The 949,136-nt window shown below is 34.4% G+C and overlaps 8 protein-coding genes and 1 long non-coding RNA gene across 24 annotated transcripts; 3 read left to right on the plus strand and 6 right to left on the minus strand.

The window, feature by feature from the left end:
• Positions 1-79,151: 79,151 nt before the first annotated feature.
• LOC111055215 (dendritic arbor reduction protein 1-like) lies at positions 79,152-157,081 on the minus strand. The gene is made up of 5 exons (XM_039430770.1): positions 156,961-157,081; positions 147,756-147,861; positions 131,103-131,889; positions 126,432-126,491; positions 79,152-79,774 (listed from the first exon to the last, which is right to left on the minus strand). Exons 2-5 carry the CDS (start codon positions 147,831-147,833, stop codon positions 79,584-79,586), a joined length of 1,116 nt encoding a protein of 371 aa, XP_039286704.1. The 5' UTR covers positions 147,834-147,861; positions 156,961-157,081; the 3' UTR covers positions 79,152-79,583.
• A 54,344-nt stretch (positions 157,082-211,425) lies between these two features.
• Positions 211,426-365,506, minus strand: LOC120351914. Its single transcript, XR_005571628.1, has 5 exons — positions 365,104-365,506; positions 287,495-287,634; positions 255,489-255,547; positions 237,392-237,480; positions 211,426-212,067 (listed from the first exon to the last, which is right to left on the minus strand). It is a non-coding gene; the product is annotated as an uncharacterized LOC120351914 (long non-coding RNA).
• A 7,296-nt stretch (positions 365,507-372,802) lies between these two features.
• On the minus strand, positions 372,803-397,550 carry LOC111055200 (OCIA domain-containing protein 1). The gene is made up of 6 exons (XM_022342366.2): positions 397,367-397,550; positions 394,377-394,500; positions 392,280-392,475; positions 386,008-386,168; positions 384,620-384,734; positions 372,803-373,768 (listed from the first exon to the last, which is right to left on the minus strand). Exons 1-6 carry the CDS (start codon positions 397,388-397,390, stop codon positions 373,573-373,575), a joined length of 816 nt encoding a protein of 271 aa, XP_022198058.2. The 5' UTR covers positions 397,391-397,550; the 3' UTR covers positions 372,803-373,572.
• Positions 397,551-397,635: 85 nt separating this feature from the next.
• Positions 397,636-431,330, plus strand: LOC120351916 (proton-coupled amino acid transporter-like protein CG1139). Its single transcript, XM_039430787.1, has 10 exons — positions 397,636-397,714; positions 408,699-408,836; positions 419,372-419,493; positions 424,527-424,677; positions 425,310-425,434; positions 425,872-425,956; positions 427,245-427,517; positions 428,794-428,972; positions 430,327-430,499; positions 431,311-431,330. Exons 3-10 carry the CDS (start codon positions 419,378-419,380, stop codon positions 431,313-431,315), a joined length of 1,107 nt encoding a protein of 368 aa, XP_039286721.1. The 5' UTR covers positions 397,636-397,714; positions 408,699-408,836; positions 419,372-419,377; the 3' UTR covers positions 431,316-431,330.
• Positions 431,331-434,328: 2,998 nt separating this feature from the next.
• On the plus strand, positions 434,329-488,830 carry LOC111055188 (transferrin). The gene is made up of 15 exons (XM_039431453.1): positions 434,329-434,466; positions 461,203-461,311; positions 462,495-462,634; positions 473,179-473,321; positions 474,471-474,615; positions 475,220-475,410; positions 475,640-475,761; positions 476,593-476,747; positions 477,939-478,185; positions 479,699-479,884; positions 483,291-483,316; positions 483,764-483,889; positions 484,658-484,773; positions 485,848-486,009; positions 488,595-488,830. Exons 1-15 carry the CDS (start codon positions 434,352-434,354, stop codon positions 488,805-488,807), a joined length of 2,196 nt encoding a protein of 731 aa, XP_039287387.1. The 5' UTR covers positions 434,329-434,351; the 3' UTR covers positions 488,808-488,830.
• A 2,131-nt stretch (positions 488,831-490,961) lies between these two features.
• On the minus strand, positions 490,962-497,802 carry LOC111055178 (UDP-galactose translocator). The gene is made up of 2 exons (XM_022342346.2): positions 497,507-497,802; positions 490,962-492,530 (listed from the first exon to the last, which is right to left on the minus strand). The coding sequence occupies exon 2, from the start codon at positions 492,094-492,096 to the stop codon at positions 491,074-491,076; it is 1,023 nt and encodes a 340-aa protein (XP_022198038.1). The 5' UTR covers positions 492,097-492,530; positions 497,507-497,802; the 3' UTR covers positions 490,962-491,073.
• A 253-nt stretch (positions 497,803-498,055) lies between these two features.
• LOC111045382 (high affinity cAMP-specific 3',5'-cyclic phosphodiesterase 7A) lies at positions 498,056-817,503 on the plus strand. 14 transcript variants are annotated; one of them, XM_039430779.1, is made up of 18 exons: positions 498,056-498,184; positions 508,885-509,023; positions 740,286-740,346; positions 764,075-764,283; positions 773,322-773,385; positions 775,446-775,541; positions 776,723-776,823; positions 779,735-779,866; positions 781,443-781,448; positions 783,588-783,761; positions 784,998-785,238; positions 786,719-786,906; positions 796,793-797,016; positions 798,935-799,469; positions 800,720-800,846; positions 806,446-806,574; positions 810,994-811,197; positions 812,554-814,277. In XM_039430779.1, exons 2-18 carry the CDS (start codon positions 508,892-508,894, stop codon positions 812,604-812,606), a joined length of 2,676 nt encoding a protein of 891 aa, XP_039286713.1. In that variant the 5' UTR covers positions 498,056-498,184; positions 508,885-508,891; the 3' UTR covers positions 812,607-814,277. The 14 variants fall into 14 exon arrangements, with proteins under 14 accessions (XP_039286713.1, XP_039286715.1, XP_039286710.1 ...); XM_039430776.1 differs by having other exon boundaries at positions 498,062-498,416; XM_039430777.1 differs by lacking the exon at positions 498,056-498,184 and adding an exon at positions 505,157-505,324.
• A 1,248-nt stretch (positions 817,504-818,751) lies between these two features.
• Positions 818,752-871,336, minus strand: LOC111045374 (osmotic avoidance abnormal protein 3). Of its 3 annotated transcripts, none has more exons than XM_039430788.1 (17): positions 871,018-871,336; positions 841,152-841,229; positions 835,727-835,882; positions 833,980-834,265; positions 833,075-833,314; positions 832,186-832,325; positions 830,269-830,506; positions 827,353-827,528; positions 826,831-826,889; positions 826,127-826,171; positions 824,626-824,848; positions 824,000-824,160; positions 823,662-823,759; positions 822,332-822,477; positions 821,182-821,299; positions 820,246-820,431; positions 818,752-818,975 (listed from the first exon to the last, which is right to left on the minus strand). In XM_039430788.1, the coding sequence occupies exons 2-17, from the start codon at positions 841,221-841,223 to the stop codon at positions 818,851-818,853; spliced, it is 2,469 nt and encodes an 822-aa protein (XP_039286722.1). In that variant the 5' UTR covers positions 841,224-841,229; positions 871,018-871,336; the 3' UTR covers positions 818,752-818,850. The 3 variants fall into 3 exon arrangements, with proteins under 3 accessions (XP_039286722.1, XP_039286723.1, XP_039286724.1); XM_039430789.1 differs by having other exon boundaries at positions 827,353-827,525; positions 871,018-871,291; XM_039430790.1 differs by lacking the exons at positions 818,752-818,975; positions 820,246-820,431; positions 821,182-821,299; positions 822,332-822,477 and adding an exon at positions 823,105-823,254 and having other exon boundaries at positions 871,018-871,291.
• A 1,906-nt stretch (positions 871,337-873,242) lies between these two features.
• LOC111059829 (zinc finger protein 12) lies at positions 873,243-922,033 on the minus strand. The gene is made up of 9 exons (XM_039430792.1): positions 921,745-922,033; positions 916,375-916,527; positions 915,965-916,046; positions 914,846-914,966; positions 911,954-912,213; positions 893,924-894,087; positions 889,875-890,288; positions 886,140-886,394; positions 873,243-880,768 (listed from the first exon to the last, which is right to left on the minus strand). Exons 1-9 carry the CDS (start codon positions 921,874-921,876, stop codon positions 880,532-880,534), a joined length of 1,818 nt encoding a protein of 605 aa, XP_039286726.1. The 5' UTR covers positions 921,877-922,033; the 3' UTR covers positions 873,243-880,531.
• Positions 922,034-949,136: the final 27,103 nt, after the last annotated feature.

Raw genomic sequence — 949,136 nt, forward strand, 5'->3', positions numbered from 1 at the left:
AATATTACAACAACGTCAGCTCACATATCGATATCAACAATATAATAACACATAATCAAATCAAATAAATCTTTATTCACATGATGCCCAAATGATACAATTATAATAAGGAAATGAGAAGAAAATTCCTTGATAATTAGTTTTCAATAGTATAATTGACCGAACGAAGTGAGGTCTAAGATTCAAGTCGACGGTTTGGCATTTCTCTTAATGTTTAAATGTTTATATATTTATATGTTGCGCATTTACGGCGAAACGCGGTAATAGATTTTCATGAAATTTGACAGGTATGTTCCTTTTTAAATTGCGCGTCGACGTATATACAAGGTTTTTGGCAATTTTGCATTTTAAGGATAATATAAAAGGAAAAAGGAGCCTCCTTCATACGCAAATATTAGAGTAAAAATCAGACTATAGAATTATTCATCATAAATCAGCTGACAAGTGATTACACAGATGTGTGGAGAAGCCAGTCTATTACTGTATTTATATAAGGTATATAGTTTCAATCAAAGACATTGAAGAGGTATGCATCTTTAAGCTGGGTTTACACCAAAGTTATTAACAAAATGGTTATAACTTAATCCTTGTAGATTCTATTATATTGAACGGAAGTTGACAAACACATATGTTCATCATGTATATGATAAGTTATGTTCAATCTAATATAATCTAAAAGGATTGAGTTATTAACATTTTTTTAATAAATTTGGTCTAATCGCAGCTTTAAGGTCTTTGGTTTCAATATTTTGTTTCGCAGTCATGGTATTATTATGCGTGCCCATCAGTATCAATATTCTCACATTCGAAAAAACTAATTTAATAGGTGAATAAAAATAAACAAATGAACTAAATAATGTTGGAGAAATCATAATATTTTTTATTCTAAAAAATTAATTTTCATCAGATAGAAAGATCACGGAACTGGATGAATTATATTATATGGAATACAAATTCAAACATGAACTGAGTTTGTTAACATTTAAAACAGTTGACATCTGGTACTTGTGGATGAGAATACTGCGTGAGGTCTACTGTTCACAGAACTACCAGTTATGAAATTATCACAATAATAAACCATAAAAGACGACTCATTTGAATAGTTATCCATTATTCATAATTATAATTAATATAATAATCCATTCAAAATGCTCCCCAAGAAGTGGAATCCTCTAAAGAGTAGACGCAAGATTTGCGTCCACGGGAATCGATGAAACTCCAAGCAGCCCTACATGGATTTGCAGCCTCTGTTATAATAGGAATAGCGCATATGCATTTTTCTTGATTATCTAAATCTGTGTCGTCGATATGCTCTTTTCAGCCTACTCGCAAGTGGCACTAGATTATACCTGGTTCCTGACAAATAATGCATTATCAATGATTCTCAAATGAGATATTTGGAAATGATAGTCTATCATATCCAATATCCAATCTCTCATTGGTTAAGCTCCGAACTAATCCTTTACTTATGGAACAGACTCTATTCTGGCCAAGATCGATTGAATTGAGGTTTTGAAATGCCAGAGTAATAAACCAGAACTGCCTGACAGGTGCTTGTTTCTACTATTTTAAAGGAGTACCCCTTTTGAGATTGAATATGGAAAAATATCTTCTCCAGATTCTTTCTTCTTTATTATTTCTATTATAGGAGGGTCTTTTTCTGGTATTCCAAAATCTCAGTAAAACATAGTGGGAAGTCAGATAAAGCAACATTACACAAACGAGAATCGAGACTTTCAAACTCATTAGGAGGAGTATTACCAGTAATGTCATCATCAGGCTTCTCATCAAACATCCTACTCAGATAATCAGCTATCACATTATCGGTCCCTTTTATGTGCTTAACATCAAACTGGAAGGAAATTATTCTGAGAATCCATCTCCCAATTCTTCCCAGGGGCTTAGGATTTTTAAGGACCCATTGCAGAGCACTATTATCAGTATGCAAAGTAAACCGAGTATGCTCTAAGAAAAATCTGAACTTTTCAATACCAAACAATACAGCAAGTGCCTCTTTTTCATAGACTGAATTTTCTTCCTAAGGTGGACAGTGTTCTAGATGCAAAGGCAATAGGAGCAATAGTACCATCATAATCCTGACTCAAGACACAACCTATATTCCTACACTGGATGCATCTGTTTCTAGGACAAATCTACGATTGATATCAGCAATTTTCAATATAGGGGGCTGAGTAATAATCAATTTTAATTTGTCAAATGCTTGCTAACATTCAGGAGTCCAAATGAATTCCACATCCTTTTTTCTGAGCGCATTTGAAGGAGCTGCATAGTTGCAAAATCAGAGATTAATTTGTGGTAGAAATTCAATAAACCAATGAATCTCTGAATATCTTCCACCTTTTTTGGTATAGGGCTGTTCACAATGACTCTTGTCCTATCAGGGTCAATACAAATGGAGTTGTGGGATACAATGTGACCAAGAAATGATATTTTTGGAGCACAGAAAGTAACTTTATTGAGATTGACAGTAAGGTTAGCCTTACGAAGTCGGGAGAATACCTCTCTAAGTACTTCTAAATGGGATTCAAGAGGTCCAGTGTACACAATCAAATAAATCATCAAGATAAAAATAATAGTTTTTAAATCTAAGGTCACCAAATGTTTTCTCCATAAGACTGGAAAGTAGCTGAGCCCCAGAAGATATTCCATTTGGAATTCTCTTGTATTGATAAAGTGCAAAAGGGGTTATGAAAGCAGTGAATTTCTTAGAACGTTCGGCAAGACAAATCTGTCCATAAGCATTATTCAAGTCAAGGGTGGAAAAATACTTAGCTTTAGAAAAATGGTGGAAGGAAGTATCTAATTGTCAAATAGGTCCGGAGATCAACTCAATGTTCTGATTCGGACGCCTACAACAAGCCTGCAATCTTTCTCCTCCATAGGGTTTTCAGTTTTTGGCACAAGGAAACAAAGGCTACTATACTGAGAATTGAGGTTTTCAATAACACCATCTTCTTATAATTTATTGATTTTACTTTTCATAACCTGAGTTTTAAAAGGGTTGAGAGGAAAAGGCTGACAACGTACAACTTTATTGGAAGTTAGCTTCATATCATACTGCACTAAATCAGTACTTCCAACTCTACTAGTTGATACATCAGGAAAATCAGAAATAACATCATTCACCTTTTTTAATTCAATCTCAGAAAGATGGGAAGTATCTCCAGGAATAATTTTTTGAATAACATTATTAACTAAGAATGTCTATTAGAAAAATCATTGGATGGATAACGAATCAAAGGAAATTTAGTACTACAATCAAAGCAGAAGAAATACTGATTATTAGATAAATCAGGTATTAATTTCGACATTTCAATAAAATCAACACCAAGTATTATTATCTGGCAATTCACTACTCAATTGGAATTCAAATTTCCAAGTCATATGTTGTTATGATCTTCATAATAACAAGACTTTTTTATAATAATACTGGAAGTATTCTTGTCAAAGACAGTAAAATCAACCTCATTACTCTTAGCTAATTCATGAAACAAGGTATATGAAAGAAAGGAATATGAGGAACCATAATCAACTAATGCAGATATAGTTTTTTTGTTATTCTCAAAACTAACTGGGATAAAAGGCAGATTGATATTAGAATTAATGACTCCACAAAGTCTATTTTTTATCATTCCTAACTGACATTTGGGAGTATTATTCTTTATTATAATTTTACTTGCATTAGAAATCAGGTATTGCCTTTTGGAAAAGGGCGCTCCCCGTTTTTTGAAAAAAAAAAACAGTTCCTTGAAATATGACCAGTTTTATTGCATGTGAAGCAAACATTATCCTTTCTACGGTTGAAATTATTCTTATTAGAATCTCTATGATTAGAATTGCCAAATGCATAATTTTGAACAGGTGTACTATTGTACAATTGCATCCTTTCATTATCCGTGAAGGCAATGTTTTGACAATTTATTGAAAGCATATTAAGATCATTGAATGATTCTGGTTTTTTCATGAATACCAGCCTACTTCTCTCTTGAGGATTAAGACCAGATATAATAGTACTTACAATTTCAGCTTCACTCTCATTCAATAATAATAATTTTGCTGCTTCTTTGATACTTGTCACATAAGATGATAGTGCCTCATGAGGTCCTTGCAGCCTATCAAATTTATCTCTCTTTATTGTTGAAAGAAGACGCTAAGGGATAAAATATTTCAACAAGTCTAGATGAAATTGCCTAAAGCTAGCATTAGAATTCAAAGAATACAATATCTTATCACTTAGAGGTCCAGTAGCATAAGGAACAAGAATTTGCAATAAACTTGTTTCAGACATAACTGATAAATCAAGAATTTTTATAGCAGTTTCTAAGAATTCAATAAACCATCAATATTTAATCACATGGTTGGATATTTTTTAAGAAACATTGAACAGGATTTCGTAATTTATTGTAAAAACTAGAACCAATCAATTTACAAAGCTGGTTTTGTAATCAGATTATTAACTTGATAACCATGATTTACTTTTGTTGGAACATTATTTTCAAAACCAAATTCAGTTTCAGTTTCATAGCTTACACTAGGTTTATTATTCCCAATAAATGTAACAGCACAAGTTTCCTTAAAACTAGTTCCTAAATTTCCATTTATAACAAGTTTAGGTAGGTTAGTTAATGTTGAGTCAAGTAAGGCACTAGGGTTCGGTGATGGTGGCCTAGATGGAGCAATCATGGTTTGTAGTTCAAGAATTCTATGATAACAATCAGTAAAAATTTTTGAAAAATTCAAGAGCTTATCCAAATTTTCTGTAAGAGTAAGAGGTTCTTCACTCTTATTTTGTGAAAATGAAATAATTTGCTTCATTCTATTCAAATTAATGCATAAAGATTGACTCAATTTTTACTAAATTAGCTTTGATTACAGATCTCATATCACTTGACTGTACACCAGAATGAATAGTATCAATAAGTTCCATTACTTTTGGAAGTTTTTCTCCAAGACAATCAACTGACTCATTACTTACTTTACTTTATCTGGCTCTACAGTCCTGGGTGGACCTTGGCCTCCTCGACATGACGCCTCCATACATCCTGCTCTTGTGCTCCCTGCCGCCAGTTCGCCACACCTAGCACACGGAGATCTTCCACCACATCGCTGATCCATCAACTGGCTCATTGTAGCTTGAAATACTATTAATAATTTGATTGGTGCTATTACCTGCTAATGAACGATAGCTTGATCTCAAGCTACTAACATTACATGATTCAAGGCTTCACAAGTCTTCTCCCAAGGTCATGAGTTCAAAGATAAGGTTAGGTTTCACAAGATAATCGGGAATAATTATCTGAGTGAGAAATTTATTCAAATCAAGATCATTGAAAATAATCTGGGTAAGTTTTTCCATGATTACAATGAATGATTATAGCAAAGTTCATAAATACAAAAATACAAGTCATAGAAATAATTGCTCAACAACTCTCAGCTCTCCCCCCACTAATCATTCTGAATTATATATAATTTTATTTCAACCAAGATCTCCACATAAATAAACTACGTTCTGCTACCAAATTGTAACCAACCATATTTGAGATTACCCAAATAAAACTGCTCAGCACAATAGGAAGCTATGCTGGTCATGAGGGCCAGTGAATTTTGGCAATCTTGGTTGAAAGAAAAAAATATAACCAAAGTCCAATTGAATCTTATATTTTTTTATAAGAAGGAATCAAAATATACTTAAATATTCATAAAAACTTTCAAAAGAAATGAGTTACATAATTTTGAAATTTAGAATAATTAACAAAGTCTATATGAAAAACCCGGATAATGAAGATTCTGATGAAGTGTAGAGAAACACAGATATACGAAGTTAATTCATTATAAAATTCTATGGACTTGGCTGGATTGCTGACAAAATGTTGAAATGTTCTGCTCACCGCACTGATTGTAGATTGAAAAATAACTTGCTGTAATTAATACTAATCTTATATTCTTTGTTTCATGTCATGGTGTATTTCCTTCAAGTCTAGTATCATTCTATTGAAGTAACATCGGTTTCTAAGATTGGCTTCATCCATAATTCGTATTTTATAAATCAATGTGAAATATTTGAAGTACGGTAAATAAAAAACCCAACAGGGTTATTACAAGATCCAATCAGACATTAGATAATAAATATGCTTCCTTAGCATAGTTGAAGAAAATAAAATATGATTAATAATGCCGAAACATTATTAAAAGAAAGAAAAATTGGTACGCAAAAGTTTGAGGCGTTCCATCATGATTCTGAACAGAAGTGCCAGTCCGAGCTTCCTACAGCTGACGAAGGCAAAGAGTTCGGTCAGACAGTAGTACCACACTAACAAAACAGAATCAATAATATAAGAAAAATATAAAAGGCAAGATGGAAATCTCGAAAGAATCGTCCAAAATAAGAAGAAAGAAAATAAATTGAGCAATTCATAAATTTTTGGTACATGTATTCACTGACAAATTACTGGACAATGCTATCATCCTACTAGTGATCTCATAGGTTAAATGCGGCAAGAGAAGGGAAAATTATGTCATAGGAGGTCAACTATTTCCATACAAATAATCTGTTACAATGGAATATAAAAAATACATGTGTTCCTCTATCCGTGACACATACTCATCAATAATCCTCTCTCATCACACTTTCTCGCTCTCTCGTAGTTGCGTCATCACTGCACCGCATCAGACAGATTGGTTTCTGACTCTCATTATGTCCAATTACGCGAAGCATTATAATTTTTGCCGCTTTTTTCTTATTTTCGTCCAAACACTCCATCATTAGCATAGCAACTTCTCTCAATATTTATGTTTTAGTCATCCAAAAACCATCAGAGTTGAAATAATGTTGATTTTTTCCAACACAATACAGGCATACGTTGGACTAATATTGCAGTACAACGCTCGTATGTTATATTAGGACGGTGTAATTGTGAATTAAAAAGTGAAATATTCACCACCAGGAAAAGAGAGCCAAGTTGAGATGAGTAGGTAGAGAGGAAATTCGGGTCCACATTTCACATTATTATTCTTTTTAAGGAATGAAAAATTTATTGTTGCTGCTATTTTATTAACCTGCCCGAAGTTTAAAGAACTTAATATTAAATCAATAGAGAAATTTACCTACGGAGAAATCTACTTTAGGATTGGCAAGATTAGAATAAACTCAATGGAGTGTGACAAGTTAATCAAGATCAACTAAATAATTTCTAAAATTTAGTAAAGAATATCTCATATTATACTAGAATGAGAATTGAATATTATTTTGAGGATCACAAGAGGAAAAATATAGTTTAAAGAATAGTGCCTTGTGTCATTCGCATGACGGCAACGGGTGCGCGAGAATCTTTATGCCGTGGTTAAATGGTTGAAATCGTCGCCTTCGCTGACATGCGCAGTCGCAGTCGTAGTGCTGTGCACAAGCACAAGGCTCTTAGCTTACCACATTACCCGAGCTTCATACTACTTGTTACATTTTTAATCTTACGTTCCTTATCACAAGACAGTAATAATTCCTTATGTACGGACCACCTTATCAATGTACAGTGTTCAAGAACCGATCGCTTGAGAAACTATATCTTAGAATTCTTGCAGCAAGATGTAGCACACGCTTCTTCTTCCAAACAGCGTTTTCTTGCACTCAAAGTTGTTGTAGTGCTCCATTTGAACTAGTTAATTTCAAAGAACAATACTGCACTACCTACTTAAATAATGTTTCAGTATTTTTCTCATTATCACGAACACTCTCACCCTTAGAAACAATCTCACTCTCTATTCTCATCTCACTCCACAGATAGTATTTCGCCATATTACATAGTTTATTCTCCTTCTTCACCCTACCCCTCAGAAACAATCTCCCCGATAAATCTCTTTCGAAAGTAATTTAATCTCTGAAAGCCAGCACAGCTCGTTCGTTGTTCAGGTCATTCATTCATTGTTGTTCTTGGTCACTCACTCTCCTATCTCCTATCTCTTTCTCTGTTTGTTCCACAGCTTCGCAATGCTCCCTAAGCTATCTTTCATGTTAGTTACGTTAGCCGCACCGGTACAGTAACACAGTCCGATGACAGTTATCTCTCTAACGTAACTTACTCACTAGTTAGTATTGAAAGTAACAGTAACAGATTCGGCACGCTCTCAAAATAGTTAATTACTGTTTTGTAACTCAATAACCCGCGCGCGGTAAGCTTTGCTTGATTAAAAACCAAACCTCATTATTTTATCAACATCACTAGGCATTTATTACATACTTTGTATTGTTCTTTTCTGTTATTTAATTAAGGCCCAAAGTGAATGCGACTACTAGATTTGTGAATTGGGGTCTCTGGAGTGCAACAGTGTGATGAATTATTATTTATTGAGGTCTATTGTTATCACATACTACTGAGAGTGAAACCATAATGTAATTTTTCAATACAGACTAAGTGTATGTTTGAATGTATAAAATTATAATTTTGGGACACATTGGCTACTATTCGGATATGAAATAGTAACAATAGTTTTGAAAGGATATTGGCTTCTTTGCGAATGATAAGCTGCACTAAATTTCAGCTCTTCTTGGGTGCCAAATCATCAAATGGGATAAACTGTAACGTGTAAACATACATATATCCTTTTTTCAATCTCAAAACTGAATACTCAATCTTTAACATTGAAAATGAGTGTGAGTGTCGAATGTTGAGAGGTTTTGATAAACGTTGTTGTTTTGTAGAATTAAATGAGCAATGCAACTTCATTTCTATCAGTAATAATTGAAGGAAATATTCCTAATATTCCTACCTCAGGTAGTGCAATAAAAATAATAGTTGCTTCTTTTTAGCTGGTACAATCCTACTGTATTACATCACTGTATACTAGTCTCACTGACGTGTTCTACACTGGTAGAACTGCTACTGCTAAAGATCACTCAAGAATTACTAAATATAATCTAGCTCGAGGAATAGTCAAAGTTATGAATGATATAGCTCGATATCTGGCTGAACGGTGGTATCCGTAACTGGATCTAGAAAAATGATCTATTTCTTATGTGGAGCAAGATTACTTGATAAATGTATTTGTCCGAAAATCGCAGCAACGATTATCAATTAGCACAAAAAGGCCATTGCACAGGCATAATTTTTGCAAGTTGGACAAGCAATGAATGAGCTTAGCTGATCTTGGTCTTGATCGGGCATTTATTTGGCTTATGCTAATAAGTACATCCGCCCAGCAAATAACATTTGCATACAGATCCTACACAATTTCTACAAAATTCCTGCAACCCTTCTTTTTATCCACTTTATCCTTCAATGAATGTCAGATTAATAATTATTTAATTCTTTTTTCCCTGTCTCAATCTACTGATTACTCAGTATCTCTTTATTCTACTCACCATCTCAAAGCATATTATTTCACAACACTTCCTCTTCACTGACTTCCTCCACTACTTATATGTAGTTTCCTATTGAAATTCATTTATATCAATTTTTCACATGTTCTAAATTAATTCTCTTACACTCAATCTTCTCTTCCCTTGCACTTTAATATTGCTCCTTCTACTCTTCTATTTATATTCTTCCAATATAATCTACAAAATTTTACCGGTCTCTTTCTAAATTCTTCATAATCCCTTTCTCCTTTTCATCTCCTGCTCCTCCCAGGAATATCGTATTCTGTGCTTCCACGAATTCTTCTCCTCTTCTTCACCAGCATACACCTCTATCTCCTTCTCTACTGTCTTCTTCTTCTTCTTCTTCTTCTTCTTCTTCTTCTTCTTCTTCTTCTTCTTCTTCTTCTTCTTCTTCTTCTTCTTCTTCTTCTTCTTCTTCTTCTTCTTCTCTTCTTCTTCTTCTCTTCTTCTTCTTCTTCTTCTTCTTCTTCTTCTTCTTCTTCTTCTTCTTCTTCTTCTTCTTCTTCTTCTTCTTCTTCTTCTTCTTCTTCTTCTCTTCTTCTTCTTCTCTTCTATTTTCTTCCCTCTCTTCATTCTCCTTTTTGTTCCTCTCTTCCATCTCCCCTTCGTTCTATCTTAGTTCTTCCCCTCCTGTTTGATCTCTTCTCTCTTCTCCTCTTCGTTATCATCTTTCTTATCTTTTTCGTTTTTCTCTTCTTCCTCCTTCTCTTCGTTATCCTCTTCTTTCTCCTCTCACTTCCCCTCTTACTTCTCCTATTTCTCCTCATCTTTCTTTTCCTCTTCATTATGCTCTTTCAACTACTTGAAATGAAAGCAATCCCATGGCATTATACGTTTTCCACATAAATGGCGACCGCATGCAAAGTACCAACATTTGACACAAACCCAAAAAAGAAGAATAGCTCCAGCTTTACAACTCAATACCAAACAACAACTGAATGGAAATGAAGATGCGAATAAGAATGAGAAGCTTATTCAGAGCTCGGGATGCTGCTGGTATCAGGAGCCTATTTCCTATTTGTAGCCTGCAGCTGTATTATAAGAATATCGCGTAGGAGGTTCATGGCCACATCGTTACCGATAGGCTTTTCAAACTACGTACAAAATATCATTATTTATTCAATGAATCGTTTCCTTCCTCACCTCTTCTAACGAGCAATCTGCATTTTTTACAACATCATGTTTATATTAAAACTAGAATTGAGGTAAAATTATTCAAACGAAAGTTGTAAATTATCGATCGAGGAATTTTGATTGCCTCCAGTGCTTTTTCAACGTATTGTGTATTCACCTTTTTAGAAGCATGCTTTTCGGTTTGCTAATCATTCATTCCATTTTGATAGCGTATGAAGAGTAAGAGAAGAGAGGTGAGCGAGCGAATAAGTGTGAGAAAGATGACAGTACCGATTGTAGATGGCTGATGACTGAATCGTGGAGAAGCTTCACCTTCGTCAAAATTGGACAAAAATAGCTTGTGGAATTCATTGAACATATTTATGGAGCTCATCTTTCGGGAATCAATCTATATTCTTATTGTTCCTATCTTTTTTTGTAGGATACGTTTACTCAATCAAACAACTATAAACAATTGACTCGATGAATGTACAATACAATATCAAATTGATGCTGCTTGAGAAATTGATTACATTATTTATTGATATGTTCGTTTTACATTCCGTAACACACAAATTATATATATATGATTACATGATTATAATATATTATTCCTTCAGTTACAAATTACCAATGAGATCTCGTTCAAAAATAGAAACATATAGATATGTGAAGAGAGATCAGAATAGTGACGGTGATAGAGATTCATGAAGAAGGCAACCCTTTAAAGATGTGAAATCAGCAATCAAGGGAAGCTGAAGTGGAAAAAAGAATAAATATAATTACTAAACAAAATCTCAATAAAAGAACATATAATAAAAGTGAAACAAAGGAATGTAGAAGGAAAAGTTTGGAACACAATTTTCAACCCCACAGCTCTTTTAAGGATAGTTAGAGGAATAACATATCAAAAGTCCTCACCCCTACCCCCTGTGCTAATGGGATGGGGGTGGTTTGAAAGTACCATTTTCTCAGTTTTCGGATATATCTCGGAAACTATGCATCTTATGAACATTTGTTTTCTGTGCAAAATTAAAGCTTACAAACTTAACAACAAGTTTTGTCCTCTACATTTTTTCGATATCTCTCATAGTTTCTGAGATATCCTATTCACCTTTCTTCGCTCTTGAAAGTGAGACATTTTTTGAAAAAACACTTCTGCCTCCAATTTTTTCAGCTTTTCGGCCTTATAATTTTTGAACGATTGATTAAAAGAATCTGTGCTGATTATGAGCTGATAGATCATCGAATTATCTTCAATTTTATGTATATTCACACTATTTTACTCATTACCTCACCAGTGTTGCAGCAGTTTTAGAGTTGAGAGTGAAATTGTCTGTTCAGCAACAATAGATAAGTTGACAATGAAATTTGAAAGGAATGTTTGGAACACAATCTTCGACTCGGAAGCTTTGTTGAGACTAGTTTGGAGATGAGCATATCAAAAATCCCAACCCCTACATCATGAGCTGAAGGGATGAGGGTGGTTTGAAAGTTGCATTTTCCACCTATTAATTAAATGATTATATCTTGGAAACAATGCGTTATATTGACATATTCAACTGCATAAAAATGAAGCTTAACAAATGTCCTACAAGTTTTGTTTGGTAGAGGTTTTCAATAAATCCGATACTTTTCGAGATACTTGTAAAGAGATACTCTAAAGTTCAAACCACCCCCACCCCATTAGCACAGGAGGTAGTGGTGAGGACTTTTCATATGTTATTCCTCCAACTATCCTTAAAAGAGCTGTGGGGTTGAAAACTGTGTTCCAAACTTTTTCCTCTATACCTTTATTTGAGCATTCGTTGCCTGGGCTAATAAAAGTAAAACATAAATGCTATTCTGAATCAGATCAGTTCCATGATAGAACGTTTCATATCTACATCAGATGTAGACGTTTTTGAAAAAAAATACATAGTGAACTACTACGCTACATTATTTCCTCAACTTCAAAGGTTAGAGAAGATTGAATCATGACCAGTGACTACTATACTATGAATCTTGTACCTCAAAATGGATTGAACTATGTTTCAAGAACTTGTTATTACAATTGCCATACAAGAGTCTACTCAAATCGAGAATGAAGCTGCATCATGAACTAATTTTATGGTGCAGAATCTCAAAATACTTTGGATCAGAGTTAATATGAATTATTGAATAATAATGTTCCAGCTGCTTACAAATCCTATTCAATGAATTGAATTAAGCGATTATATTGTTGAATGAATGTGACTACAGCATCGGTTTATTGAAAAAAGAGCCTTCTTACTTTAGACAGGGTACTTTTATATCCAGTCTATAATAATTTACGGTAGATAATTAAGGTTAGATCACAAGCAGATTTCATTCAAAAGAAGCAGTTTATTACCACCCGATCCAACGGCCTAGTTAAATACAAACTTAATCATGAAGGAAGAGAGAAAATAGATAGAGGAGGATTGGAAATGTGTATGAGGGAGGGAAGGAGAGAGGAGTAAAGTGAGGAAAATTGATAAGCATAGGACAGTTTGTTGACGTTTACGGTTATTTAGATAACGACGGAAGTGATCTAGAAGACGACGTCTTCATTGAGCCATCACATTGCGCTTGGTTGTTGCATCTTCAGCCAACTGGTTACAATATGTGTTTAACACTGAACAAGTTTGCCGCTCAAGCAAATTGACGTAGAGAGGCTAACAGTTTCGTTGTAAAACATAAACGAGGGAAAAGTGATGGAGCAAAAATGCAAGCAGATAGGAACGATGCTGGAGATATAGAGATTTCTTCATTACAACGTCCAGGTTCAGGCTTGTTATTAACGCCTGTCTGTATCTCAAATTTGCTCCATATTTCAACTGCCTATCCAAGGAATTCAATGATCGCTCTTAATCTAGAATTAATGCTTGAAAAGCTGCACAAGAGTTATCTAAATGCTAACTTCTAGAAATTCAAAACTTCTGGATTATGAGCGAGCGTACTAAGTATCTACGTACTAGTAGTATAGAAAAATAAGTCGTTTTCAATTCACATTCCTCCCAGCTCTGATGATTGATATCCTATCATCGAGTATATTGTTGAAATTGAGCAACCATTTTAAATCAGATATATAATTAAAGTTAATAAAATATCATTGTCTCACGCTCATTTCCACACACCGATAATTTCATCTTCTGTGTGGTATTAACCTGATAGACCAAATGTATCCATGAAAATGCTTAGGCATAGAGTATTTACAATATTTGTTTCCAGCTTGTGTAGTTTTGGTTCCAGAAGGGGGAAATGAGTGAAAAAGAGTTTGGAAGATTTTAGATTCTAAAATTATTTATTTCATGATGATTGTCGACAAAAGTGGTCTTACCGTACGTCACTGATCTAGGAAGTGAATTTAGTATCTTTCACCGCCACCGTAGTATCTAACTCTATATTATTTTTTGTAATCGAAATTCGAAATTTTTTTTGCTTGATATTGAACTCGCAATAAACGATTACGATTATGGGGAGTCGGGTGAATCAGGAGAAAATGTGAATTATGTAACACTATTCCTTCGAAGTTGGAATCACCAACTCAACAAGCGACCCTCCAAGATTAAAGACAATCAACCTATAGATTAGTTTCGAATGATAACAGAATAGCTGTCGGGGAGCTACCATAACCATACAATTATACTGAAACAACAGTAAAATGACAACTAACAATCAAATACTAATACTAGAATGTAACTTGCTAGCTTGTAAACAAATCTTGATAAGCTCTAATATAGTGGGATTCATATGAATCTGTCAGCATTCCTCATCACCAACTTCAATGTTTCTCATTCAACCAATGCTGACAGTTACATGAAACATGAAACATTAACATGAAATAGAACATTTCCCCTGACTCATGCAAACGACTCGTTTATAGCATAACAGCTTGACACAAATAAAAACATAACCTTTATATTTTATATGCTCATTTTTTAGCCTCACTGTCCTTAACCCTCAATTTATACACTTTCGAATTCAGGACCTATTTCCTCATCTAATTGGCTCAATATAATACTAATTCTATTGTTGTTCAAAATATGACCAAATCCAGCCTTGACCCTTTGAATCTGTCATATTGTACAGTCACTATCTTCAATCTGAAACACCGTCACTCGCTGTTCTTGTTCAAGTTCTCTTTTCCTCTTACCCTATTCCTATGCTCTCTCAGTCTTTCCACACATTTATTGCTGGCTTGTGATCATATTACCAATATCCTTCTAAGCTGCTAATAGTATGTTATTACTTTGGTATTTTAGTATTGTCGTCGATAGTGTTCAATCGAATGTCATGGTTTTGAAATAGCTGTAGGAATCGAAGTCTAATCATCTATAAGCTATAACAGAACATGATCTACCGATTTGTTTGATAGTAGGGCTTCAGTTCAAATCTTGTTTGATACTACCCATACAATCTACCCATAGGGGATCAATACTTCTTAACTGCTCAGGTTTTTCAAGCTCCAAGGAGTAGTCAAATGTATGTATAGTATAATGAAGGAGATCAATTTAAAATATTTATTATTCAGTAGTTTTTATATTTTATACATACATTATACATAACCCTCTAATTTAGAAGCTGTTGAATTCATCATTCTTCATAAAAAATAAACAAAATAATTTCATTTGAATAATAGTTTGTTGGAATTAATCACTGGGAAGATCTTGACTTTTCATTTCTTTCAGATTTCACTATCTTGGCTACTTAGAAAAATGTTTGTATGATAAGTTCGAGAGCTTTGATACAGCAGTTGATGTGTGTTAAATATTTCATCTAATTGATCGGATTAATGGAATATCACTCAGTTGGATTAAACGGTTCTGATCAAACTTTTTTATAAAGATATATTTTTACTATTGTTCCTTCTCCATTGAGTTCACGTGATGTCCATTTATTTTCTATAATCTTGTGAATAAATGATGATCCACATTACCGAAACCAACCTTATAATGTCACTAAACCAACTATTTTATAAAATCACTGGAGAATGGAAAATTAATTATGTTTTCATCGCTTGAAAAAACCAACGAAAACAAACCTCTTAACCATCAGCACAACCTTCCAGGTAAAGTTTAAACAACCAATCTACCAAAATCCACCAGAAGGATTTCCATATTGCTATGTATCATTATAACTCAATACATCCTTCTATTATGTTTCCCTATTGTATATGGAAAAATAGTAATATTCAAATCGTTGAAGGCCAAGATGATGTTGAAATTAATAAAAAAATATCATCCCCAGTTATTGTCACAGCATGGTCTGATCGAAGGGTAGGGGTGGGGAAGGTGCTAGAAGCATTGCTCATTAGCATACAAAGTGAATCTACATAATATTTTATCCGAATGCCCACTTATTAGAATACAGTGCCACAACACGATGATATTTTCAAAGTCATCGGATCACTCCATTGTTACCGTAGCAATCTCTTGAACATGACACAAAGGATTTGAAGTGAGCCAGACTGTTCTTCAGCCGGAAGAGATCACATTGAAAAGTTCAATCTGTATCAACATCATGCGGATGATTGCAACAACGATGATGATTTTTATTATACTTTTATAAAGTGCTATCCATCAATAACCGAGTGCAAGACAGTCGTAATTCGCGATATGCGATGTCAAATTTGATGGAGCCCGAGCATCAATCTAGATGCTCTCAATTGTGATGATCATCTTGTGGTTGTATGGATGTTTGTAGCGGAAGATCTGCTCTATTCATCCAATAAATAATTATTACAACTGGCAAATGCTCAACAACCACATCCACTCAACTTGACTTTGATCAGTCGATGTTACATTCATCATTGTTCTTCACCACTGGAGATCATGGTTGGATATTATTGATTCATATGCTTGATTTTCTTCTATCAACGCCAGATTCGACTACAAAATAGTATTCTTTTTCTCCTCACAGAGTAGCTCATCCTATGGAGTTGATAGAGAATGGTTGACTTGAGGGGGCACTAATAGTTATTCCTTCTCCTAATGTTTTCCCCCTGCAGCTAGAAATACTATCTCACAATCCATATACTTAATAATATCCTTCTATGATAGTCTCTACTTTATTTTTATTCCATCTTTTTTTTGATCTAGCTAATTTTTTCAATTTGTTGTTTATAATACACCTTCATTTATGAGAGGGCCAATTATTGTAAGGAAAGGCCGGTTACACCCCGACTTCGTTGAAAAAAGCTGTATATCATTCTTGCTCATGATAAGAGAATGATTTGCTTTCTGATTACAAGGTACAAAGGTAACATATCAACATGATTCAAAAACATGTGAGTTACCAGCTCTGATGAATTAATACTCAATTTAGGAAAAAATTGCTCTGACAATGTTCGGTTTGAGTATGATGTAACCCACTTTATGGATACTTTGCTAGTGTTTTACATTCGCCATATGAGGTGCAAACGTGCACTAAAAACCACAAATTAACCGTAAAATTAACTCAACTCTCTAGTTTTGTCCTTCAAATATCACATTAAATATTCAGATTAGAATTATTCTAATGGGATTTTCCTACATACAGCCGAAGCGTGAACAAAAATGTTAATGCGGCAATTCGCTTATGCATGTGGAGCCTTGGAATATATATTGTTTTTAGTTGTGAAGAGAGTGAAAGAGATAGCACATAACAGAATTAGAAACAAGGATGAAGGATATACTTCTTGATTGAGTCATCACGAATGTTTCAATATGCTCCGAGCGCTCCAAATTACCAGTCATACTCATTATGTACTCCAGGTCAGTGTTAAAATTAGTTCTATCGATCATCAAATTGTTATTGGAATAGCTTGCCATTTGGTCGTGATCGTTTTTCCAAAAAAAAAAAAATTAGCCAAATGCCACCCCTAAAAGTCAGCTGGAATAGCATATTCCATTGTAAAAGAATACAAATGTTGTAAAATGGTGAAGAAGTAAATTATTTCGCAATGCTTCCTGGCTTACTTATAATGCTTACTGGTATAACTCAATGCTAATATTATAGTATAATGCTTACTGGTAAAGCATAATTATTGCGCTTGGACTAAACGCATATTCAACAATTCTTCCTGTGTAACGCCAGTATGGAAGCTGACGGAAATGAAATACATTTTAGCTTGCACATGGATTCATTTCCTCTCAAATCACAGATAACAATTTTAGAAATAGTTTAAGATCAGATTATACGATCCTCTTAATTGATTATTATTAGCTCTGATCTCTGTTTTCTTGGCACACACTTTCATGGAGAAATGGAATTATTTTTGCAAGTTTGATGAATTACTGAATGAATTCGACGATTTAAGCTTATTTTCTTACAATAAGCAAGTTACTTTACAGGATTACTTTAAGCTGTTTACAGGATATTTGTAAGAATACTAATGGAAAGCTGAAAGCTGGAGAGAACTTTAGAGTTCTAGCTTTAGATTCTAGCAATTGAAGCTCAGAATTGCACAATAAATCTTTTCCCCAAAGTCCAAAACTATCCTGAACACGGAAATATAGCCAACTAAATTTTAAAAGAATGATATTTACAAATTATGTTCGGTATTTGAAGCGTGGGCAACATTCGCTGGAAATGCTCACATGATACAAAGAGCAGCGGTCCATTATATTTGATATTTATTATTCGTCAATGCTGACTGGCTCAAAATACCCGAACACTACTAAATTATATGTCGATTGTCTCGTATTAGTAGATTGATATACGCGATATGACCGACCTATCGCGCTGTGTAGATGCTATCATAAACTCAACAATCATTTCATCACAGTGTCAGTCATTGCCATTCGATTTGCATTTGCTAACCTTTGCGTTTATAGTTCATGTCGAGGGCTGTGGATCAAAAGAATTATAGTTTCTAAGCTGTTTAGAGTCAGTATCACCCACTATATGCCACACATGACACGTATGCCGTGCTCTGAGACAATACAGTCACATTCACTTACCAGTTTCCCTATAAACTGATACATTATGATAATCGAGTTAAGCTGTGGACTTTTCCTGATCAGTTTATATGAACTTTGCAATAAAAATTGTCACTTTTCTCACTCGTTTACATAAATTTCTTGCGGAGTAGAATGTGATCTATATGAATGCGATAACAAATTGAGGAAGTAAACTATCTATCTTGTATGGCAGAAGGGTGATTTATCGGCAAACTATTATTACCTGTTACATAAAAAGGATAAAATGCCTCAGCTCCTGGATTTAAAAGTAATCCACTAGATTAATGTAACACATTGAGAAAATTCAGATGGAATTTGAAAAACCAACTGAATAGCAAATGTAATGTTCACTCTTCACAAGCTAGAATAGAATCTTTAAAAATATAAGATTTGAAAATAGCAGTTCGGTTGAAGATGATATCCATATTGGAATTCTACGTAGGAGTTTCATGAAGATCAATTAGATTTTTGACAGTTGATCATCTGTAATAAGATTTACCACAAAAAATACAAGGAAAAAAGGAAAATGTTTGTAAGCATCTCTCTAGGAAAATTCTAATGGTCCTAGTAGGCTACAAATTTTACAACCTCACGCCCCCGTTAATAAGTTTTTATCATTTGTGTAGATAAGACGTTTATGGCTCGTGGACTGTTGATGCAATCAATAATTTGTGTGCATAACCTTGAAAATTTATGATGTCGATTGTTCATCTAGGAGAGCAAATTATAAAAGTTGGAAGGAAGACAGGTGCTAAAGATAATTGAAGGAGATTAATGGAAAAGTGTGTTGTTGAGTGGGATGGTTTTATGACGAGTTGATGCAATGTTTTCTTTGCAACGGTTTTCCCGCGCATTTAAAGCAGGAATCAGGTGCCGGTCAGTTGGTGATTGTTGAAAGTGTTGAAGTCGTAGAATGAACGATAGATTTCTATAAAATAAGTAAAATTGAATTGAACTTACGCAAAAATAAATGTCTGCTGCAGAGATATGAGAAGTAACTACACATTATGCATTTCAACTGAGCATTATTTTCAATTTCTACTTTTTTGAAAAGACTGTGAATTGGAAAGCCATTTTTCAATTATTGAGAATTTGATCAATTCCTTGTAAATCAGTAAGAGGATATACTCAGATCTCAGACTTGATGAGAATGCCAGTCTACAATCTACAAGAACAATACTTGCATTCAAAACGTTCGTGATAAAAAAGGTGTATTGAGAAAAAAAGTGGAGCTGAGATGTGTACATTAAATTTATTCAAATCATTCATATACTTTCTTGAATAATGATACTAACCTATTATCATTATATTCACTAGTATGTGAATGAAATCAATAATTTTCCTACCTCACTTCTTTCCATCCGTATTCTCAAACTATCAGCAATGTCGCTGTCGTTTCGCTGTTAGTTGTCAGAACAGATATCTAGGCTTCCTCAAAATTCACAAGCACTGTATAACAATGAACATTCCGGTGACATCTGTCACTGTTTTCAGGAATTCTAGGTTTAGTTGAAATACAAAAAGTCGGATCCGATGAAAGGGTTATTTCTTGCCATAATACGAATAATTATAATCTAGTTAAGGATTGGAATAAATCTTTCTAATTATGGTGAGGACTATGAAAAACTGATAGTAAGATCAATAATAATGTTCAGTATTAGCATTACCAATTGAAAGCTGTTGATTGCTTCTCACGATTTAATTTGCCCAATGTAATCATCATCTGCACTACACAGGTTGAAGAGAACCCTTTTTGATATTGTATTACCAATGAAAAACTTTGTAACAATGCTTCGGAACAATGTAAACGTTCTGCATTTAAGTTTTTGGGTGGTCAGCATAGGTTTGAAACAACAAGTCTCAACCAAAACCGTCCCCAGGTTTGTAGATATAAAGCGAATTAAATTAGTATCTTGATGCCGATTAGTATCGCATGATCCTATCTTATATGCTACAATAATTACAATAATGGCATCATTAACCTTCGAAGGGTTATAAAAGTCGGCATTCATTTCAGTAAACTGCTTCTCACCGCCTTTTCAATTCCACCCAACAAAAGCTTTTCCTGTTCGATATTCGGCTTCAGAATACAATCCAACTCTGTCCCCACACTGGTGCTCATGTTCCCTACTATCTTATTATGCAAAACACACATTCGACCATTATATTTATTCACATTGTAGTCAAGTTCTCTCCCATTTGTAAGAGTGGTCAACCAAGGTTTTTGTAATTCTCAAAATTACAAGTCAGATTTCTTTCTGTTTATGTATTTAAGTAAGGTCAGTTTTTTATTGCATATTTTGTGCCTTCATTCCATTGGAATGATTTCCTCTGTTGGCTAAGTATTCCGAACAATGAATGTCTTGGGAATGCTATTGAGAAGAGTTCCATATAAGAATCTGTATTTCTTATAATTTATTTTAAAACTGAAACTGATACTCTGAGAAATTTTCAAAAACATTTATATATAATGAGTGACCAAATTCATTTTAGAAAACCTAGTTGTGAGCACTATAAAAGCGATCATCGTTGAGAAATGAGTATGGTTCAATAGAAAATAGAGGATGAGTCCTTATGAAGTTATATCGATGATAGAGAAATTGAAGGAAAACATAGACATTGTAAAATGTTATACAAAAATGATGATTAGTAGTTACGACTACAAGCCTATGGTAACTGTATAGTTACTGTTATTAGTTACGACTAATGGATCATTAAACGATCGTGGAATACCGAGATGTCAGTAAAGCAACAGGCATAAAAATTGAAAGAGTTGAATATTTTTGTCATTTCATACTTGTCTCGATTCACACTCATTAAAACTGCAAGTTCTAGATTTAAGTGATAAATCTTCGTATTTCACGAGTGAATAATGTAGGCCTATGATTTCTTTAAATTCAATATTCAATAAAAATATAATGCTCAAAATTCATGTTGTTAAAAAATTTACAATTTCATTTCGTCCAGTCCATTATTAAGATATGTTTATGGAAACCTTCAAGATCAACCCCCGTTTTCTGAGATCAATCAGAATAGTTTATAAATTATGTAAATCATTAGTCATGACTTATATCTTTGTATTCCATAATTTACTCGAAACAAAAACAGCTTTTTAATGAAAAATGCTGACATTTGAAAGCAGCAGCGGAGCAGCACACCCGCACACAATAGGCAATTGCCGCTCCTTGCATAACACAATCTTACCCGCTCAATTACAACTTTGCTACAAGAATTAGAATATTTAGCCGGTTTGTGCAAGAATTTGTGTGCCTTTTATGGCAACTGAGGACGCCCGTGAGATCGAAACGACCTCCAAACTGCAAATACAACTCAAGTTTGAACTCAATTCATCTCCCGGGTGAACTTTTCACCACTGAGCAGTGGTTGGAGTCAAGACAGCTATAAAATTGATATATGCTGACATGCTTGCTCCACAAATAGAATGAATAGCCGCTTTTCTCGCAATGCAAAAGGTCTGCAGACTGCAGCCAGCTAACTGATCTGATCGCTTACAGAGACAGGCAAGGGACGCGAGCAGCTTCCACTCTTTTACAACAGAGCTCTAGTTAGTTCAACTTCTATTCAGCATTGCTATGTAATGGTTCAAATGTCGTTTCCTTTGGTTTGGAATTATCATCCTATCTCATGATATCCTATTATCATCCTATTCATCCTATCTACTTGGCAGTGAGAGAAATTGATCAATTTACTTCTCTGTGGAGAATTTCTAGTTTACTAAACAGAATTGCTAGACGCACTTTTGAAATAGCACATACGTATTCCACACTTAGTCGTCATATAAATAATCATATGATTCATAATACATATATGATTGATCGTACACAATAAAAGTATTATCAATAATAATACTGGGAAAGCATGTACATGGGGGACAAAAATCACAAGGATAATTTTTGTTTATAATTATTGTTAAACGAAAATGCAAATTAAATGCTGTAATTCACCCCGAAGACTTTCTGCTACTGCAAATATTGACAACAGGGTAAACAGCTAGATTGAAATTCGATGAGCGCTACTATTCAAAAATTATTTGTCAGCCCGGGAATCGAACCCAGTACCTCCTAATTGCCGGTGAGGAATGCTTGCCCTTACACCAAACTGACAATCTCTGGATAGCAGCGCTAATTTTATACGAAGCCATAGCGGCCAGCCAGTCTAAAGATGGTAATTACTGTTTCTAATGATCTGTTCCCCCAGAAGCTGATTGATCTGAAACCGCTCTCCTGGTGACAAATGATTTTGTCGGAGAAGGGTTAGTTGTTGAAATTGTGCTAGGGCCTGAGGTCTGCCGATTTTAATCTGGTCAATAATTTCATTTCATTTCATTTCATTTATTTATCGTCACATTACATCAATTTTTGAGTAACACTCATTTGACTGGTGACATGTCAATACTAGAACAAAATTATATCTAAAAGACTTAGTTCTAACTTCTTAAAAGTAAAATAAATAGATACACTCTATGATGTATCTCATCAAATTCACATGGAAATGAAAGTCACAAAAAGTTAAGTTACACTTGTAACATATTTGAAATTTGGGTAGATGTAAAAATCCCTAGCTGAAGTACTAATAGGTCTGAATAAAGTAACTGGCTAATATCGCCAATGAGATAACAATAAAGATTAGATAGCATCAGCTTGTTCTGGCTAAACGGTACAATAACCTAAAAAGGAATTGAAATAATTTTTTGCTAATATATAATATTATATAAAATTTTTTGAAGATTGAGGTTAGGTATATACATTCAGTGATCGGCGACCTAACGATCGACCGAGCCAAGCAACGTAGAATCTGACCAAACCCCTTGGCAGAGATCTATTGCAGCAAAACGGTATGCAATTTGGAAGAACAAATGGTCACGTGGCTAACTATTAGGAAGCATGAAATAAATAGTAGTATATAGAATATTAACTAGCATGTAGAGAGCATACTTAGAAAACCTAATAAAAATAATTAAGTGTATCCAGGAAATAAGAGGTTACCAAGCGCATGAATACTGAAACAATTTGCATGCACCAATCATATAATGGCAGTTAATAGGCGGCAATAGTATTGCAATTCAAAAATATTTATATATATTTCTATAAATGATTGGGATTTATGTAAAAATGTTATATAGTCTATGTTATGGATATGGCTCGAAGGCAAAGAAATTATTAAACATACAACCTAAGTAATAATTTAATATTTTGGTACAATCTATTTGAACCTTAAATGGCGGAGGACTAGGATATTCAAATTTTATGTAAATTTGAAAGTCGGAAGTAAGAATTGTAAAATTGAAAAGGAGAACGATCACTCGCCTGCCAAATGCCACCATGAGAGGACCCTAAATATTTTAGAGCGTAATACCTTGCTATAACTTGTAAAAGCTAAAGTTAGTTTGAATTATTAAATTTCTTATGAGACTTTGTGATGCTCTTATAAAGCAGAAGTCATTTTCAATTTTAAATAATTTTTGTAACCCCTTGGAAGAGACGATTCCGGCTACCATAGTCCAGGACCACCAGGAGTTGGATCGACGTCAGCAGCTTATAAAAAGATTTCGACACGTGAGTGAGAAATATAGAATTAGTGATGGGCGCCCTTAGTGCTTCGAATTAATCTAATAATCAAAGCTAGCTCGTCGAAAGGGTTTTCTTATAAATTAAGAATTTAATAAAAAATACTTGCGCAAGTAAATATAGTATTAAAGGTATTTTATTAAAGGAATAATGAATCAGTACATTTCAGAAAATTCTAATAAATCAAAGAAGTATAAAATCTAGGCTATTAAAACATATTCATATGATCTTTAATTTTTGCAATAATTTGCGATAATTTGTTGTAGCTCTAATTCACTAGATGAATTGCTCTACTTATTCCATCAGGTGCCGAATCTTGTACCCTGAGATAAAATATATATTCATTACAAGGAAATCTACTAGATACTAGAGAATTTAATATATATATTAGGATTATTAGTTGCCAATTTATCAAGTTGATCTTAAGGAACCTATTTTTAATTGAATTGTTCAAGTCGACAAGTATTAGCAAGCTTATATCACAGCTACATGCAAAAGGATGCATATGATTTAAAATAAAGGCACATGGTAATGTTTCGTGCTATAAATCTAGAGTATAATGTTTAGCCTGTGATATTTTACTGATTTCAATTATTGTTCTATTTTTATATTATATATTTTTTATCGCTCTTTATATTTTTTGCCTTGATCTATTTTTTGCAATATTTGTTAATATATGTATCAAATTGTTTATGGTGTGCAATTTATTTTAATTCCTCAACACTATAGGATAAGTACCATATATATATATATATTTATTTTTAAAAGAATTACAAGAATTATAGAGGAAGCTCATACCTGGGCCTATAAAGATTTTTATGAGACTATGTCCTATTAAAAAACCACGACCTAATTTTTATAATTATATCAAATATTTCATGCTCTACCGACTGATGCCAAGCAGGAGGCTAATCGTTATTCAAATATAAAGAATAACGTCATACACTCTACAGCCCCTTTTCACAAATTTAAAATTCGGCAGCAGAGTATAGGGCTTTCTCTACTAGCATTTTTCTGACTGTTAGTTTGAATTTGTTTATTGAATCTAGATTTCTGATGACTGCAGGTAATTTATTAAAATAACGTATTCCAGAGTAGAATGGAGTTTTTTTTTAGAGCTGTGTGTCTATGTACTGGAAAAGCAATGGGACTACTATTGCGTGTATTATACCCGTGATTATCTGTGCAGAATTGAAATTTATCTAAATTCTGTTTAACAAAAACCAACAATTGATAGATATAAATAGATGGTAGCGTTAGAATGTTTAGGTTTTTGAAGAATGCTTTGCAAGAATCTCTTGATCTCAATCCACAAATGACTCTTATTATTTTTTTCTGGATTATAAAAATTTTACCGCTATCAACAGAATTTCCCCAGAAAATGGTTCCATAGCTTAGATATGAGTAGACATATGCGTAGTAGACGGCCAATAGGGTGCTTTTGTCTAGTGAGTGAGAGAGGGTGAGAATTACAAAATAAGCTTGATTTAGTTTTTTTGCAAGGACCTGAATATGCTCCTTCCAAGTAAAACTCTGATCTATTATAAGTCCCAGGAATTTTGTTGAAGAGGACACTTTAACACTGTCTTCAATTATTGGAAGATGTACTCTGTTCACTGCTGTTTGATTACGAGCAGAGCTAAATTGAATAAGATGGCTTTTATTATAGTTTAACGATAGACCGTTTGCTTCAAACCACTTTGACATTGCTGACAGTGCACTTTTCAATTTACTTGCAAGAGTGATGTGATCGGGGCTTGTTGCCAGAGCAGTTGTGTCATCTGCATACATAATTAATCTTATATCAGGTGCAGCATTTGTCAGATCATTAATGTATACTAGGAAAAGCAAAGGTCCTAGTACGGATCCTTGAGGGACTCCATTTGGGACTAAATCATATGAAGAAGATTTAGCGGACAATTTATCTCTCACACATTGTTGCCTATTATAAAGGTATGAGATGAACCATTTTAGAGCGGTGCCATGTATTCCATGATAGCTTAACTTTTTCAGTAATATCTCGTGATTCACACAATCAAAAGCTTTTGACAGGTCACAGAAGATGCTAGCAGCATGTTGCGACCTGTCAATTGCATGCGACATAACCTTGACAAATTCATAAATTGCACCTACAATGTCCTTGCTCCTACGGAAACCGAACTGATTCTCATTAAATAATCCATTATTTTCAAGATGAGCAGTCAACCTGCTTGCGACAGCCATTTCATATACTTTTGAAAACTCAGATAGTATTGCTATGGGTCGAAAATTTCCAAAGTCCTGTGGGTCTCCCTTTTTCAGAAAGGGTAGCACACTGCTGTACTTTAAGAGATTGGGAAACACTCCATACCTAAAAGACTGGTTGACTAGGAAGGTTAAGGGTTTAGCCAAGTTCACAATACATTTCTTTAAGAGGAAAGGAGGGAACTCATCCCATCCAGGTGCCTTTGATGCATTCATTTTTTTTTATTAGATTAATTACTTCATGCTCTGTGACTGGATTAAATGAAATGAGAATATTATTTGTTTCTGGTTGCTTTCTACAATAATCAAGAGCTGCATGCATGTTGATATTTAGATTGAGTGTTTGGCAAATATTAGCAAAGAAGTTGTTGAATGAGTTCAGTGTGGATTCTATAGGAGTTTTTTCAAATACTTTAGATAGATTCAATTCTTTTGTGTTCATGCCTGTTTCTTGCTTAACAATTTTCCACGCCATTTTTGTCTTATTGTCAGAATTTTTTATTCTATTGCTGTTGTACATTATTTTCGCCTGTCTAATACATCTGTTCAATATTTTTTATACTGTTTCACATATTCTCTGAATTCAGAGCAGTCACGTGATCTGCCTTGCATGTGTAACTCCCTGGCCCTGGCACATGATCTACGTATTCCAGATGTAACCCATCCCTTATCACAGCTGAGTAATCTTTCTTTTGTATGAGGTTTTCGCGGGAAATATTGTTCAAAATATAAGATTACCATTGTGTGAAACTTATTATACAAAATATTAGGCTAGTTACATACACATCGATTTTTGGTCGTACGATATTTTACCGTCCTTATAAATTCTATTAGATTAAACAGATGATTTCAAACATATGATGTTTGCCAAGTTCCGTTTAATCTCATAGAATTCATAGTGACGACAAAATATCGTACGACCAAAAATCGATGTGTGTGTAACTAGCCTTAGGGTCGGAGATAGTATCACTCAATTCAAAAAGCGATTCCCAGCTCTCACTTGATAGAATGGTGTTGAAGAGATTAATATTATTTTTCGAAAATATTCTTATTGTTTTAAAGGTTTCTCTTTTTTTATTTGTATTTGATCTGTTTCGGTTGCAAGAAGTAAGCAGTTTATTTGGAATGTCAACCAGTTGTGCTGTGTGATCAGATAAATCATGGTCAATGATTGTACTATTACACTGTCGTTGGTCAAAATCGGAAGCTACATTGTCGATACATGTTCTAGATCCCGATGTAAGTCTAGTCGGATCATCTGTGTAGTGCAGGAACAAGTTATAAGATTGTAATAAATCTAGAAATCTGGATCGTGTTATTGATTCCTTCATTATATCTATATTGAAGTCACCTGAGAGAAGTCTTTTGTATTTCGGACACTTTTTGAAACAGAATTCTAACAAATTATTCAATCTTTCAAAAAATATGTTCAAGGAATGCCTGGGATTGTTAGGAGATCTATAATGCAAATTACAATTAGATTAAAATGCTCGTTAATTTTAACTCCGCAGCACTCAAAGTACTGTTCAATGTAAAAATTCTGAAAATCAGGTATAGCTTCACAAGATAGACTATCTATCGATAGGATTATCGATACACGACCCTCCTCTTATTTTTTGTTGTCTGAAGTTGTACGAACTTGGGTTACATTCGTGAAATCTATGTAGAAGGAAGAGGTTGTTTTCTCCTACCCAGTGCTCAGTTAAACAAATAATGGTAGGCTTTTTTTGCAAACTGGCAATGAACAAATTAATCTCGTCTAGCTTGTTATTCTGTATGATACCTTGAGTATTCCAGTGATCCATTATTATAATGTGATCCTAAATCTTGTGGTTTGAGGGTCTTGGAAATGAGAACATAGATATGCAGTTGACTGACTGCTCTTATAATAATGAGAATAATATAGAAACTATTACAAAACACATCTTTACATGAATAATCAATCTGTCTTTAAGAGACCAACACAACATGTCTTTAAGAGACCAAATACTCATGTCTTTAAGAGATCAAATTTACGGGGGCACATCAGATACTGTAGTGGGGGGTATCAAGTAATTATCTAAGATCTGTCGTCCTCGAGTCCAGTGTCCAAAGGGTGATGGATGAGGATGAAGGGTGATGGCCTCCAGGCATCGGGCTAGTGGCGTCAGATCGAAGATCGTCTTTAAGCCCTGTACAGCAAGGTCGGATGTCCGATATCACCGGCCATCTCAGTCAACGAATTCGTCAGCCCTCGTTCAACAGCAAGGCATATTATTACAGCTCGATCCTCGAATGAGTATTCAAGAATACACACACACTGTCACAAAGTAAAATTGTGACGAGAAAATAGTTAATAATATTATTGAAAGACGCTTGGCTATCAGCAAGCTAGCTGACCGCGGATATAAGGAGGGTACCGATGGCGCACCATCTTCCGCGCATCGAGACGATTCTTACCGCCTCTGGCGGCAGCGAAACTCAATCCCCTCTACTTTGGGAGAGTATAAAAACGCCGGACGAGCCCCAGACCACAGCATTCCACTCCCAACCTTCCTCTCCTGTACAGCGGCCCGTTGGCAGCCATACGTCCCTGACCTCCTGTCTTTGTACAGCGGCCCATTGGCTGCCGTCCCTATCCTCTCACCCTCCCAGGGCACAGCGGCACGTTGGCTGACATCCCTAACCTTCCATCCCCCCAAGGCACAGCGGCCCGTTGGCTGCCGTCCCTATCCTTCCATCTCCCCAGGGCACAGTGGACCGTTGTCTGCCGTCCCTATCCTTCCATCTCCCCAGGGCACAGCGGACCGTCATCTGCTGTCCCTATCTTTCCATCTCCCCAGGGCACAGCGGACCGTTGTCTGCCGTCCCTATCCTTCCATCTCCCCATGACACAGTGAACCATCATCTGCCGTCCCTATCCTTCCATCTCCCCAGGGCACAGCAGACTGTGGTCTGCCGTCCCTATCCTTCCATCTCCCCACGGTACAGCGGACCGTTGTCTGCCGTCCCTGACCTTCTATTCTCCCCAGGGCACAGCAGACCGTCATCTGCCATCCCTATCCTTCCATCTCCCCAGGGCACAGCAGACCGTCGTCTGCCATCCCTAACCTTCTATCACCCAAGGGCACAGCGGACCGTCGTCTGCCGTTCCTATCCTTCCATCTCCCCAGGGCACAGGGGACCGTTGTCTGCCATCCCTATCCTTCCATTTCCCCAGGGCACAGTGGACCGTCGTCTGCCGTCCCTGACCTTCTATTCTCCCCAGGGCACAGCGGCCCGTTGGCTGCCGTCCCTAGCCTTCCATTCTCCCAGGGCACAGCAGCCCGTTGGCTGCCATCCCTATCCTTCCATCCTTCCAGGGCACAGTGGCCCGTTGGCTGCCGTCCATAACCTTCCATCCTCCCAGGGCACAGCGGCCCGTTGGCTGCCATCCCTCATGTCCATCCTTCCTCTTCCTACTATACTGGAGGCCATAAGGCCAATACAAAATTACCTCGAAGTGGTGTCATCAGAGAAGAGAGCGACCTTCACGCCGTCAGAAGCACCAGGAGGTGCTGTCCACGGCAGCTGAGGCACAAAGAAGAAAGAATAGGAACTTTGACTTGCCTCCTTTCCCTGCCAACATTACGACTGAGCTAAGTCATCCAGGAGCAACACCTGGGTATCAATCACCCACCTCGGAAGCTACTCAGGGTGTACGTGATAACACAAAACAAAACCTGCAACACAAGCCACAACTACTTAGTAATGCTAGAATAAATAACATACTTAATTTTGTATTCAATGAATGATTTCTCAAGAAATCATCTGATGAATACAATACATACAGTTATTTACATTGAATATTGAATGACAAACGAAAGAACTATTATAGGTTTTTCATTGTAGAATTTTAAATCTATAATGAATGGGATCATGGAAAAGAAATTACTAGTTGAAAGAATGATGAACAATATAAAATCAATCATGAAGATACAATATAAAATAGAAGTTACAGAGTTGCAGTTGATGTACAATCAGTGAGTATTTCAAACTCTACTCACAATTACAAAATGCCAGAGATATAAATGACTGTACCAATAAAATAAAGAGTAGCAAGATACTCCATTTAGTATCACTTTATTGTACATTAGGATATCGTCATACATCTCAAATGTAAGACTACAAAATTGAGTAAAATTCGATCATAAAATAATTGATTTATTCATTAAACAATAAAAGAAAACGAAAAACTGTTATCACATGATACATACAAGTAAAATTATCCAAATAAAGACAATACAACAATACTATAAAATATTCATTACTCACACTTAAATGGGTTTTCGACTGTTACTAATCCATAAAGTCTAAAATATATAAATTGCAGCAGTCAACCGCTCTGAATGAATTCAAGTAAAGTATGACATTAATAAGTTAACAAAGAATTAGCAATTACACAACTGATGGGATATAATATATTAAACTTTAGTCTCCAGGAGAGAACGAAAAACTGTCTGGAAAAGACATGATTAAATCAGACAATTAAAAAATATAACTCAGAAAATATGTCTGTACTCCACAGAATCTAGAAGCAGTCAGTCGTTCAGGTCTCCAAGTTGACCGAATCAGGCTCAAAAATTGGTATCAGGCTTAGCAATAAAGACAATAAAATTTTACCCAATTACAAAGGACGTGGTGGGGACGACAATAATTTCTCTCAATAGAATGAGAAAGGAATACAACTAACAAAGACATAATACAGGAAAATTCCCTCAAGCAAAGTAGAAGACTCAGCAATAGAATGTATGTTCAACTGATTTTTTATTATGATTTAGCGTCTGCAACAATTCTAAGTACTCAAGGAAAACATTGGAAAACAAAAGAGGAAGCTACTCCAAAACCGTGAGAATCACAACGTTAATCCAGCACTTTAATAAAATTTTTGTCTTGAAGAAGTTATAATTTTGAAAAAAAATTTCGGCACAGATATCTATCAGGATATGCTGCATGAAGTATAGAAGAAGTATCTGTAAGAAGTATAACACTAAGATTCACAAATAAAACTCAAAAGAAAAATTAAATTATCATTTATTTATTCACAATGGAGACAACAGGTTTCTCCAAATATGTCTCCTTTACAATAAAAATCTTACAAACTCAAATGATAAAAAATAATACAAATTGAAGATATAATTCTTATAAAAAAAATAATATAGATAACAAAAATAGTACCTAACTCAAGAAATACAATGATTTCAAATACTCATGGAAAAAAGTAAAAATAAAAAATATGAAGAATTCAAAAATGTCAAAACTTATTTTGCTAAAATGAAAATTGAAAAATTTAACAAATAATAAACAAAAATTCAAAGAATACACTATCAATAGAATAAATGACTTTCATATCTGAGCGATGTCCCAAACCATATGCTTATCCACACTAATACACCTGAAACTTAGTTGATCAGCTTTATCAGCTTTATCAGCTTAGTTGATCAGATTTACACAAAATTATGATATAACGCCTTTCTGGAATTTAGCACGAGAAAACCAGAAGACATCCAAGTGCCCAGACAAACTGTTATAACTTCTTTGCATTCTATTAAGAGGTGAGTTGTAATTTCTAAGTGTTCTTGATCGAGGAACCGAAAAAGAAAACTCAGAGCGCCGAGTCACTGTTGAAATATATACAGTATATTCATTCTGGAGAGCAAATATGATGAATCAATTCCACTATTTAATACTCCAAAGAGGAACATACTTGAACTCGAAAATGTTTGAACTTATCATGTAAAATTATCATTCTATTAAAAATAATAAATAAAGGTAATAAATAATAAAATTATCATTCTATTAATAAATAAATTTTATTGAACGAAATTCATTACATTTTTGAAAATAATCAAGTAAATGTTAATACATTTTTATTGTCAGCATTTTCTCCTTGGCTGAGTGCCGTCAGGAGGTGTTGACAAGCTATTTATATATGAATTTTAATATTATTTATATTTTTTTAATAGATAATATATTCAAAAAATAAAAATGGAAAATACTATTTTACAGAGGAAGAGAGGGTAATAGTACATCTTGTGTGTATGGATTAAAAATTGAATTCCAGAATGAAGAAATATCTGTACGCCCAAACATCTCTGCAGTAGAGTATCTATCAGCATCCAGTTGTCACCAATTAGGTACGTCTTCAGCTCCTCTAGAGCAAGCAAAGTCTTTCCGAAGTATCGCTTTCTGAAATCTGCAAGCACCGGGTACCTGGCTATGAAGTGGACTACATCCTCTTCCTCCTTCATGTTGCATAGAGAACAGATCCTTACATCCTGCCTGTAGGGATATTTGTTGAGACGAATGAGCTCGGTCCTTGACTTCATGAACCACTTAATCAATGTGAAGTCCACTGGTTCATACACATAGTTTGTTAATTGCGTCAGTTCTGGATACAGGGAGTATCGCTGGCTTCTCTGAAGTCTGCCTCTGAGTCCCTCTCTCAGTCCCTCAGTGACCCTGATGACAAGAGCCTCAACATCACCCGCAAGGGATTCTGTTGCTGAGACCCGATAAGCCGCTTCCTTATCCATCCAGTCTCTGTACACAAACACCTTCCTCTCCATAGTTTCCTTGAGCAGAATATGTGGGTACCTGTTATTGGGCAGATTCATGCATCTCTTCATATACTTGAAGTGGAGCCTTAATGTGTGGACAAGAAGTTGGAGCAGTGCAGTCTCGAGTAAGAGGCAGTAGTTTGGCGCCCACACAGGTAGATTGAAAACCTTCTTAAGGAAAAGACGTTGAACCTTTTCAACTTCCTCAACCATCTTTCCTCCCCATATTTGAGCGCCATAGCACACTGTAGAACGCGCCATTGCTTCAAATACTCCTAGCTTCGATTTAAAGGGAAGGTTTTTCTGTGAAAACAGACCGTTGAAAATATTGAATCATTTTATTATATTGAAGCTGCAAAAGACAAAAAATTATGAAAAATTCTCAGCCAATAAAGCTAATTGTCGCGGAGAGACCACCTCAAAATCAGAGAACACACTGGGGGCTATGGGCAAACCTCCAAATTACGAAAATTCTAGCCCCCTGGCACCCCTAGAGCCCACCAAATTTTTTTGACACATTCAAATAAGCCTCGCACAGAAAATTCGATGGAAGCTTTTTTGTTCAGCTCCCGGAGATAAAACTATATCCATAGTTCGATTTCAACCGAATTCAAATGGTGACCCGGGAAATTGAGTTTTCATTGAAAATTTGAAGTTTTCCCAAATGCAAAAAATTCTCAGCCAAAACTATGAGTTCGCTGTGAAAACTGAACACCAAACCTGTTGCATACTACCAGGCCCGGCCCCAGGGGTGGGCGGACCGGGCGGCCGCACAGGGCGGCGGATTTTTGGGGGCGGCAAATTTTAAGGAACGGAAATTTTTTAAATGCAAATAAATAATAAATTCAATGTGAATAGTGAAATTTTATAAGAAACTTTTCCAAACTCAAGCTAATGAAGACATATATCTGAGATCAACAATGTCCCAGGAACGTCTGAGTGGTCTCAGAACATAAAATAATATAAACATAAAGGTGCGTACAGACTTTCGTTCTGCTCCAAGACCGAACGTCACTCCAGCAGAGCGATTGATGATCGACCGGCGAGCAAGAATGGTTCGACCGGGGAACGCGAGAAGATCTACCATCTTCCGTAACGTTCATGATCGGTGCGAGTAGAGAGCGGAGGCGGAGCGATTGCTGTGCGATGGTGGTGCGTGGGCGGTACGAGGGAGGAGCGTGCTCGGTGCGGGTTGGAAGCACGAGTATGTGTACGCAGCTTAAAATAGCTCAGTCCCTAGATCTTGAAGAACTGGAGAAGGAATTTTTCTATGCAAAGGTCAGATGAGTTCTACTCAATTGAACAAGTGTGTTGAACAAACTCGTGTTGTAGCAATTGTAGTTTTGATTACTTAGCAAGTTAAATAGGCCCAATACTCTGTTGCAGTCTCTTGATTTGGAACTACCGTCTTAATTATAGTTTTCTTATTGTGTACCATATCTGTTCCGAACATAAAAAAAGTTTAATCAGATATTTTGTGTTACTGTTCTAGTCCAGTCAATTAAAGATTATAGAATGGAAAGTTTGGAACACTCCACATTTCTTTTAAGGATATAGTAAGAGGATTAACATATCAAAAGTCCTCACCCCTACCTCATGTGCTGAAGGAGTGGAGGTGGTTTGAAAGTATCATTTTTTTTATTTTTCTCATATATCTCGGAAACTATGCATCTTATGAACATTAGTACACTGTACAAAATTGAAGCTCACAAAATTACTAACAAGTTTTGTTCTCTACATTTTCTTCATATCTCTTATAGTTTCTGAGATATCCGCTCTTGAAGGTGAGACATTTTTTGAAAAACACTTCTGCCTCCAATTTTTTCATCTTTTCGGCCATATAATTTTTGAACGATTGATGAAAAAAATCCGTGCTGATCATAAGCTGACGGAGCATCAAATTATCTTCAACTTGATGTATATTTCTACTATTTTACGCATTTCCCTACGACTGTTGCAGCAGTTTTAGTGTTGAGAGTGAAATTTTCTGTTCAGCAACAATAGATCAGTTGACAATGAAATTTGAAGGGAATGTTTGGAACTCAATTTTAGACTTTGCAGCTTTTGTTGATACTAGTTTGGAGGTGAGAATATCAAAAATCCCAACCCCTACATCATGTGCTAAAGGGATGAGGGTGGTTTGAAAGTTGCATTTTCCACTTTTACTTGCATGCTTATATCTTGGAAACAATGAGTTCTATTGACATAATCATCCACATAAGAATAAAGCTCAATGAATTTCCCACAAGTTTTGTTTTGTATAGGTTTTCAATAAATATGATACTAACTTTTCGAGATATATATGTTCTAAAGTGATTCATTCTCAAAAACCTAGTTTTTCTTCCATTTTTCGCTCTTTCAAGTCTTTTAATTTTTCAACAATTGATGAAAAAAGAATGTGCTAGTCACGAGATTTTAGAGCATTGAATTATCTTTCATTTCATGTATAATTCGACTATTTCGAGCATTCCTATACGACTGTTGCAGCAGGTTTAGTTTTGAATGTCTTGTTTGGTACGAAGTCTAGAAACACCCCCTGTGTTCAGTTCCGCAGACGTTCCAATAGGTACTCAATATGGATGCTCATACTGAAGCACACTCTAATTTTTTGATCACAGAATAGTGTGATATTCGAAGAAAGTCACTTGTTGCAAATCTTGATATTTGACTCTCAAACCTAAAACTGCTGCAACAGTCATAATTAAGGGATAGCGTGAAATAGTCGAATTATACATGAAATGAATGATAATTTAATGCTCTACAATCTCGTAGTAAGCACATTCTTTTCCCATCAATTGTTGAAAAGTTATAAGAATTGAAAGAGGGAAAAATGGAAAAAACTGGGTTTTCGAAAATGCATCACTTTAGAACATATATATCTCAAAAAGTATCAGATTTATCGAAATCCTCTACCAAACAAAACTTTCACTCTCAACACTAAAACTGCTGCAACAGTCGTAGGGAAATGCGTAAAATAGTGAAAATATACATCAAATTGAAGATAATTTGATGCTCCGTCAGCTTATAATCAGCACGGACTTTTTTCATCAATCATTCAAAAATTATATGGCCGAAAAGATGAAAAAATTGGAGGTAGAAGTGTTTTTTCAAAAAATGTCTCACCTTCAAGAGTGGATATCTCAGAAACCATAAGAGATATGAAGAAAATGTAGAGAACAAAACTTGTTGGTAATTTTGTGAGCTTCAATTTTGTACGGTGTACAAATGTTCATAAGATGCATAGTTTCCGAGATATATGAGAAAAATGAAAAAATGATACTTTCAAACCACCCCCACCCCTTTGGCACATGAGGTAAGGGTGAGGACTTTTGATATGTTAATCGTCTTACTATCCTTAAAAGAGCTGTAGAGTTGAAAATTGTGTTCCAAATTTTTCTCTCCATACCTTTATTTGAGCATTCGTTGCCTGCACTTATTCCTCAATATTTATATTTGTCAAATATTTGTTTAAATGTCATTTTTAACCTGAAAAGCTGATAACCATCGGTCAAATTTTTAAGTGAACAATTATTAGACGGGATACCTGTTGGTGGGAGGGGCGGCGTTTGCCGATTTCGCCCAGGGCGGCAAAGTCCCTAGGGCTGTGCCTGCATATTACACTGCCAAATCATGAGTCTCATAAATTAAATCACCACCCGAAAAAAAACCTTACTCGTTCAACCCTATCATTAGTATTGACTACGTGGTAATACTCCAATTACGATCAAAAATTACCACATACTACTTTATAAGAAGTGACAAGTAAAAACATGGATTTAGCGATTTTTCACAAAGTTGGAAAAAAATGAACAATTTTCAACGAGCTATAACTCGCTTTCCATTGGAGATAGAAGAACATTTAGGGGATGAAAATTGTAGAGAATTTGATGCTCTTCCAAAAAAAACTAACAAAAATATCAATTGAGCAATTGGTTTTTGAGATATCGTGAAAATACTGAAAAAAGTACCAAAATCTCTTGGTTTTCAGGCTGCCAAAAGTTATGCCTTCAGAAATTTTGGTGGGAAACCATAGATTACTCTTACCAATACCCAAATGGACCGATTAAAACAATAAAATCAATTACCTTAATTTTTGTTTGATCCGATGTACTATTTGATTGGGTTAATTGAGTTTTTATCAAAAATTTGAAGTTTTTCCAAATGCGAAAAATTCTCAGCCAAAACTATGAGTTTGCTGTGAAAACTGAACACCAAATCTGTTGCATACTACACTGGAGGCTACGGGAAAACCTCCAGACCTTCCAAATTCATCCTCCCGTCACCACTGTGCTCCCCCAAATATTTGGGACACATTTAAATTTGTATCCCATAAAAAATGTATTACATACTTTTTTGTTCATCTCGTCAAGATAAGTGTATAGCTATAGCTAAATTTCAACCAAATTCAAATGGCGACCCGGGAAAGGGAGGTTTCATCAAAAACTTTGTGCATGTGTGTGTGTGTGTGTTTCTGCCTGTGTGGGTGAGTGATCTCTGGCAGTGTTCCAAAGGCTAGCTTCACATAGTTGATTTTTACGGATAGTAATGGTACATATATGTTTCTGCATGCAACCGTTCACACTGGTAGAGTTTAGTCACAGGAGCCCATTCTTCACAACTTCAGGAGGGTCACTAGCCTTTGTTTGCCTGCTTATTGTTCCCCTATATAAAAAACTTTAATTGTCAATTTCGTCGATTTTTTTTTTAAATATTATAATAATATACTCGACTCACTGAGTACAGAGAAGTTTGAGTTTTTTCTACGATCAAATATAATATTATTTTCTGTAAAAAAATCTAAAAGTTCTAAATCTGAAGCTCTGTCCAAGAATCAACAATGTGAAGACTCGAAGCGATTTCTCCTATTCTACGGTTTTTAGCAAACCATTCCGGTTCATAGCGGATGACTAATCCACATAATCTTCGCTACCTAACCTACCATACCAAACCTACCCTACCTGACATACCCTACTTGATCTACCCTCAACGCCCCTAACCTAATTGACCTGCCCACCCTCATACAGTCGTAAAAGGCAATTGTGCGGGCGAAGCCCGCCTCCCAGCCGGAGCGCGAAGCGCGGAGGCCTCTACTCAACACTTACTTCACTTTTCTTGTTCGTCACAATTATTAAACTGCATTAGGGAGCAACGATCCCGCAGTATATGACACGTCAAAGTTTAATCTAATATCTACCATCCCTCATATTTCGACACAACAGATCCCACATAACATCATACATCAATCAAACATTATCCAACAAGGAAGTATGCTAACCTGTACGGACACAACACAATAAGGAATTCCCTGAGTGTTTTTGGAACTCCTTTAAACCATCAATTTCTCTTATGTGAGATGGGATTGAATTAAATATTTTCATTCCCGTATAAAACGGGCCACTCTCCTGCAGGCTAAATCTGTGGTGTGGGTAAACAAAACCTCTTTTCTTTAAAATAAGGTCTGCAAGAATGCATTGTATTAGCCTAATCTTATAAATTATCCTAATGGCTTTCTTCTGCAGTGTTAATATTTCATTATTCTCTATACTTTTTCCCCAAAAAATTCCTCCATAGGGCATTCATGTCACAACCCCAGGTTGTTCCCGCTGGTTTGCTGATGATATTTAGCCTTGTCTTCAGTTTATCTCTCAACCCCTGCAGATGTTGTCGATATGTGAGGGATCTATCAAGTCTGACTCCTAGGTAACGGAGAGCTTCCTGATGAGATATTCTTTTGCCACATAACCTGAGATCAATTGTCATTTTTGCATGCTGGTTACTGAGATGGAATATTGTTGAGACAGTTTTGGATGGGTTTGGATTCAAGAACCACTGCTGGAAGTATTCTGCCATTATCTCTAAGTTCTCATTCAACACAATTTGGAGCTGTTAAAAATTTCGTACTCGAGTAACAAGCCCAATCTCATCGGCATGAATAAACTTGCGTGATTGAGTAACAGGCAGGTCTGCAGTGTAAACATTGAACAAAAGTGGTGAAAAAACCGATCCTTGAGGTAAACCATTTTGTAATCTTCTTATAGTGCTAAGTTTACCATAAAGAGACACTCTGCATGTACGGTCTCTCAATATAGCTCCAAAGAGATTGACGGTTGCCTTGCATTTCAGGATCCTTGCTAACTTCAGAAGAAGACCAGATCTCCACACTGTGTCATATGCTGCACTAAGGCCCAGAAATACGGCTCCTGATTTGAGGTTTCTCTCAAACCCATGCTCAATGTAAGTTGTGAGCCCCAATACTTGTTCCTCACAACTCCTACCCTCCCTGAAACCAGCCTGCTCCTCTGGCAAACATTCATTCATTCTGCTCTCGACTCTTGTCAGCAGGACTCGTTCAAAAAGTTGGTACACAACTGACAACAGGGCTATTGGTCTATAGCTTTTTGGGTCTCTTTGATCTTTTCCTGGCTTCATTACTGCTACGACCTTTGTTTGTTCCCAGGATTTGGGGAGCTCAGCACTAACCATTACTTCAGAAAAATACTTTGAGAGCCACATTATAGCTTTTGGTCCCAAATTCTTGATAAATTCAGGCAGAACTCCATCAACTCCTGGTGCTCTATTGCCTTTCATCTTTTTAATGGCAGCTATAATCTCTTCAGAACTTACCAACTCAGCCAAAAAGAATTGTTGCATGCAGTTTTTCAGCTCCTTCTGTAGTTTCCGCTTCATTTGAGCTTTCAGCTTCGGGGGCACATCTATAACACCATTTTCCTGGAAGATTTCAGCTATTTGATCAGGAGTCACATCTGCTCTTTTTATGAATCTTGTGTTCCCACTCAGCTTTCGGAGTGAACTCCATGATTTTCTGCTGGAGTGAGTGAAATCAAGACTCTGCATGGCTTCCATCCAACGATTGCGTCTTCCTTCATCCAAATTCTTTATCAGGCTATTGGCAAGCTCATCAGTTAGTGAAACTCTATATTCAGCCAGTAAACCATCACATTCTGCATTCCAACAGGGGAATTTTCTTTCTATGGCCTCTTCGATTAAATCTTCATTTTAAATTCTACCTTATTTTTTGTATCATTCACCCAGATTTCTTTCTGATAACATCATCCAGTAACTATCTTCAAATAATAGTTTAAATCTACACCTATCGTCAAAGTGTATCTTCAGAGAACAATATTATGCAACAGCAGTAAAAACATGAAACACCGAGGATATCTAGTTGTCAACTTGGCTGTAGTCCTAAATAAGCCAATGATACAAGCTACAATTTTATTCCGTAGTAAAGTTTATTACGTTGAGATGCATACTTAGCCAGCCAGAATGACTGTAATAATAACGTTGTTGATGATGGTCCAATTGAAATAGTTGTTCCTTATGATACCTTGTTCTTGGAACAAATCGAGATGTCTGCTTATACTGACTATACTATCAAACTCCTTTCGAACAGCGAGTTGCAATTCGAATGTCCATAGAACAATACTGATCGCTCTGTTATCAGAGCTTTATGAAGCTCAGTCACGATAATATAGTAGAGTGAGGATGTAATAATATTCAAATTTTGTAAGTTTTATGAGTGTTGTAGAGTTATTAGTTTTCAATTTTATAGTTGCGCAAAGTCTTTCAACGCAATTCATTCATTTAGATCAAAATCCAAACTTTTTAATTGAACATTATTTTCAAAAAAATTCTTCGCAGCTTTTATATATATATATATATATATATATATATATATATATATATATATATATTATATATATATATATATATTATATATATATAGTGTTGTAGAGTTATTAGTTTTCAATTTTATAGTTGCGCAAAGTCTTTCAACGCAATTCATTCATTTAGATCAAAATCCAAACTTTTTAATTGAACATTATTTTCAAAAAAATTAAGTTTGGATTTTGATCTAAATGAATGAATTGCGTTGAAAGACTTTGCGCAACTATAAAATTGAAAACTAATAACTCTACAACACTATATATATATATGCTCAAACCGACTGGAGGACACTGAAATAGCCATCCACTCCTCGAAATATTTATTATACTCTCAACATATTGTTTTCAATAAGATATTGGTCATAAAAAAGAGTCTTCGTCAAAGACTACCTAGTGAGGGAATAATCAATCAACATGTTTTACAAGCTTTAATCTAATTCTTCATTTTTCAACTTACGATTCTCTTCTGATTTTAAAATGATCAGTTTCCAATTTTCTAGTTGCGCAAGTCTTTCAACGCAATTCAACGCGCAAACTTTTTAATTAAACTTCTTTTTCAAAAAATTCTTCGCGGCTTTCTATAAATGTCAAATAACTGAATATTTATTCAGATAAAATTCCACTTCACAAAATCTTTATTACACTTTCAACATATTATTTTCAATAAGTTATTGGTCATAACAATGAGTCTTAGTCAAAGACTACCTAGCGAGGGAATAATCAATCAAAATTGTTTACAAGCTTTACTCAAATTCTTCATTTTCCAGCTTACGATTTTCTTCACCAAACTTAATCACATCACATGAAATTATAAGGAATAACTAAGGCGTGGGTTGAATTATTGCATTACAGCCTTCGCAATAACTCATTAGTATCTTCATCCGTTTCCACTTCAAGACCATAATTGAAGTTTTATGGTCTCAAGAGAACTACTACAAATCTAATACCTACAGCATCGTGATTTCCATTATATTGGCAAAAACCGGAAAGGAATAACTTTCGTGACATGAACAAAGAAAGTTGTACGTTACACGGCAATTCTCAGCGGAAGAAGAGAATATTTCTGAATGAAACGGGTATCATTTGATGTACCGTGCATTCAACATTGGTGGGACAAGTTGAATTCAGATGATAAATTCAGTCAGGCCAAGAAACAATTCATTATATCTTATTTGTTGCTCGTTCCACTATATGCCACTCCCTCTGACAATGTGCGATGACTTATGAATTCCTACCTGACATATGACAGCATTCACACACGAAATGTGTTCCCGAGTGCTGGGTTATCGTATTAATATTATATATACTATTGAAGCTGGCGCAACTCAAGTATATTCTTTAGAAAGAATGGATTCGCATAAATATTTGGAGAACCGAAATGTTGATCGCCAGCACAAAGATTAGTTTTATTGCAATACAAAATGGAAATCTGAACTCATCTGTTACTTTTGAAGATCACTTTTAAAATGAAAATTATTTATGTAGTTTTCAATCTGAGTAGAGATTTGCTGTATGAAAAGAGCTGATAAACAATGACATTTCTTAAGGAAAACATAAGAATACTGCCTCGAAATTACTACCTAACAAATTAACATAAAAAATTGACAACTTTAAAATTTGGAAAATTAGACTAAATGACACTTGAATATTTTTGAAATAGACTAATCAAGCACATGAAAATGTACAACTTATTAGAATAATGGAACTTATTCAGTTTATGGTATTAATTTCCGGACCAGGAGGGAGAAAAAGAATACTCCAAGCGCGCGAATAGCAAAACCAACCCACACAGATACATTCAGATTTTCAGAGAGTCATTCTGCAGGAATTGTTGCCAAATGACATGCTGTACTGAGTACAACTGCAACTAGAAAACAATCGATCATTACAATTGTAGAATGTGGGACTGGGCCAGTGCAGATCTTTGTGGTACCCACACATGCAAAATTACTCGGAATAAATTACATTCCTCTTATACTAATGCGGCATCATGAAAAGGTAGTGATTAAACAAGCATGCATTTGATTAATCCACTCAACTGGAATCTGGAATGGAATCATTGGTTATGAGGTGTTCATTATTCTTTCATTCACAAGATGCTCGTAACCGTGTGCATGTCACTGTAGGTTTGTATACTTATTTCATAAAAAATGGAATGTGTTATGACTGTATTAGAATACTCTCTTTTTTCTTGCCAACTACATTGCAACATATAAACGATTTCATTCATTCAAAATTCGTGAAATATAGCTATGTCAGACTCTTTCCACAGTTTTTAAAGTTACAATAGACACTCACTCAAGTGGAAATAAACTATCAACGATTTATAAGAACGTGCTTAGCTAAGCACGCTTTGGGAACCAACAAGAATCATCAAATTAACAGCCAGCAAATAGAAGAGCCTTGGTTGATTCCTGCCGATCAAACAGGAGTTCTGGTTGACAACATTCTCAAGTAGAGTATATTATATCGTTTATTACAGGCTATACCTAGACCAATAACTAACTGAGTTTCGTAACATATCAAGAAAGGAAGATGAGACTGGATAAGGATGAAAATATTATATTCCACAAGGATGAAAATCCCAATCCATACTTATTCGAAGGTTGAGTGAACATTGAGTTGAATATCTCAATCGGAAAGTTTGCAAGGCTCTCTGTTGATCCTCGGCAACAACCCAGTCACTCCATAAAATAATCCATTGCTTGCTCTGTAAGCAGCAACCATTACTCAGAGTTGTGGACCGAATACTGCTCGATTTCAAATCAAGAGCCATTTCCATTTCCAATTCGAATCACTCAAGAGTTATTAAGATGGGAATGACAGATAAAGCAGACGGCAACGATAGAGTTGGCGATAAAGATGGAGCGATAGATGATGATAATAAAGAAGAGAGATAATAACTTTTGAGAGAGCGCGGTGCGCGCAAGTTCTGGTGGCAAGTTTTTGGATCAAAGACCTCAAGTAGTGTGCACTGATTTCTTCTGTGGGCGTTTATTTATGCCCTATCCAAGTGATCGCTTTCTTGGCCAGCAAGAGAAGAAGAAAAGGAGGAAGAATATGGAGAGAAAAGGAGAAGAAAGAGTGGAGACTATTTAGCTATCACCTCACTCTTAATGACGAGACCCACTAAATCTCCATCCTGGAAATCTGGCTGGGATAACATTGTCGAGTTGTGTTGAATGAAACCGGACCGGCCGACTGAGCTATCTTAATTTGTGTCTTCTCACATTCATTCTGAAGATAATTCTGAAACGCGATGTTCATAAATTTCGTTTCAAACTACATTACAGATCGATGACGACGACATAACTGTACCAAAGTACAAAAGTGAACTGTACCAAAGTGAACTTTGTAATAAAGTGTAGTGAAACGCCAACAGTCCATGTGTCAAGTTGCGTGTCAGTCGCCTTGATTTAGAGCACATCCACTCAAAATATGATCCGTAAATTGTAGTTTTGGAGTCGGTTAATGCATCGCAATCATCATGACCTTTATTTCACTTCTCCTGCTTACTCTTTCGCTCTTATGCTGAATTTCCTCGTTCTCCATCTCCTGAGTTTCCTCCCTCTCCTCTCCACTCCTCCTCCTCCTCCTCCTCCTCTCCTCCTTCTCCTCCTCATTTTCCTCCCCTATTCCTCCTCCGTAACCTCCTTGCTCTCTATTATAACTGTATTTTATGATATAAATTAAATAATAAAACATATTTTACCCTCTTTTCCCGTATCTTTCTTCCAACCTATCTCCTCATTCATTTATAACTTTTCATCTCCAATTAGTTGAGATTCATTCGAAAATTTTTGTCAAAAAGTTCAGTTAACCCATTCATGAAAAGCTGAGATTGTCAGAGTTTCATCAACCGCACAAGAGTTCCCAAATATTCAACCAGAAGTCAACTTGCTTCTGTTTACTTTCCCTCTCTTTTATTCTCCATGTAACGGCTTAATGAGCCATATTAGCGATGAGTAACGATGATGACTATACAGAACATTGTGTTTGAGGTCAGAATAGGAGGTTCTGTAATATTATTGGCAAGATTAAATGTGGTTTGAACACAAGAGGGGATGTCAGCAGTGTTTGAAATGACTACTCACAAATTTGTTTTGTATAGAGGGGAGAAGAGGAAATTTTTGTAGAATTGGAAAAGAGAGGAGGAGTTGGAACCAGCATTTTTTTTTAATTTTATGGGTGACGGTGCGTCCTCTCACTCCTGAATAAGAGTATGAACAGAACGGTCAGCTCTAAGTGTCGATTTTTCTCCCAACTCGCTATCGACTATCGATCTTCTATACTTTTGTCAATGACTCCAAATGTTTTTATCATTGCTCAGCCGTTTAGTGACATCGATCTTCACCGCGATTTATTCGTTCTGTTCGCACCTATAAGGTCTCTTTACTTTACGCTACGCTACGCTGAAATACGTCTTTGGAAGACGTAGCCGTCCTATCTCTCAACATCGAAAGCTACATCAGCGTTTAAATCACGTTCACATCAACTTAGTGTAGATTAGTTTGAATAGAAGAACCTTTCATTATTCAGTAACAAATTACAAAGGTCTCTTCGCATTACGCTACGCTACGCTGAAATACGTCTTTGGAAGACGTAGCCGTCTCTATCTATCTCTATCTCTATCAAGATATCGTCCTATCTCTCAACATCGAAAGCTACATCAGCGTTTAAATCACGTTCACATCAACTTAGTGTAGATTAGTTTGAATAGAAGAACCTTTCATTATTCAGTAACAAATTACAAAGGTATCTTCGCATTACGCTACGCTACGCTGAAATACGTCTTCGGAAGACGTAGCCGTCCTATCTCCCAACATTGAAGGCTACATCAGCGTTCAAATCTCGTTCACATCAGCGTAGCGTAGTTTTCAATGTTGGGAGATAGGACTGCTACATCTTCCGAAGACGCATTTCAGTGTAGTGTAGCGTAATGCGAAGAGACCTTTAGACACTGTACTTTGTTACCGCATAACGAAAGCTTCTCCAATTCAAACTATTCTAATCAGCTCGTATTATGACAGCATTAATGTAATATCAAAACACAGTAAATTGTTTATTCCTGAAATATTCATGATAACAATGGTTATCAATCGATCATTTAATCACTTTCGTCTATATGTTTTCTCTTTTTCCATGTATTGCAGTTAGCTGTTGAATAGCAAGCTTGTAACAAAGAGGAATTATAAATACCCGTGGGAGATGAGCGTGGGTGATAAAGAGTTTTTTGTTATAGTAGGTGTTATTCCTACTTTAAAGGTTATATAGAGCCAGCCAGATTCACCGTGCTTAGTTTCCGATCGCCCACATACTCATTGCGAGCACCTTATTCTCTCTCCCCCCATTCAATTCTCTATATTCATTCATCCATATCATTCTCTTTTTCATTTCACCACCTTCCCTTCCCTGCTCAAAATAATCTGTGTCAATCACCAGATCATACTACATCATCGACAGATCATACGATAATCACCATCGCAGTACATTTTTCATTTTTATCTGTATTTCCAATTTTTAAAGGGTACAGCTTTCTATTTTTAAAGACTGCAGTACTATTTATTTCATCTCGTCTTTCACCATATCTACCTCATCTCATACATATCTAGGTAAGTGTACAACTATAAATAACCATGATAAGGGTAATAGCATTTTGTATTTTGCATCACAGTGACTATAGAATTTACTTTTAGTCACTTAACTGTATTTTGTATAATTTTAAAGCTCTACGTGGTGGCAATTTTTGAAACTACGGCCTGCGGTGATTAGCCTGAAGGTATTTTCATTTCTGAATTACATCTTCTGTTTCCAGTAGGTTTCAAAACTTTCGAGAACTACAGTAGATGGGCAAAACATAGACTTCACTGTCAACCCACTCTTAAGTTTTCATATTTTCCTGCTGATATTTCTTCCTCATTATTTTTCATCTCAAATCGAACCATTTTTGGTTCGACCATCATTCATGTCCCCCAATTTTTAATAATTCCTTCTACTTCCTCTTCAGCTCTTTATTTTTCATCACATCAATATTTTTTGAAACTCCCATTTCCTTTTCCATGGTAGAACAGAAATCACTGTCACTGCGTCCAATTATTCGACAAAAATTTGAGAAATTATCGGCTACATTGCGCTAAACAAGGTATATTTATTCGCAGCCTTCATGCTGGAATTGGCCGAAAAATTTCTTTTGCCCACACAAACTGCACTAACGAACTGGCAGATTAGCACACTTCCCATTCAGCCAATCAGAGACCAGCATCTGGCAGAAGAACTCGTCCAATATGAATAATAGAATGGATAAAGCCATTCAGAGCTAACAACGCGTAGCCTATGCATAAAGAATAAATAAACCATGTACTGTATGGAGAATACATACAGTGAATTCCATTTCATGTATGATTTGAATAGAGAATAGAGTTTCGAGTTTGAACTGTTATATGAGACAATTTTCCAGTTTCACAAGAATAACCCAAGTTGCCTTATTATCATATCCAATTGATATATGAAATTCAATTTAAATATTACTCAGTTTATTATTTCAATATGACTCTGGCAATCTGGGGTGGTCCAGAGCCCAAAGCTAATAAAGTTTAACTTTATTTAGCCGGTTGATGTAGAAGTAGCCTACTTTCGAATATGCATATAAAAGTAAAGTTCAAATATTTGTAATTTGTTGAAAATAATTCTCTAGTCTTACATATTTAGGAATTAAAAATCAGGGGGATGACGCAGACATATGAATACTAGAGCATTGCTGTGAATAATAGTAATAATATTAGTCAAATTCTATAACGATGTGCTATTTTATGGAATTTTCTCTCTTCTTTATCCATCACTTATACACTTTTGGGATCGATTCCGTAATAGTCAAACATATTAAATTGAAACTATCATGTAACAATATCATTGTGAAAATAATGTTTGTTAGCTGAAGACAGATTCATAAAAAATTGAAAGCATTCAATTTTCGAATCCTCTAAAACGGAATTACAATATCTCAAACGGATAAAGTCTCTAAAACGGAATTACAATATCTCACATTGACAATAGATTTTCTAAAATGACTCTCTAGAATAGAGAATCACATTAATAGACAATATCTTGATAACACTTTGTATTAACTCAACTAACGTAATTTCCAAGATGAGGTATCACTAGCAACTGGTGTATCCCAACAAGACAGAAGCACCCACAGCCATGTAAAAGGTAGGCTACATCTTACATAATCTATAAATAGTGTAATGCATTCGAGCACACATCACATTATGTTCGTAAATTGCATTATGATTAGCATAGAGTACAACTTGGTGCTGTTTTAGCGTAGGTAAATGTAATTGCCAACAGTAGGGAACGTAATTCTCAGAGTGCAATAAACTATCGTCACAGAGCAGAAAATAGTGATATATGTTTTCTAGTTGCTAGTTATCTCTTCTCTACTCGAATGCGACAAACAACCAGTTCAAAACACAGTGATTCACATGTTCAAGTCATATTTACAATAATTATGGATGCCCAGCAATATTGTATGGACAATGGTAAGAGTGCATGGTAAATGCTAATGGAGTCTAGGATGTGTTGAGAACCAAGCTTCTTTTTTGAAAATCCAACTTATGGTTACAGGATGCAAGTATTTTATCTTCCATGGTGTAATGGGGTAATTATTGGTAATTTTGGGGTTATATTAGGTATGGTATTGAGCTGGTATTATAGGGTTGTGAGAACAACACTAGACATTATGGTAACAATTTATAATGGGGGAATCGCTTGGCTTGCGAGAGGTTAAATTGATCTAACTCTATAACTCATGAGAAAGGAACTGTGTTTTAAAGAATGAACAAAACAGATTATATTTTGGAGAACTAAGTAATCGATTTAATCACAAAATGAAACTGGAAACTTGAATAAAATAATATTAGGAAAACTTTTTAAACAAACAATAGAATAATTACAGGATTTGCCTTCAATAAAGAAGATGGATAATTTATCATAATAAAATTGATAGTATTAGCAACTCACTGAACCAGGAAAATGGTGTCTCGTAACAGAGGGGTAGAGCCGGGCCCGATTATCTGCTGTAGATAGTTCCAGGTCCCGTCCTCGTAACCGACTGCCAAGAGGCATACATTTTTCAGTCCAATTTTACTTGTCATGAATTTTCACCGCCGTCGACACTTTTAATTTTTAAACAATGGATGCTCTCGGATTGTAAAAATTCATGTCAAATAATCGGCTACATTACATCCCCGGCTCCCCCTAAACTTCGACCCGAAGTTATCAAAACAAATTACAATTCTTTACTTAATAGTTCTTTACATACTTGGCTCTAACAAAATGAAATTACAATATTAATGCTTCCAATATTATACAATAAAATGAGATGGAATTATCAAAAGCTATACTAAATACAACAGAATGATATATGAGAATACGATAATAATTTGAAGCATTGTTGATTAGAGTTCAAAGCTGTTCCAGGGGATAGTCCACAAGTGGAGTGCGTATTGGAGGAGACATCATAGCTCTTGCCTTACTCCAAATATAACTTCGAATACATAAATAAATTAAAGTTAAAGTCAGAAGAATTTGCCAAATAATAATTACATATAGTATTAATTTACTATTCACTCCTAGCAGATCAAAACTGTTTGGCATCTCTATATGTTCGAACAAATCGTTAGAAAATAAATTATGTGTTTCAAATGTCGAGAAGTGAATATAGCAATTTTCATTCAAAATATCTGATAAGTTAAGATATTCAGGTATTTTCTCAATTTCAAAAATTGGTAAAGAGAGTTTTGTTGAGTTCGTCCACATGTGAGGAATCAAATTGATAAATTTAGGCAAGGGATGGGAACGGGAATCACAGTGATAGAGTGTGCTAATCAGAATGTCGTTGTTGTCTAGAAGTTCGCATGCACAAGGGATGTGAAGAGACAGTGTTCCTGGTCTGCTCCCTGGGATTGTTTTGGTTGTATTTCCACATCGGATCTTCAAAGTCTCTCTTGGGTTGTGGAGTAGAAATGTATCCTCACGAAGGCGTGTGATCTGCGTTTCATTGTCGTTTGGCTGACAATTGAATTTGCAGACTTGATGAAGTTTTGACATTTCAGCTTCAGTTGATAAGAGATGTAGACAAGTGTTTGTGGCCGTGTAAGATGAAAGTTTGGTTCTTGGGATCATGCAGAGTCCTTTCTGCTTGAATTTGCAGTCTTCTTCATCTTGGGAAAGGATTTTCAGGTTGCTTTCTTGTTTCAAAATGAGGTGATGTTGGGTGGTCAAGTGACAGGTATGACCATTCCAATGAAGCGGTATTGATTGTATCTGCAATAGCGCTGTTGTCAAATTCCTCTTTATTGGTATTTTGAGAGTCACTAATATTTCGCTATCTGTCTTACTGCAGGTTGTGAGTTTCAAATTTCGAATTTTATCCAGTTCTTCTGTTGCTAATGTGTAGTTGTTTCGGTTGATTGACTGTTTCAGTTGTTGAAGGTGTTTTTGAAGATCTTTTTGTGAGATGACGTGACGAGAGAGCTGGTGATTGTGGCATCTCGTCTCTATATCTTGATAGTTCTGGTTGAGCGTCGTCATGTACATGAATATCGTAGTCCTCAGTTGAGTTTTCAGCAAGTCGACTGTAGAAAATATTTCATAGATTTCATCTGATAATTTTCTTACGACTTCATAAGGACCTGAATATCTTTTGACCAATTTGCTAGACTGTCCTTGCTACACGTCAGGGTCGTAGACCATAACCAAATCTCCTGGCTGAAATACACAATCTATTCTGTTCTTGTCATGATAGAATTTTTGTTTCTTCTGAGCGTCTGATAAGATTAATGGAATCTGTTCTCTTATTGCCTGGATATTCATTAGCCTAGTTTCGAAATTTGATGCTTCCTGAACATATTGACCTTTACTATGATTGGGGTTGAATTTCAAATCAATAGGGGTGTAAGCTTCAAAACCATGCAATAAGAAGAAAGGTGAATATTTCAATGAACATTGTTTCGAATTGTTGTAGGCAAACAATACTTTGGGTAGCATTTCCACCCACAGTTTCCTGTGATCAGATACATAAGATTTTAACATATCTTGTATTGTTCGGTTCGCTCTCTCGACTAATCCTTGGCTTTGATGATGACTTGAAGATCCTAATACATGTTTTATTCCCAACTCAGTCATAAGAGATTCAACTTTCTTATTGACGAAATGTGTACCTCTATCTGATCGTATTTCTTTTGGAACGCCAGATTGGCATAACACTTCCCATAAGCATTTGATGGTATTATTAGCATCCGCTTGTCTACAAGGTTCAGCCAAAATGTAGCGAGTTGTCAAGTCTACCACAGTTAGAATGTATGAAAAGCCCATTGAGCTCTCCAACGGTCCTATGTAATCAATCATGATGCTGGAAAAGGGTTGTACAGGGCAATTTATAGGAGATAAAAATCCTTATGGTTTTGTATTAGGAACTTTTCTCTCTTGTCAGTTTTTACATGATTTAACGTGGTTTACTACACTGTCATACATGTTTTCTTAATAGTATCTCGATGATACTTTCTCGTACGTTTTATAAATGCCTGAATGACCACCGGTCAAGGGGTCATCGTGAAACATTTCAAGTACCTGTTTGATCAAGAATCGAGGTATAACAAGTTTTAATTCATTATGATGCCCATTGAATTTTTCCAGATAAACAATTCCTTTCTGAATGGCATATTTTCTTGATTTTCGAGCTATGATTCTATCGCTAAGGTCAGGATTTTCTATCGCGTCATATATTTTTCTTATGTTTCCATCGTCCTTTTGTAATGATTTAATGTTATACTGTTGTATATGAAAAATATTGAAATTCTCATCATTTGTCAGATCAAATATATCTTTTTGAAGAGGATATCTACTGAGAGCGTCCGGGACATGCATTTGAGCTCCTGGTTTATAATTCAAATCAAATGTGAACTCTGTTAGTTTCATTAATAATTTACTCACTCTAGTACTTGGATTTTTCCATGTTTTATAAAATTGAAGGCTAGCATGGTCTGTGTAGATCGTGAATAATCGTCCTATCAAAAATTGTCTGAAAGAATTAACACAATACACGATTGATAGCAACTCAATTTCTCCGACTGTCCGATTTTCCTAATTTTTAGTTAGTTTTCTAGAAACAAAAGCTACCGGATGTAATTTTCCTTCATCATCTGGCTGCGAAATCGCACCTCCGATTCCCACTCGTGAAGCATCGCAATGTAATACCACCTCCTTATCATTACAAAAGTGCTGAAGTACAGGTTGTGACAAAAGTTTGCTCTTTATTTTCGCGAACGCTTTCTGCTGATCTTCTTCCCATGTTCTTGATGCTTTACTCTCATTATTTTTCGATATCAGGTTTGTTAACGGTTTCGCAATAGTGGCATAGTTATGAATGAATTTTCTATAGAAACCACTGAGACCTAAGAATGCTCTTATATCTTTTACAGTTTTTGGAATAGGATACTGTTCAATAGCTTCTAAGTTTTCAGATGTTGGCTGTATTCCCTCTTTCGAAACGTTATGACCAAGTACTTTGATTTTTCGATAGAAGAAATGACATTTAGCTGGATTCAACTTCAAGCCTACGTCTTGCAGCCTTTCAAAAGTTTTTTCAAGCTGTTGATATTGCTTATCAAATGATTCTCCATAACTTATGATATCATCTAAGTAGATCAAAACTCCTCTGTACAATAAATCATTGACTACTTGGTTGATTGCTCGTTGAAATGCATTTGGGGATGTTCTAAGGCCAAAAGGCAGTCTTGTAAATGTATATAAACCCTTATGAGTTGCAAAGGCTACATATTTTCTGCAATCTTCGTGTAGTGGTTGTTGGAAAAATGCTTGCCTGATGTCAAGGGTATAATAGAACTCAGAGTATTCAAAAGAATCAAAAATTGTTTGAATAAGGGGTAGAGGATAATTATCAGGTAATATTTTCTCATTCACAGATTTGTAATCTACGACTAATCTAAATCCACCATCTTTTTTGTGACTAGGAATGCGGGAGATGAATAGTGGCTTTGCGTTTCAACAACGATACCAGCTTTTATCAACAGTTCAATTTGTCTATCAATTTCCGCTCTCTGTGCAACAGGTAATCTGTAAGGTGACTCAGCAATGGGCGTGTAATCTGTTAATTTGAATTTGAATTCCGGTAATTTTGCCTCTTCAAAATCAATTTCGTTAGTTGAAAAAAGATGTTTGTATTTCTGATGAGCTGTTTTGCTTTTAATTCTTGTTCTGATGTGAGGTCTTTATTAATGTCTATCATTCCAGAACCTTCATCATCAAATAAGACAGAATCAACAGATAATAAAGTTTCGTCCTGGTCACTCACTTCTCCCTCTATTTCTCCAATTACAGATTGACAAAGCAGTCTTACGTCTTGTTTTCCTGTATTGAAAATTCTTATTTCTTCGATCTCTCCAATTTCACAATCTTTTCTGTCCCAAAGCACATGCAATTTTTTGTTCTGTATTAATGATTCATTAGGGGTGAACGAAAATACTCTATTCACTTGATTGGTCAAAATCACTTTCACATTGTCATCTCTTTGGGCTGGTATTATAGTTTCAAAAACGCATTTAACTACATTTTCTGACTAGGTACTACTTTTTTTCTAAGACTTCTTCCATGAGAATTTCTTATTTTATTCAACGAACAAATCCAGTCTTCGTCCATATTTAAATCAATTATACAACCATTATCAATCATTGAAATTGTTCTACTATCAAAGTCTATTTGCGATCTATAATCTAATAAGAACGAATTTCCTAACAAGATATCACATTGTATTTGTTCTGTCACTAGTAAGTTAATCTTGAATTTCCTTTCAAGTATTTGTTTTTCGCTCGAAATTGAACCTAGAAAAGGAAGTAAGGAGCCATTAGCCGCTGATAATATAATGTCAGTATGTTCCAATTTCTTTAATTCATCATTATTGATTACACCTTTGCGAGCTATATTGACGTTTGAGCCTGTATCGATGGTAATTGATACCTCTTTTCCTCTCAATTCACCATGAGCAGAAAGTGCTGAGGCTATAAGTCTCCGCTCATTAGTCAATGATCCATTCATTTGCAACTCATGCTGAGTCTGTGTCTCTGAGCATAACTTTTCGGATTGTTCTCTTTACATCTGGAATTCAATCGATCACTTTTATAGTTTTGAAAAAAAAATCTCATAAATTCAATTACTTTGTCTTGTTCTTCTTTTACTCGTATAGAAGAAATATTGAATGTGGGTTCGTTATTATTGATATTATCACGGGAATTTGGATGAGATGTTAGTTCATACTTGTGTGTTTCAATTTTCTTAACAACGGATCCGGATCCCAAGTTTGAGTCCGATTCATCTAAGCTCGGGATCCTGTTCTCGCGTTTTTGTCAAATAGAAACAATCGTCAGTCCAGTGGTTATTACGTCTACAATATTTGCAAAATCTGGTCCTGCGATTTTCATTACCGTCATTTCTATTTCTATTTCTCTCATTACTTCGATCTGTTTGTCTGTTGAATTGAATCCCGCTATTGTAATAATTCTTCTGTGTTGACTCGGAACTTTCTCTTTCACTTCTATCAACGTTGGGATTCCTATTGAATTGGCTTGAAGATTATTTTCATGCAGCTCACTTGAAACTAATCTTCGATTTTTGTTCCCGTAATTGTTCCTAGAATTTGAATTCTGGAACTGGCCTACACTTTTACTTAAATTTGAACAGGCTGATCGACTTTGATTTCACTGTTAATACCTAATCTCTTATCTATTAGGATGCGGGATCTTTCAAATTTTGTCAAATTATTTTCCAACTCTTCAACTGTAGCATTAGCCATGAATGCTACGTGCTGAAGTGCACCTACATCTAAACCTCTCAACACGTATCCCACGACTCGTTTCTCTGACATTTCTGGCTCGAGTTTATAACATAGCTTTATTATATCATCTGAATATTCAGTGTATGACTCTGTCTGTTCTATTCTCCAACTTTTGCCTTGTGGTCTCTTCGTGAACATCGTCCGCTAGTTTACTTTTAAGGTGACCAACTGCTTCATCGAAAGTCAAGTTAGGATACTTTTCCGCAAAATTATCGAAAAAAGTCAATGCTGTACTTTTAAGGTACAAGGGCAAATACAAGATCTTGTCTTCCCTGTCCCATTTATTTATTTTGGCTGCTCTAGTGAATATTTTCAACCATTCGTTGAAGTCATCACCCTTCGAGCCACCATATATTTCAGGTTTGGCGAATGGTCTGCTATCATTCCTAGCCATTTTATTTTTAGTTTTAATATCTGTTGGCCTATCTGGAGTAACTGTATCGTAGTAAACTTCTTCTTGTTTTCTATTAACAATTCTCTCGTAATCGCCTAGCATAGGACACAGTTCACGATTTCGTTTTGACAGGTTCCCTGTTTTGAGCAACTGACTCAGAGCTTTTATAGCCCCTGAATCGTGCTTCGTGTAAACGCTAACCTTTTTTGCCAGATTTACTGCATATCTCAAATATTCTATGTTGACATTTTGAGGGATATGGAGTCCTAATTTCTGATAGAGCTCCAACAATACGGATTTATCTAAATTTTTCTCCTGCAATGATATGGGTAAATTTAGTAGATAACATTCGAAATCATTAGTTGAAGAAGTATTAGAATCGTTCATTGTAAAATAATATCATGACCCTGAAAACTCTACGAATGGGGAACATAATAGATCTACAATTAATTGAATAAACAACCTGAAATAAATAATTATATTAACTATTTTAGAAGGCGAATCTTGTACAGTAAAAGCTCTTTCTCATGAGTACGGCGCCCAACAACACTATGTAATGGGGTAATTGGGGTTATATAATGTATGGTATTGAGCTGGTATTATAGGGTTGTGAGAACAACCCTAGACATTCATGGTAACAATTTATAAGGGGGAATCGCTTGGCTTGCGAGAGGTTGAATTGATCTAACTCTATAACTCATGAGAAAGGAACTATATTTTAAAAGAATAAACAAAACAGATTATATTTTGGTGAACTAAGTGATCGATTTAATTAAATTGTAACTCAAAATGAAACTGAAAGCTTGAATAAAATAATATTAAGAAAACTTTTTAAACAAACAATAGAATAATTACATGATTTGCCTTCAATAAAAAATATGAATAATATATAATAATAAAATTGATAATATTAGCAACTCACTGAACCAGGAAAATGGTGTCTCGGAACAGAGGGGTAGAGACGGGCCCGATGATCTGCTGTGGATAGTTCCAGGTCCCGTCCTCGTATCCGACTGCCAAGAGGCATACCTTTTTCAGTCCAATTTTACTTGTCATGATTTCTCACCGTCGTCGACACTTTTAATTTTTAAACAATGGATGCTCTCGGATTGTGAAAATTCATGTCAAATAATCGACTACATCACAATGGAAACAGCGGATGAGCTTCAGGGAAACCTTTCTACCACATTACTGAAGGACACAAATAATTAAAACAGTATTTTTTCAACTGGGAAACATCAGTGAGAAATAATGACAATATATTGTTCATAATATATGCACTTGTATCAATACGAGGACTGACTTATCTGCGTTGAAGGAGGATACTATTCTAGTCATAAATATTTTGCTATTTTTTAAATAGTATTTGAAATTCAATATTCCTACAAGAATATCTTAATAATGATAATTGAGTACCTAATCAACATGAATTTCGAAAAAATTCATTTTCATTTTATTTGCCATAAAATAATACAGATTTATAAAATAAATATTCTAACTTACAAAATGGCACTACCGGCGTATTAAATACCGGTACGGTATTTCTATTTGAATTAGGGATGGGTATCGATACATCGATGTTTAAAAACATCGATGTTTCAACATCAAACATCGATGTTTACTGTTCGATGTTTTTCACTTATCGATGGTTTTACCTAGACATCGGTCATCCGATGTTTTTCCCAACTAAAAAGTAAAAACAATTCTAATTTTTTAATTTGATACAAGTTTTTTTTTTGTTTGAAGAGGATTATCTTGAGAGCAATAAGCAATAGTAACAGAATTACAATCAATATCTATCATGTTTAGTGTAGTATTCTGTTTAGTGTTTTTTGTAAATATAGATCACTCTTGTGAAAGATCTCGCATAAGTTTTGATTTCCTGCAGATTGCTATTTTTATTTTTCAATCAGGTTCTCTGTATTTTTATGTGAGACTGTTGGATACTCTTGAAGATTTACATTACTTCTGTGGCCCGTATCAAGGTTAGATAGTTAGTTATTTAGAATTGAATAAGAGGTCGGATTCTTCGTTTCTTAGGAAGAGTTTTTTCTTAGTACAATTATTTCCTCAACATGTGTTTAACACTAATTAATCTAGCTCTGGAAAAGAGGTCCTCGTATTGTAAGGAGTGCAGATATCCATATAAAAAAACTTAATCCATTTTCATTTCCTAAAAAATCTATTAGGTATTGAATGAATACAATATGAGTATCAATGATTGCTAAAATTAGCTTAGGGTGAAATTTCAAGACCGAATCCTCAAGGATATCCCGAGAGTTTTCAGACTAAACCATGAAGATGACAAATCTTGTTAACTGGAGTTGATGTATCTTTCTAGTCACAACCTGACTTCAATTATTCGAATTATTTCGCACAACGATATTGAGATTATGTTCTATGAGAACCACCCGTAAGATACACTTCATTTCAGTATTTCCTAGTGGAGAGGCGCGCTTAAGGACACCTCAAGGATCAAAATTTCAACTTTTGACATAATGCTCAGATTTCATCGTACTACACTTCATCCTCCTCGGTTCGTCACGGCGGTTCAAAATCATGCATAATAAGTCAAATTCGGTCGAAAAATGGAAAATTTATTGTTGAGTGTACTTAAGCTCATATACCAATACACAGAAAATGACCAATTTCTATATTCAAAGTTGCATGTCTTGTGAAATACTTCTAATAAAATTTCCAAATCTAGTGAGAATGTGAAAATTGTCCCCCTCTACCCACTACAATAAATAATACTTTCGATTCCAAAACAATTTGTAAGTTAAGATTTTAAAAATGGCGATTTCAGTTTTTAGATTTTCTTCGTAATTTTACTGTTGATCAAGAGTTTCTAAAACGAGTCTGATACATCATAGAAACTTACGATTGATTACAAATTGTAGATAAATTCATCCTCTACGAGCTCAGTTGCCTGAAATCCATCTTGAATCACTTTTCGCTATCATAGAACTGCCAAAACCGTTGATATGAGAAAAATATCTACAATTTCCGGATTTTTTTCAACAATCAAATCTCACTTTACAAACATATTTTTTCATGAATTGTTTACAGCAGATGAAATAGAAAATTCTATTGTACATTTCAAGATCATGTAATAATTTTTATAATAAGGGGTTACCGAGATACATAGCTTTGAATATAGAAATTGGCCATTTCTTATGTATTGAATATGAATAAGTACCTACACTCAACAATAAATTTTTTAATTTTTGACCGAATTTGACTGTTGATGCATGATTTTGAACCGCCTTGGCGAGCCGAGAAGAATGAAGTGTAGTACGATGAAATTTGAGCATTGTGTCAAAAGTAAATTATAAGTGTTTGAAATTTTGATCCATGAGGTGTCCTTAAGCGTGCCTCTACTAGGAAATACTGAAATTAAGTGCATCAAACGGGTGATTCTTACCCATGAACTTATGTCACTGTGCGAAATATCAATGTGAGGACAAAGTAGATGGTGATGATTGTTGAAGCTGAAAATTAGGTGTTTTCCACAATACAAGGAGCATTGTTGTCAGGTGTACTTGGAAATCTATATGACATAGAGCGCTCTACCTGATCTCAGATTGTATAGCACAAAAATACGCCTAGAGGGATTTTGAAATATACATCTAAATTGTAACAATCGGAAGATATTGTTGATTAAAAACTAAAATTCATCAAAATTGATTTTTTCTTCAAATTTTACTCATTTTTGAAAAATTATAAAAAAGTACTCATTGGAGATAGAGAGTTCCGAGTGATCTCATTTTTTTCAGAATTATATAATCTTTGAGAGATTTTGCAGAAATAGCTGAAAACTGGAAAATGAGCCGAAAATACGAGGTTTTTGGGCTATCTTGTATCTAGCACAAGGAAATCTTGCATGAAGAAATTGGTTGTGCACTTCTCTTATGTACCCAAATAATATAATAAAAAATCAGAACAACAATATAAATTGCAAGCACACCTCCTTTTTTATGTCTATATTGACTGGACTAATAGTATCATCCATAAAAACGTAGGGCGATAAACGACGTTTGAAAACATCGATGTTCAAAAACATCGATGTTTACTGTTCGATGTTTTTCATTTACCGATGTTAGGATGAAAAAATATCGATGTTTTGTCTTTCGATACCCATCCCTAATTTGAATACGAATATAATCCCTCTAGGAGTGGAAAAGGGAAAGTGAAGTATATACAGTATTATAATACACTACTGAAACTCAGTATATACAGTGAACATTTTGGTGAAGTTGGTAAAAATTATAGAAACAGTTTAATATCTCTCAAAAGGATAGTTTGACAATAGGTATTGTTGGGGAACCTATTCGTATTGAAAAAAAACTTTTTTCGCTTTAAGATTTTGGTCTGTCATCTTGGAACCACAATTCTTAAAACCATCTCCATTTTTCTTAAATGAGAAGGTGGTCATATATGATACATGATTTCGATACAGTATTTCAAGAGGAAATTAATTGTGAAACCAGCACATCAATATCTCAAACGGTTTCAAAGCTATTCACATTTGAATATACTAATAAATCATAAAAAAATTAAATAAACGAGTACATAGAAAATCGGCTAGATCAAACTTTTGTACCTATACAAAAGAAAAGTGAAGTTGGATTCCAAGATGACGGATCAAAATTTTGAAGCAACAGAAACGTAGTTTTTTCAATTCGAATAAGATTCCTAATGAATCCCACTGTCAAACTATCCTTGTGAAAGAAATATTAAGCTGTTTCCATAATTCCCACCAATTCCGTATATGGTATATGTTGATATATACCATAGCAACTAATGGTGGTGGAACAATTTTATTTAGTAATGTACAGTATTGCCTGAAAAGCGCGACATACCATGGGAAATATTCTTTATTCGCCTTTGGGTAAGCTTGATTGTCGGGAACCCGTATTGAAAACTGCCCAGGACCCCACAAATATTTAACAAAGTAAAATTCTAATGGAGTAATATTCTGGTGATATACAGTATTTGAAATACCACAACAGTCTTCTATGTACAGAATCTCGCATTTGGTAACATAACTAGCAAAGCTTATCATCAAACAGTAGTTGTACTCTCTTACTCTCACCTAACTAACAAAACTCATCTCCATTATAATATTTCACTAGAAACTATTCAGTTTCATTCGTGAACAAACATTTTTTAAGATAACAGACTAAACAAGGCTCTTGGTAAACTGCAAATCAGCTGCCTTCTTACAATACAGTATTTTCGATCCTCCAGTTACCATACTTCTACTGCAAACTGCAAGCATGACATGGATCGCAAATCTAGGCTCGAATGGGCCACCTAATGGCAATTTATGTGCTAAATATAGACGTGTAGTATTTTTTATTTACTACAGTATATATCCATATTTACCTACTATGTATTATGAGCATACTGTAGTAGCCACACTGAAGTGTCGATCTTGTCAGTGCCTTGTTAATTTGCAAGATGAGGAAGAAGAAGAAAAAGAATAAAAAATTTGAGAGGCAATCGGTAGTCAGTTACAAAATAATCCGAGTGGGGTCAGATTATTTTCAAACCTTATAAGGCCGTCGTGTATATTGGGATAGCACATCACTTTTCCTTCCGATACATAGAATGTAGCTATATAGTATGCAGATGTGGACTTCACCAACTCGTTAAGACGTGTTTCAACCCGGCGCCATTCTGAATCCAGATAAATTGTTCAGCAACTTTCAAATGAAGCCAATTAGGCTGATTGTATGGAAATCGATTGTATTCTTCAGTGGTGTTATTGGTTATTGCTAATATTGGTGCTAATGGGAGGGGATTTTTGGAAAGATTATCATTCAACATTTATTGTGACGGTAAATAATGAGATTCAAGAGACTTACTCCTAAATAAGTATATTTATGATCAGAAAATTCACGTTAGGCTACATTTTTCCAATAAAAATATCTACCAGCTCGCTCGAATCGATTATTCGATTTATTACTCATGATATTGCTTTATCGTTGATCTTTACTAGCCATAGCCCAAGTATTGGAGGCGGCTCCCTTTTGTATTTTTATTGTACTAGTCACTAAGCGCCAGTACAGTGCGACTAAGCTCTTTCTGCTACATCGAATCTTCATTTAGGGATTACAAACTTTGAAGACCTTGAGCCTTAAAATCTCAAAGCTTTATCAATCGATTATGTTGAAGTGATTCCCAAATTTATATAAAAACAATATTAAAACAAAGTATTTGAGAACATCATAGTAAAATTACAAGTCAAGAACTTTTCAGAAGCCTTTCATTATTTAAAACCTGCATTCAGCGTACTTTAGTACCTATTACTCTGATTGAAACTGCTTTAGGACTGGCCCACTCACACCAAGCGAGTCTCAATCCTCATATATCAAGCAGTTCATATCAAAGTATAATAATAAGAAGAAGCCTATCCAAGAAGAGGCTCCTCAGCACACGTTTTGAGCTACGAGTCAACCAAACTGTACCCTGCTTTCCTCCAACTCTCTAATGAATTGCGAGTGAGATGTTTTCATTTTATTATTGAATTCGTAGAGTTTTTATTGAAGTGTTGTGTAAATGCAAATAATATTTTTTGTTATAAACTCCTCACTTGGATTCTATTTGGAATTCTAGTTTCAGATATTGTTCTACCCCTACGTATCCCATAGGTATCTCATGTAGTGATGTTCCATGATCGTCAACTTTTAGAATAATTAATAGACCATTCTTCTAAAAAGTAAGCCGCCAGTAATTACAGCCGCATTGTAATCGCTGCCGATACTAAAGTTGTTGAAGAGACCATCAATTCAACTTCCATCGATGAGCATTGGAGTATAACTTACCACGTACGACGAATCAGAGTGTGTGTTATTTATAAGCATTAGAAAGCAGACCGAAAATTACCAAATTCAACAAAAAAATATAGCGGCTATTTAACCGAGCAATAGATTGTTAGGAAACAATGACGTCGTCGATTTTATTACAAGCCGTCGTCAGCTTGAAAAGTGGCTTGGAATTATTGAAGAGCAGCTTAATACTATTCTATAATAAAGGTAAGAACTGGCTTACACTCGTACACGTACGGGATAGGAAAATTATGTTTGACGCATAATCACGTCTGAACTACTGGACTGATTAACTTGAAATTTTGCACATATATTCTTAATTAACCGAGGATGATTAAAGGCCTATTTTCATTACGTCAAGTTTTCAATTTGTCATGCTTCCAGTTGTTGGATGGAAACAACTGAACATTTCTTTTAAAATAGACCCTTGCGGAGCACGGGTTTCCTGCTAGTTGGAAATAAATATTGGTTGAAACAGTGATAGTCCGGGCGCAAATGTCATGAAAAAGGCAATCCGTGGTCATTTTTGAGTAACAGCAGTGGAAGATGCATCAATTTCATCGTTAAGGCCATTCCACACAGCACGTGGCGTGCGTGGCTGGAAGCACGCTAGCTACTTTTCAAAACATCGCTTCCCAGCTAATCAAATGAAGCAATTCACATAGCAGCCACGGCCACGCGGCAACGCTTGCTATACTAGCCACGCGTGTCTACCGTTCGCTCTCTGAGCGATCTTTTCAAACGTGTCCGGCCACGTTTTGGTCCGAGCATGCGCAGAACGTATACTAGACGTATACTATCGTATAGAACGTATACTATCATTGTCAGCCTCAAGGTCGCGCATTAAATGATGGAATTCGCCATATGTCTTCCTTTTTTTATTGATTGGATGTACCCACTGGTCCCGTGCTGTCACCGAATACAATAAAACCAGCTCATTATCACTACTACTGCTGCTGTTGGAGTCATAAAACCAAGGTAAGCCACAAGAAAATCCAGATTCACACCGTCGGAGTTGACATCTTCCTGCATACTGACGGGAAACGTGGCCGGTATAGCATCGCAACAGTCGTGGCGGTGTGAATTGGCATGTGGCTAGCGTGGCCGGCGTGGCGTGCGTCCAGCCACGCACGCCACGTGCTAGCTGGATTTAGCATAATAAGAATCGTGATGATGAGTCGAAATTACAGGCAAACACCTCGGGAAAAGATGACCACCAACATTTTTAGGGTTTTGCTATATCACTTGTATTTCAATAACCGTTCAAGATATTCAACCGTTTATTGAACGAACATATTTTAACGATCTTTCTCTACAAATTTTGTTCTATAAAATCTCCATCTAAAACGCATATTTTATTAGTTATAGCCTAACCTTCAAAATCCCCAAAAATTTTTTTTCTATTTTTATTCAAATTTATTCTCATTATAACTTTCTTTGTGCAAGAAATACAGATAAATTTCAAATCTATGGAATTTAGATCGTTTCTTCAGCTTTAAAACGATATATCTTCATGCGCTGTACGTCAACAAAAAATGTGTTCTCCAGCGCCCTCCAAAGAAAACCCTGCATGATTTCTGGTGCGTTTTTCCATACGCATAAGGTAACAAGCTAGAACTATAAAATCGATTTTTCATTACTACTTCAAGATACTTGCAAGAGACTTCCTCAATCTCCTCGTTACAACAAGCCGAATAAGAATATTGATGATGGAAACAACGAAAATGTACGACATTATTAAAAAATTCAAGATGACGGTCATTATTGACGGACATTTTATATATCGCTTGATATTCAGTTATTGTGAGAGATATCGAATTGATTTTACCCCCAAAGTGTTAAGAAATAACCAATCTAAAATATTCCATAGAATCGTCTCATTTGGACTACTTTTTTCGTGATTAATTTAACTTCAAAAACTTAAAACATAAACTTTTTCGGGGACAATATTCCACTTTCCACTCAGTGTGTGTATTCGCAGTAGACATACACTAGTATTATTGGCACAATGTTGTAGAATATTTTCAAAGCTTCAAAATTACATCTAATTGAAGGCTATACGTTCATATTTTACGGCTGGAGCGTCATCGGAAAAAGAGTGAAAAGTACTGTTGCAGTGTAAAATACGCTTTTTTCCATAATTTATGCCAATCTAACAATTAGAGAACTGTATAACTCATGACTTCTTGACGGTAAAGACTTGGAAATGGTATCAATCTCTTCGTAATGATGTGTAGAAAGAGAATATTCATGATGGCAATCTCAAAAATGTTTGTCATCATGAAAAAAAGACAAGATGGCGGCTAAAATATGTCGGTTTTCATGAAATCGTCTGTAAATTCTATTAATGTTGAGGATATCGGATCAATCCAGTCATCTGGGGGCTCCAAAATAATCATACTACAATATTCGAATGATTCATCTCAAAGGAAACACAGTTCTCACTTCTCACTTTGTTTTCCTATTCAATACTTAAAAATTAGATTCGATCATTAAATTTGATTAGGTTAACAATGTCAAAATAGTCAATGTAATGACCAGAAACACTCTCCAGTAACCAGTGGAGAGCAAATTAAATCAGTTACCCGAATAACCATTTGAAAATGAACTGAAACGCTTATCAAAAACGTTCCAGTCATGTGCATCCGCCTCCACACGAATTAAAACGAATCCATTCGGATTGGTCTCACTTGAGTACAAAAACATGAATGAAAGCGACCATAAAATAGATGAATGAATGACTGAAGCGCCGACAGATGAATGGGTCACGTGGCGATAAAAACCGCGCCAAAGTAACAATGAAGCCGCACTTTTTCCTTTCGGCATTTTCACACATCCTATTATTTCGTCTTAACCTTTTTCGCACTCCTATCTATCTTTTCCTAACACCAATTTTATCATGGCTCGATCCAATCGAGGTTCAGCCAATCACGTTACAGTCATTCACATCTGATATCCAAGGTTGTATTCGAATAGATTTATAAGTAAGTCTGTGATTTCTGTTATCTTGAATGAAATTTAGATGACAACCAGAAACCAGATAAGTTTGAAAGACAGTCTAAATAAGACGAGGGGATCGGGTCCAGACGTCAAGGTTAGCAAAAGACACATATGGTAAAAACTAAGGCTGATATGGTAAAAACTCCAAGAAAAGTGTCGGTCAAAAGATAAATAAGTTTCTGGGTATTTTGGAAGCTTCCATTCACTGTAATTACCTAATACAAGATAACATCATTATCTACTTTGAATGTAATAAGTACCGAATACCGAGAGAGCAGAATGGGAAAGGTTTTGGTAAAGGAAATGGGACATAATGGGATAATGTAAGTTCCCTTCCCATCTCAAAGTGATTTGTCATTTTCAACATTCAACAAAAAGAACATGAAGTAAAATCGTTCTTTAAAATCAGAACAAACTCCTTCTGACAAAAATCATGAGAACAATATATTTTTTATGCTTAATTTATTTCAATGGGGCTACTTGCAAGTTTCATCAAATAGAATTTACTAGTACCCTTTTTACATTCTTTGAAACACAAATAAAATAAAACGGGTGCTAATAGTAGCATTCTGTATGTTTGGATGTAAATAGAAAAGGTACATATTCTATAAAATAGAATTCTTTATATTATTATTCTTATGATCTTGTAAATGACAGCAACAGAGAACCCTGGTTATGTTGAATAACTACTTCATATCTTTCAAGTGATGATGAACTTTTCGAAAATGTACATCACGATAGTGATACCAATTTTGAAATTGAACTAATGATATTAATTGATTTATAAGTCTACATTCCAGTTCATCATAGAACATAATCATTATATTAACACTACTTTTCCTATTACAATACTGTAATTTTCAATTATCTATTCAAGTTTTTTATAAAAGCAGAACAATTTCTAGTAATTGTTTTATAATTGAAAATACTTGAATTAGAGATTTATTAGAATATAGAACGAACCAATAAAAGTATTCTACTCGTCGATACAGTCTGTGTCAAGTATATAAAGTGAGATATTAGTATTATGCCAGCAACTAATCTGCTACTACTAGTACTACTACTACTAGCTACTAATACTACCTACCTACCGTCTGCTACACCAATTGCAATTTCTCAAAGTAATTATTGCGAGTAGATTGCAGCATACATAATATAAGTGGCAGCAGCCAGTCGTGACATCATTGACCGACCCAGCCAGTCATGGTCAGATTCCAACACCTCCCCCGACAACCCCACATTGTGTCTCTCTAATATTGTTACTGAACTCTTGACATTTCTTCCAATAATGTTCTCTCAAGATTAGTGCTACACTGTTCATGACTCTGTTATCCTGTCTAATAATCATCGCATCAAATGCCAACTCGTTTATTAGCGTACGTCGAGTGCCGTGATCCTTTGTGCAACAACACATAGTCATAAAAATCCATCAGACTGATTCAATCAATTAGTTGCATCCATCCTCACGAATCTGAAAATAAATTATTTGCTGGTCACCATCCTACTCCAATCTAAACACTAATAAACGTTGTTTATTGACGTACAAACTATCTGGCGATCTTCAGCGCTCGGCGACTAGTTATGCAAATGTCAATTCACAATTTGATTCTACTTCACTTTGATCAGTTTCTGTAGCGATTTATCTGTTTTTTAGCCAGCCTTCTTCTCTCTTCTAACAAACCAATTGCAGATTGTTGAGGGCTTCTAGTCGCTCTCTACTTTTATAACCAGCCAACTTGTCAAGAAACACATGCAGCAGCAGCAGCAAGACAGAGACAGATCTACATGCAGTCGAGATAGCATTAGTCGTGTGTGAATGGCTTCACTGTCACCCGACCAATATATCAGTCGTCCATTCTATTTTTTATCTTTCACTCTAGTATGGAAATCAGCCAGCACCCGACCACATATAACTGAAGAATCTCCGTAATACTTAAAACCAGATCAGTATTGATTGTTGCCAGTTACCAATCGATTTGCATGGGGAAGTGTTTCTCGTTTAATTGACCTCTGATGCAGCACTGCTTTTATGTGCGGTCAGGTGCAAATGTAATTGAAACAACATTTCTTGCCAGGATCAGATTGACCGCTTGATAGACAAGTCTACAACATGTTCTGACGTTATTCTTTATATTTAAATAACGATTAGCCTCCTGCTTGGCATCAGTCGGTAAAGCATGAGATTTGATATAATTATATAATTAGGTCGTGGTTTTTTAATAGGATTCAGTCTCAAAAATCTTGATAGGCCTAGGTATGGGCTTCTCCTATAACTCTTGTAATTCAATAAAAAATAAATATATATAAATATGATACTTATACTATAGTGTTGAGGAATAAAAATAAATTGCACACCATAAACATTTCATACATATATTAAACAAATAATGCAAAAAAATAAATTGAGGCAAAAAATATATAAAGAGCGATAAAAAATATAATATAAAAATAGAACAATAATTGAAATCAGTAAAATATCACAGGCTAAACTTTATATTCTAGATTTATGGCACGAATCATTACCATGTGCCTTTATCTTAAAATCATATGCATTCTTTTGCATGTAGCTGCGATATGCGCTTGCTAATACTTGTCGACTTGGACAATTCAATTAAAAATATGTGCTTTAAGATCAGCTTAATAAATTAGCCACTAATAATCCAAATATATATATATTAAAATCTCTAGTACTTAGTAGATTTCTTTATATCGAATATATATTTTTATCTCAGGGTGCAAGATTCGGCACCTGACGGAATAGGTAGAGCCATTCATCTAGTGAATTAGAGCTATAACAAACTATCGCAAATTATATTGCAAAAATTAAATGTCATATGCATATGTTTTAATAGCCTAGATTTTATACTTCTTTGATCCAAATGGAATTTTTCTGATATGTGTTAATCTATATTTTTTCTTCAATAAAATACCTTTAATACTAATTTTACTTGCGCAAGTATTACTCTTATTAATTTCTTAATTTATAATAAAAACCCTTTCGGCGAGCTAGCTTTGATTATTAGATTAATTCGAAGCACTAGGGCGCCCATCACTAATTCAATATTTATCACTCACGTGTCGAAAATCTTCTTATAAGCCGCCGATGTCGATCCAACTCCATGTGGTCCTGGAATATGGTAGCCGGAATCGTCTCTCCCAAGGGGTTATAAATTTATTTGAAATTGAAAATGACTTCTGCTTTACAATAGCATCACGAAGTCCTTTAAGAAATTTAATAATGTGATTTAACTTTAACTTTTACAAAATCATTAGCAAGGTACTACGCTCTAAAATATTTGGGGTCCTCTCCTGGTGGCATTTGGTTGGCGAGTGATGGTTCTCCTTTCTCAATTTTACAAATCTTATTTCCGACTTTCAAATTAACATAAAATTTGAATATCTTAGTCCTCCGCCATTTAGGTTCAAATAGATCTTACAAAAAATACCAAAATATTGCTTAGATTGTATGATTAATAATTTCTTTGCTTTCGAGCCATATCGATAACATAGACTATGCAAAGTTTTAACACAAAATCCAGTACATTTATATAAATATATAGAAATATTTTTGAATTGGCCTACAGTTGCCGCCTATTAACTGCCGTTTTACTATTGGTGCATGCAAATTTTATTCGGTATTCATGCGCCTGGTACCTCTTATTTCCTGAATACATTTAATTATTTTTATTTGGTTTATTTGTTATGCTCTTTACATGCTAGCTAATATTCTATACATTAATATTAATTTCATGCTACCTAATAATTAGCCACGTGATCAGGTGTTTTTTCACATTGCACACTATTTGATTGCAATAGAGCTCTGCCAAGGGGTTTTTGGTCAGATTCTACGTTTCTCGATTTGATCGATCTCTAGGTCACCGATCCGTGAATACATGTACCTAACCTCAATCTTCAAAATATTTTATATAATACTCTATTTATGAGCAACAAAATTCCTTCAAATCCTTTTTAGGTTTTTGTACCATTTAGCCAGAACAAGCTGATGCTATCTAATCTTAGTTATTATCTATTTGGCGATATTAGCCGGTTACTTTATTTTCAGACCTATTACCGTTTCGGTTAGGGATTTTTATCTACCCAAATTCGATACTTTACAATGTCAACAGATATAAGTCTCCTCTTCAATCTTCTCAAGAAAACTATCTTTATGAACATACTCCTATCAAAAGTGTTTTAAAATAAAATCTCACAGTAACTTTGATATTGCCAAATGTATTTTTTCAATGTAGATAATTTCAGGTCTTGTTGCGTAGGTGATTTCATAAAACGCTGTAAACCCACATAGAAACATTATTGAATGGCAGGGAATTAGAATCTCGTGAAGTAACCAATAAGAGAAAACTGTTCTGTAAATAAAGTATTCTATGAAAGAACTTTGAGGATGGATTATAGCAATCATCTCTACTTAACGTAAAAAACATTCAAAATTCCTTTTTGATTAATTTAAGTAAAAGGTTCACTACACAGGCATTATAAAAATGTTTTTCTGTTTGGAATACTAAAATTTTTGTCATGAAAGGAGTGTTTCTTCTTCCAGTATTACGCCCTATTGGTTGTAGTCTAGCTCCGCTAGATAATTATGTATGAGAGAGCCGATATCATAACACAGCAAAATACTTGTCATGAATATTCAGTTAGTTTGCAAAAAATATCTAAGAATGTGAAAATAAGTTCGAACTGGAACTAATCAGTTTTAGTATACTTGAGATTTTCTTGCTGAGGGCGATACCCACATGAGCTTGTGATGTTATTTTTGTCGTAACATGTGCCCTGCTTGGCCACAGTCGGTAAAGCAAAGATTTTTCAATATATATAATATTTTTTGTAACTCCTGAAAGAAAAATAGCACCAGTTTCTCACCAGCTCTTCTAGGAGCTCAAACAATTCTCTGCTTTCGCTGGCTGCAAACGTCGGCCGCTTTAACAGTTCACTGTTTTTGTGACTGATTTGGTTGACTCCACAGATATAGATGCAGGAGAGGTAGATAGATATAAGTGCTCTGACTTTTGTACTAGACAATGCGGTATCGCCACCAATGCTACCCGCCACCATTCGGCAAAATGGTTAACAATGCAAAATGATACCGAGCGGAATCAAAGGTGACACTCTATCGGAATACCTTATAAATTTTATTAATTTGTATTGCTGCTGCGACTTAATAATATGACCTTTGAGTTTTTTTCAAATCGGATGTGCTGGTCCTGGATAATTTAAATAAATCTCAGGAACATATTATTTCCAAAGATTTAATAATCAATGCTGTATATCGCTGATTGATCCAACTTATTCGGTGAAGAATACAGTTGGTTGATAGCTTTAAATATATGTCAATAATGATAATAAAATAGAATATAACAAGATTGGTCATGCATGGAGATAGGATAATAAAAGGAAAATAAAGGGTACATCATTCAATAAACACAAAAATATAATTACATGAAATATCAACGAGCAATGATAAAAATAGAGCAACAAATATAAAAATAATATGAGAATAAATATATATTGAAAAATATCACAGACCGCTCACTAATGATTGACTTTGCTTCTTAGCATCAATTAATACCATGCACTTCTTTAATCAGCATATATACTGACAAACTTTACAGCTCAGTTGTCGACTTGCTGTTGCTTGTCGAATAAAACTTATAAATCTTATTTCCAAATAATTATAAAAAATATAAATATTAAAATATATATATATCTCAGGGCTTGGGTTTGGCCTCTGGTGGGAATCAGATAAATCAATTTATCTTATGAACATGAGCTTCGCAAAAATCTAATAAATTACTGACAAAAGATATATGAGTGAGCATATAATTATAATAGATCAAATATTAATAAATTTTCCCTCTGTGCATATTTAACAGTTAATCTCATGAATGTTTCTTAAACATATTCCCTTTATGTTTTAAGACTTGCACAAGTTTTGATATTATTCTTAATATTTAAATAACTTTTCGATGAGCTAGCTTTATTTAATTATTTTATTTAACTATCTCGAAGCACTGAGGGCCCTCCTAAATAACTTTTCAATTGAACTCACGAGTCGATTTTCACAATAATTATGATGGTGAACCGGATTCGTTTCAATGTCCTAGGCCTTTCTGGTGGGCTGCCGTCGTTTTCTCCAATGGGATTATTCAAATTTAATGACTCATGTTATATTACAACTTCACTGAGTCTTATGAAATTAATTTCTAATTATTCAACTTTAGATTTTTTAAAACATACAAATTTAAAAAGGGATCTAGTATTGTGCTCTCTAAATTGGTGGCTGTCTCCTGTGACCTCTGGCAAGCAAGGGGGCTTGGACCTACCCTTATTCTTCCACCACCACACTTCTGTCTTTTTAATTTACATAAAATTTAAATATCCACTCTCATTGGTGGACTCAACTACCACGCAATGACATAATTCAAAGTTGTGTCAAAATAGTCCATAAGAAACTGTTATATTACAACCTGAAGAGCATATATTTTAGTCTTAAATATTCATTTTATATTTGTTACATATATCTGGGTACTGCATAGTTTACAATTTCTTACTGTTTATATAATAAATAAGTGTATTTTTGAATTAATTCACTTTTACCGCCAGTCAAATACTGCACTGTGATTGGCGTATCCTGAAACTACAAATGTATCCATGCGCTGAATAAAGTTACATCCCATTTCCTTAATCTTTTTATTTGTTCTCTACATTTCGTTCATGCTCGTTTGATTTATTAAATATTTTTGTGTTTTCTAAAACGCTTTTTCTTTTACATTGAAATACCATGCTTGTTCACTAACCCTCTGATCATAGTTCAAGCGAATGCTATTTATATGCAACAAAATTTGCCACAAGGTGTCTGGCTAATTCTCAAATTATATGGCTCGACCGATTACTTAGGTCGCCGACTAGTAAGTACAAAAGAACCTAACCTCAAAATATTATATATTTTATATTATTAAATGAATAGCAATAATACTTTCATTTTCATTTGGCTATCCAAAACCATAGCCTGGAGAGCCGTTATTATCTTATCTTGTGTTTGTTGACATCATATCTGGTGATAATGATACAGCTGCTTGCTCGAGACCTATCAATTTCCTTTCATTTCATTATTTTGATAAATATCCAAATTTATATTCTTACAAGCTCTAGACTTGTGAGAGGGTAACGAGGCGGATGATGATGGGAGATGAGTGGACCTACAGTTTTAGGTGGGTTCTGAACCAACAGGAAGCGATTTTTCAACTCATGAATCATATTCAGAGGAGTTTTCTCAAGTGGTTGCCCTTCCAACGGCAGTTGCAGTTGATTCTAAGGGATAGCTTATCAGCGCGACCACTGATAGTTAGTTTGAAACTATTGTAACAACAGAAAGCTTCTCGCTATTTGTATGGAGAGCGTGATAACTGCAAGATATTCTACCACAAAGAAAACACAATGGTATTTTGTCTGCTTTCATGTTACACTACATTAATATTCACTGCCACACTGATTAAAATTATCATATGTGTTTACAAGCAGACTAGTGTAATTGAAAACTGAAATATTGTCTAATAATATTAGAAATTTATTGAAAAGCTACATATATGTTTCAACGCCTATGGTGTCATCTTGAGTAAATAAATTCTATAAATTCGTGATATTATTAGACAATATTTTAGTATTTCATGATTGATGAATATCAGCATATCTCACCAAAAACCGTATCAAGACTGGTGTACTTCAACCTGAAGTTATACTGAGGATTAAGGATCATTAACAGATTTTAAGAATCAACTCAACCAAGAACGCTTAGGTAGGTCCCAAAAGTTCCACCCACCTCAAGTATTTTAGTATGAATTTGATGTACGAGGCTTAACACTAAACTTCCAGTTCCTCTCTTGGTAATTCACATTAGTATCTCAAGAGTTTCCAGTATTAATATGGAATATCTTCATATGTGTCGGAAAAAATCAATAATTGATATCATTCCCTCATTGAAGTCGATGATGATGATGATGATACTTTCAAGAATATCTCCAGGAAAGGAGAAATCAAGAAGCTCAAAACAGGAATAGAATAAGGAAATTATCTTGATAAGGAATCATTCAATCTTCGGATATGGAATTCTCTAGGGAATGTGAATGTCAACGAAAAACGTCAATAGAATCCAGTCATAAAGTTTATTAAATCAACAAGCAATGACTCCTGCTCAGTTAGAAAAATAGAGGCAAATATATATATACATAATATTAAGTACAATAACAGAAATTGATCATGTAAATTAAGTGGGATTGTGGAATGACTTGAGTTGATCCCATTCAAAACAAGAATGTTTTAGATATAGTCATGTTCAAAAATATATCATCTACCCTATATATACAAAACAAAACACAAGTATACAAATATCAAGAGAAGATTGCTCAATTTTGGAATCGCTACCCAAAATCATGGTAGAACCCAATATTAGAAACTATATTTTTCTAGAATTAATTATAAAAATTAAAACTATCTGGAAATAATAAAAGCTATACATTGTCTTAAATTATACAACTAGTCAAAATACATTTTTAAAAGTTTTATATAAAATAACAATAATGATATTGCCCATATTGTACTTTACAGATGGATCGAATTAAAAAATAGAATCTTAGCTATCAAGAATGAACATATATATAGTGCTATAATACTTCACAGTCAAATTTGATTATAAATTGATTGGATTTTTGCATCTACGCCTATACTTTTGATTGTTGTGGACTTTGGATCTACCTCAATACTTAATCGATTAAGCATTAAAAATAAGTGAATTCAAATTAAGAATAATAATATATTGTGGAATGAAGAGATCATTGTTAGTTGAGAAATTGAGACTTCTATTAATAGAATGAATGAGAATGTATAAGAAAATAAAGCATATTATTCGTTTCAAAAGCGCACAAACTATTTTAATAATACACCAGAAAATTAAAGCGTTTTGTTAACACCTTAAAAGCTCATTGAGGCTTACTTTAGAGTTCTATAATGAATCAAGGGGTCCATGATATAAGAGTTCCCCAGATAAAGGCACAAAGTGAATAGAAAAAATGTTATGATATTTTCCACCCTTCTTGACTGATACTTATTCTGCCAGGAACTAGAAAAAAAACTACTTGTTAAATGGCAAATTGGGGAAACCAGCAATAAACAGTCTTTTCTTCTTGACTCACTAGAAGCTCACTGAAGAAAGTATTCTGTATGAAATTGTATGATATCAAACTAAACTGTAAGAAATTATTATTGTAAAACTATCCAATGATGAAAGATATTAGTCATTTTCTCTGATTCCTTCTAGGGTTACTTCAAGCAATATCTTATTGAGAGTCAGTACCCTAGCTTAAAAAATAAAAAAAGTAAATAGAACATAACTTGACATATCTTGTCTATTGTTTTGAATCTTTTTAATGTGAAGTAGAAGTGTGAACATGTAAAAAATACTGTATTGTTAGATTATTTTCAATGTGCAGAGGATGGGTATACAGTACTACACTACACGACACTTTGATCTTAGTCAACAGGCCAAAAAGATAGCAGGGCGATCTGCAGTAAAATAGTGATAAAAAATAACAACTACAGAAATAAACCAATAAATAATATACGAGGAAAGGAATAAACGTAAAGAGTATACGAAAAAAAGGAAATTATAAATACTGTATGGTGAAGACCGGCATGAATATTTCAGTGCACTATATCAGAACGATGCAGGGTTTAATCTAGCATCTTCCGGGGGACAATTTCACGGCAATTGACAGCGGAAAACAGTCAATCACGGACCAGTCACGGCCAGGTAACGGCCGGTCCGTCACTATTTTACGACCACTGTCCCGGAAATACATTTCAGACATTTTCGCGCTCGGCTGACCGAATAAACATGTCATGCTAGTGAGAACTGTCAGCATTGGTTTAATGGGAAATGTTGGCGATATTTTATATAGAATGCTGACAGTTTAGAGTGAATATCAACTATAGCTATGCCTACTCAATGTGCTTGTTCTACCCGAACTGACTGCTATGGTGTAGTCTACTATGGTGTAGTCACGGGCCAACTCATTTCTGGCAATGCACAGAGCCCTTCACATTATAAAGCTCACAAGCAAATTGTTTCCGTTGACATTATCAATGGTAAAGAAGGAGAAGAGAGAGAGGAATAAAGTGAGAGAAAGGGGCAGAAAATGAAGGAATAAATGGGAAAAATTGAATTGAAGTTAATCATCGACAGAGATAAAGAAAAAGAGAATGAGGGATGATGGAATGATGGAATGATAGGAATAAGAAGATTAGAAAATAATAGAGGAATAAAGAAATGAGAAAGCGGAAAGCGATACAAATAGAGACAAAAATGAGAATTGAGTCCAAATATTGAGAATACAGAATGAGTAGTAATCGAAGTACCAAGAAGTGAAGAAGTGAAGTTAGGAGAAGAATAAATATAATTACATTAAGAGAGATGAAGATTTGATCAGATAAAATTGGAAAAAGGAATAAGAGAAGTTACAATAATAAAAATAATAGTGAATTGAGGTAAAGGGAAACATAGAGGTTGAGAAACAGAAATAGGCTATATAGAGAACGATTGAAGTAGAGAGAGAAAGAGTGAGTTGGTGGGAGGGAGAGTGAACGGATGAAAACGAAAATGAAGATAAGTGAGGAGAGTGAGAGAATAGAGAGGATGAGTGAGAGATCAATTGAGAGCGATAACAAAATTTAAGGGAGAGTGTGTGAGTGAGAATTAAGAAGAGAAAGATCGTTGAGAAAGAGGTAGAAGGTGAGAGGCATAACAAGGAAAGTAAAAAGAGAGAATGATTTCAATGTGGTAACTGGAGGGAGAAAGACAAAATATGGTAGGAAAAAGCAAGAAGACAGGATATCGTTGTCACCTACATTGGTTGGGGGAAATCTAAATACAGGTGACAGATAACTATTAGTATCCAAACGATATGGGACTCAGTAGACTATATCAAAATAAACATAATTTGTGTGAACAACTGTTGTAGCTTTGTTGAACTGGGTTCAAATGCCTCAACGGATGCAAATGGTTGGATAGATCCAATGTACCTAGAATACCTAGTATTCTAAGGTATATTGGATAGATCTATGAAAAACTGAAAAATTTAACATACTGAGTAATATCAATTTTGAATCACAACCTTGGAAGAGTGGGTCCTGAACTGAAGGAATCAGTGAAACGTTATAGAAAACGAACTATATCTAAGTTTATATTTTGTTCCTATAAGTTAATTTTGGGAAAGCCAAAAACACGGCCACTCATTTTTAATATCAAATTATCTTCTAATAAAGCTTTGAAGTGGAGAATTGGCAAATGATGAATTATTCCAAGAAATTACTTGATAATGTGAAACAATGCTGTTTGCAAAAATAGGTACTTAATTATGGCAATAGTATTTTACAATTAACTATAATAATACTTTGAAACATTATGATTGTATGATAAACTTGGCACTTGATTTTTTGTTGGAATAAAATAATTGCAACTATTATTGTTGAAGCAACAACAACATTATTTTAGTCTATAATTATCAATTATTGTTCTAATGGAAGATAAATTAGATCTCACATGGATGTATGGCTGTATGGATTTGATGTATAATATGGATAAATATTTTCAAATGTATAAATACATCAAAAATAGGTACTTGATATTCCATGATATCATGGTTTCAATAATACATATAAAAACAGTTAAATTTACCGGTTAATTCTCTCTTCTATATAAAAATATTACATATTAATGCATAGAGAAGAACGATAATCATAAATAGCTCCAAAAATAGTAAATACATACAAATTTTCAATATAAAACAACGACATAAGTAACTTATCAACTGTTAATCATTCATACTATTCAATTGATCGCACAATACATGCTTCCACTCCATCATTCTTTAAATTATACTACATTTTGATTATCTACAGTTTTAGAATGTCTTTGGAGGTTGTCTAGCCTATGCTAATTGTTCATATAACCGGCTAGGGTAATCATCAATTAATATTATTATTTACTCTTTGTACAGTATTTTATCAACATTTTGAAATGATTTAAAACAATTGTTACAAAATACTCTAACTCACAGGGGATTTCAACTCTTGAATAGAAAAGGATGGACAAAATTAGAAGATTCCTTATAAATTTCAAACACACATTAATTAAGTTCAGATGTACAGTACATCTAAACTTAATTCAAATGTGTGTTCAAAATTAGAGAAGGAATCTTCTAATTGTGTAGTCTTCTAAGTGTTAAATAATCCCCTGTTGTGAAAATGGATTATGAATCCTGCGAAGAAAATATCTTGTTAAGATAAACAACACTCAATCTTAATGAAAAATGAGAAAATGAGCTTGCTTTTTCCTCAATTTGAACAGTTTTATTTTGCCAGTTTCATATATAGTTGGTTATTGCGAAAACCAGTTTTCTGGGTTTCTATTATATTTCATAGCAAATTGACGTCGAGAAGTGAGTGAGAAAAGTATTGATGGGATCGTCTAGTATACCCGTACTTACTTGAAACACAATAGCCCTAAAAATAAAAGTGAGCTACTTTAAAATATTATTTTATATATAAATATATATGAATTTTAAAATATATGTTAAAGTTATGTACCTTTGATTAATAATTATATTTTGACTATCAAAGCTATTTAAACGAGCATTCAATTATAACTTCTTGTTCTCTGATAATTTCAATCAATGATTCTCATCATTTCGATTATATTAGATTTTTTTCATCTCGATAACAAGGTAACCAGATATTATATAGCTCTAAGAATTGGCATGTAATTCTGCTGATGAAACAAATAATGTAAGCTATGAAATTTGTAGAATGAAGAAAAGAAAAATTAAAGCTGGTGCTGGTATATTCGTGAAATCTTCGTCTTTTAAAAATGGAATGCTCTAATTTGATCCGTTTTCCACTTCAGTGCTATCTATCATCGTCCAGTTGAAGTCAGGGAGTGAATGTCAGGAAACGTCAGTTTCATATTGAATGTGAATGAAGCATCAACTGGAAAATTCCGAAAGCTTGGAAGTTTATTATCATTTTCAAAACAAGATTTCGAAGCCTCTTGTGTTTATGAAAACCTCGCCATGTTGCATATTGATAAAATAATAATCCACGTCTCCAAAATGTTCAGATTCCAAATTACGTGACCTTTGATGATTAAACAATCACTATATACATTATATTCTCATAAATAAATATCAAATGGTTCCCTAGAAACTAACTCCAAAAATTTGGCAAAATATCAACCTAATTACAGTACTTATGTATAAAAATAACAACAATAAAATAAATCTCTAATTTACTATCACTCAAGTTCTATTCCATTTATGAAGAATGAACGAGGCACTATCGTTTCTTTTTGTTACAGCAACATGATACATCAATCGGTTTCCACTAAATGCACACATGAACACTGTAGAATAAAACAATTGAAATTGTCACAAACAATGAATATTTACTAATTTTTTCCGCTGAATATAAAATTGAATACTGTATTGTATTCATAATTTAAATCTACTGGAACTGAAATAACAGGATATTTTTGTAAAAATCGTTCGTTATTTATCTACTACACCTTTTCCAAATGTATTTGAGAAAGTATCAATTATTGTAATTGATAATAGTCATTTGTATTTGAGAAAATGTCAGATGTAAATGAGAATAGTCAATTGTATGAGAAGTCATCACTTTTAATTTAATTGAGAATAGTGAATTTTATTTGAGAAAGTATCATTTCAATTTGAGAAGATGTCAGTTGTAATTGGGAAATGATTTTAAATTTATCTTAGCTGTGAGTCTCAACTTATATTTATGTATGATGGTCAGCTAGCTACATTAAATATAAATATACTGTGGTGTACAGGATGAGGAGTAGCAATTTTTTATTCTAAATACATAAAAATTATACTCATCCATCATTCGTGAACAGTACAGCGGAAATACTTCCACCATTGAAAATATTTATTTGCCTGTGGGTAGTAATTGAAATACTGTGTACATAGTACAGTATCCTTTCCTGCTCAAATCAAACCTGTACTGTAGGCTACAGAAGAGTCACTTCATGTCAATTAGAGAATTTTCTCATTTTCAATTGATATCTTCTCATTTAGATTTGACGATTTCTCAAATACAATTCACTATTCTCAATTACATGTGATGACTTCTCAAATACAATTGACTATTCTCATCCACATCTGACATACTCTCAATTACAAGTGACTATTCTCAAATACAATTCATTCTTTCTCAAATTAACTTGATACTTTCTCAAATACAGTTGGAAAAGATGTAGATCAACCAATATTATCATTCATTCTTGATACGAAAACCATAGGAATGATTGAGAGAGGAGCAAAAGATGAAATCAGAGCGGTTGATAAATTAATAAATGAATACCACTGAAACTGTAAATGAATAAAACTTTGAATATTTGTAGTATTTAGGTGACAAAAATCAAGTTTCTTAGGTAATATAAGTTTCTTAGATAAACCAAAGAAACTCACTGCAATGAATAAGTTGTGACAATTTCAAGTCTTTCAATTGAATACTGATTGATTCATCACATCACCTTCACTACAACAAAGAAATCATTATATAATTCGATTTAACAAGGTAATACGTTGTAGCCGTGAATTTTTATTGTTCCTCCTATTTCTCCCGCACAAAGTCTCCAAAACTATCTATCTCTTAATGTCACAAACATAGGAAAGGCACCGTAACTACTTCACTATAACTTACAATTATTAAATTAGATTTATTCACAGGTATGACTCGGGTGCCTTTCGTGATGATTGGTGGTAGAGGTGGTTGAAGTGACGTCACTGATGTCATCGTAGTGACAGTAACATCACTTGGGCTGCTTGGGCAGGTGGCGCTTCATATGCAGCGCCAAGTGGTCGGACCTGGCGAAGGATCGCTCGCAAATGGCGCACTTGAACGGCTTGGCTCCCGTGTGCTTTCGGTAGTGACGCGTCAGCTCGTCAGACCGCGCGAAACGCCACTCACACTCAGGCCACTGACAGCGGTACGGCTTTTCCCCTGCAACAGATCAACAAAATACTAAAATTAGTTAACAGAATTTTGTTTACAATCACAGGTGAACTGTGCACTCTTTGGAAGATGTTGTTCCATCAGTTAAGTGTACTTTCACCCTAAATCGAAAAAATAACAGGCAAAAAGTAATCAAGACAGATTTAAAACTCCAAGGCGGTATCCACCATCTCGGTTTAAACTCAGATAGATCAGCTGTTGGTTTAAACCCGAAATGCAACACATTGTAACAAATGCGATCATACTTTCATGTAGTTGTAGAGCGTTGAACGTGAATGGTGCATATGCCCCTACGAGTAGGCTACTGTTTCTGGGAAGAAGAGGTCAAAATACTAAAATTAACAAAATAAATTGTCGATTCCTTATTAGCTTATTATTATTATTCGTTATAGATTATTGTTATCTGAAACAGAGTACAGGAATATGAAAACTGAAGACTCTGCAGCTATTATTAGAACGTTTTTAAAAATCCACACAATAATCTCCATCCATGAATGACGTTGTCTTAACTGATCCATCAATATGTAGGCTATGTTCAAAGTATGCTTGACATTTGCTGTAGTCGAAACAACACAACGAATAAAATGACCAACAAAATTGAAACAATGGACATTGCATGAGACTTCTTGTCATAGCTGAGTTTGTCGTCAATATTGTGTACCGTAGGACGTCCAGGTATGTTGTGACGTGCCATATAAATATGCATCCTGGAGCCAAGTCAATACATGAATCAAGCAAGAGTGTGTATCGGGCCTGTAGATACTTGTATGTATAGATAAAACAATCTTATGTACACAGATAACATTTCCGAATGTACTTGGTGGGTCTTCTAGCACGTAAACTAATAGTGCACTGTACATTGACTGTAATGCAATGCATCACTTCTCTTGGTGACTGCTATTCGGTCACAGACCTTACACAGCCAGCTGTTCACTCTGTCAATAGTCATTCCCTTTCCCTACTCTTCTTCTCCCATTATTTTTCATTTCTACTCTGTGGTGTCTTTGTTTCTATAATCAAAATATATGCTCATTTTCTGTTTTTTTTTTGTTGTGGTGTAATACATGTAAATTATAGAGTGATATTAGATAATATAAAACTGCAATAGTTATTATAGTCAAGATACATTAATGTATTGACATTGTTAACACAATTTAATCATAAAAAAAAAGTATATATATATTGGAAAGTTATCTCTTCCAATGATAGTAATTTCCAACTTTTTAGGTTTTTTTTCTATATTGATACATGTTAGGCGGGATGAACAGCGGAGAAACTCATTTCGTGAAGCCATCTTCCATGAAACTTGTTTCATGCAATCCGTTTCACTCGCGCATGCATACAAAAGAAACGTTCCCTGCTTAATCTTATCAGTCGATTGCGAGCAACTTTCGTTTCACGTTTCCTGAAACTTTTTTCACGAAACGCGTTTCTCCTGTGTGCATCCCGCCTTATAACCGAGCATCAATAAAGGCTATTGGGAAACACCTTATTTTATTGTCTTAGCATTTGAAGAATGTATATAGTTTTTTCCGTTATGTTCTGAATTTCGTTTCAAATACTGTGAAAAACATTGTGGAAGGTTAAAAGAAATAGTCTAATCTTTCAAACATAGCTCATTATCGTCTTTCATAATCATCACTAGTAGGTCTAAATATTATTATTCAACAACTTTTGAACTACTATTCAACTCCACTAATGAAGAAACAGTTTGTAGACCAAGAGTTTAAATATAATGAAGCACGTATCATCCAATTAACTCTGAATGGAATTCCGCGTGGGCATTTCGATTAAGTCTTCGTAATATTTTCTACATTGTATGCAAATTCGTTTGGCGATTTCTCTTCGCCAGCTTTCCTACATATATGACTGTAAATATTTCAAAAATTTATGGCGTATCGATTTCAAAAAAATGTGTGAGCGTATGTATAAAAGGGAACATCAGTGGAAGAAAAGAGACATAACAAAAGAGTGAGACAGAAATACCAAGAATGAAAAGATTGAAGTTATGGAGGATTGATTTATAGATTTATACTCCATATTCAGGAGCATAGTTCATTAGAACTAATACATCTTGTATTACAACAGCAAAGGAAAATATATTTTGAATATTTTATTATTCAGAATAAGATATCAAGTGTATGAATAAATTATTTTATGTGGAAATTCTAAAGAGAAAATGCCTTTTGAGTTTTTCATTGATCTTTTCGGTGTTATCAGGCATTATATCCACTGTATGCTTACGGTATAGATTAGCATTACCACTTGCCTCTATAATATAGCGTTTACCAAAGTTTAAATTATTTCCTCCACTAGAATTAGCATGATATCCTGTGTTACGAAATTTCACATTCAGATAAATTTTCAAATAGAAACTAATACAAGGAAAATAGATGGTTTAATGAAACAGCATTGGCAATAGATACGGTTGATGAGTGACTATGAAATTGCTACTAGCTTTTTGCACGAACGAAGAGTTTTTATCACTCCAATTACGTTGAAATAAGTGCAGAAAAGCAGAATTAAGTCGAGCAGGTGCCCACTGCAACAAGCAAGAGACCATTGACAATTGGCTTGTGTCCTGATAAGACAAAGAAGGATGTTCAACATTGCATGAAAGTTACTCACTTTACTAGTCACTACTTCTAAGTGATTGGACTCCGTTCTTTGGCCACAACTTCACAGCCTGACTTCTCAGTAGGATACGACTTCCACTTATTTTATACGGAGTGAGAGCTTCTTCTTCAAGTTCAAGTCCCTTTAAACGGACTTGCCGTGAACTTCTTGATTGCACCTTCCGTTCAGTGCACTTGTTACTTGCAGTGCAATAAGAAATCTATTGGGCACACTTTCACACGCATGCTTGCACAGTAGCTGATACTTCTTCCTCTTTTATCATCATTCTGAAAGGAAATTGACAAATTCTCAAATCTTTCCTCTTCTGCTTCTCTCTTACTCCATGTTCAAGGTGTTTCGATTTTTTCATTCTTTCCTCTTTCAGAGATTTGCAATTTTCTTCTCATCACCTTCTTCAAATTTCGGGTGTTCTCTCATTATTTTCATTGATCTCAATTGAAGAATGTCAATTTGAAGTAATGTACTGAATTTGTAATTACTATAGGAAGAATCTGGTTTCTTATAACACTGGATAAAACTGGAAAATTGATAAATTAAAAAAAAAAGAAAATAATTTGTGGTATTCATCCACTTTATAAGAAGTCATAAATTCACACATTAAGCTATTGACAGTAATCAAGATTTTTGAACTCGATCAAGTGGAAGAGAGAAAGAGAATGAATTAACTCCTTCTAGATCAGATCACTCCCATGTTATCGGATGGGCACGTTAAATTGTCGGGCCCGGCTGCAGTATGACAGTCGTAAGGCCCATTGACGGCCTAAATTATATATTCAGGAGGTGGGACCTTCCCGCAAGGAACTCCCAATCAACAAATGCCATACGAATTTACTTTAACTCCTTCTAGAGTCAATTTTTTCTACTGTACATCAAAACCAGAATATTAATGTCATCTTTCGATCCATTATTTGGGCATAAGTCTGTTGTGCCTTCTTACATAAGTGTAATAATTGTACATAACTGAATAATCAATTATCAATAATTATAAATCAATTTTCATGGGAAATTTACATCTGTGCTTTGCTCTGCTATTCCTCTACCTTTGTTCCTCTTCCTCTTTTTAGTTTATTATAAATTCTTCCCTTTTTTTCCTTCTCCCTCTTCCTCCTTCTTCTTTTCCTCTATCCAGCCTGATTAGTTAACGATTGAACGTTGCCTGGTCGGCAGCTTTGTGACCTGATAAGTAACACCCATTCTGCTACCCTGTCAATGAGAAACCATTCTAGCTCTACTTTATTATTTCACATTAGCAAAAGCGCACCCTCTCGTTCTCTCTTCCTGTTTCTCTCACTTTTTGTCTTTCTCTGGCTTATTCAGTGCGCTAGAGTGTGGTTTTATTGCAGGTCGTAAATATAATTGGTAATAGTTGCTAATTGCTACCATCGTAGATCCTATCCTATTCGACCTCTTGCTACTCAATTATTCCACTAAGCGACTACGCATGCTTCATTTCCTCATTTTCATTAACATATTACCTGTCCAATACGTGTCTCTTGGAATGCTTTTAATGCTTAAGTGTGTCAGTTTATTGGATTCTATAACTATCGAATGACCAACACAATATTGATTTAAATAATGAATTTATTTTGAAGAGTCTTGAATAATATTGTTCTTGAAATTATTCGGCTTTGGTTCAATACCATACCATACCATTCCATTACCCACAATATACTATAATCTATTCTATAGAATACTTTACTATACTTTTTCATCTTGTACTTATCGCATCATTTCACGATTGTGAATTGACAAGAAAGAAGAAGTGCATCGATCATTATTTTCCAGTGTCGTCATTAACGACAATATATACACCTTGTAGCCGATGTTTGCGTGATAAATAAAAAAAAAAGAATCGATGATCAGGGCTCTGGATGTGGAAGAATTTAGCTAACAAGATGGCGACGTTCTTTACGGTTTTTGACTAACGAGAAACAAGAACAGACTATGAGACAAAGAGCAGGGGAAGTTGTTTACATGCAAAAGAGATGGAGAAATCAATGAAATGGATTCATCAACAAATTAAATTTATGAAAATATTAATTTGGCAATCTCTTTCAATAATAATTAACTGAACGGTTCTAGAACGTATTTCACCGAAGATATTTCAGTGTAGTCATAGTAAAAAATATGAGTTTGAAGAGTAATTACTAATTAATGAGTGTGTCCAATTGAAGCTACATAATTTTTTATTTATTTCGTTTCCTATTATTTTTGTAATAACACAGATTGAGGCTTAACAAAATCTACAATTCTTATTGATTCAAATTGAATTTGAATTCCTGAATTAGTGATTTATTTGAATCTTGGAAAATTATGATACGAAAAATCTACAATGACAGAAAGAAGAGGGAAGGCCTATTGAATTGTAATATCGTTATTTAAATACTATCCAATAGTCGGTAGTCTCATAGAATTTCAAATTTTGACTATTTATCATAGGATTGGAAAATTAACGTCTCAAAAATAAGCAAAGTTCAATTAGATACATGCAAACTTTCTTGTAAGGGAACGCCTAATCACCTCACAAACCAAACGTTTAGCTCCTGTAAACGATCATCTGTCAAAATTTTGAGATAAATCTCCATACTGATCAGTAAATGCCGTAAACAACAATTGGGCATATAAATATGTCACCGTAAACACGTTTCAAATGATTGATTTATGGTAATAGAAACTTGTACGAGACTCAGAAACTACAGAAAACAATACAACTATCCACATGACCTTCGGTTTTGCTCTCTGGTATTATGGGCCCTTTACTCCAACGATTTACCTCATTATTTTAAACGACGCTGGAAATAATATAAAAATCTCGGACGATTATTACTACAAAGGTGTTCGGGAAACGCATGAAATGATTCTGTTACAAGTTACAACGCTAAGCGCGCCTGACATTACAATATAATGGTATCGTGCGGTTGCAGGTATTGATTTATGCGCTTGGAATAAAACGCTTTCAAGTTGTAAATTTCCTCGGCAAACAATCTCTGTTGTGATAAATCTCGTCGCGGACTTTCCAGGTCGCTCGGTTTGTGACAGACAGCACCAGCATTGTCGGATAAATATGTAGCTTACGGTTGTCATTAATTTAATAAAACAGAAATATAAGAAAATACTGTGTATTGAGAACGGAGATCTTTCAGTTTTCTATAAGATTAATAATCATTATAGATCTGCAGTAGAGGAATCCACCAATCGTTCAAGTGCAGACATTCGCCGAATTGAATGATCACTACTCGATGTGATGTTGTGTGATCACATCGGAGGACATCTCGGTTAGAGATACAACTCATCGATCTCTATTCTAAACGGCAATCCATTGCTATGAAAACGAAAATGATAAGAAATACAGTATACAGTAAACATATTTTGACGGTACGCAACCAATTTTGTGCTGAACCTACATAATATTGCATATCGTGATTGGAGCTGCATCGGCCTACGTACACACAATCTACAGGCAAACATCTCGAGCAGGCGAACAGCAAAAGTGGATTGGACTTGTAATTATACGCTGCCTATGCGTGGAATACGTCCATATGTTGTACTTTATAGCACCGGGTGTTTTGGCCTGTACGAATTACGTTTGCCGGTATCTGAGCCAATCATAACACCTTGGGTGCTTTTTTGACGGCGGCCAAAAAACGGCAGTAGCTACAGCCAATAAATTTCCTAGGCGCAAAACTACCGGCGCAGCGCGTTCATGCTACACACCATCAATAAATGATAAACGAAGACAGAAATTGAAAATCGGATCGGGAAAGAGAGAGAGCAGCGATAAGAGATTAATAAATATCCGATACAGTCATGTGGGCCCCGCAATAATTATTATTCTTGTGGTTGATTTACTCCTGCATGTTCAGTTGTGACTATGTATTTATAAATTGTCGAATTCTCACAATTTAATTACAGCAATTATAGCCGTGGAAAATCAATTTTTCTTGCGCTCCATTTATCAGTGAATCTGTATCAGTGATTGTAATCGGGCTATTTTTTCAACTTTTCTAAGCTGTGAGAGCTAAAATGAAAAGCAAGTAGGCCTATCCCTGCTCTGTGTTCCTAAGTTAGTATCACATGCTGTAGCACTGAAAGGTATACCCACAGATTATAATGTAGAATGTCTCTAGATTATCTCCAGATAAAGAACTAGAAATGATTGAATTAGATGATGTACTTATTAAAATGAGTAACAATAAAGCTCCTGGAGAGGATAGAATTATTGTAGCCGATTTTCATAAAAAAGCCCCGGAGAGTTTCAAAATACTGCTCTTAAGAACATTCAACAATATTATAACTTATGGAGAAATCCCTGAATCTTTCAAAAGAGCGATTATTTTTCCTCTTCATAAAAAAGGAGATCCTGCTATTGTTTCTAATTATAGGGGCATCTCGTGTATGGATATTATGACAAAACTTTTCATGGGCATAATGTGGAATAGACTATGCAAGTGGGAGAAAACCAGGGGTATTATAAAAGAATGTCAGGCAGGCTTTCGTTTTGGTTACTCGACTGTCGATAACATATTTGTTCTCCATAGCATTGTTGATTATTTTTTACTTTAATTATTTTTTTATATTTTTTTAAGTTAAAAGAAGAAAACTATACGGCTTTTTCATCGATTTCAAAGTAGCATATGACAATATTGATAGGAATGCGTTATTTTTCAGATTGTATGGAATAGGCCTATCTAGAAAATTTATAAATATTTTAAAGGGGATTTATAGCGATAATAGGTGTAGAATTTGGTGTAACAGTGGTAGAGGATTGTCGGCCGAATTTGCAATAAATAGCGGCGTAAAACAAGGCTGTTTGGCCTCGCCAATTTTATTCTCCCTATTTATACCATGATCTTTGTGATTATATAGGTGGAGGAGTATCTGTGGGAAACCTAGATTTAAATGGGCTCATGTATGCTGACGATGTCGTTATATTAGCCGATACCCCGATTCTCTTGCAAAAAATGATAAATAGATTAAGAAGTTATTGCATTAAGTGGAACTTAGTTGTAAATATGGGAAAATCTAAAATTGTTGTCTTCCAGAAAGGTGGTAAACTTAGAAGAAGTGAAAAATGGTTCTATGGAGATGAGATTGTGGAGGTTGTGAATCAGTATAAATATTTGGGGGTAATATTCACGTCCTCTCTGTCACTGAAAAGGCATTGGGATGATAGGATAACAGCGGCGAGATATGGTATAAATAGTACGTGGAGAAGCCTAATCCAGAATGAGGCAGTTCCCCTTTCAGCCAAGTGGCATGTTTTTAGTGCGGCATGTAAGTCTGCAGTTACATATGCAGCGCAAGTGTGGGGCTACTTGCACAGTGACCGAGTAGAAAAAATTCAAAAATATTTCATGAAAAGATTACTTGGCCTCCCCAAAAATACCCCTGACTATGTGATCTATTTAGAGTGCGGTATGGAGCTGATGTACGCTTTGAGAATTCATATGAATTATATCAATAAAGTATTCAATTTGCCAGAGAGTCGATATGCACGTAGAATAGCGTATGAATTCTTTATCAGGAAATGCGGTTGGTATAAGGTTTGACTGAGTCTCTGTCAGCGCTATGATATAAGCATAGAATGGTCTGATGGCACAATTCAAGTTGACAGATGGTTGAATTGAATGAATCAAATGCTACTAGAAGTGAAACAGAGAACTTGTATTGCATGGAGAGAGCGAGCTGATCAGTCAGTATATCATAGTATGTACTCTTCTTAACTGGTAGACTTGAGAGATCGCATGTATTTGAATGACTCTTACAAGAGGACTTTCATAAATATAATTTTTAGAGCGAGAGCTTCCATGCTGCCGCTAAATTTCAGACCAGACAGGGAGGAGAATGGGCATTGGCAGGAGGAGAATAGGCATATGTTCGTTATGTAACAGTAGAGAGCCTGAGAGTTTGGTCCACTTGATGGGTAAGTGTAAAGTAGTGGGGGCGATAAGACAGACTTGGTTTCGTTCTATATATACTTGGAAGTATATACTTTGTTTTATACTTGGTTTTCGTTTCGCAATAATTAGTTATTTGAATGGTAGAGATTGGTACCGCCTTGGTATTCCTATAGCTATTATTATTCAACCTGAGAGTAGTGGAAATGATAAAGAAAGATCCTTACCAGAATTTAAATTATTTTGCTCTATACATTTATAATGCAAGTTATATTACTTTATTGCTGTGGGTTCTCTGGTGATTGAGGAAGCTTATCGCTATTATTAATCATCAATAAGATACCGACAGAGAGAACATAGCATATTGAGAAGAACCGTAAATTGACACTGAAAGTGGATTGACAAATATTGACAGATCCATTATGGCTGACACAGGTTCTTGTTTTCAGGTGTGTGTTTGATCAGTATATCTGAAATAAAGGCCGTAGTTTTGGTTTTTTTTAGTTTAAGCGGCATCTTCTTTTCCGTTTACTTTGGACAAAATTTTAACAAAACTGGGAATAGAAAGAGAAATGACGAGTAAGGAAGAAGTTTCTTGGAAAATTGGAGATCCAAAACAAATTTGATCGGGAATCACGTACATTGTAGATAATTAATTTTCTAATTCTTGTTTGAACTGATATCGAGGTGATCATCAGCATTATTATGAACAGACAAAATGTTGAAAGAAGGTGCTGGGAGTGACAAATCAAACTGACAAAATACGAGTTCCACTTGAAGATAAAAGGTTGTAATTGTCAACAAAATTCTCATAGAAACATTTAGCAATTACCAGTCCATTATCAATAAGATTATGATATCAAATATCATGTATTGAATATTACCAGCCTAGAAGTCAATAAATATGTATGGGGAACATCCTATTTTGTAGGAACCATATTTCTCTCAATTTCTCCTAGTCGTTCAACTCCTGTCTACACTATTCCCTCATCACCTCTCTATAAAATGTCTGAACTTCATGGAAATTCAACCCTTATGCTCGCTCTATCTAACCAACAAGTTGATTGAGATCAACAGTTGAGATCTTACAGTTTGAGATCTTCTTTGAGATCAAGTTTACATCTTCTTTTCCTTACTCCCTAACCAACAACTACACACAATCTGATTGGATTATTTCGAATTTTGATGCGGGACATAGCGTGATGTGTGAGTGTGTGTGTGTGATTACCAGTTGAGCCAGTTCAAATAGCGACACCACTGATATCCGGACGACACATGATGGAGCAAAGTTACTGCCTTATTTGACATCGATAGTCGTTGAACTTGAAAAATAGTTGGAATGAAGTGCAGACTCCGACAGAAATAATAATGACATGCGGTATTTTATAATTCTAATACACCAGCACTGGTGTCCAACCAGTGAAATGTATATATTATGCCTACCCGTATGTACCTGATTATGTAAATTCCCTCTAGCCTTATTTGTCACGCGAAAATCTTCTCAGATAAATGAACAGATTACATAAATATATCGTACATACAGATATACAAAAAACTAAGCTAAAGTTGTAACCTGGAGGCAGTAGATAGAAAAACAACTGGCTCTAAAGACTTCAACTTGTCCTATTTAATTTTATTCCTCAAACTAAGGAAATAATTGGGAGTTTTCAGAAGAGATATTCAATATCCGAGGATGCCTGCACTTGATGAAGAGTTGGAAATGGAAGGTATTTGAAGATAATTCATTGTACTATTCGTGCATTTTTAAGGGAATGAGTCACAAATGGTGTATTAAGAATGTGATTGAAAAGAATTGGTTGAAATCAAGTGGGCTGGAATACTATAGTTATTGACATATTGCTAAAATTTTATCATTGATATTTATTTGAATTAGAAATAAAAATGATTAATTAATTGGTAATAATTTTATTTATCACATCTAAACAATAATATTATTCTCATTTGATTGTCATGGAATTTGTTATTTCCGTTACGATATTGTACTTGAACAAATAATAAGACAAATAGGTGATAACATTATAAGATACTGTTCCAATAGCCGGAGTTTACATTAAAAGTGGATATCATAACAAAAGGGAAGTGTTTGATAATATAATACAACTTGTGAAACTTGTGAGGATATGTGATAAAAAACGGCATAATTATTGTTCCTTGAATTCTCGGGTTTTTGGAGGTACTGTGTCTGGAATAATTATTATAATCAACAGTATTCGAAAGTGACAATTTGTCTTGAGTTCCTTATTCGGATAATTCGAAACTGGAAAAAGTAGTTTAATCTTTAATTGAATAGCGTGAAAAATATTTAAAAGTACTCGTACAGATTTTCATAATATTCAGAGAGAGTTTCATGATAGTTTTGGCATTGCATACCTCTAATTGTAGCTTTTTCATTTATTATTTGTAGTACAGGTCTTTACGTGGGATAATCGCATAATGCCAGAAGTACATTAACTATCTAACTGTGATGTTGTGACCAAAGTTGGGACAATTTTCGGTTGACGCGCACATATCACAGAAAAGGCCATCCAAGCGAGTTTCCTGCTTCCCTCTGTTTATGGCCCTAATAGCTGCACGTACGTCGCCATAATGGATTTCAGTTTGGAACAAGAGTCAAGATGTCAAGGACAGAGCCCGCCATCTCATATGCTGTATAGTAATATACATAGAATACAATATTGTAGTGGAATGTATATTACTACTATATAGGTACTACTACTACAGTATAATTTAGTGATCCATAGTGAAACAACCAGCACTCATTTCACGCTTCTGCGATCAACTATTATGGCACTGTCGTCATTAAAACCATACATAAACAGCTGGAGTGATTCACTGGTCAAAATAATTCGGTGTGCATTACACCATATCTTCGAGTTTTTTATCAATATTTCAAGATGGAAATGACTGAGATTAAAATGTTAATGTATTAATAATTATTATTACATTGAATCTCCATCTACCTGTTTCTCCTGTTGTCAATATTAGCAGAAGTGCTCGGGGTGATTTACAGCATTTAATTTGGATTTTTGTTTAATAATAATTATTAATACTTCAAGAATAATTAATAATACAGTAAGTCATAGTTTTCAAGCAGAAACTTTACTTTTCATGAACTTTCCTTGAATAATAATCCTAGTATTAAACAATAATATAGAGGAATAGAGAGAAATATTATATGAAATACATGAATAGGAATGAACCCATATGAGAAAGCTTATCCTATGAAAGTATGAGGAATGGAGAAAATTAATACTATATTATGCAATACACAAGTGAATATGGAGGGAAAAGCGAAGTATACGAATATGGAGAAGAGGATAAAATTGAAAGCAGTTGGAAAACGAGGACCAGAAGGACTTTGTACGGGAGTGAAGCTAATAAAAAAGGAAGCAGAATCGGCACGTGACCAAAAAGATTGACGCTCTAGCAGTGCGCCATAACCGTTGCTACTTTTCTTCTTTTCATCCTGCTCCATTCATTATCTGCCCACACACTTAATTTTCTTGTTTTTCACACTTCACAGAAACCAGAAATAAGTCAGCTTCGAGGAATGCCGAGCACTAAAGCTCACTGGACGAGAATTTGAATATGGAACTAAAAAATAGAGCAAAGGTGTTGGACATCTGGCTCACTATTAGATCATTCTTAATCTGGGATTATGATTTGATGGATTTCAATTCCAATAACCTACAAACTTGATGAGATGGTTAGATATCTGACTTACTAAGTTTTCATTGATGATCTAGATGAGTTGATAGTACTCTAGATCGGTATGTCATGTATTCCCTTTGAACCTAAAAGGAATTGAATTGATATTTTAACCGATGCTTTGCAAAGACTGCATTATTATGGATAAGATTTCTTCTAGACGTTGATAGTATTAGACTATCCATATAATATTTTCAGGGTTATAAGATTAAACAGTTGAAAGATTCATTTCCAAAATATTTTAAATCGTTTCAACTTGTCAATTTTCTCTCGACCCTTGAGTTTTGAAATATAATCCGCCACTCACAACAACAAAACAGTACCATAAAATAACTTAGCTGCTTTTCATATTCCTTTCAAAATTCTTCTTTGCCCACAATTATCTTCGGTTACGCTGATGATGATATAGTAAAAATATAAGTAGCAATAAATTATTGATTTTTGTAACAAACAAGCTAAGTATTCTCAGATTTTGACACAATCCAAACACAGAATTGAAAGTAGTTCCTAAATAATTATGCAAGTGTAACGATCTAGCAACTTGAAACACCCGAAGGTGAACGGTAAGTTGGCGCGATCGATCCAACTAAGATCAGAGATAGATAACCTTGATCGTAACCTAGCAATTCCATTACCATTACCACACACAAATCCTACTCAAACATTAGCACTCATTAATGAACGGTATGATAGTAACTCCCGACCGTTAAAGGTCGATTCTAGTGTAATTTTCAAACGGCATCCGAGATTGTATGGTTTAGTGAAAAGGAAGTGGAAAGAAACTTGGAAAAGTGCGATAAGGATTACAATGTAAAATAACAGGGCTTGAGGTCTCAGCAAGTCTCCAAAATCAAATTTATTCAATTCAATTAGAGTATACCAGGATGAATCAGTAAATGTGAGAACATATTATTATATTCTGTAATAAAAAAGCTAAATACAACTCCACGAAGTGGAACTGAATGCCCATCTCACAAGATTCTTCTAAATAGATACACATTGATCAATGATAATAATAACTTGAAAAATATAGATATGTTGAGAAAACGAGGATGGTGATCCCTGATAGATTTCCACTTCATATTGTGGAAATATTGCTCTCCTTCTAATAGGTTTCAACTTTATAAAACATTCAAATGAATGTTTTTTGTTCTTCTGTTGAAGAACATTCAACTGAATTCTATGAATTGATTAAAACTATGGAAATTATTAAAACATACATAAGTCAGAGTGGTTAGACAAACAAAATCAAAGATAATATGAGATCAAAGACGAAGGACTGTTATTTTATTTAAATAATAGTATGGATGAGTATCAGAAGTTTGAAGTTCAATGGGACATAGTAAATGGCCACGATTCAAATAAGGATCTTGATTAGAAGTTAACCAATATGAAAAATGATCGAGCATTTATCTTCTTGTTCATTTGAAATCTCTTTTCATTATCAAACAATCCATTTCATAACGGTTCCGCATGAGTCATTTCCTACTCAAATTCGCATTTCTCGAACATTCTATTTTCGTTGTATTCAACGTAGGTGGTTTATTACGGGAATTATTCAACGAGTCTTTTCACTGAATATTATGGCCAACTTCAACAGACTCTACAGTGGATGACATAAGAGCGCAATGTAGGTAAGCTGAGCATTATTTTGCAAAACGAAAGCTTATTGTCAAGCGAACGCTCTATCTGCTTCTAGTTCAATGGTAAGCTGAAAATATTCTTCCACTCATGACATTTTCTCATGTGCCGCAACCCGGAATGAAGAAAGCCAAAGGTGAGAGAGGTTGTGGGCGGATCAAGTCAGCAGTGGATGTAATGCCACTGACAAGATCCATGCAGCACTTCAGCCACTCAGCAAACACAGTGATAGCTTATCCAAATGCATTCACTTCTATGCTAATGTCTAATGAATAGATGGATGAGACTTTTGAAAGACATTACAAAATACGTTACTTGACACAATAAAACTAGCATTTTCAACGTTTGCGTATTTGTTGATTCAAGCAAATCATATGATATTCTTGATGGAATCAAGAAACTATATACCTTCCAGATTTGACAAGACGCTTCTGGTTCATGGAGTCCAGGAGTTAATATGTTACTTATAATCTACATAATAGTGGTCTGTTGAGAATTAAGAATAGCCACAACCAATTAAACATTTTTCATCAAGTGTGAAAACTGAGTGAAGCTCTTCAAAAATAGAAACTCTCATCATCCTTTTGGGTTTTGGTGTGATGATAACTTCCTGATTATAAATCAGTATCGAAGTAAGTTGAGCTTCCTCATAATAGAGTTGACATTATACTATTTCAAAATCCATTGATTCTGATACCTAATGGTTCTTTTCAATTGATAATTTACAAAAGAGTACTGATTCTTGATGAACTTGGAATAATATTTTGATAGTAATTCTTGTACTTGAATATTCTCTGTAATAAAGGAAGTGAAATTAAAAAGTTGAAGTATTCCTATAAAAAATTATGAATTTTGCGGGGTGAACTGAAAGTTGAAGATTGCTTGATTGATTTGAATCAGGTCAAGAACAATTTTGCATTTTGATACATTTTGTGTGTGACTTGTTCAAAATTGAGCCATTATTTGAATACAACGAAAACAATAAAAATCACATCCAATTTCATAATTGCCTGTCTTTCGTTTGCAGTTCACCAAAATAAATACAGAATAAAATTACGAGGTTGAATGCAAATTGAATGCAAATGATTTGCATAGACCTTAAACCATCACTTTGAGAGACTCATAATTAGTCAGCTATTGTTTCCCATCAACTGAGTATGCCAGCTTTCTAACGATTATACAAATCTGAATCCTTGTAATTTGCAAATTATCAACTGCAAAATTTGGCATACTGTCAAATCCTCTGCTATTGTTTTCAAATTGAAGGGGTGGATTGAATGAGCACTATTGAACGCTCAACAAATAATAGTGATGGTTATGTAGCCCTTTATTTATTTAGGGGCTACAATGAAATATATTTATTTCATTTTTCCTCAAATTTGTGATGGAATGTTCTATAGGAGTAATCAAGGTTACTAAACTTATTCTGTAAGAAAAATGAAACTTGAGAAAGGGAATAAGTTATAAAGTTCAAAAATCAATTACTACTTCTCATATTGCAAAATTCATTGGAATTCAAAATAAAGCAAAACATGGGAAGGAGAACGATATGCAACACCGCATAACTGAGAGAGAGAGAGAGAGAGAGAGAAAAAGAGAGAGAGAGAGAGAGAGAGAGAGCAACTCCTTGACCGACTGACTTTGACATTCACTGCCGTGACCTTCATCACTACAAGGTCAACCAATCAAACGGAAACAAGTAAACCGATAGTCCGTTGTGTAACTACCATACAACTAATCCAATGAGAAAATATAATAAACATTCAAGAATACTGATAAAATAACACAGTACAACAAAAAAGCATTTGGTTAGATATATTCGATTCAAGAATTCTGTGAGCTCAATATCCATCTCCCAATCATTGATATTTCTATATTATTATTATTGGAGTTTTGAAAAAGATAATCCACTACTTATGCTAGTCATTGAATGGCAGAAAGCCTATGACTTAAACCCAGATGCCCTTAATACGTGACAAAGCAGATCATAAGCCGGCTAGTCGCAAAAGAACAGAGCAAGCCCTCAGAGCAACTCGCACTATTATCGTGAAGCGGTAACAATTTATTGAGCTTTAAATTCAGAAATACAAATGCAACGCATTCACACACGCACGCACTTCAACACGCAGCGACGGGCCATAATAGCAGTATTGTGAACACGGCTGATAAATATTCGACATAGCTATAAGTCTTCATAGCTGTCTCTTATGGCCGCCTATTCCTTTTTCATTTTCTTTCTCCTTCTTCTTTCTCAGTCCCATCGTCACTTCTCTCCTTCATTATCACATTTGTTTCTCTTTTCCTCATCCACAAGTTTTCCATTCATCGATCATCATTTTCCCATCGCCTACCATTCGTAATCGTTTTGCCTCTACTAGAAACGACCTATTCACCTTCCATTTTCTCTTCTTTGCATATCAGCTGTTCCTTTTCAGATTTTAAATCATCATGTTTAATCTCCTTAAATCTCTTTAAATCAGGGTTTAATCTCCTTCTCATTTCCTCAGTCACATTTCATTCTCTTTTTTTCATATCTGTGAATGAATAGAATATAGATTATTATGAATGGATTGACCAATATTTTTCACACATTATTTCATTTATTCTAGTTCAAATTAACTTAACACTATCAACAAAAATTTTCCTTTCTCTCTCTCTCTCTCAATCAATCAATCTCTCTCCCTCTCTCTCTTATTGTCTGGATCAATCCCATTTCGATGAATGATCATTTCATTTAAATAATTTCTGCTCTCTCTCTTGTCAAACTGCCAGTAGCAGTTGATATTCTCACCATTATATTGGTGCATTGTTCAAGCTTGTATTTAACTCTCGTGTCAAATATTGTTTGTCCATATTGGTTGTGAATTATTGAAGTTTCTATAATCTATTTTCATTCACATTTGAAATTATGCTTGTCTTTTTTCTTACTCGTTTTACTCTCATTTTTCCCTTTTTCATTCCTTACTTGTTTACCCTCTACCAGCTAATTACATAGGAAACCATAGTTATTGGCTAGGTATTTATCCTCCATTCATTCGATCCAGCACATTCAACATTGAAACTTTGTGACAACCATAAACAAAATATATAATATCTACTCTATCTCTCCCCCTTATTTTTCTTAACATACATTCACTTTTTATTCTCTTCTATTTATTTCGACATTATTTTTAGATGCTTCCATGGTGAGTATGTTCTTAGCTGGCTTCTTTTCTTTATCAACTCCATGTCTGAGAGCTTCTTTTCCTCCACCCTCCACCATCCACCATCTCCACTGCTTCTAACCAATTCACAACTTGCAAGCATCAACTAAGCATTTGCTGGACTTGAAAGATGAAGAGGCTCTGGAGGAGAAACAAGCGCTGCATGGTTCAAATAAAGAAAAAAGGTAATGGTGAGCTGAGCATTTATTTGTTAAACCGAAAATTGTAGCCTTCGAGTGGTTCCCGCCTCCGCTATCAACACAGAATAATGGTGCTGATGAGTTATGCTTTATCCGAATCGCTATTACAACACTTTGTTTCCAGCTGTTAGAATATTTTTTCATCAACACGTGCGAGGTAATGTTGCATTATTCTGCCAGTTCAAAGACGAAGATTCATGTGGACTGGATCATGAAGCATGAAAAAGCTATAAATGGCAAACATTGTGTATCTTGATTGGTTTTTTACTTAATGCCTAACAATAATTGAAAATTTTTAGTTAAATAATTTCGGAAAAAATGTTCGAAAACACTCAATAAACTGGATATAGAAGGAGTCTGATAGATGTTTTATATCGGCTAAGCATAATGGTGAGTTTGAAAAGTATTCAAGATAATAATTGATCTTGAGGCCAACGTTATAAGGGACGTAGAGAAAGATAGGAGATCAGTGTTGCCAATTCTCTGCCCACTGCCTTCTATAGAGGATAGCTTATACCAGTATATCCGATCTAATATTCACTGTTCAAAGTATTCTGTTAATTAATTATATTACTTAACAGTTGAGAAACAATCTTGCAAAGTTGCAGAACTAGGAAAGGATAGCTCTATCTGCTTTGTCCAATAAGTCCAATAATAGAAAGGATAGCAACACCAATGTTAATAAAATACTGCCATTATAAACGTGAACCTCACTATAGTCCTGAATGTTATTCATGATTTATGTCAATGCTGGTATTTGCTATTAACATAAGTGAAGGATGTAACTAGTATTTTGGAAAAGAGAATATATTTCAAGTTTTTTCGCATTTTAGCACTAAGAGACAAAATCTGGAGTGAAGGACTTCCCATTCAAATGTGATAATTATTAAGGGAAAATATCGAACTTGAGAAAGGCCGGAGCTTTGGTCTCATGAATTTCACATAGGAGTAAATTTTATAACAGTGTACTTGCAATTGAATTATTTGAAAAACTTTAAGGTTTCAGATACCAATATGCAGACGAGCAGCTATTTGGACTAAATTTGTAGATCAACTTCAAGACTTGCGGAGTTCAGAGCTTCAGACCCCAGATCTCGCACATGCGCAAGCGGGAGACTCTCCAGGAAAGTGTTGACGACTCAACTCAACAATTGGACATAAATTAAGGCGGCAGTGGGTTGGCTAGGCGAGAATAACGCCACGTAGGCCTGATGTATTGTTGTGCTTTGAAGCAGCAGAAAAGCCACATAATAACCGGCGGAACCTCATAAATTCATATTAGACAAGGCATACGGTGGTCTCAACTCCATTGTAATATGGAGCAAGCTCGCCAGACTTCGCTAGTGTAGTGTTGTTACTCGAAGAAATTAATACATAGAAACTATACACAATAAATAGGTACCACTTAAATAATATACAGAGGTTAAAATGTACGCAACCAACTCGGAGATAACATTTGCAAAGCAAACAACGAGCCACGGTACACTAAACGACTCTAAACGCTCACTTTATGTGAATTATGAACCGTCTGTGATGTCATAAGCGTCTGGTTCATGCTCTGATTATGACCTATGACAAACATTATGACAACAAACAACTGTCTTGTGTGGTACAGGGTATGAGAGTGAGATGGCAACCGCCTTTAAGCATGCTTCAACTTTATAAAGGAAAACTGAAATCATGAGAATAGATTATGTTCTTAAACATTGCAGAAACTGGAATTATGGAAACTCAATATTGGAAGAGCTGAAAAATAGAAAATCTCTAGTCTCTAGTCCTTTTGAGTTTAATTTGAGACCATATTCACTTTTTAAATAATGATGATAATAATAATAAATCAATTTTATTGAAAATTTCCGAGTGTATGAGCTTTCTTCATAATAAAATTATGATTTATATTTGAAGACTTTTGAAGTAATATTGAGAAATATATTAATGAACATTGAATTTTAATCCAACTTAAGTTATTCGGAAAAAGGCAGTTACTACAAGAAGCAGTTTAGAATATTTCGTGTTCTATTACAATATGGTTCAATGATGATTTTCTATTAACGAATGTTGGAAAATAGTACCAATATTGGTAATATCCACTTGATTGTGAAAGAGAGTGATTTATATGTTGATAATAAGTTATAATAAGGTGAGTGAACCAGAAAAATGAATGAGCAAGGCTGCTTCAAAATACTTGGATAAACTCTCAGTACACAAGTGAAATGAGAAAATTCTAAGTGTTATAATTTTACAACCTGCATAGAAGCTGCAATTCATGAATGGCGTAATTTTTCTCGTTCTTACAACAATGTTTCACAAAAATTATAATAGGTAACTCATCATAACAGGTTATTATGTATTTGAAAGTGGTGAAAATCACTTCAAGCTACTCGACAATATTGTTTCACACTTAAATTAATTGTACCATTGTTTGTTCTAAAGGCTGTCAAATGGTAGGCCTACTGGTACCAGTAATGGCAGGAATGACTCATAAAATAGTTGTACACTGAATTTCAAGCATAAACGTTTTGTTATCGTACTGGGGAAATGGTCTTACAAGGAAACTACATTACGAAATAAGAATTCAGAAAGATTTTCGATTTAGTTTGAATACTTCACATATGAATCAATAAAAAAACAATATAAAAATCTTGAAGCACCCTTTATTTTTAAAAAATACTTTACAATAAAGGGTGCTTCAAGATTTATATTGTTTTTATTAATTTAAAAGTAGCCCATGTGAGTGAAGTGTTTTTCACATATGAATATAGTTTCTCATGTGCCGTGTGGAAAAAATTCTAATTTGTATTGAATATCCAAATACAATCATTTTAATCACCAACAAATCAAATAATTCAATTACAGAACCGTAAATCGTTGAAATATTTGGCGATGTTGAAATTGGAGAGCGAAATAATTTTGGGGTTTTTTTCTGAAAAATGTTGAAATTTCTACATTGATAAATGTTCAGTATGAACATTTCAATAATAATTGTTTAATTAGGCCAAATTCGAAACCAGAGAACTTCCCTTTCATCTCAATACTCAACTGCTGCTGACATGAACAGCCAAAAATGTTCAAAAATGTTCATTTATTCATTTGCACAATGCACAATGCACCAATGCTGGCACACATCGAATACATGATTAGAAAAGGACCAACAGGTCTAGCCCAAAACCTGTCCCTTTTCGAATTTTGATTGTAGTAAGCCAATGTCCATGTTGGGACCTCTATAGACTGGGAGGTTGTTATCTTAGATTTTTGGACCTCTTTTTCGGGCTTATGGGAGGGGGTTGTAACCTGGAAACCCTCCCCTTCGCTACGTCACTGGACATGGATGCTCAGAAATAATTATGACTAGAGATGTATCGTTCAATAATCAATTGATATATTATAATCCACTCACGGAATAATAAAATTCATGAATTTAATTAGTCTTACAATATGCAATGCTATTTCCTCACAGACAATCAAACATAGAATAACATTGACAAATTTACTGGACTATTCAAATAGTAGAACACATCATTCAATTGCCAGTTTTCATCACAAATCATACATTATTCATTCATTCCAAGATTCCATTCAGTAAAGCAATACTGTACTATCTTATTTATTTATCCATTGCATTTAGTGAAGCAATAATACTACAACCAATATCCAGCAACAATGTGTCAAATACACTCTTTCAAATGTCAAGGGTACTTTTCGATTCATAAGTGCGCTCGCAAATGTCTTCAACATACGCCATATGTTTATTCTGTGGGTATCTAATCAGGATGAAATATGCTAATACATTTCTAGCCAAGCTGACTCTTATTGTGAGCTGATTTCCCTATAGTGAACATGATATTGCTACGTAAATAAATAGATTGGTTGCCTATGGGTAGGCAGGAGGCCTAGTATCTGTAAGGAATAGGAGAAGTCTACGAGAATCTAGACTATTCTGATCATTGAGCAGTGCACAAGGTCTCAATTTGTGGAAGTGTGGCTTTTAGGCTTGATGTAATTAGGCTTGCAACATAGCTGCCCACCTCAACCAACTTCCTACGATTCGAAGCAAGAGTAAAATTGTTCGTCTCTTGCATCCTCTATGTACTGTTCATATTTTGAATTCAACTGCAGAGCTAAGATAAGAGCACTCAATTTAAATCATAAATTGAAATACACACTATTCAATGCCTGAATACTTAATATTGTATTTTCTATTATAATAAGAGAGAGTAGGGTTGTGTTTGTTTGTGTATTCGTTTGTTCGCATCAAAACATGTCAACTTGTGGATTGCATACCGGAAAAAAGGGAATGATTTAGATCTCCAAATTTTGCACATAGATTCTAAAAATATCAATCTCGTGCACCTGGAAGCCCAAATTTCAATTTTACTTCTAGATTTTTCAGAATCAATGTTCAAATTTCATCCATGCTACCGTACATGAAGTTCCATACGTCATAGGCTACATTGTTGTAGCCCAGAAGTGTGTTTTTTATGAGCAGGTTATAATGCTGTTACAAGACAAACATTTTTGAAGATAGCCGTGTAGCGTAACGGTGAAACACTTGCTTTTGGAGCGATGGTTAGGCCTACATGATTCAGTCCCGCCCGATTCATCCCAATCATTTGTTCTTCATTTTTCCCCTCGAAACTTATTATTATCAATTATTTTTTCAAGGGATTTGTTTTCATTACAATTTAACTTGGATTTTATCAAATAATTATTTTTAATGTAAAATTTTGCCACCAGTACAAATGAAATGGACATAGTCTTCATGCTGTGTCATTGAATTTCATAAGAAAAACATGAATAGATCACAATAAAATAAGTAATAATAATTTATATTCTTCAGTTATAATGTACTATCAGACACAAATTCGCAGTGAAACGAATATTATAGGTATTTTGTTTGGAATTGGGAAAACAAAAGGTGACTGATTCAAATTGAGGAGGATCTAATCGATACTGAAATTTATTGATGTATTGAAAAAAATCAATATGATTCTGTGAGGTTTTCAAGTATTATTCTTCAGTTATCTATACTATAATAAAGGGGAGAACTGGCTTATACCATGGCTTACTTTAGATATAGATAGTAGGCTGTGCTTATACACGTAAGGAATAGGGAATTATGTTTGACGCATCATCACGTCTGAACTACTCAACTGATTAATTTGAAATTTTGCATATATATTCTTAATTAACCGAAGATGGGTATATGCCTATTTTCAGTTCTTCAAGATTTCATTACGTCAAGTTTTCAATTTGTTATGCTTCCAGTTGTTGTACAGAAGCAGCTGAAAATTTCTTTTAAAAGGGACATTAGATGATAGGTATGAATGGGGATCCTATTCGAATAATAACTGATTTTCTATTGAATCAAAGTTTCATTTTTTTAAATTGGAAGGTAGTCATATGACAAAGTTAGAAGATAGAGAACTAACGTTGGTCATTCATGTTACATGATTTCGATACAGAATTTCAAGAGAAAATGAATGGTGAAAACCGCACCGATTTCTCAAACCGTTCAAAAGTTATTCTCATTCAAAGATACTGATAAATCATCTATCTATCCATCATCTATACTATAGTAATGGGAAGAGCTGGCTCATACACGTACGGGAAATTATATTTGACGCATCATCACGTCTGAACTACTGGACTGAATGATTTGAAATTTTGCATAAATATTCTTTATTAACCGAGGATGGTTATAGGACTATTTTCAAATTTCGAATTTTTTATTAAGTCAAGTTTTTAGTTTGCATAGTTTTAAAATAGACCCTTGCAAAGCACGGGTTACCTGCTAGTGTTGGATATAATATTATATGAAATGTATGTTGTGCAAAGCACAAATCTGTGTAAATTGTGTGACGTAGTCTAATTGTATCCAACAAGAAAACATAAACTGAATTTCAATGTAATTGGTTCTGTTCAAAGCAAATCAGTTGAACAACAAAGTTGAAGTTGTGGTGATTGAAACGTTTCCCAATAGTTTCCTTATAGTTACAACGACATTAAATCTTATTATATGACAGGGGTGCCCATACAAGAGACACCTCAGGGGGGAGGGGTTTAAACGCTGACTGCGTCCTTGGCATTCTTCAGGGTTCAATCAAATCTTGAAGGGGGGACCCAATTAAGGTTAAAAATTTATGCTACTGACGATTTTTTTTGGGTTAGCCTACCCGATTCATGTGAGGTGGATTTGAGATGAATTGATATAGTTGTGAACTTATTTATTCATCGGGAACTGCGTTTAAGATTATCGATTTTCACTAGAAATAGTCAACATAGTCATCTCTTAACCCATTTTTCTCACCTATTACCAACTAGACAACTTCAAAACTTGAAAGTTTTTTATGTGCATTTCTGCATGATCATCGTATTCCGTAAAAATTGAAATCACAACAAAACTAATATTATGGTCTAAAGCAAGCCGACAAGTAAGAAGTAAACGTATTTTCCACTAAATAAACAATCATATTTTCTAATGTTGGCTATATCAAAAGATATTGGCGTTCCAGTTCGAACCTCAATCAAAACACTAAACGCATTTCGATTACGGTGCAGACTTGTTTCCAGCAACTGGACCACCCGAACAAATGGAGCACTTGATTATCGAAATGCATCGAAACCAGACAAATTGCTCGACGAAAAAATTAATCCAAACCGCCCGTCTGAATTCAAGATCAAGTTCGAGCTTCGAGCAGAGAGTCCATCGCAGACCCTTGAGCCCATCGCAGGGCGCCTCAGGCACTCAACAGCATTCTTGGAAATGTTATCACTGATGCTATCACATTAAAAATCCAGTCTCGTCCCTCAGAATACAAACGAGAAAGTTGATAAATTCGGATTCTGAATCGGGAGAAATTTTTATCGGCGTGGGTAAATACTAGATAATATATAGCAGCTTTTTGCACACAGGCCCGATGGCCTCTGGGACCACTCAGGACTGCGCATGCGCAGTTGGTTGCCCGCCCCGCAGTCAAGCATCCGGTTGAATTGCTCAACTTGCCACATACCGTTCAGTGAGAGTCCGACAATCACACACTTCTTCCTTCCTTATTATCTACCATTCCTAACCTTCTCTCCCTTTATCTTCATCTCCCAGCCAAAAAAGGAATTCCACTGTCCCACTTAGTGGGAATATATATCTGCGAGGGAGTATAATTATTATTCTCAAATAGTCGCTTATTGTCAAGCAGTAACTGAACCCACACCGATTTCAAAACAGATTAAACATTATTAAAACACCGCTTTCCATCCAAACAACATAAATAAGCCATAAAATAAATTACGGAATACTTTGTACTCTTTATAACAACCTGAACGCTCTGAAACATTAAAATTTATGCTCATAATAAAAACCTGATACACTGGTTCCTCACTGGATTGTTCAATATGATACTCCTGCATACAATTTATTTCAAATTTGTTGATAGTTTCAATTAACAAGGACCCTGGTTTCCAGCATGTAATTATCTTTACAAGATTTTCTAAAATGCTTCAGGTTGATATCTAGTTGTTATTCGCTACACGTTCTGAGATGGGTTTTCCTTTAGAGTTTATCATACCGGCGATACTTTCGTTTTCCACAGTTTTGGTTTGATTCATTGCGTCGTGAAATGTGGAGGTAATTTATTGCGTCGATCGTTTTGGAATGTTTTTCGTAAATTTTCGAGGGAGCTCTTTCCCAATATAATTTTCAAACGGAAACGTGCATGGATTTCGCAGACTGTCGCTTGAGGCTACGAATAAATAATAACTCCACCGTTCGACCGAAAGAAATTTGGGTTTAATCGGATAAGTTATCAAGAAGAATCTCTCAACTTAACAAGTGTACAGAATAGCAATCAGCCAACTGAAGCTTGATAACTTACACGATTAAACACAGATTCCTCTAGAGTTTCTTAGAAATTCAAGAATGTCAAAAAATCCAAGTCGTCTACAAAACTTAGTAAATCTAAGTGATGTTTCTACTTTGAAAACCGGCTCAGTCACCGTCACCATTGACTTGATCTCAGTGGGATCGTTTGAGAGTACAATCCTGAAGTTTAGTATCTGGTATTGAAATTGGAAATTGCACACCTGTTCCCACACATCATGAATATGGGGGAACATGATATGGATATAGGACATCAAGTAAAATAACTAACAGCCATATTTCGAAATAAACGAAACTATAATAAACTCCTGTATATAGTTTAATAGTTTTCCTTAAAGAAGTATTGGTGGGATTTTCAAGGTTTGGAAGGAATTTTGTTGATAATAGATATTTCTCATAACTGATGGCCATTCAAAAGCTCGAGACCACGAGCTTTACAAAGCTAACGAACATTTTGAAATGAGAAACACAAATGCTTTTTTGAGTAGTATCACTTCTAGAGAGTGTGAATTTTACTTGGAGCTGTAGATGTCTACAATAAACACTGTTTGAAAAGGGGAAAACATAATTGAAAACACCGATCAACATCACATCATAACTCAAGTTCACTAACAGCCGAAAACATGAATGTTGCTGTGGGTTGACTGGTTACGGTAATGGGGAATAGAAAGGTGAATCTGGAAGAAGAGTAATTTTGACGATTACGACAAACAGTGTGTAGAGATAGAAGGTTGACGGCACGAAAGAAGCGAAGATAAAAGCAATGAAAACACAACTTATAAGCAATAACAATAATTACTATTATTAAACATATCTCAACACCGTGTATGAGTTCGGTAATGACTAATGACGCCCACAACCCAACATCCATCCATCATTCTATTTAATGACATGGTGTGCTCTGCTCACTCCACAACCCGCTGTTCTATTCAACCACTACCACTTACACTACTATACTGAGGACTGAGCTCTGACGAGCAATGATCTGACCACTCATGTTGTAGGGATGGAATGAGAGACCATCATCATGCAAGGACTATATAGGATCGAGGCTGTGTTATGTCCAATGTCGGTCATTTGTCAGTCAACAACTCAATGGTGATAAGAATTAGATTTTGATCTTGATAAAGCAATACATTTATGCAATGATAGTTGTTTATAACCGTCACCTACATGGTAACGTTCTGTTGTGATTTTTATCTTGGTAAGCAGGAGGAGAATCGATTATGATAAATGAATACTGAATCAAAATTATATTATTTATTCATATATATATATATATTATATATATATATATATATATATATATATATATATATATATATATATATATATAATATAATGATATGATTCACATATTCTATATAGCCTATTCATAATATTTTCATTGAGTAACATTAACATAACATTATTTTGATCTATTCGTTTCTGTTGTTTATAGAATACATTTTTAAAAGAGGAGGGGGAGGATCGTGAATAATATTGTAGGCTGTTTTTAACAAAATGATTGCTTGATTCAAAAGAGTTTTAGTTGTGGTGTTAATAAGGATAGGATTATTTGTTTCCTGGTGATGATTCGAAAAAATTGATCCTCACTTGCCAACATTTATGATAGATAATTTGATGTAAAACAATCAGGTGAAAATAAAATGACAAGCAGGCAGCAATGGACTTATGACCTTAAATTGTCGGTCCCGACTGAAGTATGACAGTCGTAAGGCTCAGAGACGGCTTGTATTATATATTCAGGCGGTGGGACCTTCCAGCACGGGACTCCCCACCAACAAAAGCCATACGAATTTACTTTACTAATGGACATAGAGTATATCAAATTATTATACTGTGGTCAACTTAAATTTTGTTTTTGTCATAAACGATTGATTTTATCTGTGACATGTTTGGTTGGAAACGAAGTGGAAAACGCAGCCCTCTGATTTGAGAACGCTGTGATTGGTTGAATAATAAGGAATTGAGTCAAATATTAAGATGGCTGAATAAATCAGGAAATGCTCTACGGATGAAAAAAAGGCTGACAGCATGGCATAGAGGGTGCACTTGTTAATCAGATTGAAAGTAATGTAGCATCCTTCTCTTTGATCAGCCAAAACTTTTGGAATCATACGTATTTTGAATACTGCAATGAGATCTTGTACAAAATTGAAGCCATGAATGAAGGTGAAGTAATATTCTGGATCTCTAGACTCTAGTTTGTCAAATGTGAATAGCATACAAACTACCAAAGTGTCCAATATTGGCCAGCACATCTCATTATGACTTTCGGTCTGGATCTCACCCTGAACTGTAGGTCCATTCATTAGTCTCCTATTCACTCTCGAAATGAATGAGATCTACGATAACAAGAGCTCACATCACGCTGACTATAGACAACAATTTTACTAGATCACTATTTTGCTAGTTTCGATGAATAGTGAATGTTGAACATTCAATGAGTCTCAAGGAATGAGGGAGACCTTACTGACAGACCCAAGAACAATGCATGCTGCATTCGCACGCAATAGTGACAGTGAACAGTGAAAGCATAATTCCCATAAGTTCTAATGATATTATTGATACTGACTCGGCCGGGCTGAGTGGCAATATTATATGTTCACTGTTCACTGTAGCTGTGTTGTGTGCGAATCCAGCTTTGATGTTGGGTCCGTCATCAAGTTCTCCTTTATTCCTTGAGAAGAGTTCAACATTCAGTATTCTTAAACATACCTTTCAACGAAACCAGCAATAAAAATTCAAAATAGTGATCTAGCAGAATATTTGTAGCTGTGAACCCAGCTTTACAAGTTGCCAAATTCACAATTTCCAAACATACAAATTTATCGCAACTAAACCCCAGCTCCCAATTTATTCGCACAATCGAAATTTATGCCCGGGGTTTATGTGGAGGTCGTGAGTGAGGCAGGGCAGCGCGTGCGTAGGCTACGATCAGTTGACAGGTGGCTTGCGTTAATTGTAAGTTATTGAAACGTGAATGGACGAGTAGCAGCACAGCATACAGCACTGCTGCTGCTGCCATTCAGTTTTTATAGTGGAATGTGGTTAACCTCCAACCTGGTTCATTCACTAAGTGCTCTCGTCGAGCTGCGGTTCCAGGAGGGCCGGATGGAGTAGAGAGGGCACAGCCGGAGAGCAGAGGACCATCTTCAACCCATTCATGGCTGGTCAAACTAAAGCGCTACCTAGAGGAAGCTCACCAATTTTGATACACTTCACAGAAAATGTGAATTATCATCAATAGATTCATCTAGAATTTCAATTATCTTACCAGTGATTCAATGAGCATTTGTGATTAGTGTATAGATGAGTAGATCGATTTTACCCATACAGTTCCTTGGCTCTTAATTTTTCTTCATTCGATATTAGTCTTTCATTTATCTCATTTCATTGATCTATAAGGAATATCAAATTGCAGAAATATACTTCACAATACTTGAACATCTCATAAGTATGTAACCCGCTTGTATATGGGGAAAGTAGTGACAGAAAGTTACTGGCCAGTAAAGCCTGTAGATTCTACAGGGTTTGATTAGTTGAGTCGGTCGTCAGGTTTAAGGAGGTGTTTATTAGATCAGATTCTCAAAGCATGATTAGCACTCATCAGTTCACTTGAAATCAGATTACACACGGTAATTTTAACGTACTCAAGTAATCAATTAACATGAGAAGTGTTCATGAATATTGCAAAGCAATTCAAGTGACTGACTAAAGACCATAAATTAGAATTGAAACTGATCAATCTATTACTAACTGGATTGAGTGATTTTGGAAGACAAGCACTGAAATTGATGTGGAACAGAAAAAGACAAGTAGAACACATTTGACTAATGATCTTAGAGACCCGTCAATACTGTGAACTGAAAAGTTCAATAATGCGAACAAAATGTCAATTCGTTTATACTTTGATCGTAAAAACATTTTCACCCACATCCTATGCTGAAACAGGAACTCCCCTGCTGAAAAACTCTACTATAGTGAGGTCCATGTTATTATAATGGCAGTGGAGAAAGATACGAGAACAACGTTGCCGATCCTCACTGTCTAGTCAATGCCTTCTTGACGGTAGCTGATACAGGTTTATTAATGAAATATCAATAATTGTTCATCTTCGTTCTAAATAATCAATTTTATTTTATTAAGCAAGAGATTATATTTTTCAAAAACGTCATAATGAATTTCCATAATAAAGATGGAATATTTTATGAACTAGTTATTAATTCTACATTGTTAAAAGCCGATCTGGCAACAGAGCAAAGCGAGAGAGAGATAGCGCTATCCGCTTTGTTGAATGAAAGACAAGGATAGCAATACCATTGCTAATCAAACACTGCCATTATAACGTGAACCTCACTATAGTCTTAAAGCGTTGTTCTGTTGCTGCAACGGCCTTAAAATTCACGAGATTAGTATCAAAGAGCATTACTTCCTGCAGCCACCACCTTTGATAGCAGGCAGTCTCATCTATCCTTATCAATACTATCACACGAGGACGGAGTAAAAGAACTCTTCAGACTTCTACTATTTTCTACTACACAGACCACTAAAGATCTTCCTTCCCTTCATCATCATTCCTCTAACGAATACCGTGCATCAATATCAAATCCGCTTCAAACTGTTACTCATCACTCCACATCTCCAACCTTCTCTTATTCTTCCTCCTTGCTTATTCTCTTCTTTTCTTCTCATATTTACAACCACCTCAACTCACCTTCTTCTGCTTCTTTTCTACTCCTTCTATAAATCCTCTCATATTTGTTTCTTCATCTTATTTTAATCTTCCTCCACTTCTTATAATATTCTTTTTCCTCTTCTCTTGTTGTTCTTCTTCTTTCTCTCATATTCTTTTTCATATTTCAACATCTCTTTTCTTCCGTTGTATCACTTTTCTCTTTGTATTCCTTTTTCGTTACTTCTTCTCCTGCTTCACATTAACCTTCTCTTCATTCCCATGAGCCAGTGACCCCTGTCGACCTGAGGCCAAGTAACCACTTCTTCTCACTCACCCTCCGCCTCATCCTCTTCTTCTTCTCCACCCCATCTTCCTTTTTCATCTCTTTCTCCACCTTGTCCGCTGTCGTCACATCCGGTCTCCACTAGTCCAGCAACTATTCTATCGATGAAACCAAAAGTGCTCTTCACTTTTACCTTTTACCTACCCGCTGCTGACTAGGACGGTTCTGCTGTCTTCTCTTCCAACTCTTGTTGGCACACTTGCGGGCACCATGTTAGCTGACTGCATAAATTTGCCAACCATCACCTCAACCACTAGCAAACATGCGAAAAATGTCACTACAGACATCAAACAGGACATACACCCTATTGTTAGCTCAATAATACAACAAATACAGTTCTCTTGAATATGGTTTACATACGATATGGTCGATATCGATATCTTCAATAAACTGTTGCCCATTAATCCATCATGGACTTAGATAAATAAACAACGATAGTAATATTGTATTTGTGAAATGAAATTTCTACACTCAAAACTTTTCACTGAGCATTCCAAAAAGCTGAATACAGAATGTGTATTTTATCAAAAGTAACAGAAAGAAGAGAAGGGCTCTTCAACAAACTGATTGGAAAATTAATAGGTATTACATTTCTCTTGTCACCATAAATTCTCACCCTAAAAAAATTACTCAAGTTATCAAACAGACCATCTTTTTATAATACCAGTTAAATGGAGCACTTTTATTGCATTGGAATATTGCCCACAGTAACACCGGAATACAGAAGAAAGACATGTCGTTCTGGTTAACAGAAAAAAAAGAATGAATAAACGAGAGAAGTGTCTGGCCAGAAACCGATAAAACCAGAAAGATAACCCCAGTTATTGGCCATAAATCTGAGGTTTAATTTAGGGCCGTCACCTTGCGCCGTGCCAAGTAATTGGTCGCATCAATTTCCATTCAATTAGGAGAACGGAATAAACGATTTTGTCACTTGAGGAGCTGGAAAAGTGTTCGAATTATGATTGCTTTAGGGAAACGATGCAACTTCAGGTTGTGATTCAGTTTCAGTAACTTATCTCAAAGTTTAAAGGCTACTAAATGTCAGCACTGATCGAACCAGAATAGAAGAACGATTCGCATACAAGAATGGAGAGATAGCTAGCTAGCTGTTCATATTAGAAGAAAATAAAGATATTTTCATTCGAAAGTAGCTCCAATCGCCAGCTTCCTTATTTGTGTGGGATCACTTCCATTCTCGATGGTATCAAAACTCACAACAATCTTATAATGAGCCTAGATCACTTAGTGGGTTGCTTTCCATATCTATAAATTTAGTCCAAGATCTAGTCTAGCCTCTTCTCAATACAAGCCTGACCCTCTGAAGTAGCGACAAATTATTTTGTTATCAGGCGCCTGTACTACGAATTACAAACTTAGCTTTCCGATAAGAAGAGGTGAACTTCTAATTAGAATAATCCTGTATTTTACTATAATATATTGATTCCAGTAAAGGAACACAGAGCTTACTATCGTATCTATATTTCTCATAATTTTAAACCGAGAATGCTGATTTTGAAACACCCAGTTGAATATAAGGCACTTTTAATAAATAATTAATTCAGGAGTTTCTAAACACTACAGGACAAATCACCACAAAGCTTAATTTGTCATTATTTGTAACTATTTTTAGTTGTGTACTTACATGAAAGGAGCAGATTTGTATTGACGTGAATTAAGGTTCTATCCAAATACCGATTGTTCATATTATTTAATTACTATAGAATGATTATTGTAACGACTGATATAATGCAGAGCAAACTCCACTCTTTCTAGAAAATATCCAGGTTGAAACTGGAATTTAAAGAAATAGTTCATTATGTTCACAGATTTTGTAAAAACCTATCTTGAGAGGACGTTTTCTGCATTCATAGAGAACAACCAAAACAAACCCGCTGCAATCGTCACAAACTTTCCCAATAGTGGTTCTTTCAAGAGCACTCTGATTTGGAACACTGTTTAAAAGCAGGAGAGACAGAGTCTGGCGTCAATTGGGACCATTTCCAATTTCTAGGAATTTTGTCACGCACCTGAGAACAATCGAAAAAAGGAAGAGAGAGTGATGTAGAACAAGAAGAGTAGAGTGAAAAACTTGTGTTTTGAGGTGACACGTGACGCCATGCAGTTTAGCGTGGGGCGCCACAAAGACACTTTTCTGAATTGTGACAGAAGAATGGCACTTCCGGAGCCTGGCTCTGTCCCTTGTGGCAGCACCCTTCCACAATGCACGCGCAGGCGACTTGTCAATGGATTGTTTTTGACGGAATAGAAGTCACAGGATATTGTGAAATTGGGACACATTTCAGAGACAACAGAGTACAGAGTGAATGAAACGGCCTTCAAACCTAATGTTTTCAGTAAGTGACAATAGGAAATCACACAGTTTCAATCCAGTATCAATACAAATACAAATTTATGTGAATAAGTCGGCTAATTACAATCAGTTATTTCAGAAATGTATTTCTTTCATTGCTTGGGCAACACAGTTTTTTATCCTCCCACTCTTGAGAATCCTGTTCAATAATTATCGAAATCTGAATTTAACTATGATGACTAAATAACTATTAATGAGACTACTAGGTGAATGACGAATGCAGTGAATCATTCAAAGAAAACAATATTAGTAGGTTCTGTTTACAAGATGCAGAGTCATACTTCAGAAGAAAGCCGAACAATTTGTTCAAGAACAAAGGCTAATTCATTTGGCATGATTCAACCGAGTTTATAAATTTCCTCTATTCTTGCATTTGGCACTTGAAAGACAACTGGTGATAGGGAAGAAAATTAAAATGAAGTGGATATCTGAAGTTATTGCACAATGTGAAGTGAAGTATCCAATCCATATTGCATAAGTCGTGAGTCTGAATAGAATTGTCATTCAAATAGACTGCGCTGACCTTTAATTACCATAGGATATGTTTCATCACGTTTGCCATCAGCTAGGTCTCAAAATAATGAAAGTCACAATGCACCATCTCGAAAAAAAGAAAGCTATCTCAGTCAATATCTACTTCACTTTGCAACAAACCGTCATGAATCGTTCGAAATTTGAAAGGATTCCTGAAGAATTTTCAAATACAAATGTAGATATTTAGGAAAGACTCGAGGTGATATTTCGAAATAGAGGAGCTCATTGCAGTAGGCTAGTTCCTCAATGATATTGTATTGCTTTTTCTCTTTTCTTGATTAGAGATCCACTGGAGCATCAAATCTTTCAATGGAAGTACAGAAAAAGGACTTTGGAGGATGAAGTGAACATTCATCGAAATATGTTTATTATGATTTAACCAATTTGCTTGCTATGAATTATCACGATCGGAGTTCTTCAACCACTACAATTATTGATAATTGAACTAATCTATTCCAACTTATAAAATTGAGAAGCATTATCCTAAATTAAGAGCATAGACATTTCTAAAAGAAATATGGGATTCCCATGAAATTTGAGATAATGAAACGAATTTTAAACAATTGAAAAGTTATTTTGTAAACTGTTCAACTTAAAAAAAAAACGAATTCTTCACCTGTATCTTATGTCTGTCTGACTTGGTTCAGAAGAAAACTTGTACCGCCCTCCAAATTTTCAGGTAGCAAATGAACGGTTTCTGCCAAAATAACTTTTTACATGCATTTTGCAAAACCTGCAGTAGCCTAGACTATAAATTATATCGCTACCATGCGTTAGAAATCATGTCCTACGATACAGTTACAAACCGGAATAATAAATAATACGAAATCATCGAGTCAACAGCATAAATTTCAGGTGGTTAGCATAGCATGCGGTCAATAAATACAAGTTGCAGGAAATTCGAATCGGGTTTTTTACGAGTAGAATGGCGAAAAATGTGCTCGTGCATAGGATGCAGACATTGAACCCTCACAACTGCAGTATTGATTGAGGAAAATATTAAATCTGAACTAACTTCCAGACAGTCGTAATTATATGGCATGCATACCGTAGGTGGTCACAATGTAGTCATGGTATTGTGTGATTACATGATAGATCTCTATTATTTGAGTTGTCTGAATTTATTCATTGTTTTATTGGTTTTGCAGAATTGTCCAATCACTGGCATTATCTGGAGAAGGCTCGATTATAAAATCATGATTTGAATTTTCAATTAGTGGGATGGGTTTGCCCCTCTATGCTCTATCTCAATCACCAAACACAATTTATTCTTCAATAATATTTTCAAATAACCATTATCATTCCTTCAAGAACCCAGTGAATGATTTTTCTATGACTTTTTCATGACTAGTATAAATTGTGATATTCATTGATTTTAAAGGCTAAATTTATTTGTCTAGAAAACATTTAAGATGAAAAATGCAGTATGGGCACACACAAACACACGCGCACTCTCGATTACAGTGTGCAATAACTCATAAATTATACGGTAATTTACTTTGATTATCAATCAAATTGTTCTCCGTTTTTATTTTATTACTTAGCTAGAAACATGACATTTCATTATAGATTTATAAAAATCCTTTTATTTATGTAGGAGGAGAATGAGTCTACAAGATTTTTCTCTGGAAATTTGTGAATACACTTCTTTGAATGTACAGTACATGGAACAATTAATGGAGGAATTTCTATAGTTCTTCCAAACACGAAATAGTACTTGGAAGAAAAAACATTATTTTAGCTAACAATAGAACTAATAAGATTGTTATGAATGAAATCATATCTTGTTAATATATAGATAAATAATTATTAATAATAACCAGCATCCCCTTTATATTTATAGTTAGTTGAATGATCACAGCATTACGACTGAAAACGGAAGTAGACCTATTTATAACGGATCCCAATTTTTACCAACATTCATATTATAGATGACTATGACATTAAGTCAGCTTAAGAGACACCCTGATCGATGAAAAACTTTGCAAAGGTCAAACAAACTGTGACTAGACTAGACAGAATTAACTTTAATGAATGGGAAATTCAGACAGACATCAGCTTATAGCGGCCCAGTTCATTCATGAAGGAATGGGCACAAATTGTTGTTGCTTGTGGAGCAAGATTCAAGCACGAAAATATTTCATCCAGTTTGCACTTGAGTCTGAGAACTATGCAGCAGCCGCAAAAAATCGGCAGCCTTGGAACCAGTTTGCATGGTTATAGTAACCTCATGGTTATAACATTGCACCGAATTAATAGAATGCCGTTTCTTATTGAGGAGTTATCAGGGTGCATTTATTCAAACCGGTTTCACCTGCTATCAAAAATCAGATGCTGTTCATATAGATTACAAGTGTTCTAAAAGAAATAGGTTCATTCAAGGTTAATACAATACGGTACTAATGTACTTAGTCATTGTTTGATTCACCTTTGTAGAGCGGTTCATCATAAATGTAAGTTATGTTAAATTTTTAGGGTAACATATCAAAAGTAGAACATGGGTTTCTCTGAATTATTATTCACGAGTTATAGCAAAAACAATCACCAATTGGAAACAAGCTTATTCTAATCTTTCGATACCTCAATGTACAATGTCAACTCATAAAAAATGTCTACGAGAGAATCAAAAAGAGGCAAACGATCATTACTGTCTTGAATCAGAGCTAAAATAATCCACCGGCAAGACAGAGAGAGATATTCGAATCAACATTTAATTATTATGAAAATCATTAGTACCCTCTTCATACTTTCTTATTTCCAGTACTAATGTCATTTTCATGTGTCGAAAAAAAAGGAATTTGACATTTAAAAATGACATGAGTGCTGAAACTAGTAATGTTTAAATGGTAAAGTTTAAAAAAGGTACTAGTGATTTCTATAATAATTAAACAGTTCAAGTAGCCCTAAAAAATACTTTCGCAAATCAACATAATTATGACAACAATAAAACTTCTCTCTGTTTTAACTTGTCTCTTTCCTCCCTCTCATCTCATATGTCTTTTTTCCTCCTTTCATCACCTATGAGGAGCCCTTCTTCCTCTCCTTGCATATGTAATAGTAACGGACCTCAAGTTACTGACCGTTGTACGCTCATTTATCAAACATAGTAAGCTGACTAACAGTAAGCTATATGTTATGTTCACATGTGGAACTTACATAAATTATGAGTAGTAATGAGTATCATGGCGCTTGAATGAGAAACAACAAAAATGGGGCCGAAATGAGGATGAATAATGAATGATGTATGTGAGCGCCAGAGCAGAGTGATGAAGAGATAGATGTTGGTATGGAGAGTATCGAGTATCGAGACCCATTCGCTCTTTCATGTATCCGACATCTTGTCTGCGATGTCTGCTATTAAACAATGGATACAGTTGACTATGATAAATTACATGTGGAGAGTGCGCAGTGTACAACTAATAAAACCGACTAAAAATAAATGACTACAGTCAGGAGGTTTAGTCTTCATAATAAAGTAGGAGTAGGGTCTTCTTGCAGGCGAGCGATCACCATCGCAAGCCAAGGGGAAATGCTCGTGGAAGAGGTAAGGGGGCTTGAAAAATGGTGCGAGTATGGAATGGAGAATTCGGAAAATGGAAAAATAAGAAGTGAATGGAGAATGAATTATAGTAGTGGATATCGCAGTTGAAAATTAGGTAATGAGTTCGAGAAGAAAGGGGGAGAGTGGAGGAGGAAGGCATAGAGGAAGAGTAAATCAGAAAATTATTCACACAAATTCTACTGACTAGGATTAAATTCTCCTGTTTCTCTTCATATGATAAAGCTGAATACTAGAATTCTAAAGACTTGAACTATTATTATTATTATTATTATTATTATTATTATATTATTATTATTATTTATTATTATTATTATTATTATTATTATTATTCTCTTTTTCACGCAGTTGCGGATAGCTTATGCGAAGAGGGGCAAAATTTATGCAACCTCTTGGCATTATTTTCTATTATTGATGGAGTATTTTACCAAATATGTTGGAGCGTTTGGCGTACTATGCGAGCTGTATCAAGCAGAACAGACTTCTGCATTTTCCCTACCAGAGTTTCTGAGACATCAATAGCCTTACAGCTCTCCACTGTTGAATTAAGAACCAGACCATTCACAGATATTACGATTGGGATTATTCTAACATTATTGAGCCCATACATATCTTTGAGCTCAAATGCTAGCTCTTGATACTTCCTCAATTTCTCACCTCTTGTTCTTTGACAATTTTCATCTGCTGGTATGGCTACATCAATTATCAAGGCTTCTTTTTCATTCATGTTCAACATTAGGATGTCAGGCTTGTTATGAATGACTTGCCTGTCAGTGATCATTTGAACATCCCAATAGATCTTAATCTGGTTTCTCTCAATAAATGCAGGAGGAGAGTAAGAATAGTATGGGGGCATTTCTTCAAAGAAGTCAAATTCCTGCTGCAATTTCAGGTGCACTATTTTTGCAACATTATTATGTCGCCTCAAATACTCTTTTGGTGCCAATATTGAGCAGCCTGCAACTATGTGCTGAATACTTTCTACTGCAGCGTTACAAAGCCTGCATTTATCACTTATGCTCAGATCTCTGATGATATGTCTTCTATAGGCATTGGTAGCGACAACCTGATCCTGCATAGCAATTATAAAGCCTTCTGTTTCTGGGAAAAGATTTCCATCTGTCAGCCACCTGCTTGAAAGGTCATGATTATTATGATCAGAGTTCAGATGCTTACAGTAGCGCCCATGCAGTTCCCTCTGTTGCCATTCTGCCTTGTAATCATGCACTGTCAAGGGCTCTCGACCATTAGGATTCCTCAGGTTAAGTGCAGTATAATTTTCATCCAGTCGGCACACTTCCCTGAGAAGATTTGTGTTAGCAGAAATGAAATACTCTCTTAGTCTTTTCTCTTGTTTTGCACACAGATCTGAAACCCTGGACAAGCCCCTGCCACCCAGCTTCCTTGGCATATATAGACGACTCATCGATGATCTTGGGTGATGCACCCTGTTTTTCGTCATTTGAGTCCTCACAAGCCTGTCCATTTGTTCCAGACGAGTGTCAGACCACTTCAGAACACCAAAACTGTAGGTCAGAGATGGAATAACCCAAGAATTTATTGCCTTAATCAGATGCTTTGAAGGCAATTTAGATTTCATGACTTTACTTAGTCTTCTCTTAAATTCAATTTCCAAGCGGCTGAACACTTCAACACGGGAGATTTTCAAATGCTGGTGGAGTCCCAAGTATTTATATGTCTGTCCTATTTGCAACTGCCCTATTTCATTTTCCAGTGTCAACATCCCTTCAGCTGTATTTACTACTTTACCTATCTTCACATGCAGTACTGCACACTTCTCCAATCCTAATTTCATTTTGATGCTCTGGCTGAAAGTAGTGACTAGCTGAAGCAAATTCTCAAGCTGCTCTGGTGACTTGGCATAAAGTTTCAGGTCATCCATATAGAAACTGTGTGATACTGTAAGCTCTCTTGAAACATTGAGCTTATATCCATATGGGGAATTTCTTAGCAACAAACTAAGAGGATTTAAGGCCAGGCAGAACCAGAGAGGGCTCAGACTGTCACCCTGGTAAATTCCTCTGACAACCTTGATAGCACCTGTTTGAAATTGACCCACTCCATCCCCAATACACAGCCTGACACTCCACTCAGTCATGGCTAGCTTCAAAAAGTTGACAATACCTGAACTGACTTTATAAAGTTGGAGAACATGCACCAGCCAACTGTGTGGGACGGAGTCAAAGGCTTTTGCATAATCTATCCAGGCAATGGATAGATTCCTCTGCTTAGCACTCGCCTGACCAGCAATGAAGGAGTCAACAACTAGCAACTCTTTAAATAATTTGAGTGAATTTGAATGATTTTCATAAATTCTTTCTTTTTTTATATATATTTTTTCTTGTGTATTATTGTTTGTGATAAGCAACAACTGAAATCCCATTGTTTTATTATTTTATTGCTACACAATACAATTAAATGAATTATTATCAATGTATCAATTAATTTTGATTGTATCAAGATTGATTGTATCAATGTACTATTTCTATGTTTTTTTTTAATATAATGTAAAACTTGACTCCTCCAGTCAAACCTTCTTTAGAAGGTTTTGGAGAATTTATAATTCGTCTGGTTTGTAATATTTGAAATGTTCTACTGAAAGGGAATCTTCTTATCTTTTGTCATTCTTGCTTTTTTTTATTATTCTTCATTTGTTTTGTTTGTAAGATTTCTTTTTATAAGTGTATTTTTCATTTTTGTTTGTTATATTTTCTATAATAAACTCCCTTCTTCTGGGGGTACCAGGACGAATGAAAAAGGAAAGGAAAGGAAAGGATTATTATTATTATTATTATTATTATTATTATTGTTACAACCATCATCATCATAATCACCATCATCATCAATGTGTTTTATCTTGAATAACACAACTTTGAAGAGCGACTTGTTGAAAAGTGGTTAATTATAAGTGACCAAGAGGAGTCTGAACGCGTGCTTCTCTCTGTATATAGGAAGGGAATGTGGAACTTGGTAATCTTGTCTGTGGTCCTTAAATAGTTCTTTTTTTTAGCCAGTGTAGTTTACTGTTATAACATTTAATGTTTTTGATTAGATCGTCCATCGTCATCACCATAATTCATTTCAGGTTTTGAAAAATTCTTTATAACTTATAACTTTATAACTTTAGTTGCATTGCTGATAGTGTATCTATCTTTTTAGTTTTACTAATAATTTTTAGTCATTAATTATAACTGGCTGTTTCTGCAGCCAATTATTTGTTTTTTTCTCTATAATATCAACATTTATTCATATCATATTTTTCTCAAATTTAGTTTAATATAATATTAATTTTCATAATTTAGTTTATCGATTTTAGATTCAGCGAATTACACCAGACCCTCACAAACACAGGCTTAAGCCTACATGTGAGTTTCTCACAACGTGAGGGTACATAAGAATGTACTGTAACTGTTCTGTATTATTTGTAAATTGTGAGAATAAATTGATTTGATTAAATCGGAAAACAATTTTGGAGTTATAAGAGCAATTACTTCAGATAACTTCGATTGCAATGATGAGTAGGAATATTTTCTGGTAATGTATTCTACTTTACTAAGCAAGAAAAGTCACCTCTTGAGTCACTGTGATACTGTATTATGACTGACTTATTCATTGATTTCCACATTATTCTTACTCTAGGGCGAATTAGGAGGTAGGAAAGTAAACTGAAGCTATGTGATAATCATACTGTGCCGTTCTTATACAATCTCACCCGGGCGACAGTAATTGGCTCGAGTTGACTAAAAATCGACTTTAAATTTGGAACATAAACGACCTATGGGATATTTTCTCTATTATTAGAGTTAGTGATTGATAACGCCTGAATTAATCCAATTCCAAACTCAATTCTTTTTAAATACTTCTCAGTTTTCCGTAACAATAAAAAATTCAATGTTGATATTGAAAGTATACCTGGAATCTGAAATCGACTTATATCTAAAATCAATCATCGAACTGTCGATGCTCCTGTTATCGGACGACATGATCAAATTGAAATGGAACCAGCACATTGCAAGTTGAAAACCTGTCACAAAATCCAATAAACATAATTATATAGGAAATCCTTCAATTGGACACTTTAAGAATTCATCCACTGATAACATACAGGTTTGATTTTCAAATTTCGTCATTTGAAAATAGTCAAATATCACTCTTTTCAATTTTCTGACCAAACTTTACGATCTGTTTTACTGTACACAAACGTGGTACATGCTGATGAATGACGGAGTTCTTTGATTTTCACTAATTGGGCTTGTCGTTCCTGACCGAAAAAGAAAGAAAAACACAAAAATACGGCCATACAGTGTGTGTCAACTAGTGTATTCAAATTACACATTTTGAAACGGATATCTCCATAACTTACTATCGGCACTCCACAAGAGTGACATTTAAAGCTGAACGGACGACTCAGGTTTGACAAGTTAGAGTTTTGTGAAGATAGAAACTATCCGGAATGTCTTCATTAAGAGTAAAACCTGGCCTGCAATCTGTGAGACGATGGATTTCATAAAAAAGTAATGGGGAAGCAGGATTTCACCACAGTGTATCTATGAAATATCAATCAGAGAGGAGCAAGCAGACGATATCACAGTTTTATAGAAATTGTTTGTGAAACACAGATATGATTGACTAAGTTTTCGATAGGTTTTAACTGAGGTTATACGTCCTTTATACTCGATTAGAAAACGATTAGATTAGCAGACAGTCCATTAATAGGCCTAACCGTCTGTCGACATGAATGTGCATTGCACACTTTCAACATTCACCGCTCACCTCGAAATATTGCAAGTAATTATGCAGAAGAGTGGCTCATCGATGGCATTAAATGCTGACAAGACAGTTTAATCTCACCTGTCCATTCTATTTCTGACAGCAGCCTCTACATTGGAGCCACTTCTCAAAAGATAATAATTATAGCAGTCATCACCCATCTTCGAACTATAATCCATTTCCTATCAGTTCCTTTTCTCTGATTCTAACGGCATTAAACATCTCTCAATTCATCACTCATCGCTCAAACTCTTTTCAACTCTCACTAGAAGCTCAAGTCTTGGTCGAACTGAATCTGCTGGTACACATTGAAATTAGAAGTGTTCTAGCTCCCAATACAGCCGAATAAGTTGGAAGAACTCAACAACTATGAAATGAATTGGAATCTCAAACTGGAGGGATAATTTTTTATGATAATATTAAAAATATCTAGAACACATATGAAAAATCTCAAATATTCAAATTAGGCTAACTAAAATTGGAATAAGATGATGCTTCTTGATACGATAAACACAAATCAATTGTGCAATATCAAGGTAAATAATTTCCTCCAAGATTGTATGAGATAATTGGCTCACATTCTTTAATTTTAATTTCAAGTTATAACGAAGTAAGAGAAAACCTAATAATTAGTCAAGTGCAAATTCAAAAATGCAAAATTTTCAATTGAATTTTCGGTTTTTCAAGGATGTGAGCATTTTGCAAAGTGAACTGATTCTGAACGTTTCCCAGAATGTGTGAAATAGGTATTGGGAATAGACCTAATAGGTTTTTCAATGATGAGTGGAGTTGGAATGATGACCATTAATGAATGAAAATGTGTTTATGAATCATAAATCAGAAATTTCATTACAACAGAGAAACAGGGGAACGTTTCCCAGATATGTGCACTAGATATTGGGAATACGGCTAATAATTGGTTTTTCAATGATGAGTGGAGTTAGACCTCCGCAATGGTTTGAGCTTGAACGGCAATCAGGTAGCTTCCTTTGAATTCTATTTGTTTTTATCGATATCAAATGCTTTTTTTCTCTGGATAGTATTTTGGCAAAACTAGTTCTACTTTTTCCACGAGATATTGCAAATTTAAAACAAAAAACCAAATGATTATGATCAGTGAACATTGCTCGCTAATGGACTATCATTTCCAGTGTTACCCTGTAGTATTTTTATCTTTAATTAGCATACTGGAAAGAATAATTATTATGAATATGCAACATATTCCGGAAATAAAGTTGTCTGTCATACCTCACATGTATACTCATTAACATAACTTTAATTTCACATATTTCCCTCTCATTTAAAACTTGTTCTCTATTCCAATAACTAATTAGTCAAGGTCAAGTATAACAGAGTGGGACAACGACAACACACTCGTTAGGTAACAAGGAAATTCTTTATTAATACTTACATTAAATATTATGAATTATGATGTGTGGTGGCTGGTTGGACTAAAGGGATTTATTTATTTCCAATGTTGGCACGACTTTTTGATTCTTTCTTCTTTCCAACAACTTTACAAAGAAAGAGTTCATGAGTCCATGAATCATAAATTAAAAAGTACTAATGAACAAATTGATAAGCAATACTGCTTTAAGAATTGATACTGTACTTCAATAATGGCAAAGAAATCTAAATAAATAGAATAAAATAGATGTTTATTTCATCAAGACACTTATAAAATACAAAAGTCACACTTCCAAATGGATGAAATGTAAAGAGAGTGCCATTTTAGATAAATTTTAGAGAGAATTACAATTCTCAATATTTTTTTACAATTTGCTAATATCTTAATATCGCTCCTATATCTTATATCATTTCATATCTATATATAAATCATTTTTGATCCTATGGAGATTAGTCTTATATTCTTAGTACTTGTTTATTTACCACAGCTTAGGTTCACTGTCGATCAAAAAAAGGATGTAACGTTGTTGCTCCAATAACGATACAATCATTATCGTCCCTTTTTTGTTATTATTGTATTTGTCACCATAATCGGTGCCACCAACTGTTATTTGCTAAGAAGCGCGCCGTCGAGTCCACCAACTGTTACGAAAAATTATGATTATTGTTAACAGTTGTTCACTTCTTTCCTTTTTTCTGTCCCCATTGAAACCACGCCGTCAGGATCGCTCGGCCACTTTTATGAGGCCAATTACGCGGGATAATTTATATTCTTGTACAGCAGTGGAGTAATGGAAATAGCTGAACGGTCAGCCAATATAATGTCACCTATAACCGGACTAGACTTCACTGAAATGGGTCTCATGTACACAACACATATAAATTCAGATATATACAGGCACATATAGATGATGAAATCAGCTATACCAGGAGTCATTCAAAAGGACAGATAGCCTACACTAGAATTTTCATTTCACCTCTGTCGCATAAAATCTCATTTTTTGACGCATACAGAATGATGTTATCTGTTCTGTCAGTGTTGTGGAAATATCAAAAATGAAAATTCACTGACCGTAAACTTCATTGCGGGTACTTTCACAACCCGCCACAAGGTAATAATAGTTTCAGACAGATGTTTACATAAGAAAAATTTGTAAAAACTAGCATCACAACATCAACATTAAGCCTTATCCAACAGTGGTTGTGATGAGTGAATAACACAAGCTTATCAGTTCGATCAATTCCAAAAGCGCCGACAAAATGAGGATGTCAAGATTAAAACGGATAAAGTGTTGCACGTAGAAATGTGTTTGACATTTATACGTTATGACGTGTAAACTGAGAAAATTACGGTCACTTTAGTAAGTAGTTTAAATGCATGAATGCATTTCTGGTCTTCTCTGTTCAGCTCCACTGATTTCAAAATTAGAGTTTTCGGCTATCAAAATTAAGAGATCATGTTCTAGGAAAACTAGGATCAACTTAAGCTCCTCTGAAGTCTGATATTATTATTCTCTATTATGAGATTTCAAATAGTGGCCTCAGTATGTTTCCTGACGTAGAACCTGATAGACAGATTATAAACATCCCTCCAACTTCTCAAGATATTTCTTAGAGAGATTTAATCTGGCTACTCAATTTTCAAAGTGGTTTCTGTAATTTACGTCGAAGAAAGTACCGTAACTAATCATAGAATTATAAAAACATAGTTTAAAAAAACCACGATTACATGAAGTAGATTTCTAAGAATCAATGGATGCTTCTGATCCCTCAAAAACCATTTGTCCAAAAATATTAGCTACAACAATTCAACAAAACGTTCTAATGGATTCACAGCAGTAAATGATTCATGTGAGCCTTCCTCTCGGAAATACAACCAATGAAATCAACTAATTTAGGTTTCAACATTGAAATATAATTTTGAGTTCATATCTACATGCCAAAATTATCACCGACCCTAAATTTATTAGGCAGGTGCAGGTGCAGACATAACACCGGAACAACACGCAACTGCAATACAACAAAGAACGATATTCGAGCGCGTGCTTAGGGGGACCAATGGCAATCGCCGAAAACCGATTACTGTACCAAGAAACATTCGCGACTTCTGTTTTCGACCATTGTCAAAACGTTTCAACAGTCGATAATAAAAAATATCGTTCAATTAGGTGCGAAAATCACGTGCTCGGTTGGTACGGAATTTGCACGTGTTAGAATGTGATTGCTGGTGAATTTTGAATTGACTGCTAAAAACAAAAAGCCCTCAAGGGTCCACGTCACACAAGCTGTAATACAGCACGGACGAATTCGACAATCAACCAACGGTAAATATCAACAGAATTGGCAGCCGTGATTGGCGATTGCTATTCATTCCTCACTCCTTCTCTCTCTATCTTGTTCAATAATATTATTACCTTTCATTCTACTGGAAACAAAGTGGAATGCCAATTTTGTTTCATTATTGGCTGCCAATATCGTACAGCCCTACGTGCTTCTATGCTACTTGAAAAGTGTTATAATGTGCTCAAGTTATTGGACTTTCTCATAAGTTACATCGATGAAGTGAAATGTAATGTTAATGTAGGCTATGTGTGTTGATTCAGAGTTGCACTGTAATGTGGTACAGTATTGTAGAAGTTACATGCAAATTTGTTTGGATCGTCGAAGACGGACATATAAGGTTAGGCTGAGTTAGGTTCAATATGAATATGAATTGAGTGAATCCGGATTGCATGATAAGCAAGCATTAATTGATTTCAAAATAAAGAACAGAAACCAACAAAAGCTTACATTGAAATTGAAACATTTTGACTGTACTTCCAATTCCTGATTAGAATAATCCTACATTGACAATACTCTCTAAAATCAATACAAAGTAAAATTGATACAAATTTATCTATAAAATTAATACACATTTCCTGTCAACATTTTAGAGCGCACTCACTATAAAGTCGGCTACAACCGTGATCATTCATCAAAAGCCGTCTACCAATTCCTTTGGAAGTCCGAAGCAGCGACCTGGCAAGACATCAGTACGCAAAACAGTTCTGTATTAATTAATCTTACAATGCACGAGATCCGTCATCAGAGGCCAACTCATAAATCAACAGACACGGCATACTTCACTACGGCCGCCAAAAGTTACAGGGATACCCATACGGAACAGCATAGATATACTAATATAACAAAAATCATTTATAGATATACCAATGTTGACAGGCGGAAGTTGTGTTGCAGATCAGAGCCCCCTGCTGAATGGAGACCACCCCCCTCCCCCAAAGGACCACCTCCAACTAAGCCAGCCACCCCATTGGGTTGTTGTTTCTCTCACGTGGTCAAGGCATTATTTTGATTAGAACAAGTTATGAGCTATGATTCTGTCACGCTTTTGGGTGGTTTTGTCTAGTCACTTCAACATGTGTAGTCACCAACTAGGTTACCGATCTTTCATCCAGGAATATTTTTGTGAAGTGATATGAATCACTATTGACATGGACAGGGTCGACATGGTCACGGAAAGGAAAGGAATGGCAAGGAAATGATGTTGGATGCATGGTAGTAATCATTTGGATATTATTTTGATTATTTTTTGCCTATTACAGTATCAAGAATAAAATCCTATTCTAATTTAATCAGAAAAACCCATTCCAGCTGATTAAATGAGTGTTTACTGGAATGATTCCTGGATCCTGATCACATAAAGTATCGATAAGATCATGAGTTATAAAATTTTGTAGTGCAAAATATGTGAAATAATAATGAAGATTGTGACTCACCAGTGTGTATTCTCTGGTGGGCTTTTAGGTGTGAGCTTTTTGTGTAGACTTTATTGCATCCTGAAACATAATCATAATGTGAAATGAGGTATACTCCAACATAACAAGACGAATTGAATTGAATTGACTTTGGTAATCATTATATTACTCACTATCTGAATAATTGTAATTCAAATGAATTTTTTTTACTCTTATACTGACTCCGTTGGGTGATCCTAGTAACCTAGTTAATGATATAATATCAAAGTAATTTCATAAAAAAAACAGAAATCAAAGTTTTCTTTTTTATTTCATTTTTCTATATCTCACAACATTTTTCGACTATTTTAAGTCATTTTAAAGTGGATGACTCATTGAAAATGACTTCTTCAGAGCTGTGAAACCATTAGTGTCTATATATATATATATATATATATATATATATATATATATATATATATGTATGTATATTTTTTCAAAATCAACTATGTAATTATTTCTATATTATTTATACAATCATATTTGCAACAACAAATTGTTACTATAGTCTTTATTATGTTATGCTTATGAATTCTATGTTATATTGTAGTACTACTGTATTTACTGTTGTGCTGTGCAATATACATCAATTTTGTAAAGTGTTGAGAATAAATTTGATTTGATTTGATTTTGATTTGATTTAAATATGAGGTGCTAGACTCACCTCCAAGAATAGTCTGAAAGTTATTAAATACAGTAGATAATATTATTTTTGCAAATATATTGTGGTCTTTTTGAACATGGAAAAATTGGCAAATTTGAGTTTTGTGGGGATCAAGAAAAATTAAATAAGAGAGGAAAACAATTTGAAAACTTCAAATTTGAACTCCATCAAGGCCTAAATGATTGAGAAAATTCAACACCTCAAATTGAATTCCTTATTTCATAGTTATCTCGTTCTGATAGAAGAAAACAGCCTGCATCATCGTTAGGTGGCAACAATGATTATTTCCTGTAATTTATTATCGCATAATAGTTACACGACATTGGCTCAATCTTCGCCCAATAAACGCCATTTTGAATTATGTTGCAGGCCAACTGACCTTGGAGAATCGCTCAAAGTGTCGTCAGGTAAATCTCTTCCAATTACCACGCTTAACCGTGGAAAATATTATTATAATGATTACATCTTGTTCTAAATGGACTGGGGTTCTTTGCGTGTAATGTTATTACGGCCATTACTTGAAACGAGCAGAGGAAACAGAATATATGAAGTTCTTCTAGGATTTTTTCTGCTGCTGACCATCTGATAGAACATCTCCGGTCAGGAGAATAGTACAATTTTTTGATTCTTTAATAGCATACGATTGTAGGTTCATCATGATTGGAGCTACATGGAGCATAAGTACCATGACTAAAAAGCGAATCCTATAATGATCGACTATACGCCAATGTGATATTATTACAATATGGACAGAGTGTTGAGATAAACGAATGAATCATGTTTCAATTCTTATCTAATAGATTTTGGAAATATTTTGATGGAGTGTGTCATGATTTCCAAACTAAAGTACTAATATTAATAACAGAAGATTATCTAGAAAAACAATTTGGTATCATCCAAATTATTAATCGTGAGTACAATGAATATAATCTCGAATACGATTTGTAATATTAAGTACAGTGAACATGAAACCAATATAAAATTATCGCGAGGACGTGATATGAATTCACTACCACTCACTAAAGGTGAATTTAATTATTAAGAATTGAAATTATACGTTTCAAAAACTACAAGGAGAAGGAATAGGATTTCCAAAACGTAAAGAGGAAATATAACATTAATTTGAAGTTCTTATCCTTTTTGATCCGACAGTTCATCATCTGATGTTCGAAATTTTATATTACAGTGCAATAATTGAATAAGAAGTTGCTTGTAAATACTAATTACTGAAAAATATGCCGAAGCAAGGCTTCCAAAGTTTATTTGAGAGCTGAAATGAGTTTAATGACTTACAAAAATTATTAAAATCAGGTTACAAATTGAACTAACTTCACAACATTCCAACAATACATTGAACACTCAAAAACTGAATTTAGGTAATCAAATTAAATAAATCTCTAGTTGAGTTATATATTCAAAAACAATTATTTATCTTTTAATCTACTTGTGTAGTATATAACTAATTCCCGAAAGTCATATTTTTACATAATTGCTTGAATAATTCGATTTGTGCCGGGTTGAAAAATGAACATCGCCATGAAAAAAGACCAAAAGGAAGAGAAAAAGCAAAAGAGCGAGAGAGTTACCCAGATTGGGAAGGAGGAGAATCCTTGTGGATAACATAGCCTGTGACATGGTGATATAGTGGTGAGAGAGTGAGAAAGAGTAGTGGAGAGAGGTATCCCGCGGTTTTGGTCGACCTCAGCTCTGTTTTAAAATCTCGGCTGTCACTACTCCACTGTGTTGTAGTACTAGGAGTGCAGGGGGGGGGGATCCAAGCGTGGAAAAAGAAGTTTTATTTTATATGGTGAGAAGATGCCCTGTTGTTTCCCAGACTCATTCATCCCGCTATCTACCCATTCAGCAAGCTGTTCATTCATGCTGACCTATGTTCCTACAATCACAACCAACATGTGTGTACATAATTTGCTATACACTTTCCAATTCAATACATCGCTTCGTACACTACAAGTAAAAATCACTCTTGACTTCACCGATTAATTGTCTGATTAAAATAAGAATAAATGTAAATCATAATTTAGCACTAGCATAAATTTTACATTGAAAATTATAGGTTGATCAATTGTTAACCAAGTTTCAACTAAATCACGAGTGGGGGGAATGTTACTGTTACAAGTTTTGATTGAAACCATCTAATTATATGAATAATACCAATGTACCTAGAATACATTCTCTAATGTAAGGTACATTGAAGAATAACAAAGATGCTGCATTATTCACCATGTTAATACTACAACTATTATTATTACAATTATTATTATTATCATTACAAGTGAAGAGCACGAAAACAAGCAACTTTTATATATTACTAGTCGTCATGCTCGCTTCGCTCGCCATATCCGTCTAGCCAGGGGGCTCCGCCTCCTGGACCCCCGACTGGATCGTCCAAGAATGAGATCAGCAGGCTCGCTCCGCTCGCCTGCATTTTTCCGTTGAGAATTTTTATCATATGTTATGACGATCCAGTCGGGTGTCCAGACTAAACGTCTGGCTAAACGGATATGGCGAGCGAAGTGAGCCTGACGGCTAGTAATATAATATTCCCAGGATTGAAGTAGCAGTGCCCAATCAATTTTTCCGCGATAAATGCATTTAAATATTCAACTTGGTGTGGTGCCAACCTAACTCAACTTAATGCCAACCTGACAAAATTTATTAATTTAGTTGCCAGTTAACAACTGTTTCGAAGAGGTACTCTATCTAGATTATAGTTCTATAGTAACATATGATATGGAAATTTCAATTATAATTAAGAGATTGGGAGAAGAAGAATATACATGCTAAAAGACGAACTTTAAACCCTTAAAAACAACCCTTAGAGTTTAAATATTGCAAAAAGATTTCTTAGTGCGCCTCTAAAGGGCCAACTGAACATACCTACCAAATTTGAACGTTTTTGGTCCGGTAGATTTTTAGTTATGCGAGTGAGTGAGTGAGTGAGTCAGTCAGTGAGTGAGTGCCATTTCGCATTTATATATATAGATAGATTTCAACTTTTTTTACTACTTGATATGTTTCATGTTAGAACTGTGTACATTCAAGTTTAGAAGTGACTTACTATTCACGTTGTATACTAAAAAACAATTTATAAAGAGAGAAGAAAGTTCAACTAAGTGCTACTAATTGTGGATCTGAGCTTGAATTTGAATTTTCCTGATAAGCAATTAAAATCCCACATTCATTAATAACGAGTGAACGAGTCCTAATGACGGAGATAAGCCACTACATCTACTTCTCCAGTTCTGATTACAGAGTTACAATTTGTCTCCTTTCAACACGACCATTACCAATCCGAAAGTATTTTCGGTAATATCCAGAACAATTCTTTCCACGGTTTTCATCCTTCTTGACCAGAAATCTGAAGTAGTTTTGTATCTCTTTTCCTCTTTTGCATTTTGTAGTATCACATCCACATTATAAACAATTTGACCGAAAAGCTACTGTACGCTGAGAATGAGGTTCGGTGCCCTGAAAATAGACGATAATTCACAAACCATGTAAGCTGAATAATAATTTTATACTGTATTAGATCGAAAATATTGTTAAAATTTCCTTTCTTATTGATGAATGTTGATGATTTATGTTCTTTCCAAAGAAATTCCATTGATGGGTGGCACTAAGCATGATTAATCTCAATTCAGGATCATCGTAATGCTGAAAAGGTCTGATTCATAATACCGGATACCTAGCAAAGATTTTATTTCTACAATCATGATAACCACAGAAGAAGGAAACATGTGTTTACATGTTCTCTCCTCAGTAAGTTATGATAACTAATTTATTATAATCATTAATACTTTACTTACGAAATGAGTAAAGTCTATTTAGTGGATAGCCCACTATTGTACAAAAAAATACTTTTAGTCACATAGTTGAATTTTAGAAGAAATACCTGTTTTGTATTTGATACACGAATATTAGTAGAAATCTAGAATAACTGTAAATTATATTGATTGAATTGAACTGACCAAGGAAATCACAGTGATGCACCCTCCTCTTCTCTAGTTCGGGGTTGTTGCGTCGATTGTACCTGACGCCGGTGGCCGTCGTCTGGTGATGGTGGTGTTGGAGGGGTGGCGGTGGAGGCGGCGCCTGCACACTGGTCGGGGGCGGTTGATGCGTGGGGGCGGCACCAGTAACGATCGTTGGCGCAGGGTAAGGTGGAGGCGGCGTGCGTCGCGGAAGATTCGCACCGGGTGAGCCAGGCTCTGAGGCGGGAGGTGTTGGGGGCGGCGCATACACGTTGCGAAAGTGAGGGGCGGCGGCAATTTTGTAGCTGGAGGGTGGGAACTGGTGGTAAGGACTGCTGGGGGCGGCAACCGTGTTTAATAAGTGTAGAGGCGGGGGTGGCGTTGACGGTTGTTCGGTTTTGATGAGTAGGGGGCGTTCCAACTGCACTAACGTGTCTTCTAGGATTTCGGTTTTGATGGCTTGTGTGTCGAGCATCTCGGCGTTCTCGGGGTCGAGTTTCTGTATGCTGGACGTGATATCCTCCCAGAGCGGAGGCGGTTTGAGGAAGACGTCGTCCTCAGGATGGCCACCCGAGGCGACAGTGCGCTGCGACACATAACTGAGCGCCGCGACGCCATGATGGTGATGCGTTGGGCGGTGCTCGAAGTAGTCGTCGATCTGTGAGGCGGACTCGCGACGCGGCTTGTCGTTCAGGTCAAGCGTCGTGTCGTCGTCGTAGAGAGGGGGTCTCTGCAGCCTCTCCAGCTCTTGCTGCCGGCAAAGGAAGGACTCGAAATCACCTGTCTGTAACACAAAAAATAACATTTCACTTGTAATAATCTTTCCAATTCAAAATATTTCAATTGCAAGAGATAATTTTGCACTCTGTTGAAGAGTCAAGAATGAGGAAACAGTGATTGCTGCACCTGTTGTTCTTGTTCCTCTTTCAATCATTACAATTTAAGAAATGTGAATAAACTTAGTTTATATAGCCTACTAAATGTGAATTTACTTATATATGTATACGATTATAGTACTACTGGCAATGAGAAAAATAAAGAGACCAACAAGAGAAGGTTATTAATCAACGATTTGAAAAATAACAAATTGAAAATGAGTTATTGAAGCACTAAAGCGCTAGGCAGCAGGAATAAAATGGCATTAGGAAAACATCCTAATTCACATTCCGCAATATTGGTTCTAGTGAGCACTGACACTGTGCTCTGGTTCTCTTATCAAGCTGGCTCCCGACCAAAGTGAGGCAGTCCGGTGACAGGCTACAGGCCGCACTCCTGCAACAGTGTCCACTGCCACTCCACTCTCCACTTCACCACAACTTACAACTTGTTACCAGCTTTTCTGGATCACTCGTCATTCGGCAGCAAATAAACAACGGCTGTAAAGTTCTCATCTGTATCTGTTTGCAGGTGAGGAAGGGGTTGTGTAATGTGTAATGCTCACCCCAACTACAGCATGTAGAGACCAAGTGATAAGTTGCACCAACTAGAAGAAAATACATCAATGTCTACCGTGTGCAGTGGGTTAATCCATTCAAAGTACCTGGTGAGTTATAATCTGGGTGCACAGAGCTGTGAGCTGCATATGTAACTGGCTTAGCTGTCGACTGATCCAACAAAACCCAATAAATAAACATAGCTCAACAATGCTACGAACACACGCAACAGAGTGTCCGAGACGCATTGACCCAAATTTCACTTAACGAGATTAGAGGTCTCTTAAAATCCATTCGGTCGATTTTCGAACCCAAGGTGCTCGGTAACGCCTATAATACCGGTGTCATTACAATCATTATCGTGAGCATTAATCTCGCCTCACCGTTCAATAAGAATGGCTCCATTAATAACAGTCATAGCTGAATATATAGAGGTTTAATTCTGCTCGATTTCTATCGCATTCTTTAATTTGTCCTGTCTTCTCTGAAATTATCCCCTATTATCGATCCATAAATTCTCCATCAACTTATTATTGTTTTAAGCAGCTTTCGAAATAACTGAGGTCAGGAAGCCTCCCGTGAAGTATTTACATGTCGTAAATCTCTCGATATAAATCTTCGGCCGCAACAATCTCAATCTTCGAGTGTTAGGCCTGCCAGCCAGCGACCCAATAATGGACCAGTTTTATCAATCAATAAAATAAACGCTACACACTGGCAACATATTTATTCCATAATATGCTTTCTAAACACACTGAACTGAGATATTATATACAGCGTAAATCACATTGAAGTGCAATTGTGGCTCTATAAACAGTGTAGTGACTTTAAATGCCACACCTGGCTCTCAGAATGGATTTCTCACAAAAGTATTTCGACAAAGTACATTTAATCACGTGGAATAGAAACACTTAACACTTAAGATGAATCGGTCAATACAATAGTAGAATATTTTTTAAACGAAGTAAACGGAGTTGGTTTACAAACACAGTACAGTATATAAGCCTAATAAGTCTTCATTCAGGGAACTACACTACATCACAGGGAGTATTCAAATTCATTCAATTTTCATCTCTATGAATGAATTCAAAATACGGTAACTGGATACGCTGTTTGGAATCTCACCTACAAATACATGCAATTAATTAATTCAAGAAGCATCAATCTCCTCTAATAAAATTTTTGAAATTTTAATTACCTGAATCAATTGCATACATATTCAACTCATCAACAAGGTTTTTACATGGTTATTTCCAAGTTGAGATGAATTAAGTTGTTTTCAAAGCCAGTTAGAATACAACATTCATCTTCTTCTTCTGGATTATGAACAAACCAGAATAAGTCTATGAGTGGACATACCTAAACTTAGGTAGAAGACGAACTAGAAGAACAGTAGATTGGGTTATAGGTTATGTGAGCAGACGACGACCGGATACGCGATACGGTACACTGTGCGCTGTGTTCTGTACTCTGTGCTATCTGAACGGACAACTCCCCATTTCCCATTGGATGTTGTACAAGGGAATGCCATTACCAGGGCAGTCTTCGCTCTGCATTCACAAACTCCATTCCTACTTATCAGCCAGATTTTTGCAGTTGCATCCATGTATAATGCTGAATGCACCGCTGGCCAATATTGCCTTATATTATTAGCCTTCTCATTCTTTCTCTTCTTCTACATCACATTGGTTTATCTGCTAAGTCTGTTTCTCCTTTTTCCAATAAAGGCTAGTTGACATCCATCCACACATCTCCTAGTCGTCGTTTTCTTATCCTCTTCTTTTTATTTTTCCTCCCCTTCTTCTTCTTCTTCTTCTTCTTCTTCTTCTTCTTCTTCTTCTTCTTCTTCTTCCGTAACTTAATTAGTACTTCTTAATTCACTTAATCCTTTCTGAAGTCTAACCATATTCAAATTCACCTACTCCATTTTACCTTCTACATTATCTTATTCTAGTTTCTCTTTTCTCTTATTCGTAATCTTCTTTATCTATTCATCCTTCATCTTCTTCTTCTCCATCTTCTCTTCCTCCATCACATATTTCGGCGTCCTATCTGCCTCTATCTCCTCCTTAGTCGTATTCTCTTGCACTCTTCGACGAGTGAGGAGGGGAATAGAAGAGTATGGATTTGAGTGGCGACAGAGTGCATTTCCTGATTCTCATTTGCTGACCACAAAATCAATAAAATTGCATTCGAAATAACGTCCGGTACTGATTGGAGTGAAAGCTCGAGTAAAACCCACCTCTGATCTTCTTCGATAATTTGAGAATGGCTTTCAATTTTGATTTCATTCTTCTTCTTTGTTTCTTTCCTTGCAAAGTATGTTTTTCAAGCTCTGCGGACATACCGTTCAGACATTACCACGTAATTCATCCTATCATTTGAAAATTCACAGCATCTGTATTACTCCATTTTTCTCCTTTAGCTGTTCAGAATATTACCCGTTCAAGAGAAATTCTTTTCACAAATTTATACAATAAGATTCACTCTAACCAATTGATCGGAATTTTCGGAATCTAGTTGATCGAAAATTCTAGTTCATAACTCTATATTTAGTCTATTTATTCATAATTTGTCTGTTATTCCTATGTGCTCTGTTGAGTGAATCGTTCTTTTGGAAAGTGAAACTGGAATGATTCAAAAATTCGGACTGTAGTATTAATTGAGACATTATGGATATGTCTTTCCTAGAATGATAAATTTCCTTGTATGATAGAAAATAACAAATCAATTACTATACTAGAGACTCTATATGATGAAACCCTGTGGAAATAAAAAAATGCTATATTATCTCCAGTAGCGTTTCTTGTATAGCTGAGCGGCATTTTAATGTAACTTCAAAGTATCTGAATGTTTTTTGGAACATTTTGCAAATCGTTGCATGATGACTGAATGAATGCAATATCAAATTATTCAATGGATAAAATTATTTATTTAGTAATTTTTATTTTGATCATGAAATGAGATATATCTTATCACGGACGATATCTCAACCGAAATGTATGATGTCTGAAATCTCACTTTCTGCAATTTACCTTGAAATACAGTGATATAAAAGCAGTGGTTTCAAATTTCATAGCAATAATTGAAGAGTGAGAAAAACAATAATCAACATAACAACGGTAGCTTAACAAGATGGAAATTCAAGATCGGGGACAACAAGCAACTGGAATGAAAGTCATCAGTAATAAATTCCACCGAAAATGAAGTTTTCTTACATCATAATTTATTCTCACAACCAAATAAAGATACAGGAATGTGTTAGTTATAGCTGGAACTATAGCACCCAGATAGAACTATAGTAGCGATTTCGATACCCACTGAGCATGTAAATAGAGAACAAGTGGAAATAAAAAATGAATATAAGTACAAAGCCGAAAGTGTAGTAGTATTGGTCCTACTATACAGGGAGCACACCATCATCTTTTGAGTAGGCGGAATGCCATGTAGTAGTATACTTCTTCCAGCTTTTTCATGTGTAACGCTTAATTTATTCATATTTTGGAACGGTACGACAGCGATCTGTAATCAAGACGGCTACGAAACGCCTCAATAGAAGCCATTCAATGACTGCAACCTAAACCTTGTTGTTGCTGTAGCTCCGATTACAGCTATAATCGTTGATGAAAATAGCAACACTCACTGGTTCTCTTCTTGGAACCGAATTTAGCGTCAGTGTCATTGCTATGAAATGGATTTTAATTTTTTGTCGATTACATTGCAAGATTATTTCGTACATAAGGTGTGGAAAATCGATATCATTCAGTTATTTGATCAATGAAATTATAATAAAAAACATAGTTCCACTAGAATTACAGTATACTTGAACTAGAACTGCATTTTGAACCATTTTTTTTAATTCCAAATATTGAGGTGATGTACCGTATCTGAATATTGTTTCATAGAATCACTAGGAATTCAACTAAAAAACCAATGCAATTTCAAACAATTTCCTGATCAATTTCAAAAAAATATATAAGAGGCAATTCTCATACAATATGTTTCAAATTATTACTGGGAAACGCAGCAATTATCAAGAATAATCCTCAAACATCAACGTATCGAGAGGGTTTTGTTCAAATACAAGCAATTCTGTATAAATCAGTGTGAGCTGGTATATTGCAACGAAAGGAGTGAGTTCTGAAGAGCTGAGAGCACAGAAGCGACCCAAATAGAAATCAAAATTTCTATTACTGATTTCTATACTGGACAACTCCTGTGACTGGGAACTGTGAATAGAACGGCACGTGTGTATAATGTAATGTTGTGAGAAGCTCAGCTCATGCCAGCTCAGTATCAGTTAACTGATTTCTGAATCAGTTCAACTGAATTTAGTATGTGATTAATTTCAAACTTACCTTACTGGCCTTATCAGGTATATTGAAACGAGAACTAAACATAATTAACTGCACACAACCTTCAAATATATTTCAGTTCAGCGGCAGGAAATTATTAATTATCCTCATCTAGAAGGCATGAAATCTCAATCATCTTCCAGAGGCCCAAAAATATTACACCGCTGCAATAATTTAGTCAGCTTTCGTTCATTAACAGCCTACAGTCGTTTTTTCCGATCGTTTTCCGAGCAGTTGCAGCCACCGATCGATTTTGAGTAGTTGAGAACAAGTTCTCGACAAACCGAAACCTATTAAGCCGATATCTAATTTATATTCAAATGGATTTTATCAATGAAATCAGTAACCAGCCAACAGATGTGTGTGCCACGACAGCAGATCTGTAGTTGTGAAACGAAAATAAATGTTGGTGAAATGATAATTCGGTCATGAATGAATTCAACTTGCGAGCTAGAAAATATTTTATTTTAATTTAATAACTCATAATTCTCATGAGCTCATAATAATAAAACCTAGTGGCAGAGCTAATTCAGAAGAGACAGAGGTGATCTTCCCAAGAAGAGTAGAAGTAGTTTGTCGATCGTAGGCCCACATCTACATACACGCAATGCGTCCAACTTCAACTTCCTTGAGTTTTCATAGTATTGTAGTGAAAATAACAAGTAGAACTAGATTTGTACTTATTTTTTAATTATTATGGCTTCCAAAGATTTCTTTTCAGACTCCATATCCTTCTGGCTTAGTTTTATCTATGAACGTTTAGCTTTAAGGCTGTTCCGTACACTTACTAATTACTTTGCGTGCCCTATTACCATAGCTAAGGAAAGTATTACTTTCCGAAAAAATTAAGGTACCCTAATTTCTAAATTTCTATACGTTTCAAGGTCCACTGAGTCCAAAAAAGTGGTTTTTGGGTATTGGTCTGTATGTGTGTGTGTGTGTGTGTGTGTGTGTGTTGTGTGTGTGTGTGTGTGTGTGTGTGTGGTGTGTGTGTGTGTGTGTGGTGTGTGTGTGTGTGTGTGTGTGTGTGTGTGTGTGTTGTGTGTGTGTGTGTGTGTGTGTGTGTGTATGAGTGTATGTGCGTCTGTGTACACGATATCTCATCTCCCAATTGAAGGAATGACTTGAAATTTGGAACTTGAGGTCCTTACACTATAAGGATCCGACACGAACAATTTCGATCAAATGCAATTCAAGATGGCGGCTAAAATGGCGAAAATATTGTCAAAAAAGGGTTTTTCGTTATTTTCTCGGAAACGGCTCCAACGATTTCAATCAAATCCATACCTACAATAGTCATTGATAAGCTCAACCAACTGCCACAAGTCCCATATTTTTGTAAAAATTTCAGGAGCTCCGCCCCATCAATGCGAATTTCGATTTCAGATTCCCAATTATCAGGCTTCAGATACAATTTGAACAGAAACAATCAAGTGGAATAGATTGAGCATGAAAATCTCTACAATTAATGTTCAGTAACATTTTCACCTGAAATTGAAAATAAACTCTAAATTCGAGAAAATTTGATTTTTCAATTTATTGCAAATTATTGTTGATTCTATTAAATCATTCACTATGAAGAGATAGCAGACCTCGTGTGTCTCCAGCGTTTTTGCCCTGTCACCAGCTGTCACCAACTTTGAATAGTAGACTTGAGATGCGCGGGAACACTAGCGTCAGATGATCAATTTTCATAACGGCAAGGAAAGTTGTGTGTGTGCGCCACACCAGATTTTTCAATTCGATAATTCTTTATAATATTATTGTTAAAATCATTATAAGAGGTCATCATTAAACGGTTAATCATTATAAACGGTTTCGACTATATTAACAGAACTTCTCTTAAAACTTCAAAAATGTATCTTTCCAAACTAAAACATTTTATTCCTCATATCGTTCATAAATAAAAAAGTAACATTTTTGTAAATTCGATAACTTGTTTATTTTGGCATTAATCACGAAAAAACGCATATTAGAACAAAGCAAATGATATACTGAATGTATTAAACAAACTACAATGGGAAATAATTCGAAACCGTTAATGATATGGAAAGAAAACGGAGTTATTACTTCAACAGCCCATAACTCGCTTATTAGACCACTTAAAAATTCCAATTGCCACTTTTTCTAACTCTTATAATGATCTTAACAATTATATTAGAAAAGATATTATCCAATTCGAATAAAAAAAGTGTACCGGAAGCCTTAAGGTTGATAGTACTCGTACTTATATGGTAGTCAAGTGGTAGAGTGGACGACATTACCATAGAGAAAGGATAAGTTAGTGTAAGTCTATTTGTTTGTCTCTGACATTACTGATCAAACTCTGTCGCGCTATCAAATTCAAAAATCATTCTATTCTTTATTGTTGTGTAAAATGATGATTACAGAATTGCGATTGATTATACTCAACCTATAAAAAAACACCTCCACTTTACACCTCCAGCATTTAAAGTATCATCTCAATTTTTATTCTCTTTCTTACGCTATAAATTGAATTGAAAGTATAAACTCAATTTGTATGCTCTTTTTTTCGCTATAAAGAAAATCGGCATTACACAATAGTTATTTGTGCAACTAGTGCGCAAAGTGACAGTTTGCTGCACCGAAAGAAACATTTACGCACGAGCCGTAGGCGAGGCCGGAATGGTTTCTTGAGTGCAGCAGAGGAACTTTGAGCACATATCTCACATTAAATTTTTCCTACAGTTTGTTATCATTGAATATGAGAAGTGGTTGATTATGGGTAAAATGATGGCTGAAATCCATCAAATGTTTGTCTGTATAATTTTGTTATTAATAACAACTTTAATTTATTTTCAACTTGATAATCCAATTGAAAATTAATAATCGATAATTCATTCAAATTAAAAATTAAATTAATCCAATTTATTTAAAAATTTTAATAATTTTGAGTAAATCTTAATTTCTAAATAATTTTTCAACCAATCAATTTATGAATGAAAAAAATATCATTTGAAATAATGAATAATTGATAATATTCAAAATGTATAATTTAATGAGTTTTCATTCTTCTTTATTTGAAAATCAGAAAAATATAGATATAACAAATTCGCATTCAAAATACACGCCAACAATGTCAACAGCTGATTGGGATGGCTGCAAGATAATACGCAAACTATTAAGAGTACGCAAAGTAATACTTTGGGCACTAGAGCGGAAAAGTGGTTCTTTGCGTTCTGTAATCAGTGCAGGAATGGTCACTTTTCAAGGTATCTGTAGGAAAAAATATTTTTTGTCATGACAACACCCTCCCAAATGTCTGTAGAATTCGATTAATCTATCCACTCATTTGACAGTATTTCACTGTTTTTTTAGTCTAATTATTTTTCAATTTTCTGATCTTGATTCACTGTACACAATTCAAATGTCCTGAATAATTGGACTGCGAGAATAAATCCTATTATAGAAGGATAATAGTGGAAGCTATCAGAAAGGTAAAACTGAGAAGTGAAAAGCAACACTGATAAAACAAACAGGTCACTGGAAAGCGTTCCTCAACAATGCTTCCGTCTAAACTACACGTATAGGTAGTAAAATTTGTTCATTATTCCTATGTTCCATTCAACTGCTGGATATCTATTGTTGGTAATGTTACAGCGCATTAAAATATGCCGTCTTGCACAGTATGGATAAAGAGATTGCACGGTCACTGCCAGTTTGTTGTAATTCATGATAAGTAAGCACGTTACCCGCTTCAACTCTCTGCACGATGCCTTGATAACAGTGTTTATCAGCTAGAACTTGAGAGGAAATGATTCAACAATATTTGCTACTATAGGATCATTGTTCAGTACTGTTCAGATCGTGAGTACAGTAGTGTTATGATCAATAGAAGAGTATTCCTTGCAGAATTATATTTGATGAAGAATTACAGTATATTCTTCTTAAAGTAATGGGTTGAAAAGTTGGTGAATTACTTGAGTCTCGAAACCTATATAGCTTCCAATCCAACAAGATTATTCTTGGAAGTACGATCAAATCACCCAAAAAACCTTCAAACAACGTGATAATGATAGATTGAGCATGAGAATATCATATTTATATTGTAGTACACATAGATTTTCAGATATATTTTCCGAAACAATAAATTCAATTCATTTTTCTATCTATCAGTAATAGATTTGGTATCTGCACTTATTTTTGGCAAAACAATTCTACTCTTCTTTCACTTACTTATTATAATCTCCATCATTGTTATTTTTCATCCACCATATTCAACTTCCTTCTCTCTTTAAATCTGACCTCTCACACCTACTTCCGTCCCTTAGAACTTTTCTTATCTTTCGATTAAACTTGTGTTTTCTCATTGAAGCATATTGAATCTCCCAAACTCTTAAACGTATTTCAGTCAAATGAACGAGTACAGTTTGTAGTTGTCTGTTACACAATTCTAATTTTAGCACCAGAATCACATTCAGTGATTATATGTAATTTCACAAAATTAATGAGTGCTAATTCTACTTTATTTAATTATGTGGCAAAAATTTGTAAATCAATAATTTCACCTAATGTATCTAGAATACATTATGTTGTATTCATCCTGTTGTATGGGGCTTAATGTATTCTAGGTACTTTGATTTCACCTATTCAATCAGCTTGGCTTTTTTCAGAAATACTTTTTATATCCGATCATTCATCTCCATAAAAACTTTCCTCTGTGTTTCATCCTACAAAAGTACAAAAACAAGTAGAATTGGTAATAACTAACTACAGACTAAACAGAGCTAAACAGCCAAACTTGATATCTTACGAAATAAACGGAACCAAACGTTCGTTGTGTCTGAACCTGACATTGTAAGTTGGTAGACACCTCAAGGTTGTCAACACATCCATCAAGTGGACCGTTATATAACAAAGATCGAATTGGAGGTTGCGGTATGATGATGATAAGACCAGACTGACTGTTCTGTTATGTCTCAACATCAGGCAAGACATGTCATCCTCAGAATGAGGCGGATGATGAATTGTTTTATAAGGCGTGTTGTCCTTGTCGTGTGTGAGAGGTCTTTGTTCACCTCAAACATCGACGCCAGATTTCCGACTACAATAATAATGAGAAGAAGGACAATTCGTTTACAGCTAATGACCCCACGCTAGTCCGCGGCTACATAACGCCTCTTCATCTTGATCAACTATCTTGTTACCTCCGACATTTTTTCATCCAGCAAGAGACTTGGCTGAGGCAGCAATCAGATAGCAACCACCAATATGTTGTTTGAATTTCTGTGATTTCTTGAAATTTTGGGATTTGGAACTGGAATTATAATTTAATTGCCATAACCTCATTTCCAGACAGTTTCCTACGAAAGTAACCCTCTGGAAAAAATCAACTCAGCCCTAATCCTCCGTACCTGATTGCTCAAGTTATGTAGTTTTCTATTCAAAAAGGAATCCTACCAACACAACAAGCCCAGTATACTAGATTAGAAAGAACTAATGGGAGAGAAAATTTGAATTTTTTAAATGAGTCCTACAAAATACGCGTCAAAAACAGAAATAAAACCCGGGATTCATGTTTTACTAGAAGTGTTCGTTTCTCATTCATGATTATACACAACACTAAGGAGAACGTAGCGGTAGGATGGTATGAAACCAATGTAGAAAGAGAAATTCATTTGGGAGTAGAACGGAGCGAGACAGAGAAAAGACTAACTTTATTAAGATAAAATTGAATGAGTAACGGATCAAATATACCGTGAATAAGTGAATAGAAAGTGGAAGATTTAAATTTTGTTGAACTCAAAGAGTTGTAGAATGATGATTAAAGGGAGGAAAGGAGAGTTTTGGGGCACGTTGTAAATACTATGAGGTGACTTGTGGAAGAAAAAAGAAGATGAAGAAGAGGAGGAGGAGGTGGATGATGAGGAGGGAAATGAAAATTTAAGGCCTGTCTCGATGGGTGGTCATCTAAAGCAAGCAGTGAATCCAAAGACTGGCTGCATATGTTGACATCATTAGCTCCATCAGCTTTCAGGCCCCCTCCCACAGCCATAGTATCCACATGTATGGGCACAGGCAGCCGAAGCCTACCGTATCCACAATGAGGCCTAAACAAACACACATCACTTTCAGCATGATTTGCATGAAAGCCATACTCAAATAAGGAACCTGCAACTTCAATATATCATTAAGTGTTATTAAATCATTGGCAAGAGCAACAGAAATGAGCGGTCTATGACCAGAAGTAAGAGAGACGAACAACGAATCAAGAGAGATAATGAATAAGAGAAAAGTTTGTTATTGTGAATTGTTTCGTACATCGATTGAAGGAAGGCACTGGGAGGGAAGATAAAATGTACAAATTGAGAGAGAGATACTCATAGGAAGTGAATAAGGAGGAAGGAGAGAGAAAAATGATCAATATAAGAAGTGGGGACGGAAGAGAGTAGAGATATATGAACAAAAAATATTGATTGATTATTTCCTGGTGCCAGGACAGGACTAGCTGAGATTGATTGATATTTTCATTCATGCCAAATTCAATTCTTCTAATACACCTATGTAACATTTTAGTATCAATTCTACTGTTACTGCTTTACCATTTATTATAATACAATGCAGCTTCTGAAGACTAAAATATGATAGCTCCATTCATGCTAGCCAACAATACAACATAAATAAATACTAGTCCTCAATCTTGATTCCATCTGTGTCAGATGTTACCTGTTTCAAATATGCTATCAAAATATAGCATTTCCAGCTATATTTATCAAGCATTTCCTTGTGTTGAATGTAAGGAACATATAAGAAGATTTGAATTTTTAGAGTTTCACAATAAATGCGGAAAAGGTTATAGAATGTAGCCTATTATGTTATTATAATGAACATATATTTATTTAATAAATAAATGAACTGTTAGCAAGGTACTCTTACTCAAATATAAAGTAGTTACTGTCATCTACTTGTTAATGAGACCTGGTTGTATCATATAAAAATCGATCATAGACTGGATATTTTAATATTGTATTTAGTACAACTACGATTTACGAACAATACTGAGGAGTTCCCATAGTGAGGGGGGGGTTGTGGACGCAAACTGCATCCACGAAGTTCTTGGGGGTGGGGGTTCAAAATCTATTTTTTCAGCGGTTCTAAAAAAAGGTTAGCAGATTGAGCAGTTGCTCTTGTGAAGAGAACACCGTCATGGCTTCTGACACAGAGAAAAGAATAATTTCATAAGAAGAAGAAATCTGTGTTTTCTTTCATCAGTGCTTCTGAACAACTATTTGTTCAATAAGTTTATTTTTTCAATTTGTTTGTTTTTGAAAATAATGTCTTCCAACTCAATTTATTGAACAGTTTGCTTGATTATACGACCAAACCATCAAGTCATACAGTAATAGAGTTGTAACTAAGAAAGGCTGGCAAATTGTGGCAATACACTAATAGCAATACACTAAATCGAGCTACATTTCATAGCTAGTCTTGCTCAAAAGTTGAAAAACCTTTTGGTATATTCTTTCAAATCTTGTAAAGAATGCCATAACTTATTGGCTTCTGTGTAAATTGCTTCCATTATATGGATGGACAACACCGTCTATGTGACGTTCTTCTTTCCCTCTATTTTTCCTTTCGTATTTCTTTCTTCCTTTTAAGCACATACAGACGAACTGGTCAACTTTGGTTCCTTTGGTATGAAAACGAGAAAGAAACTTCAAATAACTGAGTTGAGTTGCTATCACCAGTTGATTTTAGTATGTATGTACTCGGCCTAAAGAGGAACAAAAGACGGTTGATCAGAGACCTAGTTTGAAGTATAAGAGAGGAAAAGAGATGAGAGGAAATATTGGGAACCTGATAAATTGTCATGAGAACAGAGGTATATGGTCGGAAACATAATCCAACAAACGTGTCTAAATCTTAAGTTAGTGTCAACTACATGCAAATGGGTTTTCTCAACAGATGAAGCATTATGCTAAAGCTCGCACACCGACGCGCATGCTCGCTAGCGCGCACGGCTTAGCAAAATAGAGAAAGTGGCCCGCTCGTTCATCTATTAGAAGAGCAATCATAAATCTATCCAGAAGCCTATCTAGCATTTAAAACTGATGAATGGTTCAGTGATTGTACGCTTGACTGATGCATTACTACGATGCGACGTTGAATATGCGATTACTATAGTATACTAATCGTGCATGGCTGCATGAATGAATCGGTGGTCGACAAGCGATATCACTCAAGAGCTATCTGCTCGGTTTCAAAGCAATAGCAATTTATTAACATCAATTCTAATGTTAGTTGTTATTTTGAAACATCAATCCGATGTTGGATTGGATTGTGAAACATCAATCTATCTGGAGTTTGTATTGGGAAATATCAATCACGATTTGCTTGTTCGGAAATTGACACACGGAGTCAAGGGCATAAACTATTTGTGTGGCATATTGTAGGAGATAATAATTGATAAGAGCTGATCGGGGACAAAGTTACCAGATAAGGAAAAGCAACCTTGATTTAGAGTAATGGTTTTTCTTTTTATTTGAAATGAGTAACGGACGAATAGTAATGACAGATGGATTGAATAATTTAACGCAGGATTTTAATGTTGAGAGTTTACTCTGGATCTAGAGAAGAATGAATGGAGGGTTGGAGGGTTTTAGGAATGGAATTTGTTGGATGAGTTCAGTTGACCGTTGACTGAGAGGAAAGAATAGATAACTTCAAGGGGATTTAAAATCAGGAAGAAAAAAGCTTTAGAGAGAAAAGTGAGAAATGAAAGGATAACAGAAAACAAAACTTAACAGAAAGATAACTTTAAATACGAATATGTAGAGATACTTGATTAAGAATGGATGATTCAGAAATATTGTGAATGATAATAGAGTTTCAGAGAACTATTAACAGAAAGTTAAATAATTCAAGAGTATCAAAGTGAGATCGTCATAATCTTACGTGTCATGCGCAGAATTTCAATAAAGACCCATTCATTTTTAATATCGGGGACCGAGCTTCGCTCTGGAGTGCAAAAGCATAAAAAATTTATTACGGAAGAAGAAATTATAATAACATTCATACAGAGATGTTCTATCTAATCCTATACTATTAAACGAGCAACTTCTTTTTTTATATGTTTAGATGTTTGGATGTTCAGATGTTCATATGTTTGTATTTCACCGGATCTCGAAAATGATCTCGAAAATGCCTTTTAATGTCCTTCAGCAGGGATGAGACCTAGTGCAATCGAATCTTTATATCATGAACCTACTATGTTCTGAATTTCGTGAGAATCTTTGGAGCCATTTTCGAGATCCGGTGAAATACAAACATATGAACATCTGAACATCCAAACATCTAAACATATAAAAAAAGAAGTTGCTTGTTTAATAGTATAGGATTAGATAGAACATCTCTGTATGAATGTTATTATAATTTCTTCTTCCGTAATAAATTTTTTATGCTTTTGCACTCCAGAGCGAAGCTCGGTCCCCGATATTAAAAATGAATGGGTCTATATTGAAATTCGTTAGAATTGTAATTCGTTAGAAATTGAGAATCGTTAGAACCGTTTTCGAGATCCGGTGAAATACAAACATATTATAAACATCTGAACATCCAAACATATAAACAGAAGTTGCTCGTTTAATAGTATAGGATAAGAACTATAAACTGTGAACTCTACTAACTTCAATTAGCTGAATTCAAGAAGTTGATTTTCAAGGAAAATTCATTATCACTGGCGAGCAGTGATATTAAATGTCTAAAACTTACGCTAAATGAAAAAAGTTTTCGAAGAATTTTTCAAATACATGAAGCTACCGATAGACTACGAGGAACAGACATTCATGACTCTGTTATCAGTTTCACTTGACACAGAAATAGTGATGCGGGGATCAAAGAACAATTCCCAGCCACTCGATAGTGATAATAACAGTGGATAATTTAAAATGATAATTAGCAAGAAAATGAATAGTCGAAAGAAATTGAATATGCATCAGCACGCCAGACTCATGAAACAACGATAACTAAAATAATAGCGACAATATAAAATAGACAACAAAACAAAACGTCAAATGCACGGTTTTCAGATATCGCGTTCTGCGGCGGTTGAGAGCTATAGACTCATCTATTGTGTGTGATGTATTGTAATTTCACAATTTCTCCGGCACAAAGCGGTTTATAAGGCATTCGCTCATGCGTTCGCATTCATCAGTCAGTCATAAAAACGCGGAATAAAGGCTGCGAGAAAAACAACAAAATCATCACACAGACAAAAGTGTGCTTTTTCCTGTGGCTGAAGATATTTATGCAAATTTGACGACTGTAAACGTAATCTACGAACGAATAAATACTAAAAACAATGGGCTCTACACACACAAACAAGATGATTTCGGTTGTCTTTGCCGGGTCTAATAATGATACGGCTTTTTCAAATATGGCGTCTACTTTAGCGCCTAGAAGAGGCGAGCCACTCATCTCAAGAGACAAGGGAAGAGGGGAATAGCTCATCCTATGAAAAAGGCAAGAAACTCATGAGCAAGTTTGATCGAAGATCCGTTGTGACTGGAGTTCAATTCTCAAATTGTGATTAACCTACAGTCCCATCCAAGTATATAAATTCTAATACTCAAATAATTTATTAGTTTATGATACATGAGATACAAATAAATGATAAATGATGTGTTTAAAATCTATAATATGATGGGGATCATTTGAGAAAAACTGATTGGGAAGGCTCTGAATACTCAAAATACCTGAATGGATTCAGGAGAGCTTCTGAATGGAAATCTTCCAAAAAGCATTATCATTACAGGTATAAGGACTTTGGGAGGAGCTAAACATACAGTTTTATCATAAAAGGATTTTTTGGACATTTGGAGAGATATAAGATAGAAACAAACCTGAAGGTTGTAATCATTTATGACCATAACTGGGGGATGTTTCATCCCATTCTGGAGAACCCACGAGGTTCCTCCCATGATCAATTGCTTACAGGAGGCAACCAACCTGCAAAAAGAAACGAAAAAGTTATAGAAAATTCACATTAAAACAAGTTAGAAACAATGCAAGAATTTTTATTTGAAAGATAAGAACAGATCACATTCTACGAAAATATACAAACGCTAACTGACATACTTGAATTCAAAAATCTGTGATCTCTCCTAGCTTCATAGCCCATTGAAAATAGTTCAGGAAACAATAATTGACTTATCCATGTCCAATATTCATAAATCCTCTTCACATCTATTGTACAAACAAACATTCTTCTAGACAAACTATTTCAAATCAAGTACATAGCAATAAAACCAACCCACAGATACATTGCGGAGGTAATTTATCATTGCAAACAATTGCAGAAACAATAGTTATTACAGTCTTCAACATATTTTCAGCATGTAGCATAATAATAAAGCTATGCGATCCGATGTTAGTACAGATTCAACATGGGCACGGAAGCAATAAGATGTATGTTGACTGTGTGATAGAGCTAGGATAGTATAGTTGTGACTGTCATGTAGCTATAACCAGGTGTTCATATCAGATTCCTGGAGTCTTGTGTGTGTGTGTGTGTGTGTGTGTGTGTGTGTGTGTGTGTGTGTGTGTGTGTGTGTGTGTGTGTGTGTGTGTGTGTGTGTGTGTGTGTTTGTGAGTATATGCAGGCTACGACGACAGAAGTGTAGTTATTTCTAATATCATGATTTCACTGGTTGTCAGTAGTCCGGGAGAGGGGTGAGGGGACCAGTGATATGACAAGAGGACAACTCGCGGCAGGAATCGAACCGTATAGAAAGTTGTCCTTAACTTCTCGCCTCACCGATTTTCCCAACTTATTATTGGCCCAAACAAGAGATGACTAGCCTGACGATGATACACATCTAGCTTATTTAGTAGCCAACCTGCTCACACCGATGTCATCTGGTTTCTGCCATGCTACCCGCACCATAATAGGATCGATATTTTTAATGAACGAATAGCTCCTGTCAACACCTAGACGAAGTTATTTATTTCAGTCGCCCAAATCCAGCTTGTATCAAGAAAGGGGCTAGATTCAATTAACATTATTAACAACTCAGTTTATAGCCTATTTTATGAAAGGGAACTATCACGAATTGATTACAAGTGAGGACAATCGAGCAAATAACTTATCTCTATTTAAGCTTCCTTATAGAAAAACACATTAGAAACCCTTGCACTTTCAAACTTCGGATGGGTCCAGTCGGGGGGGGGGGGGGAGACAATGGTAGCTTTGTGGTTCTAGGCTATGCACTATGCATACTAGCATTTTGTCAAAATTCAGCTTCCCCTCTATTTCTCCTTTCGTAATACATTTTTTATGCTTTTGTACTCCAGAGCGAAGCTCGGTCCCCGATATTCACTAATAAATCATCCAAGAGCCTAATATAAGCCAACCGTATGCCTGCTGAACTCCATCCGACCCGAAGTGAACTTCACGGAAGACAGCCTGTCGTGTGCACATCGGTAGGCGTCATTTTTTATAACGTCAAATTTCGTTCAGAGTCTACAATTTTTTCGCCTCGATGATAATAATAATGATTGTGGTCGCTTCCAGTTTTGCAAATTGGCACGTCTGCAGCAGTTAACCTCTCCACTTGATATCATCGAACCCTGGACCACGAGCTCAGCCGCCACTTATTTGTGCCTACATTCCTTATAAGGGCGCACCGTCTTACGCTCCATTAATAATGGACGTTGACCGATGAGATAGGCACTACACCAACAATCACTTCGAACTATCAGCATCAGTTCAGAGAGAAATATTGGAATTAAATATAAGACATACTGACAGTTCGAAGTGAATTTCACTATATGCATCCATCCCTCTTTATTGGAGGAGCTTTAAATTGGCGAAATGATCAGGCAGCAATCATGCAAGGCAGAAGGCAGAAGGCACACTCTCGTCGCTCCACTAAATTTCGGTGCTAACGAATCGTATTGTTGCCATGAACAATCACGTAATTGCCATCCACATGTAAACGGTGGCTGACTACTTCTGACAGAGCCTGTCGATATTCCACAAAGACAATGATGCTCATTTTAAAACGTTGATATTATATTATATTTTAAACGTTTCATTATATTGTGTACAGAGAGTTGTTCCTATAAATCAATATGAAATAGAACACCAATTCTAAGAAGTTTGCACTTTTAGAATATGTCTTGACAAAAACCGACAAAAAATTGAGTATTGGTACATGGTAAAATTCAAAGTGAGAAGAAAACGAGTCTCTCCGTTGAGTTCCCCCTAGAAAAAATAAACACCCTAAGTTGCACACGAAGAAGTTAAATTTGAGTGAAGAGAATCAGAAGACATCTATGGTGCGCTATGAAGAAATAACATACTATATGGTTACCAACGGTACTCATTCATAGAACCAAATGCAATCACCTATATAGTCTGGACGAAAAAGCACTTACGAGAAAGCCGAATCAAATAACAGGAGAAATGAACTTGTATCAATGAAAAAAGGAAATAGATAAAAAGTAAAACATGCGACTTAAACTCAACAGAATAGCCGCTAAAGTCATAAAATAAATCTCTTTCAACAGAATATTAAGCATACTCCGACTCACCCCCCGGTCTACTCTCTCACTCCCTCTCGTTCATCATCACCTTCACTTATAAAGAAAGGCCAGGGAGAGAGAAAACTACAAAAGTAAATATCAGACACTGTAGCAATCAAGCCTATTAATCTACGATCAGAGTCCACAATCTGGGTTTTTATTTCATTTAAAATGTGTCAGGATGATCACACCGTTCTCTTTTATCTTTCTAGTTTATTTTTCTTCCAATTTTATTTCCAACGCCTAAAACGTGAAACAACTGATTTATAACGTAATAAATTAACGGCGGACCGTATATTGTGTTACGAAATATTGCAACAACAACTGACATTTAATGATGAAAACAGTGCTCATTAGAGCTATTGAATGGGTTTCCTCCTACAGATGAAAAAAGGTGCACAGAATGATAGGGGACTCAATCATCGTATCAAAGATAATAAGATTTTTAAGGCTTATTTCGGATTACGGCAGAAAAAATTTAGAATGCAGCTCGGTTAAGCGCTGGCTGGACATGAACTATGACCCGGCTTCAACTTTATTATGGTAATTTTTCGATTATTATCTATTAGCTGCTCCATTTTCGAAATGTACGTTTAGGGAGAAATTTAAAGGGAAATTTACAAGCCGTAATCATTGCTTAAGGCAAACCTCTCGTGAAAAATACAGTAATAATTAAATAAATACATATGATTTTATTGGCGTTAAATTCTTAGAACAATAGGCAAAGTCAAATATTGAATACAGTAAGACAAAAAATAAAATCAAGTTTTAAAGCAACTCTACATACAAATTTCATTATCTACTGATTAGAGGAATTGGATGTCTGATCTTAACTAGCATCAATCTGATTTGATCCAGTAAGGTTAAGCGTTTTTATAACTAACAGGTGGAGTTTTATTGATTCATAACAAGTAATTTTTCAATGAGTTGATGATTTTTGAAGGAACTAAGAGTTAATCATCAAAGTTCTGAAAAAACAAAATTCTTCATACAAATCAATAAATATCGTACCACTTCTCCTGTTACCAGATCAGTTTGTTCATTAAAGAAATGCAATGGAGCAATGCAAAATTTTGACATCGTCGATTAGATTATTCTAACTCGAAATCAATCAACAGAATTATCAAAAACGTAACGCTGCTCACTGGAGAATTGATTTTCACTTCTTTTCTTGAGACCATTTACAATTTCAACTCCAACATGTGAGACATTTTGCGCAGCTCAATATGAGTTTTTTCCATTCTGGATTCATAAGTAACTTATGCTTGAATAGGCCTACACTACCACTATCTAGCTATGGAAACATATTAAACTTTAAAACAGCAGAACTTTGATGATTAACTCTTAGTTCCTTCAAAAATCATCAACTCATTGAAAAATTACTTGTTATGAATCAATAAAACTCCACCTGTTAGTTATAAAAACGCTTAACCTTACTGGATCAAATCAGATTGATGCTAGTTAAGATCAGACATCCAATTCCTCTAATCAGTAGATAATGAAATTCTTAGTCTTGAACAATTTTCTTGGATATTTAATTGTACCCCGCGGTGTGCTCAGGTTCTTTCCGCATAATCCTTGAACTATACTAGATGATTCAGGAGAGAGCATTAAAATGATTGAAAGCACTCATGCTCTTCAAAACGATCAATACTTTTCTTGGCGAACATAAACAGGTGATAATCGTTAACAGAATGAACAGCCACATAACAAACCTTGACTTTCAACGAATCAATGTTGCCCGGAGAGTTACAACTTCAACATTTCAAAAGTACAGTTTCAACTTGGGAATTACAGCTGCAATAATCGAGAATTACAGCTCCTACATTCTCTGCGAATAAATCCGCTCAACATACACTCAGTAATGCCGTGAATTGGAGAGATTTACAACTGTCTTAAAAGCTCAAACATGAAGAATGTAGTATGGGAATTGTGCTCAACAACTCAATTAAGGGGAGTTAACAGTGTGGCGACTTAATTTACTTCACTTCCAATTTAAGGCATAATACATTGAAGCCATGAAACAATAATGCAAGGTTCACGGAATGCATACATGAAAACAACGGGAGTCACTCTCTCTCACTCTCTCTCTCTCTCTCTCTCTGGTCATAAATAATTTTCACAGAGCTTTGTGAGCAAACCTTCATGATCACTTTCTATTGCATTTAGCTTAGGTAAGAGGTTTAGCTTTCAAGAGAATATTGCAGTTCATGAATAAAGATTATAATCCATAGTCACAATTCCAATATTTCAATCACCCATTTCCAATATTACGTATGGTAACCTATGACTGTGAAATAGTAGATTGCAAAAATCAAAACCGATTCAATTCTATCTATTCTAGTATAGTTTGGAGTTGTGAAGGATTCTAAAATACAGGTCATAAAATAATTGATTGTAAACACAGTTACAATATCTTATCAATCAGCTAATATGATTGGTAACTCGTTGATATAGTCTTTTAATCAATCTGGGTTTTCATATTTACATATAGTTGACATAATTATTGGCTGAACCCGATCCTTTGAAATCCATTCATCTATTCATATCGATAAAACCAAACTATTTATTCATATAGGAGAATATATATATAGAATGACTATTACAAGTCATTATATTATGCATTTTCTTATTTGGTAAATAGAAAGCAGTAAGCTATTCAGGCACCAATCTCATCGATATGTCTCTCCGATACTCAAAGAGTTTAGTGTGGATAGATAAAAATTAATAAAGATTCAGAATACATACTAAAAACGACATATTTTCCAAATACCTCATAAGTAATATATATATATAAATTTTTAAAGATCAGCAAAGATTCAGAAAATGTACTAAAAAAACTCCTTCAAACACCAAATAAGTAATAATTTGTTCAACGATAGACATCTAAACTGGACATAATATCCTGGAGCTATAGGACTCGTTCAAGAAGACATTGTTTGTCCTAAGAGAACCAATATAATTATTGAACTGTGACCAGGGTTGAATAATTGAGAGGCTGATTGGGTAGAGTGCTGAGTGCTGACACTGGCTGATATGTTGTAGTTTTGTTTGTTCCATCCATCCATCACAATCTATCCATCTATTGACAAGCGGCCCGGTAATTGCTCTATTGTTCTGCATCTCACAACAACAATGGACGACAGGACGACGCGTCCTGGTGTATGGTGTTCACCTACCACTTCAATGATAACGCACTGCCACCACCAACAATAACCACTAATTCACTATGCTAACTCAACTCATATTTTCATTTTTCCTAGATGCTATTTTGTGTATTTTTTAGTTATTTGTTGAGGCTAAAAATTGTTTTTACTTGATACCAACAGATTAATTGACTTACCTATAATATCGGTATTATTCTATTTCTCTCTGAAACTAACTCTGTCCAACAAGAGTACGGTAGGATCGTTTTTACAGTACCACTAACGGTCAAACTTGAAACGCGGCTAGTCGGAAGTCGGACCTTCGTGTTGGACCTCTAAATGAACCTACTCATGTATCTAAACTTCCAACATCCAACCAACCATTTCACGGTCCGATATCAGATCAAAAATTGGACAAGTTGGATAAGGCATCGGACCGTGAATAGACCGAATAAACATCATGACCGCTAATAAGTAACTGAGGGTTTCATGAATGTGGATGAAGTTTAACTTTCGAAGTTATTGGTCATCATAGTTTATTCTATTTATTTATAGTTTATTATTCTAATAATTTTACAGTTGATAGCGCCAACTCTATGTTGGTGCTCATTGTTGGTTGATTTATTAAGTCATTTTCTATTTTCGCCATAGCTGTATTCTCGTGGACTGTAATTTGCACTTTCAGCTTTTTCACCTGCACAACCGTTGCTATCTTGACATCTATCATTAAGAATAATAAGATAGTTATATCTTGGATATCATTAATTAGGTTAATAGTATTGATCTTCTTCTCACATGCCATGCACAAGTTATAAACATATACAATTTTCTCATTCAACTGTTGACAATAGCGAAAATTGTTTATACCCTCGACGAACATGCAGTACACAGTATGCGAGACTAATTCATATCACTTATAGAATTGAGGATGAACATACTTGAGTGTGTTACTCGTACTTTGATAAAAGTGCAATAATAGGTACTATTTTCATCGAGCTATTGTTTTAACGCTTATCACGTTCTGGATTTCAATTTCTGGCTAAGGTCTAATGAAGCCGTAACAATGACTGAATTACTTATATAATAAACTGTTAAATATATCTACTGGAAATACTTTTGGGGTATATTCAACGAATTGAGATGGAAATATGGTCGATGAATAGCCTATAATAAAAGTTGCTACGGAAATAGAATTAGCTATGAATCATTACATAGTATAGTAACTTGAGTAAAAGGAAGTAGGCTACAGAACATAAGTGAGTGTATTTCTATAGCAACGGGAATTCTGTGAATATATCTTTACAATGAAATAGAACTCCTAGGAAATTTAACGCTTGTTTAAAATATGAAACCGTGATATGTGTATCGATTGGAATTGCAACTACCTACACAAGCTGAGCCGACCGATACCTACGAAATATTGTATGAATCAGATTTGACAGTTATGATACCTTGCTCCGACTGACATCAATCAGTTCCAAGGTTATCGAATTCGGCCCCTAATTTTCAAGGACAAAGTGTCGGAAGCATTTATGATACCTTTAAAAAACTCACGCTCGGTATGATTCCGTAGTTGGTAAGGCCTAAGTGTGAATGGGCTACTGGATGGAAATTATTATTGGGAGTGATAAATTATTTTTTTTTAACCAATGTTGAATCAAAGGGAAATAACTGTTCAGACCATGCATAGAGAATCAACTGGGTAGGTAGAATATATGCCAAACTGTATTTAGAAGTGAATATGAGGAACAGATATCCAGATAAAAAGAAAAGCTGTATGATAATTAACACACAACTCCATCATCATCTGTCAATATGCAAATTATCTGCTTTGCATAGAATGTATTTACTGATTCTATTTATAAATTTCCAGTAGGTGTATTATGTGCCAAGTGTGAATTGATCTCGAGCTGATATTGACAACAGCTATTTTATTGCAGACTAATCACCAGGTATTTGAACAATTAATAAAAATATAAATTAACCCTACATCCTCACACTGAGAATAATTGTGATAACTAATTGGGATCATAATCAATTTTCATAAGATGCAGGAAATGTTAGTGAATTATAATCTCTAAAATAGAGATGAGATCAAATGATTAGTGGTTCAAGACGTCAAGACAAATATTCTTGAACTGAATTGGGAGGGAAACTTGAATATTGTGTAGAGTGATGCTGAAATCATCTTCGCGACATTCATTCCATTACTCTGTTGTATATCCATACTTTTTTACTGTTAAAATAAAACTTGAATTTTAAAAAAACACTTTTGAAGTAAAAATTCACTTACTTTTATACTTGAAAACACTCATATCAAGGTTATGATACATCCCTTTCCATTTCATTCAACCAGTTTTGTCTACACAATAACATTATTCCTAACTATGCAAAAATCAGTATAAAAAAATCAAAACTCCCCTACTCAAAAAACTAAAAAACAAGCTCAGAAACTGTACATTAAAAACAGCATTCAACATTTGTACAAACAGAAAGATAACCTCAACTAAGTTCAGATTTAGAAAGTATTTTGAAAGTTCAGAACTACATCATATAGAATTTAATGAAATATTATCATACAATCAAGAAATTATAGATTATATGGAAAACAAGTTGAAAGCCAAACACAACCTTAAACTAACTCAACTTATGAATGCCCAGAACCCAACTGTAACATCCACACATAATTTTCACAAAAGAACAATCAACAACACTGAAATAGAATTCACAAAAACAGAAATGAAATTACTAGACAAAGGATTGAAACACAACATCAAAACAAACAATCCTAATTCACAATCCCAATTATTCAATACCATGATAGACACAGAGACTGCAATACAAAACACTACCCTACGTGACCAAGAATACTTGAGACAGGACATAACAAGAAACAGAAACAATTTCAAGCCCTCAGAAAAAACCAACTCAGAACACATGATTTTGAAAAGCATAAAAAACAAGCAGAAACAACACAACCTAGTCATCACTAATGCTGACAAAGGCATCATCACAGTTATAATGCATAAAAAGGACATAGACCAGAAAGTAGACAAATTCATCAATGACAATAACATAGTCAAACTCTCAACTGACCCAACTCACACATATCAAACAAAAATAAAAGATGCCATCAACCAAACCAAGCACATAATCCCAAACAACCAGAAAAAGTTTCTCAAACAAATCAACCCACAAGCACCCAAACTCAACGCTCTCCCAAAAATACACAAACAAGATGTACCAATAAGACCACTGATCAATCACACAACAGCACCTGCCCACAAACTAGCCAAATTACTAGATACCACATAATCATAAGAGATAACATAACTTTTCATAATCATACTGCAGTGAAAAACAACATTGATCTCACCACAAAACTTCAGAAAATCCAAATACCACAAAACTCCACAATAGCTTCACTAGACATTTCAAATTTATACACCAATGTACCAATTCCCGAAACTGTAAAATTCCTTTGAACAATGCTGGAACAGAATAATACACCACCTGAACATATCAATGAAATTGTAAATCTCACTAACCTAGTCACCTCACAGAATTACTTCTGTTGCAATAACCAATATTATTTCCAGCCAAACGGTCTCCCCATGGGGAGCCCCATTTCTTGCATTTTAGCTGAGATCTTCATCCACAACATTGAACAAAAACACATTCTCAATCAGTTTGACAGAATCATCAGCTGGTTTAGATATGCTGATGATATTTTCATTTTATACAAAGGAAACACCAGGCAAACTGAAATATTTCACTCCAAACTGAACAAAATACACCCAAAATTGGCACTTCACCATAGAACTGGAAAACAATAGTACAATCTATTTCTTGGACATCACCATATTTAAACAAAACCATACTTTAAAAACATTAAAAATATACAGGAAACCTACCCCAACTGACACAGTAATTCACAATACCTCCAACCACCCAACCCAACATAAACTTGCAGCTTTCCACCACATGATCAACAGACTATTGAATATCCCCATGACACAATTTGATTACAATCAAGAGCTCAACACGATCAAATTCATTGCCCAACAAAATGGATACTCATCCACTCTGGTTGACAACCTACTCCACAAAATAAGAACAAAATCATCAACCAAGAATAATATGGAAAATGACCAAAAATTCATCACACTCACACACTACAACAAAAAATCACAGAAAATAGCATCATCTTTTAAGAAACTCAAATACAGAATCGCCTTAAAAACAACAAATTCACTGAGAAAAGATTTTCAAAATTACCAAACAAACAAACAGAGATTTGAGCAACCAGGTATCTACAAATTGAAATGTAATGATTGTAGTAAACTGTATATCGGACAGACTGGACGTGACTTTCAGACAAGATACAAAGAGCACATCAGAGCCATTAATAAACCACATAGCCACTCAAACTTTGCTGACCATATTATATCAACAGACCACACATACACCGACATCGCCACCAATCTTGAAATACTCCATATCTCACAAAAAAGCAGAAAACTCAATGTATTAGAACAATACGAAATTTACAACCACACAAAACAGTTTCCCAACAGTCTCCTAAATGATCAAGTAAATTTCTCTTCCCAAACACTCTTTGACAAAATAGTCCACAGTTCAAAATTACCGCCTCACCAACCCAACCCCCACCACAATCTATTCCACCACCTTCATCCCTTACCACACCATAGTCTTGTCATCTGAGTAAATTCCCACAGTCTGTGTAAGTGTATTTTCACTTCAAAAGTGTTTTTTAAAATTCAAGTTTAATTCATTCCATGTTCCTTGTCAAGTGAGTGATAAAACAAGATAACACAATGAGAGTTATTGCGACTATTTTTTTCGTTTCCTTTCTGAAATTTGATTGTACAGGCTTTGAAAGTAGAGGCTAGTAACTGACGCAATGCGTCGCATAAATTCCAAAATTCATTATCCTCCAAAGGTTTCTAGGATGATCACTGCAGCCTTGCACTCAGTAGCAATCAAATGAACACTGGAGAAGTTTATAATTCCAACTCATCAAAGAGACCGGCCCACTGGAGAAAAGAATTGCTGGAAGCAACCATACATATTTATCAACTCCGGTCAGTCTGCGTGGGCGGAGTGCATTATTCGGGTGCATCATAAAAAAATGAATAAAAAAACGAAAAAAAAATCCTAGAGTTGTTTTACGGTTATCAAAGTTCGCTTTAGCTCACTTGCTACGTATCTAATTGGTGCTGGTACCAAATACATATTGCTAATGCCTGAAATAGTGGGCTGTCCGTTTTAAAACCGGCGCGAGCTTGAGCGTTGTAAACCGAACAATACACAGCACGAGTCGTGCATTATTATCGTTGCGTATATGTATGTATATTTATGAACACTTATTCGATGAACCAGACATGCAAAAGGTTACAGACCACCCAAATAATAATGACCGCAACTAACCTAATTATCACATCCGAATTTGATTTATTGTCTTGGCGTAACTTTGCTTCCTTAGCAAATAAAGACGGATTTTATGCAGCAAAACTGAAGTAGAGGTGATGGTTGGTTGGTAATATATGGTATGAAGAGTTGGAAAAGGTGTAGATGGGTTTGTGTGTTTGGATAGAAATATTCAAGGATTAAGGATTTCTATAATAACTTCTTAGAAAGTCGGGTCACTTTGAAGTAAGTAAACTGGGGGTAGGGATACGGAAACATGAATTATTTCAGAAGAATTATTCGGAAATTATAAGAGCAATCATAGAGCAATGAGTGGCGACAAAGTAAGAGTACAGAAAGCTTCAAAAATTCGAAAATCAATCGAGATTGTAAAGTGAGAATTTTTTAAGTTTAATTTATAGCATGGTTGATGAGGAAAATCATTATTCCATATAAGGGAATAGAATTATAAGATTGGTAGAATTGGTAGAATTTGATGAAGTTTGAGATTTATTTCACATGATTTGGTACATTAGATCCTTGATGGAAGACAATATTGATGAAACTAAAAATGTAGGTGATGGGAAACTCCTCCTGTTTTATTACATGAAAAAATCATACAAATTATATTAAGTCTATAGAGAAAAGAACGAGGGAATAAATTTTCATTTTAAAGAGTTGAAATATCAGTAATCAGTTAAATTTTCCACAATAAATTATTCAAACTACTAAATGCATGAAAACTGTATGAGAACATGTTATTAAAGATGATGATCAAAGAAACCCATTTGCAATCAAACTGGATTCATTTTTCTCGCACAACAACTCTACAATTACGAAACTTATTTATTGATATTCATACAATTATAATACAGACTCAGGAATAGCGCGATCAATATCAAACGGGATCAATTGATTGGATTTTGTCCTCTGCGGACGTCAAAACTGTTAATCAATATAAATACCGCGAGTAATTAATAAGAAACCGCAAACTGGCTGATCCAACTCACATCAATTATATTTAGAGCCTTAATACATTAGTTGTCCGATTATTCACCGCAGACCCATTAATAACCATTGATCCTGTCAATTAGAAGCCAACTTGCAACAAACCAATCTCTGGATCCCACCAGACACCTCCACTCACTCAATCATGCAACAAATTGCAAGGTTCGACGCAAAAAATTGTATGCAGCTCTAAAATTACCAATTTCCTTAATTGAATAAGCTACGTAATTTTAATAGGCTTGGGACATGCAAATCGGAGGAGAAAAATGTAGTGGTGATGCTCTTAGCGGTAACGCACTGCAAAATCGATCGGCCCAACCGAAAATCTCAAAAGATAATTCGATAAACGATCTGGAAATCGGACGTCTGAACGCGGCCAATTTCCGGTTCTCGAGGTTTTTTAACTCATTTTCGATACGGATTCCTGAAAATTTCAAGCATGGTATTGCGTGATGCTTGACTGTAACATTTATGAAAACACATTTTCTTATTTTCAGTTGACGATCTCACTGAACAATATTATTATTCTGATAGAGGGAATTTTAGAACATAACACAACTACGGTATTCTATCCTCAGAGGCTTCGACATTTTCTGCGATCTTCCCTATATTATATTGCTTGCTCGTGCAATCTGGCTTGTTTGCTTGCTTTCTCCCTGTGTTTGCTTGCTCCTTCTCGATTCTACAGGTCTCAGTATTACAATCATCTTTCGATTTTTATTTGAAAATCGCTCTCTCTATTAATATAACAAGAAATATTCTGGCAACTTGGATTCATTCAATATACTGTAATTCATAGAAGTATTCCGAAGAGCTTTGTCGTTTTAATTCTTTTTTCAACGATAAGGACACCATTAGAATGATAGGGAGACAATCATTTTTTATTTGTGCTACTTCTCTCAAATTCAGATAAGGTTACATAAATATAGTCCAAATCAACCTTGTAGTTGTTCACTTTACAAAATGAATAAAAAATATTCTCACAAATTGAAGAAATTTTATTGACATAGATCAATCGATCACTACAGAACAAAAAAAAATGTATACTATATTATACAATTTCCAATACTCATTTTATTGATGCATGGATTCACTTCTGTAATTCATAAGCCAAATCTACTATTCATAAGCATTTTACTTCTCACTTATACTGTGATAAATAACAGAATTCATTTATGAAATGAAACATCGAGCAATACATTATGACAACAAACTTCATAGTGGTCAGTTATTGGCAGTTTCTAGAATACCACTAATTCTGTATTTACCCAAAAATTTGTTCGGTTCACTTAAAATGCAACAGGAGGTTGAAGTTTTCATTGCCAACCAACCTGCAACGAGAGAGATCCATTTTATCCAGGATTTGAATCTAAATATGCAGATAATAATTTATGTATGTTGATGAGGAGAGAGTAGAGACATGTGAGATATGGAGACACTCAATTCCTAAATGAGTAGATTCTACAGAAAATATTCTTTTCTGTATAAATAACTATGCTTAAAAATACACTGAGAAAATAGGCTGGAAACTCATCAATTACTGACAATTGGCTATTCTCATTGGATGAGTCTGAGGCACATAAATGCTCCCACCGCTTGAAAAACATATTTCATAGAAAAGAACCAGGTATCCGCGCCGACAACTTGATTCAGGCATCAATTGACCCCCTACAAACTAGATCAGTGCTTGCTTGATGACAGTTGTACAATGATTAATCACAAGTTTTTAATAGCAGAGCTACCACTTGGTAGGGAAATTACTACGAACAAGTCGATAAAAACTGAGTTTATAGATATGTATCGGAAGGGAGAGATACGGACGGATGCATAGCGTAGAGTACGCGCTATGCAACATTAAGTACAAATTACAAGATACTCCACATCGATATTCTTAGCATCTTTCCCCTCAGTAATAACTTCCTGAAGATCAAATCGAACCATTACAAAAACGATCACCTCACTGGGGAGTAGCCTATAATTCGTAATTAGCCTATCAACAGATGTTATAAATTAATTCGGCAAGCATCCTTCGCTCACCCCTCGCCACATAATCATTACATCGTGTACTTGCGCTACAAAATAATTAACTCTTCAATTTTAGATGCACTGACAGCCAACTAAATGGTACTGAGTGCAATGCTATTTTAACTCATCCAACCGAGCGTTAAATTGAACTTCATTAATTGAACTATTAACAAGGCAAACATTTATTACCGGTTTACCAGGTGTAATTAAGTAGTCTGCGCTTCTGTTTTAACCGCATAATGGTAACTGCCTCCACTTAACTACAGGCCTTCCTGAACTGCCTCAGCAGGATTTGAATGGTTGAGTATGGGTATGGTTTGTCATGGTCAATAACTAACTATGATTTGAGTGTAATAAGGTAAGGTTCATGATATATTTGACTTGTTGGAAACACTGAAATGGAAACAGTGCAGGGCTTGAACCAATTCAGTACCTTTCTGAGAGATTAGTAATTTACAGTTCTCCATGGAATGAATGAACTTGGATTCATCAAGGTTTCCCTAGTCTAATGACGTTTCCCAAAACATGAAATTTCATTCGATCTATTATTTTGTTTAGTGCAAGAGTGAGAACTATACTTTAAAATGTTGGAAATGAGGAAGGGTGATGAACACAGAACAATGTTAATTTTGATAACTGTTTTGTTTCACATTAATATTCATACAATTAATTTGAGCTAGAATTCAACTGTTCATTAAACAAAGAGTTTGATTGCAGTCAAATCTCATTAAAAAAATAATAATGATAATTGAAATAGCTATCATCAACTAGTAAGGTTGGTTCATAATGTAATACGTATTACTGATCTATTGTAATTTTTTCTGAAAAATTGAAATTAAAATACTATAACTAATGTTGTTATGCATGGAATACCAATGGTGGTTTGCCAAGCTTTGAATATGATATGCAGGTCTTCAACACAAGGAAAACATTATAATTCACTTATTGCTGTGAAAATGATTTACAGTTATGCAGTGCAGTGTTGAGGGCTTCACAATAAGTAGAGCATATATTAAAATATAATAGAAGCAGTGATAAGTTGTTCTCCTTGGAGAGCAAGTTTCTTTTACAGAAATAGTTCATTCCAAAAAGGTCAGGATGCATTAACACTGTATAATTACTGTGAAAATAATCTAATATGGAGCTTTCAATCGTCTCACAATAAATAATCAAACCTACACGATAATTCATTGCTCAGTGCACTCTATGCTAATTATTTTTCATATTCAAGCTGTAGATCCCAGAAAATATTTAGCGAATGATCATGGTTGATTTGAATTCATCTTTAAATCAAGTGATTCTACTATAGTCAACTGCATGGAAATAGGCAGATGGAAATTGGAACGGCTGAGTACCTCCTCCCCCCCTCTCACGCATAGAAATAGAAATTGCCAATTCGTCAGGTGTATTATAGAACTATTAATTGATTATTCTTATCTACAATCAGTTGTGAACAACGTTGACAACGTTGATCAACTCATATTTGGCAACGTTGCACTCATCTGTTCAATTTCCATCGAAAATAGTCCGATGGAAATTGGAGCACACGAGTCCCCCTCACCACACCCGCACCAATAGACTTGCCAATTTGTGAGGTGTATTATAAAAAAATATCAATCAATTATCATTAATAGCTGTGGACAACGTTGATCAACTCTTATTTAGCAGAGTTGCACTCATCTGTTCCAATTACCATCGGACTATTTTCGTGCGATTGACTATGAGAAGGAGTAGGCTAGTGTGAAAATTACTGCGACATCATAGAAAAATGTAGAGGATACAGTAAGGAATACGGAAAAATTCATTATTATGAACACGACCTGAGAGTCATTTAATCAAACACTGTTTATAAATTGGGAGTCGATTAGAAAAGTTGTAATTACATTTCAATCCAAATTTACTGCACGAAGAAAAAATGGAGAGCCCAGTCACTAGAAAACCTGCAACTTCTACTAAAAGGTTCTCAGATACTTAACCATAGAAACAATATCTGAATAAGGTTGAATAAGATTCGTATATGAATAAGATTATTTTTGTATAGTAGCGCTCATCGAATTTCCATCTAGCTGTTATTCCTGTTGTGAATATTTGCAGTAGCAGAAGTCTTCGGGGTGATTTACAGCATTTAATTGGGATTTTCGTTTGATAATAATTATGAATAAGATTAGGTTTGAATGAGTTTTAATTTATACCATGTATATTCCATTCGAAAAACTGCCTTTTTGACGGATATTGAGGAGAATTCAGAGGGACTTCAGATCGCACCGGGAGCCTGCATAGTGATAAAATCAATTTTCTCAGGAAATAAGTAAAACAGAGAAAATTGGCTCGATTTCAAGGTTGCGGAGCATGAACAGGAAAAAGGAAAAGAGCTGGAATTGTACGAAAGAAGAATTTGTGATTTTCTTGCGTGCTTGTAAGCTTCACGCAATGTTTGCACTACCAGCATCCTCGAATTGTGTTCATGTTGGACAAGTCGCGTCCCCAGGCATGTCAGCTCTTCCTACATTTTTCTGCATTATAACTACTACCGAATACATGGAATAGAATTCTACCCACCAGCTGTGATCTGTGTGAGAAATCTCTTGTATAATAAGATTCAACAATCGATTTAGGATCATGGGAATAAAAAATATAATCTATTCATCAAATTTTCAAAATTCATGCAATATCACTGTATTGGAAGATAGTGTTTCAGGAGGGAAGTCACATTTTTTTCACTAAATTTTTTCGGTGGTGAACAGTAAGTATATCGAGATTGTAAAAATATTGCTTGGAATTTGTGATTTACAATCGAAATAACTTCATTTACCCCCGAAAACACTGCTTGAAACTTCTTGCTTGTTTCACAGTAAACTGAGAAGGAAGAAGAACTCTAATTGCACATTACAGAGTCAGAGTCAGAATCACAGTCTATACTTGTACCCACATAGCCTACATTTTGCCAGCACTTCTCTCCAGCAGGCTTTCAATCGAAAAACGTTGCTACTATAGGAAAAAATCAACTAGCTTTTTGTGATAGAAATCTGATTTTTCCGGTTTGCTGCGCACTACAACTAGACAGTGACCGTTGCTTTGCGTTGCGTTGCTGAGTGCAGACATGTTGCGTTGCGTTGCTGTTGACATGTGCGCCATCGTCCAATCAGAATTACTGAACAGTTGCGATGTGCTGCTGCTGCTGTCAACGTGGTGACCTGCCTTGCCTCATCCAACCTGCTCACCATAGCTACTACCTACCGAGACTCGTTTGCTTTTCTCAGCGCCGTCTTTAGATGTCTGCAAAGATTATCCGACTGTCAAAAACACTGTTCGTTACCCAAAGTTGTCTGGACGTTTCATTTAAGCCTCGGCCGTTGATAATTATTAACTTGTAATGCTAGTTCAACCAACCATCACCCGCTAAAGCGACCGTAACATAACGGGAAACCTGATTTTCCTTAACACAAAAAATTAACAAGAATGCCGCAAAAAATAACTAAGCCACAAACGGATTAAGAAGTCGGGACTCATTGGCTGTATTTGTCGGCTTCCTTACAAAATATTGTAGTTTTTTTGTGCTATAATCTTAACCTAGAAATATTTCCAAGTTTTTTGGCATTTGATTTCAATTTAGTCAATGGAAATCCTAAAACTTAAAGTTTCTACTTTTTGTTGCCTTAAAAACACTGTGGAATTAATATTTGTAGAGAAATAAGTTTTGATAATTCAGAGGTGGTGTATGAATTGGAATTGATTCATAGATATCAAAGATATAACAAATTCATTCCTCATAATGACTTCATATAACTTGATAATTTATCCTATTCTCTGTGTATTGAATGATAATGAGCTTTATTTAATATCGTCTGTGCTTTTATTCCAAACAGATATGTGTTCCCATCTAAATTGAATACTGAATCATGATTCCTATTTAAAATCAATAATCTGAACCAAGTAGTTCAAATGATTGATTGGTTTCACATTAATTTTCATTTTCTGATTTTCATGAGAGTTTTGATAGTTCTGCAGTACTGTACTGTTTGCGAACAATACAGAATACCAGAAGAGTGAATAATTGATTAAGTGAAAATTAATTATTGATATCACTATTGGGGGCTACTATCATAAAACATCAAAAGTTATAAATTTCAATTCATGTTTTACTCAGCAATGTTTTATCACGTCTGCTCAGCATGGAAAGATTCAGTCAATCAATTTCAAAATACAATCTCGTTTGAATCAATATCGTGAGTTGACAAGACTCGTTTGAATCAATACAAAATTTCTAAATAAAAAAGCACTGTTCAACACCGTCAACATTCTCCAGTCCTCTGCAGCTAGCAATTTGCATTCATATAGGACACAGACACCATCACACAACAGCATAACCACCCATGATAAACGACACAACATGCACGACAATGCTGCGTCCACAGAACGACAACATTACTTTGGCACTACAGGAATTTTGACAGCTTTCAAATGGTCCCAACACTGGCCAATGGACCTTTGACAAACCAGTCAGTAAGCTCCCTACACTAAAGGCGAACAAGGCTACTTAAAAATTTTTCAAACAGCTGGAAATTGAGTGTCGCCAGCGTTGGATTCTCAAATGAGCTGCCTGAAAAATGAGTTTTTGTGCCTACTGCCATTTTTGAAGCGAGGAGAGTGAGCTGTTATTGACGGCAGCGTGCTTGCATGTTGAATTAGCTCGCTGCCTTTCTATGCTTGCTGCCTCCTAGTATGACTAATTACATTCTACACCTTCTAGTGCATGATATTCACTCTGCGTTTCAGCAGAGTTCAGCTTCAGAACAAAGCATGTTGTACATAGAAGCTCTGAGTTGCTGCATTGTTTTACCAGTGTATTTCGCTAACTAAATACTTCTGGAATAATATATCTTTCTTCGCTAGTTTCTTGGCAACAGTGAGAAATTCTCAGCCTCTCTCTTTCATATTCTATTCACTTTTCTCATTCCACTTATTCAATTACTTGAATTCAAAAATTTTAAGAGCTATCAAATCGTATTCTTAATCATTTTTTCACATGAAAAAGAATGAGCAGCCCACCATCGTATCAGGGTCACTCTTCCTTCATCAACTTTGAAACTAATTCAAGAATTACATTTTTTAAGATACGAAAAGCGCAGTAACAACTGAAAGGCATACCTTTCAACAAATATTTGGGATATGTTTTGGTACATCAATTTTCAATAGTACAATAATATTTATGGAGGAATAGTACCCTCTGAACACAGGATAGAATGATTATTATTGGCTGCACTCTGTTGTATTATATGGTGTATATATAATATCACATTAGAAGTATCATCATCGTAGAGCGGCTTTCAATCTTCCAATGTTGGAAGAAGGGTTGGAAGATGATTGGCTTTCAATCTTCCAACAAAGCCTGGAAGAAGGGTAGTATGGTATGATGTACACTACATTTGTTCAATTAATAAGTTGATAAACTTTATCTCAATGCACTCAATGAAACAGTTTTCCATATTTGTTAATATTGTCCAGGCTGAAATTCTGCATGTAGTGTCTATGAATACGAAATACAGCAACCACATGACAGAACAAAATTTATGTTCTGGAAGAAGCCTTGAACCTGGTGGGATCACACAATCAATCCACATCACGACCACAAGTAGTCAGAGAAAAAAGTGAATCGAATGTCTGACTTTCGTCATTGACCTATCAATCATCGAACAAAACTCAGTTATCAAGGTTAGGAAAGAGCCCAGGAGTGCAGATCGAGAGATGTCTATTAATTTTCGCTCGCACGCGATAACATTTTTGACATTTCAAGCAAAGGTTGGTGGCAAACTACAATTTTGATTGAAAGGTCGAACATGGAGGAGATGACTGTGGTAAAAGTGTGAGTTGGAAGCGATGCATCAACTGGCTGTTTCTTGCGTTCTCGGCTGACTAGCAGCTCTGCTAGGCTCAAATAATACAGAAAAGACAGCATAAGCAATCTTTCTTCTATTATGGAATACAGTCAATGAGACAGAGTTCACGCAGACTCCAGACCCAGGCGTAACAAATGAGTATACAAATACTTGTACATTAATGCTTAATCTACATCAAGAGTTGCTTCATGCTATGAAATCCTTAGTTGATGAGTAAGATAATGAAACCCAAATCTGAAAAGAATGAATAACATCTCCCATTATTTCTATTGGATATTTAGTAGGTCTACTAGTTTCCCTACACTAATAAAACAAAAGAGAAATTGTCTTCCAATAAATTGTAGTGGAATAAAAATGACAGTAACATCAATCATTGATGTATCTGGAAAAATGTATAATATATAATATATTATATCTCATACAAAAGTAAAAATTGTGACAAATTGAATAAATGTTCAAAAAGCATAACTCAATTGATGAACGTGAGAAGCAGCATAGCATGGGCATTTTTGCGACACATACCGTACTCTCTCCACCATCTGTTCCGACTGGATCGCAACCACAAGGATGGCAATGTCGATGTCGATGAATGAAGGAGGAGGAGAAGAGGAAGTGATAGAAAAAGTGCAAGGATACAGTGAAGAAACAGGAGGAGAGATGGAGGAATGCGGACAATGATTGACCAAAAGAGGAGCACGTTCTCTGTTTTGTTCTCGGCACCGCCAATGCACCCCCCCTCCCATACACACTCAACACTCATCACACTGATCTTGCGGTTTAGACCGCCGCTAGGTCTCACAGTCCGGTTAATAGCCAGCCACCAGTTAGCATCTCATAAGCTAGGATTTAAAAGACTAAACACTGTGACTTCACTTATTAATTATACGTAATGCCCAACCGGAGATCTTCGAATCCATCAAAAACAACGCTCCATCATTTTGGTTACCATCCTTGTCTAACAACACAACCGCAATCTCTTTTCATTTAACCGCCCAATATATTACACACGTCTACCAGACACTCATCAACCTTCGTTTAACTATGATTGATAAGGGACATACTATTACATACGTGTACCTGTAACTACTCCTCCCTGGTCAAGTTTAACCTGAACCAAATCTACACTAACTCTCACACACTCACACATATGCATAACTATTTAGTACAACTCAGTAGCGTCGGTTGAAGAGTGGTATTTAGATCGTTTATTGATGATCTTTTAATAGCTGGACATATGTTATGGCAGTGAATGAATGTTGAGCCGGGGTACACCATTCATTTAATAGCGCTTCTCTGGTGTGCAGTGCGTGCCTCAAATGCACGCCTACCGTCGTGCATTAACTGTGCTGAGGCTGAGGCTGTGGCGCTAACAAATCGTCACAAATTGGAGGCTGCAGGTGAGAGGATGATCGAGAGAACTCGATGAACGGATACATGATGAATGAAGGGGTGTGTAGAATGTGGCCAGGTGGAGTAGAAGATGAATAAGATCTACGAATGGGGAACAGAAACGCAATGAAAGTGTGGAAATAAGATAGAGGAGACATGGGAATTATAAAGAAGACAGGATGAATAGAGGGGTGAACAAAAATTACAAAATAACTTGAATGAAGAGAGAATCAACGAATGTGAGGATATGGAGATTATAACTGATAAACTGACTAACACCTTGAGAAAAACGAGACAATTGCTAGGAAACTTAAGAGAAAACAAGAAAAGAAAAGTTCCAAGAGAGATAGTTAAATTGTTAGAGAAGAGAAGAAAACTAAAAAGACACGGCAAAGGAAAAATTGAATTTAGTGAAATCTCCAAACTAATTCGAAGGAAATGGATTGAATGGTCTAATAATAGGAAAACAAAGGAATTAGAAGAGACTTTGAAACTCGGGACAAGCGTCAAAGAGTTTAACAGGCAGCAGCAATTAGGAATGAACACACTGATTTGTATGAAAGATGAGAAGGGAAATGAAATAAGAGAAATAGAAGGGATACTTGGAATAATTTGTGAATTCTATGAGAGCCTCTATAAAAAGGATGAACTGGAAGAAGATAACATGGAACTGAAAAATGGAGAACGCGGCAGGAATGAGTATAGAAACGAAGAATGTCCACCGATTATGGAAAGAGAGGTAGAACGGGCAATTGTTTGTCTCAAGGAGGGAAAAGCTGCAGGACCAGACAGAATATCGAATGAAGAGTTGAAAGCGGGAGGAAAAAAGGTGATAGAAATACTAACAAGGCTGTTTAATCTATGCCTCACTAATGGAAAGATTCCTGAAATATGGCTCAAAGCTAACTTGTTACTGCTCTTCAAAAAAGGTGATAAAAAGGAAGTCAAGAATTATCGACCAATTAGTCTCCTGTCAAGTATATACAAAATATTCATGGCAATAATTTCGCACAGAATAGACGGATATTTGACCGCAGCAACTCCAATCAGCCAGACCGGATTTAAGAAAAACTTTTCCACTCTGGATAACATCCTAGTCCTACAGGAGTTGATAAGGAATTCTAAAGAATATAAATTTCCACTAGTGCTACTATTTATAGACTTTGAGAAGGCTTTTGATAAAATCAACACAGCAGCTGTGATACAGACACTTGAAGACCTGGGAATAAGCAATAAGTACTTGGAAATATTCAGATTCATCTACGGAAATATGAAAAGTGAGTTCAGCTTGAGAGGAAAAAGTAGAGTGATGCAAGTGAATAGAGGCTTGAGACAGGGAGATATACCATCAGCTAAAATATTTAACGCAGTCTTAGAAAAATCTCTAATGAAGTTGCAATGGCAAGAGAGAGGCATCAATATCAACGGTGTGAAATTAAATGCCTTGAAATTTGCTGATGATATTGTTATAGTTGGAAATGATACGGAGGAGGTATGCGGTATGTTGAAAGATTTGATTGAAGTAACAAAAAAGATTGGAATGAAAGTAAATTTTGATAAATCGAAAGTAATGACATATAACAGTGATGAAAATGATAGAGTATTGGTGACTGAGGACGGAAGGATAGAGAAAGTGGATCATTTCATTTACCTCGGTCAGAAAATAGGGAGAGAAGGTCAATGGGGAGAAGTTACCAGAAGAGTAGCAATAGGATGGGCAATGTTCAAAAAGTACAGCTATCTATTCAGATCCAAGATATCAATGGAAAATAAGAAAAAGCTGCTACAAACGTGTATCCTACCAGCAATTTTGTACGGCTGCGAAACCTGGACTATAAATGAAAAAATAATTAAGAAACTTAGAATTACCGTGAGGTCGATGGAGAGAGTAATGATAGGAGTGACAAGAAAAGACAGGAAAACAAAATTATGGATTAGAAATGAAACAAAAATTGAAGATGTAGGCAAGATGATAATAGAGAGAAAATGGAATTGGGCTGGACATATCGCAAGGACAACGGACGAAAGATGGACGAAAAGAATACTGGAATGGTACCCACGTAATTTGAGAAGAAGTAGAGGAAGGCCTTCGTATGGATGGGACGAAGAGTTCAGAAAAGTATGCGGTGGAGCGACGTGGCAGAGAGTTGCAAGAGAGAGAAAGGAGTGGGAGAGAATGAAGAATGTATACAAGGAAGTATGGCTGTACAAGGATTGACACACTCGCTTTGGTTAAAAATTTATTTTTATATGGACTTAAAATTGATGTACTCAACAATATCCTATCACAAAAGGATATTCCCCAGCAGCTGCTGATTATTGCTTAATACTGTAATCAATTTTATAATGTTATAGGGTTATAGGTAGCTTCTGTGATGTTAGGTTGATTATTTTCCAGCTGGAGTGATTAAATTTAGTCATTAGTTGAAAACTATTTTCCAGTTACAGAGAAGAAATTCTTGGAAAAATACAGTAACATCAATAATTAATTGATGTATCTGGAAAAATGCATAATATATAATATATTATATCTCATACAAAAGTAGAAATTGTGACAAATTGAATAAATGTTCAAAAAGCATAACTCAATTGATGAACGTGAGAAGCAACATAGCATGGGCATTTTTGCGACACATACCGTACTCTCTCCACCATCTGTTCCGACTGGATCGCAACCACAAGGATGGCAATGTCGATGTCGATGAATGAAGGAGGAGGAGAAGAGGAAGTGATAGAAAAAGTGCAAGGATACAGTGAAGAAACAGGAGGAGAGATGGAGGAATGCGGACAATGATTGACCAAAAGAGGAGCACGTTCTCTGTTTTGTTCTCGGCACCGCCAATGCACCCCCCCTCCCATACACACTCAACACTCATCACACTGATCTTGCGGTTTAGACCGCCGCTAGGTCTCACAGTCCGGTTAATAGCCAGCCACCAGTTAGCATCTCATAAGCTAGGATTTAAAAGACTAAACACTGTGACTTCACTTATTAATTATACGTAATGCCCAACCGGAGATCTTCGAATCCATCAAAAACAACGCTCCATCATTTTGGTTACCATCCTTGTCTAACAACACAACCGCAATCTCTTTTCATTTAACCGCCCAGTATATTACACACGTCTACCAGACACTCATCAACCTTCGTTTAACTATGATTGATAAGGGACATACTATTACATACGTGTACCTGTAACTACTCCTCCCTGGTCAAGTTTAACCTGAACCAAATCTACACTAACTCTCACACACTCACACATATGCATAACTATTTAGTACAACTCAGTAGCGTCGGTTGAAGAGTGGTATTTAGATCGTTTATTGATGATCTTTTAATAGCTGGACATATGTTATGGCAGTGAATGAATGTTGAGCCGGGGTCCCGGGGTACACCATTCATTTAATAGCGTTTCTCTGGTGTGCAGTGCGTGCCTCAAATGCACGCCTACCGTCGTGCATTAACTGTGCTGAGGCTGAGGCTGTGGCGCTAACAAATCGTCACAAATTGGAGGCTGCAGGTGAGAGGATGATCGAGAGAACTCGATGAACGGATACATGATGAATGAAGGGGTGTGTAGAATGTGGCCAGGTGGAGTAGAAGATGAATAAGATCTAGGAATGGGGAACAGAAACGCAATGAAAGTGTGGAAATAAGATAGAGGAGACATGGGAATTATAAAGAAGACAGAATGAATAGAGGGGTGAGGAAAAATGAAAATGATGATGAAGACGGGAGGAACGAGGAGGATGATGATGATGGATGAAAAATTAGGAAGTTTCAAAATTAGAGATGTTATTGGTTTGAAGAGATCAGTGTTAGAAATTGGGAGCAGCACAGGAGATTGAAGTGTGATGAAAAATGACGACAAGACGAGAATGTAAATGCAATACCAAAAGCATCGATTTCATCCAATAACTAATTGAGGAGAATCCTCCTGACTGGAGGAGAGTCATAATGAGACACAAATATAATGGAATAATACTTTAGAGGGAATGTTTCTCGATACTTTTTCAAAGAATCAGAAAGAACTGCGTAGGCCTAATACCAGACTGAGAGTAAAAAGGAAGACAATTACTAAATTGTGAATTCTTGAAACGTATCAAATTGAATGAAGGATTCTGCACTTGAGACATTGAAAATAGAAAATGGATTTTCTTAATAGGATTTAGGATTAATCTTTCAGATTAATGAAACCGCATGACAAAGAATAGGAAAAATAAATTAGAAATGAATGTAGAAAATGAATTTGAGTATCAACAGGATTAATCACTTATATTTATGTAAATTATGGTACAAAATAGATGGAAAAATTAAATAATTGTAAATTAATCTAGAATATAAGTTTTAGAATTAGCAGTAGGATGAAGAGGAAAATTATAGGATGAGAATAAAACTTAAAACATAAATGAGAAAATTAACACAATGAACAAGGAATGATGTTGTGAAATAAGCAGCCGTGAACGAAACTCAACATATCGTAACAACAGAAAGAGGCTAGATAGCATTATATGATGGAGGAGTGAGAGTAGAGGAGAGCGCTAACATAGCAGGTAATCATAGGGCTCGTGTCACATCCCCAAGTGTCAGTCCCGACTGCCCAGGCAACAGGCAACTAATGATTATTATTTCCCATTTCGGCAACTTGTCAGTCGACAAATATTCAGTATCAAACTACGAACACACACACACACACCACACACACACACACACACACACACACACACACACACACACACACATACACTAAACCCAAACTACTTTGTCGCACTCGAAAAATGTTCAACTCCTTTTTGCGTTGATAAATCGCTCTGGTAAAATAAATAACTTCCGCTATGTGCCTGCCACTATTTAGTTGGAAATTAACTTCGGATTATCTAGCGAATGTATTTCGTAAGTTGGCATTCAGCTAATTACAGCCGGACATACACGCATTCATTGATTGATTGATTCCACACGCGAACTGATGGATGATTGATTCTAATTTGGATGTATTTGGAGTGGAAAAATGAGGCACACATTACCATTAAGGCGAACCAGTCCCCCATGAACTCAAATTGGACAATCTTCTGTCAGCAAGTGAGTGAGCTAAGACCTCCCAAGCACCTGTCAATATTATTTATATCTAGTCCTCAGGGCTTACACGGGTAGTTGTGAGTTTATAGTCTCTGACACACTTATTTGTCAACTGGATAGAAGGAATTTCCGGAGGAGTACTAACTGCGCAGTTTACTCCATTCTTTCATTAACTAATTCTATAATTTTTCAATCCCATTAACAACATATACATAAATACAGTAATTGAAAAGAACAAGGATTGGGAGTTGATATGATGCGTTTGATACTCCAATTCAAATAATATGTTCATCAAATATATTTCACTTTGAGATTTTCAAATAAAACATTTCAATACGACCTCCTGCTATAAGCATTTTATGGAGTATTATGTCTGTGAAAGGCCTATGAATATTCTTGTACAGTGGTAGATTCTTGAAAATACAGGAAAATTGAGAGAAATTATAATATTATTCAACCTGATTCTTCCAATTCTCATGCATTCCTATAATAACATAAGGTTTTCATCATAAATCATTTCCTGTTTTCTATTGAAAGCTTTCATTTTCCCTCCTATTTTATGACTAGTATCGTATGTTCTATGTTTAAAGTTTGTGGAACTACCTGTCCAACCAATATTGAATCACATATCCATGAATAACGTAGTTGGATCAATATAGAAGCACTTGAATCCAATTTATTGTAGTGACTATGATAGCTCAATGCTAGATCATCGCTATCGAGATCGTCCTCCAGCAAAGGTCACAGCACAATAAAACCGATCAAATTGAATCGCTGCAGAAACTCAAACACTCCAACTACAGAAGTTGAGTTAGCAGGCTACTTGACAGTTGCTACGAAACGCAGATAGCAGTCAGTCGACGTCGAGTGTCCGATCGTAATGTCATTCGAGGAGAATAAACATGCAAATGAGCAGAAGGAGGGAGGAGAAGTAGAAGAGAAGGAGAAGCAATCCGCAGCAATTGTGAGTCTGAATAGCGGCAATAAACATTCTGATATGAAGTGGCTGCAATGATGGCTACGGAACCAGCATAAAAAGAAGAGGACAGAAAGCATAAAGAAGGCAGAATGATCAACAACCACTACTACCAGCATATAGGACTTGGTTCATCTTCGGCTCCTCACAATTGCAAGGCTAATTGAGGATAAGAGGGCATTGTGGTACATTGTGAATAATTGAAATCAACCTGGAGAGAATCTTGGACTACAACCTTAGGTAACAATGAAAAACAAAATAAAACCTAACCAACACAGACCATTCCTCATTGGCTTTGATACTTCTATTGAATCCTGAGCCTTGATAATAGTGTACCCTTCTATCTTCTGCAAGTGGTACACGTGATAAATACACGATATATGAATGATGTTTCTTAGTTAGATTCTATGTTGCCTATTATCATAAAAGACCCTTTCCCATGCATAATTGTTGGAATCGGTTTCTTATCCTTGAATGAGTACTAGTTCATCTATTGAATATGGATTTGTGTCTTTGTCACAGCCTCCTCATGAATAGATTGGTAACAATTCCTCAGTCGGCTCTTTGGAATAAATCGGTTACTTATCATTGACTATTCTCTCTCAGATGCATGTAACTAAATGTTTGTTGGAGAGTAACCGTTACTTTGAAGGCAAGACTAGAAGAAGTTTATGAGTGTGATATGTTGCAGAGCACAAGTGTAACATGCAAATCATGAATGGCAGGGCACACAATAAGCCTACTCCTATTTCAATTATTGTTGTATGTAGATCAGTTTGAAAGCAACTCTCGATGAAATAATGTTTATGGCTTGGTAAGGCCTGTGAGAACAAGGGTTCATGCTATTGAACCTTATGAGAATTCTATTGCAATAGTATTATACAAATTACTGAATAACTACTGATAAATTCTTGGAATTAAACTGTAGTTATGATTTTAAATACATTTAATTGAACTATTTAACCAATAAAATTCAGTTGAACGAGAAATACACATTATAAATTATTGAATTTTATTTTACTTACGGCAAAATAATTCAGATTCAATGCGTGACAGACACTAGACCAATGAACAGCACTCACCTACAAAAATAGAAAACAAAATTAATAAAATGAATTTTTTTCTCAAGCAATTTTATCAAGTTGAGCAGTCACATAAATAAATTGTTAGAGAAAAGATATCATAGATTGAAATAAAAATATTGAAGAGGAGAGTAAAGGTAGAAGAGTGAGGAGACAAGGGAAAACAAGAAGCAACAGGAGAATAAGAGAAACAAAAACAACAACCAACTCAATATGACCAAAAAGTGTCCAACAAGACATGCTTCCTGAATTGCTACCAAACAAGGACCAACATCCTAACATCCAACATCAATATACATATCATCAATGCTCTTGGCCTGTCTAAAAGCACCATCCATTGATGCCTGTGGCCCAAAGTCATTCAGTCAAGTTCGGGCTTGAAAATGATGACTGATCAAATGACTACAGATACAGGACACAAACGATTCTGTCACCCCGGGGAGGTGAGCCATCACCCTGGGGGGCTCCCGAGTCCATTAATGCTCCACAAAATGCTCCATTGTCATCCATTGTGATTCCAGACGGACATCCGTCCTCTGATTCCGACAACACTGTCTCCTCATTCCGAATATATTCTTTTTTCAACAGTCTAGACTGCGATCGACTGTCGATAAAAAAACCGTCTAACAGTGAATGGATGGACAACACAACCACAAATCACACTTCAAAAGTTGAACAAAAATAAGAAGAGCAAGTAGTAAAGCAGCAGGAGTGGGAAAAGAAAATGAGAAGAAGAGACTGAGAAGAAAAACAGGAGAAAGAGACGCAGAAGAGAAGCATGATACGCACGGTGAAGGGAGAAGATTGGTGAAGGGATGTGAGATAAGGAGAGATGACTGGAATAATTAATGAGAAAAACGAATAATGGGAAGTGTGGGAAATAAGGAAGGGTCAAGTGGTGAAAATGATTAGAACCAGAATAGATAACTTAGTAATAGTGACTCTGATTATAAAAATATTTCAAAGATATCCATTATTGAGACATTGACGAATTAACAGATCTGACTGCAATGAAGAAAAATTAAAGTATTGAAACAGAGATTAATAAAGGATCAACAGTTATAAATGAAAATAGCAATAATACTAATATTCAAGTGAATATTGGGCCTAAAAATAGTAGTTTATACTCATAACAATAAATAGAAGAGAAAATAATATTACCAGGATATAAGTGAGAGGCCAGTAGTAGCACTAGGAGTCGGTTCACTAAAATCACTAGATACGGGTCGGGTGTCTAGCAGCTACGAAGGTTCAAACCAGACTAAATTTGGCATTTTGCAATAACATGTGCAGTTGGAGAATGTGGAAGTTGGAAGGGAAGAAGAAAGAATTGAAAGTGTAGGTGATAAACAAAGGGTGAGCGGGTGTGAGGTGTGAGGGATGGCATTTGCAGGACAATGGAGACGGAAAGAAGCTAGGACAATGCTAGAAGGAATTTTGACAAAAGAGGGCTGCTGGCTCACATTCATTCTCATTGTTTTGAAGTATCGAAACTACAAACTGAGGGTAATTTGCAACTTGCGCCCAGCGGTCAGAATGTGTTCAGCCACTCACAGATTGAACGTGACGTCATCACGAGTGATGATGCCATTTCGCTCTCACTAGCAGCCGATATTACGTTCCCCGACTGAAGGAGCGAAATTCAAATTCACTAAAGTATCCTAAGGAAACTTCAAGCAAAACACTACTGTATTATGACAACATATTAGCCAAGTTAATGAGATACATATTTCTATCCTATAATTCCATTCTAATTGATATTGAAAGATTGGGATAGAACCATGATTTTACGAACAATCATTCATTAAGATACAGTCATCTTGAAAGAATAATCTCTGTCTCAACCAAAAATTGGTTTTAGCAAACACATCGTCTCAATCATTCATTCTAATGTTTTGACTATTCATTTCTGAATCTTGTTTTAATGACAAAGACAATGTGGGTGATAGATAAAGATAATTATATTTTGTGAATACTTAAAACCTTCAAACACTAATAGCTTTGAACCTCCGTCACTCAGCGTAGCAAACATAATAATAATAATAATAATAATCCTTTTTCCTTTTTTTCCTTTTTCCTTCGTCCTGGTACCCCCAGAAGAAGGGAGTTTATTATAAAAAATATAACAAACAGAAATGAAAAATACACTTATAAAAAGAAATCTTACAAACAAAACAAATGAAGAATAAAAAAAAAGCAAGAATGACAAAAGATAAGAAGATTTCCTTTCAGTAGAACATTTCAAATATTATAAACCAGACGAATTATAAATTCTCCAAAACCTTCTAAAGAAGGTTTGACTGGAGGAGTCAAGTTTTACATTATATTAAAAAAAAACATAGAAATAGTACATTGGTACATTGATACAATCAATCAGTGATCCCAAAATAATAATTTTCAATTTAAATCATATCAAAAGAGAAATAGTTGTCAATCTTGGGTAGAAAAAAAATTAATTGATACATTGATAATAATTCATTTGATTGTATTGTGTAGCAATAAAATAATAAAACAATGGGATTTCAGTTGTTGGTTATCACAAACAATAATACACAAGAAAAAATATATAAAAAAGAAAGAATTTATGAAGATCATTCAAATTCACTCAAATTATTTAACAGAAAGTGTTTCATCTTAACAATTGAAATTCTATCCAGACCAATTAAATCATCTGGCAACTCATTGAAAATAGTTGGTACAACATAACTAAGTTCACATTTACCATGATAATTATTGTATTCGGGCACAATAAACCTCTTATAAGCAGCACCTTGTCTTCGCTCATGCAAAATTCTACTTGACATTTTATAGTTATTAGAAAAATAATTATTTAATAAGATATCATATCTGAAGAGCTCGTTTACAGGAAGAATGCTATATTTTTTAAACAAATTTGGCTTAGGGTAACTCTCTTGTTTTGAATGAACTATTTTCAGCAAGGAATTTTGTAATCTCTTAACTCTATCAATTTCATAGCCACTTGCATTACCCCAAACATTGACACCGTGTCTTACTACGGATTCAGCTAGGGCTTTATAAACAACTATCAATGTCTTCTTTGAGACAGATCGCTGTAAGTTATATAAACCAAATAGACATGAGCGAAGACGCTGGCATACACTATCAATGTGAGGACCCCACTTTAAACAATCATCAATGAAAATACCAAGATACTTTTGAATTGTAACTTGTTTGACCTTTTCATTACAAGTACAAGGAGTTCCAAAGTTATTCTCATGTAGACAATTTAAGGAATGCATAGTAATATTAGTGGACTTTGAGGTTTGACGTGGCGGTCTCATATGCATACATGTGGTTTTTTTAAAATTCAAAGTCAAGCCATTATCATGGATCCATCTTTGCATTCTATCAAAGTCTCTTTGTAGCAATATTCTTGCTTCATCAAAACTTGTGTGGCTGGCTACCATAACTGTGTCATCAGCATACTGAAATATTTTAGTTTCCTTTGAAACACCAACCATTGTGATTACTGACACCAGATAAAGCAATGGTCCAAGATTGGCGACTGTAGGATTTTCCTACTTTAACAGTAACCTTTCGGTTATTCAAATAATCTATTAACCAGTTAATACCTCGTCTTGACAAACCAATTTCACTCATGGACTGAAATAATAATAATAATAATAATAATAATAATAATAATAATAATAATAATAATAATAATAATAATAATAATTTTTATTTCCATTAAGATGTGTACAAAAGAACAAAAAACAATATTATATAAAATAACATTAATTACACTGTATGAATAGTTAAGTGATACCTAAGTCTGTATATAGCTAATGTCGTGAAAAAACAAAACAAAATATCACTTCTACACACACAAACATCTGAAAGGAAATAATTTAGGTACTCCCGAGGCAAAGGCCTATATGGGACTCCCAGCATGAAGAAATAAACCAGAAACACACTTATAATTTGTAGATGAACAAAAAGATAATAATAAACTGAGGTAAACTTATGTATTGTTCACATTAAAATATTAAATGTTTGATTTAATTTGTTATTTTGTGGTGACGGTGCTTGGTCGGGCTACAACTTACTAATTTTGTGTTGTCAATATTATTCAGAATCAGTCCTTTACTTAAATTATACATCATTGGAATCAACTGTAGATTTCGGAGTCTAAAAAAATTATTTTAACAAAATTATTTCTATCAGGATTTAAGTTAATTTGTTGAAGAAGACTTCAACATCATTCGTTTCTAATAACCAGACTTTCAATTTAACCTTGAAGCTTATCATATTATTCAGCTGTTTCAATTCTAAAGGTGCGTACAGACTTTCGCTCTGCTCCGCAACCGAACGTCACTCCAGCAGAGCGATTGATGATCGACCGGGGAGCAACAGTGGTTCGACCGGGGAACGCGAGAAGATCTAACATCTTCCGTAACCTTCATGATGGATGCGCGGGCGGAGCGACTGTAGTACGATGGAGGAACGAGGGCGGTACGAGGGCGGTACGAAAGCGGAGCGTGCTCGGTGCGGGTTGGAAGTGCGTATATGTGTACGCAGCTTAAGGGTAACATGTTATACACTCTTGGTGAGATATATAGGTAGTGTCTTCGATAGATTTCTTTGTAGGGTCTGGGTGGAATCCAGTTCCCTGTCGATCTCAAGCTATAAGTGCTACTAGCTGGATTAAGTTTACCACTTCTAATGAAAAAGATCATCAACACTTTATAGAAATATAGATATCTTAGTGGGAGAAACCCCCATTCTTTGAATAAGGGATATGAACTTGCCATACGGTGCTTCTTAGCTAAGGTCCTCATGACATATTTATGTCCTACAATAAGTGGTTTGATAGTGGAATAGTATGCACCACCCCATACTGCGATTCCATATTGTAATCTGCTTTCTATCAGCGCGTAATATAGAGAGCGCAAAATATATTCAGGAAAGAGATAGCGGATGTGATATAACTTCCGACATATTGAATTGAGGTGATTTTTCAATTTATTAATATGCTGACACCAAGTGAGGCTTGAGTCCATAATTATTCCAAGGTATTTGGTTTGTTTTACTTCAGTTATGGAATTGCATTTACAATTTATGTAGGGACATAAACACTGTTCATTTTCTCACTCATGGTGACAGCCTGAAAGAATCAATATGTGCTAATCATCGAAAAGTTGATGGGGTGGTGTAGTTTTGACAAACCGGGGGATTCCCGGTCGTCAACCTTTTCAACATACTGTCACAGCTGGAAATTCAATGCATTAATGATTTCAAAATTCGCCACAAATCGAGATAAATCAATGGATCACTTTTGTTGTCGAATAGGAAGGAATGGTCGTTATAAAGCAGATTGTTATCGGAAATTTTATATACCGTTATCACTTCCAGAGAGAGAGAAAGAGAGAGAGAGAGAAGTAATGTGACTGGCAGTGATGACGTCACGACGTAAACAGTGTACGTGTGTATCGGAGCCATGTATCACTCCCATTTGACCGCTGGGTGCTAGTTTTGTATGTTCAAACTGAGAGCTGGCAAGCTCACACTACAGAAAGTACTAAGAAATTGAGTACAAAGAGTACAATAAACATCCCAAAGAGTATGTCATGCTGAACTCGTCAGGTAGCTGTCGAAGGGCTGTTTATTGTCAGTGACCAAACCTTGGCAAGAAATTTCAAGAATCGAGTTGAAAGTGATTCCGTAAGGTACTGCAGATATAAGTTTTGATTGTTGTTCAACTGTGAATAGAGACTTAGAAGATTCAAATAAATGTGGATTAGAGTTCTCAACTCATGTAAGTTACAATACATTTCAGATTACACATAATTTTTTACAAAATATGGAAAATGAAGATTGAATGCAATTTTAATATGGATAGTATAATATTGTAATGTAACTACATAAATCGGTGGTGTTTGAACGATTAATTATTGTTGACTATCGGAAAATATATGAAATAATATTCTTCCTATTAGGCCAAACACATGACCTGAGATTTAGGAGAGAATATAAAGTATATCAATGGATAATTAGTGGAGGAGAGAGAACATAATGGTGTTTTGGACTGATTATGAATATTAATCATCAAATTTAAATTATTTATTTATTTTATTTATTTATTTATTAGATAGAGCGAACAATACAATAGTCGGAAAAGAAAAAACAGGCTATTGCCCAAAACTTCTTCAATTTCCTGATTTTGTCACAAATCGTCCAAATATTATTATTATAAATATTATTGAAACTAACCAAATAAGGGAATCATATTCTCCAGTTGTGACACGTAAAATTTAATTTTTCTCCTATGAACTCAAATTCAAACTTGCCCCTGGAGCTCGTGACTTGTATTCCTCCTGCGTAAGTAAAAAAATAATACTTGTTTGATTAAATGAGAAGTGAGTTCTCAGATTCGTTCTTGCATCCTTTAATTTACAAAAACTCAGCAGTCAACACTAGGGGAGTTGAGATGAATATTATTTTGCAACCTAGTGAATGAACACTGTCTAGCAAACTCGTGAAAATCCAACTCCCTAACTGAGAAGTGTAAATTGAAAATACATTTCAAGCTATGGAGCTACAAATAAAGCAGATGAAAAATACACAATACATCAATTAGAAAGCGAACAACTAGGAACAGGAAACCAAGTACTATACCATGTTAAAACTGTAAATGATATTCCAGAAGTTTGTTGAAAATTAATAATTGCAACTACAAAACTCATAATTCCTTCCAAAGTAGATTGGTCAAACATATAAGGCAAAATATCACTTTACAAGAACATAACAATTTCTCCAATGACCAACTGGAGCAACTTACGCGGAAAACGGCCTCGGTAAACGAACGCAAACATAAATATATAACTCATTCATTATTCTTTCATGCCACTCATTTTAAATAATAATTTATCATCCAACTTATTTCAATTTTAAATAATTTATCATCCATCTCGTTTTACTCGTTCTCACTCTTAGTCACCATCTCTGTCTTCTATCACTTTCTCTCTCTTGGTCTCTGGCTCTCGTCACATCTTCCTCTCACTGAATTTAATTCTGTCTCTCTCTTGCCAATCGATTTAGAAAAAGAACACACAGCATATTGAGATAATTGCTCAGCATTGAACTGTCCAGTGCAGCCGCATTCAGATTAGTAGACCAGTAAAAGATACCAACACAAATAATAATAAGAGGTACAGGGCTGCGAGCACCGGTCATGTCAGGATGGAATAACAAGCGAACTAAATTGAAACAGGCCCAACAAGGTTGAATAATATCCAACAGATACTGCACAACTAATCGCCTGCCTTTGCCTGACTCGTGTTACAATATTGTTGAGCAATTCCTCAGCTGATAATACAATGAGAATTACCATGTGTACTATCATATTATTTTTCACTAGTCGATTGGAAGCCTATTCAATTACCTTTTGCAGATGAATAATGTATTCAAATTAACAAGGGTGGTTGTTACATCACATAATTAGAATCGATGGATGAATGCTTACAGAAGAGAATATTTCAGTTTGAACAGTTCATAATAATCGATTAGCAATGAAGTTCTACTTGATTTTTTCTCAATTTTCCTTTTTTTATCAACAATTTGTATATGCTGTCAAGAAAAATATGTTTAAATCTTAAAAACAGTTTTTAATGGATACGTTTTGTGATTTTTTACTTGATTTACTGATATACAATTATTATTTCATGAAAGATGAAGCTTTTATTTTTAACGTTTATTTATCAATGATCGTATACCTTTCTAAATCTCGTAATATGTAATAACATATTATGTGTACAGTTACATACTTTATACAGTAACATACATGTTCCAGGATGCATGTACAGTGTGTATACTGTTGATAATTCTAATTAAGGTGAATATTCCTATAATATCAGGATTACCAAATTACTGTATCTATCATAATTAAATAAATCATTCAGAGTTATCATGCTACTTCTAAGTTCTTAACTCATTTTTTCCATATACATCAATGGTTAAATGAATTTAGAACATTGATGACTTTCTTGTTATAAAAAATGCTATTTTATGCTCAAATTCACCCTCAAATGCGGAAATTATCTCCAGAAAATATATTCTATTGGAATCCTAATGTTCTTCTTTTGATGCTGCTGAAACTCTCATCAAAATAAATTATGCTTTCTCCTGATTATGGTGTTCTTTCTGATGCTCAAACATTCTAGAAATTCCATACACACAGATCTAACCACATCAGGTAAGTTAAATATAGCCAAATCATGAACAACAACAGTATTTCGGAAACTTCTACAATCTACATCGTATACTACACAACTTCTTTACTATAAAAAAATGCTATAGTATATTACACAAACAACCCAATTCCATAAACCACTGCTTCAGGAATGAATTGATGTGTTTCTTAAGCCATTTACACACACATCGATTCTTGTACGTACGATTTTTTGCCGTCCTTATAAATTCCACCAGATTAAATGGAACTTGACAGACACTTGATCACATCATATGTTTGTCAAGTTATGTTGAATCTAATAGGATTTATAAGGACGGAAAAAATTGTATGTCCAAAAATTGATGTGTGTGTAACTGGCTGTAGGAATGACTGAGATTCAAATTGATTAGCTAATTGTGTATGAAGCGGACTGTCACACAATTCAACCATGTGGCTGAGAAGGACACAGTCCAACTGCGGTAGGTACTTTGAAAGGTTGTTGTCTATTGAGAAAATTGACCATTTTCAATTAGCTAAGATATTATTATTTGATAAATAATGGGCGTTCCTTTTAGAACACGAGGTCCTCCTTGCAGGCCGGCCGACCTGTTGAAATGCTATCTGATAATAACAGCAGCCGTTTCGCGCCTCTGTGACTCAAACAAAATGCTGCAATTTCGAATATGGCCACAAATCAAAAACAGAAGATAGCGATCTTCTCACGGGGGCGGTAAACAATTGCAAAATGAATGAATGACGTTAGAACAGCAGCAACTGGAAGGAAATGATAACAGCATACCGCTAACAAGGGAAAAGAACTAAGCACGATGTTGGGGTCAAGAATGGGTTTTTTCACCGATCTTGATTAGCGGCATGATTGGCAGAATGCGTATAAAACAATATTATCGGGATATGATGTGGCTAGCCAGCAATGACCCAGATTCCAGTGCAGTGGTCGACTCATAAATTACCATCAAGTGCACTATGCTATTATCGGGTTGATCACGGATCAATTGTTTTATTGGCAAGAACAGTTTCGCAAGTGATTCGTATGAACAGCTGTTGGCAAATGCAACGAAGTTGTGAAACGGAAACTGGCGGGATTTCCTCCTCTTCTAATTGCCTACCTTCTTCCCATCCTCACTATATGCTCTTGTTTTACATCATAAATATTGTGTATTCGTGACTTGAATTAGTTATCAGTTTCAATGGCATGAATGAGATTGGGATTTTTTCTTACTATGACGCGGATAATATGTGGAGGGATGAACACAAACATTTCGGACAGAATGCACTCGGAATCAATCGCCGATTCTTTTATTCAGGAGTCTACCCAACTCATTCGATCGACTTCTGTCTATGGATAAACAAAAAAAGAAATATTTTCTTTGTAATTAATCCTAAGTGAATTTGCAATCATCAATGCAAAAGTTCATTCATCAGGATCTAGAATCGATGCTTCATTTATATTTAAGGGGCTGTTTATAGTTTTCTTAAGCGTCCACAGTTTACATGGATGCAACGGAAATATTCAATTAAGTTACAACCACTTCCAGTGATAAAAATTTGCAATTGGTACTCTGAATTACCCAGCAGCTATGTATCAGTTGAACGAATGACATCTCATCAGATATGCCTAAGAGCTTACACAGATATGCTCAACTGATTTGAAGCTCCATAACATTCAGCTTATGAAAATCAAGGTTTAAACAAACTCAACCAACCAGAACACTCATTTTTTAAGCCAATAATGACTTCAAGTGGCACATAATACCAATCACATTCAAGATTGATGAATGGCCTCTTATTAGAAAACTAATGTAAGATAGATAAGACGAAATAATTACTTACATGGAGACCTCACAGAATCAAGTGGAATACAAAAACGTTCTAATGATCTTAATACAGATCTGTTGAATGCAACTTGCATACCAGGGGGAGAGGAGTGATGTTGTGGGGGGGGGAACGGAGATTTATTACAACAACCTCGACATTAGTTGAGTTTGGAGAACAGTAAGACACTGTTCCTAGTTATTAAGGAGAGATGTAAAAAGAAAATATAGGATGCGTCCAGATTAAGAGCGTTTCCATGCTGATAAAGATTTATGGATAAGTTGTTGTTTTTCTAGGCGTTTACGTTGTGAATGAAGACCTTAAGGTTGCCATTGAGAGGAAACGAGCTGTTGGAACATGTATTTAGAATGATCTATTAATCTAATTAATGACCGGGAAGATGAAAGAACGACACTGTGAGAAAGAGAGCGAGCGAAAAGCTAGAGATTAACTAGTTGTTGGAGATTGCCATGGAAGTCTGAACTAACACTTTTTCCACGCTTATGCTCTCTGTGAACTTATATCTCTTTCTTCTATCACCGGTCTTTAAAAACTTAGATCACATCTTCACAATTTTCTTGAAGATCACGCACATATTTGCGAGCACTGTTCAAGATTGTGCATTGTATTATCTAAAGCTAAAGGAAGCCCTCAACAACAAATGTGTTGTAGCAAATTGTCGATTCGTCGTGCAAAATCAATCTATTCGGTGAAATATTTGAACAGCAATCCTTCTCACAGTTTTTATGAATGAGTTACCAAGTATTGAGAATTTCAAGGATATCTTGGCGATCATGCTTCTAAATAAACTATGAATAAAACATTTTCAGAATTATGACTGTTGAAAAATACCTAATTGTTTCCTATATTGTATATAGGTACTAAAGGTAAGCAAACATTTGTCTTGATGTAAAGGTGACATACACTAGCCTAGATACTCTTTTGGTATTTATTTCTGTTATGAGATAATAAGGATCTCACATGGATCTGCAGTCTACTTTTGTCGAAGCCGATCAGTATTTCAAATATAAAATAAAATTCTATATGAGTCTATCACATATTCTCATCAAATGATAAGCCATTTATTAATGCATTGATGCGAAAATATAATTATAATAGCATATTATTGTGTTCTCAACCTAGTCCGGGCGCAAATGTCATGAATAAGGCACTCCGTGGTCATTTTTGAGTAACAGCCGTGGAAGATGTCTCCATTTCTTCGATAGATCTAGTATTATGAGGATCGTGATCATGAACACCTCGAAAACAAGATGGCCGCCAAAATTTTCAGGGTTTTGCTATATCGCTAGTATTTCAATAACCGTTTTTTTCATGATGACAAACATTTTTGAGATTGCCATCATGGATATTCTCTTTCTACACATCATTACAAAGAGACTGATACAATTCCCAAGTCTGTACCTTCAAGGAGTCATGAGTTACACGGTCATCTAATAATTTTTGGGATAGGCATTTGGTGGAAAAAGCGTGTTTTCCGCTGCAAACTGTACATTTTACTCTTTTTCCGATGACGCTCCAGCCGTAAAATATGAACTTACAGCCTCCAACCAGAAGTCATTTCGAAGCTTTGGAAATATTCTATAACACTGTGCTAATAATACTAGTTCAATATTATGATTGTCTACTGCGAATACATTTATACAGAGTGGAAAGTAGAATATTGTCCCCGAAAAATGTATGTTTCAAGTTTTTGAAGTTGAATAAATAATGGAAAGAGTGGTTGAAATGGAATGATTCTCCCGAACATAATTGTTTGGTTAATTCTGAACACTTTGGTGGTAAAACCAATCCGATATCTCTCACAATGATTGAATAACAAGTGATATAAAAATTTCTGTCAATAATGACCGCCATCTTGTATTTTTCAATGATGTCGATGATTTTCGTTGTTTTCATCATCAATATTCTAATTCGTCTTGTTATAACGGAGAGATTAACACCATTTCCAAGTCTCTATCATGAAGTAGTCATGAAAAAATCGATTTTATAGTTCTAGCTTGTTACCTCATGCGTATGGAAAAACGCACCAGAAATCATGCAGGGTTTCCTCTGGAGGGCGCTGGAGAACTCATTTTTTGACCTATAGCGCATGAAGATATATCGTTCCAAAGATAAAAAACGCTCTAAATTTCATAAATTTAAAATTTCTCTGTATCTCTTGCACAAAAAAGTTATAATGGGATGAAATTTGAACCAATTTAGGAAAAAAGTTTTTTTTGGGCTTTTGAAGGTTTTAATTTAAAAAATATGCTTTTTAGAGGAAAATTTTATAAAACAAAAACTTCTCTGTATCTCTTGCACAAAAAATTTATAATGGAATGAAATTTGAACAAATTTAGAAAAAAAGGTGTTTTGGGATTTTGAAGGTTATAATTAAAAAAATATGCTTCTAAGAGGAAAATTTTTATAGAACAAAAATTTTAGAGGAAGATTTTTAAAATATTTTTGTCGAAAAAACGGTTCAATATCTTGAACGGTTATTGAAATACAAGCGATATAGCAAAACCCTGAAATCTTGTTTCCGAGGTGTTTGCCTGTGATTTCGACTTATCATCATCACCATCCTTATAATGCTAGATCTAACGAAGGAATTGAGACATCTTCCACGGCTGTTACTCAAAAATGACCACGGAATGACATTTGCACCCGGACTAACCCACAATAGCACTTCTGCAGAGGAAAATGTGATCAAAGATTTGGATGGATAAATAATATTTTTTCCATATTATAGTTTTAGCCATCATTAAAGGAAAAATTCATGATTCTGTGCTCCAATTTGCACACCTGTTTAAATTCTATTGTTATCTAAATTATATCATTTAATGACCAGGCAATACTATGCACACTCTCAAACAAGTATATCGGGGTCCTACTAAAAAACCACTTGTTGGTTTTCCGTTAGAATATGAAAAAGAAGCATTAAAAGAGAAGAAAATTAACCATGTGTATGATATAAGCTCTATTCACTAACGCCTCAGCGAAATTAACTACTGCCGATGCCCGTGCTTCGTTATTTATGGATGGCAACTATTGAGAGGATGGGAACGAGGGGAAACTGGTCCGAGAAAAAGAAGAAAAAAGTGCATAAAAGGAACAGATGATTATGAAAAAAGAAAAAACTTTTTGGTTGGAAGCTGCTGTTATTGCTCATTCCAGATAAATGACCAGCTGATCGAATTTGAACTCAGAAGAAACTTCCAAGCTGCTATTTATAATGAAAATAGGCAGAAATGAGATAAGAGGATACGTTGTTTACATCTTGGTGGTAATTTTATGAACGGAGAAAAAATTGAGGAGAATAAAATAGGAAAAAGAATGTCTAGCTATTACCAAATGAGAAGATCTATTCTCTGGAAAAGATGATTGGGCTGGAGAACAGGTTTAGCATGAGCCTGCTGTCGATTTACCCAAACGTCCCAATAAACATTGCAGAGGAATTGGACCACCCGCTGAATTAATTTACTATTTCCCATTTCTTGTGGCTTTGATAAATGTTTCCTTATGAAAGTGTTCTTTGACACTTTTTGAGCGCCATATTACCTGGATTTTATTTAGAAGAAACATTCTGAGAAAGTGAAGGATTTTTCAATTTAGCTACCAGATAAGGTTCTATTAATTTGATAGATAACATCATGCTCACTTCATTCTTAAATTTATAATAAATTGATTCCTGGGAACGTGCAAAAAATTTAAATTAGTCTATATTGGAAATAATAGGACCTGGGAAATGTTTTTAATTCACGATACAACTCAGTTTTGTAGTTGTTCAAATTGAAGCAATGAATTGAAAAGTAGCTGACTTTGAACCGGTTGCACAAAAGCCGGTTGAATTTTAACCGTTATTAATTCCACGAGAACCAATCAGAGATGCCGTCTTTTCATACGCCTTCTCTGATTGGTTCTCGTGGAGTTAATCACGGTTAAAATTCAACCGTCTTGTGCAACCGGGCCTTAGTCTCCTCTCGTGAAATTAACTAATTGTAATAGTGTGACTGGCCCTAAGGGAAATAGTTTGTTCTTGTTGCTGACTGCTTACCCTAGATCATCATCCATTAAAATAATACTAAATTACTTCAACTTATAGAGATAACAGATGAATTATTATTTCTTTTAAATCAATTATGAACTTTCACTTCCAGATAAGAGACGAATGTAGTCTAGTAATTTGATTTTTGCATCGTCTATCAATGTATTCTTGTAATTGTAGGATATCATGAATTTCGGATGAATAATTGTAGGATTTCAAAAATAATAGATAACATCTGGAAAAACCTGGTGTGGCGCACTCACACAACTTTCCTTGCCGTTAAAAAAATTTATCACCTGACGCTAGTATTCCCGCGCATCTCAAGTCTACAATTCAAAGATCTAAGCCAGCTGGTGACAGGACTATAACGCTGGAGACACACGAGGTCTGCTATCTCTTCATAGTGAATGATTTAATAGAATCAACAGTTGCCAACAGTTTGCAATTGAATAATTACATTTTCTCAAATCTCAAGCTTATTTTCAATTTTAGGTGAAAATGTTACTGGACATTAATTGAAGAGATTTCCATGCTCAATCTTTTCAACTCGAAATTTTTCGTTTAAATTATATCTGAGATCTGATAATTGGAAATCTAGAATAAAACTTTGCATAGATGGGGTGGAGCTCCTGAAATTTTTACAGATATGGGACTTGTGGAAGTTTATATAGCTTATCAATGACTATTTTAGGTATAAATTTGATCAAAATCATTGGAGCAATTTTCGAGAAAATCGCGAAAAACCCTGTTTTTGACAACCTACACACACATACACACACATACACACACATACAGACCAATACCCAAAAACCACTTTTTGGGACTCAGGGGACCTTAAAACGTATAGAAATTTAGAAATTGGGGTACATTAATTTTTTTCGGAAAGCAATACTTTCCTTACCTATGGTAATAGGGCAAGGAAAGTAAAAAGATTGGTAGCAGAATGTTTTGTAGAGAGTAGCTGTAATAGTAGTGCATTACAGTAGATGTATTTTGTGAACGTTCAGTAAGTTCATGACACGGAACTCTATAGAAATAACTATTCAACTTCATAAGCAGGATATCGTAGTCAATTAAATACGCGGGTTTTAATTTTGCAATTCAAATACCTTCAACGTAGCTCCTAATAGTTGTTACAAGGAGCACATTATGTAACATGTAGGAGATTACATTTAATCATTATTCTAATAGTAAACATTCATTTACATGTGCATAATTATTTATCTTAGCAACGTGATTGTTTTGGATATATGTAAAGTCTTTCAGCTCGTCAGTGCGTAGAAGAGAGTGTTATGTCCATAATATGGTAAATTATGCCAGTAAATGTTTCGATTGATAGATTGTGTGTTTTAGCCAGAGGAGAGAGTATTCTTGGAGAGGGTGAAAGGCTTGTCGTTTTGTTGGGAAGATAGGAGAGCTACTATATTTATTTGAGCAATTTACATGGAACTTGAAGTTGTTGACATTTTATGAGCCTCATTATATTTTACACAAGAGGGACAAGATCGACTACCTGTTGCAATTTGCGTATATCGATATTTAAATTCCGATTTCAACGTGGTCTAATTGGAAAATATTGCTTACTCTAGATCAGATCAGCTTGTTACATAGAATGGCTAATCTATATATATATATATATATATATAAGCAAAATGGCACTCACTCACTCGCAGAACTAAAAATCTACCGGACCAAAAACGTTCAAATTTGGTCGTTATGTTCAGTTGTCCCTTTAGAGGCGCACTAAGAAATCTTTTGTCGAAATTTTAACTCTAAGGGTGGTTTTTAAGGGTTTAAAGTTCGTCTTTTAGCATGTATATTCTTCTTGTCCCAATATCTTAAAATTATAATTGAAATGTCCATACCATATGTTAATATAGAACTATAATCTAGAGAGAGTACCTCTTCGAAACAGTTGTTCTGGTAACTAAATTAAAAATTTTGTCAGGTTGAAGTTGAAGATTGAAATGCATTTATCCAGGACCTCCTAAATACCAATTTATCCAGTACCTCCTAAATACCAATTTATCCAGTACCTCCTAAATACCTATTTAGGAGGTCCTGATTTATCGCGGAAAAATTGATTGGGTCCTGCTACTTCAATCAGAGCTATTCCTGGGGAACATTATATTACTAGCCGTCAGGCTCGCTTCGCTCGCCATGTCCGTTTAGCCAGACGTTTAGTCTGGACCGCCGACTGGATCGTCCTAACATATGATAAAAGTATGACATAACATTCCAAATTTGGTAGGTGTGTTCAGTTGGCCCTTTAGAGGCGCAATAAGAACGGATTTGGAAAAATTGCCAAAGATAAGCCCAAAATCTGCGTTTTTTAGCGTTTTCTCAGCTTTATCGAGAACAAATGTTCAGAAAACGTTCAAATTCACTACAGAAGCTCAGCTGGGATGCAATAATGTTATGTTGGAAGGAATTTGAAATAACGCCAAAGATACGCCCAAAATTAGCGTTTTCTCAGCTTTTCTGCGTATCCTCACCTTTTTCGATAATTGATGGAGTTATATTAAAAAAAATCAGTACACAGGTTTAGCTGAGGTGGAAGAATTTTGTTCGCAAAAGATACGCCGATATACGTTCAAATTCGGTACAGAGGTTCCGCTGAGGTCTACATGCAGGCGAGCGAAGCGAGCCCGCTGATCTTATTTTTGGACGATCCAGTCGGGGGTCCAGGGGGCGGAGCCCCCTTGGCTAGACGGATATGGCTAGCGAAGCGAGCCTGACGGCTAGTACCAATATATTTATGTGTGATACACTTAAATCTCAAACTCCTGGTAACATATGAATAATATGTACGGTAATTCATGTAAATATTAACATAATTTTAGATTTTCATGATAATTATACAAAATAATATTATTTTATAATTGAAAAATATTTTAGAATTCAGCCAGCGAGGGATCATGAACGGGAGATGTGAAGATTAGTATATTTTGGAGTGATTTACAGATCAAAATTATATAATTTGAAGCTGGAATCAACCAAAAAACATGACTGGTACGGATGAATGTATTACAATCTACATTCATGAGTATATAATATTGCCAATTGATCTTTATAATTATTGCCATCTCTCATGTTAATCTAGCATAACTATTAATTGATTGGTTTCTTTCTTTCATTATTAATTTCATCCAATTCAAAAACTTCTTGTGGATTTGTATACTCATGAATCTTGTATGTCCGATGAGAAATTCAAAGAAAATAGAATCGATTCGTTATTGTTGAGTAATTATAACATTACTGTAATTAACATTACGTATTACATATTTTCAAAATTTTATCAACCGTTTTGAAATTTATCACTATCTACATTTCACCAGAGTGATCGAACGATAGTCTGTGTTATTTAATTTTCACATAATTTATGAGTAATTTTCAAATAATTAGTTTTATCCACGTCAATTAATTCCTCTCGTGCACAAACTCAATCCCATCCTATAAATAACACAACAACCTTCAATTTGAATTTTTGTCACACGATTTGAGTTCATGCATCACATCAGCACCAATTTTCATTATAAATCGATTAAAATTGTGCATATGTTACCTAATTCCCAGTTGATTGGCTGATGTAAGCTTACAGAGCCTTGTCTGTAACGTGTCTTGTCGCTAGCGTATCCTCCAGCTCTGTGCTCTGTGGCCGTTCGCGTCCGCGGTACAACCCGTTATTTATTGCATTATCAAGCACGCAATAACTTAAACGTTATTTGCTGATAATGTATTGACTAACGAGACTGTGTTCTAATTCGCACGTCAATAGACATCGAATAATTTGATTAATATCATAAATTGTGTCGTTATCAAAGGGGAAAATCTTGGCATGAATATTCATAGACGATATCGTGTTTTGACGATATATAATTAATAAGTTGATCGAGAATATTCATAACCCACATAAATAAGTAATTGACCAATTGGTGTGACCTACAGAACGAACGGATGATATTGGTAGCTGATACACCTACTCAACAGTTCTTTTTCATCTGAATTTATTCATTGGACTATATTCTACAAAATGATTGCCACTGCATATACTAAAAACTCTTCATGTTCTAAATGAATATACTATATTGTATAATAACCAGCAATTGTAAAATATGACAAAATGTTACGTGGTACAATACACAGAAAGTGGAAATCCATATTACATTGTAATTACAATCTTGATAAAGTGTAGTACAGAATGTAATTACATTGTATGATATCTGGCGTCACATCGTGACAAACGAATCAAACCATTGAAATTCAACAAAATGATCAAGCTGGAGTTCTTTATGTTACTTTGATGTGGAAAATGTTTTGAAAATAAATGACACGACCAGCAGCGACAATAATATATGCTAATAATTGTGATGAAATGGAACCACCACTTTCATGAGTCTCTCTCTATTACAGATGGACAATGATAATTCGGTCTGTTGAGCACGGGCTTCGCACCCCACAAAAAGAGGATGTGATATTTCATGGCCATTGGCTCGAGTAAACACTGCAATAAAAACTTTCCACACTACTGATAATGCTACTGACAGATGTAGTCTTTGTAATGATGTTTCATATTCGAGTTGTGTAAATAATGTGATTCCTGTTGTAATTTTGATTAGTTTTATAATCCCAGGAAATTGTCACAAAGAACAGTCATTTTGTAAATGGTCCACTATTGTTCTATAAAGTTATATTTCTTGAACTTACAGTATCATACATCATGCCAAATTGATCTCTTCTGTGTTTTTATCTTAAAAGTTTCAACTGATATTTCTAAACACAACTTTTGGTAAAATGTTTCAGAAAAAACTAAATTTTTTCACTCTTGATTAGCCTTTAACATTTTTCTAAAACATTTCATCACAAGTTGTGTTGAGAAATAGCAGTTAAAACTTTGAAGAAAACAACACATCTTACATGACCTTCTACAAACATAGAAAAACAGACCGAAATACAGTATCAATGCCATCCATATATAGATAGAAATTCAGGAGACCAAAACGGTCACGATTTTCCATTAGAAAGCATTAAAAACACAAATCGCCGAATGCAGTCTCACTTTTGCATGACAAACCACCCACTACTGTGGCTCGATTGCCGAATTCATAAAAGCAGCACGATGATGACCAACCTGGCTGAATTTCAAAAAACGATTAGAAAACGAACAATGAAAAAAAGTTGACCACATTTAGAAATCGAAAAGAATCACGCGGCAAACAACAAAATCAATTACAAAAACACGTCAAAAGTCGTGACAAATTCAGCATTGAATGCCTGAAAAGAGTGAAAATGAAACGAAACGGCATCCAAGTCATGAAATTGAAACCATTCTGCGACATCCCACTGAGTATGCCCCTCATTATTGCCGCAATCATCAAGCTGACGACGACCTTTGGAATAAATTCATTTTCAAATGACATTTAAAAATATATGTCAACAGCGCATGACAAGTTTATGCTTCGTGAACCATTCAATAGCAGTAAATTTTAAACCTTCATATTGGTCTGATTGTGTTTCATTTCCAATCGAATTGTTCCGTAAACATGGCAATCGATTTTACAAGAGAATCAATTCTGAAAGAGATTTGAATATTTGCTGAATTCATTATTATCAAAGAGCATTGTAATGGAATGATGCCATACAAATTTCTTTTTAGAGCGTTTCAGCCATCAATTCAAACATACGAATGGGTCAATGGTCGAATCACATAAAATTATTTTTATTATAAGCTCTACTTCAATGGAGAACAGTTTTCTTCATTAATCTCCTCTACGTGAGGAGTAGTATTCACAAGTAAGTTAATACATTTCTCATATTATAGTGTAGAAGGTAATAACCCTCTACTCAAAGACAACCTCAAAGACAATAAGAGAACTAGATTCTAACCTGTCCCCTGTGGTAGTACTAGAGACTGCAATCTGAAATCATGTGAATATGTGCACAGAATAAAAATATATAACAGCCTACTTTGCAAATACGTTTTCAGAAATGATGTAGGTTGTACTCTATTTAAAAATAACGCTGGTATGGAAAGGGTAACAGCTTTTCTAGACAAAACTGTTCCCTTATCAAAATTTGAACGATTTATCACAGGAGCAATTCAGGTATCACATCAATAGAGGTACGTTAGTTACCTTGAGCCAAGAATGAAAACATGAATAATCAGGCAAATGTATTTAGGGTACAGCTAGCAGGGTGGCCAGAGTAAGCAACAGCAACACCATTTCCAGATTAAAATCTCCAACACTTTATTTCTTCAGAAGCATCTCATCAACGTACAACGAACACACAGGGACACAGGGAGGTGTTATGAGAGATGTTGAAAGTGTGCATAAACAAAGTTTGTGGTGTCATTTCATAGAAGAGGAACAAGCCATAAATAAGGCGCAGTTTGGCAAACAAAATTAATGGTGGTCTGTTCATCCTGAACGGTCCACTGAATCCCGCCTCCGATTATTTCAATTTGATCGGCGATTTATTTATTCGAAAATTATCATCGTGAACAGTTTCATCAGGATTACAGTTTAATAACCGAAGTAGGCGGTGGTCGGATTAGTGAAGAAGAAATCGGGATATGTTACAACACGTAGCGAATGTGTTGTCTGTAGTTTATGATGGTTGTTGGCTGACAGAAATTATATTATAAAGTGCACGTAACATGTGAGGCCGATTGAAGCCTACCTACCCTGTTCCCTGTTTCAACTCGAGCAATAATTCATGTTGCCCCAGCGCAAAACTAGGTCGTCATCGGCAGACTGTACACAGTAGGCTACACACGACCGATAACGATGCCATTTTTTAAAATAGCCCCGCTTGTTATCCTCCTTCCTCCCTGCTACTCCTACAGTCTGATTCACTTCAGCATTCCTCACAAATAACATACATTTCTTCTCATTCAACTAATGCTGACATTTTGAAGTGAGTCGCAGCGGGACCACTCATCAGACAGTGACAGCTGATGATGTGAGAGCTGAGAGCTGAAAGCAAGCAAGCATGCTCGCAGTCAACAATGTTTCACACTAAACTTACAATACGTCGCACATGTCAGATCGGTTGCCACATTCACATTTAATACCCTGTACAACTTTCAATGTGGTTTGTGATGCTTGTCTGACATGTATTTTTTCCAAGTATCAATCGAACAGAGTCTCATGTTTCTTCTATCTTTTATTAATATATTTTCTTTCAACCTGTTCAATCTGTTTTTTTTAGTTTTGGCACGCTTTCTCTTATGTTCGTTATGGATTGCTATAAAAATTCTGATTAGTTCCCTATTTTGCTACCTCGCCTTTCTTCTCTTTCACGTATTACCGGTGATTATTTTGCTCTTCCACTCCCGTTTTCTCTTTCTCTATCATTTTCCATCCCCATCTCTCCAATTCCACTGATCCCTGCTTTTTCATTATTCTGCTCTTCTTCCATTTCCTTCTTCACATTGTCTTCACCCTCCTCAACCTCCTCCTCTTCCTCTGAAATCTATAACAACTCAATTGGTGTAGAGGCAATAAGAGTGCTAGGTGAATTGATGAAACAAACTTGTTTTGCCGATTGGGCTGACTGTATTAATACAGTTTTTTATTAAGGATTTTTTAATGAAATGAGTATTTTTGGATCATTCCATCAAGAATTTGAAAATTGGTTCAATTCCAAACTCAAAATAAGATAATTGGATGAACTCGATTAATTTATTTTCAAGATAATGATTGAATGAACTCAATTCATTTATATCAAGATAACTGAATGAAGTCGAAGTTTAAAGCTCGGATTCCATATTTTTCTGATCTACTTCAACCATCGGCTGCAATGATGATCTCATCCAATTTTCTGCTCTCAAAAGCAACCACAAACTAACACAACAATAATGAAAAGAGAATAGAAAAAAGGTCAAACTGGAGACTGGAGTGCGAACACTGAGTTTCAAAACAGACCTCGCTCCGAAACTTCCAATTTGCATAGGTCTGTAATTAGATTTGAAATTTAAATAGGCACTGGTCTAACTTACAAATTTACTGCCTCTATTCGGTAATGTATTTGTTCGGTTTTCGAATGCTCGCTGACGGCACCGGAAACCGCTACAGATATATATTTAACTCAGCTTACAGCACATATATAAATACATAAATGCCACACTACACTACACTCTAATGCAATTACAATATTCATTAAGTTGTCTGCTGTTGTGAATGAACCCAAGTGAGAGCTCAAACATGAACTGCTCTCTGAATGGATAATGAGAGCGAGCTACAAAGAGGATCACCCCGTTGTCCCCGTGTCACAGAGATAAATTCAATTTTATTATCATATTATGCCTCGAACTCGAATTGATACAAGTGACATGGAGCTGGTCATAATTAGATAGAGTCAGGATTGATAAAATTCGAAACAGTAGAATAATTCAAAAAATATTGACTTACTCGATGGAATCTAGTAATTATACCAGAATTCAAAACATACATCAAAAACGAGTAATGATGAATTCATCATATCTAGTGATAATAATAAAATAAGTTATGTTTGAAATTTCAACAGATACATGATTTAACACCTTGAAGATTGCAAAATATAATAACTTGGAGCTTTAAGATAGGTAGCACTATAATAAATATGTTTTGAGCTGAATGAACTAAGCAGTACACAAATAATTCTTTTAGGGATTAACTTGGAGGTGATTAATTCTAAATTCATTGTAATTGTTTATGTTTGAGATTAGAAATGGTCAAGTGGGCTACAAAGTCAACATACGAACTGCTGCCTTGAACCTGTCCTGTCATTAATACTAATGCTGATTCATTCAGGTTTAATTCAATGTTGTTAACTACTGACAACAACTAGCACTAGTCCCTACATGGGAAACTCTTTACATACAAGTTCTGAAACATCAGGCAAACAACTATAATTGATAACTGTGAGCTGACTTACAATGCTAAACGGTTTTCTACGTTAAATTAATCAGACATTCAGGAGTAGCAAAGGTGACAGACTGAAAAATCGTTTCTACAGCTCAAGGTGAGAAACGCCGACATGATGATTATTTTCTCGCGTGGGAATTGCAAACGTGCGGAAAAAATCGCTTTCGAAGTTTGGCTTTCCAAACACAGAATATTGCTGCTATCAATCTTGACAGCTTGCGGTCGAAATGCACCTGAATATTAAAGAGGCACCTGAATATGATTAAGAAGGCAGTGGCAGAATATTGAGACAGAAAGATGTGCGTTGTGTGTGTTTTTTACTAGTAGAATTTGGGAAGGAGGTAGAGCTTAATAAGATCATTGATGAAAGATGATAAAAAAAAGGGAAATTGAGTTAAGGGAAGGACGTGCATAAATTGTATTACACATGTTACAAGAGGAATAGAAGGAAGAACAAGTAAGAAGGGAAGCTATAAAACTTGAGAAGACAGTTAGACAATAAATAGAAGATAAAAGAGACGGCAGGTAAAATGAACGTAAAATATGAAGGAATAATTGGAGGAAAAGGGAGGACGAAGAATGAAGAAGAAGTAAGTATGGATAGGAGGTGAATGACGAAGATGAGTAGTGGGAAGGGGGTTGAAAAAGATGATGATAAAAGAGAAGAAGAAGGAGAAGAAGAAAAAAAAAGAAGAAGAAGAAGAAAAGAATGATAAGAGCTCGATTAAATGAAGAAAACTTGTACGAGAAAGTACGAGGAAGATGAGACGAAATAATTGTAGATGATGAAGAAAAAGAATAAGAAGAGTGAGTAATGAAAAAATGGAGAAGGAAAAAGTGAATAGCAAATGTGAGTGCAATTCTTATCCACATTACAGTAGTTGGGCTGAATGTATGATGCTATTAATTCCCAACATCTCACAATAGTTGTCAGAGATAATATTTTCAGGAACTGCATTCGCTTCTGAGTTATGGCCAGATTATTTTTCAGTAGCTGTTTCTGAAGTTCAATACGGCTGATAGTGCCGCGTTATATCAATGAGGCAGCAAACATTAGTCATGAGAGGAGTTCTCTGTCCAAGTTATAAGAAGATTATGATCTGTGATATTCTAATGAGAAAGATTAGATATAATGACAAGTGCATACGATGTCTTCAAGATAAGAAAATTGATGTGTGGTGACTCACTTGGAATTGCTAACAAACCAACTCCTAACATACATATAAACTTGCCAATAGGAAATACCATGAAACTTCTTTTTCAAAAAATTAATGATTAATCTGATAAAGAATGATTGGAATTCAGTAGGCTCAAGTAATTCTGTACATTGAATACATAGATATTTTAGTCATCAACCAATAAAGATTAACAATAAAGAACTTGTACTGAATCGTTTACAATTGGCTTTTGAAAAATATGTTGAAATTAATAATTTCAATTTCTAACACCACGATTGTGATGTGATTTCCATTTCAGTCCACGTTCATCAACATCATAATTAGAATAATGTGAATTTTCATACTCATGAATTATCAGCCTCATATCTCTTTTATAGAATTCATTGGCTAACAAAATAGAATAGAAGTTTAAAAATACTGAAAAGGTATAATATTGAGATAACAAATGAGTCCACATATGGAATAAGGCTGTGAAATCAATATTTTTAGGAATAGACACAAGACAATATCAGTCAAAGTTCTGCTCCTTAAAAATTTTCAAACGAAGAGTAATAGAGAATCACATGGAATAAAAATAATAGAAAATGGATCAATATTAGTTTCAATGATATGTAAGCACTGATTAGATTGAAATCAGAAACCGTAACCACCATAATCAATTTATTGTATCATCATAATTATATCCTACATTGCTTCACAAATCCATTACATTGTGATGCAGTATTCCAACACTAGAGTTCCCAAGATTCATTCACCTCAAACCAAGAGCAACAAGATCAACAAGCAACTCGCTAATAACTGGAGTAGTGGAGGCCCCCGTGTTATGTTATGACACTGACATTTAAAAACGGTTTCCAGATTCTTCGGTTGGCAATAGTATGTTAATTGAATCCTAGCTGAGAGCCATTCGTGTCTGGGCCAACAGTAATTATAGATATTTTCTCTTTTATCTATAATTATAACCTGACGAAAGAAGTTGCATCGGCTCGCTCATCGATGCTTCAAAATTGATAAATCAATAATGCCTGTTCAAAGATGAAAGTAGAAGGAGGTTGACTGAGCGTTTTCCTTCATCATTTATGAAGTAATAACCGTATAATAACTTTCCGTTATCAAGAAAATTCTGAAACTCAAAAAAGCGTATGTGACAACGTGGTATTTGATTTCCCTGTTGTTCCTACACATGGATTTTTTCCGATACTTTTGATGAATTCGAATCTTTAATTATCTTTTGTACTCACTCAATCTTTCACAATACTGTGAACGGTTTGAAGCAAAACAAATCAAACTCAATTTCCTTTTCTTTTATACATCAAACGCTGGAAAATCGCCCAAAAAACTTGGGAAACAAAGTTCATATATCATTTGTAGATTTCTATTTTAAATTTATTCCTCTATTGATAATCTTAGATTGATTAAAAATATTAGATTGTACAACATGATTATCTCAAAAACTGTTCAAATCTTGAATTTAAAGCTACAACGAGTTAACAGATTTAATAATGATTAATGGGAAGAATCATAGTATCTACTCTGACACTATGGAAAGCAAGGATTACACTGATCCTTTGGAGATAACCATTGCATTTTTATGAAAAACATATTCCTATCCAAGTTGCCCTTCTCTTATCAAATTATCTAGAATGAGAAAATGAATAGTTGGAGTCTCCTACAACATGGTAGGAATCAATTTGAATGAATTGATGATTGTTATCTGCTATCGGATAATAGATTCAGAAAGAGGGAAAATACAGCAGTGTCATTATTATAGACCTGTGACTTCCTCCGAATTACCATAAGCCGATTTCTTTGGATACGATGACAAAGCATTATTGAATATGAGATTTCACTTCAACAATTCAGTCCGAATGGCTGATATGTTGCATGAACCGATTATGAATATGGTAATTATCGAGGCAAAGGTGCTCAAGATATGATAATGATTATTATTAAAAAATAATCTCAGTCATCCAGTAGCCATGATGCAATAACCTAAATTATTCAATCCAAGACCGATTGAATTGAGATTTAGAGTTTTTATGCAACCAGTGATTTATTATTACATTTCAAATTAAACGCCTGATGAAGCTTACAGTGTTCAATATGCGCAAAAATTTACATAAGGATCTCATTTTTCAAATCGTCCAGGCTTGACTCCAATGCCAACAAGATCATGCCTTTCTTCATTAAACATAATTGTTTCTTGCAAACATTCCATTCGAGCTCGAGCAGTTCATGATTGGGAAACAAGATAAATATAACTTATAAGTCTAAAAAGACCATAAAATAATGAAGAGCAGTCTCATTACTGAACAGTTTCCGTAGAAAACTAAGGAGAAACTTAATATTTGAAATGTCTCATCACCGTTTAGATGGTGATCTTGAAAGAAGATACAAATAAGCTTTGTTAGAAAATTACACAGAAGACTCGTGTCAAGGGTGGATAGGTCTCGACAAATTTCAAAGGGTCTTCAACATCATCATCATCATCTTCTCAATCTCAGTCCCCTTCATCTCCTTCCTATTCTTGATCTCTAACGTTTTTCCCTTCTTTCTTGTCCTCCGCACTCGTTTTACACTGTCGCACTCTTTCTTTTCCTGCTCATCCTTGAAGATCTTCACACTTCATCTCTTCATCTCCAACCAAACAGCCCCTATTAGTTGATTCAGTTTGACGGTTTGTTCAGCACACTTCCAGTCGAAATTCACTGCGTACATCACCCTATAACTATCCAACACATCACAACCCTCTCTCTTGTTTCGTCCGCCATGTTGAAGCCTGTCTGAGGCAAAGGAAGTTCTTGTTTTCGTTGGCACCACTAATGACAAGAAATGAAGGGACCCCGAACCCAAAGACATGATACAAGTGACCTTTCATTCATTCATAAATAGAGGAGGGTTGTCAAATTTGTAATACAGTATACTGATGGATATATCAAGAAAATAACAGATCCATTGATTCGAGAACAGATTTCATACAATGGATCAATTTCCATTGAACAATTGAAGAAATTTGGATTCAGAACAACCAAATTTTCATGATCCGAAATAGATCAATGTGGATTTATCTAGTAAATTACAATTCATTTCTGGACTCATTAAAATGGAAAGTACTGTATATGAGAATATGTTATTGCTATGAAAAATTGAATTTACATAGATTCATAGAAAACCACAAAGTTTCCACCATCAAAGAGTCTATTTCAAATAGAGCATTCATGAACTTCATTTTCTTGGTTCTTACAAGCGAGCAAGCATACGTGGAAAGTTCTTCATTGACAAAAATAAACTAACCTATCCCCGCAATGTGAATGTAAATTTTGTCTTCATGGCAGAAATCTCTACATGGAAACTTCTCCCTGCTCCCTGAATAGCGTCAATATTATACAATACTGTATAATTGTAGGGTAGGTTATATTACCTTCGGCGAATGATTTAGTATTCCGACATCAACGGAAACGACAAATTATGATAAATTGTCCCTAAACATTCCAGGACATTTCCGACACTTTTACAACACGAGCACAATTATTAATGATTTACATACGCCATTCTTTGAGAAAAATGAAGCAAAGAATGAATCATTCCGATGACAATTGGAGAGAGAAGAGAGAAAAAGAGAATGTGAGTGTGTAAGAGAAGAAAGAAATAGCTGCGAAATATGAGTCATATTGCCATGAATTTTTAATTCACCACCAGTTGACTCTCTGTATTGTTCAGAAATGATATGCAGAAATAGAAGAGGTGTAAGCCCTGTTATTTTTCGTGGACAAAATGTCATCCTCATCCCAATTATCACAAACATACACACTCCAAGAATCTTCGAATAAAGCCAAGGTTGCTTCCTTCAAGAGACTTATCACTTTAGTAAAAAAGGTCACTTCCACTTCTCCAGTATATAACATTTGTGTACGAGTATGTCATTAGAGTATTGAATAATATGAATACTAGCTCCATAACTAGCTCCGTCTTCAACGCCAATGCACTCAAAATACTCGAAAGGAGAATTGTTAGGAAAATATATGAGCCTGTATATTACGATGAAGAAATCAAAATAAGATCCAATAAAGAAATTGACAGAATTTTACAAGGAGCCAATATTTTAGGTTTTCCAAATCAAGGAGAATCAGCTGGCTTGAAAATGCTTGCAGAATGAGAGTAACATAGTAACAATAGAATACAGAACGACCTGACGTCAATGTCAGTGAGAGGCTGGAGACAAAAAGCGATGGTGCGAGATGAATGGAGGCGAATAGTTGAGAAAGCCAAGGTCCACCCAGGTATGTAGCGCTTAGAGAAGAAGAAGAAGAAATACATAAATAAAGTGTAGATGCTTATTCAAGTCGATGCTACGTACTTTCGAAGAGATGGAATTTTCACTACTGTAATATATCCTTTGTTTACCGATTCATTGAAGTGTTTTGAAAAACATAGCCAGCCCATCCACAAGAAATTTGACTTGTTCAAAACTACTGACCATCCATTAGAGCACAACTAGGTCCAATGCTACCAGCACTAGCACGTAAATGATCAATGTCAACAGCATTCTTTCTTGAAAGAGATATCATCTCAATGCAAATTCAGCCAATCTATTCCCAATAATAATTTGAAAACTAAACCCTGGAATAGCCTACGATCAATTAATTAGACGCACAGTGATACTGCGAAAGAAATAATCGTGATTCTATGAAAAAAATAAGGAAAAGAATCCCGCAACAGAGAGAATAATAAATCAAAGTTAGCCGGTTATTAAAGTTGGATTGACTTGTCAGTTACCAGCTGCATTTTGACAGGATGCGAATTAATATTCATTTTTATCGATAGAACAGAAAGTTTTACGGTGCCCGCTGCTAACTAGTAATCAACGGCTGATTTAAACTTGAATATTAAGTTTCGAAAATATATTTTCGTTTCTTTAATTGAATTTTATAGGGTACAGATTTTATTTTGCATTCGTGGTCAGTAATTTCTCCAACACAAGAGTGCAGTAATGTTCCCAGGCGATAAATAAGTCAATCCACCTCTGGTCGCCGTGCTTAATATGCAGGCTGTGTAGTGTTGTATTGTATTGTGTGTGGGGAGGAATGTCCGCGCGCAGTCAGTGCCAAAAAAGCTTGCTGGTCTCCAACAAGAAACGAATATTGGGCATGAAATTCAATGGAAATCGATAGACCATGTTGGACAGGTATTCTGATATGTTCAACACGAACAACATGGGTGATGTTGTGTTCAACTTGTGAACTTGCTTTTTAACTAGGAAAAAATCTGTTTGTATGATGGAAATCAAACAATCAATCAATTCATTTGTTTCTCAAACGAACATAATACTACATAAAAAAGAAAAAATATAAAAATATGTATGATATGGAAATGATAATATAGTTCGAATATGCTGTACACATGGAATTTGTTCTAGAAAAACAAATTAACTTGAAATAAAAGCTTTAAATTATACATTATAATAGCGGCGAAATTACTATCATCATTATTGTAAAGACAGTTCACAAAAATCATTATCAGAATGGTTAGGTACAAAATAGATGTTGGAATAGAATTGATTGAAAATTGTTGATTGTAGCAAGGCGTCAATGTTGATCACACACTGTTTATGTTCATTGAAAAAAAATTGATAAAGATGTTTTATTGAAAACATGGTGTTTGGAGAAGGAAATGGGAAAAATCACAAATAATGCCAAGTTGAAGAGTTCATTTTAAATACTGTAACACAATAATTATTGATTATAAGAAGTAGGATTCTCCTCTCCTCTATCAAGAAGTAGGACATATTTTTTAGTGGTAGAATTATAGCGTTATGTATTGTATGGTATTGTTTGTAATGTAAGAAAGTTCATCTTCAATTTTAATTATACTCATAAATGTTGAACTATGTAACTCTGTCAAATCTATCAAGTACATTTGTAAATATGTGAACAAGGGAAGTGATGAGGCAGCATTTAGTTTAGAGAATGAGTTGGATGAGGTTTTCAAGTAATCCGGTCGTGTTATCTCTCCAGCTCTGAAGCTGCTGCTGCTATGAAGCCTTATCAATTACCTGTACTTAGAAGAGTAGTTGAGAGTGGCTTTGGAACTTCGTAGTAGATAATGTATTATTCGCTGCAGAAAAATGTAATGGAAAAACTGTACAAGTGGAACAGTGGTAAAGACCAGTTGTGGAACAGTTGAAGATAAGTTCACAAACTAATTTCTCCAGCATGCAGTAGTTTCTATTGACAGATAAATTCTAAAATAAATGCTCATGTTATCGTGAGAAGGAGTTTCGTTGTATATTGTACAGGCTGTGAACCCCGATATTAATTGGAGGTTGTAAAAAATATTATTATTCCAGTAATTAAAATTTTGGTGCTATACGCTTAGAGAACCATCTCTGATAACACATACACACACACACAATACATCGATAAGTTAGTGCGGATAAGAGACAAGAAAAAGCAGAGGGAGTGAACAGAAAAAAGAGACAGAGATAAAAATTCATTAGGCAATTTTAATCACGCTGTAATTCAGGTTTTATCGGTGTTTTAGTGTGTCCATTCCCATTGGGAATCGTTCAATTAGGCTAGGATCGATGGAAGGTGTTTGGCTATAAATTAGGGGATAAACAGATGCGTTCGTGGTCAAATTAACAGAGAATCACGATGGAGGAAACAGAGAGAATGGGGGAAAAGACAAAGAGAGTGAACAGGAATTGCCCAGGAAACGATGCAGAAGAAACATAAGAAGCAGTGGATGGCCTAAACCAGCCAAATAGAAAGAAATGAACAGAAGATATGGTTATTGATCCTGAGATAATGTCTCAGATAGCGTTAGGTTAGTGGGTAGTTATGGCAGATTGGAATATTCAATAAGAGTCCAGGTGTTTCTTCTCCTTTGCCCTTTCTCTTTCTTCTCTTCCTTCCTTATCACCTTCTTCTCCTTTCTACTACCACTCATTTATCGCAGCTAGCCAACTATTTTAGTCATTTCACCTCAGCTCTATCTCTCTCCCTCTCATGTATCTCTTTCTCTCTGATTCTGTTTCTGTGGTGGACATCACGAAAAGGCGAGATGTGATAAACTGATAACCTTTGTGTTCTCTGCTCTGTGGTGAGCGAGCGCCAGACTCAGACGCTACAAGCTTCAACCCGACTGCACAATTGTTCGCGAATCTTCTGAGTTTGCAAAAGGAATTTATTCATTCCAAGTAATATGGGTTAGCAGGATATAGAATCGGACTCCTAATTACGTAATCGCTAAAGATTACATAATAAATCGTTTCCGAGGGACATTATACAACATGTACAATGTATATTTCTTCTTAAGAAATAATTCTTCAATTATTAATAATAAATGAACGAGATGAAATTGAAATTGAATCCAAGAGATTAGCTTACATTATTCTCTTGATATTTCTCAAATCATTATTGATCATATTTGATGATCTGTTACAATGTCGAAATTCTTGAACCTCATTGTAGCAGAAAGATCATCGTATTCAGATCCAAAAACATCATCATTCGATTCTCGTCAGATTCTGACGACCAAAATGCTTGGAAAGAGATGGGTCGTTTTTCTTAAAATTTGGGAGTAATGTGAATGTGAATAAGAGATCCACATCCACAAATCCGATATAGCCATTCAACAGCTTGAATAACCCAGCCAGTAAGTTTGAAACAATGATCAATTTAAAGCAATATTCAATTTCAAGCAATATATTTCAGGGACCAGAAAGTTATGAATAAAGTTCTCTAAATCTCGTCTTTAGTTATTAAAGTTCATCTTTGCAAAACTACATTGGTAGTCCATAATATAATAAGGAAAGAATCATCTTATACACGTATGGGGTAGGAAATGCAGGAATGACGCATCATCAAGTCTGAACTTCTGGACTGATTAACTTAAAGCTTTGCATATAGATACACAATTTATCGGGGATGCCTATTTAAATTCTTCAAGATTTCGGCAGGTCAAGTTTTCAGTTTGTAAAGTTTTTAATTTATTATACCCTTGCGGTGCATGGGTTACATGCTAGTAAGAAATAAAAGCAGAATAAGTAATTTCGTACTCAATCATCATGAGTGCTCTTATTTGTAGTGATGGTATTCCAGATGACAACAGAACGATCTTCATTAGACGATGTGCTTGAATTTAGAGCATTATGACGAACGAGACAAGATACCCAGCTGAAGTTTTACAGAACAATGGCGATACCGTTAATAACATACGGCATGGCTTTAAACAGACAAACTGAATCTCGTATACAAGCAGCTGAAATGACATTTTTACGAGCGGTCAAAGGTTGTAGTAGACTGGATAAAATAAGGAATGACAACATAAGAGCTGAATTGAATGTAGAACCGCTATTGGATATTCTGAAGAAATATCGGGAAAATTGGTCTACACATTTATTCAGAATGCCATCCAATAGGCTCCCAATATTAGCATGGGAGTACAAACCCGAAGGAAAGCGAGGCATAGGAAGACCAAGGAAGAAATGGATGCCGGTACAGGCCAATAGAGCCTAATCCTTGTAAGAAGATGATGATGATGATGAATTCAATAACAATACATGACTCTGACAGGAATATTATTACAAAATTCACTATAAGGATATGTAAACAAAAAATGTCCATCAAATCAGCAAAAGACTAGACAAATATATGTTGGTTATATGAGGACTAGCGGTAGTTGACCAGCATAAATGGTCGCTGATTGCTTCCAGTCGAAGTGAAATCAATCCATAAGGAGAACTACCGTTAGAAGTGACCAGACAACATGAACAAGGAGAAGAAGAGCAAAAAAATAAGACGGAAGAGAAGATCAGTTCTGGTCAACAACAAGCAGTCTACAGAGAGATGACTCAGGACTGAGCTTTGTCGCCTTCTACTCGGACTTGATTCATCTATATATAGTCCGAACAACCAATACTTGTATTGGCGCTATCATTTCAACTTGAGCAAGTTCACTCAGTCAAATGACCGCAACCGAAACAAGTGGCAGACAAACCAATCTGGTTATGTTGCGGGTGAACAACACACAATATACTAACATATTCAATAATATTATGTAAATATGGAAGCATGAAGTATTAAATATATGAACCGATGAAATGAAATATTCTCATTCAATAGGATCAAGAGGATGAAAACCGTATATTTCTCGCAAGGAAAGTGATCTTTCAGGAGACACATTTGATCATTGCCATTTTACCAGTGGTCGTTGAGAGAAATTGAAGAAATACAGTAATAGAAAGATGAACGCTCATAAACGGTGATCCTGTGGAGTCCTTCATTATTACTTGTTTATTTGCACACGTGTAATGTAATGGAGAAACTAGAAGGTATGTGAATTCTTATGGGATATCATACTAAATATTAATTTTATACAATTGAATGAACACAGAATTAGTAGTAATTTCTTCAAAAAAATTATTCAGTTTTTACAAAACCTAGGGTTCTAGATTTGATTACAGTATTCAATTTTATGTGTTCAATAGAATGTTATTCTCATACAAATGAAAGGCTCATTAGACTTCATTGATATTACAGTAGATGTACAGTATACAAAAATACTGAGTATTCAATGTTTGAGAATGTCATATTATCCATTTTTCTTCCTATCGGGAACTAGTAGAGTAGGTACTTCAGCACGGTACATTGTTTTTTTTAACGGAAGAAAATCATTGGCATCAAAAATACATTCTTTGCTGTACTAAGATTTAAATTATTATTCAATTGATGTGAGATGAGATGAAATAGGAGTGACATTAATTTCTATTGATCATTGATGATTGATCGTAAACTCAGAATCAGGTCAAGTAATATCTTGCGATAAATTTATTACAATCAATTTATCATTAAAAGTTCTTAAAAAATTGAGAACTTTGTGATCATGTAATGAAATTACAGAACTACAGATCTCTAGGCTCATGCAACGTGTTGAGAACATCGCCTATCAAATTATTTCGTTTAAGAAACGGGCTATACATGAGAGTTATATTCAAATTACATATCCAAGCAACAAACGCACAAAACTCAGAACTCTTCACCAAGTAAACTGACACCATCCGGTTATCAGGATTCTACACCCTCAATCTCGAAAAATTAACCACAAAAAATGTGCACTTTCAAAGAACGGAATTCACGGAAGTTGTGTTCATCCTGCAATCTTAATCGTCGAGAATATATCAACGTCTCGTCTGACATCAAACAAAAGACTCAAGACACAAGAAAAAATTAACTGGACTTTAACACGACATTTTCTGCCATTAATGCAGCACGTTAATTGATTAGATTGCCTATCTCCGTTGGATGTACCGTGCCAGTAACGGCTAAATTAATCAAACTGTCCCAGGTATGAAAATAAAAGACACACAAAATTTATTCAAATCCAACCAGTTACAACAACGTCACTGTGACAACCATTCTTTTCTGATAGCGAATTAATATGAATCGCGCATGTCTGGTGATCATTTATAACAGTTGTGGTCAACAACTTATTATGTTGATAAGTCATGTAGAATTATTGCAATTGTTTACTTGCACCTGAATGTTTACGACTGTGGTCGAAAGTAACTAGGAAACCATTAGTGGACTGGCGATTCTCACATGTCCAGCTAACAAACCTGATTAACCAGAGTATCACTATCAGGTGGAACCAAAGCCGATAACGCATAACTATTTTTCAAGTCTCTCCTCCCTCACACAACACACACACACACACACACACACACACACACACACACACACACACACACACACACACACACACACACACACACACACACACACACACACACACACACACACACACACACACACACACTACATACCGGTTTGGCAAATCAAAAGTTGGCTTACACATCAAGAGTTGAGCACTCTACAAAATGATGCGTCTAGGATAATCACCGCTACCAGGCGTTGGAAAACTCATTTTGTTATCATATATGGAACTATGTGCAACACTTATGCTACTGATCATGTAACACAAGCACTGATTCGAACTGATCTGATCAGCAGGCTATTTTCAATTCTTCTGTCAAATCTTAATTCAGGCCCAATATACTGATAACCCTTGAGCTCCTCAAGTACTGAACCGTACCATATAATAAACCATCCAGTATAGAAGTTTTCTCTGACCGTTTTCTCCAAGTACCGAGGGAAGACTGTGAACAAAGTTGGATTTTTTTACGATTTCCATTTCACTTGATCAAAATTCAATAAAGCTTGAACTGAAGTAGCTCAATCACTTGAATTTTTCTTAAACGACTTAAATAGTTAAATCATCAAAGAGGGAGGATCATTCTACTGGAATAAACTCATAAACTTATAGTTACTTTGCATTGAGTTTGTAATTGATTGAAAATACATGCAAATACTTTGAATAGAAGATTAATTCATCCACAGTTTTTACACAGCATCAAATGGAGTGTCACCATTGAACCGTATACCTGAAACATAAAATTTATGAGTCAATGGATTGGAATTGAAGCGTCAATATGAAATTCAATTTATCGTGAACTGACTTACTTTCTCAGCTCAATTCATGATTAAGTTTCTTCGGGGACTATAATAGCATAAAGCGACTATAAAGTGCTATAAAACCTGACTGATATAATGGGAATAGCATAGCACAAAATATGGTGAGAATTTTGAAAATTCGTGTAGTGCGCTCATCTATATAATAAGAGAGAGTAGGGTTGTGTGTGTTCGTTTGTTCGCATCAAAACATGTCAACTTGTTTTGATTGCATACCGGAAAAACGGAAAAGATTTAGATCTCCAAATTTTGCACATAGATTCTAAAAATATCCATCTCGTGCACCTGGAAGACTACATTTCAATTTTCCTTCTAGATTTTTCTTAATTTATGTTCAAATTTCATCATGGGACATGACATTTTTTATACAGCAAGCAAAGCTTACATTGTTGTAAAATATGTTTGTTTATAAGTGAGCAACTTATAGCTTTAGTACAAAACATCAATTTGAATGCATCGGTGGTCCAGCGGTAGAGTGTTCGGCTTCGGCCGAACTATTTTTTGTTCTTAATTTTTTCCCTCGAAACGTATAATACATTATAAATACTGACTAAGAAGCTGATTTCATTACGTTTGAACTTGAATTTCATTAAATAATATATTACAGAGTGGGTGAAAAGTCCGAGAACGACTTAATATCTCATACACAAAGGTAATTTGATGGTGGGTGTGATTGGGGTTCCCACTAAAATTGAAAATACTACTTTACTATGACTTCAAAAATCTGGTCCGCCATCTTGGATCCGCCATTTTGAATCCAACTTTGTTTTTTTAAGTAGGAAGGTGTTCATCCGATACATGGTTTCAATACGGAATTTCAAGGCAATTTTACGGAATCTCGAACCCATTGGAAGATTTTTTTTAAATTTCGTATTGAAATCATGTATTGCATGATTTCGAAGTCATAGTAAAGTAGTATTTTCAATTTTAGTAGGAACCCCAATCACACCCACCGTCAAATTACCTTTGAGTATGAGATATTAAGCTGTTATCAAACTTTTCACCCACTCTGGATGTAAAATTTTTCAACCAGTGTAAGATGAATGGACATGGGTTTCATGCTGTATTATTGTAATTCATAAGAGAAGCATTATCACAATAAAATTAGTACCGTAATAATTTATATTCTTCAGTTATAATGTACTCTTAGACACAAATTAGGAGTGAAACGAATTTGTAGGTATTTTGTTTGGAATTGGGAAGCAAAAAAAGGCTGCCTGATTCAAATTGAGGATGATCTAATCGATTCTAAAATTGATGTATTGAAAAAATCAATATGATTTGATTTTTTCAGGTATTATGTCTTCTTCAGTTATCTATCTATATAATAAGAGAGAGTAGGGTTGTGTTTATTCGTTTGTTCGCATCAAAACATGTCAACTTGTGGATTGCATACCGGAAAATCGGGAATTACTTGGATCTCCAAATTTTGCACATAGATTCTAAAAATATCAATTTCATGCACCTTGAAGCCCAAATATCAATTTTCTTTCTAGATTTTTCAGAATTAATGTTCAAATTTAATTCATTTCATTCATAGAAAAGAAGTTTCATAGTCACCGTACAGCATTGTTGTGAAGTGTGTTTGTATTAAGGAAGCTCATAGAGAAATTGATACGCTGGTAGCAATGTGTAGCAATATGTGCTTCCATACAGGAAGCTCATGTTTCAATACAGGAGTATTGATACAAAAATGCTGGCAGCCTATGCAACAATGATACTAATATATTTAAGATGTTAGAGCCTTACCCCCTGTTGCACGTACGTCGGTTAACGTTTAATCACGATAAAATGCTATATTTTAATCGAGATTAGCGCTAACTGATGCCTTTTGGTTGCACAAAACACAAATTTCAAGCGATAACGCCGATTTATCTAATCGGCATAATTTTTTTTTTAATTCTGATTAGTTGGCACCATTTTAACTGCAATTAGCTGAAATGAAGGAAATTTGAAGAAATGCAAAAAAATAACGCCGGCTAAACTGATCGATGTAAAAAAAATTCAACAGCCCATTCATGGAGAATTAAATCCAACTAACACCGATTAGGTACCTACTAATAGCTGTCTTCCAATTAATTTTTGGTAAAAAACCTACAGAATTCAAAGTATGAGCTAAATATATGAATGAATTTAATAAAATAGAGAAGTGTATTTAGCTGATATCAGCATTTAAAATTACATTCTGATTTTTGAGTTTAGTTTTCAATCTGGTTCGTTTACAGTTAGCACCACGGTATATAGAAGAAGACGGTAAGTGTCACGCGCATGTTTGTGCTGCTGACGTCATTTTATATACAATCATCTGGTTTTAAAAAATAAGTTTTATAAATTGTTACCGTTTTCATCTAAATACCGTGGTTAGCACGACACTGGCGACAGACAGAACATTTTTATGGCGCATGTGTAATGAATAGTCACCACTTCAATAACATAACCTCACTTTTTTGCTATTTGTTAATAATAATAATTCTAATAACATCATTGTCAGATAAATTACAGTGTTGCCGGATTGTGAAACCGTTAAAATCTTGGTTAGTTAACCGGAAAACTTAATCGGAATTAAAAACTAAACGATCTTTGTGGAACAGGAATGAATCCGTAAAACTAACTCTGATTTGTTAATCGGCGTTAATGTCCATATTTAACAGACGTACGTGCAACTGGCCCATAGTTTTGAAACTTCGTTTTCTTGATGCAATGTTTAGGCCTATAGTGCGGTCCACGTTATAATGACTTTGATTCTGCTATCCTTGTCTATCATTCGACAAAGCCGGTGGTTCTATCCTTTTCTAGGTCCACAACGATGCCAATTATGATTTTGACAGTGTAGAAATATAATTAATCAATGCAGAGAATCGGCATCGCTATTCTTCTATCTTTATCCACTGCCATTATAACGTGGACCTCACTATATACGTGGCATGCATTATTAATTTTTCAGCTAGAACAGCTTTTTGAGACAAAGTGCTAAATAAAAATCTACAGTTTCATCAATGCTGTATCAGCAATATGAAAACGAATGCAGTTAATATGTCTTTGAATAAAGATATTTTTACATAAAGAAATTATTCTGTTCCATTTTTATTTAATTAAAATTTCAAAATTTTTCGAGCCCTGATAGAATGACTGTCTCACTGTAGAGTCAGTCGAAAATTTTAATATTGGAATGAGAGGTATTTTGGCAAACTGGGCAAAAAAATAAGGTCATATGCACCTTTTCCTTATATCTTCAAATGAAAAATGAGTTTGTGGGTTGCCAAAACTCCCTGTGAAAAGGAAACTATTCATCTTATTCTATCTTTTAGTAAAATAAAAATGATCATCCATCCATCTATTATCTTCTATACTATAATAAAGGAAAGAACTGGATTATACACGTATACAGGTGTAAAGTATAGGAGAATTATGTTTGATGCATCATCACGTCTGAACTACTGGACTGATTAACTTGAAATTTTGCATATAGATTCTTGCTTAACCGAGGATGGTTTTAAACCTATTTTAAATTCTTCAATACTTGATTACATAAAGTCTTCAGTTCGTCAAGTTTTCAATTATTTGTCATGCTTTCAGTTGTTGTAAGGAAGCAGCAGAACATTTCTCTTTAAAGGACAATTAGAAGATAGGTATGATAGGTAGGGATCCGTTTTGAATGATAAAAACAGGTTTTCCGTCGAACCGAAATTTTTTCCGCCATTTTGAATCCAATTTCTTTTTTTAATTGAAAGGTGGTCATATGATACATGATTCCGATACAGGATTTCCAGAGAAAAGGAATGCTGAAAACTGCACATCGATATCTCAAACCTTTCAAAATTTATTCTCGTTAATTTACTTTATTTTAGTATAGAAGATGATAGATAGAGGGATGATATATCCATCTATCTATCATCTTCTATACTATAATAAAGGAAAGAACTGGCTTTAACACTTGAACACGTGTAGAGGATAGGAAATTTTTTGACAAATCATCACGTCTGAACTACTGGATTGATTTACTTGAAATGCTGCTTATAAATTCTCAATCAATCGAGGATTCTTATAGGTCTATTTTCAATTCTTCTGGATTTCATTATGTCAAGTTTTAAAATAGACCCTTGCAAAGCACGGGTTACCTGCTAGTACTACAATAAAGGAAAGAACTGGCTTATACACGTACGGAATAGGAAAATTATGTTTGACGCATCATCACGTCTGAACTACTCAACTGACTAACTTGAAATTTTGCATATAGATTCTTCTTAATTAACCGAGGATAGTTAGAGGCCTATTTTCAATTCTTCAAAATTTCATTACGTCAAGTTTTCAATTTCTCATGCTTCCAGTTGTATAGAAACAGCTGATCATTTCTTTTAAAAGGGCGATTAGATGATAGGTATGATTGGGGATCCTATTCGAATAAAAATAACTGATTTTCTGTCGCATCAAAATTCTGGTCCACCATCTTGGAACCGCCATTTTAAATTCAACTTCATTTTTTTAAATTGGGAGGTAAATCATATGATACATGATTTCGATACAGACTTCAAGAGGAAATGAATGGTGAAAACCGCACATCTCGATTTCTCAAACCGCTCAAAAGTTATTTTCATTCAAAGATACTGATAAATCATCCATCTATACTATAATAATGGAAAGAACTGGCTTATACACGTAGCGGGATAAGAAAATTATGTTTGACGCCTTTTTATATTGCTTAAATTTTCAAATTACAAGTTAATCATCACGTCTTAACTAATGGACTGATTGGCTTGAAATTTTGCATACTGTGAAGATTCTTTATCGTGGATGGTTATAGGCCTACTTTCAATTTTCCAATATTTTATCACGTAAAGTTTTCAGTGTGTAAAGTTTTAAAATAGACCCTTGCGAAGCACGGGTTACTTGCTAGTATATAATAATGCTAAACTAACATCTCTTTCCCACATTTCAAATTTTCTTCAAATAATCTTCAATAATACTGTTCATGGTCCTACGTCCTATCTTATTCAAAGAACGATATTATGGAAATATGATGCTTTCAAGAGCAAATAATATGTTCCAAGCTACAATTTTATTGTTTCCTCTCAAGATCCTCCAAGTGAATCTATCAAGCAATCGACGTAGGCCGCTATTTATTACAGTCATTGGTGAAAAGAGACAGAAAATGATTGAGTAGTATGATAGTCGTAAACAAAGCATATTCATTAGCAAGATGAATTTATCTTGGCTTTCGAGCGATACCTGTAATTACAAGTAACTTATAAGGATAGCAGAGAAAATAACTGCAACCTTTACACGATGAATCTAATGTCAAGGCTCAAATAATATGAAATTTATTAGATCTAGTAGGCGTGCATCTATCACTTATCGAGCTGTAAAAGACAATTAAAACGCATGCATACCGCACATGTGTAAATTATTCAATCAGTGTGCATTTGTAGGCAGATCTTAAACACGAATAGAATTGCAATGAATTTAGAATTTTATTGATGAATAATACAGTCACAATCCTTGAATTGTGGAGCAATTGTATCAAAAGAGAAATGAGGTGTTTTCTTTCCTATTCTGATCTTTGGTGGATAATGAATTCCTTTCGTGGAACTCCCCAGGAATAATTAATTTTCTTCAATTCTCGAAAAATTCGTCTATGTAATAAAATAGGGAATTTATACGTATTTTTCATTCAAAACTTTCAGTTAAATACCACACAGTGCATCTAAACAGACAAGGACTAGATAGTTGCCCTACGCCTAGAACCTATTATTCACTTGAAGCATTATCGAATCCACAATGCAAAAGACACTATTGAAGATATCATATATGGTGCGTAAACTTTCCCATAGCTGAGAAAAATTTTCCAATTATAATTGTGATTGATTGTGTAGAATTGTTGAGAACATTAATTAATTTTCTTTGTTAAAAATCATTATCAAAATTATCCACATTACTATTGTGGAGATGAGTCATTGTTGAGCAGGTAACTTATTATCCAACGGCAGTTTTATCTAATTTCCGCAAATGACGTTGAATTCTTTGGGCTTCAGCTCATAACTGTTCACGATTCCATGATTAGACTGATCAAGATTGATGAAGCTGTGTGATTTACCCGTCAGGTTTGTTATCAGGTTGTAATGAGAGCTCAACGGCATGCGCTGAGGTATGAGTCACGCATACTTGCAGTACTGCACATGATTGGACTAATAATCACTAATTACGCGACAACGGAAGCCAATTACACATCACAGCCGAAATTATATAACTTCACAAAAATAGACCACTCTGGAAGTAATCAGTGACTACATTTCCTTATGCAAAAGAAAATTAGTGATGTCATTGAATGCAAGTTCACTTGAGAGATTTGTCATCCTGAATTAGAAAAGCTCTACCGTAGCTGTTATTGGCTATGAATCGACTCCAAACAGAATAATGAAATGATTGTCTTGTGATCATGGAGATTGCTTTCGGGCTAATCCACAGCATAAAAAACGTTTTCATAAAGTAATTATTCCAGATATTTACTTATTCATTCATTTCAATTACAATACATACATTCCAATTTCATATTATACAATTACTGTAATTAGAATGATTGTGGGAGTAGCAATAGGCACAGCCGCCAAACTGTTACTCCTCCGAATTCTCATAGATTGGTCTAAAAGTAGATTATAAATTATTCCTGTCAAATTGTCAGTACAGAATCAATCACAAACAAGATATATTGAATAAAGATGAAATAAAAACAAAATTGAATAGACATATCACACTTAGTAATGTGTATGTTTGTACTCTCAAAGATTATTTTTATAGAAACCTTTCAAAGGATTGTGGCACTGGCAGCACTCCTTCACCCAAGCACAAAGGAAAGAAGCACTACTGATATGCTTATTCCGTGACCCAAGTAATTATTCATTAATTTTTCAAAATATGAAACATAGAATTGAACACATTTGAACAGCATTCTTATAATGAAAGCTTGCAATTCCTCTTGAAACTGTGAATTTCTGTTTTAAAATCTAAATATTCTATTATGACTGCAATTATTGGAAGCAGATGTTCACTCACTCGCCTACTATGAGATGTTGTAAGACATCATTGGACCTTGATTCTGTTTGCAGGCATAAATCAAAAGTGCGATCATCATTTGTGAGACATTTATGGAAAGAAGACTGCGTCCAGGTCCAGCACAGGTACCTGTAAGGCATTGCGATGATCTCATGTCCGCCCTGATTACTATTCGCGCAGCTAATAAGGTACTTTGTCGTTAACATTGTAGAGATCCGTAGTCATGAACTGAAATGTAGTTGGCGTTGATCGAACCAGCTGATAGCATTCAATGGTGTATGACCTTATGCAAACTAAAGCCATAATGCTTATGATATATTATGATGCATTTCTCAACAATTATGACATAACAATAATGCCATCAGATATTTTCAAGTTTGGTCAGACATTTCAAACAATAGATTTTTATGCTAAACTATCCTACGTAAGCTGGAGATTCTGAACCTGGAAATTCTTGAGAAATTCTAGAATTCAAACATGTGAAATCAATTTTAAAGGAATTAACTATGCTTTTTTCCAGTCTTTTTACTAACAATGTTAAAGGTATTAATTGAGAACAACATTACGATCAATCATTAAAAATACTTGACATGACGTTTATTAGGAATGTAAAAATGAGATACAAAAGCTGAAGTCTGGAATTAATGTTTTCATGTTTTGTTGGTACTTATTTAGAGACCATCTTAATTCATAATCATAAAAACCTTGAGGAATATTATAAATATGGTATGTCTTGAATATGCTTCCTTGAATTTGTAATTTCGGAAAATATTAATTTGTGAAAGACTGAACTTTTGCAAGTGGTAATCTAACAATGATAAAAGTGATAGGATAACATACTATTGTAGTATTGTTTAATCTTGACGAAGAATATTATTACAGTTATTATGAACACGTTTTCCATTATGCTCTGTAGTGAATTAATAACTCCCTTTTGAAATGCTGCCTGAACTCAATAGCTTTCGAATGAAACAATATTGTGACTGATATTATAAGCGGGTGAATTATTAGAGATATCAACTACTATACTGTAACAACATGCTCAATGTGAAAAATATTTGAAAATTTGGAAGAGTGAACTGGTTGGTATAGAAATAGGGAGTAGAAACCGATAGACAAGATTAATCACTGCAATTTTTTTAAAATAGGATGTTGAAATTCATAATAGAAAAGTGAACAAGGCCTCATCAATAACGGTTGAAAGACCGCTCGTCCGCATATCTACCAGGGATGTTATAAAATTGATTATACCTTGTTGAGTTATGACTTGTACGTTAGAAATCCATCGAAAATACTTCGAATACGGTCAAATATTCCTGTGATAATTAAAAGTCGGCAGTTTCTAATCTAATAACTAACCAAAAACTATAAACTATCCACAAGCGAAATTTTCGTGTTGATAAATTACTGGCACAAATTAATACTGTCCAAAGTTTTGAATGAGGCTGTAGAGAAACCGCTATACACTTAGATGGCCTAGAATGTTTATGAATATATCAGCCTATATATGCATAGTGAGGCTATAAAATTTTATGCGTCCAGTTGCCCTTCAATCATTGAAGAGGAAGACACATAGAGATGCCACAAGTCGTCCGGAATCTTAAGACATCCCATAATCGCTGCCAACTTGATTTCTTATTTCTAGTTCAGTGGATGACCCGAAATAATGGTCTAACCGTTCACAATAAGTCATTTGAATAATTGGTTGGAATTAAGATGAGAGTGCACACTGTTACCCTGTCAACAATTTTACCACCAACATCGACAATTTTGATAGAAAAGTTTATCTTATAAATCTGCCACTAACACAGTATTGGTCCCTTGTTATTTTCCTTCATCATAATATTAGTTTGATCTTCTTCTCTATATAAACCCTCACACTCTACTATAATTCGATCTTCCATATCGGCCATTTTTTCAATATCACTTCATTTTATTTCCGCATCTTGTTCTGAACGTTAGGTCCTTACCGAACCTTTTTGACACTCCGATTCTCACCCTCATTCTCCTGATCCCATGCTTTATCTTATTATTATTATTATTATATTATTATTATTATTATTATATAGTCAGTATTATATAGTATACCTAATTTGTCAATATTTCCGTTGATACATTTTCCAACATTGATACAGATTGGATTAAATTAGCACTTAGCACGTCAAATGAATAAATAAATTGTAATTCCATGTTAAAATGGGTGGCTCGAATAACTTACGGTGGCCACTAACGTCATAAAGTGCGTGTGCACACATGCTCGTCATGCATTTTATGTCATCATTTGAAAGGCTTTGAACAATTTTTTTGCGATTGGGTTTTTGTATCTTCAATTCTCTGTTGTTTATTTTTTTCTTCGCTGCTCCATTTTTGGTCGAATCATTTTGCATCATTATAATTTGTCATTTTTCAGTGGTTTATTAATTGTTATTAGGTGTTCACTCCATGTTGGAAGTTGCTGTCATACTAGCTGCCCTTCGCTGAAGTACACACATGTCCAACACACTTGTCCTGTCCGTAGTGGCCAGCCTTAGTACGAGGGCTTAGAGCCGTATTAATGGATGATACTGGAGATAAAACTGATCAGAGCTTGACTAATGTAACCTAAGAATTTCATTCTGTATACAGAGTGTCTCAGAACTCTCGAACAATATTCTAGGGCATTGTTCCTGGGTAAAAAACATATCTCAACATAATTTTCAAACTGTCCGAAAGTACTTAGCTACTCAAACAGCCACCATTTTGTTTTATGAAATTAAAAAACTGTCATAATATTTTTTAGCCCTGTCAAGATATTATCATAAATGTTTGTGCAAAGTTTCACTTCCGTATGTCCAGTCATTAATTAGAAAAAATAATAGTAGGTGAAAAAAAACAAAATGGCGGCTGTGTGCGTAACTGTGGTTTTCACAGCTTGAAAAAGGTATTTGGATATGTTTTTTACCCAGGAACATTAACCCTAGAATATTGGCAGGGAGTTGGGAAACACTCATAGATATAGACTGATACAGGGAAGATCAAAGCTCCAAGCAGATCGATTGTATAATAAAGTTGAATTTTTTAATTTTTTTAGATACTTCTTCAAAGTACAATAACCAAATTCTACGTCCCTTTTTAAGCATTCGAGAAGGAAATATAATCAGTAGATATCAATCCTCAATAGCCTGGGAAAATCAAAGGCTTCTTGGATTTGTTCGCTCTGTGCAGTAGGCAAGCAACAATGTCTTAAATGATTCAATTTGAAGGTATCCCCAATCGTCCAAGTGATAATTTACTGTCAAGTGCTACTTAAATCAACAGCAATTTGCCTGGTCGTTAAATAAAAGTTACAAAACCCATGGCAAGTGCTCTGAGGATTATTGAAAAAATCTCAACTACCAATAGAGCCGGCAAACACTATGGTATGCTGTATTTTATTACTATGAGAATTGCTTTCCGCGTTTTATGTTGACAGTAGCTAATTAGCTGGTAATCATTTTGCTATGAAGAAAATTGAGTTTCGCAATAAGGTTAGACATCTAACACCGGTCAGATAGAGTAGAGGCACAGTACTCAAGCACTTGGCGAGACGAGACAATGCAACTGCTAAATAACGTTTCCTTCCTCCACAACTTGGCTTCGAATAATAATGTTAGTTATCGATAGCGATTCTTGTAGAAGGAACACTTCACTCAAGTTTGCTTATTGCTCGTTTCCAGGATATGCGCTGAGTACTTGGACTAGAATAAGTGTGTAAATATGGAGCCATTTCCGTTAAAAAAGTGTCAAAAGCGAAGAAGATGACGCCCATTCACATGACAAATGCACAACGAACAACACTTTGCCAAGTATGACTCGCGCAAATAGTATTGCATTCAAAGCATAAAGCATAAGTTTTTTCTTAGTACTTCAAGTATGTTATTACAAAACTCACTTTCACAAATTTATTATTTCACGAAAATAATTCCTCTTTGAATAGCCTATTCAATAAAATGAATCGGCTCAGACGAGTGGAAAATGCAATCATCAGAGAATATGGAAGAAAGAAGTACTAAATTACCACAAATTCGAATAATAGTTGAAAAATTATAAATACAGATAGAAAATAAATGCATTTGGCAGTTCTATGACACAATACTCGTAGAAATGGCCAAAAGCCAGTTACGTCATTACAGGAGAACTACCAGAAGAACTCCTACTACTTTGCTTTTCAAACAATAAGAAAGTGAATTACAATTATTTTCAATTTTTTATTATTGGTGCGAGTATAAGGGTGATAGAGCATCATGCGGGGGCCTTGCACACTGGCAATATAGCAGATTTAATATCAGTAATGTTAGTAGTATAATATATTAGTATAAATGTAATATTGACAACTTGTGGAAGAGACAGTTCATTTCATAGATAAGTTTTTGGTCACCTTCAATCTGAGAGCAATTGTTGAACTAAGAGTAAGCCTGAATCCAATTTTATGGAAAATTGTTAACCTTCAGTTTGCAAATGCCGTTTATCTACTCAAGATCACATCTGCTTTTCTAGACAGCTGCATTGAGCATTGAGCATTGAGCATTGAGCATTGAGCACTTCAACATCTCGATGCAGAACAAGGCATGTTCCCTCCCACTTCAAATAATACCATTCTTATATCTTCGGAATATGTTCGGAAGTTAAGCGACGTGGAGTGAAGAATAAGACAGTGATGGTGGCCAGAAGCGATAGTCGCCCTTGAGTATAAACCCGACAACCGGTTTCGTTTATTAAATTACCTGGTTGCGGGTAACTTCACGATATGCTTTTCTTTCATTCTTCCATCATCTAGCATGAAAATGTACTCACATTGTGCATGCGCCGTCCTGCGTTCCCCCGAGCCATATGACGCTATCTTCCAGGTTCCAACATACACAGCGGCTCAATAGTGGATTGTAATGGACGCTGGATGCAATCAGCTAGAATTTAGTGGAGATTCGAAAATAAAATCAACGTTGAATGTGTCTACCATTCAGTTCAGTGAACGAAGGATGAAGAAATATTTACTAGTTCTGCGAAATGATGCATTCCTGATAAAACTCATAAAACACCTATAAAAATATCAATAATTCAGCCCATTGTTATATATTTTTCCTTGGAATAATTTTTAGAAATCGAAAACTCAATGGTGACAAGATCAAATGATTCATTTGTTTCCTCGTATGACGGTTTGCAAAATTGCCTATTTCCTTCGCTGGAGTAGAAATAATCTAAGTTGAAGATTGTCAATTACGAAATGAATGGAGAAAAATGAACGTACTAGTTGTCTCCTTAAGCTGCAACCTTGGGCTACAATATGGAATGAAATTGTTGATCTACCATCACGGCAAAATCAAAATCTCCAACATTCTACACAACAATATATTTGTGGTTAGGTATGCTGATGATTGCAGGAGCTGAACGTCGCTGTAAATATTAGGGCGAGAGAAATTTCTGACAACCAAAATTCTCTAACAGAGAAAAAATTATGAAAATAGCGTTCAACACAAGTCTAGCAGGAGACCAAAAATGGAAATAAGCCATATGAAGGGCGCGAGGATCGGAACTGAAAGGCGTATGATGACTAGTGAGAAACATCACAGATAAAACTTCAGATAGAAGAATAGTTGTAAATAGCTAATAACACAGACGGAGAGAAGAGTAGAGTGCTGCTGTCATGAATTTTAAACTTGGAAGCGAAAAAGAAACAGAAACACAAAGTGGAACAGATTGAAATTTATTAAAATTTACAGACACGTCAGAAAAGATAAGACCCGCTCGTAGATCAGAATTTGTCAGGTTTTCTAATTTGGAAGCTGATCCACACGTAATTCATGGATGGTGAGAAGGAAGAGGAAAAGGAGGAGAAGGAGCTAGAGGAGGAGGCCGCCCGTCTCCCGAATTAATATCAATCAAACCTCGTCTCTCCCCTCCCTGCCTGCCACGCTGTCTTTCACTCAGAATGGGAAACATGGTCAGATTTATGTATCAAATTTAGATTCCTCCAGTCCGGCAGCTGGTTCTACTCAGCAATGTTGTTTCCCCAAGATAGTCGGAAAGAAACATTGGAAATGTTGAGTCAAGTAGTAAGAATCACTGTAGCTCATTTAAGGCTTTTCAAATGAAAACTGAGTGATTGCGATATAGGTACTAAGAAAATAGAGAGGATATTAACAGAAAGGTTATATTGATTATCTAGATTGATTAATTGTTTGGGCCCCAAGTTCATTTTGATATAATATGTGATTTGGATACAAACATGATATCTGATAGTCCAGTCAATATAGACATAAAAAGGGGATGTGCTTGCAATTTATATTGTAGTTCTGATTTTTTAATATATTATTTGGGTACATAGGGGAAGTCCAGAACCAATTTCTTCATGCAAAATTTCCTTCGGCTCATTTTTCAGTTTTGAGCTATTTCTGCCAAATCTCGTAATCCGACAGAAAATTTGCTCTCGCCTTTTTTCTAGATTATGAAATTCTGAATGAAATGAGATCATTCGGAACTCTCTATCTCCAATGAGTACTGAGTAATGATTTTTCAAAAATGAGTGAAATTTGAAGAAAAAAACAATTTTGATGAATTTTAGTTTTTGATCAACAATATCTTCCGATTGTTACCATTTAGATGTAAAATTTAAAATCTCTCTGGGCGTATTTTTGTGCTTTACAATCTGAGATCAGGTACAGCGCTCTATCTCATATAGATTTCCAGGTACACCTGACAACAATGCTCCTTGTATTGTGAAAAACACCTAATTTTCAGCTTCAACCATCATCACCAACTACATAGTCTTCACATTGATATTTCGCACAATGACATAAGTTCATGAGATTATGTTCTATGAGAAACACCCGTTAGATGCACTTCATTTCATTATTTCCTAGTGGAGAGGCGCGCTTAAGGACACCTCAAGGATCAAAATTTCAAACACTTATAACTTCTGAAACAATGCTCAGATTTCATCAGACTTCATTCTTCTTGGCTCATCAAGGCGGTCCAAAATCATGCATCATAAGTCAAATTCGGTCGAAAAGTGGAAAATTTATTATTTGAGTGTACTAAAGCACATATTCCAATACACAAAATATGGCCAATTTCTATATTCAAAGCTGCCTGTCTTTTGAATTACTTCTGATAAAATTTCCAAATCTAGAGAGGATGTGAAAATAATTGTTGTCCTCTACCCACTCCGATAAATAATACTTTCAATTCCAATACCATTCGAAAGTTACAGATGATTTCAAAAATGGCGATTTTGGTTTTTATATTTTTTCCGTGATTGATCAAGAGTTTCTAAAACATGTCTGTTTAATTCATTCAAGAGTTGAGTATTGTATCCAGAGTTGTCGAGATCGCTACCCTGAATATTTGTCAAAATCATCAACATCATCAGTATCATCTTCGAAATGATGGAAAATGAAACATTAGACTAGAGAAACACTGAGTCTTGCAAACAATACATGAATTATTGAGCTGTATTCACAAAATCAAGCAACCAATCTAGTCTACAGCCCACCTAATTAATACTTCTCTTTTTCTTGTCAATTTGGTTTGACTTTGTAGTTTGTTTTCTGATTTTTGACAATTCTCTCATTTGTCTATAGATGAAAGTTTCCTTCCTTTCTCATATAAAGTTTCTTGTCTTGATTTTGTCACAGGAAAAAATATTATTATTGGAAGTTTACCTCATACTTCGACTCATGCTATAAAGTTGAGTGAAACATTTCGCTATAATATTATCATATAAGTAAAAATAGCTGAGAATTGCATTCATCATAAATGATTATCTTTGTCTGATATTGTGCTGTCTCTATGCAAGATATATCAAGTAACAAGTAACCGATATCCTCAAACTTATAACCCTTGGAATATTATACTCCGATAGAATCTTGTGACTGGTCACAGAAATTGATATAACCATTCTAGAAAGTTCACATAATACTTAATATGCTTTCATGTTTGTATTTGGTAAGAGTGTTTTGCCAGGAAGTTCATTGACACATCTTCATGTAAATATGGAAGGTTAACAGTAAACCTCGCATTTGAGATCATCATCAAAATGTTCACGCCTTGAGAATTTGGAAACGTAATCCGATTATTCTCGTCTGAATAAGTAGTGAAGAGTTAGTTAACTTTGTCAAGTAACACAGGCTACTATAACTATGTTCTAGTGTTCCTCCAGTGATATTTTTGTAAGTGTTTTATCTATATTGTGAAAACGATGTCGAAGTAACAGATTAGTTTGTTGCAGACAGAGAAGTGGAGTTTGTTTCCATTGTGAAATTCCGTGTTACTTCTCTATTTGATAACTGGATTCAACGCCAAGTTCGTACAAATTGTGTAGAATCTGTTACGAGAAAATAAATTGCTCATTGTTTCGTATGTAAATGTGGCTGCTGGATCTGGACAGTGCGTAGACGAAGACAACAAGAAGGAGAAAGAGATGAGGCAGAATGTGAAGGTAAAAACAAAAAAGAACAAGTAAAATAATAATATGAATAAATGTGTTTGATGTGGCCCCGGGGTGTGTATTAGAAAAAGGAAGCCTGCATGTGCACTGTTGCCAATCTCAGTTCTATACATCTTATTGTAACTATATTTATATTGACTATCCTTGTTGCCTAGGATGGCTATCCTTGTGAAGGAGCAGCGCCTCCAGTTGTTTCATCCACACTCTTATTTTTCATTACTGTTATTCATCACGTTTCTATAACAAGAGTTCACAATTTACACCTTCCAAATACAAAATGTTGTGTAGCTTGCATGATTGGAAGGCTATTTTCAAGAAAGATTCCACGGGGGCAACTTCCTACATCATTCAAAACAAAATGTTACGATTTTTCTCGATCAATGGAAAATTTAATCTGAATGGATTTATAACTATTTATAATAAATTATTCTGTTCTATAATTATAATATTAGATCCCAAGCCTATGGAAGCAAATGGAAGTTTCCTATATCATTCAGAACAAAATGTGACGAGTTTTTTCGATCTATAGAAAATGGAAATCTTAGCGGAGTCAGATCCCCAGCCTCTAAATTCGAAAATTAGTAATGAGAAATTGTGAGATTGGGACAGCTAATATGTACATGAAGATACTTTATAGTAGATACAAGATAGAAATACCGCTGTAGGATCATAAGGACCAAAAGATGAAATGGGTTGAAAGAACCTGTATTCTCAAATGAGCTTGCTTTCATAATTATTATATAGATCACTTATACAAATTTCATTTACAAAATGATATTAATTCATAATGATAACTTCAAATTGGAGGTTCAAACAAAATGGAGGTTCAAAATCATAGCTTCAAATTGTGAAAACGAGCCAATAAAACTTGTAATGTGACAGCATTGAGGTTCTCCAAAAGAAGAGATAAATTTTATGTAGGTTATTGGATTGTTAATGAATCAACTCAACGTGTGAATTTGAAATAATTCTTTCTTAGGCTTTTACAATACAAAAATTCCATTAATTCGAGTTGTTTTCACTTTGAGAGAAAGACTGGAAATAGGCTATCACAATGTAATTGATGGATGATTGAATTTCTGAGACGTTCAGTCACTACATCACTAGCTTAAGCTTAGAAGAGTTGAAGCTTCAACTACCGGACAGGTAACATCAATAATACATTGCCTTTGCTCTAAGAACACTATATATAAGTTTCCAGTTTATTTCTAGTGACTAAAAGCAAGTGGGCACATGTCAACACTAGTCACAGCTGCAAAAGTGTGTCGAATCCCATCAATGACTCATTGGCTTTTACTATCTGCGACAAGTTAGTTCCTTCTGGTAATGAGGTTTCTCCGCAAAGATGTGAGAAAAGTTTCTCTCTATTCAATGGATAGACCTAGACAGACAGACCTGGTCAGGCTTGGATCGTTACCTTATAAGTAAGTTTCATTCCCTTTATGTACCTCAATGGGCCGCAACAACATTTAGCCGTTTTTCATTTTTGAAAGCGTTGGAAACATTGATTAAAAGCTGTCAATGATGCGCATATCACAGGTGTGCAATTTCAAGGAACAATTGAAATTCTGGATACTGCTCTTCAGATATATTTCAAATACTATCTGCATATTTTCAAAATAGGTGAAAATAAAATGCAGTTTCATAGACAATATCTGTATACTCGTAATAATTGATACTAGACATGGATAGAAAGGTGGGAAAAATCATAAATATTAGTAATTAGCGAGATGGAAACCAGACTACAATTCAATTTTCAAATTCATTTCTGTTGTTCTATAGAGTTGAATCGAAACGGAATGAATTATTATAGATTTTGCTAAATGCTTCTCTTATTATTTGAAAGATAGCAGATTAATTAATTTGAAATAGAAGAGCGGATCATAAATCATGAAGAAGGATCGATCATAACAGCAGATAAATTTCCTTGGTCACTTGAAAGAGGCATTTTGGATTACTGTACTGTACCATAATGTTTTTAAAATATGGATTACTTGAATAATACATTACTCAGGAATATTTTCCCGGATACCAAGTATGTAAATAAGAAACACCACTTCATCATAGCCTCAATTGAATCTTATCTCCCAATACGTAGGTCATCATCTTTATTCATGAAATTTATCATTTTTCTTCATGTTTTTCCAAGAAACTACTTCAAATTGAAAATAATTCAAACAGATACGGTACTGAGAACTATAAGAATATATTATTATAGAAAAATTATGGCGATTAATAGCTGTAGTTGGAAGCAATCTTGTTAGGAAGAGGCACTTAGCCGATTCTGTGTCGGTGCATAAGATTGGTCAATCAAGCCGGCACCAAAATGGAAATTCCAAATCATTGTGCATTAATGAAATCGATTAGTGTCGCGATTATGATCATAATAACGGAACTGGACCAAACTGGAAGCTGATCACAATCCATACTTGGAGATGACCTTGGTATTCAAAGCAAACACTTTTAAAAATAATAGTAATCGATTTAGTGCCAAGCAGCGCCACTTGTCTTCAGCTGTTAGCATTTGTCACGTGGAAAACAATGATGGAGAGAAAGGATTTTTCGATTTGCATAATCAGTATTCATGTTGGACAACGTGTATTATAACTAGTAGTTCTGTGAACAGTAGACCTCACGCAGTATTCTCATCCAAAAGTACCTGATTGAAACTATAAACCTTATGGAAATACAGCAATAGACTGGCTTCTCCACACATCTGTTTAATCACTTGTCAGCTGATTTATGATGAATAATTATTCTATAGTCTGATTTCTACTCTAATATTGGCGTACGAAGGAGGCTCCTTTTCCCTTTTATATTATCCTTGAAATGCAAAATTTCCAAAAACCTTGTATATACGTCGACGAGCAATTAAAAAAGGAACATGTCTGTCAAATTTCATGAAAATCTATTACCGCGTTTTGCCGTAAATGCGCAACATATAAATATTTAAACATAATTGTAAAGAGAAATGCCAAACCGTCGACTTCAATCTTAAGGTGCGTACAGATATACGCGCCGCGAACATGAGCAATTCACTTTCAATCAGCTGACTATATCTGTATTTTTACAGAAACTGTAAGATACAGATATAAAAAGCTTGGCATCAGCTGATTAAAAGTGGATTGCTCATGTTCGCCGCGAGTAAATCTGTACACACCTTTAGACCTCACTTCGCTCGGTCAATAATAATAATAACTAGTAGTTCTGTGAACAGTAGACCTTGCGCAGTTATAACAACGTCCCAAACCATAAGCACTTCCACACTGATACACTAACTATTTATTTGATCAGATCATGCTTACACAAGATTTAATTATCATATAACGCTTTCCAGAATTTAGCGCGAGAAAACCAGAAGACGAGCTGTTATAAGTTCTTTGCATCCTATTTAATAGTGCATAAAAATTACATGCAATGAGGCATGCAATTTATAGTCTACACAGCTGTTAATTTTTTACCAAGTTACATTGAATCGCATGCGTCATGGCATGCAATGTATAGTCAACTCGACAGCTGATTTATGATGAATAATTCTATAGTCTGATTTTTACGGTAATATTGACGTATGAAGGAGGCTCCTTTTCCCTTTTATATTATCCTTGAAATGCAACATTTCCAAAAACCTTGTATATACGTCGACGAGCAATTAAAAAAGGAACATGTCTGTCAAATTTCATGAAAATCTATTACCGCGTTTTGCCGTAAATGCGCAACATATAAATATTTAAACATAATTGTAAAGAGAAATGCCAAACCGTCGACTTGAATCTTAAGGTGCGTACAGATATACGCGCCGCGAACATGAGCAATTCACTTTCAATCAGCTGACTATATCTGTATTTTTACAGAAACTGTAAGATACAGATATAAAAAGCTTGGCATCAGCTGATTAAAAGTGGATTGCTCATGTTCGCCGCGAGTAAATCTGTACACACCTTTAGACCTTACTTCGCTCGGTCAATAATAATATCGTGTGACCTGGCTGGCTCAGGTCTGGTGTCAGAGTTTTCAGATCGCAACTGATCAATTTCAGGGCCTCTGACATGACCTAACAACTGTTTTTCAGGCAGCCGGGACCGACGGCTCAATGTAGATGAGAATAATCCATACAATTGCACTACTCAATATTCTATACCCTACTATTTTGCGAATTGCCACTTTTCTCAGTTCCTTCAAGTCCGTTTAGTATTCATGATAAGAAAATACTGTTATTTTTGACTGAATTCTCTTTTTTTTCATTTTCAACTTGACATTATATCCAAAATGATATTGTTAAGTATTGTAAATAATTATCCTGTACTGAACTAAGATACTGTTGTTAATCTGTAAATGGACTTTATCCATTCCCTTCCTGTAGATCATTCTCGTTTTCCATTGATAATAAAATTATCAGAGAATAATTCAAAATGAAATATCCGTTATCCTTTACACAAAATAACCCTTGCAAATGCGAGAGAGAAATTGAACTTATCTGTCCGTTATGAACTTGATGTAGGCAATAAAATTGCTGGAGCTTTCAAATATTGTTGACAAAACAACCTAAAGACAACAAAGTTTCTATTTACAATATTTTTTTTTTAAATTAGACAAGTAGGAATTTATAAACAACAAGTAACGAATATAGTCGAGGATACTTAAGTTAGTAGCGAATCACAAAAATCGAACGCTCATCTTCAAGTTACTCAATTTCGAATTATTCTCATAACTATTTCTCCTAATTATAATATTATATGCAATTCAACTGTTATTGCAATAGATGGTGATTTAAATTGAATTGTTTCATTATTGACATGTACACTCAATCATTGTATTCCACCTTCATTCATTTCCCAATTTGACAATAGAATTAGAAAATTGGAATAATAGTAGAACAGATTTCTGTTTCGTGTGATCTATTACAGTCTCCATTTTATCAATGCTACCCTGCCTACTTTCTTCCTCAAGAAACATTGCTATCTGCCCACTTTTCTCCAGTGGAAATCCTATCAGAACCCCTCCCACCTACAATCCATCCCAATTAAAAAAATCGTAAACCACTCTGCTCCAGATAACAGAATCGAGCCACAACAGTAGAATTACATAAAATGTACCAACTGCAAATGGCATCTCGGCGAACTGGAAACAACTGCACATTAACAAAGTTGACAACATTAGAAGCACGTGTTCCTGCAATAGGCGGTTGTTTCTACCCTGATAGCATAGTAAATTTTCATTGAATCAATTATTGCGCGTGAGCACGAGACGCGACTTGATGACGTGTATAGCAGTAATGAACCACTATAATTTATCACATTCTCCTTCGCAAATCACAGTGAGCAGTAGTACAGGCTTTTCAAACTAATTGCATTTGGTCACAACTATCGACAGAACTATTTCTATCTGGTTTTAAACTGAGAATGTTCACGTTCTACTAGGTTGCATGTATAACTAAATCAATCAATCAATCGACACCCCGTCTGACATTCTACAACAATCACGCTGTTCAAATAGACATCAATAAATCAGGTACTTGAAAATTACAGTATCTGGGAGACTCGCATTGAATGTAATTTTGAATTATATCTGCCAACTCGGTACGAACTGAATAACTGTGTTAGGTAACTTCTTCAATATACCAACTATAGTGTTATGATAAACCCATGGACTGGAAATTTCAGTACTTGGGTAGAAAATCTAAATTCCAGAACTTTAATAGATCATAGCTATAGAAAGTTCTAGATTCAGAAAGTAGTAGGTATACTATAGTACCTACCTTCCTACTAGTAGTAGTAGTAGTATATTGTTTTAATTTACAAATTGCTTGAAAGATAGTAGTGGATCAATGTTATTAGTTTTCCCAGGCGAACAATCAATTTAATTGATTTTATTTTTAAATGAGCAATCCTTTTATCATAATTCTCCAGTACCAGGAATTCGAAAATAGTTCGAGATACAATGTATTTTGTTCGAGAAAAAATAATAATTACTTAAATGTAGAAAAGAATAATAAGGTCAGATATTTATTTATTTATTATTTATTTATTCTAGATATTACAATTCACTTAATTGGATAGAAACACAGACCAACGTCCAAAACGTCTCTTATTCCAAATTTTGTTGAAAAATAATGTCAAAATTAAGGTTATGTTCACCTCGTCCAATAAAACACAAATTTATGCTATGAGGAAAGTTAAAGTTCAAAGTACTGCCCAAAAATATATATGAGCTGGAAATTTTGAATTCAGAATGATTAAAATACCAAATTAAAGTCAAATATTGCACTTAATATCACCGCACTTTGAATAAATTAAGTTATTTTAGAAAATTTTGAAGCCAAAAATATACACACAATATTAACAACTTGTTGATAGAGAGGTAATAAACATTTATAGAGGGTGAAAACTTATAGATGAGAACTTTATATAGATTAATAAAGAGTCTAATAAGTTTGACAAATTCCAACTTCAAAGTTCACCATATACCTAAACCTATTGATAAGTAGTATTTGAGCAAGAGCCTTGAGATGAAATCTGTACATAAAAATCTATGTAGGCCTCCTCATTAGTCGGATGATATTGATCCATTCCAAAATCTATCATGATCTCACTGAATATGTTTGTTACACATTTCTCATCCGCTTGAAGCCGTCAGGTGTGGATAATATTAGCTCAATATCGCTCTTTAGTAGCTTAGATAACACATTTTAACCAGCCTCAAAGCTATACAACAAGCTGGGCGTCTATAAAAATGGCCCGCATTTTCAAACCCAAATCCAAAATTGTCGATTGGCCCGCGGTCGGGTAAGCCTAATGCTACTTTTTACTGGCATTAAGATCGAAATTTCGTTGGAAAGTAACAAACTGCTCGCCATGCAATTTATAACACTTTATAACACCCAATTTACTACACTGAAGCGAACACTCCGCGTGTTACCGTGCTATAATGTTTACTTTTATAACAGTCATTACACATAGAGTACGACCTAATACACGCCCCCAGATGACATGCAGAGAAGGAAAGCCGCGTGATATAATGGCTCGAAAACATATCTGGACTTAATCCAAGCGCATTAAACTGGACTCCAAAGTAGCCTTTTACATGCCCCCACTCGCCGTAATACGATTCACTGATTTGTTGGAATACGAAAAGCGTACATTTGGAATCAAGAGCACATCGGATAGGATAGCCTACAAAATCATAAATATCTCTTGTTATGCTCGCTCGCATTATGTGAATGAGAGAAGACATTCCAATTTACGACCACTGTCAACCCACATCTACATGCGCTATTATCACTTTTTCACACACAGCAGAACATTATTATGTAGTCAATAGAAAAGCGCAGATCTGGAGCAGTCTGTTGTTGCAAGAGATGGAAAATTATTCGATTCCGAGTGATAAAATATGGTATTTTTTCTAACAGACTGGGATTTTTAATCAATATGGCACAACACGACTTGAATTGCAAAACTAGACATTCGTAAAGCCACGTGTTTCTCGTTTACCGCCAGGGTAGATTATTGTGTTCCTGAGATTACTTGAAATTTATGAGCTGTTGGAAAAGAAATCGTTGTGAATGGGACAGATCTCTTTGCTAATAGTGTTGATGTTATGTCACTAGATATCATAACAAGTATTTATTTGATCTTTGGTGCCGAAGAATATGATTTAATTCCTGTTCTCCTTCATCAGTATGTCAAATATGGATATCAGCCATAATAACATCACATCTCACATATGAAATCCACTTAATCTCACAAATCGCATTCTGCAAATAATTTATGCAAGGATCATGCATCTTAAACCTTCATCAAATTACTAATAAATCACGAGAGATTTTCGAGATATGAATGTTAATACTTTATTATAAAGATGTAGAAAACACAATTGTAGCTCTATGAGTCAGTCAGTTTGCACAGCTACAGACATGGAGTAATAAAAGCACTGTTGGGTTGTCTTCAAGACGTCATTGAAGAGTGTTTAATTCAAATTGAATATGAGTAAGGTATGCATCAGTCGTGAAGTCCAGTGGAACGAATCCCACTTCATAACAGAGCAGATATCTTGCGTATACTTTGAGGACGACATTCTCCTAATAGTTGATTTCAAACGAGAAAATTTTAAGAGGAAGATGATCTCAGTAGAATAGTGGAAACGGTAAAAATATTACGTTATGATTAATAGTTTCTTGAGGAAAAAACTCTCGGGTAGATAGGAAAAAATATTCAGTACAGGTATCAAGTTGAAGAAAGGAATGTAGAAAAATAATTATCATCCACACTTCATTCAATTCAAATCCAACAATTTACAGCAAGTTTCCGCGAATCCAAGACAATGAGTAGAAATACTAGTCACTCAACTTATACAAGTTCATAATAACAGTTGAATTACATGGGCATGCTGCCCACTGCCCAGGCGTGCTGTATTTAATAACGAACACTAGCGACGCATGGAAATCCATAGATAGAGCACAAAGCTGCGGAGTAACACAACATTCATGTCAAGTCGTGTGATTGACTGATTGACAAACTGCGCCAGTTTTAATGGTTCACAATCGACCATTGATTGATTGATTTATGTTAGCAATCAGGCTAAGGCAAAGCGACGTACTTTATTAAGTAATCCAATAATATGGACTTGCAAGATCTAGTCACCATCTCCTTATAGAGATCGATTGGAGTTTCTGTACTGATAAGGTGGACGTCATGGCCAAAGTTTGAGAAGCCATAAATTTTGTGGTCGTTATAAACTCCCGCTACATAATTCGATCGGTTATAACGTGAAAAGGGGATAGAATTTGAGATTTACCATAAATACCTTTTATGGAATTGGTTTAGGCCTAACTACTTCAAAAACATGGGCATAATATTTATTCAAAATCCTCAGATCTAATGCAAGGGGTTGTAATATAACTTTCCTCTCCATTACATCAATATTTCCCAGAATTCAAAAATATCAATGAATTATGACAAATATATGGAAAACTGTCCAATGTTCTACAATAAAGTTTGAAACTCAACCCAAACTCTCAACACATTCATGTACGAGTAACTCAAAATTGAGTTCTAAATAAATATGAAAACAAGCTTGATCAAGATTCAATGGATGCTACTGTATTGTGTGGTCTAACTCATAAAACCAGTCAGTTCTGATACAACTTGTTTGAGCCGAATTGAAAATTGATCGATTTTTAAGTAAATTTCCAATTTTACTACGCAACCCATGCATTATAGCCTACTCAAGTACTCTTATCTGTGAGTACTCTACATTTATCTCTGTAAGTTTATTTACGTATTTTCACAAGAGAGGTGCATAACCTAAATTTAAAAACACGTTGAATTCAGTTCCACTTCCTCTAGATAAGGAGTAACGCCAAGGTAGTCTGTATCTAAAAGTGGAGAAACGTTGCATCATTTTAAAAATACATTTTTAAACTATTCAAATGCAGCTTCAGGCTTTTTGGTGATGGATATTAAGTCCAGGATGATGCCCACGTAAGAGTCCGATGTGCGTTGGTAACGAGACGAGGTTATCAAAAGCCAAGCGCTTGCAGGGTATCGAACCTACAACCGTCCTGATGGCAGAAGTTGATCATTCTATCCAAAATTTAAAATATTATCTTGAAATAGATGCTATTTCCATTGATAATGATCAAGAGATTGAAATGCTAAAGTTCTGAGATTTAAGGAACTTCGAAAATATTCATTAATGAGAATCGCTATTGCATCCCTAATAATACTACTCACTCTTTTGAAAGGTAGCTCGGGCAAATTTCAGCTACTTCAAGCATATTATCTCAAACACCAATCGTTTTTTGATCCCCCAATTACTGTACCTGCAACAAAAATGAGATCAGTTTGAAATCAGTTTTACTTATTTAAATGCTGCTATGATGAGGTCCACGTTATAATGGTAGTGGAGAAAAATAGGAGAGCAAACGTTGCCGATCCTCTTTCTTGTCAATGCCTTCTATAGACGGTAGCTGATACAGGTTCATTGATAAAACCTCTTAATTTGAAACATAAAACATTTGAGACATAAACAAGATGATATTTTATTTTTGCATTTAAACTTGAGAATGGCCAAAGTAGGCCGAAACTAGTTGTTTGAAATGTTTTAAATAAAAAGGGTACTACATGTTTTTATATTGTTTTTATTAGGTTTATTTATTTAATATCAACTGTTCATTTTCGTTTAAAATGTTAAATTATATTTTATCGAGCAAGACATTATACTTTTCAATAATTTCATAATGAGATATCATAATTGAGATGAAATATTTTCTAATTGATTATTAATTCCACGTTGTTAAAAGACGATCTGGCAACAGAGCATAGCGAGAAAGAGAGGCGCTATCCGCTTTGATGAATGATAGACAAGGATAACAATAGCATTGCTAAACAAACACTGCCATTATAACGTTGACCGCACTATAGGTATCTTAGGAAGACAGACGTTGGGACGCCGATGCTACTCCACAATCGAGTCATCATCATTGAGTCTTAAATCGGGCGGCTAATTCAAAACTCCAATCCTATATAAACAACTATATCTCTGGCAAACATGGACAGCCTAATTCCATCGAAAGACTTATTTCCACAAATTGGAGGCGATCAATAGCCAATTTAAAACAAACCTATCAAGAAGATTCAATTGAGGAAACTGAATCATGGTATCGAGTCCTGACTCTTGTTATCCTATCAATTTTAGTTCCGTGTTTAACATCCTAGTAAACAAAATTTTTTCCAATTTGAACTGCTGTTTTTTAGCATAATTTTTATTATAGTATCCTCAGTAATAACAATTGCTCGAATAATACTCTATTTGTTACAACTTATTCATCAACAAAATATTAACATTTATTATGAGAGAGCTTCCGCAAACATGTTGACTCTGTTCATTTCTCCAATAAAATCGATAGGCCTACCCCATCAATTCCTTCAATGTCCTTCAATGAATTGAATTTAAAACCTGATCAAGTCCTCTCATAAAATAATATCAATTTATTTTATATTCTTGTACGGCTGTATTTCATTGATTTTATTTTAATAGCAGCTAGTGTAAGTCAACTCCAACACTCCACAATTCACTCTAAATTAAACCTGCATTATATACTTCTTACGAGCAGTTGTACAGTTATTATTCCCTTCGGCAATAATGTTTTCCCGATAAATATTCATAGTTAAACCTCTCCGGCTCCAACTTTATTAGCTCTGTAAAAAGCTGGTAGTACTATACACTCGGATTGCACTACTCTCGTTATTTATGTTGTTCTTCAATATAAAACGAGCAGATTGCTAAGTTCAAGTTGAGCATCAATTCTATCTATTGCAGTCGTGTAGGCTTGTCGTATTGAATCAATAGAAATGGATAGGGGGAGATGACCACATTTTGCATTCCCAACTCATACGAGTTTTCATTTGCCCAGAGTCACTGCAATAGGAGCAATATTCAAGTTGTATTTACTGATGGTTCAATATAATACTATCCATTTGATCACATTTACATGCAATTCAATCAAAACTAACTTCATTCATCCTTACATACATTTACAATAATTCTTGAAATTTATGAGCAGAAAATTAACACCACCAGCATCAAAGGAAAAATCACTACAATAATTCATACATTCATTCTAATCTGAAATAACATGAGACAAATTCACGGGTCTTTGAAACCTGGAGTTCAATCAATACATGTTTTCGTTATAATGATGGAAAAACAAGACAAATAGACAATAAGTATGTCAGGGATAGGCCTAAATTAGTAAATGGAGAGAGGAAAATGGAAAACACCTGAGACGTAATCTAATTATAGAGATTAATTGAAACTCTTCCATGTGCTAGAATGACACTGCCGTGCTTTCATATTCATTAGATAATGATGATGCATCAATAATATTCCTGATGCGTTTGATTATGCAACATTCATCAAGAATCAATGATCCTATGTCTTTCAAGTCAGAAGCTCGAGCCTATCTTCAAGTATATTGATAAATCACTTTGAAGGACGTGCGAAGCAGAGAAGTACATAACATATAAGAAAAAATAATGGAAAGCAAGAAGGGCAGCTGTGATTCTGCCAAAGTCGAACGGTAAGAAATGGATTAAGGAGAGAAAAGTGTTTGGAGATGAAAGAAAACAAGATAGTGCACGTACTCAGTTATAGATCTACTGTTTCTTTCACATTATGAGAGGAGAGGGGGTTTGGAGGTATCGATATAATAATGAAGAAAGGGGGGGGGAAAGAAAGGGTACAGTAGAATGAGGATAGGGGGGAGGAGAAGAGTGAGAAACATGGATTTTGCGTGGGAAGTTGACGAGAAACATTGCGTTGCTTTGCGTTGGTCCTTTTTGCATGAGGTCTTCACCAAATGCCCAGCACGTTGTACGCAGTGTCTGCACGTAGGCTATATTTCCTTTTCAGTCTCAATGTAAAAACCGCGTCAAAATTCAATTTTCCCGCCGTGTGTTGTGATTTATCGAAGCAAAATGTAATTATTTTCGTCCATCATTCACTGGAGCGAATTGATAAACCCCCTCCCATCACCATCCCATCTAAATTAGCATACCCACTCGCAAGTATATCTTCCCTGAGGCACCCCAATATGTATATTATCATATTATCAGGGTCTCCGAAACCGTATAACTTTTAGCCGGTAGCTATTCCATCTATATTAACTTCTTAATCGTTCTTCAATGTACTCATGATATATCTATATATCCGTTCTAAATATTTTAGTATTCTCATAACTTTATATTATATCTCCGTCTGTCGTGGATGGCCATAAAACTATTCTTGAGATTACCGTAAATTCTTCCAAATGAAAACCGCAGCGAAATTTACATAGTTAGTGGCATTTGATAACCTGTTATAAATAGCAGTTTACGAATACATCTGCTTTTGTCGCTCAGATCCTTTAAACAAGTTTCGAACACTACTTCTTCCCCACTAAATAATTTCACTACTTAATTTCTCTAATTTGAATTTATCTTTCATGCAACTCATTGTAACAATGAAACGCATACTATACTGTTAAGAATACATTTAGAAATTCTTGCCGATGGGGGGGGGGGTTGCTGAAAGTCATATTTTGTCGGGGTCGCATGAAATGATTGAAGGAAACAATAGGAAGAGACCTTCAACATATTTCGGAATCGAATAGAAAATTCAGTTGAGAAATTCAGAAGACTTTAACCAAAAGTATTAATACAAAAATTCGGCGTAGGTTAAAAAGTTAGAAAATCTGTTTCTCTGTTCAACTGTAGAGTATCTAGAACAGAAAAAGACCCGATCTGAATTAACACGGTAAAACAGCAAGGATTATAATACCTATTCCAAATAATTGCAGCTGAATCATTCCGTGTATAATCTGCGGTTGATGTTGTTCGCCTCTAATTGGTTAACGTGCCGTAAAAAATTTCCAACATTCAATCATAATTTCTACATCGGCCACAATGGTGCTCTTTGATATATCGCGGCGGTCACCAGCCAACATCTGTTGCTACAACGCTGTAGACCGCAACATTCTGCGAGTTCTGTTCTGCTGCCCAGAGCTAACACAATGAACAACAAAGATGGTAAGAGGAGTAGAAGGTGAAGGAGGGAGGTGGGTAGAGGATTTGAGAATATGTTGAGGAGGGGAAGCGTTAATGTTTATTTTGCATGGAACCGCAAGATATGGAAGAGATAGCCCTGTAGTGGTTCCACACTACACGGCAAGATGTTGGAGAGTCCCTCTTTCGGGTACCATAAATACAGTACGAAAATGAGTTGACTTCTTCATTCAATACCTATTTTTGTTATATCAATGGTGTTTTGGTAACAGATGATTGTGATATTTCGGAGTACATGAATTGATGACAATATTTTTTTTATTAAGTTTTTTATTGTATTATTGCTACTCTAGAGATACGTTCACACCAGAGTTTTCAACATTGGTAATTTGTTGCCAATTCCTTAAAGAAGACAGCAATATTAAACTTGTTCCTTACAGAAAAAATCAACAACTTTTTTGAAGAAAACTGATCAACATTCTGTTGACAACTCTAGTGTAAACGTGGCTCAAATGAGTACTTACAATATTAGTATGAGAAGCCTATCCATATTTTATACATGAATGTTATGGGTCATACACTACTCCTTCAAGCTATAAAATATTTTATTTTTCAATAATTTATCCACTTCTCTCACAATCTTCTTTTCTATGACTCTCTCTTTCTTCCTGTATGTATTCAAAGGAAGATACTTCCATTGAAAATATAAAAGTGATAAAATTGATGAAAATTTGAGTCACAAATTGATACAAAAAAGTGATTGATTATAATTGACGGAGCGAAGTGAGGTCTAAGATTCAAGTCGACGGTTTGGCATTTCTCTTAATGTTTAAATGTTTGAATGTTTAAATGCTTATATGTTTATATGTTTTTTATGTTGCGCGCATTTACGGCGAAACGCGGTAATAGATTTTCATGAAATTTGACAGGTATGTTCCTTTTTAAATTGCGCGTCGACGTATATACAAGGTTTTTGGAAATTATGCATTTCAAGGATAATATAAAAGGGAAAAGGAGCATACGCCAATATTTCCGGAAAAATCAGACTATAGAATTATTCATCATAAATCAGCTGTCTAGTGGACTATAATACTACCCGTTCAAAAACATCGAACATCTTGAAAATTGTATCTTTCCATCAACGTTGTAGACAGTTGCAGCCAGACCTGATAACAGCGCTCACACTCACATTCCAGGACGACACGTCACGGTACGATATAGGACAGAAAGCTCTATGTTTATTTAGGATTTTTTCTAGACATTTTTAATTGATAAATTATTTATTAATTTTTGAGAAAACATAACAACAGGTCAATGTAACTCACTGAGCGCGAGGTCTACTGTTCACAGAACTACTAGTATATAAATTAAGTAATTTTCGCTCTCAATGGAGAAAATGGTTGACCCAGCGGTTGTTCTAATATCAAATCACTCATACCAAATAAAACTCTCTAACGTTTTTCTAGTTTAAAGAGTGACAGCATTAGTTTACCAGAATCACCTTACAGTAGTCTCCACTGTCATTTATGAAATTCTAATCACTTCCAAATTACAATTCACGTTTCCCATCAAGTTGGCTGAGAAGTGTTGTAAAATATTTTTAGAAAAAATAGCATCGCTCATTATTGTGCTGTCTTGAAGAGAGAAGTTTATTTAACATTCCAACCATGTCCTGATGGAGTTACTTATCTGATAGAATCTCACAGTTGGCCCGCATTGAAATAGGGTACCCGGGTCTTTAGCTTCGGACAAAATCATTGGCACACCGCTTTTAGGCATGCATAAATCTCCTAAATAATCTCCTTAACGCAACCAACAACCCAATCGAAAGTTATTAAAAACCGATTCACAAGCGAACCTAATAAAATATCAATTTTACAGTCAAACTCCGATTGCTGTCCAGGCGCGCGGTATCAAATAAAATAAAAAGACTGAGATTCTGCAAGAAAAAGAGTTGACTTCGTATTTAATTGGCTCGCTTCTAGCATCTTAATTAGAATAAATTATTGCAAAACTATATAGCAGACATCGGAATCCTCATCCAACGATTCTCGCCTTCGTAGGATTTGGAGAAAAAACATAAAATCGGTAATTAGTTGTTTTACTGGAAAAGAAAAAGTAACAGGAGGCGTCATGGTTCGAATCTGTTTCCTAATTATCCCCTACAACTGAGGGATTACAATGAAAGTGACGAATGAATGATATTCAGCTATACATTATAGGTCAGTGGTTTGTTGGAAATAGATGCACTATCAACAATGATGCCTAAGAATTCACCAGTTGAAATGATATTTTATGAAAAATATTACACATTTACATAGATAATTTGAATGCCTAGAGAAAAAATTCAGATGTAATGGAAATGTTGAACACTTCTCTATTATGTTTCTCTGAAGTAGGAACTTCTCTATTTATGGAAGTCCATCAATCATATCTAGGAGAATGAAAAATATTTTCGAGGATATTAAAAAATAATAGAATCAAACTGCTTTTCCTACAGGAATTTTTTTCTCTGATACAAAAATATTTGGATGCAATTTCAATATTTGTACAATTCAAGTGACTAAATCTATAATTAGTAAACGTTTTTGGCGAATGCCTGTTTTCCTCCCTTGTCGTATTTGTTTGCATTATTTTAACACAAAAAAATGTATATTTATGTATATAATGTATAAAATTTATATTAATCTATAAGATTGATTAATGTATAGTCTATACCTTCCAACAGAAGTAATGACAGTAGAAAACATACAAGATTACTAGACACGTTTATCATTTGTGAAGCGATAATTCAAGGAGTTATTCATCAGAATAACATCGGATGTTATTCATTGATTGTCAGTCTCTATGATGACAAAAGAGCTGCAATCAAAAGTGACATTGTATTGTTTATCATCAAGTTGTGCAATAGGGGTTTCACTTTTTTCAGATTGCACTCAAATCACAGATCCGAGCATCAATAATAATCATTGCAATCTTCTTGAGAGACAGAACTACCCACTAGTGTCACGAAATAAAGAACAAACACATTAAAATATTTATTGAAATCATCAATCCAGACCAGAAGGGATGAATGTATACAAGCCTAATTAATATTTTTCACCAAATCAATTATTTTTCTCAAAATGTGGAAAAATTTAATTTCAATACTCATCGTTTATGATCGATCTCCTTATCTTATGTCACCTCCATTTGAATTTACAGTTTGAATTTACGTTTTTTCCTATAGTCATCTCAATAGTGAAGCACCTAATTTCTTTTTAATTTTCAATATTGATCTATCGATGAAACGGTCTTATCATTTTTCGAGTCAAGATTTCTAAGAGAGATGCTCGTTGTAGCTCACAGCCTTCAGGATTTGCTGGCAATACCCCAGCTTTTGCCTATTATGGTTACGTTGAGCAAAATATATTATTTATTTCATGTTGATATTCGAATGAAGTATTATAATGTTTTTTTTTTGTTTTCAAAATTCTACAGTATTATGACGAATGAAACATTTAATTGACAATCTCAATATACAAGGATCTTGGGCTGGACAATACAAAAATTTTCTTGTGATATCAATATCATAACAAGTGGAGTACAATCGATGTCTCCATATACAGGTTCACTTAAAGAGGGGTGCACTCCAATACACTTCAACTTGTTACGTTATTTTCACATCACTGATCAATATTTTTTGGTTTTTATCCTAGTTACGTGGATATTTTGCTGATACAGTATCCCAATTTCTTACTGGGCTTACTATGCTTGTAATCTGTGAATTGATTCCATGCTAGACTGTTTAATAGAATACTGGAACAGGTATCACATTTGGGATATGATATTACATACAAGAACGATCAGAACTTGAATAAAAATTAACAGATTCCAGTACATATGCGGAACTATTAACAGAGCTCTGAAAAATAAAGCCCGAAAAGAGACGATGCTCAAATTTTGTAAAGTAATGGCCGTCCCTACACTTCTGTATGGCTCTGAAACCTGGGTACCAAAGGAAAGGGAGCGGGGCAGGTTACAGGCGGCCGAAATGAGGTTTTTGAGGTCAGTGAAGGGATGCACCAGAGAGGTCAGTATTTATAATATTGATATACGTAGAGAGCTCAATGTGTTCTCTATACCTCAACGAGATGACGAGAATCGACAACAGTGGAGAAAGCATGTTCAGAGAATGGAAAACGGAAGAATCCCCAAAACTGTCATTGCTCACAAGCCAGAAGGGTGGAGAAGTATAGGAAGACCAAGAAAAAGGTGGGAGAATGTTTGAAGGCGGAACAGGTATTAATGCCTACTCCTGTAAGAAGACGACGACGACTGTTCAATATACATCCAACTATATGCTCCAATGATTCATTCTAAAATTTCTTGGTTGAGAAGTTCGAGGACCCTTGAGGGTAGTGAAGTTCCTCACTGTATAAGCAAGGAGAACAACTGCTATAATATAAATAAAACAGATCATACGACGTAATGACAGTGGTGTGGGAGTAATTCGCTGTCATAAAAAGCGTAGCCATAGTCCAATTGCCAAGAGGACTTCCCGGATGTCATCAGTAATGAATTCTCCAGTAAATCAAAAGTACGTTTGAAGAGCTCAAGCATTACACGTTTCATGAGTTTTCCAATGCCATTCCGCCAGTCGATCAGAAACGACACAGTAATCTCTCAACAACATAAACATTATTTACTGCTCACCTGAGATTTATCGCTTGAAAATGGCGGCTTAGCCCATTGTCATTGCCATTGTAGGCCGCTGCACTCAGATTGTCGCACAACAAATCACATTATTGCACTTTTCTCTACACGTCACTTCTTCATGGCAATGGCTGATTCAGCAAGTGCGTGGATAATTCTTAAAAATACACTCAATTAAGTTGATATAAATCATAGTTCCAGCTGACAAAAGAAGCCAGCTGCATTCCGCCCTATCAACAACTCTATATTAGAGTTCTTTAGACAGTATATTATCTGTCACTACTATATCTGTTAATACTCTCAAGTATTTTCATTCACAAACTACGTGGAAATGCAGTTATTTTGCAGCTACTCAGTCTATCAATGAATCCATTGGGAAATTGTCAATGAAATCTTGATGATAACTCAGTATTAGCTTTTGATGTGAGTGGCAAAGTGACAGCTGTCTATTTTAATGTAACTTCTATCTTTGAAACACTGTTTCCTAGCTCATCTATATTCTATATTCTATATTCTGGCTGGACGGATATGGCGAGCGAAGCGAGCCTGACGGCTAGTATTGTACATGAAGAAGTTGTGGAAGGAGGGGATGAGAGCATTTGTAATGAATATTTGAGATAAGGAGTTAATAGAAGAGAGAGATTATTGGGATTATGGAGTGAGAGATTATGGGAAATTCAGGTTATACCACGATAATTTAATTATATTTATAGAGAATTCAAAACAATCAACCATCATGAAAAGCTCTGAACTTAGAATGAAACTCTGGTTTTAAGAAAAACTGGTTTAATAAGACCCCTTTGGAAAGGTGGGGTTTATTGTACCAACAAATGTTTTCTTTTTCAAAATGATCGATTATTTTCATATTTAGAATATGATTATCATAAACTATAGTCTGTGGCCGTAGTCGAGTGGATCAGATACTGGTTTCATGATTCAGAGGCCCGTGTTCAAATCCCGGCACGGGCAAGATATTTATCTAAATACATTTGAATTGCATGTAAGGATGGTTTCTAAAGTTTCAGAAGATCGTTGAAGGCGTTCAACTAACAAGAAACTCAGGTTATTGGTATTAGGTTTTCAATGAATATAAATTGAATTGGAAAGCTCTGAGTGAGGTCTTAACTCATAAGTTGGTTACATATCCAGTAAAACTGTTGTTAATCACTGTACTCCAACAAAGGTTTTAGAATAAAACTAAAACTAACAGTAGAGATTGTTTACTGTATTAAGAGCCAGTAGCTTCGGTGCTTTGGACATGTGATGCGCAATGAAAAGTACAGATTCCTGCAATTGATCATGGAGGGCAAGATTGAAGGAAGACGCCGGCCTGGAAGAATGAAAATATTCTGGTTGAAGAACCTGAGAGAATGGTTCAACATTGACTCAATATCCCTGTTCCAAGCTGAGGTCAGTAGAATCCAGATTGCATTGATAATCGCCAATCTCCGTCGCAGAGCTGGCTTAAAGAAGAAGAAGAAGAAGAAGAGAAGAAGAAGAAGAAGAAGAAGAAGAAGAAGAAGAAGAAGAAGAAGAAGAAGAAGAAGAAGAAGAAGAAGAAGAAGAGAAGAAGAAGAAGAAGAAGAAGAAGAAGAAGAAGAAGAAGAAGAAGAAGAAGAAGAAGAAGAAGAAGAAGAGAAGAAGAAGAAGAAGAAGAAGAAGAAGAAGAAGAAAAAAAAACAAACAAGTATTTCACGCATATTCAAAACTAAGTGATAGTATGAAAACGAAAGTTGATATAATCATACATAAATGGACAAGAATCAAAGGAGTAAGAATCGATTGTAACTGGGCAGAATCGAGAAAGGATTATGAAATTCGACAGAAACACAACACACGCGATTCTAGTTCTGGCGATAATACTACCACACGAATCAAATGTTAATAGAAACGGAATTTCAAGATATTATTTGAGATTTTGCGGTTTCGTTTTCCTGAATATATCAGCATTGCATGGAAGCCCCACAAAAATTCAAATATCCCATTTCCTAGTTGCAATTCTGTAGTTTGATGACAAAATGTAAAGAGGCGCGTTTGGGTGGCTGAGATCAAATGAGGAGATCACTTCTATTATACCTCAAATAAATATTCTCGAACTATTCATTGAATCCAAGAAATATAGAAATATCAAACCTCGTAGAAATATCACACTTGGTGATGCAAGATAGACAAGTGCTCAATATGAGGAGTAATAAGGACACTGACGGCTGATGGCTGTTGGGGTAAGTGTATCAAAAATACTAACATCAAAAGCTAATCTCCTTCAAGACATACTGGCAACAGGACAGCCCGAGTTCAAAGCCGAGAAAATTCGAGAGACAATACTATGTTATTTTAGTTATTAATTGCATGCGTTATTGCACGCAATCAATAGTTCATCTAATAGTGCATAAAAATTGCATTCAATGAGGCATGCAATTAATAGTCTACACAGCTGCTGATTTTTTACCAAGTTACATTGAGATATTGAATTGCGTCATGGCATGCATTTTATAATCCACTCGAGAGCTGATTTATGATGAATAATTATTCCATAGTCTGATTTTTACTCTAATATTGGTGTATGAAGGAGGCTCATTTTTCCTTTTATATTATCCTTGAAATGCAAAATTTCCAAAAACCTTGTATATACGTCGACGCGCAATTTAAAAAGGAACATATCTGTCAAATTTCATGAAAATCAATTACCGCGTTTCGCCGTAAATGCGCAACATAATAAACATTCAAACATTAAGAGAAATGCCAAACCGTCGACTTGGATCTTAGACCTCACTTGGCTCGGTCAATAAGGTAAGGACACTGATCTCCCAGATGACTTTTTCCTTCAGCTGTGGATGTGAGAAGTGGAGAAGAGAAGTATTGTGTTACATTCTAAAGCTTTCTCGATATCAAACTAGTAGTGGAGCCGACACTGGGCTCATATGTCACACTTGCAATCCTAAATCCAAATCTCATCAGCTTTGTTTTCAACAGCTTCTCGATTTCATTCAGTATCATAACACTTGAAAGAAAAATAGAGTTGTTAACATGATGGTGAACGATCGTTGTCATTTTGGATCACTAATACCAAAAAAGAATATTATCAATTTGACATGTTAAAAATTCTATGTTGTTTTGAAGTTGAAAGACATTCTCATTCAAGTGTCTTTTAAATCTGAAATATAGCTGGATCACGATTATGACAACGTAAAAAATCACCTTTCAAGCACCAAAAAGAGTCGGTCAACCAACTTATCAAAAATGCAAGCTTGAAAAAAATGAACAATATACCGGTGGCTCCATTCATATAAATTATGTTTAAAATAATACTAAAAAACGAACTCACGCTCAGCCTTGATATATATAGTTTCTTCACTAGCTATAATCTATTCCGATACAAACAATACCTATATCAATTACAATTTACAATTTCTCTGCTATCGCCAATGACAGCCGAAATTTTCATTGACCATTTTTCTAACTCCGCACGCGAATGCGCGAACAATTTGAAGCGTGTGTGGCAGAAAAAACCAAGAAGATAAAGGGAAGATTAGTGCAGAGTCGTGATAGAGCAATTAAGATTAACATCCTTTTGTTTACTGATCTGCTTTATTCGTTTTCATCGAAGTTCAACCAGATAGTTACGGTTATATAGTTATTGTTATAGGCGGAGCACGAGAAAATGATGTAAAATATTCGCTCTCCACTATTTTACTTGGTGGTATAGATCAGATTCTTGTTCTTGAAAAAATAATGTTCTACATAAACCATTCAGTTAACTACTAAGCACTCGAGGCAAGTATTGTGAAAGTGAATAACATATTTGTTGCTTGTAAATAATTTTTTAGGCCATTTTTCACAAGCATAATTGCATGATTTATAGGTTATTAAAAATGTTTTGCCGACATTGGAATGGGCGACTTGTTGTTTCTCAAAGCAATCATCTTTCAATCGATCTTGTTCTGAGAAAATATTCAACAAGATTTATCTACGCAGTACTTAATTTGCTTACTGAACATAAAGCAGTCTAATTCCGAGTGGAGCTTACTACCAGAAAATATCGTTAACTATTTAAATGAAGCAACACCAGATTTAGATAATGAGAAATTCATGTGGTATGAGTCATATCTAGGTTAACGAGGAAAGATTGCACAAATGTTGATAAATTGAAAATGGTACGTGAGTGAACAGATCTTCAGCTCTGGTTGAATAGAATATTATGTAGATTTCTAGTGACATTAGAACTAATGAATCTCCAAGCAATAATAATCCTGTCATAATAAAAATATCAGCTTCTTAGGTTGATGTACTTCCAAACAATTTAGTTGCTTTGGATATAGATTATCGAAATAGGATTGAAGTTTTGAAGACAGAATATGATAAAATCATCCAATTTAATCTTATGATAGAATAAATGGGAAGTGTTTCTGCACTCCCTAATAGGAATTGGAATTTGAATTTGTCTGATTGTCAGAAATGTTTGTGCAAAGTTTCATTTCCGTATTTTCATCCATAATTTAAAGAAAAAAATAGTAAGTGAAAAAATTGGTGGCTGTATGAATAACCAATGACTTTCGGACAGTTTGACAGTTTGAAAATGATATCTAGATATGTATCTTACCCAGGAACAATGCCCTTGAATATTGGTAGTGAGTTCAGAAACATTCTGTATAATGGAAATGTTGCACAGCCACAAGTCAAGCACAATAAATTCGTTTGAGAATAAATTCGTATATTCATGCAATTTTGGGTTTTCAAATAATGAAAACTAACTTTGATATTTTCGAAGATTTGATATACGAATAAGTCGAAAGGCCTCTCATTACAGTTGTGAATCCCGAATGAAGATGGAAAAATGACGTAATTAACTATTTGTTCTATTCATTAATAGAAATTCAGTAATCTTCAATATTATGAAGAGATAAATTGGCTTATACATTTAAGACATTTGGCTTATACAAAACAGTCATATTGAAGAATATTATCAATAACAAAACGGACGGATTCATCCATTTTGGGACGGTAGCTCCCTTATTTGTGTAATGCATTTCTTCAACAGGATAACCATTCATTGATACCAAATATCTATCAAAATTTACTTTCGATTGATAGCTCACATCGATTTCAAACATCAAGAATGTGGAGCACATATAAAAGAAGTGAATATTTCAAACATTTTCCTATTTCGAAACATTAGCAGTACGAATACGTCCTAATGAATATTTTCGAAGCTCATTCAACAAAAAACAAGTTTCAACTACGAAATGACACTCTTATCGCTCCAAAAATGCAAGCTACGATGAGCTTTCACGTACACACTAATGTTGACTAATAGGTGGATCCCACGTTCAGATAACACTGTTTATTTGGGCATAAGAAACTAGCTACGCAACGCCACACTCTAGGATGCACTTGAGTAATAGCAGATTCAGACATGGATACGGTCACTACATAGATATTCTCTTCTTCAACGTTCATGTAAAATAGCGTTGAATACATATATACTGGAAAAACATTTTTTTAAATTGACTGTATCCTCTTATGACGCTATCACATTGATAAGAAAAGTGTTCTTACTCTACAAATAAGTAGAGGAGGCAATTGGAGGATAATTGTAGAAGGAATACGTCATGCGTTATATTATCTATACTCATTCAAATATTGATTTTTCAATTGAATGATTTGAGAAAAGCACTGGAAGTAATAAAACATGAATGGTCTATCGATTGTTTGCCTAGTAATTGGAAAAAGCTAACTGATAAGGCCATCCAATAACCTTTGACAATTTAGTACTCAGTGGTGTGACTTACAAGAATTAATTTTTTTGTATAGTTTACGTGAGATGTGAATTTTCACTTGACAAAATATCACACTCATAAGTGGTTCAAGGAGGTAGTATAATGTTTCTGAGAATTTTTTATGAATGTTCCTGTTATTTTGTCATTAATTCATTCATTAATGTAGATTTAGTCTGTGTAAGTTATGAGTCAAGTTATCTCACCTACTCAAAATACATATTGCAGTTGATGACAACATACAGATTGAGAATGGCTCATGGATTATGTACACAGTGAATAAAACATATAGAATATTGACTGTCATGCTGAATGAATATTGGTTCTCATGCACAACTGATCATTGTTAAACAAAATTGGAAATTGAAATCAGCAAGCATTATCCTGATTTTTATTATACCATATTATGAAAAAATTACCATGAGTATTGAGAATAATAAAGTTTTACTGATCAAATCCACTTTATACTACACATTTGACACAGTCACTAATATGATCAAATTGAATTAGTTCTGTTGAATTAGTTAATTATTTTTAGTGAATCAAATTTTTCAGAAGAAGTGTAAATTTTACATCATGTTTGGTTGTAAGGTATTGGTTTGCCCAACTAACATACTTGGGACACACAATAATCTTTGGTTTAGGTGTGAGGTTCTTTGAACCTTTGGATCCTTGAACCGTCCCAATATAACATAACATTAGTTCTAAGAATTTCAAATCTTTTTTCTTGTAACATCCTCGAATTCAACTTCCATGGATAATTAATATCAGTCAATATATATTTTCCATCACGTGAAGGGATGGCTAAATATTATTATAGGTATAGCACATATAAAAGACCACATAAGGCCTGAATAGATGTTGAATAAAAGGTATCATCAAGATCGACTTCATCCATCTGCAGCCAAATCATAAATAACAACTTGACCCCCATCAACTCTCACCTTGATTTCTCCTCCTACTCTTCCCAAGCTCCAGAAAAAGGGCGCTAAATGCGTAGGCTACAGTCGTGTATAATAATTCATGAACCATGCTACTACAATAGAGCCGACAGAGATATTTTCATATACAAACCCGAGAAATCGAAAGTATTTGTAATCCAGTTTTACTGATAGAGATAGAAATTTCCATAGGAATCAACTCCATAAATTGGCAGTGTGTGTTTAAGAATGTATTCAATGTAAATCGTTATAAGTTACAAAGTCGTTAAGTAGAAGAAAGCAATGGTACTAACACTTCTACATTTAAATCAGCCTTTTAAATAAATTGAAAGTGAATTACTATCTTCGACTGGATAAGGCTGGAATAGTTCTACTAGGATTGCAAAGACCAGTAGCGCCATTTTCTCAAATAGCAAATACTAAACATAAAATTGATTTTTCCGCTTGAAGCCAATAAGCTCTGGTTGAAATAATAGCAGGTACCTGATAGCTCTACAACTTGAAAGTCAACAGAATGCTTGAAATGTCGTCCTATAAACATTCACCTCTCTTTTACGAGATACGATACGAGAGTGCCTGTGACAAATGGAAACATAAAATACTCCAACAAGATCTGTATTGCATCTGTAACACTGGGGTTGAGTGTTGTTTGCCTTGTTCTAATCTGCACCAACAATCTACTATTCAATAATACCCCTCCAGCGTGTAAAACAACTGGATTTTTTCTATTTCCACCAAGTAGTGGATGGAAGCCATAGATACGAAACAGCTGGAACGAAGTAGATCAAAAGCTGGATTTGCAGAAGTTTCCTGGAGGCAGAAACCATTCCTTTATTCTGAGCTCCCAATTCAATAATGAACGATACGAAAATCTTTGTAAAACCCATAAACTTCATGTTAGTAACGATACACGCATGGTGGCAATCGTTAAATAAATATTGCTGATATCTTAATACCGTATCTTTTTTGAGCCATGTCTTCATCGTGATTGGAAACCAATCTATAACTCTTTTTTAATGTACAATATCAGATCGCATTCGAGTCTCTGCGTGTTCTTGATCACTCGATCAACAATAGGGGTGAATAAGAACTTGTAATTTGGTAGTGAACCATTTTAAATTCCGGCAAACTGATAAGGAGTTAATAGTCGCAGTAAGAATAAATTTATGGTTTACAGGTTTTCGCTTTGGAAGAAGGTAACAATACCGGAAGGTTCTAGGGTACCACCATGGGAATTTTTCAAAAAGGAGTGTAGCAGATGCTCTGTATAATTCATTCTCAAATTTGCTCATTTATACGTTTCAACAAATATGAAACGTATCTGTTATTTCAAATGTATCAAGCATCAAGGTCATATCGTCCTTTTCTTATTCCAAAATGTCGGAATTAAGCTAATTTAGCTTCACTTCCTCATTGATTTGATCTCCGATCTTCGAGAATTAAATTCACTTCACAGATTGAAAAAAACTTAATGACTTTATGATAAAAATTACATATATGACGTTTCAATTTCCATGCATCTAACTATTGACCAATGATATAATTCGAAAACTAATTCCAATCATAATTACAACCTTAAATCTTTCTTATGAAACTCACCATGAAAAAAATTTGGCTCGTGGAACACAAAGATGATCTCATGAGTATCATTTCAAAAATGAATGGAACAAAAAGTTCAATGTTATCAAAATATGTTGGCAAATATATTTTTCCAATTGAGATGCATTCGCACCACAAGCTCCGGCCATCTCGACAAGTAAAGCCTCAAGAGCTAAAAACCAGACCGAGTGACCTGAAACCTCGAACTGCACACTTTCAGATTGGAAATGACTCACCAAAACGGAATTGCTCATCTCAAAATGATGCCGATTATGTAGAAAGCACGTGCTAATTCGACTATTTCTCACGGGGCTGACTTGGGGCACCGGGACATCTGGGCACTTGCCCCCTTGGGCACTCGCAGGTGTCTAGATGTATATACTCATAGAAAATACAGCTACAAAAGTATGTCTTTAGCAAAGGTGTCGTGTCAGTAACGCAAATTGGCCAGAGAAAAGCCGACAGAAGTTGCCTCTTCCACGAAGCCATGACCGCAAGTGTAGATAGAAACGGAGAGCTAGTCAAGAGAATATGAGAGAAAGATAGAGAGCGAATGTCAGGGTCTTGTGCCTTGTCAAAACACACCGACGTCCATTGATGATGAAGATAAATGGTGTTTTTCTGTGACCGCAGGCTGAAAAAGCGTTCAGATTTTTTCTAAAATTCCATTCTATGGACTTGTCGATAAATTGGTGGTGTTGCAATGCTCATATCTCATGCATATTTCCAGTAAAGAGCCTATTGTGTTGATAAGAGAGCTTGTGAAGTGATGTGTGAGGGAAATCATGGGTAGAACTTTTATTCTGCATACTATTCAAGCTGATAGTAATTGGCAATTTGATGGGTATGTGAGCCTAATGTTAACTGCGGGTATCACTCATTAGAATATTTCACTGTAAAGCATTATTATGAAAAAAATGTGGAAGTTGCAAGTAAAAATAACCGTCTTCCTGTTATACGAAAAGAGGGTTCATATCAACCTTGACTCTTGGCATCCTATATCTGGAAAGGCTGTTTTGTAGCAGAGTATTGCGCAGGTAATAGTTGATTATCGGTACCTTGCTGTAATCACACCTGTCTGTGCAAAAGAGAAGAATCCAATGGGTCGAGTCCCATCAATACTAAAGTACTTATGAAGAATTAATTAGGGTTATATGAAAAATAATATTCATATCATACACTTGGTGTGCATGTTATAAGTCTGCAATCGGGATTGGTCGGTAAAACATGAAATTTGTGATATTATTTCAGTGCACAGAACTATTTTGAGCTACTCACAGATTTTTTCTATACTGGTTCATCAATTACAGGAGGAACTTTGGGATTCCATGACATACCTGCAAGCAAAAGAATAGAAATGTTGTCAGACAATAATGATGAGAAGTTGAGTATGACAGCTTGGAAATTCATGAGATACTCATCAATTCCCACTCAAAGTCGGTGAGATAATATTATCTTCATTCGATTTCCACTAAAAAATACAAAAAATAGAAAACACTACACACCAAAAACACGAAGTATTAGTGGACAATTGGTCTTCTAGTCATCAACAGATTCAACCCTTGAAAAGTTATGATTGTGTGTCAGTTGCTAGTGTATCATTTACAATTAGTAGCCCTAAACACATGTGTGGCAGGTCACATTGATCCCGGTCTCATCTCGGCATAATAATAGATTTCCGTTGTGACGGACTTAATGAAGTTCCAGCTCTTTTAACGGTAACTGGACGTCGCTACCAGGCAGTGACTTTCTCCTCATAAAAACGGCCGAGAATAGAGCGACAAACCGACCGATTCAGTCTACTTGGTACAAACACATCCCTCAGACGACACAAGACGACAAACAACGACTTTTTCATTTTGTTGGTACGTGATTGCTCGTCTCAGTCGATCTCTGTGATATGCTTAAGACGCGCTGTGCATGCTACGCATCATCCTCGAATACCAAGTCACATTTCAAGTCCGTAGGCCTATGCCTGGAGACCATTCAGATTGAATACCGACTGCTCACTGAGACCAAGTAGAGTATAGTATTGTGCATGAAACTGGAAGACTGGATGACTGGAGTCAACGGGTTAAACACTATCCTTTCAAAGTCAGTCTAAATCTGAAATTATTCTATTTATTCACAATATCACATTGGAAACAACAGGTAATGACCCAAATATGTTCCCTTAACACAACAATAAGTACAGTATACAGTCTAATCAAAACAAAAAAAAAATACTAAAACTAATGTTTGAAAGAAAAAAAAACTTAGAAAACTACTTCTAAATCATTCCTTAATAGAGTTAATGGTGAAAATGAATATATGAAGTGATTAAGGAGAGGTGTTATCAATAAGGATGATGAGAGAGCATGCAGTCTCATATGAATGATGAATGATAGGATGAGGGTGATAATGATAACTGCCAGCAAAGTACTTTGAAAATAAGGGATAAGTAAGAATAAAATGAGTTTGAATGTGCGAATGAACGAAAATTAAAGTCAAAAGAGTGATATTTTTATAATGATGGAATATTTGCGAAAATTATGGCTGCTGATTAAATCTGTAAATGTGTGATTAATCTGTAAATTATTATTGATAAATTTAAAAATTTCAGATCATATTTATGTCATACAGCGAATGAATATCGGAGCAGTGTGACCCAAAATTGTAAATCATGTAAGAATGGAAATAGAATAGAATTATTCATATTATTATTCATAATACAATCACAAATCATAATATAGATATGACTCGGCGAGAGCATCAGGACTAGCCCAAAACTGTTCCACTCCCAAATTTTATGAATAGTAGAGTTTCCAAAAGACAGGTTATATTTTTTATAAATTACTTCTTTATCGAATTGCAAGAAAAATTGCTTAAAATAATAGAAGAATTGCAGTAAGGAGAAATATTATTCTTCAAAAGCGAAAATAGTGAGTTAGAATCACTTTATTTATTTATTTATTGAGAACAAGAATATGTGGAAGCAACAGATCAATGATCCATTTTGCTTCCTTTACATTAATCGTTTGAAAAACAAAGAAAATTTGAAGTACAATTAAACAAATTAATTATGACTATTACTATTATTAATTATTACTTCAAGGAAGTGATTCCAGAAAGCTATGTTGTTTCTCTTCCACCTATCTCCTACTCTTTCCTTTTTTCCTTATCCTCCTCAATCATTCATCCAACTTTATCTACTCCAACTTGGTCATAATTTCCAGTCTACAGATGAGACATCACAACTGCTAGTCGAGTTCAACTGTAATTGATTGCTTTATCTGTTAATGGACAGACAACAATCGTTTTTTGTACCGTTTTTCCTGTAGTATTCAGTTTGTTGAGAATCTGTGATTTGTGAAAAATGCTAATAGTGTATTTCCTAGATTTCTGAATATTCCATAGCATTTAAATGCTTCAATCCATCTCACATGGAATTTAGTCAAATCTTGAGCACATAAAACAACCTATTTCAAACTATATATCAAATAAAATGATTAAGTTATAATGTAGCGATGATGAAAAATAATTCAGAAGCGGATAGTGATCTCAATACAGCATTCTATGGAAGCGGATGAGACCATAGAGAATACGAGAACAGAAGGTGAAGGAATGAACAGGAATGAACAGTCTCTGATGATTGAAGGATCAGGGTAGGCTTCCAGCTCATCACTTAATACTGCAATACATACATGTATAATCTTGTACATCACCTTATTACTGTACCTCCATTAGCAACGTTATTATGACTTCACAACTGAGTATATAAGATGAATTTGCAGGATCAAGATAGGCTACCGGGCACACAAGATAGTAGTACTATTTATTAAAACTCCCTTTATTCATCGACCTCATAGCCGGACTGTGGTATAGTTCTTTCTCCTTCACTTGATAATAAGAGATAATAAGATAGTAATAATAGTTTGTTTCGGAACAAAAACTCAAGCAGAATGATGGTGAGAATCATTTACCTACTATTATTATGGCGAGAATCATTTCATTCAAATCCGTATTATCAGTTATATCAATACCTAGGCTACTATGAAAATTAGATTTGAAATTATTGAAAGTAATTTACAGCTACTTATAATTCTGTGAATAGAGGTGATTAATTTATGAAAATTATATTGCAATGTTGCAGTCTATTGTCACAAGCAAATAAATTATTATAATAATAATAATTGACCGAGCGAAGTGAGGTCTAAAGGTGCGTACAGATTCACGCGCCGCGAACATGAGCAATTCACTTTTAATCAGTTGATGCCAAGCTTTTTATATCTGTATCTTACCGTTTCTGTAAAAATACAGATATAATCAGCTGATTAAAAGTGAATTGCTCATGTTCGCGGCGCGTATATCTGTACGCACCTTAAGATTCGAGTCGACGGTTTGGCATTTCTCTCAATGTTTAAATGTTTATATATTGCGCATTTACGGCGAAACGCGGCGATAGATTTTCATGAAATTTGACAGGTATGTTCCTTTTTAAATTGCGCGTCGAAGTATGTACAAGGTTTTTGTAAATTTTTTATTTCAAGGATAATATAAAAGGAAAAAGGAGCCTCCTTCATACGCCAATATTACAGTAAAAATCAGACTATAGAATTATGCATCATAATTCAGCTGTTTAGTGGACTACAATACTACTTGTTCAAAAACATCGAACATCTTGAAAATGAATCTTCCATCAACGTTAGTAGACAGTTAACTATAATTCTACCCGTTCAAAAACATCGAACATTTTGAAAATGTATCTTTCCATCAACGTTGTAGACAGTTTCAGCCAGACCTGATAACAGCGCTCACACTCACATTCCGGGACGACACGTCACTGTACGATAGGATAGAAAGCTTTATGTTTATTTAGGATTTTCCTAGACATTTTAAATTGATAAATTATTCATTAATTTTTGAGAAACCATAACAACAGGTCAATCTAACTTACTTAGCGCGAGGTCTACTGTTCACAGAACTACTAGTAATAATAATAATAATAACAGGGGACTATTTTGATTGTTGTTGGCATACCATGTTGCCACAACTTGGAACAATATTACAATGAGAAAGTATCCAAGTATCTCCCCCTGGCTGTTGAGATCAGGGATGTCTGGAAGCAGGAAAAAGTTACAACTGTCCCTCTACAACTGTTATCTCTACTGTTGGAGTGATCAGGCAGAAGGTTTCAGCGAACCTCAGTCGCCTCGGTGTCTCAGGGAGTGCAAAACATGGAATTCAAAAGGCGGTTGTACTCAGCACGGTATCAATGATTAGATCCTTTTTAAATTTGACAAAATAGAGATGTACCAAAAACTTGCCAATGGCCGACTTAGGTTGCAATAAAAAATGCTAACTTTGTAAGTGATGAAATAATATTCAATGATAACAATAATTTTCATTTCCATTAGGATGTGTACAGAAGAACAAGAACAATATTATATAAAATAATATTAATTACACTGTATGAATAGTTAAGTGATACAAAAGTCTGTACATACTTAGCTAATGTGAAAAAAAACAAAATATCACTTCTACACACACAAACATCTGAAAGGAAGATCTTATAGATAAGAGATCAGAAATATTCGCGTGCAAAAATATTATGAACAGGTATTTGTAGATGTTATCAATATTCGATGTATCATAAAACAAGGAAAACTATTGAACTCATTTGATTGAGACTGATTCATAATGAAGTCTTCGTTGAATCAAAACAAATTCCATTTTCAAAACTGTCATCACAAAACTCAGGTTTAATCAAATTGAGGCTTAAGATTTGATTTCAATAACTTTAAAAAATGTCTAGTGATTCTTGATTCAGATTGTAATTAATTTCAAAATCAGTTGCAACAATAATTCGAGTAAATTGATAAGAATTGAAAAGCTTTCAATCAATATTGTAGAATGACCCACCTACGCTCGGCCAAGCGTGACGAGACAATAATTACTTTATCGAGACTGTAAAGTCAACGCGAGGCATACGCAATACCCTGCCACGTAATACGTTACAATAATAATAATTTTCAAAATCACGTTCCTATGAATGGAATGTTAAGTAAAATTGCATGTCCCAGTCAACGATGTCTCTACATTCTCCATGTTCCGATTCGCTTTCAAAACCGGCTGAAGGTGAAGAAGAAAGGGGTGGAGGAGGAAAGGAAGTAGATACGGTAATAAGAAAAGGAAAGAGAGCAATGAACAATAAAGGAAAACCGCCGAACGTGGAAATAGTTTGTACTTTGATAGACTAATGGAATCGCATGTAATGAAAGAAAGGTCAAGCATGATTGTGGCAGTATGGCAGCAGCTAGCCTTACTGACTGACTGACTGACTTACTTAACTTATTGTACTTACTATCAAAAGTACGCTATAGATATAAGCAATTGACGTGTAATGGTTATGGGGCACTCACGTTACAGTTCGGCTACTTAAAACAATTGAAGATAATGGTAGCTCAATGTAAATGCTGAATATGAATAGTATTTGGGCAACGAGGATTTTTCCAGAAATTTCCTTGTTTTTCTTACTATCTCTAGATTCTCGTTATACTATCCACAAAATCATTTTACAAAAGAATACTAATCATCAAAGATAATTTATTGGTAATCAATATTTAAAGTTAATGAGAAATTGTAGTGTTTACTGTGGAAAAATCTTCTTTCCATTTCTATAGAAAAATGAGGAATGTGAAGTTGAATTATTCAAGTGGCTGATTCCATGGGAATCCTCTTACTTGAACTGGAAATTATCATTACAGGTGAGATTTCCATCTTTGATTTGTAGATTGAGATGGACTCGTCGGAACTCTCTGGGAATATAAACCTCCAATCAACTTTTTTAACTAGAAAAAGATTCAATCCTGGAAAAATTACCTAGTTTTCTCAAACAAATTTCTTATACGATATAAGTTGATTCATGGTGGAGACTGTTTATTTGTTCACGGAAAGATTTTGGTTTTAGAACAGATAGAACCAATTTATAGGCAAGTTTAATAAGAAAAAACCCAATGAGTTCTAAATGGAACAGTTCAGTTATTTTTGATACGATAAAAAATTCCCCTTATAGTATAGTAAAAATTCCCTTATAGTATATTTAGAGGAAATATTGATTATTGCTTTTTGTTTGTGATCATACTACCATGTCTAATATTATAGTAGTATTATATAAAATACAAAATTATCATATTTATTTGAAAAATAATTGTATCTAATACTATTGGCTCGAGTTCAACTAGGTCTCCTCCAACCAGTTTTGAAACAGTTTGAATTTAATTGTGCGTCAATTTATAGAGAGGCTCGCGTACTAATGAGACTCCAGAATCTGTTACTTTTTTAGGACGTTGTAAACGATAATTTATCAACAGATTCCAGTGTTTAGTAGCAGCACACGTGGATATGTTGTATTGAAAGAGAAGCAATTAATTCGGTTGTTGGGTTTCAACGTTTCTGCGAGTCAAAATCGAGTAAAAGAACATTTTTTACTTGTATCAAACGCCGATTTTGGGCGTATCTCCGGCGAAATTTTGAAGTCCTTCTTACACAAAATAGAACCCATCTGGAAATATGTATTAAATTTGAAAATTTTTTGTCGATTAATTCTTGATAAAGCTCAGAAAACGCAGAAAAACGCAGATTTTGGAAGTATCTTTATATATTTTTTTCAAATCCTTACTTAGTGCGCCTCTAAATGACCAACTGAACAAACCTGCCAAATTTAAACGGTCCAGTAGATTTTTAGCTGCTCTGTTGATTATGTATGAGTGAATGAATGAATCAGTGCCATTTTGCATATATATTTTATATTTATATATAGATATAGATTTCTCTGAAATTCAAATCGAATTAAACAATTTATGAAAAATCAATCAGTTTGAATTGAATATCATAGGTCGATGTATTTTAGGTGCTTTTTTTCATATTGAATTCAGTTACTGTATTTTTATTATTCTATATACGACTGTAGTATATTCCTTCTATTTGTCGTCTTATTTCATTCTCATAATTTTATAATATTTATTATTTTCTCATATTTTCTATCTTCTTTTTATTGAAAATTTTATTATGTTAGAAATAATTATTGTATAGTGTGAAGGAGGCAAAATGGGGTTTTTACCTGTTGTCTCCATGAATAAATAAATAAATAAGATATTTCACAGTAGTCTAACTCCATCAGAATTGGCCAACAATATTCTAATGAATCAATTGCAATGTTGAATGCACGAATACCTAAACACTACATACATATCGCCTAGTATCTGCACTAAACATAGATTTCATATGCTTGTTCAAATCAAACTGTATCTATGCGATACATAGATATACTGGCTTCAATTCAGCCAGTACTATGCACCAGATATACAGATATATTAGGTTGCAAGTTGAGCATTTCGGGCTTATCTTGACCCAGATTCGTGTCATGTCGTGACCGGGCCAACGGTAGCCCCCTGTCTACTGCGCATGCGCTGTAACAAAGTCGGTACTCTGCAAAGGGTTGTTACAACACACTCTTAATTCCCCCGATATCCATTGTCTCGTTTCCCAACACAATAATCAAAACAACAACTAATGTACCCTTCTCAGCAGCCTTTAGATAACAACTCCCCCGCAACAACTATTATATCTATAGTGTGTACCACATTTCATATTATATGGTGTGCCTGATAGTAGTTGCGTTAATTTATAGCGCCGGTGGAATGAATGAACCAACGCTATTTGCAGTCCATAAGCCGTCGTTACGTCTAGCGAGCTCGAGTTGAACTTTGTGCGGCGCTGTTTTCAAATTGCGCGCTCCTCCCTAATGAGATCGTTGGCATGGCAACCACCCCGACTGGAATGTCGCCTGCCATTGTTTACAATATTTGCGTGCACTTTTCGTTGCTATTTAGCATATTTTAATGGTGTAGTCGCCGAGCCCCACTGGTTTCGGTACTGTAGTGCCTTGGTGGTATCGCGCTAACCTATCACTTGGTACGCTAAAAATGTGTTATTTACTTCCTACTATAGTAAATTGCAGTATTTGATTTTAGCTTGGTGTTGCTATCCTTGTCTATCATTTCACAAAGCAGATAGTGCTATACTTTTATAGCACTGCAACGCTGCTGGATCGTCTTTTTTAACAATGTAGGAATAAAATATTAATCTTAATTGTGAAAATTTAATATTCAATCATTGGAGAATATATTTATTTGACAAATACAATAATTCATTATTTTAAATAATGATTGGCAGTTTATAATACATCAGCTATCCTTTATAGATTGCAGTAGCAAGGCAGAGAATCGGCCAACAACACTGTCCACCCATCTTTCTCCACTGCTATTTTAACGTAGACCTTACTATGGAGTATGATGTTGAGCAATGCGAAATTTGCAATATACAATGAAATGTCTCTCGAATTTGGCGACCTCCCTGTAAATATTATGATTTTTGATCAGGAGTGAGAATAAGAAGGATTGAGAAGGCATAGTTATTCCGTAAAAAATCAATGAAAACATATAATATAATTAAGAATCACTATTGAATAAGGGAAAGAAAATGTTGCAAGTGAACTCATGTAGATAATCTCAAAATATTCTGTTTCTAGCCGTCAGGCTCGCTTCGCTCGCCATATCCGTCTGGCCAGGGGGCTCCGCCCCCTGGATCCCCGACTGGATCGTCCAGAAATGAGATCAGCGGGCTCGCTTCGCTCGTAGATACTCATGTAGATAATCTCAAAATATTCTGTTTCTAGCCGTCAGGCTCGCTTCGCTCGCCATATCCGTCTGGCCAGGGGGCTCCGCCCCCTGGATCCCCGACTGGATCGTCCAGAAATGAGATCAGCGGGCTCGCTTCGCTCGCCTGCATGTAGACCTCAGCGGAACCTCTGTACCGAATTTGAACGTATTATGTCAATTTGATCTCGAAAAACACCTGTTACTATATCGGCGTATCTTTGGCGAACAAAATTCTTCCACCTCAGCTAAACCTGTGTGTACTGAATTTTTTTTAATAATTTCCATCAATTATTGAAAAAGGTGAGGAAACGCATAAAAGCTGAGAAAACGCTAATTTTGGGCGTATCTTTGGCGTTATTTCAAATTCCTTCTAACACAACATTATTGCACCCAGCTGAGCTTCTGTAGTAAATTTGAACATTTTCTGTTCATTTGTTCTCGAAAAAGCTGAGAAAGCGCAATAAACGCTGGAAAACGCTGATTTTGGCTTATCTTTGGCGTTATTTCAAATTCCTTCTAACACAACATTATTGCACCCAAGCTGAGCTTATGTAGTAAATTTGAACATTTTCTGTTTATTTGTTCTCGATAAAGCTGAGAAAACGCAGATTTTGGGCGTATCTTTGGAAATTTTTCCAAGTCCGTTCTTATTGCGCCTCTAAAGGGCCAACTGAACACACCTACCAAATTTGAAATGTTATGTCATATTTTTATCATAATTATGTTAGGACGATCCAGTCGGATGTTCAGACTAAACGTCTGGCTAAACGGATATGGCGAGCAAAGCGAGCCTGACGGCTAGTAATATAATATTCCCAGGAATAGCTCTGATTGAAGTAGCAGTACCCAATCAATTTTTCCGCGGTAAATCAGGACCTCCTGAATAGGTACTTAGGAGGTACTGGATAAATTGGTATTTAGGAGGTCCTGAATAGGTATTTAGGAGGTACTGGATAAATTGTTTTTTAGGAGGTCCTGGATAAATGCATTTCAATCTTCAACTTGGTGCCAACCTAACAAAGTCAATTCAACTTAATGCCAACCTGACAAAATTTTTAATTTAGTTACCAGAACAACTGTTTCGAAGAGGTACTCTCTCTAGATTATAGTTCTATATTAACATATGGTTTGGACATTTCAATTGTAATTTTAAGATATTGGAATAAGAAGAATATACATGCTAAAAGAAGAACTTCAAACCCTTAAAAACCACCCTTAGAGTTAAAATATCGCCAAAAGATTTCTTAGTGCGCCTCTAAATGGCCAACTGAACATACCTATCAAATTTGAACGTTTTTGGTCCGGTAGATTTTTAGTGAGTTTTTTTGCGAGTGAGTGAGTGAGTGAGTGAGTCAGTCAGTCAGTGAGTGAGTGTTATTTCGCTTTTATATATATATAGAAGAAGAAGATAGAAGATAGAAGAAGATAGATTCAACTTCCAGTACAGTATAAAATTTTCGATCAGTAGAAAATATTCCATAATGTCTTTAAAATTGACATTTTCTTCAAATTCTGAAATTGACAAAGGTTCAAAAGGCAAATCTAATTTGAGTTGAGTCTCGTTTGAAAAGTTGCAATATCATATAAGACTCGAGGAGAGCATGTTATAAAAAAGCAATAATAGAATGAAAGCTGTATGAAAGAATGTCAGCTGTAGAGACACTTGAAATGTTGACTGCAGTCACTAGGGACCAGGACAATCAAATGTTGTCAGCAGTGTTAAAAGCAATATATGATTTTGACTGGAGAACAATAAAATATTTTCAGGAGTGAGGCGAAATGAGGCAGGACTTTGATGAAATGTTGATAGAATTAGGAGGAAATCACCAAGTTGTGGACTATCAATGGATAGAGTGAATTCTGCACGTCATAGTGACTTCAAGACGTAGGCCTACTGTCACTCAGAGAATCCCTAGTGGCAAGTGCAGTCAGTCAGTTGATGCCACAGAAGAAGGAAGCCACTTGCTTGTATGTCGGTAGTGTCGTGGTCAGTGCTCGAGTTCACCGATACTAGTGGTCAGCTGATCAGTTGATTGGAGTAGGCGTGTGCGTGCGAGGCCCTTCATCCGGCGGCGCTCGACTACTTTTCTTCTTCCTTAAAAAATGAATAGAAAGAAAAGAGGTGATTGATAATGGAGAAGAGAGGAAAAAATCTAAAAGACAACTTGTGTGGAGTAATTGTCTTGATAGCAGCTAGGGCAATGTCCAGTCGGCAACTAATATAATAACAAAGAAAATAATAACTTTGGAAGTGAACGGTAACCGGTAAGCCAAACTTGTACCACCCTTTCCATCAACCCCTACTTTCTAAATTTCGAAATTTCCCTGGTCACGTGACCGATGCCATTTCATTTTTTCATTTTTACTTTCGATTATCGAGATCTGTTCGATAGCCGACTGCAGATCGATCTCCAGCTAAACGACTGCGATCGCGGCGATAAGACGACGATTTATTACAAATCGATTTTGTCTGCTGGTAGTTTTTGTATCCCACTGAGTTGCTTTGTGATTGTTACCGATACAGTTCACTGGGTTATTTACTGTACTTTCCATCTCATTCGATGATAAGCGTCTGAACTTGCTGTTACAGAAGTGTTTTTGTAAGAATTTCTATCAAATATTTATGAAAACTGGAAAGTACACAAAAAGAAGTAGAGCTCTGCACTTGCTGAATAGAATTTACGATCTTGTCAAAATAGATTCTAACAGTGTTTGTGAAGCGAACATCAATTCTAAAGCGAGATTCTAAGAAATGCTGTAACTCTTGTGAAATTTGGAGTAAAACACATCTCATGAAGAGAATTTAAAATAAATATTTGTGAATTACGCCCTAATCTCCTTTAATTTTTTGGGTGTTTATTATACCATTTGATTTTACATTTTGTATCTTCATCATCATTCTTTGAGATATGAGTCCTATTCTTGTGTTTAAAATGTCAATTGGTGAACTGTCACAACTACTGTTATAAGGTATGAGCTGCTAACACGGAATCAAGTTAGGAGATTAACAATCTTCGGATAATTAAATTTATTCGATTGCTGAACTGATCATTCTGAATGTAAACCATTTTATTAATACGGTTACTAATAACGTCGAAAATTATTACGTTATCGATTATCGAATCTTGTTTTGGGCTTAACTTTCGCTACTGCGCATGTGTATTCAAACTTACTAATCAAAGAACATAACGAAGCGTTCTTGTGTTAGCTGTATTTATCACTCTGATTCAATCTAATAAAAAGATAAATGACTTCTGTGTGTGGAAGCCGCCGATATATTCTGTTTTAAGAGATGTTTTCAGCCTTCTTCAAAGTATTTCCCCGCTTGTGAAACTGGATTTTAATGTATGCACACATTTTTGATAACATTCATCACTGTTTCCTTATTGGAGAAAGTCGGATCAGATGAGTTATTACGAGTTCGGTTTTTATTGAATGAGTGATCTATTTGCCTTTCATCAATAGGTTATTTGGTCCTTCTGTGGATTACATTATTGATTATTCCATGAGAAATTTTTGAATATAAAATTTAATTTATAATTGAAATAATATAACTAGTATAATACTGAAATTGAATATTCCTAATAAAAATTTTCTAATAGTTTTAGGAATATGAATAGTAATTTCATATCCACTTCATATAGCATTGACTATAGAGATATTACAATTGAATTATGAATTATGTAACTGTTAGACTTGAGAATAGAATTTGTTTTGAACTCTTTTTTATGAGTATTCAAATGTTTTGTTCAGAAAATATAATATGACGCATAATAGAGATTTCATCTGGAAATGGAAAATCGAAGTAAGTTACCTTTTACAATTTTATTCAAAACATTTTTCAACATATATGCCATTTTCAAGTGAGTGAATGAAATGGCATTAATATGTTGAAAAATGTTTTGAATAAAATTGAAAAAAGGTAACTTACTTCGATTTCCAATTTGCAGATAAATAAGAGTAGCCCTCTTATAGTAAGTTTATAGACCTGCTATCTTATATATGTCTTATAAGATGTTGAATAATGAGCTAATAGGATGTTGCACATTCAATCTGATATCTGGATTCTGGAGCCTCATCGAGAACTGAGATTGGATTATCATTTCTCAGAGGTTCTCAGTATCAATAATATCTGATTGAAATTCGAAAAATTCAACTTGTAATGGAAGAGGAATTTTTAACAATGGATTGCAATAGAATCTATTGAACATACATAGAATAATAATGATATTGTATGACATTGTAGCAAGAAGGTTACCTGTTTTTAATGAATATTATTATTTCTTAAGGAATACTTTTACATTCATCAGATGCTACAAGAACAAATGTGCAGGATTCATTTGACTGGAACTCATTCTTCTGAAGTGGAAAACAAATTAACCATCTGTATCTTACCTTGAATCTAATAGAGTCTATTATTGAAACATGCATGTCTCTGAATTGCTAGCTCCACACAAGAAAAAATTATCATTATTCAGCTTATCACATTGAAAATCAAACGATTAGAATTTCAGAAACAAGAAAATGTCTTTAATGCCGCGATTATCAAGTTATAAAACACAGCTTTAAAAGATAATACTCGTCGAAAATGTGAGAAGCCCGCGGCAAAATGGGGAAGTAAAAACAAGGGAATCGTTAGATAAATGGAAGCAACTGATGAAAAACGAAAAAAGCAACCGAATTGTTGTCGTAATATAAGTAATAATAGTAATTATTCGAGTTGCAGGCACTGGAGAACTTACCAACATCATATAGAATGGTTAGAAGTCAAACCGGTGAACGATCGTCAATACAAATTACGGACTTCAAGTTACATATTAGTCGCTAACTACGTATTTGAAACCGTGCAACTGTAGGCCTATAATAGAATCAACTGATGCTGGCTTAATTTTGATAAAATATACTCTTTTAGAGTGGCTATTAGATTTAACATTAGGCTCACTGGAATATGGCATTATCTTGAAATGATTTTTAATGTAGCTGATAATGCTGATCAACCACTATAGATTCAGCCAAATTCGAGGGCTTACATGCATTCCTGATTTATTTCGGAATCTTGCATAGAATACCTGGTTTGGTCAAACTTCAACTTAGAAACGATCAAATGCATGAGATGATCAAGTTGTATGTTGATATACAGGCCTACTAACTGAAATCTACAGAACTTCATCTTCTAAAGCGAAAGTTCAAAGGATTCTTTATACCTGAATATTTATTAAGAATATGACTTTTTTGAATTAATAGTAGTTTGGGCTGATTAAATCAAATTTGTTGTACATGCCCACATCAATATAGAGGATTTAGACAACTTCCTCAGCCTCAGGAAAAATACTTTCAGACGACTCCCTTATGAAATCATTCTAAACAACGATATAGAACAAAATTGAAGAAATTGAAAACCTTGTTAAAAAATTTCTTAATAAGTAATAAGTAATATTCAATGAAACATGAGCTTCCTATGATTTGCTGAACCTTCAACTCACTTCAACCAACACACAATTAACACTGTTACCTTGCTTTAGAATCAAAATTAAGAAACAAATCCTGTGTGAGAGGCACTAAATATAATCTACATTCATGAGCAATAGATTAAAAATAGCACAATCCTTTCAGTGGCTAGGACCCAAATTAGTGCTACCCCCATTTCCTACTGGCCAACCGACAGCACAGTAAACAAACAAGGGCTACAATAATTCAAATTAGACGAAAAACTGTTATTACTTTGTCAGTTATGAGACAAGAAAGGTAAGATTGGAAGGATAGGGTGTTTGAGAGAGATAGTAGAGTAATATCGAAACAGCTGTCACACCATTGCTATCAAATCAAGGTCAGGCACGGGCAGCTTTACTCTTTACTATACTGATATCCACTTCAAACTGTCAGCATTCTATATGAATAACATCAATGACTCCCATTCAACCAATACTGACAGATTAAAGTGATTTTAACTGTAGATTGTAGCGCGCCGATCTAGTTTTTTATCATTTTTTTCCTTCCTCCTCATTTTCTTATTTTTCTACTTCTTTCCTTTTTCATTATCGTACGGGTGAAATAATTTATGCATCGCCCGAGGCCCTATATTTGATTTGAAGGTTCCTTTTGTTCTAATAATCTGTCTCAGCTTGAAACGTAACAGAAAACGCTGTAATCTTTTCCATGTGTAAAAGTAATCTGCGTGAAAATACTGCCACAGACAGATATGTCCGACTTTTTTACCCGGCTGTACACTTCCTACATTCAAAATACAGTATCGAATAATTCCTTCTGGGAAAGGGAAGTGGAAAAGTTATCAAAGATAAAACATTATCATGATGATGATAATGATGATGAATAATTAATATTGTACGAATGGCGAAATATGGTGAATAAGTACATGACTGAGGAGTAGAAGGAAAATTTTTAAAATGAATGAGGAAGCTAATAATTATAATATGTAAATTGCATTATATGATCATACGGATCCTCTCGAAATGATGTTTATAATATGCACAAATGTTAAATTCATAGTTAGAAATCTCCACTGACGTCCAACTGCTGCAGAATAGATGAACAGCAATCAGGATACAATAACTACTATCAATCTTCTACAAAAATAGCCTCATCAACTATTATATGGCCTACAACCCACCCTTATAAAATACATAGAACAAGCTGGAGGAAGTACACGGCGAAGAAATAGCTTGCAAATGTTGTGGGCTGGAAACAAACATAATTTATAAGTTCACACTCTGATTTGTTGGGCAAATATAGATATCACCTAGGCTAGGGAAGGCATTGTTTGTCTCAGCACTAATTTCTTGCATTGAAGTAACACTATGTGAGTAAGTTGTTACAGAAAGACACATCGATACAGTAGTGCTAATAAATCAGTAAAGCTATTAGCATATCGTTGGTATAGGCAGCTGCAATCTTTCTAGAATCAGCCTACCAGTACACCAACCACTATCTGAAGATATAATATAAAACCGTTGGCAAATGAAATTGGAAAATTTCAATTCCTGTTCAATTTCCATACGCAAATACAAGCCGACAGAGGCAAACTCATTCCGCTCTTATAATAAAATATAGCTCGACATTAATTTTAATTTGCAACTGTTGCGCAAACAATAGTTATTCAATCCAGTGATAATACAAGTAACAAGCATAAAGTATTATCATGATTATTACTATCAAATAATAGGCCTATATTATTCAAATCTCAATATGGCAAGCAATAAGACATTTTATGATGCGTAACTAGCGTTACTCGTAAGACTAATAAGTATAAATCAACCACGAATGCAAGGTTAGAGCAAGGTCAAGTGCGGAAGAAATATGGAGAAATTATAAATTAGCTGCTATGTGGTGCAGATATAAGCTTCGTTTAATATATTAGTGTTCCAAATCAGAATCAAGGTGGTTGGAAAGGAAGTCGAATATTGAAGATTTATAGTTAGGTAGCTATTTAGTCTGTGAATAAAGTTTCGATTCTATACTATCAAGAAATTTTTCAAGTTCCGATAGTCCCTTAAATATTATGAAAAATATTTCCCACGTTATAAGAATCCTTGAAATGTATTCACATATTGAAACAAAAAAAAACAAACAAAACCTACTATAGAACATGGTACGTCATAGTGGAGTAGGTCAATTTCCACATAGAAAACACTAAACATGTAGAAGACACATTATAAGAAATTTCTGGAACTAACTATTGCATGTGATAGTAAACTATCTAATATTTTCTCAAATTGATGTAGTCATTTTAGTTTCTTTTGGGAAATAGGAATTTTATTTATTGAATATTGAAATAAAATAGACATACATACAAAGCTCTCCAATCACTGATAAATAACTGGTGATCTCCAGTTATGGTTATTCACTCATGTTTTACTGCTATTTCTCGTTTCATTTATTACATATATATATATATAATATATATATATATATATATATAATGAGAAAAGCTTATTACAAGAATAATAAAACAATTATTACTGTGATAAATTATTTATCTATCCAATGATACACAAAACACAAATTATTAAAATGATTGAGGAAGGACAAACAGGTACAGCCCAAAACTGTTTCTTTCCCGTATTTTGGTTCATACAAGTCCAAAAAGTAGATTTTGTTTCATTCACATTTGATAGTGAATGTAGTGAATCGTAGATGAATTCATTAATACCAATAAGGAATTATACTTCATTGACTCTACTACTGTGTCTTCACTTAATTATCCAAGCAACGTGGATAAAGTCACACCAATACAAAGAGTGAAATTCATCATATTATGACGAAAAATGAATCAAACTTCAACATCGTGGGAAGAAACGACACTGAATAATAGACCTTAGGGGAGGCGAGCGACAGAGAGTGAGACAAGTAAAATAAGTGATGGAAAGCGAAAGAAAGGAGTAAAATAAGAGAGCTGCAAGATTCGTGAAGGTTTCGGACGACAATAATTGGTATTCTTGTCGACACACTGATAGGTAACATAACGGGGTGAACACACGTTCCATTCACGCATACACACGCGTGTTTACACGCATCCCTGCCAGTTGTTAGTCGCATGCCAATGGGCAATGAATGTTAGTGACCGATCTCCACCCCGTCCCCCGACACTTATCACCTAAACAAGAAGAGATCCTTCCATATTTGTCACATCTTTCTCCTTCGCTCTCCTGCACTTCTTCCAAATCATCATCATCACACTGATTAAAGTCTTGTTTCAAATTGTGTGTTTTCCCTTGGCATCAATTTTTAGTCATTTTTCTGTACCTGTAAACTTTTTGCATCAGTTTTCACTTCATAAGCCACTACATATTCCTCGTTTCCTTAATCTTCAATTTATCATTTCTTCAATCTACTCTAGTCCGCATGTCTGCATCACTTATAAGCTTGTACAAATACTGTTGTGATCATTTGGGAGCGTTAAAGTCTCCAAATGCATAGGGTGATATGTTGCAGTCTCCTCTTACAAAAATCACATAGTTCGGCTCCATCGGCTTTATTTCTAGGAGTGTTCAGTGTATACATCTGTTCTGTTCTATTCAGATAATATAGCTGTATAATATTTTTCAACTCAATCCAAGTTGTTCAATTCATCACAAGAAATCAAGTTACAATAATGCTACTGCAAATGAAAATATTCAGTCAATGTCATCAGTTATTAAGCAGTTTCTAGGAAAATATATTACTTATATTAGTTATCAATGTATCTAATATCGAATCATCAGAGCATTGGAATTACGGAGAAGGAATTTTTTTGAAAATTAATATCAATTCAATCTTTATAAAAATTACTAGTAGCCTCTTTTCATTGTTTCATATTATGAACACAACTAGTTTCGAGCATGAGTGCCATTTTCAAGTGTCAAAAGAATAATATTCATTTTCACACTTGAAATATTCATTTGACACTTAAAAAAGGCATGCGTGCTCAAAACCAGCTGTGTTTATATAAAAAAGTAAAAAGTGTTTCTATTAATTTCAATAATAATTAGAGAACTGATGAGATACATTGAAATATTGTTTTAGAGGATTCGATAACTATAACTATTATTAATAATCTGAGTTTGATAATTTCATATTAAGAGATGCTTACTCTTTCAAGTTATAGGATAGCGGCAGTAGCCCATTCTCAAGCAATTGTATGGATAACGTGAAAATGGAAAATCAATCAGAGCTCTAGAGCAATACCTACAGTACCTGTACATAATTATTTTTTCAGAACACAGAATTGTCAGTTATTTCACAGAGAATAGGATCATTTCAATAGTAATACTGTAATAATTATGATCATAGCTTATCTACAAAATTCTACATACTACTTGTTTTCGAGCTCCAAACTTTATTGATGCCAAATCAAAACGACAATGAATGAGGGTGCATGTGAGACGCACAACCTAAACATGAAAAATTTCATAATAGTCCAATGCAATTACTTCTGAATGGCTTCTAGTATTTCTTAGAGTTTGACTCCTTGGAGCTAGTGAGGAGAATTTGACTTGAGAAGCATGGAGTTAGTTTTGACCTTTTCAGACGTGATTTGTTTGATAAAATGAAGAGAAGGCAGCAGTGTTTGTTTAGAAGAGAAGACGGACAAAAGCAAGGGAAACGCATGTGTTGACGAATGTCATTAACTAATTTTACTTTTCAAGCGTTAGCTGAAAGGTTTCAGACAACAGTGAAGTGTTAATGCACAACAAACAGTTTGCGGAAAGCAGACATTCGGTGTAAAAATTTGAACTTGTCTTTCTCTTCTGTACTACTAGAGTATAGAAAGTTGTATACAAGTGATAATATTAAAACTCGCAATTTATCGATGAACCTCCATTTCTATGGCTCCTCTAACATTTAATTTCATTACTTATCAATGGAAAAACAAGAAAACTAATTTATATCCTTATACTGTATAAGAATTTATATCTTTATATCCTTCATGAAAGTCCAGAGTCAGAAGTCGTAATTTCTTTTGATGAAGAATCATGAAGTGAGTTTGAAAGTCAGTCAACCAAAGCGGAAACTCACCTATAAAATCAATTAATAGAATCAGATATTAGAAAAAATTTCATTGAATTTTATACAAGCTCAAACCTCCCGTAATAAATGAACTCCATCAGTGAGCAAGATGAGGAATTTTCAGGTCTTCCAGGTTCAAAACCAGAGAAAACCTGAATACATTTTCATCATCTGTACTTTTAATAACTACTGTATTTAGAAATTCGAAATCTTTTAATTCAACAGGGAAATATCCACATGCTAAATCAGGATTTCTACTGAAGTGTGAAAATAACAACATAGCCTGCCAAAAAACTCAATAACTGATTTGCAACCGATTATTTCTCGTAATTTTGCGCAGGAACCATTGGCGTTTTTAGTAGACATTCCACAACGGTGAAGTCAGGTTCATTTCCACTCAACGACTTCCTCAGCCTCAAACACTGAATAAAGGCTCTTTTTCTCTCTCACCAGCCTGAAAACTTATCTCCATTTCTCTCTTACTTGGTCCAGAGTAGAAGGATTCGAACCCCTCGTTCACACCTTGCCTTTTTCTAATGGCTCCAGTTATAGCAGCAGTTGAGTACCACCAGGGCAAACACACACACAGACGCACCACAATAAACGGTTCAAGCATAATCATTATTTATTGGGTACCGCGCATTTAAATGTCGTTTCACATTATACCGCGTCATTATTCAGTCTATCCTTAATATTTTCTTTTTTGCCTCACAATCCTACCTTCTTATCGCATAATATTTCTCCACTTCCTCCTTTGCACTCTTTCTCCATCAATCCTCCCTTCGTTTCTTCATCAAAATCTTCTTCTTAGCGAACTTCCTAATCATTATCGACATTCCCCAATTGTTGATGCCTCTTTCCTTTCTTGCTACTCTTCCGATATTCCTTTTCGTTCGTCCAATACTAGCTTTTTTTCGATCGTTTCACGTTTCCATTCACTTTTCATATACACTATTATCCTTTGCTGAAAAATCTTCATCCATTACACTCTACTGTATTTTCATCCATGATCATTTTCATTCACTTCCCCTCCCTATCTTCATCCACATCACGAATCAATCCTCTCCCACTTATTCCACTTTTTCAAAGTATTGTCTGTATTTTATCATCAAAACTTCTTCGTGCTTCATGCTCCAAGAATTTTTCTTCATACAGTTCTACTTTACGTATTCAGTTGTCCATCTTTTTCGTCATATTCTTCATTTACCTAGCCTCCATCTCCCCTTTACCACTATAATCTCCTTTCGCATTCATCTACTCCTTCTTCCTACTCCCACTCATCGTTGTTCAAATACCGCTCCTCCTTTCCTTTTCACTCCTCGATTATCATCCGTTTTTCTTCGCTCCATATTTTTCTTTGTATCATCTTTCTCTTCTTCCTCCCTCTATTACATCTCACGGCACTTCAACCGTCTCATCCTTCTCATCCTACTCTTACTTGTTATTCTCATCCTCCTTCTCTTTATCTGCAGTCTTCTCCTTCATTATCCATTCTTTCCTTAAATTTCATTTTCCCTCGTTCAATATTTCTCTTCTCTGCCTACTCCCTTATGTGCCGTTCTTTCTACTGTTCTTCCGTATTTCTTCTTCTTGAGTTTAAGCTCTTTTCCTTTCCTCTTCTAGCCAAACTGCGCAGCACAGAAAAGCGACAGTCCACTTTGGAGTAGCACCCGTAATAAGCCGTCTTTTATTAAAATCTTACGCTTGCTTCTGAGCTGCCTAAATGAATGCCTCCATTCGTTTTGATGTATGGTCGTCGACTTAAGAGCGTGTTAATGAGTGGAATTAACATGGCCGTTGTTCGGATAATAGAGGGGCTGCTGCCATCCCGTTTATCCGTGCACGGCTACCTCTGCCAGGCCGGTTATGTATTAATGCTGCGATTCCGTTTCCACACAGAGCCGTCTTATTTATGAGCATTCACAGAGCATGTTTCAATATACTGTAGGCGATGATTATTTTTGTTTCAATTTATTGCCGGAAAAGTGTAGCTGCGCTTGTTTGTGTGTAATGCAGTAATTTATTCGCAGCTCGCCGCATTTGAATTTCTACATCAGCGGTAATCAATTTGGGGTTCAGATAATAAAATATGTTTGAAGAATTTACAAGAAGTAGCCAGAAGCTAGTCTAACTGGGGTAGGTTTGAGGCTAGGCTAGCTAGACTCGGAACCTAAATGATTAATTTTTATTGGGAAAGAGAATGAATGAGATTTTCGGTGTCACTTTCTACTTACTAGCTAAGTGCAATCACTAGCTCATCATTTTTGAAATAGCATTGATATTTTGAAGATTCAATCAATTTCTGAGTTCAATCAAACGATGGTAAGGTTTCAAAGAGGTAATCAGGCATTCATACATCTAAACAATCTAGCCAAGCTCCAAGGAGGCCTAATTATTTTATTCAATCATTCAACATTCTGTATTCATATATATATCTTTCACAAGAGAAGAAAATGACAAATCTTTTGATCAACATCCAATATTTGAAAAAGACAGAAAATTGTTTTTGATCTGGTTGTTTGTGAGTTGCAATGTTAACAACAATCAATCTACGTTGAGTATTTTGGTAGTAAGTGTTCCTCATCTATTAAGACAGCTCGTAGATAGCTCACGCTCACAGAACATCAAAAGCGGAAAATATTCTATTAATCACTTTTCAATATCCGTTATCCCATTATCATCGATCTTCACCATCAGCCAACCAAAAGTGTGTGAGAGAGAGAGAGAGAGAAAGCAAGAGGATGAGAAGTAGGAAGAAGTGAGAGGAGAATCAGAAAGTGGACCGTAAAACATAAATAAATTACGACAGCATCTTTCAATTTTCTGTTCGATTAGCACGGTAGCATCTTACTATAGTGTTTGATGGAAGATAATAACAATATACTGTAATAATTTTTGACCGTAGTCCTGTAACAGCCCATAAGCTATAATCAACTGTTTCTAATATTCTTTTCGTCCTTGGAAGTCTTTCTTGGGATCCGGTTGAAAGCACACCGAAAACTGTTCATTTTCCAAAGCAAAATAGTTCGTTTGTTCAGCTATACTGTGTATTGCTTGGTTACCTTCAGATCAATATTAATTTACTTAATAATGATAGTATTTACGAAATATTTTATCATTATCATTGAAAAATCAAATAGTTGAACAATATTTTTAATGAAAAATAGGTTCACTTTCAGGATTCAAATTCGAATTGTTATGAGCATTTATACAAATACATGGACATCGTCAGGTACATAAGAGCAAATATATATCACAAAAAAATTGCGGTCATATAGATATTGAATACCTAGATATAAAATACAGTCATATAGATTACTAGATATTAGATTACACAAAAATTTAGTCAATACTACAATTCAACACAATACAACATGGATATGAAACAGCACATTTCACACGTTCATGTACTCATCAAAAGAATGAAAGATCTTATCCAGCAGATATTTCTGAACCTCAAATTGAAGTTTTTCTGTGTAGGCCTATTTTTAGATATTAAACTACTCAGGATCATTACTTCTCACCATCATCATTGTTCTTACAACAATATAGATACAGTTTTGGTGTGATGCTGGCTGATGTTGCTTTCCCAATCGTTGATGATGTAATACGGATGATTGTGTATCAATGAATACATCAATCAATTATTTTCACAGTAATAAGAATTAAAAACGAAACGGATCATAAACCTGGTATTGAACTCCAGACACTCGAAAATTCAACTTGAGCCACCAAACATTAAAATATACCTGATAATTAATATACGAGTGTTATCCTCAACAAGAAAGACCACTGGTATTTTCTTGGAAATACTAATTACAAAAGGTGTCAATGAACTAAGCATACAATTATCGCCGACCAAAATTGTTCTTATTTTCCAATGTAATAACTAGCCACAGAAAATTGCTAGTAATTAACCAAGTGGTGCTCTTACTAAAGAATTTTCAAATTACAAAGAGAGAAGGCTTCACAGTCATACTGCAAGTGCAAATAAAGTTGAATGAATTCTTCAGTTTTGGTGGTATTTACAAATTTCTAATTAATTGAATTAGAAAATATTTTATAGTTGTATTCTATATTGAATTATACCACTTGATTTTTTTAATACTCTATCCCTCATCTCATATTCAAAAAACATTGCAATGGAAAATATAAGTACAAATAATATAACATTCTCAGCTTTTTCAAGTACTGATATGTTCTGCATTTCCTGGTTCCAAGAAAAGCATTTACTCAGTTTAGAAGAGAACTGTATCAGAAGAGATGATACTTATAAAATGTCTGCCAAATTCAAAAGGTAACAAACAAAGGTCAATTTTTTAAATTTATGTACCTATCATAATCATAACTATAATATCGAATGTGATATTGTCTGCTCGATTGTCATATAAGTGTCATTATCATCCTCCTCCATTCTTCTTGGCATTGTTATCCTTTCCTCAACGAGTGATCACAGATCTCAATATTGATCGTTTGACTCACAGAGGACACGTTGAGTATCAATCACACTCTACGCTCTTTTTTAACAATGGGCCATCATTTTTTCGTTTCCTCTCAATCTTTCTTCCTATTCTGTTCCACTATTAACCTCCTCCTCCCCCTCCTCTCCTTCCTCCTCATCAACCCCCGCCCCACCAACCAGCCTCGTAACACTTCTTTTTTGTCGTCTGTTCATTTGTTTTTTATTATGGTCATTGTTCTTCACGCCGTCGGTGATCTATTGAAGGGTCCCCTATGTTAATTATGTTCCAGTCATGTCATTTTCATATATCAAAATATTGTTCCCGCGCTCTCTTGTCACACACTATCATTCCCGAGTTGGCGCGTGCGCGTGTGTGAGTTCGGCAGGAAAAGGAGGTAGAAAAAGAACACCTGGGTGAAAGCGATAAATATGGGAAATGGAGCCACAACGAAGTCACTTGAACTTCAAACATGGAATTACAGAGCAGAGTGGACTGCAATCAGTTGTACAACATTTAAACAGTTCATGCTGAATTTATTAAGAATTTATAAATCATCTATCGTGAATGAGCCTTTTATTCAAATAAGGACTAGCATACCCTTTCTCCAAGCTAGTAAGAGACTTAATAATAAACTAATGTTTCGGAAATGCTGATAATAAATTATTAAGAGATAATTTATATTTAGATATAAACAAATTTTAGTGATTAAGAGATTATCAAAGAGTTTATCTTGATCCCAATACTAGAATATGTTAAATATTTCTAAGGATCCTTTTAGGGTAGAAAGAAATTCTAGCTCCAATGGTAGTTCACCAATAATTAATTTTAATTGGAGTATTCCGATCTTAAGACTATTATGGCTTTTTGATTATCAATTCTTCTTGTGAGGCCTTTGCATGCATTATCACCCAAATATTATCACATAGTCTGCAGATACGGGTAACATTCAATTATCTCCGACCGACAAGATTATAACAACTGTAGAGACCTGTTGCAAGCCAAGCCAATCTCGATCAACAAGACCGATTTAAAAATCTGCATTATCTAAAATTGATCATAGATTGTGAGCGGGTGGCCAATAAGCATTGGCACTCAATAAACGAGAGCCCAATAGGCAGAATAAGGCGTAAACTAAAGTGTGGGTGGCGTGAAGTCTCAGCCTAACTTGATTTATTATTATATTGACATTTGACCTAGCATGCTCTTGCCCCGAGTCTGGATTTGCGCCACCATTAGCACCCCCCTCCAATAAAAACCGATAAAATTCGATCGCTCTCCGTTACAATAAAAATTATGAACAACCAGCCAAGAATTCGTCTGTATTTTTATGGCCACCAACCGAAAAACCGTGAACTATGACCTAAATTTTCTAAGCTTTTGTTTTTCTGAATTATCACCACGACTTAGCTATTCGAACACATTCTACATCTCCCATAAAAGTGGAAGGATTTAGTACTGAATTTCGAAAAGAAAGCGATGAATGGCCGATAGAAAAAGTGTGCGTAGAAGAGTTAATTCATGTAGTAAATGCTAGAATGTTTGTATTCAACTAGCCATGAGCCTCATAAAACTCACTCCTTTTGGAGACAACACTTTAAAATAAACTAAAAAAAGTATCAAACATTTTCCTAAAAAAGCAACAAATAACAACTTTGGTAACATATTTTTAACTCAAATCCATGATGCTGGTTAAGGGCAACGAAAGTGTCTAGAATGCTTGGAAAAACTTCAGTTAAGTTAGTGGTAGATACTGAGAAAAATACATGATTTGAAATGAGAATTTTTAAAACAATTCAAAAAAGTCACAGTAATGATGAAGTTCTTAGCTGTAGTCTAATAATTATGTTATTTTTATAAATAATTATTTTTAAACGAAAATCCTAATTGAATGCTGTAGATCACCCCGAAGACTTCTGTCTTTGCAAATATTGAAAACAGGTTAACAGCTAGATGGGAATTCGATGAAAGCTTCTATTCAAAACTTATTTGCCAGTCCGATTCACAGCAATCAATTAAGATTTCCGTTCAATAATAATAATTCATTAATTAGCAATCGAACTAATGAATTTTCTAATTTATTCCCATCTGTATGTTATTTAATATGTTAATTGAAAATTTCATGTATAGGAAATTGATTCTAGCCTTCCTTTCCAATGTTTCTTGGTATTTAGGTTATTCACAGACTATTCCACAGAATTTCAAGTTTTTTCCCCCCTATTTAATAACACTTCTCACTTTAAGGCAACTTCAAAAATTGAAATTCATTAATGTTCAGTAAACTGTATGTGCACATGATTAATGATGTATGTGAATTTGATTCATAGCAGGCTGGATTGATATTCAGGCCAGAAAACACAAAAAAAACTCAAACAGGTATCCTGGTTCCTGTGATAGGTTCAGTTCTACTAGAGCCCAATTAGTATTTCATATTTTCGATTTCACACACACTTGTCACTACGTGGAAATGCATTCTGATGAAGTCAGGCGAAAGCCATGGGTTCTGACCTGCCATTGTCCCATGCATCTCTTGTTTTGGAAAATAGACGAGACAGAAAGTCGGGAGTCACAATGTCATAACGTTGTTATTCAACATTCTTCGTAGACAACAATTCAGGGGCCTTAAAATTTGGAAACTAGGAAGATTTCGGACAGTACAGAGGCAGTTAGAAAAGTATAGTTTCTACAGTATCTAGTCACCGGGCTCAAGAAAATTTCTTATATTTTTTTCAATTTTTATATTTATAGAATTTATGAGTCAACAGGTGACTTTAGAAATCATGCATTTTATTTTAACAATACATTCATTGAATGAATCATATAAAAATGATGCAAAGTAGGCCTTAACTTGTAGTGAGAACAAAAAACTCAATCATCAATTTGAAATCAAAAAATTAATTCAATGTTGAGATTATTACTTGTATTGCAAACTGGGACACATCAGACATATCGGCATTATAGTATTGTTTATTGAGATCATTGGATTGAATTGTTATGAATTTTTAAAAAGCTTTCAAAATACTATTATATTGTAGAAATGATGTTTGCTTGGAAACGAGAATTGCAATAAAATGCACCAATGAAGGGAAGAAAGCCTGGCATACATTCAAATATATTCAACTGGCATCCAGCCAGACTACATTATTCAATCTCAGAACATATTCAAGCAAAAAAGTTTAAAATTATCATATAAAATATAATAATGATATTATTGGCCTACATAAAACGTTAACAATCAGTTCTACTCCTCTATCTAAGCAACAGTTTCGATAATCGGTAAATAATTATTATTTTCTTTGAATTTTGATTTAAGCTTTCAAACAAGTAGACCTACTCACAGGGATTGAATGTATTTTTTTGATAATTAGTTGGAATATAGTGATTGGATAGTCTGGTTGCTCTTAAGGAAATAATAAGTTTCAATAAATATTAACAACTTGCTTGCTACATTTTCATAGATCAAAGAAATTCAATACAATGACAACTTCATAAAATTGTTATTTTTCCCGCTTGAGAAATAAAACCAGAATTTAAGAATCCTCCTCTAGCTTTTTGGTGCATTATCTCTTCCAAGTCACACTGGCTCAGAATAGAATACTGTAGCTGTTTCACACTTCTTAATGATTAGATTTTCAGATAGATGGTTTAGCTTAGAATAAAAAAATATTGATGAATTATTCTATCCAACCAAAGATATAATCATCACTGTGAGCATCTTTCAATGAACTTTATATCTTATAAATGATACCTTATATCTCAAAACTAGAAATGCTATAATAATACGAATATTATTATATATTTTTATCTTGTATTCTACTCAAATTATTTCATTTTAACTGCTTATAATCTATACAAATGATATAGATTGAATAGTTAATAATTATAATCTTTTCAAATTATGATATTGATACATGACATTTATCTGTTTCAACTGATAAGGTAAAGAGCTGATTGAAGAAAACTAATAACCACTAACCACTATCGGTATCAATATTAATCCTAATCCAGCACTCTCGGAGAAATCCGTACTACAAAAAACCCAATTCAAAATATTGTTAACAACTAAGTTATTATAAAAATATGAACAGAATTAAAATCTCTGGCAAACATTCTATCTACAGTATCTACTCGTTTATGTTACGATGCTTTGTTTTAAGTGCAACAAAGACCTGAACTTCGTAACATAATTATTATTGTTGTAATATTGTATGTTTGGCTTACTTTTTATAGGATCTTTCGAAGCTAAAATGAAAAACATTTGTCAATAACATTCGCTACCTACTAATTTGTAGGAAGCCCCGTTTCAGCACTACAACTGAGGCGCTCTGTGCACATTATCATTCTATTTTAATTGGGATTTGAGGAAATGACTTGGGTAGGATGGCTGAATTGGTTAAATTACAGTATCTGTAGTGACTTCATAGTTTCTATTAATTTATGCTAAACTTATTCTGAGTAATAAATGTCATGAAATCGCGCATCAGTTTTATATCGCATAATGATGTCGCAGTCTTCGATCAGATAATGTTTTTTCCAAAAGCACTTTATAAAGGTTTCAGTTTGTCCTGAAAATTCATCTGATTGAAACGGGTCCCAAGTAACTGAAAATGTATCGTCTGAAGAGATGTTTGCTTCAAAAATTACTTTTGAATGGTTGGAGCCCATTATTTATTTTATCAGTAGATCGATTCACATTTCAGAGTAATCCCTTTTCATAGAGCCCCAAGTAGAAGACACAGTCATATTATCATTGCTCTGTGCAAAATGATTTAAACTTTCAACGATGTGACAATGGTGGGCAATTTATCAAATTGGTGAACTTGGGATGCGACTTCGGCGAAAAAACGTTTTATGTTGCCTTATGTACCCAAATTGTGACAGTTCTCTTCTTACGTGATTTCTTCATATCATAATAATTGATAGACGTATCAGAGATACGGTATCTTATTTTATTGCAGTTCATACAGTTCTTTAGAAAATGATTTAGCATCTTGTGGAACAAGATCAATATAATTTTGATGGTAAATGTTTTACATTTTTATATAGAATGATTACGGTAGGTCGATTATTAGTATTATTATAATAAAATATTATAAACTTATCAATTTGTCAACAAGACTTATGATACAATCACTAAACTTCCGCAATTTTATTAATAACAATAACTTTTAATTGAACTTTATAAAAATCTCTGTCAGAGGTCAGTATTTTAGTCCTAAATCTTTAAATTTGGGAACTTGATAAAAACATGATCCCTCACTTTCTATTTGGCGATGTATTTCGATCGATTTTGGAATAAAATGATGACAACACTCGAGTATTACAAGTGGTTATCGATCACTTTGACACTAACCTGCATTTGTAGCCAGCTGTCAACGTAGGGCTGTCCTGGGTAATCCTGGCTGTCGGGAACAATTTGATCTACGTGAGGAACCGGCCTCAACACACACGTCTCCATAGCCTAGCAACTACGAACCACACACAACTGCACCACGACACACGGCGACATGCGACTGCGACAAATGGACATACGACAAATGGCAAGCAACAAGCGAACAGCACCTGCACCGGCTCAAGCCAAAGCCAGCAACCGACTGACGACAGGGACAGCCGACTCGCTCTCTCGCGCCCACCTCTCAGCCAATCACAAGCCGCCTTCTCTCTCCCATCATCACTCTCCCACCCTCACCTATTCCACCACCCCCCTCAACAACACACACATCATGAGATGATACTGTTTGAACAGCTGTTTTCCACAAATCATTTCAATTTGAGACTGTTATGCAACGAGCTGTGATGGTTGTTGAAGTGAGTGGTGGACCAATCAAATTGTAGCGTAGCAGTGATTGACGGACTGGAAGGACCGTTTGATAAGTCACTTCAATAAAACATAATACACTGATGAGCGCTTTCGCGTTGGATCGACTCCACTCATGAGCACTTTCGTGTTGAATCGCTTCACTTATGTCCAGAGCTATCAAAACGATTTTGGAAGAGATGAAGAAGTGAAATCGGATTGATATTAAATTTTCATAATCACTTTACATTAGAGGGTTAGGCCGACTGCGCCCTAACTTCGCCCTCCTAGGTATAAAATAAAGGCAGTCATTCTATTCCATTCTACATTCGATTTTTGTTGATAAGAGATCCTATACTTAGAAATAGAAAGAAAAATAAAAATCTTAGTACACTTTATGAATTATTTAATCACAACATGTTTCGGACATTGATGCCATTTTCAAGTGATATGAAGTAAATAAATAAATACTGCTGGAAGATTCTTATTTTGATCATATGTTAGTGTATACATGAACAATTTGGAAAAATATAAAAAAATGAATGATAATAATCCTCTAAAGAGAAATATTATTTATTGGCACAGATATGTTGATGATATAATATGTCTGTATAATAATGAGGATAAAACACATGAAGATTTTGAATTATATTTAAATTCAATATCACCTTCTATAAAATTTACGATTGAAGCTCAAGAACATGAAATAAATTTTCTTGATTTAACGATTAGTATGAAAGATAACAAACATGATTTTAGCATTTATAGAAAACCTAGACATACAGATTGTATAATTCCTAGAGATTCGAAATAATCATCTTTGGCAACAAAAAATTTCAAATATACAGGCTAATGTCAAAAGATAACTACAGAAAAGAGAAGAAAATAATAAAATATATGGCAATAACAAATGGATATAATACCAAAACTATTGATAGAATGATTTACAAACAAAAAGAAAATGTAATACAGAACAGAATTCAAAATAATCAAGGAAATGTAGGAAATAAAGAATATATTTGTGTTCCATATAACACAATATTTAATAAAGCTATAAGAAAAACCTTTACAAAGAATAAATTCATTTTAGGTTATAGGACAACAAATAATGCATTCGAACTGATAAAAAAGAAATCAAATTTAAATGTACAGCAAGATAAGTTTAAAAAATCTGGAATCTATGAACTTAAATGTAGTGATTGCGACAAATTCTATATCATACAAACGGGTAGAAATTTCCATATTAGGTTTAGAGAACATATCCAAGCACTAAAATCTAAAAATTATACAGAAAAGTGCTGAACACTTGATAGATTCAGGCCATAATTTTACATATATAAATTCCAATATGAAAATACTAAATTATGGTAATAAAAGTGGAAAACTGAATGTTAAAGAAGAATTTCAGAATTATTTATAAAGCGGAAAAAATTAAACAGAGATAAAATAATAAACTTAATCCAATTAGACACCAATAACCCCATTTTTGATAGAATCATGCGAATTTAGATCTACAATATTCATAGTTCTAGTTCATAAAATCATATGAATAAACTAACATATTATGATCAAAATAAGAATCTTCCAGCAGTATTTATTTATTTACTTCATATCACTTGAAAATGGCATCAATGTCCGAAACATGTTGTGATTGAATAATTCAAAAAGGGTACTAAGATCTTTATTTTTCTTTCTATTTCTATAAAGAGTAGCCCTATACAGAAAAGAGATCCTATACTTGTTTATACTTGTAAGTATTATGCATATCTATTTATTCACTTTAAATACAGTCACCTTCATAGAAACTCTATGAAGTTGCCAATACGTTAAAAATAGACTCACTATGTTAAAAATAATTCTTATGAACGATTTTAAAAAACAAACTCAATTTATTCAAGTATGAGTAGCCAATAAAAGGATCCAGGATAGAACAATTCTAGTGTTTATGTTCCTAATCTTCCGAACTGAACTTTAATTGAATAAAGTTTTTTGAGTATAATTCTTCTCATTGATTTCAAACTTAAACTGATATCATAATGTTTCTACTTTACTGGGTTTTTGTGGAGCAAGCCTTCTTTATTGTTTTTTTCACATTTCTCCAAACAAAAAATATATAAGATTCCCATTTTATATTGTTATAGTAAGCAGTAAGCCTACAGTCATCATACGAAGCATTTCTAGTTTGTACGAAAAGTGAACTAATATCAATAAACAAAGTCAATGACATGACATTGGGTTTGTATAGTAGAGGTGTGTGGGCGTATCCCGTCATTCACACATAGAACACATTTATCAGATACCTGACAAACTGAAAACATTACGCTTTATAAAGCAAGCTCAATCATATATTACATTTTGCGACCTCTCTTAATATTATGAGTTAGTTTTATATTATTCAAAACTAGGAGAAAAACATAATTTTCGAGTGTACTTTGCACCAGGCACTACCAGGTTCACCATCGAATTAAATTTTCACTGTTACATGGTTACCTATTCTGAGATATCCTATTTTATTCAAATTTATCTATTTTATAAATCTCTAATGATTTTGATAGCAACCTATTTTACTCGTGTTACAGTCGTTAGTTACAATAGTTAACCATGTGGTCTAGTTTGTCACTTGAGTTGATACAACCTGCAGCCTATCTACCTCCAGCCATCTCCCAACTACTGTAACAATGCTAGACCAGTTGAAATGGATTCATTAGTAAGGTTAACGAGCCAGTTCTCATTGACTTACTTAGCTTACACCATACATATTATACGATTTGGTAGCTTATTTATAAACCACTATATATATCTTTGACCAACACCAGTACTTACAGGTGAGATATCATGACTAGCATGGGAGCCATAAACACTTCCAACGGCATAACAATAACATTCGCCGGACAAAAGTTATATCTTCGGAGTCAAATTCCACACATTACAGCTCGCTGGACTTCGGTGAGGTTGAATATTGCCTGGAAGAAAATAAATAATGTAGTTTTAATTATTTTTGCCACAAGCGTTGTGTTACAAGTAGGCTGGAGGAATAATTCAGTTGTTTTGCTTAGGAATGGGAGGGAGGTGCCCTACAGCAATAATATTGTGCCAACATAAGCTCTGAGAAGCCGTGATATAAAGTAGTGTCATGCATTGTTCCTACTAATTAATTGTGTAGGCCTAAAACTTTCCTGCTTTAGCACGTGCAATGAGTTTCCTGAAAGGTTGGTTTCCTAACGTACTAGCCTACGTAATAATATTACTAATGATAAAGCCGGTAAGTAGCGTTATCACCTGTTCAATATATTACCCACTGATTCTTATAACATACTGCGTCTTTAATAGCCTAGTAAGCCCACTTTTCTCATTTTAATTGATTGTGACTTACATTAACTTGGTGACTTTAATGCACTGGTCAATATATTTTACTATTGTCAGACTGCTACAGCTACTGTACCAATCCGTCTGAAATATGCTTATACTTATTATAATTTCGCCTACCTAGTCATGTGTTCATTAGAGCAAAGGCAATAAATACTGCGTTATTTGAATAATAGGTAACAGATGGCCTTCCAAGTAGTTGGAAAACTGAAGGACAACATGGAAAACTGGATGAAAGGCATCTGGGAGAGTTCCTGATGGAAAAATCAATTTTCTCATACTTTTACATCGACCTTGAAAAGTAATTATCAAATTGTTTTCCAAACATAATTTCTAGGAGGACGTTATATTTAAAATATAAGTATGAAAAATTGGTATAATAAGTGGTGAATCAGTATTTTGAGCAATCTAATACTAACACTTGAACTTAACCTTAATTTTGTGTGCATGGTATTTTTAGTAGGCTACAAAATATAATGAGTTTTACGAAACAAAAATTAATTTTGAATGAAGACAGCAACACAGTCCTAAATAACTGGAAGAGAGTGGGAGAGATGACAAACAAAAATCTTCATTAAGTACAGTAGTTTACCTTTATGCTTTATTTTTTCTCCCATGTTTCCAGCAGAAGAGTGCCTTCTTTCCTATTCTTCCCTGTCATTTGACAATTATTATTATTATTTTTGAAAGGACGGATTCAAGGATCCAAAGGTTCAAAGAACCCCACACGTCAACCGAAGCTTATTGTGTTCTCAAGTAGTACGTTAGTTAGGCAAAACTATACCTGTGTCCTTTACAAGAACCATGAGTTTTTCCCTATACTAACATTCCATTCATCACCTGGTTGCTTTTAGCAATCCAGTGTGATATGCTTGGCAGTCTCTTCAGACTGATTAGTCCTGGTGACCTACGTGAGTTCCACTCCTGGCCTTCTTTGTAGGTCCTTCTGCTAAGGAAGGGGTCGCCAACTTGCATCTAGGGCGCCTGGCTATCCTTGACTCAGCCTCTTGACCCACATTTGTGCCTGGAGTTCCACCCATCTCTGGTCTCTTGGGTTTTTTCTTTTTGCCCCTACGAAACTTTGCAGGGTCGAAAGCCTCAACTCTCCCAAGAAGTTTTGCCTGAATGGCCACCCTTCTTTGAGCAATGGTGAGGTTTGGTCTCTCCACCCACATACTCGTGACCTGCGTGAGTTCCACTCCTGGCCTTTTATTAGGTCCTTCCGCTGAGGGAGGGGATGCCAAACTGCCTCTAGGGATCCCGGACACCCTCGACTTAGCCTTTTGACCCACATTTGTGTCTGGAGTTTCACCCATCTCTGGTCTCTTAGATTTTTTAATGTTTAAAAAGATCTGCCATATCATCAGTCCAGTTCTTGCTCACATATTCAACTTGAGTCTCTCTGAGGGCACTTTTCCAAGTAAACTAAAGATGGCTAAGGTTATACCAATAATTCCAATGAAGGGAAACTCTAAGGATGCTCAGAATTATAGATCCATATCACTGTTATCCATTGTTGCAATTCTGTTCGAATGATGTGCTTTTTGAATTAATTTCATTTTTTCTCAAAGAGCCAGTTTGGTTTCAGAGAGGGCTTGGGCACTGAGCTGGCTCTGAGAAAATTCATTTCAGAGATTTCAAACAACATCAACAGAAAGGATATGAAAAGAGTTGCTGGAATGTTCTTGGACATCCGGAAGGCATTTGATACTGTGAATTATGAGATTCTGCTGCGAAAACTGGAGCTGGCTGGCGTGCATGGCTTGCCCTTGGCGTGGTTCTATTCGTATCTACATGGACGTTCTCAAGCTGTGAAGGTGGGCTCCAAAATGAGCTCCTTTCAGGAAATGACCTTTGGAGTTCCCCAGGGATCAGTTTGGGCCGATTTTGTTTTTGATTTACATCAATGACCTATACTCAAATTAACAGTATTTGCAGATGACACAGCCCTATCCTTGTGCCGAAATTTTTTTTTTCAAAATTATAACTTTTCCAAGATAAAATTTTATTAGAGTGCTGGATTAACGTTGTGATTCTCACGGTATTGGAGTAGTTTCATTATGTAATTCAGCACATTATGTAATTAAATTCTAATTTTTCCTCTATTGTTTTCCAACGTTTTCCTTGAGTACAAAATCATCATGGAAAATCAGTTGAACATCCATTCTATTGCTGAGTCTTCTACTTTGCTTGAAGGAATTTTTCTGTATTCTGTCCTTGTTAGTTGTATTCCTTCCTTGTTCTATTGAGGGAAATTATTGTCGTCCCCACCACATCCTTTGTAATTTGGTATTTTTTAATGTATTATTGCTCAGCCTGATTGAGTCATTTTTTGAGCCTGATTCGGTTGACTTGAAGAGCTGAACGAGAGACCGCTTTTAGACTCTGTAGAGTACAGACATTACTTTTCTGAACTGAATTATTTATTTACCTGATTGAATCATGTCTTATTCAGACAGTTTTTCGTTCTCTCCTGGAGACTAAAGTTATTTATTATTATTGGGTATCATGTATTCCATCAGTTTTGTAATCACTTATTGATGACATACTTTACTTAACTTCATTCAGAGCTGTTGACTGCTGCAATTCATTAATCTTAGGCTATATGGATTAGTAACAGTCGAAAACCAATTAAAGGGTTTTTTTGTGAGTGTGTATTCTTGAATACTCATTCGAGGATCGAGCTGTAAATATGCCTTGCTGTCGAACGAGGGCTGATGAATTCGCCGACCGAGTTGGCCGGTAATATCGGACATCTGACCTTGCCGTGCGAGCCTGGAGGCCATCACCCTTCATCCTCATCCATCACCCTTTGGACATCGGACTCGAGGACGACAGATCTTAGATAAGTACTTGATACCCCCACTACATTATCAGATGTGCCCCCGTAAATTTTGTCTCTTAAAGACATGAGGACTCGGTCTCTTAAAGACATGTTGTGTTGGTCTCTTAAAGACAGATTGATTATTTGATTATAAATGTAAAAGTGTATTTTGTAGTATTTTCTATCTTATTTTCATTATTATAAGAGCAGTCAGTCAACCGCATATCTATGTTCTCATTTCCAAGACCTTCAAACCACTAGAATTAGGATCACATTATTGACCAGATTCAAATCGACAGACCTCAGGGCCTAGCACGATTTCAACAACTAAGCCTTCTCCGACAAAATCATTTGTCACCAGGAGAGCGGTTTCATCCTATGGAGCTGGATCAGATGTTGAGCTATATGGAGATATGTCCCATGATTTGAAACTGTTGTCTCTATGGTTCAGCTTCAACAAATTAAGTCTCAATATCGAGAAAAGATCATATCTGGACTTTGGAATATCTTGTTCTTTCAGACTTCTCAGCCCCCTGAGATTCCACAGTGTTGGATGTGCTGATGATCATTGTGGATGTGGTGTCTTGGTCTATCGGTTGATGATAATATGATGTGGGAGAGTCATATTGATTCTATGGAGAAATATTCTCGATGCCTACTACACAGATTGCATCACTTGAAAAGATTGTGTCCAATGTTCGTTTTAAGGAATATCTATTTTGCATTGTCTCAATCTCGTCTCTCTCATGGACTGGTGTGCTGGGGCAGCACATATATGACTCACCTGAAATCACTCATCACTCTTCAGAAGTCTATGATCTGCCTCATCCATAGAGGATGTAGACGTGGGGACTTTTCGAATGCAATGTCATGCCTCTAAGATACTTGTATGTCTTCAAAGTAATCACTCAGTTGTTGAGTGGTACTGAAGATGGCGCGCTCATCCAAGCTGAAAGGCATTACAGTACAAGAGTAATGGAGAAGCTAAGCACTCCAATGCAGTTTTTGAAATTTTTCCAAAAATCTTTCCTCTTTTTGCAAGGCAGATTTTACAGCAGGTTGCCTCGAGACATCATTGATTCAGCATTCCTGAGGCATCGTTTCAAAATCAATCTTAGGAGGTTTTTGCTTACACATTGTATTGATGAGATTGAGTGTTGGTATCGGGTGTATGATAGAATGTTGTCTGGATAATGATGAGTAACTACTTTAATGTATCATTCATTGCTGTTTTTCTTTTCCTCTACAAACAGAAATTCTCAGTTTCTGTTATTGTTTATTTTTTCTTTTTGATAATAATTTCATTTCCATATTTTTTTCTTTTGGTTTGGGGATTTTAACACTGCATGGGCACTCTTTATAACACTGTATAAAGACTTATCTTAACTCCTGAGCGCGGACGAGAATTTTATTTTTTTTTTGCACTCAGTAAAATCTGTCAAATCATATTTTAAATTATAAGTATTATTGTATTCATTTATATATTTTCCTATTCATACATTCCTGATAAACTAAGCTCATGTTATATGATTAATCTATTTCATTTTTTGTTTATTAAGGATTTTTCTGATTATATTTTCTGTGGTGTATACTATTTTATTCGAAATTGTAATTGTTTTGATTGACTAAAAATAAATTCGAATTCAAATTTGATTTTTTTTTGCCCATCCGAAACTTTGCAGGGTCAAAGGCCTCACTTCTCCCAAGAAGTTTACCAGAATGGCCGCCTTTCCCTGAGCAGTGGTGAGGTTTGGTCTCACCACCCACAAAATCGTGACTTACGTTAGTTTGGCTTTTTTGTAGGTCCTTCCGCTGAAGGAGGGGTCGCCAAATTACCTCTAGGGCACCTCGTCACCATCGACTCAGCCTTTTGACCTACATTTGTGCCTGGAGTTTCACCCATCTCTGGTCTCTTAGGTTTTTTTTGCCCCTCCGAAACTTTGCAGGGTCAAAAGCCTCACCTCTCCCAAGAAGTTCTGCCTGAATGGCCGTCCTTCTTTGAGCAGTGGTCTGAGAAGCTCATCCTTCCTCTCCAGTTGGGATGGTGTGATTGAGCTTACATCATACATGTCGTGATCAGTAGAAGCCTTCTCAATGTTGATAGCCTCTACATAAGAGTGCAACGGAACCTCCTGTGTTCCTGAAGCACCCATTTCAGATTAAGAAGCCTGCCCTGATGGGGCAGATCCCGAGGGTTTGAAGGCAAGTCAACTTATAGAGTTACCTAGGGGTTTGGTTTGTTCATGTGGTTCCCTCGAACAGCTAGGAAAGTGGAGTCAACCTAGACAGAGTCCGCATGTCCAGGCAAGGCTAAATACTACAGGAGGTTGCCTGGTATCCTGCAGGCACCGTTAGAGACACCAAGTCAGTGTCTACAGTATACATTATACAGTATACAGTCTACGGTATACAGTCGAACCTCTCTGTAACGAACCTCCACTTAACGTAATTTTACTTGGTCCCATGACATTTTAGAGTTTTGGCTGCTTATTTACCTCTTTTTAAAAAATTATTTTTTAATAAATACTATTAAATACTATTTTTTAATAAGTACTATAGAAAATAAATCGCATAGGCCTTGATGCACAGAAGTCTGATAACTGTAATCATAATTAAATGCCAAAGAAGAGAACCATTCAAAGAAAGCTCCTTGGGAAAGAAGGCTTCTCCGATTGGCTCTCGTGGTATTTAACCATCATTGAAACTCAACAGTCTTTTGTGTAACCGGGCCATAATCTAGTATTCTTGTTCAAGACATCCTCACAGAACAATAATTGAAACTTTACTTACAAATTGTATGGAGCAGCAAAATTTAAAAAGCTCATTTCATTCAATGTACAGATTGACTGAAGGTTCATCAATAATCGAATAATCCTCCATTTCTATACTTATGCAATCTTCCTCTATCGATACCCTGTGGTGGTTGGGATTCACAATGAATCAAGGTTGTTAGAATTATCTATAACTTGAATCGAATTACTCGAAGAAACATCCTGAATATTGAACAGCTCTTCAGATGATTGGATTTACAATGTGTGGTCCACACAACATCATGACTGAAAATTGACGTTTGCTTGGAATGAAATTGAATTAAACTCGAGTAATATTCGTGTTTGAAGTAAGTTGGAGTCCATCTGCCAGTCCTCTCACATAAGACAGACGCTAAGTTAAGTACACGGTTCCATCGGGCAAAACCATCTAAAAACCAACAAACTAGCGTTAATTATCACCCGCCACCGAATTAGAACTAACCATCAAGTAGCCGATCAACCGTTTAAAAGCAGGCTACCGGACACATTTACATAGAACCAGTTCTAATACCTGTAATCTATTTTTTTCGTTTGATGCTAAATGGAAACGTGGTTTGAGATCTTCTAGAACTTGGAATATAGTGAGTACGGTACTTGGGACTTGGGACCGAATCAATTCAAAGAATTGCTGAGTTAAAAGACATTAGAATCACCTGGATTCTAAATGCAGAAGACAGGTCAACTTCATGTTAGTATACAAAAATATTACTAATATTTTCCAAGATATTATCATATAGCCCAGTCAACGAAGTGTTATAGAGGGAAAAGTTTTGAAGACAATTTTTAACTCCGTAGTTCTGTTTAGTGCAGTGAGGAGGTAAACATATCAAAAGTCCCCACCCCTACCCACTGTGCTAAGGGGGTGTGGGTACTTCAAAGGTACCATTTTTTGGTTTCTCGCATATAACTCGAAAACTATGCATTTTACAGACATGACTATTCTATAAGAAAAACAAGCTTACATAATTTTCTACACTATTGATTGCACAACTTTTTCTATATCTCTTCCACTTTTCGAGATATCCGCTCTAAACGATGTGACATTTTAGAAAAAACACATTCTCCTTCAATTTTTTGCTATTTTTGCTGTAATAACTTTTTGAATATCGATGGAAAAAATCCATGTTGATCATGAGCTTATAGAGCATCGAATTCTCTTCAATTTGATGTGTGATTTCACAAGTTTACGCACATCCCCACGACTGTTGCAGTAGCTTCAGTGTTGAGTGTGATATCTTCAGTTATGCAAAAATAGACCAATTGACAAAAGATTTTGGGGAGAATGTTTTGCCAATTTATGACTTGGCAGCTTTGCTGGGACCAGTTGATGGGTGATCATATCAAAAGTCCCCATCCCTACCCCTTGTGCTAAAGAGATGAGGGTGGTTTAAAAGTTGAATTTTTCAATGTTTTGCTTACACGCTCATATCTTGAGAAAAATGCGTTCAATCGACATGACTAACTATCCGGAAGTGAAGCTTGATAAATTTCCTACAATATTTTTGTTCTTTGTTGATGTGTGATATCTCCAACAGTTTTCGAAATATACGCTCTTAAAAGTGTAAAATTGTTAAAATATTAGCTTTTAATCCTATTTTTTATGTTTCAGGGCCTACAACTTTCCAACAATGCATCCTAAAAATGAATGCTCACGGTAGATTTGTAGAACTTTGTTTTCTCTTCAATTTGATGTATTATTTCACTACTTAATGTTTCCCTTCTATTGTTATAGCAGATTCAATGTGGGGGGGGGGAATTTTAATTTTGTAACAATTGATCACTTGACAATGAAATTTGAGTCTGGAACATCTGGTACATAATTTTTTACTTTGTAGCTTAATGAAGACTAGTTGGGAGGTGAACATAACAATAAGAATGATCATATTGAGAGGAACCAGAAGCTTTCCTCCTGATCCAATGCACTAAAACAACAGCGAATACAAATGGTTGAATTATTGAGTAAAATTAATTAGGCTATAAAATTAAATATGACAAAAATATCGGTAATATTGTTGGAATGGGCACAATTATAGTAGTTTATAATTATTTTAATCAATATTAAACATTGAACTATGGATATCTGAAGGTAAAAGTAATGTAATAAATGCCATTGGGAATTGTAAAATGCATAAGATTGAAAAATCAAAAAATAAAATAAATATATTGAAAAAATTCTAGAGCTACCATCAAAAAACTAGGAAGCGTTATTATGATCCTACAAATTTTTTCTTGCAAAGGATTTCACACAACATGATACAGATACAAAACATTGAAAAAACTATAGCAGAGTTCAAGGAATACTTTATTGATAAAGCTGTAGGAAAAGTAGAAGTACTATTCTTTCACCTTATTTTCCCTCTCACTCTCTTCTTCTCTCTCGAATGAATCCTCCAGCTAACTAAGTAAATAAGAATTACTCGTTCCATTGATAAGCTTCCACTTGAGAGTTACACTCGACACTCGACAACGCTCAATGGCATTCCATCAAATGGATCAATATTGATTTTTCGTGGAATAAGATCGATTTTATTTGAAGACTGATAAAAAAGGTGTCATACGAAAGTGATAGAGGCGAACATTAAGACGTTCTCTACTGAAACTTTCGAAGGAGGTAACTTGTCAAGCAAATGACAAATTCTTTTCATATAGCTTTTTTGTACAAAATAACATCTCAATTGATAAGAGACATATCGGTTTAGCTGGAAATCTTCGCCGTATACTTTGATGTTTTTAGCAGTGCGATAAATTAATGTATAATGCAGTTTGAGCTTCAATATTGCATTTTTTAAGATACTTCTTCGTTTGCTAATAAGTTCTGCTTCTGGTAGTTATCCTGCTATTTATTGAATAACCAAATATCCTTTATTCCAATTCTATAATTATTGAAAAATCTTCAAATATTTTAATTGAGGCATTACTATGTTTCCCATAATATTTGCACGTACTATAGTCTATGCTTCATTGGAAATTATTAGTTCAAGAAGTATACAAAGGTAGTTTGGGTTTGTTGGTTGATTTAGACCTATGTGGTTATTCAATATGAATTAAGTGACACTAAAAAATGATGTGAAATCTCATATCTATCGAAGATACGCGTATTGTTCAATACAATAATAATCTTGACTAATCTGCTTAACTTGCTTGACATTTTCAACTTAGCAAAACTTTTCTCAATTTACGTATAACTATAAAGTTTGAAGTCTCCACATTACACAGTCCACGCTAACCGTGCGATCCTCTACATTAAATTTCGCTCATGCAAGTCTCATTACGAATAAACTGAATAAAATCTCTGATCTGCACATTATATCATGGAAACAAGCAACAACCTTGAATCTCCTCTATGGCATGTAAAAATGACAGCCTCAGGTTCAGAAGAAGATTTACATGCGAAACGTATCTTCCAGAATATATTTTATACAATAAAACGCTTCGTGCTGCATAAGTTGAGCTACTCGCAAACCAACACATGTACGCGCACGCACATGCACGAGCCAATGAATGAGGTGTTAGATGGTACACAGGAATTGGACATGGTACCATGATAGACCACCCTGCCTAGATAATGAATAATATTTTGAGCTTATCGTCAAGCCCATCTCAAATGGAGCCATTTATCAAGCAGAGAGTGTGCTTAAGGTGAGGGGGGTTTGTGGTAAGGGAGAGGGGTGTTAGCACGCTGCCATTCAGTAGCTCTTCTAACAACGCCCAATGAAATCTATCTGGCACCACATAATATTATTACAATGACGATTCAAAAGTCAAGATAAGCAAAGGCCATTTGGGAAGGAGAAAGACATTTAGACGTATTGCCTGCTTGAATTTCATCTGTTTTCGTCTGCATAATATTCTATTCGTACAGTTTTCTATGAAATAAACTCGCAGAATAATAATAATATATTGAGATAAGTTTATTCAATATACAATCACAGGTTACAGTGATTATAATATTAGAATAATTTTATTGACGCTAGACTTGCATGGAGATTTTCCCCACTCCCTTAGGAGGAAAAAGCAATGTTGTTAATGAGATCCGAAGTTTTAAATTGACGCATCATCACGTCATCATAACTACTGAACTGATAAACTTGTCTGATAGACTTTCGTTTAAGGAGAATTGTCTTTAAATAAGATGTTCCATTGTAATATAGTAGAGTAAGACAAGGCAAAATTCATGTTTAAGTATCAATTCCACATGACTGGATTAATCTTATCTGATATTTGATCAAAAACTCAGCAAAACATGTATAATATTTTCAATCAAGTTCAGTTTTTTGTTTTCCTGTAAAATTTTTTTGGAATTTTTTTTAGCTGGTTAACACTCCAAGGCCTAGCAGAGATTACAGACGAATTCAAAGATTCATACCATGTAGTTTCATACATTATAATGGTAGATAGCACAAGAGTTAATAAATATAGAGCATTTAATTTTGAAGATTTCAAGAGATGGATTCCAAGATTCATCGTACGGAAGGAAAACAAACTCGTCTTCCATTGACACTCAGCTACTGTAACTCAAAGAGAGGAGGAATGAGAGAGAAGGGACGAAAATAGAGAAAGAGACTTTATTTATGTAGATGGAAGTATAACATCGGTTTGTAAATTATCGCGTGCGTCTCTCATTTAATGGAGAGCCACGAAAATTATTACTATGCAAATGACTCTGGCCAAATTTATTACGAGAAGTGATCGGACGCGCCGCACTTAATTCCAACGAGGTGAGAAATTTTATTTTTATAAGATCGCGAGGCGTTTTAAATTATTTGATCGATGTCAGTCCTGCCAGCGTTCATTGTAACAAGATACAGTCCAAGAATTTTCAATTAGGCCCGACAGCTTCTTGTGTTAGGATGGGCGAATTGTAGTTTTATTCCACAAGGAGATACCGCGCACCTGATAGCAGCCGGGTTTCACCTCTACACAACGTTATTTATCTAATGCCGATGGAAATTTTGCAACAGAAACAACGCTATAAGTCTGAGGAGATATGGTAGCGATAGTGAATTAATGACTGTGCAAACGGTATTGTACAAATTTTGTAGTATGTACTGTAATAATGTGTATGTAAGCCTTCGATCACTTTTAAAGGAAACAATGGAATTCCTTTTGAAAGTTATTAGCTACAGGGGTTAGTTAGTAGCTATGTACAGTACCAAGATGCGTTTTTAAAATTGTACTCGTTTAAAAACTTGATTTTAATTGAATTCTCATTTCTACCATGCTGTGTTTCAAACAGATCTAGAGTTCATCAATAAAGAAATCTCTGTTTATTACATTATTTGTTTCTTGTTTTTCCTGACTTAATTTCTGGAGCACATTGTGGTCGTGTTATAACGATCTACAGGAACACTAGTAACATTTTGCGTGATTATTTGATATTGTGCTTTTCAATATTTTACTGAACCTCAACAGTTCTTCCTTATTTTTCTTTTCACACTACTATACTTATAATTGGTATTAACATGGGCTAGAATCATGCAATCGTTCTTTCTTACCAGTATTCAAGCCTAGAATATTCTAAAGCACAATATGAGAAATGTTTAAAAGAGGGGGAATGAATAAGAAATGGGAAAGAAAGTATAGGAAGAATAATAATGGCTGGAAATCGAGTGTGATTGGAACTTTCCTATACTGATAGTCCGAATATCACTGAGACCTAAATTGATAATCGATTTCATTGATGAATAATAACAAAGCCAAGAGCTATATCACCTTGATTAAAATAATTCAATAAACACTATATCAAATAGTGTTAGTTGTATGTACCTGGTTCCTATTTATAGATAGTATACCGTTTAGTACTGTACATTATTTACTCTCTTGGAATTTCATTAGAAGGAAAGACATTTTTCTAAGACATAAAGTATATCCAAACAATTATTACCAGACACACTCACAAACAATAAAATTGTATTTATGTGTTATATCCAATTGTTCTGTTACATTCAAGGGGTTTACAGTAGCTGGTGTTTCCATACAATTCTCAAAGACATTAAATAATAGTTGTCATGTAGGCAGAAAAGCATTGAAAGTACATGTAATAATAGATTATAGGAAAAAAAACATTATTTTCATGAATAATGTAGGTAATGGATTAAGTGCATGCTGGAGCTTGTATGGCCCAGGCCTACCTCGATTTGTGTTGCTGACGACCTTCAGATGTAATTGAAGTGTTCCTTACAATGATTATTATTGATATTATCGGTATTAAAATAGTGATAATTGATTGAACAGAGTTTGATGAATACTTTTCTCCAAAGACACACGCTGAGTTGTATTATTGATGTATTCAACCATGCAACAGGGATTACCTGAATTGAAACGTATGACTGTGCATTATTCAATAGATAACATAATTATTGATACTTTTCACGGTTGAGAACAGAAATGTGAAGAATCTGGTGTGGCGCACTCACACAACTTTCCTTGCCGTTATGAAAATTGATCACCTGACGCTAGTGTTCCCGCGCATACTTGTTTACTATTCAAAGATCTGAGCCAGCTGGTGACAGGACAATAACGCTGGGTACACACGAGAACTGCTATCTCTTCATAGTGAATGATTTAGAAGAATCAACAATTGCCAACAGTTTGCAATTGAATAATCACATTTTCTCAAATTTCAAGCTTATTTTCAATTTTAGGTGAAAATGTTACTGGCCATTAATCGAAGAGATTTTCATGCTCAATCTTTTCCGCTCGAAATTTTTCATTTAAATTATATCTGAGACCTGATAATTGGAAATCTAAAATCGAACTTTGCATAGATGGGGCGGAGCTCCTGAAATTTTTACAGATATGGGACTTGTGGCAGTTGATAATATAGCTCATCAATGACTATTTTATGTATGAATTTGATCAAAATCGTTGGAGCCATTTTCGAGAAAATCGCGAAAAACCCTGTTTTTGACAACATTTTCGCCATTTTAGCCGCCATCTTGAATTGCATTTGATTGAAATTGTTCGTATCGGATCCTTATAGTGTAAGGACCTTAAGTTCAAAATTTCAAGTCATTCCGTTGATTGGGACATGAGATATCGTGTACACAGACGCACTCATACACACACACACACACACACACACACACACACACACACACACACACACACACATACAGACCAATACCCAAAAACCACGTTTTTGGACTCAGGGGACCTTGAAACGTATAGAAATTTAGAAATGGGGGTACCTTAATTTTTTTCGGAAAGCTATACTTTCCTTACCTATGGTAATAGGGCAAGGAAAGTAAAAATTGAAAAGGCTATGGGTTCTGATTGATTATTATAGGCCAACAAAAAAAAGGTTTCAAAAAACTTTTTCCATTTTAATAGCTGATTCTTATAGATTTTTATGTGGGAAATCCAAATATGGCCTTAGTTTCTCTGTATCACCCCAGTTTCCAAGCAAAATGAATTTTATTATATAGTCTAATATCCTGATACTGTATATAGGGAAATAAACGAAACACAATGTAAAATCATTAAAATGGTTTTTATTTACAGTTGAATGTCGAACAATAGTAGTTGGAGTGATAATACAAGGTTCACTTGTCAACTGGAATTGGTCTATACTTTCTTTCCCTTTTTTCCTTGAAGCTTCTTGTGTAGCATTTTCTGCGATGAATTGCTTGCTGAACTTCCCGGTGAAGTGACCAACAGTAATCCCCCATCATGTTGGTGTTCCAGCGGCCCTGGTAACGTTTTTCCCTCACTTTAACATCCTAGTGAAAACGCTCACCTTGCTCCTCACTAAAATCTCCTAAATTGTCAGGGAAGTAATCGAGGTGGCTGTTCAAAAAGTGAACTTTCAAGCTCATCAAACATCCTAATTGTTCAAATTTTTTCAACATGTTTGCAACAATAGATTCATATTCTGGGTCTTTATCATTCCCTAAGAACTTGACAACAACTTGCTTGAATGATACCCATGCTTCTCTTCCATTTGAGGCCATTGTGGTTTCAAAGTTATCATCAAACATTTTTCTAATCTCAGGTCCGGTAAAGACACCTTCTTTGAGTTTAGCTTCTGAAAGGTGTGGAAACTTCTGACAAAGATATTTGAAACATGCCCCATCTTTAGGTAAAGCCTTTACAAATTGTTTCATGAGACCTAACTTAATATGTAGTGGTGGTAGGAGCACATTTTTCGGATCTACAAGGTTTTTGCGTAGAATGTTCTTCTCACCAAGCGTTATAAAGACTCCCTAGCAGGCCAGTTCTTTCTGCACCAATGTTGATTCCTAGCTCTACTGTCCCATTCACACAGAAAACATGGAAATTTGGTGAAACCACTTTGCTGACCAAGGAGCATGCTTACTACTTTCAAATCACCACATATCATCCAACCATGAGCAGAATAACCTATTCTATTTAAAACTATTTCTAGGTTTTCATAGCTCTCTTTCATACATACAGAATGACCAACAGGTACAGAAGCATACACATTACTGTTGTGTAGTAAAACAGCCTTCAAACTAGTTTTGGATGAATCAATAAACAGCCTCCAATCTTCTTTCTTGTACTCAATTCCAAACTCATTCATTAGACCAGAAATGTCTGAGCAGTACACCAAACCTTCCTCAAGTTCAAAATACTTTGAAAATTGCTGTTCTCTCTTCCTATAGACATGAATGCTGGTTCCAGCAGCCAACAAGTTCTTTTCTTTTAGCCTAGAGCCAAGCAGCTCAGCCTTTTCTTTTGTTAAGCCCAGATCCCTAACTAAGTCATTAAGCTCGACTTGAGTAAACAATTTAGGCTCTGAATTTTCTGCAACACATTGAAATTCTTCATCATGTTCTTCTACCTCCAACTGTTCATCAGAAAATACTTCTATTTCAATTGAATTAAGGTCCTCTGGTGGTTCTGGAACTGGCAAGTCTGTGCCCTACTGGTCTGATGGCAGATGGGAGACTAGGGTAGTTTATTACCTTCTTGTTCTTAGAATTATGACCACTTATGTCAACACTGCAAAAGTAGCAGTCATCAGAATGGTTTCTTGGTTCCCTCCATATCATAGGAATAGCAAATTTGAAATGTTTTTTGGCTTTCTTTGACCATTTTCTAAGGTCCTCAACACATACATAACATACCTTATGCGGCGCACAAGATTTATCCTGGTCTCCAAGTTTGGTTCCAAAGTATGCTAGATAAACTTTTCTAACAAAATCTGTAATGTTTCTTTGGTGTTTTTTAATAACAAACTCACCACAAATGTAACAAAAACTGTCAGCAGAATTTTTACAACCGCGAGTAGACATTGTACTGAGCACATGTACAGGAAATGTGAAATTGAGGTTAGGTTGAAAGTATAAAAATACATCAGCTGTTTAGAATGTGTTTCAGCAGTGAACATAGAACTACATTTGCAATTTTATTTTAACTATAAAAAAGCTGTAAAATTCGTAAAACATCTGTATATATCTAAAAATGTATCTATGAAATGTGAATAAATGGTGGGTGATACGACTTTTTAAGCATCATATTTGGATTCAGCGACCTAAAAAACATAAGAAAGAGATATTTTCAGTAAAAAAATTTTTTCATTGTTGGCCTGTGGCGTGTTTTAACTTTTGTAATCTTCTCCTGTTGCACCCACTTCATTCAAAGCCTAATCAAATTAATCAGGATAATGCAACTGTTGAGGATTACTTTGTAATTTCTATTAGTGATTATGCTTCTCTGGAGAAGATTCATGAAAAAAGAAAAAGAAAAGGTATTTTTTTCATTTTCAAATGAATTCTCTTTTTGTCAAAATACTCTAAAGTTGAAGTATGATAATAATTCATGGATGAATAATTTTAATAAGGGATTTCTATACACCGCCATCTTCGGTCTTGTTCAAGCACTGGCTTTCGAGCAAGACAGTTGCTTTGCTCCGCACGGTGTGAATTAATTTAAATATAAAGAAAATAAAAATCTCAGTACCCTTTTTTTGAAATATTTTATCACATGTTTCAAGTGATATCACTTGAAAATGGCAAAAATGTCCGAAACATGTTGTGATAAAATATTTCAAAAAAAGGGTACTGAGATTTTTATTTTCTTTATATTTATATTACAAGTAGCCCTATACAGAAAAGAGATAATTAATTTAATTTACTAACGAATGATTAGTAATTGATGGAATTTAGATGTGTATGATAATTCAAATTCACAATCTCCATGACTCCCTGACAAGAAGTAGTAGTAGTTGTCAGTTCAACTATCGTACTATTACCAATTACCATAGAGAAACAATAGCTTGAGTAGATATCCCATGGTATAGGGCGTTTATGTCGCAACTATTACTGTTATCTCAAATCGATTACTATCGATTATTGTGGATTTTTACTGTTTTGGCTGAGTGAGAGTGTATGAACGGCACAATATGGAAGACTACCAGCGTCACACACCTTTTTGGGAAAGAAATACGTGGACTATCGGATTGAGATAACAGTAAAAGTTGCGACATAAACTCCCTATACCATGGGATATCTACTCAAGTTATTGTTTCTCTATGCTATTACCCACCTCATTGATCAGATTAATGACAAGTGCCTTAGGCCATAAAGGGCTTAATGTTCCGGTTAAATGTGTGACACAAGTTGGGCAGCTTTACTTCTAGTTATTTCCTTTGGAAACTCTTCTCTTGAAACCTATCACATTTATTACATCACTTACACAGGAAAAAATTTCATTTCTAAATATTACTTCCCGATATATGGGAAATTACTTGAAACTGAATGTCCATTATCCATCTCACATCACCATCGTCGTCATTAAGTCCATAGCGGTGGACATAATTTACTCTTGATTTCCATAGAATTCAATGAACACTCCCTTGATTACAGGTGGTTTTCTTATATTGCCCATCAGAGCAGGTTTAATATTGGAAAGTAGGGCTTAACACTAAAAAGGGAATTTATAAAATACGGGTAGTAAGGAAACTGAAGTGGACTTCTATTTTCTGATTGTTTGAAGTTACATTTTATTTGGGTAGTTCCACATCACATCACGAATCGCAACTGTTCAAGGTAGTCTACCTGTTCATGGAAGCAACTATTATTTTCTGATTTTTATTGAATGATGATGTAAACAATTTACTTATTCGCAGTGAACTGTGACTTTAAAATAATAGTGTTACAAAAACGTGTACGTTTCTATACTATCTTGTAGGGCCTGTTTCAAAATTTGTGCTCCCGATTTTTTCTGAGAAACTTCTGAATTGAACGCCTGAGGTAACTGGAAGACAATGGCGACTTATCTGACTGGTCATACGCATAGGATACCAGTTTAGTAGTCGGGAGTCTAAACTGATAAGAGAAATGATTTATAGTGCGCCAGCCTACAAACATGTGTTTTGAGCTGCTAGATAATATTGTAAGAAATAACCGCGTTTTCTGATCTTGAGATTGTGACCAAGAATACAGTTGCTTTGATATAGAATTATTGCAGGCTGAAGAGATTGCTGAAAAAAGAGGGAAAATAGGAACGAAAAGAGAGAGTTAAGAAGGAACAAAGAGAGAGTTTTGAAGAACTGATATGGAGAGAAAAATGAGAGAGAAACCAAGAACGACTGAGACAATAAAGAGATGCTTTGCATAGCAAACTGGACAATTTGTTTGTCAGTTGCAGCACAATTTGTGTGGCTCCAGTTGATCCACTTTTCAACAAACTTGAACTTTCAAAATCCAGTTTGCTTTTGAAATTTCTTATCTGCACAGTAATTTAGAAGCAAACAAATTTGGTTGTAAACAATAAGGTTGATTTCAATGTGTTGAAACGAACAGTATATATATAATAAGTTTACTGTATTTTGAAAGATAACAGAACTGTCCTAAAGTGAGAAAAAGGTCAGTACCATAATGATATCATAATGTATCTGATATATTTTTTGGTTCGATAAGTTTTATTTCGTGTTAGTGTAGAAACTATTTTACACTTCCCGACAAAAAATATATTTGCTCAAATTGATTTTTTTTGCTCAAACTCAACTTATTTTTAACCAATTTAACTAATGTTGGTCTGTTGTTACTGTTTTACAGCCCCAAAAGTTCAAATATTCATATTCACTGAGTAGAAAACATCCTAATATTGGAAAGAAAAAACAGGCGCTATTATTCCAAAACCACTTCTCTTCCTAAAGAGAATACCTTGATTTTGATTTCAGATGATTAAAAGGTCAATGAGAACTCAGTTTTGGCATCAATTCGATTGTTTTCTAGTCTTTATTGAATATGAAACTCGTTAAACCTTTGTATTTGTGTAGCACATAATATTATGCATGTGAAGAACTAATTCTTAATCAGAGGAAATGTAGGGAAATTGGGGAAAGTATTGCTTGCTGCTTTGAGATATAGTGAATTCAACAAACTTATACAACAAAATCTGCAAATTTCGAAGATGGTCACAAAAATTAGATGGCAGATGGTACAGAAGCAAAAGCAAAAGATCTCCTCCGTATCATCATTTAATTCTGTAGGATGTTGTCAGAATGTATTGATAGACTCAAATAATTTCTTGAAATGTTCATTATTTGCCACGATTCGCAGAGATTGATCTATGTTGAATAGTTTATAAGTAACTTATGTGTGGGCCTATGATGTAATATTCTCTCCAAATATACCGATGACACAAATATTGCAAATTAATAAACCTGAACCCATCATAAAACTATGCTTTTCAAATTTGCATACAATTATTACAACATCTGTGCTACTAGCTTGGTGAGGTGGCAATTTGATGATAATCTCGAACAGAATACAAATTATCGCACTAAAAAGGAAGCGCTACTGTTGATGCCGTGGCTGTAGGTCACGAATTTGCGATAATCCAACACCAACTGGTAGAAAATAGCTGTACGATAGAATTGAACACCTATCATAATTGCTGGGAGATTGCTGGGTTTCTAGTTGAGGAATCATAAATATGAAGATGAAGAGAAGAGCTTATCAAAAATCACAATGAACGGTTTGAAAAATATATATTATCACAAGTTGAGCACGTTCGATTTTAGACCTGAAGATGGAAACATTTCTCGAGTCGGAACCCAACCTCAGAACAGAAGTGGTAAAAGCAGAGTAAAAATCTTATGTAAATTCAATGTTACATATTAATATACATGAAGAGTCAAGTTTGCTACATTTTGCCATAGTTGATAATTTCTCATCTGATTTTCAATCAACACATCCAATTGATTGAATGATTGATTTATTCATTCCAGTGCCTAAAGCAAATACCACATTTAAGTGATTATGTGACTTTTAGGAAATCTATACTTATTCAACTCTTTCCGAGATAATAACTTTAAGTTAACTCCAATACAAAACTTGAGCATATTTTTATTCATTTATTCTCAAAATTAGTGACATAGATAACTATACTATAAAAATATTCTTATAATTCTTATATTATTGAAAAATTGCTTTTACAATGAAGTTAACTGAACATTTTATTTTACTTCTACTACTGTACTATGTCAAGTTTATTTATCAAGTTATTTACTTAATCTATTGTACCTAAGTATTAAGTGTAATTTATAATTTTGTTTCTGTTTTTGTATAGTTCAATTTCCTTTTGTTCATTTTATTTTAATGATGTAATGTGCTTTTTTGGCGAAATAAATAAAATTCATATTCAATTCCCAAGTTTAGTTAACAAGTATTTATTTTAAAGCATTATGTAATTCTTGGAAATATTGCATTCAACAGCTTTCATAAAAATAATTAGACTCCCCAATAGCACTCGTCAAAGGGTTAGTGTTTAGTTGTTTTGATAACAAAACTGGATTTCTCTCGCCGATTTTCATATGCAAATAGCCTACAATCAAATATCACAAAACTGGGTTACATCGTATTGTTCAATTCTTATATAAATCGCAATAGCATGATCCAGGTCATAACATTAAAAAAAATCAGAATTGAAACTGTTTTGGAATAAGAATTAGAGTTAATCTCTTTAACATTTTAAAGCCAAAAATGAAGTCATCTGAGCATGGTCTTGTAGCAAATGTCAGAGAGGCCCTCCCTTGAAGAAGCTGTATTCACTATCTATGTGAGCCTGTTATGAGTCAACTCATATGAGTATGATATCATGTTGTACGGATAATGGGATGATTGCTATTTTAACGCCCATTCTTCTATAGTCATCTCCTGTTGTCCCTATTAATAAAGCATGTCCTGGTACTAATTCTTGATTGACAGCGTCATCATTTGAAATCGACCAACTGATTCGATTCAATAGATTCAACTGATCATATGAATTAAGGCTGGTTTATGGACTAGAGATGGTTTAGCTGGCTCATTGGAATTGCAACTAGAGTGAAATAGCGGGGTAAAGGTATCGATTCAAACAATATTTTTCTGCTCACTGTTAAGTCGAGTAACTTAGACTCGGAGTTTCACTATGTGAAGAGAGACTGTTAAGCCAGTCTCCTGGTGACAAATGATTTTGTCGGAGAAGGCTTAGTTGTTGAAATTGTGCTAGACCCTGAGATCTGCGGATTTTTATCTGATCAATAATGTGATCCTTATTCTAGTGATTTGAGGGTCTTGGAATTAAAAACATAGATATGCGGTTGACTGACTGCTCTTATAATAATGAGAATAAAACAGAGAATATTGCAAAATACATCTTTACATGGATAATCTAATAATCAATCTGTCTTTAAGAGACCAAGTATAATACGTCTTTAAGAGACCAAATATAATACGTCTTTAAGAGACCAAATATAATACGTTTTTAAGAGACCAAATATAATACGTCTTTAAGAGACCAAATTTACGGGGCACATCTGATATTGTAGTGGGGGGTATCAAGTACTTATCTAAGATCTGTCGTCCTCGAGTCCAGTGTCCAAAGGGTGATGGGTGAGGATGAAGGGTGATGGCCTCCAGGCATCGGGCTAGTGGCGTCAGATCGAAGATCGTCTTTCAGCCCCGCACGGCAATGTCAGATGTCCGATATCACCGGCCATCTCGGTCGGCGAATTCGTAAGCCCTCGTTTGACAGCAAGGCATATTTACAGCACAATCCTCGAATGAGTATTCAAGAATACACACACACACACACACACAAAAACCTGCAACACAAGTCACACCTACTTAGTAATGCTAGAATAAATAACATACTAAATATTGCATTCAATGAATGATTTCTCAAGAAATCATCTAATGAATACAATACATACAGTTTAAATTAAATATAAAATTAGAGGAATATTATAGGTTTTAAATATTGTAGAATTTGTAATATATAATGAATGGTATTATGAAAAGAAATTACTAGTTAAAAGAATGATGAACAGTTAATGTAAAACTAGTGAGTATTCCAAACTCTACTCACAATTACAAAATTCCAGAGAGATAAATGACTGTATCAATAAAAAATAGGAATATACTCCATTTAGTATCACTTCCTTTTACATTAGTATATTGTCATACATCTCAGATGTAAGACTACAAAATTGAGTTATAAAATATTAAATTAATTAAATAATTGTTAAATCAGGGGTTGTTACCTGTAATATCAAAATTATTAAAATGAAGACAATACAACAATACTATAAAATATACATTACTCACCCTTAAATGGGTTTTCGACAGTCACTAATCCATAGCCTACAATAATAATAAAGTGCAGCAGTCAACCGCTCTGAATGGAAATAACTATGCCATTAATAATTTAATAAAAGGATTAGCGATTTCAAAACTGATGGGATAAATGATTCCCAATAATATAATCTTAAGTCTCCGAGAGAGAAAAAAAACTGTCCGGAAAAGACATTATTGAATCAGGTCAATAAATAATTAAGCTCAGAAAACATGTCTGTACTCTACAGAAGATAAAAGCGGTCTCTTGTTCAGGTCTTCAAGTCGACCGAACCAGGCTCAAAAATAGGTATCAGGGCTGGTACTATTATGCATTAAAAAATACCAAATTACAAATGACGTGGTGGGGACGACAATAATTTCCCTCAATAGAACGAGAAAGGAATACAACTAACAAAGACAGAATACAGGAAAATTCCCTCGATCAAAGTAGCAGACTCAGCAACAGAATGGACGTTCAACTGATTTTTTATGATGATTTTGCGTTTACAACAATTCTAAGTACTCTAGGAAAACGTTTGAAAACAATGGATGAAATATCAGAATTTAATTACGTAATGTGCGGAATGACATCATGAAATTACTCCGATACCGTGAGAAAATCACATCGTTAATCCAGCACTCTAATAAAATTTTTATCTAGGAAAAGTTATAATTTCGAAAAAATAAATAAATTTTGGCACACTGTGAAGTTGCAAGAATTCTTTCTCTGTGAATGATGGTCATATCGGCTTGTGAGTGGGTGATGAATGGATTATGACAAGAGAAGACCTGAGAATTATCTTACAGTTCCGAACAAGTGGGGAGTTGATTTTCATGATCGTACGTAGTATCTGTGCGATTAGACGTTTAGCCTAAAATGCCTTCAAGCATACAACGATAATAAATATTCGTTTACTCCCCTTCAAGAATTATTCATATTTGAACAAGAATACAAGAGTATTAACTTAAAATGGAGTTTTTGTACCTTGTGTATGGGATAAGTACAAGAGTACAACACAGTTCTCATAGCTGGTGATAAAACTAAAAGTCCATTACTTGATAGTTGATTTTAATTTATTTGAGCTTCAACTTTAAGATCACTGGTGAATGTTCAGATTCAAAGATCTTCCAATATTAAATAGTTTCAAGTGTTTTTTTATTCCAAAAACCTCTCCTTATTCGATATGTGTAGAACATTTCTGGACACAACCTTGTATTTTTGGAATTGTGAAATTGTTGGATAACCTTGTTTTGGACAATTTATGTAGCAAAATCCATGAAATAATTGAGTTTTAAAGCCTATGTCTGTTTGATCCTATCATCATGTTGAATCATAAATAAAATGAAGGTAAAAAATAAAAAATATATTTTGCCAAGTAGGCCTAGTGAGTTATTTTGTTATAATTCAGTGGAATTTTTCTCAGTGCTGTGATGATAAATATTGATGAATGTTGATCACGATTATTAATAGATTGAATGTTTTTGTTGCAATGAGATGATGCAAGTTGAACGTTAATAGGGCCCACTGTATCGTAGTTCGTTATCAGGCGTAGAAAATTCTTTCAAATGGAATCCATTCAATTCTCGATCTTTTCAAATCAATCATTTTGAATGAACATCTTGTAACATATTTATCATCCACACTCAAAGTCCAATACCCTAGTCAACACCAGAGAGTATAGAATGTAACCTAATGTGAATGTAATAACATTTACATTCTATCCTCACTGGTCAACACAGGCTTTTCTGAAACAAACTCAGCAAGAAAGATTGCATGTTATAAACAGAATGATGCATGAAATGCTCGCACATAATCGATGCTAGCAGACGGACACGAAAATCTTGTTAAGGCTCGTAAAACAGACACCAGCATGAAAATCGTTGAGACAATATTACCGGCGAGTAATTTCCCAAGATACAACATTGGAGCTTCATCCGATTTATAAGCCTAGTGGACAAAGTAATCAATGGAGTCAACCATGCCTAATAGAATAGCTTTGATAGTGCCGCAAGAGATATGGACCAATGAGGTATAATGGCGAAATTGCTAGCCGATCATGGTCGGCGATTTACGAAGTTGCATTCGCTAATAATAAGTGAAAAATCGTGAATGTGCAATCATGACGATGCATCAGTCATAGCTGGCGAAACGTGTTGTGCATAAGATGCAATTGAGCACAGTTGCATTCGGGTGCATTCGCGTCTCCTCTCTCAATGCTAAATCGTTTTGAAAATGTCTTGAGGACCCTGTGGCTTATGCGCCTTCTAGTAAAACCAATTATCCCACCTCCTACCCGGTAATGTCTGCCGTCTACCAATGGTTGAATGTGCTGTTGTCCAGGGTACAATAGCTATAATATAATGGCAGCCATCAATAAACTTACTCTAACACCTTTCTTGTTCAATTAACCCCCATCAATGTCCTGTACAGTACTGCTATTGTACTCGCTGCTTACTGGAATCTTGACTCATGATCTGCTTCAAGTTGTTCTTTCTTTATCCTTTAGCCTATATTCGTGTTTGAACTCTAATCAAGAATATAATTATCTCTCAACTAACAGGATGATGGAATGATCATGAAAATATAAATTATTTTGATGTTCAAAATTTTCATGTGAGTTATTTCAAAGTGTATTGAAATTATACATTAATAAAACAAAATAAATCTTATAGCACCCTTTATTTTAAAAAAAAAACTTTAAAATAAAGAGTGCTATAAGATTTATTTTGATTTATTAATTTAAAAGTAGCCCATGTCAATAAGTGTTTTATGAAATTATCCATTATTTATGTGTTATGTATCATGGTTAAGATAAGTTAATGATTGCAATGAACAACATTTTTTTTTAGGAAAACATGAATAAATGTTATGTTTTGAATTTATATTAATATCACTATCTCTCTACCTTTCTTCCTAGTATACCAAGGCGAGGTGAATAAATAATATACTTTAGTTTCTTATATTGAGTTCTCACCATGTTTTTATCCGTGATTACGTTGCTACTGGATAACATGCTTCCGTAGCAGCATAGAGAAACATTAGCGTAAGTAGATATCCCATGGTATAGGGAATTTATGTCGCAACTTTTACTGTTATCTCAAGCCGATTACTGTCGATTATTGTCAATTTTTACTGTTTTGTTGGGGTGAGAGTGTAGGAACGGCACAATTTGAGAGACTACCAGCGTCACACAGCTGCATGGGAAAGAACTACGTGAACTATCGGCTTGAGATAACAGTAAAAGTTGCGACATAAACGCCCTATATATACCATGGGATATCTACTCACGCTATCGTTTCTCTATGGTAGCAGTCTAGAGATCCCGCGTTCCAACACAGATATGATGACAAGAAGGTTTTCAGCCAGATAACTCAAAAGTTACAGAAGATCTTTATGGGGATTTATTATACCCTTTTTTAACAAGTATTCGCCAGGAAAACCAGAAATTCTATAATATATTCAACACATCTTGATTCCTTTTTAGTGATATTTTAAAAATCAAATGGGCTACATCGAATCAAATATCACAAAAGTAGCTTCTTTGAATGGGCAAACTCATGGAAATCATTTATTAATCAGTTCAAGCAACTAGATTATCCTACACCACGATAGAGGAGTAGGCGATCAACCTATCAACCTAATATAAGGATCACCTACTATTATGGGTGATCCTCCTCAATTTGAGCCCGAAACAGGTTACAGCTGCAGGCTAGAAGTATGAGACCTTTCCATGCCATCGAGCAAATAGTCGACTTGAAAATTATAAATAGGAAGTTTTCGTCTGTTAAAAACATACTAAAAAGGCGTTCAAATTAATTTCAGCATCATAATTCATCTCGGAGTAGAATGTAAAAACCGGCATGTTGAAAACCTGTTCATTGCAAACATGACATAAACGATCATTAAAAGTAACTTATTCTCAAAATAAGTAATTCAGCTATTCCTAGATCACCATCAAGTGAGTCATAATCTCTTATTCACCTGCATGATATCATTGGAAGATTCACATGTATTTGTTGCATAAAGCATTCATTGATACTGTTGAATAATTCAGAATATGTATTAGAACTGCTTAAATATGCTAATCTTGAAGGAATTAGACAGACCTAACGAAATATTGTTGTGCATTAGCCAACTTAAGATACGCTAATGATCTCATGTTAGGCCTTTGATGATGATGAACAAGCCACGGTTATACTTGGCGCTTTTCGAAAGTGGGCCTATTCTGAATTTGTATATCTAGGCTGGATCGGGTCATGGCTGAATCATGTGACAAGCATCAGAAAGGGAAATTGATAGGTCTTCAATAATATCATGTTTCGATAATGAAAGCCTTCAATTGGAGGATGATCTTTAAACGAGAGAGAAACTTGTAAGAATATAATTTCGGATATTCCTCATAATCATGAAATGAAAGGAAATTGATAGGTCTCGAGCAAGCAGCTGTATCGTTATCACCAGATACGATGTCAACAAACACTAGATTAGATAATAAGGGCTCTCCAGGCTATGGTTTTGAACAGCCAAATGAAAATAAAAGTATTATTACTTTTTATTTAATAATATAAAATAAATAATATTTTGAGGTTAGGTTCTTTTGGTATTTACTAGTCGGCGACCCAAGTAATCAGTCGAGCCATATAATTTGAGAATTAACCAGACACTTTGTGGCAAATTAGTTGCGTATAAATAGCATTTGCTTAAACTATGTTAGAAAGCAAGCATGCCAATTCAATGTAAAGGAAAAAGAGTTTTAGAAAACACAAAAATATTTATTATATCAAACGAGCATGAACAAAATGTAAAAAACAAATAAAAAAGTGAAGGAAATGGGATGTAACTTTATTCAGTGCATGGATACATTTGTAGTTTTAGGATATACCAATCACAGTGCAGTATTTGACTGGCGGTAAAAGCAAATTCAAAATATACACATATCGTTTATATAAAAAATAAGAAATTGTAATCTCTTTAGAACACAGATTTATGTAACAAATATAAAATAAGAATTTAAGACTAAAATATTCACTCATTGGGTGGTAATATAACAGTTTTGTATGGACTATTTGACAACTTCGAATTACATCATTGCAGAGTAGTTGAATCCACCAATGAGAGTGGATATTTAAATTTTATATAAATTGAAAAGTCGGAAGTGCGGTTGTAGAAGAATAGGGTAGATCCAAGCCCACTTGCTTGCTAGAGGTCACTAGGGACAGCCACCAATTTAGAGAGCACAAGACTAGATGCCTTTTTAAAGTTTCAAAAATCTAAAGTTGTTTGAATATTTAAAAAATTTAATTTCATAAGACTCAGTGAAGTCGTAATATGACATGAGTCATTAAATTTAAATAATCCCATTGGAGAAAATGACAGCAGCCCACCAGAAAGGCCTAGGACATCGAAACGAATCTGGATCGCCATCATAATTCTGAAAAATTGACACATGAGTTCAATTGAGAAGTTATTAAGGAGGGCCCTCAGTGCTTCAAAATAATCACGATTAAATAAAGGTAGCTCATCGAAGAGTTATTTGAATATTAAAAATAATATCAAAACTTGTGCAAGTCTTAAAATGTAAAGGGAATATTCTTAAGAAGCATTTATGAGATTAACTATTTAAATATGCACAATAGGAATATTTATTAATATTTGATTTATTATAATAATATGCTCACTCATATATCTTTTTTATCAGTAATTTATTAGATTTTTACAAAGCTCATGTTCATAAGATAAATTGATTTATCTGATTTCCACCAGAGGCCGAACCCAAGCCCTGAGATTTATATTTTAATATTTAAATTTTTTTTATATTTTTATTTGGAAATAAGATTTATAAGTTTTATTCGACAAGCAACAGCAAGTCGACAACTGAGCTGTATAGATTAAAAGTATATATGCTGATTAAAGAAGCACATGGTATTAATTGATGCTAAGAAGCAAAGTCAATCCTTAGTGAGCAGTCTGTGATATTTTTCAATATATATTTATTCTCATATTATTTTTTCATGTGTTGCTCTATTTTTTATTATTGCTCATTGATATTTCATGTAATCATATTTTTTATGTTTATTGAATGGTGTATTATTTATACCATATTTTTATGGTATACTTTATTTATTATCCTATCCCCATGCATGACCAATCTTGTTATAGTCTATTTTATTATCAATATTGACCTATCATTAAAATTAGCAACCAACTGTATTCTTCACCGAATAAGTTGGATAAATCGGTGATATACAGCATTGATTATTAAATCTTTGGAAATAATACATTCCCAAGATTTATTTAAATTATTCAGGACCATCGCATCTGATTTGGAAAAACTCAAAGGTCATAGTATTAAGTTGCAGCAGCAATACAAATTAATAGAATTTATAAGGTATTCTGATAGAGTGTCGCCTTTGTTTCCACTCGGTATCATCTTACATTGCTGACCACTTTGTTGAATGGTGGCGAGTGGCATTGGTGGCAATACTGTATTTTCTAGTACAAAAATCAGAGCCCTTATATCTATCTACCTCTCCTGCATCTATATCTGTGGAGTCAACCTAATCAGTCATAAGAACTGTGAACTGTTAAAGTGGTTGATGTTTGCAGTCATCGAAGGCAGAGAATTGTTTGAGCTCCTGGAAGAGCTGGTAAGAAACTGGTGGTATTTTCCTTTCAGGAGTCACAAAAAATATCAAATCTATTAAAAAATCTTTGCTCTACCGACTGCGGCCAAGCAGGGCACATGCTACGGCAAAAATAACGTTACAAACTATACCACTTATCTTTGTTGCTTCTTTAAAGATGTATATGAGCTACAAGCTGAATTTCAATTGAGCTTCCCAAAAAATCCTTATTTGAATCGTGGTTGAACAGTTAGCTGCAAAACATGTCCCAAGAAATCATCTTATAAAAATGTGACTGTGGTTTTACTTTCAGAGAGTGACTTTTAAGGCCGTTTGCACAGTAAAGCTCAAACTGAATTTCATAAGATTGTGTCTTAACTCCCAAACTCAAAATGGAATATGTATAACAAACTGGACTTTATATGAATCTATAATAATAATAATAATAATAATAATAATATAATAATAATAATAATAATAATACATGTATAAATGTGTCAATGTGTAAAGGCCTCCAAATGAGGCTCCCATTGCTCCAAATCAATTAGGGAGGCACATGAAGTGAATAAGAGAAATGAATATCTCAATCATGTGTGCCTATTACAGAAGCAGAGCTGCACCAGTTAAAGCAGGAAATATTGATACAACTTGAAGTTGTGCCAGATGTTGTGGACATTGAGCCTCAGGGTGAAGAACAGCTTGAAGAGAGGGAAGCCACAGAGCAGGAAATAGGCGAGGCAGACGATGAAAGAGTTAATACGTTTACTGAGACTGATGAAATGCTCAGAGATCTGCACATCAAAAATGAGCTGTTGTATACAGGCATCGATGTACAGGACAGGCCACATATACCACGAGCATACTGTAACTTAAAGTTCCACCAAATGTGTTCAAGGATGGACCACTTACTCAGTGAAGAAGTTTATACATGACTGGAGGAGCTGGTGTCAGGTGTGCAGATTGGGGCACTCACTGTGTGCATGTCACTGGGCCTCAAAGTAAGAAAGAGACAAACAAGTTCAGAAACACAACAAAAAAGAGCTAAAAACGAAGAATCCCACCCTCCTTGGAGAAGAAGGATCGAAGAGAAAATTAAAAAAGCAAGGAATGTGATAAGTCACATTGCTTAGTTCCTGACTGATGGGAGAGGATATGGAAAGAAAACACTGTCTGGTGTGAAGAGCATAGCGTGGCGAATGGGGCTTAGGATGAAAGATAAAGTTTTCCCACAAAAACTCGAGAGGAGGATGAGCACTTGAGACAGAGGATAGCAGCCCTGGGTTCGAGGATTGGGAGGTATAATGAGGCAGCAAAAAGAAGGGAAGATTAAACTGAGTTGACTACCAGGCAGTGAGATTTGTATAGGAGGTTGGAGGGAGACAAAGGGTGAACACAGCAGCATTTCCCAGATAAAAGGTCAATGGAAGAGTTCTTGAAGGCCATCAGCAAGACTCAAAATTGGAAAGCCCCTGGAATAGATGGTACCCACAATGTGTAGTGGAAGTACCTACCCAGTACACATCCTTTACTGGCAAATCTGTTCCAGGAAGCAATTCAACAACCAGATGTACTCAAAGATAGTTTCTCGATGGGAATAACATACATGCTGCCAAAGGAGAAAGACTCACTTGATCCAAAGGACTATCGCTCAATCATCACTGCCTGCCAACAATATACAAGTTGCTCACATCAGTCCTGACTTCGAAAATCCATGAGCATCTAGCAAATAATGAACTGTTAGTACCTGAACAGAATGGCTGTTGCAAGGGGTCTTAGGGACGTAAAGAGTTGCTTATGATTGATGGCATAATCTCCCAGTAAGTACGAAAGAGATCCCACAATGTATTGGTGGGTTGGATGGACTATAGGAAAGCTTTTGACTCAGTCCATCACTCATGGCTGAGGCATGTGCTGGACCTGTATAATGTGAGCCCAGGAATTGTGAACTTCCTGTCTGGTGTGATGACTCAGTGGACGACCACACTACAGGTGGGATGGGGTAGTGAATCATACAGAACACAAGTTATCCCAATCAGGCGAGGCATATTCCAGGGGGACAGTTTGTGCCCCCTGTGGTTCTGTATGTCTCTAAACCCATTGAGTAGAATGCTCCGTAACTCAGGCTATGGGTATGTGCTTAAAAGAAATCCTCAGGTGAAGGTATCAAATTCCTTATATATGGATGACCTGAAGGTTTAAGCTGCCAACCAAGACCAGTTGAAAAATATGCTCCAGCTTGTTGAGAACTTCTTCTTCTTCTGATAGTGCCTATTCGTTCCGAATATTGGCGATCAGCCTGACCATGGTTATATTATTTACAGCCATCCTGAAAAGTTCTGTTGTAGTTTTGGAGAACCAGGTACGCAGGTTTTTCAGCCATGATATTCTCTTGAGAACTTCAGTGATACAATATGTATGGAATTCGGATTGGAAAAGTGTAAAGTGCTGCATGTGAAACGTGGCCAAATATCAGGAAAGGGTGATGGAGCTATACAGTTGACTGAGGAAGTGCTTATTCAGAGTTTAGGCAGGCCAGATTAATACAAGTATTTGGGTCTTGCTCAGCTCTTATGCAGAGCTGATACTGTCATAAGAAGAGAAATTGAAAGGAAGACTGTGCAGAGACTTGAGAAGGTATGCAGAACAGGGCTTAGCTCTAGGAATAAAATATCTGCTATAAATACCTGGGCAGTCCCTGCTAAAGGCCGTTTGTCTGGTAGACAGGGAGTACAGCCTATTACAGCTGGCACATGGAGTCCAACAGCTATCAGCCAGCTCACTAGAAGAGAGGCTGAAAGCGTGGAAGCAGAAAGAGCTGCATGAAAAATTTGCTGCTGCACTTCATTCTAATTTGTTGACAGAAAAGAATCAATTGAATGGTTGCAGAGTAGTGGAATATTTGGTGAGACTGAAGGTTTCATGTTTGCTATTCAGGACCAGGTAATCAGCACTAGAGCTTACAAAAGCTCTGCAGGAAAGCCATAGAATCGATACAGCATATTTGTGGTGGCTGCTTTGTACTAGCTAATACAGAGTATTTGCAGCGGCACAACAATGTGGCCAAAGTGGTTTATTAGGCATTGGCGAAAAGATATGAGTTGATAGCGACTGAGGTGCCCTATTACAAGTGTAAGCCAGAAATGGTTTTGAATGGTGAAAAGGGAAGACTTCTTTGGGATTGTTGTATGACAACTGACAGAACAGTGGAGGCTAACAGACCAGACATCGTCTTGTTTGACAGAAATAATAAAGAGGCTTACATAATTGATGTGGCAGTGCCCCTTGATGAGAATCTTGTGAGTACCATTGCTAAAAAGAAAAGAAAATACCAGCCCCTGTCAGTTGAACTGAAAGATATGTATAAATTAAGGAAGGTGGTAATAATCCCTATAGTAGTGTCTGCCAATGGACTGGTCACAAAAGAATGGAGACAAACAATGGAACAACTGCAGTTGGAGAACTGGCATATGAGAATATTATGCAGAAAGCAGCAGTTCTTGGTACAACTAATATTGTATGCAAGTTTCTAAGCCTCTGATCTGGAGAAGAGTGTATGAGTCTCTGCTTTGAGTTGCAAATATTTTAGTCTTGAGATCAGAATTGATCTCCGGCTACTTAGTTATTAATACAAAAAATATTTTTCAATAATAATTAATCAATTTATTTTCCATTTTTCACAGTATATACAGAGCATGAAATTATCATTATTACAAAAATAATCATAAGATGACTCAAAATCACAGTAATACCTTATCTAAGAGGAAGATTTACGTTACTTTCTACCTTAAAAGCAAGTTTTAAGCAGGCCATTCACTATTTGACTAGTGGTCCATGTTGGACAACTAGTAGGACCACTAGTCGGATTTTTCACCACTCAAGCTCCGATTGGTTCTCCAAATTCAGTTCAGTTTTCTTTCGTCTAGTCAATGGAAGAACAAAGGCTAGTTTGATATCGAACTTTCCTGTTGGACCTCTAGTTGATCCAACTCGTCCAACATCAAACAGCCTCATTCACGGCCCAAACTCGAATCTATAGAACAAGCAATAGAACAAGCCATTCAGAGCTATTGTAGCCAGAGAGTATAGAATGTGATGTATAGAGTATGTGCCAGAGAGTATGAATACATACAATGTGATACAAAATAAATTCTATACTCTCTGGACGTAGCTGATTGCTAGACACTAAATTTTGTTGAGAACGGTTCTGTGATTCTTTGGAAAATACTAGCAGGGCCTCAGTAAACTGATGTGAATCTTACAAGTGTTGGTAAAGTTTTCCATGATGAATAAATTGTGAACTAATTATTTTTATTGAACCTATCATTACGTTTTTCCATAGATGTCATTTTCCAAGATAGTGAGGAGATTGAACTGTAATCTCATCATTTGTAATCATTCTTACATTCTTATTTAGAATAAAATGCAATTTTATAAGCAACGAATTCAGGCCATCAACGATTTTTTTAAAATTTCAAAGGAGAACTGTAACTGCCAATGAGAGAAAACAGTCTTCATTGTTTCAGAGAGAAACAGCAGCACAACAACTGTATCAGAATATTTAAAGTTTGGAAAATCAAAAATGTTGAAAAATTTCAGCAAAACCTCATTTTGACCAAAACTGAAAAAACTTGTTAACACAATCTACATCATAAACATAATTTTCATTCTGAACTTCAAGAATATGCAACTCCTAGAATTTTCAATGAGGAATGAGATCAAGATTTTCCACAAACCAGGACTCATAATATGTTCCAGTCACTCATGCTATTTTTCCCCACTGACTGGAAGGAAAGCACTAATTGAGTTACCGAGCAGCTTATATCAATCTGAACAAAAAAAGGTATCACATATCAGACAAAACACCGCCTGAGGGCCAACGTTGTAAAGATGACTTCACTGCATCTGATGCATTTCGCCGCAATCTTTTTATCAAACCTATAATTTTGCAAACGTAACACTCAGCCGCAAATACAAGTGTGGATTAATTATTATAATGCATTTGAATGGCATGCACATGCACATGCACATGCAGATTCAAGGCTGCACATTGGATGCAGTGCATTGGAGCAGTGAGAGTGCAGCCCATAAAACCGTGAGTCGCCCACCTGACAATTATTGCACTAGGCTACCGGATTATTATACTGCATCATGGCGTAAAAGTGTAGCTAATCGTATGACTCAATTAGGGACAATATCAAATTAAATCGGAGTCGGTTTCACTCGAATAGGTCATGCGCTGCTTGACTGGTATCACCTTCAGTGGTATTATCTAGATGAGCGGAGTAGGAAATTCGTTTGTTTAACAAACTTGACCTGAGTTACAAAAATTCTTCAGCTACCCCCTCAAAAGAATAATTCCAATTCATTTATCAAACTAACAGGCATTGTTCTTCTTTTTCTTCTTCTTCTTCTTTTTTTATGAATTTTCTGAGCTTATTGATAGATAATTTTTAAATTTGGTACAGAGGTATAGCCAGGGTCCAGAAATTTTGTCTTGAGAGGACTTTAGGATTACGCCAAAAATACGCCGAAGATGGTTTTTCTGCATTTTCTGAAATTTTTCATGAATTAATTTTGAGGAGCTGTAGGCCTACAAATTTGGTACAAAAGTTGAGCTAAATTAAGCAATGTAGTATAAGGTTTTGTTGACAAAATTTAATATTACGGCAAAGATACTCCCAAAATCGGAAATGTTTTGCTAGAAGGGCTTCAGCATTTTGCCGAAGATACTTGAGAAATAATTTTTATGTACTGAAAGTTCTTCAACTCTGAGCTATATTATGATTAATATTAATAATTATTGTGAGGAGTAAATGGAGAAAACAAGTTACATAGAGCGTTGGTGAGGCCTGTGATGTGCTGGATCTGAGACCTTACTTTCCAGTGATGCATCAAAACTCAGAGGTATCAAAAGAAGGGTGATAAGATAAGATGAATTGTTGGTCCTACTTATGAAAATCGAATTTGGCATCGAACTAGGAAGGAACTGTAAGATTGATGACTTCTTGAATACTAAAGATATTGTTAGATTCATCAAATTAGGTAGAGTAAGGTGGATTGGGCACTTGTCTAGAATGCATGTGGACAGAATATCCAAACGTTTGTGGCGAGAAAAAATGCTCAACAGACATGGGAAGGGCAGACCGAGGAATAGGTGGACTGATGACGTAGAAGGAGATTTGCGGATCCTAGGGATGCGTAATTGGAAGATGCAGGCAGAGGATCGAAATATATGGAGAGGCTTTGTAAAGGAGGCCAAGGGTCACATCGGCCTGTAGCGCCTAGGAGTAAGTAAGTAAGTAAATGAAGGAAATTTCATATCCGAACAGAAACTCACAGAGGCTTGGTTATGTTATACCTAAAAGTAGAGGGAGCTTCGTTTGCCAGCAACACAACCAAAGACAGAGTTTTTCTGCGTTGTCTCAGTCAAGTGGAAAGAGCCACAATGTTTGTATTTGACAGGAGGAAGCAAGTTCAAGTGAAGAATGCAGGCGAGCGAAGCGAAGCTCAACTCTGGTTGTTGATACGACCGGGGGTCCAGGGGGTGGAGCCCCCAGGCCAGACGGATAAGGCGAGCGAAGCGAGCCTGCCGGTTAGTGTTATACATCCAGTAGTTATCAAGTTATCTGTTCATATTGTATTTGCTAATTAATTGCGCAGAATCTCGAGAGCTTGATAGAGCATATAACTTTATAATAATTGGAAAAGAATCTTCACTTTAGTGGGATGCATCTAGCACTAGCACATCTAATGATCTAATATTTCTAATAGTGCTAAAATCCTCTAATATTGTAAATCCTCATGTGAAATTAGTGAATTTATGTATGTGAAATTATCATAGTATAATGAAATATAAATAGTTAAAATTAAATTTATAATGTAATGAGTACAAATATCATTTCAAGTAAAAATGAGTATGTGAAATCCCAGAGTCCTCTTAGGGCCGGTTTCCGAGCTCGGGATTTAGCTAAGTTCTAGACTTTAACCGGCTTTAAACTCTGGAGTCAGAGGATTGGCTTTCCAAGTCAGAGCGTTAACGTAATCGATGACTCAAATAGAGCCTGGAGTTTAGAGATCACGTTAGACCCTGGAGTTTATAATTTCGCTTTCTGAGTGAAGGGCTTATATGTCCAGGACTTGAGTTACATTTTTATCGTCTCTTTCCGAGTCAAGGAATTATCAAAAATCGAAAAGTCCAGAACTTGAAACAGCGTGATTTTGAGCCCTCGACTGGTGTAGGGTTAAAATTCAAGTTCTAGACTCAACCGAGCACACACAATTCAGTTATTGTTTTGGAGTAGATGAATAGCTAAATAAATGTCATGGAATACTTAAATTATTTGAATTAGTCCATCTAAATTCATAATTTATAGTTTGCAAGTTTATTTTGGAATAAAGTTCTTCATAATATTCTAACCTCATTTTATGACTGTAAAATAACCTAAAAATGTCCAAGGAAAATTATTCCAGTTTTTTATCAAAACAATAGTTATTTGTGCAACTAGTGCGCAAAGTGACAGTTTGCTGCACCAAAAGAAACGTTTACTAGAATGACCTCTTGAGTGCAGCAGAGGAACTTTGCGCACGTATTTCACATTAAATTTTCCCTACAGTTACCATTGAATATGAAAAGTGGGTAATTATGGGTAAAATGATGGCTGAAATCCATCAAATGTTTGTGTGTGTGATGCTGTTGCTAATAACAAACTTAATTTATTTAAAAATTAATAATCCAATTGAAGTTGAAAATTCTCAGCCAAAGTTCTCATTTTCATTCATTCAAGAATCAGAAAAAATACAGATAAAACAAAAAATTTGCATTCAAAATACACACCAACAGCTGATTAGGATGGCTGCAAGATGGCTGAACCGACAAGCGCGCGACCTAGTGGGAAGAATCGTACCTAACTTCGTTTCATTCAGCTAAAAACAGTATTCAGATATTTAGACTTATGGTTAACTAAAATTACCGAAAAATACTATAAGTGAACTAAAAAAATATATAAAATAACATAGACAACAGAAAATACTTTATTGTAGTATATTCTAATGTTATTTTATTAATTTTATTGACATGGATTTCGAACAGTAGTTATTTAACCTGAAAATTCGAATTTCATAATGTGTGTTTGCTACATTTCTCATTGCTTGGAGTTGAAATAATTATTACTGTCAATAGAAAAGAAACATTATTTATTATTAAATGATGAGAAGTTATTATTTAATTATGATTCATATAGACATTATTATTGTTTTGGATTTCTAGATTGGGATTTTATCATAAATATGTAGCCATTCAGCCATTGATGATTCTTATCTAACCACAGACATTGTTACCAACTTAATTTTTATTTTCCTGCACTGGTGCTCCATATAACCTACTAACTATTTTGCGTTGTCATGCTGCAAATCTGGAGTATGCAAAGTAATACATTGCGCACTAGAGCAGGAAAGTGATTCTTTGCAGCCTGCAATCAGTGCAGAAATGGTCACTTTTCAAGGTATCTGTAGGAAATAGTACATTTCGCACCTAGGGCCGAAAATTAGACTTTTCCGGCTCGAAATCGGTTTTCAAGAAAAGATTGAGAGCCGGAAAAACATTTTTGCCCATGGTGCGAACGCTATTTTTTGCCACACAGAAAAATAAACAATATATATAATTATGACAATAATTGTTTACTGAGCACTTCCAAAAGCAGAAGTGGAAGGTCATAGCTCTAGCAAATCTAAGGTAATCCGAATATCAGGAAATTGTCCAAGTATTTCTATTTTTTATTCTGATTTGTCTAAATAACCTAAAAGATTATGTTCAATTATGTGGGAGGTTGAGTTTATACTTTTTTATTCTTTCAAATGACAATAAAATGATATTATTATAAATGTTTTAATTATTGAATAATGAACACAAATAATGAAAAGTTTTTTGATCAGCTGTTTTTTGATCACCTTTCTTAGTTCCATTTTAGCGGCTGGAAAGGGTACTCTTTCCGGCCTATGCCGGAAAGAAACCTGTTCTGATGTCAGACGAGAGTCATCTGCAAACAATGTCTTTCAGATCTACGTAGCACCTGGAAAACAGCTGCTTTCTGTGCAGTGTGGCGAAAATATATTTTCCTCCACCTACTGTCTAAAGTACTTACTACTCCCTGAAACCTAATACTAAAGTGTCACTTTTTTGCTATCGGTAGTAAAAAACAGAAAAACTCCCTAGGGAGTAAAAGTGACTCCATTTAAATAACATGGGGAGCATCTCTATTTTGAAACTTACATTGTAATAGGTTAGAAGGTTTGAGCTCAGATGAGAAAGCATAATAGAGGTGTCTGTCATTGAGTCAACTGAATTCAATACCACAACCAGAAATTTGATCAACTCATGAAATATATGTTTGTATGATAATTATTATATTCTTAATATTATTAGATGATAAAAATTTATACAATTTTTAAAATATTTTATTCTTATCTAAATATTTAGATTTAGGTTATGTTGTTGGGAATCATTGTCACCAATACGTAAGTTATTAGAATTATTTTATTTGCAGTTTCTATAAAGAAATGTAGATGGAGGAAAAATGTTGTGTACATCACGAGTGAAAAATACTTTTTCTCCCTCAGAAAAATTGCTGCCCTCGGCTTCGCCTCGGGCTTCAAACTTTTTCCCACAGGGAGAAAAAGTCGTACTTTTCACTTTAGATAATATCTATATTATACAAATGTATTATATTTAATTTATAGATACAAATGTATTGTATCTATATTATATAATGTATATTATACAAATAACTATTTCCAACTCAATAGGTAGCATACTAAAATTTTTATTCCATAATCAATGGCAAGGATAAATGATAAATAATAGCATAACGTAAAATGAAATTTTTATTTTTTCATTCATGTTTCATAAGGTTAGGTTTTGCTTTGAATTTATAGACCCACACCATACAAAGAAATCGAAACGTATTTTCACAAAATAGCTTGGAGAGTATTTGAATTATCCCGCTGCAATCAGCTTTGCTATAGGCCTAATGCCAACAATACAACAGCAAAATATTGAGAATTTCCCTCATGTTTAATGCGTTAGAGTCCTGGACTTAAATAAGTCGAGAACTTAATAGACCCCAGAGTTTAAAACATGAACTCGTGACTCGGAAAGTTGATTTAGACCCGAGAGCTTATTTTAGTCCTGGACTCTGTAAGTCCAAAACTTAAAGATCCCGAGCTCGGAAACCGGCCCTCAAAGTGCCCGTAGATTCCTGCTACATCCACACTATCAAGTACGAGTTGATTCATGCAGTGTTCACATAAGTTGGCAACATAAATAACTGAGTTGAATCAGTTGAGCATTGCCATATTTACGTGTCTAACTAAGCACAGACAGGCAAAACACTCTATTCTGCATACGAGATGAACGCCTCCTATATAATTTCTATGCTTTATTATTTATTGTTCTCGAATAGAAACTATAGTTTATGGCCTGCATACAATAAAGTGCATTCTGCCACACAGATTTGCATTACTTCAAATAATACAAATATGAGGTACGTTATTCGATGCGATTATCTACACTGGAACGATGTTTTCTGCATAAGGAAGTCTCGGTAGTTATTTACGTGTTTGTGGTTTGTCAGTTAATAAACACCTATCTAATGCAATGCGGCCTCAGATTGTAGTGATAACACTGGAGAGACGTTGTATTATGTACAACTGATTTAAAGTTAAGTACAATGTTTCGAAGAGGCAAATTGAACTTGAATCCAAAGTGACTTGAAAAAAGCAAAGCAAGAAATATCCTGTGAATGAAATTTTAGTTTAGTAAGGAAAAAATGTTGAAAGAAGCAGCGAGAAAAAATCTTCCTATCTAAGATATCTTTAGCAGCTCATTATTGGTATTTTAGCATTACAGAAATATTATTTCTATTGTATTGATAGAATATAATATGCTGACTTCCAAGTTGTAGGCTATAACGCATAAAAAATATCCCATTTGAAATATGGATTAATCGAACGCAAAAAATCATTTTTTTAAATAACCAATTGAAGAGTTGAAAGATCCTACTTTGAATATTTAAATGGAATAATCATTCATGTCTCTAAGATGGTTTTATCTATTCAATAACAATCTCACATGAAAAGAAATAGATTAAATTTATTCGAAAATACCATTTGGTCTTCAAATAGTAATTCCTTTAATGGTTAGTTATTAATAATATTTATCTAGAGCTATTTCATAATCATCTATGATAAATTTATACAAAATCACGCCTCCAACAATGGGCGAACTGGTTGAACTATTCAAGCAGCTCACTTTTCTCAATTGTCCAAACTAATCTTGTGTGCTAAACTGATTGCAAAGCTATATCGAAATAGTGAAATGTCACTGGTATCAACACGTGATGTCATTAGAGACATGAGCAATGTCCACCTGAAAGAGATCACGAAACACTCACTGCTCACTGTTGTTCACTCAAGTAGGTACTGCAACAGTCAACAAGAGATCTTATTGCCATCGCCAGGCCTTGGTGGACAACTCACTCTCTACTCTAGTCAATGCAATGTTTCTTCTCACCTCTGTTTATTCACAACTAGATTGATGAACATGTGAGAACGAGAAAAGAGATGTGAAGGAAAGAGTGAGTGAACGAATGGAATTGTTCAAGGAAATAATTCAGAACAAGAAGAGATAGTTGAAAGGAGGAGGAGAAGAAGATGAAGAAGAAGAAAAATAATAAGAAGAAGAACAACAACAACAATAACAACAACAAGAAAAAGAAGAAGAAGATAAATAACGGAAGATGAAGCAAGGGCATGAAAAAGAGAGTGAATATGAAGAGAGATAGAAGGAAGAAAGGAAGGATGGAAGATGGGAGTAAAATAAACGGAATGGTGAAGGTGAAGAAAGGAGACGAAAATGGAAAATAGTAAAAAGAGTCAAAAAGAAAAGTATCAAGAATATAAGGACGTTTAATACCAGGGAAAATAAATTGAGGGAAGGGAAGAAACATTAATAAAACATTGTAAAATGATAATAAAGCGGAGGGAAATGTTAAAAAAAGAAAAATTAGTAGAAAGGGATGTTAGAAGTAACATTTTGTGTTAGTCATAACAAGTGATGAGGAACTTAAAGAATCAGGAAAGGATCACAAATAATAAGTTAATGTGAGGAAAGCAAAAATATTTGGATGATAGAACTGCATTGAAGAATCAACTCAAAGGTGCACGAGAAAGGAAAAGATTCACAATGAACAGTATATTATATCTTCCTCAGTTGAGACAGAAGACCAGCATCTAATAACCTTTGGTTACATCTTCCAAAGTAAGACAACAGACGTGCTTATGTAAATGGACCAGCATTCAATGATTGGCCACAGATAACTAACTATATTTGAATAAAGGGTCGATGCAACAATCTCAGCTAGATTATATTATCTTGAGGAAAAGATATGGAGACAGAGAAGTGACTGGACTTGAAATGCTGGGAATTTTTGGGAGAAAATTGTGTTTGATGAGTTAATTTGATCTTAGTATCTTACATTCATTCTTTTCAAGTTAATATACATTGAAAGACAGTTGCATAACTAATAACAGTGACTGTGAACTCATACTCAACCGAAGTAAATGCGGACCAAAACAAAGGTACGCAGCTCAAACCTATACAGTTTGATTCACATAACGTGTAACAGTAGATAACTTGTAGACCGTCCATTTTACTTACAGAGAGCTTTGAATGGGCAACTACCCTTATTTTTTTGTGACATTTTACAACATGCCATTTTAAATAGAAAATTTGGCCGCCATCTTCCAAAATGGAGGACAACTTTATTTTTCAAATGACAACCCCCATTTTTCATGATATTTTTGGATTCTACGTAAAATTTTAATTGGCCGAAGCGGAGCTGAGGTCTTAGTTTCGACTCAATCGGCTTTTGTCTGTTTGTTTGTACCGCAGTTACAGTCGCAGTTATTGTCCGATTTGGATGAAATTTGGTATGCAAGTTCTTTGAAACAAGGCGCAGAAACGTATGTGTAACGATTTCTGGTAAGACCTCCAGTTTTTTTGTAATATTCAAAAAACTGTAGAATAACCTCAAAATTTACTTTGAAGATACAGCAATATTCATGTCCCTACTTTTTCGCATTGACTGTTACTAGCGCATGGTGTCCAAGACGGTTAGAGCTTATTTAGACAGATTGTGGGGCTCAGGTTCAAATCTCGTTCTGACGTTTTGCAGACGATACTGATTGTTTTATCTTATTCTAATAATACATCATTATTATCACTATTAATAATTATCATTGATTACTTTTTAATTAATTGAATATATTAATATCATTATTATTATTACTATATAGAACAATTAAATTGAATCATATTATTTTTATTAAATTGATTTATCAAATTAATTGGATAAATTATTCAAAAAAAAATTTTAATATCAACACATGAATAACTATTATGCTATTATCCATGTTACAGATAACTCAACTATTTTAGTTGTAGACAATATTTAACAAAATAAACATTTCTTTAATCACCAACTTCTTCTATTCATATCTATCAGTTATCATTTTAGTTATTTTTTAACAGAATTTTCAGTTTATCAGGTACAATAATTATTGTATTGTATGCATTTTTTGTGCATTTTTGTCACGCTCTACAGTGTCAAGTCTGTTGTTTTCCTTTAGGTAAGAGATCGGAAACCGATTTGTGAGCATTAACATTCTGCATAGGCATAACAAGCCATAGCATTGAATCCACTTTTCATGAATAACATCATTAGCAACCTCCTGTCATTGTCACCAACAAACTCATCTTATTTAGAATCATTTTCCATCTCACCATCGTCTGTGAGACGATTCATCATCTAAATTGCCTACTGCATATTCCATTTTTCCGTCAGTTGACCGATTTCTTACAATTAATTATTAGAAAAGTTGTAATATATGTTTATATTGTGAATATGGAGCCGATATAAAGGTAACTCCTTGATAAGTCCGGTGTCTCTGGAAACAGTGTCTCTAGCACTTTCAATGGAGAAAATAATAGATGACAATCATGGCTAAATCTTCACAATATACTGTACTTACTGTACTGGCCCTTCTCATTAGATTGAAAGTTGTATTCATGAGCGAGGTCTACTGTTCGCAGAACTACTAGTTTTACTCTTGCCATTCATTGATAAACCCAACCGTTTACGAGCTGGAGGGTATTTATGTATTCATACCATGAAGCCAATAAAATAGTGCTTTTTACTTTCCTTGCCCTATTACCATAGGTAAGGAAAGTATTGCTTTCCGAAAAAAATTAAGATACCCCAATTTCTAAATTTCTATATGTTTCAAGTTCTCGAAAACGACTTCAACGATTTTGATCAAATCAAATTTATACCTAAAATAGTCATTGATAAGCTATATCAACTGTCACAAGTCCCATATCTGTAAAAATTTCAGGAGCTCCGCCCCATCTATGGAAAGTTTGATTTTAGATTTCCAACTATCAGGTCTCAAATATAATTTAAACGAAAAATTTCTAGTGGAAAAGATTGAGCATGAAATCTCTACTGTTAATGTCCAGTAACATTTTCATCTAAAATTGAAAATAACATTTTAACATTTTAACATTTTAACATTTTAACATTTTAACATTTTAACATTTTAACATTTTAACATTTTAACATTTTAACATTTTAACATTTTAACATTTTAACATTTTAACATTTTAACATTTTAACATTTTAACATTTTAACATTTTAACATTTTAACATTTTAACATTTTACATTTTAACATTTTAACATTTTAACATTTTAACATTTTAACATTTTAACATTTTAACATTTTAACATTTTAACATTTTAACATTTCAACATTTTAACATTTTAACATTTTAACATTTTAACATTTTAACATTTAAACATTTTAACATTTTAACATTTTAACATTTAAACATTTAACATTAAAACATTTAACATTTTAACATTAAAACATTTTAACATTAAAACATTTTAACATTAAAACGTTTTAACATTAAAACATTTAAACATTTAAACATTTCAAAATTTAAACATTTAAGCATTTAAACATTTCAACATTAAGTGAAATGCTAAACCGTCGACTTGAATCTTAGACCTCACTTCGCTCGGTCAATTATAGTAATGGATATTCCTCTTCACGCATCAAAATTTCATTTAATCTCCAATTCTTTGAAGGGTACTAAAACCGAAAAAGTAGATTGTCATGAGCACAAAGTGCAAGAGACATTACATTCTACAAAATTGTTTTATTTATTGAATTTAACTTCTTCAAAGACAATGAGGCCAAGATCGAATACTTCAACGAGTAAAGGAACTAAATATTAACAAACTTCCAAGATTTATATGGATTAATGTTCAATTTTAACGTAGGCTTACATCTCATCAATTTAGTTCGTTTTCAATTTAGTAGGCAGAATAGTGTTACCAACGACTTGTGAATGACTGGTGAACTTGTAGTGGAGCATGTGAGTTATTAAACAAGTTTATTTCCCTTAAATTGCAGAACAACAAACGAGTTGGAGCCATTGAGTTCTTTATTCGTTTTAAATAATACCTTTTACGGGTTGAAGTTAGCGTTAGCTCTACCCCACTGCAGAGCACTGTCTACAATGAGTTAGTTGCAGGTTCCAGCTAAGCAGCTGAGCTCATGCATACAAATTAGCCGAACACATTATCCCTGAACAAACCGTACACTCACCATTATACTCACTTCAAGTGCGACTTTTAATATCTTCATAAGGAGTAGTATCTTCATTCCAGCTAGTTTAATACCCTCTCTTACAGTACCATAAAAAGCAAACCCTATCAATTGACCACCCTCTTACATTACACCAAAATTTATTAGCTCTTTTCACTTTATCGGAAACAGCTTTGAGAGCACTATTGAACTTCAGGCACACTGTTTATAGAGCACATAGCTAAGTGCTGAATATTGTATTCACGATTATATGGAACAAGAATATGTGTTCTAAAGCTGAGAAGTGAAACTGATATGAGAGTAGGTCAATATGAATAAATATTTCAGAGCATACAGTCAGTGTATTGTAAAGAAACGATGCATGTAGAAGATTCAGATGATGTGAAAATGACAATAGGACCAAGGAATAAAAAGTGACCAACTGAGGTAGTTAGTCAATATGATTAATGCATTCATCGTTTACATCTTTTAACAATGAAATGATTCATTGATTTCATGCCATTTTCAGGCTCACTGCCAAATAATAGATCGCATGGAACTAGAGAAGATGGCATTTATGAAGAAGTTAGAAAATGAAAGATTCTATTACGAATATAACCACTGAATTGTTTTTTTCAATTTGAAGTTGAGAGATTATCAATTTTATCTTTACTCTAGAAGATTCAAAAATTAAGAACTATATAATGATGATCTTGAAATTTGATCTTCAAGTCAATTAGAAACCACGTTTCACGAGAAGTATTATTTTATGAGCGTCCCATTGATTATCCCTTACAGCAGGCAAGATTGCTCACAAAAAGTAATCCAACTGCAGAGAAACCAAGCTCGACAAGTTGGCCTATAATGAACAAGTTAAAATACTGTGCAGATGTACTTACACACTATAGGTACTATCTGTAGGCTACAATAAGTTATATTAGTGGTAGCAACATAATTCAAATCCCAAATGAAGATACCGTACAGTGTATTTAAAATGGCTGGGGGCTGTTTTAAAATGAATATTAATGCGGTCTCAATACTTGCTTCACAACACACCACACGGACTAGGCTGTGAGTGGCGCGAAGCTATGATGCACTGAGAAACTAGTAGTTAGCTTGTGCTTCATGTGCTATTTGTGGCATGTAAAGATGTAACCTCCATTGAAAAATTAAGGATAGTAAGGAATTCATTGCAGCATTAATGCATAATTGGAAATGACTATCAAAAAGATGAATGAAATGGCTTCAAATGGCTTATAAAATTACTAGCATTAGATGAGTAGGCTTTTGTCAATTAAAAACAAATCTTTTGCAAGTATTCTATTGCTATCAAATAGTCAAATTAATAATATTATTCTAAATAGTAAAATTCATCAATATTATTATACATTAACTATCAATTCTACTTTTATATCCAGTTCAGGAATTATCCAGAGTAATATAATTAATATAAGTAGTTCTGTGAACAGTAGATCTCGCGCAGTTATGAAACACAACCTGCTCTACTGTCCATCAGAGTAAAATGTGTTGTCCTGTCGTGTCGGCGAGATATCGCTGTTTGAGTTGGCGTATCGACAATGCTAATCATCTGTTGTGGACAATTACCACCATCACCAAAAGATAATTTTCCAAAAAAAATACTGGCAACTGGTCAGCCTGAGTGAAAAGCAGAGGAAGGTGGAGAGAAAATACTACGTTACATTGAGTTATTAATTGCATGTGCCATAAGAGTAAATTCTGTCATGTCCCATTTTTGATGTTTCTTTTCTGATATGTAATTGTAATGTAAAATTTTCTAATATTATTAAGAGCAAACATTGCAGTGAAAACATAGTTTTCATCACAATTCCACTCCTATTCTCATCGCTGTGTGTTTGGATTGATGAAGGCTGAGCCTTCAGGCTAATTGTGAAGAGATTTAGTATAATTGAACTGTAGAAATGATAGGCTACAGGAAACGTAACCAAATATGTCTTGAAAGAGGGTTTAACTGGCCGCGAGGTTTCTTAGGGAAAAATTAATAGGTTACTGTACGTGAAAGTGAGCCAGAGCCGGCCCTAAATGGGTTATCGCTTCACTGCATTTCAGCCAGCAACAACAATGACTTATATAGAGATTAGGTTTTGATGATAGAAAGAGAAGAAACAAGCGGAAATACGACTTGCTCGAACTTAAAGAGAGAGAGATGGAGTGTGAGAGGCAAGTCTGATAAGATAGTTGTAAGAAGTAGATGTATTGCTAGGTAAATATAGAGATAACTCTCACATGTAGACCGTTGAAGCTGTTCAAGTGATCATTTGAAAACATAAAATCCTTTGCTATAAATTGTACGTGTAAGAATGAAGTGTCACCTTAATGGATATCTGATGATAGTGGTGCTATAGTTGGTGCACTGTATATTTATGCACACTAGAGACTCGACAATTATTCTGCCTTGTACAGCACATTATAATATGAGAGTTCTCTGATCAGTTCAATCTATAAACCTTCTTATTTGTTCACACAAATTATAAAAATACGATCTATAAATTACAGTCAACAATAGAATTGATACTGTCTTAATCTAGATAAGATAATCTAGATAATGAAATCATCCACCACCCCTACCATAGTTTCTCTCTACTAAACCTGAGATAGTTACTCTATTACTCTGTAAATATTATAGAAGTAGTGAATATTATTATTGTTCCCAAACAATAATAATTTCTAATATCCAAGGTATAATGTAATATACCTTGTATATTACAATAATAATTGTATATAACAGTAATATTCCTTCGGACTTTATTGTTTCTAAAGATAATATTATAATTATTTTGTAAATTTTTCATTTCATGTAAACTTATGGGACAATAAAGGAGTTTCAAAATTAAAATTCAAATCAGAATTATGTGCAGTTAGAATTGTAACCCTCAAACGTAAGAGTAATTTTTCACATTAAAATTAATTTCAAATAATCTTCATTTCAGCAGGTCATCTCATCCTTGTTCTCGTGGCTTTCCTCACCTCACTGTGTCTCATAAAATCCTAAATCAACTGAAGAACATTACACGATCGAAATTCCAGTAAATAATGCTCAGTATTTGTTTTACGCCTCTTTAGTTTTTTCTCTCTCCTGACAAGCGATCATGGTTTCCTGCTAGAGTCGTGCGAATAATACCAAGAGAGGTTCAATTTTATTAACCTCTCTAACCGCGTCGCTTGCTCATTTGCGATTATCGCTCAACCCTCAGGCTAAAGATGGCCGCCATAAAATAAATAACTAGTCGATAAAAGTTAGTTTTCGTTATTTATCAAACAAGTCGGCTGAATGAACAACGTCGTTTATTATAATACCGACGTCGAATGAGAATAAATTCAAAAGCTCTCAGATTGTAATATCCTTGTTGACACTCGCCTATTATGAATACTAATGAGAGGAGAACCGTTTCTGTACTAAGCCAATGGTCCACGTCTCACTATAGTGTTCAGATTTCTCCAAACACTGGAAAGAAATTGTGTTAAACATAGATTCTCTCCTCTCTCCTGGGACTTTCTTGAAAATGTGATTTTACAACGGCGGAAAATTATAATGATAAAAATAATGTAGTGAAAAAATCTGGTGTGGGGCACTCACACAACTTTCCTTGCCGTTATGAAAATTGATCACCTGACGCTAGTGTTCACGCGCATTTCAAGTCTACTATTCAAAGATCTGAGCCAGCTGGTGACAGGACAATAACGCTGGATACACACGAGATCTGCTATCTCTTCATAGTGAATGATTTAAGAGAATCAACAGTTGCCAACTGTTTGCAATTTATTGAATAATCACATTTTCTCAAATTTCAAGCTTATTTTCAATTTTGGATGAAAATGTTACTGCACATTAGAGATTTTCATGCTCAATCTTTTCCACTAGAAATTTTTCGTTTTAATTATATTTGAGACCTGATAATTGGAAATCTAAAATCAAACTTTCCATAGATGGGGCGGAGCTCCTGAAATTTTAACAGATATGGGACTTGTGGCAGTTGATATAGCTTATCAATGACTATTTTAGGTATAAATTTGATTTGATCAAAATCGTTGAAGTCGTTTTCGAGAACTTGAAACGTATAGAAATTTAGAAATTGGGATACCTTAATGTTTTTCGGAAAGCAATACTTTCCTTACCTATGGTAATAGGGCAAGGAAAGTAAAAATATATTTTGTTAAAACAAGGTGCATACTGAGAAAAGACGAAACTAGGCGTAAAAACCTATGAATGATGAAATGCAGTGGAGACAGTAATGACAACAGTACACTACATAGAAAACATAATTTATTGACAAGTTGACCTACAGTATTGGACATAATAGTCAAATAAAATCATACTTTGTATCCTCTACTATCTAATACTGTAACAAGTTTATCAGTATTATTTTGGGATGAGTTCAGGAGCTATTTTGGGTTATTCAGAAGATTCCACTGAAAATAGTTTCTAATTTGATTCAAACAAGATAATAATTATTTCTCTATCTGGATTAGAGCTCATTATTATTATTTTTGAGCTCAGAAAATACAGTGAAAGCTCGTTCATCCGGCATTCGCTTATCAGAAAAATTCAAAGTGATTTGCAATATTGTGAGAAGCATGGCAGTTTTTGGTGATGAAAGAAAAAAAATTATTTTTATTAAAATAAAGTGGATTTTTGACAACATTTCAAGTCTCTCCAATAATATGAGGAGATGAAAAAATGTAGAAATAGAATTAAATGGGATACTTTTATGAGATTATCAATATTTTTCATTTTATGAGATTATCAATTTGAATTCATAGTATGAATGTGCAATTGTGTCATCCTTGTCAAATTAATTTGCTTCTACCCCTTCAATTTTCTTTGTATTCCTTAGTTTGGCTGTATCTATAGTCATTTACATTTCGATTCTATTGTAGGATGCCGGTTTTTCATGATTTCACGGTTTTTTTCGAAAATTAGAATTGTGAAATCAAAAATAAAAGAATTTGATTCCTCCAATTTCCTCCATTCTCTAGTCCAAGGTCTTCTCTATTACTGGGAAATGGCGTGATCCCATGACATGCTGGATGGTGATCTCAATCAAAAGCAAATACCAAAGCATTTATTTCTCTATCAATCCATCTCCTCATCTCTCTCTAGCACATGGTGTAAGAAAGTAAATCCTTCCAGAAACACTCACACAATCGAATGAAACATTAATTATCATTTTATATTGGAAATACATTCGGAATGTGGAAACTTACTATGATGGCATTGAGAAGTGAAGCTTGACGATTTATTTCACCGTTCCCAATGTATATGGTACAATTTGTTACTCGATGCCAGGAAAGTGAAGTTATGCATGACATCATGTCTTAAAGGAATACTTATTATTGTACTGATTGAAATGAAGGTAGCTCTATCACTTCCATAATATTGAAAGATTGACAGGAAAGTATTCTGATAATCTGTCGTAATCATTTAAATTTGATAGGGTAGGTCTATATATAGTTTCTGAAGAATTATTTGTGAAATCTCTTGAATATTTTGGGGGTCTATGAGAAAATACCGCGTGTATTCATTGGATCGATTCAGTTGAACACAATGATTTATCATCGATTATTTATTCATATCATTAATTGAAATATATCAAACGACCGCCATGACTACCGGCGGGATTCAAACCCACGACCAGGCAGTGCTAGGCAGTGCTAACAGACTGTAGGATGACCCGTCAGGTCCCGTCAGACCTCTCGATCGATCGAACAATCTTGCTGACTCAAGTGTTTTAAATACTTGAATCTTCCATTTTTTTCTCATGTAGCGAAGAATCATTCCATAAAATGTTTAAATCAATTTAATTTTTTAGTACATTAAGAATATATAACATTTCTTAACGTCTATCAATAATTAATATAGTTTGAGAAGAAATTTCCAAAAATAATTATAGTAATCTGTAGTATAGCTTTCATAAGAAAAATATCAATAAAGCCATCGTTCATCCGGCTTTTATGGGATTAGGGTCATTGAGTATAAGTGGATTACAGAATAAATCGTTACTACAGTTTTTGTCTTAAATAAAAGTGCAAGATGGTTCATTTTTCATTTTCAGTTCATTCGGCCTCAGTTTCATTTCAATACTGTACCCTCAACAATAGAGATTTTTTATAAAGACGTTCATATTTTCATTATATAGTTAACATTTTTCTCATATTATCTCTAAGAAATGAGATTATATTATAAACGTATTAAAATGTATTGTTAGCTATGTACACCATAGCTAAAATTAGAATTGAAACTATCAATAATGAAAAAACTATTTGAGAAACAAGGAACTATTGCCAAAAATATTGTGTAAGAACCTCTAGTTTTCTCTTCGAGATAAGTGTGGCCATATATGATAATGCGTTGCAACATTTTATCTGTCTTCGAAATCAAATCATCAATTCCGATGGTTTTTAAATTTTTATCGACAACATTATCCCAAGCTTACATACACATATTATGGAATATAAATGCTAACAGTTTACCTCAAATTGACTGCAATATCATATTCAGATAGTCCAAGTATCTTTGCTGATTCCCAGTAATCTTCAGGCCCTAAGCTGTTTGTTGTAAGAATCAATAAAAATGACGATTCCAATGTGAAAATATTTTTTTTCTTTTAATTTGCCGTTGAAATAAGTCTGGAAGAAAGAACAAGAAACCGTTCAAAAGCAAAAATCACCCCTTCCAGCTGTAAGATACAATCGATTATAGAGACAATCATACACACAAAGTCTTCATACATGCGTATACTAATTGAGTGATAAATTTTTATTGAAAGGCAATAATTTGTGGCATCGATTTTATTGTTTCAAATACCATTAAGATACAGAAAAAGATTGCTATCTTTTTACAGCAAAACATTAATGAGCAAAACTTGCTGACAGTATTGTTCAACGAGAATGATTGTATCTTTATTGGGCAGCTCATTGCATAGTTAATAGTAACTGAGAATATTCAGATTGCTGATTGCAAAGGGGTCTGATTTTTACTCAAACGATGATCAAGTCTTTTAACCGTTCATTTTTATAGTTATCTCTTGGAACAATGGAGCTGAAACTTTACCACCATTCAGGTGTTCCGTTTGAAAATTGCTTACATAACAAAGTCTTAATAATGAAGACCATTTATTCCTGTCTCTCAATTGATTCGGGATTGCTGTACCTCATTTGGAATTGATTGTTGGAAACCTGTCTGCAAAAAAGCACAGCATTGGGGATTGAGGAGTACGGGATAAAAATATATCTACATCAGAACAAGAATATCAGATAATGGAGAATCCCAATTAAGAAAAGGTTCAGTGATTGGTATTCCAGTTTTAAAATCAGCATTCTCAAATACTGACGATTCTAATACTGTGAATAAGTGATCCATCACATTCACATTACAAAAATGGCCGCGTCAAAGCTTGCAGTGATAAACTCCAATTTACTATTTTCTCACATTGAGTGAGAGCTCTCTCCCACTACTGTCACAATTAGAAGAGACCTTATAAACAATGTACCACCAAAAAATAAATGAAATAATCAATTTTAAATATTTACATATCCTATCTTTGAAAATATTGTTGATAAAAATCGTCCATTAAACTACAGGAGTGTAATAAATGCCTCCCTTATAGGTGTTATAAATAGATATCTGTTATACACGAGAGCGCACGTCAAATAGTGGAATTGTATGCCTGAAACCAAAGATACAAGATTAGTCTTGTCTGTGCTGATATGGATATGATATCAATGAGAATGAATCACAATTTGGGTTTCCGGGTTTTAAGAATAAATAAAGATGTGTTGGAAGTACAACTCTACTCATTAAACTGAAATTGTTGGGCACGACAAGTGCTACTCTTTTGCTACCTAATCTTCTTCTTCAAGACTCCCCACATTTCAAGGCACTAATTTGAAGCTGGTCCATCACCTGCATTTAATGGCATAATCACGCGCGCACCAGCTCGCATTCGCGTGCGTCAGATTACAATCCTGATTAGCGACTATTACCGTTTTACACGAGATCGCACGGCTAATCATTGCAACATTGCAACGCTCGCCTAATACGGAGCAAGCCATCCTGAAAAGCATCGTTCATTTGAATTGCATCTCCAGGGCAGATGCATTCAATGCACATTGACCTGTTTCAATTCGAATAAGGATTTCATTGATGTGCAGTTTTCCTCAAACAACACACTCGTGTCCAATCTGAAATTGTCGGATTTCAAAATAAATTTCGCATTGCCTTAAAATAATTATCTCATGCACTTCTACGAAGATTGCATGCCTTATTTTTATATAGTTGAATGGTCTGCAATGGAATAACATTTTATACGTTTTTCAATCGATCTAGACTTTGTTTACATTAATGTGTTGCTGGATCAGTTAATGATAATAAAAGTCATCACAGTTGGTGGTATAAAAACGAACGATATGAAAAAATGAATGTCTCAATTAATTTCTTGAATGCAACTCACACGAGGATCCAATTTGCAATAGTTAACGTAGGGTACCGCACCGTATTAAGTGTTCTTCAACGTCTTCATTAAATCTGGGCAGGCATGAGCAGTAGTCATCATAAATATTGATTGATTCTGAAACAAAGTTTTCTCCTTCCAAGGTACCAAGCCACTACTTGCTACCATAAGTAAACCCTGCAAGCTCAATGACGCTCCACCCCTAAATATACCAAATCTAGTACACTCCCCCCACCACACAAATAGCCTCCTCCCATCGGTGGACACCTCTGCAATACAGCATCATAATATAAATAATTCTAAAATTGAAAAACTTCACTAGTTTAACAATTGGAAGTGAGTTATTTTTCATTAGATTTCTGTATTCCTTTCTTCCAACAGATCAAAAAGTTAACAAAAGTTTGTTCAAAACTCAGAGATGTTATTCGTTCAAGCAAGTTCCACAAATCAAGTCTTGTTTGTTGACTTTTAATACATTATTAATGCTGACAAACATTGTACAAACACTGTACAAACATTGAACATCTTTCTTATTTGATTCAATCAAGATTTTTAATTGTGAAAAAAATAATACTGAAGATTGAGAATGTAAGTGACTTTGAAAAGCAACAAAACATTATCGATTGCATTTCTCGATATAGCTATTAATATCATTATAATTATTCAATTATCTAAATTAATAGCATATTTTTCCAATTTTGTCCTTGAAAATATAGTGAATTCCATATTAATTTTGTATTGAACCTGAGTTTCAATTCTAAGAGCATTCTAATTGCTTGTAAGGATAGGCTATTTCCAGTTTTCGTCATTGCAGCATCAATCACATCTTTAGAAACAGGACCCGAACATTTCCTCTTCAAGAAATAATCAAGATCAATTATTTCCAGTCATCTCATCGAATATTCTGTGAGCAAACGACCAGTATTCGAATAGGAAAGAGCAGAATGATTGTCTACTAGCTCTGATCCGAGTCACAAATCATTTCTGAGCACTGTTATCAGTACTTGACACAAACTAGTGTAAGTGTAATGTGTCCTTTGTTCGCCAGTGTAATCCAGCCGCACAAGACAGTGTAATCAGGCTTTGTTCGTCTCGTAATGTTGAATACAACCACATATTAGAAGGCGCTCATTACTGTCACATATAATCTGAACTTGTCTGCATTGAATTACACCTTATCCATCCCCCAGTATCAATTGCCTATTGGAGAATTCCTCTTAGATCGTTATTATATTGATCTCCTTTTATCGATCATCATCCGCCAACAATCTTTTCGGCACACTCTGTATGCAAATTCAAACAGGATTCACTCATCCTGTTCTGTTTTTATTTAGATCTCATTTTCTTCACAAGTTCATTTGCATGATATCATGCGTTTTAATTGGAACAGTTTCAGCATGAAAGATTAAATACTCTTATGGAATTCATACAAATAATAATAAGGAATATCAGAAAAATTCAAATGATTTTAATCATTAGCTCAGAATGATTATTTGAGAATGTAATTAGAAAAGATCAGAAATTTTCTAAAAAAAATCAATTCCAAACGAATCAATGGTGAGAAAGCTTCTGAGTTAATTTATTCCTGAAAACTTATTAATTTGAATGATAGATGAAAAAATCATTAATAATAATGATATTGACATGTATTTGAATATTCTTTATTATTTATTAAAACGAATAAATAAACAATCATATACATCCCAGAAAGCAAATACAATATTATAAAGACAGTACATTTCTAATGTGTTTTCTGTTTATCTCTATTTTTCATAAATCTATGTGTTATTTTCTGAATTTGACAGTCACTCAACTTATTTATAGTCACATGAATAGTGCGTGCTCCTATTAATTCTGAAAGGAAATTATCTCAAAGGATGCTTACTAGTATGTGTGCCTATTATCACGTAAAATCCTATTTCTTTCTGAAAGTCTTTTAATTACCCCTTTGAAAAATTCACAAGTCGGAGATTACGGTCTACTTGTATATCAATTAATTTATTAACTCAAATAGTATTCACAGTATCTTATTATTATAAAATTTGATCTGACAATAAGTAATATGAATTGATTTAAATTGATTGAGATTTGACAAATAGTGAAGCATCACATCTTGAACAACTGTCTACTACACCATGCTGGTTTCATGGGCAAGTGCTGGAGATCGGAATAGGCCTACTTCTCAAATAACTGTTCTCTCCAATGTAAGTCCTACTATTGTGAGATTCAACTCTCAGCCCTCGTCATGATTCACAAGACTGTTTGCCATTCCATCAATACTGACAGTTTAAAGCGGATTTTACTACAGTGGAGAGGAACGTGTCCAGTGAACGTAAACAGATCTCAGTTGAGAAAAAGCAAGCGCACAAATCAGTGGTCCTCGTCTATAAAAGGCAACTTATATAGTCCTAGCCACCACTTCACTTCACCTACTTTCATGTCAAAGAAATCGGATCAGTCGTAGAAAAAATACAAATTGCCGACAGACCATGGCTGCCGTATAGTGGGGAGGCTTCAATAAATTTATTTATCTGTTTTTATATTTCATCTGGCTCGACTTCTGTCCACCATTATCGGCGCTTGCCGTATTCTGCCGCTCGATTTATTTATTGGCTCACCACTTCTTTCACCAATAAAATAAAGATTCGCTTGTCGCTCAGCTGGTACTGTATGGAGGGAGAGTATTGCTCGTTATTGTTATGTTATTAATGATATCATCATGTTGTTATTACACTCGCTTACACTTGAAAGTTTACACTTTTCAATCTATTTAGAATAAAATTTGTAAGATTGTAACTTTCAATTGTTTTTATTTAGTTTCCATACAGTACTCATAAGTGAATTCAACCTCTCTTGCGATGTCCGACTCATCTGTCTGTACCAATTTTGTAATTCCATTCAGTCCAATTTTCATAATCTTATTAATAGTTTTATCAAAATTCTAATATGAATAACAAATACAAGCCTCTCCATTATTTCCCTCAGTTCATACGACTTCACTACTTGTTTTTAATCTGCTTCATCTCTCAACAAACCGCTCTGCTTTTGAGATTACTCGGACTATCAATTGCCCAACTCAAGTTTTCACCTTTTTTGCGTTAACATTGTAATAACTTACTGAAGTCAGCAGTTAAGCAATCCTAATTTGGGTGTTCTGCTCTCTTCAAAGGTGACATTTAGCGAAGCGGGCCAAAGTTTCACCAGAACTAGTTTATTCACAAGAGAGTATATTCGTGTGACCTTTTAGTTTGAGTTGTGTACGAGATTTCGATTCATGAATCGGCCCGCCGACCGCAGCGCAGCGCAGCGCAGAGTGATGCAGTGATGAGATGCAGTGACTCCAGATAAGAACGCACCATCAGCATCAACGCTGAGCTCAGAGATCCATTGCGCATGCGCGTTATTAAAAACGGACAGGAAACAAGAATCGTGTCAGCCGATAAAAGTAATAACAATAATTTTGCATTCATCATTTAAGCATCTCGTGCTTTGCTTTGCATACAATGTCGGTTCAATTTCGTGGAGCCGAGAAGCGGAAAGCTTGCTGACAAGTGAGTGGTGATGATTTTAGTTCATGCTAGTCACTCTTTATCATTTCAATTTTTACATAATCAATCACATTCTCAGTAAATTACTAGTCGTAGTATATATCTAGACCAGTCAATATAGACATTGATACGCAACAAATTAGAGGAAAGCTGCTGAATTTTTTTAGGATGTTGATATTTCAGGACACTGAAATAAGAAAGGACTAAGTGATTTCAAAATTGTTATATACAGCCAAGCCAGTCTGTAGAGAGATTTCTCCTTCTCAACTTTCAATAAACTTCACCAAGAATTTACTAGTAAAAGTTACACGTAATTGAAAAAACTATATTTGATTTTATGTTATTTGCAGAAATATCTAATTATATCTATGTTTCTAATATAATTATATCTATGTTTTCGTATATCTACTTATTTTTATGTTCATTAAGTCCCACTAACTGGAGATTAATGAAAGGGATGAACAATTAGGTGGCATAGAATTGTAGGTAACTTTATTATCTATAAGCCCTGCTGTCTCAAATTCAACTTCATCCAATCCGTACGATTGAAAAATGGCTTGAACTCTGGAGAGAAGATAAATCTCTTGAAATCTTCTGCCTCTTTAAATTTACCTAATTAATTTCAATTTTAATTATACGTGAAAGGAAGAATCCTGGTTCACAATTTGAGACCAAATTCAATTCTCTATCATCGAAGGCTTCCAAGGTGGATGGTATTGAGGACAGAAAAAATCACGTTTAATAATAGTTTTCCCGAAAACACCTGTTGGTGGGGTAGGGTATTCCACGGGTATAGGGCATCTACCACGGCAAAAAATCTACATTGTTCTGATTAACTGGACAATTAAGATTTTTGGATATCATAAAGTATGACTTTTGTTAAATCATTTTAAAAGTCTTGGAACTAGCTACAACTTTTATACGAAAAATTTGATTCGAAAACGGAAGCATAGATTTTTATTAGACAAAATATAAAACTATGATGTGAAATTTCCTAATTTTATGGCTTTTTATGGTAATAATTTTCTGTAAAATGTATAAAAAATGCCTTATGACATTTATTGTATATCTTGATTTGGAGCCGAGATTTACTTGTTTTACGAATCTATTGCAGTTTCAAGCTTTCTGGGGGTGGTGGTGGGGGGTCTCCTTGGGAACCGCAAGCGAGAAAACGATGGGGACTGTGTAGTCCAGGCTATGTACATGAAAACTAACACCCTACTGAAATTCAGCTTTCCACTGATTTGTTGCGCAAAACATAATTTTTGTCTTCATGACTCGGCTAGTCGTAGTAGTTTGAAGTTCAGAATACCGTAGTGTCCGTAGGCCTAGTATCGGAGTATCGTAATTACTAAGTATAGTATTCAGTGAATTTTCTTCTTTCCGTCTCTAATATTTTCCAAGAATTGATTTGTATTTTATTTTTGTTTCTATTCAATTCATGAACGATGACACCGAAACTAATATTTTTAGTATTACAATCAGGCCGTATTTGATACTACAGTGTAGCACAGTTGTTGAGGGTGATAAAGAGGTGTTCACTTCCGAGATAAAATTTAGAAAACCACTTTATGGAATAGCTCATTTCAAATTCCATTGACTTTGCGATCGTTACAATATTTAATATGAGAAGAAAGAGATAATTTAGAGCTTGCGACTGGTATTCTTACCTTTTCTTATGTATATGATGGAACTGTTATGTTTGTGTGTTGTAATGAGTCAGTTAATAATTTTTCCATTAGATACTAAATAATCTACTCTCATGCATCGCTATTTGTTATGTACAGTTGAGCTTTTAGCCAATTTTCCAATAACATTTTTATCTATGGGCTGAAATGTTTTCTTCGATAGGTACCTCATACGATGTTGAGGTACATCTTCAACCCCTATGATCTATCTTTTGATGTGTTGGTGACGATGTCTATGTCATGCCTATTTATGCAGTATTTAACCTATCACACTCACTATCTATGTCAAAAACTATAGTCTTATTTTATTTACATTAAATCATCCGTTTCTACTTTTTCGATTTTCCATATTGGTGTAAGGTAATAGGCAGTTGTGTAGTCAGACTACCATACCACACTTTTTCCTGGCTGCAGCCATTCTCAACACATCTTCACAACTTCTGAAACCAAGAACATAATTAAAAATAGAAATCTCATAAGATGTTCAGAATTGAGAAATGCGCAGCTATTCATCTTATCCAGCCACGTTTGCGCAGTTTTTCTCGTTAAACGTTTAGCCGGTAAAATGCATGTCGGCTCCTTGTTGCCATGCTGATAGCTCTCGAGTGAGCTGGTGGTGCTGATTGCTGATCATGAGTGTAAATATATGTTAATATACCTATGTTAGTGTTTGGTATATGTTAGTGTTTGGTGCTGACCTCACTGGCCTGGCCATAGTCCACCTCAATTAACCTCAACACCACGTGGGCTGATCCGAACAGTGGCTTACGATTTCCAAATGCAGTGGTTAGCTTTCCTTAAGCAAGTGCAACTTATCTGTGGATGGGATGCCCAGCTGTGAAAAGATGAAGTACTGTAAAACAAAACGAACCAAGTCGGTACTCCTCTTCTTCGGAAGAGTGAGTGAGTGAGTGAACTCTTCCCGAGATTAAATTTAATAAACGGGTAGCTCACTTATTACTGAACAGTATCCGCGAACTTGTAATAACTTCCACCAGCGCTGCGGCGACGAGTGAAATTGTAACTACGAGATATGAAATTTTCCTCGGTACGCCTCTGGAACGTTATTGGCAATGGTAATATCAATCCATCTAAAACACCGCGTAGCTACCCACGCGTTTCGCAAGGAGAACCGAGGAATATAGCGAGAACTAACCGAGAAAAACTTAATTAAAAAAACGGCGTGATTTATAATTTCGAACTACCGATGGTCGGTCGGTAGGTAGTTGTGCTTGGTCGTGCTTGAAAAAAGATGGTTTCCGACATTTTTCAATTTACTGCTGCTTGTTGAGTGTGTGCATACGCGTGTCTCTCCGGTGATTTACGAGGTAGCTGTTGTTCTACTGTGTAGTTTCATGTAGTTGGAATATGAAGTCGCAAATTAATCGAAAGATTTTCTGCGTTGTTGTCGGTTGATTTCATCACTCGTCCTGCCGACTTTGAAATGAATGTGCATTGACTGACATGGATGAATGATACCGGCTCTCTTTTGGTGGCCTACACCCACTCATCCCATGTTTTCAATTCTCCCTTACTTTCCATCGTAGCATACACTGTTTTGATTGAAAAAATTCAATTTTTTTCGCAAAAAGTTACATATTCTATTTGAAATTCGACTTGGTATGCAATATGTTATGTCCTTACTTTTTAATTTAGATCATTTTAGCCCTCCAGCTTCCTTACAATCCTTCCTATCCATTTAGAACCTATTTTCAAATACATAAAATATAAATTAAATAGAATTTTGAATATAAATCTTATTCTCTACAGTATAGATTTCACAAAAGATGATGAATTTGGATGAAATTAAAATAACTTATATCATAGTGCCTTCTCTCTTATCCATTCTCTTTATCTTCTCAATAACACTTTCATTCATAATGCTATTAAGAGATTGATGGTAATGCATCAAATTCATAAACAATTATCTGGTAAAAACACTGGTATCGAAAATAATAAGTACATTTTGGTATTTTTGGTGTTGAGAGGAAAGCCTCACACCTCTTTACAATTTAACAATCGACTGCATCTTACAACTTTCTAGTTCATTTATCCAGATAGGTGCTTTGTATCATTGAGGAGATCAAGAGCAATACAAATTCATTATTAACTTCAAGCTTTCTTGGTAAATGTGGAAATAAAAATCACTTTTGATTATATGTTCGATCCTGATTGTCTGCTATCATACTGCTCTCATAATCTTCACTACACGCTTCTCAGCCTCAGCTTGATCCTTATCATCCTTGCTCTCTTATTTCAAGCTTCCTTGATACTTTCATAATTTCTTGGTTCCCAATTGCTACTCTAGGTGCAAAATATCGATTAGGTGCAACACATCGATAAGGTGTTCGTGATCGAGAAAGATGCGAATCGATTCATGTTCTTTTATGAGGTGTTGGATCTGAGTCGGATGGTGAGGATTATGCTGGAGGTGTTAATCGGCCTCATGACCTCAGCTACCGTTCTTACTAGGGTCTTCCTCTACCTAACTCGACCACCTGTTCAATTACTGAACTACTGAGATCACTTCTCGTTTGCAACCAATCCAATGAGAGACAATATTATATTATATATTCTTCAGCTAAAAAGCCCTCTTTTGCTATTGGTGAAGATTGAGAAATAACTAAAACAATTTCATTTTCGACAAAAACTGCAAACGTGAACTATTTTCAAGTTCTTCCTCTTCTAATTCCCTCATATTTTCATTATAAAGTTCAGCTCTAAAGTTCAGCCTGCACATAGGGATATTAGTAGCAGTAACTAGCTTAAGGGAACACGAAATTTTAATTGCCCGGAACTCAAATGTTTATAATATCCCAATTCCGTATTCCCGCGTCAGCTAGTGGACACTTAGTTGACGCTACTATTGTCCCTCTGGGCAAGCCTCTCAACTTTTCAACTGACAAAGTTTCATAATTATTGGAAGAACAATTTGAAAGTGACGACTCCAATACTCGTTTCAATTGAGGAGAGATTCCACAAAATCAATCAAGTTCTATGAAATTCAGCGTTACTAATTAAATGACAAATAAAAGACTGACAATAATAATTTATAAATTTGAATTTAATAATTGATAATCATAATCTCTTTTCCATGTTCTTGCAAACACCTAACTCGGTAAATTACTACTTCACTACACAGCTAACAAACATTATATGTACACAAAAAATAATGATTGTATTAGCTCTTGGTGCAGCCTTTTTATATTAATTTAATTCTATCATCTGTATATTGATATAATAAAGATTTCCTTCACTCTGGGAATTTAATGTATTACATACCTGTCAATAGAGCTCTTTATAGCACTCTCCATTCTTCTGCTCTATCATTCTATTCAAGGAGGAGGTCATCTTTCTCATTATTATTCAATGTAGGCATACGAGCTGTTGTTCAAAACCTGGACACAGTGTAGACCTATTATTTTATCATGCTGATCACCCTGATCTTTATTATGTCATATAATAATTGGATTAAAAGTAAATTCTTCTTGCTCATACTCTTTCAAAACTCAGCTCGAATCAAAAGTTCTCATAACATTTACACAATGCCAGACAATAACCAATTAATTCAGATTATTCAAACCAATAATTGCATTTTATCGTGTTGATCGTAACAACAATACTTTTGGTTTTAGAAAGTGTTCTGCATTGCTCAAAGTACCTTTTCATTTATTGTTTATTGTCGTTGGATTTTGTAGTCATTTCGAAGAGCGATATCAAAACGAGAGACGTGACAAAGCCGGCCCAGTTGAGCTAGTAGCTTTTGTTTAACAATTAGAAATTGACCCGCTCCGAAAGTAACTTACAGCCAACTATTTGACATAATCGGTTTCGTGAGTAATCAGTATTGTGATTTCAAATACCAACTAACCTATTGGGCCTTGTGTCGCACTATAGTAATGTTATTTCTCCTCCTCTCTAATCTTTGAGTCGAGCCGAAACTGTTATACAATCGCTCTAATTATTTTTGCGTCTCTCCAAATTTATTTGTTCAGTTTTGTGCAATATTTCAGAATATCTGAAAGTTTTTGCTGAGAAAATTCATGGTTAGATCGGAACTGAATTGTGGCGTCCACGATTTGATAAATTTAGTGATCTGACTTCTTCCTTTAGTGATTGATTGGAAAAAGAAGTCAGCCATTATACGATTTAAACCCTTTAATGAAAGCCAACAAATATTTTATCCAAATACTCTTTTAATATCAAAAAATTCTTCAACTCCATTACTTCTGATTGTAATATCCGGACTCGAATCAAGGCACTGGGTTTAATAATCTTCAGCGTCAACATAAACTTCAGAAAAAAAATTATTATTCTGATTATATTCAAATTCCTATCGCATTGTGATAAAAAATCAATTTGAATATATAATTCAAATAACTCTTTGATTTCCCTGCTCAAGCACTACTGTTATGAATTTTCTATTGCTTTCCGTAGTAATGCAAATTATTAAGCTCTTGGCATTTTGTTTAATAATTATTTCATAACAGCGGGTAACCCCTGCTTTGCACTGGGAAATTTTTGTGTTGTAAATGCAATCTCCTTATGTCATGGAAACATAAAACAATAGAATAACTATTATTTATTACTTTGTCAAGTTTACGTGGATAATCTCCATCAGAGTTGAACATTTTCAAAATAAAAGTTTGATTTGTCTCAAACCCAGAGCCTTTCATTCATGAGTGCTACAGATTACGCTATGGAGTCTCTTGGAGAAAGCTCGGTTTGATTGTGGTCTGGCCAGAGAATTCGAATTGTAGCGCCAGAATGCCAGACTGCAGTTCTGCCAATAGCAGGCTTGTGTTTGCGCCAGCGCAGACCGTCCTGCTGCTTTGGCCCTCTCTATGTCCTTGTCTAGTCTGTCTTGTTTTGTCAGCCCGTCTTGTTGCGAGACCAAAATTGTGTTTGTCATGTAATTTCGATCGGAAATTTCTTGTAAATAATTGTTTGAGTGTCATGTGTGTGAATTATGAATATAACAGCGTGAATAGTATTGAATTGAATTAATTTGAATCAGATTTGAATTTATAAAGAAACCAGTTTGAGCTTTGTTCAAAACACAGTGCATAGCCTGCAAGTTGAACGCGAAAAGGCAGCCCAGAAGCCAGAACCTGTCTTTTCCCAGATTTCGTCCCACCCTGAATCTGACCAAAACACCTAATAAAGGCTTTGAAGGGCAAGTAATCAAGATTGGAATAAATGTGGTGATTTTTTGCTCTTTTTATTGTTCATTAATGCAGAGTTTAACTGTACAAATAACCTGGCTCAAATTGAAGGTTAAATTTTGCCCCTTGTTTGTATTTGATTATTTAAATAGTAAATTACAGTCCTCTGGTAGCTCTAGCCTGAGCTTTGTTCAGAACATTTTATGTTCCTGCCGAGCCGGGATGAATTTAAATTTGTAATTTGTTGATTAATTCACACACATTGGATTTAAGCAGTTTCGTATTTGTCCAATGTTGGCATGTTGAGAATGGTCTGATCCATGCTCAACTCAAGTTTGTTGTAGCCTTGTTCTAAGAGCAAGGTTTCTTGTCAATTTGTATTGTCTGAAATTAAATTTATTTCAGTTAAAATTGTAGTTTCCTGAAACTAGGCTCATTGTGCTTTTTTTCAGAAATTTGTTTGTTTGTTGGAGTTTGTATTGTCCATTTTTTATACATGTTAGTGAAGGTTAATCACCAGCATGATTTTGTTTGTTCAATTCAACAAGTTATCGTTTGTTTGTGAGTTGTTGGAAGAACATTATCTAATCATATAGTTTTGTTTTCAGCAATAACTTATCTTGTGAATTGATAATCAAAGTTTAACTTTGATAACTTACTAGTCGTGATTCTTCCTTTCATCTAGTTTTTGAACTCATTCTTGTTTTATTGTCTGTTGTTTGTATTGTCGGGGCTGAATTGTTTTGTGTATGAGTTCAAGATGGAGGAAAAATTACAGAAACAAATCAGGGTGCATCGCGCTAAACTGGAACAATTGTATGCCAGATTACAAAGAATTTATGAACTGTCTAAAAATGTCTCTGATCCAGAAGTTGCTGAGCAATTTTCAATCTTGTATCCTCGGGTGTCTCAGACCATTTCGGATTATGAAAAGACAGAATTATTGGTTAATGAGTTGGAACTTGAGTTGAATAAAGATCATGTTGTAGCATTCAACGACTCACACCTAGATCTGTTTCAGTATATTGAAGTAGCAGCTAACACTCTCAAACAGAAAGAGGCGACTGTCGCTATTGCTCAATCTTCGGCAGCTACAGCAGCTAGTTCACAGCCGGTCGTGTCCGAGTCGGTACTGTCTAAAATCGACCTTCCGAAATTTGATGGTAACCAGACTCAATGGTCGGTGTTTTATGAACTATTTAAGGCATTGGTACATGACAACAAGAATTTGAATGATCAGCAGAAGGTCCAATATCTTGTAAGTAGACTTACTGGACAAGCAGCAAATATTTGTTGTCATTTGCCACCATTGGCTAACAATTATCAAATAATTTGGCAGGCATTATTGACCCGCTATAACGATCCACGGGCGCAAGTCGATGCCTATTTCAAACAAATTTTTGAATTTCGTCCAATAAAATCAGAATCCAAGGCAGGTTGTATTGCGATTTTGGATGGGTTTTGCAGTTCAATCAATGCATTGAAGAGATTGCGACTCATTGATTTGTCAGACTCGATATTCCTCTATCATGGCTTGGTCGTTTGGCGTGTCGGCGGTCGTTTGTCTCATGCTGGACTTGAATTTGAGACTTGTCATCAGATGATCTTACCAAAATCCGACGCTTTCGTATCAATGTTAATTGATTATCATCACAAGAAGAATTGTCATGCTGGACCTTCGTTATTGTTGTCCTTGATCAGACAGAAATTCTGGATACTGTCTGCTTGCTCTATTATTCATATTTGTGTCTTTAAGTGTAATCATTGTTTTCGTGTTCGACCTAGTAATAATGCAATTATTCCAAAAATGGGTGACCTGCCTGCTTGTTGAGTGTCAAAATGCAAACCATTTGAAAATTGTGGTGTGGACTAAGCTGGTCCTCTGCGTATTACTATGACGAGACGTTGTAATCCTTGTGTTTTGAAAGCCTACATTTGTCTGTTTGTGTGTATGGCAACAAAGGTGGTACATATTGAGTTGGTATCGGATCTATCAATGCCCATGTTTTTAGCTGCGTTTCGTCGTTTTTGTCACGTCATGGACCCTGTCGTGTGATGTATTCCGATTGTGGTACTAATTTTGTAGGTGCCAAGGAACAGTTGCGAAAAATATCTCAACTTTTGAACTCGTCCGAGTTTCATACCACATTGACTAGTCAACTCGCTGAACACAAATTGATTGGAAATTCATTCCCCCTGGTTCGCCGCATTTTGGAGGTCTGTGGGAGGCAAATGTCAAATCTGTAAAGTTGCATCTGTACTGAGTAATTGGCAATCAACTTCTCACCTATGAGGAACTGAACACTGTATTGGTGCAGATTGAAGGTGTCCTGAATTCCCGCCCACTGTGTTTACTGAGTGAGGATCCGCGTGAACCGCTGGCTTTAACACCAGCGCACTTTTTGACTCTAACACTTTTGAAATCGTTTCCCATGCGGGACGTGGACAGTGTCCCTGTGAATCGTCTCACCAGGTATGAATTGATCAGTCAACTTATTCAATCGTTCTGGAACCGATGGAGAAGAGAGTACCTGCATGAACTTCAAAGTCGTAAAAAATGGTTGAAATCACCCACTTCTATCAGTGTGGGAACGGTTGTGGTAGTAGACCAACCAAACACACCTCCATTGCAGTGGCCACTGGGTGTCATTGAGAAAGTGTTTCCGGGAAGTGACGGTGAGGTTCGAGTGGCGAGTGTTTGCCTAAAAACTGGTATTTATAAAAGACCAGTAACAAAATTATATCCACTCCCAACTCAATAGTTGTTGTGATTGTTGCATTTTTTTTCTTTTGTGTTGTTTTTTGGTGTTGGTGTTTTGTTCTTTTTGGCATGTCTGGGTTTTTCCTTCCCTTGGTTTTTTTTTTAGTTTTGTAACTTAGCTGAAAAATAGTTTTTCAGAGGCGGGGGTATGGTCTGGCCAGAGAATTCGAATTGTAGCACCAGAATGCCAGACTGCAGTTCTGCCAATAGCAGGCTTGTGTTTGTGCCAGCGCAGACCGTCCTGCTGCTTTGGCCTTCTCGATGTCCTTGTCTAGTCTATTTTGTTTCATCAGCCCGTCTTGTTGCAAGACCAAAATTGTGTTTGTCATGTAATTTCGATCAGAAATTTTTTGTAAATAATTGTTTGAGTGTTGTGTGTGTGAATTATGAATATAATAGCGTAAATAGTATTAAATTGAATTAATTTGAATCGGATTTGAATTTATAAAGAATCCAGTTTGAGCTTTGTTCAAAACACAGTGCATAGCCTGCAAGTTGAACGCGAAAAGGCAGCCCGAAAGCCAGAACCTGTCTTTCCCCAGATTTCATCCCACCCTGAATCTGACCAAAACACCTAATAAAGGCTTCAAAGGGCAAGTAATCAAGATTTGAATAAATCTGGTGAGTTCTTGCTCTTTTTTATTGTTCATTAATGCAGAGTTTAACTGTACAAATAACCTGGCTCAAATTGAAGGTTAAATTTTGCCCCTTGTTTGTATTTGATTATTTAAATAGTAAATTACAGTCCTCTGGTAGCTCTAGCCTGAGCTTTGTTCAGAACAGATTGAGATTTAGCTTGTATTGAGCTTTCATGTGTTGAATCACAAATTGACTGAATTATTGTTCCATTATTATATTTAAATTAATTGATTAATATCAATGAGAATAAGCGTTTATCCATCCTCAGTAAATTCAGAATGTTTATGATGTAGACTGTGCAAGTTGATCAGTTCATTAGTTCTCAAGTGATAATGCGTAAATTATGTATTTTCTATTCCGTAAATGCACATGAAGGAAGCCCATCCCTTCTTTTATAACATTATAGATTATTTCATGTAGCCTAGCCAATTATTACATTTTTCGTAATTTTATTCTTTGTAAATTGGTATGAACCTCGTCTGAATAGTTTAAGTCAACGGGCCTTTAGTCGACTGTTATACTTCAGCCGGGACCGACAATTCAACATTCCCATCCAATAACACGGAAGTGACCTGCTGTCTGTTCTGGGTCTCTAAGCTGATAAACAAGCACTTTATCCATTAGCTCACGGATTCATGGATTACTCACGTAAGCTGTTGATTATACCATGGCCGTAATGCGCCAATTGCATGGCCCTCTCGTTCCCCACACCTACTAACACCGCTTAGCTGGATTTTCTCTTGTGGGGTTTCATAAAAGATATGGTTTACGTAGTACGTACCTCCTTTACCATCCACTCTAGCTGAACTTGAAGCAAGGATTTGCGCTGCTGTTGAGAAGTTACACCTGAAATGCTAGTGCGAATCTGGGAAAAATTGGACTATCGATGGGATGTCTGCAGGATAACCAACGGAAGTCACATAGAACATCTTTATTTTATGGTAAAAAACTTGAAGTGTTTCCCTTTAAAACAACACCAAAACCAGCTCTGTACCTTGTTTAATAAGAATTACCTGTATATGAATTTTCAAAGTTGTAAAGTCCTTTTTGAATCATTCGGTATTATTCCAAAACAATTGTGACAAAAATGTTAAACAATTCTGGAAAAATTTCAAGACTTTTCTGTTCCATTCATACAAATTCATTCATTTTTAATGCTTGTAGAAAATTTACTATTAAGGGAGAAATAACGGAGGTAGTCCAAAACTTTTGTAATTTGCTTTTTCATTGTTTGCAATTGTAATTGTTTTTTTAATTTGCTTTTTTATAGACGAATCCCACCACATACAGCTCATTATTGCGTCACACTTCATAATTATATTTTGTTAGGGAAGTCATTCAAATCGAATAATATATTTCATGGATGACCCTAATTCATGCATGAAAAATCCGCAGGACATATGAATGGATTATGGATCAACTTTGTCGGCAGCCATTGACGTAAACAATGGCCTCACAAATCTACTCGTAATGAATGTACCACCAGCACAGCACTGCTTTTAAATAATATCTATGGAGATGAATAGTTATAGTAATCACTGAGTTTATATTGTGCAGTAGCTTGTGGGAGGAAGTAAGCCAGGCGATGACAACATTCTCGCTTTTCAAAGAACGATTCACAGCAATGTGGTTTTCTCCTTAGTAAAATAATTTCACCTTAGCATCGGGAGTTGTTAACGTTAACTTAGTACCGGGAACTGTACCCACTGTTACATTCATACAAAATGTATCTACTGTTCTACAAAGTTAAATTTCTGGATAACGAAAGCTTAAACTCTCAAATATATAGAAATTGAGTAAGAATATTTTTAATACTATTCAAATTGGTAACCGGTAGCATAATATCATTCAGAGAACAAATCACCACTGATTCTGTGCATCAAAACTGTCATCTCTCATAAGAATTTTAGTCTCCCACAAAATAATAATGTATTATATTGTTAAAAATTATTGTATTGTGTGAATGAAGCAAAATGGGTTTTCACCTGTTGACTCTATTAATAAATAAATGGATCATGAATCATAAAAATATAAGAAGTAATGCAGTGGTACAAGGTCTGGAGCAATGTAACTAGAATGCATTCTAGGTTCCTTGGTCTGGAGGGTTTAAAAAGCGTGCTAGAAACCTGATTGTTTTCCCTATGTTTTATCCACTGGTCTGGAAAATTTTGATTCAGGTAAGCACCTATGTCTCTGACAAACCAAAAATTAAGTCTAGTTTGCATTTTCAGATTCATCGAAGTATTGGTTAAAGTAGTGGTTCGTACTTCTAGTGGTTTGTGAAGCTTACCAAAAAGAAATACATGATCAGTATTTACAAACAGTATTTTAATAATGATGTGCTATCCACTAAAATCGCATGATAGAGTGCCGTTCATATTAGTAATAGTATATCAATCCACATTCATTCAATGCAATTCAAATAGTCGGGCCGCTGTGAAAAGCGGGTTGCATCCAAGGGTGAAAGGGGTTTTTCACAGCAGTCTGTAGCAACGTAGTTCCATACAGGATTTTTCACAACGATTTTTCTACGGACTTTGCAGATTTTAATTTTATCTTTAAGATTCGGGTTGAATTTCTCAATTAGACTGCTACATCCAAATCTGCTATAAAATTCTCGTAACAATATGTATCTCTAACGTTTTAATCACCTATGTCATATGAATAATTCTATTCTAGATAGATAGATAGATAGATATCTATAGGCTGTTGCCTATGGTAACATTTACAAAAATTGACAATAAAATTGAATCAAACTTAAGAGATAAATAATTATTTAACAGTTCTGCATCAGTATAATCAATTACAAATACAGTATCAAAGAGTATAATATAGTATATATTAAGCCATCAACATTATACCAGATCACATTAGCAATACTAGAGGAAAGAAAAGTTATTTGCATCCATGTGGAATGAAACTTATCATGAAAGTATACCATGAAATGTTAAACTTCATAATACAATACAATAGAGGGTAGATGGAATAGGTAAGGAATAAATTATGAAGATGGTCCTATTACAAAACATTGTGATCAGACTTTTAATAAAAAAGAAGATAAGTTATTATGAAACTGTAAATGAGATAGGAGCAATGAAATGAGAGCATGAATACACCAAACCCTGCCAATCATAATGAACTAAACTTATGCTAAGGTATCATTTATTAATGATGACAGAATCCTCGATTTAAACAAATAGAAGCTTGGCGAGAAAATCAACTCAGGTGATAGATTGTTCCACAGTCGGGACGCTACTACAGTGAAAGAGGAGTTGTACATTACTGTGCGGTGGAGTGGAATTTGTAGGAAATACTGGTGCTGCCGTGTGTTTCTGTGGTGGATGTGCGCAAGAGGGGTGAATCTCTTTTTCAGATACTGCGGACCCTTACCCTCGACAACTAGGTGATATGCAAGACATAATATGGAGTACTGTCTCCGGTGCCGGTCCTTCAATTTCAGCCATTGCAGTCTCCTATAGAATGGTGTGATATGGTCATCCCTTCTTGCATCATATATGAACCTAACTGCATAATTCAATGCCCGCTGCAATTTCATATTAAGTTCCTCAGTCATGTCATTGTAGAGTATATTGCATAGTTCAATGCCCGCTGCAATTTCATATTAAGTTCCTCAGTCATGTCATTGTGGACCATGCTGCCATAGTCCACAATGGGCAGGACAAGACTTCGAACGAGCGTAACACGGAGGTTGGTTGGCAGAAACTTCCTCAATCTCTTGAATTGATGCATTGTTGCGAAAATTCTCCTTGATAAGGTGTTAATATGATAGGTCCAATTAAGATTCTTATCTATGGAAACTCCGAGAACCTTGATACATTCCTCATACTGAAGTGCATGGCCATTTAGCATGAATTTACTTTGGACAGAGTATAGCTTTTGTGTATTCTATATCAATGAATTATCAATAGATTCAGCGTATTGTCAACAGCGTGTTAGCCGACTGAGAGTAACGATCTATTATTCAGTTGGAAGGAAAATTGAAACACAAAAGCTATACTCTGTACAAAGTAAATTTAGACTTGGAGGAATATGCGGCGCAGAGAAATGAAGGGAAATCAGCCAATTACAGTGATGAATAGAGTGATAGGTGGAAGCGTACGCTTATCGTAGGTTTGTAGAGCTTTAAATTCTCTTTGAAATGATGTATTATTTCACTATTCCAAGTTTTCCTCTCATTGTTATATCAGCTTCAATGTAGGGGGTGAAATTTTCATTGATGCAACTATTGTTCGTTTGACAATGATATTTGAAGAGGGTGTCTGTGACACAATTTTTGACTTTACAGCTCGATTTGGATTAGTTGGTGAACATAGCAGAAGTGGGCATCTTTATCCCCTCTTTTAAAGGTGTGGAACCGCTAAGTTGACAATTGTTGCATCAATGAAAATTTCACCCCCTACATTGAAGCTGCTATAACAATGAGAGGAAAACTTGGAATAGATAAATAATACATCATTTCAGGGAGAATTAAATGCTCTACAAACCTACGATAAGCATAAGTTTTTATGATAATTGTTGGAGAGTTATAAGCCCTGAAAGAGCAAAGCATTGGATAAAAACCTGTTATTTTAACAATTACACACATTCAAGAGCGAATATCTCGGGAACTGTTGGGAATATTACAAAATTCCACTGAACAAAAAGTGTAGAGAATTTATGAAGCTTCACTTTTGAATAGTTAGCTATGTCGGTTGAACGTATTGTTCTCAAGATCCAAATCAAATCAAATTTATTTATTCATTTAGAATACAATGAAATTACATAAAATAAATACATATGAATAGGCTCCCCGCTTGGATGACAGGTCCGTGTGCGGGGAGGAGCCGCATAAAGCAAACAATATTCATTTTATAATAATTATGCATCACATCTAACAATATGGAGAAAATAAATTAATCATATACGGTAGGTGATTGAAAAGATATAATACGTAAATTATAATTTAACAAATAAAATATATATATACTTCAAGTGAACTTTTGGGTTAATTTTGATAAAAAAAACATTTTATTGAGAACTATCCGACAGCAATCAGGGGTTTATTCAGCTTTAAAGCAAACGAAAAAAGAACTTTAAAGAAAATGGAAAATTTGGAAAAAAGAGAACCAAAAACGGAAGATATAATTTTTTAAATATAAAGCGAAAGAAGTAGAGTGCCCGCCGCTTCAGTCCCGATGGTAAGGAGCCACACACCAACCCTCCGTCTGTAAACAGCGACAGTGCAACGCTCACTTGGTGTTAGTTCTGGGGAAATATTTCTGTAAAGCCAGTGGGCTAGGTGAAATAATTTGAAAGTTGGATAGAATTACCAAGCCGGGGAAATTGAATATTTATATTTAATCTATTCCTAGTAGTAAGCATGCTGTATTTCTGTGAAATTGATGCTATTTTTTTTTAATGAAGATTAATAGATTTTTTTATAAATAATTGCTTGACATTTAATACAGGGAACTCCTCAAACAGTAAATTAGTGGGGAATCTCTGATTTTTGAAAGTAAAGCCTTTATCAACGTCCTCTGTGCAACTGCAGCAGGCAAGAGAGCATTGGTTGAGGCTCCACCCCAAGCCACAATGCCGTATTCAAGCAATGACTGGGAGTAAAATATATGGATCGGCAATGTATGGGACTTAGCACCTGTCCAAGTTGCTCAAATGCATAAATGTTAGTTTACGAAGCTTTTGTCTAAGGAACTGAACATGACCTGTCCAACACAGCTTGTGGTCTAGAACAATTCCCAAATATTTATATTGAGTCACCTGTTCTATACTTTCACAGATGCAAGTAACTGATTTTGGATCTCCACATGAATGCATTTTAAGCACATTTAGTCCAGGGCCACCACGAAGGTATATTGGAAGGCACTTTGTTTTTCCAATGTTGATAGATAAAACGTTGTTATCCATCCAATTTTTAACCTTTGATAAGTCTGATGAAGCATTTTCAAAAACTTCTGCCCATGAACAGCCTGATGTCACAAGACCTGTGTCATCGGCAAAAAGGAACAGGCGACTTTGCAGCTTTAATTTTGCAATGTTTTTTATATAGATAAGAAAGAGGAGAGGTCCCAAGGTACTCCCCTGTACCACGCCATAATCAACATTGACAGAGTCGCTATGTATGCCATTCAGACAGACGGTTTGCTTCCTATCCCCAAAATAACTTTTAAACCAGTCAAGAGTTCTGAATCCTATTGCTTGGAGTTTAATGAAAAGTTTGTTCCGGTCTATTTAGTTGAACGCCTTTGCAAGATCAAGGAATGTAATCATGACCTGCTTTCTTTTGCTACATTGATCTAAGATGTGGTTTGTCATATCAAAAAGGGCATTGCTAGTATTTTTGGAACTCATAAAACCGTACTGATTACTTGTGATAATATTATTATTATTCAAATAAGTGCTTACTTGTATTTTAATGGATTTTTCTAGAATTTTAGCAAGTGAAATAATAAGGGAAATGGGTCTCAAATTACCAATGACTGATTTCGAGCCAGAATCATGAATTGGAATGACCTTCGACATTTTATAAACATCTGGAAATTTACTTGTAGTTAGGCTAAGGTTTGTAATATGTTTAATTGGAGAGAGAGGTCCCTGCTCATTGTCCTTTAGCAGCCTGGTAGGTATAGAGTCCCAGCCTGGTGAAGAATGGCCTTTCATGCTACTTATAATATTTATAATATCAAGCTCACTGACAGGGCTCAACTCAAAATCAGCATTAATGACATGGTCCAAATCGCTCACTTCTGAAGGACCAGACGGATGCTCCGGCCAATAGCTACCTCCCCCACAGACGCAAAATATTGATTGAATGAGTTGGAGATCTCAGTAGCCTCCAACGGGGTAACCCTGCTGCCGGCATTGAAAGCTTTTATTGGGAATTGTTCATCTTGCTTGGATTGTCGCCCTGCTACTTAATTAACAACACACCAAAATTTTCTAGGGTCTCCCTCAGCTGCATCTATTTTGAATTTATAATAATTAAATTTGGCTCGTTTCATTGTCGAATGTAGAATGTTCCTGTACCTGACATACCTATTTCGAAGCACAATGTTAAATGGCTGATTGTGTAACTGCTTCCTCATTTTATCTCGCTTACGAATAGAATTGACTATGCTAGCTGTGATCCACGGTTTAATCTTTGAACTTTTGGCATTCTGAAAAATCTGGGAAGAATTTGCTGAAATAATTGTTTGAATAGTGTCAATAAATTTAGTTGAAGATAAGTTAACATCATCAATAGATGATGGTCCCAGTTTTAACATGGTCCCAGTTTTGATTTAGTATTGTAGAATTTATTTTTCTCCAATCCCTTATAATCTTTACCTGCCTATTACAGGTAAAGGCACAGGTAGTTTCATTACTATTGGAGCGCAGTATGAGGCCTGTTGCAAAATGGTCAGTTACTGCTGACTCAATAATTACTGATTTAGCAGTTATATTATTAGGTTTTTTTAAGAATATGTGATCCACACAACTGCTACTATTGGGTCTGGTGATGTTTTCAATACAATAAATCATATTAGCCTCACAAAAAGTATCCAAATAATGATCGCGTAGCGTATTCTGGAGTGGTTGTAAAAGATCACAGTTTATATCTCCCGCAAATATGCAAAGATATGAGCGACGGGCGTTTTTACTTTCCTTGCCCTATTACAATAGGTAAGGAAAGTATTGCTTTCCAAAAAAAATAAGGTACCCCAATTTCAAGTTTTCTATACGTTTCAAGGTCCCCTGAGTTCAAAAACATGATTTTTGGGTATTGGTCTGTGTGTGTGGTGTGTGTGGTGTGTGTGTGTGTGTGTGTGTGTGTGTGTGTGTGTGTGTGTGTGTGTGTGTGTGTGTGTGTGTGTGTGTGTATGTCTGTGAACACGATAACTCCATTCCTAATTGACCGATTGACTTGAAATCTTAAACTTAAGGTCCTTATACCATGAGGACCCGACAATAAGAAATTCAATAAAATTCAATTCAAGATGGCGGAAAAAATGGCGGATAATTACTAAAAAACCATGTTTTTCACGTTTTTCTCGAAAATGGCTCTAACGATTTTCTTCAAATTTATACCATGGATAGCTATTTATAAGCCCTATCAACTGACATGAGTCTCATTTCTGGAAAAATTCCAGGAGCTCCGTAATATTATTGAGAAAAATGGCGGATAATCACTAAAAAACCATGTTTTTCACGGTTTTCTCGAAAACGGCTCGAACGATTTTCTTAAAATTCATACCATGTATAGCTATTCATAAGCCCTATCAACTGACATGAGTCCCATTTCTGGAAAAATTTAAGGAGCTCCGTAATATTATTGAGAAAAATGGCGGATAATCACTAAAAAACCATGTTTTTTACGGTTTTCTCGGAAACGGCTTCAACGATTTTCTTCAAATTTATACCATGGATAGCTATTTATTAGCCCTATCAACTGACATGAGTCTCATTTCTGGGAAAATTTCAGGAGCTCCGTAATATTATTGAGAAAAATGGCGGATAATCACTAAAAAAAACATGTGTTTCACGATTTTCTCAAAAATGACTTGACCGATTTTTTTCAAATTCATACCCTGTATAGTTATTTATCGGCTCTATTAACTGGAATGAGTCTCCATTCTGAGAAACTAATGGGGGGTCCACCCCATCCTTGAGAAATGGACTTTGTAGCCTCCATCTCGTTCATGAGGTAGGTAGGTAGAGCAGTTCATAAAAAGAACACATAGTCGAGATATTTCATCTGTAGAACAGCTGTTTTGACGACTTTTAAAAAATATCGAATTTCACAATTTACACAAAGGAAAAAGTACTCTGAAAAAAACTATACACATATAAAGAAGTCTGATCGTAGTTTCAAATATGTTGCCGCCAATCGTCATTATGTTATTCCCCTAAATCATTCTCGTTTAAGAATGAGGCTTATAGTTCAATGAGCAAGGAAAGTTGTGTGAGTGTACCACACCAGATTTTTTGAATAGTAATCAGAGAGACAAGAGAAAATGAACAGAGAAAAGTTAGAATTAGGACTTCGATAAACGGCTAGTAAATGTCATTTAACTTCTTCCCAATTGAAAGAGAAGATAAGCTAGTGGACACTCCTCCCAGTAATAGCTGATTACAGATAACTGATAAACTACTATCAATGTAAACTACGACACCATCACTGCTGTTCAAGCTATTATATGATCTGTATAGATTGTTACCGGGAATGTTAATTAGGTCACTGTCATCATTAAGCCAAGCTTCAGTTAAGATCAAGCAATCAAACCTAACTTGCAACCCCTCCAATAGCACGAGGAAAGAATCCAAGTTTTTGTTATAACTTCGGATATTTTGATGAATAACCCTGAAAGCTGTCAGATCACTATTATCAATATTAATAAAATCCTTCACATCGCAACAATTGATGCACTCCACTAATGGAATGTCATATGCGTCTGTCGCGTGCATCATACTGTAAGACCTTCAATTGAGAAGAAAAATATAAAACATGAATTGTTTGTCACTCGTGCATCTATATTGAAAAAAGGAATATGCTTAGTCTATTATCGAGCAATTTTATTCACAGAATAGCCTAAACTAGAAAACTCCACCCATGAAGTTCAAGATCAAAAATAAAAATAAGATTCCCTCAAAAAATATGAAAAATGAATACAGAGTTGAGAAGAAAAAGATTAGTTCTTTTTTGCTTAGAATATTCCAATTACGTTGATTTTGACATTTATGCCAATTTATAAAATAGTCACGGTTCATATATATGTGATCACAGTATCACAATTCTCTAAAGAATAGAATGGTTTTAGACATAATATGATTGATAAATTTCATTGGTTATTGGATGGAAAAACAAATTGATTTTTTTGAAATAATTGATAAGATAACTAACGTTTCGATAACGACAGTACTTTCAGCTCAACACTAATCGCTACAGCAATAATCCCTGCTTGTACAGTCCTACTGTGTAATAACATGGGGCGTTCTAATAAATAATAGTGTAATAATAATTATCAAATTGATTTCTGTACTTGAGATCATCATACTGTTATAATATCACTGAAATTTAAGTTTTCATACCCGTTAAATACTTGGGTGAATATTAGTTATGATAATTAATGGATTGGATCTAATTCAGAAGTTATGAATTTATAATATAGACACAGCATAGTCGCAGTTAGGAAAATATATAATAACTCGTAATTACAGTAGATATTTTAATAACAGTAGGATTTAGATATTTATTCAGATATTAAATTATCTATGAATAATTAAATGATGTATCAATAGAAGTACTCCAGATCTTATTCATGAGAAAACAACGTCTAATGATATATGGTATGGTTTCTAAATAATATACGTGGTAGTACTGTTGTAACACTAGTTATTCAAGTTAGTAGAATACTTATCAACAGCTTGAAGAAAGATATGTAAATAGATTAGGACAGGATAAGAAAGAGAAACAAAACTGGCAAAACATTTAAAAATCTTAAAACAATAAGGATAAGACAATAAGCAAAAAATGAGAAAAGTTCGGCATCAGTAATCATTATTACTTGTTGCTTTCCGTAATGTATAATTTATTCAGTTGTCCTGCACTGGTTCTGTTTCTGCAATTGGGTCGTTCAATTGGTCCAATGTAGTTAAACGAATGACCGGTCCTGACTGATGTTTTTTCACCAGAACTCTACAATCGTTCACCTAGATGCTAGCTAGCTTACCAGCCTTGTAGAGAGTTCTTGCATGGTTGAAAATGGACCCAGTATGTGGAGACAAATGCTCATTGATGTAGATAACAGTTTCCGGAAATTTAACATGCAGGTTTTTAGCGGTGAGATTTTTCACCTGTCTTCGTGCGTACAGCCAATCTGATTTCACGACCCGCGACACAAATTTTACTACAATTGAAGGGGGAAAGTTTTTATTTCTGCTTGAAAGTCTGTGTGCCGCTGAAATGGCATATCTATCGAAAGGAATATTGAGCTGGGGTGATAAACTCTGTAGGATGGACACATATTTTCACCTTCTGTGACAGGAATACCAGAAATAACAATATTGTTTTTACGTGTTTGTTGCTGGAGATTGGCTACTTCTTTTTTAAAAACTTTGATTTCAGTCGTAAGTTTATTATTTTCTAGAGTTAGCTTATCCAATTCACGGGAGCTCTTATCACATGTAGCAGTTACAATGTATAGTCGTTGAATTTTACTTTCAGATCACTAATGTCGTTACTGACCTTATTCAGATTGCCCTGCATCTTATCGAGTTTTTCATTGTTTTCCTTTCGAAAATCAGCTATAACTTTCGAAAATCACAGGTGTTGTCTAGACGATTACTCTGCATACATTGATCACATTCACAGTTTTTAAGAAGGGATGTTTTTTTCAACTCGTTGGAAACACTTCCATCTAAACAGGTCGGGTGGAAGGCGCTATTACAGATTGTACACTTGACACTATCCTTAGCCTGTGTGACTTCACCACATTTTTTGCATTTATCTGCCATATTTAAGCCACAAGAACTACTAACTTCCGTAAATTATAGGCAGGCTGGATTACTAAGCACGATGAAAGCACTGAGCGACAAACAATAACCGGTTAGATAGAAACTGATAAGTAGACAACCAGGAGATGTTTACTCATCGGATAACCGATAGAGACTGAAGCAATATGAGCGTGGAAGCATAAAGCTGAAAATGCAACTTTCAAACCACCCTCATCCCCTTAGTACACGAGATAGAAATGGGGACTTTTGATATGTTCTCCTTCTAACTAGTCTCAACAAAGCTGAAAAGTCAAAAATTTTGTTTATAAAAATTCCCTCCAAATTCCTTTGCCAATAATTGGTCTATTGTTGCAAAAATGGAAATTTCACACTCAACACTGCAAAAGCTGCTGCAAAAGGTGTAGGGAAATTCGTGAAAGCGTGAAATTATACATCAAATTGAAGAGAATATAATGCTCTATGAGCTCCTAATCAGAATGGTTTTTTCCCGTTAATTTTTAAAGAAATATAACAGCAAAAATAGAAAAAAATTGGTGGCAAACGCGATTTTTTTAAAAATGTCACACCTTCAAGAGCGGATATCTCGAAAACTAGAGGAGATATAGAAATAGTTGTAGAATGAATATTGTAGGAAATTATGTAAGCTTTAATTTGTTATATGACAGTCAAGTCCTGAGGATACATTGTTTTTTAGTTATATGCGAGAAAGCAAAAAATGGTACTTTTAAACCACCCTCACCCGCTTAGCACATAGGGTAGGGGTGGGGACTTTTGATATGTTTACCACCGTACAACTCTAAACAGAACTGAGGGGTCAAAATTAGTCTTCCAAACATTTCCCTCTATACCCTTTTTTGAGCATTCATTGCCTGGACTAAGAGAAAAGAGACTTAATGAATGTGATATAAAATCTGAGAGTCTGAGGAGGAAACAGAGTCTGTATCAAATTATTACAAATACAACACATATTAATTTTTTTAAAATAAGAGAAACAGAAAACAAATTAAAAATGTACTGCCTCTATATTAAAAAAATAATTTCAATAACATCATTATTAATGATATTTTAATCTATCATTCAAACTGGAAAATCTTTAGAAATAAATTAACTTACCAATAACATATTCCAAGATATTAAAGTGAAAAAATCGTGTCTGACTGATATAGTCTAATATCTAATAATTACAGTTAAATGTATTAAGGATCACCTACTTAAAATAAATTGAAATTTCAAAAATGCAATAGAATGTTAGGTGCCTCATGGCATATGAAAAAGTGGAAGCATATTTTAGCTATTAATATTGACATTTTGAAGATTCTTGTAAAATACTATCAAAAAGTGCAATATCGTTCTATGTAAATTACTACAGAACTTTTAGAGCTGATAGTGTTCGGAAAGTCAATATGCACCAAATGAAATGACAGGGTTTCGTAAGGAGAACAAAATGAAACGATTGCAGCAGTGTATTGATGTGATTGGAGACCATTTCCAACATTTTTATAACCCATTTAATAATAACGATGTGAACTAAGAAACATATAAAGTTAATTTTCCATTCATTTCATTCAAGTGCACTGAATTTAAAATCATATCAAATTTTAAATCATATCTCATGATCGTCATTTTCCCGAACACTCTGTAAAATAGCATACAGATTGGGTGAAAAGTCCGAGAACGGCTTAATATCTCATACACAAAGGTAATTTGATGATGGTTGTGATTGGGGATCCTACTCATATTGAAAATACTACTTTACTATGACTTCAGAAATCTGGTCTACCATATTGAATGCAACTTTGTTTTTTAAATAGGAAGGTGGTCATGCGATAAATGATTTCGATACGAATTTCAAGAAAACATTAATGGCGAAAACCGCATATCGATATATCAAAACATTTCGAAGATATTCACATTATTAATCAATATTATTCAAAGCAAAATCCGTCATTTTGAATGCAAAATTTTTTTTTTAATTGGAAGGTGGTCATGTGATAGATGATTTCAATAGGGAATTTCAAGACAAAATAAATGACGGAACCCGCACATCGATATCTCAAACCGTTTCGAAGATATTCACATTACTAATCAATACCACTTATCTATTCCATTTCTGATTTGCATTATATGGATTTATAATGTGAATATCTTCGAAATGGTTGAAGATATTGATTGCGGTTTTCGTCATTCATTTTGCCTTGAAATTCCGTATTGAAATCATGTATCGTATGACCACTTTTCTATTTAAAAAAACAAAGTTGCATTCAAAATGGCGGATCCAAGATGGCGGACAAGATTTTTGAAGTCATAGTAAAGTAGTATTTTCAATTTTAGTGGGATCCCTAATCACACCCACCGTCAAATTACCTTTGTGTATGAAATATCAAGCCGTTCTCGGACTTTTCACCCACTCTGTATAATGTTATTATGTAATTTTTTTAACGAATATCATCTCATCCTCACTGACAAGTTATATGAATCGTACAACATAGTACCTTGCTTTCTCTCAAAATAGATTGAGTCACTCAACCTACTGTAGCTATTGAGAAGCAGCACATAGTTCATAACATACAAGTGAATCATTAGACACTTTTAGCTGGGTACAAATTATAAGTTACAACGTTCAGCGTTCAGCCATCTTACTATCTTTCCGAAATGCAAATTCTCTCAAATTATTAACTGGCATGCGCTCATAGCGGCATCGGTGCCTGCCAGGGCAGCCGGCTATCAATGTTTTTCACTGGAGGTATTTTCGGTGATGATTCACCAGCAATGGTTCACACAAATCTGATTCATTCTGAATCAAAATAATCCGCTAGACATTTTTCTTTCAGTACCGTATCATACTTAGTTTTGGAGAAGGTTTCTCTGGTTTTACAGTCTTATGGGTTGGATTAATAATAATGATTTATTCAGCAATTATTTTTTTTGAAGTACTTCAATTTAATTATTGTGCCACACATTCTGTAGTTCAAAGCGATAAATTAGCAGTGACAACATAAATGGTACATTGAAAAGTAAAATATGAGAGCTTGTTCAATCATTTTCATTCGATTTAGCTCTGGAACTCTATTAACGTAATAATATAGGTTTGAACTGTGAAGACTTTGGTTTTCTATATATGAGAAAAATATTAAGAAATTATAATAATTTATTCCTGTCCAACCATTATTCAATAATAAATCGGCTCAAGCCTATATCTAATAGAACATATTATATTCTCAAACTTTTCTGTAGAACAAAATAGTCCAGTCACTATATACATTGATGCATGCAATGTATATTGTAGTTCTGATTTTGTAATATATTTTTCCTACAGTTACCTTGAAAAGTGGCCATTCCTGCACTGATTACAGAACGCAAAGAATCACTTTTCCGCTCTAGTGCGGGAATAGTATATTTCGCACCTAGGGCCGAAAATGAGACTTTTCTGGCTCGAAATCGGTTTTCAAGTCCGAGGCCGTAGGCCGAGGACTAGAAAAGATTGAGAGCCGGAAAACATTTTTGCCCATGGTGAGAACGTTATTTTTCGCCACACAGAAAAATAAACAATATAAATATGAGAATAATTGTTTATTAGGCACTTCCGAAAGCAAAACAGGAAGGTCATAGCTCTAGCAAATCTGAGGTAATCTGAATATCAGGAAATTGTCCAAGTATTTTTATTTTTTATTCTGATTTGTATAAATAACCTAAAAGATTATGTTCAATTATGTAAGAGGTTGAGTTTATACTTTTTATTCTTCCAAATGACAATAAGATGATATTATTATAAATGTTTTGATTCTTGAATAATAAACACAAATAATGGAAAGTTTTTGATCAGCTGTTTTAGCACACTTGAAATTTGGCCAATCTGAATGTCAACGTCAACAATGCTTGTTGTCGTTGACTTCGAAAGTTTAGGTTAGAAGTTCTATCCTACTCTGAAAATCGAATTTGAATAGTTTATAATATATATCTTATCTGTATTTTATTCATCCAAATAAAATGATAGTATCTTATTGCAGAATACTTATTCAATTCTATAAGCATAAACTGATTCCGTTTCATAAACCATTTTGTAAACACGTTCACATCAAATCAGAATCAGCTGACTTCCAGGTTATTTTACAGCCCTAGGGCCGTAAAACTTTTACCGGCCTGGTCAGAAAGCAATCATTTTCGGCCTCCATATGACGCACGAAAACCAGCTCATTACATCCAAGTGGGGCGAAAAAACATTTTTGCCCATGGTGAGAACGTTATTTTTCGCCACACAGAAAAATAAACAATATAAATATGAGAATAATAATTGTTTATTAGGCACTTCCGAAAGCAAAACAGGAAGGTCATAGCTCTAGCAAATCTGAAGTAATCTTAATATCAGGAAATTGTCCAATTATTTTTATTTTTATTCTGATTTGTCTAAATAACCTAAAAGATTATGTTCAATTATGTAAGAGGTTGAGTTTATACTTTTTATTCTTCCAAATGACAATGATATGATATTATTATAAATGTTTTGATTCTTGAATAATAAATACAAATAATGAAAAGTTTTTTGATCAGTTGTTTTAGCACACTTGAAATTTGGCCAATCTGAATGTCAACGTCAACAATGCTTGTTGTCGTTGACTTCGGAAGTTTAGGTTAGAAGTTCTATCCTACTCTGAAAATCGAATTTGAATAGTTTATAATTATATATCTTATATGTATTTTATTCATCCAAATAAAATGATAGTATCTTATTGCAGAATACTTATTCAATTCTAGAAGCATAAACTGATTCCCTTTCATACCATTTTGTAAACACGTTCACATCAAATCAGAATCAGCTGACTTCAAGGTTATTTTACAGCCCTAGGGCCGTAAAACTTTTACCGGCCTGGTCAGAAAACAATCATTTTCGGCCTCCATATGACGCACGAAAACCAGCTCATTACATCCAAGTGGGGCAAAAAAATTTTTCCTGCACTCCACATTTGCAACATGGCAACACAAAATAGTTGGTGGGTTATATGGAGGATTAGTGCACGAAAACAAAAATTATGTTGGAAACAATGACTGTGGTTAGATTTAGATAAGAATCATTTCAATGGCTACCCTACATTTATGATAAGATCCCAATCTAGAAATCCAAAACAAGAATACTGTTTATCTAAATCATAATTAAATAATAACTTTTATCATCATTTAATAATAAATAATGTTTATTTTCTATTGACAGTAATAATTATTTCAACTATAAGCAATGAGAAATGTAGCAAACACACATTATGAAATTCGAATTTTCAGGTTAAATAATTACCATTCGAAATCCATGTCAATAAAATTGATAAAATAACATTAGAATATACTACAGAAAAATATTTTCTGTTGTCTATGTTATTTTATAAATATTTTTTAGTTTACTTTATTATTTTTCGGTAATTTAGTAAGTTATCAATGTCTAAATATCTGAATACTGTTTTTAGTTGGATGAAACGAAGTTAGACAATTACGATTCTTCCCGCTAGGTCGCGCGCTTGTCAGTTCAGCCATTCAGCCATGCTGTTGGCATGTATTTTGAATGCAATTTTTTGTTTTATCTGTATTTTTTCTGATTCTTGAATGAATAAAGATGAGAACTTTGGCTGAGAATTTTCAACTTCAATTGGATTATTAATTTTTAAATTAATTAAGGTTGTTATTAATAACAGCATCACACACACAAACATTTGATGGATTTCAGCCATCATTTTATCCATAATTACCCACTTTTCATATTCAATGGTAACTGTAGGAAAAATTAAATGTGAAATACGTGCACAAAGTTCCTTTGCTGCACTCAAGAAACCATTCCGCCCTCGCCTACGGCTCGGGCGTAAACGTTTCTTTCGGTGCAGCAAACTGTCACTTTGCGCACTAGTTGCACAAATAACTAATTTGGGTACATAAGAGAAGTCAAGAACCAATTTCTTCATGCAAAATTTCCTTGTGGCCCAATACAGGATGGCCCAAAAACCTCGTATTTTCGGCTGATTTTCCAGTTTTCAGCTATTTCTGCCAAATCTCGTAATTGGACAGAAAAATTTGCTCTTGCCTTTTTTCTAGATTATGAAATTCTGAATAAAATGAGATCATTCGGAACTCTTTATCATCATTGAGTACTGATTTTTAAAAAAATGAGTGAAATTTGAAGAAAAAATCAATTTTGAGGAATTTTAGTTTTTGATCAACAATATCTTCCGATTGTTATTATTTAGATGTATAATTCAAAATCCCTCTTGGCGTATTTTTGTGCTCTACAATGTGAGATCAGGTAGAGCGCTCTATCTCATATAGATTTCCAGATACACCTGACAACAATGCTCCTTGTATTGTGAAAAACACCTAATTTTCAGCTTCAACCATCATCACTACTACACTTCATTCTTCTCGGCTCGTCAAGGCGGTCCAGAATCATGCATCATAAGTCAATATAGAAATTGGCCATTTTTTGTGTATTGGAATATGGGCTTTAGTACACTCAACAATAAATTTTCCACTTTTCGACCGAATTTGACTTATGATGCATGATTTTGGACCGCCTTGACGAGCCGAGAAGAATGAAGTGTAGTACGATGAAATCGTACTAGCATTGTGTCAGAAGTTATAAGTGTTTGAAATGTTGATCCTTGAGGTGTCCTTAAGCGCGCCTCTCCACTAGGAAATACTGAAATGAAGAGCTAACGGTTGATTCTCATAGAACATAATCTTATAAACTTATGTCTTTGTGCGAAATATCAATGTGAAGACTATTTAGTTGGTGATGATGGTTGAAGCTGAAAATTAGGTGTTTTTCACAATACAAGGAGCATTATTGTCAGGTGTACCTGGAAATCTATATGAGATAGAGTGCTCTACCTGATCTCAGATTGTAGAACACAAAAATACGCCCAGAGGGATTTTGAATTATACATCTAAATGATAACAATCGGAAGATATTGTTGATCAAAAACTAAAATTCATCAAAATTGATTTTTTCTTCAAATTTCACTAATTTTTTTAAAAATCATAACTCAGTACTCAATGAAGATAGAGAGTTCCGAATGATCTCATTTTATTCAGAATTTCATAATCTAGAAAAAAGGCAAGAGCAAATTTTTCTGTCCAATTACGTGATTTGGCAGAAATAGCTGAAAACTGGGAAATTAGCCGAAAATACGAGGTTTTTGGGCCACCCTGTATCTAGAACAAGGAAATTTTGCATGAAGAAATTGGTTCTTGACTTCTCTTATGCACCCAAATAGTATATTACAAAATCAGAACTACAATATAAATTGCAATCACACCCCCTTTTTTATGTATATTGACTGGACTAAAAAGTACAAGATCGATCGCTTATGCGATCTCATACATGTTCAGTAGCACTTGACTAGGAAATTAATTGATCTTACAATGAATATTGAAAAATAAACATAAAAGAAATGCTAATGTATAAAGCGTTTATTTAATAGATTCAATCCGCCGTACTTGAACAATATATTGTTTGATAAAACACTATACTAGTTATACAACTAGACAGAATAGAATATACAGTAATACCGTATGTGTTTTAGGCTATTTCTTCAATTCCTCGAGAACCAACATTTATTATATAATCGCATGAGAGCAGTTCCATTAAACAGTGCAATTCAGCGATATCTCAATAGAAAGAGAGAGAGAGAGAGAGAGAGAAATCAAATATTATAATTGAGATTTAACGTATAACAAGTTGCCTAAAAAAACACTTTCGATTTAAAAAAATAGTAAATTCACGAAGAACTGTTGATTCCACAGCAAATATCAACGCTCTAAGAATAATAGATTTCAAGAAAATTTAAAAGAGTCTCAAATTAACGTATTTATTTACAGATTATAGAATAAATTACATTTCCTCTTAGGCTTTCTTCCATATGACACTCAGAATATAATAAATTGATTGATTGGAAATATGGAAGGCAAATAGAGAGATTAGGGATGAAAAAATAAATCCTTCACAAAAAACCAGTCGATAATGAATAAAGTAAACAGTTGACATTGTCAACATCCTAATTCAATTCTTTCAATGATCTGGTGAATCAATTATCAGGATATAAAACCAAACTCGCAAATTTGTTATTAGTACGCGATATGCGATCATGTGACGGTTTCACATTACTGATTGTAGCTCTACAGAATTAATTCACTAATAGTCTCATTATTAAAAGCTCGACGACTACTATTTTTCCCAAACATCGCCGTATTTGTTTTTCTCGCCCCCCGTGCTGGGACCGTAGGTTTTGAGACGTGAGGGGAAGTAGTCCTGGCCACCCGTTGGGGAGGAGGGTGGAGGAGGCTGTGAGCCCGGGTCTAGAGGACTGCCTTGATCGAGTATCGGGGAGGCTGGTCTTTGGAGCGGCTGCTGCTGCTGACTCCTGAAAGCACATACATCACATCTAACAAACAGTTGGCTAGAAACATGTATACAAAATGCATGTTTGATGCATCACGTCTCAACTACCGAACTGATCAATTCAAAATGTTGCATAAAGATTCTGAATTCAAGGCTGATTATACATATACACCGTGTCCCACAAACACGTTTAATTTTATATTACGTGCCCATTCATGCACTGAACTTTATAAATTTTACACAGTTTACAAAGTAAGTTCTAAAAATATTCTCGGAAAACTTCAGCTCCCTAACCTTCGTAGAAACAAAATGGCGGCATATTGAAAAATTTAATGAATTGGTAAAATTTTCAATATGCCGCTATTTTGTTTCTATGAAGGTTGGGGAGCTGAAATTTCCCCAGAATATTTCTAGAACTCACTTTGTAAACTGCGTGAAATTTAAAGTTATTCAATTTATTTTCCCAAAAATTGAAAATTTTACCAATTCATTACAATTTCCCAGAAATTGAAAATTTTATCTTGGACTTTGTCACCTATAAATTTGGAAGAAAAATAGCACAAGGACTACCTTATTACTGTATTATTTTATCTACCAATGTTATTACATTGGTGTCATTTGCATTGTAAATAAATCGGTAGAATTTTCAATATGATGCCATTTCGTTTCTATGAAGGTTTGGGATCTGAAATTTTTCCAGAATATTTTAAGAACCTACTTTGTAAACTGTGTAAAATTTGAAAAAGTTTGGTGCATGAATGGGTACATAATATAAAATTAAACGTGTAAACCTCTTCGTGAGACATGGTGTATATTGGCCTTATTTATTAATCAATTAATTCTAATTTCAATAATTTATACAAACTAATATACCGAGTGGACTCATAGTGGGACTTGGGAATAAAAGCTTGTCGGTTCGAATCCAGCCAGATTCAGAAACAATTTTTTTGCTGGAAATGTTCAACTTCAATGAAGATTAGGCCTTTGTTAGTAATTTTGACAGAATAATAAGTAATTATAATTTTTCCAATTGATTTTTTTTATTGTAAATTTTTGAAGTTGTCGAGTAAAATTGATTTGATAATACTGTTCATTTTCAGCATTATATATATTATCTATATAAACCTTTAATTCACCCTATTTTTGTGTTATCATAGACCCTTGAGGAGCGCGAGCTATACCTCATTATTAATAAGTTCAGAAAGAAGATTTGTAAGTAAATTGAAGAGAGAAATCCATCTCCATAGTGAAACCCATCTCCATAGTGAAACCCATCTCTGTAATGAAACCCATCTCCATAGTGAAACCCATCTCCATAGTGAAACCCATCTCAGTAGTGAAACCCATCTCAGTAGTGAAACCCATCTCAGTAGTGAAACCCATCTCCATAGTGAAACCCATCTCCGTAGTGAAACCCATCTCCGAAATGAAACCCATCTCAGTAGTGAAACCCATCTCCATAGTGAAACCCATCTCTGTAGTGAAACCCATCTCCGTAGTGAAACCCATCTCCATAGTGAAACCCATCTCCGTAGTGAAACCCATCTCAGTAGTGAAACCCATCTCCATAGTGAAACCCATCTCCGTAGTGAAACCCATCTCAGTAGTGAAACACATCTCAGTAGTGAAACCCATCTCCGTAGTGAAACCCATCTCCGAAATGAAACCCATCTCCGAAATGAAACCCATCTCCGAAATGAAACCCATCTCCATAATGAAACCCATCTCCATAGTGAACCCCATCTCTGTAGTGAAACCCATCTCCGTAGTGAAACCCATCTCCGTAGCAAATCCCATCTCCGTAGTGAAACCCATCTCCGTAGTGAAACCCATCTCCATAATGAAACCCATCTCCGTAGTGAAACCCATCTCCGTAGTGAAACTATCTCCATAGTGAAACCCATCTCGGTAGTGAAACTATCTCCATAGTGAAACCCATCTCCATAGTAAAACTCATCTCCGTAGAGAAATCCATCTCTGTAGTGAAACCCATCTCCATAGTGAAACCATCTCAGTAGTGAAACCATCTCCATAGTGAAACCCATCTCCGTAGTGAAACCCATCTCTGTAGTGAAACCCATCCCCGTATTGGAACCCATCTCCGTAGTGAAACCCATCTCCATAGTGAAACCCATCTCCATAATGAAACCCATCTCCATAGTGAAACCCATCTCTGTAATGAAACTCATCTCCGTAGTGAAACCCATCTCCGTAGTGAAACCCATCTCTGTAGTGAAACCCATCTCAGTAATGAAACCCATCTCAGTAGTGAAATCCATCTCAGTAATGAAACCCATCTCCCTAATGAAACCCATCTCAGTAGTGAAACCATCTCCGTAGTGAAACCCATCTCATAGTGAAACCCATCTCCATAGTGAAACCCATCTCAGTAGTGAAACCATCTCCGTAGTGAAACCATCTCCGTAGTGAAATCCATCTCCGTAGAGAAACCCATCTCCGCAGTAAAACCCATCTCCGTAATGAAACCCATCTCCATAGTGAAACCCTTCTCCGTAGTGAAACCCATCTCCATAGTAAAACTCATCTCCGTAGAGAAATCCATCTCTGTAGTGAAACCCATCTCCATAGCAAAACCCATCTACTTAACAGAACTAATCTCTGTAAAGAAACCCATCTCTGTAGTGAAACCCATCCCCGTATTGGAACCCATCTCCGTAGTGAAACCCATCTCCATAGTGAAATCCATCTACATAATGAAACCCATCTCCATAGTGAAACCCATCTCTGTAATGAATCTCATCTCTGTAGTGAAACCCATCTCTGTAGTGTAACCCATCTCAGTAATGAAACCCATCTCAGTAGTGAAATCCATCTCAGTAATGAAACCCATCTCCCTAATGAAACCCATCTCAGTAGTGAAATCCTTCTCCTTAGTGGAACCCATCTCCATAGTGAAACCCATCTCAGTAGTGGAACCCATCTCCGTAGTGAAACCCATCTCCGTAGTGAAACCCTCTCCGTAGTGAAACCCATCTCGTAGTGAAACCCATCTCCGTAGTGAAAATTGAAAATTTTACCAATTCATTACAATTTCCCAGAAATTGAAAATTTTATCTTGGACTTTGTCACCTATAAATTTGGAAGAAAAATAGCACAAGGACTACCTTATTACTGTATTATTTTATCTACCAATGTTATTACATTGGTGTCATTTGCATTGTAAATGAATCGGTAGAATTTTCAATATGATGCCATTTCGTTTCTATGAAGGTTTGGGATCTGAAATTTTTCCAGAATATTTTAAGAACCTACTTTGTAAACTGTGTAAAATTTGAAAAAGTTTGGTGCATGAATGGGTACATAATAATATAAAATTAAACGTGTAAACCTCTTCGTGAGACATGGTGTATATTGGCCTTATTTATTAATCAATTAATTCTAATTTCAATAATTTATACAAACTAATATACCGAGTGGACTCATAGTGGGACTTGGGAATAAAAGCTTGTCGGTTCGAATCCAGCCAGATTCAGAAACAATTTTTTTGCTGGAAATGTTCAACTTCAATGAAGATTAGGCCTTTGTTAGTAATTTTGACAGAATAATAAGTAATTATAAATTTTTCCAATTTTTTTTTTTTATTGTAAATTTTTGAAGTTGTCGAGTAAAATTGATTTGATAATACTGTTCATTTTCAGCATTATATATATTATCTATATAAACCTTTAATTCACCCTATTTTTGTGTTATCATAGACCCTTGAGGAGCGCGAGCTATACCTCATTATTAATAAGTTCAGAAAGAAGATTTGTAAGTAAATTGAAGAGAGAAATCCATCTCCCTAGTGAAACCCATCTCCGTAGTGAAACCCATTTCCGTACTGATGACATCTCAAGTCATTTCATGCACAGAGCTGTGAGCAACAGCTTTGGTGATCCGTGCAGTGGCCTGTTCCAGACAGGCCTTCCCTCCATTGGCCTGCGACTTTCAGTCGATAGGCTGATTTTCTTGCTTCAGCCATGATAAAAATATCCAATGGCAGAAGTCAAGAGCAACTTCAGGAGTTGCTGACAGGGTGCTACTGAAAGCTCCAGTGACTAGAAGTGTGCCCATCCTTTGTAAACTGGTGAGTTTAGCTGTGGCTGTAACCTGTAGCCCAGTCAATGAAGGTCCAAAAAAGCAGTTTCAATCCGAAAATTAAATAAAAGCTGAATCTCTCACCATCGATAGAACCCTCCCAGAGGGTCATTCTCCCAAAAGTCCCAAGAAATCCCCCTGGAGCTTTTACCCCCAGCCCACTAAAACATGAAAAGTGCAGGTATTCACGGAAAATCTAATATCTCTGTAACCATTGATGGGAAACAGTTCTATTATATGTCATTCGATTTGTTACATTATGGACTACAATATCAGTACTTTTCATTTTTCCAATAAAATTAACAGTTTTCTTGATAAAATAATATATATGTAAAAATTTAGGGGTTTTTCGATTTGATTTTTGTTTTCTCCGATTAACTTTGAAGCAGATGATTTAAAAGAAAAATGAGCCAAATAATTGATGTCGGCAATTTCATTGCAAATCCATTGATGTGTATCGTTATGTATTTGCGATTTGATTCGACGCTGTGGAAGGAGAAACAGCCGACGCGGTACAGCACGGCTTACTCTCTTCACCATAGCATAGAGAAACAATAGCGTAAGTAGATATCCATTGGTATAGGGCGTTTATGTCGCAACTTTTACTGTTATCTCAAGCCGATTACTATTGATTATTGTCGATTTTTACTGTTTTGTTGGGGTGAGAGTGTATGAACGGCACAATATGAGAGACTACCAGTGTCACACAGCTTCACGGGAAAGAATTACATGAACTATTGGCTTGAGATAACAGTAAAATTTGCGACTTAAACGCCCTATACCATGGGATATCTACTTATGCTATTGTTTTTCTTGACCATAGTAAACAGTAATATACCTCTAGTACTGCTTTCTAAGTTGCATCTTATTTACACTATGGCGCTCGAAACAATCAATTTCATCTATTGTTTTGACATGCGCTGAAACTAAATTTCCACTTTTTAATTCTCTAAATTCTAAATATTATAATTTTCGAGTTTCAACGAAGTTGATTACAGCAATACAGCTTTCATTGCTGGTTCAGGAGATCAATATTTTCTACGTGAATTAATTATTATAATGCCACTATTACAATACAGTCATCATTATTGATGTCTAGGTGATCATTGATTGAAATGTGATAATTGACTCATCATTTCGTTGTTATATATGTGCTTTTAATTATGCATTCTATGACAGACAAAGATATTGTTTGCAACCGATAAGATATTCATACTATTACATAATATGATAAATATTTATATATATGTGTATGATCATAAATTTATGTTACATCATTATTAATGTTAAATTTATGTTAATTCATCTTATTATGGTAAGTTATGAATGTCAAAATCTGAGATAAATCATACATTACAATAGTATTAACAGTGGCAATTTCCTGAAAAATCATAACGTGCAGTGTTTGCTGTTTTCCACAGTTAATATTCTCCAAGCCAAGTTGATAATATACCTACAGTTGAGACAGAATACATATGACGGATGAGGCATAAAAATTATACATTTGGCTTGTTGAGTTGAAACTTTCTATGATTCTCTCTTTAAAAGTAGCTCATCTTCCGTTCTTACTAGTTGAATCTACATATCAAACAGTCCAATATGAAAATTCAGTAGATTCTAAAGATGAAAGCCATGCAAACATACAAATTAAGGAAGAGTAAGCATTTATAAGAAGTAGGAAAATCTTGAAAGTGTTTTACATTCTACCCTCGTAATCACAAGTTGAACAAGTAGGATAGAAAATTGAATATTCAATTTATTGAAAACTAGATGTAGAGTCCATTGGAGAGCAGAATCATACTGGAATTATAAGGTTGGCAGAAGCTATTCTTGATGTCGATTAATGTTGATTTATATTGGTTTTGCTTCGGGCACCAAAAGAATAGACCAATTTCTATTTATATGTTGAAGCATTCAAATTAAATCTATTGAACATGATTTCTTATGACTTGGCATTCACAGATTTAGTTGGGTGAAGCTATTTGAAAAATTTACGGTATCTGATTATCAATATTATAGTTTTCACAGCATTCTAGTTCATTGTGATCGTTGAAGGGTTGAAGTAAGTTAGTTCAAGTGAATTTTAGTACAAGTATTTTGTGGTCATGATGGGCTCTTCTTTTTTTTCTATCGATGTATTCCTCCAGTAGAGAAAATTGAAAATGTTAGTTTTACATTTTAAAAGCTTTGAAGGTACGGTAACATGAATTTGATAAGCCCAGTATTAAATTAATCGATGTTGTTTTTCATTGTATCGCTTGTGTCAATGTTACATGCACTGTTTGCAATTCATCACTATTCTCTCAAGAATTAGTTTGTTATGAATTTCATGATCTGAAAATTCAAATTTTAATGCTATTTGGATGACGTTCACATTCCATTTGTTTTTTTTTACAATAATTGTTACATTGGAGAGTCAAGCAATTTAATCCATTTGGAAGTAAAAGGAAATCACAGTGCAAATTGAACAGTGGATAGTCACTTTGAAATTCAGTTGCTCAATTCATTTCGGCTTGATACTATCATTTTTAATTTGAGTTGATCAGAGATGGATTGTATATAATGTTTATATTTTAGTTTGACTAATCTGTTATCACAGTCTCGCTTTCATTCATAAACATGATAATCATAAATAAGTTGATCACCTTAAGGATGTAGCTAATCTTACGTCGAACAATGAATAATATAAAGAATTTTCATTAAATTACTGTAGGTACTATTATGATGATCATTGGAATTTCTGCTTGTGATTGGGAAAAAGTCATATTGAGAGCCTTGAAATTCGTACCTATTAGAAAAAGTTGCATTATCACTAGAAATGTTGTTATTTGTTTCAAATACCTTTTACTTTTATTTTCTAAAATCTCTACTTTAATTTTATTAAATACCTACCCTTTTATTTTCTTTGTCCACCCGATCCGATGATATTCATTCCATTATCAAGTGTTTAAATTATAAAGAGTAATCAAACAAGAAGAAACACAAAAAAGCTATGAAAAGAAATTTTGAATCTTCATTTTTCACAAAATAAGGATAAGATGAAGAAGTCAGACACGTCATAATCTAGAAACTTCATTGAAGAACATCAATATCTGAAACTAGAGTGATCAAATTGTGATACGTCTCACTCATATTGAGATGGCTCACTTAAGATTAATAAATTCTGTGAGCATACAACGAAAGCCTGATTTTTATTATCAGCGTAGTTAAATAAAGACAATTGTAATATTCTGTAGAGTATTGAAAAGTGAAAATCTAGATTCAGAACATGCCAAAACAATAGACAAAATTGATTGTTTCGAGCGCCAGAGTGTAAATACGATGCAATGTAGAAAGCAGTACTATTACTGTTTACAATGGTCAAGGGAGTCAGCCGCGTCGGCTGCTTCCCCTTCTACAGCGTCAAATTGAATCACAAAAACATAACAATACACATCAATAGATTTGCAATGAAATTGCCGACATTAATTATTTGGCTCATTTTTCTTTTAAATCATCTGCTTCAAAGTTAATCGGAGAAAACAAAAATCAAATCGAAAAACCACTAAATTTTATCATTTAAATTATTTTATCAAGGAAACTGTTTGTTTTATTGAGAAAATGAATACGACTAATATTGTAGTAAATAATATAACGAATCGAATGACATATGATAGATTTTTTTCCGATTAATGGTTACAGAGATAATTGATTTCCTGTTTATTGTTTAATATGGCGAAGTGAGTCAGCCGCGCTGTACCACGTCAGCTGTTTCCCCTTTCACGGCATGTAACAAATACGTAACAATATACATCAATGGACTCGCAATGGAAATGACTACATTATTTATTTGGCTCATTTTTCTTTTAAATCACTTACTTCGAAGTTAATCGGAGAAAACAAAAAAATCATATCGCAACCCCCCTAAATTTTTACATATATATTATTTTATCAAGAAAACTGTTCGTTTTATTGGGAAAATGAATAGAACTGATATTGTAGTCCATAATGTAACAAATCGAATGACATATAATAGAACTCTTTCCGATCAATGGTTACAGAGATATTTGATGTTCCGTGATTACCTGCATTTTTCAACTTTGAGGGTGGCTAGGGGTGAAAGCTCCAGGGGGATTTCTTGGGACTTTTGGGAGAATGACCCTCTGGGAGGGTTCTATCGATGGTGTGAGATTCAGCTTTTATTTAATTTTCGGATTGAAAAAGCCTTTATTGACTGGGCTACTGGTTGACCTTTATCCACCAGGCTAGTGATCTACAGGGTGATTCATAATTATGGTAAAATATTTTAATACGTGATAGTAGAGGTAAAAATAAGAAAAAAAGTTCATATAAACATATATCCATAAACGCTTCATTAGCGAGCTATACAGAGTGAAAGATTTCGCCCGGAATTCAGTTCCTCTGGTGAAATACACCGATGCTGAATTGTTTGGGGACTAGTTTTTGAAAAACCTATGCTGGATTCATATGGAGAAATATCTGAAAAATTGAATAAAACTAGTCTGGAAGCTGTAGTGTGAGTAGTTTTTGAGAAAAAAGTTGAAATATGCAAAAAATTTAAGTAGAAAAACACAGACTTCTACGTTTGATGCCCAATAACTTTCTTTAATGACCAGTAAACAAATATTTTTTCGCAATAAAAATTGTAGAGAATTTAATTCTGAAAAGAATTATGTAAGCTGTGTAAACTAAATTCAAATAAAAGTTGAATAAAATGTATTCTTATGTAGTACATTACACCATAAAAATTTGCTGTTTTATGAGGAGAGAACTAATAACTCATAGGTTGTAGCTGATTGCAAATAAAACATGGATTTTAATAACAGCTGTTTTAAAACAGCTGATTTATTATGTTTTAAATAAGAAAATATTCAAATGAAATTATCAGCTGAAAATTATTTTCAGAAATACTTTAGCTCACTGTTGAACAAAAAAAAAAAACTGTAAGTTAGGCCTACTGTAACCGCGCTGTGTTTTTTGTTTAATCTATTAACCAGTTATTTGTAACCATTCCACTTTGCTTTCGTGTTGAGTGTTAACTTTTTAAAAAATGGCAGGTAATCTTAGACATTATTCATACTCCGAATTAGCTGACATGCATTTAATGTATGGAGTGGGACACTACTGTAATAGTACTGAAGCAAGACGTTTGTGTCAAGAGAACTTTCCTAACCGAATATGTCCAAGTTCAAGTTTTTTTGCCACTATTCATCAACGTCTGTCTGAAACAGATTCTTTGATATCCAAAGAGCACATTTATGCAGGCAGACCCCGATCTACTATGACTGTTGAGTTAGAAGAACAAGTTCTTAATGAAATTTATGAACATCCAGAGAAGAGCACAAGAGAATTGTCAGTGCAGTTTAATGTCAATCAATCTATTATTTGGAGGATACTAAAATAGCAGAAATTACATCCATACCACCTCCAGAAAGTTCATACTCTATTGCCACGAGACTGTATTCCCCGTGCTAGTATTTGCCAATGGTTTTTAGTGAAAATTGTTTACCCAAACTTTTTAACAACCGTTTTATTTACCGACGAGGCACACTTTACAAGAACTGCTATCGTTAACGTCCACAACCAACATATTTGGGCATCTGAGAATCCTCATGCCATCAATCCTAATCTTTCACAACATCAGTTTTCAGTAAACATTTGGGCAGGAATCATAGGAGATCATCTACTTCTGTTTGAGCTTCCTCCCAGGCTTAATGGCATAATCTAACTAGTCTTTTGGTATAAGTTTAATGTCATTTAGATATGCTACTTTCATATAAGAAAAACTTTTCATAAAAAACCGAATATTTTATTTGCAATCAGCTACAACCTATGAGTTATTAGTTCTCTCCTCATAAAACAGCAAATTTTTATGGTGTAATGTACTACATAAGAATACATTTTATTCAACTTTTATTTGAATTTAGTTTACACAGCTTACATAATTCTTTTCAGAATTAAATTCTCTACAATTTTTATTGCGAAAAAATATTTGTTTACTGGTCATTAAAGAAAGTTATTGGGCATCAAACGTAGAAGTCTGTGTTTTTCTACTTAAATTTTTTGCATATTTCAACTTTTTTCTCAAAAACTACTCACACTACAGCTTCCAGACTAGTTTTATTCAATTTTTCAGATATTTTTCCATATGAATCCAGCATAAGTTTTTCAAAAACTAGTCCCCAAACAATTCAGCATCGGTGTATTTCACCAGAGGAACTGAATTCCGGGCGAAATCTTTCACTCTGTATAGCTCGCTAATGAAGCGTTTATGGATATATGTTTATATGAACTTTTTTTCTTATTTTTACCTCTACTATCACGTATTAAAATATTTTACCATAATTATGAATCACCCTGTATATGTTACCTGAGGCCTTATTAATGCGCCTTGTACAGCCACAGAGCTATGTGAGGCTTTATCCCCCACATGAAGCCTGCAAATCTCCTAGACGTCATAAGCGTCCATTTTGCTTTATCTTAGTAGACACATTATAATTATTAATGTATCAAGAAAATTACAACACATTGATTATATAAATAGATTTATTGACCGTGATGCTTTCATGGGCTGTGGACTGTGGCTGTGCATATGGCAAGGATTTTGCTGAAGATAGAAGAAGATAATCAACTTCAAACGAATTATACAGGTTTGAAAAATGAAGGTCCTTCAACTGACAATAGCTCTATAATGCGAAAAGCGAAAATTCGAGAATGATATATCAAGAAATATTATTCACTTAATTTGAAAATGAATTTGAGAATTTGGACTCACCTGTACGCATTACCCTTCTGTGCATATTCCTCCCTATTTTTTCGCCGTAAATCGTCGTAATTCACAGGGGGGCCTTGCTTGACTTCTGGTAATGAATCATCTTCTAATGCGGTATCTGGAAAAAATATATCAGCTGATTTCAAGTTTCCTGAACATGAAAAATCAAATCAATTCAAAGAACATACAATTTCATCACATCAGAGTTATAAATTTATACATTTTATAAATTAAAATCAAATTTATATAAAGTACATTTTTTTAAAACCAATCTCTCAATTTTCTCATTGCAATGTCCAGTGAATCCAAGAGTAGTAGGCTATGTCTCTAATATTACAAAACTTTATTGACGCTGAACAATTGAATTGGGCAAATCAGAAGCTTAAAAAATGATTTGAAATGTTTGTAAGTTTCTCAAAACGTTTTTGAACAGATGGGGATGGAGGATCATTGGATTTGTGATTTATAGATAAGCTACACTTTACTTATAAAGTAAAACAAAATCAAGAGTAGTAAGGAACTGTATAATATTCAAACATCAAAATTGGGTTTTCCGTTACAAAAGTTGACTTCATTTCCATTTTTTGATATGAAATGGCATACATTGCATGATAAATTATCCTACAGTTCATAGTAATCAGTATGATTGAGTTAACACAAGTAGTATAGTAGGTAAATATTGGATTACTACAATATTCATATCAGTTCCAATTTCATCTAATAATACTACACGCAATTTTAATGTGATAAATTGCAATCTGAAAGACCGATTCTTATTGAATTGGAATAATAAAGTACTTACAAAAGATTTAAATTATTAATAAATTTTCCTCCTACCCAATAATAAACTATCAATCAACACTGAGTTTTCACATGAAAAATTAGGATGGCTGAATATTGCGAATTGATCTTACACCATCTAAATCATGCTTTTATCTGAGTAAATAATATTTCACATTTTTTATACAAAACAAATAATGCCTGCAAGTCGTCATTATAAGATTGATTACTAAATGCGTATTTATTTATGTATAAATCTTTCATTTTCATACACCTCAATATCTCAGGTACAAGTCTTAGACTCATGTGGACACCATAATCTTCTGGTTGCAGAAAAGCTGCTTGAATTTTAATCGTGATTAATTTTACGAGAACCAATCAAAAAAGGATTCTGTGATTGGTTCTTTTGAAATTAAGCACCATTAAAATTTAACCGGTTTTTGTGCAACCGGAACTAGGAGATTCAATTTAGAGCTTTATTACATGATTTTACGCTTACAAAATTAGATTGATAGAATTTTACGTGTTCGAGTAATTATTATAAATCTAGTGACAAATTACAAGACGATTATTATTGATTACAAATTGATAAATGATTGAATTATATTTACAATCGAGTGAAGGTCTGAATGAGTCGTTGAGTCCCTCATTGTGGGGGCGTTCCATATCCAGGTCTGCGATAGGTCTCATGTCCACGTCGCTGTAAATATCATCCTTAGATGTGCTAAACGAAGGGAAATTGCCCGAGCCAAAACCAGAGTCCAAAGTTAATCTGAAAAGACCAAGTTATGTAGAAAAGTCATTGATGATGTAAATGATGATAGAGATGATTTATTATTATGATAGTAATAATAACTATGTGAACTGAATTGGGAAGCAAGTGTTGTGTATCCATTCTTTTCCACTATGAGTTACGTCATAGCCACCTCTAATACAGGTGGTATTAGAGGTGGCTATGGTTACGTCAGTCTGATGATGTCCCACACCAGATTGAAATGTTGACACTGCTGAAATAGTTATTTGTATATCTAGAGTGAAAAGTACGACTTTTTCTCCCTGTGGGAAAAAGTTTGAAGCCCGAGGCGAAGCCGAGGACAGCAATTTTCCTGAGGGAGAAAAAGTATTTTTCGCTCGTGATGTACACAACATTTTTCCTCCATCTACATTTTATAGAAACTGCAAATAAAATCATTCTAATAACTTACGTATTGGTGACAATGATTCCTAACAACATAACCTAAATCTAAAACCTAAAAACCGGTCGTCTGATTGGCACTGCCGATTGCACTATCTATCGGCAAAAGTTGTAACAATTATATCAGCTGAACAGATACCAAAAATGGCTGACTCCAGATCACGCGGTTCAGATTTGAATTGCAGATCAAAAATATTTGTTGGCTGGTATTTTGAATAGAATAAAATATTTTAAAAATTGTATAAATTTTTATCGTCTACTAATATTAAGAATATAATAATTATCATACAAACATATATTTCATGAGTTAATCAAATTTCTGGTTGTGGTATTGAATTCAGTTGACTCAATGACAGACACCTAAATTATTCTTTCTCATCTGAGCTTAGACCTTCTAATCTATTACAATGTAAGTTTCAAAATAGAGATGCTCCCCATGTTATTTAAATGGAGTTACTTTTACTCCCTAGGGAGTTTTTCTGTTTTTTACTACCGAGAGCGAAAAAGTGACACTTTAGTATTAGGTTTCACGGAGTAAAGTAAGTACTTTAGACAGTAGGTGGAGGAAAAGTAAATTTTCAAATTTCCTCGAATTTCGAGCATATTTTCAATTTTAGGTGAAAATGTTACTGAACATTAGTTTTAGAGATTTTCATGCTCAATCTTTTACATTTGAATTTTTTGTTTAAATTGTATCTGAAGCCTGGTTCAGATAATCTAAAATAAAACTTTGCATAGATGGGATGGAGCTCCTGTAATTTTTACAGATATGGGACTTGTGGCAGTTGATAGAGCTTATCAATTACTATTTTATAGTTTGTGTAGAATAAGTTGAGACTTGGCCCTCCATCCGAAGAAATTACAGGGTTGCCAAATCGTGTAAAATTGCAACTTTCTCAAATTTCCAATTCAACGTCAGAATTGGACGTAGAATATCATCCCCGATATCCTAGTAGTGCTAGAACAATTTCAGGGTTGAAGGATCAAAAAGAAATTCAACTTCTATGATGAAATTGGAAACATCGCGAAAATTTGTTTTTCTTTTGAATATCACTTCTCTCAGAACCATGGGGCGTCGTAATGCGTAATAATTTTATATCAAATTAGCGGGGAGAATGTCTTCTTTCTATTGGTGTCTGGGTAATTTTTATTCGACCTAAAGTTATTTTCTTAATTAATGTTTATGTTCGTCAATGTCGAGACATTTCGAGCAGAAAACATGAAATTTTCGACATGCTAGAAACGTTTTTGTTTCAAAAGATAAGTAGGTGGTGAAAGCGAGAAAGTTTCTCAGAAATAATTGACATTATTTTTCCAATATTGTCAAACGTACTCGGAACAACGTATTTTGGCCTCTCAGGAGTTTCAAAGTCAAGGATAGCGGCTGAATGGTATGCCACCATAGGCTATCAATAGCTGGGATCAACAAAAACAAAATACAGAACGATTGAAAAATTCAGCAACTGCAAGCCACATGATTTAGTCCGGGCGCAAATGTCATTCCGTGGTCATTTTTGAGTAACAGCCGTGGGAGATGTCTCAATTTCTTCGTTAGGTCTAGCATAATAAGGATCGTGATGATGATTAGTCGAAATCACAGGCAAAATCCTCGGAAACAAGATGGCCGCCAAAATTTTCAGGGTTTTGCTAAATCGCTTGTATTTTAATAACCGTTCAAGATATTCAACCCTTTTTTAGACGAAAATATTTTTAAAATCTTCCTCTACAATTTATGTTCTATAAAATTCTACTAAAACTCTAAAACGCATATTTTTCTAGTTATAACCTTCAAAGCCCCATAAAACATTTTTTTCTAATATTTTTCAAATTTCATTCCATTATAACTTTTTTGTGCAAGAGATACAGAGGAGTTTTGAAACTTTGAGATTTAGAGCGTTTCTTCAACTTTGAAACGATATATATTAATGCGCTGTGCGTCAAAAAATGAGTTTTCAAGCGCCCTCCAAAGAAAACCCAGTATGATTTTTGGTGCGTTTTTCCATACGCATGAGGTAACAAGCTGGAACTATAAAATCGATTTTTTCATGACTACTTCAAGATAGAAACTTGCAAATGGTCTCAATCTCTTCGTTACAGGAAGCCGAATAAGAATATTGATGATGGAAACAACTAAAATATTCGACATCATTGAAAAATTCAAGATGGCGGTCATTATTGACAGATATTTTTATATCGCTTGCTATTCAGTTATTGTGAGAGATATCGGGTTGGTTTTATCACCTAAGTGTTTAGAATTAACCAAACTATGATGTTCGAGAGAAAAGTCTTATTTCGACTGCTCTTTTCATGATTTATTCAACTTCGAAAACTTGAAACATACATTTTTCGGGGACAATATTTCACTTTCCACCCTGTAAATGTATTCGCAGTAGACATACACGAATGTTATTGGTTCAGTGTTTTAGAATATTTCCAAATCTTTAAGATGACATCTAGTTGGAGGCTCTAAGTCCATATTCCACGGCTGGAGCGTCATCGGAAAAAGAGAAAAAGTATTGTTTGCAACGGAAAACACGCTTTTTCCACCAAATGCCAATCCCAACAAGTAGAAAACCGTGTAACTCATGACTCCTTGAAGGTACAGACTTGGGAATGGTATCAATCTCTTTGTAATGATGTGTATAAAGAGATTATCCATGATGGCAATCTCAAAAATATTTGTCATCATGAGAAAAACATGATGGCGTCTAAAATATGTCGATTTTCGAGAAATCGTCTGTAATTCTAATAATGTCGAAGATATCGGATCAATTCAGCCACCTGGGAGCTCCAAAATAATCATACTACAATTCCCGAAAGATTTATCCATTACAACCTTTCTAGAGGTAATCAGCTGCTCATGTTTGAAATAATTCAGTCAAATATCTCGTAAATTTCCAGCTTTTAGCATACAATTTGGTACACAATGCATACCATGCAGCCGCTATCCTTGACTTTGAAACTCCTGAGAGGCCAAAATACGTTGTTCCGAGTACGTTTGACAATATTGGAAAAATAATGTCAATTATTTCTGAGAAACTTTCTCGCTTTCACCACCTACTTATCTTTTGAAACAAAAACGTTTCTAGCATGTCGAAAATTTCATGTTTTCTGCTCGAAATGTCTCGACATTGACGAACATAAACATTAATTAAGAAAATAACTTTAGGTCGAATAAAAATTACCCAGACACCAATAGAAAGAAGACATTCTCCCCGCTAATTTGATATAAAATTATTACGCATTACGACGCCCCATGGTTCTGAGAGAAGTGATATTCAAAAGAAAAACAAATTTTCGCGATGTTTCCAATTTCATCATAGAAGTTGAATTTCCTTATAATCCTTCAAACCTGGATCTTTTCTAGCACTACTAGGATATCGGGAATGATATTCTACATCCAATACTGACGTTGAATTGGAAATTTGAGAAAGTTGCAATTTTACACGATTTGGCAACCATGTAATTTTCTTCGGATGGAGGGCCAAGTCTCAACTTATTTTACAGAAACTATAGCTATAAATTTAATCAAAATCGTTGGAGTCGTTTTCGAGAAAATCGCGAAAACCCCTGTTTTTGACAACATTTTGGCCATTTTAGCCGCCATCTTGAATTGCATTTGATCGAAATTGCTCGTGTCGGATCCTTATAGTGTAAGGACCTTAAGTTTAAAATTTCAAGTCATGTCGTTGATTGGGAGATGAGATATCGTGTACACAGACACTCATACACACACACACACACACACACACACACACACACACACCACACACACACACACACACACACACACACACACACACACACATACAGACCAATACTCAAAAACCACTTTTTTGGACTCCAGGGACCTTGAAACGTATAGAAATTTGTAAATTGGGGTACCTTAATTTCTTCGGAAAGCAATACTTCCCTTACCTTTCCTGCCCTGGTAATAGGGCAAGGAAAGTAAAAACACATTAGATTAATATTGGAGAATTAATAGGAGAATGGGTTGCACTGATAACCAGTTGGATTCCGCCTGTTTTAGAAAAACGAATAATTTCAAATATATTAAATCAAATTACATTATGAGAGAATACACTGACGTTAGTGTTAAATTGAGACCTAACGGCTGTGGAGCAACAATTTGATTACTATAACACTGTTATGCTGATGACTCATCCATGGTAACTGTGGATAGGGACTTGAATGCTCTTCAGCAGAAAATGATCAAGTGTCAGGATGAGGCTGCAGTGTGGTTCTGTGCAAATGGTTTGCTTCTGAATAGAGATAAAACTCAGTTGTTGGTGCTTGCACTGAGACGAATCACTGAGGTCGCTGAGGGTGCAGGAAGTGGCAGGCTTCTTGGTCTCACACTTGACCGAAAGCTTTCTTGGAGTGAGCACATAGATAGTGTATGCTCTAAACTCTCTAGATCCATATACTTGCTTCGTAGTCTAAGGGAATCAGTCCCCAAAAAGTACCTGAGGTCATGTTACTTTGCGTTTTTTCAAAGTGTCTTTGTTTACGGTCTGGAACTGTGGGGCTGTGCCCCAGATGTCCAAAAGGTACTCCTTTTGCAAAAGAAAGCTATCAGGATAATCTCCGGTGCCGCTTATCTTGAACATTGCAAGCCTCTCTTCATTAAGGAGAAAATTATGACAGTGTATAGCATGGTAGCATTTAGGCTTCTAATGAGTGTGAAGAGGAGAATAGACAGTTTCCTTTACAGAGATGAAGTGCACAGTTATAGTACAAGAAACAGATATAAAATTTATGTTCCTTATTCTAGGTTGGGGAAGATTTTAAAAAGTCCCAAGCACATTTCCCTTAAGCTTTTTAATGTGCTGCCATGCTCAGCAAGGGTTTTGCAGGAGTCCAGATTTAAATCTGAACTGGAGGGCATTCTTTTGCAAAACCCTCTATATTCTTTTGATGACTTCTTCCAGATGAGAATGGACAACTTTTTCAAGCTTTAATTTTTCAACTCAGTTTAAGTCTAGGATGGCCATATTGAGCTTATCGATTTTTCTATTTTCCACAAGGCTGACTATGGTTTCCTATTATTTCCTGTGTATGATTATATAAAATCACTTCATTTTACACATGTGTTTCCAAGTTATTTTATAGTAATTGTATTTTTACCAATGTATTTTAATTATAATTAGTATTATATTGTATTGACGTTTCCAATTGCCATTTTTTATGTGCTCAAAGGAATAAAAGCATTCTTATTCTTATTCTTACCATTCACATGATGTATGTATATCACTCACAGTGGTCTGCTGAATTAAAAATAATGCATTTGCTAATTGCCAAGATAGATGTGGGACTCATAAATCAAGTTGATAATTTATCAAAATCAAATGAAAAAAATACTAATATGTTATATTGAAGTGAAAAATGAAAAAATTAAAGGTTGTTCCTTCTTATTTGTACGTATTTTCAAATACACATGATTTATTAGATAAACAAGTCATCGGGTGTTTCTCAAATTTACTGAAAAATTATCATCCTTAACTTAACTCTCTATCAGATTTTGAAGTAGCCTAATGTCTGCAGATAGGAAGATATCGTCTGCAGAGACCAAAAAAAAAACATTGTGCTAAATAGGGTCTTATTATCTGTTGACCCGAAAATTTAGTGACGGTTCGACTGAACTTGTTTGGAAGTAAACAATTGACAAGATCTACGTGAAACACTTACAGCTCAGTAGGAGTTGAACCCCCTCCCTTTCCCTGACGTTTGTTGCGTAGCATTTCAGCCAATTCGCTGTTTGGTAGACGCATCATCATTTCGGCACACTTTGCCTGGTAGGAAATTTTACCAAGAAAGTAGCCTATAATCACAGCTGCGGCTACTTTAGGAACTGAACCCATGTATGGACTCGGCTTTAGGTACCCTGTAAACCAAAAAATGATCATATTTTTCAATGAAAATAGAATATAATTCTTAATTCACATTACTAGCCTCAATTAAATTGGTATATTGAATACCAGCAGGAAATAGCATGTACTCCGAAAGGGTCTGTCTAAAGCACACATAGATTGAATTCAAGTTTTAGTTTCATAGCTCTATGCTGACATTGTAAGTATTGACAACTGTAATAATTTACAGTAGAAAAATGATTTGATTGGGATTTTATCTTACGTAAACTTTGTATCACAATTTGAAAAAATCTGTTTCAATTATTCATATTAAAATTAAACAAAAAAAATGAAAATAGACTTACAATCATTCCCGGTAAATTATAAATCTTTATGCAAAATTTCAATCTAATCAGTTCAGTACGCGATGATGCGTCAAACATATATTTTATCTCGTACATGTATAAGCCAATTCCTTCTTTTTGTAGTACAGATATAAAAGAAGAGAATATAGATAAAAGGTAGATAGAATATAGATGGAAGAAGAATAAGGAGATAGAAGATAACCGTTAGGCTAGACGAATAATTGAAGACTTGATGAACGGAAAGCTTGGCGAACTGGAAATAAGCCTAAAGCCGGCCTTGTAAATTAAGAGTCTATAGTATGGAAAATTTAGAGTTGGTCAGTTCAGTACCGTTAGCTTAGACATGATGATACGTGTATTTGCTATCCCGTACATGTTTAAGCCAATTATTTTCTTTATAATATTATAGATTAGAAGTACTACTATTAATGAATCGCAGTATATCACAAAGAAGCTATTACTAGTAAGTATGAAAACATAGAAAAAAGTGGCATAAGCTAACTTATATCTACGATAAAAGTTAGTGCAAATAAATTCATGAGTGAAACCTATTTGAATGGGGGCAAGAGACGGCCAAGCAAGAGTATCACAACTGCGAGATGCATTGTCAGGTAGATTTCGCACATTTCCGATCCTCGTGCAATGAAGCGTATGCCCCCATCCTGTTGTTTAGTGACGTTATTCCACACTTGGGCTTTTACTCAAGGATTTCCATTTCCGTGGTCTGTACAGGCTCATCTAAGTTTTAATTTCCAACTATTACAGTCTAGAGACAGTCTATACTCTGTAGCTCTTGGTGCAACATGGAGTTCCTGCAAAGCTTAACAAGGTGCGACAAATACTTAAACCTTGAAGTTATATACCAGTTTTCATTGATGTACAATCTAATTGCGAATCAAAGGATATACCTGTTGTGTGGTAAAAGCCAAACACTGCAATCAAATGGTGAGTTTCGCATAATAAATGATTTTAGTATATGAAGATTGTGCAGTTTTATTGTATATGTCAAACAATTCATGTTTTTTGCGGTCCAGAGTATTCGGACTCTACTAGCATCTCTACATAGCGGGTCGGTCCAGCACAAGTACGTTTACAATTCATTATATGTAATGTATTTATGTCATTATTAAAGATACAAGAATGTGTAATGCAAGACTTTTATGTTAGTAACAAATTTATTATGGTAAACTGATTTACATATATATAAAACTTATTTTCTTAGTGCCACATGATATTTGAAGAGACTTGAAATATTGTCAAAAATCCACTTTATTTAAATAAAAATTAATATTTTACTTGATATTTTTCAAACGATACATATATGTCGAGTTGTAAGTTGCGTAACAGAGTGTTGGATTTTGGAGTAGGTTTTGAAAATATTTCTCATGTTTGTGAAACTATCTGGATGGGGGGCATGAACAGATCTATTAATGCATATTGGTTGAACACATGGATTGACAATTATTGTTTCCCATTCGACCGGCGTTAAAGAAGGAGGGGTATTGTTCTCCCTGGACCGTTCCATGCCCTCATTGAGATAGGTTTTACCTAAATGTATAAATGGTTGTCACCTGATTTGATTGCATAGGACGTTGCCAGACCCATTACTGTACTGAAGGGGAGGCAGCGTTGATAGAAGCTCTCTTTGTTGCATCTGTTCAGCACCTGCAGCTCTTCTCGAGAGAATTGGTAATTCTAAAAAAGTTGATATTATAAATAATGCATTAATCTAGAAGACGAATAGCACTATAAATGATCATATATCAATTGAATAATGAAGCTACATGATCCAAAGCTTCAATGAATAATAAAGAAGCTACTGTATTATGATAACTATCTAAGTTATACTATCATTGAGTACGAAAGTAGTAGTAACTCAGATGGATTTTATAAATATTATTATATGCTCCTATATAATTAACATGATAAAATATATCGACATAATATATAAAATGTGTAGTGATTGCGCTGACAGCTATAGATAATGGGCCGTATTCATAAAAGTGCAGGATATCCTTCCAGGTAAAAGGTAGGAGTATAAGGTTATCCTAGTGAAGTGAAAGGTAGAAGTATAAGCATATCCTTCTTTCCTTATTCATTATGATTACCTTTTACTTGAACGATAAGCTTCTAGCAAAAAAGTAAAAGGTTGGCTTTTACTTTCCTCCATATCTTGGAGTCATGCCAACTAACGTCTACACTAGTGAACATTTCTTTAGCATTACAAGTGGCTTGAACATTCATAGTGGATCATTTCAAATTGGGTGAGAGATAAATTCATGAAACTATATGGATAAATTCTTCATTTTGATTGTATTGTTGATTGAATAAAGCAAAAATTTTCTAAAAATATCAATTTTTGTGAAAAATATTCAATTCACCAAAAATAACTCAACTAAAAGTTATTTTTGGTCATTTTTAGTAAATTGGAAGAATAACATGAATAAACTTGTAATATAAGAAACCATTTTTATTTTGATAGCTTGATAGTATAAAAATCAATAAACTTCAAAAAATAGAAAAATATCACCAGTAAAATAGTTAATTGTATATCTAGAGTGAAAAGTACTGTTTTTTCTCCCTGAAGGAAAAGTTTGAAGCACGAGGCGAAGCCGAGGGCAACAATTTTCCTGAGGGAGAAAAAAATTTTCATTCGTGATATACACAACATTTTTCCTCCACCTACATTTTTATAAAAACTGCAAATAAAATTATTTTTAAAAACGTACGTGACCAAACAATGTGTTACAACATAATCTAAAAAGTAAACAGAAACATCTGGCTTGTAATCATAGTTTTTCTGTCGGCAAAAATTGTAACAACAATGGCCGCCACAACTACAGCTATGATAAAGTTCCCGTTTCAAATTTGATTAGTTAATGAGGAATATTCGTTGGCTGGTATTTTGAATAACATGGAATAAAAAAATTTACATTTTTTTAGTAGAGTGAAGTTTGTAATAATTTTAGCATACAAACATAAATTTCATATTTTGATGAAATGTCTGGTTGAGGTATTGAATTTAGTTGGTTTAATTACTACTCTATATGCTTCCTCATCTGAGCTTAGGCCTTCTAACCTATTTCAAATGTACGTTTTTAAAATAGAGATGCTTCCCATGTTATTTAAATGGAGTCACTTTTACGATCTAAGGAGTTTTCCTGTTTTTTTTCCTCCCGAGAGCGAAAAAGAGACTCCATTTAAATAACATGGGAAGCATCTCTATTTTAAAAACGTACATTTGAAATAGGTTAGAAGCCCTAAGCTCAGATGAGGAAGCATATAGAGTAGTAATTAAACCAACTAAATTCAATACCTCAACCAGACAATTCATCAAAATATGAAATTTATGTTTGTATGCTAAAATTATTACAAACTTCACTATACTAAAAAAATGTAAATTTTTTTTATTCCATAAAAAAGTAATATGTTCCAGGGAGTAAAGTAAGCACTTTAGACAGGAGTTGGTGGAAAAGGTTTTTTTAGCTTATTGCACAGTCCACACATGTCGAACCAAACTCGAACAACGCGGCAAACCGTTCAATCGGCCTTGCATCGCGCCGTACAGCGAATTTAAACAATTGGAACCGAGATGTAACATGTGAACCGAGAATAAGCTGGATGTTTTATTTTGCAATCATGTACCCGCTTTGTGATTTTAAATATATTGGAGAATTCATTGAATAAATATAAATAAGAGTATGGAATTCACCGAATCTATTCCAGTAAATTTATGATTAGTTAATTAAGTTAATCATTAGTATAAAATAATAAGATGTTTATAATTTCACATTGAATAATTTAATTTAACGAATTGTCATGTTACTGAGTTCTTGATCAACAAGAATTAATATTTGAATTCTCCAAAACATAAATTTAATAAAATAAAAAGAAGCCTATACTTCTGTATTCATGTTCAACGGTACAGTAAACGGTTAAAAAAGCGGCGAGCAGCGCGGCGAACGGTTAACAGCTGATTTTTAACATTATGAACTTCGTATGTTCGCTGCACGGTGCGACGTACTTCGGATTGCGCGGTTCGCTTCGCTGTTCAAGGTTCGGTTCGGCCTGATTGGTCATACCTTTATGTGCAAGTATTCTGTCAATCACTGCATTCACAGTCCATAATCCACCTAGCACCCACAAGCCTAGAGCTTATGTGGGCATTATCGTCAGCTAGAAAAAATAAACAGAGTAGGGTAAATACATAAACAAACAAATAAGACCTTCTACTTGGGTTTTATTTCCATTTTTTTGAAAATTATACAATTTCTTGTAGGTTATGACAGTACTTTTTCCTAAAATAATGTTTAAAATGATAACTGGGTTAAAATGAACTAACTTAAAGTGAAAAGATCATCAACATTTAAATTTTAAAATGTAAACTTCAATACAAACATTAATAAATCAATTATATTTTTCAATCAATGCTATATTTTCTTGGCGTTTCTCTATGGTTCTACTTGTCAAGATTAGTGTAAAATTTGGAGTTTTCATTGCAATACATTCTATACCGTAATAAAAATTGTTTCATCTTTATTGAAATATTTTTTATTATTACCTTTTTCAATGTGGTTTCAGCCATCACAATAAATTGATTTCTTAATTTAATTAACACTTTTAACAATATTATGAATTTTTAAATTATTTTACAAATCTTTCACATAGTTTTTGAGGTTAGATTAGATTGACCAATCGATAGATCAAAGATCGAAAGGTAACTGGTCAAAATATCGATGTTTCTCATATTATCGACTATTTAATCTCAATTCAAGTGGCAGTCAGAGTCAGCTCAGCTGGTTTTTGTTGCTGTCTTGTGCTCATGTGCTGTTGATATTTTTTGTAGGTTAGAATTAGAAATTTAAAGTATAATAGTGAGAAAAGGGAATAAAAAGTTTTCAAATATCAGGTAATGTAAAAGTTTTTTCATTGCATAAATTTAAAAATATTTCTGAATATGAAATTCAAAGTATTTTATCGGTCAGATCAAATAACAAATGAAGCATGCTACATACATAATATATTATAGCAAGCTTTCAGTAATCCTTTCTTACGTCAATTTTTGTCCATCATTAAGTGTAAAACTTATATAGAGCAGACCATCACTTTGCTTAAAATCACATTATGTATGACCTTATTAGCTTGGTTTTTAGGCGATAATTATTTCAACTGTTCCTTTGCGGTAAAGAAAAAGCACTTCAGCATTTTCCAAAGTCTTATGTTTGTAAGGGTGCGATTACATTGAATACTTAATCGTGCAAGTCAGATCATGCATAAGTCAAAAACAAGATTTATTTGTAACAGAATCTGTAAAGAACTATTGATTAGTCTGTATACTGTATATATGTACTGTATAACTATATATGTCTGTAGCTGCTCTTACTGAACAAAATTTCATGCTTTCAGTGTGAGTGTTCTACAATTCTTCTCAGATTTTGTTTCTCATCATCTGCACGCTTAGTCATGCGTAACCAAGGGTACACTTGCACATGTTCGCATTCAATCTTATCGCACCCTTAACATGCAGGCTCTACCTCAGAGGTAACATTTCACTCTTAACTTGTTGACTTTTGATAGGATTTGATCTTTTTTGTGAAAGTAGGTCTAGGCTTGTACACTATACTTAGCGCATAGTGGTCCTCTTTGTGTCACCTGGTCATATGGGACATATATATGAATCATATATTTATCTCATATTGATCAGGATTTTAGAGTTTTTCAATTAAAAGTTCAATAAACAGTGTTTTTGTCTTTGAACAATCTTTGTCATCGACAGAAAGATTGTTTATTTTATTTGTTGTCAATATTAACGTAGCTTTTCTTTGTTTCTAATAACAAACGTGCCGCCTGTGCGGCAGATAAAAATATGTACTTGAAATGGCTTTCTTGTTTGGCATTGACTGAGTTTATATTAATACCCAAAATTTAGCTTTTGGAGCAGAGCTCGTTCGTTAGGACTGTGAGTAAAGTCCGGCTGATCCAGTGAAGAAGGCTAGATTTCGTTTCGTTTTATAATACAGTTATTCTGTCACAGATCGGGCAGTTTTAAAATAATTGTATTATTAAGGGAGACGGGCCTATTCATTGGTTCAGTTAATTTTTGTTCTTTTAAAATACTAACTGTAACGTCGCGATTAAACCAGTTGATGCCAAAAGGGGAAGCCATATTCAAAAGGTAAGTGACTACTGGATAAGATCATTGTTCTTAATTTTTATAACCACGAAGATTGAATCATCTTAAGCAGCAGCGAGTTGTTTTCCCCATTAAATTCAATTTTAATACTGTGTTTGTATATATATTTATATTTTACCTTTTTGGAATAGAGAAAAATTAATATTTATCATTTTCAAACATGTAAACCGAAAGATACCAATTAAATTAAGTTCTAGTATTTTTGTTCTCTTTTGCTATCATAGTTTTTTCCCTGCTTAAATAATTGGTGAAGGCACATCGTGCTTACATAATTTGGTGGAGGCTCTCCCGCCGTTCCTCATCGTGCTTACATTTGGAAGTAGGCCTACTCACTACCCATAGGCTACATTAATAACGACGAAGTGTGTTCTTGGTTATCAATGTACGACCAAGCGTGCAGATGAGAAACAGTCTTGAAAGACCATTAGGAACACTCACAATGAAAGTGTGCACTTTTTTTTGAAGTTGTGCTGGTTGCTTTCAGTATGAGCAGCTCAGAAAAATCACGTGTTTCAACGGCTCTTTCCAGATTCTGTTTTTCGGCTCATGCATGACCTTACTTGATACTTGATACTTGAGGTCGTTGCCCAGGACTGGGGTTTCCAGATCGGCAGTGTCATTTCAGAAGTAGTAATAACCACAAAATGGTTATTCGTGTAGTGGAGGAGCAGCCACCCCAAAAAGAGGCATCTCATCCCACTGCTGTAGGGAATACAGAGGCCTATCTAGCAGCCCATTTCTTACTGCAGCACAGAACTCCATATATCGCATGTCTTGCACCTCCCTCGGCAGTGTGTTGAAAAGTCGAATGGCCTGAGCAGGAAAACTGCTGTAGGTCCCCGCCAGTCTGCATCGAGGTAATTCCAGTTTGGCAGCATGTCGAGTGTTGTGGCTGTGTATGTCACTCCGCTTGAGTAGTTTATCTTGATTTTTGTTGACATACAACAGCGAGCTCAGTATGTATTGGCTGTAGATAGTGAGAACACCAAAACTCCTGAACATGGGGCGACAATGATCTCTATAGCCTGAAAACCTCATTAACCTCAATGCTCTCTTTTGCAGAAGTAGGATATTCTGTACAGCTGGAGCATGACCCCACAGCAGCACCCCATAGATCAGGTGACTCTGAAACAGTGCATGGTATGCCATCACCAAGCATCTCCGGTCAACCACATGTCTCAACCTTCTCAGGAAATAGATCATTCTAGACAGCTTCTCACATACCCGGTTCACATGGTAATTCCAGCTAAGTCTTCCATCTATCCAGAAGCCCAGCAGTTTGACTGGCTCCACTTCAGCTGCTTGCCTCTTCAATGTGCATATCAGTACATTCGTCTTTTCCTCATTGAGCTTTAGTCCATTAGCAGTAAACCACAGCTTTGCTTCTTCAATGAGTCTGGAACACTCCACCTCCACCTGATCCAACGAGGAACTCCTGGAAATCAGTGTGGTGTCATCCGCAAAGAGTACTGCACCTTGACTGCTTGTGAAATTGTTCATGAGCAATATGAACAGCAACGGGCCCAAAACTGATCCTTGCGGGACTCCATGCTTGACATGCTGCATACTTGATGTGGCACCACTCAGCTGAACCACCTGCTGCTTCCTGTTCTCCAGGTAGGAGATAATAATCCTCAGCACTGTGCCACCCAAACCATATCTCTCAAGTTTGTTTGTGAGTATTTTATGAGGCACACAATCGAAGGCCTTGCTGAGGTCACACATTGCAAGAGCAAGTGAATCACCATCCTCAAATGCACTCTGGATCCTGTTGGTCAGGGCTAACAGAGCAGACCTGATTTGCATTTTCACATACAAGCATTCAATGTGATCACACCCTAACATATAAATTTTAATAGGAATTGAAAGTTTTTAATGTAATGAGTTCAATCTTGAAATTTCTGCTGAGATCTCTTGGACATGTAGGCCTACCTTATATTGTCAAATAATAATTTTGTTCTCACCTTTCTTGTGTAAAATTTACCTAACGAAAAGTATGTAAATTCATCATGTTTTCAAGGTAAGTTAACTAACTATGTGGTTAGCAATATCGATGCCATAAAATTGGTGTCTTCTTCTTATACTTACAAATGTTTTGCCATAAACGTTTTCCAATTAGCAGTAAACATGTTAGTATCGGTATTGCAATAATTTGTTAGTACCGGTATTGCAATAATTTTCTTTGGGTAGAATCTATCACAATGGGGGCATTGAATGGTCAAGGAAAAACAATGCAACTGCGAGACCTTTTTGCAAGTATAATTAGCACATTTTTGACAATTGTGCAATGAAGCGTTTGCCCACATCAGGCTATATTATTAGTGACTTCATTCCACACTTAAAATTTCAATTGGAGATTTCCATTTCCGTAGTCTGTAGAGGACCATCGACGTTATAATTTCCAACTATTAATTCTAGACAGTCTTTACTCTGTAGCTCTTGGTGCAACATGGAGCTCCTGCAAAGTTTATCAAGATGCGACAAATATCTAAACCGTTCAGGCATTTATCAGTTTTATTAATGTACAATCTAATTTCGAAGCAAAGGATATGCCCATCGTGTGGTAATTATCAAACCCTGCAATCAAGTGGTGAGTTGTCTATTAATATGAATCAACGTTAAAAGAGTTGTAATAATCAATGTGAGATCAATTTCATTTGCGGACCAGACCGTTGGATTTCGGAGTAGGTATTGAGAATATTAATATAAAGAAAATAAAAATCTCAGTACCCTTTTTTGAAATACAGGAAAGAGATAAATTGAGAATATTTCTTAAGGTGCGTACAGACTTTCGCTCTGCTCCGCAACCGAACGTCACTCGAGCAGAGCGATTGATGATCGACCGGGGAGCAAGAGTGGAACGCGAGAAGAGCTAACATCTCCCGTAACGTTCATGATCGGTTCGAATGCAGAGCGGGGGCGGAGCGATGGCGGGACGAGGGCGGAGCGAGAGCGGAGCGGGTTGGAGGCGCGTATATCTATACGCAGCTTAATATCACTGGAATACTATCAAAGGGGCAGAAGATGATCTATTGTGATTATTGGCATGGGTTGACAGTTATAGTTTACTATTCTACCGGCGTTGGAGTGGGGGTATTGTTCTTCCTTGACTGGTCCATGCTCCCATTGTGATACGTTTCACCCTTTGTTTTAAAATATATTCTTTTTTAGCACTACAGCCCAACAGGGGTGCCCACAAGGGGGGGGGGCATGGCGCAATTTGCGCCATCAACATTTTTGGGGGGGGCATGATTTTTTGTATATTTTATGTCAACATATTGAATTATGATTAAAAAATCAAGGTATTAAATAGAGATATCCTAATGTAGTTAATTTTTCCCAACTTTACAATGTTATATTTTGCTAAGTGTAACTCAATATAAAGCATAAGCACAATTGATAATGTTTTGTATGCAGGCATTTTAGTAATTTTAAGCCTATGAGTTTGAAGGTAAATCTTTGGCAAAAATAAATTATAACTCCATCATTAACTATTATTCTGATCTCCTTTGCTTCATTTTAATTTTTAATGGTCCTGTGTTTGAGTTTCCTTGCTGTTGCAAGAAATATGCGATATTTTTCTCATTTTCACAGTCTCGACAGTTTTTCGATTTAAACAGTAATGCAAGATCAATTTAGGGCAACTCAGCTTATAGAGCATGGAATTTTCTCTCATTTAAGACCAATTGCAAGTTTCTATCATGTATTGTACTCATTTTAGAGACTCTTTAATAACAGTAAAATCGCAAGAAAAATGAGAAAATAAAGATCATCATTCAATTGGCTGTAACTTTTTAACGGTATTGAAAACAGAAGTATAATTCATGGGAGTGAAAAGAGGAGAATATTCATCACAACCTCGACTACTTTTTGGATTTTTTATCTGAAGTGTTCCACAAGATACGCAACGTTGCATATGCGAGACTGTGAAAATGGGGGAAATATCACAAATTTCTCGCACATTCAAAGTTGTGTATCTTGTGGAACACTTCAGATAAAAAATCCAAAGAGTAGTCCTGCGCGACCAGTCAATTCATTGGAAATTTTATTATCTTTAATATTATAAGAGAATGCTTTTTCTCGATAAATTCAAGGTTCTCGAATTTTTAATGGAAAACTTAAAAAAAGTCCAAAATTTTGGGGGTGAAGTCACCCTCTGGTGTATCAGAAAATTTCAGATTAGAATTTAGCACCCCAAAATACAGATAGAACCATCGAAAAAAATTCTTTCGGGGCTGTTTCCTGAAAAACGATCATTTGACTGGACTATAAGTTGTTATCCTATTATATTAAGCGAGCAATTTCTGTATATCTGTTTATATTTTTCTATTTTTTATCTGGCTATCTCGTTATATGGTTATTTATGTTCAACAGATCTCGGAAACGGCTCTAACGATTTTCACGAAATTCGGAATATAGTAGGTTTATGATATCAAAATTCGATTGCACTAGGTCTCATCCCTGAGAAAACTCCCTGAAGGACATGAAAAGGATAATTCATCCTTGGAAAAACAGATGATGATTTCGTCTGTGAATAAATCACAGACGAAATATATTTTTCGTAGTGAATAAATCAAAATTCGGGTAAGTAACAGTTTTGGGCTGTGCCTGTTAGTACTTCCCCAATCATTTTAAAGAAATGATTATCAATGAAATAAATCTGTTAATCAATGAATAAATAACGAGCAAAGCTCGGTGCCCCGATATTTGGTATTAATAGATAGAATTTACAAAATGTACTTGTTCAGATGATATCTTTATTCCAAAAACCAAACCATTTAAAGATACATTTTGTTCGACTTGTGTTATTTACTCCTGTAATGTTAAAAAGTAAATACTACCAACAACACAACATCAGTGACAACCTATTCCAATTCATGATAAATATCGGGGCACCGAGCTCCGCTCTAGAGTACCTACAAATGCATATAAAAATTATTACGAAAGAAGAAATTATACTAAATATTCATAGTTCATACAGAAAGGTTCTATCTAATCACAGTGGAATGAGATTAATTCGCAGAGGAATGCAAAAATTTCTCTCACAAAAGCATGTTAAATTTTAATCCTGATTCATTTCACGTGAACCAAATCACAGAAGACCATCTCAAAAAGATAGCTTATCTGATTGGTTCTACTGGAATTAATCAGGATTAAAATTTAACCGGCTTTTGTACAACTGTCACTAAGTACCTGATTGAATTATGTACAAAAGTTCAACAGCTGAGTCATAATTTTGTCTCAGTCCCACACACATGCACTCGCTCACTCACTTCCATCATCAACAGATGCCGAAATTATCAGCTGTTTTTCCAAGGATGAATAAATTCTTTTAATGTCCTTCAGCGAGTTTCCCCAGGGATGAGACCTAGGGTAATCGAATTTTCATATTATAAACCTACTATGTTCTGAATTTCGTGAGAATCGTTAGAGCCGTTTTCGAGATCCGGTGAAATACAAACATATAAACATCTAAAAATTTAAACATCAAAACATCTAAACAGAAATTGCTCGTTTGATAGTATAGGATTTAGAATACCTAAACTTGCCGACATTATATATTGTATGAATAAAATCGTTCCAAATTTGTATGAATGTTTACCAAGATTGCTATGCAATATTCTTTTGCAATAAAGAATTATCAATGATATTATTATTCAACTTTTTATAAGTAACCTTAACATTTAAAAAGCAAAGCCTCCCTTACTTATCTTTTAATATCCTATTAAAATATGTGTCATGGAGTTTTTCCTGATGTAATGAAGTTCTTTCTAGTCCTCCTGAACAAGAACGGGTGCACTGCTAGTCTCAAAAATAATATCAAAAAGATACTTTATTTCTATTTTAAAGAGATAAGAAACGATGGTATATATTTTTACAATATTATGAAAACAGAAAGAATTCCTCACAAGACCAAAGGTAAATAATGTCCTATGGAAGATTAGAATGTAGAGGTGCGTACAGATATACGCGCCGCGAACATGAGCAATTCACTTTTAATCAGCTGATTATATCTGTATTTTTACAGAAACGGTAAAATACAGATATAAAAAGCTCGGCATCAGCTGATTAAAAGTGAATTGCTCATGTTCGCGGCGCGTATATCTGTAAGCACCTTAAGATGTGAATTTTATTGTCATACACTGACTAATGTTAAAAACTAAAGAGTTGGGAGTTGTGGTACTTCGGGGGGGGGTCATTACACATGGATTGGGGGGGGGGCATTACACTTGAATTGGGGGGGGGGGCATGCGCCATTGGCCTTGAGGGGCTGGGCACCCCTGCAGCCCAATATGAGCTTTGGTCGCCTCTACTACAGTTCTCCATTCTTCTCGGTTCTCTGTCATTCGTTTCCATCCTCTACATCCCATTTTTTGTTACATCCCATAGTCTCTTACTTCATCCTCCCACCTCATTCTTGGTCTTCCTCTCTCCCTCCTGGAATGTAGCTTCTCCTTAAATATTATTTTGGGCATTCTGTTCTCATTCATTCTACATATATGTCCAAACCACCTAAGCCTTTGTAAATTTAACAATATTTTGGCCTTTTAACAATGCCTCGAGCTCTGAATTGGTTCTTCTCCTCCATTCCCCTCCTTCTTTTACTGGACCATAAATCTTTCTCAGAATTTTCCTTTCAAAAACTCCCAGATGGTTCTTGTCTTCTTTTATTAACGTCCAAGATTCACAGCCGTACGTTACAACAGGTTGAATCAGGCTTTCATATATTTTGAGTTTTGTATTTCTACATATGAGCATGTTCTTCAAAAGTTTCAAGTTGCTGAAGTATGCTCTATTTCCAGCCAATACTCTTTGCTTTTGCTGTAACTCATCTTGTTTTGGTTATTCAATTCAACCCCCAAGTAGCTGAAGTTCCTTACACCTTGAAAGATCTTCTGACCAATTCTGAGATTTTGTGGGACTCTTCTTGTTTGACTGCTTGATATTTTCATATACCTCGTTTTACTTTCATTTACTATCAGCCCAATCTTTTCCGTCTCTCCCTCTAGCAACAAATACGTTTCCTGCAGGACATCTTTCCTTCTTGCAATTATTGCTACATCGTCCGCATATGCACATACCTGATACATTCGATGGAAAATATTTCCTCTGTCTATTCCTTCAATAGCTCTATGCAATGCAATATTGAATAGAATTGCAGATATTCCATCGCCTTGTTTGACACCTGTGTTAAATATTCAAAAGCGCTGCTCTTTCTATGACCAATTTTGACCATTGCTACAGTCTTACTCATTGTCATTTTAGCTAGACTAATGAGCTTTTTTGGAGCCCTATTGCTCCAATGTTTTCCATAGCTCACTCCTTACTATGCTATCGAAGGCTTGCTTGAAGTCAATGAATAAAATATGTAAATCCAGGTCATTCTCATAAAACTTTTCTGCAATTTTCCTGATTGTAAATATTTGATCTGCTGTTGCTGTTTCTGGTCGGAGCCCGCATTGATATTCTCCAAGCACTTGTTCTGTGTAGGCCTTAATTCTGTTGTTAAGAATACTTGATAAAACGTTATAAGCTACACTGAGAAGAGTTATTCCACGATAATCATTACAGTCCAGTTTATCGCTTTTTTCATAAATTGGACATATTATACCTATGTTCCAATCTTGAGGAATAGTTTCATCTCTCCATATTATACTAATCAGCTCATGTATTCTCTTAATTGTGTCATCACCACCTTACTTTATTATCTCTGCCGATATATTATCTTGGCCACCTGCCTTTAAATTGTTTAAGTGCTTCACAGCCATTTCTGTCTCCTCCAATGTTGGCCCGGCAAGAAACTCCGCTTCAATACTACGTGGCACCCCTGTTCCTTCATGTACATTCTCCTCATTGGTAATTGTTACTGTTAACAGTTCTCTGAAATGCTCTGCCCATCTCTCCATGATATTATCCTCTCCATTCACAACTCTCCCTCTTTGGTCTTTGCAGGAAATAATTCTAGCTTTGGCTAGCTTTGTCTATACTTCTTCAATTCCATCTGTTTCTGAAGAGTTCAAAGTTTTTTCCTGTATTAATCTGAGGTATTCACTACGAACTCTTCCACTCTTTAGCTTTTCAACATCCCATCTTATAGGCATAAGCTTTTGTTTACCCGCCATTGACAGCCTCTGTCTCACTACAGTCTTCACAATGAAATGGTCAGAGTCACACAATTAGGTCCCCTGCAGCTCCTTACATCAATAATTGATAATGCATTACGGGAGTCAACTATCACGTGATCAATCTGATTGATTGTTGTTGCATCTGATGATTTCCAAGTTCCAAGATGAATACTATTATGTGGAATTGAGTGCTCTTAATTTGCATGTCATTTCGGATAGTAAACTGACCAAGAAGAAACCCATTCTTATTTGTTTTTTCATGCAGAGTATACTTCCCTGCCACTTGCTGTAAGTAACTTTCCTTATTCAGTAACTGAAAAAATCTATGATAGTTTCAATGCAAATTATAAATCAACTGGACTCTATATTGATTTCAAAATCGCGTTCGACTGAGTAGCCCACAAAATATTATTAGCTAAAATGGACGCAGTGGGCATAAGAGGAACGGCAAACAAGTGGTTCAATAGTTTTCTTGGCAACAGAATACAGAAAGTCAAAGTTAAGGATCAGTTTAGTTCACCACTCGTTATCAGAACAGGTGTCCCTCAGGGATCAGTGTTATCAGCCACTTTGTTCCTGATCTTTATCAATGATTTACTAGAGTCACCTTTACATGGCCATGTAAGCGTTTTTTGATGATGTGGCACTTTTCTGCTCCCACAGAAATATAGAAGAGATATGGTCAAATGTTAATGAAGACCTGACAAGACTGAGCCAATGGTGTAATAATAATAAAGTGAAGATGAGCATAAATAAAACAAAGTATGTAAATTTTAGAGTAAAAAACAGTTTGGATTTTTCATCACCTCTGATTTTTCATGATTTGCAGTGTAACAGAATAAATTGTTCATGTGGAATTATAGAAAGAATTACTACGTTTAAATCATTATATAATTTGCTTTCTTTTTTTAATTAATTAGAATCGTGAATGATCCATATGATCATAGAGTAGTAATGGTATTTAATACATTCCAAGGTACCTAGAATAATTCCTGTATTCTAGGTGCATTGATACATTCATATAGAATAATAGTGATAGCCTATATTTTTAATATTCAAGATAAATTGTACTGGTTGTATATTTTTGATCACTTTCAATTGGTTTGCAGACGTCGCGGAGTGCAAGAGATTTTTTAAATAATGCTGGACAATTGATTTTATTTTGTATAATCAAGTTATAACCATTTTGTAACTTGTTTAGTACTGATGATTATCTTATTTTTCTGCAAGATGACCACGAATACTGGTTAGTGTGGTCAACCTAGTTTCTAGCCTATAGTTAGTTCGATAGCCTATCTATCATCACGACACCCATAATTGTCATCCGATTTGCTTATTATCAGCAACAGCTGATTCTCAGCCAATCGGAGGACAATATGGGTGTCTTGATGATAAATATCGGACGACAATCGGTATGGGATCTGAAAACGGTCATTCTTTAACAATGAAGAACTGGTGGGAAAACAGAAAGGACCAAAAGTCAGGAAAATGAAAAACATTGTTTATTGTTTTCAACAAATAATTATATTATTAATACATATTTGATTTATGAATTATTGAATATTATCTTCCAGGCTCTTGAAATGTGTGGGAGACTCTCAATATCAGTTGAGTTACAGTTACTCCTCGTTGAAGATGTGCGATGGAAACAGACCGATGATGGGAAGAGAGACGGTGGATGAATGAAGCCGATGATAGAGACTAAATCAATGGTAAGGGCTCTGTCAATTATAATTATACTATTCAAAATTGAATACCACATAATTTATTGTTATTCATGATTCAGGTACATTTAGAACGTGTGGGAACATCAAAACCTTGTACTCACCGTCGCAAATCATCGCCGTTCTGAGATGGCGGGACAATTTTCAAGTCGTTTATATTGTAACTGTAATGCAACTCACACAAGTCATACGTACGACTATGTTTACACAAGTAAACAAAAAGTATAAGTAAGCAGAAGTAAATTGAATATAGTTATAAGAATAAATAAAAACAATAAGAAGAAACGATTCAGATATAAAAGTTGAACAAACTAAAAAAAACAAGTATTAAAGAATCAAGTAAAAATTGAATAGTAAGACAATTAATTGGTAATAGTATTATTGAGTAAATATTTAGTAGGTATTATCAAGTACCTGATTCGCAATTAATGTTTCTGTACAAGCTTTTAAAGAATTTCGTTAGAATGTAAGTTACAGAAAAATAGTGAGCTCGGTTAATTATACTATTAGTTTGTGTAATTATAAAAACAATGAAAGCAGAAAATGAAAATATTCAAAAGAACAAATATCAAAAAATAACAGCAGTTATAGTAAAATAACTATGAATTACGGAATAAGTATATTATTTTGTCTAAGTCTATTCAACTTTTGTTAGGCCTACTAGTATTTCTGTAATTGGGCAATCGCCGAAAATAATTTCAGGTTTGGCAGAAACCTCAATTGTTTGAATTGTGAATACAATTTTGATTTGATTGATTGAAGAATTATTGTTGAAGCAGTTACAATGTTAAAGTATGTTGTGTATAATTTACAATGTAAGCTTGTAAAAAAGAAATTTCTTATAAGTGGGTGTAAACAAAATAGTGGGTCTAGTTGTATAAGTTATTATTATTAATTGAATTTTTTATTAATATTATTTTTTTATGAATATGAAAGAAGGACTCCAGAGTCACCGATTCTATCCCATAATCAGTACGCAGCTACGCGCTATAGACTGACTATTGCAGTCCAATATTCAAGTTCGTTTGGTACATAGGCCTACACGCCTCTCTGTGTAGATGAAAATTAAGACTTAATTCAAAAAGACGGCCAAAATGATTATATTGTTGTGAACTATATCAATGCCTTATCATCGAACCACTTTTTTGTTTCATAGCAGGAACAAATTATTCTTACAATAACTGAAATTTACAGTAAAATAGATTCTTCCTTGATCAATTGCAGAGTGGAAACGAATAACCAAGTAATTATTGTGATAATCTTAATTGGAGAATCAAATTTTCAACATGCTTTCGGTAAATTGTTTTATCGAGTCAAGATTTTAATTAGTGTAGGTAACAGTATATAGTTAATATGTGAAGGAAAAAATAACTGAATACGGAAATGTTGGAATCACATCATTTTACTGAGAAATATATAAATTGAATAGAATTTAATTTTATATTTTTCAAGTCTAAGGAAAAATAATTGAATGAAGTCACTGTTACAATCTTACATGCTCTTGTTAATTCAATACAAGCTTGAATATCATACTCCTATGATTTATTCAGGATATTTCGGTTTGAAATTATCTTGAATAAATTATTGCTATAATCATGTGAAAAATCATTCACTTGAATCCAATTAACACAGAACGGACGTATTATCCGGATTTAGTCGTGGCGCGGACTTTTCAAATCAAATCAAATTTTATTTTGCCACAACAAAAATAATACAATAAAAATAATAATCCTCAATACAAAGTTGAAAAAACATATTGATCAATATTTAAATATACACGAAAAAAACTTTGTCAAAACAAAATAACATGTATGGCGCTGCCTGCAAAACCGAAGTTTGAGTGCTGGCAGCGAGTATCGATATTAATTTTCAATATAAAAATTTCAATGAAGAAATAAATAGATGAAACAAGAATGAATATACATATTAAAGGAAATATAAATAAACATAGTATAAATAAAAAGGAAAAGTGAATTCAAAAGTGTTATTTGAATCACTAAAATATATAAGTATTATTACTGAACGATGAATTCCATTATGTGGCTTAGAAGATAAATATTACAATATTATTATATTTGTGGTTAGAAAAAAATCACAGAATAGAAGACAGAGAATTTTGTCACTTTTACGTCCAATCCAAACAAACATAAGCGATTCATTTCACTGTATTCATAAAATTCATAAATATGACTACAATTTCAATTTTTCCAACTCTTAAAAATAATGTTATGAATTATTGTAAACGAAATTAATTAACTTTATCATTCGATCTTTCTTTTAGTAAAGCTGTTGACTTGATGAAATTCTCTTGAATCTGATTTTCTCTCAATTTTTTAAATAAAAATCGAAACTAATCCACTAAATTCTTGTTATTTCTTGTGAAGATAAATTTATCCAAATTCTATTCAAATTTTTGTGTCAATGCCGGTTCAATGGGATATTTCAAGTAGTAGCACTCAGTTACTTATCTCAAGATTAGTGTTTTCAAGTGTCATATGTTTCTCAATTATTCATAAACATTTTTCTCATTTTCGAAATTGTTGAAATATAAAGTGTAAAATTTGTCAAAATTTCAACAATAAATGTTTGCCATAAAGTACTGGATAGGAAAAATATGTAGCTGTTTGTGGATTCCAGTGGATAGTTTATTTCACTAGCATCATTTGGCTGAGGCCGTTTTCACTCTGATAGTTCGACTAATCTAAGCATATAGCTATTTGTGGAAGCATATAGCTTAGATTAGTTAGATTTATGGACGTGCTACTCCCGTTGAACGGGTGACCACTTGAAGACACCGACTTCGCTCTATATAATCTATAAGTAGACAAATCGCTACTCCGTGGTTCGGAATCCAATTAACACAGAACGGACGTATTATCCGGATTTAGTCGTGGCGCGGACTTTTCAAATCAAATCAAATTTTATTTTGCCACAACAAAATAATACAATAAAATTAATAATCCTCAATACAAAGTTGAAAAAACATATTGATCAATATTTAAATATACACGAAAAAAACTTTGTCAAAACAAAATAACATGTATGGCGCTGCCTGCAAAACCGAAGTTTGAGTGCTGGCAGCGAGTATCGATATTAATTTTCAATATAAAAATTTCAATGAAGAAATAAATAGATGAAACAAGAATGAATATACATATTAAAGGAAATATAAATAAACATAGTATAAATAAAAAGGAAAAGTGAATTCAAAAGTGTTATTTGAATCACTAAAATATATAAGTATTATTACTGAACGATGAATTCCATTATGTGGCTTAGAAGATAAATATTACAATATTATCATATTTGTGGTTAGAAAAAAATCACAGAATAGAAGACAGAGAATTTTGTCACTTTTACGTCCAATCCAAACAAACATAAGCGATTCATTTCACTGTATTCATAAAATTCATAAATATGACTACAATTTCAATTTTTCCAACTCTTAATAATGTTATGAATTATTGTAAACGAAATTAATTAACTTTATCATTCGATCTTTCTTTTAGTAAAGCTGTTGACTTGATGAAATTCTCTTGAATCTGATTTTTTCTCAATTTTTTAAATAAAAATCGAAACTAATCCACTAAATTCTTGTTATTTCTTGTGAAGATAAATTTATCCAAATTCTATTCAAATTTTTGTGTCAATGCCGGTTCAATGGGATATTTCAAGTAGTAGCACTCAATTACTTATCTCAAGATTAGTGTTTTCAAGTGTCATATGTTTCTCAATTATTCATAAACATTTTTCTCATTTCCGAAATTGTTGAAATATAAAGTGTAAAATTTGTCAAAATTTCAACAATAAATGTTTGCCATAAAGTACTGGATAGGAAAAATATGTAGCTGTTTGTGGATTCCAGTGGATAGTTTATTTCACTAGCATCATTTGGCTGAGGCCGTTTTCACTCTGATAGTTCGACTAATCTAAGCATATAGCTGTTTGTGGAAGCATATAGCTTAGATTAGTTAGATTTATGGACGTGCTACTCCCGTTGAACGGGTGATCACTTGAAGACACCGACTTCGCTCTATATAATCTATAAGTAGAGAAATCGCTACTCCGTGGTTCGGAACCCACCTAAAAAAAATGTAGGTCTATTCATCTCTCATCTCGCATCATCTTCCTGTTCATTACCCACGCATGCCTGAAGTTCATGTGGGCGTCATCAACGCCCACAAAAATTAACGCTCAGCAAAATTAAAATAATAATTTAAGGAGAAACAAAAAATACTTATTTTGAGTTACCGTATAAATAAACTTTTATCTGTTACGATCAAGTAACCCTTGCTTTGCTCTGGGGAGAATTTTGTGTTATAAGTGGGAAACATACAAGAATAGAATAATCATTTTATTGACCGAGCGAAGTGAGTTCTAAGATTCAAGTCGACGGTTTGGCATTTCTCTTAATTTTTAAATGTTTATAAATGTTGCGCATTTAAGGCGAAACGCGGTAATAGATTTTCATGAAATTTGACAGGTATGTTCCTTTTTTAATTGCACGTAGACGTATATACAAGGTTTTTGGAAATTTCGCATTTCAAGGATAATATAAAAGGAAAAAGGAGCCTCCTTCATACGCCAATATTAGAGTAAAAATCTGGTGTGGCACACTCACACAACTTTTCTTGCCGTTATAAAAATTGATCACCTGACGCTAGTGTTCCCGCGCATCTCAAGTCTACTATTTGAAAATCTGAGCCAGCTGGTGACAGGACAATAACGCAGAAGACACATGAAGTCTGCTATCTCTTCATAGTGGATGATTTAATAGAATCAACAGTTGCCAACAGTTTGCAATTGAGTAATCACATTTTCTCGAATTTTGAGCTTATTTTCAATTTTAGATGAAAATGCTACTTAACATTAATAGTAGAGATTTTCATGCTGAATCTTTTCCACTTGGCTTTTTTTGTTTAAATTGTATCTGAAGCCTGATAATTGGGAATCTAAAATCAAACTTTGCATAGATGGGGCGGAGCTCTGGAATTTTTATAGATATGGGACTTATGGCAGTTGATAGACCTTTTCAATTACTATTTTAGGTATGAATTTAATCAAAATCGTTGGAGCCGTTTTTGAGAAAATCGCGAAAAACCCTGTTTTTGACAACATTTTCTCCATTTTAGCCGCCATCTTGAATTGTATTTGATCGAAATTGTTCGTGTCGGATCCTTATATTGTAAGGACCTCAAGTTCTAAATTTCAAGTCATTCCGTTAATTGGGAGATGAGATATCGTGTACACAGACGCACATACACTCACACACACACACACACACACCACACACACACACACACACACACACACACACACACACACACACACACACACACCACACACACACCACACACACACCACACACACACACACACACACACACACCACACACACACACACCACACACACACACACACACACACACACACACACACACACACCACACACACACACACACACACACACACACACACACACACACACACACACACACACCAATACTCAAAAACCACTTTTTTGGACTCAGGGGACCTTAAAACGTATAGAAATTTAGAAATCGGGGTTCCTTAATTTTTACTTTCCTTGCCCTATTACCATAGATAAGGAGTATTGCTTTATAGATAGATGGTAGATGATAGATGGATACATCATCCATCTATACTGGATGATATATCCATCATCTACCTATCATCTTCTGTACTATAATAAAGGAAAGAACTGACTTAAACACGTATACACGTGTAAAGGATAGGAAAATTATGTTTGACGCATCATCACGTCTGAACTACTGGACTGATTTACTTGAAATGCCGCATATAAATTCTTAATCAACCAAGGATTCTTATAGGCCTATTTTCATTTCTTCTAGATTTCATTACGTCAAGTTCTCAGTTTGTCAAGTTTTAAAATAGACCCTTGCGAAGCACGGGTTACCTGCTAGTTAGTTCATAAGTGATGTTGCGTCATTCATGTATCTCCTAACCGGTACACGTGTAAACCAATTCTTTCCTTCATAATATTTTAGAGATAGATGAAACATGTTTTCATTGCTGTAAATAGTACAGGCTGCTGATTCATATTAATTATTGCCGTTTGAAAAAATATTGAAATGTGTAATTTATTTAATGTGATTTTTTCTTAACTAGTTACATAACTATTTTACAACAATCAATCACTTCGTAAATGAGCATAAAGTACTGCTCGTAAACTTACAAAGGACTTTGAAATGCCACCTGCAATAGAACGTTGATAATGAACTTTTAAAGAATTACTTTGCTGTCAAATTTACACTTTTCCTTACATCTTATGTCCTTGGAAAAGTAACATGTCCATCAAAAATGTGATTAGATTCTCACTAGGTTTCAGTATAATTGTTACGTCTGCTTTCCGTTTTGTAAGTTAGTGTATTTCTAACTGATATCAATAACATTCGTAAACTAAACATTTCATCACAACCATGTACCTGGTCTTCTACTTAGCTGTGAGCGAGCTTCCCATTGATGATGTGAGTGACTGGTTTCTGAAGTGACAGAACACCTGTCAAAGTACCATTAATTTAATTCAATCAATTTAAGTACATCGTGCAATTTTTAATATAATTTTAGTATAATTTATAATGACGAGAGTAAATACACAACAGACATACGCTTAAACTGTCTTCATATCAAAGTCAATGAAAACTGTTTTATATCCTGGGTGATCTCTCTCACTCATACAATAATCTGATCCATGAATTTTTGAAATATATTTTCAAAACTATTAGTACATTACAAACTTTTCAATCTAATGACTCCCATTTCTAAATTAATAGGAAAAGTATATTGCATACGGCGAAGAGTTATTATTGATTTGTTTGGCTTTCGAGAAGTATGAAGGTCATAATTGAAATATTAATAATTAAGTAAGTTCTCAAATTAATGTAATTGCTACTGCTTACTCAATTTTCTCCATACAAGCCTCATTTAAAAATATATTATAATGAATTCCAATAATAAATAACATTATTTTTGTGTTGAGAATGGTGTTTAGAGTCCAATAAGATTTGGCGCTGCTATTAAGGTAGCTTGAGACTCTTGGATAATTTATTTGAACATAATTATGAATCCTGAACTAGGATCTTTAATTAAAAATAATTATTATTCCTAATTTTTCAATCTCATTCAGATAAAGATATATTTTCGAATAAGAAACTAAATATTTGATTACGTGGTCCAGTTTACAATAATGATTACTTTTTGATCACACAACAGTTCAAGTTTTGGATCAAATAGGTTCAAATTCATACGGGTACTTTAAAAATATGGGAACCTTTATCAACATAATAGGTAAGCTAAACTCATGAACATTCGAATTTGTAAAATATGTTTAGAACAGTTTCAAATCAAATTTAATTAGATCTGTGTCAAGGGCTCAATGTCAGTATGATTGATGGATAGATTAACTATGATTGATTGATAGATTGATCAAATATTTGTTTGAAGGGCAAAGTTAGTCCTTCATGTACGGAAATTTCCACTGCATATACAAGAAGGGTTCCAAGTGCTCTTGAAATTTCTTGCCCAATTTGAAAAATATTTTGATGAATTTTGTAATACTCATTCAACTGACTGACTATTTCGGTGTTTCTCTAAACACGTGTACTCTCACACACTCGCACACGCATACCTTCGCGCGCAGCTTTGGCGTTTTTTCTTCAATTGGAATTAGTTTGATAAGTGAGAAATGATAAAACAGTTCTGACTGCCATAATAAGAATGAGACGAATTAGGATAGGTGAACACTAAACAAGTATTTAAATGTGCGCAGTTTTAGTTCAGTACGGTAGCTTGTTTAACCATCACTGTGTCTGTCGAGATAGTGTCTGAATCTCTAGTTCACTCATCTATGGTATGGTATTGTATGATTAATTTTGTTTTATTAACAATATTGAATTAATTATAATAATTAGGTAGCTATTCTGATGTAATCTCTATTCAAAACGATCACTCACTTATGATCTTAGCTTGATTTAATTAGTCGAGAAACCCGTGAGCAATTCATCAATAATATTAATGCGAAATTATTTTCTTGTGTCAATTCGAACAATTTATTCTGGTGAAATGTAGGGATGTGTTTCAGGTGTATGGTTCCATGTAAAATATAAGTCACGAACGAAATTCATGATTTCATATTTCTAAATTCAAATAGAATGAATAATCTTAATTTCTTCAATATCCATAATTTATACATTAAGCAAGTAACGCAAGTATAAATCAATAAATATTTTTTTTATTGATTGTTGGTTATTAAATAGTGAACATTTTTCTATTTTTAAAAATACAGTATTGTAACAGTTGTAAATTATTATTCTAGCATAAAATTCAACCTCCGAACAAAATTGTTCTCTAATATGATTACAGTACTAATCAAAATAATTGGAATGTTGGAAAATAATCTACTGTCCAAGTGATTTTACTTGAATATTATAAGGCTTTGGTATTTTGTAGATTATGTATGTTTTGTTCTGTTTAGTCAGCTTAACTGACTAACAATGTTGAAACTACTGAATAAATTGAAAACTATGTTTTTTATCATGTTTTTAAAATTTACCAAAGCTTCACTTGTCATCATCATTGGTCAATTTCAAATTAATCATAATAATAATGTGAAATTATGTTGATGAGAAAACTCATTGGATTTGCAATGATGATTTTATGATGTTTGTGTCGTCGAAATCATCAAATTTGAAGTGATGGTTCAATAAATCATTTTTATTGATTGTCATTTCAGTGTTTGTTAGTACATTTGCGAATCATCCAAGTTTGAACACTTGTTCAATAGATTTTCCTCTGTCAAGTGTTGATTGTGTGTACTTCAAGCATACACGTTTCTCTACTACGTTTTTCAAAGACTTTTCCCCTTTATAGGGATCAAAGCGACTTCTGTTTTAATCCATGATAGATAGGTTTTCTCAACTACTTCCACTTGGAAAGAGAAAAGATTAGTTTTTCTCTAAGTAAATTTGCGATGTTAGAGTGAATTTTTTGTAGTTAGTTAGGATCTGCATCACATCAATCACATCCTCAGTATCACTGTAAGTGATATTTAAAACAAATATATTTAAACCAGCTTCTCACTCATTGGAATTAACTCTTTTTCTAGAGTAAAATGTGTTATTATAAGCAAGATTCATGTTCAAAGATGATCAAAATTAAGGTATTTAGTGATTGTAGTTAATACGAACCAAAATTTAAACAAATATCATTAATCATGGTATTTCTACACATGTGAAACTATAATAAAGTAGAATAGAATTTCTAGAGCAAGTTGAATCAACAAAGTAAAATAGGATATGCTTGATGGACTGTGAATTTTCAAGATCGTTGAACTTGGTCTTGTGTACTCAATGAAATAAATCGAATACAAGTGTTTAATAATTGTTAACATGATTAACATCATCCAAGGCTCTATTGTACTTTGAATGAGGTCTTAGGTAGGATGCTTCATTCCGCAATTTGATAAATTGAATTTTTTTCCTGCAAATCTTGTGGAATACATTAATTCATTTCATTTATAGGAAGGAGATTCATTATCCAATCTAGGGACATGAAGTGAATTTATTCCACATGGATCTGAAAGAATATTATATAATTATTTAATTACAATGAAATATACCTCATTGAAATATTTTGTTTCTTGTAAAAGTTTGAAAAAGATGATAGGCATTGTTTATTTGAATAGATAATTTGTATCAAAATTCCATTTCGAAAATCATTGTCAGTTAACCTCTAATCTCAATTGAAATCTTAAGCTTATGAATGATACTTCTTTATCTTCTCGAGAACGGCAATTAAATTGAAAATGGGGTGTAAATGAAATTTGCAATGTGCAAGTAGTTAATCACTTCAATTCAAGCCGTTTTTAGTTCTTTGTCTCTTGAAATTAAGTTCGATAGTTAAAAATAGCAACAACATGTTTAATTTCTTATACTTTTATTGCATCGCTGATAGCTACATTCTTTTTCATACTATTTTTTATATTGAGATTGTCTCTTTTTTAGCTGTTATCCAATCATTTTATTCTGCAAATCTTAATTTCGGTTAATTTGCTGCTCCCTTGGTTACATTTTTGAACAAGTTTCGTACGTTATTAGCGTATAAATTATATTAAATTTGTTTTTAATTATTCATTTAATAAATATTCAAATTTTGTCTAGCTTATTATGAAATATAATATTGGTACCTTAATAATTTATTATTAATTGTGCGCGTCCATAAAGTAGGTAATTTCTGTAGTAATTCTCTTCAAATATTGGAGATTATTGATCAAATATTAAATAATTACATCTTTCTCTTGAACTAGCGCTAATGATAGATTTATCTTGAATTGTTGTTCATTATCCAAAGACCAAAAAAACCACACAAGTTTCTACTTTGTTAATAGTTCTATTCTTCTGTTGTGCCATAAATCAACTAAAATAGCTTAAAATATCACAATTATCAATAAAACGGCCATTTCATTTTTATTTGTTAATGTTTCAGTGAAAAATGACTGCTTCAAGTCCGAAAGAGCTGCAACAAAACAGATCTTTAGAAAAAGATGCGGAATTGGAGAAGGGAAAGGGGGGTGGCCATGGACTACCGCCCAATAAACATCCAACATCGTGAGTACCTCTCTTTCGCTTTTTCCTTCTCCTTTATTAGTTCTGAAGTCACTCTTAGTTTCTCATGTAGGAAAACGTGCATATTGATGTAGGCCTATGTATAGTTGCCTCACTCATGGATAAACATTTATTAAAGAGTGCGCGGTACAAGTTGGCAATATATGTTTATCTTTTATATGTCATTGGAAAGAAAATTTAATTCGTTAGGCCAATTGCTTTCCACATTTTTATTTTGTCAAATAATTCAATACCGGTACCTAATTAAATCAAAATAACCAAATTCAAGCTGAAACATTCTATTTTCGGAAGGAATGTTTGAAATTTGAAAGAGCACATGCACTGCTAGGTTAAATAGTTGAATACTTCGTAGACGAATGTTTTTCGAGATGATCCAGTGTAAACTGTGGACATGTTAAAAAAAATTGGCCTCACGACAGTTATATATCAGCCGGGACCGACTATTGAACATATCTTTCCGATAACATGGATGTTTTTACATTGATCTTATAGGTCTGTTCCCCGGACCCCGGACTGCTTTGGTCGACCTCAACTGCGCACTTTTATTTTCTTATCAATTTATTACAAGTGGTCACTTGATAATAGTATAATCAGCCGAAACCAGTCGTTTGTTCGAAAAAAACGTAAAGGGTACGGTACTAGTAATTCTATAATGAAATTATTAAAAAAATTGAAAGAGATAAATTACCGAGCTAAATTAATTGGACTACTGTAGATAAAATAAATAAATAACCCTTTTATTGCAAAAATTTACAAATTATTTACATTCTGCATACATATTTTATTGTTTTCATTATTGGCAATTCAGCAGCTGCTGGGGTATCCTATTTTTAGGATTAATTGAGTGTCCTTCGTTCATTCCCTGTAGAGCCAGACCTCCTTGAAGACGTTTTTCATCCTCTCCCACTCCTGTCTTTCTTGTGCGACTCTCTTCCAGGTTGCTCCGCCGCATACTCGTCGGAACTCCTCGTCCCATCGGTAATTTGGTCTTCCTCTGCTCCTTTTCCTTGTTCGTGGGCACCAGTCCAATATTCCTCTTGTCCATCTTTCGTCTCTTGTTCGAGATATATGGCCAGCTCAATTCCATTTTCTTTCTACAATTGTTCTGTCAATATCGTCAATTTTCGTCACATTCCTGACCCATGTATTTCTTTTCCTGTCCTTCCTTGTCACCCCAATCATTATCCTTTCCATCGCTCTCACAGTAGTTCTAAGCTTCTTTATCAATTTCTCATTCAGTGTCCAAGTTTCACAACCGTACAATATTACCTGAATGACGCACATTTGGAATAATTTTATTTTCCTACTCATGTCGATTTTTGATCGAAACAGGTACTTGAATCGATTGAACATTGACCAGCCCAACGCAACTCTCCGGGTGATCTCTCCCCATTGACTGTCTTTTCCAATCTTCTGCCCCAAGTAGATAAAATTTTCAACATTTTCTTTTATTTCTTCCTCCAGTGTTATTTCCTCTTCTTCGCAGTTGAATGTCATGACTTTCGACTTGTTAAAATTCACCTTCAGTCCAATTTTCTTTGTCTCTCCGATTAGGTCCATCAGCATGTAGCGAACTTCTTCTGTGCTACTTCCAATTAGCACAACATCATCTGCAAATTTCAAGGTGTTCAATTTTCTACCATTGACATTTATTCCACTCTCATTCCAATTCAGATTTCTGAAGCATGTTTCAAGGACTGCGTTGAATATTTTTGCTGATGGAATGTCGCCTTGCCTCAATCCTCTTCTCACTCCCACGACTTTTCCTTTTCCTCTCGATTTAAACTCGATTTTCCTTCTGTCATAGATGAACTTGAATAAATCTAGATATTTCCCACTTATACCAAGTCCAGAGAGTGTTTCTAATACGGATTTTGTTGTGACACTGTCGAACGCTTTCTCAAAATCTATAAATAGCAGAACCAGAGGGAATTTATAGTCTTTCGAGTTCCTTATCAGCTCCAGCAATACAAGTATGTTGTCCAGGGTTGAGAAGTTCTTCTTGAAGCCAGTTTGATCGACAGAAGTTGATTCAGTCAGGTAATTGTCTATCCGATGCGTTATAACCGATATAAATACTTTATATATACTGGATAGAAGACTTATCGACCGATAGTTCTTAATTTCCTTCCTATCACCTTTCTTGAAAAGCAGTATCAGGCTGGCTTTTAATCATATTTCTGGAATGCTGGCGCACCTGAGACATGTATTGTATAGCTTTGTCAATATTTCGATGACAGCATTTCCGCCTGCTTTCAGGTGTTCGTTGGTGATTCCATCCGGGCCGCCTGCTTTCCCTTCCTTTAGGCGATCAACTGCTCGCTTCACCTCGGTTTCCATAATAGGCGGGTATTCTTCATCTTCACCTTCGTTCCTCTGCTGCTCTTCACTTCCTGAACCAAAAACGTCCTCTTCACATCCATCGGCATGGTAGAGCTTCTGATAATAATCACAGATGATTCCTAATATTCCTTCTATTTCTCTCACTTCGATTCCACCTTCATTCTTCATAGCAATCATCGTGTTTCTACCAAGTTGCTGTAGCCTATTGAATTGCTTGATGCTATTGCTGAGCTTGATAGTCTCTTCCAAATCAGATATTTTCCTCCTGTTTTTTCCATTCGTTCCATTTTCTCCTTATAAGCTTTGAGGTTTCGCTGAATTCAATCTTTTCTCTTCCAAATCTTTTCAGTTTCCTTCTTTTCTCCAGTAATTTACTTATTTCCCTTGGTAATTTCCTTTTCTTGTTCTCTTTTTCTTTGCCTAGCATTTGTCTTGTTTTTCTTAGAGCGTTTGTCAATTTGTTTGTAAGCATCTCTAAATCATCGAATTCATCAATCGTTTCTTCAATCAAGTTCATTTGTAGTTTCTCCTCAAACGCTAAACCTTTCAAAACGTCTGTACTTAGTCTTGTGAATCTTTTTTCCTGATATCTTCTTCGGTTTTCTTTTACTTTTAACTCAATTCTTACAGGTCGATGATCACTTCCGGTATTTATTTTGTCTTCTGTATCCACATCCTGAACAATACACTTCTTATCCACGATAAAAAAATTTATTTCATTCCTTGTTGCACCGTCTGGGCTCACCCAAGTCCATTTTCTTTCTTCATTTTTCTGGAAAAATGAGTTCATTATAAACATGTTTTTGCCTTCAACATATTCAACCAGTCGCTCTCCACGTTCGTTCCTGTCGCCGTATCCATATTTTCCAACACATCTCTCTCTCCATCGTTCTTCCCTATTTTGCGTTTAGATCACCCATAATAAATTATGATGTACCTGCATAAGTCATTTTCCATAGCCTCTTCCAGATCTCCGTAGAACTCTTCAATTTCTTCTTCGGTTGATGCTGATGTTGGCGCGTACACTTGTATTATTTTCATTCTCCCCTTTAAGTGATTTTTAAGTTTCCAAATAATAACAGAGATTCTGTGAGTGTATTGCTTGAAGCTAATGATTTTCTTCTTCGATATATTATTAGTCAAAAATCCTGTTCCAGCTGATGGTCCATTTCCATTTGAATACAGCATCACATCATTTTCCATCATTAAACACATTTCGTCCCATTCCACGTTCTCCAATTCTTCTAATAGTTGTTCAACTCTCTAATTCTCCCTGAGAGATCTACAATTGTATGTGTATAATTTAATATCTAACTGTTCATTTTTTCCAATTGGACTACTGTACTGTTGATAAATTAGAATTCGAACCGTTTTGGGCCTGAGTCTTTGGTAGTTTTCAGATAGTTGTGTAATTCTAAATGATTTAATAAATAAATAAAATTAGCTCTGAAGAAATAAATAAAAGTAAATTTAAAGAAATAAATAAAAGATATTCTAAATTTAAAATAATAATAATGTTTAACTGGGAGCACAGTTGGTTGTGTGGTCGAGAAGTGACCCTAATGCCTAATCTCTCGTTGGACGGACAATTATCACTTGGAATGCCGACTCGGCTAAATTTCGTTTATGAGTTTGAAAATTGCTTCTTGGTGTTCTGGGACCCGCCTAACAGCATAGGTCCACTCATTTCACATAACCATCCTTCACAATCAATACTCCTACCGCTTTAGGAGCTGTATGTAGACTGAAGCTTTTGTGGGCATTATTCTCTTCGATAAAAGTTTATAAATGGGTTATAAAAATATACTTTTGCACGTAAAACCCGTAGATAAAAATATATCTATTTGATTTTGATTGTACACTGACTTGAAGTGGCGATAAAAGCTTAACTTTCAAATACTCGGTTCTTTACAAAAACGTATTAATAATACAGTTTACTCATCCATTGTATACTACAAACAATCCCATCCATAGCCTATAAGGCGAAGAACAGCAATTTCAAAGTAAACTGTTCCGCTCATAAATTGAAAATTATTCAATTTGGGTTTCTCCTCAGTTACAGTTTTCGTTTAGAATTATCTTCAATTATTTAAAACAAGCAATTAAAAAGGCTAATATTGAAGTAGAACACGTGTCTATCAATTAACTATTGATATTTACTGTCTCCAAATAGTGTAGTAGCTTGGAAGATTCTAAATTCATATTCCCCAATGTCATTAATGAAAAACATATTTTAACTTAATACCGTATTTTATTTATCTTTCATTTATAAATTTCGAATTTAAATGTTTTGGGTTACGGTTTGATTGCAGTATGATAAGGCTTTCATTAACATTGAATAATTCCGAATATTATAAACAGAACTCTCCAAAGATAGTTTATCATTATGTAAATAGATATTTGTGTGCCGGATAGCTTTCGAAAAAACGCTTGTTTTTATGCTTCTTGTACGTTCATTAGTATTTATTTTTTATGATCAGGGGTGCCCATCCCCCCAATGGTCCATGTCGCAAAATTCCCCCCCCCCAAAATTCAGCCTCATGTCGCAACTTGCGACATCAAAACATGCTGTGGGCACTGGGCACCCCTGAACATGATTGAATAACTATAATTGTAATATTGAAACTCATTGTATAATAATTATTATTGAATTGATTGAGTGACTGTTGCAGGTTTATTGAGACGCTTGTGCACTTACTAAAAGGATTCGTAGGCTCCGGAGTTTTTGCCTTGGGAGAGGGTTTCAAAAACGTTGGATTAATTCTTGGAACTGTGCTCACAGTATTCATTGGAATTGCATGTGTTTATTGCGAACATATTCTGGTAAGACTTCAAGTTTATATATTTTCATTTTCCTCTATCACATCTTTGAATGCATATGTGTAATAAAGTTGACAATCGATTACAGGAGATTGAATATTCATCTTTCTGATCATTGCAATATGAGAGTAAGGTTGTGTTTTTGTCTTCAATTAGTCACAATATTGAATTGATGCACATTGGAAAGTCCAAATTTCAATTCTTCTCCAGACTTATCACAATAATATAATTAATGTTGAAAATTCTATAACTTATAGCTGACTTATGCCGTTCATACTTCTCACCAACGACAATGATCGTACGGTGTTGGTTTAAAAACTGACAACAAAATTGCTGGTTACCCATCCAAAAGGGAGTTGTAGTCACATCAATCTCAACTAATAAAGAATAAACTATCCATGGCGGATACAGATAAATGATAAATGTGAAATTTATTATTATAATCTGTTTAAGAATGAAAAGTATACTGAGAATTGTACATGTAAATAAAAGATTGAGGAACATAGAATAAACTAGAATACATTATTAAAGTATAAACTTCTTATTGGATACAATTGCTATCACAAACGGAAAAATTCTTTTGCGAAACACAAGTAAATATTAGTATCAAATAATTAAAACTCTCATTTTCACAGCTCAAATGCTCGACAACACTGAAGAAAAGAAGGAAATTGTCATATTATCCAGATTTCGCTGAAACTGTGGAGATGTGCTTCGAAGAAGGCCCTCAATCACTTCGCAAGTTTGCTAAATTTACTGGGTAAATAATCTATCACTTTATTTAGAGTAGAAAATAATAAAATCAATTTAGTTTGAATTGACATTAAAAAAGTTCTAAAGATCTTCATCTCGAAGAATTTCTGTAGATTATTTGGATATCCATTATAATATTTAATTACTATATGTTTTGTAAATCGCAACTTATAAACTTTATTTTCAAGTCAAAAGATCTTAAACAACTTTTAATGCCTTTCACTTATCAAATTTTGTATTCCAAATCCAATATGCATTCTATAAATATCTTGACACTATCAATATTTCTAATGAATTCACGAGAAAGATTCTACATAAACAAGAATTCCCTGGTTATTAATGATTTCAAGAATTGAGTCTGTGAAATGCTCATATTAACATACTTTCTCTATTTTAACATACGAGTATTATTATAGTCCTTATTTTTGTATTTGACATTTACAGGTCTATTACATATTTTATGATCATTTTCATGCAGTTTGGATTTTGTTGTGTCTACATCCTCTTCATCTCGAATACATCAAAATATGTGAGTTTCAAATTTATGATTATCATTATTATTATTATCTATTTAGCGTATTGCAGATACACAACACAAAGCCTATAAAGCTCATGAGTCTCAAATGCCGGCTACATATACACTGTATATTTCCAAGATTTACGATGTACAGTATTAACATTATTGTACACTCATTAGGTTTTTTACTTCCATTCATTTTCAATTCCTTCACTTCTCTTTATTTTTACCTTGATTCTCGATTCACTTTCCATCAATTGTTCCATTAAACAATGTAAATACATTTCTTTAGCTCTTACTTATCATTTCTGCTATAATTTATGTAAATCGAGATTTCTATTTGTGGTTGAATATTGATGGATTATCACGTTTTATTTCTGAATTTCATGATATATGTACAGTTGCAACTACACACATCAGTTGTTGGCTGTTATAGATAGACGGCAAGCAGAAATTATTATTGCAAAGTACATCTCCACTTGAATTATTTTCAAGCAAACTTGGACATTTATCATAATAAAGGTATGATGAGTATTCATATTCCAACTTTGAAGCTTTTCGTGTGAAAGTTTGATATCTTGTGAGACCGGACCAAACTCCTTATTCTGCAGCCCCCAGTGGATTGAAATATGTAGTCATGCCCTTTTTCAGTTCTTCATCACTGTCAAACATGTTTCCTGCTAAAAAGTCTTCAAGTTTTGTGTAGATGGGAATTTGAAGGACTATAAAGTGGATAGTTGAAATATTCCCCCTTAAATTGCTGAAAAAGTTATTGTATTACTCTAGACTAGACGCATGACGTCTGTCAATCTCGTTAAGGAAAATAACGTCATCAGACAATTATTTCAAATATTTCTAAAATTTTTACAGAGGTTCCTTGTAGGGTTTCGTGTTTGGAAGTAAATTAATTAGATAAATTGAAATTTCCAGTTGAAACATTTTTTTGGGACTTGAAATTGTGTGTAAATCAAATTATGAACTCTACATAACCTTGGGCAGTTCATTTTAAATTAAGATTAAATGCAGTTTCGGGCGAATGCAGTTGTTTTCACCTGGATTGTATCTATAATAATTAAATGAATAAACAGGTCTCAAGCCGCTGATTTTGTAGTGCCCGCCGTAATCTGTTGTCCCTTTCAGATTTCCATCTCTTTATGAGAGACTTTTTTGGCAGCAAAACTATTTGACTGTGATGAAGACTACAAACAGAACTACAAAGTGAAAAACTAGTTACTAAATTTTACATGAGTTATTGATTGATTTTAGTTGTCGTTTAGTAATCAATTATCGCTTTTTACAGATTTCGGATTCATATGGGTTGAACCTTGATTTGCGTGTGCATATGTGCATAATGATGGTTCCATTAATACTGTCATCACTAGTCAGAAGTCTCAAGTATATTGTTCCAATTTCGCTGACTGCAAATTTATGTATGATATTTGGCATTGCTTCCACAATGTATATAGTGATGCAAGATTTGCCGCCTGTTTCTTCAAGGCGTTACATAGGCGACTTGGGCAATGTGCCTCTCTTCTTCGGAACAGCTGTTTATTCTTTCGAAGGAATCGGACTTGTAAGTAACTCATTCAACTGAAAACCCCAAGCATCAATAGTTAGATTCACATTTATAAGTCTGTATCTATTTTACATTAGTTTGCTATCCTTGTATGTCATTAGACAGTGCCGATAACTCCAATCTCCTCCAACTCCGCACCGCGTCGTCAAATTCATCTGTCATGTTAAAATGTTAATTTTTTTTATCTGAATTGGAAGATTTAAAAAAATCATCTCAGATTCTGGAGCTATTGAGACTATTCTACTTTATTTTGTAGAAAATGATTTGATACTGGTAGATTTTCAATAGACATTGAAATAGATTACTGCAAAATTTCTATTCTTTTGAGGTTTTGCATTGTATATATGCTTCTGAAATTAGTTTCGAGATGTCACGCGTTTTTCAAATCATGTAAAAATTGATGAATTATCAGAAAATCAGATTTCAGTTATGAAAATGTATAATTACATTATAAAAAGACATGTTTTTTTAATATGATATAATTATTTGAGATTGATAATTATTAAAAAGTTTCAATAATAAGTATCAAATGTTTCTGATCAAAAATATTTTGAATGCTCTCCCTACAGAAATTACCAACCTGACAAATAAAATATTTTTTCAAGTTTCTGAGAGTTGCCTCAGAAACTAGCTAATGAATTAGCTAACTTTATAGTGTGGCAGAGTTCTTCAGGGGTGTTGCCATATCTGTCAATTCTTGACTAATCTATTGATTGATTTGCTGTTGTAGTTGTTTTGTTAGTTGTTGCTTGTATTTTGTTGTTAGTTTTTATATATGACGATTTGTAAAACAATGTGCATGCAAAGAATGATTGATTAAATTGAATGTATCGGTGTGACTTGAATAATAGCTACTATAGATGGTTGTATTACAGAACAGGCTGAATAAAATTACAAGAACAGAAACGAAAAAAGTTCTGAAAATTTCTCCTATGAAATCCACTGACTTTGAAACGTGAATTTTCCTTAGCTTGAAAGTAACATGTCAAACTTTATCGCTGTACGAAATTGTGTCACATTTTCATGTTGAATGTTCTTTTCCATACTCAATAATACTTATTCATGATTTCAAGTAACAAAATGAATTCAGCTGAAAATAATTAGCCTATTTAATTATCAAGCATAACATTATATTGCTTATGATATTTTTATCTATAATTCGATTTTACGTTTTACCAATGTCCAAATAATGAGAGGCCAAAAATCACTACCTCATTAGAAACTTGGGTTACCAAAATCATATTCATGTTTTAATTATTTTTTTTATTTTCAGGTACTTCCTTTGAAAAGAGAAATGAAAAATCCTAAGCATTTTGATCGACCATTAGGCGTATTAAATTTAGGACTTGTGATAATTGTTTCTATATTTCTGATGATGGGATTTTTCTCCTATCTCAAGTATGGAGACGATATTCAAGCTAGTGTAACATTGAATCTGCCTGAGAAACTGGTGTAAGTATCTACTCTTATTGTATCTAAAGTATACCTATAACAGATTAACTTTGAATTGAAAGCATCAGTCAAGGATTCAATAAGGTTATCACAGTTGGATTGTGTGGTGTCAAATCACAACTTTCTTTGCAATTAGTAGCTCGAAAGATTTGAAGATTGCATCGAGAATTTGAGAATGTCATAGATCTTCAATTCCAAGCGTCAATTGGAGAGAATTGCAAATCTTTCAAGTTATCAACTGAACCTGTGTAACAAATTTAATTATTTTTGCACTATTCTAACCCATCGGGAATACCGAACCCATGGGCGTATTATGTGTGATTTTGAAAATTTCATTGAATTTCACTATATTTTTCACATTGAATTTCATTGAATGGTGTAGACAGTCATCCAATATCATGCGGCCTCTTGCTGGATCTCAGAGAACGTTAATCAAAACACTTCTGTTCAAAAATCGAAGACTTCCAACCTATTTACTCTTCCAAGAATTCCCAAATATCAAACAACTGTACATAAAAATTCATCTAATCTTCATTTTTAAAAAATGTTATTTTTACAGAAATTCAGCACCAGGACCAGGTTACATAATAACTTACAAATCCCCCGGCTAGAAAATTCAATACAATTATTAAATTCTTTCCATTTGGCTCACTGGTTATATCATAATGCCCTATGGGCCACTGGTTATATCATATTTTATTATTCAGTAAAAAATAATTTATCATTTATTCCATAAAATTATTGTACTATACAGTTTATTATCAAAATATGTCATTTTAATGTGCATGCCCCAATTATTATTTGCTTCTGTTCAAGAGTGACTCCTCCTCGTACACGGACTTATCGTCCAAGTAAGGAGATATTCATTTATTTCTTCCAATATTAATATTTTTTACGCTTGTAATAATGTTTATTATTCATTGGATTGTGCATTTATTTCTGAATGAAATTTAATTGAATCTGATTTCAATATTGGTAGAAAAAGCACCACAATAACTTTATTCATCTTGTATTCTATTCAATTTACAATACTCAACATACAATGCACATACAGATTGAAACATGAACACTTACTACTTTCACTTCTTTTAACAACTTCTACTTCTTCAAAAAAATTAACTGCTTTCAATTAATTTTCTATAGCCTTGATAATTCACAGAATTTTGTTGTTTTCTTAAAACGAAGTAAAAGGTAAGAATTTAGTTTTTATTACGAAAAGTTACTCTTCTTATTTATAAGATTGAATCATGTCTACACACGATATTACTTGATATTGCTGATGGATGACGTATCACTTTCTTTATTATCATGATTATAATACTGGTAAGATTCAACTGAATTTCTATTTTTGCAGGCTATCACAGATGGTGAGAGTGGCAATAGGAATTGGAATATTGTTCACATATGCACTCATGTTTTATGTGCCAATAGAACTGATTTGGCCGAGGATCGCAGCCAGGTTCGGTCCTCTGAGCAAGCCACTCCTCTCCGAACTCATATTTCGAATATTCATGGTTTTTGTCACAAGTAAGTCAAATCATTAATATGACTGCTAAGTTTAATTGAATGAAGAATGATTCTTACGATTGTTTCCTATTACAAATATTTCTAACTGTAGAGTTCCAGTTGTATTAGAACTCTGTTAAATGATATACTATATTTGGATTTGTTAGTGGAATGAGACATGAAAACTATGCTTTCACAGTAGTTGTTGCGAACTCGATAGCATGCCTAGTTGCTGGAATGGGCCACTAGTGGTAGGACATTATACACAAAATGTCGTCATACATTGTTGTGTCATCACAGCGGAAGGCTTAGTGCAACATTTTTCGCACTTTTTATGTTGTTTATTTTTCCTTCTCTGCTCTATTTGAGGTTAAATTATTATTCTATCATTATAATTTTCCAGCGGTTTATTTATTGTTATTGGTTGTTCATCTTATGTGAGAAGCCTCTCGCTGATGACAAAACATGCATGATGAACATGTATTTGTGCATGATAAACATGCATGTCCTACCGTTAGTGACCAGCCTTAAACTGTTATCAGCCTCCCCAGTACCCACACGTACTAGCCCAGAGTTCATGTAGGCATCATACTCAGCGAAAATGTAAAATTAAACAATCTACCCACATATAAATCTTGTTTTTTTACAATAATAATAATAATAATAATAATAATGAGTTTCTGTTCATGGCGTGGTCATAGGTATGGCCACAAGTGAACACAAGAACATAAAAACTGTCATAAGACAGGTCAATAACAAAAATACACATCAAAACACAAAAAGCAGCAGCAGAAGAAGCAGCAAGACTAATGCAAGAAGTATCTACTTACAGTCTGAGGATCACAATCATAGAACTCCATCAGAGAATAAAAGGGATTCTCCTGAAGGAAAGCCCTCAGTCTCCTCTTCAAGACCGTCTCTGGCAGAGTCCTGGCTGAAACTGGCAGCTTGTTCAAAATTCTAGCTGGCAGGTCCAGCCTCAGCCTGCCTCTGGTGCCATGATCATGCACATCACCCCTGGTAGGCGAAGTACGGACACTGTGGTATGCCTTTATAGCTGACCTGTAAATGTAAAGATTGAATACAGTGAGAATCTTTTCACTCACAAAAAGAGGCTTACAATGCGCTAAAAATTCTGCCCCACAAAGAATCCGGATGGCCTTCTTCTGCACCAGCTGTATATATTTTACTTCAGAGGCACCACCCCACAAGGTGATACACACACTTTGAAAGAAGGCAAAGTAACACATGCGGAGATGGGCCTCTGGTACACATCTTCTCAGGCTCCTGAGCAAAAACAGCACCCTGCTCAACCTGCCACAGACTACCTGAATGTGCCCGCCCCAGGAAAGCTTACAGTCCAGAGTGAAGCCAAGGAGCTTCACTGGAGGGAAATCATAATGTACTCCATTCCTGAGGCCAAACACAATTCTTTGGGTCTTCTCGCCATTGAGAAGGAAAAGATTTGCCCGAAACCAGTCTGCAACAGCCCTCTCAGAAGCACACATCTTTCCGCCCAGGTCAGTCATGTCACCACTGATATCCAGCATTGAGGTGTCATCATCAACACACTACAGTCCTGTCTCTGAAAAGGGCAACATCATTAATCATGATGAGAAACAGGAGAGGCCCCAGTACAGAGCCCTGGGGGACCCCACTGCTCACTGATCTGACTTGAGACCTCACACCATTCGCCAGCACTATCTGCTCACGTCCTTCCAGTTAGGAACGGAGAAGCAATACAATACAATTGCATCCTTGAAGGTTCCAAACAGAACTAAAAGCAGGAGGATCGTTTGTAGATATCATTGTTTCCAATTAAATTAATTCCTCATCCAACTCTTCAAGAGGTCTCGAAGGCTTCTATCAGAACTAAAAAGAAGATGATATTGTATCATTCTATAGATATTCTCATTTTCATTTGAATTTCTCATCCTGCTCTCTGTTAATTTTCTTCTTCTTCTTCTTCTTCTTCTTCTTCTTCTTCTGCATCTATAATTGTTTGTGGGAGGTTTCGATAAATCAAATGGGCAAGTAGAAAGGGATTACTGTTCAGTGACGTTAAGGTTGATCTGGGAAAGTTATATCCGTAATTTATTCGGTGTCTGGTTTGATAATCATGTTGTAAGTTTGTAAAGATATTGGTTTTATTTGTTTTTATAAATGTGAGGATGGATTTCAAGTAAAGCTGGCGGATATCCAGTACCTGGAAATCGGAAAAGAGCTGGTCTGACGAGTATCTGACTGGTTTCTTTAGAATAATTTTTATAAGCGCTCTTTGCGTGACAGCCAGAGGCTCAAGCACAGCGGCCGAGGCACCGCCCCACGCCACTACACCATATTGAAGCAGCGACTGAACATACGCAAAATACACACTCCTGCACTGATCCGCAGCCAGCAACCATGCCAGCTGTGAGAAGGCATACAATAATTTCCTCAATTTCCGTTTAACATTGACAATGTGTGGGGACCAACTCATTTTGTGATCAATTGTTATTCCCAAGTAGCAATACTGCTCCACACGCTCAACTCGTCACAGCCGCAGGCGGCCGACCGCAGATCACCACAGGAGTGTATTGCAAGCCTTCTCAGCCCAGGATCGCCATCCTGTCTAAAGTATATAGGCAGAGACTTGGTTTTTCCGACATTCAATGATAGGGTGTTCTGGTCAAACCACCTTTTAACTTTTAGTAGGTCTGAGGAGGCCTGTTCATAGACTTCGTCCCAAGAACTTCCAGACGACACTAAAACAGTGTCATCGGCGAATAACAATAGTTTCCCTTCAATATTTACTCTAGTTATGTTATTGATATAGATAGAGAATAGTAGGGGGCCCAGGGTACTACCCTGAACCACACCATACTCGATGCTTTTTGGGTCACTCTGTGTACCGTTGATGGACACAAACTGTGACCTGTTTTCCAAGTAACTAATAAACCAGTCCAGGGATTCAACGCCGGCGTGCTGGAGTTTCACTATCAATTTATGTCTATCAATAGAATCGAATGCTTTTGCCAGGTCGAGGAATGTGACAATCACCCGTTTTTTGTTGCCTATTTCTCCACTTATGTATCTTATTAATTCAAAAAGCGCGTGGGAGGTACCCCTGTCTTGTCTGAAGCCAAATTGAGAATTGGAAATTATTTTCTCACGCTCAAGGTAATTTGTGAGTTGTATTTTGACGCATTTTTCAATTATTTTTGATACCGTGCAAAGTATAGAAATTGGCCTGAAGTTTGAGGTAACATTTTTTTGTCCAGACTTAAATATAGGAACAACTTTTGCAATTTTAAAAACATTCGGAAATCTACCTGTTGTAAAACTAAGATTAATTATGTGTAGCAGAGGTAACTGTAGTGTGTTAATGCTGTTTTTAATTAACTTGGTCGGTATTCCATCCCATCCCGGAGCCGAGCCGCCTCTCATACTGACCACTACCGCGATAAGCTCGTTGTGGGTGACGGGACAAAGAGCAAAGACAGCGTCCGTCGCATGGTCGGCGTCGTCCACCTCGAGTGGACCAGTCGGCTGCAGTGCCCGGCCAACCGCGAGCCAACCGAGGCAAAGTATTCATTGAAGGCATTACCTATTTGTTTAATTTGAGCGGGAGAGGCCTCACCGCCGCGCTCACAGTACGCCTGCAGCGGAAATTTCGGCTTGCCCGTGGATCGACCAGAAACCTCATTAATAACATTCCAGAATTTCCTAGAGTCTACACACGATATTACTTGATATTGCTGATGGATGACGTATCACTTTCTTTATTATCATGATTATAATACTGGTAAGATTCAACTGAATTTCTATTTTTGCAGGCTATCACAGATGGTGAGAGTGGCAATAGGAATTGGAATATTGTTCACGTATGCACTCATGTTTTATGTGCCAATAGAACTGATTTGGCCGAGGATCGCAGCCAGGTTCGGTCCTCTGAGCAAGCCACTCCTCTCCGAACTCATATTTCGAATATTCATGGTTTTTGTCACAAGTAAGTCAAATCATTAATATGACTGCTAAGTTTAATTGAATGAAGAATGATTCTTACGATTGTTTCCTATTACAAATATTTCTAACTGTAGAGTTCCAGTTGTATTAGAACTCTGTTAAATGATATACTATATTTGGATTTGTTAGTGGAATGAGACATGAAAACTATGCTTTCACAGTAGTTGTTGCGAACTCGATAGCATGCCTAGTTGCTGGAATGGGCCACTAGTGGTAGGACATTATACACAAAATGTCGTCATACATTGTTGTGTCATCACAGCGGAAGGCTTAGTGCAACATTTTTCGCACTTTTTATGTTGTTTATTTTTCCTTCTCTGCTCTATTTGAGGTTAAATTATTATTCTATCATTATAATTTTCCAGCGGTTTATTTATTGTTATTGGTTGTTCATCTTATGTGAGAAGCCTCTCGCTGATGACAAAACATGCATGATGAACATGTATTTGTGCATGATAAACATGCATGTCCTACCGTTAGTGACCAGCCTTAAACTGTTATCAGCCTCCCCAGTACCCACACGTACTAGCCCAGAGTTCATGTAGGCATCATACTCAGCGAAAATGTAAAATTAAACAATCTACCCACATATAAATCTTGTTTTTTTACAATAATAATGATAATAATAATAATAATGAGTTTCTGTTCATGGCGTGGTCATAGGTATGGCCACAAGTGAACACAAGAACATAAAAACTGTCATAAGACAGGTCAATAACAAAAATACACATCAAAACACAAAAAGCAGCAGCAGAAGAAGCAGCAAGACTATTGCAAGAAGTATCTACTTACAGTCTGAGGATCACAATCATAGAACTCCATCAGAGAATAAAAGGGATTCTCCTGAAGGAAAGCCCTCAGTCTCCTCTTCAAGACCGTCTCTGGCAGAGTCCTGGCTGAAACTGGCAGCTTGTTCAAAATTCTAGCTGGCAGGTCCAGCCTCAGCCTGCCTCTGGTGCCATGATCATGCACATCACCCCTGGTAGGCGAAGTACGGACACTGTGGAATGCCTTTATAGCTGACCTGTAAATGTAAAGATTGAATACAGTGAGAATCTTTTCACTCACAAAAAGAGGCTTACAATGCGCTAAAAATTCTGCCCCACAAAGAATCCGGATGGCCTTCTTCTGCACCAGCAGTATATATTTTACTTCAGAGGCACCACCCCACAAGGTGATGCAATATGCCAGCACACTTTGAAAGAAGGCAAAGTAACACATGCGGAGATGGGCCTCTGGTACACATCTTCTCAGGCTCCTGAGCAAAAACAGCACCCTGCTCAACCTGCCACAGACTACCTGAATGTGCCCGCCCCAGGAAAGCTTACGGTCCAGAGTGAAGCCAAGGAGCTTCACTGGAGGGAAATCATAATGTACTCCATTCCTGAGGCCAAACACAATTCTTTGGGTCTTCTCGCCATTGAGAAGGAAAAGATTTGCCCGAAACCAGTCTGCAACAGCCCTCTCAGAAGCACACATCTTTCCGCCCAGGTCAGTCATGTCACCACTGATATCCAGCATTGAGGTGTCATCATCAACACACTACAGTCCTGTCTCTGAAAAGGGCAACATCATTAATCATGATGAGAAACAGGAGAGGCCCCAGTACAGAGCCCTGGGGGACCCCACAGCTCACTGATCTGACTTGAGACCTCACACCATTCGCCAGCACTATCTGCTCACGTCCTTCCAGTTAGGAACGGAGAAGCAATACAATACAATTGCATCCTTGAAGGTTCCAAACAGAACTAAAAGCAGGAGGATCGTTTGTAGATATCATTGTTTCCAATTAAATTAATTCCTCATCCAACTCTTCAAGAGGTCTCGAAGGCTTCTATCAGAACTAAAAAGAAGATGATATTGTATCATTCTATAGATATTCTCATTTTCATTTGAATTTCTCATCCTGCTCTCTGTTAATTTTCTTCTTCTTCTTCTTCTTCTTCTTCTTCTTCTCCTTCTTCTTTTTCATTCAAGGTTTAGACTCTTGCCTGTTCCGACTCACAACAGTATATTTTATCTATTCTATACATTTTAGTATTTTTATTTCTATTTCTGTTCATTTTTCATTGCATTATTTGATGCTTGTTCATTGCTTGTCTTGCAGTATTCATAGCAGAGTGCATACCACATTTAGGACTATTCATCTCGCTGATTGGTGCATTCTGCAGTGCCTTTCTGTCATTGGTTGTGCCGACAGTTTGTGATCTGATTTTACGTTGGCCAAGCACGTTCGGCACCATGAAATGGCGTCTAGCATTGGATATCATCGCCCTCTTTCTGTCTGTTATCGGTGTTACATCTGGCACCTACTACAGTTTAGAGGCCATAGTGCTCGCCTTTATTGGCGAATCATCGTGAAAACCAATCGACATTTACACCAAAGCCAACTACTTAGAATTGTTCAAGACTGACGATATCTCTAAGAGGTTCCTTTAAGTTTTCTTCAAATCAACAGAAAACTTTTTCTAAAAGACTGAACTCAAGGATTTACGAAAAAATACAGTAATCATCAGTAATTGAAAGAATTCATCAATATTCAATAATATCATACTGCATCAAAGTCACTAATTGGATTCATAACAAAATTTAATCATGATCAAATCAAAATCTATAATATAATAGAGTAAAGAAGCTACTTATACACATACGGAATAGGAAAATTATGTTTGATGCATCATCACGTCAGAACTACTGGACTGATTAACTTGAAATATTAATTCTTAACTAACCAAGTATGGTAATAGGCCTATTTTCAATTCTTCAAAATTTCTTTACGTCAAGTTTTCAGTTTGACAAGTTTTAAAATGACCCTTGAGTAGCACTGGTTACCTGCTAGTCATTCATAAATTAGGTCAATAAACTTCATCCATAAGTCGAGTCTCCACGTTGATTTCTTGTCGACGATAGGTTATAAAAGTAAAATTATTTATTCTAGTTAGAAAGAACACTCTGATTTTTAAAAAGCATGTAGAAAGTCATACTAGAATCAATAGTTCTATTTTTATGCCTTGAATTCGTACGACTATAAATTGCATTGGGTATTGAGTGATGAAATCCTTTGTAAATTTAATAATGATACACAGTACTCAATTATTAAGGTAAGCCAAGTAAAACAGTGATATGAAGCTCAGATTTTAACCAACGTAGCTTTGGATTTAATTATTGATTCTAATTCAGTACAATATTAAGTTAATACTTTTGATTTTAACTTGATTTTTAAAAGAATGTAAAATGTTTTAAAATACAGTGACTGTCGCTCAAAGTGCAGTGATGACATTACGAACAATTTCATATTTAATAATGAAATAGAGATTTAAAATATCACATTAGTTGTTCCTCAACCTTATTTAAGTAGTGTAGATATCTCTTAATATTAATTATTGTAGTTTTGTTTTTCGTAATATTACTTCAGTAGAGTAGACAGTAGATTGTTGTTCTAGAAGTATTATTTTATGAAAAGTGAGCACTTGGATAGTATTAGATTTGCATGTATAATATCACTAACAAGTATTTTTTACCTTACACTGCACGTATTATTTTCTTACCAGTATTTTCTATTATATACTATAACTCAATATAAAGTTGTATTTCATCTGTGCACCTCAGTTTTCTACAAATGTTTGGGTGGAGGCTTGTGAAGAGTTTGAAGAGTGTTGCTGCAGAATTAATATTAATTTTATTGATATATTAGGCTACTACTAAAGCTTAGGTTTCTCTGAACCACGCAGCGTTATTGCGTGATCCGTCATCAGTGATACGCGGGAACCACGCGTGCGTGTTAAAGTCTGGTATCCCAGACTTGAGTGCGTCGCGCACAGAGATCACGCATTGTTGAATTGGCGGGAATCACAGAGAATTGCGCGCATGAAGTCAGAGAAAACACATCCGTAGCAATAGCTGCAGCAGACTTTTGCGTGATTACGTCATCGCGCATCCCGCATCACGCAGTGACGCTGCGTGGCTCAGAGAAACCTAGGCTTAAAAACAGCGGGTGTTTTCTCTGGCACCAACCTGGCAGCGCGCGATTAAATTTTCAGTCATAGACACATAGATGTCTGACTGTAATAATAATTCCATAGTCTGATTTTTACTCTAATATTGGCGTATGAAGAAGGCTCCTTTTTCCTTTTATATTATCCTTGAAATGCAAAATTTTCAAAAACCTTGTATATACGTCGACGCGCAATTAAAAAAGGAACATACCTGTCAAATTTCATGAAAATCTATTACCGCGCTTCACCGTAAATGCGCAACATATAAACATATAAACATTTAAACAATTAACCATTTAAACATTCAAACATTTAAACATTAAGAGAAATGCCAACTCGTCGACTTGAATCTTAGACCTCACTTCGCTTGGTCAATGAGAAAGCAATATTCAACAAAACAATCACGGTACAATCAATAACAGTAACAATGAAAATAACACATAAAAAATGACAACATTGCTAAAATGATGTGTATGCTAGAAGAAAGAGGGGGAAAAATATCTCGCCAACTATGGTTTCCCATGTAATAGGCAGGTAAGATATAACTGAAAGGGAAAGGAAAGGTGTGATAGGGAAGTGAAAAAAAGGTAAGTAAATAAATGAATAAATGGACAGGACTGAGTGAAGGTATGATAGGATGTGAAATAACCCAGATAACGGTTACAATAATTCAAAGATTAAAAAAAATAATTACTTTCTATGAAATTAATGATTTTCTGCTTCATTTTCTTTGTAATTTTAGCATTGTTTAGATAATGATCCGGAATGTCATTGATTAATATAGTACTTAGATACATAAGTTGCCGTGTAATTGTTTCAATATTAGTTAAATACTTATTTGAAGTAGGTCTCAAGCTGTGTCTATTTAATGAGTTGTTGGTGCATTGAAAATTGGTTCTATTTCTTATCAAATATTTAATTACATTTTCAACATATAACTGTCTAACTGTCAAAACCTTGAGGTTTGTCAGGAAAAATCTGGGTTCATTTAAAATAGATTTAATTCGTTTTGAACTATTTTCAACAACACTACAGTCTAATTTTTTAATAGTAGTTATTAAAACTAGTGGAGCGCTTTCGGATTTTTCAAATCCATTTTCAACACTCCTAGATGAGTAGATTTAATTATTCATTTCTGCACTAAGAACAGTTCTTCCAAATAAGAATTTTAACACCCTCTTCATACTGATACTCCGTATTGCATTATCGACTGCACTATAGCAAAATGAAGCATTTTAAGATTAGTTGGATTCAGAATTTTTCTAGCTGCATAAAATTTGTAAGAAAGGTATTTCATCCTTCTGCAAATGAATTTAATATGTATAGGCTATTCCATTTTAGATTTTCATCTACATAGATACCTAGATATTAACAATTTTTAACTTTACTACAGTAGCCTATTCAATTCAATAATGATTGTAATTAAACAATACTCAATTTAAGATTGTCTCGAGACAAACTAGATAATCAGAAGTAATTACAAAACAATCTTCTCAAACTATCAACTCTGCGTGCTTTGTACAACAGTGAGATGATATTATTTGTAGGGAATTTGGTTTTATATTTCAATTTTGATCATGTTCAAGTTCATTACAATTATTGTTGAATGTGTTTCCACTACTGTACTATAAGTAGGCTAGTGGTTGTTTATCGTAGTCTGTACAAGCAGGCGGCCTACAGGATAAGAATGAAGGGAACAGACTTACTTCAATTATCTGCTTGTAAACAGGTTTAAATGCATTTTGATTATTGCGTTTGTCAAGTCCAACGATTCTAATATTGTCTGCTAACTCTCCTTGTGATGCCTTCGCACTACATTTTATGTCTTAATAATTTATATCCAATTGAACTTACGATTACTTTGAATTGTTTATTCTTTAATAATGAAACCATCATAATAGAAAATTATCACTTATTAAACCAACTTAAGAAAATTTTGTTCAATTGGAATTTATAGACTGTAATTATTAATTATAAATAGCCTACCTTATAACTCGACAATAAATCTTTTTTTCTGCCATGTTCATCTTATTAGTTAAATGAGCCGAGATTTTATTTCTTACTGATTTCTGCTAAGTATCAGAGATGATTTAATAATATGAAATTTCAATTTTTCATTTATATTAAATATCATATTTTATAATCTTTGTGTTTTTATTTCATAAATGATTATTCTTCTCAGAATTTTTAAATCTCTCTACAAGATAAACTTGTAAAAATGCCAGTTGATTATCAATTTAATAGATTTTGAACGCTAAAATACTTACCCAGGTTGTTTGGTAAAATATCTCAACAAATATTATGAAAATCAAAATTATTTTATGTTTATGAAATACGTCATCTTTCATTATGCCCAATTTAGTCAGTATCAGCATAAATAAACTAATATAACGATACCTTCTCTCTATGATATGAGTATAAGTAAGTAATGCTACCGAAGTTCCGGAAGAAATATTGGTTTCTGCCAATGTAGGAGTTGAGAAACCATTTTTAGTTATAATTCTGCCGAGCAAAGGATGTTTCTCAATTCAACTTTCAGCCAGAGATTCCTTTTAGTGTATAAGTTATGCATTTCCTGATCCATATAGATATACAAATATCCAGTTACAATTTGGTGGTTCGAAATGCGTGTAAAAATACAGTTTTATTCATCCTTCATCATTATCATACCCACGCAGCTACGCACAAATGAGCATATCCTCTGAAAAAAGCTGTTAATTTGTTTGTTTGTTAGAATTATATTCTAAACCCTTTTATTCCACTTCTTTAAACAATGTAGTCAGAAGCTTCAAAGAGCTCTAAGAATGAATTTTCTTCGTGCATTTCTGTAGTAGAATGAACGTCAACGGTAACGTGTCAATCAAGGCTAAATAGCAGATTTGTGGTGGCTAAGAATCAGGTGATGCGATTTTGGACAAGGTTACTCTTATACTTGAGATGGAATCGTGAGTTGTAACTGTGTGCCAGACATGTTATTAAAATAATTGCAAGTATATTAGTGATATTTTTTAGTTTCTCCAATGATTTTCTTGCTCAAGAGCAATCATTGGAGTCTGTGATGACTTCTATCAGGTTTTTATTCTTTGAGGAAAGGATGCTTGAAAATTTGAAATTACAGTGTATTTTATGCAATATTGTACGCTTTGATTTAGAACTGCTTTTGATTCTTTATTCTCAGTTTCTAGCTTGACTTTTCTGATCATTCTCCATTGTTTTCAAACTCTTCACTGTATTTGAGAAGTTTCCATTGTGTACATTTCCATATTTCCTTTCAATGTCATTTTATTTGCATTATTTTCGAGTTCGCCTCTTAATTTCATTGTTATTTACCCCTAGATGGAATCTAAACCTACCTAGATGTGGCTTGTTCATAAAAAATATATAGAAAAAAGTTCATTTTCAAGAGCTAGACAAAGTGAACCCTACTGTTAACCTTCAAAATGAATAATAACATTGAAAACAGATGAAATCCACTTCAAAAAATCACAAATTATTATTTTTTTAATATTTCAGTTTCTGCTGCCTAAAGATCTTTTTTAGCGTCGAGGCATGTTGGCTCCAGCTGCAGAATTAGCTAAAAATGAATATTAAGATCGTATCAAGCAAGGTGAATATTTTGTTTTATTAGGTGGAATACATTATATTTATCATATTTTGAATTCATATCCTGCATAATATCACAATCTTACTGGGACAGTCACCCCAAGTTTAACCTAATAGATAGATATACCAATTGAAATATAATGAAAAAGCCAAAATAATATGTACTCACCGATGTCATAAGTCTTTTGGAAATAAGTTTTCGAATACGAAGTTTTCCGACAACGAAATCACAAAATGAAGCAAGCAGTTTAGTTTTATATCGATAATTCAACTAATATATTGAGATTCGACAAGATATCGATTGTAGAACCTCGATAATGATCAGGGCTACGGCTATCAATGTTGAACATCGATTTCGAATAACAAAGTTTTGAGATGAACTGATTTGAATATTTTTGTGCGAGGTGGGACATAGTCACCCCGGGGTAGACAAAGCCCCTTGGGTGTCACCCCGGGGTAGACAAAGCCCGCCCCTTGGGTCGACGGGTAGCGATCAAATTCAAAACATAATGAGGCCAACTTTAGTAAGATTAATAAGTAAAATAAAGTAACGTAGCAGTTTCCTATCCAAACCGCAAAACTATTATCGTTACTCGTCAGAACAGCGACATCTTATTCAATATTTTAGAGGATCTTGTTTTTTCTGGTTTGAACAAACTAGAACAAACGATAAAAATGAACATCTGTCATAGATACTTCGAAAATTCATTCTGAATCTTCTTTATTAGATGGTGAATTGGTAAATTAGAAACGATCACGCGCATCCTTTTCGATTCGAAAGACGATTCATCAGTCTTTCTGAAGAATTATCGATAGGTAGGCCACCAATGCTGATCAAATATTCCAGTGAGATACATTAGAGACCTATTTGAATACGAAATATCTATCAATATATTTTAAATGATTAAATCAATGAACGTTGAACTTTATTTTCCAAAAAAACATTACAAACAAAGAAAACGAAAAACAATAAGGGAACTCACTTATTGCATTAGCAAGTTGATGCTAAATGTAGCTATATATTTATAGTTTATTAATAAGAAAGTAACATTGCTGCTAGAATAATTATTATGTCTATAATAAATAATTACGGGTAATATTTGAGGGAAAATGATACCTGCATAGGTTTAAAACCTGTGCGCAGGTAGGTTATTAAAAAAAGATCAATCAAAGACACAAAGAAAATTACAAACGAGTTGATAATCATAACTAACGTTGGTACCTAGAAAAATAAAATTGGAAACTTTCCAGAAATGAGGTGAAAGAGATTATAATTATAAAGAAGAAAGCAAGATTATGAATAAAACAAGCATTAGACTAATTGAACAACAAAGTTCGCATAGCTATTTAATAGTTATGCTTATAGAACCTAATGTTTTTGCAATTACCAACGATGACAATACTTATTTTTATTTACATTACGGTACTACTATGATACTATGAACAAGTTAGGTACCGTAACTAAAAAAAGGAGAAATGAAAAGTAGTACACTACTATGAAACTAAACCAACAGAACAAACAAAACAATTGATGATAAGTTACTGAAGCAATCAAATAGGTGCAAACTGATTTTAATCGTAAGCAAGTAACTCAAGATCTTTTAATAATTCAAAATTCTTGTAAAGTTATCTACATAATTCATCTCTAAATAGAATAGGTTCAACTTGAGAGAACTTGAGTAGGTACGGTACCTAACAAAAGTGTTTATCAACAATCTAGAGCTAATTTACTTCGAAGACCTCTCATATTATATCTATTTAGCCTTTAGTATTTTGTGAAACAAATCGAGGAACACTTGGCTAATTGAGATTGAGAACAGAATTCGGTCCCAACGCTGCATCATGTTCTGTATAAAAGGGAAAGTCCACAATATTCCAAGGACATCTAGTTTGTTCATCAGATGGAACAGAAAACGTGTAGGGTCTAATAATTCTGTCTGTGCATTATTCTCATGCTTTATTCTCATCTCTCCTTCTTCCTTCTCTCGCATTCTCTTTCCACGCATCTCCTGTTCTATCACATGTGGTGAGTGGCGTGTGAGTGTGTGCTAAAAAAACCAGTCGCCAAAGATGTTTGAGCAACTTTTTAGTTGTTGCGGTAATAGCCTAGGCAGAAGCGTTGACCCATTCACTGGCAACCAACAGGAAAATCCATTGAAATAGAATAAATTAACATAAATTACACCGAGGAAAACTTGATTGGTTTCTGTGGAATTAACTTTTTAGTTGATTCAGGGAAATAACGCTGAATCCAATTCCTTCAACTTTATTTGTTGAGTAAACGTATGCAATGATTCTCTGCTGTTCTGTTTTATTCATATGTATATTTGCTCCGCATTGTATTGTAGCATCTTGATTATTTTATAACAATTTTTTCCTGTTCTGTTTTATTCATATTTGCTTCTTTCTTACATTGTACTAGTAGTTCTGTGAACAGCAGACCTTGCGCTCAGTAAGTTACATGTAAGTGACCTGTTGATATGTTTTCTCGAAAATTAATAAATAATTAATCAATAATTTAAAATGTCTAGAAAAAACCATATATAAACATAGAGCTTTCTGTCCTAACGTGTCGTCCCGGAATGTGAGTGTGAGGGCTGTTATCAGTTATGGCTGCAACTGTCTACAACGTTGATGGAAAGATACATTTTCAAGATGTTCGATGTTTTTGAACGGGTAGTATTATAGTCCACTAAACAGCTGATTTATGATGAATAATTCAAAGTCTGATTTTTGCTCTAATATTGGCGTATGAAGGAGGCTCCTTTTTCCTTTTATATTATCCTTGAAATGCAAAATTTTCAAAAACCTTGTATATACGTCGACGCGCGATTTGAAAAGGAACAAACCTGTCAAATTTCATTCAAATTCAAATTCATTTATTTGCCATAAAATAATAAAGATTGATAAAATAAATAGTCTAACTTATAAAATGGCACTACCGGCAAAGAAAACTTGTGCGCCGGCAGTGAGTTCGAACAACTGGGTACAGCAAACATGTCAATAGAAAGAAAAAGAGCTTATCCAAACCACTAGAATATCAGGTCACATCTCAATACTTACAAACGATAAGACAAAGTAACAAAATCACAAGCGAATGGCAAACTCAAAAAGACCAATTCAAGGAAGCCATGACAATTTTTTGTTTTAATTTATAACACAAGAATGAAACACTACATAATGGATATAGATAATTTAAAATAAACATGTATCCTAATCCAATCCAGTATAAGATTTATTATGGATTTTGTAATTCTATTAATAATGAATTCAGTTGGGACTTTATTTATAAACAAGTAACACTGATATTCAAACTGACGTCTACATACACTTAAGCTGGTAAAGTCAATATCAAATTGTAATGGATTGGAGGGACGCAAATTATATGGATTATTCCTTAATAGTCCAGGCAACGAATGCTCAAATAAAGGTATAGAGGGAAAAGTTTGGAACACAATTTTCAACTCCACAGCTCTTTTAAGGATTGACATATCAAAAGTCCTCGCTCCTACTCCCTGTGCTTGAGGGGTGGGGTTGGTTTGAAAGTACCATTTTTTCATTTTTCGCATATATCTCGGAAATGATGCATCCTATGAACATTTGTATTCTGTGCAAAATTGAAGCATACAAAATTACCAACAAGTTTTGTCCAATGTGTTCCAATTTTGTGTTCCAAACTTTTCCCTCTATAATATTTCATTGACTGGACTATAAGTTGAATGTATCAGTATTCTTATTAATGAATAATATGATTATTTTAACATATGTTTGCCTCACTGTAAGCACCTGGAATTCTTGAAAAAGAAGTCTACTAGGGTACAATCTTGGCCTGCATAATGCAGCTCTGATAAGGTGTTTCTGTAATGTGAATAATTTGTTCATATGGATATCATAAGCAGCCCCCCATATCTCAATTTCATATTGGAAAAGTGATTGCGCATAAGCATAATAAATCTTTTTCATTATTACCATATCAGCTATTTGATTTAGTTTATTGACCGAGTGAAGTGAGATCTAAGATTCAAGTCAACGGTTTGGCATTTCTCTTAATGTTTATATGTTGCGCATTTACGGCGAAACGCAGTGATAGATTTTCATGAAATGTGACAGGTATGTTCCTTTTTTAATTGCCCGTCGACGTATATACAAGGTTTTTGGAAATTTTGCATTTCAAGGATAATATAAAAGGAAAAAGGAGCCTCCTTCATACGCCAATATTAGAGTAAAAATCAGACTATAGAATTATTCATCATAAATCAGCTGACAAGTTTTTACACAGATGTGTGGAGAAGCCAGTCTATTGCTGTATTTCCATAAGGTCTATAGTTTCAATCAGGTACTAGTGGATGAGAATACTGCGTGAGGTCTACTGTTCACAGAACTACTAGTTATCAATATAATTGACTTCCATATGATTTCATTTAACGAGAGTATTCATATGATATAACAGCCGGAATCAAATTTCATGAAAATCTATTACCGCGTTTCTCCGTAAATGCGCAACATATAAACATTTAAATATTTAAAAATTCAAACATTTAAACATTAAGAGAAATGCCAAACCTTCGACTTGAATCTTAGACCTCACTTCGCTCGGTCAAGAAGATCTTGATAATTACAAGAAATTTTCTGTTAGAAACATGAGTTATTAAATTTTGTGAAGAGAAATTTTTGACAATTCAGTCAAGTTAATAACTTTTTGTTAATAACCCGTGTTATTAATTCCGGTGTAAACGCAGTGAGGTCTAAACACTTCGCTCGATCAATCATCTTATTATATCCTGTATATATCTATCATCCTGTTCCATAAACTGTCAACTATTTAGCTTTTCTATATTTTTCCAAAAATCATTTCACTGATTACTGCAATCGTCATTTTTCCTCTTGTGGCAAATCAAATTGAGTTTTAGTGTTGTTCATGAATCATGATGAAGTATCCATCAACATTCAGTATTCATAAACAATATTGTTAAAATTGTTCTACTGAGGCAATTTGGATCAGCTATTTTCAATTATTATACTAGTAGTTCTGTGAACAGTAGATCTCACACAGTTATAAACCGCAGCCTCCTCTTATACTGTCCATCAGAGTAAATCCTATCTCTTTGTCGTGTCGGCGTGATATCGGTGTGAAAACGGCTAATGACTGTTGGGGTTGGTGTATCAAAAATGCTAACATCAAAAGCCAATCTTCTTCAAGACATACTGGCAACAGGACAGCCCTATGTCTGAGAGAGACAGCCCTAGAGACAATACTATGTTATTTTAGTTATTAATTGCATGCGCTATTGCAGGCAATCAATAGTTCATTTAATAAGTGCATAAAAATTGCATTCAATGAGGCATGCAATTAATAGTCTACACAGCTGCTGACTTTTTACCAAGTTACATTGAGATATTGAATTGCATGCGTCATGGCATGCATTTTATAATCCACTCGACAGCTGATTTATGATGAACTAGTAGTTCTGTGAACAGTAGACCTCACGCAGTATTCTCATCCACAAGTACCTGATTGAAACTATAGACCTTATGGAAATACAGCAATAGACTGGCTTCTCCACACATCTGTGTAATCACTTGTCAGCTGATTTATGATGAATAATATTCTATAGTATGATTTTTACTGTAATATTGGCATATGAAGGAGGCTCCTTTTTCCTTTTATATTATCCTTGAAATGCAAAATTTCCAAAAAACCTTGTATATACGTCGACGTAAAAAAGGAACATATATGTCAGATTTCATGAAAATCTATTAACGCCTTTCGCCGTAAATGCGCAACATTTTGACATTTAAACATTTAAACATTTAAACATTTAAACATTGAGAGGAATGCCAAACCGTCGACTTGAATCTTAGAGCCTGTTCACATGACAGCGATTTACGCTCGGTTGTCGCGCGATTGACCAACCGAGCGGTTGCCAGGTATAGGGAAAGACATGGTGCCGTACACATGCATCGCTCGGTTTTAGTAGTCGCCGGCGAATCGCGGCGGTTGTAATCTCAGACTTAACCGAGGGCAAACCGCTCATGAATCGCTGTCATGTGTACGAGACTGGCAAATCGAGCGATTTGCCAACCGCGCGACAACCGAGCGTAAGTCGCTGCCATGTCAACAAGCTCTTAGACCTCACTTCGCTTGGTCAATAATTCTATACTCTGATTTTTACTCTGATATTGTCGTATGAAGGGGGCTTCTTTTTCCTTTTATATTATCCTTGGAATGCAAAATTTCCAAAAGCCGAAAATGGCATCAATGTCCGAAACATGTTGTAATTAAATATTTCAAAAAAGGGTACTAAGATTTTTATTTTTCTTTTTATCTGTGTTATCACTTGTCAGCTGATTTATGATGAATAATTCTATAGTCTGATTTTTACTCTAATATTGGCGTATGAAGGAGGCTCTTTTTTCCTTTTATATTATCCTTGAAATGCAAAAATTTCCAAAAACCTTGTATATACGTCGACGCGCAATTTAAAAAGGAACATACCTGTCAAATTTCATGAAAATCTATTACCGCGTTTCGTCGTAAATGCGCAACATATAAACTTTTAAACATTCAAACATTTAAATATTAATAGAAATGCCAAAACGTCGACTTGAATCTTAGACCTCACTTCGCTCGGTCAATAATCAGTTGAAATGAATTATTTCACTCAATAATAATTCATTGATATCATTAAAAAATCAGTTTTCTTCTTTTATATATGATAAATTAGCCTGCACTGAAATCTTGCAGTTGTCGTAGTTGAATCAATTTTAGTGAAAAGTATAATTTGACTGGGTTGCACCGATCGGGATGAACTATAATATTACATCAGGCGATTATAACTGTTTCTAAACATACAAGTAGGCCTACTTAGTTTCCAAATATAAAATAATTATATACCGATATTATTGTATAATGTTTACTGAGCGGACTGAGCCCAGGTCATAGATATTTTTCAAAGATCTGCTGATAAGGTAAAATTTACACAGTTCTTGAAATCAAATCAATACTCGTCAATGAACTCTAAAGTAGCTCTAATGTTAGTTCGATTATCGGACTTCAAATGCAACTACAGTACTTTTATGAGACCAGTGAATTGACATGTTAAATGTGTTCAACTAATTTGTCCTTCAAACTTGTGACCAGAGCTGATTGAATTTTTATTAGGTAGGCCTACATCGGGATAGGATTTCATTAATTTATACTTCGTTTTCCTGATACAAATTGGAACATTTGAGAGTGGTTACATAAAAAAGTAGGTCTACATAACTAGTGAATTCCTCAATTTATTTTTTCTTGTCTATTGTATTTCATTTCTCTAATATACTGAAAAATAGTTTTGAATATTTATTTAAATAATTGGATGTTTATTCATTATCATTCGGTTGAAATTTACATGTAGCCTATGAGTACAGCAGAAATATACTGATCAAACATTAGATATAATTATTTTATATTGTTGAATCAGATAAGATGATATCAAGAAAAAATTCAACATTACCTTAAGCGTATATATTCTATTCCATGTAATGATATATCCTTGCATGCCAACCTATCGTGAGTTTAGGAACACATGTATTTAAAGATAATTGGTATAAAATACAATTCTATGAAGCAAGGAAGTGAATGATGATGAAGAGGTATAATCTGATGTTAGATAAAATGATAAAAACATAGTTGATGTAGCCTCCGTTAAATACGTGCTTCACAAAAGGAACAATATTAATTACAGCTCGCCTACTTGTAATCGTTATAGAAAGCTGAACAGGAATTTATTGAAAATGCTTTTAATTGGCAATTCATCATAGTTTCCTTGACTTCTCATTTTTTCTGAAAAATCTTACCGATTTCTTGAGAAAATAAAGTTTTCCGCATAAAGTTGCATGTTTTTGTATGTGAATATGTTTGGAGTGTATTTTGATTTTTTGAATTAGAACATCTTGCATGGAATTGTTGAAGTTTTTGAAACCTCTTGCATGGATTTCATTATATTTTTGTTATCATACTTATAATCAATTAATAAAGCTTAGATTCTTGGAAAATGACAATCTCCTTCCAATCAGAAACAGTTCTCATGGTGAAGCAGATATTAATTTGGAATCTATGTACCACAAATCCAAACTAATTAGTTTATAAAAAAATCCAATAACCTTAAGATGAAAGGCTGCTGGAATTTCATTACAGGAATAGGGAATGATAAAACAATTATTAATTCATCTGAAAGTATAAGTAAGTAGTACCCTTACTATTATTCAGTTTGAATATTGATAAATACATTTTTGTAATTATTTTAACAATAACTAAATTTAAAACAAATTTACGTTATGTTCCGTATAAAGTTACCTACATTTATCTGTGGAGGTGTATGTGTTTGTTACGGCTTACAGTAGGCTATGTATCTTTGCACCTTTCGCATTTCTTTTTAAAGAAAAACAAATTGTTTTTTTCTCAAAATATAAATAAAACATAACATGTTTTTCATATTTTGATAGCTACAGTACATACAAAACGTATACCTTTGTATCTCTTTGAAAGTTTTGTACATTTAAAGGAACTAATCTCTTCAATCCAATTCCAAACCAAATTTCAGTTGCGACTGGTGCGGTTCTATATTGATCACTGAATATCTGGCATTCATTTATCTGTCCACGCCTACCCCGTTGGCCCGTTTCAGTTTAAAAATAGATACAAAACAAAATAATGAATGTTGATAATCTGCAGGGACGCAAAGAAGTTTGAAAACGTTCAGAAGTCGATGTCCTACCGTCAAGGTAGACAAGATTCTTCACATGTGGCATATATATCTGCATGTGGAAATGAGCTTCTCACATTCATTATTGTTTGGCAATGATTAATACATAATTATTACACCTTTACTGTCTAAGTACACAGTTTGACGTCATTATACTTTGTCAATACCTATGTTGTAAAAGTAAAATTACATATTGAATTAAATTGAATTGAATTCTTGCCTTTATTAAGGGCGGAGTTAGCACTCTAGGTCTCCTCTTCTAGACAACCCTATTGTAGTGCTTTGTAGTTTAATATACTATATAGTAGCATTGTACTGACATCTATATAATATTGGAAAATATTATATTCCCATTTAATCAAGTGTACCGTACAAGTTAAATTACTTATTGCAGCGCTTTGCAGTATGTTATACTATATAGTAGCATTGTACTGCCATCTTCATAATATTGTGAAAATATAGGTATTCTCATTTAATTCTTGGAAATGATTGAAATATCATTATTACAAATGAACTGTCTTCGATATCATGTCAGTAAGTATAAGTATTGTCATGTCAATATTCGGTTTCATGTCAGTAAGCCCATGTAATATACTTTCGAATACTGTACCTACAAATAATGCACCTAATTAATTTTTTTAGGACTACTAGTTATGCTGCTATAGACTTAATACTGTAGTAGCGCAGATAGGATGAGAGGATAACAGCTATTTGATGTTTGATTCGTTTATGATAGTAGCATTTTATACAAATATTTATTCATGTGGGTTGAATAGAGGTACTGGCTGTGCGTGTAAGTTGATTGTTTAGGTTCAAGAAACTAGATTTGAGCAGCATTTTGTTGGTGATTCAGTTACCCAGGATATTATGTTGGCGAGAGAGGGGGCGAAAAATATGGACTACGGCAAACATTTTTTCCTTGTAGCAGTGCAACAGCTGAGTCCCCTCCACTCACTCAGATCAGGTTGGATCAGGTTTGGTTCCTTGTGGCAGACACAAAGTGCGAGCCAACGCAACGCAACCGTCCGTGACTAGTTCAAGTTCAGACACTTGGCATTCGCATTTACTCATTTAGTCAGTTCACATTGAAACGCCGCTCCCGCTCCGCTCGCTACCATGCCTCTCAGATGATATCGCTAACCAATGCTCCAATGCAGGCACTTTTTCTAACATAATAATTGATAAGAACAACGTGATAATACAGTCTTACTCATCCGGTTCGGTTTTCAGTTACCAGTGTTGTGTGTAGCCTGATACATTTGTGCTATTTTGTTACAAACAAACAAAAACATGTGGATTTTTAAACCTGTTCTTGTGTATTTTGTTGTTTTCCTCAGCGGATTAGTGGAATCTGAACAAATTTGTAAGTTTTTGCTTCTGTAATATTGCTTTTAAACTTGATGAAAAGTTGGTATAGTCACAGGTCAGGAATTGCAGATCAAAGTTTATTATAATCTATGTTTTTACCGAAAATCCTGAGAGTATCTTAGGTACTTGAATACTGATAAAAGCAAAATAAATTACTTGTTGTTTATATAAAATACTACTGTAACATTTACAGGTTCTGTATTGAATTATACTGCAAAATTTTATACACAGAACGTTACTTCCTTTTTTCTATTCACTAAAAGTGGAAACTGATGTAACACATTTTTTTTGCCTTGCTGAAGTCCCAAGTTCTGTCACACGTTAGTCTTTATGGAAAATGTGTTGATAAACTAATAGAAACATTTACAGTCTCGCAAATTCTTATTTTTATTGTGGCCTTTACTGCGAAACCTATACTTACAGGTGGAATCTGATGTAATACTGTATGTATGTTTCTATTACACCTTTCGCCTGTTATCATTTATGCTATAAAAATAGATGGTGTTTTTCAGATCTGCAGATCAATCTTTATAGAAATTATATGCGGTGAAGCTCTTTTGAGCTGACTACTTCCCCATGGTTGAGAAACTTTAATACAATGAATAAAAGACACACGAAAGAAAGCGAACACAATAATTATTACAAAGAATGGAAGAGTAATAATTTCAAAAACAGCAAATAGTTGACCATTTTCATTTTGTGAAGTTGATAGTTAGGGAAAATAGGCAAATTAGGCTATCCAATTCAATTGAAATTAAAACTTATTTTTGTAGACAAAGAATACACAATTATTATTTTCAGTTGAATTATAATTTTCCAATGAAGTAGATATTTTAAATTTTATCTTACAAATAATGTAGGCTAGTAACTCAATAGTAAGATCAAGAATGGAAATGAAAACTTTTATACATTTAACCTTCATTTAATCAGTGCATTCAGGATTCACATTTCACATTTTTTTGAAAATCAATGTGAAAATTTTATTCCAATAAATCATAATTTAGTATTCCATTATAAAATCTCATTGCATTTTATATTAAGTTATCCCCTCTATTAAATGCTTCTTCACAGTACCTTTTTACAGTATCACCAATTAATACCATCAAACCTTCAAAATTAAACTTTATCAAGTAATTTACACTACTGAAACTTTATCAAACTGTTCATAATTTGAAAAAATCTGTGAATAAATTTAGAGCAGAAATAGTGTAGAAGATACTGTTTGGATTTTGGATTGACAGACCGCCAAGGAATATAAGTGAAAATAGAAGTTTTGGCTCATTACTGCTAAAATGTCTTTATTAATTTATTATGATTGGCATCTGTAACTCATATCAGGAAAACTTTACACAACTAAAGTATGTAATAGCATTAAAAAATTATGAATGTAGTTCAATTTATCGAACATTTGAAGATTCTTCTCTTTTGAGATAGGATTGATTGTCTAGAGAATAAATTAGTCTCCAAACTAGAATAATGAAGAATAACACAACAGAGATAGCCTACAGTATGAAATATACCTGAGAAATAAATCAAACATTGAATGAGGAAAAGGATTTATTTAAAATAAAACTGTAGAGTTAAGAGAGTTGAGATATTTCATAAAAGTGTCTGCCCTTGAATGCTATTAATAAAATGATGTTGATGATATTGATCTTATTCAAGATATGCATTTACATGATGCTGTGTTATTTAGAATATACTCACAGATATATGGATTATTTTATAAATACATGAAAATAAACTTTTAAACGTGAATCCGGTTTGTGTCATCTAAAGATTGTAATCCAAACTTCATAATGTTTATAAATCAGGTTTCTTTACCTTGTCTTCCATTTTTAGTTGTTTAAATATATTTTTCGAATAAATAATCAAGAATATAATATGACTGCTGTTATCGCCAAGGCAATACTTCTCTTATGTATCCAAACAATATATTGAAAAATCAGAACTACTATTAGACTATCTCTGTTGTGTTATTCTTCATTATTATTGCAAGCACATCCTCTTTTTAATGTCTATATTCACTGGACTATTATTTTTCACTTCATGGTTGTGCTGATAAGTTATTGTTCAGATAGGTCAATTCACTCATCTTTGTACTCGATCAGTTCACTCCAAATATAGATAGTAAGAATGAGTCGCAGAAAGATAATCTCCATATCTTTGTTGTAATCTTCATTAAAATATTATAAGAGTTTGCTTATTATAATGCTTGCGTAATCCCAAGTCCGTATGTTTCTTGGTAAGGGCTACTCGTATTTATATGAAAATTAACTAGTAGTTCTATGAACAGTAGACCTCACGCAGTATTCTCATCCACAAGTACCTGATTGAAACTATAGACCTTATGGAAATACAGCAATAGACTGGCTTCTCCACACATCTGTGTAATCACTTGTCAGCTGATTTATGATGAATAATTCTATAGTCTGATTTTTACTCTAATATTGGCGTATGAAGGAGGCTCCTTTTTCATCCTTGAAATGCAAAATTTCCTAAAACCTAGTATATACGTCGACGCGCAATTAAAAAAGGAACATACCTGTCAAATTTCATGAAAATCTATTATCGCGTTTCGGCGTAAATCCGCAACATATAAACATATAAACATTAAGAGAAATGCCAAACCGTCGACTTGAATCTTAGACCTCACTTCGCTCGGTCAATGATTCAAAAATAAGAAAGAACATTGGTTTGAAATAGAATGAAGATTATTAACTCAAGTTAGTATATTTTTATCGGAATATTTTGTTCAAGATACTACTAGTAATTCTGTGAACAGTAGACCTCACGCAGTATTCTCATCCACAAGTACCTGATTGAAACTATAGACCTTACGGAAATACAGAAATAGACTGGCTTCTCTACACATCTGTGTAATCACTTGTCAGCTGATTTATGATGAATAATTCTAAAGTCTGATTTTTACTCTAATATTGGCGTATGAAGGAGGCTCCTTTTTCCTTTTAAATTATCCTTGAAATGCAAAATCTCCAAAAACCTTGTATATACGTCGACGCACAATTAAAAAAGGAAAATACCTGTCAAATTTCATGAAAATCTATTACCGCGTTTCGCCGTAAATGCGCAACATAAAAACAAAAATTTGATTGACAAAATAGAATTTGTAACATGTTATAAAACAAAAGCAAGTTTGTGGGTCTCTACAGTAACTATATTACTCAAAGTATGTTCATTGACTATCACGTGGTACAAATCCGCCATTAAGATTATAAACAAACATTATAGTCCTATCTTATTCATTGATAATTATTTGGAAATTTGAAACTTATCACTTCTTTTACCGATTGGAAACGTATTTTGAACTTCGGATGAGTTTGGTATGAAATTTTCGAAGGGAACCTGATTATACTACGATATAGATCAATAAAGTTTATTTAAATAACATTAATAACGCTTAAAACATCAATTCTTCTTCCCTCGGGCGCGCATAAGTAGGGTACACCTCAAAGATCAAAATTTCAAACACTCATAACTTTTGTCACAATGATCGGATGTCATTGTACCACAGCTCATTCTTCTCGGCTGGTCAAGGCGGTTCAAAAAAATGCTTCATGAGTATTTATGAGTCGAATTCGATCGAAAAATATGAAATTCATCCCTGAGTGTAGTAACCAGTACTTCAATACACAAATAAATGACAAATCAAAGCTATGTATCTCGGTATCCCATTATTATAAAAAAGACTTGATCTTGAATTTTAGAATTGAATTTGATTTTTTTCCTACCAGTTTTAGTTGCTGCACACGGAAGAATATAATCGTAATGTAAGATTCGATCGTAAAAATCAAGAAATCGAAGATACTTTTCCCATAAACTAACGGTCTAGGCAGTGCTATGATAGGGAACAGTGATTCAAGATGAATTTTAGGCAATTATGAGATCGTAGAGGATAAATTGTCTACAGTTTGGAATCAATCATGAGTTTCTTGATGTATCAGACTCTTGATTAACAGAAAAATCGCGAAAAAATGAAAAATTGGAATCGCCCTTTTTAAAATCGGTTGTAACTGACTAATAATACTGGAATCGAGGGTATTCTTTATTGTAGTGGAAAGAAGAAATACTTTTCCACATTTTGAAATTCTATCCCAAGTATTTCACAATATGCAGCTTTAAATAAGGAAATTAGTCATTTTTTGTGAATTGAAATACTGTTTAATGTACACTCAAGGATGAATTTCTCTATTTTTTTTTGGTCGAATTTCACATATAATGCGTAATTTGGAACCGCCTTGACATGCTGAGAAGAATGAGCTGTGGTACAATGAGATCTGATCATTGTGTCAAAGTCAAAAGTTATGAGTGTTTGAAATTTTGATTCTTGAGGTATCCTTATACGCGCCTCTCCACTAAATTAAGAGCATATAATGATAAGGGTGATTCTCATAGAACATGATCCAATGAACTTATATCATGGTGCGAAATCTGAATGTGATGACAATGGAGTTGCTGATGATGAATGAAGCTAAAACTCAGGTGTTTTCCAAAATACAAGGATCATTGTTGTCAGGTTTACCTGGATATCTATATATATAAGATAGAGCCTGTAGAGCACAAGACCACGCTCAGAGGAATCTTGAATTATACACTTAAATGGTGACAGTCGGAAGATATTGTAGATCAAAGACTAAAATTCATCAAAATGATTTTTTTTCTAATTTTACTTATTTTTGAAAAATTGTAAGTCAGTACTCATTGAGGATAGAAAGTTCCGAATAATCTCATTTTATTAGTAATTTAATAATCTCAATAAAAGACGGGAGCAAATTTTTCTGATCGATTACAGGATTTGGCGGAAACAACATAAAAAAGACTGGAAAATGAACCGAAAATACAAGGTTTTTGGGCCACTCTGTATCTAGCACAAGGAAATTTATGTACCCAAACAATATATTGAAAATCAGAACTACAATATAAAATGCAAGAATAAATGTATATTTAAAGTACTGTAGTTGCAGAAATAAGTATCAAGACTTTGGCATTCAAATGAACAAGTTCAAAAATCTAATCAATTTCAACAAATAAAGATCTCAAATGCTGTTATCGATTAAAAACCTCAACAATTTGCAGGTGGGGGGTCCCCTGGACGCCCCCCCCCACTGGTCAGGGTCCTGGATCCGCGCCTGTAAGCAGCTGATGATTCAGCTACTTCCCCCACCACCTATTTCAACTCCATTCTATAACTTGTAACATGTTATAAGTAGTAAAACGTTCTTATAACACATGTAACATGTAACAAAAAGTTATACTTTTTGTTTGATATTTACCGACGTCGTGCGGGAAAGGAAAAACTTTTTATAAAACACAAAGTTACATGTAATAAGTTACTAACATTTTTGTTAAAGTTGTTATATAACCATAACGTTTTATAACAAAGTTACACAGTTTAAACGTAGCTAAAGGGAAAACTTGTTATATATATAACACAAAATTATGTTTTAAAACACGAAGTTACATGTAACAAGTTGAATGAATTCATAACATTTTTGTTAAAGTTGTTAAATAACCAATGTTTTATAACAAAGTTACACAGTGTAAACGCAGGTTTAGACCTCACTTCGCTCGGTCAATAATTTGGCAAATGTCTTCTTAGCACTGCGGTATTTGATTTTTCTATCAAACACAAATGTGCATTAAATTATTCTAATAAGTAATATCTATTGGCCTAATGAACTATATCTATCAACGTAATATCAAATCAATTTTTGTTATAATGACTGATAGAATAGATAAAATCTATAACTGAATAGATAAATATTACTATATAATACTGTGAATTGTAGATGTAACTCAAGTTTGAAGGCGTTTTTTAAAAGTAAGTAAATTATCAGTTGGAATAATTTCATAATTATTATGGATGCTGGCTCTTATTTACTGTGTTTTTACACTATCTTATCTAAAACCTTTAACCCATGGTCACTCAATAAATAAGAAATAGCCTACTTATAACACAAAAAACAAATTTATTGGTTCAGCCTACTTACGAGTGTTTACTTGCATTATTATTATTCTCAGGGATTCCCCTTGAAACATTTTTGGAACTAACAGTCACTAATTACAGTAGCCTACCTAAATACCAATCTCCTGTTTATTTACAATAACAATTGATTTCATCTCTCCAAATATTTTATAAAATTATTATCAAATGATAGAATGAAATAGCTTTTTTCCTGAGAATGTCTGTGAATAATTTTGTTTTGATTGTCTTTAGTCAAGTTAAAGCAAACCTTTGTTCAAGTGGAATAAGCCTATTTGTAAAAATATGCTCTTCAAACATCCAAAAATCAATAATTTATTTTGGCAATAGAATATTTTCTTACGTCGAAATTCATTGCAAAATACTATAAAATAGTGAGCATGAGTAGGTAACTTACGGTCAAAATTACAATAAGATTTGGAATTAAAAAAGCTGCCAGTATTAAAGGTAATAATCAATGAGAATTATAACATTTTTCATTTCAAGTCCATTAAAAAACCTTGATCTAATAATTTTCTAACAAGTTTCTGATGCAATTCTATCAGATGCAAGGCTATCATCTAACAGAATGTAACCTGTTCCTCTTTACCATGTTGTAACATGATCCTCTTTACCATGTTTTAGAAAACAACACTGATAATTTCCAGTTTCTAGAGAAATTTAAAGCATTAATTCAATCATTCATATGGAATGCAATGTTTGAATCGACTGATTTCTCTTATCATTCAATATATTTCTACTTCTTACAATTCAATCAATGTCCTAGCAAAAGCAAAAGCCAGTGTTACAGAAAGTAAGTTTCAATATTTATGAAGAAAAAAGTGAAAACTCGATGGTGACCAGTTGCAGCTACTAAGATTCAGTGCAAAGTTCATACTGATTGGTCAAGTTAGAAATATAATGATACCTAATTATACATTTATAATATATTTCTTATAAAAATTCTTCTTTTCTAGTATATATTAATCTTTTATCAATTTTTAGGCGTAGGTACCTGATGTTGAAACTGATAATATTGCAAGTAAATATGCACATTGAATTAGTCATGTCCAGCTTTGTTGTTGCACGTCTGACGCACTTTTGGTATAGGCATTCTTGGAATATGACCCGAGTTATTTTGCAATCATTACTCAGTGAAACCAGTAATACACCGTGGGGGGGGCATGACTAGGGGCAAACATTATTGAGTGACTGTGAAACACAATATTATGGACAAATATGATATGAAGCCAACATAGCAACTCCCCCCATCTCAATAACATTGCACATTCCATTTGGTTTGAAATGTTGATCTCGTTTATATTTAGAGTAATAATTGTTGGAGTACCCATCACAAATCTCATTAGTGATTCCAGTGTAAACGCTCACAAACTACATGAATATTGTTGTGGCATTCGGTCTAGTTTCATTGAAGAGAATTTCAAACGTTTATCCCATTAGAATACGCGTTCACAAATTACCCGGCTTCTGTGATGTTATTTGTAGAGAGGTCATTGTTACTTGAGATAGGTCATTAATAGATCATTTAGGATACACAAAATCAGATTGTTTATCTGATTGAAAGATGTTTTGACACAACTCAGTGTCATTAAGAAGACAGGCAGTTCAAGTACCGTAATGGCTTTATCCACTGTTGTCTCGTGCCAAGATTGAATGCAGTGAACAATGTACCATTGTTGATCATTCAGTTAGGTGTTTAAGGAACTTTGTATGTGTTGAGCATAATTTATTAGGAAATTGCAATGATTTTTAATTGATTTTTGAGAGAATAATATTTTTTCATTCGCAGTTAGGAGTTTGTAAAACATTTAAATAGTTACCTAAGGCATTTATAGGAGAAGCTGGCTGGGTACCTCGTCTCTCCTTTTAAACGTTTGGAGATATTTCTGCTAAATTGAAAAGAATCTTCTAAATTAAAATTTCCAGTTCGTAATTTTCAAAATTTCTTGGGGCCTGAACCCATCCTATCACCGGGGGCTTTGCATAATATTTTTACGTGCCCCCCTTGGAATGTAGCTAAGGTAATGTAAATTTATAAAAAAACATTAAATATATTTTTATATTTGATTTGTTTTTTAAATAAATACGGTAACCAACATTATACTCTGTCTATAACTATAATACTGACTTTTTTCATGAATTGAAATTCATACTATAAAGCTCTCCATTTTCTTTTAGATCTTCAATTACATCAAATAAAATGAAGACAGCCTTTTTCATTCATTCATTACTCATTTCTCTAGTTTTTTCTAGTAGTTTCTCTAGTTAAGAAAACTTATCGAAAGTTATTAATAAATACTAAAGAAATTTAGTAGATTATTATTAATTTTTCAAGTTGTCTTGTTTTCTCACCCTTTCAGTACGTCAGGATTTTAAAATTAAATTGAAAAAAAACTGAATATACACGGTTATGGTGACAGAATAGGATTGACCTAGTCAAATGGTTTGGACGCTGGCTGGCTTTATTAGCCGGAGACCAGGGGTGTATTTCATTGAACTTTCAAGGCCTGTATTACAGGCGACTTCCCTGTATTATTAGTTAATATTACAATAGTGTATTCCATAAAATTTATATCTATTAGAAAAACTATATCTATTTACTGTTTATTTCATAAGTCTTGTAGTACAAGCCCTGTATTACAAAGCTTTTATGAAACAGGTCCCAGGTTACAATTTCTGCCGGCCAAACCCGTGTTTTGAATGGTCATTTGAAGTCGTCGGTCCCGGCTGCGTTCAGGATTCCTCAAGTTCTGTCAGAGTCCCTAAAATTAGTCAGGTGCGACCACACCAGACCTGAGCCATCCAGGTCTTTTGTCATATACTCACTCAATTGCAGCTGTTTTCCACGCATTGACTCCGGCTTTACCGCATTGAATTAAGCCGGACTTGTGACATAAAGTACTATTTTCAGGGTTTCAAATTGTGTAACTGTAGAAATCTGTTGAGAATTATTTAGAAATAATGCTTCACTAATGGCATTGTTACTTCTGTTTTATTTTCAGTTAGGATATGTGCACTGAGGAGGAGCAGAAACTTCCGTGTTATTTATGACGCATGTGAAAATCTAGTGAAATCAAAAGCGCCATTAAAATGTGAATATGCTTTAGATAGGTAAGTCCCTATCTATATCAGCTTTATAACATTTTTTTTCAAATGGATTCACATCAAATTCACAGTTCAATTTCATTCTCAAAATGTTATCAATGTTGTTTTGAGAAATTATGGAATATATAAATTATTATTATGTTCACTAATAATGAATGATTAAAATCTTACAGGAGTTTAATTTATAATTAAATATAATTTTAAACTAATACCATAAAGAAAAGATAGCATAAGAAGATATCTCATGACATAGGTCGTTTATGTTGAAATTTTTAAGCCAATTTCTTGTTAACTCAAGCCGATTACTGTCTATTAGTACTGTTTTTGCCCAGTGAGAGTGTACGAAAGGAACAGTATGAGAGATTACCAGCGTCACATAGCTTCACGAAAAAACTACGGACTATCGTCACAGTATACATACAGTATGGAAACATGGCAAAATCCGCCATCTTGTTAGGAAGCTCCGCATTGTAATAGTATTGATGGGAGGTTCGGATCACTTTAATGATTCTCGATCAATTGATCTCGTTCACTGCAACGAGCCAATCAGAAGACCAGGATTGGAACTTCCTAAGGTCACGTGACGTGTCTAGTATTTGCGCCATGTAAAAAGCATTGGTTGGATAGGCGTTTCATTTACCATTCTGCACCTATTCTGTGCCATCGTCTTGAGCTAACGCTGAAATTTGCAACATAAACGAAATGTGAAATCTGGCAATCTCCTCATGCTATCTTTCCTCTATGCTAATACTTAGTTTCGGTTTTGTGAATTTTATTTTTATTCTTTCAATAAACGTTGTTTCGGGTAGATCTTATCTTATTTGAATTAAATATTATATTGGAAAATCTTTGGCAAAATCGTAAATTGAATCAAACGTATATTTTAATAATCTATAATATTGATTTTCTCTCCAGTTTGAACTTAATTGATAACATATATTTTAAAAAGTTCATGTTTAATGTAAATGGAATAATTTTGTTTCAATCTCCTCATCGCTATATTCTCAAGTGATACGAGTATCACTTAGAAAATCGGTTTAGAAATATAAGTGCAGTTGTCTTTCTCTGTTACTCACAAAAATACTCTTGAAAAATACTTGAGATACTTATAAAATACTTAGTCGATAACATTTGCAATATAATCTCCTATTTACTACACTTTATTAACCAAAAACGTTTCTCTCAACAGGATAGACTGTTTACAAAAAATTTCCTCAGGAGAAGCTGACTTCGGCATACTAGAAGCCGAAGAACTACTGATAGCAAAGAACAATCCTAGTATCGAGAACATACTGATCGTTTCCATGTTCCAACGATCCTCTGCTCTTAGTAGGTACCAAAAGTAGGTTTTCTATTTTAAGAATTATGCTATCTCAAGTTTCTCTCAAATACGAACTGCTTTATTATCTAAATGGAATAGCAACAGAAAATATTATATATCTTAGCTCAATGCATTCTGCATTTGTAAGTGATCAGATGAGATTTCAGTTATATTATTCTCATATACAGAGTGGGTGAAAAGTCCGAGAACGGCTTAATATCTCATACACAAAGGTAATTTGACGGTGGGTTTGATTGGGGATCCAATTCAAATTGAAAATACTACTTTAAAAATCTGGTCCGCCATCTTGGATCCGCCATTTTGAATGCAACTTTATTTTTTAAATAGGAAGGTGGTCATGCGATACATGATTTCAATTCGGAATTTCAAGAAAAAATGAATGGCGAAAACCACATATTGATATCTCTAACCGTTTCTTACATACCGTATTCATATTATTAATCAATACTATATTCAAAGCAGAGAGGAAAGAAAAAAGTACGAGAACGGCTTGGTATCTCATTAAAATGAGATCTAATTGATAAAAATGGTATCTCATTAAATGAAATTATAACCTAATTAAAATCCTATCATTTATAAATCAATTATTATTATTGCAAGTAATATAATTTCTTAGATAGGAAGATGAGCTCAAATAGAACACCGAAGGTTATTAATAGAAATGTAAACATTGCGGGAGTACTTACGCGTTCCCAAAACCAAAATTCAAAAACGCCAAAACCAAAAACCCCAGTTCCTCAAACTACTTTAGCCGAAAAAGTTGCTCAACTACAAAGTAGCCACACTAATTTAAAAAACCAATTAGAAGTAACTCTAAAAACGTCTGAGGAAGAAAGGTTAGGGATGGTAGAAGAAATTAAATCTTTGGAACTGATTATAAAATTACAAGATGAAGACCATAAAAAAGAAATACTAAATCTAAAAAATCAATGTAGTCTAATGTCGGAGGAAATAAAGAAACTAAAATCTAAATTTGATAATACTAAATGTATGATAGAACCTCCGTCCAAATGCAAAAAAATAGAATCTAACCTAAATGATGGGAATGCTCTGAAAATGGTCGAAATAAAACGTACAGTGAGGTTTTGAAGACAGCAACCAAAAATATAGCTGAGGGAAATAAAGATAGGAAAGGGAGAGTTCTGCTACTGACGTCCAGTCATGGACGTGATTGCAGTGATCTCCTTGATAAAAGATTGAAAAATAAATTGATGTCCAATGTTTTTTCAAGCCAAGTGCATCAATTAATGCAGTTGTAGAGTCAGCTAGGGAACAAACTAAAGACTTTGATGAAAATGACTATCTAATTGTACTGGGTGGCTCAAATAATATAAATGAACCTAACTTGAATCATCTTCCTCAAGTAACAGAAAAAATCAAGGAAATTGTGCCACTCAGCAAAAAAACAAACTTAATAATAAGTACTATTCCTAATAGGTTTGATAGGCCAGAGTTAAATGAAGCAATCAATTTGACAAACAAATCAATCCATAATACAATCAACAGCCTAAAAAATAAGAATTCTAAACAACTGGGGATTTGTTTTCTAAATGAAAGGCTGAAAAGACATAACTTCACTAATCATGGGTTGCATCTAAATCGATCTGGCAAAGTAATATTTTGTAATAGATTGGCAGAGCTGATTGAAAGCCGTTTGCAATCCTCTGGTTTAAAAACAGTCAAAAAAACAAATAACGATTTTTTAGTAAATTGGCTCAAAACAGGGAAAGGGAAATAGCTACAAATGCTAGAGATAGAGTAGCACAAGATGGTAAGGTTTTTAGTATTTATCATCAAAATATTCAGTATCTTCGCAACAAAATTGACAGATTAGAAGTATTTCTTAAACAGGAGGATCCTGACATTGTTATTTTCACAGAGCATGGCTTAAAAATAAAGGAAATAAATCAAGTTAGGATTCCAGGCTATTCACTGAGATCAGAATTTTGTAGAATAGTTCATAGAAGTGGTGGTGTATGTATATTCACTAGCAATGCTAAACATACCCAAAGTTATGAACTGGATTTTGTTAAGAGATTTTCTGTTGAGATGGATTTAGAGGTGACGGGACTAAGGTTAAAAATTGATGATCGATTTGAGGTATAGTCCAGGCGCTGGCTTACATTGAGCATACATGAGAGAGGCAGAGAATTTGACTTCGGATTATTGTTAGGGGCTCTTTAGTGTATATGAAACTCGATGTCGTCACGTCCCAGGGTGGTCGACAGCTTGTGGGGGAGGGGGGTAAGTTGTAAAAAACGCGCGTTTATAAAATCGCCTGTCCTGCAGTTACTATTCATAGTACAGCTTTTAATTTTTTCTCAATATTATGTACACATAACTGGCTTTCAATGTGATCCTATACATTTTTGCGATAAACCGCATAGTTTTTCCGTAAAAAAATAAAATATCTCGAAAAATGTATTTTTTTATTATGGACTTTCTGTTATTTCTCGAATATTCAAGTAATTAACCGACTTAGAGGAAAATGCTCCCAATAAACGTTGTAGGCCGTTTCTTGCTGAATCCAATGACATATATATTTTGGGGGTTACGATCATAGATGCGGCGGTGGGAGGGGGATAAGTAGCACTGTTACGCTGCGGCCCGGTCCTCCCCCATGATAAATGCGCGTAATGGCCTCTCTATTGCATCGCTCCTACTAGTCTATGCATTCAAATTATGTATTTCAGGAACGCTTATCTTATGTATTTTCGGTCGCTGAACACGATTTTTCAACTCTCAAGCCTTAATAATTGATAATTCTCATCATAATATACTAATTATGGTCAAAATTACAAACTTCATCTCATTCTGCAAGGAAACTAAGAAATGACTGTTTGAAATAAACGAAACTTGGGTTTCAAGAAATATATTATGATAGAATAAAGATAATATTCATATATGTTCATGTTCTATTGTTTTTATCTCAAATTAATTTATTGTGATGCGCTGCAGGCTAAATTATATTATTAATTGCACACTGGCCACGCTTACTTGATATAGTGGTCAGTTAATTTCCAAGAAATATTTGTGGAATTTCTTAGTTCTTCATGGTGGAAATGGAATTCATCATTTATTCATTATCATAATGATTTTGTTTAGTATGAAAATATGAATCTTTCGTGAATCTTCAGTTTGTCGTAAACTTTTGAGAAATTATATCCAATATAATAATAGATATGTGTCAAATCAAAATGAAATGAAAATTTAAATATTCATTCGTATTATTTCTAACAGTATTATTATAATGATATTTCACTAACTTTTGATTGATTCATCCATTATGGTATACCCGTTCAGACTGTTTTGAAATGGTAATAAGTTATTCAGTATCAAAATTTGGGATTCGAATAGTTTTGGGCCATGCCTGTTATTCTTTCCCAAATATATTTATATGATTTGTAATTTTATTCACAAATGAATGAATGAATGTATGTATTCCTGCACGTAGCTAACGGATGGATTATTTCTTTATAGATTATTGCATGTCACATTAATAAATCTCTGCCACAGATTTAGAAATCAAGTCTCGATGGTTTGGAGAGCATATTATTGGAGTGATTCTTTTACTCTGCTGCTGCTTCGTCTAATATGTTCACTACCTTTGTTTGATTTTGGACCATAGACATGAAAAGCTATGTCCACCTGTATCACTCCATCTTTATTGAGGATTTTCATAACTCTTCTCATTACAATGTTTCCATAATCTTGCAGCGTATTGAAGTTTTGAAAAGTGAAGTAGGAGTTGAATTCAGGAGAGCCATGTCATCATTATGCGAATTTGTCAACGGTATTTAGGGATTTAGTCAAATCCACAACTAGTTTCACTTACAATTTCATGGGCCAAGTGAGATTAAGAGTTTTTATTTCAAATATCCATCAGATGTTGACAGAGATTGCGGTTATTGTAGAAATGCATGCTGCACTAAAACTTCAATGCTGAATTATTTTTAAACAGCTACCTAGTAAAAATACAGAGATCAGATCTTTTTGTTCTAGAATTAACTAAGACTAGGATTTTTGTTTGATTGCATCGTGGAGAATGAAAGAACTCTGTTTCATTTTATAAGTGAGAATACACTTTTACAATTTGCCACAACTATGTTCAGATAAAAATCGTTGGAGACCGAATAACTATTTCTTTCTATACGTCCAAAAGAGAATCACACACTTCTTCACTTGCTTCCAGACCATTGATAGCATTATGCAGATTCTGTTATCCATCAGAGTCTTGAAGAAAAATGTTATGTTCTCTTGAGAAGATTATCATTATGCTTCTGGAAATCATTCTCATCTCTCATTAGTCTTGTTTTACTTCATTAGATGACTTTCTTCACAATCTCCAGTGATATCCATAATGATGTCAACATACTTGAACAGAATATCTTTGATGGAAGATTTATTTATGTAGTAGCAGCCATTTTAGAAAAGCCTTTGAAGAACTAGCTATTCTAATCACTCAGTTTTGATCGAATGAGGGTCTGCTCCAAAGCATGATCGGTTGTCACATTTATTAAATTTTCAAGGTTTCATTTGACAGAGAGTCAATGTATTGACTGTATAGAGTTGATGTTTCCTTATTGGAAATTATTTTCTACTTCTATGGGTATTTTTTTATATTTTCTAGATATAACACAGACTTTATAACATATTTTGTGTAATTGAATGAAAAAAGTATGGGATCTTCTCTCGTACAGTTTCTATGTGCAATACTAGAGTCCTTCCTTATGAGCATGAATACAATTTAAGATAATTTAAACTATGTTACAATAATCAGTCATAAATTTCAAGTAGTCATTGATTTTGATTCTAAAAAAAACTCCACAAATAGCTCCTGACTTCTTTCAAATATACTTTGACAATCTCTCATATTTGAACCGTTCATGAGTCCTAGTAGTTGTTTCATTGAATTGATTGCTTGCTCTCACACCTTAATTATACTGATCTCCCCTCAATAGATTTCCAACAGTATTCTCTCCAAATATTTCAAATTCAACAGAGATATCTCTCATTCCACTTTCATTCAAGTACCACCCTTAGACAATCAGTCAAACTCAGCCAGATGGAAAGTATCTATTCGTAGATATAAGTTACAAAAATAAGTTGATAAAGCTGCGTTTACACCAAAGTTATTAACAAAATGTTAATAACTTAATCTTTATAGATTCTATTAGATTGAACGGAACTTGGCAAACACATATGTCCATCATATGTATGATAAGTTATGTTCAATCTAATAAAATCTGTAAAGATTAAGTTATATTAACATCTCCTTAATAACTTTGGTGCTAATAAACGCAGCTTTAGAGTTGTATTTCATTTGTAATCAAATATTTAGTCATATCACATGGGAGTAATTGGCATTATTTGTGCTTCAACTGTAAATTTATATTAAGAAAATATTTTACTCCTGTTACACGGTGCTTTATATGGGGTAGCCTATATTATTTGTTTAACTTACTCCATTACTTGACTTTCGCAATTCCAAAGTGATCATTGAACTAAATCGAATAATTATTCTCACTTAATGGAATTTCAGTTTTTTATCGACTGAGAAACACATATAGGATTCCTAACAGGATGGTTTATCATTACAATGTAATCATAAATAATGATAATGAGATGAAGTTTGTAATTTTGACCATAATTAGTATATTATGATGAGAATTATCAATTATTAAGGCTTGAGAGTTGAAAAATCGTGTTCAGCGACCGAAAATACATAAGATAAGCGTTCCTGAAATACATAATTTGAATGCATAGACTAGTAGGAGCGATGCAATAGAGAGGCCATTACGCGCATTTATCATGGGGGAGGACCGGGCCGCAGCGTAACAGTGCTACTTATCCCCCTCCCACCGCCGCATCTATGATCGTAACCCCCAAACTATGTATATCATTGGATTCAGCAAGAGACGGCCTACAACGTTTATTGGGAGCATTTTCCTCTAAGTCGGCTAATTACTTGAATATTCGAGAAATAACAGAAAGTCCATAATAAAAAAATACATTTTTCGAGATATTTTATTTTTTTACGGAAAAACTATGCGGTTTATCGCAAAAATGTATAGGATCACATTGAAAGCCAGTTATGTGTACAAAATATTGAGAAAAAATTAAAAGCTGTACTATGAATAGTAACTGCAGGACAGGCGATTTTATAAACGCGCGTTTTTTACAACTTACCCCCCTCCCCCCCAAGCTGTCGACCACCCTGGGACGTGACGACATTGAGTTTCATATACACTAAAGAGCCCCTAACAATAATCCGAAGTCAAATTCTCTGCCTCTCTCATGTATGCTCAATGTAAGCCAGCGCCTGGACTAGTAGCAGTGTTAGGTATCTATAGGTCACCAAATGGAGACCGGCAAAAATTTTGTGAGCTGCTCCACACACTTTTGGAAATTACAACCGCTCGTTTCACAAATGTTATAGTAGTAGGAGATTTCAATACCGATTTTGCCAGGCAGGATAAAATGACAGAGGATATTAGAGATATTATTAATATGAATAATTTAGAAATTAAGGTCCACGAATATACAAGAGTAACTCGAACTTCACAGACAATTATTGATAATATCCTCACAAATATAGAAGGTTGTAATGTCAGGTTAGGTAGCTCAGATCTATCAGATCATAACTATCAAATTTTAGATGTTAAGTTGCAGGGCCAGAATCCAAGCAGAAAAAAAACTTTTGTGAAAGAAATTCAGCAATATGAGCTAGGAAATATAAATTGTTTGAAGCAGGAACTGCTTCAAGAAAATTGGAGTAGTGTTTATAACAGTTGTAACCTAAATTACAAATATAAGCAATTCATTGATACTCTAAGATTTCACATTAGTGTATGCTGTCCAATAAAAAAAGTCAAAGTAAAAAGTAAATTGGACAAAGTAGATGAATGGATAACTGAAGATATTCTTACTCAAAGAAATATTGTTAGGGAAGCCTATGAGTAATTTAAATTAGTGAGGGATTTTCCGAGTGAAGTCAAATACAAATGTCTAAAGAAAAACTATGCAAAAGAAGTGAGGAAAGCTAAGTGTAAGAAAACAGCTGAAATATTAACAACTAGTACCAATTTTAACTCTGCTGTTTGGGAGGTAATTAATAGAAATAGGAGAGCAGCTCAAAAAGATACAGTTACTAATGTCCCTAGGATAATCGATGAACATGGAAATTATATGGATGATAGTATAGACATTTGTAACTTTTTCAATAAGTATTATCAACAGGTTGCATATAATCTCCAAAAGTCACTGAACACTAATACTTGTAATACAACTACATTAAATGCTGAGCCAATTGAAAAGGTATTTAAATTTCATCCATTATCAAGAGATGAGTTGTCAAGAATAATAAAAAATTTGAATAACAAAAAAACAGTAGGATTGGATGGGGTCTCAAGCAAAATTTTAAAAGAATGTGAAAATGAATTACTGGACCCTTTATTGCATCTCCTTAATACTTCACTAGAGCAGGGTATTTTCCCTGATGATCTGAAACAAGGAAAAATTTTGCCAATTTTCAAGAGCGGTGATTCTGAAAGAGTTGAAAATTATAGACCCATTAGTATTCTAAATGTAATAAGTAATATTTTTGAAAGAGTAGTTTTATAGGCTATTGATGCACCTGGAAGAAATTAATTTCATATGTGATGAACAGCATGGGTTCCAGAAAGGGAAATCTACTAAGACTGCAATAGTATCCCTTGTTGAAAGACTAATAGATATAATAGATTCAGGTGAGAAGGCATCCGCAATATTTCTTGATTTATCCAAAGCTTTTGATTGTGTGAACCATAGAATATTATTGGAAATACTAAAAACTGTAGGTGTGAATGGTATAGAACTAAAATGGTTTGAATCATATCTCATAGGTAGAAACCAGTGTGTTGAGCTTACCAAGGTGGATGGGAATGAAATAGTAAAAATTAAATCTCAAAAACTGGAGGTCCAGGCTGGAGTACCTCAAGGCTCAATTCTGGGTCCCTTACTGTTTCTGTTGTATGTGAACCAATTACCAAAAGAGTTAAAAGATCACAGAGCTCTGTTGTTTGCTGATGACACATCGCTTATCTTTAACAATCATTTATTAGATAGTCTAGAAATAAATGCTTTTACTGGAGTACAGTCAATTGTCCAATTCTTGAAGCAAAGGCAATTAACAATAAATAGTAAGAAATGTCAATTCCTACAATTCAAAAGTAAATATAATTCAGTAGAGGATAGAGAAATAAATGTGTTTGTAGAGGAAAATGAATTAGACCAAGAAGAGAAAGTAGCATTCTTGGGAATTTTATTGGACAGGAAATTAACATGGCATCCTTACATTGAGAGGATATGTAATAAGATATCATCTGGGGTATTTGTCCTGCGGCAGCTTGCTAGGCTGAATGATAAAAAACTACTGTTAACTGCTTACCATGGACTTATACTATCTCATATTAGGTATGCTATTTTAGTATGGGGTAATTCATCTCAACAAAATATGGACAGAGTGTTTAAGATTCAAAAGAAGGCACTCAGATGTATAGAGAAAGTGAATAGGTTAGACTCTTGTAGGCCTTTATTTAAAAAGCTTGGTCTATTAACTGTGCCATCTTTGTATGTATATGAAGTTGTAATGCATGTGAAAACGAGTGGTGTGATCCAGAATTCAGATGTTCATGAGTATAATACGCGAAACAGAGCAGATTATCATATAATGGGTCACAATAGTAGGTTATTTGAACAAAAACCAGATTATATTGGTAGGAAATTTTATAACAAGCTACCTCAAATCTTGAAAAGTAATGATGATTTGAAGATTTTCAAAAAACAAATTAAAAAATATTTAGTTGATAGAGCTTTTTATAGTGTACAAGAATTCCTTTCAAACCTAAACTAGGTTGAACTACTTAGTGTTAGAATTATTATGTAATAACATGACTTGTCTTATACTCCATGACTGGAGTCTTTAGGACGTAATCTTAAAAAAAAAAAAAAAATGTGATTTCAAGGAGGGTGTGATTGAGGATCCTATTCAAATAAAAAATACTACTTTACTGTGACTTTAAAAATCTGGTCTGCCATCTTGGATTCGCCATTTTGAATTAACTTTTTTTAAAGTCATAGTAAAGTAATATTTTCAATTTGAATTGGATCCCCAATCACATCCAATGACCAATTACCTTTGTGTATGAGATATTAAGCCGTTCTCGGACTTTTAACCTACTCTGTATAAGCCTACATTATATCATATCAACCCGTTTTTAAACGACTAACAGTTTTTAAAGTGACTGCTACCATTTTGTAGTATCTCACAATAGAATAGTCTTGTAGTCTCACAATAGAATACTTGCTATAAAATAGCTTTATTCTGTATATCTGATATTTCTGTTCAATTATTCCGATGTGTATGCTATAAATATAATATCCACCTTTGCCCAAGCTATCCTACTAAACCTGTACAGTAGCCTACCTATTATAATATTTAAATTAAAAATATTCTCTTTTATTGTTGCATCTTGAACATACATTTTCATGCAAGCTCATAACTTTAACGAATTGAAATCTTGAAGCTGTCGGAAAATAATTTTCCAATGTTATATTTTTGACAGTCATGCTATGAATGTCAACTTCATCAGTCAAGATTTGTGTTTGATAGTAAGTCTTTTTACTCGAGTTATTTGAATGCTTTCCTTGACGATTGCACTACACTGGTACTGGAGGAAAATAAGATATTTTACCATGATGTGTATTATTTGACTTGTGCATGGTCATGGCTTTAAAACCGATAATAAAATGGTGAAAACTTGTTATTTGTTGGTACTATTCATTGAAAATATAGGAATATATTTTTAATAGAGCTGCATGCGTTGCTATGTTTGACCTTCAAAATACTTGGATACAGGTTGATAATGCACTCCAAGAACGTTTATGTCTTTTAAGTCAATAGGTTTAAAAACAAATACCCATCAATTATCGTTATTTTAGTGCTAGAACATGACTGTATAGAAACTTGTGAACACATTGTTTAGAAAATCACATTAATTTCGCTTTGTTGCAAAATAAGGTTTTGTTTCTATGATGAATATTTTGTGGTGAATGCTATTCTTGACTTTTCAACTTTTAATAAACCCTTCATGATTATAAATTTCTGCCATGCATTTTATAATCTAAAATGAACGATTTAATAATTACCTTGTAAAAGAATTTAACTCTGATTCCACGTTGTTAAAAACACATACAGTAATTTACACAACAGTCAAACTTATTCGATATAAATTATATCAAACTTATTTGGCATAAGGAATATATAGTTTCTGAAGTTAGATTATCTAAAAATGATTCAGACGTTTTTTCAAAGGGACTTCTACAAGTTTGTATTATTCTAGTCTCACAATAAAATACTGGCTATAACATAGCTTTATTTTATATCTTGTTACGGCATTTGAAATTTTTACCAAGAGAAATAATTTTACTATTAGACGTGTTTCTGTTGTAATTTTCTATTGGCTTGTTTTTATTGATAATATTATTTCAGAACGCCATGAGTATGAAATGGTAGCGGTTGTGACCAGCAGTATGGACATTGTATCTCTGAAAGACCTCAGGAATAGAAGATTCTGTCACCCGGGATATGATTTGGAAGGCAATGAAGAGGACTGGAGCGATATTTTCTCTCTAGTGAGTGAGAATTATACTGTTGACTTTATCAATGAATAATATTTATTTCTTCTTTCAACTCTCAGTTGCAGAATAATCTGGAGAATATGGGGGGGGACATGATATTATCGGGATAACTAAATAAATAAGGGTCTTTCCACCAACAAAGAAGCCATACCAGTATCATTTTTATCAGTGAATAAATTCCTGATTAATGGTCGATTGCTGAAGTTCATTATCAGTGAGGCAAGTCGAATCGTCGATCAAGACATTGATAACCTCTCAATTATACATTCAGTGCTAAATAAATATAATAGGTGATAAACTCACCTAGATAGAAGTATTTAGTTACTGAATTAAATTTAAAAATAGCTGAACTTGCAATGGGAGCTTTCAAGCATATTTCTGCATTGCAATCTTACATTTATTCCATTACATTGCGATACAATACTTATTAATTATACTTTCAATTGTAGTTCATGTAATTAAACACATTATGGGATTCTCATGCAATGAAATGAGAAATATATGCTGTCATCACTCCACATAATTCAGTTAACAAAATCATTTTTTCCCCAGTAAGCTCACCATATTAATATCCTATTGTTCAAGAGTTTGATGGTAATGTTTGTATTTTGTTGTACTTATAAAACTTTCCACTACAAATAGATGTGCGCGACATTCATTTCACCTTTAGTTGCATTGTTATATAAGAAGTAAATTGATCAGCCAAGGAAAAAAATAAGCACTTGTTGATATGCTATGCAACATAGTCTGCATACTATAGCTCATGATGTATAGTTAATAGTCTTAATGTTGACCTTTCAATTGGTTCTTTATGTTAACGAAAATGAATTCCATGAATATAATGGTTGGAATTAGCTTCTTCAGACAAAACATACATTCAACTGATGTAGAAAGACGTTCGACATCCAATTCTAAGGGTGTTTATAGAATTGTATTGTATTGAATCCCTGATCAATAATCTTGTATTTTATAAGTTACCGTACAGTGTACTACTTTTGCATTATATTAATTTATGTAAACGCGTATTTCAATATTTTCAATTGACTCAAATTGCGAGGAGATGGAAAGAAAATGTTAAATTTTCTTAGTGAAATTTCTGGGAGTACAAATTATTAAGAATAGTTTGTTTTGTTGTGTTTGTAGTATTTTGAAGATCAAGTTGTTCCGCAAGCATGTGATGAGAATCGAACTGTGGCTGAAAATCGAGTGAAGTCGTTAGCTGATTTCTTTGAGATCTCATGTAAGGCGGGTACATGGGCTATGGATCCGAAATTGGATTCTGCTTTGAGTGAGTATATTATAGATATTCAGTTTTAATACCGTATCTACTTATTTTGAACTTTCAAATCTTCAGACTATTTGATAGCATATTAATTTATAGGATTTTTACAATCAATTATAATTAATTCAATAGCAATCACATTATTTCAATCCCATGTTTTCTTTTAATCTTGAAATTTAAATCATAAGTTAATCTTTATCTGCAAATAGACACCCGAGGTTACTTTTTCCATACAGGACGGCAGTATGCATTTATTCTATTCCTGAGCTCAGAACCCAATCATGTAGGAGGCATCGAAAACTGTCGTGGGTCCCCGTCACAGCCACTCTCACTATGCACTCACACAGCACGAATAATCACTAAACTATCTAGGGCTCCTCTACCGAAAGACTGGAATTTCCATAGAGAGAAACTTGCTCCATCTGGAGTACAAATATCCTCTATCCTCTCACCTTGAAGAGTCACCATGGAGAAAAGGTGTCTCTTCTCCCCATAAGGCTGAGCACAAGGCTTCCGGAAACCCAACCCACTCCCACAACTCGAATTGAATTAATCACTCCTGCATTCCAACAACTAAAACTAGAAAAAAAATAATTGACGAATGTTTCAGAAAGTAAGTACGGAAGCATGTGTCAAACATGTGATGAGCCAGACAAGTGCACGTTCAGGGACAAGTACTGGGGCCGCAAGGGAGTGCTCAACTGCCTGTCCGACTGCATGGGTGACGTGGCCTGGGCCAGGCTCGATGACCTTCTCAATCATTTCAAAGTCTCCTCCACTTATTCCTCATACCTCAATACAGTAAGTTGGCTCTTCTCACTTCAAATTTAATAGTTCCTAGTTTAAATTCATACATAAAATATGGAAGATTTATTAGATATTGCAGTTAACCAACTGCTGGAATATTATAATAATTATGATTAATAATATTATATATTAATATTTTTTCATGATTATTTATTGTAAATATGAATAAAAGTTATCAACTGATAATCATACAATGGTTGGTAATTTTGATTGTTAATTTCAGAACAACCTAAGAGTTTGCAATAGAGTGAAGCTGCTTTGTCCGAACGGAACCACCCAACCTCTGCACAGTCCCAATCCCTGTGTATGGGTGGCCAGGCCCAATACTGTGGTTGCAGCCAACAGGTAATATATCCATCCTTATTACTTTCTTACAACAGGTAATATATCTATCCTTATTACTTTCTTACAACAGGTAATATATCTCAAATGAAAATTGAATTAATGTCCGAAACATGTTATGACAAAATAATTTAAAAGAGGTACTGAGATTTATATTAAAAGTAGCCCTAAAGAAAAAAGACAATATATCTCAATTATTCATCCTTATTACTTACCAACACCCTCATTCATACCTAATATTAATACTAATAAGGTACCTCAAAATTAATATTTGTGAATCCCATAGTAAATTACTGATGGTCTTTCAGTTATTGGAGAGTTGAAAACTTTAAACAAAAAACTGGAGTATTATATTTACATTTCTAGAATACAATTCTCAATCCAGAATGTAAACGTGACATCGGATGGGCACGTTAAACTGTCGGTCCCGGCTGAAGTATAACAGTCTTAAGGCCCATTTACAGCTTAAATGATATATTCAGGAGAGGTGGAGCTTCCGTCAGGAACTCCTCACCAATAAAAGCCATACGATTATTATTATTATTAATCCAGAATAATAAATTACAGTGTCAGTACTTTACATATCCGTAATTTTCGTTTTTCAATCCTGGTTAATCGGTAGTTGAATCAAAATATTTTGTTAACCCTGTACCCTCTCCAGTAATAGTAGTATGTCTCCAAAAAATTGTACTGTTTAACAAATAAAAAATGTTATAAAGATCTAGAACTAAAAGAACTATTGAAACAAACTTGTCTGTGCAGTTGAACAAATAGCATTTTGAAAATTCAGGATGATGTTCTTAATTGATTTTAGTTTTTAAAACTTTCTTACAGTAAAATTGCAAGTGGTGTTCAAGAGCTCATAAAGGGTGCATTAGTTGATTATACGACTGGCGAGTCTTTCAGATCAGATTTGAATAAGCTATTGGAGAATTCACCACGACAACACATCGAAGAGCTCAGAACTCCTGCTGAATACCTGGATAATGGTAATATTTATTTATTTCACTGATGTATATAATATCTGATTATTCATTATCAAGTTTCTATTCTAAATAAGCAATAGCTACTCTCAGGATGTTCATTGTACAATGCTAAATCGATTTATCATATTGTGTTAAGACATACTTAGATATCGACAATATCACTCCCACTTCTAAGCATAAAACGTTTTTATAATATTTAAATGAAATGAAAATATCAGTTATCAGGCGGAGTTAGGACTTTTAATTCCTCCCTACCACTCCATTTTATTCTATTATACCACCCCTCTACATTCATACTACTACTCTACCACTCATATGTCCATATTGAATAACTTTCGATGAATTATGCTTGAAATAATTATGCTCTGCCATCTTTCAGAAACAGGTAGGAAACCAGTGATGGCCGAGTGTAATAGCAATTTATCAGAATACCCTGCAATGATTCTCGGACATCATTGGTATCGCATATCTGGTGTTTCTTATATCAGATGTCCCTAATGTAATGAGCACCATAAGAACAAATACCCCGCTTTTTGTTCGATCACTTGGGCTCGGTTGCACAAACTTATGTTAAATTTTAGTCATGATTCAATGTGACAAGAACCAAGGTTAAGACTATTTATAAAAGAAGGTTTCTATGATTGGTTCTCGTGGCATTTAATCACAGTTGAAATTTAACATAGGCTTTTTTGAAACCGGGCCTTGGGGTCGCAGTGTAATACTAGTCTTAATTTGCCACTCACAATTATCTTGCAAATTGGAGTTCAGGTACTGTTATTGGTGGGATAAAGTTGTATTTATCTATATAAATAATATAATAAAGGAAAGAATAGGCTTATACACGTACGGGATAGGAAATTCACGAATGACGCATCATCACCACGTCTGACCTACTGGACTGATCAACTTGAAATTTCGCATATAGATTCTCAATTTACCGAGGATGGCTATAGGTAGGCCTATTTTAAATTCTAAGCCTATTTTAATAGATCAATCTTTCAGTTTATCAAGTTTTTAATTAGACCCTTGCGGAGCACGGGTTACCTGCTAGTCCATAATAAAACACTAGAAAACTGTCTAAAAATATTTCGAATTTATTTGAAAGGTACAAACATGTTCCGACCCTACGGTGTCATCTTCAGTGTGTGAATTGAAAACTTGAAATAGTTGTATGAGTGAGCGGAGTGTTTGCAGTGCCAGGGTTCCTGAGCAGCGTCAACTCGTACCGTTGCGGCTCGAAGAGGACGATCGAGGTGTGCGGTGTGGCGGCGCGGGAAGTGTCGCAGTGCCAGTGGCTGTCTGCGGCTGCGGCCAGCTATGGCGTCGAACCGGACATCCGGTGCGTCACTCCGGCCGCAGGCACCAACTGCTTCCAGGCCGTCGCCGATGGCAAGGCCGACGTCTTCTTCACCAATAGCGATCAGCTCATGGTCGCCGTCAGGTCAGTACAACTCTAACCTAAATGCCTCTCAAATCTTAATCCTGATTGAATTCCAAAAGAACAATATTGCTTCATTCTTCTAAAAACACTACTCTGATTGGTTCTCGTGGCATTTAATCATTATTTAAACTAAACAGGCTCTTGTGTCAATACCGGGCCTAGGTATTGTCTAATACGATCCGATAGTCATAAGTATATTACATCTACCTTTATATTATTCAATTCAGCACTAGTAATAATATTGCCAATTACCGTTTTACTAAACTCTGTTATTCTAGTGGGAGTCTCAATATTGCATGTCAAATTGAATTGATCCAGTATATTAAAAAACCCTCTTCGTTGGGGGAGAAGCCAATCACCCGCACAAATCAATTTTACACCTAATTTGCCAACAATTTCTAATTTCTCCAATACAATATTCAGATTGTTGAAGAACAAGCCTATGTCACCATTTGAAGAGCGATAATACCTAGAGTATAAATTAATGAAAACAATATAAAAACTTGTTGTAGTACCCATTATTATTAATAACTTTAAAATATTTCAACGACTAGTTTCGAACTGAGCTTAGGTAATTTTCAAGTTGAAATGTAGCAAATAAATAAACAAGATAATATTATATAATAGACTATGAACATATGCTTATTCTCATATGATTAATTTATTATTTAAAACTAGTCGTTAAAATATTTTAAAGTTTTTAATAATAAAGGGTACTACAAGTTTTCATATTGTTTTTATTAATTTGTACTAAAGTAGCCCATATTGTGAAGTGTTTTTACCTAAGAGTATGTATACCTACTTCCTTATTTATATTTAAAATGGAACAATCTAATTCAATGCAACCCTATACAAAAATCACATACATTTCTTTGAACTATGTTACCGGGCTGTTTATTGCCGCGTCCGCGTATACTGTGATATATAGCAACAATATAACACAACTCTGGTGGTTCACAACTCTTCTTCACTCTGAAATAAAAATCTATCAGACGCATATTTTCTATATCCTCACAACTACTCAACTCCATGTTTTTTAAAACCGTGTTCTGTCAAAACTAGAAGATCTGGCCTTTCTAAATCAAGAAATATTTCTAGTCCGTCTTGTTTATTGTTTAAGCATCGAATGCTCTGGCGAATAAACTCAATTTTAAGAGGCGCTGACTTGGTGTTATCCCAACCAGGTATGGTATCATCATACTCTGAATTCAAAAGGCATTGTATTTTATCAATCGGCTATGTGCTCACAATAAGATTTTCCCAAAAAGTTTATAGAGCTACTCCTGTTTTCGCAGTGTTCCATTTCATAGACTCCTCCCATAGACCTAGTATTGGTTTGCGCAGTTTTGACCTCGTTTCGCCCTGAAAACAGCCGACATTGACTAGCACTATTTTCAGTCTCAGCTAAATAGACTAGTTTTTAGAGTTATAGGCTATTTAATAATTTGTTATAGTAATAATCTTTCGTTTGCTTCTAATTGTATTTATAATTCATCTGAATTGAATATTTCAGAGATTATGGTCTAGCACCACTGCTGTATGAAACAGTGCACGATTACCTCCATTTCAAGTACTACGGTGCTCTGGTTGATACTTCCGCCGGAATACAAACTCTAGCCGATTTGAAAGGAAAGAAAGCATGTTTTACAAGTGTGGATGGAGTTGGTAAGTTAACAAATAAAAGTTCATCCATTAACTTGTTAGTTTATGTTTAATTAAATGTAAATATATACAGTACAATTTCTGTCATGGGGTAAGTTTATATTTTTCATTATTTCAAATTGCAAATTGGAATATAACTGCGTGTATTTTTTAAAAGTATAGAAAGTTTTGTTTTTATTGTTTCATGTTCTTATTATTTAGATTATTTCATCTATTTATGGAATGATAATGAGAAAGTTTATGAAAGACTGTATACAAAAAGCGAAAAACAAAAATTCATACAACTGAATAGAAGCTAAGAATAAGCATAGCCTGCTTGCCTATTGTTTATAGTGAGGTCCACGTTATGATGGCAGTGAAGAAAGATAGGAAAACCGCGTTGCCGTTCCTCTGCCTTGCCATTGCCTTCTATAGAATATAGCTGATACCGGTATATCTGATGAGATTAACTGTTCATTATTGTTAAAAATTATAAATTATATTTTATTCGACAAGAAAATATATTTTCCAATGATTCATTCAATAGGTAACAAAATTTCCATAATTGAGATAATTTTTCAATTAATTAGGTCCTACATTTCTATTTTCTAAATTGTTGAAAAGCGATCTGGCAACGTTGCAGAGGTATAAAATTATAGAGCTATCTGTTTTGACGTAGACCTCAATATATGCTTCCTCTCTTGTAAAATCACCTTGATCTACTGAGGGTCCACCCCTCTGTCAATATTGATGCAAAATATTGGCTATTCCAAGACAAACCTCCCACTATGCTAAGTCAAAGTGATTGCCAAGCCAATCCTTATGGGTCGTAACGGGTAAGGAGGGTTACCGTACGTTATTTATGGATCACATTATGCCTATGCTCTAGCTTCAAAACATGTTTAATCAATATGATTGTTTCGATTAATAATGATTGATTCAAATTAAGGCTGTGCAAAGGCTAAAAATAAAATTTCTACTCGTGATATTTTTCTAATTTTTTCGATTTGTATATTATCAAGCTATCAAAATGAAAAAAGTTTTCTCAGGAAAACATTTTTTCTGATCATTACTTTTTTAGATATGAGCGCCTGAAGTTTGAATTTTTGGGACAACATTTGAAATTCGGTAAGATATAAATCCATGAGATTTATAGGATGGATTCTTCATGGTATTGTTGATCTAGTAAAACAAAAATTTTCTGAAAAAATGAATTTTTGAAAAAGTTATTCAATTTACCAAAAATATCTCAACTAAAAGTTATTTTTAGTAAATTGAATAACTATCTTAAAAATTGATATTTTCAGAAAATTTTTGTTTTACTAGATCAACAATACAATGAAGAATCTAATCCCTAAATCTCATGGATTCGTCTCTTACCGAATTTGAAATGTTCTGTCCCAAAAATTTAAACTTCAGGCGCTCATATCTCAAAAAGTAATGATCAGAAAAAAAATGTTTTCCTGAGAAAACTTTTTCATTTTGATAGCTTACAAATCGAAAAACGTGGAAAAATATCACAAGTAGAAAGTTTATGTTTAGCCTTTGCACAGCCTTAAACTACAAAAATAGAAAATGACATTGCTATGAAATTTGAGGAAGAAAGTTACTTTATAATTTGGACAGTATAGAATAAATTGGAAATGGGACAGTTTAGCACATTAGCCAGTTGTGTCTTTTCTTTTCTCACGTCAAGTATTTGTACACAATGTGATAAATGAATAATTCAAATTCAAGATGGAAAAATTACTTCCTCATTGTTAAATCTCTTTCGGGTCTTCCAAGAAACAAAATCTGGTTCTCTTTTACTGGTTGTACATTACTGTGTACTACATTGTACATTACTGTGTACTACATTGTACATTACTGTGTACTACATTGTACATTATTGTGTACTACATTGTTCATTACTGTGAACTACATTGTACATTACTGTGTACTACATTGTACATTACTGTGTACTACATTGTACATTACTGTGACTACATTGTACATTACTGTGTACTACATTGTTCATTACTGTGAAAACATTGAAAGATGAAATACTACGACAATCCTTGTGTTATTTTTTCTTCCAAATTTAGGTGATAACAAATCCTAAAAAGTAGGTTAGGCTGTTCCTTTATAAATAATTTGCATTGTTAAATATCAGTGTAGGCAGAAGCTGATAGTTTATATACAAATTATTGAAGAGTCCATTCCTGCAGAGAATGCTACGTTACATGCCTGACTGGTATCGGTAGATGTGAAAAACTCTTTCTCGATATGCTATTCAAAAAATGTGATTCATTTGAATTTTGCTCCAAATACAGTATACAGAGTAGGTGAAAAGTCCGAGAATGGCTTAATATCTCATACACAAAGGTAATTTGACGGAAGGTGTGATTGGGGATCCTACTAAAATTGAAAATACTACTTTACTATGACTTCAAAAATCTGGTCCGCCATCTTGGATCCGCCATTTTGAATGCAACTTTATTTTTAAATATGAAGGTGGTCATGCGATACATGATTTCAATACGGAATTCCAAAACAAAATGAATGACTAAAACCGCACATCAATAGCTCAAACCGTTTCGAAGATATTCACATTATTAATCAATAACACTTATCTATTTCATTTCTGATTTGCATGGTATTGATTTATAATGTGAATATCTTCCAAACGGCTCGAGGTATCGATGTGCGGTTTTCGCCATTCATTTTGCCTTGAAATTCCGTATTGAAATAATGTATCGCATGACCACCTTCCTATTCAAAAAACAAAGTTGCATTCAAAATGTCGGAGCCAAGATGGCGGACCAGATTTTTGAAGTCATAGTAAAGTAGTATTTTTAATATGTGGTTCAAAGTTACCATTTTTTGGTTTCTCACATACAATTTCCTATAATATTCATTTCACTTTTTTTTCTATATCTTCTCTAGTTTTCGAGATATCCGCTCTTGAAGGTGTGACATTTTTGAAAAAACACGTTCCACTGCAATTTTGTATATGTTTGCACTTATAAATTTTAAATATTGATGGGAAAAATGCAAGTTGATTATACGCTTATAGAGAGCATTGAGTTCTCTTCAAATTGATGTATGGTTTCACACGTTCAGGCATTTCCCTACAATTGTTGCAGCAGCAACAGTTAATGCATTGTAATTATAATTACACTTCTTGATTGTTTTTTCTTGAGTGTGAAATCTCCAGTTATGCTACAATAAACCAATTGACAAAGGAATTTGGAGGGAATGTTTTGAACACAATTTTTGAGTTTGCAGCTTTGTTGAGGCTCTTATCTTGGGAACTATGCATTCAACCGACATAAATAACTATTCAAAAATGAAGCTAGATAAATTCTCTACACCTTTTGTAAAGTGGAGTTTTGTGATAGTCTCAACAGTTCCCGAGATATTCGCTCTTGAAGGTGTTTAATTGTTAAAATAACAGGTTTTTATCCAATTTTTTGCTCGTTCAGGACTTATAAATCTCCAAAAATGCATCGTAAAAATTAATGCTTATCGTAGGTTTGTGGAGCATCAAATTCTCTTTTAAATTATGTATTATCTCACTATTCCAAGTTTTCGTTTCATTGTTACTGCAACTTTAATGTAGGGGGTGAAATTTTCAATGCTTCATTGTCTGGACTATAATTTCATTGTAAGTTTTATATTAGAAATCAAGATTTACAACTCTGACCCAGTAGTATCTACGAGTGTAACTTATATATTTTTTACTGCAAGATGTTAATAATGAAACTTTTCTACTAATTAATAGTAATATAATTAATTATATGCTACTGTAGGTGACTTGAACCTTTATAACGATATTCTTATAATTTACACTTCTTGCTTGTTCCAACTTTTTTACCAATAAATTTATCAATATCCTAGTGTAGGATATCATTTAATAAATAGATGGTTTTCGAATTCGAATAAAAGTAGTGATGAGAATTTCTTTCAGTTTCAGGAGACAATCATGCAGGCAACGAGAGGGAGGCTGTGGACTGCCTCATCTCAGGAGGAGGCCAGATAGCAATTCTTTCTGTCGACTCAGTCAAAAAATTCGCATTGGCCTGTAAGTATGGAACAAGACTTCGTCTTATCACTATTTCATGAATAGTTCTTAATAATACATCTTCGTATAAGGAAGGGCTTGAAAAATTAGTAATCGAGGGAGGAGTACAAGTAGTGTCCTAGTGTTAATTAAAAAATCGTGAAATTTCTCAATTAAATTGAAATGTACTGTTGTTCTAAAAGTTGAAGGATAATGATTTTGAATGGGTAGACAGTATTGAGAATCAGGAATGGAGTGAAAAAAATCATTTAAAAATAATTATATTAGACTGACTCTATAGCACAAAACACCCCTTGCTTTGATAATTCACTTGCAAAACAAACTCAAAAACATCATGATTCATTCATGCCTTCATAGTTTCACCGATCCAACGATCAACGATCCAATAAAACCATATTAAATTGTTTAGCTTTCTTTTTTGAACTCAGTGTTGATTCATTTATGTTTTATTTTCTTGCCTAATTAAAATAAGAGACGGATAAACCTCTATAGGAATCCTATATCTCGTATTGAACGCGACATTTTGTTTTCGGACCTAAAAACTGGTCTAATTAAGAGATCACACAAAGAATATCATTAGTTTTGAAAATTCTTTTCATGTACAGTATAAGAATTGTATTGCTTGATCAGTCTTATTACAGATACAAAACTTGAGTTTAAATACTCATCGTCAGTTGAATTTTAAATTTCCATTTATTGATTATTTTGTATAATTTCAAATTCTAAAATAGTGGAATAATTCGTCTTCTTTGAATATTTGTTTTTCAGATGACATGTTCACAGAATTTATTAGAAAACAGATAGGTACAAGATTCCAATGGCTATGTGAGGATAATAGATTACAAGAGAAACCCTGCTTTCTTACATGGACAACTATGGGCCAGGTGAGTGTCAATTTGATAATTTACTCCAAGTTTTCTTATCTAATTTATGCTTCTGATGAGATGAAAATAGTATAAGCAACATTCCTCTAAGGCTCTCTGTATTCAATCAATCTTCTCCATCCTCACTAAATGATCTCTGATCTCATTTTTTCATCGTATTCTCGGTCTGCCCATTATCCTTCTCCAGTAAAGCTTCTCTTTAACCAATATTTTTGGCATTCTGTTTTCATTCATCATGTAAACATGTCCGAACCATCTCAGTCTCTGTGCCTTTATAAAGCGTACTACGGCCTCAATGTTTCAAGTTCATCATTAGTTATTTTTCTCCCCTCTTCTCCTTCTTTAACGGGACCATAAATATTTCCAAGTACCAAGTTGTATCCAAAATACTCAAGTTGTGATTGTCTTCCTTAGACAAAGTTCACGATACAGAGCTGTAGGTAACTACATGTCCTATTAGGGATTCATAAATTTCAAGTATGGTACTTCTACTGATGAGTCTGTTCTTCAGAAGCGTCATGTTGCTGTGATATGCTCTTTTTCTTGAAAGTATTCTTCAATTTATACTGGTCTCATCATATTTTGGTGCCGGCCAAAAAGCTGAGTTGACTAAGGCGTTGCAACTTTCAGTCTACTAGTGCTACCTGGTCGCGGGTTCGAATCCCGCCGAATCCCATCGAATAGGCATGGACGTTTGATCATCTCATAACTCACTCTCGCACTTCCCATAACCCACGCACAAGCATAAATCTCATGTGGACATCATTCGCAATGATAAAAATATTTTGATTAATCAATTCGACCCCTAGAAAATTGAAATTTTCCACCCCCTCAAACAGCTTATTATCGATCCTCAGTCTGTGTAACTCTTCGCCCTTGACTTCTTGATATTTTCATGCTCTAATATTCTTCTTCATCTCTGATAAATCTTCAAGACAAAATTCAATCAGACACTACAATCATTATTTGACTCTATGAATTTTACTATACATTAGTAGTCTTTGAGTAATGCAACGTTAGATATGTTTAGTCCATATTTTTTAAAAACATAATTCGAACTATCTGTTGTTTCAGATTCTAGTTAATCCCAAGCTATCTTCAACAAGAAAAGAAGACATCATATCAACTTTCAAGAACCTTGACACACTTTTTGGAGAACGGCACAAAATTATTGGAAGTTCTCCTTTTGCTTTTGATATGTTTGCGGGATTCGATAGCAAGGATGACATTTTCCAGGTAATTTCCATTCAATTTTCTCAATTATGAAGATACTGTATTTCACTCATCTGATGTAGTCTGACCGTAGAAAATGTCAGCTAGAACGTCGTGTAGATTGTGGGTAGAATATAATTTTTGTCTGGTACAAAGCGAAAAATTTATATTGAAAATGGTGCCTACATGGGAGGTTGTGAATGAATTAGTTAACGTTATCGCATTCAAAAGTATTTTATAATTTGATTATGAAAACGTGAATATACCGTATTCGGTATTTCATTAATACTGTTGGTGTGATGCTTTTTCTATTTTACGGGTTTATATGAGTTTGCTTTTGGGAAGTGAAAAGGTTTGTCGCCGCAATGAATTGAAAGATACCTAGTCTTTAATATGGTGATGGTTTTTGCAATTCCATGGGGAAAATATCTATAATGAACAAGACTAATAAACCGATGCAATAAAAATTAATTATCAAAAATTGAATGCTGAGACAAGCAACTAGGTGACACTGCTGGTGGGGCTTGATAATATTCAGTCATGAACGTGACCCATTAATATGCTAGAACAGGAGCTATTTGAAATTTTTATTAATTTGTGTTTGTTCAATGTTCGTTTCATAATTTTGTTATATGTTGATCTAAAAATAAGTGTAATCGTGTCAAGACATAAAAAATAAGCAATTGTTAAAAAATAAGGTGATATCAAGTAATATATTAAGAGAAATTAAAGTTATTATCTTGAGAAAATAAACGACAATGATCCAAACTACTCCATGCAATATTGTCATAATGAATATGATAATATTATTCATTGTCATATAAATATGACTACATGCAATATTGCTTTTGTTTTCTTCAACGCTCTATAATCATTTTAAACCAATAATATCTGGAAATCAACATGGTTTCCTGACTAAACGTTCAACAGTTAGCAATCTTCTATTGTTTACTAATTTTGTTTCTGCAAACCTTGATAGAGGCTCACGTACTGATACCATTTACCTTGATTTTTCTAAAGCCTTCGATAAAGTAGACCACAAAATCCTTTTACAGAAAATATTTGCCTTAGGATTCAGGTCTGAATCGGTAGCCTTTTTCCATTCATACCTACTTGATCGATTGTTTTTTGTACTCTTTAACAACATTATAGAACAGTGACATTTTCTAGTAATTCAGGAGTACCTCAGGGTAGCAACTTGGGGCCGCTCATATTTCTACACTTAATTAATGACATTTCTTCATGTGTAAAAAATAGCAACTGCCTAATATATGCAGATGATGTCAAAATTTATCGCGCCATAAATGACTGTCGAGACACTGAGTTATTACAACAAGACTTAGATAGAATACATGATTTGAGACTGAGAAATAAACTGGTACTCAATATACAGAAGTGCAAATACATTATTTTCACAAGGCAGCGGACGCCGGAAGTTTTCAGCTACTCAATGCAGGGTAAACAACTTTAAAGAGTTTATTTAATGAAGGATTTGGGCATTTTCATTGACTCCACCCTCAATTTCAAGGAGCATGTTAATTATGTTGTTAAAAGTTCCAATAAGATGTTAGGCTTTTTGATAAGAAATGTTAGACATTTCACAGATATTGGGCTTATAAAAATGCTCTACTAATCTTTGGTGAGAAGTCGATTAGAGTACTGTGCTGTGATTTGGAATCCATATCAGAATTCTTTTGTAAACTGTGTTGAACGCATACAGAATAGATTTCTTAGATATTTATTTTATAAAAAACATTATATTTATTGTCCATATGATCAGTCTATGCGTGATCTGAGAAGCACTTTTCAAATAATGTCTTTGAGTAAAAGACGTGACTATTTATCACTAATTGTGCTCCATAAAATTCTTAATACTCAGATTGATGTTCCTAATTTTGTTCAATACATGTACTTCTTTGTTCCATTAAACAGATCACGTTTAAACTTTAAACATGTTATTTGCAATATAAAGATCTAGAACAGTGCAACATACAAATTGTTTCCTTCAAAGAACATTGCGCCTGTACAATAGTTAAAACCCGATTCTGGACCCATTTGGTGATAATTTACGCAAATTTTGTTTTAAATCTATGCAAGCGCTTCAATTTTAACTGTCACATTATTTTGCAGACCTTCAATATATTCTTCCTTTTATTTTTCCCCCGTTCTTTTTTTTATCAAATTTTTCGTTTTCTTCATTAAGTTTTTTAAAATGTAGTTCTTATTTATAATCAACTTTTTTCTAACTATCTTATCTTCTCATAAGCAATTTTTTTCTGTTTTCTTAATCAAGTTTATCTTAATTTTTAATATCAAGTTCTTATTTCTTAATCAGTTTTTCTCTAAGCAACTATTTTCTGTTTTCTTTATCTAGTTTTGTTTTGCTTTTTAATTTTAAGTTCTTAATAATATTATTTCTAAATCATTTGTGTCATACTTTTTGTTTAAATGAGGTTTGTTTTGGCGTTAAGCTGTAAACCTCTTCGAGTTGTACTTTTTTCATGTAATGTATTCTGAATAAATAAAATAATTTCGTTGACAATGTAAAATTCGGAGATTATTTTTAATATTTCCTCTTGTATATTTTATTGATAACATTCAAATTTCAGATGTCTGGGGATAGCCTGGAGCTGGCAGATTCCTATTTGAGGAAAACACATGCATTGGCCGTGAGCTATGAGTCCCAAATCAAGGAGCTCTTGCATTGTCAATTGGACCAATTTAAATCTAACAGTATTCCATTGAGAGCAGCAATAAGTTTTAGATATTTATTAACAGTCTATACCACTGTAACGTTATTGATGGTTTTCACAAACTCGTGAAATAAAATATGTGATAATATCGACGTGTTCAATTTTTTTATATAAAAACTGATTTTTTAATTTCCATAAAATATAATTATGATTTTATACGGTTTGAAAACGTTGACTCAATTGATCACAGTATCAAGAAGATGGCATTACATTATTTCAACATAATAAATATAAGAATTTCTAAAAATTGGTTTGAAAACATATTTATGACAAAAATATTTCTTAATGTAATCTTTCAAACAGTAATTGCATCAACTGAGGGAGGTTTACTAAATTATAAATTTAGTTGGGTAGCAGTTAGTAGCATTTTCATAATAAGCATACATACTTTATGTGTACTACAGTAACTATATAATCCTATTATATTAAGCGAGCAATTTATGTATATATATATGTTTATTTTTATATCTGGTTATTTATGTTTTACGGATCTCGAAAACGGCTCTAACGATTTTCAAGAAATTTGGAACATAGTAGGTTTATGATATAAAGATTCGATTGCACTAGGTCTCATTCTTTGGAAAACTTGCTGAACGACATTAAAAGGATAATTCATCCTTGGAAAACAGATGATAATTTCATTGTCTCTCGATAACAGAAGATGCGTGTGCCTGTGTGGGAGAGAGACAGAATTATTTCCAGCTGTGTAATCATAATCAATCAGCGAGAAATTTTATCTAGCTAGACAATTTGATCAACATAATCTGATTTGTTGACATGACATGATAATCCTCCTAAACTAGAGTATATCATAATTTTCAAAGTTGATCATTATTTGACAATTTCAAGTGATTAGTGAGTGTTATTTTGTTATTCAATTTTTGGTTTGTATATAATATAAATTATAAATTTTCTGTTTTCAAATGTTTGAACAGAAAATTGAACCTGAATTCAAGTGTATGGAACATAAGCTACTTTCTGGACTATTTATAGTGTATAAATCAAAATTCGGGAAAGAAACAGTTTTGGGCTGTGCTGTTAGTACTTCCCCAATCATTTTAAAGAATTGTGTTTGGTTTATCAAAAGTCAATAAATAAATAACGAGCGAAGCTCGGTGTCCCAAAACCTAATCTAACTATAACTGGGTAATATAGCCTAGTTACTGTAATGTGTACTTTCTGTATGGCAGGGGTTGATTGTTATTTATTGGGATTGACCTGTAAGCTGTATGTATAAAAATGTTGACACATTGAGATTTTGTATTTTCCAGTAATGAGCAACTCTATAGTCAGAAATCTAATCGTTATAGAGAAATCTATTTTTTCCCGCGTATATCAGTTTTATTGAATATTATTTTTCCTTTAGTATTTCCTTGTAGTATTTTAAACAATTTTGTACTAAATTCAACTTTTGCCTTTATTTGTCACTTTACTGATGCTCAATTTGACTGGTTTTAGACTCAATTGTTAAAATTTAAATAAGGTACTTCAGGAAATTATATTTTATTTGTTTTTTCAGTTTTTATATATTTTTTTGTTTTTACTATTGCTCTAATTCTGTTTGTGTGAAATTGACAAAGATTTATTCTTTTTTTTTAGTTATCAAAATCAAGTGACTGTCTCGTTCATATTATTATGTACAATAACAATAGAGTAGAACTTCAACCACAGCTGTTGAGCTACTGAAGTTCTTTTCTTTTTTCCATCATGATACTGTTTCTTTATAATAATTGCATTGTAAAAATATTTGTAAAACATGTCAGTGTTGTGAATAAATTTCAATTTCAAAAAAAAATCATAAATCAGTATTCTAGCAATTAAGTGGATAGAGTACCCATCTAATTAATGTGTTATGAAGAGTATGGACGTCACACAGTTTGACTGAATCATACGTTCAAAACTTTTGGAGAAGGCCACTGAATTCAATATTCTTTCAATTAATATTCCCAGGATTGATGTAGAAAAATGAATAAATATAGAATATTGTTTGAAAATGATACCCTGAACTCAATTGTGTACTTGATACAAACAAGTATTTTATATTCAAGAGGAAATCGAAATATTCAAGGAAGCCCAACTTCCTTGCTGGGTTTTAGCGATTCAGTTATAAAATGTTTCAGTGACGGCTCTAGAAAATTATCTTGAGTATTTAGGCAACTAGATTATAATTTTACAATTATAATGAATTCACTATACACAAGGAACTTAAAATAATACAGCGTCTAGAAAAAACATATAAAATTTATTCAGTTATTGTGACGTTCAAGACAATTTCATCAATAAATAATAATAATCTATCAGTTAATAAATATTAAATTACAAAAATCTATAAGATTTAAACTTTGCCTACGTCACTAGTAGGTCGTTGCACTTTCTTAGATGGACTGACATTATACAGCAGAATAGAGACCATGACAAGGACTGAGCCCAGAATGAACTGATAAGATAGACTGAAATCGAATAAATAGATGGAACCGACACTTGACAGGACAATTGCCAAGGATGTGGCGAAACCTTTGAGTATGTTGTCAGCGTACTTGACGACAACTGCCACCACTAATCCTCCAATCGCTTGAAGGTAGATTAGATAAATCACAAACAGGTCATAGCCGACGAAAAAGCCATGGCTCAGTATTTTCTCATAGTCACTCACAAAACACGTTATCATTCCTATGGGCAACGAAAGGAGACTCAGCTGCACGTTTCTCATCCAAATTGAAATGTTGGAACCCTTGAGTATCATTTCAAAATAAATTCCAGCAAAGCCAGATAGCATGCAAGCTGTAAGAGCGGCAGCGAACCCCTTCAATCGATTCTGCTCCAAATCACTACTGCGAGAAGTCGAATCAGAAGAGCTGGCTAGTTGAACTAGAACTATGCCCAACACTAGCACTATGAGAGCCACCCACTGTTGTAGGGGTAGAGTACGTTTAAGCATCACCACAGCGAATACAGCCGTTGTCAAAATTTTCAACTGATAAGTAACCTGATAAGTAGCTGCGTCCAAATGTGAAGCGGATACATACAATAAATTGTTCTGCAAAATATAAACAAAAGACGGAATGCAAACTTTGAGCGTATCCATCGGTTGTTTGATAATGATGCTGTGTAACTTATTCAGCCAGCGTTCATAGTTTTTCTCCTCTTCGAAGAAAACGAACACAAGACAAAGGACAAGTTTGGTGAGTTCTGACATAAGAACGGCGGTAGAAGAGAGGAATAGTTCTCCCGGTCGAGTTCGAGCGTAACGCATACTCAGACCCAGAATGGAGTTTTGCAAAGTCAGCACAACCAAGCTGGTCACTTTCAGAAATCTTAACTTCCTGGCATTCATGGTTACTGTATGATCAACTGTCATCTTGCAAAAACTTACAATAACGAAATAGTTGACACTACTCAAACACTTTCAACTACTACACAGTTAACATTTACTACTCATTAACATGAGTTGATAAGCTAACTTACATTAAAAGTCTTACTAAAAAAATTGATTTCAAAGAAGCTGCTAGTTGAAACCTTATATCAGTCTAGAGATTGTTACTTTCAGACTAGCATGATTTAATTCAATGAATTTTAAATGCATATCTCAAAAGTTTTTCAACTATTTGACAGTAAAAGTGTAACACATTTTCACTTGGAATAGTGTGGGAAGTAGTTTTGCTGTTAATGGAACTCCGAAGTTGATCCAGATTGGACACTAGATATATCTGTGGTGACTCAGAGGTTCAGTGTTGCTCATCCAGTACGGTAGTCTTCAATGCCATTACTCTTTCCATTCTATCCTGGTTGCTCCTGAAATGGAGAATGACACAATTTAGTAATGTTGTTTGGTATAATGGAAATGATCAATTAGAGAATTACTGGTGTTCATCAAATTAGCTGATTTTATTCCAAATGCTAATAAGTTAGTTGTGGGATTAATATTTTACAAATCAATGAAGGCAAAATTGAAGATTAAGGAATAGATTACATCGGAAGTGATAGTACAGAGGTCGTAAGACAATGTGTGAATTTCCTAGGTTTCATGATTGATGAGTCTGGTATGGGAAAGAAACGCAATGAAAATTGAATCAAAGATCAGCAAAGGAATATTTCTGATATGAAGAGTGAGACTATGTGTGAGTTCTCATGTGCTGAGGAGATCTACTATTTGCATTATAGCAATTCAAGTCGAGTGACCTTACTTTGGGTTCATAAGTCCTCAAGTTTAAAGTTACCGAGAATGCAAAAAAATCAAGAATAAATCTGATTTGTGGACTCCCTTCCCGATCTCATTGTAGAGAAAAAATTTGTTAATCTTGGAATAATGCCAGCTCCTCTACTTTCTGTTTTTCCAGAGCCTACTGTACATCGACGAAAAGTAAGGAACAGCCTACTGTACAAAGTGAGAAATAGGAATGCTTTAGGTTTGATCAGGTTTAATTACATTGGGACTCGAAAAACTTTTCTTTATGCACCAACAAAATATATAATATTCTACCTCCATCTATAGAAAATTAAAAAATAAATTGAAGGCAATATTGTCAAAGATTGTATTAATGTAATGATTTTGTATAATGAATGATTTTCATCATGTAACAATTTTTCCTAATTAATTTTGAAACTGAATAATCACTTGAGTATTATATTCAGATCTGAGCATTAATGGGCAATAATTTCTAGGTGCAGAATTAGTTATTATTGCTCTATTGACCATTATGATTTATAGTAATAATCCTATTCGTTGTAATTATTCTGTTGTGTGTTTACTCTTTGCTGTTTTTATAAGTTATTGTTATACGTTGAAAGAGCTGCAGTACGTATGAAGCTGCAGTGATACGGTAATGACAAGATAATTAACAGAAAAGAATACTTCTCGTTGAGTAAAGCTCTTTAACATTGTATTTTATTTAGTCAAGATAATTTAACTTTTTGTACAAACAATTTAGTAAACGGTGGCAATTTTAGTGTAATTGCAGTTTACCAATTCTAAAAGATTTTCTAATAGGCAGTGCCTTCAGCAAAAAAGGGAAATTTCATTTTTAAATTTTACCAAATCCGCATCTATAGTTTGTATAAAGTATGACTTTGCACTCCATCCAAATAAATAACAGCGTTGCCAAATTTCGACTTCTTATAAATTTAATTCTAATTTAACCAACGAATCGTATGTAGAATATCAGATTTTCCAGTAGTTCTAGAAAACTTTCAGGGTTGAAGCGTTTAAAGGAAATTTAATTTTTTTGATGGAATTGAAAAAATGTTTTTCTTCTACTAAGTTATGTTCTTCACATTGACTGAGAATTTCAATATGAAATTATATGTTTTTTAGCAATGTATGTCAAAAATTACTTCCAGAAAAATGAAGTTCAGAAATGTGTTCTCCAGTACACTCCAAAGGAAACCTTGCAATATTTCTAGTAGGTTCGCTTTTCCGTTATGCATGAGGTAACAAGCTATAACTATATGACTGATTTTACATGACTACTTCTTGATGAAGACTTGCAAATGGTCTCAATCTTTTCGTTACAACAAGTGGAATAATAGTATTGATGAAGTAAACATCGAAATATTCAATATAATAAATATGACAGCCATAATTGACAGTAGCATTGCATGCTAGGGTTCGGCTCAGCAATGATGAAGAGGATAGACTCCATCTACGCAGTCAGTACTTGAGAGCTAAGAAAATATATCGAGCTGAGATTGATGCTGCAAGAAAAGCAGCCAACATGAACAGAATTGAATCTGCAGCTAATCCCTGTAAAGCTGCCTGGGACCTTGTGAATCATTTATCCAAAGTCAGCTCAAGGCCCAAATGTAAAGAAACAACAGATGAGTTTAATGGCTTTTTCATTGGAGAGGTGGAAAGGATTGTTGAGACAATGGATGATGTGCCTTATAATGCTCCGCGCTGCAGCAGCAACAATCCACGACTTGAAATGTGGAAGAAAATTAGGCCCTCAGATGTTGTTCGAGTTATAAACAGATTCAAAAACTCTCCTAGCCCTGACATTATATATATATATATATATATATATATATATATATATATATATATATATATATATATATATGGAGTCACAGTTGGTGTGATGAGGTTTGTTGCAGACAAGATTGATGTGCCCTTGTCTCATGTGCTTGACGTTTGTTTGAGTCATGGCTATTTCCCTGATGCCCTGAAGTTGTCACGCACAATACCAGTCTACAAGAAGGGAGACCCTGAGTCTATGAAGAACTATCAACCTATATCAATCATTCCTGTGATGGTTAAGGTGCTTGAGACCCTAATGAAGGAGCAACTGGTGTCCCACTTTGAAGAAAACCACCTGTGTCTCAGATGCTCAGCATGGCTTTAGACGTGGAAGGTCAACGGTTACGGCTGTCTCAGGGATGATTGACTGCATTGTTGAGGCCTTTGAGAGGAGGGATTATGTGCATCTGGTCCTAGCAGATCTAAGCAAGGCTTTTGATTGTGTACCTCATGGGATCCTTCTGAAGAAGCTTGAGAGTATTGGACTGTGTGGTAATGTCTTGTTGACACTCATCTCCTACTTAGCTGGAAGGAAACAAGTTGTGTCCATTGGTGGTGCTTTCTCCCAGCCCATAAGGGTGGATCATGGCGTGCCGCAGGGATCAGTGATGGGCCGTCTACTCTTCCTGGTCGCGATCAATGACCTTTGACTCATTGGACCTGTCCTTATGTTCGCAGATGACACCACAGTCTACTCAAGGGGGCAGACGGTAGAACAGGCAGAATTAGACACACAGAGAGTTTTTAGCAGTGCCAAACAGTTAGGGTGGTCTATCTTTTGCGCAGACTGAGGACCCTTCTCAGCCGGAAGGACTTGATCATGGTCTATCATGCTCTCTTCCATTCCCATCTTCTTTATGGACTTTTACTGTGGGGACATGCGGCGGCTGCAAGAGTGTGCTGATGCTCCAGAAAAAGGCACTTGGAGTAATGACATGAGTGGGGTATGGTGATTACTGTGTTTGTATGTTTGTTTGACTGGGCGGGCGGGCATCCTACAACCAGTGCCAACATACTCAGTTCAGTTTGCTGCATGCGTAAGGACACCGAGAGCAGTCAAGTCCGCACAAATCGCATCTTAGCCCACCTACATAATACAAGGCAATGGATATTCCACGCTGCACAACTAGTAACAACAAACACTGTCGACCCATTTTTGCCCTTCGCTTGTTCAACCATCTACCTGTCAATGTGAGCAATCTGCAAGGAAGTGACTTCAAAATTAAAATAGTGACGTGGCTGAAGAATAACCCATTCTACACCATGAGTGAATATTTCTATGCACACAAGGACAACATAGCCTGACCTGCCATCTTAAAAGTAAATTCATGACGCCATCTATCCAGTTCACTGGTCTTTGATGAAGAAAAAGGAATAAGAATTTTTACATCAAATGCTATTCAGTTATAGCGAGATATATCGGATTGATTCTACCACCATAGTATTCAGAATCACGCAAACTATATTTCAGAGATTTATTTCATTAAAAGAACTCTTTCCGAGATTATTGAAAGCTTCAATAGACCTAGCTTGAAACATACATTTTTCGGGGACAAAATTACACTTTCTACACTGTTAATTCATTTGCAGTAGACATTCATTAATAATATTGACAGTGTTGTAGAATATTACCAGAGCTTGAAAATTACATAGGCTATAGTTGAGGGCTGTAAGTCCATTTTCCATAGCCATTCCACGACATCATTGGAAAAAAGAAAGGATCAGTTTGTAGCGGAAAACACGTTTTTCTGTCATATACCAAACCTGTAGTGTATCTAATGACTTTTTAAAGGTTCAGACTTGGATATGGTATAAATCTCTTCGTATCATCCTTATTTAAAGAGTTAGACAAATTTACGACAGAACTTGAGTTTGTGGTTTAAGCCCGACTCAACATTTAACACTGATGTGTCTTTTGAATGCTTGCTACCATCAGACTCCCAAATCATGACATCATTTACATCGTAATCATGTGTTGAAAAAATACCCAAGACAGCATTCCCAAAAATATTTCTTATAATAAAATAAGCAAAACGGCAAGAAAATAATAGACACCAATAGAAAGAAGACATTCTTCTCGTTATTTTGATATAAGAATCTTACTCATTAAAATACCCCATAATTATGGGAGAAGTAATAAGTTAATAAAAGTTAAACTTTTTTTAATTTATCAAAAATGTTATTAAATTCACTTTTAATCCTTCAACTCTAAAACCAAATAGATTTATAAGACGTAATAATGCTTAAATTCCAAGAAAGATTTGATATAAATTTTTATGTGTCATAATATCTTAATGCACCTCCAGATGTGCTATGACTATAAAGGCATATTCATTCAACAATAAATATTTTTTTATAATTTAATGCTTAGGTTTATGCATGTTAATGAAATAGCAAGGTAAAATGCAATGAAAAAATGTTGAATAAATACCATAGAGAAAATCAAACAGAATAAAATATTTCAAGGGTACAGTTCCGTATCTGATGTCCCTATTAATTATAATAGAATTATCGATAAAACAAAACATCAAATCACCCATCTAAATTTTTAAAAGGTAGAAGTTTAGGTGTGGAAGGGTAGGCTTTTTCAAATGGCATGTATTTGAGTATTATACAAAATACAGTATATAGGCTACAGTTATTGTATAATTGTGTTACATTTGATATTTTCAATATCAATAATGGGAAAACCATATATGGAACTGTCCTCTATTTATAAGTTATTTTAAATAAAAACTATACAAAAAATACTTACCGCCCTGGATGTTTGATAGCCTCAACTATTCCGGTATACCATGAGAGAATGTGCAAAACAGAACAGCAACTGAAGCATCTATTCGCATTTGTTAAGAAATAAGTTGTCACTATTTGACAGCATTTCCATAACAACCTGATTGAGTATTTCAATGAAAAAACTGTAAAGACGAATGATAAAATATTTAAATTTAGATAGTTTTCTTTCAGTCAGTAATCCTAGCAGTCTAATATGATGTGACAACACAGAAGACAGACAATCAGACAGCCACACACAGCTGATTTAATGTCAACATCGTGCTACATTGCCGCCAACCTAATACTAAATTATACAGTCTGATAAATTCAAGAATTTTGAGCTGAGATAGCAGGCTGAGAAAAAAATTTTCATCCTTTTATTAATTCCATTCCTATCTTGAGCTTCTTTTATAACAGATGACAGAAATGTTGATTGAGTTTATTCATATTTATAGATTGATTATTGTACAGCTATGCAATTGAAAAGGCTGTGGGGAAAGTAGACGATGCAACTCACTCACTCGCACTCACCGACAGCTGTTCGTTTGTGGCAACGCGTTCTCGTGCATGCTTGATGATCGTCTGTCAAAATCATAAATAAACTTCTTTGATCAATATTTTCTTTTAAATATAATCAATTATTGATTCATCATAGACTCCGGTTTGTTAGAATTTGTCTCTTCAATATTATGTCATTGTTTAATTTTTGCCTGTGAAGTTAACTAACTCCGTTGATGCTATTCTCTGTTTACCATGCGAATTGATTGATTGCATTTTCTAGTGCTGGTTTCAAGTATTATTATTATTTAGTTATGTGTAGTGTTTTTTGTTGTAAACCGTGTAGATATTGACATTCTTATTAGCGATTTTGAATTGAAACAGCTTTTCTTGAGGTAAGGTTATCATTCTAAAAAGAACACTGTAAAGCTGCGTTTACACCAAAGTTAATAACAAAATGTTAATAACTCATTCCTTATAGACTCTATTAGCTTGAACATATCTTATCATACATATGATCAACATTTATGTGTTTGTCAAGTTCCGTTCAATCTAATAGAATCTATAAGGATTAAGTTATTAACATTTTGTTAATAACTTTTGTGTAATCCCAGCTTAAATTGCACCAAGTAGAAAGTAGATTTTGCATTGTTACGGTACTGTACCTAGCATTTGAGTAGCGTACATCTTATTTTGGAATTTCTAAGAAATTATAGTATCAAGCTGCTACTTTATATTTTTATCACTAAGTACCAATTCAATCTAAATTATTGAATAATACTCCAAGCAATTATTTTTTTACTTTCACGCATTTTTTAACTTCTTTATGCAGTTTAAAAACTATGCGCATGTCTTATCTGTAAAATACCTTGTGTAATGCCAATGATTATGAATGTTGCTTTATAAAATAATATCATTATGCAATTTATTCTGACAATAGGTTGATTGGTTAAACAATTTCTGCCAATTTACTTTTCTTTAAATTACTTCAATTCTACTAACTACTATAATTTTATCTTTTTATCACGGTTCTTATTGTTTTTCTATATTTATATGTAGGCCTACTGTTCATATTCGAATACTTGTATCCAGTCTAGAAGCCCATATTAAGAACAGGTTTTAGATAAAAATATCGCGGCAATGTGACGTTTGGAGTAGGAAGAAAAAATGAAGATTATGCTTTAATAATCTATGTGCATTCTATGGTTTTGGTTTTTAACCCAAATGATATGGCGTAGGCTAATCATCTTGCAGTTCAAGATTAACGACTGACATTTATATTTTGTCCATTAATTATGAATATTTTTGTTAAATAAAAAGTGTTTAGTAAAAATGTGTTTTAGCAAATACATTTTTATTTTGCCTAATTTTTATTCATTTAAAATTATTTGCACATTTTACACAATAGTGCGGTGTGAGTGAGGGTGACGAAGAGTTGGTTTCAAAAAATATAATTAGAGGCTGAAAGTCTCAGCTGGTATGAGTCGCGATATAATTACTCGTTTAGTTTCAACTACAGTCACGGTCTCACAAGTTGATCCCTGAATCAATTTACCCCTTCCACAGCATCATGATGATGCCATGCATATCAATAACATTTGATCAACCAGCTATCAGAGATAAGTGATACTTACACTATCTTTTCTCTATGGCTGTATCCACCTATTTGAGTCAACCAGCCAGTTTAAGGAACACAGCAGCCAGGCATGCGCAATTGGCTCCCGCACCGAAAAACTAGCGATCAATTAATCAGACCATATTTACATGATGACATCTAGTGATATTTTGTATAGTAACTGGATTTGTAAACTCAGCTATTTGACCTTAACTGGCTGTTTTCTGTAGTGGTGTTGCGTCTACGTACGCCACTCGAAACGTGCAACTTGTTGTTTGCTGTTCCATTTCAAGTCTTCATTCAGTTTCTGATCAATAATTTAGGGTTTATGGGAAAAAGTTAGAACATGATCATGAATGATAACTCCCTTTAGTAATTGACTGCAAAACCTTTGCATCCCTATCATAGAATTCAAGCTGTCACTGATGTTCTGTCAAATGTTTGAATACTGTTACCTTCTTTTCCTAGATAAATTTTGTAGAGTGAAAATTGATGTTGTGGAACGATTCCATAATTGAAGAGACTTGAGATATTGTCAAAAATCTACTTTATTTCAATAAAAATTATTATTTCACAGGAGCATGCAGTTTATTGTTTGTGCTCGCACATCATCGGCTTTTCTTTTATTAGTTCATGGTTTATACATTCAATACGTGTGAAAGGAAAGAAAGCGGGGAACGAGAACGGTATGATGCTTATTTAAACTTGAATTCTTCGTCGTTTTCTGGGATAGACTGTGTCGAGGAATCTTGGGGTAACTCCCCTCAGACTCTGGTCTGGCAGTAGATCTCATGGATCATCCTCCAGTTTTGCCACTGAATAAATGGGCCGCTATATATATGCTAGATATAGATATCGTATATATTATAAACCGTATGTGATATGAATTCTGATTCTATAATAAAAATATTTTATTAATATAACTAGCCGTCAGGCTCGCTTCGCTCGCCTGCATTTTTCATTTGAGCATTTTTATCATATGTTAGGACGATCCAGTCGGGGGTCCAGACTAAACGTCTGGCTAAACGGATATGGCAAGCGAAGCGAGCCTGACGGCTAGTAATATAATATTCCCAGGAATAGCTCCGATTGAAGTAGCAGTGCCCAATAAATTTTCCCGCGATAAGTGCATTACAATCTTCAACTTGGTGCCAACCTAACAAAGTCAGCTCAACTTAATGCCAACCTGACAAAATTATTAATTTAGTTACCTGTTAACAACTGTTTCGAAGAGGTACTCTCTCTAGATTATAGTTCTATAACATATGGTATGGCCTTTTTTCAATTATAATTAAGAGAATAAGAAGAATATAGGCTACATGCTAAAAGACGAACTTTAAACCCTTAAAAACCACCCTTACAGTTAAAATATTGCCAAAAGATTTCTTAGTGCGCCTCTAAAGGGTCAACTGAGCATACCTACCAAATTTGAACGTTTTTGGTCCGGTAGATTTTTAGTTCTGCGAGTGAGTGAGTCACTCAGTCAGTCAGTCAGTGAGTGAGTGAGTGCCATTTCGCTTTTATATATATAGATTAAAATATTCCCCTCACTCTTCCCGAGTCAATAGTGAGTGCTAAGCTTCAAGCTCTTGCAATTTGAAACTGTTCATCGTGGGAACTGTATGATAATATATCATTATTGTAGTTCAACAATTTTAACCATAGTATGCTGCTATGAAAGTAGGTCGATCACTCCTAATTAGCAGTCGTTAAATAGTTATTATCGCTTTAAAAGCACTTTCCTCTGAAGAGAATTTATTAATTTACTGCCGTTATAAGTTTATTAGTTAGCGCATGAACGTGCGCAGCGCAACAAACGACATTCAGCTCTGTAATGCGGTGGACTTGCAATAGTTGTAACGGGCATTGGTGACTGGTGAATCGATACCTACGGCAATAAATTAGCAAGGCAATAAAGAAGAACTTGAACGCGCGGCGATAAATAGTGTAATCTACTTGAGAAAATTGTCGAGGTGATTGAGTGGTGGAGGAAGCTTGTTCTTGAACAAGTTGTGCTTGTGATAGAGTCTTGAGAAAGTTGAGAGGTGTATATTAGAAGACAGGCGTCTCAACAAGATTGGTTATTGGTTTGTTGAGGAAGGTTGACATGATATTATGCTGTTATGTTGCATTACTTGCTCTACCAGTTCTTACTTCCACTTCTTTGAGTTTTTGTCGCCTATTCAATGTTGACTATGCTTATAACAATATTATTTTGATACGAAAATGATTTAGTGCAGTCTTATCAAGATCACAATGTTAGCCTAATGTAAGTGCTTGACTTGTGCAAAACAATCTAGTACAACATCAAATATCACAATTTCATAGTCAACTATATATGGATTGTACACTGTACAGGTACAGGTTTCAATCATAATTCTTTTATACATTATAAAAGTCTTTTCATTATTTATTAGCCTATGAGTTCTAAATACGGTACATGCAATATTGTCACTTAAAAACATTTTCTTTTCATCGCATAGAAGTCTGTATGTTCACCATGTATGGATTAGTCGTGACTCGTATATAATTTAGGCTTAAAGCACTCTTTTTGTGATCATGTTTAAATATTTAGCTCATGTTCTTGACTTGTAGAATTGCTTCATTTGCAGTTTAATGGCCACATTCCTATATACTATACAGTTTATACTATTCATTATGATTTAATACATGACTGTTTTATGTTTTTATTATGGCATCTGTTCTTGACGTCTTGTCAAAAACTCCTTTATTACTTAATAATTGTTTCATGAACGATGATTACATTAGAAAATCTTGGATCTCATGACTCGTAGTGGATGATTATAATAATTGTTCAATTTTTTCATCATTGAAATAATCACTGGAATGGATTTTTTTGGGGTCTTGCCTTATCGAGACATCAAGATTATACATTGATTTTCCAAGAAAATTAAGGAAGTACGCGGAAAAATTATTGGTGTACTATATTGTATAGTTACTGTTTTGCATTTGTTTACCTAATTAAGGTGAATTACCCATTATTTTTACTGTATGCCCTACAGCAATTTACGATTTAGATTGAATAGAAAGAGTTTAGGCTACATGTTTGTACTTTCACTCACGTCTCGTCTTATTTTCTAAAAATACTACTGTATTTCATAATGCATTGAGAGTGTATGAAAAATGAAATCAATTGAACTTAATAGCCTGGAAATGAAAAACAGCCCTTGAATTTGGAATTATTGAAAAATAAAGTATAAATTTCATTTCTCTTTATTCTCCATTATTATCACAGCATTCTGTATAATGCTATAATTATTACAGAAAAAATTATTTACTCACTGAAATATAAGAACGCAACCCTTGAACATGCAATATGTAGGTCTATTGTATGGAAAGCATATTTTTTGCGTAGAGTTATGAACAATGTGTTCTTTCCCAATGGGAATAATCCTTGTTCAGAAACCGTATTTTTATGTTTATGGGATAACAGTACTTTTAGTTAATTTAATCCTAGGCCTAGAATGTTGATGATGAGTTGCAGGTAATGTACGCTTGTTATTATCGCAACTTGATAGAGATGACTTACGTAAACCTTTAATGGAACATGGGACATTGTTCAGCATGAAGTATAGCTCTCAAATAAAATATGCCTAGCAGAGTACCCCCTGTGGAGTGATAAGAAGTATTTACTGGTTTTATCAGTGGAATCGTGTATACTTTCTCCTGTCTAGGATCTCAGACAACTTTCACTGCATATTTCAGTCACATGCTTCTGATACTTGTATTGGTAACAAATAATTTTATCTTTAAATTAGTATGATTGAGCCAAATCAATTACATAATCATATTTGACTTGATTAACTCTTTCTATAACCATTTTAAGATGTAATATCCCTGAATTATGAGTGAGTACGATACTTTTTGTTGTAAGGATGAAGGAATCCTGAGTGCGGTACCTGGTACCTAGTACTAGCTTCCACGTTCACTTTTATGTCCCAAACAATGGCTATATTTGAACAAATGTAACTTCAACAGTACAGTGTCAGTCATAATATATAGATGGATTTATTCACGAGAAAAAGATTGAAATTGCAGCAGTAATTTGGGGACCGAGGTTTCATCTCGTGACTGCATCTTCTTTAGTATAGGTAGTAGAGTTAAGTTTTTTCTAGACTTGGTTCTAGAGATCAAGTAAAAAATCAACCACTTTGATTAGATAGTTGCTGAGTTTGAGACCGGCACCAAAGATGCGTACATACTTCGTAACCATATTCCAACCAATAAGAAAGTGTTTAAGCTATCAGCCACCAGTGAGTCGCCAGAGACCAACCATTGGCAAAGCTTTAGCTAATGTAAAGCACGCTGGGGCACCAGGAATGGTTGCCCGATGTAATGAGCCCAATATGAACCAATACCCCACGTCTCGCTCGGACCCCAACCATTGGCAAAGCACTAGCTAATGTAAAGCACGCTGGGGCACCAGGAATGGTTGCCCGATGTAATGAGCCCAATATGAACCAATAGCCCACGTCTCGCTCGGACCCACTGGTTGCCGAAACTGTTGTCTGAATGTAGTACGAGCCGAAATCCCGATTTGAAAAAAGGTGTTTAAATGATTACTGATGCCAAAATAAGTTCAATAATCATTCGAGGATTCGAGAGGGATGTGACGGATTTTGATTTCACATTTTCGGGTGCGCTCGTATCCCACAAGTGGCATACGGGGGGGGGGGGGGTTGTGCATCACAAGGAAACTCAGTATCATCATAATTATTGTTCTCTGTTTTTGCTTTCAACTGAAGTATTGAAAAATGTTATAAAAGTAGCTCAGTTTCTTGAAAATTTTAATAATGATATCAGTCTCATTCGTGTAGTTTGTGGGGATATTCACAGTTTCGTCGCCTTGAATTATTCTAATACTTCTACTTCAATAATCAAGTTATTAATTTAATTTTTCTTCTGAATTGGACCTTTTTTTAAATCGGAATGACTACTCAGCCACGATACTATAGATAAATGCCTACAAATATTTTAGAGAGCATAGCACACAACTACTATATTGAGTTGGTCCTTTACACTTACCAATTCTTGGATTTTATTCTCAGAATTCTCAAGGAGCAGTAAATGTGAATCGCCTCTATTTTCGTCCATATTTAATTCGCCTGTAAAAAATAGATCAGATATTCATAAAATATTAATATAAAAGTTATGTATATATTCTGAACAGTGTAGATCCATAGGCAATAATATTGGGTCGCATTGAGAGTTGAATAAGCTGTTTGTTTTTAATGCGTTCTACGAGTTATACGTTCCGTATTCGCTCTCAACTCTTTTTGTCTTTCTCTGTTTCTCTCTGACTCCTCAGAAACCTTACGAAAACAAACTGATTCTCTCTTCTCTCAAACATTATTCTCTCCACAGAGAGAGAGGTACGAGCTAGACGGTTTTTTAGTGAGTTGAATAGAGATAACGATTGCATTTAGGTGAGTTGTGGAATGCTTGCAAGCAGTCAGGCTGCGTTTCACGGCTAGCGTCGACTGAGATCAGTGATCAGTGGATCAGTGCATCGATAGACGCCGCGGCAGCCGGAACTCAGCGTTCGCGGTTAATCGGCGTTTGTCGGCTCTGTATTTCGAAAAGTTTGTCGTGTTTGTTCCGCGGAAGTTTTCGAAAATCGAGACAGAACTAGTGGATTTAATCAGTTTTCATCAATTGCATTTTTAGGTAAACCTGATTGAATCTATTCATTATTATTCTATTCTTTTTAATACTGTTAAGCCACATACAGTTAACACACACATCGATTTTTGGACGTACAATTTCTGGCCGTCCTTATTAAGAATTCTACCAGAATTCTGGCGGAACTTGTCAAACATCATTATGTAGAATTTATAAGGACAGCACAAAATCGTACGTCGTTGGTTGATGTGTGTGTGACTGGCTTTAGTTGTTGAAAGTTGTCTTCTATTCGATTCACCATGAAATATTTTTTTCATACGTGAAGAAAGTTTTACTATATGAAAAACAAATAGTTCTATAATTTTGTGTTGGCCTTGAAACCTTTCCGATATAACAAGATAATGATGTAACAGCCATTGAATAATCTACTTACTGTATTGCTGAGTGTCACAGTAACTGACCAGTGTGGTGAAACCTTACATAGAATAACCCTCACTCCCTACCTTGAGGTCATATCGAAATACACATGTTGTAAATGAATACATTATATATTATTATAGTATAGTCTAGTCTTACTAGTCTTACGTTAATTATGTGAGAGATGATTTTTTTTATTTTTATGCAAGTCAAACAAATCTTTAGTAGTCTGCCATTAACTGTTGTCTTGGTTTTCCAGAATCGTTCTTGTAAAAAAATTACATAATAACTTATGTTGGGAGCTTCAATTTGCAATTATTTTTATAGCGTTCCCTTGACATCCATGATAAAATTCCAATATTCTCCTCATTTTCAAGTAGCTACCTATGAATAATTTATAAATCAATAATTTATCTTAAGTTTTCATGATTAGTCAAGTTCTATTTTATGTTATTTCTTAGTTTGAGATATTGCGTTTTTGTTAGACTTGTCTATATCAAATTTTTGTAATGTATGAATTTTTTGTAATAAATTCCAAATTCCAAATAAGTCGTAGAGTAACAACTTTATACAATACTCCAGAGAATGTCTGTTGATTGTCATCAATATTGATGGAATCAGCGAAAATTTTTAAATCTACAAATTATAGGACAAGTTCGTCATTGGTTTTTGGGCTGAATCAGTACTCTCGTGTTCTATTTAGTTAATTTAACTAGTACAATCTGTACCGGCTCTTATTTTTTTACTGCATCTTTTTACTTTTTTTTAAATCGTCATTGCATTATGATCTTAGCCTATACATCGCTACTTAGATGTACTGTACCTGAATTCTTCAAGTTTGTATCGTAGTGAGGACTCATTTGTTGTACTAGAACATTCAAATTAAAAAAAAATGCCATAGACTGAAAGTCATTTATCAACTTTAGTGGTTGATATACATTTCCGATTCATATTAACACTAGTCACATCACTCAAAATTTGTTAGGACCTTCATCTTGAAACAGTGATTTAACAATGAACATGAAATTTCACATGATGCTAATAATTCATAAAGCACATTATCAACTCATAAAAATCAGATTTGTCTTATTCGTAACAGTTGACTTTTGACTCGTGACAAAACGCGACAATTAATTTCGTACAAATGTCATAAATCCTCCCAATACCCAATACCTTATCTAAATCACACCATATTTGATGGAGTTTCGTAACATTTCTGATGATCAACTTTTCCCAATCAATTTCTGCGATATGGAGCTCTGTATTGTTATTTTCACCATCTTTCCAATTTCTTGCAAAGCTATCAGCTCAGTCACTAATATTATGAAATAGTTTTTCACACGCGATGCATCCATTTGTATTGGAAACCACTTGTACGACACCGGCTGTTTCAAAAGCATTGATTATTTATCATGAATAACAGTGGCATAATATCCGTTCTCGTTCAGCTCATGTGAGAGGTATATCCGCTTCTTTAACTTTTTTCTATGTAGTATAGGCTATATTATTTCTTTGCCAAGCAAGACATGCATGTTTGTCTAGTTTGAGTACAAAATCGATTATGTAGTTTTTAAAGACTCTTTCACCTTTCCTATGCATGTTTACAAATGCAACTGTTAAAGTGATTTCATTTCCCTAGATAATATAGGCCTAGTACCCCCTGAAAGGAGAAAGCATGCATTTTCAAATAAGGGCCGGTGCAGCTATGAAATGAAAACGCGGTACTCCACGTGAAAATTGTTCTTCTACGAACTAATAATTTTCGTTTTCTACAAACTAAGATTAGTGTTCAGTATTTGACGGAATATTAGTTCAATTTATTTTATTAAATTTGATTTTTGTGGTACCTGACGTGGATTTTCGTCTTTACAAGGCTTTCCGAGTCTCACTTGATTTTAATGTCATTTTGATTTTCATTATTTACTTGAATGTTTTTGAATACTAGTAACACACTTATTTAATTACAAAATAAAAATTGCATTACGTAAAATGATTATTGTAATTTCATATTGAATATTTGAATTACAATTTTGCAATCTTGATATTCATATAGCATTCTCTATTTTTGTAATTTTCCATTATTCCTATACCATGTTTGACACTGATACGCAAGCAGAAGCAGTAACATCCATTGTATTGTTAGTCGAACAGTCCAATCAATTTCCAAGTTAACGTACCATGAGGAAAGCTGAGAGATGTTAATCTCAAATTAAGTTTTGATTGTTACTTGAAATGATCAATTGAATCAATCAACCCCTACCCAAAAATCGAACCCACGTGAATCTGCTCACATTATCTTTATCAGTGATTGAACGTCATAAATTTAGCCGCTTGCGGCTATTTTCAATCATGGCGTGAAATTTATTCATAGAGATAGAAGCTAAATTGCCAAATAGAATGAGTTATTAATGTTTCACTCCCAACAAATTACTGGTGTCGAATTGATATTTCGTGTTATTGTGATTTGATTGCTTGACATTTAATTGTTCGTTTTTCATTTCTCAGATGCTCTTAAATTCTCAGTTTCCATTGAAACTTGCTATCCTTGTAAACTACCCACCTCTCACACACCTTGGTAGAATGATCCAATTTATGAGTTTACAATGCCCCAACAATTAATCGATTATCTCACTACTAGTCAATATCAATGAATGAAAACTTCACTTATCATATTATATGTATATATACTGTTCTAGAGAGGATGGCTGGTTCTAGATAACTGCAATGATTTTCAACATAACTATATATATTTTTAAAAAAAAAATTAAGTGACCTGGCTAGCTCAGGTCTGGTGAGTTTTCAGGTCGCAACTGATCAATTTCAGGTTCTTTGACATGACCCAGCGACTGATTTTTAGGCAGCCGAGACCGACGGCTTAAAGTGTCCGTCCGAAACACGGGAGTATCAGAGCTGGTGCTGTGAAGAGCCGCGACTAAGGACTACAATTAAATATAATAAGGACTATAGTTTTTGAAATCACTCGACCTAATGCTGAATCACACTGGACTCTGAATAGAATTTTCTGGGTACCGTATACTAATAGAATATTCTTGTGTATTCTGAATCACACGACCTAATGAGACTTGAGGACTGATGTTGGCTACATTCTTCTTAGTTGGAAGTAGTGAAGTTTGTATTAAATTAGCAATAGTTGGTAAATTACCTAATTATTTAATAATGTGTTTTAGGAGTACAATGATGTTGCCTAAGATGGCGCTGGACATAGCGGTGCCGGCGACGGTGTTGCGCAGGCGCCGAGGAGCTATCTGGTGCATAGTCGAGGAGGATCTCAGCAAGATTGCTGACGAAGATTATGATGCTGAAGAGGTACGGTCATTACAAGTTCAAATCTAATTTATTTATTTATTTATAATGTTGATTTTCATTGCAACTAGTCTCAGAGACTTACCATTAATTTTTATTTCTCTATAAATCATACGCTATGAAAAAACTATAATACTTCAGTTAATACACTGATGATCCAAGTAGTTCTGAAATTATAAGAATAGTAAAATCATAGATTCATAGTAAACTAGTTCAAAAGGCTTCCTTTTCTTTAGCCTCCTATTTGGATGTCCATTGTGTAGTAGTTGGTTTGCCTCAGGGTTGACATGATGATGGAGTCTCGACTCATGCCTCATGACCTCATGCCTCGACTTATCTTACTGATCGTTGGAATTGAATCAACTATATTTGTCTTGTAGAATCTTCATTTGCCCTCTAATGCCTAATTTATTTGGAAACATTATCAAACTGAGAAAATCCAAATTCAGCCACCTCTGCCCTTCATGATGTGAATCGGATTACTGGATATATTTTGTTAATTGTAATAGAACTTTGTTAATTGTAATAGAGCTAGCGGAGGAATTCCCTCAATAGAGCCATTAGGTACAGGGTTATATGAGGAGATGATAATCGAATCAGTGAATATAATATCACTGTTCTCCATGTATAATAATGTTGTCAAATCATAATCTATTAAACTGACACTTTTCTGTCTGAATGTAAAAAGTAATATTGAAAGTTCCTAAAGAGGTGTCAATATTAGTTGTCTCACAATTAATTCGTATTTGATGATGATTGAATTATGATTCAAAATTTGTTTGAACTTTGTTACATGCAGTAAATTCAGAGTTTTTAATAGCTTCGAAGCGGTTTCATGTAAATATTTAGTGAGTGCAGCTTGATTGGTGTCTTGTTCAATAGAGAGCAAATAGCAATAACGTGGATAGAGTGGTGCTAGTGAGCCGAATAATTGAATCATTTGAGTTGCAATCAACTCATTACTCGCTTCCGATTATTGATGTTGGCATTCAATTTGCGCGCTGAACCAGTCAAACGGTCTATTATGGCGGTTCCAATGTTATGAATCAGATCCGGGGAACAGAATGCGAAATGTCAAATCGAATAAATAGGGGCGCACTCAGGTAGACCTTGACAATGTCATTTTTGACATATACTGACGTGACTCTGCCTCTTTTATCAATACTCTGCTGCCTTTTTTATCTGTGAGTCGGCGTTATGAGCGCCGAGAAAAGAAAACACAAGAGACGGAAAGCCAGGCCAAAGCAAACAAATTGTTGTCGATTCTCGATGGCTTCCTTTGATTTAGGTCATAAAAGCGCCTAATGAGTATGCACCAGCACTCAACTTTCACTGTAACTTACTTGAGATTCATACAAGGTCTATTGCCGCAAATGGCTGTCTTGTATGTAACTAATAAAATAGTTTTATCAGGCTTCCGGTACTGCTCACAACACATTCTCACCGGCTATTTATTATGTACAACTGTACAATTGACCAGTTAGGTCAGAAAGCCAATCAGTTAGTCCACAAAAGCCATAATTATGTAGGTATTGAACTCTTCAACGCCCTTCCCGCCAGTGCCCGTGCAGTACCTTTGGTGAAGTTCAAGTCAGTATTGGGTAACTGGATAAAGGGCAAGGCTTTACTCCATCACTGAATTTAATGAATGTAGTAAATCTGACTTGCTGTTTGTTTAGATAAAATTATTAGAATTACTAATTTTTGTTATAAGTAAGTTAATTTAGTATTGTAAAATAATTTGTCTTACTGTTTAGTTTGGTAATTTTATTAGCTTAGTCTTTGTATATTGTGTTATTTAATTAGTGATATAAGTGATGCACTGTAACTCACTCTCCATCTCTAGCACCATCATCATCAACCAGCCCATACTAGACTTATTAGAATACTTATGTTAAATTTCATTAGTGATATAAGTGTTGCAATGTAGGCCCTAACTCACTCTTCATCTCTAGCACCATCATCATTATCATCCAGCTCATACTAGACTTAAAATACTTATGTTAAATAAGTTGTCTGGAATAAATTGAAATTGAAATTAGGTGAAAATTGACAATGACGCATGGGGTTAGTCGTTAGCCAGCTGAAATCGGTTGAAATTTCACAGCTTACTCATAAAAGGGATTTGACAAGTTGTATTACCATTTTAAAAGATAAGTCGATCTTATTAGGGTAATTGAGAGCTTGTGCTTATTTAACATAACGTATTCTTTTGTGACACAATCTTCTGTAGAAGGAGTATTTATAAAATACATTATAATTATATCAGTAGAGTTCCTCAATGTTTTATTCCAGTAATTTACATCTTTGATTGTTTTTTCTAGGAATTGATGTTGCATAATCTTCATCTAATGGATAATTTGCTGATCTATTAAAAATGAAATATTATGTGAATAGTTCAATACAATATTTTGAGATTCTAGATTCTCATAAAATTACATTACTCCATATGAATTATTTATGATTACCCAGCGAACTTCTTACCGCCAAAAAGTCAATGTATCTCATGTCACACTTGACTTTATTTGGTGAATCATGAAATTTATCTGACAGACAATCAATATTTTTATTTACATCTCAATACGGACTTCCTATGTGCTTAAAACTACCGTTTTAATACCAGTAAACAATTTTATCACAGAGTGACGTTTTTATTAGAGCTGATAAGTTCATATGCTAAATCATATTATCACAACATGATCTTGAACCATGATGATCTTCCCGTTCTACGTTAGCCGCTCTGCCAACAATTTCGAATACATAGGTCTGTAAAATGGATTAATATTTAATTATTATTAGCCCCCCTATTAAAATTTCTGGTCAGAAACCATCCCCAATATTCACACAACATATTCCCAAAGTTTCATTCCGTTCTGTCAAGTAGTTTTCGAGTCTATAGGGAACAAACAAACTAACACACAAACAGACATTCATTTGTATATATATAGAGATGGAAGATTTTATTAGAGATTGCAGTTCAACCAACTGCTGGAATGTTCCCGGTTTGGACGCAATTTTTGGAGTTTCAATCATAAAATTTTCTCTGCTATTCACTCCATTGATCAATTTGCAGTAGCAGAAGTCCTTAGTTCTATTTATATAGCTTCAATTGGATATTTGATATAATTATTATTTATTACTTAAAATCACATTCTTCATTCGTATATAATGGTCTATCATTCGGTATGTTGAAAATTTTCTACCCTATTTTACATTATTTAAGGCAAGATTATCAAAAGAGAAAAAGGTTTATTTTCCAATGTTGAAGAATCTATGTGGAATGATAGTGCTTAATGCATGTTTGTGATAAGACTTGTTTCCCAAATGGTCTATCGGGTTACTAAGTTCTCTTAATTGTACCTAATTACTTCCTAACATGTTTGGATTTTTTTGTTTCAAAAGCACTTAATTTTTTTTATTCACTGATTTGATATCATTTTGAGAAATTAAAAATATGAGATATTTAAATTCATTAATATTCAAATTGTAAAAAATCGAAGTAGAATAGTTTGAACATGCTAAAATAGATTAACCGATCTATCGTTAGGCTAGTCCATGGTGGCAAGCTCCTAAGTGATCACGATTATCTTTCAATCGTGCTAACAATAATATTATTGTACAAGGTTTGTCTCTTCGACGTGATTTGGTATATTTTCCGCTGAATTTAATCGATGAATGTTGAATAAGAACGTTTTACAGATTAGATACCATACAGTTCTCTGTCAGTGAAATTTTCTATCTTCTGCAATAATTCATTCAGTATAATGATAATAATAATGATCAATAATGAGTAATGATTAATAATGATCAATTCTCAAATATATTCAATGATTAATATTATTAATTATTAATAATGATCAATTCTCAAATATATTCCTAACACATCACATAGCCATTAAAAAACTTGATTGGTATAAAATAGCTATTTTTATATCTAGTGTGAAAAGTACTGTTTTTTCTCCCTGAGGGAAAAGTTTGAAGCCCGAGGCGAAGCCGATTTCACTCGTGATGTACACAATCCTTAAAAATTCCTTAAAAATAAGGAAGGTCCCCGCAAGGTTAAAAAACCTGTGCGCAGAGGCAGAGTGTTTAAAAAATCTAGATATTTTTAATTTTCAGGAAAAAAAGATGAACTAAATTAATTCAGTGAAAGGAAACAATAAAAAAACTGAAAGAAAAATCACTAAATTTGAAAAGAAACTTACTAAACTTAAAAAGAAACTAAAAACCAATAAGAAAGAGTAAGAAGGAAAAGGGGAGTAAAAAAGGATAGGGGAGAAGGCAGAGGGAGACCTAATAGAATTAAGTTTTGTTTCTCAAGATGAATATTGGAGAGAATAAGAGAAAGTTTGCTTGGCTTTGGCAGCCACTATTTAAATTATTATATCATTTGAAGCCAACCACTCATTTATATCTCTTACCAGCTTTTTACTCAACTTATTGGTGATGAATTGATGAGGGATTTTATTTATGAGTTTTGATACAATCTCCTAAATACTTCACTAGAGCAGGGTATTTTCCCTGATGATCTGAAACAAGGAAAAATTTTGCCAATTTTCAAGAGCGGTGATTCTGAAAGAGTTGAAAATTATAGACCCATTAGTATTCTAAATGTAATAAGTAAAATTTATGAAAGAGTAGTTTTAAATAGGCTATTGATGCACCTGGAAGAAATTAATTTCATATGTGATGAACAGCATGGGTTCCAGAAAGGGAAATCTACTAAGACTGCAATAGTATCCCTTGTTGAAAGACTAATAGATATAATAGATTCAGGTGAGAAGGCAGCCGCAATATTTCTTGATTTATCCAAAGCTTTTGATTGTGTGAACCATAGAATATTATTGGAAATACTAAAAACTGTAGGTGTGAATGGTATAGAACTAAAATGGTTTGAATCATATCTCATAGGTAGAAACCAGTGTGTTGAGCTTACCAAGGTGGATGGGAATGAAATAGTAAAAATTAAATCTCAAAAACTGGAGGTCCAGGCTGGAGTACCTCAAGGCTCAATTCTGGGTCCCTTACTGTTTCTGTTGTATGTGAACCAATTACCAAAAGAGTTAAAAGATCACAGAGCTCTGTTGTTTGCTGATGACACATCGCTTATCTTTAACAATTATTTATTAGATAGTCTTGAAATAAATGCTTTTACTGGAGTACAGTCAATTGTCCAATTCTTGAAGCAAAGGCAATTAACAATAAATAGTAAGAAATGTCAATCCTACAATTCAAAAGTAAATAAATTCAGTAGAGGATAGAGAAATAAATGTGTTTGTAGAGGAAAATGAATTAGACCAAGAAGAGAAAGTAGCATTCTTGGGAATTTTATTGGACAGGAAATTAACATGGCATCCTTACATTGAGAGGATATGTAATAAGATATCATCTGGGGTATTTGTCCTGCGGCAGCTTGCTAGGCTGAATGATAAAAAACTACTGTTAACTGCTTACCATGGACTTATACTATCTCATATTAGGTATGCTATTTTAGTATGGGGTAATTCATCTCAACAAAATATGGACAGGGTGTTTAAGATTCAAAAGAAGGCACTCAGATGTATAGAGAAAGTGAATAGGTTAGACTCTTGTAGGCCTTTATTTAAAAAGCTTGGTCTATTAACTGTGCCATCTTTGTATGTACACTAGAGTCCCGATTAACCGAGTTAATCGGGACCGCTACAACCTCGGATAGTCAAATACTCGGTTAACACGGGGCCTAATCTAAATAAGGGGTTAAGGAAATCAAATAAAAATACGTACCATGTGATGTACACCAACATGAACTATATTCAAAACCACACAACTAGATAATAGTAGTACATACTTTAAAGTATTAAAAAGTTACAAAGGTTTGAAAAAATCTTTGACAGTTCTTTGTGTAATCGAACTGCTTCGCTTCTTAGCTGCCAAACTGACCTTGACCTTGGCCGATCCGAGGCTCGGTTAACACGGAACCTCGGTTTGACCGAGACTCGGTTAATCGAGACTCTAGTGTATATGAAGTTGTAATGCATGTGAAAACGAGTGGTGTGATCCAGAATTCAGATGTTCATGAGTATAATACGCGAAACAGAGCAGATTATCATATAATGGGTCACAATAGTAGGTTATTTGAACAAAAACCAGATTATATTGGTAGGAAATTTTATAACAAGCTACCTCAAATCTTGAAAAGTAATGATGATTTGAAGATTCTCAAAAAACAAATTAAAAAATATTTAGTTGATAGAGCTTTTTATAGTGTACAAGAATTCCTTTCAAACCTAAACTAGGTTGAACTACTTAGTGTTAGAATTATTATGTAATAACATGACTTGTCTTATACTCCATGACTGGAGTCTTTAGGACGTAATCTAAAAAAAAAAAAAAAAAAAAAAGTCTTCTGCAGATAGATAAATTAGTGTCAGCAACCTGAAAAGTGATGATGAGGGACGAAGATTATATGTAGATTCACGCAAATTGAATAGATCTTTATGTTTGTTCATATAAGTTATGAGAATTTTAATATACAACTGCCTTACAGTTAGAACCTTGAATTAAAAAAAAAAGGATTTTCACTCGGATAGCGTCTAGGCTTTCCTAGTATAGCTTTGATTAGGGTTTTTTGAATGACAAAAATTTTATCTATATGATTAGAATAAGATCCACCCCAAATTCTGATCCCATATCCAAGATAAGATTGTATATAGGCAAAATATAAAAGCTTTGAAACCTCGTTGTCACTAACTTGGCTAATATTACGAAACTTACTTATCCAATGTTTAAGTTTATTACAAGTAGTGTTTATGTGGACATTCCATCTTAAATGTTGGTCAACCATTATGCCAAGATATTCAACATGTTGTTGTCTTTTCAACTTGGAGCATGAGCAATTAGTCAAATCTAAATTTGGGCAATCTGATTTATGCATTCTGATTTATGTTGTCTAGAGCATGTGGCAGACCAGCAGCAGTTGGTGAAAATGTCATGAAGTTACTTTTATTTATATTTAAGGTCAAGATATGTTCATCAAGCCAGGATTTTATAATTTTAAGACCAGTTTCTGATTTATTCTTGGCTTCCTCCCATGTAGCTCCAGTGAATAACAATGATGTGTCATCCGCGAAAGAGATTGTCACACAATTCTCTACCTCTAGTTTGATAAGATCATTGATGTATAAAAGAAAAAGAATCGGTGACAATACTGTACCTTGTGGAAGACCGTAATCAGAGAGTTCTTTGCAGCTAGTTTTATTGTCAATTTTGAGGAATTGATATCTATTGTTTAGATAGCTGGTGAGAAGTTTAAGGGGTACTCCACGAATGCCTAGCTTTTCCATTTTTATTAGAAGTTTAGAATATGGGACAGTGTCAAAAGCTTTGGCAAGGTCTAAGAATATAGCTATTGATTTCAAATTATTATTAAAATTATTAGAAATTGTTTGGGTTAGAAGAGCAATGACATCTATTGTACTTTTATTTGATTGAAAACCTAATTGATGTTTATGAATGATATTATGGTTTAGTAAATAGGTAACTAGATGGGATTTAATTAATCTTTCAAATATTTTGGAGAAACTGCTCAACATACTGATAGGACGGTAATTTGCTGGATTTGAAGGGTCACCCGTTTTATGTAAGGGAATAATATTCACTAATTTTAAACTATCTGGAAAATGACCCTCCAAAAAACATCGATTTATTATTATTGTCAAAGGTCTGACAATAAATGGCCAAATAATTGTTAAGCATTTATTGTTAATTTTGTCAACACCTGGAGCTGCGTTAGTTTTCAACAATTTCAAAGTGGTAGAGACTTCATTTTCATTTGTAGGAGTTATGAAAAACGATTCATTGGAATTCTGTAAACATGAATCCTTGAATTTGTTACCTGCAGTTGAGATAGGATTATTTTTTTTTCAATTCTTCAGCATAAGTTTTTCCAACCTGCACAAAATGTTGATTTAGTACATCGGCATCCATTTTTGGAAATTGTGTTGTACTTCTTTTCCTTCCCAACATTCCATTCAATGTTTCCTAAAATTTTTAAGTGTTATTTTTATTTTGATTTATTCTGTTTTTATAGCAACTACATTTACTTTGTTTTAGTAATTTATTGAGAAAATTTCTATAAGTAATATATTCCTCCTTCAAAATTGTATTAAAAGGCTGTTTTGTCAGTGTTTTAAACATTCTGTCACGTCTTCTAATTGAATTTATAAGGCCACGTGTGATCCAAGGTTTGAGAGGTTGGAGTCTATGAGGAATGTTTACTCTGACAGTAGCGTGTTCAATGTGATTTGATATCTTGTCTGTGAACATGTTCATTTGATCGTTAACGTGGAGATTTGCTTCTAATAAGTCATCCCACTTCTCTGTTTCTATTGAGAGTAACAATTTATTATAGTCTATTTTTGTATATGAAGGATTAGGTTTTACAGAATTTTAAAGTTCCGTGTTTAGATCTATGTGGATGCTGACACAAAAGTGATCTGTAATATTTGTTTTTATTATTGAGCTTATTACATTATTAGGATGAAAGGTGGAGTTTTTGAAAAATATATGATCTATACATGATTCTGATCCATTATTTATTCTAGTAGGTTTATTTATAAATGATTTCAAACCATTTAGAGATAGAATTTCGAAATACTCGTTTGAAATCAATGTATTTTTATTCAAATGAATATTTAAATCACCTGCAAAAATTATGTTTGGCCGGTTTCTATAAGAATGTAAGCAATCATTTAAACCATTCAGAAATATATCTATATTAGTTGAATGTGATCTATAGATTGCGATAAGGGTTATCTTTTTGTTTACTCCGGGCACCTGAACTTCCAAGACAATCGAGTTTGATTCTGTTATCTCAAAATTCAACTCATCTACTATCAAATCACTTTTATGAAAAACCGAGATCCCATCACATTTATTTATTTTACCTGGCTTATTGATTACTGAGTATCCTTTCAAATTTAAATTGAAGTTTTCATTATCAACCACCAAAGTTTCTCTCAATATAATAATATGAAAATCTACAGAACTATTACTTAATGTATATGAAAACTCATAAAAATTTTTATTTAGACTTCGGATATTTATATGAATAATATTATTAAGGTAAGATTTACTATCGATATTACCAAACAACTCTGTCTGATGACATTGAAAGATATCATCTATCTGAATAGTATTATAGGTCTCAAGAGAAATCAGTTCATCAGAGTCATTTATGATAACCATAAGAAAGAGAAAGAACAAAACAAAAAGAAGAAATTGAGAAAAGTATGTATAAAGAAATGAAAAAAGAAAATAGATAAAAGTTCAATAGAAATTAATAACAAAACCAGCTCCCGGCTTTTCACAGTCACCATATAATTAAATAACAAGTCCAGTTAACTTCAGATTCAAGATAAAAAAGTAGGTAAAGTCCAAATAGTTAATAATAATAATCATCATTTTTACTTTTGTAGTTTTAATAGGTCATCATCATCTTGGGAGATCCTTTTTGCCGGTGAGTCCTTACTCTTTCTAACCAAAATCTTCCCCTCCCTCACCCAAACAAAGGCTAAATCACCATTTTTTTGCCAAGCCTTTCGCTTTACCGAGTAGGTATTTGTTATAGGAAGTCAAATGTTCATTGAAATAAACTGATTGTTTTGAAAGATTCGGGTAGATTTCAGTAGAGCACAGACGACCTTTCTTTTTAGCAGAGCCTCTCCAAAGCATCTTTGTTGACCGAGAAATGAAACGAACAATAATTGGCTTTGTTTTTAACTTAGTAGAAGGGACCCCATGTGCTATAGAGATGTCTTCTCTTTTAAAAGGTACATTAATTGCGAGGGCTGCCTTTTTCAAAACCGAATAAATGTCCTCTTTTTCGGTTTCTGGAATACCCACAATCTCAAGGTTATCCGAGTAGGAATGTTGTTTAAGATCATTCATTGTTTGTTGTAGAATCAAATTTTCAACTTTGAGTTTCTCGCAATCCTATTTCAGCTTTTCATTCTCCGCACACACAGTTTGTAATGTCTCTTTCAAGTCTGATACTGTAGTATTTAGAGCGACAATATTAGAATTCAGTTCATTAAATTTTGAATTTATAAACTCGATGAAGAAGTCTTTTAATGAGTCCAAAGTGTGTTCACCCTCAGAGTTTCTATCACTTGACGTCTCACCTTTACAATAAGCACATTTCCAGTTAGCCTTACCCGAACCATGCTTCACGAATTTATCCATAGTGCGAAGCTTAGTGCAGGTGGGATGGTAAACATTTTTACACTCTGAGCACTCAATAATTTCTTTTATGTTATTGAATTCATTTTTACACTCGAAACACTCGTCAGACATGATTATTGCAGTAAATGTAATTGCACAATTTCGCACTAAAATAAAAAAACGAAAAGACCCGGTACTTTCAGGTTAGAAATAGAACAAGATTCTTCGACTTGAGTGATAAGATAGTCGTCATCCGTTCTGATCGAGATCTAGCTCAACAATGAAATTATTATTTGATCAATATATTTCATATATTTCATATATTGATCAAATGTCTGGTTGAGGTATTGAATTTAGTTGGTTTAATGACTACTCCATGAAATTATGCTTCCTCATCTGCGCTGAGATCTTCTAACCTATTTCAAATTTAAGTTTTTGAAATAGAGATGCTTCCCATGTTATTTAAATGGAGTCACTTTTACGCTCTAGGGAGTTTTTCTGTTTTTCCTCCCGAGAGCGAAAAAGTGACACTTTAGTATTAGTATTATGTTTGAGGGAGTAAAGTAGGCTCTTTAGTCAGTAGGTGGAAGAAAAATAATTTTACAAGAAATTTATTTTTCCAACTAAATTCATTCACATTTCTTTCGGGAATGTAATGCTAGGATTTTAAATACATATAAGAAGCTATTTTTGAATCGTATCGTGCATAGAATGCGATGAAAGAGACTAGAAGCAACTTGTTGATGGATGCTATAAGCGGTAAAAAAGATGGCCGATAAAATCAGTCTAAAACCGTACATCCTGAAGTGAACGACCCATAGGAATAGGATTAGTTTTTTTTTTATTAGCGTTGCATATCATTCATTCCATCTCGTTGATCATCATCACATGGAATCCAAGACTGTTCTCATAAATTAATTAACGAAATAAATCAATAGTCAAAAACATTCACAATACAATATTGTTGAACAATCACAATATTGTAGATTATCAAAATTCTGTATTGACATAATCTGTCAATACCACTCAATCTACTTACTACTCTTCAGAAATCGATAAACACATAAATATAAAAAACGAATACTAAACTATATTTTATTAGTTTATACTAATATTATCGAAGTATAAACGATTCGACAAATGGAAAATGGTTTTATCCTGAAGTGTCAATTCCAAATAACTGGACGAATTTTGTGTACAGTTGGCTTACTATGTAAAGTAGATCATTGTAATTAATTGTATATGATTTGGGCCTTTGAATTTTGAATATCATCTGAAAAGCACTATTTTCCTCACTCTTCTATACATATATATATTATATATATATATTATATATATATATATATATATATATATATATATACAGGTGATTCATAATAATGGTAAAATATACGTGATAGTAGAATTAAAAATGAGGAAAAAAGTTAATATAAACATATATCCATAAACGCTTCATTAGCGAGCTATAAGATTTCGCCCGGAATTCAGTTCCTCTTGTGAAATACACCGATGCTGAATTGTTTGGGGACTAGTTTATGAAAAACTTATGCTGGATTCATATGGAAAAATATCTGAAAAATCGAATAAAACTAGTCTGGAAGCTGTAGTGTGAGTAGTTTTTGAGAAAAAAGTTGAAATATGCAAAAAATCTAAGTAGAAAAACACAGACTTCTACGTTTGATGCCCAATAACTTTCTTTAATGACCAGTAAACAAATAATTTTTCGCAATAAAAATTGTAGAGAATTCAATTCTGAAAAGAATTATGTAAGCTGTGTAAACTAAATTCAAAAAAAGTTGAATAAAATGTATTCTTATGTAGTACATTACACCACAAAAATTTGCTGTTTTATGAGGAGAGAACAGCTGATAACTCATAAGTTGTAGCTAATTGCAAATAAAATATTCGGTTTTTTATGAAAAGTTTTTTTTTATATGAAAGTAGCATATCTAAATGACATTAAACTTATACCAAAAGACTAGTAGATTATGCCATTAAGCCTGGGAGGAAGCTCGAACAGAAGTAGATGATCTCCTATGATTCCTGCCCAAATGTTTACTGAAAACTGATGTTGTGGAATATTAGGATTAATGGCATGAGGATTCTCAGCTGCCCAAATATGTTGGTTGTGGACGTTAACGATAGCTGTTCTTGTAGAGTGTGACTCGTCGGTAAATAAAACGGTTGTTAAAAAGTTTGGGTAAACAAGTTTTACTAAAAACCATCGGCAAATACCAGCACAGGGAATACAGTCTCGTGGCAATAGAGTATGAACCTTCTGGAGGTGGTATGGATGTAATTGTTGCTATTTTAGTATCCTTCAAATAATAGATTGATTGACATTAAACTGCACTGACAATTCTCTTGTGCTCTTCTCTGGATGTACATAAATTTCATTAAGAACTTGTTCTTCTAACTCAACAGTCATAGTAGATCGGGGTCTGCCTGCATAAATGTGCTCTTTGGATATCAAAGAATCTGTTTCAGACCGACGTTGATGAATAGTGGCAGAAAACCTTGAACTTGGACATACTCGGTTAGGAAAGTACTCTTGATACAAACGTCTTGCTTCAGTACTTTTACAGTAGTCTCCCATTCCATACATTAAATGCATGTCAGCTAATTCGGAGTTTGAATAATGTCTAAGATTACCTGCCATTTTTTAAAAAGTTAACACTTAACACAAAAGCAAAGTGGAATGGTTACAAATAACTGGTTAATAGATTAAACAAAAAACACAGCGCGGTTACAGTAGGCCTAACTTACAGTTTGTTTTTTCTTTTTTTTTCAACAGTGAGCTAAAATATTTCTGAAAATAATTTTCAGCTGATAATTTCTTTTAAATATTTTCTTATTTAAAACATAATAAATCAGCTGTTTTTGAACAGCTGTTAAAATCCATGTTTTATTTGCAATCAGCTACAACCTATGAGTTATTAGTTCTCTCCTCATAAAACAGCAATTTTTTGTGGTGTAATGTACTACATAAGAATACATTTTATTCAACTTTTTTTTGAATTTAGTTTACACAGCTTACATAATTCTTTTCAGAATTAAATTCTCTACAATTTTTATTGCGAAAAATTATTTGTTTACTGGTCATTAAAGAAAGTTATTGGGCATCAAACGTAGAAGTCTGTGTTTTTCTACTTAGATTTTTTGCATATTTCAACTTTTTTCTCAAAAACTACTCACACTACAGCTTCCAGACTAGTTTTATTCGATTTTTCAGATATTTTTCCATATATTCCCAGCATAAGTTTTTCATAAACTAGTCGCCAAACAATTCAGCATCGGTGTATTTCACCAGAGGAACTGAATTCCTGGCGAAATCTTTCACCCTGTATAGCTCGCTAATGAAGCGTTTATGGATATATGTTTATATTAACTTTTTTTCTTATTTTTACCTCTTCTATCACGTATTAAATTATTTTACCATAATTATGAATCACCCTGTATATACTCGTAAATCATGTAACAAGTTGAATGCATCAATTAACGTGAATATTTTATAAGATAATCCATTTTTTTCTTAATATTGATATTCACTTCACAATATTGATATTGGAGGAATCTCATCCGCACTAATCTGCTGAATAATAGAAATATTCAGGAAATGTATGAAATTAGGTTGCAGGTTCAGTAGGTTGCATGAGAACAATAGTAATTGCGGACAAAATTACATATTATCAGATTCACCAGATCAGAACTCTACAGTAGTATTTCGGTACTATCTGCAGAATCATTCACTATAATTGAAGGAAAAGCAGCAAGACCCGTGCAATTTTTTAGTTATTTTCAGGCGTTTTCTGCTGATAGTTAGTGCTAGATGAGACTTTAATTGCGGCAAGCAAGCGATTCTATCAGGTCTCATTTTCCTAATAATGAGCTTAGCTAGAAAATTAGTAAATCTCGTGTGAATCTTACATACACGTGATGGAAAATTTCTATTTGATATTATTTAGCTTTGAAGATTTGATTTGAAATATTACTAATAATCTAAATAGTATTTCAAAAATATTACATTGATCTCCTTCTATATCATATTTGAAATGAAAGCTCCATTCAATTCAGTTTAAAACTGCTATGAAATCTCTATGCATCTTATACTATCCAATTAATTTATATTCTAAAATTGTATGAAAAATAGAATATTGATTATTTGAATAGTGTTTATTTGAAACATAGTGTCTGTATCAAAACTAGTTTTAATTGAATCGATCCATTCATTATTTCAACTTTACTGATAAGTAACCTAGGTAGAATATCGGTAAAAAGCTTAATAATTTATTCCTCTCTTCTTCTCAAATTGTTTTTAAATGTAGCCCTTTAAAACTTGAGATTTTTACGTGGGATAATAGTATTCTGACCTGTGTTCTTTACGATAATTTCAATGAAAGCTTGAAAATCCTGTGTTACACATTGCAAGTTGACATCGGTCATTTTCTTTTTGCAAAAAATATTTCATTTCTGTGTGGAACATTTTCAAAGTCTGATCCTTAATTCCAGCTCTTCTTGAATAAAATAGAATGAAGTAATAGATTGAAAATCTATTCATAAAATAGTTTTGAATTATTTTAAGTCCTCTCTTCTCTTGCACAGTAAAGGACTTAGGGACTAGGGACTTGGGACTAGAATATCACTTTAAATTCCCTGTAATTATTGACTATTTCTTTGCAACAATCAGAAAATTCTATTATGAACATACAGTATAAACATAGTGCTGATCTGAATCGATCTATGGTAATAATAGGTATTGAAAGAATAAAAAATGTCATCGAAAATCTATGTACATTTAACTGGATTTAGAAGATCAATACGATAATGTGTTCTATCACAATTTAATGGTTATGACAGAAATGTTTAGGTGAGAACGTTGGGCGCAAACCTACTGCCATGGGGAGACAACTAAATTTATGAAAAGCTTGATAGCTTGAATATTGATCTGATATTTTTTACACGTTTCTAGTCTAAGACATAATATGTCTTCATTTTTGACTAATGATTGACTAATTTTTTATCTGTTTTGTCAATCGGCAGGAAAACGTTGGTTTTTCAAAGTTATCTTACTCCCTTATTTTTGGGTATTTTGAGAAATCAAGATGAATATCCCACCAAATTTCTTAAACGGATACAGTGTAAGTTATATTATTACTTAGCTACTGTACATACGTACTGTATAGTACAGTACCTATGTTGTTTTTACCGTATATGATAATAGAAAGTTTTATTGAAAACAGCCATAACTTCCTTGTTTTTGAATATTTTCGAAAATGGGACTTGCGCTTTTCCAGAATTAGGGGTCGCTGAATCCAAATCCGAAATCATAATCTTTCTATCTTCATTTTCAAGAAAGATAGTTTTTGAGAAAAAGGGATGACCGGAGAGACGTAGGATCACCATGTGAAAGCGGCGATTTGTCCGCTAGTATCTCAATCAAATCAGGTTTCTGCTTGCCTCGAGGGGAAAAGACGTGACAAAAGGAGGTTCCTGGCTCGGGATCACCATGTGAAAGACACGATTGGACTCAATACTTCGACAAAAAAACTTGAACACTGTTCAGTGTTCAAGTTGCACGTCTCCTATCGTGTGAAAGAGGCTTTAAAGCTATCATTGACTTAATTAATTTAAATTGACTTTGTTCACTTGTGAGAAATTTTGAATCAATAATAATGAATTCAGTACTTTGCAGTGTGTGCTGCTTTATTTTCACACAGCGGTGCTACATTCTTTCATTCTGAATATAAAAGACCTACCGTTCATTCAAGCATTCATGCAGTCTTATTCATTGCAAAACCAGCTACGATAAACGGTATTTCCAAGCTGTATTTTTTGTTATTTATTACTCACCTCTAGTTTGTTCCAAGGAGCTTCAATTATAGTATTGTTCTGTAATTCTTATTTCATCGCTCTGAACACCTGGGCTTGCAAAAAAATTGAATAGCTTTTTTAATGAATCGGTTTTAATTATTGTGCACAAACATTTGCTTCAACTTGGAATAATGATTTATTCAAGAACGACTCGTAAGAAGAGCCTGATAAGTGTTTGAATAATAGATTTTGATTAATTGAATATAAAATTAGACCAGACCCGCTATGATCATACATTAAATAGAAGACAAAAATGTGATACGAAATTTACGAGCTCATTTCAAGACTTCTTTATTCGATTCAGCACATTTTGAATGATACACTATTTACAATTAATGTTACAAAAGAATACTAATAAATTTGAATTTTGAAATCGATGAAGGTTTGTCAAGAATTTACTTATGAATAATTAAAGAAATACTCCATGTACGTGCCATTGATCATTCACGGAAATTATTGTCTTCAAACTTCAATTCAATTTTCTTCGGTTCTTCCAGCAGGTTTGTTCTACTCAATCAACTACTTGAGGTTGGGATTATGAAAGTTTTCTGTTTGAATTATATCATGTTACGAAATGAAAAAGTTCTTCATTATTACTTCTTGAGATATGAGCATCCAAATTTGAAATATCTGTAATAAGTCATTTCATAATTGCCAGTAAATTAATATTCATGAAATTTCGGGGATAATTCTACAAGGTATTGTTGATCAAATAACAAACTTCATTACTCAAAATATAAATTTTGGATGAAATTATTAAAACTTTCAAAGAATAATTCAAGATAACTCAAATCTAGTCATGCTCCAAGAATGGAATCAATTTCTGTAAAATTGTTATCCTGAGGAATGAAGTATGTCATTTGATAAACGATATCTTGAAAAATTTATTTCATAATTCTACGTTACATTGCTAGCAATATTTTGAATTAGCTAATTAAAAGAGAACTTGGGTAATAAAAAATCCTGCTATTTTCATATATTCTTCTGTAACATTTGTTGTATGTTCAATCAACTTCATTATAGGTTTTTAAAAACCTTGACATTTTATGAATTTAATTCATTTGAAAACGATCTATTTTTTGACTGTTCATTACATTCTTATCTGAAGGAATGTAGAGTAGTAATACCATGTACCACTTCTGATTTATTATTATTATTATTATTATTATTATTATTATTATTATTAGATATTGAAATAGAGATGGAGTACTCTCTTACTTTTCCAGTTGAAATGAAATTTACGTCTCCATTATCGTTAATCTGCTGGAACCTGGAACGGGAACTGATATTAGCTGTTCCTGGCTGTCTCATACGCAATCCAAACATCACTTGCTTTATAGATGCCATCAGATTTTATACGGTTCTTAGGGTCAACTGGTTCCAATACAATTTTATTATTTCCAGCTTGTTCCGTATACTGTGGATTTATTCGAAAATTAGCAACAATTTTCGATAAAATCGAGTTTATAAAACTTTTGCTCACTGTCTTGTTAAAGCAAATTTTGTCAGTTATTTGTGGGTTCTGCTCTTCATCTGATAGAAATGGTGATTTAGTCTGAAATCCGGTTTAACGCCGGCAATATTATGCTTCCTGTTGGTTGGAATATTTACAATTCAGAGACAAAATTATTCCCAGCTTATGCTAATATATTAAGAATGTCTGACTTGCTCTCAGATGCTTGTATTTTCCCTTTTGTTGCCAAATGAAGACTGTTTTTGGAGACTTTAAACCTGATGTCTTGAAATAGAAATATTGGTCCATTGATTTTTATCTGATCTCATTTTTGTTTCTCTCTCGTCGTCTTTCCTTTCAAGAAAAGAAAAATTTTCAAATTTATGGTCAATCATATTTACTAATTCTTAATAGACCTCATTCCAAGTCTCACTTTAAAACACTTCACAACAAATAATTTCCAATAAAGTGTTTTATCTTACTCTTTTCCATCAGTCTATCAATTTTAATCAATGCGTTTTTAATCATTCATTAATTGATTGTTGTAATTCATTACATACCATATCCACAGCAATAAAGTAAACTTATATTGATTTGGTAATGTTCAAACTTCAGACTGGTATCTATCAATTAGGCCTACTAACAGCCCATAGAAAATCGAGGGAAACTTCCTAGATCTAACTCTTTCATGTTGAATTTCCTCCAAATTGTATCCAAGATTTAATTTGAAAAGAATAATTTTTAAAGATTAAATTTTAACTAAGCCTCGAAGTAACAGCTTCAGCTTGTTATCAGAAACTTATTCATTTATTTATTACTTTTTAATTGTTTAATTTTATTACTTTGTCTTATCGTTTGTAAAAATTGAGATGTGACGACCTCTTTCCGTATTTTTATTTATTTTAGTGGTTTGAATAAGTTCTATTTTCTTTTCTATTGACATGTTTGCTGTAACCTAGTTGTTCAAACTCACTGCCGGCGCACAAGCTGTTCTTTGCCGATAGTGTCATTTTTTTTAATTTAGAATATTTATTCTATTAATCTGTATTATTTTATGGCAAATAAATGAATTTGAATTTGTATTATCAGCTTCATTGTCGATGATCTTGAGCTTGAGGGTTTCAATTTCTTCGGCATTTCTCAAAAAAACAATTCAAATCAATAGCAGCACATGCCAAAAATAGTCGTCCAACAAATTGCAGCAGCCATGGAAATCGCCATTCCGATTGCCTCTAAAAAACCTTGCCACAGTTCAGAAGTGTGTGCCGTGCATTTGAAATCAATTTTTCTCGGCCGGGGTCCAGCCTTGCTAGCAGCCTCCCCTCAATCTATACTACAACACTACACCACACAATATCCATCTATAGCAGCTGAGCACTATTATAGAAGGTACTTCATAGTAGTTTTATATAGCACACGAGTCAATACGGAATCCTCTGTACAGTAGGCCTATAGAGAAAAGTGCCGATGGTAGAAGGCTGAACGAACTTGTCATGGATTGCCTTGCATGGAAGATGTTATCTGGTATGGAATATCAGGGTATTCGTAAGCTTGACGCTGATTGGATGTCGCTATCTATCCTATCAGTAACCGCGTTCAAGTGTCCTCCAATTCACTAGACATTCTCACTCGTACTCATACTGATATACTTATACTCCATACCGTACAATGTACACTAATCAAATAATAATTCATCTGATAGGACTTCTCTATTGCTGCTAAGAGAAAATGTACTCTTGACATATCTGTGCTTACTCCTATAAAACTCATACTAGTTTAAAATAATATGAAATCATATACGTCTACAAACACTATTTATTGTTGTGATTATAACTTTGTTTTGATATTTAGTACACATGCTTGAAAATATAACGATCTGGATTTCTTGTGTTATTATTAGTCCAAGTCTCAATTTTTGCCAGTTTACAGCATTTTTTTTTTGTAAGATTAGACATGATAATGAGCATTTAGCCCTAGCCATGATAATGATTATTATATTTTTCATATTGAAAACTTCTTCAATAATCTCTTAGTACAAACTTGGGAAAATCCCAAAAATCCGTTGATTCCGAATACGCACGCACAAGACTATTGAAGGAATGAATGATGAGGGAGGGCATCATCCTCAGCAACTGAGAACTTGTAATCTTATAGGAGTTTGGTTTTGAAAAGAGTATGTAAAGGGATTGTTGTATATTTCAGTTGCATAATTTGTTTATTAGTACAGAATTACTTATCAATTATATGATATTGGAAGAGCAGAAACAGGCGAACCCTTTAATATTCCTCTCCCAAATTTAGATTATGAGTTCGAAATGAGGTTAAGACACTTTTTACTTTTTACTCCACATCACAATTTTCTGTCCAAAAATATTATTTCTTGAATTTTTTCTAAATTTATTTAATTTAAATTTATATGTATGAATTCTTCGTTCAATGCCCGCATAAACGTGTAATTGTTTCTGTGTGTTTATTATGAATCGCAGTATATTTGTATTTTATCGTCCTCTGTATCGTACTGTATTTTGGTTTTATATCGTGGTATATACAGAGTGAGTCATATATATGGGAACCCTTCAATGAATTGGAGACTGTTGTAGATATAATACTGTAACTTTCAGGATAAGTTATTGGTCTAATACTCCACCTTTTGACGTAAAACTGAATTTCAACCCCTCATAAGGGGGTGACTTGGGGGTTGTAACTCGAATATTTTAAATGTAAACACCCATTGTGTGGTACATCATTTTAAAGGAATTTTTGGAACAAGAAAGATGGTATCGCCAAAAATGTTCTATGATACTTGTATCCAAAATGGCGGCTGATTGAAGTTTTAGTTTTTAAAGAAATGAGGTGATGTAACTCAAATATTTTGAACATAAATACCCGTTGTGTGATACATCATTTCGAAGACCTTCTCAAAACTAGAAAGATGACATCAATAAAAATGCTCTATGATACATTTATACAAAATGGCGGCTGATTAAAATCTATCAAGTATTTCTTTAAAAACTCAAACTTCAATCAGCCGCCATTTTGAATAAAAGTATCGTAGAACATTTTTATTGATGTCATATTTCTAGTTTTGAGAAGGCCCTGAAAATATTCGAGTTACAACCCCTAAGTCATCCCCGTTCAAAATATTTGAGTTACAACCCCTCATTTCTTTAAAAACTAAAACTTCAATCAGCCGCCATTTTGGATACAAGTATCATAGAACATTTTTGTCGATGCCATCTTTCTTGTTTCAAAAAAACCTTTAAAATCATGTATCACACAATGGGTGTTTACATTTAAAATATTCGAGTTACAACCCCTAAGTCGCCCCCTTATGAGGGGTTGAAATTCAGTTCTACGTCAAAAGGTAGAGTATTTGACCAATAACTTATCCTGGAAGTTGTAGTATTATATCTACAACAGTCTCCAATTTATTGAAGGGTTCCCATATATATAGATTCCCACTCTGTATGTAGATTCTCGTCCACGAACACTGTATTATTGTATATTTATTACTATACATGTATTATCTATGTGTGATAATAGGACAAGAGTCATGTCGCAGGACGAGTTGCATGTAATTTAGCGACGCATGTTCGTGGGGATTGGCCTTCAATTAATGCCAACCATATTAATCATAGTAGAGTGTGTCAACCGACGGTAATTGGGAGTTGTAGTTGTAGTCTACACTACAAGTGTGCCACACTACACCTTGTAAGGCCTGATTCGGTTAACACTATCTTGATGGGTTCCAGTTGTGGTACTGTACACACCAAGACACCACGTTGTTTGCTGTCAACCAATTGATTGGATTGGGTCAATGTTGATAGAGGAATAATTGTGTTTTGTAATCAAAAATAAATTGTGAATGTCAACTAGCAGATCGTTGTTGCTTGTATCATTTTGTTAGCTGCTATTGTGTGAATATATAGAGCTGCCAGTTTCTTCATCATTCAACATTGGCTAGGTTTGTAGAGCCCTCCAGTGTCCATCGCTTCACTCTGCAACAATATTTTTCCCGTCCAACTGTATTTCCCAAGCTCATTCAAGCTTAATCCATTTTTTAAACTTAGTCAAGTTTGCACAGGCGGATTTTCTCAGTGAACTTGGCCGTTACAGTGAGAATATTATTCCATAAGTTATAACTATTCCTGATTGGGAATATTTGCATTAGGAACTCTATTTTCACTGTCCTAATATTTCACTAATACTAATATGTGGGAATCTGCCTTCACACATGTCAAAGTACTGCCTGAAACTGAAATCATCAGGAAGAATTTTCATGAGACATCTTTTTTGCAAGGATGATGCCCTAGGTAATTGAATCACTAGAAAGTGACATTGAAGCTAAATTCTGTAACTGTCAATATTGTCAATTATTGAATAAGCAAATAAATAAAACTCAGTTAATAAACCGGGCCAGTAGGCCTTGATGAGCAGTCATATTACCAAAAATTGGGAGCCAAAACTGGGAGCATACCACTCATCTAATCTGATAACTGATTTATGAGAAATAAATGCTTGATCCCTTTTCTATATCAATGATGGTTTGTATTAATATTCATTACTGTATCATCAACATTACCAAAAACGTATTTTGTTACTTCTAAATAATTTTAAATTTGATGAATTGAAGCACACATTTCCAATTACAGCAAAATCATCTAAATTTATAAAAGCTTTTTGCTAACTGACTAATTCAATTGCAATATGACGTCAAGATATGCGTCATCCATCCTAATCGTTTGATAAGTTTGAAGTTTTGTCAGTTATAAAGATAATAACTATCATTATTATTACACCTTAGTTCAATAAAAATACTGTTTGCATTGATTGGCATTGAACGGCAAGCAATCAATCGATATTACTTTATTCTATTTTACATTGAAATAATCCACTAATTCATAACAGACACTTAGAATATTAAAATGGGCTTGAAATATTATTCAATTATTATAATGCTCCTAATTTAATCTACTTGAAAATAAATAATGATGCTACTGTATCTTAGATGGGAATACAGTAATTTTATGCACGTTATAAGAGTTCAGAACTATAATAAATATTCAAACATTATTTTTCTGTAATAATTATCATGATTTCCATCATGTTGAACTATTAATCTTCAAAAATAAATAATTAAGCTTTCTATCAAGATTCGTGATATCTATTATAAATAATTATATTTAATAGATGTTAATAAACATTTAGTAGTTGATGTGAGTAGCCAACTGGGATTACTTTCTTGTGAGGACAAATATAAACTATATATATTGATTTTGATTACAAATTTATTTTGACGTTTAGGATTTGTGAACTTGGAGCTTCCAACTATGACATGTTATTATTCAGATAATGAATTAGTTTCGATAGATACTGTAAGACTCTCTTAGCATTGTTCTTAATGATAATAGATAGGCGTTCATGTTGAAAACCTATAACAAGTAAATGTTTTATACGGAAGATAAAGAAAGAAAATGCTGGGCACTGTGAATGTCAAAAGTCGATGCCATGAGAAAGGGGAGCATTTCAAATGTCAAGGCTCTTTCTATTGTGCCACCAACTATGTGAATATCCGCCAAAAAAGCAAGTTATCAACACATTGACTTGTTATAATTAATGAGAGAGAAAGAGAGACAAGGAGAGAGCGAGGGAGAAGATGTTATGATAAATTAATAGAAGGTATTGTGTGAAAACAATTCTATGACAATTGAAGTATGATATAATTAGCAATATCAAAGAATGCTCCGTTTATCTTATAATAAATTATAAATATAATTTATTTCTCTTATAATAAGTTATGCTCCGTTTCTCTTATATTATAATCTGCTTCGTCTCTTTCGAATCCAACAGTATACAAAAATTTGCATTTTTCAAATGATTGACAGCTAAGGGCGGTTTGCACAGTATATATTGCTAAACTCGATTAAGTTAATCGAGTTTAAGTTAATCTGAAAGTTTAAACTTTAATTGGTTTTCTCAGAGCATTCACTAATCCAGTTTAAGTTAAACTAGTTTAGCGTTAAGTTGGTAATAGAATGTCATTGTTTATAATATCAGGAAGGCTGATTTTTACAGGAAATTTGTTATTTCTTTACAAACCATCAGTAAATTGAGGTTATGTAGCTACTATTTCCTCGTAACAAATCCACAGATCTGTAAGCTGTACGGTAATAAAAGTGAAAAGCGATCAAGAAGTTCTTCATAAAATTATGGAATGCTATATTACTATTAGATACAATTTATATTTAGTTGGCACCAAAAATATATTTTAGAATGTAAGAAAGTTTTTTTGTTACGCTTAAATCTTCTACTACGGTCTTCCTCGTTCCTTGTTTATTAGAAATCTTTCGAAAGCAAAATATCTCTGTTATGTGTTTTAAAAACATGTTTTCTAATCAAAGACCACGGTTAAAAATTGTCTTATTTTCTATCAAGTAGTGTATTTAATCAGATACTAAATTGGCAGTTGCTTTACTCAAGCAAAACCGTTTAAAATATTCTCTATCATCCCAGAAATTTATATGATTCGTTTTTTGCTTAATTTCTCTCAGTTTCCAAATTTCTTCACAGCCATCTTTATCAAACGCAATAAAAACTTCTATCAATTCTTCCATTATAATTATATTTACATTCAAATAATGATTAACTTAAAACCTAAATAATAATTATTATCGTCTACAGAAGCATTAAAAACAACCGTTGAAAAATAATTTACTATCAGAGCAGTTTCCCCATCAAATCTTTACAGATGTCAAGTTAATCCAAATTATTTGGTTTAAACCTTCTGCTTTGGAGGTTTAAACTAAACTTTCCAAGAGTTTAAACTCAATACAGAGTTTAAACTGATACTGTGCAAACGGAATTTTAGTTTAAACCAAAAAAATCCAGATCTGGTTTAAGCTTTAGCTTAAACTTACACTGTGCAAACGGCCCTAAAAAGATAAAACAATGCCACAATATGTTTCTTATTGACATTATTGTCAATTAAAAATCCTCAAGTTTTTCTTCCTTTGGTTGAGGAATCAAAATGATTGATTCTTGAGTGTGGCAAGAGACTATTCTAATTTTGTAATGGTTTTCTTCGGAAGCAGTAAAACTATTGTAATAGTTTAAATAATTATTAAATAACAATTTAATGATATCTCATTATGAACAAATAGTAAGTAGACCTACATCATTGTTCCTATAAAATTAAATACCTATTATTCGAACTTTCGAACACCTTCTGGGATCTCCTCTCCAATAAAAGCCCTAGGAATATTACTTCTATTATTATTATTATTATTATTATTATTATTATTATTATTATTATTATTATTATTATTATTATTTATTATTATTATTATCATTATTATTATTATTATTATATTATTATTATTATATTATTATTATTATTGCAACGTAAAAATAATATATGCTCTGATATAATATATGATAACTTATTTTATGAAAATTATAATTTTATTAATATTTTTTCCATTTTTCAAGATAAAGTATAATGTAAAGCTTAACTTCTCCAGTCAAACCTCCTATAGAAGGCTTTGGAGAAGCAAATTCTTCTGGTGTTTATCTTTATCACTGAAATAGAGGATTGATAATTTGTTATCTATTTCAAAATGATCCGGTTTATTCTTATCATTACTCTTGTTCTATTTTTGTGTAATAAACTCCTTTCTTCTGGGGGTACTAGGACGAAGGAAAAAGGAAAAGGAAGGAAAGGATTTTTTTTGCAATCATGCTAAAATTGAAAAACATTGTCAGTTAACATAAAACTTGAATAATCCACATATTAGTGCCGATAAATAAATACAAGGAAAAGTAATAAGTCCTAACAGCCTTATAGCAAAGTTTATGAATAGCACAATCAGCTCGGAGAGGTTTTCCGTAGCTTTACAATAAATTACTAGGCGTACATTCCCATATTCTGTAGCCTACTATTTTCGTGACGGTAAATTGTCATGATCAACTGATAAATTAAAGCAAATCATTAACTTTTCAAAAATTGAACTTCCTACACACGACTGTTGGTAGGATGCCTGCAGGCTCATGACTAATTTATTCTTCCTCTGTAATTATAGTTTTAGTTATTTGGAGAATTATTTTGTTATCAAGCAGAGGTTATTTCTCATCAGCTCCTCAGCTCAATACATTGAAAGGTTAACTATCACTTTGGCAGTCTGCATGTACTTGTAATAGCTTTGGTCATCTAAAAAATGTATCTTAGGAAGTGGCTTGGTCTTGAATATTTTGGTAAACCGGTTAAATAAAAAATTATCTCAACATTAAAGGTTTCAGGTTTTTCAATCTTGAACTTATGAAAATCTATAGATTTCGTTTCAAGTTAATGGTTCCTTAATGCTTCTGAATCGACTTGTGAAGATTACATTATTTATAGGTACGGTAATAATAATATTTTGCCTTCATCTCGTGCAATTAGTTTTACTAGCTCCTTCATTATTTTTTTCGTTTAGCTGAAGGTCTAGTGTTGTTCATTGATATATAAGTCCAGTCAATATAGACATAAAAAAGGGTGTGTGCTTGCAATTTATATTGTAGTTGTGATTTTTAATATATTATTTGGGTACATAAGAGAATTCCAGAACCAATTTCTTCATACAAAATTTCCTTGTGCTAGATACAGAGTGGCCCAAAAACCTCGTATTTTCGGCTCATTTACCAGTTTTCAGCTATTTATGCCAAATCTCATTATCGGACAGAAAAATTTGCTCCCCTTTTTTTAGATTATAAAATTCTGAATAGAATGAGATTATTCAGAACTCTCTATCTCCAATGAGTACTGAGTTATGATTTTTCAAAAATGAGTGAAATTTGAAGAAAAAATCAATTTTGATGAATTTTAGTTTTTGATCAACAATATCTTCAGATTGTTACAATTTAGATGTAATTCAGATGTATAAATTCCTCTGGCCGTATTTTTGTGCTCTACAATCTGAGATCAGGTAGAGCGATCTATCTCATATAGATTTCCAGGTGCACATAACAACAATGCTCCTTGTATTGTGAAAAACACCTAATTTCCAGCTTCAGCCATCATCACCAACTACATTGTCCTCACATTGATATTTCGCACAATTACCTAAGTTTATGAGATTTTGTTCTATGAGAATCACCCGTAGAATGCACTTCATTTCAGTATTTCTAGTGGCGAGGCGCGCTTAAGGACACCTCAAGGATCAAAATTTCAATCACTTATAACTTTTGACACAATGCTCAGATTTCATCGTACTACACTTCATTCTTCTCGGCTCGTTAAGACGGTCCAAAATCCTGCATCATGAGTCAAATTTGGTCAAAAAATGGAAAATTTATTGTTGAGTCATCACTAGACTCATCCTCACTAGATTTGGAAATTTTATCAGAAGTATTTCACAAGACATGCAGCTTTGAATATAGAAATTGGCCATTTTTTGTGTATTGGAATATGGGCTTAAGTACACTCAACAATAAATTTTCCATTTTTCGACCGAATTTGACTTATGATGCATGATTTTGGACCGCCTTGAAGAGCCGAGAAGAATGAAGTGTAGTACGATGAAATCTGAGCATTGTGTCAAAAGTTATAAGTGTTTGAAATTTTGATCCTTGAGGTGTCCTTAAGCGCGCCTCTCCACTAGGAAATACTGAAATGAAGTGCATCTAACGGGTGATTCTCATAGAAGATAATCCTTATGAACTTGGCTCATTGTGCGAAATATCAATGTGAGTACAATGTAGTTGGTGATGATGGTTGAAGCTGAAAATTAGGTGTTTTTGACAATACAAGGAGCATTGTTGTTAGGTGCACCTGAAATCTATATGAGATAGATCGCTCTACCTGATCTCAGATTGTAGAGTACAAAAATACGCCCAGAGGGATTTTGAATTATACATCTAAATTGTAACAATCTGAAGATATTGTTGATCAAAAACTAAAATTCATCAAAATTGATTTTTTCTTCAAATTTCACTCATTTTTGAAAAATCATAACTCAGTACTCATTGGAGATAGAGAGTTCCGAATAATCTCTTTCTATTCAGAATTTTATAAGGGGAGAGCAAATATTTCTGTCCGATTACGGGATTTGGTATAAATAGCTGAAAACTGGAAAATGAGCCGAAAATACGAGGTTTTTGGGCCACTCTGTAACTAGCACAAGGAAATTTTGCATGAGGAAATTGGTTCTGGACTTCTCTTATGTACCCAAATAATATATTAAAAAATCAGAACTACAATATAAATTGCATGCACCAATGTATATAGTTACTGAGCTTACTACAGGAAGCAAAAAAATTCTCACATTTCAATCCAGTTTGGGCCTCCCAGGTTATATCAGTCGTGTGAAGATCAACATTTTTCTAAACGAGGAAGCATGATAGAATAAATCACTTCTTGTATTCCTCATCCTCTCACTTTATTATTGGAGGGTTTCAATTCCGCAAAGTAAGCAAAGGGTTAAAAGAGTTGCAAATCTGGATTTATCATGCTAGTTAAGGGTCAAATCATATGAGCAACTCGAACTTTGTACACTATTTTTTGTTAGTTGAATGTAAGATCTGGATGGACAAGTAATCCAGTCTTCATAATCCTCTCATTTTAGATATTTATTTCTGCTTGAGTGCTTGCAAAATTCTTCTGCTATACTTCAATCCAATTTTTAAATACTCGTGTAACGTAATTGCTCTGCGTCCAAGCAACCCAAGTTTGCGTCACTTGAGTTCTGTTTTTTGAACTCATCAAATCAATTATTCAAACACCTGCACTTCTTTCTCATTTATCAATTCATTAGATTACGTAATTGAAGCTATGAAGAAGCAAACTTGTTTTCTAATCCTCTTGATCAAAATCGGAATCGTAAACCAATCATTAATTTTCCAATTCGTTTATTTCTTATCTTTCAGCTTTCCTGCCATCGAATTTTCTTAGGGGACAGTCATAAATAATGAACTAATGATGAGATGATTTTTTCGCGGCCCCCCTTTTGATTTGATTGATTGTTGCTGATTAATTGCCGGTATGACGTTGTAATTGATTGATTTGAAAGATATTTGATTTTAATTATCGTAGAGTGTAATGACTCTTTGAAAAAAGGTTTCCCGGGGTCAGATTTGCTCACCTTGATCCAGTTTTAGCTGTGCTTCCTTTTTAGGTCATCCTTCCCGCATTAGGACACTCACACACTCACACATAGTGAAGGCGACGGTATCTTTTTACCAGCAACTATCGATTTGCTAGTCAACGCTCCCGAATTTCTTTTGAGTACGTTCAATTGAATGGGTTTTTACACCTAGTTTGACACTCTTGTTCGTCGCAACTTGATTTATGTGACGCGATTCAAGTGAAAAGCGAGCACTCTTGAAAATGCAAAACTGTTGTGTGAAAGGGCTCGTTAACTGTTAGTTATGGACTAATTGCTGCTTGATTGTGTCAGCTCTCCAGTTCACTAGCAAAGTAGAAGAACTTGTCAAGATTTATTGATCTATTTCATGTCCAGTCATTTGTAAGGTTGATTTCATCTGTTACTTTGTGATAATTCATCTGGTAGGATCATGATGTATGATGTATTTACATTCTACAACATTGAAACATTTACTAACTTAACTTATACACAAAAATTTATTTTTAATTGTTAACACAACAATTCGTTAACATCATCGTTTATGATAATTGCAGTTATTGAATTCCAATAACTTCTACTGTAATTTTTTTTCTCTTTTTCCTAACTGTTCGGGTGAAACATTTGATGTCCTGATGGCAAAGCTATTCAATATGGTATATATCAGTAAGCTCATATATATGAGGAATGGAATTGTGATTCATTGTTCCATTAATAACTGAGAAGAATTCACAAAGGTAGTGAAATGATTGAACTCAGCTCTTCTTTCTCAATCTCATGCAAGATTAATTTACTTCGATTGGAATACTTGTACATAATATATCAATTTAGATAGACAATCTATGTCTTTGTCCTGAGCTCTTCTCAGGTTTGTCACTCTGTTAGGTAGGTACCAATTTATTAGGGTTTCCTTGATATTGCTATTATCTTCTAACGTGTAGATAATTGCTTCAGTCAATGTTCCTTGAAAAAACAGGCATTTCTGAGCTTCTAGAGTCTAGAAAATACATGTATTGTATCTTATTTCTTCGAAAAATTCAATCATGAAGCCTTCATGATTGCTGGTCGTGTTTCGTGTTGTCCCGCATTCATATCACTTCGGTGTGAGCAAGGCTTAATGCTCAACAAAGTGAATTTTATAAAAGTACCTAATTAAGCAATTTTTATTATTAACTTGTCATCCTCTTGATAAAATGTAACCTACCCTCTCAACATACTGCACTTCTCATTTCATAACTGTAAACCAGAATAAGTACTCCAGGTATTATAATTTCATTTAAATCAGATCAACCAATCAATCCTTATACGTTATCAATATATTGATATCGATTCGTTTCCCTTTTTCTTTGAAGGGAAATCGAAGTTGTAGAAGTAATATTGTATTATTATACGACCAAAATCATATACTGTCTGTATAGACTCAAACGCTATTCCTTTAACCTCGGCTAAATTGTTACTTATGCCATAACTGTAGCCAAATATCTGCTCCAACTATTACTATAGCTACACTATTGGCATGAGGACGGTGATATCGGCGATTGTACTTCTTATTATTCTGCACGTTGTGAGTTTATGCGCCAAACTCTTGAACCCAATTTGATGCCCCACAACTATGTTGCCGTAGTGCCATTGTCCTCTATAGATATAGATACTATAATAGCATAGAGTTATTGGCGATCGATTTAACCCCCCCCCCCCTCACCCCCAAAATGGTTGAATACCCGTCAAACCACCCCCTCACTGCTGAAGATCCCCCGCCCCCAACCTTATCCACCCTCGACCTCTGAAATACTCGATTTTATATCCCCACCTCTAAAATATTATCCGTTTTGAAGTCAGCCACATTTTCAACCGTTGTTCACAATTTTTCCAAGGACGCTACACTTCTGTATTATATTTTGTGAATAAATTGATATTCCACTACTAGGGAAATGAATTTGACAAAGCCTTGATAGCTAATAGCTGCAGTGATTTTCCCGCTATAGTCCAGATGATCTATTATTATAGTGATGTTAGGGTATCACGATAGTATTTCACTGAGCAGTGGCTGAGTTTCTAACTATTTTTTACCTTCGATTACTGTAATTTATTTTGTCTAATCACATATTTTCCATTTTTCTGAATGATACTCAGTACTCAGATAAAGTTTTGCTTGTTTGTTGGTTATAAGTGTGATATTCAAAAAACTATGTTTTTAGTAGGATTCGAACCTACTACCAAGCTCAGAGACACTCGGCTGGGCAAGCCAGCAAATCATTATAAATTTGATGGTTCATTCGATAAGTATTCTAGAAATCGGACCTTAGACACTTTTATCTACAGTCTAAACCTATACATGATTTCGTATAAATTCGGTTTTCATTTCAGTTTGCTTTAGTATTTTTTTAAACCAATTTTCATTAGTACTGTAGGTCTACATTTATCTCTCTCTTCTCTCAATATACTCAGCTCTTTCACCAGCTCCAGATGTTGTGAATGCAGTTAACTCTATACTCAACTAATTGCTGGTCTACTTGGACCGCCTTTTTATGAAGCATTAGAAGACTATAAAAATTCCTTGTTTCCTTACAAATTAAAATGTAGTCTAATGAATCCACTAAACGGTGATCCAACGTGTTTTGTGTACTTCATAAGACAGCATAACTCATGTTGAATTCTTTGTAACAGGTTCCCATCTCAAATCTGGATAATTCCCTGATGAACATTTTATCTGCGCTATTACTAAATTCTTGAATGCTACATAACAAAACAGAATTCTACTACAGTTTGGCATAATATGATGAGTCCACGTGCACTCAACAACTCTTGCCTATTCACGAAAACATCAAATAATGACTTGATTAGCAATTAGCAAATTCATAGCAAATCGTATCCATGTATCATACATTGTAATATACTATAACATACAAAATAAAACTAATGACACAAAATCAAATGATCCAAAAATCTAAATTGTAGAAAGTTTCACGTCTGTAGGACAACTATAGTATCTTGGCCATCTCATTAATTCTTATTTTGTTCTTATTAGCAGTAGTATGGAACTCTATGATATAACCATATCCATTAAAACAGATTCACTCTATGTCTCTTCTTCCATTAAATTATCCTATCTAGATAATTTGAGAAGCCTACCAGTATTAATATTCATTGATCGTCACAGTAAATTTCAATCAGCGATTTCTCATCTGCAATAAAATCTAAAACACTATTAGAGAATTTTAAGTAAATTAACCTAATAGTCCAGTCACTATACAGAGTGTTCTAATACAGGTGCCCATAAGTCATGGCATGATTTCTCACATCAAAAGAAGAAAAAAAGTTCTAATCAACATAGGTCCAAAAATGCTTAGTTACCAAGTTATACAGAATGAAAGATTTCGTTTGAATTTCAGTTCCCCTGCCCTACAGGTATTTGTTGGCTGTTAATCAAGATCTAAAATTTAGCTAACTTTATGTAAAATGAGCTGAAAAATTGAATAAATAGTTTCCAAACCTGTAGCTACAGTAATTTTCAAGAAATATGACGAAATACACGAAACTTGGTCCTTTAAAGTTTGAAGCAGATTTACTATGTTAAATGTACAATAAACACAAAATATTTTATTACAGAACTTTTAGAAAATTCAATTTCGAAGAGAAAGATGCAAAATAAGTCTATAATAGACAAACGCAACGTCTAGAAAAATAATCCTTAATTACATACTTGATTACATTTGTGAGAGATTAATTGATTTTGTCTATTTTTCATGCGATTTGTATGTAATTAAGGATTATGTTTTAAAAAGTTTCGTTCGTCTATAATAGACCTATCTTACATCTTTCTCTTCGAAATTAAATTTTCTACAAGTTCTGCAATAAAATATTTTGTGTTTATTGTACATTTAGCATAGTAAATCTGCTTCAAACCTTAAACGAGCTTGTTTTTCGGGACCAAGTTTGGCGTATTTCGTCACATATCTTGAAAATTACTCTAGCTACTGTTCTGGAAACGGTTTTATCCAATTTTTCAGTCCATTTTACATGAAGTGCACTAAATTGTACATCTTAATTAACAGTCTACAAATACCCATAGGGCAGAAAACTGAATTCAGACGAAATCTTTCACTCTGTATAACTTGGTAACAAAATATTTTCGGACCTCATTAAACTTTAATTAGAAGTTTTTCCTTCTTTTGATGTGAGGAATCATGCCCTGACCTATGGGCACCTTTTTTCAGAACACTCTGTATACATTGGTGCTTGCAATATCTATATTACAGTTCTGATTTTTTAATATATTATTTGGATACATGAGAGAGAAGTCTAGAACCATTTTCTTCATGCAAAACTTTCTTGTGCTAGATACAGGATGGCCCAAAAACCTCGTATTTTCAGTTCAGTTTTCAGGTATTTTCACCAGATCTGGGCGTATTTTTGTGCTCTACAATCTGAGATCAGGTAGAGCGCTCTATCTCATATAGATTTACGGGTACACCTGACAACAATGCTCCTTGTATTGTGAAAAACACCTAATTTTTAGCTTTAACCATCATCACCAACTAAATTGTCGTCACATTGATATTTCACACAATAATATAATTTCATGAGATTTTTTTCTATGAGAATCACCCGTTAGATGCACTTCATTTCAGTATTTCCTAGAGGCTCTCCTCCTAGAGGCTCTGCGCGCATAAGGACACCTCAACGATCAACATTTCAAACTCTCATAACTTCTGACACAATGCTCGGATCTTATCTTACTACACTTCATTCTTTTGAGCTCTTCAAGGTGGTTCAAAATCATGCATGATAAGAGAAATTCGGTCAAAAAATAGAGCGCTCTACCTGGTTTCAGATTGTAGAGCACAAAAATACGCCCAGAGGGATTTTGAAGTAGCAGTCGGAAGATATTGTTGATCAAAAACTAAAATTCATCAAAATTGATTTTTTCTTTGAATTTCACCTATTTTTGAAAATCATAACTCAGTACTAATTAGAGATAGAGAGTTCCGAATGATCTCATTTAATTCAGAACAATTTAATCTAAAAAAGGCGAGAGCAAATGTTACTGTCCGATTAACGGATCTGGTGGAAATAGCTGAAAACTGGAAAATGAACTGAAAATACGAGGTTTTTGGGCCACCCTGTTCTAGCACAAGGAAATTTTGCATGAAGAAATTGGTTCTGGACTTCTCTCATGTATCTAAATAATATATTAAAAAATCAGAACTACAATATATATTGCAAGCACACTCCTTTTTTATGTACTATATTGACTGGACTATAATTCAATTCCATTCAGTTCTAGATATAAAATTGTTGAGCTCAAGATTTCTCATACTACGACATTAAAACTCGTGAAAATTTGGGAAAAACGAGAAAAAGCGGTGCAAGGGCATTATTCCATTGTTCGCTTGCGTTAATAAGTAAAAATTAATGATGTACGCTACACACCTACATGCACACACTCGAACAGCGTAATAATAATTTCCATGTTCTCTCGTCCATTGTTTCTCAGGAGTAAATTAATGGCTGGGAAGTCCTGTTTCTCCCATATTCCAAACATTCCTTTTTTTCCGAAACTCCTGATTTGCTCTCTATCCATAAAAATTCGAAGATCTTGTCAGGAGTTGTGATTGACAGCAGTTGATTGTTGTATCGCGTCAAGCCATGATGTGATGGTTCATGGTTGTTTGTCCATCAATTCAATTCCAAGTCATATTACATATTTATTCTAGCAACACTCTCAAAAAAAAATATATATATATATATAATATTATTTGTCAACGTGATAGACTTCTCTCAATAAGAGAAGCTATTGTGGTAATTCATATTGTAAAATTAATCTGAGAAATATATTTATTAAAATACATTATTCTACACGAAGTAACATTATTTTTTCCAGGCGTTAATGTATCTCCTATTAGTTCATGTTAGTTACAAAAATGCTATAAATTCATAATTCATCATCGGAAATACTGAAATGAGATACCAATTATCTAGAAAATGTACTCTAAAGTTTACGATTAGTCAATCTCAATTGAATTTATTGAATTCAGCGAAATCACGTAAATTTCCAGCTTCAGACAACCACTTGTATAGAAACTCTCTTCTTCTATACTTCTTCTCAAACATTAAGTTATTATGCTTTCAATTCTATAGTTTGTATTAAATTTTGTTAAAAGTTGAAATCTATTATAGATCTTTGAAAAGTTTTGGAAATATTTGCGACATGATAATAGTCTCCGTTGAATTGAGCTGAAGTTCTATAGAAAATTGAAGAATGCATTAATTCAATAATTTCCAATATTGAACGCATCAAAATATAATAAGTGGAGACTGAACAAGTAAAACGTCTAAAAAACAATGACTTTTTCTCCTTTTTTCCATAATTCTAATGAATTTCTTTTCCTCTGAAGTAATAGTTGAATGTATTGAACTACTCTATGAATTCTAGCTATGAATTTTAGCTTGATTCCACGAATTGTTTCCAAACTAAATGATATGTATATTCATGGTGAAGGAAAATGACACTGCTTGTTTCGACTGTTATCTTTGTTGTCAACTTGTTGGAAAAATTAGTAATAAATTTTCTATTTTGTCATTTTTCATAGTATCTAATATGTTTGTCAAGTTGTTGAAATGTCATTTGAAAGTGTTATCAATCAATTTTGTATGATAAGTCCAAAGCTGTTGTTCAATTCCCCTTAATGGAAGATTTGTGTTGGCTTTGCAACACTATGAAACTCGTGTAATTTTTATCAGCATGGGGTGATAACTATTTTTATAGATTAGGGTAACAGTAATCTTCAATACATTCGATTTTATTCAAGTTGTTCACTCACTTTCAAATATCACCTGGAGGAAAAATATGGGAGTATTTGACTTCGTTTTCGAAATTCTTTATACATTTTTTTTTCTGAACAAAACGTCAGAGACTACTGCCCCCACACTTCTGGTAGTGCGTTTGGTTGCGCTTCCAAAACTTAGTGTGCCATGCTCTCATTTTCGATTCTATGATATCGCATTGAGGCCGAGTCTACCGAAATCTCAAACACTCAGTACACCACTACTATATTCTTAATTTTTTCTATTGATGATTATACTCAATGATCCGCTTGGTGGCGATATTTGTGGAGTGTTCTAAATATTTTGCAACTAGATTAGCACGACTGATGGAGCGTCCATGGTGGCTGAGTGTATCATGGCCTAAAAAATACTGAATCGTGCTCTAATGTCTCTGTAGCTCATACTTAATATTTAACTTTTGTTTATCTCATTTGTTCTTTTTTTTCAGGTAATGTTGGAACTCATGTAACTATATATGCAGGAGTGTGAATTGTGAGTAGTTTGAATTTCTCACATCCAAGCTATTCAAGTCCAAATTCTTACATTGGACAATAACTTAACATTGAATCAAAGTTCACAGTTTTTTTTTCAATGATAAATTTCACATTTATGAAGTCATCAAAAATGATGAAAGGTAGTGAGTGATTGATTATTCGATTCAGGAATTGAAATAGTGAGTGTGAGTTAAAAAATTAATCCTGCTTCAAAATTCTGAAACTATTTTTCACTTTCCGAAGTAATTCAATACTATTTTATATTAAAGTACTGAAGGTGATTTCGATCGTATTTTCATTGCTATTTGAATTTTGTAATATTCCAAAGTTACTGTACAAAGGAAGCTTCAAAATATTTTCAGATTCAATGTGCATTCATATTACAAGCATTGAATCATGTAAAACGATCCTTGTCAAATCATGTAAAACAGTGCCAAAATAATATTTGTGCAGTAGTTTGCCTATAATGAGAAATATATGAAATATCTGTATGAGAATCATTCATCTTCACAGGCATGTTATTTTACATAAAATGCTATAATAAATATAATATAATATATAATGCTATAATATAGCATTTTACATAAAATGCTGTGTTATTTTACATAAATTTTATATTTCAATATATAAAATATATCATAAATCAATTCATCACAACATGTAAAATATGATGATGAGTGATTCTCATATATTTCTCATTACGGGCAAACTACTAAATACTATAATATTCAGCCTGAAATATTTTCCTTGCTACAACGAGACGCTGTTTATTCAAGTTGAAGTTTACTTCAGTTGCTTCCCGATTTCCTCGCTAGATATCAGCACTGGCTGGTTTTCCGATAGCGTAATGAGCTTTTCCGAACTTTTCCTCTCTACTCCTCCACTCTCTTACCTTCTCATCCTTTCTCTGTCCGTCCTCAAAACCGTGAACCTAAATGTCCCCCAAGGGTTATCCATATACCAAACCCAGTCAACTTATTCCCCTCCCCTAGCGATCTTGCGCATGCGCAGTTTTGTAAATGCTCTCCTAATCTACAGCCTGCCGCTTCAAACCCCCTCCCCTCTTCCTTCTATTCCTATCGTCGACGCGTTTATTCAACAACCCCCCTCACTTACTTCCCTTCAGGGGGTAAAGAGGGAAATTCAGTCCCTTTTAAGGGCGCTGATTTCATCGCCGCTGTGAAAACCATGTCAGAAGGGAAGGGCACACTGCCCTTCTATCCCCAAAACACCCTGAGAAATCCCGCTTCTTGACCAAGAGGGTCGTTAACCTTATTTTTCACAATCTCTTCCTCCATCAATGTCTATTTATCTCTAAATTTGTCTCACTCTCGAGCTATCTATCTCTGCTTTTTGAATGACTCTCTTATTGTTGATTTCTGATTTTTAGTCACTGTAACACTGTATACATCCTCTTTTTCAGTCACTATCTCACTCTCATTGTATACATTTTCTCAACAAATCTCTCACTGTCTATTTCTTCTTTTTCATTCATTGTCTGTAGCTCGTTTTCTATCTCATTATTTTCTGCTTCGCCGACGCAATGTATTTTCTCTCTTAAGGCCTCTGTAGCACATTCTTTCCTCTTCATCACCCTCTCTGCCTTTCACACTGTTCCCTCTTTTCGTTCCTGGAACGCTTTCCAATTTCTCTTCCTTTCCACTCCATCATTTGTGAGAGTCAAAAAACCTCTTGTTGGGTCTTTTCCCTCCCTTTACTCCGTTCTCTTCTTCTTCCTATTCTCCATTTCTTCTCCTCTTCCATAGCCCTGTTTTTCATGTTTTCTCCTTTTGCTCACACCCTTTCCATTCCAGCTTGAAACTTGTCCTATTTATACATCAGTCCATCATCGTAGTCCTCAGTTTGCAATGAAATGCTGGGGCGATTGCTTTTCCACCAATTGAACCGATAACCTAAGTATTTCGCAATGCTTTCCTCTGATGTCAATGTATCGACCATTATTCATAGATTTAGTGGTTTCCATTGATTAATGTTTATAAGGGAAATTGAAGGAGCTATATAATTGTAGTCTCTAGTTAAGAATCGTGAAGCATGGGTTTGAATGTATAAATACTTGCTATACTTGCTTACGTTCTACTAGCTATAAATAAAAAATACTATTATTTAATAAATTAAAGAAATTAGTTTACCCTTCCAGAGTTATGTGAAACAAGTTTATTTGATGAGAACTCATTTCACTTACATAAGGTTTGATTTGTAAATCAATTCACTTTGTTGATTTGGCATGTAACTTTTACTGTTTCTAGATACTGAATCCATTCATTTATACGAGTATTTATGGACAATGGATATACTACTGTAATTGATTTTTCAATTCTGTAACTCTCTGTTAACATAGCACGTAGATTCAATCTTTCTGAGAACAGTAATGTGAGATGACAATTATCATTCATTTCCAGCTGTTAGAAATCCCACATCTAACTCGTATATTAGGACATACATCCACTCTGATCACTTCACTTCAAAATCGGTTGCACTTGAATTTCATTCTCATACTATCAACGTTTTTCTTACTTCTTCACTAGGATAATAGGCCTACGGGTAAAACCTTGCTGGGAAACGTTCCTTGGACTTGATACTAAGAATACACCAGCTCACTAGTCTCTTCTTCTGTATAAACCCAATATGGATAGACTGAATAATCAATTCTTTTGTCACGACTTGTTTTAAAATTGGTATTCGAGTTGGCTGGCCTATGTGTTGAACACGCGGAAGAATAAGTTCCGTAAACTGATAGCAGAGTCCGCCCTCACCACGACCTGGTTCCATGCCTGCGGTGACCTTATAAATACCACTGAAGGTTATTGAACGGTTAACACTCAACGTACGATTGCTGTTCGCCGTTATTAGCTGGTGCACTTTTTCACTGCATATTCTAACAATTGAATAAAAGTTGGCAATTTATTGCTAGTTCTAAGTAATTTTCAAGCAAATGCTAGGATTCGAGTCAGATGTATAATCTTATTCGTATAGCTAGAACTACATTAACTATATTACTATAGTAAATAGTGCTATAGTACTATAGTAAATAGTAATATAGTTACTGTAGCTAGAACCAATGACTAGTTGCTAGTCACTAGATTCTAATTTTCACTTTCCTTGCCCTATTACCATAGGTAAGGAAAGTATTGCTTTCCGAAAAAAATTAAGGTACCCCAATTTCTAAATTTCTATACGTTTCAAGGTCCCCTGAGTCCTAAAAAGTGGTTTTTGGGTATTTGTGTGTGTGTGTGTGTGTGTGTGTGTGTGTGTGTATGAGTGTATGTGCGTCTGTGTACACGATATCTCATCTCCCTGTGTGTGTGTTTGTGTGTGTGTGTGTACACGATATTTCATCCCCCAGTTAACGGAATGACTTGAAATTTGGAACTTAAGGTCCTTACACTATAAGGATCCGACACGAGCAATTTCGATCAAATGCAATCCAAGATGGCGGCTAAAATGGCGAAAATGCTGTCAAAAACAGGGTTTTTCGCGATTTTCTCGAAAACGGCTCCAACGATCTTGATCAAATTCATACCTGAAATAGTCATTGATGAGCTCTATTAACTGCAACAAGTCCTATATCTGTTAAAATTTCAGGAGATCCGCTCCATTTATGCAAAGTTTGATTTTAGACTTCCAATTATCAGGCTACAGATACAATTTTAAAAAAATCAAGTGGAAAAGATTCAGCTTGAAAATCTCTACAATTAATGTTCAGTATCATTTCCACCTAAAATTGAAAATAAGCTTGAAATTCGAGAAAATGTGATTATTAAATTGCAAACTGTTGGCAACTGTTGGATCATTCACTTCGAAGAGATAGCAGACCTCGTGTGTCTCCAGCGTTATTGACCTATCACCAGCTGTCTCATATCTTTGAACAGTATACTTGAGATGCGCGAGAACACTAACGTCAGGTGATCAATTTTCATAACGGCAAGGAAAGTTGTGTGAGTGCGCCACACCAGATTTTTATTCAATTATTTTTAGCTTCGTGACATAACCTGTACATCAATTGCCGTTATGAATATTTTGCTATGTAGGGAAATTGTGGGAAAATACACTAGTTTTATTTGATTTGTAGTTCAAAATAATATTTTGAATACATGCTGGAAGCTGGAATAGTGTACCAGATAGACTTTTGTAGGAAAATTAATTGAATATTATTATGTGATTGATTAGCTTGTTGGGAGGCGGAAAACCGTCACATGATATGCAGAAGAGAGACTGGCAACTACACAATCTCCTATTTTATATTCTTTAGTAAATAAATACATGTTTATTAATTCCAGTTTCAACAATTTATTGGTAGTGTTGGGTGTTTAAATGTGTTCCAGAATATTTACATCATTCCATAAATTTCAATAGTAATTTATCCATTTAATTATTTTATTATGTAACAGACGTCACTGATGTGAAAACATTGCTAGATAAAATACTAAGGCAATCCTTGTGTAATTTTTTCTTCCAAATTTAGGTGATTAAACAGGCCAAAAAGTAGGTTAGGCTATGTTTCCTTCACTTGTCCAATTTTCAATGAAAATTGAAAAGTTTATCTCGATGAGCATTTTGTATATCCAAAAGCTTAAGCTGTGATAAATGCTGATTCATTATGTTTGCAGACTTTCTACTCAAATAAAGACTGCGACTCGCCTCTCAAGCACCCTACAGATACTGAAATGTCGGACATGAGTAGGATCGGACCGCTGCATAACAGATGTGGCCCTGCTTTTACCGTTGTTGTTCTATTCCATTCAGTTAATAATTTCATAATAGTTTCTGATTATTATATTATTATCAACAAATCACTAGTAACTTAGAGAGAAAAATAAAAATCTTAGTACCCTTTTTGAAAATATTTATTCACAAGTAGCCCTATACAGAAAAGAGACACTAGTAACTTTCCTATTCTCTCTCGATCAATTCTTTTATACACAAAGCGTTCCAATTAAGCAGTGAAAAAATTAATGGATTATCGATAGCAATAAATTTTAGACTGTGTTATTACGAAGTATCTGATAATTCGGAATATAGTTTCATCTGTAAAATACGTTTGTCAAGTTTATTCAAGATCATTTGGAATTATATGTCGTTGCATCTTATTTCAATTGAATTGAGAAATTGATATGAACTCCAACCTCATTCATGATTAATGCTCATTTAAACTATGAATTATGTCCTACACAACCTCTCAACATTGTCCCCAATGCTTGCAAATGCCAATAACATTGCAGACTGCCTGAAATCCCCCAACACGGCTCCTATTCTTGTACACTCGTTATGTAAACTTCTCTCATTACTTAGGCAATAAATCCCAAAAATAGACACCGCCGTCGCCCGGAGAGAACAAGGTGACATTTGCACCTGGAAGTTTGGTTAGTGGGGTGGTTGAGGAGGGCTTTGGGGGAGGGGCACTTACCGGCACAGCCTGAGGTCCAGGCTGAGACACCTGGGATGGTTGGCATGGCAACCAAACGTGGTGCATCCACCCTGCTCCCCTCACACTGTCATTCACTCACTCTATCTCTTTTTCTATCAATCACTCACTCATTCTCGATAAACTTTCTCCTCTCTTAAACTCTGTATAATTCTCTTTTATAAACAATTATTCTTTGTATTATGTTGCTTACATTTCACTACTCATGTGATTCAGTATCTTAATCTTCTGTCTACATAAATATATTTTTCTCTCTCATTTACATAGTTTCTCTTACTTATTTTTCTCTTTCGCTTTCGTTTCTCTCTCCCTCGCTTTCATTACTTTTCTTTTTTTATTCAAATCTCTTTTAAGATTTTTTCAGTGCTTCCTTTTGTTCTCGATCCATTCATCGTTTTGTATTTTCTCATCTAATTCCTTATTGTGTTCTTCCTCATAAACAAGGACCTCTTCCTCCGCCTCCTCCCCTCTTTCTCCTACTCATCGTCAACCTCTTCCTCATTTATTATTTATTATCGGCTCTCATTATTTTCATTACAATTTCTTTCTCTCACCTCCAGTCTATTTTCACGTCTTCTGCATTTTTCCTTCTCCGTCGTTTCCTTTCTTCCTATCTCTCTCTCTCCTCTTCTTCTTCTCATTCTCCTCATTTCTCTCTCACTCTCCTCTCCTCCTATCGTCGTCTTGGCCTCCTCATTTCCTTCTCTCATCTCTTGAATTTTTTCTCATATCTTTTCCCGAATCTCTTCTTGCTCCGTCATCTTCTGTTCTCCTCTTCCTCCTTCTCATTCTGTCTCGGCTCCTCCTTTGCATCCTTCTCATCAGCCTCCCACTCTCTCTTTCACTCTCTCTTATTCTCTTCATCCTGTGTCATCTACCCCTCACTCTATCTATATTCTGCCTCATTATTCCACTCCTCTTCTAACGAATCTCACTCTCTCCTACTCTCACGCATACTCTATCATTGCCTTTCTCACTCAATTGCTCTGCTTGCTGTGAGGCTGTCTGGTTGTGGCAGTGGCAGTGGCAGTCCACCTGCAGCCTGCGGCCCAACTAACAGTTTGGTGTAAATTGGTGTGCAGACGGTGGCACGACTGCGACGGTCTCTTATTGATCGACTGCACTCACACCTCACCCACCTCACCCACCTCACTAGCGCCATCGCCATACACATCATCCAACTCCAACTCCAAGTCCGTAGTAGTCGCCGGCTAGTAGTGTTTACAGTTGTAGTTTCCATTGCAGTTCGTGTCATGATTCCCTTCGCCACATGTCTCTGTTTCAAACGAGATGCAAAAGCATGGACCGATTACCAGGTAAATCCTAGCAAATATAACCTCAAAAACTGCTTACCAACTGTTTATTTCCACATTATTTGTGTTGTTGGTAGGACTGGTGATGTTTTGTTTGTACTAGGCACTGATGCCACTAAACAGGTGGTTTGCTGTGGGGTTACCCACCCCTCTCACAACTGCCCACACAATTATTAAATCATATCAACTGCATTTCGATATCATTTATGTGTTGGTAGGACTGGTGTTGTTTGGCACTGAACAGGTGGTTTGCTTGGGGATTGACAGCCCACACAATTATAAATTCATGGTTCCTGTTGATGGGGTTTGCACAACAGCTGGGCTCAATCTCGATACTTGTTGATGGTTGCTTCACTAAGTATGGGTATGGGAGGGACATCCTACCTCCTTTATTCGTGTCAGCTGATTTCTTGTTAAGGGGGGGGGGTGCTAAGGAGCGCTTGTTGTTGAGAGCGTGTCCCTGTTCCTGTTTGGCCTCATTTTGCCATAGCCTTCTTCCAGATTAGTCACATCAGCAAATTAGTATTCTTTCAATATTAATACTATGTGCCATGGCATATTATGTTATTGGAAATATGTAATGTGTAGGCCTGTGTTAGAAAGCCCGTTATATTATTGTCAATCCCCTTTCATCGAATATGTAAAATTTATCATGTTGAGTGGTAGAGAGGAGGACTCCCTTCGCCCAATAAATAATATTTCAATTTCATTTCAACGACTCGTTTTGATACAAAAATGTAATGAGCACATCTTAGTGTCATTCTGATTGTCCTGTAGTTTAATTAGTTTGTCTGTGTGTTTTATGTTCTCAACATTCTAAATAATGATGAAATAATAAAAGTATAATTTTTTTTCTCAAATCTTTGAATCTTCCTTAACAATTCGCAAAACCTATGATGGACAATGACAACTATGCTATTATTGAGATAAAATTTTCTCAATTTTTTTATGAATAATCAATTTAATAAAACTTATCATGGATATCTTCCTGAAGATTATACATGGGTGGATTTTTGTAAATGTGAAGTAATGACTTTGTTTCAGAGAGGGATTGTTTGCAATTCAAGTCCTGATTCAAAGATTCCAAGATAGGAGGATGTATGTTATACAATATAATATATATATATTATATATATATATATATATATAGATATATATATATATATATATAATATACAAGGATGTATATTAATGCTTCATTGATCATGAGAAGGCATTTGTCTGACAGAGTACAGCACTCCAAAATCTTGAAGCAAATGGGGTTAGACAATCGGGATGTCAGAATTATTGCCAATCTTTTCTGGAACCAGACAGCAAATGTCCGATGGGATAAGGAGTTCTCAAAAGAAGTGGAAGTTCGTAGAGGGTTTAGACAGGACTGTGTGTTGTTACCAACATTATTCAATTCATGTTCAGAAGCTATCCTCTCTAAGGCTCTTGATGGATGCACATGTGCACTGGTTGTCAACAATATTGTGAACAATCTCAGGTTTGCGGATGACACAGTGTTGTTGGCTGGATGTGTGGATGATCTCCAAGTGCTGTTGAACCAGCGATGTGAATACAGCCAGCAATAAATATGGATTATGTATGAATGTACGCAAAACAAAGTTGATGGTTGGTAGCAGATATGGTTATTAGGCAACAGTGACATTTGCTGGTAAGTTGGTGGAGAGTGTACAGAAGTTGCAAATATCCTCGATGCTGTCTCAATGACAAATGGAATTTTGAACAGGTGGTAAACAGTCGGATAGAACAGGGATAGAACAGGCCAGGGCGGTATTCTTCAGAATGAGAGGGGCATTATGCAATTGGAGCCTTGCTCTCAAGATTAGAGTCCGTTTGTTGAAATGCTACTGGAAATCATTCCAGTGTTGCTGTATGGTCACGAGGGATGGACATTAACAAAGGCTATGGAGGGAAAGATGCATGCATTTAAATTGTGGCTGTATCATCGCATTCTTCGTATTTCATGAACAGAAAGGGTGAGGAATTCTGAGGTATTGGAATGAATTTCGACGACAGTGGAGGTTGCTTACTGGAACAGAAGTTTCAGTATTTTGGACATGTGTTACGAAATGAAAAATACAGATTCCTGCAGTTCATCATGGAGGGCAAGATTGAAGGAAGACGCCGGTCTGGAAGAAGAACCTGAGGGAGTGCGTTAAAATTGATTTTACATCACTGTTCCGAGCTGAGGTCAGTAGAATCCAGATTGCATTGATGATCGCCAATCTACGTCGCGGTACCGGCATATAGAAAAAGAAGAATCATTAAAAATCGTTGATAAACGTTTGATTGTATTGATTTGTGAAATTAAGAACTATAGTCTGTATAAAATAAGTTAAGACTTGGCCCTTCATCCGAAAAAATAACAGCGTTGCCTAATATTGTGTAAATAATAATAATAATATAATAATAATAATAATAATATTGAGTGACCTGGCTGGCTCAGGTTTTGTGTAAGAGTTTTCAGGTCGCAACTGATCAATTTCAGGGCCTCTGACATGACCTAACGACTGCTTTTTTAGGCAGCCGGGACCGACGACTTAACGTGTTCATCCGAAACACAGAAAATTAACACAGAGTAACAGGGAAAAAGTAGATTTGACGACTAGCCGCTATTAGTGGCAATATTACTGTCATGACACTGGGACAAATCAGCGTCCGAACCCCTTCTCACAGGGACAATACAAGAAATGCAAGAAGCCGCCGGGTCTATTTGACGCCACTATTGTCCCTGTGTGCAACGTGCTTTATCGATTCAAGCAATCACCATTCCAGCGAGAATATAGAAAGAAAACGAAAGCACTAATCTGACTGATTGGATATCAGACTAATGACATCCTTAGAGAGGATATCCTCTCACTTTTAAAGAGTAATAGACAATATATGTTAATGATTCTCAAGTAAATCGTTGAATAGACGAAATTGGATTGGATTTCTTTATTTATGTAGATTACAGTAATTGCAATATGTTGGCTTCTATACTAACTCACAATAAATGCCGATAATGCTAATGATTAATTGAACGCCAGAGATGATGGGAATTGGGAGGTGAATTTTAGGAAGACGAAAAATGTAAATAACAATTGTAAAATAGAGCTTAATAAATGGAAATTGCAAAACCCCGACAGTCGTGCTCGTGCCATTAGGAAATGCAGTGCGTGCGTCCATACTGCTGCAGGTCTAAAGATAGAAAAGACAATTGCCCGGAGATAGCAGCGACTAGTATTCCAGGCACGCTCAATTAATTTATTAGCCGAGTGATGACGGGGTGGTGGGGGGAGGGGTTGACAAGACTAGCCTCGGTGCGCTGCCCGTGAATAATGAATGGCTTTAATAAGTTGGCGTGGGCCTCAGCCGCTACGCGCCTCCATCCAATAATCGCCGGGGAGGTTCGCAACACCATCGGCAAGTGGTTTGTGGTTGGAATATGAGTGCCTGCGTGCGTGCGTGATGCTGCAACTTTCACACCAATTCGACACTCCAATGCGCTCAACTAAGTTATCAATTCTAATTAGTTGGATCGGATTCTCCCCGATTTGAAATTCTCAACAAAGTACGAACTTGTTATATACACCAGATGAATTTATCATCCAACAATGCCATTTAGAATTGCAGGGAAGTGTTTTGGATGAAAATAATCAAAAAGATACCAATTCAGGAATGTTTTCATTTTCCATTATTTTTCAGATAATGTTCTTATTTTACACTAGCAGATTCCATAACAGCATTTCACAAAATCTCGTGGAATTGAACAAGTAACAGCAATGCCAATGAAGCTAGTAACTAGTAGCCAATGAATTGAAGGTTTTTGATATTGAACAATTTGCTAACAGTCATGAAAAATGTACTGACATATTGTCATTCCTGCTGGGTGAGAATAATACAATGTCAAATTAATGTAATGTGCGGCTCTGTACACCATCCGTTAGCAAGTATTTCAAAATTTTCAGTGATGAAATATCAATAATCCCTAATAATTTGGATGAGTGCAGCGTGTGATACCACAAAATAGTTGAGTAGACACTCCCATGTTCGAGTTTCTACCGTATTTGTATTTACAACCTAATACATAGGAACAATGAAGTAGGTTAGTTTGGTATTCGTGTAGCTCGAGTTCACTCATCTCATGTGAAATAATGAGATCGGATCGAGAATAATGATAATTGAGGGAACATAAGATATTGTTAACCAACAATTGCAACATTTATAAAGAAGAGAATAAGAGCCTATAAGACAAAAGAATAAGCGTAAACTACAAGAATTAAAAATAGATTGAGTTGAATCGAATACTGATAATTTATTTCATTTTTCTTCTCAACTATATATTGAAGTACTGTATCCTTATTGATCTCGAATTTAATTTTTTGGGATTGAGTTTCAAATCTTGGAAGGAAATTGAATGACCATCCGTCTACCTCAGACTATTCGTTATCTTTAAATATATTCATCATACCTACATTTCATTTGGACTGTATTTCAAATTTAATTCATTAAAATATATTTAATTCAATTTTTTAAAAGCGACAGTTTCAGACATGACAATGTGCCTGTTGTGCCTTTGCATGTGAGATAATTGCACATGATAGAACTAATAAACAAATATATGAATGTCAATTTCTTCTGAATACAATCAGTATCCTAAATAAACCTTCTAAAACAAACTCAACAATTTTATTATCAAAACTAATTGGTTCTCAATTAGATATTCATCCATTTATTGAATAAGTTATTTTAGCCATGAAAATTCAGCTACAGCTGTTGCAATTTTTCATGTAGCTGTTAGTGGCAATACAGTTACAGTGTTGATTGCAGCATGCGTTGCTGGGATGGAGAACAGAAGTAGAAGATTGCAGAAGGCAGCGGCGAATCGCATCTCTTTGCAGATGAGGTGGAAATGCTGAAGCACTACTTCAAGTACCTCCACAAGTTTTCAACTGGGAGTGTTGTTAGCAAAAAGCCCGCCCTGGCCGCCCTAGCCCTGTTTTGCAGCATTACACTGTACTCGCATAATATTACTGCACCTCTATTTCTCTTTCAAAGTTTGCTGGCCGCTCTCAACTACACAGCAAATTTCATTACTTTGAATAAACTGTGAATAAGTTTATGGAAACTGCTCGTGGTTTCCAGCATGGATCGACTTGTGTAGAGTGTACTACAAATTGAGTGCTACAGAACGTTACAGGATAATTGAGAAAATCTAGTTTAAATGAGCTACTACACTTATTCATTATATAAATGCATTATCTTCACATTATCTATAAAATAGCTTTATTGAAAATGGTTTTGAAATACTTGGCGTGCTTTTACCATAGATCAAGATATAAAATAATATCAATAATCTCGAGTAACATTTACGACAGTAATTATAAATTTGAAGATGGAGATGGGACCGAGTGCCTTGAAACGCTTTCAGATTAGTAAAGTGTGAAAGTGAAAAAGTTACTCATAAGATTATTCATGTAAAAAACGAACAAGTTGACGAAAACCTAGGGGGAAGAAAATATGAATTTGATAAAGTCAAAAACATAAGTTGATCCACTAGATTTGAAAAATTGAGGTAAACTAAATTAAAAATTTATTAATAATCAAGTCATTACATCAATTTTACTTTCCTTGCCCTATTACCATAGGTACGGAAAGTATTGTTTTCCGAAGAAAATTAAGGTACCCCAATTTCTAAATTTCTATATAAATTTCTATATTTCTATAATTTCTATTTCTATATAATTTCTAATTTCTATATCAATTTCTATAATTTCTATATAATTTCTTTATTTTCTATAAATTTCTATAAGTTCCCCTGAGTCCAAAAAAGTGGTTTTTGGGTATTGGTCTGTGTGTGTGTGTGTGTGCACGATATTTCATCCCCCAGTTAACGGAATGACTTGAAATTTGGAACTTAAGGTCCTTACACTATAAGGATCCGACACGAGCAATTTCGATCAAATGTAATTCAATATGGCGGCTAAAATGGCGAAAATGTTGTCAAAAACAGGGTTTTTCTCGATTTTCTCAAAAACGGTTCCAACGATTTTGATTAAATTTATACCTGAAATAGTCATTGATGAGCTCTATCAACTGCCACAAGTCCCATATGCCATATCTGTAAAAATTTCGGGAGATCCGCTCCATTCATGCAAAGTTTGATTTTAGACTTCCAATTATCAGGCTACAGATACAATTTAAACCAAAAAATTCAAGTGGAAAAGATTCAGCATGAAAATCTCTACAATTAATGTTCAGTATCATTTTCACCCACAATTGGAAATAAGCTCGAAATTCGAGGAAATGTGATTATTCAATTGCAAACTGTTGCAACTGTTGATTCTATCAAATCATTCACTATGAAGAGATAGCAGACCTCGTGTGTTTTCAGCGTTATTGTCCTGCCATCAGCTGGCTTAGATCTTTGAATAGTAGACTTGAGATGCGCGTCAACACTAGCGTCAGGTGATCAATTTTCATAACAGCAAGGAAAGTTGTGTGAGTGCGCCACACCAGATTTTTTGTTGTTGTTGCTCTTAGCGACTTACTTAAATGATTAATGTGCAGTATAAAATCAGGCTTTCATATAATGATTGTGAATGTTATGGCCTGTGGCCTGTGCACACGTGCGAATTGCATTGCACCAGCAGCAACAGAGGTGGCAGGTTGGTAGTGTTGGGTTTGTGCTGTCACAAGCAGCACTTTATTGGCTGGTGAAAGCACGTGGCTAATATTATGGATGCACGGCATGGCCAACGTGGATGGATGCTACATGCAATTGCCGATTAATTTAGACGTCAACTTGCTTAAACTCTCCAGGTCATCTATTTATTGAAAAGGCAGCTATTTATTCACACCTTTATTATAGTTGTTTTATATGGTGATTTACTTTATTGTAAGGAAATTTGTAGGGGAATTTTTTGGAACGTTGTTAAACTCTTTTCCATCAAGTGACATCATAATATACCTATTTTAGAATTAGCAAGTATTGTTTCAGGTTTACATGGTGATGTACTTATTTGTAGAAGTACAGATACTTCTCCAGTACTTGGTGGAACTGTTTTTGATAGGATATCAATTGTTATGTTTAGCTGTTCATTATTTTGTAGAATCTCTCGTTGTTGTGTTATTCTCGAATGCTTACATGGGAAATATATTATATAAATGATGAATATTTCTCGAGAAAGTAACCGTCAAATAAATGTTATATATTGATTGGAATTAATAATTTCCAGCTTACTTAAAACTGTATTCGTCTATTGATAGCCAATCAACACTCAGAACATTAATCACTTACAAGAACACGGCTTAAGTAGGCATCATTCTTGTCTTGTCATGTAGGATAGATCGACGATTACAATATTGTTAAAATATACAATACACCCAATACAATCTGTTCAAAATAACTTACAGTTCTATGTTAAAAAATAGTATTTATAATAGAATGATCATCATTCTTCACATTGTGCAATCTTCCGGTGTTTTAGTTTCATCATGATCGAGAAAGGTATTTTTATCTCGATATCTTGCTCATAAATTAATAAATTAAAAATAGAAAAGTAGAAACTTCCCATTTATTGACATTATCGGTGCATCATAGCTTCTGATGTTTTTATTACCAGTATTAGCTACTAAGTACTCTATTATCGACGTTAGTTCAAGTTTTTGAGCGATCCTGCTAATTTCTTACTATCACCATAATCAATTGGAATTTGTACAATGTGCACATGACATTGTCTTTTTCACGGACTTGAAGTGTTGTGATATAAGCTTTTCTAGTTTGTATGAATGGATCATTCATTAATTTTGGGGGATTTATGCTAAACATTCTGCAATATCTTCTAAGTAAAACTGCCTTGAACATTTGTGTACACATTGAGCATTGCAAGGGTATTGCTTGATACTTGGAATATTTTCTAGCATATTTCAAAGTGGTGGAAATTGCTTGAAAACCTGAAAGCCTCGTTCATTAGTGTAGCAGCTCAAAGTTCTCTTAGCTACAGTTTGTGAGTCGGTTCAATTCCTTTGCTGGAAAAGAAAATGGATGAAAAAGAAGCGGATAATTAGATAAGCCCATAAAGCAGCTCTCAAACAGAAATATTATGCCTTTGAAAAAGAACTTTCGCAGAGTGCCAAATACGAGATCTCAATCCGGCGTCCAATTAAGAATCGGGAATTGAAGGAGGCTTGCGTCTGTTTTTCGTTTTCGCTTGTGTGATTCTCAAGTCAAGTGGCATCCACCAATCAGGAAACTTTCCGCGTTCATCTGCACCAATCACAGTTTTTCCCGCCTTCTTCGGCACCAATCCCTGCGTTTCCCGCCTTCTCAAAGAACTACACAGCAACTACAGCGCCCCAACTTTGCACTCTTTCCATTACAAACTTGAACTTCTACTGAGGCGTGCAATATTGCAATTTATGTGTGGGCAGAGCTTCAATATTCATCAATGCTCGGTCTCATTGACTTTGCTCTCAGCTTTCAAGCTGTGCTATATTTTACAAAAAAAATTGAGTTACTAAAGTATTGGTTTTTTAATCGAACTCCAACTATTGACTTGGTTGAGATGCATTACGTTTGTGTTCATCTCGCTATGATCTCTGAAGCTCAGTGACCTGGGACCTGATCGGATAAAGTTTATAATGTTTCTGCTCCCTTGTAATATTATCCGTTTTAGTTCGTCTACGAGATTTACGCTAATTGGCTGTACTTTCTCAATTGTGTCGCACTGAAAACTAGAGATTTAAATTTATTCCTTATTGTCTTTTAACCTTACTCGTTTAAAACTTCTAGGATAAGAATTGAATAATATTCATGGTGACATAACTAATTAATTTTCAACCCGACTAATTTTAGAACTCTTATTTTCAACTTTCAATAAAAATCAATACTTACAGAATGGTAGTTGAAAATACACTTTTCATCTGGTACCAAATTATTCTAAAATACAAATAGGTACTGACAAATAACATTAAAAACTTGGATTACTTAATCGAAAAATACGATGAATATGAAATACAATCACCATAAAAGGTTTAGCATGTATCTTGGTATCCGTGCTATTCTATGTTTATTTAAATCCATCTTCATACTTTTCCTTCTTTATTGCTGTTTATCAAGTTCCGAGATCAGTTAATCGTTTCTATACCACACATGAATATGTGTTTATATCAGAAAGTAATCCTTCTACGCAATTATATCGAAGAAGGCTATTGAAAGTTTTCTCTATTGTACTAGATGGTTGAGAATCACTTCATCATGTTTAGGGCCCGGCCCGGCATTATTCTACAAGATCCTCTCAGAATGTATTGCAGGAGTTAATCAACTGTCCGAATCCAATTGGTTCACCAGAACAGTTGATACTTTTCAGTATCAGTAATTATTTATACTATTTCCTATTCAATGTCTTGCTATTCAAAAAATGTCATACCAATGACTGTAATATACCAAAGGCCATAGGCACTATAAGACCATAATATAATAATATGAGAATTGTATGTATCTGTCTACTGCGATCGTAATCCATCAACTACTGTAAACAAGTATCACTAACTAGACTATTATGACTATCCTAGTTGATATCTACTGTACGAGTAGTTGTTGAATCCTAGTTGTTGTTGCAGGACATCAGAAGGTCACGTCGAAGACATTCGACGGCGAAATAAATCAATCATCAACAAAAATAGATAACTAGCTATGTGAATGGAAAATTATTCCAGTCAAATTATTATCGTAGCAAGGTTAAATAATAACGAGGAACGTTTGGTAAGATTAGGAGAATGCTCCTATCATTGCCAATCTAATTAGTAGGTGAATGCTCGGAAGATGAAGACGCAGGTTCTAAGATGTCTCTTCTATCTGATATTAAATGGAAATTTTTCAAAAATTTGAAATTATCTAGGTTATTGCAATGGATGAGTCAGATTTGATTAATGATCACAGCATCTCATTTCTTTTCTACACCTACCTTTCAAGCATAGGCGAATAATTCAAAACTTCTAGTCTATTTCCCTGATTTAACTGCATTAATTAAACTAAGTCAATCAAAGCATGAATCGTTCATATTAGAATATGAGAGCCTTCGAGTTTTAGTGTCGAGTTGATTGGAAATTGAGTGTGATCTTTTTGAAAGAAATTATTTGGCAAATGGAAACGAGGATACTTCCATAATAAGGGTGTATGAAATGACTTTCTGGGTCTGTACTTCCAGTTTTGAGTTTTGAAATAACTTTCTTGGTTGTTCCAAGATCCAACTGAACCGGGAAATCAACTAATGTTCCATTACCACATCACTCGCTCTTGTAATAATCTCATGGTCTGATAAACGTAATAATTATGAACGATACTCTTACCTATATCAACTTTTTTGTCAAGCTGATCACTTGCCGCTATTGGCTCTAGGCAACAAACCCAACTAAGCTAAGTTCTGGGCTAAACATCGTTCATCATCAGCTAAATTTTTATCAAAGTACTATTCCCACTCATTTACACATCAATTTCAAATAAGATTATTCTTGCCATATTATTTTGTAAACGTTGTCTAGTCGCTTATTAACATACTCACTCCACTCATAATCTGATTAGAGCTAGATCAAGTCTCTTAGCAAACTCACAATTGTCATTCTCGACGGAATGTAACTTTCATATTAACTCATGATATAAATTTCCATGATGTGCGTTGATTGAATTTTATATCTTCATTCGTAACAATATTCAATGGTTCTGTTACCGATTTTTGACTGTTACTTGATATATAGTGGTTAATTTTGTAGAAAATCTGCTCCGATCGATTTTGCCAGTATTTTGTGTCTTATTAGTTGTACAGCTGAACCCTTCTAGTTGACCAGTTCACTAATACCTCAACAGGCTATTCAAAGGGATCGGGTCTGACTCGGCTATTGACTAGGCAATTAACTCGGCGGCGATCTGTTGAACTATTTCTCGTGGCTCTCGAAATGGGAGAATATTTGTGAGGAATCGGATGTCAGTCAGGTTTGAGGAAAACTCGGCTAGGATCGCTAGCATCGTTCGTCATTAGGGCTCTTGCCTTTCGGTCCAATTACGGAGGTTAAACGGTCGGATTTGCTCCGAATAACGAGAGGTTTCTACTCTGCAGTCTGAGTCGAGTGAAAGTTGGAGATGACGGGGATGAAAGAGGAGGGATAAATTGGGGATATGGAAGAGGGATGAAATTGCTGCGACATTGAATGGCCCCATTGAATGCCCCCTTTGCGGTGGCCTGGCCACCATCAACAACTTTGCCTTGAATTATAGGCGTTCTCTCTCCTCCTTGATGATAGCTGCCATTACTGTATCTTGTTTCATCCAATCACACGCTGTCTCAGCACCACTTGCTCTGATTCTCAATGGACAAACTTGTCAATGATTGCTTGTGAGTTGGATTAGGAATAATGCTGTAGCTGGAGAAAGCAAATCTGAATCATATCAAAATGAATGATTGTGGAATGGTCGATAAATTGAATCGAAAATGACAGTTATAGTGAATACTATTGTACTGAAATATTTTCTATTCTAGGAAACGTTGTTGAAAGAGATTCCTTAGCGTTTAGTGCATGGGCATTTCTAAAATCTTCAATTGGTTTTGAAATAAATAGTTATTAGTTATTTTGACGGTCAAAGCGATTAATAATATTGATTAGAATGTTCATTCGATAAGGATGAAGATGTTGGTGAAAAAGTAGCGAGATTCAGTGTGGTCTGTGGCACTATAAGACGAGCTCTATGAAAGCCAAGATACCCAGCTGAAGTTTTACAGAACAATGGCGATTCCGTTAATAACATACGGTAGCGAGGCATGGGTTTTAAACAGACAAACTGAATCTCGTATACAAGCTGCTGAAATGAGATTTTTACGAGCGGTCAAAGGTTGTAGTAGACTGGATAAAATAAGGAATGACAACATAAGAGCTGAATTGAATGTAGAACTGCTATTGGATATTCTGAAGAAATATCGGGAAAATTGGTCTTCTAATTTATCCAGAATGCCATCCAATAGGCTCCCAATATTAGCATGGGAGTACAAACCCGAAGGAAAGCCAGGCATAGGAAGACCAAGGAAGAAATGGATGCCAGTACAGGCCTTCTTCTTCTTTAGGTACCTTCTCCATTCTGGAGGTTGGCTACCATCATGGCAATTCTCACCTTGTTTACTGCGGCTCGGAAGAGGTCCTGTGACGAGCAGTTGAATGCCTCCCTCAGGTTTCTCAACCAAGACATTCTTCTACGTCCCACCGAACGCCTACCAACAAGTTTACCTTGTATTATGAGGTGCAGCATTACATACTTAGGTCCTCTCATAATGTGCCCAAAGTATTTCAACTTCCTGATCTTAATTTCACGCACAATATCCAGTTGTTTACCCATACGTCTGAGAACGTCCGCATTTGTGACTCTATCTGTCCAAGATATACGGAGCATACGTCGGTAGGTCCACATTTCGAACGCCTGAAGTTTGGCCTCACATTCCTTATTCATAGTCCATGCTTCTAACCCATACAAAAGAACAGGAAACACATAGCACTGTAAGAGGCGGGTTCTGACCTCAAGACACAAATCACGTGCCGACAGAAGAGGTCTCATTTTTATAAATGCAGCACTGGCTTTCTCAATTCGTATCTTGATCTCTGGCATGTGACTTGCATTGCAGCAAACGCGGGTACCCAGATAGTTATAGGCTTCCACTCGTTCTATTTTATCCCGTCCAGCAGAAAGGTGATCTTGGGGAATTCCTTGCTTAGTGATGACCATATACTTTGTCTTCTTGGCATTTAATGTGAGGCCATATTCCTCACTAGCCCCTATCAGATTGCTTAGCATTCTCTGCAGGTTTTCTATGCTTTCAGCAAGGATGTCTCCGGGGAGCTCATCTGGCCCTGCTGCTTTGCCTTTCTTGATGTTACGGATTGCATAGGCAACTTCCTCCTTTAAAATGTCTGGACCTGTTGCATCCTCCACATTTGTCACATCCTCTCTCTCATCAGCAAAAAGCCTCTCAATGTAATCCTCCCATAGTTTAAGCTGATCATCTGCAACAACAGAGCCAACAGAGCCTAATCCTTGTAAGAAGATGATGATGATGATGATGATGTTCCTATTTGGAGGTGATATTATATTATATTTATATAATATTATATTTTATAGATTATATTATAGATTATTTTCACATTATATTTTCAAGATTATCATCATCTATTTGAAATCCTAAAAACTGGGGAATTTGAGAGTGCCTCTCAAAGCAAGATTATCTTAATTTTGCCGAGCAGATGTTCCTGTTCCAAAAGAGGAAGATTTTTTGAGATTTGCAAGAATAAATTATGGGTTACTTGCTTAAAGTATTTCACTTTCATATGAGTAGAGACATTCTAATGTTGACGTATTACGATAAATGAACTAATTCCATTTTGATTCCTACAATAAATTGCCTCGCATCGATCACTTATCCTGGGTTCTGGGCTTACCTTCGTATCCAAATACTGACTGATTCAAATTTTAGTCTGCAGTCTGAAATTCCAATGAGAGAATCCTTCTTGGAAATAGCTGCTGGCTAATTTTATCATTCCTCACTAATTGTACTGTTTTTCATTCACAGCCTTCTTCATTCAGCCACCCTTTCCTCTTACAAATCCCTCTCTGCATCTTTTCCACTCCTTCAATAATCAAGCAGGCGTATGTTTCAATCGCCTACAGTCTTTTGTTCCATTGTTTCTAATTACGAGTAGCAAGCTGTAAATTTCATTTCGTTTCAAATGAGTGCAATAGAAGTGGAGTGGAGTGGCCAGCCTTATTCATCTGCTCACTGCTCATCTGCTCCCGAACTCCAGTAAAACACTTTGTTTTAGATGGATGTTGAGAAACAGTTGCATTCATCGAGTCTCATTCATTTTCTTCCATTTCCCCTGGCCATTCATTGAAAATCAAATTGATGATTCCGTTTTCATTTCAGTTCAAGTTACTTTCTCTTTGTGTTTAATACATTTTTCCAAGGGGCATTGGCTTGTTGGTTGCTCAACACTTTTTTCCAACAGTTTGAATTTCATTGAACCCCATAGAAGTAAAACACATTCGTCATAGAAGTGGAACTATTATTATTATTTAGCACTACAGCTCAATATGAGCCTTGGCCGTTTCCACTACAACTTTACTCTCCACGCTTCCTAGTTTTCTGTCTTTTGTCGCCACTCTCTACATCCCATTTTTTGGAGATCGTCTTTCACTTCATCTTCCCACCTTAATTTTATACTAATAGTCTTCCTCTCTACCTCCTGGAATGCAGCCTCTCTTTGAATATTACTATAGGCATTCTGCTATCATTAATTCTAAAGATATTAGAATATATTGTTATCTAAAGATATTCATTCTAAAGTTTGACAATTCTGTTAAAATCAAAAGTGCTGCTATTGCCCTTCTATTGCCAATTCTGACCATTGTTGCAGTCCTACTCATTGTCATTCTAGCTAGATTAATGCGCTTTTTGGTGAGGCGTATCGCTTTAATGTTCCCCATAGTTCACTTCTTACTTTGCTATCAAAGACTTGCTTGAAGTCAATAGATAAAATATGCAAATTCAGGTCATGCTCATGAAACTTTTTTGCAATGAGCCTTATTTGGATTTGATAAGATTTAGATTTGATCTGCTGTTGCTCTTTCTGGTCGGAAACCTCATTGGTATTCTCCAAGCACTTGTTCTGTAACTAAATTCTGTTGTTAATACTTGATAGAACTTTATAAACTACACTGAGAAGAGTTATTTTACGATAATATTATTACAATCCTGTTCATCTTCTTCTTTATGAATTAATCATTCCACTGTTGAGGCATTTCATCTCTCCATATCATACTAATCAGGTCATGTATTCTCTTTACTGTGTCATGATGACCACCATACTGCTGATCATTTCTGCTCATATTATTATCCTATCTACCTACCTTTCCATTCTTTCTATATTGGAGTGTCGTAATGTATACTTGATGAAAAATACATTCTGGAGAAATAATTAGGCTCAACTACTTTTTTTTACTTTTTAATTGTCAATAAAGATTATTTGAATTTGAATATTTATTTGAACTAACACTTACGCGACTCAAGTCGAGAAAGACTGCGACTCTAGTCTCTTCTCGACGCAGCATGTGTTTTCAAATGGTGACACTCAGACCAGTCGATTCTAGTCTCCGCGCCCTCACGACTGTGAAGCTGAGTCGAGCGTCGACTCGACTTTAATGAAAGTGAGGTTATGTTTGATGAAAGTGATGTTTTATCATTATAGAAAAGACAATAATAAGAATTAGATAAGACAATATATTCATAATAATTATTGTAAAATTTGTTACATGCTAATTTATTTTTAATAAAGTAAGGTTAGAAAATGGAGTAGCATGGAACTGAAGTAGTGAAAATGAGCAAAAAGTCATAAGGTCGAGAGACTAGAGTATCCACGACTGGAGTCGTACGATTTGAGTCGAGGTAGTGTGAGTTGAGCCTAAAAATAGCGTATTAATTCATAGCACAGAGTTAGCGTCATTTCATAAACTATCCTGTTGATCCTCTCCAATCCAAGATCGTGAATCAGTGCCTATTATAATATTCTATATTTTTATTGTTCTTTCTAGGATACAACATGAATCATCTCTGAAACATAGTTTGAAGCATGAGCATCATAATATGAGTTTTAAAAGTTAAGATTTGCTATAAGTGATGTGTCAGACTTTATGATATTCATTAAAATAATAAATATTTGAAAAGTTAAGACTTCATGTTATTTATTAAATAATATTATACTAAATCATCTCGACAAAGCATTATTGTTTTCAAATCCCCTCAATTTCAAGCTCCACTGAAAGATCTGTCAAATAATAATAATTCATGTGTACGCTTCAACTCCTCGTCAGTGTGCATGTCTCTATCAATTCTCTTGTGGAATAAAATTCAATTGACGACATTGTCTGTTGCTTGTCAACGATTTATTCAGCTCGACAACATGTTGTTAGCCTCGGAAATGAATACATGGTATCAATTATATTTGATGATTGCTATCAGTGTCCATTATATTGTAGTGTAGAGAGAAAACGTTGGTTATAATTGATAGGAATTGACAACTCTCTTGTCTGATTCAATTACGATTCAATGTAATCGTGTCTCTGCTCTCTGATTTGTTTCCTCCTATCATGTTCGTTCCTGATGCTTGTTCCTGTCTAATGACAAATTTATCCATCTATTTGTACTTTTATCTCTGTATGCGATCACTGAACTGCAAAATATGTGTACTCAAATATTTCAGGTGAGTTCTGAATTAGGAATAAGTTATTTACCCTTCACTAGGATTCAGGATTCAAAAGCCTGACATTTGTTTTGTTTCCTTGTTTTTGCATTACGAGAGATCCATCAGATCAGAAATTCTCACTCTACTTCCAAATCCTAAGATGATCTTATTATTTGCTTCCAAGTATCTATTTATAGATAGATACTTTGTTACATTAGTCTTCAGTCATAATTCATTCAAACGTCTTATAATGTTTGATAATCCAATCTCTTCCTTCATTATCCTGAAGTATTCTCAAATATCATTGTTTCTACGCCTCTAATTATTCACTTTTCAAGTCACTAGACTTTTTATATTTTCATCTATTTTCCATTCTTTGTAACAAGTGAATTTTTATTTTGTATTTGCCCCAATAGAAAATTGAAAACTTGAGAGTGATTCTGGAAGAGGATCTTGGCAAATCTCTTCAATTGTTCGTTGAAAATACCTCCTAGTTGATATTCAATCATTGGCTTGTTTACTACTTCCGCGATCACAAAAACTTGGAACATTCAATGAAAGAAATCAAACAGATTTTTTGGACTAGACCCAAAATTGTCAAAAGGGTAAATGGATTCCCAAGGCAGGATACATTTGTACTTCCGGTGTTCTTCTTCTTGTAAAACTTGACTATTTTTCACTGTCTCTACAAATCTCAATCTTCTTGTCAATGGGAGTGTTGATCATGTTGACGGACGTTTAGAAATTGGATGAGTGTATTTTACAAATTTATGGAAATAAGCTGAGTTTCAATGACTCATTAAGATGTTATTGTGCGTTGTTTTTTCCTCTTCTACTAATTGTGTATGTGCTAATTATTGTGTTTGTTTTCGCTTTCAGGTGAGTGTTACAGCTACTGAAGATGTTCAGTTGGTACTTGTTTTCATACATTATGGAAATGTATAATCGTTATGCGAAATGATTCATTGAACCGTTGTATGGTATGTCATATCTCTTTTTCTCGAATCTAATCAACAAATTTTGTTTTTAAAATCTTGAGCTGATGAGTTTGTGATATGATAGATAGTATTCGAAAGTGAAAAATCACACTCATAATATGACATCTTCTAAAGATATGATATTTTATAGTCTTACAATATTGATGTGTTTTAAGTAGTTCAAATCATCACTACAGAGGATGCTACCAATAATATGTCGTAATTGTATGTAATAATTTATATTGTTGAACACAAATATCATTTATCTATACTCCTCATGAATATTTGGGTCCTCAAATTATTCTTATCCCTTAAGATTAGTGTTCAGCTCAAAATGTTCGGGTATCATAGCAAATTCTTACCAAACATTCAGTGGATAATCCTGCTTATTTCTCAAGCACAACCCTCATGAGTAGGCTATGTGAGCGGCGGCACCATTGCTAAATCAAATCGTAGGCTAACCACGAATAAAGCATTCACATTTTGTGAGCTAAGCATTCAAATTTTGTTACTGTTTATAATATTCAAGAGAAAAGTAGCTTCTTAGCCTGTTGCTCCATCCCAGTGACAGCTACATGATTCGTAATTATATTAGATTATTAATGAATGAATAAATGAAAGCATTATCTCTACATTCCCCAAAAAATCTTGATCCAGTGTTATGAAGTAGTATTTCATACTCTCATTCCAATTATTTCTGAAATTATAATTAATTCTTACTACTTTTTTGGTGTAGAATCGTGATCTGCATGTAAAACTGAAATTTGCGAATGAATTCAGCAACTAGCCACTTTCATGGCCGTAGCTGTTCAAAGCTTCCTGAAATGCATCAAGGTTATCAACGCTTCTCTGGTAGATCTCTTGTTATCGCTTACAACAAACAAATACCTAATTAATACAATGTTGAATAGAGGTTTTTCAAGAAAAAAGTCAGTAGAAAAAACTGTAGAACTATTGCATGACTAATATGGTTGCGATAGAGTGTAACTGTCCTAGACCCCGCTTCTGATATATACTAGACAGACTAGAAAAGTCACTAAAAGAAATTCTTATGAGTCAGATGAGAAACGTACATGAAAGCTTAGAGGGCTCATTAGCATGGTAGACAGAGAGTAGCTTGTTGAGAATAGTCACCAATTCAATGCAAATCTGCAGGCCAAGTGAGTCAAGGCTTGAGAAACACACAATTTATTTATCTGTAAAATATATTTTGAAATTTGCATTCAAAGTTATGGCGCTGAACCGCTGAATACAGGCTGAGGGTTGGCCTAATTGGCAAAGGATTGGATCTGGTTGTACGGATTTTTATTCTGTAATGACACTATGGTAATTAGATGATAATGAGGGCCTTTACATGTTTTACATTTTTAAAGCTGTTGAGAGAGCCAAATACTTTTTATGGTTGGTGATTATCTATTATGAAGGACTAAACTTGAGTATTTGAGGCATTCAGATATTTTGAAATACCATTGGATAAAAATGTGTACACTGTTCACGCACTAGTAACAGAAGAAGTCTAAGTAATACAAAGCTTGCTTTTGGAATCAAGACTAGTAATCAGATTTTCCTCTTTATCAATCCTCGATTCTAATTTATTCCCTTGTTGCCAATAATTGGCAACAAGGGAATAAATTTGTTATAACATTTATAACATATTGTAATTTGTTATAACATTTTTAGAAATCCATTCATGTGTGGGGATACAACTGAAGTAAATTTTTAATTTGAATTGATGTGTTTAATCCAATAAGTTTTCGAAATGTAATGTGAGAGACATTATTGGAGAATTGTCAATGTGATTGACAATTTCTTAGTCTTTTTCATTCAATAATGTGAGATATAATTATGAATATCAAGGAAAAGGGGCTAAGGAAACCAAACGAGACCCGAAAAATCGCCAATAGATTACACATTTTTGATAAAACTTAGTAATATGACGAGAAAGTACGTGATATGAGTACAATTGATTTATTGATTCATACAAGTACATAATCAAAAATGATAGGAGAAAAAAATAAGGTAAACTTGCGCTATTCCTATCCCAAATTTAGAGGAGATAAAGCTGACTAATGCATCCCATTCAACATTCAACAGTTCAACTGATCGAAGTGAATTTCATACTGAGTTTGGATGACGAAATAGCTATTGAGCAAATATGACTAAGTTTCCCACGGGACGTGATGGCGGAGCACCAGTTTCACGAATTTGTCGCAACTTGTCGCTGGATTATGTACTTGCAACATGTCACAATTGAAATAATTGAACGCATTTGTGTGCTAATCTCCCTGCGGGCCGCCGTCATGCATTCAATCACCAGGCACAACGAAAATGGCCTGCTGCAACCTGCAATGCAATGCAAGGCAAGGCAATGTTTGTCCTGCTGCAACCTGCAATGCAATGCAAGGAAATGTTTGCCCCGCTGCAACCTGCAATGCAATGCAACGCAATGTTTGCCCTGCTGCATTCTAATCAACCAAATGCCATCAACTGAGATTCATTTAAAACTCAAGTGATATAAATGATTTCCTTTCAACTAGGCCTGCCAGTTTAAAGTGAATCTCACCGTAGAGCGAAGTGGATTCGGCATGAAATTTAATAATATTAATTGATAGCTGAATCCCGTCCTATATTGTTTAATATTCTATTTTGCAAAACTAAAATGGATGATAAATTTCTGAAGTAAAATTCGTTGAAACACGCCTAAATCCCAACTTCTTCATCATCATCATTATGATCGTACGTTCGCGTCGCCTGCCGCGGTCGGTCACCTCGCGAAAAACCAACTGGCGAGAAAAAAATGCTGAGCCGTCGTAATAATTATATTAATGAGAATAATTAATGGAAAGGAATGGAAACTAGTTAAACCTCCGACTTTCTTAGTTCCAGAATTTGAAGAAGTTGAAGATAATAGCTGCAATTCATCACCACAACCATCAATCACCATGAATGAAGGAGATACATCACCAGAAAAATTCATTCAACCAGACCAGCTTAAAACTCCAGCAGAGCAAATACTGTATAATGCATGGAAGGAAGCTGACAATAGGATGCGAGTAGCAGAAAGTAAAAACAACATGTTTGAAAAAACTGGAAGAACTTCAAATCAAGCTGTGTCAGTTAGACAGCGCTAATTTCAACTCGGCCCCTGCAGCTTCCAACAATTTGAAAGTTGTAGAGAGTAGTAAGTCGGATCAACACCAATTAGGAAAAATCAACCAAAAGGTGGAAAATCTGATGATGTTGAAAATGCATCACGTAGTACTGGTTACTGTACAGATGAGGAGGCATACTGCAGTGGAAGACTAAAGAACCACTTCCAATTTTTATGCTCACTTTTGATAATTCAGAGAATATAAATAAAATTTATGAAATCCATGCAATCATGGGCATGAAAATTGAGGTTGTGCCAATTAAGAAGCCGAAATTCCTACCCCAATGCAAAAATTGCCAAGCCTGGGGGCATACTAAAAAATATTGTAGGAAAGATCCCAGGTGTGTGAAATGTGCCGTCCCCACCTTACCACCAGCTGTACAAAGCCAAAGTAGTAAGAAAGTAGTGAGAAAGCCAAAAGAAGAAAAAGCAAAGTGCTACAATTGTGGAATGGAACATCCAGCTAATTATAGAGGGTGTCTAGTGGCACAAGAACTGCAAGCACTTCGGAATAAGAAGAAACAACCAAAAACCAACGAGGGAAATAAAACTACTGTGCCTCAAAGGGTATTAAAATATGCTCGAGTTATTGAGAATCAGTCTTATTCGGATAGAGTAAAACAAGTCCCAGTTAACAAAATGAATGAGAAAACCCAACTTATATCCCAGAGCTTAAGTGAAGATTTAGGATTGAATATAGCCTCTCAACTCCAATTAATTCTTGAAAAGCTAGTTAGGCAGGAGCAATTCAATAAAACAATTCTTTCTAGACTAGAAAAACTAGAAAATACTAAAGTGAAAAAAAGCACTTACAAGAAATACAAGAAATATGGAAGGTAGATTTAGAATAATTACATGGAACGCCAACGGTCTATTACAGCATAAAGATGATCTATTGGCAATTCTAATTGAACAAAAAATTGATGTTTGCCCAATTTCAGAAACACATTTCACAAAGCAATCATATTTAAAAATGAGAGGTTACAAAATATATCATGCAGTACATCCCCAGAACAGTGATCGTGGAGGAAGTGTGGTGATGGTTAAAGAAGAATTAATTCATCATGAGTATAAGAAAATAGAATTGCAAGAGTTCCAGTCGATTTCTGTAAAAGTGAAACTTACATGCCATTCGAGTGGAATGATAACGATCACAGCTGTCTACTGCCCTCCTCGATTCAGCTTAAAGAAACCAGATTACAGTGATTTTTTAAGAAATTTCACGGGAAAATTCATCATCGGTGGAGACTTCAACTCGAAGAATACTAGATGGGGCTCGAGACTAACCACAACCAAAGGGAAGGAGTTACAACTGGCCAACAGATAGAGCTAAGATCCCAGAACTGTTAGACTTCTTCATCACAAAGTACATATCACCCAACACCTTAGAGGTTGAGGAAGAATTTGATCTTAACTCCGATCATTCACCAATTTTCCTTACAATCCATAGCTCTGCTGTGAAAAAACCCGGAGCACCACAACTAATAAATAAATATACAGACATAGAATCATTAAAGCACATGATAGAAAATAAAATTGATTTAAACACATCTCTACAAACGAATGTAGAGCTGGAAAATGAAGTACAAGAGTTTGTAACGAACATTCAACAATCTGCACGGGAAAACACTCCCCCACTTCAGAGTAAAATTAAAGGTGATTGCTACCCCCAAGTAGTAAGAGAGCTGATAGCAGAAAGAAGAAGAACTAGAAGAATCTGGCAAACGACAAGAGATCCAAAAAGTAAAATAGAACTGAATAGAATTACATAGAACTTGAGAGGAGCAGTACATGAAATAAAACAGCAAGAGATTAACACTTACCTGGAGGAACTAAGTAATGAGGCCAGTACCAACTACTCACTATGGAGAGCGACAAAGAAAATAAAGAGACCAGTGGAACAAGTGGCACCAATAAGAAAAGAAGATGGAACATGGGCTCACAGCAGTAAGGAAAAAGTGGTTTTGTTTGCAAACCATCTTGAGAAAACATTTACTCCTCATGATGATAGAGTGCTCAATGATGGAATAAATGTAATCATACAGCCAAGACTGGATAATATCCCTCCAACATCGCCAAGAGAAGTCAAAAAAGAAAAAAATAATATGGCAAAGAAGAAATCACCCGGATATGACCTCATAACAGGAGAAATCTTTCAACATCTTCCTAGAAAAGCAATTGTGAAATTCAGTCATATTTTCAATGCAGCTTTCCGTTTAAAGTACATGCCAAGTTTATGGAAAGTAGCCGAAGTTATAATGCTACCTAAGCCCGGAAAGTCACTAAATGAAGTAACCTCTTATAGACCAATATCACTCTTACCGGTACTATCAAAACTTTTTGAAAGATTACTGTTGGCAAGATTAAAACCAATTCTACAGGATAAACTACTTATACCTTCTCACCAGTTTGGATTCCGTAGTAAACATTCAACAATTGATCAAGTACACAGACTAACAGATGTAATAGAAAGATGACTTGAGGAGAAAAAAGTATGTTCTACTGTCTTCTTAGATATTGCCCAAGCTTTCGACAAGGTTTGGCATGAAGGCTTGTGCCATAAATTAGAACAAGTCCTTCCATCTTCATATAGCCAATTATTGAAGTCTTACCTGGACGACAGATACTTCAGAGTGAAGCTGGATGATGAATATTCAACACTAAGGCAAATTAAAGCTAATGTACCCCAAGGAAGTGTGCTAGGACCAGTTTTGTATACACGTACGCTAGTGACATTCCAAAGCCAGCAGGAGTCACTACAGCTACATTTGCAGATGATACTGCTATTCTCTCAGTCGCAGAAGATATTGAGGAATCTACAGAAAAGCTACAAAGAGCAGTTAATGAAGTAAACACATGGACAAATCATTGGCTAATTAAACTAAATGATACCAAGTCTGTACATGTGAATTTTACTAATAAAAGAATTCAATATATTCCAGTATATATAAATGAGAAAGTCATTCCAAATGCTAATACTGCCAAATATTTGGGTATGACGCTGGATGTCAAGCTCGAATGGAAAGCACACGTCAAGATGAAAAGGGAAGAACTAGGAATTAAATTCAAAAAGATGTATTGGTTGCTGGGAAGAGGATCCAGAGGATCTATACAACAACATTCTACTATATAAACAACTACTGAAACCAGTATGGATTTATGGCATTCAACTTTGGGGCTGTACTAAAAACAATATAAAAATCTTATAAAGGGTACTTCAAGATTTTTATATTGTCTTTATCTATTTTCAAATACTGTATCGTTAAACTTTGAAGTTGACCTTCGTCTTTGGCATCGATTTCATGAATTGAGTGAGCAATGGGTGAATTCATGTCATCTCTGAAGTAAAACCAAATACCAGATACGGTACACTATGAAAGCAATAGAATGTCTTCGAAATGAATATAATGGTGGACTTCACCATATATTGGTCGTATCTTCATTCTAATTTCATATTTCCCTACATAATGAATTGTACGTTAGTATACAAGTTCAACTCAAAATTAGTCCAAGTCATCAAAAACAGTCCACTTTAGCCTTGTGTGAGATGAAGCCGGACTGTGAATAACAATCAGTGGCTAGATGTTTTTCAATTCTGTCACTAGAGCGCTCCAAACGCTCTGCTCATATGCGTGTTGTATGTTACAATCTCATTTGCCAGCTCTTTCCAAGCGTTTTCGTCATTGGTCAATAAATTATGAATAGAATGTGACTTACTAGTGTTGATATCCAGTTCGCACAGTGGCTCTGGTCTATTGGCGAATATTTTGCTTCATTATTCACATTTTTTACAGTTATTTGAGTTGTAAATAATATTACATTCAGTTCTGAAAAGACTGTTGAAAAGAAGATTGTCATGATTTCAAAAAGCTTTCCAATTATCTCAAGGTTTCATTTTGTAATTTCTCAATAATAAAATAAGTTACAATATCGTCGAGTCATACATCATTAATTGATTATTGGTGATAACTATTCTCAAATATTAAACATATAGGTAAAATTGAAATATTATGAATTTCAAAAAAAATCAAAATTATTGATTAGTTAATTTCATTTATTCTTGTTTGTAAATTGTCAGTGTTATGAATAATTTTCAATTTCAATTTCCAAAAATTGATTTGTATTGTAGGTCTCCTTCAGGTGTTTAAATTGTTAACAAGCATAACCAATTCGAGTATATGGATGTTTTTACTGGATGAAATTCAATTGAATAGAGTTTTTTATTGTTCAGAAAGAAACAAATAGTGAGTAGAATAATGTATTCTAGTATACTACTAAGGTATGCAATGCTTACACTCTGCCCAAGTATACGGTAGTAATACTCTATTCCCCACATTTTGGTGTTTGAATTTCAATTCAAATGAAACATGGAAACTGAAACAATGTGTAGATGAATGCATTTTGCCAATGTCTTTGAGAGTATGCAGATGGAATACTTGATTTCATGTCATTGCAATTTAATTCGGCTTTGATCTACTGAACCACTGGATTCTCATAGGATCAAACAAGATTCCTCCAAAAGTTTACTCCAATTATTAATGTATTGTATAGGCTTGTATCTGAAATTAATCCAGATTGCTTGAATCTTGACCGGATAACATATCCTTCAATATTTTCTCCTCAGTTGAACATTCTGATGAACAAAAACTAACAGATCTCTCGTTAATGAAAAGAGACAGATGAATACATAGCTGTAATCAGTGGTAATAGATGTTGTCGTATGGTATTCAGCAAGGGCACGTTCCACATTGCTATAACATGATTGAAATAGCTGAGGTCTCTCAGCAGTTGGAGTTCTTCGCCATTTTCCCCCGGAATGACTACACGTACAAGCAATTGTAGGATTCATTTCAATCTGTCAGCATTATCTAATCGGGAAACGTTGATGCTATTTATCAGGAATACTGACTAGATAGGAATCGCAACATAATTGTCGGTTTTTATCTTTATCACTTTTTATTATCAATCAGCTTTCTGGCGGCGACGTCTGCCTGGAAGGTCTACCTACCTCCTCCTTTCCCATAGATGACATTTCTAAATAAGTACATTACCGGTGCGGATGCGGAATGCTAGACTGGTGTCCATTGTTCTATGCAATTCATCTTATTCTATTATTTTATATTACTGTTCCTCCCCTCTCTCACCATACTCCTCTTCGTTTTCTTCTAGTCCATCTTCATATCTTCTTCATGTCCGTTTGATTCTAATTCTCCTCCTGATAGGAAAAATAAGCCAACCGCTCATCAACTTATTGTATGCTTTTCTCATTTTACTCTTCCTCCTTCCTCCACTTCTCACCTATCCTTATTTCTTCTACCTATTGATAGAAGTATCATATTATTATAAGTATACTATTATTAATATCTTATTTTCCTACTTCCTCAATCAATTTTTTTGCTCTTTTTATAATTATTATCTCTATTTTTCCGTTATCTATAACTTTTTCTCTTCTCTGGCTCCCTTCTTCCCGGTTTTTTTTCTCTGTTCTTGTTTATTTTTTATACAATACCTGCTTCTCCAACATCCCTTTATGCTAGTTACTTCTTCCACTACTTTTTCCTATTATAATTTCCTGTTATTCTACTTATACCTTCCCTTACGCCTTTTTAATTTTTCAATTTCTTCTCTTCTATTTTGCTATTTACAACCACAACACTTATACACTTTCTCTTTTCCCTTCCCAGCTTCTCCATTTCTTTGTCCCCTACTTCTCATCCTCTTTTTCCAACACCTCTTCCTGCTTCAACTCCTCCTCCACCTCCTCATCCTTCTCTTTCTCCTCCTCCTCCTCCTCCTCCTCCTCCTCCTCCGCCACCTCCTCTCGCTTATCTCTTTTCCTCCTTTTTATATCTCCTAATTTTTCCATTCTTCCTCCATTGGGAAGTTTCATTCTTCTCCTCACTCATATCACCTGAAGCTTATGTTGCTTTTTGGTCTTCTACGTCTTCTTATTTCTTTTCTGACTTCTTTTCCGGTTTTCCTTTTTTCCTTTCTCCGTCGAATGGGGTTTCTAACACGCTCTCTTTAGAGAATGGAATTAATTAGTTTGACATTGACAGAGTTGAGTCTTCTATCTCTATAAGGTTTCATTTGTAGCATTCTTCAACATTGCTTAACTTCCAGGTGTCCGTCATTGTCTTCAATGTAGAAAATTCTGTGTTTCTTATGACTTTTGCTGAGGATAATTACTAAAGAATCAACTCTTTCAATCAATCTCGCCTTGTTCCAAATGGTTGATTCACAGCAAGTTTTATTTAAAGACATGAAAATATTTTGTTCTATCGAACTTATTTGTTGTTGCTAACACTTTTTGTATAATATCTTGTAAGAAATTGTACAATATTTTGTTTTACAATAAGAAGTGTTAAGTTTGATGTTAAACGGATAAATTAAACGTTCCAAACTTATTCATTGGCATCAATACAATTCACTATAATCGATACAATTGTGCCCATTATCAATTACTTCAACAAATGCCCAATTGAATCACCTTTGAATGAAGTAATTCATATAATATGATGATGATATTGGGGGAAAGAATAAGGTGGCTGTATCGGAGAATGCTGGAGAAAGATAATAATCAGGCTATGATAGATGCATTGATCAATAGTTTTATTTATTTATAATTGTTATGAAACGAAGAAATGTATAGAAGTAGGGCGTATTAAGGTAGGCGCACACTGAAAGTCATCGGACGATTAAATTTGATGCATCATAATAACAGTTCCTTAATTTCCATGTATGTATTTTAGTTGAGTGCAGTAGCATATATTTATTTTTTGTGAAGCTTTTTGTATTTTGTTTTTGATTTGATGCATCAAATCTAATCGTCCGATCCGTCCGATGACGATCTATCTGTGTGCGTCTACCTTAAATAGTATTTTTAATTGAAGCTATGAAGTATGAATTATTTGGAATGTAGAAAGAGTTGGATAATCAACACAATAAGGAAAAATCTGATTATGATTATGAATAAAAATAATCGAGAATCTTGATTGATTCATTGTTATTGGAAATGTGGGTTAAATTCAGTACTAGTAGTAGAAAATTATGCACAAACCAACAACATGAAGTATTGACGTAACACCAAATTGTAACAACATGAAATCTGGTGACATGTGTGTTGAAGGGGTTGGTACCAGCCGGAGAACATCCTTGCCGAATGTCATATACCCTGCGCCAACTCAACTATGTATTATGCTTCCTATTCACATTCAGTATAACTATACAATGTTCTATATACTACTGTATACATACCATCGAAATTATTGCACATATAGTTTCTGAAATGTAGAATATACAATGGTCGTAGACAACACAGTAGGCCGTTAACGCGTAGTGACAATAAACATACAACCAGCACCAACAGCAACTTACTAACTTTTACCAATAAATTTTCTCCCTCTTCCATGCTTGGGAACTCTGAAAATTTGCTCCAACTGTTCCTCTTCATGACAACATGTATGATGCTTGGTTTGGTCTATAATGTTTTTGGTGGACAAGAAAGACGTGACACACATGTGTGGGACATTGGTTGGAGTAAGGTTTCATATTGCGGTATGAGACAAATGTGCTCCATGAAATGTCCTGTCATGTGTGCTTGTAGACGTAACTATCGAGTAAATAAAACGGAATAAATTTGAGGCAATCCGATTAGTCTATTTTTTTATAATTTTTATCCATTCTAGATGTCTGAAGAATATTGTATACCGTCTGGTAATCCCAGTATTTTGTTTGTATAGTGAATTTTTATTCTGAAACCACTGGAACCGGGTTATTTCTGTAGTAAATATTAATCCTGAAATTTAAGTGGAAATCATCTTTGACTTGAATGGAATCAATCTGAATTACAAACAAAATCAATAAACTCAAGGAAACCTATGAAATGTAGGTTATTTTCTGACCAACTGAGGTCAATTTTAATCCGCTAATTATTTAGATAAGCCAATTGAAGATAGTTGAACCAGATTTGTGCAACTCAGAGAACATCATAATACCCGTCTGATGATAATTGCTGAACGCATTAAACTTTCGTCTTCTAACTACTTTATAATCACTCTGGTCCTTGACTCTATACAACTATTACCATGACTTTTAGTATTCAATAGGTGTTAAAATGAGTAAGCCATGTCCATGCGAAGATAACATTGTGAGAAAAAATAGCCGCGCAGTTGCACATAAATTGACAGGGCCGATTCAACGATAGATATGTTACAAGTACGGCTGGAGCAAAAACGTTGCACAAAGTCAACAAGTTGTATGTTGCCGCCATGCCAGACAATGATGCGACAAAGTTAATAAATTAAGCCGGTAGGTAATTAATATTGCTAATAGATGAGATGAAGGACAAATAGTGTGTGTAGAGAGCATTGTAAGCTGTTTATGGTATTAATTTGAAAGTCAGGTGGCGGTTACTTATCAAAATAGAACGGGAAGTTGGTAGTTGCTTAGACAAGGTGCGTTGTCACAGTTACAAGTGAAGGTAGGCCTATTTGGTGGCTTCTAATTAAGAAGAGTGCAGTGGCCATTATTTAATATGGGATGAGTGAGTGGGTGATTAGCGGATGAAAACATGATGATTAAGAGATAGGGAGGAAGAAAATTTGCAAATGAGATGCAAGTGTTAGCAGCAATAGGAGAAGAAGTAGGTACAGTATTGATATCAATAGGGAAAAGAAAATAGGAAGTGGGAAAGTGAAGAGATCTTGGAAAAAGAGAAGGATAGAATTGGACTAAGTAAGAAAAAGGGTAGTAACGAAGAAAGACAAATGGAAGATGAAAAGAAAAGATAGATGATTAGCAAATCAGAAGGAGAGAGAGAAGCAGGAGATGATAATAGAAGAAACATGATTATAAGATGATAGGCAAGGAAACATGATTTGATGAGAAAAAACAATCATTTATCCGAGAAGCGATGAAAAGAAATTTGGTAACGGAGAAAAATGGAAGCAAATGACAGAACGCGGAAATGGAAATATAATGCAATGGAGAGAATGAGAGGTAAAATCGATAACGATTAAGATAACGCACAGAAACACAAAGAAGGGGTTGATGATCAAGAGTAATTGATGAATAAGTTGAAAAAAGTATTAAGTAACATAGATGATGACAAGATAGATAAATAAATAGATGAGATGTGTTGATAGAATTAAGCTCTGAAACCTTGATAAATAACATTTGGAGGAGAAACTAAGGAAGAGATATATATTTCAAAATGACAGAAGTAATGTGTAGAGGAACTCTTCAGATGGAGAGATTTTGATAGAGTAGCACATAATTTGAAACAGAAAGAGTTAGTAGGTGAGGGCATAAAAAGACGATAGACTGAGAATGCAGACGAAGATAGAAAAGAGACTACTACACATGTAAATTATAAAAAGATCTTTAAGTGAAGGAGAGTGGTATCAAAAAGTAGACTCAGATAGAAATCTGAGATAGATATCTCAGATAGAAAAGTAGATTCAGATAGAATGGAGGAAAATCATGAAAGACGAAGAAGAAAGAAAGCATTTTGAATTTGAACGCAACTCAAGGCACATGATGGAGAAAGTGAGGGAAACACAACATGCAAGGGAATAAGGTGGAATGCCGGGAAGACGAAGGAGGATGAATACAGAATACATTCTAAAATGGAGAATGATGAAAAGGAACAAAAGTGTAAAAGAGAGATTATTGTTGTTCAGTATGAGGAGGAGGAAGAAAGACAAGGAATATGAAGAAACAGGCGCATGCGCACATGAAGCCAGTGTTCAGTTGTCAGGCGATGTGTAGACTTGTGATTAATATTCTAAATACATTGCGTTATTGTATTAGCACGACAAATGGCATGCGACAACTGTCATGTTTACACACGGTGTGTTTACGCATCGCATACGCACGCACGCTCACCCGCACGATGCGTTTCGCATATTCATTCCAGATTCCAGTTGATTTTCTTCTCACTCGAAGATTGCACGGCATGATGAACATGCTCAGCAAGTGTTCAATTTATTATTCATTTCCTTTGGCAACAAAAAATGTCTTTCATTTATGTAATGAGCAATTTATTTCTTCAGACAGCAGGCAGGCTAGACGATGGTCGAATAGAAATTGATGAACTCTAGAATTGATTACATCAAAAGTCTGTATTCTCTGTGGAAAAGATTAGCGTTAATCGACAATTTATTCCAAAAAGCTGCAGAAATGTTTCTTCTATCGACTTTTAAGGCCTTATTTGGAGAATGATGATAGAGATCAAGTAGAGTCACTCATTAAAAATCGAACATGTAATGTGCTCTCATTACTGATTTTGAAGGGAAGTTAATTTATTTCAATTGAATTTCATGCGATATACTTGGCAGAAATATTTAGTATTAAATGGAATAATAAACTCCACTAAAAGTCGATGAAAACAAATCCATGAAATATCTATCATAATGGCGGGGCATTTTCTTGTTTCCTATTTTTTTCTTGAGAGGGACGAATTCAAGGGCGACTCTTTGAATGATAATTCTGTTTCCAAGATGTAAACTCATAGTAAATTGAAATCATGGAAAATAAAATTTAGGAAGAAGCTATCATGAACAATATCATAATTTATTCAAAGTTCTTGAAACGGATTTCGGAACCGCTTTTCCATCTTGGAAAAGAAAATAACTTCAATTTAAATCGATTTCCTTATCTCTCAATGTACAAGCTCAAAAACGTGGATAGCCAGTTGAAGGTGCTGAAAACTTTTGTGACGTTAGTGCAGTGCCAGTTTAGACATATTCTCACTTCAAACTGGATCAAATCCATGTTAACATCCATCTCGTTTGTATAATTTGGTACATTTCTAGACTAAACCAACAGCTGATTGGATTCAGTTTAAGCTTTTACTGTGAAAACAGCCCTAAAAGATGAATTTCACATTTTACTTTCCTTGCCCTATTACCATAGGTAAGGAAAGTATTGCTTTCCGAAAAAAATTAAGGTACCCCCAATTTCTAAATTTCTGTACGTTTCAAGGTCCCCTGAGTCCAAAAAAGTGGTTTTTGGGTATTGGTCTGTATGTATGTATGTGTGTGTGTGTGTGTGTGTGTGTGTGTGTGTGTGTGTGTGTGTGTATGTGTGTATGTTCGTCTGTGTACACGATATCTCATCTCCCAATTAACGGAATGACTTGAAATTTGGAACTTAAGGTCCTTACACTATAAGGATCCGACACGAACAATTTCGATCAAATGCGATTCAAGATGGCGGCTAAAATGGCGAAAATGTTGTCAAAAACAGGGTTTTTCGCGATTTTCTCGCGAGCATGAAAATCTCTACAATTAAAGTTCAGTAACATTTTTACCTAAATTTGAAAATAAGCTCGAAATTCAAGAAAAGGTGATTATTTCAGTTTCAAACTATTGACAACTGTTGATTCTATTAAATCATTCACTATGAAGAGATAGCAGAGCTCGTGTGTCTTATTATCACTTGTCCTGTCACCAGCTGGCTCAGATCTTTGAATAGTAGTAGACTTGAGTTGCGCGGGAAAACTAGCGTGAGGTGATCAATTTTCATAACGGCAAAGAAAGTTGTGTGAGTGCGCCACACCAGATTTTTTTGTTTTGTTTCAAGTAGTTCCTAGACACAAGTAATTAATCAATTGACTACTTGGTCGCTCCTGTTTCTATTTTACAAGTTTTGTTTCTCAATTTAGCTTTCAACAGAACTCCAATCCCATTAATAATATAGATTCTAATCTCAGTTATCATTCTGAAAATCCTATTAACCAAGCATACAATACTTGAAGAGCACAAAATGCCTAGGCTGACATGCGATAGTATTCATAGCGGCTAAAGATGCATTAGACGCTAAACTAGGGCCTAGAGCCTAGACAGAGGATGTTGGTACACAGCATACATAGAGACAATCGGTGCTCTGATGAACTGCATGATGATAAATGGCTGACAGCTCAGTCCAGGGATGGGTCACAGTTGGATATTGCGAAATGAGGCCACTCTCACCCACTCACTCACTGTTTCTTCCTCTCACTCTCTCCCTCTCTCTCCTCTGGTTCTGCACAAATGATTTATTGGAGAGCTCCTTCCTTTCAATCGCTTTCCGTCCACCCCCCCCCCCCATTTCCATGCTGCACATCGTTCATCTATTAAATTACCTGTAAGGCACGCAGAGGGTTGAACGGTGGCTGATGTAATGAAAAGTGGGTGTGAGATAATATATGTGTGATTATTGGTGGTGTGAGATTAGACGAGCTTTCACAAGTTTTATTGACATTTTCAAATATATTGTTTAATTCTAAACATTCATGTATAATTTTTCAATCATTTACAACATCAAAAAATCGGCCCAAAAATATTGAATTATTTTAATTCATGTTTTGAAACTTTCTTATCAGCATCAGTGAATGAAAACTCTATTCTGATTGAGTGTGACAATTCATTCATTAGTTACAGAGTAAATTGAATGCTGTAGAATTGTTATTCTATTTCTATAACTTATCTATTTTTGAAAATTTCTGATGCAAAACGTTTCTTCATTTGAAATTACGGGTGTACTTCATGAAACTTGAACATCCTGTAATCTGTGAAGGATAGAAAGTAAAAATATCAAGATTTGGAATTTTCATGAGAACGAATTTTCTAGAGCCAGAAGTTATGGAAGGTTGTTTCTTGTTTAGTAGAGAGTAGACTAATTTTGATTTTTTTTTTTAGATTACGTCCTAAAGACTCCAGTCATGAAGTATAAGACAAGTCATGTTATTACATAATAATTGTAACACTAAGTAGTTCAACCTAGTTTAGGTTTGAAAGGAATTCTTGTACACTATAAAAAGCTCTATCAACTAAATATTTTTTCATTTGTTTTTTGAAAATCTTCAAATCATCATTACTTTTCAAGATTTGAGGTAGCTTGTTATAAAATTTCCTACCAATATAATCTGGTTTTTGTTCAAATAACCTACTATTGTGACCCATTATATGATAATCTGCTCTGTTTCGCGTATTATACTCATGAACATCTGAATTCTGGATCACACCACTCGTTTTCACATGCATTACAACTTCATATACATACAAGGATGGCACAGTTAATAGACCAAGCTTTTTAAATAAAGGCCTACAAGAGTCTAACCTATTCACTTTCTCTATACATCTGAGTGCCTTCTTTTGAATCTTAAACACTCTGTCCATATTTTGTTGAGATGAATTACCCCATACTAAAATAGCATACCTAATATGAGATAGTATAAGTCCATGGTAAGCAGTTAACAGTAGTTTTTATCATTCAGCCTAGCAAGCTGCCGCAGGACAAATACCCCAGATGATATCTTATTACATATCCTCTCAATGTAAGGATGCCATGTTAATTTCCTGTCCAATAAAATTCCCAAGAATGCTACTTTCTCTTCTTGGTCTAATTCATTTTCCTCTACAAACACATTTATTTCTCTATCCTCTACTGAATTATATTTACTTTTGAATTGTAGGAATTGACATTTCTTACTATTTATTGTTAATTGCCTTTGCTTCAAGAATTGGACAATTGACTGTACTCCAGTGAAAGCATTTATTTCTAGACTATCTAATAAATAATTGTTAAAGATAAGCGAAGTGTCATCAGCAAACAACAGAGCTCTGTGATCTTTTAACTCTTTTGGTAATTGGTTCACATACAACAGAAACAGTAAGGGACCCAGAATTGAGCCTTGAGGTACTCCAGCCTGGACCTCCAGTTTTGGAGATTTAATTTTTACTATTTCATTCCCATCCACCTTGGTAAGCTCAACACACTGGTTTCTACCTATGAGATATGATTCAAACCATTTTAGTTCTATACCATTCACACCTACAGTTTTTAGTATTTCCAATAATATTCTATGGTTCACACAATCAAAAGCTTTGGATAAATCAAGAAATATTGCGGCTGCCTTCTCACCTGAATCTATTATATCTATTAGTCTTTCAACAAGGGATACTATTGCAGTCTTAGTAGATTTCCCTTTCTGGAACCCATGCTGTTCATCACATATGAAATTAATTTCTTCCAGGTGCATCAATAACCTATTTAAAACTACTCTTTCAAAATTTTGATGTGAATTATAGTAAACATATTCATAAGTAGATAGTTTCTCAGTACTTGATTTCTTACTTTTTAGTTCTGACTTAGATGAAGGAAATAATATTCCCCAAAACTCAAAAAGAAAAGTACAGACGAGCTTTCACAAGTTTTATTGACATTGTAATATGTCAATATGTAATGTTGTGCAACTTTGATTGTAGTTGAAGTTCGATTCAAGTAGTTGAAGTTATTAATTCAATTCTCAAAGTTTTTTGAAGTATAGTTTCCAAATAAGTAATGGAGTTTACGAGTGATGAAAATATTACACCACCTCTTAACCATCTCAATATCCAGTATATTATTCTCAATTTACTCTGATATCAATATAAGTTTAGTATTCAATGATAATCCAATATTATCACGTATAATAGATGCTATGATTCCAGTGTACTATTTTCTTACTCAGAAGCTTTACCTCTTATTCTAATTCAGATGCAAATTAGAGTACAGTAGCCTACAGTAGGTCAGAGCATGTAGATACATAAAACACCATTCCCAATTAACTATTAGTGATGTCCTTCACTGCACAGGTTTTATGATCGGAATCTGATTGGGATGGTTTATGAGTTGGATTGTTTATGAGTTGAATGGTTTATGAGTTGGATTGTTTATGATTCGAATGCCACACACCGGTATATCTATTACCTAGCCCCCCATTAATCTCGACAACATCAACAGTATCATACTGCTCCCCTTCATAGCTCAGCATACAGTATTTGTTTTTCAATCGGCGATCAGCATTGCTTATTCAGACTGCATAAGTTTCATGCAGTTATAGAAACAACAGAAAACTGCATTTATCGTTGTGGAATTTCAGCTCCACTAAATAATATAGAGTTAGTCATAAAAGTTATGAATATTTCTGTAAAGTTCGTCCATAACTCTTTATAGTACAACAGAATATAGTAGTGTATAGGTTTTAAATAAGAATATCATTCTCCACCTCCATTATTCCAAAATCGCAATATCCATAAGCTATTGCTATTTTTCATTGAATTACATTTGGAAACATTGGTATCATTTCAAAATGTACGACACTCATGAAGGAAAAATGATGTACATGAAGTATCTTGTGTATGATTGTGTACTATCATTGTCTAATATTATAGTTTTGTATCTTTTGTTAGTAAAGTGGAGAATTAATAGATTGAATATTTCAAGTATGGACCAGACCTTGATATCGGTGCATTCTGATAAACAACTTGCTTCTGATGCACAGTACCTTTGAAGTAACATTCGTAATAGTTTGAATATTTTCTTCTTGTTTGAAAGTACAACCCAAATACATGGTATTAGCCCCAAATCCGATTCATCTTATTACTGTAACAATAAAATAGTTCATAATAAAAGTATTTCTATGGAAATTATTGGTTCAATTTATCGATTCATCCTCATATTTGAGCAATAGGTTCAGAGTAATATCTACAAGTCATAAAGTCCAGCATTTGATGAGTTTGCATCATGAGAAAGGTCATTTATTTCAATAGTCAATTGGATGAAGACGTAATTCAGTTGTGCTGGTTGCAGTTATATTGTTCATTTGATAGCTTACGTTCAATTGGTTACATAATCAATATAGATGAGATTCATCATCGTTATTCTTACAAGCAGAAATACAAATTTATACAATTCAAATTTCAATAACTGATCAACTGCACTATCAATCTACATAGAACGATTTTAGGGCGAATCGTATAATGATTATGACACAACTTACTATGTAAAATAGTTTCAGACCAGTATCAGAGACAAGAAATATAACTTACGCTTATTCTTTATCTATGCCAGTACCTTCAAGAAATATTAATAGAGTGTAATTTTTTATGCAAGGAATTCACATGAATAATTTTCCAAAATAAGCTAATAACCTTACTGTATCCCAACTTATATTACAACACAACATTTAAAATTTGTTTAGATAACCTTATTTGTTTTGTGCAACAGTCTTTTCTCAAGTGATATTCTCCCTTTGTGTTGGAATATTATAATAATCAAATTTGGTTGAGAACTCATGTATGAAAACAGAAGGATGAATCCAGTAACCAGATTAATATAATCAATGTACGGAATTATTGTTGTATAATATGAAGAAGCTAGTTGAGAAATTGAGAAGATGCTGGTCCATCATAGGCTCAAAGTGGATATCTTGCTGTGAGAGCAAAGGATCTCTAGGGACTAGGGACCAGGGACCTTGCTTGCCTTCGATCACTAGGCTCTTTATCCCTTTTCTTGTCACTGTAGTCGTGATGCCTCGACCGCATTGACAGATTTAGGGCTTATTGACATTTCCTAATCTACCGCAATCGCCCAGCTGTCTCGTCAAGGCGCTTTTTTGGCCCACACGAATCCGAAAATGTTGGTGATTGTGAAGCGGTGCAGCAGTGATAAAATTACTACCAAAGAATAAGGCCCGGATTTGAAAAAGCTTCCTTTCCTGTTTCTGCCAGCCCTATTTCATATGAAAATACTGGTTATAATGTGGAAGTATGAATCTATTAACCAAATAAGTATTTCTATTTTCGATTGAATTTAATTTGAAGATTGGTGAATTGATTCCAATAGGTTGACTTAACATTCTATACAGTGAATATAAAAGCCTCAAAAAACGTTTATTCGAAAAATAAAAATATAGCATACCGAGTATAACAGCAGAATGTGTAGTTTTCTAACATGCGACAATATTCTATTCTGTTATGTAGAGATTCCCCAGTATCAGTTTTGACTAATAATTTTATCAATCAACAAAACTTTACAAAAATCATCATCACTGGCAATCCGAGTAATTCCGATAATCCTGTTGAATGGCTCTCACACAAACCACGTATCTCCCTCATGTGATTGACACGAAACGGTAAATCCTCTTGCTCCATTTGTCAACCGATTGTTTTTGGCAACAGTCCATTGTTTTGTCAATCTTTATTTTGTATTCGCAAATCTATTCCATACATGTGCTGTGTGCATGTGTGTGCGTGGAATGACAATTTAGTTCAGTATGTAGATAAGTCACGGAAGCAGTGGCGGAATTTTCAATCGTTTATGGCGGATGAGATAACGTGTGTCGAAATTAACAGCAGGCACAATATTGTAGGTTTGCCAACTGACGATGACGTCAGTCTCAGTGTGTGTGTACCTATATGTTAGTGTGGTGTATGTGTGTGGTGGTCGTTGTTATGCCTAACGACAATTGTCGACATTATGCTGTGGTGGTTATGGCGGCGGTACGGCGGTAGCTGAACGAAGAATAATTGAAACAATGGTATTGGCAGCTTGGTGGCAGCGGCCATCCTTCCGGATATTATAGCGGTCATGGAAGGTTATTAAGGTTTGTAGCGATTTCGGTCTGCGCTAATTTTCGCACATAAAATCCTTTTTTTGCCATTACAGTTCAGAGAGAGGAATGGAAATCTGAAGCTGCCGATTGAAATATAGATACTTTTGATATTATAGATGAGCTGAGAATAATAATTACAGATTGAACGACAAGTTCAAGTCTCAGCCCAGCCTGGCTATTTGAATATTTTTCTGTAGTAGCATTTATTGAATTCCCTATTGCTTATTTCCACTTCCATTCTTATTACTGTGTGCAAAGAGCATTACTAATTGACCGAACGTAGTGAGGTCTCTATTTTAACTAGGATTTTCTTTTGTCTGTATGTATGTGTGTATGTAACACAATTACGGCCAAACGCGTTGATAGAATTCCATTTGATTTGGCAGGAATATTCCTTTTTTAACTGTGCGTCGATTATACACAAGGTTTTTTGCAATTTTGCATTTTAAGGACAAATATATCGGGGCACCGAGCTTCGCTCCGGAGTAAAAAAAGCATAGAAGCATAAAAGCATAGTTTAAAATATTTATCTATTGATACATAGAACACAGTTCTTTCAATTGATTGGGGAAGGACCAACAGGCACAGCCCAAAACTGTTTCTTCTCTGAATTTTGATGTATACACTATAAATACGGTAGTCCAAAAAGTAGGTTAAGCTCCATTCTCTTTTGAATTCCAATTTTCAGTCCAAACATTTTAAAACAGAAGAGATCGAATTTATATTTTTCACAAACCAAATTCAATAACAATATAACACTCACCAATCACTTAAAACTGTAAAATTATGATCAGCTTTGAACATTTTGATATAGGTACTCTAATTTAAATAAAAAAATAATCGATCTTGAATAAAATCATTTCAACAAATCAGATAAGGTTGATCAAGTCGGTTTATCTGTACTTATTGCCAGATAATACTTCTCATGAGATCCGCTGATTAATTGCAAAAGTTCAACAGCTGAACATAATCCTGTCTCTCCCACACAGGCACTCGCATCTTCTGATATCAACAGACGACGAAATTATGATGTGTTTTTCCAAAGATGAATAATTATTACCCTTTTCATGTCCTTCAGAGACAGTATTCCCAGGGATTCAAGATTCGTTTCATTAACCATCAGGCCACAATTATAGAATTATAGCTAGTCATAATATATCAAATCATTTATTTCGCCATTTTAAAAAAAACAATCACAAATAAAGAGCAAATCAAATATGATGAACAATGAATTTAAACAAAATACAAGTGTTAACTTAAAAATAAGAAAATAATAATACAAAATCATAAATATCTCTTTACGTATGTATATATAGTTTACGTGTTATATATGGCATCATCAGCAAAAGAATACATTATATATATACTTTTTAAAAGTACACACCATTGGATAGAAAATCATACATGATAAAACATATATTTATATTACATTCAAGTTGGGTACATAAATTATATCAGGATTATTATTTGCATAATAAGATATATAGAAGCTCAAGTTCACAAGATAAATTATTTATCTAATTTCCACTGAAGGCCGAACCTATGTCTAGAGATTTTATATTTAAAGTATCAATTATTATTGAATTATTTTATATTATTGAAATTTTGGAGTATAAAATTCTGATTCGATAAGCAAAAGCGAGTCAAATAATTGAGCTATAGGAATCTGTAAAATGTATGCTGATACAAAAATCATGTAAATTGATAATTGATGCTATTGAGCAGAATATGAATTTTAATTGAGGGAGCTATGATATTTTTCTTGTGTATTTCTCATATTGTTTTTTGCTTTTACTGTTTCATATATTATTTTTTGCTCGTTGATTTTATTGTAATTATATATTTATTGATTGAATGGTTCATTTTTAATCCTGTCTTCTTGCATGACCAATCTTGTACTAGTATTTTTTATTATTATTATCGACAAATTAGTAAAATTATCAACCAACTGTATTCTTCATCGAATAAGTTGGATAAATCAGCGATATAAAGTACCGATCATTAAATCTTCAGAAATAATACGTTCTCAAGATTTATTTAAATGATTCAAATCATTCAATTAAATCAAATTGATTGAAATACAGAGTCTTAGTATTAAGTCGAAGCAGCATTACAGCCTCTTCAACATCTACAATTGCGGAACTAGTCAATGCAGCGGTAACAATTACCGATTGACAGAGCAGCAGCAGTTTGCAGTGGCTGATAGCAGAATTTGGTATAAGCTCCTCAAAGAGCTGGTAAGAATAATATACTATTGGTATTTCAGCAGGTGTCAAATTACCAGAAATATTCAAATATCTCGTGCTCTACCGACAGACTGCCAGCTGGGCATATGTATGTCGAATACGGCTTTACAGTATTTAGATATTCCTCAAGTGAGTAAAAGGCATTATTTTTCAGATAACGGTATATAGCTCTATCAGCCTTTTTTTGCCATAGGAACACTGTTTTTTGACAGGATGAGACCTTGTGCAATTGAATTTTTATATCATAAACCTACTATGCTCCAAATTCCGTGAAAATCGTTAGAGCCGTTTTCGAGATCCGTTGGACATGAATATAATATGCAAATAAATAAATAGCCATATAAATATATCAATATATACAGAAATTTCTCACTTAATATTATAGGATATGAAAGGAAAAGGAATTCGCTTCATACTCCGATATAACTATATATACTGTACAGGGTCTGTATAATAAGTAACCGGACTGACCTCATGAAATTAGGCTGTAAGGAGGATGTGGCAACGTTACCCTCGACTATTTGGCTAACTGCTCGGTGACGAGCAGGCAGGTGTGCGACGGAGCATTGTCGTGATGGAGGATTCACGGCAATCCCCGGACGGACTCGATGAACCTGGGCGGTTAGTCGACGCAGCATTATAGACTGGCCGTCTATACAGTCTGGCCGTCTACAGATTGCCGTGGATCCTCCTCCATCACGACAATGCTCCGTCGCACACCTGCCTGCTCGTCACCGGGCAGTTGGCCAAACAGTCGAGGGTATTTGCCACATCCTCCTTACAGCCCGGATATGGCACCATCGGACCTCTTTTTGTTCCCCAAGATCAAAAGACAACTTAAGGGGACGCGGTTCGAGACTTTGGAAAACGTTCAACGTGCTATGATGAGGGCTCTAGACAGCATAGAGGTTGCCGACTTCCAGGGAGCGTTCAGGGATTGGAAAATCCGGTATCAGCGTGTTATCGACTCCAATGGGAATTGGGAACTACTTTGAAGATTTCGAAAGAAAAATTGTACATATTTTGCCTATAGAAAATTTCCTGAGATCAGTCCGGTTACTTATTATACAAACTCTGTATATCATCTACTCTGAAGATAGGATTAATTGGACTATAGAATTATTCATAATCAATCAGCTTACAAGTGGATTATTAATTGCATGCATAAAACAGATGTCTGGAGAAGATGGTGAACAGGTGACACCAGATACTTGTGGATGCCTGAGCTCTGCTGTTCACAGAACTACTTGTAGTAAGAATTGATAATTTGATCCGATAAAATTATGTTTTTGATTTCAGTTATTATTTATGTATTGCATTTGATTTCGGATCTGCTTGTCTAATAACGACTCCGAAACTGTGACAGAAGATTTAAAGGAAAGTGAGAGAGAGGGAGAGAGAAAGAGAGAGAGAGAGAGAGAGAATGATTGCGTTTTGTTTTAGAGCACTTGGTGCTCACCTTTTTCAATCAGTGCGGTAGGTGGAAAGCTTTTTGACTCTGGACTTGCTTTTAAACGTCCCGCTCTTTTCCCCCTTGCCCTGTACCAGCCCTTTATCTACATGCTTCACACGGATGTGGACTATTTCTCCGTATTTTGCCGTTTAAATTAATTCATTCAGCTTGCTTTTATTTTAGATGATTCTCGGCTTCCGTTGCCAAAGGCTGCTATCTTTCAGAGCTTGTGTCGTTGCCTACAAAACTGAAAGAACCCGCTTGCTTCCATGAACTTTCACTCATCAATCAACTTGTGATGCTCTCCGGTCTCAGAAATATCGGTCGTCTCTGAATAATTTATTTCTCTCTTCAATTAGTTCAGACTATCATATTTGACCGAACGCAGTGAGGTCTATGTTTTAAATCGGGTTTTCTTTCGTCTGTATATATGTAACGCATTAACAGCCAAACTCGTTGATAGAATTCTATGAGATTTGGCAGGAATATTCCTTCTCCCCCATCTATTCAAAGTTTCATTTTAGATTTTCAATTATCAGGACTCAGATATAATTTAAACAAAAATTTTCAAGTTGAGAAGATTGAGCATGAAAATCTCTTCAATTAATGTCCAGTAACATTTTCACCTAAAATTGAAAATAAGCTTGAAATTTGAGAAAATGTGATTATTCAATATTGCAAACTGTTGGCAACTGTTGATTCTATTAAATCATTCACTATGAAGAGATAGCAGATCTCGTGTGTATCCAGCGTTTTTGTCCTGTCGCCAGCTGGCTCGTATCTTTGAATAGTAGACTTGAGATGCGCGAGAACACTAGCGTCAGGTGATCAATTTTCATAACGTCAAGGAAAGTTGTGTGAGTGCGCCACACCTGATTTTTACTTTCCTTGCCCTATTACCATAGGTAAGGAAAGTATTGCTTTCCGAAAAAAATTAAGGTACCCCAATTTCTAAATTTCTATACGTTTCAAGGTCCCCTGAGTCCAAAAAACTGGTTTTTGGGAATTGGTATGTGTGTGTGTGTGTGTGTGTGTGTGTGTGTGTGTGTGTGTGTGTGTGTGTGTGTGTGTGTGTGTGTGTGTGTGTATGAGTGTATGTTCGTCTGTGTACACGATATCTCATCTCCCAATTAACGGAATGACTTGAAATTTGGAACTTAAGGTCCTTTCACTATAAGGATCCGACACGAACAATTTCGATCAAATGCAATTCAAGATGGCGGCTAAAATGGCGAAAATGTTGTCAAAAACAGGGTTTTTCGTGATTTTCTCGGAAACGGCTCCAACGATTTTGATCAAATTCATACCTAAAATAATCATCGATAAGCTCTATCAACTGCCACAAGTCCCATATCTGTAAAAATTTCAGGAGCTCCGCCCCATCAATGCAGATAGATTCCCAATTATCAGGCTTCAGATACAATTGAATAAAAAAAAATCAAGTGGAGTAGATTGAACATGAAAATCTCTACAATTAATGTTCAGTAACATTTTCACCTAAAATTGAAAATAAGCTTTAAATTCGAGAAAATGTGATTATTCAATTGCAAATTATTGTTGATTTTATTAAATCATTCACTATGAAGAGATAGCAGACCTCATGTGTGTCTCCAGCGTTATTGCCCTGTCACCAGCTGGCTCAAATATTTGAATAGTAGACTTGAGATGCGCGGGAACACTAGCTTCAGTGATCAATTTTCATAACGGCAAGGAAAGTTGTGTGAGTGCGCCACACCAGATTTTTTCTCTATCGAAGAGATTAGTATTCTTAAACTGAAGTATTTCAAGCAGATAAATTGTATTGTTATAACTTTGTCATTCATTAAATTCCAAACTGTATTCCTATAGTGTACCTTCATGTTCGTGTTGTTAATATTGTCAGTGTCAAATAATCAATCAACCATCGTATTGTTTCATTTATCTTCTTGTTCTCTTTAAATCATCCTATTTGAATTTTACAAGAAATATCTCGAACGTCTCCTGTTGAAATTTGCTTTGAGTGCTTCATATTTTCTGCACTTCCTGTTTCCATAAATCTCACTGCATTACCAAACTGTGCTCTCAATTTGAACTTTTCAATCAGCTTAGATTTGCCACGGTTCATTTCTTGTTCCGCTTCTTACCAATCCACTAATTTAAGCATGGCTAGAGGTTACCATAGAATAGAGAATAACTTAGCTTGGTAATAGCACAGACAAGGCTCAATGTGCTAATACGTAAATCTTTCAGCTGGACATTACAAGGCAGTTCCCATTTCGCATTTCTATTTACAGTTCATCGCTTTGACGTCAAGTTTGATGATTTTCGAAAATAATCTGCCGCAAGCTATAGTATTGTATTTTATTCATCTGTGTTCTTGGATATGAAAATCTATCATTATTAATAGTTTTCATAAAGTGGCTACAATTTACGCTTCCAAAATAAACACTTTAACAATGATATTCTCAGAAGAGCCTATTTCTCCCTGTCATTTCACTCTCAAAAATTAATCATTCTGTAACAACTACAAAACTGAATCTATCTGCTCTCAACTACTGTATTTCAGTAGCCCGTTTGTTTTTTGTTTTTCAAGGAACATCTACAATCTGTTTATAAATCACGAAATATAATGAATTATAGAATGTTTCTATTACTCAAACCTTATCTGACATTGATATTTAACTGTATGATATTTGACGTTTACTATGAGTAAATGCAAACCACATAATTTAAATTATAGCATCCAACATAATTTGATATATCGGGTTTTTGATACCTTCTTAGCACCAAATCGTTGTTCCTTATTTCAAATGGCAATTTTTGCATCAAATATCTGTTACTGACGAATGATTGGTATTGGAGCGATTCAATCAAGATTTCAGTTGATGCTGCTTTTTGAAAAATAGCCGTCTTCACAGCCTACTCATACGGCAGCCTTCAGTACTACGACTACCACAACGACACCGTTCCTTCTAATAATTTATTCACACTTGATTTACTACATGCTATTTCCGAAAAAGTTTCTTCCTCAGTGCCGAGTTCAGAAATAAATCCATCACTTTTCAAACTGTGGTCGAAATTTTCCGTCTTCTTTTCTCGTATTCGCATTCGCTCCTCTTATTCCTCTTACCTTTCCCTTCACAGTCGCAATTCATCTTTCTTATTCTCAATTCCTACTCTCTTTCGCATACCATCCTTTACCGTATACAACTTCTTTCAATACATACATCTTTCTATCCTTTCCATTTTATTACTTTTCCTGTTTTGTATCTTCATGCTTATTCCATTCCTCCTACCTCACTATTTACAATTAATTTCTCCAACCTCCATTTATATTTTTCCACTTTCTATTCTTTCTCCATCTTCGTTTTAATTCTTATTTCTTATTTTTACTCTATGATTCCATTTTCCATTCCTGAATTGAACCAGGATTCAGGATTCTAACGTTATTTATATCTTAAGTTCCTTTCCGATCTTCTTCTATTATTTGTACTTCTATTCAGTTTGGTGTATCTATTAGTCTTATGTTCACTCTTTCCTGTATCATAGACTAAATAAACACATCTCTGCTCGTATTCAAAAAATAATTATGTTCAATTTTTCGTTAAAATTTGTCACTTTTCCTTTGCTAATTCAATATCCTTTTCACGGTCACACTTCTCCATTCCACTCATTTTCTTCTCCTTTATGTGTTCTTTTGCCTTTTTCTTATCAATCTTACATCCTCTTCACGTTACTCATCTCATTTCTTCTCTTCCGTTTTCCTTTTCCTATGCCTTTTCCTTCCCTCGCCTATCTAATCTCACTCGTAATCTCAATATACAGAATTCAAATCTTCCCGTTTACCTTTATGGTGAAAGGAAAACTCTCTCTCTTTCACCATTCTCAATTCATCTCTTCGTTATTCTGATATTAAACTTTTCCTCAGCTTTTCTTCCCCATACTGATCTCTTCTTTCTTCCTCACTATTTTCAACTCATCTTCCTGATAATTCGTCACATTCCACTTTCTTATTCCTCGATCTTCTTCTCCCATACTGTCCACCTCTCTCTTTTCAATCTCAATTTATCTACCTCATCATTCCACATTTTCTCTCCCGCTTTTTCTGGCCCATCCTCATCCTTCCCCTCTTCCTTCCGTCCTCAATACAACTTGCTCGCTTTCTGGTCACCTTTCCCATTGACTTCTCTTTCCTCTTCCTTTCCATCCCAATCCATCTGCCTCACTTTCTCCTCTTCGCTCTCCGGTGGCCTTCTTTTGTCCCCCGAGTGAGAAGTTTCTGGTGCAAACGTTGAATATTGCTGATGGTGTGGTTGTGGGGGGGAAGTGGTGTCGTCATCAACAAATGACTGTAGACGAGTGATGCGACGTTTGGGATTGCAGATCCCCGCAAGATGAATGTTTGTGGAACGTAAGATGGAGATGAAAAGGAATGGAAACTTGTGCGCCGTAATTTATTAGAGCATACTTCAGCTGTCCTTCTCCTCCTCCTACACCTTCGTCGCCATCCTTCTCCCTTCATACTATCATTTTCCACTTTTCCACCTATCTCTGTTTTCCTGCACTCTACCGGCGAACGTCAGAACTTTGTCCTTTCCATTCAAATGTGAACAAAGAAGTAATTTTGCCGGCTGAAAGGAAGCGTGCGTGAAAGGAGAACTGAGCAAATTTTGTGGTTCACATTCCGTGGACTTGCCACCCTGTTGTTGCATGTTCAGGATTAGAAAGGGGAGCTATACTTTTTCCAAAATTCTCGTCAACAATTGCATTTTTTCCAATTCACAATTTGTAAACAGATTCCACTCCATTTAGATTATTTCAAATTTATTGGATTTAAATTCAAATTCATCTATATAATAAGAGAGAGTAGAATTGTGTTTGTTCGCATCAAAACATGTCAACTTGTGGATTGCATGCCGGAAAAACGGGAATGATTTAGATCTCCAAATTTTGCACATAGATTCTAATAATATCAATCTCGTGCACCTCGAAGATCAAATTTTCATTTTCCTTCTAAATTTTTAGAATTAATGCTCAAATTTCATTCATGCACATACATTTTCAAGTTTCATATGGCATACATTGGTGTAAAATGTGTTTGTTCATAAGGAGGTTATAACGTTGTTACAAGACATTCAATTTTGAGAGCATTCAACTTTCGGAGCGAATCCCGATTCTTCCCCTTTTTCTGTTCTTAATTATTTTTTTCCTCGAAACATATTTTCATATATTATTTTTTGAAGGAAGCTGTTTTCATTACGATTGAACTGTGATTTCATCAAATAATTATTTTATGTAAAATTTTGCAACCAGTACAAATGAAATGGTCATGTGGAACCCATGCTGTATCATTGGAATTCATAAGAAAAACATGAATAGATCACAATAAAATCAGTAATAATTTATATTCTTCAGTTATAATGCACTATTAGACAAATTCCTAGTGAAACGATATTTTGTTTGGAATTGGGGAAACAAAAGGCTGCTTGATTCAAAATGAGGAGGATCTAGTCGATGCTAAAATTGATGTATTGAAAAAAATCAATATGGTAGTGTGAGGTTTTCAAGTATTATGTCTTTTTCAGTTATCTAAAATTTAATAATGAAAAATTATTTCAATGTATCTTATACACGTACGGGATAGGAAATACATGAATGACGTATCATCACGTCTGAATCACTGGACTGATCAACTTGAAAATTTGCATATAAATTCTTAATTTACCGAGGATGGTTATATTATAATCCTATTTTAGATTCTCCAAGATTTCAGTAGGTCAAGTTTTCAGTTTGTCAAGATTTAAATTAGACCCTTGTGGAGCACGGGTTACCTGCTAGTTCATATACAGAATGTTTCAGAAGTAGTGTTGAACATTTTAGGGTATTGTTCCTGGATGATAGGAGACTACAAATGTATTTGAAATGCCCAAAAAGCAGCGGTTATCCTTATAGCTGCTATTTTGTTTTTCTTCACTTAGGAATTTTTATCTCAAGAACGAAATGTTGTATTCATATGAAATTTGGCATGAATATTTATGCTATAAAGACTCAACTTTAAAAAATAAAATGAAAAAAATTTCGATGTGAATTTTTAAAATGGCTAAATGGCCGCCAACTTTTTGATTGCAAATTTCACGAAACCCGTTCACTTAACAAAAAAAATTGCAAGAGACAGAAAAGTTAGCAAATTTTATCAAGATTTCAAGAATACCTTTTTTAAGATTGGTCGAAGAATAACATAGGAATTAATTCTTTTCTTACTGCATGCATGACCACTTTTCACCATTTAAACATCAATATTAAATTTTCTATTCCAATTGTATTCAAGATGAAGCTTTGAAACTCGGTATGGCTCCATATGGCCATCCAGTTAATTTTACAATGTTTTTCAGATGATCTTGTTTCTTCATGGCCATGCATGCAGTACGAAAAGAATGAATTTCTCTGTTATTCTGTGGCCAATCTTAATAAATTAGATATCCTAGAAATCTTTATAATATTTCCTAACTTTTTTGTCTCTTGTAATTGTTTTTTGTAAAGTGAACGGGATCGTGAAATTTGCATTCAACAATTTTTAATGGCCGCCATTTTGAAAATTTACACCGGAAATTTTATTTTTCAAAATTGAGTCCTTATAGCATAAATATTCATGCCGAATTTCAGATCGAATCAACATTTCATTCTCGAGATAGAAATTCCTAAGTGAAAAAAAACCAAAATGGCAGCCATAAGGATAACCGCTGCGTTTTGGACATTTCAAATATGACATTTGTAGTCTCCTATCACCCTGAAATGTTCAACACTACTTCTGAAACACTCTGTATGTTGAACATTACAAAAATGGAAAATAGAATCTTGCATGAGTACAGCGTTTTTTATCTCAAAGTCAAGTCAATCACAATGTCTAGTCCAGGGTTTGGATTTTAAATTGAAAGTAATTATATTTTTACTTTCCTCGCCCTATTACCATAGGTAAGGAAAGTACTGCTTTCCGAAAAAAATTGAAGTACCCCAATTTCTAAATTTCTATACGTTTCAAGGTTCCCTGAGTTTGTGTGTGTGTGTGTGTGTGTGTGTGTGTGTGTGTGTGTGTGTGTGTGTGTGTGTGTGTGTGTGTGTGTGTGTGTGTGTGTGTGTGGTGTGTGTGTGTGTGTGCATGCGTGCTGTGGTGCGTTTTTTAACGGCTTCACACATGTTGAGTGAATCTTGTACTGAATCAATGGTGTAGAGGCTATAAATTTTGCAATGGTGTGTGTGGACGCTGAGTGTACACCAGACTGATTGACTCACTACAAGATTCAATAGAATTGTCGGAATCGCGGGAGGCCTAAACGCTCGCTCACCCTTGATTCTTCTAATGACAGATTGTATAATGATGAAATTTTTATAAGTAGTGTAGCGGACGCTAAACACTGAATACGGATACCTTAAAATTATTACCTGTGAAGAATGAGCATACAAAATCATACAGGTCGAGCAAAAACCCCGATGTAGATAATTTACGGGACTGCGTCTCTAATAAGTTCTGAAGGATTAAAATACGGTATTGGGACCAAATATCGTTCAGAATATACTTCGAGAACAGAGTCTTGTCGGGTTTTAAGCTCTATTGTAGGAAATTATATGATCTCTGGCTGCAGCTGCTGTACTGCTGATGTATTCGCTCCTAAGTCGAGGTTGGTAACAGACAAAAGCTGATATATGAGCAGGTAAGGACAAAGAACAAATATCTCGATCTGACCCCACTCGCTACATCCACTTAGACCTGTTCCAATATCCAGCTTAATTCAATTATTTCAATGATCGTATTCGATCGGTTCTTGATGAGATAGAACGTATCAGACACAATAATTGACAGGCTTAAGAAATAATCGAACTCAGAAAACGAATTAACAAAACTGGAATATATTATAATAAAATATATGATCATACAGTGCAGATTCAGAATTTGACTCACAGGTTGATAATAATTTAGCATTAACAAAAGAGTTAAAAATTTTCTTGTGCTTGCATGACACCATGCATGATTCGACAGAATTTTACAATTGATAAAATTTAACAGTTTTGAAAAATAGTAAAAAATGAATTATAAAATATTTTAAAATTGCTCGGGGTCGTGGTTCTGGCAGCGGAGGATAGTTAATCAACTACAAGTTCTTATAAATTCAATATGAATAAATTCTAGGCTCTTAATAACTAATAAGCGCTTGTCGGCGTGGCCAATAATTTAACGAAGACAATTTTATGTTTTTCTGCACTGAAATATTTTCGAAGCGTAGATTGGGGCCCCTTTAAGCTTATAACTCACGTGAAATTCCTTGGTGGTCGTGGTTTTCTTCTTTAGATCAAAAATCGTTTGATCGGCAGCGGGTCCAGGCTTCGGTTTCAGCACGTGGGGAATTTTAATTTAATATTTCCTTCAGCAAATTAATTAAGGGATGATTTAACTTTAAACTCTTCAATTTATCGATTGATGGAAATAAATTTACAAATAACAAATAGATTGGCCTAAAATATTGGCTCACAAATAAAACATATAAAATCGAACAAGAATTTTTTACGAATAGGTCTTGGTAACTATAAAGAGATCTGAACGGTGAGGATTTCAAAAGGGAAGTGCCGTCTTTTTCTCTAAGCTTCTTGGCTAGGCCTTTCTTCTGAGAATCTCGATGTAATAATTTGCATGAAAATTTGCCATTGGTAGAACGATTGTGACGTAGACGTGACGTCAGTGGCAGGCAGTAGAATATAATTCCTTTAATTACAATAATAACTCAATTTATGTAATTCTTAAAACTGCTTAATCTCATAGACATAGTTCCTCTCATACAATGTACATGTGCTAGCGTATATGATAAGGCAGGTTTGTTGTCTGATAGTAGATTAACATGTGTTGCTTTCAAACGATCACCTTTTTGGTGCTATTTCTATGCACTATGATTGGCTTAGGCTTGCCAAAGAGATTTAATTACCATGTGGTTCAGTTGAATTAATCATTAATAAATTAATATTCTTATACAATTTTTATTATGTTTGAGACTGTTATAATTAATTTCTGCCGTTTTATCAATAATATACTGTTCATGCTATGACCTAGTTAGTTACAATAAGACCTGACATATAATATAATTTCTTAAATAATAAATAATTTCAACGATAATACATACATTTTATTTTTTATTCGAAATTCTTGGTCCTTTATTGATAGTTTTATAATTTTTAGGAATGATATTATACCTTGCATGAAAACCGGCATGACATTTGACAATACTTTGAATCAGTCAGCTGTGTTCAGGCTGCTTTAAACATCTGATCGATAGTAAACAAAGTGTAACCTCAAATTCAATGAGCAATTCGTAAATAATTTGTGCTTTATTTGCAGAATAATTATAATTTTATTGAATAATTTTCTAGAAAATGTTCAGTACAGAATGGTACTCTTATCTAATATACAGTTACTGATAAGTAAGCTTTATCGCTCGGTCGCTAACTATTCCTTAAGCAAATTCTTTCATTTTAAAAGGTGATCACAATTTTTCTCTCTTCTCATGAGATCTATTTGAAAGATTCATCACAGTGCGTATGCGCGCGTGTGTGTGTACACGATATCTCATCTCCCAATTAACGGAATGACTTGAAATTTGGAACTTAAGGTCCTTACAATATAAGGATCCGACACGAACAATTTCGATCAAATTCGATTCAAGATGGCGGCTAAAATGGCGAAAATGTTGTAAAAAACAGGGGTTTTCGCGACAGGGGTTTTCCTTCTAGATTTTTCAGAATTAGTGTTCAAACTCCATTAATCTTCTATACTTGTAAAATTCTAATCTCACTGACTCACTGATCACGATTTCTGGAAAACTACTGGATGGATTGCAACAAAACTTGGAATATAGCTTCCTTAAACGTCCTAGGTGCTCACTAAGAATTCTTTTGGCGATATTTGAACTCTAAGGGTGGTTTTTAAGGGTTTAAAGTTCGTCTTTTAGCATGTATATTCTTCTTCTCCAAATCTCCTTATTATAATAGAAATGTCCATATCATATGTTATTATAGATCTATAATCTAGAGAGAGTACCTTTTCGAAACAGTTGTTAACTGGCAACTCAATTAATAATTTTGACAGGTTGGCATTAAATTGAGATGACTTCATTAGGTTTGCACCAAGTTGAAGAACTAATCAAAATGCATTTATCGAGAACAAATTGATTGGGCACTGCTGCTTCAGAGCTGGGAGTATAGATAGTTTTTTTTCATATCTTTCAATTCCTGTAGCCAAGCACGGGTGACCTGCTAGTATTAAATAATAGTCATATCAAATTGCATATGGTGATTTGATTATTGATTTTGGATGATCAATAAACTTTGTCTTAAAATGATCTCAAGTTACTACTCAGATTTTACTCAAACTTATTCAACTAGCACTATCTATTCACTAACTCTATTGCCATTCTCACAACTGACTTATAGGCATAAGAGCTTGTTCACATGACAGTGATTTACGCTCGGTTGTCGCGCGGTTGGCAAATCGCTCGATTTCCCAGCCTCGTACACATGACAGCAATTCATGAGTGGTTTGCCCTCGGTTAAGACTATGCAAACCCATAAACTAGGCATTAAACTTTCAACTGGTGATATTTTTCAAAGCTTCTCGATTTTTATATCATCAAGCTATCAAAATGGGAAAGTTTTCTCAGAAAAACATTTTTCCGATCATTACTTTTTGAAATATGAGTGCCTAAAGTTTAAATTTTTGGAACAGAACATTACAAATACGGTAACAGATAAATCCATGAGATTTGGAAGATAGATTTTTCATGGTATTGTTGATTGAACAAAAAATAAGGATCTCATGGGAAAACTAGATCCAGCTTTTTTTTATTTCTTGAATAACTAAGAAACCGTTAATTTTACAAAAAATCTACAAGAGTAACTTTTTCCAGTAAATCTAATAACGAATCCATTGACACCCCATTTGTCAAGATTGAACAAAAAATAAGGATCTCATGGGAAAACTAGATCCAGCTTTTTTTTATTTCTTGAATAACTAAGAAACCGTTAATTTTACAAAAAATCTACAAGAGTAACTTTTTCCAGTAAATCCATTTGTCAAGATTGAACAAAAAATAAGGATCTCATGGGAAAACTAGATCCAGCTTTTTTTTATTTCTTGAATAACTAAGAATAATTTTTTTCAGTAAATCCATTATTTGTCAAGGGATCCTAACTCTGAAACTGAGCAACAAGCATTTTTATGTTGAGACCTTTCTTAAACCTCAGCACTAAACCCCCCCCCCACAGGGGGGGGGGGGGGGCTTGACCCTCTGCCTTTAACCTGAACTACTTGAAAACTCACCTCAGGTTGTATTAAACATTTATTATAAAAATAGATCATGAGTGTTGATAAATTTGGTCGATATTTGTATGATAAAGATAATAATAGAGATATTAATGTTGATATCAAAAATTTGATTCAGAATTTTTTCCATTTTTTACAATGTATACCATTAGCTGCAACTTTCATACCAAACATCAATCTCAATAATGAAAAAGAATGGAAGTATATGACTGATCCAAACTTAATCCAACAATTCTCACTTTCTTCTGGAATCTCTTTTAATGAATGGTATGAAAAAATGTAATAAATATAGGCGAAAAATCTTAGGTTTAGGTGAGTACACCCAGAAAAAAATTGTAGATGTAGGTGAGTACACCCAGAAAAAAATGTAGGTTTGGTTACCCAGACCAAGAACATTATTCAACTTTAATGAAAAATCTAAGCTCATATAGATAGCACTATATCATCACAGTCAGTATTTTGCTTTGAAAGAAGCTGATAAATTGAATAATAATATAAAATGCTTTAAAATTAAATTTGAAGAAAATGGTTGAGATCAAGACAAGAACAATTCTACAAATTAATGGGATGATACTGAAGGTAAAATATTGATACATTTGTAGATAATACTTTTGATTTGAATATTGTCTAGTTCTTTGTTATTTTATAGAAGATTTATAATACTCTTTTTACTGTTCCACTCAGTGGTGTATATTCAAACTCATTATCATAGAGGATTAAACAGTAGGCACTGGTTTTTTCTGAGAAATTATTTGTTGTTTCCAATGTCAACTTTATGTCTATTGCACCAGATTTCAATAGTTCATTTTGCTTACTACAGTCTATAACAACCAATGGTGCATATTCATCAAATGTTTTATACTCAATTGATGTACTGCTGTTATAAGGATAGTATTCATTTTGGAATTCAGAGAACATGTGATACAATAAATGTTTATTACCAACAATATTTTCATAGGGGAATGATTGAGCATTTAAATAGAGATTAACATTGTTCAGATTACAGAAATCGAAATGTGACCTGTTAGCAGTTATAACATTTTTCCTATTCTTTTGAAATCCAAGAATAATGAATCTAGGTTTCAATATGTTTGAAGTTGTCTTAACTGTCCATTGAAGATTGGTAGTTTCAGGTAATTGTGGAAATTCATGCAATTCCCATGATCTGAATGGAATGGTAATTGGTATATCACTATGTGTTAAACTCAGCAGATCAAGACGAACAGTGTCAGAAGCATGTATATAGGGTACTTTCCATTGTAGTTTTGTAATATCAATTTTCACCGATTTTGCTGTCTCTGATTCAATACAATTTAAGTCTGATGATGATCTTAATAGAACAATTTCCTGACGAACATTTAATAGAACTTTTCTATAGTCTTCCATTACACCTAACCACATATCCAAAGGAATGCAAAAGCAGAATTTATCTAAACTTTTCCATCCAGTCAACTTCCATCCTGCATTCTCCATAATTTTTTCATTGAGTTTTGATTGACGTAGATAGTTTTTCATGGTTGTTGTCAATCCTACATTACGTGTGCGATCAACTTCAACCCCTCCCAATTCATATCTGATTTCATCAAATAGGTATGCAACTCCATTATTGATAAGTGAAAAGTCCTTGGTTTCAACATCATTCTTATCTTTCACTTTGATTTCGCCTTCAATTATGAGAAAACTTCTACTTGGAAGTGTATAAATATCTTCTTGTTTTAAACTAATTCGAATTTCATCATTGTAATTAAATGTCTGTTGAATATATGGTGTGTGAGTGATATACTCATATTTGGTAATACTCTCATCAAGATGTACACTCTGATCAACAAGTAATATATCCGACTTGACTTCTTTCTTATACATTTTTATTATATATTTTTTTCTTCTCAATACAACCTGAGGTGAGTTTTCAAGTAGTTCAGGTTAAAGGCAGAGGGTCAAGCCCCCCAACCCCCAAGCCCTTGTGGGGGGGGGGGGGTTAGTGCTAAGGTTTGCTTAAGAAAGGGTCTCAACATAAAAATGCTTGTTGCTCAGTTTCAGAGTTAGGATCCCTTGACAAATAATGGATTTACTGAAAAAAATTATTCTTAGTTATTCAAGAAATAAAAAAACTGGATCTATGAGATCCTTATTTTCTGTTCAATCTTGACAAATGGATTTACTGGAAAAAGTTACTCTTGTAGATTTTTTGTAAAATTAACGGTTTCTTAGTTATTCAAGAAATAAAAAAAACTGGATCTATGAGATCCTTATTTTCTGTTCAATCTTGACAAATGGGGTGTCAATGGATTTGTTATTAGATTTACTGGAAAAAGTTACTCTTGTAGATTTTTTGTAAAATTAACGGTTTCTTAGTTATTCAAGAAATAAAAAAAAGCTGGATCTAGTTTTCCCATGAGATCCTTATTTTCTGTTCAATCTTGACAAATGGGGTGTCAATGGATTCGTTATTAGATTTACTGGAAAAAGTTACTCTTGTAGATTTTTTGTAAAATTAACGGTTTCTTAGTTATTCAAGAAATAAAAAAAAGCTGGATCTAGTTTTTTTTTCCAAAAAAGTGGGAAATCTTCATTTGAGGTTTATTGTGAGATTAGGGGTATGGCTAGGTTAGGTTAGATGAGATTACATTGGATTGGGCAAGGTTAGAACCAAGAATCAGATTTGGGGCAGATTTGGGGGCAGCTTTGGGGCAGCTTTGGGGCAGCTTTGGGGCAGCTTTGGGGCAGTTTTCCGATCATTACTTTTTGAAATATGAGTGCCTAAAGTTTAAATTTTTGGAACAGAACATTACAAATACGGTAACAGATAAATCCATGAGATTTGGAAGATAGATTTTTCATGGTATTGTTGATTGAATAAAACGAAAATTTCATGGAAATATCAATTTTTGAGAAAGCTATTCAATTTGCTAAAAAAAGACAAAAAATAACTTATGTATCTAAATAACCTGAAAGATTATGTTCAAAATATAATTTAATGGAGGAGATTGAGTTTATACTTTTAAATGTCAATATGTTTATATTATTAGTAATGTTTCCTCTACAAAATCAACTTAAACTGAACTTACTAACTAACTGAACTGGAAATTGTATTAGAATAAATTTTAATTGAACTGAAATTGTAATAGAATGTTCACTATGTGAACTGTTCTGCTCGAAATCGCTCGGTTGACTGAAGACATGTGTAAGCTCTCATGCCTGCTCTAGTGTATCGAGCCGCCCGACAACCGAGCGGTTTCACTGGAGACAACAACCGCCGCGATTCGCCGGCGACTACTAAAACCGAGCCATGCATGTGTACGGCACCATGTGTTCCCCTATACCTGGCAACCTCTCGGTTTGTCAACCGCGCGACAACCGAGCGTAAATCGCTCTCATGTGAACAGGATCTAAATGACTCCGCATTTCTTTGTTGTAGGAACATATGACTGTACTCAATAATCTATGGTAGATTGTAGATTTTATTCTCTCTAAGAAATGGAACTACGTTCTTGACTTTACAAGCTCTGCTTGTTCATTCATTCTGAAGGAATATTATTTTGGAATCAACAAATATCATTCATCCATTCTCGATCCTTGATACAACGGAGTAGCCTACATTCCAAAAGAATCAAAAAGTTAACTGAATTTTCCCAAATAAATGGAGAAATTTACATCACTTATTTTTCTGTGTTACTAATCAAACAAGCACCTATTACTTTTCTGCGAGTTAAATAGTAGTTTATTGTAATACAATTTTCTATAAAGATTGAATGTCTTTATAGTTAATTTGTAGTGTACTTTTGGAAAGCCTGTCATAGCTTTTTATTCAGACTGCTTAGCCAACGATGCTGTTATTGGGTTCAATCTGTTCTGCCAAACTGTCAAACTTAGCCGTACAAAATGTTCGCTAAAGTTGACATTTATTCTAACCGAAGCCTTCATCTTTGAAAAATTTCTTGAGTGATGTCAAAACTTTACTGCCGTTCATTTTTAGACTCTCAAATGTGACCTAGCTATCTTCCTTCGAAACTTCATACTAGTAAAGGAAATAACTGGAATTGAAGGTATTGTGCCAAGCACTATTTTTAATTCAGGCCTATTCCCAAGTTATAATAGTAAATTTAATACGCAATAGACTAGAGCCATTATCGTAAGTTGGCGAAATAAATTATTTTCTCTCTCTATTATGAACGGCCATGGAATTATCTCTAAACCCTAGCCTTCCTATCGCGACATAGAGTGCGATAAGTTGGAAAACAGCAGATATTGAAATTATAACAAACTACCCATTTTGCAGTTACCTTTTGGTCCTAAGGCTCTAGAAGCCAAGCGACGATTGGTCAAATTGATTCTCTATGTCCAATAGGAGACCTGTTTCTAATTACAGGAGTGGGGCGATTCCGCAGCCGAGAGACCAGATTACGTTTCGGAGGACACTTTGCTAGGAGCACTACGAGAGTAAAGATGTAGTCATTATGTTTCGCCCTTTTTGGGCAAGTTTATAAGTTTATATTATTAGTTAATGTAGAAGTTAGTTTTATTTTTATTAAAGTTTAAATTTTCTACTAGTGCCATGTCCTGAAAAGTTTAATTGTGTTACTTCATCATGTACGAATAATTGTTTCTTCAAATAGCCGCTAAGGTACGTAAAATAAGGTTAAAATATAATTTAGGGAATTTAATTAATTGAAACTTCCATCAGAGTATTGTATCAACAAAGCCTGTTATTGTTCAAGTTAATAATATTGATTGAGAAAAATTTGATTTTATTAGTGATGGAAGATTATTATATGATTTTTCCTAAAGAAGTACAGAGAATAGAGAAGAAAGTTTTCAGTTATGTTCCATTTGAGTTATTGTTTCTGAAGATATATTATTGTAGAGCATTGCTGAAAGTCAGGAAGATAGTCTTTAAATTGGAATGTAATTTTTAATATTATGTTAAGTTTGAGACTTGCTAAAGTTTTACATTTTTCTGACTGTATTTTTTCATGGCGTTGAATTTCAACAGAACTTTTGAATTATTTGTGAAGAAAGATCCATTAATTCTGATACAAAGAATCAGTAGTTTGAAGATAAAAATCTATATAAAATGAGGATTCATATAGAATGAAATAATTTAATTAACTGTAATCAATAGATAACTTCTGTTTTAGCTTTTGATGAATTGTAGGAAGATTTAGAAATTAATGCTGTAATACATTTATTTACAGCGGTTCATGTGTGACCCCAAACCAACTTCATGTACCACCCCTTTGGTTCCGCAACTTTATGTAACACCGCTTCAAGACAGATGACAGGTGACAGGTGACCCGTTCAGATGACAGGTCTAGGGACGTAAGATGACGTTGCCGTCAAGCCAAATTCAACCGGTAAAGGTTCACCGCCAAAAACAAGGTACCGTAACCTCGACGATAAAGCAACGTACAGAACAACGAAAGTGCAGTGTAGTGAAACAAAAGGTTCATCCAAGAATGTCAATCAAAAGTGGGGATTCCAAATTTATGAAATGGGTTATATGGGTTATTATCGAAGAAATTTGGGTTCAACGGGCTTTTCTTTCTTGAGTAATTTCATGTTGAAATTAATTTGTTATTTTATGACTGATATTGTTTGGTTTTGTGACGTATTGCTATCTAAACGAGGGATAGTAATGCGCCCCCAAATCAGATGAAGAATGTCAACAAAGTAACATGAAATTGTTGTTTCCTTTATCTGATTTTAGTTGCCAATGTTTATTGAAGTTATTTGTATTTTCAAAGATTTCAAAGTGTAGTGTTAGTTAATAGTAGAAACCTATTAAATCAGGCATGGCAAGATTAATTAATGAAGTTTTCTTGACTCGTAGCCCGTTCACCTGCATGAAATAGTATAGACTCAGATTCATTTTCTAGATGTGCCGGCCTAATTTAAAATTCTTAAAATATTTTCTTCAAAATTTTTTTTTTTTTATCTTTCAAAAGGTCAGGCACAGTATTTCATTTTTCATTGAGTGATGAAACTGTGCTTAATATCCATAACAAATTAGAAAACATTTTATTGTGGTAACCGTAACTGGCTACTAATGCTAGTGGTAACTTATTGAATGATAAATTGTGGCGAATACTCTTAATGAAAAGAAACTTTCATGTAGTAAGAACCAACTAGGTACTCCAATGGGATGTTTTGTTAAATACAAGATTGGATACATTGTATATAACATTTTTCACATTATGAATTTGCTATCCCGATAATAACTGGACGCGCTTCTGGTTACATTTGAGGAAAATACAATACTTCGATGGACATGCATTTTCCAGGGATTGAAAGTTTTTCAAGCAAGAAGAAACCGCCAGGTAACCGACATTCGATTCCGTGCATTTTTCCTTGTTCCGGAAATGTTTATACACTTTTCCTTCAGGCGGAATGAATTTCCCGTTTTTCCGAGAATTTGTTGATTCTGTGTCAATATTTGCCTCGATATCAGGCAAGAATGGGGAAGATATTTTTTATGAATTATATGGGAACAAAGAGACAGAGTTCAGCGTAGGACGAGGGTGAACAAGAATTCCTTGCTAATATGCATTTATTAAATGGAAAATCAAAATTAAATTGCCTAGAGGGAAAGGAAAGTTAGCATTGAAATTCAGTTGGCTTCCAGGTAGGGCCTACCTAGCCCAGGTGGCTCCACATCCACAAATTTCTAAAACAAAGAAAAAACAGTAATTTCCATGCAGGCTTTCCCTTGCTGATAGGAATGGAAATATACATTTATTTCCAAATGAAAACAATCAGGCCTTTTCCTCGTTTGCTACAAACACCGGATGCATTGTAGTCAAACATTGGATTTCAGAGGCTCCAATTATTCATATTATTAGTCGTTTTGAATATACCATGGCATGTGATCTTGATACATATTGACTCTACATCTGTTGTTGATCGGTTTGTTTGCATTTTTTTACAAATCTATTTAATTTTTGGGTTTTCATTATCGCTTCCTCTCCAAATAAACGCTTTCAGGATTTTTGTTGATTTATTACATCATTTGCAGCATTTATTTAGGATTTTCGTTAAATAATAATAATTATTTATTACATCATTTACAGCTTCTGTTTCAGTTTTATTCACATCATTTCCAATCTTACCACAGCTGCAGAATTTCAAGGAAAGATTATCTATAGTTTTATCAATAATGTTAACCTTGATCCTCCTTCTTATTACAATAATCGTGAGAAGTTAGAAGAAGTTGGCTAGACACTAGGCCACGAATGGGTCGCCAGATATCAACCATTGGCGGCCGAGCCCGAGTGTAAAGCACGCTGGGACTCTAGTGAGTCACCAGCATTGGCTGCCGGACTGGCGACCCGAGTGAGACCTGCCAAGTCCATGTTATAATGATATAGTGGAAAAAGATAGGAGAACAGCGTTGCCGATTCTCTGCCTTATCGCTAAATTCTAAAGAGGATAGCTGATACTGGTCTTATGTAATATTAACTCTCCATTTTTGTTGAAATAATCAATAATATTTTATTCGTCAAGAAAAATATTTTTCAATGATAAATTTCCGTAATCGAGATAAAATATTTTGTTTATTAACTATATCCCTGCATTATTAACGATCTGGTAACACAGCAGAGCTAGAAAAGGATAGCGCTATCTGCTTTGTCGAATGATAGACAAGGATAGCAACACCAATTTTGATCAAATACTGCCATTATTAGGTGGACCTCACTACAATGTAATGAGCGCAATAAGATCCCCCAACTCGCCTGGATACTTGGCAAACCACTGGTTGTCGAGACAAGCCTTAATGATGTTATTTTTCTCAGTAGAAGATAAGATAAGATAATCTTTTTATTCAACACAGTACACTTTATAATATACAGATGAATAACGTCAGGTCTTAATAAGTAACAATAATAAGTACACAATAAAAAGCACACATGGAAGACTAGAGTAGGCCTACCTACAAACTATGCTACCTTCTATCACTAAAATCCTTCACACTGTAGTAGGCTTGTGAAACCAGGAATTTATACACTTTACTCTTAAAAATTTTTATATCAGACAAGGACTGCAGCTCGGGAGGTAAGTCGTTAAACAACTTAGCTCCAATATAAGAGGGCATTTTCTCGTACAGCTGCAGTCGGTGTTGTCTCAAAGACAGTTTATTCCTCCCTCTGGTGTTATAAGTGTGGATATCAGCAATTGTATTCAGATCAGATAAATGCTTGTGAGTGAAAATTAACAGTTTGAATATATAAATTGATGGCAGCGTAAGTATATTCAAGCCCACAAAAGCCTCCCTACACGAATCATTGAACCCAAGACCAGCCAGGTAGCGGATTGCTCTTTTTTGAAGCTTGAATACCCTTTGGAGGTAAATATTTGGACACCCACCCCACAATTCAATACCATATGCTGCATGCGAAACAAATAAGGCAAAATAAACCATTCTTGAAACGGATAAAGGTACTAATTTCACCATATTTCTTAATACAAATAAGCCTTTGCTTAATCTATTTATTAATTTTTCGACGAGCAAATCCCATGCAAGTTTTGAATCTATCTCTAGACCGAGATTAACAGGATCTGTATTTTCAACAGGATCACAGCCGATGTATAACTTGGGCTCTCTCTATATGGCTATGTCTAGGGCTGAAATTTATGAGTCGACTTTTTCTCGAGTTTACTGAGAGAGAAAGTGAATTGAATTTTTTTTCTTAGTCTTTTTCATTCAATATGAATTGAAATATTGAGCTAAACTGTTGGATAATAGATTACATTTTTTCTCGAGTTCCTCTAAACTAAAATCGGAAAAAATTAAGGAGGTGTCATCTGCATATAATGTGAGTTTATTTTGTGGAACTGCTAAGGAAATACCATTTATATACAGAATGAAAAAGAGAGGTCCCAAGATAGAACCTTGAGGCACTCCTGATGTGATTTTAACTAGATTTGATGTCACTAATTGTTTATCACTAGGGATGGAAACATACTGATAACGATCAGTTAGGTATGACTCTACCAGTTTATTTTCTGTACCGCTTATTCCTAGACCAATCAACTTTTTCAAAAGTATCTTGTGGTTCATGCAGTCAAAAGCTTTGGAAAGATCAAGCATGACACCTGTTGTGTAGTTACCTCCTTCTAACTCATGTATCACACCTTCGAAAAATTCCATAAGTGCGGTACTGGTCGACTTATGTTTTACAAAACCATGTTGATGTAGAGATATAAGATCATTTTCCTTCAAGTATGCTGCCAGTCGTATGAGGATTATTGTTTCAAATATTTTTGAGAGAGCTGTCAATATTGATATGGGTCTGTAATTGTTTATGTCTAGTCTGTCCCCATCCTTGAAAAGTGGAAGAACTTTGGCTATTTTTAAAAGATCTGGAAAAATTCCACATTCAAACATAGAGTTAATCATACAAACCAGTGGATGAACTATTGCTCTCCTGCACTGCTTCAGAACCTTAACAGAGACATCATCTAACCTACACTACATTTCGACTTGAGATTATTAATTATTTCCAATATTTCATCTTCATTTGTGGGATATAGAACAAATTTATTCGATGATGTCTCAGAGCTATTGATTTCGTATTCTTCACCTGGGTTCCCATGAGACTCATTCAAGACAGTACCAACTCTTTCAGCAACGGATGCAAAAACATTATTAAATTCAGAAGCGATCTCTTGATGGTCAGTGATAAGTACATCTTCAATATTGAGAGCTATTTTCTCAATTTTTCTATTGGAACTTTTTCCTCTAAATTGATTGATTAGCTTCCTGCTGGATTTAGATTTGTTTGTTGCATTCTTTATTTTGTTACCATAGAAATATTTTTTTGCATCAATTACTAATTGGTCATAGTGTTTCTTAACTTTGTTTAAGTGAAGTGTCGAAGTCAGCGACTGAGTGTGCCCTACTTGTTGCGATTTTCAGTAAAATTCTTATTTGTTGAATTTCTATGGTCATCCAGTTTTGTTTCATCTTTTTAGTCTTAGATGAAGTTTTGGTTACTAAGGGACAATGCATATTATATAAGTAAAGAAAAATATCATGAAAAACCTCATACTTTTTATTCGTATCTCCCAAATTGAAATTGAAATATGAATTCCAGTCTACACCTGCCAAAGATGCCTCCAAACTGTTTATATTATCCGTACTGCAATTCCGAAAAGTAACAGTTGCACTGTCTGAAACTCCTGCTTCGCGGGAACGTTTCCCCAATGACAATTAAATACACTGAGCGGTATGGTCGGAAAGCCATGAATTTATAACATTCACATTTATCTTTGTTAATGTATCACTAGTAATTATGTTGTCGATTGCTGTACTACTATGAGCAGTTATTCTAGTAGGAACCTTCACATTATAAATTAAATCAAATTGCTTCATTTTGCAGAGGAAATCCGTACGATGAGGGGAGTCCAACATAAAATCAATATTAAAGTCACCTGCACAAATAAACTTGATTTCCATGTTCATCAATGAATTCTCAAAAACATTGGTTAAATTACTGAAAAACAAATTTATGTCACCGTTTGGCGGCCGGTAAACACTGAGCAGAATATATGTTTTCTTTTTTGAATTGAATCTACAACAGGCCAGTTCAATGCAACCCTCAATACAGTACTCATCAACATTAACTTTCAGAATACTCAATGGTTGCTGACTAATATTATGATATATAGAAACCCCTCCCATATTCTTATTTTTTCTACAATAACTGTCAATAAGGCGCATATTATACAGAGTAGTACAACTCAGCTCACTATCCCTTAGACCATGCTCGGTTAAAATAAGAAAATCTGGCTTCTCTGAATCAATGAATATTTCTAACCTATCCAATTTATTGTACAGTGATCTTATATTCTGGTGTATAAATTTCAATTTCTCAGACTCCGACTCAGTATTTGTTTGTGCAGACATTTCCTCATCACTCCCTATATCCAGCCGACATTGATCAGTATCAATATCGGCTAAATTGTCTAGTTTTTTAATGGTATTGGCTCACCCACAACAGTATCCACCTTTTCATAGAGCTCATTCAATATCTTAGCTGCAATGTAGTGCTTCCCTAGCCTATTTAAATGGTGCCCATGACGGGTATGGAAACGCTTTCCAAGTCCACTCAACTCCAAAACTGCAACGTTGCTAAAATTATCGCAAATTTCTCGCAGCTCAACATTTGCCCACGCCACTGATTTATTCATGCACGACCAGCTGGGGAGATCATGCCTATGAGGAATACCAAAGACAAAGACTCTTGTGTGTCGCATTTCTAAAAGTTTCCTACGTAGTACTGTTATGAATGATTTGGCCTCATTTTTTGCAATATCATTACCCCCAGCCAGAAAAACTGCTGCATCTTGTGGACCCATTTCAGAGCAATCACTCACACACTCATCTGCTACATTCCTGAAACAAGCCTCAGGCTTTAGGGTGCCCATGACATCACAATTATCACCCTTATTCTGCATAAGAATATCGACTACTTTCCTTCCTTGACTATCCATAAAGAGTTTAATACGCCTTTTGAGACTCTTGTTTATTGGCTCGGACAAATTAGGAACACTACGACAATCATTTCGAAAATTAAAATTTTAATTAGAATTGTGATCGGATATTTGACCTACTCTCTCTAAATTTTGTGGTTGGAAAATAGTTTGATCACTTTCTATCAATTTGCAGTGTAATTCATCATAGAGCATTCTATTTCTATCTGTTTCATTTTTCTCATTAAATACATCATTTATTAAAGCTCGATTTTCTGCTTCTAAAGCCTCAATCGAAATTGACAAAGACCCAATACGCTTAGTTAAGCTCTTAATATTATCTTTCAAGTTCTGATTTATCACATCCAGCTTGTCTAAATTAGCATATTTTTCAATAAAAATATCACTGCATAATTCTGTATTTACACTTTCTTTGATTAAAAGATGAAACTTCTCTTCCATAGTCTTCAATTTGTTCTCCAGTTTTGCAATATATTTCCTGTTGTGTTCATTATTATCTGGTTTGGCATGGTTCCTTAGCAGCATATGCATGATTCTTTTAATAGAATATACTGATGTGTCGTGAGTGAATAGTATAAAAGCAACTTGAGCTCGTTTTGTCCATACTTCCAGATCGGTAAATGTAGGCAATGTGAGTACGCTTTCATCGACAAATTCACAGTCATCAGCTCCGAGTAATCTCGAAATAATTGCATCTGTCATTAAAATCACGTAAATACCACAATCCACTGAATTATCCTGCTGCGGAGTCGATCTAAGCAACAGAGGTATATCATCCTTTGAATTAACATGAATATATTTGACCAATTTTTTGTAACTATAGACACATCTTTAAAATTATGGTTTCCAATCGAATCAAAATAAAAGTATTTACTTAGAGCCCGCACGTAAACAATAAGACTCCAATGGCAGCCTTCTTCTTTCAATTCTGTACTTTCTGCATCATTTATTGGAATAAATATGTATTCTTTCATATCTAATTTCAATGGTTCTACTATATGAGAGATGTCGTCGAGGCATTTCACCGCTTGTACAATTATAGGGTTAAGTACACATATAGAGAACCTATTGCCGATGGAATCATTCATTAAGTTAAAATAAGTCTGAAGGGCATCATCTGTCACCCATTCTCCATTTAGCATAGAAATAGTCAAATTTATTTTGTTTTCAGTATTCACTCCTATTTCCTTGATATCAGTGTTCAATACAGGATGGTTTTTTTGTGTCTTATTATTCACTTGTTTAGGTGTAATCTTTTTTACAATGGGGCTTTCGTCAATCAATGCTATTTTGTTGTTTGCCTCCAGTGTCTTCTTTTTCAAATAATTCCTAGTAGAGACTCTTGGACTAGGAGTCTGTTTATTGACAGGATTGATTAGTGTTATTTTATTTGCCATTTTATTGGTTGTCCTAGAATTATTCTCCAGTCCTACAATCCTACACAGGGATAAGCTGCCGACCTAACGGGGCAGGGTTAGGCTACAGCTGGACGGCACTTAATTACCCCTCCCTCTCCCGAGGGTCGAAACGTTACAACCTGGGATTGGATGCAAGACCAGTTGATATAGTTTCTGGTAAACAAAACGAAACGAAAAACAGCTGATAGTGAAGTACCGTAAGCAGGCCTACCTTGACGAGAGCGATAACAGCCAGCATGAGTTCCTGTTATCTGTTAATTTGACGTCACCTCTCCTTCACCTCTCGCAACAAGACAAATTCAATTTACCGATTCAGTTGTTGTGTATATCTCGAAAGAATTCCATGCAAACACTGGAAACTAAGATGGTTCTCCAAAACTGTGTAGTGGAATCGTGTAGTGTAGTATACCTCTTCTTAGCAATGTTGATCACTTATACAGTTGGACTCAGTTGGATACGTTATGCAGGTACATCAGACATTCACAATTCACTTGAGAGTAACTAGATTAGTTTTCTTCAATTATATACTTTACAAATTTTGAAACATACGGAGCTCTAAAACCTAGACAATTTACAGGCAGTCCAGTCCTACCAACTTGACCTTCTGCCAAGAATGGCAATAAAATGGTCGACTTAAGCATCTAATTGATCAGTATTTAATAAATGTTTGTGGAAATCTGAAGAAAAATACAAGTTTTGCAATCAGAACAACTTCCATGTACAACACGTCAGTTGACATTCGTAATTTTAGGGGCTCAGCAGAGAACTTTTGTGCCAATAAACTTGTAGTTAAGATAATAACTACCAATATTTATTTAGCAGCTTGGATCAGTATTCAACATTGATATGATAAGTAATCGGAACATTGGGACGACGATGATGAGTGGTGTGAGGGGGGGTGTTGAGGGTTGAGGCGGCGATTAGTTTGGAGCAGCTCCCACTGCTTGTCAAGCTTCACAGATATTTGTCAGCAACGCTTACTACCTCTTATCAGTTATTTTCCCTGACGAGCGGGCTATTTGCATGCTGGGAGTTGGATATTGATCAGCAACGCGGCGCGATCCACGACGTCGCGCGTTTGGCTACTGCGCAGCTGATCTGCGCAGCGGATCCAGCTCCAGTCTGGCCACGCCCTCACCAATTTCCCTCCCACAACCCTCGAAATTTCCCGGCTCGCTTCCCTTTTCCCACCGGGGTACGTGCAATCTGCACGTGACAACAACACTGGCCAATTATAATTGGCTTTATTTATTTGCAGTGCCGATTGCGGAAATCAGCCCAAGTGCATGTCAAGTGGCTGAAACTGAAATGAGGTCGACTGCTTCAAGGGGTTAATATTTTGCAGATTTTCGTAAAAATTGCACACGAAGTGCATGAGAAGTCAAATATATTGGCGGCTATCATAAATTATCGTTCTTCCTGGGTGGATCAATTTAGGCTACTGCAGGAATATTGGAGTAGATTATTCACTACTTACTGCAGGAGTGTTGGAATTCTGTAAATAGACATGTTTATCGTTCTGCACTTTCCTAATCGTTTTAGAAATATTATTCGGCATGATAAGCATGATCCTGCTTCTACCATTTCCTTTTGAGTACTTTTTCTCTTGTATATTTGTTTCCAAATATTGTTAATCATCGTGGCAATGATAATTTTGCTGTCAACAGCTTTGAATAGTTAAGCAGTGGCTACTGGAAACCCATTTTCTCAAATTTGGTCAGGATCATTGGTCAGAATCCATTACAAATAGCAAGAAACAAATTATAAGAATGCATAAGAATTTCATCATATTTTACCCAAATTTTCATGTATATTATATATATATAATTGATTCCGGCCCGAGCAAGATACTTATGTCTGGCCACTCCCGTGTTTCGGATGGACACGTTAAACAGTCGGTCCCGGCTGTCTAAAAAGCAGTCGTTAGGTCATGTCAGAGGCCCTGAAATTGTTCAGTTGCGACCTGAAAACTCTGACACCTGGGCCAGCCAGTCACTCGATATTATTATTATTAATTATTCCAGCTGCTGCATATCAACAATTTCCGTCCATCAACAATTATTCAGCCATCAATTATAAGATTAAATAAAGTTGATCTTCTTCGAGAACTGTACTGAAAGTTTTTAGCATGGTTTTTTCTGTTAAATGATGGTTATATAAACTGAATCCATGACATCATGTGCTTGAGCATTGATATATCAAGTCTTATACTCCAAGTCACATTACTTCTATTCTGCACTGTCTACCCACCAGTATTGGAGTGGCTTGTGCTGGATTCACTTTCCTAGAATTGTACAGCACAGCATCCTGGAAGTTGTGGTTTTTATTTGTTGCAGGAAAATTAGCTGATCAACGTTACCTTCAATTAAAATTTATAGATTTTAATTAATTTACTCATTATTCAATTAATTTATAGATTTTAGTTTAATTAATTAAGCTTAAATTAGCTTTATAAATGTTTATAACTTCACTTTAAATTAAAAGTTAATTATTCGTCGGACAAGGGTTACAGCTTTTTAGTAGGGATGGGTATCGATACATCGATGTTTAAAAACATCGATGTTTCAACATCAAACATCGATGTTTTTAACATCGATGTTTACTGTTCGATGTTTTTCACTTATCGATGGTTTTACCTAGACATCGGTCATCCGATGTTTTTCCCAACTAAAAAGTAAAAACAATTCTAATTTTTTAATTTGATACAAGTTTTTTTTTTTTTTGTTTGAAGAGGATTATCTTGAGAGCAATAAGCAATAGTAACAGAATTACAATCATTATCTCTATCATATTTAGTGTAGTATTCTGTTTAGTGTTTTTTGTGAATATAGATCACTCTTGTGAAAGATCTCGCATAAGTTTTGATTTCCTGCAGATTGCTATTTTTATTTTTCAATCAGGCTCTCTGTATTTTTATGTGAGACTGTTGGATACTCTTGAAGATTTACATTACTTCTGTGGCCCGTGTCAAGGTTAGATAGTTAGTTATTTAGAATTGAATAAGAGGTCGGATTCTTCGTTTCTTAGGAAGAAAGAGTTTTTTCTTACTACAATTATTTCCTCAACATGTGTTTAACACTAATTAATCTAGCTCTGGAAAAGAGGTCCTCGTATTGTAAGGAGTGCAGATATCCATATAAAAAAACTTAATCCATTTTCATTTCCTAAAAAATCTATCAGGTATTGAATGAATACGATATGAGTATCAATGATTGCTAAAATTAGCTTAGGGTGAAATTTCAAGACCGAATCCTCAAGGATATCCCGAGAGGTTTCAGACTAAACCATGAAGATGACAAATCTTGTGAACTAGAGTTGATGTATCTTTCTAGTCACAACCTGACTTCAATTATTCGAAAGACTGTTACTTGAATACCACAAGTCCAAAATTGCTGTGATTCCAGTTAGTAACTGTTGAAATATTGGAACAATAGCTCCAGATAAAATTGTAGTCACTTTAGAAGCTCTTTTTGTGCTCTACAATCTGAGATCAGGTATAGCGATCTATCTCATATTCCAGGTACACCTGACAACAATGCTCCTTGTATTGTGAAAAACACCTAATTTTCAGCTTCAAGCATCATCACCAACTACATTGTCCTCACATTGATATTTCGCACAACGACATAAGTTCTTGAGATTATGTTCTATGAGAATCACCCGTAAGATACACTTCATTTCAGTATTTCCTAGTGGAGAGGCGCGCTTAAGGACACCTCAAGGATCAAAATTTCAAACACATAACTTCTGACACAATGCTCAGATTTCATCGTACTACACTTCATCCTTCTCGGTTCGTCACGGCGGTTCAAAATCATGCATAATAAGTCAAATTCGGTCGAAAAATGGAAAATTTATTGTTGAGTGTACTTAAGCCCATATTCCAATACACAGAAAATGACCAATTTCTATATTCAAAGTTGCATGTCTTGTGAAATACTTCTGATAAAATTTCCAAATCTAGTGAGAATGTGAAAATTGTCCCCTTCTACCCACTCCAATAAATAATACTTTCGATTCCAAAACAATTTGGAAGTTAAGATTTTAAAAATGGCGATTTCAGTTTTTACATTTTTTTCGTAATTTTACTGTTGATCAAGAGTTTCTAAAACGAGTCTGATACATCATAGAAACTTACGATTGATTACAAATTGTAGATAAATTCATCCTCTACGAGCTCAGTTGCCTAAAATCCATCTTGAATCACTTTTCGCTATCATAGAACTGCCAAAACCGTTAATATGAGAAAAATATCTACAATTTCCGGATTTTTTTCAACAATCAAATCTCACTTTACGAACATATTTTTTCATGAATTGTTTACAGCAGATGAAATAGAAAATTCTATTGTACATTTCAAGATCATGTAATAATTTTTATAATAAGGGGTTACCGAGATACATAGCTTTGAATATAGAAATTGGCCATTTCTTATGTATTGAATATGAATAAGTACCTACACTCAACAATAAATTTTCTATTTTTTGACCGAATTTGACTGTTGATGCATGATTTTGAACCGCCTTGGCGAGCCGAGAAGAATGAAGTGTAGTACGATGAAATCTGAGCATTGTGTCAAAAGTAAATTATAAGTGTTTGAAATTTTGATCCTTGAGGTGTCCTTAAGCGTGCCTCTACTAGGAAATACTGAAATTAAGTGCATCTAACGGGTGATTCTTACCCATGAACTTATGTCATTGTGCGAAATATCAATGTGGGGACAATGTAGTTGGTGATGATAGTTGAAGCTGAAAATTAGGTGTTTTTCACAATACAAGGAGCATTATTGTCAGATGTATCTGGTAATCTATATGAAATAGAGCGCTCTACCTCATCACAGATTGTAGAGCACAAAAATACGCCCAGAGGGATTTTGAATTATACGTCCTAATGGTAACAATCGGAAGATATTGTTGATCAAAAACTAAAATTCATCAGAATTGATTTTCACTTTAAATGTTACTCATTTTTGAAAAATCATAAATCAGTAATCATTGGAGGTAGAGAGTTCCGAATGATCTTATTTTATTCAGAATTTTATAATCTGAAGAAAGGCGGAAGCGAATTTTTCTGTCCGATTACTGGATTTCGCAGAAATAGAAAAATTGGAGAATAACAGAGAAATCAATTCTTTTCGTACTGCATGCATGACCACTTTTCACCATTTAAACATCAATATTACATTTTCAATTCCAATAATTGTATTTAGGATAAAGCTTTGAAACTTGGTTTTGCTCCATATGGCCATCCAGCTGATTTCACAATGTTTTTCAGATGATCTTGTTTGTTCACGGTCATGCATGCAGTACGAAAAGAATTGATTTCTCTGTTATTCTCTGACCAATCTTAATAAATAAGGTATCCTTGAAATCTTGATAAAATTTGCTAACTTATTCGTGTCTTGTAATTTTCTGTAAAGTGAACGGTTTTCGTGAAATGTGCCATCGAAAATTTAAAATGGCCGCCATTTTGAAAATTCACATCGAACATTTTTTCACGAAATAATATTTATCACGAAACACGAAACCTGGTGGATAATTTTGGAACTACTTGGGCAATATCCTTTGTGCTGGAAGTTTTTTACAAATAGTTTATGAAACGGAATCAGTTTATGCTTCTAGAATTGAATAAAGTTCTCTGCAATAATATACTATCATTTTATTTGGATAAATGAAATAAAGATCAGATATATATTATAAACTATTCAAATTCGAATTTTAGAGTAAGATAGAACTTCTAACCTAAACTTCCTAAGTCGATGACAACAAGCATTGTTGATCTTGACATTCAGATTGGCCAAATTTCAAGTGTGCTCAAACAGCTGATCAAAAAACTTTTCATTATTTGTGTTTATTATTCAATAATTAGAACATTTATAATAAAATCATCTTATTGTCATTTGAAAGAATAAAAAAGTATAAACTCAACCTCCCACATAATTGAACATCTTTTAGGTTATTTAGACAAATCAGAATAAAAGATAAAAATACTTTGACAATTTCCTGTTATTCAGATTACCTCAGATTTGATAGAGCTATGACCTTCCACTTTTGCTTTCAGAAGTGCTTAATGAACAATTTATTCTCATATATATATATATTGTTTATTTTCCTGTGTGGCGAAAAATAGCGTTCGCACCATGGACAAAAATGTTTTTCCGTCTCTCAATCTTTTCTAGTCCTCGCCTACGGCCTCGGACTTGAAAACCGATTTCGAGCCGGAAAAGTCTCATTTTCGGCCCTAGGTGCGAAATATACTATTGAATGGTGAAAAGTGGTCATGCATGCAGTACGAAAAGAATTGATTTCTCTGTTATTCTCCAATTTTTCTATTTCTGCGAAATCCAGTAATCGGACAGAAAAATTCGCTTCCGCCTTTCTTCAGATTATAAAATTCTGAATAAAATAAGATCATTCGGAACTCTCTACCTCCAATGATTACTGATTTATGATTTTTCAAAAATGAGTAACATTTAAAGTGAAAATCAATTCTGATGAATTTTAGTTTTTGATCAACAATATCTTCCGATTGTTACCATTAGGACGTATAATTCAAAATCCCTCTGGGCGTATTTTTGTGCTCTACAATCTGTGATGAGGTAGAGCGCTCTATTTCATATAGATTTCCAGATACATCTGACAATAATGCTCCTTGTATTGTGAAAAACTCCTAATTTTCAACTTCAACTATCATCACCAACTACATTGTCCCCACATTGATATTTCGCTAAATGATATAAGTTCATGAGATTATGTTCTATGAGAATCACCTGTTAGATTCACCTCATTTCAGTATTTCCTCGTGGAGAGGCGCGCATAAGGACACCTCAAGGATCAAAATTTCAAACACTTATAACTTTTGACACAATGCTCAGATTTCATTCCACTACACTTCATTCTTCTTGGCTCGTCAAGGGGTTCCAAAATCATGCATCATAAGTCAAATTTGGTCGAAAAATGGGAAAATTTTTGCTGAGTGTACTTAAACCCATATTCCAATACACAAAAAATGGTCGATTTCTAAATTCAAAGCTATGTATCTTGGTAAACCGTTATCATAAAAAAAACATTACTTGATCTTGAAATGTACAATAGAATCTTCATTTTCATTTGCTGTAAACTTTTTATGGAAAAGTATGTTCGTGAAGTAAGATTCGATTGTTAAAAAAGTCCGGAAATTGTAGATATTTTTCTCATAACGGCTTGGGCAGTTCTATGATAGGGATTCAAAATGGATTTTAAGCAACCGAGCTCGTAGAGGATGAATTTATCTACAATTTGGAATCAATTGTGAGTTTCTATGATGTATCAGACTCGATTTAGAAACTCTTGATTTACAGTAGAATCACAAAGAAATGTAAAAACTGAAATCGCCATTTTTAAAATCATCTATAACTTTCGAATGGTATTGGAATCGAAAATATTATTCATTGGAATGGGAAGAGGGAGAAAAGTTTCACATTCTCACTTTATTTAGAAATTTTATCAGAAGTATTTCACAAGATATGCAGCTTTGAATATAGAAATTGGCCATTTTTGGTGTATTTCTGTCCGATTACTGGATTTGGCAGAAATAGTTGAAAACTGGAAAATGAACCGAAAATACGAGGTTCTTGGGCCACTCTGTTTCTAGCACAATGATATTTTGCATGAAAAAATTGGTTCTGGACCTCTTTCATGTATCCAAATAATGTATTGAAAAATCAGAACTACATTATAAATTGCAAGCACACCCCCTTTTATTATGTCTTTATTGACTGGACTACGTATACATCATGTACTTTTAATACTCAACCATTGAATGTTGAGAATGAACGATAAAATGTATCCACAATAATAATTAAACTGATAAAAAAACAGAAATTGAACGATACTAAATTGATAACAAAACTTTGAAACTAGGAGGAGATCAAACATTTGTTCTTTGTTCAGTGTTGCCATAGCTTTCAGAGCGAACGGTCGTGCTTTTCGAGTTGCCTTATCTGTATGATAACTGTGATAGTTTGTTAAGCGTGCCATCTCGTACACGATCGTCAATTATTTTCCTGTGTTATTTAATTATTTCAGAATCAATTTTTTTGTTTGCCATGGCTGATGTTTGTTACAAGTGTGAATCGGATTTCAACAACTCGAAAGATATCCTTGAATGCTGTGGATGTAGGAATTTTTTCCATCCAACATGTACTAAAATTCGTACGTTAGAGAATTTTAGAAATCTCGGAGTGAAGAAATCAACTTGGAAGTGCGACGAATGTAATGAAAAATCTTCTTCAACAGACAGCAACGATCTTGAGTCTACTTTGATAAAAGCCTTCGAAAACACCCTCACTAAGGTATTTAATGTTAAACTCGAAGAGTTGCGTAAAATCATTACGACTCTTAATTCAACTGTTGAAATTTTGAAATCGTCATTGGAAACTGTTCGCGAAGAAAACAAATCAGTAAAAGAGCTGTGATTGAAGCAAATCAGTGTAAGAAGCTTGAATTTGAAAATATTAAACTTCGAAGAGACATTAATGAAATTCAGCAGTACACTCGTTTGAACAACTTGGAGATAGCAGGGATTCCGGAGACAAAAAATGAGAATGTGTACACAATCCTAGAATCTGTTGCTAGAGCGATTAATACTCCGTTCAAAAGAGACGATATCTCTGTTGCTCATAGGGTTCCTTCTTCTAAAAATAAGACAAAATCTATAATAGTTCGCTTCACGTCAAGAACTGCCAACATTAATTGGAAATGTGCGGCGAAAGCAAAAGGACACTTGAAAAATGGAGACTTGAACTGTAATCTTCCACCAGGTTATATCTATGTGAACGATCATCTCACTGCATACAACAAATTTCTACTGAATAAAGCTAGAGATCTTAAAAAGAACAATAAATTAGCATATGTCTGGGTGAGTGATGCAAAGATTCTCATTCGTAAACAACAAGACTCTCCGGTAAAACGTATCTAACGAAGATGACCTCAAACCATTTGAATAAATGTATTACTACACTTTATTTACTGGTTTCTATTATTTAAAGACTGATATATATCTAAATATGGCGATTTGTGTCATGAGATGACCGAGCTCTGTATTTTTTTTCTTTCATTAATAGTAATAGACTTTCTTATCTCCTTTAACTTTAACTTTCTCCTATTTTTTTCTCATAGTTAATTTTATTCCTTCTTAATTCTTTTTTAAATTTCTCCTTTATTACACGATTTTATATAGCTTATTTTTCGTTTTCATATTAATTTTTCCTTTTATTGTATGGTTCTTATAAATGACCCTGAAGAGCATATTTCTCTTGAGACTTACAATACTATTATAATAGAGGATATTTTTCAATCTCAGATTGAGTTGTTTGGTAGTAATGATAATCAATCTTACCTGAACATTATTCACGTAAACATAAGAAGTTTGCGAAAGAATTTTGATGAGCTGTCATACATTATCAGTAATTGTTCATTAGAGTTTCATATTATTATTCTCAGTGAGACTTGGATAGTTGAAGAGGATGATTTTAATTTTAATTTGAATGGTTATTCAGTGGTTAACAAGCCATGTAAAACAAATAAATGTGATGGAATTTGTGTCTTTTTCAAATGTAATTTTATAGTCGATAAGTTGGATTACGAAATAAAATAATCTAACTCAATTCTTTTGGATGTACAAGTGCCAGGTGCGAAGGATAAGATAACACTTATCGGTGTTTATAGGTCTCCTTCAACTAATGTAGATCATTTTCTCAATTGTTTGGATGATTGTTTGTATTCTATCAAAAATAAGCCCAATATAATTTTTGCCGGTGACTTGAATATACATCTGAATAAGTCTACGCTTGCGACTAATGAATATTTTGGAATTTTATCCTTGAATGGTTTAAAATCATACATAAACAAGCCTACTAGAGTTCAAAACGGTACTGAATCGATTATCGATCACATATTTTTAAAGAATTCCTCTTTCAATCTCGACAATGTATTAAGTTCAGTAATAAAAACAAACATCACTGATCACTTTTGTGTCAGCATCCACATTGATCTTTCAACTGACAAAATTGTAAGTAAAAATAATTCCTTCAATAAAATAGATTTCAATAATTTAATATTATCCATTGAAACTGAAAACTGGGATAACCTATTAGATGACAATTTACATGTGAATGAAGCAATGCAAATTTTAACTGACAAAATATCAAATCAAATTGAACTTGCAACAGTTACAGTAAAGATTCCGCATAAATTACAAACCCTTAAACCTTGGATTACGCGTGGTCTTGTACATTCGATTAAAAAACGGGACAAATTTTTTAAAACACTTTCAAAGCAGCCTTTCAATGACCGTTTAAGAAACGAGTATAAAAATTACAGAAATCTTCTTAATAAATTAATAAAACAGAATAAATGTGAGTATTATAAGAATAAAATTAATCTGAATATTAACAACTCTAAGAAAATCTGGGAAACTGTAAACGAATTGTTAGGTTGTAAAAAAAAAAAAATTTCCCATACTAAAAAAATTCCCAAAATACAAGCTGATACACTAAATCAACATTTTGCTCGCGTAGGAAAACTTTATGCTGAGAAATTGAATTCAAATAATCCCATTTCAACAACATGTAAGAATTTCAAGGACTCATGTGTGGAGCATTACAACTCTTTCTTCTTGACACCTACCGATGAAAATGAAATTACTGCTACAATAAACTAAACAATAACTCAGCTCCAGGAATTGACAATATTAGCAATATGATTTTAAAAACTATTTCACCACTTATTACAAAACCATTGAAGGTGATAATAAATCGATGTTTTGCGAGGGTTTTTTCCCTGATAGTTTAAAATTAATGGCAAATATCATACCCCTACATAAATCAGGTGATGCTTCTAATTCGTCAAATTATCGTCCAATCAGCTTGTTGAGTACTTTTTCCAAAATTATTGAAAAGCTAATAAAATACCGTTTAGTTAGCTATCTCCTAAAGCATAATATAATTCACAAAATTAAATTTGGGTTTCAGTCTAAAAAAAGTACAGTAGATGTAATATCTCTTCTAACACAGAAAATTTCAATAACAAAAATAAAACAATAGCCATATTTTAAGACCTAGCTAAAGCTTTTGACACTATTCCTCACTCAAAACTTCTGATAAAAATGGAAAAGTTGGGTATTCGAGGAATAGCCCTTGAATTATTTAAGAGCTATTTGAAAAATAGATTCCAAATGCTCAAAATTGATAATAAAACCAGCCTTGAACAACTCACTGATTACGGTCTTCCACAAGGAACAGTCTTGTCGCCGATTCTCTTCCTAATCTACATTAATGATCTTCTCAAGTTATAATTAAAAAATGGTGTTTCAATCGCCTCTGCTGATGACACTTCATTGATGATGTTATTCAGTGAAACGAATTGGGAGGATACTAAAAAAGCAGCAGAATCCGGACTTAAAATAGTAAAATCCTGGTTTGATGAGCATATATTAACATTGAACATAAAAAAAGTAATTTCATGTCTTTCTCCCCAAATTCTAAAGGCCAGCCGGAAGGTTTGGATTTCATTAAAATCCATAATGTAAATTGCAACGATTCTGATTGGATGAATTGTACATGCTCAAAGCTTAATAGAGAACATCATGTTAAATATTTGGATGTAATGATTGATCAACATTTGTGTTGGGATGTTCACATCAATGATACATGTAACAAATTCAGATATTGTATAAGTAAATTTCGTAATATCAGCCAAGTTATTAATAGAAAAATCTCAAAATGCCTACATTCAATCATTTCTGCAATATGGAATAACAATTTGGGGTGGAACATACTCAAACCACTTGGAAAAACTTTTTGTAATTCAAAAACACCTTTTAAGAACTATATTGGGAAAACCCAGACTCTATCCAAGTGAGTACCTGTTTAGTGAGCTAGATGTTTTAACTGTCAGGCAGCTTTACATAAAAAATTTAATCATCTACATAAATAAACATATGAATCTTTTCAACCTGCGTGTTTCACCGTATAACCTCCGTCCCTCATCTATTACTTTTCAAATTACAGATACTATTTTATCAATTTGTAGAAAACAATTTTTATATCAGGTATCAAAGCTCATCAATGTTATTCCTAACCATTTTATCACTAGTAAATTAAATAGAAAACTGCTAATTGAAATTCATACATGGATAATCTCGAACAATGTAATTTTGGCAATGTAATTTCCTCATAGCTTAGTATAAAGACTTCTCATTTTTTTATGTAATTTTCAACTATTCTTTACTTTCCCCTATGCCTTCACTCTGCTCTTTCTCTTCCCTTCCTCACTCACTTTTTCTTTTCCCTATTTCTTAATAATATCCCATTATTTTCTTGTACTGTTAAGCATTTGCCTCTGCCTCTCCTCGAACCTTGCAGGGACTTCCCGTTTTTAATATAGTTATGTATAACCCTATTAATGGTATTTTTCTTTTTCATTTTATATTGTACTTTACTTTTTTCATTTATAACCATTTGTCATTGTAATTATGTTTTTGGGACAATAAAGATTTGATTCATTTGGTGGGTGTTTGAACAAATTCAATAGAATAGGGCTATTAAACTCTGTGGGAGTAGTATTGATGGAGTTAGTGCCAGTCTATAGTATAGGTTCAATATTGCTTAATATGACATACCGTACTCTTAATTACATATTCATCGGTTTGATCCTGTCACCGCAGCTTGAACTTCCTATGGCACCCTTTCATTTAATCAACGATTCATGTCTAAATAATAATGTATAGGTGGCCACCATATGTTTGTGTGTGTGTGTATCAACACATGTCGTTTTCCAGCCAGCTGAAGTGGGTTATGTCAACAATCAATGAATTACAATAATGAAACGTGCTCTAATGTGCAATTCATTTATTCAAGTCGATGATGGCTCTATAAAGGAATCAATTATGTAGTTCTCAATAATTGTGGGTTGAGGTTAGTGTTTGAACAACTATATCAATGAATATAATATTGAGAATTATTTATCAATGTGAGTTGAGGATAGTGTTTGATATTAATGGGAATGAATTAATTATCTCCACTATTTTCAATGGCTTTTGTAGGACTCCTAGATTTGTCATATGTCAGTATTTTTCATATATATAAGCGAGTTTATTTTACAGCTCCAGCCTTTTCTCTCATCCCATCTGCCATTTATTGCGATTATTCCAGTCTCCCTGGACCAGATTTCTATTACTCATACACGTATACACCTGTTTGTTCCACAGTTCGGGCGGTCTACCTCTCCTTCTTTTTCCAGGTGGATCCCAATTCAGTATCTTTTTGGGCCACCTCTCATCTCTCATCCTCTGTGCATGTCCTAACCATACAAGGCGCTTCTTTTCAATCTGCTCCACTGTTGTGTCCAGTTTCCCTATTCTGTTCCTTATCTCCGTATTCCTCACTCGATCCATCCTGAAGCAGAACAACTCCGGCGCAAGAAATCCATTTCCACAGCATTTATTCTTTGAGTGTCTCGTTAATTCCCATGTTTCAGAGCCATAGAGCAATATACTCTGTACAACTGAATGATACATTTTTATTTTTGTGGGATTTGTAATATTTTTGGACCAAAGTATGGAATTTAATGTTTGTGTTGCGTATTTTTCAAATTACTGAAATTACGTCCCACAAATATGTTGTTTCTCTTTCGTAATACTCCTTCGACTTGAAAAATTGAAAACGGCTCTAACGATTTCCACGAAATAAATGGACACGTTTAGGATGGACACATTAAGCCGTCGGTCCCAGCTGCCTAAAAAGCAGTCGTTAGGTGATGTCAGAGGCCCTGAAATTGATCAGTTGCGACCTGAAAACACCAGACCTCAGCCAGCCAGGTCACTCGATATTATTATATTGAGTGGCCGTAGTCGAGTGGATAAGATGCTGGCTTTGTAATCCAAAGGCCCGGGTTCGAATCCCCAGCCCGGGCAAGATATTTTTCTCGGGCCACTCCCGTGTTTCGGATGAACTCGTTACCCATCGGTCATGGCTGCCTAAAAAAACAGTCGTTAGGTGATGTCAGAGGCCCTGAAATTGATCAGTTGAGACCTGAAAACTCTGACACCAGACCTGAGCCAGCCAGGTCACACGTCACACGATATTATTACTTTTATTCCATGAAATTTGGAACATAGTAGGTTTATGATATAAAAATTCGATTGCACTCATCCTTGGGAAAACTCGCTAAGGACATGAAAAGGATAATATTTATTCATCCCTGGAAAAACATATGATAATTTCGTCGTCTGTCGATAACGGAAAATGCGAGTGCCTGTGCAAGAATAGTATATAGCTATCCTTGGTGCCTGTGTGGGTGAGAGACAGAATTATGTTCAGCTGTTGAACTGTTGCAATCAATCAGCGGATCTCATGAGAAGTATTATCTGGCAATTACAGATAAACAGACTTGATCAACCTCATCTGATTTGTTGACATGACCAACGATATGATTTTATTCAAGATCCATTATTTTATATTCAAACTAGCCGTCAGGCTCGCTTCGCTCGCCGTATCCGTCTAGCCAGGGGGCTCCGCCCCCTGAACCCCCGGCTGGGTCGTCCAAGAGTGAGATCAGCAGAGGATAGGCATGATTGTTTTCTGACCAGGCCGGTAAAGTATTTTGCAATAAGATACTATAATTCTATTTGGATGAATGAAATACAAATAAGATATTATAAACTATTCCAATTCAATTTTCAGAGTATAATAGAATCCGACCTCTAACCTCATAGTACTGCGTTTGCCAGGAATCCTGGTGGATAATTTTGGAACTACTTGGGAAATACCATTGGTGCGGAACGTTTTTACAAATAGTTTATTATGAAACGGAATTAGTTTATGCTTCTAGAATTGAATAACATATTCTGAAATAAGATACTCTCATTTTATTTGGATGAATGAAATACAAATAGGATATTATAAACTATTCAGATTCGATTTTCAGAGTAGGATAGGACTTCTAACCTCAACTTCCGCAGTCGACGGTAACAAGCATTGTTGACATCCAGATTGTCCAAATTTCAAGTGTGCTAAAACAGCTGATCAAAAAACTTTTCATTTTGTGTTCGTTATTCAAGAATCAAAACATTCATAATAATATCATCTTATTGTCATTTGAAAGAATAAAAAATTATAAACTAAACCTCCCACATTAAAACATAATTGAACATTATCTTTTAGGTTATTCAGACAAATTGAAATCTACCCAAACCCAGCTTAAGTACTGAGTTTACCACTAAACCTGGTGGATAATTTTGGAACTGCTGTACTTGAAACTATTAAAAACAACCTATGTTTTCGACATGTTATTCATTATCTAAATTTGGGAACAAAATAGTTTTGGGCCATGACTGTTGTTCTTTCCCGATCATATTTATAATATGATTTGTAATTGTATCCACTGAAAATAGAAAAAATAAATATACTTGGACAATTTCCTGATATTCAGATTACCGTACCTCAGATTTGCTAGAGCTAGGACCTTTCAGTTTTGTGCCTAATAAACAATTATTCTCATATATATATTGTTTTTTTTTTGTGTGGCGAAAAATAGCGTTTGCACCACAGGCAAAAATGTGTTTCCGGCTCTCAATCTTTTCCAGTCCTCGGCCTACGGCCTCGGACTTGAAAACCGATTTCGAGCCGGAAAAGTCTCATTTTCGGCCCTAGGTGCGAAATATACTATTACAGCTTGCTATACGTCAGTTTATGAATTTCGGGGATGAGATATTCTGATTTTCCACAGACGCACTAGCTGACTCACTTCCATTATCCACCGACGACGAAAGTCTCAACTGTTTTTCTAAGGATGAATTATCCTTCTAATGTCTTTCAGCGAGTTTTCCTAGGGACGTGACCTAGTGCAATCGAATTTTTATATCATAAACCTACTATGTTCCAAATTTCGTGAAAATCGTTAGAGCCGTTTTCGAAATCCGTTGGACATAACCATATAAATATATACAGAAATATTGCTCGCTTAATATAATAAGATAAATTATGCTTTTAGACTCCAGAGCGAAGTTCGGTGCCCCGATATTTCCTGTTTTTATGTTTAGCCTATATGTTTGCACGTCATCGGATCTCGAAAATGGCTCTAACGATTCTCACAAAATTAGGAGCATAGAAGGTTTATTATATACAAATTCTATTGTACTGGGTCTCATCCCTGGGAAAACTCGCTGAAGGACATGAAAAGGCTCAGCAATTCATTCTTGGAAAAACAGCTGAAAATTTCGTCGTCTGTCAATAATGGAAGTGTGTGGGAGTGAGACAAAATTATGCCTCAGATGTTGAACTATTGCATTCAATCAGCTGATCTCATGAGAAGTATCTGACATGGAAAACTTATTTTTTTATTTAAATATGAAAAAAAATTCTAGAAAGCATTATTGTTAACTTCAGAAAGTCCAACATATTAACTAGATGTTACTAGTGTACATAATATATTAACAAATATTTTAGCAAACATAGTATATCATTCTAAATATTAGTCCAATCATAAATTATAATTTCATCTTTAGCTATGAATTTTCTATGCTTTTAAATTTAAAGTAGAGTAGAGATTAAACATTGAAGAGAAATACTAACAAATCTATTAAAAAGAAATGATGAAAACTGAAGGGATATAAAAAATACAAAAGGAAATAGCTAAAAAAGAAAGTTGGATCATAAGGTGAAGGAAGACGAGGTAGAATAGCTGGAGGAGAAATATGGGTAGCAAGACCAAGGAATAAGCAGAAGCGAAACGAGGGAAAAATAAGGACAATCGTTAGAAAATGCTAAAGTAGACGAGCAGAATAAGGCGTTTAGTAGAGAAGATAATGAGAAAGATCGTTCGGAAAAGCAAAATAAAATTGAGAACTATAGAGTTTAAGGAGAAGGATCATAAGAAGAAGCGACACGAGGGAAGAAACACAAGGATATTTTGGAGAAGCAAGAGGAGAAGGAAAAAGATCATGGTGTGAAGCAAGAGGAATAGAATGACTAGCGAAAGGATGAGGATGATAAGGTGAAGCATGAGGGAGGAGTGAGGAGTAGTGAGGATTGTGGTGGGGTGATCGGTGAGCGCAGTCTCGGTGCGACAGGCGAGCGAGCGAGCGGGCCAAGTGGTAGGAGGCAGAGCAGAGCAGAGCAGAGGCTAGCTGTTGTTGAGCCTGGCTGTGAGTGAGTCAGTGAGTAGTCCTGTGTCAGCTGCTGCTAGGATGATGCATGCGACTTGATGTGAGCGATGTGCTTTGATTGGAATTGGAGTGTGCTTAGTGGTTAGGATGCAGCGACAGTGCGGCCTGTGTTCGGCCCTTGCCGAGGTGTTCCGCAGGGTCATGTGTATCGGTGCTAGTCGCCGCGGGTCGGCCGACTCCTATTATCAGGAGTTGCCGCCGCCTCAACCTGTGGCCACACACGCGCAACCGGTAAGTCACCACCCCCACCCCCACCATCCATCCAATGTCCATAACTATTATTGTAGTTCATTCCCGGTATCAATCAGCGATCCTCAAATAAAATGCTCTACTTTCCAATCCATACCTTTGTCGCTCGGGATAGGAAGCGATAAACGCCATTCTAAGTTATCATGTAGCTATTGGCATGTCAATGACTGATCAGGTGTTATGATATGTTAGTGTGATGTGATGGAGAATCCGTTACAAGGTTGTTGAAAAAGTCCTTGAAGGATGCCGAAAAGTTCGTAAAAGGTTGTTGAAGAAAAAGAAAAATCAGGAGAAGAACAGTTCCTGAATTGAATATTGCAAAAAGTATCAGCGGCTGCTGGAGAATTTGTGATAAGGTTGGATGATATTATAACCAACCAAGGTTGTAAAGAAAGAGGAAAGAGAAAGAGGTCGTAAGGAATATAATGGAAAATTCGAATATAAATAGAAATAGGCCGATGACATATTATAACCAAATCAATAATTTATTAAGTTAGATTTCCTAGTAAATTACTTCCTAATCTGAATCAGGTGTTATGGGTGTTCTCAGGTGTATCATCTGGTGTCTGGGGTGAGGTCAGTGTTAGCAGAATAGGACTTCTGTAAATTAATTGTTGTGAGAGTAGTCTACCCAGGTTAAAAACATGACTTCAATTGCAGGTCGACTTCTTCCAACTGGAATCCAGTATGCTTGTAATGTAATGCGAATATTTTTTAGGATTGGAATGACTTGAAGAAAACAATTACGATTGTCTTATAAAAATATCAATATTAAAAATATAATTTCAGATTGAATACAAAAGTTATCAAAGGATTCCAAAAATTATGTAATGAGAAATATGCTTTAATCAAAATAGAAATATTTATCTTGATAATTTTGGTAATTATTATCTACAAAATTAATTTGCAACTTACAACTATCACCAATCAAATCTAATGCAACATTATATTGCATGAACCGCAGGCTGCAGGCTGCTTTAGTGCTATACTTACAAATTTATCTTCGAAGTTATTGAGCAACTTGCAAGATTTATTGCAAACAAGAAGTCGGAGGCTACACATACATACTCTACTCCTTATCAATACTTTTTTAGAAAGTTCCGTTGCGAGAAGTAGCCTAGTAGTATCTGCGAATTTTGTCATTGATTGCTTCAAGCATTTAGGTCACTACTTATCGTTATAGCCTACAAAGTCGGCGATCAGAAAAAATGAGAATATTATTGATAAGATAGATTCGCGTTTGTATTAACGTAACGAAGCATGACTCACATATTATCAACAATCAAGAATAAGAATATTATCATTAAAAATAATTGTTCTGAATAGAACGCCATCGAATAGCCAATACCTAAACAATGAATACTTACTAGCCAGTAAAACTTAAAAATTCATGGTATGTCTTTACTCCAAGAATTGAAGTTTGCGATAAGATCTACTTTGCATTGACTCATTTAAATTATTATACAGGGTGGGTGAAAAGTCCGAGAACGGCTTAATATCTCATACACAAAGATAATTTGACAATGGGTGTGATTGGGGATCCTACTCAAATTGAAAAAAACTAGCCTACTTTACTATGACTTTGAAAATCTGGTCCGCCATCTGGATCCGCCATTTTTAATGCAACTTTATTTTTTTAAATAGGAAGGTGGTCATGCGATTCGGAATTTCAAGAAAAAATGAATGGTGAAAACCGCACATCGATATCGCAAACCGTTTAGAAGATATTCACATTATCAATCAGTACCACGTAAATCAGAAATGAAATACATGAGTGGTATTGATTAATAATGTGAATATCTTCTAAACGGTTTGAGATATCAATGTGCGGTTTTCGCCATTCATTTTTTCTTGAAATTCCGTATCGAAATCATGCATCGCATGACCACCTTCCTATTTAAAAAATAGAGTTGCATTAAAAATGGTGGATCCAAGATGTTGGAACGGATTTCTAAGGTCATTGTAAAGTAGTTTTTTCAATTTGAGTAGGATCCCCAATCACACCCACCGTCAAATTACCTTTGTGTATGAGATATTAAGCCGTTCTCGGACTTTTCACCCACTCTGTATACTCAAGTAATCTCTCACAAGTTTGAATTATATTTCTTTCTCATTCTCTGGATGATTCACTCTAGATACTTCTACTCGATCTCTTGTTCCACTCGTGAAAATTTCAAATGAACAGTGATTGTGCCATCAAAACAATAACACCAACTGCGCTTAGTTGACATAACACACTTTGCTGCGAATACATTTTTACTTCAGCGTCAAACACCTGTCACACTCCCATCACTACAATACAATATACTGTATCATATTATTATCATTATTTATATAGGCCAATGCAGAAATTTATATAGAATAAAAACTGGGCCACATTCTACCGGGTGCAATAAATAATATGAAATTGAATGACCCAACTTTACAACCCTGATTATTACTAGGCCTAATAGTTTGCACTTTTATTCTGAAAACAAGATGATGAAAATAAAGTGATAGTTTTTGCAAAACTCAATCTAGAAAGATATTCCATTTATTCACTGAAGGCGCAGTGCATTTTCTAAATCTAACAACCCTTGTTTCAATTGGATATGAGGCTTATTTCATCTTATGAGACACAATTCTGAGAAACTGGAGTAATCTACTTCAGGGACTTCTCCAAGGTTTTATACCGTTGTTGACAATCTCAGATTACGTAATGTTATGGTGATTCAAAATTTCACAGCTCCTTAGTCACATTAATTCTATAAATATAATATTATGATAGCCTACTACCACTACTCACATCACTAAGGATAACTAATTACTCTCTGTAAATCGTAATTTCGACTCATACCTACTCTCTAAATCCTGCGTATTGAAAGATTTTAATATCGTATAGAACATTTTTTTAATTCATAGATCGAGCTTCATACGCATTTTTAAACGTCGAACTGCTTTAAAACATGTTTCAGTTATCGACAAATGAATTGAACAAAAGATATAGAATAATACTATCTATTCAATATAAGTCTTTATCATAATCATATTAATTAATGTTCCCGAAGCAGTCTCTGTTCGTCAAATAAAATCCATCCTATCTTTTACTTTCCTACTTTTTCTTTATGTGTTAATCATATGGTAATTGATAAATAATCAATCCAATTCTTCAAAATCCTCCCTCTTCAATCTTTCAAAATAAAATAAAACTTTCTCTTTTTGGATTACTATTGATCTTATTCCCACAGTTCACTGAATAATACATAGAGAATATAAGTGCATAAATGATTTAAATAAATTTGATCTCGACCTGAAGTTATTATTCAAGACTTGTTTACTCAACATTTATTGAAACACAGTTTTTCTAGATCACAGAGAATAAAAAAATCAAGTTTTGTTTGAATGAAATTGAAAATACTCCCTGTCATTCCTTCTATCCTCTCCTAATGGTGGTGTTCTTCTCTCTCCCTTTACTAAGTAAGCATAGTTTTTCCTTTACGTGCTAATCGGTATATAGGCGGGTCGTGAAAACTATAACGTAAGCTACTATTGAATGTGATAATTTGCCAGGAAATAGGTTAGAGGAGATATAAATCTGGGTCTCTTATCAGTGGAAGCAAGTGGGTTAGAGTTAGAACTAAGAAATGTTGAAGGTTACTGCTGTTTCATGTTCAGTACATGATTGTTAGTGACCAAAACTCCATCGTTCGATGTGAATGCTCAAAGCACATGAACTCTTACTCCAACATGTAAATATTACGAACTACTATTAGAATACTACGAATTACAATTCAACCTACTACATGATTCGTGACAATTACATTCTTCTACTTAATAAAGAGTTTTTCCTCCAGTTTTATTCAGACATTCCTTTTTTCTTTTTTTTCATCTATAAGTATTGAACATTATCGTTGAAGTTTTTGTATGCTTTTTAATAGATTTTAAGACTGTCTTAATACATGAGTGTGAGTTGATCTAATAATTACAATACATTTAGTATTGGCAATTCATTCAATAACTTTCAACTCGGTTCGATACACTCTTGATGTATAAGGTTGTTGTATACGTTCCAACGTATTTTACGTGAATGTTATTGAATATGGTTGAGTGGAATCTCTCCCAAAAAATGGGCTGGAATTCATAACTTCATGAAATTACTGAAAAACATGTTGTTAGCTTTTAAAATTATTTCTACTCTTCCATTAAATCGATCAGCCAATTTGATAAGATTCTACGATTCAAATTTCAAAATTCTCTATAGCTTTCATACCTTTCTAACTAGAATTTCTAATAATACAACTTGTTCCTAACTAAAAATAGATTGGTTAACCAAATCCGGCACTAAAAATGTCACCGAACACTTGGTTACAGAACCGTCTATTTGTGAACCATGCGCACAAAGCCCCATGCGCACAGAGGGCAACCAGCTCTGCTACCTTCTACAGTTTTGCAAAACTGAACACATTTTGAAGTGTGTGAGTGGAGCTTTCAAAACTGGCTATTCAATTCAAAGGTTCCAGTGCAGCTTTCAACATGTTGAAACAAAGCGTCGCAACGCTGGCCTGGCCTGTTTGTTGAAACACGGGAAACGACGATGTGAAAGTTTGACTGAAATTGTTGAACTTGATCAATGTTGTAGGATGTAGGGAGTGCAACAGTTTTAATAAACTCTTTATCAGTCCCTTTCATATATATGCCTCTGTTTGGCCAGGCTATGCAACTTGTTGTGTGCTGCAAGTTCTTTGCTTTGCTTTGCTTGCCCATTGTGTTCATTGCTTGTTGTTCGTTGTCCATAACTTTCATCAGTATTATTATTGCTCGCATAGTCACAAATGCAAACAACTACGTATGTCGTGTCGTGTCGTGTCGTGTACGTCACAAACCTTTCAACTCGGTTCAATACACTTTTCATGTGTATGGTTGCTTGTATACGTTCCTACGTATTTTACGTGAATATGATTGAAAATGAGATAATAATTATTTATTCTTCTTTTCATGTTGATTTACAATGTTAACAAATAATTTTGGTAGATCTTATAATCATTCTTGATTACATATGATATTAGATCTTCTGGCCTTGATATTTAAAATAATTGACTAATAATTATTCTTTTATTTTAAATGGGCTGCACCATAGCCACCTCTATATTAGAGGAGGCTATGGCTGCACCGACCAGATTCCTCCAATCTTTCCAAGCCGATTAGGATACTTGGAATCGCTTTGTATATTTTTTTTACTACACATATAAAGTTATCTGTGATATCCACATTTTTTTTCCAGAAGGTGTAAATTTTATTCTTATTAGTGTACATTGGATAAGATATCTTGAGAAAATGTTGCAATTTCATAAACTTTGTCGCTGGCAATTTCTCAATGCAGTATCGATTGATTGATTTCCGTAATTAAGGACGGAGTTAGGTATCAAGGTTCACTCTCCCTCACACCCTTTACATCACACAAAATATCAATAAATAACAAATTCAAAATCTCAGAAAATAAAATGTTGATAGTTATTGAAAATTATGTTTGGATTCCATCTCATCTTCGTACGAGTATTTGTAAGTACTACTATTGGTTGTTCGTGCTTTTTCACTCTTCTTTTGAGTAAAACATATTATTCTTACGTGATATTTGTTAATATTCAACATAATCTTGAATCCAAGATTAGTCATTTTTGTGAAATATATGACTTGAGAAATAGCATGATAGTCGAATGTTGAAATTTCGCTTAAACTGTGTGATAAATGTGAGACAACAAAATTGACGAAAGAGCCTGCAGCTTTGTTGATTTTGCTTGCGTCAGCAATCTCTCCTGCAACCCTTGCGCTAAAATAAGTGGATTGTTTAGGATATGATAGAACACAAACATCCAAGAATATTACTGTGAATCAGAATTGTCAGCTGCTACTTGACAGTAACTACTCCTCTGGCTACTGTTCTGTTGCAACTGTCGAGTCTTGGATAGTAGAGCAAATAATGTGTCGTGGTGAACATGTAAACTGACTACAAACAAGTGTGTGGACTCCGTCATCACACTAGCATGCATTATCACAGTCTTATGTCACAATTTACCAGTGAATACTCGTTCCAGTTTCATATTCAAACTTTTTTAACAATTTAAAAAAAAAACATCGAAGTTTTACATTTAGTATTGTAGATTTTCCTTCGTTTCTCCTATAATACAAGAACTTTTTCAAATAGTTTATAGTCATAGAAAGCTAAACTTATAGATTTTTAAAGTTCTGAAATTTGTAGAATGGAATTTCAATCTTCGATTCCTCTCAATAGCACTCGAATTTTTCCTCCTTCCACATTTCTATTCTTGTTCTTATCAATATTCTTTGTAAATCATTATTCATTCTGGGTCGGAAGGTTCTGGATATTTTCACGCAGTAACACAATCAGATATCAATTGTAATAAAACATTGTTGAAAATGTGATACGGACCGATGTTTCTCATAGTTTTCATATCTCTTCCGAATCACAATGTTATTTCTCACCTGGAATAGTCAGTGTTATCAAATTATCAGTCTGTATTTGTTCTACGAAACTCTCACACTTGATGAGGTCTATGAATATTTATTTTGAAATTTTCTCATACTTATCTGATTGATACGCAACAAGCATGCTTAAGTACAATCAAATTTATTTCGAAAATTGTCTGTTTTTCTTCATTTTTGTACTTTTTATAGGCATTGAAGCGCCTGTAGGGCTGTGTTGGGCAGTACGTGAATGCTGCTGCAATTGTCAGCAATTAGCTAAGATTGTTATTGTAATTAAACAAACATCACAGATGGTGTTCAGTCCTTGAGTTGAGGCTGACTAATTTTAATGGAAGCAGCCTCGACGTGTGCAGCCTACAACAGCTTTCTCATCACATCGCTGGCTATTGAATTTCTGTTTAGACTATACCAAATATCAAGCTGCAACTGAGGACCTTGTATCGATGTTCGATGATATTATGTCTAGTGTTATATTAAGGTTAGTCTGTACAATGCTGTGATGCAATACTCCACGTGGATTAATTTAACTACACCTTAATCTTGAAAATTGATATGGCTCTTAATTGATATATCCATTCACTGGATAATGAATGGAGAAGAAAACATACTCAAAAGTTTATCAAATCCAGAACTCAGTATTAAACTTATTGAAGACACTTTGTTCCATCAAAATGTTACAAAATAATAAGTTTGAAATTAAATTATATATAAATAAAATAATTGATAAATCGCAGTAAATAATAAATTTTATTATTGAGTTAGATTACGTATATGAGTATGAGGATAGTAGATGTAGGCCTACTAGTCTCCTACCATGTACTCAAATAGTCGCTGTGTTTTTATACGTACGCCTATTCAAAAATAATGTCAGTCACATATTTGTCGCACTTTGGTCACTTCTAAGATCACATACTTATAGTGAACATTTTCTCCTAAACTGACTTTTCTGGTATTTTTACTTCTAAAAAATGTCTTATCTTTTACGAATGTCCTAAATTAAGTATTGCCCTCCCAATAAATTTTACGTTTTTCTCTGTACCGGTACATTTTTCAACCTCCCCAGTCAGCAATGCCAACTGATAACTCATCAGTTTTCCAGTATCAAAACTCAACTCAAATTTAATTTCCAGAATTGAATAGTAAAGATTTTTCACTTTATTTTCCATCCCCACCCTCTCACAATCTTCCATCTAAATCACAGCTTCCAGACAGGGGAATAAAACAATTTTACCCTGTATTTTTCATCCCTATCCATCCATAATATTATCCCTTATCATGATATCCAACGCCCTTTCTCCAATAACCCTTGCACTCTTTTCCGATTTTTTCAGCGAGTAGTGATGTAGGCCTATAGTAGCCGTGATAGAAATGCACAATCCGTGGCACCGTGGCCCTATCCATTGCAAGTTGCCAATTTCACGGTTGGTCAACCAGTCATCGTCATCCTCCCATCCATCTTTCTTTCTGCCCTCACTCTTTCTTCTTCACTCTTGATCATTTCTTGAAAATCCTTTTTCTATTGTGCATGATGATGCCTTAGGGCTTCCTCCTCCTCCTTTTTCTCCTACTCCTCCTCTTCCTCTTCTCTTCTTCTTTTCTTTCTCCTTCTTCTTCTCCTCCTTCATCTTTTTCTCCTTCTTATCCTCCTTTACCACCTCCACCTCCACCTTCTTCTTCTTCTTCTTTCTTCTTCTTCTTTCTTCTTCTTCTTCTTCTTCTTCTTCTTCTTCTCTTTCTTCTCCTTCTCCTTCTCCTACTCATCTCTTTCCTGTTCGTCCTTCGTCTCATACTTCTAGTCCTCCTTTCAATACCTTAGGCTAATCGAACTATTTCTCAAGTTCCAGTCCCATGCAAACGTCAAGCCAGTTCTTACAAGAGAATCTGCAAGGAGTAAAATCAACTAAATACAAGTTCAGAACATCCACATTATCCCTTTCAATACCTTTTTCCATTCATTTATATTTTGTTATAGCATGGTCGATACATTCATTGATGGGAGCTACCTCTTGATAGAAGTTTTAATTGATAAATACACGATCTATGATATCATCCGTAGCAAATAAGACTAAAACATTAGATAAACATCAAAAGTGGCGAATAGAATAATCAACGCTATTATCGAATAGGTTATAAATCTAAATTCACAACAATTTAAACAAACCATGAACATTAGTTTTGGTAGAGAAATAATTCAGGGTTCGCCAGTAATTCAAATTGAATTTATTTGAATTGAATTTAAATTCTATTCAATTAGATTTTCTTCCATTCATCCAATTGATTGGAGTTTGAGTGTTGAATTAATCACTAAGAAGATGTGTATGAGGTTCAACAACTATTATAAAACGTTTTGAAATTATTGTAGTTCCATTCAAATCACCCCAAATGTATAGATAATAATATTGAGCTTTCCTATGTTTTCCTTTTTCAAAACATTCTCCAATTGGAAAATTGATAGGTTTTTATGCATTACACATCTACCTTTGATTTTCGAAGATTACTCTCAGAAACTTTCTCGTGAGTATTGTATTGAAATTATTTTGTTCATCTTCTTACGAATCATCACATTCTAATATTGAGCATTGTTACAGCTGCTTGGTCAAACAAACGTTGAAAAATATAATGGAGGTTAAGTTCAGGTTTAGGTTCAGCAAGTTGAGATTAAGCATCTTATGAACATTTGACATGAAATGAGGATAAAGGATTCTCAAGTACTCACAAGTTGAAGGAAAGTTGGATTCGTGTATTCAAATTATAGTGGATTATTTGCATGGTATTTAATGGAAATATTTAAAAACTACATTCACTCTTCACATCCACGCATCCATGTAATGGATATTCTTTCATTTCTTTTCTCTCTGTATCTGTAAAATGCAAAAAACTAATTATTACTAAAAACCTCATTCGATAAGAACCGTGGAGATGTGCATTTCGTTTGTGTTTAAAGAGAAGCTAATGTGCTTGAAGTGTTTTCAAATGGAACCCTATCGGTTGAATAATAATGAGAAGAATTATTATAGACGACATATACGACGTTTTATTTTTTCAAGTTTATTAGTTGAATTTTTCATGTAAAATATTCTCACCTTTGTTAGAAAAAGGTTTACACTAACAATAGGTGAACAAAAGACATGAACAAGAGGATTGCAATGCAAATTGAATATCAATTAGTTCTCAGTTTGTTTGAGTTGTTTAAAACGTTACGAAATGAATTGAATTTCTCGAAATTAAGCATGGTGTACACAGACCTGTAGTCTTTTAAGGGGTCTCCTTTATATCTTATTGTACTGTAACTCTCATTTTTGTATGTAACATTCTGGTAAATAAATTGATTTGATCTGATCTAGTAAACTGGAAATGTCTATCAAACATCTGAACTTCTTTACGAAGAAATTGTTTTGAAGAATATTGATATTGAATAATATTTTTCTCTGCAAAAATACTTTGGATATCATACTCGAGAAACAAATATCACTTAATATCAGTTTCGATACAAATAATGATTCATATCTTCTGAAATTGAGCATTTGATTGAATCTGGTTTTAAGAGTGATATAGCTCTGCAGAGGAAAACTTGGAGTAGAGAAGTTGCTAAGTTATTGGACGGAATGAGAAATGAAGTGAGCGTGCGAGGGAGTAAAGAAAGCATGGAGGTTGTTCAATAAAAAATGAAATATACTCCGGAGACATCCTTCTTGTCTATTGTGAGAAAAACTGCAAATCCCTTCGTATAAACCTCACTCACTCATCTCTAACCCGACTTGTTTTTTCTGACGTCATACACTTTTAGTGGGCTACATTTTCGCACTCTGTTCTTTTTAGTTCGATTGTTATCATAGCTGAGTTGTCTCATAGCGCTCATATTTTCTTTCCTCCTTTGTGTCACTTTAAAACTTGACCTTCGACCTTCTGCTTTTCTTATGATTGCATTTTTTACGAGTTCCCTTATTTCTTTGGTGTCCATAGTTTTTGTCAGAATCTTTGGTACTGCTTTGTGTTTAGAGTTCTGCTTGTAGATGCTCTGAGAGGCAAGTATTTTTGGAAGTATGTTTAAAGAATTTTGAAAAACTAGAATGATTGTGAAGGAAAGCAGCGGCTATGGCTATGGGAGCTGAAGTCACATTCTTAGTGGAAGCAACTGCACTGCTTAGTGCTGAGTGTCCCTATTTTCTCAACAGTGCTTTTAGAAAAATACTTTCTATGATCTTGACAACATTTGAATTGGAGTGAGATGAGAGGATGAATAAATCATATTACTTGTAAACAGAATTCAAAAAATGCAATTTCGCAAGTTAAGAATGGATTAGAAATCTTACTTGGATTTTTTCCCTTCATTTCAAATCTATAATTCAGTGTATGATCCTGGATTTCCTCCATCATGATATCAAGCATATCAATGTTTCTATTCAATTTCAATTCAATTCTGAGGTTATGTCTACTTTTATTTTCGATTCTATAATTAATTCGTAAAGTCACATTTTTTCTAACCAATGATCATTACATTAATCATTACTAGTCATAATCATCAAATGATCACGTTTTCTTCATAACTATGTCGATTTATGTGATAGAACACACTGCTTGTTCTGCTTTTACTTTCCTTGCCCTATTACCATAGGTAAGGAAAGTATTGCTTTCCGAAAAAAATTAAGGTACCCCAATTTCTACATTTCTATACGTTTCAATGTCCCCTGAGTCCGAAAAAGTGGTTTTTGGGTATTGGTCTGTATGTGTGTGTGTGTGTGTGTGTGTGTGTGTGTGTGTGTGTGTGTGTGTGTGTGTGTGTGTGTGTGTATATGAGTGTATGTGCGTCTGTATACACGATATCTCATCTCCTAATCAACGGAATGACTTGAAATTTGGAACTTAAGGTCCTCACAATATAAGGATCCGACACGAACAATTTCGATCAAATGCAATTTAAGATGGCGGCTAAAATGGAGAAAATGTTGTCAAAAACAGGGTTTTTCGCGATTTTCTCGAAAACGGCTCCAACGATTTTGATTAAATTCATACCTGGAATAGTCATTGATAATCTCTATCAATTGCCACAAGTCCCATATCAGTAAAAATTTCAGGATCTCCGCCCCATCTATGCAAAGTTGGATTTCAGATTCCCAATTATCAGGCTTCAGATACAATTTGAACAAAAAAATTCGAGTGGAGAAGATTGAGCATAAAAATCTCTACAATTAATGTTGAGTAACATTTTCACCTAAAATTGAAATTAAGCTCGAAATTCGAGAAAATGTGATTATCCAATTGCAAACTGTTGGCAACTGTTGGTTCTATTAAATCATTCACTATGAAGAGATATCAGACCTCGTATGTCTCCAGCGTTATTATCCTGTCACCAGCTGGCTTAGATCTTTGTTTACAAGTAGACTTGTGATGCGCGTAAACACTAGCGTCAGGTTATCAATTCTAATAACGGCAAGGAAAGTTGTGTGAGTGCGCCACACCAGATTTTTTTAATTTATCAAGGAAAATACTAGTCAGAATGAATTGAAAGTACTCTATATAGTACAGCACTATTTCGTCTTGAATGATTTGTTCTCTAACAGGCCACCTTTCAATAACGACCCAGTTCACATTTCCTTCCTAAAAAAATAGACTAATAATTTTTCAACAGCCAAGTGAAATTTCACTACTCTTTTAGAACCATGTCTTTTTTGCAGTTTGAAGTGTCATTCTATTGACTTGTTAACTAAGGTGGAAAGAGCGAGTAGCGAGTGGTTGACGTGAAAAATCGTTGAAAGGACGCTTTTCCGAGTCAGGCGAACGGTGTCTGCGAATGATGGCTTATTGCATCATCGCAAGATAAATATGCAATCAGCTGATGAATATGGATACAGCGTTTGAATGGAGACACTTTGCTTTGTGAGAGTGGCACTCTGTTGTGACTTGTATTGTGACCGAGATGTCTTTGATCATTTGGACAATGGCTGGCAGGTGACACGCTAGAATACATTATTATGTGAGCACATCTCGACACGGTCCATTGCTCATTATGAATACTTCTACAGTGTTTTCCAAATGAGACCAATTTCTTTTATAAATTGGAAACAATATTCAATATGCCCAGTTTCATGAGAGACAGATCAATACTTCAATGATTCAATACAGATCAATCTTTAAGCATACTTTTGGTTGACTATGAACTACATGGAAAAATAAATACGGTAGAATAACTAAAAGTAAATAAAATGAATAATACAATGATATGTCAGTCAATTTTTTAGTTAATTGTTACCTGAGGTCAATTGGAATTGATTGATTGGTTCCGATAGTAATGTGGAACAAAAAAATGCACATAGTCCACTCAAAACTGCGTAGCATTTTAACGAAAATGTGGTTTTAGTCTCCAATGCCTTGTGATCATATTCATTAATATCATAATCCAATTCATAGAGAGAAAACAAAGTTCATCTTATATTCTAGGTTGAAATTCAGGTGTCATAATTTAGTAAGCCTGAATTTAGGCTTTTTAAAACAATAGTTTCAAAACAATACATTGCAACTATTGAAATTCAAGAGTCAAGATATATAAATGTTAAACTATTTTCACTGAATGTCAATGATCCAATTATAACTTGTTCAGGGTGTTTTTATGAATATAAGTTTTTATGTAATATCACTACAGAAAACATACTCAACATGCAGTAATTGTAATAATTGAATGCATTATAAAGAAGTAAATATATTGCGAATAAAATTATCGCTCAAGTCCTGTCATCCGTGTGAAATTTGTTGTTGTTACTATGTTGTCACTGGCGTTTACCTCTGACATACCTCTTGCGTTTGATTGGATCTTCTAGTGACTGCAGTCAATAAGTTGATGATTGATAAATTAAGTTATACAGATTGAAATTATAACTAATTTCCATTTAGCTGTTCACCCTGTTGTCAATATTTGCAGTAGCAGAAGTCTTCGGGGTGTTTTACAGCATTCAATTTGGATTCTCGTTTAATAATAATTACCTTAGTTATAAATTGGAAAAATTCAGTTCAGTACAGTATTTAATGGTAGTGAAGACTATCATTGGTTGAATATAGTGGTGATGTTGGTGGTCAGTGAGTGGAATTGAGAAGGCGGTAAGCCCTCAGCACATGCAGCAATTGAAACTGGAAAAGCGAGCTGTGGTTTGAAACGGTTAGCAGAGCAGCCCATCTGCTACAAGCTACAACAACTACTCTTTGAAACGCTGAGCAGTAAATCTAGCAACCGCCAGTTCATCATTGAGGGTGTCTGACTAGACCCGAAATTTGTTCGACTCAGAGAAGATGAAACGTTGCCCTGTTACCCGTTGCTCTACCTCTGAGAGAGGTAAAGGCTCGGTTTCATTTCAAAGCAGATTCCTCCAAGCGATGTACTACGACTGAAACGTTTCTTTGCCTTTTTCCCTCGATTTCCTTCCCCTTTCCACGTAACCTTTTCTGGGGAAACTCTCCTTACCCATTATGCACCATCGCGTCTACTCGAAGCCTGGCTTTCGGCGAACTCTTCAATTTCTTTTGACTTCATCAAACGCTCGGTTTACTCCGCTTGTCACCTGTCTTTACTCTTTCAACCTCTCCAACAGTTTTTTCGCTTTCTCAGACTCGTACTCTCGCAAATTTGTATTCATGCAAAGTAATAACGTTTTTCCTATGAGATTCTCGTCTTCGAAGAAATCTCGTTACTCTTTACTGAGAATATTTTCAACTCGATTTCCAACCGTCTTTTTTAGCACTTGACGCGATAAATTTACTACCACCCAATTTTATATCTCCATGGTACTTGAAAAACAAAGAAAGATACTAGGAAAGTGAAAATTTGATCTTCAAATTGAAGCCAAATCCATTGATATTAATAAAATATTTCATCTTCCTAATATAATTCAATTTAAAATGCATGGTCGTCCTAACAACATAGACATATTTGGAGTTTTCGATTACTTTTTCAATCTATATGTAAAGTTTGACAATGTTTCTTTATGTCTCAGACTCAGACCTTTTATACTGGACCTTGAAGGATAATTATTACGTTAGAAGTTGATTAAAAACAACGCTTTACACTAGATTTACCTTGAAGTTAAATTCAATGAGAAAAAATATACGAGTATTATTACACAATGTCATGAACATCGATATTCAAACATCAGCTTCATTGTTCCTAGGTGATAAGGGTAAAATGAGAGAATCAATCTTCTTCTTCTGCTAGTGCCTATTCGTTCCGAATATTGGCGATCAGCCTGACTATGGATATCTTATTTACAGCCATCCTGAAAAGTTCTGTTGTAGTCTTGGAGAACCAGGTACGCAGGTTTTTCAGCCATGATATTCTCCTTCTTCCTGGTCCTCTTCTGCCATAGATCTTTCCTTGGAGAGCGGATTTCAGCAGGCCGTATTTTTCTTCATTGCGCATGATATGGCCGAAATATGCAAGCTTCCTGCTCATGATGATGTTCATCACTTCCAAATCCTTATCCATTCGCTCCAATACAGCTTTGTTGGTCACTCTGTCCATCCATGAAATTCTCAACACTCTTCTATACAGCCACATCTCAAAGCCTCGAGTCTTTTTTCAGTAGACTTGGTCAATGTCCATGACTCCATCCCATAGTAGAGTATTGAGAAAATGTAGCAGTGGAGGAGTTTGATTTTGATGTGCATATTAAGGTTGTGACTCTTGAACAGTTTTGCCATCTGATTGAATGCAGCCCTCGCTTTTTCTATTTTACCTCTTGAGAATGATCCCATGTTCATGCTGTCAGCGAAAATTACAGTATCATCTGCATATCGGATGTTGTTCAAGCGTTCTCCATTCAACAAGACTCCCATTCCAATATTCTCAAGGGCCTTCCTGAAGATTTCCTCTGAATAAAGATTAAATATCAATGGTTAAAGGATGCAGCCATGACTAACGCCTCGAAGAATGTCAACCGCATTGGTCTGTTCCTCTGCACTGATCCTTATAGTAGAGGACTGATTCCAATACAGGTTTTGAATGATTTGAAGATCTTTCTCATCCATTCCTGTGCTCCTCAAGATCTCCATCATTTTCACATGCTGAATCCTATCGAATACCTTCTTGTAATCGATGAAACATGCAAAAACATCACAGTTGATGTCTGTACAGCGTTGGAACTAGACCTGTAGACCTGTACAAGGCATCTGTTGTAGCAACTGCCTTCATGGCGCCAAACTGTGTGTCTGCCACTCTGCCAATCACAAATCTTGTCGATTCGACGATGAATAATTTCAAGGAAGAGCTTCAACATGTGACTCATGAGGCTGATGGTTCTATAGTCACCACATGTCTTGGCTCCCTGTTTCTTAGGCAATTTTATAAATTCGGAAATCAGCCATTCATCTGGGATGCTTCCAGAATTGTATGTTTGATTGAGTATATTGGTCAAAAATTTGATTGATCCATCGTCTAGAAGTTTCTAGAACTGCAGTAATCTTTGAGTATATTTTGCAATTCAATCTGGGGTAAAATTTGAAATAAATCAGAGTGTTCGGATCAATGTCGAGTAAATAATAACAATTTCGTCCTAATACAAGGTTGACTTCACTATTTTAAATTAGAATTTAAATAAAATCTAATAGAAATTAGAATTTTCCAGTCAAAAAAAGATAAATTTGGTTGGGCTCTTCTTTTGAATAATCTTGTCAAGTCTATTAGTCATCATCAAGTCCACATTGCGATACAATTTGCTATGGAAAAGCAATCTGGTGCGTGGAAACTGAAGCTTGGATGCACCTTACTTGCCCACATAACAGTGGGTGAACATATTCAAAGCCTGCCGCGATCGTTTCCTCGTTACAGTTGAATCATTCGAATCGTATTCCTTTTCCATACTTCCTGAAGTAATGTGATATTGATCGCGATATTTCAAATGATCACAATGGGGGCTCTCGTGTTACTATAGTGGGCGCGGTTACTTCTAACCAAGTTGCTATTGATAATCAATCGTATTTTCCTTTCAATGTACCTCATTAGTCTACGTTACTTCGAGCTCTGTCATTCCAATTAGATAAACTGTCTTTTCAAATGAATAGATTGATTGTCTTTAATATTTTGTCTTTTACAGCCTCTATCACTACTTGCATTATCATTTCAACTGTAGGTTACGATCGTGACACTTCATAGTAAAAACGAACATTGTCAATTCGACGATATTTTTGCTCATGTTAGTTTTACATTCCAAGGTCTGTTGGCTATTAACTAATAACATTGTAAAGCCAAAGTCATTGATTCTAATCGATCATCAAATCGAGTATTTCACCTCTCATTGTTTTTACAATCTTCAAGGTTGTTGATTGTATTCATTTCGTTTCAAACCTATCTGATGCTGTGATAAATTGCTATTCTAGACCTATCTGAATACGCTTGGAAAAATCGTACTATGAATAGGCGCTTTGTAGAGCTCAATTAATGATAATCAATTGTACAACTGTGTTGTATTGGATTGTAAGGATCTCTGTGGGTGTATCGTGAGGTCCTTGAGATTCCAATTGTTTATTCTGAATGAATGTGGGTCGTTAATTTGAAAGGACTGAATAACTAGAGAACTTCGATTTTAATAATTGATATATTCGGTAACTGGAAGAGTGGACTGAAGGATTTCAGTTTTTTCTTTGACTATAGGATTTGAACATAAAACTGATTAATTATTACAATATACAATTTTTTGTAGGCTGTATAAAGTTTCAATATTCTTAATGTAAGTAAACGAATATGAAAAAACTTCCGTACATTTTTGTATCATTTTACTATTTTACTCATTCCATTTCCTCTTATATCATGACCAATCAGAAGTAGATTTTTGAAAACTTCAGACACATTTTTCTCGATTTTTTCTCGATACATCAAATCAATGTGAAATTTTGTCCTCTTTTCAACGATGTCCTCAAAATTCACTTAAGACCAATGGTTCTTGAGATATTGACGATTTAATGACTGGAAGTACGCCTACTTGAAAAATATTGAAAAATCTATATATCTCGAAAACGAAGGTCGATAGGAGAAAATTTTACTGAACATTTTTTGTTGCAAATTGCAGCCGGGGTTTACACCTTATCTGGGACACCCTGTATTTTTAATGGTTTTCTAAACCTTCGTCTCTGTGTGTCAGAGAGGACCTGTAATCATAAAGACATATAATCAATCAATCTCTTATTTTTATTAGTGGTGTATCCACACTCTCTTGTGCTTATAGCTAGGAGAACTATGTTCATACCAAATAACCGTGTTACTGAAGAGGTCTAGGGGCATTGAATGCTGGTTTACTATTGGAAATCGCATTCAATCTAAATCGTTTGTTATTTATTCGTAGTATGTTGGTAAGTTTGCTACACTTGTGTTGGGAGAGCGAAGTGTCCTCTAGTGAGATGTAGTGAGACCAAATAACCGGGTTAGTTGTGGAGGCATTGCATTGGCGTTGGCGTTGAAAGCACGTGGCCAGGGCGGTTGACTGTAGACTGTAGACTGTAGAGGTAGAGGAGATGCTGATGGCGATCCTACATCCAGCTCACGTACTCCGATATTGATTTTGCATCCTGCGCTCCTCCTTTCCGTCCCGTCCCGTTCCTCCTTCAACTCCCCCGCATACAACACACAACGGATCTTTCAAACAAAACGGCACTGCCTCTGTCTCTCTTCCACTGCTGCCTCTCTCTCACCACCTTCACCTTTCTTTCATCTCTCCCAGCATCGTATTCTCATCATTTCCTTCTCACAATCTACTTTCACATATTTTTTTATTTTCCACTTCTAAAATCTATCAATAGACTACCTATCTAACTCATTGTATTTATAAAGTATTTTCTCTTCAAACATAAGATTTTTATATTCTCAGTATTTATATATTGCTTCGAAACCTCTCATTCCCTCGTCATCAACATACTTCTATATTTTTCTCATTTCTTTACTTCTTTGAAGATACATTATCCTTGATACCTACTCATTTCCACTTATTCACTTTCTCTATTCACATATTCTTCAATTCTCCTGGATATCACTAATCTTTTTCCATTTCCTTCCATAAACCAGGATTTTCTAATATTATTTTTTCTTCTTCGCTGAATATACTCCTGGCATACTGCACTCATGCCCTTTTATCTTATTTATCTTCAATTTATTTTCTTATAGCCTCTTTCTCCTGTATTTGTATTCAGGACGATACTGAAAAACGTATACTGTATCGTCCCGATAGATAAATTTCTTCAACCTTCTCCGTTCAATACTTTTGGATCTCTCTCTCTCCCTCAGCCCAACTCACTCCTTTTTCTCTCCTCTTCCTTGACCCTCCACTTCCGCCAGTTCACAACTGCACTTGCCAAACTCCTTTTTCTTCCCCCTGCCAACGTCGCCCCTTGCCTTTCTACAACCTTTTTCGTGTTCCTATTGTCTTTCCATTTACTCTCCAGCCTCTAATAATGATCATTAGCGTCGTTTAGGCTAGGATGAGTTTATAGTGATGCTCTGTTGTCCGTCTCGCAACTTTTTTGGGTTCTACCTCATACTCACTGGAGTGTGTTTGTATTTTCGTAAATAATTGGAAGTTTTAATCTGGCATGATTTTTATTTGTAAATTGACTATATCATCATAAAAACAAGAATAAATGTTGTTAAAATATAACCGCAGGATACGGTATAAATAGTTATTAGTGAATGAATAGTTTCATAATGTCATAAGGGACATCCTTCATTCCTGTAATAATTAATGTAACAGTGCTCAATACTTCACATTATTATATTTGGTTAGTACCAAATCAAATATCAAAATCTATTAAAAAGAATGGTAACATTAATTTATCGATAACATGCAATAAGCTATTTGTTGCGTCTCCAGAATTTTGTACCTGTTCCGGCCGTGTTTTAAAAATTCAAGTCAAATTTTCCTCCCACATTACTTATTGATTTATTATATTCCTGTCTCTATTTTATCACTCCACTTGTATTTTAATATTATTTTTTTTCTTATTAATGCTTCTCCTTTCACAATGTTTCATCATCACTTTTCTCAGGTCTCTCCTGCACCTCATTGAGTTCTGTTTTCATTTCATTTGAATTATATACCATAATATATGTGATAGCATCCAACTCTAATCCGACAAACTGTACTCAAGGCTCATTTGCAAAATATCACATCCATTTATTTTAATCAAGCCCGAATATTAATCCGTGAGAATTATTTCATTAATCGAAGGAGATCAGCGGTTCTAAATAATGGAAGAGCAGTTTTTCCCGACTTGAGCCAAGATATTTTTTAATCCGTTAAAAAGTCTGGAAGAGAACTTTGTCGTCTGTCCTGCTCCTTCTTGTTCTTGGAAGTAGGGAAGTACTCGGCGTCTTCCTTTCTCTCTGTGCCCCAACATTCTTTCTGTTAATGGAGCTGCCTTTTCTCCTTTTCGTGACGAAGAAAAAAATCCTAACATCATTTTTCTTCTACCATGGCTGAAAGCGCTTCCAATATTTCACTCCTTTCTTTTTCCATAGCAGTCGCTTACCTTCTTTGAAACGGGATTTTCTTATTACTGCTTCGAAGGGGATGATCTACTTAGAAGTCGTAAGGAATTGGCTCTTTCCCTCTTAGCGCACTTCTTTTTTCTCTCTTCACTTCTCTTCTCGTCTCACCTCTATTCTACTACTACAACGTCCCTCTTTCAACCGTCATTTTCAATGACACATCGAATTTTCCTGTTCCTTTTTTCGTCCCTTATCTGCTTTCTTGGTTCATCTTTTTGCGATTTAATATGAGATTCCGTTTCGCATTTACCTTTTGTGTGCTGCCTGACGCAGTGACGCGGCCAATAAATCCATCGGCTGTCGCTGTGCTGATGGATGACTCAACGACAAACATCACCATTGTCATTTTATAGTTGATCTTGTAGAAATTGACACTTGATCCTGTAAATGTGTGTGAGGAAAGTAGCGAATTGACTCTGTATAATTGGGAATGGTATAACTGAACGAACTTGACAAAATCAACCGTTTCATGTGATGGAAGTTTTTTATTTTTTTTTAATATTCGCATTGTATTGCGTTACTTAGGATCTAGATCATTATGGATTTGAATTTCGAATTTTGATCCTGTATTTGTCTTTGCATTTCGATGTTTTTATATTCGCAGGGCACTGAATAAACAATCAATCAAACATACAACTATGTTTTTACTATAGTTTACTTTTCAATGCGGTGGGATGAGGTTCGCCGTTCGCTACTGTTAATAAGTTTATGTTCAACAGTAGGCTTTATAAATTAATCTACGAATATATTGTAAAATCCCATTTCTTGAACTATCTATCCCATTTTGAATGTTACTGGATGAGCTTTGCGTACACTTAACAATTGTCATTGTTTGTATTTTTCCGCGTATGCTCTTCACTATTTATTGTTGAACGTTTCATAATAATCAACCGGTAACACCACAATTTCTTTTCCCGACATACTGTTGGCCCACTCATCATCATCCTTCCCATTATCCACGCACAAGCCAGGAGCTTTTGTGGGCATCACCCTCAGCAAAAAATAATATTTTATGATTCACGTAATCAACGATAATCAGTAATGGACAGTGGATAAGTTAACCCACAATTAATAACTACAGTAATATTGTAAATAGAACCATAGTAATTATTTGTGGAAAGTGGTGTGAGTTGTCATCATACCCCAAACGCCATGTCCATGTAATTCCTACTTGCAAGAAGCCCCCTAGTATTAAGCATGTACACACAAACAGTGTGTCAGTAACTCCCACACGCACAGTGGCGGAGCGGCGTCAATGTAATTGACAGGTGCGATGATGACAAGTGACCCTGGGGCATTACGCCCCCCCCTCATCAACTAGCCCCCCCCCATGGTGATGATGGTGATGATGGTGATGTGATACCAACACTCAACACTCTTGATCAGGTCGCACTTCGACATAAGCGTGTGCTAATTGTGCTGGATTTTTGAAATTGCGTGATCCTATTGTAAGCTCGCTTCTAGCATTCCATCTCTCTTCTTCTTTTTACATTCTTCCTATTCCTTTCTTCTATTCTACTCTCCATCATGATTTTCTCTTCTACGTTTTATTTTTCTCCATCTACTTCTTTTAATATTTCATCTCCGTTACAGTTTTCTTCTTTCTTTTATATTTCTTCTTATCCTCTGTCTACCTCTCTTTCCTCTATTCTATTCATCTTCAGCTTCTCCCTCTTGAAGCCTTCAGATGCTTTTCGTTCGTCAATCAATGAGTTTAGTTTCTATTATAATTCTCTGGCACTCTATTAGCAGCATGTAAGCTATGCCATACGTTGACTCTTAGTAATTTGTTTTTGTGTGCCAAATTCTTGGTGGTGCTGCACAACCCACATTTGCACACTGCTTACATTGGATGAGAAGGATGTTGGACATTCACTGTATGGTTCGAACATTTATTTATGTATTCAGTGAGGGGCACCACACACATAAAGCAGACATCCAAATCAGGAGTCTCGCAATAGCTTCTATTGAAGGATTGTCTACTGCGAATTGATACCAGAATTATTACAACAGGTTATTATCTTTATTTTCTCATATTGTAGCAATTTTGTTCTATTTATACTTGGTAAAGGTTTTTCTATTATTATTCCTATTTATGTTTATCATTCATTTTTTGAAAAATTTAGTCTCTTTTAAAGCCCCACACGGATCATCTCGGGCTCATTATATATGTTTGATATTACGTGTATTTTATTATTGAAAATGTAGTGTGTGTGTTTTTCAATTCAGTAAATTCAAATCCAAATTCCATACATTATTGCAAAAAGATATTGCAATTGTCGAAGATTTATCTTCATGTTTTTTGTCTGTCAAATAGTGTTTCCTATTGATGCTGTTTACGGTCCTTCTAATTATTTAAAACACAAGAAAACAATTGACAATAAAAAATATAGAATAAGAGTTAATTTGGAAACAAGAGCAAAATACATACTGTTATATCATAAATAACTAAGATCTTATAATAGATAGATTAAGATATCATAAGTAACTAATATGTATAAACCTCTCATTAAAACTACATTGAAAACCATATCTGCAACGTAGCAAACATAATTCCGTTGTAAACAATCGTTCTGGAGTGAATGCAATGTATCCAAATTCAAGGGAACCGTCATTCGAATGAACTGAAGCGATGTTGTGATAGCATTCACATGTGTCTGAAGTTGCTATGTTTGATTGAGCCTGAGCAACTTGCTCACTGTTGCTGTATTGCCTTGAACTAGTTGCAGGTTGAAGCCTGATAACAGGTTGAACACAATACACTGTCACCGATCAAGTAGAAGTTTGGTGACCAACTGTTGAGATCTCAACTTACATGTGAGTGACTGCTTTCTCGAATAGTGTACCGTAGAGTGAACTGGGATGGACCTTAAGAGAATTTAATACAGTAGTTTAAAAAATTAGTGATTTATATTCGAGAAAGTATGATCGTATGTATATATTAAAACAAATACGTAGCTAGTTCTTCCTACCGCCTTAATCACAGGGCATGTACACGAAAACCGACAAAAAATAGGTCTACAGTTTTGTTGGAGATTATTTCAATTCATTCCAAGTAATTTTATGCGTAAGTGGTTATACCTTTTGGCTTCGTAGTTCCTTAACATTCTTGAAAAGTGTAAAAAAGTGGTTTATTTAAAATGGAGTGGTTTTCAACAATGGTGAGTGTTTTGTAGGCTAATGTTTTTGATTTTTCAAACAAAATTTTAATTTCAATAATTCGAAAGTTTTATTATTAACCTATCAAAATTTGAACTATTTTGTTTTATTTTGATTTATAGTTTACGATTAATGATTAGCACAGCGCACAGGTCATGTCCCTTGTTCTATTGCATCTTTAATAACTGACTAGCAAGCAATACAAAATGGAATCCTTCAATCAAAATGGAAAATCCCTCAATGAAAAGAACGGTTAGCTTCATAAAAATCTCAACTCGATCAAGTCAATTGGTTTTGCTGCTATATCTATTCTCATGTAGTCAATGTTGAGATTGTACCTGTAGTTCTAAGCCCTCAAAACTTCAAACTCTCCATTACTGGGAAACAGACACTACATTAACTTTGTCTTTCAACATTTAACTAACGGTTAGCATCGAACCTTGGGTTTTGTGCAAATAAACCATTCTTTTTGAAAAATAAAATGTATTTTTAATACAATGTATTTTTAATACAAGTATTTTTTTATAAAAGTGTTTTTATTTAATCTTGGAACAAGTCTTTTCATTAACTGCTGGAGAAATGGGAATTTCAGTAAAAGGGTGAAACATTTTTTTATCGTCATTTTTGAAGTATTAATATTCTTGAGTTGTTTTTTGTGCTGAATAACCCATTTATAAGAAGACGAGTTTGATAAGTTAGTAGCGAATAATCGCATACAGTTGTGGGGCTATAAAGTTTGGCGTATTAGTGGCGTGGTGTAGTGTTATGTATTGCAGTTGGACGATGTACGATGTATTGTAACTTGTCAACATTTCCAACATTGCTGTGTCAAACTGTCAGCATGCGTTGAATTGGAAGCGTTGCATGTTATTCATAAAGATTGCTGACAGTTTCTAGTGAACCTCTTTATTACTACTACTTACTAGATCGGTGTGCCAAAAATCGTTTCAGAAATAGAAGCGCATTACTAAACTGTTTGGTGTGTTGTAGTGCGGTCAAACGATAATAGAAGGATCATTTCTCTTCTTTTCTCCTCTCATTCCATCTCACTTTTTCTCTTTCTATGTATGTATTGCCCTCCTCTTCTCCACTATTGTTTCCACCTCTTGGCCACACCTCCCGACCACTCCTCAAGTATTGACATTGCAAGTTGTAGCAGGAGCCAAATACTGAACGCTTGCTCACTCTTTGACTGGGGTCTATCACATCAACTGGTCACTGTTTACCTCTGGCCTTTCTATTTGCTCTTTCTCTCATCCCTTCTCTCTTTCACCTTCTCTCTCTTCCTCTCACTATTCCCTACATGTATCCGTCTCTCTTCATTTTATACATTTTGTCTCTCATGCTTCCCAATTCTCGTGTTTTTCTTTCACTCTTCAAATTTGGCGAAATGCTTGTTTGTTCATCAATTTCCAACGATTTTCAATCTGTTAACGCTAGTTCTGCGTATTATCAGTGTGCGATAGCTTTTGTGGCAATCATGCATCAACAAAATGTCTGGTAATGTCTCTATAATCCCTAAATCTGATATGACTGATGTGGAGCACTGCACTTGATGCTGTCAAGGAAGAATATTATCAGGCAATGATCAATAAATCACTGCAGGAAGACAAAAACAATCAGTTTTTATCAGAGAGTTGGCATACAGCAATCATGAAAACAGTCAACAAAGCAAGTGGTGCAATTCAGATTGACACTTTTATTATCTACGAACCATTTATCTTGGAGAATTTGGTAATCTGCTAGACTTGAATTCAATAAATTATTAAAACTCTCCAGAATCAACCTTGAAAAACATTGAGAAGTAATTCTCATTAATTTTTTTTTCAAATAATATCTTAAGAAAATGAATCTCAACTACTCTTGAAAATGCATCTGGTATTCAACTTTCAAGTAATAATTGATAATAAATTCTTAAATTATGTTTTCTTTTTTCCAGAGAAATAATTTATTTTCAATAAAGTGATCAGATTTAATCGATATAGCAGACTATTAATTTATATTGATCATTATCATTAGTTCTAACAAACTATATTTATTTTTTTGAAGCAATTTAGAACAAATTCCAACGACTTTCATTGTCATCTTTCATTGCTTACAGAGAAATGATTAAAATTCAAACTGTAGGCTATTCATTTGCCAAAAAATACGGGCATCCAGAGCAGAGCTAGATACTTGATCATGACCTTCCGCAAGGACCTTGAACCGTAAACCGTTGTGCGTACAGGGCGTTGCCTAGTTTCTCATTTGTAGGGGCTAATCACTAGACACAGTAATTTTCATCACAGAGCGAGATTTTTCCACTTACAATTGATATTGAAGTGATAAAGTCTGCAACTGTATAAAATTGATTGGAAAAAGTAATGAATACCACTTTTCTACTAAGGATAATATTTTATTTGATTTATTGAATTGTTCAAGATTGTTTCTGACAGTTTTATTGTTAGCTTCATTTTCATTTTGAACATGTTCATATATGGAGTGTGAACGAGGCTCCTCTTCATTGCCTTCCTTATCAGTTGTAGCTTTCAGCATTTCTATATCATTTAAGCTATCAGCATTTTGTATCATGCCAAGCACAGATTCTCGTTATAGAAGTCAATGAAATCAGAATATAGTTTACACTCTCTCGACTTGAAAAGGTCAGGTTACAACGCGAAACAAAGTTTCCAAATCATGTCAAAGTGATGAGCGATAGTCAAAATTCAAGTTTATTCTGCATTTCTTGCTTCACAAATCAATCGGCATAGTAAAAATGTATTTATTTTGTCATGTTTTGTTCCTGGACTGCTATCTTCTCGTGCTCTTTCCTGAGGTATTTCAACCCATTTTGGCGAAATATCGTATATGAGAACAGTTTCCCAGATCAGATTCACTTGTAGAGGGTTTGATGCCCATGAAGTGTTGCTGGGGAAACATGAACGTAGAACATCTGGAGAAGACTGGAACGGACTGAATTCCCCAGACAGTGCTGTCATCCGGCTTGTATCATCAACCGACCACTCTAATTGTCTATTGCCGACGCTCATGTCAACAGGAATGCTTTGCTTGTACTGCTCAGGTACCTAATACAACCAGCATGTTGATTGACAAGCTGTGTCCATCATCGGGCAACAACTCAGCCATAAAAGCACAACGCAGTCAACCAACTCCACCGCAATCTGATGCATCTTTAATAATGCAGATGCCACTTGCCTCTCAGCCTCTTACATTGACTTTCCGTGCTGCCAATTCGCGAGGTTGGCACTAGGGTTCAATCTAGTTTCAATCTCGAGTTGATGCATACCTGAATCAATTCAGTTGGATTGACAGTGAGCTGGAATGTGTTGATCTAGCTGCAGTTAATAAGAAAGGCTGCATAGAACACATACTTGATCTTAATCATTAGTAGGATGAATTTGATTTCAGTTAGGGTGTAATAAATGATTTGAGGTGTATAATTCTCATTATTGCTCTTTGGTTCTGAAATATCATGTTTCTTCTATGTTATTCAATCTCTTTTGCCACTTGCTCGAATTTCATCCTCATGTTTCCAATTTTCTAGTACTAGTACAGTTTTGCTAATAAGGCTAGTTTTACACTCATTCGGTTCGTTTCGTTTTCGGCAAATTCTTCCGATAAGTGTGAAACGGTAATTCGGTTTGAATTCGGTACCGAATAGAATCCGCATAGAACCGAACGCCCACTTGACTCTAATAAATTCCATCAGGTTTCAATTCGTTGCTAGCGAGAGGCTACTTCCACACACTTTCGGTTCGGTTCGGTTCGTTTCGTTTTCGGCAAATTCCGATAAGGGTGAAACGATGATTCGGTTTGAATTCGGTACCGAATGGCAACCGCATAGCACCGACCGCCCCCTCCACACGAATAGGTTTCATCATATTCCAATTCGTTGCTAGGGAAACGGGAAAAAACAAAGTCTTTTACACACGCTTGGCTTTTTTGTTTTTATTTTAAACTGATATCATGATTATCTGTTTCAAAATTTTCCAAGTCAAAATCATATGGTCAATTCATTTCTGTTAGTTCACAGGAACATTTCTTTCTCAATTAATAGTTTGCTAAAAAAATATGAAAGAGATAAATTAAAACTCAGGGAGAATTTTTATTTTTTTATTTTATTTTTCCACGAATATTACATGATTTCATCAATGGAGAGAAGAGATGAAGTTTATATACCATGTGTCAAAACAAGAACAAATTTTCAATTCAAAAAAATCATCTCTCTGAACATCCAAAATTAACATAATCAAAAAGAAACTATTCAAATAATTCACAATTTTCAATTAATTTTAACATTTTGTTGTTCAAGAAATAACATATCACAATTTAACACAAGCTGTTATATTTAAATATACCAGCATGAACTGTGAAAATCCAAACACAGCTGTGTTTGAGAAGAAAATACCTAATTGGAACCGTACGAATTAAAAACTGACATGTATGAAAGCCTCATTCGTTTTCGGTAACGAACCGAACCGAAGCGAAAACGTACCGAACCGAATGAAACCGAAAGCGTGTGAAGCTAGCCTAATAATGTCATTCAGATAATAAACTATCAGGTTTTCAAGTACTTGGATTCGCCAAGTTCATTCAGGTTTTAAATTAGTGAATGAAAAAAACTTGATATTGTCTTAATATTGGTATTTTCAAGTAATATCATCAGTAATACAAGTTTAATGTAATTTTTTACATGGCCAAAGCATTGGTGTTGTTTATTTGCCCTCAATTCAAAATCCAAATTAATCGAGCGGCTCATATCCAAAACATAGAACGTCATAACGTCAGAGCTAGTTATTGTACTGTGATGCTTTGACAGCTTATTTATTGGATATTATACCAGTTTTATTTTATATTTATATTATTTTTATTCTATTTTATACTGAATTTATTCGGTTTATAACTTATCATGATGATAAAGATCATGTTTTCACGAACCCAAATCTGTATTTCATTGACAATCATATTTATAATCGAATATGTCTTGAAAAAAAAACAACAAAACTCATTCTGTAACCAAAAGTTTTTCCAAACTGAAGCTGATATCTCAATTTTTTCCAGATTCACTATTAATAATCAATTTTTTCTTCCAATTCAGCAAAATTATCAAACTTCTGATGCTCTAAACTTAATTTTTGTAGAGGCTTACTGACATTGAAATGGAATAGATAGAATACCAGATACTAGTTCGAGAGAGAAATTATGAGTGTCTCTGACAGCATATCCGTTCTAGGAAGCCTGTTATTTTCATTCAACGCGATGATCAAATACTGTAGATTCTCAGTATTCAATTAATTGATATCCACCGAATGTCAATTTCTTCTCTCTAATCACTAGATTCAGGATTACATTATTTTCAATAACATATTTTGTAACCATTTTCATTTCGAAAAATAATATCTTTCTAAGTCATATGAAATGTATAGTTCTATGTAGTCGATAATAAATGAAACATTAATTCATAGTGAGGTCCACGTTATAATAGCAGTGTAGGAAGATAGGAGAACAGCTTTACCAATTTTCTGCCTTGCCACTGCCTTCTATAGAAGATAGCTTACTCTGGTATATTATCTGATTATTAACTGTCCATTCTTGTTTAAAATAGTCAATCATATTTTATTCGTGAATAAAATATATTTTACAATGATAAAATAATGCATTTTCATAATTTAGATGGAATATTTTGTTAATTAATTACAATGTGTATGTTCATACAGTGTTGAAAAAATCTGGCAACATTGTGGAGCTGGAAAAGTATGGAAAAGTATAGCTATCTGCTTTGTCGAATGATAGCAACGAAAATGTTAATCACTACTACCATCATAACGTGGACCTCCCTTTACGAGTAGCCTATATGAGACGATCAACCAACTTGGAATAGTTACAAAAATGTTAGGAATATGTTACATAAAATTCATAATACTAATAATTTTTTGGTCAAGGGCAATAAACTCTTGAGATTATTTTTTCAATGCAATCAAAATTTACAATAAATTGACATTTTATTCCAAATGAAACAAAAATAAAATATTCTGATGTAGGTATCAAATTGCTCATATTCAACATGATAACATGTTTTGTAAATTTGATACTCGTCTCAAGGCATTGGACTCATCTTTAACTCATCTCTCTTTTCAAGAAAGAGAAGACTTTAGTTCTATTCTTGTTCATCCACGTTCATACAGTTTAGTATTATTTCTAATCGTTAATCTAATTATCATTGTTCAAGTGAATAAGATTGTTTTCTTTCATTTTCAAACTAATCTGTATTTCTATTTAGGAAAAAAATCAAATCAATCTCATCTGGTTTGAAGTTCATCACCACATCAAGTGGGCTAACCCTACATATTTTCAGAGAACCTGGAATAACAATTTCAACAGTTTATTTTGTTTTCGTAGGAATAAAAATAGTCATTGATTTGCCATATTTGTACCTCCGAATTCCTCTACAAATCCCCGGGCTGTATTAATTTCAAGACATATCATAAATCATTCCTTGTGAAGCTCTGACAGACATCGTTGCTGTCATGACTGGGATGATATGATATCATGTATTCTCAGCTTGAAGATGAGAGCATTGTCAATTCTCCAGTTGTTAATGTCTGTTATTCAAGTTATTCTGAACAAGGATCGATATCTTTCCAGTCTCAATACAGCAGGTGATCTGTTTCACTCCAATTAAAATGTAATTTTATACCACCCAATGGTTTTCATGAATGATGAGCCTGTCATAAACTCGCCTAAATCAAAATGCGATGATTGTATTACGCGGTAGATTTTATTTTCATTTGTTAAAAAAAAAATTAACCATAACTATGTGAAGAAATAATTTTTAAAGTGCTCTCCCAATGCTTAATTTGGATAGTCAAAATTTAGCCTTACAAGAGTAACAACCAAACCTTCAATATAGAGTTTCATTGAAATTCGATGAAGCATTTAGTTGCACACATTCACCTCAACTTCCCCACTCTACAAACTGAAAATTGGAAAACTATTTCCATGTGTCATTTATATCAGTCACTGTCTATTTGAGAATAATCTTGAGATCTGACAAGCAGTTTTTTCTCTTGACGATAGTCCTTGTCTTCATTTCAGTGTAACCCTTATGCTGATACATCAAGAACTCAAGTAAGATCCTATTTATTTATTTTGATAATAATTTGGTCGATGTAAACTCAATTCAATTTCTTTTGCATGTATGACGGTGTGTGTACTTGAACTGTGAGAATATGAATATGAAACCGGTAACAGAGTTGGGTGTTGGGTCTTGAGGGTCCTCGAAGCAGACAGGCCTCATGCCAATATGTACAGTCCACTCTAATAAGGTAATATTGCTGAAAGCAAAGTCTCTCTCAACTTCTAGCAGGTCGAATGTGAAGAGGTCCACTTGCATCCAACTTTCTCTTTTTGCTTGTGCTGCTGCAATGTCTCACTCACTCTCCGTCGTGTGTTCTCACTCACTTCCCCTGGTCATGTGTTAATGTGAAGGATATTTTATATCCTTCTTAGAGAATCGACAATTATTTGTTGAAACACCGCCGATTTATGAAGTTACATCATATTATTATATTATTGTTATTCTAATTGCATTCAATCTTTATTCTCAATGATTTATTATTTATACTTTGTAAAATTCGTGGAATAACTAGCATTATCGTCATTTAATGTAAATTAGTGTATAAGCCAGTAAATATTGTAACATACATAAAGAAATGTAATCTAATCTCCTAGTGTATTCATCTACCTTCCTTTGTCCTCCAATTTATCTTTATGATAAATTTAATTTATCTTTTAGGTCATGAAATAATATATTTTTCTGCTCTTTAGATTTTGTTGTGAGGATCAAAATTATCAGCTCTACCTATTAAAGTGTAGGATTTTTTAGTATTCACAATTCATCTCTTGAAAATAATAAGCATTATCAAAACAGCATGATTATAAGGATAAATTTCAGAGAACCTGAAAAAATATTTTACTTCGATGATGCTCAACCCTATCGGAACAAAAAACAATACCAACATTAGGAATTATTGTTAAGATTGATTGAGAAACTCATTACAGGAATCGTTGATTGGCTACAAGCTAATAGTCAATACTTTATTGAAATTAATTATTTTATATTTGGATTTACATACATGTACTGTGAGGTGGACATTTTGTATCAATTCAATATTTCTTACTGATATATCTAGTCTTGATTATTATTCAAATGTTCTAATGTTATTACAGCATATTTCACTTTAGGCTTATATTTTAAATGGAAACTGTAAATTCTATTGATAAAGGTATACGTTACTAGCCGTGCTTCGCAAGGATCTATTTTCAAACTTGATAATCTGAAAACTTGTCGTAATGAAATTTTGAAGAATTGAAAATAGGCCTATAACCATCCTTGGTTAATTAAGAATCTAGCCTATATGCAAAATTTCAAGTTAATTAGTCCAGTAGTTCAGACGTGATGATGCGTCAAACAATATTATCCTATCCCGTACGTGTATAAGCCAACTCTTTATTTTATTATAGATATGGTTAACGATCGCAAGAGGTAGTAGTGTGGAACAAAATAGTTGTGAAACTATGATAGCGCCAGAAATGTCTCAAACACAATAGTAGGTACTACATGAACTTTTTGAAAGTGATTTGAAAAAAAATGTTGAAACAACAGAACTGAAAGTTGTCAACCTTATTATTCCACCTCCATTTAGAGAGGCTTTTGTTTGAGCCGAATGAAATCTTCAGACCTATGTTTTCGAAATTGTCGGCCTAGCGGCTACCGAAGAACGGAAAGATGATAATGATTCAAGATCATATTGAGATAATATGATTTAGCATCTAAAGTTACCAGCTGTAATAAACACGTCACCCTATGATAAATTGTGTAGGCTACTGGTATTACAACGGTAGTTTGGAGTTGAAGTGTAGTTGATTGGTACCAGCTGTAGATAATGGTTCCTTAGAAGACCTATACAAATAATTATCACTCCCCTATCATTGAGTAACCGGGAAATGTTGGAAAAAAATTATTCACCTCATGGAAGAGAGTTTTTCATATTGCATTCATTAATGGCAGAATAATTTACAATTATTTTTTAATTTAGCTTAGCTTATATTCATGCTAAAATGGTAAATGGAAAGAATATGTAATTCTGTGTGATTCATCGTACATCGCATATTTCCTGGATCTTCTATTGACAATTAACAACTATGAAAAAATTGAATTCATCTTTGAAACACTGATTTAAACTATCTATTTTTTTTTAATTCAACACCTTACTGTTAGATATTACTACCAATTGATTGAGAAGAATATGTTTGGGAATAATGAATCCTGCATGACTAAGCACATAGGAAGTCCGTATTCAGATGTAAATGAAAATATTGATTGTCAGATAAATTTCACGATTCACCAAATAAAGTAAAGTGTGACATGAGATACATTGACTTTTTGGCGGTACGAAGTTCGCCAGGTAAGCTAGTTGTAAATAAAGCTTTATTATTAATAGTCAACGCTGAAAAAAGACAGGCTCAATCACCAGGAATACTATAAATTCTATGAAGGACCAGTAAGCCATTAATTTTGAGTAGTTCAATCACTTCCATTATGGACACTGGATACATTATGGACAATCAATACGTATGAAATTTATTAGCTACAAAATAAAAAACTTTGATTGAAGTGACCCCGACTACTACAATATGAATAACCATTTAGATCATATATAAGAAATTACATCTCTCATCAACTCGTACTTTTTGTTCACAAAATATTAACACAAAAAAATAAGCTATATTGAATGAACTCACGGCTAGTACTCAAGTTTGTCTTTTTCTGGCCGTGCTACAAATAAATGTAGGTTTATGTTACATCTTGTTTTTGTAATCTTGTTGTCTATTATGAAATTCTTCAATGTGATTTTTGTTTGCAATAAAATTTGAATTTGAAAAAAGAATTATCAACAAACTCCTAACCAAAGAAAATCTCTGTGCTCTGTTCTAATCGGAATGTATGAGACTATATACAGCTGATAGAAGGCGCAAACCGAACTGGCCAAGCATACAACAATGGAACAAATACTTGGCAAGCTCGCGCATTCGATCCATGGAAAATTAAATTCGATCAGCTGATTGATAAAATTATTTTAAGCTTTCCAATGATTACAACATATGTTAGAATATCATCTGTCAATTATCTCAGTTCCATATGGCATTAACCTTACCATGTTCATAACCTTACTAAATAGGATCCTTTTTCATCCTTTGAAACCCTTAGAGGCAAAATATCTCAAAATCCGTTCTTAGTGCTCGTCTAGCATGTTTGAAGAATATTTGTGCAGAGTTTTAAGTCTGTAGGCCAATTAGTTTGAGCTGTAGTGTGATTTTACATGAACATTTTCAAAAAATGCCCTCTCCTGGACCCCTCTCTGCTCCTGGTCGAAATTTTTCTGCATAGATCTGATTTTTTTTCGTAGCTGAACAAAAAAGTTCCCCATGACTTTGCTGTGCAATGAGCGGTTAAAAAGTACACAATTTTTGGGGGGCCCCAGCTCCCTCAGGGGGGCTAATTCCTGAAAATCCTTTCTTAGTTGATGTTTTGAGGCTATCATGAACAATTGTGCAAAATTTCAAGTTTGTGGGCTCAGTAGATTGGGCTGTGGTGTGATTCCAGTCTGCCGGGGCTTAGCCTTTTACAGATGTAGGGATTATAACAATTTATTGTTTTAATTACGTTTCATCAGAACTAGGATTCGTATCTTTACTCATACAAATTCGTATAATATGGATATTTCATCCAGTCCTTGCAAATATAAAGATTGATCAGAAAAATTCTTGCGAATTATTGATATTTTGAAATCTTATACTTTCTTTGCTTTTTCAGGTGAGTCCACCAACAACATTTATTGGTGAATCGTGTCACGTGAGTTTGATTCTTCAAGTTTTATTAATGATCTATTTTCAGTTTTAGTACAAACAGGCATAGATGTAGTTTGCCACAGTGAGGGAAAGATGAATTTGCAATCTTCATACCATTTTACAAACATTACTGAAAGAGATCAATAATGTCAATGATAGTTAATTATTCTTCTTCATACAGTACCTTGAATCATCCGATCCAAATTGATGAATTGGTGATTTGTTAGTAGGTTTTTGAAAATAACAAGAGTTGAAACAATAATGAAACTATTAGGTATGAACTTATTCTAAATTGAAAAAAATGATCATCCATAGTGACTTGTGTTCCAAACAATAGAAAATATTTTTGTTCAAAGCAGTCATCTAATTTCCCAACAATTTTCACAAGAAAAATTTCAAAATGCAATTCTTCCACTTTTGAAGAATCTCTTCAATTACATTGGAATTTACTGGGGAACAAATAAAAAAGATCGTTCATATTAGACCTGAACCTTTGTGAATATTATTTCTTAATCGAAAAGTCTCTACTATCAAAGCTTGATAAGTTTTCATGAGTTTGAGTAATGAGATGTCATGCTTCATCAAATAGAAATGTTAATGTTATTTGATTATTTCATTCAATAGACAATATAAGATAGTCAGTGCAACATATTCTCAGCAAAACAGCTTCTGTGATTAAATACGAATGAAAAGAGCATTCTAATCTCAGTGATTGTTTTGGAATAATCTACTCTCAAATTTAGACGTCTGCTAGGTTTAGTTCACAATGTATTTGTCCGATGCCAGAGCACTACCTGTAAATTGTCTCTGGTTGAAATTGAATACAGTCCAGTGTAGGCCGGGTGACTGGGGTGACTATAGACTGGTTGGCCCTCAATGCCTGAGGTTTGCCAGAGGAATTAGTCAGTGCAATAAGGTCAGTCACAGCATACCACAACAATGCGCCCTTCACTATCTTCTCTGTCACTCTTTCCTCTTGTTTCAACGTGTTTCTCTTGTGATTTTATATGTGTTATCAATTCACAAGCTATCATTACGTCATATCCGAAATTATTAATGTTAATCAGTATTATTTGTTCTACTCCTAGGTGTCGTTCTCCTCTTACATGATCATGATCCCATCCATCCTCCACTCCACTTTCATGTTTCTCTTTTGTCTCATATCGGACAGAGTTCACTTTTCTACCTTCTCACCTCTATTTCTTACAATATTTCTCTAGCCCCACGCTAAACTACTTCCATTTCTATCCATTCATCATTTTTTAATTCTCTTTCATCCGCCACATTTCTCATTTATTTTTTTCTTATCACTGTTTTTTTGAAAATTCCTGTATTCCTCATTCTTTGTCTTCTCATTCACTAAAACTGGTCCCACTCCCTCTCAATTTTATTCCTATCACTCTCTTCCTCTCACTAAATATTTCTCTTTCTCCCTCTCTTTCTTTCTAATAGGAAATCTCTTATTGCTTCAACTTCGCCTACAACACGTTTAAGGTGTGAAAATAACGTCATTTATCGAAGTATTTACTGTTCTCTTTCTCTCTCCCTCACAAACGGACACTACCAGCTGCCTAAATCTAGTGTAGTCACGTGATTCAATCAGAATTTGGTGGTGAATATGTCAAAGGGTCGGCCGTCTCCTCGGCTGGGCACCAGGTAGCGCTGTTATCGACTTACTAACCGCAGTCTCAATGAGGTAGTGCCAGTGTCACTAGTGCTACTGTCACATTCCCTAAGATATATTTAGCTCCTTCCTCCCTGCTCCCCTCCCCCCTCTGCCACCATAGCCTGGCTAATTAGCTTGTGACACACGAAATTAACCAGGATTGCTTCCTCATTGTGCGTGTCGCTTGGTTAGTCTATCTGTTGCTTGTTTCAACTCTTGCTGTGCAAAAGTGTTACTATAATATAAATATACTGTGCAAAAGTTACTATATTTATGCGATATTTACTGAGGATTTCTCTTCAGAACCTCAAATAAATAAAATAGAGTTTGCAGGGAAAAATCTCTGGGTAATATCTATTCTTTAAAATTCAAATATTATACTGTATCGTACTGGACGCAGTGTTTTTAGGATAATCTGATGAGTCTCATCATAGAAAAGTTCATAAACTTTTTCAAAAGCGACTCAACATTTCAAAAATGATTCAGATTTTGAAAAGCCCAAACTATTGAATACTATACTGTCCAATTTTCCTGATGATGAGCCTTTTGTTTTGGTGTAACACCAACTCCAGAGCTTTCTAGATTTTATTACGAAAATTGGGTAAAACCTATATGAATGGGGGCATGAAACGGTCAAGATAGAACAATACCCCTCCTTCAACGCCGGTGGAATGGGAAACTATAACCGCCAACCCATGTCAAAGTTCAGCCAATATTTAACAATAGATATATTTATGCCCTCATCCAGATAAGTTTAGTGACATATAATATCTTTTCAAAATTTACTCCAAAACCCAACACTCTTGTCCGCAACTTACAACTCGACATATGTATCGTTTGAAAAATATCAAGTAGCTATAGGAAATTAGTTTTGTATATTCAAATGTATAAACTTGTAAGTTCATCATTAATGATGTATTTTTCTTCAAGTATGGTTTGCCATCATAATTTTCATAAACGTGAAAACTAGCATTACACATTGATATAACATTATCACTCACATATAATGAATTGTAAACGCACTTGTGCTGGGCCACTATGCAGTGATGCTCAAGCCCCATTATTCTGGGCCACAAAAAACATGAATTGTTTGACATATATGTATAATAAAACTGCCCAATCAATCCATGAAATCAGCGGCCCAAAGAGCCTTGTCTTGATGTTTTTTTTTATTCGATGACTATATTATATACTACACTATATTATATACAATATTATAAACCCTCTACAATTCTGCCTTTACTACTCTACATAGTATAAATATTTTATTATTAGGTAATGGAATAGTAAAGCTATACTATTATTGTTCTGTGATAATATTAGAATTGGCTCAAAGTTGTGTTCCATAATGATGAATTCAACTATTTTTCTAAATGAGCTCTATTTTCCAAATTTAAGTAAAATTCTTAATTCTAAATGCTAAGTGTCGAATAACGTTACTAAACATAACAGGATGGGAGCATATGCTCCATTGCACAATGGTCGAAAATGTGCTAAATCTACCTGTCCAAGGGTCTCACAGTTGAATTGTTCTTGCTTAACCGTTCCATGCCCCCATTGAGATAGGTTTTACCCCGAAAATAATAATAATAATAAACTTGAATGAGGTCATTCCTGAAGTGGGAATTCTGAACAATGATATCAATCATGAAGAGATTCCTGTCCTTTTGCCAGAAATTGCTCACCCAGTTCCACTCAATGAGGTTGGTGCAGTGGAGGGTCCTGATCAGGAGTTGAAGGAGGAAATTGAGTTTAGGAGAGCACTTGCTGAATTTGATGTAACAGACCTTTTAAGTAGGCCAGCAATACCTCGGGTACATCCTTTAAGAAACCTGTTATTGGCTTGTCAGAATATGAATGAGTTGATACGTGGAATCATTGATTTGGATAAATTGACATTTGATGAACTTCATTCAGTCTTGTACTGCTCAGTTGTGGCAATTGTGAGAGCAATTTGAATTGGTGTATTTGGTGCACAAAGAGTACTCAGGAAGAAAAGGATACCACCTTGGGAAGAGAGACTCTGTAGACAGGTTGATATGCTCAGGAAGAAAATAGGACGACTTACTCAATACATGCTAGGTAATAGATCAAGAAAGGTTGTTCATGCTTACCAACAATTGAGAACAGAAGCATCACATTACACCAAAAGGGATCCATTGAATAGAACCCCTCAAGAGATGCTGGATACCCTCACTCAGAAGCTGGCTGTTAAGGCTAATTGGCTGAGACGTTACAGAATATCATTGAGAAGGAAGGAGGGTAATTATAAGTTTCAAAAAAGTGAGATTTTCTACAGGGGCCTAAGTGGAGAGCAGGTTGAAGATGGAGGAGAGCATCCACAGCTCAGTGAGGTGGAGGAGTACTGGAGAGGTTTGTGGGCAGGTGGCAAGGATCATAACCAAAATGCTATATGGATTCAGAATGAAAAAGATAGACTGGCTGGAGCTCAACAAATGCCGAAAATATCGATTGGAACAGCTCAAGTTAAAAGTGCAATCTCAAAAGCCAGCAACTGGTCTGTGCCTGGACCAGACAAGCTCCACAATTTTGGTTGAAAAGTCTTCCAATCTTACATCAATTCATAGCAAGTCACTCTTCCTCATTTCTTGAGAGTCCCAACAGAGTTCTACAATTTCTCACCAAAGGACTACTCGTACAAGCCATCCCCAGTCTTGGAGAATGATACACATAAGTTATACTGGGATCGGTCGGTGCTGACGGACAGAACAGTTGCTCATAATAGGCTAGATATCATCCTCATGGATAAGGTAGCCATGGAAACAACACTAATAGATGTTGGCATACCATGCTGCCACAACTTGGACCAGAATTATAATGAAAAGGTCGTCAAGTACCTTCCCTTGGTTGCTGAGATCAAGGATGTCTGGATGCAAGAAAAGGTCACAATATTGTTCCTGTCATTATCTCCACGGTTGGAGTTGTAACTAGAAAAGTGTCAGCAAATCTTTGTCAGATGGGAATATTGAAAAGTGCAAAATATGCCATGGAAAAAGCAGTTGTTCTCAGCACAGCATCCATTGTGAGATCATTTTTGAACATTTCAGTTTAGTGATGCACCAAGTCTTGCCAAAGGCTGACTTTGACTGCAATAAACACTCACTTGTCATGTGATGAATGAAATGATAATAATAATTTTTATTTCCATTAAGATGTGTACAAAAGAACAAAAAACAATATTATATAAAATAATATTAATTACGCTGTATGAATAGTTAAGTGATACAAAAGTCTGTACATAGCTAATGTCGTGAGAAAAAAAAGAAAATGTCACTTCTACACACACAAACATCTGAAAGGAAATAATTAGGTACTCCCGAGGCATAGTAATTTTAATATTCATTTATAGTTTACATAAATGTAAATTTCATCGGCATTCATTGGATTATTTTAATGTCTCACCATAACTTTATTATATAAAAATTATACGTCTCCATGTTTAATAAATTTGCAATTGTCTCTCTACTCCCATTTACCGTCCATTTCCACAATAAATTATACGTTTTTATGTTTTAATTTTTAATTCCATTTCCATTCCCATTTACTGTCCCAGTCCGTAGGGTGAGACAATGTATTGTATGACAATTCCTTATAACTGATCCTCTACTCTTTTAAAGCACAAAATTATCTTCCTATTCTTCTGAAAGATCATTACGAAAATTTCCTCCGTTCTTATTGAAGTTTCACAGTTTACAGTGAAACTAATGTTTCAAATCTTATATGAGCCTTTAATAAAACTCAGTATAGTGTTCAACAACGCTAGAGCCACTAGTGGTAATGAGCTTCTGCATTAGCCGACGTAGATATGAAATGGCAGCTTTTTATCATAGTTTGTCTGTAATTATATTATTGCTTCAGTTTTTTCAGCAGTGTTGTGTAATTTGTTACAAGTCGCTAGTATGCCCAAATGTTATGTCATCGCTAACGTGAATATTTTGATGAACTCTTTGTGTTGTTCATTAACAAACTCGCTTGTTTTTATACCTGAATGATGAGAGAAGTACACCAATTACTGCTTGCCGTACGTAGCAATTAGTTTTTCGAATCACGTGTCTGTTGTTAACTATTCACCACAGTACTCGTACTCACACTACTACCGTAGCTAGCACGCTTGTTTATATATGAGAATATTTCCTCCAATATTCAAATTATCGTTATTGAACTTCTTGCTTGATGTAAATAATTGTTTTACCGGTCTACTATCAACTATGAGCTTCACTTTTTTTAGTTCTCCTTTATCTTATTCAAGTCTCCTTGTTCATGTCTCACAGCCACGCTCTTCAGTCTCCTCTCCCACGTGTTCTCCTTCTCCCAGTCATCTTTCTGCTCATTCAAATTCATTCTCTACTACTCTTCATTATCTGTCATATCCTTCTGGTGTTTACTTATTATTTTCCCTTTTTTGTTATCTTTTCAAATCTCTTTATTCTATTTGTTCTCCTTCATACTTCTCTTCCTTTCCAATTTCTTCTCCTTTTTTATTTTTCTCTACCTTATCTTATCACAATTTCCCTCCCCCTAATTTGTTCCTTCCTCCTTTTCTTATAATCGTTGTTTCCCCTAGTCTTCTAATTTTCTTTCTCCTCTTTCTTTCACACCTTCTCTTTACCTTCTTCTTCTCCTTCTACCCCCTTCCTCCTTTTTCTCACTGTTTTCCCTCCTCTTGCCTTATCGCCTCTTACTTTTCTATCTCCTTGCCGTGCTACTATCAATCAGTGTCATCAATTTTTCCACTTTTCTTGCCTTATCTTAATTCTCCCTTCTTTTTCTTCTGCTTCCTACTCCATCCATTCCCCCCGCCTCTTTGCCACTGAGCAAGTGGCTTGCTTTCTTGTTGTGTGTAGTACGAATGCAGAGCGAACATTATTTCGTGTTTCAAAAATATAGCTCCTCTCTCATTTCCCTCAGAGCTGTCTTATTAATAAGAGCCAACAACAAGACTGCTGTGTTTCTTCTTATTATTTCGGTATTTTACGGTATAAAAATGTAAATTTTATTATTATCATGGACGTTAACGCCTTTGTTTCACTTTCAGCTCCTCGCAGTATTTTCCGTTACAACGTCTGCCGTTCTTATTATCTCCTCCTTCATTTTACCTCTCGCTCTTGCTACATTCTTCCTTGTTTATTTCTCTTCTAGTGCATGTACCATACCAAGTAACTTATTAATAGCCCAGTGTTACTGTACTGCCATTCAATTGAGTGTCAGTGCTAAATATTCCCCTTCCCCCATTTGAATAAGCTAAATTTGGATATTGACTGCTACTTTTTCACGTGTACTATTAATTGACTTCCCACTCAACAGTATACAATTCGATGTTTTTGTTTTCACAATTTTAACTAATAGTCCGGGCAACGAATGCTCAAAAAAAGGTATAGAGGAAAATGTTTGGAACACAATTCTTGACCTCGCAGCTCTTTTAAGAATAGTAAGGGGATGAACATATCAAAAGTCCTCACTCCTATCCCCTGTGCTAGGGGGTGGGGGTGGTTTGAAAGTAATATATTTTCTTTTTTTCACATATCTCGAACAATATGCGTCTTTTGGAAATTTCCAATTATTCATAATTGACCGAGCGAAGTGAGAGTCGACGAAGTCTACTCATAATGAAGTCGAAGTCTAAGATTCAAGTCGACGATTTGTCATTTCTCTTTATGTTTAAATGTTTATATTTTACGCATTTACGGCGAAACGCGGTAATAGATTTTCATGAAATTTGACAGGTATGTTCCTTTTTACTTTCCTTGCCCTATTACCATAGGTAAGGAAATATTGCTTTCCGAAAAAAATTAAGGTACCCCAATTTCCAAATTTCTAGACGTTTCAAGGTCCCCTGAGTCCAAAAAAGTGGTTTTTAGGTATTGGTCTGTTTGTGTGTTTGTGAGTGCGTGTGTGTATGTGCGTCTGTGTACACGATATCTCATCTCCCAATTAACGGAATGACTTGAAATTTGGAACTTAAGGTCCTCACACTATAAGGATCCAACACGAACAATTTCGATCAAATGCAATCCAAAAATGGAGAAAATGTTGTCAAAAACAGGGTTTTTCGCGATTTTCTCGAAAACGGCTCCAACGATTTTGATCAAATTCATACCTAGAATAGTCATTGATAAGCTCTATCAACTGCCACAAGTCCTATATCTGTAAAAATTTCAGGAGCTTCGCCCTATCTATGCAAAGTTTGATTTTAGAATCCCAATTATCAGGCTTCAGATTCAACAAAAAAATTCGAGTGGAACCGATTGAGCATGAAAATCTCTACAATTAATGTTCAGTAACGTTGTCACCTAAAATTGAAAATAAGCTCGAAGTTCGAGAAAATAAGATTATTCAAATTGCAAACTGTTGGCATGTGTTGATTCTATTAAATCATTCACTATGAAGAGATAGGAGACTTCATGTGTCTGCAGCGTTATTGTCCTGTCACCAGCTGGCTTAGATCTTTGAATAGTAGACTTGAGATGCGCGTTAACACTAGCTTCAGTTGATCAGTTTTCATAACGGCAAGGAAAGTTATGTGAATGCGCCACACCAGATTTTTAAATTGCGCGTCGACGTATATACAAGGTTTTTGGAAATTTTACATTTCAAGTATAATATAAAATGAAAAAGGAGACTCCTTCATACGCCAATATTAGAGTAAAAATCAGACTATAGAATATTATTCATCGAAATCAGCTGTCGAGTAGATTATAAACTGCATGCCATGACGCATGCAATTCAATATCTCAATGTAACTTGGTAAAAAATCAGCAGCTGTATAGACTATTAATTGCATGCCTCATTGAATGCAATTTTTATGCACTATTAAAATAATTAACTATTGATTGCGTGCAATAACGCATGTAATTAGTAACTAAAATAACATAGTATTGTTTCTTGAACTTTCCCTGCTTTGAACTCAGGCTGTCCTGTTGCCAGTATGTCTTGAAGGAGATTAGCTTTTGATGTTAGCATTTTTGATATACCAACCCGAACAGCCATTAGCCGTTTTCACACCAATATCTCGCTGACACGACACACAGACAGGATTTACTCTGATGGACACAGTATAAGAGGAGGCTGCGGTTTATGACTGCGCGAGGTCTACTGCTCACAGAACTACTAGTTATTATAATTATTCATCCTTGAAAAATACATGATATTTTCGTCGTCTGTTTATACAAACCACTCTCGGTCTCAGTCAGCACCGTATCGCGGATGCGTTAGTAACGGTTTTTTCCCGTTCCATTCAGTCAGTTCTTTGAATGTAACGTTCTTTGTGATGATGGTTACTGAGCACTGCAACTCGTTCTATTTTGATGATAATATTATTATCCAATAATGATTTTTCATTAAATTCAATATATTATTATTTTATTTAATAAAAGAAAGAGTACTTTTGGATAATACAATTAATAAAATATAACGATTGTTATTCAACTGATGTTAAAAAACACTATAACTAAGTCAGCATTTCAAAGCAAAAACCTAACCCCCTAACCCACCCTTTCACATTTAAAACATTTAATAAACATAACTCTTGGTAAAAACCCCTAATCCCTCCTAGCATATTGCAATTCGAAAGCAAAATCCTAACCCCCTAACCTATCTTTTCACCTTTGAAATATCATAAGGCATAATTCTACCTGGACCCCAGCCCCTTCTAGCACAGAATACAGCATATTTGTATTCTGTGCTTCTAGCATTTTTTTGTTCACTTTTTATGTAGTTGAGAAGTTGATATTGTGGTAATTATTTATATTGAATGAAAAAGACTAAGAAATTATTGTCAAAAAACCACAGATTTATTGAAACTTAGAAAGACCGGTTTCGGTTATTACACCATTGTCAATCTCTGATAAACTAAAACTAAATACAAGAGCAGCAAAATTTATACTAGTAGGCGAGTACTGCTATTGGTCAAGGGCATGAACGCCTGCCATTGGCCCAGCTAGACAGTCTCCTCCCACTCAACGGTGTGACAAAATGGCGGCTTAAGCAACAGAATCGCCATGATAACAAAATTTACTTTCAGTACAGAATAAGAACCAAGAAAACAATTGTGAAAGATAATGAAACAAATATGTAAATGGGTAAACTATTGACTAATGTGTGCTTACAATTTTACGATAAAACTAAATTCGTAGTGTTGTATTGGTTGAAATGAATCTGGTCATTTAAACTATACTGGGAATTTTCCTTAAATTACTCTTGTTATTTCTAAAACCTCTAGAATATTCAAAGATCTGCCTTTGTTATTAACATGCAGAAACTCAACATTCTCCTCAACTGTGAACTTGTGATTATTTGTTATCAAATGTTCTGCAAAGTTAGATTCCCCATTTTGTTTATTCCAATCTCTGATGTGTTCTTTAATTCTACTTTTGAAACTTCTACCAGTTTGACCCACATAACAAGCATTACAATAATCACATTTGAGTTTGTACACCCCACTTTTATCCCAAATATCAATTTTGTCTTTACTCCAGCTAAATAGACTATTTAAAATCGGTTTGGTCTTGAAAGCAACATGAAATCCATTCCTCTTCAATTCCCTACCTATCTTATCAGATACAAGGCCTAAATATGGGATTGTTATCCAAGTCATCTCCTCACAGTTTGAGCCTACAAAGCTAGAATTGATTGAAATTTGTATATTAATTTTACTCAATAATCTGTCCACCATACTTCATACCCATTTGTGACAGCTATCTGTTTAATTTTAGTGATCTCAATATCAAAATCATGATGGCTCATAGGTATTGTTAGTGCTCTATAGACCATGCTATTGAAAGCAGCAAGTTTGTGAGAAATAGGATGACAAGAATGAAGAGGAATGATAACATCAGTATGGGTTGGTTTTCTGAAAATAGAAAACTTGTGAAAACCAGTGCTATGATCTATTCTTGAATCTAGAAAATTCAATACACAATCCTGTTCTACCTCTTACAGTAAATTTTATACTCTGATGTAATCCATTCAGATAGGAAAGAAAATTGTCTAGTTGTCTGTTACTTCCTTTCCATAAGCAAATAATATCATCTACATATCGAAACCAGTAAACAATTTTATCTTCGAAAAAATAATCCTCAACTCTTCACGGTTCAAAAATCAAATAGGATACTGGTTCTGGAACTGAACATCCAGTTCACAAAAGAAGTTGGGATCAACAACACAATCAACTTCCAGGACCTGACCATCTCTTACCATGAAGGAAAACATAAATTTGCCATCTTCAGGAAGCCAACCAGCACGGACACAGTCATACCAAATTTCTCTTGCCATCCACAAGTCCACAAATCAGCAGCCTTCCACTCCATGCTGGACAGATTAACACGTATTCCATTGGAGGAAGAAGAATTCAACAGAGAACTGGACACAATACTCAGAATTGCACACAAAAATGGCTACAATGACAGGTTTGTAATGAAGATGTTGAAGAAGAAGAAGAAGAAGGACAAACAGATAATGGAAAAAGTTTACACCACACCAAATTCACAGGAAGACATTAACTGGATTTCAATACCTTATTTAGGAGTAGTGTCAGAGAAATTAGGTAAACTTCTTAAGAAAAATGGTTTTCGAGTAGACTTCAAAACATCTCCCATCTTAAATAAACTATCAAGTGCATCAAAAGACAAAATAGAAAAATCTTGTGTGGTACACTCACACAACTTTCCTTGCTCATTGAACTGTAAGCCCCGTTCTTAAACGAGAATAATTTAGGGGAATAACATAATGACGATTGGCGGCAACATATTTGAAACTACGATCAGACTTCTATATATGTGTATATATAATTGTTTTCAGAGTACTTTTTCCTTTGTGTAAATTGTGAAATTCGATGATTTTTTTTCAAAGTCGTCAAAACAGCTGTTCTACAGATGAAATATCTCGTCTATGTGTTCTTTTTATAAACTGCTCTACCTACCTACCTCATGCACGAGAAGGAGGTTACAAAGTCCATTTCTCAAGGATGGGGTGGACCCCCCATTAGTTTCCCAGAAAGGAGATTCAAGCCAGTTGATAGAGCTGATAAATAACTATACAGGGTATGAATTTGAAAAAAATCGGTCAAGTCATTTTTGAGAAAATTGTGAAAAACATGGTTTTTTAGTAATTATTCGCCATTTTTCTCAAGAATATTACGGAGCTCCTGCAATTTTCCCAGGAATGAGACTCATGTCAGTTGATAGGGTTCATAAATAGCTATCCATGGTATAAATTTGAAGAAAATCGTTAGAGCCGTTTTCGAGAAAACCGTGAAAAACATGGTTTTTTAGTAATTATCCGCCATTTTTTCCGCCATTTTGAATTCAATTTTATTGAATTTCTTATTGTCGGATCCTCATGGTATAATGACCTTAAGTTTATAATTTCAAGTCAATCGGTTGATTAGGAATGGAGTTATCGTGTTCACAGACATACACACATACACACACACACACACACACACACACACACACACACAAACAGACCAACACCTAAGAATCATGTTTTTGGACTCAGGGGACCTTGAAACGTATAGAAAACTTGAAATTAGGGTACCTTAATTTTTTTGGAAAGCAATACTTTCCTTACCTATGGTAGTAGGGCAAGGAAAGTAAAAATGGGAAAGAAGTGGTGTCTAGATGTTGAAGTGTGGGGAGTGTAATGCCAAATACATTGGTCAGACTGGGAGAAAATTTGGTGTTTGAATCTCAGAACACAAATCAGCATGGAAGAATGGTAAAGACACCTCAAAATTTGCAGAACATCTGATTGAAACAGGACACGGATTCAATAGTAACCAAGATGTTAACCTCCTACACATATCTGGAAAAGGAAGACTTTTAAATGTATTGGAAGCTATAGAGATTCAGAAAATTGTTGAATGCCCAAACACCACAAGCCTTAATGAACAGTTAGAATTTGTCAACTGCTACATCACAAAAATGATTACAAAAAGTAAACACCAGGGTCATCACCCTCAAACAATCTAAGATGAACAAATGAACAAACTACAAATCTGTTCAATCCAATCACCTCCAACAATTAACAGTTCTCATGAAATTATAACTTAATTCTCATTCAATTCTCACTTCTAACCAGTTTTCAATTTTCACTTTTCTAACAGTCTTTAACAGTATCTAAGTCAACTTATCCTTATAATTACCTTTTCCTTTTTTAAATTAAGATATTTAGGATACCTTGTTTAGTTTTAGTTCAACCTACAAAGAGGCTACCAATTCTCTCTATTTCATTTTATTTGAGTTTTTGATTTCAACTTAGAGCCTAGATTTATATATTATTCAATGTAAGTTTTCATAATTTATTCAAACTCCCATGATATAGGTTATGTTTAGCATCTTCTTTTAAATGACAACAAACCACTGGTCACCCTTGTCAGCTGGTCCCCAACTCAGACTAAGTTTATAGATTAATTTCATAGATTATATTATATTCAATTAATTTATTTATAGATATTTTATACATTCTTTGTAATATATTCAGACAACAGTAAATTAGAAGTTTCCAATCACTATTTCTCTTCACTAAATGTATTAAGTTAGTTATGTTGGCTAACATGTACCAATTTTAATGTTCAATGTTTACCTTAACCTTTTAGCTTTAGTCAACTTGAAAATGTGACCACACCGGTCACGAAACCTTGGTCGTGTACTAAATAAAACAACATTGTAGAATTTGACAACATATTTGTGTTTTTATTCAATTTTAAAACTGAATAAAACTAGATGAACATGATAAATATGTTGCTCTGAAAATATAAACTCCAATATCAAAGCTCCCAGCTTCGCTCCGGAGTACAAAAACATAGAAGCATAGAAGTTCATATTTTATTTATTGATACACAGAACACAATTATTTCAGTTAATTGGGGAAGGACCAACAGGCACAACCAAAAATTATTTCTTCCCCGAATTTTGATGTATACACTATAAATACGGTAGTCCAAAAAGTAGGTTATGTTTCATACACTTTTGAGTACCAATTTCCAGTCCAAACATTTGAAAACAGAAAAGTTGGAATTTGGATTTTTCACAAACAAAATTTGATAACAAAATAACACTCACTAATCTCTTAAAACTGTAAAATAATGATTAACCTTGAAAATTTTGATATAGGTACTTAAATTTAAATATAAAAAGAATGGATCTTGAATAAAATCATATCATTGGTCATGTCAACAAATCAGATAAGGTTGATCAAGTCGGTTTATCTATAATTGCCAGATAATACTTCTCATGAGATCCGCTTATTAATTTATTGCAATAGTTCAACAGCTGAACATAATTCTGTCTCTCTCCCACACATGGCAGGCACTCGCATCTTCCGTTATCGACAGACGACGAAATTATCTGTTTTTCCAAGGAAGAATCATTATTATCCTTTTCATGTCCTTCAGCGAGTTTTCCCAGGAATGAGACCTAGTGCAATCGAATTTTTATATCATAAACCTAAAATGTTCCAAATTTCGTGAAAATCGTTAGATCCGTTCTCGAGATCCGTTGAACATAAATAACCAGATATAAAAATATGAATATATAAACAGATATACAGAAATTGCTCGCTTAATATAATAGGATAAGTATAATGGCAGCAGGGTAACTGGAAACTGGAGGTAACTCCACAGGAAGAATAAGACCATTAGACATACTCTAGGTGGTTTGACAAAAAGCAAACATAAATTATAGGCCAGTTTTTGTTGAGTATGATTGCAGGACCTTTTGAAAATTATGGATGAATGCTTTGAATACAGTATGAAGCTTGTTGAAGTGAAAACGAATTACTTATATACAACGATGTACTGCAATTAGGGGTCCTCGGCAAGTGGGCAAATTTTCTCCAAGCTTTCAAAAATCTTTCATTCTCATTCACTCTCGATCTATTATCTATTCTAAGTGTCTCTTACTTCCTCTCTCTCTCTCTCTCTCTCTCTCTCTCTATACAGCAGCGATATTGAAAAGCCTATTATTCGTATTACTTGAAAGCTATCAATCAAATCTATATAATACTCTGATGTTTGTAATGAGAGATTAATTCTAGTGAGTAAATAATAGTTAGTTACGGGCTTGTTCCCAAGTAGTAATGAGAGCATGGTTCGTTATTGAGGAATAAGGGAATAAGGAAGGCATAAGGCTTTGTGTAGCAGAGCGAAAACAGCACTCTTCACAGCTGAGCAAGAAGGAGAATATCATGGCTCGGAACATTCAAATGAGGAGCAGAATGGTTTGAGGGACAATGAGTAGATGAACGGAGAGAAGGGAAGAAGTGAGTATTGGAGAAATAAAATGAAAAGAATGAATGAGTAGAAAGAGGAAAGGGGAAGTGGAACAAGAATAAGAAGGAAATGAGAAATAGGTGGTCAAGAAGCAGCGGATAATGTAGAAGGAAGAAAGATCAACGAAGGATAAACTAATGAGAGAAAGAAGGAAAAAATGAGGGACTTGATAATAAAATAAGGGTTAAGGAGTATGAAACAGATGAGGGAGGTGTTTGAGAAGGAACTAGAAGAGAATAAGAGAAAGTAGGATGAAAGATTGAAAATGATAACAAACATAGATTGATAACGTAAAATAAGGAGTGAAACAAGGTGATAGAAGGAAACTAGAAAACCGAGAACATTTTTGTTAGAAGGAACATTATCCGTTACTAAAGGAGAAAAAAAATACGAAAATGGAGATAGATGGCTGAGTGGAAAGGATGTTAAAATATGAGTGAAGGGAAAAGAAGAAGAATAAAAAGAAAGAGAAGAAAGCACATGGTGCAACGAGCCAAACCCTTGTCGCTCCCGGTTATAACTGCTTTGGTCTCAGTTTTCGTTTCAAAAATTACTTCTTTTGAGTTTTTCGTCTCTTTTTAATTTCCCTCTACGCGAAATCAGGTCACTTATTTGTCATCGAATGAAAGGACCAGACACTAGTTGGTTACGCTGGAATATTAAAGATTTCATGTTGTTTTTGAGCGAGACTTTCAGTTGGAAGTTCTCCGTGATACATAAACATCCGTTCAATTAAGTGATCTATAAATAAATGTTCTAATCGTATCAGCATTTTGTGAAAAAATACCAATCGAGATAGACATCTAGTAGTAAAATATTAATGTTAAATATTATTTAGTGACAATGTTAGCTGGAAATCTGATGCTACTTACTTAATATTGATAGAACTTTCAATTCAAAGATCTCAAAATTAAGCTAACTTACTCATATAACTTATGAACTCCATTCAGGTGTAGGGTTCAAATTTGGAATGCGATATCCATCTAACAAGATGTCTCAACTGGATTATGTCAATCCTACCTTGCATTATCATAATAGAAGGATTACACTGTATATCCCGTAAAACTATAAGCATTGAAGTTATCATTTGATACTAACAGAGATTATTTTATTCAATACAAAACCTATAATTACTCTTTTCAACTTTAATTAAATTATCATTTGAAACTAATAAAGAATGTTATTCTTTCCAATAGAAACTCTATAATTATCATTTTCAACTTAAATTAAATTTAAATTAGGAAGAAAACTACATTAAACATCATAAGTTCTAGCAAGAAGGTTCAGTCAGTTATGTTTGCATTTAAAATTTTGAGTAATTTATACACATGCCAATTTTATTTCAATATAGTAGATTGATAAACTTGATTCATTTTGATTCGCGATTTACTTAGAAGAAAAACTGAAACAGCACCAACTGAATATTTGTTCCCAGTGAACTGTATAGATTACCCACATTTTGTACACCCTTACATAACATAAACCCTTTCATAGACGTTCATAGATGTCAGTGAACTCTCCCAATCAATTGATATTATCTTATTGAAGGATACGTGAATACAAACTGTAACTGTTTTGCTAATAGGAGGAATAGGGTTAAATATTTCAATAGCTCTAGTTCTGTCTGGTAACAATAGATTGATAGATTGTCGGTGATGGAGAGTTGGGCTTGGGAGTTGGGAGCCCACGGACTCAACTACATGTTCTGCTGCCTGGTGCGACGACTGGGCTGATGAGTTTTCAGGTACGTAGTTTGCAATTGCTTTTCTTGCTGTTCAGACAGTTATTGATTGGCATGTCTGCTATATGGTCAATAGTGCAATCTAACTGGATAGTTACTCCAGTTCCATAGAAAATAGTCTGGCCTGATTCAATGGAAAACTCATTGTTGTATCGTATTTGTAACCAGAAAACTACCAACCAAAGGAAACGAGGTAGAACTTCAATGCAAATGGCAGAGGAAGGAGTTTTTGAATGATGACCAATGATGTTCTTTCTGTAGCCTCAGATTATATTGTTTGATGATGTAGTTTCACTTCTCATCAGCGTTTTTATTTAAATCAGCATTTCATTAAAAATGTGAAATTCTTGGCGGTTGTGAAAGTAGCAGAATAAATTTTGGTAGTTTCAACAAACACAGGTATTTTCTTATTTGTGAAACCATTACTGTTTAGTACTGTGAAACAGCACTATTTCCAGTACTAAGAATTTTTAATTTCATAATTTTACCATTATTTCATTGAAACCCACCATGAATTTTGAATAACTATTTCAGAAATTTGAGAAGATAATAGTTTAGTTTAATTTTCGTCCTGTAACACTACATAATCAAGCAAAGCTTGGTAGTATATGACACGTCAAAAAGTATTGAGTACAGTACTCAAAATAAGTAATCATAAAATGGAGAATAATATAATAGAGATAAAATAATAAGGAATTGATAATGAAACTACGAATCTTCTCTCCTATCAGATTGAATACAAGACTTAGCTCGTCAATACATCGTACCTTATGAATTAACTTTCTTCATATGAGAGGTTTCAATCAGAGAGGTTGTTGATCATCATTTCTTATTCTAGCGTGTGAAGAGGATTTCCAGGAATTGCTCCCCAAACGACTGTTGTTCAAGTTAGAGGTAACTTACTACTTACTTAGTAGAATTCTTTCCTAGAAACGTTCAAAGATTCCCTCAGGAATGGAGTAGGTTTTCTGGTATTTATGAGGATGAGGATAGAATAGTCTCAAATGAGACGTAAATCGAACGGAATGTTAAAAAATTTTATTCGTTTTCACTTTTTGAATATCTCGGCGTACTTTGTGAATTACCTTTGAAGTCAACTGTTTTCAATTCATCCTTGGTGTTTCTCATCAGAAGTTTGAAAAAGGTTGGACCATGATGTTAATTTCAAAATGAATTGAGAATATGCTGATGAAGCTAACTCCATCACACAGACAATATTAGTTTAAGAGTTTCTCTTCATTATGTAATAACTATAATTTTTGTAGTTTAAAAACCAGGTTAGTATAAATTTATCTAATTGGAAATGTTTTTTAATCCTCTCTCATAGTTTTCCATCAGCGATTTTATTTCCAACAACACAATAAAGTTCAGTTAATTCCTTTTCTAATTTTACAGATGACGCTAGAAGCTTTTCTATTCTTTACTCCTGTCATAGCAACATAAAAACTTAAATCTTCAACTTTTTCCTCAAAAACACACTTCGAAAAAGCAGTTTCACAGAACGGCTTTGGGAAAGAATTAAGTGTTTTAATGTAACTTAATCCGTGGAAGTGGAGAAAGATTGCTTTTCCCAATGTTGATCCTATCTGTCTATAGATTACGTAATTCGTAAATGGGTATTATTTGAATCATATACGAATATCAATACACATTGGAAGAACTATGTCACTAAAGTTCGCGCTTAAGACAAGTTTATATCCGAGCAGTAGTTTGATATTACTGATATTAGTTATTCACACAAAACTTTATATGCTCCAATAACTCGCGTAGCACGTGTATTTGCATATAAATCTGGCAATATTCGTGCTAAATTCTGACTTAATTTTGAACCCTTACACCCTCTATTTTATATGTGAGATGATCACCTACTTTATCCTCCTCGTGCCTTTGGAGCTGAACTTTCATTTAGAATTTAGCCAACTTTGTTGACTTGTTAGATAATCGCTGTGCTATTCATATACGGCGCGGCGCTTAGGACTGAGCAGTCAGCCGGGCGACTTTGTCGAACAAATTAATTTGGCAGGAAATTTCATTTGGCGACGAAATGATCGTACGTGCAGAATGTCAACAAATTATCGGTGGGGCCTCTGAGTTGCGAGTTTGCTCTCACTCAATGTTTGACGATATCACAATTTCGCTGATTCCAAACTAGATATTAGTGCTCAACGCTCAAAGTGTTTGATAACTCGTCTATCGTCGCGCACTGAATCACATTTCATCACAGTAGGTGTTATTTATTCAAACTATGCGAACCATGAAAGCTGCATTTTTTGTATTCGAAGATATTGGGGGCTCTGATTGAATAAATATGATAATTAATCAATCATTGATTATTTTCAAATAGATTGAACGAAATCTTCAATCAATAGTCTAAATTGACTATTGATGGATGAATATTGATGGTGTGCATGAGTCTATTACAACTTTGATGCTTATTAGTATTTTGAATTCAGTAGCTGTTATCATTTATTGTTTTTCTATTACATATTATCAAGTTAATCAACTCCAGTATTGGTAGTAGATGTTTCTTATCACTAGACAATGACAATCAAAGTTCAACAATGTTGTAGGGTACCCTACAAAGTGAACCACGCCACACCATTGTCAGGTCACAGTAACTTCTCGCTACATTCAATCAAATTCATGTTCCATCATGCTATCCTAATTTTCATTTGCCATCGGCATTTCAAGTCGATTTCAAATCGAGCGAACTTCTCAGTCGCCTTCCAACATTATTAAGTTATGGAGAATATCGTTTGTGGTGACCTTTCACCTTCATTCAGAATTGGAGAGAAGTCATCGGAGAACCGCGTCTATTGTTGAGCGCGTTTGAAACAGTGCTCGGAAATTGTGGAGTTGTGTTGCCATGGTTTGGGGGGGGGGAGTAGCGATCGCTATCAGCCAGGACTGCCTTGTAAGTTAATACCCTTACTTTCCAATAACAGTTTCCAATTCCAAACCGAGGGATTAAACTGGAAACAAGCGAAAGACAAGCGCAACGCTTTTCTGTGTCAGTTACATACACCCTGGTCACCACCAATAGAAATGCTATATGCCTTTCTCTTCCAATGGGTATTCTGATATCGTTCTGCTAATCTATTATCCCTTGTTACTTTTCGTTCTTATGAAGAATGTATATACGTAGCACTTATCCGATTCGATATTGCAGTTAACAATATTTCAACCCAATAGACTACGACCGATTTTGGCTTTGAAAAATGGAGGGATTCACAAAAGTATGAACCGTTATAAATTGTCTTTTCTGCGGAAGTTATGACTTTACTGGTCATTTTTTCATCATTATTAAAATGAACTATTAGAATTTGAATGTTGGAAAAAATTATCAATTGTTCGAATTTAAATATTGGTAAAACAATAGTCCTGCTATAGGCAAATTTTCCATTTTTGATATTTTATTTCTGTTGCATTGTTGCTCATGAGATGTATGTTTTAAAACCCTCGGGTAAAAATTTCAGTAGTGGAAAACTTCAAAATGTTTGGTAGTACTTGATTATTGACAATTAAATTGAGCATAATTGCATTCTCTTCTCAATAACTAGCTTCATCTGATTATTTATAGGTTGATAACTTCAAAACCAATACCTTTTGTAAATAGTAAATTGTAGAATGGGAGAAATTACGAACTACACTTTATCAAGCAATGGTCATGGAGAATCGGAAAGGCAGATCATCAAAGGCTAGTTTCACTCATTCGATTCGTTTCGTTTTCGGCAAATTCCGATAAGTGTGAAACGGTAACTCGGTTTGAATTCGGTACCGAATAAAAACCGCATAGAACCGAACGCCCACTTGTCTCTAATAAATTCCATCAGGATCCAATTCTTTGCTAGCGAGAGGCTACTTTCACACACTTTCGGTTCGGATTCGGTTTGAATTCGGTACCGAATAGCAACCGCATAACACCGAACGCCCCCTCGACACGAATAGGTTTCATCATATTCGAATTCGTTGCTAGGGAAACAGGAAAAACAAAGTTTTACGCAAGCTTGCCTTTTTTACTTTCCTTGCCCTATTACCATAGGTAAGGAAAGTATTGCTGTACGAAAAAAATTAAGGTACCCCAATTTCTAAATTTCTATACGTTTCAAGGTCCCCTGAGTCCAAAAAAGTGGTTTTGTGTGTGTGTGTGTGTGTGTGTGTGTGGTGTGTGTGTGTGTGTGTGTGTGTGTGTGTGTGTGTGAGTGAGTGTATGTGCGTCTGTGTACACGATATCTCATCTTCCAATTAACGGAATGACTTGAAATTTGGAACGTAAAGCCCTTACAATATAAGGATCCGACACGAACAATTTCGATCAAATGCGATTCTAGATGGCGGCTAAAATGGCGAAAATGTTGTCAAAAACAGGGTTTTTCGCGATTTTCTCGAAAATGGCTCCAACGATTTTGATTAAAGTTATACCTGAAATAGTCATCGATAAGCTCTATCAACTGCCACAAGTCCCATATCTGTAAAAATTTCTGGAGCTCCGCCCCATCTATGCAAAGTTTGATTTCAGATTCTCAATTATCAGGCTTCAGATACAATTTAAACAAAAAATTTCGAGTGGAATTGATTGAGCATGAGAATTTCTACAATTAATGTTCAGTAACATTTTCACTTAAAATTGAAAAAAAGCTCGAAATTCGAGAAAATGTGATTATCCAATTGCAAACTGTTGGCAACTGTTGATTCTATTAAATGATTCACTATGAAGAGATAGCACATCTCGTGTGTCTTCAGCGTTATTACCCTGTCACCAGCTGGCTCAAATCATTGAATAGTAGACTTGAGATGCGCGTGTACACTAGCGTCAGGTGATCAATTCTCATAACGGCAAGGAAAATTGTGTGAGTGCGCCACACCAGATTTTTGTTTTTATTTTAACGTCATATCGTGATTATCTGTTTCAAAATTTTCCAAGTCAAAATCATATGGTCAATTCATTTCTGTTAGTTCACAGTAACATTTTTTTCTCAATGAATATTTTTCTAAAAAATATGAAAGAGATAAATTAAAACTCAAGGAGAACTTTTATTCTTTTATTTTTGTTTTATTTTTCCACGAATATTACATGATTTCATCAATGGAGAGAAGAGATGAAGTTTATATATCATGTTTATATAAAGCAAGGAACAATTTTTCAATTAAAAAAAATGATCTCTCTGAACATCCAAAATTAGCATAATCAAAAAGAAACTATTCAAATAATTCACAATTTTTAATTAACTTTGAAATTTTGTTGTTCAAGAAATAACATCTTACAATTTAACACCAGCTGTTATATTTAAATATACCAGCATGAACTGTGAAAATCCAAACACAGCTGTGTTTGAGAAGAAAATACCTAATTAGAACCGTACGAATTAAAACCTGACATGTATGAAAGCCTCATTCGTTTTCGGTTACGAACCGAACCGAATGAAACCGAATGCGTGTGAAGCTAGCCTTATCCGGTTGAATAGCATTGATATCAAACCACGACGCACCAACGCTCTATTCTTGCAAATGCCAAAAATATCATGCTGATTCATTCGAATACGAAAATAAATATACAAAATTATTGTGATGGGTCACAACGGACACTTTGATAGAGCCAAGTATTGGATTCTGTCCAAGTGAGAAGAAGATTAGTACTAATTCCATTTTATTAACGTATATCCGTGTTTTGATTTTACAAATTTGAATTATTTCTGTAATGTGAATGGCATATTATAAAAATATAATATGGAATGTTACAATCAGTTTTGCTATTTACAAATGTGGTAGACCTTTTATTTTTTATTTCAAGTTCTCTTTGTTAACTAGGGTAATTCAACTGTATTTAGCTTGTAAAATATCACTAGAATTAGAGTCGATTATTAGTGAATCAATATTTTGAATGGAAGCTGCAACAAAGTTCACAAATAAGATAGGATATTTATTGATAATTGTTACAAGGTAGTTTCCTGTGGTAACATTTACAAAAATTGACAACATAAAATTAAATCAAACTTAAGAAATAAATAATTATTTACAGTTCCGCATCAGTATTAATCAATTAAAAATATTAAAGAAGTTACTAATATACAAATAGAAAGAAGTTAATATACAAATATTAAGACTGATGAGTGATGATATTTCAAAAAAGGGTGCTTGTGATTCAGATATTTCAGTTTTAAATAGTTTTAGTACTAGAGATTTGCTTCGCAATTATTCATGGCTCTTGAAGTTTCAATAGTTATACAGAAACCTTCATTTCCATATAATACAGTTTCAATTGATGAAACTAGTACTCCAATCATCCAGAAAATTTTTTGAACTTACGTTCAATTATATGAACCTTTGATCATTTCCAGCTTTCATTCACTTCAAGATTAACATACAAAACGATTTTATGAATCTAGTTGTATGAAATCATAGCTGTGATAAAATGAATTAGACGATTTCTATAAAACCACTAAAATGTCAATATTCAGATGAAATGGACCTCCCAGCATTGGGGTGTGGTTTGATGGATGCCAAGTAAACCCATTATTACTATCATTTTCTACAAGCAAATTATAGACAAGGTAATGGTTGCAAGTACAGTGTGGGATGTAGGTGATGTGATGTGTAGGTGCTGGCTAATTGGTTACACTAATCTGATACATTGTTGTATTGATGGAACTGCTCTACTACGCAGTGTAATCACAATCGGCGCGGCGCCTCTGCCAGTGTAGGTTGAAAGAAATGTTCTTCCTTACAAAATCTGATATATGAATGAATTTTATACTACTACAAACAAAAACTCGCCTAATCGTTTTGTAGTGAGTCACTCATCCATTCAACTTATCCACCTCCTCATTTTTATTCATGTGTTTTTGATTGTTGTTTTAAATGTGGTAATGAATCTCCATGATAGCTTTACCACTTAGCTCCACCAATTTACGACTTTGCGTTCAAATTTCCATTAGTTATCCTTTTTGACTTGCTAAAAACTGAGGTTTAGATATTTGGTTAATATGTCTTCTGTATTGCTAGTTCATGACTAGAATTTAGAAAACGTGAATAGCTAAAAATACTGTGTTAAACTTTCACAGTAGGCCTACAGGTTGCGTATTCAACTGTGACATATCCTTGTGTTTCTTTGTTTGCAAAATGCAGATGTAAATATATAACATTCCGTGTTTGATTCTTCAATTTATTGTTTCAAAATAGATTTACAAAACTCTTATTATCACCATGCTTTTTTAATATTTTCTGAAAGTGTTTTCCTATTTTCATCAATATCAGATTAATAAGTCTATTGATTTGTCTCCTTCAGGTTCTCTATATTCTTCTATATTCTTCAGGTTCTAAATATTCTTCAATCTTGATATTTATACGCAATCAGAGAGGATAGAATGTAATAGAGAGTAAATCCATTTTATATTCCACCCTTTCTGGGCTCAATAGTTGTGAATCATGCTTCACACTTTCAATTGACATTACTAATGATCCTCCATACGTTTCTTCAATAGGTCAATTATCATGGAATAATATTGTAATTAGCTATTTGATGTATTTCTGAAAGTCGCTATAATTTTTAGCACATCTACATGTCAATGTTTTGTCTTTTATATTTAATATAATATTATCGCACCCAATCAATAGTTCAATTATAGCTTAATTTAATCTAGTACACCTTCTAGCATTGTTCACATCTCCCAAATACCATTATACTCGCTGTGAAGGCTAAGGTCATCCACTTCCCCACATCTGTCACAAAAAAAAAACAACGAAAAAACAGGATTAGATTGTAGGAGACGATTAGCGGGCAGGTTGAAGGGTTCTTTCGTTTTGCAGATGTCGGCAGTTAGGCTGAAAAGTGCAGTTGAACATAATGAGATGAGAGCAGGTGGTTTGGGTGGTTTATTGTCACAGGAGGGAGGGGGGACCAGATGCTCAAGATTTATCACTGACAGACATCGAAAATTATTGAAAAGAATATTGGGTTGTTCACGATAGCATTGGAGAAGCATTACGATTGAGAGCATGCTCCTCTCCCTTGTTGATCCAGATTTTCATCAGTGGATTGTTTGAAATTATCTTTGTTCTCATTTTCTCACAAAACTTGGAGTGATAGTGATCCCCAGCAATCTGGCATGGAGCAATCAATCTTGTCCATAAACGGATGTTAGACATGCGTTCCAATCTAGATAGATCCCTTGTTTTTGATTATTCAGATAATGTCTCATCTTTATAAACAAAAAGCTAATCTAGTCTTTCATTGGAGAGATTTTTTTGTAGTTGGTGAAAAATTTCAATCCATGGGATTTGTTAGTGGGACAATAAGTTTTATGTTTTTCACATGTTCATAACCTCCACTATCTTGAATGTTGGAAACATTGTTCCTCGCTGAAATACATTAGAAAGATCAAAGTTATCTCATGCTTTCAGCTTAACTCTTCCATTCTCAGTCCCTTTGTTCGGCTGACGACTGGTTGGGTAGTTTTATTTAAGTTCATGATCTATTTGGAAGCTACTTTTGCAGTACTTAAAATGTTGGAACAGCTAGAATAAAACAAAGTAAACAATCCGAAAGTCACCTGAAATCTCTCCGAGAAATCGTTGACTATCACACCATTCACATGACAGGAGAAGGTCTATTGTTTTGTGGCAAGTGTGCCCAACTCATTATTTGGCCAGTGCTTCCTAACAGTGAGTGATCTGTGCAGCCTGTTAGCGATCATCTGGTCGAATAGTGAGTGTGTCGAGCTGTGATTTGGCAATCGAAACCATTTTGAAAGTTCACTGTTTGCAGTCGCTGTTAAAAAAAGATTGACCCAATGACCGGCCGCGGGTGACAGCGGAAAGGAGAGAAAAAATGACAGCATCCTATCGGCCTCGTTTACTCACCACTGTCAGGCAGGCGAGCTATTTATAAGAACTGTTTACAAATCTCAATCATCTGTCTGTTTTCTACTCATCCTTACTTACTCAAATTCCCCTCCCCTCTCTGTCTTGATTCTCGCACGAACCTCATTTTATGACCGACGACCTTTCTAATTTACCTCTATGAAACACCTGTCATCTTGATTGCAAAGCCGAGCTGCATATTATGATCCTTCCTGGTTGGCATGTTGTATGAAATGGTCAGTGATATAATATGAATGTAGATAAGAGATCGTGAGGTGGAATTTGAATGTAAAAAACTATTAGATTGTTAGGGGAATAGATTCCGGCGTGAAAATATGCGTTCATGAAGAAGTGTCATCAGACTACATCCATACTGTATGTGAAACCTTAATTTTCCTCACTTTTCATTCCTTCCTCTTTGTAATGCTCCTGAGTTTCAGAAAATGTGCTGTGTAAAACCTTATTATGTGACTGAATCATTAATAACTTAACTCTATCCGATTGATAAACTCCTCTAATAATGTTTTCAATATTTATGTTTGTTTATTCAAAAGTACATTACTTTGTAAAATAAACTTTGACTTATAACTCTTTAGATAAGTACGATTTTGTATTTCTATATGCTAGGAGATGTAAGCTCCATCTCTTGACTAGGGAATTTCACTCACCACTTGTACAATGATTAACATGAATAAGAGGATGTACACCCTCATGCAATCCATAATGATATTTATTCCTAACAGTAGATATCTCTTATTTCATATTTTGAGTAGGCTTGAAATGGAGTATCATTTTCATGGAGGATGCACCTTAGTGAGTACTGAGTAGAACGAGAACCTAACGTGAACGTAAAAACTGAAAAGCTAAATTTTCAAATAATATTCTATAGGAAACTACTTTCGCTATTCAAAAATATTCATTTGTTGTTAGCATAATATCAAAGACACAAAATATTGCTAGTATTTGGATTGTCTTGGATCATATCTAGTTAGCTATCATCTAGTTGTACAGATCAAGATTAACACTGAGCAGAGTATCAATTTCAAAGTTGCAATAATCTCGTTCATTCTGCATCCTTCAAAAACACACAATTTCAAAATTGCTGTTCTTGAATCAGTTGATAACATTTCAAACCAATTATAAACTTCTACAATGTGATTTGTCACTTTTGTCATCAATTCTCGGTTCCTCTTGAAACTTGGCCATCTCGCTTTGAAACAGTTGCGCTGTATTCTGTTGGCTCGGTTTTAGTTTTCTAGAGGCTCTGTTAAAAGTTGGCCATTTCAAAAGACATTCATTTAGCGTCGCTGAAGTTAGGTGCGAGTTGCATTAAAACGCGTTGGAAAGTTTCCAGTGTGGACGCAGACCGACACCTTATCCTAATTAAGCGGCATTCGGACCTCAAAAAAGACCGTAACATATTCAGGAAGCAATTAGCTGGCCACAACAGTTGTGTGAATCCCCGGAGGCCGAGATCTTCATTGAAGAATTAAAATAGCGTCGAGAAATTTTACACATTACGTTCATTCAATTTTCTAGAGACTAGTCTCGTGAGGATGATTTGGCAAATTAGATGATATTCTGTGGAACTAGAGATGGAGGTGGTGTGTCGACAATTAGGTGATAACATTATCACTGAATTTTTCTCCCTTGAATTAGTCTCTTATCAAATGAGTCCCTTAAAGATGACTAGATTAGATGGTATAAATTGCGAAACGCCATGTGATTTCTAAAACTTGTTGGAAATTGAATACCAATTTGCTGCTTCATTCTTCAATGTGTTGAAACTCTTTTTTTTCAGTGACAGAATTAATTCTATATGTGCTGAAACTTCTAGGTCGAGCTATTCTACGTTCTTTTTTCACTTAATTCCTTTTTTACGTCTTACATAGTTAATTTTAAAATTAAGTATGGATGATTATACAATTTTATAAAATTATAAAATTCATGGGAAACACGTTATCATTATCTTATGAACTGAATAATAATCGAACTCCCCTGTCAAGTTCAATTTTGCTGAAAAGTACTTCATATAAGAAATACAAATAATAGATATAGTTTGTGTATACCTCTTAACGGTTCATTTATCCTCATTCTACTTCCCTTTTGGTAAGGTGCATATTTTGGAGAAGTTAATAGCATAAATACACTAATTGAATAAAGATATGACCAAGAATATAGTCAAAATATATACAAGAAAATATAGCCAATTTATCATTGATGAACAATTTAGGATTATTTACAGACATGAAATTATATAATGAATATATGATGTGTTATAATAACTATAACATGAAATTGTTAGGTTCATTATTACTCTTCTCTGGAGCGTTTTCATCTTATCCATCAAATAAAATCGAAAAATAAAAAATAAAATCTATTGTAAAAAAGTGACTGCATGTAGTTGACTTAGCGAGTTCAAGACAGTTTTTGTCAGTTTCAAGTTCAACAGACAGCGTTGTGTAATAAATGAATGGAACGTAACGTGAACGTATTTACTATTACAGATAATAACATGGCCTTTACTTATTTGGGGGCCATTCGCGCAGTTGGCGTTGGCAGAACTGTTTTATTTGCCATTTAGCGTGTGCAAATTGTTGAAAGCAGCGCCAGTAGCAGCTATTCACTATGCACCTATTCTTCAGTGTTTTGCGTGCTTCAGTCATCGAATGAATGTGTGCAGTTTGCTTGCCTTGTGGTACTTTTCCTATGATAGTTTGCTGCTATCACACGGTTCATGGTACACTACCAGCAAATTACTGCTTTTCTTCACTGCGCTTTTATGTTCGGTAGAAATAGTAAGTTATTGAAGCGAGTGCGATTTATTTTCTCGTGTATTGATAAGCAATCTAAAGAAAACAGTGATGTAAAAGGTACGCTATCGTCGAATGAGGTAAGCCGTTATGCTAAATACTATCTAATCGTAAATTCAATGTATTGCCATTTTCTGTCTCACTGTATGGCGTAGTTGTAAACGGAATTCCTAAAGCATTTCGAAGAGAATTCTACGTTGTCATTTTGTAATGTTTTCAAGAGAATTTGTTTGTATCTCATTTGAAAGATAAGATTATCATAGATTCATAATACAAAATGAATATTATCAAATTAAACTATTTTCTTTTTAAATCTTAAAAAACGTTAAAATCCGATTAATTTAAGATCTTAATTTTCCAGGGAATTCAAATTTAATTTAATTTTTTAAATCCATCCAGCCAGACACTATGGAAAGTTGAATTTTGATTTCCGACAGACCTTTTACTTCATTCTCGCTTGATCTTATCTCATATTATATAATATTAATTTTTCAAAATTTCAAGGAACGTACTCCAATACTACAATTATATTTATTCTTGATGAGGATATTGTAATGCTACGAAAATCAGGAACATATACTACTATAAATATAAAGAAAATAAAAATCTCAGTACCCTTTTTTTAAAATATTTTATTTCCTATACAGGAAAGAGATACATATACTACTGTTTATAAAGCTATAAGCGTTGTATAAAAATCCATTTTATTCCGTTCCAAATTTGGAAGTATAAATTGATTTTCAATCTGTCTCTCTAATTCCACACAACTGCGACTGAATTTTGTGGTGATTCTACAATGGGAACATTATTTTTCAAATTTCATTTATCACAGGCAGCAGAGAGTGAATCATTTTAAAATATTTTATTTGATCGTCATCAGTCACTGTGATTGACGTTGTCCTCTTGAAAATGCTTTGATTGATTTATTAATTAGCTACTTGAGAAATTCATCAGCCAGTTGAATGCAATCTTTCGATATTTTGAAAAAGCATCATTTCAAATAGGTACTCAATTAGGTATTTACAAATAACATTGAACTTGTAGTTTTTTCATGTGAGTAGAATATTGGGTTTATAGTACGATAATGTTTGAAGAGGTAAAAGCTTTATGAGTATTTTCAATTTATGTTTGAGGTAAATCCCAATCTAGTACGAAATAATTTTGTTTCTATTTGAAGACTATCAGAGAGTACCTTTAAATAGTTGACCTTTTAATATTTGAATTTTATGAAGTGTTCTAAAGAATGCTGCCTTTATATTTTTCTATGAAAACAATAAAATAATGCCGTTTTGTAATTATCTGGATATGATTCCTAGTATCATCCCTGGCAAAAACAAAATGGAAATAGTTGAACTCAATCCACTACTGATTCTACTGACTATTTTTATTTGAAATACCTATTAAGTTATATAAATTTGTGTATGTTATCTTTATCACAGTTCCAAATAAATTGAAAAAATTCACAACTGTGTATCCATTATTCATATATCACGTGAACCTTCGATAATAAAATAATGCGAAGGATCTTGAATGATTGTTAAAAGCTGCTAATATGATTTCAGTTTTTCTGATCTCATTAATGTTTTCTGTTTCCCTATGGTCCTACCTGAAGGTCTTCTAAGGCCAAGGTTGGATGTTGGGAAAGAGTATTCCTTGTAGGATAAACGATTGATCTTATAACAGAAGAAGAGTCAGCTGATTGATTGTATGAAGATGATCTATCTACTGGTAGGCTAAACGGAGACCTAACAAAGATTGATAGTGGGCACTGGCGCTCGTATTAAATGCGCCTATGAATGTGATGAATTGTTTCGCGTTGAGTCGATTCTCTCAATTTCACGACACAAATTCAATTTCGAGGTTTTTCGTTTCCTTTCAATTTAAACCATGATTGATCGCTTGACTGTGCTAAATTTCTTGTGATACAAGGATTACCCTTCGGCTATGGCTTCATTCAAACTGCAAATATATCTTCTTAATAGGCGCTCAGGCTGATAATAAATCGTTCCAGTTACAATAATAACATGGCTTCTGTTTGAGGAAAAGATGTTTCTCATTCTATACAACCTATTGGATTCAACTTACAGCGGATCTCATCCTACTAGGTTCAGGATATGGTTTGAAGAGATTGAATTGTTATTCAGGATCAATCATCACAATGAGCCTCTTATTTTTGTTGTTTCATTGATTAATAACTTGGATCTATTCAAAATTTGTATTTTTTCATTCACTTGTCCAATCCTAGCGTTTTTGGGATTTTCATTCATTTGTCCAATCCTTGCGTTTTTTGGTATTAAGCTTAGCTTAAGCTTTATGCTTGTGCTGTGCTGTTCGATAAGAGGGAGGGAGGATGATGATCATGATGATTATAAATTTTAGTTTCGAATCGCATTTGAAGTATCGATTGATCCTCCTACTGCAATACCGCATATCACTTATTCATTTATCTCTTGATTTACAGATGATTATGTTCTAAAATTATTGTTTTCAGTTTATAATTATTGACTTTTGAGAATAATTGTTCATTATTGACAATGAATATTATCATAAAAGATAATTGAACAATTACTTTGAATTTCATAAACAACCATGACAAGGCCATATTTTCAAAATGCACGTGAATAAATTCTTGATTATGGGATAAACAATACCTCATAATTTAGTTTACATTCATTCAATTTTTTAATTTCATTAACCTTATATCCTAGAGTTCGTATCCATTCAAGTTTCGAATTTCATTGACCTTAAATCCTTGAGGTCTTAATCCTTGGGGACTGATCTCAACTGATATCATTTCAATTTGCACCACTTGCCGATCGGCCATTTTATCAAAGATGTATGAGACCCAGCAAACGGCAGAAACAGCGACTTCTACACTTACTTAAACCTAACTCTCTCATACCTAAAGCAGAGGCAAATAATGCAAGTATCTTTTCTCTATGGTAATAGTTGTTTTTCACTTGTAAGTGCAGAAAAGTTCTCGTTCCCTGAAGAAATTTTCCAATACAACATATATATATATATATATCCTTCCTTCATTGAATTCTGACATAAATAGATATTCCCATAAGAGTAACCTGTCTACTACGACTGTTACCTACAAATTTCCGTCATTTCCATGTGCATTTTCAGCATAACTCAGTGTCATAAACATACGATTTTCATCACCGCTCATACAATAAACGTTGCTAGCCGTGTACGAGCGACTTATGTTAAGCTTAAAACTCATGCGCGCTTCATGAATGCATTTGCGTCGTAGCGACGTGAGGGCCGAAATCCTTGGTGTTATGAAGGAGGAAGAAGAAGCAGTGATTTTTTATGGCCGGATTGAGCTCGCTTGTGTCCCAATTTCGTATGCATGGCGTCACGGCGCGTATTGCCTGCCTTCTGTTATGATGGAAGAGAGAAGAAATTGCGAAGAGCCGGTGACAACAGTAAGAAGAGGGAGGAGAAAAGGAGGAAGCAATAGTGAGGAAAGATGAATAAACTAGGAAAGAAACATTTTGTGTGTATTAGAAATCAGTGATGAAGGAAAGAGATTTCAGGTGGAACAGGAAAAAAGAATGACGTAGTCATTCCTAAAATGATAGCCTAAATTACAGTAACTATATTACCCACAGTATGGCCATTGGAAATTTTTCTCCCGCCGCCGCCATGAAGATTTCAAATATTTGAATTTTACAATGGAGCTTATAGGCGATTATAAGTAAAATCGCTTTCCTTTACTTATTAATGCATATGTTTGTGATTATTAACTTCCATATAATTTCTTTAATGTTTTTTCTAAATTCCCAATATAGTTTTGGAACTTGAAATAGTGATTCGTAGATAATAGCGAGTAAAAATGAAAGGTAGGTAACGTAACCTGAAAGCTGAATCTCCAAAAAAACTTTTGAAATATGTCATGATATTAAATTTAGTAATAAATTTTGTCCCATTGACAAATAATAATGAAGTTCTCATATCTATTTGTAGAAATATGATGGAATTCTCATCACAATAGAATTTTCAATTCTGAATTTGTTTTAATGACAGATACAAAGTGGATGATATAGATGTATGTTTTGGAAACTTAAAACCTTCTAACACTAATAACTTTCATAACATTCAAATATTTTGTTTAGTTGACAGCCAATAAGTCTGACTGAAATATTGTAAACACAACATTGCATATAAACTGTGGAAAAGCCAATTGTTCTAGCCATAGTTCTACTTAATGATTTGTAAGCAATCGAAAAAGAAAACACATAACACATTTCAAATCTTAAGCTCGTGGTAATGCAACTCTAAATCCATATTATATCAATAACTATTGACCAATTATTGAACATGTTATAGGTAGGGTACTCAGTACTGAAGAGAATCAATAATAGAAGTAAAGACGTACTACTTAATCAGCACTTAATCATGGTTAAAAATTTAATTTAATAAAATAATTTCATAAAATGTTATATTTAATTGAGCCGCAAAAAGTATTTTGAAATTGGATTATTTGTAGCTCGATCCAATAAATTGGATGAGGAAATACAATAAAATTGAAATTTATCTAGATCACTGGTTCCCAATAAGTTGTCCGCGAAAGCTCTAGAAGTGGTCTGCGATGAGTCCGAAGGAAGGAAAATTAATGTTTCAAGCTTTATTAGTGTTTTTAAAATTTTCTTTATTGCCTATATTAAAGTATAATCAATATCACTTCGAAAATGATATATCAAACTCATCGTGAGTTCAAAATATGTTTACAATCGGTAAAAGGAGTGGTAAGTTCCAAATGTCTAATGCTATAAGATAGGACTTGAAAGTTTGTTTGGAATCTTAATGGCGGATTTGTACCATGTGACCAAGCTAACCAATCAGAAGCGTGACAATGGCCATACTGTGGGTAATATAGTTACTGTAGCCTAAATGATGGGTGAATGGAGTGAAAATTATGAATTTGTGAAGAAGGAATAGAAAGATGAATTAAATAAAAAACTTACATTAGCAGCAAGCGCCACATTAAAGGAAAAGGAGGAATCATGATAGAACTGATTGGTATTTGTTGGAAAGGAAAGGGATGAAAACGGTAAAAAGAGGAAGGAGAAGTAGATGAGATGAAATACGTATCACTAGAATGGAAGGAAGTGGACTACCCAATGATAATGTGTAGAGTAAGTGATAGTAGACTGGAATATGTGTTCTCTGTTGGTTACTAATGGAGTGGAGAATGTGGTGAGGAAAGGGTTGGTGATGGAGGCAGAGTAAGAACTACGACGCAGAGAGAATCATCAAAAGGGACAGCAGAGAAATAAGACGGCCAGAATACGGCTTTTATGCATTACAGTCATAAATGACAGTCGTGCTAACGGCCCGGCGGCCCGGCTCACCCATTCTCCACGACCCAATGTTCTAGTGAACAACAGTGAAGGACGAGAAGGCAACTGAGAATGAAGAAAAGATGAAGAAAAAGAAGAAGATGAACATGAAAAAGAGTATAATGTAAGAGAAAAGGATGAGAATGGTAGTCTGACGATAAACACGTCCAGACTGTATTTGCTGGTACTTTTGGTTTTATTTGCAGTAAAGAACTCAAAACGAAATCACAACATCCTTGGGGTTCAAAGCAATTTGGCACGTTGGACCCTGATCCTTTTTCGCTTGTCCAATATTTTGTTGTTTGAATCCGTATTTTTTGGTTGAGTTAAAAGAAAAACAGTATCGTGAGAAATAATATTTGAGAGTTATCACAGAGGAAAAAGGATTCGCCTATCCTTCTCTGTGGCATTATTTATTGAGCTATATTATTTTTTAAGAAACATGAGTACTATTGAGTGATCATACTCAATTAAATAATACACACAATTTTCCCAAAATTGAAAGTTTTGTGAAAAATTTTCACAAATCGAAAGTTGAAAATGTGATGATGCCTCATCAGGAAACATTGTGTCCTGTGCTCGTATCGCTCTCCAAATTTCGTATACATATTGTACTGCATGTAATCTATCTTCTATATATACTGTAAACTAATATTTGGGTAGATCAGATTCATATCGAGCCAAGCTATGTAATACTACATTTGAAATATTGGACATTGTCCGAAACATGTTGTGATTAAATAATTCAAAAAGGGTACTGAGATTTTTATTTTTCTTTCTATTTCTATAAAAAGTAGCCCTATACAGAAATGAGATAGGTACTACATTTGAATATGTGATACGGCATGTCTGAATGTGGAACCGACAATGTGCTTCTCAAGTTGCGTTCAAGATAAGGTCGACTGTGGGCTGTCTGATAATGTGGATTTGATGACTCAGGGCTCATGTGACTCATGTGAGCCCAACCAACGAAAAGTTTAGCAGAAATTCAATAAGAATTTGGTAGTATAAGTAGTTGAGATGTCAGCCGGTCACAGTCACAGTGTCTTCCTAATGCAGTAGTTCGCCCAACTTTTGTCTGAAAACTTCTCAAAAGAGTCGTTTCAAACAAAAGTTCTTTCTGTATGCCTGAAGAAAACTTCTCGAAACCCTTTTTCCATGTGATAAGTCCAACTTGAAAGATTCTGTATTGATGAATGCTGGTGACTCAAGCTATTTCGATAATAAATAATGGAAAAATAGTTTTGAATGTAAAAACATTATAGAAAAGGCAGCATAATGTTTTCTTTGGTAAGGCAGCATATCTTTGCTCTGTGGTGAAACTTATATATCATGTCAGTGGAGAGAAATAAAAATTAGGATGATTAAGAAAGGAATAAGTTAATGAAGAAATTAATAAAGAAAGAGCTATTCTCATTTTTCATTGGAGTAAAAAAAATTGAAAAATTGATTACCGTATTGAATATTTTTAGTGGAATTTTCAGCTACTAGTTGATTGAAGATATTAAATATTTTTATCATAGATATCATAATTACATCGATGTGACTAAATGGAATGAATTGAAAAAATTCTTTATTAGGCGGAGTTAGGACTAAATTGGATTTTCAATTCTCTATCCAGATTACAAGATTACAAGTCTACATTCATTCTTATCAGTTCCATGTGGATCTGCTTCTGTGATCGGTTGAATATGAAGAGTTTGTTCAATTTTCATAATCTTTGTTTTCTTTTTCACAGGTACGTACGATTTCTGGAGAATTGATAGAATATTCTTGACCTGCTGTAGGGTAATGTAGAATCTCTTTCATTTATTCTTCTCTTTTTTAAGTTATCGGGTCGCTTGTAACTGTTCAGATCCAGTACTTGCCAGGTTGCTGATTTCAAATTACCTCCCAATTTGTATGTAATGCTCTGAAAATGTACCATTTAGTTATTTCAAGTCCACAAAAATGCTATTTTCGAGTGATCGGGCTCAAATCAGATGTGAAATACGGGACAACGCTTCGAAAAGCAATATTGAATTTCCATAGAACAAAAAAAAACTCATGAAACAGCTCATAACTACATATCAAAAAAATTAAAATAAATTTTTAGCGTCCACAAAAATATTTGTTCATGAATGTTCTCTTCAAGCATTCAAGTAATTGCTATGAATTAATAATCAAGTTTCAATGATTTATTAAACATAAAGGATAAAAGATTTAAATTAATTAAATATCAATAAAAAAATGGCCTTTGTATCAATCGCACGAACAAACAAAATTCATTAAAACTCATTCTCTTATCAAGTCGTAAAAATCTCGGTGCTTATTTGATGGATGAATTAGAGCTGATTTGCATTTAAAAATATATTATCGAGACCTGACAGTATCCAGTTTCATCAGCAGGCTATCAATGAGTAACTTGTCAAAGTAATCTGATAAATAGGCTTACATTCGAAAGCAATCCAACGTTAATTATTTTGAAACAAAAAACGCAAATCTTCTCGAATTGAAACGCGTTGATTCGTAAAGCTTTGCCGGCAATAGCTATCGGCATTCATATAAGCGCGGATGTAATACACAACAAGAGAGTGAGAGAGTGTGTTGTATGAAAGGTTGACAGGTCTGCAATGGTAGGTCGAAACGAAATCCCACCGTCGATTATTAATTATTCAGCTTTCTATTCGTTTACAAATTTGATTTCATTGAGGAGGCGATGGCATTCATTCAATAATTCGCTATTGAAGCATCGGCATTCGGCACCGCTAACCCTTGTTACCTTCATGCCTCTGATTGATTCTATCATCCTCTCTATCTTCAACCAAGTCTCGGATCTCATATAATAAATATTCATTGATGAGTTGGCTCAATACCAACCAATCGGCTTGTTCCGAATTTTAATCACAATTTAGCGAGATGCCTGCCTTTCAGTCGCAGCTGCCTTCCATTCAATGCATTCAATCAGTTGATCCCGTTCTGACATGGCTTCAGATGTGCTTTACATTATGTGTAATAAATGCCAATTCATGGTAGATACAGATCATCATGTATAAAACTTATCTGTCTCAGTGTTGCATTAGTTGATCTCATTTTGACATGGATTTTCGTCTACCATACATTTTATTGTTGTCAAGTAATGATTTACAACTGAAACTAACTGTGAAACATGATAGGTATTATGGTATTATGTATTATGGTATTATAATGTTATGAGATTATAATATGGAACTCTAATGCCACTGAAGTTTTGAAAGGGATTGATATTAATTAATGTTTTTGACCGAATTCGCTAACATTGTATCAATGTCAGGTCAATTATGAAAGGGATTACCGGTGGCTATTTAAGATGAGAACAATATGACACGGTTGAAAATTGAGCTACTAAACTGAAATTTTAGATGTCGTTGGTTTTGATAAGACCTATTAATCATGATTGGAATACATTATTTCTTAAGGATATTACAATATACATTTTTTATTGGCCTTCAAATTTATTTTTGTATGTAACGCAATTATTGATTTTAAGTCACGGTTTAAACTATGCAGTTGAAGACATTCGTGTAGCGTTGCAATGGAAGCTTTCCATTAAGTGGAAATAATGAAGTAAGAAGTAGAGATTCAAATTTATTTATTTCAATAAAGTTTATATATATTTTATGAAATCGATTTAATGAAAGATGAAAGCAATGAAAGAATTAAAAATTAAAAAAACCTTCAAATATTTGATGAACATGGAAAATTAATTACTATTTGGCTTAAACATCAATTAGAATTATCATATCTACATCTTGTGTTGATCTGTACATTAATCGTATAATTTAAGATCCAGTTAATCATTGATAAATAAGATTAGGTTAATATCCAGTGATTTTTGAAATTGACGAATTGCAAATTATATTATGGGAGTGTGTGCAATTTACCATTTTGTAAATTGGATTGATTACTTAACAAATGCTAACTCATTGAGTTCGCTTGTAAAATTCTAACTCTTTTACACTATGGAATGCTTATTCATTTGAAGATTAAAAAGTGCATATGGAAGTTTTGTTGAATCGACATATAGGAACCCATTGATGATAATGCATTCAGTATTCTTAGAAGTACAAATTTCAAGGGGAAATTTCATCTACTTTGAACAGCAGAGAAATTACAGTATTAGATTCATCTTTTGAAGTTGCGATTTCTTAGAACACAAGAACTTTGTTTGAAGTTTGGAGGTGGAAGACGTTGGAGGTATGAATATGAATGCGATTTGCATTTGGTGGGTCGGCATGGCTTCAGTTGGCGCTGGCGCTCATAATATCTCGGCTACAGCTAAAGTTGTGGATGGAGGAGTTGTGAAGATAGATCTGCCTCTGTTGGAGAAAGATCAATTGGATAGATGGTGATGTGGGCTGTTGGAAAAAGGCTTTCCAAAAGGTTTTCACCACCGCCCCCGCTCCCTGTCAGTTTTCCACTGCGTGGGATACCACTTCGATATTGATCCTTCAATTAGCAATAGTGCTTTCCTTATTGTTGCTTCTGAAATATTGATATGAGATGCATTACTTTCATGAGCGTAATAATATTTTTGTTTGAATATGTGATCATTTATCAATTTATCTCAATTTTTCATTGGCTTTTAGACAGTTGCATATTATTACATTAAAACATATTGGCATTTTTTCCCACATGAGCTTTTCGCTTGAGAAATGGACGTCTGATCATCTCAGAAATCACACTCGCAATTTCTCAAGCGAAAAGCTCATGTGGGAAAAAATGCCAATATGTTTTAATGTTTTAAATTCGAACCCGTGACTAGGTAGCACTAGCAGACTGATGCCCGGTTGCAGAGTCCACACATAACTCTACCCATAGCTATGTAAGACATAAACTAAAATCATACACATAAACTGTTGTCCGTTGCTCAGTCGTTTTGTAGAGGCCTTTTAGCTATAGTCGCCTTTAGTAAGAAGACACATAGGTCACACTGCTCTGCTGCACTGTTACGAAAAGTGTGACCCAGTTGCCTGCCATATGACACTTAACACTGGCGGAACATCACGTCTTCCATAATTATTTAAGAATATTGTGAGGTTATGTTTGCAAGGTGAATTCATAATATTGATAAAGGTGATTCAATATTGCTAGATGCTAGTCCATCTTTGTGTTTGCAAATTTTGTTGTCAAATGTTGCAAATTAAGAAATGATACTATTGATGTTTTTACTATACTCTTGTGAAACATTCGAATTTGTTTTCTGTGATAATGTTTCATACGTTTTCATTATGGTTTGTTTTATTATTACGGTACCTACTATAGTATATATATATATATATATATATATATATAATTATTCTGAAGTATAAAATTTCAAAACTTGAGCTTTGTGCACACTGCAACAGAGAGCGCGCAACGAATAAATTGAAATTCATATAAATTCAAATTCGGTTTGTAAAACAACTTGTAATTTGAAACCTTTTAAAAGTCAAAAGCCAGGTTGTAGAAAAGCCGGTTAAATTTTAATCATGATGATATGTCACAGAAACCAATCAGAGAAGGCTCTTTTGAAAAGAAGGCTTCCCTTATTTAGTTATCATGGCATTTAATCATGGTTAACATTTAACAGGCCTTTGTGCAACCGGGCCTAGACCGTGCCTTTAAAATATCACTTTGATAAAAATTTTGCTGAAACAAACACCTTCATAACAATAACACAACCTACAAAGCATGTTTAGAACCATTCATTTAGATTTTAACAGCACGACTTCGGACCCATAGTTTAAAAGGATGATTTCAGCTTATGTTGATGCTCATAAATGTTATCAGACGACTGTGTAACGCCTGAGAAGGGATTTAGTTGAACGCTTCCAGTTTAACAGCCCACATAGCTATGTGGTGTCTGTGCAACGCAAATTGTGTTTATGTGGATGCACATAGGCTAAATACGAGCCAATAAAGTTATGTGACGACTCTGCAACCGGCCATGAAGGATGCAACGCCTTCAGTCTGAAGCGTTGGACAACTCGGCTATCTGGCCGGCCGGCCGACTAAATTTCACGCTGCTACTCTTGGGCTTGCTCATTGTCAAATTTACTCTAGTAAGTATAGATAAAAAAATGTGATGTGTCCCTAGTAGCGTTGGGTTGGTAAAAGCTTGATACCAAGTTACTACTGCCTGTTATTTGCTTCTGGTGGCTCGAAACTGTACGTTAGATTCATCTCTCATCGTAACCACTGCTTATCCTCCCCTAACAACACCACAGCTCATGTGAGAATCATTCTTGTATGAATTTTCATTTTTTTTAATGTGAGATTAGTAGTCCACTCTTCTTCTAATAATTTAATTTGAATGTTCAATGTAATTATTTATTTATTTTATTCACAATCACAAATCATAATTAAAATATGATTGGGAGAAGACAACAGGCATAGCCCAAAACTGTCTTCTTCCAAATTTTTACAAATAAAAGTTTCAAAAATGAATGAGGTTAGATTTCACTTTTCACTTCAAAAGTTCCAATTTACACTTCAAAACTAATGACTAAACTAAAAATTTTAAATTTTGATATTTTAAAACTAATTAACAACAAAAATATTTCACTCAAATCTCTACAAATTGGAAATTTTTGAGTAATTTTACAAAATTTTGAAAAGAAACTTGAGTATCATAGCATAAAATTTCTACCTAATGTAGAAACTGTAAAATAAGACTTGGTGTTTTTAATGTTCGTAAAACAGAACATAGAATAGGGTAGCTACCTCAATTTTGTTCCTGTGAGGGTTTAGTTGGGACACAGTAGGCTCTCAAGCCACCTTTCACTCTGCATTCTTAGATTCATGGCTTTTCTTATGTGCTGATAGATTACATAGACTTACCCATATTTATATATCATCTTAATGTTAGCAATTGTACTCATTCCCTTCACTTGAAAGAAAGCTATCAAGTACTTTCAACGTGACATCGTCCCATATTTGGGTATTTAAATATGTTAGCGTTTGCATTTAGCTAAAAGCCTATAAGCAGGGTTCAATAGTCGACGCCCTGTACTGTGGATGCATGTATACTTATGTATTGAGCTGTGGGGACATAATATAATATATATACATGTATTCCATGTGGATTGAGCTCTGGGGACCACCACTGGGTGACTCCACGCCACCATCCCCCCCCCCCTCTCACAAAAGTGGAACGCAAGCACCCCGAAGGGGGGCACCAAGCAATGACGTCACCAGTCCGGTACTGGCAGCTCACCAACTTCCGTTCTGACGTCATTTCTACCCCTCCACATCCCCTAATACCATTTCGTCCAGATTCGTTCCACTAGCCCCGGGCACGGTTCCCCCTCTACCCCCCCCCCCGTTTCCGATGCATGCAATGAGCCTCCAGCCGATGCGAAAGGAGGTGGTAGGTCATGGGGGTTCGAGTAAGGGTGGTGCACTAGAGCCGTCGAGAAAATGTTATTTATTGATTACCCTCTTGTGTGTACGTACGTATTTGTACGTACTCGTATCAGACAACCAACGCTTGAGTGTGTGTGTGTACACTGATGATAATAACAGCCGGAGATGATAGTTCTCGATGGTATGTCAATATTTGCTCGGCACTGTTTATGCGCGCTTATAGCGAGCAGCATGCAAGCAGCATGTTTATCGTGTGACCTTTTGCGGCGGTCAGTGATGTGATTGACACAAGCCAATTTGTCACATCTCGAGCTACATATCTGTGATTTCACAGAAGTGAGGTTTTCATAAGTGACTATGGTGACCCGAATCTTTACCTGAACTGTTGTCTGAAATGCTATGTAATAATGCTATCACTGAAAAAAATCAAAATCCAAATCTAATAATATGTTCGAAATCTTGTAATTAGGGTTTGGGAAACATGCTACTTATTCTCTTTTTATCAATTAGTGAATCAATTTCATAGCGTAACTTGTTACATGTTCAACTGTTTTGGAGAGTAGAGAGAAGAGTTTATGAGTTACCATTAAGAGTTAATGGCTTAGGCTTATTATCAATTCCAGTGTAATTTCTTAAACATCACATAAATTTAATTGTGGTAGCTCCAACTGTCTTCAGTCTATAGGAAAATATCAGGAACAGGATTAAAAATATACATTCTTATGATGTTGTAACTATCAAGATTTCTAGATCCCAGATTTTGTTACAGCAAGAGCACTATTAAAATTGGTCGGTATTTGGTTGATCTGAATCCCAAAAGTGTTGGGCAATGATAGTTAGTATTCGAGCCGTGACTTGTAGAACACTGTTTGATTTGTTGGCTGCTAAGAACAGAATGTCTATGTGGGTCCCCGTTGTTACTAGGCAGGCAGCCCGGTAAACAGTTTCTGATTATTGTTAAATGGCAATTTCCGCTTCACTCTTACTCCCTCCTCTTCTTTTTCTTCTCCTTCTTCTTCTGTTGCTTCTTTTGTTTCAGTTGCTGCTCGCCGTTCATTCTATTATCGCCCTGTTAGCTCATTAGTTGCATTCACTGCTGCTTTCTTCTATTCCTCTTGTCAAAAGTATCGAGAAGTGTCAGCGTCGAGCCAATATTTTTGACGGTTGAAGGGGGAAAATTCTTGGCGAAAGAGAAACGTTTCTTAGATTGTAGGAATTCTCTACACACAACAAAATTGAAAATGTTCATTGGTTTTTATTCACTAGCATTTTTCTGCTTTCGATAATGAAAATGGTATCAGTGCAATGCTATTTGAGTTTCTGGTATTTACGCTTCTTGGATTCAGGCAAATCTTATTGGAAAGCCGTTTCTTAAAATCACTGCTATTATTTACCTATAAGCAAGCTATGTTCTCAATAGAACAATACAGTCATGAATAGTTTTCAATTCGTGTAATATGTTCATCTAGGATTGAATTTTAAATAACTATTGGGTAAATTCAATATTGGAAGAACTTCAAAGGTTTCTCCTTCATTAATCTAGGTTGTCATTAACCTATCCGTCATCATTTATTGAAAGTCTTTTTGAAGATTAACACACCACCAATAAAAAATGTCCTAAAATGCAGCTAGTGAGATAAAATTTCGTTCAATTAGTGGTGGTTCATCGTTGACATTTTTATCGGTAAATTTTCTTCTCGCTTTATAGTTCTACCATGATCTTCTTCATATCCAATTGATCGTTGTTTAAGTTGAATTTTCATTATATTTTACTGTACCGTTCTCCAGAGTTCTAAATGCTCCTCGAGGATCTCCTCCTCGGATTCTCTTCCTTCGTCTCCTTATTCGATGGAGAACTTTTAAAGCAGCCTAATAAATATCGACATGTTCACCGTTTTCCTCCTGCTACTTAGCTCTATAGTAACTGAGGATATTTCAGAAAAATACAGTAATCTGTATAAACATCTTTGTAGCTAACCGAATAGTGTCAAGGTCATGCGCACTTAATCTTAGCAAGAATTTTCGTCAATTACTTCACACGCGCCGTCGAAAATCCTCTTATATAGTTCATAATATTGTATTTCACATCTTTGGATGATAATATCCTTCATTATTCGCTATTGTTAAGCAGTCCACGTGTGGGCGAATAACTGTGAATGAAAAATGAGGACAGGGCTTAATTAGTATGCAGAGTTATGCTGAAATTCCGAGGCAGCTTCAAAAGACGGCTTAAAAGAATGATGATGATTTAGTAGGCGATTCGTGTTGAGATCAAGTCACAAACAATATTTATTATATCTTGATTTTCCATTATGGTAGAAGTTGAGAGTATGGTGTATTTCGCAGCTGAGGTACGTTTTGATAACTTTTTCTATAGATTTTGGTTGGATAGTTGGGTTTCAGTTTTCTTTTTGACTTTCGATTCGATGATATCAGATGTGTGTACTTCAATCTGAATAGAATATAGTACAAATCTTAATGGTTCAGCTTACTCATACTATATTCTATTCAGATTGAATTTTGAAGTTATCTATATAATAAGAGAGAGTAGGGTTGTGTTTGTTCGTTTGTTCGCATCAAAACATGTCAACTTGTGGATTGCATACCGGAAAAACGGGAATGATTTAGATCTCCAAATTTTGCACATAGATTCTGAAAATATCAATCTCGTGCACCTGGAAGCCCATATTTTAATTTTCCTTCTAGATTTTTCAGAATTTATGTTTAAATTTCATTAATGGTACATTCGATTTCATTAAAAAATCACCAAATCATATGGTCGAAATTAAAAAAGGAACATCAGTTTCTATATTGCTTTCCACCTGAAAAACATAGTTTTGAAACTCCGTTTTCCTGATGCAATGTTTAGGCCTACACGTGGCATGGATTATTAATTTTTAGCTAGAACAATTTTTGAGACAAAGTGCTAAATAAACGTCTACAGTTTCATCAATGCTGTATCGGCAATATGAAAACGCATGCAGTTAATATGTCTTTGAATGGAGGTGTTGTTATTTACAAAAAGAAATTATATTCTTCCATTTGTATTTAAATAAAATTTCAAAATTATTCGAGCCCTGATAGAATGACTGACTCACTGTACAGTCAGTCGAAAATTTTAATATTGGAATGAGGGGTATTTTGGCAAGCTGAGCAAAAAAATAAGGTCATATGCACCTTTTCGTTATATCTTCAAATGAAAAATGAGTTTTGTGGGTTGTCAAAACTCCATCTGAAAGGGAAACTATTCAACTTATTCTATCTTTTAGTAAAATAACAATGATCATCCATCCATGTATCATCTTCTATACTATAATAAAGGAAAGAACTGGATTATAAACGTAGCCTATACAGGTGTAAAGTATAGGGAAATTATGTTTGATGCATTATCACGTCAGAACTACTGGACTTATTAACTTGAAATTTTGCATATAGATTCTTGCTTAACCAAGGGTGGTTATAGACCAATTTTAAATTCTTGAAGATTTGATTAGATCAAGTTTTCAATATTATTTGTTATGCTTTCAGTTTGTATGGAAGCAGCAGAAGATTTCTCTTAAAAGGGAAATTAGAAGATAGGTATGATTGGGGATCCTTTTTGAATGATAAAAACAGGTTTTCCGTCACACCCAAATTTTTTTCTTCCATTTTGAATCCAACTTCTTTTTTTAATTGAAATGCAGCATATAAATTCTTAATCAACCGAGGATTCTTATAGGCCTATTTTGAATTCTTCTTGATTTCATTACGTCAAGTTTTAAGAAATAACGGGTTACCTGCTAGTAAATAATAAGGTGCTTACAGACTTAAGCGCAACGAACACGCGCATATCGATCTTCATCAGCTGATACTATGCTTATTATATCTGTTTTTGTACAGAAAAAGTAAGATACAAATTTAATAAGCAGAGCATCGGCTGAGGAAAAGTGAAATGCGAGTGTTCGTGGCGCACAAGACTGTACTCTCCTATATGCATGTACATTAAAATTATTCTAACATTTTCACAGATTCATTATTATAATAAATTTATTAAACTACTATACAAATCTTTGCTTACAGGTAAGTACAATATTAAAATTGCTTTTCTGGTTGTGTTTAGTCCCATTGAATAAATTTTCTTCTTGTTCTTCAACTTCATTCATTAGCAACTTCTTGTTCAGCATACAATTTCTTGAAAATATCCATCCAAATAATTGAATTTATCTTGTTCGAAGAATTACTTGGTATTTCAACTGGCAATATTGCCTTTCTGTCATGTTCATGGTATAGCGAATGAAATATTGAAAAAAATAATGTTAATTCTCATTTATCTTGTGAGTTTAAACTCTGATTAACTCAACTGAATTCTCATCCAATTACACTCCCATACGAGGAGTTAAACGAAGGAAAATACATTTCCCATGTATAAAGATTGGAAAAAACTGTTTCAAGGATCATTACTTGGCGGTAATTGACGTGAATAATCTATTAGATGATAAGTAAGGATCTTCTAATTTCAAAACACTATTAGTTACATTACGATTAATTAAATGTTGTCGACAAATTTCATTTTACATGCGTGTTATGAGGTGTGAGAGAAATTAATGAAATTTGAGATTACCTCGACTCGAGGAAAATCCCTTGTAAGAGTGATTGTCCTGTCTCAGATGTCATCTGGTGTCTGATGGATCACTCCTGTCTCCTGTCTCCAATCGATGCATTTTTACAACACTTCATCTCCTGTCTTCATTCCTTCTAATGTCACTCTCTTCTGGAAACTTCTAACTTCATCTCTTTCATTTTTATTAATGTCGAATTTGGTACGGTGGTGAAAATGATACTTATCTGATACTATTCGAATTTTATGAATTGATACTCCATGACCATACCTCAATATCGATTGAGTGATTGATTTTCTAGTATCGACTGTGTATACCGAAAATGAAGCCGAATCAGAATCTGCAAATAGATTCTATCCATCACTTTACGATCATTGAATTAGTAGAAAAAAGCAGTTGGAAATTATTGAGTTGAAAAAATGAATTCAGAAGTTACCAGAGCAGATAGAGCAAAGCATTCAAACGAATGAGGTTAATAATTGTAAATATGATTAACTCATAATCTACTTAGGTGAGTTCAAAACACATTATATCATTTCGAAAAATAGTAACAAGATTAAGTCGGAGCCTGCTGAGCCAAAATCCATTAATCACCAATATTACTCTTATACTTTACCCGCTTATTTTATGGAAGTGCTCCTAAATCTCGAGGAAAATCAAAATTTCAAGTAGGAAATTCGGATTACTGTTTCGTTTTTGCTGTACATTATTCAAAATGAGTTTGGTGAATAACTCTATTTCAATCAACGAGTATCATACTTGCCCGTGAGAAGAATTAAATCGCCTTATGTAATTGTCTGTAAAAATATGTTCATCTATAGCTCTTGTTCTAGAACTACAGTTTGTAATCTTGACTTATCTTGGTACAAGATTTCCATTAACTATATTGCTACGGTTCTCTGATTATACATCTCCATAGAATTTCTACTGACTTCCTTCGAAATTAGTAATAAATCTTCATGTTTTCGCTTGGAAAGAGTTGTTGGAAGCTGCCCAAAATTTGATTGACAACTGGAAATACGAATCGCTCAACCAATCGTTTTGTCGTTGGAGCAAGAAAATGTCTTGACACATAAAAATTAACGACCCTTCATTCTATTAATAATTAGTACAGTACACGATCACATTATTCATACTTTTTGCACCGTGTAGAAATAAATCAAAGTATTCAATTTTGAAAACCGGTTTACCTAAAGACATCATTAATTCGGAAGCTAAATGTGATTCATTCGTAGTCCAAATGCTCAGTCGTTCTAATTCAGGAATGCTTTTGATCATAAACCTACGCAAACTGCATTTAATTTGGAAAAAACGCGGGTTTTTACAGCCTTCCCGAACGTTTGCCGCACTCAACACGCCATCTGCCTCTATCTCTCCATACGTGTTGTTGGATGCCCCTGCTCTCCATGGCCTCTTCTATGTTCTGCTGCCAAACCGTTCGTGGTCGTCCTCGTTTCCTCCTCTCAGCCGGAATCCACTCTTATACCTTCTTTGGTATGCGACTGGGGCTCATTCTTCTGAGATGTCCGTACCACTGGAGTTGTTTTTCCTCCACCTCATCCACCACTGACCTGTCCAATTTCATTTTCTCCCTTATAACCTCATTTCTCACCCTATCTCTCAAGGTCAGCTGGCAACATCTTCTCCAGTAATAAATTCATCTCCATAGCCAATAATCTTTGTTTTAGTCTCTTGGTTAATGTCCATACTTCCGCCCTATAAGTTACACAGCTCATCACAATTGTTTTGAAAACCTGTTTCTTTACTCTTTCAGATATATCATCCGTCCAAAGTATTGAATGTAGCTTCTTGGTTAAAACTCTCCCATTTGCAATTCTGTATCCAATCTCTCTCATCCCGTCCATCATCTTTTATTGTCATATCTAAGTACCGGCATTCTTTGACATTTGCAATTTCCGTGGTGTCGTCGATGTTCAATGAACTTCTCCTCCAACCACCATATATTGCGATTTCTCTTCACTGATTTCCAGGCCCCATTTTTTATAGTCCTCTATGAGTTAGTTGCCTTGTCATATATGACATATCCTCTTCATCTTCAGCTAGGAGGACCTGGTCATCTGCAAATAGTAGAGTATATATATTTTCTTCATTCAGTAGTACATCCATACTTCTACACTTGCGTGACCACACCTCCAAGGCTTGGCTTACGTATATCTTGAAAAGCGTGGGTGAGATTGGGCAACCTTGTCTAAGGCCTTTATTTACAGTAAACTATTCTGACAGCTGGTTTCCAATCTTTATCCTGCTACTACTATCCTTGTAAAGAGTTTTTATGGCATTGATGAGGGGAGTACTAATTCTCGCTTTTTTGAGAGCTTCCCATATCTTATTCACTGGAACACTATCATAGGCTTTTTTCAGATCCAAAAACAAAACATGAAGCTCTCTTCCTCTCTGTAATTTTTTCTCCATCAGATTTTTGATACAGAAGAGGTTGACGGTGTATGATCGACCAGCACGTAAACCACTTTGCTCTTCTATTTCCCTCATTTCCAGCTTAAGTCTTTGTTTCAAAACACGTCCGTACAGCCTACCCATAGCTGCTGTGATACTTATCCCTCTGTAATTTGAACACTCGGCTCTGTTCCCTTTCTTGTATATTGATGTGACCCAAGCCTCTTTCCACTCTCTATGCACTGTTGCTGTGGAAAAACATCGATTGAACAACTTTGTCAGGTATTCTAAAATGCCGCTTGGAGCAAATTTCAGCAATTCTATAGGTAAACCTCCAGGACCCGCTGCTTTGTTTTTTTTCACCCCCTGCAAGGCTTCTCCCACTTCTTCCAGAGATATTTCTGGCATAGAATGGTCTTCCTCTTCATGACGATATTCAACTTCTTGAAATATTGGTCTTTTTCCCATCAAAAGATCCCGATAATAGTCCTTCCATGTTGTTGAATCAATAACCTGTATTCGCCTTCTTTCTTTAAGATCCTCTCTCAGCCCCCTGATAGTTTTCCACGCTTCTCGAGACTTTGAACTACCTAACATATTTTCGATTTCATAACACTTAAGTTCCCAAAATCTGTTTTTCGGCTTCTTCACCTCTTTCTTAACAAGGTAATTCTGTCTCAAATATGCCTTTTTGTCTTCGGGATCATGTGTAGTTAGCCGTCTCTGATTCTCCTTAATTGGTGACTTTAGATTTTCATCCCACCAATATGAGTTTCTGTATGATCCCTTGCTTTCCACCTCTGCTACAGTTTCCAATGCTGCTTGATGCAACTCTCCCTTTATCTTCTCGTACATTTCCTCCACATCTATTTCTGTCTGATTCTCATGTTGCATTTTGCCTGCTAGCCACAACTTGTAGAGAAAGTCAATTGAATCATTATTAAAACTCTCCAAATTATATTTTGGATTGTTAGCCTTATATCTACGTTTGTCACAACTATCGTCACCGCTATCTCTTTGAGGGGCAGGCACTATGAGAAATTTGCCTTTTACAAGAAAATGATCTGATCCACAGGTTGCTCCTCTGTACACACGTACATCATTTATTTTTATATGGGACCCTACTTTCACCAGGATATAATCTATTACTGTTTTCGAGTGTCTTGTTGGTTGAATCCAAGTGTATTTGTGTATATTTTTGTGTTGAAAAAAGCCATTCATGATTCTCAGGGAGAATTGAGTGCATAAATCGATTAGACGTTGCCCATTTTCATTCAATGTATTCTCGCCATACAACAACCCAATCTCCGGTTTTGCAACCTACTCTAGCATTAAAATCTCCCAATACAATAATCTCCTTGTTTCTGTTTACTGCTTCTAGAACTGCAGAGAATGATTCATAAAAATCATCCTTCACCTGAGATTCGGCATCCTCATTTGGCGCATGAACACCTATTAATGTCACTAACCTCCCTGCATACTTCATATCCACTGTAATGAGTCTTTCACTCATTGGGTCATAGTTTGTCACTCTCTTTTCAAGTCGCTTATGAACAGCTATGGCCACTCCTGCTTTAGCTCTTCTATCTTTGTCCACACCACTATAGAATATCGTGTATTCATTTTTTATCTCATTTCCCCTTCCTTTTTTCTTTGTTTCAGACAATACTACGACATCCATCTTTGATTTTTTCAATTCTTCATAGACTTCCATTTCCTTCATAGCAATACCCTGAACATTCCAGCATCCAAAATTCATGAAATTTTTCTGAATCCTTGTTGATTTTCCGTTAATTCCAGTCCCATTCCGAGGCATATGTGTTGAGTTTTTTGCGTTCCGAAGTATTTGCGAGGAGTGGGCTGCAAACCCAAAGCCTCAACCCCCAACCTGGAGGACCAGTCGTCTATTTTAAGAGGAGAATAAAGGTGAAAAAGAAGAATAAAGAGGAATATGGCCAAGGAAGGCCGATAGACAGAAAATAGAAAGAAAGAATGGCTCACAGCTAAGTCAATCGAAAAAGTGCCATTCTAGAATTGGAAAAGTTCCAAAGCATATTAGAAGAAGAAGAATAATCAATTATCAATAAATGAAATAATAAAATTTTAGAATTAAAAGTTGAATAAATTCAATCAACCAACAAAACTAATTATCTCCTTAAACCTTTGGTTAGTAATCCAACAAGTATCAAATTTTTACATCATTTACTATATTTTCTTTCAGTACAAAATGTCTTTCAAAATACTAGGCCCAATTTTCACTACAGGCTAAAGGGAATACTCTAATTCTCCAGCACCCTAAAAAGCACTGTTCAGAAATTCACAAAAGTTGTAAATACTAAACATTTAATAAATAATTTCAAAAGTCTATTACTCATTAATAAATTGCAAAATTTTTATCAACTATGAAGTTGGTTGAAAACTTATATTGTTTTTATTTTTGTTGTTGTTGTTGTATTCTTTCCGATAGTATCGAACTGCAAATCTCTAATATCTCCACTTCCAGTATTCTACATCCCACACTGTAATTCCTTCTATAACGTAATATCATTGAAGATTCTTCCATTCATTCCAGCTTGTGCCAGCTTTGAAAATGAAGAAAAATGCATTCCGTCTTGAAGTTTTCTTTCCAGCTGTCCCCTCTCCCCTCTCCCCTCTCCAATACTCATGAATGTCGTCGTCCAAACCCTCTCGTTCGGTCGGAGTTTCGTTGTGTCTTCTCACTGACGTCACTGATTATCATTGGCGATGGCATATCTTCTAGCTTTAGAGGACGTTGACACATTTCCCCATACACTCGCACACAACAGCTTTCTCCCTCCTCTTCTCTCACACTCTCATCACCGTCTTCTCTCCTTCTACACTTTGTTGGTGCACGCACTCGCACACGCACTCTGTCATCCTCTATCGAGATTACATAATTTTTGGCATAGATTCCAACCCGCATGATAGTGCGTTGAAAAAAGAATTAACAGTGTTTATGAGGCAGAGTTGAAGGAACTGCTTGACAGTGCGTTGGAAAAGTAATGTTATTATTGGGCACAGTGGAAGTGCCCAACACTCCCCGTTAAGAGTTATATGGTAGAGAGAGATAAGCTATAGATGAATATACATAGAGAGAGATAGGTAGGTAGATAGAGTAGGAGTGTGTGTGTGTGTGTGTGTGTGTGTGTGTGTGTGTGTGTGTGTGTGTGTGTGTGTGTGTTGTGTGTGTGTGTGTGTGTGTGTGTGTGTGTGTGTGGTGTGTGTGGTGTGTGTGTGTGTGTGTGTGTATGTGTGTGTGTGTGTGTGTGGTGTGTGTGTGTGTGTGTGTGTGTGTGTGTGTGTGTGTGTTTGTGTTTGTGTGTGTGTGTGTGTGTGTGTGTGTGTGTGTGTGTGTGTGTGTGTGTGTGTGTGTGTGTGTGTGTGTGTGTGTGTATGTGTGATTGATAGATTGACTGAGTACTTTATTTATGTAGATTACAATATATATACTGGCTTATACACTCATATACACTCATGGCTTGTACACTTGCAATGAAACAAAATTATAGATGAATTTACATAATATAGACTAAGAAAATAATTATTAAACTGTATATGATATGAAAAAAGCAATTCGTAATAACTATAGATAATTATGCATAATAGATATTGCATAATAATAGATATTGTTATGCATCTACATAAATTGGTGGAGCTTTGGACATATCAATGTTCATTCTTCGGAAAGAATATTAAAAATAACCTTCCACTAACTCTCTACAAAAACGTTAATTCAACTAAGGATTTATTTATAAATGGAAATATTGTAAAAGTTTCAATTACAATGAATATTTAAAAAGAAAAAAAAACAGAAAATTATTAGAGTAAAATAATTATATAGGTAGAAGATCAAATCACAAATCATTGATTAATAAAATGGAGTAGGCTGAAAGTAGATCAGGGTAATCAACTTTCAGTAACATACAGCAGTATGGAGTGGAAAATAACATGAGTTATATATATATATATAATATATATATATATATATATATATATATATATAATTATTATTAGTATTATTATTATATTATTATTATTATTATTATATATTATTATTATTATTATTTTAACTATCCACTCCATACTGTTGTATATTACTGGAAGTTGATTACCCTGATCTACTTTCAGTCTACTAAAATTATTATAAATTAAAATGGAGTAGACTGAAAGTAGATCAGGGTAACTTCCAGTAATATACAGCAGTATGGAGTGGATAATTAAAATTATATATATATATATAATATATATATATATATATATATATATATATATATATATATATATATAGAACATAACAGAAGACACTTTAAAGTTTGTAATATAGATTAAAACAGGAGACAGAAGACATAAATAGATTGAAAACACTTAAAAACCTACATTAGAAACGGAAATTTTCGGAAACTGAGTTTCCTTCCTCAACCGAGCAGTGACTCACTGATCTACTTCCAGTCTACTCCATTTTATTAATCAATGATTTGATCTTATCTACCTATATAATTATGTTACTTTTTTTGGTTAGTGAGTCACTGCTCGGTTGAGGAAGGAAACTCAGTTTCCGAAAATTTCCGTTTCTAATGTAGGTTTTTAAGTGTTTTCAATCTATTTATGTCTTCTGTCTCCTGTTTTAATCTATATTACAAACTTTAAAGTGTCTTCTGTTATGTGCTATATATATAATTTATTCTATAACAGGTTTATAGGTTTGTATTGGTGGGATGGGTGAGGGATGGTTGTCATGTGATCGTTCTAGGGCTGGACAGTTTCAGTTATTTGTTCCGAAAGATGTTTTTTTTTTAAGTCAGGATGAATCTAGCTCGGCTCTCGATGGACCTGATAGAAACAGGAAGTGCATTCCATGCACGACAGGCACTGACTAAAAAGGATTTTGTGAAAATAGTGGTTCGATGGTTGGGTATCCTTAACGTACCTGCTCCGGTTCTAGTATATGAAGCATCTATCCTCCTACCTTCAGAGACAAATTTGAAATCATCTTTGAAATAGTTCGGATTTCCGTATTTCAAGATATCTCTAACAAGCTTGATTATTTGAAAACGTCTTTGATCGGGAAGCTTCAATGTTGAACTGGCAATGTGGGCAGAAGTGAATTTGAAATCATCTTTGAAATAGTTTGGATTTCCGTATTTCAAGATAACTCTAACAAGCTTGATTATTCGAAAACGTCTTTGATCGGGAAGCTTCAATGTTGAATTGGCAATGTGGGCAGGGGTGATATGTTAATGAAGTTGAAGAGAGTAGATGAAACGTAGACAATAATTTTGGCAACGCTGTAGTTTATCATTCAGAGTGACTTGCATATCGTTGAGAACAGAATTACAATACATTAAATGTGGGAAGATAAGAGATTGAACCAATAACAATTCAATGTTTCTAGGGAGGAGATGTCGTGCATTTTCATCACTGAAAATTCTATTTACATGTTTTGTTCACTTGTTCTGACTAGTCAAGAGTATTATTCATAATAATTCCTAAATTTCTCACTGAGCTACAGTTGGGAATGTCATTACCATCTACACTAATTTTGTGAATCGATTCTAGGTCAATATTGTTTATAAAACGAGAATATCCAATTATAATGGGTTGTGTTTTGATGGGATTAATCTTGAAGCCATTTTTCTTTGTCCATTCAAATATCGAATTGATATCTTGTATCATAATTCCAACTGTTTCATCTATTTTTTTTATGGGACAGCTTAAATAAATTTGAAGGTCATCTGCATAAGTATGGAAGCTGGAGAACTTGATAATGGAAGAAAGGTCATTAGCATACCTAGTGAATAGAAGAGGGCCTAAAATTGAACCTTGTGGTACTCCATGCATAACATTTCTCCAATTTGACTTGTTGTCACCAACAGAAACACATTGTTTCCTACCTAAGAGATAGGATTTGCACCAAAATAGGGAGTTGTGACTAAAACCAAGAATAGCTAACTTATTCAAAAGAACTTTATGATTAACAGTATCAAATGCTTTAGAAAAATCAAATAGGGTGAGGATGGTGCATTTTCTTTGGTTCATAGCTGACCTTATATCATCTGTGACACGAAGGAGAGCTGTCTCAGTTGAATGGAATTTTCTAAAGCCTGATTGAAAGTTATGAAGCTTTCTATTGTTGTCTAGAAATTTTACAACTTGAGCATGAATAAGTCTTTCTAGCACTTTGGACAATGCAGGTAGAATACTGATTGGTCTGAAATCCTCAACTTTATTGGGTGATGCAACTTTATTTAGAGGGCAAACCAGAGCAAACTTCCAGTTCTCAGGAAAATTGTCTTCTTCAAATGACTTGTTGAAAATGTATGTAATGGTTGGTAAAACAGCAAATAACATCTTCTTGATAAATTTAATAGGAATTTTGTCTACACCCATAGCATTACTATGAATACGTTGAATTGCTTTGAAAGTGTCTTCTTCTGAGATTGGATGAAAATGAAATTGATCAATAAGTGGTGTATCTAAGTTTGTAACCTGCTCTTCAATATCATTGATATGATTACCAATGACAACTTCGTCGCGTTGGTTGGAATGTGAAACTAAATGGTCATTTATATTGTACAATGGTTAATCAATTTGGGGATTTGATTTCTGTTTGCCAAACCCGAATTCTTCTATTCCCTGCCAAAGTGATTAAGAGTCTTATCTATTGTTTGTCATGAACAAATTCAAGTACCTAATCTTTGAGTTCCGTAATTCCGTAATTCCACGGTACTCGTCGTTTTCTATTAATCCTCCTAGTCACATAAGGTGCATGTTTGTCATACAAAGTCAAAGTCCAATTCTCGAAAGTCTTGACCATGTCATCAACTGAGGGTAACGTTTCAATTTGATGCCATGGAGTCTGAGCCTCATCAGTCAGGAAGGCGGCTTCATAAAAGTTTTTGAAGTCTCTATAAGTGATAATTTTCTGTTCTGTCTTAGGTATCTTATGGGAAAGTACACAGTAGATCAAATCATGTCCAGAAATAGCTGGGACTGGGATTTGGCCTGCTTGAACAACCTCTTTGGGATCACTAACAATGAGAAGGTCAATGAGTGTGTCTGATTCATTATTATGATGTGTTGGATCGAGAGGTAAAATAGTCATGTTTAGGGATTAAAAAATAGTAGTTAGTTACGATTTGACATGTTCAAGTCGGTGTTCATATCCCCCATAACTAGTATACGGTTATAACAAGGCATAAGAGAAAGCAAGGCATTTTCGAAATCTGTAAAATGACCTATTTTTGGTGGGCCATAACAGATACCAACGAGTAATTTATCAGAACTAGATAAGGATAATTCAAGTAGCATGAACTCTGGTCTAGAACAATACTCCCGTTTAGATGTGATTAAAACTTTTGTTTTGATGCCATCTTTCACATAAACTGCTACACCCCCACAAGCTTCATTTAATCTATCATTTCGGAAGAGATTATATCCAGGTTATGCAACAAGATTTGATGGAATACTAGGCTTTAGAAATGATTCGGAAATTCCAATTATATTGAAGTCCTGAAAACGGAAGATTGCTCTGAGTTCATCAATGTGACAGCTGAGAAATTGGACGTAAAGGTGAGCAGCCTTGAAAAGTTTTTTGAAAGAGTGGAGCTCATTTGATAGAAAGAAACCTGCGTCATTATTACTATTATTGAAATAAGCATACCTACTTGAGGGCGAGCGAGCTGACGTGTCAGTGATAGGAATCATGGAAGCAGCAGACCAGCCTTGAACCGACCTCAGAACGACACATGACGGGGAAAATGGGGATGAAACTGATAAAACTTAACCTAAATGAAAAAGTCACTTGATTCGAGTGCATTCTGTATGCCTTGACAGTTCGGCTCCCTTCACTATTTAAAAACACTAGTTCAAAAATGCACTAAACACAATAAGATGTAGATGTTGTGATCTGTGGAGTTCCGGTGATGAATAATCCGAATGGTGAATAAGATGAAGATTGAGGAAGAACTGATCTAGGTAGTGAAAGATCTAGTCCAAGTGGAGATAGAGCGAGTAGGTATCCAGTAGTAGAAGAATCGAGTCCAAGGGGAGGTAGAGCGAGAAGGAATCCAGTAGTGGAAGATCGAGTCCAAGTGGAGTCAGAGAGAGATGGAATACAGTGGTGGAAAATCGAGTCCAAGTGGAGATAGAGAGAGATGGAATCCAGTAGTGGAAGATCGTGTTCAAGGTGGAGATAGAGCGAAATGGGAGTAAAAACTGCAAAAGAGGAGAAAAAGCCAGCAGAAAAACGAAACATCTTTGAAGAAAGTTATCACTTGAGAAAAGATACATAATACAACTGATAATGATTAATATTTGCATAAAATGGAAGAGGAATAGTATGATTGACTGTGAGAAAGAATCGAACATCAAATATGGATATTAGTAGAAAGTAATCAGATAGAAAGAGAAAAGGTAGAAAGAGAAATAGAGATAGAAAGAGAAATGAACATTTGATCATGCTGGATAGCTAGTGGAAAGATAATAGGGAAAATAATGATAATGATAGGGTAGAAGAGAAGAGAAAGAAGGAATGTGCACAATTGAGAAGAACTTATGAAACTGAACTATAGAATAAGAAATAGAAAATCGTTTTGTGATCTTGAATTCATCAAGGAAAGAAGAAGAAGAAGACGAAGAAGAATACAAAAGAATAATAATCATCATCGCAACATTATAATTAATGTAATAATTATAACAATATTCTAGTAATCATAATAACTATAAGATTAAGAAGAGAAATGAGAAAGTGAAATAAGAAGTAGAGGAGACGATTGAGAAAGTGTTAGATTATTTTAGATGAGTTTTAAATAGGGTTGAACGGTGAAGTATGAAAAATATTATATAGTATAATTGAAAAATTATACGTTAAATGAAACACAGCCCCTATACAGTATAAGCATATGAACAGACTACCCACCCTTCTGCTCTATTAATAATTCTTTACACATGGCTTCCATTGTTCGAGCTGTGACAATAGTAGATGATATCATTATGTACACCTAATATAAAAGAAATTACAACCAATAACGTATCACCTATAACGTATGTTAATTATTTAATTTATTTGAAATTCAGCATTTCGAAAATTATTAATTATAGAAAATTATAATTGTGAGAGAGAGAGAAAGAGATTGAGAGTGTGAGAGTAATTGAGCAATAAACAATTACAGGGAGGAACAGAGTGATTTGATTCTGTTCTCACACTAAAATAATGCTGTAGGCGAAGCATAATAACCCCCTCATCAATCCCAACCATTAGACAGAACATGTGAAAGAGAGAGAGAGAGAGAGTGAGCGAGATAGAGCGAGCGCGAAAGAACTAGAGCAGAAGAGGATTGAAGAGGCTGAGATGAAAATGTAGGGTGTTAGATTAAATAATGTGTGTTATCATTTGTTCATTTTTAAATCATAACTTGTCACACATTATTTTACGACCTAAATCTTGTTTATGTTGACTCTTGTTCAAGTTTAATGTGACAAGATACTAAATTCGTTGACAATAATCTCTATGTTTTATGACTGAAATTCGTTCACAGCGTCCAATAGAAAAGTTGTATTGCAACATGCATCAGATTTTTTCCATAGGATTAGATGAGGAATTGTCCCCTCGTACATTGTCCCCTACCATTATCAAATAATTGAATGATAAAAATCAATTACTTGATAATGGTATCATGGCCGAAACATGTAAATGAACAATTTTAAAAAAAGGGAACTTGGATTTTTTTTCTATTCAAGAGTAGCTCTAACGGAAAAATATAACTGTCCCCTACTTTTTATAATCTAGATTCTAGAACATTCATGCCAGAGTTGGCATTACTTATAAAATGTAAAATAAATAAATCAGTTATTTCCATAAGTGTGACGTTCTAAACTTGGTAATAATGGTCACTTTAAAACGAACACGTTGTAGTTTTTTATCAATAAACCACAAGTCTATCAAATGTCCTCCTCGATCGGACGAGAATAACCAATCTTATTTTGTTACCTTATATTGAAGGAAGAACTGGATCACAGACTTACGCTCTGCTCCGCAAACGAACGTTACACGAACAGATCGCAAGATGATCGGAAGTCGAGCAATAGCAGAACGCGAACAGAGTGCGTAAGGCTAGTTTCACACACATTCGGTATAGTTCTGTACGTTTCGTTTTCGGCAGATTCTGATAAGTGTGAAACGGTAATTCGGTTTGTTCGAACTGTTAGTCTTAGCTAGCTTCACACAAATTCGGTTCGGTTCGTTTTCGGTTCGTTGCCGAAAACAACGAGACTTTCATCCAAACTAGTTTTTAATTCGTACGGTTCAAATTAGGTATTTTCTTCTCAATCACTGCTGAGTGTGGATTTTCACAATAATTTATGCTGGTGTTTAAATAGTAGGATATGATTTCTTCAACTACAAAATTTTCAAGTTAATTAAAAATTGTGAACTCCTTGAATAGTTTCTCTTTGATTATGTTAATTTTGGATGTTCAGGTTGATTATTTTTTAAAATTGAAAATTTGTTTCTTGTTTTGACACATGGTACATAGCCTTCATCTCTTCTCTTCATTTATAAAATTATGTAATTTTAATGGAAAAATAAAAATTCTCCCTGAGTTTTAATTTATTTTCATATTTTTTTAGCGAAATACTCATTGAGAAAAACTGTCCAGTGATTTAACTGGAACGAATTGACCATTATGATTTTGACATGGAAGATTTTGAAACAGATAATCAGGAAATCAGGTTAAAATAAAAAGAAAAACACGAGCAAGACTTTGTTTTTGTTTTCTGTTTCCTAGCAACGAATTCGAATATGATAGAACTTTCCCTTGTCGAGGGGACGTTCGGTGCTATTCGGACCCAACCGAACCGAATGTGTGTGAAAGTAGCCCCTCCCTAGAAACGAATTTGAACCTGAAGGAATTTATTAGTGTCTAGTGGGCGTTCGGTTCTATGCGGTTTCTATTCGGTACCGAATTCAACCGAAGTTTCGTTTCACACTTATCGGAATTAGCCGAAAACGAACAGAAAGCAAACCGAACCGAATGTGTGTGAAACTAGCTCAACAGATCGCGAGCTTGTCAAGTTCCTAGAGCGAACCAAACAATATTTGCGCATGCGCGGTTAACGTTTTTGTTGGATCAGTTGCGATCTTGGTGTTAGCATATAAAATTATCAAAATTAATAATCAATTATTAAATTATCAAAATTAAATAATATAAGATTATAAAATCATGTTTAATAATAGGTACCAGCATAGAATTTAGAAGAACGAAGCAGAACTCCCAACCAAGCCTTTCAACTTTCAAAACATTGAAAAACATAACTTTTTTGTAATATAACATCAACATAAATGCAAAAAACATAATATTTATTATAAATTTATTATATAAACATATTTTATTATTAGGCTAACCAGCAATCCTGGTCAGAATATTTTATTTAGTTTTGTTACCCGATCAGCTGGGTTAAACCAGGACCTCCTAATTAGGTATTTAGGAGGTCCTGGTAAAACATTTCACATTATTTGTGAGGTTAGTTCACTGCTGTGCCATATTGAATTCAACAATAAGGCAATCGCACGTTCATCTTGCGAACATATTGCGAACCTGTCGTAGCGAGTATTTTATCTGTACGCACCTCTAGAGAATATGGCAGGATGTGGTCTAGACGTCTAGAAGATTAGAAAATATAGAATATTGGCTTGAATCGATTACATTGGAAATTGTTGTGAGAATGATAGGAAAATCGTGTTCAAAATCGTTTGATTGGGTCGATCCATGTGATCGATGAATCTAAAATTGATTCGACATTCGTGATGAGTCCCTGATTCGATCTCACACAATCGCCTTCCTCTTCTTTATTTTATTGTCTGTCGTTCAGAATATAGAATTTTATTTTGAATAGTTCATTATATTGTTGATCGATTCTGCAGAATATCTGTAGGTGATTGTTCCATCGCATTAAAATGATAATGCAAATCAATCCATTCATTTGATTCATAGAAAATAGTTCAAAATTGATTTGGCATTTGAATGATAAGGTTACTTCTTATTGCATTCTCATTGCTTCTCGATGTGTTCACTCGACGATCACGATTAGTTTTTTATGGACAATTTCAAATAGGAATAAGGAATACACTCACAATCCTATCTGAATTATTGTACGTGATGGTTTCTTGATCCATTCCCAGCTGCTTTGTATTAACACACTTTCTTATGTATTTGAACACGACATGCAGTCAATTTATTAAGTAAATAATTAAAAACATTTACTTACTGACTGAAGTACTTTCGACCGTCTAGCGATCATTTTCAACAGTGCAGACCGGAAATGTTTTGACGGTTAGGAAGATTTGTGGTGTTTATTATGTGATCAAAAATTAGCTTATGTGGTAGCCATTAGCTTATTTTCAGTTTTGAAAGCCACCGTGTAGCCTGCTTCGTTATATTCTGGCAATTTAGTTGGATTGACTATTGATATATGTTAGTGTTATGAAGTGTTTTCTCTCATTTGTTGGATTGGTTTCTTGCTTATATGCTTTTGCTTCTGTTTTTTGGTTTAGTTTGTCTATTATGTTTGGGTCATATCCATTACTCTGTGCTAGGTATTTTATTGTGTTGAGCTCATTTTTGTAGTTTTCTACAGCACAAAAATGCAGCATTCAGATCCATGCTCCATAGACTCAACAAAATACCCTTATCACCAGAAAACTACAAAAATGAGCTCAACGCAATAACATACCTAGCACAGAGTAATGGATATGACCCAAACATAATAGACAAACTAAAACAAAAAACAAAAGCAAAAGCATATAAGCAAGAGACCAATCTAACAAATGAGAGAAAACACTTCATAACACTAACATATATCAACAGTCAATTCAATAAAATTGCCAGAATATTTAAAAAAGCAGGCTACAAGGTGGCTTTCAAAACTAAAAATAAGCTAATGGCTACCCTCACCCCCAAAACCACCAATAACACCGACAAACACAACCTCCCTGGGGTATATAAACTAAAATGTAACAATTGTGAAAAATTCTATATTGGCAGAAGTGGACGATCATTCAAACAAAGATTTAAAGAACATATCAATGCACTAAACACCAAAATAGAATCAGCTTATGCAACACATTTTAATGAAACCGGGCATTCCTACACAAGCATAGATACCAACCTCACAATACTGAAAGTAAAAAGAAATGGACATGAATTAAATACAGCAGAACAGTTTGAAATTTATAAAGCCACCATCCTAGACAGTAACAACATACTAAATGAACAGCTGAATTTCAAATCCAACAAACTTTTTGATCACATAATAAATACCACAAATCTTCTTAACCGTCAAAACATTTCCGGTCTGCACTGTTGAAAATGATCGCTAGACGGTCGAAAGTGTGCTTCAGTCAGTAAGTAAAAGTTTTTAGTTATTGACTCAATAAATTGACTGCATGTCGTGTTCAAATACATAAATAATAACTGAATTATTGTACCTTTCAATCCTACCAACTGTAATAATTACATTCACTCAGCTCTCAAGTGCAATTTTCACAATTTCGAATTCAGATCAGGTGTCCTGCATATGGACTAGAGTCCTTTTCCATCACTAGAAATGAATGAATCGTGTTCCAACGATATTTCTTCAATATTACAATGTAATCTATCACGAATAACCTTCATTGAACAATAAATTTTGATTCTCTGTTGTATTGTTGATTTGTCGTCGTTTACTGTACTCATGGTATATTGTCATCTATTATACTAATTTACTATTGATATTTACCTTAGACTGACCTACAACTCATGCAACACATTATATAGCTCACTAGAATCATAGAAAAAAATAGCATAGATTATATCTTATGATCTTATGCTATCTTCCCTTTATGGTACAGAAGTATACTCTACACTTTGGAGTACATTCATCAGAATCAGTCATACTGTGTACTATTGACCCTAATACACTAAACTCACAGTACAGTACAATAGTTCACTCTTCACTTGACAAGTACTGTAGCCTACTATTATGAGTTAAAAATCGTGTCCTATGGTTGTAGTACAGACCTAATTCATGGGAAAACGGTCTATCACCAACAATCGATTTGCTTGGAGCTCGTGTATTGGCCCGTGTATGGTTGGAGGGGCTTATTCATGAGTATTGACAGCACTAAAATAAGCTATTGAAGATGATAGTGATAGCATGAGCGGAATTAGCGGATAAGATATAAACTTGGACAATAAATTGTTTTCGAGCGTTCCCATATGAATAAGAGTCATGGGAGAGAGCACACACAATTCTGTGACGTCCGCACGCCATTATAGATGTATTGCGAGAATATATAGCTATAATAAGCCGCTTGTCCCGGCTAACAATAAGCCAGCTCCTATAATCCCCCCCCCTCTGCTTTTCCTATAATATTCTCTGAACGCCAGGCACAACAATAAACAGTCGGTTGCCTTCATAATAGATATATAGAGCACGAGAAAAGCGTCGAAGAATAGAATACGCGCGCTCTGAAAGGTTATTCCGATTATAGATTAGCCGCTATTCAATTTTCTCAGTTGATTATTCCATTCAGTCATTTGTAGTTGTGGCTATACTGTTTACTGTTTCGATGCCATGTCAAATGTTATTCAGTTGGACAAATTCTCATTTTTATCGGGAAGAGCACTATTTGTGATAATGTTACAATGGAAAAATTTTCCAATACTAGATTGTAATAGTCGTCCACATGTCCTCAATGTTATAAGCTTCACATTTCATGGAAAATAAATTTTTGTATTAAAATGAGCAATGTAGTAACTGGAGAGGTATCTGTCATTCGACCGTGTGTAAAATTTAATGTAATCCAATGAGAAATGAATGAAAACACCAATGTTAATAAAATAGGTAAATATGGTACCCTTTAAAATAAATGAAATAATAAAACAAGAATACAAATTGTAACGTAACCTGTATTCTTGTTTTATTATTTTATTAATATTAAAGGGTACTATAATTCTATTTTATAAATACAAGAAAGTAGCCCTGAATTCATACATTTTGAAAAAAATGGAGGTAAATATGGGTTGATAATTGGAAAACGTATATCTACAGTATATTTCCAAGCTCATATTCCTCTGCCTTTAATATTGAAGGAGTAAATTTATTTCCAAGTTTTATTAGAGTATTATATTCATAAATGGTAACTTCTATTATGAAGTATTTAGTTGGAAATTATGACTAATAGAATGTTTCAAGTAGAATTAAATTATAAAAGGCTCAAAAAGGGCTCCAGACAATTAATTCTTCAGGTTTTCCGTTTGGGAGAAGCTATGTAGAAATACCAATCTCTATCTTGAGGAACTGAACATAAATCTGTAGTAACGAAAGTTATTAATATAGCTGTGAATCTTGAATGTAGCTTTCCGGCTATTAAAGGACTTTATGCATCATGGAGAAGGCTTATGAAGGATTTAATGAACAGTCTTAACGGCATTTCAAGAGCTAATGAATTCATCAATCATTTTATAAGTTGGAAATGTTCAATATAATATTGGAACACGTTAATCGGCTTAGCGCTGTTCATAAGCTAAGCTGCGACTAAATAGGCTGCTCAAAATCCACGGACCTACTTCCATAAAGTAGATACTGCTTGGATTCAAACTTCCAACTTATGCCGTAAAGATTTAACGCCAGTCAGTTTAGAGGACGTTTTAATTATGGCGGCTAAGTAAGATGCGCTGAACGACAAAATTAAGCTTGTAAGTAGAATTATGGAGTCAGACTTCTTACTTAGCTTACTACCGGATGTACCTCTGATTATTCGCGAGATTAGGTTTTTCGTTCATTATTAATTAGGACGATGTGAGAAGAGAAGAAAGAATTTATTGCAAAATGCATCAGAAAGGTACGGTAGTAGTCGTTACAGACAAGTTCTTCTCCATCTTCCTTCACTTACTTATTCTTTCCAAGACGCTGCTAGAAGCTTTCAGTCCTTAACTGGAATTCCCGGGAGTTATTATCTATTCTTCATTCACCAGATAAAACCTTTTCGGATATAAGAAGAAAATTAAATCTGGACTTTTTCCTCTATTGACATTACATTACCATTGTTTCAGCTCTCTGCTTTTAATATCCTCTTTTTCTGCACTCTCTCTCCATGCTCGTCTTTTATTGGCGTTTTGGTGGTGGTAGCTCACAGACACTAATAATTTCATTTTCTTATTTCTCGATTGTACATGACTTAGTTCATCCCCTTGGGCAAATCAAATGAAATATTGAATGTGGTCATATTTTATTAAAAGTGGTCTTCTTTGAATTTCCATTTACGATACGATTCATTCAAGTTAATTGGAAATGCGCTGAATTAAACTTTTCTCAATATATACTTTGATCTGGTAGCTTATTCTAGAACAACTTTCCCGTGATCTAGATAAATAGCAATTTTGTAGATGTTGTAAACAAAGAGGTTATGACTAAGACGTTTGTTTAATGTGCATATTTACAATAATTGTAATTTACAATTATTATTGTCATTAAACATCTCTCGGTTCTCATTAATCTATCTAATTTGAATCCTATTTCGAGCAAACATGGAAACTCAGCCTTGGTTTTCGCGGGAAGCTAATAAAAACGAGCTTATGCATTCAATTGTACATGAACCTATCATTAATAATACTCGTATGGTTTTTATTGGTGGGGAGTTCCTGACGGAAGTTCCACCCCGTCTGAATATTTCGTTCAAGCCGTCAATCTTGATTGAAAAAGATGTGGAAGATTGAATAAAGGATTAATCTCATATGAAGAAAAAAGTACTAGTACAATTTATTGCCGATTATATTCAAGACATATTACAAACTCGATAATATGACATATAATTGAAAATATAAATAAATTAACATAATTATCCATACATAATATACTTTATTACATATATCCTATATACTTTATATCATATGGCATTACCAGCAAAAGAAACTCTTTGCCCGCTGGTGAGAGTTGTAAAACAGTAAAATAAAAACATAATATTAATATTATTTCAATATCAGTCTGGATATTGGTAAAACTAGTGCTAAATTTTAATTACTGAGAATAGGATTGAGCTATCAAAAATAATGTTGTGAATAAAAGTCAAGTTTATATACAAGTGATCCGATTTCTCTCCGAGAGATGGACAACAGTATAATACAGTATTTACAGCATTGGAGTTGGTAAGTATTTGCCGGGAGAGTGGAGCAGCCACGAGAGATTGTCGGAATAGTTGGCTCATAGTTGACGTTCACGAATATCTCGTGCGATGCGATGCTCCTCTTGCAGCCAGCTCGAATTTCTTCTCTGAAAACGCTTCCAGGCTTCTCCAGCCTGGAAAACTCTCGTGGAACGTAAAGTGGGGTGAAAAGCGTTGGCTATTTTCCTGCCTTGACGTATTTCGCTCTCCTGGGAGGTGAAAACTTGCAAAGAGATATAAAAGCTGCCATGAATACATAATTTATCAAAAAGAGGCGTTGCTTTAATCGCTGCTTGTATTGGCACGAAACTTTGCTGTTACGTGTGAATAAAGAAAGCCTGATCCAAAGTTATACGACTTGGAAAAGAGTTTGCCCGCTTATTACATAATAAATTTTGTTAAAACTACTTTGCTGAGAAATGAAAAGTTTACTTGAAATGATGCAAACTTATTGTGAGTGCTTTGCTTCGCCGTCCATCCTCCTTCGTTAGGAATACGGTATATAATCTGAAATCTGCTAGTAGAGTCGGACAATCTGTGTATCCCTGTTATCCGAGGTGCCTCAAAGCCATTATAATTTTCTTTGTTTGCCCTAATAATCGCTAAGCTTGTATATAGGTAATGTAAGGGCACTGGACGTTTAGTTTTCGTTTCGGTGTCTTAACTACTGGGTAATTGCGAAAAGTATAGGACAAGCCTGGTTATTTTATAGGAACCACCCAGTGCACGAAAAAGTGCCAAGTAGTTTATTTTCCTCATTTGTCCTATTGAAAAAACACTGATTCTCACAATCAATTTCACTTTTCGTTTTATGGTTGAGTGAAAATGATGGATTCAAGAAGAATAGGTATTGGTATTTTTTTAAATCATTATAGATATTACCAGTACTCTTTTCTACATAAACACAACTAGTTTTGAGCACAAATTCCATTTTAATGTGTCAATATTCAAGTTTGACATTTGAAAATGGCAAGCGTGCTCGTATTTAGATATGTTTATATAAAAATGTTCAAAAAGAGTACTGGTTATTTCTAATTATCAAAAATACAGTTTCATCGATGCCCTCCGATAATCTTGATGATGATCTTATCTTCAAATTTTTAATACTAGATTATTTGATGTGTATAGATTGTGTACGATCCTGGTTACAGAGAGACTAACGGTGTTTGGAGGCGTTGGACGACCCGAGACCTCAAAGCTAAGCAAGGGGATCAGGTGCGTGTTGGCGGAAGGAGGAACAGTGTAGGAAGAAGAAGAAAGAAGAAGGAAGTGGAAGAAGTTCTGGTCGATATTTTTGATTAATGTTGGTGAAGGGACTAGCAGGGCGAGAGGCGGCGACGGCGAATAATGCAAGGGTTGGGGGCGGTAAGGGGGCTTTCTAGTTGGTGAGGGCGAAAGGGGGAGGGAGCTGTTGTTGTTTATTCGCAGCATCTGATTGTGGCTGTCGACGACTTGACAAAGATAAAGTAAAGAGGCGAGAAGACGTTGGAGGAAGAGATGGTGACGAAGGAGCAGCGTTGAGCTTGGCTGGTTGTGGAGAGAGGAGAGAGAAAAAGGAGTTGGGAGTGAGTGGAGTGAATAGAAGAAATGAGTCAATAGGAAAAGAGAGGCTGAGAGAAAATCTATCGAGGAATAGGAGGTTCTATGGGGGGGGGGGGACAGAGAGATGAAAAGAGGCTTGAAGAGAAGAAAAGAAGGTTATGATAGGGGAAACGTGAATGATAAAAAGAGAAAAGGAAGGTCAGGAAGGTGCTAAAAAGAAAAATATTTGAGACTATGATAGAGAAAGCAGAGGCCAGTAAAGAAAGAGAGAATTTGAGAAAATGTGAGATATTTTTATATAAGAGAATAATGTTATGTTGAAGGACAGAAAGTCAGAAGTGTAAATGAGAGTGATATCTAGCAAATGAAAATAATAAGAAATTATGATGCTATGAAACAATATTTGGGTAGAGAAAGATGGGGGGGGTAGAGGAAAGGAATTAGCAGAATAGAGAAGAAGAAAAAAGAAAGTAAAAGATTAAAACAGTAAGGTGAACTCGTGATTTCCAGAATGAAATGAAAATATATAGAAAAGTGAATATTAAAATGAAGAGAGTGTGGGTACTTGAAAATGAAGGAGAGAGAAATGAGTGACGTATAGCGAATAAGATAAATAGAGCGGGAAGAAGCCGGTTGGAGAAGGAGTAAGGGTTAGTGGGTGATGAATAATGCAAAACGAACATCGGATGAGAAAAGCGTGCGGCTGTGGTGGAAAACGGAAGAAGGATTTCCACGGTTTTCCACTTAGACACTGAGCGAGCGAAAAGGAAACTTGTGAGAATGGGATTAGAGAGGGGGGGGCGCTTTTGCTCGTTCTTTCTCTTACCCAGCTCCTCCATGGTTGTCCTGTTATACGTATTTTCCCTCTGGTAGCCTCAGTAGGCATTTCTCGTATAGATGTATTCAGTATTTCAAGCATATACAGATGATATCCTATGTGCATTTTCCTGGAATGTTCATTATGTATAGAATAGTCTCTACAGATATCAGTGGTATATAAAGATATATATGCCAAGTGTAAATGTGTAGTATAGAGGGGGGGACCATAACACGTGGCGACCTGGCGTCGGTTACTAGGCTACTGCACAAACGAGACGCAAATAAATATTCTGAAATAATTTCTGAACACTTGTTCACCACATAAATTCCTCTCAGTGTCCATATGTGTCAACTCCCTCCCACAACTACTCACAGTTTCATATCCACAGAAACATAATATATTATATGAAAGAATACATTCATATATTGTATATCTCAGAGAGCTGTGAGCATATATATGCATAGACTAACCGCATGATGTTAATCTGTTTCGTTCTTCACTCATCTGTCTTTTCAATTTCCTTTTTAATGGCTTAATCCAATCATGCCGTGGAAGTCGTCAACGTATATCTAACTGGATAGCTTTGCTCGGATTGTTGCCAATGTCTGTAACCACACCACACGTCTCTTAATGCGGTATAACTCTTTGAATCCAACTAAATTGCATACTGCACGTTCACGGTATAAAATATATCTGTGTTTTACATGTATTCAGTACTATATTAACGTCGAGTATTAGTGTGGTTTAGTTTTTAAAGACCTGAGATTTAATTTGGGTTGAGGAATGCTTTTTCAATCATGGTCAAGCGATGGATTTTGATAATGAAATAACTGGGAAGTATGAGTGATGTGTTATGAATGTTGTGGTCTGTTGTAACGCTTTAGTTCTCCATTCGAACTCAATCAATCAGGACGACTGCAGTAGGTTATCATGTCTCCACAATTATTATTGCTTCCCAAAGCCAATGTATCCACTTTTGCCAAGTATATTGAAGGATAACATATTTGAAAAAAATCTAGAATTGATGTCACTAAATTGATTCCAGTCACAAGACAAAGCTTGAAATTTCAGCGGCCTTGTGGGGACCAAGATTTTTTTAGTGACTGGCCCATCTATATCATCAATAGCTTACCTACCTACTTTATGAAGATGATGTGACTAAACTAAACCTATTCTGCTAAAGGAATAATAATAATTCACTTCATTTCCAATGAAAAGTATTTCGTCTATCAAAGCAATGAAAGTTGTTTGATTCTAAATAATTGAATAAATAAATAAAATAAACTTGTATAATAACATTATATATGTTAATTATAACATATTATATCATGTATAAAAATGACATTTTCATTATATTTATAACAAATTAATCGATGAAAGTATCTTCAAAATCAAGGAAAATTACAATTTCCTACCTTAAAAGGACATTAATTAACCATGACTATATTTACGGTTTGGGAAATGTTGACCTTGACTCTTGGCGATTGCTGCTGTGGAGGTGGATTCTTGATTCAATTGAAATGAGGAAGGAGATGAGGTCATTAAGTGAATTTCTGGCTGGTAATAGGCCTATTGATAATCCATTGACTAAATACTCAATAGAGAATGTTATTGAAACGGAATTGATCAGTTATTATATATTTGAACCAATATTTTTCTTGTAACTATGCAATAAGAATAATTTAATGTAATAGAATAACTTCTATTATCATGCATCAGTCGTATGACTTCATATTTGTGTATGATTTGACAGCTTGAGTAAATCAGAGTACCAAGTATTAATAATCATCATTTGAACTATCAAACTTCAAATTCCTTCCAAAGAGCACAATTTATTTCTTTAGTAAGATAAACCCTTCACACTGTCATAATCCAATAATTTTTGTATACTCCGATCGCATTACAAATGCATTCGAAAGTTCTAAAGTTCTAAGTAGTTTATAGTAAGTAACCTACATTTGACAAAACATTTATTGAAAGGCTACCTTTATTACTACCTTTATTAATAGACTCCAGAAACTCTGATCATGTTGCAGGATTGTCTATGGCTGCTATGTTATTGCATACAGAAAATAAAGCATAATCTCATGCTATGGTTATTCCTCTATGGTTATTGTGTTCAATTTTTGAGTAAACACTATTTTGATCTGATAATATTTTTGAATTTATTTATTTTTTCCAAAAACAAAAACTAATTAGTTCTTGATATTTCATCAGCAATCAATTTCCCAAGCATCACTCTAAATCTTTCTAGAAACTTAAAGTGAGTCTAATTGGCAATTTCCAGAAGGGTTGAATCAGTGACATTTCCTTTTTCCATGGAAGATACATATTCCTTCAAGGAATTAGTCACCCGCTCTAAATGGCACGTGCTGGCCTCTTCAATAATAGAGGGAGCCCAAAAGTAATCTCCTTGCTGCTGATTATTGCATGGCATTAATTATTTCACGCGTTTCTCGCCGTGCAAATGAATTTCCACCACCATCATGAGAAAGTTAATTTGGGACGACCGTTGGCTATGACCGTCGGCCTCTTGAAAAAAAATATTCAAGACAAATTGCCACGTTTCTAACTTGAGGGAAGCTGATTGAGCAGATCTTCCTCCCATCATTGCAGCTATTTGATGATTTTTGAGTTTGAGAGGGGTGTTTGAAAAATTTTTCTAAATCTTTTACAAGTACTTCTATAATCAGAAATTTATTGCCACAGCTTGGAAATTTCGTGGTATACTCGTTCTAAAATTGAACGTCGCTATTCAGACCGATCGTTCCAAAGAATATATTTTGGTGATTCATCACAATATATTGTTCCTGGGCAAAACATCCACAGAATATTGCGTGCTGCAACTGTAACACTGTCTGAAAATGGGGCCTTATTTTTCAATGTGCGTGCTGGGAAATCATATTTTGATGGACCACCTACGTCGAATATGGAGGAGGCAGTCGTTTGTTTATTGGAGTTTCAACCACAACCTGACGCTTCTGCAAGAAAACTGTAGGCTTTCTGGAAGTTGAAAATAAGAAGTACAGTAAGAAAACAGAAAACAACTGTGAATTTACGATGGTGTAGAAAGTTGGGGTTTGACGATGAGGTACCTTGGTGAATGCGTGAGGCGTATTGCGTGTGAGGTGAGGCTGCACGAAGCACTAAGATAAGAACATGAGTCAGTCACTCCAACTCCTCAACTGGCCGAAATCTACATTCTACATGCCTGGTTGTTGTTTTGCGTGAGTCTCCATTGAGACCTGCCATTGATTTTCGTGTAAATTGTTTGTTGGGCCTCAAAGTTTTCACTGCAAATGAGTTTTGAATTTTATGCTACCGAGTGCTTTCTAAAGTTTCACGGGTGTATGTGTGTTGCTAGGTGGTAGCACTTTACTAGAATTCCTGTGTACAACAATGTTTTTAACAAAGCTCTGCTCGACAGAGTCAATTCATTTTGAACTCACGAGAAACACCTGTCAGTTTTCCATAATTCGAATGCGATGAATATACACTCCAACTGAAAGTAATAAAATTCTCTTCAATTTTGCTCCATCTATAAACGTTTCTCACGATTTTCTTCCAATTTCTGTTACAGAGAGGATCCGGAATATCAGTTGAAACATCTGGATCTCATACTGTGCTCATACGGATACCTGGTAAGTGCAATGAATATTTTTACTTTCCTTGCCCTATTACCATAGGTAAGGAAAGTTTTGCTTTCCGAAAAAAATCAAGGTACCCCAATTTCTAAATTTCTATACGTTTCAAGGTCCCCTGAGTCAAAAAAGTGGTTTTTGGGTATCGGTCTGTATGTTTTGCCAATCTATGCAAAGTTTGATTTTAGATTCTCAATTATCAGGCTTCAGATATGTGTGTGTGTGTGTGTGTGTGTGTGTGTGTGTGTGTGTGTGTGTGTGTGTGTGTGTGTGTGTGTGTGTGTGTGTGTGTGTGTGTGTGTGTGTGTGTGTGTTGTGTGTGTGTGTGTTTGTGTGTGTGTGTGTGTGTGTGTACACGATATCTCATCTCCCAATTAACGGAATGACTTGAAATTTGGAACGTAGGGTCCTTACAATAGAAGGATCCGACACGAACAATTCCGATCAAATGCAATTCAAGATGGCGGCTAAAATGGCGAAAATGTTGTCAAAAACATGGTTTTTCGCGATTTTCTCGAAAACGGCTCCAACGATTTTGATTGCAGTTATAACTGAAATAGTCATCGATAAGCTCTATCGACTGCCACAAGTCCCATATCTGTAAAAATTTCAGGAGCTCCGCCTCATCTATGCAAAGTTTGATTTTAGATTCTCAATTATCAGGCTTCAGATACAATTTAAACGAAAAATTTCGAGTGGGAAAGATTGAGCATGAGAGTCTCTACAATTAATGTTCAGTAACATTTTCACCTAAAATTGAAAATAAGCTCGAAATTCGAGAAAATGTGATTATCCAATTGCAAACTGTTGGCAACAGTTGATTCTATTAAATGATTCACTATGAAGAGATAGCAGACCTCGTGTGTCTCCAGCGTTATAATCCTGTCACCAGCTGACTCATATCTTTGAATATTAGACTTGAGATGCGCGGGAACACTAGCGTCAGGTGATCAATTTTCATTACGGCAAGGAAAGTTGTGTGAGTGCGCCACACCAGATTTTTCAAATTGTAGCTATTTTCTTATTTACCAACATCATTATCCAGTGATAGTCCTTTGTACTGATGTAAAGGACATTATATCAATTGCTATCAATTATTGTCTTTTGTACTGTTACGTATCTTTCTGATTATCTTTACTTTCTATGGGCCTTGTTTTTTGGATATTAAAGAGGTCCTGTAATGGAGAAAAAGCTGAGTCCAAATAAATCGAATGCAATTTTAACATGACAAAATTGGAGCAATAATATTATGGTATATATCTCTCATAGACCAAATTCCTACAGTGCCGTCCTATAGACGTCTACATATTTTTCCTGTTTTGCTAGATTTCTTGTGACGAATGAGAGGAGTAGGTGTTATCACAACAACAAAAAGCCTTTCGTTTTTTCCGAATTATTAATGAATTTTTACCTTATCAATGATCGAGTTTTATTGGTCCCATTTCAATCCATTGTTTGCATCTTCGCATTGATTGTTCTACCAAAAATGTAGCTTCTTCCGTAATATAGGCTATTGTGATTCGTATTTAAGCACACAGTTCTGCCATAACTAGCTAGCGTCACCCCTCATCCTTGAAAATGAACCGATTGTCTTCGAAACCTGGCAAGGTCAGACGACTGTGACCCCTCTCTATTTCTTGCTACTCGCAGTTTGTCCCCTTCTATCTATTTTTCCTCACCGCTATAATTATATATCTCTATTTTCACTTCCTTTTTCTTCGTGTCTCCCGAAAGAGCAATATTCCGTTCATTTTCCTGTTTGAACATTACCAAATCTCCTTTTCATCCTTCCTACCTTCTTTCCCTTATTCTAAAAGTGTAATGGACAGTAAGGAAAAGAAGATACAGTAACAGTATAGAATATTTATCCTCAATTCATTGTTATCTCTCTTTTCACCTACTATCTTTCAAATCTTCCACTTATTCCTCTCTCTATCTCTTTTCTTCGCCTTATTTCTTTTTGCCTATCTTGTTAATTCCTATCTTTTCTCGTTTATCATCTCTTCTTTTTAATTCCTTTCAAGCTCTTTTCTCCCTATTTTTTCTGCCCCTCCGTTTCGTTTCTTGTTCCTGTTTTCATTCCCTGTTTTCTTGTTTCACAACTCTTCCTTTCCTAACATGTTTTGTACTCTCTCTCTCTCTCTCTCTCTCTCTCTCCTCTCTCTCTCTCTCTCTCTCTCTCTCTCTCTCTCTCTCTCTCTCTCTCTCTCTCTCTCTCTCTCTCTCTCTCTCTCTCTCTCTCTCTCTCTCCTTCATGTACTCATGTTTCCTCCTTCATTCTCATCGCTTCCCTCTTATGTTCTACTCTCTTCCCACACATTCTTTATCTTCTTTTTCTTTCCTCCTCCATATCCAATTTCTCTCCCTTACTAATTTTTCTTATTCAAACCTATCACTTCCTACTTATCACTGCCTTTTTCCTCCTTCTCCCTCTTCTTCTTGACGCACTAATTTTTTCTCCAGAGAAGCCAGAAATTCATGTGCCTGCAATATACTCACTTCTACTATACATCATTGTACAATACTCTAATACTCCACCTTTCGGTGACAAAGATACCCAGCGTTGTCATTAAATGACGATAACCGCCCTATACGGTACAGCATTAGAAGCGGGCTGGCTACATCCAAGTCTATAAAAACAAAGAGCTTGGAAAATTGCCTTTCTAAATCGGTCTTCAGTCAGATACCTCTCTCTCTTTCTCTCTTACTCTCTCTTCCTCAGTCACATTCTTTTTTTCTTTCCATCTCTTTATCACTCTCTTCCTTTTCTTCTCTCATACAATCCTCTATTTTATATTTTTATCTCTCTTCCTCATGTGTGCACTCTCGCCCATCTTATTTGCAGCGGCTTGAGAAAAGCGAACGCTATTAACGGCATTGTTGTTGGTTGTGCATGTGAAGTGGGGTTGCAGGGGGGTTGCAGTTGAGCTTTTCTTTATCCCCCAGAAGAGTGGACAGGCATGCACCGCACCGATCGGTCAACGCATAAGGCTTACGTTCTGCTAATATTTTATGTATTCTCTGTATTATTTGTTCAACTATCCCCTCGTGACCATTCCTTTATATAGGAACGTATTCCTTCTCTTGTCTCTAAAACCTCTAGAAAATACAATATCAAGGTAGAGCAATGAATTTGAGCTAAAATATCCTAAATAACTCTGGGTTTTCTGTTAACTCTGAGTGATTGTCTGTGAAAAAATCCTTGAAGAATCGAACTTTCAAAACATAGACATTTTCAAGATATCATAAATGTATATTGATAACTTTGTATATTGATCCATTTTTTGTTGTTTTCAATAAAGACACTATTCTATTTTATTCTATTCTATTCTATTCAATTCTAACTATGGGTTTTCTGTTTTCTATGTTGAAGTATTGCTAGATTATGTCACGTTATTTTTTTCAATAACGGGTTGCCCTGCTTGGCTGCAGTCGGTAGAGCATGAATAATAAAATATATAACCCTTATTGTGGTTCTTAGAATATATATAATACCAATTTCTTACTGGCTCGACCAGGAGCTCCCGTAGTTCTCTGCTCTTGCCGGTTACTGACGTCGGCCGCTCCAACAGTTCACAATTTCTGTGACTGATTTGTCGAAATCCGCAAGTATAGATGCGAGAATTTGCGCTGCTACAACTTAATGCTATAATTTTGAGATTCTTCTGGTCATATTTAATGATATTGGCTAATTTATATAAATCTCTGGAACGTATTATTTCCAAAGATTTGATTATCAATGCTGTATATCGCTGTCTTAACCAACTTATTCAGTGAAGAATATAGGTAATCTTATTAATATTTCAATACTGGTAACTAAATAGATTAAAATGAGATTGGTCATGCATGGAGATAGGGAAACAAATGAAGGATACACCATAAAAATTGATATTACACAAATTATCAATGAATAAATAAATATATATATATATTATATATATATATATATATAGAGAGAGAGAGAGAGAGAGAGAGAGAGAGAGAGAGAGAGAGAGAGAGAGAGAGAGAGAGAGCAACAAGCAAAAACAGTAAAAATAAGAACAAAAATATATATCAAAAAGGTATCACAGATTAGCTCACTTATTAGGTTTTAGTTTTTAGCACGAAAAGTTACCATGTGCTTCTTAAATCATCAATCATATGCATTTAGATTATGCAGCTCAGTTATCGACTTGCTGTTGCTTGTCGGTTAAAATCTAGAATCTTGTCGGTTAATATATATCTCAGGGCTCAAGGTTCGGGCTCTGATCTACCCCTATTCTCTAAGATCATACTTCCGTGTTCCAAATTTGCATATTATTTAAATATCCAACGACTATGCCATTATATAATCAAATAGTCCGTGCCAATCTGCTAGGCTATTACCTATATCTTATGTATTACATTTTATAATTACTCAGATTGCATCCGATACATGAACCGAGTAGTGATAACTTACAAATTCTTATCATTTATATAAAATCGGGGTGTTATTTTTGAATCGACTCGTTATTACCACCAATCAGCCACTGCAATTTGATTGGTTCATCTAAAAATTACAAATGTATCCATGCGCCTAATGAATATACATACTTCCTTAATATTTTTATTTATTTTATGTATTTTGTATATGCTCATTTTATACAATAAATTTTTATAAGCTTATTAAGTGTTTTCCCATTTACAATAGCATGCCATGTGGTTACCAAATCCTCTAGTTGAATGCTATTTGTTTACAACAAAAATTTGCCAAAGGTGTCTGGCTAAATTTCAAATTAGATGGCTTGATCGATTATTCAGGTTGCCGACCAGTAAGTATTATAGCCTAACCTCAAAATTCCAATATTTTATATAATTCAATAAATAGCAAATAAAATTCTTCCTATTTGGCTGTTCTAATTGTAGCCAGGATACCCGTTATCATCTAATCTTTCACTTGTTGATATCGCACCCGGTGATAATAGAGCAGCTGTTTGCTCGAGACCTATAAAATCTTTTCATTAAGCGATTTTGCTTGCTAATCAAAAATAATTTGTTACAATTATAACCATGGATATGTTATTATTGAAAGATATCTCAAGAAATAACATCATGAAATTATATTTTAATAATAATACGATAGGTAATGTATTCGCATCTCTTGACACGAAGTTCAGGTTAAAAAAATACCTGACGAGAACTTTGGCTACTTTAGTGCAGAAATCACAAGTCTGATATTATTCCACCTCGAATAACCACTATAAATTCAGTTATATCTCTTGGTACTAGAATGTGAAAAGTCAATCACAAGTTTCCACACATTTGCTATAACCGAAAACCAATAAACTCTGTTACGACGCTGGATATTTGTGAAAAGTCAATTCGATTTGAAGTAAATATCGACCAGTTGCTCTATAACCACAAAACAAACCATGTTCAACTGAGGAGGTATTTATAGTGAGAGACTATAAAACACGAATAAGTCTAGTCTGGCAGCACGCGAATATGAGTGGCACGCTAAATTTAGGTCGTTTCAGGACTCGGGCACGTAATTCCTGTGTTTGTTTTGCTTGTGACGCTCTGCTTTGCCAAGTCAATATTCCATTTTATCTGCCTGTCCTGTATTGTGCAGGATCATTCAATAGCTCCAATAATCACATTGTTTTCAATTGGAAATTTCACTACTGTTACTGTGTTGTACTATAGTGAGGTCCACGTTATAATGGCAGTGTTTGATTAGCAATGATATTGCTATCCTTGTCAATCATTCAACAAAGCGGATGGCGCTATCTCTTTCTCGCTTTGCTCTGTTGCCAGATCGTCTTTTAACAATGTAGAATTAATAATTAATTAACAAAATATTCCATTTGAATTATAAAAATTCATTATGAAATTATTGAAAAATATAGTTTCTTGCTTAATAAAATATAATTGATCATTTTAAACGAGAATGAATAGTTAACATCACATCAATAAACCTGTATCAGCTACCGTCTATTTATGGCATTGACAAGACAGAGGATCGGCAACGTTCTTCTCCAATCTTTCTCCACTACCATTATAACGTGGACCTCACCATAGTAGATCACATTGTAGTAAAGATCACTTGTAGTTGTAGTAAACTTCAACATAGGATACAATTACAGAAGTGGCTCGATTTGAATTTGTTTTACTTTAGGGGATAAATTCAGGGGAGGAGATTTACATTCATATCCAGTATTCCACTCAAATTCTATCAATTGAAGATTCAACGACAATTCATATAATTCAAAGTGTTGCGTTCTAAATATTCACGTCCTTTCCGTACCAATGGTCAGTATCCTTTCTCGAATCATCAATAAAAAATTAGTTGTCATTCAAAAATTTCCGGTACTTCCCAGTAATTTAGATGAAAATTAATTTTTCAAATTTTCCTTGTACTAATTCTTGATTTTTCTGATAAATCGAAAGGTTTTTTGAGAAATAATAAAATATTGGTGACTGACCATGAATTATCGTTTGTAAGTTGCAACTCTGATTCATCCAAATAATCTGATGTCCAATTTTGTTACTATTCTGCTCATGGGCTCGTTCATTATTCAACCTGTTAACTTCAAAGACAAGAAGCATTTCATAAAACAACATAAAATTTTATATTCAATACCTATCAATTATTTCTTTTGAAATGTTGGAATTTCTTTGTGAATTTGATATACATGTAATTTATCATAGATGTTCTAACGACATGACCAAATCTTTTAACTAATATTTACCCTATTGAAAGCGAATTGTAGAATGACAGTATTCAACGTCTTTCGCTCCATTTATAACTTTCTTCGTTGAAAAGTCTCCACTATCTAAAAGCTAAACTCCAAACCAGAGCAAAGGGTGGTAAACCTGGAAAATGATGCTTGCTTCCTCTAGGAATGCTGTCACCGCTAAACGACAACAGTAATGCTGAGTTCTGGTAGATAACATACACTAGTTGGTTTGTGGTTTGTGGGTGTACAAAGCTCGCGGCACCCACTAAAAATCTCGAGTCTCGACAAAGCGAGCGAACTTGCAACGCTGCAACTTGACTCTCTATTAGTTGTAGACTTGGTAATAAGTTGGCCAAGTTGGTATGGGGTTGTTCTAGTGGTGAAATGACAAGCCAACTTTCTGTCAGCTTTGTGTAACAATTGTGTGTAAGACAACTCACCCCACCAACCTAACTTTCGTTATCTTATGACTTGTGCAACACTATTAGCTGTTACCAACTCGTAACATAGCGGTGCTCCATCCGTGGGGGGATGTTCTGAAAGTTCATTATTTCAAGCGATGTCTCAGCCAATGCCACTCCACCAACAAGATCCGCGTGAAAATTGGGTTAGCCGTGTGTGTCTCGAATAGCACGTATCCAAAATGTGAACATTCTTCTCCTCAAGTCACTCAAATTGGCAGTAAAGTTCTAGACTTCTAGATAAACGTTTCCACCTCTCGTTGAATCTCAAGTATTTGTCACATAATAGGTAGCTCTTATGAACTTTTCAACAATTACTAGACAAAAGCAATCTCAACTTTAATATTGAACATTTTTGTAACGTTTTGAGGAATCTCATCTACTTTTAGTCAATTAGATCATTTTTAGGCAAGAGTTCATGTCGTGGGCTGTGTACACAATTTATGGCTACTTTCTTATATTTATAAAATAGAATTATAGAATCTTATATTAAGATTATATTTTTATAACCTGACGATGGTGTGATCACCGAAACTAGTAGTTACGTTACAATTTGTATTCTTGCTTTTAAATATTTTATTGATTTTAAAGGGTACTATAATTCTATTTTATAAATTCCAGACATTCATACAACAAATGGATTGAGAGTAAAATAGTGATGAGTTTGCATATAAATCATATCCTATAATATCTATCATAATCGACGTAAATATTTTTGTGAACATGTCACTCCTCTTATTAATCCTACTCATTTCTCTTGCATGGCGACTTTCATTCGAATCAAGCATAACTGATCATAGTCCAGTCAATATAGACATAAAAAAGTGGGTATGCTTGCAATTTATATTGTAGTTCTGATTTTCTAATATATTATTTGGGTACATAAGAAAAGTCTAGAGCCATGCAAATTTTTTTTGTGCTAGATACAGGATGGCCCAAAAACGTCGTATTTTCGGCTCATTTTCCAGTTATCAGCACTTCCTGCCAAATCGTAATCGGACAGAAAAATTTGTTCTCGCCTTTTTTTAGATTATGAAATTCTGAATAATTTGAGATCATTCGGAACTCTCGATCCCCAATGAGTACTGAGTTATAATTTTTCAAAAATGAGTGAAATTCGATGAAAAAAACAGTTTTGATGAATTCCAATTTTGATCAACAATATCTTCCGATTGTTACCATTTAGATGTATATTCAAAATCCCTTTGGGCGTATTTTTGTGCTCTACAATCTGAGATCAGGTAGAGCGCTCTATCTCATATAGATTTCCAGGTAAGCTCCTTGTATTGTGAAAAACACCTAATTTTCAGCTTCAACCATCATCACCAACTACATTGTCCTCACATTGATATTTCGCACAATGACATAAGTTCATGAGATTATGCTCTAAGAGAAATCACCCGTTAGGTGCACTTCAATTCAGTATTTCCTAGTGGAGAGGACACCTCAAGGATCAAAATTTCAAACACTTATTATTTTTGACACAATGCTCAGATTTCATCGTACTACACTTCAGAAATCAGAACTACAATATAAATTGCATGCACCAATGTATATAGTGACTGGACTATTAATTCATGTTTTGTCTTCTTTAACATATAAAATGGTAAATGCTGAAATAGTTTATCATTCTATGCTGCTATTAAATATTACTTATCGCTTTCACAATAATTGATGAATGTTACACTAATTTATTTTTTATTATTTAAAAGTAGTTCCATAATATTCGACAGATTTCCTTCTAACTTTATACTAACTATAAAATTGTCAACTTGAACTTATTCATAAATAAATTTAGAAACATACAATTAACGAAATACAAATTTTTATCCCACAAGAACTAGCAAACAGGTAGGCCAATTTAATTAAGTGATACTTTGGAACGTCTATTGAGCAACCGTATCAGCAATCATGTGCTGAGCTCATTGTTGGCATTTCAATGATGGATAGAGCTTAGTTGCCCCTGTGCGGCTTCATTAGTGCACCCTTGCCAATGCCCTTTCATTGAGTATTCATTGTGTCCAATTGTTTGGCTCGGAACTGGGGTTTTAACTCTTTTGATTGAACCCTTGTCGAGCAATTATGCCAATTGTCAATTATCGATTCGTTGTGTTGCACACTATTTGTCCTTTTCACTTCCGTATAAAATCAATTTATTATTAGGCTTGATCTAAGAAGTCAGTTACACTCTTGTATCCTGGTTATACATGATGACACTAACCTCTTAAAATAGATACAAGGTTTAATTATTCATTAGTTTAGTACAAAACCTTTCTTAGACAGAGTATCTATCGAATTTGGTTAGATGATTTTTATCCTTAAATAGAACAACTTCTTATTCATCCAATAAAATGTTTTTATCATCAATTTATACAAAAGATTGCTATCTCAGACTAACACAGTGAACGCTACAGGCTTAACTTTTTATTATTTGATCAGTTTTCAGTAATTCCTATACGATCTTCCTGATTCTGTCTCCCACAAATTCTAAGGTTTCACAGAAATGAATCTTACACATTCCACCCTAGTCACTTGATCCCATTCTACAGCCTCTCCAGTTCGAAGTACCTAATTCGGAGTTTTTGGAATACTCTCTTTTATCTGAAATCTTCCTCTTCATCCTATCCTCCCATCCCTCTTTCTGATTAAACAATAAAAATTATAATTATTGTTTCAAAACAGCTGGTCATGAAATCATAAGTTGAAAAGTGAAAATGTTCAGCTCACCTATCCCTATGTCTGTTGAAGCAATGGCAAAAATCGAAACTTTGATCGTTCATTCCTCATGTCCAGGATGACTTTTTCAAAATGTATGGAGGAGTTGTCATTACAAAAAACCATGCTCACTTTTTTTTCTTTTCCATCTTCTTCATAATCTTATTTTCTTCTTCTTCATCTTCTTTTTCTTTTTCTCGTCCCCTTTTTCTTGTCTTTTTCCATTCTTCTTCTCTTTTTCTTCTTCTCTTCTTCTTCTTCTTCTTCATCTAAATATTATTCCTCTCTCTTTCATTTTCTTTCTTTCCCTTTCCCTATTTGTTCATCTTCCTCTTTTTCGTTCACTTTCTCCAATTCTATCTGATTCTCCTTATTCTCTCCTCTCTCTCTCTCTCTATTGCTTTTTCTTTGTATCTCTTTTTTCTCTTTTTTTATTTCCTTTCTCTCTTTTTCCTTCTCCTTTCTCTCCCTTTCCTTTTCTCTCTTACTCTTTTTTCTGCTTTTCTCCTTCTCAAATTCTTTCTTTCTTTTTCTATCTCTATTTCTCTGTCCTTCTCCTCCTCTTTCACTTTATTAATTCCTTTTTCTCTCTTTCTCCTTCTTTTTCTCCATTTTTTTCTTTCTCTCTATCTATCTTTCTCTTTCTCCATTTCTTTCTCTTTCTCTATCCTTTTCTCTTTCTCTATTTAATTCTCTTTCTCTCTCTTTCTTCTTTTCCCTCTTTTCCCTTTTCCCCTCTTCCTTTTTTTCTCCTCTTTCAATCTTTTCTTTCCTCTTCTTTTTGCAAAGCGAGCGTGATCGTGTTTTAAAACCCTGATGCTCCTATCGTTTCGCCTTGCTTCGGCTCACCATCCGGGCAAATTTCCTGATTGTACGCATGATCAGCCGTTTGAAATAAATACGCATGATCAGCTTTTTTGAAATTGATAAAATTCGACAATTAGTCCAGTGACTATATACATTGGTGCATGCAATTTATATTGTCGTTCTGATTTTTTAATGTATTATTTGGGTACATAAGAGAAGTCCAGAACCAACTTCTTCATGTAAAATTTCCTTGTGCTAGATACAGAATGGCCCAAAAACCTCGTATTTTCGGCTCATTTCCCTGTTTTCAGCTATTTCTGCCAAATCTCGTAGTCGGACAGAAAAATTTGCTCTCTCCTTTTTTTATATTATAAAATTCTGAATAAAATGAGATCATTCGGAATTCTCTATCTCCAATGAGTACTGAGTAATGATTTTTCAAAAATGAGTGAAATTTGAAGAAAAAATCAATTTTGATGAATTTTAGTTTTTGATCAACAATATCTTCAGATTGTTACCATTTAGATATATCATTCAAAATCCCTCTGGGCGTATTTTTTGCTCTATAATTTGAGATCAGGTAGAGCGCTCTATCTCATATAGATTTCCACAAGATGTGGAATAAGCCGACAGATCTAACAATTACGCCGACGTTTGCTCAAAGTATGACTCATCACTTTTTCTCAAAGTCTAACTTCCTTAAAAATATAGATAGAAGATTTCTGATTTCGGATTTGGATTCAGCGACCCCAAATTCCTTAAAGCGTAAATCCTATTTTCAAAAATACCCAAAAACAAGGGAGTTATAGCTGTTTTTAATATAGCTTTCCATTATCATATGATTATATAGTAAACGTACAAAGATAACAATACTCCTGCCTCACGAAGAGACAGGCAAAGGTTTTAAGAAGTTTTCAAACACCTACAAATTTTAAACATGAACATTTTTAATTTTTAAAAGTTCCAAAAAAAATTAAACTTTGAAAAGATGAATCCAAATATGAACTCATAAATCATCCCCACTGAAATCACATCACCCAATGAAATACGAGGAAAAGGACAAGTAAACTTCACTGAATTTCAATTGTCATTCAACAATCTAATTTATCAGGTTCAAATAGTTGAATATAACTCCAAAATACCAGTAAATATTTCTTTGCAACAACCAGAAAAATCTATTATGAACATACAGTATAAACATTGTGGTGATCTGAATCGATCTATGGTAATAATAGGAACTGAAAGAATAAAAAATGTCATTCCATTCCAACTAAAACGAAACTGATGTCTGTGTTTGTATTAGAACTGCTGAGTGGATAATGCATACTGAGTAAGTCATAACCAGCCTGGCGACTTTGATGCTTTTGACACCGGAATCTCGTTTTATTTTTATTAAAGAATGGAAACCATGTATCATAGTGAAAAGCAGTTCTATACTTTGCATTATTATATGAGTAGTGATTAACATATTCATGGCTTGTCGATTTTAGTCGCTGAGCTGAATCCTCAGTCGTAGAACTATGGACCAAACGCGAGCTTTTGCTTTCTATGTCGTATACCGTCGACATAAACCTCGGCTTTTTTGTTGTTCGATTTTTTGCGTTCTTATGAATTCTGTTGAATGAAACATAATAATATTTAACAAGTTGCGCTGAACCTGGTAGAATTCATAGGAACGGTAAAAATAGATTTTACGGAAATCGATGTGATGTGCATGTAACTGGATTTAGAAGATCAATACTATAATGTGTTCTATCATAATTTAATAATTATCACAGAAATGTTCAAGTGAAAACGTTGGGCGCAAACCTACTGCCATGGGGAAACAAATAAATTTATGAAAAGCTTGATATCTGGATATGTTACACGTTTTTAGTTCAAGACATAATATGTCTTAAAATATTTTTTTATCTGTTTTGTCAATCGGCAGGAAAACTTTGGTTTTTCAAAGTTATCTTACTCCCTTATTTTTGGGTATTTCCAGAAATCAAGATAAATATCCCACCAAATTTCCTACACGAATACAGTGTAAGTTTTATTATAATAGCTACAGTACATACGTACTGTAAAGTACAGTACCTGTTCGTTTTTACCGTATAATTATATAATAGAAAGCTTTATTAAAAACAGCCATAACTTCCTTGTTTTCGGATATTTTCGAAAACGGGACTTACTTCTTATAGAATTTGGGGTCGCTGAATCCAAATCCGAATCTTTCTATCTTCATTTTCAAGAAAGATAGATTTTGAGAAAAAATGATGACCGGAGAGACGTAGAATCACCATGTGAAAGCAGCGGCTATTTGTCCGCTAGTATCTCGATCCAAACGGGTTTCTGCTTGCCTCGAGGGGAAAAGACGTGACAAAAGGAGGTTCCTGGCTAGGGATCACCATGTGAAAGATACGATTGGACTCAATGTACTTCGACAAAAAAACGTGAACACTGTTCAGTGTTTTGAAGTTGCACGTCTCCTATCGTGTGAAAGAGGCCTGAATGTCGTCGTCGACCATGACAGGGAGAGAATCTCAGATTGGGTAGATTTCAATTTGTCTTCATAACCTAAAAGAGTTCAATTATGTTTTAATGGGGCAGGTTGAGCTTATACTTTTTCATACTTTTAAATGGCAATATGTTGATATTATTAGACATTTTCAATTCTTTAATAATTAAGACAATTAATGAAAAGTTATTCGTTCAGCTGTTTTAGCACACTTGAAATTTGGACAATATGAATGTCAACAATGCTTGCTGTCGTCGACTGCGGAAATTTACGCATAAACGAAAATGCACCTTAGAGAGAGTAGGGTTGTGTTTGTTCGTTTATTCGCATCAAAACATGTCAATTTGTGGATTGCATACCGGAAAAACCGGAATGATTTCGATCTCAAAATTTTGCTCAAAGATTCTAAAAATACCAATCTCGTGCTCCTTGTGCACCAAATTTCAATTTTCTAGATTTTTCAGAATTAATGTTCAAATTTCATTCATGGGACATGAAATGATATTGAAATGTCCATAACATATTTCCAAAGAACTATAATCTAGACCTAGAGTACCTGCTCGGAACAGTTGTTACGGTTGATATTGGCTACAGAATTGATTGATAGTCTAATTTTGTCAGGTTGGCAGTAAGTTGAGGATGGTTTCCAACCAATCAAGATTTGAGTTCTGTAATTTCATGAGGTTAGCACTAATAACTTATTCAAAATACATTTACAAGTAGTTCTGTGAATAGTAGATCTCACGCAGTATTCTCTTCCACAAGAACCTGATTGAAACTATAGACCTTATGGAAATACAGCAATAGACTGGCTTCTCCACACATCTGTGTAATCACTTGTCAGCTGATTTATGATGAATAATTCTATAGTCTGATTTTTGACCAAACGAAGTGAGGTCTAAAGGTGCGTACAGACTTTCGCTCTGCTCCGCAACCGAACGTCACTCCAGCAGAGCGATTGATGATCGACCGGGGAGCAACAGTGGTTCGACCGGGGAACGCGAGAAGATCTAACATCTTCCGTAACGTTCATGATGGGTGCGTGGGCGGAGCGACTGTGGTTCGATGGTGGTACGAGGGCGGTACGAGGGAGGAGCGTGCTCGGTGGGGGTTGGAAGCGCGAATATGTGTACGCAGCTTTAGATTCAAGTCGACGGTTTGGCATTTCTCTTAATGTTTAAATGTTTATAATATTTATATGTTGCGCATTTCAGCGAAACGCGGTAATAGATTTTCATGAAATTTGACAGGTATGTTCCTTTTTAAATTGCGCGTTGACGTATATACAAGGTTTTTGGAAATTTTGCATCTCAAGGATAATATGAAAGGAAAAAGGAGCCTCCTTCATAAGCCAATATTAGAGTGAAAATCAGACTATAGAATTATTCATCATGAATCATCTGACAAGTGATTACACAGATGTGTGGAGAAGCCAGTCTTTTACTGTATTTGTATAAGGTCTTTAGTTTCAATCAAAGACATTAAAGAGGTATGCATCTTTAAGCTGGGTTTACACCAAAGTTATTAACAAAATGGTTATAACTTAATCCTTATAGATTCTATTAGATTGAACGGAAGTTGACAAACACATATGTTCATCATGTGTATGATAATTTATGTTCAATCTAATATAATCTAAAAGGATTGAGTTATTAATATTTTTTAAATAAATTTGGTCTAATCGCAGCTTCAATGTCTTTGGTTTCAATATTTTGTTTTGCAGTCATGGTATTATTATGCGTGCCCATCAGTATCAATATTCTCACATTCGAAAAAACTAAATTAATAGGTGAATAAGAATAAACAAATGAACTAAATAATGCTGGAGAAATTATAATATTTTTGATTCTAAAAAATTAATTTTCATCAGATAGAAAGATCATCACGGAACTAGATGAATTATATCATATGGAATACAAATTCAAACGTGAACTGAGTTTGTTAACATTTAAAACAGTTGACATCATTCTGGTACTTGTGGATGAGAATACTGCGTGAGGTCTACTGTTCACAGAACTACTAGTTACTCTAATATTGGCGTATGAAGAAGGCTCCTTTTTCCTTTTATATTATCCTTGAAATCCAAAACTTCCAAAAACCTTGTATATACGTCGACGCGCAATTAAAAAAGGAACATACCTGTCAAATTTCATGAAAATCTTTTCCGCGTTTTGCCGTAAATGCGCAACATTTATAAATATACATTAAATGTTATAAACATTTAAACTGCATTCACACCAAAATGTTAATAACTTAATCCTTAAAGATTCTATTAGATTGAACATAACTTATCATACACATGATGATCATATATGTGTTTGTAAAGTTTCGTTCAATCTAATATAATCTAAAAGGATTGAGTTATTAATATTTTTTAAATAAATTTGGTCTAATCGCAGCTTCAATGTCTTTGGTTTCAATATTTTGTTTTGCAGTCATGGTATTATTATGCGTGCCCATCAGTATCAATATTCTCACATTCGAAAAAACTAAATTAATAGGTGAATAAGAATAAATAAATGAACTAAATAATGCTGGAGAAATTATAATATTTTTGATTCTAAAAAATTAATTTTCATCAGATAGAAAGATCATCACGGAACTAGATGAATTATATCATATGGAATACAAATTCAAACGTGAACTGAGTTTGTTAACATTTAAAACAGTTGACATCTGGTACTTGTGGATGAGAATACTGCGTGAGGTCTACTGTTCACAGAACTACTAGTTACTCTAATATTGGCGTATGAAGAAGGCTCCTTTTTCCTTTTATATTATCCTTGAAATCCAAAACTTCCAAAAACCTTGTATATACGTCGACGCGCAATTAAAAAAGGAACATACCTGTCAAATTTCATGAAAATCTTTTCCGCGTTTTGCCGTAAATGCGCAACATTTATAAATATACATTAAATGTTATAAACATTTAAACTGCATTCACACCAAAATGTTAATAACTTAATCCTTAAAGATTCTATTAGATTGAACATAACTTATCATACACATGATGATCATATATGTGTTTGTAAAGTTTCGTTCAATCTAATAGAATCTATATGGATTAAGTTATTAACATTTTGTTAATAACTTTGGTGTAAACGCGGCTTAAGAGAAATGCCAAACCGTCGACTTGAATCTTAGACCTCACTTCGCTCGGTCAATTATAATTTCTCCAGTATTATTTAGTTCTTTTGTTTACTTTTAATCATCTATTAATTTAGTTATTTTCGAATGTGAGAATATTGATACTAATGGGCTCGCATAATAATACCATGACTGCAAAACAAAATATTGAAACCAAAACCTTAAAGCTGCGATTAGACCAAAGTTATTAACAAAATGTTCAATCCTTATAGATTAAATTACATTGAACATAACTTATCATTCACATGATGAAGATGTGAGTTTGTCAACTTCCGTTCAATCTAATAGAATCTATTAGGATTAAGTTAATAACATTTTGTTAATTGACCGAGCGAAGTCTAAGATTCAAGTCGACGGTTTGGCATTTCTCTTAAAGTTTAAATGTTTAAATGTTTGAATGCTTAAATGTTCAAATGTTTAAATGTTTAAATGTTTAAATGTTTAAATGTTTAAATGTTTAAATGTTTAAATGTTTAAATGTTTAAATGTTTAAATGTTTAAATGTTTAAATTTAAATGTTTAAATGTTTAAATGTTTAATGTTTAAATGTTTAAATGTTTAAATGTTTAAATGTTTAAATGTTTAAATGTTTAAATGTTTAAATGTTTAAATGTTTAAATGTTAAATGTTTAAATGTTTAAATGTTTAAATGTTTAATGTTTAAATGTTTAAATGTTTAAATGTTTAAATGTTTAAATGTTTTAATGTTTAAATGTTTAAATGTTTAAATGTTTAAATGTTTATATGTTTATATGTTGCGCATTTACGGCGAAATGCGGTAATATAGATTTTCATGAAATTTGACAGGTATGTTCCTTTTTTAATTGCGCGTCGACGTATTTACAAGGTTTTTGGAAATCTTGCATTTCAAGGATAATATAAAAGGAAAAAGGAGCCTTCTTCATACGCCAATATTAGAGTAGAATTGCAATGTATTTCTGGAAACTTACTCATCATCCCCTTCAATCTGATGTATTAAAATTAGTTTGTTTAAAGATTGGTTTAGTGGTTACTGAGATCTCAGGGTTGAACTGTGCATTATATATATATTATTTGTATGATTCCTTACTATTGATAAAATATTTCTATGAGACATATTATATTAGAGGTATATTTTTCGAGAAAGGAATTCCTTCAGCTTCTTATTTTCATCTGGATTCCAGGCTTGGAAGGTGAAGAATTTCCTTGAAGGCTGTTGTGAATCATATTTTGTCGTTATATTTTTTGAGAAGCATGTGAGTTGACATTCTATTGCGAGAATTCTTCTTGCTATTTTATTTCTTGAATAAAAGCTCTCTCGGAAAAGGTAAACTCAGTGGGTGATAATTTTGAATAAAACGCTTCACTGATGAAGTGGAATATCATTATATTGGAATATAAGATCTTGGTATTGGATCAATTACGGGAATCATTTCGAAATTACACATAGGGTTTTGTGCCGAAAAACGCAGCGGAAAAGGTGTTTTAAGGAAAAATAGCTAGCTGTTATAACACGTTGCTTGAGAATGTATTGAATGTAGTTGGTTTTAATGACTGGTTGGAAGAAATTGCACCCCATAGCTACCTAACTGCCGAATAGCGTGACATTCGCCTTAATACTACATGGGGTCTTGTTGTTTTATTTTATTTAAGGTTATTCTCACAATGTTGTACGCCGTCATAGAAAGAGGGATTAATAGTCTCCAGAATAGAGTGAGGGAAATAAGGAAAAACGTCAACAATTATTGGATAAATAATGGAGGAAATGGAGGGCTGCAATATCACAAGAAATAATTCAGTGGCCTGTCCTGCGCCTTCCTTAGATCTTCCTATCCGTAGCTGCAAATACTTGGTTACTGCTTGATTTGGCGTTCTTTTCTAACCGTAGTCATCAATATTATTATTAACCTTTTAATAGATGACTATGGAATTCGCCTACATAAGGAAATCAATGAAGCGATTATAACCGATCAAAGTAGATTCCTTATTTCCTAACTCATATAGTTCATGTCCAGGGCTAGTCCATGATGGATGATGATGATGATGATGATGGTGATGATGATGATTATGATGATGATGATGATGATGATGATGATGATGACTTACTCGTATTCAAATTATTATATCTATATCATTCACATTTTCAATCTCATTCACGGAATCTTGTGAAAACTTGCCACTCTGATATGGATTTGATAAGAAGATTGATTTCGACTCATTACCTTCATACTATCTATCACTTGTGCGTGGATAATCATTTGAGATTATAAACAAGAATGAGTAAATCAGCGTCCCACGTGATTCGAACTGTTTAGAAACTAGTATATCAAAATTTGATGTGGTTTTACATCGTTAAATTTATCTCATTTAGATTAGTTACTTGAATTAATAGTGTGACAGTTACAAAATCAAAGGCATACAATCTTCAAGGAGTCAGTTTCATTAAAATTCTCTCATGAAGTCCCTATACCGACATCCGGAATCACGAACTCACTAGATTACTCATTCTTATTAATTATCTTTGCTGCCAAGAATAGTTTTCTAAAACTTTTCTTGAATTAAATTTGCTATATATCATCTTCAGATCACAAAAATTCATTCAACTCACCTGTGAATACCACAGGAAGGAATGAACAGAAATAAATTCAAGCTATTGAGGAAAAAGAAATAATCTCTCATTTTCACCTAAAAATGTGAAAACAGAAAGTTCAAGCTCCATATTTCTGATTAATTCAAGTAAGAAACCCAACCACCTCTCTCATCTGTAAATAAACCAGAACGAGCATGAATACATCAATCCAACGTGGAAAATTCACAGAGTTATGCCCTTCGAAAAATGATTCATTTCCGGTTTCAGTGTTAGTTTTCTTTGAACAAAATTGGATTTCGATTGGCGAATATCTAACCTGGCAAGTTATTAATACATAATCGCCGCGCTCATCCATATTTTTCAGATACGTGTTTGCTTTGACAGCGATATTGTGGAGTATGGGAGACGCGGACTGGAGAATTCTGCGCAATTGATATGTGTGCGTCGCGATGCGTGGGACGCGGCGCATGTGTGCGTCGCGATGCGTGGGACGCGGAGCATGTGTGCGTCGCGATGCGTGGGACGCGGCGCATGTGTGCGTCGCGATGCGTGGGACGCGGCGCATGTGTGCGTCGCGATGCGTGGGACGTGGCGTTGCAGAAATTACTATTCTGGCGTTCCGTTGCGCGTCGCTCTAGCGTGAAAACGCTTCAACATTTGAATAACAGTGTTATTGCATGGCTTTATTGTCGTGGGTGGATCCTGTAACTACAAGATTGTGGCCTCTGATTTTGCAAATCTCTCTTTCCTCCCCCCCTCTCTCTCACTCTCTCTCAGCATCTCTCTCTCATCTCATCACTCGCTCTCTTCATCTCCACGTTGTGCCATCATCAATTTCGCCGATCATTAGTCATTTTGTCAGGTCAGCTACCACTAATGGAATAAACATGAACACATTATGTGTCGTAAACTTGAATTTCATGCATTGCCGGTATGATTTATACCTTGGTGTGGCCATGGCCAATATCGTGATTTTGGAGAGTTTCTAAATGAATCGTGTCAAAAGTTGACTGTGATAGGATGATGTTATTGGATTATATGTACTGTATTTATTAGGCACATGATCATCCGATATATTTATATATCTTAAATGCATGATATCGTCACAAGATGCTATTAATCAGTCAACATTTATTATGCTCTTCTCTTAGTTATTTTCTATAGTTTAGGTCTTTAGGATATACTAAAATAGTCGATTGTCGGTTGCAGAAGTCGGTCAAATTTCAATCTTGATTAATTCCACGAGAACCACTCATAGCATCCTTTTCTATGAAAAAGCCTTCTCAGATTGGTTCTCGTGAAATTAATCACGATTAAAATTTAATCGTTTCTTGTGCAACCGGGCTCAAGTACTTCATATATACTTACTGTGTGAAATAATTTATATTCATGATATTTTTTCATAACTATTTTTCTTTCATTTATAATCATCATGGTCAGGCACTGCTGTTAGGTTAAAGATTCCATATTCAGTGATATAATCATTTCTATTTCTAATACTTTGTAGAAACAATATAACTTTTTGGTTTTGTCCATTATCAAGATTATATTTTTCTCTGGATAAATTAAAGGTCAAAAGTTGATATCACTATAGTCCGTGCAAACCTTAGTTTAAACCCCAGCATGGGCCTTTATGGCTAATGTTATTTCAATGTAAGTTATAACGGTACACTGTTGCCGTTTTATGCTGATTCCGTCATAAAGGCCTACGCTCTCTTTTCCTCTTACACAATAAGCTCACAAGCTCCATGAATTCTGTGAAATCTGGCAGCACAAGAGCAATGCTGCAATCTAGGTTTGCACAGACTAATGTTATCATATTCTACAATCCCATCCATATCAATTTGATCATTCATGAATAAAATATAAAATAAGGAGAGCCAACAGTTGAAACTTACAAATAATAACTTTACTTAAAGAAGCTAACTGGCGGATTCTCGAATAAAATGGGTCGATCTGTGTTCGGAAAATGATTTGGTTGCAATCTGAGACTGAGCTATGCTCTTTCTGCTTCTGTGATTGGTTGTTTCCTGATATGAGTACATCCAAGAGAGTGATCATTGAGCTTCATATTATTATTAGCTCACAACTGCAACTGTAACTAGTACTGAACTGGAACTTGACAAGAATCTAAATTTGCACATAAAATTGATAAATTGTTGAAGACTGCCGAGTCAATGGAATAATATTGTCAAGTGAATAACTCCATCAAAGTAAAACTATAATGAGACAGAACTCCGTTTCAGCTGTACAGAAATGGTGGAAAACAGAAAGAACTCATTTTATTGTACGGTTATTACGCCATATCTTATAGAAGCAATTGATATCAACTTCCATTCCATTAGAGCTAATCCGATTCTGCGACTATAGGCTACCAGCTCCAATTCAGTTTCCTGCAAGAGTTTGATGTTAGTTTATGTTGTGATTAGGCCGTTATTTCTTCAACCTCTTGGAACCTTCATGAATTTATTATGTATCTACTGACCAGAAAAATTTGTTCTCGCCATTTTTTAGATTATGAAATTCTGAATAATTTGAGATCATTCGGAACTCTCTATCTCCAATGAGTACTGAGTTATTATTTTTCAAAAATGAGTGAAATTTGAAGAAAAAATCAATTTTGATGAATTGTAGTTTTGGATTGCTGATCCAAAACTACAATTCATCAAAATTGATTTTTTCTTCAATCTTCAGATTGTTACCATTTAGATGTATAATTCAAAATCCCTCTGGGCGTATTTTTGTGCTGTACAATCTGAGATCATAATTATGTGAAAAACACATAATTTTCAGCTTCAACCATCATCAATAACTGCATTGTCCTCACGTTGATATTTCGCACAATGACATAAGTTCATGAGATTATGTTCTTCGAGAATCACCCGTTAGAAACACTTCATTTCAGTATTTCCTAGTGGAGAGGCGCGCTTAAGGTCACCTCAAGGATCAAAATTTCAAACACTTATTCCTAGCACATGGAAATTTTGCATGAAGAAATTGGTTCTGGACTTCTCTTATGTACCCAAATAATATATTAAAAAATCATAACTACAATATAAATTGCATGCACCAATGTATATAGTGACTGGACTATGGTACTCATGGCTTCTCTTTTGTACTTGGATTAGCTGATTGATTTTCTCCAAGAAATGAAGTGAGAATGTAACGTGGAGGATGCAATTACTTTTACACGAGAAGCTAGCAGTCTAGATTATTTATAGTTACTCAATTGTTTCCCAATGAATTTCTATACTCTTCACCCACATTAATCTTCTCTTATCTCTAGCAAAATATAACTGAGCCTATTCTTCTTTCATCTCAATCGTTTGATTGGCTGGTAGCCCTCTATCCAAATCAGTTCATTGCTACTCTCTTCCATTGTTCATAGGTCATAGCACCCAGATCCTTCGTGATTTGTTTCAGATACTGTAGCCGGGGCCTACCACGACCCCTTGTCTATCATTTGTACCTTCCAGAATACTTAACAGGAATGCGTTGTGTCTTATTATGTGTGCAATCCAATAATGTTGTCTATCCCTGAGAAAATTCAAAAAAGATTATCTCTTTTCCACCACCCTTTGGAATACCTCCTCACACCATTACCTCTGTCAGTTCATTTTATTTTGAGCATTCACCTTCAACACCACTCTTCAAAAGCATTTAGAGTCTTTCCCTCAGCCTCACCAATAGCACACGATTCTGACTTATACGAGGGTCATTCAATAAGTAACGAGACAAATGACTAATTTTCAAAAACGGCTAAATTGATCCATATGAAACTTTCAGTACATGAAGTTGGCAACCTTGCGATGACATCTGATTTATTGTCCCACCGTATCTCGTAAACATAATTGCAAATTGACTCAGATAACAATGGCGAGTCCGCTTGAGAATTGCACCATGAAAGAACAACGTGCTGTGATCAGATTTTTAGTCGCAGAAGGTGAGAAAGGTAGTGAAATCCACAAAAGAATGTTGAAAGTGTACGGAAACCATTGTTTGAATCGTTCGAACGTTTACAAATGGGTAGAACAGTTTCAAAGTGACCGTACAAAAGTTTGTGACAATCAAGGCAGTGGACAACCAATCAAAGTTGGGACTTCCTTTCTTGAATCTCAAATTTATTCGTTAATTTGGGACAATAGGCGTATCACTGTTGATTCTATAAGTGAATTAACACAAGTGTTGGAAATGTCCAAAAATTATTCACAACAAGCTGCAGTAAACAAAACTTGTGCAAGATGGGTGCCAAGACAACTCACCGACGCTCACAAAGGAACCAGGCTTCAAAACAGTCAACAGTTGAAAAATCGGTATGCGACTGAAGGAATAACTGTGATGGAACATGGATCCACCAAAACGACAGACAGTCAAATCTGATCATGACATGTTGTTCTTCCACAATGCAATTCTCAAGCTGACTCACCATTGTTAACTGAGTCAATTTGCGATTATGTTTACGAAATATGATAAAACAACTGATCAGCTGTCATCACAAGGTCACACGACTTCATGTCCTGAAAGTTTCATATGGATCAATTTAGCCGTTTTTGAAAATGAGTCATTTATCTCGTTACTCATTGAATGACCCTCGTAGAAAGCTATACTCCAGATGCAACTCTTTATTAGTTTCTCTCTTCTTTCCAACGTTAGACAATTCGAGGAGGGAAGCTGCCTCTGCCTTCTACTTAAGAGTCTAAAGAGTTTACTTGAAGAGTCTACTAAAGAGTTAAATTGAAGATTCTATGAATGATAAATAATACTACCAAACGACTAGTATTAATTTGTGTGGTTTCCGTTGTAAAGTGTATGATGTTGTTTTGTGTTGCAGATGCAGTGACGAGTGGGGGTGGAGGGTTGGTGCTGGACAGGAGGCGGCTGTCCGAGTCGGACTGGGTGCTGCTGGAGGCGATCGACTGCCGCCCCCGCACAGGTCGCTTCCTCACCATGCACAAGCGGCGGCGGAAACGACTCACCACACGGCAACTGTCGCAGGAGGCACCCGCTCTACTCGACGACATCCATCACGGCCTAGTGCAGGTCTGTCTCGCCGAATGCACCGCACCGCACCTCACAATAGACAATAAGTCACTTGAATCAATGCTAGCAATATTGCTACTTCTAAGTAATGCTAAGATTCGAGTCACCTGTATAATCTTATTCGTATAGCTAGAACCAAGTTACCTAGAATACATTTTAGGTACATTGGCTAGAACCAATTACTATAGTCCGTACACAATTACTTTCGACTTGGAGGAATATGCGGCGCAGAGAAATGGAGGGAGATCAACCAATTACAGTGTTGAATAGAATCATAGGTAGAAGCGCAGTTGATTAGACTCCGTCGACTCAGTGCTTACAGACAGGAAACTTCGTATGTGTAGCATGAGCACATGAACAGTCACTAGAAATTAGAAAACGTTGGCCGGTTCGGAACGGCGACATCGCGCCTCTGTAGTTGAAAGTAATTTTGTACAGACTATAGTTGCTAGTCAGTAGAGTCTAGTTATTCAATCGACCCTATTAACCCTAATCGACCCTAAGTATTGTGTCCAACAATATTTGAAAGATAGTAATGTCAGAAAACTGTGTCACCAGACTTTAGCCAGCCAGGTCATTCGGCATTCATTTCAGTGAAATAAATCTTCAAAAACATAAGCTAATATGAAAAATACGATCCGGATGTAAAGTGGAATGTGCTAAAGAGAAGAAAGGTGAAATAATTCTCTCCAATTCAAAATTTTTGTTTCACAAGTATCATTCTTCTTTTTAAAAATGTTTGTCCTTTCATCTCTCAGCGTCATCTGCTTCATTAACATGGTGATCCAATCTATTTCTATACCAGCAATTAAAATTATGGCAATAGAAAATTTTATCCACTTGTTACAAATTCTTTTCTGTGTTTATTTACTCTTAACAAATTCTATGTGTAGTTGAGTAAAGTGAATGGAATATGAACAACATTCATATTATTCCTATCCATTTCAAATGTCTATTACATAATATTGTCAACAAGAATAAAGAGGAATCTATATTTATTTTCAACATATCACAGGAAGAAGCGTTATTTTCACTTACAAATAAATCTACAGCAGCAATAAAAATAAATAGAAATACAGCAGTAGCAGTAATTGGTGTTGAGCTGACTGCACTCATAACGGTCCAATGTACACTGGATTACATTCTCATCGAATCTGTCTCGGAAAAAAATGAACAGATATTTCAAGAAGGATCCGAAAGTGTCACTAAAAATAAATCTCGCCAAACGAGGGGTGCTAGTGCTGTAATGCCATAACAGCATTTTTACAGGGTGCCCCTACTGTGCCCATAAGCCCATATAACGTCATAATAACATCGCCCACGGCCGAGCCGATATTATAGGTGATGGCGAGGGGCATTCATTATTCTGGTAGAGTTCAGAAAGCGCGTACCCACACTAGATCATATATATTCACACCCACATCTAAATAGCTATGCTGTTCTGCAGTAGGGCACTACCTTTAACGGCTCCTACCCACGTCATCATGCTGTACTTTAATTTTAGAGAATCGCGTTGCCATGCTCCGTTGAAATCCTATTAGTGGTGAACGGAGCCCTAGCCTGCTCACACAGCCCTCTGACTGTACCAAACGGTATTACTCTATTTCGAACTGCAGCTATTTTCAACAGATCATTGGAAATTAGAGTAAGGGTATGTAGGGCATTCGCCTTACCTCGCAATCTTATGGGAGTGTCATATTTTAGGTGATACTGGAGTGATTTTTAGGGGTGTTCGAAAGCAAGCTTGATAACGTTACCGAAAGTTGGAAACCGATTGCCACTGCAGTGTCTGAGGAATTCTTTAGTACCGATGAACCTTGCATAAACTATTCAAATACTCGAAAAGTTTTTATACAGTCATTAACAATCTATGTAATGTTTCGTAGTGTTGAATGATCTCCGGCTGCTGCTGGATTAGATTCTAGTTAGTCTATTTAAAATCACTTTTTTAGTAGAATGCTTTTATTTTTGCTGAATTCAAGCTGGAAAAATCTTGCCTATTTAGCCTATAGTTACTTGGTAACTGATAAAACACAGGAATCACACAGCAAACGCGATCTGCAAAATATGATACAATAGAGAAATCTGGAAGAGTTTATCGCAATATACTTGAAGGAATTCTGTTTTCGTTAAATCGAATTAATCCTAGAAATTATTTCAAATAATTACTCCCCAATAAAAATAGATGTTCCCAAAGAGTCTCGAGAACGAGTCACTGATGTTAATTCCAATATGGAAATTGGTTCGTATAAATACATGCCAGACCTGAAACTGAACAGTCTCATGAAAGATTATTAACTCAAACATTTCAAATGACTTTTTCCTCCACCTACTGTCTAAAGTACTTACTTTACTCCCTGAAACCTAATACTAAAGTGCCACTTTTTCGCTCTCGGTAGTAAAAAACAGAAAAACTCCCTAGGGAGTAAAAGTGACTCCATTTAAATAACATGGGGAGCATCTCTATTTTGAAACTTACATTGTAATATGTTAGAAGGTCTAAGCTCAGATGAGAAAGCATAATAGAGGTGTCTGTCATTAAGCCAACTGAATTCAATACCACAACCAGAAATTTGATTAACTCATGAAATATATGTTTGTATGATAATCATTATATTCTTAATATTAGTAGACAATAAAAACTTATACAATTTTTAAAATATTTTATTCTATTCAAAATACCAGCCAACAAATATTTTTGATCTGCAATTCAAATCTGAACCGCGTGATCTGGAGTCAGCCATTTTTGGTAGCTGCTCAGTGATATAATTGTTACAACTTTTGCCGATAGATAGCGCAATCGGCAGTGCCAATCAGACGACCGGTTTTTAGGTTTTAGATTTAGGTTATGTTGTTAGGAATCATTGTCACCAATACGTAAGTTATTAGAATGATTTTATTTGCAGTTTCTATAAAAAAATGTAGATGGAGGAAAAATGTTGTGTACGAGTGAAAAATACTTTTTCTCCCTCAGGAAAATTGCTGCCCTCGGCTTCGCCTCGGGCTTCAAACTTTTTCCCACAGGGAGAAAAAGTCGTACTTTTCACTCTAGATATACAAATAACTATTAATAGCGATGCATTCTTCTATTTTTAGAGTACTGTATTCCCTCTTTAATCCCATTTATTGCATCAATGGATGACTCCAATCTGAAATATTATGTATACTAATTTATAACCCTTATCTGGTGGTGCTTGAATATAGTATTTTTGTTTATATATTTCACTTGGACAATTTTCGAAGGAACACTTCCCAGAATGCCTTATCCCAATTAGAGGCGATTTGCTATGGCCGGCTCGATTTCCTGATTTTTTCTGTGGGTTTTTTGAAATCCCGTGTCTATGTGAACCGTCCGAAAACCCTCAAAGATTCGAAGAACAACTTACAGGTGGAAATACCCAAAATTACGCCTGCAATGCTTGAAAGGGTGTTATCAAATACTAGAAATAGGTACTCTAAGTGTATCCAGAGTGGGAAACGTCATCTCATGATATAATCTTCAAAACTAGATGGAACAAAACTTTGAATGCATACTTACATTCTGGAAATAGATTAAAACTTCTCTGACAATGCGTTTCAAGTTTTGAAAAAAGGAAATTATGATGCCGCATTCTGTATGAAACTTAGATACTATTCGAACGCTGGAAATTAGGCATTTGTTTGTAGCTACTCTTCTCTATGTGTAATTGACGCTATACCTTACTATAGTTTGATTTAGTATAGAGTCGAAGGAAAGCCTGGTTGGTTGATAAATTGGCGTGGATATCTGGCAGCGATAATTAATTGCCAGTTGCAAGGCACGGCACCGCACCGCACCGCACCGCACCGCACCGCACCGCACCGCACTATAACAGTGATCCAGCTCACCACCGAGGAACCACCACCAGCAAATCACTTTCTCAATTATTATAGCATAACAAACGACGTGTGTGCCCCAGCCCCAGCCACCGCCATGTCTCCAACATGTTAATCGGCTGAAATTAATTGACGCCAGTTAGAGCGTTGCTTTAACTAAAATAATTACTCATACAGCTGTCTGGTGGTCTGGTGCTGGCTGTATGCTGGTGGCTAAGGCTGTTGCTATTGTTGCCTTGCTGGTCGGGTAATCCTTCTTATACACGTGTAAACTTTGAGCCGCGATCATGGTGGAGGAGAAAAGGAACATGGAAGAGACGGATGAGGAGAAGGAGAATTAGGAAGAGAAAGAGGTGAAAAAAGAAGAAAATTAAGAAGGATGATGTAAAGGAGAAGAAAAATAAGAAGATAAGAGGGAGAAAAGGAAGAAGATGGAGTAGAAAAGAATGAATATGAAGAAGGAAAGATATAAAAGATGAGCAACAAAAGAAAGAAAATATGAAGAAGATATGGAGTATATTAAAAAGAGCATCGGGGAAAAGAACAATAAGGAGGAGGAGTAGAAGAAGGAGAAGGAGATAAAGGAGGGGCAGTGAAGTTGTGGAGAAGGACAATGGATAATGTGGTGCAGAAGAAGAGGGAGGAGAGAAAGCTGATGAGGAAGAGTATGAAAGAAGGAGGAGAAGATGTCACTTGGAGGATATGTCAATTGTTTTGGAAGAACACAGTAGGGAGAGAATGAACAGAAGGGGTAAGTAGAAAGGCATGGTGTGTCAGAAGAGAGATTTGTGCGCATGTCACAACCGAATGTTGAATTTGAGTTAAGAGAGGGGGGAGGTTAAGGAGGATTAGCCTAGAAGAGGATGAATTTCAAGTTGCCTCGTAAGTTTTCTTTGTTTATAGAACACTCATTTATAATGTGGTTTATAGATTTTAACTCCATGACCATGGTTTTGCATTAAGATGAACTTTATTTATTCCATGTTGTCTCGAATTCTGAGCAAATAGCAATACGTAATATGCGTATTATTGGTAATGTGTTTCCCATGAACCTGAAGAGAAGTATAATAATAAAATAAGAACGAAATGCGTGAGTGAGAAACGTTAATCTTGATCTTGATAATCTCTGTCATTTTTATAGAGCTCCATTGTGGATTTTTTAAATTAAATTTTTGATGATAAAGGAAAGAATCGGCTTATACATGTATGCTAGGGGATAGGAAATTCACGAATGAGGCATTATCACTTTCCAACTACTGGACTGATTAACTTGAAATTTTGCATGTAGATTGTCAATCCACCGAGGATGGTTATAGGCCTATTTTAAATTCTCCAACATTTCAGTAGTCAAGCTTCTAATTAGACCCTTGCCGAGCACGGGTTACCTGCTAGTCATTTATAATGTTTTGAGAAGAAATCGCAAGAGATTTATCATTCAAAACTTTGATCTGATGTGTTATGAATCATAGCTCGTATTCATGAAGTAGGCCTAGTACAGATGTACATGAAGACGGCCCAAGTCTCCAATTCGTATAGTTAGTCAAATAGTTAGTGCTACTAACTATAGTATTGTTAACACTGATGTTTTGCGGAATTTACGAGCATTTTCAAGTTGTTAGTTGCTATCTTCAGACTATAATTTGTCTATTTATACTTCCTTGTACTATTTTAAGAAGTTTAGACAGTTAACATATTAGGCCAAATAAAGTTCTTCCTTGAATTCCTGAATTTAGTTTTCTTCTCATACAAATGGATATTTTTTCATCCGAACTCGATCTGAAAGGATTAAGAATTTAGGATCTCTTAGAAATGGAAATCTTGTGAAATTTCAACGTATCTTTTACCTCCTCATATTTAAAAACATCATGAGATAAACTGTCTTATTACAAAGAACCAATAATGCTATTCCTGAATGTTTACTCTTGTTGAATTTCCATCCTATATAACACTCGTTATAATGAATATTTTTGTATATATCCTTTGGTATATCCAAAATATACCGTTATATCGTTTATCGAAGGGTTTCAATCTAAATTGTATTTCATAATAGAGAAATCATCGAAACTTAAAATATGAATTTCAATATCATTATTCAGCAAAGCCCATTTCTTTTAAAATCATGAAACTGGACAAAACATGTGAAATTCTGCAAAATCTTCATGATTCTTGAAAATAAATTACAGTATAAACTGAAACCATCAGTTATTCTCTGAATTCACATTACTTCACAAAGCTGTGAAGGATTTTCTTGTCAGTACTCTAATTTTGTTTCTTGTACAGTATTTTAAATAGAATTTCACTTTTGCAAATATATTTATTACTGTTGTATTAAATTGAACATTTTCGTTGCTATTCTGAGTATACCAGATTATTAATGAGAACATGAACGTTATATTCTAAATTTAACGTTCTTGAATGTACTCCACTTCATGTTCTTCAGATGATATGCGTACAAAGTCAGAATAAGTTGTAGAATTTGAGGGAGATTTTAAAAATAGCTTCAAATTATTCTCAGTCTCAGTGGTTGGTATTTATCTTCTGTGAACAACTTAAGTTGATACGTACAAAATTATTTTTTTTCCCAAATTGATAGGTCTCATTGACTTTTGTGAACTTTCATGCCACTTGAGTTTTCATCAGCGTAGAATCTTAAACCTGAATGGAATGTTAGTGTCATTCATTGTAATTTATTTTGTTCGTTAGTAATGTCTGTTTCGTGTATCTTGTATTTAAGATTTCAACTTGATAAATATTCAGGAATAACGTTTACTTCAGGAATAAGGCTTGTTTCAAACGTATACGGTTCCATTCGGCCTGGTTCGTTTTCGGTCGATTCCGTCAAATGTGGAACGGTAATTCGGTACAAAAAAAAACGCACAGCGCCGAACCCCCTCGACCCGAAATGTTTAACCAGATTTGATCCAGTTGCCAGGAAACTTCAAAAAATTATATCTTCTATACACGCTCAGTTCAGTTTCTGTTTCAACCTGATAGCCAGATGATCTAATTTTACAAAATTTAAATTGTTAGCTTTTTATCATTTTACCTAATTTTATGAAAATCTTAACACCGCATGTGTTGGAGGAAAAATATAGAACGTGATAATGACCGTGTGAGAACCTTATATGTATGAAAGTCACATTCATTTCCGACAACGAACTGAAAACGAACCGATCCGAACGGAACCGTAAACATGTGAAACAAGCCTAAAATTTAAATTTCCTATTAGATTATGATTTGGTGAGGTGGAGTTATTTAAAACAAAAATAATTTCTTTATTGTTGTTTCAAACTTATACTTTTCCGAATTGAAATCAACTCTCCCCAAAAGAGTTGTGGACTCAACAGAAGTGGTTCTCAATTAAATTCCAGTTTTCGTTCCAAATAATGTTTATAAAAAGAGTGGACTCTAGAAGCGAAAAGAGAAAAAACAGAGAATGCATGAAGGTTGCAATTAGTAATATATGAAATCAATGAAATGAAATTTTAATTTTATGAAATCTTAATTATATGTAGGATTTTATAAAGTATCAATAATCGTTTGTTATTGGAAACATTCTCTACTGAAAGCTGAATAAATTTAATGAGCATAAATATATTGACTCCAAATAATTCGAATTAAGTGAATAAATTGATGAATTCATCCACCTTTACAACAATACAAAACCTATATATTATCATAGAGTAGTTCATCATCCATGTTTACTTTTTCCCCAACAACAAATGATTAGGTGATATCATTTCTCATTAGCTTAGAGCAATATCAGTAACTAACTCCCAAGCAATAAAGAATCAAAACAACGTTAAATTGAACGTAATACCCTCTATAAGCAGTTGTCGCAAGATTGTTTACTGAGACATTCGTGCTTAAATATCTAATCTTTGAATGACTAGAATGTTTACTACAAATTAATAGTTGTTTTCGCTTGAAGTTATGCCAAATGGCAATGGCAATGGCATGCTCAATGGCACTCGTAGGTGCAATGCCATGCTATTGCTAACCTCAACTCACAATAATGTGAGTTGTCTGCTGACACATTAATGGTGTCTAAATATTTGCTCTAATTATATACAGTCATCATTTCCGATTTCAAACCCACAACTATACACTACGCCACTTGGATTCAGCTTTGTTTATTGTTTATTGAATTGTGTTCATATTTATTGTTGATCCTCAATTCATATTATTGAATCGTTTATTGATCACTTCTTTGGTTTCATGTGCAATGAATATTGAAGGAAGATTTAATTATTCCATCATAATACATTCAAATTCAAATTCTTATTTCATATTAATCGAAATATTTTTCCACAACTTCTATTTTCACCTTTTTATCATACCAAATTTATCTCTTGATAAGAATCGTTATTCTATTCATTCTATTACTGAATTATTGAGTTATTCATGCTTTTACATTTAGAGATGATGAATAGTAGAGGTTGAATGAATTTGATGTATTCTTATCCTGATGAAATACTACTCTATCGAATAAGTTATGAAGATCAGTAACTCATTCCACCATTATTTCTTCAAAGTATTGAATAAGCTCCTTTTTAGAGCTAATATATAAACTCCATGAAAGCTCCTCAGTGACTTCTAACAAATTACAGTGTTGTCATCAGTTTTTTCTAATGCTTAAATCAAATCAAAATATTAGAGCAATATCTATTTTTTGTACAGCATTAAACTACACAATTCCAAGAACTATGTTTTTCTACAGAAACTCCAATTGCCCTACGTAATATACATCAACTTTTCTGAGAAGTCGGGATTTTAATGTTGTATGAGAAAATTGACTGAATCAAGTTAACTTTTCCCTTCGGTTGATACTGATGCAATAAAGAAAGGAAAATTGATATCACGCTTATTTATCTTCAGTTTTTGTTGGAAGCAAGCATCTTTCAAGTTACAGGTATACTCGTCTATAGTTGAGCCGCGTCTATACATTGAGAATGTTTATTGCGTTTTGAAAACGGTATTCTTCGAAGTAGTATGCTACTGTGTAGTCAACTAGAATTTGAAAATCGGTTACCTCATGTAATTTTTTGAAAGTTTCGTCAAATATATTTTATGATATTTGCCCATTTCATATAGTCAATTCATATTTCAATTTCATATTTGAATGGAATTTAATTAATTAATTTTTTAATTTGTATATTCAATATAAATATTTTTTGTTGCAGTGTGTATTGGACCGTGTGTGGCAATGGCCATTCAACGCTTTCACGTTGGACACTGTCACAGGAGGTAGTAATTTTATCTACTATTTAATATTATAACGAATATTATTATTGATATAGTAGAAATTATCTTGTTAAATCCATAATTCATCAATCAACTGGGATATACTACTGTAATTATTCTCAGTTTTAAAATATTTGATAAGCGTATTTATATTTTACTCTATAATGTTTAATTTTTTTAGTCAAAGAATTACCAAAATTGGCAACCATTGTTCAGAATCTGCTCAATATTATTTTTGCTACTCGTATAATATTTATAGCCCAACATATTTGAGTAGAATGAAACAATATATACCGTAACAGACAGTTTGACAATCTGGTTTCCAATATTTGCTATTCATATTAGTTTCTTCAATTGAGAGTAACTGCTCTAGCTACTCTAATTTCAAAAATGTACGACTTGGATGTTATTTTTCCATCTTGACAGTGAAACACGATGCGATACAACACGAGAATTGGATTCTAAAACCAATACAAGTGTCTAGTGGAAGGGGGAAGTACGTAGGCCGAGGGAAAGGAAGAGCCCAATACAATTTCTAAGTAAATAGGGAAGAAAACTTGAACATAGATATTGATTGTTCGGTGGGTCAGTGCTGGTGACACTGAGATGGAGCCGGAGCCCTTGCCATTGGAGGAGATCTGCAACTTCTCAACCAACAACGCTATATTTTCATAGCAGAAACATTTCTTGTGTCAAACTGAATGCAGAGGCAGGGGCAGGGGCAGGGGCAGGCTCACTGTTAGCTGTTTACACTTGTATTGAGAACAAGTTTGCCATCAAAGTGCCTTTTTGCCTCTTCAGTCTTTTGAGTATTCATTTTTTGAAAGAGAGAAGTAATCAATAGAATGTCTTTACGTACATCTACATTGATAAACACTTTCAGTACTCTCTTGATGATTGATTTCATAATACTATATCTATAAAAACACTCAACTTATAGGAGCTACTTTTGAAAAATGACCTGCTAGTTAGGGTCGAAACTAGTCGTTGAAATATTTTAAAGTTTTTAATAATGAAGGGTACTACAAGTTTCTATATTGTTTTTATTGACTATATTTATATATTATCAGTTTTAATGTAAGTAGTATTTACTTCGACGATATTCATTCAACTTTTAACATATATAATTTTCTCAGTTGAACTGTTCTGAGTTTCATAACCATATATTGTTCAAGATCAATATATCAATTAATTCTTTCGAAGCAGGTTTTAAACCACAAATCGAAAAAATAGATTAAATTTTCAAAATTTATCTGCAAACAATGTTTTACGGTATTTCTCTGTCTGACTTAATAATAAGGGCGTTGCATTACATTTGGTGCTAATAACTACCTACGGTGCTATTTTGATAATGGCTGGGTATTGAATCGACTTTGTCATTCAAAAATTAAAAATTCAAAGGATTTGAAACGGGGAGGAATAACACTGTCAAGATGTAGAATATTGTCTACTACAATACAAATGTATTGTCTATTACAATTATAGGTACCATGATTACTCCAACACACACATTTAAAAGCATATATAAATAGAATAAGAACATTGCTCTACTTGTCATATACTGTTCCATTTCAGAGATATGATTGATTAGAAGAAAATGGTACTGTTCGAAAAAATCAAGGGGAAAATGTCCTTTAAATTGTTTAGATATTTTCCAAGGTTGCTAAATAAAATATGGTGTTAGTATTAACGGGTAGGTAACACCTTCTGTATAGGCATTCTGTATAGAGATAGAACTCTGAATTTTATCTCCATTCATATTCATGATAATACTAAAACACGTTTAAAATAATCTTTTTCATTTTCAATCACTATTTTTTGTTACTTATCATGCACCAAGTACGCCTGGAGCATTGCGCCAGATATTCCTGTGCAGAAAAATCCATTACCTGAATTAAGTTTGGTTGAATGACGCATTAGTACGGCTTCACATTAGGGAATTTCTCAAATAAAGCGATCCTCGTTGCATGGAAATAGCAGATCGAACATGCTTTATCATTCAATCTGCTCATGGTGTATCTCATTTATTATATTCATGTGTTGTTCATTTTTTGTATTTGCAGGGAGATCGCTGCCAGTATTGTGTGTTCATTTGTTTCACTGGTACGGTCTAGTGGACCATTTCAATTTGGATGTGGTGCGAGTGTGGAAATTATTTAGTAAGTACCAAGTATTCACTGAATGTCATAAGAATTTAACTGATAAATTATGATAATTGAAAATTGGGAAATTTATGGGCGTTCTAAAGTCTTTGATCTGTTAGATATCCATTGTTCGAGAAGTTACATTTGGAAACTTAGTTTGTCATTTTGGTTGATCAATTTTCTGTCACTACTAAAACTAGGTATTAGATAATTATGTGTCCAGTTTTGTGGATTTAGTATGTACTACTCTCCCCCAAGATCAAGTGGCCTGATTGGGGCTTACAAACTACCGTAAATTCATTATCTATTGAATGAACGCTTCATAAAAAACCAATAAGAATAATTCAATGTTTTGATTAGTATCAATAAATTTGTTAATTCAATTGAAATTGATTTATTTAAAACTATCCAGAGTTATTTAGAATAGTTTATCAGGATTGTGTTTTTCATACAAAATCATTTAGCCTATAATTTACTCTAAAATAGGCATTGCTTTGTGTGTTTTGTAAAGGTAAATAAATACCAAATAATTGTATCAAAATATATCTCTAGAACAGTTTTTTATTCTTAGAGGACAATAGTTACCTACATTAATAAAAGAAAATTTACAAAAAACTCACTGTTGTGAAGAATATACATTCTATCACAACTGAGAAAACTTATTGCAGCTTGTAGAGTTGTAGCAGTATCCCCACAGTTCTTCAAGTTTGCTGGTCAAAAAGTTGTTTCAATATTGATCTGATATGAACAATTCTTCACATAACATTTTCATTTATATATATATATATATATATATATTATATATATATATATATTATATATATATATATCACATTCTTGTTTACTTTCTAATTCTCTCTTTGAGACAATTTCCCCAACTTTGTTGGTGTGGAGTCCCTTGCGGGAAGGTCTCACCTCGCCTAAATATATGTGAGCCGTCAATCGGCCATACCACTGACTATTTCAGCCAGGACTGACAGTTCCACGAGCAATAACACGGCAATTCAATAACACGGGAGTGACCTGGTCAAAAAATTTTGTGATGAGCGGGTTTGAACCCGGAATCTCAAGGCTATACAAGCACTATATCCACTAGACTAGACCACGGATCACTCCACTGGATTAATCTTATCTGATTTGTGGAAAAAATATTATTCATTTGTCATATTTCAATTATTCATTATTTTATTGTGCAGGTTTAGTGGAAGAAGGCTACCACAGTACAAACCCTTATCATAACTCAATTCATGCGACTGACGTCACACAAGCGATGCACTGCTTTCTTCAGGAGGAAAAGGTAACATTCTCACAATATTATCAGATTAAATAAAAAGTAGATTAATATTTAGCTAGTAGGCTCCTGTCATTTGACAAAAACTATTACTGTGAATCAGATGGATCTGAAGTTAAAAATATGCATGCTCAATATTTAAGTTCTATGATTTAAACTTTGTTACCATAATTATGGCTTTATAAATACCAGGGTACACGCAGCCGGCATTACCTTCCTTGACTGGGAGAGGGAAATTCAAATTCACACCAGTATCCTCCAACTATAATAATAATTGGAAACTAGTTTTTTACTATTTCACATTCTAATAGTGTGAGAACAATAAATTGATGAGTAGAATTGATAAGTAGAATTGATGAGTATTGTTTGGTGTATTGACGACACAGAGTGGCGGAACTCGCTCTCTCTCTCTCTCTCACACACACTCTCTCTCTCTCTGCCATTGCAGTCTGAATTTCATTTGTTCAATCTAGTAATTATTCAGCGTTGTATTGGAGGGTTGAGTGTAAGAGAGGCCGGCTGCGCCCTAACTCCGCCCTCCTTGGTAAAAATAAAGGCAGCTATTCTATTCTATTCTCTCTCACCGTCTCTTCCATTGCAGTCGCTGTAACTTTGTGTTGGATTACACCTATTGTCTTGAAAAAGGCTGCAGCGATACTGTACACAATATTATTAGTATTTTAAAAATTGATTTTCCTTGTTGGATTGAGAATAGTAGTCAGACGTAGTTGAGCAGTGCTTGTGGAAGGTGCTATGCTATGGTTTCGTTTACTCTGATCGTGCATTTGGGTGAGTGTTCAAAAAACTGTGAAAATTCATTCGACCAACTGTCCAGTTCATTACAATATTTATTCAAAATTTAGGAAAAGCTTTTCATCAGTTATTACCCAGGATTACCAAAATTTATTCCAAAATTTCTTACATTCAATTTCAAATGTATATACGGAGAAAGAGAGAGCGAGGGAGATGGCAACATTTTGTAATATGATGTATATGAAACTTAAGGAATGAAATATGTTTAGCTTTGTTGAATGTATTCTGTAATATGGAAAATATGAATTATTTTATCAATTTATTAAGATTGTACTGTAACATATTCACTGCACACTATTGCGATGTTGTGTGAGTGTGATTGATAAATTATTGATCAGAATGTTGATATTTGTGCTTTTAATTGTCATTAAGGGTTCAACGTACTCTAAGTTTTGCTAACTATACTGAGCAGGTTATTGAAATTTCCTTGCGTTATGTATGTATTATCCATGAGAAGATTAGAAAGAGGAGTCCTGGGACAGTAAATTTGGTCATGTTAGTTGTTGTTTTTTTTGCTTTGATCTTTGGAATCTTTTGCTTTTAAGTAGTGCTCATAATAGTCACTTACTAAGTAATTTGAGAATGATTGGTTTAGTTTGATTTTTAATGTAATTTATGTTCAAAATATACGTTTATTAATTGAAACTTGCTTGTAACTTGTTAGAAATCATGGGGCCTAGTGTCAAATGGTATTCTTGTAGATATATTGATTAATAAATTTATCTTTTATCTTAGCTTGTGTCCTGGTTATTGCATCTTAGTTATCAAGTTTATTCCATCGTAAGAGTAGCCTTGAGGAGTTCTGAGTCGGTTACATCATTACGAACCTCTGCAAATCATTGATTTATATTTAATCATTTATTAGAAAAGTTGCATTTGTAATTTATTTATAGATTTCTGAATAATGATTATTTATTTAATAATTTATTGATGAAATTTTTATCATTCTTAAAAAAAGAATCAAAGCATCCATGTGTAATAATTCCAATGGTAGTGATCCTTTTTGGAATTTCACAAGTGACTTGAACAAATTTTCGTCCTTCATACTTCATATAGGAAAAAATAATTGGCTTATACTTGTACGTAATAGGAAATACATCATTGGTGCATTATCATTATATGAACTGATGAACTTTTATTACTTATTATCATAAGTTCATCAGTTATATGAACTGATGAACATATTATTACTTATTATCATTATTATCATAAGTTCATCAGTTCATTTAATGAATGCACCAATGATCTATTTCCTATTCTGTACAAGTATAAGCCAATTATTTTTTCCTCTTTATATTTTTGATTCTTAAAAAATATATAGATCAGGACATGGAGACTAAGGTTCAAGAGTACTTAATTTTTTTCAAATCCTCATCAGCAGATCTTTTTAAAATCCTTCATAAGAAAGCATGAACGATGAAAATTTGTTGAATGCTTTGATTCTTTTTTAAGAAGGATAAAAATTTCATCAATAAATTATTAAATAAATAATCATTATTCAAAAATCTATAAATAAATTACAAATGCAACTTTCCTAATAAATGATTAAATATAAATCAATGATGAATAATGACTTCCAGAGGTTCGTAATGATGTAATTTATATGAACTTGCAATTTTTTACATACGATTCTGAATTTACTGAGGATATACTGTATATAGGAATAGACTATATTCTCATTGCTATTAATCAATTCATTCTTATTAAATAATTAAAACAAAATTTATCGAATTTGTGATTCATAATTTACGCAACAATAAAAGCCCAGCCAAACCGAGCTTTCTCCAAGTGACTCAGTAGCGGAACTGTTAGCACGTGTGGCTCATGAATCAAAGATTACGGGTTCGAAGCCAATCGAACTCCATTTTTTTTGTTGATCATTTTAAACTCTGATAAAGATTATCCACGTAATTTCGACAGATAATAAATGATGATTTTTTCATGTTTCTTGAACAAAAGGAGATTGCACTAAATTTTGCCTAGTGCAAAACACAGGTTTCCTGCTAGTTCTTTATAATGGAAGTGGTACAAAACTTTTTTCACGGGAAGTTATGATAACTTGATTTTGATGATGGAACCTTTTCAATTTTCATATTTTTTTCAGATTCGTAAACATCTGACACCTCTGGAAACGATGGCTTCACTGATTGCAGCCGTTACGCACGACTTGGATCATCCCGGTGTTAATCAGCCCTTCCTGATTGCCACTTCCAATCATTTAGCTGCCCTCTATGAGGTAACTATCCTCAAACCATATTCAGCACCATTTACACTTCCATTTTCATCTTCACACCACATTTTTATGATAATTATAGGATAGTAAGCTTATAGGGAGTTCATCAATGCAACCAAAAATCACAAGGACAAGATTGTAAGGGAATAAGTATCGAGTTTTACGTGCATACATTGGTTCATCCCAAATTCAACTGAAGAATAATAGTTTTAATCCTTTCATTGCTGTGTTGATTTCGAGTTATTCAAAATGTAACTACTGTATATTCTTCGGGTGAAATGATCATAACTCAGTAACATCATTGTAATTAATTTCATTAATATTATTATTGTTTTCAAGTCGAGTTATCTTCTCATAAATAAAAGTAATAAATTTTGTTTATTTTATGAAATCTCCAACATCATCTCTCGATAAAGACCTTTTCTCTCATTGTGAAATACAAATACAGTACCGCTTTATACTACTGTGTATCTACCTATCAGATCCATTAATTTATTGTATTTAAACACCCATTGGATATTAATCGTAATTATTATTATTAAAAATGATCCCTTATTACTTTTGTTTCATTTAATTCTTTCAATTTTTTGTTAATTTCGTCTTCTTCCTTATACAATCTTTCCTGTCAATTACAGCAATGCATTTATAATCTTCTGCTAATATTATTTCATCTACTGTACTTCTTTTACTTCTCTTATTGCATCTATTGCAAATCTTGGGGCTTTTCCAATGTCAATACTATTCATCACTCTTAGATTCTAATCTTCTCACAAGTTAATTGTATATATGCTATATGGAGCTCATTTTTATCTAAAATGAATTTCTATACATTATTATTAACTTATTTCTATTCTTGATTAGAATACCATTCATCTTTTGGGGAAAGTTCCAAGTCCTGTGAAGAAAATGAGAATTGTGGGTTGGGTCTGAATTAACGGTATATTCTATATTGTATTGTTTTGAATACTCTTTCTCTATTGTTGTTTTTTTGATTGATTTATTCGAATTATTGGAAACATCAAAAACATTAAACATATGGGATGCATAATGAGTAATATTATATTGAGTACTTGATGTTAATCAAAATTATTTGTCGATCTTGGGAATTTTTCAGTGTCTAACCTAAAGAACTCATGGAAAAGTCCATTTTATTATCGATTAATTCCGTCAAATATGAGAAATATTGGGGTAGATGAAGAATCAACAAAATAGGAATTGAACTTTTGCCAATCTGATTTCATTTTTTAACAGGCAATGCACATAACTTGATTCATAAGGGATCCAGATATCTTCAATTAGTTTAATGAAGGTTAAATCACTCATATTCTAATATCTAATATTAAAAACTCAATCATATTTTTTCTGTACTTACTTCATCATTTTCTGAACTCTATCCTTCACCTGGGATCTGACTCTAATTTTTAATATCCTTGTAACGGATTTGGGGAGAACTTTTCTGATCTTAATCTGTCTATTCACTCTCTGCTTTTGCTGTTGCACTTTCTAACTTTCTGCCTTTCTTTTTCATATTTTCTGTTTGCTGAAACCTGTTTTTACAACTTTTTTTGCTGCTGGCCAGGACGAGGTAATGAAATCTGTTTCAGTATATTTATATATTTTTGTGTAATGTAGCCATAGTCCAGATAACACAAAGTAGATTAGATTCTGTTAAAAATATCACAGCACTGAAAGGATCAATGTGATTGGTTGCGAGTGGATAGAGCTTGCATAGCGACACTGAGGCTCAAGCACAATTTATAATCACCTAATTACAATCTACTTTCCACAAGTAAGAGGTCCTGATAAATTGTGGGTGTGTTTCCAGTGTTCAGTGTTGTTTGTAAGAGATAATCTTCATGTTTGAACTTGGAGCTGAGCTGGCTAATCATATATTATAAGCTTGCATTGATTTTTTTGAAGAGCTTAGATTTCATGAAGATTTCCGCTTCCCGTTCAGTGATCACCTTGGCTAAAATCAATTAATGGGTTCCAGTGTTCGTTGATTTGGCACTCAAACTCAATGCTAGCGGTATTTATTCTTTCCAATACCAAACAGGAGATATCAATTTTACTCAAACCGTATATTTTTGAATTTGCTAGTTTCTATCTCAGTTCAATTCACGTTCTTTGATGTATTAACGTAACTGAGTTGCCATATCTGAATGTTTTTTCAAGTTCTCACAATACGCTTTACCATTCGATAAACAAACATTTTGTGATTGATTGGTACTAACATTTAAAACTGATTGATTGTTTTGGGTAATACTTCAACATTTAGTGCTTAGGTAACTGCTTCTTTCAATCAGAGCTTATTCACTGCTTGTTTGAATTTATAGATTATTACCAATAATAACATTTGCATGAAGAAATCCTCAAAAGTTCATGTGAGAATGAAAAGTTGTATAGCTTTATTAGACATGATGTTGGAAATTAATCATAAAATTGAATCTTTATATATTATGACAGTAATATGAATCAAACAATAATTCATTTAGTTTTATAATATACATTTACATTTTCCTACATCTGTTGTGAAAATAAATTATTGATCTAAGTGAACAACATCTAACATAAAATGTAAATTAAACTTTGGACTCTGTCCGTTTCTTGTTTCATATTATTGTATTGTAACTTTCGCTGTCTGAGTATTTTCCATTTGTAAAAAGAATATTTGTCATATCAGCTTTGTTCGGTTTCATGTTGTAAATTCAATACTCATAATCACATTTTAAAAGTTATATGATATTATAGAGCTATATAATAGTGAGTTTATTTAAAGAATTGGTTCATTCAAGGTTTAGTATATTGAATTATTAATTTTCAGGACTATTATTCAATTCAAAAAAAATTGAAAGCAAACAATGTTATTCAGTAAAGTATTCATGTAGGCTTGAATAAATGAAAAATTCTCTGCTAATAATCTCTGGCTTGCTTTTAATAGAATGAAGTTTTTGAACAATATCTATATCTAATTATCTCTGATATTTTGAAAAGCTTGGAACTATCGATTCTATAAGAAATCATCTTACTCGTTTTAAAACAGCGAATGAAGTTTGACTGTAATAACTGTTTATATTCTACTAATACCAGAGTGCTATTAATATCCTTTAGCCTATCTCCCTCAAAATAAAATATAATCCCCACGGAATTAACACTCTTCCGTGTTATATAATATTATTATAGTATAGCATCTTTGACAGTCGTCATTTTTCGAAACATCAACTATGAATTCAACTGTCATTAAATATTAGATATTTTCACACTATTTCAAGTATTGATTGTTATAACTGATTTTTGAGTAGATGCACAATTTATCCAGCTTATATTACGATATTGAAGTGTTGAAACAAAACTTTGAATTCTAAATTATCACATCTCTGTGATTGTATCATCAACTTTTGGCTTAATTTCTTTCGAAGAATTGGTTTTTTGTTCACATTCTACTCTCATACTAAACATACTACATAAAACTCTCATTCGCCTGAGTTTTGTATGAATGAAACTGTCTTCATAGAAAAACAAAATATCGATTTCTACTAATCAAATCGAATAAATCTTTATTCACCAAATGAAATACATTTGTAGTATCAATTAACTACATAATAATATTCAACACAACAAATTTAATCAATAAAAATGACCAAGATGTTTTAAAGTGACATTGATTGAGTGCTCTTAGTTATTATTATTGTGTGTTAGCGAGTTATGTTTTGTGTGTTAACAGAATACTTCGGTTCTGGAAAACCATCACTGGAGATCTGCAATCGGCTGCCTGTTGGAGAGTAGTCTGGCCGCGCAGTTGGAGACTAGCATTAGGCCCGAATTAGAACAGCAAATTAGTTCACTCATCTTAGCGACTGATATCACTAGACAACAGGAATTTCTCACAAAATTCAAGGTACAGTGATAGTCTTACGTAGCTATATTATTTTCCAACGGCCCTTCACCAAAATATTAGGCATAGAAATGTATTATTTATTAGGCATAGACATTAGAAATAGGACAAATTCTTAAAAATAATGTAACATTATCGGTGTGGAATATTACCTCACTGTAATGAGACATTTATTAATTCATGATAGAAGAAAAAAATCATAAGTTATAAAAGATGATAGGGCGATAATATTCTGTATTTCAATGTAGTTGCTAGTTCGTTAGTTAATAGAACCAATAATGAATTATTGGGTCTCGTTTACCCAATATGAATGACTAATATCAACAAGGGATATGTGGTTTGTAGAATCAATAGTTTTTCAACTGAAATCTCTATTAGTTATGTTATTTTAGTTCGTAAAAAATCATTGTCTCAATTGATTTTATTTGAAAGGGATTCGTCATAGTTGGAAGTCTTGGAAGTACACTTTCAAAAATTTAAAGATGTTATTCGAAGAAAATCTATTGTTTAATTATCTATTTTTATGCTATTTCGCTCCTTAATAAAATATGAAGCAAGTGGGAATTGATTAATATTTTATCCACAGTGTAAAATATAATATTATTTACTGTGAATGAATTGCATTTATATTTTTTATTTTAAGTTTTTTATCAACTTAATTCTCACTTTAAAAGAAATCGTCACAATTACTTTGAGAAATAAAAGGTCTATTCCAAAGCTGGCTCTCTTCCTAAATTTTATATTTCATGATTATCTATAGATGTATTCACTAGAGTGGAACGTGGTTATAACGTCATTCAAGGGACTACACTTCCAATGACGCTATATCCCTATATCAGAGTGACACTAGAGAAGTAACATTAGAAAGAGGTTTCAAAATATTAATTTTAAACCGAGGAAAATTTTTAAAAAATGCACAAAGAAGTCTGTAATTTTCTTCTGAACAGCCCTCTCAGAAAAAATCCACTGTCGTGTTTAGAAGATGTTGAGCTGATTGAGCGGCCCAATTTTCTTGACGTTATATGAGAGGTTTTATGATTTACTGTCGATAAATCTGAGTTTTTCACAATGTAAATACTCATAGTTTGGCGGGATCTATAAATAAATGACGTTATATCCGTGTTGTCGCTATGGCCGAGGCCTCAATATCAAGTTACACTGTATATTATTGCGTTTACTTTACTTTTGTGATACATCTGCTTGTATAATAAATTTTTGATTTGGTTGATTGGATTACAGAGGTACCTGGACCAGGACGAGCTGGACATGAGCCGCGCAGAGGACCGACACTTTATCCTGCAGATCGCGCTGAAGTGCGCCGACATCTCGAACCCGTGCCGGCCGTGGGACGTGTCCAGCAAGTGGGCGCACAAGGTCTGCGAGGAGTTCTTCCGCCAGGGGGACTACGAGCGCCAGCTCAACCTGCCTGTCACCTCGCTCTGCGACCGACACTCCACTTCTGTACCAAAGATTCAGACTGGTAAATCTTCCACTCACACTTTCTATTTATTCAGGCCTATTTGTGTAGCCCTTATGTTGAAACCGCATGCTTTGTTATTTCGGGTCCTCCATGCCCGTAATAATAAAAACTAAATGTACAGAATATGTCCCACGAAAGTTTATATTTTTCACTCCGGGTAAACAAATAACTATTATTTATCACTTATAATCATATACAGTGAAAAAGTTCCATGAAAAAGCCGAAGACCATAGATTCTACATGAAATTTGCAACAAAAAATGTCCAGTAAAATGTTCTTATATCGACCTTAGTTTTCGAGATATATCGATTTTTAGATATTTTTGAAAAACGTCAATAACTACAGAACTATCACTCAAAGTCTAATTCTAAGGATATGACTGGAAAGAGAGAAGATTCATGCATGTAATTTTCTCCTTTGTTTGACATTTTGAACTTCTTATGAGCGATCAAAGTTAAAAAGTACATTCATCAAAGCCAAATCTCAAACAGTTTGAACGCTCTTAAAAAGTTCATAAACGTCAAAAAAATGAACAAATAATATGAATCTGATTGGAAATTTCTTTCTCTTTCCAGCCATATCCTTAGAATCAGACTTTGACTGATAGTTTACTAGTTATTGACGTTTTCCAAAAATATCAATATATCTCCAAAACTAAGGTTGATATAAGAAAATTTTACTAGACATTTTTTGTTGCAAATTTCATGTAGAATCTATGGTGTTTGTCTGTTTCGTGCGACACCCTGCATATTTGGTGTTTGTTATTAAGGGCAAGGTAGGACCCCAAATAACAGGGCATGCGGTTTCAACATTATTCGGCTACACCGAAGATGATCACCGCTACCGACATTCACCACTCAAGCAGTTATTCTTCTCTCTCTCAAAATGCACCTGGTTGCTATCAGCAGTAAGCAATAGGGTGGGAAGTGGGACAAAGAACACCATGAATGTGATGAGCTGTCATGAGGAACAACTAGAAATTGTATTGATCCCTAAAATTGTTTTTATTCAATTTCTCCAATAAAAATTGTTTTGAACTTGACTTGCTCTACCTACATGATTGATTTCTTGATTAGGGTGCGGCACAAACAGAGCAGAGCGGTCAGGCGTTCCTTGTTCTTGAAAACTGAATACATATACAAACTTGTTTTATTCACTGAATTAGCACGAAAAATAAAAATGATAAAATTAAGAACAAAAACTTAAAATACATTATTATATTAACATCTACATAATACTCCTATTGTATAAAATTACTATAAAAGTACAACAAAGGAGTCCAATACGAAGCACGGATACATAGTGGTAAGAAAAATTAATATGAAAACTACCAAATTTCTAATATGTGGTCAAACCAAATCTCCTTCCTCCATAATTTCCAGTGAAGGATTCGTAATCCGATCAATATAAATGAGGTAACATATTTGGATTGGTTATGTTGCAGATATGTTGAAGATTATTTGGATTGATATGTTTGCAGGTTTCTATAGATTTGTAGTAGCGCCACTGTTTGAGGAGTGGCACAGGTTCCTGGGAACTGGGCTCTCAGACAGCATGATGACGCACCTCAAGGGCAACCAAGCCAAGTGGGAGACACTAGTGCAGCAGGAACTCGCCGACGAAACCAAAACTGAAATTTCCGAAGCTGAAGAAATACCCGAGGAAGAAGTGAGTATTTCTCCAAGTCTCTCATTCTGTACTTGTTCAATACTTTGAAGTCTAATTTTCTCAATATCTTATCATAATTATATTCATTAATTTATTTTTTTATTCATTTATCTATTTAATTATTTACTTATTGAGTCATTATAACCTCCAAAGAGAGTTGGAGGAGTAGGCCTATAATCATGTCATAGCCTGACAAGCAGTCTCAATTCATTAGCAATCCAAGTATTTTGTGATTATTATGGATTTTTTTGGCATTAGTCTCTTCTTCGATAAATCAATGTTCTCATATAAATAATATTATAGTCCTGTCAATGAAAGATTACAGAGGAAAAAGTTTGGAACACAATTTTTGACCCCGCAGCTCTTTTAAGGTTAGTAAGCAGGTAAAGATATCAAAAGTCCTCACTCCTAACCCCTGTGCTAAGTGGGTGAGGGTGGTTTGAAAGTACCATATTTTAGGTCAATCTTGATCAACATGCGCCCCCAGATGGCTGAATTGATCCGTTAATCTCAAAATGGATAGAATTACAGACGATTTTATGAAAAAATCGAAAATGTTTTGCCGTCATCTTGTTTTTTATGATGTCAAACATTTTTGAGATTGCCATCATGTTTCTCTTTCTACGCATTATTACGAAGAGGTTGATACCATTTCCAAGTCTGTACCTTCAAGGAGTCATCTGTTACACGGTTTTCTAATTGTTAGGTTTGACATATGGTGGAAAAAGCCTGTTTTCCACTGCAAACAGTACTTTCTCTCTTTTTCCGATAACGCTCCAGCCGTATAATATGGACTTACAGTCTTCAATCAGATGCCATTTTGAAGCTTCGGAAATATTCTACAACACTGTGCCAATAATACTAGTGTAAGTCTACTGCAAATACATATACAGAGTGCAAAGTGAAATATTGTCCCCGAAAAATGTATGTTTCAAGTATTTAAAGTTAAGTTAATCACGAAAAAAGTAGTCCAAATGAAAGTATTCTATCGAATATTATAGATTGGCTAATTCTAAACACTTTGGTAGTAAAATCAATCCGATATCTCCCACAATAACTGAATAGCAAGCTGTGATGATAAAACAGCTGTAATATTTATAATCTGTTATCTCTGTTACTAAGACACATATTTAATGTCGAATAAAGCTCGTGTTGAGTCCAATTCTATTACAATTTATTCGACATTAAATATAAAATAAATGGGTCCGAAAAGAAAAACGAGTAAACGTCAAGATTTAGTCAGTGAAGGAGAAAACGATTCGCAAAACCAAATGCTTGGAAAAATACTGAAACCAACAGTTTTATCGATTGACCAAGATTCAGATGAAGCACCGAAAACGTGGAGACATTGGAAGGTAACATTTTTAAACTTCTTAAAAAACAGTTCAATCCCGAAAAAGGATGAATTGAATGTTTTGATCAATTATGTGTCACCGAATATTTTTGAAAGTATTTGCAATTGTATATCATTTGAAGAAGCTATAACAACTCTTGAAGAAAGCTTTATAAAACCTCAAAATGTAGTACATGCACGTTACTGCTTATCTAAAGCAAAACAAACCCATGGAGAATCAATTGATCAATTCTATAATAAACTAAAACGGCTAAGTTTACCATGTAACTTTCAAGCAGTCACGGCTGACGATAACAAAAGTGAATATATCCGAGACGCTTTCATCTCCGGATTAGAATCATCGAAAATCAGACAACATCTTTTCGAAATGAAATCGCTAACTTTGCAAGACGCTATCTCACAAGCACGAATGTTAGAGAATGCTGAAAACATTGCTAAAGAATACGAAACCAGTTCAGAATATGTTAACACAGTCCTAGCAAACGAGAATAAAAATACCGAGAAAACGACTTTAGTCCGTAATTCTTACCAAAAGAAGATTCAATGCAGATTTTGTGGCTATAATAATCATACTGATAATAGCCAATGCCCAGCAAAAGGACAACCATGCCTAACTTGTAATCGAATAGGCCATTTTTCAAAAGTATGCAGAGCACGAAACGATAAAAAAAACCAAATGGTATCTGCCACAGTAATTTCAGCAGCAAATACCAGCACTGACCTCTCAAAATGTCTTGTTCCTATACGTGTTAATGGAATAGATACATTGGCACTATTAGACACTGGGAGCACAGCAAGTTTTATAGATAAGAAACTAGTAGTACAATCGAAGATGAAAACTATGCCATATTCCAATTTGATTACATTTGCTTCAAGTGCCTGCAACACTAAAACAACTGAGTGCGCTTTGAGTGAAATATATTTCCAGAACGAAGAATATAATGATTTTCCTTTGATCGTATTGAACAAATGTTGCGCTAGTGTAATTTTGGGACACGATTTTCTAAAGAACTTTTCATCCATCACTTTTGATTTCGGTGGATCTAAAGCAGCACTACAACTGAATGAAGACAATGACGCAAGAAGGCCTACTTATGAAATTAAAAAGTGTGCTCTAGCCCAAGCTACAGTAGAACCTGTCTCATTGTTTCGTGATCTTCAACCGGACTGTCGGCCTATAATAACTAAATCGAGACGACATTCAGAAGAGGATTACTTGTTTATGATGAATGAAGTCAAACGGCTTAAAGATGCTGATATTATAGAAAATAGTCATTCTTCTTGGAGAGCTCAAGCATTTGTTACTTCAAGAGAGAACCAAAAGAAACGTATGGTGATTGACTATTCACAGACCATCAACAAATTCACGAATTTGGATGCTTATCCACTACCACTAATGGAAGAATTAGTCAATAAGGTAGCGCAATATAAAATATTCTCATCTATTGACCTGAAATCTGCCTATCACCAGATACCAATCTTGCCTGAGGAAAGGCATTTCACCGCATTTGAAGTTGGACACAAACTGTATCAATTCAAAAGAATTCCGTTCGGAGTCACGAATGGAGTAGCTGCTTTCCAGAAAGTGATTGATCAAATCATAGAACAAGAAAATTTGACATCATTTTATGCCTATTTAGATGATATTATTGTATGCGGAAGGACCCAAGAAGAACATGATGAAAATTTAGAAAATTTCTGGAGAGCAACAGAAAAATATGGCCTCACGATTAATGAAGAAAAGTGTAAAATATCTATGGAGAATTTAACCTTTCTGGGATTCGAAATTGGTCAGGGTATGATTAAGCCCGATCCAGATCGATTGAAACCACTCCTTGACTTACCAGCTCCAAAAAATCAGAAAGAATTGAAGCGTGTCCTTGGAATGCTTGCACACTACTCCAAATGGATAAAAGAATTTTCAAAAAAGATCCATCCACTTGTGCATAATACTCACTTCCCGTTGAATGAAGAATGCAGAAATATATTTGAATCATTAAAGAAAGAAATAGGATCTGCAGTTCTAGTGCACATTGATGAAAAAGTCCCGTTCACTTTGGAAACTGATGCCTCAGATTACGCTATTGGAGCAGTATTAACACAGAATGAGAGACCAGTGGCGTTTTTCTCAAGAACTCTTTCCACATCTGAAACTAGGCACTCTGCAGTGGAAAAAGAAGCTTATGCCATTGTGGAATCAATCAGGAAATGGCAACATTACTTACTTGGACGAGAATTTACACTTATCACAGACCAGAAATCAGTTTCATTCATGTTTAGTAATAAACAAACCAGCAAGATTAAGAATGACAAAATCCAACGATGGCGCCTTGAATTGTCAGAATATAAGTTCAATATAATTTATAGAGTTGGAAAAGAGAATATACCAGCAGATACACTATCTGTGCCACTGTTGGATGCCATACAGATATAAAGAAACTGATAAAAATTCATGAGGACCTGTGTCATCCAGGAGTTACTCGACTCCATCATTGGACCAAAACAAAGAACTTACCATATTCAATAGATGATGTAAAAGAAGTATGTTCCAAATGTATTACATGTTCTGAAATGAAACCACGCTATGCCAAAGGAACTGGCCGCCTTATCAAAGCAACTCGACCATTTGAACGTCTTAATATGGATTTCAAAGGCCCACTACAATCAAGTTCAAGGAACAAGTATATTTTAGTTCTTATAGACGAATATTCCAGATTCCCATTTGCCTTCCCCTGTCCTGACATGACTACTAATACAGTAATAAAACACCTTACATCACTATTCTCTCTTTTTGGTGTACCGTCTTACATACATTCCGATAGAGGAACATCGTTTATGTCATCAGCTTTGAAAAATTTCCTACTATCAAAAGGAATTGCCAGCAGCAGAACATCGCCCTATAATCCAGCCGGTAATGGGCAAGTCGAACGGTACAATGGAGTTATATGGAAAAGTGTGATGCTAGCCCTAAAATCGAGAGGTTTGAACAACAGTCACTGGGAACAAGTTCTCCCCGATGCCCTTAACTCTATTCGTTCTCTATTATGCACAAGCACCAACTGCACACCACATGAGCGGATGTTTTTACATGCAAGAAACTCAAGTAATGGAAAACCATTACCAACCTGGCTATTGACACCTGGACCAGTATGGTTGAAGAAGATGACAAAAAACTCAAAACAAGAATCGCAAGTTGAAAAAGTTGAATTAATCGAGAGTAACCCTGAATATGCGTTTGTTCGCCACAACGACGGCAGAGAATCGACAGTCTCACTTCGCCAGCTCTCCCCATACCCCACGAGTGCCGATTGATATTAAGGGGGAAAGATTGTGATGATAAAACAGCTGTAATATTTATAATCTGTTATCTCTGTTACTAAGACACATATTTAATGTCGAATAAAGCTCGTGTTGAGTCCAATTCTATTACACAAGCGATGTAAAAATGTCTGTCAATAATGACCGCCATCTTGAATTTTCAAATGATGTCGAATATTTTCGTTGTTTCTGTCATCAATATTCTTATTCGACTTGTTGTAACGAAGAAATTGAGGCGATTTACAAGTCTCCATCTTGAAACCGATTTTATAGTTCTAGCTTGTTACCTCATGCGTATGAAAAAACGCTCCAGAAATCATGCAGGGTTCCTTTGGAGGGTGCTGGAGAACACATTTGTTGACGTACAGCGCATGAAGATGAATCGTTATAAAGCTGGAAAAACGATTTAAATTTCATAGATTTAAAAACAATTTAAATTTTATAGATTTAAAATTTATCTATACTCCTTGCACAAAAAAAGTTACAATGGAAAGAAATGTAAAAAAATAGAAAAAAACGTTTTTTGGGCTTTTGAAGGTTATAACTAATGAAATATGCGTTTTAGAGGGAAATTTTATAGAACAAAAGTTGTAGAGGAAGATTTTTAAAATATTTTTGTTAAAAAACAGTTGAATATCTTGAACGGTTATTGAAATACAAGCGTTATAGCAAAACCTTAAAAATGTTGTGGCCATCTTGTTTCCGAGGTGTTTGCCTGTGATTTCGACTTATCATCATCACGATCCTTATCATGCTTCACCTAAGAAATTGAGACATCTTCCACGGCTGTTACCCAAAAATGGCCACGGAATGACATTTGCGCCCGGACTTTGAAAGGAATTCTTGTACACTATAAAAAGCTTTATCAACTAAATATTTTTTCATTTGTTTTTTGAAAATCTTCAAAAAATTTGAGGTAGCTTGTTATAAAATTTCCTACCAATATAATCTGGTTTTTGTTCAAATAACCTACTATTGTGACCCATTATATGATAATCTGCTCTGTTTCGCGTATTATACTCATGAACATCTGAATTCTGGATCACACCACTCGTTTTCACATGCATTACAACTTCATATACATACAAAGATGGCACAGTTAATAGACCAAGCTTTTTAAATAAAGGCCTACAAGAGTCTAACCTATTCACTTTCTCTATACATCTGAGTGCCTTCTTTTGAATCTTAAACACCCTGTCCATATTTTGTTGAGATGAATTACCCCATACTAAAATAGCATACCTAATATGAGATAGTATAAGTCCATGGTAAGCAGTTAACAGTAGTTTTTTATCATTCAGCCTAGCAAGCTGCCGCAGGACAAATACCCCAGATGATATCTTATTACATATCCTCTCAATGTAAGGATGCCATGTTAATTTCCTGTCCAATAAAATTCCCAAGAATGCTACTTTCTCTTCTTGGTCTAATTCATTTTCCTCTACAAACACATTTATTTCTCTATCCTCTACTGAATTTATTTACTTTTGAATTGTAGGAATTGACATTTCTTACTATTTATTGTTAATTGCCTTTGCTTCAAGAATTGGACAATTGACTGTACTCCAGTAAAAGCATTTATTTCTAGACTATCTAATAAATAATTGTTAAAGATAAGCGATGTGTCATCAGCAAACAACAGAGCTCTGTGATCTTTTAACTCTTTTGGTAATTGGTTCACATACAACAGAAACAGTAAGGGACCCAGAATTGAGCCTTGAGGTACTCCAGCCTGGACCTCCAGTTTTTGAGATTTAATTTTTACTATTTCATTCCCATCCACCTTGGTAAGCTCAACACACTGGTTTCTACCTATGAGATATGATTCAAACCATTTTAGTTCTATACCATTCACACCTACAGTTTTTAGTATTTCCAATAATATTCTATGGTTCACACAATCAAAAGCTTTGGATAAATCAAGAAATATTGCGGCTGCCTTCTCACCTGAATCTATTATATCTATTAGTCTTTCAACAAGGGATACTATTGCAGTCTTAGTAGATTTCCCTTTCTGGAACCCATGCTGTTCATCACATATGAAATTAATTTCTTCCAGGTGCATCAATAGCCTATTTAAAACTACTCTTTCAAAAATTTTACTTATTACATTTAGAATACTAATGGGTCTATAATTTTCAACTCTTTCAGAATCACCGCTCTTGAAAATTGGCAAAATTTTTCCTTGTTTCAGATCATCAGGGAAAATACCCTGCTCTAGTGAAGTATTAAGGAGATGCAATAAAGGGTCCAGTAATTCATTTTCACATTCTTTTAAAATTTTGCTTGAGACCCCATCCAATCCTACTGTTTTTTGTTATTCAAATTTTTTATTATTCTTGACAACTCATCTCTTGATAATGGATGAAATTTAAATACCTTTTCAATTGGCTCAGCATTTAATGTAGTTGTATTATAAGTATTAGTGTTCAGTGACTTTTGGAGATTATATGCAACCTGTTGATAATATTTATTGAAAAAGTTACAAATGTCTATACTATCATCCATATAATTTCCATGTTCATCGATTATCCTAGGGACATTAGTAACTGTATCTTTTTGAGCTGCTCTCCTATTTCTATTAATTACCTCCCAAACAGCAGAGTTAAAATTGGTACTAGTTGTTAATATTTCAGCTGTTTTCTTACACTTAGCTTTCCTCACTTCTTTTGCATAGTTTTTCTTTAGACATTTGTATTTGACCTCACTCGGAACATCCCTCACTAATTTAAATTCCTCATAAGCTTCCCTAACAATATTTCTTTGAGTAAGAATATCTTCAGTTATCCATTCATCTACTTTGTTTAATTTACTTTTTACTTTGACTTTTTTTATCGGACAGCATACACTAATGTGAAATCTTAGAGTATCAATGAATTGCTTATATTTGTAATTTAGGTTACAACTGTTATAAACACTACTCCAATTTTCTTGAAGCAGTTCCTGCTTCAAACAATTTATATTTCCTAGCTCATATTGCTGAATTTCTTTCACAAAAGTTTTTTTTCTGCTTGGATTCTGGCCCTGCAACTTAACATCTAAAATTTGATAGTTATGATCTGATAGATCTGAGCTACCTAACCTGACATTACAACCTTCTATATTTGTGAGGATATTATCAATAATTGTCTGTGAAGTTCGAGTTACTCTTGTATATTCGTGGACCTTAATTTCTAAATTATTCATATTAATAATATCTCTAATATCCTCTGTCATTTTATTCTGCCTGGCAAAATCAGTATTGAAATCTCCTACTACTATAACATTTGTGAAACGAGCGGTTGTAATTTCCAAAAGTGTATAGAGCAGCTCACAAAATTTTTGTCAGTCTCCATTTGGTGACCTATAGATACCTAACACTGCTACCTCGAATCGATCATCAATTTTTAACCTTAGTCCTGTCACCTCTAAATCCATCTCAACAGAAAATCTCTTAACAAAATCCAGTTCATAAGTTTGGGTATGTTTAGCATTGCTAGTGAATATACATACACCACCACTTCTATGAGCTATTCTACAAAATTCTGATCTCAGTGAATAGCCTGGAATCCTAACTTGATTTATTTCCTTTATTTTTAAGCCATGCTCTGTGAAAATAACAATATCAGGATCCTCCTGTTTAAGAAATACTTCTAATCTGTCAATTTTGTTGCGAAGATAATGAATATTTTGATGATAAATACTAAAAACCTTACCATCTTGTGCTACTCTATCTCTAGCATTTGTAGCTATTTCCCTTTCCCTGTTTTGAGCCAATTTACTAAAAAATCGTTATTTGTTTTTTTGACTGTTTTTAAACCAGAGGATTGCAAACGGCTTTCAATCAGCTCTGCCAATCTATTACAAAAGATTACTTTGCCAGATCGATTTAGATGCAACCCATGATTAGTGAAGTTATGTCTTTTCAGCCTTTCATTTAGAAAACAAATCCCCAGTTGTTTAGAATTCTTATTTTTTAGGCTGTTGATTGTATTATGGATTGATTTGTTTGTCGAATTGATTGCTTCATTTAATTCTGGCCCATCAAACCTATTAGGAATAGTACTTATTATTAAGTTTGTTTTTTTGCTGAGTGGCACAATTTCCTTGATTTTTTCTGTTACTTGAGGAAGATGATTCAAGTTAGGTTCATTTATATTATTTGAGCCACCCAGTACAATTAAATAGTCATTTTCATCAAAGTCTTTAGTTTGTTCCCTAGCTGACTCCACAACTGCATTAATTGATGCACTTGGCTTGAAAAAACATTGGACATCAAATTTATTTTTTAATCTTTTATCAAGGAGATCACTGCAATCACGTCCATGACTGGACGTCAGTAGCAGAACTCTCCCTTTCCTATCTTTATTTCCCTCAGCTATATTTTTGGTTGCTGTCTTCAAAACCTCACTGTATGTTTTATTTCGACTATTTTCAGAGCATTTCCCATCATTTAGGTTAGATTCTATTTTTTTGCATTTGGACGGAGGTTCTATCATACATTTAGTATTATCAAATTTAGATTTTAGTTTCTTTATTTACTCCGACATTAGACTACATTGATTTTTTAGATTTAATATTTCTTTTTTATGGTCTTCATCTTGTAATTTTATAATCAGTTCCAAAGATTTAATTTCTTCTACCATCCCTAACCTTTCTTCCTCAGACGTTTTTAGAGTTACTTCTAATTTATTGGTTTTTTAAATTAGTGTGGCTACTTTGTAGTTGAGCAACTTTTTCGGCTAAAGTAGTTTGAAGAACTGGGGTTTTTGGTTTTGGCGTTTTTGAATTTTGGTTTTGGGAACGCTTAAGTACTCCCGCTATGTTTACATTTCTATTATTAACCTTCGGTGTTCTACTTGAGCTCATCTTCCTATCTAAGAAATTATATTACTTGCAATAATAATAATTGATTTATAAATGATAGGATTTTAATTTGGTTATAATTTTAGTCAAGTAAACTATCTATGTTTATTTTTAAATCTCGAAAACCTAACCTCAAACTAACCTCTAAACGGTGTTTGGCTTATTAAAATAGAATTAAGAATTAAAATCTAAAACAAAATGATAAAACGTGATCAAGAAACAATTAATAATGAAATAAACACAAAATTTGTACTTATCCGTGACTATTTATAACACAAAATCTTCCAAAACCCAGGAGCGAAATTATGTAGGACTTTCATTCACAACCTCTCAAGGTCAATTCCAAATGTTTGTTTGTGTTTGTGGCAGGTTTCACTGCACGTGTCGGAGGAGTGCGACGTGAGGAGAGGCTCGCTGGACGACAGGAGCTCAGACATGATGCCCACCCCCGACAGCAGCTTGCTGCAAGTGGATGCACGCGTGGGCCGCCGCCACTCCATGCCACTCACTGTCACGCGTATGCCGCCCATTATACAGCTGCCTTGCACCATCTTGCGGCGCGAGAGTCTTCCTGTCGCTGATAACAGGAGAAGGTAGTTCAAATAAAATCATACATTTCATGCCACAATTCTAACAAAAATAATCAAGTGCAATAGATTGATATAATTCAATCTTTTATACATTGAATTTAAATTTGCAGTCTTGATTCGACAGCGTAAGAGTGAACACTGTAGTGCTAGCCTCTGTAGTTTTAGTTACAACTAGCTTACAGTATTGAGGAATCAGCTTGAAAATTGAAAATAAGCTTGAAATTTGAGAGAATGTAATCATTCATTTGCAAACTGTTGGCAACTGTTGATTCTATTAAATCATTCACTATCAAGAGATAGCACACCTCGTGTGTCTTCAGCGTTATTGCCCTGTCACTAGCTGGCTCAAATCTTTGAATAGTAGACTTGAGATGCGCGGGAACACTAGCGTCAGGTGATCAATTCTCATAACGGCAAGGAAAGTTGTGTGAGTGCGCCACACCAGATTTTTTGACAAAACATATACATAGTTGTTATTGCTAATACTAAACTTAGTTCTAATCATGATACCCCACTATAATAATGTGTCGAGGTGATCATAATATCCTTCTCTAAAACATGTATAAAAAATGTAATTAGTAATTTTAGTTATAGAAGTGTGTTAGTTATTGAAGGTAGAATAAAAAGAAGACAGTAGTTCATTCTATATCCTATTTACAATGAGCTCCTCGGTCTGGTAAATGCCAGTATCATTATTATAACCAATTGCGTACTGCAATACGGCGTAGCAGTATGGGGGGAGGGTGTTATAATTCCCATGTGGAAGAATTGTTCATAATGCACAAATTAATAATTAAATCTATTTTAAATAAACCCAGATTTTTCCCGACTGACCTGATATTTGATGAATTCAAGGTTTTGACATTTAGACAGTTATATGTTGAAAATGTAATTAAATATTTAATAAAAAATAGAACCAATTTCACATGCACCAATATCGCATTAAAAAGACATTACAGCTTGAGACCTACTTCAAATAAGTATTTGATATATAATACTAATATTGAAACAATTAGACGCCAACTTATATATCTAAGTACTATAATAATCAATAAAATTCCGGATCATCTTCTCAACAATGCTAAAATTACAAAGAAAATGAAGCAGGAAATCTTTAATTGGATAAAAAGCAATTATTTTTTTAATCTTTAAATTATTGTAACCGTTATCTTTATTATTCTTTCACATCCTATCTTCCCTTCCCTGCCTATCTAACTACCTTCTTTCACTTCCCTATCACACACCCTTCCCTTTCAGTTATACCTTACCTGCGTATTACATGGGAAACCATAGTTGGCGAGGTATTTTCCCCCTCTTTTTTCCAGCACACATCTTTTTAGCAATATTGTCTTTCAATATTGTCTGTTAATATCATTGTTACTGCTATCGTTTTGTTGTATATTGCATTTTCTCATTGTATTTTTGTGTTGTGAATAAATTGAATTGAATTGAATCTTGAATATAAATTCAATCTATGAATTTATATTCATAAATTGCATATTGTATTCTATAGTGAAATTCACTTCAAACTCTTTGCATTGCTCTTACATTACATTATTGTTTCATTTTCAACTACTAATTATTGTGAAAATTGAAAGTGAATATCACTATAGATCTTCTCTCTATTAATATTTCAATTTTCATTTATAAATTCTTATCTCTTCCATTTCATATCTTCCTATTTCTCATTTCTATTTCATTATTGTATTTCGAATAATTTATCCTTGGTCTATCCTTTAAATGATTGATTGATATAGGATTGAATGATTGAAGATAGTTGAAGTAACTTGAGTGAACTTGGGTGAATATTATTCTAATTATACCGGGCACTTTCACTGATGCTGATATATGGTAATCCGTCTGGGATTAGTTGTGTAAATTGAATCTATTACTAAGTTTGACCATTCGACTTGTCGTTCAGGATGACACTTGGCCCAATCCTTCACCTGGAGGAGGACGAGGAGGAGCTGCAGCAGCTGTCGTCGCTGCGATCATCGTGCAGCAGCGGTGGTTTCCAGCGGTCATCGGACGGGGGCGGAGGTGGAGGCAGCGGCGTGGACGAGCGGCCTGTCAGCGCAGAGAACCTGCTGCCCGAGCCCAGCATCGCCAGCATCACCACCTCCAAGGAGGCCACCCGTCTGCAGAGTGTGCTGCATGCGTCCACCGGTCTGGCGCCGCCATCCCGTCTGCCACTCACCCGCCAGCAGACGTTCCCGCCGATCCAGCCGTACGTCCGCCAGCGCTACATGTCCACCACCGGCGAGATGGTCGCCGCAGACTCGTCGTCGTCGTCCAGCAAATCGAGCGTGAAGCGTGACAGCACCGATGCGGACATGGTGCCGCCCGACAAGCACAAGCTGGCCAAGATGGCGCGCAATGGCGGCCAGAAGGAGAATGTCGATCCGCGCAAAGACTTGGATCTCAGCGATGCTAAGGCGCGTCGCAGTATACCACAGGTAAGCAAACATTGAACAATGTTATAACAACAAGTCAAAGTAGTCAATTTGTGTTAATTTGCTAGTGCAAGCAAGCATTCTTTCAAAAACCGAGACGCTTTTTTGTACATTCAATCTTAATCCGATACGGTAGTTATTATTTCAAAAGCACTTTTGAAATGATTGCTGCAACAAAAGTCAACCAGATGCAGGACAATAATTGAACTACCTATCTCAAGGACAATTTTGTACATCCCTGAATCAATCAATCATTCATTTACAAAAACTACAGTTCACACAAATATATAAACAATAAAAGTATAAATTCACTACAAAAAATTCAAATATAAAAAATTCTGTGATAAATTCATAAATAAGAATCAATACAACCAGAAATGAATAAGCAACATAAAGAACACTATAGTAATAATGTTGTAATTCATTTTATTGGTAATAGAAATCAATACAAGCTTAATATTTTTACAATAATATAATAATAGTAATAACTTCTTCCAATGTTTTCATCCTAACTTTAACTCTTGGTAATTACTAAATTTTATGAAGCAGTTCTTTCACTTGTAAAATAGTAATTTCAACTTACTTTTCAAGTGTGGACGCGTGCCAGTGTGCTGAGCCCCATTACAATATTCAGCAGGCAATGAGTATTGAGTAACCTTATACTCAGGAGTATTAATACTAAATACTTGATATTTAATACTCAGGAATATTAAAGTAGGCCTATTCCTTGCCTGCTTAATATGGGAGGTGGGGCCCAGCGCCCTGACACACGCCTCCACACTTCAAAAGTAAGTTGAAATTACTATTATAAAAGTGAAAGAACTGCTTCATAAAGTCAAGTAATTTGTACTATAATGAAGGAAAGAACTGGCTTATGCACGTACGGGAGAATAGGAAATTCACGAATGACGCATAATCACATCTGAACCACTGGGCTGATTAACTTGAAATTTTGCATATCGATTCTCAATTTACAGAGGATGGTTTTAGGCTTATTTTAAATTCTTCATGATTTCAGTAGATCAAGTTTTCAGTTTGTCAATTTTTTAATTAGACCCTTGCGGAGCTCGGGTTACCTGCTAGTAAATATTAATTTAATTTTTCAGAGCATTACAAAATAAGGGGAGCTTGTGAAATCTTGAAATTGAATGTTTTGATAAGTACCCTTTTTAAAAAACTTTAATCGATAACGTCATAATTGCATCATGAAATGAGTGAATGTTGAGCTTATGTTGTGATGTTGTGTTTTACAGAGTCTGTCGCGACGGCGCGGCTCGGCGCCGGTGGTACGGCAACACGAGGAGTTGGCACTGCAAGCACTGCAGATGACGGCCGGGCGACGCGGGTCCGCCGACGCAGCCGCCCTAGGCACTCGCACAAGTAGGCGCTGCTCTCTGGTCACCCCTTTCAGGGTCGTAGACAGGCCCCCGCTCGAGTTTAGAGTTTGAGTCCCCCCCCCCCCAACTGATTGTCATGCCTTGAAATAATTCACAAACTCGACCATCCACAATGATGTCAAGTTCAAAGTTTGAGCCCTCTAAATAAAGTATAATATTTTGATGTCTTGAAATAATTCACCTCCTACGAATAATACAAACTTGACCATCCACAATCATGTAGTGGAGTGTTGAGTGTGTCTTCCATTGGGAGCACAGTAACTAAACAACTACACAATACAATTAACTAGAGATTTAGATTCTGACAAGCTTTGGTTGTTAGTCTCAGAGGTCCGATTTCTAGGACACCTGTTTAATATGGAAGATTTAATTAGAAATTGCAGTTAGGGTCACACCTACCCTAAGTAACTGCTTTATATTTCCTTCTGCTATTTACCTCTTCGGTCAATATTTGTAGTAGCAGAAGTCCTTAGTTCTATTTACGTAGCTTTCATTGGGCATTTGAAATAATTTTTATACACCTATTAAAACTATAGAACTATTTAAACTATTCTATTAAATCTTTATGTTTAATGGTAGGCCTAAATCATATTCAATAAGTCTCTTATAAATCGGGCCTCATTTACAACAATTAACCTTGAAAATAATGTATCTCTAGTTAATCTTCAAAAGAAATTCGTTTATTTGCTAACAATATTACGTTTTTCATTTATGTATGCTCAAAAACAGCTTTTTTTTCTTCAGTTACCTGAATGGTTGGCAGCTATCTAAAGCTAGAGTTCTATATTCACTATACAGTTCCGTAGACATTATTATTATTAGAAACCGCATAAATAATAAAACAATATGTGTTGTCGGATTCTATTGGATTATTGTATAATATCAATAGAGTTATAGACTTATAATGTTTTGTTATTACTGTTGAAAGCCTATTTTGAAAATTCCTTGAAATATTTCACTTTTAAAGGAGTAACCCAACTAAGTAAACACTAAGATTACAAGAAGTGTTTTTTAACAATATCAACTTTTTTCTTTATTCTCTATAATACTAGAATAATCTACAAAAAAAAATCGTGTTTCCATCTTTCTAATGAGAATGTAATTGGCTAATCACATTTCCATTCCAACTTTCCATTTCGAACGAGATTTGAAAATCTATTAAATCTCTACTTCCAAGTATAATAATTAGTTTCCAGCTCTCAGAAATAATCTTTATTCTTGGCAAATCTATCAATTTCATGAATTATTTCAAGGCACTACCAACATCGATCTCGAAATGCTCATTGCTTGTTGGATGAGGAGTTCCCTTTTGTAGAAATTGTCACACTAACATTTCAAGCAAATTTCTTATTAAACGTATTATAAAAAGTAATTTTTAAATTATTTTTTCCATTTATCTTGTAAAAGATAAATCTTAGCTGAAAGACTGATTAGTTTGTTACCAAAATGATTGGCTAGCGCTAAGGAATGAAGACAGATCGTCTGGTCCCTCCTAGGTTTTTCTGCAGTATGAGCATATCACAATCTCTATTAGAAAACTATTCCTGAAAATAAACACACAAATCAATCAAACACACCTATCTTAACATCAAAATCGATAGTGAATTTCCAGTATCTCTATGAATAAATTTTTCACCTAGATTGCACTATACCTCCTATCTTTTAGGAATTTCAAAGATAATTTTGAAGTGGATTCGTCAGTCAACAAATACAATTTATAACAATAATTAACTGTACTGTGATTTCAAATGCTGGCATTTGAGAATTTAGAAAAACTTATTTATTTTCTCAAAATTTATGCTCTGTTGATCAGGGTCATAATAGTTTTGATCAAATTGTATTTTTCCAATTGATTGAGCAAAATATATTATAGTTATTGATGATTAATAAATGTTACAAGATGTTCATCAATAAAAGTTGTTAGTATTTTCAAATTTGAAATTGTCAGTTTATCGAAATTAATAATCAGGATTCAAAGAATAATTAATATATTATAGCATTAGAATCCCTGTCCCATGTCTATTAAAATATATGGCCCATTGGTGTTGATCAATAAATATTGTAAAATTGTTAAAACAATTTAAATACTATCCAATCTAATAAAAATATTACTTTTCCATGATTCTATCAATCATCCCATTATTGCTTAAATTATAATACTATGGAATCATATGTCTGAAAAAATCACCTAGATCCATCAATCATAATACATTGGTGATAATTGTTTTGTAAAGTTATTATTGAATATCATAATATTCAAAACAATAGGTATGCTATTCTTAAAAAGCATATATTTTGTTCAATGCCCACATCCCATAATGAATCAATGATCTACTGCCATACTTTAAATAAATACTAGCCTGATATAATCAGATAGTATAATCATACAATACGGATTGGTTCAAAGAATAAAAAAATTAACTCAGTTCAATTAATGGACCAAAGCTGGGTAACATATTGTACTCTCATCAATAACCATCTTAGATTTTTTGGAAGCTTACATTGAATTAACTCTATTCCATGAATTCGATCATAACTGAAAGTAATAGATTTTATTGTAAAAATTAAATGAAATGAGTATTTTCACAAGTCTTCCATTTATTTGACATTTCTAACACAAAATATTTGCAATTGCATTTCATAAATTCAATTTAAAATCATATCTTTCAAAATTAATACTTGGAAATCTTACTATTTTTATAAAAATCTGAATGTGAAATTAATGTTCAATGTTTAGACTTCAAAAAATTCAAATTGTATGTATAAGGTTTTCATGTTTCCAATTGAATGTTTTGAAACTATAAATTGACAATTCATAAATAATGTGAAATTGCTCCACAATCAAGATGTAGCAATAGTTTGGAAAATTTGACATTTTTGGCCTCTTATATCTAATTAAAATTCTTTGTCTATTTATCGTGCGTAAATCTTCCCAGGGATGAAATTCATATTGTCTCTTCAAATTCCTATTTAGAGTTATAATAATATTTAAATTTTCAATAATTGGGTTGATTAAGCTTTGGAATTCAGTTTGATACAAAGCAAGCTACATGAAAAGGTATAGAAAAATAAAAATAACTTATATTCTAAAGATCACAATTGAAATTTAAAACTGTGGTATCTTTATTTTGCGCCAAATACCATTTTTTAAAAATAACATTGCCAGAGTGAGAAAATATAATTTCGTTCATGTTTCGTTAATTGTCATAAGCGACTGTTTCTTCTTGTAAAATGTTTAGTTAAAATTCTTCCACTTTTAACATTAAATTTATTTTATACAAGAATAATATATTTACTTTGTTAGTAAGGCCTACTTGTATTTACATAGAAATTGAAATCAAACTGTCCTTTTTTCAACGTTATTTCATTTATCACAACATGTTTCGACTTATAATGTCATTTTTAAGTGAGTTAGTCTAAAATAAATTTGAAAAAGAAGTAGGCCTACTTCAACTTTTAATTTTCATGTAAGAATAATATAGTTTGTTGAGTTTCCAAGAAAGTACTAAGCTTATGACCATTCAATAATGATTCTCTATTCAGCTATAGACTAATATTGAGAAAAATGATTTTCTTGAAACCTTCATGTGCTCTATGATGAAGAGTAATTGAATTTCCCAAAAAATTAAAATATTGAAACAATGGACGTATTAGTTTTAGATTATAAGTATCCAATGTACAAATTTGTGTTTCCCTGATGAATGTGTTATAGATTAAATAAATATTTCTCATTAATATTTATTAATAATGACATTGGAATTTTATAACTTATGATAAACTGATGTAGATATCTCAGATATTTAGGTTGGATACATTTATATTTTATGAATTAAGGAAACCCTATCAATTAAAGAAATTGTTTACTAATTTTGTGTGAAATTATATTCTATTCGTTCTTAACAAAGGATAGATTTCAGAATTAATTATCATTGAATTATTATATTAACATATACTTCATAGAACGCTATTAACTAATATCTAATTGATTTTTTATTTTGTTTTTAGTAATAATGCTTATAATTTCAATTTTACAGTAATTTTGAATAGATCGTTTTGTAATTTTAAATTTTTGAGGAATGATACTTTTTTATTCCAAATTGATATTATTTACATTATCCTCTGAATTTCGGCTTGCTTATATTGTTACTATAGAAATCTTAATACTTTGAATTATTTCCTACTATTGTTCTTCTTAAAACTACCTTTTAAAACTAGGTATATTTTCCAATTTTATCATCAATATAATGTAATTTGAAATCTAATGCACAATAATTCACGAATACTAGCTTATCTCCATTGATTATTAACTAACTGCATGCTAATTTACATTTTTCTATTAATAGGGTATAACACCAGCTCTACACTTAAATCAACTTTAACATCGTACACTTTTTTATAATATATTTTTTGTATCATTATATTTCTTACTCTTGTTAATTAGTACGTACCCCTACACCCCTACACTCCCACTGTTCTGGATCATAACACTGTTTATCCATTATTTCCATTAATATTCATCAGAGATTCCAACATTCGTCTAACAGCAGATAAACATTTTCCTCCATGAAAAATATACTGAAAAACCTTCAATGTATGTTCATCGGATCAATCACCCTCTTCTTCTCAAATAATGATAAGAATTCAATTCGATTTGTTATCGCCTTGCTTTTCATTGGCTTACACTGGAAATAATGATATTCCAAAATGAATTTTCTTCAGCTTTAGTTGATTAGTAGATCACAGAGTAAACACATCTCTACAAATATATTGTTTCAGAGTTATAATCAATCGATCAAACTTACCTTATTAATTTTAATTCATTTTCCATTCTAAATCTTAATTAGCCTAAACTCAATTCAGCTACACTTTTGCATCGTGAATTCAATATTGAAGTTGATTCAAACATCACAGTCTCAGTTTCATAGTACAGCTCTTCCATTAGAGGCTACCCTATTCCAATGGAATTATTATGAAATAATATATAATTCTCTTAATTTATTTTATATCTTAGTTCAACTCGATTGGACAATAATTTCAACACAGTGAAATCACGAAATCACTATTAATACTAATACCATTCTATATTCAATTCCATCTCACTAACTTCTAATTGAGAAGAAAACAACATTTTTGAAACAATTGTATTTAAGATTTCCTCTCATTCAAGTTGAAAGTTGAACAATGAACGAGAAATACATTTTTCTTGGATATTGAAGCAATTCGATTCAAGATGTTTTTCTTCATCCTCATTTTAGCTAGAAGATTAATCATAGCATATTAAATAAATTGAACATCCACGTATTCCATTACAACATTTGTTCTTGAAAGTTTTCTACTAAACCAATTCGATTCAAGGTCTTCTTCCCCATTCCCACTTTAGCTCAAAGATATCAAAGTAAATCAAATAATTTGATCATCTCATAATTTTTACTAAAACATTTTATCTCCAAAATTTTCTTCCAATTAATTTCTTCTAACGTTTTTAGCTTATTGAAGTGAGTTGTGTTTGGTTGATGGCTACATTGGTTTGTTGGCTTCTAGTTGTTATCACTGAAATTTGCTTGGTGTGCTTGTTGATGCAGGTGTGTTGAAACCTCTTGGGTTGAAAGAGAATTCATCCTGCCTGAGCATGCCTCGCCGGTCGTCTCTCCCGTATGACCTTGCTCGCCACATGCACTCTCACAACAACCCATCCTCTTTGCATCCTGCAGGTAGGATACGCCACACAGCCGCAGCTTTCATCCTTCTCTAGCGCTAAGCATGGTCCACCACGAGCTCACCTCTCAGCACTCAGCTCTCAACTCAAATCGCTATGGTTCAATTTCACAGTTTGCTGACACACATGTTGTAAACCTGGTTTCAACACTAGAATAATGTGATCTGCGTATGCCTAGTAGATAATTCTCTCCTCTTCAAATTGTCAGCTAGAGCTCAGCTCGTGATGGGCCATCAATAGTAATGTTACATTATTTTCAACACGAATTACATAAATTGAAAGCCCTCCTTTTTTTAGGCTTCAATAGTTTTATCAATAGAAACATTAACGCCATATCATGGTTTGTGAATTTTCGAGCTTCAATCTTACAGGTAGTTGGGATTAGTCTTGTTGGAAACAAATATTTGAAATTTGAATTGATTTCTTAACTCATCCAATTCTAAGATCTTATTATTGTTGTGTTGTTTTCTAGTTTCAAAAGTTCCAGAAATAACAATCAACTCATTTCATGGATGTGTAAATTTCAGGCAATTGATGTATTGAAAAAAACAGTATTTTTTAGTTTTGTATTTTCGAGATGCTTCCATGGACTTGAGCATTTCAGGGGTACCTAAAATAATTGTGGTTCAAGATCTCAGATTACTGATTATTTAAATGCTCTGTAAGTTTGAAATATTAAGTTGTTTTTTCAACTTTTCATATTGAAAAATAATTCCAGTTGAAGATTCAAAAGTGAAAATGAAGAATAGGCATATATATGACAACAAAGAATATGAAAAGTACGTTGCATAGAGATATATTTTTATCAACATGAAATATGAATGTTTCAAATTTTTTACTAAAAAAATTGAGAGGATTTTCGAAAGCAAGTCAAAAATTGGAAAAAGTACTCAAGGATGGCTTGTACAAAATAATGTTATCTGTTATGCTTGAGATAAAAAGAGTTTTCCATGCTAAAATTGCATTCGCTCTTAGAGCGATTGTTGTAAGGAGCAAGTGTGTTGCTCTTGCTGTGGGCTTTCATTCGAATAATAACAGGGTATTTCAATCAGAATGCATCTCACTCGCCAGTATTAATCAGCATGCTTATCACAATGTCATGATATTTCTACATTTTTACTTCACAGGTATTGAAATCAAAAGTCACAATTTGCTTCATATAAGTGCTTGTATACCATCAACTTAATCTCCCCATATATTTGGAATGGAAAGTTCATAATTTGCTTATGCTAACTAAATTTTACGCTTTATGGCTCTAATAAATTCGTTTTGACAATTTCAATAAAATAATTTGTTTGCTCCATTCTTATCTGCCTGCTTTACCATCTGTAATTAAATTTTACTCTTACACTTCTTAAATCTACTTTTAAATTTTTAAAGTAGCACTGTATCACAATAAAGCATAAGAGAGAATTCTAATTTTTGGAAGCATTTTGTCGAAGTTCTACTCTTAAATTATTCATGCATCAATTTTCTGTTGATTCGATGAGTTTAGTCTTTTTTGTGGAATCAATCAAGAGACGACGGAATACCTATTCTGCCACTCATACGTCATGCAAGTGATGTGTCATATTATATTATGATGTAGGCCTATTTAATTTTCCATTGCTGCCAGCGCATCAAATAAATGTTAGTTTTTTCAACACAGTAGGCTTTGAAGATTCAATCTTCCTATTTTCCAAATCCAACCTAGATGTCTGCGATTTAAATATTGATAGAATACTCATATCCACATTGTGACTAAGAATCTTAGTTAATAGTAATCTTATTCCCACCCTAATTAGCTGTAACATGTTATTCAATATATCGAGCTACTCTACTGTTAGTATATTTATAAAATTATTATAAGTATTTTGTTGTGTAATATTATTTCCAATGTACAGTGTGTTGACCAGATTTTGTTTGTTGTGATACTATTAATGAAAAAATAACTCTATTGTGACCACAGGTTTTGATTTAATAAATTCATTTAAATCAATAGATTTGTTTCTTTACAAGTTCATTATTGTGTATCTCCCCTACATAATAGTCAAATTCATGAACTGCCTCCTGATTTCCAAGAGTAGCATTGCGGCATGATATCGTACTTCATTGAAGGTATATTTTATTAGGATGTGAAGCTCGATGTGTGCTACGCAGTGTAATTTGTGCTCAAAAGTACCTTTCTTTTTGCACTGCTCCAGTCAACTGGCTTGTCATATAATCCATAAATGGGTATATCAATACCTAATCTATTTTTTAGATGGATGAAATATTGTCAATTTAAAGAAATGTGAGTATTCATTTTTTACTTTCAAGGTATCTCTTTGCAAACTGATGTTGTAATACTGTTTCATTTTGAAATGTAGGTGTCTTAAACAAATAAATTATCTTGTCTTTGAATAATATTGCCAAGTAACCCCTAGCAGATTTGTATCAAGGCTATATTCTATCTAGGTTGTTTGACAGTCAATTAACAATCGTCAAATGAGCCAACCATGAAAAGAAAAATCTGGTGTTGCGCACTCACATAACTTTCCTTGCCGTTATGAGAATTGATCACCTGACGCTACTGTTCCCGCGCATCTCATGTCTACTATTCAAAGATTTGAGCCAGCTGGTGACAGGGCAATAACGCTGAAGACACACGAGGTGTGCTATCTCTTGATAGTGAATGATTTAATAGAATCAACAGTTGCCAACAGTTTGCAATTGAATAATCATATTTTTTCAAATTTCAAGCTTATTTTTAATTTTAGGTGAAAATGTTACTGAACATCAGTTGTAAAAATTCTCATGCTGAATCTTTTCCACTCGAAATTTTCTGTTTAAATTGTATCTGAAGCCTGATAATTGAGAATCTAAATTCAAACTTTGCATAGATGGGGCGGAGCTCCTGAAATTTTCACAGATATAGGACTCGTGGCAGTTGATAGAGCTTATCGATGACTATTTCAGGTATAACTCCAATCAAAATCGTTGGATTTCTTAGAAAATCACGAAAAACCCTGTTTTTGACAACATTTTTGCCATTTTAGCCGCCATCTTGAATCGCATTTTATCGAAATTGTTAGTGTCGGATCCTTATAGTGTAAGGACCTCAAGTTCCAAATTTCAAGTCATTCCGTTGATTGGGGGATGATATATCGTGTACACAGACGCACATACACTCATACACACACACACACACACACACACACACACACACACACACACACACACACACACACACACACACACACACACATATATATATATATATATATATTATATATATATATATATAATATATATATATATATAGACCAATACCCAAAACCCACTTTTTTGGACTCAGGAGACCTTGAAACGTATAGAAATCTAGAAATTGAGGTACCTTAATTTTTTTCGGAAAGCAATACTTTCCTTACCTATGGTAATAGGGCAAGGAAAGTAAAAATTCAAGTCAACCATTATTTTTGCTCGCTATTAAGATAAAATTGAATTATAACTGCCAATTCTCAAGACATTAAAATATTGCACAATCATAAGATAACTATAACAATAGAGTGATCCGTGGTCTATTGGATAGAGTGCTTGCATAGCAGCATAGAGATCCCGGGTTCAAATCCTCTCATTACCAAAAGTTTTTTAACCAGATCACTCCCTTTTGTTATAGGATGGGCACGTTATATTGTCGGTCCCGGCTGAAGTATCACAGTCGTAAGGCCCATTGACGGCTTAAATTATGTATTCAGGCGGTGGGACCTTCCAGCAAGGGACTCCCCACCAACAAAATCATACGAATTTATTTTTTTTATAATAATAGACAAAATGTCTTCGATTATACTTTACAACCAAAATAAGGTGAGCTACAAATTTTGTCAAATTAACACCCAAAGGGATAAAAGCTCAGCAATTTTAGAAATGCTTTAAATAATTATTTTGCTGATCCACGTCGTCACACAAGTTTTACTTTCGCTGACGTGTAATTGAAAGGTATCTAAATATTTTGTATTCGAAGAGTATACGGTATGTTACTGTATAATGAATATTTCAAATATCCATTGAAAGCTATATAAATAGAACTAAGGACTGCTGCTACTGCAAATACTGACAGAAGAGCTAAATAGCAAAAGTGCCATGTTCCATTTATATAGCTTTCGTTGGAGATTTGAAATAATTATTATACAGTAGGCCTAATAATATTCCAGCAATTGGTTAACTGCAATTTCCAATCTTGCATCGAGTATATATGTTTTCACTGGACTATGAATTAGTCGATTTTATTACAGTATTTAAATAAAATATTTTGGTACTAGTACCAATTATCATGTTTTTGACCTGATAAGTGGATGAATATAATAAGTGTGTAGTTAAGTTGGTGCAATTTGTGTATTGGGTAGTGAATTGCTGGATGTTGGCTGGTGACTGATTTGTTGTGTTGGTCGACAAGGACTGGCTCCAGGCGTGGATAGTGAGAACGGGGGCGGGGGCGGTTGCGGAGGCAGCGGAGGCGGCAAGAGTCGGTCTGCGGTGGTGAGAGGGGGCGGCAAGAAGGTGCTTAAGCGACGCAGCTCTGGTGGACCGGAGACGTTTGCCGTTTGGCCACCTGACCAGATGACACGCAGAGGCTCGCTTCCCGTCGATGCCATTGCAGGTCACACATTTTCATCAAATAGTTTATATTAATTCTTATTATATTATGTATATTGTTTGAAAATGGAATTTGGTTTCATTAGCCCTTAAGTACTGGCGTGAGGTGTTTTTAGACCCTCACAGCGGTAAATTTGGTGACTGGCATGAATTTTCAGCACTATTGTGCTTTTCAGTACATTCAAGCTAGCTCATTAGCCATCTTTGCCGGTTTGCACTCTCTGCACTTTGTTTGATGAACTGTTGGAAGTGTCTGGGGTGACGCCAAACCCCCGCGCCAGTAAAAGTCTTTCATTTCGGTGCATTATTTTATCCATCTCTAGTTATTACTGAAATTGAAAGTGTTATTTATTACATATTCTATATTGTTATTAAAGTTTTGAAATGAATTTAGATGAGTTGAATAGAGCCAGGAACAGATAATGATGATTTGATAATATATTGATATATAACTATGATTATAATATTTAATTGTATATATAATTATGTAAAGATATGGTGATGATAACACGCACATTGATAACAGGTGGTGATCTATGTGCATTTCGATCAGAACCAGAAATAAGCATGTTAGTATATAGTCAAAATTCCAGTAAATCTAGATGAATAAAATAAGCAATGTGTCATCAAAATACAATAAATATTTTTTTATTAGTAACTTTCATTGTTTCTAAGTGAGGATCTTGAGTTTAACAACATTCATTCTATCATTTTAATTCCTTTTCACAAACTAAAAAAAAACGCTCCATTCTCCTTCTAAATTTTTCAGAGTTTCAAAAATATACAATAAGTATTGATAATTCTAGTGTATTTATTTTCCAGCTATCGTGAAACAATTTGAAACAGTCCAAAGTTTGAGATAACCAACCTTGTTTGAGGAAAACGTTCTTTTTCTAATTCAGTAATGAAATAAATGAATGGGGGTCCACCGGCCCCCCGCGCCAGTAGTCGTTTCACAAAAAACCGCGCCTGTACTTGAGGGTTAAGCACGCTGCACAGTAGTAGCTTCCACGAGAACACGCTATCGCAAATGCCATGTACTTATGAGTTCCGTACATTTCAATTAAGCATTCTTTTATTTTAAGATTTCAAATTATTCCTTTAAAAAAGCAATGATATATCTATGGAATATAAATCACCGAAAAAACTCGAAGAATGAACCAGTAAACCTCAAATTTTGTTCTAATGCAAGTAGGTTTGATATTATGAGATTTTTGCTTTGCTCACTAACTAAAAAATGATTTCATTTCTATTTTCCTAACAACTCATTCTGATATTGTAGTGTGCTGAAATTTACAAATATAGAAATAATGATGCCATCATTTGCAAATGAAGAAAGTGATCAATTTGTTGGTTTCAGGGACGAGCGGTGGAAACGGGAATGGAAGAGGGGGGGGTGCGCCTCTTCTCTAGTATGAGAGTGAGAACTGATAAATTATGAAAATTCGAATAACTAAAGCAAAAACTGCCGTTCTTCAGGTATTACGTTTCTAGGACAGTCTATTTTGAATTAAGAACTGACTAAACAATTTAATATCATACGAAACAATATCAGCAATCGATGAAGCAAGAAATATGAAAATATATAACATTCAAAGGTAATAATTATCTTAAGAATGTAATAAATAAGACATTAATAACTCGGAAACCTTCCTGGTTTGTAATTAGAGTTAATAGTTGTCATCAAATGAATCAACACGAATGTAGATTCTGTAGTTAGACTATAAATGTGAAATGTGGTTCTAATTGTTGAAACTTGTGCTTTCTCGAAAACGAGAATCTTCTAATTGCCATTTGAAATCAGTTCATTGTTCCTGAATACATTCATGTCTGTTGTATTCCCAATCAATGCCGTGTTCTTAGTAAACATTTTAAGTCATAACAATAAATTGCATTGTCGATGCCAATATCAACACTTAGCCTATGTTCATTCAGGTGAAATTTATAGTTCTCGATTTCATAAAAGCGTTTCACATTCACTTCATATGATTTTAATTTACAATTAAGGGATTTTTAAAACATTTATTACTCAAGCAACATGAATATTTTTTAATGTATAAACTTGTGACTTCTTCCAATATTATGATCCATATACATTGTGAAGATTTAGTTTTGATATTTTAGAAAAATGATTTATTGTTAAAACCTGTAAAATTGACAGCATTGTAAAAATAATGATAGCAATGATCTATTGTAAGAAATTGGAAATCGATTGAATAATATTTACTGTTGGTTAAGTTATGGAAGTCGAGGCAGTGAATTGAAAACTAACAGAAAAATTCAATAATGTAAATAGCTATTGTAATTACGTTTTAGTGATTAAGATTTAAACCCAACCAGTTTTACTTGTTATTCAGATAGATAGGTCTGATGGAAGTTTTTGTATTGATAGGAGATTGCGACAGGACTGCTCTGGTTCAATAAAGAGAAGTTACTCGAAGAGACTGATTCTGAGAAGTGATACTTTTAATTAATTGGGTCTTCGGAATTTCCCAATAAATTTCAATACAACATTCATGAAATTGTTACTTTTGAGAACAATTTCTGTTGAGTTTGTGTTTATTTGGACAATCGATTGAGCCACTACTTTAGCTGCTCAGAGTTATCACACTTGTTATTTTTGAAAAACATGCACACATTATTCAAAAGTTTAAAAGATGAAGCCTCAACACTCAAAGCATACGCGGTTAGCTGTCAACAGAATATGTCGAGTTTGTAGGAAGATTCAGAAACAGTTTTTGCGATCGAAGGATGTTGTAAAAAGGGATTATTACGAACATTGAAATCTAAAAAATACATCATTTGTTTCGGTTTTTATGAATTCCTTTTATCCCTTTTGGCAAAAACATTTCGAATATCCATAAACGTTAGCATTAATTATTGATATTGTCAAAGTGTTTCATGGATTTCTCAATTTTAATATTCAATTTTTATTTCACTTGAAAATCTTGTGATTGAATTAGAAATTGTGACCTTTACCCTGTTCTAATAATATCATCTCTGTTGTACAGAAATAAGAAGGCCTAAGTAATTTTCTTCACACATTTTTATAGCAGTATTAAGTACGGAAGCTTCTGATTAAGTCTCATTATTATTTGTTCTTTTATTGTGAAGTCTCATGTCTTGTTTCTCTGTCAAACTGTGTAATTTATTCTTGGAGACTTTAAAAACTTATGTATGTGAAATGACTATTGTTGTGAATTGGTAAGTGTTGATTGTGTGAATACCAGTTCAAAGGTGAATTTCCCCATTCACGATGCATCACGGAAATTAAGGGTCCATATCTCGACTGTTTATATAATAATTGGTGAATAGTCAACCACAACTCAAATGTTATTTTCTGATTGATAATACTTTCGCCTTAGAAATTGTAGAGAAATTTATTTATTTTAACTTTTTGAGGTGACAAAGTATTGATGATCTCATATGCTTTTTAAATCTGTCCTGAAATTCTGTGCCCTATCCTATTCCGGCAGGATCATCAAAAATTGATGTTTATCAACCATATCAATGTAACGGTGGTACCTTAATCAATGATGGTTAGAATGTTATGATTTATTCATCTTAAAAAACAGTTAAACCAGTTCCAGTAGATACAGTTTACTGTTGCTCCGCACAACATACATGGTATTACAACAAGTTATAATAGCAACTCACTTTTCAGAGTTAAAGTCTTCTCGCATTCACTGCCCCTACATTACAACAAAGACAGAAACATCAAGCATTTCCAACACATACTATTCAAATCATTGATATCCGAAAAATAAAAAACCAACATTAAATATTTAACCACAATTTTAATTCATGACATCCAAAATTCTTCAGGACATGTATTAATCAATCACAAATCAAATTATAATAAGAATTGCTGAATTCAAAAGCGAAGGTACCTGTGAAGTTCATTTACCAGATCAAGTTTCGTAGTTTCGCATGCAAATGGAATTCTTTATATCTCTGAGTTAGCATTCGAGAAAATCTCAAATTTTATGAATCTGTTCCTCTTTAAACTTTTCAGGAATAACTTCTGGGGCCAATAGTACCACACTTATCAACATACTGAGGCACCTAAACTTTGGTTGGCTTCTCTATATATTATACTATTCAGTCAGAAATAACAGATTTTTAACTGTATTTGGGATCATTGGGTATAGTAGCGATACTTCTGCTCATTTTTCAATTGCATTTATCACAATAGAATATTTCAAATAATAGTATCCGGAAAATTGATAATATACATGGTACTTGTTGAGGAATTACTTACTTGAAAGAATTAGAGCGTCTATTACCAACATATTAAAATTGTCTAGATGTAACCCGAAATAGAAACCTATTATTGTAATATATATTGATCAGACCATACAATCAAAGACTGTGTGTATTATTTTTGTTGTATAGAGTAGCTAACTAATGTTTAAAATTATTATTCATATCTATTGAAACTCAGTTTGCATCTCATTCATGTAAAGTATTCCATCAACCTTTAACCTTTGTCATGAAATCGTGCATAATTTGTACAGTCATTCAATCGATATTCGTCAAGCTATTTATTAAATCAATAATAATCAATAAGAGATGCAGATTGTTTTTCAAAAGCACCGTCGAAGTGTTCTTTATTAAATGTATTTTACGAATAATGGTAGTACACAAGAATAATGTTATAGTAGACAGTTGAAATATGTATCAAAGACCAATCTGTTAATAAGTGGTAATAACTGTTAAATAGGTACCTTTTCAAGTTGAATGAGCCTATTGATAATAATAATTCAATTTTCGGGATATTTTCCTCATCTAATTCTAAGCAATTGTATATTCTTGTAACAATATTGTAAGTGGACATAGTGCAAAATACTGTACTAATCGAGTGATTATGTTCTCTTCTTGTGGACTTTGCAGAATCTAATGCTCATTATTATCCTTAGATATTATTTGTGCTGGTGATGTACCGTAAGTATTCACTAGTAAGATAAAATAATGATTTCATTATGTAAAATCCATGCGCTTGGTGGGATTCGAACCCACGACTGTTCCGACACCAATCATTTGTTGTTTTTCTAAAGCTACTAATATTTTTTCTTAGGTTACATTTTTCTATATACGTAATGTACAATTGTACACTTGAAAATGGTTAAATTCTGTCTTTGAGCGTCCAATTACAGATAATTGCAAATTAATGGTATTTTGCATTATGTTCCCAATGTAATTTAGTCTATAATTATTGTGACTTCTAAAATTTCTATATTTTCATTTTCTGTGTACATGATTGATCAATTGTATACGCTTGTATTGAATTGATGGTTCAATTTCTTCTTTAAATATCTGACCCTACTTTCTACTTATAGATCTATCATGTTCGCTATATGTGAGCCATTTCTCCCATTGAGTTCAAGAGTCGCAAATTAGCTTTTCTGGTGAGTACATTCAAACATGTTCTATAAAAAATGTGAAATGATTATCTCTTATCTGTTTATTTTAGACTGGCTAGATCATTTATACCATATATCATTTCATAGAAATTGTCCACAAATTCAATTTCTCCTTATTAATAAATTCAATAATCATAAAGTATTTATTTAGTAAGTCATACTTTATTATTCTCCATAAAACAATTATTATTGGACTATTCTCACTTAATACGAGTACCGCATTTCTCATCACTTAACTATCAACAATAAATTGTTGAAAAAATGTTCCATCCTTTTCTACAATACATTCTTCTCAATCATCTGATGCAATATTTCATCAAATCTTACATTGAATAAATCTTGTTACTTTTTCCTTGAGCTCAATGGAAGAAAGAGCTTAATAAACTAAATTCATTGTTACCGGTGTAAATTTACCTGACTGGAACTGTAAAGAATTATTTGATATTTGCGTGCGTGCGAGATGAATGTTTTAGACTAAACACCTAATGTAGAGTTCTTCTTGATGAACCCTAATGGAATGAGAAACTCCTGTAAATAATGTTAAACTGTGAACCTTTTTTATATAGACGTTAGGTGATGTGGATTATTATTTATTTGTTCCGTCTATTGTGTATAGTATGTATAATTTTCAACATTTACGAAATTCATAATTTGTTGCACTAGACGGATGAAAGCAAAATTCTACTAATATTTTACTTTCAGCTCAACAGTTTTTAAGTTGAAATATCAATTCATTATATATATTTTGTCTGAAAACATTCATAAGACTGATGGAATTTTAGTAGAGGTTGTTTCAAACTAAAGTAATAAATAAGGTCATTGTTTTGTGGTATTTGTTATTTCAGATAATAAATGCAATAACATGTTTGTTGACTAATTTGGAGAAACTCTTCTAAGGATTGATTTATTGTTTTTGAAGTCCTATTCACCAACAACACTTTCTCCACTTTAGGAAATAATATTAGTAGGTGCCAGTTGCACAAAAGCCGGTTAAATTTTAATCGTGATTAATTTCACGAGAATCAATCAGAGAACGCTTTTTCGAAAGGAAGGCTTCTCTGATTGGTTCTCGTGGAATAAATCACGATTAGAATTTAGCCGGCTTTTGTGCAACCGGCACCTACTAATAGTATTCCCAAAGTGAAAAATATTCTAAATTTTCGATTTAGAAGAGTACCTAGGTAACCGAAACGTCATAAAAGATAATCCAGTCGCAAGAAAAAGCTTGGTCTCCATATTGCCTCTGCCGAAATGCATGATTCTTCTCAGAACCAGCAAAGATTCGATTTTTGTAATGACCGTTTTCAACAGAACAATGAAAGATAGATAGACAAGAGTAGTACTCTACGGTAGGACTCTTCAAATTCGAAAAGACCATCGATTCACTTGACTATCCACATGAAAAATCGTGGTATTGGAAAACGTTATTTTATTATATAATAAAGAAATAACATTGAACTTCCTTATTAATGTTTTAATAATACTAGTTTTTTCATTGCAGATCAGGCTAGATCCTCAAAAAACTCTATATATTTTTATTTCAGTATACTGATTTTTGGATTTGCCTCTTTAGTTTCTACACTGTTAATCGTTAGAGCGAAATGGCCAGAGGGAAAGCATTTACTAGTACCCTAGATTTATCATGTGAAAGTTCCCCTTAACAGGAATGAACAGAAATTTTTACTTTTACTTAAAAAAAAACACCCAAGTTTGTCACTTCTTAAGATTTTATGGCAAACGCAGATTGGAAAAAAGTTTTTTGTCTGCTCTTGCCGACTCACTTGGACTTCTTTGTTGCTTCTAACATCATCCTTTGATACATTCCTAGATATTCTGAAACACAATGTAATGCCTCGTCTTATGGATATTTTATTTGACGGAGCTTGTTACATAGCCTAGTTAATTCTACTTGCTCCAACATTGTATAGGTCAGTCCAGTAAACGTAGCATCAGTCAATTTAGCCTAGAGAATAGCGCATGTTAGCTGAGGCTATTCCACTTGACAATGTAAAGTCTTCCTGGAGAACTGAAAGAAGGATAAAAAATTAGACGGATGGAAGAAAATTGTATGGAGTTTGAACTATTTTGAACAGGACCATAACGTGCCTAAAGGCTGATTTTCAAATGAAACAAAGTTTAACAAAAAATATTCTCATTTATTTTCAAATAGTAATAATAAAATAATCTCTGTAATAATTATGTTTATGTACATAGTTATTTGATAAAATCTTAGGTCAAATAACATCAAGGGTATTCAACTCTGATTTGTGTTGATTTGGCTTTTTGTCTGCCATCGGCAGGGCTTCCAGTCGTAGGGGCCTTCTGGACGAGAACTCTGGTGAAATCCGAAAATTATTATCTGAAAATTGTTATATAAAAAATTTTAGCAACCTATGGTAAACAACTTTTCATTATGCATTAATATATGAAATTCAATAATTTGAAGCGGGTAAATGATGTGCATTGATGAGGAAGGATTATGACGTATTCTAATTCGTGTGAAATTTGTTGGTCAAGACTGTGGAATAACTAGCTTTGGAAGATACTTGGATTGGAATGGATTTTAAACTTACTTGCGAAGATAGTAGAATAAACGGCGATTCAAAAAATGTTAGAAAATTAAATTTTGAAGAGGCCCATATGCACAGGAAAAACATTAGAGAACCTGGGTAGGAGTTTTGCTCCACAAGCCCACGCTAGAAAAAAAATCAAAACACACTTGTTCTGAACATACTAGGTCTGGCCGGTCGTACTTTTCAATGTCAAACTCACCACAAATCTAAATGGAGATAGACGAAATCAGATTTTATATGGATAAAGCACCTCAAAATCAATAGAATTCTTCGCTTGTACTCGAAAATAATCATTATTAGGAAAATTTTCCATCATGCTGTAATCTAGTACTTATAATTCAATGAGCTGATAATTCAGTTTTCTAAGGGACAAGCAACACGAGGCATTTTTCTAGTCGGCACGAAAGGGCAGGAAGCTCACTCGATAAACCAACCCAATTAGAAAATCGGAGAGCTTCCTGCTCTGTCATGCCGACTGAAAAACGCCTCGTAAGGCTTGGCCCTTGATCATCAATATTTTTAACATTTGTTGACAATCGGGACCTTACGGCTAATATCACAGAAAATAAATTTGACATCGGAATTTTTCTATCTCGATAATTGATTTTGGTGGAGAGTTTGCCTTGAAAATGCGACCGCACCAGTGGACATGGACTCCATCCGATCAGGAGGCGAATGAAAGCGATCAAGCCCCTTAGTAGGCACCATCTCGGTTTAGACGGAGATAGATCAGCTATTGGTTTAAACCCCGAATGAAACACATTAGAAATGCGACCATACCTACATGTAGGCCTAATCGTAGATTAGCGTTAAACCTAGATGGCACATATGGCATACGGCCCTAAATCGCCTACATACTGCTTATTTCGGGAGCTGATCCACGAATGTTTTTCCATGTGCGTATTGGGCCCTCGAGACATACTTCTATAGTACAAGTGAAGTGAAAAGCAAAAGACCTGCAAATTAATGTTAAGTTAGTCGCCACTCTCGTGAGTAAGAATTCTCACTCCTGTTCAATGCTTTCAGTAGTTGATTATGATAATGAATTGAATTTACCAAGCCATGTGTTTGGCTGTGAAGGCTGAGATCCAGCCCAGGAGCTGTTGAGAAAAGCAGATGCCACATTGCTTGGAGCGACGACTGGATTCATGTGCAGTGAGTTGAGCGAACTGTGGAATCCGTTCTGATTTAAGCTCGAGTTCAGACTAGGACCTCCGGTTTTCGAAATCCGATTGTTGTTCTCTAAAAAAAACGTTCAATTTTTAAAAAATCAAATATTCGTCTTTAACCATTTTTATATTATAAGTTTCTCAAAGATCAAGAGCCACATTCATGAACTATTTTAAAAAGTATTCTTTTGAACATTCTAACAGACAAACAAACTATTTGATTGCCTAGCAAGCAATTACAAGTCTAATGATTCTGGCTACTGTAGTTTTGGAACTAATTTATGTTTAAAGACCTTCTATATCCAAAAACTTGTTGGAATAATTTGAAGTCTCAACGTGGTGAAGTTTTACACTTGGATAAATTTATGTGGAATGTACTATACCCAATTTATAATTATATTGATGAAGTAATTTCAACAAATATTCTTATCTTGAATATCCACTAATAACTACACCAGTATGAAATCATGTTGTGGCTGCCAGATAATTTTTATCCTGAAAATTTCTATGTGTTTTCTTTTATACTTTTTTTGAAAAAAGGCAATCTCATCTCAGTAACTGCCTTTATCTGCTGGATTTTTATGTGTAGAATTTGAATAAATTTGTGAATGAAATTTAAGTTGTTTATATTTGAGTATGCTAAAATTGTTTGGAATACTTTCAGTACCTAAGTGCTAAGTAAGTTATCGTACGTATTAAATGAGTATCACTGATCTAAATGATATGAAAAAAGTATCACTATATTACAACTCATTCTAAACCAGGACTTGAAGTTTTACTCTCTACTGTTCTAGTAAATTATTGAGGAGGAGAGAAATTCTACCTTTCCATTTATTGAATGCTTTTGATGCATCTTCTTGAGCGCGTATTAATAGTTCAGTGGCACGTTTCGGTTTGAAATAATTTCCAGCGAAATCTTCTTCTTCGCTTTTTTGTAGCTTCTGAAAATAAACAGGAAAATTACACGAGCTCTGGGATTGAACAATATTAAATCAATTTCATTCAGATCGATAATGCCCTAACTTGAGGTAAAACACACGTGACCTTCTGTCACGAATACTAGATTATTGATTTTGAGCTCTTTCAGCCAAAACGAATGAAATATTTCATCTCATCTCAATTAGCACTCATGGTTTGAGTACCATGTACTCAAACATGAGTACAAAAACACTGTACTGCCCTGTAGTTGCAGAACTTGAACTATAATTGTCTTCGTTTTAATGATTTCACGAAATTATCGTCTTGAAAGCATAGTATTGAAATGTACCAGAATAACTTTTTATTAAATTGCCAATTCGGAAAAATGAAAAAATCTCAGGATTCAAAGAGTAGGTATCCAATCAGCTCTTGCAAAGTGATTCCACTGTCCAACATATTTCATTTCAGACATAAATAATTCACCATAATCTCAAACAATGCATCATTTGAACTTCTAGAATCGAATCAAGATATTTAATTCCTAAATTAAAACACTAAAAAAATGAGTAGTTGGACAAAAAAACATGGTCAGTTGTGAATTCTCTTCACAACTAGCAGATCAGCGGAATCACGGATTCTTGAACAGAAGCCTCTCAAATTTGAATCGAGAATAAATGCCACGATAACCAATCCTTCTTTCAAAAGACCTCTCTGATTGGTTCTCGTGGAATTAAATAATGATTAGTACTTCACAGGCTTTTGCGCAAACGGGCCAATGTGTATTAGTCACAAACATAAATCCAAATCATACTCTCAGGGGATATGGATTTTATAAAACTGTGTGTTTGTGAAGAAAGAGTTTTCAATTATTACACAGAAGGTGCAAAACTATATAAATTATAATAAAATATAACTAAAGAGAAGTAGATACTATAATGATTAGAACGTGTGAATAAGGTGTATAAATAATAATAATTAACAATGTATTTATCACAATCTCAAACCATACAGTAGAAGCGATTCTTTGGATACTTTGGATATGATGAATGCGTTACCTGGAATATGTAGGCGTTTGCTTCATTGTCGTTATCTGTAGGAGTACTCGACTGACGACCGTTGGAAACGTCACTGCTGCCACTTGACTTGTTCCATCGTCCGGTCGAGCCCGAGCCATCACTGGTCGCCACTGCCACGTACGGCCCTGACATGCAATGCACAATGCACGTGCTGTATGCTCTATGCTTATCTTGTGCTTACAAACATACATTGGAAAAGGGAAGGATTGGTTGTGACTGTATGTGTTGTAGGATTTGTTGTCAGAAGCAATTACGATAATAACTTCTTAATCTTTATGGAACTAGAATCGACTTGCAATGTAAGCTCTATTGAAAAATAATTGAAGTCTTTAATTTAGAAACTTGTTTGTTATTGTAAAGAATTTGTGATGAAAATGGTAATACTTGAGCCATTCTGGTGAATGTTGGAATGAGCTTTTAGAAGCGTTTTCTAGATAACATTGTTGCTATAGACCTCTACTATGACATTTATAGTTTGCAAATCAATTTAAGTTACGAAAAATCTCAGCAGATACGTTTTAAATGTGATTTAGCAAAGGTTAATCTGTAGGTGGTTTTGATTAATATACAGCTTCACAACATGAAAAGCAGTGATGGATCGTAAAACGTCTACTTCAGATACATAAGTAGATGAACTAATTCTAAACATCGATCTTGCTTAGAGGGTCTGCCAGATACATTTTATTGTGACATCGGTCTTTGCGCATTGATGTTGATCTCCAAGAAATAGAAATGATCACATAAATGATTGTAATTTGGTCAGACCTTGAACAATGAATCACCACTGCTGGGTTTCAAACTGTAAGCTGAAGGCATCATCATTCCAGATATTCTTTGCATGTTTGCTTCTATCCTTCCAGGCGCTGTTTGAGATGTGAATCTTGGTCCATTCAACAACAAACCTATATTTCAAAACCAAAATATTCTGGAATCATCGTAGTTTTGGTAGGAAAGTTTATTGCAAGCCTATCTGGCCCTTTGTCTCAATACAGCCACAAAACTTCTCAGGTACAATAAGTTTGTAACGTATATTTATTCAAATTTAGAATCTAACTTGATGTAAGAGAAATCAGAACTGAACGTTATCCTAGAGTCTTCGATGATTTATGTTTGGAGTGAAATAACAGGGTCTATTTCAAAAACAGGTCTGGAAATCTAATAAACTTGATGCCACCCGCATACAATATTTCATAGTATTTCAAGTTATTTCACGTTTAAAATTTTAATAAACGTATTCCTACAGTTAATTGTTGAAATCACATTAACATATCTACATTCAAATACTGTATATATTGTGCAGTTTACATACCCGCTGGAGGTAATTTTGTATGCATAGAAATTTCGGGAAGTATCCAGGACTGCTCATCTTCACTCCATTCTGCTTCTGATTTGATTTTGTCTAGATCCCTGGAATAATTAAATTATTTAATAATAATAATCAAATAATAAAGAATAATTAAATAATAAGTAAATTAGGTGGCAAGTTCAAAACTCAATCACATAAAAATTTAATGGTGAATATATAGACATTTAGAAATTGGGGTACCTTAATTTTTTTCAGAAAGCAATATTTCCCTTACCTATGGTAATAGGGCAAGGAAAGTAAAAATGAAATAAGAATCGTCTCCCTGAAAGATTCAAACTTACCTATAATTACATTCTTTTTTCAACGTCGGTATTATCTTATCGAGTATTTGCTGATAAAGTTTGATTTGCTGCTGTTGGCGTCGTATTGTTTCTAGATAATCTGTTCGTTCGGATTCAAATTCACTATGTAAGTCTGATATTTCTCTCTCAAGTCCTTTCACCTGTTGGAGGTAAATAAAATTCAAGATATTAGCTTTCTACTAAATATTGTCATAGAGTAAAGATACCGTTATTGATTCTATAACGAGATACCGAGTAAATTGTACCTAGATTATTTGTTTCTCTGTACAGTCTAGCGTATACCGGCAGCTGAAAATATTTTTGAGACTCTCTATGGCAATGAAACTACAGTGATAGCCTATGCTTGGTTTAGCCTAATAGACTCAACAAAATTCTGTAGACAACAGAAAAATAAAAATTGGTTAAATATTTGTCAAGTCAAATAATTATTATTTACAATAATTATAATTATTAGTGTTTCATGATAAAAAATGAATAGAACTACGATAGAACATGATAAGAGTCGGTCATACATTTTGTTCATATCAATTCTGTCCACCAATAGAAACCTAGAAAGTATTATAGTTATTTTGATACTCCAAGTGAATAATAATGGATTTATTGACCTTGGTTTTGTGTTTTCTAAGTGTAGCTTTCAGTTCTTCCTGTATGTCGTCGTAGACACCAAGCACCAATTCGCCCTTATCTTCGCCGTCCACTTTGGCCAAAATTTGCGCCAATTTTTTCAGTCGTCGTTCGGCCGCTCTCTTCTTTCTCAGACGCCTCTCTCGCAGCTCACTATCTCCCACTCTCTCTCCTCCCACCATACTGGCTTGTAGCTTCTGCAGCCTGAAAACAGACGAGTTAACATGCATTGAGTAACGAAAGCTACTAAAAACTGAATTCGGAAGAAATGATCGTGTTTCATGGTATCAAGTAAATACTATCGACAACATGAATATACGGGAGAGAAAAAAAATTGTGTTCAATTGCATCATGTAGCTAGTGTATGAATTTCATCATTTTTACAAAATAATTTAGTCCATTTCAGCTTGCATGTATTCTCATAAGAATCTACAAATTTTGAAATGCAAATTGTTTGTCCGAAAATGTAGGTACCGTATGTACTAAACAACTTGAAATGTTGAATTTAGATTACAAATCAAAGTAGTAAATTATGACCAGGTATTGTATGAGTAGGGTGTAGGCTATAGACAACGTTAGTATCTGTCCACTAACTGTGGGCTATAGCTTGTTATCAATAATAATAATAATATCCGTATGGCTTTTATTTGTGGGGAGTCCCTGATGGAAGTTCCACCTCACCTGAATATATTATTTAGGCCGTCAATGAGCCTTACGACTGTCATACTTCAGCCGGGACTGACAGTAACGTGCCCATCCGATAACACGGGAGTGACCTGGTCAAAAACGTGTGGCTATGAACAGGTTTGAACCGGGATCTCTAGGCTGCTGCGCAAGCACTCTGCGCAAGCGCTGGACCATGGATCACTCCCACAAACAGTAGTTTAACCAAAGCTTAGTTTACTTATCTTGTTAACACTAATATTAAAGTACTTTTATTAAATCTTATTACTCTATTACATCTCATTTTTCTCCAGTTCTGTGCTGAATTCTGGGGTTGAATTAATTGATTATGACTTGTATCATGATCATGACCGACAAAACCAAGTTGAGCCACCAGCTGGTGACTCACCTGCCACCACATATTTTATGGTGGCGTCAGTAACGCGTAGTGTGTCATGCTCCATATGAAACCATGCTAATCCAATGGGGCATAGGCCTAACATTGTACAAGAAAGAGTGAGTATTTTTGTTAACCTGATGGTTGTCTAGAACGACCATTTAAAATATGGAGTAATTCAAAGAATATTTGCAAAATTTCATGGGATCAGAATCCATTGTTGAAATATTATTGGTTTAAGAAATAAAAATCCAAGAACATCAGAAAACATCTTCATTCATTATTAGTGGCAATGAGAATTCTAAAAGTTATCTTTATACAAATTTCAAATTATTTTTGTTCAAATTAATAACGTGTATTATCTTAATGCATAGATTTTTATAAAACAAATTTGCCAAAATATTTCCGTCTGTGGAACTCACCTTTTCAATATCTGTTGTTGAGCTGGACTGATTATGGGATTTTCACTGAAAAAAAGTAAGAGTAACAGTGAATAAGACTTTATAACTATTACTGTTTACTTTTAGCCAAAAAGCTTATTACTAAATCTGGCTAAACTTGTCAAACAAATACTGTTTTCAGTCTCAAACTACAAATACTTTATACATATATTATACTCGTATGAATAACATTGATAATAATGTTTTAATTGAAACGCTTCCGTGACTATTGAAGTAATCTTATTTATTGAACTGAATGAAGAATTTGTAAGCTTCTAGTACTTTTAATACCTATTTGTTTTTCACTCCACTGTTACTGAAAGAAGAATGTAGCCTATTGGAGGTAAAATTTCTAGAATATATTGTCTGTTCTTACAACACTTTCAAAAGCACAAATTGAAAATAGCAAACTGTAGATGCTCAGTCAGTTTATCGTTATTAGAGATGTTTCTTAAGTTATAAGAGATGCCAAAAATTGATGCAAATAGCCAGCTTCTCATTTCAATTTTATACTATTTTTATTTTTAATTTTTTTAATTATTTGAATTGTAGTATTATAGGAATATTCATTCTAACTGACAAGCGTTGGCTCTATTAAATATAATATGTATATGCAAATTGAATTGCATTGTATTGCATCAACTTCACTGGAGATATTATATTTGCTTGCCACATCGAATACTCACATGTCTAAAGGATCATTTGAAACAGGCTTTCTTGGCGTTGGAATTTGTTTTGTTTCAACCTGCAAAGATTTGAAAATTCGAATGAAATCATTCTTCTATTCCATAATGTACATTGATTAAACTGTCGGAAAGGCTTGGATATTAAACTGTCTCTCTTTTAACTCATGCAACACTCCAAATTCAGGAATTTAAAATTTTTAAACTCAATTCAAAAAGATGGAGTAAGATGTTAAAAAGAGTAATTGTAATGGTGAATAGTTTTAACTGTATAATATTACTACAACATTGCAAATGAATGCATATGAATGAATTCAAGTATAGTGAACTCCAATCAATCAAATTATTTTACATATTGTTCAACTGTATTAGTATGTCATATTGATGAACAGAATGGAATATGGTAAATAAGTCTTGAATTTCGGCACATATTCCTCTGGTTGTAAAGGTGAGGTATTTTTAGAAAACACTTCAAGGTAAATGAGGTGAACCCATTAAAAAAATGTGTTCTATGAGTTGACAAACCTGGGTATTGATTCGTGATATTTCACCCTCGTATTGCTGTTTGAGTGCCTGAAGATCGGCCTGCACCTGGCACTTGGTGCTGTGCATCTCATGGTATTGCTCTCTCAGAGCCTGCATCTCCTGCTCATACTCCAATCTCAACTTCTCCCTCTCCAGTTGCAATATGCTGTCATCTGCTGAAAAATTTCACAAAACATGCAAATCAATTTCTTAAGTCGACCTATACTACTACTATACTATAATTATATACTATACTATTCAATCAATCAATAATTTCATTCAATTACTGTATGCAGCTAAGGTGAACGTGATATTTTCGAGCTCAAAATTTAAGTGGTTTTATTCTTCATTTTGTGAATCTAAAGTTTGTTTTATGTTTTTACGAAAGTTTTACTATCAATCTATCCAAATTTAAAATTGTTTGTTTTATTCTAATTTATATTTTTAGATTGTGATTTGGTTTAGAAATTGAAATGAACATAACCTATGTACAATATGTAACCTATGTATAATATTTGGACAATTTGAAACTAAATTAGGAAATTTAAGAAGTTTTCGGCAATAGCCTGTTTTTTTCGATCATTGTATTGTTTAAGCTGACCTAATAAATAAATAAATTATTCAACACAAAATACACAAAAAAATCAAAATACAAATTTCTAAAAAAATACAGAAAACAGGCTTCATGATGGGGTGTTCTGAAAGGAGAAAAATACCTAGCAACTATGGTTTCCCATATAATAGGCTAGTAGAGGGTATGAAAGTAAGGAATGAAGGGTCAAGAGGAGCGAAAAAGGGGAGAATGGGGACTTAAACGGACATCGAATAACTAATTGTTGTATGAACAACTTTTTAATTTATAATATAAAGTAAGAATTTGATGGACTAATGACGTTATCATATTCTAATTTGAACACTGAATTTGAACAAGGGTACTAGTAATTTATTTAATTGAATATTCAAGAAGTCGTATAAAAATACTCAAATGAAAAGTAGATCCAAATTATAAAAATGGTTTATGATTAGCTAAGAGTTGGTTTTCATTCCAAAGACAAATTAATCAAAATTAACTTATGCTAAAAGATGTTCGAGCCAACTAGTGTACCTATAGTGAGATTCATGTTCTAAAATCGGCATAATTAGCATCTTATCTGATTAACGTTGGTTCCCTATCCTTGTCTGTCTAGACAAAGCACATAGCTATCAAGATAGCTTAATCTTTTTCCTATTCCGCACCGTTGTCAAACTCAACTATGCCAATTGTGAACTACCGGTATATTAAATATCAACTCTTATTGAAATTAATTGTTGAATCGTGGAATACGTTTGATCATTATTAAAAAGAATCAACAATTGATCAGGAAATCAAGAATCAAGAAAGAGAAATAAGAATCAACAATTAGTTATAATATCAGGTCAGATCTACTGGGGTCACAGCTACCTTCTATAGAAAGCGGTAGAAAAGGAAAAGTGGCAACAATGTCTTCCTATCATTTCTATTTAATTCATGACTTATTAGACATGAATTATTATAGAAGAATTTTCCCCAAAAATACATAAAAAAGCTCCTTTGCGTTCCGTAGAATGTACTTCGTTCGTGAATGTGTACTGCGTTGCGGGTTGCATATTTGCCCCCTTACACATGCGCATACTGAACAAGAGTTGGAGCGTAAATTTTGTTGAACGAGTGCATAATTTCTTCTCTATGACAGGTCGCAGCTCGACCAATGTACACGATTCAGTATCATACTCCATAGACTTCAAATGGAAGTGAAAAAATCAGAGCATAAGTCAGATCGAACTATTGGAGACCAACTTCAGCGTCACTACATTATTATTTTGTCAGCATGAAAATGGACACCATATTACGAAATATCACGTACATCTAACGTACAACATTATTCACGTACTTACGTGAGTCCAATTCCATTTTTTAAGAAACTTATATCTGGCAGTAAATTGTTTCTGACCTTCAAATAGTGGTGTGTTGTTCATTTGTGGTACGTCCGTTTCTAACCTTATAAAGAGGCGGTCTCTTTATAATATTATATTCCAATTTTGTTGAGTATTTTTCTAGTGCTACAAAAGATCACTGGTTAATTTAGAATAAATAAATAAATAAATAAATATATATATATATATATATATATATATATTATATATATATATATATATATCGATATCAATCTTCTTAATATAATAGAGAAAAGAATCTGTTTATACATATACATTTAGGGGATAGGAAATTCTGAGGAAAGTCTGAGCTACTTTACTGATTAACTTGAAATTTTGCATGAAGATTCTTAATTTACCAAGGATTTTTAAAGATATATTTTCATTTTTATAATCGAATAACTGTAATTTAAATAATTAAATCAAACTGATTCAATTTGTGGTGCGAAGTTTATGTAAGATGCCGAATCAAATCGTTTTTCTATAGTAAATTATTACAGTTGTTAATACTTTTAATATCAACATGGAACTATAAAACTAAATTAAACCTATTTGTGCTCTAAACATACCCTTTGCTGAGCACGGGTTACCCGCTAGTCATTAATAAGAATCAACAATATTAAGAAACGGTTTGATACGCGGTTTTCGCCATTCATTTTTTCTCCAAATTCGGTATCGAAATCATGTATCGCATGACCAACTTCCTATTTAACAAAATAAAATTGCATTAAAAATGGCTGTTCCTAGATGGCGGACCAGATTTTTAAAGTCATAGGAAAGTAGTATTTTCAATTTTAGTAGGATCCCCAATGACTTTGACCGTCAAATTTCCTTTGTGTATGAGATATTAAGCCGTTCTCGGACTTTTCACCCACTTCGTATGTAGTTGTGTGTTTACTGCTCCTGGCTTAAGGGCTTATCACATTCACGTTTCAAACACTGAAGATCGCATTATGAACTCACCCAACGGAACAGACTGTGACATATCGGATGAGTTTTCGAGCATGTCTCTCAGCTTCCTTATTTCGTCCTGATATTCTCTGAGCATTGTGTCCTTGGGATCCTCGTTGATGTGCGGCTGGTTCTGAATGTTCTTTGCCCTGTTGGCATACCTCAGTGTTGACAAGGTCTCGTCGTAGTTGTTATCAGCAGGCGACAGGCAAGCGACCATCAACGTCTTCGTGTTTCCTCCTAATGAGTCCTTAACATTACCAACACAGCTGTTAATAACATACAGTTTTAAAGCTCATTAACATGCATTATAATGAATTAGAAGGAAGGCTCACTAGAGATCTTCTGATAGAAAACTGTTAATGAAATGAATTGTTTTTCTGTTTCCTTCCAATGAATTCTGCAAATTCCAACAGAACTGATTATCATATAGATTTTCATTCTCACATATACACCGTGTCCCTCGGAGAGGTTTACACGTTCAATTTTATATTACGTGACCTTTCATGCACCGAACTTTTTTAAAATTTACACAGTTTACAAAGTAGGTTCTAAACATATTCAGGCCTCTGTTTCATAAAAACTTAGAAGTACTGTAATACAGGAACAGCTAATTTTATCGGCTATATTGAGCATGTAATTGGAATGGTGATTCTCCTTTATTACAGGACTTATAAGTTTTATGAAACAGGGCCCTGGAGAAATTTCTACTTCCCAACTTTCGTGGAAACAAAATAGCGGCATATTGAAAATTTTAATGAATTGGTAATATTTTCAATATGCCGCCATTTTATTTCAGCGGAGGTTAGGGAGCTGAAAAGTTCCCAGAATATTTTTGGATACTACTTTGTAGCCTGCGTTAATTTCAAAATTATATAATTTCCCAGAAATTTAATCTCTTTTCCCAGAAATTGAAAATTTTAATGAATTGGTAAAATTTTCAATAGGTCGCCATTTTGTTTCTAAGAAGGTTAGGGAGCTGAAATGTTCCTAGAATATTTAAAGAACCTACTTTGTAAACTGTGTAAAATTTGAAAAAGTTGGGTGCATGAATGGGCACGTAATATAAAATAAAACGTGTAAACCTCTTCGTGGGACACGATGTATATTAGAAAGAAGGCTCAAATGAGATCTCAAATAGAACTCACGTCTTCATGTACAGTATAAGTGAAAATACTTATATCAAATGAGTTTACTTTACTTTTAAACTAATCTACAGCATTATCATTGGGGAATCCGGTCCCACAAGATGTCAAATTATCAATCGATAACTCAATAATTATCAATGGACTGATTGTCATATATCTCGATAAGTACTGGCTTCGCACCCATACATTATAGTATAATCTGTTTGAATAAATTAACGTGAAACTTCATCTGCAGTTCAAATATGAACATTAATGGAGTAACAAGCATCTGACATGAGACAGGAAAAAAATGTATATCATACCCTGCAATTTCCCTATTTAGTTTTTCAATCCCTATTTTGTCATTCAATTTTGGAAATTGATGTGTTAAGTTTCTCCTTTTTTCCATTAGATTTACGAATGTTATGAATAGTTCATATACTTTAAAAAAGTCCACTCAAGACCTGCTTTCGATTTTCAAGAAATTTGATTTGGCTCTCTGTAAATGTGTATTTTCTGCTCCTTATACCTCTACACTCTTATGAATATTTCAATCCTTAGCTATTGAAGCTTATAGTTACCAAATTATAACTGCTATCAATAAAACTTGTTCTATTATATTGATGTTTTGATGCTATTGATAGGTAGGTTACGAATGAACAAATCGACGAGTCCAGGTAATTATAAAACATCATTTATCATAATCTGAATCCAATTCCAGTAGGGACTGAATAATTTGTTACTATTAATGCTCCGATAAATATTTGTGATTTGAAATTATCTTCTTTATTTTCTTACAAACCTGCAACAATCGTGTGAGCTTGGAATCTCGGTAGGGGATGTGCTTCGCTTTTCCGTCGACTAGAGCTGATATCACATTTCCCAAGGCTGAAAGTGACAGATTGATTTTAGTCGCCTCTTTTAGTCTTTCACCAGTCGCTCCTGCAAAAAAGTAGAACCCTTTTTTCAACTTTCCATTTAAAATTTCAATTGTAGTCTAATTGTTTTCTATAAGTCTTTGTCATTGATGAGTGCTTTTTATGAGTTCTTTGCGATGTTTCTTTGCAATTGCCAAATTATGGCTCGAGCTTGTTCTAGTTACTGTAGTGGTTTTGTTCACTGAATCATGTGTAGAATTATTGTTCCTTGATTTTATCCCTGTGGATTGAAATTAGCCGGGTATCAAACTTGATCTGATTTTTGTATAAATAGCCAATTGTTTAATTCGATCTATACAGGATAATCATATCAATTTTGATCTATTCGTCGAAATAATTTTCAATATCGTCGAAATTCAGTAATATAATTTTGAAATTTATTGAATTGAAAGTTCAATCATACAAAAACAATTAAACTAACAGGCCAACAACGATGAGAATTATCACTGTGTGGAGAAAGAGACAAAACTGCAAATGACTTGTGTTCAACACTGTCAAGAAAAGGGCCGGCCTTGTGTGTTGTGTTGGCAGTCAGCTGCAGAGCTTCATCAGTTCAAATATTTGAGCTCTGTAAATTTCTTTGATCAATCAATACATTAGTTTAGATTTAAAACAACGATATTTCAGTTTATTGAAAATCTCTTCTTGATTGTTGAAAAACTATTAAAAAACTAGGATATATTTCAAATAATAATTATTATTGAACGAGAATCCTAATTCCATTCCAAAACTAAATTTATTTGAAATGTTTACCGGTTTTAGCTTGTCTCTCGCTGCCAGCCAGATCAACCAAACTGAGTTTTCCGCGTCGAATCGAGCAGCTGGCATCCAGGTGTTCGCTGAACGGCATCATCTCAATCGAGATGGAGAATATGGAGTGACTCCTGGATGAGTCAGCGTTCATGAGGGTGGCTCCCACCGACCGATTGCGCCATCCCTTCTCCATCAGCTCCTGGCACTCTGCCACTCCGCTCACAGCGTGGTGCGATAGGTCTGAATAGAACACACGTCATCTATTACACAAATCAATAATATATTGCTCTAAAATCATTTAATGCCAGCCAAAATGGATGGGATGATAATAAAATTGTTCACAGTTTGAAATCCTTTGATGATTTGTTTATTTGTGACTCATGGGAACTCCATATTCGATCTTTGAACAGCTATAGTTCAGTTTCAAAATAATTGAATCTGAATAAAATATGAGATATCTTTCGAGATTGACTGGTAGAGAGGAGTTAAAAGTCCTAACTCCACCAAATGAAGATTTTTCCACTTCAGTAATTGATTAGAAAACTGGGAAAATATAAGACAGTAATTATTACAAAAACTACTGATAATTCTATGAAAATTCATTTAGTTTAAAAATTCGAATTCAAATTCAATTGCCATGGAAAACAATCTCCACAGACTAGAATATTACAAATAAAATCAGAATAAAGTTTTGAATTCATCTATCTTCGGAACTTTAGTATCGGTCACTCTCACTGGCACTGACACATCATCATATGATATGAAAATCCAGCATCAACTAAACTGGCCAGAAATACAATAAATATAGTAACAACTTTCAAGAGTGAAAAACAGAGTATCATTTTCATGGGCACTCAATTCATTTTTGAAAGTGTATTATTATTGGAATAGGTGGAAAATCTTACCGCTGACATAAACACCTCTGTCAGCACTCTCCTTGAGGTCGAGTTTGCGTTTGTTGTCGTTGCCGAGCAGGTCTCTGATCTCCTCGTTGTAGATCTCGAGATAGGAGGCGAGCACCAGATACTTGACGTTGTCGACAAGCGAGATGGCCTCGAAGATGTGTTCGAATGCGCGCGGGATGATCCCTCTCTGAGCCGCTGGATCCTTCACGCCTTGCATCGAAAAGCTCTTGCCGCACCCTGTCTGTCCGTACGCGAATACTGTGCTGTTGTATCCCTCCAGCACACCCTGTCGAAAATAAATTGTCAATTTACAGACAATCCTATTTTTATAATAATGTTAATTACCTGATAATTGATACCGGTATCTAGAGCCAACTTGAATCAAAATTCGAGTGCTGTTGAATTTGTTTTGTGCAGTCTCGAGTATCAACCTATTCCAAATTTGAAATTTAGTTTTATTCCGATTTCCAATATTAATGATTTGGTGTGAATATTTGAGCATTATTCATGAATAGAAAGAGTTCTGGGATATTGCATGTCTATTATTTTCTAAACATCGCATTGGTTTTCACCGCTTGCTTCATCTAATAATAAAAAATGTGGAATATTGTATTATTAGAAAGTACTAACACCAACGCTTTCTTGTTCCACTTGAATGGTCTTATTGGAACAATACTTGAGTTCCAATGTTCGAGTAGTTGAGTTTCTTCCACAACAAGACATTCACATTTCTATGTTACTAGACTACCAATAACATTACTATCTATAGACTTTTATATGTTTACATGTAACAAAATTAATCTCTCTATTTTCCCTATAAAATATCTCCAAGTAAATTGATATTATACTATGCCAGTTTATGGCATAATACAGACATGTGCACCAATGTTTTATAATTTTTATATAAAACAGTTATACAGTTAATATGGGGAAATTCCACAACATCTGTAAAAAGTAATACCACTCCGAAAACACATATCAAAGAAGAATAACAAAAGAAACTTCCTTTGTTTAAACCCGCCGACGCCTTATTCATCACTCTTCTCTTTCGTGCACTTCATTCCAAGCAGCTCTGTTAAATTGCCAAAATATGGTAACAACATTCATTTTAACTTCCTCAACATTTCAATCCGATAAAAGCTATTTAATTAATGAAAATGAAACTTGTCATACAGAACCGCTAACCCCTGTTTTGCTTCATACTACGTAACGATTCCGTAACTGAAATTCTCTCCAGTTTATAAAGTCTACAGTGAATGTCATTTATTTCACCTCAATCAATAATATATTGAGTTTAAGTAGCTGAGTTTCTCGCACAAACAAAAGCTTACATAACGTATATGTTACCTTTTGATAAGCTTCTATCAATCTCACACGTTTATACAATAGTTGAGTTACAATGTTTGAAAATCTGAGAGCTTCACAAACTGTTTACTTGATCTGGCACTCATACCATCAATTATTATTGTTGTGCTACTAACATTCATTTTCACTACCTCACCATTTCAATCTGATTTTTGGTTAATGAAAATGGAACTTGACATGTAAAACCGTTAGCCCGTGTTTTGCTACATTCCGTTACTTGAATTCATTCCAGTTTAAGGTTTACAGTGACTATTAATTTAACAAGTGTTCTAACCACACTTGTGTGAATTTCCACAATTCAAAGTGTACAGTGACTTTGATTAGTTTTACAAAGCTGTTGCAGTGCAGTGCAAGGATGGAGGAGTATTGATATTGATGTTACCTCGATCAAGGGATAAGCGATCTCGTTGTAGATTTGCTCGGTGGTGGAGTCGATGTAGTAGACGCCATCGAAAGTGAACACCTTTGGCGGCGCAGAGCAATCATTCGGGTTGACGAGTGAGCACGTGCACCGCTCCGAGTCCATGAGAACCACATTCTACAAGCAAAATAACAACTAATCAAATGAAAACTATGAATCGACATGATGCAATGTAGGCTAATCTCAGCTAATCTTGAAAGTTTTGATGCTCAAGCCTAGGAAAGATATAGTGAGCGTAGGAGATAAAGCTAAAGAAGAGCATAGAAAGCTCTATGAATCATGATAATCAATTCAATTCAATTCATTTATTGCCAATTTAGAATATCAAGACATATTACAAAATCTTTATAATATGAAATATCATTACAAATATAAATAAATAAAATAATTATTCATACATATACTTAAATAAAATAAAATATAAAATCCAGGTATCACCAGCATAAAGAAACTCTTTGCCCGCTGGTGAGAGTTGCAAAACAGTAAAAGAAAAACGTTTTGTGTAGTTGAGAAGTTGATATTGTGGTAATTGAATCTCTGATAAACAATGGACTCTGAATAAACTCTGAATAAACATTATCAATAAATCAGTGGTTTTTTGACAATTTCTTAGTCTTTTTCATTCAATGTGAAAGAAAAACATAAGATTTCGAAATAATGCAGAACAATTAGATTCAAATTTAACTAATTATTACAGTAGAAAACTAATGTAAAAAATATTCTCTCTTAATCCACTCTTTCACGCTCTTTTTACTAATTTTGAAATCCAAATCAAAAGGTATTTCATTGATCAGTTCACTACTTGTATAAATTAGCTGCCTTCTGATCAATGATTGTAGAATAAACTTGATATTTCTCTGTTATTGTTTCTCTAAACTTGATATTTCACCCGGTCTGAAATGATAAGTGTTCTTCATCAGCTTTGATAAGATATTTTTATTTTGTGTGTGTGTGTGTGTGTGTGTGTGTGTGTGTGGTGTGTGTGTGTGTGTGTGTGGTGTGTGTGTGTGTGTGTGTGTGTGTGTGTGTGTGTGTGTTGTGTGTGTGTGTGTATGTGTGTGCGTCTGTGTACACGATATCTCATCTCCCAATTAACGGAATGACTTGAAATTTAGAACTTAAGGTCCTTACAATATAAGGATCCGACACGAACAATATTTCGATCTAAAGCAATTCTAGATGGCGGATAAAATGGTGAAAATGTTGTCATAAACAGGGTTTTTCGCGATTTTCTCGAAAACGGCTCCAACGATTTTGATCAGATTCCGCCCCATCTATGCAAACTTTTATTTTAGTTTCCCAATTATCAGGCTTCAGATACAATTTAAACAAAAAAATTCAAGTGAAAAAGATTGAGCATGAAAATCTCAAACAGTAAATGTTCAGTAACATTTTCACCTAAAATTTAAAATAAGCTCGAAATTCCAGAAAATGTTTATTATTTCAATTGCAAACTGTTGACAACTGTTGATTCTATTAAATCATTCACTATGAAGAGATAGCTGACCTCGTGTGTCTCCAGCGTTATTGTCCTGTCACCAGCTGGCTCAGATCTTTGAATAGTAGACTTGAGATGCGCGGGAACACGAGCGTCAGGTGAACAATTTTCATAACGGCAAGGAAAGTTGTGTGAGTTCGCCACACTTTTTTTCAAGTTATTTATATTATTGTATAAAATGTCAATTATTAAGAGTCGAATAGTTTAAGCAGAGACAAGCAAATGTCCAAACATGAAAAATAGTAGTATTCGTTTCTCTATGGTTTGAGTATAAAGGCTTATAATACTTTAAATACAAGTTTGTAGATATTGAATGGAAAGTGTTAAAGTAGACTACTGTTATCCATGTAGCATGAGTGGTGTCTTTTCAGAAAGTACAAGTTTCCTTTACTTGAAGAATAACATATCATCCGCTTTAATCGCCGTAGATAATTTTCAGTTCTTGCTAAAATTTTTCGTTAATTCATCCAGGTAGATACCGTAAATGTATGCCATAAGTAACCCAGAAACATTTTTGTTTTCAATAAGTTTCAGTCGAAAAAAGGAAGGAAGAAAATGTTTTTTTGTGTAGGCCTACCCATGATATTTCCAGATTTACATGAATCTATTAAAAAACAATTTCTTATCTTAATTTAGTGAGAGAGCATTTCTTTGCACTCAATGACTGAGCTAGTTTTTGGGGCATCTTCTTGATTTGAGTAGTGGAATAGAAGTAGGCTATATATGGTATTTACAAGAAAATAATTGGAACACACAACAACCAATTGAATAAATTTAAAGAATAACATTCGAAGATATCAATTGAAATAGCATTCAATAAATAGAAAAATGTTACAAGATTTCATGAAAAGACTTTTGGAATGAAGACTGCTGAATTCAATAAATGATTTATCCGTTTTAATCCATACACCTTGCTCCCAATCCCCAATAATTGTCTAACGAAGGCTATCTATTAGAGTGTCCCTTATTCTCTCACTTCCTCTTCGACCTTCTGCATTTCTGTCTCCGCGGATCGATAGCAGGCGCTCTCTTTTGTATAAATGCACAGAGGATGGATGGTTGATGAAATAGAGACAGCTGTTTTCTGTCCGGTACACCGAGCGCCATTATTAATCCAACAAGATCGACGAGGAAGGTCGTTGTCACACCTGGATTTACACTTTGATTCCAAGGTCAGTCGTGACGTCACAATCTGATGTGACGTCACAATCTGGCGTGAATCACATCATGACCATCGTGAGACGCACGAACAAGTAATAATAAATAATAAGTTCACTACTGCATAATTCATAATCAAGTCGGGCGAAAATGAGTGGACTGTACTGTAATGACACAGCTCTTGTATCACTACTCAGCATTTTTTATTGTGTTTTAAATGATGTTGTCCAAAGGTCAACCTGGCTACTGTTATCTAATAATTTCTTTATCAGGGTACCGTATACAATATAATGTTTTTTCAATTATGTTTGGTCAACTAATAAATTCGTTGCTGCTTCACTTGAAGGTGGAAGTTTTTCCCCTAGGATGTCAATAATAAGAGCGTCAATTCCATTGCTAACGTTTTCATTGTTGATGGATAATTTCCACATCAGTCTATGAGTACTGCGCAACCTCATACCGTATGTATTTTCGTATGTGTGGGTAAAGGATGCTACAAATCAATCATCACTTTGATTTTACTTTTTATGGATTGCTTGATAAGGAAATGTAGAATAAATTATTAATCCTAACCCAAAGATAATTTGATTGATTGAAACTGTTGGCAACTGTTGATTTTTTTGAATCTTTCACTATGAAGAGATAGCAGACTTCGTGTGTCTCCAGAGTTATTGTCCTGTCACCAGCTGGCTCAAATCTTTGAACAGTAGACTTGAGATGCGCGGGAACACTAGCGTCAGGTGATCAATTTTCATAACGGCAAGGAAAGTTGTGTGAGTGCGCCACACCAGATTTTTTTGATTAAGGCTGTGCAAAGGCAAAAAATATACTTTTTACAAAAAATTTACTTTATACTTTGTACAGTAGCTTAAAAAATAAAATTGTATACATTTATATATTTAAGAATGTATACTCAATAATACATTTAATATTTCCTTCTCTAGAAATTCGCTGCTCGCTAAATAGATAATAGAACATCTTCGAGCACCTGTGGAAAGTCCTTGAATAACTAAATACGGTATTGATCATAACGATGTGGAAAATCTTTCTATCAATCTGAATCGTAAGAAACAGTGTCCGTTATTCTAACATAGTTCAATATTGATCAAATGATAGTGTATTACTTTTCATGCACACTTCAGTACTATCTTTGATCAGTTGAACTCGAACATCAGCATTAAAAATGCATTGGGTTTTCGCTTCGAGCCACACTATATGAGAGATAGGGTTTGGTAATCAATACGTTGTTCAAATATTTTGTCGTTTTGCCCTGAATACATAACATCACTATCCAGATCCTCAAGAACATCAGAATTATCTAGAAGGGTTGGCGACTACTGAAGTTGGTGTGACCTGATGCAGGCAAAGAATGTGTTGACCTCCAATAGGTCAACCACTGTTCTTGATTTTCTATTGTAAGGGTCAACAGCCAACATATTATGAGTTGATAGCGGCCACTTTGTGATCATTTCAAGCAATATTGTGCGTATGGTCAACCACTGTTCTTGATTTTCTATTGTTTGGATCAACAGTCAACAAATCAACAACAAGAGGATATGAGAACAGCATGAATATTTCATAGCAAAAGCGATTTAACGTTGTTTGTGCTTGAGGATCCTCAATTTTCGAGAACCAAAAGGATCTAAAAAATCTTGTTTCGATAATAAGCCCATTTTTTCTTGGTCTAGAACCAAGGTGATACTCTTTTATTCAGGGAATATGAGAAAAAACTGAGCAAGGAATAAGCTCATTATGTATAATCATAATAATACTGGAATGACATTAAGCAGAGGGTTTTGATTGTTATATCTTGATAAAAAAGTTAAAAGATAAAATCATGAATAAACAAACCAAAACAAGAACAATTATTATACATAACTCAACATCTCAGTAACTCATAAACTTCAGTGCTTTCTCCTTTGGCTTGACAATATGTTCAAGTGAGGAAAATGTTTATTCAGTTTGAAAGTAAAATAAATTAATGGAATTTTCTATTCACATTGGTTGAAGGTGCTAGCAATGAGCCAGATTTATTTGAATGCATTACTCAATGAGAATATTTTTGTGAATTACTTCCACGTTATTGATTTCTATTCTCGCATAAAGTCCCTGAACCAGGGTATATCAAGTATCAAGTACCAAGAAATAAGGTAACAGGGGCTATTAGGTTTATCTATACATAGTTCCAGGTAATAGTGCAATCTTCCATTCAAAATTGAAGTTTTGAAACGTCGATTTATGTATGGTTACAATCAATTTTCCACATCCAATAGGCTAAGCAGAACTTTTCAATTGTTCAACCAGTATTTTTTTAGATTATTTGAGATAGAGAATTGAAAGTTCCCCCCCCCTCCTAAAGAAATAGAACATTGGAAATTCATGTTCAATTCAATTTCTCTAGTTTATTGTTGAGTAAAATAAGTATGTATTTATGTTAAAAACAATTGTCTAGAGAAGCCGCTTCAAATGAGAACATGAACTTGTGAATATCTCGAACTCAACAATAAATAATGAGCGTGAAATAAAATGAACATGAAAACTGAGTAATAAGAGAATAACTTGATAAGTTATTCAATAACGTTTTACTTTCGTAAAGGCATTCCACGTTTTTGTCTTAAACAGCTTATTCCAATTGAGAAAATTTATAATTATTATTCATCCATTAATAGGCTATATTGATCAGAAACAACAAATTTATTTATTTATTTATTGAATAATTGTTTAATTTACCTTGCAATTTAAACTGAGCTCACGGCTGTTCATAGGTCGACATCTCACTATTACTTGGACACACTCTGCCATTACTTCCTGAAACATACATTTCGAAATAAATATATTTCTAATGGAAAAACGTACATTCTCATATGGAATTAAGTGGTGCAATGCTAACTCGCTGTGCCTGAAGTTAGATAAAATACAAAACATCGAAGTGTCTTATAGTAATAGTTGGAAAATTAGCAGTCGAGATATTGTTAATTTTCTTGGTTCTAATACGGACACTAAAATCAAACTGGAAACGTCATATCGATAAACAAATAGTCATATCGGCAAACAAGTTGAGTGAGGGTACTTTCATGTTAAGAAAGTTGAGAGAACTTGGTTCTACTTGCGGTATATTAAGCTCATTTGCATACGGTAGTCATTTATCGTATGGGTCTTTGATTCCGTGCTCTCAGAGCTATATTCTATCAAATTTTTAAGGTTGCAGAAGAAAGCTGTACGATTGATTTGTAGCCTTTCTTGAAAGATGTAATTGTAAGGAGAGCTTCAGATTAATACTTATACACTACCCTCAATTTATTCATCTATATCAGTTTTGGGCATATGTCAAGGAAAATTATATTGAATATATGCAATAGAGTATCACAAGAGAATCACAATTACAATAACAGAGGGGGAAAAATGATCTAGTAGTAAGATTCTATAACTTTGTAAATTCACAAAAAAACGTTATTATACTATATCTCTATTTATCTATTCAATGTGGTATCTGAAAGTATTGGACATTTTTGTCATAAGTTAATTGTTTTATTTTTAATTCTACATAATTGTTTTATTTAAAAAAAAAATTGAAAAATTTTGGTGTCGAATCCTTTTATGAATTGAAATAATTTTATGAAAATTTAATCTAGTCCATTTTGATACATTTTTAAGAAATTTGGTTTGTGAATTTCCTATGATAAAATAAGACTGGATGAATGATTAGATGTTTGATGTAGAGGTGACAAAATTAAACTGATACAATTAATAAACAAACTAATGCAAGTTGAAAACAGGTTTTTAATCACAGGTGGCAAATATCAGATGATTCGCCACATTACCCCCTCGGGCAGACGATTTGGCCATTCAAAATTTTGAAGCTCACTTTTTTCTGGAAAAGGGTGGGAAGGCTGAGGCGAGTCGTCTTGAATGATGTATGCTGGCTTCACCCGGTTAATGGAAACCTTAGCGGGTTTACCACTAGTAGTTCTGTGAGCAGTAGACCTCGCGCAGTTATAAACCGCAGCCTCCTCTTATACTGTCCATCAGAGTAAATCCTGTCTGTGTCGGCGAGATATCGGTGTGAAAACGGCTAATGACTGTTGGGGTTGGTGTATCAAAAATGCTAACATCAAAAGCTAATCTCCTTCAAGACATACTGGCAATAGGACAGCCCAAGTTCAAAGCAGAGAAAGTTCGAATGACAATACTATGCTATTTTAGTTATTAATTGCATGCGTTATTGCACGTAATCAATAGTTCATTTATCTATCTATTTATTTATTCACAATGGAGAGAACGGGTTTCCCCAAATATGTCTCCTTAACAATAAAAATTATACAGGTACAAATGAAAGAAGAAAAATAATGATAAAAATAATACAAACATATGCAATAATAAATAATACAAACAACAAAAATACCGCCTGATTCAAAAATGAAAAATACAAAGATTTTAAATACTTATGAAAAAGTAAAAATAGAACAAATTGAGAATTCAAAATTCCAAAACTTATAAAAATTAAAGAATATAAAAACAAATAATGAACAAAAATTTTTTCAATAGAATCTATAACATTTATAACTGAATCACGTCCCAAACCATATGCACATCCACACTGATACACCAACTATTTATTTGATCAGATCATGCTTACACGAGATTTAATTATCGTAATATAACGTTTTCCGGAATTTAACGCGAGAAAACCAGCAGACATCTACGCGCCCAAACAAGCTGTTATAAGTTCTTTGCACCCTATTAATAAATAGTGCATAAAAATTGCATTCAATGAGGTATGCAATGAGGCATGCAATTTATAGTCTACACAGTTGCTGATTTTTTACCAAATTACATTGAGATATTGAATTGCATGCATCATGGAATGCGATTTATAATCCACTCGACAGCTGATTTATGATGAATAATTCTTTAGTCTGATTTTTACTCTGATATTGGCGTATGAAGGAGGCTCCTTCTCCCTTTTATATTATCCTTGAAATGCAAAATTTCCAAAAACCTTGTATATACGTCGACACGCAATTTAAAAAGGAACATACCTGTCAAATTTTTTGAAAATATATTACCGCGTTTCGCCGTAAAAGTGCAACTTTGTATGTTTTAAATATGCATTAAAACATTAAACATTAAACATTAAACATTAAACATTAAACATTAAACATTAAACATTAAACATTAAACATTAAACATTAAACATTTAAACATTTAAACATTGAAAAATTTTGGTGTCGAATCCTTTTATGAATTGAAATAATTTTATGAAAATTTAATCTAGTCCATTTTGATACATTTTTAAGAAATTTGGTTTGTGAATTTCCTATGATAAAATAGGTTAAATAAAACTGGATGAATGATTAGATGTTTGATGTAGAGGTGACAAAATTAAACTGATAAAATATTGAATAAACTGATACAATTAATAAACAAACTAATGCAAGTTGAAAACAGGTTTTTAATCACAGGTGGCAAATATCAGATGATTCGCCACATTACCCCCTCGGGCAGACGATTTGGCCATTCAAAATTTTGAAGCTCACTTTTTTCTGGAAAAGGGTGGGAAGGCTGAGGCGAGTCGTCTTGAACGATGTATGCTGGCTTCACCCGGTCAATGGAAACCTTAGCGGGTTTACCACTAGTAGTTCTGTGAGCAGTAGACCTCGCGCAGTTATAAACCGCAGCCTCCTCTTATACTGTCCATCAGAGTAAATCCTGTCTGTGTCGGCGAGATATCGGTGTGAAAACGGCTAATGACTGTTGGGGTTGGTGTATCAAAAATGCTAACATCAAAAGCTAATCTCCTTCAAGACATACTGGCAATAGGACAGCCCAAGTTCAAAGCAGAGAAAGTTCGAATGACAATACTATGCTATTTTAGTTATTAATTGCATGCGTTATTGCACGTAATCAATAGTTCATTTATCTATCTATTTATTTATTCACAATGGAGAGAACGGGTTTCCCCAAATATGTCTCCTTAACAATAAAAATTATACAGGTACAAATGAAAGAAGAAAAATAATGATAAAAATAATACAAACATATGCAATAATAAATAATACAAACAACAAAAATACCGCCTGATTCAAAAATGAAAAATACAAAGATTTTAAATACTTATGAAAAAGTAAAAATAGAACAAATTGAGAATTCAAAATTCCAAAACTTATAAAAATTAAAGAATATAAAAACAAATAATGAACAAAAATTTTTTCAATAGAATCTATAACATTTATAACTGAATGACGTCCCAAACCATATGCACATCCACACTGATACACCAACTATTTATTTGATCAGATCATGCTTACACGAGATTTAATTATCGTAATATAACGTTTTCCGGAATTTAACGCGAGAAAACCAGCAGACATCTACGCGCCCAAACAAGCTGTTATAAGTTCTTTGCACCCTATTAATAAATAGTGCATAAAAATTGCATTCAATGAGGTATGCAATGAGGCATGCAATTTATAGTCTACACAGTTGCTGATTTTTTACCAATTACATTGAGATATTGAATTGCATGCATCATGGAATGCGATTTATAATCCACTCGACAGCTGATTTATGATGAATAATTCTTTAGTCTGATTTTTACTCTGATATTGGCGTATGAAGGAGGCTCCTTCTCCCTTTTATATTATCCTTGAAATGCAAAATTTCCAAAAACCTTGTATATACGTCGATACGCAATTTAAAAAGGAACATACCTGTCAAATTTTTTGAAAATATATTACCGCGTTTCGCCGTAAAAGTGCAACTTTGTATGTTTTAAATATGCATTAAAACATTAAACATTAAACATTTAACATTAAAACATTAAACATTAAACATTAAACATTAAACATTAAACATTTAAACATTTAAACATTTAAACATTTAAACATTTAAACATTTAAAATTTAAACATTTAAACATTTAAACATTTAAACATTTAAACATTTAAACATTTAAACATTAAACATTTAAACATTTAAACATTTAAACATTAACATTAAAACATTAAACATTTAAACATTTAAACATTTAAACATTTAACATTTAAACATTTAAACATTTAAACATTTGAACATTTAAACATTTAACATTTAAACATTTAAACATTTAAACATTTAAACATTTAAACATTTAAACATTGAACATTTAAACATTTAAACATTTAAACATTTAAACATTTAAACATTTAAACATTTAAACATTTAAACATTTAAACATTTAAACATTTAAACATTTAAACATTTAAACATTTAAACATTTAAACATTTAAACATTTAACATTTAAACATTTAAACATTAAACATTTAAACATTTAAACATTTAAACATTTAAACATTTAAACATTTAAACATTTAAAATTTAAACATTTAAACATTTAAACATTTAAACATTAACATTTAAACATTAAACATTTAAACATTTAAACATTTAAACATTTAAACATTTAAACATTTAAACTTTAAACATTTAAACATTTAACATTAAACATTTAACATTTAAACATTTAACATTTGAACATTTTAACATTTAACATTTAAACATTAAACATTTAAACATTCAAACATTTAAACATTTAACATTTAAACATTTAACATTTAAACATTCAAACATTCAAACATTTAAACATTCAAACATTCAAACATTCAAACATTTAAACATTTAAACATTTAAACATTTAAACATTTAAACATTTAAACATTTAAACATTTAAACATTTGAACATTAAGAGAAATGCCAAACCGTCGACTTGAATCTTAAGGTGCGTACAGACTTTCGCTCTGCTCCGTCACTCGAGCAGAGCGATTGATGATCGACCGGTGAGCAAGAGTGTTATGCGAGAAGAGCTATCATCTCCCATAACGTTCATTATCGGTGCGAATGCAGAGCGGGGGCGGAGCGAATGCGAAGCGATGGCGGAACGAGGGCGGAGCGTGCGCGGTGCAGGTTGGAGGCGCTTATATCTGTACACAGCTTGAGACCTCACTTCGCTCGGTAAATTAATCCTCAATGTGAAGGTTTTGTCGTCTCTGTCCACCACCTCATGGGGACCAGTGTAAGCAATATTTGAAAAATCGTGCAGGAGGAAGTGGGCCAATCAGATCGACGTGAATATGAGAAAATCTTTTTATTGGTGTCACAAAATTTCCACAAGGAGCATTAACATGTCGAATAATCTTTGATCGTTGACAACCAGTACAAGCACGAGCCCAATCTCAACAGTTCTTGTTCATGTTTGGCCAAACAAATCTGTGGCTGACTCACTTGAGTGAAGCATTGGGTCCGGGATGACTCAGGCTATGGAGGCTGTCAAAGACTTGTCGTCTAAAAGGTTGTGAATAAACGGTCAAGGTTTCTCTGTAGATACATCACAGAGCACAGTAAGTGGTGATCCAGGAATGGGTAAACGTTCCAATGAAAGAGAAGAATTCTCTAGTGTTATCTTCTGAAGTTAGGTACCTTTGACATATTGTATATCCATCGAAAACTCAGAGATGAATGACAATTTGTTGAGTTGAATTGGTGGAAGTTTGGTTGAGTTTGTGGAGTTGATTGGTTGGGAAGCATAGAGTAGAGGCTTGTGGTCTGTGTAGATAGTGAAGGATGTCCTTCTAAGCGGTGGCGAAAATGCTGCACCGCTACATAAACAGCAAGTAGCTTGCGATAGTATACTGGCCAGCAACTTTCTTTCAAAGATAATTTTTTTAAAGAAAGCAAGAGGTTGCCATACGCCTTCAACCAGTTGTAAGCATTCTCCATTTGAGTGGTTAGAAGAAGCATCAGTAAATAAATCAAGTGTTTTATCCTTGAATGTTCACTAATCTTTCCCATTACTGAAGTACTGTCATTCATCCATGCTTCATCAAGATATACTGCTCTCTCAGTCCAGATGTTTGGCGGTATTCAAAAAGTGTTCTATTTTTATTATGTTCACTACTTGATCCATTCTTCAGTAATGTAATTTTATTTTTGTAGAAATTAAAACTTTCTATCCACCTTCAAAAAGTGTTCAAAAACAAACTTGAAAGTGTTCAATGCAAAAATAGTTTTTAGAATTTGAAATTCTCGGCAAAAGTTATCAAATTGATGCTAAATTGTGAATTGTAAACTGTTTACGTCGAGCAGAAATGTGTTCTTCATCCATCGTGGTGGATCGCTTAAGTTACTTTACTCACGAAAAATATCTGTAAAAATGCTTGCTGTCCATCACGTTGGGGTCGCTAATATAGGAAATTAGGTTTGTGGATTTCCTATGATAAAATAGGTTGAATAAAACAGGATGAATGATTAGATGTTTTAATGTAGAGATGAAAAAATTGAACTGAGAAAATATTAAATAAACTGATACAATTAATAAACAAACTAATGCAAGTTGAAAACAGGTTGTTAATCACAGGTGGCAAATATCAGATGATTCACCACAAAGTCATAGACTATCTGTGACTATTTTGTAACTATGTAACGTTTTGAATGTTGTTGAATTTTGACTGTTGTAATACTCTTGACGATATCAAGAGCTTTCTACATTAAAACGATTTGATTCGATTCAAAGTAGTCTGAAAAATCTATAACATTTTATTCACATTATTTATAGTTTTCAAGTATAGTTTTTTGACATTATTATAGTTTTTTGATTATTGGTTGTAATTATCACTATCCTAATGAATAGTTTTGTTATGTAGCTAACTTATAAATTAGATCTGTTGAGATTAAATACTAATGCCAATATAATGAATGGATCTAGGCTTATAGACTTTAGCAATAAAAAATCGATTGATTGATAATGAAATGATAATAGCGAGGATAAAAATAATAAGAGCAATAACTTTTCGAATAACTAAACAACCCTAAAATAAGCCTTCGATTACGAATTCCTAATTTGATACTCATCCTTTTGGAGAATTAATTCTCATAAGAAGAATTTCAATGAATTTCAGAACAATGTGTCATGTTAATGGTACAGGAGAACAGGAGGTACCATTCTTTATAGAAAGGTCTATAGAAGATCACGTAGGAAGGATGGAAGAAAAAATTTAGAGGAATGGAGAGGATCAGAGTCATCTAAAATCATGTGAAAAGTTACAGTAGGCTTACAAGAAACAAAATAATATGTACATGTATTAAAGTCTTAACATCTTATTCCTAACAAATGTCATGAAAGTGATACAATCATTGTTGAAGGGTTGAAAAATTCAAACAGAAACTAGGAAGCTATCAGTATTCAAATCTCTGCAAGACAAGCTTCGATTTGAACCCCATCCAATTCCTATTAGCATAATTAATTCAGTCGGGGAAGGTCAATATCCTTTGGTAGTAAACAGAAAGTACATTTTATTCCTCTATCACTCTCTCCGTCTTCACTATTTCTCCTTACACTCTCACTGTTCTCTCTGTCTCTATGTCTCTCACTCACTCTCTCTCATTCACTCACTCACTCACTCCCACTCGATCACTCTCTCTCTCTCTCTCTCTCTCTCTCTCTCGTGAGCTGACCTGTTGGTGAGTGCCCTGACCTAAGGCCGTTTGACCCTGGTTGACCTTCAACTACTCCAGCTGCAACTTTTCAACCCCACCCCTCTCATAAATCTCTAATTAATTCATAATTCTGTTGCCAGATCTTACATTGCTGTATGGGCTTGCGTGCTCTGTCAAAACAGTCTTACTAAAAATTTCATCTTTATACCTCCTAGGCTATGGGCAAGGAGGTGTGCATCATCCTCAAGTTTATTATGGATGAAAATAGATTTTCATTGACATTTCAAACCTGTGTCTGATGGAGTTGAATACTGTTATTTGTTATTATTTAATATTAATATTTGTATGAGGGTTTCTCTGTGATATGCTGATGACTATTATTATTTGGACCACCAATAACAAGACTTATATTATTGAACTAGCAGGTAACCGTGCTTTGCACTAGGGAAAATGTTGTGCTGCAAAATGCAATCTCCTCATGTCCAGAAAAAATAAAAAATATGATAATTTTTTTGTCAAAATAACTTGGATAATCTTCATTATAGTTGGAAATTCTCAGCAAAAAATGTTTGACCAGTCTCGAACCCGGAACTTCTCATTCATTATTAGTAGCGCATGTTACAAATATTACGATACGAATTCAATTCAATTCAAAAAGTTCTTTTTTCCTCATAAAAACAAAACAATCTGATTCACAATCTGCTGTCAGTTCTACATACTCTTACAAGAACTCATACATAAGAATAATATTTTTTTTACAATAAAAAACACAAAAAAAGTTGAAATTACATCAAATAGAAAGTGATCCTCAAAAAATCTTAATCCTAGTTTTTATCATGATTGAGATTCATAACTCATCAGGATTGAATTCATCTGTGATGAGTCGTGAACCGACAGTGCTTTTATCCAGGAATGATCTTCACATGGACCTGAGGTCTGTGTCTGAAGACTAGTTCTTCGGATTGCCCATACGCTCGGAAGATTCCGAGGAATGATTCAGATTGAATGAATTCACTTGGAGAAACATCTGTTTGGTCTAGCGTTTATTGTTGCGTAAACATTAAATCACAAATTGAATGGGTTGTTTCAATTATTAGATTAGAATCAATTGGACGATAGCAATGGAAATAAGCCTGTATCCATCTATGGTGAATTCAGAATCTTCATTTAAAATTGCAAGTTAATCAGTTCTTTAGTTACATAGGTGATAATGCGTCAATCAGGCATTACATTTCCTATCCTTATCAGCAATATGCCAATTCCTTCCTTTATAATATTATAGATAAAAATACATCACCTCAAGATATTAATGTTATTTTAATAGGCAACAATAGTAAACTTACAACAAATTAACATCAAGATAGTGGATGTAAGAGGAAATGGAATACCATGAAACGTAATAATAATAATATTGATGGAAATGGCAAATAATACAGCATTAAAAATATCTGATCAGAATTTCAAATCGAGATGATGAATATGAAAATGAAATTCAAGTTTTTATCACAGTTGCCTTAATTTTATCATATTGAATGAAAAAGACTAAGAAATTGTCAAAAACCACAGATTTATTGATAATTAGAAAGACCGGTTTCGGTTATTACACCATTGTCAATCTCTTGTATTCAGTTTTAGTTTATCAGAGATTGACAATGGTGTAATAACCGAAACCAGTCTTTCTTAGTATCAATAAATCTGTGGTTTTTGACAATTTCTTAGTCTTTTTCATTCAATATAAATAATTACCACAATATCAACTTCTCAACTACACAAAAAGTTAATTTTATGATTTTGATTATATCCAGTACGGTATGTTCAATTTATTATCAGAAAATGAAAAAAAATCGTTTGTTAGTTTCTAGAAATTTCAACTTATTCTCTTCATAATTATTCACCATCTAACTAATTTTTGCTAATATTATGAGTCGATATTTTTTTTGAATTTGAATTGAAGTTTTGTTATGTATAGAGGATTGACTGGTGATGGATAAATTGAGAAGTTAAAAAACTTGTGACATTATTAAGAATGATTCTTTCTGGAAAATAATTGATTGGCAATATATTAAAACTAGTACTCCATAGCTTCATCTCACAATTTTCCACCACGCAAAATAGTTGAATTATTGATTATTTCACTTGGTTGAACTTCAAATTCAAATTCCAATTCAAATTTATTTCCACAAAGTAAGTACAAACATTTAACTATAAAACACAAATGCAATTCACCACAATCAATTCAAATAAATAACATTCCTTACTAAAAAATAATAAATTAAACAATAATAGCATTAATACTTCTATTCCTAACTATCAAACTGAATGGATTAAGGATTATCATTACATTATTATTCAACACTTCAAATAGCATGAGCTTGGTGGAAATCTACTGACATAAGTAAGAACTTGTCCGCCATTAGGAGTAGCGCCCAAATACTAAGAGAGGAGAAAAATGAATAAAGAATAAAACTAAAATAAATGCTGCACTCGAGGATTTCTGAACTTATGTAATTCTAATCATACGCATCCTTCAACAATATGTAAAAAAAATATTTTGCAAGAGACCTTCAAAATGGAAGCTATATTATTTTGATATCAAAATAATATTCTTGGATTATCCAGTTTTTTATTTTCAATGTAATATACTTCATTATTATTTGTTGATTGATGAGATCGTTTGGAATACTATTTATTATTATTGGTGCAATATAAATCAGTTGTTTTCGAATTAAAGTGAGTTTTGAAACATAGCATTCAAATTTATGTTCATATATCTTGTTTTATGTGTTTCGCTATTTTTTTTAAGTTGTTAAATCTATTGAAATATTTGAGGATGTTAAGCACATACAGTTGGCGGATAGTCATGACTTTCAGATCACTGAATGCACTCATTGAAGGGTATAATATTGGTCTATTTAAAATTGTCTTGACAATCATTTTCTGTACAATAAATAGTGTAGAGAGGTGAGAGTTGAAGGTACCTCCCCAAACTATTAACCCATATTGCAGTATCGACTGAACTATAGCAAAGTATAACATTCTCATCACAGTTACTACCTTCAATACTGATCGTAATTTAAAGAATTTATATGATACAAATTTCAATCTATTGCATAAGTAATTTATGTGTCTTTTCCATTTGAAACCTTCCTCGATTATTACCCCTAGGTATTTCAAGTGACTTGTTCTCTCAATTTCAGGACAATCACATACTACATGGTTGTCAACATTACAATTCATGTGTAATCTGAGTAGACAGTTTGTGATTTCATGTCCAGTAATGTTTCTCGAAAATGCTATCTATGTTCTTTGTTTTTTGTATATCGAGACTAAGGGAATTTATGTCCAGCCATCTCTTTAATGTAGAGAAGCCTTTTGTGGCGGCTTCATAACGTTATTCAATGTATTGCCTCCAAAATAACAACACAGTGTCATCAGCAAATAAGTCTCCCCACCATTTAGCTCCAATTCCAGTACCTCATTTACGTAGACCAGGAATTCAGTAAGTTTCGGTAGGCTCTGTACTCATTTTTCAAATCTAAATTTAATGGCTCTTTTTTCAATTGTTTGGCTATTCTGTCTCTTCTATTGATAGACTCTATCAACCCTTGTGTTATCCAAGGCTTCAATTGTATTTTCTTATGTTTAAGTGTTATCTCTACTAAGGAAAGTTTTATGTAATTGGTTAATTCATCAATAAATATTTCAACCATAGCATCTATTGAATTATCATTATATTCATCACAATAAGCATTAAGAAATTCCCATTTTCCATTCGGTAAATATGAATTAAGTTTATTAAAATTTGTTTTAGTTTTTTTATTATTTTGAGCAGCTGGTGTGTGAGCTAAAGGAACAGTTATATTCATGTGTAGTGTAATTGCAAAATGGTCTGTTATATTCATTTTTTAAAAATTGAAAATTTTTGGTTTTATTGTATTACAGGTGTCCTTTAAAAATTTATGGTCTATACAAGAATGTTTATTATCTACTATTCTAGTCGGTTTGTTTATAAAAGATCTGAATCCATTCCCACACATAACATTCAGATACTGAAGTGAGTAACGGTCAATGTTCAACAGGTCAATATTGATATCACCCACAAAAACAATGTTCCGGTTTATTGGCAGAGTGTTGAGGTAATCATTCAATTTTGCGATAAAGTTATCATCATTGCTATTAGGCGATCTATAGACCGCAATCACCTGTAAGCTTAAGGCGTTCTCTAATTCGATGATTACACTTACAGTGTTAGCTTCAATTAATTCACAATCAATCAAAGTGAAACTATACTTTTTGCTAATAAAGTACTTTATGCTATACATACATAGGCTATCACATTTGTTCAGTTTGCTGGGAATATTAAGCAGATTATATACAAATCAATAGGTTTATCTTTAGAGTAACAGGTTTCCGTCAGTATTATTACTTCAAATGTTAATTTACAACCGTTAATACACACCATAAACTCGTTAAAATTTTTAAAAACACTTCGAATATTCATATGGAAAAGGTTGAAATAATTAGCAGGATTGTTTTCATTAATTGATTTCAAATCATAGTTCAAATAATCATTTATCTCCTCCGTCGAAAACTTATCACTTCTTAAAACATCACATAGTTCATCGAAATCATTCATTATAAGTTGATGATAACAGATAAATAGACTTGATCGATAGACCACGATCTACGCATTGATCTCCCAAACAAGATAGAAATAAAACTAATACATTTTCCATTATTCACAACCCCTATCACCACCTTTTTTAACTGGTACTTGTGAGCCTCGAGCGCGAAAACTGTTCAATTGTTCTACTGATTTTAATTCAATAACTGGCTTTTCCTCCTCCCTTCTCATAAGAATTTTCCCGTCCTTCACCCAAAGAAATTTGAACTGCTTCTCCCTGTGTGCCTCTCTCGCCAACGAGAACAGCTTTCTCCAAGCTGGTGACAAAATTCATTGATATAAATCGGCTCGTCGGTGTTAGCGCCAATGTGTCTTGTTGAGAAGTCTCGCTTCACTCGCCTCTTCTGTAAGATAGCGTTCTTGTCGGTCCTCCTCACCAACTTCACGACAACTGCAGCTGGTCCCTCGGGTCCTGTTTTTCCCAGGCGATGACATATATGTCGATATGTTCCTCTTTGATGTTATGACCAAGTGCATTTGAAATGTTACATACCACCGCATTAAGATTCTCGTTGGGTTCTTGCGGTAGTCCTCTGATTTCAATCATATTGATCCTCGAGTATTGCTCCAGGTCCTCCACACGTTCCCTTAGTTCCTCGTTATCCTAACCGTCTGACCTCCTTTGTTACCTCTTCAATAGTTGTTAAACAAGCTTCAAACTTTTTGTTCTGATCCTCCTGCTTCTGCTTTAATTCCACAATTCCCACATAGCATGCCTCCAGCGAATTTCCAAGATCAGCCTCCATACGTTTTTGATCTGTCTTCATCTCGTTAAGAATTTTTACGACATCTTCCAACGTTAGAGGATTGTCTGCTGCCGGCGATTCAGGAATTGATGATTGTATGGACATGCTTTTCCTGCGTTCAATACTGCAATCCTTACAACGCCACACTTGTTTATTATCACTTATAAACTTGACATCCTCGGATTTTAATCCTGCACATCCTGCATGTACTAGAGCGGCACATTCACTGCAAGCTAGCCGATCACAGTTCTGTCCCGTTCGGACTGATTTACAACAAAATTTACAAGACATGTTATTTTAGTAAAAAATAAACAAATAAAACTTGAAACTCAAATATACCGTAATTAGAAAAGAGTTCCAACTGCAATTCACTGACCGAACTTTACAAGAAACCAAATACTTATCGCTTGAAAATGAAAGATAACGCACAGAATAGAACGAAAATCAATCCTCTCTCTCCGAGCTCTCGGCTGCTACTGAAACTTGTTGAAGAGCTGCACTCATTTAAAAGTTCAGAAAATGATTCTTAACCCTAATAAATCATTTTTATATAATTTTCTGAAGTGTAATTGATTCTAAGCCCACTCAGGAGCAGTTCATAGCTTAGCTTGTGTCCACTCAATACACAATAATTCTACTAAAATGCTCTTCCCTAAATCAGTGGGGACTGTTCAGAATTCAAAATAATAAACCATAGACTGCCATCATAATAAGAGCATTATGTTTGGAAGTTGGAAGTAGGTCACTCCATCTATAAAGATAAACATCTCCCCTGCAGTCAACAATACTTGAAGCAATCAAATGAATAATTTTCCGAAGATTAGTAATGATGATAGAATCTGCGAGTGATGTAATTTATTCTCATAAAGGTGATGGGTTTCTTTTGTATTTTGTGCGATAGCAGAGCTGAATTGTGCGTAGGGTAATCCAGTTCTGCTCACAATAATAGAGTGGATGAAAAATTTACCAACTTCAGACACGCTTGTGAGCTAATGTGTGCACAACCTAAATTGGTTGACGATACTGAAAACTAGGTTAAGGGGTGACTTTACCACCAACACGGGGTGGTTTTCCCCCTTGTACAATTGTTCTCAACAATGGATTCACCTTGTTCGGAACGCGTCCGTGTGCAATGTGATGTGGCGTGTGTATAACCCGCCTACTCCATACGTTGTATATGAAACTGATTTGTTTGCTTCAAGTTTATTGTTCATGATATGGCAATCTGATTAGGGTAAGCGCTACTGTACACAAACACATCGAAGAGGGTCAGCGTTGGAGAATGAAAATGTGTGGACTATGAACTCATTATGGTTCAGCATGATGAGCATTGCTGTAAAAATATGAGTAAAATGGATTATGGTACTTCAAAGTTGTTTATCAACTCTATTGATAACTCAACAATTTTAATAAAAAATTAATAGATAAGATTATGTTTCTACCATTTTACTAACAGCACAATGTTTGCAACAACACAATTATTTGCAATAGTACTATGGAATCTTCCAGATTATTTGAATCAAATGATTTTATGAAATTACATGGTTTCAAGATATTGATTGTAGAAAGTTAATCTTAAATCAATTCAAATGTGAATTGAAAAGCGGGTGCGGCAGTAATTAAGCGATTTTTTAACGCTACAAAAATAGTCTATTGTTGTTATGGTGGCGATAGCACCATCTAGTGGCGGCTGCCTCACCATCTAGATATTGGGCACCACAAAATCCACAGAGAATACATGGAAAGCCGCTTCACAGTTTTGATGTCACAGTGTGGTATATGCAATCTCATCAATAGCTATTTTAGGACCATTTTAGTATTAATGTCCAGTTGCATTGAATAATCTGATTCATGTTGGAATGTTACAAAATTTTCTCCAACTTCAATTGGCCGTTTTCACACTTACTGATTCCTGGACGGCACGGCACGACACGACAGGACAGGAAGCTCTCTCGGCCAGCCGGAGAGCTTCTCGACCTGTCTTATCATGCCGAGCCGTCGAGACTCTCTGAGTGGCTGATTCTTAATTCGTCAACCTAATCAGCCAATCGGTGAGCTTCCTGACATGTCTTGCCGTGCCGTGACGTCGAGGAATCGGTAAGTCTTGAATCGGACATTAGCTCGTTCTCCTGTTTACCAAAACATGTTTTTCCAACAAGATGGTGATACCGGTCACATCCAGGAATTGCTACTGCTCTATGTGTATGTCATTCATCAAATGTGATGAATAACTTTCAAACAAGAGTATTGGGATGTGTCAAGCAAAAAGATGAACATCTCCGTGATACTATCATTTTTGAATAATTTATTGTAATTGTGTGAGTTTCATTTGTTTTTTACTTTCCTTGCCCTATTACCATAAGTGAGGAAAGTATTGCTTTCCGAAAAAAATGAATGTACCCCAATTCCTAAATTTATATAAGTTTCAAGATCCCCTGAGCCCAAAAAAGTGGATTTCGGATATTGGTCTGTGTGTGTGTGTGTGTGTGTTGTGTGTGTGTGTGTGTGTGTGTGTGTGTGTGTGTGTGTGTCCGACACGAACAATTTCGATCGAATGCAATTCAAGATGGCGTCTAAAATGGCGAAAATGTTGTCAAAAACAGGGGTTTTCGCGATATCCTCGAAAACAGCTTCAACGATTTTTATTAAATTTATACCTAAAATATTCATTGATAAGCTCTATCAACTGCCACAAGTCCCATATCTGTAAAAATTTCAGGAGCTTCACCCCATCTATGCAAAGTTTGATTTTAGATTCTCAATTATCAGGCTTCAGATACAATTTAAACAGAAAAATTCAAGTGGAAAAGATTGAGCATAAGAATCTCTACAATTAATGTTCAGTAACATTTTCACCTAAAATTGAAAATGAGCTCGAAATTCGAGAAAATGTGATTATCCATCCAATTGCAAACTGTTGGCAACTGTTGATTATAATATTAAATGATCCACTATGAAGAGATAGCAGCGTTATGTCTCCAGCGTTATTGTCCTGTCACCAGCTGACTCAGATCTTTGTTTATAAGTAGACTTGAGATGCGCGTGAACACTAGCGTCAGGTGATCAATTCTCATAAGGGCAAGGAAAGTTGTGTGAGTGCGCCACACCAGATTTTTCAAATAAATAAATCTCCTCTTTTTTAATTGGCTTTTGATGTTTTTATCTTTTTATTGACCGAGCGAAGTGAGGTCTAAGATTCAAGTCGACGGTTTGGCATTTCTCTTAATGTTTAAATGTTTAAATGTTTAAATGTTTAAATGTTTAAATGATTAAATGTTTAAATGTTTAAATGTTTAAATGTTTGAATGTTTAAATGTTTAAATGTTTAAATGTTCAAATGTTTTAAATGTTTAAATGTTTAAATGTTTAAATGTTTAAATGTTTAAATGTTTAAATGTTTAAATGTTTAAATGTTTAAATGTTTAAATGTTTAAATGTTTAAATGTTTAAATGTTTAAATGTTTAAATGTTTAAATGTTTAAATGTTTAAATGTTTAAATGTTTAAATGTTTAAATGTTTAAATGATTAAATGTTTAAATGTTTAAATGTTTAAATGTTTAAATGTTTAAATGTTTAAATGTTTAATGTTTAAATGTTTAAATGTTCAAATGTTTTAAATGTTTAAATGTTTAATGTTTAAATGTTTAAATGTTTAAATGTTTAAATGTTTAAATGTTTAAATGTTTAAATGTTTAAATATTTAAATGTTTAAATGTTTAAATGTTCAAATGTTTTAAATGTTTAAATGTTTAAATGTAAATGTTTAAATGTTCAAATGTTTTAAATGTTTAAATGTTTAAATGTTAAATGTTTAAATTTTAAATGTTTAATTGTTTAAATTTTAAATGTTTTAATGTTTATATGTTGCACATTTACGGCGAAACGCGGTAATATATTTTCAAAAAATTTGACAGGTATGTTCATTTTAAATTGCGTGTCGACGTATATACAAGGTTTTTGGAAATTTTGCATTTCAAGGATAATATAAAAGGGAGAAGGAGCCTCCTTCATACGCCAATATTACTGTAAAAATCGGACTATAGAATTATTCATCATAAATCAGCTGTCGAGTTGACTATATATTGCATGCCATGACGCATGCAATTCAATATCTCAATGTAGCGCTAGATTCTGGAAAGCGTTATATGATAATTAAATCTTGTGTAAGCATGATCTGATCAAATAAATAGTTAGTGTATCAGTGTGGATGTGCTTATGGTTCGGGACGTCGTTATAACTTCGCGAGGTCTACTGTTCACAGAACTACTAACTAGTGGTATGTTTGATATTTTCATGATTGACTGATTCCCTGCCGCACCCTTACATTTAATATGTATTCAGATGGAATTTTTATTTGATAATCGTATATCAGCTATTTTCTCAACTTCCTCTAAAATCAAGTAGCATTTAGAGCAAGTTTACACAGGTGAAGCTTTTTCCAGATGTTTTCGAATTTAGAAAGCTGAAGATAAATCATAAATATAAGGTTTCCTGGTTAAACAACATGTTTGAGGGTAATGTTCCTCATTCACTCGAGGTCAGACTAATGTTGTGCAATGCTCCTCATCCCTCAGCAGCTGCCGTCCGTGAGTCACAATCTGATAACAGTCCTCCTCCTCCTCCTCCTCCCCTTCCTCTTGAATTCAGTAGAAGTGACCGCGGGCATTAAAGGTCACCGTCCAGCCCTTGGCCTGGCTGCAACTGTTATTCTTGATTGGACACTTCTTATTGGCTGTTCCAACACGTTATCTCATTTCACACGCAATACACTTTATGCCAAAACAGTTACATTAGCATTTTATAAGTAGTCTACTATGCCTTACCTATCAACATCTATAGCAAAGAGAAGTTTAAAAGATTTTTTCCCAACTCAATAAGAAGAACAATATCATTGAGTGCATACAGGGTACGGTATTATAGTTGGGAAAATTCATTTGCGACGGAACTAGATTTTGTGGCTCAAATCCGACTCAACACACTGTTTTGGTGTGCTTTTCGAATGCTTGCTACCATCAGACTCCTCAAACACATTTGTGGATGTAGCGATTCAGTAACTTTATCGTTCTTATCAAGTTTACTCTCAGAAACAAATAAAAATTGTGAACATTTTTCTCTTATTCAATTCAAAAGCATCACCAACATATTCAATATTACAGGGAGGGTATTTGAATAAAATAATTTATGAGAGAGGTAGAAAACGTGAATTGGATGATTGAAAACTGAAATTTCTAAGAATTTAATTTTTTCTTTTGACTTGTTTCGAAAAATCGTAACTCTATACTCATTTGCGGTGGAATGTTTCTATTGATGTAATTTTATTATGAATCAGCTGAAAAAGATAAGAATTATTATTTCAGTTCGATGGCTGAATTTGGCGGGAATAGCAAAAAACCTGGAAAAGGGACAAAATTTCATGTTTTTGAGGCACTCTGTAGAAAACTCCAGTCCAACTCTAATATTGTCCAATCATTGCATGAAAAATTCAGTTGGTTCGGAGTTTTTCCTGCAAAATATACTCGGACTAAATGAATACCGCATTTGGATAACATAAAATAAAAAATAAATAAAATAAAATGTTTATTTTCCGAAAAATAATAAAACTATAACATCAATTACACAAAATATTGGATAAATTACAGTATTACATACAATAGTTAGTTACAAAAATCTCTTATAATGTGTCTTCTACTTGTTTAGTTTTTTCTGTGTGGAAATTGGCCTACTCCACTACGGCGTACCATGTTCTAGAGTAGGTTTTGTTAGTTTTTTTGTGCGTATTATTAATTAGTTAGTGTTTAGTAAGTCATTAGGTGGTTAGTTGTTGTTTGAAATAATGTTTTCTATGTTCTGTCTTCCTTTGCTCATCAACCAATTGTGTACTATTGTTTTGAACTTTCTAGGATGATTAATCTGTTTAAAGTTTTTCAGGAAGTAGATTATATAATTTTGGTGCTAAATGATTGAAATGTCTCTGGTATAGAGCCTTCCTTGGAACACTGGTGATGAGAAGATCCCTGTATCTGGTGTTGTGGTTGTGGTTTCTGGTTTGGAATGTTGTTGGGTTCTTGTGTAATCTGCATAGTATCTCCTTGCAGTAAAGCTGTCTTGGATCCATCACGTCAAACTCATTGAATAGCTGGTCTGATGAATAGCGTGGAGGCTTCTGGTTGATGACCCTCATGATCAGCTTCTGTACCCTGATGAGCGGTTCAATGTGCAAGAAGCTTGCACCTCCCCATCCCACAATCCCATACAGCATGAGGGACTAGAGAGAATTAGCATGTGCTAGCATGTGCAGCATGTGCTAGAGAGAAGTAGATAACTCTTAGACATCCCTTGTCGACCAGTGTCCTCAGAATCCTGAATCTGTAGATGGTCTTCCTCAGTCTCCCGCATAATTCATTGAGATGATGATCCCAGGGACGAAAAGAGTCCATAGTAACTCCCAGGTATTTCTGTGACTGTTTCCTGTGAACTGTGTATGAAGTGTTATTCCGTTGATTCTCGATTACTATCTCATCTCCTGTTGGCTGTCCATGTTGACTCGCCGAAAAGGTCAGAAAGAAGGTTTTCTCATGGTTCAATGTTAGCAGATTTTCACTCAACCAGCGAGACACCCTCTGAAGTCCAGTCTCGGCTGCTCTCCAGGTCATCTCCCAGGTCGGTTCAGAGAACAGTAGAACAGTATCATTTGCAAAGGTGGTGATTGATCCATTAATTTTCATGTTGCATAATGGATTTATGTAGAGAAGAAAAAGAATTGGTCCTAGTACTGTTCCTTGTGGCACTCCAAACTTTACAGTCAGCTTGTTGCTTATACATCCATTGACTCTGACACATTGTGTTCGGTTTGATAGGTAGCTCTTGAAAAGATTCCATGCGACTCCTCTTATTCCATAGATATCAAGACAAGAACGAGATACAAATTTCTTCAATCACAACATCGCGAAACTAGACTTGTACCATATATTTTTTACTTTCCTTGCATGTGTGTGTATGTGTGTGTGTATGTGTGTGCGTCTGTGTACACGATATCTCATCTCCTAATTAACGGAATGACTTGAAATTTGGAACTTAAGGTCTTACAATATAAGGATCCGACACGAACAATATTTCGATCTAATGCAATTCAAGATGGCGGATAAAATGGTGAAAATGTTGTCAAACACAGGGTTTTTCGCGATTTTCTCGAAAACGGCTCCAACAATTCTGATCAAGCTTATACCTAGAAAAGTCATTGATAAGCTCTATCAACTGCCACAAGTCCCATCCATATCTGTAAAAATTCCAGGAGCTCCGCCCCATCTATGCAAAGTTTGATTCAAGATTCTTAATTATCAGGCTTCAGATACAATTTATACGAAAAATTTTAAGTGGAAAAGATCAAGCATGAAAATCTCAACAATTAATGTTCAGTAACATTTTCACCTAAAATTTAAAATAAGCTCGAAATTCGAGAAAATGTTATTATTTCAATTGTAAACTGTTGGCAACTGTTGATTCTATTGAATCATTCACTATGAAGAGATAGCAGACTTCGTGTGTCTCCAGTGTTATTGTCCTGTCACCAGCTGGCTTGAATCTTTGAATAGTAGACTTGAGATGCGCGTGAACACTAGCGTCAGGTGATAAATTTTCATAACGGCAAGGAAAGTTGTGTGAGTGCGCCACACCAGATTTTTAAGCTAATGATGCCCACATCTATACTTATAAAATTCTTATCTGACTCACTCACTCACTCACTCATTCACTCACACACTGATCACGATTTCTGAAAAACTACTGGATGGATTGCAACAAAAGTCAGAATATAGCTTCCTTATAGGTCCTAGGTGCTCACTAAGAAATCTTCTGGCGATGTTTCAACTTTAAGGGTGGTTTTTGAAGGGTTGAAGTTCGTCTTTTAGCATGTATATTCTTCTTTTTCTAATCTCTAAAATTGAAATGTTAATACCCTATGTATATAGTAACTATTAAATAAAGTTTTCATCAACTGTAGTTCTATAGTTATAGTTAATAGAACTGTAATCTAGAGAGTGTACCTTTTCGTAACAGTTTTCAAGGTTCAAATTGGCAACTAAATTATTGATTAACAGTCTAAATTTGTCAGGTTGGCAGTAAGTTGAGGATGGATTCTAAACAAGATTCGAGTTTTGTAACTTTATTATTGTAGCACTGATAGGTTAGCATCAAGTTGAAGAACTTATTTAAAAAATCTGGTGTGGCGCACTCACACAACTTTCCTTGCCATTATGAAAATTGATCACCTGACGCTAGTGTTCCCGCGCATCTCAATTCAAAGATTTGAGCCAGCTGGTGACAAGGTAATAACGCTGGAGACACACATGAGGTCTGCTATCTCTTCATAGTGAATGATTTAATAGAATCAACAATAATTTGCAATTGAATAATCACATTTTCTCGAATTTAAAGCTTATTTTCAATTTTAGGTGAAAATGTTACTGAACATTAATTGTAGAGATTTTCATGCTCAATCTACTCCACTTGATTTTTTTCGTTTCAATTGTATCTGAAGCCTGATAATTGGGAATCTATCTGCATTGATGGGGCGAAGCTCCTGAAATTTTTACAGATGTGGGACTTGTGGCAGTTGATAGAGCTTATCGATGAATATTTTAGGTATGAATTTGATCAAAATCGTTGGAGCCGTTTTCGAGAAAATCGCGAAAAACCCTGTTTTTTGGACAACATTTTCGTCATTTTAGCCGCCATCTTGAATCGCATTTGATCGAAATTGTTCGTGTCGGATCCTTATATTGTAAGGGCCTTACGTTCCAAATTTCAAGTCATTCCGTTAATTGGGAGATGAGATATCGTGTACACAGACGCACATACACTCATATACACACACACACACATACAGACCAATACCCAAAAACCACTTTTTCGGACTCAGGGGACCTTGAAACGTATAGAAATTTAGAAATTGGGGTACCTTAATTTTTTTCGGAAAGCAATACTTTCCTTACCTATGGTAATAGGGCAAGGAAAGTAAAATACATTTATTGAAAAACGATTTGATTGGGCATTGCTGCTTCAATAAGAGCTATACCCGGGAGTACAGATAATATATCAAATCTCAATGTTTTATAAGACAAAATTTTATGATTGAAGTTGCTTTTATCAATCAAAAATGATAATAAAGATTTTGATTGAATTTGGATCATGAATATAATGTAGCAATTATTACCTATTCTCTCAAAAATAATAATTTAATTCCCGTAGCGAAGTTCGGTTGACCTGCTAGTAAGTTTATATCATTTCGTTAAATCGAATCAATTTATTTTCCACATTGCATTACAAAAAAATGTAAAATTTCGTAAATTCAATTATAAATAAAATACATCAATTGAAATAGAGAATGATACATTATTACATTAATGTCAGTAATAAGGTAACGGGTAATACAAAAAAAACTAGTTACCCCCCGGGTTGGAGAACTAGCTCAAGAACTGGTGTATTGTAATCTTTGAAACCCGCAACTTTTGATTATATAGAGTTGAGGAAAATCATGGAAACAGCTAAATATTCCTCTAACATGAAGCTAAATATTCTCTAGCATATTTCATTAGCTATGAGCAGACATGTGGATTAGTTCAAGGTAGTATCTTGTCACCTTCCCTATTCAACATATATGTGAATGATTTTGCTAGTTTAAATTTTAAAAGTAAAGTTCTGCAATATGCTGATGACATTGGGCCATATGAATAAAGTTGAGCATTTGCTCATACTTCTAAAATATGGAGCATTTGTTTCATTTTCTATGAATAAACGTCAGCAAAACCTTTTGCTCATGCTCATCAGAAAAATAGTTTGAGCATTCGCTCAAAAGTAAAAGCTTTTGCTCAAAATTTTATGAATAAACTAGAGCATTTGCTCAACTTTTGAAGCAAATGCTTCAAAAAAGGTTAGTCTAGTCTAGAGCAGCTTATCACCTTTTGCTCATAGTAGAATGGCTCAACTAATTCGTATGAGGAAGAGGAAACTATACCAGATACTATCACAACCAATAGTGTAGAACTATAAAACTCTTTTTAGATTCAACCATGATATATATATCACCATTATTCCTACAAAAGAATAAATACAAAAGCTACCTGTTATAAAGATAGCCATCACAAAATAGGAAATAGGCATTTAAGAATATGAGAGTGTAGACGATTATAAGAAGGCTATTGATATTATAAGAATATGCAGAAGATTATTATAGAGATGACATTTTTTCACGCTATTATTTCAAAATTCTAAACTCAACTAACCTAAAACTGTATTCATAAACATAGAAAACAGAGCAGACGACGCAAACACAAGCGGTGCCCCCTGTTTGCATATTTAGCGCTTCCGTGAGCTATAAATACAAATTAAGGCTACAAAAGCGAATCAGCTGATGAAAAATCTTTAAAATACGTAAGCATTTGCTCCAGAGTTCAGGAGCATAAGGTAAGAGTATAAGGTAAAGCTTATTCATATCAAAATGAGCAAATGCTTTTGCTTCTACCTTTTGCTCATGAGCAAAACCTTATGCTCAATGCTTTTGCTCATGAACATTTGCTCTGGTTTTATTCATATGGGCCATTATATTCTATGTAATACACAAAGACTTGGAAACTGGTTTGAGACTCATACAGCAGGATCTTGATTTGGCAACTAAGTATTTCTTCAATAACAGTATAAAAATTAATGCACAAAAGACGAAGGCGATAGTATTTAGGAATCAAAGAATTAATGTTGATGAAAGAGAATTTGTTAAATTGACTTGCCATGAAACAGTATGCCTAAGAAACCGAAGAATGAATGATTGTAATTGTCAAAAACTTGATTACAGTAAAAGTATAAAACACCTAGGAATAACTTTCAATTCTGATATGAGATTCAAATCACACTACAATTCACTAAAAAACATAATGAGAGCAGCACTTTATAAGTGTTCTAGAATAAGTAGCTATTTTCCTGTTGGCAATAAATGAATAAATGAATAAATAAATAAATAATAAATAAATAAATAAATAGATAAATAAATAAATAAATAAATAAAAAATAAATAAATAACAAGAATAATTTGACGATAGGATCCATTGGGGATCCTATTTGAAATGAAAAATTAATCTGTCGCTTCAACATCTTTGACCCTCATATGGATCCAAATTAATTTTTTTAAATGAGAAGGTCAATGTGATAAATTATTTCGATACAGAGTTCCAAGAGAAAATAAATGGCGAAAACCGCACATTTATTGATATAATTTAATTGATATCTTAACTCGTATCAGTTTGTTGATGTGAAAGTTGTAAATTATGTTTTATATTAACCAGCTGAAATCATGTGTCAGCGTTTTGTGTGATAGCTGCCAAATAGCCTCAGCTGATGTTATGAATGAATGAATGAATGAATGAATGGATGAGAAAACTGTTGTAATATTATTGTATGCAATGAATTCTTCAGCTGACTAGATCAAAACAAGTTTTTTTCTTATGCACTTTCTATATATTTATATATATGCACTCATTTATTTATATATCCTGAAAAAGGGCGAAGGAGAGAGTCAATTTTGTTGTCCAATGAACTTGACCTGTAAAAAGATTCGAAGAATACGTGTTCAAAATTTTAAGCTGATTGATTATTTTTTTATAAAGTTATTGTAGAGCATACAACAGACGGACAACGACTTTGGCCGTCAGTAGGTCAAAAGTGAGAAGTCGCTAACGCTCGTTCAATAATATCAGAACAGATTTATTGGAATAACTTGATTTACAGCTATCAAGCTGTAGAAAAGGAAAAGTGGCTATAATTTCTTATTATCATTCCCACTGACATTATGACATGAATATAGAAGAATTTTCCCGAAAATGCCATAGACGCTCTTTTGCGTTCTTGTTACTTTCTTCCTTGGAGCGAGTGGATCTGTACTGCGTTTCTGCATTGCGGGTTGCATATTTGACCCCTTACATGCTCATACTGACACAAGTAGTGTATTTTTATTTGTTTAACGTAAGTAGGGTTCATTTTCATTTGTTTAAGTTCTTTACAACTAAACGGTTCCTGCCGTGACCAATTCTATCAGCTTCCTATTTTTCGTGTCCTCTTCTTCTTCTTCTTCTTCCTCATCTTCTTCTTTTTCGTAACGATCCTCGTTTCAAACATTGAAGATCGTATTATGAACTCACCCAACGGAACAGACTGTGACATATCGGATGAGTTCTCGAACATGTCTCTCAGCTTCCTTATTTCGTCCTGATATTCTCTGAATGGGAAAACTGTTGTAATTACATGAAATGAATTCTTCAGCTAACTTAATCACAACACATTTCTTTACTTATGCACTTTCAATGTTATTTTTATATCCTGAAAAAGACGAAGGAGTGAGTCAATTTTGTTGTCCAACGAACTTGACCTGTGAAAAGGTTCGAAGAATACGTAATCAAAATTTGAAGCCGATTGATCAATTTTCTCTAAGATTATTGTAAAACATACAAAGAGACGGACAACGACTTTTGCCTTCAGTAAGTCAAAAGTAAGAGCTCGCTAACTCGTTCAATTAGAGATGGAATGGGATTCGAACCCTTGACCCATAAATTTGAAAATTATTGTCACTACTATGATCTTTATGATCTTGTATTTTAGTCCCCTTCCGACTGACTATTAGGCCTATCACTTTTAGGCTCAACTCACACTTATGCGACTCAGGTCGAGAAGAGACTCGACTCTAGTCGAGAGCATGTGTTTCCAAATGGTGACACTCAGACCAGTCGATCTAATCTCCGCGACTTCACCAATTTGAAAACACATGCTCTCGACTAGAGTCAAGTCTCTTCTCAACCTGAGTCGCGTAAGTGTGAGTTGAGCCTTAGTCTCGCCACTCACCTCATAATTTGTAGGGCGTTTATGTTGCGGCTAGAACAAAAAATTATACTAGAAGTAATCGATATTGAAGATTTATGTTTGAATTTTCTCTATCAAAAACATTGTGTATGTCTATAGATCAATGATCTATAATGGCCGTCTGATTGACGAGGCTGCAATATAGACAGGTGATTTACAATTCTATTTGATTGCACCAAAGCAAAGTCAAATCGAATGGCTACTCCGGACACGCAAAATATCAATTCAGAATATTTTCCGTGAAATCCCAATAAAAAGCACAAAAAAAGGGTCAGGCATGACAGGGAGGATGAATAAATTTATAGTCGGAATGGAACATAACCAGTCATATAATCAGCAGATAGAAATAAAAAAAAGAGTTTTGATATCAAAGTATAGAGAAAAGTGAACGGAACGTAGATGGAAAATAATTATTATGGAAGTGAATGATGTTTGCATACATAGATTTTACAGACAAAATAAACCGGATCGATGTGTTGTGTCAAAAGTTGAAAGAGCATTACTTTGTTTGAATAGAAACAAAGTTTTTTTTAATACATGTGGATAAAAATGTTGCTTGTTTTTTTTGATTATTCGTTTATTTTGGTTGACAATAATAATTTGCCACATGATCTTCAATATATTGAATAACTGTTTTCCTTGTTGCCATTTAGTGGCATCTCTATCTATCCTGGCATCTCTACCTATCCCGATACGGGCTTTGACCTCCTCCACAATCTGTCTCCAAACATCCCGGTCACATGCGTTCACCCTCTAGGCTCTAGCTCTCATTGCTGTGAATTAAGTCTCTCTCCACATCTTGGATCCATCGTGTCCTCTCTTTCTCACTGCATCAAGTTTCTGATTTAGCATGACTCTCTGCAACCTTCCTACCGTCTTTCTTTCAACATGTCCAAGCCAGCTAAGGCCTATCCTTCTTGCGTTGATGAATCGGAGTGAGTTCCTGCCATGTAGAATTGCGTCTATTTCCATTTTTTTCCTTAAGTACCATTTTCATAAACTGGACCATATGTAAGTTCTCCTTACAAGCTTTCTTTCAAACTACAAGTACATTAGTGTCTTTTTGTACTCTTGTTGGATTGTGCATGTTTCTCAGGAAGTGAGACAACTAGCCTTATAAGGGTTCTGTACATTTTCATTTTTGTGTTCCTTGTAAGAAGTATTGACATTAGCAGTTAACTATTCGCGATTACCAAGCATTATCCTGCATTTTCCTTTGTATTAAAATATTGAAAAAACTCAAGTACCCGAATGAAGATGGAATCTGAAAAATGGTATTTGAAAATTGTCCACTTTCTTCTTTGAATAAATAAATAGTTATTGAGAAAGAATAGAAGGGGAAACTCAGTAAACCTTAAACCTAAAGTCGTAAATATCTTGTAGATGGTTCACATAAAAACATTTTCAAATCATTTTTGTATTGATTGATCAATTTATCTATTTTTTACCTAGGTCAGTCCATGAATGGAGTTGGGAACCTTTAAATAAGATGGGGGTACTAATGAACTCATTTGAGAGTACTGTAATTGATGAAGATCATGAAAGTTGATGGTTTACAATAAATTAATAATACATTGACATGGAAACGGTTATGTAACTCTGCTGAGAAGGACCATGATGAAACCAGATAATATAAACAAAATCATAACAGCAGTAATCAATCGAGGAGGAGAAGAAGGAGGACAAGAATTTTAGTAGGAGGAGGAGAAGGAGGAGAAGGAGAAGGAGGAGGAGGAGGAGGGGGAGGAGGATGAGGAGGAGAAGGAGGAGGATGAAGAGAAGGAGAAGGAGGAAGAGGAGGATGAGGAGGATGAGGCCGAAATTTGGGTAATGAGTATCGGTTATAAAGCAGACTGAATAGGATTCGTTTGGTGTCCTAGCAACACCCGCTGAATACCATCAACAAACCGGGCAACTACTCCGTTTTCTGAAAACATCGATCATGGGTTATCATTGCCAGCCTGTTATTACCGGTATTGTTCTGTGTATAATAGCAATCATTACCAACTAGATTCAGTTCCAACGTGGTAGTTGACCCACTGAAGACAACAAGAAAGAAAACAAGAGAATGACCTTGAACTGGTGTCCTGTTAGCAGTGCTTTCATTAGAGTGCTACTAATGAGAATTGTGGGGACAAGTTGATCAAATATTGATTTTGATGATTTTCAAGGAATACTAATGAAGATAGTTGGAGCCAGCTCATCAAATATCCATCAACTATAGTTTGATATGATAGACGTCGGTATCAAAGCTATAATGCGAGGGACGCCACTATTGATTGATTTTGTCACCCTCGTTAATATTATTTAGGAAATCAAATCATATTAAGTAGACAAAAAAATTATTATGAATTTCTTTATATGTGAATAGTTGAAGCAACTGGATGATCAAATATTGATAATCTGATGGAAATAATAAAAACCTGTATTGATCACTCACTAAAATACAATAACATAAATAATATTACTTGTTATTTAGTGTAATCACTCCAACTCACTTGAATGCTTTTCATTACGTTGCATCAGTTTGCAACTTCAATCCGTCAAAAATTGTGGTCGAATTAATTGGAGAAAGGCTGATCAAAACGTGGTAGATTTGTACGCTGAAATTACCTATATTCCATTTTGAAGAGAATTACTTAATGGTCCTCAGAAGTTTTATTGAAAAGGATCATTCGAGAAAGTCTCATTCATTTCTCAATCATCGATAAAATATCATTATTCCATGCAGATCAAACGATAAAGTTTGAGGATGAGTAGAGTGGGAGAACAGAAATTTAATAGAAATAATAAATATTTCTTAATTAGTAAAGGCTTTCTTTACTTACCCTAGGGATTATTTGAAAATATTAGCTTCCATTTAATGAAATAAAGCTTTTCGAAGAGAGTTTTGCCCTCTATATTGCTATATAGCTATTACAGGTAAACCCTATTTCAATGGGGGTATGGAACGGTCAAGGGAGAACAAATACCCGAATTCTCTAAAATAGACTACTTAACAACAGGTACTAAACTACTCTAAATAAAATCATAAATAGTGTTAAAAATCCCAAAAATTGGAAAAATCCAAGTATTTCAATGTGCTTTTAAAAATGGACGATACAATAATTATGTCAAGTCCGCACAGTTATGGCACATTATATAGAATTTGGCTTGTTTCCACACTTCTCTTCTTTTGCACTGTAGATAATTTATAATTATTCATCATAAAAGGAATACTACTATTCATGTGGGATAATCATACACAATAATTTTTCAAGTTCAAAGTACCTACCTATTGCACTGTATTATCAAACGAAAATTTTAGACAATATTAAGTTATCTTATTTCCTTTTTCGTTGCTCACTGCACATGATTATAATGAAGTAATATGAGTATTATTAATTATTGAATAGAATAATAATTTTTATTCTTTGACATTACTATTATGAAACACATATATTTTCTAGTTTTTTGTTGAAATATTATTCTTAGCTACTCATGGACATGTGGTTCAAGTTTACTCAATGAGAAGCTCTTTCAAGACATTCGAATTTTTAGGCTACTAATGAAGAATTATAGATTAATGAATGGAGTATTGTATCGACACTTTTTGTAAAATCAGTCTAAAAAATAATATAGCCTACCGGTATAAGAACATGGTTTGACATGGATTTCTATAATGTGTGTGACTCAAAAAGGTTCTTAAAATTTACTTATTAAATACGGTAAGCAAATCTTTTATCCTAAATTATTTCATAAGTCAAGAGCATTTTTGAATCAAACGAAGATCATAATTTATTGTTATTTGCTCACCTAAGTTTTTTCCGCTTGATATCTCAACCGGCTTCGTGTGCTTCCATTGTTATTTTCAAGTTCATTTTTTAAAATGAAAAGTTCGAAAAGTCATATAAGCATTGGAAAGTTTTTTTGTAAACAGTACTCATTAGTTTTATCATTCAAATGACAACCGAACTAAAACTAATTGTTACTAAGTTGTATCACAAGGTGAGTGTCACAAGGCACAAAGTTGAATCACCTGAAAGGCGGACACAAACAACTGCAGTTGTTACAACACTGATACTGTCCCAGTCCCTCCGAACCGAACTATCCTTATCAACCCCGCTTGACGAATAGCTGTTGCCAACCTGACAAAGCTCGTGAACAATTTCCCTTTCTTATAATTATAAGCTAAGCCATGGCCATTATATATTATTAAATATCGGGGACCCAGCTTCGCTCTGGAGTACAAAAGCATAAAAAATGTATTACGAAAGAAGAAATTTTAATAAGATTCATAGTTCATACAGCAATGTTCTATCTAATCACAGTAAATTGAGATTAATTCCCAGAGGAGTGCAAAAATTTCCCTCATAAAGGCCCGGTTGCACAAAAGCCGGTTAAATTTTAATCCTGATTAATTTCACGTGAACCAAATCAGAGAAGACCATTTCAAAAAGATGGATCTACTGGAATTAATCAGGATTCATAAAGGCCCGGTTGCACAAAAGCCGGTTAAATTTTAATCCTGATTAATTTCACGTGAACCAAATCAGAGAAGACCATTTCAAAAAGATGGATCTACTGGAATTAATCAGGATTGAAAATAACCCGGCTTTTTTGCATCCGGCACTAAGTACCTGATTGAATGATTACAAAAGTTCAACAGCTGAGTCATAATTTTGATACAGTCCCACACACATGAACTCGCTCACTCACTTCCATCGTCAACAGACGACAAAATAATTATTATCAGCTGTTTTTCCAAGGATGAACAATAATATTATCCTTTTCATGTCCTTCAGCGAGTTTTCACAGGGATGAGACCTAGTGCAATCGAATTTTTATATCATGAACCTACTATGTTCTGAATTTCGTGAGAATCGTTAGAGCCGATTTCGAGATCCGGTGAAATACAAACATTTAAACATCCAAACATAATTATGCTCGTTTAATAAAATAGAAATTGCTCGTTTAATATTATAGGATAGTTGTTCTAGTCACCACTATAGATGGCAATTGTAGAACCAGGACCTCCGGCTATATAGTCCTGGTTGAACCTGTCTCTTTCAATCATAAAAAATATTGTCAAGATGTGTGAATATTATTAAATTTATTAGAATATTACATGAATCAGTTAGTAATAGTAGATTGTTATACTGTTAATGCTCACAGTCCAGCTGAGGTAAATCATGAGGATCTTGTAATTCCAAAGCCCATACCTATAATGTGGTTTATTCAACTTCAAATACTAGTAGTTCTGTGAGCAGTAGACCTCACGCTCAGTAAGTTACATTGACATGTTATGTTTTCTCAAAAAATAATAAATAATTTATCAATTTAAAAATCCTGAATAAACATAGAGCTTTCTGTCCTATCGTACCGTGACATGTAGTCCTGGAATGTGAGTGTGAGCGCTGTTATCAGGTCTGGCTGCAACTGTCTACAACGTTGATGGAAAGATACATTTTCAAGATGTTCGATGTTTTTGAACGGGTAGTATTATAGTCCACTAAACAGCTGATTTATGATGAATAATTCTATAGTCCGATTTTTACTCTAATATTGGCGTATGAAGGAGGCTCCTTTTTCCTTTTATATTATCCTTGAAATGCAAAATTTCAAAAAACCTTCTATATACGTCGACGCGCAATTTAAAAAGGAACATACCTGTCAAATTTCATGAAAATCTATTACCGCGTTTCGCAACATATAAACATACCTGTCAAATTTCATGAAAATCTATTACTGCGTTTCGCAACATATAAACATTTAAGAGAAATGCCATCTTAGATCTCACTTCGCTCGGTCAATTATATCAGCAAAAAAGTTTAAAGAAGTGCTGATCTGGTATTGTAGCCCTAGCCAACTGATACCTCCAGTTAGTTATTCAGCTCAGAGAGACAACCAAGACCATTATTATAGGTAGTATTTTTACAGCAAAGTGTTAATGGGGTAAGCTACACAAACCAGTGCCTATTTATGATGAAATATTTGAATAGGTTAAGCTTTTCCGAATAAAATTTGAATCCAACTCTTAGAAAAAAAAACATTTTATTGAATAATAAAATTTACACATAATTTGAAGTACACAAAAATGTTGTCTTGATAAAAAGTCTGTTATACAGTACTGAATACGTCCAACCACAATTTTAATTACAATCGAAAGAACAATACTAATGACAATCATTGGAACAACTGTGAATAATCCCTCCAACCCTACCAACTATAAATAACATAAAATTCTTATCTTCAAATGAAAATTAGAACTACAATACGTTTTACAATAGATAATTCAATAACAAATCATAGCTCATATTATGTACAGTAACATTAATATGTTAAACATTTCATATTAGGCTATGAGTATAATGGAATATGAAAATCAGAATAACAGGAATACATTATTGATTTGTAATAAATTATAAATACAAGTTGGCGATTGGAAATTTTACAATTGGTCCCGACAGGTAACTAGTAAAGTTTATCACAATCTAAATTGCACATAAAACTACTGTTCATTTACTTCGATCATTATTACATAGATATAGTGGTATTTCAACACCATCTACATTATGTGAATTAAAATCAAATACAGTACAGTAGCCTAGTTGAATAGATATTTGCAATCCGACAACAAATATTAAATATTAAGCTCGTTGTAACTATATTTTAACTAAGTGTTAAAATGCTTTCATGATTTTCATAAAAGTTATTAATAATAATCTTTATAAATTTCACAAAAGTATTTTGCATTTATATATAATTCATTATGAGTGATTCAATTCTCATCATGAATAAATTATAAACAAAAGCCAAGCTTTTGTAGGATTACATATTATTATAAAATATTATTACCGCATAACTCGAATAATATAAATATACAACTGTGCAAATTAAGTACGACTCATGTTACAATATGTTGTACAAAAATGATGTACAAATTTACAAAATATAAAACATTAACCATTTGAAATTAGCACTATTGTCTTTCCATGCAACCAGTACATAGCTTGAATAAATATTATTTAAAATAATAAAATATCTAATCATCACATACAAATTCAACTACGAGGTTTACAGATCCAATAAATGTAACATCCATCTTTACATAACAATAGTTTTAGGTTTTGTCCTATAACATAATAGTTTTAATAATATTTGCCAATATTAATTACAAATTGGAAAATACAGATTAAAATTACACATTTAACATAATTTAATCAGACATGTAATTTTGATCTTATTAATTGGATAAGCTTCTAATTGAAGGGAATGCAATAGGCCTACTACAAGCGATAAATATGAAGACATTTAACAGTCTTCAACAACAGACTCATTACGTCCATTAACCCTGAAAAGAGAGGCATTCAAATGCCAAGCCACTTGTGAGTTTTGGTCTCATAACTCAAGATTATGTTAAATATTATTTTTTATACTATGTTCTTTCTTTATTTAAAAATAAATACGAGAATAACTTTAAACAATAAAATATGTCATTCTTATGATATAATGTTAGGGAAGGAGGGAGAAGGGAGGAGGATTAAATTTATGTACCGTATATCAATAATAAAACTTATTGAAATAACAATGAAAATTTATCTGATTATCTCACACACACAAACAGCAACATCTAAACATTATATTCAAACATTTATAATCAAATTTAATTACTGTAGATATTCCAATTTTCACAGTGCACATGGAAAGGTGGTGGGTTTAAAAGTAATGAAACAACTATTTAGATATGAAATACACAATAATATGGGAATAAGACGGATTCATATGATTCAAATCTGATATGTTTTGTACAAAAATGTCTGTTCGACAAATAAGTATTACAGAAATTATATTAATGAACTGTTAATTGTATTAATGAACAATTAATATTCGTGGCCATCAGAGAAGTTGGATTGCAAAACTAGAACACCTATGATGTGTCTTTTAACAGTAGGCGACAATTTGAAATAAATCTATATTTAATTGGGCTACTAGTTAGGCTACACTAATAAATTGTAGATACTTTTATTTCAATTTAATTGAAACTAATATGAAATCTTTTAGAATAAAACAATTGAATAAACTATTACTCTGCAATGTGTATTGAATAAATTGTCTATGATGTTATAGAATAAAAATATTAATTGGAATAGAATAATTTCGAAATAAACGTTGATAAAGTTTTAACAATAATTAATTAATAGTAAGTAGAATTATTAACATCTGATGTTATTGTATTACATAGTCTCAGGCCCGGTTGCACAAAAACAGTTAAATTTTAACGATTAATTTCACAAGAACCAATCAGAGAAGGCTTTTTTTGAAAAGATGGCTTCTCCAATTGGTTCTCATGGAATTAATTACGATTAAAATTCACACTTTACATTGGAGAGATAGAAAACGACGCAGACCTTCTGAGAGGTTCAATTTAATTGAAAATAATAGCAACTCTTTTCGAATAAAAAAGAATATAAAATCTTGAATTAAATGCCTATGTAATAATAATTTGAATCTATAGTAATAACAAGGATAAAATTTCAACAGTAATTAACAATAATAATATAATATATTATGTAATTTTATTGAAAAGACCCATACTATTTTTGTTGGATGGGAGACAGCTAACATAAATATAAGAAAAAGTTTCCAAGAAGAATGGAGGAAACGTTAGTACAAGTGATTATGATGTGATGTGAACATGAACATTTACATTTACTGCATATTTTTTTCAGTGAGATGAATAGGGGAGTCGTGATGTAAAAAGATACTTTCGTATATTGAGTGATGGGAGAACATAATAAAACGATGTTATTTTTTTGCTGCGGATTATGCCACTAACTCTGTTTACGGAGGTAGTGATTATGCCCACATAAGCTCCAGGCTTGTACTTAGGGAGATGATTATGATGAGATATGAGAGGACATACAAGCCACGGGAAAGCGGTTTTCCAACTCCAATTATATTATACTTCATATTTGTGAATTTGTAAAAATATGTTTCTCACGATGGCAATATTTTCTACCATGTATTAGAATAATGGAACATTGGAACTTCAAATTCATTACAATACTGTAAAGGAAATAACTGTAAGAAATAAATATTTTTTCAATTTATAATAACATTTGATAAAATTTATGATATTGCAACAAGTAAACTACTTCAAGTAATTATTTGTCGTAGAATTTTACTATTCAGTCGATGATAAATTATAGAGAACAATAAACTTAAAACAAAATTAATTTTGACGAAACCTTTTGGATACTTTGGTTTCCATTAGAGTTTGAATTGCACTTTGTAAATTAGGTCGATAGAAGTAAAGTAACTAAAAGTTATGAAAACAAAAAAATAAATATTACAAGCGTGTAACACCAACATCCTTCAAGATTTTTTTTTCTCAATTTATGGTGATCGGCAATTGCTGTACATCTGAATTATCCCAAATGTTGAAAAATGATAATAATAATAATTTATATACTAAGGAATGATGAATACATTATAAAGTAACATTTGTATTATCAAGTCTTCAATTTTGGATAACCACAATTTAAACGATGAGTAGTTTTAAAAATGTAATAAGACAAGTAAAAAACCACAACCTAACAATAATATTAGAAAAGTAAACCAATTGAACACATTTTTTTACTGTAAAATAAACTAACTTATCTTAATAACAATCAATAAAATATATTCCATAGCAATAACATAAAAATAGACTATTACAAAACTGAATAAAATGCTCAATAATTAAAACAACATAATTGCGCCAATTAAAGAAGGTATGTGCAATGAAAGTCTAATTTGAATTCAAATGAGAGAACCTTTTAGTCATCCAACATCAACAAGAAATAGATACAACATACGTATAATTATCGTATCTTGTTCTTTAGCTACTTAAAATTAAAAATAATATCAGTGTGTAGAAATTACAATCTATCGTAATAAAACTTTTAAACTAATATCTATAAATTATTTCTATGTAATAGAACATACTTAAGGTAGACGCACACAGATCGTCATCGGACGGACGGCACGCATCGGACGGATCGGATTATTATATTTGATGCATTGTTTTCAATTGGAAATTGGATCCACCGATCCATCCGATGCGTGCCGTCCGTCCGATCACGATCTGTGTGCGCCTACCTTTAGTCAGCATGGAATGTCTGTTATATGAGTAGGAATGTGCCATTAGTTCAATTTCTTAATAAAATAATCAAATGCATAACACCACACATGTAAATGTAGATATATTCGAACATCTAGCTTAATATACTGTATTTGATGAAAGGCACAATTAGATACATAAAATTTGAAGACACAACTGTTTTAAATATATAAATCTATAAATCGTTTATATATATATAAATACAATCCACAAATAAGTGGATCACAGTAATAATATATCATAAGTTTCTAAATATGAGACAATTCAATCGTTGAGGTAATAAAAAGTGAATAATTATGTATGCATACAATACTTCTAATTCAAGGACATTTTTGGCAAGAAAATATTACTGAAAACTCAATAAAAATGATTCCCGATCAATAAAATTAAATACGCTTGAGATTGCATCAAAGCGAACTAATTTGAAAAAAAATTGAAAATATAATTAATTAATTTTCATAATTTCAAAAAATAAAACGATAATCGATAGGCGATGAATAACAAAAGTTCACAGACCCTGGTTCTCCCATAAAAAAATTTCTAATAAAAAGTATATTTATCTTTGAACACAAAAATATCTTCAACAACTGTACTGTCTCATTGTATTGAACCATGTCATTATTTTTATTTTAAATTGATTTAGCTATTATATTATTTGAACATGCAACGAAGTTAAACACTCAAAAATAGAATAAAATATTTTCCATTTGGATAAATTTATTGAAATCACGATAATCTTCATATTCAATCAGAATTAGTCTAATAATGTTTAATAATGAATAAAACACATAGCAATTTTTAGACTGAGTTCAATCACCACCATTATAACTATTATAAATTCTGGTACAATGAATAGAGAATGCAAATTCAAGTAGTATTTGATACAACAACCAATCTAGTTGAAATTTGATACGTATTATTGATAAATATTGTATTGTAAATATCATCGTGTTTTTCACAAGTTGCTCGCTAGATGAGCTCAATCCACTCTATAGAAATCAATTCTGTATCACATTTGCAATGTTTTATGGATCTATGATTTGTCAAAATGTGTCCTATAAAATGACATACAGACAGTAATAGACTAATTTTAATAGTAGACAGTAATAACTTTTCAAAATTATTATAATCTTTTTGATGTAACTTCCGGCATGGAATACATTGTACACCAAGTCGGGTAGGGTACTATGTTACACATAGTAGGGCAATAGAGTATAGTTGAATCTATTGTAATGAAGAACAACCACGATATAAGGCAATGCTAACAAGAAATCTTAGGAAATGAGCCTCATTAAACTAGGATCAACTGAACGATCAGAATATTTTACTCGTATTATTAGTCTTAATGCCATTTTATAATAACTCTCAAACACACACATTTATTGTGTGTACAATACATAACTCAAGGGCAAGATATTCATTTCTATTTTTTTTTCAAATCCATTGTGTTCATTGGTTAGATGAAAATATACAATTTCTTCATTTCTTTGGTCCAATAACTTCATAGTAGGTTAATGATAGTAAAATGGTTTAATCCATCAACCTTATGTCATACAGTACACGATCATACAGTAATTTACAAAATCCAGATAATTGCACGAATTACTAATTTCAAATGAACGTGCCAAAGAGCAGAGCACATGAAATAAATGCACTCACAGTGAATTAAACAAAGCATGGCATGCCAGATAGCTAGTAATTCACAATTTGAATTGCTCTCTAACACACCAAACTTTACCTTTATAGTCTGAATACCGATCTACATTGGTCTGTTTATTATGGTCAAATGGTATATTAAACCCTGCAGAGGATAGGCCTACTTATTATTGCACATAATCGAAATATCATAACGGGACGCTATGGAGTTCTCAACTGACTTCAAGTGATTCAATATTTAAAATATAATACATTACACTCAGAATTGAAGTAAATGAGAATTTATACTTGTACTTTCAATCCACATTATGTATGATGAACAAAAAATCTTGAATGAAAAAACTTGGAAATATTTCAATTGTAGAATCGCATGACTATTTATTGAAAAATAAGGGTCTTAAACTTGGAAAAATATTTTTTCTTTGAAAAGATTTAATTTAGGAAAAAGTTTAATTTAAAAAATATTCATAATACATTTTACAAATCTGAGACTGAATTTAAAAAGTAAACTATTTTTGTATTATTAATGTTATTAGTTATTTAAATTAAAATAATATTAGCACCAATTATGTTACTGCAAATCTTTTAACAAACTAGTGTTTCAAACACTTCTAATTATTAATTAATAAGCGTTTTGATTAAATCAAATACACTATGATAGGTGGGTATTTCAAAATTGAAGATTTTATAAATTGTAAACTTATTTGAAATATACTATATTATTATAGTATACTTTAACACCAATTTTCCATTCAATAAATGATACAACTAGAATTAGATTCAGAATACGATTGCGGTTGTATTGGTGCAACTTACGAATCTATTGCATACATTAGGGTTTATCATGATTCGTATTATCTACAAAATCTCATACCTATTGCGGGAGTGATATTGATATGATAGGATTAATTTTAAACTGTCACCATTTTTAATGGATATGACATTTTGACGTGAGTCTGCTTTACCAATTTCTAATGCTATAACTTGAATTCGATTGAGAATTATTTGATATTGTTTGTTAAAAGTGACAATCTTTTCCATAGTGTCCCATCCTGATACGTATTATCAACAAAAAAGCATGCCTTTTTCGGGAGTGATATTGATATAGTGAGATTCACTTTACATTGTCAGAATTCCTTTTAGGATAATATCAATGTTCTATGTTGATGTGGTATATTAATATCGAATAAACATGATTTGGAATTGGGAAGTGTCACAGCCAATGATTTATTGAAACATGTTGAGGGTGAATTGATCTCAAAATGTTCCAATGAAACAATTTCAAGTCGCTTTTCTCTGTTGATGCGGTATATTTATATTGAAAAAAAAAACAGCTTGAAATTGGGAAGTGTCACACACTACTGATTTATTGGAAAATTTTGAGGTTGAATTGATCTCGAAATGTTTCAATAAATTAATTTCAAGTCGCATTTAATGAAATCATAACTTGAATGTTTCGGATTGTGGCAATAAGACTATAGCAATTAGCGATGCTAGAACTATAATTGGTCACATCCAGAGAAAGTCGTGCATGAGCTGGTTGCCGTGGGTGCTGGTCATATGCTTGTCGAGTGCCTCGGACTGGGTGAAGGCCTCGCCGCAGGTGACACACTCGTAGCCGGGTGGAGGCCGGCTGGCCTGGTGGATCTTGGCGTGGCGCTCCAGGTGGTAGCGGCGGCCAAACTGCTTGCCGCACTCCTCGCACCGGTGCACCTCGTCGCACGTCTCTGGCACTGCTTTGTGCACCTACATGTTCAAAAATAAAACAACATCATTATTTAAATCTACTCATTTATTGCCGAAGCTTGCCGAAGGTCGCTAACTCTCTCCCCAAGCTCCAGCTTGCTCTTTTGGGCAAGTAGTTCCTGATGTTTTACTTTGTGTGAATGTTTATTATCAGATTAAATAAATTATGAATAAAGGAAAGCAGGCTCTAGCCCTAAACACCATCACTTCAAAGTTTAGTCCATCAAATTGTCCAGAGTAAGACGTTTTAACAACGATTTTCACTTCCAAGGAGATAAACTATAAATGAATTTGAGAACTTTTATTTCGAGAGCTTAAAAGTAACATAAGAGAACAACAAACACTTGAAAATACTGTCACATGGTATACAATAAAGTGAAGAGACCAATACACAATTATTGAGACTAACAAAACTCATTTTATTGAATTAAAACCATCCATCACATGACTTAGATGCAATTCACTTCTATTAGAGGGAGTGTAAAGAAATAGTCATTCAAAAATAACTATAGAAAACTGAAAACAGTTGAGATATTGTTAAAATAAAAAAGGATGAATAGGTTGAGGTCATAAAAAGGATGAGATGAAAATTCATCTTCAGAGATAAATGATAAAGCATTTTAAAATTGTTATAAGGATTTATTATAAAATACTTATTACGAAATTATGGTACTAAGTAGCAATTCGAGAGATTCGGAAGGGATAATTACGAAAAAAAACATTGAAACATTTATCACAATTATGATTTTTTTGTGTTCACAGCCATGAATACTGAACAGAGGAATTGGTAAGAAACTATTTTTCTTGAAATTAGCTCTTTGCTTAAAAACATGTTAGTTTCTAGAACATAAAGCAGGTCAGAAATTGCAGGAGCCAGACAGCTAAGGAAATGAGTTATTATTTAGATCGATCAAATCAATTTTTTTATTGACATTCTTTTTTTTACAAACAAGTGATACAAAAACATTCTTATAATGTTATAACTAATTATAATCTAAACTAATTTAAAAACATATTCAACGGATGTTTTCTTTTATTTTAATATTGAAATAATGGGCTCTCCCAGAAAAGCTAATGCTTGAGGAGCTCTGGAAGAGAGTTCAAAAATGTTAAAGTTAATTAGGATGGATGTCTAAGACAATTTAATTAGTACCAGAAGAAACAATATGCAATATAAACACTAGAATATAAATGTATGTACAATATAACAATGTAAGCACTAGAACAAAAAGTCAATTAATCTTCTGAAATCTAAAGTCCGAAGTAAACTTTCCTACATACCCACTCTCTTATTTCATAAATTAAACACATAGGCCCGATTGCACAAAAGCCGGTTAAATTTTAACCGTGATTAATTTCAAGAGAACCAATCAGAGAAGGCTTTTTCGAAAAATAAGCTTCTCCGATTGGTTCTCATGGAATTAATCACGGTTAAAATTTAACCAGCTTTTGTGCGACCGGCACTTAGCAATTCTATTTAGAATGAATTTTTCAGGTAGACAATTTATTATTCTATGGCAATAGAAGGACAATTGGTGTTTGCAAGATGTAAGTCTAGTGAATAGGTTATTGTAGGTATTGAAAACATTTGGACGTATTAGATATGGTGTATTACGAGTAGTGAATTTGTCTTTGTTTTTATTAATGCACAGAATTGCGTTAGTTACGTATGTTTGTCTCAATGTTGGTAAATCAATTTTTTAAATAGTAGTCTACTAGGGTACATTCTCGGTCTTCCCAGGGCTGCTCTGATAATATGTTTCTGTAGAACAAAAAGTTTATTGAGGTGAGTCTCCTGAGCTGCCCCCCATGCCTCAATGCTATATTGAAATAAAGAGTGTGCATAAGCAAAATAAATGTTTCTAATAATACTTGGATGTTTAATTTTATTGATTTTGTAGAAAATATAAGTCAGATATTTTAATTTTGAGCAAAGGTGAAGTATATGTGCATTCCATTTCAAGTTTTGATCTATAATTATACCTAAGTATTTAATTTTGTCAACTTTTTCTATAACTTTGCAAGAGCAGTCCACAGAGACTTCATTATGGTTATCCATCTTTAGCTGTAATCTATTGGGAGGTTGTCCGCTATTATTTGGTGAGAATGCAATAAATTTTGTTTTGTCTACATTCAAAGTGAAAATGTGAGTTTGTAACCAGTAGTTCGTGATTGACAGCCCTCTATTTGCATTATCATAAGCTTCGTTCTATGATTCCCCTGTGAAAATTAATGCTGTATCATCTGCAAATGATACTATATTGCAATTTGGTATATTTAGCTTATATAAATCATTTACATAAATCAAGAATAATAGAGGTGAAAGTACCGTTCCTTGTGGAAGTCCAAATTCTGAGGTGTGTCTACTGTCAGTTTTTTTGTTAAGGGTGAGGATCTGCTTCCTGTTCGCGAGGTATGAAGCAAAAAGGTTTTTTGCTGCACCTCTAACACCACAATTTTCTAATTTATTTAACAATATTATGTGTGGAATGGTATCGAATGCTTTTGCAAGATCGGAATGGTATCGAATGCTTTTGCAAGATCCAAAAACACTGATATTGTTTTTTTATTATCATTGAAATTACTGCTTATAATTCCGGTTAAGTGAAGAATTGCATTTTTTGTTGATTTTCCCGCCTGGAATCCATACTGAAATTTTTCTATAAAATTATTTTTATTTAGAAAGTTTAAAAGCCTCATTTTTAGTATTTTTTCAATTATTTTTGAAATATTAGTAAGAAGACTAATAGGTCGGTAGTTCTCAGGTTTTGATTGACAGATCACCAGATTTGGGAATTGGTTTAATCACATCAATTTTGAAAATTTCGGGGAATACACCATTAATAAAGCATTTGTTAAATATGAATTCTAGAGGATGTACAATAAAGTTGGAGATTTTTTTAAGACAAGTTCCTGTTATTTCGTCATATCCGGGTGAAGAGTTATTACCAAGAGTAGATATTATTTGTTCTATTTCAATTATATTTGTTGGATGAATGAAAAAACTGTTTCTTGGGGGTTCTGATAGCGGAGGAGGGATGATTATAGCAGCATTTGGGCCATTTTCATTCAATATTTATCTGCATATTTACGACCCACATTAGCGAAATGTGAATTCAGTACTTCTGGCTCTAAGTTTGGTTCCCTACGTTCGTTTTTAACACCAATTATTTCTCTAATGTAATGCCATGTTTTTTTATTATTTCCCTTGGCCTCATCAAACTTGCCATCAAAGTAAGTTATTTTTGTCTGTTTGATTAATTTATTTAACTTGTTCCTATAATTCTTGTATTCTTCTTTCAGTCAGTTATTGAAAGGTTCTTTTATTAGTTTACAGTGCATCTTATCTCGTTTTCTTATATAACTCAAGATTCCATCAGTCATCCATGATTTCAAATGCGTTTTCCTATGACTTATACTAATTTTTTTTTTGTGTTATTTGTAATGTGACCATTCAATGTTTTTATAAAATTTTCAGCTAAGATATTCACATCATTACAGTTAGATAGAAGAATATTGCTCCAAGTCTAATTTTCAAGAGAAGAAGAAAGATTTGTATAATTTATTATTGATTTTGTTTTATTAAATGCACTATTATTGTTATTTCTCAATTTATTATGCCCTATGTGTATGGATGTATAGTAGTGATCGGTAATAGAAGTTTTCAAGACTGTACCAATTATATCACCAGTATTTGTGTTACAATTTTTGAAAAATATGTGGTCAATACAAGTACTACTCTCACCCAACTCTCTCGTAGGCTTATTTACAAAAGATTTAAATCCGTTTAGATGCATAACGCTAAGATATTCACTTGACACATTTCCAACCTCCAATATGTTTAAATTCATATCTCCAACAATAATTACATTTCTATCCGTATCAAAATTGGTCAATGCTGCATCTAAACTATTTATAAAATCAAAAACGTTTAAAGAAGGAGAACGATAGATGGATATTAGAGTATAATTCTTACTGTCTACCTTGAAATCAATAAACATTGAAGTTGAGTAACCTATAATAGCTTCTGATATATGAAATTCAATATTTCTATCCACAAACACAAATATTCCATCACTTCTAGTATATCTACCACACTTTGAAACCGTCTGATAACCTTCTATATTATAATTGCAAAATTGGTCATCAGTAATCCATGTTTCAGTTAAAACAATACATTGAAATCGGACTCTGCTTTCCTTCAGGTAGCAAAGCAGTCATAGTCAAAAAAGTTATCTATTTAAATTGTATCATAGCATTCAAAATCAATTTCATCTAATTCATCTGCAAATGGCATTTAATAAAAGTGAGAAAAAAAATAAAAATCAATAAGTGAAAATTAAATTAAATTATTAAATGAGAAATTAAACAATAAACAAATCGAGTCTTACCTGTAGACTCCTATCAACTAATTAATATTATAAAGGTATTCTCTATGTATGTTTATACTGAAAGAACTAAGATCAAATAAACAATACTTTTTGTATGAGATTCCTATCATGTATATTATGTACAATAAAAAATGCAACTACTGATTACATATGTTAAAATATCTCGAGATCCTCATCTTTTACAACTCTTATCGCTGGAGACTCTGGTGTTTTTCGAATAAAAACTTTGCCTTCCCTAACCCATGCGAAAGCAATTTTTTTGTCTCTTTTCAATGATTTGGCTTTTCCCAACAGCATTTTATTCACTCTGGTCAAATGTTCATTGATATATTATGTTGTCTGGTGAGAGACGAGCGTCTAGTGAAGTTGTAGTTAGCAGGTTACCTCTTCCTTTTGCTGCAGCCAACCATCTAAGTTTTGAAGATCTCGATACAAATTTGCATATTATTGGTTTGATAGATTTATTCCTGGTCGGTACCCTGTGAGCAATAGACACATCCTCGTCTTTGAATGGAATGTCCAAAATGGTTGCAATGTTATTTAGTATACTGTAGACGTTTTCATGCTTGGTCACAGGAACACCCGAAATTTCAATATTGTCTATGCGCGATCTTTGATTCAACTCATAGATTGATTGGTACTTGAAACCTCTGAATAATTTAAAAAATATGGTTTGTATAAATAATTTTCAACTGAAAATTTTGTGAAAGTGAAAACCTAAAAGACATAACCCTATTTCCAACTTTTATATATTTAGAGAACTCATGAATTTAGGAGAGAAATAGTACAAGGTTTCCTTGAGTTTTCTCTCCCGATCTGTTTTTGAAAAAAAAACTCAATTGTCTCCCGGTTTGTTTTTTTTCAGTAAAGTGAATAAATAAATAGATGCAGAGGCATCCGAAAGGATGTCTTTGCCAATAAAGGCCAAACGTATAGGTAACAAAAATATTAATTAGTGATTGGTGAAAATGTAGACAGACCTGTTTGAGATGACGGGAGAGATGACTGCGCCTAGAGAAGCCCTTGGAGCAGATGTGGCAGTTGACAATGGTCGGCTTCTTGCCGGTGGTGACGACACGCTCCTCGCTCACTGCCACCGCCGCCATCTTGTGGCTACTGGCCTCACTCAGTGCGACTGCCGCCGCCATCTTGTGGCTGCTGGCCTCACTCGGGCTGTGCGGCGGTGACACCGCCTCCTCACTCCCCGCCTCCGCCACCCCCTCTGACGCCTGTACCTAAACAAACAAACAAATTATCAAGTTATAACGAATAAATAAATAATTACAAAAATGAAAATTGCAAACAAAACAAAAATTATTTGTAGAATAATTTATCAAATTCTTATTAAATTTATATCCTGAAACTAAAAAATTACAATAATTCACAAAAATTAATGGCAGTAAAAAACCGATAGATTTCACAGAGATTCAAAACCTTATCCAAAATGGCAAGCCATGTTTCAAATTGTGTGAGCAGTTTAGAGTTTTGATTCATACCGGTTTTAAACTCAAAAAATTCAAATATGTCCATCATAAATTGTAACTAGATTTTTCATTTCAATTTTGAGTAACAACATTGGTATGTTAAGAATATCAAGTAAACAATGAAGGGCTGGATGGAAGAAAACAAAATACAGTAAATATATCCCGACACATAAATTCTATCGCTGCACGATAGTTTAAAGAAACCAATCTAAGTATGTAACTGACATTTTTTTTTTGCACCCTGTAGGTTGGGGAGCTTTGAGTCGATCATCGTACTCAAGAATGTGTTGAAAACCAGAATTCACCCACAGTATTCATGCTTGTCGTAGGAAGCGACTAAAATGGACCTCAAGGCAGCTTCAGAAGTTGCCTTGCCTTCAAACCCACGGGCAGTTTCGGAGAGGCAAAAAGAAAAACCCAAGAGACCAGAGAAGGGTTAAACTCCAGGCACAAATGTGGGTCAAGAGGCTGAGTCGAGGGGCGCCGGGCGCCCTAGAGGCAGTTTAGCGTCCCCTCTCTCAGCGGAAGAACCTACAAAAAGGCCAGGAGTGGAACTCACGTAGGTCACGAGTTTGTGGGTGGAGAGGCCAAAACTCAGCACTGCTCAAAGAAGGGCGGCCCCATTTAGGCAAAACTTCTTGGGAGAGGTGAGGCTTTTGACCCTGCGAAGTTTCGGAGGTGCAAAAAGAAAAAACCCAAGAGACCAGCGACGGGAGAAAAACCAAGAACAAATGTGGGTCAAGAGGCAGAGTCAAGGGTGGCCGGGCGCTCTAGAGGCAACTTGGCCGCCCCTTCCTCAGCGGAAGGACCTACAAAGAAGCTCAGGAGTGGAATTCACGTAGGTCACGAGGACTAATCAGTCTGAAGAGGCTGCCAAGCATATCACACTGGATTGCAACCAGATTATGAATGGAATGTTAGTATAGGGGAAAACTCCTGGTTCTTGTTAAGGACATAGTTATTGGTTTGCCTAACTAACATACTACTTGGGAACACAATAAGCTTCGGTTGACGTGTGGGGTTCTTTGAACCTTTGGATCCTTGAATCCGTCCCTTCATAAACAATAAACAACTGACATTTTTCATATTGCTAATGTTTTTTATGTTCAACCTCTGACATGGGTTACATCATGACAGAGAAAAAAATAAAATGAATTAATAAAGGGTCATCAATTTCCAGATCTTTGGATAAAAGCCAGTTGAACCATTGCAGGAAATTTGAATTGAAAAACTCTAAAGTACTCTCATGAAAATGGAAGTATTCGATGAAGCGATTGAAACTGTAGATTCGAGGCTAACGCACACAGCAGCAGACATACGGAGGACAAATCATACATCTGCATGCAGACGTGAGTGTGAGAAGACATGCAGTCTGTGTGCGTTGCAACATTCGAGAACTGAGGTGGGATTGTCTCTCCGTCCGGCTGTCTGCATTTATCCACCTACTATCAAAAATCATCGTCATCCTTCCCATTACCCACCAACAACATTTGGGGAGGATGATGATGATTTCAGTAGATGGAAAAGGCGAACAGCAGCAACAATCGCCCCAACAAGGTATTCCAATGTTGCAACATACACAGGCGTCCGTCTGTCTCCATATTGTAGGATTCATGTACAAATGCAGCTACACACAAATGGGAGTCGCTAGTTGGATAATGTTTTGTTTAATTAATGATATGGTATATAACTTAGTATTGTTTAGTGGCTAGAAATAATATGTTCAAATATAGCTTCAATTATTACATAACATGTTTATTATGAGATATGTGGACTTATGCTAGATGCTCGCTCCCCTTCAGCGTACAAGTTCATTTTTCCGACATCAAGCATTTATTTGTAATATTCTAGTTACTTAAAATTATTCATTTCATAATATTGTATAGAGTGTCCCACGAAAAGTGTAGCGGCCGAAGACCATAGATTCTACATGAAAATTGCAACAAAAAATGTTCAATGAAATTTTCTTATATCGACCTTAGTTTTCTTAGAAATTTCTATATTTTTTGAAAAACGTCAACTGAAAACTATCAATCAAAATCTAATTCTAAGGATGTGATTGGAAGGGAACGCGCCAATTAAGCTCCCCGACAGTAAAGCTCCTTTTAAAACCACTTTCAAGGGGATCTACTGACTGTGTCAACTGAGCTCCTGAGAGAGGAGCTCAACCGACGGGGAGGAGCTTGGTTATCGTGAGCGTCCGAGGAGCTTAGTTGTCGTCTACGGTCCCGACAACTAGTCCCCTCTGAACCAGTAGGGGATTTGCTGTCGGGGAGACTAGTTTACGCTAGCGTGCATTCATGAATCAGCTTTAGTAATCAAACTCGACGAAATAAATGGAATTGGGCAATAAATATGGAGAAAAAAAATTAACGAACTTTTTTTTTCAATAATGCCTAATGTTATTCTCAAAACTCATATTGAAAGAGTTCAAATCCAGGGAAAAAATTTAACGTACTTTTTTCAATAATGCCTAATGTTATTCTCAAAACTCATATTGAAAGAGTTTAAATCCATTCTAGAAATTCAATAAATAAATTTTCAAATATTTCGGAATTTTAGAAGTCCATGCATTGAAATTGTAAGTTGAGTGAATGTGTGAAACAGTGTCTGTGATTGTACTACTTCCCCGCCCGCTTCAAGCTGGTTTATTGTTCATTAGGGATCTACTGTCGGGAAGCTTAGTTGTCGTGAGCGTGTGAGTACAAGTAGGGGATTAGCTGTCGGGGAGACTAGTTGACGGCAATGCAATATTTTGCCAGGGGATTTACTGACGCCTTTGATCAAAATAGCGAGGAGTTTAGTTGTCGGAGAGACAGGGTGGCGGCAACCCGATTGGAAAGAGGAAGAAATTTCCAATAAGATTAGTATACCGTTAACTTGTGAACTATTTCAGTTAACTATTAGTGAACAGTAAACTTGTTCGTTTGTTTGACATTTTTCAAACTATTTATGAGCGCTCAAAGTTGAAAAAAGTACATTCGTAGAGTTGAAGCCAAATTTCAAATTGAACGCTCATAAATAGTTTTCTAGTTATTGACGTTTTTCAAAAACATCGAAAAATCTATCTCTCGATCAATATCTCGAAAAACAAAGTCGATAAAAGAAAATTTTACTGTACATTTTTTGTTGCAAATTGCATGGAGAATGGTCTTAGACTGTTACACCTTCCTGAATAGTATAATATTCTTTTGAGCAGTAACATAATTTGATGACAGAACAATCATGTACCTCCATGAACAAAGCGGCCGGATTCTCCTTCTGATGTATGTGCTGGTGGCGCCTGAGGTGTTCGCGGCGGGTGAATGCCTTGTGGCAGACGTCGCAGGGGAACTTGCGCAGATCAGCCTCCTCGAGCAAGTCGATGTTGTGCGCGCGCTTCATGTGACGCGTTAGGTGTTCGCGACGGCCGAACGTCTCCGCACATCGCGTGCACGCGAACTGCTTGACAGCTGAGGCGGCCGGCGCGTCGCTGCTGCAGTCCGGCGGCGCAGTTTGGCGCAGGCGCAGTGAGCCGTGCGTGTACAGGTGCCGCGTCAGGTGGTCCTTGCGGTCGAAGCCCTTGCCGCACATCCGGCACACGAACGGCTTCACGTCCTCGTGCGTCGCCTGGTGCAGTTTCCAATAGATGCGTTTCGGGAACACCTGCCAACCAAAAAAACAAATAAACCTGTCATAAATTCAATTGAATTTTCTTTATTCCGAATGAATAATACAACTGATTATAGAATACAATACACAGGGTATAGTAACGCTACAAAGATTCAAATTAATTACAAATAACAATACATAATAGTGGGAATTATCACTATTACTTGAATAACCCTATTATTACTATTATTGAATACTACCATTATTATGTAATGCCATACTTCAACAATGTTTGTCAAATTACATTAAACTAGCAAAAACAAAATACAAACGGAAAAAAATACAAACGAAGAAAATTTAACTTCTATGAATCACTTTTATCTTATTATTAATCAATATTAGTAGATTACAAAGATTGAAAAAATATTCCTCTATGAATGTCTACTTTATACAGACTAGGCCTTTATTTATTATTATTTTGTTTGTAGTGTCTGTCTCACACGCGCTCACCTTCTCTTTCCAGAGAGAGCGATGTTATTAATTCATATCAAGTCGCGTGGGTGGATCTCGCGTTTTCCTTTTTGATATAATTCATATTTTCCGACACTTTCTCGCAGTTACTGGGCTAGTAGGCCTACACACACTTTTCACAAATCCACGTCTCCGCTCTACTCTTCGGGCCGCACCCCTGGTCTCGTCTCTGTTTCTCTGTCTCAACCAATATTGAAGTATCATCATGTCATGGATAGAAGGTAATAAAAAGGACTTTCACTTTCTAAAACTGTGTCGTCCATCCTAGTATAGAAACCTAAACATTTCCGAACCCGAAAACAACTCTCAGAAGCCTGTCACATTTTGGGGTCATTATATGTTATTGTTTGTCAGCTAATTTCTGATTATTTAGATTAAAATTGTAATAATTTTTATTGCCGAATTCAAAAATATACATGATATTTATTGAAGTTATAATATAATACAATATAATTATAATTATATTACACCACATATGAATAAAATAATCAAAAATAATAATACAGACCCTGCCAGAAAAGCTTAAAGCTTAAGCTCTGGAAGGGAGTTCAAATAATTTACAAATACAATACAGAAATAACTGTATGACAAGAGAACGGGTCACAAAGGAAACAGAATACAGCTGATAAAAGTGTGTAGATAAAAACAATAATAATTATTATTATAATTGTAATACTACAATACAATTGTAGCGCAAATTCCACTAAAGAAATTTAAGAAATTACTCAGAAATTTCAATCTTTGAGTACACCTTCCCCTATACCCAGTTTCGCACCTCTTTAAACTCTTTATGATTTTATTTTCTATTAAATTTTCTGGTAATCTATTTATTAGTCTATAACTGTAGAATAGAATTTGGTGTTTACAAGTGTTAAATCTAGTGAAGATGACGTTATAAGTATTGGACTAATATTATATGGAGTAATGTAGATATGTTTCTATTGTTGATGTTTGATATCATAAACTCTTTGAACGAATGTGATGTACAATAAATTGTTTCGAGGTGAAACTAATGCTGTGATTTTTATTGTTTAAGTAATTCATTTATTTGATACATAGAACAACGTAATAAATGTCATCCTGCAATGTTCAAGTACCCGACAAATATTTTGTTACACAGTTCTAGATCGATTCCTATAGTGAGGTCCACGTGATAATGACAGTATTTGTTCAAATTTGGTTTTGCTATCCATGTCTATCATTCGATAAAGCCGGTGGTACTATCCTTTTCTTGGTCCACAACGATGCCAATTATGTTTTTGACAGTGTAGAAATATAATTAATCAATGCAGAGAATCGGCATCGCTTTTCTCCTATCTTTATCCACTGCCATTATAAAGTTTACCTTACTATAGCAAATACAGATTTACAAATCCTGAATCCATTATGTAGTGAAAAATCACGAGCGATCGTGAATCGAAAGAAGTAATTCTGTAAAATCTACAAAAAATATAATATTATATACAGTATGATAACAAATAGAGCACCTTTTTAGAATAATAATCAAAAGCGAATAATAACAAGGAACCAACTATGATATTGAAGTATTTTTAATGTATTTATCAATTATGTAAGATAAATATTTCTAATTAATTCATTAATTTAAACAATCTAGATTCAAAATTTATAGTTCCCATGTTTATTTTGGACGAAAATTGTATGGAAATTTTACACGTGAAATACTAAGCTTATGTTGGACTGTGTCGTCAGTCATCACCTAAATTGGAAGAAAAGTAGCACAAGGAATACCTTATTATTTTATTTACCAATGTTTTTACTCCTGTGTTTTATCATTTTTATCGTAAAATTTGTATTTGTATGATAAGCTTTTTCATATCACAGCAACGTTAATGTATCCCAAGTCTTAACCACGCGAAAGACTTATGGAGTCTTTGAATCTATGCATCATCCTCCAGTTTGAAGGTTTAAAGATGACTAACATAAAAATCTGGTGTGGTACACTCACACAACTTTCCTTGCTCATTGAACTGCAAGCCTCATTCTCAAACGAGAATAATTTAGGGGAATAACATAATGACGATTAGCGGCAACATATTTGCAACTACGATCAGACTACTGTATATGTGTATATTATAATTGTTTTCAGAGTACTTTTTCCTTTGTGTAAATTGTGAAATTCGATGATTTTTTTTTAAAGTCGTCAAAACAGCTGTTCTACAGATGAAATATCTTGACTATGACTGTGTTCTTTTTATAAACTGCTCTACCTACCTCATGCACGAGAAGGAGGTTACAAAGTCCATTTCTCAAGGATGGGGTGGACCCCCCATTAGTTTCACAGGAAAAAGACTCATGCCAGTTGATAAAGCTGATAAATAACTAACTATACAGGGTATGAATTTGAAAAAAAATCGTTAAAGCCGTTTTCGAGAAAACCGTGAAAAACATGGTTTTTTAGTCATTATCCGCCATTTTTCTCATGAATATTACGGAGCTCCTGAAATTTTCCCAGAAATGAGAATCATGCCAGTTGATAGGGCTTATAAATCCATGGTATAAATTTGAAGAAAGTCGTTAAAGCCGTTTTCGAGAAAATTGTGAAAAACATGGTTTTTTAGTAACTGTCATTTTTCTCAAGAATATTACGGAGCTCCTGCAATTTTCCCAGAAATGAGACTCATGTCAGTTAATAGGGCTTATGAATAGCTAGCTATCCATGATATAAATTTGAAGAAAATCGTTAAAGCCGTTTTCGAGAAAACCGTGAAAAACATGGTTTTTTAGTCATTATCCGCCATTTTTCTCATGAATATTACGGAGGTATGGTATAAATTTGAAGAAAATCGTAAGAGCCGTTTTTGAGAAAAACATGGTTTTTTAGTAATCATCCGCCATTTTTTCCGCCATCTTGAATTGAATTTTATTGAATTTCTTATTGTCGGATCCTCATTGTATAAGGAACTTGAGTTTAAAATTTCAAGTCAATCGGTTGATTAGGAATGGAGTTATCGTCTTCACAGACATACACACATACACACACACACACAGACCAACACCCAAAAATCATGTTTTTGGACTCAGGGGACCTTGAAACGTATAGAAAACTTGAAATTAGGGTAACTTATTTTTTTTGGAAAGCAATACTTTCCTTACCTATGATAGTAGGGCAAGGAAAGTAAAAATGTTAAGAGTTTTACCTTGCCACAAGTATTGCAGTCGTATGACTTGCTGTCGGGAGTGCCACCTCTCTCGTAGCCCTGGTCGAACTTGAAGCATTCGCCACACAGCGAGCAGGGAAACGCCAGCTTGCTCACCACGTACCTCCTGTGCACCACTCTCACCATCGTTTTCTCGCTGCCGCCTGTCAAATACAACATTATTCATTCCAACACAACTTACTAATTCAATTGTTCAATGTTAACCTATTCCTATAGTACGAAATGTGTTGTGTTCATTAATGGCTGTAATCAATAAAATATAGTGATTTAGTTAGTTCAATTATTATAAGTTTCCTATCAATCTCCAACATAACACGACTAGTATTAATAGTTTTATTTCCGTATTTACCAACCATATTGCGGAGAATGTTTAATACTATTCGCACATTAAGACACATGAGAGCATGAAAATTAGATTAAGTTTGATGAATTAAAAAATAGTGAAAAGATATGATCTCATTCGTTTTTTTAAGAGAACCATTCTATCCTTATCTATAGACTCACAAAATACCCTACACTTAAAGCTGGGTTTTCGTTTGTGCGTAAATGCCACGACAGGGCGAGGATCTCAGATCACGTAGATTTCAATTTGTCTAAATATCCTGAAATATTATGTTCTATTATGTTTTAATAGCGGAGGTTGAGTTTATACGTTTTTATACTATCAAATTGCAATATATTGATATTATATATCACAATTACCAGCTGTGATAAGTTCTAAATAGTGTGTTTGTCTTTTCGGTCTCAAAATTTTATAGTTTTTTCAAAGTTTGGAATTTTTTAATTAATTGTGATTGATTTAATTTAATTTTGAAGTATTTTCAATTTAAAAATATTCTTTGTGTGTCTCGAATTGTAAATTGAGTGTGTAATAGGAGAATGTTAAGTGACACATAACCTAGCTACATTTGGACTGTTGTATAAATTAGAATTGGAACCGTTTTGGGCTTATAAGCCTGTGGTACTTTCTGTAAGTTGTGTAATTCTGAATGATTGAATAAATAAATAAATAATGGAAAAAAAATTTCCATATTAGGGAAGTAAATACTAATAAATAAATGGAAAACCTGGACAAAAAGTCATTAAACAATGCCCACAGTTTGGAACCGGTTTTGTAGTGAGTTTGAAAATAATAGATTCTATAATGGACTTCACAGCTCAATCATCAAGAATAGCAACTCTGACTCTAAAAACAACAAACAAAGTGTACACTATTATTAATGCACATGCACCAACTAATGTAAAAAACTCTATAGTAAGGAGTGTACAGGAGGTGGAAGACTTTTGGGAATTGTTAGATCAGACAATAAACCAAATAAATAAGAACTATGTCAAGATCTTGATTGGAGATTTCAACGCTCAGTTGGGTAGAGAAAGGAAGTATCGAGATGTAATAGGAAAATGGGCTCCACAGAAACACACAAACAGAAACGGTCAAAGGCTTGTGGAGCTGTGCAGAACTCACAGTCTTATTTCCAAATCAACCTATTTTAAAAGAAAACCGAATAAACTCAAAACTTGGAAACACCCGGATTGGAAGAGGGGAGAATGGCAGCTGGACCATGTGTGTATGGATAAGACCTTTCATAAAGAGATACATAATGTAAAGGTTCTGCGAGGAACAGGCACTGGTTCAGACCATTATCTGATTAAAATCAAAATAAAATTCACTCCACTCAAAAATTGCAAGCAGAGGACATTTAAAGAAAAAAGAACTTATGACCCACAAAAATTAATTAGAAACGGAGAATACCAAGAAATGACAAAAGCAACAAAATTGACAGACAACCTTGAAGAATTACTACCAATTTTGAAACAACATGCAGAAGAAATAGCCCCATTAAGTCCACGTAAGAAACACACCTGGTGGAATGCAGATTGTGACCAAATGCTTGAAGAGAGACATCAAGCCTGGCTAAGATTTCAAAATAAGAAGACAGAAGATAATTTTATCAATCTGAAAAATGTCAGGAAAAAATGTTCCCAGCTCATCAGGAGGACCAAGAGACAGTATACAAAAGATTTGATTAACTCCATCGAGAAAGATTATCACAAAAGGAATTCAAGAGACTATTATAAGACATTCAGTAGGCAGCTACATAAATACGATCCTCCTACATTGATACTGAAGGATAAAAATGGAAAAGTGGCACATAATAATAAGGAAAACGCAGAAATAATGGCGGAAGCATTTCATAAGCTCTTAAACTGTGAGGAACCAAAGAGCCTCCTGCAGATCAACACAAACACCCCGATAAAAACAAAAGCTGAGAACATAAATCCACCGACCTTTCAAGAAGTGGAGAGAGCAATAAATGAAATGAGAAACTACAAAGTGTGTGGAGAAAATCAAGTAAGTGCGGAAATATGGAAGCATGCTAGTGTTTCAACGCGAACCTCTCTACATATGGCACTCACAAAGATCTGGATTACTGAAACACTCCCAGAACAATGGACTGAAGCAGTAATCAATCCGCTACACAAAAAAGGGGACAAGAGCAACCCAGACAACTATCGAGGAATTTCTCTCCTTGACTGCACCTACAAAATTTTTTCAAAGATCATATATAACAGGATTAAAGTTCAACTGGATGAGGAACTTGGTGAATATCAAGGTGGCTTCAGACCATGGAGAAGCTGTTCAGAACAAATAATCACGCTCAAACTAATCATGGCGTACTACAGAAGACGAAATAAGCCTCTTTCAATTGCATTCATAGATTTTAAAAAAGCATACGACTGCATCCACAGAAGATCAATGTTAAAAATTTTGAGACACTTAGGACTCCATCCAAAACTTATAAAAATGATAGAGCTAACACTGACGAATGCAACGTCCAAGATCAAATTCAGAGGGGAACTGTCCAGATCTTTTGTAGTAGAAACAGGTTTGAGGCAAGGAGATGGCCTGTCGCCACTGTTGTTCAATTGTGCCCTGGAATATATAATGAGAGAATGGTATAAAATTAATCCAAAAATATCAAAGTTGGAACTTCTAGAGATAATATAAATTTGAACTGCTTGGGATTTGCTGATGACCTTGCACTGCTTGCTAACAATATTCAAGAAACAAAGAAACAAATAAATACACTACAGACTATTTCTCAGAAGATTGGCCTTAAAATATATTTTGAAAAACAGAACTCATGCTAACTGATCCACCTCTTGCAAAGAAAATCCGTATAGGAGATCAAGAAATAAAGATTGTAGACAGTTTCAAATATCTAGGTGAAATCATAACCTACAATCTCAATGAGAATCGAACGTGGGACAGTAGACTGAATAAGTTGAGAAGAGCACAGTATGCCACAAAGAACACTTACAACAAGAAATCACTATCAATAGCCACAAAATTGAAGCATTACAAGACAGTCACTCAACCGGTAATAACTTACGCAAGTGAAACCATCTTTAAAACTACCAATACCATCGCAATAGACAAATTACTAAAAATCGAAAGAAGAATCATCAGAACCTGTATTAACAAGAACTATCAAGTAGATGGACACTGGAGATTAGCTTCCAACGAAACTGTTTACAAAGAAATTGAACCTGTCACAAGTACAATAAAAAAAAAGCGAATATCTTTCTTCGGTCACCTGATTAGAGCTTCGGAGGACAGACTAAGCAGAAGAATTATTGAAAAGTTGTGGAAAAGTAAAACAAATATAAAATGGATTGACGAACTCAAGGAGGATATGAGAGAGTTGAATATAACATTCGAAGATTTGAAGAACAAGTTGGACAACATCAGAATCCTGAAGGACAAACAGACCAGACTGCAGATCAAAGTCAGACACAGAATGGGAAGAGTGATTTCAGACGAGGAAAGGTGGAAGATACTGACTACAGTGGTCCAATGAAGGCCATAAAATTATAATAATAATAATATTAGAAATGTTTTGATTCTTGAATAATAAACACAAATAATAAAAATTTGTTTGATCAGCTGTTTTAGCACACTTGAAATTTGGACAATATCTGGTTAGAACGCAAACAGTACAATCAAGAACAGAACTATCAAGTAGATGGACACTGGAGATTAGCTTCCAACGAAACTGTTTACAAAGAAATTGAACCTGTCACAAGTACAATAAAAAAAAAGCGAATATCTTTCTTCGGTCACCTGATTAGAGCTTCGGAGGACAGACTAAGCAGAAGAATTATTGAAAAGTTGTGGAAAAGTAAAACAAATATAAAATGGATTGACGAACTCAAGGAGGATATGAGAGAGTTGAATATAACATTCGAAGATTTGAAGAACAAGTTGGACAACATCAGAATCCTGAAGGACAAACAGACCAGACTGCAGATCAAAGTCAGACACAGAATGGGAAGAGTGATTTCAGACGAGGAAAGGTGGAAGATACTGACTACAGTGGTCCAATGAAGGCCATAAAATTATAATAATAATAATATTAGAAATGTTTTGATTCTTGAATAATAAACACAAATAATAAAAATTTGTTTGATCAGCTGTTTTAGCACACTTGAAATTTGGACAATATCTGGTTAGAACGCAAACAGTACAGGGCGTCTTATCGCTTTTAGTTCCCCTCTCTCCCTCTCTCTCTCTACCTAGCTCTCTCTGTGCTATGTCGAGTGAGTAAACGTGTCTCAGTTCGGCTCCGCATTCGAATACATATTTCATAGGGTTATACAGTTCAATTCACCACAAATTATACATCAATTTATTCAGTTTTTTACTTTCCTTGCCCTATTACCATAGGTAAGGAAAGTATTGTTTTCCGAAAAAATTAAGGTAGCCCAATTTCTAAATTTCTATACGTTTCAAGGTCCCCTGAGTCCAAAAAAGTGGTTTTTGGGTATTGGTCTGTATGTGTATGTGTGTGTGTGTGTGTGTGTGTGTGTGTGTGTGTGTGTGTGTGTGTGTTGTGTGTGTGTGTGTGTGTGTGTGTGTGTATGTGTGTGTATGTGCGTCTGTGTACACGATATCTCATCTCCCAATTAACGGAATGACTTGAAATTTGGAACGTAAGGCCCTTACAATATAAGGATCCGACACGAACAATTTCGATCAAATGCGATTTAAGATGGCGGCTAAAATGACGAAAATGTTGTCAAAAACAGGGTTTTTCGCGATTTTCTCGAAAACGGTTCCAACGATTTTGATTAAAGTTATACCTGAAATAGTCATCGATAAGCTCTATCAACTGCCTCAAGTCCCATATCTGTAAAAATTTCAGGAGCTCCACCCCATCTATGCAAAGTTTGATTTCAGATTCTCAATTATCAGGCTTCAGATACAATTTAAACAAAAAAATTCGAGTGGAAAAGATTCATCATGAGAATCTCTACAATTAATGTTCAGTAACATTTTCACCTAAAATTGAAAATAAGCTTGAAATTCGAGAAAATGTGATTATCCAATTGCAAACTGTTGGCAACTGTTGATTCTATTAAATGATTCACTATGAAGAGATAGCAGACCTCGTATGTCTCCAGCGTTATTGTCCTGTCACCAGCTGGCTCAGATCTTTGTTTATAAGTAGACTTGAGATGCGCGTGAACACTAGCGTCAGGTGATCAATTTTCATAACGGCAAGGAAAGTTGTGAGTGCGCCACACCAGATTTCTGAGCTTCATTTCATTGTGAAATTATCTTTTCAATTACCTCACTCTCTTTTTATTTATCATCAAAAAACGTTCCTAGTCTTCAGTATACCTGTTTGCCTGTGATCCACCTAACGGTACATCATGGTTAGACCTAGAGGCACGCCGAAAAATGGGGTCAACGCTAGGGAGTTCCCCAGCTATTTCTGAATCCTCATTGTCTGAGGAGGCTCTTCGCATAACGCGACTGCAAATTGAAGAGTCCGTTTAAAATGCTGTCACAATGGCAATGAAGAACATTCTTGAAGAAGTCCAGGTGATGAAAGTTGAGAATCAATCGCTGCATGAAAAAATTCGGGAGGTCGAGGTGAATTGTCACCTTAAAGTCGACGATCTGGAGCAATATGGTCGCCGACACTATCCGTATATTCGGCATCCCGGAAAGCGACAAAAAAGATACGCGGACCTGCTGGCACTTGATATCTTCAACAAAAAGCTCAACTTGCCCGTGACTCTGGCGGATGTAAACCGCTCTCATCGAGTAGGAAGGCGTCAACCACCTCAACAAGGGCAAGCGAAACCCAAGGACCGACCCATCATAGTTCGACTCTGCAGCTACCGGACCAGGAAGATGATCTTCGACGCGAAGAGGAAGCTGAAGGGTTCCGGCGTCACGATTCGCGAGGATCTGACTACGGAGCGTCTCAAGATCCTCAACGCTGCGGCCGATCGTCATGGGCATAAGAATGTCTGGTCATCTGACGGGAGGATCAAGATCTGTATCGGCGAGGGAGGATCCAAGAGGGTCCACACAGTCGAGAGGATGACCGACCTCCAAAATCTAAAGGTAAACTGAATCATTTCAGCATTCGATGACTCAGGCAAAGATTAGGTACTTGAATTCGTTCATGACAAACAATAGACAAGACTCTCAATAACTTTGGCAGGGAATAAAAGAATTCGGGCTTGGCAAACAGAGATCAAATCCCCAAATTGATTTACCATTGGATAATATAAATGACCATTTCGTTTGACATTCCAACCAACGTGACGAAGTTGTCATTGGTAATCATATCAATGATCTTGAAGAGCAGGTTACAAACTTAGATATACCACTTATTGATCAATTTCAATCCAATCTTCATCCAATCTCAGAAGAAGACACTTTCAAAGCAATTCAACGTATTCATAGTGATGCTGAGGGTGTAGACAAAATTCCTATTAAATTTATCAAGAAGATGTTATTTGCTGTTTTACCAACCATTACATACATTTTCAACAAGTCACTTGAAGAAGACAATTTCCCTGAAAACTGGAAGTTTGCTCTGGTTCGCCCTCTAAATAAAGTTGCATCACCCAATAATGTTGAGGATTTTAGACCAATCAGTATTTTACCTGCATTGTCCAAAGTGCTAGAAAGACTTATTCATGCTCAAGTTGTAAAATTTCTAGACAACAATAGAAAGCTTCATAACTTTCAATCAGGCTTTAGGAAATTCCATTCAACTGAGACAGCTCTCCTTCGTGTCCCTGATGATATAAGGTCAGCTATGGACCAAAGAAAATGCACCATCCTCACCCTATTTGATTTTTCTAAAGCATTTGACACTGTTGATCATAAGTTCTTTTAAATAGGTTAGCTATTCTTGGTTTTAGTCACAACTCCCTAGTTTGGTTCAAACCTATCTCTTAGGTAGGAAACAATGTGTTTCTGTTGGTGACAAGTCAAATTGGAAAAATGTTATGCATGGAGTACCACAAGGTTCAATTTTAGGCCCTCTCCTATTCACTTTGTATGCTTATGACCTTTCCTCCATTATCAAGTTCTCCAGCTTCCATACTTATGCAGACGACCTTCAAATTTATTTAAGCTGTTCCATAACAAAAATTAATGAAACAGTTGGAATAATGAATCAGGATATCAATTCTATAGTTGAATGGACAAAGAAAAATGGCCTTAAGCTTAATCCCATCAAAACACAACCCATTATAATTGGATATTCTCGTCTTATAAACAATATTGACCTTTAATCGATTCACAAAATTAGTGTAGATGGTAATGACATTCCTTACTGTAGCTCAGTGAAGAATTTAGGAATTATTATGAATAATACTCTTGACTGGTCAGAACAAGTGAACAAAACATGTAAAAAGGTATTTTCAGCAATGCATTCATTGAAGAAAATGCACGACATCCTCCCTAGAAACATGAAATTGTTATTGGTTCAATCTCTTATCTTCCCACATTTAATGTATTGTAATTCTGTTCTCAACGATATGCAAGTCACTCTGAATGATAAACTACAGCGTTGCCAAAATTATTGTCTATGTTACATCTACTCTCTTCAACGTCATGAACATATCACCCCTGCCTACATTGCCAGTTCAACATTGAAGCTTCCCGATCAAAGACGTTTTCGAATAGTCAAGCTTGTTAGAGATATCTTGAAATACGGAAATCCGAACTATTTCAAAGATGATTTCAAATTTGTTTCTGAAGGTAGGAGGTCAGATGCTTCACATACTAGAACCGGAGAAAGTACGTTAAGGATACCCAACCATCGAACCACTATTTTCACAAAATCTTTTTTAGTCAGTGCCTGTCGTGCAAAGATAATGTACAAGTATAATGCACTTCCTGTTTCTATCAGGTCCATCGAGAGCCGAGCGAGCTTCATCCTGACTTTAAAAAAAAACATCTTTTGGAACAAAAAGTAAGTGTGGACACTCTGCTTGAGGATGGAAGGGATTGTCTGAATGTTCCTGGAGGTCAGCAATCATTGTCTGATTCGAGTCAGCCTTTTTTAGGATTCGACCTGGCGCCCCTAAGAGTGATCTAAGTTTTGATATGCATGTAAATGAGTCAAGCCCTAATTATTTAGAGTCTTCTAGTAAAAATAATAAAAAATTCCGATTGAATTTATGCTCCATAAATGTGCAGTCTTTAAGAAACAAATTGAATGAACTTGAAATCTTATGTAAATCACTGAATGTTGACATATTGTGTATCATAGAGTATTGGCTGGTTGAACAGAGTTACTATTCTACCAGAATATTGATAGGCTGGCACTCACTGGCAGTTTCTGTAGACAGTCACCTTGGGGCGGTGTAGCTGTATATTTTAACAATAGGAATGATTTTACTATTAAACCAATTGACTTGTCAACTTACTGTGTGGAAGTTTCGGCGGAATTTGCAGGTTTTTATATTGTTGAGCTATCACTCATAGTGATATCGATGTATAGGTCTCCTAGAGGGGATGCAAACCTGTTTTTTAATAAGTTGGAGCTTTGTATGCCTTATGCATTGTCTGTGGGTCATTATGTGTTGATTGAAACTGACCATAATTTCAATGCCATTTATTCACCAAGGGATGTCAGGGTGTTTCTGAATGTTTTTCAGGGGTTTGGGCTGACAAGTTTAATAAGTGAGGCAACAAGAGGATGCTCAGCTCTTGACTCAGTTGTAACAAACTTAGATCCGGATTGTTTCACTGTGAATGTTAGCAAGGATCAAATATCAGACCACAAACATATCCTTCTGAGAGCTCGGTTGGCTTGCTATAGACGGGGTAAAACCAGAGACAAGAATAATATAGGAGACATACCATGCAATGGTAATTTCTGGTTGCAAATTTTGCTAGCGAGATCTGTCGGAGCCTTATGTAAATTGAATTATTACTCAGGCTAGTTAGTGGCGTTTGTAGCGGAAAAGTTGTGTACTTGGGAAATAGCAACTGGTTTTTAAGCGTTGTGAGGTTGGTCAGGGTTTTTGTGTCTGAATAGGGAGAGAGTGAGAAAACTTTATGCTTTCTCAGCACTACCGCTGAGAATGAATTGTTGTTTTATTGCTCGCTCATATTTCATTTCTGCCGGCACCAATCATTTTTTTCAAAACACAGACCAGAGTCTGTGCTCCGAGTAAACCAGCAGTGTTTCAGTGTGCGCGCGTTATTCTATTTCGTACTGATTGAAAGATTGGAGATTATTTAACTTCTGTCACCGTCCGTTGTAAACCTCTTTTCTATTCTTGATAAGTAAACGTGTTTATAATATTTAATTACGAACAAATTAAGTTAACATTGCTATTTGGAAAAAATATCAAATTGATAACCTATTGCCATCACATGTTTCATTTTCTATTCTCTTTGAGTTCTAAGGTGCTAGTAATGAGAATTATTATTCAATTTAAAATAATATTAATTATTGAAAAAAAAACTATTGATAACCTTCTATTGCTATGAGTAATAAGATGCTAGTAATTAGAATTATTCAATCCAATATTAATTATTGTAGAGGCTCACTCAACAAAATTGACAACATTTTTTCTTTGTAAACTCTCCAAAGATGGACTGTCAATATGATGAAATACTGTATATTACAGTAATATGAATTACAAACCTTCAAATTTGTTACAAGCTCCACAAAATTACTACTTTTAGGATGCTATATAGAATTATGAGCCAGAATTTGATTCTATGACTTTGAATGGAAATAACATTATATATATATATATTGTATATAAGTTATAAGTTTTCAATTGAACCACATAACTGCTTGTAGAATATCATCCTTGATATTCAGGTAGTGCTGAGAAAAATTTAGAATTGAAGAATAAAAAGGATTTTTTTCTATGAAATTGAAAACATTGCAAAAATCAGTTTTTCTCTTGAATATCACTTTATTGGGTGTTCTGCTCTGAATATCTTGACATTGATAAAGATAATTATTAATTAAAATACCAATAGGAAGTAGACATTCTCTCCGTTATCTGTAATATTATGATGAAAAGAATTGGCTTATACAAATATGGGAAAAAATATTCATGAATCACGTGTCATCACTTCTGAACTACTTAACTTGACATTTTCCATATAGGATCTCAGTTCATCGAAGATGGTCATAGGCCTGTTTCAGTTCTTCACGATTTCAGTACCCATCAAGTTTTCAGTTTGTCAAGTGGACAATAAACATTTCCACTACGTCAAGTTCCCAGATTGTGATACTTTGCTTGAGGGGTCATCTATCTATCTATCTATCTATCAACTATCTATATACAACAGAAAGCAACTCTTGTAGGGCATTGTTCCCAACCCCCGATAAAAAAAATACTCTCAGGAGTATTAAAGGTCGTAAGTTGACTCCATTTAGGGAATCAAAAATACTTACACCTGCAAAAAAGAGATTGCAAATGAAGCTATTGTCAGCGAGAAAGCTGAACCAGCAGCTTCAACGAAAACTGAGAAATATTGCAAGCAAACCAAGGGCGATTAACAATAATATTATCATGGAAGCTGTCAAAAAAATATTCCGACACCTGAGAAGATGTCGGATTTTGTGTGCAACTGTCACATGCAGATAAAAAAAATAGTACATGGACAGAAGGTGAAAAGACACAAGCTCTAGCTATGAGGTAAGTGTTTCCATAATAGGATGAAATCGATGATAATTGAAATAGGGAAACATCTGGTGTGGCGCACTCACACATCTGTCCTTGCCGTTATGAAAATTTCCAATATATTCTTAAAATCAATCAGCTGACGAGATCAATTCTGCTATCTCTTCCACTGAATGATTTAATTTAATAGAATCAACCAAGTTACCTAGAATACATTCTAGGTACATTGGAATCAACAGTTGTTGCCTCTCTCATTAAGTTTGCATTATTTGAATAATCACATTTTCTCGAATTTCGAGCTTATTTTCAATATAAGTTAAAAATGATACTGGACATTAATTTGTAGAGATTTCCAAGCTAAAACTTTTCCATTTAAAATTTTTAGTTCGAACTGTATCTGAAGCCTGTTAATTGGAAATCTAAAATCAAACTTTGCATGGATGAGGTTGAGCTCCAGAAATTTTTACAGATGTGAGACTTGTGGCAGTTGTTAGAGCTTATCAATGACTATTTGTATATAGGTATAAATTGGATCAACATCGTTGGAGCCGTTTTTGAGAAAATCGCGAAATTCTTCCTATTCTTCTTCTTCTTGTTCTCCTTCCTCCTTTTCATCTTCTCCTTCTTCTTCTTCTTTTTCTTCTCCTTCTTCTTCTCCTTCCTCCTTTTCATCTTCTCCTTCTTCTTCTCCTTCTTCTTCTTTTTCTTCTTCTTCTTCTTCTTCTTCTTCTTACAGTGAAAATTCAAATCTGCTCTACCCTTTGGACGAGACAGTAGAGGTGGTAGATGCACTTTTGTCAGTTTTCGACAAATGTTTAAAAAGAAGTGTGCATGCTTCCATGTTCAAAAGAAATGTTTTGATAAAAGCCAAGCGACGCATTTTTAAAATCAATTCAAATTGGATGAATGTTGACACAAAATGTTACAGCCACAGGGACTTCATACTGAGCAAGATTGGGACAGAGAAGTTTGCTCCAACCTTTTTTTAGACTATAAAATTTCTTAATAAAATGAGATAATTCGGAACTCTCTAACGTCAATGAGTAGTGAGTTTCAATTTTTCAAAGATGAATCAAATTTTAAGAGATATAAACTTTGATGAATTTCAGTTTTTGATCAACAACATTTTCCGATTGTTACCATTTCAATGTATAATTAAAAATCCCTCTGGGCGTAATTTTGTGCTATAAAATCTGATGTCCTACATCTAAGAGCCAAAGTACTTATACATACAAGGATAATCATGAAATACTGTATAAGGATATTTACTTTATTTTTTTCATTCAACATAATGTTAGCTTATATTGTGTACAATTCATTCATACTAGATCTATTTTATAAATGGTTCAAATCAATGCAAATGCCAAACATAATCACCAATGAACAAATTCCTGAAAGGAGTTCAAAGACAATCCCACTAGATACTCAATCAGTGAACTCAGTGATGTCAATGTTCTCATTGCTCTTACAAACAGATTGAAGGAGTGGAAAGTGCAGCCTTGCTCCACTGACATCTTCAGTAAAAAGATAAACTTTCAGATAATCTTTTCACTTTCCTTGCCCTACTACCATAGGTAAGGAAAGTATTGCTTTCCAAAAAAAATTAAGGTACCCCAATTTCAAGTTTTCTATACGTTTTAAGGTCCCCTGAGTCTCAAAACATAATATTTTTGGGTGTTGGTCTGTGTGTGTGTGTGTGTGTGTATGTGTGTATGTCTGTGAACACGATAACTCCATTCCTAATTAACCGATTGACTTGAAATTTCAAACTTAATTCTTCCTATTCTTCTTCTTCTTCTTCTTCTCCTCCTTCCTCCTTTTCATCTTCTCCTTCTTCTTCTTCTTTTTCTTCTTCTTTTTCCTATTGTTCTCCATTCTCTCTTCTTCGCAGAACTATTAATTATTATTATCTTTATTATCATTATATTATCTTGAGGAAATCGCGAAATTCTTCCTATACTTCTTCTTCTTCTTCTCCTTCCTTCTTTTCGCAGAACTATCAATTATTATTATCTTTATTGGATTAAATAATTGATTCACAACATTTTTGTAAGCGCAAGCGCATCTGACTCGCAAATAAGGTCAATAATTATAGCTCCAGTTACACAAACAGGTTTGGTTAAGACATGTTCATAAAGTGTTGTATTGTAATCGAATTTTGTAATCTTGCAGATACAAATTTCCAGCACTATATGAACAGATGAGGAAAGATGGGTTCTAACTTAAAAGATTTTTTTTTTAATCTGAAAAGATTCAAGTGATAAATAGAATGATTGATATATTTGCTGATTATTTCCAGTTTGCATAATGTTTCAAATGAACCAGCATCAGTATCAAACATTGACTAAAGACATTTGACATTTACAGATTTGAAAGGAACCCCTCAGTTCGGTTGTTCCGTCAGAATAAATGTATTGGCCATAAATTGTTAATATGCCTATTCATACAAGAATGCTGTAGAGTTTTCATTTATCATATTGTTAAATTGTGTACGATTCATTCATACTACTGTATATAGAAATAATTTGTTTCTTATGAAGTTTCAATTTAAAAATACAATAATTATTATTATTATTCTCCTATCCATTTCTTAATTTTTCATAAATAGTTATTATACCTTCTACAAATTAATGCAAACTCATACATTTCCAAGAGAATTTCTTAGAAATTATATAGGTATTATAGGAATATTATTGTACTTTTGAGAAACTGTATAAATGGATTTGAAAATTCTTTTCAGAAGTGTTATAATCATTCTAAAAGAACCTTTCTCATAAGCTAGAGTGTATCCATTTCACATTCTGCATCATCAATTGAATAATCATTTATTCAATCCTGCAATCACAAGTAATTGAGTATTTTTCTATTGTTGAATAGAAGGCAATTTGCTTGGAAATCTGAAATGATCTTTCCTTGCATGGAGCAACTAAACAATTTCAAACAATGCATCTGTTGATGTAGCACTTTTTGCTGGATACGCAGCTGAGTAGAGCGCGTGGCCTTGAGCAAAGTCTGTGAGACTTAAGTGGATGTTCGTACGAAAGCTGTGAATGGGAGAGTGTGTGTGTGAGAACTTTGAATTTTGAGCGGCAAGCTGAAGAAAGACAGGCAGCGCCATCTAGCTTGGGACGGCAGGAACTACGTGGAGCTTCGGCTCCGGGTAACAGCAAAATTAAGACCTATTGCCCCTATACCATGGGTTATCTCCTTACTTATCCTTCATCTATGGTAAAACACTCAAAACTATCCAGTATCGATCATTTAATGAGAATTGTCTTCAGATTTTTTGTGCTTCACTACAGGATCGAATTGAGCCCTGGTTTAATATGATTTCAACGTTGTCAGCAAGGGAGGGGTTTACATTTTTCTTTTGTAGTTTTAAGGAACTTTTTGATTCTTTGTTTCCTGTGAAGACTAAGAGGGTTTTCTCATCATCGGGGAGGGATGCTGGTCGACTGGGGGGTGGTCCAACCCGTCCAAGTTGCGTTTGGTTCACTCCAGAACTTGAAGATCTGAGAGAGCTTATTCTGTTGGTAAGTGACATGTGTAAAACAAACCCTAATCTGAACATTGTATTGAAGAATCTTAGACATGGGTATCGCATTAAAATTAGGGAAACAAAATTGGAAGCAAACGCAAAACTCATTATGGAGTCTAGTAATAAAATAAAAGCTGCCTGGACCCTTATAAACAAAATAAGACCATCATCAAAAAAGAACAACAACTCATTTGCCACAGCAGATGACTTCAACAATTATTTTCTTGAGTCAGTTGAGGAGATTGTGAATGATATTCCAAATGACGGTGAACCTATTCAGTTTACTCACATGCCTGCCATAGTTTCTGAATTCACCTGGAGTCCTGTATGTGCTCAAGATGTAATTGAAGCGGTTTTAGGTTTCAGGAGTTCCAATTGTAAGGATATTTATGGCATGACCCCAAATTTGCTCAAGCAGATGATAGTTATTATTGCACCCATATTAGCATTGTGTACAAACAACTGTTTAGCTAGCGGTACTTTCCCTGAACAACTCAAAATCTCCAGAACAGTCCCAGTCTACAAGAAGGGTCCATATTGTGTGACACCTCAAGTTTCAGACCAATTTCAATAATTCCTGTTTTTGCTAAGATATTTGAGGCAATCATATTTGCCCAACTGTATAAATACCTTGAGGAGCATGACCTCCTGGCTCCTTCTCAGTTTGGTTTCAGGAAGGGAAAATCTACTGTCATGGCTGTGGAATCAATGTTAGAATCGATTATCAATTCTTTTGAGGAGCGGAAATCAACTTTTTCAATGCTATGTGATATCTCACGAGCATTTGACTGTATTCCTCATACAGTTCTTTCAAAGAAATTGGAGCTTTATGGCTTACAGGAATGCGCAATTCGGGTGTTTGAGTCTTACCTTTCTGAGAGAAAACAGATTGTACATTGGAATGATCAGTGCTCAATTCCTCTTCTGGTAAAACGGGGTGTGCCACAGGGCTCATTGTTGGGCCCATTACTCTTTCTTGTAGCAATAAATGATTTGCACTACTATCTAGAGGGAAATGTTCTGTTCTATGCGGATGACACTTCCTTGTTCTCTGCAAATAAGAGTGTCACCCAGGCTAAAGCAGATGTGATGGAGCTGTATGATAAAGCTCGTGATTGGTTCTCACTAAACAGATTGTCTCTGAATGAGGCAAAAACCCAAAGTATATTGTTCTCTCTATCAGATGTCAGTGAGTATTTGCAGCCGGTCCGATTATTGGGGTTCACTCTTGATGCCAAGTTACTCTGTGAACCTCATATAGACATGGTGTGCTCCAGTCTCAGCAGCATTGTCTATCTACTGAGAAGGCTGATATCTGAACTGCCAATTTCGGTGGTCAGACAGGCCTATTTTGCTTTTTTTCATTCGAGGATGAGTTATGGTTTGAAATTGTGGGGTCATGCATCTAGCACTTCTAAAGTTCTGTTAATTCAGAAAAGAGCGGTCCGGGTGATTTCTGGGGCGGGCTATCTAGATCACTGTAAGACCCTTCTTTCTAAAAATGGCATTCTATCCGTCATTAATGAGTTCATCTATCAATGTTTGAAGGATATACATCAGATGCAGGATAGGCTACCAAAGAGCAATGACATTCACAGTCACTTCACAAGAAACCGTGAGAGTATATATATATACCAAGATGCAGACTTGAAAAGTCCAAGTCGAGCTACCCTGTGATAGGCTACAAATTTCATAATTTGCTACCAACTCAAGTTAGATCCTTGCCAAATGAACGTTTTCTCCAAGTACTTAGATCCTGGTTGATTGTGAATCAATTTTACTCAGTAGAGGAATTCATTACTGCTGATCACAACACCCTAGTCAATTTAATATAATGATTTTTTTGTCTATTGATACCCAAGTACAGGAGACTAAATTATCTGATCTAATTGTAAATTTGCTTTTACTGATCTGTTTTATTTTATTTATTATTGTCTATTGTATGTATTGTATCTGTGCAATTTATTGTATGTTTCTTTAATGTGAATTGTGACTTGGCTATATGTAACTTCTATGTTCAACTGGTCCAATAAAAACTTGAAACTTGAAACTTCAAATGACTGAAACCGTCCGGCCCTAGAACGATCACATGACAACCATCCCTCACCCATCCCACCAATATAAACCTATAAACCTTTTATAGAATGAATTGCATATATATATATCATATAAACTCATGTTATTTTAATTATCCACTGCATACTGCTGAATATTACTGAAAGTTGATTACCCTGATCTACTTTCAGCCTACTCCATTTTATTAATCAATAATTTGATTATCTACCTATATAATTATTTTACTTTATTATTTTTCGGTTTTTCTTTCTCTTAAATATTTATATTAATAAAAACTTTTACAATAATTCCATTCATAAATAAATCCTTAGTTTAATCAATGAAATTAACGTTTTGGTAGAGAGTTAGTGGGAAGGATATTTTTAATATTATTTCCGAAGAATGGACATTGATATGTCCAAAGCTTCGCCAATTTATGTAGATGCATAGCAATATAATTATCTATGGTTATTATATTACAAATTGCTTTTTCATATCATATAAAGTTTAATAATTATTTTCTTAGTCTATATTATGTAAATTCATCTATAATTTTGCTGTATTGTATATAAGCTATAAGTATTGTATAAGCTATATTGTATATAAGTGTATAAGCCAGTATATATTGTAATCTACATAAATAAAGTACTCAATCAATCTACCTAGCTCTGTTTATCTCCGAGGAGGAGGAGAAGGGTGCTTTTCCCCGGCAGAGCAGAGTGAGACCCCTGTCGTCGTTGAAACCGCATCGTTACAACCGCATCAAGTAAGTCAATCCGCATTTCATGTATTTTCCTCGGTCCTCAGTATTTTGTAAACCCCTCATAGTTAACCCGCGTTGTTCAATATCAATGTCAACAATGCTTGTCGTCGTCGACTGCAAAAGTTTAGGCACAAACGAAAACCCAGCTCAAGGTGTAGGTATATTGTGAGGCTATTTCAGATTGTCATTAGATAAGGAGAGAATGGAATGCACAAATGCACCTTTACATAGTTTCTTTTACTGTCTCACAATATAGCCTAGAGACTCATCTTCCTATCAAGTATATTTTATTTAAGTAGCTATATTTTCTTCTTGTATATTCTTGTAATGTTTTTAGTTACAAAAGTGGCTATAATTAGCTTTTTCTCTATCATTTGTTATCTTTTATTAGCTATATTTTCTTCTAGAATATTCTTATATTTCCATTTATTTTCGTTTATGCGCTACATTTTCTTCTAGCATACTCTTCCATTGTTTTCAGTTCCAATAGTAGCATAGCATTAACGTTTTCTCTATATTTTGATCATTTGCTCTGTGGTTGGTGGGTTGGTCTATTGCATTGGAGGATTGAGTAAATATGAGTATGGACAGTTTCTGCTGTGCCCTAACTTCGCCTTAGGTAAAATACAAATGGAATTAATGAATTAATGAGTTAATGAATAAGTGAGGGATATATACAAACCATTAGTAGAGTCTTTGCGCGGCCATATCTTTTCGAATACGTCCCACATGGGCGCCAGCACGTCTTTTCGCAGTTTCTGTCCGTCGACCAGGTCTCTGTCCTTGTCCAATGGCGGTGGCGGACTGCTGCTGCCGCCTGCTGTTGTTGCTGCTCCATTTGTGCCACTGCTGTTGTTGTTGGTCGCGCTGCTGTTGTTGTTATTGTTGTTGAACTCGATCAGGTGGTCGGCCAGAATTGCTCCAAGGCTCGATCTAGAGCTGCGACATTTGAAATATCTTAGTCCATTTTTAAAACGTTAGGCTGGCTACTGACTATAGAACATGCATGATAAACATTCATGATATACATGACATCATGCATTGTTGCGTCTTCACAGCGAAAGTCGTCCAGCAAAATGGTTTCATGTTCGGTTTTTGAATCTCCGATTTTTTGTTGTTTATTTTTTCTTCGCTGCTCTATATGAGGTTGAATTATTTTTCTAGCATTATAATTTGTAATTTTCCAGTGGTTTATTTATTGTTATTTGTTGTTTATTTCATGTTTGAAGCCTCTCGCTGATGACAAAACATGCATGATTAACAAGCGTGAGTGCATAATAAACATTCATGTGTATCACATGCTTGTTCTACCGTTCGTGGCCAGTCTAGGAATTAATTGTAAGTAGGAAACAAGTGTTTTGATTGCTAAAATCTTTCAAGTTAGAAATTATTGAAACTATCAAGCACAATGGAATAGTTTATATTGAGTAAAATGATCGTAAAAAGAAGAATTTAGAAGAATGTAGAAACCTGAAAAAAGGTTGGCTCTACTATATTGACATTGACATGTCGACACTATCGAATCCATTTTCCGAAAAATGGCCATTGATTGATAGAGATTAGTAAAGCGATCAAGCTATGGTTCATGGCAAAAGTACAGATATTGAATGGAATGAATTTTGGATTTTGATAAAACTAGTAGAGCTAAAAATAATTTTTCGCCACACTTGGATGTAATGAGCTGGTTTACGTGCGTCATATGGAGGCCGAAAGTGATTGTTTTCCGACCAGGCCGGTAAAACTTTACAGCCCTAGGGCTGTAAAATGACCTTGAATAACAGCTGATCGTGTCCGATCTCACAAAAATCATGGAGAAATAATCTCATAATGACTGTAATAATCTATATAATTATGTATCGTGAATCGCGGTATTATGTCTATAATAATATATTTTATAAATTACTGTTTCATAATTTAATATTTATTATTGTGTTTTTGATATCAAACAATAGAATACGATGATATATCCATAGCCTCAACAATATAATGTTCGCTACATTGTCCATTGTCAGAAAGGTACGTATCGCAAGTCTTTAAAAGTGAAGAATCGAATTTGAAATCAAAGTACAATAATTGTATCGATATTTAAAAGTGAGGTAGAGTAATAATTGTTTCTTTTTTATTATCGAATTCCACTTCTTAATGCAATACAATCAACAATAATAATAGGAAAATACAGCAGAGATCTAAAGTTTAAGGTAAGCCTACTGGTGAAACTCAGCCTTGACTAAAAAATTCCTAGTAATTTTTCCGTAATTCATTATTAAAACTTTTAGATAATTTTTCTTCAATATCAAACCATATAGAGAAAACATTAGGCCCACTCAAGATTGAATCTTCGAATGTTTTCTCTATGATTTAACTATTTTCAGAGCAATATTTTGTTGTGAAAATGCCGGCAAACCGGCTTAAAGTTTGCCGCTATAGGCTACACTATATTATAGTAGCCTACATACGTTACCTGACTTACAGGCCAGTTCGATCAAAAGGAGCAATGGCCGAGAGTGTAAAGGCGTGTACTCAAAAGCTCTAAGCTCAGTGAATTACAAACATGATCTAGGTTCGAACCTCGGTCAGTGACATTTTTTTTTGTCGATGAATTTCGACTTTTATTAGCTATTTTTTATATTAGTTACCGTAATTTAAATTTCAATCAATTTTTTAGATATATTTTGAGACAAAACTGTGAAATATGCAATTATATTAATTTTTTAATCACATTATTTCACAATAGTAATGAAAATTCTATTCATCCATCTATCCATGAGATATTGCACCAGGCGCAAAGCGCGAGCTATAAAAATTCAAACAATTATTCGAAATATTAATAGTATAAAAATATTGTCACTATTGTAAATCATTAATTAGTAATATTGAAATTAATTGACAGTGAAAGTTGTCATAACCAAGATTCAAACTATCAAAATAGGCTGTTTGAATTTTATTTATTTTTTAATTTCTTATATATTGGGAAGTTTTTTTTGGTGTGGCGAAAAATAGCGTTCGCACCATGGGCAAAAATGTATTTCCGGCTCTCAATCTTTTCTCAATCTCGGCCTACGGCCTCGGACTTAAAAACCGATTTCGAGCCGGAAATATCTCATTTTCGGCCCTAGGTGCGAAATATACTATTACGGATAGCCCCGCCTATTTATTTGAACAGTGTTATGGACATAAGATTTAAGATTGTTAAAAATTTAATCGATATTGAGAATTCTCAATTACAACCTCAAATAAACTTGAGACTTAAACGACATCGCTCGAAATTGTTTATTGATTCAATCAATTATTATCAAAATAATGAATGTAGACCTCCACTTCTCCTATTAAAGCCAACCCGTTTGTTCAATCACATATCGCCAAATGGCTGTTGATAATACTCAAGTCTTGTTTGCGTGCAATAGAGTGGCTCGTTTAGGCCGTTCATTTATTAATTATAGAATATAAATCAAGTTGGTATTTAATTTAAATACTAACTTAATTTTTAAATACTAATATTTCAATCTCTAATACTAATTTTTCTCTATGCTTTCTAATTGAAAAAAAATCTGCTACTTAGTAGAAACCAATTTAGTTTCCATCACGAGATGCGTCCAGACTAAAGGTTTCTTCTTTCATCAGCACATAATCTTCAGGGCCCGGCTCTGATAGTTCTGGTAACCTCAATGACTCTTCAAGTCCATTTTCTTTAATTTCTAGAAAACGAAGAGAAATAAGGTTCAAGTTAAATGAATTGGTGACTTGTGAACCTAGTAGAAACATACATGAGTTCATTGATAATTCACATAAGCATGGGTAATGAGAGGCCAGCAGAGCTTCTTCCAACATGATAACCCATAGCACAACGCTTATCTAATCTGTGAGATTGGACGAATGTGTCAGCCAAGACAACTACTAGGTAAATCTATGCAAAATTCGAAAATCATTGGTGGCATCTTATAGTAATGAGATTGCGCCGCCTGCTACTCATGTTGAATGGGTGCAACTTGAGCTTTAGAAGCCGACTAGTCTAGATATAATTTACGAGTTTTAAAAACCGCTTCCCGGTGGTTTGGAATACACATAAAGTTGTAGGTCCACTCATCTTTCATCATAAGACGGGGATCACACCGGCGCGATATTTCCTATGCAAATCATCACGGCGATATCACCCGCGTGATGAGCACTGACAAATACAAGTGAGGCGATAAAAATGGTTCACACCGATGCGATTTTCAGCTCCTCAGAACAGGAAAAATCACCTAGAGTGCTGCTTGCTATCGGTCCTAGTTAATATGTTCGCGATTTTTTCATCATGAACTGTCAGCATCATCTATAAATAACATCCATGCTCAAAGAATGCTGACTTGAGCTCATACTTGTGACTTGAGTCGCAAACCTATTCAGAATCGTAAAATGATGACTCATTGTTCTCCTGCACATTACTTCTCTGCCGATTTATCGCTTGCTGTACGAACCCCTGTGCGATTTTTATTGTCGATATTTCCTCGGCAATTCATCTCCTGGGAAAAATTGCGCCAGTATGAACCCCGCCCAACATTAACAGATCATCTTTTTTTCTTTTTTAATCAGTCATCTACGATTTTCATTCCTGATAAAACAAGTAGGCCTAGTTAGTTTCAGGATGATGTAAGGACAATTAGAATTTACTATAGTATCGTAATTAAAATTTGAAAGGATAAAAAATACTTACCCATATCTTCATTATCACTAGAGAGGGTTGATTGTGGGTCGGGATCGGCATTTTCAGACTCATCCATACTATCATTTTTTACCTGATTAAAAATAATAAGACAAGCATAAGTTACAATAAGTGTAATACTGAAGTTTTCAAGTATACTATAGATCAAAAAATAATTTTCCTTTTCAAATGAGATGCATTTTTCGATGCAACTCAAGTAATGAGAGGAAAGGAATTCAAAAAATCCTAACTGGAAATTGCCATTTTACAAAATAACAACAATTAGCCTTCTATTGAACTATGGAGATAACTTTTCCAATGCTGGAAGTATTTTTTAAGTGCAATAACCGTTTTGAATGAAACAGTGGAAGCAAACACAAAACTTAACAAAACAGTCCTCGAGGATAGCCTGAAATACTCACCTGTTTTTTGTGTACTTGTTCTCCATTGACGCCTATGCAGGTAAGGAGTTTGGTCTGGGTGCTGTAGCACATGGCTCGAAATTGTTTCAAGTTTTGCAATGATGTTAGGCATGTATCGCATATATTAGATGGCAAGCCATCGTCGTTCTCAGTCTGTCAAAGGAATGAAACAGTGATAATATTACTACATCTCCATGTAATTTGAAAGTAAAGTTCATCAGAATTTTCTTATTATATCGTGATTATGTAAGGAATTGGATGGATGGAATGATAATAAGGATATTAATATGAAAAAATAATGAAAGCTAGAGATTTTTTAATTTAGGTACATTCAAATAAAAATAGAGTTAATAGAGTGAGATTGATTTGATGATTGATAGGTATTTGAATATTAGGTCTAATAAAACATATTGCATTTCACGATGAAATAAAATAAAAAATAATAACAGAGTTAAAACATTGAGGTGCATAAGCACAAAAATTTGATTCACACAACAGACAGATTTATCAAAATGTTAAAAATACTATCAAATTTATTTCAGCTTCTGGATAACTGAGCTGGATTACAGAGAAGAAAATATGGAATAAATCAATAAGTAACAGAATACGAATAAATAGTTGAAGCATTATTCTATACACTGCAGCCGAGTGTAAAAACTTCGAGGATATTCGTATCAGAAGCGTCTTATATAGCGTCTTTTAAGCGAATTATATTATTACTTCACAAAAAAATATACGATTCTCACTGAATATTTCTGATCTTGGTAAAATTTAATTCAATGTTCATTTATCGGTGATTAATCATTGATATTGGTGACAAATGAGAACTATTGTACACATTGATAATATTTTTAAATTATTTATTTATTTACATACAAAATTCAATCGATTGGGTTGAATTGAAAGTCAGATGAGTATTTTAATTAATTTGTCGTTTCCAAACTTTTGGAGAAGGAGAAACAATAAGTAATATATTCAACTTCAATCTATCTAACAATACAAATTAGGCAACAAACTACTTCGAGTAGCCTATTGTCATTCAAGACAGCTCATGATCATTAATGACTGTCATTGTCATCGGGCAATTAAGAATCAATTGACTTCCACAAGGTACGGATTTTTAAAATATGAAAGTCAGAAAGAGGGCCGCCGAGAATTCCTCTCTACCAACAAAGAGAAAATAAGGTTATTAGCAGAATGCCTATTAACAGCCGCACGGGAATGTGACTAGTGACAAGGGTAACTGTAATGCCCTCAGGGGAAGGGAAAGTTGAGCTGACATACAAATGGCTTCTTGGGCTCTGTAAGCAGCCCCTCAACTCAACAATCAATACAATCCTCATAATATGTCAACTCCTGCATTCTTCAACTTTTAAATTCACATTCAAAATTTTATCCACAATTATAATCACTTGAGTTATAACTTAGTAGCATTTGCATCTAAAGATACTCTATTTTTTATTTTTGTAATATATATATAGACTAATTAAATACTTTACGCTAGCAATAAGCTTTATACTATTTAGCCGAATTTATAAGGCTTCTTCCTAAGATGCAATAAATAATTAGACAAAAGTTTATATTGCCAGTTTCAAAAATCTCAAATCATTATTATTGGTAAATGACGATTTCAATTATGTTTTCAAAAACTTCTTTAAGGCTTGATTTTACAATTTGCTTTTTGTGTAGTTGAGAAGTTGATATTGTGGTTATTTCCATATTAAATGAAAAAGGCTAAGAAATTGTCAAAAAAACCACAGATTTATTGATAAATAAATATCCCAACGGTCTTTCTAAGTATCAATATATCTGTGGTTTTTTGACAATTTCTTAGTCTTTATCATTTAATTTTACAATTTGGTAGGTATTTCCTTATAACTAAAAATTAGTTTCAAAGATTCTATTCGAACTGTTGATCAATATATAATAACCTAATTCAGTAACAAATGCTACGTTACCTAATTTAATTTTACAAAACACACGTATTTTGTAAAATACGGATTTTTAAAATCAGTAAAGTATTGTTAAAGACTTGGGCCTGAAATTTGTTACTAAATTGCACGTGTTCAATGAGCAATGCATTCTACTTGCTAAACACAATTTTTCAAAATCCGATAATTTCACTTATTTTTACTCAAAAGCCAATACCGTAGTTAATAATTATTATTGACATAAAAATGATACATTTTCAAAATACTGCAATGTGAAGTATTTGCATTTTTTTACCCAATCTATAAGTTGAACAATGAGAAAATTAGTCAATTAGAAAAAGAGTTACGCTATATGATAGAAATTGTCGAAAATTAAAAAAGAATGGTCCTTGTCAGCAGCGCTGACTTATTTAATTGAGTTAGTTTTTGGTGGTTCGGAGCCCACATCGTCCCCCCTGTTACCTAAATGGTATACGGTAACTAAATGTGATTACATTGATTAATGAATGACCTTATGTCATGTGAGTATTATATTTAAAACAAGTATACTAGACGGGAGATGATTTTTATCTAGTAGGCTACCTACAATAATCAATGAATGAGTAGGTAGTGATAGTAGCTGCATAAAGCTGAGGACACACCTACCAAGCAGAGTTCCGATCACAGATGACAACGGCCTAGAATGGTGCATGCCTCACATGTTCTACCACCATCTATCCACACCACGAATATCCAACATAAGTAGGATCACAGGTGTGATCCCGGATTGAAGGACCGGCCACATGAAGAGCTATATGCGATCAATCGATCATATAGGCTTCTATATCTTCATCTTAGATCGCTCCCTAAGATATAGATATAAATACCTCTGAGTTGACGGACCATAGGTGTCCAAGTTAGTATACTCTGCAGAGTGATATCTACACTCAAAAAGGATTTTATATGAAATTGCAGTACCGGTCTAGGAGAAATGCCATTTTGTTTCTGATGTATAACTTTGATTTGTCAATTATGCTAACTGAAATTGACTGTCAAGACATAAACTAAGTTTCTTAAGAAACTTATAAAGATGTGCGATACTTATTAATGAAAAATTCTATTCCAATCATTCTATTAGAGCACATTTGAAGTTAACTTCACGTTACGTTAATAAAGTGATTTAATGAATAATGAATTTATTGCCAAATACAAGAAATATTTTTACAAATAAAAATAATCATTAAAATACAATAGTTTTTGGCGTGACTGGAAAAAGGAGCCTTGAGCTCCAGCCAGGATTTCTAAAAATTAGAAATACATTTTTTAATCTAATAATAGCAGTACAAATGAAACAATTCTGTTGATGGATGTTGAAATTCAATAATCCCAGTAAGCTACTTGATAAAACAAAATATAAATGCACAGAAAATAATATAATAGTTGTGGAGTTTTAATAATTTTTACACAATTAATAATGCCAAAATTGGTGATCAAGCAAACTCATTCTCAATTTTAAAATAATAGTTGTTTTACCCACGATTTTATTAATCTCAATTTGGTTTTTGTTTTCTTATCCTTAATAGTCTTCTGGAATTTCATGTATTAGTTTATTACTCTGCTATTCAAATTTATGTTTACTAGATGTTAATGAAGTAAAATTAATATTGAAAGCACTTACTATAGTTGAACGTATATTATAAGGGATTGTGCGATGGGTAAATTGATGTGTATTTTTATTAATAAAAATAGGTAATTAATTTTGTCGCATAAGTTTGCCGTCACGTTGGTAGATCTATCTCTTCAAATATTAGTCTGCTGAGATAGAGTCTGGGTCTTCCAAGCGCAGCTCTAATAATATGATTTTGTATAAAAAGTATTTTTTTTTCAATGAGTGTCATAGGCTGCTCTGCTCCCCATACTTCTATATTTTAACAGAAAAGTGAATGTTCAAAACCGTAGTAAATCGTAATTTCATTTAAAATGATAGATTGGCTACTATAAATGTATTTGCATTGCATAGTCTACAGCACTGTAAAAATGTGACCCATTCTTTCATACCTACATTCTATTAATGTTTCCTGACTCCTATTATAATGATTAACCGTAGTTGGAAAGCCTAACAATCCTCCCCTATTTCAGCAAACCACACAATGAAGACTTATACTTAGTATAAGCATAGAGAAACAATAGCGTAAGTAGATATCCCGTGGTATAGGGCGTTTATGTCGCAACTTTTACTGTTATCTCAAGCCGATTACTGTCGATTATTGTCAATTTTTACTGTTTTGTTGGGGTAAGAGTGTATGAACGGCACAATTTGAGAGACTACCAGCGTCACACAGCTGCATAGGAAAGAACTACGTGAACTATCGGCATGGGATAACAGTAAAAGTTGCGACCTAAAAGCCCTATACCATGGGATATCTACTCACGCTATCGTTTCTCTATGGTATAAGGCACTGAAGTAGGCATTTTTCATTTTTTAAGAGTTCAGGCATTGTATTATGACGCCATCGATCCACAAGTGTGGCACTGAGGGTAAAGGATAAAGAAGAAGGTATTCAAATTTGTGTGTTGGTGGTGGACTTTAATAGATTCTTATATAAGCTCAACGTTGTTGTCATTCTCTTATCGTATTATCAAATTCTTTTTCATGTTCACTATCTGGTATTCAAGTTTACTTACAATTTTTCAAACCTATAATTTTTAGAGCCTGCTGTAATTGATCTTTTAAACCTTTAATTAATTTAATCAATACTGTTTGAGGAATAATAATAAAAATAATTAGGGCTGATTAGAGCAAGTACCATCTAACATTGATAACATTTTAAAATGAATAAAATTGTTTTCGTTTGCAGCACAAAAAAAAACAAGGTTTTTATCAAAGCTAATATGCTACGAAGAGTACCTACTTAACTAATCATCACAACAGAATTTTGTAATAACATTTATTATCTACTTTTTAATCTGGGCTCCATGTTAAGAAATTTACATTTCTAACCTCAAATAATTAAAGAAATTATTACCAAATTTTAGCATATCTAATCTATAGAAATAAACTTTATTGAATATGAGCAATGAAGAGGACACAAATGAAAGTTGTATTGCTGTGATAGTAATGAGAATTTGTACATCAACAGAGCCTTGGCCAACTTCCTCAATAGGCCAAGGCCAAATTTTATGCAAACTTAAGAAAAATAACAGGATATCTCCAAAACACAATACCGAACAGGGCCAGAAGATTAATAAATAAATTTATAGATATATCAACCAACTTGGTTCATATACAATCAATATAAATTATGAATATTTTTCTAGGTCACAGGATTTTGTAAATTTCTTCCAAAACATGATAGGCGAACCAATGTCAACATAAATTGATTTTGTGAAAAATATTATTAATTTGACTTGATTTCAATAAAACTAGTGTTAACATTATAAACATATAAGAATGCTTTACCTTAATTTGTAGGCATTCCGTAATTGTAGTGAATATCTCCAATTTTCCGTAAATTTGATGTTTGACACTACTGATAGAGGATGAGCACAGTCGACAAATTTGGTCAAAGTTTTCTTTACATAGATCCGTCATTTCTGGAATGTGGAATTCAATTAAAGATAACACCAAAAGATCATTTAAAAAACGAGAAAAATTGTTAAAAACCAAAAATAGGCGTAAAAGTAATCTGCTACGTAAACAAATCTACATCGTGGCGGCCATTTTGAAATCTCTGTCAAGAAGCAGAAGGATTGGTCATTTACACCAGTGCCAAAATGAAAGAGAAAAATTCCCCAGATTGGGAAACGGGATAGCATACGTCATAGGCCTCACGGCCGTTGCTGCACCACTTGCTCATTTGCCCAAAAATATAGTACGAAATCTTGCTTTTTCTCCAATAATATGCATTATCCCTGCGTCTCTTTACATACACATACACAATCATCACTCATCAGACTACAACTATAGTTGGAGCGCTTATAAAGTTAAACTCAGCTAAAAATTTACAAGCATAATAGAATCTCTATCCGTACCGGTAATTGCTGACCGGATAATTATATGAATCCTGGGTATTTACAAAACAATTATTAGGAATTAGCCTTCTCCAAGGCAGGCGTGGATACAGGGGTGGTAGGCGATCGCCCCGTTTTTTTCCAAAAGTAGGTACCTACTTGAAAAAATGTTGAGGGTGCAGAAATAAATATGACCTTGGCTTTTGATTAAACAAATCCAAAAATTTAATTAATATTAAAAATTCAAGCTGTCAAGTGCTGTTTCCGATTGAAAACATCAACAATTTTCCGGGTGGGGGGAGTCAAACGGGGGTCCCCAACCACTCCCTCAACAATTGGCTAAGGCCCGGTTGCACAACAGCCGGTTAAATTTTAACCGTGATTAATTTCACGAGAACCAATCAGAGAAGGCGTTTTTGAAAAGACAGCATCTCTGATTGGTTCTCGTGGAATTAATCACGGTTAAAATTTAACCGGCTGTTGTGCAACCGGCACTAAGTCCTAGACTTTAAACAGCTGGAGTCAGAAAATTAGATTTCCAAAACGGGGCGTAATCGTAGTTTTTATACAGTAGTCGCAATTTTTATTTTCTCATTTCTGTAATAATTGGAAACCTTGACGAAATTTAACATTTCTAAATAATTCAAAATAGCCGAAAATTTACACTATTTTCTCTTTATTTTATTTCGTGTTTAATTTTCTAGTTTTTTGAAATTTAATTCAAACGTGACTAATAGTCATTTGTATTTGAGAAAACGTCAGATGTAAATTAGGATAGTCAATTGTATTTGAGAAGTCATTACTTATTGAGAATAGTGAATTTTATTTGAGAAAGTATCATTTCAATTTGAGAACATACGATTTGAAATCGAGAAGTTGTCAATTGTAATTAATTAGGAAATGATTTTAAAAAACCAGTACTTCCAGTAGGTAACTTAATATATTTTTCATAACTGTACTCATATATAAAATATTATCATTTTTTTATTATTCCAATAAAACTTTTATTTTTTGGATAAAACATTATTTTCAAGCCCTAAAATCCATTGACGAATTGTTTGATCAAGAGATTCAATTGATTGATGATGAAGTTCAATTGCGTCATAAACATAGAGAATTTGATCTTAATCAGCAAGTGCAATTTTTCACAAAATGTTTGGAGACAAAGTCGCGTTGCCAATACATACATAGAAATAATTTTCATCAATCATTCGTAAATAGTACAGTGGAAAATAATACTTTTACCATTGAAAATATTAATTTGCCCCCATGCAAAGCCTATGGTAATATCTCTTTCCTGTATAGGGCTACTTGTAATATAAATATAAAGAAAATAATTAAAAATCTCAGTACCCTTTTTTAAAAATATATATTTTTAAAAAAGGGTACTGAGATTTTTAATTATTTTCTTTATATTCCTATGGTAATAATTGGAATACTGTGTGGTACGGTACAGTATCCTTTCCTGCTCAAATGTACTGTAGGCTACAGAAGAGTCACGACATGTCAATTGAAGGATATTCTCATTTTCAATTGATATCTTCTCATTTAAATTTGACGATTTCTCAAATAAAATTCACTATTCTCAATTACATGTGATGACTTCCAAAATACAATTTAATATTCGCATCTACATCGGACATTCTCTCAATTACAAGTGACTATTCTCAAATACAATTGATAATTTCTCAAATTAACTTGATATTTTCTCAAATAAAATTGGAAAAGGTGTATTACTCGTATTACACTCTGCCACCAGTTTCCGAGCGAGTCGGCTTTGCAGTCTCAAACTCATAAAGCCCAAGCCTCGCCGCTTTTCTCAAATTAACATTATGGGCCGGTTTCCGAGCTCGGGATTTGGCAAAGTCCTAGACTTTAAACAGCTGGAGTCAGAAAATTGGCTTTCCAGAACGGGGCGTTGTCGCAGTCATTGTCATATCTCATGCAATTACTATTGATACTTTCTCAGTTACAGTTGGAAAAGGTGTAGATGAGTAGAGTATAAATAATTTTTATCCTTTGGGGTAATTCAGACTATAGTACTCATATAAATGTACACACAGAGCGACCAGGCGTTCCAAGTTCCAGCGGTCTTGAGAGGATATCTATATCTTCCTGACCTCTACTGTGTGTGTGTGTGTGTGTGTGTGTGAACACACCATTGAGATAATTAGAGACTGTGTTTGAGTTAGGGCATCAACATCTTCAAATAAGGATTAAGGCAGCCGCATTATTACATTTTTTATTTGTACTCGCCGACTCACCTAAAGTTATCTCCACTTTTTTCATATTACCTATATTAAAATACTTTCAGATGTCCAGTTCTAAATATAATCAAAATATTTTGCTGTATTTGTGACTTATGCTGGCACATTTGAAAAAATAAAATCCATGGAACGGATTACATAGATGAGTACCGTCAAACCGGCTAACTTGGGACAGTTTTCAACTTTGACTTGAAATTCAGTTCCATTATTGTTTCAATAGTTTATTTCTCCTGTGCTCAAAACTCAGGTTTCAATAATACTTCAAATATACACATTCAATTTCATTATTATTCTAACCTGTTCTGAAAAAAAATATGGTGACCCAAGTTACCCGCAGAGGTTGGGTAACTTGGGACACAAATATGATTTGCCTGTAATTAGACAATTGAGTGGTTGAAGGCTAACTTTGGACATTAGATTTTGAATAATATGTTTCACATTCATAATAAAAATACTTTAACTGTAAAATAATTGAGTTTCCACAATAGAAGTTATTAAAGGCTCAATTTCTAGTTTAGCAATGTAGATTGTTATGGCTGTTAAAAAAGTATCTTAGCTATTAATCAAATGTTCAAAACGTTATTAAATATTTTCAATGACGTGTTCCCAACAAATCCACAATGCAGAACTCGGAATGAATTGCACAGACAGCTGGTAATTTGGAATTGGTGGGAAGGGGTTAAACTGTCCCAAGTTAGACTACTGTCCCAAGTTAGCCGATTTGACGGTAGTTTATATTGTATGTGTCTTGTGCAGTTATTTCCGAAGACATGTTGACAAAAACCTTGATAGAAGAATAATAGGCTACCGGTTAACCGGGATGACTTTGTCCCACTTTTGGGTAGTAGAGATTTCAAACCGTTTGCAATCAATACTGGAGTTGCAAAAAATCTCTTGCAATATTTTTTATTGTATTCTGCAATGTTTGAAGAGTATTTTTCATTATAAAAAGTTAATATTTTTCTCCACTTTAACAAAGATATTTTTTGAAATTAAGAGACAGTGTCAACCAGGGGTTGGGGTTATTATACATGTGGAAGCAGCTTAGGAGTGTATGTGTGTCTGTGTACACGATATCTCATCTCCCAATTGACGGAATGACTTGAAAATTGGAACTTAAGGTCCTTACAATATAAGGATCTGACACGAACAATTTCGATCAAATGCAATTCAATATGGCGGCTAAAATGGAGAAAATGTTGTCAAAAACAGGGTTTTTCGCGATTTTCTCAAAAACGGCTCCAACGATTTCGATTAAATTCATACATAAAATAGTTATTGATAAGCTCTATCAACTGCCATAAGTCCCATATCTGTGAAAATTCTAGGAGCGCCGCCCCATCTATGCAAAGTTTGATTTTAGATTCCCAATTATCAGGCTTCAGATACAATTTGAACGGAAAATTTCGAGTGGAAAAGATTGACCATGAGAATCTCTACAATTAATGTTATGAAAACGTACTTCCTGGGGGTTCATCTCTTATGATAGAGTCCCACGTTGTGAAGTCATTATGTGAAATGGTAGATTTAGTATATATAAGAGCAGTTGCTAAAGTCCCTAATTTGCGAATAAATTCGCAAATAGTTAGGGCCGTCCGGCTCGCAAAATTGCTGGGTTCAAACCGCAGCTCTAGCTCAGTGGTAGATACATGAATTTTCCAAATATTATTAATCACCACAAAATTCAATGACTGGTGATTAATAATTCCTACCGCTGCTTCTGTGAAGTTCTTGAAGAATATATATTGAAAAATTTATCACATAAGTAACTTTGTTCTCTCATTTTATTTCCTTAATTTTTAATCTTATATTATTATAATATTTATAATAATCTTATAGCCCACTCGATTCTGATATCCTAAATAAATATGAATTATTTTTAAATAAGTCTCTGTTTAAAAAAATTAAGGTCTGAATTATAATTGATAAACGGTAATAGTTTAATGTTATAATAATTATAAATCAATGATATTAATGATGAGGTTGTGATATTGTCAATAATTGATGAAGATTGGTCATTAATCCACTTTTGATCACTATTGAGCGTCTGAGTTCTTGTTATTCTATACTTTTACATTATCTTTCACATGCATAAAAAAAATTTTAATTTTTTCTTCACATAACTTCCATACACATTCTCATGTATTCTTTTATCTTTGTTTATCACTGGACTAAATTCTCAACTGCTACTTAAAACCATTATGAGTATTGAAAGCTTTTTGGTTGGCCGGTTTCGGCTAGATGCCTTGGTTTTTGGCGCTCACTACAATTATAAACAATAGATTTGATGATGAGGATGGCATGGGATTCTCGACTGTGGTTAACGAATGTGTGAGCCTCGATGATTTTACTGAATATTCCCAATTTATCAACTGTTCCGGTCTAGAAAGCTGTTGATCATGAGTGTAGATCACTGTAGATCACTACTAGTAATCACTAAAATTAATGAAACAGTAAATAAAATGAATCACGATATAGTTTCAATAGTAGAATGGACGAAGAATAACGGACTAAAACTCAACCCTATAAAAACTCAACCCATAATAATTGGATATTAAAGACTAGTAAACAACATTGATTCAAACTCACTTAACAAAATTAATGTTGATGGTGTCAAAGTAGCTTACTGTGATTCAGTTAAAAACCTTGGAATTATTATGAACAAAAATCTTGACTGGTCTGATCAAATTAATAAGACTTGTAAATTTATATTCTCTGCCATGCATTCATTGAAGAAGATGCAAGATATTCTTCCCAGAAAAATTAGATTGTAACTAGTCAAATCGCTCATATTCTCACATCTTATCTATTGTAATTCTGTGCTCAATGATATGCAAGTAACCTTAAACGATAAACTTCAGCGATGTCAAAACTATTGCCTGAGGTTTGTTTACTATCTTCAACGCCATGTACGAATCACTCAAGCCCATATTGACAGTTCAACTTTGAAGTTACCTGATCAGAGAATGCTTCGTATAATCAAGCTTGTTAGGGACATTTTAAAATATGGTGAACCAATCTATTTCAAGAACGATTTTAAATTCATCTCTGAAGGTAGGAGAATAATTGATGCTTCCCACACTAGAACAGGTGTAAATACTCTAAAAATTCCAAATCATCGAACAACTACTATTTATACAAAATCCTTCCTTGTTAGCGGTTGTCGTGCATGGAATGCACTCCCAAATCAAATTAGGTCCATAGAGAGTCGATCGGGCTTCACCCGTACATTGAGACATTTTTTTTAGAAAAAATGGCTGAGACTGTCCAACCCTAGAGCAGCATGACCTTCAATTAAACCTTCCTTAATCCCTATCCTTATCCTTTATTATCATTTCCCTCCACTCACAAGTAAAAATGATGGGTTTTCTCTTCTTATTTCATTCATGTAAATTAAGCATGAGAAATGTGCATGAGTTTAGTGCATAAATTTATCATAAGATTGTTTCTTATTCAAACTCTTCCTCGAGTGGATCTTGGTCACCTCATTCTATATCCCTAACCCTCTTTTTTGTATTATAATTTCCCCATAATTCCCTAATTAGAATTATTATTATTTCTTCATGAACTTTCATAATCATATTATATTGTTATAAACATAAACTAATCTCTTTTGTACAATAATTTCCCTTTGTTATTAACATTATTTTTGGATTTAAATCAACAAATCTCTCTTCTAATAATAACTTTCACTCCCTCATTATTCCAATTATTATATCATATCGATTTTCTAATTATTGGGAATTAACTTTTTCTTTTTTTTATCCTTATAATTATTATTTACTCTTCTCTGTTAATTGATTTAACTCTGAATGATTTATCGTTTCTATGATTTGGTTTTTACTTATTGATATTCTCAGTCTTAATTTTTTTTCGCTCAGACATAATATTTCGTTTGAATTTTTAACTTTATTTTTTTCACGGTTAAGTGCTGAAGAGGAGGGTATCCTTGATACCCTCTCTGAGAATGGACTTCTTAAGGTCCAAACTTCACCGTTTCATGTGAAAACATTACAGTAGTACCTTAACTTTTGCATTTTTATCATTTTTCCTGTTCAATATTATTGTAGAAATCATTAGTTTGATATGATTCACCATGTCATCTTACCGCTACTGGCATTCATTCTTAACGCTAGAACGTAAGTTGAATCATGTTTTGTTAAACACATGAATAAAGGAATCTGAATCTGAATCTGAATCCTCCTTATCATCCTTCTCCTCCTTCTCCTCCTTCTCCTCCTTCTCCTCCTTCTCCTCCTTCTCCTCCTTCTCCTCCTTCTCCTCCTTCTCCTCCTTCTCCTCCTTCTCCTCCTTCTCCTCCTTCTCCTCCTTCTCCTCCTTCTCCTCCTTCTCCTCCTTCTCTCCTTCTCCTCCTTCTCCTCCTTCTCTCCTTCTCCTCCTTCTACTCCTTCTCCTCCTTCTCCTCCTTCACCTCCTTCTCACCCTTCCACTCCTTCTCCTCCTTCTCCTCCTTCTCCTCCTTCTCCTCCTTCTTCTCCACAACCACCTTCTTCTCCTCTTTCTCCTTCTTCTACTACATTCCCTCCTTGTCCTAATCCATCCTCGTTCCCCTCTCCTCCTTTTCCCACTTCTAGTAGTCAATTAGTCTTACTCCACTCCACTTTCTCCTACTTCTTCCCCACCACCAAATTTTCCGTTTCCTTCTCCCTATTCTGATATTTCTCAACATCTTACTTCTGTTATCTTTACCTATTTCTACCATACCAATATTTCCTTCATAACTGTTCTATCGGTGAAGGAAAACAGTTGGCATATCTTTCTCAGAGGCTGATGTTGATGCGCATGTGCATGACTGTGGTGGTGGTGCTTGTGCAGCTGATCTAATTGAAGCTCAACGAGTGTGGGAAAGTGGAGGGTGTTGGGAGGAGATTAGCGCATTAGGCTCTACTCTACCCGTGGCAGCTGCATTCCAAATGGTAAGACTTGCTATGCAATGCAAGCCTGGACGGACGGCTGATGGTGCTTGCGGTCCCAAACCCAACCCACTCAACTGCAGTGCCAATCACATCGTTAGACTACAACACTTACACTACTGTAATCACACTCACACACTCACACTACAAATCTTCCAAGTTCAAGTGAGCGGCCGAAATAAAAGAATTAAAAATTATTGACAGAGCGAAGTGAGGTCCAACATTCATGTCGACGTTTTGGCATTTCTCTTAATGTTAAAATGTTTAAATGTTTGAATGTTTGAATGTTTGAATGTTTGAATGTTTGAATGTTTGAATGTTTGAATGTTTGAATGTTTGAATGTTTGAATGTTTGAATGTTTAAATGTTTAAATGTTTAAATGTTTGAATGTTTAAATGTTTAAATGTTAAATGTTTGAATGTTCAAATGTTTAAATGTTTAAATGTTTGAATGTTTAAATGTTTAAATGTTTAAATGTTCAAATGTTTAAATGTTTAAATGTTTGAATGTTTGAATGTTTAAATGTTTAAATGTTAAAATGTTTAAATGTTTAAATGTTTGGGAGTTTAAATGTTTAATGTTCAAATGTTTAAATGTTTAAATGCTTAATGTTTAAATGTTTAAATGTTTAAATGTTTAAATGTTTAAATGTTTAAATGTTTAAATGTTTAAATGTTTAAATGTTTAAATGTTTAAATGTTTAAATGTTTAAATGTTTAAATGTTTAAATGTTTAAATGTTTAAATGTTTAAATGTTTGAATGTTTAAATGTTTAAATGTTTAAATGTTTGTATGTTTAAATGTTTAAATGTTTGTATGTTTAAATGTTTAAATGTTTAAATGTTTAAATGTTTAAATGTTTAAATGTTTGAATGTTTAAATGTTTAAATGTTCAAATGTTTAAATGTTTGAATGTTTAAATGTTTAAATGTTTAAATGTTTAAATGTTTAATGTTTAAATGTTTAAATGTTTAAATGTTTAAATGTTTAAATGTTTAAATGTTTAAATGTTTAAATGTTTAAATGTTTAAATGTTTAAATGTTTAAATGTTTAAATGTTTAAATGTTTAAATGTTTAAATGTTTAAATGTTTAAATGTTTAAATGTTTAAATGTTTAATGTTTAATGTTTAAATGTTTAAATGTTTAATGTTAAAATGTTTAAACATTTAAACATTTAAACATTTAAACATTTAAACATTTAAACATTTAAACATTTAAACATTTAAACATTTAAACATTTAAACATTTAAACATTTAAACATTTAAACATTCAAACATTCAAACATTCAAACATTCAAACATTCAAACATTCAAACATTCAAACATTCAAACATTCAAACATTCAAACATTCAAACATTCAAACATTCAAACATTCAAACATTCAAACATTCAAACATTTAAACATTTTAACATTAAGAGAAATGCCAAACCGTCGACATGAATATTGGACCTCACTCCGCTCTGTCAATAATTTTTAATTCTTTTATTTCGGCCGCTCACTTGAACTTGGAAGATTTGTAGTGGTCGTGTGTGAGTGTGATTACAGTAGTGTAAGTGTTGTAGTCTAACGATGTGATTGGCACTGCAGTTGAGTGGGTTGGGTTTGGGACCGCAAGCACCATCAGCCGTCCGTCCAGGCTTGCATTGCATAGCAAGTCTTACCATTTGGAATGCAGCTGCCACGGGTAGAGTAGAGCCTAATGCGCTAATCTCCACCCAACACCCTCAGCTTTCCCACACTCGTTGAGCTTCAATTAGATCAGCTGCACAAGCACCACCACCACAGTCATGCACATGCGCATCAACATCAGCCTCTGAGAAAGATATGCCAACTGTTTTCCTTCACCGATAGAACAGTTATGAAGGAAATATTGGTATGGTAGAAATAGGTAAAGATAACAGAAGTAAGATGTTGAGAAATATCAGAATAGGGAGAAGGAAACGGAAAATTTGGCGGTGGGAAGAAGTAGGAGAAAGTGGAGTGGAGTAAGACTAATTGACTACTAGAAGTGGGAAAAGGAGGAGAGGGGAACGAGGATGGATTAGGACAAGGAGGGAATGTAGTAGAAGAAGGAGAAAGAGGAGAAGAAGGTGGTTGTGGAGAAGAAGGAGGAGAAGGAGGAGAAGGAGGAGAAGGAGGAGAGGAGGAGAAGGAGGAGAAGGAGGAGAGGAGGAGAAGGAGGAGAAGGAGGAGAAGGAGGAGAAGGAGGAGAGGAGGAGAAGGAGGAGAAGGAGGAGAAGGAGGAGAAGGAGGAGAAGGAGGAGAAGGAGGAGAAGGAGGAGAAGGATGATAAGGAGGATTCAGATTCAGATTCAGATTCCTTTATTCATGTGTTTAACAAAACATGATTCAACTTACGTTCTAGCGTTAAGAATGAATGCCAGTAGCGGTAAGATGACATGGTGAATCATATCAAACTAATGATTTCTACAATAATATTGAACAGGAAAAATGATAAAAATGCAAAAGTTAAGGTACTACTGTAATGTTTCACATGAAACGGTGAAGTTTGGACCTTAAGAAGTCCATTCTCAGAGAGGGTATCAAGGATACCCTCCCCTTCAGCACTTAAATGTTTAAATGCTTAAATGTTTAAATGATTAATGTTTAAATGTTTAAAGTTTAAATGTTTAAATGATTAAATGTTTAAATGCTTAAATGTTTAAATGTTCAAATGTTTAAATGTTTGAATGTTTAAATGTTTAAATGTTCAAATGTTTAAATGTTCAAATGTTTAAATGTTTAAATGTTTTAAATGTTCAAATGTTTAAATGTTAAATGTTTAAATGTTCAAATGTTTAAATGTTCAAATGTTTAAATGTTCAAATGTTTAAATGTTATATGTTTAAATGTTTAAATGATTAATGTTTAAATGTTCAAATGTTTAAATGTTAATGTTTAAATGTTTAAATGCTTAAATGTTTAAATGCTTAAATGTTTAAATGCTTAAATGTTTAAATGTTATATGTTTAAATGTTTACAACACTTACACTACTGTAATCACACTCACACACTCACACTACAAATCTTCCAAGTTCAAGTGAGCGGCCGAAATAAAAGAATTAAAAATTATTGACAGAGCGAAGTGAGGTCCAACATTCATGTCGACGATGTGAGAATATGAGCGATTTGACTAGTTACAATCTAATTTTTCTGGGAAGAATATCTTGCATCTTCTTCAATGAATGCATGGCAGAGAATATAAATTTACAAGTCTTAAATCGTTTTTGAAATAGATTGGTTCACCATATTTTAAAATGTCCCTAACAAGCTTGATTATACGGAGCATTCTCTGATCAGGTAACTTTAAAGTAGAACTATCAATATGGGCATGAGTGATTCGTTCATGGCGTTGGAGAGAGTAAACAAACCTGAGGCAATAGTATTGACATCGTTGAAGTTTATCGTTTAAGGTTACTTGCATATCATTGAGCACAGAATTACAATATATAAGATGTGGGAATATGAGCGATTTGACTAGTAACAATGTAATTTTTCTGGGAAGAATATCTTGCATCTTCTTCAATGAATGCACGGCAGAGAATACAAATTAATTTGATCAGACCAGTCAAGATTTTTGTTCATAATAATTCCAAGGCTTTTAACTGAATCACAGTAAGCTACTTCGACAGCATCAACATTAATTTTGTTAAGTGAGTTTGAATCGATGTTGTTTACTAGTCTTGAATATCCAATTATTATGGGCTGAGTTTTTATAGGGTTGAGTTTTATTCCGTTTTTCCTTGTCCATTCTACTATTGAAACTATATCGTGATTCATTTTATTTACTGTTTCATTAATTTTAGTGATTGGGCAGCTTGCATAAATTTGAAGGTCATCAGCATAAGTATGGAAACTAGAAAATTTGATGACAGAGGGTAGGTCGTTTGCATGAAGAGTGAAGAGTAGGGGGTCTAAGATAGAACCTTGAGGGACGCTATGGTTAACATACAACCAATTAGACCTATTATTCTTAACAGAGATACATTGCTTTCTACCTGAGAGATAGGATTTGAACCATGCGAGGGTTTGATAACTAAACCCAAGAATAGCTAGTTTGTTCAACAGAATTTCATGATCTACAGTGTCGAATGCTTTTGAGAAGTCAAACAGACAGAGGACAGTACACTTTCTTTGATCCATAGCTAACCTAATATCATCGGTGACACGCAAGAGAGCGGTTTCAGTAGAAAAAGATTTTCTAAATCCAGATTGGAAATTATGTAGTATCCTATTTGCTTCGAGAAACTCTACAACTTGTGAATAAATAATTCTTCCAAATATTTTGGACAAAGCGGGTTAAATACTGGTTTGTCTGAAATCTTCAACTTTATTGGGAGAGGTGACTTTGTTTAGTGGATGTACTAGAGCAAGCTTCCAATTTTCAGGAAATTCGTTGTTTTCAAGGGACTTGTTAAAAATAAATGTTATGGTGGGCAACACTGCAAACAACATTTTTTTTAATAAATTCAATTGATATGTTATCCACCCCCATTGCATTGCTGTGACTGCGTTGTCCAGTTCAGATATTAGTTGGAAGTTGAATTTGTTTTCAAATGGTACATTTAGATTGGTCACCTGATGTTTGAGATTATTAATATGATTATTGATGACTGTATCGTCACAATGTGTCGGATGAGAAACGAAATGTTTGTTGATATCATCCAAAGGTAAGTCAATTTCAGTTTGAGATTTCTGTTTACCAAGGCAAAATAAATTATTTTATTCCGCGCCATAGTGATCTGGAGTCTTGTCTATTGTCTGTCATGAATGAGTTCAAGTACCTAGTCTTCGAATTCCGTAGCTGTTGTTTTACTTTATTCCTCAAACTGTCCAAATTAAACTGTCCAAGTCAAATGTCTTTTTAGATTTTCTGTGAGCTTTGTCTCTTTGTCACATCATTTTGAGTATTCTAGGAGTCATCCATGGTACACGTCGTTTTCTGTTTATCCTCTTGTCACATAGGGTGCATATTTATCATACAGATTCAGTGTCCAATTTTCAAAAGTTTGAACCATTGCATTAACAGTGGGTGAGGTTTCAATCTGATGCCAGGGGGTTTGAGCTACGTCAGTCAAAAAAGCGTCTTCGTCAATGTGTTTGAAGTCTCTGTAAGTAATAAATTTCTGAGCTGGTTTAGGTGTCTCATGAGAGAGTACACAGTAAATCAAGTCATGTCCTGAAATGGCTGGCACAGAGATTTGATCAGTTTCAACAACCTCATTTGGATCACTAACTATTAGTAAGTCAATGAATGTGTCAGAGTCATTCGTATGATGAGTTGGGTCGAGTGGTAAGATAGTCATATTAAGGCATTGGAATATTCTGGTCAGTTGAAAGTAGTCAAAGTTACGATTTGTCATATTTAGGTCAGTGTTCATATCACCCATAACTAGTATTCGATTATAATGAGGCATGAAAGAAAGTTAGGCATTTTCGAAGTCACTGAAGTGGCCAATTTCTGGTGGGCGATAGCAGATACCAACAAGTAGTTTATTAGAGCTAGATGGAGATAATTCAAGTAACATGAATTCAGGTTTGGCAGAATACTCCTGCTCTGATGAGATTGATATTTTTGTTTTTATATAATCTTTCACAAAGACTGCAACCCCTCCACAAGCCTTATTAAGCCTATCGTTTCGGAAAATATTATATCCGGGCAATGCAACTTGGCTAGGATGAATACTAGGCTTGAGAAATGATTGTGAAATACCTATTACATTGAAGTCTTGAGATCTGAAAATTGCTCTCAGTTCATCGATGTGGCAGCTGAGGGATTGAACATTGAGATGAGCGGCTTTATAAAGTTTCTTAAGAGTGTGAAGTTTGTTAGATAATATTATGCCTGTGACAGACGAATTAAAGTATAAGGTAACACTAAAACTAGAAAGGCTTATAACTAAGAAAATCTCAAATACAAGAATAGTCATGAATGCATCAGATAGTTCGGCGTCCGTTGGAAAAATAGAAATTCAAGTCCAAATCTGCAGTGCACTATTATAAAACTTATCAGAGTCCAGCAGATAATTCAATGTGGTGGGCAGTTTGCAGTGGTAGATGCTGATGTGAGCAAGCAGGTGGGGGATCGAGAGAGAGCCAGGGCGGCGGCAAGAGAGAGCGCGAGCGAGAAGTCACAGGAACCAGGTCTGAAAACAGGAAGAAAAATTCAGCAGAAACACAGCAGAAAAAGTACAGAAAGTATATGGAAGTCATTAACAGGATAGACAATTAAAAGAGAGTGTACAGAGAGATGGAAAATAAGAACGAGAAATATGAATCAGCAGATTGATTTCAAATTGCATTTGGCGGTTATAAGAGAGAAGAATGTGCAGAGAGGACTAAGCTGTGTGAGAATACACATAGATTATGTAAGATTATTGTCTAAAAAGGTGGATGAAGAGAGAGATATTAGAAGAAAGTAGTAAAAATCCGGTGCATAAAATGAGGTGGATAATAAGAAAATGAAATTGGAGGGATGAGAAAAATCGAAGGAGAGAGAGGGAGTGAGTAAGAGAGAGCGAAAGGATTGATAAAGATAGCATAGAGTACAGTGTTAATAATGTGGTATAGAAATGAAGTAAGCATGCCTAAATTATAAAAATATACAGTATAACTAGTTTTGTGCATGAAATGAGCTAATTTGGAGGGAGGTCAGAATGAGAAGAGGAAGGAAGAGAAGAAATAATAATATAAGTTGCAGACAGGTCATACTGCATATGAGAAAACAGAATAACGAATATATAAATAGAATACGCGAATAGAAGGTTGGAATGTGACCATGATGAAAATCACAATAGAAGTGCCCATCATAAGTTTACCGTCATTATTACGATGACTGTTATTTCTGTTATTGTCAATTCCACGAAAAGTCAACTTGAATCCTGCTGCAAGTTTACTATACGCACTAGTAATATACATGTGGAAATGGGATTCAGGCTTTGTTGATAAACATAAATAAATTATAACATTACGGATTGACAATGACCTGTGATGAGGAAGAAGCGGTATATACTCAGCAATTCGAAATAGGTTATAAATGTATTATTAAAGTGAAGTTTGGCTTCGGAGCAATTATCATAATTTTATCAACAGTGGAAAAGCTTCTATTTTTGGACTATGCTATCGTTAGATGAAAAGTGTTACATTGGATTAGCTGGAAACATCATTCGGTTATGTCTAATTGAATACTAGTTTCCTGATTGAGTATTGGATGATTCAATCAGTAAAAGAGTTTCAGGATACTGGATGCATTGCTATAACTAAACTGATTTAGCTCTATTCCAATTATATTTTTCCCATAAAAAAAGTATAATATATGTTCAAAAATGCAGAAATTAATTCCAAGATTCGTATACATAGAAGTTAGTAAAAATGATATTTATAGGGCAATTGACTAACGAAAAATAAAAGACTGAAAATAGAAAAGGGAGAAGAGCGATGATTACATGAAGTGGTACAATTGGAATAATGACAGCTCACCTTTAGTAGGAAGATATCATGTGCCAACACCGTGAAGTGTTTACTGGAGGTCGGCAAGACGCTCGGCGGTGTAGATGCGGCGTCCAGGTCCCTCTCCGACGGCGTACTAGATGCGGCCATCGACTGTCCACGTGTTTCTTATCCCGTACTTGTTGGCCGCTGCGTTCAAAATTGCCAGTCGGTGTTTCAAGTCCTCCCTCACGGTGATGCCAGTGTTCTTCAGCATCCGCTTGGCTGCGAACACCCTCTGCCTCGTCCGGTAGCCGTCGAACCTCACAATGATGGGACGATGACGCTCCTTGCCGGCTGCTCTGCCCGTGTCCTGACCTGGCTGCTGGATTGGTCCCACTCGATGCGAACGTGGAATGTCGTCGATCTTCAACTCCACGTTCACCTTCTCCTTGCAGACTCGCAGAACAATTTGGTCGGTGGACTCCCCTTTGGTTTCAGGGATTCCGAAGAATCGAAGGCAGGTACGGCGACCATATTGTTCAAGATCGTCGATTTTTAGTTCCGTCTCCTTCTCAATTCCTGGCATCCTCTGCCGAAGTTCATTGTTCTTACCCTGTAGTCGATCCAATTCAGTTTGGAAGAAGGAGAAAGCCTCTGCGACAGCTTGGTTAATTTCCTTGTTTATCCTCTGCAGAATTTCGTCGGCCAGTTGCGTTGTGTCTTGACAGGGAGGGGTCGTTGACACTGGTACCGTTACACGGTAATTACTGCGTAATTACAATGAAAATCAAAATTTTGAAAATATCCTATTAAACTATGTGAAAAACTGAATGCGAGGAGAAGGAGGAGAATGAGGAGAAGGGGGAGAAGGAGGAGAAGAAGGAGAAGGATGAGGATGATACAGTGAAGGAGAGGGAGAAAAACAGGAATAACGAAAGAAGTAAAAGAGGAGGAAAAGTGGAAAGAATCAAGAGGGTAGGTGATTCTAAAAAGAGCTCCTTCATTTTTCAAGCGTTAAGTGTAATGGCCTACCGCGACCAACGTCTTAAAAAGCCGTCCTCTCATTTCGCAAACAGCACTGTTATTTAAAAGTAATGGCTTGTGAATACATCAAGCATCATTTATATATCTGAGTCTTGAATCAAGCGACATGTATTCAAGGGCCTAGGTTGCTGCTTGTGCAATCTTGTGTCGCTTGTAATGCTGAGAACCAAGGCGGCTTGTCGCTTTCGAGTGGTAATAATTATTTGATCAATTTTGACCATGTTATATCCTGGTGTCGAATCAGAACAGGAGAAGGTTGTTGGCAACTTATGAAACGAACCTCATGGTACAAGCCAACACTGAGGTAGAAGAGTTGCGACACAGACCTGTGGTAGCTACTGGCATTTAGTTGGCATAAATATAGCATAACACCGCTCACGTGCAATATCCGTGTTATATTTTTAGTATTTCAGGTGATTTCCATTGTGGATCGATAAACCAAATAAGATGTACAGAATCTGCCAATGTATCTTTTAGAATACAATGGCAGATCAGTGTTCATGAACATGCTTTTGATATATGTGAACTCATTAGATACTACGGTGCAAACAAGTATTCTACTCATTATTATTGGCAGATAATGATGATAATAATTATTATAAGATAATTATTCTACTCAATTGGCAGATCAGTGTTCATGAACATTCTTTTAATATATGTGAACTCATTAGATACTATGTGATATGATAATCATATGTCATGAATCAGTTGTTTGAATTATTCTAAATCATCAGAAAGTTTGTTATTTTATCTCAGTTTATTTTAGTCAATAAAAGCCATTATTCTAGCTCTTCAATGGTCTCTATTTATTACAATTTTATTCCTCTTCAAGGAAAGGCCCTTGCAGCTTTTGAAGATCTTAAAAAAGAAGTAGCTGCAGCTGTAATACATGTTTTTGATGGAGGAGGCATTCTCACTGTAGAGACTGATGCCTCAGATTTCTGCATAGCAGCAACACTATCTTACAATGAACGTCCTGTTGCATACTTTTCACGAATGCTAAACGAAAGTGAAAAACGACACTCATCAGTTGAAAAAGAGGCATATGCCATTGCAGAATCTATTAGGAAGTGGCGTCATTACTTATCTGGTCGTTTCTTTCAACTTATTACTGATCAAAAATCTGTTTCATTCATGTTCAGTAGCGCGGCAAGAGGCAAGGTGAAGAACGGAAAAATCATGAGGTGGCGCCTTGAGCTATCTCAATACACCTATGAGATCATTTACCGACCTGGAGAAGAGAACATAACTGCTGACGCTCTTTCTCGAGCATGTGTGATAATGGGATGTATCACATCAAAACAAGACTTGATAAAATATCATCAAGACCTCTGCCACCCCGGCATCACAAGATTTTTTCACTGGACTGAAGCTCATAACCTTCCATACTCGGTAGATGACATCAGAGAAGTCTGCATGGAATGCAAGATCTGCTCAGAGCTGAAGCCAAGATTCAACTGTTTCATAGGAAAATTGATAAAAGCAACTCGGCCTTTTGAAAGGATCAACATTGACTTCAAAGGACCCCTGCCATCATCAACTAGAAACAAGTACATCCTCACTATTGTGGATGAATATTCGAGATTTCCCTTTTGCCTATCCCTGTCGAGACATGTCATCAGAAACAGTAATTCAAAATCTCAATGACTTATTCACCACATACGGCTATCCTTCATACACACACACTGATAGAGGGACCAGTTTTCTATCAAAAGATGTCAAAGATTACTTAATGTCCAAGGGTGTAGCTACCAGTTCCACAACACCTTACAACCCTCAAGGTAATGGACAGGTGGAACGCTACAATGGAATAATTTGGAAGACAATCCGTTTAGCCCTACGGTCCAGGAACATGGATACTTCTCACTGGGAAAAGGTACTCTTAGAATCACTAAGCAGCATTCGCTCGCTTCTCTGCACGACCATCAATTGCACACCTCACGAGCGAATGTTCATTCATCCTCGTAATCCCACGTCTATGACAAACTTGCCATCCTGGCTGATCAACGCCAAGGAGGCATGGATGAAAACCTTTGTAAGACGCAGTAAGCATGATCCTGAAGTTGAAAAGGTAGAAATTATTCATTTGAACCCTCATGTCGCTCAAGTAAGACTTTCTGATGGAAGAGAAGTTTCTGTCAACATTCTTAGATTGGCCCCGGTAGGTTCCACTACTGGGAGGGAAGAATGATATGATAATCATATGTCATGAATCAGTTGTTTGAATTATTCTAAATCATCAGAAAGTTTGTTATTTTATCTCAGTTTATTTTAGTCAATAAAAGCCATTATTCTAGCTCTTCAATGGTCTCTATTTATTACACTATGGTACAAACAAGTATTCTACTCATTATTATTGGCAGATAATAATGATAATTATTATAAGATAATTATTCTACTCAATTGGCTGATCAGTGTTCATAAACATGCTTTTGATATATGTGAACTCATAGATACTACGGTACAAACAAGTATTCTACTCATTATTATTGGCAGATAATGATGATAATTATTATAAGATAATTATTCCACTCAAGTGGCAGATCAGTGTACATAAACATTTTTTCAATAGATGTGAACTCATTAGATACTATGGTACAAACAAGTATTCTACTCATTATCATTGGCAGATAATAATTATAATTATTATAAGATTATTATTCTACTCAATTGGCAGATCAGTGTTCATAAACATGCTTTTGATATATGTCAACTCATTAGATACTACGGTGCAAACAAGTATTCTACTCATTATTATTGGCAGATAATGATGATAATAATTATTATAAGATAATTATTCTACTCAATTGGCAGATCAGTGTTCATGAACATTCTTTTAATATATGTGAACTCATTGGATACTACGGTACAAACAAGTATTCTACTGATTATTATTCGTTCTCGATCCTTTCTCAAAGTACGAAAGATTCCACTTGCAAGAACCAGATGATATGTGTATGATCTCACATTGCCACCTAGTTTGATTGTGAGAGAGGCAATTGAAATACATTGAAATGTATTCAGAACGCCTTAATTTTGATAGTCTAGTCTGTAACTCCTGATTTTCAAAATTAACTTTTGGTATACCCATTCTTTTCAGGAGCTCACCTGATTTTTGGTGGGAAATTTGGTTTCAAGCGACTATTGTTTAGAGGGACAGGGATCTGAATGGGTTAAGTTCCGGTGTGACTGGGGAAATGATGGTGGGTGCTTTGAAAAATCACCAGTTGGGGTTTAATCGGTTTGGGGGGGGAGGGTTTACCAACGCTTGCAAAAGAAATAGAGGGGCTAATTGGCAATCAATGGCGGTGATATGGTGAAATTTACTTCCCGAACTGTCAGCATTGATTGGACGGGAGGCATTAGTGCTATTCGTAAGTAATGCTGACAGTTTGAAGTGAGTTTCACTGAAGGGCTGGAGATAGCGCTTTGTTTGTGACGTCACAAGGCATCGTGACGCTTGAGACTAAACTGCATGCCGCAGATTAGAAACAGCCGCTGCTAATTAGCGCACGGTCTATCGGATGTGCACGCACACACACATTTGCGCACACTGTGATTGGGTGAGTGCCTCGAGCGGTGACGTTTGGAGGGAGTCAAGATCTGAATGCTAGAAAATCACGAATTATCAATGAATAAATAAATGTGTTCATAATGAAAATCATAGTGCATAATCAAAGAGAAAAGAAAGCATAATTCTATTATCAGTTTTACAGTTGAATGAAAAAAATGATAAATCTCTATTTCTATAGCTTTTACGATACAAGTCAATATATAATTTATAATATTCATGAACATATGCATCTTATACATTTATTCGATATATTTCAATCATTGAAACTCGAAACATCCTGATACGAAATGAGCCAATGAAAGCCAACAAATTGAATGTTGTTTCTAAAATATTTAAATTGAAATACATCAGATCAATAATTTGAGTATTATTTACCGCAATAACCGAAAACGGAGGTGACGAAGAGAAATAGTATCATTGTGATATCTTTTGGTATCTTATTGATGTATTGTAAGTATTTTCCCAATGTAATTCATTTTCTTATGATAGTGATGTTCATTCTTCTGCTCTGACAAGCAAGAGTCATCTTATACATTATGGTTTTCACTCATATGATACTCCTAGTTTTCATTGTATTATAATGCTCAATTCCATGAATGTTCTTATGTTGAAAAAAATTTTATTTGAATACAAAATCTAATCATAGTGAACGATCAGGATTTTTTGAGAAGGGTAGTATTAAAAAATAAATAAAATCAAAGTAACACTCGTTTAAACTCTTTACTTTCCTTGCCCTACTACCATAAGTAAGGAAAGTATTGCTTTCCAAAAAAAATTAAGGTACCCCCATTCCAAGTTTTCTATACGTTTCAAGGTCCCCTGAGTCCAAAAACATGATTTTTGGGTGTTGGTCTGTGTGTGTGTGTATGTGTGTATGTGTGTATGTCTGTGAACACGATAACTCCATTCCTAATTAACCGATTGACTTGAAATTTTAAACTTGAGGTCCTTATACCATGAGGACCCAACAATAAGAAATTCAATAAAATTCAATCCAAGATGGCGGGAAAAATGGCGGATAATTACTAAAAAACCATGTTTTTCACGATTTTCTTAGAAATTGAATGATTATTTTTTTTTCAAATTCACACCCTGTATAGTTATTTATCAACTCTATCAACTGGCATGAGTCTTTTTCCTTGGAAAGTAATGGGGTCCACCCCATCCTTGAGAAATGGACTTTGTAAACTCCTTCTCGTGCATGAAGTAGGTAGGTAGAGCAGTTTATAAAAAGAACACATAGTCGAGATTTTCATCTGTAGAACAGCTGTTTTGACGACTTTTGAAAAACACATCGAATTTCACAATTCACACGAAGGAAAATGTACTCTGAAAACAATGATTGAGCCTCATTCTTAAACGAGAATAATCTAGAGGAATAACATAATGACGATTGGCGGCAACATATTTGATACTACGATCAGACTACTGTATATGTGTATATATAATAATTATTATAATTATATAATAATCATTATGTTATTCCTCTAGATTATTCTCGTTTAAGAATGAGGCTCGCAGTTCAATGAGCAAGGAAAGTTGTGTGAGTGTACCACACCAGTTTTTTTATTCATCATATTATAGAAATTCAACAATGTGGAGTCAAGATATTGGAATATAGTGAATATTAGAATATAAGAATATTATATATGATCTCCAAGTAAGAGTCACCAGATAAGATATATATTTCTGGTTTACTGCAGTATGGAGTTCCAATTGGGTCTAAGTCTCTTTTGAATCGACTTCTTGTGAGTGACAATAATTATTATTATCATTATGGAATAATATGCAAAGATGTTTATTTCGTATTCCAGAGGCTATGAGAAAAACTTTATTGAAGAACTACGAATTCGAAGATTCTGGTAAGGAGCCCTCGACTCCCTAACAAATGAGTTTCCTACCCCCATTACTATAAATATCGCCGACTGATGCCGTTTGTTGTATCAAGCATAAAAGTGGGATTTAGTTTATCTTGTGATAGGTCAGGAGCTGGTGTCATGCCACTCACATGAACTACAGTATTAGGGCAAAAATCTGTGAATGACTGGGGCGCTTGTAAACAGAAACTTGGATTCATGTAACGACAGGTAATCGTGCACATCACGCACGCACTCAAATAATGCGAAGCGTCTACTTTCAGTCCATTGGGTGGAAGGATGACGAACCACTGTAGCGTTTAGAAATTTTATCGGAAGTTCTCGGAGAAATTACTCAATTATGGAAGTCAGATTATTCACATTGATCAGATAATCAAGGTATCATGTGTAGATGGAACTTATCAACCGACGTGTATTCCACTGTATGAAATTGATGTAATTTCTGGGGAATAAATATTTGTATTAGCTGGGAAAAATAGTCGTCAGCCTTCAAATGAATAATACTGATAGAGAAAGATGAAGGAGATGCTGATAAATTCTCTGAAATAAGATATGTTTCAGAAAGATATCGAGAAATAGAGTGAGCAGAAGATTATCATTTCCTGAGAGGAGTAAAAATAACACTTCTGATAAATAATGTAGTTCAAATTTTTGTCAGGAATTCTTAATTAAGCTTCAATTTAATCATAAATTGACAGGAATGAACTTTGAGAAACTGAACAACAATGATTTATATTAAAACACTACTATCAGGACAACACTTGCAAGATAATATTCTATTGACGGATGAGCTAAGTTTTTCTAACTTCAGATTGAGAATGTCAAATTATGCTTCCTTTTCCACGTATTTCTGTTTAGATCAATCCAACAAATCATTCACTCTTTAGTTGCTCTCTCCTTAGAACCAAGTGATAACGATCCTCTATTGTGCCAACTTTTTTCTCATTGCTTCAATACCTCTCTTGATCTGTAAGAGACTCTAGCTGTAATTTCGAGTCAAATAACCTCCACTAATTTCTCCCTCTCTGATCTCCTCTGGCAAAATTAACAAGCATTGAAATGTTCAAAAGTTAATACGATCAATGGGTGTGAATAAAACTCATCTATTCCTGCCTTTATTCAACGAATTTCATTCCAGAATACTATTATCCTAGGTACTAATGATTCTAATAAATACACACTATTTCGTCTGAAAAGGCATGTGATTCCATATCCCTATTGTTCCTTCAAGACCTAACAATTCAATTTGTGGGGCATATATTTTCATTTGGCAAGATTTTTATCTCTTTGAATCATCGAGGCTCTTGGTATGATATCAACTTGGAACAATATTGAACAACTGAAACATTGAAATATGTAGGACCATCTATGACTTCATAAATTATAATAGTCAATCTCTATACAGTAGTATAGTATAGCCTAACAGTTAATCTGTCTGAAATATTTATTTCAAATGAATAGTTTCTCCTTCATGGTTATGATTATATTATTATAATAGTGAATAGAATATTCAATGAATAAATTTACAATGAATGAATGGAATAAAAATAAAATCTTTCAACAATTTTCATCATTGAAATTATCCATGATACCCGAAAACACGATCTGTGGAGAAGCACTTTTATTCAATATTATTGACTTTTGCAATTTTAAATCATTCAGGTTCACGGTATCATGTCTCAAAGCAGTAAAACGGATTAAAACAAGGAAAATACAATTCCCGGAATCGGTGAGTCGTCGGTAATATTGAAAAAGTTCAATAAATCCAACCATTCCGACAAACGAATAAACAACTCACGATCTTGCGCCAAATTCCCAATTTAAATTGAATTGAAGCTTATTTGCAGAGAGAATGAAACAAATTTTGTTCCTCAAATCGAATTGTACGTTCACTACTATAATGTGATTCACTTTCAACTGTCACCATTCCCTATGAATAAATCAATGATTTTTCCATTTAACCCATGCTGACAGCTTGAATTACCAACCTGAATTCAATTCTACTGGCAAATGAAGTAGACAGTAGAAATTAATTAACAAGGCAATATTTGGGCTCCGCAATGATTACTCTGCCCGATATAATTAATCAGTATATCACTGCCGCTGATTGAAACTAATTAAACGACGTTAATAAGTAAGGAGAGTGTGACGCAGAGTGTTGGCTTCCGTCAGCAGTGTTCATCCACATCAATTCAGCTCATCCAGATTATCTATTTATCATATTTCTACATACCTTGCACAAAAATTTGGCATTGGTGCTGCGTTGGAAAATGATAGTTATATGCTTTGTCTAATGACAGACAACGATAACAAACTTATGTTTCAAATCAGATACGGACTTAGAGTGTATTACATTATAGCTAATTGCATTCCTATTCAATTTCTGTGAAAAATATTGATCTGTAAGATAATTTTAATATGTCCTTTGTCCTTATTATTTGTCCCAATCATCCTTCATACATTGCTTCTTTATACCACTTCTCTCTTTTTATTTCTTGTCACAGCCATCAAATTTTCCTGCTCGCTCATTTCCTCTTTTCCCAGTTATCATTTCTCTTCCATTCTACCTCTTAATTTTTCTTTTTTTGATTCTCTTCATTCCCATGCTCTCCAACACTGATGTTTCTTTACTTTTCCACTTGCTGCACTCCCACACTCAACGACTAAATTTGTCTCTCTAACTCCTTGTTTGTATAAATTTTTCTCAATCAAAAATTAATTCTTTATCAGCTCTCATTCTCAATACCTTTATTAACTGAACTCTTCGCTCTTTCCTCCTTCCATTGGAATTCACATTTTATGTTGTCCACAGACTTATTTCACTTCCACTTGGTCTTCTCCTGCACCTTACTTTTGTTTTCTTGTCTTCCTTTATTCCTCTCTTCTGTTTCCTTTTCTCCTTATTTTTCTTCGCACTCACCTTTGCAATTAAATCGACGGTTACATTACATAATAGAAGAATCATCTCACGAAATCCATCAAGTAAATTAATTGTCTAGCCTACTGGTAGGCTTCAAATCCCTGAGTTTGTCAATATATCATTTGAAGCCGAGGCTTTCAAGACGCTTTCCAGGCCAAGGAGTGTAATGGAGCGCAGGAGAGAGAAGAGAAGACCGCACATTTATTACAACAGGAAGCACAAGTACGTAAGTAGGCCTGATGTACTTAAAAACGCGGCTGGTCTTATGCAGTGGGCCAAGACGCACTGAGCGAGTAAGGATAGCGTCAATGCCAAGATGCATAGAGTGGTAGTGGTAGCATAGAGTAGTAGAAGCATAGAATGGTTGGGTAAAAAGTGCACGAGGACACGAGAGCGCGCAGTCATTTGCCCTTATCTCGGCTATAAAACATGCCAGCAAGCCTAATTGTTCGGAGCTTGAGAAGCCTCAGTTTGTGCTGATGGTAGAAATGGCAAATGACTGCGGCTCTGCATGACAACACAGATACGATGTCGTCTTGCCACTCTATGCTATGCGATGGGATGCGATGCCATCGAGTGCATGACTACATTAGTAACACTCCCCCTAACACCACCATCTAAACCCCCGCGCCATGCCTTGACACGGTCGATCGCTTCATATGGCGTCTATTTGGTGTGCTGCCATCACAGCGCTCAAATCTGGCAACGGACGGTGTGCTCGTTTGAAGATGCTGCTACTGATACTTGTGCTGATGACGCTGCTACTCATACTATGCTCATGATGCTGCTTCTGATAATTATGCTGATGTTGCTGCTACTGATACTTATGATACTTATACTGCTACTGATAATTATTATGCTGATGGTGCTGCAACTGATACTCATGATGATGTTTCTGCTACTGATACTTATGCTGTTGATGCTGCTACTGATACTTATGCTGATGATACTGCTACTGATACTTATGCTGATGATCCTGCTACTGATACTTATGATACTTATACTGCTCATTATGCTATCGATACAGATGCTAGGGTTGCTGCTGCTATTGCTGCTGCTACTACTTATGATACAATATTGCTCTGCTGCTGCTCAACATTGTAAATGTAAAAAGGCGTTGTGTATTTCCAATTACCAATGATGATTATGAATTGCATTTAAAACCATAATAGGAATTTGTATGATTCGTCTCAGCAGAATAAGATAATGGATTTGGAGAATGACAATGGTGACGAGAAGATGATAGAAGGAAAAAGCCTGGGGAGGAGAAGGAGGAGGTAGAGGAGAATGAGGAACAGCAGAAGGAGGGGGAGAAGGAGAAGGAAAAAAGAAGGAAAAGAAAGAGAAGAAAGAGGTGAAGAAGAATGATGAATTGGGAAAAAGGTGGAGAATGGAGAGGAGGAGGGAAAATCCCAGAATGGAGATGGAATGTAGAAGGCAGAGAAGGAGAAGAATTGAGGCGAGAAATTTGTTAAGGTCAACAATCAAGAGTGAGAGAACTGAGGACATTATTTCAGTTTCAATAATGAAAGTTCCGCTGAAATGACACAGGACATCCGGTCGTCACCATTTCCGGGGATTGTTGAAATTTGGGAAGTGGAACAGTGAAATACACAAAATGAAAAGAGAATGAGAAAGGAAGGTGAGGTATGGTGTTAGTGTGTTTGCGAGTGTGTAATAGTGGGAGTTTGTGGGAGAGAAAGGAAGGGTGCGTTAGAAAGAGAGAAGGTTCGAGCATGATGATTGAACACAGTATGAGAGTAATAAAGAGAGAGGTAGAGAATGAGACAGAAAGACAGATGAAAGAGGGATAGGGAACAAAGTGATAGAAATGTAATTTTTTCCAGCGTTACATTGAGATTTGTTGGTGGGAATGGTGAGTGGTATGTGGCCCAGAGAACAAAGCACAAAGCGAAACTTTATTGCAGGTGCGAGAGTTTTGTGTCGAGCTTTGAAGGTTTGACAAATCGCTTTATAAAGTTTTATAACAATTCCTCAATCAAACGTTTGGACTCTACAATATGATGCTGTTTGCTCACTCACCTGGCTTTTAATGCGAGTTCAACAGCCCGAAGGAGCTCTATTGGAAATTCTACTTTCACGTCAAAGTTTCATGTTCCATATATTCATGCCAGAACATATTATACTCCACAATCTATAGCTCGAGATACTATATTGGGAGTGATTTATTTCATTGATCGATCAACTTATGAGTAATCTGCTTCAAATCATACATAATTCTCATTCTTATCTGTTCAGTGAATCATTTTGGATTATCAGCGAAATTGTTCCATAAACGTATTCCATGGACAGCTACCCATTGCACTATTTTTTCATGAAAACCCAATGTGTGAGCCAAGAAATAAAACATAATTCAGAACCAAACACACTTGAATTAATAAAAAAATTGATATCATTGTTACGATAATTATCAAATAAAATATGTATATCCAAAAATTTGACCGTAGCATTGTTGTGATTGCACAATCACTCTCTCACTCACTCTTCCTTCAATCTTTTGTCGCGCTTTTCACATCAGTCAGCATCACGACTCAAACAAGATCATAACAAACTCCCCTTACAAGTAATATCATTTGCTACAGCAGAATGACAAGCAAAACTCAAGAGAGCCAACTGCGCTCTTGACGACGAGACGACAACAAACGCTAAAAGAGCACCAACACTCGTCTGATGAGCATAGAGACGCTGAAATCTTAGAGTGGCTCTGCATATTTCATGAGCCAGCATTAATCCGACGGCGGCTGGCTGGCTTCTCTACAGTGTACTTC

The sequence above is a fragment of the Nilaparvata lugens genome, chromosome 6 (genome assembly GCF_014356525.2).
Source record: "Nilaparvata lugens isolate BPH chromosome 6, ASM1435652v1, whole genome shotgun sequence".
In the NCBI taxonomy this organism is placed as follows: domain Eukaryota; kingdom Metazoa; phylum Arthropoda; class Insecta; order Hemiptera; family Delphacidae; genus Nilaparvata; species Nilaparvata lugens.

What these genes read in the sequence shown, in the direction of transcription:
- LOC111055178 (XM_022342346.2), bottom strand. Translation starts at nt 492,096, where the DNA reads ATGACAGTTGATCATACAGTAACCATGAATGCCAGGAAGTTAAGATTT.
- LOC111055200 (XM_022342366.2), bottom strand. Translation starts at nt 397,390, where the DNA reads ATGGCTGAAACCACATTGAAAAAG. An exon ending in GTCCTATGCAATCAAATCAG is followed by an intron (nt 392,476 to 394,376) that starts GTGACAACCATT and finishes TTTGGTTTACAG; the next exon opens with GGTACCTAAAGCCGAGTCCA. An exon ending in GGTTCAACTCCTACTGAGCT is followed by an intron (nt 386,169 to 392,279) that starts GTAAGTGTTTCA and finishes TGGTCTTTTCAG; the next exon opens with ATTAACTTTGGACTCTGGTT.
- LOC111045374 (XM_039430788.1), bottom strand. Translation starts at nt 841,223, where the DNA reads ATGGCAGAGTGTGTCCAAGTAATAGTGAGATGTCGACCTATGAACAGC. An exon ending in CGAGAGACAAGCTAAAACCG is followed by an intron (nt 832,326 to 833,074) that starts GTAAACATTTCA and finishes ACTTTTTTGCAG; the next exon opens with GAGCGACTGGTGAAAGACTA. An exon ending in TTAGAAAACACAAAACCAAG is followed by an intron (nt 824,161 to 824,625) that starts GTCAATAAATCC and finishes TACCTCCAACAG; the next exon opens with GTGAAAGGACTTGAGAGAGA.
- LOC111055215 (XM_039430770.1), bottom strand. Translation starts at nt 147,833, where the DNA reads ATGGGAGGAACCTCGTGGGTTCTCCAGAATGGGATGAAACATCCCCCA. An exon ending in TAAATGATTACAACCTTCAG is followed by an intron (nt 131,890 to 147,755) that starts GTTTGTTTCTAT and finishes TTTGTGTTACAG; the next exon opens with ACAGGTGATTTCGAGTCCTT. An exon ending in CCACCAGAGAATACACACTG is followed by an intron (nt 79,775 to 126,431) that starts GTGAGTCACAAT and finishes GATCTGTTGCAG; the next exon opens with GGGAAAAGCCGTACCGCTGT.
- LOC111045382 (XM_039430771.1), top strand. Translation starts at nt 697,318, where the DNA reads ATGGTACACTACCAGCAAATTACTGCTTTTCTTCACTGCGCTTTTATG. An exon ending in TCCATCACGGCCTAGTGCAG is followed by an intron (nt 764,284 to 773,321) that starts GTCTGTCTCGCC and finishes TTTTTGTTGCAG; the next exon opens with TGTGTATTGGACCGTGTGTG. An exon ending in GTCGCTGATAACAGGAGAAG is followed by an intron (nt 797,017 to 798,934) that starts GTAGTTCAAATA and finishes CTTGTCGTTCAG; the next exon opens with GATGACACTTGGCCCAATCC.
- LOC120351916 (XM_039430787.1), top strand. Translation starts at nt 419,378, where the DNA reads ATGACTGCTTCAAGTCCGAAAGAGCTGCAACAAAACAGATCTTTAGAA. An exon ending in TTTATTGCGAACATATTCTG is followed by an intron (nt 424,678 to 425,309) that starts GTAAGACTTCAA and finishes TCATTTTCACAG; the next exon opens with CTCAAATGCTCGACAACACT. An exon ending in TCTCGAATACATCAAAATAT is followed by an intron (nt 425,957 to 427,244) that starts GTGAGTTTCAAA and finishes CGCTTTTTACAG; the next exon opens with ATTTCGGATTCATATGGGTT.
- LOC111059829 (XM_039430792.1), bottom strand. Translation starts at nt 921,876, where the DNA reads ATGACGGATCTATGTAAAGAAAACTTTGACCAAATTTGTCGACTGTGC. An exon ending in CGGCCGCTTTGTTCATGGAG is followed by an intron (nt 886,395 to 889,874) that starts GTACATGATTGT and finishes TTGTTTGTTTAG; the next exon opens with GTACAGGCGTCAGAGGGGGT. An exon ending in TCTCCCGTCATCTCAAACAG is followed by an intron (nt 880,769 to 886,139) that starts GTCTGTCTACAT and finishes TTGAACATGTAG; the next exon opens with GTGCACAAAGCAGTGCCAGA.
- LOC111055188 (XM_039431453.1), top strand. Translation starts at nt 434,352, where the DNA reads ATGTTTTATGTGCCAATAGAACTGATTTGGCCGAGGATCGCAGCCAGG. An exon ending in AAAAGTTCATCCATTAACTT is followed by an intron (nt 479,885 to 483,290) that starts GTTAGTTTATGT and finishes TTGCTCGTTCAG; the next exon opens with GACTTATAAATCTCCAAAAA. An exon ending in CAAAAAATTCGCATTGGCCT is followed by an intron (nt 483,890 to 484,657) that starts GTAAGTATGGAA and finishes TTTGTTTTTCAG; the next exon opens with ATGACATGTTCACAGAATTT.